The following is a 1153433-nucleotide window of genomic DNA, read 5'->3' as shown; positions in this document are numbered from 1 at the left end:
CATGGACTGCAGCGGTTCAAGAAGGCAGCTCACCACCACCTTCTCAAGGGCAATTAGGGATGGGCAATAAATGCTGGCCTAGCCAGCACACCCACATGTCATGAATGAATAAAAAAGAAACTTATAGTCCACTTCACAGTTAACAATGCTCCCTGTCCCTGAAAATTTTGATATTATGCCCCTATACCCAATTCCAGATGATTTATATGTTGTAAAGACCAACAGGAAAGCGATTCCAGTTCAAAAACAATCATTAAACACTATTCCCATTTTTCAGAACTTTATCCACTTTCCTATCCAAGCCTTACCATGCCCCTTAATAATTCAAGCTTTAACTTCGTTGTCGTCGTCACTGGGTCAAAATCCTTGATCACACATATAAACACTACTGCAAGTGAACCTATACCTCATGGACTGTAACAATTCAAGAAGGCGGCTCACCACCACCTTCTCGAGGGCAATTATGGATGAGTAATAAGTGCTTGTCTTGCCAGCAACCCCCACATCCAATGAAAACAATTTTTAAAAATATCATCAAGCCTCCAATGAACAGCGGTTTGAAAATTCATACATGCAACTTTATCTGTCAGTTCCACCTCAACAATTCAAACATTATTGTGTGACAGGATTAAGATTCTGGTGGAAGTGGAGCACAAAAATGTTGAAAATGCCTGTTTGCTAATACAACTTTTTTCTCCCATGTTTTTTGCTATTTTTTGGTGCAAATAAACTCCACCCTCTCCCTATAGAACAGTAAAGTGCCACCGAGAAATTCTTGAGGGCTCAGGGTGGTCTCGTGCCTAGGGAACATTAAATTATGTGCGTATCTTTCACTTTTATGCAAATAGAGGAGATTGGCTGGTTGAAATCCTGCCCTGCTGTACTTCCAGGGTCAATAACCCCTGTTGGCTTACGAATCCATGGCTACTAACTGTCATCTTGTCCAAGCTGCTATTCTTTATGTATGAGGCTAATCAATGAATGTTGGCTGTTACAGTTAATTGTGATATTATACCCCCAAACCCCCATAGCTGATTTTTCTTCTCCTTCAGAAACAATGTAAATTAGTTTCATTCACAGACTGCTCTCTTCAAGCAGAGAAGGTTAAGAGGGGATTTGATAGAGGTGTTCAACATCATGAATGGTTAAATAAGGAGAAACTGTTTCCAATGGCAGAAAGATCAGTAACCAGAGGACACATGATTTAAGAAGATTGCTAAAAAGAACCTGAGATGACCTCAAGAGATTTTATTTTGTGATCAGTAATGCACTGCCTGTAGGGTAGTGGGAGCAGATTCAATAGTAACATTCAAGAGAGGATTGGATAATTGGATAATAGAGGATTGGAACTACAGGTGAAGCTTGTGAAAGCTAGCCGTCTCATGCTGCTAATATGCAGTAGACTCACAAGTGGTATTTTACGCTAACAAGATGCTGCCATCAAGCCAAAAAGATGTTCTGCTTATTACACAAATGAGTAATGTGGTATATGAATTTCAGTGCCGGTGTGATGGCAGGTATGTAGGCCATACATCTGAACTACTGGGATGTATTAAACAGCGCATCCCTTCAGCTGTTCACAACAGGCAAAGTACTGACTGTACTCAACAAGCCTGTGCTTGCAAAACATTGTGTCCAACATTAGATGTAATTCTGCGATTGGGCAACACTTACTAAACAATCCCAATTGTGCTAAGAATTACACTAATGACCAATTTAAGATTATCTGTTGGACGCTCAGCATTGTTCACTTACGCATGCTAAAAGCTTACATATATTCACACACAGACCTTTGGAGACAGAAGAAGCATGTCCACGCATTGCATCTTTTGAACTAAACGAAAACTTGAGGGACAGCCATTCCCTGGTCCAGTCCCCATGGCAATGCCTTGACCAATCAACGTCGACCTGTCTGGTTTGAATTTAAACAGAAGTTTGGCAGTTATCCATGGCAATGGCTCTACCAATTAGAGTCTGCTTGCCAATCAATCAGCACTCTCTTCTCATATAGTATAAATTGTTGTTCCCTTTACAATTGGTATTCTTGCGAATCTGACCTGATGAGTACAAGACAAAAAGCTTTGACAGCATGTCTCCTTTTTGAGCAATACTCAAGTTCTGTATTGCCAAATGACTAATTGGATAAGTACTTGAAAAGAAAAAAATTACAGAGCTACAGGAAAGGGACTAATTGGATGACTCTACCAAAGAGCCAGCATAGGCACAATGGGTATAATAACCTGTTTCTGTGCTGGATCATTCAATGATTCAATGACAATAATGCAATGAAACAAGTAACAACAAAAAGATCTACACAAAATCTGCAAATAGATTTAGTACAGATAAGTGAAAGATGTTACACATTGGAAGAAAATATTGGGGATTTTTTTAATGAATGGTGTCAAACTGGTTTACGAAAGTGGCTAAAGTAGATTTGTGAATGTCTATTCATGGTACACCAGTAATCAAACAATACAAACCAAATGCTGAGATATAAATCAGTCAGGGAAGTCTGAGGCCATCAACCTGAAACTATCATTTCTGGTCAGGTTGTTCGAGGGCTGCACTCAGTTCTGATCACTGAGGCACAAGGAAAAACATTAATTCAGTGGAGAAGACCAACAAAGTTGTTCCAGAAGACTGAATTATGACAGAAAGTTAGAAAATCTCAGATTATTTCAGTTTGAAAAGATGATAATGAAACGGGACCTTACAGAGGAATCTAAGGTGCTTAATGGAATGGAAAAAGTTAACTCTAGAGCACTAGGTTAGATTTAACCATGAGCAAGGGAACAGAAATATAATGAAGTAAAAGACAAGTTCAAGGCTGATCTCACAAATTAATTCATATCTGGAATGATTTCCCAGTTAGGGTTGTAGGACCAAAAACTCTGGAATCATTCATGAAACATTTGAATGCTGTGATAGGGATATTAGGTCTTGATGAAAAGAGGAACAAAATAGACTGGAGAACCTTCCTCATCTATCCTTATATTGGTGACCTTTGTGTCCACAGATTAAGGATTACAAAGGTCTATTGTGGTATTACCACAACCATCTTGCTCGAATAGTTAAACAGATTAGGAATCAAATCTACCTAGGATCTTCCAGATGACAAAGTACCACATAGCGGCATACATTTAACTATTGATCCATCAATGCAATTTATCAGCAGTGTTTTGAGCCTTTCATATGCTGTTGCTGGTCCTCCTGCACAGTGTGCAGTCAATTGATTCCTTGCACTTTGATGATTATTTGTGACCTTTTGCTCATTGTTCCTATGTTTTCAGTTTGCATCCTTTTTATCTGCTTATCTCTTTTTCTTCTATTATAATGCCTTTCTCCAGAAATAATGTGCCAGACCTGTAAATTTTAGTCGTGGCCCCTTATAATTTTCTAAGCACTCTGTTTTACTTAAAAGTGTAATCCTTTGAATTACCCTTTAACCTGGCCATAACGTAATTGGGGGATTAGCCAATGTTTCAAAATTCTTATTATACTGAATTTCTTTGCATGAATTGACATTTATGGGGAGAGAGGGGGATCGCCGTTGGCTGTAAATTAATTTTGTATTTTCAGGATGGGTTGTGAACTGGAAGCAAACAAATATATTATCATATAAAATGCTGGAAATACACAAGAGGTCTGGCAGCTTCTGTGGAGAGAGAAATAGAGTTAGACCAACCACTTAGGACACATTTCTCAAGTTTAAAAAAATCATCGGAATGACCCCTAAGACTATAGCAAGAACAAAAATACCTGGAAAAACTCAGCAGGTCTGACAGCATCTGTGGAGAGGGACACAGTTGATGTTTCGAGTCTGGATGACAATTCATCAGAACAGCTTCTGAGACCCTACATCATATCAACAATTTCCAGTTCCCTAGCCTCAACCACCTCCTCTTCACCATGGACATCCAATCCCTCTATACTTCCATACCCCACCAGGATAGTCTGATGGCTCTCCGCTTCTTCCCCAAACAGAGGTCCAAACAATCCCCATCCACCACTACTCTCCTCTATCTGTCTGAACTTGTTCTCACACTGAACAATTTCTCCTTAAGCTCCTCTCACTTCCTCCAAATAAAAGATACGGCTATGGGTACCTGCATGGGCCCCAGCTTTGCCTGTCTCTTTATGGAGTGTGTGGAACATTCCTTGTTCCAGTCCTACTCCGGCCCCCTCCCATAACTCTTTCTCCGGTACATCGATGATTACTTCGGTGCTGCTTCATGCTCTTGTCTGGACCTGGAAAAATTTATTAATTTTGCTTCCAATCTCCATCCCTCCATCATTTTCACATGGTCCATCTCTGGCACTTCCCTTCCCTCCGTGACCTCTCTGGCTCAATTTCTGGTGATAGACTGTCCACCAATATCCAGTACAAGCCTACCGACTCCCACAGCTACCTCGACTACAGCTCCTCACACCCCGCTTCCTGTAAGGACTCCATTCCATTCTCTCAGTTTCTTCGCCTCCGTTGCAACTGTTCTGATGATGCCACTTTCAAAAACAGTTCCTCTGACATGTCTTCCTTAACCGAAGTTTTCCACTCACGGTGGTTGACAGGCCCTCAACCATGTCCAGCCTATCTCCCACGCATCCGCCCTCACACCTGCCTCTCCCTCTCAGAAACATGATAGGGTCCCCCTTGTCCTCACTTATCACCCCACCAGCCTCCGCATTCAAAGGATCATCCTCCACCATTTCCGCCAACTCCAGCTTGATGCCACCACCAAACACATCTTCTCTTCACCCCTTTGGCCGCATTCCGCAAGGATCGTTCCATCCGGGACACCCTGGTCCACTCCTCCATCACCCCCTACACCTCAACCCCCTCCCGCGGTACCTGCCCATGCAACCACAGAAGGTGTAACACCTGCCTCTTTACTTCCCCTCTCCTCATCGTCCAAGGGCCCAAACACTCCCTTCAAGTGAAGCAACATTTCACCTGCACTTCCCTCAATTTAGTCCACTGCATTCGTTGCTCCCAGTGCAGTTTCCTCTACATTGGAGAGACCAAATGCAGACTGGGTGATCGCTTTGCAGAACATCTTCGGTCTGTCCGCAAGCATTACCCAGACCTCCCTGTCGCTTGCCACTTCAACACTCCACCCTTCTCTCATGCCCACATGTCTGTCCTTGGCGTGCTGCATTGTTCCAGTGAAGCTCAATGCAAACTGGAGGAACAGCACCTCATCTTCCGATTAGGCACTTTACAGCCTTCCGACTGAATATTGTGTTCAACAATATTAGATCATGAACTCTCTCCTCCATCCCCATCCCCTTTCCAATCCCCCCCTTTTTTTCCCAATAATTTATATAGATTTTTTTCCCACCTATTTCCATTGTTTTTAAATGTATTTCCATCCATTGTTTCATCTCTACCTTTTAGCCTTTTTGATTCCTTCACCCCACCCCACCCCCACTAGGACAATCTGTTCCTTGCTCTCCTTTCTACCCTTAATTAGCACATTCCTTAGATAATATCACCAGCTTCAAAGCCTCTTTGTCCTTTTGTCTGTGACATCTTTTGGTTATCTCCGCCTATCGCTGGCCCTCTATCCAGCTCTACTTGTCCCAACCCTCCTTAAACCAGCTTATATTTCACCTCTCTTCTATTTTTATATTGTTCTGCTGAAGGATCATTCGGACTCGAAAGGTTAACTGTGTTCCTCTCCGCAGATGCTGTCAGACCTGCTGAGTTTTTCCAGGTATTTTTGTTTTTGTTCTAGATTTCCAGCATCTGCAGTATTTTGCTTTTACCTAAGACTCATTTTCTGTACTACTAAACATCACAACCTGTAAGGGCGGGGTGCAGGTAAATGTAGGAATTTCCGCGAAGGGTCAACTCTCTCATTGTTGTTCCCAGAGGCGCAGTTTTATTTGATTGAATACACACCACGCTGTACCCGCTTCCCTAGCCAAGAGCAACTTGAATTTACATCAGCAAATATTTACTTGTTACTTGAACATTGCACTTCAATGATTGGTTTGTTGACCTCCGTCTGCTCACATTGGGCACTTTTTTCCCCTGTTGCCTACAACGTGTGAGCTTCGGGTGAAAAGCAGGAGTCGTTAAGTCATTTTTTTAATTAAAAAAAAACTTTTTGTTTTGCTTCGCGGTGCTTGCGGGTGGCGAAAGGAGGGGGATAAAAAGCCTCCTCCCTCCACACAGCGAACTGCATGAATCCCTGCAACACGGCGAGAAATGCTGCGGAATCGCGCGGCGGCCGGTGCCCAGGAGCCAGGTGAGTCTCTGGCCGCCGCTGCCAGGCAACGGGGCAACAATGTGGAGTCAGGCGCTGCGGAGGGGAGCTAAAGGCAGGGTCCTGAGAGCGCGAGCCGCTGCTATGGCGCCGCGCTGAGGCCCTCAGTCCGGGCTCAAGTGAGCAGGGCAAGGGCAGGGCTCTCACCCTCCCGGCCGGACGCCCAATTCTCCCCTTCTTCGAAGCTGGGCCAGGCTCAGGGGAATGCGGCCAGCGGACACCGACGCTTCATGTGCTCCATTCGACACGCTACACCATGGACGATGAAGGGTAGGTACTGGCACGATACCCCTCTTTCCCCCCCCCCCCCCGTCACTTCATAGCCCGCCGTCTGAACAAGTTGTCCTCCTCCTCCATCCCGTCTAACTGCCCAGTTTCGTTGCTTTCCGATCCTTTCTTAAAACCCCAGACAAGTCACCGCTCTTAAAAGCACGTGTAATTTATCTACCTCGTATGGATTAAGAAAAATTCTACAACTTTATTTTTTTAACTTCATTGAATTACTTGTCTGCAGATATATCATTTGCACATTTGAACTGACATTGCACCTCTGTGTCTCCCCCTTCCCTGTCCTGATGCTATGTTGAGAGGTTTTCTGATCATGACGGTATTTCAAAGCGCGTTGATTTCTGGAAACTTGTAACAAATGTCATCTCCAGAAATTGATACGGCAGTATGATTTGTAGGTTGCTCGTAATATTCGTGTGGAATTCGAAAGATGCGGGAAGCAGTCAGAGAGCTGCTTTATAAACCTGAATCATTAGTATATAAAACACCAAGTTTTGAGGTTCAAACAATCCAATACACTGCAAATCAGATATAAAGCAGCACCAGTTCCGTATTTCAACATTTCTCTTGTAGATTGGGTAATATTAGTTCAAAACTTCGCATCATTAATTTTCTTGGCTTGGCAGCAATGGCGTTTATTGGCTGCAACCAACACTTTAGCTTATTTAGCTGTATTTTTGTGCGCTCTTCCTCTTAATTATTAGCTGGAAAGGCGCGTGTTTTGTGAAAGTTGGCCTGGCTGCCTGAAGTCATAAAAACAAAAAAACTGCGGATGCTGGAAATCCAAAACAAAAACAGAATTACCTGGAAAAACTCAGCAGGTCTGGCAGCATCGGCGGAGAAGAAAAGAGTTGACGTTTCGAGTCCTCATGACCCTTCAACAGAACTAGGTAAATCCAAGGAAGGGGTGAAATATAAGCTGGTTTAAGGTGTGTGGGGTGGGGGAGAGAAGTGGAGGAGGGTGGTGTGGTTGTAGGGACAAACAAGCAGTGATAGAAGCGGATCATCAAAAGAAGGAAAATAGGAAAGTTTTTTACTTAATTCTGTTGAAGGGTCATGAGGACTCGAAACGTCACCTGTGCTCTTCTCCACCGATGCTGCCAGACCTGCTGAATTTTTCCAGGTATTTCTGTTTCTTTTTGTTTTGGATTTCCAGCATCAGCAGTTTTTTGTTTTTATCTATATAAATGCAAGTTGTGGTTGAGATATTTTTAAGTTTTAACACCATCTAAAGTGTTAATTCACTTTCATAGACTCATAGAATGGTTACACCACAGAAGGGGGTCATTTGGCCTGTTCTGTTCCGGCTCTCAGCAAGAGCAGTTTCTTCCTACGTGACTTATACTCTTTTGTGCATGGTGCTGTCTTATTGTTGTTGACAATGGTATAAGCACAGATTTTATTGTTTCCAATGTTCTTCCTATCCTGATAGTGAAAAGGATTTCTGGATTTTATTGCTGGTTATGGTTCCTAGGATGTCAAAAACTTTTAAGTAAGTTTCCCAAAGAGTGATTCATCATCTATAAGTCTAAGCATTGTGTTAGGAGACTGTTCTTAGGCCTCTACTATAAGCCCATCCCCATCTTGTCAGCACCCAGAATCTACAAACAATTGTTTGCTTTTCACACAGGGTCTTTGAACAATGATCAGGAATGGGAACCCAGCCTTTTTTTGTTCCTACCCCCCTCTTAGTCCAGGGATCCATGGCATATGTACCAGCCCTTCCTTTAGCTGGGGTCTTGTAAGTCGGTACAGACTACAAATCCCAGCCCCAGCCGTGTACTCACTATACCCCCTGACCTTCCCCTCTCCGACGCTGAACATTCAGCGCTCAGCAAAGGACTTAGTTTCATGCCCTTACGCCCTCATCTCAATTAATTTCGTGCTCGACACGATGCTGAACTCTTCATCCGTCGTCTTCGTCTCCATGCTCACTTCTTTGGGCAGGAGTGCTCTCCCCATTCAACAGATCCTTTTACCCACCTCCAATATTCTCCCTCCACCTGGACCCCTCCCTCTGGATTCTTACCTTCTCTTGATCTTTTCATTGAGAACTGTCGGCGTGACATTAGTCGTCTCAATTTCTCTGCTCCTCTCACCCATTCTAATCTGTCTCTCTCTGAACTTACTGCACTCCGTTCTCTCAGGTCCAACCTCAACATTGTCATCAAACCCGCTGACAAGGGTGGTGCTGTTGTTGTCTGGTGCACTGACCTCTACCTCGCGGAGTCTGAGCATCAACTTGCAGACACTTCCTCCTACCTCTCCCTGGACCATGACCCCACCACTGAACATCAAGCCATTGTTTCCAGGACTGTCACTGACCTCATCTCCTCTGGAGATCTTCCTCCCACAGCTTCCAACCTGATGGTCGCCCAACCTCAGACGGCCCACTTCTACCTCCTACCCAAAATCCACAAACAGGACTGTCCCAGCAGACCGATCATGTCAGCCTGTTCCCAGTTCCCGTTATCTTGACTCCCTTCTGTCTTCCCTTGTCCAGTCCCTTCCCATCTACATCCGTGATTCCTCTGACACCTTACATCACGTCAACAGTTTCCAGTTCCCTGGCCCCAACCGCCTCCTCTTCACCATGAACGTCCAATCCCTCTACACCTCCATCCCCCACTAGGATGGTCTGAGGGCCCTTAGCTTCTTCCTCGAACAGAGGCCTGAACATTCCCCATCCACCACTACTCTCCTCCGTCTAGCTGAACTTGTTCTCACGCTGAACAATTTCTCCTTCAACTCCTCTCACTTCCTCCAAATAAAAGGTGTGGCTATGGGTACCCGCATGGGCCCCAGCTATGCCTGTCTCTTTATGGGGTATGTAGAACATTCCTTGTTCCAGTCCTACTCCAGCCCCCTCCCACAACTCTTTCTCCAGTAAGTCGATGATTACTTCGGTGCTGCTTCGTGCTCTCGTCGGGACCTGGAAAAATTTATTAATTTTGCTTCCAATCTCCACCCCTCCATCATTTTCACATGATCCATCTCTGACACTTCCCTTCCCTTCCTTGACCTCTCTGTCTCAATTTCTGGTGATAGACTGTCCACCAATATCCAGTACAAGCCTACCGACTCCCACAGCTACCTCGACTACAGCTCCTCACACCCTGTTCTGATGATGCTACCTTCACACATCTGTTCTGATGATGCTACCTTCAAAAACAGTTCCTCTGACATGTCCTCCTTCTAACTTAATCGAGGTTTTCCACCCACGGTCGTTGACAGGCCCTCAACTGTGTCCGGCCCATCTCCCACGCATCCGCCCTCGTGCCTTCTCCTCCCTCCCAGAAACATGGTAGGGGCCCCCTTGTCCTCACTTATCACCCCACCAGCCTCCGCATTCAAAGGATCATCCTCCGCCATTTCCGCCAACTCCAGCGTGATGCCACCACCAAACACATCTTCCCTTCACCCCCCCCCCCCCACCCCACCTGGGCGGCATTCCATAGGGACCGTTCCCTCCGGGATACCTTGGTCCACTCCTCCATCACCCCCTACTCCTCAACTCCCACCTACGGCACCTCCATATGCATACACAAAAGATGCAATCCCTGCCCCTTCACTCCCCCTCTCATCACCGTCCAAGGGCCCAAACACCCCTTTCAAGTGAAGCAGCATTTCACTTGCATTTCCCCCAACTTAGTCTACTGCATTCATTGCTCCCAATGTGGTCTCCTCTACATTGGAGAGACCAAATGCAAACTGGGCGACCGCTTTGCAGAACACCTGCGGTCTGTCCGCAAGAATGACCCAAACCTCCCTGTCGCTCGCCATTTTAACACTCCACCCTGCTCTTTTGCCCACATGTCTGTCCTTGGCTTGCTGCATTGTTCCAGTGAAGCTCAACGCAAACTGGAAGAACAGCACCTCATCTTCCGACTAGGCACTTATCAGCCTTCCGGACTGAATATTGAGTTCAACAACTTTAGATCTTGAACTCCCTCCTCCATCCCCACCCCCTTTCTGTTTCTTCCCCCTTCCTTTTGTTTTTTCCAATAATTTATATAGATTTTTCTTTTCCCATCTATTTCCATTATTTTTAAAATCTATACCTTTTATGCCCTGTTAGTCTTATTCCACCCCACCCCCCCCACTAGAGCTGTACCTTGCTTGCCCTGCCATCCATTCTTAATTAGCACATTCGTTTATATAATATCACCACCTTCAACACCTCTTTGTTCTTTTGGCTGTGACATCTTTTGATTATCTGCTCCTATCACTGCTTGCTTGTCCCTACAACCATCTCCTCCAACCCCCCCCCCACCTTAAACCAACTTATATTTCACCCCTCTCCTAATTTTACTCAGTTCTGTTGAAGGGTCATGAGGACTCGAAACATCAACTTTTTTTCTTCTCTGCCAATGCTGCCAGACCTGCTGAGTTTTTCCAGGTAATTCTGTTTTTGTTTTGGATTTCCAGCATCTGCAGTTTTTTGTTTTTATCACAGGCTACAAATTGATTGTCTCTTTTTTTAAGGCCTAATGCTACATTTTGCAGTGTATCTCCTCCACTGAACAATTGTAACCAATGCCAAAGGGTTTTAACATCCTAATCACATGAAAAAATATTGTAATTGTCTGAAATCAGATTTACTGAGGAGTTATTTTTTCCTTAATGTCTCTGCTGCCTGAAATTTCAGATAATTAGCTTGCACTTTTCACAATGATGTAATTATGACTGAGAACAAGAAGTGTTTGAGAGATACTATGTACTTAACTGATTTTTAAAACAAATAGTTTAACTTCAATGACTTAAATGCATCCTTAGCCAAGCTGTTGCATCTACCCGACAATGTAGAAAATTGTCTAAGTATATCCTGTCGACATAAAGCAGGGAGAGTGCTGTCAGCAAAAACTGGTGCCCTGATGCTCACTTTGGGTTCCACTAGGGCCACTCATTTCCATATTACAGAATCTTTACAGTGCAGAAGGATGCCATTTGGTCCATTGAGTCTGCACTGGCTCTCTGAAAGTGCACTCAACCGAGTCCCACACCCCTGCCTTATCTCCGTAATCTTGCACTTTCTTTCTTTTCAGTTAGCAATCCAATTCCCTTTTGAATACCTTGATCGAACCTGCCTCCACCACCCTTTCAGGACATTTGTTCCAGACTCCAACCACCCTCTGGGTGAAGAAAAACTTTTCCTATCCATTTAATGTCTGTCCAAACATGGGCAAAAGAGCTGAATTCCAGAGGTGAGGTGAGAGTGACTGCCCTTCACATCAGGGCAGCAGAATGTGACATCAAGGAGCCCCAGCAAAATTGAAGTCAATGGAAATCAAGGAAAACTCTCCACCAGTTGGAGTCTTAGTTAGCAAAAAGGATGATTGTGGTTGTTGGAGACCAATCATCTCAGCACCAGATGGGGATGTTTGCTGATGAATGCACATGTTTAGTATCATTCCCAATTTTATAGATGACAGAGCAAGACCTGGACAACATAATGGCTTGGGCTGATAAGTGTCAAATAAAATTTGTACCCACAAGAGCTGGACAATGACCATCTCCAGTAGGAGAGAATCTAACCACCTCCCCATGATATTCATGGTATTAGCATCATTAAATCCCTGTTTAATGTCTCATCTGAAAAATGGCACCTCTGACAGTGCAGCAATTCCAAAATATTACACTGGAGTGTTGGTATGCATCTTGCTTGAGCTTCTGGTGTTGAATCAGAGACGACTTAGAAGTGAGAGTGCTTCCAACTGAGCCAGAGCCAACACTGATAAACTTAAGATAAAATTAGCAATCAAGCAACTTTAAATTCTGGAGAATGAGAATAAAATCTGCCTGTAAAATGCTGCTCTTGGTCTGTGATATTGTGCACAGTTGTCCCTTGTGTAAAAACTATTGTTCTGTCGAATTTTCACTTTGAAATTGATCTAAGAGGATTTAAGTCAAGAAGAATAATTATTGCAGAGCATTTTGATGACTTAATATTCACCTGGCAAAGAGCATTTGCCATCTATATCTGTGCATGATTATGGTGGAGGCCTGAATAATGTTTTGGTGTTGTGTGAATTTCCACTTGGTTTTCCATGTGAATGTAAGCAACGCATGATCTGTAATGTGCATTACTGTTATTTAGAGTTCTCATCTCATTCTTTTTTCCAACTGACTGTTCAAGTTTGGACACCACATTTTAGGAAGGATGTCAAGGCCTTGAAGAGAGTGCAGAGAAAATTTACTAGAATATACCAAGGATGAGGCACTTCAGTTATGTGGAGAAGCTAGGGAAACTGGGGTTGTTCTCCTTCAGAGTAGAGGAGATTTGATAGAAATGTTGAAAATCCTGAATGATTTTGATAGTAAATAGGAGAAATAGTTTGCAGTGGCAGAAGGGTCAGAAACTAGAGAACGTAGATTTAAGGTGATTGGCAAATGAGGGAAAAAAATTATACAGTGAGTTGTTGTGATCTGGAGTACACTGCTTGATAAAGTGGTGGAAGCTAATCCAATAGTAACTTTCAAATGGGATTGGATAAAAGGATTTTTTTTAAACAAGGCTATGGGTAGAGCAGGGGAATGGAACTAATTAGATAGCTCTACTAAAGAGCTGGCACAGGCACAATGGGCCAAATGGTCCCCTCTGTGCTGTAATAAAGTATCTGTGATGTTACTTCCATTGAGGGAGGCTCATTAGAATAATACAAAGTTTATGGCACAGAAGGAGGCCACTTGGCCCATCATGATTGTGCCAGCCGAAAAATAAGCCACTTTCCAGCATTTGGTCTGTAGCCCTGCAGATTACTACACTTCAGATGCACATCCAGATACCTTTTAAATGAGTTGATGGTCTCTGCATCTACTACCCTTTCAAGAATGAGTTCCAGACCCCTGTAACCCTCTGTGAAAAACTTTTTCCTCATGTCCCCTCTAATCCTTCTACCAATCACTTTAAAGTTATGCCCCCTAGTTACTGATCTTTCTGCTAAAGTTAATTGGCCCTTCCCATCTATTCTATCCGGGTCCCTCCCATTTTTGTTCATCTCAATCAAATCTCCCTTCAAGGAGAACAACTCCAGCCTATTCAATCTTTCCAGACCTGACAACATCCTCGTAAATCTCCTCGGTACCCTCTCTAGTGCAATTACATCCTTTCTGTAATGAAGGGACCAGAACTGCACACAGTACTCAAGTTGTGGCCTAACTAATGTTTTACTTAGTTCCGGCATAACCTCCCTGCTCTTATGTTCTGTGCCTCGGCTAATAAATGAAAGGATTCCATATGTTGCCTTAACAATCTATCGACCTGGCCTACCTTCAGGGATCCTTCAAGCGACCTTCAGGGATCTGTGGACATTCATTCCAAGTTCCCTCACTTCCTCTACACCTCTCAGTATCCTCCCATTTATTGTATATTCCCTTGCCTTGTTTGACCTCCCCAAATGCATCACCCCTCAGTTCTCTGGCTTGAATTTCATTTGCCACTTTTCTGCCCACCTGACCAGTCCATTGATATTTCCTGCAGTCTACAGCTATCCGCCTCACTGTCAACTACATGGCCAGTTTTTGTGTTGTCTGCTGACTTCTTGATCGTTCCTCCTACATTTGTGTCTAAATAATTAATATAACCACAAAAAGCAGGGGATATAGTTAGCACTGAACCCTATGGAATCCCACAGGAGATACCCATGATTATTGCCATACCTTTCTCACGTTCCTGTTATTTCTTCCTGTATACCCTGTCCTACAGGGTGGTCACTGTAAGGGGGTATAAACCACTCCCACAAGTGACTTCTTACCATTACTATTTCTCATCTTTACCCAAATTGATTCTACATCTTGATCTCCAGAACCAAGGTCACCTCTCTGTATTGTACCAATAGCATCCTTAATTAACAGAGCTACCCCTCCACCTTCTCCTAGTTTCCCGTCAATCCTAAATGTCAAGTACCCTTGAATATTCGGGTCCCAGTCTTTGTCATCCTGCGGCCATATCTCTATGATGGCTATCAGATCATTCATATTTATTTCTATTTGTCGTCAATTCATCTGTTTTGTTGTGCTGTCAATTCATTTGTTATGTTACGAATGCTAGGTGCATTCATACACTGAGCCTTTAGTTCTGTCTCTACTTTTTTTTTAACCTCTAGCCTTATCTGCTGGTGCACTGCTAGTTTTGAACGCTCTGTCCCTTCCTGCCAGGCTCTGATAATCATTTCCCTAATTCCTACCTTGCTCTTTTGCCTTGCCTCCTCTATTTAATTCATTAAATCTTCCCAAACTTGACCCCTTTCCCCCACTATTTAGTTTAAAGCCCTCTCTACTGCTCTATACATCTTGCCAGAATACGCATCCCAGCACGGTTCAGGTGAAAACCATCCCAAAGGTACAGCTGCCACTTTTTCCCTAGTATGAGTGCCAGTGCCCCATGAATTGAAATCCATTTGAGCCATTTAACTCTCTAATTTAACTCTCTAATCTGTCGTGTGTGTGCCAGCTCCCTACAAGAGCAATTTATCTAGTTCCACTAATGCATGTTATCCCTGTAGTGCAGCAAGTCTTTCCTCTTCAGATAATAATCCTATTCTCTTATGAAAGCCACAATTGAACCTGCCTTCACCACATCTCAGGCAGTCCATTCCAGATCATAACCGTTCTTTATATAAAAAAAGATTTTTTCCTCATGTTGCCATTGCTTCTTTTACCAGTTGTCTTAAATCTGTGCCCTCTCATTCTCGATCCTTCCACCAGTGGGAACAGTTTCTCCCTAACTACTCTGTCCAGATGCCTCATTATTTTGAACACCTCTATCAAATTTCCTCTTAACTTTCTCTTCAAGGAGCTCAGTGCCAGCTCCTCTAGTCTTTCTGCGTAACTGAAGTCCCTCATTCTTTGAACCATTCTCATGAATCTTTTCTGCTTATTACTTCACATCCTTCCTAAAGCATGGTGCTCGGAACTGGACACAATACTTCAGGCCGAACTAGTGTTTTATACAGACTTGTCATAAATTAATTGCTTTTGTATTCTTTGCCCCTTTGTAAAAAGCCCAGGACCCGAATGCTTTAATAATCAGACTCTCAATCTGCCCTGCCACCTTCAGTGATTGGTGCACATACATCCCAGGTCCCACTGCTGCTGCACTCCCTTTAGAATTGTACCTGTATTTGGTTTTCCTACCAAATTGAATCACTTCACACTTCTCCACATTAAATTTCACCTGCCAAGTGTCTATCCATACCACCAACCTGTCAATGTCAACATTGCCCTCTTCACAGTTCACAGTACTTCCAAGTTTTGTGTCATCTGCAAATTAATGTGCACTGTACACCAAAGTCTACATCATTAATTTGTATCAAGAAGAGCAGTCATCCTAACATCACTATAAATCTTCATCCAATCTGAAAAGCCACTAATCTCTGTTTCCTGTCACTTGGTTAATTTCATATCTATGTTGCTACTGTTCCTTTTATTCTATGAGCTCTAACTTTGCTCAGAAGCCTGCTATGCGGCACTTTCTTGGATGCCTTTTGGAATTCCATGTATACGACATCAACCGCATTGCCTTCATTGACCCCCTCTGTTAACTCATCAAAAAATTCAAGTAGTTAAACACTTGACAAATCCATGCTGGCTTTCCTTAATTAATCCTCATTTGTTCAAGTGACTGTTAAATTTTGGCCTGAATTATCATTTCTAAAAGTTTCCTCACCACAGAGGTTAAACTGATTGGCCTTTAGTTTCTGGGCTTATATTTGCCCCTTTTTTGAACATTTCTCCAGTTGACTGGCATCAGCCCTGTATAAAAGGAGAATTGGAAAATTATGGTCAATGCCTCTGCAATTTCTACCATTGTTTCTGTTGGTAACCTTGGATGTATCTCATCCTGTCCAGGTGCTTTATCAACTTTAACTACAGCCATCTTATCTAATATATTTTTAACACTTTTTAACCCACCAAGTGTCTCAGCTACCTCATCTTTCATTATGACTTGGGCAGCACCTTCTTCCTTAGTCAAGACAATGCAAAGTACTCATTTAGTTCTTTCAGCCGTGCTCCTTCTCTCCACGTGTAAATTTCCTTTTTTGGCCCCACTCCTTTTACTATTTAAATGCCAATAGAAGACTTTTGGATTCCATTTTATGTTTGTTGCCAGTCTCTTCTCATGTTCCCTCATTGCTCCTCATTTGTTTTTTTCAATTTCTCTGTGAACTTTCTATATTGAGCCTGATTCTCAATTATATTATCCACCTGCCATCTGTCGTATGCAATCTTTTTCTGCTTCATCTTACTCTCTATCTCTTTCATCATCAGGGGAGCTCTGGCTTTGTTTGCCGTATGGGAGAATCTCCCTCATGGGGATGTACCTTGATTGTACCTGAACTATCTCCTATTTAAAGGCAACCCATTGTTTAGTTACAATGCTGCCTGCCAATCTTTGATTCCAGTGTATCTGGGCCAGATCAGTTCTCACCCCATTGAAGTTTCTCCTCCTTCAATTAATTGTACCTACTCTGGATTGGTCCTTGTTCCATAGCTGACCTAAATCTTATAAATAGACCCCTACTGACACTTGATCTACTTGGCCCACCTCATTCCCAAGTACCAGATCCAGCAATGTCTCCTTTCTTGTTCAACTGGAAACATGCTGCAGTAGAAAATTCTCCTGAACACAGTCTAGGAATTCTTGTCCTCATGCTCTTTGCACTATTATTATCCTGGTCTATATTAGGATAAGGTAAAGCCCCCATTATAACTACTCTATAATTTTGCATTTCTCTGTAATTTCCTTGCAAATTTGTCCTTCTATATCTTTCCCACCGGCTGGTGGCCTTTAGAGTGCACCCAGCAATGTAATGGTACCTCTATTGTCTCTTAGCTCTACCCAAATATATTCTGTCTGCTCCCTCTGGGACATTCGCTCTTTCCAGCACTGTAGTGTTCTCAATCAATACTGCCACCCCTCCTCTTTTCTTTCCTTCCCTTTCTTTCCTGAACACCTTGTACTAAATATTCCTGGATACACAATCCTGCCCTTCTTTAAGCCAGGTCTCCGTTATCACCATAACATCATATTTCCACGTGATTGTCTGCCCTTGTAGCTCAACAACCTTATTTACCACGTGCTGCACATTTACATATGTGCACTGTGAGCCTAATCTAGACTTTTGTTACATTTCCACTTACTTTAACCTCACCTACCTTACTATTTCCTACTCTAGTGCTATCTGTCTCTCCCAATTCTCTGTACACCTTGGTTTTTCTCTCTAATATTAGCTCTTAGTTCCCATACCCCTCCCCAAGAGCACGAGCACATTGCCCTGCAAGGAAATTGGTCCCGGCTGTGTTTAGGTGCATCCTGTCCTGCCTGTACAGGGCCCATATACTCCAATGTCCCAGGAATCAAACGCTCTCCCTCTTGCACCATCTCCCCAGCTACGCACTCATCTGCTCTATCCTCCTCCTCCTCCTATACTACTTGCTAACTATACCAGTTGTAATTCAGAGGTTACTGCCTTTGAGGTCCTGCTTGCTAGTTTCCTTCCTAACTTCCTAAACTCTGCTTGAAGGGCGACATATTTCTTTTTACTTATGCTGTTAGTACCAATTTGGACCATGACTGCTGACTGTTCACCCTTCCCCCACCTTAGAATGCTCTGCAGCCACAGTGACATCCTTTACCCTGGCATCAGGGAGGGAACGCACCATCTTGGATTCCTGACTGCAGGGGCAGAAATGATTGTGTGTTCCCACACAGTTGAATCCCCTATCACTGTTGCTTTTCCAATCTACGGCTGAGCAAGCCATGGTGCCATGGACTTGGTTCTGGCAGCAGTCCCCAATTGAGCCATCAGTCTCACAGGTATTCAGAGCTGAATTCAGGTTGGAGAGTTAGGTGTACTCAGGACTCCTGCACTGCCTGCCCGGTCCTTCTTGACTGCCTACCAGTCACCCATTTCTTCTCTGCCTGCATAGCCTTAAGCTGCGGGGTGACCACATGTGTAAATGTGCTATCCATGTAGCTCTAAAACCTGGAGCTCGAGCTGCCACAGATATGGTTATCCAGGACACTTCTTGTGTCCTGGAGTTCCCACATTGAGCAGGATGCACACTCATGCATCTGAGCTGCTTTGACATGTCGCTATTTACGATACTAAGTTTAATAGAGACTCATAAGATACTCACCAGTGTGCTGCTTCTCCTGTGCTAACATCACTTAATTACATAAGGAGGTTAACTGAAATGTTTTTACTTATAAGGGTTCATTTACTGAATAAGTCAGGCTTTTATATTTTACTATCCCTTATTATTTAATTGTAACTTTATCACCTAGATTTGATTGTTTAATTGAGCATTGATTTTAATCATACATTAAGTTCTGAAGTTGTCTTTAGTTTTTAATTTTTATGCTAATGAATCAATCATCTTGTTTTATAGTTGATTACTTCAGATTAAATTACGAGCTTATCAGTATACTCACCCCAGCCTGCTTTCTGTTTACCCGCTCACTCTGTTGGTTGTGATGTAATTCTGACATTTTCTTATTTCTCTTGTGTTTGATTTGGTTCCTGCTATTTTATATCCAGCCTCCCATTCCCTTCCTTCAAATCCAGCTCTTCTCCTGCTCATTTGTATCAGACATCCAATCCCTATTCTGCTCTTGCTCCTTCATCCAGTACACGATCCCTGCTCTGCTCCTGCTCCTTTATGTCTGGTCTCCAACCACTGGTCCTTCCTGACTGCCATTCCTGCTCCTTTATATCTAATATCTGAACCATGCTTTGCTCCAGCTCCTTAATATCCAGTATCTGACCCCTGCTCTGTTCCAACTCCTTTATACCCAGTATCCGACCCCTGTTCCACTCCTGCTCCTTTATATCCAACGTCCAATCCCTGCTCTGCTCCTTCTCCTAGATATACAGCATCCGATCCCCATTCTTCCCCTGCTCCAGCACCTTTATATCTGTATCCGAGCCCCACTCTGCCCCAGCTCCTTTATATCTGTATCCGAGCCCCGCTCTGCTCCAGCTCCTTTTGTATCCGAGCCCAGCTCTGCTTCAGCTTCTATATATCCATATCCGACCCCTGCTGTGCTCCAGCTCTTTTATATCCGGCATCTGACCCCAGCTTTGTGCGAGCTCCTTTATATCCATACCCGAACCCCGCTCTGCTCCAGCTCCTTTATATCTGTATCCGAGCCCTGCTCTGCTCCTTTATATCTGTATCCGAGCCCCGCTCTGCTCCAGCTCCTTTATATCTGTATCCGAGCCCCGCTGTGCTCCAGCTCCTTTATATCTGTATCCGAGCCCCGCTGTGCTCCAGCTCCTTTATATCTGTATCCGAGCCCCGCTGTGCTCCAGCTCCTTTATATCTGTATCCGAGCCCTGCTGTGCTCCAGCTCCTTTATATCTGTATCCGAGCCCCGCTCTGCTCCAGCTCCTTTATATCTGTATCCGAGCCCCGCTGTGCTCCAGCTCCTTTATATCTGTATCCGAGCCCCGCTGTGCTCCAGCTCCTTTATATCTGTATCTGAGCCCCGCTCTGCTCCAGCTCCTTTATATCTATATCCGAACACCGCTCTGCTCCAGCTCCTTTTATATCCATATCCGAACACCGCTCTGCTCCAGCTCCTTTTATATCCATATCCGACCACCGCTCTGCTCCAGCTCCTTTTATATCCATATCTGACCACCGCTCTGCTCCAGCTCCTTTTATATCCATATCCAATCCCCTGCTCTGCTCCAGCTCCTTTATATCCGGCACCTGAACCCCGCTCTGCTCCTGCTTTATATCTGGTACTTGATCCCCACTCCTTTTTATCTGCCCTTAATCCCCGCGCTGGTCCAGCTCCATTATATCCGTATCCAATCCCTGCTCCACTCAGCTCCGTTATATCTTGCCTCTGACCTCAATCTGCTCCCTCTCATTTATATCTGGCCTCCGATCTCTTGCTGTGCTTTTTGACTAAAATGTACAGTACAATGCAAAATTTTTGTTGCTTTTTGTAACAGGTGATGTGACAAGTAGTCGAGTAGAATCTTTAGAGTTAAAGATGCTTGGATAGGCTGAATGAAATACCACTGTTTCACTTCTTTGCTTCCTTTAAAAAAAACACAGGAGGAGGAATAGAAGGATATGTTGACAGAGTTATATGAAGAGGGTTGGGAGGAGTCATTTGTATAAACACAGGTATAGACCTGTTGAGCCAAATGGCCTGTTTTGTACTGTTAAATTTTTTGCTGTATTAATGATCATTGACCATGTATCTACATTTTATATATTTGCATAGGTGATTACACATGGGTAACATTCCACATTCAGAGGTGAATAATATTAGCCCATCAGAGAATTCGAGGCTTTGATTTAAAAAATTCAAGACTATTGTGTTTCTTGTCACAACAGCAGTTTAAACCAGAGCCGCTGTAGTATGAGGATATTACTACAGAGAAGGTGTCCATTTATTCCATCGAGTCTGCGCTGATCTTTTTGAAGAGCTGATTCCAGTCAGTCCCACTCCTCTGCTCTTTCTTCCTATCCCTACAATTTTCTCTTGTTCAAATTGTTATCCAATTTCCTTTTGAAGACTACTATCAGGCAGTGCATTCCAACTCCAAACAACTCCTGAAAACAAAAAAACCTCATATCACTTCTGGTTCTTTTGTCAATCGCCTTAAATCTGTGTCCTCTTGTCAATCCTTTGGCCATTGGAAACAGTTTCTCTCCATTTACTCTCTCTCAGCCCTTCATTTAACGGCAACGCATTTATACCGCTCCTGGAACCATTCTAGATCAACTCTTCTATACCCTTTCCAAAGCCTTAAATAATGTTTATGTTGTGATGTTATCTTAGTGATATAACAAGGCTATTGGTTTAGTATTTAGAGAATAAAGTGGATGAAAATTCGGAAAGAACAGCCAGCTGGAAATAGATTCAATAGTTGCTTTCAAAAGAGAATTGGGTAAATACTCGATAGAGAGGAAAAAAATCAGGGAAATGGAGATAAGCTAGGAAATGAGGCCAACTGGAATACTCTTCAAAAGCCAGCACCAGCTCTGTGGAACATAGGGCCTCCTCCTGTTTGTACTTTTCTGATTTTATGAAGCAGAAACCATTCATGAAGTTGTACTTATTATCTGACTTTATAAAGAAGTTAATGACGCAATGTAATAAATGAAAACCTGGATTAATAATGAGCAGAATATTGTACAGCTGACTCCTAAATCTGTACCTTTTCCAAAAATGAAGCTCTATGTACTCTGATAGTCTCTGCGGGAGTAAAAGAACCAATCAGATCCAAATCTGGTGGTCACTGTATTTTTATCAATATGTATATTTCCAATTGTTTTCAATGCATATTGTCAGTAGAATGTGTGTTTTATGTAGTTAGCACAAACGGTGTTGTTGCAGATGGGTGCAACAGGAAATTGGGATTCTTGGGTTCTTTTTGTGCTTAGATTGCACTTTTTCTGTTGTAATTGTTGTTATGACATGACCCCATTGCACCCTGGCTCCCGTTCAGACTTTTCCCATGATTGTTTGTTGCTTTCATTAGTTCGATGTTAGTTGTTTCCCACTCTGAAAGATTTGGTTAATTAAGCTTTGTTGTAATGTGACTTCAAGACCAGTAAGGGATGAAAGATACAGTTTATTCATTCAAGGTTGTCTGATTCAACTATCTGTGAAATTGATTTGAGATTGTGCAAACAAAGCCCCCTGTGCTTAATTTTGTACTACTTGTACTGGATAATTTGATTTTCTTTCAAACGGAATTAAATTTGGATTAAACAAAAGCTATGCATTGGTTGCATAAATTGACACCAGATATAGAATGAAGTCACCACCAGTTATAGCATTAAGAGATACAGCCCAAAAGGTCACATGCTCAATCCAATCCACCTCAGCTCTGCACTATTTAGGCATAGTCGATACCGACAAGGTTGGTGGGTGATTTGCTACAAATCATCTGATTTTTATTTTTCTCCTTTCTGTTAAGCCTGGATATAGCTTGGACACAAAAGACAGCACTACATAATCCACGGCCTTTCCCCAAACCACCACCATCATTGATTGGAATGGCAACATCAGTATTTAATTAGAATGCGCACTGGATCAGATTGGGCAGAGATCCTCATCAACATTGTCTCACAATGTAGGAGAGCTTTACAAACTTGCAATCCTTTCGTAGGTGGCTCGTAGCAATATTAAGACCATTTTTGAAATTTGCTTTATGTGCAAATATATTTTAAATTCTGGCCTTGAACATTATTACTTCCATGGTCACTTGCACTGTAATAGTAAAAGCAAAATACTGCGAATGCAAAAAATTTGAAATAAAAACAGAAAATGCTGGAACAACTCAGCAGATCTGGCAGCATCTGCAGAGAGAGAAACAAGAGTTAAAGTTTCGAGTCTGTATGCCTCGTCAGAACTGAGTGTGCTTTAATAGTGTTGATACAGGACAACATAACCTCACCGTTAGTGCAAAGTTAAATTATGTGTATGTGGAAAATTTGGTCTGACAATACTATAGTGTAAATATACCCAGAGCAAGTGTTGGAGAGTTCCCCTACTTTAAACCCACTGAATTAGATACGGGCTCTGGTAAAATTGTGTTTTATATCGTTTATTTCAGTGTGATATGATTGTTGGTAAAAATGACTTCTTAATGATAGTCTCACTGTTTGCTCACACAGGAATGAATCATCCATTTAGTTTTCATATTGACCTGTTTTTTATTAAAGAAGTAAACCGAATGGGGACAAATATTACAGAGGAATTACTCATTTATCACCCACTTGAGATGTATAATTGATTCAGAAAGATTGTTTTCTCTGCCTTTGATAGTTAATGTTTCTACAGCTATAAAAAGGACCAACTCTCACCCCAAGTCTTTCATGTTAAAATAATCCATGAGGGATTTTCTTTGAAATTCAGAGTGAACCCCATATTCTCTCTAAAGATATTGAGAAATTTTACATGACTTCCTTTCAAAGAGAATCAATTCAATCATTCTTTACAAAATACCTCTTAGATTATCTCTTGATGTTTCTGGTGCTTAAGAATGATGGCTATCATAAAGCAAGCCAATTAAAGAACTGGAACTGAATTCCGATTACTTTTTTTAAAAATAAAAACATAAATCACATGTTCTCACTGTAGTTATCATTGTTAAACTTGCCCTGACCATGTTGAAAAAAAAATTGCTTTCAGGACCAGTTGCAATTTAGATCATAAATAAGAAAATACATGTGTATGATCCTTGATCTTTCAACTACTTGAAATAAATTTTGAAAAAAACTACAAGTTTAATGGATTGCCATCCTCCAGATGGGATGTTAAGCTAAGGCCTTGCCTGCCTGTTTTAAAATTTCATGGCAGAGGAAGACAGAGTTCTCATGTTTTATTCAATTTTACTCACTTAATGAACACCACCAAACATGTTAACTGGTTGTTTATCTCATTGCTGTTTGTGGAACCAAAATTAACCTCAGAATCTTTACAGTGCAGAAGGAGGCCATTCAGTCTATCTAGTCTGCACTGGCTCTCTGAAAGAGCATTCCACCTAGTCCCACTCCCCTGCCTTAACCCCGTAACTTTGCACATATTTATTTTCAGATAGCAATCCAATTCCTTTTTGAATACCTTGATCGACCCTGCCTCCACCACTCTTTTTCAGGAAGTTCGTTCCAGGCTCCAACTACCCTCTGGGTGAAAATCTTTTTCCTCACATTTCATTTACTCCATTTGCCAATTATTTTGAATCTGTACCCTCTAGTTCTTAATGCTCTCTTGATTAAGAACAGTTTCTCACTCTTTATCCTGTTCATACCCATCAGGATTTAGAATACCTCTATCAGCTGTGTTCACCTATATAGCAACAGTGACTGCATCCTGGAGGTTACCATTGACCAGAAACTGAACTGGACTAACCATATGAATACTGTGGCAATAAGAACAGGTCAGAAGCTAGGAATCCTGTGGCGAGTAACTTGCCCCCTGACTCCCCAAGACCTGTCCACCATCTGCAAGGCACAAGTCAGGAGTGTGATGGAATATTCTCCACTTGCCTGGATGAGTACAACTTCAGCAACAGTGAAGAAGCTTGACAGTGGCTGCAGTGTGTACCATACGCAAGATGCACTACAGGAACTCGCCAAGCCTCCTATGACAGCACCTTCCAAACCCACTACCATCTAAAAGGACAAGAGCAGCAGATAGATGGGATCACCATCACCTGAAAGCTCCCCTCCAAGTCATTCACCATCCTGACTTGGAAATATATTGCCGTTCCTTCACTGTCACGGGGTCAAAATCCTGGAACTCCCTTCCTAACAACACTGTGGGTGTATCTACACCACATGGGCTGCAGCGGCTCAAGAAGGCAGCTCACCACCACCTTCTCAGGGCAATTAGGGATGGACAATAAATGCTGGCCTAGCTAGTGACGCTGAACGAATACAAAAACAAATATGGTAAGATGCAATTTAAATGCAAACTCTTTTTCTAAAGTTCTAATCGTCAAATGTTGGCTTGATTGGCGAATTACAAATTTTGTACGCATTCTCCCCTGCCCTGTCTTACCCTCGGGCCTCAAGTCTCTTGAGCATCACAAATATTTTACCACCCCTCCAATGGGCTGCTAGCAAGTCCCTCCCTCTGCACTGCTCTTCAAGATATCTATGCTCTATTAAATATGGTCTATCTCATCCACAATCTTATCCTGGAGGAATGTGTTGGCATTCTAAGCCTAACAGAAACTGGCTCTCAGATGGTAACTCCTTCCCCCTAACATGCCAGATTTTTTTGTAATGTTCCATTGCATATCTTGGCCCAATCATATGGTAGTGGCAGCCTAACATTCAACTGCAAGTCACACCTCTCTTCTACCTGTACTCCTAGCTCATTCCTCATTTATGAACACTTCATCTCCTCCACACTTCATACCTTTCCTTCACGATCCTCCTCATCTACTGTTTTCCCTCTGCTGTAGGAACAGCCCCCACTAAATTCTCACCTGTCCACTCTCAGTCGCTGCATTGAAAGACCTTTCATCCTCTAATTTCAACCACCATGAGTTTGCCCTCATCATTCCATAGCTGGTTTCCTCACCCTCCTGTCTTCCATATTAACTCTCCCACAGGCATGACTATCATGGATGGAGGATTAGCTAACTAACAGGGAACAGAGTTGGGATATGGTATGTTTTCAAGTTGGCAAACTGTGACTTGTGGATTGCCACAGGGATGATTCGGCCTCAACTAGTTACAATCTATTTAATGACTTGTATGCAGGGACCGAGTGTACTGTAGCCAAATTTGCTGACAGTGCATAGATAGGTAGGAAAGCAAGTTGTGAGGATGCAAAGAGTCTGCAAAGGCATATATGTGAGTGTGCAAAAATTTGGCAGATGGTGTATAAATTGAGAAAATATGAGCTTGTCTATTTTGGCAGGAAGAATAGAAAAGCAGAATATTTTAAATGGAGAGAGACTGCAGAATGCTGCGGAACAGGGGGATCTAGGTGTCCTTTTACATGAACCACAAAACATTAGCATGTAGGTACAGCAAGTAATTAGGACGGCAAATAACATGTTAACCTTTACTGCAAGGGGTGGCTTTATTGCAAGGGGGTGGAATATAAAACTAGGGAAATCTTACAACAACTGTACAGGGCATTGGAGATTTGATTGGAGTTCTGGGAAAGATGGAAACAGGTTTGGGAGGCTCCAACATGTTCAAGGACTTTGGAGAGGAAAGGGAGATTGAGGTGGGAAGATAGTTTGCAAGGACGGTGAAGTCAAATGTTGGTGTTTTGAGGAGGGGCTGACGACTGCAGATTTAAAGGAAAGAGAGAGAGAGCCAGCACCTGAAGAGAGATTAAACAATTATGATTAATCATGTTTGCAAATGTTTAAAGCCTTGGGAGAGGAATTGCCTTTGCTCAGATTTGTAATTTACTGAACTGTCTTGTTCCAAAATGTCATTCTTCATGACTGCCACTCTGAATCCTAATTAACTTTCTTGGTACATTATTTGTTTTTTTTTGCAAAAATATACTTTATTCATAAATCTTCAAAAACATTTCGAACATTTTAAATCACCATTACAAAAATACAAACAGGTTCAACTTTTACAAACTGAAACACAAGGTGTATCAGAAAAAACAATGAATATTTCAATCATTGGCAGACATACATTTTAATCTGTACAGACTGAGGGGCTCTTTACAGTTCCCAGCCCCCCAGTGCACTGTGGCAGAAGGGTCTTAGGCAGCGACCCTTCCCCATTGCGCCTTTGCGGCGGCTGCCCCAAGCTTAACTGTGTCCCTCAGCACGTAGTCCTGGACCTTGGAAAGTGCTAGTCTGCTACACTCGGTCGGGGACAACTCTTTGCGCTGGAAAACCAACAAGTTTCGGACAGACCAAAGAGCGTCTTTCACCGAGTTGATGATCCTCCAGCTGCAGTTGATGTTTGTCTCGGTGTGTGTCCCTGGGAACAGCCCTTAGAGCACAGAGTCCTCTGTCACAGAACTGCTCGGGATGAACCTCAACAGCAACCACTGCATCCCTCTCCAGACCTTCTTTGCAAAGACACAATCTACAAGGAGGTGAACAACGGTCTCTTCCCCATCACAGCCTCCTCGAGGGCAACGTGCAGAGGGGGTGAGACTCCTGACGTGTAGGAAGGATCTTACAGGGAGGGCCTTTCTCACCACCAGCCAAGCTACATCTTGGTGTTTGTTGGAAAGTTCTGGTGATGAGGCATTCTGCCAAATTACTTTGTCAGTCTGCTCAGGGATCCATCTCACAGGATCCACCCTCTCCTTTTCCCTCAGGGCCTTTAAGATGTTACGTGCCGACCACTGCCTGACGGACTTGTGGTCGAAGGTATTTCTCTGCATAAATGTTCCCACGAGGGACAGGTGGTACGGCACGGTCCAACTACTTGGAGCGTTCCGCGGCATCGTGGCCAGACCCATCCTTCGCAACACCGGGGACAGGTAGAACCTCAGCATGTAGTGACGCTTGGTGTTTGCATACTGAGGGTCTACGCACCGCTTGATGCAACCGCACACAAAGGTGGCCATCAGTATGAGGGCGATGTTGGGCACGTTTTTTCCCCCTCTATCTAGAGGCTTGTACATCATGTCCCTGCGGACACGATCCATTTTCCAGATAAAGCAGAAGATGGCTCGGGTGATCGCCACCACACAGGAGTGTGGAATGGGCCAGACCTGCGCCACGTACAGCAACAGCGAGAGTGCCTCACACCTGATGACCAGGTTCTTACCCGCAATGGAGAGGGAGCGTCGCTCCCACATGCCCAGTTTCCTTTTCACCATAGACACTCGCTCCTTCCAGTTTCTAATGCGTGCCCTGGATCCTCCGAACCATATCCCCAGCACCTTCAGGCCATCAGCCCTGACAGTGAAGGGGACAAAGGATCGGTCAGCCCAGTTCCCAAAGAACATGGCCTCGCTCTTCCCACGATTTACCTTGGCTCCCGAGGCCAGTTCGAACTGGTCGCAGATGTGGATAAGTCTGTGCACCGACAGCGGGTCAGAGCAGAAGATGGCGACATCGTCCATGTACAGGGAGACTTTGATCTGAGTGCCTCCACTACCTGGGATCGTCACTCCTCTTATGCCCGGATCCTTCCTGATGGACTCAGCAAAGGGTGCTATGCAACACACGAAAAGAACAGGCGAGAGAGGGCAGCCCTGCCTGACTCCAGATTTAATAGGAAAGCTATCTGATTCCCACCCATTGATTGAGACTGCACTACTGATGTTAGAGTAGAGCAGTTGGATCCAATTGCGAATTCCCTCCCCAAACCCCATTTTGGAGAGCACATCCACCATATAGGTGTGCGATATTCTGTCAAAGGCCTTCTCCTGATCCAGGCTGGTGAGGCAGGTATCCACACCCCTGTCCTGTACGTAGGCAATCGTATCCCTGAGCAGCACGAGGCTGTCAGAGATCTTCCTGCCCGGCACAGTGCAGGTCTGGTCAGGGTGGATCACCAATTCCAGAGCGGATTTGACCCGATTGGCGATGACCTTGGACAGAATTTTATAGTCCACATTCAACAGTGAAATGGGTTGCCAATTTCTAATTTCCTCCCTTTCCCCCTTGTGCTTGTAGATGAGGGTGATAATGCCTTTCTTCATGGATTCTGACATACTGCCGGCCAGGAGCATACTCTCGTACATTATTTATGTGTTTATGCTTGGATCATGATTCTGTTTGAATCTAAATCCCTACTGATTGGAAATGGTATACTAGGACACTATGCTTAAATCAGTTATCTTTTTAGTCAGATTTACTCCTTAAAACAAAATCAGCACACAAAATATATTTTAAAACTAAAGGGAGAGCAATCACCTGGTTTCCTGTTCACATCTATGACATATCCAGGAATAGCTCAGCCTGAGAAAAACGATTAAGATCATGTGCACTTTTTTGATTCGTCTTTTTACTCTAAGCCAAATATGTAACAGTATGGAGTGCAGTATTTGGATATGCACTCCATTAAGTAGAGTAGTTAGTTTGGAAAAACCTAGCAGTATTTCTGTATCAGGTTCTTGAACATCCAATTCATTTATGAAAAATTTTACTAATAATATTAAAGTTCTAGAGGTTGTATAATCTATGCTGAGTTAGTACATCTTAGTCAGGATAACAGCTGGTCCCAGAGTCTCTGGACTGAGGGAAAATCAGTCAGAATTTTCTCTTCTGACAGTCCATGATGAAACGTGCATTTGTGGACCATGATGAGAACAGTATTAATCTTTTAATGGTACACATCATGGGCAAATAGCCTACACTAACTACATTCACAGATGAATAATAGCCACCCAGAAGAAGACCAGATATTAATGTTGTCTACTGTTGGATATTAATGGGCATGAAAGATGTGGGGTTTGATGTATATTCAGTAGATGCCAGTCAAACAATACCCAAGTAAAGAGAAAATCTGTTTAGAAGGGACAGGAGAAAATAGAATAGATGAATTGCTAGTAAATCCAAACTATTAGACTGTAATTGCCCTTGAAATTAATCAATGTGCAAATTATGTTGGAATGTTTTAGTGGAGCTATGCAATGCCTTGAAATAAAAGCAGAAAATGCTGGAAAAACTCAGCAGGTCTGGCAGCATCTGTGGAAGGAGAAACAGAATTAACGTTTCAAGTCAGTATGACACTTCAGAGCTGTGTTTTTCCAGCATTTCCTGTTTTTATTTCAGATTTCCAGCATCTGCAGTATTTTGCTTTTATTGCAATGCTTCAATAGTTGGCACAAAGTTTTGTTTGTTTTAAATTTATCGTAATCAGCAATGCAAATAAAATCTTTTCAAACTGTCATTTCTGGGACTAGGTACTGCTCAGGTTAAATCAGACAGATCCTGACTAGTCATTCCTTATGGACTGATTTTCTTAACTTGTAACCCAAATAATTGTCACATGTTAGTACATTTCTAAAAGGCACAGCCGATTGTGGTTCTGCACTCCCAGCGGGTAAGCCATGCTTAAAGAGGGGATGGGTTGGACAAAATGCAAACTTATACTGTGTATCCTCTCCAGTCTGAAATGTTTGAGACCAAGCCATATCTGGATTTTGGAATTGGTATTACTAAATGATGTTAGAACGTCTAATTGAAATATGTGAACGGGGAAACACAGTTGATATAAACATTTACCTTTAAATGTAAAACAGTGATAAAACATTATAAAGCAGCAATAAAAATTATTTTACTTATCCAAATATTGTATCTCCATGTTTCTGCTCCCAAAGTACTGTACTAAAAATTATGTTAATGATGTCGCAGGAACCGTTGATGCAAGTTGGACAGCAATGGTACTTCTAGAAATAGCAATAGGGATAACTCAGGCAATAGCAGTTTCACCAGAGTCTGAGCAGTGTCTGAGAAATTAACTGGGGAAGTGCTGCAGGAGAGTGCTGGGGAGGCAGTAGTAATGCAGGTGGATGTGGAAGAACACAAGAATTAGGAGCAGGAGTAGGCCGTTCGAGCCTACTCTGCCATTTGATAACATAGCTGATCTGGTTGGGGCGCCAACTCTACTTCCTGTCTACACCCTATAGCCTTTGACTCCCTTGTCAATCAAGAATCTCTCTAACTCAGCCTTAAAAATATTCAATGACGCTGCCTCCACTGCTTTTTGGAGAAGAGAATTCCATAGACCAACCAACCCTCAGAGAAACATTTCTCCTCATGATGTGGAGATTCAGACACGTTCTTCAGAGAGGTGCAGGAGATGGGGGTGGAAACATCTAGACTTCCATTCAAGACTCTGCTATCTGAAGACTGGACAAAATTAATAATCTTCCTCCTGTGCTGACTTTTCATGGCATGGCCAACGTCACACCACGACGTAGGCAAGGTGGCAACCATCTGAGTGCTGGAAATATTAACTCCTTGTAACTGCAGTGGGATGCGCAGGCCAAGTCTGATCTGCCAAGTCCCTGAGTTGCTTGGGTCTGCTCGAAATCTTTTTCCCCAAAAATATACTTTAGAGATAAAATTTGTGAAAGTACATTCTAAAATATTTCAAATTGAATATTACAGGAAGTGCAATAGAATTTAACTTTTCTGCATGCAGCATATTCCACTGAGGTGCCCCAGTACAGTTGCAATAGGCATGATATTCACCTTATATATTCCATGTCAGGCATACAGTATGAGGAGTTCTACATAGTTTCCAGCCACTTGGTGTACTATGGCTGAAAGGTGTTTTTTCCCCATTGTGCCTCTGCAGCGGCTGCCCTAACCTTTAGTGTGCACCTCAGCACATAGTCCTGGACTTTGGAATGTGATGGACTGCAATGATTGATTGTGGGCAATTCTTTGCACTGGAAGACAAGCAAGTGTCGACAGACCAAAGAGCATCTTTCACTGAGTTGATGGTCTTCCAGCCACAATTGATGTTTATCTCTGTGTGCATCCCTGGGAACAGCCTGTTAAATACAGGGTCCTGCGTCATGGAGCAGCTCAGGATGAACCGTAGAACCTTAGAAAAGTTATGGCACAGAGAGAGGCCATTCAGCCCATCGTGTCTGCGTCAGCTGAAAAAAAAATAAAAAACTAGCCATCCGTTCTAATCCCACATTCCAGCACCTAGTCCGTAGCCTTGCAGGTTACAGCACTTTAGGTGCAGATCCAGGTACGTTTTTAAATGAGTTGAGAGTTTCTGCCTCCACCATCAAACCAGGCCGCGAATTCCAGACACCCACCACCCTCTGGATGAAGACATTTTTCCTCCTACTCCCTCTAATCCTTCTACCAATCACCTTAAATCTGTGTCCCTGGTACTTGATCTATCTGCTAGGGAAACAGGTCTTTCCTGTCTACTTTATTTGGCCCCTCAATCTTGTACACTTCAATTAAGTCACCCTTCAGCCTCCTTTTGTTCCAAGGAAAATAACCCCACCCTATTCAATCTTTCCTCATAGCTGCAATTTTCAAGCCCTGGCAACGTTCTTGTAAATCTCCTCTGTACTCTCTCCAGAGCAGTTATGTCCTTCCTGTAATGTGTCAACCAGAACTGTACACAAAATTCCAGCTTAACCAGCATTTTTATACAGTTCCAGCATTACATCCCTACTTTTGTTTTCTATACCTCATCCAGTAAAGTATTCCATGTGCTTTCTTTACCACTTCATCCATCTGTCCTGCCACCTTCAGGGACCTGTGGTCTCTCACTTCCTCAACCCCTCTCAATATCCTTCTATTTATTGTGTATTCCCTTGCTTTGTTTCCCTCCCCAAATGTATTACCTCACGCTTCTCTGGATTGAATTCTATTTGCCATTTTTCCGCCCACTTGACCAAAGCATTGATATCATTCTGGAGTTGACAGACACTGGAGTTGACACTGGAGTTCACAATCAACTACATGGCCAATTTTTGTGTCATCTGCAAATTTCTCAATCATGCCTCCCACATTTAAGTCCAAATCATTAACATATACCACAAGCAGCAAGGAACCCAACACTGAGCCCCGTGGAACGCCACTGGAAACTGCTTTCCTTTCACTAAAACATCCATTGACCATTACCCTTTGTTGCCTGTCGCGGAGCCAATTTTGGATCCAACTTGCCACATTCCCCTTTGCCCCATGAGATCTCACCTTCCTCTCCAGTTTGCCATGTGGGATCTTGTCAAATGCCTTACTAAGATCCAACTAGACAACATCCACTGCACTACCATCATCAATCCTCCTTATGATTTTCTCAAAAAATGTGATTAAATTAGTAAGACAGGACCTTCCCCTAACAAAACCATGTTGACTCTCCCTGATTATTCTGTTCCTTTCTAAGTGACAGTTTATCCTGTGTCTCAGAATTGATTCTAATAATTTTTCCACCACTGAAGTCAGACTGACCAGCCTATAATTATTTTGCCTATCCCTCACACAATTTTTAAAAAATTGTACAAAGATCTTAGATCTCCAATCCTCTGGTACCTTGCCTGTATCAAGTGAGAATTGGAAAATGATCCTCAGAGCATCCGTATTTCCTCCCTGACTTCCTTCAACAGCCTCAGATACAATCCATCTGGACCTGGTTATTTATCCACCTTCAAGGATGGCAATCCCTCCAGTACTTCCTTTCTCATTATCCTTATTGGATCCAATACTTCACAATCGTCCTTTTTAACTAAAATATCTGCATCATTCCTTTCCTTTGTGAAGACAGAGACAAAGTACTCATTAAGAACCCTGCCTACATCTTCTGCATCCATGCATAAGTTACCTTGTACATCCCTGGTAGGCCCTACCCTTTCCTTAGTTATCCTCTTCCTCTTAATGTATTGACTAAAATAGTTTTGGGGTTTTTGTAATTTTACCTGCGTATATTTTTTCATATCCTCTCTTTGCTTTCCTAATTTCCTTTTTTACTTCACCCCTGTATTTTCTATACTTCTCCAGGCTTTCTACAGTATTAAGTTTTTTTTAACTGTCATAAGCTTTCTTTTTTCTGCCTTATTTTACTCTATGCTTCTGGATAACCAGGGAGCTCTAGATCTGGCAGTACTGCCTTTTTTCTTTGTGAGTGTCTGTACTGTGTCGGTAGAATCTCGCTTTTCAATGCCCCCGTTGATTTGTCACTGATTTTCCTTCAAGTTGCTGTATCCAGTCCACTTTCACCAGATCACTTCTCAGCTTTGTAAAATTTTTGTTCCCCCAATCTAGAACTTTTATTCCTGTTCTATGTTTGTCCTTTTCCATAATGATGCTAAATCTAATTGTATTATGGTCTCTTTCTCCAAAATGGTCACCCACTGCTACTTCATCCAGTTGCCCTGGTTAATTTCCTAAGACTAAATCTAGAATTGCACTCCCTCTCGTTGGACTTGTTACATGCTAACTAAAAAGGTTCTCTTGAATGCAGTTCTAGAATTTTGTACACTCTGCCTTTCACACATCTGTGTTTCAGTTGATATATGAGTAGTTGAAGTCCCCAACTTTTATTGCCCTATTGTTTTTGCACTCAGAAATTTGCCTGCTTATTTGCTCTTCTATCTCCCTCTCACTATTTGGGTGCTTATAGTACACTTCTAGCTGTATGGCTGCACCTTTTTTATTTCTGAGCTCAACCAATATGGCTTCATTTGATGATTCATTTAGTATATCATCCCTCCTCAAAACTGTAATTGATTCCTTAACCAATAATGCTACACCCCCACCTCTTTTATACCCCCCCACTCCTGCTTGAAAACTCTATATCTAGGGAGGTTGAGCTGCCGCCTTTGCCCCTCTTTAAGTCAAGTCTCCTTGATAGCAATGATATCATATTACCATGTTTCAATCTGTGCCCTCAGCTCATCGGCTTTCTTTGCTATACTTCTTGCATTTATTTATATACCATTTTTAACACTGCCAAATTTCTGTGCTGGGCACTTTTTGACCTTTGCTTTTTCTATCTTTCAGTGTCACTTGCTAATTTTCTGTCTTCTGTTCCCTGCTCTGAATTTATCCTAACTGAATCTTCCCTCAGATTCCCATCCCCCTGCCAATCTAGTTTAAACCCTCCTCAACAGCACTAGTAAACCTCCCTGCAAGGATATTTATCCCAGTCTTGTTCAGATGTAGACGGTCTGGCTTGTACGAATCCCACCTTCCCCAGAACCAGTCCCAATGCCTCAGAAATCTGATGCCCTCCCTCCTACATCAGCTTTCCAGCCATGTGTTCAATCACTCAGTTCTCCTATTTCTATGCTCACTAGCATGTGGGACTGGGAGTAGCCCTGAGATTACTCCTTTATAGGTCCTGCTTTTCAATCTTCTACCTAGCTCCCTAAAATCTGCTTTCAGGATTTCATCCCCTTTCCTACCTAAGTTATTGGTACCAATGTGGACCACGACCACTGGCTGTTCACCCTCCCCAGAAAAATGTCCTGCAGCCACTCCATGACATCCTTGTCCCTAGCAACAGAGAGGCAACATATCATCCTGGAGTCATGTCTACAGCCACAGCAATGCATGTCTGGTTCCCCTAACTAACCAGTCCCCTATCACTACTGCTCTTCCTTTCTTCTTCCTCTCCCCCTGTACAGCTGAGCCACCCGTGGTGCCATGAACTTGGATCTAACTGCACTCCCCTGAGGAGCCAATGCTCTCACCAGTATCCAAAATGGAAAACCAATTAGTGAGTGGGACCCCAGGGGAGGCCTGCACTACCTGCCTGGCTCTCTTGGACTGCCTGGCGGTCACCCATTCCTTATCTGCCCCCATGCTCCTAAGCTGGCATGTGACTACCTCTCTGAACGTACTATCTCCGTAGCTCTTGGTCTCGCAGGTGCACCACAGTGACTCCGAAACCAGAGCTCAATTTCTGTATCTGGTGACACTTCCTACATATGTGGCTGTCTAGGTCACCAGTAGCGTCCATGACTTTCCACATATTGCAGTGTGCATTCCACAGGATCGAGCTGCCCTGCCATGCCTAAACTTTACTTCACCTATGTTAACTTTATTTTACTTTGGTTTACTTATATTACTTCATTTTATTTGGCCTTGACTTAACTTTACTTCCCTCTTGCTTGTGTTTCTTACTTAAATCTAAGCAGCTACTTCTTTAAGAATAATACGATTTTCAGCTATTAAAAGACATTCCTTAACAGCAGTTTCTCACCAACCAATGAATTTGTGGTTTTCCTGTGATGTCACTGATTTTTTTGAAACAGCCAGCTCCTGTGTAGGTCAGGTCCGGTTTTCTCTGCTCCCTGAAGATAAGTGAAAGTCCTGAGCTCTCTTATTTCTCTTTTACCTCTTTATCTCTCTTTTATCTGCTCCTGAGTAGAGGTGTCTCCCGCTGGCCCTATTCTCTCTGCTACGCGCAGGATGAGTTTTAAAGATAAATGAGCAAAATATCCACCAACCAACCACATATCTGCTTTCCTGTGATGTCACACTTCAATTTCTGTCAGATGGCAGCTGCTCTGGGGGACACAGACTGGACAGCTCTTCTAATTGATGCTGACTGCCTGAGGGTCTTCCTTTCCGCCACCTCAACAAAAACCACTGTATCTCTTTCCAGACTTTCTTTGCAAAGGCATATTCCAGAAGGAGGTGGACAACATTTCTTCACCACCACAGCCACCTTGAAGGCAACTTGCAGAGGGGTGAGGCTCTGGGCATGCAGGAAGATTCTGATGGGAGGGCCTTTCTCACTTCCAGCCAAGATACATCTTGGTGCTTGTTTGAAAGTTCTGGTAATGAGACATTCTTTTCTTTGCTTCATGACCCACAATAGCAAAAGCCGACTGAAGGTTTGCTCCTGACAAGTGCAGCCCATCTTCCCTCGCCCCCCCAACCCTCACTCGCATCACCCTTGAACTACCATCCATAAACATGCTGGAATCAGCAGAAGCGCAACTGGGATGCGAACAACTTAGATACTTAGAAACCATTATTAATGGGCTTCCATTCCTCCCCAAAAACTGCAACTGTTTTACTCGTTTTCTTAAACTGGCAGCCGCCAAATTTGCTCCCCGAGACTTCAGAAAGACTTTCATCCCCTGCTGGATCCCGGCAAGGAGAACGACTCCTGAAAGAATACAGGGAAAATGAAGACCCTGATGTGGCCATAGCACTCCTCAAGTCCCTTGATGAAAGACGTCTCATAAGGTGGCAGGAAATGGTGTAGAAGATTGACTTCACACACTCAAGCCAAAAAGTGTGAAAACCTCTACCTGCATGGGAGCAGCAGAGCAGCAACCACACTAGCGGCCCAAAATCAACACTCATGCTGTCGCTCCACTGCTCCAAATTAACTCAAAGATACAGGCCAGCATGGAAGATAAGCAGATGGTAAAAATAGCCCTGGTCTAGTCTCTCGAGACTGCCCGAGAGCAGATGGACTTCTCAAGCCCTTACTTTTCTGAGGAAGTGGACAGCAATCAAGTCAGGCAAAGCAGCAGGAGTAGATGGGATTTACTCGGAATTCCTGAAGAACATTGGATCAATGGGAAGGAAGTGGATATCAAAGCTGTTTAACAACAACCACAGCACAGGCATCGTTCAAAACATCTGGTGCCATTGCCAAGGCAAGGAAATCACATGATGACTTACGCAACTACTGCCCCAATGCTCTGTTCTCCATATAAGGTCCTGGAACATCTGCTAAAGAGACTGCTACTTCCAGTGTCCCCCAACAGACAGGTTTTTGCACAAGACGCAATTGCTCTGAGCAAGTCCTGATAATGACCTCCCATATTGAGGCTGATTTCCAGAAAGGCCTAAAGATAAGGAACTGTTGACCTATACTGTGCCTATGGCACACACACATGCTGCTGAAACTCTCAAATCATCTGCTCTGTGAAAACCCTACAATTAATCAACTTTATGATTGGCAACTGATATTTCTGTGTTCTCATTGGAGATCAAGTCAGCTGCCTGCACACAACAACAGGCTCCCACAGGGAGCTGTCCTAACACTGGCTGTTTTCAACATATATACAAATGACTTCCCTCCCACAAAGTCACAGCTCTTTGCAGATGCTGACGCCTTGGCCGTGGCTTTCCAGGCCAAAGAACTTAGGACATTGAAAAAGCATTCACAGAAGGCCTATGTTCACAGGAAGGCCACTTCAGAAAACGGAGACTTTGACCAAAACCGTCTTTTCAGTCTTTCACCTGAACAATTTGAAGGGCGGGGAAGAACTTCATGGCCAGTTCCGCGGCTGAACACTCACCCACTACCCAATGTCAAAAAGCCTTGGCATCACTCTTTACCGAACATTGACTGGCAACACCTCCAGATCACCAGAGCCAAGGTCAAGACGATAATGAATGTCTTGCAGAAACTGGTGGGTACCACCTGGGCTTTTAACAGTGAGACAGTGAGAGGAATGTGACTTTGAACAGTGAAAGATTGTGAAAAGAGTGAGACCATTAAAGAGCGCAAGAGGGAAAAGAGCATGGAGAGCAGCTAATTGGTGAGTATTACTAGTCTTTAAAGTGAAACTAAGGCCTTTAGTTTGTGTTTAGGCTGCTAGTTTTTTTTTCTTATATAGCTTGTTAAGTATAAGATCGATACCAGTGTGAATAATAAAAAATTATAATAAAGTGTAAAGAGCGGGAACACTAGAGTAATAATTTGAATAAAATACAATAGCGATGGCAGGACGGGTGATGTGTTGCTGCTGCAACATGTGGGAGCTGCTGGACACCAAGGTCATCCAGAGCGAACACATCTGTACCAGGTGTTTGCAGCTTGAGGAACTTTGGATCTGAGTTGAGGAGCTGGAGTCCAAGCTGCAGACATTGTGCCACATCAGGGAGGGGGAAAGTTACCTGGACACTTTGCTCCAGGAGGCAGTCACACCCCTCAGATTAGGTCATTCAAATTTGGTCTGTGATCAGGGACAGAAAGGTGTGACTGCAGGCGAAGCAGGTATGGGGGCCCAGGGGGTAGCGTTTGAGGAGCCTCAGCTCCTGTAACTGTCCAACAGTTACAAAGTTCTTGTAAGCTGTGTGGACGAGAGCGGGGACTGCAGGAAGAATGAGCGAACTTACTGTGGCACCATGGTACAGGGAATCATTCAAGCATGGGGAGGAAATGGAAATGTCGGGCAGTATAATTAAGGAGATAGATACTGTTCTCTGCAGCCGTGAGCGTGAGTCCCGAAGGCTGTGTTGCCTGCCCATGCCAGGGTTAAGGACATCTCCTAAGGGCTGGAGAGGAGCTTGGAGTGGGAGGGGAGGGACCCAGATATTGTCATCAATGTTGGTACCAACAGTAGTGATAAGACTCGAAAGGAGGTTCTCCTGAAAGAATTTGAAAAGTTAGGAGCTAAATTAAAATGCAGAACCTCCAAGGTAATAATCTCAGAATTACTACCTGAGCCACGGGCAAACTGGCATAGAGAAAATAAAGTCAAGGAGTTAAATGCATGGCTCATAGATTGGTATGGGACGAATGGGTTTCAGTTCATGGGGTACTGGCATCAGTACTGGGGTAGAAGGGAGCTGTTCTGGTGGGACTGGCTTCACTTGAACTGTGCTGGGACCACTGTCCTGGCGAACCAAATAACTAGGGCTGTAGAGAGGGCTTTAAACTAAATAGAAGGGGGGAGGGTTCTGGAAAGGGGATATGTAGGCTTACAAAGCAAAAGGATGGCAGCCTTGCAGGGCAGCTAATTAGGTAATGATACCCAGAGTGTACAAACATTAAAAAAAAGCAGCAAATGGGTCAAAGTGGGAAAAAATGGTAAAAAGGTAAAATTAATGGCTCTTTACTTAAATGCATGTAGTATTCGGAACAAAATAACTGAATTATTGGCACAAATAGAGGTTAATAGGTATGATCTTATAGCCATAAGGAGATCAAAGCTGGGAACTAAGTATTTAAGGTTATGTGACTTTTCAAAAGGCCAGGCAGGAAGGAAAGGGGGTAGGGCAGCTTTGTTAGTACAAGATGGAATAAGTACGATAGCAAGAAAGGATCTTGGATCAGAAGATGTAGAATCCATATGGGTGGAGGTAACAAATAACAAAGGGAGGAAGACACTGGTGGGAGTAGTCTATATGCCCCCTAACAGTAGCTATACTATTGGACACTGAGTAAATCGGGAGGTAATGAGGGCATGTAAAAAAGGCAGTAAGTTAATCATGGGTGACTTTAATCTTCATGTAGATTGGGAAAATCAAATTGGCAGAGGTAGCCACGAGCAAGAATTCATAGTGTATTCGAGACATGTTTCCTAGAACAATATGTTGTGGATCCAAACAGGGATCAGGCTATTTTGGATTTGGTAATGTGTAATGAGGCAGGTTTGATAAATTATCTGAGTAAAAGATCCCTTAGGAAACAGTGGTAGAATTTAGCATTCAGTTTGAGAGTGAGAAATTTGGGTCGGAACCAACTGTGCTAAACTTAAATAAGGGTAATTACAATGGAATGTGGGCAGAGTTGGCTGGAGTGGACTGGAATAGGATTTTAGCAGAAAAAAATGATTGATGAACAATGGCAGATGTCTAAGAAAATAGTTCATGACTCACAACAAAGATATATCTTAGTGAGGAAGAAAGATTCAAGGAAGGGGATAAACCAACCGTGGTTAATGAAGGAAGTTAAGGATAGTAACATATTAAAAGAAAATACATACAATGTGACAAAGATTAGTGTTAAGCCAGAGGATTGGGAAAGTTTTAAAAACCGACAAAAGGTGACCAAAAAAAAATAGAAAATAATCTTTGAGGGTAAGCTAGCAGGTAATATAAAAATAAACAGTAAGATATGTGAAAAGAGAGTGACCAAAATGAACATAGGCAGAGGAGTTGAATAAATACTTTGCTTCAATCTTCACTGTAGAAGACACTAATAGCGTTCCAATATTAAATAATTAAGGGGCAAAAGAGGGGGAGGAAATAAATACAATAACTATCACTAGAGAAAAAGCACTAGGGAAACTAATGAGGCTAAAGGCTGATAAGTCCTCTGGACCTGAAGGGTTGCATCCTAGGTATTAAAGGAAGTAGCTACAGAGATGGTGGATGCACTGGTAGTAATCTTCCAAGAATCCTTAGATTCTGGATAAGTCCCAAAGGATTGGAAAACTATCAATGTAACACCCTTATTCAAAAAGGGAGGGAGACAAAAAAACAGGCAACTATAGGCCAGTTAGCTTAACATCTGTCATTGAGAAAATGTTAGTCTATTATAAAGGATGCAACAGCAGGGCATTTAGAATTACATAATCTAATCAGGCAGAGTCAGCATGGCTTCATGGGGGGAGGGGGAAATTATGCCTGACAAATTTATTAGAATTCTTTGAGGAGGTAACTAGCAGGATAGATAAAGGGGAACCAGTAGATGTAATATATTTGGATTTCCAAAAGGTGTTTGATAAGATACCACACATAAGGCTACTTAATAAGATAAGAGCCCATGGTATTAGCATAGGTAGAGGATTGGCTAACTAATAGAAGACAGAGTTGGGATAAGGGGAAAGCCAAAAAGTGTGGATGCTGGATGCTGCGCTTCCCTCAATTTAATCTACCGCATTCGTTGCTCCCAATGTGGTTTCCTCTACATTGGAGAGACCAAATGCAGACTGGGTGACCGCTTTGAAGAACACCTTCGGTCTGTCTGCAAGCATGACCTAGACCACCCTGTCACTTGCCATTTCAACACTCCACCCTGCTCTCATGCCCACATGTCCGTCCTTGGCCTCCTGTATTGTTCCAGTGAAGCTCAACGCAAACTGGAGGAACAGCACCTCATCTTCCGACTAGGCACTTTACAACCTTCCGGACTGAATGTTGAGCTCAATGATTTTAGATCATGATCTCTGTCCTCCATCCCCACCCCCTTTCCGATCCCCCTCCACTTTTTTTCCAATAATTTATATAGATTTTTCTTTCCCCACTTATTTCCATTATTTTTAAATGTATTTCCATCCATTGTTTTATCTCTACCTTTTAGCCTATTTCGATCCCTTCCCTTCACCCCACCCCACCCCCACTAGGGCTATCTGTACCTTGCTTGTCCTGCTTCCTACCCTTAATTAGCACATTCCTTAGGTAATATCACCACCTTCAACACCTCTTTGTCCTTTTGTCTATGACGTCTTTTGGCTATGTCCACCTATCACTGGCCCTCTATCCAGCTCTACGTGTCCCACCTATTTCCCACCCCCCCCCCCTCCCCCCACCCAAACCAGCTTATATTTCACCTCTTTTCTATTTTTACTTAGTTCTGTTGAAGAGTCATACAGATACGAAACGTTAACTGTGTTCCTCTCCGCAGATGCTGCCAGACCAGCTGAGTTTTTCCAGGTATTTTTATTTTTGTATTGGGCAAAGGGGGGCATTTTCAGGATGGCAACCTGTAACTAGTGGAGTGTCACAGGGATCAATGCTGGGACCTCAATTATTTATAATATATATTAATGACTTAGATGAGGGAAGTGAATGTACTATTGCCAAATTTGTGTAACATACAAAATAGGTGGGAAGGCAAGTGGTGACGATGACACAAGGAGGCTGCAGAGGGATATAGACAGGTGAAGTGAGTGGGCAAAAAAGTGGCAGATGGAATATAATGTGGGAAAATATGAGGTTATGCACTTTGACACGAAGAATAGAGGAGCTGAATATTATTTAAATGGAGAAAGACTGCAGAAGGCTGTAGCTCAGAGGGATTTGGGAGTCCCAAAAAGCTAACATACAAGTTCAACAGGTAATAGGGAAGACAAATGGAATGCTGGCCTTTATTTCAAAGGGAATGGAGCATAAAAATAGTGAAGTCTTGCTAAGACTATACAAGGCACTAGTTAGACCACACCTAGAATATTGTGAACAGTTTTGGTCCCCTTATCTAAGGAAAGATATACAGGCATTGGAGGCAGTCCAAAGAAGGTTCACTAGGTTGATTCCGTGTATGGAAGGATTTTCTTATGAGGAGAGGTTGAACAGGTTGGGCCTGTGCTCATTGGAGTTTAGAAGAATGAGAGGCGACCTTATTGAAACACTTAAGATCCTTAGGGAGCTTGACAGGGTAGATGCTGAGAGGTTGTTTCCCCTTGTGGGAGAGTCTAGGACCAGAGGGCAAAATCAGAGTAAGGGATCATCCATTTAAGACAGAGATGAGGAAGAATTTCTTCTGAGGGTAGTCAATCTGTGGAATTCTTGACCGTAGACTGCTGTAGAAGCTGGGCTGTTAAGTATATTCAAGGCTGAGATAGACAGATTTTTAATCAGTAACAAGATCAAAGGTTATGGGGAAAAGGCAGGAAAGTGGAGTTGAGGATTATCAGATCAGCCATGATCTCATTGAATGGCGGAGCAGACTTGATGGGCCGAATGGCCTACTTCTGCTCCTACGTCTTATGGGACAGCAGAGCCAACACTGCGTACTGCTTTACCTCGCCTTGGCCTGCCCAACAGTAAAGTACTACTGCTTGACCTGGCTCAGGAGCCGCCACACAAACATGGTAGGTATCACTTCTTGGAAGCCATAAGGATTACTCCTGGGACATTGAGACCAACACAGCTTGAGTGGTTTCCTGTGCTAGCACATATTGAGCCTCCTTATGTCTGCAGGGAAAACATCCTACACAAAGAACACCTCTGTCTGACAGCTAACAAACCAGTCCTACTGACACAGAATTTGAAAACAAAAACTCACGCACCCGCTTGGAACCCCGTAGCCCCTACTGGAACACACTCCACACCCTACAATCTGACACCCCTATGTCATGATGGTGCACTTCCTGGTTGACTACAACATCACCAACCACAACCTGGTGACTAACCCAACTGTTGAAGTCCCAGGTTTCAATCTTTCTTCTAAAATCTGGACAACCTCAACTGCTTGAGGATGGGCCAGGGAAGATGTGGCCAGTTGCTGCACAAGTGGAACGTGAGGAACAGCTCAAATTGTGACTCTGGCCATCCCAATCAGACTATATCCCATACACTGGACCTCTACCCTGAGAGATCCATTCCTGGTCACAACCTTTCACATTGTCATCTGAAGCTATTGAATGGATTGCTAACCTCGACACTGGATTATAACTGCTCCCCCAGCCATACAAGTAAGAAAAATTATGTTAAAGCACTCCATAAATATAAGTTGTTTCTTATAGAGTGTCTCATGCTGTCTTGTGCATATCTTAGATTTTTACTGCTTTTCATTGTATAGAATATAAAAAAAAAATCACAGATGGTAGCCAGAATTAAAGAGCCTGAAAATTCCACTCATTTGAAATAATTTACCTTTTAAATTTTAGATTGTTAGAAATGACATAAGTCAGGTGAGTGAGGGAGTACCTAATTGGACGAATGCAGTTGCAGGATTTTTCAAGGAGCTTGACACATCCAGGACAAAGTAGCTGTTTGATTGGTGCTTCATCCACTCGTCTCAACATCCACTCCCTGCAGCACTCGGGTGCTGTGATTGTAGTGTGCACTGTTTATACCAAAGGGTTTTTCTGCAGCAGCTCCCAAGCCATGACTACCTCCACAAGGGCAGATGTTGCATGGGAACACCTCACTTCCAAGTTGCATGCCACCCTAACTTGGGCATATATCTCTGTTCCTTTATTGTTGGTGGGATAAAATCCATTATTGGAGCATCTTCACCACACGGACTGCAGCGGTTCAAGAAGGTGGCTCACTACCACTTTCTCGAGCAATAAATACAGTCATTGCAGTGATGTTTGCATTCCATGAAGGAATTAAAAAATCATATAATGGCTTGTGTGGCAGAGGTAGTTTCATTTTTGGATTTCCTTCTCTGTAATTTGGTATTAGTGTAAGAGTGCTGTTTGTCCATCGTTCAGCACTGGCTTTCCAGAGTAGCGAAGCCTCAAGCATGATATAAGATAGATTTGCTACAATTCACTTCAAGTTCCCTTGATTAGGAAATGGAAAATCTTGTTGAATTTTCACTCTTGATTCTTAGTCAGCAGCCCCTGTTTGAGCTGTAGATTGAGGTTACATGTACAAAAGATCTGACTTGATTATAATGCCCCCTGCCAACACTCACTATGTATGTTCACGCATGAATAATAATCACTTGGGTAGGATACTGAAGGCAGTTCTGTTCCATGAAGCTGTCCCAAAAGAGTCAGTTAATTCAGGACTGGCGTTTAGGGGGTGGTGGTGGGCGGGATGTGATACTGGGGGTGTGAAAGTGCTGAGAAAAAGACAAAAAATAAGTTGACATCTTCGTGTGCCTGTGAATTTCTCTCGAACCAGCTTTCAGCAGATGAGCATGATGTAATGAGCCGAAATTTTATGTTAGAGCAGATGTGACATGGAACATATGTGGTTAGGAGTTGACACTCACTAAAAACTACAACTGATTTGATTTCTTACAATCTTAACATTGTAGATGGCTTTATTTCAGCAGGCTCTATGTTCCCTTTGTAAAGACACAATGAATGTCCTTCTACTTGTATTAGTTTCTTTGCCAACAAAGACTTCGAGAAGGCAGATTCTGGTTTCCTTTCCAAAAGGATTATGTTAGGCTATGCAAATAACTGTTTCCTCAAAGGTTAGTCTAACCTTAATAACTTGGAAATATTTTATTGCAATTTCTACGAACTTAGCATTTTCCAGTTAATTGATTCAGCGTTCTGGGAATTTGTTCTGCCTTTGTGAGCACTAACTTATTGTAAGTATTATGAAGAAGGAAAAAAGTTACAACTTAAAGTGCCTTTTTTTTCTATATTATAAACAATATTTGCAGAAAGTTATTTGATTAGGAGTTGTAAGTAGTCGCAACATTTCAATTGCCTTTACCTTGATTTTTATACTTATTTGGCTTTGAGAAGTTATGTAGCCACCTTTAGAATATTTATAAGTTGATCATGAAACTGAAGTATTGTGGGTCTTTACTAAATATCAGTTGTCAACATTTTGGATCAATTATCTGGTACAAATGATAAATGGCTGAGAAAGTCACTGCCACAGACAGTAAGAGTTCAGGATAGTAAATGGGTGGCCATAAGGAAGAGTAGGAGGAGGCAGGAAGTACAGGAATCTTCATGGTGTCTGCTGCTCTTAAATAGATGCTCAGCATTGGAGCTGCTGGCAGCAACAATACCTTGAATGCATGTAGTCCAGACCCTGACACCAGTGGGCACAGTACTGCACAGGAGGGAACAGCAAAAGTGTAGAAATGCATTTGTTACAGGAGATTCCATATTCAGGAGGACAGACAGGCATTTCTGTAACTGTCATTGAGAGTCCCACATGGTGTCTTTTCTACCAGGTGCCATGGTAAAGCACATTACAGAGAAGGTGCAGAATGTTCTGCAGGGAGAAGGGTGTGAGCCAGAAGTTGTGGAACACGTTGATACCAATGACATAGAGAAGGCAGGTATTGAGGTCCAATGGCCAGATTTTCAGAAGGTCAGGAGGAAGTTAAGAAGTAGGACCTCCAAAGGTAGTAATCTCTGGAAAATAGAAAGATAGGGAAGATCTATGTGTGGCTTGAGGTGCAGTAGGGAGGGCTTCAGATACTTGGGGCTTTGGACCAGTTCTGGGGCTGAGGGCACCTATTCAAAAGGGACAGGTGGCACCTCAGCAGGACTGGGACCAATGTCTTTGTGCGGAGGTTCACTATTGTGTTGGGAAGAGTTTAAACTAAATTGGCAGGGGGATGGGCACCAGCATATAAAAGTGGAAAAGAAGAATAAGGTAAATAAAGTGAGTGTTGAACAGTACTAGAGGAGGGAATAGTTCCAAATTAGATGGGAGCAGATGAGGGGAAGTGATGAGGAAAATAAGACTGGCCAAGAGAGAGTACAAGAATAGAATGACAGTCAACATAAGTAATAATAGCGTGTAAATAATAAGCAAGAAGTAAGTACTGGGTCCCATTAAGGACAAAGAGGGTGATATACCCTTAGAGGCACAGGGCAAGCCTAGAATATTTATCGAGTGCTTTGTATTGGTATTTACTAAGGAAGATGAATCTGACAAAATATCAGTAGAAGTGGAGAGGTAATGGATGGGCTGAAAATTGAGAGGGAGGTGGTACCAGAAAGGCTGGCTATGCTTCCAGTGGATACGTTGCCTGCAGATGGCTTGCATCCATATTACTAAAGGAAGTGAGGGTGTGGAGGTAATGGAAGGGTTTGCCATAGATACAGGGGATGTTCCTGAGGATTGGAAAGTGGCAAAAAAGGGTGTAAGGATAGTCCTAGCAAATACAGGCCAGTTAGTTTAACATCAGTGGTAGGTAAGGTTTTAGAAACTATAATCAGGGAAAAAAAAAATCAACAGGCACTTGGTGAAGTTTCAGTTAATTAAGGAGACCCGACACGGATTTTTAAAAGGCAGATTGCGCTTTGCTAATCTAATTGATTTTGGTTTCAGGGATGGGGTGTTTTAACTATAAGGTTTGGTTGAAGAAGCTGGGATCACCTTGGAGCAAAGAAAATTGAAGGGAGATTTGATAGAGGTGTACAAATATGACATGTTTTGGGTAAGGTAGGCAATGAAAAACTGTTCCCATTAGCTGCTGGTACAGGACTGGGGGGACACATTTCAGGTTTTGGTCGAGAATTGCAGGGGATACTATGAGAGAGAACATTTTTCCACAGCGAGCGGCAATAACCTGGAACTTGCAATGAGGGAGTTGGAAGCAGAGACTATCAATGATTTCAAAAGTAAATTGGATGGGCATTTGAGGAAAATAAACTTGCAGAGCTATGGAGATGGAGCAAGGGAATAGGATTGACTGAATAACACCACTGAGAGCCAGCATGAATTTAATGGGCTGAATGGCCCCCCTTAAGTGCCATAATTTACTTTGACTCTATGAAAGTATTAAGCCCTGATGATCATTTTGCTCAACAGCATATTTCCTTACTACCTGAGAATAGACCAGCCTTTTTCATTTTGTGTGGTTTTGCAAAAATTGTGAATTTCATACAGTTGATTCGTTTCAATTTTGAGTCTTTTCTTGGCTCAGTTCATCAGTATATGCAACCATTACTAACCGATGTGAGAGTTAATTTGGAGAATGGCAGAGGCATTTAAAATATGGCTATCGTTTCTAAAAACACTGAAAATATTATCAACACTGGTGGACATTTTATATTTTAAATATATAAATGGGAATTGCTGTTATAGTCACTGTTTTTTGCCACATAATTACCTTGTCATAAAAGTGCCATCCTGATAAAACTGACATTTGGCAGTTGGAACACTTTTCCCTTCTTGTGATAAAAATGCTACCCCTTTAATTATGATCTTTGTAAATTCTTATTTTGTTTTTCACTTCTCTCTAAATATATATTTTCACATTTATATAAACAGCAATGCCAAGTCCTCACCAGCACGAACTGTGGAGCTGAATGAAGATGATAAGGATCAGGCCCCGGTTCCTATGAATTCTTTTCATATGATGAAAGCCTTCAAAGTCATGAATGAGCTGCGAAGGTAACGTTTTAAAGAATACTTTTCCTTCCTGAGTTTGAATCGCTTCTCCTTGTCAGTCTTAGATCACTCTCTCTTCTCTTCTCCCCAGCTCAGATCTCAATGCCATTCTCACGTGCAGAAGACATACTGGTTCCGAGAATTCTGCCAACATTGCTGGTTATCTCCGAGTAATTCATCCTATTATTTTCTTATTTTTTTTTTACCTTGAACTCTCCTAGAGAGTCCATTTATTTTTTTAACCTGAATGGCCCATTTTGAATGAAATAGATGAGAAAAAACTCTGTAGTGATTCAGTTTATAAGGATATTTTACATAGCAATTGTTTTCAAAAATCTACAGGTGAACAACTATCAGTAATAGTGCTCCTCTGCAGAATAAGCTTCTTTTTCCATTTATATTGACTGGGTACAATCAAGTCATTGGCAGTCTAGTTCATCTTTCTGTGTAAACAGTTGGTTTTTTCAGCATTCTGGATCAATATTGCTACCAGCAGGATGTTGTATTTTCGGGATGTTACCCGTTTGGATTTTTTTTTAACTTTGTTTTACATCATTCTCCAGGATGATTTTTAATACCCTATGACCTTCAGAGCATCTTCGCTAGCCTTAATATCCAGGTAGATTTTTGGTAATGTGCCTGGGTTAACAAACAGCAAAACCTTTCCATTAATTACTTTAGCTACTGGAATTATTCTAAGCCTTAACAGCATCTTTCTTTCTTTTTTGAAAAGTAGTAGAGTATTACATCAGACTTTGTTTCAGACTTAAAACTATTTCACTAAGTGCATAGTAAATAAATAGCAGTGATTAAAACATATATTTGCAATAGAAATTATATGATTTCTCTTCAACTGGAAAATAACATACAATTTTTGTACTAAATTATTATTTTGAATTAGTACTTTTAATTCTATTTTCTTCTATGTCTCAATACCTTGGGAGCTACACTGACTTGACTTAGCTCCTAAAAAAATCAAATTGATTCTCTCTAATTTAAACAATGCAGCTTACTCCAAGTACTCTAAAACAGTTGCAGGAGCTTCGTGGATTTAAATTACTGACAACTCTATAAAGGAGCTGTGAGTCATAGACACAACTGAACCATTCACACAGCATTATTTATGCTTAAATTGTGTGGCTTGATTCCTTCCTGTAATTTGTAACCCTTGAAGACAATCTGACAAAACCTTACAATATTTGTATTGATTTAGGCAGGGTTCAAATATTTTAACTGGACCTGGCTTTTAAATTTATGTATCTGGACTAGATTTAGAGTATTGTGATAGGATTTACGAGACCAGCTATCGATCCAAAAATAGACAAATACTTGAATTTTGTCTCCCACACATCTAAAACGCACATTGTTCAGGGATTCAGGATTAGGTTCTGCTGATCAATTGATTTTATTGCGAAAAGAGGGTCACACCAATTTCTTGAATTGTTTAAATTGAATATTACTGAGGTAAAAAAGTTAATTCACACAATTTATCTAGGGTTGGGCAAATTAGTTATTCTGATTACTTCATTCACATGCCAATTTATTTTGGATATTTTTGTTTCAAAATATGAAAATGCTATTATCTGAAGTGAATCTTAAGTCAACCAGGTAAAAGAATGATCTTACAAGTAAGCTAATTTTACCACCTTCAGTGTTATTGTAGTTTGCTCCTCTTGTGGGGACCAGAACTGGGGGATATAGTTTGAAAATAAGAGGTTTCCGATATAAGACAAAGTGTTATTGGTGTGTGGAATTCTCTTCCCCAGAAAGTAGTGGAGGCTGCGTCTTTGAATTTACTCAAGGCAGAGTTAGATTTTTGTTAGGTAAGGGTTATGGGAGGCAGGCAGGAAAGTAGAGGCGAGACCACAACCAAATCAAATGGCCTACTCCTCCTCCTCCTATGTTCCTATAAATTGAATTGTGGTTAGCGAATTACATTTTTTGTTTCCTTCCCCCTTTACAGGTTAAACTGGACAGTTTCAAATACAATCATGTTTGACCAATTACGTTGTGTTCCAGTCAATCTGTATCAGTACCCATCTGCATTATTTCATTTATCAAAAACTTTTTAAATTTCAAATTTAGCTATTGAAGCCCTAAGCTTTGTAATTCCCTTGCTGCCCCTCTGCCCCTCTGCCCTTCTCCTTTTAAGACGGTCCTTAAAACCTACCTCTTCTGACAATACTTGGTTTCCTGTCCTAATGTTTCCTTGGTCAACTGTCCTAGTATTTCCATGTCTGGCTCTGTTAAATTTTGTTTGATAACGCTTTGTGACAATTAACTACATTAAAAGTGCCAATAAATGCAAGTTGTTGTCATATTTCAATTTGGATTAATGCAGATTTTTTTTAACTAGGGCTCTCAAGGCCTTGGTGTCTTTCTTTGTTATACTGGCTCCTACTCCCAGCCAGGTGTACATGATGTAGTCACTTCTAACTTGCAGAAATAAGGACAGCTTAATGCGTAACCAGGGAATAGTCAGAATTCTGAATGCAACATTTGCTCTTTCACCTCATTTCTTTCCCCTCCACCCACTGCAAGTGTGAATGTGCCAAAATGGGTGCAATGGAGATTGCTGATATGGTGAGTTTTGCTCTCAAAGGCAGTATTTTCAGTCTCATCTTCAAATTATTTAACTCTAACATTGGTGAAGTACTGACCTGATCTGAGTGAAGCATTAAAAAAAAAATGGTCTGTTGACTTTTACAGATTTACAAATACACAATGGTGGCATTAGTAATATGCACAACTGATCAATTAAAACCCAGCTGAATTTTTCAACGGACACCAGCCACTTTAGAAATGGAATCTGCCCAACCACCCCAGTTCTCACTCAGTCCCTGCAGTTCTTCATTTTTTGTTAACTGCTGTACTGTGTGGTCCACAGATGTGTCATTACAAAACAGCCATTTCAAATCTCATATACAAGAAGCAATGTTTACTGGAACAATCATCACTGTTTATTGCCCCAGATATATGACAATATATATTGCTTAACTATATAAGGAATAGCACCAAATTGAAGAATATGTTGAGTAAATTCTATAGGTGAAGACCCATGACTGATGATAGACTGTAGGATATGGTGCAGGGAGGAAGATAAGTTGTAGAAATACAACAACCTGTGACTTAATGTATAAATGCTTTACACAAAATGGCATTTATTTTGAAAATACTCTGCATTTTAACAGTAGTGGAAATGGGGAATGTTCTCTTCTGTAGTTAGGCTGCTTGCCTTTTTAAACAATAATACAACAGATTTGCCTAATCTAAGAAGATGCACAAATATATAGGATTGCTGTCATCCCTGTACTAATTGTCTCCTGTCACCATAATCAACACAACCATTGATCAGCACCTTTTAACACAGTAACTGCCATAAGGCAGAAATGAAGCAATGCTGCAATGTAAATTAGTTAGGAGAACTCATCAAAAACATGGTTGAAAAGATAAGTTTTGAGGAGGTTTTTGAAAGTAGGAACATGTGTAACAAGTTGAAGGAGATTTAATGCAAGTGTCCAAGAGAATGGGGTGACATACGCTGCAGACAACAAGTGGTGCAGTAGGATAGGGAGAGATTCTCAGGATGCATCAGAGGTCAATGTCTGGGATGTAGAACTTGTTGCGTTTATGAAAGTGAGTGGACAACAAAGGCATGGAAGTACTTGTAAATAAGTACAAGCATTTTCAATTCAATGTATTGGTAGATGGGAAGTGAATGGAGGTCATCAAGGACAGGAACAATGGGTAAACAGGTCTAGGGGCAGTACAGGATGTCCATGGGAGTAGAATAATACCCTAGTTGGTGATAAGAGGTCCGTGTGAGGGATCTTGATGATGGATAAAATATGGGGTTTGAAACTCTGTTAAGGCATGAACAGAACATTCGGGTAGTGTACTAGCTAGTATAGCTGGACAGCAGCCAAGGAAAAGCATGGAGTTTCTGCAGGAGTTACTTCATTGGAAAAGGTTCTGGCTCATCCAAGGCTTGATGTCAGAGAAGGAAGCTGAAACATGTGGTTGTGGAGCGTGAGAGAGAGAGAGCTGAGTGTTGTCATCCTTTCATACGCCGACAGCAGAGCAATGTATAAAAGAGGGAAAGGAATGGCAGGGTGAGGGTCAAGGTTAGGACCTTGAGTTCTCAAGCTAACCATTTTGAGTTTGAGGAGAAGCTAGCTTTATTTAGTGTGTAACCAACTGAGGATGGTCCTGCAGGTGGACCACAGTAGAGCAGGATGGAATATTTGATGTAGAAGGAAAAGCAGGGGTAACACGCTACGGTTGCAGACACAAAATATTCTATGTAGGCTTTGTTAAGGTGGTCTGTGCTATGGGAGGTACAGAAGCTAGATTGAAGGGATTTGGACTGTAAGCAATATAAGTAAAGGCTTACAATTTGTGTAGAGTCGTTCTGATTCAATGAAGTAGAATCATATCTTGTTATTTATTGAATTATCACATCATGCAGTAAACTTTAAAAAAATAAAGGCAGAGTTGCAAAATGCATGCAGTGTTGAACCTAACACCCACCCCAACTTAATTTCTGCCTTTGTGCCTTAGTCTCTTCTGTCTTTGAACAGTGCAAGATAAAATGATTGTCAGGAACCTTCCTCTCAAAAGTTAGGAACAGAAGAATTTTTGCTGCTTTCCTTCCCTTCCCCTAAGAAGTTTCTTCTCTTCTTCCTCTTCACTCCTGATTGATAGTGGCTCTGCTTGTTTCTGCCCCTGATTAAATCTCTGATGCTAAACTCTGGCCTTAATCCCAAATGCCACGTTTCTGTTGTGATCTGTTCTATAAATATGAATTCTAACAGATTATTTGGTAAACTTGCAGTAAAAGCACACTATGTGATGTGACCATTGTTGCTGAGGATGTGGAAATTGAAGCGCATCGTATTGTCCTGGCAGCCTGCAGCCCTTATTTCTGCGCCATGTTTACAGGTACTTATCTGTCTTTTTATGTAATTATTAAATGCTTTGTCATTTTTGTTGAGATTTTACCACAATATTCTAGAATATGTTTTGGCCACAAGAGCAGTCAGGTGCTTGTTAGCTCCTCATGGACACTTTACTTTGCCTCTGGGGGATATTAATTTATCACAACTATGGATTGGAGCTGATTGTGCTTGCTTGTTCACTAATGAAAACAAAATAATGCTCTAGAACTGATATTGGAATTCTAGGGTGAGCCAAACTCAGCATATCCCACATTACACTGGCGAGGGGTTGCAATTGCCTGTAGCGCATGCGTTTCTGGGCAGCAAGGGGAAGATCAATCGGGGTTACTGCTTCTGATCAACGTCCAGTTACATGTATAAATGAAGACAGGATGCCTCCTGCTATCAAACACTTGACTGATGTGAAAATTCTGACAGTATGAATAATGCACACGTGAGGAAAGTACTGGATGGCATTGACATCAGTGGAACCATAAATTGCAAGGAGTCAATGCCTTAAGAGGAGGAGCAGAGAAAATTATTGAAAAATAGAAGAAGCACAAAATCACACATTGTTCTCCACTGGTGAATCCCTGATCTAGCCATGCCAGTGAGGGAGGTGCTGATTGAAGGCTTGGAACTTCTTCACAGGAAAGGAGAAAATGTGTTGATTCACCTATGAAGTTGCAAGCTGAGCTGAGAAGCAGCAATGGCAGATGTCAAAGCCCCATATTGAGTTTTGTTTAACATTTTCTCCTGTCCTAAAAGGTACTGACTTCCACTGGGATATTGTTTCAAAACACTGACAACCTTCTTTACCTTGCCCAAGTGGTCATTCTTCCCTGTGTCAGCCTGGAATGGTGAGTGTGGACAGGCTGTTCAGCAGTGGGAAGTATCATATCCATGTCTCAATGTACAGACGATTTTCCATCCTCACCCTCTCCCTTTTGCTCAATTGTGAGATCCAGCTGTGAAAACCTAGCCATCTTCACAGTTGTGATCAATTAATTTAGAATTGACCAGGAGTAGATTCATTGCAGCACAGAAGGAGACTATTTAGCCCATCAAGTCCATGCCAGCTCTCTGTAGAGAAATCCAGTTACTCCTATTCCCCCAACCCTGCAACTTTAATTCTCTCAAGTATCCATCCATTTTCCTTTTGAAATCATTTTTCATCTCCACTTCCACCACCTTCCTGGGCAGCGAGTTCCAGGCAGTTACCACTTGCTGCATAAAAAAGTTGTTCGTCGCATCCCTCCCTGCATCTCTCGGCCAAAATCTTAAATCTGTGTCCCCTGGTCCTAGAACTGAAACCTTTCTGATTGAATGGTTGTGTTATATTGTTTAGCCTCTTTGACTACTGATCAGGGAAGTACTTTGCGATGGAACAAAAACATCAGAAGGCCTTAAAGGTGTAGTTAGGGCTGCTTTTTGAACTTCTTGTTTCATGCCTATCTTTCTTTCTTTTACTATCTCACCCTGCGTCTTATTAAAAGGAATGGATCTGGGTATCCATATTGGTCCATGGAAATTAAGTGACCCCGGTAACAGGGACACTTTGAATTCATTTTGTGTGCCATCGCTCCCCAGACTGGCTCCTATTTCAACCTCAATAGACTGCCATACTTTTTCACCCCTCAAGAGCACTGGGTCACCAAATTCTGCTTGCCCCTTCTGTGATGTGAATTGCAAAAGGTTTGGAATCTCAAAAGTTCTTCGATCTCATCTCTGTTTCCTGGCACCAGCCTATAAAGCTTCCAGGAGCCCTCCCCATAAACCCTCCTTCCTAGTCAAGGTAGATTGGACTCTTGTGCTCTAGCTATGATCCTGACCCACTGAGCTTCTAAGAGAGCTCTAGCTACATCATTTGAAGTTGGGTTGTTGTCACTGGTAGTTATATGACAACTGAGAAGGCATGTGACTGGATCTGGGACTGAGTAGGTTCAGGACTTCTGGGCAGTTGCATGGGAGATTTCTCATTTTTTATGTAATTTCCTGTGTATTAGGATTCAATAGTGAAGAGTGATCTGTCAAAATAAGCAGATTTAATGTACTCTTTTTCCTTTGGTCAGCTTTTTATAATGTAGCTTTGATCCTCACACCAAGTGGTACTCAACTGAAATGGATCTGAAATGAAATATAATCTAGGCTCAAGGTCCAGTGCAGTGCTGAGGAAGTGCTGCCTTGTCAGAGTGCTGTCTTTTTTCTTGGACTTTGATGAAATATCATTGACCTGAAATGCTAACCCAACCTTCCCCTCTCCACAGTTGCTGCCTGACTTGCTGAGAGTTTTAAGCATTTTCTATTTTTATTTCTGAAATATGTATCAGAATTGCTTTATCATTGTACATGCCCAAAATACACAAAGCCGGGCAGAAACAAATTACCTACTTCATTTAAGTCTGTCCAAATAGTCACAAGGCAAGAAAGTATCATGGCTCCTAGTGTTATGAAATAAGGACTTGCATTTATATAGCACTTTTCACCACTGGATGTCTCAAAGTGCCTTACAGCCAATTAAGTACTTTTTGAATTGTTGTCACTGTAATATAGGAAACACAGCAGCCAATATGCACACATCAAACAGCAATGTGATAATGACCAAATAATCTGTTTTTTGTGATATCGATTGAGGGGTAAATATTGGCCAGGACACTGGGGATACCCTGCCTTTCTTCAAAATAGTATCAAGAGATCTTTTACATCCACCCAAGAAGGCACAAGGGGCCTCTGTTTAACGTCTGACCTGAAAGACAGCAAATCTTGACAATGCAACACTTACTCAGTACTGCATTGTAATGTCAGCTTTGATTTTTGTACTTGAGCCCTGGATACTTAACCTACAATACTTACCCTGGAAATGTTACACAAACTTGGTGATTAGCCAGCATAAGTGAACTGAACACCACAATCGACCAGACCCGACTATCCCACGGCTACCTGACTACTCACCTCAGCCATTCGCTTACCCAAACTCATTTATTAAAAGATTGAGACCTTTAAAAAGTTAGTTGAATAAGGCAACTATTGTCATAAAAAGCGGGCAAATCCTTTCCTTCTCGCGACCGCCTTACACTTGCCAGTATTCCACGTGAAAAGCTTCAGTGGTCCATCTCTGCTTCAGCAAGGATCAGAAGATACAGCTAGAATAGGTAGTATCGTCTTGTTGGAGAGAGCTATTCAGGCAGTGGCAATGCGCCCAGCATTGCTACCGACCAAGAGATCTGGGCCATGATTCCCAGGGCCTGGGAGAGAAATTTTGGGCCCTTGTACTTCTCCTGTTTCCAGGCTTCTTATTCCCCCCCGACTTTAACCCTCACCCTCAATCATGCATGATACTTTTTCTTCTTTCAAGATTTATTAATAAATTACAGGGCCTAGTAAAATGATGTCCATTGTTGGCATCTGGTTACAAATATCAGCATAGGTCATTAATATTAAAGAGCAACAATGTTATAATTCACTGTTAGTTTGTGTGCGCCCTGTGGTTGATCCCACCATGACTATTAAACAAACCAGAAAGTACAAATTTTACTTTAACAGCATCGTGCAATATGGTTAATTTGACAGGAAAATATCCCGTCAGTCATATATAACTTTGAGCAGACGATAGCACTGATTTTGGTGACTGCCTCAGCCCTCATTAACATATTTTGCACGTTGCAGCATTTGGACACCGTGACAGTAAATTCATATTTGCGGGAAAGATTCAATACTTGTAACCCATATAAATTGCACAAGATTGTTTCAGTTCTTTAAAAGTAGAAGAAGATTTTCTTCTGTCTGGGTGCATGATATTATTCAATTTAATTACTTCATATGAGGGGTGTAATTGGATTCTATTTTATCAGTAATCTCACAGGGTAGAAAGATCAAATGACTCCCGAGCAACAAATGGAATGATTGACCAATATAGTGATCCACTGTCAGTGAGAAGCATTGGAGCCCTCAGTTGTTTCTGCAACACAACTTTCTTTCATTATGCCTGCATGCAGTAGGCAGTGACTGTAACAATGGTGAAATTGGAGGCCTAATGCAGATCCTCTAAGGATAATTAATCACAGAGCAATCAACTGATGTTAGGAAAGTGGCTACAAAGATGTCACTATATTTATAAAAACAATTAAACTCTGTAGCCAACGCCCTCTGCAACCCCCCTCTGACCTCTCCCCAATTCCCATTCTACCCTCCCACAAGCCCACCTCAAACATCCCCCCAACACACCTTCCAATCTCCCCTCCAACCCTTCCCTTCAACCACCCTTCCAACATCCCCACAATCTCCCCCTCCAAGCGCCCCATTTCCCTCTAGTCTACTCACCAAACCTCTCCAAACTCCTCCCTCTTACCTACCCCAACACCCACTCCAATCTCTCCCATATTACCCACCACGCCCTCCCACATGCACACAGACACGCACGTATCCATTTGACTTGCCGTTTTTTCTTAAGCAAAAACACTCTCCTGACAGTTGCTGTGCTGCTGTTGACCTTCAGGCAGGTTTGTGGATTTCTGGTGGGCTTTTCAAGAAAAAGAAATCAGATCTATGAAGCTGCCTGATGGTCGGAAGCAGCAGCACAGCAACTGGTGAAATTGACCTTACACTGACGGACCGGATTTAACTATCAACTTGATGGATGCATTTTTAAAGTCAGTCTGACAGGCCTGCAGCTCTGGCTGCTCAACCTGGACAATGAGAAACTCTGTTTACAAAATGGAGCCTCGCCCCATCCCTGCTTCCCCCAGCCCCCAGGCTCCAGTGTTTGGTACTGCCTGCAGGACCCTCAACCGGGCTCTGATTCCTATTTTTTCCCATCTAGTTCAAATAGTCTGCCCACACAGACGGTCTACTCCTTTCATAATTTTAAACACTTAAGTTATCTAAAGCCTATGCTATGCTTGTATCAAAAAATCTAGCTCATGGCCTGTTGTTTTAAACTAGGGATTATTCTTGTGGCCCTGCATTGAACCTTTTCCACTGACGGACTCATGGCTGATGTCCAAATGACCATGAAAAATATGCAATCAGTTTGGAGACGACACAGGGTCCAAGATTATATTCTAGTTGACAGAGCAGATTTGCCAACTACTTGCGACTGAAGAGCTTCTTGTTTACTCCAATGAATCAAACTACTATCAATCCACTGTCATTAGATAGAATTTTGATTCAACAGAAGATAATTTTTCCCTTGAGTTACTTCTAATGGGAATATACCGAATGAACTAAATCCACTAACTTCCACATGGAGACAACAGTAAATTCAGCAATCTTGCAGATTTAACTGTGTCATGTTGCTGAATGAGTGAGTAATTCATTGATCATGGTTAAAGCTGAAGCTTCCAAAAATTGTGACTCTAGTATTCCATTTCTTGCTAAACCCATTCTGTGTAATAGTACTAATTAAGTGCATTCTCTTATTGAAAATAAACTGGAGTAATGATATGTAGTGGGTGATAACTGAACAAAAATAAATGTGAAAATTGATAAACAGCAAATGCTTTTGTTATGAAACTGAAAATAATTTTAAAATTCAATAATAGCATAGATGCAGAAGTCTGAGCATCCTGTGATTAAAATCTAGGTGGTGATAGAGAGTGTGGAGAGAAGTAATTGTAACAGATTTATATACATGATGCATGCTTTTTTTCCTCCTCGTTATCCTGTCAATTTCCATTTTGTCTACCTGGCACCAACACAGACTGCCTTTATCCTCAGACTTGCTGCAGAGTGAGGGAAAACAATGTGGCCATTCCACTTACAACTGGAATATAACTTTTCACCCTGTATAGTTTCTAAATTGATGCACATTTATTGTGATCTGATTAGGACTTCTGTCAAGAATCCATCAGTACTGCCCAGCACTGCTGCCAGTAGACTGTTGGGTAATTCTAATGCCAGTACTGATGTTCAAAGGCTAAAGTATCAATAAATGCTGGAGTTACAAGATATATTTGAATCTCAGAACTATTGGTAAGAATTCCTTGCTGCTTACCTAACTGTTTACAAAAAGTATGCGTGTATATATGGTGTTTTCTACAACGCAATCCTTTTTTTCATGTTTCATGCTGATAATTTGTGCACTTAATTGGTTAATGTAATTTTATTAGTAATACACTACAAATTGTTACAGCATCAATTCCAAATTTTCAAATTTTTTGAGTATGGATTGTAATTAGCCTTCGATTAGTTGCCTAAACTTTTAAGAGGTTCCCCTAGGTCTCTGCAGTGCCACATCACATTAATATGCTGACAGGGTTTAGGAGACGAGACTTTCCCTGTAATTTTCCCACCTAAGAGTCCTCAATTTCAGCTGGGCCAAATTCACCTGTACCACACTTGGGCACCTCATTGCGATTGGCTTGAGAGAAACAGTGACTAAGGCCTTTAATTGGGTCTTCTGCTCTTGCTTTCCCTCTCTGATACTACATACTGTAGACCAGGATGTTTTGAAGATTGTGATGAAGTGCTGAAGTTGATCTCAGAGTCTAGAGTAGCAGAGAGGTACTAATGATTATTGTATTTCTTAGTTCTGAAGATATTAAAAGCAGCCAGGGTTCCCAAAGCTGCCTGATAGTTCCATGGCTGCTGCTGGGAAATGGGTCATTGGATGAGGATATAATTGGGCTTGGTTTTAATGCCTGTTGACCTTTGTTATCCAGGCATACACATGAATAAGCAACTTAAAAATAACAGATGACAAATATGAATAAATGTCTTCAGGACAGGAGGAGGATATTTTTAATGTTGATTATTTTATATGTTAAAGCAATTGCAATTTCTGACTTGAGAATATTCTAACTGGGTAGCAACAGATTAGTTTGTCTGTGGTGAACAGAAGGTTTGGACAGATTGGTTGTGTGCCTGTGGCGTATCCTCATGCAGCTTGAAATTGAGCTTTTTATTTTGCCTGACTAACAGCAGAGGCCACGGCTCAGTCAATAGCTACCCCTACCACTTCATGAAACACCATGGATCAGATCTTCTAGTGTCGCGAGCTGTGATGCACTGAACTTAAGCTGCTGATGCATGCTGGGACCCTCAGGAAGTCCTGACATGCGCACATGCAGTGTAATTACCAGGGAAGTTTAAACTTCCGATGGGCTGATTTGTGCTGTCCAGGACCCCTGCAAATGATTCTTACCTGATCACTTGGGCTAGATACATGCTACTTACTCTGATACTTACCCTAGAATTGTTAGACTGTTTAATATCTGGTGTAACTTGGTGATTAACAATTCAACTCAATCCCTCACCCCCACATCCCAAATCCAACTGCTCACCTGCCCTGACCCCAAATATCATTCTCCCCTCCCCAACCCGGCTAACACGCACTCTCTCACTCACCCATTCACTAACCCCACTGAAAGACTTGAGACCTTCAATAACTTACCTGAATATGGCAGCTGATGTCATAAAAAAGGGGGCATGACCTCTGTGTTACTCCCCTCTTCTCTTGAATTGCTATGCCGAGGCTTCATCGTTCTAGCCAGGATTGGAAGTCGCAGTTGAAAGTGCACAAAAAGATAAGCAGGCAATAATATCCTCAGTCAGCAGCAAAGTGTGGAGCATCACTGCTGATCAGAAGATCTGGCCCTATGTCTCTTTCACCTGCTACTTCACTGGAAATTCATCGCATCTGACTTTCTTCAAGATGATACTATTCCAGGTCATGGGTGACAGAGATTAATAAGGCCATTTAAAAAAACAACAGCTTTAGGACTGTGACTAGGGTTTATTTCTGGAGGGATAGGATTGAAGAGTAGAGGTGCTAAATTTGTATCAAACCTTTATTAGACTACACTTGGAGTACTGTGTACAGTTCTGGTTGCCATATTATTAGAAGGGCATGGAGGTACTGGAGAGGGTGCACAAATTACTTACAAGGGTGATACTAGAAATGAGAGGTTATCATGAAAGGATGATGGGCTGGGTCACTCATCACTTGCCTGAGGCATGATCTAGTAGAGGTCTAAACTTATGAAATGCTTTGATAGAGGTAAACACTGTTTTCCACTTGTCAGGAACTAGAGGCCATTGATATAAGATAGTCAACAAGAAATCAGACTCAGCGGTGAGAATGGTAAGGAGTGATTGAGGCAAATCGTATAGATCCATTTAGGTGGTGGCTGAGAGAACATACAAATAAGGGAATAGAGAGTTATGCTTATCGAGTCATGAAGGATGAGAGGAGAATCAGGTGGGCAGAAATGTTGGAATGTGTAGGTTGAGTCAAATAGTCTGTTTCTGTGCTATATATCCAATGTGATTATATATAAAATGGAAGATACAGTTGACTAGAAGATGTATCTGTGGAAGTCTTGTTCAGATTAGTTGTCTGACCCACAAATCAGCACAAATTCCACTGTAATCATTTGAGCTTTTGAACATGACTTGCTCAAAGTGTGTTGTTTGCTAAAAAATGCATTTCCTCTGCAATTAATGTAATTTTGTTTTGCTTTTGTTTTACAGGCGACATGGCTGAAAGTAAGGCAAAGAAAGTTGAGATAAAAGACATAGATGGGCATACACTAAGTAAACTAATAGATTATATATACACTGCTGAAGTAGAAGTCACCGAAGAGAATGTGCAGGTAAAGTACACCTAAGGGTTACCTGGAAATGGTTCAAAGCAGTCATTAAACATGTGAACTTAAAATATTGATCTTGGGCACTGAACTAAAATGGAATCCAGCAGGGTGTATGGCTACTAGATGTATTTTGGAACCACTGTCTCTATTAATCTAGTAGAGATCTTTATTTGTGGACTCTTTTCTAATAATTTTACATAATCTCCATTAAGTCAGAGATAATGGATGAAAACAAAGTTTGGAAACCTGTTTAATGCAATTTGTGAATAATATTTTTAAAAATTCATTCATGGGATGTGGGCTTCGCTGGCTGGCTGGGCCAGCATTTATTGCCCATCCCGAGTTGCCCTTGAGAAGGTTGTGGGGGGCTGCCTTCTTGAACCACTGCCATCTATGTGGTGTAAATACACCCACAGTGCTGTTAGGAAGGGAGTTCCAGGATTTTAACCCACCAGCAGTGGAGGAATGGCAATATAAATTGCAAGTCAGGATGGTGCACGACTTTGAGGGGACTTCCAGTTGGTGGTGTTCCCATCTATCTGCTGCCCTTGTTCTTCTAGATGGTCGTGGAGGTGGGTTTGCAGGATGCTGTCTAAGGAACTTTGGTGAATTCTGGCAGTGCATCTTGTAGATGGTACACACTGCTGCTACTGTGTGTCGGTGATGGAGGGAGTGAATGTTTGTGGATATGATGCCTGTCAAGCAGGCTGCTTTGTGCTGGACAGTGTCGAGCTTCTTGAGTGTTGTGGGAACTGCACTTATCCAGGCAAGCGGGGAGTATTCCATCACACTCCTGACTTGTGCCTTGTAGAAGGTAGATAGGCTTTGGGGAGTAGGATGTGAGTCACTTGTCGCAAGATTCCTCTCCTCTGACCTGCTTTTGTAGCCACAATATTTATATGGCTAGTCCAGTTCAGCTTCTGGTCAATGGTAACCCCCCAGGATGTTGATAGTGAGGGATTCAGTGATGGTAATGCTATTGAAAGTCAAGGGCTGTTGGTTAGATCCTCTCTTGTTGGAGATTGTCATTGCCCGGCACTTGTGTGGCACGAATGTTACTTGCCACTTGTCAGCCCAAGCATGGATATGGTCCAGGTCTTGCTGCATTTGGACATGAACTGCTTCAATATCTGAGGAGTTGAGAACCGTGCTGAACATTGTGTGATCACCAGCGAACGTCCCCGCTTCTGACCTTATGATGGAAGGAAGGTCATTGATGAAGCAACTGACGATGGTTGGGCCGAGGGCACTACTCTGAGGAACTCCTGCGGTGATGTCCTGGAGCTGAGACGTTTGACCTCCAACAACCACAACCATTTTCCTTTGTGCAAGGTATATGACTCCAACCAGTGGAGAGCTTTCCCTCTGATTCCCATTGATTCCAGTTTTTCTAGGGCTCCTTGATGCCACACTTTGTCAAATGCGGCCATGATGTCAAGGGCAGTCACTCTCACCTCACCTCGGGAGTTCAGCTCTTTTGTCCATGTTTGACCCAAGGCTGTAATGAGGTCATGAACTGAGTGGCTCTGGCGGAACCCAAACTGGGCGTCAGTGAGCAGGTTATTGCTAAGCAACTGCCGCTTGATAGCACTGTTAATGACACCTTCGATTACTTTACTGATAATCGAGAGTAGACTGATGGGTCGGTCACTGGCTGGATTTGATTTGTCTTGCTTTTTGTGTGCAGGACATACCTGGGCAATTGTCCACATGGCCGGCTAGATACCAGTGTTGAAGCTTTACTGGAACAACTTGGCTAGGGGCATGGCAAGTTCTGGAGCACAAGTCTTCAGTACTATTGCCGGAATACTGTCAGGGCCCATAACCTTTTTGAAGTATCCAGTGCCATGAGCTGTTTCTTGATATCATATGGAATGAATCGAATTGGTTGAAAACTAGCATCTGTGATGGTGGAGGCCTCCAGAGGAGGCCAGGATGGATGGATAGCAAATGCTTCAGCCTTATCTTTTGCACTTCGTGCTGCTTCATGTTCTCGTCTGAACCTGGAAAAATTTATTAATTTTGCTTCCAATTTCCACTCCTCCATCATTTTCACATGGTCCATCTTTGAAACTTCATATCCCTTCCTTGTCCTCCCTGTCTCAATTTCTGGTGATAGACTGTCCACCAATATTCATTACAAGCCTACCAACTCCCACAGCTACCTCGACTACAGCTCCTCACACCCGGCTTCCTGTAAGGAGTCCATCCCATTCTCTCAGTTTCTTCGTCTCCCTCGCAACTGTTCTGATGATGCCACTTTCAAAAGCAATTCCTCTGACATGTCTTCCTTCTTCCTTAACCGAGGTTTTCCACCCGCAGTAGTTGACAGGGCCCTCAACCGTGTCCAGCCCATCTCCCGCGCATCCGCCCTTACACCTTCCTCTCCCTCCTAGAACCATGATAGAGTCCCCCTTGTCCTAACTTATCACCCCACCAGCCTCTGCATTCAAAAGATCATCCTCCGCCATTTCCGCCAAGTCCAGCATGATGCCACCACCAAACGCATCTTCCCTTCACCCCCCCCCCACCCCCCAGCGTCATTCCGCAGGGATTGTTACCTCCGGGACACCCTGCTCCACTCCTCCATCACCCCCTACACCTCAACCCCCTCCCATGCATCCTTGCAACCATTTTCCTTTGTGCAAGGTATGACTCCAACCTTCCCTTGCAACCGCAGAAGGTGCAGCACCTGCCCCTTTACTTCCCCTCTTCTCACCGTCCAAGGGCCCAAACACTCCTTTCAAGTGAAGCAGCACTTCACTTGCACTTCCTTCAATTTAGTCTACTGCATTCGCTGCTCCCAATCTGGTTTCCTCTACATTGTAGAGACCAAACATAGACTGGGTGACCGCTTTGCGGAACACCTTCGGTCCATCCACAGGCATGACCTAGACCTCCCTGTAGCTTGACATTTCAACATTCCACCCTGCTCTCATGCCCACATGTCCATCCTTGGCCTGCTGCATTGTTCCAGTGAAGCTCAACGCAAACTGGAGGAACAGCACCTCATCTTCCGACTAGGCACTTTACAGCCTTCCAGACTGAATATTGAGTTCAATAATTTTAGATCATGAACTCTGTCCTCCATCCCCACCCCCTTTCCGATCCCCCTTTTTTCTTATAATTTATATAGATTTTTCTTTGCCCAACTATTTCCATTAATTTTAAATGTATTTCCATCCATTGTTTTATCTCTGCCTTATAGTCTATTTCGCTCCCCCCCCACCCCACCCCCACTCGGGCTATCTGTTCCTTTATTATCATATTCCTTAGATAATATCACCAGCTTCAACACCTGTTTTTGTCCTTTTGTCTATGACATCTTTTGGTTATCTCCACCTATCACTGGCCCTCTATCCAGCCCAACCTGTCCCACCCTCCCTTAAACCAGCTTATATTTCACCTCTTTTCTATTTTTCCTTAGTTCTGTTGAAGAGTCATACGGACTCGAAACGTTAACTGTGTTCCTCTCCACAGATGCTGTCAGACCTGCTGAGTTTTTCCAGGTATTTTTGATTTTGTTTTGGATTTCCAGCATCCTCAGTTTTTTGCTTTTATCTTTTACACTGATGTGCTGGGCTCCCCCATCATTGAGGATAGGAATATTTATGGAGCCGCCGCTTCCAGTGAGTTCTTTAATTGCCCACCACCATTCATGATTGGTGTGGCCGGACTGCAGAGCTTAGATCTGATCCCTTGGTTGTGGGATTGTTTAGCTCTGTCTATCACTTGCTGCTTATGCTGTTTGGCACTCAAGTAGTTCTGTGTTGTAGAGCTTCACCAGGTTGACACCTTATTTTTTGGTATGCCTGGTGCTGCTCCTGATATGCCATCCTGCACGCTTCATTGAACCAGGGTTGACCCCCTGGCTTGATGGTAATAATAGAGTGGGGGATGTGCCGGTCCATGAGGTTACAGATTGTGTTCGAGTACAATTCTGCTGCTGCTGATGGCCCACATTGCCTCATGGATGCCCAGTCTTGAGTTGTTAGATCTGTATGAAATCATTTAGCATGATGGCAGTGCCACACAACACAATGGAGGGCATCCTCAATGTAAAGGTGGGATTTCATCCCCACAGCGACTTTACGATGGTCATCCCTACTGATACTGTCATGGACAGATGCATCTGCGACAGGCAGGTTGGTGAGGATGGGGTCAAGTATGTTTTTCCCTCTTGTTGGTTCCCTTACCAGCTGTCTCAGACCCAGTCTAGCAGCTGTGTCCTTTAGGACTCAGCCAGCTCGGTCAGTAGTGGTGGTACCGAGACACTCTGGGTGAGGGACTTCAATGTCCATCACCAAGAGTTCATTCTGCACCTTTGCCACTGTCAATGTTTCCTCCAAGTGATGTTCAACATGGAGAAGCACTGATTCATCAGCTGAGTGAGGGCAGTACATGGTAATCAGCAGGAGGTTTCCTTCCCCATGTTTGACCTGATGCCATGAGACTTCATGGGATCTGCAGTCGATGTTGAGGACTCCCAGGGCGACTGCCTCCTGACTGTATTCCAGTGTGCGGCCACCTCTGCTGGGTCTATCCTGGTGGGACAGGACGCACCCAGGGATGGTGATGATGGTGTCTGGGACATTATCTGTAAGATATGATTCTGTGTGGATGACTATGTTAGGCTGTTGCTTGACTAGTCTGTGAAACAGCTCTCCCAATTTTGGCACTCGCCCCCAGAAGTTAGTAAGGAGGACTTTGCAGGGTTGACAGAGCTGAGTTTGAGTTTGCCATTGTTGTTTCTGGTGCCTAGGTTGATGCCAGGCGGTCTATCCAGTTTCATTCCTTTTTTTTGAAACTTTGTAGCGGTTTGTTACTACTGAGTAGCTTGCATTTCAGAGGGCATTTAAGAGTCAACTGCATTGCTGTGGGTCTGGAGTCACATATGGGCCAGACCAGGTAAGGACAGTAGATTTTTTTCCCTAAAGGATACTCGTGAACCAGGTGGGCTTTTACAACAATTGACAGTGGTTTCATGGTCATCATTAGACTTCTAATTCCAGATTTTTTATTGAATTTGAATTCCACCAGCTGCCATTGCTGGATTCGAACCCGGGTCCCCAGAGCGTTACCCTGGGTCTCTGGATTACTAACTGCTGAAGCAAAAATCACATGCACTGTCTAACTAGCAAAAGAATTTGGGGGCAAAACTTTTCAGCTATTCCAATGTACTCCTATTGCAATCCAGGCATGAGCGTGCCAAATTGTGGAATGATCTTGCGTTGAGGAAAGGGCGAAGCCTCCATTCACTCTTTACAAATCAGGTGGCTTCAGAAACAATGAGGCCAGGGGTAGGAAGTCCCAATGTCAGAGTTCCCTTTATTCCAGCCTTTCTGTTGGTGGGAGCTGATAAGCCTATTGAGAAAAGGGACATCTGCCTGCCACAGGGCACTTGTGGACCTATAGGATACATATAGGATTGCCAACCCTCAGGATTACCTTGGAGTCTCCAGGAATTAAAATAACCTCAGGGCACAGCTGCAAGCAAACTCGGGAGAAAAATCATAGGGGTGTTTTTTTTCTTTACATTGTGTATTTTTTGCCCCCTTAAACTTCCTCCACCCCACCACCACCACCACCACTAGTTTTTGAACATTTTTGTGCATTAGTTTGGAGATGGGTCAGAGGACAGTTAAGAATCATCCTATTGGGCAATGAAAAGTCTGTTCTGTGTTGTGGTGTGGGTATGCAGTGTATTGCGCAGGTGGATTTGTCACAAGAGCAATGATGAGAATGTATGGGTGGGATGGGCCGGCTGCTTTCAGGAGATCATGTGATAGCAGCTCCAGGCACTTTGTCCAATCCTAGAAGCAAGCTACCATCCTAGAATGAGCCTCTTAAAAAGGAAGCTCTTTTTTAGTTTAAATATGTCCATCTTACAAAGAGGCTGTTGGGGGCCCAACTGTGTTCTTTACAGAGGGAATAGGTTGATGCTGTCCCTCGCCACAAACATAATAGCAGTTGCTGATTATTTGGCATATTAGGACAGGTAGGCACCCAAAATGCACCCTAATGTGATCATCCATCATCAGCATGTGAAAAGGAACTTCCCCTTGAACACGGAACCAGCTGAGTGGCAGAGGTTCTTAATGGTCATGATTTCAGCATAATTACCAGGATCATAGGCTTACAGATTTTCAATGTTTACAGCATTACTGTACAGTGCACAGGTATGGGCTAAAGCAGATGTGATACTTAATTCAAAACTGAATGAAAAACTTCATAAAGGAACGTATCACTAGAACAAGTGAGCAGAATTCTAGAAAATAGCAGTTCAGGCATTGAAATTCAAGAAAGAAAACTTCAGCTGGTGCTGAGTATGATTTCACAATCTAAATCCCTTGAAAACTCTGTGATGGAAACTATCTTTAAACATTTGTTTATTTTGTAACTTTATATCTTCATTAGTATCAATGGCATTAGTTCAGACAAGTTACACCAGTGGCCAGGAGAACTTTTACAGACTGAGACCTTTAGTGATGTCTGTATGAGAACAACAATTTGCATTTATATAATGCTGTTAATGTAGTATAATGTCCCAGGGCACTTCACTATTGCCATACAAAACTTGACGTCGAGCCCCATAGAGTTATTAGGGCAGGTGAGGTAGATTTTACGGAACATCTTAAAGAAGGCAGAAAGGAGGAGAGGTTTAGGGAGGGAATTCCACAGCATAAGGCCTGGGCAGCTGAAGGCACAGCTGTCATTGGTGAGGAGATGGAATTCAGGGATGCAAAAGAGATGAGAGTTGGTGAAATACTGAGATCTCTGAAGGTTTTCGACTGGAAGGAGCTACAGAAACTGGGAATGGAAGAGGGCAGGGAGGGATATGAACATTAGAGAATTTTAAATTTAAGGTATTGCCAGACTTGGGAGCAAGGTGGGTCAGTGAGCACAGGGATGATGTTGAATGGGACTTGGTACGAATCAGAATAACGGCAGCAGAATTTTGGATGAGCTGAAGTTTACAGAGGGTGGAAGATAGGTTGCCAGTCAGGAGAGCATTGGAATAATCAAAACTGGAGTTAAGAAAGGTGTGCGTGAGGGTTTCAGCTGCACTTTAGCTTCACATTTGCTTATTCCAATGTTGAGAATGGAGGATTCAATCGGGATGAAAATCAATGTTATTTTAACAGTTTTGGAGGATAATATGAAGGCAAAGGTACAGAGGGTTGGGAGCGGGGGATGAGTTATCAGCTGTGAAATTTTCAGTCATGATCTCCAGTACCTGATTTATCCCAAAATTGTGCTGCCAATTTGGAAGCTCACTACTTCTAGGTGTATAGGGCACCCACCTGACAAAGGCACTAGGCATGTGCAAATCAATTGAAAATCCCCTGTGTTTGTTGGCTATTGGGATCAAATGTGGATTATAGAGTTGAGTAATTTTGATCCAGTTTCTGTTGAGCATGAACACACAGACCAAAATAGAAATAAATAATATACCAGTGTGTTGGGGATGTTCCACTGCATTGAGCATATTGTTGGTGTGTTCAATGGTGCTATATCTGACCAGGGAGTACTTGGCGATATTGAAGGCCTGGAAGGGAATGTTCCATTCAGTAGTACATCATCCTCATCTTGAATGGAAAATTCACAATCTTAAACATTTTGAAAGATGCTATTGTGTTATTCACTGGTTATAGTCTCTGAGTCAACGAAGATGTTCCTTTTGCAGTTATACTGGACGCTTCTATTTGGGGCTGAGTGAACTCATATAGGTTCCTGTCCATGAGCACCTACAGTAAAAAAAAAAATTATGTATTACATTTTATTTGCCTCCTGAAGCAGTGACATTGGGCCAGATAACAAAGTTCAATCAGTAAATCATTGAGTAACCATTGTTGAAACTGGGCAAACCCAGTCGGGGATTACAGGGCACACAGCAGAGTCGTAATATCTGCAGACTGCTGGCTATCTCTTGGCATTTTGATAAATCTGGTATTGTATTTGGGCCACAACCATACAATTTTGTAGAGGTAGTAATGTAGCACCATATGTGCAATTATCCAACACTGGTAACATTTTTATGAAGAATTTCATAGTGGAATTTAAGCATGGACTGCATAGTGTGAAAATGTTTAAAATGTTAGTATGAAATCTTCAACTTGTGATAAGTTAGCAAACTTACCTGATTTAAAAACTGTTCTTACACTAAACTAATTTACTTAATATTGCACTTGTATTAAATTTACAAATACCCTTGACCATAAGCACTGGCCAGAATTTTGCTGGTGCCAATAACATAGCAATCAATGTAGATTTTTGAAATAGTGATTTGCATTAGTCCCAACCCCTAACGGGAATTATAGTTTACAATTGTGAAACTCCTTTAAAATATTCTATAATTCTTTACTTCAATCTGGTTATTACAATGTGGAAGACTTGCCTTGAGACTACATTTTAACATGTCACTTTTGGCTCAGTGATAACACTTTTACCTCTGAGGTCAGAAGGTCATGGGTTCAAACCCCATTCCAGGCAATTCACTTAATCTAGGATTATACTTAAGTGACATACTGTTAAAATTGCTATCTTTTAAATAAGCTATTAAACCAAGCCCCTATCTGCACTCTTGGAAGTAAAAGATCCTAGGCAGTTCTTTGAAGAGAAATGTGATTCTCCTGACTAATGATTACCCACTAAAACAAATAGTCTAGTCATTAGTGTTTGTGTTCTCTACAATTGTCTGCTGTTTCTTTCCCCCCTTCCCCTACATTAAAACAGTTACCATACTTTGAAAATATTTCATTAGCTGCAAGGTGCTGTGGAACAACTTGGCATGGTGAAAGGCACTACAATAAAAACATGTTCTTTCCGTTTAGTTGAACTTCTTTATATCACTAATCAGGTTAGAGTCTGGATTCTGAGACTCACTATGTTGTTGCTGGATATCTCAATCCACTTTGATTATAAATGGGCAGTCAGATTCTCTCTTATTGACTGATCCACCTTCCTGTATAGAGTTATTATCCTACTTAGTTGAGAAACAGATCCAGAATTCTTGTATTGTGATCAGGAAGAAAACGTTTCCTTTTGTATAAAAAGTAAAATAGTTTGAAGAAAATAATTTCTTACAGAACAATATAAAAGAATTGTACAGGTTGTCAGGAAAGGAAAGTGCCTGGGCTTTGTGGCAGTTATGAATTCTCAATTCTATGCATTGCTATAATTCTATATTTTATTTATATATTCTACTTCATTGCACATTGGAGTGACTGTACCTGGTGAAGTAGAAAGAATCTTCACCTACTATACTCAATCATTGTTTGAAGATAATGATGTTGTTTGTTTCTTCTGATCTCTCTGTGGCAGCCAACAACCTGAAAAATTCTTAGTTTTCCTGTAATGGAAATAAAGAGCATGGAAGTTGAGTCACGTGGTTTTGTCCATACTTTAAGTGAATCTTTTCTTGAACAAAAGTAAAACTATGAGACTTTCATGGGCAAGTTGTTGTTTCTGAACATGTAACTTTTTTTGTAGATGATTGGGATGAGTTGGTTTAGTTCCAATTTATTATGAAATTTATTTTTTACTTTTCCACCAAATTGTGCTATAAACTTGTTCCCTATACCATTAGTAGAAAAGGTGTGTAGATTAACTGTAGGTGAAATTGAGATGTTGAACTGTGACTTAAAGTAGCTTAAGCTATTGAACCCATAATTTTCAGGAGCTGCATATAACCACTGAATGTGCAGTGGACCATAACATGTGCACGCCTGACTGCTCTGGCCTTATCCTGCCCCAGATCCAGGTGTGGATTCATTGGAATTATAGGAGCAATTTTCTGCAGCGCTGGGGCTGCTGGACAACTGTGACATTACTTTGAGGAGGGGTTGGCCATTGTGACCAAAATTTCAGCAACAGTTAACTTGTTGGCTACTCCTTTAGTTCTTCTGCCTGAGAGAGGTTGTCAATGGGATTGTGTAACTCATTTAGGGTACCTGTATGGTAAGCATGTCTCTTTCATGTAGGCATACCTATCATGAGCTTACACCACGTGAAGCTAATTGGATTTTCAAAAGAGCTCACCATCTAACCAGTCTTGCTCCGATTATGACATTACTATGGTAAACGTATAGCCGAAAGACATGTTTGGATTCCAGTCAGAAGTTCCAAATTTGTGCAGGGTGCCCATATGGAAACTGGTTTTGCCCCAAATTCCTCTCTGTCCAGATTGCACATGATTCGTACTAAAAATTGGCCAGAATTTCTGGGCCATGAGTGTTTTTGTCACAGACTTTGTTTAATTTATGTTGACTATATTGTTGTCATAAAAATGTAATTGCATAACTTGTATGTGACATAATCGCATTGAAAATTACATGCAACATTTGTGCCTTTTCTCTCTTCCTTGTGGAATGATTAATTATGGTACCTAGTATTTGGTAATTCTTACTTTGCAAAAATAATTACTTACAGAAATGTATTTGCTGTCAAGAGCAACAAATTAAACTTCCTGCTGGGGTATATTGCAGGAAATGAGCTAACATGGCATGCTATAAATGAATGACAATGTAAGTTACTGAAGTGGGAGCATAAATACTAGCTGCTCTGAGATTTGCTCATACTCCACACTACACAGAAACTGTCAGAGTCTGAAAGTGTGAGTCAAAACGCCAGGCTGTGAACCAGTCCCAAGTTGTTTTTCTCTGTACAGCTGCACTCTCAGGCAGGGCACTTCCTCTAATCTCTTTAAAGGAAATGAGTAGTTTGTTGGGGGATATCCTGTGGCCCGTGGTTACTGTGCCATTAAGCTCAACCCCCAAGGATACCTTCATTTATATAACTCAAACTCTTGTTAAGATTTTATTCCATCTGTGTTGTTTCCCAGGAATGACTAGTATCCTTCATGTCTTTGTTAATGTCATGAGTTAGAAGAATTAATGATTGCATTGTAATTACTGACATGTATTGTGAATTAATTATAACATTTTTCTAACTGGGGTGGTGAATTTTCCAGGGGAAAGAATAAAATTGGAAAGAAGATTATACCTGTGCTAGTTTCCGTGATGGTGCAGTGAGCTCATCCAGAGACTTGCTAAACCAAACAGATCTGGAAGATTGGTGGAACCCCCGGTATGTGCTGAGTTAGCCGACCTCAGCCAGTGTGGTAGTTAGGGTGCCCCAATCTGCTTCAGCACTTCTGGATTAGTTGGTGCAGTAATTGATCTGCATGTGAAAATTATTCATTGGGCTCTGCTAGAAGCATGTTTGGTCCTACTGTGTAAGGAAAAGGTTAAGCTTAACTGTAATTCTCCTTACTTTCAATAGTCTGCTGACACTCGCATCTAAGAGCATGCATACATAAAGACTATCTGGATGAGGTACCAAAGGGCATCCATGGAATCATAACTGTAGCATGGAGGCCATATTTTCAGGAAAAGTGAAAGGTAGAATATTGACAAGAAGGAACACAGTTCTTTTAATTTGGTACTAAATTTGGCAGATTCACTCAGAGGGACCACACTAGAGGGGCAGAGCAAGATTGATCTTTACTTTTCATGTATCCATGTTATACCTAGTTGACCTTGTTTGTTGATTCTAGCTGCCTGAAACAGAATGAATTCCATTAACTGAAGAAGAATTAAGACAAAACTTGTCAGCTGCCTGCCCCAGGCCAACCTTGTACTATAAAGAAAAGTTGCAAAAGAGCATGCAAAACTAAAGAGAAGCCCTGCAATTACTGCAACTATGTGCCTGAAAGAGATAAACTGAACATCATTATTGTTGCTGGTGATGACTCATTTGTTCAAAAAATAGACCAAGAAGTATTTTTGTACGAAATTATCGCAAATTACTCACTGGACTATTCGCTGGGTGCTTTCTTTTCACAGTGATGCAGTTTTTCTAAAGAGGGTTTTCAGAAAATGTTCACCATAGTTGTTAATTGCCATCTCCATTAATTTTATCAATTGTTTTGACAGTCATCAAAATCTTCAATTTTATTTGTGCTGCTGACTATTAAGGTCAATATTGCCACGTTTTATAATAAACAGATGCACTTAGACTGGGTTGATTCTGCATGTGTGGACAAAATCCACATTTTCCATGGTGTTGAATGGCATTAATGGGGTCTTTACTGTTCATCTGCTCTGTGGGAAATGGGATCTCAGAAGATGAGATTCTTGAGCTAGATGACCACCTATGAGTTGGAATCATCTGCCCAGTTCAGCCCTGAAGCAGATGCTCTGATCAGAGTCAACTTGCCAACAGATCAGCATCCTTTTCTCATGCAGTATAAATTGTTGTGATCGCTTGAAATTTGGCATTCTTGTGTTTGTCCTGATGGGTGCATGATGAAAATCATTGCCAACATGCCTCTCTCTTCAGCAATATTCAAGTTCCGTACTACTAAGCAGCAATTTAAAAAATTTATTCATGGGATGTAGGCATCGCTGAAAAGGTCAGCATTTATTGACTTATCTCTAATTGTTTCTGAGAAGGAATCTTGATGAGGAATCTTGAGTTACATGAAGAGGCCAGAGAATACGGGACTGTTCATTAGGACAGAGAAGGTTAAGGAGAGATTTAGTAGAGACATTCAAAATCATTGAAGGGTTTTGATAGAGCAAAATGAGAGAACATTGTTTCTGCTGGCAGAAGAGTCAAACACTCCCACAGTACTGTTAGGTAGGAGGTTCCACGATTCTGACTCAGGATTGATGATATACTTTGAAGCCAGGGTGTTGTATGAATTGAAGGTGGAGCACTGGTGTTCCCATGCACCCACTGTCCTTGTCTTTCTAATTGCTAGAGATTAGGGGTTGGGAGGCACTGTTGAAATCACCTTGGCGAGTTGCTGTTAGTGTATTTTGTACATAGTACACAGTGCACAGGTAGTGGAGGGAGTGAATGTTTATGGTGGTGGATGGGGTGCCAATCAAGTAGGCTACTTTGTCTTGGATGGTATCGAGATTCTTGACACTTGTTGGAGCTGCACTAATTCAGGCAAGGGGAGGGTACTGAGGGAAGTGAGAGTGGAAATTACAGAGGCACTAGTGATAATCTTCCAGTCTTCCTTAGACACTAGGGTGGTGCTAAGGGACTGGAGAATTGCAAATGTTCAAAAAGGGGTGCAAGGAAGGATAAAGCTGAAAGCTGTGGACCAGTCAGTCTGACTTCTGTGGCAGGGAAACTTCTGGAAAATATAGTTTGGGACAAAATCATTGGTCACTTAGACAACTGCAAGATAATTAAGGAAAGCCATCATGGATTCTTTGAGGGAAAGTCACCTTTAACTAACTTGCTGGAGCTTTTTGAGGAGGTAACAGAGAAAGTTGATATGGGAAATGCTATTGATGAGGTATATATGGATTTTCAAAAGGCATTTGACACAGTGCCACACAACAGACTTGTGAGCAAAATTCTAGCTCATGGAATAAAAGGGAAAGTAGGGACTTGGATAAGAAATTGGCTGAAAACTGGAAACGGAGAGTGGTTATAAATGGTTGTTTTTCAGATTGGAGGAAGGTTTGTACTGGGGTTCCCCAGGGGTCAGTGTTGGGTCCCTTGCTCTTCCTGATGTATGTTAATGACTTAGACTGTAGTGTTCAGGGCATGATTTCAAAATTTGCAGATGATATGAAAATTGAAAATGTCATCAATTGTGATGAGGATTGTCTTGAACTTCAAAAGGATATAGACATGTTGGTGGATTGGGCAGACAAGTGGCAGATGAAGTTCAATGCAGAGAAGTGTGAAGTGGTTCGTTTTGGCAGGAGGCATATGGGGAGACAGTATAAAATAAAGGGAGAAACTCTAAAGGAGGTGCAGGATCAGAGGGACCTTGGTGAATATGTACATGAGTCATTGAAGATGGCAGGGCATGTAGAGAGAGGAGTTAATAAAGCATATACTATCTTAGGCTTTATTAATAGGGACATTGAGTGCAATAGTAAGGAGGTCATGTCAAACTTGCGTAAGATACTAGTTAGGCCTTATATGGAGTACTGAGTCCAGTTCTGGGCGCCATACTTGAAAGATATGAAGGCATTGAAGAGAGTATAGAGGAGACTCACAAGAATGATTCCAGGAATAAAGAACTGTAGCTATGAGGATAGATTGGAGAGGTTGGGACTGTTTTCCTTGGAGAAAAGAAGGTGGAAAGGAGACTTGATAGAGGTATTCAAGACCCTGAGGGGTATGGACAGGGTAAATAGTGAAAAACTGTTCCTACTCAAGAATTAGATGGCACAAATTCAAAATAATTGGTTAAAGCAATAAAAGTGAGGAAATTTTTTTTCACCCAGAGGGTGGTTGGAGTCTGGAATGAATTTCCTGAGCGGGTAGTGGAGGCAGGTTCGATTTGAGGTATTAATTGAGAATTGGACTGGTATCTGAAAAGAGAGAATGTGCAAGGTTATGGGAATAAGGCAGGGGAGTGGGACTAGATAGAAGGCTCTATCAGAGAGCCAGTGCAGATTTGATGAGCCTCCTTCTGCACTGTAAAGATCCTGTGATTCTGAGAGTATTCCGTCACACTCTTGACTTGTGCCTGATGACTTTGGGCAGTCAGGAGGCGAGAGTTACTCACCACAGAATTCTCAGCCTTTGACCTGTTTTTGTAGCCACAGTATTTATATGGCTGGTCCAGTTCAGTTGCTGGTCAATTGTAACCCCCAGTATGTTGATACTGGGGGATTCAGCAGTGGAAATGCCATTGAATGTCAAGAGGAGATGGTTAGATTCTCTCTTGTTGGAGACGGTCATTGCCTGGCAGTTGTGTGGCGCGAATGTTACTTGCCACTTATCAGACCAAGCCTGAATGTTGTCCAGGTCTTGCTGCATTTTGATATGGACTGCTTCAGTATCTGAGGAGTTGTGGTAGTACTGAACATTGTGCGATCATCAGCGAACCTCACTTCTCTAACCTTATGATGGAAGAAAGCTCATTGATGAAGCAGCTGAAGATGGTTGAGCCTAGGATACTACCCTGAGGAACTCCTGCAGCAATGATGTCCTAGGACTGAGATGATTGGCCTCCAACAACCACAGCCATCTTCCTTTGCACTAGGTATGACTCCAGCCAGTGGGAAGTTTTGCCCTGATTCCAAGTGATTTAAATTTTTTGCTAGGATTCCTTGATGACGCACTTTATCAAATGCTGCCTTGATGTCAATGGTAGTCACTCTCACCTCCCCACCACCTCCTCCACCTCACTTCGCTTTCTGCACACACTATGTGATTAACTTTTAATTGGCCTCTGAATTGGCCTAGCAAACCACTCAATTGTACAAAACTGCTGCAGAACAGTCAAAAAGGAATAAAACTGGACAGACCACCTGGCATTAACTTAGGCACTGGAAATGATGCTACACAATGGTCCTCACTAACATCTGGGGGCTTGTGTCAAAATTAGGAGAGTTGCCCCACTGACTAGTCAAGCAACAGTCTGGACATAGTTATACTAACCAAATCAGCCGATATCCCCTACTCATTCATCACCACTGGCAGGACAGACCCAACAGAGGCAGCGGCAAAATGGTATACAGTCAGGAAAGATTTGTCCTAGGAGTTTTCAACATTGACTGCGGACCCTATGAAGTCTCATGGCATCAGGTCAAACATGGGCAAGGAAGCTTTCTCCTGATTACCACTTACCACTCCCTCAGCTAATGGATCAGTACTCCATGTTGAATATCACTTGGAAGAAACACTTGAGGGTGGCAAGGACACAGTGTACTCTGTGTATGCAACCATTGTGTTAAATGGGATAGTTTCAGAACGGAGCTAGCAACTCAAAGCTGTGCACCTTTGTGTTGTGGACCATCTGCAGCAGCTCAGATAAAAACAAAAAACTGCGGATGCTGGAAATCCAAATCAAAAACAGAATTAACTGGAAAAACTCAGCAGGTCTGGCAGTATCGGCGGAGAAGACAAAGTTGATGTTTCGAGTCCACATAACCCTTCAACAGAACTGAGTAAAAGTAGGAGAGGGGGTGAAATATAAGCTGCTTTAAGGTGGAGGGGGTGGGGGGAGCCCTCCAGCATGATGCCACCACCAAACGCATATTCCCTTCACCCCCCTCTGGCGGCATTCCGTAGGGATCGTTCCCTCCGGGACACCCTGGTCCACTCCTCCATCACCCCCCACTCCTCAACCCCCACCTACGGCACCTCCCCATGCATACGCAAAAGATGCAACACCTGCCCCTTCACTTCCTCTCTCCTCACCGTCCAAGGGCCCAAACACTTCTTTCAAGTGAAGCAGCATTTTACTTGCATTCCCCCAGCTTAGTCTACTGCATTCGTTGTTCCCAATGCGGTCTCCTCTACGTTGGAGAGACCAAACTCTCTTTCGAAGGGTCATGAGGACTCGAAACGTCAACTCTTTTCTTCTCCGCCGATGCTGCCAGACCTGCTGAGTTTTTCCCAGGTAATTCTGTTTTTGATCAGGACAGAGCAATCTGATTGGCACCACCTTAAATATTTGCTCCCTTCACTGATGCATGGTGGCAGCAGTGCGTACCATCTAGCCAGGGCTCCTTTGATGGCACTTCTCCAAACCAGTGACCTTTACCACCTTGAAGGACAAGGGCAGCAGGTGCCACCTGCAAGTTCCTCTCCAAGTCGCACATTTTCTTTGGAAAAATATGCTTTATTCATAAAATACCTGAAAGAACATTCCAAAACATTTCTAAATGGCCATCACAAAAAGTGCAATCATTTTCGACTTTTACACATGGATCATGAGGTGCTTCAATACAATCAATGAATATTACAATCATTTCAATATGGTTGTTACAGACAGTGCGGTGGATCATTTTGCACTCTGAGGTGCTTCAATACAATTATGATACATTTAGTTTTCACTACATACATTCATTGTGAGTCGTACAGCCAGAGAGGTCCATACAATTCCCAGCCCCTTGGTGCACTACGGCAGAAAGATCTTAGACAGCGATCTTTCCCCATTGAGCCTTTGCAGCAGCTGCCCCAAGCTTTAGTGCATCCCTCAGCACGTAGTCCTGGACCTTGGAATGTGCCAATTGCAATACTCAGTCAGGGACAACTCTTTGCACTGGAAGACCAAGGAGTTTCGGGCAGACCAAAGAGTGTCTCTCACCGAGTTGATGATCCTCCAGCTGCAGTTGATGTTTGTCTCACTGTGTTCCTGGGAACAGCCCGTAGAGCACAGAGTCCTGTCTCACAGCACTGCTCGGGATAAACCTTGACAAAAACCACTGCATCTTTCCCCAGACTTTCTTTGCAAAGGCACATTGCATAAGGAAGTGAACAATGGCCTCTTCTCCACCACAGCCACCTCGAGGACAACGTGCAGAAGGGATGAGACTCCTGATATGTAGGAAGGATCTGACGGGGAGGGCCTTTCTCACCACCAGCCAAGCTACATCTTGGTGCCTCTCCAAGTCACGTACCATCCGAACTTGAAACTACATCGCCGTTTCTTTGTTGTTGCTAGATCAAAATCCTGGAACTCCCTTTCTAAACTCCTACAACACTGAAGGTGTAACACCACCAGTTGGACTGAGTGATTCCGAAAGGCAGCTTGCCATCACCTTCTTGAGGGCTATTAGGAATGAGCAATGAATGCTGGCCTTGTCAGTGATGTTATTCCATGAAAGAATAAAAAAAATTGTCTGTAATACCTAATCTGCATTAGCCGAGGTCAGACATTCCCTTTTTAAGTTGGCTTATCTACATGCATGTTTTAAATGCACGCAGGCAGGAGCAAGCTTCCTTCAGATAAGTCATAGAAGTTACCCTAAATTGGTTTATCTTGTTAAAAATATTAAAATATAACAAAATATTGAGATTCTCATGAACCCAAAGAGTACAGATCTTTGATTTATTGCCATTTGTACCTGTATAATAGGAATCAGTGACAGCACCTTGCAAGTGAAGCTTGCATTTTTTTGCCTTGCATCACATCAGTGCTTCCCTTGATTAATATTATGTTGTAAAATGTGTGTGACTGCATCAAGCTATGCGTCAACCCTCGGAACGCAAACACCAAGTGTCATTACGTGCTGAGGTTCTCCCTGTCCCCGGTATTGTGAAAGATGGGTCTGGCCACGCTGCCAGGGAACACTACAAGTCGCTGCACCACCTGTCCCTCGTGGAAAAATTTATGCAGAGAAACACCTTTGACCACAAGTCCATCAGGCAGTGGTCGACACGTAACATCCTAGAGGCCGTGAAGGAAAAGAAGATGGTGGATCCTGTCGGATGGTTCCCTGAGCAGACTCAAAGTCATTTGGCAGAATGCCTCATCACCAGAACTTTTCAACAAACATCAAGATGTAGCTTGGCTGGGGCTGAAAAGGCCCACCCTGTCAGATCCTTCCTACATGTCAGGAGTCTCACCCCCTCTGCACGTTGCCTTTGAGGTGGCTGTGGTGGGGAAGAGACCGTTGTTCACCACCTTGTGGAATGTGCCTTTGCAAAGAAGGTCTGGAGAGTGATGCAATGATGCGGTGGTTTTTGTTAAGGTTTATCCCAAGCAGTAGTGTGAGACAGGACTCTGTGCTCCAAGGGCTGTTCCCAGGAACACAGTGAGACAAACATTAACTGCAGCTGGAGGATCATCAACTTAGTGAAAGATGCTCTTTGGTCTGCCCAAAATTTGTTGGTCTTCCTACGCAAAGAGTTGCCCCTGATCAAGTGTTGCAGACTGGCACATTCCAAGGTCCAAGACGATGTGCTGAGGGATGCACTAAAGCTTGGGACAGCCACCGCAAAGGCGCAATGGGGAAAGGAACAAAAACAAAAATTGCTGGAAAAACTCAGCAGGTCTGACAGCATCTGTGGAGAAGAAGACAGAGTTAACGTTTTGAGTCCGAATGATTCTTCATTAGAACTAAAGAGAAATAGAACTGTGCTGGCCACGTCCCCCCCCCCCCCCCCCCCCCCCCCCCCCAACTGTTGGCATTCCGTAGGGACCGTTCCCTCTGGGACACCCTGGTCCACTCCTCTATCACCCCCTTCACCTCAACCCCCTCCCACAGCCACCTTCCTATGCAACTGCAGAAGGTGCATCACCTGCCCCTTTACTTACCCCCCGCTTCTCACTGTCCAAGGGCCCAAACACTCCTTTCAAGTGAAGCTGCACTTCACTTGCATTTCCCTCAATTTAGTCCAGTGCATTTGCTGCTCCCAATGCGGTTTCCTCTACATTGGAGAGACCAAACGTAGACTGGGTAGCCGCTTTGCGGAACACCTTCGGTCTGTCCGCAAGCATGACCCAGACTTTCCTGTCGCATTCCAACACACCACTCTGCTCTCAGGCCCACATATCTGTACTTGGCCTGCTGCAATGTTCCAGTGAAGCTCAACGCAAACTGGAGGAACAGCACCTCATCTTCCAGTTAGGCACTTTACAGCCTTCCAGACTTAACATTGAGTTCAACAACTTCAGATCATGAACTCTCTCCTCCATCCTCACTCCCTTTATGACCCCCTTTTTTCTAATAATTATTATATATTTTTTTTCTTTTCCCACCCATTTCTATTATTATTTTTAAAATTTATTTCCACCCATTGTTTTATCTCTATCTTTTAGCCTATTTTGATCTCCCCCCCCCCCCCCCCCCCCCCACCCCCATTAGGACCATCTGCTTTCTACCCTTAATATCACCATTAACACATCTTTTAGTTAATATCACTACCATCAACACACCTTTGACCTTTTGTTTCTCACATCTTTTGCAATGTCTCCTTTGCCTCCACCTATCACTGGCCCTCTATACAGCTCCACCTGTCCCACCCCTTAAACAGCTTATATTTCACCACATTTCTATTTCTCTTTAGTTCTGATGAAGAACCATACGGACTCGAAACGTTAACTCTGTCTTCCTCTCCACAGATGCTGTCAGACTTGCTGAGTTTTTACAGCAATTTTTGTTTTTGTTTCAGATTTCCAGCATCTGCAGTATTTTGCTTTTATAATAGGGAATGAACGCTGTCTAAGACATTTCTGCCATAGTGCACCGAGGGGCTGGGAATTGTATAGACCCCCACGGGCTGTAGCACATAGTAAATACTAAATGTATCATAATTGTATTGAAGCACCTCAGAGTGCGACATGATGCATGTTGTTAACTCTAATTCCATTGCCTGACTGTGATGACCATATTGAAATGACTGTAATATTCATTGATTGTATTGAAGCACCTCGTGATCCATGTGTAAAAGCTGAATATGATTGACTTTTTGTGATGGCCATTTAGAAATGTTTTGTAATGCTCTTTTAGCATTTAATGAATAAAGTATTTTTTCCAAAAAAATGTTGTAAAATGAAAACTAAGTGAATGACAATAATGGAAATAATTAGAAAGATGTCTGGTGTAAGCAGGTTTTACTAGCAACTGGCTGTAAATTCCAGTTTTGTGTGGCAGATTACTAATGTATGTGATGAAGTATAGTGCTTCAGGCACCTTGCATTTTCAGGGTTGATTACATGGATGAATGCTGTAGTGACCTCGTGCTCAGAGAACTGGTTTAACTTGTTTAATGTGTTCATGTCAGACTGAAAACAACTATTTCAGAATATTGAATGTAAAATTTCTTGCGACATTACTTTTAAAAACCATGTATGTATGTTCAACTTTTGGAATCTGAAAGAACCTATGAAATATATAGCTGAGTTTAAAAAAAAATCCAACATTTTCCATTTTGTTTTTCCAGAGAGTCGAAGGTCAGATCACATTGAAAAAGCAGGAGTTTTAATTCACTCTTTTTCTTTCCCTTCTTTCATACATCAGAAATGTTTTGGTAGAAATGTGCAAAGGAAATTGTATGAATTAAATTGGCCCCAGTGCTAACATGTTATCCTCACAATGCAAGATGTTTAATTATATCAATGAGATTGTGTTGTAGAGAGGTCAGAATGATATTTGGAATGTCATGTATAAATGAATCCTCTTTAGACTTGTGGCTTTCTTTTCTTTCTCTGAGAGGAAATTTGCCCGTTTTTATATGTCCTTTATTGCTGAGTATTATAAAATAAGATTTAGCTATTTGTAGTAGTTTATATTCCCACTAGGATGGGATTAAAGTACAGCTTGTCTCTTGTGGTCTCCACAGTTAAATACAATAAGTTTATTTGTGTTGTGCATTTAACGTCATATTAATCTGTTGGAATTGAGACCTTTTTCCAGACAAGGGCTACACAATACCCAATAGCTGGAGTTTGAATCTCATTTACTTTTTATCTTTGCCTTTTAGGTGCTGTTGCCTGCAGCCAGTCTGTTACAGCTCATGGATGTTAGAACTGCTTGTTGTGATTTTCTGCAATCCCAGTTGCATCCAACCAACTGTCTAGGAATTCGAGCATTTGCAGATGTTCACACATGTACAGAGCTGCTGAATGAAGCCAATGCATATGCAGGTGGGCACTGTTCCCTTTGATTTTGTTAAAATCACAAAATAAAGCACAGAGCAACATAAATGTATTCTTAACCTTACATTTTTAAATTGTAACCCAGTTTTAACCCATTGAATAGTTTTGTTTAAAAGCAAAATACTATAGATACTGGAAACCTGAAATAAAAACAGAAAGTGGTGGAAATATTCAGCAGGTCAGGCAGCATCTGAGGAGAGTGAAACAAAGGGCTGTAATTTCTGAGCTCCAGGGCACTGTATTAGGGTGGGGTACCCCAAAGATGCACTGGGGAAATCCCCCTCACTTGTATTTCACAGGTAAGGTTTGTACAGCAATTACCCAGAAATGCAGACTTCCCTTGGGCAATACCCTACACTGGGAACCATCCAAAAATGCAATTTAAATAACAAACTTTGGATGGTTCCGTCTAGGTTACATCAATAGTTACCCAGAAAAAGTTAGAATTAAAATCTCTTCTAACTTCTGGGTAACTATTGTATAGACCCCCACCCCCTGACTACCCCACCCACGGGACTTTCCCCTATCCCCAAGGGACTACAATATCCTGGCTGCAAGGTTTGCTAGTGTCACTCGGGAGGGTTTAAACTAGTATGGCAGGGGGGTGGGAACCAGAGCAATAAGTCAGCAGGTGAAATAAATGACTGGAAACCAGTGAATATGGCCAGTAGGACTAAGAGGAAGGGCAGGCAGGGAGAAATTACTGAACACAATGGGACTGGGCATCTGAAATGTATTTGTTTCAATGTGAGAAGTACAACAGGCAAGACAGCTGAGCTTAGAGTTATTGGTAACCTAGTAGTGTTCATACAGTTAAATCCAAAGGGCCCACATTTATGGCAGCATCGGCGGAGAAGAAAAGAGTTGACGTTTCGAGTCCTCATGACCCTTCAACAGAACTGATTTTTCTTTACAATGAGAGGGGTGAAATATAAGCTGGTTTAAGGGGTGGGGGGGGAAGTGGAAGGGGGGGCTGTTGTTGTAGGGACAAGCAAGCAGTGATAGGAGCAGATCATCAAAAGATGTCACAGACAAAGGAACAAAAGAACACAGAGGTGTTAAAGTTGGTGATATTATCTAAACAAATGTGCTAATTAAGAATGGATGGTAGGGCACTCAAGGTATAGCTCTAGTGGGGGTGGGGGGCATAAAAGATTTAAAAATAATGCAAGTAGCTGGGAAAAGAAAAATCTAAATAAATTATTGGGAAAAAAAAAAGGGGGAAGAAACAGAAATGGGGTGGGGGTGGAGGAGGGAGTTCAAGACCTAAAGTTGTTGAATTCAATATTCAGTCCAGAAGGCTGTAAAGTGCCTAGTCGGAAGATGAGGTGCTGTTCCTCCAGTTTGCGTTGGGCTTCACTGGAGCAATGCAGCAGGCCAAGGACAGACATGTGGGCAAGAGAGCAGGGTGGAGTGTTAAAATGGCAAGTGACAGGGAGGTTTGGGTAATTCTTGCGGACAGACTGCAGGTGTTCTGCAAAGCAGTCGCCCAGTTTACGTTTGGTCTCTCCAATGTAGAGGAGACCGCATTGGGAGCAACGAATACAGTAGACTAAGTTGGGGGAAATGCAAGTGAAATGCTGCTTCACTTGAAAGGAGTGTTTGGGCCCTTGGACGGTGAGAAGAGAGAAAGTGAAGGGGCGGGTATTACACCTTTTGCGTGGGCATGGGGAGGTGCCATAGGTGGGGGTTGAGGAGTAAGGAGTGATGGAGGAGTGGACCAGGGTGTCCCGGAGGGAACGATCCCTATGGAATGCTGACGGGGGGTGAAAGGAAGGTGTGTTTGGTGGTGGCATCATGCTGGAGTTGGCGGAAAAGTACTGATTGAGCAGAAATTTGTTCCAATTAAATATTGGAAAAACTGAAGCCACCCTCTTCAATCACTGTCATAAACTCTGTTCGTCAGCCACCATCCCCCTCCCTGGTGACTTTCTAGGGCTGAATCAGATTGTTTGGCATCACGATTGATGATGAGCTTCCAAATACACATCTGCACAAAAACCAAGTCTCTCTATTTCCATCTCCATAACCACCTGACTCTGCCCCACCTCAGCTCACCTTCTGAAACTTTCATTCATGCCTTTGTTACATCTAGACTTGCCTATTCTAATGCACTCCTGGTGGACCAACCACCACTGGAATCTTGAGGTCTTCCAAAACTCTGCTTATCATCCTAAATTGCACCAAGTCTCATTCACATATCACCCCAGTGCTCACTGACCTATATTAGGTCCTGTTTAAAGCAACACCCTAATCTTAAAATTCACATCCTTGTTTTTGGATCGCTCTGTGGTTTTGCTCCTCCCCGTTTCTGTAATCTCCTCTAGCCCTATAACACTCGGATATCTATGCTGCTCCAATCCTGATCTCTTGAGCACCCCTGATTTTAATCCCTCAAATATTGGTGGTTGTGCCAAGGCTCTAAGCTTGAGAATTCCCTTCCTAAACCTCTCTGCATCTCAACTTCTCTTTCGACCTTTTAAAATGCTTCTTAAACCTCTTTGACCAAGTTTTTGCTCATTTGCCCTAATATCTCCTTTTGTGCCCTGGTGTCACGTTTCGTTTGGTAAGATTCCTGTGAAGCACCTTAGATGTTTACTACATTGAAGTGACTATATAAAGTCAAGTTGTTGGAATTGGGCTCTCAGCTGGAAGCCATATCTGCTGAGGATGTGCAGGGAGCAATTCTCCAACCTGAACCTTCATGAGGAACAATGTGCGTGATATTATCCATGAACTTTGACAACTGTTGCCCCCACAACTACAACTTTAGAGCAGGGCAAGGACTGCATTGCCAGTGGCTGTAAAGGTGATTGTGTTGATGGACTTAAATGAGTCTGGTTCCTTCCAGGATGGAGCTGGAAATATTTGCAACATATTACGATTTGCTGTCCCTGTTGTGATGGCGATCAATGAAGCTCTCTATTCAAAAGGCTGGCTATTGGATGATGAGGGCTATCCTTTGACGACATGGCTGATGAGTCCAGCATGCAAGCCACGCACACTTATGCAGCATGCATACAATGAAAGTTATACTATCACGTGAACTGTAATGGAGCAGGCCATTGGCTTCCCCACTTCCAGTGCCTGGATTGCTCTGGAGGAATCCTGAAGCACAGCAGAGAGCCTGTCAAGATTTGTTGTGGCCTGCTCTTTTGTATTTTTTTCAAGGAAAGTGAGCATCACCGGCAAAGCTGCCTACCTTTAATTTACTGCCAATTCCTAATTTCCCTTGAGAAAGTGATGGTGAGCTACCTCCTTGGATTGCTGCAGTCCATGGATTACAGTTGCACTCAGAGTGCTGTTAGGGAGGGAGTTCCAGGATTTTGACCCAGTGATGCTGAAGGAATGCCAATATAGTTCCAAGTCAGAATAGTGTGTGGCTTTGAGGGGAACTTGAACGTGATGGTGTTTCCATGCACCTGCAGCTCTTAACCTTCTAGGTTGTAGGTATAGTGGGTTTTGAAGGTGCGGCCAAAGGAGGTTGGCAAGTTTGCTGCATACTGCATAACTGTGCAGGGATCGTGAGGGGCAGCCCTTGTTACCAGCTATAAGATGAGCAGCTCAAGAATAGGAGAAGCAAAGAGACAACCTGGGCAGCTAGAATGTACCTGAAGAACTCATGTGAGTTCTATGCCAGTAGCTAATCTCCAATTTCCCATTCACCAACAGTCCAACAACTTGCCTTCTATCTATCATTGACCATCACAGCATCTACTATGCAAAATAAAAGCTACCAGAAAATAAATATTCCAAACAAAATTAATCACCCTTGTTCATTCACTTAGTGTCCATCTTCCATATATTGTTTGTCCTAGTGATCTTTATGCAGTGTTACCCAAATAGCTGCAGCACAGCTGACGGATGACCTTGAGCAGGACTGCGCCATGTCGGTATGGGCGGCAACAACTTGGGTTGGGTGGCTGACGGGAGAAGCATTAGAATCACAGAATAGTTACAGCAGTGAAGGAGGCCCTTTGGCCCATCCTTCTGTACCAGCTTTCTGCGAGAGTAATTCACTGAGTGGCCTGCTTTTCCCCGTAGCCCAGCAAACATTTCTTCAGGTAATAATGCAGTTCTCTTTTGAAAGCCATGATTGAATCTGTCTCCACCCTACTCTCAAGGTTACAGATCTTAACCACTCACTGCATAAAGAAAGGATTTGCACATGTTGCCACCACTCCTTTGCCAAACACTTTTAAACAGTGTCCTCTGGTTGTCAATCCTTCCACCAGTAGGATCAGATTTTCCCTATCTCCTCTGTCCAAACCCCTCATGATTTTGAATATCTCTATCAAATTTCCTCTCAACCTTCTCTTCTCCAAGGAGAACAGCCCCCTCTTCTCCAAGGAGAACAGCCCCAGCTTCTCCAGTCAATCTACAAAACTCATCTTCGTGTTCCTCATCCCTGGAGCCACTCTTGTGAATCTTTTCTGAACCCTTTCTAATGTCTTCATATCCCTCTGAAAATATAGTGTTCTTAAAGTGTGGAGCCCAGAACTGAATTCAGTATTCCAGTTCAGCTAAATCAGTATTTTATACAAATTTACCATAACTTACTTGCTTTTGAACTCTATATCCTTTTTTACAAAGCCCAAGATCCTGTATTAACTGCTCTCCCAACCTGCCACCTTCAATGAATTGTGCACGTATACCCTGAGGTCCCTCTGTTACTGTACCCACTTCAGAATTGTACCCTGTATTTTCTTTTGCCTTTCCACATTTTTCTTGCCAAAATGAATCACAACACTTCTACTGTTTTCTGTCACTCAGTCAATTTCATATCCATGTTGCTACTGTCCCTTTTATTCCGAGTTCTAACTTTATTGCACAGCAGACTTGTCAGTTGTACAGGGCACTGGTGAGACAACATCTGGACTGTGTACAGTATTGGTCGTCTTATTTAAGGAAAGATGTAAATGCGTGAGAAGTAGTTCAGAGAAGGTTTACTAGGCTAATATCAAGAATGGACAGGTTGTCTTGAGGAAAGGTTGGACAGGTTGGGCTTGTATCCACTGGAGTTTTGAAGAATAAGAGGTGACTTGATCGAAACTTTTAAGATACACCTTACAATGTGCTCATACTTCCTGTCCATCTCTTACAATGTATTTATTTACATTGCTCATTCCTTAAAATATACTTAATCCCTGTATGTTTCTAATGCACCTTGAACTACTGCAAATTGTACTATGTATCTACATCCCCAGGAAATCCTCTACCATGTACATTTATACTGTACCTTTCATAGCTATTGTTAGATCAGGCTGTACCTGATATATCAAGATATATGCTAGTAATCCAGAGACCGAAGGTAATGCATGGCAGATGGTGGAATTTGAATCCAATAAAAATTTGGAATTAAAAGTCTAATGATTACCACGAAACCATTGTCAATTGATGTAAAAACCCATCTGGTTCACTAATGTCCTTTAGGGAAGGAAATCTGCCATCCCTACATGTTAAATACCCTCTGAAATGGCCTAGCAAGCCACTCAGTTGTAGCAAACCGTTACGAAGTCTGTAAGGGATGAAACTGGACGGACCACTCTGCATTCACTTAGGCACCGGAAACGGCAGCGGCACTCAGCCCTGTCGGCACTACAAAGTCCTCCTTACTAATATCTGGGGGCTTTTGCCAAAATTGGGAGAGCTGTCCCACAGCCTAGTCAAGCAACAGCCTGTCATAGCCATATTCATCAAATCATACCTTACCAATAATGTCCCAAACACCACATTGCCATCCCTGGTTATGTCCTGTCCCACTGGCAGGACAGACCCAGCAGAGGTGGCGGCACAATGGTATACAGTTGGGAGGGAGTTGTCCTGGGAGTCCTCAATATCAACTCCAGACCCCATGAAGACTCATGGTATCAGGTCAAACATGGGCAAGGAAACTTCCTGCTGATTACCATGTATTGTCCTCCCTCAATTGATGAATCAGTACTCCTCCATGTTCAACCCCACTTGGAGGAAGCACTGAGGGTGGCAATGGCACAGAATGTTCTCTGGGTGGGGGATTTCAATGTCCACCAAGAGTGGCTCGGTAGCACCACTCCTTACTGAGGTAGCCAAGTCCTAATGGATATAGCTGCTAGACTGGGCCTGCAGCGGGTGGTGAGGGAACCAACAAGAGGGAAAAACATTCTTGACCACATCCTCATCAATCTGCCTGCCGCAGATGCATCTGTCCATAACAGTATCAGTAGGAGTGACCACCGCACAGTCATTGTGGAGACAAAGTCCTGCCTTCACGTTGTACAGCTGCAACACTGGCATCTACACGGCTATGTGGAAAATTGCCCAGGTATGTCCTGTACACAAAAAAGCAGGACAAGCCCAACCTGGCCAATTACTGCCCCCGTCAGTCTACACTTGATCATCAGTAAAGTGATGGAAGGGGTCATCAACAGTGCTATCAAGCGGCACTTGCTTAGCAATAACCTGCTCACTGATGATCATTTTGGGTTTTGCCAGGGCCACTCAGCTCCTGACCTCATTACAACCTTGGTTCCAACAAAGAGCTGAACTCCTGAGGTGAGAGTGACTGTCCTTGACATCAAGGCAGCATTTGACCAAGTGTGACATCAAGGAGCTCTAGCAAGCAAGTGTCAATGGAAATCAGTGGGTAAACTCTTCCCTGGTTAGAGTCATACCTGGCACAAAGGAATCTGGTTTTGGTTGTTGAAGGTCAATTATCTCAGTTCCAGGAGATCACTGCAAGAGTCCCTCAAGGTAGTGTCCTCGCCCCAACCACCTTCAACTGCTTCATCAATGACCTTCCTTCCATTGTAAGGTTAGAAGTGGGGATGTTTGCTTCTTATTGCATAATGTTCAGCACCATTTGTGACTCCTCAGACACTGAAGCAGTCCATGCTCAAATGCAACAAGACCTGGACAATTTCCAGGCTTGGGCTGACAAACGTCAAGTAAAGTTCATGCCACACCAGCTGCCAGACAATGACTATCTTCAGTGAGAGAGAATCTAACCATCGTCCCTTATCATTCAATGGCATTGCTGAATCCCCCTTTATCAATATCCTGGGGGTTACCATTGACCAGTAGCTGAATTGGACTAGCCATATAAATACTGTGGCTACAAGAGCAGGTCATAGGCTAGGAATCTTGTAGCAAATAACTCACCTCCTGACCCTCCAAAGCTGTCCACCATGTACAAGGCACAAGTCAGGAGTGTGACGGTATACTCTCCACTTGTCTGGATGAGTGTAGCTCCAACAACACTTGAGAACCTCAACACCATCATGGACAAAGCAGCCCACTTGACTGGCACCCCATCCACAAACATTCAATCCCTTCACCGCCGTGTAGCATGTACCATCTACAATATGCGTTGCAGGCCCTCACCAAGACTCCTTACACCGCACCTTCCAAACCCACTAGTACTACCGCCTAGAAGGACAAGGGCAGCAGATGCATGGGAGCATGGAAGTTCCCCTCCCAGCCACTCAACCATGCTGATTTGGAAATATATCACATCCTTCACTGTCGCTGGGTCAAAATCCTGGAACTCCTAACAGCACTGCGGGTGCACCTACACCACATGGACTGCCATGGTTCAAGAAGGCAGCTCACCACCAGCTTCTCGAGGGCAATTAAGGAATGGGAATAAATGCTGGCCTAGCCAGTGAAGCCCATATCAGATGAATGAATAAAAATAGAATTTTTTTCTTTTGAGGGTTGAGAGTCCTTGGTACTCTCTTCCTCAAAAGGCAATGAATGCAGGGTCTTTGAATATTTATAAGGCACAGCTGGATAGATTTTTGATAAGCAAAGGGGTGAAGGTTATTGGGGTGGGCGAGAGGTTACAATCAGATCAGCCATGATCTTATTGAATGGCAGAGCAGGCTTGAAAGGCAAAGTGACCTAATCCTGCTCCTGGTTCGTAAGTTTGTATATGAGTACTTTATCAATTGCTTTCGGAACTCCATGTACACCGCATCAACCACATTACTTTCATCTACCCGCTATGTTGCCTCATCAAAAAATGCAGTAAGTTAATTGACCATGATTTTCCCTTAACCAGCTGGGTTTTCTTAATTAACCCGTATTTGTGCAAGTGACTATTAATTTTGTCCCTAATTATCATTTCTAAAAGCTTCCCCACTCCTGAAGTTAAACTGATGGGCCTGTGGTTGCTGGGCTTATTGCATTCTTTTTTGAACAGGGCTGTGCCATGTCCAATTCTCTAGTACTCTGGCAGCCACCCCCTGTATCAAAACAGGATTGGAAAATTATAGCCAGTGTCTCTGCAATTTTCACCCTTCCTTCCCTCAGTATCCTTGGATGCATCTCATCTGGCCCAGATGAATATCAACTTTAAGTACAGCCAACCTATCTAATACCACTTCCTTATCAATTTTAAACCCTTCAGATTTCTCAGCTACTTCCTCTTTCACCATGACTTGGGCAGCATCTTCCTTGGTAAAGACAAATGCAAAATATGTGTTTAGCACCTCAGCCATGCCCCTTGTCTCCATACAGAAATCCTCTTTTGGGTCAATAATTGGCCTCATGCCTCCTTTTCCTATTTATATGCCCAAAGAAGATGCCTGTATTCCCTTTTTTGTTAGCTGCCAAGCTCTACACAAAGGAACCTCTGTGCTCAGTTAGTGCTGGACTCTTCCGTGTGCCTTGACATAGAGTGTAGGCTTTATAGCAGGCTTCCCAATGCACTCGAGCAATTTATCATCCAGATCCATCAACGTTCTCCTGTGTGCTACTACATCAAAGTCCTCATCTGAGTCCTCTGCAGCAGAATTCAAATGGGACTTTGCTGTCTGGGGAGCTGGTACCTGTGCTATCCTTGCCCTGCCTTAGCTGTTGGCCACTTCAGCTTGGTGACTCTGGATGTGCAGAATTTACCTCTATGCTGCCCTCTAAATTAAGCACAATGTCTTTGTCTGAGCTGGTGGCTGCGAGTGTGAAATCAAGTGACGGTCTTCATCATCACTGTCTTCTTGCTGTATCTCCGCTGCCTGACTAGGTTTCACTTCTTGGTTGAACCGGCAAAGCCACAAGGGTAAGGTTGTGGTCTGGGGAGGATGCAGGGAAGCAAGTGGTGCATGCTTAAACTATCTGCAGCTTGTAAATCAGAAGAAAGTATGAGATGACGGGAAGGTGGGATGTGAGGAGGAGGATTAGGTATGAGGATACCATCATCATCAGTGGATTCAGCCCTGCCACTGATCACAGCTGCAGCAATGGCGGTTCCAATGATAGTCAGCACTGTTCCCCATGGTATTAGGTCAAACTTGGGGCAAGGAAACCTCTTGCTGATTACCACGTGCTGCTCCCCACCTCAGCTGTTGAACACCACTCGGAGGAAGCATTGAAGATGGCGAGGATGCAGAATGTACTCTGAGTGGGGGACTTCAATGTCCATCACCGAGTAGCTTAGTGGCACCACTACAGACTGAGCTGGCCAAGTCCTAAATTACATAGCCGCGAGGCTGGGTCTGAGGCAGCTGGTGAGGGAACCAGTACAAGGGAAAAATATACTTGACCTCGTCCTCACCAGTCTGCCTGCTGCAGATGCATCTGTCCATGGCAGTATCGGTTGGAGTGACCACCGCACAGTTCTTGTGGAGACGAAGTCCTGTCTTCACATTGAAGATGCCCTCCATCATGTTGTGTGGCTCTACCACCGTGCTAAATGGGATAGATCTAGAACAGGTCTAGTAACTCAAGACTGGGCAACCATGAAGTGCTGTGGGCCATCAGCAGCAGTAGAATTGTACTCAACCAGAATCTGTACCTCATGGCCCGGCATATCCCCCACTCTACTATCACCACCAAGCCAAAGGATCAACCCAGAAGGGCATACCAGGAACAGCACCAGACATACCTAAAAAAGAGATGTCAACCTGGTGAACCTATAACACAAAATACTTGCGTGCCAAAAAGTGTAAGCAGCATGTGATAGACAAAGTTAAGTAATCCCACAACTAATGGATCAGATCTAAACCCTGCCACATCCAGTCATGAATGGTGGTGGGCAATTAAATAACTCTCAAATGTCTCCATCCTCAATGACGGGGGAGCCCAGCGCATCAGTGCAAAAGGTAAGGCTGAAGCATTTGCATCAATCTCCAGCCAGAAGCGCTGAGTGGATGATCCATTTCTGTCTCCTCGTGCGGTCCCCAGCACACAAATGCCAGTCTTCAGCCAATTTGATTCGCTCCACATGATTTCAAGGAACGGTTGCAGGCACTGGATACTGCAAAGGCTAGCAGTCCTGACAATATTCCAGTACTGAAGACTTGTGTTCCAAAAATTGCCACGCCCCTAGCCAAGCTGTTCCAGTACAGCTGCGACACTGATATCTACCCAGTGATGTGGAAAATTGCCCAAGCATATCCTATACACAAAAAGCAGGACAAATCCAACCTGGTAAATTACTGCCCCATCAGCCTACTCTCCATCATCAAAAAAGTGATGGAAGAGGTCATCAACAGTGCTATCAAGCAGCACTCGCTTAGCAATAACCTGCTCACTAATGCTCAGCTTGGATTCTGCCAAGGCCATTCAGCTCCTGACCTTATTACAAAAGAGCTGACTCTAGAGGTGAAGTGAGAGTGATTGCCCTTAACTTTAAGACGGCATTTGACTGACTGGCATCAAGAGGCCCTAGCAAAATTGGAATCAGTGGGAATAAAGGGGAAAACTCTCTGCTGGTTGAAGTCATACGTAGCAAAAGGAAGATGGTTGTGGTCGTTGGAGGTCAATCATCTCAGTTCCAGGACATCACTGCAGGAGTTCCCCAGGGCAGTGTCCTAGACCCAACCATCTTCAGCTGCTTCATCAATGATCTCCCATCATAAAGTCAGCAGTGGGGATGTTTGCTGCTGATTGCACAATGTTCAGCACCATTTGTGACCCCCCCCCCCCCAAATACTGAAACAGTCCATGTGCAAATGCAACAAGACCTGGACAATATCCAGTCTTGGGCTTACAAATGGCAAGTAACGTTCACACCACACAAGTGCCAGACAATGATCACCTCCAGCAAGAGAGAATCTAACCATCGGCCCTTGACATTCAATGGCATCGCTGAATTCCCCACTATCAACATCCTAGGGGTTACCATTCATCAGAAGCTGAACTGGACTCGCCATATAAATATTGTGGCCACAAGAGCAGTTCAGAGCCTAGGAATCTTGCGACAAGTAACTCACCACCTGACTCCCCAAAGCCTGTCCACCATCTGCAAGGCACAAGTCAGGAGTGTGATGGAATACTTTCCACTTGTTTGGATGAGTGCTGCTCCAAGAACACTCGAAGCTTGACACCATCCAGGACAAAGCAGCATGCTTGATTGGCACCCCATCCGCAAACATTCACTCCCTCCACCACCAATGCACAGTAGCAGCAGTGTGTATCATCTACAAGATGCACTGCAGGAACTCACCAAGGCCCCTTAGACTGCACCTTCCAAACCCACAACCACTACCATCTAGAAGGACAAGGGCAACAGATAAACTACATGGAAGTTCCCCTCCAAGCCACACACCACCTTGACTTGGAAATATATTGCTGTTCCTTCACTGTCACTGGGTCAAAATCCTGGAACTCCCTTCCTAACAGCACTGTAGGTGTACCTACACCACATGGACTGCAGCTGATCAAGAAGGCAGCTCAAGGACAATTAGGAATGGGCAATAAATGCTAGCCTAGCCAATGATGTCTACATCCCAGGATTTTAAAAAAAAAATCGCAAACTTGTCCTACTGCCTGTGTTTCAGTCAGCGGGCTCAGGTTAATCATGCATCGCGATCCCTACTTCCAGTTTTAGGGGATGTCAGTTTAGCCCCTTTTGCCTTCCAGAGAACTTATTTTTTCAAAACCTCCTGCAGTAAAACACAATGTTCTGTTTTAGTTATCCCAGCCTAATGACGTAAAAAAAAATTAAAACTAGTGAATTTGAAGTTTGTAATTTTGCCAATTTTGATTTAGTATCACTTCTGTGAAGCACACTGGAAGTTTTTATTATGTTAAAGGTGCTATAGAAATACAAATTGTTGTGGTAATAATGGTAGACAATTAGCTGTCATTGTTCAAGAGGCTTGCAAAGAAGCATTCAAATTTAGTTCCTGAAAAATACATAGTTGCTGTCTAGTGGATCATGAGTTGGAAAATTCGTTACTTGAACCAATATTTATAACTTGGACAGTTCTGTAGAAAGGGAGAAATGAAAATTGACTTCAACACTCTGGTTAGAGAAAGGAAAATCGAACTCTTCCCACTCCCAATTGAATTTAAAATGCAAGGCATGACCTCTAAAATACCTCCACATGTAATAATCTTCTTGTTGCAAGTTTCCCTCTTCCAGTGTGCCTTTGCTTCTACAACGTTAGTGCATAGTAGCTACTAATGTAACATTTTGTATACTCTCATGATGGTATATGCATTATTTCATTCACAAGTTTCTATTAAATGTCCCAACAAACTGAATTATTTGTTTTATACACATCCCACCTTTCTTTGGTACTGTAAAATACATTGAATAGGCTTGAACAAGTTTACTGAAAAGGTGATTTAATTGTGAATAAGTTTTTCAGATTGGGTGACTTGTTGCTCCGAGGCGAATTTCTATTTGTTTAGTAATTAGGAAGCCATTTCTTGAATCCAGCTGGTCTGCTGCAAGTTCTGTGGCCCTGTAGGTCAATGTTAATGGCACTGAGTCCTCTGCAATACATGATTTTACACGCACTACATGATGCAATTAACATTCTTTGGGTTTTGCTTAAACTCTTGTACGCCACTGTACTCCCTGGCATTTACTTGAGATCAATTTTTAAAGCTTATTATTTGAACCAATTTACAATTATTGTGCTGACATTCTGAAGAATTGTGTATGTTGCCCTTCCTGAAAGGGAGCCACTATCAGTTGAGGACAGGTCTGGATTCAAAGTTTAAGTTGAAAGAAATCTAGCTATTAGTAGATTTAGTACCTGGTATATTCAATCACTGCAGATCCCATGACTGCCGATGTAGTCCATATGTAAATGAGGGAGAAGAAAAGGCCAGCGATAGATCCTTGGAGAACTTCTGAGGTATTGATACAGCGGCAGGCAGAGAAGGCATTGGAGGATTTGCTCTGCCTATGATTAGATAGCTTAGAGTGGATGCAAGCAACAGCAATCCCACTGAGCTTGCATTTTCTCTCTAGTATTGCAGTCTTTCATCTCCTACTTCAATTATTCTCCACAAAAACCCATTAACCTGATGAATCACTTGGCCTTGACTCCCATGTGAGGATCCATTGGTAAAATATTAAATAACTTGCATCTGTGTCCTTTTTCTGTCAGCATTTTCCATTAAAAATTGATATGTTCACATTTTTCATGGAAATATCCCATGTAAACTTGTTGCTATAATTATGCTTCCCTACCTTACCATTCCAGGGATTGCACCACCACTGTTGGCAGGCGACTATAATAATGGTGTGGTAAATCTACTAGGCAGATGCCATTTTAAATATGGATACTGCATAGGAACTTATTTTGTAGATATAAAAATAAATAAAGAATGTATGGTTTTAAAACGAAGACTTAATTACGTCTCTGTGCCCTGTTCCAACTAATACCCTATCTCTCATGAAGACTACATTTTGTCCTACATTTTCTGTACCATGCAGTCACTAGCACATCTGTTGGGTATTTTATTTTATGCTTGGGGAGACTGGCTTAGAAGCTTGCCGCACCAGGTATCCCTTAGTTACTCGAGGCTGCCTGGACCTTCTTTGAGGGTAGAGGGAAACATAGCTGCACCTACTAGGAATCGGTTACCTTGATAATGAGGTGGCAGGGGGTACTTTTCCCTCCTCTAGCGCCAGAGGCATGCTAATTTGACAGGTGCCCATATGAAGTGGGATTAGCAGCTAAGGTGTGGCAGGGGCCAAATGCAATTCTTTTGGTTGGATGATTGGAGAAGCTCAGGTAGAAAAGACCACAGACCAATGTGACAGTGATCAGCCCTGAAGGACCTCTGGTTCTTGTTTTTAGGCAGAAGCAAGGCCACTGCAGCCCTCTCAGTTCATTTCCCTCCAGGTGCAAGACTTTGCCAGACGATAGGCATGTTTCAGGGGAGCATAACCTGAGCTCAGAAATAAAAGTGCATTCAGGCCATTGCAAGTGGATCGTACATCAAGAGTAGCCTGCTTGCCTGGCACCTGTCATGTGGTTGACAGGAAAGTTGGTGTTAGTTTTCATTTTCCATTGGAGCAGTTAGTTTCTGCAGAATGTGTTGGAATTGACTGGTAAAAAGATGGTCTGCAATGGGTTTGACTGATTCAAGAAAATGTCCTGACAGTTGGGGTTGATGTCGGTGTGAAATGGTGTGGTGCTGCTAAATTTCTGTCAGTACTTTTGGTTAGGTGCTGTACCGATTCTCTCGAACATCATCACTGAGTGTTTGCAGACAAGCGACTTTGGTATATGTCTCCAAGTAAGGGCCTTGATCTTATCTTGGTTTCTGGATAGAACCGAGATGGGTAAATGGGCAGTATTGTGCTCTGTTGGACCACCAGCCATTTTCCTATCCAATGGATTTCCTGCTGGCAACATTCATTACACTTCTCCATATATGGAGAGGCATAGTGTAATAATATACAAATGATGGCAATATGCTATCTGACGCATTTCCTATCATTTATACAATAGCAGTGCTTGAAATAACTGATGCCTGTTGTTCTCTGCTGTGCATTGCTGTGATTGTGCAAATGTAATTTAACATTAGGGCTGCGGACACTGGTAACAGTACACTGCATTCAGCATCAGAGGCTTGCTGTAACCATTCTCTGCTTCCAGTGTAGGCAGGCTTGGCAATAGAGGCCAAAATTCCTGCCAAATTTATGTATGTGTCCCAAAAACCAGAATACTGATTGGAATTGGCCTTAGGGGATGCAACTTTTTGGCAGGCAGAAGATTCACCCCAATCTGCTAAGGTGGAAAATCTAGGCCTGTTTTTGCATAAGTCCAATGAAGTATTTCCTTGTTTAATGATTTTGTCTCTCCTAGTGCATTATGTTACTAAAACCTTAAGGCTTGCAGCAAAGATATGATGTTTGTCGTATTGGGTCATTGGAACTGTACTACTTTTCCTTAACTTCTAAAATGTTCTTCAAGGCAAGCTTTCCTTCAGATAAACCTAGCTCATTGTTATGCCTTTGGGTTTCACCATTCACTGCCTTTCTTAGATTCCTTGTAAACTAAAATTAGCTCAGTTGCCAATGCTCCCATACTACCCAAGCTTTTCTTCCAAAAGAGAAAAATGAAAGGATGCTTGGTAGATTATGTCCCTCTCAACTTTTTCTCCCGTAAGCAAAGGCTAAGAAAGTTGCAGCCTTGAGATTTGTGCTCCTCTGACTGTCATCAGAAAAACCCAGGCCTTAATTTCAACTAAAGGAATTTGGTTAAAATGCAAAGTGAACTATTAGACCTCGCAGTTGAAAAAGCCTTATAACATATTTAACACAAAATTTAATGCTTTTTGCTACGGTAGAATGGAGAGAGGGGAAGATAGTCTATCAGGTTATGTCATGAGCATAGAAATATGATTGCTATTTCCATGATTGTACATTCCAAATCTGAGTGCATCTTGGGTATGACTCAGATTGTATAAGTATGATGATTAGGGTGGCTGTCTATGTAACTCATCAGGCATTCGGTAAACTATGGTGAGCCCCAAGATTGGAGGGATTTTTTAAACTGTGTTCAAGTAGTACCTCTGGAAATATGAAAATGATTTATATTTTTATGTGGCCCATTAACCATCAGGATGTCAGGTTGAATCCAGCCCAGACTGATAAGTTAAAGTCTCTTTGTATTGGTCATAAATGTCCTAATTGAAATGAGCTTGAGGCAGTCTAACCTCATTTTGAATGGTTTGAGCTTGCATTATTGTTACTAAATTGGCATCTCGTTCCGATTGATGATGTGGGAAATGGAATATCATATTAGTACAGTGAAAGGTTCTCCTCTTCTCAGAGTTGATGGAAAATAAAGACAGCTTTTCTTTGTATCCTACTATGTAAGACTTGATGCTGTCACTGTTGGCAGAGAAGAAAGGCATTGTGTTCACCAACTTGATTGACAGCCACCATAACCAAAAAATTATTTTAAATAGTTTCGCTTACATGCACAAGCATACATGTAGTCAATCTGAAATTACCAATTGTTTTTAGTAATATTTCTTCATACTCATTATAAAAATGAATTGTTATGAATCTTACAGACGAGTGATATGTGTTTTTTTCTGAAAATGACTGAGTTATTTCTGATTTTCTTCTACTATTTGGAAATATCAATAGTTTATATTTCTTTATAAAATGAGCAACATTCAGTGTTTAAAGCTGAACATGCTCAAAAGAAGCGGTTTTAATGGTGGATAATATATATATTCTGAAAGTTGAAATTATTTGGCAGTAGAATAATTTGAGCATTTTGGATACCTCCTCAAAAGTGTATTCTGCAATCTCTATCTCCAAACATCCTTGGGTGGCTCTGATTTAACTGAGATCTATTGGTTGCTGGTGAAATAACCTGTGGAATTGGAAACCAACACTAACTTGCATTTGTGTTTAAAGCTGAAAATCATCCCAAAGTGCTTTGGAGTGAGTTTAGATATTGAACCAAAGAAGATGACATTCAGAGAGTTTCCAAAATCTTGGTCAAAGAGATGGGTTTTAAAGGACGAGAGAGGCTTGCCAGTGGGACTCTAAAGAGTTGTATGTATGTATTGAAGGTTTGATCACCAATGGTGGAGCAAAGCGGGGAGCAGGAGAGAAAATGTACTTAGACTGGAATCAGAGGAACAATAAGTTCAGAGTAGGAATGGAAAAGGTATTTAAATTTTGAGACATTTCACGACTGGGAGCCAAATGTAGATCAAGGAGAACGAGTGTTCATTAGGCAGAGCTGGTTTGGGATTTAATATTGGCAGCAGAATTTTGGATGTTGAAATCTATGGAAAATGTGGGATGGGAGGCCAGTTAGGACAGCATTGGCAAAATTAAAAAAAGACTTGGAGTTTTACGCCATTCATAATCTCAAAGCACATTACAACCAGTGAAGTATTTTTGTAGTGTAGTCGCTGTTGTAGTCTGTAGAACCTGTGGTTGACACAGGCAGGGTTTCAGCAGCAAATGGACTTGGATTGTTGGAAGTAAGCAATTTTTGCGATTGAGAGAATATTAGAACCTCAGTTCAGGACCGAGCAGGATGCCACGATTGTCAACAATCTGGTTCAATCTGAAACAATGGCCAGGAGGGGCATGGAGTTAGGTCTTCTCAGTGTTTAGCTGCATTAAGTTATAAATCCTCCAAGACTGCATTTTGGGCAGCAAGTCTGACAACAAAGAGATATTGAAGGGGCCTGATGGAATTGAAGTGCACGTGTGTGTGCGTAAAAATTTTGGATGATGTTTTCAGGGATAGCATGTTGAGGAAGAAGTGGATTTTGGTCAAGGATGGATGTGCGAGGGAATATAGTGATGACCGTGCAGGCATAGGATGAGAATTGATGGAAATGTTGTGGCTAAAATTGAACCAAAGGAAACCAATTGAGGGCAATTCCACAAAGAAGTGGAGGAGAGGATTTTTTAAAATTCACTCCTAGGATGTTCGCATCACTGGCAAGGCCAGCATTTATCACCCATCCCTACTGCCCTTCAGAAGGTGAGCTGGCTTCTTGAATGTTGCAGTCCAGGTGGTGTAGGTATTCCTATCATGCTGTTAGGGAGGGAATTCCAGGATTATGACACAGTGAAAATATAAGAATGGTGATATATTTCCGAGTCAGGATGGTGTGGGCTGGAAGGGGAGCTTGCAGCTGGTGGTGTTCCCATGCATTTCCAGTCCTTGTTCTAAGTTGTGGAGGTTGTTGGTTTGAGAGGTCCAATTAAAAAAGCCTTGGCAGTTGCTGTTGTGCATGTTGTAGACAGTATACATTGTAGCCATAGTGTACCGATGATGGGAAGGAGTGAATGCTAAAGATGGTGGATAAGATGCCAATCTAAATGGGCTGCTTTGTCTTGGATGTTGTTGAGATTCTTGAAATTTTTTGGAGTCATCCAAACAAGTGGAGTGGATTCCACTACACTGCTGACTTGTACTTTGCAGTTGCTGGAAAGGCTTTGGGGAGTCAGGAGGTGAATCACTCACTGCAGAGTACCAGCCTCAGGCCTCTGTTGTAGCCACACTATTTATGCAGCGTCTCCAGTTAAATTTCTGGCCATTCTTAGCTGCTTCGAGCAGGAGGCCCTGGATTTGGAGAGGCGCCATGAACCCAGGTCCACTGATGTTGGTGAGGCTGGGGTGCCACGGCCAGGTATTTACGCCCAACAGTGAGGCCAGCATTGTTCTTCCAACAGCCATAGCAGTGCTGAATGCTAATTGATGTAATTTTGCAACATGGTTTGACCATTGCTTATGGAAGGATGAGCGCATAATGATCCGGCGGACAGGGATGCACTTTGTCACATTAACTGATCCACGGTCCTTGTTCTTCCTTTCAGCATCATTGGAGCAGGGTCGGGAGGAGGAGCAGCAGAGGCCCCCTCTCACACCTGAGGAGCCTGAAGTCTCACCAGTGTCACACCATCTCTGCGAGGCAGGCACCAGCGCATTAGCACCTCAGTGGGAACTCGAGCTAGTGTCCCAGGGCACAGTGCTGAGGGCACTTCACAGTCACTGGAGGAGCTGGCAGAGACAGAGAGTGCACTTGGCGCCAGCAGTCGGAGGACTAAAGGGGACCAGGCACGTGCTCAATCAGTGCCTGATGATGTGCCTCTGGAGTCGTCCGCAATGCAGCAGAGGCAGGAAATGCGGCCGGGTGTGCGGGAGCATCTGGGGGAAATGCATGAGGCTATGCTTGGCTTGGTCTCTGTTGTGGAAGAGTCTATGCAGACGATTGCTGAAGCAATGAGCCACATGTCCGAGTGCCACATGACTCTCATGGAGAGCTTCCCCCTCAGGAGACCCATCAGGGCTTCCTGGGGATTCGCTGTGACCAGCAAGCTCTCACATCAGCATTGACCTCAGCTGGTCAGTGCCAGTGTGGGAGATGGTCTGGGCACCAGCTTGGTGCCCATCCATCCATGGTGAGCAGGGAGGTCCAAAGTGACCTCATGTCGGCGCAGCAGCTGCCTGTTGTCTCTGCGGGCACCTCTCAGGGTGCTCTGGATGAGGGCAGCAGCTCCTCCGCCCCTCTCCCAGTGAGCATAGCATCCGGTGAAGCTGTGATGACTGGGGAGATGCCGGCTGTGGAACTGGCAGATCCCTCCTAGGCGGGGCCAGCACAGGCTCCACGGGCCAGAGGACCCCCGCCAAGGTCATCGAGGCCAACAGGACAGCAGAGTCAACTGACTGTCTCAGATGTCACTCCCAGCGATGGGGCAACACCAAGATGTAGCACCCGGAAATGTAAACATAAGGCACCTTAGGCACACCACAGGTTTATCACTGGTGCTTTTGTGTTGGCCCGAGATGAGGCCTTTATGATTTGAATTGGAACACCATTGTCATTTTTTTGGATTACGTTTCTTTGCTTGTGATATTAAATTCAGACATGTGATCATGGCTGAGGGTGCTTCTTTTCTTCTGCATGTGTATGGTTTCCAAAAATGTTATGAGTGCTTTGTGGGACATTCAGCTTTATTAACAAGGCCCTTACTTACAGTTCATAAGCTGGCAGATTTGGTACTTAGGTATCGAGTATGGAGCCTACAGCCCAGGCTTGTCCTGGAGGTCCATCTGTGGTGTGCTAGCTGAAGGTTCATTGGATTAAAGCCTCCCGTGTGTTCCTGCCTCCATGCGGTATGCCTAGGTCAGCACCTACCCCCTCAGCATTTCCCTGTGCGTGCTCATCTGCAAACTCAATGCTGGACTTGTGTGCAGCCACTGCGTACCCCCTTTCCAGTGCAAGATTGTGGAGAGTGCAGCATGCAAGCACTATCACTGACACACGATCTGGGAGGTACTGGAGTGCACCCCCTGAGCGGTCCAGGCATCGGAAGCACATCTTGAGAAGACCAATGGCTCTTTGCACCACAGCCCTTGTGGAGCCGTGGCTCCTATTGTACTGCTGCTCAGCTTCTGTTCTTGGATGGCGGAGAGGCATCATGAGCCACCTTCAGAGTGGATAGCCCTTGTTACCTAGCAGCCATCCATCCAGCCGGGCTGGAGCACTGAAGAGCCCCAGCACCTGGGAGTGTCTGAGGATGTAGGTGTCATGGGTGCTGCCTGGGTACCTTGCACAGACTTGAAGAATTAGCATCCTGTGATCACACACTATCTGCACGTTCATGGAGTGGAAGCCCTTCCTGTTGACGAATGCTCACTTGCTGATACCTTGATGGCCACATGTGTGTAGTCTATTGCACCCTGGACGTGGGGGAAGCCAGCAATGGCCACAAAGCCTCCGACTCGCTGTGTTTGGCTTGCCTGGTCCCAATGGAAGTGGATGAAGGTCAGTGCATGGCTGAACAGAGCGTCAGTAACCTGCTTGACACAAGTGTGGACAGCTGATTGGGAGACACCACAAAGATTACCCACCGACCCCTGGAAGGAGCCAAAGGCATAGAAGTTGAGGGCAGCTGTGACCTTCAGAGCCACTGGCATGGGGAGCTCGCCCACACAGCAGAGATCTGGGGCTCAATCATCTGACAGAAATAGTTGACTGTCTCCCTTGAGAGACGGGCCCTCCTTCGGCACTGCACCTTAGACATATTGAGGTAGCTGCTTCGCTGCCTGTATATCCTGGCAACAGGATAGTGGTGTCTTCTGTTGCCCCTTCCGTCTTAGTCTACCTCTTGACCCTGCACCCCTTGTGCCTGCACCTGTCCCCCCCTGGAGGCTGAATGTGCACTCCTGGCCTCCTCAGAGGAGCTGCCTCCAGTGGAGAGTTCAGCTCCCATTCCCAGGCTAAGGGAAGGCTTCCTGAAACCTGCAGGCCTAGAAAAGATAACTCACTGCAGTGTGCTGACCTGAAGGTTGAGTCCAAAGCAGCTGGTATGCGTTTTGAAGTACTGCAGATCACACAGGCAAGTTTCAATAACTTTGAAAAATAAATGCTTGACTATGCACACTCATGACCCCAGTGAGCCCTCTTATCCCGCCTGTGAATGAGCTTTATACAAATGTCTCCTACCTGCCTGCCCATGGCGCCCATGCGCTGTCCCGAAGATTGCACGGGCGCCAAAAAATCAGCGTCAAGGGGAGTCAAGGGCCTTAAGTGGCCTGTTAATTAATGGCGTGTGTGTATTGGACATCATCACGTGCCCGCCCAATGAAATTATCGCGATGGCGCGCAGTGATGTCGGGACGCTTGCTTGACGTCACCATACGAACGTGCAGGGCCTGTCCCCACATGCCAAAGGGAAAATTCTGCCCTATCTCACCATTTCTCCACCATTGCTGGATCAAAATCCTGGAGCTCTGTTCCTACCAGCACTGTAGGTGCACCTGTGCCATGTGGACCGCAGCTGTTCAAGAAGGCTGCTCACCACCACCTTCTCAAGGGCAATTAGGGATGAGCAATAAATGTTGGCCTAGCCAACAACACCCACATCCTGTGAAGGAATAAATAAAATGAGAAGTATATCTTTTGCCACATATCTTGCACAGGCTGATTTCAGGAGCGTTTGCAAAGTGCTCCTTAGAAAGCTTTAAATTAATTGAGATACATGCTCCACGCTTTTTCACTGCTGTTCTAAAATGCAGCAATCCACAATTTTTAGTAATATTTTTTGGTGCTTTTCTTTATTTCTCCAACTGTACATGATGAACATTGTAAAAGCTTTGTCTGGGCTTCTGTTAACCTTCAGTGTTGAACTGCACCATACCAAGGAATACATACATTTATTACAAGCAGTATTAAGATTCAAAAGAAGCTCTTTGCTCAAAGTACTGTAGCAGCGGCATTACTCATAACTGTGAGCAGTCTTGAAGTATTGCTGAGGCACTGTGTTGTCAACTACAGTAGAGAAACATGGTATTTATGTAACTGAAGTGGAGAATTTTGAGGTTCCAAAGAGAATTAGCAAAATCTGTTGTCTGTACAGCCTGACCTTTATTGTTTCCTCTTATGTTCTTTTTCCTGAACAGAGCAACATTTTCCTGATGTTATGCTGGGTGAAGAATTTCTTAGTCTGAATTTGGATCAAGTATGCAGTTTGATATCAAGCGATAAGCTAACAGTTGCTTCAGAAGAAAAGGTACATTATTTCGATAAAGGTTTGAGTTTAAATGTAGTTGTTACTATCCTTGTAAAGACCGGTAACTTTAACAGAGAGATATGAAATTCCCAGTGACTGAAAAAATTGCATGTAAAGATCTCATGTTTTAAGACTTTTACTATAACAAACTAAAATCAACAAAGACTAAACATTAGGCAACTAATATCCTAACTACAGAACTGGCATTTCCCCATCAGCTAATAAACACAACTGAAAAATAGTTTATGCCACATTTATACATTATCCCCCACACTCAGCAAATATATAGCCTTGTGGATTAAGTCTGAAATTTTCCCTGACTATTCAACAGGCTCCCTTCTCCCTGCTGCACCAGGATGTGTCTTCAAGCATCCTTTGAAAGCCCCATCACCCAACCTTCTGAGTTTCATTGAACTGACTTCCAGCAACAAGGCATCTTGTGGAGACTTCTTGGTCTTTAAATCTCTACAAGTTCCATCCCTTCAAACAGACATTCTTACCAGAATTCTGCTTGGTGATTAACACACAAACAGCCTTTCTCTCTGCCTAGCACAGCAGCAGCTGTTTTCAGCCTGCTTCTCCAGGTGTCTGTCTGCCTGAGAGTCTGTGCATAGCATGACCAGTTGTCCGTCTCTTGTGTCAAGGTGTGAAAACTGACACTTGATTTTCTACGGGTTTCGGCCTGTTCACTTCAGCCTGATAGCTACCCCCATTCTAGGACATTCTGGTTTACCTTAAAGGAAACTGTTTGACACATCATCGCCTTATAAAGCCTCGCATTAGTGACATATCATACCATTGATTGTCACCGTATCCATGATTAGAATGCATTCCTGGTACAATGAGTATTGTGGCAGGGGAAGGGAGAATTTGACTTGGTATCCAAGAAAAACCTTTTGGACTTCACAAATTATTCATCATTATGTCCATGTTTAAATTGAGAGAAGATTGACCGTGACCCACATATTTCAAGATCTATAGAGTTCTAGCATGGTTCCTGCTTTCACAAGTAGTTTTTTTTAACAAGAAAGCAGGGATTCACTGGTTTAAATTCCTTTCAAATTGATTTTACTAAGTATACTATCTGGAATTCTTATCTATAGCAGATACTACCATTAAATTTTCTGCACATCACATTTAAAACTGATTGTAAGGAGGTATGCCAAGATTATTTGCACATTTTTGGCCTTTGTAACTTTTTGCGTCCAACAAATTCTGTTTGGGCTTGTCCGATAGCTGGCCTAGCCTATATGCAAATCTGAAAAACTGGGAGGTTGACAAAAGAAGTGATCATGTATATGATTGTTATTTTCAAATTAAGAAAGTCTTTGCTTTTACTTTCAGAATGTTGATGTTACTGCACAGCACTTCATTTTCATCTTGTGAATGTTCTGAAATGCTTTTTTTATTTACTTCTAGACAGTATAATTGCTTTTTTCATGTTTAAAGCTACTGGTACATCAATCTCAGTGTGATATGAAGCCACTTGGGGAGAATTGTGTGATAGATTCTTAGGAAGGGCCTGACAAAAATCTGGGCGCATACATGCACAAAAAAACACACAAAAACACATGCCTCTACAAGCCAGTCATTGCTTGGAGTTGGATGCCATAATTTCACCATCAGTCACCCACATAACGTTTTTTACACGGTGGTGGCCCTGTAATGAATAAATATTAAAAATAGCATGGATACAAAATAAATTGATGTTTCTGAATGATGCTAAATGGGTGCTAGCAGTTAGTCTTAATAACCAATCTGGGATATTGATATAATGCATACACCAGAGTAAAATTTGTGACTTTAATTTGACGATTTACTAAAAGAATGTTTTGAGTAAAGGTATATCTAACTTAATGTACTCCATAAAGCAAACACACCCCTTAAAATTGGTAAATGAGTCATTTGTGGATTGCTGTATCACACCTGTTACTTAATAAGGGAATTTCAAATCTAGCACGGATAAAGCCTCATTGGCTTTATATGACCTGCATGAAATAAGTTTAGCATGACTAAGGCACGAAAGTGTCCTTAATTTGGCAGTAATTGGCATTTTTACTGAGAGACCAAGAAGATAACTGTTAGGGAGATAGAAAATGTCATTCTGATGTATTGCAGTGATGTTGTCTGCCTTGTCTCAGTGGTAGCAATCTCACTTTGGAATCAAAAGGTTGTGGTTCAAACCCCATTCCAGAAACTGAATATGTAATCTGGCTGACACTTCACTCCAGTACCAAGGGAATCTGCTATACAATTGAAGGTGTTGCCTTTTGGATGATGCATTAAACCGAGGCCCAGTATGGACCCCTCTGGTAGATGTGAAAGATTCCCACAGTCTATTGCAGAAGAATAAGTGAGATTTGGGGAAATTTTTATTCCTTAATCTCCTGAGATTTGGGTCAAAGGCAAATTGGTAGACAGGATTTATGGAACTTTACTTTTCACATACCCAAATAGCCTTCCTGGGCAGTGATAACAGTTGATGCTGAAATAGGTGAAAATGTTCTATTGTCCCACCATAACAATGACTATCTTGAATAACATGAAAGTCCACAAAAAAAGTCAAGGAAAATGAGAAATTGATTCTCTAATTTGGAAATGATCAAGTTTTTAAGGGGTTAAAGAATTGCAATTAATGTATAGTTATAAAATATTCATATGTCCCCTTTTAAATCTCTGATACATACTCCAAAACTCTTCTTGGGCCAGCATGAAACACCTCGAGGCTTTTCCTCAACACTGTAATAGAATATATTTATGTATATATTTATAATACTGGGTTTGTCTAAACTCTATTTAACTGATTTTGTCTCTGGAGTATTAAAGGAAACACTTAAATTCCTTAGGGAAAAGGAGGTTTTACTAATGGAACTTACGAGTGCAGTGTTATTCGCTGAGCAATCCAAATCCCAGAAGGAAACTTATCTTATTGATCATCGCTTTTTTTTTGTATTTTGAAAGCAAAGGGAAAACTACTGATCCCAGAAGCATAGAATCCCAGTAACACTTTTAGGATTTTAAAATTAAAAGATTTATTAATAAGAAGAAAAAAAACTTAAACACACGAGTAAAATTACACAGCTGAAACAGTCTTACAAAATATTCCCTCCCAAAAACACCCACTTGGTCAGAATGTAATAGTAGACTACTTGGCAATAGCTTCCTTATAGATTTCTAACCATAAAAATCCAGTAATATTACCCAAGGCAAAAGCTGCTGCTACTTAATCAGGTACACGACTTCTCACTCTCTTCCATTCTACTGTGAAAATCTGAAGGAAGTTCAGAAACGGACTGCTTTCTGAAAACAGACTTTTCTGGCTTATAACTGGATAGCTGCTTCAAATTCAACTTTTCTCAGCACAGATGTAGTCTCAGGACATCTGCTCCACACAGCCACCTCGACTAACATCTCCCTTAAATATCTTTTTTTCCCCTTTCATCCTAGATTCCATTGTCCTAAGCACCTCTTAGAACTCAACTTATCTAAAATATAGAAATCTTTTGTAACACAAAAACAGAATTACCTGGAAAAACTCAGCAGGTCTGGCAGCATCGGCGGAGAAGAAAAGAGTTGACGTTTCGAGTCCTCATGACCCTTCGACAGAACTAGTTCTGTCGAAGGGTCATGAGGACTCGAAACGTCAACTCTTTTCTTCTCCGCCGATGCTGCCAGACCTGCTGAGTTTTTCCAGGTAATTCTGTTTTTGTTTTGGATTTCCAGCATCCGCAGTTTTTTTGTTTTTAGAAATCTTTTGTGCCTTCTTATTGTCTCCACTTCCAGGTCAAATAAAACTTAATCTTCCCTTGTTTACTTATGAGACCTTTGTAAGTTGTAAAGGTCCCTTAAACTCCCTTTGAAATTTAGCAGCTGAAAAGTTAAGTCCTTACCTATCACCTAATGCAAATTTTAAAACCCAACTTATTTACTTGTAATTCCAACTTCACCATAGCCTCTCAAAACAACACATGCATCTAGTACCTTTACCTTTCATCTCTCAGAGAGATGAGAGCTGTCTTTACTAACCTTCCCCCAGTTTAATTACCTATGGACATGCACATGCATGTACATATGCACGCGTATATATATATATATATATATATATAAATATATATATACACACACAAACACACACACACACACACACACATACAGCCTTCTTTAAAGACTACCACCACATTCCCAAAAATAGAAAAAAAAACCTCTTCACAACAGTTAAATCCAGTTTGAAAATTTCTTGTCTCCAGACTGTATAATAAACATCACAGTTCTGCTGGGCCGCCAGTCACTAAACCTGTAAAAATTGATCCAAATTATTTTCTATCATCTTGTACTCTAGGTTGCTGCCAATCAATACGATTACCTGGCTACCAAAGAATGATTAAAAAGGGCTAAGTGCTAAGCGCCAACTGATTATGATGACGGACACGCTACATAATTGGGATGAGTTCAATTTACATGGCGCAAAAAAAGCATGTAGCATAGTGGACATAGAACCAAAATAATATTTAACTGTAAGGCCGTATGCTGCGGAAATAGTCTGTTTTCATTCAGAATGGGGTGTACTCATTAATAATTCAAAGCCTATAAGATTAATTTAGCTAGAATAGCTAAAAATGAATTTTGTGATAAACCAATCTCACCCCATGTAATTTTATGATGATTAATCACTTTTTAAATATTTAGTCAGTAATTTTAGCTGTGAAAGTGCTTAATTTCATAGATTTCTGGATATGTTATAGAAGATATAAATTGTGAAAAAATCCATGAATTATAAAGGTTGGTCATGATTTTGCAGTGGCAATGACGGTGCAACCGTCAATGTTCACCGTTAATAATCCACTGAAAATTACAGCAAATTTGGGAGTCTACTGCATGCAGAATAATGCAGAAATCCAGAAGTTGTTGTCTGATTCTCCAAAGAGTATGTTGTTGAGGCACCCCCAGACTACAATCAATTGGGAAACTAATGAATTATGAACTTTCATTCTTGCACTGTTCATCTTGCTGTAAAAATTCTTGAAAAAGTTGCACTTTGATTGGGTTTTTAATGGCATACTAACTTTAAAATTACTGCTTCACTGGTCTTGAAAAGTTAGTTTTATATTTGTGGAATGTCAAATTTCTCCATTATGTGTAAAAATAAAATTCCACATTTTAAAGGAAAGAATGATTTTTATCTTTAGCTTCTATCTTAATTCCATCATGGTCATTGAGCTCACCATCTGACATTCTCAATTAAAAGTAAAGAGATACGGTGCATTTAACTTCTCAGTTTGCTGTCTGTGAGAATACTTCAATGTGTTTGGCTGCTTACTCTGCTTGCTGACATCGCTGCTGCTTGAAGATTCCCTTGACTTGGTGCAAATTTAAATTGCTGCTGAGAAAAGTGAGATCACTAAATCTTTGTGTACAGCTTTATTTGAGATTGGCGCTGAATGGCATTGCTTTGCTGCAGACCACAAAATCATTAAAAACCATTTGGATTTCAGATATTTACAATGGGCATCAAGGATATAATTTTGTAGTGTTACTAATGAAGGAAGCATTTTGGTTAGTGATATTCATTAACAGCAATGTTATAAATTTCCATAGTACTAAATTCATAAAACTACATGTATGGCAATTATATTACTGGGGATATTCATGCATAGCCGGCTGATTTGATCTCCTTAGCATTTCAAGATTCAAAATAGTCTTGTGCCCAATAACATTACTGTGCTGCTTATCACTATTTTAATTGCATTACAAGGTATCTGACTGTTGACCAAGATTTATATGGATGAATTTTCTTTTGGAGGTTGTAGGATTCTGAAATCCAATTTAACATTAATTGTAAGACTCAGAGTCTGACCAAAAATGAAACCACTCTGGGTACAAGTGTGTTTAGACAAGGTTCACAAATTTATTAAGTTATCAAAACAAGTAAGTTTTCAAAGCAAGGCTATGGGCCAAGTGCTGGTAAATGGGAATAGGTAGGTAGGTCAGGTGTTTCTCGCGTGTCGGTGCAGACTCGGTGGGCCGAAGGGCCTCTTCTGCACGCTGTGATTCTGTGAAGTACAACAGAAGTGACTTAACAAAGCTGTGGACTTGGTTGATTCACCATGGAATACCAGCCCTCGGTTGGCTGGGTTGCTGTCTCTTCTGAAATTCTTCTTCTGTCTTTCTGCTTTCTGCGCACACTACCACTGAAAAGCAGGCTTTATTAAGCCTTTCCAAATCACAAACACAGCCTGACCAATAGTATCCCTGAACTCTGGTCCAGGCAGTGCATGATTAGATTCTGATTGGCTAGGTGAGGCATGTACAGTGCAAGGTACTTGATGTCCATTCTTCCAGGATAGGAAGCATGATTAGCTCATTGTCTCAGATTTTGCTTATTTTGTCTAAATTCCTAATTAAATCAGACACTTCTCTTACTTTGTCTGTGTGTTGTTGTTGATTAAATCAGTTGCTTTTAAATGAAGCTTTGTGGGTAGAACTTAGGAATAAAAAAGGGGCAGCCACATCGTTAGGTGTTTTTTATAGACCCCCAGATAGTCAGCAGGAAATTGAGGAGCAAATATGTACACAATTTGTGGAGGTGTGTAAAAACAATAATAGGGTAATTATATTAGGTGATTTCAACTTTCCCAACATCAATTGGGATAGACATAGTGTTAAGGGCTCAGATGAAGTGGATTTCTTGAAATGTATGCAGGAGAACTTTTTAGGTCAATATGTAGAGGGTCCAACAAGGGACGGCACGATGCTGGACCTAATTTTGGAGAATGAAGCCGGACAGGTGGCTGAGGTGGTGGTGGGGGAGCATCTTAGTGATAGCGACCACAACATGGTACAATTTAAGCTTATTATGGACAAAGAAATAGACAAGTTGCAAAAAAAAATGTTTTGGATTGGGGAGATGAATTTTAGTAACACAAGGCAGGATCTGGCCAAGGTAGACTGGGAACAGCTACTTGTGGGGAAATCTATAGAGAGGAGCAGTGGGGGGCATTCAAAAAGGAAATGGGGAAGGTACAGGCTCAACATGTTCCCACTAGGGTGATAGGAAGGAGTAGCAAGCCCAGAGAACCATGGATGACCATAGGTTTCAGGATACGATGAGAAGGAAAAGAGAGGCTTTTAGCAGGTACAAGGGAAGCAAATCAGCGGAGGCATTAGTGGAGTACAGAAAATTCAGGGCGGATCTTAAGGAAGTAATTAGGAGAGCAAAGAGGGGATATGAGAAAGCTCTGGCTGGTAAAAGTAGGGAAAATCCCAAGATATTCTATAAGTATATCAATGGGAAGAGGATAACCAAGGAAAGAGCAGGGCCCATTAGGGACCAAGGGGGCAATCTATGGGTGGAGCCAGAGGACATTGCTAGAGTGTTGAACGAATACTTTACATCCGTCTTCACCCAAGAGAATGAGGATGAAGATATCGAACTCGGGGAAAGAGACTGCGAGGTTCTTGAGCAAATTGATATAGGGAGTGACAAGGTATTGGAGGTGTTGGCAGCTTAAAAGTGGGCTGGATGATCTGTGTCCCAGACTGCTAAGGGAGGCAAGGGAGGAGATTGCAGGGGCTCTGACCCAAATTTTTAATTCCTCTCTGGCCACGGGGGAGGTGCCAGAGGACTAGAGAACAGCTAATGTGGTTCTGCTATTTAAGAAGGGTTGTAGAGATAAGCCAGGGAACTGCAGGCCAGTGAGTTTCACGTCAGTGGTAGGGAAACTATTGGAGAAAATTCTGAAGGAGAGAATCTATCTCCACTTGGACAGGCAAGGTTTGATCAGGGATAGTCAGCATGGCTTTGTCAGAGGGAGGTCATACCTAACAAATTTGATTGTATTTTCTGAGGAGGTGACCAAGTGTGTAGATGAGGGTAGTGCAGTTGATGTAGTTTGTATGGATTTCAACAAAGCCTTTGACAAGGTCCCACATAGGAGACTTATAAAGAAGGCAAATGCACATGGGATACAGGGTAATTTGATAATGTGGATTCAAAATTGGCTTAGTTATAGGAGACAGAGGGTGATGACAAAAGGATGCTTTAGTGACTAAGCCAGTGTTGGGTCCCCTATTATTAGTCATCTATGTTGTTTATATAAATGACGATGTGGGGGTAGGATTAGTAAATTTGTGGATGACACAAAGATTGGCCGGGTGGTTAGCAGTGAGGTTGAGTGTCTTGGGCTACAGGAAGATATAGATGGGATGGTCAAATGGGCAGAGGGAATTTAACCCTGAAAAGTGTGAGGTGATACACTTTGGAAGGAGTATTTTGACAAGGACGCATTCAATGAACGGCATGGCACTAGGAAGTTCTGAGGAACAAAGGGACCTTGGCGAGTATGTCCATAGATCACTGAAGGCGGAAGGGCATGTTAGTGGGGGTGGTGAAAAAGGCATATGAGACACTTGCCTTTTTCAATCGAGGCATAGATTACAAAAGTAGGGAGGTCATGTTGGAGTTGTATAGAACCTTGGTGAGGTCACAGCTGAAGTACTGTGTGCAGTTCTGGTCGCCACATTATAGGAAGGATGTGATTGCACTGGAAGGGGTGCAGAGGAGATTCACCAGGATGTTGCCTGGGATGAAACATTTAAGTTATGAATAGAGGTTGGATAGACTTGGCCTGTTTTTGTTGGAGCAGAGAAGACTGAGGGGCGACCTGATCGAGGTGTACAAGATTATGAGGGGCATGGACAGGGTGGATAGGGAGCAGCTGTTCCCCTTAGTTGAAGGGTCAGTCATGAGGGGACATAAATTCAAGGTGAGGGGCAGGAGGTTTAGGGGGGATGTGAGGAAAAACTTTTTTACCCAGAGGGTAGTGACCATCTGGAGTGTGCTGTCTGGGAGGGTGGTGGAGGCAGGTTGCCTCACACCCTTTAAAAAGTACCTGGATGAGCACTTGGCACATCATAACATTCAAGGCTATGGGCCAAGAGCTGGTAAATGGAATTAGGTGGGTAGGTCAGGTATTTCTCACGTGTCGGTGCAGACCCGATGAGCCGAAGGGCCTCTTCTGCACTGTGCAATTCTGTGACTGTCTGCTTTTTGGAGGCTTCCTGCTGGGTGATATGTTTTACTGTGGCTGTAGCATTTGGAATGGCTATTTTACTTTCAAAAACATATTGCAAAGGTATTTGTAACTTTAACCAAGCTATATCAAGCTAATAGAGGATTACAAAGTAGGCAATACTTAAAAGTCTATACCAAGTGAGTGCAACATCAGTATTTACAAGGTTGGCTAGGAAAAATATTCTTACAAATTCAGTTGGCACAGTCACAAGTGATAAAAATCAAAAGGGATTGTGAAGTTAAACTTGATACAAAAAATACATTTAGATACTTTGATTCTGTATTATAACTACACTAAACTAACTTCCATCAATCCTGTTATTTCAGTTAACTCAAAATGGAAAATATGTTTCTCACCCTTCTGCGTTTCATGGCATTGTTTATAACAGACTGAATGGTAAGGATAGAAGTGTTTGAGAAACATTGCCTGAGTTTGGCTGACCAGCATCTCAAAGAATTATCAATTTTTTTTCCAGCAACACTGTTGCAATATTTAATTATTAAAACCTGACTAAAACCTTCCAAACAACTCCCATACTGATGTTTGGTATAATCCAACTTTGTGAGATATTCTGCTCACCATCACTGCTCATTTTCTTACACCATTTCAGCTTCTATACTGTTGTCCCTGGCTCACAGACCTAGCCAGTGACTTCTGTCAATGCTGCCCTACATCTGGCTGCTAGAAGGTGTCTGACAGCAGCCCTAGTTGATCACTTGATGAATTTTATTTTATTTTATGTCACTCCAGACACCCTTCAAAAAGGTAGTTCTTTTAAAATTAGCATTTACTTCTATTTTACATTAAAATAGTCATTTTAAGAATCCTTTGCAAATTCAAGCCCCATTTTTCTTTCTAAGAAAATTTGATGAGTGATCTTAACAAAGCTGATGTTTTTCACGATAGGAGGTAGACATGGTAATAAGATAGGAAAGGTATTGTAACTTTGTTTTGGTGAATATTATTTGTGTGTACTTCTGCACAGGAGCCTCTTTAATCTTTGCTTAGTTCAAGAAATAAGTCCACTGGAAGGTCATAGCCAGTGTTTTAGCATCTGTTACCAACAGTAAAGTTTTATGATTAACTAAGAAAAAGTGAGCAGTGTGATTTACTTTGGCTTTTGGTGCATAACTTCATTTAGTTTATGTAGTTAAATGTAGCTTTGGGGCTGTTGTGTCTCGCATATATAGCGTGTCAAGTTCAAGGACGAGGAAACAGAATCCACATGCCACAGGGCAGATGCCTCCTTCGTTCAAGCTTTAAAACCAGACTGCCTTTATCTTTAATATGATCCACAAATAAAAAACTTACCAGCACTTAACTGTCCCAATTACAATCTTAAAAGAATATTTCGCTGATATGTTAATTAAAGAAAATAGAATATGACATCTGTCACCCATACAATGTTCTGGATTACTTCAGAATTATAGATGAATCCATGAGTACCTCAAATCTGGCAACCTCAGGACCGAGTTATTGCCGGATTTCAGAACTTGCTGCTTTTTAGGGGAAAAATATCAGAACGCTTTAATTCAAATTGGAATGCCTTATTTCAGCAATGTAGGTTAATGGCCACGTCACTGCTGATATTAATTTACTTCTCATGCATTGGACTTACTAACTTCATGCCTTCCACCACTTCCCTGCATTAGTGCACCCTGTTTAAAATGTGAAAAGATTAAACTGAAATTATGTTAAAAATACCCTGTAGCTGTAGCAGAAAACTATTTGTTTTTTATTAGTGCAAGATTGTACAATACTCTTTAATACCTCTCTTTGAACTGACTTGGGCCAACTGCAAGAAGGCAACTAGTACCCATGGAACTTAAAGTCTTTTGGGGATCGAGTGTAATGTTTGAATTTAAGCCTTTGGGTTTTTACTTGGGTGGCCTTAATGGCATCAAAGCATGATACAGGTATCCTGTACTGTAGCAAGAATAGACTTATGTCCTGATTCCAAGTATCAACGTAGCTAAGTATTCTACCTCTTTGGATTCTTCAAGAGTCTTTGTTCTTCCTGGGGGAGTTCTGCCACATCTGCACTGGGTCAGGTGGGTTCAAGGTCTGCTGGAGCATTGGAAAAGATGTCTGGTTTTTGGACGCCACTGGTTTTTGCGTAGCCAGATTTAACATACTGTAGGTGTACAATATGTTATGGCACAGCAGATGGTAAATGCCGAGCTGCTCAAATCCCAGAGGGAAATTTGAAACATCTACCAAAACGATTTTTGCAATTTGTATAGTATGGGGAGCGGTCCTGAAATCAGGAAATGATTTCCCTGACTACTTGTAATGATTTTATAGTAAAGTAAATGTTTATTAAAAGAATAAAGAAAAAAATAAAACAAGGTTACATTTAAACACAAGAATGGCTTCACACAGTAAGCAGCACTTTAAAACACAGCAGGTCTGGCAGCATCGGCGGAGAAGAAAAGAGTTGACGTTTCGAGTCCTCATGACCCTTCGACAGAACTTGCGTTCGAGTCCGAACTCAAATTCGAACGTAAGTTCTGTCGAAGGGTCATGAGGACTCGAAACGTCAACTCTTTTCTTCTCCGCCGATGCTGCCAGACCTGCTGAGTTTTTCCAGGTAATTCTGTTTTTGTTTTGGATTTCCAGCATCCGCAGTTTTTTTTGTTTTTAGCACTTTAAAACAGTTCCACAAATCTTAACTTAACTATCCTCAGCTAACCTTTCCCTTTTCTGTTCAGCAACTATCCCTAGATTTTAAAATCTATAGAATTCCAGTGATTTTTACCACACTGTGCCTTTTACCCTTGGGGTGCCCTCTGAGGCTGACAGCAACTGGGTCTTCTGATCTGGCCTTGCCCACGCTGTCATCTTGGAGTTCTGCCCAGCTATCCTGCTGCCTTCTGGGAGATCTGACCAGTCTGTCACATAGGCTTCAGTATTTCTATAAATGCATTCCTTCCCTTTGATCTCTCTATTGTTTCAACCAATCTCTTCAGGAAACCTTTCTTCCCAGCATTGATTAAACCCTCTTTTACTTTAGCTCTTAGACTTGTAAAAACAAACTTACCCTATCTTTACCTCACTTCCTTGCACCTTTTCACATTCTGCATATATCCCCCTTTGAACTAAAACAACTCAATTCAAACTATTCCTGTTACTGCTTTATGTAAAACTCTGAAGTTCCTCTTGGTTCAGTAACATGTCAAAACCACTTCTTGTTGTTGACTTTAGATGCTTGCCATCACTCTGGCTCTTAATCGAATTGCAACCTGACTTCCAACACATAAGAAAACACACCAGGGTTATTACCAGAAGAAAAATATTACAATTTCTTGTTTTCTTGACAAATAGAAATTGGCATCCACAGATGATAATTCAATTTTTTCACCATCATAAAGTGCCACTGGACTATATCTAAATAATGTTTCACTTAATGGGTTTACAGTTTTAGTAAAAGTTACTAAACCTATTTTTGAAAATGGTTGCTGTTGTATCTTTGTAGTAGAACAGCATAAATTTAACTTTTTAAAATGTTCATTATATACTTGTTCTGCAGTATAATAAGTACTTTTGTTTAAACAGTTCCATAATTTTCCCCATCCAATTTAACTATTATAAATCCTAACTTATAAAAGGGATTTAGCTTGTTCGTTTTCCAGTACTACGACAGTTGTACACTTTAAGCCAGTTTTCATTAATTTCTATTCATGTTCAAGCAATAGTTTACTTTCTGTGTACTGATACAATCCTGATCTCTTCAAACCCTTGTACAAACACCAAACTAACTGATGGTGTAAATTAGGCAAAACATTTTAAAGCTGATATTGGGAAGTTTGTGTAAGAATTGCTTGCTTGACTTGATGCCCTACTACTCAATGCAATACTAGTATAGTTTTAACTTGTTAATTTAGTGGAATTTTTGAGGGGTAATTTAAGCAATGGATAAAGGATATTGTAGTAGTTATAGTTCACTTATATTTTCAAAAGTTTTTTGATGCATTTCCTCCTGTGAAGCTAATAAGGATAAACTCAAGGCTATGGAACAATTGTCAAATTTTGCTTGCTAATGCTCCCACAAAACATTTTGGGATATATTACCATAAAAATGTGCTTAATAAATGCAAGTTGTTGTCCAGATGGTTAGAGAAGTGATATGTAACAGAAACCACAGGGAATATGGTAGATTTAAATGTGCATAGTTATAAACTAATATATATATCATCATATTAAGTAAGTTTAATGGCTGGATTTTAGTGCTCTGTGGTAAAAGGGTGGTGCTCACTGCTGACTGCAAAGAAAGCTGCCCACAAAGACCTTGTGATTTCTGGTGTGGATTTCATCTTTCTCTACATTCATGTAAATCTGGTGCCAAGTCAAAGCGATCTCCAAGCATCCAGCAACTTTGACCCCATCAAGAGGGTAAGCAGCCAATCACATTGAAGAATTCTCCCAGATCGCAAACCAGAAAGTTAAAAGCACTGATTATTCTTCACTTTTTTTTAATATGATTTTACAGAAAGAGAAATAAAAGATAAAGTCATACACCTGGGGTTAAAGTAGAAGCTGAAGTGTAAATGTTAACAAACTTATTTTAAAAATATGTGAAAGTTTTATCCTAATAGAGATATTTAACATTTCATAAATATAAAATTAGATATTCACTGGCAGAGAGGTTGTTCAGTAGTAATTATAAACTTATCACTTGCATCTCATTCAACAAGCATAATGTTTTCAAGGATTTTTACAGTGAGACTGTTAGCATTAAAATAGAAGTTTTCAGTAATTTGGAGATTTCTAATTGATTGCATTCCAGGGGACTTGCAGCCCACCCTGTGAAGAAGCATAGGATCACTGACAGAAACTTCTGGAGTTATATATGTAACTGCCTATGTGTGGAATCCAATAGTTGCTGTCAATTTCAGAGAAGCATAGACAGTAAATGCTGATAGTTTCGCCATTGTTACTACCACAAAACCTCGAAGAGACTAGGAACCTGAAAAGAAAGGAATCCCCAAACAACTCAGATGAAAGGAATCGATGGACAAGATTTCACTTTTTAAAACTTTCCCTTCAAGCCCCAAGTCAACATAAAATTAAGCAAACATTAACAGACACATGGTGTCTCTCCCCACCTCCCCCAAATCTTTAGCTGGGGGTGAGGTGGGGAATTGTACCGTTCAGTCCCTGGAGTTCTCCTGCTTCTGACCCTAACAGGTATTCTGCATCTGTGCGAGTTGCAGCACAAGCTTTAACTTGATATCCCAAAAGCTTCTGCTTCCCTTTTTGGTTAGCTAACTCCCATCTCCATAGCAATCTCAACCACAGTTTAACTTCTCAAAAGTGATGCTATATCCAGTTATAATCCAATTACACACCTTTGCAGAATTCTCTCTAGTTTCACTTTGGATTTAAAGAGACATCTCACAAACACAAGTCTTTGCAAAGTGCAGAATTTGTCACAACTCTAAAAGCATCTGGTCAATGTAAGGCAAATATTCATAAGTCAAAGTAGTTGGGTGCATCTGGAAGGCATTAGGCCATTGTCAGAACAAATTTTTACCAACATGCAATAGATCCTTGGTAAATATGATGCTTAGCTTTGGTCATCCTACCTCAAAAGGAATATGGATTCATTGGATAGGGAAGATTGAGTAGGATGATTTTAGGACTTGAGGGTCTAGGTTAGGTAAAGAGGTTCATACATCTAAACAAACTCTCTCGTGATTGGAATCTTTCACCTTAATGATGGGGAGAAAATAAGTTGGTTTCCCAAAGTTGGGAGTTTACACTTGTTAGTTCCATCATGACCCAGTTTGACATTGAGAATGGTATACTTGGTCTTGCCAGTCAAATCTTATTATCTACAGAAATGTGACTCTCCCTCAGGGGAAACATTGGCCCATAGGTCCATCTGTAAAGAAAACAGCTCAACTGAAAACAAAGGCAGGGGAGGTCATCACTGACTGCAATAAGCAGATGGAGAGATGAGTGGAACACTACTTTGAGTTGTACTCCAGAGAAAACACTTACCGAGGAAGCTCTAGACACCATAGGGAGCCTGTGTGTCTTGGAAGAGCTAGATACCAAACCCGCATTGGAAGAGCTTAGCAAAGCTGTTGACTCGTTTGCCATTGGCAAAGCTTCAGCTGATGATGGTATAAATCATTAAGCAGGGAAAACTGGCACTCCTGCAACATCTGCACAAACTTCTCTGTCTCTGCGGGAAAGGTGGGGTTCATGCCTTAGAATATGCATGATATCAAGTTATGACCTTGTGCAAGGTCAAGGGTGACCATAGTAATTGCAACAACAGTTGAGACATCTCCTTGCTGAGGACTGTGGGAAACGTATTTGCCCCTGTTTCCCTTATCGGCATGCAGATGTATCCCAAATTCCATTGTGATTTCAGAAGTAAAAGATCCACTATCGTCAAGAATTTATTTGTCTGTGAGCTGGAAAGAAATTCTGTGAGCAAAGAAGACCATCAAATATTGCCTTCATCGATCTCACTAACTTGGAATTAGTATGCTTGAGGACATCAGCTGGCATACAATGACATTTGTGATGGCTCAGCCTGTTCGTCGGATGGGTGACATGGCAGTTGCGTACCCACAGACCTTCTGTATAGTCGACTGGTTACTTGGTCATGGCCTGCTGGACATTTGTACCTCTACCATAAGGACACCTGCAAGCAAGATACGAAGATAGCAGATATTGACACATACAACTGGGAGACAGTTACCGACAGCTGGGACCTCTTGGGACTGACTGTTCAGAAGGAGCGTCAGAAGAGGTGAGGAGAAGGAGAAAGCTTAGTTGTGAGAACTAAGAGGACCTAGAGAAAATATAGGCCAGCAAATCCTGCACCTTCTCAGCCAATTGCCTTCATCTGCAGTAAGTACAGCAGAGACTGCCAGGCCAGAGTGGTACTGTTGAGCTACTCAAGGCAATGTTTAACATGGTTGACCACCAAGGTGCAAATCATTGTCTCATGAGATGGAAGACTACCAGTAACACTTCAATGAGGAACTCTTTGACATTGAAGGAAGTACACCTAGTCTTGCCATCGTACCTTACAATCAACTGCAGAAATTGGGCTTGTTCTTGGGGCAACATTGGGTTCGATGCCTGGATTCTTGAAAATCATGGTCTCAAAATTTATTTTTTCATTTTTAAAGGGCTTATGATGGTAGCATTTTTACCTTTGGCGGGGCATCCACCCTTGCTCATATCAACAAACCTTGGTCAGTGTTTTTGGCCTATTCAGAGTAGGGAATTGTGGGGATGGGGACATATACTGATGCTCCCCCAAACTCCCAAATACTTACTGCTCCTGTTCCCTTCTGATCCCCTTTGAGCCAGCAAGAGTTCACTGGTGGGCACAGGGCTAGTGTAACTGCTAGGACATCACTAGGCAAAGTGCAAGTGAAAGAAAAAGGCTATTTAACTTTGATTTAGACTAGAGGCCACAAGTACAAGATTTCAGCAAGAATAGAGGTTGGAACATAGCTTTTTAATTAGATTACTAAAATAAACGCTCACTTAAGTTTATTCTGATTTCCATTTGCTTCTTTCTCACCGGCAGGTATTTGAAGCCGTTATCTCTTGGATAAAGTATGACAAAGAAGCTCGCCTGGACCACATGGCAAAACTAATGGAAAATGTTCGTCTTCCTCTGCTTCCACGGGACTATCTTGTACAGGTTAGCAGCAGTGCTCACTTGTAGAGTAGGGACCAAATGTTTGATAGAGTCCATCAAGATGATTTTTGTAATCAGGAATATGTTTTGCCAGGTTTGAAAAAAAATCATATTGTGCAATTGAACAGAAATAGAAGTGTAACCAATTTTGGAGCAAAATTCCATTAAGTGTGAGATACTTGACGACTTTCTTTTGCAATGCGCACAGAAAAATCCTGAAAATCTATTTGTAAAAAACTTGTAAAACAATTTGACAGCAAACAGAGATATCTTTTGTAATTTAAGATAACCTATGAAAGAAACATGGGGCTGGATTTTACCAAGGGGATGGGGCACAGAGGACTCCTGCATAATGGTGAGGGAAGATGGTGGTGGAGCGCCTGTTGCCCACTGCCGCTGTGGCATTTTATCATCAGTGGGGAAGCTGGTGGATAGCCCTCTAACCCAGAGGCCAGTAAAGCTGCTTAAGTGGCCAACCAAGGATCTCTTCCTATTGCCGTAGGCATTTTACCAGTGCCGGATGGGCTCTTTGCTGCGTGGAGAGACTGCCTGATGAGCTCGGACAGCCTCCTCCAATGGGGGACATTGGAAGGGGTGGGGTCCTCCTATTCGGGCGCTGTTGCTCTTGGAAGGACCCTGGCAGCAAGGGACGTTCCTGTGACACACCCTCACCCCCTTGACAGTGGCCTCCCTGATTGGCCCTGGTGTCCTCAGACCCCACATAATGGTTAGGAGGGCAGTTTGCTTCCATGGTGTTCTGGTTGTCAAGGAGCAGCCCCAGCAGTGGCTTCCACTCCTGGTGGCTGTTGAGCCACTGGCCCTCTGATTAGCTGGTAGCTTTTGGGGGCAGGTGCCTATCCTTTAAAAGAAGGGAGGCCCAATGGAAAATAATTTGTTCCTGGACAGTGGAAAGATGGGGCTGGGGTTCGCACAAATGACTGGGGCGGGGTTGGTTCCAGCTTTGGGCCATTTGTCAGTGTGCCCGCTGTGCCAATTAAAATTCCAGCCACAGAAAATTAACGGCACAGAAGAAGACTATTCAGCCCAATGTGTCAGTGCCAATCAGAAAAGAGCTAACCAGCCTGGAATCAGTATTAATTGATTTTAGTTTGGAGTCAACTTCAAAATATCAAACTCCTGTTTTCACATTTTAGCAAATTTGATTTGATCCCAAGTGCATGCAAGATGTAATCTTATGCTGTTTTTGCACAGAATTGTTTCCCCCTTACTTTCAGTCTTGGAGAACCATTTAGCGTTAGTGGTGTGCCATGCTACAGGTCATTTTTTTCCCCCTATATCTGGCACAGTGCAATCCTTTTTAATGAGGTAGAAGTTGTAATTGTTAAATATCAAGCCATATTTGTTGATGTCTGTTGCTGATGTGACTCACACGCCTGTATCCCTGCTGCATGCAGACTGTAGAAGAAGAGGCTTTGATAAAGAATAATAATACATGCAAAGATTTCCTAATTGAAGCCATGAAATACCATTTACTTCCTCTTGATCAACGAGCTGCAATAAAAACAGCGCGCACAAGACCAAGGACCCCAATCAGCCTACCCAAGGTAGGAAAGAAAATGTTTTAAAGTTTGAAATAAAAGCAACTACCTGTTCTTTTCCTGACCAGTAGCTTTGCTAATATGTCTTCTACAGGTATGAGTGCAGACTGATCAGGCTGCTACCATAGTCTAAAACTGCCATTCAATGCTGAACTAAGATTGGTCAGAAGTAACTACGGAAAATTTTCTGCTGGCACATTCTTGACATGGAGCCACACTGACCGGCAGCGTTTATCAAGAAATTTTTGATTTCATGTGTATAGTTTTGGGTTTTTGCACACCTAGCAGGCACTTCATGATGGAATGTGCGATTGGAAAAATACCCTTCCAATATAGGCAGCGATAAACATTGTGTTTGTTACTGTACAACTGGGATAAAGACCCTGTGAACTCGTGATGCTGGAGGCATTGTACCATTTATAGTATAGCACCATCATTTATAGTGATACTGAGATATTGTCTTCAATTGCTCTTGGGATGTGGGTGGTGCTGACAAGGCTTCATTTATTGCCCACACCTAGTTGCTGTGAGAAGATTGTGGTGGACCTTCTTGAATCACTGCAATTCAGTGGAGCCCCTACAATAGTGCCAGGTAGGGAATTTGAGAGCTTTGATGAGTTATGATGAAGGAATGGCAGTATATGCCCAAGCCCATGGAAAGAAGCTAGCAACTGATTTTTCTTTTGACATATTCATTGAGTTGTGAGCATCATTGGCAATTACATTGGAATCTGCAGCATGGTCTACCTAAGAAGCAAGTCATTGACTTTAGTTCCACAGAAACACTGATCACTCCCCTGGTATCAGTATAGAACTGTCAGACAATAACTTGTGCAATGGTTTCTAGATTCTGATGATTGGTAAGTATGCTGCTGTGTCTTAGGTTTCTTGGGATGTTGCAAGGCCATCAGCAGGCAGTGCCAGAGGGGGAGGGTGGTCAGGAGGCAGCCTCCAGAGAAGGCATAGGAGAAGAAGAGGGTGGTGTCGGGACATGGAAATGTGGAGTGGGAAGGGCCTGACATCTTGGGTGTGATAGGAGTGGGGTGTGGGTGCAGTCAGTGTAGATAAACAAAATGAGGGGCCTAAAGGGCAGGGTTAATACTGACCACATGTGGTTTCTATGGGCCAAAATCAGAATACTGGCTGGCAGAGGGAATGTCCACAATTGCAGGGGGATTTTGATTTCATAGGAGGCAGGTTCAGTCTGAGGTAGGGATATTCAAGATGTTGTAGGGCAGGTCACAAGACCTAATGGAAACTCTAAGCATGATGTGGGGTGGCTCTCGAAACAGAGGAGGAATCTCAATAGGGATGGGAGTAGGCTTGGGGGAGACCTAACATCCACAATCACAGGGTACAGGATGATGGAGGGAGATTCAATGGTTACAGAGGAAAAGAGCACAGTGATGGTGGGAGGGTGAAGGACAATGGGGACAAAGTCACAGATGACGGAGAGGGCTGAGGGTCACAGGTTGCAAAGTGAGGGTCACTTGCACATTGTAGCTGGCCGTTTTCAAAATCTCAGCTGTAGCTGCCATGAGTGCTGATCTAAGTAGGAAGAGGCCAGTGTGAGGTGGGTGGAGGTTTGGTTGAGGACAATCAGAGGAGTAGAAAATCTCACTGCTCAGCAGCTGAATGGACGAAGCCTATGGACACACAGGTTCTCATAACACTGTTTGCCTTTCTCACACAGTTCACTTGGTAGAGTATTGATGGGTCTTATCCATCCAATCTTCCTACAACCTTGGGAGCAGGTGGTGAGGATTCAACAAAGAAGGGCTCTTGCCATTCAGCAGTTGAGGCTGCAAGGCCAGCACCAGAGGGAGAGGGTGGTCAGAAGGCAGCCAAACAGAAGGCACAGGAGAAGAAGGTTATTGGCAGGCAGCATGTCTTCAGGTCCCGGACAAACTACCTCCAGATGCCCAGGAATAAATGTCAGAGGTGCCTAAGGATGTCCAGGAAGTGGTCACCAAAATCTGCCTGATCCTACAGCATGAACTGTAGGCACATGGATTTGGTAGCAAGCCCTCCCTGTCATCTTCAACTTCGTCCCCATCACCCTTGACCCACCATCATTGTGCACTTTTCCTCTGTAACCATTGAACCTCCCTCCATCACGCTGTACCCTGTGATCGTGGACGTGTGCACGTTATGTCTCCCCCAAGCTTACTCACATCCCTATTAAGATTCCTCCTCTGTTTCTAGAACCACCCCACACCATGCTTAGGCCCTCAAATTGACTGCAGCGCTCATTTTTTCTGCTTCCAGGGCTGCACAGGCGATGTGTGACATTTCACAGATGCATCAAAGAGGTGACCAATGCCCTCTTCCTTCATACCATTGAGTTCATCTAGTTCATCATAGATGATAGTCAGGTGGCCAGGGCAATGGGCTTCGCGGGCAACATTCATTTCCCTAGAATGCTGGGGTAATTGACTACACTTATGATGCCGTTAGAGCTCCTTGGGAACAGCGGCATATGTGAACTGCAAGGGATTCCACTCTAAAAATCAAGTTGTTTGCAACCACAAATGAAGAATCATGCTGGTCTGTGCTCATTTTCCAGGGGTCCATCATGACTCATATATCTTGTGGAACTCGCACCGAGGCCCCTTCCTATTTTGACGGCTATACCTGGATGACAAAGGCTACCCCCTCTGGATCTGGTTGATAACACCAGTGAGGCATCCCCACAGTGCAGTGGAAGAGTGTTACAACAAAGCCTCCACTTCCACCAGTGAGCCATCATTGAGCAGATTATTCTCTGTAAGGGTGAGAACTTGGAGATCAGGCACCCCTCTGCCCATTTACCTCTTTCCCTTTTGATTATGGGCCTGCTTGTCCTGCAGAAGAAATGCCAAGTGACTCCCTTGTCTGAATGCATCCCCATCATGCATACTGGTCCGACAATTATTAATTTGTATCCAATCACTCGCACAAGCCAAACTGTCGCAAGCTTTAGCCTCCAGTGCCATGCAGTCCTGAGGCAGATCATGCATTCATGCACCACTGCACACTCTCACAAATAACATGGCCTGATGCCCAAATGAGAGAGAATCCCATGCCACCATGCCACTTGCCCGGACAGATCAATGGAGGCCATAGACCCTTTTCTGACACTGCACTTATGATGTTCAGTGGACCCCACAATTGCTAACCTCAGCGATTTCTGTCAGGCTGTGTTGGTTAGACAAGACGGTCTCCTGTTTCCATCATTCGGGAAGAGCACCTCCTGCCGTTCCCTGACGGCCTGGAAGAGAATCTGCAGGGAGGCATCACTGAGCATTGGGGCCAGTCTGTGTCCTTACTCTGACATCGCAAATAGAATGCTTGGATGTGTTGAAGGGGGGTTTATAGGGGGTGAAATTTGAGGGGAGCCTGAGGTCCCTGAAGGGTTGCAAAAACAAATTGATCAAACTGCAGAGCGATTGGAAGTGAACATGGCATCTTTTATCTTGATGCAGAGCCTCCGTGCTTAACCAGCTGGCTCTTTTATAGCCCACCAGGACCTGCTGAACTGTCACATGACGTCCGGATCCTCCACTGGATACCTACCCCCGATATATATTTGCACATGTTTCACGTGCTAGCTGCCATATGCATCGTGTGGGCACTGGCTCTCGAAAGGAAAGTGGAGGTGGCATCCTCTTCCAGTTCCACTATCAGGAGCAGCATGCCACTGATGAAATTCTGCCCTCTGAGTGGGGAGGGTGAACACCCAACAGTCATGGTCAATGTTGGTACCAATGACATAGGTAGAAAGAAGATGAATCAGGAGTGTGGTGGAATACTCTCAACTTGCCTGGGATGAATGCAGTTCCAACAACAGTCAAGAAGCTTGACACCATCCAAGACAAAGCAGCCTGTTTGATTGGCACCCCATCCACAAACATTCACTCCCTCCACCATTGATGCACAGTGGCAGGAGTGTGTGCCATCTACAAGATGCACTGCAGGAACTCACCAAGGTTCCTTCCAAACCCACGACCTCAAACACCTAGAAGGAGATGGGCAGCACCACCACATGCAAGTTACCCTCCAAGCCCAAACCATCCTGACCTTATTTTTTATTCCTTTTTTCTGGAATCTGGGCATTGCTGGAAAGCCCAGCATTTTATTGCCTATCCTTAATTACTCTTGAAGTAAGTGGCTTGCTAGGCCATTTCAAAGGGCAGTTAAGACTCAAATATACTTCTGCCTGTCTGGAGTCACACATAGGCGAGACCAGGTAAGGATGGCAGATTTCCTTCCCTAAAGGTCATTAGCCCTTTAGTGAACCAGATGGCTTTTTAATGACAATTGACATGGTTTCTTGGTTACTAATTCTGAGATTAGCTTTCATTTGCAAATTTTATTAATTGAATTCAAATTCCGCCAGTTGTTGTGGTGAGATTTGAATCCATGTCTCCAGAGAATTAGCCTGGGCCTTTAGATTACAAGCCCAGTGACATAACCGTGATGCCACCATCTCCACCTTGGACTATGTTGCTGTTCCTTTGCCATTGCTGGCTCAAAATCCTGGAACTCCCTTCATAACAGAACAGTGGGTGTACCTACACCATATGGACTGCAGTGGTTCAAGAAGGCGGCTCACCACCACTACCTCAAGGACAAATAGGAATGGGCAATAAATGCTGGCCTAACCAGCTGCATCCACATCCCGTGAAAGAATAATAACATGTTTATATGTTTGTAGGTGAATGCAGAGTGCAGTAAGTAAGGTTAGTGAGCAGATAGCCATGTGGGAATATGATGTCGTGGTGATCATGGAGATCTGGTTCTATAAAGGACAGATCTGGGTACAAGTTATTCAAGAAAGATGGGGAAGGAATGAAAGGATGAGGGAAGGCAGTATTGATCAAGGAGAATATTAGTATTGGAGAGAGAGGATGTTGTAGAAGGGTCAAGCACAGAATCTATTTGGTTAGTCCTCAGAAATAATAGAGATATCATTACACTGTTGCATGTATTCAATATGTCACCAACTGGTAAAAAAAAAAGTATGAGGATATAGAGGAACAAATTGCAATGAAATTACAGAGAAAAGCAAAAAACTATAGAGTAGTTATAATGGTGGACTATAATTGTCCTAATACAGACTGGGATAGTAATGGTGTAATGGGCAGAAAGGGGGAAGAGCTTCTTTAGTGTGTTTAGGAGAAATTTCTAGATCAGTATGCTTCCGGTCCAACACAAAAGAGGCATTGCTGGATCAGGTTATGGAGAATGTGGTGGGTCAAGTGTCAGTAGGGGAGCATTTAAGGGACACACAGTATCATAAGATTTAGGTTAGCTATGGAATGCTATGGCAAGGAACAATCCAGAGTAAAAATAATTAATTGGGGAAGGGCCGATTTCAATAGGGTGAGAACGAATCTAGCCAAGATAAATTGGAATCAAAGATTGACCAGCAAAATTTGAATGGAATCATGGACTGCCTGTAAATAAGAGAGAGTTTGGATACTGTTCAGGTACATTTCCATGAAGGGGAAAGGTAGGACAAACAAAACTATAGCTCTCTGGTTGGCTAAAAAAGAGTGAAATTAAGCAGAAAAAGGATATGTATGACAAATGTTAAGTTGCTAATACAAGCAGGTACCAGGCTAAATTTGGAAAATTCAGAGGGGAAGAGGAAAAAGGAAATAAGAGAAGCAAAGAGACAATGTGAGAAGACACTGGCAGCTAACATAAAAGAGAATCCAAAAGCTTTTCCATAGGAATATAAATAGTAAAAAGGTGAAAAAAGGAGGAGTGGGTTCGATTAGGAACTAAAAAATGGATTTACACATGGAGGCAGAGTGTATGGCTGAGGAACTAAATGAGTACTTTGCACCTGTCTTTTACTAAAGAAGAAGATGCTACCAAAGTCATAGTGAAAAGCACGGTAATTGAACCACTGGAAGAGATTAAAACTGATAAAGATGACATATTGGAAAGGTTGGTTGTTCTTGGATAAGTACAATGGATAAGTTCCCAATACTGGATCGAGTGCATCTGAAGTTAATGAGGGAAGTACAGATGGCGATTCCTGGAGCCATAGGCCTTGATCTTCCTTAGATACAGGGGTGATTTTAGAGGACTGGAGAATTGAAAATGTTAAACTTTTGTTCAATCAAATATGGAAGGATAACCCCAGCAACAACAAGCTAGTCAGTTTGACCTTGGCTGTTGGGAAGGTTTTGTAAATGTTAATCCAGGGCAAAATTAACATTCACTTGGACAAATGTGGATTAATGAAAACAAGCCCAGATTATTAATGGCAAATTCTGTTTAAGTAACTTGATTGAGTTTTTTGGTGAAGTAACAGATAGGGTTGATGAAGGTAATGCGGTTGATGTGTACACTGACCTCCAAAAGACATTTGATAAAATGTCACATCACAAGGCTTGTCAGCAAAGTTAGAGCCCATGAGATAAAAGAGACAGTGGCACCATGGATATGAAGTTGGCTGAGTGACTGGAAACAAAGTAGTGGTGAATGGTTGTTTTTCGAATTGGAAGAAAATATATAATGAGGTTCCCCTGGAGTCAGTATTAGAACTACAGCTCTTCTCTTATTTACAGGCAGTCCATGATTCCATTCAAATTTTGCTGGTCAATCTTTGATTCCAATTTATCTTGGCTAGATTCGTTCTCACCCTATTGAAATTGGCCCTTCCCCAATTAATTATTTTTACTCTGGATTGTTCCTTGCCATAGCGTTCCATAGCTAACCTAAATCTTATGATACTGTGTGTCCCTTAAATGCTCCCCTACTGACACTTGACCCACCACATTCTCCATAACCTGATCCAGCAATGCCTCTTTTATGTTGGACCGGAAACATACTGATCTAGAAATTTCTCCTAGACACACTAAAGAAGCTCTTCCCCCTTTCTGCCCATTACACCATTACTAGATTAGACTTGGGTGTACAGGACACAATTTTAAAATTTGCAGATGACTTGAAACTTGGAAGTATTGTGACCTATGAGGAGAATGGTGATAGATTTCAAAAGGACATAGACAGGCTGGTGGAATGGACAGACGTGACAGATTAAATTTAATGTAGAGGAGTGATAAGTGATACAATTTTGTCAGAAGGATGAGAAGAAGCAATATAAAATAAAGAATACAATTCTAAAGAGGGTGTAAGAGCAGAGGAACCATGAATATATGTGCACAAATCATTGAAGATGCAGGGCAGTTTGAGGAAGTGGTTAATAAGGTGTATATGATTCTGGGCTTTATAAATACATGTTTGGGGTACAAAAGCAAGGAAGTTATGTTAAACTTGTATAAAAGCACTGGTATGGCCTCAACTGAAGTGCTCTGTCCAATTCCTGGCATCATACTTTAGGAAGAATGTGAAGAAATTAGAGAGGGTGCTGAGAAGATTTAAGAGAAAGCCCCCATGGGTGAGGGACTTCAGTTGCATGGTTAGTTTGGAGAAGCTGGGGGTTGATGCTACAATTAAAGTACACTGAAAATTGCTGGCAAATTTGGGCTGTGCTTTTAGCCATTTTTCCTGACTTTGTTAATTGTTAGAAAGTGCAGAGTATTTATATTGGGTCATATTCCTGAAATGGCATCTAATGCTGAAATTGTATTAAATTTTGGAATGAAGTATTTAAAGGGAGAATGTAGATTTGAATGTAGTATGAATGGATCAAACATAACTTTTCTCATCTTTCAAGCAATACTTCACAGAACATCAGTTGACCATTTATGTCATGTACTGATTCCATTTCACAACTTCTCTTTGGATTGACATTTTAAGTGATTGGTCTGGAGGTTGTTTACATTCAAGTTGTCCAGATATCCCTTCAAGACAAAGAGCTTGGCTTGCCTAGCTAGTACCACATTCCTAGGTCAGCAATATTATTGACATATCTGAGTGATAGTGCCAGGTTCTCTCAAAGAGAGATTGGTTGTACTGGCCTCCTTGTAGTTTTTAGAAGCTTTTGAATTCCAGTCACAGAAGTGCAGAGCAAGAATACCAGTGCTGTAGTCTTAATTCCCTGTTTGCCTTATGACTTGTAGAGTAGATCTAGACTGATACTTCAGTGCAGTACTAAGGGAGTGCTACACTATCAAAAGTACCATTTTGTGGATGAGCCGTTAAACCAAAGCCCCATCTGCTCTTCCAGGTGGAAGTAAAAGATCCCATGGCACTGTTTAAAGAAAAGGGCAATCAATAGTTGTCTGGTAAACATCATTAAAATGGATTATCTGGCAGTATATTTTGTTATTGTCTGCAAATTGGCTACTATGTTTTGCTCTATTACAATAGTCATTATGCTTGAAAAGTACCTATTTGGCTATAAGTGCTTTGGGATGTCCTGAGTTTGGGAAAGGCGCAACACAAATGCTTGTTCATTCTTTCTTACACTATGGTCTTGTTTATAAAACAATAATTCTAATGGCCTTCATTGTGACTTTATCTGTACTCACTTTCAGGAAATTGTTCATATATTTTATATTTGTGCATGGATTTACATAATGCCAAATGTATTTCAGAACAAATGTCAGAATGTACAGGCTGTATTTGAGAAATCTGGGAAGATTGGTTGTTTTCGTCCCTGAACAGTATTGGTAGATATGTGAAAACAAGCCTCTGGCCTTCTCCATGGCAACCTGTTGGACAAGCTAGGCCAGTGGAATAATAAAAACTATTTGGAAATTTAATTTTGGTTTCTTGGTCATTTATTTTACAGCACCTTTCAGGGGATGAGCAGGAGAACTGTTTAAGGAGCAATTTAATTTAAATATGTTTGCCTAGAAAAAGTAATCAACTTACTGAAGAAAACACTTTCACTAGTGGAAGATCCACAGTGAAAATAGCCCCACCTTGAATTTTGCTGGTTCATTTAAATGTTAATTGTGAGAGCAGTTTAGAACTGTGATCCCTTGTCCCTGGGAAACAGCATGTCACTTGAGATACAACATTTTCAACGTAGCATCTGTGTCCCATCTGTTCAAGGTCTCTAATTCCAAATGATGATGGTATTCAATTCTTCATTACCATTGTTTGATTTAGTAGTATGCACTATTAAAAGCTGAAAGTTCAGGTGGTGGTACATTGTCTGGCATCATCAGTGTATTGTAGTGCAGAAAGTAGATTATAGCTGCAAATCCCAGAACCCACGTTCTGTCTGTTCCCAATGGAAAGGTAATGTACTTTTTGATCTAGCAAAGTGAAGTAAAAGCCCCCTTATTCACTACACTTCACAGATATCCAAGAAACAAACTCGTGTACTGCTTGTTCTGTTTGTCTATTCAAAGAAATGAATCAAAACCAGCAGCCATGATAAGGTGTTAATTTAGGGGAAAAGAATCAAAGAGCAAACTGTAATCTTGGAAATGTCTTGGGAATATGCTGCTCATAATGGTACACAGATCTAATTAGCTGACTGCTAGCAAATGAATGGACCTTTAAATCCAGCTTCTTGCCAAGTCAGGTGATTTGTGAAGACAACTCTGCTGTTTTACTCAGGCTTGCCACATGATCTGCCATATTAAAATAATTTTTATGTGCTAATAATGTTATTGGATTCAATTTTAAGTTGATTTATAAGCAGCTGCCTGCTTCTGATGGGTGTAGTTGCCAACTGAGTCAGCTCAGGTGGTAAGTCAAATTTCACCCAGTTCCTGTGTGAAATGCCTCTTTTGTGAAGTGCATTCTTGTCACAAAACTTATAATTATTTTTCTCTTGAGCTCCTTGTGGGTATGAATCTACTGTCATTGAACTTAAGTGAGATACAGCCCAGACAATGCAGACTCCAGGAACATGGGAATACATAATTCAGACACCAGAGACAAGTATTGCCCAGCTCACTCTCCTTGATGCGGAATTACGACACGCTTCGAAATGATGGAAAATACATCATAACGTCAAAAATAAAATCCATGCTCCAAAACTCTACCTCCAGTTGGAAATTTTACACCACCAGAGCTCCTTCAAAAATTGCATTTTTTATGTATTATGTATCTTTCTTCTCATAATGCAACCAGTTGAATATTGGACATAGCTGCCGTTTACTTATAATACTTTCATGTCCCATTGTAACTACTTTTTATATGTTATAAATGAACAACTGAATGCTGAACATGTAGTTAAAAATATTGCTATTCAATGAAAGAAAGGTATTTAACTTGATCAGTTACCTTGAAGTAAAGAGGTCATTGCCCTTTGGTCAGGGCTATTTTTCAGCTTTTGTGGGGATATGTCAGCTTTTCTGAGTTTTGCAGATTTGGCATATTATGACTGAACATTAGTGGAAAATATGTCTGCTGGATCCCTGTTGATTTAAGGAGGATGTTAGATAGAATGGGGGGTGCCTTGTCTCGCTTGTGTGGCCACATAACCCATAAATCAAGAGGTTAGAATTACAGCAGATATTGCATCAGATTTTAAGACCTACATTTTGGAGCCATCTTTAAACACCAACACAATAAAAAATGAATCATTTCCACAACCAAGAATCTATGCTGCTAATATTCGAGTTGTAACACAGGTCTGCTGTTTTTGGTTGCAGGTTATGATTGTGGTTGGTGGTCAGGCACCCAAAGCTATACGAAGTGTGGAGTGCTATGACTTTAAAGAAGATCGCTGGAATCAAGTAGCAGAGCTTCCATCCAGAAGGTGCAGAGCAGGTAAATACAGTTCAAGTGCAATGTTATGACTATAAGCCAATAATTTTATTCAGTGTTTTATATTTACTTGTCCTTGTATAAGTGTGTTTTAAGTATGCTATAGTAAGTGACTACAAGGACTGTTTGAATGAAATAGCCTGTTTCTGTGCTGTAAATAATTTGTAACATTGTCAGCTTGGTTCAGTTGACAGTAGCCTTATTTCAAGGCCAGAACATTGTTTAGAATTTTTAGCTAGTGTTGACAATTACCTGCAGAACTGAGGAAGTGTTGCATTGTTGGAGTTACCATAATTCAGATGAGTCATTATATTTCAATGTACTTCATTTATTTGGTACCTTGTCAATTGATGTAATTATTACAAAGGTAAGCTCCATTTGAAACTTATTAATGCAGCTATAAATGTGATACCTCTGCACACAAGAAAAATCTATGTCCATTTTCAATAAAGTTACCATTGACTGGAAACTAAACTGGACCAATATATAAATCCTTTGGCTACAAGAGCAGGTCAGAGGTTGGGAATTCTGCAACAGATAACTTGCCACCTGATTCCCTATGGCCTGTGCGCCATCTACAAGGCACAAATCAGGAATATGGTGGAACACTCTCCATTTGACTGGAAGAGTGCAGCTCCAACAACACTCAAGGAACATAACATCATTCAGGACAATGCAGCCTACTTAATCGGCACCCCATCCATTATCTTAAACATGCACCTCCTCCACTACCAGCCTAGTGTGGCAGCATTGTGCACTGCAGCAACTTACCAAGGCTCCTTTGACAGCAACTCCAAACCCACGATCTCCACCACCTATAAGGACAAAGGCAGCAGATGCATTGGAACACCACCACCTGCAAGTTCCCTCAAAGCCACACACCATCTTGACATTGAACTATATCGCCGTTCCTTCACTACTGGGTCAAAATCCTAGAACTCCTTTCTAACAGCACTGTGGGCGTACCTATGCTAAATGGACTGCAGCGGCTCAAAAAACTGGCTAACTACCACCTTCTCAAGAGCAATTAGGATGGGCAACAAATGCTGGTCTTGCCAGTGACACTTGCATCCCATGAATGAATAAAACATTTTTGACAAAGGAATTCACTTATGAGGTCAAAATAATCTGATGGTGAGGTAATGTTAGAGAACGTAAAAATCCATGGAGAGGTTTCTCTGTCTGTTTCTTCTCATAGATCATATGCAATTTGCGTTTGAAATGTCTCTTCGCAACTTATTCAGAAAGTTATGAGTTGAAGCTTCAATCCAGGTATCTTGACTCATAATGTAATTTATTTAGATTTCCAAAAGGCCTTCAATATGGTGCCACATAATAGACTAATGAATAAGTTCAGAGCATACAGTGTCAGGGAATAAGTTCCAGAATGAATTGCTAGCTGGTTGCAAGACAGAGAGCAGAGGGTAGGATAACTAATCGGAGTGACAGAAGGTAGGAAGTGGGCCCCTACAAGGATTAGTATTGGAACCATTGGTGTTCACAATATAATCATTTAGAATTGGGAGAATTAAATTTGTGAATGGCACCAGCTTGGCGGCAAGGGGGTGGTGGGGAGGCCAGACAGTACTGAGGAGGACTGCAACAAATTACAAGAAGACATTAACATATAAATGACAAATGAATTGCAACACATAAGCGGGAGGCATTACATTATGGTAAGAAATATAAGAAAGTTGCATTTTGGAAAATAAGAATCTGAATGGAGTAGCGGAGCAACAGGATCCGGAATGCAGTGCACAAATTACTGGAAGTAGCAACACAGTTTAGTAAGACCATAAAATGAAGCAAACCAAGCACGAGGGTTTATTTCTAGAGGGATAGAATTGAAAAGTTGAAATTATGCTAAGCATCTACCGCCACCATTGGCTAGACCACGCTTGGATTACTGTAGGCAGTTCTGGTTGCCATGTTGTAAAAAGAATATAGAGGTACTGGAGAGGATGTAGAAAGATTTATAAGGACAATAGCAAAATTGTGAGGTTATACATATTGGAAGTGGATGAACAGGCTGTGTCTCTTTTCTCTTGAAAAGAAAAGTCTGACAGGTGATCTAATAGAGGTCTTTAAAATTATGAAAGGTTTTGGTAGAGTAGGCACAGTGTTTCCACTTATGAGAGGAGCAAAACTAGAGGCCATCAATATAAGATGGTCACCAAGAAATCAAATGGGGAATTCAGAAGAAACTTCTTTACCCAGAGAGTGGTGAGAATGTGGAACTCACTATCACAGGGAGTGGTTGAGGTAGTTATTTAAGGGGAGGCTAGATATTGAAGGAGATGGGGATAGAGTGTTAGGATGATAGATTTAGACAAGGAATGGTGGGAGGAGACTCAAGTGGTTCATAAACAGTGGCATGGACTTAATGTCTTGCTTCGGTGCTGTGTTAGGCTTTGTAATTCAAAAGGAACTGATTAGGTTTGAAGCATTTTAGTGCATCCTGTGGACATGAAAAGCACCAAATAAATGCAAGTTCTTATAATCTAGGCTGACATTCCACAGTAACGTTGAGGAAGTGCTGTCCTTCAGATGAGATGTTAAACCAAAGTCCTGTCTCCATCTGTTCTGGTTCAGGTAGAGATTCTGAATTCGTGCCATTTTTCAAAGAGAGCACAGAGTTCTCCCAATGCTCTTCTAACATTCTTCCCTCAACCAGTATGAACTGATTATTCATTTCATTGCAGTTCATTTGATCTTGCAGTGCATAAATTGACCGTATTTCAAAATAATTTGTTACATGTGGCACACCATGAGATAGCTCTGAAATGTGATGAAGCATTATGTTAGTGCAAATATGTTTCTTTCTATCCTCATGTTGTGCCAGTGCACCACTTGTATAATTTATTTCAAGTTACTGAAACCACTGGCAGACCTGACAATATTAGTTATCTTAATTTTACGTTTCGGTCAGAAAATCTTAACAAATTTTGGGGGACTGAACAGGTACATAGAAGTTCTGTCGGTGTTGCAGAGAGGTGATCCACATTTGGTGCCCTAGACGTGTGCCACGTAGTATAAAGCCTCTAGTTCTGCACAGTTGAGTAGCTTTGTTTCTCCTCGGCTAAAGGTTCTTTGCTCCTTGTGTTGGGCTTTTCTTTGTTGGAATTTGAGACAAAGTTTCCAGAAGCTCCTTAGGACTAGGTTACATTAATGAGACAGAGTATGAAACATTCTATTTTCATTTATATGGCCTATCTAGGTTTTTGTGTTTCTTTTCAGAGACCTTAGGAGCCTAAGACATTGACATCGATTAGCATCAGAAAATTAATCTCCAGAAAATATCATACTAAACTGTTCTTTTCAGGACAAACCTGCAAAAGAAAGAACAACTGTTCTCTTTGTTTTATGTTAACATCTATTGCTTTGAAGATAATCATATACAAGGCAAGTAAAGAGGATAGAGCAAACAAAAACAGCTCAGTCCTGTGTTATGTACCGCCTGCAACTTGTGGGAAGTCCTAGACGCTCCTTGCGCTCTGACCGACCACATGTGCAGGATGTGCCACCAGCTGCAGCTACTTGAGCTCCGAATTCGGAGCTTGAGTGGCAGCTGGAAGCACTGAGGTGCATCTAAATGGCTGAGAGTTTCGTGGATAGCACGTTTTTAGACGTGGTCACCCCATAGCTTATAGAGGTGCAGACAGAGGGGGAATGGGTGACAGTCAGTCAGAAGAAAGGTGTCAGGCAGGTAGTCAGGAAATCCCTAGGGTGCATCTTGCTCAAGAACCAATTTTCTGTGTTTGAAAACGGTGACAGTGATGGTTCCTCTGGGGAGTCCATGGCACTGTGAGTGGCTCAACTGCACAGGGGTGGGGGATGAGCAATAGTGGTAGGACACTCGATAGTAAGGGGAACAGACAGGCGTTCTGTGGCCATAGATGTGACTCCAGGATGGTATGTTGTTTCCCTGGTGCCAGAGTCAAGGATGTCACTGAACGGCTGCAGGGCATTCTAAAGGGGGAGGGCAAACAGACAAGAGATCATGGTACATATTGGTACCAACGACATAGATAGAAAGAGGGATGAGGTTCTGCAAGCAGAATTTAAGGAACTAGGAAACAGATTAAAAAACAGGACCTCCAAGGTAGTAATCTCTGGATTACTTCTAATGCCACGTGCTAGTGAGTATAGAAATATGAAGTTGGTCCAGGTGAAGGCATGGCTGGAGAGATGGCGCAGGAGGGAGGGCTTTAGATTTCTGGGACATTGGGACCATTTCTGGGGGCAGTGGGACCTGTACAAGGTGGACAGGTTGCACCTGAACCGGAATGGGACCAACATTCTTGCAGGGAGGTTTGCTAGTGCTGTTGGGGAGGGTTCAAACTAACTTGGCAGGGGGGTGGGATCCTGAGACGAGGTTCAGAAGGAGGAAATGCACAGCCAAAATTAGAAGAGAGAGCAAATGAGTCTGAAAGGCATAGAAATTATAGGGTAGTTAAGGCACAAGGGAGTTTGGCAAGTTTGGATGGTATCTATTTTAATGCATGGAGCCTGACGAACAAGGCAGATGAGTTGAGAGCGCAAATTAACACACAGAAGTATGATGTCATTGCTGTTACAGAGACATGATTGAGAGAGGGGCAGGATTGGCAGCTCAATATTCCAGGATATAGGTCTTCAGGCGAGACAGGGAAGGAGGTAAAAGAGGAGGAGGTATCGCAATATTGATCAAAAAATCAGTTACAGCAGTAAGGAGGGATGACATCTGAGAAGGCTCCTCAAATGAAGCCATATGGGTAGAACTGAAAAACAAAAAAAGAGCAATCACATTGCTGGGAGTGTACTAAAGGCCCCCAAACAATCGGAGAGAAATAGAAGAGCAGATATGTAGGCAAGTTTCAGAGAAATGTAAAAATAATAGGGCAGTAATAGTGGGGGATTTCAACTTCCCCAACATTAACTGGGTTAGTCATAGTGTGATAGATTTAGAGGGAGCGGAATTCTTAAAATGCATCCAGGAGAGTTTTTTAAGCCAGTATGTACAAGAGAGGGGATGATCCTGAACTTCATTCCCTAAAATTAAGCTGAGCAAGTGGTAGAGGTATCAGTGGGGGAGCATTTTGCAGATAGTGATCATAACTCACAGGGTTGTTATGGAAAAGGACAAGGATGGGCCAGAAACCGGAGTTCTAAATTGGGGGAAGGCCGATTTTAATAAGATCAGATAGGATCTGGCCAGAGTGGACTGGGAGCAGCTACTTTTAGGTAAATCTGTGTCAGAGTGTCATTCAAGAAGGAAATAGGGAGAGTACAGGGCTAACATATTCCAGTAAAGACAAAGACTGGGACCAACAAATCCAGGGAACCTTGGATGTTGAGGGATATACAGGATTGGATAAAGAGAAAAAGGGAGACTTATGGCAGGTACCGAGGGCTCAAAACAGCGGAAGCCCTACAGAAGTATAGGATATGTAGGGGGGTAACTAAAACGGAAATTAGGAAAGCAAAAAGGGGGCATGAGAAAACATTGGCAGATAAAAGAAAATCCAAAGTTATTTTACAAATACATTAAGAGTAAGAGGATAACTAAGGAAAGAGTAGGGCCCATTAAGGACCATAGTGGTAATTTGTGTGTGGAGCCGGAAGACGTGGGTAGAGTTCTAAATGAATACTTTGCGTTGGTGTTCACAAGAGAGAGGGACGATATGGGTATGGAAATCAGGCAGAAGGATTGTGATAGAATTAAAGAAATTAGCATAGAAAGGGAGGAAGTTCTAAGTGGTCTGGCAGGCTTAAAACTCCAGGCCTGGATGAAATGTATCCCAGCTTGTTGAGTGAGGCAAGGGAGGAGATAGCAGGGGTGCTGGCAATAATTTTCAATACCTCTCTGGCCACAGGAGAGGTGCCAGAGGACTGGAGGACAGCAAATGTGTTACCGTTATTCAAGAAGGGAGGAAAGGATAAACCAGGGAACTGCAGGCCAGTCAGTCTATTCTCAGTGGTGGGGAAACTATTGGAAGCAATTCTGAGGGACAGAATTAATCTGCAGTTGCAGAGGCAGGGATTAATCAAGGACAGTCAGCATGGTTTAGTTAAGGGGAGGTCATGCCTGACCAATTTGATTGAATTTTTCGAAGAGGTGACCAGGTGTGTAGATGAGGGCAATGCATTTGATGTAGTCTACTTGGACTTCAGCAAGGCTTTTGATAAGGTCGCTCATGGGAGACTGATAACGAAGGTAAGAGCCTATGACATTCAAGGCAATTTGGCAATTTGGATCCAGAATTGGCTGAATGGCAGAAAGCAGAGGGTGATGGTCGAGCGTTGGTTTTGTGACTGGATGCTTGTGTCCAGTGGGGTTCCACAGGGATCCGTGTTGGGTCCTTTGCTGTTTGTAGTATATATAAACAATTTAGACTTGAATGTAGGAGGGTTGATCAGTGAATTCGCAGATGATAGGAAAATTGGTGGGGTGGTAAATAGTGAGGAGGATAGCCTTAGATTACAGGAGGATATAGACGGGCTGGTCAGATGGGCTGATCAGTGGCAAATGGAATTTAATCCGGATATGTGTGAGGTGATGCACTTGGGCAAGACAAACAAGGCACAGGAATACTCGATGAATGGTAGGAACCTGGGAAGTACTGAGGGTGAGAAGAACCTTGGTGTGCATGCTCATCGGTCCCTTAAGGTAGAGGGACAGGTAGATAAGGTGGTTAAGAAAGCATATGGGGTGCTTGCCTTTATTAGCCAAGGCATAGCATGTAAGAGCAGAAAGGCTTTGCTGGAACTGTATAAAACACTAGTTAGACTACAGCTAGAGCATTGCATGCAGTTCTGAAATCCCCATTATAGGAAGTATGTGATTGCACTAGAGAGAATGCAGAGGAGATTTACCAGGATGTTGCCTGGGCTGGAGAGTTTCAGTTATGAGGAGAGATTGGATAGACTGGGGTTATTTTCCCTGGAGCAGAGGAGATTGAGGTGGGACATGATTGAAGTGTATAAAATTGAGGGGCATAGATAAGGTAGACAGGAAGGAATTTTTCCCCTTGGTGGAGGGATCAATAACCAGGGGACATAGATTTAAATTAAGGGGCAGGAGGTTTAGAGGAGATGTGAGGAAGAATTTTTTCACCCAGAGGGTGGTGGGAATCTGGAACTCACTGCCTGAAAGGGTGTAGATTCAGAAACCCTCATAACATTTACGAAGTATTTGGATGTGCACTTGCGATGCCAAGGCATACAAGGCCTAGTGCTGGAAAATGGGATTAGAATAGTTAGGTACTTGGCGCAGACTCGTTGGGCAGAAGGGCCTTTTTCTGTGCTGTAGACCTGTATGACTCTATAAAATCATAGTTGGTATGCAAGAAACTGAGACACAAATACCATCCATCATGTTGTGTCGCACTGCCACCATGCTAAATGGGATAGATTCAATACAGATCAAGCTGCTGAAAAATGGGCACCCACAAGGCGCAGGGGGGCAATCGGCAGCAACAGAATTGTATTCAACTACAATCTGTAACCTCATGGCCCAGTGCGTCCCTCACCCTACCATTACCATCAAGCCAGAGGATCAACCCTGGCTCAGTGAGGAGTATAGGAGAACATGTCAGGAACTGCACCAGGCATACCTAAAAATGAGGTGCCAACCTGGTGAAGCTGCAAAATAGGACTACAATAGTGCAAAACAGCAGAAGCAGCATGTGATAGAGCTATGTGATCCCACAACTAATGAATCAGATCAAAGCTTTGTAGTCCTGCCACATCTAGTCATGAATTGTGGTGGACAATCAAAAGCTAACAGGGTGAAAAGATTCCACTAACATTCTCATTCTCAATGATGGAGGAAGCCCAGTATATCAGTGCAAAAGACAAGGCTGAAGCATTTTCAACCATCTTCAGCCAGAAGTGCCGAGTGGATGATCCATCACGCCTTCTTCCTGAGATCCCTAGTGTCACAGATGCCAGTCTTCAGCCTATTTGATTCGCTCCACACAATATCAAGAAATGGCTGAAGGCACTGGATACAGCAAAAGCGGTGGCCCTGATAACATTCCAGCAACAGTACTGAAGACTTGTGCTCCAGAAAAAGCAGCACTCCTAGCCAAGCAGTTCCAGCACAGCTGCAAAACTGGCATCTGCCTGACAATGTAGAAAATTGCTCAGCTATGTCCTGTCCACAAAAAAAACAGAACAAATCCAATTTGGCCATTTAACGCCCTATCAGCCTACTCACAATCATCAGAAAAGTGATGGAAAGTGTCGTGATCGCTATCAAGCGACACTTGCAGAGCAATAATTTTATCACCGAAGCTCAGTTTGGGATTTGCAAGGGTTACTCAGTTCCTGACCTCATTACAGCCTTGGTTCAACTATGAACAAAGAGCTGAACTCTTGTAAGGTGAGAGTTACTGCCCTTGACATCAAGGCAGCATCTGACCGTGTGGTATCAAAAAGCCCTAGCAAAATTGAAGTGAATGGGAATTGGAGGGGAAAGCTCTCTGATGGTTGGAATCATACCTAACACAAAGAAAGATGGTTATGGTTGTTGGAGGTCAATCAACTCAGTCCCAGGACAAGGCTGCAGGAGTCTCTCAGGGCAGTGTCCTAGGCCCCACCATCTTCATTTGCTTCATCAATGACCTTCCCTCCATTAAAAGGTCAGAAGTGGGGATGTTTGGTGATAATTTGCACATTATTCAGTACCATTTGTGACTTCTCAGACACTGAAACAGTCTGTGCGTTAAGACCTGAACAACTTTCAGACTTGGGTTGATAAGCAGCAAGTAACATTCGTGCCACACAAGTGCCAGGCAATATCCTCTCCAACAAGAGAGAATCTCAGCCATCTCCCTTTGACATTCAGTGGCATTATCATCACTGAATCCCCTGTCATTGACATCCTAAGGATTACACTTGATTGGATTGGCCATATAATTACTTTGGCTACAGGACCAGGTCAGAGGCTGGAGATTCTGTGGCGGGTAACTCACCACCTGACTCCCCAAAGCCTGTCCAATATCTACAAGGCACAAGTCAGAAGTGTGATGGAATACCCTCCATTTTTCTGGATGAGTGCAGCTCCAACAACACTCAAGAAACTCGACACCATCCAGAACAAAGCAGCCTGCTTGACTGGCACCCCATTCACCACCTTAAACATTTACTCCCTCAATCATCGGCACACATTAGCAGCAGTGTATAACATCTCCAAGATGCACTGCCAAGCCTTTTTCGACAGCACCTTACAAACCAGATGCATGGGAACACCACATTCCCCTGTAAGCCACACACCATCCTTACTTGAGAGACTCCATGAGGGCAGTTTTACCTTCGATGCTTGGGTGATAATCTAGCAGAGGGTGATCTACAACAGACAAGCAATCCACTCTGTAAGATTACCACCCAGGTAGTGAAAGTGAAAATTATCCCAATAGCTTCAATTTTCAAAGGTGAGTTACAGCATAAATAATGCTGGATTGCTGACTGTCCTGGCAGGAACCATTTTAAGCTTCTTTGCCAAAATAATGAGACAAAAACTGTCATTGATACCAATCAAGAATTCGGTATAAAGCAAGAAATGTCCACTCATCAGTGGTTTAAGTTGTTTGACCACATATTGACATGGGATAACCACTAATATTCTGTTGTATGTTGCTAAAAAAAGACATTTTGTCAAAACGTTTCATCTTGCACTCATCAGGACAGTCGCACGAATACCGTGTCAGGGAAAGCAACAATTTTATACTGTATGAGAAGACTCTGCTGATTGGTTGGCAAGTATGGGAGTTGCCATGGAGAATACACCAGAACCAGTTCCCTGTGTATTCTTTGCAGACAGAAAGAGCATGTACACAATTTGCGCCTGTTTCAGCTAAACAAAATAAGTGATAGCCATTCGCTGGTTCATTCCTCAGGGCAATGCCTTGACCAATCGGAGTCAAGCTGCCTGGTTTAAATTTCAAACAATGCTTGGCAGTTAACTGTTAGTCACCATTATCAACACCTCTACAAATCAGATTCCACTCTCTTCTCATACATTATAAAGTTGTTACTTCCCCTGACATTGGTATTATTGTGATTGTCCTGATGAGTGCAAGATGAAAAGCTTAAACAAAATGTCTTTTTACAGCAATACTCAAATTCTGTGCTACCAAATGACTATTCTGTTGTATCTGTTTGAAGAAAATGGCTGTGACTTCCTTGGCACTGTATACATTGGTCTGTTTCCCTTGTTACAAGCAGACAAAGCAAAAGTCACACTCTGAACCACTTAATGGACATCATGGCAGTAAGCAGAGAGAGCCATGATTCCACTGTTTTATAGGTAAAAATTCCTCCATGTTTGAGGAATCAAATTTTGCATCTGGCCCTGAAGATGCTAGTTGATGGCTTGTTTGCTGATCAGTGATTACTATTTGACTAGATGTCTCCTACAGGGTAAATCATTGATGGATTGATATTGAATCCATTGCTCCTATCTTGTGATAGCTTGCATATCCTGAAATATCTTTAGTGTCTGTTTAATTTTGATAAAGCTATGCAGATCCTCATGATCATTTCTCGGCTAAAGGGCTGGAACAAAACTTGCTGCATCACCTACCTGCAACAACATCATGATGTATTTATGTACATGCTGAGCAGATGGTTTTTAGTCTGTATTCATTCCTTGGTTTGCAGGATGAATGTAATTTGAAGAATGAAGACCAAGATAGATAGTGTATCTCATTTCATCCTATTTTTTTTCCCAGGTAGAGGTTTAGAAGCTTAAAATCTTTAATTTTACTGCCGGATGTTTTTCACCGTGCATGTAGATAAAACATTTACAATGACAGAACTGCTTAACAAGGTCGTTAGATAATATAGTTCCTATAAATTATGGCTGCAATGCTTGAGCAAGTTACAAGAAATCGAGTGCGCCATGATATTACACTTTGGTACATGCCAGTTTAATTTTGATAAAATGGGTTCTACCTATTTGTGTACTGTCACCTGCTATCAGCAAGCTTCTTGTCATTCTTTCATAATGCAGCATTGATTAGTCAGTTTGTTGCTACAGGTTTATAAAAAATTAACTTGCAATTGATTACTTGGAATTTCTACAGCTAGTATACATGATCATAAATTACCAGGTAGTAAATACATGTTAAATTTACAGCCTATTATATTAAATAAGCTAAAGTGTTGGTAAACAAATCGATCTTCAGATTTTAGCAAACATTGTGTTTCAACACATCTTTTGTACCTGCGACAAAAGTATCCAAAGCTTGTAGTGTAGACCATTTTCTCTGATATACTCACAGGAAACTCAATTATTGTTCCACAGTATATTAAAATCAACTAGCAGGGCAAGCCAATCCGTTAGAAGGCTTTCCCAGCAGGGTCCCAGCCGGGTGAGTCCTGGAGTAGCTTTTCCTGCCAGGTGAGTGACACCCCCGTGCAGACCTGTTTCACATATTAGCTTTACAGATGATGAAGAAAGGAAGCTTTCATATTCCATTAGTCTGTGCTTGAATTCAAATCTGGATTCTACAAAGGGAAAATGCAGCATTATAACCTGCTATGCAATCCCTATCCCTAGAACTGAGAAGAATGTGAAACATGTTCAACCATATATCTTTAACATTAAGGCAATTACCATAACTGTGTTTCTCCTGTTCTTTTGTGTATTTTCAGGCAAATTGCATTAAGTGCTGGAGGCATGCATCAAGAGTACAAAAAACAGCTCTGCAGGAAGATAATAAAACATTAACAAACATTACCAAACTATTTCAAATGTTTAGTTACAGCTTTGTTTATCCAGTTTTAGACAATGAGACCTGGGCCATATCGTTGGATGTTAAAGGCTATGAAAGCAAAGTGGGTAGATGAAGTTAAGATGCAGATCAGCCATGTCTAATTGATTGCAAGAACAAGAATGAAGGGCTGAATGGTCTACATTGTGTGGATGCTGTTATTGTGTGTGATTCTTCCACAATAGTGATATGGATCAGCCTGGCACTGCATTTGAGATCCCATTTATTCCAGTCTGAAATGTTATTGCTTTGAACAACTTTTGTACAAAAATCGGACTAGATGATGAAGCCTGTTAGCAAAAATAGAAATAAAGTTCATACTCTTTTATAAAGTTGCACTGCCTTTTGCTCATCGCACTTTTCACTTTATAATGTGAATTTTATCATAGGGCGGAAGTTTTCAGTTGGCGTGCGGGAGCGGGCCCGACATGCCGACATGTAAAATGACGCGCGATGACACTGGGCGTGTGCCCGACGTCATCGCGCAATCCCATGATATTTCATTTGGCAGGGCGCACGCTGGAGTGTAAACAGCCTATTAAGGCTATTAAGAAATTAATTGAAATACCTGTTAATGCTGCCCGTCCAACTGTACGATTGGCGGGCAGGCGAAAAGGCCAAGTGACCTTTACGGGCCTTAATTGGCCCACCCGCATAAAATAGCGGCTCTGAGCCGATCACGGGCGGCAATCAGCTCCGCGCCCACTTCCGTTGAGCCCGCCTGCCATATGAAAAAGTTTGACCATAGACTTTGCCTGTAGCCATCTTAGATTTCATTTTCAATTTCTCTTTTATTTTAGGAAGTCCCAACCCTTTATTTTATAACTTTTAGTAGTTTAATGTTTAATTTTCTCTTTTCAGACAAGGAAGGGTTCTGAATTGGGACAGAGGTTTTGCAGTGGTAGTCAGGAGAGGAGAATTGGGTGTGAAGGTACAGAAATGGATTACAATAGGTAAATTCAGAAATTGAAGTGAGGGGGAATTGGTCAAGACAGATCTTTTGGGAGGTAGAAGAGAGCTCAGTATATTACATGACCATGGTTCCACCTCTGTTCAGTCAATAATAGGCTGCAACATATGAGAACAATCCAGTTTGATTAGCCCTGGTGTTTTTGTCATATTAATGATAATTAATGATATATGGGCAGATACATGGAAAGTATTGCAACCAGGTCTGATTATGTCCTCATCCTGTGCCAACATTAGCCAGGGACTTACAAATAACGAATAGGAGCACTGGCTGATGTTTCTTTTTCTGTTTGCATCACAGGTGCTGCATCAACTTGTAATTGCATCATCACCTTTCCGCAACACCACTCTGCATAATAACAAATTTGTTCTTATATAATTCCTTTGATGTAGAAAAGTGTTCAAAGGCACTTCACAGGGGTGTAATCAAACACAAAACTGGCTGCCAAACCAAAGAAAGAGATATTAGGAGGGGTGACTGAAAACTTGATCAAAGAGGTAGGTCTTAAGAAGACTCAGAAAGGAGAGGGAGGATAGTTTAGGGAGGGAATTCCTTAGCTTTGAACCTAATAAGCCAAAGGTATGGCTATCAGTGGTGGGGTGATGGGAAAGGCTCATGCACAAGGCCAACCCAAGAACTTTAAATTGGAGCATTGGTGGACCAGTAGCCTGTGTCGGTCAAGGAGAACAGGGGTGATGGGTGAGCAAGATGGAGTGGGTACGACATGAGCAGCATACTTTTGGATGATCCGATGTTTTCAGAGCATCAAGGATTGAATGTCAGCCAAAACGGCATCAGACTGGTCATGTTCGTGGAAGACAAAGACATAGATTAACTTTTGAGCAGCAGTCTAAGGTAGGCAATGTTATGGTGGTGGAATCGGGTAGCCTTTATAATGCAGAAGGTATGAGTTTAGAAACTCAGCTCTGGATCAAATAGAATTTTGAGTCTCAAACTGTCTGGTTCAGTGTAAATGGTTAGGCAGCGGGGATAGAATTGGTCGGGATGGTATAGAGTTTGTGGATGCAAAATCCAATAGCTTTGGTCTTCCCAATGTTTAACTGAAGGGAATTGCAGTATCCAAGACTGGATGGTAGTCTGACTGGACAGAGGTAGTGGAAGGGTCATGAGAGGCTGTGGAGAGAGAGAGATGGGTATCAGTAATATGCGTATTTAAAGGCATGGGACAGTTTCCATGTCCTTAAGACTTTGCATGTAAATGAAGATGAGGATGAAACCAAGGATACCTTTCCTTGAGGGAACTACACAGGTAACTATATAGAGTGGAAGAGAAGCCGTTGTTGGAAATATTTAGCTGCAATTGGATAATAACAAGTGGGATCAAATGAGGGCAGTCCCACTGAGTTGGTCAGTGGATGAGAGGTGGAAAAGAATGGTGCAGTAAATCTTGTCAAAAATTGCAAAGGGAGACAAGGAAGGATAATGTACAATGGACACAAATACAGATTCAGAGATGTGATTTAGCTTAAACCAGGAACATTCAAGTCTGTGTGATACAGTAGCACAGGAGGCAATGCATTTTTCAGCAAGCTCAAAGGCAGATAAGGGCCTTGATCACATTTTATTTTCATATTTTCTCTTGAATGTCACTTTAATTTTTGTCCAGATTTTGTAATCATTGGCAGTCAAACAGCGCCATCTGTTTATTGCACTTGCCCACAGACTTTTTAGCGACTTATGGTAATTTAGAGAGCTGAAACTACATTGCGTACTCTGCAGGGAAACTGTGACCGCTGTGATCAGAGCAAACAAAAAGTGTGGCTTCTAAACAAGTCAGATTGCAGAATCCACACACATGCACAGAATCTAAACCAGGAAGTGTAACTTAGAATAGTTAATTCAACGTCAAATCAGGTATAGCAAAATGCAGAGGGAAGGGTAGATTAGATTGAGAGATAAGGGACAAAGAAAAAGTTTTCTTTAAATTCTACTTTCTTAAGCCTCCAACAGTGATTAAAATCAGAAGTACTGAGACTCTATGCTTTTATAAGTAAGTTTTCAATGCCAGAGTGGTTGTTTGGCTGTAATTAAGACTTATTATGCTGTTTAAAAAAACATACTTATACTTGAATGGACAAGCCATAAATTTTCTGGCATGGCATGGTAAGTACTGCAAGTCCATGCCCTTTGTTTATGTGAATGCTGAGTCTCTCGCATAATACTGTTAGAGCAAGCTTCTAGAGGAGCAGGGTAACTTGGGACAGCCACTTCCTGATTACTGCATTGAACTGCACCTGTCTGGTTGCCAGAAGTTGCTGTCTGATTTCCTATTTAACAACAGTGAGGCTATCAACTGTTATCCTTGCTCCAGGCCTTTTGAACACTTATGTAAATTACACACAAACAAATTTAAAGGTCTATCATCTACCTTCTTACAGTTAATTCTTCTTATATGACCGTTACCTGATTTAACTGCTGGTTTAGAGACTATGCAATGGTCAAGGTCAGTAAAGCTATCTTTAAAAATCTGCACCATCTCCAGGTTGATCTAGTTTAAATGCTTCAACAAGCACAATAATGTAAACAAATATTTTGAAGATAGAATACACTTGAAAATACCATCAAAAAGGCAAATTTTTGGTTTCCTATGTTGGACTGGATATTAAACAAGAAAATGCTGTTGAATTTGTGGAGGTACTGTGTGCAATTCTAGTGAAACTCCATTAAAAGGACATGAGGACAATGGAAAGTGTGGAGTGAAAATAATGCCAGAAATGACAAGTTATAGTTGCACTGAAAAGCTTGAAAGATTGGGGCTTTTTTCTTTGAAAGCTTTGAGAAGGTTAAGGTGGGAACTATTATAAATTTTAAAATCATGAAATATTTTGAGGGAGAAGATGGATTTCTTTACTTGCGGATAATTATCGCTGGAATGATAGAGACATTAGAAGAATTTTCCCCATTCAAAGAGTTATTAGAAGTGAATGCCATAAATAGCTATTGGTGCAGAGGCTACAAATGTTTAAAATGGAGTTGGATAACTATTTGAAAAAAGAGATTATAAAATGACAGAAAATGCAGGTTCAAGTGGATAGCTGCAATTGAGGAAATAGCACAGCACTCTTATCCATATGGGTTTAATGCAATAAATACCACTGTGTCGTGAGCACTTGGCTAGAAAGAACAGCATCAAGTGAGGGAGTGGGCAAGTTTTAACAAGTGCCTTAGTAACTTACTTTTTTTAAATATACTGAACTAAAGTGCTTAATCAAATGTTACTTTAACTAATTCTGTGAATTTACCTTTTACCTTTCTTTCAAAATACTGTTATCAGTAAGGACCTGTATTTTTGTGGAATCCTAGCCTATACAACAAAGAGGAGACCATTTGGCCCATTGAGTTTGCAATGACTCTTTCAAAGAGCAATTCAGTTTACCCTACTCCTCTGCTCTTTACCCATTAGACTCCTTTGTGCTCATTTCACATGTGAAAATGGGCAGAATGGGGGGTTAGGGCAGTGGGAGCAACTTTTTGGACCAATGTCCCATACCAAAAGGATGTCCAAAGAACACTCGCCCTAACATTGGAGCATGCCATTTTTTAGGCATCCCTGGCAGCCACCTAAAACAAGCATTAGGCTGCTTATATAAGCAATGTTTTGTCCTTTGTGTTTATCCAATTCCCTTTCGAAGCTACTGTTGAATCTGTGTCCACCACCCTTTCAGGCAGTGCATCACACTTGTTAAGTAAAAAAAAAATGTTTTTTCCTCCTGTCTCCTCTGGCTCTTTTTGCCAATCCCCTTCAATCAATGCTCTCTTGTTATTGACCCTTCAGCCATGGAAACAGTTTCTCTTTTTGTTTGCTATCTAAACCTTTTATCATTTTAAATACCTGTATCAAGTTTCCTCTTAACCTTCTGTACTCTAAGGAGAATAAGCCCAGCTCCTGCAGTCTATCCATGTAACTGTAATCCCTCAATCCTGAAATTATCCTAGTAAATTTGTTCTATACCTTCTCCAAAGCCTTCTCATCCTTCCTAAGATGTGGTGCCCAGAATTGGACACAGTTGTCCAGCTATGCTGAACTAATGTTTTGTATAGGTTTGGTACAATTCCCTAGCTTTTGTACTCTATGTCCCAACTTTGAAGCCTGGGATCCCATATGCTTTATTAACTGCTTTAATAATCTGCCCTGCCACCTTCAAAGATTTGTGCACAAACACCCCCAGGTCACTGTTTTCTTGTAACCTCTCTAAAATTGTACCGTTTGGTATGTATAGTCTCTGTTCATTCTTCCTACCAAGATTCATCACCTTACACTCCTCTGTTGAATTTCACCTGTCATGTGTTCACCTATTCCATCAACCTGTCTATGTCATCTTTAATTCTATTATTATCTTCCCCATTGTTTACTACAATTTAGTTTTGTGTCATCTGCAAATTTTGAAACTGTGCCCTGTACCCCAAAGTCCATGTCATTAATTTGTATTCAAGACGTCAGTGGTTTTAGTACCGAACTTTGGGGAATGTTCCTGTATACCTCACTCCAATTTGATGGTAAGGATGTAGAGGAACAAATTTGCAAGGAAATTACAGAGAGGTGTAAAAATTATAGAGTACTTATAATGAGAACATAACATAAGAAGTAGGAGCAGGAGTAGGCCATTTGGCCCCTCAAGCCTGCCACGCCATTCAATAAGACCATGGCTGATCTGCCCCAGGCCTCAACTCCTCTTTCATGCCAGCTCCTCATAGCCCTCAACTCCCCGATATTTCAAAAATCTATCTACCTCCTCTTTAAATACTTTCAGTGATCTAGCCTCCACAAATCTCTGGGGTAGAGAATTCCAGATATTCACTACCCTCTGAGAGAAGAAATTCCTTTGCACCTCAGTTTTAAATGAATGTCCCTTTCTTCTGTAACTATGTCCCCTAGTTCGAGATTCCCCCACTAGTGGAAACATCTTCTCAACATCCACCCTGTCAATCCCCCTCAGAATCTTGTGCATTTCAATAAGATCACCCCCATTCTTCTAAACTCTAATGAATAAAGGCCTAACCTGTTTAACCGTTCTTGATAAGTAAACCCCTTCATCCCAGGAATCAGCCTAGTGAATCTCTTTTGAACTGCCTCCAATGCCCGTATATCATTTCTTAAATACGGGGACCAAAACTGTACACAGTACTCCAGGTGCAGCCTCACCAACATCCTGTAGAATTGTAACAAGACTTCCCTATTTTTAAACTCCAACCCCCTAGCAATACTTGCCAACATTTTATTTGCCGCCTTAATTACTTGCTGCACCTGCATGCTAACTTTTTGTGTTTCATGCACAAGAACCCCCAGATCCCTCTGTGCTGCACTTTTTTGGAGTCTCTCTCTATTTAACTAATAGTCTGCCTTTTGATTTTTTCTACCAAAGTGCATGTCCTCACACTTCCCTACATTAAACTCCATCTGCCAAGTTTTTGCCCACTCACTCAACCTATTTATATCCTCTTGCAGATTCCTTATGTCCTCATCACAACATGCTCTCCCACCTATTTTTGTATCATCAGCAAATTTGGATGCATTACACTCTGCCCCCTCCTCCAAGTCATTAATATAGATGGTAAATAATTGAGGCCCTAGGACTGATCCACGTGGCACTCCACTAGTTATGTCTTTCCAACCTGAAAAAGACCTATTAATCCTGACTCTGTCTTCTGTGTGTTAACCAGTCCTCAATCCATGCTAATATATTACCCCCAATACCGTGAGCTCCTATCTCATGCAATAACCTTTTATGTGACACCTTATTGAATGCCTTCTGGAAATCCAAATACACTTCATCTACCTGTTCTCCCTTTATCAGCTCTGCTTGTTGTACCCTCAAAAGACCTCTAGCAAATTTGTCAAATGTGATTTCCCTTTCACAAAACCGTGTTGACTCTGATTGTGTTAAGCTTTTCTAAATGTCCTGCTGTTTCTTCCTTCATAATGGACTCTAGCATTTTCCCAATGACAGATGTTAGGCTGACTGGCCTATAGTTTCCTGCTTTTTGTCTTCCTCCCTTCTTGAACAGGGGCATCACATTAGTGGTTTTCCAATCCTGTGGGATCCTTCCGGAATCCAGTGAGGTCTGGAATATTTCGACCAATGTCTTCACTTTAATGGGGGACTTTAATTATCCAAATATACATTGGGATGGTATTAGTAAAGGGCAGAGAGGGTTAAGAGTTCCTAGATGTGTTCAGGAAAAATGTCTTCAGTATGTTTCCAATCCAACGAGGAAGGAAGCACTGCTAGACCTGGCTCTTGGTAATGAAGTTGGCTACGTAGATGAAGTGTCAGTAGGAGAACATTTGGGGATAGTGATCATTGCATCATAGGATTTAGGCTGATTATGGAAAAGGACAAAGAACAGTCCTGAGTAAGAAAAATTAAGTGGAGGAAAGCCAACTTTGGTGGGATAAGAACAGATGTGGGCTGAATAAATTGGAGTCAAAGGTTGGCAGGAAAAATGGTAGCTGATCAACAGGCTACCTTCAAAGAAGAGATAATTTGGGTACAGTCAAGCCTCTCAAAATGGAAAGGTAGGGCAAACAAATTTAGAGCTCACTGGATGACAAAGGAGATAGAAATTAAAGAAGAAAAAGTGTCAGGTAGAAGCTACAATTAAGAGCCAGGCTGAATATAGAAGGTTCAGAGGGGAAGTGAAGAAGCAATTAGGAATGGTAAAGAGGGGTACGAAAAGAGACTGGCAGCTAACATGAAAGGGAATTTCAAAGTCTTCTCTAGGCATATAAATAGTAAAAGGATGGTAAAAGGAGGAGTAGGGCCGATTCAGGATCAAAAGAGGAATTTGCACATGGAGGCAGAGGACATAGCTGATGTGTTAAATGAATACTTTGCATCTGTCTTTACCAAGGAAGAAGATGCCATGGTAAAAGAGGGGGTAATTCAGATCCTAGAAGGGTTTAAAATTGAAAGGGAGGAGGTATTGATTAAATTATCTGTTCTTAAAGTTGGTAAGGCACCAGGATTAGATAAGACGTATCCAAGGATACTGCGCGAAGTGAAAATTGTTGAGGCACTGGTCATAATTTTTCAGTCTTCCTTAGATTTAGGGGTGGTGCCAGAGGACTGGACAATTGCAAATTTTACACCCTTGTTCAAAAAAGGGTTTAAGGATAAGCAACTACAAGCTAGTCAATTGCAAGGTGCTGGGGAAACTTCTAGAAACAACAATTTGGGAAAAAGTTGATAGTCACATGGACAAATTTGGGGTAATTAAGGAACACCAGCATGGACTTCATAATATAAAATCATGCTTAACTTGGAGTTTTTTTGAAGAGGTAACAGAGAGGGTTGATGAGGGCAATGCTGTTGATGTGATATACATGGACTTCCAAAAGGCGTTTGATACAGTGCCATACAACAGACTTGTGAGCAAAGTTATAGCTCATGGAATAAAAGGGACAGTCGCAACATGGACACGGAATTGGCTGAGTGACAGCAAAGAGTAGTAGCTAATGGATGTTTTTTGGGCTGGAGGAATGTTTGTAGTGGAGTTCCTCAGGAGTCAGTGTTGGGACCCTTGCTTTTCCTAATATATATTAATGAGCTAGATCTTGGTGTACAGGGCACAGTTTCAAAGTTTGCGGATGATACAAAACTAGGAAACATTGTGAACTGTGAGGAGGACAGTGTAGAACTTCAAAAGGACATAGACAAGTTGGCGGAGTAGGCAGATAGGTGGCAGATGACGTTCAATGCAGAGAAATGTGAATTGATTCATTTTGGTAGAAAGAAAATGCAGAGACAGTATAAAACAGGGGGTACAGGAGCAGAAGGACCTGGGTGTATATGCGCATAACTCATTGAAGGTGGCAGGACAGGTTGAGAGAGCAGTTAATAAAGCATATAGTTCCCGGGCTTTATTAATAGGGGCATAGAGTACAAGAGCAAGGAGGTTGTGTTGAACTCATTTAAGTCTTAAGTGCAACCTCAGTTGGAGTATTGCATCCAGTTCTGGGTGCTGCACTTTAAGAATGGCATGAAGGCATTGGAAATAATGCATTAAAGATTTACGAGAATGATTAGGAACTTCAGTTATGAAGATAGCGTTTTTTTTATTCATTCATGGAATGTGGGCATTGCTGCCTAGGCCTGCATTTATTGCCCATCCCTAATTGTCCTTGTTCAGAGGACATTTAAGAGTCACCCACATTGCTATGTGGTCTGGAGTCACATGTAGGGAAGACCAGATAAGGACAGCAGATTCCCTTCCCTAAAGAGCTTTTATAATAATTGACTGGTTTCATGGTCCAGATTTTTTATTGATTTCAAATTCCACCGTCTGCTATGGCCGGGTTTGAACCCGGGTCTCCAGAGCATTACCCTGGGTCTCTGGATTACTAGTCCAGCGACAATACCGCTATGCCACTGTCTCTCCCCTTGGAGAAGTTAGGACTCTTTTCCTTAGGGAAAAGAAGAGGAGATTTGATAGACTTATTCAAAATCATGAGGAGTCTGGACAGAGTAGATAGGGAGAAACTGTTCCCACTTATGAAAGGATTGAGAACGAGTGGGCACAGATTTAAAGTAATTAGTAAAAGAAGCAATAGTGATATGAGGAAAAACTATTTCATGTAGCGAGAGGTTAGGGTCTGGAATGGTCTGCCTAAGAGTGTGGTGGAGGCAGGGTCAATTGAAGCAGTCAAAAGGGAATTTGACTGTTATTTGAAAAGAGAGAATGTGCAGGGTTGTGGGGAGAAGGTGGGAGAATGAGCAACCACCTGGTGCCATCCAGTGAGCCGGTGCAGGCACGATGAACCAAATGACCACCTTCTCCGCTGTAACAATTCTATGATGCAGATTCTATGATTGATAAACACCAGTGCAAATTATTCATTTAGTATCTCAGGCTTGTACCTTCTGCCTCCACCAATACTAATTTTCACCCTTCCCCTTATATCCTGAAGACATAGGGTGGAATCGTCCCAGATTTGCACTAAGTGCAGTAGCGGTACCCGCTGGCTGCAATGTTGGGTTTTCATGCTGTATTGTCTGCTTCCTGCCTCATTAATTATGCAGCCACAGGAAACACGTCGTCTCGCTGGCGGACAGCCTCTGAATCACTCGCCACGCAGTTACTTCACCATTTCCTCACTCCAGGTGCCATATCTAAACTGTAGCCGCGCACACAGTTCTCAATGTTTGCAGCCCAGGACTGCTCCGGTGAAAGCCAAGAAGAGTTCAGTGACCCGTCACTGGAATGCCTTTTGGAGGCCTGCCGTGATGTCCTGCACACACAACACCAACCTCCCCCCGCCATCCCCTCCCACCCCCTCTGGTGGCAGAAGGTCCAGCAATCTCACCACTCTGGCTTGGGAGATGGTGGCAGCGGTGGTCAGTGCCAATGCTGCACAGAAGGGGTTGGCCATCAGTGCAGAAGGAGGATGAATGATCTCATCAGTGCCACCAGGGTAAGACAAGCATCTTATCACTCTAAATTCACACACTCGTAAGCCCATCACACATTCACTGACACCACAAGAACTGCCAAGTAAGGGACATTACCACTCACTCTCTCTCACACACCCTCACATTTCCACCTGGCCTCATCTCCTCTGGAGTCTGCCTCCTCCACCCTCACCACCTGAGGCCACTTACACTGATCGGCATGTGACACACACACACACCCTCGGATACCCCCCTTCTGCAGTACAGCCCTGGCCCTGCAGCCTCTTCCCTTGCCCGAGGCCACTTCGTCCCCTTCCCCAAGGAAGCCTTAGCCCTGCAGCTGTTGAAAAGTTTATGGCTGGTCTGGCTAGTCTGCGTATGAGCCCCCTTAAAAGTGATATGGTGCTGCCTGCGAAACCTGGCGCTGATGACCGGGAGTGCTGCCCGAAGCAAAGTAGGCAAACAAGCCTCGAAGTCCTGAGCAAAATACAGCTCGCCAGGCACATTTCGCTTATGTACAGTTGTGAAACATTGCACACCAACATGCCATGATGATCCGGCATGGGGGAATGATTTCAGCGAGCAGGGCTTTTTTTGAGATGCTAAAATACTGAAATTAGGTTCATGACGTGGTGGTGGGAAACGTGGCCCACCATTGATGGGTGGAGCATATGATCGCAAGTCATTGTGCTTCTAGCTCAGTGAGTATGTTCCTAGCTCAGTGCATGTGTTGCTAACTAAGTGAGTGTGTTTAGAGCTCAGTGACAGTGTAAAAACAATTTGACTTCCTTGGTGGCACATTGCTGGACAAATACCAACTCCTCTCTGGTATCTTGTCTAACTGCTAGTAATTATGTGCTTGCTGTTAGACTTTCAACCTTGGGATATGTCATAGATAAGGTTGGTGCTATTCTCACCACATGCCCACAAGCATGTGTACATACATTTCATGCGCTTCAATTAGGAACAGCGAACTATTCTAGTCTGCTGAGACCAGTACTTTCTCTACTATCATCCCATCGCCAAAAAAATGTCTCAACATGGAAACCATAACTCTGTATGCACTACATATATTTGTTGAATAATTTTGGAAAATAATCTGTGCATTTGCTTTCCATTCATCATCCAGTTTCTACCCTTTCCTGATTATTGCCATTTGAAAGCAAGAATACCACATATTCCCCTCTCCCTATATTCCTTGGGTAGTGTGCACCAATTGCTGCAAATGCGTCTATTACAATATATTTTTGCCTAAGTAAATATCTGATACTTGTGGAAAAAAATGTACAGTGGGTATAGGCACGTTGTAAGATGTACAATGTAAGGAATGAATAGGGGAAAGATCACATTGTAAATGATGTAAAGGGGTATACCTTTTGTACACTTTCCAATGTGCTCATACTTCCTGTTCATCTCTTACAATGTAATTATTTACACTATCCGTTCCTTAAAATATACTTAGATCCCTGTATGTCACTAATGTATTTGGAACTATTGCAGATTGTACTATGTATCTATATCCCCTGGACATCCTTTACCATGTACATTTTTACTGTACCTCTCAATGAGTTTTAGATCAGGCTGTACCTGATCTAAATAATATATCTTAGTGACTGCCTCAAAGAACAAGACAGTTTTTCATCCATTGTCTAGTCCATGATCCATGCAGGTGTTAATGAAGCACTTCGTCATTGGTTGCTTTATAGCTGGTATATTTTAAAGTCAGTGGGGGAACCACAAGCTCAATTATTTGTTTTCCATTAAGTCTGAATGCATCCTTTACTGCCTCTTGCCAGCTCATCAAGAGCAATATTGGAGAAACTTTTTTACGCAAAGGATTGTGAATCTTTGGAATTCTCTACCCAGAGGGCTGTGGAAGCTCAGTCATTGAGTATGTTGAAAGTAGAGGTTGACAGATTTCTAAATACCAGTGATGTAAAGGGATATGAGAATAGTGTGGGAAAAAGGCGTTGAAGTGGATGATCAGCTATGATCGTATTGAATGGCGGAGCAGGCTCAATGGACTGAATGGCCTACTCCTGCTCCCACGTTCCTATGATCACGTAGGTACCTGCTGCATTGTGACTCTGCTTTAAAGAGGATATTTGACAGCAGCTATGTAGAATTGCAGGTTTGTGCTGATGTACATTGTCATTAATCTAAAATCTATTCCTAAATATAAAGGTACTGTTTATTATGCTTATGAGCATGATACCAAACAATTGATCGCTGTGTGCAATTACAGAGTTGGATGCAGCCTTGATTTTGTTCTGATTTAATGCAGCAGGACTTAGGAATGAGTATTTGGTATACCAAAGGATCTTGATGTCATGCAGCTTCAAATTCACTGTTTGCATTCAGACTGTTTATTCATCAACTTTCTATTACAAGGAATTTTGCATCATGTGTAACTGTAGGCAAGAGGCTGCTTGGATGAACACCGGATGCATCACCCTGAGTGAAAAGAAAACAATTCAGACACCAGAAGAAACAGAAAAAACAGGGCACTGTGTAAATTTAAAAAAAAACTGGAGATTACACAATATAACTAGTATATATACACACTCACACTTGTCCTGTTTTTTTATCTGTCTCCCAGGTGTTGTGTACATGAGTGGCCGTGTTTATGCAGTGGGAGGATTCAATGGATCCCTGAGAGTCCGGACTGTTGATGTGTACGATGCAGTTAAAGACCATTGGACATCCATTGCCAGTATGCAGGAGAGACGGAGTACTCTTGGGGCAGCAGTTTTAAATGAATTGCTGTATGCTGTCGGTGGATTTGATGGGAGCACAGGTATAGTGGGTTGTCCTTGAAATACTTTTCACTCTTCCACATCTAAGTCCCTCCTCATTTTACAATTCTATTTGCTGTTTTGAGAAAATTAGCATTTTATACCTTGTTTATAATTACAAAATGTTGGATATTTCTGAAATCCACCTCCTTGTTAGCACGATTAATTCATTGGACTACCTACTTTGCACAATTGCTCCTCATCACTTGTTTACAAAGGCAACTTGAACATCTATAGGCACTGCAATTAACTGAGAGGTGGTCTTGCTTCCTGCATTTCCATGACTACCATCTTCCATTTCCTCTGTCTACTAATTCTCATATTTCAACTTCCCGCATCCTGTTCCTACTAGTTAGCTAAAATTAAAATACTAAAATTGACTCTTTTGGCAAAATATGTCACTCTGCCAGAGTAGAACAGCAGTAGCAAGAACCAGCATCAGGATGGCATAATTATACATTTTTTTCAGTGGAGATGTATAAAAGAGCATCATTAAACTCCATCAAAAGTTACTGTTACATTATCACAAGATGAGGGAAGCTACTTGGCTTATTTTGATGCCTGTAAACTAAATGTTACAATTGCCCCATCATGTCATCTAATTGCATTTTGAATGAACCTTTAAGTGGTGCTTCGTCTATAGCATTTAATATCTTATATGCTTCCAAAAAGCCCCCCTCGGTTTCCAATCTACAAGACTTTTATCATCAGCTGCCTTTTCCTCACTAATTATTTTGTATTTGTTGTAATCAAGAGCTCATGGAGCTTATTTTATCCAGCCTTTCCTCATAACTCAGTCCTCTAATGCCAGAGATCAACCCTTTTGTTTTGATTAGATTGCCTCCATACTTGACTGTTTTCTTTGTCATGATGCCTAAAACTGGGTGCAGTACTTAAAGTGTGTAACCTTATCTGTATTAAGTTTCATTTGCCATTATTTTGGGCATTCACATATTTTACATAACTTTTCTAGGTTCCATGGTAGCTGTGACTTGATTTTCTCCTCCCTTCCCATTTTAGCATAATTTTTAAATTTAACCAATTTACAATGATCCTATATGGAAGGAATGCATGACATTCAAGGAACTCACGTGTGTGCACACGTACACGCGGGGAGACGTGGCAGTGTGGTAATATTGCTGGATTAGTAATCCACACGCCCAGGCTAATGCTAAGGGGCATGAGTTCAAATCCCATCAGAGCAGCTGGATGAATTCAAATTCAGATTAATAAAAGCTATCATTATCGTAAAGACCATTCTGGTTCACTAATGTCCTTTAGGGAAGGAAACCTGTTGTCCTTACCTGGTCTGGCCTACATGTGACTTTAGATCCACAGTCTTAACTGCACTCTGAAATGGCCTAACAAACCACTCAGTTTGAGGGTAGTTAGGACAACAAATGCTGACTTTCCCAGTGATGTACACATTCCTACAAAATATAAATCATTTCTTAATCTAGTTTCTTTTGATATGTTTATTAATCCTAATTGTAACAAATACAAAATTATTAGTGATAAGTGATTTTTAGTGTTACTGCCTCAAAGGTTCATTTACCTCAATTTCGCTTGTGGTTACAGGAGTCATGCCTTGGAAACAAATATGTGAATCAAAGTGCGTTTCTTCAAACTGACCCTGTGCAATTAGCACTGTCACATATTCTAATCTGTTTAATCTCTTGAGGCTTGGCTTCATTTTGCTAAAGAATATTCGTAATCCTGATATACTTTATTAGCTGTTGGTTCATTCAATAACAAAGATATCCTCGTTTTTATGTTTATTTATTTTAGTTTTAGAAATGAGGTGATTATACCATTTTCCCCCTGTTAAGTAGGATTATCATCAGTGGAGGCTTATAATTACAAAATCAATGAATGGTTTTTCGTGGCACCCATGAACACCAGAAGAAGTAGTGTTGGTGTAGGAGTTGTGGAAGGTAAGAGAAAAGATGACGGATGTTTTGTAGCCCTATATATTTTCTGAACAGATTGTTGTTCTTAACTATTTCCAGTAACAAAATAAATGTATGAAACAAAAGGAATTTATTTACTTGACCTTTGAACCCTAAGCCTAAAGGCTGTCTTATAGTTTGAATAAAAGAAAAATGAATTCATTTTTCACATTAACTCTGACCCAGAAGTTTTAGAATTTTTAATCCTTCTGATGTAAATTTAGGCATGTTGTAGTGGTTTCTTTAGTGGAAATAAACTTATCTATATGAAAAATCAGATCACATCCTTTATTGCTTACCAAAGTGAATGATTTATTTAAAGATTATTCTTTTTACAGTCTTTTAAGAGGGCCAATTCTCCTGAGGGCTGTAAGTCACTGTGTGGCCTTTTACCTTGTCACTGGCCTGTTGCATGCTAAGTGTTTATCTTAATGAAGATGTTTCTGGGTGTTCTTTCACAAGCATGATAATGCAAAAAACTCAAACCTGCACAGCAGAGAGGAATGCACACTGTGCACTGCACCGATAGCATGTTTTGTTAGACAGAACAGTATGAAACATTTTCACGAAGGTTAGTGAGTTGGTGTTGGTGCTTTCAAACAGCATATTCATCCGGAGGCTCCTCTTAATTGTGTAATTTTATTTTTAATATTCCCTTTCATGAAAGCATCTTGTACCTTCCACATTTCAGAACAGATCCACTTCTACTTTGTTCTTCTGTAAGACATCTCAGCTTTTAGCCGGAGAATAGAGAAAACTAAAAGCCAATCTTTTTCATATTAAGGACAATTTGCAAATATGCCCAGTACCTAAAACAAAGCACGTATGGAACTTTTTATTTACTAAGTGTATCCACACTTTCCATATACAACTCTTCATTCAGTTGAAGATGGTTATGTATTGATAACTATACATATATAATAAACGTACATATCAAATTCAGCTTTCCAAAAATGAAACTTACAGAATTTCATTAGTTGCAATTTTTTCACAAAAACAAAATCACAAGCAAGATTTACAGTTCCTGTCTACTTGAATTTAATAATGCACCAGACTGCTAATCTTCAGAAAGAAGATGCCCAACCAAATCATTTAAACTGAATGATTATCTACACTCTAAACACAACTGGTGAGACAGTCCTGAGAACAACTCTCATTATGTGGGATTTTTTCTCTGTGGCTATTTTGCCTTATGTCACAAGTTTTTGAAGCTAGAAGCACTTTAAAGGTAATGCTGTGATATCTAGGCCATATTCCTTGCATGACTGTTTTCCACACAGATTCTTCTACACAGACTTCCATTCTTTGCTATTTGGGAGTAAGCAATAACTTCCTGGGTTGACAGGGGAGGGAAACATTGAATTTGTACTAAGGATTTAAAATGAAATTTAGGGAAAGTCATGTTAACTCTTGTACAGAAATAAAGTACTGCAGGTTCTGGAAATCTGAATTAAAGACAGTAAATGCTGAAAATGCTCAGCAGGTCTGGCAGCATCTTTGGAGAGAGAAGCAAGAGTTAACATTTCAGGTTGATGCCTTTCATCGCTTCTGATGTTCACACACCCCCTCTCCTCTTCCCATTTCTTTCTCTCGCTCCTCAGTTGGACAGCCAGTGTTGAACAAGAAACAATGTAGTGTTTAACAATTTTCCATAAAATGTGTGTGTTGACTATTAATGCACTCTCTATCTCCTCAGGCAGGTTGTATGCTGTAGGTGGCTACGATGGAGCATCTCGTCAGTGTCTTAGTACTGTTGAAGCATATAATCCAGTCAGCAATGAATGGACATATGTTTCAGATATGAGTACACGTCGTAGTGGTGCAGGTTTGATTTTTAAAAATATGTTTCTTATATAATGTACAACATTTTACAGCCTCCAGTTTGTCTTTTAAAATTGATCAGATTATTGAAAAAAACTAGCTTGAATTTTTTTTTAGTTTTAGAACTAATGTATCTTGCATAACCTGGAGAGATACCATAGTAAATTTGTTCGGACTTGATAAACCCCACTTTTTTTAACAATTCCTGGACAGTTTCAATAACTTAATTATGGAAAATTATAAATTATTTTACAATCCATGTATACAACAATTTTCACGACTGATTCTTATTCAATGAGTGTAATGATAAGGACTATTTTATTCTCAGTTCTTTCCATGAGACTCATTGAATATTTAATTCTTAGTCTTTTCCAATGCCCAAGAATTTTTATTTTCATTTTTTCCCTTAGTGACCTTCTAAATGTCTTATTCTCAGTCTTTACCTGGGAATTCATTATTTCAATCTCTATCCTTTTCCTGGCATCATTGAATGTTTTATACTCTCCTCTTCCTTCAGCAGTCATTCAGTGTGTTTGTTTTGCTCATTGCTAGCTTCACCTATCTCTCAAATACATGCCTTTCTTTCCCGAACTCCATTATCTGAATCTTCCAATCAAGTTTCTGGCCCTGCCACAGTAGCAAAATCGTCACATAACATCCGATGTGACTATGACCTTGGAAAACCACCCCACTTCTACTTTCTTGGTCTGTCTGCAGACTTTGAAGCTGTCGACCACATGATCCCTCTCCAACTGTTCTCCTGTGACATTCTGCTGGGTGGGACTGCATATGCCTAGTTCCATTCTTACATTAAAGGTGCTTCATAAATGCAAGTCATTGTTGAAGTGTACTTGACCCTCACTCAATCAGGAAAACACAGCATATTGAGTTCAGTTAGTCTGTCACTGGTGGGGCATCTTCATGTGAACTCTGCCTGACACAGCCAGGGGAGCGGGGTACTAAGTCGGTTAGCCTTGAGAAATGTTGGAGGAATCCAAATGTAAGGTTAACCCATACCCATGAATTGGAATGCAGACAGTATGCCAACTTCATGTTGCCTGCTAATTATTATGATTTCTGCATGCATTGGTCACCAACCATGCTGGTCATTGGCTGAACACATCAGGGTTCTTTATAATGTTACTAATTTGCATTACTTAAAGCCAGCCTGCACCTCTTACAGGTGAGGAGCATTGAGGCTGGAGCAGGTGCTGGGAGTTGTTCTGCAACTGAATCTGACCTGGGAAAGAAAGAAGATAGCTGACCGTGGGATGATATCCTTTACTGAATCAGGCAGCAGAAAACATTCTGTGAAACACAACTGTTTTATTGTTAAACTATAGTTCAGTACAAATACCAGTTTCCGCTCTTCCCTTCTGGATCCATCTCCCTGTCCAGAAGCAAAACCTCCCTCTCAGTGGGAAAACCAGCTCTTAATTACAGGCTTCAGTGAGCACCACCTGTTCTCAATTCACTCTGAAGCTTGTCCTGTTTACTCTTTAAAGGGACCTGTATTTCTAACGTTGTCACGGGAGAGCACAGGCCCCCAGATTTTCGGGATGCTGCATTTGAAAGTCTTGGTGGAGGAGGTGGAAGGTAGGAGAGGTGACCTGTATCCTCAAAATGTTCTCCAGACACAGCATGAGAAGGTAGTGGAACAGATAGCCACGTAGTTCAGTTCCAGGAATGTAGCCCCAAAGACCTGAATGCAGTGGCAGAAGATATTTAATGACTCATGAGTGGTCAAATTCTGTGAATGATCTTCAAATGCCACATCGTATCAGCTGCCCCACTCTATCCTCGGCTACTGCTCAGTTCATCTCACCCTTGACAGAGCCCTTAAGTACAGACAGTACCTTTTCAAGACCACAGAGCGTCTTTCATCATGCCACCCTGTATGGTTAAACCCACAATGCTGAGGAGTAACAGCTGAGGACCTATGGTAAGAGGATTGGCAGGAGAAAGCATCCACCAGAAACCACTCTCTAATTGTAGGCTTCATTACTCGTCCACCCGGTTATTTTCTTCCATGACGACAGTGAGCCGTTTGAAACTGATTCTGGATTGACCGAGGCCTCTGTGCAATTACCCAATGTCAGTGGGATTGCCAGTACTATCCAGGCTGCAACTGAGGTGTAGTCCAAATCATGACTCACATTGTCAAGGAGTGTCCACTGACTAAACTTGAAGGCAGGCTTAAAGAACTCCATCTAGCCACTAACCAGGCTATTGCTTGGCTCTGTGACTATGCACATGCCAAATAAGTAATGCACAAGGGTGATTAGTTGACTATTGTATGGAATATGGCATGATTTCATTTATAAATTTGGATTTGAATGTATATTTTGTGTTGGTTTTTATTTTTGCATTGTGGGCAAGAGGACAATGTGATTGTCAGTGACAGAGGGAAGGTAAGGAAAGTGGTTGTGGGGAACTGGGTTTGGGTTTACTGGTATCGCTCTTGAACTAGTTATTCACGTACAACTCCAGCAGAAAGGGACTCTCTAGTTTTCAGCCTTTTTCTTTTTCCTCCTCTTCCACCTCAATGCGCTCTAAGCTTCTAGCCTTATAGGTGATGGTAGCTGCTGTTCCTTCATGAAGGCAAGGTTGTGCATCATACAGCATACCATGGTAAATCTTAAGACCCACTTAATCAAGTGGTTCAGGCATAAATTTGTTGTTTCAGGATCCCAGTGGTCAGTTATATCAAATGTCTTATGACAATATGGCTTTCATGCCTACTGTGCACGTGTGTGTGTGGGTTGCAAACTTGAGTCGTGAACCATGTCATCAATGAATAACCCTATTTGCCCAATGGCCACCTGTTGCTATGCTGTGGTTGTTGAAATATTGTTGGCACAGAGGACAGTGGCAAAATAAATGCCTTGTGACTGCTGCCAGGATACCGAACCTTAACCTGCATATATGCTGCTTATGGTCAAACACCCCCAGTTGCATGTTGAGGAAGTGGAATCCATTTTGATTCAGACAACTAGCAGAGTTGACATGAGGCATACGTAGAGAAATAGGTCTCACCGCCTTCAGTTATTCTTCAATGATATTCCCTCCACCATGAGGTCAGAAGTGAGAATGTTCACTGATGATTGCACACTGTTCAGTTCTATTCACAACTCCTGAGATTAACTTAATTTGACAGCCACGTAAATACTGTAGCTACAAGAATAGGTCAGAGGCTGGTTATTCTGCAGTGGGTGTCTGTTATGACTGAGCAGTTGGTAAATCTGAGTTATTTAAAAATCCCAGAGGGAAACTTTAAGCAACTGTCATAACCTATCATTTTAAGTGTTACGTTTGAGATGAGACTCTAAATTCAGGAATCAGACCACCAGTTCTCGAGGTTTTACATTAAGCTAAATGAAACATTTTATTAATTTACACAGGTTAAAATATATATATATATATATATATATATACACGTGACTACAAATTACTACTATCATAACTTTTAACAAATTCCCAAACAAATCTCCATCATGGCAACAGTAACTCATAGACTTAACCAGATACCAGGCAAAGCATTTTCACCTTACGAATTCAAAATGAGCTTCTTTTCACTTTGGTTCCTGTGGAGGCTTTCAGCTGCTTTTGATCTCACATTGCCTCTGCTCTACACACACACAAAACGGTTGTCTTGTTATACCTAGCACAGCCCAGTGAAGTTTCAGTGGACACTGGAGTGTCAGAAGTCCTTTGATAGTTTGTATCACCAACCTTTGAACTAAACCTCTCTAACAATAAAACCCCTTTCATAGTACCAATATAAACATATTGCTTGGTATCTGCTAGATAGGTGTCAGTTTTCACCCCACTTCTGAATGCTCTATTCAAAAAATGCAAATGCACTCTATCTCTCTTACATCTCAAAACTAGGACACGTCAAAGCACCCAGCCTCGCTGGCTTTAATCCAATTAAGACGCACCCACAGACTAAACCTCTATTTTAAAAGAAAAATATTTTCCAATAATATTGTATACATGAATCACTTCATGACATCCCCCTCCCTATCGAAAAATGAACCGTCATAATTCTAAAAGACGGCTTTGTTTTAATAACCCATCTTTCACTATCTCCTATACTTATTACACTATTACATTATCAGGTGCATGCATTAACATAACAAATATATACACAAGTCCTTGGTATCAATAGAAATCGGTCCAGGTCAGTGTCCAGGTTTTTTTTTAGATATCCCATTTTCCTTTAAGCTTCAAACTCTTGATAATGCACCTGCGATCAGATTTTCTCCTTCAGCAATATGTATAATACATAGATTAAATGGCTGTAATAATAGACTCCATTTGAAAAGCCTTGCACTTTTGTCATGAAATTTGTCCAAAAGCTTTCAAAAAATTATGGTCTGTATAAACAATTGTTTCTGATGAATTGTTTGCAACATAAATTTCAAAATGCTGCAATGCTAACACCAAACTCAAAGTCTTTTTACGGCCGTTGAATATCTTCTCTGTTGTACATTCAGCTTCCATGAAAAATACCCTATTGGTTTTTCATTTCCAGTGTCATCATCTTGTAACAGTACAGCCCCAATGCCTTTATCGCTTGCATCAACGGCCAACTTGAATTGCTTGGCATAATGGGTACTGCCAACACTCGTTTTGTAGTTAATACAGTTTTCAAACTATCGAAGGACTTCTGACACTCCAGTGTCCATTGAATCTTCTTGTTTTTTTTTAAGAGTTCTGTCAGTGGAGCAACCACTTGGCTAAAATCTGCTACAAATATCCAGTAAAACGTACTCATGCCCAGAAATCTCAAAACTTCTCATTTTGTTGTAGGCACTGGGAAATCCACAATAGCCTTGACTTTCGCATCGCTTGGAGCGATCTTACCATGTCCAATGGTGTGGCCTAGATTCGTAACTTGCGCTTTTGCAAATTCACTTTTAGCCAATTTCATCACCAAATTAGCTCCTTGTTAGTCGAGTAAATAATTTTTGCAGATGCTGTAAATGCTCCTCCCATGTCTGACTGAAAACAATTAGATCATCAATATAAACTGCACAATTGCTTAGACCTGCAGTTACTTTGTTTGTCAGTCTTTGAAATGTCGCAGGTGCATTCTTCATACCAAATGGCATGACTTTAAACTGATATAGTCCACTTGGCATTACAAAAGCTGATATCTCCTTTGTTGTCTCCAACAATGGTACCTGCCGATATCCTTTTAGCAGGTCAATATTTGTGACAAATTTTGATTGTCCCACTTTCTCAATGTAATCTTCCAACGTGGTATGGGATATGAATCCACTTTTGTCACCGCATTCACCTTTCGATAGTCCACACAGTCTTTTGTTCCATTTGGTTTCGGTACCAGTACAATAGGCGAACTCCAGTTATTGTAACTAGACTCAATGATATCATTTTGGAGCATAAAATCAATTTCTTTTGGTACTTGTGATAACTTTGCCAGATTTAATCTATAAGGTTGTTGCCTATTGAAGGTGATATTTCTATACATACATCATGTAAAGCTAAATGTGTCTTTCCCAACTTATTTCCACAAATAGGTTTGTGTGACTGCAATAGCTTTTCCAAATCACTTTGACACTTGTTTGGAAGGTAACTCAATATTTTGTTTAAATTTTCAAGCAGCTCCTCATTATCCAATTTGATTAGAGGAAAATCAATTTTAGAGTCCCACACTTCCACCCCTTTCTCATCAACCACCATCACTAATACCTCTTTTTGTTCCTCTTCCCTGTCAAAGTACTTTTTAAGTGTATTTACATTACACACCCTCTGCTTCTTTCTTCTATCTGGAGTATTTATTAAATAATTTTCTTCACTCAATTTATTTTCAATCCTGTAAGGCCCACTAAATCTTGCATTTAATAAATCACCTAGTACTGGTTAAAAACCGAGCACTTTCTCTCCGGAAGTAAAACTCTGAATTTTAGTAGCCTTATCTTCTTTCACTTTCATCACTTGCTGTGTTATCTTTAATGTTCCCTAGCCAGTTCACATGCTCTGTCCAATCTTTCTCTGAAATTTAATACATAATCCAGGGGAGTAGTTTCTGAATCTTGACCTACCAATTTCTCATAAATCAACTTCAGTGGTCCCCTTACCTCATGACCATAAACTAGTTCAAAGGGGCTAAAACCAGTTGATGCATTAAGAGTGTCTCTAATAGCAAATAACAAAAATGGAACTCCTGTATCCCAATCCTGTGCATAATCATGACAGTATGCTCTTATCATAGTTTTTAAAGTTTGATGCCATCTTTCCAAATCTCCTTGTGACTCTGGATGTTAAGCTGTTGACTTAAACTGTTTTATCCCCAAACTGTTCATTACTTCCTTAAACAGCTGTGACATGAAATTTGACTCCTGATCTGATTGTATTTCTTTAAGTAAACCTTATTGTGTGAAAAATGTAATTAACTCTTCTGCAATCTTCTTAGTTGCAATATTTCTTAAAGGTATAACTTCAGGAAACCTAGTAGACACATCCATTATTGTCAATAAATACTGATTTCCACTTTTAGTCTTAGGGAAGCGTCGTACACAATCAAACATGACCCTGGTAAAAGGTTCTTCAATTGCTGGTATTGGGATTAAAGGCATTGGCTTAATCACTGCTTGTGGTTTTCCTGTTATTTGACATGTATAACATGTTCTACAGAATTTGACTACATCCCTATGCACTCCTGGCCAAAAAAAACCTCTATCTTTTCCTGTGTTTTCCTAATTCCTAAACGTCCCCCCCTTGGAATTTCATGAGCAACCCTCAGAATCTCATTTCTATGCCCTAATGGAATAACAATCTGATGCATCTCCCTCCAGCTTTCATTTACTGAGACATGATCCGACCGCTGTTTTCTCATCAAAATACCTTTCCGAAGATGATAACATACTGGAATACATTTTGCTTCGGTTTCTGAATAAACCTTCTGATATAAATGTTTTAATTGCAAATTATTTTCCTGTAACTCCACTAACCTCTGAGTTAAACATTTCAACTGAACTGTCCTGCATTCCTTCCTCCTGAACAATGTTATCAAATACAGTGCCAGCCAATTGGATTTCAACACCTCCTTATCTTTGAACTGCCTGCTTAGCTTGTTTATCTTGTTCTTTCCGATGAGCCTTTATTCTTGTTATAACACAATCAGGAAACAATCCAGGATGTTCCTTCTGTAGCACTTATGTTGAAAACACTTCTAAAGAGTGCTCACCTATCATAGGCATCATCCACATTTGCGATCCAGCTATATCATTACCCAGAATAAATTGAACCCCTGCAATGGGCAATTCTTTCACTACTCCAACCATCACTTCACCCTTTTCCATTTGCTCTTTAAATTTACCTTCCACGACGGAATAGATTTACCTTCTCCTGCAATACTCCTTTTGAACAACAAATATCACTATCCCACAACATTAAGGATTGACTGGCCCCTGTGTGTCTCAAAAATTTCACATCTTTACCTACTCCCCCCTGTACACATGGAAAGACTTTCCCTTCACATACAAAATCTTTAAACATTTTTGCAACCTGCTCCTCTGAATTCTCCTCAGTAAACTGTGAACACATTCCCACTTCTTTACCTTTCACTGATTCTCCCTGTTTCACCTGCACACAAACCACTGGTTTCTCCTGTGCCTGAACCTCAGAATCAACAGTACTTTTACTTCTAGAGCTTTTCTGTACCTCAATAATTCCTACAGATTTTTCCTGCAATCTCCAATACATTGACTTTGTGTGCCCCAGTTTATTACAATGAAAACTTCAATTTTTGAATGTCACTTCTACCTTCAGCACCTTTTTTATTCTGAGAAAAAACTTCCTGGGAACTTCCAGCTACTCCTCTTCCCTGACTGCCTACCTTCCTTTCACCTCCCCACTTTTTATCCTTTTCCAATTTGAAAAGTTAATGCAAAAAAGGTTTAGCCCTATGAATTAACTCATAATCATCAGCTATCTTTGCTGCTTGTCTTACAGAATAAACTCTCTATTCCTCCACATGAGTTCTCACTACCGAAGGGATTGAATTTTTCAATCCTTCCAAAAGAATGACTTCCCTAAGAGCTGTGTAGGTTGTCTCTATTTTTAACGCTCATATCCACTGGTTAAAATTTCTTTGTTTTACTCTTTCAAAATCAATATAAGTTTGCCCAGGTGTTTTCTCATATTTCTAAATTTCTGCCTGTATGCTTCAGGAACCAACTCATATGCACTTAAAATAGCTTTTTTCACCACATCATAATTCACTGACATTTCTTCTGCTAGAGAAGCATATACCTCAAGTGCACTACTTAACAACTTAGACTATAATAATAACGTCCAGTTTTCTTGTGGCCATTTCATCTGTTTAATTAGCTTCTCAAATGAAATAAAGAATGCTTCAATATCTTTTTCCTCAAACTTTGGAAGAGCTTGTACAAATTTAAACATATTCTCACTGGGTTCTACTGTAGAGATAAATCCTTCCTCACCTACTGACATCTCCTTTCTAACTGCCAACATTTTCAGTTGGAATTATCTCTCTCTCTCTCTCTTTCTCTTTCCTCCTTCTCCATCTTCACAATTTCTAATTCCCTTGCTTCTAATTCAAGCTTCTTCATTTGCAACTGAAGTCTCACTACCTCCAGTTGTGACTCACTTCCAACTATAGATCCTGTGCTACTTTTAACTATATCTGATTTCCTATCCCCGTAGGTAACCCCAATTTTAACTTATCTGCCAACTCTCGTAACTTTTGGTTATTTTCTCCAACTCAGTCAGTTATCTCTTCTACTCCCAGACAAGCCTTAGCAATTGCCAAAGCTATCTTGCAGTCTCCACACTTCTAAAATACCTCACCAACTCCTAAATTCAAAGTGCCTCTCATACTCATAAACTTAAGATTCACCAATTCCAAACCAATCAAGGAATTAGAAATATAATTTATCTAAGCAAGGGCCCCCAATTGTTATGACCGAGCAGTTGGTAAAGCTGAGTTATTTAAAAATCCCAGAGGGAACCTTTAAGCAACTGTCATAACCTCTCATTTTAAGTGTTATGTTTGGAGTGCGACTCTAAATTCAGGAATCAGACCACCAGTTCTCGAGGTTTTACATTAAACTAAATTAAACATCTTATTAATTTACATGGTTTAAATAAAATATATACACACATGGCTACAAATTACTACTATCATAACTTTTAACAAATGTCCAAACTAATCTCCATTAAGGCAATAGCAATCCATAGACTTAACCAGGCATCAGGAAAGCATTTTCACCTCGAATTCAAAATGAGTTTCTTTTCACTTTGGTTCCTGTGGAGACTTGCAGCTACTTTTGATCTCACATTGCCTCTGTTCTACACACACAAAATGGTTCTTTGTTATACCAAGCACAGGCCATTGAATGTAAATTTTCATTGTATCACCAACCTCTGAACTAAACCTCTCTAACAATAAAACCCCTTTCATAGTACCAATTTTATTAGTAATATAAATATATTGCTTGGTATCTGCTAGAAAGGTGTCAGTTTTCACCACTTTTGAATACTCTATTCAAAAAAACAAATGCACTCTTACATCTCAAAACTAGGACACATCAAAGGCCCCAGACTAACTGGCTTTAATCCAATTAAGACAGACCCACAGACTTAACCTCTATTTTAAAAGAAAAATATTTTCCAATAATCTTATATACATTAATAGCTTCATGACAGTGCCTCATCTCCTGACTCCTCAAAAACGTTTCACCATCAGCAAGGCCCAAGGCAGGAGTTTAATGGAATACTCTTCAATTGCCTGGATGAATGCAGCTCCAACAACACTCAAGAAGCTCAAAATCAAACAGGACAAAGCAGCCTGCTTGCTGGTGCCCCATCCACCAACACAAATTTTCACTCCCTCCACCCCTGCGCATCAAGGTTGCAGTGTGTACCATCTACAAGATGCACTGCAACAACCCGCCCAGGCTTCTTGTTCAGACCTCCCAAGTGCATGACCTCTACTTTAGGGAGATGGTGAAGTAGTGGCAATGTCACTGGTCTAGTAATCCAGTGGCCCAGGTTAATGCTTTGGGGACACAAGTTCAAATCCCACCATGGCAGCTGGTGGAATTTAAATTCAATTAATTATATCTGGAATTGAAAGCTAGTCTCAGTAATGGTAATCATGAAACTATCATCGATAGTTGTAAAACCCATCTGGTTCACTAATGTCCTTTAGGGAAGGAAACCTGCTGTCCTTACTTTGTCTGGTCTTCATGTGATTCCAGACCCACAGCAATGTAGTTGACTCTTAAATGCCCTCTGAAATGGCCCAGCAAGCCACTCAGTTCAAGGGCAAATAGGGATGGGCAATAAATGGTGATCTTGCCAGCAACGCTGAGATCCCATGAAAGAATAAAAAAAAAATCCAGAAGGACAAGGGCAGGAAATGCATGATACACCACCACCAATCAGTTCCCGTCCAAGTCATTCACCATTGTAACTTGGAATTATATTGCTGTTCCTTCATTGACACTGGGTTAAAATCCTAGAACTCCCTCCCTAACAGTATTGTGGGTGTACCTACACCAAACAGATTGTGCAGTTCAAAAATGCAGCTCACCACTACCTTCTCAAGAGTAATTAGGAATGGGGAATAAATGCTGGTCCTGCCAGCGATGCCCACATCCTGTGAATGATTATAAAAATATAGTGCTATCTTGTACCATGGGGACATCTGCAATCATTGCAAACCTTTGTGCCCATTCTGCTTGCTTCTTTCTGGCATGGAGGAATCACATTACGTTATCTCTCTGCATTGAGTGCCTCAGTGAACCCCTTTATACAACAATATGCTGTAAATTATGAGGTTTTGCTAATATCTCCAGCAGTAACCCTGAAGGAATCTGCAAAGGGACATAGGTTCAGTAAGTAGGCAAATAATTGGCTGATGGAGCATAATATGGGAAAATGTGAATTTGTCAACTTCAGGAAGAATAGCAAAGCAGTATTTTATTTAAATGGAGAGAGATTGCAGTACTTTGAGGTAGAGAGGGATCTTGGTCTCCTAGCACGTGTATCAGGAAAGGTTAGTATGCAGGGAAAGCAAGTAATTAGGAAGGCAAATGGAATGTTGTTGTTTAATGCAAAGGGAATGTAATATAAAAGCAAGGCTGTTTTGCTACAGTTGTATAGGCCATTGGTGAGACTACATCTACAGTGTGTACAGTTTTGGTCTCCTTATTTAAGAAAGAATATAAATCCATTGGAAGCAGTTCAGATAAGGTTCACTCACTAATACCTGGGATGGGTGATTATCTTATGGAAAAGGTTGGGCAGGCTGCGCCTGTATCTATTGGAGTTTAGAAGAATGAGAGGTAATCTTATTGAAACATACAAGATCCTGAGGGGACTTGATAGGGTGGATGCTGAGAGGATGTTATCCCTTGTGGGAAGCACTAGAAGTAGGGGACATAGTTTTAAAATAAGGGGTCTCTCATTTACGACTGAGATGAGAAGAATTGTTTTCTCTGAGGATCGTGAATCTTTGGAACTCTGTTCCCCAGAGAGCGGTGGAGGTAGGGTCAATGAATATTTTTAAGGCAGAGGTAGATAACCTTTGACTTCCTTTTGTTAGTCAAAACTCTATCAGGGCTAGGCAGAATGTGGAGTTGAGGCCACAGTCAGATCAGCCATGATCTTATTAATGGCAAAGCAGGCTTGAGGGGCCGAAAGGCCTACTCCTGTTCCTAATTCATATGTTCGTGTGCAAGAAGCCAGATGCATAAAAATTCATAGCCACATTGCTTTGCTCTAGAGTTGGAGTTGTCGCTGTGCAGTTAACAAATTTCAGTTATGATCTCCTTAGTGAAGTGCAGGAGTCTCAAACATTGGTCTTCACTTAAGTTCAAGTAAGAGGATTAGCCCTGAACATGCTGGGCAAACGTAGCCTACTGCTGACAGCATTTCTCCCCCTTTTCCAGCTGCTTGTTCTGCGTAGTGGGGCCTCAACTCATTATCCCTGTCATCCTCAATTACAAGAGGAAGTGCTCTTCAGTGTACCTATGTCTAGTTTATGTGGAAGCCTTGAAGTCAGCACAAGTACTTTAGTACCTGCCATACCACCTCATGTAAACTTTTGAAACTTTAACCAAAGAAAGCATCCAAAATGTGTAGAATTGCAGCAACAGGAAGGAAAAAAATGAACCAGTAATTAACCTTAAGGAGTTGATTACCTCTTTAAATAGTGCTGGTGGGAGGTCCATCATGTTGTTTAAAAAGTGTTCAGCTGTGCCAAGTTAAGAGAGAGCATAAGCTGGAATGTGGAGCTCCAACTTGGCAGTGCTGGCACCACACCTGCATTGCTTGCTGATGGACCTCATGCTCTGCCTGCTCTGCATATTTCCAGTGTGTGAATTTGAACCCTTTCACCAAGATGGCGTCCACTGCACAACGCATTGAAAGTATGCCTATACATATGCAGCATTAAGGGAGCTTGTAATCTGCCAAAAAAGGGCACTACTGAGTCCACTTCACCCCCAAAATATTTTACTCACAAATATTGACAAGCTTGTTTTTCACTGCATTGTCCTCCAGTGTGTTTATCTGTAATCTTGAAGATGCATTATTACAACTTTCATATTATTCATGTCTGTTCCCTTATAATCTGATTTATACTTGAGCTTTAATTCTCTGCCTTGTCTTTTTGAAATTATTTTATTGTCTTACTTTTTTCCTAATTCACCTGGGTGTCACAGGTTAGGTCAGCATTTGTTCAGCCTTGTTCAGAGGGCATTTAAGAGTGGGTCTGGAGTCTGATTTACTTCCCTAAGTGAACCAGATAGGTTTTTAATGACAATTGGCAATGGTTTCATGGTCATCATCATCAGACTTTTAATTCCAGACTTTTACTGAATTCAAATTCACCATTTGCCATAGTGGGATTCAAACCTGGGTCCCCAGAGCATTATCCTGGGTCTCTGGGTTACCATTCCAGTGATAATACCACTACACCACCACCTCCTCCTCATAAGGCAATGACTTGAGTTTTCCTAACTGGTATCAGTATATCTCAACATATATTTTATATATAATCATGTGATGGTGCTTTTCAGAAACATAACTGTGGAGCACGACCATTATAAAGTTGATCAAAACAATAAAACCCCAGCTAATTCCTTCCTTCAGCCTGCTAACAGTATTGACCTTCATGCACGTCTACTATTTAATGTAGCTTCAGCTACCATAGAGATATTTTTTAATCCTGTTCAGTTTTCAGGAATTATGACCTGAACTCCCCTAACAGTTCAATGGGTAAATGTAATATATGGTGTGATACTAAGTTACACAGAACAGGAGTGTTGCTGGTTGAGTCATTTATCTATGCTGAGTTAGCTGGTCTTGACTGAGAATGATGGTGGGTGCTACAATCAGCTTCAGTTGGCTGGGCAATTGAAAGGAGAAACTGGCCAAGTTCCTTCACTAAATATAAACCTAAGAACCCCTGCTGCAAGTTGCACGTGTGAACATTTGAAAGGACAAAATTGGACCTGACTAATATTCCATTACCACCAAAAATAGCCTATTGTGATTTGTTTACTAGGCTCATGAGGAATGGAAAAGTTATTGGTCCCTGTGAAAATGCACCTCTGGCAGGAGTTACTACCCTTAGGAGAGGAGTAAGGGAGGGAAAATTGGAGAGATAAAAAAACACTTCACAGCCTGAAGAGCAATGGAGAACTTCATCCCTGTCAAACTGAAAGGAAACATTGCTTGTTAACCTTTCAGTTGAGAGGTATCCTTGTATAAGTTGATAGTCCACAGTCAAGTTTCAGCAAAGGTATATTTTGCATTGAGAAATAATGTTTTATTCATTCTTTTTATATGTACATTACAGGGGTAGGAGTTCTCAGTGGTCAATTATATGCAACAGGAGGTCATGATGGACCTTTGGTGAGGAAAAGTGTTGAGGCGTATGATCCATCCACAAACACTTGGAGACAAGTGGCGGACATGAATATGTGCCGGAGGAACGCAGGTAGGGATCCATTTAAACTTTGGGTTTATCGTGCATCTGAAGGTAAAATAAGTTTTAGTCTAATTAAACCTTTTCTGTCTTGTAGGAGTTTGTGCTGTAAATGGATTTTTGTATGTAATTGGAGGGGATGATGGTTCTTCTAATCTAGCTTCTGTGGAGTTCTATAACTCTATAACTGACAAGTGGACACTATTACCAAGCAATATGAGCACTGGAAGAAGCTATGCAGGTAAAGCTGTTGCAGGTTTGTAGCTAAGACTGTTCTAACCAGGGTGCTGTGTACCACTATGATGTGCAAGCTAAGCAGTTGTGCTTTTTTAAATCACTTGTTGTCTGACTATTTTGCATCTATACAGTGTTAGAGTTGATGTGGACATAAAACATCCATATATATTATTCTAATGCTATCATGCATCGGAAAATTACCTAAACTTTAAAATCTATATAAAGTTTATAATCGTCCTTTTCAAATTTTAACTTTAGAGTAGAGGCAAGATGATAGTGACATTATTTTGCTTCATTGGAAGACTCTCTGATCCATGCCACGTTAGTGTCTAAATGGAGCAATCTTAGACATCAATAATGCCCAAACATTTCAAAGTGAAACGCTCTTTGACACATTACATCATTGGTGCTTGGTTGGAGCACCAATTGGAGTCGATGAAAGAAAAAAAAGTAACTGAGAAGAAGATGAAGAGAAATGCAAGAGACTTCAATAAAGTTATAAATGGGAAAGAAAAACAGTTTGAGAGGGGTAGGTGGTAGCGTAGTGGTATTGTCACTGGACTGGTATTCCAGAAACCCAGGGGTAAAGGAGTAATGCTCTGGGGCCTGGGTTCCTACCAGAAGATGGTGGAATTTGAATCCAATAAAAATCTGGAAGTCTAACGATGACTATGAAACCATTGCCGATTGTCATAAAAACCCATCTGATTCACTAATGTCCTTTAAGGAAGGAAATCTGCTGTCCCTACTTGGTCTGGCCTACATGTGACTCCAGACCCACAGCAATGTGGTTGACTCTTAAATACCCTCTGGACAAGGGCAATTGGGGATGGGCAGTAAATGCTGGCCAAGCCAGCGATGCCTACATCCCATGAACGAATTTTAAAAAAAGCTGCTAAGATGGATTTGCATGTTGAATATGGGGATGTAAAACTTCTGTGAAATATACAAAGACAGCAGTATTTAAAGCAAGTTATAGAAGGTTTGGGTATGCAGAACATCTGCTGGCTCAGCATCTGGGACAAAAATCACACAAGGAAATAGGTTTGGGAAGAAGAGGTTTTTCCAAAAGTATGGAGATTTAAATAACTCAGTTCTATTATTACTGAGCTAATTTACTGGCTTTTGTTATTTGTAGACTGGTGTAACCTAATCATTGCTATGTACTAGCAAATCAGTGTCTGTTAACCAATAAAAATTTTAAACCAGAACTCTGCATTGGCAACACAGGACAAGAATTGTCATTAATTTGAAATGGAACAATTTGTTCCTCTTACCTCAGCCCTAGTTTTCAACACATCTATTATTTTTTCTTCCTTGGGAGTATCTACTTGCAGCTGCGTGAAACTTAGTTATCTTCTGTGGTGCTATGAATCATCTGACAGAAGACATGCCTTGGTGGAATAAATTGGCTGCTGCTGTTTGTCCCATGTAGAGTGAAGTGCTGCATTATTTTGAGCCACTCCATCTAGTGGCCTACTAAAACCAATAAAGAGTTGGTTAAGTGAGTCTTGTTAAGACTTTATTTTTAATCACTATCCTAAAGTGGCATCCCAGCACTCAACTGCTAGATTTACCAAACACACATAGCAAGCTGTTTATTATCGCTTCTCTTCTAACTCTTGAAATAAATTATATTTAAACAGTTTAATTGTGTTGTAATCTTACTTTGCATAATAGAAACAGTAGGGGCAATTTTACTGTTATCGCTAGGTGAAATCAATGAAAAAGATAATCGGGTCAGATATGAAATGTACTGTTGCTAAAAGTACCCAAAATATGTTTAGGTGAGTAAGAAATATTGTGTGGGTCACTTATTGATATTGTAATTGTCAGAACTGGTTTTGAACCTTTTAACATTGAATGGTTTATTTTCCTCTTAGGTGTTGCTGTTATTGATAAACCACTATGACTCTACACTTGAGCTACAGTGGGATTCAAGTGAAAACTGATTCGCATTCTGGTGAAGACTGACCTAGGTGTTTTTTTTTAACTATTTATACTACTTGGATGCATGGTATACTGTGTGAGTAATAGCTCAGCAGTTACCCTGTCAAAAAGATACCAGCACAGCAATACGCATTTTTAAAAAATCAAGCACAAATCTAAGGGTATATCAAGATATGGAAACATGTTCACTACTAGCACTGCAAGTGAAACTAAGTGCAAGTTAGCAGGCACGTGCTATCACTTTGCTTTTGCCAAGTGATCTGGGATGTCCAGTATTGATAAGTGTCAGCCGTCAACAGAGCCCGATTGACTGGAGAATGTGAACTTTCTACTGTTACATGTGGGTTCTACATAGTATCATTGCTGAAAATCAAGCTGCTGCCTTTTAAAGCACAATTGTTTGGATCAGATGAAGCACTGTATTATCATGTCAACCATTTTAAAAGAGACAAACCTAACATTCTAACCTTTGGGGAGCAGAAAAGACACTTGCCATAATGGATTATGTTGAGATGAGCTGCTACTGCTATTTCAAATGATATGCAAACCCCTCTTTTCCCCCTCAAATTTAAGATTAGATCCCCTATTTTGACAGGTGAGCTAATAGAAGTCCCTGTTGTAAGTAGTCCCCTTAGTAGCCAGAAAACTTCAATGCAGCCTACAAATTCTGTGAGAGTTTGCTATTGTCAGTACAGAAACTGTTTGGACACTGGAACCTCTTTTGTACTGGTGCCATGCAACACGCATAGTAGTCCAAACCAAAATGGACCAGAATTCTTATTGACTTTTCAGTCCCATAGTTTAGAGTAGTGATATTCTTTAATCTACATAGATTGCATTAGCAGTACTCTAATCTTTTTTTTAAAAAAAACCCTTAGGCACCTGTAGTCACAGGTAATGTGCAGTTGGTAACAGGCAAGATAAACTATCATACCTGTCCCTCTAGTTGCTCTGGAGGAGTTGGAATTAAATGGTTTAATGGTACACCAGCCATATTATCTCAGTGAAAAAGAGAACTTTAAACCACCCTGCAGAAGGATTTAAAAAACAATGCCTTTAACCTCAAGTTTCTGTTGTCCAGAGTTCCAAAGTTTGCAGCTAATTGTTTGGCTACTTTTAATGGCTACTGCCACCTAGTGAAAATTCTGACAAGCAAAATGCTAAAAACACTTTTTTTAAAAGAACAAAAAAAATTATAATATTTTAATACGAAACGTCTTCAAATTCATTCTGGCTACAGGTAGTATGTTTTTATATCTAATAATACTTGGAGCAGTATTACTTCAAGGCTCTGAGGCTGCACTTGTATTCCTGTTATGAGTAGAATTCTTACCTGTGAGGTACTATTTAATAACATTGTAAATGTGGTTATAGTTATTCACTAAGTGGGTATAGCCTTATTCATTTTTGGTATATCTGTTCCTCTGTGAAACATCAGCTTAAAACAAACAAGCTTTTCATACTTTCTTGGACTCGAACTCAAGTTCTGTCGAAGGGTCATGAGGACTCGAAACGTCAACTCTTTTCTTCTCCGCCGATGCTGCCAGACCTGCTGAGTTTTTCCAGGTAATTCTGTTTTTGTTTAAGCTTTTCATACTATTTGCTTTATATTTTTTGAATTTCTTTCCTTTCCATTTCCTCCTTTACTATTTTTCTTCTCTGTTTACTACTTTTTTCTTTTATTTTGGTACTTTTATGGTTGTTTGTTTCTCCTGTTTAATAAACCATCCCCCTACTTTTTTGTTTTCAATGATTCTCCAGGCTCTGAGCATTGAAATATATGAACCTTGATTTTCTTTTTGTGTCTCTGTGCAGATAATTTTGAGGCTCGTATGCAGTGTTTGAGGCTTGGAGATGCTTGTCGTACATCCACCTTGCCTCTTCCCTTTCTTTCTCATTTTTTTGAAGTTTTCTTTTCATCTCTTAATTTCATGATTTTTTTTGTCGTTTATTGTGTTTCGCTTTTGAATCCTATTTTACCTCTGCTGTTTCCATGCAGCCACCAAACACCACTACTGGAGCATATTAGATTGATGGTAATGCTCCACTGCTGCAGTAACCTGGTAAGTGTTGCTCATGGCTTATTTAAGAACATTGTGCAGCATGAGGGGACAATATGGAAAATATAAAATGCAATAGGGAATGAATGAGTGAAACGTTAACCCATTTGGGGCTTCTGGGGAGCCATGACAGGGGACTTGGAGTCAAATTAGTCATTAATGCAAAAAAGTTTATGTCCTGCCTTTCAAGTGAATTTGTTTAATGTGTATGTTCAAATTACAAGAGGTGCAACAATTATAGAAGTTTTTAGTTTTCCTCACAAGAATTTTCGATTATGGTTCGATTGCTCATTTATGAAATCATTGGTTGATTTGAATATTTTTGGCAACCTAATGACAAGCAAATGTAGTTCAATGCAAATCAAGTATCTTGGTGCCAATGTGATCCTGCCATTGATTATCAACAAAATGTTATTGAATTTGATCATGGTTGCACTTCTAATATCAAATGTAAGTTACTAATTTAATTTATGGAAGTTATTAAGTTCAGTATAAATACTATTCCATTCTAAGCAGTGTTACAAAATAACTCTCCATCCACAATAATGAGTGTCATAAAACATAATTAAGTTGTAATCCTCTAACCCTGTCTTCATTGATATGTAATGGACTACCAAATCAGACCAAAAAGGTCATACTATAGTGACAGAGTATGGTGTCAGGGATTAATGTACCATTGCACTCTGCTGTCATTTGAAACAGTGTTTGAAATCTTTTTAGGTTCTATGTAATGATTTATTTTAAATGTTCATGCCATATCTGTGGAACACAAGACTGTGAAGCACTCCTGACTGTATTTTATTTTTCAAAATGTCAATAAAATGACGGAAATAATTTGAACATTTCATTGTTTATTCTGCTTGGATGGATGCACACACTTTTTTTTGTGTAGCCCTCAACATTTTCCCCCTACCTTAGAGCACTGGCAACTGGAATCAGTTCTCTATTTCTCTAATTTTAAAATGTATTGGTTTTTCAGTGTAGTGGTTCTTTCATTTCATAAAGGAGCTGAATTTATAGCGGAAAGAAGAAAATGACAAGTTCTCAGAATGACAAGGAACAGAAATGTTTAAAGTACAAAGCAGATAGCTCAGCACCTGAAAAACAGTCAGATTGATCTTTAAGTTACAAGTGAATTCACGGGTAATTTTAAACTCCTTTGTTTCATACTTTTTTCAGATTTGTCAGATTTGTAATTTAATCTCATCTGAGTTAAATTCATGACTAAAAGTTGAAACCACCTTTAGTTTATACGTACAGATCTTTCTTCTGTCAAGTGTTTTGATTGTATCCTGTAAAATATTACAGAAATGTTAATGAGTAATTTATGATTAGAATTTCAGGAATATTTTAAAAATAGTTGCTTGGTAGTACAAAACTTGAATATTGCTGAAAAGAGAGACGTATTGCCAAAGATTTTTGTCTTGCACGCATCAGGACAAATGCAAGAATGCCAAATTTCAAATGATCATAATTTATATCACAGGAGAAAAAGATCTTGAATGATTGGCAAGCCAACTCTGGCTAAGGCGTTGCCATGGAGAAAGCAACAGGGAACTATAGGCTCCCCAAGCTCCCAGGTAATTCAAAAGGCACAAGGCTTGAACATATTCCTTTTGTTTGCAGAGAACAGCTCCCTTTATAGGAATGTATGTCACGTCTATCAAGCTTAAATGAGCCACATTGCATGCTCAACTGATTATCTTAAATTGGTTGTTAGTGTAGCCATTAACACACTCAGGGTTGTTCAGTACATGCTGCTTAATCACAAAATCACATTTAATGGTAGACCTTTTGCAAGTGCCAGTGGTTGAGTAGAGTCTGTATTCTGCCTGTTATAAACAACCAAAGGAACATGTTGTTTGATTCGATCAGTCTACCGATAGATATGATTCTGCGATTTTTCAGGTAGCTGATGCCTCCAGGTAGGGAGGCTGGAGCGCAGTTGGTTGCTCATGCATTTGGATAGTTATGAATGCATCAAGATGCCTCCTCCATCCCCTCCCCCAGGAAAACCCACAAATGAACAGGCAAGATTGAAAGTGAAACAGTGAACTTTTATTGAAGCAGCATACCCAGTGAAAGAATTTTGATGTAGTTAGTGCTAAACTTTACATAAACATTGAGGCACTTGGTGGCAGACACACTTAAAATTGTGTTAACTAACTAATTATTGCTTTGTAAACAAAAATGGTTGATTTTTAAAAAAAGTTAAATAGTTTAAAATGATTTTTGACCAAGACAGCAGCAATGAAATAAATTGTAATACAAACAATCATAAAAAATATAAATCTCAATAAATAACACCAACATTTCAAGAGTGAAAAACAGGGAATAATTCACTAATGGCAATTTCACACCAAGTCTCTGGAGTACAGATAAAAGATCTTTATAATTACTTAGTATCTCCAATACCAGTTGAATTTTATGCTCAATTGATTTTAGATTGAACCCTGATCACCCCAGCCATAAACAAGTTATTTGCTATTCATTGTAGCCTTAACATTTTAAGAAATTGCAATTTTAAAATATCACCCCTTTTTTAGTTAATTTATGGGATGTGGGTGAGATTGGCTAGGCCAGCACTTATTGCCCAGCCCTAACTGCCCTTGAGAAAGTGGTGGTGACCTGCCTTCTTGAACCGCTGCAGTCCTTGTGGTGTAAAAAAAAACTACGAATCTGAGCAAATCACATTTAAGCACAGTTTTTTCAACAATGTTCCACGCTCTGTTGCATGCTGCAGTCAGCACTCCTAGGAACAAAGGAACAGGAGTAGACCCTTTAGCCCTTCAAGCCTGTTCCACGATCAGTGATGTTTTGTATGTTGGTTGTGTGGCCTATCTTATCTTGAGTAACTCTGGTCTGACTTGGGTAGGTTACTTCAAATTGCTTTATTAACACTATACAAGGTAGGCTAGAGTAGGTATATCTCGCTTGAATACAGACTGTACCATCTGCTCTAGAGAGTCTATAACACATGACTGCTGATGTCACTGCTACATTATGATATACATCACTAACTCATTACCATAACTATTAGCCCATTATACTACATGTAAGATTATGGCTGATCTGCAACCTAACCCCACACACCTACCTTTGCCCTACATCTCTTAATATGTTTGGTTAACAAAAATTTGTCAATCTCAGATTTAAAATTAACAATTGATCTGGCATCAATTGCTGTTAGCTGAAGAGAGTTCCAAACTTCTAAAACTTACTTTGCGTGTAGAAGTGTTTCCTAATTTCACTACTGAAAGGTCTGGCTCAGAGCTTGTACCACCTCCTCTCACGCCAACATATTAACCTTTTCTGGTGCTGTACACTTCTCTTTTTCAGAAGCTGCCAATGCCTCACCTCCACTTTGTTGAAGTGTGTTCAGATCTTAATCACTAAAGTTGTGATATCTCTTCTCCAATATCCTTTGCTCTGCCATCTTTTATTCTGAAAGTAAGTGCATGGTTTTTTCAAAAAGTTACTTTGCACTTGCAGTGGTTATGCTGCTGGACAAGTAATCCAGAAACAAATTCAAAAAGCACCATGACAGCTGGGGAATTTAAATTCAGCTAATTAAATAAATCTGAAATTAAAACCTAGTAGCAGTAAAGGTGACCATGAAACTACAGGATTGTCATAAAAACCAATTCAGTTCACTAATATCCTTTTGAGAAGGAAATCTGGAATGTGGGTGATTCTTAATTACCCCAGCAAGCCACACAGTTGTATCAAATCATTGTAAAAAAATTCTAATAGGAATAAAACTGGACGGACCACATGGACCAAAAACCAGGTACAGCAATGGCAGACCAAGCCCAGTTGACCCTACAAACTTCTCCCAATTAACATTGGGGACTTATGCGAAAATTGGGAGTGCTATCCTAATGAACAGTCAAGCACAGTATGACCTAATCATATTTATAGATTTATAATTTTCAGTGTCCCGGACTGCTCCATTATCACCTCTGGGTATGTCCTATCCCATCGGCAGAACAAATCCATCAAGAGTTGATAGCACAATGCTATACTGCCATGGGGCTGTGGCCCTGGGAGTCCTTAACATTGTCTCTACGTTTAATGAGGTCTCATGGCATCAGGCCAAACATGGGCAAGGAAATTTGCAGATTACCACCTACTTGTAGGAGATAAAAAAGGAGGGGGGTGGGGTGGGGGCGGTAGCACTAATGGTTAAAGAATCAATTCCATTTGTGAGAAGGGATGATATACTAAATGGGTCAACAAATGAGGCTTTATGGATTGAGTTTAAAAATAAAAAAGGGGCAGTCACACTACTGGGAGTATACTACAGACTCCCAAATAGTGAAAGGGAGATAGAAGAACAAATATGTAAGCAAATTTCTGCTTGTAAGAACAAGAGGGCAATAATAGTAGGAGACTTCAACTATCCTAACATCAACTGGGGTTCAAACAATATAAGGGGCACTGAGGGAGAAAAATTCATACGTGTCCAGGAAATTTTTTTCAACCAATTAGTGACAAACCCAATGAAAGGAGATGCAATTCTAGACTTTGTCTTGGGGAACGAAGAAGGCCAAGTGGGTGAAGTGACAGTTGGTAACCATATCGGGGACAGTGATCATAATTCAGTTAGATTTAGCATTACCATGGAAAAGGACAGAGATAAGGCAGGAGTAAAAGTCTTGAACTGGGGGAAGGCAAATTTTGCAGAAATAAGAAGGGACTTGGCTGAGGTGGACTGGACAGCACTGCTGGAGGATAAACCAGTGGGAAGCGCTAAAAAATGAGATCCTAATTGTACAAAGTAGACATGTGCCCTACAAAAATAAGACTGGTACTGCCAAATCTAGCCCCCCCCCGGTTGTCTAGAGGAATCCAGGGGAAGATCAAACAGAAAAAGAAAGCATACGATAGGCACAAAGAACTAAGCACTACAGAAAGCCTAGACGAATATAGGAAGTGCAGGGACAGTGAAAAAGGAAATAACGAAATCAAAAAAAGGGCATGAAGAAACATTAGCAAGTAAAGTTAAAGATAACCCAAAGATGTTTTACCAATACATTAATGCTAAAAGGTTAGTTAAAGAAAAAGTGGGACTTATCAGAGATGAAGATGGAAACTTGTGTGTAGATGCAGAGGCTGTGGGAAGGGTTTTGAATGAATATTTTGTCTCCGTGTTTACAAAGGAAAGGGAGGATGTAGATATAGTAGTCCAGGAGGAACACTGCGAGATATTGGACGAGATAGTCATAAAGAGAGAGGAAGTACTCAAAGGGTTGAAATCTTTGAAAATTGATACGTCACCAGGGCCAGATGGATTGTTTCCGAGGCTGCTGAAGGAAGTCAGGGAGGAGATAGCAGATGCTCTGAGGATGATTTTCCTGTCTTCACTGGATACAGGGGAGGTGCCAGAGGACTGAAGAAATGCAAACCTAGTTCCATTGTTTAAAAGGGATCAAAGGAAATGCCAAACAATTATAGGCCAGTTAGTCTTACATTGATGGTGAGCAAATTAGTAGAATCAATCCTGAGAGATAGGATTAACTGTCATGTGGAAAGGCATGGACTAGTCAGGGATGGTCAGCATGGATTTATTAAAGGGAGGTCTTGCCTCACAAATTTGATTGAATTCTTTGAGGAAATGACAAAATGACAAGAAGGGTTGATGAAGGTAGTGCAGTGGATGTTGTGTACATAGATTTTAGCAAGGCGTTTGACAAGGTCCCACATGGCAGATTGGTCAGGAAAGTAAAAGCCCATGGGATTCAGGGTAATGTGGCAAACTGGGTAAAAGGTTGGCTTTGCAACAGGAAACAAAGAGTAATGGTTGATGGATGCCCTTGCAAATAGAAAGTTGTCTCAAGCGGTGTTCCACAGGGCTCAGTGTTGGGACCCTTGCTGTTTGTGTTATATATTAACAATTTGGACGTGAACGTGGGGGGCACGATTGGGAAATTTGCAGACGACACAAAGATTGGCCGAGTAGTGGATAGCCATAATCTACAAAACGATATAGTTGGGTTGGGTGGAGGGGGCGGTAAAGTGGCAGATGGACTTTAACATAGAGAGGTGTGAGGTCATACATTTAGGGAGGTCAAACAGTTAGAGGGATTACAAAATAAATGGGAATATACTAAGAGTGGTACATGAAGTGGGAGATCTTGGCGTACAAGTACACAGGTCCCTGAAGGCAGCAGTTCAAGTAGACAAGGTTGTAAAGAAGGCATATGGAATGCTTTCCTTCATTGGCAGAGATATAGATTATAAAAGTAAGGATATAATTTTGGAATTGTATAAAACACTCGTGAGGCCACAGCTGGAGTATTGTGTGCAGTTCTGGTCATCATATTACAGGAAGGACGTAATATCCCTGGAGAGAGTGTAGAGGAGGTTTACAAGAATGTTGCCAGGGTTAGAAAAGCGTAGATCCGAGGAGAGATTGGATAGGTTGGGGTTATTTTCCTTAGAACAAAGAAGGCTGAGAGATGACTTGATTGAGGTGTACAAAATTATGAGGGGAATAGATGGTGGACAGGATAAAATTGTTTTCCTTGATGGAGAATTTTAGAACTAGGGAACATAGATTTAAGATAAGTAGCAGAAGGTGTAGGGGGGACAAGAGAAAGAACTTTTTTACGCAGAGGGCAGTGGGTGTCTGGAATTCGCTGCCCAAGTTGGTGGTAGAGGCAGAAACTTTAAACTCTTTTAAAAAGTACCTGGATCTGCACCTAAAGTGCTGTACGCTGCAGGGCTATGGGCTGGGTGTAGGAAGGTGGGATTAGAAAGGGCACCTGGGTGACCTCAGCCTGGCATGGACAAGATGGGCCGAATGACCTCCTGTGCTGTAACTTTTCTATGGTTCTAACTGATGAATACGTACTCTTCCATGTTAAACACTATTTGTAAGGAGCTTTTATAGGGTAGCAAGAAAACAAATGTACCCTGGGTGGTAGCCTATCACTAAGAGTAGCTCGATAGCATCTTGATTGACAGAGTTGGCTAAAAACCGAAGAACATAGCTGCTAGACTAGGTCTGCGCAAGGTGTTGAGGAAATTAGCTATGGGTCCTCACAACATCACTGCTGTGATATTGAAGACTTGTGCTCCCAAACTGGCTGCACCTCTTGCCAAGTGGTTTTCCAGAACACACACAATACTGGCATCTATCCCTAACAAAGTAGAAAATTGCCCATGTATGTCCTGTTCAGAAACAGCAGGAAAAATCCAATCCAGCCAATAACCAGACAAAAGTTTACTTTCAATCATCAGCAAAGTGTTAGACAGTGGTATCAAGTGGCATTGATTCAGCAACAACCTGCTCACTGATGTACAGTTTGAATTCTGTCAGGACTACTTGGCTCCAGACCTCATTACAAACTGGGTCCAAACATGGACAAATGAGCTGAATTCCAGATGAAATGTGAAAGTGTCCTTGGTATCAAGGCAGCATTTGACCAAAAATGGCATCCAGGAATTGAAGGTAATAGTGATCAGTGAAAACTCTCCACAACAGGAGTCATACATGGCACAAAAGAAAATGGGTGTGGTTGTTGGAGGCTAATCATCTTAGCCCCAGGACATTGCTGCAGGAGTTCCTCAGAACAGTGCCCAAGGCCCAACCATTTTCAGCTGACTCATCAATGACCTTCCCTCCATCATAAGAAAGTGAAATCATCAGTGAACAATGTTCAGTTCCATACCAACTCCTCAGATAGTGAAGCAGCGCATCCTTGCAAGCAACAAGGACAACATTCAGGCTTAGTTAACAAGTGGCACATAACGTTTGTGCCATATAAGTATCAGGTAATGAGTATCTCCGACAATCCGAAAGAAAGATTCTAAGCACCCCCCTTTGACATTCAACAGCATTACCTGGACTGAATTCCCTCACCATCAACATTTTGGTGATTACCACTGACAGAAACTTAACTGGACCTGCCACATTAATACAGGGGCTACAAGAGCAGGCAGGAAACTAGGTATTCTGCAGCAAGTAACTCAACTCCCAAAAGACTTTCAATCATCTGCAAAACGTAAGTCAGGAGTTTGATGGAATACACCCCACTTGTTTAGATAAGCGCAGCTCCAATAACACACAAGAAGCTCAACACCATCCAGGACATAGCAGCCCACTGGATTGGCACCCCACACACCACATTAAACATTCAATCCCTCTACCACTGATGCACTGTGACTGCAGTGTGTGCCATCTGCAAGATGTACTGCAGCCATTCACCATGGTTTCTTCAGCTGTACCTTCCAATTCACCACCTCTATCACCTAGAAGAACTAGGATTGCAGGTGCATCGGAATACTACCACCTGAAAGTTCCCCTCCAAGTTACACACCCTCCTAACTTCAAAATATATCATTTTTCCTTCATCGTCGATGCTTCAACATCCTAGAACTCCCTCTCTAAAAGTACTGAAGGTGTACCTACACCAATCACTTAGAGAGGTTAGTAGGCAGCACAATGAATGAAGAATGTCATTCATTCGCTGATAACCACAAAATCCAAGCCATTGTTTCCACTGCTTTCCCAACTTTCTGTTATCTTGTTACTTCTTTCCTGCTCTTGTTCTTCTGCTACTGCTTTATCTGCTCTTTCCACTGTGAAATGCTTGGATGTTTTATTACATTGAAGATGCTACAAAAATTCAAGTTTGCTGAATTGGCCAGTCTCAACCTAGCTTCTACTGGTATAGGCCTATAACTCTATTAATTGGGAACTGGTATTAAACTGACAACCTCAATCTCATTCAGACAGTTTTTTCCATAGAGGAAAAAGCTAATCAGATGGATACCGCCTACAGAAACATATTTAACATTTGCCTTGCACAAGACCAGTTATCATATGCTCAGCAGACGTGAGTATTGCAACCCTAGCAATAATTGACACCTGGTTCAATAAAAGATAACTCAGTAATAACTAGCACTGAAACTGGCAGTATTTATTAGCAATTATGCACAACTGCAGTGTTCCCATACCATGATGGGAATATTCTGTTTATGAGCAAGGAAGCTTCTCAAGATGCCCTGGCACAGTCTGAGAACAATAGGGTTTTGCTTAATGGATGGGGTTAGTTACCACTATATTTGTTGGAATTATCCCACATACTTTTTTTTAAAGCTATGTCCTTGCTACGAGAGAAGACAAGAGAAAATACAAATCTAGTAAGGTGAGCTGTGAAGAGAGAGAAAAATTGAGACAAGGCGGAAGAGAAAGAGAATGAGATGAGATTAATACCACTTTATGTCACAATCTGTTGATTTGAACTATATATTTTGTTGGAAGCAACTTCTCATGATTTCGCATCATGAATAATGGGAAACAAGGAAATGGCAGAGACTTTGAACAAATATCTGTCTTTTCAATGGAAGGTACACACAACATCCCAAGGATAGTCGAAAAGCAGGGGGCAAAGGGGAGTGAGGAATTAAAACAATCGTGATCACTAGAGGAAAAAGTACTAAGAAAACTATATTAATGACTTGGATGAAGAGACCGACTCTATTGTAGCCAAATTAGCTGACAGTACAAAGATAGGTAGCAAAGCAGGTTTTGAAGAGGATATAATGAGTCTGCAAAGGGATATAGATAGGTTGAGAGTGGGCAAAAATTGGTCAGGTGGAGTATAATGTGGGCAAATGTGAGATTATCCACTTTGGCAGGAAGAATAGAAAAACAGAATATTATTTAAATGGGGAGAGACTGCAGAATACTGGTGCAGTGGGATCTGGGTATCCCTGCACATGAATCACAAAAGGTTACCATGCAGGTACAGCAAGTAATTAAGAAGGTAAAAGGAATGTTAGCCTTTATTGCAAGAGGGATGGAATATAAAAATAGGGGAGTCTTGCTACAACGGTACAGCATGTTGGTACACTTAGTTTTGGTGTACAGACTGTACAGTTTTGGTCTCTGTACTTAAAGAATATACTTGTATTGGAAGCAGTTCAGAGAAGGTTCGCTAGTCTGATTCCTGGGATGAAGGAGTTGTCTTATGAGGAAAGGCTGGAACTATACTCATTGGAGTTTCAAAGAATGAGAGGTGATCATATTGAAACATAAAATTCTAAGGGAGCTTGACAAGGTAGATACTGAGAGGATGTTTCACCTTGTGGGAGAAATTAGAACTGGGGGCACAGTTTAAAAATAAAGGGTCTCCCATTTAAGATGGTGATGTGGAGAAATTTCTTCTCTTTGAAGGTTGTTAGCTTTTGGAATTCTCTTCCATAGAGAGCAGTGGAGGCTGGGTCATTGAATATATTCAAGGCTGAGCTAGACAAATTTTTAATCATCAAGGGTTATGGGGGGCCAGTTAATGCCCCAATCAGATCAGCCAGGAGCAGGCTCAGTAGATTGAATGGCTTACTCCTGTACCTATTTCTTATGAAAATGGCACCTTGCCGAAACAGCAAGATACATAGTGCCTTTCCTAAAGCCAGCCAATGTTTTTGATATTTATATGCTTATCTCCTTCTCTCTTTAATCTCCTCCAACCTCACAACCCTATGAGATATCTGTGTTCATCTGGCCTCTTGAGCATCCACAATTTTAATTGCTCCATCACCGGCAGCTATGCCTTCAGCTGTCTAGGCCCTAAACTCTGAAATCCCTCCCTAAATCTCTCTGCCTCTTCTCCTTCAAGACTTTTCGTAAAACCTACTACTTTTGCCAATATTTTGGCCATCTGCCCAAATATCACCTTATGTGGCTCACGTGCCAAATTTACTTTTATAACACAGGATTGATAGCATATACAGCACACACAGCCCATTCAGCCCAACTAGCCTATGCTGGAATTTATGCTCCACTCGAGCCTCCTGCCATCTTTCCTCATCTTAATCTAATCTCTGTTGCCTTCTCACTCATATGATTGTCCAGCCTCTCCTTAAATGCATCTTTATTATTAGCTTCAACAACTGCCTGTGGTAACAAGTTCCACATTATCACCACTCTTTGGATAAAGAAGTTTCTTCTGAATTTCCTAATGCTCCTGTGAAGCACCTTGGGATTTTTTATCACGTTAAAAGCACCATATGAATACATTATTGTTGGTTATAAGCATCAAACTAAAATACCAATGTAGTGGGACTTCCATGCAGAAGACCTGTGGTCCATTTCGTCCACCTATCCACAGAATTGCATTGGTGTACTTCAAAGAATCTTAAATCTTATTTGTTGACAAGACCTTATCTGTACCCCTCGTAAAAACAATTAAAGTTTTTTTTGTTCCATTAACCATGTAAATAATCCTTTTCATGTATTTGCAGGCCTTTAGTTAAATAATGGTTATATTTGTCTATTTTATTCTGTTGTATTTGTGTATTCTGTATGCAGTAGAAATGCTTGGATTCAATTTGTCTAAATCTATAATAGTTCTACATACTTCAGTCATAACTCCTTTCAGTCTTTTTTCAAGAGGAGCCAGGGTAGCCAATCTTTCTCATATGACATTCTCTTATGTTTTGGGCCTTTCAATGTAACTCCTCCAATAATTGAACATTCTCTTGAAATTGGGAGACCAACAAAGCATGCAGTACTCTAGACCTGGTCTTACCAAAGTCAAATACATTTAAAATTGGCCTCTCAGCAACGCATCCCAAAACTCTGTTTCCTTTTTTTCAATAGCCTGGAAGCTTTGTATGGATATATTTAACAATTTGTCCCTCAAAACCTCAAGATCCATCTCCTGCTGCAAAATATCAAGCACACTCCCATTTTGTAGATAACCTACATCAGCCTTCCATCTGACAAATTTCATAACCTTAAATTTCCCTGAAAGGGCCTCAATGTCCTAGGAACCTGAAACCCTCTGCACTCTGTGAAGGCATTGATTAATAAATTTAACCTGTCATTGCCTAACCTACACAGCATGTGATAGAGGAGTAATTCTGAGATCACCCTTTAAGTTTTAATTTAAATCCTGATGCAGCCTCTGCTAGACCTCTTTCCTATGACATTGATCCTTACATGGACCATTGCTTCTGATTGTCCACTTGCTCTGTTATTGTCTTCACCTGGCATCAGAGAGACAACAAACCATTTGGGATTCAAATAATGCTAGAATGTCTGGAACACAAAAGATAGATGAAAGGTTCATGAATCTATGGTCAAAAATTTTGAATGAGGATTTGCCACCAAATGGGAAGCAAAACAGGGCTCAGGCTTGGAAACAGACTCCACCGAGTTTTGCGCTTGGTTATGCCAGAAAGGAATGATACAAATGGGTAAGCGAAACCGGTGTTCGCGATAATAAACCAGCCTTGCTACACTCTTTCCTGCTCTCAGTGTTAGCAGTCTGGTTGCTGTGACGTATTCTCCCCATATTGGATTGCCCGCACAGCGCAACATCAGTCCACCGGATCGTCCAATCAGCGGCCGCCAATCCGCATGAGTCGAGTTTTTTTTACCTTGGCAATCTAGGATCCGCCTCCTCTTCGGACGGCGGTTGGCTGCGACAACAGGACCGGCCCGACGCTCAGGGAGATTCCGGTGCTCAATTTGTTCATTCGCTTGTCAATCAGACCGTGAGCTGGTGTTGGGGTAAGGAGATGGTACCTCCCCGGTCAAGCGTATTCAGGTTGCACCAGGCTACTTTGAACATCAAATGATCGGCCTGGAGAATGGATGGAAACAGCAGCATTATTACTTCGGCAATTCTAGCCATTGATTACATGGATTCTTTACTCCCGCAAAATCCCTTACAAGAGCCTTTCAAAAATGCATGGAACTACATGCTGGACAATTTTACCAAATTTCAAATAGCTACCTGGGGTTCTCTTCTTGTTCACGAAGGTGTTTATTTCTTGTTCTGTTTACCGGGTTTTATTTTTCAGTTTATTCCAGCCATGCAGAAGTATAAGATACAAAAGGTAAGAATTGTTTAAGGTGAGTAGTTATTATTAGGAGGCGAAGGATGTGTATTATTTACTGTTGGACTCAGGGTATCTTTTGAATTCTATAAAGTATCTCTCAAATGGGCACTTATTCTATCCAATATTCCTAAGAGTTTAAATGGAAAATAGCTAATGCTTTCTGCTGGGTTCAGGTTAATATGTTCGTAGAATATCATGTAAGTGAACAATCTGTGTAAAAAAAACTTAAGGAATTTCGAGTATATGTAATGTTCTATTCCGCCTCTTGGTGCTTTTATATTATTGATACAAGTTAAATTGTAACAAATTGACGATCATTGGGCAAATATAGAATGTGTAGAAAAATTGTAACAGGCATCTGGAATCTCTAAGAAATTGTTTAGTTATAACTCTGAATACATTTTCAACGTTGTGAAATATAATTATTACAAACATGGTAGAGAATGTGCCCTCACCTAGCTGTGTTCCAAAACTTTGGGGGAGAAAATACCTCTCTTTTACTAGTACTTCTGTTTCCTGTTAGAACATTTCAATAAATATTTGTGTCCAAGCCACACCGTCTGTCAAGTAAGGAGTTGTGAGGTGGGGCAAGCATGTAATTTATGCCAAAAAATATAGGCGGGTATGACCCTCCTACCAGGGATTGTATCTATAGTCCCTGCTAAAAAGCTCTTGGCCTGAGCTTGGTTGACTATAATGCACATGGCATTAATATAAATTGCAAGCAGCAATCATATACCTTAAGAACCACTGCCAGAGTGTTGTCCTGGTTAAATTACTGTATTTCTTATGAATCCTATCATCCACCTTTGTCAGCTATACCATAGGAAGTGCTGGTTATCACTGAAAATATTGGGCAAAATGGTCACAGTAAATGTACAAGTGTGACCGTAACATTTCATTACAATGTAAATTTAGTTCAGTAAGAAATTAATTGCAAGAAATATTCTGACACATGTTTTAGGTAAAAGTTTAAAACTGGGTAGATCACTGTTTGTAGTTACTGTTTGCCACAAGTAGGAGTAAAGCTAACATTTAGAAATGGATATGTTAATTTAGATTAACATAAACTGTGTTAATCTAAACAGTATTAAACTCATGGCCATTTGTAAATTTAAGTTTGAAGTGGACTTGAATTTGTTTGCCTTTTGTGTGGAAAGTTGCACTGCAGTAATGGTCACTCTGCTTGAGGAGTAGGGACAATTATTGCAGAACAACACCCTTTCTGTTCTTCCAGCAGTTTCCTTCACAGCAGCACGCTTAAACTTTTAGATTAATTTTAACATTTGTTTATTTTTGATTTAAATAGAGAATGTTAATTCCAGTAATTGGAGAACAATTTTTTTAAAACTGTATAGTAGCATAGTAGTTATGCTACTGGACTAGTACTCTATTGACCTGAACTAATGGTCCAGAGACATGATTTCAAATTCCCCACAGCAACTCGGGAATATAAATTCTAGATTAAAAAGCCAGTATCTGTAATGGTGTCCATGGAGCTATCGGATTGTTGCAAAAACCTATCTGGTTCATGAATGTCTGTTAGGGAAAGAAATTTGTCATCCTTACTGGGTCTTGCCTACTCATGACTCCAGACCCACTGCAATGTGTTTCACTCTTAACTGCCCTCTGAAATGATCTAGCAAGACACTCAGTTGTATTCAAGACCCACTGCAATGTGTTTCACTCTTAACTGCCCTCTGAAATGATCTAGCAAGACACTCAGTTGTATTCAAGAAGGTGGATCACACCTACCCCACATCCTGTGAATGAATAATAAAAAAAAAAAAATGAATGGAACAAAATGAGGGATCTGAATTAGACCATATCGTTTGTGATCATGTAATTGACATTAAACTTCCAGACATTGTTTGCCCTACATAGTCAGCTCCCTCAATGATGTTACCATTAGTTGCTGTTTAAACAAAACCTAACCTTGAACTTCCCTGGGAGTCCAGCAGAATGAACCAGGAAAAGACAGAGATCATCAAGTACCAAGTCTTCATGGTTTCTTTAGAGTGCCTGATTGGCCTCATGAGGGGTGGCACCTCTGCCCATAAACAACACCAAAGGGCATGGATTGAGTGGAGGGTAACTCCTGTACCGAGAGTTTGGGAGATTGAGGCCGATACACTGCCATCCCAGATGTGGTGGGGAGGCACCAATGCCTGCAACATCATGGGGTATGTGCAAATGGAGAGCATTCCCACTGTGCAAATTTCAGCAGAGTCTGAGTTTAGGATACTGGGTAGAATTCCATAATAACTGCTGGGATTGTGACTCATATTCAAGGCTATGTGTGTATTTAAAAAAAGGGGAGAAAAGATGTTTAAAATAGTTCTTGTTTCCTGTATTTGCTTTTCTAAGTAAGTTGTACATACAATGAGAGTTCTTTTACCATCATCCTTTTTGAATGTAGGACAGGCCTGAAAGTATTGAGAAACAATGGAAGTGCTTCAAAGTGCTCTTGTTCAACCACTTCTGCATCCAGCTGCCACTGATCTGTGGTACTTACTACTTCACTGAATTCTTCAACATTCCGTATAACTGGGACAATATGCCACGATGGTAAGATGTCATTGCCTCACCCCACTACCCATAAAGCCTTTGTTCATGGTTTTTCACCTCAAGGCTTGAATTTTCCAACCTTAGCCAGCCTCCTAAGCTGCACCCAATACAAACTGTAACTCATACCGAGTTCAATTGCCTGCATCCTATCCCACACTAAGTCCTGAATATTTATACATTATTAATTTGAATCTGGTATAGGCAGATTATTACAGTACTCTATCTGGGATATTGCTGTTGCTCAGTGATGTGGCACCTATCACCCCAGCCCTCACCAATCTTCACCGGCTCCCCTACTCCACAGTGTTCATTCACAACCTCACTTTGAACCTCCTTCAACCCTGTGCTTAGCTTGCACCTTCTACCATTCTGAGTTTCCAACCATTGTAGTTTTCCACACTCGATGATCTTCTGAAACGCTCTTATGTTTCAACATCTTCATCCCCACCTTCAGAAGCTTCATTAAAACCTAATGCTTCAACCATCACTTTGGCCGTCTTCTCTAACTTCCCAGTTTTGGCTTGTTATCTGATCAACTCCTCATGCAGTGCCGAGAGACAGCTTACTGTTTTGAAGCCAGACTATAAGTACATGTTTTTAATGTTATTTGTTAATAGAAAATAATCCTGATTATGTGACAGAAAATGAAGTGAAACATTTGAATTTCATTGGAATAACAGGCAGAATAGTGAGAGGTAATTTTCTGACTCTGCTGCTGGTGGGAAGGTTCACCTCCTGGAATTACAGATCAGAACTTCAGACGTGGGGTTATGCCTAATTTCCTGACCGTTAAATTGGAAATTCATGAGCAGTATGTACCTGAATTCCTGATGTGCGTTGCTGGTGGTCAAGGCTCTTGAGACCTGTGCAAAGTCAGAAAATTATTCCTGTGGTTTAAATATGGAATTCTTCAAGTTTAAGTCCAATAGAGCATTCTTTACTGATGTAATGATCCTAAATACTGCTATATTATTCTCTCCGATACAGGCAGATCATTGCAATGCAATGTCTGGGCTGTGCTATTGTTGAGGACACTTGGCACTACTTTCTACACAGACTGTTGCATCACAAGAGAATCTACAAATATATTCATAAAGTTCATCATGAATTTACGGTGAGTCACCCATTTCACAGATACTGGTAGAGGTCTTTTTCATTTTGGCACGTTGAGAAAACTTGGCTGTTGTGAATTGCCCAGCCGACCATTCTCCAACCCACCCATCTACCTTCCCATTGACTTCAATATTGTATATTGCTGAAAACTCCATTCATAATACATCAATATTTTGTCTTTGGTCCTGTAGCATGACAATAATATATTAACAACCCTAGTGGAGCAGCTTCCTGTGGTCCTATGACTGGTCTCTTTCAGCATGTGAAGTATTTGCTGCATTTGGACCAAACCCTGATTCTAGGTCTCATTTTCTAGACTATTATATAAATTAGAGTTGTTCTTGTATTGATATACATGAAAGGAAATTGAAAACTATGTATATTTGCTTGTACTCTTTTTGCTGCAAGAATTGAGACCTAGTGAAAATACAAAATATTTCTTTTGTGATCTGACCAACAAAACCGTTAAGTCTGGAGTTAGTTCATTTATTGAATAGTTGCTGTCTCTAGCAACTGTTTCTACCAAACCTCTGAATTCTGCTTTCAAAGGCTTCATATAAATTCTTGTTATTAACAGTACTGTAAATGTTTTACATTGTACTTTCACTGGCCCTTATTTTTATCATTTTACATCATTCTTTCAGTGTTTACTTTCAGTGAATGTTTTCTTGTGCATGTGCCACTCAGTTTTAATTTTGTTCAAAATTCTGTGTTATCCAGGCTCCCTTTGGCATGCAAGCTGAATATGCCCACCCAGCAGAGACACTCATCCTCGGAATGGGTTTTTTCATTGGCATCATGATCTTCTGTAATCACGTAATCCTCCTGTGGGCTTGGGTGACCTTTCGTCTCCTGGAAACAATAGATGTACACAGGTAAAGATGGCATTCAAGTAGCATAGGCATAAAACCTATTTGTTTAGAGTTTGAGGATGAATTAGACAGAAGTTACAGAAAAAAGGAGTCTCTTTGTTATTACTTTTTCACTGATAAATGTAAACCCACGTAAAAAAATAGATTTCACTGATACTGTATTGGATCATCATCCAAAAGTCAGGCTATTGAAGACTGCTTGGTTCCACAGATTTGAATGACACGTTTTAAGACACAACTATTTGGTCCATGTGCTTGTTCCTTTATGGATAGAATTTAGTTGAATCTTTATGTTAGTGAACAGTCGCATAGAATATTACAGCATCAAGATTGAGAAGTGAACTTCAGTCGCTTTAGTGTTGAGTTCAGTCGCATTTTGGCATTTTGTCCTAAGTACCTGAACATCGACTAGATATAATTGAAGTACTTTGTAAATAATGTAAAGAGCAAAAGAAAGTATGGCAGAAAATGAGTAGTCCAAAGCTATAAGATTTTTAAATTTGAGTGAAATAAAAAGGAGATATTTATAAATTGTATGTTGAAAGTTCTAATTAAATATATATTGTCAGAATCATAATACGTTCTTCCATAATATAAAGTTGCTATATTAAATTATTGAAACATTAAATCCAGTGAAACTATAAAATCCAGTGAAACTATAAACCAACTCTTACAATTTTCTGATGAAGACCTTTTTCACAGTTTGAAAGAAGCTTGCCTCAATATGTGCATTATAGATTGTTTTTGAGAATACCTACCCCTTCACTCCTTTCTAAAATAGATTTTGGGAACTGTGTGTGTTCATGAAGCTAAGTGGGGGTGTGGGGTTCAGCACTTGGATATTGTAACCTAGTAGCTGCCATTTTGCTGACATAACTTCATGGCAGTGTGGACACCCCATTTTAAATGACAGTGATGTTGGTCAGATCATAGCATGGGGCATTTCATCTGAATGGGTTTACCCTGTTTGCTGCTGCTCTAAATTATGACACTGCAATGTCCTTAATCTCTAAACAGAGTAGTCACAGGATCTACATTTTTATGTAACAGAATATGGTTGGGCTTACTAAAGAATTTTGTCTTTAAGATACTGCAGACTTCTAAGGGTTTTTGTTTTAACTCTAAGCCCAAAGTAGCACCCCCTCCCAGGCCTGTGTCAGTAAGATTTTATTTTCAATTTTCCACCCAAGCTATCCAATTATTTGTAAGAAAGAGGCCAGAATTCTCCCAGTCGGTTGGAGTTGAGCTCTGAGGTGGGGAAAAAGGGAAAAGAAGGGAAAAGCCTAGCAGGAGAGCTCCCCCACCTGCTCTCTCCTCTGAGTGACTTTCCCAGGGGCGAGCTGTCAGTAGAATCAAGAACACCAGGGACAGGCAGGCAATTAAGATTCTTAAAGTCTCAATTATTGGCTATTTTTGGAGAGGGAGGCAAGTTTGCCAGCTTCGTACCTGTCCAGAGCCCGACAACACTTTGGAGATGGCTTCATGGTGGGACTTCGTAGCGCCATCATCGCCTATCGAATATGCAGATGTAAAGGATCAAAAAGGCTGTATGTGATCCATCTGCAGCTGAATGCATTCATGTGGAGGTGATTCCTCTCCAGGCTGATGCCCCTGATAGCCCCAGGTCTTCCTTTTGCATGTGCCATTTGGATTCTGTCGTGAGGCAACTTCTCGCTCTCCCCCTGCCTGGGCAGTGCTCACCTGTCTTGAGTGGAACTGCCAGCTGGCCTTCCCTTGTCTGTGTACCACCTATCGCACTTTACTGGTACAAGATCGTCTAAGTGGAAAGACTGCAGACACAGGCAGGGTTGAGACCCAGAAATGCCCGTCAATTTTTATAATTCTGTAAGATTCCAGCCAAAGGCTCCTCTGTAGTTGTAAAAGGAGTGAAATGCTTAGCAGTTGCCATCAGGTGAAAACAAAACTCTGAATGTCTGTAAGAGCAGCAGCAACAGGTGAGTAGGTGACTGGAATGAACAGAGTTTCTACAATGTCCCTTATGATTGCTGGAGAGTGATTTGGGGTGCTGGGGGACCAGGAGGAGTGAGGAGTGCTATACCCAGGTTGTAATGCATGTTATGGAGATTGGAAAGACTTTATTGTCTGAGTCAAAATACTGAAGCACTTCCTGCACTGAACTCATGATCCTGATAATGTTGCCGGTGTTGAAAATACCTGGTGCCCCAACACTTCCTGCACTTATTTCATTATACAGTATAATACAAAGCCTGCCCAGCCACTGTCGCATTATGTCTGGGAAAATGGGAACTCAAGCTCTGCAGCCTAGTTTGGAGGGTGTGGTTACTTCCATGGCTGCTGTAGCCAGGCCCTCACACTGGGAGTCTGTGTCTAAGACTCTTTCAGTTTTGATTGGCACCAATTTGAGCTTCAATTAGGCCCTGGTTTCTACCACCTTCAAAAGACTGGAAGATTTGGAGAGATGGGAGCCTCATCATATTAATCTCATATAGTTTGCTCTTTAGAAAATCTGTGGGAGTGAATAGCTGCAGCTCATGGGGGAGGCTGTGTGCAACAGGAGTAGCACATGCTCCCTCAGGATGACAGTACATTTGGTTCCTTGCTAATAGAAACATAGAAAATAGGAGCAGGAGTAGGCTCTTTGAGTCTGCTCCGCCATTCTTTATGATCATGGCTGATCATCCAACTCAATAGCCTGCTCCTGCTTTTTCTCCATATCCTTTTGCCCCAAGAGCTGCCTACAGTGATAGCGGAAAGCCAACTGGGCCCTGCTCAGGTCTGAGATCCTAGAGGGTTGATGTTAGACGTTAAAAATAAATTGATGCTTTGGACTCTGCAAATTTGTTTACAGTGTGGTTCTATTGCCAGCTCAGTACCTGCTATGTCAGATGTCATGTACATGAAAATTGGTCAAAGGTCCTTTATTACAAGATGGAAGGACTGGTAGCAAGTGATTTTGAAGAGTATTAATGCTAGGGTGAGGGAAATTAGCAAATTAGCTGAAGTATTGGACAATCAACTGTTCACGGATAGCTCTGCCTGCTCTTGTTGCTCTTGCTGGGTCAAATAGTGATTATGGTGGATTGGCGCAATGTGAACACTGCGACAGCTGCTAGGGAACCCAGCATAGACCTGCACGTATCAGTGGCAGGATCAATTATCAGGTGAACATAGATGGATTGGTAGCCTTTCCTGTCCGTGAAGACTTCTGGCTGTGAAGCCTTTTCGATGTGTCAAGTCCTGTGGAAACTTGATGGTGGGGGGGATCAGGGTGAGAATGGGCCAGTAAGTGCAGCACACTAATTTTAGGGCCACTACCATCCTCTTCTTGCCAGGTGAACCGAGTTGAAATGAACTGTATGGAATGTTTTACTGAAAGTGTTTACTGAAGCAATCACAGTTTTTAAAGGGGAATTAGTAATTGATGAAGAAATATATTAAAGGCTATGGGGAAAGAACCAGGAAATATGGTTGTCGGGGTTAATTTTCCTCTTCACTGCCTGGGTGGTAAGCTGGCAGGGCACGTCACCCTCTATTCATAGAACATGCCTGAGTTTCATTCAGTTGATTTCAGTAGCTTGAAAACTGGGCAGGCGACTCACTCTGCCAGGTCATCGCCAATAGCTGTAGCAGGGGAGCTAGCACAGACATGATGGACAAATCGCCCACACCCACACCCAGGATTCAGTGATTCTTTAAATTAGACCACATAATACAGAAAAACAACATCTTAAAAACAAAGAAGTAATGTTACGGTAAAGACAATGGAATGAATTTTATGTGCCCCTAGTGGGTGTGTTTCCTGCCCACCCGTGAGCTCACCCCGTAATATGTGGGGTGGGTGGGCACTGAAATTGGCAGCCTGCCCACCAAATTTAAATGAACAATAAAAGGTCAATTAGGCTTGTCATCAAGCCTATTGACCCTGATAATATGCTGCCCAAACAGTAAAACATTTGGCACGGGCAGCAGGGTGGGAGCAGGAAGCCTGATTTTTCTTTTTTTTTACCAAAAAAAAGCAGAGGAGTCGCTCTTTGGTGTCTGCTCTTTGCCGATCGTGGGGTGGCTCACCCTTAGACTGAACTCCCCTCCCCCTTTCCTTGCCCCTCCCGCCCCACTGCCCCTCTCCCTGACGCACCCACACCCTCCCAGACCCTAGACATGGCTGCTCTGAAGATCCTAGGCCTTGTGCACCGTTCTTCAGCAGCAGGCCCAGCAGCTGCCAATGACACCTTCCTGGCGCTGCTGGGACTCATGGAACTACCGGTCAATTGGATTGGCTGGCAGCTGCAGAGGACAGGACTAGTGGAAGTCCTACTCTAACCTCATTAGTCTGCCCCGCAACACTCCACGTCATTGTAGTTACAGTGGGGGTAATGACATTCACCCTCTCCTCCCCCCCCCCCCCCCCCCCCCCGGCCCATGCAGTAATCCACCCTGTATTTCATAATGTATGAATTTTTTTTATTCATTGATGGGATGCAGACGTTGCTGGCTAGGCCAGCATTTATTGCCTGTCCCCAGTTGCCCTTGAGAAGGTGGTGGTGAAATGCTGCAGCCCATGTGGTGTAGGTACACCCACAGTGTTGTTAGGAAGGGAGTTCCAGCATTTTGACCCAGCGACAGCGAAGGAACGGCGATATATTTCCAAGTCAGGATGGTGAGTGGCTTGGAGGGGAACTTCCAGGTGGTGGTGTTCCCATCTATCTGCTACCCTTGTCCTTCTAGATGGTAGCTGTCATGAATTTGGGAGGTGCTGCCTAAGGAGCCTTGGTGAGTTCCTGCAGCGTATCTATAGAAATGCACATGTAAATGTATGAGTGAAGTTCCTCACTTGCTAATTATCTTTTAATTCTATTTTCTTAGTGGTTACGATGTTCCTCTAAATCTTCTGCACTTGATTCCATTTTATGGTGGTTCCCGTTTCCATGACTTTCATCACATGAACTTTGTTGGAAACTACTCTTCGACCTTCACGTGGTGGGACAAGATGTTTGGAACGGACTCACAGTTCCAGATGTACAGTGATAAGGTGAAGATGGACAAGGAAATGAAAAAGGACAAATAAATTCACAAAACCAACAACATAAAAATATAACAGTTTTACATCAAATTACTATAACCAGGAAATCGAGAAATCTAATCAACAGCTGAACTGTTTCTTAAATTGATGCTCTTAAACTTCAACATCAGGAACCATTATTTGGCTACCATCTTTTAACAGATAAAATATTCTAAACTTTTCTCCTGGAGTTCAACTGAAAAAGTAGCAGTGTTAACTATACACTCGTACAAACAGAATGTCAATGTTTCTCATGACCTCGATTTGTATTTCATGTACCAAATGCATACATTCATTTTATCACTTATTTCAAATTTGAAAGGATAATCTTAAACTTCTTTCTCTTTCTAAAAGGGTTATAGGGGAAACATTTTTATGTGTTATTTGTGGTGTTGAAACTTTAATATGATTGGCCTTGTTATTTTTGTAACTTCCTCTACAATATTTCCATGTTATACTGTAGAATCAGTAATTGTAACAGCATGTTTTTATAAACATATGTTATGCTCTACAGTGTAATTGCTTTTAAGGGTTGCAGCTCTGGAATAAAGGCCTGAAGTATTGAAAGTCGTCTTCCAAGCACCCATTACGGTTTGTGGTTTCTCACTGTTATTTTTGATCTATAGGATAATATAACCAAACATTTCCAGTCAATGTTAATATTTGGTTACAGTCAAATAACACTGGATTTTATTAGTACCATGTAGGGTGATAGTTCCATTTGGGCATCAGATATATCATTTGATCAAACTTCCATACATTTCCTGCACTAAGAACTGTTGTTGTCGTGCTATATCATTGTTCTTGGAGATCTCTTTTATTAGTAAACATCTCTGGCATACATATCTCAATGTTTTGTTAATATAAATTTGATCTGTTTTACTCAGTATTAAAGTAGGGCAGTACCATTTTATTTTGCAAAATGGATCAAACTTCGTTCAGATGACCTCACTTGTTTGCAGTTCATTTTCAGCTGATACTTTCTGAACTGCTGTGAGATGATGAAGGATACAGCTCCTTAACAAGCAATATCAAAATTCTCCTGTGTGGAGAACATTGTGCCACATTATTGTTAATGAAAGCAACCATGAAAAGAATCAGAGAAGATATAAACTCACAATATGCAATTTATTTGCAACTTTAGCATTTTCAGCCTTTTGCTAATAAAAGATTGCATGTATTGAACTTGTTTTAGAATACGTCAGTATGAAGATTATATTTAATAGCATTAACATGAAGGTTGAAAATGTTCAGTGGAAAACTGTGGCATAATAGATGAAGGTTAGAGATGGTGTCAGTATATAACTTGAGGGACACTTTTTACAGTTTCAGAGAGTAATTGACTTGCAAGAATGAGTAGGTATTTAATGATCTGTTCCAAGATTGAAAATTGATATAGGGACCAATATTAAAATAACCAGATTGCTAGTTCAGTGAAAGGTCAGTGTCTGAATTGTGCTCACGGCACTAAATTGCATGTATGACATTACTTGATGTAAATACTTCTTAAATGGTATGTTCGGTGTATTTTGTATTTCTGTGACTGTCACTGAAATTTCACAAAGTGCCCATCGTTTGAAATATTTGTGTTTGTAAAGGTGAGGTGTGGATTTAGATTTTCATTTTCAAAATAAGACCCAAGAACAGAAATTTGTTTTAAATTAGAAAATATTTCACAATATTGCAGAAGAACCTTTATTTAAAAGAATTTGGCACCATTCCCATCCCCATCAAATCTGCTGCCATCATCCTCCACCTCTTTTTAAAAAGTCAAGCCCATTTTTCTTTCCAACTGTTATTCCATCTCTGACTACTTTAGGTCCTTGAATGAATTATTGCTATCAAGTTTTATGCTCACCTCACTCAATTTTTTCTGTTCAAATCCTTCCAGTCTTGCCTTTCACCTGCCACAAAGTGAGACAAATCTGTTCAAAGTCACCAACAACATCCTTTGTTATCATAAATGTGGTGCACCATCGTTGCTTGACCTTTTGATATTTAATATAGTCAACTAGTCCAGCCATTTCTATTGAATCTGCTCTTGTAGTCTATCCTGACATGTTTCATCCCAGCTGCTTGTGGATTTTCATTGTGATTTTGAGCTAAGTTTCAAACTCCCACACCTCATCCATTATTGAAACTGCCTTCTCCTGTCACTCTCCACCACTGTTGCAAATTTTGTTGCCTCAACTCAACTTCACTTTGCTGGCTTGCATACTATGCCCCATATACACAAACACCAATCTGTTTAAAGCTCTACTCCTAACCCCCATCATTCCCCCTATTTCCCCCTGAGCATCAAATTCATAATCATTACCCTCAGTTATTAATCCCTCTCTGGCCTCACCTAACTCTACTTGTGCAAGTTCCTTCAACTCTACATCTCATACCATAGTTAAAACTCTTCTGTTCTCCTATGCAATCACACCATTGGTGGCAAGGCTTTTAGTTGTTCCAGAATTATTTTCTGGAATTCTCTTCCTACATCTCCACATTCTTACTCTTTTTGCCTTTAAAAAGATCATCCAAATTCCCCTATTGTACCATGCTGTCAGTCATTTCTCCTAATTATATGGAGGTCCCTCTGTTCCTGCACCTCCTTTAGAGGCGCTCCCTTTATTTTATACTGCGTCACCATATTTCTTTCTGCCAAAATGAATCACCTCACACTTCTCTGCATTGAACTTCATCTGCCACTTGTTTGCCCAATCCACCAATATGTCTATGTCCTTTTGAAGTTCAAGACTATCCCCTCACAGTTGACAACATTTCCAATCTTCGTGTTATCTGCAAATTTTGAAGTATCTTGGAACATGTTCTATATTAAAGATGATAGGTGACTGGAAGTGCTGCAATTCCCCCAATCATAAAACAAAAATAATGGCTCTACTGCACTTAAGGGCATATTTGGGTTTGCATACTTCTAATACAAGGCAGAATCTACCCCCATCTCTTAAAAGAGGGTTTGGGGTTGGGGTTAAGAATGGGACTTGCTTTTCTGGAACCTTCCATATTCTTCGCCTTACAAATATTGAACGCAAGGTTTGTACTCGGAATGAGGAGAAGTGCCAACCTTCTGAGGAAAAGAAAAATTGGCTGATTGGATCTCCAGCTGGCATGAACCGGATCCACACAAAGATTGAACAGGGAATAATTTATGTTAGCATAATCCTTTCCCCAGACCAGGCACCCCCAGGCCAGATTTTCTAGCAGCTTGGGGCAGGTAGGAGTTGTGGCCTTAGTGGTGCCCACTGGCAAATCTTACATTTTCTGGTGGAATCCATACTGAAACATAGGCAAGTATAATTCCTGTGTAAGTGCTGGGGTTGCAACTCATGAAAATTCAGGAAAAAATTAGATTTCTACTGTAAGGTAGTTTAGTACTGATAGTTCAAGTGCAGATAAAGACCAATTTAGACTTGTTATGATTTAAAAATAACAATGTATAATCAATCCTAATGATGTACATAAGGAACAATGATGTACAATCCTAGTGATGTACATAATTGATTTGATGGTTGACCATCAAATCAATTATAGGAGCTAAGGTTTACAGTATCACAGTATCTTTACAATGCAGAAGGAGGCCATTTGGCCCATCCAGTTTGCACTGGCTCCCTGAAAGAGTATTTCACCTAGTCCCATGCCCCTGCCTTAACCCCGTGACCTTGCACATTCTCTCTCTTCAGGAAGCAATCCAATTCTCTTTTGAATACCTTGATTGAACCGGCCTCCACCACCTTTTCCAGGTAGCTTGTTCCAGACTCCAATCACCCTCTTGGTGGAAACGTTTTTCCTCGCATCACATTTACTCCTTTTGCCAATTATTTTGAATCTGTGCCCTCTAGTTCTTCTTGTTCTCTTGAGTGGGAACAGTTTCTCACTATTTATACTGAGGTGAGGCAAATTTCTTCACCCAGAGAGTGGTGAGTCTGTGGCATTCACTACCACAGAAAATAGTTGAGGCCAAAACGTTTTCAAGAAGGAATTGGATATAGCTCTTGGGGCGAAAGGGATCAAAGGATATGGGGAGAAAGCGGGAGCAGACTATTGAGCTGGATGATCAGCTATGATCATAATGAATGGCGGAGCAGGCTCGAAGGGCTGAATGGCCTACTATTTTCTATGTTTCTATTTACCCTGTTCATACCCCTAAGGATCTTAAATACCTGTAACAAGCCTCCTCTCAGCCTTCTTTTCTACAAGGAAAAGGGTCTGAACTTCTCCAACCTATCTTCATAACTGTAGTGCTTTATCGCTGGAATCATTCTTGTGAATATCCTCTACACTCTCTCCAAAGCCTTCACATCCTTTCTCAAGCATGGCACCCAGAACTGGACACAGTACTCCAGATGAGGCCGAACCGTTGTCTTATGCAAGTTCAACATGACCTCCTTACTCTTGCACTCAATGCCCCTATTAATAAAGTCTAAGATACTATATGGTTTATTAACTGCTTTCTCAAAATGCCCTGCCATCTTCAATGACCTATGAATGTATATATGGAGGTCCCTCTGTTCCTGCACCTCCTTTAGAGGCGCTCCCTTTATTTTATACTGTGTCACCATATTTCTTTCTACCAAAATGAATCACCTCACACTTCTCTGCATTGAACTTCAGCTGCCACTTGTCTGCCCAATCCACCAACATGTCTATGTCCTTTTGAAGTTCAAGACTATCCCCTCACAGTTGACAACATTTCCAATCTTCGTGTCATCTGCAAATTTTGAAATCATGCACTGAACACCACAGTCTGGGTCATTAATATATATCAGGAAGAGCAAGGGTCCCAACATTGACCCTGGGGATCTCCACTACAAACCTTCCTTCAATCTGAAAAACAACGATTTATCACTGCTCTCTGGGCAGCATTTTCCGGTCAGCGGGTGGGGTGGGGTGGGGCCTGCTCTCCCACAAGTAAGATGATGCTGGACGTCCGTCCCGATGTCACCCTGCGCCATTTAGATTTTCAGTTCGGCGGGTGCGCAGTCAAGTTGGCTGCGCTCCCGCTGAACTGTCAGCAGCCTGTTATGGCCATTAAAAAACTAATTAATGAACTTAATGGGCCAGCCCATCCAACCTTAAAGTTGGTGGGCAGACAAGGGCAGGCAGCCTTCAGATAATGCATGAAACCATTTCCACGGGCGGGATGAGGTTTCATGTAAGATTTAAAATTTCGCAAAAATTTTTTAATAAAAGTAATGGACATGTCTCATCTTGTATGACAGTTTCACATGAGGGAACATGTCCTTAAATTTTTTTCCATCTTTAATTAGGTTTTTAAAAGTAATACTGATCTCCCTGCAGCAGCACTTTGCCTCAGGAGGATCTGTGCACTCTTTCACATGCATGAAAGAGCGCACTCCTGGCTCACGGAATCACCACCACCACCCCCTCCCACCCCCCTGCCACCCGCACAGGGAGTGCATAGCACTTCCAGATGGTCATCACACTAGGTGGGCCTTAATTGGCCCACCCACATAAAATGGTGGCGCACCGATCGGGAACCCACCCGCTCGCGTCTGCTCCCGCACAACCCAGCCGACGGTGGGGGAAATGCTGCCCTCTGTTTCCTGTCACTCAGCCAATTTCTTATCCAAGTGCCTACTTTCCCTTTTATTCCATGACCTAGAATTTTGCTCAAGTCTGTTGTTTGGCACTGTGTCAAATGCCTTTTAAAAACCTATATACAACACGTCAATGCTTTCCTTATCACCTTCTCTGTAACCTCCTCAAAAAACTCCAGCACGTTACTTAACCATGATTTCCCCTTAATGAATCCATGCTGGCTTTCCTTAGTTATCCTGCACTTATCTAAGTGACTATTGATTTTATCCCGTACTATAGTTTCCAGTAGTTTCCCTACTACTGAGGTCATACTAACAGGTCTGTAGTTGCCAGCTTTGTCCTTGCATCCCTTTTTGAACAAGGCTGTAACATTTGCAATTCTCCAGTCCTCTGACACCTCTCCTGTGTCTAAGGAAGGCTGGAAGATTATCACTAGTGCCTGTACAATTTCCACTCTCACTCCCTTCAGTACCCTTGGATGCATCTCAAATGGTCCTGGTACCTTATCTATTTTAAGTAAAGATAGCCTTTCTAACACACCCTTCCTCTCAATTGTAAGTTCTTCTAGTGTACCAATTACCTCCTCTCTCACCTCGGCCTGGGTAACATCTTCTTCCTTTGTAAACACAGATGCAAAGTACTCAAAAAACACCTCCGCTACTTCTCCTGCCTCCATGTGCAAGTCCCCCCCCTTTTTGCCTCTAATCGGCCCATCCTTCCTTTAACTACCCTTTTATTGTTTAAATGCTTATAGAAGCCCTTGGAATCCCCCTTTGTGTTCATTGCCAGCCTCTTTTCATGCTCTCTCCTTGCTTTTCTTATTTGTTTCTTCACTTGCCCTTTAGTCCTTCTATAATCGGCCTGATTCTCCATTGTATTTTCTACCTGACATCTATCACACACACACTTCCTCAATTTATCTTTAACTCTGTCTCTCTCATCATCCAGAGCATTCTGGATTTATTTGTCCTACCTTTTCCCCTTCAAGAGAATATACCTTGACATTGCCTGCAATAATTTTTCTTTGAAGGTGGGCCCTTGTTCAGCTATTGTCTTTTCTGCAAACATTTGATACCAACTCACTCGACTCAGATGCATTCTCATCCCATTGAAGTTGGCTTTCACCCAAGCAATTTTCCCTGGCCTGGATTGTTCCCTGTCCTTTTCCATGATTAACCTAAACCTTATGATACAATTGTCACTGTCCGCTAGAGGCTCTCCCACTGATATTTGATCCACTTGGGCCAACTCATTCCCCAGAACCGGGTCCAAAAGTGCATATCCTCTCATTGGACTGGAAACATACTGCTGCAGAAAATTATCTTGAACACATTCCAGGAACTCTAGCCCCTCTTGACCCTTTGTACTATTCCTATTCCAGTCTATATTTGGATAATTGAAGTCCCCCATTATGATTACTCGATAATTCTTACACCTCCCTCTCCATAATTTCTTTGCAAATTTGTTTCTCACTATTCCGTCCAGCAGTTGGTGGTCTTATACTATACCAATCAATGTTATTGCACCTTTTTCATTCCTCACCTCTAGCCAGAGAGATTCCATCCTTGACTGCTCTGGAACATCTCTCTCCAGTATTGTAATGCCGTCTTTAATCAATACTGCCACTCTCCACCACCGCACCACCCCCACCGCCCCCCCCCCACCCCCCCACAAACTTCCTTTCCTGTCTCTCCCAAACACCTTGTACCCAGGAATATTTAATGCCCAGTCCTACCCTTCTTTGAGCCAGGGTCTCTGTTATAGCAATAATAATTCCATTTGTCAACCTATGCCTGCAGTTCACCAACCTTATTAACCACACTCCATGCATTAACATACTTGCACATTAGCCCTGATTTAGACTTTTTTACTTTCCTCTTTATTCTAACCCCATCTAATGAATTACTATTGCTTACTCTAATTCTATCAAACTCTCCAAGTATTCTATCTGCCTTGATACTACTCTCTGATATATCCTCATTATCAGTTGATACTTAATGCTTCCCAATGCCAGTTTTTCTCCTCTGCATTCTGAATATCCCCTCAGGCTCCCAATCCCTGCCAATCTGGTTTAAACCCTCCCCAACAACAATAGCAACCCCCCCTGCGAGGACATTAGTCCCAGTCCTGTTAAGGTGTAACCCATCCTTCTCATACAGGTCCGAACTGCCCCAGAACCGACCCCAGTGCCTCAGAAATTTAAAGCCCTCCCTCCTACTCTATTTCTCCAGCCACATGTTGAACTGCTCAATCTTCCTATTCTTGTGCTCACTAGCACGTGGCACTGGCAGTAATCCTGAGATTACTGCTCTTGAGGTCCTGCCTTTTAATTTCCTTCCTAACTCCTTAAAATCTGCTTTCAGGACCTCATCCCTTTTCCTACCTGTGTCATTGGTCCCAATGTGGACCATGACCTCTGGCTGCCTGTCCTCCCCCAAAAGAATGTCCTGCAGCTGCTCTATGACATCCTTGACCCTGGCACTAGGGAGGCAACATACCATCCTGAAGTCATATCTATGGCCACAGAAACACCTGTCTGCTCCTCTAACTATGGAATCCCCTATCACCATAGCACTTCCACTTTTCCTCCTCCCCTCCTGTTCAGCAGAGCCACCCATGATGCCATGAACTTGGCTCTTGCTACAGTCCTCTGAAGAACCATTTCACTCACCAGAATCCAAAATGGAAAAGTGGTTAGAAAGTGCGATAGGCTCAGAGGATTCCTGCACTATCTGCCTGTTCCTCTTAGATACTCTGGCGGTCACCCATTCCTTCTCTGCCTGTGTACTTCTTAGCTGTGTTATGACCACCTCTCTAAATTTGCTATCCATATAATTCTCAGCCTTGCAGTTGCGCCACAGTGACTGCAACCACTGCTCAAGTTCCGTAACCCAGAGCTCAAGTTTCTGTATCTGGTGACACTTCCTGCAGATGTAGTCATCAAAAGCACTTTGTGCCTGCATGACTTCCCACATTCTGCAAGATGCACATTCCACAAGGCCAAGCTGCACTGACATACCTTAAACTTTATGTAAAGTGTTTACTCACCTGTCACTCACCAACCATCTCCTCTCCCTCTCATGTCTCTTTATGAAGTTCCGCTGCTCTCACTCTCTTGCACTCTTTTATTTCCTGGGCTCCTCTATAGTTCCCTATGAATTCACACTTGATTTTCTCCAAACCTAGTCTGTACACTGAGGCCAACCACTAGCACCACAACTAGCTCCTTTTGAATTCCCAGCTCTTCTCGCACTCTTTTATTATGTGTTAGTTAATTTAATTATTTTTCTTAATTTACTTTATAATTAATAAATATGACAAATCAGGGTAAGCTTACTACTATATATAAACTACTGATGCTAATAAATCCTTACAATTACAAATAGAATCACAAAATTTTAATGGCACAGAAGGAGGCCATTTGATTCATCGTGTCTGCACCAGCTTTCCAAATGAACATTATGACCTACTGCCATTGCCCTGCCTTTTCCTTGTACCCCTGCACATTGTTTCACATAGTCATCTAATGCCCTCTTGAATGCCTCAATTGAACCTGCCTCCATGACACTTCCAGGCAGCGCAGTCCAGATCCAAACCACATGTTGTGTGAAAATGTCTTTTCTCATGTAACGTTTGCTTCTTTTGCAAATCATTTTAAATCTGTGCCCTCTCATTCTTGATCCTTTTGTGAGCGGGAACAGCTTCTCCCTATCTACTCTTCAGCCCCCGCATGATTTTGAACATCTCTATCAAATCTCCTCTTAGCCGCCTTCTCTCCAAAGAGAACAGTCCCAACCTCTCCAATCCATCTTTGTAACTGAAGCTTCTCATCCCTGGAACCATTTTTGTAAACCTCTTCCCTCTCTCCAATGTGTTTACATCCTTCCTATAGTTTGGCACCCGGAACTGTACACAATGCTCCAGCTGAGGTCTAATGAGTGTCTTATATAAATTCAGCATAATCTCCTTGCTCTTCTATTCTATGTGGAGTCACCAAAGGGCCACCAGGTGCTCCAGACCTTACCCAAACCCGCCCCCTACCCCCCTCCTCCTGGCACAGACTGCGAGTCCGCGACCACTTTATTGGATTGCGGAGCAGTTGAACTGCACATGTTGTACAATCTCCTCGACAACGCTGGCCATGTAGCAGTCACTGCTGGAGGTGCTCACAGCCCTTTACAATCTCAGCAAGCTGGTTAGGAACTGTCTCCCCCATGTCACAGGCTGACAGGGCAACCATGCAGTGCACTCACCTACAGTCATCTGAGGGGTGGTCAGCACTCTCCAGGAAGCGTTAAGGGGCCGCCACACAGGGCCAGAAAAGGTGCTAAGTTCCCCCAAGCTAACCACTTCTCTCTCTTTTTCATGCCGTAGGAGGACCATATCAGGAGCATGGAGCCTGGTGACCTAGCTGTATGCACGATGGCCTTCAGAGAGCAAATAAGTTGGAGGAGAGAGCGACTGAGGTGCTTGGCCGCGCAAAGGCAGGAGCAGCGACCTCAGGAAGAAGGTTTCTGGGGCTCCCGCACACGCTGCCCAGAAGTGACAACGAGCCATGGCTGGTTGGCATCTAGTGACACCCAGGGTCTATAGACACTGCCTGTCATTCCTGCAGATGTCTGAGAACCAGCGTTGCTGGTGACCGCGCATGTCTGGGGACCTGGTTGCTCACATCTGCCACTTACTGCAGGACTTGGTGCCAGGGGGACATGGAGGGCATCCAGTGCCAGTGGCTGTGAAAGTGACTGCGGCACTCAATTTCTCTGCCATCAGCTCCTTTCACAGCTCCACAGAGGGTGGTGGGAATGTGGAACTCACTGCCTGAAAGGGTGGTAGAGGCAGAAACCCTCATAACATTTAAGAAGTATTTGGATGTGCACTTGCAATGCCATGGCATACAAGGCTATGTGCCTAGTCCTGGAAAATATGATTAGAATAGTTAGAACAATTGTTTGACCGGCACACACTCAATGGGCTGAAGGGCCTTTTTCTGTGCTGTAAACCCCTATGACCTGATGATGGATACAATATCAAAAATCTAAAAAGCCTCATGGAGCACAAACTCTGAGCAAGTTGCTGATATTCCAGCACAAGTGCAGTGGACAAGCAAACAAGTAGGATAGTGTGCTAGAATTTTAAAAAATATTCATTCATGAGATGTGGTCTTCACTGGCTGAGCCAGCATTTATTGCCCATCCCTAGTTGCCCTTGAGAAGGTGGTGGTGAGCTGCATTCTTGAACTGCTGCTGTCCATGTGGTGTAGGTACACCCACAGTGCTATTAGGAAGGGAGTTCCAGGAGTTTGACCCAGCGACAGTGAAGGAATGGGGATATATTTCCAAGTCAGGATGGTGAGTGACTTGGAGGGAAATTTCCAGGTGGTAATGTTCCTACCTACTTGTCAGCCCAAGTCTGGATATTATCCATATATTGCTGCATTTGGACATGGACTGTTTCAGTATCTGAGGAGTTGTGAATAGTGCTGAACATTGTGCAATCATCAGCGAACATCCCCACTTCTGACCTTATGATGGAAGGAAGGTCATTGATGAAGCAGCTGAAGATGGTTGGGCTGAGGACACTACCCTGAGGAACTCCTGCAATGATGTCCTGGAGCTGAGATGACTGACCTCCAACAACCACAACCATCTTCCTTTGTGCCTGATATGACTTCAACCAGCAGAGAGTTTTCCCCCAATTTCCATTGACTCCAGTTTTGCTAGGGCTCCTTGATGCCACACTCGATGTCTTGATGTCAAAGGCAGTCGCTCTCACCTCACCTTGGGAATTCAGCTCTTTTGTCCATGTTTGAACCAAGGGTGTAATGAGGTCAGGAGCTGAATGGCCCTGGCAGAACCCAAACTGAGCGTCAGTGAGCAGGTTATTGCTAAGCAAGTGCCACTTGATAGCACTGCTGATGACCCCTTTCATTTGTTTACTGATGATCGAGAGTAGACTGATGGGGCGATAATTGGCTGAGTTGGATTTGTCCTGCTTTTTATGTACAGGACATGCTGGGCAATTTTCCACATAGTCAGGTAGATGCCAGTGTTGTAGCTGTACTAGAACAGCTTGGCTAGGGGTGCGGCAAATTCTGGAACACAAGCCTTTAGTACTATTGCTGGAATATTGTCAGGGCCCATAGCCTTTGCTATTTGTACAGAATGGTGTATGTTTTTATTTAGACTTCCCTCTGCACATTTCAACTCAAAATATTTTCGTCCATAAAGTTGCTGGAAGTGTGAGCTGGTAACAGTGCAGTGAGGGCAACAGGGCATCCCTGGGACCTGAATGAAGAGGGAAAGCAGCAAGAGATCTCCTTAACGGCGAAGAGCAGTGGGAAACCAGGAGATTGGGAAGCCAACAAAGACCAACAGAGGACAAGTAAAAAAGAAATGAGGGAGAAGATTAAATATGAGGGTAATATAGCCAGTAATATAAAAGAAGATTGCAAGTTTTTTTAGATATATAAAGGGTAAGAGAGAAGGAAAAGTGGACATTGGGCCGCTGGAAAATGACTCTGGAGAAGTAGTAGTGGGGAACAAAGAAAGGGCGGAGGAACTGAACAGGTACTTTGCATCAGGCTTCACGGTGGAAGACACGAGCAACATCCCCAAAGTTCAAGAGAGTCGGGGGGCAGTGGTGAGTATGGTGGCCATTACCAAGGAGAAGATGCTAGGAAAACTGAAAGGTCTGAAGGTGGATAAATCACCTGGACCAGATGGATTACACCCCAGAGTTCTGAAGGAGATAGCTTAAGAGGTAGTGGAGGCATTAGTGGTCATCTTTCAGGAATCACTGGAGTCAGGGAAGGTCCCAGAGGACTGGAAAATCGTTAATGTAACCCCCCGTTTAAGAAGGGAGTGAGGCAAAAGACGGGAAATTACAGGCCGTTTAGCCTGACCTCAGTTGTTGGTAAGATTTTAGAGTCCATTATTAAGGATGAGATTTCAGAATACTTGGAAGTGCATGGTAAAATAGGACAAAGTCAGCATGGTTTCATCAAGGGGAGGTCATGCCTGACAAATCTGTTAGAATTCTTTGAGGAGGTAACAAGTAGGTTAGACAAAGGCGAGCCAGTGGATGTTATCTACTTGGACTTCCAGAAGGCCTTTGACAAGGTGCCGCACAGGAGGCTGCTCAGTAAGATAAGAGCCCATGGTGTTAGAGGCAAGGTACTAGCATGGATAGAAGATTAGCTGTCTGGTAGGAGGCAGAAAGTGGGGATAAGGGGGTCATTCTCAGGATGGCGGCTGGTGACTAGTGGAGTTCCGCAGGGGTCAGTGTTGGGACCACAACATTTCACTTTATACATTAATGATCTAGATGAAGGAACTGAGGGCATCCTGGCTAAGTTTGCATATGATACAAAAATAGGTGGTGGGACAGGTAGTATTGAGGAGGCGGGGAGTCTGCAGAAGGATTTGGACAGGTTAGGAGAATAGGCAAAGAAGTGGCAGATGGAATACAACGTGGGGAAATGTGAGGTTATGCACTTTGGTAGGAAGAATAGAGGCATAGACTATTTTCTAAATGGGGAAAGAATTCAGAAATCTGGAGTGCAAAGGGACTTGGGAGTCCTAGTCCAGGATTCACTTAAGGTTAACTTGCAGGTTGTGTTGGTAGTTAGGAAGGCAAATGCAAGGTTGGCATTTATTTCGAGAGGACTAGAATATAAAAGCAGGGATGTGCTGCTGAGACTTTATAAGGCTCTGGTCAGACCACATTTAGAATATTGTGAGCAATTTTGGGCTCTGTATCTCAGGAAGGATGTGCTGGCCCTGGAGATGGTCCAGAGGAGGTTCACGAGAATGATCTCAGGAACGAAAGGATTAACATATGAGGAACGTTTGAGGACTGTGGGTCAATACTCAATGGAGTTTAGAAGGATGAGGGGGAATCTGATTAAAACTTACAGAATACTGAAAGGCCTGGATAGAGTGGACATGGGGAAGATGTTTCCATTAGTAGGAGAGACTGTGGGCACAGCCTCAGAATAAAGGGAAGACCTTTTGGAACAGAGATGAGGAGAAACTTCTTTAGCCAGAGAGTGGTGAATCTATGGAATTCATTGCTACAGAAGGCTGTCGAGGCCAGGTCATTGAGTGTATTTAAGACCGAGATAGATAGGTTCTTGATTGGTAAGGGGATCAAAGGTTACAGGGAGAAGGCAGGAGAATGGGGTTGAGAAACTTATCAGCCATGATTGAATGGTGAAGCAGACTTGATGGGCCAAATGGCCTAATTTCTGCTCCTATGTCTTATGGTCTTAACCAATGAGAGTTAACAATTCAAAAATAAACACAGGCTGGATAGAGAAAGAGCGAATTAAAAGGGGTGAATTTGGTGTCAAATCAAATACAGAAACAGAAAAAGATTGGATTAAGGAAGGAGTTTGAATTTAGCAGCAGGTTTGAACATAAGTTGGCAGCTGTGAGCTATTACTAATTCTACCTATACTCTCGCTTCACTTCTTTCAATGGGACTAGCAATTTTTCCTTTGCACTTTGCGTTATGGCAAGAATGAACATAAACATACTGTAATAATCACAGGAAGGCATGCCTCTTCTTTCTGAATGGATGCATGGATTTATAATTAGTTTGGAATCCAAGTTTGTGATTACATTTGCATCTACAAATTATATAGAGTTCTTTAAAAATCTTCACCTTATGTGGCTTCAATAAAGTTATTTTAGCAGTACGAATTATAATTACCATTCTTTCCTTAAAATAGTTAATGGCTACATATTCTTCAGAAAGTGTTCTTCAGGTAATTGACTATAATTGGATAATTCTATTCACAGCTCTGCACAGTATAATTTGTTCACAAAGATTAAGGCCCTAGAAAGAATTTTAATTTCCATTCTTTCAAATGAGCAATGATCATAACGGGTCATTTTGTTACATTAAAGTTTGGCTTACATAAATTGCTTCCTTTGACTAAAACTTTGGTCAATTTTAGATATTCAAATTTATTGATAATTCACCATTTCCAAGTCAGCTGATGTTTGCAGAGACAGCATCCTCTACATTAATGTTGCAAGTGAAATTATAATAAAACATATTTCTGTTGAAAGATTAATGACATCATTTGCCATAATGGGGCTGAATTACATCAATTTATATTTATATAGCACCTTTAAATAATAAAACACCCCAAAGTGCTTCACAGGGGGTTTATAAAACAGAATATGACACAATGCTATACAAGGTCAAATGACCAAAAGCTTGGTCAAAGAGAAAGGTTTTAAGGAGTGCCTTAGGCCACGATATTGAGGTCAGCGAGCGGGAGTGGGGTGGGGGGGTAGGAATGGGGAGGATGGGGGGGGGAATTGGGGGGGGGGAGTGGATGGGGGGGTGCGGAGCCCCCTCGCCGACCCATAAAATGATGCGGGATGACATCGGGCAGAACTCCCGACGGCACCCCGCGTCATTTCTATTTTCAGGTCGGCGGGGGCGCAGCCGTATCAGCTGTGCGCCTGCCAACCTGTCAACGGCCAATTGAGGCCATTTAACAAGTAATTGAACTAGTTAATGGACCTGCCTGTCCAACCTTAAGGCTGATGGGCAGGCTGGGAGTCCTGGCGGGCATTGAAAAAAGGGATGAGATTTCATGTAGGTTTTTAAAAATTTAATAAAAGTTTCAATGAAAGTGATGGACATGTCCCCTCATGTGACAGTGTCACATGAAGGGACATGTCAGGGAAATTTTAATTTTGTGCATTGACCATTTTTGAATTTGGCGCCGATCTCTCTGAGGCAGCACTTAGCCTCAGGGAGGTGAGTGCACTCTTTTGTGCACATGTGCGAAAGAGCACACTCCTGGCTGAGGGAATCCCCACCGGCCCGCACAGGGAGCGTATACGCTCCATGGCAGATGTCACGATGGGCGGGCCTTAATTGGCCTGGCCATGTAAAATGATGGTGCACCCCCGATCAGAGGCGCATGTGCCCGCTCCTGCGCTCCTCCCGTTGGGGGAAAAATCTTCCCTTAAAGGAGGAAAGAGAAAGGCAGAGAAGTGTAGGGAGGAAATTCCAGAGTTTGGAGCCTTGGTAACTGAAGGTACAGCCGCCAATGGTGGAGTGGTTAAAATTGGAGATGGTCAAGAGGCCAGGATTAGATAAACGCAGATATCTTGGGGTGAGGGTGGTGGGGGGGGGGGGGGGGGGTGGTTGGGGGGGTTGGTAGGAGTGGCCATGGCTGAGTCGCAATTACAAAGATAGGAAGGGTGTCATCACCCTACATGTGAAAACTAGAACTAGGGGTCACTGTTTAAAAATAAAGGGTTGTTCATGAGCCTTTGGAACTCTCTTCCTCAAAGGGTGGTGGAAGCAGAGTCTTTGAATATTTTTAAGGCAGCACTAGATAGATTCTTGATTAATAAGGGGTGAAAGGTTATTGGGGGTAGGCAGGAATGTGGGGTTGAGGTTACATTCAGAGCAGTCATGATATTATTGAATGGCCTATTATTATTATTGAAAGGTACCTACTCCTGCTCCTAATTCATATGTTCGTATATATATTATGTTTCTATGGATTTCGGAGGTGACAATATGTTGAAAGACTCTGGAGATAAAAGGGAGGTTGGAGATGGGGGTTGCAATTTGCAAAGATAGTGGACGTTAAGGGTTGGCTTTTTGAGGAAAGGGATGATGATGACAGATTTGAAGGAGAGAGGGGAAAAACATGAAGACAGAGAGCCACTTACAAGATTGGCTAACATGGGGGCCATCAGGAGATGTTAGGTGGTCAGCAGTTCAGAGGGAATAGGGTTGAGGGAGGAGGACACCAATACAATACCAAATATTACCTTCAAATTTGAACTGTCCGCTGCTTGGCTGTTTACTTATGGTGCAAAAATGCCATTGAAACGTTATGCCAGTAGATTCTGGCGCAAAAAAATGCTGAAGAATTGAGGAGGGGATGGAACATGTTAAGGTGTGTAAGGAAATTCTTACTTCCAGCTGCAGATTCAAATATAGCAAATGTATCATACAAATAAGTTTTGCAGTCTATGAATTTCAGTGCCAGTATCATGCCAGGTACCTAGGCCGTATATGCCAATGATCTGGTGGATCATATCAAACAGCACTTCCATTTGGCTGTTCACAAATGGCAGAGTACTGACCATACTCAACCTGCCTGTGCTTGAAAAACTCAGAACATCATGTCTAATGTGAGATATGATTCTGAAATTGGATAGCACTTGCTGAACACTCCGGATTGTGCTAAGAAGTACACTAACAACCAATTTAAGATTATCAGTCAGGCGCACAATGTGGCTCACTTTTGCTTGACAGAAGCTACATATATTTATATGCAGAGACCTGTTCTCTGCAGGCAAAAGGAACATGTCCAGACATTGCCCCTATTGTGAATTAACCAAAAGCTGAATTAAACAAAGGACAAAAGTTCCCTGGTGCATTCACCATGGAAACACCTCAACCAGAGTCAACTTTCTAAGCAATCAGCAGCCTTTAATCGTGCAGTATAAATTCTTGCTTGCTTTGAAATTTGGCATTCTTGCATCTGTCCTGATGAATGCAAGATGAAAAGCTTCGACACATATTTTTTTTTCAACAATATTCAGGTTCAATACTATCAAGCTACTAATAGTAACTATACTTCAAAAAGTATTCATTAGCTGTGAAGAATTCTAGGATGGCGTAAAAAGCACTGTATAAATCCAAGCCTTCCTTTCTTTTTTTTCTGGGCCTCAAAATGTCTTGATCCTCCCACATGCAAGAAAGGATGAGTGGCAGTGCCTGCCTGTTCCCCACTAACAGTTACAATCAAATCTATGGGACAAACTTTCACATATATCGAAGCTCTACCTTCCAGTCATCTCTGTCTCCCTCTCCACTGCCTCCATGTTGTCATATTGTTTGTTGATATCCAGTCTTGGATTAAATGTAACTTTCTGCAGTTACAAAGTTGGGAAGAGTGAAACCACCTCACACCCATCAAATACTCTGTTCCTTTGTCAATCGATTCCAGCCACACTGTCAGGATGAGCCTGATTGTTCCCAACCTCAGTATTTTACTCAATCGCAAACTGAGTTTCCAAACCCTACACAATAGTATAATACTGCATATGCTGGAAATCTGAAGCTAAAAAAGAAAATGCAGGTCAGACCAAGAAACAGAGTGAAGATTTATGGTCAATGACCTTTCATCAAAATGAAAGGTCCTCGACATGAACAATGTTCTGACAATAGATAATTGACCTGATGTTATGACACAGCTGATGGTAAATGCTGAGTTGTTCAAATCCCAGAAGGAAACTTGAGACAACTGCCACAAGTATTTTTGCAATTGTATGTTTCAAGATGTGGGCTTTGAATTCAGCAGTAATAAGACCGCTGAGCCTTATAGGTTTTTTACAAAAATAGGTTAAACATTTATTAATAAGAGAAATGATTTTAAGCACATAAATATGTCTACAAATTATTACTATAATAACTTCTAAATCCCCTAATTAATCTGACTCCCAGCTACACATCCATTAAGGCAACAGTAAAACACAGATTTTAAAAGACCCAGGCAAAAAAAATGATACCTTGAACAATCCAATTCAAAGTGAGTTCCTTAACTTCAGTTCTTTGCAGACAGGAGTTTGAGGCTTAGATGCTGAAGGCGCTTCACACTTGTTAGATTTTAAAATGCCTGCCTTTACACATAGCCTTCTCTCCTTTATACATATTTTCCCTTTTGAATGCAAATTCCCATTGTTTTACTATGTCTTTGGACTTTACCTCCCGAGTCATAAAAAATATCATAGTACCAATGTTACCAGCAATCTTTGGGAAAAATAAACACACTGTTTCTTAACTTCACCTGGCTAGGTGACACATTTCACCCCTCCTTTGAAAACAATCTAGTCTGGTTTATTTAAAAATGCAAATGTCCTTTTACATCTTACATTCTAAACTTCCCCCATGTTTACCTGCTTAACATTTCAAACCTAGTTTACCTTTTGTTACATCAAAACCAGCTGCTTTTAATCCAATTGAGTCTCTCTCTCTTTCTCTCTCTCACACACACACAGACATATATATGGACACACATACCATTATTTTCCAATAAATTCCAATAACATTATATCTTCCTGACACCCGAATTGTTGGATCAGGTTTTAACTCACAAAACCCATTCACTTGCACAGTTAAAATTGGGTACATTAATCCTGCTTCTCGCTCCACAGATGCTGCTAGACCTGCTGAGCTTTTCTATCGTTTTCTGTTTAGTTTCAGGATTCCAGCATCCGCAGTATTTTGCTTTTACTTATAACCCGCCTATTCCATTTTCATAACATCGTCTGCCTCCCTGCACAAATCATGTCCCATTGGAACACTCACCTGTGCTTTTGTTACCTCCAAAATTTGACAATCCTAATGCTAATTTGATCAGCCTCCCATTCCCCACTGGTCCATCAACTTTTTTAAACTTCTGCTCCTCCAGAACTTCAGAGTCCCTATTCCATCCCACACCTAATCCCGCTCACCCATTATCCCTGTCCTTTCTTCCAGCCTCCCAATGACCCCAGTCCTCATATATAAATCCCTTCATTGCCTTCACTTCTTATCTCTTCCAGCCCTACAGCGCTCCTAGAATATTCTCTTGGCCTCGTGTGCCTACCCTCCCTCACTTTCTCCCACCATTAGTGGCCATACGATCAACCGTCTAGATCCTGTGCTTTGGAGAACTCCTGCTAAACCCTTATTTCTCTACACCTCTCTAACTTTAAAATCTCCCTTAATTTGTCTTTCACCATGGTTTTGCGCACCCCTTCTCATGTATCATTCTTTGGCTTAGCTGCTGCTTCTTTTTGTCTATTATACCTCTATGAAATGCTCTGAGATGTTTTTATTACCTATATAAATGCAAGTTGTTGCTGTTGATTAAAACAGAAACACAAATAAATACCACAATGAACTAGACCTTGTCGGAAAGATCGCAGTAACAGTATTTCTCCACTTGGTGGCAGAGTGCACCACCCTAAACAAATATTTTTGAATCCTTTCCTATTCACAGCTCTGCCTGCTATGCAGTGGTCCTCAAACTTTTTTGCTGAAGGACCCCCTTTTAAATTAATTAATTATCATGGTTCACTATGTAAATTCTAATAGTATATAATGCTCATGTTATGAATGTGCTGCATCATTAATGCTTTAATAATGCCTTTAAGAAAACAAGTATGTACTTACAGATATCAGTGAACTGGGTGTGCCTAAATAAAAGTCTTTAAAAAAAACTTCCCATTTACGTACAAGGCTGATCTCAGGCAGCCTTTGTATCTGTGGATCTAACAGGCGAACTTCGTGCTGCTTTCCATGCATATGCGTCCCCATCAGGTGAGGCACAGTTCTGTGGAAGGGTCATGAGAACGCGAAACGTCAACTCTTTTATTCTCCACCGATGTTGCCAGACCTGCTGAGTTTTTCAAGGTAATTCTGTTTTTGTTTTGGATTTCCAGCATCCACAGTTTTTTGTTTTTATTTATATGAGCCACTGCACTGCACGTGTGGTGGCTTAATTCAGGTCCCACTATTCGAACCAAGCTCACCTCCAGCCACTGTTCATTCACTTACTGTACTTGTGGGTCCCCTGGGAAATCTGTACAGACCCCACCAAAATCCGTGGAAGACACTTTGAGAATCGTTGCATTATGGGATTCTGAAAGAAAATAACTAAGAATCAGTGTTTTATATTGTACAGGCACTAACAGTAATGATGATGATGGGGTGGAACCTAAAAAACATTCTTCCTGCGTCAAAAGTAACAGGGGCCTACCCGTTGAATAGAATCATACTTTCATTGGAGCAATGTCTTATAGGTCCCTATTTTCCCACCATATAGTTTGTTTACCAACTCTTATATTCCTTGTCAACTCTGATTATGCCACATCTAACACATCATTCTGAGAGTGAGAGACCTGGCAACTGAATTGTTCTCAAGTCTTTGCCAATAAGCTCTTCACCGGATCCAAGAGGTTCATGAGAGCACCCATGGTTTGGCTCACTCTCCTAATTTCCCTCACTAACTATCTCCAGGAACATCTGTTCCGTGTATCTGCATCATGTGGCAAGATCACAACAAACTTCTCATGGGCAGTGCTCTGGTCATATGTATTTGCATGTACAATGGAAATGTCAAACAATGCAATAGATTCTTAGGATCCCTTCCAATATTTCCACCAGTCTTAGACACTCCTCTTTGAGTGAATGAACGCACTCTAACATCATACTTAAATTATAACTAAATAATTATATTTATAACCTTGATATAATTCACCTACCTTCTTCATTTCGTTTCTGTTCTGAAGCTACATTGCGCAGTCAGGATGTTTCCTGTTCAGAGTTTAATGATTTCCATATTTAAGAAGCTGGGCTATTTCATTGCAAACAATCTTATCTGAAGAAATTCCCATTTGTTCTGCTCTTTGTTGCCTTGTGTACTTCCAGCACCTTCCAGGGTTTGGTTTTAACTCCTGATTCGAGTGCAACATTTCAGGCCTGGGCTATTTCATTCCCAGGCCTCCATTTAAAATTGACAGTTGGGTTTCCAACCCAATTTGCATCTAAAATGGGAAGACGGTCCACTTTTTTTAGTATAATTTTTGACAGAGGCTCCACTTGAAGTGGGAATGCACTTCTGAAAAAGAGGTTGTATTTCCATCTGCCTAGTTCTGCTGAGTTGAAACTGTCTACAAGTAGAAGGAAGTAGAATAAATCACATGATGATTCTCAAAGCAAAGCAATAAAAACAGCACAGCTGTCGGTGCCTAATCAGTGTACATAAGACAAACAAGAAGCCAGAAACATGCAATCTCTGGCAGGAGACCTACTAAGCACAATATCACACAGATCCCTATGATCTGGACAGGTTGGGTAAATATCAGCCCAATGGAAAGTCCTAATTAAGGGAATTCCAAATATTGAGAGTTTCGGCCTTATAGGCTAACTATTCCTCCCTGCTCCAGGATTAATGTCATTACTTTTACTGCAGTCATGCTCCATGTCTTTACTTGCAAAACACAGCAAGCAGCAAAGCCAGGCCTTGATTAGAGACTGCACCAAGCAGTCCACCATAATTTGAAAATGTGGCATGAAGCAATCCAGTGACATTAACTGGGCAATATGAGTAGAGAACATGAGGCAAGTAGATTGATTGATTCACCAAGCACAGGACATTAGGGTCAGGAGGTACAGAAGGACATAGATCACAGTATCAGAGATACACAGAATCTTTACAGTGCAGAAGAAGATTATTTGGCCCATCCAGTCTGCACTGGCTCTCTGAAAGAGCCTTCTACCTATTCCCACTCCCCTGCCTTATCCCTGTAACCTTGCACATTCTTTCTTTTCACGTAGCAATCAAATTCTCTTTTGAATACTTCAATCGAACCTGCCTCCACCACCCTCTCAGGAAGTTCGCTCCAGACTCCAACCACCCTCTGGGTGAAAAGGGTTTTCCTAACATCACATTTACTCCTATTGCCAATTGTTTTGAATCGGTGCCCTCAAGTTCTTGGTGCTCTCGAGTGGGAACAGTTTCTCACTATTTACCCTGTCCCTACTCCTCAGGATCTTGAATACCTCTATCAAGTCTCCTCTCAACCTTCTTTTCTCTAAGGAAAATAGTCTTAACCTCTCCAATCTATCCTCATAGCTACAGTTCTTTATTCCTGGAATCATTTTTGTGAATCTCCTCTGTACTCTCTCCAATGTCTTCACATCCTTCCTCAAGTATGGTGCCCAGAACTGGACACAGTATTCCAGATGAGACCGAACTACTGTCCTATACAAGTTCAACATGACCTCCTTACTCTTGTATTTAATGCCCTTATTAATAAAGTCTAAGATACTATATGCTTTATTAATTGCTCTCTCAACATGCCCTGCCATCTTCAATAACTTATGGATACGTGCACTGAGGTCCTTCTGTTCCTGCATCTCCTTTAGAGTTTTTCCCTTTATTTTATACTGTCTCACCATATTTTTCCTGCCAAAATGAATCACCTCACACTTCTCTGCATTGAATTTCATCTGCCACTTGTCTGTCCAATCCACCAATATGTCTATGTCCTTTTGAAGTTCAAGACTACACCCATCATAGTTGACAAAATTTTCAATGTTTGTATTGCCTGTAAATTTGAAATCATGCCCTGAACAGATACGACAAACCAGAATATTTCCCAATGACAAGAGACTAGAAACTTTGGAGGAACAAAGTGATTTGGGTGTCAAGGTACACAAATCACTATAAATTAGTGCACAGATTTCAAGAAGAAATCCTAAAGAGTAATGGATGTTGATCTTTATCTCAAGGATGCTAGGATATGCTTGGGAGAAAGTTATGCTTCAGTTGCACAGAGGCTTGATCAGACCCCATCTGGAGTATTGCATTTATTCTAAACATCACATTTCGGAAAGGTTTTTTTTAATCCATTCATGGGATGTGAGCATCGCTGGCTACACCAGCATTCATTTCCATCACTAATTGCCCTTGACAAGGTGGTGGTGAGCTGCCTTCTTGAACCGTTGTCGTACATGTGGTGTAGGAACACCCACAGTGCTGTTAAGGAGGGAGTTGAAAAATCTTGACCCAGTGATAGTGAAAGAATGGCGATATACTTCCCAGTCAAAATGGTGAGTGGCTTGGAGTGGAACTTGTAGGTGGTGGTGTTCCCATGCATCTGTTGCCCTTGTCATTCTAGGTGGTAGAGGTCATGGGTTTGGAAGGTGCTGTCGAAGAAGCCTTGGTGAGTTGCGGCAATGCATCTTGTAGATAGTACACACTGCTGCCACTGCGCAAGAGTGGTAGAGGGATTGAATATCGAAGGTGGTGGATGGGGTGTTAATCAAATGGACTGCTTTGTCCTGGATGGTGCCGAGCTGCTTGAGTGTTGTTGGAGCTGCACTTATCCAAGCAAGTGGAGAGTATTCCATCACACTCCTGACTTGTGCCTTGTAAATAGTGGACAGGCTTTGGGGAGTCAGGCAGTGAGTTACACTTTGCAGAATTCCCAGTCTCTGAACTACTCTTGTAGCCATAGTATTTGTATGGCTAGTTCGTATATTGACCTTGGAGGGATTACAGCACAGATTCACCAGAATAATACCATTAGATTTTGACAACATGTTGCATAAACTTGGGTTTATTCCCTTGACTTTAGAAGGTTGAATGGTGATCTAATTGATTTGATAGTTAGAAAAGTCATATCCCCTGTTGGGGAGGATCCAGAACACGAACAACAATCTGAAAACTAGAGCTGGGCCATTCAGGAGTGAAATCAGGAAGTACTTTCCCACATTAAGGGAAAATGATGAATTCTCTCTCCCAAAAGGCTGTTGGTACTGGGTCAATTTAAATTTTCAAGGCTGAGATTGACAGATATTTATTAGGTTGGGCATCAAGGAATATGGGGCAAAGATGGGTAAATGGAATTAAAACACGATCTAACTGGATATTGAAACAGGCATGAGGAACTGAATGGGGTAAATCTGTTCCTAAATTCCAATGATAGAATCCAAAATTAAAATTGGACTGGGCTGAGCTGATGGTTCAAGCACAATATGAAATATTTTAAATTGCCATTGTAGTTAATGTGATCAGAATTCCTCAATTACAACCCACAAGATAATCTAACGCAAATGTTGTCCTACATATATAATCATGATAAATTAGTTAAAATGGATGAATACAGTGTCAGAAGTTCCTACAACGATGATATACTGCCATACTAGTATGGGTGCATATCTGCAGAAGCGCTTACACGTTTAAAGCTGTCAGTAGACTCTGTGATGGTTTTTACTATTACTATTTGGTAAGGGCATTAACTAATCACCCTAGCAGGCCTGGCTGGTGTTACTCTCTTCTTCTTTAATACATTATTCTATTATTTGAGCATCTCAATTAGTTCCACTGGAGCAACAGAACTGTACCTTGCTTCCCAGCAACAGAAACAATTTAACAAGGCTGCTCCTTTCTATTTGTCTATCAAGTCACTTCAGTTGTCAATCTCAAATAAGAACTTACTGAAGCTGCAGACTTTACCATGTCAGAACAAACAAACCATTTTGTCTGCACTTATTGACCTCAGACATACTGGAAGCAATGCAATCAGCATTTTTGGGAATTCATTTTGGGCTTCTCTAGCTCCATTGTCATAACTTTGCCAAACTTCACTAAAGTTACAGTGCCCAAGCAGGAGAAACCCCAAGGAAATACCACCGCCTGCAAATTCTATTTCTGACATCCAGTATATTTTCCTGCTTTTGGGCCCACACCATGTAACCCATTTGGCCAAGCAAAATGCGCAGTTGCTGTACTTCAAAAATAGTTTATTTTATGAAGTACTTCAAGACATTTTGGTGCGACAAAAACATTGGACATCCATTGCTGACCCAGAGAAAGTGCCCACAAAGATCTAACGATAATGTGGTTTCCCCCTTTTCGAACCCCAGTTGGCATCAACCCAAAGGGATGTTTCAGTGTGCAGCAGCAGCTAGGCAGCCAATCACATTGAAGTATTTGCACATGGCCAACTAGGAAGCAAAAAGTACAAAATGTCCTTTAACTTTAGTTAGATTATGTTAAAAGAGAGTAGAATTTTTTAGTTAATGCGATGAACGATTATGGTTGGATTAAGATTGAAACTAGATTAGATTAAAGATAAACTTTTTAAAAAAAGGTGATTTTTTTTTATATAATGGAGAAATTTGATAGTCAACATATAAAATTAGCTTCCAGGGCCAGTAAGGATGGTTAGCAGTAATTATGAAATTGGTACATTGGGAAAACCCATTTACATCTCATCCAACCATGTGCAACCTTTTCAAGGGTTTGTACAACAAGACTAACAGTGTATGAATGGTTGTGTTCTCCATCAATTGCTATCTTGTAGGATGGTAGGGTGGCAGTGGTTCCTCAGTGGTATCGCCCTCTGGAGAAGCATGGAATCACTAACAGTAGGATCTAGATCGCCACATTATTCTGCACATGTGCAGACTCCAGAAGTTGCAGTAATTTTCTTTTAAGTAATGATGGCAAACATTGACAGTTTTGCCATCATTACCACAGTAAAATCCAGGACATTATTATGAATGTGCAAACATACTACTTAGGAGCAGGATTAGGCCATTTGGCCCTTCAAGCCTGCTCCACCACTCAATAAGATCATGGCTGATCTGATTGTGGCTTCAACAGCACTTTACTGCCTATCCTGATTCCCTATGGTTCCCTTGTTAGCATTCCCATGATTATTGTTGTCAATTTTTTAATGTATAATGCGAATTGTGTGTGAGGTCTGCAAAACGGGCACACTATCTCCAAGTCTTTATTATGCCTGAAATGCTAACATGCATAATCTGTTGAGACAGTAAGAGGAGAGAACAATGCAAATGACATCTGCTCCCCTTATTTGGAATTGAAGCAATATTTAACAACAGGGGGCACTGCTATTTTCAATGTCCATTTGCTGGAAAGCACCTTCAGTCCCGCACAATATTGCTCTTGTAAAGAAGGCTTTCGTAGGTAGGTTTCTTTTTTGCAGCCAAACAAGATATTTTTGTCTTATATCATTTATTTATTCATTGTTTTTGGCCTTTTGCATTGATTTTTGTCATTTTCTACTAGAACCTATATTCTATCTGTGAACATTTTCCGAGTGCAATTTTGTGTGATGCTATTCTTGCTGGTGCTGGAGGAAGAACAGAATCATCTGAGGATTGCTTAAAGCTCAGTGCAACGCTGAGAAACAGCAGCAAATGGATTCCTCCGTACTCAACTCCAAACTCTTACAAGCTGCTTGCTATGCTCTCACGTTTCCAGGATACACTGATGCTCAAATTTCAAACTCTATTTGTATGCAGCCAGTGAGCTCAGTATCTGATAAAGCAGTCAAGCTGAACCTCTGGAAGCTATTGTGAAGTGCTGCTGAAGACAGACAGGACCTAATCTTGCAAACTTGGCGGGGCCATAGAAATAGCCTATTGTCCTTCTGATAAATATTTTCATTTATTCCATGTCTTACTATTATTTTAATTCATTATTGACACTTATTTTTCATGCCTGTTGATGTGCTTGATTTGCCTCATTAATAAGATTTATCTTGTATGATAATAATGAGAAAAATAAATAAGCTGAGGAAGCACAACCTTGTAGAACAAGACAATATGACAAGTCTAATACATATTCTTCATAAGTAGCATCTTCACTGTTGCTTGGATTCAGATCACCTGGTTCAGCTCAGACCCTGGAATCTTCCAGCTTTACACTTATTACAGATTTGTGGCTATATTGTCTACTTGTCTACCTGCTTACCTCATTCCTATCAAGTTAATACTCCACGATAATCAACTACCAGGATTTATGGATATTATTAATTCATTTTAGTGGTCTCTCTACAATTCCCAGTGAGTTTAATAAGGAAAGAAAGACAAAATCTGATCAATTACTTAATGTTGCTAACAAACACGTATACAGTTTTATTCAGAGAAAAGGTTCACAGTGTTTTAAAAATTGAGTTCCGAATGGAGGGTTTTCTTATAAGCTTGCAATAACTAATATCTGTGGGAAGAGTCATTTCCTTGGGTGATAGTAGACACATTATTAAGAAAGTAAGGTCATGTTTGTGTCTCATGTAAACTGATTTGTAGAATGCATTACATCTGTGACTCTTTAAATTTATCATTTGTTGCTGGGTGTTAAGAATGTGTCTTCAGTTAGCAGATGAAGGACACTGATAGCATCTAGGACTAATAAAATGAGGCTTATTGCATGACCTAGCTCCTTGTCTCATATGCAGGCTTTGAATTAATGAGTTCTTGTATCGAATCAGTGCCTTAGCCTTTAATCAGTTGGCTGTCAATGCTATGCTCCTAGAGAACCAGCAGAGGGCAGCAATGTTTAAAGTAACCTGCTCCACATACACAAATACCTGTTAGCGATACAGTTCATTAATTATATTTTTCTAGCAAATTTATGCGTAATTCATTTCTGTAAGATAGTGCTTCAGTAAACACATTGCAAAGGATAATTTTGGTTCATAATTTTAGCATGTCTTTTATAGGTACTTACCATAAGAAGGCCTGTGGGAGAATCCAGAACTGCAAGACTTAACTAAACAGTTCAAACATGCTGGCGTAATCCAGGCAAAGACAACGTTAACCTGAAATTATCTGGAAGCTAATATAATATTTTTATATATAACACCAGGGGAACTGAACATGCTCTAAATCTACACATTCTAGTTGTCACTTTGCCTGGAGTGCATTCACTGAAAACTGGATTAGATACTCCTGTTTGGTCAGAGGTGCTGTGATAGATTACACCACATGTCAGTCACAATATTACAGCTCTTACCCCGTTAATCCTTCATCTGTCTAACAAAATACAAAACAGTGTAAACAAATTCAAGTGTTTTCATTCATTCTCAATCACGCCATGATGGTATTTGTAAATGACAATGTTATAGATAAATTCATTTTTTTTAACTACAGCATGCTTTGAATGCACTCTTACATGTAGTGATAAATGTATGGAACTTAGGAAGTCAATTAGACCCTTAGCAGGAGAGAACTGTAATTTATTATATGGCGTTTACTGATTACCAGGCATTTAATTCCAATGATTAAACATTGGAGTATTTCCATATATGCCATCGTCAATCCTCAAATGAATGGCACTGTTATTTAGAATATATTGACGTTTATTAGTGGAGTGTTTTGTTACATCTTAAAGTTCACCTCAGAAACATTTTTGGACATTGCTTATATATTTAGCATTAATGGTTATCAAATGTCATATTCATTTTATAATATAGTCAGCCTAAGCAATTTTATTGAGCATCTGTCAGCCTGAAAGGATCAAAATGACTACAGGGAGATGAAGCATTGTAATAGCATCAATAGAAGTAAAGAGAAATGCCTTTGGACTTTATAGAACAGACATGAAAAATGATGGATTCAAGTTAATAATTAAATTTAATAGAGAAGACAGCTAGCCAAAGGCAGCAAAGAGAACAGACAGTCAAAGTTACACTGGCCTTTGCTAGGTTTTTTAAGGTCTAGATCAAAATCTATTTCAAAATTACTCTATTGTTTGATATTTCCATATTAGTTTCATCTAAAATTTAATTTAAACAATTTTATTGAAATAATTGATTTCTATGCTGCATTGTTAAGTCAAAGAATCCATGATCATAGTTTTGTCAATCTGGATTTGTTTAAAATGATTTGAAGTTCATACGAATAAATGAAAGAAAGCATGGATTTTCATTTTAACCCTTAGAGTGCTAGCAGGTAGAGAGAATTCCACTTTCCCCGTGCTGGCCTTATGTTTTTAGAAATGTTCAGGTTATGCATAATCATGTTGCAAAAACAATAATTCATATAAACCTAGCAGTTATACCCTTACTATTCGAGTTTTAAGAATACAATTCATCATTCTACATATTTAAGAGAAAATGCTGTTTAACTCAATATGCATTCCATTCTTTGCGGCCCTTTTTTATATATCTGCAAATAGCAAAATGCTAATTCGATCTATATATTAAACATTACTTCATTCATTATACTCCACACAGGAGGAAAAGTGTGGAATCATATTTATCGATGTATATACACAATCACTTGGGATAATGGGGTAAGATTTTCCCTGCAGGCCCCTAAACTCCGGCATTAGGCTGAAATGTGAGTTGGAAACCTGTGCTGTGAGGAGACAGTACTCATTGTGATTTTCTTCAGGTGACCAGTTAATGGCCAGAGAGCAGGCTCGCTTTCCAATTAAGAATTGCGGGTGGGTTCTCAAAGCTGGAGGGTGAAGAAAAGACTTTCTAGCTTGAAAGAGGCAGCAGGCTGCAATTGAGGGTGAGTGAGGAAGAGGGCATATTAAAATGGAGGCGCCCTCTCTCTCTATTTTAAATTCAAATTAAAAATGGCTTTTGCAACCAGGTCACTGCTGTAGTGGAGGTGTTGGGGATGAAAAAAGTCCCTCTGAAAGGTGATGCCTGGCGGCTGCAGCAACCAGGCAGGGAGGGTCTCCCACCACATCCCCCCCCTCCACCCCCAACAATGCCACCCCCCCCACCCACTGATCTGCCACCAGGAGTCACCTCCAGGAACCAAAACTGGGTACCTCCGCCAGCAGGAACTTGAAGGCTGACTGGTAAATCCAGTCAATAAATAAATTATGTCAAATGCACAATGAGGAAATTCTAACTGGGGTGGGATGGAACCGGGGAACTAACACGCCTGCCAGCTGGGCTACTATTAGCTCCCGCCCACCTCCGTTCACAGCCCCTGCAGGGGCTTCAAGTCCTGCCCTATCTGTATGCACCAGAATTCAACAGTGTTTCCAAAACTGCAATCCCTACCACCTAGAAGAACAAGGGCAGCAGGCGCAATAGCCACCGCCTGCAGATTCCCCTCCAAGTCACTCACTATCCTGACTTCGAACTATCTCGCTGCTCCTTCATCATTGCTGGGTCAAAATCCTGGAACTCCATCCCTAACAGCACTGTAGGTGCACCTACACCACAGGGACTGCAGTGGTTCAAGAAGGCAGCACAGCACCACCTTCTCAAGGACAACTAGAGATGGACAATAATTGCTGGGCTTGCCAATGGCACTCACGTCCCACAAACAAATTTTAAAAATGTCCTTTTTGATCCTTCGTTGGTGAGGAACCTTTGTTGGTGAGGAACCTTCTGTTGCTCCTTTATGATCCAAACTGTAGAAAGTTAGAACTCAGGTTTTAAATAAATAAAAGAGAAAATGTCATCCTCGAAATAAGAAGTGATATTTTAGTCAGTTGTATGGTAATTGAACTGAGAGCTTTAGAATGTTTTAATTCTAATTGGGACTTCATATCAGAATTCCACTGTTACAACATAAATTATGTCAAATACACAATGAGGAAATTCTAACAGAATGGGATGGGATGGAGCCCTGATAAATTTAAGCACATTTTTAATGAAAGCCAAAAACAAAGATCTTTGTGATTTTAAGGGAAATAAAAATCAGGACAAATAGGAACCCCATCACTTATTTTACATTATCAACCAAAGTCATAATTAGCTCCACTCTCACTTTCCAATGTAATGTCTATTTGATACAGAGACATCAGACGCTGTGGATAAAAGACGTGGAGCTCAATTCCAATCTCTTTTAGGGGCCTTTCATCCATAGTTCTGTTTATTATTGTTGAAGGATTTAAAATTACAAAGATATGTTTATTCCTTCAGTTATAAATGATATTCATTTTATCCATTCCAGCCCATATCCTGTTATATTTTAAAAACTGCTCATTTTACATAATCTATTTGCAAGTTGCAGATTGTATATCATGTAAACGTTTTAAATGATTGAGCTTCAATAGTAGAGGGCAGCAGATATCAGTGATAAAACACTGATTTGCAGATGGTAGAAACAACAATTTCGGAGGACCTTTCAATCACCAAGAACGTCTTTAAAACCATTATATTTGAGAAAGATTGCTCAGCAAGAGTACCACTTAAAACCATCAGCCTTGAGGAAAAGCCTCATCTTTGCAATTGTTTCTGCAGCTCGATTAAGTGGGCTTTCAGCTAGTTTCAAACCTTTTTCAGCTCATCTGCAGTAATCACCTGTCTGCCCTGTCTCTAGTTGCAGCCTATTTTATAATTCCCAATCAAACCACTCAACTTACAGCATAAACCACATTTTCTAACGGCTGCAAGATGGACCCATCTAAAGGCGCTTTTCTACTTATCTTATTAATGCAGAATTTAATTGAAATACAATTCAGGTGAAATGATAACTTACTGTAAATTCCTAACTACATGACCTCCCTTCAGAGATTTGCATTCCAATTCAATAAACTTTGATTCGATTATCTTTTTCATACAAATATTGGAAGGTTAACATTTCATTGAGAATCAGGCTCTACTTTAAATCAGAATATCTGGATACAAATCTTCACTCCATTCCTATGCTATTGGTAGTGAATTTTCTGTGGTGTTGCTCATGGTGTGCTGAAAGATATGCGTGGGCCCACCACTCCACAATGTCACAGATGTTTACCTTAAGCAGTAGGGGGTTGATTCTGTCTTTTTCCTTGCAGCTTAACAAATTTCCTCTCTCTTCTACAGCCTCAAGAGGGGGATGATTGTTACCAGGCCTTTGGGCTTGAGCTGGGAGATAAGAAGGCTGCAAACATGGTCCGGGAAGCATGTCATTTGAGGATGTGTCCTCCACCTCCAGGTGCAGCGCCAGCGGTGGCCATCATTCCCAGTGGTGCTGCTGTGCTGCCGGCCCTCTGACTGGGTCTTTAATAGGGACGGCAGCCACTGAATTGGATTCAGCTCTCAGGTCCCACTGACTGCTGAAGCAGGTTTGCACCCACTTTCAGCCCTGGCGGTGGGATTCCTGTCAATAAAATAAGCACCTCCCCACTCCTCTGCTAACGGTCACTTGTTGTTTTTACTTATGCAAACCATAAGTATATGACTCTCTCTCACCCCCTTAACTGGGCCCTAAGAAGATTCCTTATTTTCATTATTCCACTCCAACAATGTCTGTCATGGTCTCTGTTTTCCAGAGTTACAGCCTGTGACTCTGCTGGAATCAGTGTTGCCAGGTTTTCAGGCCGCCTGTATCTTAATGGTCATTAAAAATCAGTTGAAAAGCAGCAGAGTGATTTACATTTAAATCAGCCTAAAAGTGTTTGCTTTATTAACAAATATCAAACATACAATATAAATCTATTCCATTCTATGTAAAACAAGATGATGTGCTGATCCAGGAACAGTGAATGGTTTCTGCTTTTCGCTCTGTATTCGCTCTATTACTTGAAATATTTTTTGTGATTTCCAATTTCTCTTCGTCACTATTTTCTGTTTCTGTTAAGTTGTTCTCTAGGTAGCCATTTCTATTCCTCTGCATTTCCTGTCCTTTTCTCATTGTCTTTCCCTTCCTCTCTGCAATTGCTGTAATATTTTCTCAGATAAGTGTCTGTGTCTATCACCCTTTCCTGCAGTTTATGCAAGACTATCTTTCTTCTTCTATCTTAGTTTCTCTGCTTAGTCCCTAATGTTGGTTATCCTATGTTCAGCCCCTGTCTCTCCATATTTGTTCAGCTTCTGCCTGTCTTAAGGCCTTAATTTTCAGCTGCACTTCCACCATTGAATACAATGAAATTAAAAGCAAAATAGAAAATCATCTTAATATCCTTGGTGCTGCAATATCCTACACCATCTTCAGTGTAGTCTTAGTGTTGAATGAGGTCATCTGTTTTGCTATGAAGCTAGGGCAGAAACTGGGGCAGGTTTTCTGCCCCCACGTCAATGCTACTGCACTCTCTTGTGGTTTTTGGCTCCTCCTGTGATCCGTTCTCCGCGTACCAAATCCCGAGTGATCTCATTACTATATATGTTAATGTGTTGGAGTGGCACTGCAGCAGCAAATCTCCTCTTTTACAAATAAGTTGGAATGAAAAATAAGAGGCACAGCTGTTGCTATGATCAGCTAAGACTGGCAGAAATGAGAACTGTTTGAGCCTAGAGGTTGTTGAAGGTTTGAGGAACGATGAAGCTGGGAATGACTTTCTGGAGTATTTCTAGATGCCTAAGACCTTCAGGAAGTTCTGTCACTCCCCACCCACTCACGGTGAAGGTTTCTCAGGAGCAGGGATGCTATTCCATGCTTTTCTATGTTATTAATTTGTTTTATTCATGGGTTGTGGGCATTGCTGGTAAGACCAGAATTTATTGCCCATCCCTTATGCCCTTGAGAAGGTAGTGGGTGGTAGTGAGCCACATTGTTGAACCACTATAGTCTGTGTGGGGAAGGTACTCTCACACTGTTTTTAGAGAGGGAGTTCCAGGATATAGATCCAATGATGATAAAGGAATGGCAATATAGTTCCAAGTCAGGATAGTGTCTGGATTGGAGGGAACTTGCAGATGGTGATGTTCCCATGCATCTGCTGCTCCTGTCCTTCTAGGTGGCAGGGGTTGCAGGTTTGGGAACTGTTGCTGAAGGAGCCTTGGTGAGTGGCTTCTGGTGAGTAGATGGTACACACTGCTGTCTCTGTGGAGGAAGTAAATGTTCATGGCAATGGATGAAGTGCCAATCAAGTGGACTGCTTTGTCGTATATGGTGTTGAGCTTCATGAGTGTTGTTGGAGCTGCATTCATCCAGGTAAGTGGAGAATATTCCATCACACTCCTGACAATGCTTGTAAGTTTTGGGGAGTTAGGAGGCGAGTCTCTCAATGAGGAATACCCAAACTCTGATTGAAGAAGAAAGATGTAGGAGTGAGATGATGGAGGAAAACAGAGTGTAGTAGTACTTGAGGATTCACACTACCAGATACCGCCACCCTTCAAAAGATATAAAAGGATTATATGGAAAAGCTTGTTCCATCAAAGAAGCAATAATGGAGCCCTGCCACCTACTGAATGAGGTCCTGTAGCCATGGTGATCAGCCATCAGGGAGGTTGTTTCCCCTGGCTGGGAAGTCTAGACCACAGAGTCACAGTCTCAGAATAAGGGGTTTGCTGTTTAGGACTGAGATGAGGAAAAATGTCTTCATTCAAAGAATTGTGAATCTTTGGAACTGGCTATCCCAGAGAGCCGTACTAAAGGAACTAAGGGATATGCATGTTAGGATAGGAAATAGTTCATAATCAAAAAGTGATTAAGTTAGTTATTGGAGATTAATAGGTTAAACACATCACTGGCTGTATATAAAGGGGAAATGTTAGTTTGTTAATTGTTAATTTGTTCATTTGAACCCTTGGTTTGCTCAAAAGAATATAAAGGGGAAACAAGTGTTGCTCTATAATGGAGAGGTGTGTATGAGTTGGAATAAAGTTCTGTCTGGAAGAAGTGAAGACATGGGGGAGAATTTTCTCCCCGCCAGGCAGGCGCGGAACCGATTGCCGCCTGCGTGCTGCCATTTTACGTGGGCTGGACAATTAAGGTCCAGCGCTACCTGTGTGGGCGGGGGGAGGAGGAAGACTCGAGGCCTGCGCTTTCTCGCATCCGACTCCGGTGCGCATCCGTCGAATGAAAGATCAGAATGATGCGTGGTGACGGCGGGACGCACGCCCAACATTACCGTGTGTCATTTTACGGGTTGGCGTGCTGGGGTGGGCCCTGCACGCTGAACTGAAAATGCTGGCCACGGTTTCTTTCTTTCTGATCAACTAGCCATTGGAGTTTTACATTGAGGATAATTCGGGAAGTTGGAGTTGAGGTAGATGATCAACCATGATCTTGTTGAATGGTGGAGAAGACTCGAAGGTCGAATTGTCCCACTCCAGCACTTATTTCTTATATTCTATTGTTGAAGTCACTCCACATAGCCCCAAAAGTAACAAGCGTAAACTTTGTTGTTACATCATACTGCACATGAAAATTTGCTATAAACAGGCTTATTATTTCTACGCAGTAATAAAGTAGAGTATTTAATGCTTGCTGTTTTCCAATGGTTGTTTACATATATCTGCAAAGAAGAAATTTTGAAGAATTATTGCTGGTGTGTTTATGTGATGCAGTCATGTTGTTTGTGCCTTTTGTAATATAAGCACAATTTCACTTAGTTTAAGGAGCTATTGTATGTGAAGAAATATTGCAGAGATAGATATTAAGAAAATATATAAAATGTACTGAAACACCCTTCTGCAAATATTAATGATAGAAACTGTATTCCTTTAGCAGAGTCAAGACTCTCAAAATTCATTAGATTCAGCATTCATTAGCACAAATTCCAATGGTTAGTTCCTACATTTGTTTATTTCTACTTTACTACATATCACCACACATGCAATATTTATTCCACCGCTTGCATGTCATGTTCCATTTTAGGCATATGAAATAAATAACTCCATCACATGCATTTTATCATTAAAAAACTCATAACCTAGTAGCAACATACATATACTAAATCCTTCAAGGCAAATAAACAAAACTAAAAGCCTGATGTGAGAATATCCATTCTAATCTTTCTATAAACAGTTAATCTATTATTTAAAACACTTGTGACCCATGTAAATTGAATTCGAGTGAAATTTTTTAATGAACTTTAACATAAACCAAACTTTGGACAATTAACAAAATCACAACTATTAACAATTTAAATGTAATGATTATGATTATTTCTACAAATGAAAAAGATATTCTAATATCTTCTTTATGTGAAGCACTTTGGTATTAGTTAACTTGTGCAAGGACTGCTCACGATTGACACAGTGTATTTACACTGTGGTGTGTCACCAATGAGGAAATGGATTTCTTACACTGTGAGTACCATCCTCAAAGGGTGGAAACAATAATAAGAAAACAATTAACCCAGGCTCTTGTTGTGCACAAACAGCCATTTTAACAACATTTTTCCAAGGCCAACAGCAGATTATCTAAATGTGTCCTTAATAATGGAATGATGTGAAATTGACAGAATTTAAAGAAAAAAAGGAAAAAAAAATAAAATTTGTGTTTGTTTTCAGTGATAAGCAAGTGCACTAAGGTAACAACCAGTTTCTCAATTAGTAGAAGCTTTTGTTATATATTTGCTTTCCATACTTGTAATGTTCCTAAAACAGCACAAGCTTTATGCAGTGTGCATGTATCCTCATGAACTGAGTTTCTGGGAGAAGTGATCAGCTGTGTTGGTGCAGTTTACATGTTGTAAATGTTGTAAATAAGATAAATGCTCAGAGTCTGAAATAGTTATGCAAAAGCAACCAGTGGCATTAGTGTGTGATTTTACACAGCTAAGTGCTGATAGAGAATGAAAATTAAGCTTCACTTCAGAAGGCATCTCTGATCCTACTTGGACAGACATTTTGTTCTGAGATTAGAAGCTGCCTCAACTACTTAAATAGGTAATAATGAGTTATTCATTAAGACTTAAGGGTTTTTGATCAGATCTGCTTTGCATGAGTGCTTATATATATGCTGGATAACTCCTTTTGAATACTCATGTAAACTGGTATAAATCCACTTTAACTAACTTGCATAATCTAACAACTAAGTCTGCTCCATTCAATTTACCAAACAGCAGCCAGCAATCAGCAGCTGAGTCCAAATGCATAACTATTGATTGATTGGTTAGTCCCTGACATAGTCAGTTCTTTTCACAACCCTTGATTATGATTGAGGAACATGCATTGAACAGTTTCATTATGGATCATCAAAAACCTAAATGACCAGTTACGGATGTTAAACAAAGCAGTTATTACCTGTTACTATCCAAAGGAATCCATACAAATGGAACTCTCATAATTCACTGCTTTAGAACTGAGTGATCTCATTGTTCTGAGAAAAACCTCGATAGAAATAACTTGACTGCAGTCTGCTGGTTGTTGTATTTTTTCCCTTGTCTTTCTGAGAGGAAAGAGAGAGAGAGAGAGCAAGAGAGAGCCAGTGCAGACATGATGGGCTGAATGGCCTCCTTCTGCACTGTGAAAATTCTGTGATTCTTTCTCCTATTTTTCCAATTGAAGTTTATCCACCAAGAATAAAGGGACATGACTTTTCTTACATTCTTACACCAGGGAAACTTCTCATGCAAAGGAGGATAAATGGTCTTCTCAGCTTGATTTGGAACAGCAGTTGGATGCTAATGCAATTCAGTAACTATCTCCTCGAAAGTGTTTAATAACAATCATCAAACATCTCTGTACAGGACACAGTGTTACTAAAGTACTCCTACTTATGAATCATGTCCAAATGTAGGACTTTTTAATGCAGACTTTCCCCTTTAGTCAAGTGATGGCACAGTCTTTACAGCATTTCCCTTGCCTGCACTAGTTGTTTTTCTCTCTGGTGCTCTTCCTCACATACATACAGGTTCACATAAGCAGAGACAAACCACTCAAACATGTTAACAAAAATAAAGAAGCAATGCAAATTTTCAAATATTGTGTCACGTTAGTGCTATTGGCAGGCTGAAGATGTAAATGTTAATGAGAAATGGGATTGGAAAAAAGGACAAATGATAGAAACAATTATTTAAAAACCTTGGTTCTACTGTACTTAGTAAATCAATGACGTGCATTTTTCAAATAGTATTTGTACAGGCTCTGTTTCCTTGTCCAGGGCGCCTGAATCATGCCACACACAAAATTTTTGGATCCTTTGCTCACACAACAACAGCTCTTCTATAGTTAATTAGCTGTAATGATTTTATACAGAAAAAACATTAACATATAGTTTAACTGTGACATAAAATCTGTGTTGCCACAACTCAGTAACATAGCCTGGCATCTTACAGTTTGCGAACACCAAGTGTGGGTACAGGTATTGTCAGATACACTGCTTTAGTTCAATTTAATCAGAACATAACCGACAGTTCAGCCTAACACAGTAATAAAAAAATTGCACAGAGTATGCATCCATCGCAATTTACTGTAACCTATCAATCTTCCTGTTGCAACTGCAAGGAACAGATAACTCCTCCTGTGTTAAATTCTTCACACCTGGATTTTCGATACAGTTTTTTTTAAGCAGACCATTGCAGAGCAGCATCTAAACATTTTCTTCTCACCACAAAAAGATCACTTTAGAGTGAAGCTAGTTCTCCAACAAGAAGCTTCTGGACCCAGATTTTTTCTCATCTAGTTAATTTTCATCTACTATTTTTGATTTAATTATTTTTGCAAGTGATTGATTGCCAGTCCTGACTTCCACTTTTTTAACAGCTGCAATAGACAACGTAAACAAAGGTTGAAATAAACACAAATTAATATCTCCAAGTTAACTTAATGTGAAAGTTTAAACTGTTTTTATAATAATTCTTCTTATTATGATAAAGTGCATTGGGGTAATGACCATTTGCACTTATTGCTCTTCCAGATGCAAAGCAATCTCAAAATGCTATCTCTTTCAGCTCCTGCTGCCCAAGAACTATTGATCCCTCTCTCTGCCTTGTTAATTGATCTGTCAAACAAACCCAGGGTTTTTATCTGTAACATGACCTATAAGTGGAACTACCATTTATACCATTTATTTCAAAATACACAGCAATTACAACTTTTGAACTTAGAGGTACATACTGTAAAGTTGGGGATTCACAGAGAGACTGGCATCAGTGAAAAGACTCCTGACCTTAAGGAAAACCAGTGGATCACATACACAAATATAGCAAATTGATTACAGAGAACACAGAATCTTGCAAATAGATCTGCTGCTCCTCTTTCTTTGTCTGACTTTGAATAGGTATACCAGGATTTTCAAATGCTGGTTGAGGAAGGAGTGGGTACGGGCGCGATTTGAAAATTGCATTCCAAGAGGGCAACCTTGGATCCCGCCACCTCTGGCATGTGTTGTAATTTTCAAAGGGAGGGTGGGAGTGGGGTGTCTGGAACCCATCATGCCTCCAAATAAGTGCTTGTTAAGCTAGTTGTGGAGCCAATTAAAAAGTTGCACTGGGACAGTTTGAGATTTTCAATCAGCGAATGTAGTGAACCTGGGTGGGGAGTCACCAGGGCTAATGGAAGCACAGGTCACAATCATGCTCAGCTGCTCAACCAGCTACACAGAGTTGCCATTGCCATTTCTTAACAGTATGAGTCCTGAGAGAGGCACGAGGCTGCTGATATCACCTGGGCGGCAGAGGATGGCAAAGGAGGTCTTGCTACACATCTGCGAGCATAGGTGTGCAATGCTAGCACTGGAAGTATGCAGAGCGAACCTTGATGGCTTCAGGTAGGGCACTGCCTTGGGCACTGCAAGACATTCAGTCATTGTGGACCAGGGCATAAATGTCTGAGACCAACTACCTGGATAGCAGCTGCAGCCTCCTCCAACACTGGTGCTCAGTGACTCAAGATGCGAACAAGCTACTCTGACATTATGCTAAGAAGCAAGGGGAGAGCCTCAACAGAGGCATCCTCCTGGTCAGGAGCAGGCCAGAGGAGCACAGAGAGGGACTGCAAGGAGAAGAAGGTGCTACCCAAGACATAAGGTGCACAGCCCACGAGTCAGCTACCTTCAAATGACAGAGCACCGTGTTGGAGGAGGCTGCAGCTATCCAGGCAGTTGGTCTCAGGCAATTATGCCCTGGTCCACAATGACTGAATGCCTTGCCGAGGCCAAGGCAGTGCCCTATCTGCAGTCATCAAGGTTCGCCCTGCATAATCCCAGTGCAAGCATAGCACAGCCACACTCACGCCCTTGCAGCCAGGGTGTGCTACACAAGCTGTGCTGGAAACAGCTGGAAGTGATCTGGCCAACATTTTTAAAGGTCTATGCTTCTGTAGTGCTGCTGGTGCCAGATTTTGCAGCTACAATGTTTAAATTAAGTTTGTGGAGATATTGAGTGGAATCTTCTGGTCCTGCCATCAGCAGGAAGTGTATCAGACAGGGGAGCTTAATTTGGCATGAGGCCAAAACTCAGTTTCCCGATGGCGGGATGAGAATTTGGAATTCTGTTCTCGGGAATTTCAAGGCAGTTTGAAGGCGGGTTGAGCTTTCCAAAGAACAATGTTGGGCAGTCCTTTTGCAGGCATTAGCAAGTCATGCATGATTATTAATAAGCCATCTTGCTGGAATGAAGCTCCCCTTCCAAATAAAGTTCCTCACCAACAAGAAATTAAAGTACTCACTTCGACTATACATAGTGACGTGCATCGGGAGAGGTAGATGTCTTCCATGATTAATGGTGAGCTTTCATTGTATTGTCCTCTTTGGGGAGTGTCTGTAAATGCTAACCTATGCTTGAGACCGGGTGGTGGCAGTGCATGTTACATGGCGGATGATCAAGGAAGGGAGGAAGGGTTAGCAGGTAAGGGTGGAGCAGTGGCCGGGCAAAGATGGAAGGGATAGTGCAGGCTGTCCGATTCCCTTTAATTATGGTGTCCGGACCTTCAACCCCAAGAGGTAATGGTGGAGACAGTGACTTTCTGGCTGCCCCAGCGTGAAAATTGGCAAGCACCTCATGGATGCATATTTACCAAACTGACTAGCACCAGATTGCGCATGGCCAGCTGTCCTGCCACCCACCCCCCCACCCCCAGCAGGAATCACTCCCACTCCCACGTCCGCCACCGAACTTAGACTTTAGAGTGGAAGATTCTGCCCTTTATCTATTACTTTCTATGATGGTCCAGCAATGGTTCTAATATAGTAGGATTTTAATGCTGATCTTGCTTTACTAATTAACATAAAGGAACCCTTGAATGGTAAACTTCTGTATTCTCAGTCCACAGTTAGCTCTTTGCACTGGACAGTCCATCTGTATATTGTCTCAAGAGTCTATAATATTATTCTGTTCCTATTTACCACAGAAAGCTGTAGGTCAGTTTTCAGTTCATTTAAGGACATTTGCTCTTGGTAATAACCATTTTCTAGATCAGACATAATTTATTTCAATGTGTGTATCCTTTGGAGATATCTATCCATGAAACACCCGTCTTTAGCATACTTCTGTCATTTGGCATTTCTAGGCTGAGCAGTTCCCCCTGTTCATCCACATCTATTAAAGTCGCAATTCTTCTTACCCTTGAAGCTCCATGTGGATTATGTGTGAGATTTGTGCTGATTGGTGAGGAGGTGCACCTTCTATTGCTTGACAGAGATGAATCTTCAGAACTTTCATGTCCATTACAGGCTGCTTTGGCACAAGTCCTATGCAAAAAAGTCCTATGCAATGATTGCTTGGAAATTAAAGTGCAGCATTTAAAAAGCCAATTCTGGCTGAAGATTGCATCAGCAGGCTAGGCGAACAGTAAACAGGGAAAAAAGTGCTTTGATCACCCGGTTCACAGTTAGCTAGCTGCACTGGATGGCTTGCAAAACTTTGTCCCACTTTTCAAGAAAATCTACCAGTGCTTATCTGACACAGACAGTCTAAAAAGGGACACAGCCAATCAAAGGAGGGACACAATTTCAGTGCGAAAAATCTCCAAACCCTCCAAGGTGAGGCAGGCTGCTGGATTTCTGCGAGTGGAACCTTCAAGATGCTTCTCGTACTTTGTAAAAGAGGTGGTACTGGCACTGAGTGCCAACTTTCTCGCCCTACCGATCTGAAGACCAGTGTTGCAAGAAGTCCAATGACCTGACCAGGGCAGAGAAATCAACATACCATCAACTCTTTTGCTTGTTTTCCCTTGTAAATTAACAGCTAACCAACTGATCTTGCATACTGTACTCTGATTAAAGACGGGACTAACCATATGTGTTGCCATCTCTCCTAACACCAATCACTGGCACATACAACCTTAAAAACCCTTTCTCCACATTGTGATGGCCCATGTGCTTTTGGGGTGCAAAAAAACCTATAATTTAGGTGAGGTGATGATTCCTTAAGGATTGGGTTTCTCTGAAAGGGAATTTATGGTAAAGCACCTATCTGCCAGTAAATGATCACGTGACCAAGTTATCCAAGAGATAACCAATAGAATAAGAGGTCAAAAAGTTAACTATGGGGTGAGTAGATTGAGGGTGTGGTTCTGTTTCCAACAGGGTTTTAGTTTTGAATATCCTTGATGGATATGGCCTTCTTTTGAGAGCCCTCTATCCCTCCCTCTGCTGCCTGCTTTCCATCTCTCCAAGAGGTACCACAACTATAGCCTCCATTGAACGGTGGTAAGTTTTCTGCTTAGTTGCCTTGCAAATGCACATCACTCCCTTCAGACTGAAAGAGTTTCTGCCAACTCCTCCAAGAATACAGTACTTTCAATAGCTCTGCAGTAGTAAAAGAAAGTCAAAAACACCCCAACTAAAAGCTGAATGGTGACTCCCTTTAAATAGTGGAAATGGTGGTGAGGACAGGGATCCCTCGTGCAGTTGTGCGTATTTAAGAGAAGGCATTAACAGGGCCTACAAGGTCCAAAATGGCGGACAGGCCACCAAATCAGCTTTAGATGCTGACCTTATGCTATGATCTGCCCACTATTCAAACTTACTGGGATGCATTACTAGGATGATGTAGGTTACAGCACTTACTGCGTGCTGTAACCTACAAGGCTAAGGACCAAGAATGGGAAAATGGGATTAGGCTGTTTAGCTCTTTTTTTGGCTAGCACAAACACGAGGGAACTCCTCCCACCTTTTCTTGTCTGTCGGCCCCCATAGCGCTGAAATCAGTGTCATTAAGAGAAGAAAATTTTGCGGCCTTAGCCCATTCACAACGTCACACTTTCTTAATGAAATGTTCATTAAACTTTCCAATTGCTATGCTTTACTTTAGACTTTCCTTATTGTCTGTCATATTGAACAATGCAAGAATATTCTTTGATTTAAAGCTTTGGTGTTAACTCGAGGGGGAGGCCCCCCATGATATTGAGGCTGGGTCAATATTAATGCCTGAGCCTGATTTCAATTTAACTGAAGAACTGACCTTCTGTTCATATTGGAACATGGCTTAAGCTCCCAAGGTGGAACCGCTTGAGGAAAGCATGTTTGCTCTGACAGAAATCGCCAGTGACAATGGAGGATAGTGTCACCTCCATTCCAAAACTAACCTTGACAGTCAAAAGCAACGCCTCACTGAAAATACCCCAAGCTACGTTAGCCATCTCCCCAGGAATTTTTAAAAACAAGTACATTTTGAGAGGTGGCCTCCGAAAATCTGTAGGCCATGATCCTGATAGCTGCATCCAATGGTGACCTCCAGCAATGACCCTGTTGGAGTTTGTGGGGAAGCAGAAAGACATCCAAATTTACACAGGGGCTCATGTGTGCCCACACCATAGACAGCGTATTGGCAGCACCTGCCTATCCTTTGTAGCTAGAAGGGGAGGGAGGCAAGTGGGGGCTACTCAGAGCACCAAACTCCATAGTTCCCCATTCAGGCATTCAATTTGTGCCTATCTGGAAGCCTCATCGCACTTAGAATAATATTCCAAGCCCCAACTAAGGTGGGACAAAAAAACCTCTGATCCTACCCCTGGATCTAACCCCATTGTTGCCCCTGTCTTTACAGGCCTTGCAAGAGCTGGGTGAAAGTCCATTCTTTTACAAAACCGACCAGCAAAATCCAGAATTGTGAGGACCCGGTGCAGCTGAGTCCTGGAACTGGATTTTTCTAAGAAATGGCACCAATCCCGTGTCATGCCCCTGCCTTTATCTTCGGCCTGCCTTGAGACAGGATTTTCACGGGGTCAGGGTCATAACTACACTAGAGAGGGGTCTGCTTACCCAGTTAGTGGCCAGGAGTGGGGAAGGTGGTAATGGAAGCGGTCACTAGGGAAGTGGGCCAAGTTTTGGCCTGAATCGACATTGCTGTGGCTGCTGCCTGTGCATGGCCTTAAAAAATTGAGAGAATCCTCATCTTCAAAGTGACCAGGGCAAATGGAGTGCTGGGACCCCGGGATAGGGTAGGGAAATGTTGGAAATGAAAATTTCATTACTGCTTAATTGCCTTTCGTCCAAACTTTTGCCATTTTTTACAAAAATTAAACTGTTTCAGTGGAGCCAGCCTTGTTCCTGCCAAGGATGGAGCAGGCCAGCTTCACAGGGCTCCTAATAGCCGGCTGCCTCTACATAAATCCTGGGAAGTCAGAAGGCAAGCTCTTAATGAGCTCCCTAACGATTTCAAGATGCCCAGCTAATGAGGTGCGTGACTTCAATTTCCAAGCCCCTCCCCCTCCCCTGTCATTGGGAAAGTCGTCACCGGAGTCAGAGGCAGCAGACTGGCACAGAGGCAGCCGCCACCATTTTTTTTGATATCCTACCTCTGTTCAGTCCCAGATTGGGACAGGAAAATTTGGTGCCTGCTCTTTTCTGTTTAGGCTAGTTGGACTTCCAGCAGAGTTATGACAGGAATCCAGCAGAGTTATGACAGGAATCCAGCAGAGTTTTAAGAGGAATCCAGCAGAGTTATGACAGGAATCCAGCAGAGTTTTAAGAGGAATCCAGCAGAGTTATGACAGGAATCCAGCAGAGTTTTAAGAGGAATCCAGCAGAGTTATGACAGGAATCCAGCAGAGTTTTAAGAGGAATCCAGCAGAGTTATGACAGGAATCCAGCAGATGCCTTGGGGAAAACTGGGGCTGTGGTTTTAAATAAAATTGCCATCTCATGAATGAAATGATACACAGCCCCAAACCTGAAAGAAAACACCAAGGGCAGAATTTAATGTGGGCGACAGGGGTCTCACCCGCCAACTGGAGAGACAGTGGGAGTCCTGCTTCGCCTCTTTTCAGGAAGGCTTATTCAGGCACTTAAACGAGGCAGCAATGGGTCTTTGCTGGGATCAAGGACCCGAGGGCAGAAGCCCTGCCTGCCGAGCTGCCAATCAGAGGCTGGTACCTCTTCATTGCTTGGCAGCACCACTGGGAAAGCGGAGACTGCTGCCAGCAATGAATCCATCTGAGGCCTAGAATCACCGAGGGACCCAGGCCACAGGTGAATGATGGTGGGAGAAGAATTGCAGGTTGGGGGTCGCAGGAGAGGGGGTTGGCAGCAAGAGCATGGAGGTGGCCCTCAGTGGGCCCCCTCTTCCTGATGCCAGAGAAAATGTGTGCCTTTAAATGAGGGACTTCCCTGTAAACCAGCAAGCAACCCCGACAGGGTTGCTTATCAGGTTTCCCAGATGACAAGTCCCCCCGCTTGTCACTGGGTGAATACCAGCAGTGGCGGGATGAGGCCTTTAATGTGGGCATTAGTTATCCACTTAAAGGACTCAATTGGTAGCGGAATGGGAAGGCTATCCATGAGCCTTTCTGCCATGGACTTAATCAGGGCAGAATCGGGAATCACAGATTTGTTACGATGCAGAAGGAGGCCATTCAGCCCATCATGCCTGCACCAGCTCTGAGCATCTTAACTTAGTGCCAATCTCCTGTCTTTTCTCCGTAACCCTGCACATTGTTTCTATTTAAATAATCATCCAATGTCCTCTTGAATGCCTCAATTGAACTGCCTCCACCACACTTCCAGACAGCGCATCCCAAACCCTAACTACTTACTGTGTGAAAAGGTTTTTTCTCAACTCATATTTGCTTCTTTTGCAAAACACTTTAAAACTGCCATCTGGTTCTCTATCTGTTTATGAGCAGGAACAGTTTCTCCTTATCTACTCAGTCCAGACCCCTCAGGATTTTGAAAACTTTTATCAAGTCTCCCCTTAGACTTCTCTCCAAGGAAAAGAGTCCCAACTTTTCCAATCTTTCCTCATAACGGAAGTTTCTCATCACTGGAACCATTCTCGTAAACCTCTTCTGCACGCTCTCCAATGTATTCACATCCTTCCTATAGTGTGATGCCCAGGATTGTACAGTTCTGTACACAATACATCCAGAGTTATCTAATCCCACGTGAATTTAGAACAGAACTCAGGGCTTCCATCAGCAGTTAACAATGATGCTATATTTTTGACAGGTTTTTCGTATAAAAGGGTCCAGACGACAATTCAATGTATGAAGCGTGAAATAAAAACCTTAAATCCAACATTTAATGGTAGCTTTCAGTAGAGTTGCCAACTGTGAATAAATGTATTCCTGGAGGTTTCATCGCATGGCTTGCCCCATGCTCCACCCATTAGTCAACCAACACATCCACCCTGTGTGATATTGCCTTCCTGTTGTATCTGAATGCACGCAGTATACAAAATAAGGTTGTGGCGAAGATTGAAATTGGCAGGTATGATGTGGTGGGCATCACGGAGACATGGCTGCAAGGGGATCAGGACTGGGAGCTAAATATCCAAGGATATACATCCTATCGAAAAGATAGGCAGGTTGGCAGAGGGGGTGGGGTTGTTTTGTTAGTAAGAAATGAAATTAAATCAATAGCAAGAAATGACGTAGGGTCAGATGATGTAGAACCTGTGTGGGTAGAGCTGAGGAACCGCAAAGGTAAAAAAACCATAATGGGAGTTATGTACAGGCCTCCGAACAGTAGTAAGGATGTGGGACACAAGATACACCAGGAGATAGAAAAGGTGTGTAAGAAAGGCAAGGTTACAGTGATCATGGGGGATTTCAATATGCAGGGAGACTGGGAAAATCAGGTTGGTAGTGGATCCCAAGAAAAGGAATTTGTGGAATGTCTACAAGATGGCTTTTTGGAGCAGCTTGTGATGGAGGGAACAGGCAATTCTAGATTTAGTGATGTGTAATGAGGCAGATTTGATAAGGGAGTTTAAGGTGAAGGAACCCTTAGGAGGAAGTGACCATAATATGATAGAATTTACCCTGCAATTTGAGAGGAAAAAGCTGGACTCAGATGTAATGTTATTACAGTTGAATAAAGGCAACTACAGAGGCATGAGGGAAATTCTGGACAGAATTGACTGGGAGATGAGCCTAGCAGGAAAGACAGTGGAACAGCAATGGCCGGAGTTTCTGGGAGTAATTTGGGAGACGCAGCAAAAATTCATCCCTAGGAAGAAGAAGCATACTAAAGTGAGGACGAGGCAACCATGGCTGATAAGTGAAGTCAGGGACAGCATAAAAGCTAAAGAAAAAGCATACAATGCGGCGAAGAAAGTGGGAAACCAGGGGATTGGGAAGCCTACAAAGACCAACAGAGGACAAATAAAAAAGAAATAAGAAGGGAGATTAAATATGAGGGTAAACTAGCCAGTAATATAAAAGAAGATTGCAAGAGTATTTTTAGATATATAAAGGGTAAGAGAAAGGCAAAGGTGGACATTGGGTTGCTGGAAAATGACACTGGAGAAGCACTAGTGACAAAGAAACAAAGAAATGGTGAAGGAACTGAATAGGTACTTTGCGTCAGACTTCATGGTGGAAGACACGAGTAACATCCCCAAAGTTCAAGAGAGTCGGGGGGGACAGAGGTGAGTATGGTGGCCATTACCAAGGAGAAGGTGCTAGAAAAACTGAAAGGTCTGAAGGTGGATAAATCACCTGGACCAGATGGATTACACCTCAGAGTTCTGAAGGAGATAGCTGAAGAGATAGTGGATACGTTAGTGGTGATCTTTCAGGAATCACTGGAGTAAGGGAGGGTCCCAGAGGACTGGAAAATCGCTAAAGTAACCCCCCCCGTTTAAGAAGGGAGTGAGGCAAAAGACAGGAAATTACAGGCTGATTAGCCTGACCTCGGTCATTGGTAAGATTTTAGAGTCCATTATTAAGGATGAGATTTCAGAATACTTGGAAGTGCATGGTAAAATCGGGCAAAGTCAGCATAGCTTCATCAAGGGGAGGTCATGCCTGACAAATCTGTTAGAATTCTTTGAGAAGGTAACGAGTAGATTAGACAAAGTAGAGCCAATGGATGTTATTTACTTGGATTCCAGAAGGCCTTTGACAAGGTGCCGCACAGGAGGCTGCTCAGTAAGATAAGAGCCCATGGTGTTAGAGGCAAGGTACTAGCATGGATAGAAGATTGGCTGTCTGGCAGGAGGCAGAGAGTAGGGATAAGGGGGTCCTTCTCAGGATGGCGGCCGGTGACTAGTGGAGATCCGCAGGGGTCAGTGTTGGAACCACAACTTTTCATTTTATACATTAATGATCTAGATGAAGGAACTGAGGGCATCCTGGCTAAGTTTGCAGATGATACAAAGATAGGTGGAGGGACAGGTGGTATTGAGGAGGTGGGGAGGCTGCAGAAGGATTTGGACAGGTTAGGAGAATGGGCAAAGAAGTGGCAGATGGAATACAACGTGGGGAAGTATGAGGTCATGCACTTTGGTAGGAAGAATAGAGGCATAGACTATTTTCTAAATGGGGAGAGAATTTAGAAATCTGGAGTGCAAAGGGACTTGGGCGTCCTAGTCCAGGATTCTCTTAAGGTTAACTTGCAGGTTGAGTCGGTAGTTAGGAAGGCAAATGCAAGGTTGGCATTTATTTCGAGAGGACTAGAATATAAAAGCAGGGATGTGCTGCTGAGGCTTTATAAGGCTCTGGTCAGACCACATTTAGAATATTGTGAGCAATTTTGGGCTCTGTATCTCAGGAAGGATGTGCTGGCCCTGGAGAGGGTCCAGAGGAGGTTCATGAGAATGATCTGAGGAATGAAAGGCTTAACATATGAGGGACGTATGAGGACTCTGGTTCTATACTCAATGGAGTTTAGAAGGATGAGGGGCGATCTGATTGAAACTTACAAAACACTGAAAGGCCTGGATAGAGTGGACATGGGAAGATGTTTCCATTAGTAGGAGAGACTAGGACCTGAGGGCACAGCCTCAGAGTAAAGGGAAGACCTTTTAGAACAGAGATGAGGAGAAACATCTTTAGCCAGAGAGTGGTGAATCTATGGAATTCATTGCCACAGAAGGCTGTGGAGGCCAGGTCATTGAGTGTATTTAAGACCGAGATAGATAGGTTCTTGATTGGTGAGGGGATCAAAGGTTATGGGGAGAAGGCAGGAGAATGGGGTTGAGAAACTTATCAGCCATGATTGAATGGCGGAGCAGACTCGATGGGCCGAATGGCCTAATTTATGCTCCTATGTCTTTTGGTCTTATGGTCTTATGGTCAAACCAATTGGAAAGCATCTCAATTGGATGATGCTTGACTGTGAGCCAAACAGGCATATATCCCCCAGTTATTTCTATATCCGGTAAAGAGAAATGTTCAAAGAAAATTTAAAAACAAAACTATCTTTTTTAATGTCTCTGTAATTATTCTCCAGGATTGAACACAATCAGTGGAGATTGATGTTCGATTCGTGGAGACTCCAGGCTAATAAGGGTTGGCAACCCTAGCTTTCAACTATATAGTACTAACATCTACTTTCATGAACAATAGATTAATTTCATTTGTATTGAGCACAATAAGGTAGACAAAATAAGAGCACAAATAGATGTTAATGGGAATGGTATGATTGCATTTACAGAAACTTGGCTGCAGGGTAACCAAGTCTGGGAACTGAATATCCAAAGGTTTTTGATATTTAGGAAGGACAGGCAAAAAGGAAAAGGAGGTGGGGTGGAGTTGTTAGTTAAGGATGAAATCAGTGCAGTTGTGAGAGAGGATATTGGTTCAGAAAATCTAGGTGAGAATCAATCTGGGTGGAGCTAAGAAGCAGCAAGGGGAGGAAAACATCAGTGGGAGTTGTCTATAGGCCTCCAAACAATAGTGGAAAGGTAGGGGATGGAATTAAACAGGAAATTAGAGATGCATGTAACAAGGGTGCTACAGTAATCATGGGTGACTTTAATCTATGTATAGACGGGGCAAATTAAATCAATACTGTGGTGGATGAATTCCTAGAGTGTGTACAAGATGTTTTTTTTAGACCAGTACGTCAAGGAATCAACTGGGGAACAGACTATCCTAGATTTGGTATTGTGCAATGAGAAGGGGTTAATCAATAAGGTTGTTGTGCGGGGTCCTTTAGGGAAAAGTGACCATAACATGATAGAATTCTTCATTGGGATGGAAAGTGAAGTAGTCCAATCCGAAACTAAGGACCTAAATCTAAATGAAGGAAATTACAAAGGTATGAGGTGTGAGTTGGCTACAACAGATTGGTGAACTTCATTAAAAGGCATGACAGTGGGTAGGTAATGGCTAATATTTAAGGAACGAATGTATGCATTGCAGCAGTTATACGTTCCTTTCTGGTGTAAAAACACAACAGGAAAAGTGGCCAACCTATCTAACAAAAGAAATTAAGATCCAAAGAGCAGTCATATAAAGTTGCTAGAAAAAGTGGCAACTGTGAGGATTGGGAGAAGGTAAGAATTCAGCAGAGGAGGACCAAGTGATTCATTAAGAGGGGAAAAATAGAGTATGAGAGTACTCTTGCAAGGAACATAAAAGTGGACTGTGAAGCTTCTGTAAGTATGTAAAAAGAAAAAGATTAGTGAAGACAAATGTAGGTCCCCTACAGTCCGAAACAGGAGAATTTATAACAGAGAATAAGGAAATGACAGAGCAATAAAGCAACTACTTTAGCTCTGTCTTCACAGAGGATGACACAAATAACTTCTCAGAAATGCTAGGGAAACAAGGGTTTAACGAGAAGGAGGAATTGAAGGAAATTAGTATTACTAAAACAATAGTGCTGGAGAAATTAATGGGACTGAAAGCCAATAAATTCCCATGGCCTGATAATCTACATCCCAGGGTACTAAAATCAATAGTAGGGAAAATACTACAGTCTATTATAAAGGATGTGATAATATCAAAGGGTTTAGAAAATATCATTGGGATTAGACAAAGTCGACATGGATTTATGAAAAGGAAATCATGGCCAGAATTTTACGTCCTGCGGGAAGCAGCACACTTGACCTGAATGGATGTGAAATAGCGCGAGATAATGTCAGGTGAGCGTCCCGATATTTTGCTCGGTGGGCATGCATGGCAGTCAGAAGCTTGCCCCCCAACAATTAAGTGGGCAATTAAGCCCGTTAATGACACAATAAACAGCAATTTTACATGACCTGTCCACATTTACAGTTGGCGGACAGGCCATCCACCTGGCAGGGCAGACTGGGCCTCAGTTTAATTTCTCATCCAAAAGGCAGCACCTCCAATGGATGCAGCACTCACTCAGTACTTACTGCACTGGTGCATCAGCCTAGATTTTTGCACTGACGTCCTAGAGGTGAAGGAAACACCAAGTGAGCCATGGTTGACATTTCCCTCCATTATGACCTTCCTGTCATTTGCCATTTCAACATAACATCCTGTTCTCATGCCCACATGTCCTCCCTTGGCCTACTGCAATGTTCTAGTGAAGCCCAACGCAAACTGGAGGAATAGCACCTCATCTTCTGATTAGGCACTTTACAGCCTTCTGGACTAAATAGTCAGACCATGAACTGTCTCCTCCATCTTAACCCCTTTTTAAATCCGATTAAAAATATATTTATTTTTAATTTTTACTTATTTATTCAGTTTTTAATCCTTTTCCCCCAATCCCTCCCCACCCCACCCTGCCACAGGGAAATCTGTCAGTGGTTTCTGTGTTGTTCTTTCACAGAGTGCTCACCCTTGTTCTGCCAATAACACATTCTGCTATCTTACCTTTATACCACTATCAGCACCTTCTTTAGTCTTTACTATTATCATTAACTTTCCCTTTGTCCTGTGTCCATGACATCTTTGTCAATCTCTCCTTAGCTCCCACCTATCCCTGACCTTCTATCTTGCTCCACCTGCTCCACCCCCCTTAAACAGTATAAAACCCATCACATCTCTCCTTGTTTATAGTTCTGAAGAAGAGTCATACGGACTCAAAACGTTAACCCTATTTCTCTCTCCACAGATGCTGTCGGACCTGCTGAGTTTTTTCAGCACTTTCTGTTTGTATTTTAGATTTCCAGCTTCTGTAGTATTTTGCTTTCATCATAGAAGTGGGGCTGTTTGCTGATGATTGCTCAGTATTCTGTGCTGTTTATATAATTCCTCAGAACATAAACTATTTCACACCTGCATGCAACAAAACATGGGCCAGAATTTTATATCCCGCAGGCGGGTGTGTTTCCAACCTGTCTGGCTGCGAAAAAGTGAGAGATGACGGGCGAGTGTTCCAATGTCATCATGCACTTGCATGATAGCTCGCTCGGCGGGTGCACACAGCAGTCGGAAGCATGCCAGCCGAGAATTAAGTGGGCAATTAAGCCCATTAAGGAGGCAATTGAAAGTGATTTTTCATGGCCCATCCATGGACCAATCGGCCAGGCGGCCTTTATATTTTTGCTGAAATCGCGATCCTGGGCGGTATGAAATCTCTGTGGTGAAATAAAATGAAAAGAGATATCTGAACTGTTTTTTTTTATGGGGTGTGCTTTCAGGTGCTTGATTATGCTGCATGGACATATTTTGCTGCATTTTTGTTGTTTTGTTTATCCTGTGGAGGCCTGCAGCTCCCTGAGGCAGCTGTCTGCCTTCAGGGAGCTCAATGGAAGTGCTCACCAGCAGCCGCAGTGACCTCGGCGCCTGCCCTCTTCCTGCCCCCACCAGCAGTGCTGAGCCTTTCTCAGCGCGCGTTTCACGCTGGCTGACTGTTAATTGGCCAGCCAGCATGAAATCACGGTCGGGGGCCAATTGCAGTCAGAGGTCAGCTGGTCGCGCGGGTCTGATGAGTGAAAAATTCAGTCCATGGAAAACTTCCAAGCTTGGACTGAAAAGTTGCAAGTAACATTGATGCCACAGAAGTGGTAGGCAATGACCATTTCCAACAAGAGAGAGCATAATTACTGTCCATTGATAGTCAATGGAGTTACCATTACCAAATCCTCCACCATCAACATCTTGGGATTGGACCAGAAACTCAACTCAACCAGTCACATAAATACAGTGGCTACTACAGTAGGCCCCCAGTTGTGTGTTCTGCAGCAAATAGCTCACCTCCTGACTCCCAAAGCCTGTCAACCATCTGCAAGGGACAAATCAGGAGTGTGATCATCACTCCACTTGCCTGGATGGATGCAATTGCAACAACACTCAAGAAGCTCAATACCATCCAGGACAAAGCAGCCACCCACATGATCAGAATCTCATCCGCCACCTTAAACATTCATTCGATCCATCACCAGCAAATGTGGCTACAGTGTATGCTCTATACAAAATACACAGCAGCAAGCAACCAAGGCTCCTTTGGCAGTAGTTCCCAAAGCCACAAATTCATTCACCTAGAAGTGTCAGCAGATGCACAGGTACAGCATCACCTGTAAGTCCCTCTTCAAGGTACACATCATCCCAACTTGGACATACATCATCATTCCTTCATTGTTGCTGAATCCAAATCCTGTAACAACAATCTGGTGGTGGCAGCTGGGATTCAGTGATGAATGAGAATATGGCGAAAGGCAAAAGCAAGGGTTAATGAAACAAGTATTGAAAGAAAAAGCTGACGACAGTGAAGGGAAATATAGCAGATGGGGAGGGAAGCATGGGCAACTTGCAAAGAGAAGAAGGCTCCCTGGACATGGGAACGTGGTAAAAGAAAGAGCTCAGAGGTGCAGATAATCTCCAGCTGATTGTCGATGCCCACCCCCAAGAGCAAACCCATACTACTCCACTTTTGCAATTGTTCATAAAATTTACTTTACGCTGACTCAGAATCAGTCCTCCAAATGATACTTCTGTCGAGCTAACCAGAGGATCCACACAGTGGTTCAGGTAAAATGTACCAAAAGGCAAAAAAAAAGAAAATGTGGAGAGATGTTAATTGCAAGCAAGTATTATTTCTGTTTATTGAAAGTTGGCTTCAGCTGACAAATTGCCAATAGGACAGGCCTGCTCCAGGGGATTATGTTAAGCAATAAATGCCTAATATATTGTTTTGAGGATTGTAACGATCTTCCCCACAAAGCCTATTAGTTTTAAACTTGGTGACCTTTTTAAGAATTTTGAGCACTTGGATGTGCCATCCATGCAGCACATTAAGCAATGTAACCCGTCCATATACTATGTGCCTGAATCTTAAGCTAAATCAGTAATTAATTTGCAGGCATCTAAAAATGTTATTAAGCTAACATTTCATAAGAAAGTATAGAATCAAACAATTGAATCCAATTAGCTTTGAAATTTTTGAACCTTTTGTTCTCAGAATTGCAGAGTTTTGAAGCATGCCCCTCTTGAGAAAGTAATTTCATTAGCACAATGAAAAAGTGATGCACCAAGCACAAAGGTATTTCAATTCACTTCAAGCAGCTAACAAGCTATTTAGCCAGTAAAAATGTGAAAATGTTTGTTAATTCAGCTGCAGATTGTTTACATTATTGATAAATGGCTCATTGGAAATGGGAGACAATCACAATGTGCCCTCAAATCTAGCAAGTAGGCATGGTCACAGAGCAGTTAAGTTACTGAACTAGTAACCAGAGGCCTAAATTAATGATCCATATTCCTTCATGGCAGCTGGAAAATTTAAATTCAGTTAATTGACTAAAACTCTGAAATTAAAGCTAGTATCGGTAATCATAACCACGGAACCGTTAGATTGTCATAAAAACGATCAACATCCTGGGGGTTACCATTGACCAGAAACTGAACTGGACTAGCCATATAAATACTGTGACTACAAGAGCAGGTCAGAGGCTGGGAACTCTGCAGTGACAAACTCACATCCTGACCCTGCAAAGCTTATCCACCATCTACAAGTCAGGAATGTGATGGAATCCTCTTCACTTGCCTAGATGAGTGCAGCTCTAACAACGCTCAAAAAGCTCAACACCATCCAGGACAAAGCAGCCCGCTTGATTGGCACCTCACCCATCATCTTAAACATTCACTCCCTCTACCAACGATGAACAGTGGCAGAAGTGTGTACCATTTTCAAGGTGCACTGCAACAACACACCAAGGTTCCTTCAACAGTACCTTCCAAACCCATGACCTCTGCCATTCACAAGTACAAGGGCAGCAGATGCATGGGAACACCAACACCTTCAAGTTCCTCTCCAAGCCACACAGCATCCTGACTTGGAACTATATCGCCATTCCTTCAATGTTGCTGGGTCAAAATCCTGGAGCTTCCTTCTTAACAGCATTGTAGGTGTACTCAAGATGGCAGCTCTTCTTGAACAGCTGACGCTTTTATTTTCATATGAGGCCTGGTTTATAATAATAGCCAAAGTAGTCTCAAGGGAAATTAGGATTCGCAATAAATGCCGGCCTGGCCAACAAAGTCTAAATCCAGTGAAAGAGTAAAAAAACCCATCTGGTTCACTAATGTCCTTTAGGATGGAAATCTGCCATCCTTACCTGGTCTGTCTTATATGTGACTCAAACTCACAGCAATGTCAGAAAGATTAACTCTGCTTCTCTCTCCAAAGATGCTGCCAGACCTGCTGAGTATTTCCAGCATTTTCTGTTTTTATCTCTCTGCAATGTGCTTGACTCAACATCCTCAGGAATGGTTCTATAAGCCACTCAGATATCAAACCACTACAAGCAACAGTGTGACATAAACCGGATGGGCCACTCAGCAATGACCTAGGAACCGGGCACATTAAAGGTACATCGAGCCCAATTGACCCTGCAAAGTCCTCCTCACTAACATGTGGGGACTTGTGCCAAAACTGGGAAAATTGGCTCCAAGCAATAGCCCCACACTCCTTACTCACTGAATCACATGTTTCATGTAACAACACTAAAGAAGCTTGACACCATCCAGGACAAAGCAACAAAATTGATTGGCACCCCATCTATTCACCATCTTAAAAGATCACTCCCACAACCACTGGCACATCATGGCAGCAGTGTGTACCATCTATATACAAGATGCACTGCAGCAATTCGTCAAATGCTCCATCAACAATACCTTCTGAACTCACGACCTCTACCATCTAGAAGAACAAAGACAACAAATGCATTGAAATTCCACCACCTACAAGTTCCCCTCTAGGCCACACACCATTCTGACTTGAAAATATATTGCCTTTCCTTCGGTGTCACTGGGTCAAGATCCTGGAAATCCCTCCCTATAAGCACAGGGTGCACCTAAATCTCATAGGCTGCAATGATTCAAGAAGGCTGCTCACCACCACCTTTTCAAGGACAATTAGGGATGGGCAATAAATGCTGGCCTTGCAACTCCACATCTTGACAAATGAATACAAAACAAGGTGCTTATGCCCCTGGTGCCTGTCCTACTCAGAAGCTGTTTGAACTAATGTCAGCCAGTATTATATTTGTTTGAGAGACAACCAAATTCGTGATCTAACGGGAGACATTAGATCTGATAATTGTTTTATTTTAATTTTGTACTAGTTTTATGCTGTTCCTGCTCCGCCACTTTTAATTGCAGCTCCAAATTCTATCTTATCTGAAATTAAGTCTGCACACTGCTGCCTTTGTATTACTATAATTTATGCTAGTCTTTACATTATTGTTTGGAAAAACGTCCCTTGATATCTGTGTGACAGTACTCATTACCAGATCCTGGACAAGTAAATGCAAGCTTTGCCTGCTTCTTTACAAATTGTTTTCTAGAGCACAGCTTTAATTAATCTTAAATTGAAGAAGAACATTATATCAAATGGTGCAACATAATTAATCTGAAACAATGACATAAATCTTTTGTTCAGAAAGCGCATTAATATAACTTGTATCATCAGAGGTTCCTTTTGGACCTTCGAGTTAAATTGATCATGCTTTTGAATTCCTTCTTTCACAATACTGCTTTGTGTTGGGGTAGGTGCATGAGGGCAAGGGTCACAGGGAGGGATAGGACAAGATTCTGCTCAGAGGGGAGGGTGAACTGGCTGAAAATCTGTTCTGTGGCAGGAATGATGCATGGGGACTCCTCAGTCGAGGGAGAGGTTGCTGTTTAGTAGGGGAAGGAGAAATAGTTGACATACTGTTCAGTGTGATAGCAGAGGAGCGGGTCTGCAAAGAGGTGCTGAAATAGAGGAGTAGAAATGACGGTTAGTGAGGTGAGAAGGAGAAATATTCTGCCCTGTATTGGGGAGGCGGGTGTTCAGGCAAGCTGCTCGGTGGGGGTCAGGTGTTGACTTGTTGGAATTGGGTGGGATGGTCAAACAGATGCTTTATGGGGCTGGAGGGTGAAATGCTGTGAAGGAGGTACAGTTGCAAATTCAGGCTAAATCAGCGTCTATAGCTCTGAGTTTTCTTCAGTATCAGCTACATTGCTGTTGCACCAGAATGGGATCTGTTCATCAGCACAGTAAGTTATACACAAGTTTCCTGGGGTATTTAAAATATTTTTGGCATAACTCTGGTGTAACTCAAGTATAGGCGTAGTGTAAATTGCTAATGCCACCACCTCCCCCACGGAATTTTCATTGCACAATTGGCATAACATTTTAAAGACAATTGGCAGCAAGATAAACAGATAACAAGAGGTTTCACTGACAATTTTCATCAAATCACTGGATGGCACCTATGACACACACTATCTGTCCAGATTGGCACCATCATGCCCACATAAGTGAAACTGACCTCACTGGGCAAGGTAGCAGACAGAAAAAACACAATTATCTTTTCTAATAAAGATATGGAAACCATCCTCCAAGAGGTACAAGGCAGGAGTTTCTTGTTTCTGAATCTTCCTTACATCCATGTCTATCAACAGTATAGAAAGAAATTAAAACACTGCTCAGGAGGACAAGCATTGCTTGTCACTAGGGGCTTCTCTTCAGCCCTGTCAATCACCACACTCTTCATCCTCTTAAAGCAACACTCACACTATTAACTCTTCACATTCCCCTCTGGGTAGGGACACCTTTGTAACACACACTAGTTGCCTTGCACAACTCCAAAAAAACCTTCCCCCACTCTTAGCATCCTCACCACCCCATGCCTCTCATTACATTTTTTCCACCACAATTACCACACCCAATTAACCGACCCCTAGATCCTCAAACATACAATCATCCAACGCTTTACCTTGAAATAGAAATGATTGGCTGCTTTGAAATACACTGGGCATTTGACTCAGGATTTTTTATTTCTAAACATTACAGCAAGTCAGGAAATAGGCCATTTAGTAGGTTCAGAAATTCTCACTGAGGGGAGGATACTTCAAATTCCTACTGGGCAAAAGAGATCTGCTTTGATGTTATCTGGTAGGGTGCATAGAAGAAGAAATGCTGCTGCCATTGCAGTTGATCAGCCAATGATTGCATCATGAAGAATCTGCCCTCCAATGTACCTTGTATACCCATTGAGGGCACGGCCTAACTTGCATTACAGACAAACTGAATGTGCAGGATATGGAACACATTCACTGCTGTTTGGTTTGTGCCTTCTGTGCCTTAAACTGTGTACCTTTGTTGCCTAGAGACAATGCTGAAATGGATGAATTTGGTTGCTCTATAAAAGAGAGCATCAGTCACCTGCTAGACATAGGCCTTGACAGCTCCCTGGTTAATGTAGCATAGATCCCCTATGGCAGCCTTTAAGGATCTGGAACCATAAAAGTTGAGGGCTGCTGTCACTTTAATTGCCACAGACAGAGCAATTGTGGCAGTGGAACAAGTGTGTATATCTTCATTATGAAGACATGCCCAATGGTAATTTGGGAAACTGTAGTTGTCATAGGAACAGCTTCTCAGATAGGTCCTTGTAGAACTGGTGCAGCCTGTATACACTATCTTCTTCTCTTCCTCCCAATTGCAGGAGCAGAGAGCACAGAACACCAGGGAGAGGTAGAAAATCAGAGGTGGCCCTCCGTATTCATAGCTGTGGAGGAAGAGGCACTGGAGATAAACTGGTTTCAGTATGCCAGACCATGGGAGATAGAGAGATGGGGATCTCCCAGTCACCTAGTGACAGAAGTAAAAATCATAAAGTTATATAGCAACAACACTCACTTTGGTTACTAACATAAAGTTCTTTTAAAATAAATTCATGGGATGTGGATGTCACTGGCTAAGCCAGCATTTATTGCCCACCCCTAATTGGCCTTGAGAAGGCGGTGGTGAGCTGCCTTCTTGAAGTCAACCTGTGAAATATGATTATGCGTACAATGCTGATCCACACTTTCTTACCTTGACAGTTCTAATTCATGTATTTAATTTCCCACAGGCTCACCAACCAGCCCACAGGAAATGGTGCATGAGGACAATGAAGACTCCTAGAGTTCACTCACTCTGAGGAAGCATTGTCACCTGATGCATACACACTGCCTTAGACACACACACCTCCGTGGAACCAAATAGCTGATTTAACAGTCAACTGGCCGTTATTAGGCTGGAGGCGGGATTTCTGCACCTCAGGGACAGCAAGCCCCACCTCAGAGAGCTGCTGGGCAATTGGATGGCCAACAGCTCTGTCGTCCCAGCAGTGCCAGGTGGGAGCGGTGGCCATTGCTGGAACTACAGCTAGTTCCCAATGGAGATTGTCACTGGAGATAGACAACGAGATATTTTGGGGGAATTTTGCTGGGGTCAGGCTGAAAGGCCCCAGCAAGAGGGTGAGGGGCTGGGTTTGAGAGGCTGGGGAGAGGGTAAAGGGGGTGGGAAGTGTGATCCTGAGGTGGCCAGTGGGTGCCTCCAATGGGCACAGGGGACCCACAAAAGGAGGTCTGCTCTTGCTGACACCAGCCCATGCAGATAAAGCTGCCAGGCTGGCCACATGGCATGGGTCTCCCCCGCCATGGGGAAAATAGTGGCGGGGTGGGAGGAGGCTCTTAAGTGTCCATTAATTGGCCACTTAAGGGCTTCAATGGCCCAAGGGTGGGTAGGTTGCCCGACGCCTCCACTGCCCCCCATAAAATTTCATACAAGTTGAGGGTGGCGGGAAGGCCACATGAAGGGTGTTACAAGACCTCTGCCTTCAAACCCGCCAACAGGGAGGGCAAAATACAGCCCAGTGTCTCAAACATGATGTGAGCAAGAGCAGGTGTTAGAAACAGGGACATCAGTGGAAAGCCCTATCGGAGGGTGCAGAAAACTCCAAGCTCTGCTCAGCTGGATGCAGACGCTGAGCCTCGGGGCTCATCAATGAAAAGGATAATTCTGCAGCAACAGCAAGAAATATGTGAGGTTCTGTCAGTATCTCTAGCTGCACTGCACACGATTCAAGGAGTATATCTCTAACATGAATGCCATGATAGATAGAAACATAGGAACATAAGAAATAGGAGCAGGAGTAGGTCATTTTGCCTCTCGAGCCTGCTCCACCATTCAACTAGATCAAGGTTGATCTTCTACCTCAATGCCATTTTTCTGCACTATCCTCTTATCATAGAATCTTTACAGCGCAGAGGGCCATTCGTCCCATCAAGTCTGCACCGGCTTTCTGAAAGACCATTCTACTAGTTCCACTTCCTTGCCTCCCCGTAACCTTACACATTGTTTCTGTTCAGATAGCAAGCCAATTCTCTTTTGAATACCTCGATTGAACCTGCTGCCATAACCCTCTCAGGAAGTTTGTTCCAGACTCTATCCACCCTCTGGGTGAAAAGATTCTTCCTCACATCGCTATTACTCCTTTTGCCCATTATTTTAAATCTGTGTCCTCTAGTTCTTGATGCTCTTGAGTGGGAACAGTTTCTCATACCACACAGTATCTTGAAAACCTCTATCAAGTCTCCTCTCAGCCTTCTTTCCTCCAAGGAAAATAGCCCCAAACTCTCCAATCTATCCTCATAGCTACAGTTCTTCATCCCTGGAGTTATTCTTGTGAATCTCCTTTGCATTCTCTCCAATGCCTTCACATCCTGCCTCAAGTATGGAGCCCAGAACTGGACACAGTACTCCAGATGAGGCCTAACTAGTGTCTTACACAAGTTCAACATGACCTCCTTACTTTGGTACTCAATGTCCCTATTAATAAAGCTTAAGATATTTTATGGTTAATTAACTGCTCTCTCAACATGCCCTGACATCTTCAATGACCTATGTACATTTACACTGAGGTCCCTCTGTTCCTGCACCTCCTTTAGAGGCTTTCCCTTTATTTACACTGTCTCACCATATTTTTTCTGCAAAAATGAATCACCCCACACTTCTCTGCATTGAACTTCATCTGCCACTTGTCTGCCCAATCCACCAACATATCTATGTCCTTTTGAAGTTCAAGACTATCCTCATCATAATTGACAATGTTTCCAATCTTTGTATCATCTGCAAATTTTGAAACCAGGCCCTGAACACCACAGTCTGGCTCATTAACATACATCAGGAAGAGCAAGACTCCCTGGATAACTCCACTTCAAACCCTCCTTCAATCTGAAAAACATCCATTAACTGCTATTCTTTGTTTCCTATCATTCAGCCAATTTCTTATCCAAGTGCCTACTTTCCCTTTTATATCATGAGCTAGAATTTTGCTCACAAGTCTGTTGTTTGGCACTATATCAAATGCCTTTTGAAAATCCATATACACCACATCAACAGTGTTTCCCTTATCAACCTTCTCTGTTACCTCCTCAAAAAACTCCAGTAAGTTAGTTAAGCTTGATTTTCGCTTAATGAATCAATGCTGGCTCTCCTTAATTATCCCACACTTATGCAAGTGACTGTTGATTTTGTCCCTAACTATAGTTTCCAAAAGTTTCCCTACCTCTGAAGTCAAACTGACTGGTCGGTCATTGCTGGCTCTATCTTTGCATCCCTTTTCAACAAGGGTGTAACATTCACAATTTTCCAGTCCTCTGGCACCATCCCTATGTCTAAGGGAGACTGGAATATTATCACTAGTGCATCTCCAATTTGCACTCTCCCTTCCCTCAGTACCCTTGGATGTATCTCATCCGGTCCTGGTACCTTATCAATTTTAAGTAAAGATAGCCTTTCTAACACCACCTCCTTCTCAACTGTGAATTCTTCTAGTGTACTGGTTACCTCAGCCTGGGTAGTACCGTCTTCCTTTCTAAACACAGATGCAAAGTACTCATTCAACACCTCTGCTGCTTCTCCTGTCTCCAAGCCCCCTCGCTTTTTTTTATCCTTAATAGGTCCTACTGTTTCTTTTACCACCTTTTTATTATGTACATGTTAATAAAAGACCTTGGGATTCTATTTTATATTAGCTACCAGTCTCTTTTCATGCTCTCCCCTTGCTTCTCTTATTAGTTTTTTCACTTCCTGTCTGCTCCTTCTTTATTCAGCCTGAACCTCCATTTTATTTCTACATGGCATCTGTCGTACGCATCCAGGGGATTTATCAACTTTCAGTCCAATTAATTTCCCCAGTACTATTTTTATTAATACTAATTTCTTTTAGTTCCTTATCCTTGCTAGTCCCTTAGTTCTCTAGTATTCCCAAGAGGTTTTTTTTGTATCTTTCTCTGCGAATACAAGCACAAAGGCCAGAATCTTTGGGTCGGCATGTGGGGGCGGGCCCCACTCACAGATGCATAAAATGACGCGCAGTGATGTCGGGCATGCGTCCTGACGTCACTGCATGCCATTCAGATCTTCAGTTTGGTGGGCGCGCACTGGAGACAGCTGTGCACCCGCCTGTTGAGGCCATTTAAAAACTAATTAAAGTACTTAACTGAGCTGCCCGTCCAACCTTAAGGTTGGCGGGCAGGCGAAGAGCCCAGGCGGCCTTTGCATTTATCATGAAACCTCATCCATAGGTGGGATGAGGTTTCATGGAATGTTTATAAATTGAATGAAACTTTTTATTAAAGTTCATTGACATGTCACAGCTCATGACACAATACCACATGAGGGGACATATCTTAAAATTTTTTTTTTCTTTATTAAAATTTTTGACAATCTAACTAATTTCCGTGAGACAGCTCTGTGCCTCAGGGAGAGTTCTGCGCTCTTTTGCAGGCTCCAACTCAGCCTATTCCCCCTGCCCGCACAGGGCTTCTGGGTGCGCATCATGCTGGGCAGGCCTTAATTGGCCCGTCCACGTAAAATGGTGGTGTGTAGTCGATTGCCGGCGACGATCGGCTGTGCGCACACCAGTGCCTGCTCAGCCCCCTGACAGGCAGAAGATTCTCCCCAAAGTATTTGTTTAGTTTCTCTGCCATTTCCTTATTCCCCATTTTAAATTTCCCTGCCTCCATCTGTAGTGGGTCCACATTTGTCCTTGCTAATCTTTTTCTTTTTACATACCTATAGAAGTTTTTACAGTTCATTTTTATGTTTTCACTGGCTTACTCTCATATTATATTTTCTCTTTCTTTATCAGCTTCTTGGGCCTCGTTTGCTGAATTCTAAAATGCTCCCAAACTTCAGCAACTTTATAAGTCCCTTCCTTTGATCTAATACAATCTTTAACTTCTCTTTTTACCCATGGTTGGATCTCCTTTCCTGTTGGGTTTTTGTGCCTCAAAGGAATGTAAATTTGTTGTAAACCATGTATTAATTCTTCAAATGCTGGCCATTGCCTGTCTACCATCATAACTTTTTGATGTGATTTCCCAATCTACCACGGCCAATTTGCCCCTCATAGCTTCGAAATTTCCTTTGTTTAGATTTAAGACCCTTTTAAATTTAACGGAAAGTTCCATCATGTTATGGTCACTCTTCCCTAGAGGCTCCTTTACAATGAGATTATTAATGGGTCCTTTCTCATTGCACAATACTGGATCTAAAATAACATGTTCTCTGGTTGGCTCCTCTACATACTGTTCTGGAAAACATCTCATATACATTCCAGAAATTTGTCCTCCACAGCATTAGTGCTAATTAGTTTTACCCTGTCTGTATGTAGATTCAAGTCCCCCATGATTACATTATTATTCTTGTTGCATGCACCTCTAATTTCCTGATTTATACTGTGCCCTACATTACCACTGCTGTTTGGTGGCCTGTAAACAGCCCCTAACAATGTTTGTTGCCCCTTGCTTTTTCTTGGCTCCACCCAGATTGATTCTACATTTTGATCTTCTGACCTAAGATCCTCTCTCACTAATGTACTGATCTCATTCTTTATTAACAGTGCTACCCCACCTCCTTTTCCATTTTACCAATCCTTCCTAAATGTTGAATACGCTTGAACATTTAGTTCCCAAACTTGGTCACCCTGCAGCCATATCTCTGTAATGGCATGTTGACTTCCATTTGTGTCTTGTTGTGAATGCTATGTGCATTCATATAGAGTGCCTTTTATTCTGTCTTTTTATTATTTTTGCAACACTAGCCTTATTTGCTGCGCCCTCTTAAATTTGTATGCTCTGATCTCTTGCTGCCACACTTTGATCATCATTTCCTTTACTGCTACCTTGTTCTCTTGCCTTGTCCTCTCCCCTTAATTTGTCACATCTTTTACTTGATCTCTCATCCCCACTGTTTAGTTTAACTTGTATCGCTCTAGTTATACAACTTGCCAGATCACAGGTCCCAGCATGTTTCAGTTGAAGACCATTCCAATGGTACAGCTCCCATTTTCCCCAGTACTGGTGCCAGTGTCCCATGAATCGAAAGCCATTTCTCCCACAGCAATCTTTGACCCACACATTTGACTTGCTGATTTTATTTACCATTTTCCGATTTGCTTGTGGCTCAGGTAATAATCCAGAGATTATTACCTTTGAAGTTCTGCTTTTTTAATTTAGCCCCTTGCTGCTCATAGTCTCTATGTGGAACCTCTTTCCTAGTCCTACCCAGTGAGAGGGAAGATGGAAAAAGGGATATGGAAGTAGGGTTTCTGCTCAAAATGTTTCCACTTCTCACGCATTCCCCCTCTTGACCAGCCATTGGCATTGCAGATCTTCATGATGCTGCCTATGTCCATGGAAAGAGTAACCACCTTGCATGGAGTATCAGATGCAGCAGGCAAAGGAATGCATGCTGGTCCTCGCCAATGACCTGTACATTCAGAATACCACCTTAAACAACAGTGAAGAATTTTGCCTTGACAGTTCAGTTGCTCATTGATACGTAGCAAAGTGTTCTCCAAGTCATTATCAGCAGAGAAGTATGGGTGGGCGGTGAGAAGGAAGATGAAGAAAGGGACTTCCAAGCATGGCTTCTGCTCAAAATGTTTCCACTTCTCACCCCTTTCCCCTCTCCTGCAGTCAGAGCCCCCACATTGCCTCCTGTCATATGGTGGTTTGAGTCTGCCCTGCACAAGTGCAAGTGGCACAGTCTTTGACAGGACCTTCTCAGGCTCAAAACTCAAGACGACATTGGCCAAGAGCACCTGCACAGTCAAGCAGGAATATGGGCAGCCTGCTTTCACTTCTGCTGAAGGAATAGGGGTTGTAGAGATGGAGGTAATAGAAAAAGAAAGGGTAAGGAATTATAGTTACACAAGGTTATCCACATGTGTGCTTAACCCAATGGCAGATTGTTAATTTTCTGTTATTTTTTCTGTATGATTAAAATCATTTGTTAATATTATCTCTTAATCAACATCACAAAAAACAGATTATCTGGTCATTATCGCATTGCTGTTCATGGGAGTTTGCTGAGTACAAATTAGCTGCCGTATTTCCTATATTACAACAGTGACTACATGTCAACAGAAGTATTTAATTGGCTGTAAAGTATTTTGAGACGTCTAGAAATGATGAAAAGAGCTATACAAATGCAAGTTTTTTTTGTGTTCCATTTTCCCATGTTGTATTTTTGCTTGCTTTCTGCACAGTAGTTTTCCCCCTTGTGAAGAATGGCATGACAAGTATAAAAAATGAGCAGCTTGTGTCTGTGAAAGTGATGAATTGTAGAGCGTGCGACTTTTGCTCAGCACCTTCCTCCTCCTGGAGTACCAGACCTCATTGCTGCATTATGTTGTGCAAGACACAGCAAACTTATCCTTCTCAATATCTGGGCCGATGCATCTGGGCGGACATCTCTGGATCTGTCGAAGGACCTGAAGCGCATCTTCAGCATCCCAAGTGCTTGCTCTAAAACAGCTCTGCTGGTCAGGCGGCTTCGATTGTGCCACCCCAGGGTAATTTGCTTGGGCTGCTAATGGGTATCATCAGCCACAGCTTCAGTGGGTATCTTGCCTCCTAGGAGCCAGCCACTAACCCTATTTCAAGGTGTGGAAGATTTCATCAAGGCTTGACAAGCTGCAGGGCAAAAGCACCATGGCAGCTTCCTGGGAATCTTGCACATACGTGCCTGATGATCTTTCAGTGGTTGCGCATGAACTAATTGCATATAGATGGAGTGGAGGCACTTCCAGTTGATGCAGGCCTTGATTGCAACATGGGTGCACTGTTGATCATCAGCCACATAAGCAAATATAGAGGGAAAATTGAAAAATTAGCCACACACAACAACATTTTAATGGAACATTCCTTAGGACTCCAATTTTATGCTAACTCTAATTTTATCCGTCATAAAAATTGTTAATCAGAGCAAAGTTTACTCCATCAATACTTTGTGTTGTATGTAGAACAGATGATTGATGCAAACTGCAGCAGCTGAAGACTGAGTTTAATGTAGAACAGATAACATGGACAACAGGGATAACAAATTTCAATATCCAACAAGAGTAGGAAAACCCGAGGCTGTGCATTACTGCGTTGGATATGGTGGAGGAACTAAAGATCCCAGATGTAGCTTTCTGATCTTCAGAAGTCTTTTTTTGTCTTAGGTGATTTTGAAACAGACTTTACTCAAAAGGCAAATCTGAAGGGCAAATCTAGTATTTATAATGCACTCTTAGTGAAGATGACAACTGGCTCAACTTATATGGCATTGTTTGTTTTAAGTGTTTGTTGGTGATTTCTAGGCATCATTCAGATCCGAGCTGTATTAGTCACTCAACCAAGTCACTGCTCCAGGACTCCAATTTTCAGACAGAAAATGGGATTACTTTCTTCAACAGAAACATCAAAGCCAACCATTTAATTCTGCTCGGTGTTCCAGACAAACAATTTTTATTGCTCTACATTTTTATGTTCACAGGAGCGCTGAAGTAGATCCCAATTTATGTGCAATAACCTAAACCCCAATTTTAACCTGGAACCATATTTAAAGGGGATGGGGAGCAGGTGGGTAGGGATGTGATAAGCAGCAAACCTTTCAGGCAGCATGAGCTAAGAGCAATTTTAACTCTCACTCTAAATTCCGCTGCCAGTCAGCTGCCCACCAAAAACATACAGAAAGTGGTGGACTGGCAGGCAGGTTGGTAGGAATGGAGCTTCTGGTGGAAGGAAGCTTGCCAGCAAGAAGGTCACTCATGGCTTTGGGGTTTAGAAAAGGTTTATTTAGGGGGAAGTGTGAAGTCTGAGGCAAGACAGATCTAAACCTGAGATCTAGAGAATAATCCAGCTGCCCTGGTTCCTCAAGTAGAGTAAAATAAACTTACATTAAAAGGCTTCTTCCGCCCGGGGATTGTCTTCCTGCTGTCTTCAACTGTTGGGAAAGATACAGCTGCTTCCCTGCTCAAGTCATGGTGAAGTTTACAGTCAGTACCTGTTGATGTAGTTGGACCCCATGTGTATATTTTTATATTTTTTGTTATATATGTATTCTATGTAGGTAAGGGAAGCTGTGTCTGTGTATGTCCAGGGTTAATCAAAGGAGAGACTTTTGGGAGTCAAATTCTCTGTGGAGTCTAAGGGATGAAAGAGTAAAGGTGTTACCTCTGCATTTGCAATGAGGCCTTATGGTGGCTTTTAGTTTACAAGTAAACAGTAGATTTGAAATTTACATTTGGGTTAATTGTTGAAGTTGTTGTGTAGCTATTGCGTTTCAGAAGAGGTTCAAAGGTTACAAGGAACATTTGCATCTTACAGGAGATCTGTGAGTAAACAGGGGCAGACATTTTAAATTTTGTTGATCCAAGATAGAGATAACATAGGAACATAAAAGGTTTTAATATTTGGGAAACCTAAGTTCAAAGGGATTTGTGAATACGATGGAGAATGAAGATGAAAGGGGAGAAAAAAGGTATGAGAACAGGTTTTCAGCTGGAGAAAGTGGCTGTTGGGGATGTCTCATTGAAGACCAGCTTTCATTGAAGAAAGCAACTTAGTCTTGGGCCAGGGGAATATTGGCCCTGTGAAACAGTTTGTTTTGAAGCTGCCTTTGGAAAACCACATCAGCGTGCCTTGATTCTGGGAAGACATATATTTTACTTCTGTTTGCAGTGAAAGGCAATTTCTTGATTTTGGTAATATTTCCTGAATTTTTCAGTTAAGATTCTACAAGGGCTCTTGCCAAAAAGATAGTCTCATTGTGTACCTTTGGTGAAACATTGTTGGAGGTTATTTTATAAGATATTTTCTAACTGTATCTTTTATCTTGTGTGTTTAAGTTTTATCTTTTCTTTTAATAGTGTTTGGGCTGGGATAGGAGGAGTGCGCGAATTATCAAGCCCCACTACTCCAAAGGCTGTACCATTAATTTAAACGTTTAGCTTTCTCACCAAATTGGCCAATTGTGTGCCTGTACCTCTAGTACCCAGAAGCAAAGAGACTCTGTCCAGGCTTCTTTCAAAAACTCAGAAATGGTTAATTTAATTTAAAAGCAAAACTTTTTTTTAACAAGTTGTAACTACTGGTTAACACACAATTGTAATCAGGAAGTATAACTATCTATCTCCTCCTAAAGAATTCCCCCTCACACACACAGACACACACACACACACACAGATAAACAAAGGACAAACAGAGTTTCTCTGCTGAGATGGGCTTTGGCGGATGAGCGTTATAAAATAAAAAAATAAAGTCCACAGGTCTTGAGTGAAGGACGCTGCTGGTCCCGGTGAATGCCTGGTCATTCTCACCACTGGTCTCAGCTTTGCAGGTCCAAATGCAGACTGGTTACACACAGATGAGGATTCTCTGGCTACAGGTTGATAGCCACACACAATTTTAGGCAAGGTAGAGAGAGAGAGATGGAGCCAGTCAAAGTAGCAATCTTTCCTCAGCTTTATCTCCAAAAAGACTGCCTTCCAAACAAGCAGGTTCACAACTTACTTTTTTTTCTCTGCCATGTGATTGCCTTTTTGTCTCCCAGCTTTTCATTAATTAAAGCGTTTTGCAGTTCAATACAAACAACTCCTTCTAAAGTACCATATAGGTCAGGTGATTTCTTGGAAAAGGCCTGCTTGTTGACAGTTCCAAGTTGACCTTCTTATGACCGTCATTAAAAAAAAATCCCAGGTTAGCATCCAGATCATGCTACGTCCTTCTATTTTGTAAAAGAAAACTTCAGTCTTGAGAGATATGATTCTAACAATAAACATTTTAATTCTTTGAATTTTAAAAGCTATCATTGAAGTCCTATGCTTCTGAGCTCAGTAATTGTCCCTCCACATTTCCACAATACAAAAAAAAGCAGATTATGATCAGCTGAGATGGATTTCATTCTGAGATCTGGCTTGCTCAGCATTAACATTAGCTGTAGTCATAATGACATTTAAAGGAGAACTCTGCTGGCTTCAGGTGATAAGTTCTGCCATCTGCTCAGAAGAGCAGGTTCAAGTTGATGATGGCAGGATCCACGCAGAACAGTTAGTTGGTAAGTCACCTAGCTGATCTTAACTGCCTACCAGCTGAACAGATGTGCCCAAGTTGCCTTTGATGCTTCTTGTTTGTCTGGTATAGGAGAACAATTACAGTAAGGGGAATGTTAACTCTCTCCAACTAGTGCAAGCATAAAATGGGAGCAGTTAACATGGAGCGGTTCTATTTACTGTTTCATTCCCACTGCTATCTCAGTTTAACGCTACTCATTCTGACATTGGATGAGCTCATTAACATGGGAATCAGTATTCCATGATGCATGTGGGACTCTGATGACACTTTGAATGACGAAACCACTGGGTTAAGTATAATATTCTTGGTATTGTTTGACTAATACAGAAGACACAACGTAAAACATGGGCTTTATTGGAACATATCTTAATGCTGTGGCTACATCTTGCACTAGGTTAGACAAGAGAGAGCAAATCATTTGATGTTGCATCACCTCCTGTGATGATGTATACAATATCTAATTAGCATATTAAACAGTAAGAATTAAACCATTACACTATATCTCTCCCCCAAGTTTCTGATTCCCATTTCTTTGGCCAGAATTTTCAAGGTGGTGTGCGGGGGCGGGCCCGACACATTGACACACAAAATGACACACAATGACCTCGGGCATGCACCCCAATGTCACTGCACACCATCGCCATGTTTTGGAAGGCGGGCACACTATGAGTTCCGAGGTGTGCCCGCCATTAATTAAAGGGCAGTTAAGGCCCTTGAGGCAGCAATTGAGAACAATTTTTCGCAGCCCGTGCGATTTTCAGTGTGTCACACGGGCGCAACGGGCAGGCGGGTAGGCCACATTTTTAAAAACCTCATCCGCAGGCGGGATAAGAGGAGTGAGTGGGCTCGCTAATGCGAGTAGTTGTAACTTTAGTTTTTAAACTTACTACTACTTAGTTGTGTGAACAAGACAACTTCAATTCTCTTCAGAGTTGCTTTGACAGAGAGATCAGGCTTTAGTTCAGGACTTTGGAGGAATCATAACACTTGGGGCCTTGCAGGTATCAGACAGCCTTCCCTTACCGTGGGAATGGGGATTGTGCTCTCCTCTGGAGGCACCTCTTCTGAGGAGGAAAAGAGGGCCAGAAGGTGGAGGAGGCCAGGTGTCCCTATTCAGCCTTCAGGGGAGCCACCTTTGGGAGGACAGGTGCAGGCACAAGGGGCGCAGGGCCAACAGGAAGTGCAAGGCGGAAGGGGCTGCAGAAGATGCCATTATCCTGCTGCCAGGGTTTACAGGCAGCGATGCAGCTCACTCAATATGTCTGAGGTACAATGCCGAAGGAGGCTCCACCTCTCAAGGGAGACAATTACCTCCATCTGTCAGATGATCGGCCCTGGGATCAACTTCAACTGTGTGTATGAACACCGCATGCCAGTGGCACGGAAGGTCAAGGTTGCCCTCAACCTCTATGCCTCTGGCTCTTTCCAGGGGTCGGTGGGTGATCTTTGTGGAGTTTCCCAGTCAGCTGTCCACAGTTGCATCAAGCTGGTGACAGATGCTCCATTCAGGCGTGCATTGACTTTCATTCACTACTGCTCAGACAAGGCCAGCCAGGCAGAGTGAGTCAGAGCAGTGATTGCTGGGTTCCCCTGTGTCCAGGGTGCAATCGACTGCACACATGTGGCCATCAAGGCACCAGCGGGTGAGCCTGGAGCCTTCATCAATAGGAAGGGATGCCATTCCATGAACGTGCAGATAGTGTGTGTCCATAGGATGCAGATTCTGCAAGTCTGTGCAAGACAGGCAGCTCCATGAAACTTACATCCTGAGACAATTCCAGGTGCCGGGGCTCTTCAGTGCTCCAGCCCGGCTGGATGGATGGCTGCTGGGTGACAAGGACTATCCCTTAAAAGGTGGCTCATGACGCCTCTCCACCATCCAAGAACAGAGACTGAGCAGCGGCGCAATAGAAGCCATGCCTCCACAAGGGCTGTGGTAGAGAGAACCATTGGTCTTCTCAAGATGCGCTTCCAATGCCTGGACCGTTCAGAGGGTGCACTCCAGTACCCCACAGATTGTGTATCGCTGATAGTGGTTGCATACTGCGTTCTCCACAATCTGGTGCTGGAAAGGGGGGACGCAGTGGAGGAAGAAGATGTAGACACAAATGGTCTGGCTGTAGACGATGAGTCCAGTAGTGAGTCCGAGGAAGAGCGTACTCAGGGGAACGCTGAGGGAATAGACGCTGACCTGGGCATACTCCAGGGAGGCAGGAATACCCAGGAGGCTTTGATCTAATGAACCTTCAGCCAACCTACCAAAGGTGAACCACCAACACATGCCAGGGCTGCAGGCTCCATACTCAATACCTGAGAGCAACATTTGCCTGGTCAGGAATATTAACTATGTGACTTGTCAATAAAGGTCAATGACAAACAAGTCACACATAACATCATGTGCTCCCCTTCACCTGCAGAACTAATGAAGCACCCAGAGGCTTGTTGAGAACCAAAATATTTAATAATTGTCAACTTACATACAGAAATCAAAGTCCATTAAAAGGTATGGAACAGCACACCCACTTAAAAACAACTGAAACATGGAGCAAAAGAAAACCACCAGTGATAAGCCCGTGGTGTGCCTAAGGTGATTTACACTCATGGGTGCTACGTCTAGGTGCTCCCCCTTCACTGGCACTGTCATTGGAGACAGCCTGCTCACTCTGCTGTCCTGTTGGCCTCGATGACTTTGGCAGGCATCCTTTGTCCTGTGGAGCCTGTGCTGGCTCCGACTGGGACGGAGCGGCCAGTGCCACAGCTGACATCTCCCCAGTCGCCGCAGCCTCATCAGATGCCACAGTCACTGGCAGAGGGGTGGAGGAGCTGCAGCCATCATCTGGAGCGCCCTGAAAGGAGCCCGTAGAGATGACAGGCAGCTCGTGAGGTCGCTTTGGACCTCCCTGCTCACCATTGATGGACGGGCACCTAACTGGGATATTGGGTGCCCAATCCATCTCCCACACTGACACTGATCAGCTGAGGTCAATGCCGCTGTGAGGGCTTGCAGGTCTGAGCGCATCCCCAGGAAGCCCTGATTGTTCTCCTGAAGGAGCCTCTCCACGAGAGTTGCCACTCCTTCCATGGAGGAGGCATTGCACTCGGCCATGAGGGTCATTGCATTGCTCATGCTCCACATGGACTCCTCAACATGGAGACCATGGCACGCATTCCCTCATTTTTCTCTGCCAGATCCTTCCGCAGACCCTGCTGGACCTCCAGCATCTGCTGTCTCAGGGATGACTTCAGAGGCACATCATCAGCCACTGACTGAGCAAGTTCCTGGTCCCCAGCATTCCTCTGACCGCCGGTGCCCTGGGCACTCTCTGTCTCCGCCTGCAGATCAAGCGAGCGTGAAGAGCCCTCACCCCTGTGCACCAAGATACTAGCCGATGATCTTATCCCCACCAGGGTACTGGCATCCGTGCTGGTGCCTGCCTGGCTGAGAGGGTGTGATACTGGTGCATTTATATCTTCTGGGCCCTCAGGGGTCAGCGGTGGTTCCTCTGCCTCCTGAATCCGGTTGTGCTCCGGTGAGGCTGAAAGGAAGAACATGGACATTTGATTAATAGAAGCTATTACACTGTTAATGTGCATGCCTGGCACCCAGATCATGATACGCTCCTCCTTCCATTATCAAGGGACAACCCATGTTGGATGCTGAAATCAACATACAGTCAACAGTGGAATGTTTGCACTGACAGACATTGTGACCTCAGTTCACGGCACTCTTACCTCCCAGTGGCACCCCAACTTCACCGCGGCCAGTTGACCTGGGCACATGGTGCCTCTCCAGCTCCAGTGCCTCCTGCTCGTACCTGGTCATGATGAGAAGGTGGGGCTGCCCTCCGCCAGTCCACAGCCGCTCTGCATTACTGTGGGCTGTCTTCTCCTGAAAAGGAGCATTGATTAGTCCACCCTGTACCTGCATTGCCATTGCAGCCTGGCCAACCCCACCTGAATGAAACATTGCAGGGCTCATCCGATTTGTGACCCTGGAGCCGCCATACACTCACTCCAAGCAGCCAGGGCTGACCCCCTAGCCCAGATGCTGTCTCCATCACATTTGCCACTCACATCTAAGACCTTCCAAACCCACGAATACTACCACTTAGAAGGTCAAGGGCAACAGATAGGTGGGTAACTGCCTCCTGGAAGCTCCCCTCCAAGTTACTCAGCATCCTGATTTTGAAATGTTTTGGTGCTCCGCTACTGTCATTAGGTCAAAATCCTGGTACTCGCCCCCAAAGAGTACAGTAACAGTACAGTACAGTAACAGAGTGTTCCTGCACCACATGCAGTGGATACAGAAGGCAGCTCAGCACCACCCTCTCAGGGGCAACTAGGCAATAAACGCTGACCCACCTAGGGAAGGCCACATTCCGTGAATGAACGAATAGAAAAAAAAAATTCTGAGTTTGGGGTGGGGCAGGGTGGGTCAACCTCACTGCTGTGCTAAGTGACCCATGCTGACACGGTACTCACCCTTCCCGATCGCAAGAGGTCATTAAACCGCTTGCGGTGCTGCACCCAGGTGCGTCTCACCACATCGTGGGAGCTGACCCGTTCTGCTACCTCCTCCCAGCCACGTTTTGTTATGTGGGGGGGGCCTCCTCCTCCCGTCCTTTGGCACCAGGAACTCACGGAGTGCTGCCACCTCCTCGAGGAGGGCAGCAAGGCACTCCTCCGAAAACGTCGGGGCCGACTGCACCGCTGACCTGCCGTCCCACCTGGCCCGCTCTCTGAGGACGCCATCCGACATCTGCCTTTGGATGGTTGCCTGTGCCATTTTTGAATAGACCTCCAGGTTGCCAATGGACCCGGCCGTCATTGACCTCAGGCCGCTGCATGGCCCTTCCCGCTGATCTCGGGAGCTGCAATTTATGCTGGTCGGGCCTTAATTGGCCTGCCTGCGTTAAATTCGGCATGGGGCTGATTGCGGGCGGCGAATCGGTTCCTTGCCTGCCCAGACCTGTTCCCGTCCAGCCCGCCTGCCATAGGTAAAATCCTGGTCTATAATGTGAACATCAAACAAACCATAACTTTAAACTCTGGTGTGTTGCAATCCTTAATCTTGTTTTCTTTTCTTAGGCCCTCTTCTTTCCTCCCTCCTTCTTATAAGGACAACTACTGTCTCATGAGTCCACCAGAATAGACCTCTTCTCCTTTGCAGGGGCTCGGGGGTTTGAGTCCTGCAGATGTTCCCTCAGGCGCTGCTGGGCAGAAGAGGAATTGATACGTGACTCATGTGCACCATTCAGGCATCGTCTGGGTTGCTGGATGAATGCTGGATCTGTGGCTAGTCAGATTGGGTAGATGACTGCTTCCATGAGGTAGGAGGCTGCTTCTGTATGGCAACCAGTGCACGCCTGTTCCGTCTCACAATACCATGCTCTGTTTGGATGAGGTAGGACTTGTCCTTAGGGAGCTTGGTCTCAGATCCAAACTGGCTGTCCTGGTGAGAGATCTGGCAGGTTGCATGCCTTGTGACATTTGCCATAGTTCCATGTCTGGCTGGAATGATATTTGTCCCCTTTCTCTCTCATTTTGCCCAAGTCAGTTTGTACTTGCAGTATGCCTGTGTGTGAGAGTAGGGAGTTGAGGTCGCAGCCTCCTCCTGATAAGGAGTTCACATGGTGCTGGACCATTTGGGAGTGGTGTTGAATGATAGAGCAGAAGTATAAGCTGGATGTCATCATTCTTCTTCAGCAATGCTTTCACAGTATGAACTCCACATTCAGCTTCACTGTTGGCTTGAGGGTATCTTGGTGAACTGGTATTATGGACAAATCCATATGATGCCATGAACTATTTAAAGCATTCATTGGAAAACTGTGGTCCATTGTCTGAGATTCCATGCGCTGCAATATCTCCTTCAGTGATGTAATCACTCCTTCAGAAGTGTGACCCTACAGTTGCTTAACTTCTATCCATCTGAAGTAGTAGTCTACTATGATGAAGAATATCTTACCTCTGTGTTGAAGAGGTCTATCCCAAGACATTCCCATGGTTATGATGGGAAGGAAGATGATATCAAAGGTTCTCCTGACAATGAATAGCACAAGTAATAAACTTGGTATCTCTTCCAGAGACTTTGGAGACCTGGCTATCAAATAGAGTCCCTTGCTCTGGCTCGACATTTTGTGATGCCTAAATGTCCTTGATCCAATTGTTGTAGTATGTTAAGTCCCAGAACTCTTGGAATGACCACTCTCTCATCATAAGTGAGTAAATCATCAACTACACCTAGGTGTCCTCTCTGTTCATCATACTGTCTGAGAATGGGATTGCATGGCATGTATGCTGGCCATCCTTTGACCAGTACTCTCTGAACTGAACACATTCTTCATCAGATTTCTTTGCTTTGACTTCATTCAGTCATTGCTGGTAGGGTTATGGTTGTTCTTGATGCAATAAGGGCTACATCACCTTGTTCAGGTTTTGCCACTAGGATGTGGGACAATGCATCCACTGTATTCTGCTGCTTTCCCGGAACATACTCTATCTTTGCATCACACCTCATCATCCTCAGCCTGAATTGCTGTACTCATGGAGGCATTTTTGCTGCTTCCTGTCCCACTAACAATAGAGGCCCTTAAGTGACCAATGAATGACTACTTAAGTGCCTCATCCCACTGCTGCTGGTATTAACCCAGGTGCAGATGGACCTGTCACCGTACAGTATGCATGACAGGTAAACCTGTGCGGGCTGCTTGTCACCTCAGAGGGTGGAGGTGGAGGGCGTCCCTCAATCAAAGGCACTCTGTGCCTGATTGATGGACTGGACATTGGGAAGGGGAGGGGGCCAACTGCGAGCCATTCCCCTTCCCTTGCTTCTGAATCTCCTGCCCCGCTCTCCCCATGACCCCTCCACCACCCTCCAACCCCAACATTACTTGCTTGTGGCCTGGTTGCAATCTTGGGACCCCGGTGTCCATGGTGCTGCTGAGCACAAGAGCTGCCAGCCGTCTTTGTAAGTAGGACTTCTGCCTCCGGGGTTGTGATTCCAGGGGAAGGCCTGCTACTGACCTTGCCACTGCCCAATTGGCTTGTGGTTCATTGGATCTTCCCAAAAAGAGGCAGCACTGATTTCTTGCTGGCTCTCCAGCGGTAGGTGAGGTCCCTGACACCACAACAAGATTTTGCTCCATTTTTCTATGATTTTTTTCTCATGATATTGGAGGTTGCATTTATTTCTCCTGTGACTTTGACTTCTATCCCTCCTGGCCTGTATAGCTTCTTGCATGAAGGCTGAAGAGAACTTTTCTCCAACAATGGTTCAACATCAGTAGGAACTGAAACTGCCGAACCTGTGCCTAACTTGAAGTGTTTATCTCTACTAGGATATCAACAGTCCAGTAGTTTCTTCTTAGTTGCTGGATCCCTCCAAGGAAAGACATCTTAATAGTATGGATATCATCTACTTCTTGGATCTTGCCACTTTTTGATGGCTTCCCTTTGTGCATATTCTGCACAGGCTTCTTGCTAAGGTGCACAGCCTGGAAGCAGTCCATATTTTTGCATAAATGGCATTCAGGCTCTTTGGCAGGACAGTTTTCACGGAATCACAGAATCTTTACAGTGCAAAAGGAGGCCATTTGGCCTATCGAATCTGCACTGGCTCTCTGGAAGAGCATTCTACCTAGCCCCACACTCCTGCCTTATCCCTGTAACCTTGCACATTCTTTCTTTTCATATAGCAATCAAATTTCCTTTTGAATACCTCGATTAAGCCTGCCTTCACCGCCCTCTCACAAAGTTCGTTCCAGACTCCAACTACCTTCTGGGCGAAAAAAAAATCCTCACATCACTTTTATTCCTTTTGGAATTATTTTGAATCGGTGCCCTCTAGTTCTTGATGCTCTGTTGAGTGGGGAACAGTTTCTCACTATTACCCTGTCCATGTATCTCAGGATCTTGAATATCTCTATCAAGTCTCCTCTCTGCCTCGTTTCTCCAAGGAAAACAGTCCCAACCCCTCCAATTTATCCTCATAGCTACAGTTCTTTGTCCCTGGAATTATTCTTGTGAATCTCCTCTCTACTCTCTCCAATGCCATCCTTTCATGCCTGTGTTTTTCTCTGCGGCATCAGTTATAGTTAGCTTGGGCTGCTGGACACTCTTCCTGTCTCCCCTGCTTTTTTATGACAGCCTGTCCATTTTTAAATTTGACATACTGTACTGAGACAGCTGCTTTTGAGAAAGGGTCCCCCTCCATCACCTCAAATCACAGATCGATTTTGTTTCCTGACCTCAGCTTGTCTGATCAGTTGGATTGCCTTTGCTAAGTCATCGCTCAACTGCAAGTGACCAGACAAGGCATCAGCCAGCATTCCCACAACAATTCTGTCTTTTATCAGCTCATCTTTCTAGTTGGCATACGCACAGACGAGGATATCATCTGCACAGTCATTCATCATGTATAACTGCATATCGACCTGCTCACTACTTGCCTTTACAGCGAAGCCTGACGTGGTTCGATATCTAACAAATCTCCGATACCAGTACAGCCATACTTATGCTTGGTTGGGAACTTGCACCTCGAAGCTGTCCGGCAATGCTAGGGACTTCCCCATAACCTTTCTTTCACACACTGCCACTACTTGACAAATACAGAATATATAATGAGTCTGTAGAGGTATGTAACACACAAGCTCTTTTGGAACACATCTTACTGCTGCGGCTACATCTTCCACGAGGTTGCACAAGAGAGAACTAATCATGTGATGTTACATCACCTCCTGTGATGATAGGCACAATATCTGATTAGCATAATTAACAGTTAGAATTAACCCATTACACTACATAAAGCTGCTAGGAATACACTGAGGTTTCTGAAGGTGAGTTTAAAAGAAGCTTTTCTTACTGGGGCCAGGAGTGCAGGCATTCTCCCCCTGGCTCCGAAAGCAAAGTGTGGGCTTCTCGTGACCCAGGCTCCTCCTGTTCCACTGGTGTGAGATCCTCGTAATCAGGGTTGCTGTTTGCCCATGGGGGCTTCGTGCAAAAGTATGTTTTGGGGACATTACATTTTACTAATGAAGCAGAGATGATAAATGATTTCAAAAATAAATTGGATGAGCACTTGAGGGAAATAAACTTGCAGGGTTACAGGGATGGAGCAGTGAAATAGAATTGAGTGGATTGCTCTACAGAGAGCTGACATGAACTCGATGGGCCAAATAGCCTCCTTCTGTACCATAATGACTCCATGACACTAAATATAATAGGAAATTTAAATGAGACACTTGCAATCCCTTTCATAACCTTAGGACATGACTTTGTAGTCAGTGAAGTATTTTTCCAGAAGTGTACTCGCTATTGTAAAAGGAAGTGTGGTAGCCGATTTGCACATAGTAAGGTCTGACAAACAACAATGTCATAATGACCAGAATCTGTCTTTGCTATGTTGATTGAGGGATTAATATTGGTAAAGGCATTGGATTAACTGTCCTATGAAATATTGCCATAGAATCTTTTATATCCACCTGAGAATGACAGATCCTATGTTTAATATCATATCTGAAAGACAGCATCTCCAATGGTACAATTTCCCCTCAGTGCTGCACCAGAGCATGAGCTTTGACTTTGAGACTCAACTCTTTGGACTGGGACTTGAAACTCCAAACCTCTGACTTAGAGGTAAATATGCTACCAACTGAATCACAGCGAACAGTTTTGAAGAGCTGCCAGTATATACTGTTTATTTCTTCCATGTAATGCCATTTCTGAAACAGTAAAGGGAAAACGTTAACCATGCACATTCACATTGAATGTCAGTATTGTGACTCAGTCTCCCTTTGCTGGATTTTGTTAAAAGACGATTTAAACTTCACAAACTTCACTGAGATCATCTTTTGAGCCACCGTAGCTTAGCTGTAATGACTGCTTCACACTTGATTTCAGATTTACTGTTACTCCAAGTTCTTTTCTGATGCCACTGCTGCTGCTTTATTTTGTGGATCAAGCTCTGTTATGCACTGCGGGTGGAAATTTCTGGTCTTGCAGAAGATTTGCAAAATCAGGAATCTTCACCTATACCAAGCAATAGATTTCAATTCCTGTAGCAAAACTTTTAGCATTAGGCAGCAGCTAAGGGGAGAATTGGTGAAGTGTGCCAGAATGACTACTGGGGAGGAAGAGGGAGCTTGAACTTTAAGGCTGGGACTTTCTACTCCTGTTTGGGACGGGCGTCTTGGCTGGTGGGAGTGGTAAATATCGCGAGAAAGCCAAAAATCGGTCTTATGGCACAAGTTTGCGATTGTGCAATGCAGCCTTCAGTGGCGGCCCACATTTCCCACTGCAGCACATCAGGAACGTAATTTCAATACATTTGCACCTGATTTCAAGGACTTCTTGCCAGAATAATCCCCCCATGCTGGATCATCAGGCCATATTGGTGTGCAATTAGAACAATATGTTTCACAACGGTAAATAGACCAGAGTTTTGAGGTCGGCGGGCCACGGAGCAGCTGGGAAATGGCTCACTGCCCGCGATCGGCTCCCGACTGCCATTAAGGCCCAGCGTAAAACACAGCTCTTCACTGGTCGGGAAGGGGCAGGTGGGGGCGGGTACCTGTTGGCTGCTGGGTCCAATGGCGACCCAGCGGCGGTTTAAAAACAGCGCAGGCAGCCTCTGGGAGGCTGCCATGGAAGAACGTCTCCTCTGCATCTTCAACACTCAAGTTGTGGAGTCGAGTGCGGCTGGACACAGCAGGCAGGAGGGCAGGTCAGGTGGGTACTCGAACCCTGCTTTTTGGATGAGTGCCTCACGGTCCTCCTGGAGGAAGTGGCTGCCTGGAGGGACACCCTTGTCCCCAGAGATAGGAGGAGGAGGCCACTGCACCTCACAAATATGGCATGGGAGGAGGTTGCAGCACTGGTTAGCAGCCATGACGTGGTGCTGCACACATGGGTGCAGTGCTGCTGGAAGAGGTTCAATGACCTGCTGCAGTCAGGAAGGGTGAGTGCTGTGTTGGCAAGGGTCAGTCTGCAGAAGTGTTGAGGGGCACTAGAGTCTGAGTGCCAACTGTCAGTGATGCTGGAGCTGGCCAAGGGGGTGACCCCTGGCTACTTGGACTGAGTGCCTTGTGGCTCGACGGTCACGACTCGGATTTGCCCTGTGAGGTGTTCCTCAGCTGGGGTTGGCCAGGATGCAATGGCGCTGCAGATAGACAGTGGACTAATCAATGCTCCTCTCTTCTTTCAGGAGAAGATAAGTCATAACCAATTGGAGAGGTCATGGGCAAGCAGGGGCCCACCCAACCTGCTGCTGCTCACCAGGTTCGAGCAGGATTCCCTGGAGCCGGAGAGCTGGTACGCTCCACGTGCAACTGGGTATAGAGGGGCGGGGGTGCCAGATGAAGGTAAAGGTGCAGTGCACAGAGGGGACAGTTTTGGATTGTGTAACCATCCTAGTGTAGTCTTGTCATTGATGTGAGCCTCAATCCTGGAGTCCCCATTGATCATTGAAAGACGATGGCACCGTGATGCAGATTTCCATTGTTTCACCAGGGTACCTGGCATGCACAGTTACAGTGTGATGACTTTAACTAATGGCATGTCCTTGTTCTCCCTTTTAGGTTTGCCAGCATGCACTCACTCTCTGGACCCCAAAGGGCCACCCCTGATACCAGAGGACCACCGGGCTTCAGTTGCATCTACATCATACCTGGTCTCTGAGCCAGGCACCAGTGCAGGTGTCAGCAGTTCGGTGGGCATTAGATCGGTGGCTAGAATGTTGGTGCACATTGTGAGGGCACCACACTTGCTTGAGGTGCAGACAGAGGCAGAGAATGCCCAGGGCTCCAGCAGTCAGAGGACTGCTGGGGACCAGGATGATGCTCAGTCGAAGGCTGATGATGAGCCTCTGGAGTAATCCATTAGGCGGCAGATGCTGAATGTCCAGCGGGATGTGCGGGAGCATCTGGCAGAGATCCATGAGGGTCTGAGTGCCGTGGTCTCCATTGTGAAGGAATCCATGTGGAGCATGAGCACTGCATTGACCCCCATGGCTGAGTGTACTGCCTCCTCCATTGAGAGAGTGGCGACTCTCATGGGGAGGCAGCTCCAGGGACAGAATCAGGGGTTCCTGGGGTTGCAGCCGGACCTGCAAGCCCTCACACAGGCAATGACCTCAGGTGGTCAGTGCCAGTGTGGGAGATGTTTGAGGCACCCAGTATCCCAGTTAGGTGCCTGTCCATTGATGGTGAGCAGGGAGGTCCAGAGCAACCTCACATTGGCCCATAAGCTGTTTGTTGTCTCTGCGGGCTCTTCTCAGGGTGCTCTGGGTGATGGCAGTAGCTCCTCTGCCTTTCCACAAGCGACTGTGGCATCTGATGAGACTGCGATGACTGGGGAGATGCCAGCCATGGCACTGGCCACTCCCCCCAGACAGGGCCAGCACAGGCTCACTTGCCAGAGAACATCTGCCAAGGTCTTCAAGGCCAACAAGACAGCAGAATCAGCAGGCTGTCTCCTATGGTGGTGCCAGCAAGGTGGGCACCAAGACGTAGCACCATGAGCACAAGAGGGACAGTTAACAGGTGATTTTCTGTTCATTTATGTTTGGTTTATTTGTCTGCTGGTGTGGACATCAACACCAGTAATGGAAATGTCATTATGCTTTCAATGTGACAATAACATTAAATTTACTTTGGTTCTGCTGGCCTGAGTATGCTTCATCTTTTTTGTATTTGGTGCAGGGTATGCCAGTATGTAATGCTGGACGTGAATGGCTCAATACTTTATTGCACAGGCATTGAGTGGTGTTATGGCACAGTCAATGGTAAATGCTGAACTGCTCAAATTCCAAAGGAAAACTTGAAACAGCTACCACTATTGTTACGTAATTTGTATTTATTTCGAGATACCGGCTTTGAATTCAGTAAAAGGAAGGCCACCAAGTCTTATAGGTTTCTTACAAAACTAAATTAAAGCTTTATTAATAGAAGAAATGATAGATTTACAAATTACCACTAAGATAACTTCTAAATCCCCTAATTAATCTACCCCTAGTTTCACCTTCATTAAAGCAACAGTAAAACGCACAGATTTAAACAGACCCAGGCAAAGCACACACCATGTACAATCAAATTCAAAATGAGTTTTCTCAGCTTTGGTTCCTTATAGACAGCAGCTTGAGGCATAGATACTTCACACTTGTGTAAGATCTTAGAATGCCTTCCCTTACACACAGCCTTCTCTTCTTTATGCATATTTTCACCTTTGAATGCAAATTTCCATTGTTTCACCATGTCTTTGGACTTTACCTCTCTTATAATATAAATCTACCATAATACCAGTTTTACCAGTAATCTTTGGGAAAAATAAACACACTCTTTCTTAACTTCTCCTGGCTAGGTAAAACATTTCGCTCCCTCTTTTGAATTCAAGCTAGTCTGGTTTACTTAAAAATGCAAATGTTCCCGTTACACCTCACATTCTAAAACTTCCTCCATGTTTAACATTTCAAACCTAGCTTATCTTCTGATACATCAAAGCCTTCAGGCCAGCTGTCTTTAATTTAATTAAATCCCCTGCCCCTACACACACACAGACATAGACACTGACCCCACTATTACTCTACTTTACCATAATTCCAATAACATGATGAAAATTATTATATCTTGCTGACAAGTGGATTTTGGGTGCAAATGAAAGGGTCATTTCAGACATCCAGGATGGTGGCAGCAACCCTGGCGTACAGTGGAAGCTGATCTTTGGTAGTCTAGCTGAAAGAGCGTTGGATTTTTTAAAATTCATTCATGGGATGTGGGCATCACTGGCACAGCCAGCATTCACTGCCCATCCCCAATTGCCCTTGTTCAGAGGGCATTTAAGAGTCAACCACATTGCTGTGGGTCTGGAGCCACATGTAGGCCAGACCAGGTAAGGATGGCAGCTTTCCTTCCCTAATGGACATTAGTGCATCAAATGGGTTTTTATGACAATCGACAATGGTTTCACGGTCATCATTAGACTTTTAATTCCACCATCTGCCGTGGTCAGATCTGAACCCTGGTCCCCAGAGCATTACCCCTAGGTTTCCGGATTACTGGTCCAGTGACAATACCACTACATCACCACCTCCCCTATTTCAAGGTATCCCTGGTGTCCCTGCCTCCCTAGAGGTTACTGAGGTCTGCCTCCATGTCCTCAGCATTTTCAGGGCCCTCTACCGTGTCCGGCCCATCTCCCGCGCATCCTCCCTCATGCCTTCTCCTCCCTCCCAGAAACATGATAGGGTCCCCCTTGTCCTCATCACCCCACCAGCCTCCGCATTCAAAGGATCATCCTCCGCCATTTCCGCCAACTCCAGCATGATGCCACTACCAAACACATCTTCCCTTCACCCCCACTGTCGGCATTCCGTAGGGATTGTTCCCTCCGGGACACCTTGGTCCACTCCTCCATCACCCCCTACTCCCCAACCCCCACCTATGGCACCACCCCATGCCCACACAAAAGATGTAACACCTGTCCCTTCACTTCCTCTCTCCTCACCGTCCAAGGGCCCAAACACTCCTTTCAAGTGAAGCAACATTTCACTTGCATTTCCCCCAACTTAGTCTACTGCATTCGTTGCTCCCAATGCGATCTCCTCTACATTGGAGAGACCAAACGTAAACTGGGCGACCGCTTTGCAGAACACCTGCGGTCTGTCCGTAAGAATGACCCAAACCTCCCTGTCGCTTGCCATTTCAACACTCCACCCTGCTCTCTTGCCCACATGTCTGTCCTTGGCTTGCTGCATTGTTCCAGTGAAGCCCAACGCAAACTGGAGGAACAACACCTCATCTTCCGACTAGGCACTTTACAGCCTTCCGGACTGAATATTGAATTCAACAACTTTAAGTCTTGACCTCCCTCCTCCATCCCCACCCCCTTTCTGTTTCTTCCCCTTTCCTTTTGTTTTTTTTCCAATAAATTATATAGATTTTTCTTTTTCCCACCTATTTCCATTATTTTAAAATATTTTTAAATCTTTTATGCTCCCCCCACCCCCACTAGAGCTATACCTTGAGTGCCCTACCATCCATTCTTAATTAGCACATTCGTTTAGATAATATCACCAACTTCGACACCTATGCGTTCTTTTGTTCTGCTGTCTGTGACATCTTTTGATGATCTGCTTCTATCACTGCTTTTGCTTACAACCACACCACCCCACTCCATTTCTCTACCCCCACCCAACCCCCCCCTACCCCCCGCCCACCACCTTAAACCAGCTTATATTTCACCCCTTCCTGGGATTTACCTAGTTCTGTCGAAGGGTCATGAGGACTCGAAACGTCAACTCTTTTCTTCTCCGCCGATGCTGCCAGACCTGCTGAGTTTTTCCAGGTAATTCTGTTTTTGTTCAGCATTTTCCTCACTGTGCTCCCCTTTTGACACATCACTGGATTCATCCTCTGTGTCCTGTGGAGCTGCGTCAAAGTCCTCTTCCTCCAGTAGACCCCCCTCACCAGTGCCAGATTGTGGACATCCGCCCAGGAGGTATTATAATGCTCCCCTGAAGGATCCAGGCATTGGAAGCACATCTTTAGAAGACTTATGGTCCTTTCTACCACCATCCTGATTCATAACACCAGTCTGCCTTTGTTCTTGGGTGGCGGAGAGGTGTCATGAGCCACCTTTTCAACACATATCCCTTTCACCCAGCAGCTATCCATCCAGTTGGGCTGGAGCACTGAAGAGCCTCAGCACCTGGGACTATCTCAGGATGTGAACATCATGGGAGCTGCCAGGGTACCTTGCACAGACTTGCAGAATGTGCATTCTGTGGTCCCACACTATCTGCATGTTCATGGAGTGAAATCCCTTCCTGTTGACGAAGGCATCCAGCTGACCCACTGGCATTTTGATGGCCACATGTGTACAGTTGATGGCACCCTGGACGTGGGGGAACCCAGCAATCACTGCAAAACCTCTGGTTCGCTCAGCCTTGGCTTTGTCCGTACAATAAAGAATAAAGGTCAGTATCTGCCAGAACAGATCTTCTGTTACCAGTTTGACACAACTGTGGACAGCTGATTGGAACACTCCACACAGATCCCCTACTGAGCCCTGGAAAGAGCTGGAGGCATTGAAGTAGAGGGCCACTGTGACCTTCAGAGCCACTGGCATGGGGTGTCCACCCATATACGCGAAGGTGATCTCAGACCCAATCACCTGACAGAAAGACGTCACTGTCTCCCTTGAGAGGCGGAGCCTCCTTCAGCATTGCAGCTCAGATATATTGAGGTAGCTGCATCGCCGCCTGTAAATCCTGAAGCAGGATAGTGGTGTCTTCTGTGGCCACTTCTGCCTTGGACGACCTGCTGGCCTTGCGCCCCTTGTGCCTGTGCCTCTCCTCCTACAGGTCCATCCCCTGGTGACACCTGGCCTCCTCTCTCTTCTGCCCCTCTCTTCCTGCTCAGAGGAGGTACCTCCAGCGGAGAGCACAATCCCCATTACCAGGTTAAGGGGAGGCTGTCTGATACCTGCAAGACTCCACATGGTTTGAATCCTCTGGGGGCCTTGGATAATAAATCCTGGAATGAAGTCTGGAAATGCTAACAATGGAGCTCTGAACATGGATGAAGCTGCCAAATACCAAAAGCAACCTGCTGCAAACTATCTCCAAAACTCTTCACGAGTCACACTGGCAATGCTGCTGACCCTTTATATCTCGGCCTTGGATGAGGATTTTGAAATTGTCGGCTGCCTGGTTTGACCATGTTTGGAGTGTGAAATCGTACGGGGAATGTAAAATACAGCTTAACTGCGTTTTTAGTGACCTTAACTTAACCTAGTAATTGATGGTGGGCACGGCTCCAACTCCCGCTTGCACCCGCCGAGTGAAATATTGTGCGAGTGCATGATGGTGTCAGGACAATCGCCTGACATCATCATGCGCTATTTTAAGCTCAAGTATGTTGGGCATTCGCCCGCACGCTGAACGAAAAATCCTGCTCACAAGCAACGTGCAGCTGGTGACCTGTACTTAGTTCGTGGCTTCAAGGTTTGTTCACCTACTTTCATTGCACAGTGCTCATGGTAATCAGCACCAGGCTTCACAGGCAGCTTTCAGGGGGGTGTCAGAGGCAAATCTCTACCTACCAGATCAGTGGTAAGGTAGAAGTGGCTTTTTATTGGCTGCAGGGTTAGGGCTGCACTGGGGAAGGGGAAAACTGGCCTCAGGCATGGGAAGAGGCTGCAGGACTCGAGCTGTACTCAGGCGTTATGAGTGGGGAAGGTTGCACTCAGACACATGATTGCGGGGTAGGGTGCAGGGCTTAGTGTTCCCAGTGCCAGGTGGGGAGAGAGTATGTTACAGAATGATATATGCCACTTGGGGCCAGAATGGGAGGAGTGCTGAGTGAAGAAACTCTTCAGTTTACATTGCTGAACTTGCAAAGACTGTTCTTGCCCCAGTCCAGGTTGATGGAGGGTATGTCAGTCCAGTCTCAGTCATACCCAGCATGTTGTGCGCAGGGTGTTGCTGTAACATCACATGCCTCGGCCCATGGTTTCTGGCATAATACTGGGCCTCAGTCAGGGGAGGCTTCTGCAGCCTACAGATGGGGAGAAGGCATGTTGGGAGTATCTGAGGGTGTATGCAGAGGTATATGTTTAACTGTGCAAGTGGTCTCAAGATGGGGAGGGGTGAGGTCCACATGGGGCATAGGCACATCCACCTCAAAATGTTCAATGGCTAACAAACAGATATCCACCACAATCATGGTGGGATCAAGGAATACCAGGGGTGGATTGAGAGGTCTTGGCAGGAGGGAAACCTAAATGTTAAGCTGCTCCATGGTGATGGGAAGAGTTTTCATAACACAGGGAGGGTCCAAGCTGGTCTGGCAGCAAGAGCTAAGCACCACCATCTTCCAATCTGCAGCAATACCACAGTACAGAATTAAAATGAGGAGAAGCTCTGCTGGTGAGGGCTCTCAGAGCTGATTGGAGGGCAGGTGCATGCACTGTGGGAGGCTGACTAAAGGGGCACCCAACTGAACTGTACATTCCCAAATGAGGAGAGAGGCGCAGCTGAGACATGTTAGGAGCCTTTCAATGATAATGCAGGAAATCAGGAAAGTGAAGCAATGATGAGCATTCATGAAAGACTAATTCAGAAAAGTGGCACTAATTGATCTCCTTGTATTAACCCCTTGTTTGCAGAACTGAAACTCCCCAGAAAAATAACGGACTCCAGAGCAATTGGGTGACTGGACAAGCTTCAGAAGCGTGTTAGAATCGTGGTGCTGGACGGTCCACAAAAGAGAAGCCTCAGGGCCCCCTCAAATAATCTCATTTCATGGTTAAACATTTAACCTCATGCATATTCCCAAGAGTGTAGTATTAGAGTGCAGTGAAGGGATCCCAGGGCCTGGGCTGAAAGCAATACATCTAAGCACCTGGCCAAAGCAATGTCATAGCTGGCAGTCAAGTTGGGAGGATGGGCAGGAGGGTGGGGTGTGGGTGGGGTAGAATGATGGTGGGTGGGGAGGGGGGCTACACTGAAGCACATCCCAAACTGGACAGCATTCCATGGCCAAGTAGTTGCTGAGACTGCAACAAAACCCTTGAACCGGTATTCACTGATGAGTCATTGACAGAAAGAAAACCTTTGGAGATGAGCACTGACTCATGTCTATTTCACATTGTTGCTGCAGAGAGCAGACCATCAGGAAGATGGAGGCTGTATAACATACAGGCAGGATGAAAAAAAAGAGAAGGTTGCGACGGGAGAAACAAAACCCTCAAGACCAAGGGCGAGCAGGGCCCCCTCTGGATGCAGCATATGAGGCTCAAAGAAACGTCATGCGTAGCCAGCTCACAACACTCAGGGTGTAGAGAACTTGCATGTCTTATCTGCAGATGAGTGAGAACCAGTGTCACATGTCCAGGGATCTGGTGACTCACATTTGTCACATTCTCCAGGGGTGCCACGGGAACAGGAAGAGCAGCTCAGAAAGTAACGGCTGCTCTGAACTTCTATGCCAGTGGCTCCTTTCAGGGCTCCACTGGGGACCTCTGTGGGATCTCTCAAGATCTCGCCACACACGACTGCAATCATGAGGTCACAGGCACCCTTTTTGCTAAGGTCCACAATTATGTCAACTTTGACTGAAGTCAAGCATGTCAGGACACCAGAGCACTGGGCTTTGCTGAGATTTCCAGATTCCCACAGTTGCAGGGTGCCAATGGCCACACTCATATGGCTATAAAAGCTCCCTGGCAACAGGCACTGCAACACATAAACCGGAAAGCCGACCACTCGCTCAGTGTACAGCTCGTCTGCGACCACAAGAAATTGATCATGCAAGTTTTCACCAGATACCCAGGAAGAATCCACGGCTCATATATCTTGAGTAGATCACAGATCCCAGACATTCTCGAGGGACCACACAGGATCCAGGCTGGCTCCTCGCTGACAAAGGCTATCCATAAAGGACATGGCTGATGATGCCTATGTGGTGGCCACAGAATGCTGCAGAGAGAAGGGACACCGATGCTCATTCCGCTAGCTGAACGTTGGTGGAGAACACCATAGGCATTCTAAAGATGCAATTCCGATGCCTGGACAGATCTGGTGGAGCACTCCAGTACAGTCCCCAGAGGTCTCACAGATCATCGTGGCTTGCTGTGCACTGCAAAACCTGGCACTGCAAAGGGAGGAGGACTTGCCAGATACCAACATGGAGGAACTGCATGTCTCCTCTGACGAGGGGAACATTGAAGAGGATGGGGGCATTGAGTTGGAGGAAGCTGAGGCTGCAGGGGAAGAGGCCATAGCATGGGCCAGTGAGGCAGGCAAGCACGTGAGGCCCTCAATGCCACCGGATTTCTTGAGGAAGATTTGAGTTGCAATGAGTATCCTCTTGGACAAGTGTCCTCCATCATGGGCCAACATGAACACTGCCGTTGCTATTCCTCTAATTTCAACTGTGCGATTCAATATGAGAGTGAATAGTTACACATCAGCCTCACATTGTCCTGATCCTTTGAAGAATGGTGAAGCCTCGGGAATGTGTGTCCTTGCTGAGATGAGGTGTTAACTGGGGGAGGGAGTCCTGGCATCGGATGTCAGAAGGTGCTGCCTGTATTAGTGTATTTCCACCATCCCAGTCACAGTGGCAGCCTGCAAAAGCCAGGAACTGTCCCACTATCCCCAGTGAGCTCGTAGCTGTATGCCTTCAATCTGACAAAGCTCCTCAAGAGAGTCCATCTCCAGCAAAGGGACAACACACTCTGTGTAACCTCGATGGTGAAACTGACAGGTGACACTTAGGCTAAGTCCCGATGACATTCCTAGATGTGCTTCTATTCTGAGATGATTCAATCCTCTGTGCCACTTTCTTCTCTGTTGCATTAACACCTGGCACTCTCAGTTAGGGATGCTGGCCTACTTTTATCCTCAGCTTACCATAAATGTGGACCACCTGAGGATGGTGATGCCCAACCACTTGTGTGCCAGACATTAAAATACTTCCTCTTTAAGACACACATTGTCACTGGACTAGTATTTCAGAGACCCAGGGTAATGCTCTGGGGAACTGGGTTCAAATCCCATCACGGGAGATGGTGAAATTTGAATTCAGTAAAAATCGGGAATTAAAAGTCTAATGATGACTATAAAACCATTGCTGATTGTTATAAAAACCCAATTGGTTCACTAATGTCCTAATGTCCTTCAGGGCAGGAAATCTGCTGTCCTTACCTGGTCTGGGTAAATGTGACTTCAGACCCACAGCAATGTGGTTGACTCTTAAAAATGCCCCCTGAATGAGGGCAATTAGGGATAGGCAATAAATGCTGACCTAGCCAGCGATGACCACACCCCATGAACAAATTACAAAAAAGGTCCCACCGAGATGTACATCTCTGTGATGTTGGAGGCTGTTGGTGAGTGCTGTGACGGGTCTTCTATGGTGCTCTCCTCTGCTTCCTCATCCAAGGTGTTGTTGGGGCTGGAGCTGAGGGCCTGGCTTGCAGATGGCCTTGGGAGCGTTCCAGAAGTGCCTATGAAAGAAAGTAGAGATAATTAGTACATGACAGGCCACTCAAAAACAGGACAACGCACTTACAATATGATTGCCTGAGGGGTGAGCTGGTGCAGGGTCCTCACTTGGGTTTGCACTGTCCACCTCAACATCAGCACAGCCACGGTCGATGTCCTTTCCAGCCAGCTCAATGGCTTGATTCTCGTACAGGGTGAGGACCTTGATTGCAGCCACTCCACCCCCCTGTCTGAGACCTCTCCCTTTGATTGTGTATGAGCTTTTCCTGTATAAAGATAAATGGAGAGTGTGAACAGGATACATGCCGGGGAAGATAATAAGGTTGCCTGCCATGTGTGGGTGGTGAGTGAAGTTATGGAGAGGATGAGAACACGAACTGCAGAGGGTATGAGGCCAGATGAATATGTGAGGGTGTGTGTGAGAGTGAGTGGTGATGTCCCTCAGTATGTGAGATGCCAATGAGTGTGTGATGGGCTGCTGAGTGTGTGAGTTGAGAGTTATGAGGTGGTTGACTTACCCTGGTGGCATGGACGAGATCATTCATCCTCTTTCTGCACTGGGTGACTGACCTCTTCTATGCTGCGTTGGCACTGATCACTGCTGCCACCACCTGCCAAGCTGGAGTGCTGAGGTTGGTGGACCTCCTCTGGCCATCACAGAAGGCCTCAACTGCGTCCAGCAGGCAGTCCAGGGAGATATCACTGAATTTGGGTGCAGCATTCTTCTTCCCTTTTGGGTCCATTTCTCTCACCTGTGCCAGGCCTGAGCTGCAGACATTGACAAAACTGTGCATGGGTGCCATTTAAATATGACGCTTGGAATGAGGAAGCGCTAAGCTCATGGCAAATCAGAGGCTGCCCACCCGTGATCCAGCGTTTTTCCTGCGCATATATAATTAATGTGTCGGGAAGCTGACGATACGGCGCAAAAATCCACCACTGCGACCGGCAGGCGGGTAGAACGCCTTTTTTCATGCCCACTGCTGCACTGAGTGCAATGAAAAAATCCTGCCCTAAGAGTGGAAGAAGATCTTCAGCATGAAATGCGATGGGGTGTGGAGGGGTGAAGAGTACTTCTGTGTCGCTGTAATGATTGAATACACAATTTTAAAGGAACTTAGTGATTGGATTTAGCAACAGCACATCAATACATAACCACAATTTTTTCACAAATTAAAGAACATCCACAAACACAATTGTCCAGTAGCCCTGCTCATAATCCAATTGATTAGCTTGCTGTCAAGAAAATACTCAATCAGATGTTACTGAGTATGGATGAGAGCCAATTTCTGCTCTATTTTTCACATTATTCACTTAAAGTGTAAAGTTACACTAAAAATAGAAGCGAAAGGAGCCCCAAGTAGGGGAAAGCGTTATTAACCTTTTTCCTTTTCTAATTTTTCTTATTCATTTTGGATGAATACTCCAGGAATAAAGTCATAACTGCTTTTTTGGGAAACTTTATTACTATACAAGTATTAGTTCTTTCATCGTGTGAGCCAAGAATTTTCCTTGACCAATTTGCTGTCCATGTGTTAGGAATATAATCAATAGCATTTAACATGGATGAAGGAGTTTCAGATTCAAGTGCCCACTTGTCTGAATTTTGCAAATTAATCTCAGCGGATTCATGTTATTCCATGGAGGTCATCCCATGAGCTATTGTATTTTTGTAATAATTAGCATATGGTGCCCAAATGCTCAGCCAGATATTTAAATAAATGTAGGGAATTGACTTGCTTCGCATGGCTGCGTTTCATGCGATTATTCGTGTATAATTAGCAATTCTGGTAGGATTTATGAATAAAAGTTACTTATAATTGGAATCTCTAGGCGGGTGCAGTGAGGTGGGTCAGGGTGAACAGGTAAAATTGAGAATGCTTCAGGAACCTTACGGGAGTAGTGCCTGTTGCATGAGTTTCAAGCTGTCACTGCTAGTCAACAAAGTAATTGTATGAACATTTGAATCTGACATCCAAATATGGTTTATAATTTAATCCATTTATTGTGTTTGGCCAATTCCTTGACACACTCAAATTCTCTAGCCAGTAGACATATAGATAAATACAATTACACTGTTTTTCCTCTGGCTGGAGGCAACCTTTGTTGATCCTGTTACAAGTTATGAAGGAAAGTTCAAGATCTGTACACCTAGTCATGCACACTGCAGTAAGTGTTTTATTATTTCCTGAGAACATTTATTGCGAACAAGACCCCTAGATTGAGGCAGTTCCTACTAAACCCCAGCTGCCAACTTGTTTACCATCTAGATATGGACCTAATCACCTTAGCCATATTGTCCCTCTTCATGTCACTATCGTAAGCTATTGACAAAATGAAGTCAACAGGCATGAATCACACATCCTGCACTTTCAACAGAAGCTAAACACCACAGTCAGCTAAAATTACTCCCCAACACATCAAACCTTAAAGCATCACCCTGACAATGAACAACTTTAACTATTTCTATATTTCCATCTATAGTACAAATATACATAAATAAAAAGACGGCGCAAAACCTTCATTATATAAGAGTAAATCAAATCCTAATTCTGCATAGATACATACATGTGACTGGAGTATGCAGACTCTGTTATGAGGAGTAAAGGAGTGGTGTTGGTATTTATATAGCGCCTTTCATCTCAAGAAATTTACCAGATTTGCTCATCCTATAATGTGCATAGGGGCACTGGAATGGAGCTGCCAAGTATAATGACTACATCTGTTTGCCCAAATCAAGCTGATGTGCAGGGTTCTGGGCTCTGTTAACTGGATTGAATCTACGGCTGGAATTTTTTGGCCATGTTGGCGTCAGGCATCATGGCTGTCGGGGTGGGGTGGGGGGTGGGGTGGTAACAATACGGCAAGATGACCAAAAATCAGCTCCACGCCACTGTGAAACCAATTTGTGATCGTCCGCTCCACCCATCAATTTTTTGCCCCTGCACGTTGGGAACCTAATTTCAATATTTTAGCATCTCATTATGAGACCTGCTCACCAGATTCAGCACCTCCCCCCCCCCATGCTGGATCATCTGGGCATATCGGTGTGATTGCACACCGATGTGTTTCACAACTGTACATAAGTGACATCCACCTGGCGAGCTGCACATTGCTCGGGACTTCGAGGTCTGTTTTCCTACCTGCCTTCTGGTAGCACTCACGGACATCAGTGCCAGGTTTCGCAGGCAGCATCACATCACTTTTACGGGGATGGGGGAGTGGCTGCTCACAGGCAGATCTCTCCCTACCAGACCAGCCATAAGGCAAGGGTTGCTTTTGACCGGCTGCAGAGTGACGGCTGTACTGAGGAAGGGGGAGTATCCCAGTTTGTATGTAGGGGGGCACATGTTGATATGTGCAAGTGTCCTCAAGATGGTGAGGGCTGAGGAAGCAGTCTCCAGAGGAGATAAGACAGATGGAGATGTGAGGGTGCGTGTGAGAGAATGAGTGGTGATCCTTGAGTTGGCAGTGAGTGAGACGCCAGTGAATGTGTGATGGCCTTGTGAGTATATGAGTGTAGAGTGCTGAGATGGTTGCCTTACCCTGGTGGCATGGATGAGATCATTCATCCATTTTCTGCATTGGATGGCCAATCTCTTGTGTGCAGCTTTGGCACTGATCACCGCTGCCACCGCTTCCCAAGTCAGAGTGGTGTAATTGATGGACCTCCTGTGGCCAGGGGTAGAGGACATCATAGCCAGCCCCCACAGTGTTCGGAAGGCACCCCAGGGATTAATCACTGAATCGGCGGGGTGGGGGTGGTGGGGGGTTGGCTGCGCTCTTCTTGGCTTTTGGGGCCATGTCTTCACCAGAGCAGTCCTGGGCTGCAAGCATTGAGAAGTCTGCGTGCTGCTACCATTTAAATATGACGCCCTTGGTGAGGAAGCGGTGAAGTAACATCATGGCGGGCAAATCAGAGGCATCCCACCAGTGGGAAGGCGTGTTTCCTGTGGCTGCATATTTAATGAGGCAGGAATGGGATGGTACAGCGTGAAAACCAATCATTGTGGCCAGCAGAGCAAACAACTTCTTTCCTACCAGCTACCGCACTTTGTGAAAATCTGGTACGATTCTGCCCATTGTTTTCATCTCTTTTTGTTTTTAAAATCATATACATATTTATTATAGATAAATGATATCATATACAACATTTCTCTGGTAAATTTGATAGATCAGGATAAACAAAACAGGAGCTTTGAGCCAATTTGGAAGATAAAAGTATGACAATAAAAGTGTTGATTGAGCTAGGAACTCTGCCAGCACCACTAAGTCAGTCGTTAGATGTTGTACAAAAATGCCTCAAGCATCTTGTTGATTTTCCCTCTCCTCTGTAGTGTTTGAGACTTCCACTCTGGGTTTAAGCAAATTTATTTTGAATGTGATTGTGCAATCTTGCTTGTGCATTAACCAATCAGATAATTTGGAAGGAATAACTATAGCCTATCAGAGCCAGACTGGTGAAGAGAGGGACATGAACCAATCAGATTTTAATTAATATTCTGGTGGTATCTTTTCCATTCCTTTAACTATCACCTTTATAGGCTGAAAAGCACAAATGTCTTCATTCTTTTCCCATAACTCAGACACCTAACTCTGGGCATGTGTATTGTAGCCCTTAACCTGCATTATTTCTAACACTTAAATGTGTGGTTTGTGTCTTGGTCACCTGAAATGGACAATAATCAAAGTACATTTTCACCAACGCACATTGCAGGTTGTTCATTACTCCCTCTGACTTGTATTCTACTGTTTTGGCTCCGTAATCAATATTCTATTGGCTGAACTGATTGTGTCATTCCTATGACTCTTTAGGCTGCAGCTTGGCTATTTAAACACCTTTCAAAGAGCCTTTCTTCCTTTGTGCAAGGTCAATTAGCGCCAAAATCAAGTCCTTATTGAAAGTGATTTAGCAAGTGTCAGTGGACAGTTAAACCACTCTCTGGGTTATTACAGAAAGTTTAATCGCTGAGTTCCCACTTTCACAAATCAAGAGTCTTTGTAAATGGTTATGAGAATTCCAACCAGACCTGTAGCATCTAGCAACCTTCTTAAATCATATTATTCTTACTTGGCAAATGTGCACAACAGATGTTTAGTAACAATTTGTTTGGTAACAAATTATGCTTAATTCTCTCTCTCTTAGGCCGTCCCTCCGGACCAAGGATGACTTTATTCCATCCTGGAGTTGTGGATCCTGGGGTGACTAAAAAGTGCAATGCTGGTTCTGCACACTCTGCCCCAGATGGGGCAGGTGGTGTTTGGTGAGGTGGGTGGGTGGGATGCTCGGATTTTGGTACACTCCTTCCGCTGTTTGTGCTTGGCCCTCCATCTGGGTCTGTTAAAGACGTTCAAAAGGGTTGGCACCTTTGTGGATGCTTCTCCACTTTGGGCAGTCTTGAGCAAGAGATTCCCGCATATCAATGGGGGTGGTGCATTTTTTCCAGAGAGGCTTTGAGGATGTCCCTGAAATGTTTCCTCTGCCCTCATGGTAACCACTTGCCATGATGGAGCTTGGAGTAGAGAGCTTGTTCTGGGAGTGTTGTGCAGAGGATGTGGCCTGCCCAAGAAAGCTGATTAGTATGGGGATGGATGTTATTTTTAAAAATAATTTTGGGAATATAGTGATATTCTGTAAAGAAGGGTGTGCGTGGTATGTGCGTGTGTGTATGTGCGTGGGGATGGGGGGATGTCCTGAGACCAGATCTGTGCGGGGAGAAGGTGTGAAGTTTGTGAATTTGAAGCAGGCATTGAGTTTCAAGCCAGTTGGGTTCTGAACCTTTCTTTTGGATTTCCACAGCAGAGTGAGAAGCCATGTGGTATACCTATCCTAAAGCGACAACAGTTTTGCCTTGGATAATATTACTGGATTTTTATGGTTAAAATTTATTAGGGAGCTGTTGCCAAATAGTTTACCTGTGTGTTCTGACCAAATGGGTTTTTTTGGGGGGGGATGTTTTGCAATTTTGTTAACTGTATAGCTTTAATCTTGGGTGCTAAAGTATTTTTCTCCACGTTAATAAATCTTTCAATTTTAAAATCCTACAAGTGTTACTGGGATTCTATACTTCTGGGATCAGTAGTTCTTCTCTCATTTTCAGAATACAAACACAGGTTTCCCTCTGGGAGTTGGCTTGCTCAGCGAATAACATTGGCTGTGGTTGTAACATTAGCCATGACCAGTATCTTGATGCTTAACTAATATAAACATGACTATCAATACAGATTGATCAATAAACTACCTTAAAATTGGATTTTCTTCCCATTGACAGGTTTGTGACAGGGTGATTTAATCACTGCTGATGTGAAACTGCCATGGACTAGAAATAATTTCCTCCCAGAATCCTCATTAAACATGCAAAGAGATTTAGAGGCCAAACAAATGCTTGTCATTGCCTTACTGCTGCTGGAAAGGAGTGAAGTATAGTTATGGTGAACCACATAAAGGGCTGCAATTAGTAAAAGGCAACATCACTGAGATGATGACGGGAATTATTTGGTGCAGGTTTGGAACAGAAATTGACAGGACAAGAGGAGTAGTCATTTTTAAAAAATTCATTCATGGGATGTGGGCTTTGCTGGCTGGGCCAGCATTTATTTCCCATCCCTAGTTGCCTTTGAGATGGTGGTGGTGAGCTGCCTTCTTGAACCGTTGCAGTCCCTGTGGTGTAGATACACCCATATGCTGTTAGGAAGGGAGTTTCAGGATTTTGACCCAGCAACAGTGAAGGAATAGCGATATATTTCCAAGTCAAGGTGGCGAATGACTTGGAGGGGAACTTCCAGGTGATGATGTTCTCATGTATCTGCTGCCCTTGTCCTTCTAGATGGTAGTGGTTATGTGTTTGGAAGGTGCTGTCAAAGGAGCCTCGGTGAATTCCTGCAGTACATCTTGTAGATGGTACACACTGCTGCTACTGTGCGATGGTGGTGGAGGTGGTGCCAGTCAAGCAGGTTGCTTTGTCCTGAATGGTGTCAAGCTTCTTGAGTGTTGTGGGAGCTGCACTCATCCAAGCAAGTGGGGAGTATCCCATCACACTCCTGACTTATGCCTTGTAGATGGTGGACAGGCTTTGGGGAGTCAGGAGGTGAGTTACTCATCACATGATTCCTAGCCTCTGACCTGCTCTTAAAGCCTCAGTATTCATATGGCTAGTCAAGTTCAGTTTCTGGTCAATGTTAACCCCCAGGATGTTGATAGCGGGGGATTCAGTGATGGTAATGCTATTGAACATCAATGGGCGATGGTTAGATTCTCTGTTGTTGGAGATGGTCATTGCCTTACCATTGGGTGATGCGAATGTTACTTGCCACTTGCCAGCCCAAGCCTGGATATTGTCCAAGTCTTCCTGCATTTGGACATGGATTGCTTCAGTGTCTGAGGAGTCACGAACAGTGCTGAACATTGTGCAATCATCGGCAAACATCCCCACTTCTGACCTTATGATGGAAGGAAGATCATTGATGAAGCAGCTGAAGATGGTTGGGCCGAGGGCACTACCCTGAGGAACCCAAACTGAGCGTCAGCGAGCAGGTTGCTGCTAAGCAAGTGTCACTTGATAGCACTGTTGATCACCCTTTCCATTACTGTACTGATGATGGAGAGTAGACTGATGGAGTGGTAATTGGCTGGGTTAGATTTGTCCTGCTTTTTGTGTACAGGACATACCTAGGCAATTTTCCACATAGCCGGGTAAATGCCAGTGTTCTCGCTTTACTGGAACAGCTTGGCTAGGAGCACAGCAAATTCTGGAGCACAAGTCTTCAGTAATTTTGCTGGAATATTTTTAGGGCCCATAGCCTTTGCAGTATCCAGTGCTTTCAGCCATTTCTTGATTTCACGTGGAGCGAATCAAATTGGTCGAAGACTGGCATCTGTGATGCTGGGAACCTCCGGAGGAGGCCAAGATGGATCATCCACTCGACACCTCTGTCTGAAGATTGTAGCAAACGCTTCAGCCTTATCTTTTGCACTGATGTACTGGGCTCCTCTATCATTGAAAATGGGGATATTTGTGGAGCCTCCTTCTCCAGTGAGTTGCTTAATTGTCCACCACCATTCTCGACTGGATGTGACAAGACTGCAGAGCTTAGATCTGATCCGTTGGTTATGGGATCGCTTAGCCCTGTCTATCACTTGCTGCTGATGCTGTTTGGCACGCAAGTGCCAAATGCTCCCTGGAGATCATTTAAGTGGGGCAGAGTGGATGTCAAAACTGAGGGGTTATTTTGGAAGAGGAATGTGGGTGCAGTTATTACCCTGGTAGCCAGGGGAACACATTTTTACTCTATTTACTACTCCAAGACTGGTGATAATTCAAAGGAGAATCAAGGCTAATGTGTCAGCTAATTACCAGTTCTGTTTTGTGTAATCCTGACAGAAGCCATTGTCATATATTTGATAAGAAATATCTTTTCTGGACTCATGATGGTAGATACAAAATGAGCTCAGCAGATTGCATTTTAAACTAATTTACCTTTGGGTACAATCTATTTTCACTTTACAAATAAGAGCTTTATTTTTCAAAAATTATTGTTAACACACTAATAAGTTTAAATTATTCTGTGATGTAATACATGCAATTACTTGCTGTGATAGTAATGTTTTTATGAGAATAATAATTCACACAGAGTAAACGTCAAATGGATTTGATGTTTTTTTTACAATTAGAAGTAGATTTCAAGACTGATGAAAATTTAACAGCTGAATGAAGTGTCTGGGTTGAATATTAATGTAGGCTTGGTATCCCAGAGGGCCTAATCAAAAGCTGATGGGCTGTTATATAAGAAATGTGCAGGGACATTAGCGTCTCTCTACAGCTAGGATAAAAGAGAATGCTACAGGTTAATTGTATAAATCTACAATATTAAGTGATTTGGTTCATTCAGATATAGCCTAGATTCTTGAAGCAACAAAAACATTGACAGTAATAAAATACCACTCAAAAAATATGGGCATATGAGGTGAATAAATTGGATAGCCCTTAAAAATGGGTATGGGTATCAAGATGCATAATTAACTCATGCCTGTTGCTTCGAATGCAGACAATTGTCAATTTCGTGCTGTTTGCACATTTGCATGAGTGCCGCATGCAGCCAGTACTAAACGCACTGAGTTGGTGTGTATCACAATAGAGGGTCCAAGTTCGTGCAAGACCATCACCTCTTAAAGTTAGCCTGCACAACTTAAAACCCACTTTTAGCTCTTAAAGAGGAGGTGCATTCTGGCTGGAGCTGTTTGTGGAAGAGTGTGAGAGTGGGAAGAAATGTCAATTATGGCACAACAGAGGGGAAAGCATGCTCCAAGGTTGTCTGATGCTGTAATCGATGACTTGGTGAAAGAAATGGTGAGGAGGTGAAATCTATTCACATGGGACCAGGAGGCCCTCCAGACAAATGCTCAGAAGGCAATTGAACCAGATAGTTATGGTGACCAATGCCAGGGGTGCAGCCCCAAGGACTTGGATGCAATGCCACAAAATGTTCAATTACCTCACACAAATGATCAAAGTCAGTGGATGTATCTGCAATTTCTATAACCCACAAACTGCAGAGGAGATAGAGGTCACCTTAGAGTGGCCATCGCTGAGGCCATAGCAAGTGGTGAAAGCATCAGATATGATGGTACCTTCATACCTAATCCTCTTTTTCACATCCAACTTCCCACTCATCCTGCAATCTCTTCTGATTTATAAGCTGCTGATGCTTCTCAACATCTACATGAGCAACATGCCACAAGAAAGTCATGCAAATTTGCATATATGGATGATCTTGCCCTGACAATGCAAGCAGTCATGTTCAATGAGCCTATATTGAACAGGGATCTCAACATTATGTCTGAGTACTTCCAGAAATGGAAATTCAAACCAAACTCCCACAAAACAACAGTCACCACATTTCATTTTGATAAGAATTCTAAATGCACCCTGAATGTGACCTTATGTGGCAACCTTGTAGAAAATGACCCCAGTCAAAGGTACCTCGGAGTGAAGCTGGACTGCACGCTAATCTTCCATAACTACCTGAGGAAGATAGCCACCAAGACCAAATCAAGAGTCAACTTGATCCAGAAACTGGCAAACACCAGCTGGGGAGACTCAGCACCAGTACTATGGACTTCAGCGACCGCCCTCATGTACAATGTGGCTGAGTGCACTGGTACGGACCAGAAGTAGCCACATTTGACTTGTTGATGTTCCACTGAATAGTGCAGTGAGATGCATCACTGGAACCCCCATGTTGACACCAACACGCTGGCAACACATGCGGGCATATATAACACCCCCCACCTCAATGATCTGCCATGATGCAGCGACCCTCCGTGGAGCTCAGCAAATCGAGGAAAACAAATGCCTCCCCTTCCATCAGAACCTCACCAATGTCCCTCAACTCTGCTTGAAGTCATGTAAGCTCTTTTGGACTCATGCACATAACCTCAGGCAATATGATTTCAACTCTGAAGAAGCTTGGAAAAATGAATGGTCCTCACAAGATGTCACGAGCAAACACATTGTGAAAGATCTGACACAGAATGTTCCTGGTTTCAACCTCCCACGAAGCTCATAGATATCCCAAAACCACATCCATACAAATCATAGCAGATGTGGATACCTGATGCACAAAAGGAAAATTAAAAACTCACCTCTCTATGACTGCATGACACAGCAGATGATGTGTGCCAGGCAGATTAAATCCATGAGGGAAACTTGATCATGCAATCACAAAGGTTTTGCAATTTGTATTTATTTCGAGATGCGTGCCCTGAACTCAGAAGTAATACGTCCACCAAAACTTATGAGATCATTTAGAAAACTAAATTAAACATTTATTAACAAAAGAAAAGATTTCAAGCACATACATAGGTCTACAAATTACTACTATAATAACTCCTAAAACACCTAATTAATCTGGCTTCCAGTTACACCTCCATTAAGATAACAATAAAAATAAATAGATTTAAACAGATCCAGGCACAGTTGAATTCTAAGTGGCTTTTCCCAGCTTTGGTTTCTGTAGACAGCAGGCTTAATGCATAAATACTGGAGGCTTCTCACACTTCTGTTAGATCTTACAATACCTTCCCTGACACATAGCTTCATTCTCCTTTATACATGTTTCTCCCTTTTAATGTAAATTGCATTGTTCCCATATGTCTTTGGAACTTTACTTTTGTCATAATATAAATCTTTTCATGGTGCTAATATTGCCAGTAACCTTCAGGAAAAATAAACATAGAGCCTGGCCTAGCTTCGCTGGCTAGGATTAAACATCCTACCATCTGTTTGAAATTCAAACTGCCTTGATTTATCTAAAATTGCAAATTCTCCTCACCTTACATTTTAAGACTTCAGCCATATTTATGTATTTAATATTTCAAACTAGCTTCTTTTGATGAATCAAAGCCTCAAGAGTAGCTGTCTCCAATTAAATTAAATCACACACACACACACACACACACACACACACACACACACACAGAGAAACTATCGAAAACCCACTATTAACCTACTTTTACAATAAATCACAATAATGTTATGAGAATTATTATACTTCAGTGACATCTCCCTCCTTATGAGAAAATGAACCATGACAATTTAAAAAGATGGCTTGATTTTCTTAACTCATCTTACACTACCTCCTATACTTATCTACATACCCACACTATTACATTACTAGATACATGCATTAACACAACAACATATATGTATACAGATCCTTGAAATCACCAAAAGTAATTTCAGTCCTGTCCAGGTTTCAAATGTCCAATTTTCCTTTGAGCTTTAAACTCTCAACAATGCATCTGCAATTCGTTTTTCTCGTCCAGCCACATATATAATCTATAGATTAAATGATTGCAGTAATAAACTCCAATTGAATAGCCTTGCACTTCGGACTCAAAATTTGTCCAGAAACTTTAAAGATTGTGGTATGTATAAACAATTGTTTCTGATCAATTATTTGCAACATAAATCCCGAAATGCTGCAACTCCAGGCCCAGAATCTCCTTTTTGATCGTTGAATATCTTATGTTGCACATTAAACTTCCTTGAAAAATACCCTATTAGTTTCTCAATTCCAGTTTCATCTTCTTGCAGCAGTACAGCCTCAATACCTATGTTGCTTGCGCCAATGTCCAACTTAAATTGCTTGGCATAATTGGGTACTGCCAAAACTGATGTCAGCAGTCAATATAGTTTTCAAACTGTCAAATGCCTTCTGACACTCCCGTGTCCATTCAAACTTCTTGCTCTTTTTAAATAGTTCAGACAATGGAGCAACCACACTGCTAAAATTTGGTACTAATTTCAGGTAAAACCCCTCATGCCCAGAAATCTCAAAACGTCTCGTTTTGTTGTAAATCCACAATGGCTTTAACTTTCACTTCTCTCGGAGCCACCTTACCAAGTCCAATGGTATGGCCTAGATATGTAACTTGCACTTTTGCAAATTCACTTTTAGACAAGTTCATCACCAAATTAGCTCCTTGTAGTCGATTAAATAATTCTTCCAGGTTTTGTAAATGGTCCTCCCACATTTGACCGAAAACTATCAAATCATCAATATAAACAGCACAATTGCTCAGTCCCACTTTTTCCCCAGCAACAAACTATGAGTTGTGGCTCTCCTATCTGCCTTCACGTTCATCACTTGCTGTGATATCTTTAAATGTTCCCTAGCTAACTCACATTCTCTGCCCAATCTTTCTCTGAAGTTCGATACATAATTCTGGAGAGTAGTTTCCGAATTTTGACCCAACAATTTCTCATGAATCAATTTCAGTGGTCCGTTTATCTCATGGCCATAGACTAATTCAAAAGGACTAAAACCGGTCAATGCATTAGGAGCATCCCTAATAGCAAATAACAAGAATGGAATTCCCCAACCCAATCCTGTGGATAGTCCTGACTATATGCCCTCATCATAGTTTTTAAAGTTTGATGCCATCTTTCCAAAGCCCCTTGTGATTCAGGTTTGTAAGCTATCCGATATAACTACTTTATTTGTGGATCCTTTTTATGTAACTCTATCAACTGCCTTGCACTAAACACCTCAGCTGCAGCCTCCTCCATTCTTTCTTCCTGAACAATCTTAGCAAAGACGGTGTTAGCTAATTGACCACCCTTTCCCTGCCTTTTAACTTCCTCTTCTACCTTTTTCAAGCTGTGAGCTTGTGGCCTTGTTACCACACAATCAGGAAACAATCCAGGATGCCCTTTCTGCAACACTTCTGTTGAAAACATCTCTACAGGCTGCTAAACTACCATAGGCATCACCCACATCTGGGACCCAGGTCTGGATGATTTGTGTCCCAGACTGGTGAGGGAGGCAAGTGGGGAGATCACAGGGGCTCTGACCCAAATTTTTAATTCCTCTCTGGCCACAGGGGAGGTGCCAGAGGACTGGAGAACAGATAATGTGGTTCTGCTATTTAAGAAGGGTTGCAGAGATAAGCCAGGGAACTACAGGTCAGTGAGTCTCACGTCAGTGGTAGGGAAACTATTGGAGAAATTTCTGAAGGAGAAGTATCTATCTCCACTTGGAGAGGCAAGGTTTGATCAGGGATAGTCAGCATGGCTTTGTCAGAGGGAGGTCATGCATAACAAATTTGATTGAATTTTTTGAGGAGGTGACCGGGTGTGTAGATGAGGGTAGTGCAGTCGATGTAGTTTGTATGGATTTCAGCAAAGCCTTTGACAAGGTCCCACATGGGAGATTTATAAACAAGGCAAAGGCACATGGGATACAGGGTAATTTGATAATGTGGATTCAAAATTGACTTAGTTGTAGGAGACAGAGGGGGATGACAGAAGGATGCTTTGGTGACTGGAAGCCAGTGTCCAGTGGCGTACCACAGGGATCTGTGCTCGGTCCCCTATTATTTGTCATTTATATAAACGACATAGAAAACTTTGTGGGGTGTGGGATAAGTAAATTTGCGGATGACGCAAAGATTGGCTGGGTGGTTAACAGTGATGTTGAGTGCCTTGGGCTACAGGAAGAGATAGACGGGATGGTCAAATGGGTAGATGTGGTAGATGGAATTTAACCTTGAAAAGTATGATGTGATACACTTTGGAAGGAGTAATTTGACAAGGAAGTATTCAATGAACAGCATGACACTAGGAAGTTCTGAAGAACAAAGGGACCTTGGCCTGTGTGTCCATAGATCTCTGAAGGCAGAGGGGCATGTTAGTGGGGTGGTAAAAAGACATATGGGACACTTGCCTTTATCAGTCGAGGCATAGATTACAAAAGTAGGGAGGTCATGTTGGTGTTGTATAGAGCCATGGTGAGGCCACAGCAGGAGTACTATGTGCAGTCCTGGTCACCACATTATAGGAAGGATGTGATTGCACTGGAGGGGGTGCAGAGGAGATTCACCAGGATATTGCCTGGGATGAAACATTTAAGTTATGAAGAGAGGTTGGATAGACTTGGGTTGTTTTTGTTGGAGCAGAGAAGACTGAGGGGCAACCTGATCGAGGTGTTCAAGATTATGAGGGGCATGGACAGGGTGGATAGGGAGCATTTGTTCCCCTTAGTTGAAAGGTCAGTCACAAGGGGGCATAAGTTCAAGGTGAGGGGCATGAGGTTTGGGGGGATGTGAGGAAAAACTCTTTTACCCAGAGGGTGGTGATGGTCTGGAATGCACTGCCTGGGAGGGTGGTGGAGGCGAGTTGCCTCACATTCTTGAAAGAGTACCTGGATGAGCACTTGGCACATCATAACATTCAAGGCTATGGGCCAAGTGCTGGTAAATGCGATTAGGTGGGTAGGTCAAATGTTTCTCACGTGTCGGTGCAGACTCGATGGGCCGAAGGGCCTCTTCTGCACTGTGATTCTGTGATTCTGTGAATGGGCAATTTTTCCACTTCTCCAACAATCATCTCACCTGTTTTCCACTTATTCTTTAAATTTACCTTCCACAATGGGAATAGGTTTATTATCTCCATGAATCTCCCTTATTATCACCTGTTCCTGAAATTTTCCCTCTGAACAACAAATGTCACTATTCCACAACATTATGGAATTATTAGTCCCCATGTCTCTTAAAATTTTCACATCTTTACCTACGTTTACCTGTTTACACATGGAGTGACTTCCCCTTCACATACAAAATCCTTAAACATTTCTGCAACCTGCTCCTCAGAACTCCCTTGGGTAAGTTGTGAACACATTCCCACTTCTTTACCCATCACTGATTCTTCCTGCTTTACCTGTACACAAACCATTGGTTTTTCCAGTGCCTGAACCCCAAAACCCACAGTGTTTTTACTCCCAGAGCTTTTCTGCGTCCCAATAATTCCAACAGGTTTTCCCTGTAATTTCCAACACACTGACTTTGTGTGCCCAACTTTATTACAATGGAACACCCTAACTTTCAAATGTCACTTCTACCCTCAGCACCTTCATTTTTAGTCTGAGAAAAAACTACTTGGGAATTTCCACTTACTCCCTCTCTTCCCTGACTACTCACCTTCCTTTCACATTCCCACTTTCTATCCTTCTCTGATTTAAAAGGGTGATGAAAAATGGTTTAGCTCTATGAACTAACTCATAATCATCAACTATCTTTGCTGCTTGTCTTATCATTTTAACCCTCTGTTCCTCCATATGAGTTCTCACTACTGAAGGAATTGAATCTTTAAAATTCTTCCAAAAGTATTACTTCTCTAAGAGCTGCATATGTTGTGTCTATCTTTAATGCCCATATCCACTGGTCAAAATGACTTTGTTTTACTCTCTCAAACTCAATATAAGTTTGCCCAGGCTGTTTTCTTATATTCCAAAATTTTTGCCTGTACCCCTCAGGAATCAACTCATATACACTCAAAATAGCCTTTTTTTTTTACCAAAACATAATTCACTGACATTTCTTCTGACAGTGAAGCATAAACCTCATCTGCTCTCCCCAATAACCTAGAGTGTAACAGCAAAGTCCAGCTTTCTTGTGCCATTTCATCTGTTTAGCTATCTTCTCAAATGAGATAAAAAAATGCCGCCACAGCTCTTTCTTCAAACTTTGGAAGAGCTTGCACAAATTTAACCATTTCCCCACTGAGTTTTAGGTTAACATTTTTTTCATCATCAGAACTTTCCTCAGCATCTGATGTCTATTTTTTAAAGTCCAGCTTTTTAAGCCATATTCTCTATCTTTTCCCCCCTCCCTCTTCCATTACTAACTTTTCCCTCTGGAGATCAAGTTTTCACATATCTATTTCTTTTTGAAATAATCTCTCTTTTTCCTTTACTTTTTCTGTTGCCTCTCGCCTTTTCAATTCCAAGTCTTTTTCTTTTGGCTCCAATTCAAGTTTTTTCAGTTCCTTTGCTTGTTCAAACTCAAGCTTCTTCATTTCTAACTGAAGTCTTATTATCTCCAACTGTGACTCACTAGTGCTTGGTATCATTTCCAACTTTTAAATGCTGTGCTATCACTTCAACTATGTCTGCTTTCTTTGCCCCTAAAGGTAAACTCAACTGCAGCTTACCTGCTAACTCTATTAACTTACCCTTAGATACTTTTTGTAAACCAATCAGAGTTATATCCTCTACTTCCAAAAGGTTTTATCCATGGATACAGCCATTTTTGCAGATCACCATTTAAAATTCCCTCACACCAACCCCTGAATTTACAGTGTTTCTCGTACTAATACCCTTAAGATTCACTCTAAACTAATCAAGGAATTTCAAATATCCCGCAAAGAGCCCCCAATTTGTTATGACATGGCAGGTGATGTGTGTCAGGTGGATCAAATCCACAAGGGAAACTTGATCACATGATCATGACGGTTTTGAAATTTGTATTTATTTTGAAATGTGTGCCCTGAATTCAGAAGTAATATATCCACCAATACTTCTGGGATCTTTTAGAAAACTAAATTAAACATTTATTAACAAAAGAAAAGATTTCAAGCACATGCATAGGTCTATAAATTACTACAATAATAATTCCTAAAACCCCTAATTAATCTAGCTTCCAGTTACACCCCCATTAAGGCAACAGTGAAAAAAATAGATTTTAAACAGGTCCAGGCAAGTCAAAACAATACCCTGGGTAGTAGAATTCAAAGTAGCTTTTCCCAGCTTTGGTTTCTGTAGACAGAAGGCTTAATACACAAATACTGGAGGCTTTTCACACTTCTCTTAGATCTTACATTGCCTTCCCTGACACATAGCCTCATTCTCCTTTATACATGTTTCTCTCTTTTAATGTAAATTCCATTGTTCCTATATGTCTTTGGAACTTTGGCTTTCTCATACTATAAATCTTTTCGTGGTGCTAATATTGCCAGTAACCTTGGGGAAAAATAACCACAGAACTTGGCCTAGATTCTCTGGCTAGGTGTAAACATGCTACCATCTCTTTGAAATTCAACATGCCCTGATTTATCTAAAAATGCAAATTCTCCTCGCCTTACATTCTAAGGCTTCATCCATGTTTACGTATTTAGAATTTCAAACCTAGCTTCTTTTGGTGAATCAAAGCCTCCAGACCAGCTGTCTCCAGTTCAGTTTAATCCCACGCACACACACAGAAACCATCCAAATCTCACTATTAACCTACTCTTACAATAAATCACAATAATATTATGAGAATTATTATACTTTCATGACATTGTGGTCATCCAGAGCAGACCATGGAACACAAAATGACTCAATGCCCAACTCATAAATATGAAGGAAGCATAACAGCAATACACACTGCCACTCCTGATGTAATATCCTTGCTTGACCACCTTGATGTAAAATTATAGTTATTGCTCTATACCCAGCCATATAAAAGAAGGAACTGCTGATGATGTAACTCTGCACCGCTAGCTTTCCATCGACCTCTCTGTTCCCCTTGTGTCACAACCCTTGTGTCCTTCTCTTTTCAAATACACAAGAACTGCGGCCTGGCCAGGCAGTGGTAGAAGAGCAAGAAGTAGAAGAGCATGATGAAGAAGATACACCATCACTGCAGGCTGACACTTGCAGTCAGCAGCTCAGATACTGATGCTGCGCATACATTAGATGAAAGCTTAGAGGTGGAATCTGCACATGGTGAGATACTGGGCATGGGTAACTTGCAACCACAACAGGGAAAAGAGGAACAGAGGTGCCAGCTCACCAGAGGATGAAGTCACACACAAGCCTAGATGAAGACTTTGATGGTTGGCCTACAGAAGAAGGCTGATGGCAGATATGCCAGAAAATGTGTGTGTAATATGAAGGACATGGAGGAGTCCATCACTAGCTTGGCATTGGGCTTTGCCTAGAGCTTGAAGTCCATCCTTTCCAGTGGAAGTGGTGGCCAGCATAGTTGCAGACCCAGCCATGAAGAAGTGTTTGTTGTCTTAGCTTCTATTGCAGCACAAGCAGAAGCTGTCCAAAGTCTGAGTGTTGTGGTAAAAACTGAGATCATGTAAAGTTAGCTTGCTGTCACACAAGCTCAGACTGCAAACCTCATGACAGTGGATACCTGTATTCAAAGTGACTTGCATGTTGCCACAGTAGTCCAGCAATCTGTCCTCCACCAGGTTACTAGGATTACTGAGGCACCCTGGGGCATGGCGGTGGCTCCTTAAGTCTGAACCTGCGCTCCTCTCTCAGGATGATAGTATGCATCCTCCCATTACTGGCACTCCACTAGTGCCCTTGCTATTGAGGGGCAGCTGGCCAGTCCAGACTACTGTCACCAATGCTAAGATGGTGTAGTCGGATGCCAGGCCTTCTTGGGCTAGAGCTGTTTAAGGTCATTCTGCAAGGCCATCTGCAGTCTCCCCCATTGAAAGTGAACAAACTGGTCATGAGCCATGTTGCAGCCACTGTGGTAACATTGTAGGAATGCCAGGACAGGTAAAGGCACAGGGAAGACAGGCACTAAGGGAATGTACAAACTTGATTAGGTGATGTTTGTATGCATTATGTCATGATTTGATTGATAAATTTGGGGTGGAATGGTTATTTTATGTTGTCTTTTATTTTTGCACTGTGGTCAACTGGTCACTGTCATGGTCAGTAACAGAAGGAAGGTAAGTGTGGGATTATTGGTGAATGGGGAATTGGTGTTGTGAATGCTAGTATCACCGAAAGAAAGGGGTGGTGTTAGTTTTCTCCTTCATTCCTCTTCCTCTTCCATTGGTTGCTGTATAGCTGATGGCAAGGGCTGTGCTCTCATGATGACGAGAGCATGCAGCATGCAGCAGACCACTATGAATCTTGACATGTGCTCTGCCAAGTACTGCAAAGTTCCTCCAGAGCAGTCCAGGCAGTGGAAGTGTTGTTTCAACTCCCCAGTGGTCTGTTCTATCACATTTTGTGTGTTAGTCTGGCTTTTCTTAATGCATGCTCCTGCACATGTGCATGGGTTGCACACTGGTCATGAGCCATGTCGCTAAAGGATAACTCTTGTGGTCAGTCCAGTAACAATCCTCTGGTTTGTCATGTTTGTCCAAAAATAGATGGCATAGAGGACTGCCAAAGAATGAAGGCATCATGACGTCTGTGAGGATACTAGAAATTGACCTGCTTGATTTGTTCCTTTTTAACTGCACACCAGCTGGACATTAAGAGAGTGGTATCCTTTTCATTTGAGAACATAAATAGGAGCAGGAGTAGAGCATTCGGCCTCTCGAGCCTGCTCCACCATTCAATATTATCACAGTTGATTTTCTGCCTCAGCTCCACTTTCCTGCTCATTGTATCTCTTGGTTCCCTGAGAGATTAAAAATCTAGTCTAAATCATCCTTGTACAAACTCGAAGATAGAGGATCCATAACCCTGTGGGATAGACAATTCCAAAGATTCAAAATACTCAGTGAAGAAATGTTTCCTCTTTCCAGTCCTAAATGAACCACTCCTTAGCCTTATCTATGAGCCTGTGTTCTAGATTCTGTAGGGGCTCCCCTTTTCTCTCAGAGGCCCTCCCCACACTCAAGTTCGTGACACCAGATTCACAAGTGTATGGCTTGAACAGAATGACTAGCGAGACAAGTATTTTCTGATAATCCACAATTGCTTTATTCAATCACCCACAACCCCACAGTACAAAACCCAAAATTTAAAACAACCTATTCCCAGTACCTGACACAAAGTCCCACGACTCAATTAAAACTTACAAAACACAGGCAAAACACCACGTCCTGTCCTGAAACCTTAAAAAAAAATCCTCAGACCAATATCACCAAGATATGGCTGAAACAAGTTACAAGGTACTGGCCAAAACACCAAGCTTTCGCCCCAAACCTTCACAAATCCCTCAGACCAATATCACTACAATTTGGTTGGAACTTACAATCCCCAACATGGCTGGTTTGTTCGGTGTTGACTGTAGGCCTGAGTCAAAACTCAGTCCCTTCTTCCAACTACAGTCCAGATGCTCACATCTGCTCTGCTTTTACAATAATTTAACTTGGAAATGTCAAAACATATTTCCTGTTGTTCTAATATCCATTTAGTTGATTCCACGCAAAGTCCGGACAAAATGTCATCAGCTCCTGTTGGTTGAAACAGTACAGCATTTTCCATGGAACATGTATCTAGACGAATATTATCAGTTCTCATTGTATGAGCAATTCTCCTGCTGTTTGAGGTGGCACAGTAACAGCATCTGGCTCCAAAGTTAATGAGGGTTTGAATGACCCTATTCCAGTACTATTGTCTGTGGTGGTTGAATAATTCCTTGAGTGCATTGCATTGATGATACGTCCTTTGTGCCATTTTATTGGGTAATCAGATTTCCTGATCATGTTAGTCAATGTCCAAATCCTTTTGAAGAGTCACTGTGTTTTCACTAAATGTCCAAATTAACCACTTGCTGCCCAGCCCTGTACTGCTGACTGCAACTTATCTTTTTGAAATTTATAGTTCCCATCATGAGGTCAAAACATGTCCGTGGGTTTGAAATTATGTACCATAAATTTCCCAGTTGGAGCGGATTTCAATCCTATAATTCCCCAGCCAGAAGAAACAACCTCTCAGTATCTACCCTATCAGAACCCTTTAGAATCTAGGATGCTCTAACAAGAGCATCTCTTATTCTTCTCAACTCTAGAGTATAGGCGCAGTATACTCAGCCTCTCATCATAGAACAACCCTCTCAACCCAGGGACCAAGCTAATGAACCTTCGCTATACTGATTCCAAAGCAGTACATTAAAATATGGAGACCCAACCTGCACACAGCATTCCAAGTGTAGTCTCACCAAAGCCCGTATAGTTGTAGCAAGATTTCCTTGGCCTGAATTTTACCCTTGGTGGGCAGGCGCGATTGGCAGGCCCGCGACCAGTCGGGAAACGGGCCGCCACCTGTGATCGGCCCTGACTGCGATTTCATTCTGGTTGGCCAATAAGGCCCGCCAAGCATAAAATGCACCTTCCCAATGGTCGGGAAGGGGTGAGTGGAGGCAAGGTCCTGTTAGCTGCCGGGTCCAATGGCGATCTGGTGGCCGATTTTAAAATGGAACAGTCAGCTCCTTGAAGGCTACCAGGGAAGAACATATCTTCTACATTCGGAACACTGAAGTTATGACATCAAGTGTGGCTGGAGACGCCAGGCGGGAGGGTAGGTCGGGTGGGCACTTAGCCCCCCGGTTTTTGGATGAGTGCCTCATGATCCTCCTGGAGGAGGTAGATGCAAGAAGGGACACCCTTGTCCCCAGATATGGAAAGAGAAGGCCACCACACCCAACAAAAAGAGCTTGGGAGGAGGTGAAAGCGCAGGTCACATGGGTGCAGTGCCGCAAAAACTTTAATGACCTGCTGCTATCGGGAAGGGTGAGTACCATGTTGGCATGGATCAGTGTGGAGAAGTGTTAAGGTCTGGCCATACCCCCATGGAGCTCAGGGGTGTTAGAGTCTGAGTGCCAACTATCAATGATGCCGGAGCTGGCCAAGGGGGTGAGCCCTGGCTGCTTGGACTGAGTGCCTTGTGGCTTGAGGGCCATGACTTGGATGTGCCCTGCAAGGTGTTCCTCAGGTGGGGTTGGCCAGGCTGCAATGGTGCTGCAGGTAGAGAGTGGAATAATCAATGCTCCTCTGTCCTTTCAGGACAAGAGGAGCCATAACAACAATGAAAGGTCACGGACAGGTGGAGGCCCCGCTAACCTTCTAAGTCTATCCATATTTGAGCAGAGCGACTGGGATGTCAGACGAAGCTAAGAGTGCAGTGAACAGAGGTGAGAATTTTGGATCGAGCAAACATCCTTGTGTAATCTCATCATTGATGGGAGCCTCAAAATTGGATTCCCCATTGATCATTGAAAGATGTTGGCACCATGATGCAGATCTCCATTGTCTGACCAGAGTGCCTGGCATGCACAGTGACAGTGACTTAAACTAATGACATACCGTTGTTCTCCCTTAGATTCACCAGCACACACACAATCGCAGAATCCGAAGAGCCACCCCTGACGCCAGAGGACCGCCAGTGTTCAGATGCATCTGCGTCACATCCACTTTCTGAACCAGGCATCAGCACAGATACCAGCACCTTGTTGGGCAATAGATCCTCGGCTAGAATGTTGGTATACAGTGGTGAGGGCACTTCATACTTGTTTGAGGAGCAGGCGGAGGCAGAGAGTGCCCAGAGCACCGGCAGCTGGAGGACTGTTGGAGACCAGGACGATGCTCAGTTGAAGGAAGATGATGAACCTTTGGAGTCGTCCATTAGGCGGCAGATGCTGGATGTCCAGCGAGATGTGTAGGAGGACCTGGCGTAGTTCCATGAGGGTATATGTGCCATAGTCTCTGTTATGGAAGATTTCATGCGGAGCATAAGCACTGCTTTGACCCTCATGGCTGAGTGCATTGCCCCTCCATTCTTGTAGAGCGGTGTCACATTTGACAACTTTCAGTCAGCTGGGAGCATTCTAGAATCTAGGGAATTTTGTAAAATCACAACCAGTATATCTACTTCATTTAGAATCCCATGTGTAGGCAGATTAGTCCTGGGGATTAGTCAACTTTTAGTTCTTTAAGTTTCTTTAATACTTTTTCTCTGCTGATATTAATTACTTTAAGTTCTTTAGTCTTAGCACCTTGGTTATTCTCTTTCTGATATGTGATAGGTACAGTTGTGGTACATCTCAGAGTTAACATACAGCTCTGGCAAAATGATCTGCATGCAGTTAGTAACACCAAGCATCATTGGAAAGCCTGTAATCTTCATAAAGCTGTCCTCACATGAGTTTTCTACAGCAGAACTTGTGTGCAACATGACCCTCTGGTGAGCTGGCGCCTGTACCACCCTTACCTTCTGCTCTGGCTGCAGCACACGTGTCCAGTGTCTCATCACATGCACATCTCTCTTTCATACAAATGAACATATGAATTAGGAGCAGGAGTAGGCCATTTGGCCCCTCGAGCCTGCTCTGCCATTCAATAAGATCATGGCTGATCTGATTGTGGCTTCAACTCCACATTCAGCCTACCCGATAACCTTTGACTCCCTTGTTAGTCAAGAATCTATCTACTTCTGCCTTAAAAGCATTCAATGACCCTGCCTCTACTGCTCTCTGGGGAACAGAGTTCCAAAAATTCACGACCCCCAGAGAAAAAAATTCTTCTCATCTCTGTCTTAAGTGGGAGCTCCCTTATTTTTAGACTGTGTCCCCTAGTTCTAGTCTCTCCTACAAAGGGAAACCTTTCAGCATCCACCCTATCAAATCCTCTTAGGATCTTACATGTTTCAGTAAGATCACCTCTCAATCTTCTAAACTCCAATGGATAAAAGCCCAGCCTTTCCAAACTTTCCTTGTAAGTTAACCCCTCATCCCAGGTATCAGTCAAGTGAACCTTCTCTGAGTTGCTTCTAATGCATTTATATCCTTTCTTAAATAAGGAGACCAAAACTGTCCGTAGTATTCCACATGTATTCTCACCAGTGTTTTATACAACTGTAGCAAATCAGTTTTATATTCCATTCACTTTGCAATAAACAAAACATTCCATTTACCTCCCTAATCACTTGTTTTTTTTTTAATAGTTAGTATGCAGGTACAGCAAGTGAACTAAGTGTGCTCACTCTGCTTGCTTACCTCTGGCAACAGAGAATGCAATTATTCAGCTCTCTTGGAATACAGAGCCTCAGTGACATTCCTTATGCAATAATGGACAGAAAATGGAGAGATATTGCAAATATTGCTCACCTGCTCCAGCCTGGAAGGATCCCGATACATAAAGGTTTGTAGCCTCAGTCACCCCTGTGCTATCCTCTAAGATACATGCAGTGTCAGTATCTGAGCCGGTGGCTGAGCTTGAAATCAAGTGATGATGTGTCTTCATCATCACTGTCTTCTTGATCTTCCTCCACTGACTGGCCAAGTGGCACTACCTGGGCAAAAGGAAAAAGGTACAAGGGTGTGGTGATGGAGGAGGAGAACGTAAGAATTGTATGCTTATATCATCTGCATCTTCTAAGAGATTGTGGAATGGAGGTGTAATGGAATGCGAGGCAGAGTATTAGGTATGAAGATCCTATCATCTTCAATGGCCATGACCTCAGCAATGTCTCTCTAATAATGGCCTTTACTGACTCTTAGAATATGCAGGCTGGCCTCCTGCCAGTGAGTTTCATGCAATATCTTTGTTTGGGCCATGGTTGAAAAGCTGGCAGTTTGCTTGCAACAGTTCTTAGTGTGTGTGAGTATGGAATGAAACATATGAACTTTTGTATGAGTCCTGATTGATGGAGGTAGTTGATAGATGTATGATGGGAGTGTGGTGAATTAATGTGGGGTTAGTGGTGCAGTTGGTGTGATGTGGCATTTGAAGATGCATTCGCTGACCTTGACCAGTGTGGTGTAGGGTCAATAAACTTCTTGCCACATTGCATCCAGGTCCTTGATGGTGCACTTCTAGCATTAACCTCCTGTTCTCACTACTTTCTCATTGTGCATCTGGAGGGTCCTGCCACCCTGCAGTTGTAGAACATCTTTCCTCCTTTCCACACCCTCCACCATGATTGCCAGTATAATGTCAGAAAACCTTAGTTCACATTCCCTGCTATAGTCGGCCATTGTCCTTTGTTGCATAGCATTATCCCAAATGAATGTCAACATCTCCAGCAGCCACAATGCACCTCCCCATTTAAGAGATGTAGGCTAACTTTAGATAGTGCTAGCAAGTAATGATACTGGGCACCTGCTAATGTGTGTAGTCAATGAACAGCACAGTTAGTGGTGGCCTCATGCAGCAATCATGATAATGAGCAGGCAGGGCATGTTGCCTGGATTACAATGAATAGGTGTGGGGTAATTGGGCATCATGATCCCAATGCTCATTTTTGAGGGCTATCCAATTTAGCCATACAGCAGTTTGACAATAATGAACAAAGCTTGAATTATTAGATGAAGGAAAATTGATAATAATCAATTACACAGTCTGAAAAGTAAACCTCCTCTGCAAAATCTATTTCATAAACATTACTTTGATGTAATTTTAAAAAGAATATTATGTATGAACAATTCATGCTATAACAGATTAATATAGGTTAATATTTGAAATCATATTAAATATACACAATGCATAGTAAATGCAAAATGTTGAAAAATTGGCTTTAGATGGGAAATTTCTAAACTTGAATATAGTCTAGAGTGTCATTTTGATAAAGAAATTAAAATAAATTAAAAGCAGTCATGTTTATCATATCAGTTCTTCTCAAGGTAATGGATAACATTGTGAAAGACTGCAGCTTTCTCCTACAATGCATTGGTGAATTGCCTTTTAAATAATGCTAAATTGATATTTGGGTTCTTATCTATGCATGATGCAGTTCTGCCAAGACTGCATGAGAAAGAGCATTGAATACAAATTACTGAGGCATTGAAGTTTAACCTTTTACTTACAGAACAATGCAAAGACCTAATCCATCCTTAGGATTGCTTGGTGTGAAATGCTGATAGCAAGTGACTGAAGATGGAAAATAGGTCGAAGGGTCATGAGGACTCGAAACGTCAACTCTTTTCTTCTCCGCCGATGCTGCCAGACCTGCTGAGTTTTTCCAGGTAATTCTGTTTTTGTTATGGAAAATAGGTTGCTGTCAATATCCTAAGAGCAGGTCCATACCTACATGACAGATTTGTAGAAAAGTTATCACAGCGATTGACAGTGACAACTCATTCTATTTCATTTCTTTAAAGGGAGAGATGCACAATCAATATCTTCTTTACACACCAGTTACAAAGCTGGTGATAAACTTTAACATTTTGCTTTGTTTTTTGAAGGGAAAGCTGTCGATATTACCATGGAAATAATGTAGACGATCCTCGCCTGAATTAACAAATATAATTGAAATGGCCTGAGCACTAACTTATTGATACCTGTTAGTTAGAATTTATTCAGTTATCTATTGTCATATGGTTTAACTTAAAATATTGTAATATATTCTCTGGCCATCTGATTACTTGTTCTTAATCAGTTAAACTGACAAAGGAATATTCAGAACCTAGATGAAATGACCCACATATGCATCCATCTGTTTTCCATAAGATTTGGGTGTGCTCGTATGAGGAACCCAAAAAATTAGCATGCAGATGCAGCAAGCAATTAGGAAGGCAAATTGCATTTTGGCCTTTATTGCAAGGGGATTGGAGTACAAGAATAAAGGGCAGGGGGCTTATTCAAGGAATGACATGAACAGAAACAGCACTATATAACTGTACAATGTGAAGGACTGCTTTCCTGTGTGATTTCAGTATTAAATATATATTTTTTTGTTTTATTAAATAAAGGAGTCTTGTTACAATTGTACAGGGTTTTGGTGAGACATCATCTGGACTACCGTGTGCAGTTTTGGTCTCGTCATTTAAGAAAGGATATAGTTGCACTGGAGGTGGTATAGCAAAGGTTCACTTAATTGGTCCCTGAGATGAGGGGGTTGTCCTATGATGACAGGCTAAGTAAATTGGGCTTATATTCTCTGGAGTTTAGAAGAAAGAGAAGAAACCTCATTGAAACCTACAAAATTCTGAAGGGGCCTGATAAGTTAGTCCAAAAAGTTCCATTTAATTGATAATTTAATGGCCTTAACAGGTCTTTTAATTGTTGGCGGGTGTGCAAAAAACTCCAGCATGTGCCCACTGAACGAAATATCGTGCGACTGCACGTTGACTTCGTTCGAGTGGGTTGAGCATGTGCACACCTGCCGAGCTGAAAATTTTATCCATAAACTAAGAGATTGTTTCGGCTCGTCAAGCAGTCTAAAACAGAGTCAGTCTCAGGATAAGGGGCCAATCATTTAAGACTGAGGTAAGAAGAAATTTCTTCACATGTAGAGTTGTGAATCTTTGGAATTCTCTACCCAGACCATTGTGAATGCTCCATGTTTAAATATATTTAAGGCTCAGATAAACAGATTTTCGGTCTCTCAGGGTACCAAGGGATATGGGAAGTGGATGGGAAAATGGAGTTGAAGCCCAAGGTTATTCATGATCATATTGAGTGGAGGAGCCGGCTTGAAGGGCCATATGGTCTACTCCTACTCCTATTTCATGTGTTCTTATGCTCTTTCCTTAGTTGATTTTATATTGACCTTGATTTCTTAGGAGCCAATTTCCAGCATTTACACCGCCAAAGATCACAAGGAAAGGTGTTAACAGGATTGCTGGTATGTGGTTCCAGCAGCATAGGGCAGAATTTCACCATTGTCGGGCGGGCTTGGCGGGGCAGTCAGGATGCCGACTGCCGGCTGCGATCAAGGCTGGAAGACGATTTCATGCTGGTGAGCCAATTAAGGCCCGTCTAGCGTAATATGCGAGTGGCAGTGCTCAGCGCTGCCTGGGTGGGCGGTGGGGGGAGTGTGAGCGGGGCGAGTGTGAACTTCACGCTTGCATGTGAGCGTGAGCTTCATAATCTCCTTGAGGCACAAAGCAGTCTCAGGGAGATGAAGCATTTTTGAAAACAATAATAAAGAAATAAATAATGTAATGAAATACGACCCCTCATGTGACTCTGTCAGATGAGCAGGGACATGTTATTGATTAAGTTTTAAAATGTTTATTTTATTTTTATTTGCTTTAGGAAATCTTGTCCTGCCCATGGATGAGATTTCCTAAAAAGGGCAAAGACTGCTTGGCCTTTTCACCTGCCCGTCAACCATAAGGTTGGACAGACAGCACAAAGTTCCATTTAATTGATAATTTAATGGCCTTAACAGGCCTTTTAATTGTTGGCAGGTGTGCAAAGAACTCCAGTGCGCACCCACTGAACGAAATATCACGCGACTGCACGTTGACTCCATTCGACTGGGTCGAGCATGTGCACACCCGCCGAGCTAAAAATTTTACCCATAAACTGAGAAAATTGGCAATGTAGGTTTTTAAATTTTTAATAAAAGTGTCAATGAAAGTGATGAACATGCCCCAACTCATGTGACAGTGTCTCATGAGGGGACATGTCAGGGAATTTTTTTTTTCTATTGTTAACATTTTTAAATTTGGCACCAATCTCCCTGAGGCATGTGCGAAAGAGAGCACTCTCGGTTTAGGGATTCCCCCCGCCCACACAGGGAGCGCATAGCGCTTCCTTGCGAACATCACGATGGGTAGGCCTTAATTAGCCCGCCCACGTAAAATGGCGGCGCGCACCCAATCGGGGGCGCCGATCGGAGGTGGACCTCCACGTGCCCACTCCTGAACCTCCCCCCAACGAGGGGAAAATTCTGCCCAAGGAATTGTTAGGTCTGGTGATCAAAAGTTTGGTTTAAGAGTTGGGTTTCAATAAGTGCCTTAAAGGATGAAAGTGAGGTAGAGAGGCAGAAAGGTTTAGGGAGGGTATTCCAAAGTTGAGGGCCCAGGCAACTGGACATGGCCACCAATTAAAATTGGGGATGCATAAGAATTAGAAGAGCACAGATATCTTGGAGGCGTGTAGGGCTTGAGGAAAGTACAGAGATATGGAGGGGCAAGGCCATGGAGGGATTTGAAAACAAGGATTAGAATTTTAAAATCAAGGTGTCGCTTGACCAGGAATCAATGTATGTCAGTGAGCACAGGAATGATAGATTAAATAAAATTTGTGAGTACATACATTTGGGAATTTATGAATTAGAAACATAGCTGGCAGCAATTTAATCACACAGCAATGAGATAAATGATGAATTTTGTGAGAAATTCAGAAAATGCTGGAAACCCTCAACAGGTCAGGCAGTATCTGTTGAGAGAGAGAGAATTAACATTTCAGGTCAATGACCTTTCACCAGAAACTTATTTTGTGATGTTGGCTGGGAGAACTCCCCTTTATAGTGCAATTAGAATTTTAAGATCCACTGGAAAGGGTAGATTGCATTTTAGATTAATGTAACACTCAAAGAAGGCTACTTCTAACAGTATAGCATTCTCTCAGTTTTGCACTCAATGTCAGCATAGGTGAATTAAATTTAGTATGAGGGGTCTTAGTGGATGCCTTGCCAATATTAGTCATGAAGTGCAATAGCAAAAATTTTAAAATACTTTCCATAGGTTTAAAATATTTTCATTCCATGTCCATTGCATTGGACATTTTAAAATTCTTTCCTTGTTTCAAGATGGCATGGACTTCTAACTAAGGAATCTAACAACAGAGTTTGAATGCTCCCTCAGCTCTTGAGCGAAGGTAATGACTAAGCACATCTGCCTAGGGAGTGCACCTATTGGATTTAGCCCATCAGTCGGGGAAGAATAGACATTCTTCACCCAATAGTCTTAATGCAACTCCTCCAGAACAGGTATCCCAAATTTAGCGCATGTTAACACCTCATGTATATAATACATAGTGACGATATGAAATTAAATTTTCTTTTATTCATTCATGGAATGTGGCTGTCGCTGGCTAGGTCAGCATTTATTGCCTATCCATAATTGTCCTTGTTCTGAAGGCATTTAAGAGTCAACCACATTGCTAGGAGTCTGGAGTCACATGTTGGCCAGACCAGGTAAGGATGGCAGATTTCCTTCCCTATAGAATGGGTTTTTACAACAATCAGCAATGGTTTTGTGGTCATCATCCGATCCAGTTAAATTCAAATTTCACCATATGCCATGATGGGGCCTGAATCCCAGAGCATTACTCTGGGTCTCTGGAATACTAGGCCAGTGACAATACCACTATGCCACCACCTCCCCAACAACTGGAGGGGACAGGCAATTGCTATATAAAAGTAGGTCATGAGATCTAAGACAAATTCAGATGAATTTTTCCTTTTTCCTCAACCGAAAGAGCTCTTGACTATGTTTGTCCCATTTATTACTACTCAGCCCTCACTCCTTTCCCACCTCCTAGAATCACAATGGGAATCCCTTTGCATCCTCACTTTCTAACCACCAGCTTCCATACTTAACGATCACCTCTGCTATTTTTCCCACCTCCATCACAACGCCACCACCAGATACTATCAGCATTCCGAAAGAACTGTTCCCTCCTTAACAACCTGGTCGACTAATCCACCACTCCCACCACCCAGTCCACTTCCCATGGCAACTTCGCATGCAATTGTAGGAGATGCAATGCTTGTGTTTTCACTTCCTATCTTACCAACTTTTGGAGGTCCAAACACTCCTTCCAACCAAAATAATGATTTACTTGTATTTTTTTCGCCTAGGTACGCTCTATTCGCTGTTCACAATGCAATGTCTTTTATAGCGGGGCGACCAAATTCAGATGAATGATTGCTTGGCTGAATATTTCCCTGAGCTTCTGGTTGCTTATCATTTTAATTCTCTGCCCCACTCCTGCTCTGACCTCTCTGTCTTTGACATCTTATATTGTCCCAGTGAAGCTCAACAGAAGAGCAGCATCTCATCCTTTGATTCGGCACTTTACAGCCTCTAGACTCAACACTAAGCTCAATAATATCAGCTTATAACTAGTGGTCCCATTTTTCCAATGCTTTATTGGTTCTGCTATTGCTGTTTACACCTTCGCTAGACCCTTCTTTGGTTTTTCACTTGCTCCAACATCATCGCCTTTTCCTTGCACAATCATCCTTTTTTTCATTTAATTTCCCCTGCCTTCCACTCTATCATAGACCTTCCATTTTGTTCTTCCGTCTCCTCCTGCTTTTCTCTGTCACAGTACTAGCTTCAAGCCTGTTACATCTCTAACTTCTTGCAGTTCTAAAAAAAGCACAACGGTTTGAAACATTGGCAGTAATTTTAATCCCTAAGAATGGGTGATAAGCATCAGATCAAATTTGAAAATTAAAAAAAATTAAACTTGATCCCAACCTGCCTACTTCTGGGTTTAATGGAAGCAAGACAGGAGGGCAGGCAGTCCAACCCACACCTAAAAGGTGGATTGGCCATTTGAATATTATAATGAGGCCATGCACCTCACATTTATCTTTTGTTGCAGGTTTTACTCTAATAGGTCAAGTTTCCTGGGCCTCAGGTAACCTGGTAGCTTAAGAGAGTTGAGGACAGCTTTGGGGAGAAGGTAAATACATTTACAGCACTGCGTGTGGGCCAGGAGAAGTAAGAATGCTTTCCTTCAGCCACCAGGCTTAGCTGTTTCCCTGGTTTGGGGCCCTCTCCCCATCAGACTTCCCCCTTCCCCACCATCCAAAGACTTGTTCCGCATTTGGGGAATAGAGCCTTCCTATGAATGGACTCCCTGGAATTGGAATGATAGCCCCACCCCCAGGGTCCCGGAATGGAGTTGGGGGATCAGAGCCTCCACCTCAGGGTTTGGAAAATTGCTCCTCCCCCTGCTATGGGGCCAGGGATCGAACACTCCCTTCCCCAGGATCAAACCCACATTAAATTCCTGCTCTCAGTAGCAACTGCAGGTTCTTTAGCTATGGTAGCAGCCTGCTCTGGACTGCTCCCTGCCTGACTGGAAACCAATCCTGTCAATCAGGCTGACTTCCAGTGAGGATCCTGTCAAAACAAGTACATATCCTATGGAGTCAGCATGCAGGGAAACTTAGACATCTGTGTTTCCTGGTTGGAACTCAATGCATGCATTCTTAAACCCAGCTTTGTCAATAACTCTTTCTCTCTCTCAACTGATATTTCCTGACCTGCTGAGTATTTCTAGCATTTTCCATTTACATGTTAGATGAAGATCGTAGGTAGAATTGTCCCAGATTTGCACTAAGTGCGGTAGCGTTGCGGGAAAAGCAACATTTTACCCGCCGGCCACAATGGCGGGTTTTCACATCCAATTGTCCCAAACTCGCCACATTAATTATGCATTCTCGGGAAACGCACCGTTTCCATGGCGGGCACACTCTCATTCACCCACCACCCCATCACCTCGTCACTTCATCACGCCAGGCACCATATTTAAAGTGCAGCCGAGCACACACCTCTCAGTGCTTCCAGCCCAAGACTGCTGCACAAAAGACAGGATGGCCCCCAAAGAAAAAAGACTGCACCCCACTCCCCGGCCAGTTTAGGGACGAGTCCCTTGAGCACCTTTTGGACACAATGGAGGTTCACCATAACATCCCCTACCCCAGCTCTGGCTGCAGAATGGGCAGCAGGATCGTCAATCCAGCATGGGAGGCGGTGGCAGCATTGGTCAACACCAATGCCCTGAAAAAGAGGACAGCCACACCCAGTGCCGCAGCAGGATTAATGGTCTCATCCATTCTGCCAGGGTAAGTCATTTGTCTTAATACGCTCAACTCACACTCAAAAACCCATCACACATCCACAGGGATCTCACACCTCAAGGGACAACATCACTAACACTCACACACACCCTCACATCTCCATCAGGTTCATATCCTCTGGAGCTCACGTCTTCATCCCCTCCATGTCTCCACTCACCACACAAACATTCCACGCAGTGCCATGTGTCCTGCTCACACTCTCTCCATCTATTTTCATGGAGGAGAAACCTGTTCACATCAGCAGGGAGGGGTCCCAGATTGGGGGTGGAGTGGCCCACATTAGGTCCCTCACTCATTTTAAGGAGTGTGCCATAGTGCTGACTGGCCTGAGGCTGCAGTGATGGTGACGTCGGGGACAATCACCCTCGTGAAGATTCTGCATCACGTCATCCCTCTCTCAATGGAAATGTGAGTGCTCTCTCTCTCTCGTGCTTTTGACTCTGCTGCCATGCACTAATTATCTCTACTTTGGTTCACAGAGAGCTCTGCCAAGCAACCGACACCCTCAGCCACCAGTCCTTCAGCTCCATCCAGGTCCTCACCTCCAGCCAAAAGGACACCTCCTCCATTGAAGAACTGGAAATAAGCAGCCGGAAGTCCCATCACAGCGCTTACCCACACCCTCCACCAGCGCAGAGACATACACTTCAGTGGGACCTAGACCTAGAGCAGGCTCAGGTTCACAATCTGGTGGTCACTGCACGGACACATGTCCACAGGAGGAGGCAGGTGCATCCGAACTTAGAGGACTGCTGGGGAAGATGCATCTGTGAGGTCCGAATCAGATGGTGAATTTTGGGATTTGGCCTACCAACTGATCCTGGAGAGTCAGCAGAAGGCGGGGGAGCATCATGTAGTGCTGTTGGAAGCCCTCAGCAAGTTGAAGGAGTGTGCCTGCCTGCTCTCTGATGAATTGGTGCCCACTTGTGTGTGAATGGTGGTCTCCATGGGAAGGATGACGGTTGCCATGAAGACCCTGGTCCAGCAGGATGCAGTGATGTGTGCAGACCTGCACTCCGTCATGGGAGCCATGGGGGAGTTCCTGCAGTGGCAATGCGAGAGGGAAATGGGGCACCTCGACGTCTGTCCAGGTGCTTCTTCCCTTCAAGGAGTCAGGCCGGGGCCCTCAGGCACCCAAAGGGAGGAGGAGCTGCAACTGGACACCCCAGGGTCATCCATTCAGGAATCTCAGAGGCTGTCCTCTTCCTCTGAGTCCCCTTTGCCTGTGACCCCCTCAACCTCATCCCCTGTCACTGCAGAGGGAGCAGCTGGCCAACGAGTGATTCTGGAGGGAGAAATGTTTGTGTGGCAGGGCCTTTCAGAGCTTTCTGCAAGCACTCTCCCACGCACATGAATCCTTCCCCTATCACACTCACCTCAATGTCCTGAGTATTTTCACTGCTACCTGCTGGGGTTCACTTTCAGTTGTCCATCTGAGCTGACCTGCACCTCCTCCCACCCACTCCCATGCAGCACCTGATCTCGCCCACCACGCCTCTTGTTTCACTTTTGATTTAGACAGCATGGTGGTGATACAGTACTTCATTTGCTACCCCATCCTTTCCCCTCCCGAAGTTAACCATTTCCTTTCCCCCATCACTATTGACCCCTGGCATCAGCTTTCACATCCACCCCACCACCCCCCGCTAATATACCTACCAGCCACAACATTTTTCCTTCAGAGTTCTCCAAGTGAACATGCACATTTTCTTCCTTCCTGAAAATCCTATCACCGTCCACCTTAACCTCCCCAACCTCCTGCTTCCCACGCCCTCAGGTCCGTGTCTGCCTCTGAGTCCCCAACAACCAATCTCACCATCCTTTCTACTGACACTGTAGAACCCTCACTCTCCCACCCTACCCCCTCACTCTGTCCTCGGTCATTCTCACCATTTCCTTATACCGCACCCACCCTCAGTTCGGTCCCCAGGAGGCAGTCATGGACTCATTAGAACCCTCCCTTGCACATTCACCTGGACAACACCCCGTCTGGACCTCTTACCCCATTGAACATCTTCCCCCCTATCTCCCCAGAACCTCTCCCTCCCAGAGCTTCTCCCCCCACCACCGGAACTCTTTCTCCCCTTGGAACCCCTTCTCCCCTTGAGCCCTTTCCCCCCGGAACCCTCTCCCCCCGGAACTCCTTCCCCCCCGCCCCCAGACTCCCCCTACCTCAGTGCTTCTCCCTTCCTGACTCCTTCAGACACCCTTACTTCTTCTGCCACCTTTCCTTCTTTCCTCCCCACTCCTTCCTCCAGTCTTACTTCTTCTTCCAGCCTTACTTTTTCTCCTTCCTAACTCCTTCCTCCTTGCTTCTTTCTCCACCCTTACTCGCTCCCCTCTCAGTACTTGTTTCTCCCCATTTCCGGACTCCCCTCTGTGCACTCCTTCCTCCCTTGGACTCCCTCTCCTCTCCATATTCCTTCCTGCACCCCCCACCCCCATCACCAACCCCAGACTCCTTCCCCTCTCCTGATTTCTTCCTCCCCCTCCCCCTGACCTCTGTCCCCTTTCTGCATTCCTTCCTCCCCCTGACCTCCCTCCCCTCTCTGCACTCCTTCTTCCCCATGGACTCCTTCCCTTCTCCAGACTCCTTTCTCTCCCTGGACTCCTTCCCCTCTCCGAATTCCTTCCGCCCTCTGAGCTCTTTCCCTTACACCTTCCACCCACCTTACACCTACCTCCTCAGTTGCTGCCTTCTCCCCCATTACCCCCTCCTCCCTCCATACTCCCTCCCCGCTAACAGCCCCCTGACATCTTTGTTCACCCCTCCCACCCTCACCCCACCCCCCCACCGACACCTCTTCCTTTCCCAATCAATCCTAGACCTTCCTCTCCCATCCCCGATACATCTTCCTCTCCCAAACACTGCTGGACCTTCCTCTCCACCCCTCGACCATCATCCTTTGTCATCAGACCCTCAACGGTGACTTTCCAACTTCCATATATTGCTTTGCAGTGGAGCCATGTCATGAGAATCCATCCAGCATGCCATGGACATTCCTCCAGGATCCCGTTGGTGTTAGGCTCCAGCATCTTCTGCTCCTTGGATGTCTACGATGTGAGCAAGGCCCTGGCGTAAGCCCCGACTTCTGCACGTCACACTTGTCAAGACGTGTTCTGCACCGACGTGTTTCCCCGCCAATGTGGGGTGACGATCCAGTGAGAGGGGATGATTCCGATGGGCTGGTCTTATAATGATATGCAGATGTATTATAATGAGGTTCCCGACGTCTGATGGCAGGAAAGACGGCCTATCACCAACAGGCTGAGCAGACGAACACAAACTGGTTTCATGATGTCATGAAACCGATTTCTGGCCTTCTTGCCATATCGCCTGCTCACGCCACCGAACACGCCCAATGCCAGCGGGCACGGAAAATTCCGCCTGGTACCTTTTTTTAATCCCAATCTTGCACATTAGCAACTCTACCATTTTCCCATGATAATATCCAGCTTTTTGTAAATATGTCCAGTGGCCTGATCCAGTTTTCGATCATGTTCTCCGTAAAGAAACATTTCTTTAAATCTGTTCTAATTTTTCTGTTCACAAGCCTAAATTACTGTCCTCATGTCATGCTCAGGATGTCCCATTTCACTGTACAGCCATTAAGTTACTTCTGAAATGCAGAAAATGTCATGCAGGCAAACACAGTAGTTAACTTACATTCAGCAAGGCCTCTCAAACTATGGCCAGGATTTTACAGTCAGAGTGCGGGGACGGGCCCGACACGCCGGTACATAAAATGATGCGCGATGTTTCATTCGGCGGGCGCGTGCTGGAGTCAGCTGCGCGCCTGCCAATAACTAAAAGGCCTATTAAGGCCAATAAGGAACTAATTAATTTCAAGCGTACTTTACATTTTTTAGGAAACCTCATCCACGAGCGGGATGAGTTTTCCTAAAGCTTTCACAAATAGGATAAAAACTTTTTTTGAAAAGTAAAATGGTGGTGTGGAGTGGATCGCGGGCGGCAGTTGTCTCCGTGACTGCCTCCAACCGTCAAGCCTGCCCGACACGGGAAAAATTCAGGCTTATGAGTCAAACTGTTTAGGCAATATTCGTTGAAGAGTACATGTTGGCTAGGACATTGAAAGTGCTCCCTCTGCTCTTCAAAATTACCTTGGTATCTTTTACATGCCACTAAAGGTGGCAGACAAAGACTTAGTTGAACATTTGCTCCAAAAGCTGGCATTTCTGACAATGCAGCACTCCAGCAAATTGTAATCCTAAACTACATACACATGACTTTAGAATGAGACTTGAATCAGTAACCTTCTCGTTTAGAGGCATTGAGCCAAACTGTCATCTGGGTAATTGGCCTTCTTGCTCTTCTCTGTATCACCATAGAGACCTGAATGGTGACCAGAAGTGTATGCAATACTCCAAGTGCAGCCTGGGACTGCAGTGTACAGTTGTGGAATGATTTCAGGAGATTTGAACTCAACTAATTTGTTCAGATCTTTCAAAAAACTGACAGTGTAGAAAACTAGTAGTGAGAGTCAGCTAGTGTGGCACAGTTGGCAACAATTTAAACTCCTGAGCCCAAAGGTGAAATTACAAGCATCATTACAGGACTTGCAGGTGAAATTGCTCTACAGCAAAGTGGAAACAGCCTTGTAGCAAATTGGCTGCTGATTTTTCACTGCACCAGCTTTTATTTTTCAATGATTTGCAAAATATTGGCAAGTTTTAATTTCAAACCCTGTAAAAGTAACAATGAGGCAAGGCTCAACTGGCTCAGTTAGCTTCTTCTGTGTGAACATCCTTTGTCAACATTCATCTTCATAAAAACTCTCTGCACTTCAGAGTAATTCATAGTACATCTCTGAGAGATATATGACGTGTTGGGACAACTGTCTAATGGTGATCATGAAACTATCATTGATTATCGTAAAAACCCATCTGGTTCACTAATGTCTTTTATTGAAGGAAATCTGCTGCCTTTAACTGGTCTGATTTACATGTGACTCCAGACCCACAACAATGTGGTTGACTCTTAACTGCCTTCCGAAATGGCCTAGCAAGCCAGTCAGTTTGAACATAATTAGGGATGGGCAACAAATGTTGGCCTTCTCAGTGACACCCACATCTAATGAATGAAGGAAAAAAAACATGGCTCAGTTGGTTGTGCTCTCAACCCTGAGTTAGGAAGTTGTTGGTTCAAGTCCTACTTGAGTATAAAGATCTAGATCAGAATTTTCCAGCCCCCGACCCCCAACGCCTAGGCGGGTTCCCCTGTGGCAGGGCTGGCAAGCCATTGAAATCTCCATTCACATCACAGAACCAGATGATCCTGTTGGAGTGAGGGGCTGGAAAATTCTGGCTCCAGGCTGATGCTCCAATGGAATTCTGCACTGTTGGAGGTTCTGTCTTTTGAATGAGATATTAATATACGATTAATAATGAGATATTAATGAGGGAATGAGACCCTGCCTGCTTACTCAGGTGGGTGTAAAAGAACACATGGCACTATTTTGAAGAAGAGCAGGGGAGTTCTCCCCATGTCCTCATCAATGTTTACCCCTCAATCAACATCACAAAAACAGATTATGTGATCATTATCACATTGCTACATGTGAGACTTTGCTGTGTACAGATTGGCTGGTACGTTTCCCACATTATAACAGTGACCATACTTCAAAAGTACTTCATTAGCTATGAAGCACTTTGGGACATTCCGTGTGTGTCAAAGGTGCTATATAAATGCAGGTCTTTCTTTCAAGGTCTCTAAAAAGAGTTTGAATTATCATTCTGTGTATTTCACTGGAATAAAGATTAGGCATGGTAAAAAAAATCGACTGCCTATTCACTACAAGCCCGTTTTGCGCTGTTGCTGTGGATCAATTTCACTCTTGCAATCTCAGTTGAAATGTCAATGTTGTACTGAGGGAAAGCTGCATTGTTGGAAGTGTCATATTTCACATAAGAGGTTAATCTGAGGTACAATTTGACTGCTCTGATAGATCAGACATGAAAAATTGCATGTAATTACTCAAAGAATGGGAGAAAGGTCTCACAGTACCTTGACCAATATTCATCCCTTAACCAACATGTCAAAAATATTCTAAAATGCACCTTCATCTCATTGTTTGTTGATCCTTTCTGTCTGAACATTCACCTTCACAAAAAGTTACTGCACAACAAAGTAATTCATTGCATATGAAACATTCTGAGATATTTATGAGCGATGTAATAAGCATCAGGAACAGGGACATTAAGAATACTAAGGTCCTAGTTCACCTTCTAGTATCCTGGTAGTCACATAATACAACAACAATAGGTTGTTATTTAATAATAGCAATCAATCTCCATCAATTAGTCTACAATGGACTCAACAGGAGATGTGGAAAACACTGGTGCTGGGAAGTATTGGGAACCATAAGTCACTCTGAAGTCATCTCCTCCTCCCAAGCATGCTGCACTCACCATATTCATGTTTCAAATTATTCATACATTGTAACCCAAAACATTACTTTCTGAAAGTAATGTCCCTGCTACTTTGGCAAAAATTCTGGTGCAGATTTTTGTCCCTGGGTTAGATGCTCAGAGTCAGGGGTTACCCGGGGCTTGGCCAACTCAACCTTTAAAAATGTCCACCCACAGGTCTCATTGTTGGTCAGGTGGCAGGTGGAGGCTGTAATATGAGTCTGGGTGGGCGAACCCAGGAGTGTGGGGGCTGCTGGGTGTGGAGGCGACTGGGTGGAAGGCCTGTCTCTGTGCTCTGAAACTGGGTTTAAATACATTTTAAAAAATAAACAAAAAACAGCCATCCAGCCCTCAACCCACACCCCACCCACATTCCCTGTGCCTTATCCATGCCAACCTATGTCAACCCATGTATCCCCACCTACCTCCATGGCCTCTCATGACCCCTATGCCAACCCATGCCCTCTACACAGCCCCATAGCCCATTATACCCCATGCCAATTTAATGACGACTCATGCCAACTGATGTCTGCAACCCATCACTCTTTGTCCTTACCCCTTCCATGCCAACTTACCTGGAATCCTTGGACACTTCCTTGACTGCTTTGATACTTCCTTGATAGCTTTGACACTTCCTTGACAGCTTTTATAGCTGGACAGTCCTTTAACAGTTCTTTGACTGGACACTTTCAATGAGTTTGTGTGTAAAAAATGTATAATCATGTTTACATTTAATAATCACAAAGGGTGCCTTACTCTCCCAAAGGGTTATCCAAATGAATCCATCAAGTTCAGACCTTGTCTTATGTGGTCTGATCCGCAGACTATGGGTTTTGCACTCATGGCCTACCAAAATCCCACTTCACTGGAGGTAGCTGGTGATTTAAGTGGCCAACTGCCTCTATAAACCACACATGCGTGAAGCCCAGCCCAACTCCAGCCCCACCCCTGCAAAGATGAGTAATGCTGGCTTGGGGGCGGGACTTAGAAATTTCGGCTATTTTCAGTATTTTTGCCATGAGAGATGTAGTGACTTTATGCAATGGACAGGTTTCAACAAGAAACAGATAAACTTTATGACAAAGAGCTTTCCAGGTGCTACACACTCGATCAGGACTCCCGTCAGCAAGGCCCATCCCCCCCCACCCCTCCCCACCCACCCCCGATTGCCCGCGTTCAGGGGTCATTGGTCAGAGTCTCCCAGAACATCATGTGACTCCTGATAGACAGCAAGAGAGGCCAAACCCTCAGTTACTAAAAGAGAGCATCTCTGTCATGGCAAAAATCTGGACACCCGTTTACACCTGTAAATGAGGTTATTGCTGAAATTATGAAGGTGCAGCAGGTGAAATCCCTAGGAAATTTGTGGCAAAGCTATCTTGTCAAAAGCTCAGGAACTATTTGCGATAATCCAATGTAGCCCACCTGAGAATATAATGGATTTTGATGGGATCAGGAACCGTCAATCCTAACTTGTGCATTTTTATAATGTGTTGTTTAGTGGTGTAAAAGCATTTCAAATTCAATCTAATTGGCACAACCTTAGCTTAGACCTTGTTGCAGGTTCTCATATTATACTATCTCTGTCCCTTCCATGACAGCTTAGTACTCATCCACAGCACTGTTGCTGATAAAATCCACAAATTCTGTAGTTCTCAAGCATCTTAACCATTGATGCACAATTATCACACTACATTTTAGAAGAATCTTTGCAAAAAAAAAAAACTCTATATAGAATTGAATTCTAATTGCTACACTCTGACTTGGCAGGAGATAACTATGACCAGTTTTAAGTGTTTCGATTAGAAAATATAATATTTAGATAAGCAAGTGGAATATGTTTGCTATAAAACTTTAAACTCAGTCTGAAGAATAAATTGTGGCAAATGTCAATTTATTGTTATACAAATTAATATTTAATGTTGTTTATGAAGATACATATTTAGTAGATCATAAAAACTCAGATAAATTTTTGTTTAAAGAGGAGATAAATGTTGAACCTGGTCATTTGTAACAGGACTTTCTGTATGAGATATACTCATATAAAGTGATCCACGTATAAGAAAATCTTCTTACATGTATAAGCTTAGAATCATACAATCCTATGATAGGTCCTAGTTCTTGAGGCCTTATCTTCAAATAATAGCTTATTCATACTTGCAACTAGTTGACCAAATAGTTCAGATCCTGAGGACCGATATCAAACATCCTTCTTCAAGGGCCAAGTTACCCTTATCCTCACTCAAATGTTATATTTTTAACACTTTAGGTTGCTACTGTAATTCCTCCTTCAGTTTCTGATTTGTCATTGACATCAGCTAGGTAAATGTAAAATTTTAACATTGCATCTCAATCCTTATTTAAAGAAAATAAAGACTTGCATTTGTACAGTGTCTTCCATAACCCCAGAACTTCCCAAAGTGCTTTGCAACCACTTAAATACTTTTGAACTGTAGACACTATAGTAAAACTGGAGTTGAGGAAATATAGGAATAGATACAAATTCTTTTGTTGAAAGAAATTGTTCAGATTTTTATTCAAACAGTTAATTGAAATTATTTAACCCTATAAAACATATAAGACAACTCCTCCTCACTCTTAGACTTAATTTACACATGACTATATATTGTTCCCCTCCAAGCCACACACTATCCTGATTTGGAAATATATCGCCGTTCCTTCACTGTTGCTGCATCAAAATCGTGGAACTCCCTCCCTAACAGCAGATGTGCCTGCACTAGATGAACTGTGGCAATTCAAGAAGTAGGCTTACCACCACCTTCTCAAGGGAAATTAAGGATGGGCAACAAATGTTGGCCTTGCCAGTGGTGTCCACAACCCATGAAAGAATAAAAAAAGTATCAATTCAGTAAACATAAGAAACTTATCAGTGAAAGCATAATATTCATTTCAAAATCAATCTGCACATCTTTTTCTTACCTGTGTTCTTGCTTGGTATCATTTGCCTGTGTTTATTAAAATTCATGAATGATGGGCTTCCCCAAGGGTTCCGCTTAAATAAGATATCGAATAGTTAAACCACACAGACTAGTAATGCCCTTGGTTTAATCCACAATTTGATCATAGTAAAGGCTGTGTTTTTTAAAAAAAATATATACACTGTTAGCAGCTGAAAGACCAAACAATTCTGAGTGGGGCAGGTTCGGCACCGGTCCAACCCATCAGAAACTCATTTTCCAGAATGATCCTTCAACAGGTGTTAGGCTGCTAATTTACATATGCATGGGACCCAACACTTACCATAGTTAGCTCTTGGATTTGTGTGTGTGTGTGCCAGTTTTACACAAGTACAGGCACACTGCATGCTAGTTTTTGCACCAAAATGTTTCCTCTATAAAATCTGTGTTCTACTGTTCTTGAAGATGGAGCTACTGTTTTAATGGAAAATGTGAACACCTCTTTGTTACCAAAAACCCTGATGATATCAGTGGGAAAGTGTGGCTTTTGAGTATCAGTTTGTTAATGGATATTAAATTTGAAGGAACAACGGATGTTCTCCATTTGTCACAACACAAAATTTCACCCCATAATTATCATTTAGAAATGGCATTTTAAACTGCGGATAATCCTGCAATAACAACAGTTTTTTAAAAAAAGATTAATTTTTAACTGTAACACAGCAAAATCTAAGCAGCAATATTCTTCACTATTTTAGTGGTTAACCTGCTTCAAAGAACAAGGCAGAATGAGGGAATTCCATGACATTTTTAAGTGCTCCTTCACCAGGCATCTTTGTGTTATGAGATCTACAACACAGTTTTGTTGTTCTTTAAATTTGTTTTACCCATTTATTACGATATTGTTATTTTCCTATAAAACTGCTGCAATCAATTATTCCTCCATAAAACCTTAGTGTGGAATAGTAGGAGAATGGTGGTGGTTTACATGTAAATTAGCGACCTAACGCCTGTTGGAGGATCATTCTAGAAAATGAGTTTCCGATGGGTTGGACTGGATAGGGGTATTGTACTGGATGTCAAAGGCTTTAGTACAAGAAAACCAGAAAAACTAAAGCACCTTCCACTGCTAGGAATCATAGTCCAAAAAAGATAATGGGCAGAATGTGATTTATTGGGACAAACAACAAAACAATAAAAGACCTGTTAATTGACCAGTTACACAGAAAGCCAGTCAAGGCACACACTTTGCTTTTGTTTAGAATACAGAATAATTAGAAATATTCATTATGATAGTCTGTCTAACTTCTAGGACACGTAAGACAAGTAACTTGAGAAAAACAGATTTTTGGTACAGGTACGTAAAGAGAATTATAAATACAACTACAAAGCTTACAAGTGAGATTAAAGAATAAATGTGTTACAGAATATAGTTGTCTTTACAAGGAAAGTAACAATGGCTAGTCATGTTGCTGCTGCAGATTGAGTTTGACTATATTTCTCCTTTGACAATATCTTGACTATAGGACATGTTCTTCAGCGAGGTTCATGGCATAGGCTATTTCAATTTCATTGTCACAACAGCCACCAGTGATACTACATGTTGGCCAGGCAAAGTGTGTTTACAGCACGCAAAGGCCTCTATTAGGCTTTTTCATTCTCTTTCAAGGTGGAATGCTCTTTTTTTCGCAAGGCACTGCACAGAGCACGTCAGTTTGCTAGCCCACTATGAGAATCAGTGACTGGATTTAGACTTAAACTGTATTCTCACCAGGTTGTCCTAATATTATTATTTAGATGATGAATAAGAGATCCAGTGGTCGCAAGATTCTTTTTCTGCACATTGTTCTGAGAAAACTGGTTTGCACAGAAACTCATGACAATGCAATTGCAACATCAAAGCAAAGACACTCACCAGAAATGGCCAAATTTAGCTACAAAGCATCAAAATGAAAAGGGTGAGAACAACTTAGATATGATGTGATTTTTCTTGTTGAACATAGCCTAGACAGACTGGATTAAAAATACTAGTGGAGGTTCCCTCTAGTAAATTGATATACCTACAAGATACAATCTACACTATACAACTAACAACCAACCAGTCTCCAGAGACAACTTCAGCTTTATAACCAGAATAAATACTTAACAACAACATTACAGAGAAATAGCCAAACCTTAAAGTGAAGACTTACAGTTAGCTTCAAATGTAAATTATCAGAAAAGTAATATCAGAATAAAAAGCAAACTGCAAGAAAGTACTCAGTGAACTTGAAACAACTTCCTCTATTTAAAGAAAACTATCTAAATGTTAAGTACTCTGCTGAAAATATATGAATTAATTTTCATCATTATGTGCTTCTAAAACTGGTGCACTAATGCATGATAAAGAATTCTTTAGTTCCCTTATAACCAGCTTGTTAAAAAAAATCAATGTGACGTTGATTTCAACATATAATTTACTCTTAGACTGAAATAAAAAATTAATCAATTAAGTATATAGTTGAAAATTCAGATTTGTGCATTTACTTTTTCAACCCATATGAAACTGCACTGTTTGCTCCAATTATTTTATCACACTAAGTTAGACCCAGAGTAAGAATTCAATGAAGAAAAAATGTTTGACACAAATTTGTAGGACAATTTATAACCACACATTAGGAAACATTATCTAACATGCCTTTGGGCTTATTGTTTAATGAGTATTTTTATTGCCTTTCCTACCACAATCTGCATTACAATCTTTAAAGCAATATACAAAGTAACTCACGCATGTTTTGACCAAGTTGTAGCAAGGGAAGGCAATGTACAATTCCTCTTTCAAATTCAAACCCTCGACCCCTTGATGCAGTACACAGGGATATACTAAGACTTTGAAAATACTACAGTGGAGCTTGCTTAAGATCACACCTAAGGTCAATCGTGCATAAAATTAAAAATGCTTAATATATAAAATATTTCCATGCACATCTATATAAATATCATGGCTAAAGGAGCACCATCATCATGAAAAAATGTTCGTTCCTAAATACATGAACTGATCATATAAAAATGATGCAGTTGATAAGATTTTTATCACTTGTTTATCATTCATTCTAATAAACCCAACACATGATTCTGATGACTTCTTATCACCAACCAAATCCAATTCATCAACTACCTTTCATGAAGGCAGGACTGGTTAAAAGTCAATCCTACAAGGGTAAATCTTACTTAATATTACCAGCTTCAGCTTATTAAATGCAACTCTTCTTTCTTATCAAATTTTTTATCAATATATCTCATTCTACAATAGATTGTGAATCAAACCACTGTTGGTGAAGGATCAATATAAAAAAAAGACCTAATGGCTGGCAATCCTGGGAATCTGCTTGCGCATAAGTACAGCAGAATCAAATGTATGTCCTTGAAAAGTTGAGGAGGCAGATCCCATCTGGGGCCAGCTAATTTAAATAAAGCTGGCAGAAGAAAGGTAGAAACTGCCAGCAGTGAGCGGAAAACACCCGGCAAGCCAGGACAATTCAGGAAGGAGGACAATTTAAGCCTAACAAGGGTGTAGCTTTTCATTTTAAATCTTTTCATGGAGTTAAATGGATAAGCAGGTTCTTGGAAGAAGGTGTAGAAAGGAGCAAAAGGAAGAAAAATGAGCTTCTGCTTTTTCTGTGGCAATATAGAAGTGCTGCTGGCACAAATTTGTGAGTGGAGGGATACAATTGTTGGAAAACCATGGAAGAGGCCATCACATGCAATAACAGCACAGGCAATGTGGAATGAGGTGGATGTGAAAAGGAAGCTCTATAATTTCAAGAAATTGCATGTGGTGCCAGAGAAAGTTTACTGACTAGGTCAGCAAAGGTAATAGTTGACATTTCGAGTCCTCATGACCCTTCGACAGAACTTGGTGAATAAGGAAGGGGTGAAATATAAGCTGGTTTAAGGTGTGGGGGGGGGTGTGGGTTGGGTGGGGGGAAAGAAGTGGAGGGGGGTGGTGTGGTTGTAGGGACAAACAAGCCGTGATAGAAGCAGATCATCAAAAGATGTCACAGACAACAGAACAAAAGAACACATAGGTGTAGAAGTTGGTGATATTATCTAAACGAATGTGCTAATTAAGAATGGATGGTAGGGCACTCAAGGTATAGCTCTAGTGGGGGTGGGGGGAGCATAAAAGATCAAAAGATGTCACAGACAACAGAACAAAAGGACACATAGGTGTCAAAGTTGGTGATATTATCTAAACAAATGTGCTAATCAAGAATGGATGGTAGGGCACTCAAGGTATAGCTCTAGTGGGGGTGGGAGGAGCATAAAAGCTTCTATCACTGCTTGTTTGTCCCTACAACCACACCACCCCCCTCCACTTCTCTCCCCCCACCCAACCCACACCCCCCCCCCCCACCTTAAACCAGCTTATATTTCACCCCTTCCTTATTCACCTAGTTCTGTCGAAGGGTCATGAGGACTCGAAACGTCAACTCTTTTCTTCTCCGCCGATGCTGCCAGACCTGCTGAGTTTTACCAGGTAATTCCGTTTTTGTTTTGGATTTCCAGCATCCGCAGTTTTTTGTTTTTATCTCAGTAAAGGTAATAGTGTTTTCAGATGTATAACAGGGCAGAGAACTAAACCATAAAACAAGTCAAGCATTTTTCTTCAGGATATCATATGGCACTATGGTTCTTGTCCCAGAAGAAAAGTCACTTGCCAGCATGCATGTTAAATGTTTCATATTCTATAATACATGCTAACACACTTAAGGCTCATAACATAGGCCCTTGCTCCCTGACACACATCATTGTTAGCATGCATTTTGTGAATCCTGACTGCAGGATATGGAGGCAGTAGCACCCAATCTACACTACATTTGTCCTACAGGAGAAGCTAGCACTCAATGCAGTGGAACACCAGGCTGCAGGAGAAGGATATCCCACTATCTGGTATTTACCAGTATATGAAGAGGAAGAAATGGCCATAACTGGCTTCTAAACTAGCCTGGCAAATAGATGGAGATGTGGAATTCTTTGCCTTTGATGGGATTCTCTGTCTTTGATGGGATTATGAGAACCTTTCCTTATTCAATATATTCTTCAATCTGCTTGCCAGCTACAACTTTCCTCATAAAAATGCATAAAGTAGCTGATTAAGTCAGAAGGTTGCTCAAGCGGACCAAAGTTAACAATGTAGCAACAGTGGTTTTCTTCCTCCGGAGACTGCCAGCCAAGAAACTGTAGAGAACATCACTGAAGAGCAAGATATTGTAGTCTACTCAATTGCTGGTGACAGTGGAAACCACTCATCCACTTGTCCTTCACCATTTCTCTTGCACACAACACCCTATGGACTCCCACTCAAAGAGGTATAGCTGCTATGGATGAAAAATTGCAACATGGTTAGACCCCGAGTACAAGGAAGCTAGAGAAAGTAGGTGTGGGAGTGGAGCTTGAAATAGGCATAAGATGTGTTGGACTCTGGCTAGAGAGCAAACAGTTGATAACCTAGGGATCTGCCATGAAGAGAAGGATTCTAGCAGAATATAGAAATACATGTAGGTTCTCCATGGCCTCTTACGAGTCCTGCGGCAAATGGCTGAATTGGGGTGGAGCCCACTGCCCTGCAATATGCAGGTAGGGTTCAACTATTGCAGAACAGGCTAGAGAGAGTAAAATTTATAGGCGTATCAGAAAACATAAACCTACTTCCTAAGGGATTCCAGGCAAGTCAGAGTCAGTCAACGCAGTGTAGAGCTGTTTAATGAAGGACTGCTGTCCTTGGGGGAAACGTATTGTCAATCAGAGTCCAATGTACATAGGGAAGCATCACAAAGGGCTGCAAGGATATTCAGCTGACTTGCTCCCATTGATGATTTAATGAAGTCCATTCTCACAATGATCATCTTTCTCAAGATTCCAGTGCAATGATTGGCACATGCACCTGAGGTGTGTCCCTTTTTGACAACAGCATAGGGGAACATGGCTGGAAGGATGGTGTAGAGGGGATGGTTTCATATTCCCAGGCCACTGGGACACTATTGGGACTAGGTAAGGCTGTACAGGTGGGATGGTTGTCACTTAAATCAGAGGGGCATGCATGTACTTGCAGAGCAGATACATAAGGCAATGGAAAAAGATTTAAACTAATTTGCAGGGTGTAAAAGGAAAATTGACACTGTAAGTCAAAAAAGTGAGAAAAACAGGAAATATGGACATGGTAGGGGTAGTTATCCAATTATGAGGTCAATAATTCTGAAATAGAATGCTTTCGAAGAGTAATGCAGAATATAGGGAAGGCTCCTTGAGTGTAAATGTAAAAAAGAATTGTAATATTTGTGAAGAATGCCAAGGTATGGTCAAAATTCTTCACAAGTAACTTCAATGGACCGTGTCCAATTTCCCAATTGCTTCCACCTCAATGCGTTGCTCCTAGCAAATTGTGCCTTTTAAATAGTGGCACACATCATCAGGGGCAAATGGAAAGTCGAAATTCCTGTAATGTAGCACAGGTAATGTCATATTGCCCTAATTGCGTGACTTGCAGGTGGCTGCCACTGTAAGAGTGGGAACATCTTCAGCCCACCATGATACTGAATGGAATTTCTGCCAAGTTCTTCTCCAGATGTTCCTGGCTCAGCAAGGGTGAACATTTTGACTAACTCTCTCACAATCTGGGAATTTGAGGGAAACATATTTTGACTATTAACCTGCTTATGCTCGAAGGGCAGTATTAACTTTTCTGGCATTGTTAGCAATGGTACAACATTTTAGTTGCATCTTAGAGTTGTGCCAAAATACACTTCTGTGAAAGTGCAAAGACAATTTATACATACTGCACTGTTTCAAAAGAGCTCTGAAGTGATTTATGAATATTACTTCAACCATTGAATGGAATAGCATGGAAACATTGGTTGCTGCATACTCTGACATGCTATTAATATTCAGGTCTTACTGTCATGCAGTTTGAAACAAAGTCACAATTCCTTCATTAACCAGTGATACTTGGTGCTACAGTGTTTCAGTTACTATGGTGAAGTTTAATATTAAATGATGACATGCAGAAATGCAAGACAAACGTATATAAAGATATTTAAAAATGTAAATAAGATGTACATAATATCCAACACAAGTAAAATATTTTTGTATAGTGATGTTAAGGTAAGTTAATTTCTTTTGAGATCTTTTCATTCTCTGCCTAAGAATTGATGTTAAGAAAGCTCCATAGTTTATATTTCAACTCTGTTTAGAAAAGCAGTGAATGTTAAGGGTTAGTTAAGCTGTGTGGATTCAGAATGAGACTAGTTAATTTGTACTGCTCATATCCAAGAGACTTGTTATAAATCTGAATAACCTATTTCCTGAACTTTCTTACTGTGCAGAAACACATTCCAAAATGTATTTTGCTACTGAACATGCTCAACAGATGAACGAAATGGTCCCAGTGAGATCGACATTTTATTATCTACAAGTTTTTTTTGTTTATTTTATCTCAGATGTAACATTTCCCCAGTACCACAGACAAACTGAGATAAGAATGAACTTGAGCAGTGTGCAAAATATGACAGTTCTGGGTAGTGATGCAGTAAATGCTACTACCAAATATAGCCAATATCATCATCTTTGTCATCTTCGCTATCTTCATCATCTTCATTGCCTCCGCCCTCAGGTGCTTTCTCTTCCTCTTCATTTTGTATTTCTCTCTCGTCATCCTGGTCATCAGACAAAACATGGAACCCACCACTGCCAAAATCACCAGAAGTCTCCTGATCTTCTTCTGAAAGTAAAAGATTAGATCATTAAGAGATCGCCTTTCAATAAAAAATATTTACCCACCATGTTTAATAGTTATATTGAATTCAGTTGAAATTATTATTTTGGAGAATATGTCATTTAATGCTGAAGGTGACAGCTATCAATATTGGGAACTCAAACTTACAAAGAACGGGACTGAAGTTGAACAGGCTTGTTTAACATGTGGCATTAAAACTAAATGCCAGTAGACTCCCATCTGTATTAGAAAGATTGAAACTCAGATCTTAAAGATTGAAGAGCATTTTCTGATGTGCATAATATAAAAAAATATACTTGGCTAAGCTGAATAGAAAACAATTATATTGTAAACCATGTTAATGTCGAAATTGTGCTGCAATAGAATACATGCTTTAAGTTGGTAATTCAGCACAGCCATCCCCAATTGGGGAAGGGTTAGCAAATTGTTGCAAGAGTATATAAGCCAGTTCATTCAGGTGGGGGAAAACTAGGAGAGTTATTTTGCTTTCTTGGAAATAAACCTGGTTTAAGGTGAACTTTAGGCTCATTCTTCTTCAACATACAATTATTGGAATTAACCAAACCACAAGTAATTTATTGCTTGCAAAATAATCTACCTGGTTACATAACTCTTGTTTCAATTTGTTTCTTGCTATCCCACTAATGTTTGACTCATGAAGTTGGTGGTATTAGTGGAGAAATGCTTAATATGATTAATTATACTATTTTGTCAATCATATGGAAGATACTTTAAATGGGTTAATACCTTTTGAAAAATGGTTAAGAAATCTTATGGGCATGTTAAGTTTTTAATCCTTTAATATCAGTGACATTAATTTCTTGAACTTGGTTGGAAAATAAATCATTAAGATCTATTTCAGAAGCTGGCTGCCTGCATCATTGTGACCTTCTGCTTTTGGAGCTAGGATGTGATGTGTTTCTTTGTATTTTACATAAGAAGTCCATTCAGGTTCAAAGCATGAGACTTGCCATCTTTCTCTTTATTATTAATCATATCATAACCTATAATTCAGTAATATCAAACTCTTCAAAGGTTGGTGTGACTAAACTGATTCATTCATTCTGTAAGCAATGACATCACACCTGATAAATGGGAACCCTGACCTTCAAGGAGGGCTGATATCTCCTACCATAGTCATCAAAAGATTCATGCCACAGAATGTTTCCTTGCCTGTATCTAGTGAAGGGTTTTAATAATACTTCCCCTTTTATTTGCTCTCCCAGATATAAACAGCTGAATAGTGAACACTGTCCTTATTTGGCTGGCCTTACCACAGATTGGAGTCCCTTCTATCCGTGAACCTGCTATTTCATTTCCATATTTGTCAACACACCAGCACTGCCCAGTGCTACTGTGACACTGGGCTGGTTTGTAATATCCATCCTCATTGCACCTTGGTATAAAAATACCTACATCAAGCCAAAAATAAAAAGAAAGTTGTGATAAAATGTTTAGCTTGAAGTTTCGAAAATTATGCATTGGTTTAACTAATGCCTTAGCACACAACACTTTTGCATTCAGTGCCTTTCACATAACAAACCTTCCCAATGCTACTTTGCAGGGAGAGGCAAAATACTCAGCAAGGGAAGTCAGAGGAAATAATCAAAGAAGTTAGAAATCTTTTGAATTCCATAGAGTAGGAGCATGGTGACTGAAGGTTCTGCCATCAATGATGGAGTGGGGAGCCTGGAGGGGGGTGTGGGTGGCCTTACATAAGTAGATCAGAGTCCGGAGAGAAGAGGTGTGGGCTGGGACATAGAGCTGTAGAAGATCATAAGGATAGGGCTGAGTGTGGTCATGCAGGGATTCAAACAGCAGATGAGGGTTTAAAGTCAACAGTGTGGGCAGTGGATGCTGCAGCCTGCAGCATTCTAGATGTAAAAGCAAAATACTGTGGATGCTGGACATCAGAAATAAAAACGGAAAATGCTGGAAATATGCAGTCAGTCAGATAGGATCTGTGGAAAGAGATACAGAGTTAGTGCTTCAGGTTGATGACCTTTTATTAGAGTTCTGATTACAGGTCATTGACCTGAAATGTTAATTTCTTTTTCTTTCTCCACAGATGCTGTCTGACCTGAGTATTTCCTGCATTTTCTGTTTTTATTTCAAAGTTTTAGATGAGTTTGTGGTTGGTGAAGGTTGAATGGAGGAGCTTAGTGAGGAGAGTATTGAAGAATGTGTAGATAAAGGTTTGAGTGGTGGTGAGAAGCAGGCAAGCAATAGTTCAGGCATGGAAGTAAACTTTCTAGGCTAGGAGAGTTTGCCAAAGTTAAGCATATTTCAAGTTTGAGCAGGTCACTGAGGTTGTACACCTGTTAGCTCAGTCTGAATAAACAGCGGATGAAGGAGACATAGTCAGTTTCTGAGATTCAGGACACCTTCAGTCTCGCAAATGTTGAGTAGGAGAAAGATTTGGCTCTTCCCAAACACCATAAAGGCAGTCAGACAGCACTACAAGTCTTCAATCAAGAGTTAAGGCAGAAAGATGGAGTTGGGTGTCATCAGCATACCATGGAAGCCTACATTATATTTAAAGATGATATCAAGGAATGATTACACATAGTTAAGGAATAGGGGAGGTAAACAATGAAACCCAAGGAACAGGAGAGCAAGAGGATATGGGGCACATCTGAGATGTGGGCATGGGATGAAAAGTTTGAATGAAATGGGTTGACTATATTGGGAGAGGAACACAGGGAGGGAAGTGCCATGGAGATGGACAATGGAGGAGAGGTAATAGAAAAGCCCAGTGAGTAATAGAGGGATGGGATGTGATCAACTGAATGGAGGGCCACAGTATAGCAGCGGAAGATGAGGAACAATAAAATGCTACAGTTGTTGGTAACTTTGACAAGGATGTTCTCAGTACCATAATTGAAATGACAATCAGACTGGACAGAGGCAAAAATAGATTAATTGGAATGGATCTAAGGGAATGCAGGATCTTGTAGAAGAAAGGGAGTCTTGACTGAGTGGGAATTGAGAGGACAGTTTTCATGATAGCAGTTTTAAAGAGAGAAAATGAGGAAATAGATGTTAGCGGGTGTTGAGCCAAGGAATTGTAATTGAATACAAGAGCTTGGTCAGAAGATCAAAGGACCAGTTAGTTTCTTACATAGTTAGGCCCTTTTTGTACTGCTTCAATTGAGAAAAGATTTATTTAATAACAATGAGTGCCTTTATTCATAGTTTTCTCCTCTCGATTTCTTTCCTAGGGATACATACTCATTATGGGTTATGGTTCCATGATGCTAAGCTGCCATTATGCACATGTGAGCCTTCACAGGAAGTGACAAAGCTTTGTAACTGTATGAGGCGTCACAGTCAAACACAATCTGGCCCCCACTTTACATCCACATACATGCACTTCCAGGGGTCAGTGTATTGTGATCAGAAGTGGGAAAGCTAATTAACTGTACCCTCCCTAACCCTAGGGTATTATGGAAATTAGTAATGGCTCTTGCATCATCTAATTGTGATCAGCTAACCAAACACAGACTGAGACCATAGTCTGGATGGTTCAAGTGCTTGCTGGATAAGTCGTGGAGCCATAACTCTGACGGCCTAAACACCAAGGGCAAAAACTCAGTTTTTTTGATCAGAAAGCTATGATATGAATTTAGTCAATTTCAGACAAAGTCATTTGAACCCTAAAGAAAATGCTGCTGTATGTATGCTCAATATGCAAGTATTACTCTGCATATGAGAAGTGATTTTCTATATTTCATGGGAAACGTAATTTGTGTGCAATAAGAAGCTCTCTTGCAAATGTATAATTAATATGCCTGTATAAATATCTTTGTAGTCACCTTCTGTGGTTGGTGCTACAATAATTTTGTTTTGCAAAAATAATGCATTTTTGCGAAGTGTGTTGGAGAGACATATCCCAATCTATACATTGCACATATGCAGATCTCTCATGGTCAAGCAAAGATGTTCTCACTTGTCTAACCGTCTACTTTAAATTCAGATTTTAAATTAAGGAAGAACAGAATCTTTCATCTTCTGAATCCCAATACAGATCTGAATAAGCGCACAGTTTTTTTTATTAGAGTAACAGACCATCAGTGAGGTGAATAGTGCCTTGGTAAGTGCAGCAGGCAAAAATCCCATTTTATATTGTGGAGCTCCTGATATTTTTCTTTAATTTATGTGTAGAGGAGTTATCCACTACTTTGAATTGTATAATTTTGCTTTGTTTCAGTGATATGATAAGATTTATATCTGACACATTGCAGGGATATATTTGGATTATTTATTTCTATAAATGGGTGTAGGCATACATTTAAACTATATGTAGATAAACAATAATTTTATTGTACATTCCTAATCACATACAAATATATCATGTGTAGTGCTAATTACTTGATTTGGTGTTTATTGAATGCTGAGTCCATATCCTCCTGTCCATGGTCCTTTCCATCTTTGTATCCCATGTTTTTTGTTCATCTTACAGTTGATTCCTCTGCCTGAAAATCAAACCCAATCCACTACCTACCTGTCTGTCCATTTGACAGTACCTGCTTCCTAGCTCGAAGAGTGAACATGTGTGTTTGTGTGCGAACACACAAACACACAGAGGGAAGGGGAAAAACCAGAAATAGAGATAAATACATGGCATTCTCAGCTATTTATGATTTCCAGTGCAACTGCAGAATTTTTAAATGTTCACATTCCCACATTTGGAACAGAGACAGAAGTATCACACTACAGTATTCTGAAGTTGAAGAAAAGTTCAACAATGTGAACAGGATAATCATGAAATATTCATTCCAATAACTGGGTTGTTCCAGTATTGAATCTTGTTCATTTCATCCACACAGTAAAAATAAGGCAGAATAATAATAAAGTTGGAAATTAATGGTGTATGTTCTTCCCTTTTGAAAACACTTTCAGCTTATCTCATCCTAAAAGAATCACAATAATATCAAGATTTATTTATTTTTTATACATTTTCAAATTACACATCATTGAATTCTAATGAATCATACTATGCAGTCTTCATCACATTACAATGCTTACCTAAAAGATGTTTCCCTCTGCTCTGCCTTTGAATCTTATTAATTTCAGCTTGGCATGGAAGACCTGAAATAAAATTTAATAGATAGTAGTTCCCAATGGGCCAGGAATGATATCTTCAATGACCAACCTATGTATAAACATTACTGCATTTCATTTTACATTTGAGATTCAAAGCTGGACGTTTTCACACAAAGCAGGGATCCGCATTCAATTAAAACGCTTAAAAAAATAAATTACATTTTTTGACAAATTTCAATACTTCTAGAAAGGTCAATGAATGTGTTATGGTGGCAGATGTTACCTTTCCTGAAAATTTGCATAAAGCCATAAATCACTGGGAGTAAAGTTATGATCTTGTACAGTTTGAATCTGAGCATTTAAAATCAACTGTCAGTGTCCATTATGAAGCTGTGATTACACAAACTACACTCTAATGATGGCCAGTTGAACTTTTATTGTTATGATAGTTAGAAGTACAATTAGGTGATGCATAATAACTCATTAATCAAAAATAAATTTGCCAAACAAAAATGGAGACCATCAAGGCCAATAAATTTGGGCTTGACTATATATAAGAGAATACCCAATATAGCTTGACTATAATCAAGAGGCTTTAAAATTGTGTAGTTAATTTCTGCACCAGTTAGAGCAAAGGATGGGATTTTCTGGCCCCTAAACCGGCGGGCATCATCGCAGATGGGATGGGAAAATTTGGAGAGCTGTTAAAAGTCAATGGCTCTCCAAATTTTCCTATCCCACCCATGACAATGCTCACCGGTGTCGGGGCCAGAAAATCCCACCCGAAGCTTAGAATAGACAATGTGGATTTTGCACTATTTGTTCAGGATTTGGGTTACTTCAATCTTGATGTAATTTTTCAAAATATAACGTAACTATATCACTTTTGCTTAAAAAAAATGTGCATGTTAAAATTACTTTACTATGCCTTGTCTTGGTGTGACTATGATGTTTAACTATTTTAGTATCTCAGGGCAAACGTTTGGAAAACTACTTTAAGACAAAGCAGCCTGCTTGATAGGCACCCCACTTTAAACATTCACTCCCTCCATCACCGACACACAGTGGCAGCAGTGTGTGCTCTCTACAAGATGAATTGTAGCAATTCACCTAGGCTCCTTCGCCAGCACCTTCCAAACCTATGACCTCTATTGCCTAGAAGGACAAGGGCAGCAGATGCATGGGAACACCCACCTGCAAGTTCCCCTCCAAGCCACACATCATCCTGACTTGGAACTATATCGTTGTTCCTTCAGTGTCGCTGCGTCAAAATCCTAGAACTCCCTCCCTAATAGCATTATGGGTGTATCTACATTGCATGGACTGCAGCAGTTCAAGAAGGTGGCTCACTAACACCTTCTCAATAGCAATTGGAGATGGGCAATAAATGCTGGCTTAACCAGCGATGTCCACAAATAAAAAAAATTAAAGTAATAACTGCTGCTTTTATCTCAATTACAAGCCCACAGACTTATTACACACATAGCTGCCTCACACTTCTTCTTATTCGCTTCCTTCATAAACTCTGACTCAGAATCTCTGCGTTGCACTCCAGATCCCCTGCCATAGGTTCAGTGGAATATTGGTGGAACCCCAGGATTATATTTTTAACCATTTACATTTTTTCATCAGGGCTCTGCCAATCAACTGCCTGAGAACCCCTGTGGAAATTACAGGCATCTGTCCCTTTTCTCTCATTGTTCTGCCTTCATTGCATCATTTTTGAAGACTCAAATTTCTTGCCACAGCTTTTTTCTTTAGGCAATGTTTTCTCTCTGCACTGGTTACCAGAGCCTTTGAGTTTATGCAGCCTCTACTGTCACCTCTTTTCTCTCAATTATAGGATTGCTCGCCCTCATCTTCCATCCCACTACCCTCACCATTTGCCAGATCATGTTCAGCGATGCATCTGCACCTTAACCAAGGCACTTTCACATGCAACCATGGCTGTTGCTATATTTGTCTACTCACCTCGTCACACACCACTTCCCAGGGCCTCAAATGCTGTGTGACAGCAATTTACAAAAGGTTGTTCCAATCTAGTTTATTGAATTTACTGCTTAGATTGTGATCCCTTCTACAGTGGGGAGATCAAATGCAGATGAGGTAACCATTTCTCTGATTTCCATTGTCTGTAAGCATGATCCTGACCTCCACAAACCAGATTCTGACTTCCCATTCTCATTGATTTTCCTCATGCTGTTCTAACTAAACTCGGTTTAGCTGCCAGAATATTATTTCATTACCTCCTGTGCACTCTACCATACCTAATTTTAGTGACTTCAGACATTAGCTATATCCTCGATTTTCTTTTCATCAAAGGATGTTGGTGATGTGGAGGGAGTGTGTCAGCATCTGGGGTGATGTCGTGGGTGTAGACTTTTTGTCTACATGATTTGGGAAGGATTCTTCTGCATAGGGCCTGAGTCCCCTCCAATTATGGCACAACAATGGACCTAACAGACCACCCAACGATGGAACAGTACAAATAGCAGGAAATATGGTGCAATGTCAATCTTGTTGCCTGGCAACATATAGATGGGTGCCTTTGACCTCTTCGTGTGTGTTTGTGTGTGTGTGTGTGTGTGTGTGTGTGTGTGTGTGTCCATAATGTCAAGTCCAAGTTTAGATGTTCATTCAGACTAAAGTTGAAAGTGAGTTTGTTTGATCAATGGTCTAACACCAAGTTTCTTGGTTACTAAAATGTGTTTAAAAAGATAAATATTACAATAATTGCAATGAAAAGCTGGAGAATGAGTACCATGACAGGAGTTCTCTGTGACTAACAGCTGCAAGTGTAGAAAAGGTTACTGGACCTTGTTGGTAGAACTATGTTTTACAGAGACAACGATAGTTCTGGTGAAAGAATCATTTACATGACGTAAGACATTTAACAATGTTATATGTCGATACTTTTCCAGTCTCATTGAATCAATGCATCTCAGCCTCCTTCTACCCAGGCATTTTACTTTAGATCCACTTTTTGCCTTCGATCCTTTTCTTCTCGTTTCATCTCTTGCTGCATTATTGATGCCTTTGATGTCTTTACATACACCCCAGAGCTGTACCTGTTCTCTCCGCTGGCCTCCTCATGTATCTTTAAGCTTTTCCTCTCCAAAGATGATTGCCATGCCCTCCTGTAGATTTTCCGAATACCAAGGCTGAATTTTGTGCAGGTGGTAGAAGTCCTGCTGTCAGAGCTGAAAATGTGACGTAACTGCATCGGCTGGCAGTGGGACCCAGGGAGGGATATTCCTGCTGACGGTCAATTAAGTTCTGGCAGGGCAACCATCCAATTAAGGAAGGGGGCCCAGCCCCGAGAGTCTCTGGCCCAAGGAGAGGAACGGCAGCTCAGCAGCGCCACTACTAGTGGTGGTCATTGAGGAGGCTGCTGGGAGAGGGTGTCTCAATGGCAGAGGCACCCTTGAAGAGGGGTAGGTAGAATTAAGAGGCACTGGGGCCAGGCAAGGAGGCCACAGTGATTGGGGGCGGGTGGAGGAGCATGGTCATGGTGTACAGGTAGTATTGTCACTGCCAGGGGTGCCCATTGTCACTGGTGAGGCCCCTTCTGTGGGCCATGGAGTGGGCCCAAAAAGGAGTGCTCCACCCTGAAGCTGAGAAACTGTCAGGTTTCAATGGGCAGTCTCCCTATGTAATGATGGCCACCTCCACGCCACTCCCCCCTGCCCCCACCGCTCCGCCACCCACAATGCAGCCAAAATGCCTACCAAGGCAGGAAATGGCCCTTAATTGGCAACTTAAGTGGTTCAATTAGCTGTCAGGTGGGTGGCTAATCTGCTAATGCTCCTGCCACTAGCAAAATAGCAAGGCAGCTGGAAGATGACAGGTAGCCCACTCCTCTCCCCTGTCCCCCTTTTCACACTATTTTGTCAGCCTTCCTGGTTGTCAGCCTATCCTCAAAGGGCTGGCATAATTTGGCCCTGATTTCACTTTATCTTGCACTGTTATAGGGTAACCTGTCTATTTGGAGATGAAGCAGTCTAACCTTGATGAAGCAGCACATATGAATGCAGACTGAGAAGCTGGGCATGGTTACCAATTGCCTAAAGTTACAGATGCAGCAGGCTATGCTTTTATGTACAATGCTGCATTTACTACAGAAAAATGCTACCTCTCGTACCCAGAAAGTACTCTTGCAATTTCCATATCCAAATATAGTTGGGTTAGCAATGCAGGCACCATCACTGTTTGCTTCCAATTAAACACAACAAACACCAGCTGCTACCATGCCTGTTCCATAACAATGCAATTTTTTTAAAGCCCACATTCCCTACAACTCACAGAAAATACATTGGCAGAAATAAAACTGCCCAACTGGAAATGCAATGTGTAATGCAATGTACATTTTCTTTGAGAAACAGTTAACATTTCAGGTCCAATATGACTGTCTTTTGGAACTATTTCATCAGTTCTGAAGAACAGTCATATTGGACTCAATGTTAACTCCCGCCAGGGTTTTCTGGTCCCACCTGGAGTTAATGGACCTTTGGCTGGTCCGTCAAATTTTCTGTTCTACCGCCGACGATTCTCATTACAGGCAGGACCAGAAAATCCCAATCTCTGTTTCTCTCTCCACAGATGCTGCCAGACCTGTTGCTAAGTTTTTCCTGCACTTTCTCTTTATTTCAGATTTCCAACATCCACAGTATTTTGCTTGCATTTTCTTGGAGTTCTCTTTACAAACTTACCTCCCTGCCTCTGGAAACAGTAGCACCATTCATTGTTTGAAAGCTTCCCATCTTTAAATGTGTCACAGGAGTTGAAAAGTGGCTTAATGCACTGCTCATACTTATCAAGGTAAATTGTTCCCAGCTCTGATTGGTCCAGCAAAAGGTCATAGTTCATGTCCAGCTTGTTAAATATCCAGCCCAAAGAATCCTTGCAGATTGGAAGAATGCTGGTGTCAAACCCTAAAAAAGAGAACTAACTCAGTTTTTCTGTAGAGTACAAGAGAACAGGTAAGTGTTCAAAATGTAGACGAAAATCTGAATTCAGGACCAACATGAATAATATTCTGCAATGTTTCATTTTGCCGCAACTGAATATAAAAGCACTGGTGCACAAGATGGTTTAGGATCCCAGTAAGCTACATGCTCACAATGGTTTCCAATCATTATTTAACCAAATATTTGCATGTCTTCATTTAATAGTCAGATAAGATATTAATAAGATAAGATAAAATGTACTTTATAGCAGTTGTCATTTAAGCAAGCAGTAATTCCATAATGATAAATTCCTTAATTTACTTTGCTCTTAGGTGACTATAAAATTCATTAAGTTTTTTTAAAGCTCTTAAATTAATCAAATATTTCCTAGCTGATTATGGTTTATTAAAATTATTCAATATGGAGAATAACTTTGGGAAATTTATATTAACACTTTTCTTTGAGTTTTCATATTATTATAACATACATTAAAGAGACATTAGCATTATACAAAGTTTGCTTCAAGTGTTTGAATAGGGTTTTAAACAGGTTTGTGAAACATGATTGATGTGATTCAGCTATAACCTTAAGAAATTGAGAAAAAATTTACTGCTTTGAGATTGATAAAATCGGCTGTACATAGTCTACATCAAGAATATTACAGCACTTGATCTCTAATGATTCAATTGCCACTCATAACAAGAAATGCCAGTGCAATTTCTGCAACATGTAGTAATAGAACACAAAAGTATCGTGAATTTTCCTGAACTGTTCCCCCAGAATTATCAATATAATTTTGAAAATTTTCCCAGAATATTTTAAACAATTGTATTATGTTAAGAATTCCAAGACTAGAAGAAATAATTCTTTATATGGCTATCAAATTATTTTCACAATTACAGTATATCAAAGCTCACATTAGGACATCACAAAGTCGATTTTAATTTATTAAAATCAAGTTGCAAAAAAATACTTTCCAAAAATGTTTCCCTCGGCTGATTTTATGATTGTTGTGAAAGTGCTTAGGAACATGAGAACGAGTGTAGGCCATTCAGCCTCTTGAATCTGTTCTGCCATTTAGTAAAATCATGGCTCATATGCACCTTAACTCTATCTACCTGACTTAGCTCCATATCCTTTAATACTCTTGGCAGGCAAAAATATATAAATCTCAGATTTAAAATTATTAACTGAGCTAGCATCCACTGCTTTATGCAAAAGTTCCAAACCTTTGCTTGAAGGAGTGTTTTCTAATCTCTCTCCTGAATGGCCTGGCTCTGATTTTAAGATTATGTCCCTTTGTCCTATACTCACTGACCACAGGAAAAAGTTTCCAGCTATCATCAATTCTTTTCAAAATCCTTAAAAAGATCAATTAAATCACACCTGACCCTCTACATCCCAAGAAATACAAGTCTAGTTTGTGTAATCTTTCCTTGTAATCTAACCCTTGGAGCCCTGGTAACATTCTGGTGAATCTGTGCTGTGCCACTTTCCAAGGCTAATATATTCTTTCTATGGTGTATTTTTTCTTTCTAAACAGCATGTTACACAGTACTCCAGATGTGGTCTAACCAGGGCTTTGTAAAGCTGTAGCAAAACTTCCTCCTCTTTATATTCTAGCTCTTTTGTTATAAGGGCCAACATTCCATTAGCCTTTCAGATTTTATTTTGTGCTGCCTGCTACATTTTGGTGGTCTCCCTAAATCTCATTGCACCTCCTCTGTTCCTAGCTTATCATTTAAAAATTTCTGAGGTCTATCCCTTTATGGTCCAAAATGGGTGATATCACATTTACCTGCATTTAAATCTATCTGCCCAGTTTTCTTCATTTACTTAATCTACTGATGACTCTTGGTAATTTTATGCAACTTCTACTTTAAATAATATGCCACCAATCTTTATGTCTTCAGCAAACTTTTTTTATTGTGTTATCTCACAAATGAGTTAATAAAGTGAACAGTTCCAGCACAAATCCTTGTGGGATGCCACTAGACACTTCCATTTAATTAGAGTACCTATTATCATTAATCTGTCTTCTACCATGTGACCAATCTCCTAACCAAGTCAATTATTTACCTTCATACCATGAGCTGTAAGTTTTAGCTAACATTATCTTATGTGGAACCTGATTAAATGCCTTCAGGGAGTCCATACGAATTATATCCATTGACTGTCCCCTGTTTACTATTTCAATTGCTTCCTCAAAAATTACAATCAGGTTCGTTAGACATGTCCTACCCTTTACAAATCCTCATTCTAATCAGCTCAAATTTCTCTAAATGCTGAGTCACTCTGTCCTTAATTATAGATTCCAATAAATTCCCATCAGCAGGTGTTAGATTAACAAGTCAATAATTTCCTGGTTTCTCTCTCTCACCTTTATTAAATAATGGAATTAGATTTGCAATTTTCAAATCTAAAGGGGCAATTCCTAAATCCAGAGAGCTTTAGACAATTATGAGTAAAACACCTGTACCTGTGAAATATCTGTAACCTTCACGAAAGAATATGCACTGGTGCTAAAACATCCAACTTTAGACACCTTTACTTAATTTGGAATATCTCTTAAATATTTGGTCCAGAAGGCATGGGTGAAATTGGTCTGTGTGAGAGCCAATTAGGGACCAAAAAGGGGAATTATGGAGGCAGAGGGCATAGCTGAGGTATTAAATGACTACTTTGCATCTGTCTTTACCAAGGAAGAAGATGCCACCAAGGCTGTAATGAAAGAGGAAGTAATTCAGACGCTAGAAGGGTTTAAAATTGATAAGGAAGAAGTATTGGATAGGCTGTCTGGAGATAACGTTGATAAGGCAGCTGGACTGTAATAAATCTGCATATCATTATAAGTCCAGCTTGCCAGAATCATCCCCCCATGCTGGATCATCTGAGCACGTTGGCCTGCAGAATAACAGCATATATAAAGGCATGTGCCTGCAAGCTGCACTTTGAGGGAAGCTCAGAGGTGAGGCACAGTGACGTTGAGCAGTGCTCAAGAGGGTCCCCCATTGGACTTCAAGGTTGAGGCAACACGCGTTCAGGTGAGGGCACAGGGAAGTTGCTTTTTCCCGGCTGGCTGATAGCGTAAAGCTGGGACAAGGGCTGTGCTGTGATTGAGGTGAATTCGGGGGGGGGGAGGCTGCACTGTGGTTGATGGTAGTGCACAAGCATGTGCAGGGTTTGGGGGTGCGCGGAAGCGGCCATGCATTAGGGAAACCTTATATAAAGTGACCATTCCTCCGCAGCTGAGGCAGTTCAGGCGCAGCCACATTGACATATGTGGAGTCAGGCTTCTAACTTATCTGCCCACTCAAGCAACACTGAGGCATGAAAGTGCCACCAAGTGCTCCAGAGCTTTTCACCCCTCAGGCACAGACTGCAAACTAATGAGAATTTGAGTGGACTGCAGAACAATTGGACGACTAGGCAAGTTGTACAATCTGCTTGCAAAAGCTGGCCATGGAACAGTCACTGTTGGAGGCACTCACAGCCCCTTGCAATGTCATCACTCAGGTTTGGACCAGTCTCCCCCATGGTTCAAACTAATGCAGCCTTGCAGTGCGGGTTAGGAGAATGCCTGCTCCTGAGCTGAGAGCACAGCATGCAGTCCAATAGGCAAAGCTGCCACCAATTGGTCAGGTGGAGTGCGGCGGAGTTGGGTGGGGTCCTGTGCAGCACTGCAGTGCACTAATCTCTGGGCCCGCACTCCCTGGGATGCATTAAGGGGCCTTTAGATTTAACCAGGAGGAGAGGTTATTAGAATACCCATGCTAACCCACACGTATCTCTTTCATCCTGCAGAAGAGTACATCAGGAGCATGAAGCCTGGTGATCTAGCTGTATACCTCATGGCTTACAGAGAGTGGAGACGAAGGAGAAGAGAATGATCAAGGTGCCTAGCTGAGCAGAGGGAGAAGCAGCACCCTGAGGAAGGGGTGGCTGGGGCTCCCGCACATACCGCTGAAGAGCCATAGCGAGCCACTGCTGGTTGGAGCCTAGCTAAACCTAGGGTCTATAGACACCGCCTTTCATTCCTACAAGTGACCAAGAACCAGTGTTGCTGAAGACTGCACATGTCCAGGGAACTGGTTAGTCACATCTGCCAGCTGCTGCAGGATTTGGTGCCAGAGGGACATGGAGGGCATCCACTGCCAGTGGCCATGGAAGTGACCGCGGCACTCAACCTTTACACAAGTGGCACCTTTCAGGGATTCACAGGTGACCTCTGTGGGATCTCATAAGCCTCCACCCACAAATGCATCCATGAGGCCATAGATGCCATCTTTGCGAAGGCACACAACTTTGTGCATTTCGCCAGGGACCAGATGAGCCAGGATGCAAGAGTGCTGGGGTTTGCCCAGATCTCAGGTTTCCCACAGGTGCAGGTGCCATTGACTGCACTCATGTGGTGCTCAGATCGCTGTTGCAACAAGCGGTCAACTATGTCAACCACAAGGGCTGCCACTTGCTGAATGTGCAGCTGGTGTGCAAACACCTCAAAGGCATCCTACAAGTCTGCGCACTGTTCCCAGGGAATGTCCACAGCCCCTATGTTTTCAGTCGGTCTCAGATCTGTTACGTCTTCCAGGGTCCACACAGCAGCAGGGCTGGCTCCTCAGGGTCAAGGGCTATCCACAAAGGACGTGGCTGACAACACCCATGCGGTGGCCTCAGACTGCAGCAGAGTATCATGAGGTTCATGATGCAATTTGAAACTTGGTGGAGCAAACCATCAGGATGCTGAAAATGCTGTTCCGGTGCCTGGACCGGTCTGGTGGTGCCCTGCAATACAGTCCACAGAGGGTGTCATGCATTGTCATCATCTGCTGCGCCCTTTAGAGCCTGACTGCAACGGGGAGAGGAGCTGGATGTCTCCTTCAATGAGAAAGACATCAACAGGGCGGAGGAGGTCCTCAAAGGTGAGGATGTTGGTGATGAGGTCCTCACACTGGCCAGCCAAGGCAGGCATACTCAGGAGGCCCTCATAGCTGCTAGATTCATGGAGGATGATGATGAAGTGCAGTGAGGAGACACCATAGATCCTCACATCGCATCCGTGAACGTTTGACTCCAGTCTGGCTGATGGCAGCCCTCTGTGATGAGGCTCCTCTTATGGAGATGCAGCGGAGGCCCTAATAGTTGCTCCCAGGAGGATGATGACCACGTGCAGTGTGGACACTCCATAGATCTTCACATAGCCTCTGTGAATGTCTGACTCCTGCTTGGCCGAGGGTAGCTCACTTGTGCTCTGTGATCAGGGTCATATCATAGAGACGCAGCCATGAAACTTTAAATGCACCTGATCCTATGTTTGCCTTCAGCACCTGACCCCTTCGGGAGCACAGCGTCACTGGTCACAGATGCTGAAGAGATGGGGGCCAGCTCCAGCTCAAAAGGTGGTGACAGCACAGAGTGAAGGAACACTGACACGTGCGCACGACATTCTGGCAGCAATGACAAGCATCATCAAGGTGCAGGCATCAGTAACATGTCCAGTGAGTGTGAAGCCAGACCAACACTTTGGTATGAAGGCTGAACAAAGCACAAGGAAGAGACCCTGGACTGAGACACCTATCTTTTATCTTGTGCAGGAACCAAGGTTTCACATCTGAGTGACACAAACATTGTTCATCAGAAAAATGGAGATATTCTTGGGAGTTTATTTACAATACTGAACATTACGTACAAATCATTAACACCTGTGTCGAGGCTGTGCAATCTTGAAAAGAGTTACATCTTCTTAACTTTCCTAACCCTGCCACTACGTATTGGTGCTCCCCTGACATCCACAGCAGAGGTGGAGGCAACTTGCTGACTGCTATGCCTGGTCTGTGATTACCTTGACAGGCGTTCTCAGGAGGGCTGAGACCTGGATGGACCTGACTTGCTTTTGGGGTCCTGCTGTGTGGCAGTGGCTCTCTCCTTGGCCTGTGGACCTGGAGCTGCTGGGGTCATGGGATGAGATTCAGATGGGCCGGACATCCCCAGAGTCACCTGGGTAGATGGCCCTGGGGTGTGCACCTGCTGATCCTCCTCCCTATGTGTGCCTGGGGTCCCCTGGCTGACTACTTGAGGAGAAGGGGAAGCTGAAATGAGATTGAGCTGTCCTGCATCCCTCTTGCATTGACACCACTGGAGGCCAACTATGGCATCAGCAATGGAGTTCAGCCTGCGTAGCAGTGCAGGACCAATGTCCTGGACCAAGGTCTCCATGGCAGCCGCCATCCTCCCAGCGTTGACCTCACTGTGTTGGCATGCTGCCGCTATCACCTCAGGCTGAAGGCGGACAGTCTCCTCCATCGTGCCTTGTAACCTGAGGAGTGCAGCGGACATCCCTTCCTGAAGTTCCCGAGCGTGCCTTTGCAGCTCCAGCAACTGTGACATGACTGAGTCCAGAGGCTTGTCATCTGACTCGGACTCAGCAGATTTCTGACCTTTGGCAGTCCTTTGAGTGCCAGAGACCTGGGAACTCCCTGCCTTCGCCTGCTGTAGATCAGACAGTGTGATGTGCTCACCAGATTTTGATCCCAAGGCTACTCTAAAGCTAGGTCCCACCGAGCTGTGTGTCTCTGTGCTGGTGGAGGGTGTGGGTGAGCGCTGTGATGGGTCCTCAATGAAGGTGCCTTCAGATTCTTCAGAGGTTTCTTTGGAGTCTGCTTGGAGGCTCTGGGACGTGGACTCTGTGAGCTGTTTCCCAGATGTGCCTGTGAAAGTAAGGGGAGATAATTAGTTTAGGGCAGTGGCCTAAGAAAGAGGACACATCACTCATGGCATGGTTGTCTGATGGATGTTGCTCTGCTGGATCCTTGCTTGATAAAGCACCGCTGACCTCATTGTCAGTACAGGAATGGTCCAATCTTTAGTGGCCAGCTTAATGGCTTGGTTTTCAAAGTCTGAGGACCTTGATGTCAGGCATTCCTCCACCAGTCTGCGACCTCTCCCTCTTGTGTGCCAGCTTGTCCTGCATGATTACAGAGAGTGTAAGCAGGATGCCTGCCAGGCCAGATGATAAGTATGCCTGGCGTGTGTGGATGGTGAGTGGTCCCATGGATGGGATGAGGCGAATGAAGGCGTGTCAGAGAGCGAACGGTGATGTTCCTTGAACTGACAGTGAGTGAGATCCCTGTGGATGTGTGATGGGTTTGTGAGTGTGAGTCGAGAGTGATGTGAAGAGTGACTTAACCTGGCAGAACGGTGATCATTATTCATCCTCTTGCAGCACTGGGTGGCTGTCTTTTTTTTTGCAGGATGTTGATGCTGGCCACCACCTCCCAAGCCTGGTTGACAACATTGCTGCCCCTCCTGTGGTCAGAGCGGGGGTAGAGGACATCACGGTGGGTCTCATGGCATCAAAGAGGCACTCAACTGACATATCACTAAATCGGGGGGGCTGCAGTCTTCTTGCCTTTTGGGGCCATATCTTCTTTGCAACAATCCTGGGCTAGAAGCACTGCAAGTTGTGCATACCGCTGCACTTTAAAAATGGCGTCCGCCATGATGAAGCAGCGAGGTGATGGTGTGGCGGGTGAATCGGGGCCCACCTGCAATCAAAATGGCATGTTTCCTGAGAATGCATGATTAATGAGATGGGATTGGGATGATACGGCCTGAAAAGCCACCATTGCAGCTACGGGTAAAACGTTTTCCTGGCCGCTACTGCACTTAGAGCAAATCTGACATGATTCTGCCCAGAGAGTAGTGGTTAATGGATGTTTTTCAGGCTGAAGGAAAGTTTGTAGTGGAGTTTCTGGGGTAAGTGTTGGGACGCTTGCTTTTCCTAATATATATTAATGACCTAGACCTTGGTGTACAGGGCACAATTTCAAAGTTTGGCAGATGATTTGAAACTTGAAATCACTGTGAACTGTGAGGATGATAGTGTAGAACTTCAAAAGGACATGGACAAGTCATTGGAATGGGTGGGCAGGTGGCAGATGAAGTTCACTGCAGAGAAATGTGAAGTGGTTCAAAAGAACATGGATAGACAGTATAAAAAAAAGGGCATTATTCTAAAGGGGGTGCAGAAGCAGGGGGTTGGGTCTATATGTGCATAAATTGCAGGACAGGTTGAGAGTGCAGTTAATAAAGCATACAGTATGCTAGGCTTTCTTAATGGGGCATGGACTATATGGAACATGAATAAGACATTAGTTTGGCCTCAGCTGGAGTATTGCGTCCAGTTCTGGGTGCTGCACTTCAGGAAGGATGAGAAGGCATTGGAGAGATTGCAGAAAAAAATCATAAGGATGGCTCCAGGGATAAGGAACTTCTATTTCTTGTGTTCTTGTGAGACAATCGGAGCAGGAGTAGACCAGGTGGCCCATCGAGCCTGCTCCATTAATTCACTATGATCATGGCTGAACTTGGGCTTCAACTGCATTTTCCCATCCACTCCCCATATTCCTCAATTCCCTAAGAGACTAGAAATCTGTCTATCAGAGCCTTAAAAGTATTCAACAACCTGAGGTTCCAAAGATTCACAGCCATTTGAGTGCAGAAACATCTCCTTATCTCAGTCCTAAATGGTCAGCACCTTATCCTGAGACTGTGTCCCTGTGTTTTGGACTCCCTGACCAGCAAAAGAAAATCTCTTAGGCTCTACCCTATAAACCCCTTCAGAATTTTGTAAGTTTCAATGAGATTGCCTCTTATTCTTCTGAATTCCAGAGAATATAAGCCCAATGAAGATGGATTGGAAAATTTAGGAATGTTTTCCTTGGAGTAAAGAAGGCTAAAAGGAGATTTGAATGAGCTCAAAATCATGAGGGGTCTGGACAGAATATATATGGACAAACTGTTCCCACTCATGAGGAGATCAAGAACGAGAGGGCACAGATTTAGAGTAATTGGCAAAAGAAGCAAAAATAATACGAGGAAAAAGAACTTTTCTCGCACCGAGTGGTTAAGGTCTGGAATGCGCTGCCTGAGATTGTGGTGGATGCAGGTTCATTCAAAGCATGAAAAAGGGAATCATACTTATCTGAAAAGGAAGAATGTGCAGGGTTAAGGGGAGAAGGTGGGAGAATGGCACTAAGGGAATTGCTCATTTGCAGAGCCGATGCAGACACATGGCTGAATGGCCTCCTTCTCAGTTGTAACAATTCTGATTCTGCGAGAGCTTGGAAACTTGATACCAGTATACAGCAAGTATCCTCCTATTATTTGTTTTTATTCATTTCCTTCTTTCATTTGACAAACTTTACATTAGAGCAGCACTGCACACAACAGAAGTCAAATTTTACTGACTCATTATTTATATTCTCCTTCACTTTCTATAGGATCTTCATAAGATCAGGTGCCTGGAATGAGAGCTGGATTAAGATTTATTGGGGCTCTAGACACTAAGAACATTCACAGTTTCCCTGTATCCACTGCACTTTTTTCCATCAACCCTTGTCATTAAATACCACTAGATACAATGGGAGCTCACCACTTCATTCTCATCAGATGTGAGTACCCCGGTGGGTATCAACACAGTACTCAGAGACTGGAACTCTCATCTCCACTCATCAGGGCTATATTACAATACACCGAGCCTAAGTAAAGCATATTTGGGGACCAGCTCTATACTTGGCATGGGCATTGTGGCTGGTACTACTTTGAATCAGATGCTAAACCAACCCCTTATTTGTCCACCTGAGATTACCAACAAGTTTCCATGACACTATAAAAGTGAGAGCAGGGAATTTTCCAGTTGTCTTGGGCAACATTTATCCTTCAACCATCACTAACAAAACAGAGGGGCACTGAATTTGGATATGCAGTGCCTGTTTTTTAAGCATTGAATGGCCTTAGAGGTCCAAAATGGCATCTGTAGTTCATACACGCTTTTGGTGCATGTTCTTGCCAGACACTATATTGGTGAAGGCGTTAGCCTCCAGGAGAGAACTTCTGCTGGAAGATACAAATGATGACAACATTGCTACTTTGGAGCTTGAACCACTATTTAACACTGTTTCTTAATCATGCACAGCTGAACATCAAAGGTTATTGCAGAAAATAAAAGCTCATGGTGTAGGGGGTAACATATTGGCATGGATTAGAGATTGGCTCGCTAACAGGAAGTAGAGAATTGGCATTAATGCGTCTTTTTCTGGTTGGCAGGATGTGCCACAGGGATTAGTGCTGGGGCCTCAACATTTTACAACTTATATAAATAACTTGGATGAAGGAACCAAAGGTAAGGTGCTAAATTTGCTGACAACACAAAGATAGGTAGGAAAGTAAATTGTGAAGGGGACATAAGGAGGCTACAAAGGGACATAGGTTAATTGAGTGGGAAAAGATCTGGCAAATGGAGTATAGTGTGGGCAAATGTGAAATTGTCCATTTTGACAGGACGAATAAAAAAGCTTATTATCTAAATGGTGGGAGATTGTGGAGCGCTGAGATTCAGAGGTATCTGGGTGTCCTAGTGCATAAATCACAAAAGGCTGGTATGCAGGTACAGCAAGTAATAAGGAAAGCTAATAGAATGTTATTGTTTGTTTTTTTTTGTGAGGAGAATTGATTACAAAAGTAGGGAGGTTATTCTTTCATTGTAGAAGGCACTGGTGAGACCACATCTGGAGTACTGTGTAGAGTATTAGTCACCTTATTTAAGGAAAGAAGTTAGAAGCAGTTCAGAGAAGGTTTGCTAGACTAATATCAGGAATGGGCAGGTTTTTTTATGAGGAAAGGTTGGACAGGTTAGGCTTGTGTCCACTGGAGTTTAGAAGAGTAAGAGGCGACTTGATTGAAACCTTTAAGATCCTGAGGGGTCTTGACAGGTTGGATGTGGAGAGGAAGTTTCCTCTTGTGGGATAATCTAGAACTAGGGGGTCACTGTTTAAAAAAGGATCACTCATTTAAGACGGAGATGAGGAGAAATTTTTTCTGAGGGTCATGAGCCTTTGGAACTCTCTACCTCAAGACAGTGAAGCAGGATCTTTTAATTTTTTTTAAGGCAGACGTGGATAGGTTCTTGTTTAACAAGGCGAGTGAAAGATTATCGGGGATAGATGGGAACGTGGAGTTGAGGTTACACAGATCAGCCTTGATCTTATTGAATGGCGGAGCAGGCTCAAAGGGCTGAGTGGCTTACTCCTGCTAATTCATATGTTCGTATGGCCAGCAGAAGGAAGCACCCTCTACCAGTACTATTCAAAGTGATCATCAACTGCTTTCGGATTAGTTACTGATTGATTTCTACTGGCTGTTATAGCAATTGTACAAGTTGTTTATGTGCTTTCTAGAGTTTTTTTAAAAAGTTTCTCGAGTACACAGGGAGTGGCTTGGCAGGTGCTGAAGCAGTCTGCCCTGACTTCAAGGTTTGTGTGCACAAACCAGTTGTTGACAGACATGGGTGAATTAGTAGCCATTCCCTTTGGAATACAGAATTACTGGGAGAATGAGCAGAGGCCACACAGAAGATGCTAGAGCAAGCTGCTAGAATAGGGAGGAGGAGAGGCATGAGGGAGAAGGGCACTCAGCAGGAGTCCATATCCACTCAGGGTGTTCAGTAAATAATTCTGGACATTCTCACTGAAACATGCTTGGTGCAGCAAAAGATCAATGATTATAATTTGATTAAGATAGATTATAAAATAATAAGACCTTAAATTTAAAAAATGTGGAATTTTTCTATCATATAGAGAAATATGAAATTCCACAAATATAAAATTAGCTTTTAAGGGTTAGTGAGGGTGTCAGCAGAAATTCTGAATTTAGCATGCAGTTAAAAACAAGTTACACCTCATTCAACAAGATGTATCCTTTTCAAGGGTTTTTACAGTGAGACAAAGAATGTTCATTGGAAGTTCTTACCAGCTCGATGATTTCCAATTGATTACAGACTGGGTGAACTTCAACAATGCACTCTCTGGAGAAGCATAGACTTACTGACAGCAACTTCTGGATCTCCACATTATTCTGCGCATGTGAGGACTCCAGATGCAGCTACATGATGGTGAACAATGATGGCTTCAGCATCTGCAAAAATCTGGGCCACAGAGGTCCAACATGTATGACTTGGATGCATTGCCTGTCTTCCTCTCCCTCACCAGACATTGTTAATTGGCCATGTGGTGTTCCATGCTTGATTTAGCAACTTGTTCTAGCATCCAGTGAGGCTCTAGAAAATCATGGTTTTCAGCTGAGTTCCAAAATTCCAGTCTGTTACTAAACAATATTCATGAAGTCATTTCTCTTCTTGCTTTTAATGCAGGGCAACTAATCACAGGGAAATTCCTTACACAAAAAGGGTCTGCTGGAAAGGGGATGGTAGCACCTGAAAATGAGGGGCGATGATCCATTGTTATTGTCGGTGTGAGTCAGGTGGTCAGTCCACTTAAAATGGTGATCAGAATCTTGTGATGGACATTGAACCGACTGAAAGTTCGAGTGGAGCTGTGCAGAGTGTACAGCCTGGATACTCATGATATCTCAGGTAGCTATCCAGCCAAAGAGGATCCTGGGAATAGCAGGCATGTTCCTTCAGGCTCCAGCTCACTTCCCTTCTGCACAGGGAAGCCCCCCCGCCCCCCACCCCCCAATGACCCTGTGAGCCTTCCTTTCTCCAGCACACAGCTTATGGCCTTCCTCACAGCCCTTGATTTCCAGCCACAATCCAAAATCTCAATACTTTTGAGACAAAAAGCAAAAGTACTGCGGATATTGGTAATCTGAAATAAAAACTGAAAAGGCTGGAAATACTCAGTAGGTCTGGCAGCATCAATGGAGAGAAATAGAGAGAGCTGAAATGTTAACTTTGTTTTTCTCCACAGATGCTGCCTGACTTGTTGAGTATTCCCGGTACTATTGAGGCTTGGCCTCAGACTGGACTACACCTCCCGGTGGAGCAACTGGGCATCTGGTTGGTATGTTTTCCATGCCAGCTGTCCAGTTTTTGCTCAGTGGTAAATCCACCCTTAGATAATCTAATGTGATGTTTTACAGATGTTGTGAAGCCAAAGTTAAATTTTATTTTTTGATAACTTTTGTATTCAGAATTGTAATGGATGTCAAGAAGCTTTACACCATCCAGGACAAAGCAGCCCACTTGATTGGCACCCCATCCACAAACATTCACTCCCTCCACCACTGATGCTTAATAGCAGCAGTGTGTACCATCTACAAGATATACATGCAGGAATTTAGCAAGGCTCCTTCGACAGCACCTTCGACACCCCTACCATCTAGAAGGACAAGGGCAGCAGATAGATGGGAAGACCACCACCTGGAAGTTCCCCATTCTGACTTGGAAATATATTGCCATTCCTTCATTGTCGCTGGGTCAAAATCCTGGAACTCCCTCCCTAACCTACACTACATGGACTGCAGTGGTTCAAGAAGGCAGCTCAGCACCACCTTCTCAAGGGCATCTTGGGATGGGCAATAAATGCTGGCCCAGCCAACGAAGCCCATATCCCATTAATGAATACATTTAAAAAAAAAAAGAAAAAGATGGCAAATGGAGCACTTTTATATTTTATAAGCAAGGGATGTTCATAGGTCAGTTGTAGAATAGGCAAGTACTACAGGAATGATCTATTCAAACAATGTGCCTTAAACTGGGCCTCAAAGAACCCCCAGCAGCTCAGAAGGAATATTCTAATCCCATACCAATAATCCTATCTAAGTGAGATGGCTAGTTTAGTTGCATCATAGGTCCACTAGAACCTGGGTTGATGCCACACAAGCTTATTTCATTTAGGAAAATGCAAACATCAGAGATTGAAAACATTGATTGAAACATCTGGGTTGGATTCAATCTCTACCAGAGTATAACGCGCCTGTTTGTATTTCTGCCCCTGTTCTTAACATCACTCTTTCTGCCAAAACTAATTTAAAAAAATTATGCTACTGGGAAAAAATTGATATTAGCATGAGGTACAGAATTATGGGGTCACTGGAAAAGTAACAGTAAGGGTGCATATATTGTGCTAGCGTAATATTGTTTAAAAAGGTTTTGTTTCACTCCTACTCTGTAGTTCTGGGCTGGATTTTACGGGCCACCATGCTCCCTGCCCCTCTTAACTAAAAGGTCAACCAAAGTCCACCCACGAGAAAGCCGGCTGCCCCACAGCCATCTTATACTCAATGGGGCATTAATTAGCTCAGGGTGCTGTCCTGCCTTCGTGAGCTGCTGGCCAATCTGATTGGCTGGCAGCTTTGTCGTCCCAGCAGTACTAGGTTCCACTGGTGGCCACTGCTGGGACTACAGACAGTCCCTGAAGATGAGGTGATGGAGGCTGGACTGAAGGTAAGTATGGGGTGTCAATGGGGCTTGGCTGGTGGGCCTAGCAACAGGTTGAGGGGTCGTGGGGGGTGGTGTGTAGGGGATAGGGGCAAGGTTTGAGAAGCCAGGGGGCAAGGGTAAAGATGGAAGTGTGACCAGGGGGCTGCCTCCAATGGGCACAGGGGATCTCCAAAGGAGGTTGCCCCCTTGCCTGACACCAGCCTAGCTAGTAAAAGCCGCTGGACTACTTGCTTGGCATAGACATTCCCTGCTGCCGGACAAGGCCATACATAGCCCTTAATTGACTACTTAAGGCCTCAATAGGCCACCCGATGCTTCCACTGCGTTCTGTAAAACAGAGACAGATTGGGGGCCGGTGGGAAAGCCACATGCTGCATTTTAAAAGACCTTTCTTGTCTTTAAACACGGCAGTGGAGGACTATAAAATCCAGCACAATACTGTTAATACTGCTTGAATCTAGTGTCTGGGCTTGGAAGAGAAAGCCTTATTCCATTTCACTTTGGAGTCTGCTCATGCTTTCACAGTTGATTTACACTACAGAAAGCCAAAAACACTTTGTTGCAACACAAACTTGGAGTGTGAATGGATCATAAGCCTCTTTTGTGTGAAGCTCTTCTGCTGATAGTTTTAGCAAAAAGGTTGGGGGGAATCCTTGATTCCAAGTACAAAACTTTAAAATTATTTTATAAATGCAAAAATATTTTGATTGACTATGAAATTATTGAACATCACCTGTTTTCCTTTGTTAGCAAGTTACTTTTAGCTGTTCGTATCTCCTGCCAAGAGGTTTACTTACTGGTCTGCTCTGATTGCTTGATTGATTTAAGTCTTATGTCTTGGTTGGCATCAGCATGAAGGGCCCCGAACCAGTCTTTCAGTCTGGAAGCAAGATTCCTCAGTTCTTTTTCATGGCATACTGTCAAGCAACAGATGAAAACAAACACAAGTTATGGAGTAGTAAATGTGTATTATAGAGGCTATGTTGAAACAAATCCCTTTGGTGTTCTTTGGTGCATTGTCATAAGAACATCAGATAAAAAATAGGACCAACAGCCATACGGTCTTGCGATACTGTTTGGTCATTCAAAAAGATCAGGGCTGAACATTTACATCAACTCTAGCTGAATTTTTACATCAACAGCACTTTCTTGCCCTTTTTGCCTCCTTGATTCCCTCGATGCATAAAAATCTATTGATCTTAGTCTTGATTAATTGTCAATGAATGAGCACCACCTCTGGACTAGACGATTCCAAAGATTCATAATCCTCTGTGAAGTAATTTCTCCTCACCTTAGTCCAAAATAGCTGATGCTTCATCTTGAGATTTTCAAGCCCTACTTCAAGGGGTCAATTTTGCCCAAATAATTTAGGTGTTAGAGAGGGAAACAGGTGGCCAATTAAGTTGGGATCTTAAGCTGCAAAATGGGGTTAGCCCAATTTTAGTGCCAGGCGCCACCTTGGTAAAAGAGTTGAAGCACATGCCAGGGTCAGCTACCTGGAGGATCATTAAGGACCTGATCGATAATAAAAATGCCCGCTAATTCTCATTAAATTACCCATGGGATTTTTGGGTAATACTCAATTTAACAGCCTCCTAGCAGTGACCAGCTGAACAGGAGTAATCGTCATCACTGAGAACGTCAGGCACTATTTAAAAATATATCACCTTTTACTGCTTACTTGCTGCTGGAGGTTTGAAGCAGACTTTTAACACACACCAGGAAGCTTTCTGGGACACTTATTATCAAGACTTCACCAACACACTATCAACATTTATTCTGAAAATTATCTGAGATTTCACCTAAAAAAAAAGTGAGTGCTGTGTTGCTTCATTACCACCAGGAGAAAGAGAATGCCTAGCAACCACTATTTTCTAATGGGTCTCCCACAGTCTGCAAGAGGAATGGGAGGGCAATATGATGCCAGGCAGAGAAGCATGAGCCGCTACAGGAGAGAGGAACAGGAGAGTGAGATGGACTGCTCTGGACATCCTCCACCAGGTTCCCCCATCCTGAACTATCACAAAAGGGAAAGCTCGAAACTCATTATACTGGAAGAGGTGCTAGTAACCAATTAATCTCTCTGCCAAGGAGGAACAATGGAATCCTGACCAGGAGCCCATAATTAGTTCATGTCACATGACCCAAGCCTCTATGAATAGTTTTGACATTGCAGCTTTGGGCCTCACAGTCAGTCAACTGTTTTAACATCGAACTGGTGAGCCAAGAAGCAGGGTCTTCCAGACAGAACCACAACTTGCTAATCTTGCCTGGCTCTGCTGGAAGATCTCATACCATCACCTGCAGAACCGACTCAACCTCAACATATTTACTTCACCTTGTGGGATCAACACCAACTGAAAAGTGGGTACCACAATTCCTCAGCTGAACTTGAATGCCTACATGAAAGAATTTCTCATTGGACTCTGACTTTGGACACTGGAATTAATGTGAACTAATATTCATTTTTTTGCAGTCCTTGTACAATAACCCTCCTTTTTGCTATTTCCCCCTTTACTGTGTGAACGTGCAGAGTGGGACATTGCGAACAATCTTTTTGTGGGACGTCCAATCCCTCTACACCTCCATCCCACACCAGGATGGTCTGAGGGCCCTTAGCTTCTTCCTCAAACAGAGGCCAGAACAATCCCCACCACTACTCTCCTCCGTCTGGCTGAACTTGTTCTCACACTGAACAATTTCTCCTTCAACTCCTCTCACTTGCTCCAAATAAAAGGTGTGGCTATGGGTACCCGCATGGGCCCCAGCTTTGCCTGTCTCTTTATGGGGTATGTGGAACATTCCTTGTTCCAGTCCTACTCCGGCCCCCTTCCACAACTCTTTCTCCAGTACATCGATGATTACTTCGGTGCTGCTTCATGCTCTTGTTGGGACTTGGAAAAATGTATTAGTTTTGCTTCCAATCTCCACCCCTCCATCATTTTCACGTGGTCCATCTCTGACACTTCCCTTCCCTTCCTTGACCTCTCTGTCTCAATCTCTGGTGATAGACTGTCCACCAATATCCATTACAAGCCTACTGACTCCCACAGCTACCTCGACTACAGCTCCTCATACCCCGCTTCCTGTAAGGACTCCATCCCATTCTCTCAGTTCCTTCGCCTCCGTCGCATCTGTTCTGATGATGCTACCTTCAAAAACAGTTCCTCTGACATGTCCTCCTTCTTCCTTAACCAAGGTTTTCCACCCACGGTCGTTGACAGGGCCCTCAACCGTGTCCGGCCTATCTCCCGCGCATCCGCCCTCAGGCCTTCTCCTCCCTCCCAGAAACATGATAGGGTCCCCCTTGTCCTCACTTATCACCCCACCAGCCTCCGCATTCAAAGGATCATCCTCCGCCATTTCCGCCAACTCCAGCATGATGCCACCACCAAACACATCTTCCCTTCACCCCCCCCCCGTCAGCATTCCGTAGGGATCGTTCCCTCTGGGACACCCTGGTCCACTCCTCCATCACCCCCTACTCCTCAACCTCCACCTATGGCACCTCCCCATGCCCACGCAAAAGACGCAACACCTGCCCCTTCACTTCCTCTCTCCTCACCGTCCAAGGGCGCAAACACTGCTTTCAAGTGAAGCAGCATTTCACTTGCATTTCCCCCAACTTAGTCTACTGCATTCGTTGCTCCCAATGCGGTCTCCTCTACATTGGAGAGACCACCCTGCTCTCTTGCTTATATGTCTGTCCTTGGCCTGCTGCATTGTTCCAGTGAAGCCCAACGCAAACTGGAGGAACAACACCTCATCTTCCAACTAGGCACTTTACAGCCTTCCGGACTGAATATTGAATTCAACAATCTTAGGTGTTGAGCTCCCTCCTCCATCCCCACCCCCTTTCTGTTTCTTCCCCCTTTCTTTTGTTTTTTCCAATAATTTATATAGATTTTTCTTTTCCCACCTATTTGTTATTTTTAAATCTTTTATGCCCCCCCACTCCCATTAGAGCTATACCTTGAGTGCCCTACCATCCATTCTTAATTAGCACATTCGTTTAGATAATATCACCAACTTCAACACCTCTGTGTTCTTTTGTCTGTGACATCTTTTGATGATCTGCTCCTACCACTGCTTGCTTGTCCCTACAACCACACCACCCCCCTCCACTTCTCTCCCCCAACCCAACCCCCCCCACCTTAAACCAGCTTATATTTAACCCATCTCTTTGGATTCAACCAGTTCTGCTGAAGGGTCATGAGGACTCGAAACGTCAACTCTTTTCTTCTCCGCTGATGCTGCCAGACCTGCTGAGTTTTTCCAGGTAATTCTGTTTTTGTTTTGGATTTCCAGCATCCGCAGTTTTTTGTTTTTATCAGGGAGCTAAAGTCTTGAGGGAGAACTTCCACCTTCTGCAGAATTGTTTGAGTTTTCTATGGTAGGTTTATTGCAAAGATCAACTTCATGTCCTTTTAGTAGTCATGTAGTTAAGATTGTTACAAGTGATAAACATGAAACAAGAATTCTCCCTTTAAAATATTCTTCAGTGCAAACTCATAAATTAACTTTTCAAATGCATGATGTAACATAGGCAACATCATTTGGGCACTGGACAGATTACATGGTTGTAACAAGGGAGGTTATATAAAGCAAGTAAGGATGGGCGTAACAATGGCAGAGCAGGGCTTCCAATGCTCTGATGATCTTTGTGCTCCCTTTAATCCAAGGGACACAGATGTGAAAGGATACAGAAAACAACTGGTTTAACCATCCACTGCCAGATTGGACTGGAACACATAAAACGTTATCAGGCCCTGCTCTTGTCTGCTAAAGCTACTAGCTATTCCCGGATCATTCTGGGATGCAAAGATAACTGCCTTAACTGCTACCATCATCTAATAGATGGGATTGAGTTAAAAGACAAATTTAAATTTGTCCCCCTCCGCTATCTCCTCCACTTTCATATCTAGCAATAAGTGTTTTGACTTGTCATTAAGATCAAGACCATCTGATCAGCTGCCTCTATCACGTCACTGTGCTCCAAGCCTACCAGACCAATCTTCCTCTAAAGTACCCCTCTGACGTAGCCCTGAACTTGCATCTTTCTCTAGTTTCTCTCCTATCACCACTCATGCCTGCTCCAAGCTCATCTTGTCCATGGGACTGACCTCTTTCTCCGTTGACCCTATTTCCACTAAACCACACAATTCCCCTCCAGATTGTCATGATAGCCAATATTGTTAATGATTCTGTCTCTTCAGGTGTTGCTCCTCTGTCTATTCACCCCTTTCCACAAAAAAATCCCCAGGATCCCACCTACTTGCAAACTACCGTTTCTCTGGCCTCCCGTTCCTCTCCAAAGTTCATCAAAGTGTTGTTACCTCCCAAATCTGTGCCCATCTTTCCCAGAACTCCATATGTGAATCCTTCTAATCAGGTTTCTGCCCCTGCCACAGTACTGAAACAGCTCTTATCAAAGACATCCCTTGTGATTGTGACAAAGGTAAACTTTCTCTTCTATCTGTCAGGACTCGTCTACAGCCTTTAACTACAGCCTCTCCACTGTCGTCCAGCTGGGTGTGACGGCACTTGGCTGGTTCCGTTCTTATCTATCTAACAGTAGCCAGAGAATCGCCTGCAATAGCTTCTCTTCTCACTCCTACATCATTACATCTGGGGCAGAATTTCCTCCTCGTTTGGGGGGGGATGTTGAAGAGTGGGCGCACAGAGGCACGCCTTCGATCGGCCCGTCCAATTGGGGCGCCACCATTTTACGTGGATGGGCGAATTAAGGCCCGCCCAGCATGATGTCTGCACGGAAGTGCTATGCGCTCCATGTGCAGGTGGGGGGGGAATTCCCTGAGCTGAGAGTGCGCTCTTTTGCTCATGCATGCGAAAGAGCGCACAGATCTCCCTGAGGCTAAGTGCTGCCTCAGGGACATTGGCTGTACACTTAATATTAAGGATAGAGAAAAAAAATCCCTGAGATGTTCCCTCATGTGACATGTCCATAACTTGTAAAAACACTTTTATTAAATTTTTTGAAAACCTACATGAAACCTTGTCCCAACCGTGGATGAAGTTTCATGCTTTTTCTAATGCCCGCCAGGGTTCCTGGCCTGCCCGCCAACCTTAAGGTTGGATGAGCAGATCCATTAATTAATTAAGTGACTCTGTCAATGGCCTCAATTGGACATTGACAGGTTGGTGGGCGCACAGTTGATTTTGCTGAGCCCCAGCCTACCTGAAAATTTAAATGAGGCCCCGCCCCCCACTCGCCGACGGGAAAATCCTGGCCCTAATGTCCCCCAAGGATCTATCTTTGACCCCCTCCTATTTCTCATCTACATGCTGCCCCTCAGCAACATCCAAAATCTGAGCGTTAGTTTTCACCTTTATGCTGACGACACCGAGCTCTACCTCAGTACCGCCTTGCTTGACTCCTCCACTATTACTAAGTTATCAGACTGCTTATCTGACATTCAGTACTAGGTGAGTGGACATTTCCTCCAATTAAATATTAGGAAGGCTGAAGCCATTGTTTTCAGTCCTTGCCGCAAACTCTGTTTCCTATCTACTGACTCCATCCCTCCCCCTGAAGTGACATCACCATTTTATGCAGGAAATGTTGGTGGCTACTTGAGCCAATTCCATCAAAGATGGCACACTGACTAGGTTGGCAATGGGGAAGGGTAAAAGAACTGAAAAATTAAGTGCTGTGCAGCTAGTTGAGGGCAGAGCTAGAAGGGTCAACTGAAGAGGCCATGAAATAATAAAAATTAGGCTTTTGTAAGAAGGCCCCTTTCCAAGTGCAAGAAACCACTACGAATGGGTTCAAACTGGCCTGAAATGGTGCTGGGGTGGAGGGGTTCCACTTCAACCTCTTTGTAGTTGGGGACACTTGAGATGGGATTAGCGAGAATAGCATCCCACCAGTCCCACCTCCATTTCTGACATCAAGCCTCATGAGAACATATGCAAGATCTTCCCTCAACCACCTCCAAAAAACCAGAGCGTTAATGAATAGGGAGAAGATCTGACAAACCAGGTAGCACACAGTTTATGACCTGCAAATTTCCACTTAGACCAAATCCATTAATAAACAAATAGATTTCTGAGGCCCTTTATTCTGAGATGGAAGGTGACATTTTGAATAAGGGTCAGGCATGTCTCCAGCTGTCTCCAGAGCTGTTTTTATCAAGTAGACTACAAATCTTTACATGGTCTCCGTGGGAATGAAATATCTTCCGAAAGCTCTGCAGATTGTTTTTCTCTCAACACCAAGACAAAATAATATGCTTCAACCACAAGGAGCGAAGGACAATTTTGAATCTGCATTATTCCACTTATAGATATATTCAAAATAATATGCGACAAACCTTCTAATACGTGAGGCATGTCTGACCATTTCAGTTTGTGATGTGGCTCCTAATACAAAATCCCAAGAGACATTCTTATAAAGGTAAGCAAACTATTCATAAATTATTTCAGAAAAATACTTATTCTTCTTCAGTTCTCTGCCTGAAGGAAGATCTAACCCATACCGCCACAACTTCCACCGTAAGTAAGACAAGGAGGCAGGTGTCGTTGGACTAATAATCCTGAGACCCAGGGTAATACTCTGGGGGCCTGGGTTCATATCCCACCGTGGCAGATGGTGAAATTTGAATTCAATAAAAATCTGGAATTAAAAGTCTAATGATGACCATGAAACCATTGGCCATTGTTGTAAAAATCCATCTGGTTCACTAATGTCCTATAGTGAAGGAAATCTGCTGTCCTTACCTGGTCTGGCCTACATGTGACTCCTGACCCACAGCAACGTGGTTGACTCTTAAACGCCCTCAAAATAGCCTAGCAAGCATCTCAGTTGTGTCATTCAGTTAAAAAATTGAAAAGGAATTTGACAGGGTGGACCACCTGGCATCAACCTAGGCCCTGGAAACAACAACAAACACAGCCCTGCCAACCCTACAAAGTCTTCCTTACTGGGGGCTAGTGCCAAAATATGGAGAGCTATCTCACAGCCTAGTCAAGCAACAGCCTGACATAGTCATCCTCACGAAATCATACCTTACAGATAATGTCCCAGGCATCACCATCCCTGGGTATGTCCGTCCCACCGGCAGGACAGACCCAGCAGAGGTGGCAGCACAGGGGTACGCAGTCGGGAGGGAGTTGCCCTGTGAGTCATCAACATCAATTCTGGCCCCATGAAGTCTCATGGCATCGTCAAACATGGGCAAGGAAACCTCCTGCTGATTACCACGTACCACACCCCATCTCGGCTGATGAGTCAGTATTCCTCCGTGTCGAACACCACTTGGAGGAAGTACTGAGGGTGGCAAGGGTGCAAAATGTACTCTGAGTGGCAGACTTCAGTGTGCATCACCAAGAGTGGCTCAGTAGCACCATTACTGACTGAGCTGCTGGAGTCCTAAAGGATATAGCTGCTAGACTGGATCTGCGGCTGGTGCTGAGGGAACCAAGAGGGAGAAACATACTTGACCTCATTCTCACCAACCTGCCTGCCACAGATGCATTTGTCCATGACAGCCTCGGGAGGAGTGCCCACTGCACAGTCCTTGTGGAGATGAAATCCCATCTTCACACTGAGGCTACCCTCCATCATGTTTTCTGATATTACCATCGTGCGAAATGGGATAGATGTTGAACAGATCTAACAACTCAAGATTAGGCAACCATGAGGAGCTGTGGGCCATCAGCAGCAGCAGAATCGTACGCAACCACAATCTGTACCTCGTGACCTGGCATAAACCCCAATCTACCATTACCATCAAGCCAGGGGATCAATCCTGGTTCAATGAAGAGTGCAGGAGGGCATGCCAGGAGCAGCACCAGGCATAACTAAAAATGAGGTGTCAACCTGGTGATGTTACAACATAGGACTACTTGTATGGCAAACAGCATAAGCAGCAAGTGATAGACAGAGCTAATTGATTCCACAACCAACGGATAAAATCTAAGCTCTGCAGTCCTGCCACATCCAGTCGTGAATGGTGGTGGACAATTAAACAACTCACTGGAGGAGGAGGCTCCACAAATATCCCCATCCACAATGATGGGGGAGCCCAGCACATCAGTGCAAAAGATAAGACTGAAGCATTTGCAACAATCTTCAGCCAGAATTGCCGAGTGGATGATCCATCTCAGCCTCCTCCAAAGGTCCCTAGCATCACAGATGCCAGTCTTCAGCCAATTTGATTCACTCCACGTGATATCAAGAAACGGCTGAAGGCACTAGATTCTGCAAAGGCTCTGAGCTCTGACAACATTCAGCAATATAACTGAAGACTCGTGCTCCAAAACTTGCCACACCCCTAGCCAAGCTGTTGCAGTACACCGACAACACTGGCATCTACCCGGCAATGTGGAAAATTGCTTAGCTATGTCCTGTACACAAAAAGCAGGACAAATCCATCCCGGCCAATGACTGCTGTATCAATCTACTGTCCATCATCAGTAAAGTGATGGAAGAGGTCATCAACAAGGCTATCAAGCAACACTTACTTAGCAATAACATGCTCACTGACACTCAGTTTGGGTTCCGCCAGGGCTACTCAGCTCCTGACCTCATTACAGCCATGGTTCAAACATGGACAAAAGAGCTGAAGTCAAGAGGTGAGGTGAGAATGCCCACCCTTGACATCAAGGCAGCATTTGACAGAGTGTGGCATCAAGGAGGCCTAGCAAAAGTGGAGCCAATGGGAATCGGGGGAAAAATCTGCGCTGCTTGGAGTTATGCGTAGCACAAAGGAAGATGTTTGTGGTTGTTGGAGGTCAATCATCTCAGTTCCAAGACATCACTGCAGGAGTTCCTTAGGGTAGTGTCCTAGGTCAAACCATCTTCAGCTGATTCATCAATGGCCTTCCTTCCATCATAAGGTCAAAAGTGACAATGTTTGCTGATGATTGCATACTGTTCTGCGCCATCCTTGACTCCTCAGATACAGAAGCAGTCTATGTCCAAATGCAGCAAGACCTGGACAATATCAAGGCTTGGACTGATAAGTGGCAGTAACATTTTTGCCACACAAGTGCCAGGCAATGACCATTTCGGACTAAAGTGAATCTAACCATCGCCGCTTGACATTCAATAGCATTATCATTGTTGAATCCCCCACTATCAACATCCTGGAGGTTCCAATGACCAGAAACTGAACTGGACTAGCTATATAAATATTGTGACTACAAGAGCAGGTCAGAGGCTTGGAATCCTCTGGCAAGTTACTTACCTCTTGACTCCCCAAAGTCCACCAAATCAGGATTGTGATGGAATATGCTCCATTTGCCTGGTGAGTGCAGCTCCAACAACACTCAAGAAGCTTGACATCATCCACTTGATTGGCACCCCATCCACAAACATTCATTCCTTCCACGACCGACACACAGTGGCAGCAGGGTGTACCATCTACAAGATGCACTGCAGGAACTGACCAAGCCTCCTTCCAAACCCACAATCGCTACCATCTAGAAGGACAAAGGCTGCAGATACATGGGAACACCACCACCTGGAAGTTCCCCTCCATGCCAATCACCATCCTGATTTGGAAATATATCGCCGTTCCTTCAACGTCACTGGGTCACAGCCCTGGAACTCCCTTCCTAACAGCACTGTGGGTGTACCTACACCACATGGACTGTAGCGGTTCGAGAAGGCAGCTCACCACCACCTTCTCAAGGGAAACCAGGGATGGGCAATAAATGCTGGCCCAGTCAGTGACACACACATCCCATGAATTAATAAAAAATGTATCCAGAATCAACCCAGCTAGAACAGGGATCAAATGCTGTGCTGTTGGCACCAATGTGATCCAGCCAACCGGTGCCCCATGGAGTCTGAGTTGCTAGGGCAACATACACTTTTACCTACATGTTGTAGTCCTTGAACTATGGATAATGTTGGTAGAAGCTCCAATTTCTTTCCATCAGATGGCTGACCAGGAATCTCTCCCGGTCTCATCGCCTGCCATTGCTGTATGCTGGAAGGACTTACAAGTTGAAACTCAATCTGTTTGATTGTATTATGAATGCACCTTCCTTGGAGTGGTACTTGACCCCGAGGTTCTGGCTACCCACTTTACTACAAGAACTCCTCCACATTAACACTTAGAAGTAAAAGTAAAATTCATTGAAAAAGGAGTGAGAGAAAATAGGGAAGACAGGAAAAGACCACTTAGCTTTGTTCTTTAAAATGTAGAGATTGAATTTCTGTGAGATTCCCTCATTCGTCTCCATCCATGGAACAGCTGCTATTTATGCCATTTTCTGGGGATTCCTTGGCTTTTCTGACAGAGGTTTGACATCATATGGAAAATTCATTCCCCAACAATTCTAGTTTTTTTGGGTTAATATTACAGTGATTGTGTTATTGGCAGTTAAATGCCTCTATTACTATAATATTAGGATTTATTTCTGCTTCACAAATAGCAGGCAACATTAGTTTAGAACAAGATGCTACGACCCCCAAAAGGACCAATAACTTGTAACAAGAGATCTAAATGCCCAGTAACCAACTTAAGGGAAATGCATGACAAGATTTCAAGTTTTAAGACTTTTGCTGTAACATACAACTAAAAGTAACTACAGCTAAACAATGCTTAGTAGCCAAATATTATTCTGAACTAATCAAAAGATATTCCCCCCTTTAACTTTTAACACGACTAAAAACCCCAAGTCATTGTTCTACCTTATGACCCGCTCCCTGTGGAATTGCAGTTTTTACAGGAACTAGTCCAACATCATTCCCAGTTTCCAACAGGCTTACTTCTCTGGGTTTCGTTGAGTTGTAACATTGAGTGACTGTCAAAAGGCGCTTCTCTCAGTTTTGGGAGAAGTTCTGAACTGAAAAACAGCAGTAAGGTCCACTCTGGTGATTTTCCTTTCCTCCTCCCATGCCAGGATGGATATTCTAGATTCCATAGATTGCCACAGGATGCATCTTTTCGATGAGAGACCATATTCAGAAGTGAGAAATTTATGAATAGAAGATGACAAGGGGCTTTCCTCCCACATTTCTGCCTAGTAGCTCATGGAGAACTTGCAGCCTTATTCTCTCCGCTTACCATACTAACTGCAGCCTTTTCCTCTCTCTCTCTGTGAGACCTCCCTCTCCCCTTTTAAGTCGACCATAGTAAGCACAGCTGTTCTTGCCTTTGTTTTCAGGTGTGAACAGTTTACACTTTGCTCCCAATAAATTTCAACCTGGGCCTCCCTATCCTCATTGTAACCGAGACTCCTAGGCTTGTTTTCGGGCAGATCTCATAACAGATTACATGACCCTCTTCACTACTCCATTTTACCTTAACTTGAAGAGATAAAACATAACCATCTTATAAACTTTGCATTCATGACCAAGATTATTCTTCCACACAAAGATAAATTGACTGCACTATACCTTTAAGTTGAAGCTTCGGTGAATGGAAAACATAAATTCATTAGATAGATTTATTCCCGGAACTGGAAGGACACCAGCAAATAGATATGAAAATGTTGTTGTAGACAGGTTAAGCAGCCCCTTGTCATCTTCTATTCATAAATTTCTCACTTCTGAATATGAGTAAAGGGAACTCAAATAACGTATTTTTATAATAGTAATTTTTTCAAACATCATCATGTGTGTTCCGCATGAAGGCAGGTCCTTGGCTCATTGCCTGCTGATGCTTCATCCTGAGCTGCTTACTTAGCAGTTTTTGTCAGGGGTGGTTTGCCATGGCCTTCCAGTCCCAGGGGCAGGTGAGGATGCAGGCCCCAAGTCTACCTTAGCAAGAACAAGGATTAAACCCGCGCTGTTGCCATTGTTCTGAACCACACATTAGCCATCTAGCCAACTGATGAAACAAGCTGCCCTTCCCCAAACATTACTTTTCAAAAACTTTATAACTTATGTGGTACATCAACCTTGAAATTAAAAATATCATGAGATATGAACACATTGAATTTCCCTAAGTAATAATTTTTGACAATAAAATCTCGAGTGTGTGCACTCTCCCCCTCCTATTTATATTCTGGTCCTCTTCTGAAACCCATGACTCATGCCATTCTATGCATTGTGCTCATAGGTCTCATACTGAAAGCTTTTTTTCCCCCAAATGGTGTGACTGGACAGTAGCAGAAGGCTATTCAATCTTTAGGAATATCACTCTTAACATCTGATCTTCACTCAATGTTATGTATTTTCCTAGCGGGGAGAAGCAGCAGTATTTTGCTGCAGACAGCAGTGAGCTGGAAGTGATTCAATTTGTAAAGTGAAGTAAAGGAATTGAAGGGCAACAAGTCAACTTAGCTCATTGGCAGGATCAAGAGGGACGGGATCAAGAGGAGCAGACCCATCATTGGGATGGTATTCTTTCCGTGTGACCTTGACAAATGCCGTTGCAAACATGCTGGTCTAACCGGGACGATTTGTGGGAAAATAATCAGTGTAGTGTGCTAATAAGCTGGGTAGTTTTAGTTGGTTACACATTAGCAATGCCACTATGCAAACATGGAGGGCCCCACATTTTGAATTCACTCAACATGTCTCATGATTGCCTGGATTTAGATAAATGGAAAGTGAGTGTACACTCTGCAACAGTCAGTGGAAGCTCTATTTATCTGAATTTCTCAGTATTTTACTCTGAAGACTCATAAGCCTAGTAATAGGCTTGTATATGTATTAGGTGCCCAGCTGACTAAACAATCATAAATGGAACTTATTCATTAGTAACTGACAGGGCCAAATCCTAAACCAAAATAGGTAATCAAGGAGGATCTGTGCACAGAGAATAATAACTGGGACAATACTTTAAAGACAACAGAATTGCCAGGCTAAAGTTAGTGAGCAGATTTACAAAGGAGATGAAATAAAATCAGTGTTACGATGCCAAACCTTAAATTACATTGATTATTTATTTAATTTGTATCCAGCCATGGTTAGCACGCAAGTGCTGCTTCATAATATATTTCATCTTTGATGGCTTAGAGGTGGAAATGATTTGACATATCATGCAGCATTTCTTGGAGTGGCGGTATTTAAGTGTATATATGCTCTCCCAAGTAAGTTCTACATTTTGGCCATGTGAACGATTCTATGATTACAGCTGTAAAGGGTGTTAAGTGAAGGGCCTGTACATCTGAAGTCAAATGCTTCTGCAGAGGTAAGAAGGGAAAACTGAATGAGGAAACTGGAGCACGAGTTCAATGAGCATCATTGTTCTGACCAATCCTCACACCAAGTTATAAAGCAGCATTGACAAGTCTGGGAGCCCATCTCCAAGGTTGGAGAAAACTGGATGGTGACCACTGGATCAATACCCAAGTCCTAAATTAAATCTTCTTTATTGTGCTTGCTTTTCTCTGTATTCTGATACTATCTAGTGTTGTTTCTCTTTTATGTAGTAAAGCACATACCAGAAAAACTGATTTTGGGATTTGAAACACAGCAGCCTTGATTTAACTCAGAGGAGAAGGGAAAACATGTGGGTGGCGACTGATGTCAATGGCAAACAATCTGACCTCAGCATTAGGAAATATTAATTCCCAGCCCATACTGAAGGAAAGAATAAAGGAAAATACACTTATGCTTTTGGGCTTTTTCTGGCCCCTGAACTTCCCTTTCCTGGCAGGGAAACCACAATGGATCCTGGTTAAAATTGCAGTTGGGCCCCAGTGACATCATCGGAGCTTGATCAGCATACTTAAAGAAAGATCCCATTGCCTTCTGATGGATGTTCCTCTTGCCTGCTCAGAAGAGTATGTTAAGATCGTAACTCATGCAAAGATGACAGGATCAACATGCTAAGTCCTATGGGCCTTTTAAACTGCCCATCAGACAGATAGGCAGACTTAAAATCTTCCTGAATAAATGTTATTGCAGTTGAACTTGGACCTTCAGAAAATGCAACCCTGAGGCTCTGGGTTGCATTTATAAAGTTGGCATGTTTACTAAGTTAATTTCCTCAAAAGTTTAATGTTTCATGATTAACTACAGCAGCATCATTCTGGCTCATTCATGGCAATGAAAACTGCACAACCTTTCTATGACCAGATTTAGATGGCATTTTTAAAAGGCTGCAATGAGCAAACTTCTTTGTGTATTAGCCATGAATTCAGTGACAGCGTTGATCCAGTGTTTCTGTGTCAATGTACAGTCTTGACTATGAATCTCTGAGATAGGATGTAGATCCAGCTTGTGATAGTAGCAGGTCATTCAGCCAAGTCAATCTCCAGAACGGTGTTAGATTGCTTGTCAGAAATAACAACGTGACCTGGAATGGCTGGTAAGAAAAACAAAGTGTTTAGAAAACACCTCAGAAGATCACATTTCTACACTATTCACTATTGCAGGTGATTTTCACTTTTTGAATTACTGGATACAGCTTTGAGTTACGAACACTGTCAAGGAATAAAGTTTGCGGTGTCTATTTTGCAGAACGGCACTGGCAGGACAATGGAAGCAAAGCATCAAAATCAATGAAGGCCTGAAAATGGGCTCGGAAATCACAATTAACTTGCAGCCATTCGTTGCAATGTAGACAGCACACAAATAAGAGGAGATCAGAGGCTGTGTATTTTGTGGCAAGTAACTCACCACCTGACTCCCAAAGCCTTTCCACCACTACACAAGTCAGGAGTGTGATGGAATACTCTCCGCTAGAGCTTGGGGGTGGGGTCGCCCATTTAAAACAGACATGAGGCGAAATTTTTTCACTCAGAGGGTTGAGAGTCTTTGGAACTCTCTTCCTGAAAATGTGGTGGAAGCAGAGTCTTTGAATATTTTTAAGGCAGAGGTGGATAGATTCTTGGTAAGCAAGGGGGTGATAGGTTATCGGGGGTAGGTGGGATGCAGATTTCAGGTTACTATCAGATCAGCCATGATCTTATTAAATGGTGGAGCAGGCTTGAGGGGCTGAGTGGCCTACGCCTGCTTCTTGTTCATATGTTCCACATTCCTGGTTGAATGCAGCTCCAACAACACTCAAGAAGCTCAACAGCATCTGAGTATGGGGTGTCAATCCTGTTTGATTGACACCCCATCTACCATCTCAAGTATTCACTCCCTTCACCACTGACACACAGTGCAAGTAGTGTGTACCATCTTCAAGATGCAATGCAGCAACTTGCCAAGGTTCCTTCAACGTACCTTACAAATCTGTAACCTCTACCGGCTAGAAAAAGAAGGACAATGGGTGCATGGGAACATCACCTCCTGTAAGTCCCCCTTCAAGTCACACACCATCCTGGCTTGGGAATATATTATTGTTCCTTCACCGTTGTTGGCTCAATATCCTGGAACTCCCTCCCTAACATCACAGTTGGTAGCGGTTTAAGAAGGCAGCTCATCACAACTTTTTCAAATGCAAATAGGGGTGGGCAATAAAAGATGGCCTTGCCAATGATGGTCACATTTCCATGAATGAATTAAAGACTCAGATTGAAGAGTGCTATCAGTGAGGGAAGGCTGATACCCCCAAATTGAGATATTAAGAATGACCATGTGGGTGAGCTGGAGAGGATTTCTTCCACAAACAGAACTGCCCCGGTAGACCGATCGTCTCAGCTTGCTCCTGCCCCACAGAACTCATTTCTCGTTATCTTGACTCCCTTCTCTCTCCCCTTATCCAGTCCCTTCCCACCTACATCCGTGATTCCTCTGACACCTTACGTCACATCAACAATTTCCAGTTCCCTGGCCCCAACCGCTTCCTCTTCACCATGGACGTCCAATCCCTCTACACCTCCATCCCCCACCAGGATGGTCTGAGGGCCCGTAGCTTCTTCCTCGAACAGGGGCCCGAACAATCCCCATCCACCACTACTCTCCTCCGTCTGGCTGAACTTGTTCTCACGCTGAACAATTTCTCCTTCAACTCCTCTCACTTCCTCCAAATAAAAGGTGTGGCTATGGGTACCCGCATGGGCCCCAGCTATGCCTGTCTCTTTATGGGGTATGTAGAACATTCCTTGTTCCAGTCCTACTCCGGCCCCCTTCCACAACTCTTTCTCTGGTACATCGATGATTACTTCGGTGCCGCTTCATGCTCTCGGCGGGACTTGGAAAAATTTATTAATTTTGCTTCCAATCTCCACTCCTCCATCATTTTCACGTGGTCCATCTCTGACACTTCCCTTCCCTTCCTTGACCTCTCTGTCTCAATCTCTGGTGATAGACTGTCCACCAATATCCGTTACAAACCCACCGACTCCCACAGCTACCTCGACGACAGCTCCTCACACCCCGCTTCCTGTAAGGACTCCATCCCATTCTCTCAGTTCCTTCGCCTCCGTCGCATCTGTTCCGATGATGCTACTTTCAAAAACAGTTCCTCTGACATGTCCTCCTTCTTCCTTAACCAAGGTTTTCCACCCACGGTCGTTGACAGGGCCCTCAACCGTGTCCGGCCTATCTTCCGCGCATCCGCCCTCACGCCTTCTCCTCCCTCCCAGAAACATGATAGGGTACCCCTTGTCCTCACTTATCACCCCACCAGCCTCCACATTCAAAGGATCATCCTCCACCATTTCCGCCAACTCCAGCATGACGCCACCACCAAACACATCTTCCCTTCACCCCCCTATCGGCATTCCGTAGGGATCACTCCCTCCGGGACACCCTGGTCCACTCCTCCATCACCCCCTACTCCTCAACCCCCTCCTATGGCACCACCCCATGCCCACGCAAAAGATGCAACACCTGCCCCTTCATTTCCTCTCTCCTCACCGTCCAAAGGCCCAAACACTCCTTTCAAGTGAAGCAGCATTTCACTTGCATTTCCCCCAACTTAGTCTACTGCATTCGTTGCTCCCAATGTGGTCTCCTCTACATTGGAGAGACCAAACGTAAACTGGGCGACCGCTTTGCAGAACACCTGCGGTCTGTCCACAAGAATGACCCAAACCTCCCTGTCGCTTGCCATTTTAACACTCCACCCTGCTGTCTTGCCCACATGTCTGTCCTTGGCTTGCTGCATTGTTCCAGTGAAGCCCAACGCAAACTGGAGGAACAACACCTCATCTTCCGACTAGGCACTTTACAGCCTTCCGGACTGAATATTGAATTCAACAACTTTAGATCGTGAGCTCCCCCTCCCCCATCCCCACCCCCTTTCTGTTTCCCCCTTCCTTTTTTTTGCCCAATAAATTATATAGATTTTTCTTTTCCCACCTATTTCCATTATTTTTAAATATTTTAAAATTTTTATGCTCTCCCCACCCCCACTAGAGCTATACCTTGAGTGTCCTACTATCCATTCTTAATTAGCACATTCGTTTAGATAATATCACCAACTTTAACACCTATGTGTTCTTTTGTTCTATTGTTGTTGACATCTTTTGATGATCTGCTCCTATCACTGCTTGTTTGTCCCTACAACCACACCCCCACTCCAATTCTCTCTCTCTCTCTCTCTCTCTCTCCGCCCCCCACACACACACCTTAAACCAGCTTATATTTCAACTCTTTCTTGGACTCGAACTCAAGTTCTGTCGAAGGGTCATGAGGACTCGAAACGTCAACTCTTTTCTTCTCCGCCGATGCTGCCAGACCTGCTGAGTTTTTCCAGGTAATTCTGTTTTTGTCGAGGATTTCTACCAAGTGAACAAGTGAAGTTCCACTGATGCCAGTCCAAATAGGATAACAGGACAATACAGATAATCAATAAAAATAAATTCTGAGATAGTTAATTGATTTACCAGTAATTCAATGGAACAATTATTAGGGTTGAATATCTGTCTGTTGAAATTTGAATATCCTTCAATTTTGTTGATGTTGCTGAAGAAATCCACTACACAATTCAAGAGGTTTGGTGAGCAACAGTTAGGTTTTTGCCATCCAGGGTTGAATTTTCTTTCTTGGGGCGAGAAACAGAAGCTGGAACTGTTTCTGGGTCCTGAACTCACGCCCAGGGGCAAACAGTTGCTCATTGGGATTTTCATAGTACCCCCTTAATTGACATGGAGACAGGTTTCCTGTCCAATTAAGGCCAATGGGTGGACCCTTGAAGCTGGAGGGTCAATCAGAGGCCTTCCAGCTAGACAGCTGCAGCAGGTTATGATGGCACAGAGAGTGTATTTCAACATGGAGGCACTCTCTCACCAACCTTTTTGGTTTTTGCAGCAAGGCCACCACTACGAGGAAGTGGGGCGAGCCCCTCCACAAGGCAGCATTGTAGGGAGGACTTGCAGGCCTGTCTGGAGAGATGGCTTCCTGGCCTGCCACTGGATGCTGTCCTCAATGCACCTAAACAGTACCCTCATGTGGGAAGCTTGAGGCCTATTAGAAAATTCCAGTTAGTTTCCTTTAATTGGAGTCAACAAAGCTCTTATTAAGCCTTGCAGCCTCTGTGGAGGGAGCAACACGGTTGGAGCAACGGGGTTATCAGCTCTGTTTCTCTCTCCACAGATGCTGCCAGACCTACTGGCCAGAATCTCTGGCTTGGCGAGCGGGGACGGGGCCCACTCGCTGACATGTAAAATGATGCACGGTGACGTTGGGCATGTGTCCCGTTGTCACTGCGTGTCATTCCGATTTTCAGTTCGGCAGGCGTGCACTGGAATCAGCTGTGCACCTGCCGAACTGCCAAAGGCCTATTAAGGCTATTTAAAAACTAATTAAACCACTTAACATAGCTGCCCGTCCAACCTTAATGTTGGGGGGGCGGGCGAAGAACCCAGGCGGCCTTTGCATTTTTCATGAAACCTCATCTACGCCGGGATGAGGTTTCATGATTGAGATTTATAAGTGAAATAAAGATTTTCATTAAAATTCATAGACATGTCCCAGCTCATGTGACACTTTCACATGAGGCGACATGTCCTAATTTTTTTTTCCTTTGTTAAAATTTTTGAAACTCGAACTGATCTCCCTGAGGCAGCTCTGCGCCTCAGGGAGATTTCTGCGCTCTTTTGTGCGCATGCGTGAAAGAACACAGGCCCCGACTCAGCCTACTCCCCCCCGCCCACACAGGGAGTACTCAGCGCCTCCAGGTGCGTGTCACGCTGGGCGAGCCTTAATTGGCCTGCCCACGTAAAATGGCGGCAGGCAGCCGATTGCGGGCGGCGATCGGCTTTGCGTCCGCCTGCGCCTGCTCCCGCCCAACTCCCCCCCACCCTCCCCACCGACGGGGAAAAAATTATCCCCACTGATTTTTTCCAGCATTTTCTGTTTTTGTTTCAGATTTCCAGCATCCACAGTATTTTGCTTTTTTTCTCTTAATAAGCCTAATCGGTGACCTGCCATGTTGGGACATGTAGCCTTGATGTTCCTGAACCTGGTGAGTCACCTCTAAATTGGCTAACATCAGGAACATTGCCAGGAGTCCAGCTTTCTGGTTAGCGCCAACATTTTCAGGCCAATCCCCCTGTGTTCCCGCCTCTGGTAGGGCCTGAAAATCCTGTCCCTAGTATCTGTCAACCTTCCTATAGTTAGTCACGTGTCAGTAAAACAAAGCCACTCCATATCAATAACAAGGAAACAAGAAAAAAGAAAGAAACATTTTGAAATATCAAACTATTTGATGCATAATCATTTCCATTCAATATTATATTATGTCTTCTTAATAGTGTGCTACATAAATCCTTTCATAAAATGATTTAGATATTAGACTTAAACATTATTGTGAAGAAGACTGTTACGATTCCAATCTGAATAGCTGATGAAAAAGCAATTCATCAATCAGAAGGCAGTCAAATCTAATGGATTTTCCACTTCAGTGCCTTCATGGAAAATTATTGACATTTTAATGATTGCAGGTAATATAATGAGACTAACCAGTTTTATACTAAATGACAAAAATTGATGATACACAGATTATACCGACCTTAAAATCTTTTCTCTGAAGTACCAATCAATTTATCATTTTAACATAGCGTTTTTTGTAAATACAAATCATTTAGTGAACGAGCAGTTAATTACAGACCTCGATGATACACCAGCATTCAGATATTCAATCTCAAGACTGCAATAAAAAGGACATCTTTAAATGATTAAATCCATTATACCCTTCACTTGAAACCCAATGTGTAATTGGTGGAAGAGGAGTCAGCTGGCAGGAAACAATTTTCACTAGTGGTTACTAAATGGCATCTGCAAACTGCAATTTTCATTCAGTGAGATCATGGAGTAAATAATCTATCATCCTTATTCATGCTGCAATAAAACAGTGTTCCCTGAATTATCAAAAAGACTGGAGTACAGTTTTATCTAATTTTATAAAGATTAATAAAACAATCCCAAGCTGTCACTTCACGATATGACTGTTAAACAATAGCTGGAAACTTCAAATCCGTCAACTTTGACAACTAATCACTTAACAATGAAGCAATGAAATCTCCAAATGTTGTGTGCAATGTGTACTCGATAAACACACTCAATTTTAATTGTTTTTGCTGTTATTTTTATAACCAATTGCCTTAAATCTTGCCACTGCTTTGGCAATTAACCCCTGTTATAACCTTGAAATAAATTTAGGCCTTAAGTGCTGTAAGGACATTTTGGGAAAATGGTTCTAAAGGAATGTGCTGTTTTATTATTTGTGGATTCTCACCATTCATCCTCACAAATATTAATAAATAAAATACTCATATCCTGCATACAAAAAAGTGACAAAAATGCAAATGTTAAAAATCTGAAACGAAAACAAAAACTGCTGGGATACCCAGCAGGTCAGTCAGAGAATAGACAAGTTAATATTTTAGGTATGGATCCTTCATCAGAATGGGGAGTTTGAGCATCATTTGAAAAGAACAAGGAGAATAGGAATATCTTAGGCAGGGAACTAGATCCAGGAGAATGGTCCCCAGCAATCAGTAAATGGTAAAAGGGGGGGGATACGGGATAAAGATGATTGAAGAGATGGGGGTGGGCAAGCCTGGATAAGGGAGGCCCAAGGCCTACTTGTGATATTTGGCAGAGCACTCTTCTGCTCCTCCTGGGCCTCAATCAAAAATTAAATAAAAATAAAAAATTGCCTGTCTGGGTATCTTCTAGCACATCATCCACCCCAACCCCTCCCAACAGGTTTCAACTGGGGAAAGTGTCAATGTTCCCTTGCTCAGGCTTTGGTACTCAAATTGCAGATCAGGTCCCACTAATGCTGTTTTCCTGTGGGTCTGCTGCTCGCTTGCTCAAAAGAACAGTTCAGTCCTGGGACCTAGCAAGAAGACAGCAGGATAATAGGACAACAAAACCAAAAAAATGCTGTAAAAACTCAGCAGGTCTGACAGCATCTGGGGAGAGAAAGACAGAGTTAATGTTTCAAGTCCACACGACTTCTTCAGAGCACATACAGACTCAAAACATTAACTCTGTCTTTCTCTCCACAGATGCTGTCAGACCTGCTGAGTTTTTCCAGCATTTTTTGTTTTTGTTTCAGATTTCCAGCATCCGCAGTATTTTGCCTTTAGGTTAATAGACCAGGTTGCCTCTTCGTGTTAATTGCCCGAATTGATATTAGGTTTGAGAGGGAGAAGCATGAGTCACAAACTAAGGTTTTAAATTTAAGTAACCACAAACTTTGATGACAAATAAGTTGACCACAGTAAACTAGGAGCTTTTAATTGATCACCCACAATCTTTTTTAAAAAATCCATTAGATGTGGCTAGGCCAGCACATATTGCCCATCCCTTGTTCAGAAGGTAGTTAAGCCAGACTAAGTAAAGGCCACAGATTACCTTCCTTAAAGGACATTAGTGAAACAGGTGGGTTTTTGTGATCATCAGACTTTTAATTCTAGATTTTACTGAACTCAAATTTCACCATCTGCCATGGTGGGATTTGAACCCAGGTCACTACCCTGGGTTTCTGAATTACTAGTCCAGTGACAATACCACTATGCCACAGTGTCCCCTGTTCTAATTAAATGGCAAATACAGGTCGAGGGGCAAAGAAATAGGTTATCATTCTAGTTCATTCAAAACCAGCTTGTGTATGCACAAAATAGTGATGGAACAAGCAAATCACTTGTTCAATCATGAGACATTTTCTGGCAATTAACTATAAAGGTTTGAAAAATTTAGCCCATTTAGGAGAAACTTGGTCTCATTAAAAATGTGTACAATCACAATATATAATCAGTTGCACTAAATTACATATTTCATTCAAGATTGGAGTTCTCATACTAAAAGCTAGGCAAAAGACATGACTTTTTGTGACATGGTGAGGCCTGTTTTATGTCAAACATTCAATTATATCAATATATAATGAACGTTCAATTCCAGAGAAATAAATCTGACAATCATAGCAATTGTGTGTAATTTATCTCGGTAAACCATGGCTGCATAGTGCATGTTAAGGACCTGTGCAATCCTTCAGCGTGGCTAGTTAACACTCAGAAAGTTAGAGTGTGACTTACTAACAGAGGGGAAAAATATGTTGGATACACACTTTGGCTACACTTGATGATTAGGGAGTCCTATCCCATGCATCAGTTGATTTTTCATTAATATTTTGGCTAGCAAATATTGAAGTTCTTGTTTTTCAATTCACTTCTGTCCTTTTTGCTTTCTTGTTCATCTGTTTCTAATGGGAATTGACAGCTGTGTCATTCATATCTCGTACAGTTGTTCTGATGACCTACCTCTTACTGAGCCAAGTACTCCCAGTGACAGCTATCTTTAATTATCCTGTCACTGGCTTCACCCAAGTCTATAAATACCAGGAAAGGCCTACAAATGTTAAGCTGACATTTCTAACATTACCACATGACCATATAGGTCATTAAAACAAGGGAGCAGACCATTGTAAAGTAAAAATTACTTGACAAAAGAGACAGGCTGGTCTGACAGGGATACACAATACCTCAACAATTTAATTTAAGATATCAATGGATTACCAAATTTCAGAACAGCTAAATTAAAAAAGACTTTTAACTATAAAGTTTAAAAGTTTTCTACAATGGACAATAAAAACTGTTGGAAGTGAAAATATATTGCATTTGCTTTCATAATGGAAAATAATCAATTTCATTTTTGTGCCAGCATGACTCAACGAAAACTCTCTTGCATCTGGCTTAGAAGAACGTGCCCTTGACCAGGGGTCAGCAACCTTTTTTATCTGAAGTCTTTTTTGACAGAAATAAATACCTGAAATAAAATCTATTGGAAGCTGCAGGACAAAAAAAGAATAAGAATGGAGTAGAGGCATAAGTTTATCTTAAGTGAAAAAAAATTTAGTGAGAATCTAAGGAACAATATGCACTTACATCTCACTTATAGCTAAAACCATTATTTTTGTTTTCAAAGTTGAATCTTGATGCTACCCAAATCTTAAACCTGCCTTCAGCTTTATCATGTTTTTCCTGGAGAATTGTAATGGCACACTTCCTTCCACTTCTAGGTGGATATTTTTCAAGAGGTTTTGAGCTTTGCTAACTCGCTGCAGTGAGTTTACTACACTTTATTACTTGTGCGTATTGAATTTTTAAATTTTAAAGTTCATTAGGATATAAGATCTTTGAAAGGCACTATATATATTTCTGGATTATGGTTAAACAAGACCTTGGATTAATTAATGCAATGATGACAGGAACCAGTAGAAACTTTTCCTTTAGCTTCTATGTGGAATGTATCGCACACATGGGTAAGAAAGAATATTTTTTCTGAAATTTTTTTTTGTTTCAAAACACAATTGTAAAATAGCTCAATAGGGGCAGAAACAGTGATTGCTAAATGTTACTGTGTTATTCCAAATTGGTAAAGCAAACAGCATTAAACAGGAGCCGCAAATAAGATGTTAAAGAGCTGCATGCAGCTGGGAAGCCACAGGTTGCCAATCCCTGGACTAGACATTGGTTGGTGCCACACTTAAGGTGTGAACAATCACAGACTACCATGCCAAATTGGTCAGGAAATGCCAGTTGCGCCCAAAAGTGTCAGTGACGGAGGGCATGGAGGGAGAAGAGGGGAGAACAACTTCTGCAATTGTAACTGCTGGGATCACATATCTTTGAGCCTAACAATCACTACCATTGTAGTTACTTTAGAATATTCCGGTTACCAGAATATAATTCAACAGGAAGCAAAAGTAGAAATAAGCCCATGGGGCAGAATTTTGCTGTCGGTGAGCAGGGGGGTGGGGCTTGCTTGCTGATGCGTAAAATGACGCGGGATGATGTCGGGCGGAACCCCCAATGTCATCCCACCCCATTTAAATTTTCAGGAAGGTGGGGGCGCAGCAAAATCAGCTGCAGGCCCGCCGACCTGTCAATGGCCAATTGAGGCCATTGACAGATCAATTAAAGTACTTAGTGTACCTGCCCGTCCAATGTTTAAGGCTGGCGGGCAGGCCAGGAGCCCCAGCGGCAAACAGATAAAACATGAAACCTCATCCGCTAGCGGGATGAGGTTTCATACAGGGCTTTAAAATCTTTAATAAAGTTATTATGTTAATTATGTACATGTCCCATCTCATGTGACATTGTCACATGAGGGGGACATGTTAGGGAATTTTTTTTCTATTTTTAATATTTTTAAAACTGTAAGCGATCTCCCTGAGGCAGTACTTAGCCTCAGGGAGATCTGTACTCTTTTGTGCACATGTGCAAAAGAGCGCGCTCTCACTTATGGGGAACCCCCCGCCCCCACCGCCGCCTGCACAGGGAGTGCATAGTGCTTTCTGCCGGACATCACGCTGGATGGGCCTTAATTGGCCTGCCCACGTAAAATGGCAGTGGGGCCCACTTCTCCGGCGGGGATCGTCTCCCCGCCCGCTGGAGATTGGGTCAGGCCCGCCCGCCTGGCAGGCAGAAATTCTGCCCATAGGAACCTAGAAAATTTACTGCACAGAAGGAGGCCATTCGGCCCATTGTGTCTGTGTCAGCTGGAAAAGAGCTATCCAGCTTAATCCCTCATTTCAGTTCTTGGCCTGCAGCCCTGTCGGTTATGGTGGTTCAAGCCCATATCCAATAATTTCTTTAAATGCGATTAAGGTTTCTGCCTCTGCCACTCTTTCAGGCAGTCAATGGCAGGCCCCCAACATCCTCTGGGTGAAAAAAATCTTCGCAACTCCCCTCTAATTCTTCTGCCAATTACTCCTGGTTATTGACCTTTCTGCTAAGAGAAATAGATCCTTCCTGTCCACTCTATCCAGGCACCTCATGATTTTATACAACTCAACTAAATCTCCCATCATCCTCCTCTGGTCCAAAATAACCAACACTACCTATCCCATCTTTCCTTAAAGGTAAGATTCTCAACTTATGAAAAAATCCTCATAAATCTCCTCTGTACCTCTCTAATGTGATCACATCCTTCCTGTGATATATTAATCAGAACTGTATAAGGTATTCTAGCTGTGGCCTAACTAATGGTTTATACAGTTCTAGCATAATCTTCCTATTATTAAATGCTGTGTCTCTGTTAATAAGAGAAATTATCCTGTATGCCTTCTGAGCCATGCTATCTACCTGTCCTGCTACTGTCAGTGATCAGTGCACTTCAAAGCCCCTCTGTTCCTCCACACTTCTCAGTATCCTACCATTATTGTGTATTCCCTTGCTTTGATTTCCCTCTCCAAATACATTACCTCACACTTCTCCAGAATGAATTCCATTTGATGCTTTTCTGCCCAGCTGCTTGGTCCATTGATATCCCTTCAATGAGTTTAAATCTTTTTTCCTCTTTGTCAATCACACAACACATTTTTTTTATTGTTAGCAAACTTCTTAATCATGCCATCTACATTCAAGTCTAAATCATTGATAAATACCATGAAGAGCATGGAATTTAGTACTGAGTCCTACAAAACCTCACTGCAAACAAATTTCCAATCACAAAAGCACTTGTTGACTACAACCCTTTGTTTCCTGCCATTGAACCAATTTTGGATCCAACTTGCCAATTGCCCTTGGATCCCATGGGCTTTTACTTTTCTGACCAGTCTGCCAATGTGGACCTTGTCAAGAGCCTTGTCAAAATCCATGCAGACTACATCAAACACATTAGCATCATCAACACTCCTTGTTACCTCTTCAAAAAATTCAAAAAAGTTAGTCAGATAGTCTTCCTTTACTTATGAATTTTAAAAAAGAGTAAAGACAAATAGCTTGATACACAAAATATTAAATCAAATCTATATAGAGTTGAGGTTTCCTATGTTACTTAGGTCTTCAGTAAGTGACAACTGTGAAAGGAAAAGTTAATAAATAGGGCTCAAGACTGCAGAACAGGATGATAAGAGCAGAATAGATCACAATTAATTAAAAACACAGTGGGGAATGTTTACACAGCTGCAAAGGTGAATGCTTGCTCTGTTTGACTGACAGTTTTATGAGATTGTAATATGTTTATATTTCTTTAAGGTGATTTCCCATGTCTGTTTATTTGGACAATATTAAACAGTGTTAAGAGGACTAAAAGTTTCTTCAATGGGAATTTAAATGCCTGTGTTTGATTGACAGTTTTATAAGAATGTAAGAGGGGCAATGTTTTTCGAAGTGCTTTTTGAATGGCTGATTTTTTTTATTTCATGAGCATTTCATGAAATGTTATTATATGGCTCACAGTTAATGTTTCAAGTCCATATGACTCTTCATCAGAACTAAAGAAAAATGAAATGAGGTGAAATATAAGCTGTTTGAGGGGGGTGGGACAGGTAAAGCTGGATAGAGGGCCAATGATAGGTGGAGACAGAAGAGATTGCCTAAGATGTCGATAGACAAAAGGACAAAGGGGTGTTGACGGTGGTATTAGCTAAGGAATGTGCTAATAGTGACATTAAGGGTAGAAAGCAGGATGAGAAAGTGACAGATGGCCCTAGTGGGGGTGGGGTAGGGCGAAGGGATTGAAATGGGCTAAAAGGTAGAGATAAAACAATGGATGGAAATAAATTTAAAAATAATAGAAATAGGTAGGAAAAGAATTCTTTGTCACTATTAGCACATTCCTTAACTAATATCACCACCGTCAACACCCCTTTGTCCTTTTGTCTATCGACATCTTTGGCAATCTCTTCTTTGCCTCCATCTATCCAGCTTTATCCAGCTCTACCTGTCCCACCCTCCTCAAACAGCTTATATTTCATCTCATTTCTATATTTCCTCAGTTCTGATGAAGAGCCATATGGACGCGAAACGTTAACTATATTCCTCTCCACAGATGCTGTCAGACTGCTGAGTTTTTCCTGCTATTTTTGTTTTTGTTTCAGATTTCCAGCATCCGCAAGTATTTTATTTTTATTATATGGCTCATTGGTTCTGTACCTAAGCATACTGGAAGACTGCCTCAAAGACTCAAAGGATGTCAGGACATTAAATCAGCATAAAAAATCAAATCCCTACATACATTCATATCTGATTCTGAATACTGTAGAATGCAGAAGGGGCCTTTATCCATCAAGAAGGAAATCCAATGCATCTGTGCTCTTACATTATACTGATCAATTTGATGGTCTCTTACCTGTTCAGGACAGTCTCCTACGATCAATCACTGCATTTAATACACACTTAAGTCATCATACACCATTACACTATGATAATTGGAGTTGCAAGAGCTTTTAAACTTACCTGCCAAAAGGTTCCCAACTCCACAGCAGGTTTCCCTCAAAGTTTGCGAACTGACTTACCTGGCGTAGTTCCCACAGATTTCAGGAATCTACCCACCTTGGCAAAAATAGCAATGACAGGGAAGCCTGAATTTTCAGCAGGCATTTAAATCGTGAACCTGATGTCACTTTAAGTAAGCGTCAAGTTGCGACCTACCACGTTTCCTGACCCTGGGAAAACGGCGGGTGGTGGGACTCGGAGGGGAAGTTTAAAAATGCCACCCGCCACACCTCCTGTTTCTTCCTCCTGATGCGGGTTTGCTCAGCAGTAGGAGATGAAAATTCAGTCCATCATCTCAATTTTTACAGATGCTGCCTGACCTGCTGAGTACTTTCAGAATTTTCTGTTTTTGTTTTAGCTGCGTTAATGAAGGTAGATTTTAGATAAGACATTACATGAGATCGCATCTGCCTGTCCAAGTGCTTATTAAAGACCTCATTGCATGAATTGAAGAGCAAATATGTTCTTCAGGGATAAAAACAAAAAAAAACAAAAAACAAAAAACAAAAAAACAAAAAAAAACAAAAAAACCCCCAAAAAAACAAAAAACAAAAAACAAAAAACCGATACTGCCAGACCTGCTGAGTTTTTCCAGGTAATTCTGTTTTTTTTATGTTCTTCAGGGTCCTGGTCAACACTTATCCCTGAATCAACACACCTAATTGATTAATAGATCAGCTAGTCATTTATCTTATTGTTGGTTATGAGACCCTGTTGTGTGCAAACTAGAGGCTATACTTTCCTAACAGTGACTAAACTTCAAATCAATTAATTGGCTGTAAGGCACTTTGAGGTGTCCTGAGGACTTGAAAGGGGCTACACAAATGGAAGTTTGTTCTTTCTTTGTCACCACTGCATCTCTCTCCCTTACAGCACCATTATGGATTTTCCTTCTTTGCACTAACAGAGAAGATGGCTTATTACCCTTTGACCACCAAATTGCAAGGATAAGTTGGTGCCAGGAACCTGCCTGATTTTCCCTGTCATCCATCACAAATGGCCCCGGTGGCTGCCAGGAAATGAATGGCAGTTGTGGTAGTGCCAGGAAGTCTGAGGTTGCCACTTTTTGAGTTAAACCTATAAATGGGGATCTCTCCCTCAGCTCAGGACCCAAAACCATACCTTTTCTAGACTGTGGCTCAGTCTAAGGCCTGAAACACATTTTTTGAACTAGATTTTTGTGGCTCTTTTGTCCTTTAAATTCAGGCTCCTCCTCTTCTTGATACTCCAGCAGCTGTCCTGCTGAAGCATTGCTATATCTCCCCTGCCCTGGGCAGTGGCAGGCTTCCCCTGGGTGAACACAATCTTGCCAGGAGCATAGCTTGCAGAGCTAACATCCTGACTGAGGAATATGGATGTTGGGCAAAAATCCTGGCCTTGATGTCTATCAATTGGAAATACTGCAGAGCATCAAGAATGAACTTGATGATTTGGTGACCAATGTACATCCTATTTAATCTGCACATTTGAATGTCTGATGTCTTAACCATTCCTGCTACGCAATATTTAATATTACTGTAAATTAGTTAATATTTAGTTGATGACATATAATAAAACAGACATAGAATTGACAACTTCATCTGGTTACCTCTTAAAGTTGAACGATTTGTATCTTTGCCTTCAGTTCGGGTTTTGGTTACATCTAAAGGAGAATAAAATATCAAAAAATGAACAGCAAATAGAAACATGTAGGGAATTTTAAACAGCCAAATATCATGCCTTTTTTTCATTACATAGCTTTTTTTAAAAATGTGGGTCAATTTAATTAATAAGGAACAACATACCATTTCTAAAAAACACAATGCACATGAAATAATTAAATTATGATGCATTTTCCTTCATTCATATATCCATATTCATTTATCAAGGTAAAATGACAATGCTTCTTGGAACGTTGTGCAGATAGAATAAAGTGCAGAAACTAATGGCAGATGTGGAACTTCCTTGTTCCCATAAGTCAATTGGTGTTAAAATTACCTGAGATGCTCCTCACAGCAAGTATCATGGAATTAATTATAACCACTGTCATTAGCATTTAAATTGTGTATGGACTGAGGTATCGTGGAAATCAAGTTCTATCTTCACACTGAAGACATTCTCCATCATGTTGTGTGGCACTACCACCATGTCCAGTGGGACAAGTTAAAATCAGATCTAACTGGTTAAAACTGGTTAAAGCATTCATGAGACAGTGTGGGCCATTAGCAGCAGCAGAATTGCATTCAACCACAATCTGTAAACTCATGACCCTGTATATCCCTCAGTACTCTATTACCATCAAGCAGATGACCAATCCTGGCTCAATGAGAAGTACAGAAGAGTATGGCAAGAGCAGCACCAGGCATACCTGAAAATAAGGTGTCAACATGATGCAGCTACAACTCAGGACTACATGCATGCTAAACAGCAAAAGTAGCATGCTATAGATAGTGATAAACAATCCCACAGTCAATGGATCAGATCAAAACTCTGCAGTCCTGCCACATCCAGTCATGAATGGAAGTCGACAATTAAGCAACTAACAGGAGGAGGCGGCTCCATGAACATCCACATCCTGAACAATGGAGGAGCTCAGAATGCCAGTGAAAATACAAAGCTAAAGCATTTACAACTATCTTCAGCCAGAAGTATCAAGTGCATGATTATTTTCCTCATCCTCCTGAGATCTCCATCATTACAGATGCCAGTCTTTAGCCAATTTGATTCACTGCAAGTGATATCAAAAAATAGCTAAGTGCACTGGTTCAGCATGGGCCTCGACAACATCCCAGCTGAGGTGCTGAAGATCTGTGCTTCAGAAATATTCCATTCTCTACCTATAATGTAGCGACAACACTGGCATTTGCTTGGCAATGTACAAAATTATGTTCCGTCTACAAAAGGTGAAACAAATCCAAACCGGACTAATTACTGCTCCAGCACCCTCCTTTTAATCATCAACAAAGTGATGGAGTGTGCTGTTGACAGTGTTATGAAGCGACATTTGCTCAGCAATAACCTGCTCACTGATGCTCAGTTTGGGTTCCAACAGGGCCACTTGGCTCCAAACCGCATTGCAGCCTTGGTACAGGCATGAACAAAAGAGATTAATTCAAGAGGTGTATTGCGAATGACTGCCCTTGACATCTGCATTTGACCAGATGTGGCAACAAGGAACCCTAGTCGAACTTTTGTCAGTGGGAACCAGGAGAAAACCTTCTAATGGCATCTCTTGCACAAAAGAACTTGTGGTCGTTGAAGGACAATTATCTCAGCCGGAAGACATCACTGCAAGAGTTCCTTAAGGCAGTATACTAGGCCTAACCATCTACAGCTGCTTCAACAATGACCTTCCTTGCATCATTAGGTCAAAATTGGGGCTGTTTGCTAATTATTGTACAATGTTCAGCACCATTCCCAATTCCTCAGATACTGAAGCAGGCTGCCCCATGTGCAACAAGACCAGGGCAACATCCATACTCGGCCTGATAAGTGGCAAATAACATTTACACCATACAAGTGGCAGGGAAGGGCCATCACCAACTGGGGAGAATCTAACAACCTTCATTTGACATTCAATGGCATAATCATTGCCAAATGCCCCACCTTCAACATTCTTGGGGTTGACATTGAACTGGACCAGCCATATAAATGTTATGGCAACTTGGACAGGTCAAAAGCTGGGTATTCTGCAGCATGTGACTTACTTCCTGACACCTGAAGGCCTTTCCACCACAAAACAGTCTGCTGGATTCGCAGATCACCCACCACCTTAAACATCCACCAAAGGTACAGCCCCATCACCAGGGAGGTCAGATGATTGCCCAGTACAGGGTAGGCCTAAATTTTCCTTGAGGCAAGGCCCCTCAATGAAAGCCAAGAAAAGTAAAACAATTTTTCTGGCCCTGATCCCGCTTCGCACTAGGTTAGCCTGGCAAAAAAGCCACAATCAGCTGAATGCCCTCCTTTAGGATTGTAAACCCATGTTGTTCAGCCCCCCTCCATTTAGCAGGCACTGCATTTCCTTCACCCTATTTCATATTGGTTTAGCCATTTCCACAAAGCAGTTTCTACTTACAATTTCTTTCCCCCATCACTTCACGGTAGCACATACCTGCTTTCTTCTCTCCTTTCTACCACACCTAATTCCTGCTGTTTCAAGGGAATGAGTGAAGTTGCACTTTGTGGGTGGCAATTCCTGACCTGACGCCAATTCCTATATCAGCATGCAGAAGTGCTCAACTGCTGGAATAACGATAGGAGGTGAAATTCTAGGCACTGGAGGATCAAAGTCTTTGAACATGCTGTCATCTCCAAAATTTGTGCGCATGTTTCCTGGAACTCCATGTTTGAATCCCTCTAATCAGATTCCCCCACCCCCGGCCACAGCACTGAAACAACTCTCATCAAAATCACAAATGACATCCTGTGACTGCCACAAAGAGAAGCTATTCCTCCTTTTCCTTCTCAACCTGTCTGCAGCCTTTGACTCAGTTGATCACACAATCCTCCTCCAGCGCTTCTCCACTGTTGTCCAGTTGTGTAAGACTTCACTCATCTTGTTCCATTCTTATCAATTAACCATAGTCAGAGACTCACTATCAATGGTTTCTTTTCCCACTTCAACACCATTATCTCTGGTCTCCCCCAAGGACCAATCCTTGGCCCCCCTCCTATATCTCAAGTGCTCCTTCTCAGTGACATCATCCCAAAACATGTCAGTTTCTACATGTACATGGAGGATCCAGCTTTATCTCACCACCACATCTCTTGACCTCTCCACTGACTCTAAATTGTTAGGCTGCTTATCCAACATCCACTACTGGATGAGCAGAAATTTCCTCCCAATTAAATATTGGGAAAGCTGAAGCCATTGTCTTCAGTCCCGGCACTAACTCCACTACCAACTCTATTCGTTTCTCTGGCAACTGCCCAGGGCCAAACCAGACTGTTTACAACCCTAGTCTCAAATTTAATCCCGAGAGGAGCTATCAATCACTTATCTGTGCCATCACTAAGACCACTATTTCCACCTCCATAACATAACCCATCTCTTCCCCTGCCTTAACTCTTCCATTGCTGAAACCCTCATCCAGGCCTTTGTTAGCTGCAGACTTGACTACTCTAATGCATTCTTGGATGGCTTCTCGCATTCAACCCTCAGTAAACTCTAGATCATCCAAAACTCTGCTGCCCATGTCCTTACTTGCACCAAATGCTGTTCATCCATCACTCTTGAGCTCACGGTTAAACAACACCTCAATTTTAAAATTCTTGTCCTTGTTTTCAAATCCTTTCATGAACTGCCTCTTCCCTGTCTCTGTAATCTCCTCCAGCCTTACAAACCTCTGAGATATCTGTGCTCCCTCTAATTCTGTCCTCTTGAGCATCCTCCATTTTAATATCTCCACAATCGGTGGCCATGTCTTCAGCTGCCTAGGCCCAACAAGGTCTGGAATTCTCTCCCTAAACCTCTGTAATGCCTCGGTAAACTGCTTTGAGATGTTCTATTACACTAAAGGCGCTATGTAAATATAATTGCTGCTATTGTTGTTTGTCTGTAAAGATTGACAAGAGAAATTGCTCAGAATTGTAGAATGGTTACAGCTCAGAAGGAAGCCATTTGGCCTGTCTTGTCTGTACTTACTCTCTGCAAGAGCAATTCACCTAGTGCCACTCTGGAGTATTTTCCTTGTGACCCTGAAAATTCTTCCTTTTCAGGTAATGATTCAATTCACTTTTTAAAGCCATGATTGAAATCAGGAATGGTTGGGATTTATGTAGAAAGTGACCTTGAAATTCCTGTATGTATTGCTAATGCTATGGTGACTCAATTATTTGAATGAATCATGTTTGCCACACCTCATAAAGATTTTCATCATGAATTACATATATGAGTTAATGTTACAAAACAGCAATCAGCCTTTTTCCACTCAAACTAGCCAGCAACTACTACAAGTTTAGGAATGAGTAAGTAGCTTTGTTTGAAAATGCAACGTATAATCATCTTTAAATAATGGTAGTTGTGTGAAACAAAAAATAATTCAATCAGAATGGTTGTAACAGTGGAATACAAAGATTTGTGTTGTCAGACACCAGCCTTTGATCTTACCAGAGGGGCTGAAGAAAACCTTTGCAGAAAGCAAACATGTAGATGAAATAACGAACAAAGGGTAATACAGTGAATAAAGCTTTACTTAACCCAAATACATTTCAAGAACAGCTGAATAGAAATGTTGGTTTCAGACTCTCAAAAGCAAGAGCAAAGAACAGCTGTGCATTTTCCCTTGAGATAAAAAAAACCTCAAGTTTATAGAAAGGTTATCTACCTGAAGTGTTAACCTCTATGTTCCCCTCTGCTTGATCTGCTGAGTGTTTCTGCATTTTATGTTTTTATTTCAGATTTCCAGCATCCGTAGCATTTTGTCTTTATAAAGAAAAAGTTGTTTTTTTTTCAACTTGGCATGCACAAGTACAACAGCTGCAAATTCTTCTTGAAATTTGAATTAGTTAATATTTCACGGGAAAGAGATAATGAACACTTGGAAACCAATACGTTGATTTGCTATAGAATAGATCACTGAAAATAAAGTCTTGAAAAGACAAAGTCGGAAGGTTTGATTTCTGGCCTGTACTGAGCTGGCTTATCCCAGTCAGGATAATTGGAGTACCACAAGTGCTTTTAGCACCCCTGATCTGAGAGGCAGAAAAACATTAGTCAGGGTTGCCAATCCTGATCATTACCCAGAAACTCCTGTCAGAGAGTATGTGGTTGGATGTTGGCTGAGGACAGCATTAGGCTTTAATGTGAAGGCCTCCATGGTCTATCATAACACATGATGACTAGCAAAATACTAGATGACTACCTGGTGACACGTGATTGCATGCCAGCTAAAGTCAGCACTTTCAGGAGGGCAAAAGTTAGCAAAAGGAAAAGATAAATATAAACAAATCGCAGTGTCAAAATATGAAATTATAAGCATATAAAATATGAAATTAAACAGTCCTTGCTATTTGTGACTAAAGCAAGTGCCATCTCAATTTTATTTAAAATGGCACCAACTGCCAAGCTTTTGGTTCATCTTAAAGTAAATCAGGTGACGTGAAAGAATTTAATCAAATACCATTTATAATGGAATAGAAGCAAGTTAGTTTGACCTTTAATTTCATCGGTGGGACTAAGACTTTCTGAAATGAGATAATACTTCAAAATTGTCCTATTTTTCTGCAGGTGCTGGTGCAGTTGGTGTCAAGTATAGTAATGGAATTAAAACCAAACAATTAAGAATGGAAATGTTTACATTTTATTAAGCTACATAAAATGCTGATGCAGTTTCTCAAAACTGAGGATATTTCACATTTAGAAACATGTAGCTCAGTACTTTAGTTCAATTTTTTCCCCTGAAATTTTTCAATGTTGACTTTGTAAAAAAAAAGCCCCTGTTCTGATTATATTTCAGCTTTTGTCAACCCTGCACAGATGCTGGCACAATACTCTAAGGGTGGCACTAATTTCTATTTTGCATAAATATATCTGTTGTATCAGAATACATATTGGAATCTATGTAATTAAAATAATATCAACTTATAAAATTGTTAAAACCGAATTCTAACAGACTCCTCACATTGCCAGCAGGTAAAATACATTTTTAAATAGTCATTTCCAGGTTATCATCCCATTATCCTGATTTATAAGTTGTCCAATCCATTTCACCAGCTAAATATTTTTATGCTTATCTGCACATTTACGTATTGGGCCAGATTTTGCTATAGCAGGTCATCTAACAATGTCTGCATTTAATTAGGTTTACCCTTGCATGTTTAGAATTTTAATTTTTTTGTGTTCAAGTCTCTGAAACTGTGAGCTGATAACGTCAGAGCAAGGGAAAGAGCCTTCTGGGACCTGAGCGAACAGACAGGCAAATTTGCATCCCCCCAATCAATCAGATTGAAAGATTGTGAAATTAGCAGTGCAAGAACTAAGAAGGTAATGTAAATTACAGTGGGTGAATTCAATGTCAAATCAGGTACAGGAAAAAGAAAAAGATTTACTAAAGTGAGTGTGGGTCCTCTAAAGAGTGAGTCTGGGGAATTAATAATGGGAAATAAAGAAATGGTAAAAGTATCGGACAGATATTTTGTGTCTGTCTTCACTGTGGAAGACACAAATTACATTCCAGAAATATTTTTAAATCAAGAGGTAAAAGGAAGGGAGGAACTGAAAACACTTACAATCACCAGGGAAAGGGCACTAAGAAAATTATTGGAACTAACGGCCGGCAAGTCGCTATGACTTAGTGGCCTGCATCCTAGGGTCTTAAAAGAAGTGGCTGCTGAGATGGTACATGCATTGGTTGTAATTTTCCAAAATACCCTAGATTCTGAGAAAGGTCCCATCAGATTGGAAAATAGTGAATAGTGAACTCCTCAATTCAAGAAAGGAGGGAGACAAAGCAGGATTAGACTAACATCTGTCATGGGAAAATGTTAGAATCTATTATTAAGGAGGTTATAGCAGGGCACTTAGAACACCTTAATGTGATCAGGTAGAGTCAACATGGTTTTGTGAAAGGGAAGTTGTGTTTGACTAATTTATTAGAGTTCTTGAGGAAGTAACAACCAATGTGGATAAAGGGAACCTGTAGATGTGGCATACTTGGATTTCCAAAAGGTATTGATAAGACGCCACATCAGAGGTTACTACACGAGGTAAGATCTTGTGGCGTATTGAGTGGCATATTAGCATGGATAGAGGATTGGTTAGGTAACAGGAAGCAGAGAGTTGGGATAAATGGGTAATTTTTGCTTTGGCAAGAGAGTGCCAATTGGTGCTGAGACCACAACTATTTATAATCTGTACCAATGACTTGAGTGAAGGGGCCTAATGTATAGTAGCTAAATTTGCTGATGACACAAAGATAGATAAGAGATTAAGTTGTGAAGAGGACATAAGGAGTTTGCAAAAGGATAAGTGAATGGGCAAAAATTTGGCAGATGGAGTATAATGTGTGAAAATATTAACTTGTCCACTTTAGCAGCAGGAAGAATAGACAAGCATCATATTATTTAATTGGAGAGAGATTGCATAACTCTGTGGTACAGAAGGATCTGGATGTCCTGGTACATGAATCACAAAAGTTAGTATACAGATACAGCAAGTGATTAGGAAGGCAAATGGAATGTTGTCATTTATTGCAAGGAGAGTGGAATATAAAAGTAGGAAAGTTTAGCTATAATTGTACAGGGCATTGGTGAGACCACATCTGGAGTACTGTGCACAGTTTTGGTCTCCTTACTTAAGAAAGGGTATAATTGTATTAGAAGCATTTCAGTGAAGGTCCACTCCACTGATTCCTGGGATGCAGGGTTTATCTTATGAGGAAATGTTGGACAGGTTGGGCCTGTATCCATTGGAGTTTAGCATAATGAGAGGTGATCTTATTGAAGCATATAAGATCCTGAGAGGATTTGACAGGGTGGATTATTGAGAGGATGTTTCCCTTATGGGAACTAGAGTACACAGTTTAAAAATAAATGGTTTAAGATGGAGATGAGGAGAAATTTTTTCTCTCAGAGGATTGTTAGTCTATGGAATTCTCTTCCCCAGACAGCACTGGAGGTAGGGTCATTGTATATTTTTAAAGCGGAGCTAGATAAATTCTTGATTGACAAGGGAGTTAAAGGTTAGAGGGGGTTGTCAGGAAAGTACAGTTGAGGACACAATTAGATCAGCCATTGTCTTACCAAAAGGCAGAGCAGGCTCAAGCTGCCGAATAGCATATTCCTACTCCTAATGTGTATGCCCATATGTACAGAAAGAGAAATAAAGGGAAAGAAAAATTGGATTAAGAAAGAGGAAAAGTGATAGAAGGGAAAAGTATATATAAAAAATTAAATTTGACATCTTAGAGATCTTCAACAATAATTAAAACCTGAAGGAAGGAGACTCTTTGCTTGTATTCGATTATTTTCACTGGCCGATTGTCAGTAATTAACACTTGTTATGTCATTAAAAGGGTTATTAGGCTTAAATGGACAAGAATTAAGGTTTTGTGATGAATCTAGTTCATATCTATCAAACAAATACAGCAAATTCAATGCATTTTAATAGGGATGCAGACAGAGAGATGCCATTTTTCATGAAGCTAATGGCACAGTGGTGCAACTTGGACAGCATTTTTTTGATATTTCAGTTTAACTGCACATCTGAACCTCGCTTGAAATTGCTGTACTATTTATGCAGAAATAATGCGTGTGGAATCAGCCTCACTGTTATTTTAACAAGAAAATATGGGCATATGCCTGAATTTATTGATTTGGGAGATTAACATTGCAGATGGTACATGATCATCAACTCACTCAACCCAAGAATATTGTGTCTGTACATCCATGAATTTTTAAGATATGCAAAGGCATGAATAAAAATGCTTTATTTCACCAAAAGAGAAATACCAGGCATGGAGAGAATGAGTTCTGCAGTTTGATAGATATTTTCATTTTAGCCACTCCCCCATAAAAACACACCTATGCTGCTTTACCTAAACTGAAATGTGACCTTATGCATGATATTATTTAGAAGGTAGGGTGTTTTCCATCAAAATGTACACAGATGGCAAGTCATTCCTGGCCATCTTCAAGCAATGGACAAATAACACCAAAATTGACAGCACGCCTCAATTTTCAACTATGATCAATTTATCAAAAACAGCCTTGCATTTAACAGTCTCATTTAATTTACAGGGTCTGTTGCAAAACAATAAATTGCCTCAAAGCTGTCTCAGCTCTTGTAAGTAAAGCTCTTAATTTGGGCAATGTACATGACGCTAGGTTTGTATGTAACATTAGGATATTCCTGGAGGTTCCACTAGCTCAATCTTGTTAGATGCCCATCAAAGTAGAGATTCACTGAAGAAATGCTGATGCAAGGCTCCAATTATAACTCAGTTTGCTTTGAAGTCCTAACTGGAGACTGTGTAACTATCATTCCCAAGTAAACACTGCCAATTAATAGGGTATTCAAAGGCCAGACACCTGACAGACTTTCCTGTTATAACACTGAGCTTTTGCCATGGAAGCAGGAAATTATCTCCTTGGCAGCCTTTTCCCCTGTGCTTCTGCCCCCGCAGTGCCCAAGTGCTGTGCCCACTCTCCCCACCTCCTACGCCGAGCCAAGGGCATCACCTTGCCAAATGCTGAGTCCTCACTTGTTCTGCTGACCCTCTTTTGGGGCCGGGGTGATTTCGTGCGGTAGCCATGACTGGACCCTCCGTTCTCTACTTACCTCCCTTTAGCAGTCCTATACCCTTCAAAATTCTACCTTCCTCCAATAAACTTAGAGAGCTTTTTAAATCTTCAATTGGCCTCAACAAGGATTGCTGAGAGTGGGATCATCGTCCTGCCTTCTCCATGCCCTGGTTAATATTGCCAGCACCCAGAGTGGCATCCTGAAACAGACATGCCGGCCAGTGCCAGTACTTTTGGAGGGGTCCCTGCTTTCATTCCCACCATTGGATGGGGGTCCCAAACAATTCACCCAGCAGAGTTTGTACCTATGAAATAAATAAACTCTGCAGAGAGAATAATAGCCATTTTCTCTGGTGAGCTTGCCAGTCTTGATAATCGAGGCTGTCTGATACTAGATAAACAATCTATCTCATCAGGCTCAGACGATCCCATTAGAGATGGCATCAAGATATAGTTAAGCCATGTATTTCCTCCAATACAGAAAAACAGTCAGTCCATTTAGAAAGTAATGGAGAGATTCAAAACTTGTCACTGCACTGCCAAGCTATGAATTCCCATAAAGAAATATTAAAATATCAAGTGTTTTATGATTTGAGATATGACAGATTTCCAATCCATCACACAAATCTGTGTACACACAACATGCACTGTCAAACGGAACTATAACTCTTTGGTCCTTTCGTGCCTGCTGGTTAAGTGATGTAAATTGCTGTGATGCACAGTGTTTTTTTTTATATTATAGTTCCACAGAAGCAACATAATAACTAACTCCTGCAATACATCTCATAAACACACAAAATCAGCTCATAGCAGTTAGAAATCTCTAACACTGACGTCTCAGGAGGAAGAATGGGCCTATGTGGGCAGAACTCCTTATAGGCATTTCTAACTTTAAATTACCAATTTTCTGAGCAATGTCAGTTTTCCCACCAATAGAATTGTATAATGTTAAAGATAATTATTTTGTTAGAAATATTATTGTTAGCTTTATTACTGACCTGAGCAAAGAAAGAAAATCGTGGCCTGAAACTGAAGAGATGATTTGATTGGTTTGATTGATTCATTCTGTGCTCGCTGCTGCTTAGAGATAATTGAGTTTTGAAAAAAAAAGAATAATACAATTGGATGATGTTGTATTATTTGTTCATTCTCTGTTGGGTGTTTTCCTATTTGGTGAGATCCCATTGGAATCCCTGCAAACAGTGTAGGCTATTAAAAGGTAGGGCAATTCAGCAGCTGCAGCACCTCTAGGATGATCATAGGAGAAGCTTCCAGTAAGTTTTTTAAAATTCATTTTATGGGATGTGGGCTTCGCTGGCTGGGCCAGCATTTATTGCCCATCCCTAATTGCCCTTGAAAAGATGGTGGTGAGCTGCCTTCTTAAACTGCAGCAGTCCCTGTTGTGTAGGTACACCCACAGTGCTGTTAGGAAGGGAGTTCCAGGATTTTGACCCAGCAACAGTGAAGGAACAGTGATATATTGCCAAGTCAGGATGGTGAGTGGCTTGGAGGGGAACTTCAAGGTAGTGGTGTTCCCATGTTTCTGCTGCCCTTGTCCTTCTAGGTGGTAGAGGTCATGGGTTTGGGAAGGTGCTGTCAAAGGAGTCTTAGTGAATTCCTGCAGGGCATCTTGTAGATGGTACACACCGCTGCCGCTGTTCGTCAGTGATGGAGGGAGTGAATGTTTTTGGAAGAGGTACCAATCAAGTGGGCAGCTTCTTGAGTATTGTGGGGACTGCACTCATCTAGGCAAGAGGAGAGTATTCCATCACACTCCTGACTTGTGCTTTGTAGATGGTGGACAGATGTTGGGGAGTTAGGAGGTGAAGAACTCATCACAGGATTCCTAGCCTCTGACTTGCTCTTGTAGCCACAGTATTTATATGGCCAGTTCCGTTTCTGGTCAATGGTACCCCCAGTGTGTTTATACTGGGGGATTCAGTGATGGCAATGCCACTGAATGTCAAGGGGCAATGGTTAGATTCTCTCTTGTTGGAGATGGTTATTGCCCGCCACTTGTGTGGCACGAATGTTACTTGCCACTTATCAGCCCAAGCCTGGATATTGTCCGGGTCTTGCTGCATTTGGACATGGACTGCTTCAGTATCTGATGGGTTATGAATGGTGCTGAACATTGTGCAATCATGAGCGAACATCCCCACTTCTGACCTTAGGATGGAAGGAAGGTCATTGATAAAGCAGTTGAAGATGGTTGGACCTAGGACACTACCCTGAGGAACTCCTGCAGTGATGTCCTGGATCTGAGATGACTGACCACCAACAACCACAACCATCTTCCTTTGTGCCAGGTATGACTCCAACCAGTGGAGCATTTCCCCTGAGCCCACTGGCTCCAGTTTTGCTCAGGCTCCTTGATGCCCCACTTGGTAAAATGCTGCCTTGATGTCAAGGACAGTCAATCTCACCTCACCATTAGCTAGAAGAATGGACAATAACTACGTACGTTAAAGTTTCTGCGGAGAGAAAGACAGAGTTAATGTTTCGAATCTGTAGGACTCTTCTTCAGATGACTCAATGTTAACTCTGTCTTTCTGTCCACAGATGCTGTCAGACCTGCTGAGTTTTTCCAGCAATTTTTGTTTTTGTTTCAGATTTCCAGCATCTGCAGTATTTTGCTTTTACGTTAAAGCTTTGCTTATCATTTTTAAAATTCATTCATGGGATGTGGGCGTCACCGGCTAGGCTAGCATTTATTGCCCAATCCTAACTGCCCTTGTTCAGAAGGTGTTTTAAGAGTCAACCACGTTGCTGTGGGTCTGGAGTCACATGTACGCCAGACCAGGTAAAGACGGCAGATTTCATTCCCTAAAGGACATTGTAGAAGATATACCCAATATACTTTGTGCGGCTGGTGATAGGTGCAGAAAGACTGCAGCTGGATGCTGAAAGGATGTTTCCCCCTTATGGGAAAGAGCCAAACTTGGGGGGGAGCAGTTTAAAATAAGGGGTTTCCCATTTAAGACAGAGATGAAGAGACATTTTTTCCTTTGAGGGCTGTGAGTCTATGGAACCCGCTGCCCCAGAGAATGGTGGTGACAGGGTCATTGAATATTTTTAAGATGTTAATGTGGGAATCATGCTGGAGTAACTCTTTCGAGTACAAACACTTTTCCATCTGTTTCAGATGAAGTTACATTGTTTCATAGTTTGCCATTGTGAGATTTGAACTCTTGATCATGGGGTTACAAACCCAGTACCATAACCACTTGGCTATTTAGGCCAAGCTTTTGAATATTTTTAAGGCAGAGGGAGATAGATTCTTGACTAACAAGGGAGTCAACGGGTATTGGAGCTAGGATAGTGACATTGAGGCCACAATCAGATCAGCCATCATCTTATTAAATGGTGGAGCAGGCTCGACGGGTTGAATGGCCTCCTTCTGTTCCTAATTTGTATGTTGGTAAAGCTCCTAGTGAATACGCAGCAGCTTTTATTTTAATATGTTAACATCTTCAGTATGATTGCATTTATTTTTTGATGCTATTTTCAGTTTGTTACACTGGATATGCATGTAAAAAATACCCATAGCAATTGAGAGCGTAGTAAAGCTAGATTCTCTGAAATATAAACCACTTAAAGGGTGAGGCGGCAAATTCAGTGAATAGTTTTGAAAGTGTTTTTCTAAAATGTTTTTTTCTGCTTCTCCCTAATATCTTAAAGATTAATCTCAATATTTTATTTTGCAATTTTTTGCTGTCAAATAAATACAAGCGGAAGCAAACCCTTATTCTCTCATTCGTCAAAAAAGTATTAAAAATATTCAAGCATAAATGACTGCAAAAGAGTCCTTGGGAAGACAAGCTTGGGATAAAATACTAGGATTGTCTGACCACCTTCAGCAATCTCTGTTGCCTAGGCACGGCCAGAGCTTTAAGCATTTTGTTTGAAATCGACTAATGAAAGACTGTCGGTAACCGCTGAGGGGAGCTTGCTTTCATATTATCATGAAGGGAGCCAGAAAGGTTAGAAATGGCATTTGCGCGCCCCACAGAGAATGATTTAAAAAAAAACTTGCAGAAAATGAATTCATGGTTCAAGAGGAGAAGAATAAAACTGGAGGCGCAGTAGTAACAAGATCCCCGCAAGACTCCAAGATAGCTTGACCTGTTAATTGTAACTGAGCAAGAAAAAGCAAAATCCGTCTTTCATCAGCATTCAGAGTTACATGAGGGTCAAAAATCAAGCTTAGGTCGACACAATTAGCAAAAAATAGCAACGATTGTTAAAGGAAGAATGGGAAGATTGCGATGGAATAATAGGATGAAAGGGAAAAACAAAATCTCCAATAAAATCAGGGCAGAAGTTGGAAACACGACGTGGAGTTTCTGATGAAAGGTCACTGACCTGAAACGTTAGCTCCCTTTCTCTCTCCACGGATTCTGCCAGACCTGCTGAGTATTTCCAGCGTTTTCTGGTTTACACGCTCATGTGCTGGATAGTTTTGTGATGAATTGTTTAACAATCCTAGGCTGCATGAATTAATTAAGGGCTCCCACATAAATGACATTGCTTTACAAATCTCTCCCCTAATCTCTTCTAACACCGAAATAAATATCATCTATCCCGATAGGGATTTATTTGTTTTGAGTCCGATTAGCTTGTCCAGGATTTTCATCTCTATAAAAGCACGTCAGATGGCTTGACCATGTCTTCCCTTGCGCAGTCGTTCGGAATATCTACTATTTTATGTTCATCCTTAGTTTCAAACCTGTTTTCATCTTTCTTTGACTGTCCTCATGTTGTAATACTTTTTTAAAAAAACTATTTGGGTTGGCGTGTGAACAATTTGAATTTGAAAGAACAGACATGGGGAGGTGATTTCCAGGTGACCATTTACATTGGGCAGCAAGCGAATGGGAGGATCTGCTTGGCTGCCTGGTGAAAGTGGTCAGGGGCCTGAAGCACTTTAACAGTCGAGTCCCTTCCTCGCGTTCCGTTGCTAAGCCTGCCTCTGATTTTGCAGCAGTTCGCCGAACGAATGAGGTAGGCTGAATGAGTCAGTCTGGGTAAATTAGAAAGGATTGGAGGAGATCCTGGGGATGGGTGGAACAGGCATCAGATGCTTGGATTTTTTTTCAACGGCCAGAAGGAGGGAAAAGCCTCCGAAAAATAAGGGCGCTACGTAAACAGAACAACCTCCATCCATTTGATTGCTCAGAATTGCACTGGGGTCCTTTTGATGTCAAAGAAGCACGATTTGGGAATGGGAGTGGGACTGTATAAGTGCTCCACTGCTACTGTCATGGCACTAGTGTCCTATTCCTGCCCATGTGCTGGATGAAAAGCGGACCTATGGTCTGCTATGGAAGAAAAAATTCTCCCTATGTGAAAGAAACAAATTGCACTGAGAAATGAATCACTGAACTGTTATACTCTGCACAGGAGCACTGAAGAGCATATCGGAAATGTAAATTAGCATTATGTTGGCACGAGGCAGAACTCATAACCACGGAAAGGGGAGGAAGGTAATAAAGATAAAGGTGATTGCTATAATGAAATGTTGTTATTTTGGGGCCTGAAATTGAAAGTCGAAGTTTAGATGAGTACACTGATGAATAAAGACCACTTGAAGGGAATTGTCAATCTAAATGTTGAAGCTGAAAAAAAAAAGCATCAAAGAATGACTCCAATGCAACTTCCACTGTGAAGGTGACAGAGTAAACCTCAGAAATTAATCTCCCAGCTTTCTATTTTTTTTGAATGGGCCATCTGAATTCTAATTCCCTTTAACACTTGACTTTCTGTAAGAATCTTTTATTCCCAAATATTTGTAAGAACAAATCTTGAAAATGTCATTGTACTCCCCTATCATATCTATTGCATGCATCGTTTTGTTGCTACTATTTCTTCCTTAGTCTCAGCACAACAAAAGATCTTAAGCCCATTTAACTTGTTCTTGATCCCCTTGTATTAAAGACTTCAATTGTTTGTCCCAGCTAGCCACCCACTCAAAATGCACTGATTTTACCCTAAGAGGCCATGAGATTGCGTTTTGGGCTTTCTTGATCATGTAGAATTCATTTCAATGTAATGAAATGCAGATTTTCAAACGTGTCTACCCTAGATAATTGTTTTTTCCCCGGCTTCAGGAAATATCCTTCCAAAGGAGGCATCAGAAAATTTGTAATCTAAGCTTTAGAAGATATGTAACATTAAAAGTCATGCTATCTTATTCCTATAGCTTTGCCATCTCTAAAACGTCAAGCAGATTTCAATTTATCCTTGACCCCAAGAATATATCTAAATTCTTATGAAAGAAAAATTATAATTGTTCAGGGGCAACAGCCTGGCTATTATAAATCTCAAGGGAGCCTCTAAGTTTATAGTCACTGAGAAAGACAGTTCCTGTGCTTCTCAGTGACAAGGAGTGCCACAAGTTAAAGTGACTGCCTTTAGGACAGTTTATTGCAGTCCTCACAAAACACTTTTTGATTAGAACTCCACACTTTTGTGTTAAGAAAGTGGAGCTGAAATCCTGTGGAGATTCCACTAGTCTCCAGTTACAACTCCAGGAAATGGTGGTCTACGCATTATAATAGAACACCAATAGAATCCCCATGAAACTTCAGTTCCTGTCTATTAACCACTCCAAAGCTTTGACAAGATGCAGCTCAGGCAACCAACAGTGCAGATTGTAAACATTAAGAGAACTAGAATGTTTAATTTTTAAAAAAAGACAAATTCCAGCTGTAGGTCACTCATAAATCTCAAAAGATATAAGCACGGAGTTTATGGTACAAGACTCATTCATGGGTACCCCAACAGTACATGTCCTAGCTTCACAGAATTGATGATCAAGTAACTTGACAAGCTAAAATTTACAGGCAAAAAGAGTGTTGTGGCATCAGGAGAAATGTGATTCACCATTACAATGAGGCAGTAGCAAGAAAGTAATCCTCTGGTTTTTAGCTAGTGGTAAAGTCCATCTATCCTATCACATCAGAAGTAATTATAAATTTTCCCATTTATCTCAAATTATCCTGGACCAATTTCAAGCTCATTTGAATTCCTGAGGTTGGAGACATTTTTAATTGATGATCACAGATTGTCATTTTTGTAAAGGCCACTAATGTAAATATCATTCAAGATTCAACTACAATGGCTAAAAATACAGTTTAGTATGTCTTGCAAAGTAAAGCAATTAAGTAAAGCACATTAAGAAAAAGAACAGTAACTTTGGTAATCTAAATAGAACATAAATTGCAATATAAAATGGCACTTTAGTCCAAGTTCATCACAAGGTTTTGTTTTACCACATATTCTACAGGAATATATATGAAATTCATATTAAATGATCATTTACTGGTAAAGCACAAACCCTTTATGGCCTTGCTTGAAACAGAAGTGACCCAGGCAATTTAGTGTATCTCAAAGCTGAGGGATACATTATAATACATATGATTAAAGTCCTGCTGTGGAACACTTGTCATCTCCTAGCATCTGAATCCATTATAAAAGTAGAAATCAAGGACAAAGAGAAATACTAATTATTCCCTTACTCCATTGAGTAAGGAGAGTAGAGGCTGGGAAATGAAGCAAATTAGACAGTGAGAAATTATGGGAGAAAATTTTAAGGCTTATGGACCAGGTAACTTCTCAAATTGTTGAAATAGATTTTTTTTCACAAACTCTCTATTTGAAAACAAATTTATCAGTTTCCAGCAATAATTTACATTTAAGCTATTACCCACCCTAGAGAAAGCTATGAATAACATTCTTATGCTGAATTTTGAAAATGGCTCTCTCTGCACTGGTGAGATAATTTGATCAATGTATACTGAGAATGGAGCTCTTGTATAATCTACTACAAAGTGTTTTCTGATAATCCTGTAGCAATGAAGAAATAAAGTATGCCAAATATAAATATTTAGCACTACACAGATGCGATCAATTCCTAAAAACACAATGAAAAGCTGCAATTCTTAAGTTTAGTAACATCATTAAAGTACAATGTTCTCAATATATTAAAAGTCTTGCGTAAGTTATACTTGTCTTGTTGTCATTAACCTTACTTTATGTGTCATCACTTTGATTCATCCCTTTTGCATACATTTATAATTTCAAACCTTGCATGAACATGTCACAATGGCAAAAGCATACGGCAACATTAGTTGTCATTGCTGTAGTTCCAAGACCCTGGTCACCAGGTGGCATAGTGAAATGAAGAAGCAGTTGTAGGACTCCAGTCACTAGTTTGCAGTGTAATGTACGTTTGCCAGTCTGCCTGCCATTTTGTTTTCCAGTTGGATTTTTGACTGTTTTTAAAACTATTTTTTGTCCTTTGTATCATTGATTTCTTGTGGCACTTGCGCCTTTCATATCCATTGGATACATTTACGACCACTCAAATCTACAACTAAACTACAAAAACAACTTCTAATCATATTGTGCCTTTAATGTAATAAAGCATCCCCAGCTACTTCACAGCTATGGTAACAACAAAATTGGAAACTGAGCCACATAAGGAGATATTAAAGCAGACGACCAAAAGCTTGGCCAAAGAGCTTTTGACAACTGTCTAAAAAGTGGAAAGAAATGTAGAGGTTTAGAGGGGAATTCCAGAGCTGGAGCACGGTCACAATGGCGGAGTGATTAAATTGTGGATACTTAAGAGGTTAGAAGTGTAGGAACTCAGATATCTTGGATGTTTGTGGACTTGGAGGAGGTTACAGAGTTGGGGGGGATCTACAAACAAGAACGGGAATTTTAAAACAGAGGCATTGTTTAACCGTGAACCAACATAGGTCAGTGAGCACAAAAGCCAGCAGTAAAGCCTCTTATAAATCTTTTAATCTGAATATTCTGCAATGACTTTAAGTAATTTAGAAAACTGACAGTCTTTTTCTTCAGCAGTTTTGAAAAAAAACATTTTAGCTGTTTTACCTTACCTTTTACATCACTGCAGTACATTAAAAAATCCTCCAGGGGACAGCATTTACGTAGAGACAGCAAAATAGCTCCATGAACTAGGGTGTAGGAGTTCTGCCATAATTTGACAAAAATAAATACACATTGAGGGCTTTAATGTTACAAAAGTATGAGTTTTGGAGATAATATTAGCTGGTCTCCAAGAAGCTCAGTGATCCGGTGACAGTAACATCTGCTACATTTTGAAGCATTTGAAATGTTTGCGCTAATATGATCTCTGATTAAAGAAGTCCAACTACTTACTGTTACATGACTCTCATTGTTAATAAGTTTGATATGGATCCATCGAAGAAGGTAAATACAATGATCTTTGCAACAACGACAACTAATGTGGTTAATGATCAGTCAAGGTCCAGTCAATTATTACTGGAATTTTGTCCCAAATATGTCGACATTGAGCAAACTCTTTGTAAGCATAAGCACTGGCATAGACCTGTTGAGCCAAATGGACTGCTTTTGTGCTGTAAATTCTATGTAGCTCTGTGTAACATTCCCCCAAAGTTGTTTTGAATGGCTGAAGACTTTGGTAGTAAGTTCACCATTATTGCAAAAATGGTGTCTAGAAAGTTGCGTGCCCTGGCTTTTGTGTATGGGGTTATGTTTCAATACCTACCCAAACTGATCCCGATTGAGGTAGGCAGAATGTAAATTTGGTGCACTCACCTCATCTGCGTGATTGTAGCTTGTGGTCGAGCAAGTTCTTCTTTGATTCCTTATTCTTTGTGCTGCCAGCTGTTTCTATGCTTAGCAAGGGGCTGGATTGCGTAATGCAGATCTCACATGATACCGCCAGCCTGCTCTTCTTAAAGGTAGGCTGTCCCTCTTAAAGGGAAGCTGAATAATATTGGTGGAGGTATGTGGAGGCAGTGAGAGGTGGTTGTGAAGCTGGCAGCATTGTCAGGTGGGTGATGGTAAAGTGGAGCATTTGAATGACAACATTGAACACCAGGGCACAGAGAAGGTTCCAGGGTGACAGACGTGGCACTGGAGGCACTGGTGGAGCTGGACAGATGGTTCTACACAGGAACAGGAGGCCCTCAAGGATCACCGAAGGAGCAGGTGGTCAAGAAGGTCAGTTCCTGGCATATGACCCGAAGGACCTGGCAGCAGTGCCACAAAAAGTCTAAGCACCTCTCATAGGTTGTCAAGTTCAGTGAATATAACTTCATATGACATCTCCTATCCACCACACTGCCAGCCTCTTACGCTGCTCATTGCACCACACACCCATCGCTCAGCCAGCAGCACTCCCTGGCATTCACGACTCATACCTATTATTCAGATGGTCTACCTCACCCTCACACAGCTACCAATGCTGACAGCCTGACACCCACTTGTTGCTGTTTCCAGCTCTTCAGCTATGACAGGAACATCACCCAAATACAATGCTACACAATCACCGGCATTCTGTCCTCTATCTTGCAGGACAATGTGGCACAAAATAGGAGGGAGCAGAACATAGCCACGGAGGACAAGGATGCTTGCATTTTCTGAGCTTGAAGGAGGAGGTGGTTCTCTGCATCCTGGGGCTGGCTGCGATGGAGCCTGTGCCATCCAGTGTCACTGGGAATATTGAGGATTACGGTACATTCCTACCTATGCCCTCTCTCAACTCCCAGCATACCCTCATTCTGTTATCTGGCTAGATGTGCAACCTGCAGAGGGTGTGACCAGTGATCTCTTGCTTTTCACCCTACCCTCCTTTCCTCTTACCAAGCTTCCCCTTCTGAATTCCTGCTTTCCTACCCAAGAAGTTATATCTGGCCAACCAAGGCAGCTCAAAGAGGAGAGAAAAAGCACTAGCACAGCACTAATGAAGAGGCCACTTCACTTGATCTCACACTTGCAATAACCAGGTCAGATACTGACACTGCATGTATCTTGGAGGCCAGTATAAAGTTGGAATCAGCAATGTGGTGAGTCATCTGGGTATAAACGGGCTGCAGCCAGGCCAGATGGCAAGGATGGTACATTTGTCAGCTTATTGGAGGGCGAGCTCACAGATGGGCTCTGCTGTAGGGAACTCAGATGAGGAACTTGATGGGATGATGTCCAAGATACTGGGTGCATTGGCTGGCCTGCTAGACAGTCTCCTGTCCCTGTCAAGGAGCAAGAAGAAATCTGGCTGCAACTTGGCCAAGGGCATGGTGCAGAGGTTGCCCTCTCTGCAGCCTCTGCTCCACCAATCTCCGCACCCCCCCCACCACCGTTAAGTTCCCTTACCTGCAATTTGAGCACCTGCAGCTTTCAGGAATGCTAGTGGAGGGCTCATATTCCAGCTTGACACCTGTTGTTTGCCGAGTGATTGACAGTCCAGCTTGGTGGGGCTGCTTTCACCCGGTTCTATTCGCATCTAATCATTGCCAGACTATCACTTGCAATGGCTTCTCTTCCTGCTCCCGCATTGTTACCTCTCAATTCCCCCAAGAACCTGTCCCTAACTCCATCCTGTTTCTCATCTACATGCTGCCTCTCAGCATCATCATCCAAAGACACAGCATTAGTTTTCGCATGTACGCTGATGACCCCCCTGCTCTACTTTGCCATCACCTCTTTGTCGATTCCTCCACTGTTGCTAAATTATCAGACTGCTTATCCATTATTCAGTACTGGATGAGCAGAAATTTCCTCCAATTAAATATTGGCAGGCAAGACTGAAGCCATTGTTTTCGGTGTCCACTCCAAATTCTGCTTCCTAGCTACCAACTCCATCCCTCTCCCTGGCAACAATCTGTTCAAACCCTTGATGTCACATCTGATTCCAAGATGAGGTCCTGACCTCCTGTTCACACCATTAGTAAGACCATCTATTTCCACCCAACATTGTCTGAAATCACCCCTGTCTCATCTAACATGAATCTGCAACAAAAACATTGTTTTGGATTTCCAGAATCCTCAGTTTTTTGTTTTTCTATGAATCTGCAACCCTCATTTATGCTTTTGTTACTTCTAGACTTGACCATTCCAGTACGTTCCCAGATGGTCTCCCACAGTCTACCCTCTGTCAACTTGAGATCATCTTAAACTCTGCTACCCATGTTTAAACTGGCAGCAAATCCCTTTCCTTATCACCCCTGTGCTCGCTGACTTACATTGGCTCCCAGTAAAGCAATGTCTTGATTTAAAATCGTCATCCTTGTTTTCAAATCCCTCTATGGCCTCACCCTCCATATCTCTGTATTTCCTCCAACCCCGTGATCGTCTGCACACCTCTAATGTTGGCCTCTTGTGTATCACCAGTTTTAATCACATCAGCATTGAACACAATACAAAAATACAATAGATAGGAGCAGGAGAATTTCATATAGCCCATCCAATCTTCTTTGCCATTCAATATGATCCTGGCTGATATTGGGCTTCACTTCCACTTTCCTGCCCACTTTTCATATCACTTGATTCCCTGAGAGATCACATATTAGTCTATCCCAGCTTTAAATATACTCAACAATGGAGCACCCACAAACCTCCTGGGGTGGAGAATTCCAAATATTCGCAACCCTTTTAGTGAAGAAATTTCGGCTCATTTCAGTCCTAAATGATCGACCCCTTACCCTGAGACTGTGCCCCCCCATGTTTTGAATTCCCCAGCCAGGGGAAATAACCTCTCAGTCTCTACCCTGTCAAGCCCCTTCAGAATTTTGTAGATTTCAATGAAATCACCTCTTATTCTTCTGAATTCCAGAGAATATATGTCCAATTTACTCAGCATCTCATCATAGGACAACCCTGTCATCCCAGAGATCAATCTAGTGAACATTCAATCTACTGCCTCCAATGCAAGTATATCCTTCAATATGGAGGCCAAAATTGCACACAGTATTCCTGGCATGGTCTCAACAAAGCCCTGTACAATTGTAGCAAGGCATCTTCATTTCTGTTCTCTAATCCCCTTGCAATAACCTACCATTTGCCTTCCTAAGCGCTTGCTGTACCTGCATGCTAACTTTTTGTATTTCTTGTACGAGCACACACAAGTCATTCTGAACATCAACATTTACAACTTTCATGTCTTTTAAAATTATTCTGCCATTTTGTTGCCCGTTCAATTAACCTGCCTATATCTCTTTGCAGCCTCTATGTGTCCTCCTCACAACTTACATTTCCACCTAGCTTTGCATTGCCAGCAAACTTAGATATGTTACTCTCTATCTCCTCGTCTTAAGCCATTAACACAGATGGTAAATAGCTGAGTGCCAGCACTGATCCTTGCAGCACTCCACTAGTCACAGCCTGGCAACAAGAAAATGCCTCATTTATACATACTCTTTGCTTCCTGTCCATTAACCAATCCTCTATCTGTGCTGATAAATTACCCTAACTCCATGAACCAATCTTGCTTAATAAAATTTTGTATGGCACTTTATCGAATGCCCTTTGGAAATCCAGGTATTCTGCATGTTCTGGTTCCCTTTTATCCACCCTATTAGTTATATCCTCAGAAAACACTATTAAGTTTTTTCAAACACAATTTCCCTTTTGTATAACCATGCTTACTTTGTCTGATTACACTTTAATTTTCCAAGTGACTTCCTTAATAATAGGCACTAGTACTTTCCCAATGGCTGGAATTATGATGAACTGATTTAAAAACTGAATATCAAAATGGCTCCAAGCTACCAGACAGATTTGTGGATCAGGCTGTGTTTAACCTTCGAGAGGACAAAGGACAATCTTTAATTATGGCTTACTGTAGTCTCATCCAGGAGACAGTGAAGCTTTTCGATGCCTCATTGTAAGAGTGTAAATTTTGGCCAGAACAAAAGCTAAAGCCACAGGTAGGAAAATACTTCACAGTGTTAATTTAAATTATCTTGATGCCTTATTTGGAGGAGGATTTGGATGTTTGTCCAGGTCACATGGTGCTGTGCCCATCTTGCTTCTTGCTGATTGATATAGGAGGAAATTGGACACTGATTTCAGAGATATTTTCAGAGCGGTAGGGAGAAACTGCTTACATCAGGGAGAGAGAGGAGTCCAACAAGCCCAGCTATCAGACTGCTGTAATTAACAAGGCTATCAAAGGCCATCCTTGCAGTACTGTAAAAGTGAAACAAGGAACCACTCTCTCCCCTTATCCTGTTCCATTTACAAAGCTTGCCAGTTAAAGCAACCTCTGGAAAGTCAACTGTGGAAGCATCGCAATGGCTTAGCCAATCTTGCAATTCCAAGCCTTCACTTCAAACAATGCAACATCTCGAAATACCAGGCCTGCATTGAACAATACAGACTGGACGTGATTCAATTTTTATAAGTATTGTCTTATCTTCATCTGTGGTTAATCTTTGTGTGAGTGGTATCATTTTTTCTTAAGTAAGCTCCAGAAATAATCTATCCTTTCCCTTTTAAGTACAAAATGCTTTGCTGCAGGGTGTTTTTTAATTGAGCAGAATTTTCCTATCTCGCCTGTGGCGGGTTTCATGGTAGGAGGGAGTGAAGAATCCAGGCAAAAAGTCGCAAATCTGCTGTTGTAAAAATAGGTTGCATTCTCCCCATGGTATGTTTATAGCGGGTCGGTTATCCTGCCGACTAATGGCGCGACCACCATTTGCATTCACAGCTGCTCACCAGAATCTTGCCAGGTTTTCCAATCTTCCATCACGCCAGCGGGAATTTACATCGGCATCAAATCCATTCGAACAGGGCTGGCATGCACAAGTCGGACCTCAGTTCACTGGTAACTTCGAGGTGAGTGGAACATACGTAGCCTACCTGCCATTGCGCTGCAATGAATGCCACACTGCTGGGACTGTAGGGTTGGTCTGCTCCAGCTCTTTGCCCACATTGACCCAAGGAACACCACTGTGCTGTGGTACTCATGCAGGCCTCCACTTTCATAAACTAGCATTTGGACCGGGGGTGGGCTGTAAGGGGAGGGTAGGGTTGATTAACACAAAGGGGGCAATGGGGAGGGAAGGCTGTGGAATGACAGTCAGGGGTTAGGGTGAACATGAGGCAGGCCTTTCTGGGGTCGCCCTCTAACCTCTTGTTGCTGCTGGAGTAAGCAGGAGCCTGCTTAGAAAGAAAGGAGGAAGACTTCCTTGAGATGAAAGCCATTTAAAGCCAATGGCTTCATTAGCACTGTAAAGGGCTACTCAGAAATCAGTGGCTTCACACCACAGTCACTGCATCTCAAGAGTTATGCATAGGAATGTAGAATTTGGGAATGCAGGCACAGCTGTGTCGTATATGACATTCCATCAATGAAAGCCTGTCATGTGTTTACCAGATTTGACATTACTAACGATCCAAAGGACATCCACTCATTGACCATGAGCAACTGATTGGTCATTAATATGCCACATCAGAGATTGGAGCACAGGACTAGGTTGGGTCATTCATCTTACTGAAATGTTAGCATCCCACGCAGAGCTCAAGATGTTACATATCTGCGATGCCATCTTGGTCACCTCAAGGTGTGTGCTAGTGTCTCAAGGACAAGGCACATTCAGCCACCATGCAAGTAGAGCAGGAAAAGTTATGAACACTTACAGTCTCCAAACGTGTCATTCTGTGAGCTTCACTTTCTTGCCCCTTGAATCATTAATGTCTTCAATGTTTTCTTTCAGAGAGAAGGCAAAAGCAGATATGGATCCAATGCTGCCTTTGTCAGGGTCCTAATGCAATGGGTGAAGGAGGGAGAGGCGACTCCGCACACAGTTCCAGCAGGAGGGACATGGTCAAGCAAAGCCAGAGCATGAACAGGAGGGTCAGGATTAGAGACCCAGATAATTGGGGTGTCTCGCCAGGCCTAGGGTTTATCGTAGAAGAGTCTCCTATTTACAACTGAGCGAGAGGCAATGCCGTGCAAGTCTGCACTTGTCCCAAGCTCTGGTACATGTGCCACATTCTTTGTGAAGACCTGATGCCACTTGGAATTGGAGGGTATCCCCTGCCAGTGGCTTTGAAGGTGACTGCAGCGTTAAATTTCTTTGCTTCTAGGTCTTTCCAAGGATCAATGGGCACCTTTGCGGCATCTCTCAGTCCGCAACATATCAATGCATAAAGGAAGTCACAGATGCCCTTTACAGGAAGGCCCATCATTATGTCAGGTTTGCTCGGGACGAAGATAGCCTGGCTGCAAGATTCACTGGCTTCGCCGCTGTGGTTATACGGGCTCCATGGCAGCAGCCCCTAATATTTATAAACCATAAAGGCTGTCATTCCATCAACGTATTACTGGTGTGTGATCACCGGAAGCATGTACTACACGTTTCTGCACGGTACCCTGGGAATTGCTATGACTCCTACATCCTGAGTCATTCCCAGGTGCCTGAGATTTTCAAGGGGCCATTGCGCCTACAGGGGTGGCTGCTTGGGGATAAGGGGTACCCGTTGAAATGCTGGCTGATGACACCGGTGCGTTGCCCTCAGAGTTATTCCAAGGAGAGGTGCAACGCTGCTCACAGCTCCACAAGCTCCTTTATAATGCAGACCATAGGAATCCTGAAGATGAATTTCAAATGCTTGGACTGCTCAGGTGGCTCACTCCAGTACACTCCCAACAGGGTCTCCCGCATCATCGCAGTGTGCTGTGCCCTTCACAATCTGGCAATGCAAAGAGGTGACCACCTGCCAGAGGATGAACTGGAGGAGGATGAGAGCTCATTGGAGGATGAAGATCTGGAGACCCAGGAACCTCAGGAGGCTGCTGAGAGTCAGAATGAGCGCAATTACGCCATGGAGGAAGGCGTGGGACACGTGCCCATGATAAGTTAATTGCTGATAGGTTCCAGGAAGAGTAAAGTTAAGTGAGAGAATACGGCCACATCTCTCCCAGCCCTTACTGCCATGTCCACCCACTTGCAGCGAGAACGAGTCCTGCATTCACACTTGCGCGTTCTGACCTCATGAATCGCCAGGCCATGATCTTTGCCTTGGTCCACGGGGCCCTGTGCGTGATATTTTGGTTGGCGGGTGCACATGCCCATGAACAATTAAGAGGGTAATTAAGCCTATTAACGGTGCGATTGTCTGTCGTTTTATGTAGCCCCTCCAACATTACGGTTTGCAGCCGGCGAATCGGCCAGGACGCTATTACATTTTTCATCAAACCTCATCCAAGGGCAGGATGGGGGCTGATCGCGGTCAGTGATCCGTTTCCCGACTGCACTCAGGTCTGCCAATCGCGCCCGCCGTGTTGAAAATTCAGGCCCTGGATTGTGGATACGGTCTTGTAAGTGTCAAAGTCTTTATAAGACCTTTCCCCAAGCAATCAGCTTGATTTGCATGTTAAAAGCCTTCATATCCAAGACCATCTAGTGACTGTGGAAGCCACCACAGCAGAGGCAATCCTGCAATTCGAAGCATTCGCTTCAGATAACGTAGCATCTCGACTTCAAAATATCAAGCCTGCATCGAAAAATAAGAGACTGAACTTGATTCAATTTTCATAAATATTGTTTTATCATTATCTGTAATTAATCCTTCTCTGTATGTACGTGTGAGTGATATCATTTTTCCTTAAGTAACCTTCAGAGCAACAGTGTAGAAATAATCTAACCTTTCCTTTTTAAGTACTAAAGGCTTTGTTGCTGGGTTATTTTAAATTCACTTACTGACAAGAAATACACATTTACATACAAATACATTGATCATGGGCAACTCTGAGCGAACACCTTAAAACTATCCGTGTCACTGATGTCAGGCTAACTGGTTGGTAGTTCCCTATTTTCTCTCTCCCTCCTTTCTTGAATAGCAGTGTTACATTTGCTAACTTCCAATTTGCTGGGACAATTCCAGAGATTAGGGAATTTTGGAAAATCATAACATCAGTGCATCCACTATCTCTGCAGCTATCTCAATTAGAACACTAAATCTATCAGGTCCTGGGGGTTTGCTGGATTTTAGATCCTTAAGTTTCTGCAGCACTTTTACTCTGATAGCGATTTTTAAAATTTTCTCACTTTTTTTAGCACCTATGTTATCCTCCATTTCTGGTAAGCAACTTGTGCCTTCTACTGTAAAAAGAAACATTAAATATTTGTTCAATGTCTCTGCCATTTCCTCATTCCCACGATAATTTCTCCTGTCTCTGTTTCTGAAGACCAAAGTTTACTTCAGCTACTCTCTTCCTTCTTATATACTTTTAAAAGCTCTTACAATCTGTTTTTATATTCCTGGCTAATTTGCTCTTGTATTCTATTTTCCCCCCTTTTTATCAACTTTTGGTGGCTCTTTGCTGGTTTCTTAAAACACTCCCAATCCTCAGATTTGCTATTATTCTTTGCAACATTAAAACCCTCTTCTTTTAATCTAATACTACCTTTAACTTCCTGAGTGAGCCACGAATGGATTTTTCTTACTGAGTTTTTGTTTCTCAAGGGAATATTTTTGTTGAACATTTTGAATTGGTAGCTGTGCCTTCAATTGCCTGGGCCCCCAAGTTCCAGAAAACCCTCCCCACACCTCTTCTCCTCTCTACTTTGCTTTCCTTCTTTAAGACATTCATTAAATCCTACCTCTTTGACCAAGCTTTTGGTCATCTGACCTAACACCTCCTTCTGTGGCTTGGTGTCATATTTTTTGTTATAATGCTCCTGTGAAGCACTTTGGTAAGTTTCATTACATTAAAGGTGCTATATAAATATAAGTTGTTATTAAATTTGTTGCCTGGACCTGGCTGGTCTGAAATAGTTGTCCCAATGTTACATCAACAAGTTGAGCTGTGTGATGTCAGTTTAGCACACATTCACAGCCTTTCAGTGCACTCTGTAGATGTCCCCAAGCAGGTCATTGCAGGAAGTTTTAGGCAGCACCTTACACCCCAGCAAAGTGGCACCAGGCCTCTCTAGTGCTGCATCCATGGCAATGATCTCCGTGCCCGGGTATCCCAGTTAGCTGCTGAAGTTATCAGTTGATTCATCTATTGTGGGAGTAGGAACTGTGAGTTTTCATCAAAAACCTGACAGTTTAAAATGACAAGTTGTATTTGCTCCCTCAGAGAACAGTTATTCACAGATTGAGCAAGAAGCCCTTGCAATCATATTTTGAGTGAAGAAATTTCACAAATATGTACTCAGAAGTCATTTCATTCTGCCTACTGACCATAGCGTTTACTTTTCATTGTTTCAGAAAATTAAGCTTCAATGAGAATTCAAAGATATGCTATTCAATTATTACCTGGCAAATATGACATCAAATTTAAACTATCAAAGATAAAAGCCAGTCCAGCTCCTTTTACTCCTGCCTACCGATATCAGGTTAATATTTGCCAAAGATCTGTTTTTCAGCTTATGGTAAACATGGAATTGTTTCCTAAACAGCTGAATACACTTTCCTTCAGGCTCAGTAACATGCGTAATGTTACAGTGTGCAGCCCTGTACTATCTAATAAGATGTGGTTAATGCCTGGCATGCTGATGAATGTTTAACAGCAGAATTGTAATTATACAGTAGACATTAAGATGAATTAAGGTTGAATACGTGTGTTTGCTTTGTGCTCTGATTTCACCTAAATTCCAAAACTGTATGGTCCAGGACCCATATGCTGGTCATCCTGGTATAGTAAGAATGAAAAAATAATACACACATGGTGGCCATCCCTAGCTAATAACTTTGTAGTTGCTGTTTGTGGGTTTCAAGTCTGTCAGATAGGTTTACCTGTAAATCCTTTGGAAACTAATATTTGGCATAACTAACTAAACCCATGCCTCATATTCGTACAGATATGACACATTCTGAATTATTTATTGGAAAAAAGCTACACACCTGTTTTGATATTTTTAAACCTGATTTGAAAATATCAGTGTCAAGAAAACAAAGACTTGCTGGATCACCAGCTTCAAAACAATATTGTGAGAAGTTGGTGGTGAGCTGCCTTCTTGAACCGCTGCAGTCCACGTGGTATGGGTAGATCCACGGTGCTGTTAGGAAGGGAGTTCCAGGATTTTGACCCAGCAACAGTGAAGGAACAGCGATATATTTACAAGTCAGGATGGTGAGTGACTTGGAGGGGAACATCCAGGTGGTGGTGTGCCCACATATGTGCTGCCCTTGTCCTTCCAGATGATAGTGGCCATGGGTTTGGAAGTGCTGTCTAAAGACCCTTGGTGAGTTCCTGCAGTGCATCTTCTAGATGGTACGCACTGCTGCTACTATGCATTGGTGGTGGATGGAGTGAATTTTTGTGGATGGGATGCCAATCAAGCGGGATGCTTTGGCCTAGACGGTGTCGAGCTTCTTGAGTGTTGTGGGAGCTGCACTCATCCAGGTAAGTGGAGAGTATTCCATCACACTCCGGACTTGTGCCAATTGTAGATGGTGGACAGGCTTTGGGGAGTCAGGAGATGAGTTTCTCACCGCAGGATTCGCTGCAAGAAACAGTTATGAGAATTGCATCGATCAATTGTCTTTGAGGTATCAAATGGTAAGAATGAGAGTGAACAACTATTCCAGCTAATGATATCCCCATTCCTCAGAAAACTTCAGATGACTTACCTATTTCCATTGGCGACAAACAAATTACCTCCCAGGGCATTGTTTGTGCTCCTGACTCTGGTCTGAACTCTCCAAGATGGTTTCTGATAGAACCTGTGAAACCAGTGTTGAAACCAAACCAAAAGAAGCTTGAATCTACATGATCCTCTTATTGACTCCAGCTCACCCGTTGCCAAACTTAATTGAAGATATTCTGAAAAGTCAGGGAAATCTCCAAGTTGTTTGTACTTGTAAATACTAACATACGAACATATGAAATAGGAGCAGAGTATGCCATTTAGCCCCTCGAGCCTGTTCCTCCATTCATTAAGATCACGGCAGATCTATTGGTGTTTCAAATTCCATATTTCCATCTACCCGCAATAACCTTTGATTCTCTTGCCTAACAAGAATCTATCGGCCTCTGCCTTAAAAATATTCAGTGACCCTGCCTCCACCGCCTTCCGAGGCAGAGCTCCAAAGCCACACAGCCCTCTGAGAGAAAGAAATTCTCCTCATCTCTGTCCTTAAGGGCGACCCCTAATTTTAAAACAGTGCCCACTAGTTCCGGACTCACCCATGAGAGGAAACATTCTTTCCACGTCCACCATGTCAATAGCATTCAGAATCTTATATACTTAATCAAGTCACCCCTCACTCTTCTAAACTCCAGTGAAAACAAGCCCAGTCTGTCTAACGTTTCCCCATAAGACAACCCGCTAATCCAAGGTATCAACCCAGTAAACCTCCTCTCAAATGCCTCCAATGCATTTACATCCTTCCTTAAATAAGGAGACCAAAATGGCGCACAATATTCGAGATGTGGCCTCATCAGTGTCCTGTAGATATTTGTGAGTAAAGTAGTTTTCCCAGTGATTCATGCGTTGGCATAACTCATTTTTCTGCATCCTACCAGGAGACGGCCATCATTTATTCTTTTAATCATACGAACATAGGATCAGAGTATACCATTTAGTCTCTCGACCCTGTTCCACCATTCAATGGGATCCAGACTCTTCTGTGACCTAACTCCACATACATGCCTTTACTCCATATCCTTAATACCTTTGGTCAATTAAAATCTATCAATCCCAGATTTAAAATTAACAATTGATGTAGCATCAATTGCCATTTGCGAAGGAGAGTTCTAAACTACTACCACCCTTTGTGTATAAAAGTATTTCTTAATTTTGCTCCTGGAAGATCTGACTTTAATTTTTAGGCTATGTACCCTAGTCCTTGACTCCTCAACCACAATAGTTTTTCTCTCTCTGACCTCTCAATGCCCCTTAATATCTTGAAAACTTTTACTAAATTACCCTTTACACAAAGGAATTCAGCCCTGGTTTGTGTAATTTCCATACTATATGACATACTTGCTCTTATCCAGGCTCATTCTTGGAGAGGACTGTTGTCACCTTGAAATTCTAAGGGGGAAAAGTGATAGCTATCAAACATTGCATACTGGAAACTGAACACTAGGAGCCCCTGATGGATATAAACATTTTGCAGCAATTGTATTCTGGGGTCTTCTCACTTTACTGACTTCTGTATCTTTGAGGATAAGGTTTCAGAGTCTGAAATGAAAGAAGCTATTATATTGCCACATTATCATCATTATTTATTAAGACACAAAACTGAGCAAGAACTTTTATTAAGTATGCTTTCTACATCTGCTTTTTAAAACTGTTTTTCAAAACAGTAAGGGTGGATTTTATGCTCCCCTGCCAGCGGGTTTGCAGTCTTCGGTGGTGGAGGTGGTGGGGAGGGGGTGGTGGTGGGGGTGGGGGGGTGGTGGTCATTAAATCTAGAGGGCAGCTTGCCCACTGCCTACTTGCCTGGCCCTGCCTCTACTACATTTTACCAGTGACAGGGATGGCATTGGGCAGCCTGCTTGCCATTGGGCTAACTGAAGCCCTTAAGTGGGCAATTGATGCCTCATTCTGCTATGGCCGTGATTTAACAGGTGGTGGATGAGGCCCATGCCAAGCAGCCAGCCTGGCAGGTTCCCCTGGGCCCATCGGAGTGCCCCTAAAGGTTTTGGATCCTCTCCAGCTTTGCACCTGGCAAGACCTCCAATCAGATCCCCGAATCCCAATCCGATGCTGCAAACCTCTTTTCTGAATTGTTAGAGAGCCGCTGGCCTCTGTTTGGCTGGCAGCTCTCTGAGATTGGCCTTTCTGCTCCAGAAGGGTGGAAGCCCAGCCTACTTTGGCTGTTAAATGGCTGAAGGGCAGCAGGTGTCCCCCTCAGTGGGCACCCACCCCCCTGCCCTTTTAGCCAGGGGGTGGCGGGCGGGGAATTTGGTGCCTCGTATAATTCAGCCCTATGTGTTGTGCAAGTGTCTAAGGTATCATTAGCAACATTACATATTTTCTACAGTTAGACCATCTAGTGATCTCACAATCTCTCATTAAAAAGATTTTTTTTGTCCATCACCTTTGACAATTTTGCAAGATCAGTGAGTCAGCATCGCCTTACAGTGTGCCACAATAAACCTAGGATGAACTATTGTATCTATTCAAATAAATATGCTGTAATCTGAAAACAACTGACATCAGAAATAACAGAGAACATTGCATAAATACCTCATGAAATAGCTTACAGTGCTTGTTTTCTATCATACACTTTCAGCTTTGGGTGACTTTCAAAGGGTGAGCAAGAATTGATTGCCTAGGATAGTGTGCACCAAAAGGTACATCTGCCATTTTTGAAGCTTTTTTGGCACTTTCACTTTCATATATTATGAAGTTCATTAGCTATAGGGATGGTGTCAGAGGAGCTGAAGATAACTAATATGACTCCAATCCTCAAAAAAGGTCAGGAGCAGAATGTTGAAAATTAGCAGTAAGTTAACTTGACATCTGCTGTGGGGGAAATTATTGGAGCATATTACAAAAAAGCAATAAAAGCATGCCTAGTCCACACAAAGACAATAAATCTGAGGCAGCATGGGTTTATGAAAGGCAACCATTCTTAACAAATTAGAAGAATTCTTTGAGGATGTAGGAGTTGCTTGAATATGGTGGATATATTGCCTTTAAGAGAATATTTGATATGCTCATAGGATGCTTAAAAAGTAAATTGAAATATTGTGGAATCCAAAATTAAATTGTCATTTATGTTAAAATTTGGCTTGATTAAGGAACTGGAGAGGAGGGATGAAGGAGTGGAGAGAGGAATTGCTGAAGCTGTACTCAATTCAGCAGGAATGGGGTGTTTGAGACCTGGAACAGTCAGGTATCAAGGCAAAGAAACATAGCCATGCTGTCGATGGGAAGCGTTGTTACTGGTGGAGACAGGGGGCTTGCTATATAAAGTGAAGTGAAGCAGGGGAGGAGTAACCTGTGAAAGGAAATTATGGCAGAATATCGCCTGTTGAACTGGTCAGTTTCCCAGGCTCTAGAAAAGCCGTGCTGGAGATGTTAAATGAAGCTCAAGTAAAAATCAGTTTTGAAAACACCTCACTATCTCATAGGAACATTAATTGTAGCAAGAAGTACCCATGTGTCTACACTAATTGAAACCCAGCTTTGGTGAGCAGGCTATTTGCAGGCATCCAAATGCACCTCCATTAAGCTCAGAGATTGGAACAGGGTTGTGATCAATTATTTTAACTACCTACCCACCCTCAATCCACCCATTCTTGGGAGCTAAAATTCCCCCTGTAGAATGCCCAATCTTATTTCTTGACAAATGTTCAGAAAAAAATCTCAAAAAATTAAAAAATAAATTGTGTAGTGTAAATATTGTGAAAATAAATCAGTATGTGTATATCACATGAACTGTCAAGCTTGTTTTATACTGCATACCTTACAGTGCTGCCACTATTAGCAGTCCCAAATTTGGTGCTAGATTTGTAAGGCAAATGAAGTCTTTAGTAGAGATTTTTAAGACCTACCAAAAGTGATGGTATTCACTTCTCTTCCAGAGCAAATGAGAATAGAGAATAGAGACAGGTATCAGCATCAGAAAATAGAAACATTCATTACTAGCCATACTCCACTTTTGTAGAAGTCATGAAATGTTTCTTCAATCGTCAGCAGTAAAGAAACTGCAATTTTAGTCTGGTTTATTTTGCTTTATAATGTCCCTGCATTTTTCAATGAGTTAGCTCACCCTGTTGATTTGAGTTCAGGTTTTCATTTGCAATAACGATCTGCCCTATTGATTTCAACATGTGGCTTTAGGCAAGCATATGTTGTATCTTGGTATTAGCTGTTTATTAGAAATGCTCAGTAATTGGCTGGTAAAATAGAATAGAATATGTCAAAGTCATGACTTCACAAATTAATTAGAAGACAAGTTTCCTCCATTTGTACAGTTACTTTATTAAGTTCAAGATTCAGATTGCATTCTTGCCTCTGAGTAAGAAGGTTGCGGATTCAAACCTCACTCTAGGACATGAAAGTAAAATCTAGACTTAGGGCAGAATTTTCCACTCAGCATGCGGGCACGCGCCCAACATGCCGAATGTTAAATGACACGCGATGATGTTGGGCATGCGTCCTGAAGTCATCACGAAGTCATGTGATGTTTTGTTTGGTGGGTGCGCAGCCGACTCCGGCGCATGCCTATAAAGGCCATTAACCAGGTAATTAACCTGAATTTTACACTACACCTTACAGTTGGCAGGCAGGTGAAAAGGTCAAGCGGCCTTTATGTTTTTTTAGGAAACCTCATCCACAAGCGGGATGAGGTTTCCTAAAGCTTTTATGAATTAAATGAAAACTTTCTTTGAAAAATAAAAACATGTCCCATCTCATTTGACACAATCACATGAGGGGACATGTTTCATTAAATTTTTAATGTACTTATTTATTTATTTAAAAAGCGCTTCAATCTTCTTGAGGCATGGAGCTGCCTCAGGGAGATTGAAGCACCCTTTCACGCACATGCGTGAAGGAGCACTGGACCCAACTCTCCATCCTCCCCCCACCTGCACAGGTAGTGCTCAGCGCCACCGTTCTTGATCCACACCTTAATTGGCCCGCCCATGTGAAATCGCGGTGTGGAGCCGTTTGTGGGCGGCAGTTGTCTCTGTTACTGCCCCCCGCCTGTGACCACCCCTGCCCGACCAGTGGAAAATCCTGGCCTTAGCTGCACCGGCAGAGATCTTGCGCTAGAAGTTCAGCTCCATAGCACCAGGGTTTTCAACAGTACATGTGCTATTGAGTGTCCAAAATGGTGTCTGTGCTGTGTACGCACAGTTCTGATGCAGGCCATACCAGGCACCAATTTGGTAAGGGCCAACAAAAGGCAGACATTGGGCAATTAACATATACAAATAGGGGGCTTAATGCCTGCTTCTGCTCCCTCTTGCAATTTTGGCTTTCGCCTGAGGTAACCAGTACTAGTGCTGATTGCCTCCAGAAAAATCAACACTGGGCAGCACAGAATTAAAAAAGAGAAGGACTCACCTTAATTACCTGCATTCCTATTCCTGAGATCTCTCTACAACTCTGGTCCCAGAATTGCAAGCCCTTTTACTTCTTTTTATACATTTCCATTTTGAAAATCCAAAGGGTGGAATTTTCTGTTCTACAGACTAAGTCCAGTACTGTAAGTGAAAGTCAGAGTGACTTCCACTGGAGAGCGGGGCAACTGAACATGTGAGATCTTGTGCTGCTCAGCTGATTAATTATGCAGCCATGAGAAGCACGTTGAATTCTGTGGTGCGGAAAGGTGGGCAGGAAGTGGTTTGCCCTGTCGTCACCTCATAGGTGCCAACGTCTGGGTGCCATATTTGAACAGCACCTGGACAGCCATTCACTCTTTCACTCTGTTCCTTGACCCCTCTCCCCCCCCACCCCCCAATCCTCTGCCACCCCTCCCCAAGCACTGGCTCGGTCGAACCCCGTCCCTGTGCCCAACCTTGGTGCATCATGTGTGACAGCCGATACATCTCAGTGATGGTGTGAAAGGAAGGCAAAAGCAACGAGTACTGACCTGAAAGTCCAGGAAGAAGTCTACCTCACCAGGTGCACCCCACTCATGTAAGATTGTGAAACAGAACTTCCTAATTCCGGTTGGCAGGGTGCTAAATTTGGAAGGCGGACAAGAATCCAATGTGTTGGGCTTTTAATGAGCATTCATGAGATGCAATTGGGGTTCCTGACACGGCTCCATGGGACACTTGACCTGCCTTTAAGTTGCCATGAGTCAGGAGAACAAGATTCCAAACTAATCTTCCTACATCAGGAAACTGATTTTTGGCCTCCTGCCAAGATTCCCGCTGCTGGCACAAGTGGAAAATTCTGCCCAGAGTATTTTTTCAGAAATATTTTAACAGGTAACAATGTCCCTTTAAATCACAAGTACTCATGACAGAAACTGTCCTCAACTTTTGGCTCCCTGCCTCTTTGCCTCTTGAACCTGATGCTCCTCTAATGTATCCCCAAACCCTTCTTGCAGAATTCTCGGATGACTGATCATGCCTCTTTAACCTAAGCCATCCATCTTCTTTTAAGCCATTTTTTATTTTAGTTTGATTTCAAGTCTTATTCTGGGAGCCTGTTGGGTCTACTGGTCAGCCTTCCTATCCATTATAGACTCAGGTCCTCAACCTGATGCATTCCCATAGTAATAGTCCTGTTTTTATAGCAAGATGATGATCCGTGTGCCTTGCGATGTACTACTAGTCTGTTCTCACTGTGATGTGCATATCAAGTTCAGCACATCACAGAGCAAGGTCTGTAAAGTTCAAATTATCAGTGACACTGGTCATAGACACAAGCACACATTTGTTTTCTTAATTATGTTTTAGGCCTCTCCAAAGTAATGAGTTTTTAAAAATCCTGCACTGAAAGAGGTGAAGGAATCAGTATTAGCTTAGAATATTACTGACACTGTTCAACACCTGAGTGCTAGCAACAACATTTACTCTTGTACATAGTGGACTCCATGCAAATGAACAAGGTTAGTAAGATTATTTACACAACTTATTGGAATGTCAGGATTCTTTAGCATAAAATGTTTGGAACATGATGAAGAGCTCGCTTAGAGATTTTTAACTTTATCAGTTTTAACACCTATTTTGGCCAGGATTTTACATTTGGCATGTCTGGGCCTGACACGCTGGAATGTAAAAAGACGTGCGATGACTTCAGGCATGCATCCCGACATCATCACACTGTCTCGTGATGTTTCGTTTGGCGGGCATGCACTGGAGTCGGCTGCGCACCCGCCAATAATTGAAAGGCCTATTAAAAGCATTAAGGAACTAATTAATTTCAAATTTATGTGCCCATCCAACCTAACAGTTGGAAGGCAGGCGAAAAGGCCAAGTGGTCTTTACGTTTTTTAGGAAACCTCATCCACGAGTGAGGTTTCTTTGAAAAATAAAAACATGTTCCATCTCATGTGACTCAGTTATTTTTTAACAATTGTTTCAATCTCCCTGATGTAGCTCTGTGCCTCAGGGAGATTGAAGTGCTGTTTCATGCGTATGCGCGATAGAGCGCTGGACCCGACTCTCCCTCCTCCCCCTGCCCGCACAGGTAGTGCTCAGTGCTACCGCTCGCGTTCCACACTAGGAGGGGCTTAATTGGCCCACTCACGTGAAATCATGGTGCGGAGCTGGTCGTGGATGGTGGGCGGCTCTGCAACCACCCCTGCCCATTCCCGCTAAGCCCTGCCCGATGCTGAAAAAATTCAGGCCTTTGTGTTTTTTAGTCTGTTCTACTCTTGTTTACCAAAACTTTAATCTGATGACTTTTGCCAGAATACTCAGGCATTGATGCACAGTGGAAGAAGAAAAAAATCATTTCAAATGTGAATAGCTCTGCTACTATTCAAAAGACATGGCAAGCCTACTTGATTAAGAGTAGATTTTTTTAGGTGAATTAAATCATGCATTCCTATTCCTAACTTCAATTTTTTTGTAAACTCAGGATTCAGTTTTCACAATGTGCTCATCTTTCCTTCTTACAACATCTTTTTATCCCCACTAATATAACTGGAAATTTGTAAAACTATAAATCACACTCAAAGCTTGCAGTATTGTTATTGCTTTGACTTTGGTTTAGTTCAGTTCTCAAAGGGTTAATGTCAGCTCCTTTACAATATAACTAGTCTCAGGTAGTTAGTAAGAAGGCCCCTTGCATCTTTGGCTAGTTGAAGAATATTAGAAATTTGTAACTATTTCACAGAGATGATGAGAAGAAATTTCTTCAGGCAAATTGTTACTAGAATGTAGAATGCAAAGGTGATTGATGCTAAGTCACCATACCATTCGACAAGACACAGAATAACCACTTAAGGGATATAAAAAGCTGTGAGGGGAAGGCAGGGAAATGGGACCATGTAAAATCAATTTCTAAAAGGGGCCTAAATTCAGCAAAACAGAATAAATTGACCTCCTAAAGTTTCGACCACAAAATTAGGTTCCATACTACCTCTGGTGCCAGTGCTACAGAAACTCCGATGTGAAAATAGAGTGGTTGCAGTGTATAAATACAACTTTCCAAGAGTTTAAACATCACCGAAAATAAATAGGTCATGTGACAAAACAAAGAACACACGAATGCAGGCAGTGAGGAGTTAATGCTTTGGGCCAGAGTCCCCAGGGTAGAACATAGCCAGAATGCTCTGTGGGATTCATTTTCACATCTTCTTGGGGAAGAAATGCAATAACTGTCAGCTCATTCACATTGTGATTTTGATAAGCTCCCCGAGCAATGAAGTTCTTCTCAAATTTCTTTAGGAAGTTCAGAAACAGTAGGTCATCAGCAGTAAGAGCTTCATCTCCAACTACAGCTTTCATAGCCTTACCAATAGAATATCATGCATACAGCTGGTTGGAAACATCTGCATGATCCCTGCGTGTCACGCCCTCTCTGATAGCCAAGTTCATCAATTGTGACAGTGAAGGAAGCACATTTACTGGAGGATAGATTTGTCTATTGTGCCACTGTTGATCAGCATAGATCTGTCCTTCAGTAATGTAGCCAGTCAGGACAGGAACAGGATGAATGAAATCATCATGAGGATGGGGATCTGTTTGGTGGAAACATTCCTGCCTTCTACATGCCCAGCCCTCTCATAAATGGTGACCAAATCCGTATACATGTAACCAGGGATTCCACAAGGATCAGGCAGTGCGTAGTCCATGGGTAGAATTTTCAGGTCGGCAGGCGGCCGTGATCAGTGGGCCCAGGAGCAGCCAAGGAATGAACCCCTGACCGCAATTTCATGCTGGCTGGCCAATTAACGGATAGCCAGCGTGAAAGGTGTGCTGAAATGCTCAGCACTACCGGGGCAGGAGCGGGAGTAGGGTGAGCGCTGAAGTCAACGTGGGTGCCGGTGAGATCGGAAGGAAAGCTCCCTGCCTCAGGGAACTGACAAATTTAAAATCAATAAAAACAGAATGTAAAATCGGGAAAAAATGTCCATGCATCAAGTGAGTCACCTCAACATATGGATGATGAAAATGTTTTCAAAACGTTTAAATCTTTTTTTAAATTAATCACGGAAACCTCACAGTGCCCTTGGATAGATAAAAAGGCAAAGGCAGCCTGGCTGATTCACCTGCCCACCAACCAGAACATTGGACAGGCAGCGAAAAATCACCGTCAATTGCTACTTTAATGACCTTAAAAAACCTCTTAATTGTTGGCGGGTGCGCATGTCAGGCCGTGAGCCCACACACTGGGTGGAAAATTCTATCCCATCTGGCAATCCATACTGGTAATGGCACTAGCACGGGTGTGCCATACATGAACAGGAAGTTTTTGCAGCGGGCAGATCGTGATATTAAACTGCATCTCAGGCTGACCTGACACAAGTTCTAGAAACTTGGATGGTGCAGGTCCATTGAATGCCCTGTGCTAATTAATTACAACTGAACAGCAGTGTCCTACCACCACTCCCCCAGCACTAGAGTGGAGTAGTGCAGTTGACGTAGTCGACATGGACTTCAGTAAGGCTTTTGACAAGGTCCTGCATGGGAGAAAGATCAAGAAGGTAAGAACCTTTGTTCTTTTGCAATTGGAAACCTGTGACGAGCGGTGTACCGCAGGGATCAGTGTTGGGACACTTGCTGTTTGTAGTGTACACTAATGATTTAGACGTGAACATAGGAGGTATGATCAGTAAGTTCACAGATGATACGAAAATTGGTGGTGTTGTAAATAGTGAGGAGGAAAGCCTTAGACTATAGGACGATGTAGATGGGCTGATAAGATGGGCAGAGCAGTGGCAAATGGAATTTGATCCTGAGAAGTGTGAGGTGATGCATTTTGGGAGGAATAACATGGCAAGTAAATACACATTGAATGGTAGGACCCTAGAAAGTACAGAGGATCAGAGGGACCTTGGTGTAGATGTCCATAGATGCCTGAAGGCAGCAGCACAGGTAGATGAAGTGGTTAAGAAGGCATATGGGATACTTGCCTTCATTAGCCGTGGCACAGAATAAAAGAGCAGGGAGGTTATATTGGAGCTGTATAAAATGTTAGTTAGGCCACAGCTGGAGTACTGTGTGCGTTTCTGGTCGCCACACGATAGGAAGGATGTGATTGCGCTGGAGAGGGCGCAGAGGAGATTCACCAGGATGTTGCCTGGGCTGGAGCGTTTCAGCTATGAAAAGAGACTGGATAGGCTAGGGTTGTTTTCCTTAGAGTAGAGAAGGCTGAGGGGGGATCTGATAGAGGTATACAAAATTATGGGGGCATAGATAGGGTAGATAGGAAGAAATGTTTCCCCTTAGTGGAAGTATTAATAATCAGGGGGCATAGATTTAAGGTAAGGGGCAGGAGGCTTAGAGGAGATTTGAGGAAAACTTTTTTCACCCAGAGGGTGGTTGGAACCTGGAACACACTGCCTGAGGGGGATGTTAGAGGCAGGAACCCTCACAACATTTAAGAAGTATTTATATGAGCACTTGAAATGCCATAGCATACAGGGTTATGGGCAAAATGCTGGAAAATGGGATTAGAGTAGATAGGTGCTTGATGGCCAGTATGGACTTGATGGGCCGAAAGGCCTGTTTCTATGCTGTATAACTCTATGGCTAGCTGCTTGGAGATAAGAGCTACCTCTTGTACATGTGGCAACCCTCCTCTGCCAACCAATCACACAAAGAAACCTGGCATAAAACTGCTACACCCCCTGGGCAGTGCCTCAGCAATCCTAGTAATCTATTGGCAGACAGGTTGCTGGAGATTACTATGTAAACTTGCTTGCCTCTTCGAGCACTAAGATCTGCAGCCATGATTCCAGCAGTCTGAGCCAATAACAAGCATGGATATCATCTGAGCTTGCACCGCAGCACTGAGGTATTGGGTGGTTTCAGCTCTGCAATGGATGCATGGACATTAGCCACCAGGTGCTCCAGAAAGGCTCAGTCTGCAAGTGCTGCCATGGATTGATTATCATTTCCTTGGTGAGAAAGGATGGACTTCAAGCTAAGCACAATGCCTTCTGCTAAGTTAGAGCTGAACTACTCCATGCTCCTTGACAGTGATAACAGGTTGTCAGCAGAGCTGCCATTGCACAGACATTTTGGTGTGCATGTTCACCAGCATTCTCCTGTATGCCACCCCATAAAAGTCCTCATCTGTATCACCTCATGTATGACCTTGCTCTCGAGGCAGAACTCTTGTTCCACAGATGCTGCCTGACTTGCTGAGTATTTCCAGCATTTTCTGTTTTTGATGGGGCTGTGGTGCACTGAGCTGTGTGAGAAGCTGGTGGTACAGTGGGCATAAGATGTCCTTTGAAGATGCATTTGCTGACCTTATTCACCCAGGTGAGGCCATTGAAAGTCTTATGGCACTGTTGCCAAGTCCTTGGAGGCAGACTCCAAGAATTGACCTCCCGGGCATCGATTCCTCTCTGAGGGCATTCCTTGAGGGCTTCCTGCCCCATATGGAAATATGACCACTCTCCTCCTGTTGACCTCCATCACTAAGGTCATGCTGCATCTGTAAACCTCGGCGTCTTCTCTCTTCCAAGATGCTGCATTTCTTTAGCTTCTATTTGCAGTCGCTTACACAATAGGCGGTCAGCAGCATCTTCCTGCTAATGAGTGCAGCTCCCCTTAAAGAGGTGCAAGCAAGCTGGAACACATGCCAGACATGCATGCTGCTAGGCTTGCTATTGAGCATTCAGCCAACCAGCAGCATGGGTCACACTCGCTGAATGCTACAATAATGGAAATGAGGAAATGGTTCAAAGTTTGTGTGCTACCTGCCTCAACAGGACTAATATTTGCAAATTGCAACTCCTGCGTCTGAAAATGAAAGCCACCTATATTTCTATGAAGATTTCATTCTGTTACTCTAAGATAAGTTGCTTCTCCTTTGTTCACCTTGATTCGCTGGTATTCTGTTTGCTATGCTTTATGTGTTTGCACTGGACCTACATAGTTCTAATGGAAATCTGTTCCATATCCCTGGAGTTAACTTCACCTACTTTAATTTCATAACTTTAAAAACAATCGTTCTATTTTAAATTCACCCATTAGCATCCAATCTTAAATAATTCCTTGGATGCTTTAGAAATCAATTTGAATCAAATCATTGGCTCATAGAAGTGTTATTGAATAGAAAAATAAATTGTAATTTGAACTGTTAAATATATTGGATTACTTCAGTCTCTTTTGTGGCTTACCTGTCTTTTCATTTTTCAGTTTCACACTTTCTTGACCAGGAAGACAAGGACAGGGTCCTTTGCATCTCAAGGTGATCGTCTTATGTGAAGAGCAAGCTTGGTAATCAAGTTTACACTGTAATCAAAAAAGGCAAAGGGAATGTTATATAGCGTGATCACTTCTCACTTCCTGAACCTACAGCATAGGAAATAACAGCCTAGAAATTTGAGCAGGCCCGAAGCCCATGCAATATCAGGCCTCGGGCCTCATCATCATCTGGGCAGTAAGCTGCAAACACCTAATGGGTGCTTCCAAGCAGCTCGCGAGAGAAAAAGACAGGAAGATCAAGCTGTTGTGATGTCAGCAGCAGCCCTCAGGTAAGTTCTTAAAAAGGGGACAACAGGAAGGAAGGCAATCGAGACGGAGGCAGTGGTGCCAATCAGGAAGAGGGTAGTAATAATGGTCGACAGCAATTGGGGCAATGGCAGCTCATAGCTTATTTGTTGAGACATCAAGATCATGATCAGGGATATAGTGCGGGGGTATGGTGGGGGTGGGGGAGTGGAAACAAAATGGCTGCAGCAGACCACATAGTCTGAATGTGGTTCTGGGAGGAGCACTCCTGATTTTCCCAACTACACATTCAGGTAAGCATATTTTAAACAGATATTATTGGTTGCGGCCCTGTAAGCATAGTCTGTTCGGCCGCATGTAAACCTAATTTCCTGAACACAGCTTGTCTGGTGCTGGCTGTGAATACAGGCCAACCAATATTTTAGAGGAACGTCAAGCCTTAGGCCCCTTATCTGAATATGAAAAGGACCCAATGCTGCTTTTAAGTCTGGGCCCTGACATGTATTCTTTTGCCAACACGTATATGGCAATCAGCACATTCCGGCTAGTTATGAGAGTGGGTTTCCTTCCCACCATATTGGAAGTTTAGTGCCTGAAAAATGGACATGGCAGCACCCAATTTGTAGGCTAATGTATTATTTATAGCATGGCCGAAGGTTCTACACTGCTCAATGTCTCCTGTATATACACACAACCTGTACACTTCAACTCAGCCTCTCTCAAGAAATGTGTTTAAAAACTGTAATTCTCGCATTGTTGCAAAGGCCACTTCACATCAGTGCTGAAGTTGTAGCATTAATCTCAGGTCAGCCTGACACCAGAGCAATCTGAAGGATGACGTTTCACACATCTTTGGCAGAATATTGCGTTTGTCGGATGGGTGTGCGCCTGACCCGAATGAGTGTAAAATGATGTGCGATGACGTACGGCGAATGTCACATGATATTTCGATTGGCGGGCGCACGGGGAAGTCGGCAGCGCGCCTGCCAACAATTAAGCGGCCTATTAAATTCATTATTGTTTATTTGGAAAATCTTCAGTTCCCTGAGGCAGCTCTTGTGCCTCAGGGAGCTTTTGCTGCGCACACCTGCGCGCATGCGCAAACTTCCATGCTCGGTCTCCCCCGACCCCCTCCCCCACACACAGGCAGCGTAGGGCACTGCAGCTCATGATTCACACTGGCTGGCCATTTTAATTGGGCCTGATCGTGGGCAGCAGTCTATTTCGAGGCCATTCTAGCTTGCTCCCGCCCGACAACTGGACAATCCTGGCCCTTGGGTTTGATACAACTCAAGAATTTTCTTGGATTTCCCAAACACAGTTTTAAGCCAATACACACTTCATTTAAATATTTAGAGAACACAGACAGTCCAATCTGCCCATGCCCTTAACATTCCACCAGAAATTTCAGCAGGGTTTCTTCTGCTTGTACCACCATAACTTTGGAGGGACAATATATATAACCCTAGAAGCTACTTCATTGCACAGAATGACCTCTCACTGCTTGGTTGCCTGCAAGATGATACCTGTGGACGAGGAAGGCCATTCAGCCCATCTTAAATCATCCATCCAGAATGACCTTAAACTTCCCCGTTGCTGTATCTACTTGTTTCAGAAATAATTCCAGGGTTTTCTCCTCCACCATTCTATCCAGAAGTCCATTTCAAGTGTTAGCCACTCTCTGCATGAACCATGAACTGGTGTACCCTCGTCCTACATTGTGCTGCAACAATAATCTGGCTAATCTTTTCCATATAATTTACTCTCAAAAGAGCTCTACAGACTGAATAGCTCAAATCTCTCTGGTTAATCATCATAATTCACATTTCTGAGACTGGAGATCAGCTTCAAGTCCATGTGTCCCTTGTTACTCAACAACCTGAATTGGACACAGTACTCAAGCTGTGATCTGACTAGTACACTATAATTTATTCACTGCTTCCTTTGACTTGTGCACCATTGTTTTGACTATGTACTTTAATATCCTAGTGCTCTTATTGATTACGGCTCTGCATTGTTTAGACATGTTGACCACAGAATCTTAACAGCACAGAAGGAGGACATTCAGCCCATCATGTCTGTACCAGCTCTCAAAATGACCGTTATGACCTAGTTCCATTGCCCTGACTTTTCCCTGCACCCCTGCATATTGTTTCTATTCAAATAACCATTTAATGCGCTCTTGAATGCTTCAATTGAACCTGCCTCCACCACACTTCCAGGCAGTGCATTCTAGACCCGAACCACTCGTTGTGTGAAAATGTTTTTTCTCACATTACAGTTGCTTCTTTTACAAATCATTCTGAATCTGTGCCCTCTTGTTCTTGATTCTTTTAGGAGCGGGAATAGCTTCTCCCTATCTACTCTGTCCAGCCCCCTCATGATTTTGAACATCTCTATCAAATCTCCTCTTAGCCTTTTTTTCTCCAAGGAGAACAGTCCCAGCCTCTCCAATCTATCTTTGTAACTGAAGTTTCTTATCCCTGGAACTATTCTTGTAAACCTCTTCTGCACTCTCTCCAATATGTTCACATCCTTCCTATAATATGACGCCCAGAACTGTACACAATATTCCAGCTGAGGACTAATGAGTGTCGTGTATAAATTCAGCATAACCTCCCTGCTTTTGTACTCTATGGCTCTATTAATAAAGCCCAGGATACTATAAGCTTTATTAACTGCTCTCTCCACCATCCTGCCACCTTCAATGATCTATGCCCATATATACCCAGATCTTTTTGCTCCCGCAGCCTCTTCAAAATTTCACCCCTTATTTTATATTGTGTGTCCATGTTGTTCCTACCAAAATGCATCACCTCACACTTCTCTGTATTGAACTTCATCTGCCACCTGTCTGCCCACTCCACCAACTTGTCTTTGCTCTTTTGAAGCTCTACACTGTCCTCCTCACAGTTTACAACGCTCCCAAGCTTTGGATCATCCGCAAACTTTGAAATTGTCCCCTGCACACCAAGATCTAGATCATTAATATATATCAGGATAAGCAAGGGTCCCAATACTGACCCCTGCGGAACTCCACTACAAACCTTCCTCCAGCCTGAAAAATATCCAGTGACCATTACTCTCTGCATCCTATGTTTCAGCCAGTTTTGTATCCACATTGCTCCTGTCCTTTTTATTCCATAACTTTTTTCACAAGTCTGTTGTGACACTGTATCAAATGCCTTTTGAAAGTCCACGTACACTACATCAACAGCATTACCCTTATCGACCTTTTCTGTTAACTCTTTAAAAAACTCCAGCAAGTTAGTTAAATACGATTTCCCCTTTATAAATCCAAGCTGGCTTTTCCTTACCAACCGATATTTTTCCATGTGACTACTAATTCTATCCCAAATAATTATTTATAGAATCCTGTCCACCACTGAAGTTAAACTGACTTCTGTATTTGCCGAGCTGATCCTTACAACCTTTTTTGAACAAGGGCATAATGTTTACAATTCTCCAGTCCTCCGGTACCTCCCCTGAGTCTAGGGAAGACTGAAAAATTATGGCCAGTGCCCCTGCAATTTCTACTCTAATTTCCCTCAATATCCTTGGATGCATCTCATGCGGTCCCGGTGCCTTGTCAACTTTAAGTACTGTGAGTGGGACCCAGGGGACTCCTGCACTACCTGATTAATTCTCTTGGACTGCCTGGTGGCTACCCTTTCCCTGTCTGTCTCCAGGCCCTTAAGCTGCGGTGTGACCATCTCCCTGAATGTGCTATCCATGTGACTCTCAGCATCGTGGATGCGCCACAATGACTCTAGCCACTGCTCGAGCTCTGAAACCCAGAGCTCAGGTTTCTGCAGCTAGCTGCACTTCCTGGGCACCAGTAAATTCCATGACTTCATAAATATTACAGGACACGCATTCCACTCAACTGAGCTGCCCTGCCATGTCTTAACTCTACTACCCTTATGTTAACTTTATTCTATTTTTGATTATTTATATTTTATTATATTGGCCCTAAATCCCTTATTCCTGGTGCATCTCAGTTAAATCCAAGGACAGCAATTTGTTTAAAAATATTTCACTTTCCTAATTTACTCACCAGATCCTACTTACCAGGATCAGTGCCCTTCCTTCTGAGGAAAAGTAGAAAACGAAAGGAGTACCTCTTCCCTCCTCACCGAGCTCCCTCAGTCACCTCTATTCTCGAGCTCTCGCAGCTTCTCGTGCTGTTTTTATAGCTCTTCTGCTCTGCTCTAGGTGCTGCTGACTGCCTGTCCCAGGGTCCTCCTCTCACACTCTCCTCTAGGTGCTGCTGACTGCAAGAGGAGGACCCTGGGAAAGGCAGTCAGCAACATCTAGAGGAGAGTGCCTGTCCCATGGTCCTCCTCTCGCACTCTTCCAGCAGTCAGCAGCACCTAGAAGTGAGTGTGAGACAGGCACTCTCTTCTAGGTGCAGCTGACTGCCTGTCCCAGGGTCCTCCTCTTCCACTCTCCTCCATTGAGTTAACGAAAACTCCTAGGTTTCTTTCAAGTTCATCCTCAACTATTTCAATACCATTAATAGAGAATGCATGTTACACATTTTACTCTTCAATGTGCAGAATTTTATGTTTATCTGCTAATTACATCTACCTTACTTTCCAAAAAAATTAAGGTTGCATTTGCTGATGCTGCAGCTGCAGAATGTGCACTCACCACATGTACAGTTGCAGTGCCAGTGACATCACTGCCAGCAACATCCCAGGTATCTGCCTGCATCAAAGATGGCACAGATCAAACCCAGCCCAAAATGAACACTGTTTAGCTGCCTCCCGCTTGCCACTCTGATCACTGCCATACTCCCAACCCCTCGCAGTTCCACTCACTGCCCCTCTCCTGAGCCTTCACTACTTTGCTCGTAGTGAGTGGGAGGCGGGGAGCAGTGATGGTGGGGGAGGAGAGAAGAGGGGAAAGGGGGTGACAAGAGGGGTAGTGAGTGTTTCGGAGCAGGGCAGCCCAAAAGGCAGTGATTTATTTGCGCGGGTTCAACAGACGACAGGCGCACAACAATAACGTCAGAGGTGGGAGGAACTGTACTCGTTCAGTATCAGGAATTACAGATAAAAATAAAAGTATGAAAATGGATACCATTGGGCAGAATATTACCAGGGAGTGGTGGGCAGTGGGCAGGCTAAATTGGGGCAGTGTGGAACTTCTGCTCCTCACTGGGGAGGATGTCAGCCAATTCAATTGGATCTCAGCTACATCAGTCCTGGCAGTGCCAAGAGCACATAGTGGGCACAGCTGGGACTGCAACCAGGAATAAGAAGGCGACCCAATGGATCCCCAGAAACAGATAACTTTAGGGTCTTGGGCAGGGTTGGGTACTGTGTTTAATGGAGCAGGCAGGTAGGAAGAAAGCGGGGGGGGGGGTTCCATCTTAACAGGGCTGCCCTCCGATCTGCAAAGGACCCCCCACCCACCACGAAGATAGTACCACCCCTTCCTTCCTGTCCTTCGAGAAAGTTTTTTTTAAAAAGGGGCCTTGCCATGTCAATGGTGTTATGCTGTGGACAGCATATTTTCAGGGTCAATTGGCTTGTTAACAAGTCCAATTGTTCCCGGATTATTTATTTAAATATTGTAGGCAGGCTGCTGATTTTGGTATTATGGGGGTGGGTGGGAAGCTGGTGGGGTGGGCTGCCTAAAACATGCGCATTTAGGGCACGTAAAATGCAGCCTATCGTGCTTTAAGTTATATGAGTTTTGAAAACTTACTTTAAAAAGAGTAATTTGAGATTCCTCCACCAATGATTTTCTGTAAGCCATTATTTCACACATCACAGTATTTCAATTTCAAAGAAAGTTTGATATTTCTGCCTCTTGATGAGTTCTTCTATTGAGATGGTGGTGATTTGAAGATTCCTTGACTTTAGGCTTTGTGAATCATTATCCCTCTGTGGTTCCTTGACCTTTCAGTTGAGGTACAGAAAGCACAAGGTTAGATTTTCTGCCCATTGGCTGTGAATAGGCAGAAAATCTAGCCTGTAGTCTTACATTTCATTACTCATACCAAGATGGCATATAACGTCGCTGGCTTTACATAAACAAACTCCAATTCGTGTGCTCAAGATTTTCGGTATTGACTCTGTCCACCTATCATTAGGAATGATGAATTCAATTATGAAGTTCTTACATGTGAGGAAGTAGGGCTGGTTTTTTTTATAAAAGAGGGAATTAAACAGTGATGTGATAGAGGTGTTTAAAACCATGGTGAGACTGTTTCCAGTGGTTGATAGCTATACAACAAGAGGACATAGATGTAAGACCAACAAAAAGAGCTTGTATTTCTAAAGCACCTTTAACATAATAAAATGTTCCAAGGCACTCCAGGGAACATTGAAATATTACAATCTCCTTAGAGACATTAACTTAAAAAAAAAATTGAACTTCTAGTTAATAGCTGAAAAGATGACACAGCAAGATTTCACTCTTTAAGGGCAGGATTTTGCCCCCGCTTGCCGACACGTAAAATGATGCATGGTAAAGTCAGGGGGAGCTCCCGATGTCACCGCGGCCCATTTAAATTTTCAGGAAGGCTGGGGCACAGCAAAATTAGCTGTGCTCCTGCCGAGACTGTTAGTGGCCAATTGAGGCCATTCACAGAGTCAACTATGTAATTAAAGGACCTGCCCGTCCAACCTTAAGGTTGACAGGCAGGCCAGGAGCCCTGACGTGAACTAGAAAAAACATGAAACCTCTTCCACAGGTGGGATGAGGTTTCATGTAGCTTTTAAAAATGTTTAATAAAGTTTTTGGGAAAATTTGGACATGTCCCAACTCATGTGACGTTTTAGATTTTTAACATTTTGAGCCGCTCTCCCTGAGGCTGCACTTAGCCTCAGGGAGATGATTGCGCTCTTTCATATGCATACGCGAAAGAGTGCACTGTCGATTTTGGTATTCCCCCGCCGCACAGGGAGCACATAGCGTTTCTGTGCGGACGCCACGCTTGGCGGGCCTTAATTGGCCCATCCACGTAAAATGGCACCAATTGGAAGTGCGCCTGTGCGCGCCTGCCCATCAACTTCCCCTCCAACGGAGGGAAAATTCAGCCCTAAGGCTTTTACTGTAATAAACAACCTGAAAGCTCTATTAACTAACCATTATTGTTGTAGGCAGCTTATACCTTAAACCACAGAACCAAACTCCCCCTTTTACTTTTAATACTAAACGACGAAAAAACCACTTCAAAAGTATACTTTACACTGGCCTTTAAGTAGACATTCACTTTTCCCAGAACCAGTCCAAAGTAATTCTTAGTTCCCGAGTATTTGCTTCCATTCTTTTCCTTTTCCAGTTTGGTAACTTTTAACCCCAGGAACAGAATTGTTAGGTTGGTGTGGAGGCGTGTGCCCGACCTGATCGGAAGCAAAATCGCGTGAAATGACATCGGGTGAGCATCCCAACGTTATCCCGCGCTCATGCGATATTTCGGTTAGCGGGCGCATGCAAAGGTCAGAAGCTTCCCGCTGACAATTAAGAGGCCAATTAGCATAATTAAAGTTGCAATTGTCTCCGATTTTTCGTGGTCTGTCCAACTGCTTGGTGGGCGAATCGGCCAGGCAGACTTTGCATTTTTTATGAAACCTCAGCCAAGGGCGGGATGAATTATTGAATGAAAAAAAATTAAAAACCTATAGACAGCACTTTTATCATGTTTATGTTCAGGTGACTGATTGTGATGCTTGGACATTTTTTCCTGATTTAAAAAAAATTATTTAATTGTTTTCAAGTCTTGAGTTGCATGAGGCAGCTCCCTGCCTTAAGGGAGCTTTCATCCCGCCCTCATCCACGCCTGCGCTTACGTATGCGCCTGACCTCCTCCCGGCCCCACCCTGGTAGCACTGAGCATTTCAGTGCATGCTTCACGCTGGCAGGCCATTAATTGGCCAGGAAGCGTGAAATTATGGTCAGGGGCCGATCGCAGGCGGCAGTCCATTCCACAGGCAATCCCGGGTCCATCGATTGCACCTGCCTGCCAACCTAAAAATCGTGCCCCAAGACTTTCTTTAGCAATGAGGCTTTTTCTGGGAGATGCCTTCCTTTAGCTAAAGCTAAGCAAATCTTCCAGACTCATTTAAATCCTCACGAATTTGGTCTTTGCAAAATGAGCGCAAGCTCCCACACATTACGGGTGGGTTCCTGGTCAGGGGTGCGCCGCCATTTTACATGGGTGGGCCAATTAAGGCCCACCCTGTGTGACGTCCACCAGGAAGTGCTATGTGCTCCCTGTGCTGGTGGGAGGGGGGGACGGACTTCCTGAGCCAGGAGTGCGCTCTTTCGCACATATGCACGGAAGAGTGCACAAATCTCCCTTAGGCAAAGCGCTACCTCAGGGAGATTGGCTCAGGTTTCAAACAGTCAATAAAGATGAGACACTGTCACATGAGCTGGGAGATGTCAATTTCTTTTATTTCAACATTTTATAAACATTTTAAATCCCTCATGAAATCTCATCCTGCCCTTGGATGAGGTTTCATGTTTTTTCTGAAGGCTGCCAGGGTTCCTCGCTTGCCCGCAACCTTAAGGTTGGACAGGCAGGTCCATTTATGATGTTAATTACTTTTTAAATAGCCTTTATAGGCCTTTGACAGTTTGGCGGGCGCACAGCTGATTTGGCTGTGTGCCTGCCATACTGAAAATCTAAATGACGCAGGGTGACGTTGGGACGCACGCCCGACATCACACTGTGTCATTTTACATGTTGGCAGGCGAGCCCCGCCACCCGCTCACTGACTGGGAGATGCAGCCCTAGGCCTCTAGCTGCTCTCTCTCTCTCCCTCTCCCAGATCCTGGCGGACAAGTTGTGTCTGAGAATTCCAGTAATATTTCAGAAACCTTCCCTTTTCAAAGCCTACATCCATGGCACTGCAAATCACATGGACCTTGTATTTAGGTATAAATACTAATTAGCTGTACTTTAGAGCTAAATGGACAGTTTAGTGCATAACTGTTTACAACCTAACATTATCAACACCTTCCTGGGGTTTTGGAGACCACTGTAAGCACAGATGCTGCTGCCATTGTCTCCAAGTGTGAACACCATGCACCTCTTCCACAGCAAAACAATCTGGGCCCCTCTTTAATCTTTAACAGCCACGTCATCCAGACCTGGTGTCAGGTAGATTTCAGATGTGTCACATAACCCCTTCAGTTACCCTAACTTAATGACACAGTCCTAAAACATAACAATCTTATAAAACTCATAATTTTAACAAAAAAGCTAAAATTTGATGCCGAGCCACATAAGGAGATATTAGTGATGATGACTAAATGCTTGGTCAAAGAGATAGGTTTTAAGGAGCATCTAGGAAAGAGAGACAGAGAGGCAGAAAAGTTTAGGGAGGGAATTTCAGAGCTTAGGGCTTTGGCAGCTGAAGATACAGTGATCATTCGGGGAGTGATTAAAATTGGAGATGTTCAAAGAGGCCAGAATCAGAGGAGTACAAATATCTCAGAGGATTGTGGGGCCAGAGGACATCAGAGAGATAATGGGTTGAGGTTATGGAGAGATTTGAAAACAAGGATGAGAGTTTTAAAATCAAGGTGTTTCTTAACCAGGAGCCAATGTAGCTCAGTGAGCACATGGGCAAATAGTCCCCTTGTTACTGACTCCATCCCTCTCCCTAGCAAATATCTAGGCTAAACCAGACTGCTCACAAGCTTGGTGTCATATTTGACTCTGAGATGAGCATCTGACCACAAATACAGGTCATCAATAAGACCACTTATTTCCAACTGCGTAACATCAACTGATTCCACTTCATGTGATGCTGAAACTCCTATCCATGCCTTTGTTATCACTAGACTTGACATTTTGAATACCCTCCTGGCCATCCTCCCACATTCTACCTTCTGTAAATGTGAGGTACTTACTTGCACCAAATCCGGTTTACTCATCACCCCTATGTTTGCTGACCTACATTGGTTCTTGGTTAAGCAACATCTTGATTTAAAAATTCTCACCCTTTTTTAAAAATCCCTTCATGGACTTGCCCCTCCCTGTAATCTCCACCAGCCTCGCAATCCTCCAAGATATCTGCACTCCTCTAATTCAGGAGAACCCCTGATTTTAATTGCTCCATCATTGGTAGCCATGCCTTCAATGGCCAAGGCCCTGAGCTGTGGAATTCCCTCCATAAACCTCTTCACCTACCAACCTCGTTTTCCTCCTTTAAGATGCTCCATAAAACCTACCTCTTTGACCAGGTTTTTGGCGATGTGATGCAATATCACCTTATGTGGCTTGGCGTCAAGTTTTGTTTTATAATACTCTCATGAAGCGCCTTGCAGTGTTTCATTATGTCGAAGTATCTATATAAATATAAGTTGTTGTTGAATGTAGGACAAGCAATCTGACAATTTTGAGACAGTGGAGGAGCTCAGAAAGGCGGTGAGGCACTGATGGGGTGTTGACTTTCACGTGGAAACTAACATTGCGTTTTGGGATGATTTCACGTGAAGTTAATAGGAGGGTCATGATAGATGCCTGGGGGACACCAGAGGTAACAGTACAGGAGTAAGAAGAGAAGCCATTGCTGGTGATTCTCTGGCTACAATTACATAGATAAGTATTAATAATTAATATAGGAATAAAGGAACAGAATTAGGTCATCTGGCCCCTTGAGACTGTTCGATGAATCAAGGTTGATCGACACCTCACTTCATATACAGCCTTTGTCTCATATCCTTTATTACTTATGGTTAACAAAAATGTATCAGTTTCAGATTTAGATTTAACACATGATCTAGCATCAATTATTGTTTGAAAGAGTTCCAAACTTCTATCACCCACTGTGTGCAAAAGTGTTTCGAATATCACTCCTGAAAGGTCTGGAACTAATTTTTAGTCTATGGCCCTCAGTCCTAGATTCCACAACCAGCAGAAATACTTTCTCGCTATCTTCCCTACCAGTTCCCCTTAACATCAGCTGGAGTATTGTGTACATTACTGGGCGCCACATTATAGGAAGGATGTGAACACATCGGAGAGAGTGCAGAAGAGGTTTACAAGAATGGTTCCAGGGGTGAGAAACTGCAGTTATGAAGAAAGATTGGAGAGGTTGGGACTGTTCTCCTCGGAGAGAAGAAGGCTAACATGAGATTTGCTAGAGATGTTCAAAATCATGAGGGGGCTGGACAGAGTAGATAGGGAGAAACTATTCCCATTCATAAAAGAATCAAAAATGTGAGGGCACAGATTTAAAGTGATTTGCAAAAGAAGCGAATGTGACATGAGAAAAATCTTCTTTTTCACACAACATGTGGTTCGGTTCTGGAATGAACTGCCTGGAGCTGTGGTGGAGACAGATTCAATTGAGGTATTCAAGAGGGCATTAGATGATTATGTGAAAAGAAACAATGTGCAGGAGTACGGGGAAAAGGCAGGGCAAAGGCATTAGGTCATAATGCTCATTTGGAGACAAGATTGCAGACATGATGGACCGATTGGCCTCCTTCTGTACTGTTAAAATTCTGTGATCTTGAAAACTTGGATCAAAACACCTTGTAACCTTCTAAATTCCTCATTTGTGTAAACCCTTGGGGCAGGATTTTACGCGTCGGCGAGCAGGGGCAGGGCCCGCTTGCTGACGTGCAAAATGACGCGCGGTGATGTCAGGGGGAACTCCCGATGTCACCACACCCCATTTAAATTTTCAGGTAGGTGGGGGCGCAGTGAAATCAGCTGTGTGCCTGCCGACCTGTCAATGGCCAATTGAGGCCATTGACAGAGGCTATTATGTAATTAAAGGACCTGCCCATCCAACCTTAAGGTTGGCGGGCAGGCCAGGAGCACTGACGTGAACTAGAAAAAGCATGAAACCCCATCCATGGCGGGGTGAGGTTTCCTGTAGGGTTTAAATAATTTTAATAAAGTTTTTGTGACAGTTATGGACATGTCCCAACTCATGTGGAGAGGACTTGTTAGGGAAATTTTACTTTTCTATTTTTAGGTTTCGTACATTTACAGCCGATTTCCCTGAGGCAGCGCTTAGCCTCAGGGAGATGAGTGTGCTTTTTTGTGCACATAAGCGAAAGAGCGCACTCTTGATTTTGGGATCCCCCCCCCCGGCACAAGGGAGTGCATAGCACTTCTGTGCAGACATCATGCTGGGCGGGCCTTAATTGGCCCGCCCACGTAAAATGACGCCATGCCTCCGATCTGGGGTGCCAATCGGAAGTGTGCCTGTGCGCACCTGCCCTTCAACTTCCCTCCCGATGGGGGGGTATAATTCTGCCCTTGGAGTCCAAGTATCATTCTGGTAATTCAACATTGTACTCCTTTCAAGACCATTATGCACTTCCTAAGGTGTGCAAGATATTTAAAGTAGAGAAAAAAGCTGTAATTTTATGGCTCCCTGGGGACGGGTTAGCAGGTGGGGGGTGGGGGATGCGGAGGCTGTGTAAAATTGGGCGAAATGGCATTGGTGCCATTCCTGCTGCCATACCCACCCCCACTGCAATTTTACCAGCCAAGGAGGAGGCATCATGTGGCCTGCTGAGCCATTGACCAATTAATGCCTCACAAGGGCCACCTTCCGCCACCTCTAGGATTTTACCCGCAACGGAGGAAGCTGGCGCCAACTGTCCAGCCTGTCAGGTGAAATCTGATGAAATGATGGCCAGCAAGGGAGTGGAGCCTCCTTGCCCAGCGTAGACCTCTTCCCAAGGTAATTCTCCTTCCCCCCTGCCCCCTCCCCTCCACTTGCTGGTGACTGCCAGCCTGGCCCCAGTGAGATCCCAAGACTACCTTTAAGTCCAGGCTCCATCGGTGTCTCTTCTTCGGCACTGCCTGCAGTCCCAACAATGGCCACTGCTCCTGGTGGCACTGCTGGGACAAAGGAGCTACTGACCCTCTGATTGACCAGAGGCTCGCTGAGGCAGAACTTCCTCTTGGAAGGAGGGGAAGGCTTGCCTTAAGCCAATTGAAGGCCTGACGGCCGTTAAACGGCTGAGGGGTGAGCTGGCCCAAGCGGAGGTGGATTTAGCCACTGACTTTACGTTGACGATGGGGACTCCACCCTTAGCGTCAAATTCAGCCCACTTTTTATACAGAGAGTTCTGAGTCTTTGGAATGTAATACCAGAGTTAGTTTGTAAGAGAGACCAGATCAACCTGTAAGAATAGATTAGATAGGTTGTTGAGAGAAAGGGAAATAAAAGATTTATGAGAACAGAGTAGGACCATTGGATTATCATTACAGTTCATGTGGTGAATAAAAACCAAAATGGATAGATTGAGTTGAATTACCTGTTCCAATATTTTATTTTCTATTAGTCTATACAACCCTAGCTTTTATTGATCATCATCAATTAGCTCCGTGCTCTTTTGACAATTTAAATGGGGATAAGGTGGTAATTTTCACTTTGGACATTGATGGTTGTGGATCAGCTGCCAGCCCAATACACATCCTGAATAGTTTTCCTTTCTATTAACTTTAATGGAATGGGAGAGATTGGGTACATTACGTGATGAGTGACTAATCAACAACCACCAGTTTTCTGCCTGCGTCCAAAGTGAAAATTACCCCCCACCTCACCTGCCATATCTCTCATGTATAGTATTCTTTCCGGGCCAGAAAAAAATACTTAAACCTTTTCCTACACTTACATCTTCCAGACCTGATTGAGGCTTCAGTAAGGATTTGCAGTTGTGCTCATCTTTGCAAAGCAGTCAAGAATTTTTAATAATTCCATGTTTTTAAAAACTCTTATATCATAAAATAGTGTATTTTGTATCACAATAGTAAATGCATAGTGTCCATTAAACTTTCACAAGTACACATATTGAGGTCAGTTAGCTCGGTTGGCCAGATGGCTAGCATGCGATGCAGGATGATGCCAATGGTGTGGGTTCAAACTCCATGCTGGCTGTAGAGGTTCATGGAAAGCTGCCTTCTTGTCTTGCCCCACACTTGTTGCAGATAGTGGCCCTCAAACTATATTACCACTTGTCCATATTACTACTATCTCAGAGACAGAAATGCCTGTGGCGTCTTGTGGACTATAGCTAATTACAAGTACGCATAGCATTGATACGCTGCAATGCTGTGTTTCTCAAAACTGATTGTAACTATTGGTATACTGAACAAAGCATGTGTCTAATCTTTCAACATTCCAGCTACTTGACAGTATATAATGATCCTTAGATATTTTTCTACAGCTAATTAAACTAATAACATTAAATATTATATAGAAATAAATCATTAAAACACTTGGGTGCAGTAACATTCAGTACAGGCTGATGTTAAATCCAGGACTGGATTTATTGTTGTGTTTTGCACTGAGTAAGACATGCTTAACCACAGGCAGCCATTAACGAACTAATTTTATTCACACCTCCCCAACAAAAAGCTCAGATCTTACAATGTACTACATTTCTTCCATTCATTTGCTGTTTATTAGAAAAGCTACAATCTTTTCAATTGAGAGCAAGCTTTCTGTGATTTTTCTATCTAGAAAAGATCAGTGATTTGTTATTGTCCACCTGAAGGCCTGGAGTTTCTGTTTTGCTTTTTTTTGGACACAATTTGCACAAAATTAATGAAACCAATGCAAAAGATTGGAGAATTATAAACACAAATTACGTTCAGTGCCGACTTCCCACGATCTTCTGGTGCTAGTTTAAAAAACATCGCGCTAGAAGCTGGTCTTTCCCACAAACTGGCAATGCCCCAGATCAAGTTAATTACCATGGCAAATTTCCATTACTTGCACTTGCTTGTGGGCTTCAAGGAGGCTCTAAAAATTAAGCTGATTCTTTTGGGTGCAAGGGCACTAACAGGCACATTTTAAAAACTTCAAGAAAATTACCAAGAAATTGACTATTATACACACCAATATAACTAGGATAAAAGCAAGGAATTGGCTCTATCTAGTTTCTTTAAAGTTATTTTCATTTATTTAAAATGGGCTACTCATGGCTGGTGGATTAGACACTCTGATATGCTTATTTCTGCAATTTACACAGCTGAAAATGGGTCGATCAAACTGCAACAAATTACCACTCAACCATATCAAGGAGTATTTTTTGAAACAAAATTTAAAAATAATGCCCCTAAGGACTGATCAACTACGGTGGTTCCTGACAGATGCTATACTTGGTGATTGGTAGCTTAAGAAAAATAACTTCTTAAAACTAGCACAATCTTGAGTGCGACTTGAGCTCGGATTGCCAATTGTGCCCGAAATGCAAACTTTACCTCATGGTGATTACTTACGTCTGGAAGTGCCATGATTATTTGATTCTGGTAAAAAAATTTTTAAACGATACTCAAAATGCCAGTCAGGCTGTTAGCTCACCATAGTACTGAATTGGAATAGAATGAGAAGGCTGTAAAAGTGGAGTCTACAATATTCAAAATAGAAAGTCTGTGTGTACATGAGAAAATGGTAATTTAATAATATATTTGTGTTAATTAAAATGTGTTTATGATTACACTATTTTGAATTTATTAAATATGTGGTTGCCATGTATTATATATAATGTCAATACCCGTGCTCTGCTTTCTTAGTTTCATGCAACTCTCATCATTTAATTTGATGAATTTAAGGGTTTGAATGAACAGTTCACAAGGCTTTAGCAGCCTTGTGCAAATAGAAAATATGGGAGACTGCTTACGGGACAATTACATTTCACATTGATGCAAAGCAGTTTTAGGTGCACATCAATACATGAAATAGGGGGCAGATTCTAAAGTAGAGATCAGCTGGAAGCTTTTTAAACATTCTATTGATGTTTTAATATTAGAACATTGCCACACTCTTCAAATATGCAAAATCACCCACAGGAAGAGTGGCGCCCTATACCTCCATTAGAGAACACTAAGAGCTCTGCTATTAGACTACCTCACCATGTTTATCAGACTTGTGTTTGGATTGTGAGATAATCGGAATCTGCTGATCTCACATCAGTCTGGATTTGCTCTATCTAATAATGGAAAGCTGCAGTACAAATATAGCCTAACTTGTAATGCTTTTGAAACTTAACTTTATACCCGGGACATTTCAGAAACCAAAATTGAGAAGATAGCTGTCCTCAAAGCAATACATTACTGTAAGGAAGAAGCCAGATCTCTATCTCCAGATGTGGCAATCCAAATCCATGACAATAGCTCGACAGTTTTGAGGCTGTGCAAAATAACGGGCCATAACTTCTGAGCTCCAGGGCGTTGTATCTGGGGTTACCCCAAAGATGTGCTGGGGAACCCCTCCCCGACCACACCAGAAGTTCCCAGACGAGGTTTGTATGGCAATTGCCTGGGAAGTGCAAACTTCTTCTGGGCAATTGCCCTACACTGGGAACCATCCGATAATGCAATTTAAATTGAGAACTTTGGATGGTTCAGACTGTGTCACAACAATAGGTACCCAGAAACAGTTAGAAGAATTAAAACTTCTTCTAACTTCTGGGTAACTATTGACACCCCAACCCCAACACCTCCCCCCACCCATGGGACTCACTCCATACCCCCAAACCTCCAGGGGACATCCCCCCTCCTTAATGGGACTTCCGCACCCATGCCATGCACAGGACTCCCCCATCCTCCAACTACTTCCTTAATGGGATATCTCCCAATCCCCAACTACCCACCCAAGGCCTGACCTGACCAACTCCTACCCACTTGCCTTATGCACTTACCTTGTTAAAGATCTTTAAACGTACTTGGTTTATGGCAGCTGGTGCTCTTAGAGGGGGTGTCGCTCACTTACCATTGCACTGCACTGCCCAGACTTTGCCCGGCCTGAGTTGGAAGGTTGAGCGAGATAGGGTCGCCTGGATTTTAAGGTAAGAACTTTCAAGTGGAGTGACAATCTGACTCAATTGCCACTCCATTGGAAGTACAGCCCAATGAGTTACAGTCTATGGTTTTGTGATGAGCTTTAGCACTGTGCAGTGTTAGAAAAACTCAGAAAGCTGTAATTCAAATAAGGCATGCTCTAAAGTAACGTGCCTGAGTGAATCATCAGCTAGGAAGAGAATGTGGAACAGTGCATTTAGAGCTGAGAAACTTAGGAGGAACAAGAGTGTAAGCTCAGAGGAACAATTCCTATAGTTGTAGCAATAAAACAGAGAGGCAAGCAAAGGTGCAATATGAAGATGGAAAAAGAGAGAGAGAGGGAAAGAGAGCAAATTTTGGGGAGAGGTTAGCACTAAGAGATAAATCGTTTGGGAGAATCAGTTTTTTTTGTTTTCTGTACAGGAGTTTGGAAGAGGGTTCTAGAAAAACCTCTTAAGGTATAGGAGTAGTGTAATTGGAGCTACTCAGGTACCTATAATGATAGCTTATGTTTCACTGCAGTTACTTCACTATAAATAATATGGATCCTGGAGGAATTTGAAATCTCAACATCCATACCATCCATAAGCAATCACTAATGCCTGTGAGAGGTTCCAGGAGCAAAGTAGATATTGCTAGCACACAATGATTCAGGTGGATTGCCTTGGTGACATTTTCCCAAACAGAATAAGTAATTCTCATTTTGCTAACCTATATTCTTGAGCTTGAATAGAGTATACACAAGCTCTCTGAAGGCTATTTTTCACATGATAAATAGTTACTTTAGAATTAATTTACACTAATCACAGTTACATTGGGTTACACAGGATATATGGCACAGAAATCTATTCACCCCAACAAGTCCATGCTGATGTTTATGCTCCATTGCAGCATCCTCCCATCTTTCCTCATCTAAATCTATCATGATAACCATATATTCCCTTCTTCCTCATGCACTTGTCTAGGTTCCTCTTGAATGCATCTATATTATTCACTTCAACCAGTCCATGATAGTGAGTTCCACATTTTCACCATCTTTGGATAAAGAAGTTTCTTCTGAATTCCTTATTGGATTTCTTGGGGCAGGATTTTTGGGTCGTTGGGCAGGCCCAGGAATGGCCAGGAAACGGTCCACTGCTTGTGATTGGCCCCCCGACTGTGATATCCCGACCGAAAGGTGCACTGAGAAGCTCAGTGCTGCCGGGGTGGGGGCGGGAGATTTGCGAGCGCAAAAGTCTTGAAGCAGTTGGCCATCCATTTAGCCACTAACCTCGTGACTCCATACTCTCTGACCTTATTCATTAGTCCATTATGAGGCATCTTATCCAGATAATTTACATCTACTACAATACCATTGTCTGTTCTTTCTGTTACTTCGTCCTAAAATTCATCAAGATGGGTCAAGCAAGGTTTTCCCTTTTTAAATCCCTGCTGACTATTCAGTATTATATTTTTAATTTCTAGATGTTCTTCCATTCTCTCCTTTAGTAGGGATTCCCTTATTTTTCCTAACACTGATGTTAAACCAACTGGTTTATAATTCCCTGGGCATGTTCTGTCCCCTTTCTTAAATTTATGAACGACATCAGCTATCCGCCAGTCCCCAGGTACTGCACCTTTTTCTAACAAGTTATTAAATATGTATAGTAATATCTCTGCTATCTCTTCTCTTAATAATCTTAAAATACATGGATGGAATTTATTAGGATCAAGGGGTTTATCCTCTTTGAGTCTGATTAGTTTATTCAATACATTGCCATTTAAAAAAATTTAAATGCACTTGTCTTATTGCTTATCCAATCATTCAAAGTCATGTCGAGCTGTTCTACTGCCCTGGTAAATACAGAGCCAAAATAATTATTTAATATTTATCTGTTGGCTCTATTGTTTCCTGTGGTATTAGCCTTTCCAACTCTTAATAGTCATATTCCCATCACAGCCTTCCTTTTTTATTGATGTGACTGTAAAATATTTTACTATTTTGTTTTATGTTCCTTGATAACTTAATTTCATAGTCCCTTTTTGCCTTGCTTTTTTTTTTGCTTTTTCTCCTAATCTCTTTGTGTTCCCTCTTATATGTACCCATCTGCTGTCTATGTACTTAATGTATGCCTCTTTCATAACCCTCAATTGTTCCCTTATGTCATTATTTATCCATGGACTCTCATTAGTGTTTAGTTTGCTCTTTCCTTTTAGTGGAATATATTTGTCCTGCACTTTCTTTAAAGGTTTCCCAATGTTGTTCCACATACAATTACCAATAATTACTATATAGACAGTTAAACACCATCACTACAAATTCACGAAGGGAACCAGAGTACTTCTTGCCAAGGACTCTGTGGACTCAAATGAAGTTTCCAACGGCATCAAATACAATCATTTTCAGAAGTAATGTGTGATAAAAGTTCACAATAATGAGATTCCACTGCATATGTAACTCATGAATAAGAATGGACCAGTGGAATTTCAGAGCCATTGGAATCCTACAGATGAACAAGGTACTTAGGGTGATTAAGTGCTTGAAAGCCAATTTGAATTGCAGCAGCGACGACTTTCTTCTGAGAACCTTTAGTCTATTTCACATACAGTTAAAAGGAGGTTGCACAGCCTACAATTTGACAAATAACCTGATAGCAGATGAAGCTTGAATTCATTAACGTTTTTAAATGCAATGATATAAAATTGTGGGTAAAACTATTTACATCAAATAAACAACTGTTAATTGATTTTTCCCACTTAATTCACTGTCAATCAACTGAGCTTTGAAGGAAATTCATGTTCACAGAGCAACAGAAATTTTCATTAACTTTGAAATTCTACCCACTATGCAAAAATCCAATCAGCTTCACTTGATACAATTTATACTTTACTTCATTTTACAACAACAGCAGCAGCATATATTTATATAGTGCCTTTAATGAAATGAAACATCCCAAGGGGCATCATAGGACCATTATAAAATAAGCATGACATTGAGCCACGTGACATTGGCCTGGATTTTCCGAGCAGTGGCAATGATCGTTGGATTGCCGCTGAAATCGAAAATCCCCCCAACTTGATGCTGCTGCACATTTCTACGGGGACCTTCCGAACCTGGCTTTTCCAGAAATGCACATTGCAGCGTCTCTCTGAGAACTCCATCAAAGCACAGTAGAGTCAAGGCACAAGTCAGGAGCATAATGGAACATTCTCCACTTGCCTGGATGAATGCAGCTCCAACAACGCTCAAGAAGCTTGGCACCACCCAGGACAATGCAGCCCACTTGATTGGCACCCCTTCCATAAACATTCACTCCCTCCACCAGTGACGCACAGTAGCAGCAGTGTCTACCATCTATACGATGCACTGCAGCAACTCACCAAGGCTCCTTAGACAGCACCTTCCAGACTGCTACTATCTAGAAGGACAAGGGAAGCAGACACATGGGAACACCACCATCTGGAAGTTCCCCTCCAAGCAACTCACCATCCAACTCAGAAATATATCGCCGTTTCTTCATTGTCACTGGGTCAAAATCCTGGAACTCTCTCCTCAACAGCACTGTGAGTGTACCTACACCACATGGGCTCCAGTGGTTCAAGAAGGCAACTCACCACCACCTTCTCAAGGTCAACTAGGGATGGGCAATGAATGCTGGTCTAGCCAGTGAAGCACACATCCCGTGAATGAATGAAAACAAGTCAGGGCAAGACAAGACACACACCCCACCTCCCAACACTTTTACGGGACTCACTGCCGTTGGCAAGTTTAAAGGTCCAGTCTGAATGTTAGTTGGCTGGTGAGTTGGGTAGGTTGGGAGGTGGCCAAGTTGGGTTGGATGGCTGGTGAGTAGGTTTTGTGATTGACAGGTGGGTAAGATCATACTGGGGTCTGGGGGATAGTTGGGTGGTCAGTAGTGTAGTTGGGTTGGGTTGTGTGGTGGTCGAGTCGGGCTAGCGGTAATTCAGTTCGATTGGGGAGTAGGTCAGGTGGGTAGCTGGGTCAAGTGAAGGGTATTCAGGTGGCCAGGGGGTAGTCGGGTTGGGTCAGGAAGGTAGTTGGGTGGTCAGGAGCAGACAGGTTGGGAGGATAGTCAGGAGGTTGTTGGGTGGTTGGGGGTGGGAGTTGAGTCAGGGAGTAGTTGAGCGGTTAGGGTTAGTTGGTTTGGGGGGTAGTCAGATAATCAGGTGAGTGGGATAGTCAGATAGTCAGAGGAACTGATGGAGTTGATGGGTGATCAGCTGTGGAGTTACCCAGATGTTAGCCTAGGTTTTAATCTGTCTAAGTTTTTTTTACTCTTTCATGGGACGTGAGCATCGCTGGCTGGGCCAGCAGTTTTTGTCCTTGAGAAGGTGGTGGTGAGCTGCGTTCTTGAACTGCTGCAGTCCTTGTGGTGCAAGTACACCCCAATATTTCCTGGGCAACTTTTCAGGTGTGTCCCACGTAACTGTCCGAAGTCTCCGACTCTAGCTCAGAGTTGGAGAAATTTGTGGGGTCCCCAGGGAGCCGGGGAATTGCTCATTGAAAGTTTAAACTTCTTGAGCAATTCCTACTTAGGTCCGTGCGTTGGGATTTGCACAGAGTCTTGATGGGCAACTTCAGTCGTATGTCCGGTCTCCAACAATCTGGAGACTTGAAGATTTGGGCCAATAGGTCAGATGACCAAAAGCTTGCTCACTGAGGAAGGTGTTAAGGAATGCCTTAAAGGAGGAAAGCGAGTCATTGGGAGAAATTCCAGAGCTTGGGGTCTAGGCAACCTCAAGCCATGGCCACAATGGGGTAATTTTGACCATGCCCATCCAGCAAGGATATAGCAGGTGGTTAAAATCATTTAGACAATTTACTACACCATTTCTGCTGGCTGCCATTACACCAGCACAATTTTTATACTCTGCCAATATGACACAGCATGTTTTCAGTAATGGTGCTGAAACTCCTTGGTAGGTCTTTCAATATCCAATGCAAGTACTTTCAGGAGATAAGCTGTTGGTTTTTTTTAAATCTTTGTTATGCTCAGTAGAATTAGGACAGGATCTCACCTGCTATGTCCTGGGCTGACCCTGCTGTCAGTGTCTGCTAACTTGACACTGAGGCCAGGAATTTCACAGAGCCGTAATGTCATTAGACTAGTAATCTAAAGGCAAAGGCGAAAGCTGTGGGGACATGAGTGCAAAGCCCACCACAGCACCTGGTGGAATTTAAATTCAATTAATAAATCTGGAATGTAAAGCTAATCTCAGTAATGGTGACTATGACAACTATGATCGATTATTGTAAAAACACTCATTCAGTAATGTCCTTTAGAGGAAGAAATCTGCCATCCTTCCCTGGTCTGGTCCACATGTCATTGACTCTTAATTGCCTGCCAAATGGCCTACACCAGAGGTTAGGGATCGTGTGATGAGTGACCCACGTCCTGACTCCCCAAAGCCTGTCCACCATCTACAAGGCACAAGTCAGGACTGTGATGGAATACTCCCCACTTGCTTGGATGAGGGCAGCTCCCACAACACTCAAGAAGTTTGAAACCATCCAGGCCAAAGCAGCCCGCTTGATTGGCACCACCTCCACAAACATTCACTCCCTCCACCACTGACACACAGTAATAGCAGTGTGTACCATCTGTAAGATGCGCTGCAGGAATTCACCAAGGTTCCTTCGACAGTTTCTTCCAAACCCACGACCACTAACATCTAGAAGGACAAGGGCAGCAGGTAGATGGGAACACCACCACCTGCAAGTTCCCCCCCAAGTCACTCGCCATGCTGACTTGGAAATATATCGCTGTTCCTTCACTGTCGCTGGGTCAAAATCCTGGAACTCCCTTCCTAACAGCACTGTGGGTGTATCTACACTACATGGACTGCAGCAGTTCAAGAAGGCAGCTCACCACCACCTTCTCAAGGGCATCTAGGGATGGCCAATAAATGCTGGCCCACATCCCAGGAAAGAATAACGAAAAAACACCACAGAAACCCCAAAATGGCAGATGGATCCTAGCATGAAGGGTCTAAGGGGCTTTTGAGAGTGGGAGGCAGCATAGTTTAGCATGGAGGGTTTAAGGATGACTGGGGGTGGACTTTTGTACATGGGTTGGCATGGGGTAATGATGGGACATTGAGAGTGGGTGGGTAGCTTGGGTTGGCATGGAGAATATGATTTGCCATTGGGGATTGGTGTGAAGAATGGGCTTGTATAAGTTGACACAGATTGGGCACGGGGTGTGAGTGGGGGATGAGGGGAGGGTGGAGGAGTGAGGGCTGGAGGGCCTAAGTATTAACAAGCCCTAGGGAACTGAGGAAGGCCTTTTAAACAGCTCACCTCCACACTCGGCTGCCCCTGTAGCTGGTGCCGATCTGGGTTTGGAAGCGGCAGTCCCAGCTCCATCCCATGCCCATCCTGGAGATTGAATATTCCACCATTTGGGTGAATTTCTCCTGAGACCGGTGCAGTAAGCTGCACTACCTGACTCAGGAGCGAAAACCTGAGTGTTTCACCCTGGATAGATCCCTCCAGCTCACTGCATAACCCATGCAGAATGCCAACATCTGGGCTGGTCCCCGATGCCTCCTGGTGCCTGGAGGCTGACTGACTGGAGAATTCCAGTTGCCCTCTGATAACATGTCTTTAAACGGGTAGCCATCCTACTCCCCAACCCATTGTCAAGGGCAGGATGATGCTGGGAGACTAGCAGGCTGCCAGTGCTGTGAAATTCTGCATCCTCCTTTCTCTGTTCCCCAGCTCATTGGGGGCTAAAAATCCAGCCCATGGGAACCCATAAGGAATAATTCAGCCCCTTTTTTATACTGAATAAATATAAGATATTATGTTGATAATAATGTATTTGGAACTTATCAGACACACCATCAATAAAACTGTTAAACATAAGTAAAATCTTTTGGACAAAATCAGGCAAAACAGGAATGATGTATCTTGGAAACAAAGCTATATATAAATGGATGACATATAAATATTTACACTCTCATTAGATAGTGAAAACAAGTGCGCAGTATAATGAAATAGCATGGAGAATACTGATAGCTTGCCAAAATGTCACAACAACAAAACCAAACTAATCATCCCAAAAAATAATGCGCGTTGAACTGTGGAAGCTAAGTTTTCAAGCAGTGTGCAGTGCAGATCTAGTCACTTAAAAGCAAAATAACTGGAGATCTTCCTTTACAATACATCCTACATTCTAATCACCGATTCCATAGGCTGCCAAAGAATGTTACGGCTTTCACATAAAGTGGATACATTAAATACAATGGACTCTAAACTATATAAAATATTAACATATCCAAAGATCTAATAAATCGTATAAAATGAAGATTCAAATGGATGGAGTGAGCGTTATAAAATATCTTTGTGCAGATGTAAAATGACTAATCTATTTGCATAACCTTCTTTGAGGCTAATATTCTATAACATTCTGTAATAACATTCCTCACTATCTGCCATGCTGGTCTTGTTCATTTAAAGTTGCAGATTTCTGGTTCAATGGAATTTCTTGGCAGTACATAAATAACATTCCTCACAAAATCCCACTAGATGAATTAGCTTCCTTAATGCATTTTGGTGTTGACTTAAAAACGAGCTAACTGTTGTTGCTACATTCAAACAGACGGCCGTTGGAGGAAAGATTAACAAACCCCCGTATACAGTGTAGAATTTGTGATTTATTTAACGTAGAATTTGTGATTTATTTAACTCTATCCATTTGCATGTCCACATTTTTGTGTCTCTTTTGGTTTTTCTCCTGAATTGTTCACCACAGGTTGCATTTAAGGAGGTTTATGGTTTTCATTTTCAAAAAGAAATGATTTTTCCCTCTCTCAAACAATAAATATTACATAACCTTCGGTGGACCAAATTTTTAACTCATTGCATCCAAAATGGAAGCATGAAAAAGTAAATCATTTTAATAATGGTTTCCTCACTGTTGCAGTATTCATAAGTAGTCTACCTTAGAGGAGTAAGTGTGACCATCAGAACCGCAGACAGAACTGGGATGCATCACTGCACAGGGCTTGCATTTGGCCAGATTGGCTCCTCCAACTGATTGTTTACGAACAAGACTGTCCTTTTTCTGTCTGACACTGCAAAGGAAAAATACAGTTAATTATATGAAGCGACAAAGCCTATATGTATTATATTAAAAATCTCCATGTTACGATTTCTGGAGATGTTCCAAAGGTGAGATGCAGCATCAGTATGGAAGAACAGATTCAAAAGTGTCAAAAGGTTATATTAAATTAGTTAATGTTTGTGTACATACTGGACTGAATTTTATGCAGAGGTGAGGGGGACAAGCGTGCCTGAAGAGGAGGGATGTGGTGTGGGCCCCTCCACCACTGGTAAAATACCAATGGCAACGTTCCAGCAGCAGCAGGAAAGCCCTTAAGTGGGATCAAAGCAGGGGACCAGTGACCCCCACCCCGCCTTCCCACCTGATGTCTCCCCCTTTCACCCGCCCCACCTGCCAGCCCACTCCTGAGCGGGGGTGGGGAACAGGGGGATTTGCAAAGTTCCAGCCACTGTATCAGACCCATCAAAAGTATATGGATTTTTGCAAATTGTGCCATATTGTGCTCTCTTTTTATCCATGGTCCTGGTGAAGTAGAACCTGTTTAGTGCAAAACTGATGTTTTAAATTATCCTTTGCTTATAAAATTGACAATCGATGCAGGCTTCATACAGGGGAATTTAAAGGCTCGAGCAGCACTGAAGATCAGAGTGATCACAAACCAATGCAGGATATAGCAGTGGTACTTTCATTGTTCTGCCATCTGAATCCTTTCAAATTTTAACATTAAGCTTTCTCTCATATGGCTGGAAGTTTGCTAGCCTTGCAATGCAGATCATGCACCTAGCCTGGCAGAATAGGATCTTTGGATGTTACGATCTAATTTATCCCTTTATGTGAAAGGTCACCATGGTTTAAAAGCCTGAGTTTGAGAATACTATAGTTTGAATTGATCCTAGCACTTATTCAAATTTGTGAAGAAATTGAAGTCTTACTGACAGTTACCTAACATGTTTGTTTATGGTTAAATCTAATCTCGTGTGTTCAGTAGGGCGCTTTACTCTTTTGGATCATTGCCCAGTTTACTAGCCTTTATTTCTCCTTCTCTGGAGGGACCAAAGGTTTGCTAGCTTCCTTGGGATTTTCCACACTGAGACTGCACATGTAAATCATATTAGAATCTGCTACACACAGCGTATCAATGATTCCTGAATGATCGTAGGAATTCTATTATCAAGTGTATCAGGCCAATCAGGCATGCATGCAAGCAATCCAAGTTGTAGCAGGTTACTTAGTGATGTCCTACTCGAGGAAACCTAGTAACATTGTGGAATGGAATATTCCGCACATATCTTTACATACAAAAGGTTGTGGGAATGTGACATTGTGATGATGTTTGACCTGGAAGCAGTAACAATAATGAAAATTTGTAATGACTTTAAAATGTTTGGGGAATCTGTAATTGTTTTTAAAAATGTTTGAAAAGAACTTTTAAGTGTTTGCATCAATTGTAATTTTCTTGGATAATAAGAATTGGTTCATGTGATCTGGCCGTACCTGACCTGGAAGCAGTACCAATGGGAAGGAAGTTAAGATATGGAAGACTTGTGGCCAGACACTAAGGAGAACTGTAAGACTGCACACAGATGCAGACACAAAAAGAAAGTAGACAGAGACAGAAAGAGGAATACAGAATTTGTGTAAGGAGAAGCCAGCAAAGCTCTCTATGAAGAGGTCAGTTTTCTGTTTGACAGTAAGAGGAAAAATCGACTTCCAGAAGCTCTTGGGGAAGTGATGTACGAGCGGGCTAAAATATATTGAATCCTAAAAGCGGTGTGAATAGTTCATGCATCTCTTGTTAAAAGTTATCAATCTCTACAGGGACTTAACACAGACCAGAATTTTTGGCTCGGCGAGTGGGGGGGGGTGCGCAGGACCCACCGAGGCATAAAATAAGGGGGCGGGACCCGCTTGCCGAGGCGTAAAATGACGCGAGGTGGCTTTGGGCATGTGTTCTGACGTCGCCGTGCATCATTTTGATTTTCAGTTCAGCGGGCGTGCAGCTGAGTTGGCTACACACCCGCTGAACTATCAAAGGCCTATTGAGGCCATTTAAAAATTAATTAAACTAATAAACTGAGCTGCCCATCTAACCACTTAAGAAGCCACGTGAGATATATTTAAAATTTTCCTTTGTGGAACCAGGAAGGGCGAGAGTTAAAATTCTCACCATTATGCATTTAGAGTTACAATACTCCGTTGTTTTGCTTATATTTAGTTAGAATCAACCGAAACTTTTAGCTTTGTAAAGTTGCTTAATTCATTTAGTAATGAAAAATGATGCTGATCACATATAGTTTCTCCACTATTTCTACTCAAAGTTTAAACATTTTCATATTCTTTTCTCTTAGCCAGCACAAAAGAATATATTTTCTTACTTCCTATTCCATGTGAAACATAAGAAAATATATTTTTCTGTGTTGGCTAAGAGAAAAGAATATGAAAATGTTTAAACTTTGAGTAGAAATAGTGGAGAAAATATATATGATGAGCAACTTTACAAAGCTAAAAGTTTTGGTTGATTCTAACTAAATATAAGCAAAACAATGGAGTATTGTAGCTCTAAATGTATAATGATGCGAATTTTAACTCCACCTTTCCTGGTTCCATAAAGGAAAATTTTAAATATATCTCACATGGCTTCTTAAGTGATCTGACCAGGTTCACACTGTTGGGGTCACCACTACTGATTACCAATCAGTTGAGTAACTGGTTATGATTGGGTAAGGGCTTTGCATAAATGTATGAGGCTTGCTGGGAGCATGTTCAATATTGTATTGTACTCTCAGGATACAGTTGAGTTCTGAACTCAGTTTATGGAATTATGCAAGTCTGAAACTTTATTTAATACCCAGTCATTAGTTATTTTCCAATTTAAAGTTATAATATGTAAACTACTGTACTGTAGTGATGTGAGTAGTTGATAGTTTCCATATTTGAATTACAATGACCAGTAATTTTAATTCAATTTAATCCCGTAAAAGAGATGAAATCATTGATGTAAATACCAATGCATTAAATTGGTTGCTGGCATTGACATTTGAAGGAGCTGTGTAGAATGATTAACATTACTGGAACTTTAACAATTTGATATCTAGGCCTTACACAAACTTGGGGCTGGATTTTCGTGGAGTCAGGTCTTTAAAAATGGCAGGCGGGACCTGGATGCTTAAGCCTCACCCCATTTCTGCTGAAAGTGGGGAGGGGTGGGATGCGAATCACACAGGCGGGGAACCTGAAGTCAAATCTGGAAAAAATGTCCACGCATCAGAATGAGTCACCTCAACATACGGATGCTATTAATTCTGTCCTGACATTTTAATCTTTTTAAAATTAATCTCAGAAACCTCGTCCCGCCCTTGGACGAGATTCCCTCAAAAAGGCAAAGGCCGCTTGGCCGATTTGCCTGCCTGCCAACCGTAACGTTGGACGGGCGGTGAAAAATTGCCGTCAATTGATACTTTAATGGTCTTAATATGCCTCTTAATTGTCAGTGGACGCGTTGCTAACTCTGGCGCATGCCCGCTGACCAAACCATTGCACGAATGCACAATGACGTCGGGACGCTTGCCCAATGTCATCACACGGTATTTTACGCTTGAGGGTGTCGGGCGTGCACTTGCGTGCCAAGCGAAAATTTCTACCCCTGGAGTAGATGAAAATTAGCCATCTATTTCTGAAGTTTCAATAGACTTCATTGCTGACATTTCCCAAGGTTTGTTATTACAACTGAACCCATTATGAATGCTTGGCTGAGTTTCTAAAGCTCAAAAAGCATTTATCTTAGCAAGGGGGTGGAGTATACATTTTGATTGAAAATTTTAAGATGATATTAAAGATTTGGATGGCTGGGATGTGGTTAGTGAATAGAAGTTTGTTTGTTTTTACAATAGATTGACCACTTGAGGAGATTTAACATTTTTGAAAGAGCTTCATGAATGAGAATTTTTCCAATATCAAGTTTCTATGAGCTTAAGTTCTCTTAGACTGTAGAATTTTCTTTTTCATCTCCGCATGGCTCAAGGTCTGCCCATGCCAGATACTGGATGAGCAGCTATTGAAGTGCTATGCAGGGCATGGAGGTTGCACGGAGGGTTTGGGGGGGGGGCGGGTTGGGGAGGTGGGGTGGTGTGAGTGGTGAGGGCTAGAGGGTCTAACAGCCATTATAATTGGGTTGAACCAGTCTGCCTTGCCTTTTGCCTGCCTCCGTGGCCTGCCTTGATCCCATCCCCACCTCCCTGGAATGAAGATATCACAGGCAGGGGCCCTTTTAAAGGAGGCAGGTCTGCCGAGCTGGGAAATTTAATGATTCAGGCTTCCTGCCTCAGTGGAGAAAATCTGGCGCTTGTTGTCTGATCACATTTTCAAGTTTGCCATGTTGGAACCTGCTTTACAAGTATCTAGGCTATGACAGCATACTGCTATTTTTCCCCTTAAAAAATTAACTTTAAAATAGCTTTAATTCTGAGAGGAATATTCTAAACCTTTAGACTTCATTTATGATATAAAACTAATTTAATAATGTGCATATAGCTATTATTTTTTATTTAATTTGATAGTGGCTTATTGGACACATTAAAAAACCTGGTTTGGTTTCCAGAGATGATTCAAATTTAACAGTATATATTTTTGTAGCATTCGAATACTTCACATTTATTTTCTTCTGCAGAAGTTCCTCCTGTGAAGATAAGGGAAAATTTATCTATTTAAAATTCCAGGCAGAGACTACATAATTCTATTAAACTGGGGAGCTGCTTCTCTGGTCTTGTTGCAGTGTCGGTAGTATTGCTGCTCCTTTCAACTAGTGTGCACCATTAATGCAGTGACCTCGTCCAAGCTTTGAAAATCAGTTCATTTAAATTATCAAACAATAGAGGCACACCTTAGCAAAAGTATAGATTCTGTACTGACGGATAGCACAAGAACTCCTTAAGGGTTGCTGCAATAATATGAAGACATACAATCAGTTAAAATTAAGTGACTGGAGCATGTGGGCTTTCAGAAAGTCTTTCCGACTTCAAACAGATTGGACAGAGTTTTTAAATATTTGTCAGCCTTTCCAGAGGCTGTCTGGGGCACGAGACGAGGTGGGAACGGGGGAGGGCAGGGAGGTGGTTGTTGAAAAGCAAAGTTTGGTAGGCTTTGTGTCAAGGCATAAATCATAGTCTGTGGGCTAGTGGTAAAATGGCACAGAGTTCTTGTTGCTGCTTGAGATTGGTGTGAGAAGGATATGCATGACGAGTAGTCCAGGGCATAATTCCCAGAAGTGCAGCATGCCTGGCAAGAGGTGATGGCACGGCACAGCACTGTATCAGCATAACCTAGGGCTGAATTTTCCCTTTGGCGTGCGGGGGCGGGCCCCACACGTAAAATGACGCACAGTGATGTTTGGTGAACGTCCCGACATCACCGTGTGCCATTGAGACATTTCACTGGGCGGGCGCATGATGATGTCTGACGCGCACCCGCCATTAATTAACGGGCCAGTTAAGGCCCTTGAGGTGCCAATCGACGGCGATTTTTCGGCACCCGTGCAATCTTCGGCTCGGCACATGGGCACAATGGGCAGGTGGGTAGGACACATTTGTATTAACCTCATCCACGGGCGGGATAAGAGAGCTCACTGGGGTTGCCGATGTGCACAGTCAATCATTTATTTCTGAAAGTTGCCTGTGTGATCTGCATTACTTCAAAACACATACCAGCTGCTTTTTCTGGACTCTTAAACCTTCAGGTCAGCACTCTGCAGTGAGGAATCTTTTCTGGGCCTGCAGGTTTCAGGAAGCCTTCCCTTAGCCTGGGAATGGGAGCTGAACTCCTGAGCTCCTCTGAGGAGGAAGGGAGGGCTAGAAGGGGGAGGAGGCCAGGAGTGCACATTCAGCCTCCAGGGAAGCCACCTTTGGGAGGTCAGGTGCAAGCACAAGGGGCGCAGGGCCAAGAGCTAGCCCAAGGCGGAAGGGGCCACAGAAGACACCACTATCCTGCTGCCAGGGTTTACAGGCAGCGAAGCAGCTACCTCAATATGTCTGAGGTGCAGTGCCAAAGGAGGCTCTGTCTCTCAAGGGAGACAGTCAACTATATCTTTCAGATGATTGGGACTGAAATCTCCACGAACTGTGTGGGTGGACACCCCATGCCAATGGCTCTGAAGGTCACAGCTGCCCTCAACTTCTATGCCTCTGGCTCCTTCCAGGGGTCGGTGGGTGATCTTTGTGGTGTCTCCCAATCAGCTGTCCACACTTGTGTCAAGCAGGTTACAGACGCTCTGTTCAGACTTGCATTGACCTTCATCCTATTCTGTTGGGACCAGGCCAGCCAGACACAGTGAGCCAGAGGCTTCACGGCCTTTGCTGGCTTCCCCCGTGTCCAGGGTGCTATAGACTGCACACATGTGGCCATCAAGGCGCCAGCAGGTGAGCCCGGTGCCTTCGTCACCAGGAAGGGCTTCCACTCCATGAATGTGCAGATAGTGTGTGATCACAGGATGCAGATCCTGCAAGTCTGTGCAAGGTACCCAGGCAGCTCCCACAGTGCTTTCATCCTCAGACATTCCCAGGTGACGGGGTTCTTCAGTGCTCCAGCCCGGCTTGATGGTTGGCTGCTGGGTGACAAGAGCTATCCCCTCAGAAGGTGGCTCATGACACCTCTCCACCATTTAAGAACAGAAGCTGAGCAGCAGTACAATAGGGGCCATGCCTCCACCACAAGGGCTGTGGTGGAGAGAACCATCAGTCTTCTCAAGATGCACTTCCCACCCCTGGACCATTCAGGGGGCGCACTCCAGTACCCCACAGATCGTGTCTCGGTGATAGTGGTTGCATGCTGCGCTCTCCACAATCCTGCGCTGGAAAGGGGGGGACGCAGTGGATGATGAAGACGTTGACGCAGTGGCTGCAGCTGCGCACGATGAGTCCAGAATGAGTCCGAGGATGAGCACGCACAGGGAAATGCTGAGACGGTAGATGCTGACCCGGGCATACTCCAGGGAGGCAGGGTCACCCGGGAGACTTTAAGCCAATGAACCTTTAGCTAGCAGGCCACAGATGGACCTCCAGGACAAGCCTGGGCTGTAGGCTCCATACTCAATACTAAGCGCAAAATCTGCCAGGTTAGGAACAGTCACTAAGGGCCTTGTTAATAAAGCTGAATGTCCCACAAAGCACTCATTACAGTTTTGGAAACCATACACATGCAGGAGCAAAGAGGCACTCTCAGCCATGGTGACATATCTGAATTTAATATGTCAAGCAATCCAACTTATTCCAAAAAAAAGAGAACAGTGTTACCAAACAAAACAAATCATAAGGACCTCATCTCAGGCCACCACAAAAGCGTCAGTGAAAAACCTGTGGTGTGCCTAAGGTGCCTTATGTTTTTGTTTCTGGGTGCTAGTTCTTGGTGCTCCCCATTGCTCAGAGTGGCATCTGAGACAGCCTGCTGACTCTTCTGTCCTGTCGCTTCAGACCAGCCTGCTCACCGTGGATGGATGGGCACCAAGCTGGGAAAGTTTTTGCCCAAACCATCTCCCACACTGGCACTGACCAGCTGAGGTCAATGCTGATGTGAGGGCTTGCTGGTCAGAGCGCATCCCCGGGAAGCCCTGATGGGTCTCCTGGAGAAGGCTGTCCTGGAGAATTGCCACTCTCACTCTCACCATGGAGGATGCATGGTGCTTGGACATGTGGCTCATGGCTTTGGCGATCGTCTGCGTACACTCCTCCACCACGGAGACCAAGCCAAGCATAGCCTCATGTATCTCACCCAGATGCTCCCGCACACCTGGCCACATTTCTTGCGCTTGCTGCATCACAGACGACTACAGAGGCACATCATCAGGCATCGACTGAGCATGTGCCTGGTCCCCTGCAGTCCTCCGACTGCTGGAACCATGGCCATACTCTGTCTCTTCCAGCTCCTGTGAAGTGCCCTCACCGCTGTGCCCCAGGACACTAGCCAATGTTCGAATCCCCACCGAGGTGCTAGTATCTGCAGTGGTGAACTGCCTTTAGGAAATGGTGTGACGCTGGTGAAAGAGACTTTAGGCCCCTCAGGTGTGACAGGGGGTTGCTGCTGCTCCTCCTCTCGACCCTGCTCTGATGATGCTGAAAGGAAGACCAAAGATAGTGGATCAGTTAACATGGAGACAATGACAAAGTGTATCCCTGTCCCCCGGAGCATTATGTGCTCTTCCTTCCATAACCAATGGTCAAGCCATGTTGCAAAATTAAATCAAGTAACATTCAGCACTGCCATGGCTGTTGGGAGAACAATGCTGACCTCATGTTGGGCATAAATACCTGGCCGTGGCACCCCAGCCTCACCGACACCAGTGGACGTTAGCGCATGGCGCCTCTCCAGATCCAGGGCCTCCTGCTCAAAGCGGCTAAGAATGGTGATCTGCGCCTGGCCGCCACCAGTCCTTACATGCTCTGCCGCGTTATGAGCATTCTTCTCCTGGAAATGAGAGACGAGCATTGATTAGTGAAAATTACACATGGACTCTCTTCGCGCACGGCCCACCCCAACCAGAGTTGGATATATCAGGGCTCCAGTGCCTCCTCACCCTGCTGCTGCTGAACACTCACACAAAGATGCTAGGCCAGTTCGCTGGCCTACCCTCCAGACTGGCCTGCTCACCTGAAGCCCTCTGGTGAGCCCTTCCATTTGACGTTGTGAGCAGTCTTCCAAAGGCTGCCAGCGTTTCTGATAAACAGACTGCCAGGTCGCCATTGAACCCGGCAGACAATGCACTCCCGCCGTTGCCCCCCCACTTCCGCTAATCTCGGGAGTCGCGCATTACGCTGAGTGGGCCTTAAATGGCTCGCCCGTATAAAATGATGGCATGGACCCAATCACGGGTGGCGATCGGTTCCCGCCCGCCCATACCCGCCCCCACTCTGCTCTCCTCCTCCCCCACCGCCAAACAGAAAATTCAGTCCTTAGGGACATACGCAGGCGAATACAGCAAATTTTAAGGAACATGCCAAGATGATCAAATAGTACCAAGGTAGATGGTCCATGGTTAGATCCCACCTATAATATCACCTATACCACATTTATTGCTTTCTGTGCCAAGAGTTCAAACAATATCACCGCTCTTTCATTAAATCTCATGCTAGCTATATGCAGCCTGGCATTCAAGTTGGAACTTACAATTAAAAGCCTTGCCACACTCCTGGGGCTTAATTTTACAATGGGGGTGGTGTTCTTGCACCCGGCATAGAAGTTGAGAAGTCCCGCTTTCGAGAGTTGCTGGCCAATCAAATGATTGGCAGAGCTATTGTCTCAGCAGTGCCTCCAGGAGCAGTGGTCACTGCTGGGACTGCAACTGTGTCTGTGTAAGGCATTCAGTGATGAAGCCTTGAAGTGATTCAAGGGGCTCGCCACTCCTGGGTTCAGATCAGAGGCAGCCATAGGGGCTGCTGAATGCTGAGGCAGTCCCATCGCCACTTTTAAAGGTAAATCCAGCCCCACATGATCAGATGTCTCAAACCAGAATTGGCAATCATAGTCACTACTCAAATGCACAAGTTAATTGATTTATTTTTAAAATTCTAGCATTGTCATATATAATCTTAAAAATATTAATTCTTAATGTAACAAATTCAATTCAATTCATGTTTGTACAAATAAAGCACTCCCAGATCTTCAGGGATTCTGTTAATGAGAGCAAAGCTAAATTATGGGCAGAAAATGTGAAATCGCAGTAATTTATGGGATTTTACACTGTGAAAGAATTTTGTTGGCCAATTTAGAATACTTCTCACATTGCTAGTCAATGTGGCAGCCAAAACCCTAACAGCACAGCATGAAGACAAAAATAATGTGAACAGAAAAAACAAGAGTGAGAGAGAGAAGGAGAATGAAACAAAGAGATATCTGAATGAAGAGAACAAGGTATAAATAGGGGCATTTGCAATCTTTGCCTAGATATATCTAGAATTCATGGGCAATTTCCCTGCATTTTTTCAAACATTTTGCAGATATTTCTTTATGAAGTACGTAATGAGGATTTTTTAAGTTGAATATCAAGATCTAAGAATACATTTTTAGGACCTTTCACTGCATTCTGAATGCAAAATGAATTCCTCAAATGTATATTATAACATCAGCATAAAGGTATATCCCACAAGCTACTGCTATAATAACAATGTGGATTTACACAGCATTGCTCACGTGCAGAAAGACATCTCAGAATGAGTTACAATATTGAGGAAACAGATATGATGGATGTGCAACAAACACTGGAAAAGTGGAAGGAATTGATGAGCCTAGGATGGGAACTGAAAGCATAATTGCAGAAGATGGTTTTGTGAGGTCTCTTGAAAGCAGAGAGGGAGAGGGCAAGGCAGAGGGAACAGGCTAAAGAGATCTTGAGGGTGGGAATACAGTGGCTGAATGGAATGAGCAGTAGAGAATGATGGAGCAAAGGAAGTGAAGAGTGAAAAGGCATTGAATATTGGAGGCTTGGAGGATATCTGTAGAAACATAAGACAAGAGGAAATCTTGGAAGGTAGACTGAGGCTATGCGAGAAATTTGAAAACAAGGACAAGAATCTTAAAATCAAAAACATTGGGCAGAAGGAGTCAGGGAACTTTGGAAAGAATTGACAGGACTTAATATGGGCTACAGCATTTTGAAGCTTGTGGAGGATTCTGGAGAAAAGCCATCGGAGGAAACTTGAGAAAAGTTAAGCCTTGTACTGATGAACGCAAGGACAAATGTTTCGAAAAAAGAAGGGAGAGATAAGGGAGAGTTGGGCATTGTTGTGCAAGTGGAAGGAAGTGGTTTTGGTAATGCAGCAGATATGAGAGATGAAGCTGAGCTCAAGATCAAGCGAGATGTCAAATATTCAGATCTCCTGCCTCAGCTTGAGATGACAGATAGGGCAGTGAATGACATTAAGGCCAGAAGGACAGATGATGGGCCCAATTCTTCTGACACTTAGTTGTAAGAGGTTTTGGCCTATCTAGGTTTTGACTACTATATTTTAATACAGGTGTAGAGAACAAAAATATCACTAATCATTATTATTATTGTTTCACTAATCCATGATTCATCCAAGCCTGAATGTGTAATTGAAATGTTACGGACAAGGGAGAAATGGGAGGATAGTTCCCTCCCTTTCCGTGACCGAAGTTAGATGTGTTTTTTGAAGGGAAGGAGCGTTTTAACCCCTTGAGTGCTGACTCTCAAGAACAGACAAAAAAAGACAGGTTTTCTTGGAAGTTTAAAAAAAAAAGAGATGAAATGTTTATTTCTCAACACCTGAATGTATATACACAGACTTACACACACACACAAGTGTCACGAAACAACCATATTTTTCATAATATTATTGTGGAGTATTGTAAAGTAGGTTCATATTTGTGTGTATGTGGATGGTTCTGTTCAAAGGCTAGGATTGAGCAATTGTGCCGTTATACTGATGACTTGATAGTTTTCAGCCAAACGTGTGAGGAGCATTTATGTCATCTGAAAGAACTGTTTGATTGACTGCAAGAGGCTAATTTGGTGGTGAACTTTGCTAAGAGTGAATTTGCAAAAGCGCAAGTTACATATCTAGGCCATACCGTTGGACATGGTAAGGTGGCTCTGAGAGATGTGAAAGTAAAAGCCATTGTGAATTTCTCAGTGACTACAACAAAACAAGAAAGGTTTTGAGATTTCTGAGCATCTGAGCATGAGTGGATTTTACCGGATGTTCGTACCAAATTTTAGCAGTGTGGTTGCTCCAAGGACTGAACTACTAAAAACGAACAAGAAATTTCTATGAACACAGGAGTGTCAGAATGTATTTGACAGTTTAAAAACTGTGTTGACTAGGCCACCCGTTTTGGCAGTACATAATCATGCCAAGCAGTTTAAGTTGGCAGTGCATGCAAGTGATTAGGGTATTAGTGCTGTATTGTTACAAGATGAAGAAACTGAAATTGGCTGATTTAATTGAATTAGAGTCGGATAGACGGCAAGGTTGAAATTATCAAAAGAGTTAGCTGTAAAAAGGGTATTTGAAATGCTAATGAGTGAGCTTGGGTAAAGTCAGCAGATAGGGTGTGAACAAAGTTTGCATTTCAAAATAAGCGGAGGGGTGTTTGATTTTCAAAGAAACATGATAAAGTTTTACAGCTGACAGGATAGATAGGGAAAGATTATTACATTTATTTTTCCAAAAAGGAAAAGGCCATAATGACAACATGAAAGATTTTTATAGTATAAGAAAAATAAATTCCAAAGACATATGGAAACAATGGGATTTACAGATTAAAGGGGAAGGAATATATTTAAAGAAGGATGGAAGGTTGTATCGGGGTGGCCGTGTAAGATCTAAAAGATACATTGTGTGAAATAGACTTGGGGAAACAGCCTCCAGCCACTTTGCAGAAGTCTGTTGTTCCTGTAACCAAAGTTGTGTTAAAAAGCCTTTGGAATTGCACTGTTGAGTGGGTGCTGTGGTAACCTTGCTGGATTGCTCTCTGTATTTCAAATCTATTATTTGGCTGTTGCCTTAAAGGGGGTGTGTGGTTGGGAGTCAGGTTAATTAGGAATTTTGGGATTTATAATAATATTAATTAATGGTGTAACTGTAATCTTGTGTATGAGTTTCAATTCATTTCTTTTGTTAATAAATGTTTTACTTTAATTTTTAAAATCTCTAAAGGTGTTAGTGGACTCATTAGTTCTGAATTCAATGCACAAACCTTCTCATTATAAACACAAACTGCAAAACTGTTGTGATAGCATGGCCAGGTTTCACATGTGGATTTGGTCAGCTTGGCAAATACCACCTGCCACATCATAACACAAGAAAAGAGGTAACATGCACTTAGATTTTTAACAAGCCAAAAATTTACTGTAATACTTGAGTGGCTTGAGGTGGAAGCTTTAAGTGTTGCAGGCTTGATTATTGCTTTTTGGCTCACTGAAGAACCGGAGGTTGGAAGTTTCTGACAATGGATTTGCAGTGGTTTACTGCTTGCAGCAGCAGATTTCTTGCTCTGAGGTGCAGTCGAAGGCCTGTAGCAAAGATCTGGTTTGGTTCTTCAAAACAAGAGGTAAAAAAACTAGCCCCAATTCTCTGCCTGTTGCTGGATTCTAGGCAGGGTTCTGTTGAAGGATCATGAGGACTCGAAATGTCAACTCTTTTCTTCTCCGCCGATGATGCCAGACCTGTTTTTGTTTTCTTCCTTTACTGGGCTGGATCTGTGCCCTCTGTGTCTTCTTATCTCTCAGACTGGCTGACTGAGACTACTTTCAAAATGTGTGCTAATAAATGTTGCTTATCACAACCTGGTTTCTGTCGGGTGACCATAGTATCTGTTTTTCCATTGTCCCATAAATGGTCCCTGGTAACTTAAGCGTTGACACACAATAGCCGTTTGAGTTTCATCCATTTACATCTCCTTGTGATAGAATGTGTTTCTCTTCACACCGATTCTGTGGAATTCTATTCCGCAGCCAATAAGCCTGCAGAGCCATTGTGAACTACTTCCTGCAGGTATTTGAACAAAGGCCACCATTAAATCTTTAGGAAAAATATGTTTCTTTTTAAATTTTAAATTTTTTTAAAATTTGGGACAATAGAATGTCCCAAAAGGCTGTTTGCATTTTAATGACCTGTCCAGACAATCTGGTTAACTTCCAGTCTTGTGTAATTCTATTTATATTGGCAGACAAGTAAGGAGATTACCTGACTTCTCAACTCAATCCTGTTTTAAAGGAGATTGTCCAGTCTCCATTTTGTTTTTAAAAGTAGTGTGCATTTTCCATTAATCCATGATATAATGGTGTGGGCATAACAAAAAGTAAACTTATTAAAGCTTAACTAATAAAGAGATTAAGGCAATAGCTCACTCTCACAGTGCATTTGGTATTGATGATGTATTGAAATTTGTAACTCACTAACTTTTGATAAATGCCTAATGCTTTGGAGATATGAGAACTTTAAAAATATGAGTATCTGCAACTTGATGCAAAAGAAATTGCAGAGGAAGATGTGATAAATGCCATACACAACTACTGTACCTTCATTTCAACGTTTGAGATATTTTGGTTGTGTTCTGTTTGCTAGTGCCTGCAATTTGAAGACAAAGAGAAGCTTCACAACCAACAATAACTCAAGAAATATTCAACAAGTTTACCCTGCTGTCAGCATAAGTTGCCTTGGTGACTGCCGTTCATCCTTCCCATTATAATGGTAACCATAGTAATGAACTTGGTTATAAATGTGTCTTACATTCCATCTAAACCTCCAAGGGCAACTAACTTTTTGGCAAGCATGAAAGCAAAGAATACGATGGAGACCTGCTGTATGAGTGAGTGCATGTCTTCAATAAAGCTTCCCATGACCAGCAGGATGAAGTGCAGACAAAAGAACAAGTCATAAATTTTAGTTGGACTGCATTGGAGTCTGCGATAGACATACTGAGAAAGAGGAACAGCAACCAGAACAAAATGGAAAGCAAAAAGAAAGTAAAGCAAAATTCAAAATGGTTCCTTTATCTTCAGGAGTTACAGCCAGATCCTCTGAATAATCATAATGAGTAGATAATAATGCCACACATCTGCACAGTGGCAGCTGTTTCAGTGCTGGGGGACATTTGTGCTTGCTGTGTACATGAGAGAAACACATCTAAGCTCTGATCATTTTTTTTCCAATTGCTGTTGGGAATACTCTGGCCTGATTCTAATTTATGTAATGATATTTGCACTTGATGAGGTTACCTATTTAAAGCTTACTGAAGCATACTAGGTAGATTTTATTACAATTTTGAAAGAGGATGTAAACACTGGTAGTGTTAATCATTTAATAATTACATTTAATTTTATGCACGTGGTGGGCATTCACTTGAGCCCCTATAACTAGACACAGACTAAAACTATTTTGGTCAGTTAGGATGTATACACTTGTAAAGTGTCACTCTGTAAATATATGTAAAAGTGTGCAAAGATTGGCTCCAGTTCTATCCTTCACCAACTGGCTTTCTGAAATAGATGGGTGTTATGTGATCAGGACATACAAATATTTTTACTGTGGTTGCAATGATGAAAAGCCTAATATTTAGCTTTAGATCATTTGAGTTGAAAGATTAAATGCTGAAACAACTGTAAATTAAAAAGAACAATTGTTGAGACTCCATGGCAGCTGGTGGAATTTAAAAATTCAGTTAATAAATCTGGAATTAAAAACTACTCTAATGGTGACCATGAAACCATTGTCTATTGTCATAAAAGCCCATCTAGTTCACTAACGTTCTTCAGGGAAGGAAGTCTGCCACCCTTACTTGGTCTGGCCTACATGTGACTCCAGAACCACAGCATGTGGTTGACTCAAATGCCCTTTGAAATGGCCTAGCAAGCCACACAGTTGCATCAAACCACTACAAAGTCTAAAAGGAATGAAACCAGACAGACCACCTGGCATTGACCTAGGCACCGGAAAGAACAATAGCAAACCCAGACCTGTTGACCCTGAAAATTCTCCTTACTAACATCTGGCGGCTTGTGCCAAAATTGGGAGAGTTATCCCACAAGCTAGTAAAGCAACAGCTTGATATAATCATACTCACTGAATCATACCTAATGGACAATGGATAGGAATGGGGAGTGTTTCCTGCTGCGGAGGCTGGTGGGAATTTGCACCGTATCAAGCGACACTGACCTCATTAATTATTCAGTGGGGGTTTTCCCGACATTTTGCACAGCGGAGTGGGCTGGATGGCAAGCAACCCTGCAGTCCAACATCTATTTGCGAATGGTGTTGGCCATTAAACAATTAACTGGAGGAGATGACTCCACAAATATCCCCATCCTCAACGATGGGGCAACCCAGGATATAAGTGCAACAGACAAGGCTGAAACATTTGCAACCATCTTCAGCCAGAAGCGTTGAGTGGATGATCCATCTTTGCCTCATCCTGAGGTCCCCAGCATCCCAAATGCCAGTCTTCCATCAATTCGATGCAATCCACGTGAGGTGAAGAAATGGCTGAAGGCACCTGGTACTGCAAAGACAACATTCCAGCAAAGTACTGAAGACTTGTGCTCCAGAACTAGCCCCATCCCTAGCTAGGCTGTTCCACTACAGCCACAACACTGGCATCTAACTGACAATGTGGAAAATTGCCCAGATATGTCCTGTACACAAAAGGCAGGACAAATCCAACCTGGTCAATTACCACCCCATCAGTCTCCTCTCAATCATCACCTTACTCATGTCACTTGCGCAGCAAAAACCTGCTCACTGATGCTCAGTTTGGACCATTCATTTCCTGACATTATAGCCTTGGTCCTAACATGGACAAATGAGCTGGATGCAAGAGGTGAGGTGAAAGTGACTGCCCCTGACATCAAGGCAGCATTTGATACAAGGCAGCATTTGACTGAATGGGGCATCAAGGAGCACTAGCAAGACTGAAGTCAATGGGAATCAGTTGGAAAACTCAACACTGGGTTGGAGTCATACCTAGCACAAAGGAAGATGGTTGTGGTTGTTGGAGGTCAATCATCTTAGTTCCAGGACATCACAGTGGGAGTTCCTCAGGGTAATGTCCTAGGCCTAACCATCTTCAGCTGCTTCATCAATTCCTTCCCTCAGTCATAAGGTCAGAACTGAGGATTTTTGCTGATGATTGCAAAATGTTCAGCACCATTCATGACCTCTCAGATACTGAAGCAATCCATGTCTAGATGCAGCAAGACCTAGACAACATTCAGGTTTGGGCTGATAAGTGGCAATTAACATTCATGCCACACAAGTGTCAGGCAATGACCATCTCCAGCAAGTGAGAATCTAACCATCTTCCCTTAATGTTCAATGGCATTACCATCAGCGAATCAATGTGCTGGACATTACCATTGACCAGAAACTGAACTGGACCAGCCATATAAATACTGTAGCTACAAGAGCAGTTCAGAGGCTGGGAATTCTGTGGGGAGTAACTCACCTCCTGACTCCCCAAAGCCTGTTGACCAACTACAAGGCACAATTCAGAAGTGTGATGGAATATTCTCCACTTGTCTGGATGAGTGCAGCTCTAACAACGCTCAAGAATTTGAAACCATCACAGCAGCCCACTTGATTGGCACCCCATCCACCACCTTAAACATTCTGTCCCTCCACCGCATTCGCACAATAGCAGCAGAGTGTACCATCTACAAGATGCACTGCAGCAAATCACCAAAGCTCCTTCAACAGTACCTTCCAAAGTTGTGACCTCTAAAACCTAGAAAGACCAAGGTAGCAGCTACATGCGACCACCACCATCTGCAAGATCTTAACCCCCCCCCCCGCCACCGCCTTACCCCCCAAATCACATACCATCCTGACTTGGAATTACATCTTTGTTCCTTCACTGTCGCTGGGTCAAAGTCCTGGAACTCCCTAGCAGCACTGTAGGTGTACCTACATCACGTGAACTACAGTGGTTCAAGAAGGCAGCTCACCACCAGCTTCTCAAGGGCAACTAGGTATGGGCAATAAATGCTGGCCCAGCCAGCAAAGCCCACATCCTGTAGACAAACACATTTAAAAAAAATTCTAATGAGTTATGTTGAGAATGATGTACATGGAGACAGTCTAAAATGGTAGCAGTCTGCAGCTGATATCGTTAGAAAGGCCGTCCCAAAAAAAGTATTAAGGAATACCACTGGATGCAGTTTAGACAGGCTACTACCAGAGAAAGCCTGTAATAAATTACTTCCAACCCCTGGACAATGTTGATATGCATTACACCAAACAGTGCAGGCGCAGTCGTTGCTGCTGAGCTACACTGCAAACAAAAGTGGCAATGTATAACAGTTGACATTTTAATGACAGGGCACATCTGTCGTCAAACCATGTTTATTCCCATATGTTAGTGCATGGGGTTTTTCTTTTATTTTCTTGCTGTTCTCGATCTCCAACAGGGTGCACCCTCCGTCCCTTCAGCATAGGTGGTTAAAAGCTGGTGACATTCGGATGATGGCTCTTGAATTGTTTGTGATCAGTTTGTGTTATGTGATCCCAAAACATGGTGAAATCCTTGGAAGCCTAACTAGGAAAACTGAATTTATCTAATGTTGTAACTGCAAAGCAATGGCCCTGTTAAGAGGCTTATATTTAAGAAGTGTTTTTGAGTTTTATATTGCTTACGAGTTGAATTCTTTTTTTGAAGCTGAACTGCAGTTATTATTAGTTTTCATGACTGGCACGCTTGCAGATACTGCCACACATTTGTACAGTAGGAAATGTTTTGTATTTAGTGCCTAAGGGGAATTTGTGCTTGCTGTTTTCGTGCACACAGGGAGACTATAGCAAAAGATGAAGCTGGTAAAAGTAGGCCAAAGATGGAGGAAGGCAGACAGCGAGCTCTGGAACCACAATGAGTGGCAGTCTGCTGCAAGTGAATGGCAGCACTGTGATTTACAGCAGAGAATGCAGAGTCTCCTGATCTTCTGTTCAGCACAAAGGAGGGACAGATTATTTTACAGAGAGGGCATGAATCAAATACAAGCCAGAGGTTATTATGTTAAATGTGCTGATTATACTAGAATAGGGGATACAGTTCATTGTTTAGAAGAAAACTGCAAAGGACGATTGATGACTAGGAAATGGTTAAAAGGAGCAGATAGAATTCAATTCTAGCAACTTGTGAGGTTACATTTTGTAAAAGGAATAACAGCAGTATTAATACTCAGAATAATGCAATAGCAGCAGCATTAACACTCAGAATAATGCAATAACAGCAGTAGTAATACCCAGAATAGATTTGGTACTGTAGAAAAGCAGAGGAATTTGAGGGTTTATGTTCATAGCAAATTGAAGGCAGTACTGTAGGGGCTGTAAAGAAAGCTAATGAAATTCTAGATGTTATCATGTGATCTAGAATATAGAAGACAAGATGTAATTGTAAATTCTGCTATAAATGCAACAAGTTAGTGTATTGTGTGCAGTATTGAGCTCCACACTGCACAAAGGCCTGAATTTTTCCTGCATCTGGTGGGCTTGGCGGGTGTGGGTGAGGGCAGTCAGGAATCTGACTGCTGCCTGCAATCGGATGCGCACCGCCATTTTACATGGGCGGGACAGTTAAGGCCCACCCAGCTTAATGTGCGTCTCTGAGATCAGTGGGAAGGGGCGGGCGTGTGTGAGTGCGGGAGCTCAATGTTCATTGGCAGCCTATTCAAAAACGGCGCAGGCAGTCGTACTAAGGCTGCCATTGAATTTGCAGAGCAGTACAGATGCAGAATGATGCTGGGGAGCAGGGCAGGTCGGCGGGGCAGTCGGCCCAGGGGTATTCAGACGAATGCCTCGCTGCCCTCCTGGAGGAGGTGGCCGCGCACCGGGATATCCTTGTCCCAACGGACGGGAGGAGGAGGCTCCCCCACCTAACCAAACATGCCTGGGAGGAGGTGACATCCAGGGTCAGCTCCTGTAATGTGGTGCAGTGCCGTAAATGCATCAATGATCTCCTGCGAGCGGAAGGGTGAGTACTGTGTTGGCATGGGTCACTTAGCCACAGCTCCCCCCACCAACCCCCACTCCCCTGCACATGCCTTCCCCGCCCACCCCACCCCCGGACCTCAGGAGTTCTTGGAGTGTGAGTGGCTAATATCAATGAGGCAACATCTGGTCAAGGGGGTCAGCCCTGGCTGCTTGGAATGAGTGTATTGCAGCTCCAGAGTCACAAATTGGCTGAGCCCTGCGAGATCTTTCTCAGGTGGGGTTGGCCAGGCTGTAATGGCAACAGAGGTACAGGCTGAACTAATCAATGCTCCTCTCTCCTTTCAGGAGAAGACAGCCCACAATAATACAGAGTGGACTGGTGGAGGACAGCCCCACCTTCTAACTCTGACCAGATACGAGCAGGAGGCATGTGAGCTGGAGAGGCGCCGTGTACCCAGGTCAACTGGCCACGGTGAGGTTGGGGTGCCACTGGGAGGTAAGAGTGCAGTGCACTGAGGTCACAATGTCTGTCAGTGCAAACATTCCCCTGTTGTCTGTATACTGATTTCAGCATCCAAATTGGAATCCCCATTGATAATGGAAAGACGAGGGCACCCTGATCTGGGTGCCAGGAATGCACAGTAACAGTGTAACATCTTCAACTAATCACATGTCCTTGTTCTTCCTTTCAGGCTCACCAGAACACCCTTGGTCTCAGGAGCCTGAAGGATCGCCGCTCACCCCAGAGGACACGGAGGATCTAAACGCACTAGCATCATATCCTCTCAGCCAGGCAGGCACCAGCGCAGATACCAGCACCTTGGTGGGAATAAGATTGTCGGCTAGTATCTTGGTGCACAGAGCTGAGCCCACTTCAAACTCATTTGAGGTGCAGGCTGAGGCAGAAAGTGCCCAGGGCGCCGGCAGTCGGAGGACTGTTGGGGACCAGGAACATGCTGATGATATGCCTCTGGAGTCGTCCATAAGGCAGCAGATGCTGGAAGTCCAGCAGGGTGTGTAGGAGGATCTGGCGGAGATACGTGAGGGAATGCATGAGGGGGAGAAGTCCATGTGAGCGGGAGCAATGCAATGATCCTCATGGCTGAGCTCACTGCCTCCTCCATGGAGAGAGTGGTGACTCTCATGGAGAGGCTACTCCAGAAGCTCAATCAGGGATTCCTGGGGATGCGCTCGGAACTGGAAGCCTTATACTGGCAATGACCTCAGGTGGTCACTGTCAATGTGGGAGATGGATTGGCACCCAGTATCCCAGCTCGGTACCCATCCATCAATAATGAGCAAAGTGATCTGACGTTGGCGCACGAGCTGCCTGTCGTCTCTGTGGATTCCTCCCAGTGCACTCCAGATGAGGACAGCAGCTCCTCCGCCTCTCCGCCAGTGACCGTGGCATCCAATGAGGCTGCAGCGACTGGGGAGATGCCAGCTGTGCCACTGGCCATTCCCTCTCAGGCGGGGCCAGAACAGGCTCCATGGGCCAGAAGATACCCGCCAAGGTCATCGAAGCCAACAGGACAGCAGATTGAGCAGGCTGTCTCCAATGCCGGTGCCAGTGAGCGGGGAGCACCCGCAAATGCAAATGTAAATCACCTTAGGCACAAACGGGCTTATCACTGGTGTTATTTTTTTGCCCCACTTTTGAGTTCCTAAGTTGGTGTGATGTTGAATACCTTTACATTTAATTTGATTTATGTATGCCAGGCTCCACACCAGTAAATGTGTTTGTTCTCAACAAGCCTCTGGGTGCTTCATTAGTTCTGCAGGTGAAGGGTAACCAATGATGTTATGAGTGACTTGTTTGTCATTGAGCTTTATTGAAATGGCACATAGTGCATGTTGCTGACCAAGCAAATGTTGCTGTCAGGTATCGAGTATGGAGCTTGCAGCCCTGGCATGTGGTAGTGGTTCATCTTTGGTAGGCTAGCTGAAGGAATATTGTATCAAAGCCTCCCAGGTGTCCATGCCCCCCTGCACATTGCCCAGGTCAGTATCTATCCCCTCAGAGTTCCCCTGAGCGTGCCTGTCCTTGGACTCACTACATCATCATCATCGTCAGCATCTTCTTCCTCCACTGTATCCCCCCATTCCAGTGCCAGATTTTGGAGAGCACAACATGCAACCACTATCAGTGACACATGATCTGGGGAGTATTGGAGTGTGCCCCCTAAATGGTCCAGGCATCGGAAGTGCATCTTGAGAAGACTAATTGTTCTCTCTACCATGGCCCTTGTGGAGGCATAGCTCCTATTGTACCGCTGCTCGGCCTCTGTTCTTGGATGGCAGAGAGGCATCATGGGCCACCTGTTGAGGGGATAGCCCTTGTCACCCAGCAGCCATCCATCCAGCCGGGCTGGAGCACTGAAGAACCTCGGTATCTGGGAGTATCTCGGGATGTAAGGTCATGAGAACTGCCTGGGTACCTTGCACAGACTTGCAGAATCTGCATCCTATGGTCACACACTATCTGCATGTTCATGGAGTGGAATCCCTTCCTGTTGATGAAGGCACCGGGCTCACTTGCTGGCGCCTTGATGGCTGCATGTGTGCAGTTGATTGCACCCTGGATGCAGGGGAACCCAGCAATCATGGCAAAGCCTCTATTTCGCTCTGCCTGGCTGGCCTCATCCCAGCGGTAGTGAATGAAAGTCCATGCATACCTGAACAGAGTGTCTGTCACCAGCTTGACACAAGTGTGGACAGCTGATTGAGAGACTCCACAAAGATCACCTACTGACCCCTGGAAAGAGCCAGAGGCATAAAAGTTGAGGGCCACTATGACCTTCAGTGCCACTGGTATGGGGTGTCCACCCACACAGTTGGAGCTGATCTCAGGGCCGATCATTTGTCAGATGGAGGTCACTGTTTGCCTTGAGGTGGAGCCTCCTTCGGCATTGCAGCCCAGACATATTGAGATAGCTGCATCGCTGCCGGTAAACACTGGCAGCAGGATAGCGGCGTCTTCTGCAGCCCCTTTCGCCTTGCACTTCCTGTTGGCCCTGCACCCCTTGTGCCTACGTCGGTCCTCCCACAGGTGGATCCCCTGGAAACTGAATAGGGACACCTGGCCTCCTCCCCCTTCTGGCCCTCTCTTGCTCCTCAGAAGAGAGCACAATCCCCATTCCCAGGGTGAGGGAAGGCTGTCTGATACCTGGAAGGCCCCAAGTGTTATGATTCCTCCGGATTCCTGAACTGAAGCCTGTTATTTCTGTCAAAGCAGCTCTGAAGCGAAATGAAGTTGTCCTGTTCACACAAGCAAGTAGCAGTGGGTAATAAACTAAAGTTCTAACAACTCGCAGTAGCGAGCCCACTCACTCCTCTTATCCCACCCGTGGATGAGGTTTTTGAAAACGTGGCCTACCTGCCTGCCCATTGCGCCCGAGCAATGCCCTGAAAATCGCACGGGCTGCGCAAAATGGAAATCAATTGCTGCCTCAAGGGCCTTAACTGGCCTGTTAATTAATGGCGGGTGAGCATCCGTACTCATAGCTTGCCCGCTTCCGAAATATGGCGATGGTGCGCGGTGACATCGGGACGCACGCCTGACGTCATCATGCACCATTTTATGCACCGGCATGTCAGGCCCGCCCCCACATGCCGACTGTAAAATCCTGGCCGATCGATATTGAGCCTTAGAGATGGAAAGGTGCATATTCACCAGGATATTAGCATGAGGAAATGTAAATTCAAAGCAAAACTTTTTTCATTAGAACGTACGTGGAGATACAATAGAAGTGCTTAAAAAGGATGGGTAGAAAGGTACAGACGGTTTCCAGTAGCTGAAGGTTTAGAACGAGGCAATACAGATGAAAGGTTAAAAATAAGAGAATTAGATCAGATAACAAGAGAAACAACAGAGTGTTGTCAAGACTGGAGTTCACTTCCAGGGTTAGTGGTTGAGACAGAAACTATGGGCAGAATTTTTAGCTTGGCATGTGGACGTGTGCCTGACCCACTCAAGTGTAAAATAGCACGTGATGACATTGGGCAAGCGTCCCAACATCATCCCGCACTCGCATGATATTTTGGTCGGTGGGCACACGCAAAAATCAGAAACACGCTCACTGACAATTAAGAAGGCAATTAAGCCCATTAATGTTCCAATTGTTCCTGATTTTTCATGGTCCGTCCAACCTTACGGTTGGTAGTTGGGCCAATCGGCCAGGGGACCTCTACAGCTTTAACGAAACCTCATCCAAGGACAGGCTGAGGTTTCCGTTATTAAATATAAAAAAAAATGTATAGACAGAATTTGCATCATGTGTATATATTCAGGGTGACTGATTATGATGCATGGACATTTTTTATGGATTTTAAAATCTTTATTTATTGGTTTTAAATTCTTCAGCTCCCTGAAGCAGCTCTCTGCATTTAGGGAGTTTTCATTCCGCACTCATACTTACATCAGTGCCTGCCTTCTCCTGCCCCTACTCCGTTAGTACTGAGCATTTCAGCGCGCATTTTACACTGGCTGGCTGTTAATTGGCCAGCTAGCATGAAATCGCGGTCGGATACCAATCACGGGCGGTGGTCTGTTCCCGGCCGCTCCCAGGCCCGCCGATCGCGCCCGCATACTGACCTAAAAATCTTGCCCTATGTCAACATCCAAGATTAGGTTGACTAGGTGACTGAAGGGAACAGGGGAACAAGGGCTTTGTGAAGAAGGCTGGTAATGTGACCTGGACTATTTGCTTGTGTGGAGAATAAATACCAACATGGACTAGTTGGGCCAAATGACCTGTTTCTGTGTAATAATTTCTATCTATTTCTATGTATTTGCTAAGCATGTGTAAGTGGAAATTTCTTAAAATCTTGATAATATACTTCTACTTACTATTTTAATGCAATGGCAGCTACAAAATCTGAACTAAAGGAACCCTAAAGAAACCCCAAACTTTAATCTCTTGGACAGCAAATAACTTAAAAGAGAGTAATTAGAAACATTCTAAAGTACATTGTTTTTAATTAGAACATAAATTGAATCAGTTGTGGAAAATGTAAATTCAAAGATTTGAAATTCCTACTACCTCATCTCTTCTTTACACTTCCAATCCTTTCCTCTCTTTGCATTCAGAGGATCATTCAAAGTTACATGACCCCTCTCTTCCCCAAGTACGCACATAACTTTAATTAGTCTCAAGTGTATTTATTAATACAAAAATGGTCTGCAATAATTGTAAGCTTATTTTGATTTAGGTTCAAAAGACATTAAAATAAGATGACACGTAATGGAAAAATTGTAACTAGGCTTATTTAGCTCAAAGCTGGCTATCATTGCCACTAGCTAATTAAACAGAAAATGTGCTTGCATGTTCAAAGGATCTCAGTAATTCTGTTAACCAATTAAGTTTGACCTAGAAAACTAGCAAAAAGGTAGCGTACAACCAAAGAGATGCTGATAAGCCAATAACAACCCTCAAATCTGAAAATAAGTAGTTAGATGGGTGTCGGTAAATAAAGGCAGAACAAATGATTTTAAAATAACAACAGAATTATGTTTGCATGCATTGGTTTAGTTATATCTTACCCTCTAACCCTGTTTTACTTGAAATCTACTTGATGTTGATTTCGACCATTGTGGAAAATTGAGTGCTATGCATACATTCAAGGAACGATTGGCATTTATTGTGACTTAATCAGGGAAAACATAAAACATGTCATAGGGAGAATTTTCTCCCTTTCGGGCGGGCCGGTAGGGAGCAGGCATGGAGCCGATCACCGCCCGTTAATTAAGGCCCGCCCAACGTGACACGTGCCTGGTAGCTGTCAGCGCTATCTGTGTGGGTGGGGGGAGGAGGGAGAGTCGGGCCCTGCACTCTTTTGCATATGCGTGCGAAAGAGCGCAAAAATCTCTCTAAGGCGTGGAGCACATGAGCTGGGACATGTTTATGAAATGAGCAAAATTTATTTGTCAATTTAATGAAACCTTCATGAAACCTCATCCTGCTTGTGGATGAGATTTCATGAAAAATGCAAAGGCCACTTGGGCTCTTCGCCTGCCCACCAGACTTAAGGTTGGACGGGCAGCATTGAGAATTAGTTTAATTGGTGTATTAATGGCCTTGACAGGCCTTAGACAGTTCGGCGGGCGCGCAGCCGCCTCTGGCACGCGCCCGCCGAATGGAAGATCTGAATGACGTGCGGTGACATCACTGCATGTCATTTTACGCGTCGGCGTGTGGGGGATGGGCCCCGCAAGCTGACATGAAAATTCTCCCCATAATTTTTCAGGATTACCAAGTTCAGCATTCACACATTACAATGGAAACAATTGGCTCCAAACCGTGGTGCTTTAAAAGATGTGGTTCCTGATCATCTTCAATTGGAAGCAAGTCTTTTAGATGAATCTCAGATTACAAATTTCATGCTATTAAATTACATTAAAATTATCAATACAATTCATTTCCAATCTGATATAATTCCCAGATGATTACAATTTGGTGGCAGCATTCGCGTTGCCACATTATCCAGGTGAATCCAGGATCCATTTGAACCATTCAAGTACTCTCCAGTTACATGTTATTGATTGTGCTGAGCAGTAGCTTTTAGCTTTTCTGTCCATCATTTTCAGAGCTAATTGGATTGTACAATATTACCACTGTCTGTTGAAAGCAGTAGCTTAATTAGTATCAGAGCTGCTAGTCAATAGTACCAGGTCAAACAGTAATCCTTCAGAGTCTCTAATTCACAATGGCCAAGTAGCTTAAAATAAGGAGTTGTAGACATTTCATGTTGTTTCCTTATTCCATATGCTTCTTGTGGAAGGCAAAAAGAATGCATTATATCGTCATTCATATTTCTCTAATCCAGATACACATGAGGGAAATAAAAATGATTAACTACTTTATTCCCTTCTCTCAGCTTGTTATCTTATCGACATAAGGGCCCGGCAGAAATTCTTCCGTCATATTATCGCAGTGCTGAAACATGTGCTTCACACATAAACAGTTGAAAAGATGGAAGGCCAAATGTAGGCTGCTCCCAAGAGTTTAGCAGAAAAATACTTGTATTTATGTAGCAACTTTCATGACCTCAGGACATTCACTCCAAAAGGACCCAAGATGACACAATATTCTCTGTTATTGTGGTTTTACCTCAGGATTCTTTAGCTTCTTACTCTAGAAGAGATCCTGCTGGAGGAGGTTGAGAAGGATAAGGAGGGATATTTTACCACAGTCAAGGTTACATAGAATGTCATTTGGGACTTGGATAAGAGCCATTTTGGTACTGTCTAGGAGTCAAATCTATTTGTAGTGATCCAAACATAGAGATCCAGGAAAGTTGGGCACAAATTCAGGGGCCATCAGTCCATCCAGGGACTTGAGAAGAAAGGGAGTTTGGAGACAAGCTGGTAGCTTGCCCTGGTGGAGGAGGTCAAATGTTTTTTTTGAGTGGGGTGCGTGGTGGGGTAGGATGATGGCAGATTTATAGGAGAGATAATACCTGTAGAGAGAGAACTGCTAACAATATCATCTAACATGGGGACCAGGAAGGGAAGTGGGGTGGTCAACAGTTTAGTGGGATTAGAGTTGAGGGACAAAGAGGTGTGTCTCCTGGACAAGATAAGTCCAGTGAGGACATGAGGGAGATAGGAAAAAAGCTAGAGAAAGATATGAGTTCAGGCTAAGGCAATGAGAAACCTTAGAAGAAATTTGACCCAGTGGGCTAGGAGAAGGGGAGGAGGCAGTGGAGGCAACTGATCGGATGGTCTCAATCTTCGTGACAAAGAAGTCCATGGGTTCCTCGCACTTGTTTTTGAAGGTGGCAGTGAAGGAGGCAGGGAAAAGGGGTTTAAGAAGACTGCAGCAGAGAAAAGAGCCGGGGATTATCTTTACGTTTCAGGATAATCCTGGAACAGTGAATAGTTTTGACAGGTGAAGGGAGTACTCAATACCACTGAATGTGATCTAATAGGGAATGGATAAACTAATTGTCTACAATATCCATTCAAGTCTGTATTCCTAAGAGAACAGAGATGAGGGCCATACTAGAGAAGGTCCAGGATGAGAGCGAGTAATGGATTTATTGGGAATTTGGGCATCAAAGGTGGATCTGAGGGTGCGGTTGAGCAGATCAGCAGCTGCAGAGATGTTGTAGTGAATGGAGGGCCACAGGTTAGACCATTGGGATTTCAAAAGTGCAGTTGTAAATGAATTGGGAGAGAGTTCTTTGCAGGGCAGAGAAAGAAGGGTAGTAATGCTAGAAGGAGTCAGAGGGATGTGGCTGAAGGTTTCCTCTGTGTGTTAGGTATAAAAAAATCATAAACCAGTTCTTTATAAACAGAAGCATGGCTTTGCTACAATTTAAAGCACAAAGGAAACCTTCACCCATTGTGCAGCTGAGTGTTAGTATAAATGTAATGCTAGAAATTATAGGTTAGAACTACAATTTCAAGAGTTAATCAACACATTAGTCACCAGTACACAAAATTACAAATTTCACATGTTGTAGTTTTAGCGCATGAGTTCTGCAGCTAATTTTCTTCTTTTATAAAAGAGCCCTGATAGACCACATCCAGTCATTTCAAAATGACAACAGAACCTTTAACTAATCAGAATAAAAATCTCTTCATGGAGTCAACTGTGATATTTACATTTATTTAGCACTGCAGCTATCAATATTTAGCTTAAATAAATAAAAGAGCTTTTCAGAAATATGACGAGCAAACACATGGGGCTGCGGGGTGGTGGGAGCAGCGGTGTGGGTGAAATCAGGCCCTTAAGTGGCCATTATTTGGCCACTTAAAGGCCTCAATGGGCCCAAGAGTGGGCAGGCCACCCAAAGTCTTCTTCACCCCCTGTAAAATTTAATGCAGTGCAGGGAGGGGGTATGAGTTGGCAGCGGGAACAGCATCCGCTGGATTGTATGTGCTCCCCCATCTTCAAACCCACTAGTGGGGGGAGCGTAAAATGCTGCCCATGAATATCAAATAATAAATAAAAAAAGCTCTGTAACCCTGTCAATAATTTCAATTCAGTATGGCACCATCTCTAAAAGATAAACAGATTTAAAGAAAACGTACAGCTCAAGGACCATGTATTAGTGCGGCCTACTTTATTAAAGGTAGAATGCACTTCCAATTGCTCACTACTTCATTCTGAGAAGGCTTATTTTATGTTTTCTGGACATGGTGAACCATAAGCTATTAGAATTTCTATCACTTTCATACTCCTGGTCCCAGGAAGTGAACTGACACACAAACAACAGGAAATCAGAAGTCTCAGCCAATTACACTTTTATCAGTGGAATAGGCCCACAGGAAATTCAACCCTCGTAAATATTAGCATGCAGTATGAGCAAGATCATTTCCTGTCAGAAAGGTATTACTATATTTGTGACACATGGGCCAGGATTTTTACCTTGTCAGGCAGGCAGGCCAAGGAGCGGTTGCGAAGCCAACCACTGCCCGCGCGCGATTGGGCCCCGACTTTGATTTCACACTGGCTGGCCAATTAACGGCCAGCCACCGTGAAAAGCACGCTTCAGCACTTAGCGTCGCTAGGGTGGGGGTAGGAGGAGGGCGAGCACGGAAACTCACACATGCACGTGAGTGCGCGCAATGAAAGTTCCCTGAGGCACAGAGCTGCTGCCTCAGGGAGCTGAAGATTTAAAATATCAGAAGTTAAAAACTTAGCAATGTTAAAAACATGTCCCATCTATCACATGAGCAGGGACATGTTATAAGTGAAATTTAAAAATTTTTATTCGATTTTTAATTTGCTGTTGGAAACATCATCCCACCCATGGATGAGGTTTCCTAAAACTTTCAAAGGCCGCTTGGCCTTTTCCCCTGCCCACCAACTGTAAGGCTTTACAGGCAGTGAAAAATTCCATTCAATTATATCTTGCATGGCCTTAAGAGGCCTGTTAATTGTCAGTGGGCACACTGCCAACTCCCGCGCATGCCTGCCAACCGTAATATCGTGTGAGTCATTTTACGCTTGAGTGGGTCGGGCATGCACCTGCCCGCTCAGTGCAAATTTCTGCCCATGGGTAAGTTTTCCATTTGGTCGTGCCCAGTTAGAGTGCTAAAAGTGAGAATAACTTACTGGTAAAAAGAGAAGAACCATTATATCAGATTACACCAACTTAATGCCCCATCCAAGTTTACAATCAGGTTTTTTACTGGCTCTGGAAGTACCAAACAAGGTGCAATTACCCTCCCACTAATTACATCACTTAGATGTCCATGCAATTTTTAGGTAGATATGCTTCAACTAGGCAATGCTTTATGCCAGGCGATAAAGATAACTTGTAATTTGCCAGCACTAAGACCATTTAAAATTGTGTGTAAAGGCTATTCCATCAGGAAAAGGATTCCTAACTCTTTTGGTAGTGTTGCCTTTAGAGATTTGAAAACCGGGCAGGTAGCCTTTTTCTTGCTGTTTTGAGCAATTGTGAAGGTAACTTTTAATCTGCCTTTTCTCACTGTTTGGACTAATGGGAAGAGAGAGAGGGCAGTAGCTAGAATGAGAGTCCCTGCCTGCCAGTTCTTTATTTGTAAAATTATTGTATGGACAGCACATTAACAAGGGGTGCCATGAAGTGCTTTTGTCACGAAAAGAGCTTCTCATTAGGGATGCATGTTCCAAGTTAAAACTTTACTGCAGATAACTTCCCAGGTGTGGAACTTTTACTGTTTTGAAATTGCTATAAAGCACTTTTCAGAGATGAAGTATTCTTTTGCAGCATTCAAGCTCTTGATTGGTCCATTTTGCTTCTGTGTTATTTCTGTCTCTGAGTAATAATAAAATGGCATTTTTAACTTGAACTAATTGATTTGTCAGTGTATTATCTTGCACCAACTTCAGAGAGATATATAACAGTTTTGGCATGGGAAAACAAAAGGATAGTTTGTGAGAGAATTAAGAAAACAAAATGCACGCTGGTGCAGTGGGATGGAAGAAAAAAACTTTACTTCGATGTGGCTGAAAATATTGTTGTGAACATCAACTTTATGTGTTTTAGTGCATAATTCCTAGTTTTAGGAATTGAAGTTTAACTGTAGAAAATTAGATAAATGCAATTAAAGCAAGCTTGGAGTCTATTAACCTTAAAAGATTGGGGCCAAGTTGCCTTGAGGTTAACAGCTAGAAAGGCAAGGTAATTAAAATGCTGGGGGCTTTAGAGATTGCCAGGACACCTAAAGAAATGGCAGTTCAAAAAGTGACCCATGTTTACTTAATAAAGTCAGAATAGAAGAGACAGAGATATGAAACAGCAAGTGGGCTTACTCAGCTAAGGAGCTGGCAATGTGATGTCTGCAATCCTTGAGATAGTGGCATTTCTAGAGAGATGTTTTGTTTTGGGAGTTAGGGCTAAATTAGTTTAAAATAATTTAGTGAACCCTGAAAGTTTGTAAAACCCACTTACTCCACCAGTTCCAAGAAGAAATTGTAAATGAGGGATAATTAATCTAAAGGTCAGTTTAAGGACATCCCAGAGAAGGCTACCTTGTCATGGAGTTGGGTGGAGCCTTGGGGGAACCTCTGGTTTCAATTTATCTGGGTGTTTTTGCTGAGACAATTAGTCACAGTTTGGCAGTTAGTTTCAGTTTCTGGTGACCATGAAACCATTGTCGATTGCTGTAAAAACCCATCTTGTTCACTAATGTCCTTTAGGGAAGGAAATCTGCTGTCCTCACCTGGTCTGGCCTACATGTGACTCCAGACCCACAGTAATGTGGTTGACACTTAAAAAGTGCTCTCTGAACAAGGGCAATTGGGGATGGGTAATAAATGCTGTCCTTGCCAGTGACACCCATATCCCATGAATGAATCAAAAAAAAAACCTCGTGTGGCTTGCAGCTCACTAAGAGACAACTGAAGTAAAGATAGTTAGCTATGCCTGTGCTGTAAGCAGAGCAGATAATTAACTTCATCATTAACTGCCTGGAATGTGAGTGAGGCTTAATCTCAATTTGAATTTTGTGAGGGAACAGAAAATTGAATATTTCCTAGTTTGACATTAATAGGAGAATCTACAGTAGTCCCTACAGAGTCTTGTGGTAAAAAAGAAACACAGATTATTTTGGGAATTATTGAAAAAGTAGCCAGAGCAAGGGACTGAGGCATCTACAGTAAAGAGATAGTAAATGAAAGTTTCATTTCTTGAGAATAGCTGGAGCTGAGGAGAATTCTCCAGAGGACTATAGAATACTAATGGGTGGTCCCTACAGAAATAAATAACTTTACAATTGATGTGTCTTATAAGAAAATTCTTGGGGAAGTAAGAGGTAAACCTGAGTGCAGACATCTGTTTTTCCACATGTCCTCATTATGAATGTTAGGCTGAACTCCAAGACTCACTAATACATTCAGTGTTAGAAAGGGTGCTTACACAGCCTGAATTAGATTGCTAGCTTTGATTGGCAGTTTTATGAGTTTCAAATAAGTGTGTCTTTCTTTGAAGGGATTTTTCAATGCCCACTTGTTTAGGAGATGCTAAATGGATTAAAGGTTTTTTTTTCAATGGGATTTCAACTGCCTGTGTTTGACAGTTTTAACAATGTAATTGTTGTTAAAGGGAACTTTGAATGGTTGATTGCTTCTTTTTAATTTCATGAGCATTTCAATAACTTGCCAGTGTTGTTAGATAACTAGTTATTAGATAACTTCTATACCTAGTGGATCCTGGAAGATCGCTTCAAAGGCTCAGCAGCTGTCAGAACCTTAAATCAATGTGAAAATCAAACCACAGGCTCCCCTATATATATTTCATATCTGATTCTCCATACTGTAGAATGTAGAAGAGCACTTTATCAACTGGGGAATGGTCTCTAATGCATCTGAACCTGTACACAGTGCTGGTCAATTAAAAGGTGTCTTACCTTTTTAAGGACAGAACCCTATGATCAAACACTGCATTAATAACATATTTAACTTTTCAAACACCATATAATTACGACAATTGAAGTTGATACGAACTTTTAAACTTATCCACCAAAAAATTCTCAATTCCACTGCAGGCTTCCCCCAAGGTTTGTGAACTAACTTACCTGGTGTGGTTCCCACAGCCTTCAGGAACCCACCAGCCTCCAAAAAAATGGCAACCTAAGGGAAGCTTGAATTAAGATTTATATAGCAAACACAATGTCACTTTTAAGTGTGTGCTGGGTTACAACCCGTCCCATTTTCTGACCCAAGGGATAGGGTGGGTGACAGGAATTGGATGGCAAGTATGTAATTGTGTTCCTGCTTGCTTTCCATTTGGTCCTCCCAACGCTGGTTTGCTCAGCGTCGGGAGACAAACATTCAGCCCAACAGTCTCAGAATAGGGGGTCAGCCATTGAGGACTGAGATGAGAAGGAACGTCTTCACTCAGAGGGTTATGAATCTTTCGCTTCTCAACCCAGGAGAGTTGTGGATGCTCGGTATTGAGTATATTCAAGGTAGCGGTCAATAGATTTTGGGAAACTAAGGGAATTAAGAGATAAGAAAAATCTTTTTCACACAATGTGTGGTTCGGGTCTGGAATGCACTACCTGGAAGTGTGGTGGAGGCAGGTTCGGTCGAGGCATTCAAGAGGGCATTAGATGATTATTTGAATAGAAGCAAAATGAAGGGGTATGGGCAAAAGGCAGGGCAATGGTATTAGGTCAGAACGCTCATTTGGAGAGCCGGTGCAGACACGATAGGCTCAATGGCCTTCTTCCGTGCCGTTAAAATTCTGTAATTCTGTGATTTTATGATAAGGGGATAGTGCAGAAAGTTGGATTTGAAGCAGAAGATCAGCCATAATTGTACAGGTGGATAAGACTCAAAGGACCTAATAGCCTATCCAGCTTCTATTTCTTATGTTCTTATGACTAAAAATATGAGCGAAATGGTGCAATTTTAAATGGGGTGCAAGAAAAGAGAAGCCTCAGAGTGTTTATGTACAAGTCATTGAAGGTGTCAGGACAGTTTACCAAAGCAGTTAATAAAGTATATGGAATCCTGGGTTTTGTAAACCAAGGCAGAGAATACTAAAAGCAGAAAATTCTGATAAATATATATAAAACATATGTTTTCCACCTCCACCCCCATCTGGAGTGCTGTGTCCAACTCTGAGCAGCGCATACAGAAGGAAGGAAATGAAGGCTTTGGAAAGAATACCGAAAAGATTTACTAAAACAGTTGCATGGATGAGGGATTACAGTCAGCTGGATAGACCACAGAAGCTGGGGTTCTCAATAAAGAAAAGGAGGCTAAGAGAAGATGTAACAGAGGCATTTAAAATCATGAAGGGTTTAGAAAGTGTAAATAAAACCGTTTCCAATGGCTGAAGGCTTGATAACCAAAGAAAGTAGATTTAAGGTGATTGGCACAAGAACCAGAATCAACATGAGCAAAAAACTCCTTATGCAATGAATGATTAGGATTTGGAATGTCCAGCCTGATAGGGTGGTGGAAACATATTTGGTCATCACTTTCCAAGTGTTTTGGATAAATTCTTGAAAGAGAACAAATTGCAGGGAAATAGGAAAAGAGTATGGTGAGTGAGCCTAACTGGATGCTCTTCAAAAAAGATGTTGCAAATTTGATGGGCCAAATGGCTTCCTTCTGTGCTGTGCTCTGCTATGATTCAATATACTTCCTCTTAGTGAAAATTATCCAGAAGCTTGACAGCTGGGGATAAAGAGTCTACTGCACTGTTTTTTTCACACGTGTGGAATTTATATTGCAAAATAGTGCACCCCAGCCTGTGAAATTCAGCCTAATAAAGTTAAAGGGTGGAAAATATTGGAATGAAATGCACAATTTTGCAATATGCATTCCTTATATATGCCAAAGAGTGTAGGTTCTACATTTACAATAATGACAATCTGGCGCCACTTTGATTCCACTAAATACTTCTTTTCTTACACCTTAAATCCATTCCACCTATTTTCTTTATTGAGTGCCCAGTTTCAATTATCTCATCTATAAACCAAGGTATATTTCTAAAGTCAAGGGTGCTTTCTATAAATGCAAGCTGTTATAAATTCTTTCCTACCTGTGCATTAGCTGTTTGCGATTAACACAAAGTGCTGTTTGGTAGTCATGGGTTACACAGACTTTGTGTTGACTGCATTTCACCTTCAGACATGGATCTTTTGTTGGATCCAGGGCTAAAACAAAAAAGAAAATAACAATTAAAATTGCGTTTAATCATTCAACCAATTTAACTTTACAAATGCTTTCAGAGACAATTTAACCCCTCAGTAAAGTCCCCACTTTTGAACAGGGTGTCACATCTCTGCCCTGATCTCACTAAATAACACATTGTTCGAAGTGGTTAGCAAATTTTGCTACCTTGGGACAATGGCAACAGACAATCGGTCTCTTGATGAAGATCTTGATCCATGCATAGGGAAAACAGCTACCATCTATAGCCAACTCACAAAACGTGTATGGAATAACATCAAACTGACTCTTAGGACCAAGCTGCAGAGTTTTGAGACCTGTGTTCTCAGCACCTTATGGTATGGTTGTGAAACATGAATGAGTTACAGCTATCAAGAAAGGAAGCTCAACAACGTCCATCTTCACTGTTTGCAGCCCAATCTGGGCATTTCATGGAAGGGCAAAATCACAAATGCATCAGTACACTCAAAGGCAAGGCTTCCAAGTATGCTGGCACTCACGAAGCGGAGATGACTTGGCTGGCTTGGCCACATTCACAGGATGGAGGATAGTCGCATACCTAAGGACTTTCTATATGGTGAGGTAGCTGGAGCCAGAGATTGGTAAGATACCTAAAGCTCCATTTCAAAGATGCTTGCAAGCATGACATGAAGGCCCTAAACATCGATTCTTGCACCTGGTAGACACCAGCTGATGACAGAGGAAAATTACCTTTGGGCTGATGGGTGTCACCATGATGATCACTGGCTTGGCAACAGGCACCAACACCAAAACATACAACCCACAATTTCACCAGATAATGCTTCATTTGTGGCGCTTATGAAATAAACTGCCCCCCCCACGGATTGGTCTCTTCAGCCATCAGCAAAAATGCAGCATATGAAACTATGCCATTGCCAATGGATTTATACATGGTCATCATCTTATGTAGATGGAAGGGTGCCAATGGCAACTCTTTTTGATCATCACTGCTGCTGCAGTACTACTGCAATATTCCCTCAGAGTGCTCATGGTATATTTCTTAAAAGTGATTGACCACAATAATATGCAAATTACATTTCAAGCAGCTGCCTAAACATGACTGATGGGTTGAGTAGACTGCGCAATGCATTTTTGCCTATATGCTGCACAAATTCATTCCTCCAGACAATGGGTGGAACCCTGTGCTCTCCCTGTGGTGAGTTTGGTGGCAGCGGGGCATTTAAGCAGGCAGGGGGGAGGGGGGATGGGGGGGTGATGGGTGCTGACCCTGCTACCTTCCTGCCTCTTCCCTGAAAAGTCCGTGGAGGAAGGCCTGTGGACAGCCTACCCACTCCACCGCCACTTGATACCGTTAAGCGGGCAAATCCTGCCCTGTTTGTTTGTGGGCTCCTGGGGTGGAGGGGGGGTGGTGGGGTGTCCTCATTCAAAGGCACTCAGTGCCCGATTGAGGGACCTTGCATTGGGAAGGGGGGTGCCGCAGAAAGCTAACCCCTGCCCTTGTTGCTGATCCCTCTCTTGCCCTCACTTGTGCCTGGGTCCCTCCTCAAACTGAGGCTTTAGGTGGGTGTTGTGCTGGCAGCAGCTACCGCCTTTGTTGGCCGGCAGCTCTTGTTGGGAGCGACCTTGATCCTGGAGATGGCCCACTGCTGGCATATTAAGTGCCTGAGTGGCACATGATGTGAGTAGCCTTCCCTAAATGAGGTGATGTGGGGGTCTCACCAGCTGAGACCCCATCGCTTCCACAATATTCTGCCTAATGGGCTCTGGATTTAATGAAAGCAACAGGGTCTCTCCCACCAGCTGGAGAACCGTCAAGGGACGAGCATTGTCTCTTTTAGAGCCGGCCTGCTAAATTAAGAGCTATTTGGGCACATGATAGACCAGTGACGACCCTTCCCCTGGGTTCAAGGACATCAGGGAGTGGAAGTCCCGTCCACCAAAAGCTGCTGCCCAATCAGAAGCTGGCAGTTGTTTTGTACTCAGCAGTGCCACGATAGAGGTGTGGCTGTTGCCTGTACTACACCCACCTTAGGTTTTGGATCGAAGATGGACCCAGGCACACACGAGTGATGGTGGGAGGCAGGTTGTGGGAAGGGGTATTGGCAACGAGGACAGGGGTTAGCTTTCAGTAGGAAGCCAGGTCCCTTAATCAGGTTCTGAGTGCCTTTGAACAAGCCATCCCACCCCTCCCACCTCCACCCTGGGAGCCCACAAGCAAATACACCAGGATTGCTTGTTGTACTCCCTATTGGGTTAATACCAGGGAGATTAGGATGAGACCCTTTAGTGGACATTAATTGCCCACTTAAGGACCTCAATTGGTGGTGGGGTGAGAAGGCTGCCCATATAATGGACTTAACTGGGGTAGAGGCAGGAAGATGGTGGGGTCCCTATATGCTCCCATTCCACCCAATTAAATGCCCCCCACCACCAAACCTACCAAAGGCTCAAGGTTCCACCCAATGCATGGGATAGACACAGTACACTCCTTTTCACATCTGTTACTTTAAGTCAACTCAAAGTAAGAGGGGCACATATGTATATAGATATACATTTCACATTTTTAAAAATATATATTCTTTCTTTAATGCTATTTTGTCCAGGATGTCAAATAATTAGGAAAAATCAATACACATGCATACTGTTGTGTATTTGTTGTTCAAGGTAAAGGGTGTTTTAATTTTGTACATGGCATTGCTCTATCTAGCCTGGGAGACAGACCTGATCTTGATGCTGCATGTTCAACCTGGATTCCTCATCATGAATATTTCGTGTGTGGATGAGCACAAAAATGCATTAAAATATATAAAAATAAAAATTTTACTTTTGATATTTTCAGTGACTTTCTCATACTCATTACAATTTTGGCGATTAGATTTGATCCATATTGCATTAAAATTTTATTTCCAAAACATAGCCAACAGCCATTTCAATTTATGGATTCTCAATCAGTAGCAGAGCAAATGCCTTAGGGGTTCATTTTGCACTATTACCAACTTGCAAGTGTAACAGCCTTTCCCTATAGTGTACTACTTACTGCAATTGGCTTGCTCTACCTATAATTTATTATTTTTGAAGAGAAGAAAAATACATATTGATTGCATGGGTAGCCTGCTTATACCCCTCATATACAAGTGATCAAGAAGCTGCAGATACTGCTGTCCAGTGCTACTCACCGGCGAAGATTGGGGTGTGGAAGGTGATTAGGAGAGAGCAGAGCAGGAGCTGGCAACAGTCTTCAGTGCTACAGTGAAGCCAGGAAGTGTACTCCTGCACCTCTGGCTCCATATTCAGGTAAATTAATTTTTCAAAATTTGCCTTTCTGGGGGCAGGCTGCAGCCATCCTTCTGAAAGGTCTCTGTTTAAATTACATATAGACCAAGTTTCCTGAATGCATCTGGTCCGGCAGCCCATTGGAAACGAGGCCAAAACTGGTGTCAGGTCTCCTATTTCTATACTACTGTATCCTGTCTCAGGACAGATGCCTCTTTTCCTGCCTTTACTGTTGTGGTGGGTGGCAAACTTCTGCCATGTAATGAAGACATGTAATGTCACTCAACATTTGACACATAGGTACCAGTTTTACACCTGAAACATGGGCACGGAGTAATTGACATTCTAGACTTGAATCTTTAAAGAAGAGAAAGAAATTTACTCCCTCTAAAGGGCGTGAAGGATATTTGGGAGCAATTATTTAACTATTGCACTTAAAGGACTTGAGGTTTTAGGTAGAGAGGTAGGGATGTGTGATCTAAAGAAACAGCCAGTAGAAGAGTGGATAAGATTAGGTGATGTGAAGGTAATGGTGGTAAGAAGATGAACAATGTGGAACTTAGGATAGATATGGGGATTATTGAGCAAATATAAAATGAATTGGCAGATAAGCCAGTAACTAAAGCCAAAATAGCATGGTTTGAGAGAAAATTTGATTGCTTAACAGCCATGTACACAGGTTTGGTGGTAGAGTACATGATGGTTTTACACTAGCTACACTAAAGTACATGATGGTGATTTGCTTAGAATACATCACCAAACTCTGTCAAAGGCTTTTAGGAAGCAAGAGGCAAAGGTGAATGATTCATTAAGTGTTCCAAAGACTGAATTCCAAAGGCGAATAATGTAGGCGACAAGACCACTAGTAGAATGGTCATTATTACATTTCTAGGCCAGTGTTCATTTGTTTCTCACTCATCTCTCAATTCCACCACAAGTAGTAATAAAGCTTTGTTTCATGATCTTGCAAATGTACTGAGAGAGGCTGATGACACGAAAAAATTGAATATGAAGGGAACATTGCACACAATGATTTTTGAACACTGATTTTCTTATGGAGTTTGCAAGTTTGATATTTTTGGCAAGTAATTTATGTTGGATTGATATGGCAGCAGTACTTATAAATACATAATTTAAAATAAAAAAAAGTGGTAAGGTAAAACCCATTTACAACCTCTGGGGTGGATTTTAACTCTGTGCATTAGTGTTAAATGTGTGACAGAGTCAGCAGCCCATTTACATCTCTTCTGATTTTTCTTTCCTTTGAAATATATTTTGAAGCATTGTGGAGTTTGCTGCCATGTAGCATGCCAGAACTGTGGAAAGTGGCTACTTACAGAGCATACTCTCTGAACCTGTAATTTTTCTAGAATAAATTGAAATCACTTATAGACAATAAAAGCTACAAAACCAACAGAAAGCTGGGCAGACACTCCACACACCATAATTTCATGTGCATTGCATATAATGTTTGGGGGAAAATAACTTTGAAAGAGACACATACTTTAAATTCTCAATTTCTGCCTTTGAAATGCTGTAGGAAAAGAAAATAAATTGCAGAGGGAGCTGAATTCAGTTGAAATAATTGAAGTGGACAAGAGGGTCTGAAAATCTTATTTAGAATTTTAAGCGGAAATTGCTTTGGAAACATAATGCACTCAGTTAATTTGTGTTTGCATTTCCCTACTTGGGAGAAAATGAGAAATTCAAAGCTCCAAAAGATGATTAGAAATCAATTTCTTTAGACGTTTTAAATTCTAATTTAGCCAAAAGTTTGAGTCTTGCTTATGAGGGTAAACCAATAGAAAATCATACTTCTACGCCACAGATTATTTAATTTAAGCCCTAATTTTTGACTGCATTAAAGGATTGCTGGCTACTTTATTACTTGTAAGCTTTCATCCTGTGCTGTGACTATTATAAAAAATATAAGTAAGAAAGACTCACATTAATATGAACTAACTGCATTGGCAAGTCGAATTGCATTCTGATATCAATGACACTGTCTAGCTAAAGTTACACAGAAAGTGCCATGGCAGAGAATGTGATGTTTCTGTATTGTCTTCAGCTTTTAAAAACACATGCCAGAAATTTCTGATGTTAGCAGGGGTTACTCATTTGAAAATGATTGAGATTCTTATCTCGCCCGTAGGAGTGACTGTCACTCAGTCCTTGTGGAGCCTTGTCTTCACATTGAGAATACCCGCCATCTTGTTGCATAGCACTACTACTGTGCTGAAGGGATAGATTTTGAATAGATCTAGCAACTCAAAACTGGGCATCCATGATATGGCTATGGGCCATCAGCAGCAGCAGAATTATATACAATCACAATCTGTAACCTCATTGCCTGGCATATCCCCCGGTCTAACATTATCTTCAAGCCAGGGGATCAAACATGGCTCAATGAAGAGTGCAGGAGGGCATGCCAGAAGCAGCATCAGGCATAACTAAAAATGAGGTGTCAACCTGGTGAAGCTACAACACAGGACTACTTGCATGTCAAACAGCATAAGCAGCAAGTGATAGACAAGAGCTAAGCAATTTCACAACCAACAGATCAAATCTCAGCTCCGCAGTCCTGCCACATCCAGTCATGAATGATGATGGACAATTAAACAACAAGGAGGCTCCACAAATATCCCCATCCTCAGTCATGGGGGAGCCCAGCACATCAGTGTAAAAGACAAGGTTGAAACATTTGCAGCCATCTTCAGCCAGAAGTGCCAAGTGGATGATCCATCTCGGCCTCCTCCTGGGGTCCCAGCATCACATCTTCAGCCACTTCAACTCACCTCACATGATATCAAGAAATTGCTGAAGGCACTGCATACTGCAAAGGCTATGGGCCATGACAAAGTTCCAGCAATAGTACTGAACACTTCTGCTCCAGAAGTAGCTGCGCCCTTAGCCAAGCTGTCCCAGTATAGTGACTACACTAGCATCTACCTGGCAATGTGGAAAATTGCTCAGGTGTGTCCTGTCCACAAAAAGCAGGACAAATCCAGTCTGGCCAATTACCCAATAGTTTACTCTTGACCATCAGCAAAGTGATGGAAGGGGTTATCGACAATGTTACTAAGTGGCACTTACACAGCAATAACCTGCTCACTGATGCTCAATTTGGGTTCTTCCAGGGCCACTAAGCTCCTGATCTCATTACAGCCTTGGTCCAAACATGGAGCAAAAAACTGATCTCAAGAGGTGAGGTGAGAGTGACTGCCCTTGACATCAAGGCAGCATTTGACTGAGTGTGGCATCATGGAGCCCTGGCAAAACTGAAGTCAATTGGCATCAGGGGGAAAGCTCTCCACTGTTTGGAGTCATACCTAGCACAAAGAAGGATGGATGCAGTTGCTGGAGGTCAATCATCTCAGTCCTGGGACATTGCTGCAGGAGTTCCTCTGGGTTGTGTCCTAGGCCCAACCATCTTCAGCTGTTTTATCAATGACCTTCCTTCCATCATAAGGTCAGAAGTGGGGATGTTTGCTGATGATTGCATAATGTTCAGCATCATTCGCGATTCCTCAGATACTAAAGCAGTCCATGTTCAAATGCAGTAAGAACTGGACAATATCCAGGCTTGGGCTGATGGCTAGCAAGTAACATTCATGCCACACAAGTGCCAGGCAATGACCATCTCCAACAAGAGAGAATCTAACCATCACCCCTTGACATTCAATGGCATTACTATTGTTGAATCCCCCACTATCAACAACCTGGGCAGTTACCATTGATCAAAACTGGACTGGACTAGCCATATAAATACTGTGGTTACAAGAACAGGCCAGAGGCTGGGAATTCTGCGGAGAGTAACTCATCTCCTGACTCCCCAAAACCTGTCCACCATCTACAAGGCACATGTCAGGAGTGTGATGGAATATTCCCCACTTGCCTGGATGAGTGCAGCTCCCAAAACACTCAATAAGCTCGACACCATCGTGAACACAGAAGCCCACTTGATTGGCGCCCCATCCAACATTCACTCGCTCCATCACTGACACACAGTGGCAGCAATGTGTACCATCTATAAGATGCACTGCAGCAACTCACCTAGGCTCCTTTGACAGCACCTTCCAAAGCTCTGACCTCTAACATCTAGAAGGACAAGTGCAACAGATGGATGAGAATATCACCACCTGCAAATTCCCCTCCAAGTTACACCCTATCGTGACATGGAACTATTGCCATTCCTTCACTTTTGCTGGGTCAAAATCCCTGAACCCCCTTCCTAACAGCACTGTGGGTGTTCCTACAACACATGGACTGCAGCAGTTCAAGGTGGAGGCTCATCACCACGTTCTCAAGGATCAACAATAAATGCTGACCTAGCCAGCGATGCCCAAATCCCATGAATGTTTTTTTAAAAATTAGAAAAAATTATTTCCTAAAATATTCTGTTCAGTCCCACAGGGATTGTTCCAGGAAAATCAGTGACAAGAATGCATGGTGGCAGATTTTCATACATGCATCCAGGAAGTCAAGCAAAAGCTGGTAGATAGTCTTTGAAACTATCATATCCTGCAGAAAGTGAACAGCTCGGAAAACAAGTCTGAATGTGGGTTTTATGGGAGATGAATTCTGGCCAGGTTTTTCTCTTTCATATTTGGATATGGTCAGAGCACACAGAGGGACATTGTGCAGGGAAACCCATGCACTCATAATGGATCCCACATGATTTCATGTCCACTTAAATTACTGGACAGAAAATCGGGCCGGCTCTGTTAGTGATGTGTCAAAATCCACAATCGCTTTTCCCCAGTGAGCTTTTGCTGGGGCAATTATTTACACTCAAGCATGGAAGAGAGGAAAATCTGTCTTGAGAAATTAGACAGAATTAGACAGGCATCTCATAATGGATTTAGAAATTACTGAAGGGTGTTTAAGGCAAAACATTTATTTTTGGAAGGGTGGGGTGAAGGATTTGTGGGAATTTGCCTTGTCCCAAAAAATATTTTGAGTTGACAATTGTTCTGGTGAATTTTCCGGTTGCAAAGCCATAATTTCAGCAAAACCAATTAAGTAAAACTCATCACCACTCCAACCCCTTTCAGCTGTTACATTGCCAAACCCTACAAATACCATGACAGGAATGTCCAACTACAGTTAATTAATAGCCAAGTGGTTATGGTACTGGGTTTATAACCTCAAGAGTTCAAATCTCACAATGGCAAACTATGAAACAACGTAACTTCATCTGAAACAGATGGAAACGGGTTTGTACTCGAAAGAGTTACAGTTAATTAATAGCCAAGTGGTTATGGTACTGGGTTTATAACCTCGAGTTCAAATCTCACAATGGCAAACTATGAAACAACGTAACTTCATCTGAAACAGATGGAAACGGGTTTGTACTCGAAAGAGTTACAGTTAATTAATAGCCAAGTGGTTATGGTACTGGGTTTATAACCCCAAGATCAAGAGTTCAAATCTCACAATGGCAAACTATGAAACAATGTAACTTCATCTGAAACAGATGGAAACAGGTTTACTCAAAAGAGTATCAAGAGTTCAAATCTCACAATGGCAAACTATGAAACAATGTAACTTCATCTGAATAGGAACAGATGGAAACGAGTTTGTACTCGAAAGAGTTACAGTTAATTAATGCATTCACACCAACTGCTGATTTTAAAAAAATAGCTGGAACTGGTCTTGAAGAAAATAGACCTTCACATGAAACAACAATCCGACATAGCCTAGAAAGTTAATCTGTAGAAAATTGCTGTATTTACAGCAGCTTATATATATTACTTTGTGGATAAATAACAAAAACACTACAGTTCTCCCCCTCACACTTATCAGCAGCCAAAGGTGGGAGAAAATAATGTTTGGCTGGTTGTTACAGCCCACCAGGCTACTCGGTTGGTTCTGACAGCTTCCAAACCTACCACCCAAATTATTTAATTGGTTGATATGAACATCTTACATTTCCAATTGAAAAAGCAATTTAGTCTTTACAAAGGAGTGTTGAAATCCTGACCATCAGCTTCAAATACTGATGCATGTGTTTGATTTACAGATGATGCCCAAACAGGAAATATAGCTAATTCTTTGGAAGAGGAAAGAAACAGCATTGGGATAGCGTCCACATGAAGACTGGTTAGAAAGTGGCAGATGGAATTGAAAGTCAGAGAGTGTGAGACGGCGTAGCAATAATGACATTCTGAATTTAAGTAGGCTCGATGCTGTGGAAGAAAAGAGGGGCTTTAGGCTAAGGGTTCACAGAACACTAAGACAGCATGGCAGGTTGATAAGGCCATTTAGAATCTAAAAGAATTCCAGTTCTTACCTCAAGAGTTATAAGATGTAAAAGCCAATAGGTAATTGTGAATTTACATAAAACCCCCTGTCCTCAGTTAGAGGACTGTAAGCAGCATTGTGATTCGCATTTTTGGAAGGATACTGAGGCTTTCGAAAGAGGACAAAGAATATGACGAAAGATTTAAAAAATTGGATCTTTTCTTTGTAGATTACAGGGCTATAAAATAGAAACGATTACCGTTGTAACCATGGTTTTATTTTAAGAATAATACTTGTTAAGGAAGATCACACAATCTGTAGTGACCAATAGGAGAGTGGTGAAGGCTATCTCAGCAGTCAGTGCAGTGATAGAGTTGGAGTTGAAAGCACTCGTGTAGTTGCTACTGAGTATATTGTAAATAAACTTAATGGGGAGAATTTTCCCCATGTCGGGCAGGCCGAGTAGGAGTGGGATTGCTACCGGCGATCAGGTCCGTGCCACCATTTTATGTGGGTGGGCCAATTAAGGCCCGCCCAGCGTATTTCTCGATTCCCCAGGATAGCGGGGGTGGGCGGGCGGCGGTGGGAGTGCATTGACCACTGGGTCCAATGGCGACCAGGCAGCTTGTTTAACTGAAGCCCTGGCAGCCTTTGCAAGGCTGTGCACAATGGCCGGCAGTAGGGCTCACAAGAGGGCTTCTGATGAGCAGGCAAGTCCAGATGGTGGGACAGTGAGGCAGGCCAGGCTGGACGGTAGAGCAGCGGGGTAGGCCAGGCTGGACGGTAGGGCAGTGGGGCAGGCCAGGCCAGAGGGTAGGGCAGAGGGGTAGGCCAGGCCAGAGGGTAGGGCAGTGGGGCAGGCCAGGCCGGAGAATAGGGCAGTGGGGCAGGCTAGGCTGGATGGTAGGGCAGCGGAGCAGGCCAGGCTGGAGAATAGGGCAGCGGGGCAGGCCAGGCCGGAGGGAGAGCAGCGGGGTAGGCCAGGCTGGATGGTAGGGCAGTGGGGCAGGCCAGGCTGGAGGATAGGGCAGCGGGGCAGGCCAGGCTGGAGAGTAGGGCAGCAGGGCAGTGTGCCCCTCGGTTTTTGGATGAGTGCCTAGCTGCCCTCCTGGAGGAGGTGGCAATACGGCGGGAGGTCCTGCTTCTGAGGACCGGGAGGCAGAGGCCCCCCTCACCTGACCAAACGTGCCGAGGAAGAAGTGGCTGAGAGTGTGGGCTCCCATGATGTGGTGCGACGCACATGGGTCCAGTGTCACAAAAGATTCAATGACCTCCTGCGCTCGAGAAGGGTAAATATTATGTTGGCTGAGGTCAATTAATGCAGCTGTCAGCCTTTCCCCCAAAGCACCACCCTCCCCCTCCCTCTGGCAACTCTTGAGTGCAGCTACAGCATTGAATCCTTCACGGCATGTTTCCCTCGCTGGGTGGGCCAGCAGATATTGCCTAGTTCACCCTGAGAGGGTTGTGCTGAGATGGGTTCTGCATCTGCAACATGTGTGACACTGACACCCAGAGTATAAAATCGGGGGGAAACTCAAGAATCTGCACCAAGGCAGAGTGCTGGAACTGAGAAGCGTGTCAAAGTCAGGGTGTTAACATGCTGGGAGGGGAGCTTCCAGGTAGCGGGGCACCAATCCATCTGCTGGTCTTTGCATTCCACGTGCTTGTGCCTCCTTGCTTTGCAAAGTTACACCTTGTGCTGCCAAATATGATGGAGGCAGCATGTGGGCAAGGTGGGGGGTCAGCCCTGGCTTCTTTGTGTGAGTGTGCGGCAGCTGCGGGGTGACGAAGAACTGGAGTCCTGCAACGTCCCACTCTGGCTGGGTTGGCAGGGATGTGATGGGAATCCAGGTACAGGCTGGACTAATCAATGCTCTTCTCTCCTCTTCAGGAGAAGACTGCACACAATTCTGCCGAGCAGATGCGGACTGACAGAGCCAAGGCCAGTTGCCCATCGTGACTCCATTCGAGCAGCAGGCCATAAATCTGGAGAGGCGCCATGCCGTCAGGTTCACCGGTGGTGGTGAAGCTGGGTTGCCACGGGGAGGTATGTTTGCCGAGCACTGAGGTCACTATGTGTGTCCCAGCAGCCATGGCACTGCTGAATGCTCAGTGATTGCAGTTTGCAACATGGGTTGACCATTGATTATGGAAGGATGAGCACATAATGATCCGGGGGACAGGAATGCACATTGACATTGTCTGCACTTTAACTAATCAAACTTCCTTGTTTTTCCTTTCAGCATCACTGGAGCAGGGCCGGGAGGAGGAGGCAGAGGGGCCACCTCTCACATCTGAGGGCCCAGAACATATCAGCTCACCAGCGTCACACCTTCTCTGCCAGGCAGGCACCAGCGCAGATACTAGCACCTCGGTTGGAGTTAGATCTTTGGCTAGTGTGCTGGAGCACGGTGGTGAGGGCAGTTCACACTCGCTTGAGCATTGGGTGGAGACAGAGAGTGCCCGGGGTGCCGGCAGTTGGAGGACTGCTGGGGACCAGGCACATGCTCGGTCGGGGGCTGATGATGTGCCTCTGGAGTTGTCCATGAAGCAGCAAACACTGGAAGTGCAGCAGGAGAATCTGGCAGAGATATATGCAGCAATGCATGGCACGGTGCCCGTGCTGGAGGAGTCTACACGGAGCATCACCAATGCAATGAGCCCCATGGCTGAGCGCCATGCTTCCTCCATGGAGAGAATAGCGACTCTCGTGGAGAGGCTCCTCCAGGAGAACAATCCTGGGGATGCGCTCGGACCTGCAAACCCTCACAGCAGCATTGACCTCAGCTGGTCATTGCCTGTGTGGGAGATGATTTGGGCAACAAGTATCGCAGCTCGGTGCCCATCCATCTATGGTGAGCAGGGTGGTCCGAAACGACCTCACATTGGCGCAGCAACTGCCTGTTGTCTCTGCGGGCTCCTCTCAGGGCGCTCCGGATGAGGGCAGCAGCTCCTCCACCATTCTGCCAATGACCATTGCATCCAATGAGGCTGCGGCGACTGGGGAGAAGCCAGCTGTGGAACTGGTGCTCCCTCCCAGTCGGGGCCATCAAAGACTCCACGGGCCAGAGGATGGCCACCAAGGTCATCAAGTCCAACAGGACAGCACAGTGAGCAGGCTGTTTCCCATGCCAGTGCCAGCGAGGGGACAGCAACTAGATGCAGTACCTGTAAATGTAAATTTAAGGCATATAAGGCACACCACGGGTTTCTCAATGGGGCTTTTACTTTGCCCCACTATTATTTCATTAAGACTTGGTGTGATGTACAACACTCTTTTTGGTTTCTGAAGTTCATTTTGTAACCTCATTAAATTTTGTAAGCATGGCTCAGGGTGACTCCTTATTTCTGCTGGTGGACGGGAACTCATGATGTTATGAGTGAGTTGTTTGACATTGAGCTTTATTAACAAGGGCCTTAGTTAATGTTACTATTCAGGCAGATTTTGCACTCAGATATCGAGTATGGAGCCTGCAGCCCTGGCGTGCTTTGGAGGTCCATCTGTGGTGGGCTAAGTGATTTGGATTAAAGCTTCCCAGGTCTCCCTGCCTCCCTGGAGGTTGCCCAGGTCAGTTTCTGCCCCCTCAGCGTTCTGCTGTGAATGCTCATCCTCGGACTCACTGTTAGACTCATCATGAACAGCCGGAGCAACTGCGTCTATATCTTCTTCGTCCACTGCGTCCCCCCTTTCCAGCACAAGATTGTGGAGAGCACAGTATGCAACCACTATCAGCGACACCAGATCTGGGGGGTACTGAGGTGTGCCCCCTGAGCGGTCCAGGCATCGGAAGCACATCTTGAAAAGATTGATGGCTCTCTCCACCACAGCCCTTGTGGAGGCCTGGCTCCTATTGTACCGCTGCTCAGTTCTGTTCTTGGATGGCGGAGAGGCGTCATGAGCCACGTTCTGAGGGGATAGCCCTTGTCACCCAGCAGCCATCCATCCAGCCAGGCTGGAGCACTGAAGAGCCCCGGCACCTGGGAGTGCCTGAGGATGTAGGCATCGTGGGAGCTGCCTTGCACAGACTTGCAGGATCTGCATCCTGTAATCACACACTATCTGTACGTTCATGGAGTGGAAGCCCTTCCTGGTGACGAAGGCACCGGGCCCACCTGCTGGCGCCTTGATGGCCACATGTGTGCAGTCTATAGCACCCTGGACACGGGAGAAGCCAGCAATGGCCGCGAAGCCTCTAGCTCACTCTGTCTGGCTTGCCTCATCCCAGCGGTAGTGGATGAAGGTCAATGTGCTCCTGAATAGAGCGTCTGTCACCTGCTTGACACAAGTATGGACAGCTGACTGGGAAACTCTGCAGAGATCGCCCACCGACCCCTGGAAAGACCTGTAGGCATAGAAGTTGAGGGCCACTGTGAACTTCAGGACCACTGGCATGGGGTGTCCACCCAAACAGTTAGCTGAGATCTCAGGGCCTATCATCTGACAAATGGAGATGACTGTCTCCCTTGAGAGATGGAGCCTCCTTCGCTACTGCACCTCAGACATATTGAGGTAGCTGCTACACCGCCTGTGTACCCTGGCAGCAGGATAGTGGCATCTTCTGCCCCCCCTTCCGCCTTGGAACTTCCTGTTGGTCCTGCACCCCTTGTGCCTGCGCCTCTCCCCCCAAAGGTGGCTCCCCTGGAGGCTGAATGTGGACTCCTGTCCTCCTCCCCCTTCTGGCCCTCCCTTCCTCCTCAGAGTAGGTGCCTCCAGTGGAGAGCACAACTCCCATTCCCAGGCTAAGGGAAGGCTTCCTGAAACCTGCAGGCCCCAAAAATGATCTTTATGTAGAATCCTGACCTGAAGGCTGCTACTCCTGTCCAAGCAGCAGATATGAGATTTGAAGTATTCCTGCTCACACAGGCAAGTAGCAGTAACTTTCACAATTAAATATCTAATAGATACCATTTGCAACCCCACTCACCCCTCTTATCCCACCCGTGGATGAAGGTTATACAAATGTCTCCTACCCGCCTGACCGTTGTGCCCATGCGACATCCTGAAGATCGCACAGGCCCAAAAAATTGCCATCAATTGCTGCCTTAAGGGCATTAACTACATGATTAATTAATGGCGGGCGCGCATCCAAGAACATTACGCCCTCACCCACCTAAATATCACGATGGCACTCGGTGACATTGCAAAGCTCGCCTGACATCACTGCGCGTCATTTTATGCGTTGGCATGCGAGGCCCACCCCCACACACCAACGAGAAAATTCTGACCAATGTTTCCACCCATGACATGGCTGCAGATCAACTCTTTCATTAATAGTACAAATAGGCCAGCCTACAACAATTACAATTTTGAAAACATGGACAGGGTAGTAGAAGCAAACTATTTCAGTAGTGAAATTTCTTCATGCAGAGAGTTGTAAGGCTATGGAATTCAATTCTAAGGTCAACAGTGGCGGAAACACTATAGGGCCGAGTTCAACTCAGGGTGTTACTGTGGTGTACAGGGGCTGGGATGGAAAGGAAATACTCATGATTGTGCTGGTTTGAGACCTAGGCCATTTTAATTCCTGGGCTTCAGCACCATAGGCAGGATTTTCCCTGTGGAATTTGAAAACCTGATGCCAAGGTTAAATGGGGGTCACAACCTCACTGTGTTGGGAACAGTTACCCGGATGTGATTTTCCCCGAATTGACCAGTGGCCAGAGGGCGGGCTCGCCACCCAATTAAGGATGGCAGGCGGACTCTCAAAGCTGGAGGACCAATAGAGGCCGTCCAGTACTAAAGGGATGGAGCAGCAGCTTGCAGTGTGTGAGAGAGAGTTGGCAAACTGACATGCCAGCCTATGGTACAAATTTTTGAACCCACCAGCCTCCCCGCTCACCCTCCTCCCACCCCCACACAGGTAGCGCTGAGTGCAGCAGCACGTGTTTCACACTGGGCAGCCTTAACTGGCCTGCCAGCACGAAATCACGGTCCAGCCCTGATTGCAGGTGACGGTCAGCTTCTCGACCGCTCCCGCCCACCCCCGCTGAACCCGCCTGATGGGCTAAATTCTGGCCAATGAATCCTGTAGTCTCTCGTTAAAATGCACCATAACGCATGGCTCCAACTGTACTTTCTCAAGGAAGTCTTCCTCTTTTCTCTCAGCCCTGACTCCATTTCAACATTGAGACTCCAAGCAGTTTGAGGGTGGCCCCTGAAAGGGCCCCTTAGTCCAGCCATGGGCTCCTCCCTCACTGCCTCAGACACCTCCCATGCAGATTCTTTTCCAGTTTTGATTTCAAACTGTGCAATAACTTCGGGGTTTCAAGATGGTGGTGGTGCATTTTTGCTTTGAGACCAGCTTTGTCCCTCCCCATCAGTGTTCAGGCCCCTCCAATCTTCCTGGATCCTCACGATGTGCAGGTAGACCTCCATCTGGTTATTCTCCAGCCTCTCCCAGTAACCCTGGATCCCATTGTGATTGTGGTGGACATTCCAACTGTCCCCCGAACCCATCACTGTTGATGTCCCCATACCTCACGTGGACCTCACCCCTCCCCATCTTGAGGTTGTGTGCAGAGTCATGTACAGAGGAGAACCCCCGCGCCCTAACCAGGAGAGCTTAGAATACCGTCTACCCCGCACCACCCCTCCCCCCAGTTATTATGTTTTCCCCATTTACAGGCTGCAGATGCCTCCCCTAACCATGTCCATCCCCTTCGCAACCCAGTACCATTCCAGACAACCCCATCACCACTGACTGCAAGACAATGAACACGCCCTGCACACCAAGTTATGCCTTATCCCAATTGAGCACACATGCCTTGCCCCTCCCTGGAGTGGGACTACCTTTCATCTCTCACCCTGATGATGAGGTGCACAAATACCCAGGGCAGTCTTTAATCTCTCACCCTGACTATAAAGTGCACAAATCCCCAGGATTGCCTTTAATCCCACTCTGACCTCTTGGCTCCAGTCGAGGAACTATGACTGTCTTTCAATGAGCTCCCTTATTCTGTCCTGACTGATCACAACACAGTGCCCCTTCCCACCATGCCCTCATGAGTCTCTGTGCAACCCAACCCTCATGTGCTAGCCTTTTCCCTCCCCCAACTCAATGAGTCTCTGTTCAACTCATTACTTATGTGCAAGCCTTGCCCCTCCCTCATTTCCATGAGTCTCTGTGCAATCTATCCTTCTTGTGCCACACGAACATAACCTCCCTCCTATTCCGGACTCTACATGCATACCCTCCCATTCTGCAGTTTGATTCTCATCCACCCACTTCTGTGTCTGTCTAGCCTTCCACGTTGGGCTCCAGCTTCTCGACCCCAAGTCTCCTCTCTGCCATCATTTTCCTCCACACCCCTCCAACCCCACTATACCCCACTGACCTCAGGTCTCTGTCATCCATTCCTCCCACCCCCCCAACAACCCCCATCTCAATGCTGATCTCTGTCTCAGAGTTCAGCCCAGCCTGAGACCCACAGCACACACTTAGGGCTGTCCTACAGAATACCAAGGCACCCACCATGGGCAGACCAACCCTGCAACCCCACCAGTGTGGCATAACATTGGCATTGGTGAGAAACTGGAGCTGCACTGTTGCAGGTAGGCTTTGAATGTTGCAGTCACCTTGAAGTCACGAGTAAAGTGACGGCAGACGGTTGCACGCCACTTATATCCAGTTGTGATTTAGATTGGCCTAATTTCCTGCTGGCCTGGCATTTAAATGGGAGGGGGAACGTGATTCTGGCGAGTAACATTTTCATGAGTATTCATGACATGGTAATGCATGCAAATGGTGTTCCCAACATCATCAGCAGGAAAGCCGACCCACCATCAGCCTGCCAGGAAAATGGTGAGGGGAAAATTCTAACTGAATTCCCGCCAGCGCTATTCTGACTTTTGGCCTCTCTCCTGAAATTTCCCGCCTGCTACGAAAACTTGCCACTGGCAGGACCAGAAAATTCCACCCTTTGTCTTTTGTCTCATTCGACCCATCATTAATCTGAATATCTATCTAGTGTGGGAATTTCTGAAAGATTTGGTAACTTCAAATGGTCTGTCTCAGAAGTTTGATAATCCCAGCCTTGCCACTTTGCCCAAATTTCTACCTGAGATGCAGTTTCCTATACCAAAGGGACAGTCAGAAACAGCAGCTTACATTAGCAAGATGATCAGAGCTTGGCAGCATTGTAACATAAACACTAATATATCAGCAGGATAAACTATTTAATACACAGCTACTAATAATAAACATGGAATACATGAGCGAATTCATTTAAAAAGACTGCAAACACCAAAATTAAAAAAAAGATTGAACCATAAGCATTTCACAATTGTATTAAACATTATTAAATGGGATGATGTATGATTTACTGTTCTCTGCCACCTCATGAGTGCATGAATATTGTTAATTCTAGATTCTGTTATAGTGCCAATTAACTGTGCATATCATAGTTAGAGAAAAGTAGACTTTTCAGTGCAATTGCAATACCCATTGCACTTCCCAAAATACCACAGATCGCAGCGTATAAATGAATCTTTGCAGCTTCAAAAATTCCTCCCAAAAATGGGGGTCGACTTACATGCAGAATATAAAATATGAACCACTGGTTCTGATGCAGGTAGACCCATTTCTGCGTGTCGGTTGCCACGTGAAGTCTGCTCTTTGTGGGCATGCCTTAAACTCCTGAGCATCTTCTTGGCAACATGGTCCGTGTCACCTGCTTGATCCCATGCGTTTGTAAAGTCAGTATAACCGAGTATAACTGAGTTGGAAAATTGAGGCCAACTCTTAATGTGAGTATAGCCCTGAACATGAATTTATTAGTTGGAGTGGGGGAAGATTGACTTAAATAGGCCTAAATGTGCACTTTGGTGCCAAAAATTGGGATAGTCTTATTTGCCAGGTTGACTTATACGCTTTGACCTACAATATCTGCACATTTGCAAATCATTCTGCCCAACACCTTCATCCAGTTCATTAACAGTAAACTGTAAAGGGCTTCATACCAATCCATGTAGGATACCAGCGGTAATCAATCTCCAAGCAGATTCACAACAATTGATGACACTTTTTAACTTATGGGCATGCAGCCAATTCTTAATCCACTGCAGAAGCTTCCCACTAATTCCACAAGATTCTATGATTCTAAGATGAAGGTGACTCAACGTAGCAGTCAATTCATATACCAGAGTAATGAAGCTGACAACGCCGTGCCATCTAATGTTTCATTTGTTTGGAAATTTGTGCAATGTGCCATTAATGTTTCATTTAATCAACTACAAAGCCAGTAAGAACAATAACCAGAACACAGGCATTTCTTTAGCAAGATGACATTTCTGTCCTTGATGAAATTTAACCATATTTGACTCTAATTTAAAAGGAGATTGTTATAAAATCCCATTTTATCTTAAAAAATGACTTTGTTTATTGAGTGGTAAGTTTTAAAAAAACTTGTGAGTCTCAAAATGGCTGAATATTTACATAACTACACCTGAAAATGTACAAAGCTATCAGAACACGACTGGCTGTCAGTGGATAGCCCACCAAGAACATTTAGCAGTGTGAATTGCCATCTCCTGAACTACTCAAGGGCATTTAGACATAATCTAATTATTTAGCTGGACCAAGCCATTATTTAGTTTCGACAATGGACCCTGGCTGAGAAGGGAGGGCCTCACTCACCATTTTAATCTAATCACTTTAAACAAAGGACCTGGAATGAGCTTGTTATGACCATGTTTGGTAACTGGTTAGTTTGTGCAGGAAGGTCATGTGACTGCTCAGTGAAGGGCGAAAGTCCCATTGTCAGCCAATTTAGCCCACCCACAGCACATTATACCTGCTGGGCCGGCTGGCGTGGAGCAAGTCACCTTCCAGCTGGCTTTCCTTCCAGGGTAGTGAGATGTCCGTGTCCACCTCACATCCCCATAATATGGGGCCCCATGAGTGGGTAACAGCAAGACAATGACTTGTGATCCCTTTCTCTCTCCAGCCATTCTGCAAGTATGCCCCAGCTGTATTCTGACTAGTCAACCACGGCAGGCATTGACTTTAACATAAACCAAGCAGCTGCTGACTCCAGGAGAAGAGGCAGAGATCGTCCATTAACAACTTAAATCGTCTTGACGCAGAATCCGGAACAATCACTGGACCCAGCCTGAAACCGTCCATGTCATCAGGGACTCTTAAACCATTTACCTAACCTTCCTCTTTGTAACGTATGTGTGCGTGTGTTTGTGTGTGTGTGCCCCTTGCATGTCTGAGTGAGTGAGAATTGGAGCATTTAAAAAAAAATATTTTTATACATTGGATATTAAGTACAATAAATACTTTTTAATACTATTCAATTTTCTTTTAAAACTTACAAGAAAACCTGTCTGCATGTGTCTTTTACAGTCACAGCACTTAAACAGTTAAACATTTACTGAATTGATAAGCAAATTCTCTTTTAAAACACTTGTTGAAGTCAACTGAGAGGTGGAAAGCGAAGGGAGTCATTCTACCACTTCTCTCCTGGCCATAACAAAATCATTATCTGGTTTAGGTTTAGCACCAGTTTAATATTCCCTTTATTCTTAATTTAATACAAATATGACTTTTGTGAATGTTGAACCCAATGTATCAAAATTTTACATCTTACAGTGGCAAGTTAAAATGTCACGACAACTAAATGACACCAATTTAAAGTGATTTGTGAAAGAGCCAGAGGCGACATTAGAAGAAATTATTTTACACAGTGAGGTATGAAGATCTGGAATGCATTGCCTGAAAGGGTGGTGGAAGCGGATTCAATAATAACTTTCAAAAGAGAATTGGATAAACACATGAAGGGGTAAATCTATAATGTTTTTCATGTGGAGCTGCAGTGAGGTGCACCAATTGCCAGAGTTGTCCTATTTCTGAATGTCAGGTACTGCATCCATGCACATTTCAAAAGTTTCTGCCTATGTTGGATAGATGGATTGTAGGATGGATTGGACCAATAAACTGAAACAATTATTTATGGAATTGAGCAAATATCACAAATGTGAACGATCTTTTATATTTCTCCCAAATCAGTCAAACCAAGAAACTCTGCAGTGAGGGGGAAAAAGACATGATAAAGGACCTAATCTGAGAGAAAGACCCAGAGTTTATATGGGCAATCAGTGGATCGTTCTTGGTATAATAATAAAAAGCAAAATATTGTAGATGCTGGAAATCGGAACTAAACCAACAAGTGCTGGAGAACCTCAGCAGCTGTGGGAAGAGAAACAGAGGGTGGTCAGTTGAACCTGATGGTACAGGGGTAGTGTCTCTGCCCCTAGCTAAGAGGCTCAGGGTTTGAATCCTGGGCCAGGACTTCCTGGCCAAGGACGATGCAATGCGTTAACCAACACACGATAGCAGGCATGAAGATTAGCATGGCAAAGTTATGGTGTAGAAAGAGGCCATTCAACCTGTTGTGTCTGCATCAGCCAAAAAGGGGAGAAAAGAGGAATTTTCCCATCCTGCCCGTGGTGGGTTTCATGGCAGGTGGGAGGGAAGAATCCAGCGGCAGCCCAAAGTCAGAAATCCACCAGCGTAAAAACAGTTTGCAATTCTCCAATGGTGGGTTGGTTATCCCTACTGACTAGTGCCATGAACACCATTTGCATTTATTAACAAGTCATGAATGCTCATTAAGACAGCTGCTCGCTAGAATCTTGTCACACCAGCAGAAAATGACATCAGCCTCAAGCCCAAGCCACGGTGTGCACAAGTCAGACCTCAGTTACTGGTAACTTCAAGCTGAGTACAACATACATATCCCACCCGCCAGAGCACTGCGCAGGTCTTGTTGAGATAAACTCTTGGGAGGCAGGGGCGTAAAGGTGTTGTCACTGGACTAGTAATCCAGAGACCTAGGTCCCAGGGTAATGCTCTGGGGACCTGGGTTTGAATCCCAGCACGGCAGATGATGGAATTTGAATTCAATAAATATTTGGAATTAAAAGTCTCATGATGACCATGAAACCATTGCCGATTGTAGTAAAAACCCATCTAGGTCACTAATGTTCATTAGGGAAGGAAATCTGCCGTCCTTACCTGATCCGGCCTACATGTGACGCCAGACCCACAGAATTGTGGTTGACTCTTAAATGCTCTCTGAACAAGGACAATTAGGGATGAGCAATAAATGCTGGCCTAGCCAGTGACACCCACATCCCATGAATGAATAAAAAAAAGATGTGACATTTCTAACGGACCACGAGCAACTGTTTGGTCATTAATATGCCTCATCAGAGATGGCAAAAGCACATATGGATCCAGGGCTCAATGCTGCCCTTGTCAGGGTCCTAGTGCAAGGAGGAAGCAGTGACGCCACACACAGCTCCAGTAGGAGGCCACGCATAAGAGACATGGTCAGTGGAGCCAGAGCATGAACAGAAGGGTCAGGAGGAGCGATAATAGAGGCGAATCGCCAGACCTAGGGTTTATCGTAGAATTGTCTGCTATGAGTGAGAGGCAATGTTGTGCATGTCTGTGCTTGTCCCAAGCCCTGGTACATCACATATGCCACATTCTTCATGAAGACCTGACGCCACGTGGAGTTGGAGGGTATCCCCTGCAGTGGCTTTGAAGGTGACCACAGCCCTCAATTTCTTTACCTCTGGGTCTTCCCAGGGGTCAACAGGGCACCTGTGCAGCATCTCTCAGCTTGCAACACTTGATGCATAAAGGCCACAGATGCCCTTTACAGGAAGCTCCATCATTATGTCAGGTTTGCTCTGGATGAAGCTAGTCAGGCTGCAAGATTCACTGGCTTTGCCACCATGTCAGGCTTCCCAAGAGCGCAGGGTACAATAGACTGCGCCCATGTGGCTATATAGGCTCCATGGCAGCAGCACCTAATGTTTATAAACCGCAAGGCCTACCATTCCATCAATGTACAACCGGTGTGTGATTACTGGAAGCATGTACTGCACATTTGTGCACGATACCCTGGGAATTGCCATGACTGCTACATCCTGAGTCACCCCCAGGTGCCTGAGATTTTCAAGGGGCCATTGTGCCAACAGGGATGCTGGCTGATGACGTTGGTGCGTTGCCCTCAGAGCTGTTCCAAGGAGCGGTACAGTGCTGCTCACAGCTCCACACACTCCCTTATAGGGCTTCTGAAGGTGCACTTCAGATGCTTGCACCACTCAGATGGCTCACTATAATACACTCCCGATCGGATTTCTCGCATCCTCGCCATGTGTTGTGCCCTTCACAATCTGGAAATGCAAAGAGGTGAACCCCTGCCAGAGGATGACCTGAAGGAGGGTGAGAGCTCATTGGAGGATAAAGATCCTGAGGCCCAGGAACCTCAGGAGGCTGTTGAGGGTCAGTATTAGCGCGATCACGCCATGGAGGAAGGAAGAAGTGGGAGACGTGCCCGTGATACATTAATTGCTGGCAGGTTCCAGGAAGAGTAAAGTTATGTGAGGGAACATGGCCACATCTCTCCCAGCCCTCAGTGCCATCTTCTTTCATCTCAGGGGATGTCCACCCACTTGCAGCGAGGACGAGTCCTGCATTCATACTTGCACGTTCTGACCTTATGAATCACCAGACCATGATCTCTGTTTTGGTCCGTGGGCCCTGTGAGTGAGCTCACTCTGGGAACTGAGAGCCCGATGTGAGAGAAGACTTGAAGCCTTCGCCGCCATCTAATAATGCAAACACTGCTGCGACTGAGATGTGGACATGCCTAGGGATCTCCTTCTCCTGTGCATGTCCTGTCTTCTGCCACTATCACTGAGGAGACACAAATGCCGCTAGAATATCAATGCTGATAAGCTGCCCTCACTCAATAGTGTTCCTTGAGGAAGAAGGGCTAGAAACGCTTACATCACACACTTCACATAAAGATTTAAACACATCTCTCTGGCATCACACAAGAGGTACAGAGGTTCAACTGAGGTTGAGATCACAGGAATGTTAATCTCACACTATCACTGAATGGGAGGAAGGCTAAACCTTGAAATAAGAGGATTCTGAAGTATAAAATCATAATGCCTTCAGTTGTCCAAAACATTCACATAACCATCAAATGTATTCACAAAAGTGCAATGTCTTTCCAGTTATAGCACACCTGTGACCCAAAAGTGTCGTCAAAATTTATTAACTTTTCTAACTCCACCGCTACGCCTGGCTGCAGCCCCGACAGCAGCAGCAGAGGTGGAGGAAGCCTGCTGACTGCTACATCCTGATGTCTGTGATAACCTTGGTGGATGTCCTCTGGTGGCCAGAGGCCTGGAGGGCCCTGGCCTGATAAGGGTCATATGCTGACGGGCAGAAGTGCCCTCGGTGGCCTGAGCAGCTGGAGCGAATGGGGTCACAGGCAGAGGGGGCTTTTAGCAGCTACACACCCTTGAAGTGTCCTGAGAGGAGGCCCCCTGAGGTGTCCAGCTGATGCTAATCCTCCCTGTGGGTGCCCAAGAGCCCTGCCCTGACTCCTGCAGGAGATAGTGCACCTGGAGGGAGGTCAAGGTGCCTCATCACCATGTCGCCTACATCTTGATGGTGCCCACTAGGGTGTGTGGCCATGGAGTGCAGGACCAAGCACAGATCCGGCAAGACCTGCTGGACCAAGGTCTCCATGGTAACCTTGAGGCGCTCACATGTCAGAGGCACAACATCAGACATTATGTGGACGGATTCCTCCATTGTTCACTCTAGCCTGCTGAGTGACTATTGAATCTCTGTCTGATGCTCTGCCATCTGTTGCTGCATCTCCAGCATTGAGTTGGCGGCCACTTCCAGAGGCTCATCATTTGACTCAGACTGAGCAGGTGGCTGGCCTCCAGCACCCCCGTGAGTGCTGGAGACCTAGGCTGTCCCTGCCTCCGACTGCTGCAGGGACGTATCAGTGAGGTGTTCTCCAGAAAGTAAACCTGAGTCGAATCTACAGCTCTGGCCCACTGACATGTGTGTCTCTGAACTGGTGGAGGGTGAGCGCTGTGATGGTTCTTCCAGAGCTTCCTCTTCAAACGTGGCCTTGGGACTTGGACTGGTGCTCAACTGCCTTGTGGGCCTTGATCAACTGGTGCCTGGAATATAGAAAATAGAGTTTCAGCTGATGAGCATGAGCTTTGTAAGACTGCATGTGACTCACTGTGAATGTCAGGATTTAATGAAGCAATGGAGCTGTGATTCGTACTGGATTGCTGAGAGAGGCTGATCTCCCCATCCCCACAGGCGTGATTCCTCCCCAGCCAGCTTGGGTGCAGCCTCCTTGAACTCACTGAGGGCAACGATGTTGGCCGTCCCTCCCTCTGACTGTGATCTCTCGCACCTGTTGTGTGCCAGCATGGCCTGTATGAAGAAGAAAGGCATGTGATGAGAAGGAGTGAACCAGAGGTTGGTTGAAATGCATGTCACCTGTGTGTGTCACCCTCCCCAGAAGAGCCAGAGGATGGAGTATGAGCAACATGATAGATGGGACGTAGTGATGTGAAAATCTCCATGAGAGAATGAGTGTTGATATGTCTCTCCCCTACTAGTGGTTGTGTGAGATCCCTGAAGAGAGCAGCTGGTTGAGTGCATGATGCCATGATGAGAGTTTGACATTGGAGGGAGCAGAAGGATGACTTACCCTGGAGGGGCAGATGAGATCATTCATCCTCTTTCTGCACTGGATGGCATTTCAGGCACGGTTGCCAGCCATGCTGACCTGCCCTGCGATGGCCTCCCAGGCTGGAGATGTGAGGCTGCTGTGCTTCCTGGAGCCATCGCTAGCTTACAGGACATGCCTGTGCGCCCACACTCCACTGACCAAGGCCTGGAGGGCCTGGTGGATGAAGTGGGCTGCTGCCTTCTTCTTGAGGCTTTCGGCCTTCTTCTTGCGGCTGGAAGACATCTCTGCACGTGTCCTGAGGACAGGTGGGCTGGAGAGAATAAGATGTATGTTTTGGACTGGGGTTTAAAAATGCCACCCAGGCCTTCGAACCTGCCAGCCGATGGCGGATGGATGAATCAGCTCCCGAGCCCCCAGGGTGATTTAGCCTGATACCCACCTTGCATAATTAATGAGCTTCCATGCGCAGAATCAGGTGCGAGTTCCCGCCATTCTGGCCAGCGGTGTGGGCGCTGGTGAATCCGCCCACCACCGCACTTAGCCTCATAAATGGAAAATTCAATCAGAGGGCGGGACTTTATGGCCTCACCTGCCTGTCAGGATCATCTGGTTCTGCCAAAAGTCAATGGACTTTTGGATGGGGTGGGGAATCTCCCATGGTGGGTCCCACCAGGACGGAGCCAGTAAACCCTGGCCAGAGTTAACATTTCCAGTTGAATATGACTCTTTGTTCTGAAGAGGAGTCATGTTCAATTGATTTTGGCAGATCATTACCAATTCATGCTTCAGTTGCCAACATAAATTAATATCTTGGACAACCAATTCCTCAGTCAGTCAGGATGGAGTACCGTAAAGTCAAGTAATCTTAAAATATTCACAATTACAATAATTTCAGGTTTTCCTCAGTGGATTTAAATCCAGTTCAAATTAATTAGGATTTTCAAAATTGCAAATTTTACCTCATTTTTTTAAGTACAAGTAATTTACCATAGAAGGTTTAGGCCAGTACCTTAGTCACATGGTCATAAATCTCCAAATGCACGTTTTGTTATATAATTCAAGTACTTCTAAATTTTGAGAGCTGAAGTCTGAATTTGGCTGGCATTGCTCATAGCTGCAACCTACAGACTGAGGGGATACTGAGAGAAGAATTTCTCAAAAGGTGCTTATTTAATCCCCTCCCCCAGGACAAAAAATTCCAGTATGACAGCCAGGACAGTTCTTGCCAACATTGTGGTTGATACCATTCATTGTAAAACAACAAACAGAAGTCCCAGCTTTTCAATTTGACACATTCACCCCCACAGTGCTTGGTGTCAACATTTTCTATCCCATGTAGTGACAAGCTGTAGGAAACAACACGAGAGATACCAATCCTGCAGAGGATTAATTGTGATGATGATAAATGATCCGTAAAAGAATTAGTCAAAATCTTTTGTTAATGTTAAGCGATTTGGAGCTCTGACCCACATTCATTTATCATAAGTAGCAGTTTGTTGCTATGACAGCCAATAAAACCTACAATATTCTCCTCATCCACACATTTCACAGCTTGTGTCCTTTTTCCTAAATCAGCAGACTGTCAGTATAAAATAATGGATGCCACATTTAATGTAACATTGAGTTAGATTTGAAGGTATTTAATTAATCCTAATCTTTAAACTGCAAAGATAAATAGGTTGCAAGTATTTTTGGTTGAATTTTTAGGTCCCAATGGTGGGGGGGCGGGGACCGAAGGAGGGCAGGCACATGAATTCATGCTGCTGGCCAGCGTGACAGTTTCCTGCATCCATTGAGCTATTTTCTCTGAGGTGGGAAGAAGGGGTTGGGGGGGAGGGGCAGAAGGCAGGGCTACCCACATGCAAGCGGCAGGTAGCCAATGGCCCTCATGAAAAGCCTGGTAAGGCCAATTGTCAGAGGCCGACTGCAATTTTACATTTGGCCTCCCAGTTCCTGGAGACATTGGGAAACAGTGTAGCTGTCTGGAGGCAGCCTCCTGGTGGCAGATCAGGGAATCATCATGGTTAGAGGCCCTCCCTATCTGCTGAGGTGCAGCTACAAGCCTGGCTGCTGAGGCCATTTGTTAAGTTAAAGTTAAAAAAAGGAGACATGGCACCTTCATATTAGGGCGACCCCTCTCTAACTTACCTGGAAGGGAAGCCTATGGTCTCTTCACTTCTGTAATTGGATGGCGAGCCCACCCTCTGGCCACCAATTGGCCAATATGCAGAAAATCACTATCGAGTTACTGTACACCACACAATCCAGGCTTCTGATCCCCATTTAACAGTGACAGCAGGATCACAGAGCCCAGAGGGAAAACCCTGCCCTGTGAGTCAAACATTTCAGTCCTTCATTTGGAACAGAAGAAAACTTGTATTCAAAATAAGTTATTTCACTGGTTTATGAAGTAAGCATTTGAAGGCATCAAAAAATAAATCAAGTGAATCACTGAACAGAAAGACATGGATTTAGTAAAAAAACTCATTCATGGGACATGAGCGTCGCTGGCCAGGCTAGTATCTGTTGCCCATCCCTTATTGCCCTTGAGAAAGTGATGGTGAGCCACCTTCTTGAACCGCTGCAGTCCATGTAGTGTAGGTACACCCACAGTGCTGTTAGGGAGAGAGTTCTAGATATTTGACCTATTGACAGCGAAGGAACGGTACTATTATTCTGTTATTGGAGGAGCTGGATCTACAAATATCCCCATCCTCAATGATGGGGGAGCTCAGCACATCAGTGCAAATGATAAGGCCAAAACATTTGCAACCATCTTCAGCCACAAGTGCTGACTGGATGATCCATCTCAGCCTCCTCCTGAGCTCCCCAGCATCACAGATACCAGTCTTCAGCCAATTTGATTCACTCTACATGATATCAACAAATGGCTGATGGCACTGGACACTGCAAAGGCTATGGGCCCTGACAATACCCTAGCAATGGTACTGAAGACTTGTGCTCCAGAACTAGCTGCACCCCTAGCCAAGATGTTCCAGTACAGCTACAACACTGGCATCTATTCGGCAATGTGGAAAATTGACCAGGTATGCCCTGTCCTTAAAAATCAGGACAAATCCAACCTGAACAATTAGCGCCCCACCAGTCTACTCTCGATCATCAGTAAAATGGAAGACGTCATTGATAATGCTAGGAAGTGGCGCTTACTCAGCAATAACCTGCTTACTGATGCTCAGTTTGGGTTTCACCAGGGCCACTCAGCTCCTGACCTCATTACAGCCTTGGTTTAAACATGGACAAAAGTGCTGAACTCCAGAGGTGAGGTGAGAGTGACTGCCCTTGACATCAAGGCAGCACTTGACTGAGTGTGGCATCGAAGAGCCCTAACAAACTGGAGTCACTGAGAATCAAGGGGAAAACTCTCTGCTGGTTGGAATCACACCAAGCACAAAGGAAGGTGGTTGAGGTTGTTGGAGATAAATCATCTCAGTCCCAGGACATTGCTGCAGGAGTTCCTCAGAGTAGTGCCCTCAGCCCAACCATCTTCAGCTACTTCATCACTGACCTTCCTTCCATCATAAGGTCAGAAGTAGGGATTTTCGCTGATGATTACATAATGTTCAGCACCATTCACGACTACTCAGATACTGAAGTAGGTGTCCACATGCAGCAAACCCTGGACAACATTCAGGCTTGGGTTAACAGGTGGCAAGCAACATTCGCGTCACATGAATGCCAGGCAATGACCATCTCCAACAAGAGAGAATCCAACCATCTTCCCTTGACATTCAATGGCATTACCATCATTGAATCCCCCACTATCAACATCTTGGGGATTACTATTGACTAGAAACTGAACTGGACTAGCCATATAAATACTGTGGCTACAAGAGCAGGTCAGAGGCAGGGGATAGTGCAGAATGTAACTCGTCTTCTGACTCTCCACAGCCTGTCAGCCATCTACAAGGCACAAGTCAGGAGTGTGATGGAATACATGCCACTTGCCTGAATGAATGCAGCTCCAACAACACTCAAGAACCTCAACATCATCCAGGACAAAGCAGCCAGCTTGATTGGCACCACATCCACAGTTACATCAGTGTGTACCATCTGAAGATGCACTGCAGAAACTCACCAAGGCTCTTTCAACAGCGTCTTCCCATGATCCCTACCACCTAGAAGAACAATGGCAGCAGATGCATGGAAATACCACTACCTGAAAAACCCCTCCAAGCTACTCACCATCCTGACTTGGAAATATATCATTGTTCCTTCACTATCGCTGGTTCGAAATCCTAGAACTCCCTCCCTAACAGCACTGTGGGTGTACCTACACCACAAGGGCTGCAGCAGTTCATGGTGGTAGCTCACCACCACCTTCTCAAGGCAATTAGGGATGAGCAATAAAAATGCTGACCTAGCCAGCAACACCACACATGCCATGAAACAATAAAAAACATTCAGGGGGGTTGCATGTCTTAGAAGGGAACTTGCAGGTGGTGGTGTTGCCATGTGTCTGCTGCCCTTGCCCTAAGTGGTAGAGGTTCTGGGCTTGGAAGGTGCTGTCAATGGAGCCTGCAGTGCAATTGTACATCAGTAGTGAAGGAATAAATATTTAAGTGGTGGATGGATGTCAATGAAGCAGGCTGCTTTGTCCTGAATGGTGCCAGGCTGTTTGAGTGTTGGAGCTGCACTCATCCAGGGAAGTGGACAGCATTCAATTACCGTCTTGACTTGTTCCTTGTAGATGGTGGACAGGCTTTGGGGAGTCAGGAGATGAGTTGCTCACTGCAGAATTCCCAGGCTCTGACTTGCTCTTGTAGCCACTGTATTTATGTAGCTGGTTCAGATATGGTTTTGGTCAATGGTAATCCCTGAGATGTCCACACTGGCAGATTCAGTGATGGTGCCATTGATTAAGGGTAGACTGATGGGGTGGTAATTGGCTGAATTAGATTTGTCCTGCTTTTTGTGGACAGCACATACCTGGGCAGTTTTCCACATTATTGGGTAGATGCCAAAGTTGTAGCTGTAGTGGAACAGCTTGGCTAGGTGCGCAGCTGGTTCTGGAGCACAAGTCTTCAGTACTACTGCCGAGATGTTGTCAGGAACCATTGCCTTTTCCCTATCCAGTGCCTTCAGCCATTTCTTGATGTCACGAGGAGTGAATCAAATTGGCTGAAGACTGGCTTCATTGACATCCATCCATCACTTTAAATATTTACTCCTTCATCACTGGTGTACAACTACACTGCAGCAACTGCCCAAGCCTCCACTGATAGCATCTTCCAAACCCAGAACCTCTACTATTTAATAGGGCAAGGGCAGCAGATGCATGGCAGCGCCACCACCTGCAAGTTACCCCCTAAGTCATGCAATCCCCCTGAATTTTTTTTATTATTTCATGGCATATGGGTGTTGCTCATCCCTAATTGCCCTTGACAAGATGGTGGTGAGCCGCCACCATGACTGGTGCAGTCCATGTGGTGTAGGCACACCCACAGTGGTGTTATGGAGGGAGTTCCAGGATTTTGACCCAGCGACACTGAAGGAACAACGATATATTTCCAAGTCAGGATGATGTGTGGCTTGGAGGGGTTTTGCAGGTGGTGGTATTTGCATGCATCTGTTGCCCTCGTTCTTCTAGGTGGTAGAGGTCATGGGTTTGGAAGACGCTGTTGGAGGAACCTTGGTGACGATACTGGGGACCCCAGGAGGAGGCCGAGATGGATTATTCAATCGGCATTTCTCCTGAAAATTATAACAAATATTTGAACCTTGTCTTTTTTGCATACAATGCAGAAAATTAGTCCAGTTAATAATAGATAACCTCTTATCTGTGGTAGTCTGCAGGATAATGGAAACATGGAAAAAATTGAACTTCTTTTAATCATTACCTGGGTGGCTGTATTATATATGGAAATCCATCATTGCACTCAAGAATCTCAAAATAAGACTTATGAGAAATTCAACCAAAAAGCAAAAAAACTGCCAAAGTTGGAAAACAAATGAAAACAGATCAGTCGGGTCCTGCACCTGAAACACTAGCTGTATTTTCTTTCCATGATTGCTGAATGACCTGTTCACTGGTTCTAATATTTTCTGTTAAAAGATAAGGGTGTGGATTTTTAATTTGCTAGCCAGGCATAAAACTAGCATCATAGAATGGTTGCTATATCAAAAAAACCTCATTTTTTGTTTCTATTAATGCCATTGATTTAAATACAAATTAAAGTCAACAGTTTCTATAATAAATTCTATGGCTGCACCAAGCAGATATAGCTGTGTCACTTAGATGTACATCCAAATGCATATCATCTGCCTCCACCTCGAAGTCTGCCCGTCTGCTGCTGAAGTCGTCATCCAGGCCTTCACAATCTCCACACTCGACTGTTCCAATGTTCTTCGAGTTGGCCACCCATCCTCCATAAACTCAGCTTATCCAAATCTCTGTTAACAATATTCTATCACATACTAAGTCCTCCTCACCTAACAACTCTGTCCTCACTGGCTTATCCTTGTGTTTAATAGATCTCTCCATGGCTTCACCTGTCCTTATCTCTGACTACCTCCAGCACTACATCTAAAATTTGCATCTATCCCGTCTTGAATGTAGTAAAGCATCCCAAAGACATTTCAAAGGAAAATTATCAGACAAAACTTTACACTGAACCACATAATGAAATTTTAGGATGTTTGACGAAAGCTTGGTGAAAGACATATATCTTAAGGAGCATCTTGAAGGAGAGAGGTAGCCAGGTCTAGGTGATTAAGGAGGGAATTCTGAAGGCAGCTGAAGGTATGAATGCCAATGATGGTGCAATGGAAAACTGGGGTTCCCCAAAAGCCAGAATTGGAGAAGCACCAGCGATCTTGGAGGGTTGTCTCCCTAAAACTTTCTATTTCCATGACTCCTGTCTCTTTTGAATGTCTCTCCCTTCACTCTATTGTTAGTGGCTGCATTTTCAACCATGTAGGCTTCATGTTCTAAAGTTTCTTCTCTAATCTCACTGGTTCTCCATTATCCTCTACTCTTTTTAAGATACTGCTTAAAATGTCTCTCTTCGACCTGTGTCCTTTTTATTCCTCTGTGTTTCTGTGAAGTATCTTGAGATGTTTTTCTGTTATACAGTGCTGTGTATATGTGTGCTTTTTAGCGATGCTAAAATTTACACAGCCTAGCAGTGCAAAGCTTATTAATTGTCAACAGTGTATTGAATGTGATATGCTTCTCACTACTTGCCAAGCTAGCACCATTTTACACATTAGTTGGCTTGATTTTCTTGGAGGGGCGCAAGGTCAGTTGTGGGTGTGCTTTGAAAGCAGTGCTCCTAGATGATGTGTCAAATGCCGATGCCTCAGGAACACACTGCTATTTTCAAAGCAAGGGTGGGGTGTGGGGAGCTGACAACTTGCTCACCTTTAATTAACTGGCTGTTAAGCTCCTTGAACAAAGGACAAAGAAAAGTACAGCACAGGAACAGGCCTTTCAGCCTTCCAAGCCTGCGCCGATCATATTGCCCGTCAACTAAAACATTTTGCACTCTGGGGTCCATATCCCTCTATTCCCATCCTATTCATGTATTTGTCAAGCTGCCTCTTAAACACCACTATCGTACCTGCTTCCACCACCTCCTCTGGCAGCAAATTCCGGACACTCACTACCCTCCGCTTAAAAAGCTTGCCCCGCACATCTCCTCTATAGTTTTCTCCTCTCACCTTAAATCTATGTCCCCTAGTAATTGACTCTTCTACCCTGGGAAAAAGCTTCTGACTATCTACTCTATCCGTGCCACTCATAATTTTGTAAACTTCTATCCAGTCATCCCTCAATCTCCATCACTGTAGTGAGAACAATCCGAGCTTCTCCAACCTCTCCTCATAGCTAATAATCTCCAGACCAGGCAGCATCCTGGTAAACCTCCTCTGCACCCTCTCCAACGCCTCCATATCCTTCTGGTAATGTGGCGACCAGAATTGCACACAATATTCCAACTGTGGCCTAACCAAGGTTCTATACAGCTGCAGCATGACTTCCCAGCTTTTATACTCAATGCCCCTGCCAATGAAGGCAAGCATGCCATATGCCTTCCTGACTACCTTATCCACCTGTTTTGCCACTTTCAGTGACCTGTGGACCTGTACACCCAGGTCCCTCTGCCCTTCAATGCACTTAAGGGTTCGGCATTTACTGTATAATTCCTGCCTGTATTAGACCTTCCAAAATGCATTACCTCGCATTTGTCTGAATTAAACTTCATCTGCCATTTCTCTGTCCAAGTCTCCAACCGATCTATATCCCATTGTATCCTTTGACAATCCTCTTCACTATCTGCAACTCCTCCAACCATAGTGTCATCTGCAAACTTACTAATTAGCCCAGTTACATTTTCCTCCAAATCATTTATGTATACTACAAACAGCAAAGGTCCCAGCACTGATCCCTGTGGAACTCCACTAGTCACAGCTCTCCATTCAGAAAAGCACCCTTCCACTGCTACCCTCTGTCTTCTATGACCAAGCCAATTCTGTATCCATCTTGCCAGCTCACCTCTGATCCCATGCGACTTTACCTTCTGTATCAGTCTGCCATGAGGGACCTTGTTAAAGGCCTTACTGAAATCCATGTATATAACATCCACTGCCCTTCCATCGTTGATCATCTCTGTCACTTCCTCGAAAAACTCGATCAAGTTAATGAGACATGACCTCCCCTTCACAAAACCATGCTGCCTCTCACTAATACACCCATTTGCTTCCAAATGGTAGTAAATCCTGTCACAAAGAATCTTCTCCAATAATTTCCCTACCATTCACCGGACTGTAATTTCCTGGATTATCCCTGCTACCCTTCTTAAACAATGGAACAACATTGGCCATTCTCCAGTCCTCTGGGACCTCACCCATAGCCAGTGAGGATACAAAGATTTCTGTCAAGGCCCCAGCAATCTCCTCCCTTGCCTCCCTCAGTACTCTGGGGTAGATCCCATCTGGCCCTGGGGACGTATCCACCTTAGTATTCTTCAAGATGCCTAACACTTCCTCTTTTTTGATCTCAACATGATCCAGGCTATCTACATACTCTTCCCTAGACAAATCGATTGCTAAGTCCTTATCTTTGGTGAATACTGATGAGAAGTATTCATTTAGTATCTCTTCCATTTCTTCTGGCTCCACACACAGATTCCCACCTCTGTTCCTGAGTGGGCCTATCCTTTCCCTGGCTACCCTCTTGCCTTTTACATATGTATAAAAGGCCTTGGGATTTTCCTTAATCCTGGTTGCCAGTGACTTTTCATGACCCCTTTTAGCCCTCCTGACTCCTTGCTTAAGTTTCTTCCTACTTTCTTTATATTCTCCAAGGGCTTCATCTGTTCCCAGCCTTCTAGCCCTTACGAATGCTTCCCTTTTCTTTTTCTTTTTGACTAATCTAGTCTTGACTAATTTTGACTAATGAAGAGCTTACTAATAGGAACGTAGGACTTAGGAGCAGGAGAAGGCCATTTAGCCCTTCGAGCCTGCTCCGCCATTTAATAAGATGATAGTTGACCTGGATGTGTTCTCAATTCCACTTTCCTGTTTTCCCCCCATAACTTTTGACTCCCTTGTCAATCAAAAATCTGTTTAACTCTGCCTTGAATAAATTCAGTGATCCAGCTCTCTGGTAAAGAGAATTCTACAGATTAACGATTCTCTGAGAGAAAAAATTCTCCTCACCTCAATCTTAAAAGGAAGACCTCTTATTAGTGGGCTGGGGAGGGCCAGAAGTCTATTTCCAAATCACATATCAGGTAAACTGAACTGTTTGGCATAGGTTTAGTACATAACTGTAAGGTGCAATAGGGGGTGCTATTAAGTAATGTTCCTGCTGAAGTTAATTTCTAAGGAAATAAGGATTAGTCACACAGAATAGGTCGAGTACCTCTACATCGACCATTTGGCCACTTGTCTGCACTGTGAGGCTGCTGGTCTTCTGTTATTCTGCCTGCTGTATTCTGAAAGGCAGTAGCAAATCATCTGCCTTTGATCATTGCACGCTGGAGTCAACTCCCAGCATCACCAACTGGGTGCCAAGCTCTCCTCTGGCCTGTGGACCAATCATTTCAGTCTGCTCCCATCCACTGAACTTATTTCCTCTCACTGTCATTATATACCACCTCCCCCTCCCCCACCACCCCACCAACCCTGCCACGGTGGACTGCTGTCCACCCTGGTAGTACTCACACTTCAGAGGCAGGAAGTTGTGGGTTCAAGCCCCATTCCAACACTTAATCACATGGTGCAAGATAACACACATCAGTACAGTACTGAGGAAGTGCTGCACTGTAAGAGGTGCTTCATTTTGGGTGAGAAGACAGGATAATACAAAAATTCCTAAGGCACTTTTCGAAGGAGAGCAAGCGAATTTTCAACAGACAATCTGATTATTCATCTCATTACTGTTCATTGCACTTTGTTATACACAAACTGATTGGTGTATATCTTTGTTACAATTTATGCTCATCTTTTTGTAGAATATGGTGCATACACTTTGTTCCAGCCCCACACAACAGGTCCCCTCTGCATTTCCTTATCATTACATCCAAAACCGTATACCGTGTTTGTGCTGCTTCCTGTTCTCATCATGATCTGGAGGATTTCATTAATTTTTCTTCCAATTGCCCAACCCTTCTTTGCTTCTTCTTAGTCAATCTCAAATTCTTACCATCTTTCTTAGACTTATTTTTCTGTTTCAAGGGATATCTTTTCACTTGATATCTATTATAAGCCCATTAACTCCTCCAACTATCTGGATTATACTTTTCCCAAACCATTTCCTGTAAAGACTCCAATCCCTTTTCCCAATTTTGCCATTGCATCTGTTTTGATGGCACCTCCTTTCATATCAGAGTTTTGGAAATGTCCTTTATCCTCAGCTGTGGAATCCTCTCCATTATGGTAGACAAAATCGTCTTGAAATGATCTCATTCCCCATGCTCCTGCCATCGCCCCTTCTCTCCCAGAGTCATCTCAGAATAGTATCCAGACATCACTGTAATGCACCTTAACCCAGAGATGATGTTTGCTTCCCCTTTGTGGTCACTTTCCAACCATCTGCCTCTACATTCTACAAAGCATTTTTCTACCATATTTGCCATTATTAACCTGATCCAACCACCAAAGGCATCACTTTTTAGAGCAGGAGCCATTAATCAGTGTTCAGTTGCCCTGACGTTATTGGTTAAGCTGGAGTAATTAATAAAGAAGACCACAGGAAGATTGACTCAAAACAGCAGTACCTTTCTGGACTTGTCTGTAGCATTTGCAGTGTGGAGGGATGGTCCACTGCTGAAAATGTCTAGAACAATATACTGCAAATTAATATTGATTCTACTAAAAGCCAACCTTAGAAACTACAAGTTCCACATACATGTCATGGAGCAGATTACCAAACCTGAATACTAAATAACAGGCTCCCACAATACTTAATCTTGGCACCATTGGTTTTTAATATTTACTTCAGTAATATCCCCCCGATCCAGCCAAGGATATTTGAAAATGCAGATGGTCCTGCAATAGCCATCCAAGCATAAAACACTTGAGGACTATTATAAACTCCAGTGGCTTTGTCCAAAACCTCAGAAAATGTTTAACTCCACCATTGATTTGAGCAGCCAACATGCGAAAAAAGACCTGAGTGCTCCCTTTTGTGACACTGAGCTCAGACATTAACTTAATCCGCAAATTAGCTGTAATCACCTGGTGAATAGATGCTACCGTGGCCTTTGTTTTCTCAGTAGCAGATATATGTATTGGCATGGCAGGAAGTACATATATAAATCTTGTGGGCATGCAACCATGAGAATCTTCACAGAAAGGCTGAAACCAACACAAGCAGTTTGATGCCAATACCTCAGAAGGGAAGGAACAATAAAGAGAGAATACAATGGGTCCTGGCAAACTCAGATCTTCCCATTAACGAAGAGCGCCACAAGCTCCTGAGATGATGCGTTAAATCCAGGAACCCCTCCTCATTGGCAATCAAAACTCTCAAAACCATTGGATCTCTCACCAAAGACCATTTCAGGAGGATACAGGAAGCCAGGGGTTATGAATCAGAACCCAGTCGTGGATCTTGATGGCTTCACCATCCCAAGATTTTCCGATTCGTTCATGGGATGTGGCCAGCATTTATTGCCCATCCCTAATTGCCCTTGAGAACAAAGTGGCTTGCTAGGCCATTTAAAAGTCAACCACACTGTTGTGGGTCTAGAGTCACATGTAGGCCAGGTAATTTCCTTCCCTAAAGGGCATTAGGGAACCAGATAGTTTTTTTACGACAATGGTTATCATTTGACTTTTAATTCCAGATTCTTTTACTTAATTCAACTTGTACCATCTACTGTGGTGAGATTTGAACCCAGGTCCCCAGAGAATTACCCTGGGTATCTGGATTACTTAACCAGTGATAATACCACCACACCACCACTTCCCTGGTCACAACAAATGACATCAGAACTTAATTTAGACACTGCAGCCTTGTACTAAACAGTGGAAGATGAAGGGTAGAAGGAGACTGTGAACAGGTTTTCCAAACCATGGAGTACTTTGTGAACCATTCCTCACTAAGGATCTTCCCTGACTGAACGACTGCTATTCATTCCATAACTGCAGAGGCCAAGTAAGATAATGGTATCAAAGACATAAAGAGATCAAAAGCCTTGACTGAGTGAATTGAAATAACGTGAGGTCAAAGATAGTGAGTTAAACGCACTTTTCTCATCATTGACCTTTTCCTTTTCATTCATAATCCCCTTAACATTGCATTTAGTACAGCATAATTCAATAATCACAAAATGTCAGAAAAGCTTTTTTCAAAGTAACAACAAAGATTACCAGAGAAACCTAATCTTCAAACCCACCCAAAGCCTGGATCAATCTCATCAGCAGAATTTTTGGGTTGGTGAGGGGGGGAGCGGGGGGGGGGGGGGGGGGGGGGGGGGGGGGCGAGGTGTGGGGACACCCGGGGACGGGGCCCACTCGCCGACACGTAAAATGATGCGCGATGACATTGGACGTGCGTCCCGACATCATTGCGCACCATTTAGATTGTCAGTTTGCCCAACTGTCAAAGGCCCATCTAGAAAGTAATTAAAGTTGTTAACCTTAAGGTTGGTGGGCAGGCGAATAGTCCAGGCGGCCTTCACATTTTTCATGAAACCTCAACCATGGGCGGGATGAGGTTTCATGAAGGGTTTATTAATTAAATAAAAACATTTGAAAAAATGAATGGACATTTCCCAGCTCATGTGACAGTTTCAAATGAGGGGACACGTCCTTAAATTTTTTTTTTCCCTTTATTAAATTTTTCTGAACTTGAACTGATCTCTCTATGGCACCTCGGTGCTTCAGGGAGATTTCTGGACTCTTTTGCCTGCGCGCATGCGCAAAAGAGCACAGGCCCTGACTCAGGGAATCCCTCCGTGCCTGCACAGGGAGCGCACAGTGCTTCTGGGTGAGCGTCACACTGGGCGGGCCTTAATTGGCCTGCCCATGTAAAATGGCAGTGCGGACCCGATCGGGGGCACCGATCAGGTTCATGCCCACCCCCGCACAACCCCCCCCAATGGGTGGGAAAATTCTTCCCATATGTGTGCAATCTTCTCCAGCACATACCCTCCACTCTTCCCACTTCGATCTACTCCACATCGCTTCTCTCTCCCTCTGTTCCACCTGAACATCATCTTCCTGCTGCTTTGCTGCATCCCTCTCCCTTAGCCACCACATTTTTGCAATCTTAATTTTTTTTCCAAAAGCTTTCTACCTCTTTCCCCATGTTCAAAAACCTGCCCAAGACCTAATTTTTTAAATGTGCTTGTGCCCAAGTGCACTTCCCCTTATTTTATCTACTTCCACTCAGTATCCACTGCTATTTCTATTTTAATGAAAGCCATTACATGAATATAGGTTATGTAAATATTACTCATTTTATACCATGATGAAAATGAGTTTTTATTTTAGTAATGCAAAATAAATGGAATAGCTAAAATGTTTTGCCTTCTCTAACATACTTTATTGGAAAGAACCCTTATACTGTGATTATTCACATGGCACTGTGTATTGTACTTGTAACATGTTATTGGCACAATCATTATTGAAGTCCTTTGTCTCATTAAATTGTGCAGCATACAGTAAAATTTTAACCAGCTAAAATGATAAATGGTGATATACTCAAATAAGTGTTTATCTACTATTCCATTATAATACCATAGTAAAAACTCACTCAGTTCTAGGTCTTGCTTAATGCCTGGATAGTATTCATTTATATTATGTTATGAAGGCTGCAGTCCAAAAGGTTCAGATCTATATAATAGTTAACAATAGATTGTGCAAGTAAGCATTATTTTCAAGTGTCAAATAAATCATTCAAAAATCAGCACACCTTTGTTATCTTTGTTTTATAAAGATAAACAAAAAATAAAATTCAGTCTTTGTTTTGAAGTACTCCAGTGATTCTGGGGGCAAATACATGGCTTGATGTGGAATGCACCATATAGAAGAGGAAGGTTCCAGGTTCAATCCTTGCTGTGAGCTAACTTAATGATCTCAGCCGGGGGAATAGTAGCAGAGTCACAACTAACCACGGAAGCTCCAGATTATGGGTGGGGAGGGGAAGGAAATCTGTTAAGATTCTTGCGGGTGTGAGTGGGGAGGATAAGTGCAGTAATCTGCTGTGTAATATACCTTTAAGACAAATGTTGTAATGTAAGATCACATGATCCTGGTACCCAATAGCAGAGTAGCGTGGGCTACCTTGGTAGTCTTGAGTTAGAGTCTGAAGAGTAAAGACAGTTTTGAGATGTAAGCACACAAGTGTAGCTGCTAAGTTCCTTTTGTAAATAAACAGGATGTGTTTCTTCCAAGAACAGTTTACTGATCTTCTCTGCCTTGGTACCAACTCGGTCATCACTGATCTTGGCAGTGTATGAGTATACTTTCATTCATAGGCCCGGAAGTCAAATGCACACAGTCGTTTGCCCATGCATGTAAATGATGAGGATGTTCCAATTCCTGAAGAATTCGTTCTATTATTGAACTTCCTGGACTCATCACTGATATCAGCTAGACAGATTAAAGATTGGACAAATCGAGACCCAGTCTTATCCAAAGTGAGAGATCAAGTTCTTCATGGTTGGTCAGAAGATCAAGAATCTGATGAAATGAAACCGTATTTCCAGAGAAGATAAGAAATAGCCAGCCAGGAAGGTATCTTATTGTGGGAAGCACGAGTGATTGTTCCTCCAAAAGGATGAAAGCCATTGTTACCTGAACTTCACAGTGCACATTCCGGCATTTCCAGAATGAAGACAATAGCACGCAGTGTCTATAGTGGCCTGGGATGGATGGAGAAATAGCAAACTTAGTGTGAAGTTGTATGCAGTGTCAACAAGTACAAACATTACCTTCAACAGCTCCGTTACGCCCCTGGGAATGGTCGGGAAGGCCATAGGGGCGAGTACACATTGAATATGTGAACAATGTTTCTACTTATTATCGATGCACATTCAAAATGGACAGACATATATGAAGTGAGGTTGCCAACATCTTCCGGTACCAAAGACAAACTACAACAAAGTTTCACAATCAACGGACTACCTGAAGTGGTCGAATCAGGCAATGGAACAGTATTCACGAGTGCGGAATTTCACCGATTTATCAGCTTCAACAGTATTACTCATGAAAATTACACCATACCACCATTCTTAAAATGGACTGGCCAAGAGAGCAGTTCAGATGTTCAAATTTGGTCTGAAGAAATCGTCTGGAGATTCTATAGCGACTAAATTAGCATGTTTTATTTTCCATTATAGAACCACTCCTCATACGCCAACAAGTGTCACACCTGCGGAATTGTTGATGAAGTGCCGTCTCCAATCGAGATTAAGCCTAATTATGGCAAACTTGGAGGCGGGGGGAAGGTGGAAAGGAGTCAGGGAAGTCAGAAAATTGGACATGGCTGTCACAGACGTGACAGGACGTTTAACATAGGAGAGAAAGTATTTGTGAAGAATTTTAGAGAAGGACCAACATGGTTGTTTGGTGAAATAAGTGCAGTAACGGGACCTCTTTCCTACCACGTGAAAGTGGAAGATCGAGTCATACAGGGACATGTGGATCATCTAAGAAGAGGAGAAAAAAATACCCAGAAGTGTTCATGACTGAATCTACATCTACTTTTGAAAGAACTCAACTGAGCACTTGTGTGTCTGAAGGGCCGACTGTACCTGAAAGAGTCGAAGAAACAGATTTGCAGGTTCCTACTGAAGAACGAGATGCTTAGACAGCTATTGTGAGGGAGGTTCCGGATAAAACATCAGAAGCTGTAGAGCTGAGCCATTCTACATGCATAAGGACCCCCCTCAGAAAGAATGACTTTGTAAATTATTTATCTGTGTGAATAATTTGATATTTTGAGAAATATTGTAAAATGTATTTCTGAGTAAAATTGGAGAGATGTAGTAATCTGATGTGTAATATACCTTTAAGACAAATGTTGTAATGTAAGATCACATGATCTTGGTACCCAATAGCAGTGTAGCATGGGTTACCTCTGTCGTCAGAGTCTTGAATTAGAATCTGAAGAGTAAAGTCAGAGTTTTGAGTTGTAAGCACACGAGTGTAGCTGCAAGTTCCTTCTGTAAATAAACATAATGTGTTTCTTCTAAGAACGGTCTACTGATCTTCTCTGCCTTGGTACCAACTCGGTCACCCCGAAACCAGGGTGCAATTCAGACTTTAGTCCCAACAAACCAAGGCACTGGATCCAACAGGAAGAAAATACATTAAGATCTTGCTCCCAATTATTATCAGGATCTGGGCTTTCTTTGCTGTCTAATATTTGTGTAATAAGCCCATGGTTTGGTACTCTAACATAAGTCAGTTCTTTTTAAGAGGATAAGTGAGAGGGAGGAGAAAGAAGACAAAAGAAGCTTATTTCTGCTTAAATTCTTTCCTTGTTGAAAATATGAAAGACACAAGAACCCTGACATGTACTTCAGTATAAGGGTATCATCAATTGTCTGATTCATTGGGAAAGCACTGTGATAGCCCAAAATCTTTGGGTTCAAGTAAATTAATTGGAAAGGAACTTGGACTGACAGGGGACAGAATCAGCTCTTGTGGTCTAAATTAGAACTAAAGACAGAAAAGAACAGAGAGGAGGTCCTGCTCAGGGATTATTAAGGGATAAGAGCTAAATTAAAATGCAGGATTTTGAGGGTGGTAATCACAGAATTTCTATCTGACCGCATGCTGATTGGCATATGGAGAAATGGATCAGGTAAGTAAGGTGGTGTGGAAAGCCAGTTTCTGGAGCACTGACCTGGGTACAGGATGGGCTACACCTGAAGTGGCCTGGGACTAAGGCCCTAGCAATAAGGATAAATAGTACTGTGGTGAGGATTTTAAACTAGTGACTGGCAGAGCAGGAGATTGATATAATAATAGTCATTTTTTTTCTTGGGATATGGGTGTCACTGGCAAGGCCAGCATTTGTTACCCATCCCTAATTGCCCTTGAACATAGTGGCTTTCTAGGCCACTTCAGAGGGCAGTTAAGGGTCAATCGCATTATTGTGGATCTGGGGTCATATGAAGGTCAGACCAGGATGGCAGATTTCCTTCCCTTAGTAACCAGATGGATTTTTACAAAAATCAATGACAATATAGAGCTAGTCTCCAGCTTTATATTCCAGGTTTATTAATTGAACTTAAATTCCACCAGTTGCCTTGGTGGGGTTTGAACCCATGTCCACAGACCACAAGCATGGTCCTTTGATTTACTAGGCCTATGACATTTCCACCACACCATTGCCTTCCCCATAATGACATGCAAAAGGAATGAGAGCAAAGATACAAATGCAAAAAAAGGTCTTAAGTTAATATAAATATCAGGCGATCGAAGTAATAATAAAATATCTGACAATAAAATAGCAGTAATAAAATATAAAAGGCTAAAACTGAATCTCAAGAAAAGGGATACGGAAACAAACAATAAAGGAAAGGATGACAAAAAGAGAATATGATGAATTTAGGAAAAAGGTTAAAAGGATAATTAGGAAGCCAAAGATGAAAAATGGAATGAAAACACAACAGAATACAAAAAAGCAATAGTAAATAGCAGGGAAGATATTGAAATAGTTGCTATACCAAATAGATATTTTTCCTCAGTTTTTACTGAAGAGGCAGCACAGAGAAAATGATAATATTGGAAGAAGTCAAATGGGATATTATCAAGACTTAAGAAGAAAGGATCATTAGATAAACCAACAAAATTTAATCATGACAAAACCTTCAGGTTCAGATGAATTGTGCCCACGGATATTCAATAAAACTAAGAAGGAGATAACAGAGTTAGTAGTCAATATAAAAAAAAATATATGAATAGTGCCAGAGGACTGCCTTGAGATTTGATGAATACATAAGGGAGAAGGGAATAGAAATATATGAAAGTAGGATGTGAGGGGATTGTCTCTAGGCCTTACTTGAACCCTCTCCAACTGATAAGTTTGCACTGATTGAGCATAGTTCCTCCCTGATATGACCTTAGGACATAAAACCACCCCAAATTTGCAAATGTTAGTAAATTGATCAATTTACACAGGCACCGACCTGTTAGGCAGAATTGGATTGTCCAAATCGCCTGGTTCTATGCTGTAGATTCTATGTAAGCTTTGATCTTAAGTTCCAAAATCCCTTTCTGTCCTGTTGTATGAATGGCTGGAGGACTGACTTGTATTGAGCAACATGTCTAAAAACAATTTAATTTTATGTTGGGTTGAACTTGTCTGAAGATAGCTTGAGTTCTGCTGTTTGCTTTGTGAATAATGAGAGCTGTGCCTTTTTTTAGTTATCATTGCTTCGACATGTTAAGACAAAAGTGGAAAAAAACAGGAAACCCAGAATTTTATTTAAACTGAGAATTCTGACTTTCAGACAGATGACTGAAAGGAAAAGCTGACTTTGGCTCAGAACCAGAATGGTGTCAGCCACGTTTGTTCGTAATGACACTATTGCATTTGAGACCATTTATATAAATGATATATTGAAGATCATGTTGTGTGGGCTGAGTTTTAAATATGTATGAAGCTTATTTGGACCAGCAGAGATCCTGTCATTTTAGTATTTTGAGTTGGCCAGAGATAAAATCTATCAATCAGGCATGACTGAAGAAAGAATTCTGTTATTTTAAAAATGAGCATATTTAAAACATTTTTTCATTACCTTATTCTTTCCTTTCTACTTAAGAGAATTTTAATCCCTTCCACAAAATATAAACCCAAATCACCCCTCCCTCATTGCGACACCAAGTCTGTACTATCTGTTTTCTTCCGGTCCAATCCAATTTCACACCTGTGCAACTCCGTGGCTGCTATGCACTTTCATGAAGACTAAAGGAAAAACTATTTTAAAAAAATAGAATCAGTCAAGCATTAACTTTAAACATCAGCTTCGCATAGAAGCTGTAACAATGAGCTGTTAAAGTGTGCCAGAAAAGGACTTAAGAAAAAAATAAGCACCATATCCTATAAATTAAAACTTTAGCCATATCACTGACACTCCCACAAGTATCAGAAGAATACCATTAGTAAATGAAGTTAATTACACAGCACTATGGGACACAAATACTAGGTTGTGCCTGCACCCACCGAGCCGACCTTATCAAATGGTGAGCACATATGCGCTGCAGTGGCATTGGGGCAGGGCCTAAAAGGTGGAGTACCAACATCAACTGAACGGCTGCCAGCTGACACTTTTTTCCTATAAAGCCACATGACTCCTTTCAGAAAAAGCCATGGGCACTCACATAAAAGCAGGGTTTTAAAGGAAGGGTGAAGCCCTGAATCAAGAGAGAGCCACGAGGAGACAAATGCAACTTTTACAGAATCTCTGGCCTCCAGTGAAGCACTGTTGTCGATTGCAGGCACCTATAGACTGTGGACCATGGGGAGGGGAGTGGGGTTGGGCTGGTTGCTTCTTCCTATGTACAAGCACCCCCCCCACCCCCCCTCTAATTACAATGTTGCTGCAGATGGATAGTCAAGACCAATGAGACATTGTCAGATCAAGCAGGTTTAGAATAGAATCAATGATGATGAGGAAGAAAGAGAGCCAGATAAGAGGAGGGGGAAATGAAGGAAAGATGAGGTAAATTGGAGGGGGACAGGAGGGTGTCTTAGAGCATGAGGTAGGAAAGGAGGACAGAAGAAGGGGAACATAGAGAGGATAAAGTGAAGGGGAGGGTAGTAAGGCGATAGAGCATGAGAGGGAGGGTGGAAGAACAAGGTGGGGAGTAGAGGGGTGATGAGGAGGAGGAGCGGGAGGAGAATGGCAAGTTTCAGAAAGTCATCTTGAGACAGGGACTTATTGTAGGGTGGCCAAGTTGTACTATTAGTGATAGAGTTAATCTGCAGAGACTTATTGGGTGGAAACATTAAGTTTATTTACAATGTACTCAGCAGCAACTACATGTGTGCTTTCTACTTCAACTCGATTTCTACACTGACTGCTGAGGCAGCCCGTGCTACTGTCCTATTGGTTACTACAGATCACGTGATCTTCCTTGACAAGTATCATTCTTAAAGGTACATTACACAGTAAACAAAACCATAATAATGACATTCTTCCCCCTTAAACTCAGCTATACATATTATATTTACAAGTACATATTTTTCAAGACAACATAATATTTACACTGGGTATGGAATTTCAAGTGGTTTCTGGTACGTGTGGAAAGTTGCAGCTCCAGAACTTCAGATTCTTTATCAGATGTCTCCTTTTCCGGAGTTACCTGAACATAAGCTGCTTTGATGGGCACTTGTAGTTCTGTATCCTCAACTCTTACAGGACAATCAGACATGTCAGTCCTGGGTTGAGTATTCTCAATAGGAACCGCAGACTCGGTCATGGTCACTGGTGGAAACATACTTTGATGATTTCACTCTCTCTTCCGTAAACGGTACACATGTTTATGGATGATCCAGCCTTCCACTGCCACGTGGTAAGCACTTTGGTCCTTCCCCTAAGTTTTTCACGTATACCGTTTGTCCCACGGTAAATTTCCTCTCTCGACTATGCCAGTTGTGTCTAGTTTTCTGGCTTCCCTGACTCCTTTCCACCTTCCCCTCTAAATTGGGTATTATTAAGCACAATCTCATCCTGAGACAGCATTTCAACAATAACTCAGCAGGTGTGACGCCTGTTGTTGTGTGAGGGGTAGTCCTGTAATGAAAAAGTGTGCTAGCTTAGTTGCCAAGGAATTGCCAGTTAGCTTTATCATGTCTGTCTTGAATATTTGAATCACCCTTTCAGCCAGTCCATTTGAGGAAGGATGATACGGTGCAGTTTTTACATGAGTGATACAGTTGAGGCTGATAAACCATTGAAACTCAGCACTCAAATGCCGTTCCATTATTGGAAACGACCACTTCTGGTAGTCCGTGAATGGCAAAACTCTGATGTAGTTTCTCAATTGTAGCACCCGACATTGGTTACTTCACCTCATAAACATCCAAACATCCTATTGAATGGGCGTCGACAATGAGCAGAAACATTGTTTCCAGGAATGTCCAACGTAGTCAAAGTGTAACTGCACCCCGGGTCTACCTGGCCACTCCCACGGGCGTAATGGAGCTGTCACTGGCAACTTTTGCAGTTACTGTCATTGCACACAGTGCTTTATAAACTCTATTTTGCCATCCATCCCAGGCCACCATAGGTAGCTGCATGCTATGGTCTACATTCAGAAAATTTCTGGATGGGCACAGTATAGTTCAATTAAAAGTGGCTCCCTTCCCTTTGGAGGAACTATCACTCTCCAAAATAGAATGCCATCCTGGCTGGTTACTTCATGGGCAGAACTTAAGCCCTTGTTGGGTGGCCTCAGCAGAGGCAGTTGGAAAACTGACTACTGCCCATGATCGAGGCTGGAAGGTGATTTTACACTGGCAAGCCAATTAAGGTCCACCCAATGTGAAACGCAAGTGGCAGCGCTCAGCACTGCCTGTGGCGGGGGGGGGGGGGGGGGGGGGCAAGCGGGGCAAGCATGAACTTCGCATATGTGCACAAGTGCATGTTTCAGAATCTCCCTGAGGCACAGAGCTGCCTCAGGGAGATGAAGAGCTTTCAAATAAAAAAATAAAGAATTAACAAATGTTATAAAACAAGTCCCCTCATGTGATTCTGTCACGTGAGCAGGGACATGTTATTAATTAAATTTAACATTTTTCTTTTCTTTTTATTTGCTTTTGGAAACCTCATCCCATCCATGGATGAGGTTTCCTAAAAAGTGCAAAGGCCATTTGGCCTTTTCACCTGCCTGCTAACCATAAGGTTGAAGGGGGAACGAAAAATGTAAGTTAATCGAGACTTAATGGCCTTAACAGGCCTTTTAAGTGTTGGCGGGCACAATGCCAATTCCCACGCGCGCCCGCTGACCAAAATATTGTGTGATTGCGCATTGACGTTGGGATGCTTGCCCAACATCAACGCGTGTCATTTTACGCTCAAGTGGGTCGGGCACGCGTCCGCCTGCCGAGCTAAAAATTTTGCCCGATGCCTTCTGTTGAAGCATAGTTTTCCATTTAATTAGATATGGGCTCCTGAGACCAACCATGTAGTACTTGATCCCGTACTTGAGATAGGATTGGGTCCCGACTTGTCCAGTCTCTGATCCATCAAGCACATACCGGTGAGGAATCTAAGAAATTTAATAGTAAGACAAGCTCCTGTGGGACTGGGACATTCTCATCATTTTCTCGTAAAGGCAAATGACTAAGGGCATCGGCGTTTGTGATTTGATTGCCAGGCCTATGAACAAAAGTATATTTGTATGCTGCCAGAATTAAGGCCCTATTAGTATTTCTGTATCTTCTTTCTTTGTGCTTTCTTCTTTCCAGTGCAGGCTTAATCTTGGCCTACTTTATGACTTTACTGTTGGCCAGACTTCTCTCAGATGCAAGCTCAACTTGTCTGAGCTGAGCGGCTGAATCTCCCAAAATTTTATTATCTGCTTCTTGGAAAATTCGGTGACTTTTGCTTCCAAAGCCTCTTTGACTTCATTTATCTGATTCTTCAGCTCTTCCATCTCTTTTGTGTATTTGTTTGCTGCCTCCTGGAAAATTGAACATTGTTGTGTCTTCTCTGCCAACTCATTCTTCAGTTTGTTCAGAGAAGTGCAGAATTATTTCTGTTTCTCTTCATACTTTTCCAGAGGTACAAACTTTGACCTGAGGGAATCTTGTGGTGTGTGAAGGTCTTTCAACAGGTTTTCTTTTTCCCTTTGAAGGTTGCTCACCTTGTCTCAAACTCTGTCATTAAGCAGGGTCTCTTCAAGTTGCTTCTGCTGTTCTTCCAGATTTTGGCTTAAGGGAGTCTGCACTTCTTCAGGTTGTTGTGTCCTTACACACTCCTTTTTCAAAACAGGAACACTCCCAGCTTCCTTTTGGAATCCCAGTATCCAATCAAGGTTGATTTCCCTTAGCCAATTTCGCCCTAGAAGGCTTGGTCCTCTGCCTCGCAATACTAACACTGTTGCTTTGCCGATTGGCTTTCATAATGGACAGTTACTCTGCTTATGCCTTTTACTTGAATGTCTTCATCTGTGTATGTTATTAGCTTGCCCACTGTTTGTTCCAAACTTAATTGATGTTCACCATTTTTTAAATATCTGAAAGTATGTTCCCAATTACTGTAGTGGAAGCTCCCATGTCTACTTCAATTTTAATAGGTCTGCCAATTACTTTCACTGTGACAAATATTGGTTCTGTCTTTCCAACTTTCAGATTAAATAATGAGTAAATGTCAAAATTTATTGTTTCAGGCTCTTCTACATTGTAGATTTCATTGGCTTCTCCTTTTGTTTGCAAGCCTGCTCGAATCTTTCCTTGCACTGCCTCATTATATGTCAATTTCTGTGACAATAATAGCATTCGATTTTTTTAAACTGCCAATCGCTAAAAGATTGATTGTTTCCACCTCTATTAAAATTATCCTTCAATTTCGCGGCTAAGTTATTTTTCTTTACCCTTCGGGCTAGTGAGTCTGTTTCCTGCTTCTCAGCAGAGTCTCACTTTTTTGCACCTCTTTCGGCTGAGGCTTCCTGCCCGATGTGGAGGACAGCACAAATTTGCGCAGCCTGCATTGCTTTTGAATCTCTTACTGCACTTTCCATAGCCAGCGAGCGATACAGTGTCGATTTCTTTCCAGCTTGATTTTTTCTGTTCTACCCTGTTTTGTCCTCCGGCAGTTCGTTGTAGGGCCGCTGAGTTGTACTATTAGTGATAGAGTTGATCGGCAGACACTCCTTGAATTAAGTTATTAGTTTATTTACAATGTACTCAGCAGCAACTGCACGTGTGCTTTCTACTTCAACTCTATCTCTACACTGACAGCTGAGGTAGCCCGCACTACTCTCTTATTGGTTACTACAGATCACGTGATTGCCCTTATGCATTATTCTTAAAGGTATATATTACACACTAAACAAAACCATAATAACTACAGGGTTGCAGTGTGAAAATCATCTTAGCTGGTGGAGGGTGTGTGGGGGCACTGGGGATCTGCTGAAACATTGCTGGTAGAGATGAAGCAGTTTACGCTTAATCACAACAAAATGAATTTTTAGGCTTCGTGCTGCTCTGCTGCCCAGTGGGTTTCTAGATGAAAAAGACGGGCGGAAGTTACTAAAGGAGTACTTTTGGAGAGTGTTACAAAAAATCACAGGGTAGAGCCTAATAGAGAAGTAAATATCATGGGTCAGTGGGTGTGCTTCATCATCTTCTCGATGTCTGTTCACCTACAGGATGGACTGAGCTCACCAGACTGCAAGGCTGGAACTCCAGTAATAGGAACAGGGGAGAGTTGATGAGATAACAGGAGGAAGATTGAGCAGAGATGGAGGAAGGGGTGAGGAAATTGAAGAAGGTTGAGAGGAGGGAGGCAGGAGGGGAAAAGGGAGAAGGCAGACGAGGAACCAAAATGCGTGGAAAGCCAAAGCTTAGAAGGTGGGAAAGTGCAACCAAAAATCTGAATGGAAGGCAATGAATGGACAGACAGTCTTGAGGATAATAAAGGAGACAGCAGTGTGGGCAAATTCCCATGGTGTCTATGGTAGCCTGGTAATAACTCAATAAATGACAGATTTGATACTGCTAGCTTGGATTTATAAGACTAATATGACCAGGAAAGTCCCACAATGTATTAATTTATATGTATTACATGTAAATGAATGCCTGCAAATGAGTGCAAGGCAACAAACAATATATAGTTTCAGGTACCAAACCACAAAATCAAAGCTGGAGTAGTTTTTAACTGTCATCTGAATGCAGAGGATAAATTATAGGCTTGAAAGTCATTTGCTGATACATTATTTTTAATGCCTAATGTTCCAGTTTGATGAGAGGTTCTGACTTGTTAAGGCTGATTTTGTACTGCCAGTTGCTCTCCTTGTGTCTCAGATTTGTGAAACTCTTTATGTAAAATTAACTATAACATCTCTGCTACAACTTTATCGTAAACAAATTTGCAGTTAATCACGGAAATACTATGTCAGATGCATATTATTTAAAAACTTTGCTTCCTCCAGACTTCCAATATTTTACATTTAATTAGCTTGCAAATACAATACTCTAAAAATCTGATTGTACCTCAGGAGCAGGAGGCGGAGAGGGTGTGTGCATGTTGCACATGCCTTTTTCACAAGGGTGCAGAGGCCATGGGGACCTTATCACATGCCACCCCATTGCTGATTACACCCCTCTGTCAAACAACCTTTTGCTCCATCTTCCATACACTTCATAACTAATAAAAATGTTCAAAGAAAATTCTGCCTGCAAACCCGCCTTAAAATTCTGCCCTTGGGGACTTCAGGATGATCCACAAGGGTTGACAGCCTTACGTGAAATTAGTGCTGAAAGCTCATTAGAATGGGTCACATCTACAGCCGGTGCTTTTCACATTATCTATTAGGTGCACAAATGCTTGAAGAGCAGGACATTGGGCATCTGTGAGGTCTGCACCTTTTAAACAGGAGGTAGACACTGGCTGCAGACATGAGGGAACAGTGTCTGCAAGAGCTGTAGATCAGGTGCCCAGGTTCTCTGTTGCTGCTTTGGAGGTCCTTGTTTACGTATGAGATCCTATTTCTGCCATGCCATCCCCAGACCTTGGGCAGCGTAATGTCCTACAGGCAACAACCTTATTCCTCCATCACCAGAAGGAAGAGGTTCTGAGGAGGTCAAGGCCAGAGACCTATCTACCAAGACATAATTGCAATACTGGAAAAGCTTAATGACCTCAGCAGAGTTATCAAGGTAAGAATATTAACTTTCACCTCAAGAACTCCTTGCTCATACCTGCACCATCTGAAATCCCACTACCCGCAAGAAAATCTTTTTTCCCTTCATTCACACAATCACTGCACCACATCTTGGGCCTGAACTTCCTCGGAGTGGCAAGCAACGTCGGATTGCCATTCCTGCCCAATTACTTATTTCAATTTTCCTTTGATCCTATTTCGCTGACCTTCCGACTCAGGCTGGACAAGATCCAGGCAGTGCAACGGGTCCCCTGGGCCCCGTGTTGAAGTGCAGGAGAATCAAAGTGAGGGAGGGCATGCCCACTTTTTTACAACACCAGCTGCCGTAAACCAGGTAAGCTTAAAATGAAATGCAAAGGTGCTTGACAGGCCAAGCAGAAGGTAAGTGTCTGAAGTAAGTCAATAGGATTTGGGGCATGGGGGCAAACCAGAGGACTGGGGAGGTTGTGGGGGGGGTGTGGTTTGAGGTTGGGGGACAGTCGGAGGTCTGGGGGAGGTTGGAGGTCTGGGAGGTCAGAGGTCAGGCCTCGAGTTAGGACTGTTGTGGGGGGGGCGGGGGGGTTGCCGGACATGGGGGGGTGGTGGGTGCGGGGAGGGTATCGGGCCTAAGGGAGGGGTTGGGGGAGGGCCTCAGGTTGGGTCCGGTCAGGCCTGGGAGGCATATGGATGAGGGTGACGGTAAGAGTTGGGCCTGCCAGGCAGGGGAATGAGTCCCGTTAGGGTGGGGGCAATCCCATGGGGGTGGTGTGAGACCCCTGGGCAGTGTGGGGGAGTCCCATAGGGGGGATAGTCAGGAAGTGGGGGGAGTCCCTGGGAGTAGTCGGGGGCATGGGTGTAGTCCATCAGTAGGGTAGTCGGGGGTTGGAGGGGCTGGGTGAGTCTTGTGCGGGGGAGGGGGTAGTCGGGGGCATGGGGGGAATCCTGTGGGGGGTGGTTTCTGGAGTGTGGGGGTGTCCTGAGGGCCGGTGGCTGGGGTGGGGGGGGGGTCGTCTGTGTCTGTGCAATAATAACTCAGAGGTTAAAAGTTTTAATTCTTCCAGCTTTTTGTGGATAACTGTTGATGTAACCCAGTTTGAAGTTTGCAATTTAAATCGCATTTTCGGATGGTTCCCAGTGCAGGGCAATTGCCCAGAGGGAGTTTCCACTTCCGGGCAATTGCCGTGCAAACCTCACCTGTGAACCTCCGAAGGGGTTTCCTAGTGCATCTTTGGGGTACTCCCCCATGCAGTTTTGAGGTACTCTTCCAATCTGGTGCTGGGAAGCTCAGAAGGTAAGGTCTGTTATTTCCTTCTCCTCCAGGCAAGCACTCTGCACCTCCTTGTCCTCAGCAATACTGCAACCCTCACTCCTGCGCATCTCACATCTGACACACAAGATCTGTGGCATTTGACTATGAAAGGCACATTTTCAAAACAGCTCCAAAGACTGTCACAAACACGCTCCCCCTTCTTGCAGAAGAACACAGACAACACAATGCAGTAGATAGCTATCAAAATCCAGGGGATGCTTCTACACACCCTCCCCACTTGAGGAGGACGACTTTGTGGTATTCAGGGCTAAGAGGAGAGCTCTGGCTCTGGCAGTGGCAATGCTGGAGGACGTGTTGCACAGGGTTTCTTCACATCTTTCCACTGTTTTGGCTTCTCACTTCTACACATACTGGATGGCAAACTGCAGCTTTCAGTAGCCATTCAGCCATGAGTTTTGGAGATTGAATAGTAGCTGGAGTCACTGCAGCGCATCCACGAGTCAAAGGATTTTGTGGATAGCATGTTACTGGATGTGGTCACCCTACAGCTTAACAGTGTGCAGGCAGAGAGGGTCTGGACAGAGTAGATAGGGAGAAACTGTTCCCATTGGTGGTAGGGTCGAGGAAAAGAGGACATCGATTTAAGGTGATTGGCAAAAGAACCAAAGACGACTTTAGGAAAAACCTTTTCACAGTGAATGGTTCAGACCTGGAATGCACTATTTGAAAATATGGTGGAGGCAGGTTCAATGACCTCAACCTCCCCAGTCCTCCAATTCCACCCCCATGCCCCAAATCCTATTGACTTACTTCAGACACTGACCTGCTGCCTGGCCTGTCAAGGACCTTTAAATTTCACTGGACCTTTAAATTTACCTGGTTTATGGCAGCTGGTGCTGTAAAAAATTGGGCATGCCCTCCCTCACTTTGACTCTCCTGCACTTTGAGGCTGGGCCCAGGGGACACGTTACACTGCCTGGATCTTTTAAAAGAAAAAAAACTCAGGCCCAAGGGAAAAGGACAGGGGGGTGGTGAACTAACTGGGTTGCTCTTGCATAGAGTCGGCACAGGCACAAGAGGCTGAAAGGTCTCCTTCTGCGCTTTAACCATTTTATGATTCTATGGTCAGCATTTTGTTCTCACGGCGAGATTCCCGCAAACAGGCTGGATAGTGGGGTGTGGCGTGGAATGCAGAGCTACAGAGGAGAGTGAATAGGAGTCAGGGGAGGCGGTTGCCTGAACCTCTCAGACAGGCCCCAATGAGGTGGTAGGTGTAGGGTTCAGGAAAACATGCTGCACTGTTGCTGCAGGATGGCCATTGCTGATGGGGGACACCCTCCATGAGCCAGAGATTGCCCGAATCAGAGGCCTACTACAAGCCCATTGGAAGGCTGCCAGGGTTCTCCTGGAGGTTTCCCATGTGACGGAGGGCCCACCCTTCACTGGCTAAATGCCAGTGGTGATGGGAAGATGTTCTTAATTGGCTACTTTAAGTGGCTCAATTTGCCTCTGGGTGGAAGATCCATCTGCTCCTTTCCTGCCATTGCAAGATGGCACAGTGGTGGGAAGATGATGGGCACTCTCTCACACCTTTCCTTGCCATTTTAAGGGCACCAGCATTTTGCAGCATGGCCCAAGAGGGCTGGTAAAATTCAGCCTTATAATTGATCACTCTTTCTGTTCACCTTTATGTTAAAAAGCTAACCCTTGTTCCTGTTGTTCTTTCAAGTGCTGAAAATGTCAAGCCCCCTGTGCCACCAGGCAGATGCAGCTTCACTCAATCAGGCCGTAGCAAGCACTAGCTCAAAGACTGAAGCCACAAACATGCTTTAGATGAAGCATCTGATGAAGAGTCATACGGACTCGAAACGTTAACTCTGTCTTCCTCTCTGCAGATGCTGTCAGACCTGCTGAGTTTTTCCAGCTATTTTTGTTTTTGTTTCTGATTTCCAGTATCTGCAGGATTTTACTTTTATCTACATGCTTTAAAGACTAGGCTAGAGGAAGGGCCTTCACATGGTGACTCACTGAGCACAAGTGCGCATGAGTGAGTGCAGAGTACCGGGGCTAGTTTGGCTGCAGAAGACTTGGACTGTGACCACAAGGATATTGATTACAGCATCAAGAAATGCTAGGTGCAATGGGCAGCCTACAAACAAATATGTACAATGGCCGAGAGCATAGAGGTGTCTAACTCCAACTTGTGTCAGAGCTTTGCAAGTGATCAGATCTGTGAATACAACAGTGGGGCTCACTGCGATGCAACCCTGGTTATAGCCTCCATGGTGGCTCAGACTGCTATCATTGAGGTTCAGTTGACCAGTGTTGACAGGGCCTTCCAGAGAGTCACGTTACTCCTGTACTTCATTCTCACATAGAGTCGTAAGAGTGCAGAAGTGCCATCCCAGGAAAATTGCCCTTGGCTTTATGTGAGAAGAACCCTCTATCCTCTTTCAGGATGACAGTGTGCCTGTACCCCTGCCACCCAACCCATCAGTACCCTCGTCAGTGCCACATAGCCAGCTGGGCGAAACCTCCTCCACCTTTGAAAGATTACAATTTCATCTTCACATATCTCCACAAAGTGACAAAACTGTGTCAATATAATACATCTTCACTTTTACTGTACTTCAGCATTTTATTTATTATTTCTGCCATCTGTATAAATATATGTGTACATAAAATTTATAATTCCAAAATCTCCTATTTAATTAATCAAAATTCAAATAAAACAGGTTGACTGCTAATGCTCAGAACAATAAAAGGTAAAATGTTTATTGAATATTCTTAGTCCATTAATAACCAAGCTAAAAAGCTGGTTCCCAGCATTTTGGATGAATTTTGTTGCTTTCAAGAGGAAGCATGCTGATGTTAGGAAAGGGAACACATTGCCATATCAGACACTCTGTCAGTATTATATACTCCAAGGCCAAATATGATCAAGTTATACATGAATTAAAGCTCACTATATAGAAAAGTGCCCTTATTACACTAGTGTGACATTTTCCTATTTCCCACATCAGTAACCTCTTTGAGTGAAAATGCAATTAGAGACACATTGGGGACAATTTTGTGATGTGTACCCAGCCTATTAGGCAACAGAAACATCATTCAGTGCTGGAACACAGGTTTGGGCAGTGAAAGGCTCTTAGACTTGCTGAAAATATTTCTAAAAAAACGATTTATTTTATTTTGCAATGCAATCTTAACAGCTGTAACACTGTATTTGGAGGTCTGCTGTACTCTGCAAATAGCACAATCTCAGCACCATGAAGTAAACGTTCATAGTCACACAGAACAAATAATGCACATGAGGCAAAGCTTACATTTCTGGGCTGTAACCATCATGCAAGGCAAGTTTTACTTAAATGTTGCAAAATTCAGGAAAAGAATCAGATTCTGTTTGAACAGTTCTCACCTGGATTATTTCATTTCTTAATTTATTGCAAGTAATTTTCTGAAGATAGCAAAAATTTGAAATAACTCTGAATACTGAAAACAAGAATGTTGCTGGAGGAGGAAAAATCCACAAATCATACCAATATACGAATTAGAAACAGGAGTAGGCCATTCGGCCCCTCAAGCCTGCTCTGCCATTCAATAACATTGAATTTAACCTCAACCCCACATTTCTGGCTACCCCTGATAAACTTTCACCCACCCCATCCTTGTTAATCAAGAATCTATCCAGCTCTGCCTTAAAAATGTTCAAAGGCCCTGCTTCCAATGCCTTTTGAGGGAGAGAGCTCCAAAGACTCACAATCCTCAGAGAAAAAAATTCTCCTCATCTCTGCCTTAAATGGGCGACCCCCTATTTTTAAACAGTGACCTCTAGTTCTCCTACAAGAGGAAACATCCTCTTCACATCCACTCTGTCAAGACCCCTCAGGATCTTAAAGGTTTCAATTAAGTCACCTTTTATTCTTCTAAATTCCAGTGGGTACAAGCCTAACCTGTCCAGCCTTTCCTCATAAAACAACCCGCCCATCTAGTAAACCTTCTCTGAATGCATTTACTTCTTTCTTTAAATAAGGGGACCAGAATACAATACTCCAAATGTGGTCTCACCAATGCCCTGTACAACTGAAGAATAACCTCCCTACTTTTGTAATCAATTCCTCTCACAATAAATGATAACATTCTATTAAGTTTCCTAATTACCTGCTGTACCTGCAGTAATCCTTTGTGATTCATGCACAGAATCCCAGAGGACACCCAGATCCCTCTGAATCCCAGAGTTCTACAATCTCTCACCATTAAGATAATAAGCTTCTTTTTTATTCTTCCTGTCAAAATGAATAATTTCACATTTCCCCACATTATACTCCATTTGCCAGATCTTTGCCCACTCACTTAACATATCTATGTCACTTTGAAGCCTACTTACATCCTCTTCACAATTTACTTTCCTACCTACCTTTGTGTCATTAGCAAATTTAGCAACTATTCCTTCGGTCCCTTCATCCAAGTAATTTATATAAATTGTAAAAAGTTGAGGCTCCAGCACTGAACCCTGTGGCACACCACTTGTCACATCCTGCCAACCAGAAAAAGATCCATTTATGCCAACTCTTTGCTTCCTGTTAACTAGCTAACATTAAATCTATGCCAATATGTTAACCCTTACACCATGAGCTTTTATTTTCTGCAACAATCTTTGATGTGGCACTTTATCAAATGCCTTCTGGAAATATAAGTATAGTACATCCACCAGTTCCCCTTTATCCACAGCACTTGTGACACCTTCAAAGAACTCCAATAAATTGGTTAAACATGATTTCCCTCTTACAAAACCATGTTGACTCTGTCTGATTGCCTTGAATTTTTCTAAGTGCCCTGCTATAACATCTTTAATAATAGCTTCTAACATTTTCCCTATGACTGATGTTAGGCTAACTGGCCTATAGCCCCCTCTCTCCCTTTCTTTTTGAATAAAGAGGTTATATTTGCTATTTTCCAATCTAATGGAACCTTCCCCGAATCTAGGGAATTTTGGAACATTAAAACCAGTGCATCAACTATCTCACTAGCCACTTCTTTCAAGACCTTAGGGTGAAGTCCATCTGGACCTGGGGATTTGTCAGCCTGCAGTCACAGCAATTTGCTTAATACCACTTCTCTGATGATTGTAATTTTCTCTAGTTCCTCCGTTCCTTCCATTTCCTGATTTACAGCTATTTCCAGGATGTTACTTGTGTCCTCTAAAGTGAAGACTGAAGCAAAAAACCTGTTTAATTCATCCGCTATCTCCCTAGTTCCATTATCAGTTCCCCAGATGCACTTTCTAAAGGACCAAAGCTCATTTTGTTAACTCTTTTCTTATTGAAATATCTATTGAAACTCTTACTATCTAACTTTATGTTACTAGCTAGCTTTCTCTCATACTCTAATTTTCCCCCCTTATTAAACTTTTTGTCATTCTTTGCTGTTGTTTATATTCTTTTCAATCTTCTGACCTGCCACCCATCTTTGCGTAATTATATGCTTTTTCTTTTGATACTGTCTTTAACTTTTTTAGTTAACCATGGATGGTGGGCCCTTCTTTTGGAATTTTTCTTTCTCATTGCAATGTATCTTTCTGTGTATTCTGAAATATCTCTTTAAATGTTTGCCACTGAACCTAACTGACCTATCCCTAAACCTCTTCTGCCAGTTCATTTTAGCTAGCTGCTTTCATGCTCTCATTCTATTGTATGTAGAGTAATGGAAATGTCAGGATAAGGATATTAACAGTTTCTTCTCAAATTATGAAAAATGCTTGGCTTTCCCATAAGTGAAGAATGGTTAATTTTACTAATACATACTTGATTGCAGTTAATCCAAATGTCCTGTATCCCTTACTCCTGAAGCCATAGTTTTCGAATATTTCAGGAAATGACTGAGGACAGTTTATGAATTACATAAAATCCTTCAGCCAGATAATGTTCCTTCCCATTTTTAATGGTCTTCAGTGGGCTTGTGATTAACCTCCTAAACTGAACCTCAAATTGAACATTTTCATATTTGTGTTTCAATCTTTCTACGGCCCCAGCTTTCCCTCTCTCTATAGCCTCCTCTAACTCTACCACATCCCACAAGCTCACCATTCCTTTAACTTTTGCTCTTGTGAAACCCTCCCCATCTTTACATTGTCTTGGTTCTCAACCTCTCAAATTCCCATCCTGAACTCTTCTATTTCTCTACTTCCCTTGCCTCCTTGAAGAGTCTTCTTAAAATCTATCTCTCTGACAAAGATTTTGATCATTTTTTTCTCTCCTATGACTCAGCATCCATTTTCTCTTCACATCTCTGTGAAGCATTTTGGGTTATTTTCTTTATTAAATGTATAATATTAATGCAAGCTGTTGGTATTGTGACACTTTAAATCTAAATCGTTTGGCAACATTTAAGATATAGAGTGTACCAGATTAGCAAATGTACAAAATCCATAGCTGCAATATGGATTTAACGTATCAATCACCACAGAGCTTTGTATCAAAGAAATAATGATGGACTTAGTACTAAGCTCTGTTCAACATTAAGAATGCTAACAGTGTCACCCTTACACATTACATTTGAAACATGGGCAGATTTCCTTTGGTCTTGCTCACAGTTTGCAGTGGTTTATGTAGCCACCAGGATGGGTTGGTGTATAAATCCTCCACTTGAGGAATTATGAAGAAGTAAAATAATTTGGCTCAGAAATTATAAAGTCACTTACCTTTGGTTTGTTCCTTTGGCAAAAATAAGTTTTTTTCACATATTTCAGTTAATAAGAAAATGTGTTCAGATGAATATTAAATGCAGTTATTAAAAAAAAAACCTACAAAACTGCTGGGGGCATGTTCAATCATTTTACAGTAAGCCTAACCTAGATGTGTATCACTATAATAACTGCAATCATAAACATTGGCCAGAATTTTCTGCTCCCGTTGGCAGTGGGCGTGGCTGAGGGGGTAAGTGAACAATATGGCGAGAAGGTCAAAAATCAGTTTAATGCCATTGGGAAACCAGTTTGAGATTGTCCGCTCCGTCTGGCAATGGCAGGCCATCCAATGTCAGGAACGTAATTTTAATGCATTTGCATCTCATCATTGTGCTCACACTCCAGAATCATCCCCGCACGTCAAATTTACCCCTCATGTCAGAGTGACTCAGAACAGCGTGATTCACGACTGTCTTTAAAATGTATGCACCTAGCGAACTGAACTTCGAGGGGAACTCAGAGGTGAGTGCACACAACCTTGCGCAACACTCGCAAGGTACTGAAACAGTCCATGTCCAAATGCAGCAAGACCTGGACAACATCAGACTTGGGCTGACAAGTGGCAAATAACATTCGCGCTACATAAGCGTCAGGCAATGACTGTCTCCAACAAGAGAGAATCCAACCATCACCCCTTGATGTTCAATGGCATTGCCATCACTGAATCCCCCACTACCAACATCCTGGAGGGTTACCATTTACCAAAAACTGAACTGGCATAGCCATATAAATACTGTGGCTACAAGAGCAGGTCAAAGGCTAGGAATCCTGCAACGAGTAACTCACCTCCTGACTCCCCAAAGCCTGTCTGCCATCTACAAAGCACAAGTCAGGAGTGTGATGGAATAACCCCCACTTGCCTGGATGAGTGCAGCTCCCACAACACTGAAGAAGTTTGACACTGTCCAGGACAAAGCAGCCCTGTTGATTGGCACCACATCCACAAACATTCACTCCCTCCACCACTGACGCACAGTAGCAGCAGTGTGTACCAGCTACAAGATCCACTGCAGGACTTCACCAAGGCTCCTTCAACTGCACCTTCCAAGCTCATGACCACTATCATCTAGAAGGACAAGGGCAGCAGACACATGGGAACACCACTACCTGCAAGTTCCCCTCCAAGTCGTTTAACGTCCTGATTTGGAAATATATTGCCGTTCCTTCACTGTCGCTGAGTCAAAATCCTGGAACTCCCTTCCTAACAGCACTGTAGGTGTACCTACACCACATGGTTTGCAGCGGTTCAAGAAGGCAGCTCACCACCACCTTCTCAAGGGCAACTAGGGATGGGCAATAAATGCTGGCCCAGCCAGTGAAGACCACATCCCGTGAATGAATTAAAAAAAGAATCGCCCATAGGCCATCAAGGAAGAGGTGCCTACACATTCGGTGCAGGGGGTTGGGGGGTGGGGCACAGGCAAGTCACTTTTTCCTGGCTGGCTTTCAGTGTGGTGCCGGGGCAAGGGCTCCTGCGCGGATAGGGCTGGGGATTAGGTTGATGGGGGGGGTGGCGGCAAGGCAGTACATACTAATGGAAGTGCACAAGCACATGCTGGGGTCTGGTGGGGAGAGTGAGGGAAGTGGCCACACACTTGTCAAAAGTGAGCATTCTTCCACAGCTAAGACTGTTCAGCTGCATCTCCATTGACAACGCTTAGAGTCAGACCTCTGAACCTTTTCTGCCCACTCAAGTAATGCAAAATCATGAAAGTGCCACCAAATGCTCCAGAACCTTTCACCTCTCAGGTGCAGACTGAAAATTAATGTGTGTTTTAGCGGCTGCAGAACAACTGGATGACTGGGCAAATTGTAGAATCTCCTTGCGAAAGCTGGCCATGGAACAGTCACTGGTGGAGGTGCTCAGAGCCCTTTGTAATGTCTTTATTCAGGTTGGACCAGTATTCTTCATGGTTCAAGCTAACAGCGCAGCCTTGAAGTGTGGATAGGAGAATGTCTGCACCTGAGCTGAGAGCACAGCATGTGAAGCCCAGGAAAGAGCCACTGGCATAAAAACTGAGCGTTGCGGTCACTTTCATGGCCACTGGCAGTGGTTGCCCTCCATATCCCCCTGGCAGCAGACCCTGACATATGTGACCAACTAGTTCCCTAGACATGTGCAGTCTTTGGAGACAGTGGTTCTCAGTTGTTTGCAGGAATGACAGACGGCGTCTATGGACCCTGGGTCTAGCGAGGTGCCTACAAGCGACGGTTCCCTGTGGATCGTTGGCTGTGTGCACAGGAGGCCCTACGGATGTCATCTTCACAAAGGCACAAAACTTTGTGCATTTCGACCAGGATCAGACAAGCTGGGAAGCAAGAGCTCTGGGATTCATGGCAATCTCTGCTTTTCCACGGGTACAGGGTGCCATCGACTGCATTCACGTGGCGCCTAGATCTCTGTCACAACAAGCAGTCAACTAAGTCAACTGCAAAGGCTTCTACTCACTGAATGTTCAGTTGGTCTGCGACCACCTACAAACACATCCAACAGGTCTGCATGCAATTCCCAGGGAGCATCCACGACTCCTACATCCTCAGAAGGTCTCACATTCCTGATATTATTCAGGGTCCACAGAGGCTGCAGGGTTGGCTTTTTGGGGACAAGGACTACCCACCCACATATAGCGTGGCTGATGATGCCCATGTAGCTACCTCAGACTGCAGCAGAGCAATGGTGTAACGAAGCTCATGACATGACCCGGACTTTGGTGGAGCAAATAATAGGCAGATTGAAAATGATGTTCTGGTACCTCAACAGGTCTGGTGGAGCTCTGCAATACAGTTCCCAGAGGGTGTTGCGCATCATTGTAGCTTGCTGTGCGCTACACAACCTGGCGCTGCAATGGCGGGAGGGCCTGGCTTAGGGGGAGATGGGGGAGTTGCATGCCTCCTTCAATGAGGAGGACGTTGAAGGAGATGACGCTGATGAGGTCCTCAAAGGCGTGTCTGCCTGCCATAAGGCCATCACACTGGCCAGACAGCTGCAAGATTCATGGAGGATGATGACAAGATGCAGTGAAGACAGTCCTGACATCTTCACCTTGCATCTGCGAACATTTGACTCCTGTGTGGCTGATGGCAGCGCACATACCCTCAAGTGTTCAGGTTCATGCCATGGAGATGCAGTGGAGGCCCTAATAGTTGTAAGGTTCCAGGAGGATGAGTGAGGACACCTCATAGATCATTACATTGCTTCTGTGAATGTCTGACTCCTGTTTGGCCTGAGGCAGCTCACTTGGGCTCTGTGATCAAGGTCATATCATGGAGGCACAGCCATGAAACTTTAAATGCACCTGATCCTTTGGCAGATTTCAGCACCTGACCATTTCAGGACCACACCATCACCAAACACAGATGCTGAAGAGATTGGGGCGGGGGGGCGGGGGGGGGTGGGGGGGCGGTGGTGGTCTCAGCCCCTCCTCAAAGGTGCTGAGAGCACAGAGAGAGAATGATGGAATTCTGTGACCATGACATTCTGGCAATAATGATAAGGACCATCGAGGTGCAGGCATCAGTAATGTGTCCAGTATGTATGAAGCTGGACCATCAGTTTGGTCTGAAGGTTGCACACTGCTTGGGAAGAGGTCCTGGGCTGAGACATTTGTCTTTATCTTGTGTGGGATCCAAGATTTCACATCTGAATGACACGAACATTGCTCAACATAACAAGGAGCCATAGATAAAGGGAAGTTCTTGGGAGTTTATTTACAATAGCGAACATTATTTACAAGTGATTAACACCTGTACCCACTAGGTGCAACTACATCTTCTGGATGGCCGATCTCTTCTGTGTAGCACTGGCACTCACCATAGCTGCCACCACTTCCCAAGCCAGAGTGGTGAGACTGATGGACCTCCTGCAGCCTGAGTGGGAGTAGAGGGCATTTCAGTGGACCTCCACGACATCCAAAAGGCATTCCAGGGATACTTCACTGGATTGGGGGGGGGGTGGGGGGGCTGCAAAATTTTGGGGCCATGTCTTCATTGGAGCAGTCCTGGGCTGTAAGCATTGAAACTGTGTGCACAGCTGCATTTTAAATATGGCGCTCAGAGTAAGGAAGTGGCAAGGTAACGGTGTGGCGGGCAAATTGGAGGCCGCCTGCCAGCGAGACGGTGTGTTTCCTGTGACTGGATAACTTATGACGCAGGAAGGGGACGCTATGGCATGAAAATCCTACATTGCGACTGATGGGTAAAAATTCATTTTTCACGCCCATTACCACACTTAGTGCAATCTGGGATGATTCTGCCCTATGTTTATCCATTCCATATATGGGACACTCCTTTGTGCAAAAATATCTAGGCTTACACGGGTGCTATCAAAAACATTCTGGAAACTTGGTACTCCTAACATACAATAAAATAAACTGCAACTTTGCCTCTTTTCTCCTTGTTCTCCATGGGTAAATTGGCGTACCTGCTTGTTTTGGTAAACAATGCATCAATCAGCTGCCTTATACATATATATTGCAATATATATATTGCAAACAAGTCGATGTAGCTAATGTCCCTAAATTGGCCCTTGATGGTGGGCAGGCTTTGGGGAGTCAGTAGGTGAATTACTCTCCACAGAATTCCAGCCTCTGGCCTGCTCTTGTAGCCACAATATTTATATGGCTGCTCCAGTTCAGTTTCTGGTCAATGGTAACCCCCAGGATGCTGATAATGGGTGATTCAGCAATGGTAATGCCATTGAATGTCAGGGGGAGATGATTAGATTCTCCCTTGTTAGAGATGGTCATTGCCTGGCACTTGGGTGGCGCAAATGTTACTTGCCATTATTGAATATTATTTAGCACCTTGAACAGAATGCTATATGCCAAGGTGCTAAATAACAATTTTATTCAATAAACAAAGTAGATTCATTAAATTAGACTTTTTATGTCACATACTTTATAAATGAAGTCTATATACAACAGAAAGGAGGACCTGAGAGACATCCTAGGAAAGTAAAATATAATTTGAAAAACAGAACACCTCTGGTGCTGGAAATCTGAAGTAAAAACAGAAAATGCTGGAAATACTTAACATGTCAGGCAGTATCTGCAGAGAGAAGCAGAGTTAATGCTTCAGGCCTCTGACCTATCATCAGAACATGGGAAAAGAGACAAACCATGATCTGTGAGTGTGAAAGTGTAAACCTATGTATAGCGAAGTGATTAACAGCGACTAAGAATGTGAATTCCTGCAGCTATCCATTGAAGGCCAGTAATTAGATAACAAACACAAGAGTCAATGAGAACAAACTGTTGACAATATAGACATTTTATATAGGCAATGTGGTAGACAACAGTACACAATGTGCAAATGTGCAACTTTGCAAGAAATTATCAACCAGATTACTCAATGAAAACACATCTGGGTATTTGCAATATTAGTGTTGTAATAATTTCCATATGATGCCCGTTTCTAATCTTGATTACAAGAAGAAGATGTCAACATTTTTAATGTGATCCAAAGACAAGCAACGCCAGCAGCACAATCTTTTGCCAGAGAATCTACAAATTTAAGTGGCTGTATGAGAGGGCCTATCAATATCTTTGAGTTATCTTGTCAGGGTCTGTTTATAGCTAGTTGATTTGCTGCATATACTGAATATTTTGGTGCACATCTCCAGATGGCATTTGACTTGCCCGAAGCTTAGTCTACAACATGAACAAAATTTGGTAAATTTGCGGACCATCAATATTTGCTAGCATCAATATTTTGTAGTACTCCCTTCTTCCATTTTCTTGGTTTACATTAAAAGCACTCTGGTTAATATGACAGCTACATTTTTAAAAAATGATTGGCATGAAGAGCTGGTAAAAAATATCTGGCCTACAGAATCAAATTAGATCTCAACTTAAGCTGAACAATCTATGATCTTTATCAAAAACTCAAATGACAGCTGCTTAAACTGCATTCCTTGTGCTCATGGGTAGAACTGCCCAGTAACACTTCCATAACTTTGTCAAATCTGACAGGTGTTAGGCAACACAACCATGAGATAGATAACAAACAAGTTCTTGGGTTGACATGTTGACTGTGGGAATTCTAGGAACTAAGGCTGAATTGTACCAGCCTTTGGGGAAAGACTGGGAGGTGGGAAGACTGGCAAAAATGTGGGAAGGCATTCTGAGGTTTTCCTGCTGCTATTTTTCCAGCAGCGGGAAAGTTGGGAGATCAGCCATCAGTCCGGAAACCAATTCAGCACTTAAGTGGCTAATTAAGGGTCTCTTCATTCCTCCATTGGCACTGTTGTATGGTGTGTGAAACCTGACAATCTCCCATTGGGCTTTGGCAGGGAGGGGAGGGGCATCCTTTTCAGGCATATCATGGCCCATGGAGAGTCCCCTGGCAGCAATAGCTGCCCCTGTGACAACACTCTGCCCTCAATAGTCCACCTCCACTCCCGATCGGCAGGGCCTGCCTGCCTGGTCCCAGAGTCCGCAAGCTCCACTTACCTATCTTCAAGGATGCTGTCCATCGATGTGCCCTCAATCTCTCAGTTTAGCTCCAGAAATGACCACCGCTGGCAGTGGTGCTGCTGAGCTGCCAGTCCTCTAATTGGACCAGCAGCTCTTGGGGGTTTCTGCTGTCTTTCATAGGATAGCATTCCCAGCAGCAACTAATTAAATGGCCACCATTAGCCAAATGTGGCCCTGGGTCCCACCGCCCATTGAAGCAGGGTTGCCCCCTGTCCTCAACTTTTGGCCTCAGCAGCAGAACTTCGGCTGCCTGCTTAAAATTCTGGTCCAGGTCTATGATTGGCAGATTAACAGACAAGATTGATGTCCCCTTTCAAATAAGCTCGAGATCTAAGGAAAACCTGACAGCTACATTTCAAAACCCAACTGTTTTTCCCAGTGCAACAGAAGTTTCAGATGAGTTTCTCCTGTTTTAGGACTGATGTGCAAATTACATATTTCATTTCACCAGCTAACGTTTATGGAAGACTGAAGCAATTGTTATGTAAATAATTTATTGTCCAGGAGCATATAAATGGAATCCAATTACCACAATTCTTTGAAAAGATTCCATATAACACAATGGTTTTAAATACATATTTAATTGAGGCCTCTTACTGATGAGTTTTAGTGCAAGTTCTGTATTCCAAATTCCACAAATTAATTGTTTCAGATGACTAAAATGTTTATTTGTGACTGCAGAATGATTTACTCTCCATGTTTTCAATAGATATGGTTTGCTCCTACTTCCCTGAAGGAAATATACCTGTGTCAAAACTATAAAAGTAAAACAGAAATACTCAGCAGGTCTGGCAGCATCTGAGGAAAGAGCAATAGAGTTAATGTTTCGAGTTGAAGATGACTCTTCCTTAGAACTGTAGGAGGGTAGAAATGTGATGGGTTTTATGCTGTTGAAAGGGGGAATGGGAGGAAGAACAAATGGGAAGGTCTAGGATAAGGTAGAGGGTCAGAGAGTTTAAATAACAAAGATCTCATGGAACCAAAGGCAAAGGCAGTGGTAATGGCTGTAGTGAAGAGACAAAGCTTTTGTCCAGGTTGAATGTAAATGCCAGAATAATGAACAGTTCTGTCCGAAAGCAAAAACATGGAGAACCAGGTTCAAATCAGCATATGGCAAAAAAACAGAATGAAAACAGGTGACAGAGTTCATGGTCTGAAATCATTGAATTCAACGCCTAATCGTATGATGAGGTGCTGCTTTTTGACCTTGTGTTGAGCTTCACTGAAACAGTGTTGCAGGCCGAAGACAGAAACGTGAGCATGAGAGCAAGGTGGTGAATTAAAATGGCAAGCAACTGGAAGCTGGGGCTCGTGCTTGTGGACTGAACAGAGGTATTCTGCAAAGCGGTCACCCAATCTGGCTTCTTTCAATAACATAAAACCTATCAAATTTCTACCCTCCTTCAGTTCTGAAGGAGAGTCATACTGAAATCGAAATATTAACTCTGCTTCTCCCTCCATAGATGCTGCTAAATCTGCTTCACATTTCCAGCATTTTCTGTTTTTATTTCAGATTTCCAGCACCTGCAGTATTTTTCTTTTGTTTTATACAAGTATAACAACAGATTCTATTATTCTGCCCCCAGGATAACAGCTTACTGGCACTCACTGTTCACCCAAATAATAGGCATTTTAGCACTTGAGGCATCTGTTGGCTGTGAAGAAATCTTCAATAAGACAGGAGAAAAACTTTGACAAAAGAAAGTTGATGAGAAGGTGAAAAACTCTAAGGGATCTCTTGGCCAACAAGTGCAGAAGCAAAACTCAGAAGGGAAGTAGGTTTGGAGAGAAAACAGAGGGCAGAGGAATGAACAAGGCAGCAATGTACGCTGTGTAGCAGATGATGACAAGAATGATGGTGAATGTGTTGAGGTCAATGATGGGAAACCTGGAGAAGTTTCAGTGCTGATTGGTGGAGTGACGGTAGACATCACCGTAGACTCTGGAAGTGATAGCAAATGATTGATAGAGCATTGTGGGATGAATTGAAGAGAAGCAAGTGCCCAGCATGGAAATGTGTGAAGAGGTTGTTCCCCTAAACATCCAGGATATCCCTTCAAACTGTGGAGGTTTCAGGGCTGTAGGGCAAGTAGGTGACAGAAAGGTAGATGCAGAGTCAAAGAAAAAGGGAAACCACTCATGAGCAGACAGGGAGCTCAAGCCTTAGAGGTGTTAAATATTGTATTGAATGAAATTTGGCAAAGGTAAAATCAATGAAATCAAATGCTGAGCTGAAGGAGGAGTTCAAACCTGTTTTCCAATGAATAGGAAAGCTTCATGATTGTCAGGTGAAGCTGTACATTGATGACAATGTCAAGCCAGTAGCTCAGCCTGCATAAAGGACACCCCTTTGGCTGAGGAACATGGTTGAAGCCAAGATCCAGGAGCTCATCGATCAAGATATCATTGAACGAGAAGAAAGATCAACATTTTGGATGAGTTTAGTAGTGGGTGTGCCCAAGTCAAATGGAGACATAAGACTATGCATCAACATAAAACAGGTGAATGAGGCAGTAGGTAGAGAAGGCCATCCTATATCAACCATAGCTAAGGTACTACAGGAGTTGTTGACATGCAAAGTATTTTCAAGTTGGACTTAAAGTGGGGGTATTAGCTAGGGTTGCATCCAGACTCTAGGAAGGAGACAACTTTTGTCATATACAGTGGATTGTACCAATACAAGGGGCTGTTACTTGGCATAAATGCGGCACCTGAGATTTACCAGCATGAGACCTATAAAGTAATTCAAGGTGTCCCAGAAATGGTCAATATTTCCAATGACATCATCATCTGTGGCACCTCTCATAAAGAACATGATGAGAGATTGAGACTGATGTTGTCAGGATCGCATGCAGCGAGTCCAAAGGTGAATACAGACAAAAGCCTATTTAGAGTGTCAGAGCTGGAATTTATGGGTCAGGCATTAATCCATCCAGAGAGAAAGTTAAGGCATTGACAGGCAAGAGAACCATAAAATTCCAGTGAGCTGAGGAGTTCTCTTGGTCAAGTAAACTATTGTGCAAAATTCATACCAAATGTTGCTGGCATTGGCTGATCCATTGAAGAGGTTGACAAGGAAGAATGAACAATTTGTGTTTGGCCAAAAGCAGAAGGATGAATTCAGAGCACTGAAGGAAAGTTTGATGAATGCTCAAACTCTTGGATACTACGATCCACAAACATCAATGAAGGTCATTAGGGATGCCAGCTCTGTAGGACTAGAAGAAGTGCTAGTGCAGACACACACCAGAGGACCAAGAGTCATTGCTTATGCAAGCTGGTCATTGATAGATGTGAAGGGGTGATATCCTCAGTCAGAGAAAAGAGACCTTGGGATTTGTTTGGGCTTGTGAAAGATTTCATGCATACCTGTTTGGCATCGAATTTGAGATGCTGACAGACCATAAACTTCTGGAAATGATATATTCTCTGAGGTCAAAACCATGTTCTAGGATTGAGAGATGGATAATTAGACTTCAGCAATACAAGTAAAAGGTTGTTCACATTACTGAGAAAATGAACATCTGTCATTGGAAAAAATGCTGGAGTCCATTATTAAGGAAGAAATAGCAGGACATTTAGAAAAGCTTAACACAATCAAACAGAGTCAACATGGTTTTGTGAAAGGGAAATCATGTTTGACAAATTTTCTAGACTTCTTTGAGGATACAACAAGTAGAGATAGTAGAAGGTAACCAGTAGAGGTAGTGTATTTGGATTTCCAGAAGGCATTCAATAAGGTGCCACATTAAAGGTTATTGCGCAAGATAGGAGCTCACGGTATTGAGGGTAATGTATTAGCACGGATTGAGGATTTGTTAACAAACAGAAGACAGAGAGTCGGGATCAGTGAATCTTTTTCAGGTTGGAAAGACACAATGTAGTGGAGTGCCACAAGGATCACACCTCGGGCCTCAGTTATTTACTATCTATATTAATGACTTGGAGGAGGGGGCAGAGTGTAATGTATCCAAATTTTTGCTGACAATACAAAAGTGGTGAGAGGGCATGTTGTGATGAGGACATAAGGAATCTGCAAGGGGATATAGATAGGTTGAGTGAGTGGGCAAAAAACTTGGCAGATGGAGTTTAATGTAGGAAAGTGTGAGGTCATGCACTTTGGTAGGAAAAATCAAAAGGCAGACTATTATTTAAATGGAGAGAGACACCAAAAAAGTGCAGCACAGAGGGATCTTATGCGTGCAACACAAGAAGTTAGCATTCAGGTGCAGCAAGTAATTAAGAAGGCAATGGAATTTTGGCCTATATTGCTAGGGGGTTGGAGTTTAAAAATAGAGAAATCTTGTTACAACTGTACAGGATATTGGTGAGGCTGCACCTGGAGTACTGTGTACAGTTTTGGTCCCTGTATTTAAGAAAGGATATATTGGCATTGGCGGCAGTTTAAAAGAGATTCACTAGGCTGATTCCTGGGATGAAGGGGTTGACTTATCAAGAATAGCTAAACAGGTTAGGCCTTTATTCATTAGAGTTTAGAAGAATGAGGGGTGATCTTATTGAAACATTCAAGATTCTGAAGGGGCTTGACAGGGTGGATGTTGGGAAGATGTTTGCATTAGTCGGGGAATCTCGAACTAGGGGGCATAGTTACAGAATAAGGGGACACTCATTTAAAACCGTGAAGCAAAGGAATTTCTTCTCTCAGAGGGTAATGAATGTCTTGAATTCTCTACTGCAGAGAGTTGTGGAGGCTAGATCACTGAAAGTATTTAATGAGGAGGTAGATAGATTTTTAAAATATCGGGGAGTTGAGGGCTATGAGGAGCTGGCACAAAAGAGGAGTTGAGGTCTGGGGCAGATCAGCCATGATCTTATTGAATGGCTAGGCAGGCTTGAGGGGCCAAATGGCCTACTCCTGCTCCTATTTCTTATGTTCTTATGAACGTTACCGATCCACTATCAAAACTACTGAAGGTGGACAAGATGGGAGGGTCTGCACTACAGAAGAAAGCTGAATCATTTGTGCAATTTGTAGCAGTACGCTTAACACCCACAGCAAAAAAAACTAGGAAGATGGACAAAGTTGGGCAGAGATCCAGGACGACACTGGTGGCAAGGAGTACTATGTTGGGGGATCCAACACCTAATCCAATCTTTTTCCATATTTTGTGCCACACTAGACACCTAGAACCTCATTCAAAAACTACAAGACACAAACAACCTATTGAAACAGATCTGTTGAAAATTGATTATGTGGGAACTATTCCCCCGAGCACCTAATCCAGGCTGACATTTCAGCACAGTATGGAGGGAATGCTGTACTGTCAGAGGTGCCATCATCAGATGATATATTGAACCAAATCTCCCTCTTCCCTTTCAGATGCAAGTAAAAGAGCCAATGGCACTATTCAAAGAGCCAAGTGGTCCTGACCAACATTTATTCCTCAATCAACACCTAAAAATGATAATGAGGTCAGTTATTCCATAGCTGTTTGTGGGTGCTTGCCATACACAAATTGGCTGCCATGTTTCCTTAATTACAACAGTGACTATACTTCAAAAGCACTTAAGTGACTGTAAAGCATTTTGAGAGGTCTTAGTTTGAAAAGCATCATAAAAATGCAATACATACTTTATATTAAACTACCTTCACAAAGATACAAAACTTGGAAGCATCATAAACTGAAGACAGTACAGAACTTCAAAAGGACATAGACAAGTTGATGGAGTAGGCAGATAGGTGGCAGATGAAGTTCAATGCAGAGAAGTGTGAAGTGATTTGTTTTGGTATGAAGAACATGGAGACAATATAAAATAATGGGTACAACTCTAAATGGCGTGCAGGAACAGAGGCACCTGGGTGTATATGTGCATAAGTCATTAAAGGTGGCAGGACAGTTGGAAAGAGCAGATAATAAAGCGTACAGTATCCTAGGCTTTATTAATAAGGGCATAGAATACAAGAGCAGGGAGGTTATGCTGAACTTGTATAGGACACATTAGCTGGAGCATTGTGTACTGTTCTGGGTATTGTAGAGAGTGCAGAAAAGGTTTACAAAAATGGTTCCATGGATGAAAAACTGCAGTTCTGAAGATAGGTTGGAGAAGTTGGGACTGAGAAGAGAAGAAGAAGAGGGGATTTGATAGAGGTGTTCAAAATCATGAGGGGTTTTTCAAAATCATGATAGAGTTTTTTTTATTTGTTCGTGGAATGTGGGCATCGCTGGCTAGGCCAGCGTTTATTGCCCATCCCTAACTGCCCTTTACAGAGGGTACTTGAGTCAACCACATTGGTGTAGTGTGGGTCTGGAACCACATGTCAGTCAGACCAGGTAAAGACAGCAGATTTCCTTCCCTAAAGGACATTAGTGAATGGGTTTTTACAACAAATCAACAATGGTTTCATGATCATCATTAGACTTTTAATTCCAGATTTTTATTGTTTCAAATTCCACCATCTCCCGTGGTGGGATTCAAACCCAGGTATGCAGAGTATTACTCTGGGTCTCTGGATTACCAGTCTAGTATCAATACCACTACACCACTGCCATAAAAGCAGATAGGGAGAAACTGTTCCTGCTCATAAAAGGATTGAGAATGCGAGGGCACATATTTAAAGTGATTTGCAAAAGAAGCAAATGTAATTTAAGAAAAAACTTATTCACACAGCGAGTGGTTTGGGTTTGGGATGCATTGCCTGGAAGTGTGGTGGAGGCAGGTTCAATCAAGGCATTCAGGAGGCCATTGGCTGAATATTTAAATAGAAACAATGTGCAGGGTTATGGGGACAAGGTAGGAGAATGGCACTGAGTCGTAATGCTCATTCAGACAGCCAGTACAGACACGATGGGCTGAAAGGCCTCCTTCTGCACCATAACAATTCTGTGATGAAATATTTTACTTCAGAAACAGATATTTTACTGTCTGGTGTAGCAGGGTAATTGAGGGCTTGTATGCCAGTCATAGGATGATGAAGGGCCAGACAAAGGGTATGGCCCTTTTAAAGATAGTTACTGTTGGAGTGGGGCAGCTGGAAGAGGAGGAGACTTGCCTCTGCCAGCTAAGCATAAAAAGAATGTTCAAGAGCAGTGAAAGATGCTGGGAATTGAAGACATGAAAGATGTATGGTGTTTCTGACTTTTTGTTGTGTGCAGTATTAGGTTGTTCAAGGCAAGACCTTGTAAGGAAAAGGAGGCTCCAAGCCTATAACAATGGTTACTAAATGTTTAAAATTTACACAGGAGAAAACAGTAAATTTGTTTCCCACAAGTGGTCTGATGTTCTTAGCAATTATGAATTTAATTGCCAGAATCAATTTGCAACTTTTGCCATTCCTTGATATGTATTATAGTTTACCATCAGGAATCATATTATCTACATAAAAAATTTTACAATGAACTGACCTTGCAATTTAATTTAACTTTCAAATCACCCTGTACTAGGATTGTGATTGGTGGTAAGAAAATTGATGCAGTATGAGGTAGAGCTGGATGAATACAAAGGGCTGGTAGAACAATACCAAAAATAAAACTGATGAACTGGGGTGCTCCTGCTCTAAGAGGTGTTCTTAAACAGTGAGTGGCAGACCAGAAAATTGATGGAAAAGGAGACCCTCATGAAGTATGTCAAAAATAGATTTGCGAATTGAATGAGTTGAAGCAACAGTGAGATCTTGTGTTCGCTGTTTTGGGAAAATAAGTTGTGGAACAGGAAGATTCAGTGGGAGAAATAGAGTGCAAAAATCTCACATGGGCTACTCGAGAATATGAATAAAAATGGAAGAGCAGAGTGACCTGAATGAGGATAGTGGAGGTATGGGCTTAGAAGGAAAAGGAGAAGTGACGTTCCTCAAGATGACAAAGATGCAACAGGGCAGAAAGAGGTAACTACCACATTACCGCTTGACTCACTTCAATTGAGAGCCCAGAAAATTCCACAGATAAAGCTGACAGTGGACATGAGTCCCAGTGTAACAGTAATAAAACAAGTAGCTGACCTACAATTGCAAGTGGGAGAATGAGGGAAGAGTGAAATTGGTGCTCCATGTGTGTCATCCAGACATGTATAAGCCTCTTTCCTGTCTTGGTTAAGAAATACAATGAGATGTGGAGAGGGGTGAAAGACAGTGTTGTTATGGACAGGACAGGGGTTTCATTTAAACAGCCCTGATATCTCCTCTCACCACCCGTTGGTAAACAGAAAGGTGTTTTCTGATTTTTAATTTCCCCCTTTATAAGTGGTGGCATATTTTCCCAACCCTTCAGTTTTGGTGTGATCCAATTCTCTATTCATAACCCCACGGCAAACTTGAGTTAGGGAGAACTAAAAAGGTTAGTTTATCTTACACACATCAAAATGTGGGAGGGGGTGTCGCTACTGGTACATTCATACAATAAAAGAGGGATAAGTGGAAGAAAGAGATATATTTCAAAGAACAATAGGGAAGATAAGAATTATTGTTTCGTGTGAGTCCAGAATCAAAGTCCAACAGTGGATTCTTTCACAGAGTCAGCAAGCTGAAGGCGGATGCTGGATAATCCCCTTTTCCAATAGGGATGACTTCCATGATTGGAAAGGCACATAGGGATGATTTAGTCTTGTAGGTGCTGGTACAAAATTTCTGAGGTTCCAATAGAAACAGCAATAATGAGGTTGCTGCTGTGCTGAAGGTCAGAAATTCCTTTTGTATGAGTCACAGCCAGTCATGGCTTCAGTCATTTTAAAGCCTTTGTCCAACTTTCAAATCATCCTGTATTAGGATTGTGATTGGTGTTAAGAAAATTGATGCAGTATGAGGTAGAGCAAGATGAATACAAATAGCTGGCAGAACAACACCAAAAATAAAACAGATGAACTGGGAAAAAATTTTATAAATTAGCCACGCTGATATATATATATCTGATGTCCTGGAAGTCTTAGCTCCGGGACATCATGAAAAGACACGTCATGAGTTGGCACGCAATCAAAATGCTCTAAAATGCCTGCTGGAATGCAAGTAGTTGGTGGTTGAGGCTGTATTCAGACTGATTTATGGCATCACTATCAGGCAGCCTTTTCCAGGTGCGATCATGATTAGTGACTAACTGTTTGAAGAAAAGCAATGGTTTCAAAACTTGATTGGGGTTGTGTGTGAATGACATAATGAAATTAATGATATCTGAGATCCTTCCAATGAAGGAGTTCGTAAGGGGGTGGATGAACTGGAATGGGGGAACAAGTGAAACTCCAAAAGGCAACGATCTATGTGATTCCAAACCCCCAACCCAATGTAGGAACGAGGGATGCCAATATTTTGGGCCCCTGCCTAGCACTCCCCTGAAATCCAGACTCCATCACTTCCAATGTGTTCAAACTGTGAGCAAAGGGGCCACTGTTCCAAGGATTGTGCAGAATAGGTTCTAGTTGGCCCTACAGGAAGAGCCCGATAGGAATAGGGACCAATGAGGTGAACTGTTCCAGTAAAAGGGACCAATGAGGTGAACTGTTCCAGGAAGAGGGACCAATGAGGTGAATTGTTCGCAGAAAGAGATTGTGAGGAAATAAAATGCTATGTTGGAATCTGGGCAGGTGGGGAGGCTAATGCTACAGGGCGCAGGCCAAGTAATACCCTAAATCCACTATGACCAATGGTTGCCACACTGGCGTGGGGATCTGAGAGCAAGTTGAATTTGGGCCATGACAGTAGGCCTCACTGAACCCTGCTGGGTCTCTGTAAACCAAAATAACCAAATATGCTGAATGACCCCAAAATAAAGAAATTATAGGACATGATTTCACGTTTTTATAATTTTACATTAACGCAAACCAGAATTAAGATTAATTAAACATGGATTACAAGACACATCATAGTTGGTATGAGGTATAAATTACCCATGGAATAGCATAAACAACAAAGACTATTTCATGGAGTTAGTAGGCAGTCCACCCTGCCTATATGGTCCCAGTTTCAACCACACGGTTCTTCCAAGAAGAATTCCATTCCCTTCCCTTCAAGGACTTAGCTGATTCTCCACAGACAGCAGTTTCAGCGTAAACACGGTTCTGCCCTTGCAAACTTCTCTCTATGACACACTCCTTTCTGGATCCTTCTCAACTCTCAGATCCTGGTCATGTTAGCATGGATCTTAGAACCATCATTACCTTTGCACTTCATGGCTGATCCTGCAGAGTCAGTAGCCTCTAAATGTGCTTTGAGTCGCCCTGTTGACCAACCCTCTGCTCATCAGTCTTCCCTTTCTTCTTTGTGTCTGAGTGCTACGCAATCTCCATATTTTAACTTACTTCCTAGTGGTACTGCTTCCAAGTCAAGGATCACCAGGTCACATGGGCCAGTATTTTTCTTATTATCTAGATTTATAAGTGATCCCTTTACAATTGATAAAAACTCTTAAAAGTTCTTTGCAAACATTGTTAAAAACAATTTCAGATTCCTGAGACATTTTAAAGTAATTACACATTTTTCTTACTGTTACTGCTTTCAAGTCAAAGGCTGTCACACTTCAATGGCTTTCTGTTCGAGGTTCTCTCCCCATGGCAACCAGAACATATGGGCATTTCTCTGAGCTGAGGCATTTTTCCAGGATTCTGTTTTACCTTAAGTTAAAGGTATATTTCAAAACATAGCCGTAAAGTTCAGTGTTCATGATACCATGTACCCACAAGCATGGAAGTGGGGAGATGGGGAATTCCTCAACATTGTTAGTTGATACAGCGGTAACATACACATGCGTGTAGAGAGATTCCATAAATACTTTCCTTTAAAGGTGTGAGAGGCTTCGAGGCTTTGGAAGAGGGAGCAACCACAGTCAGTTAATAGAAACCAGCCCTGGTGTGAGAAATTGACCACTTGTCAGTTGGGTGGGTGCATATGATAGCTTTGGGCAGGCTTCAAATGTGTCACGCAGTGTCGGTATGGCTCTCAATGATTGGTATGGATACTTCAGAATAGAAAAAGGTGAGAGAAATTACAGAATGACTGAGATGGCAAGCCCTGGTTACAGAGTAGGAATCTTCTATGGGAATCAAACTATAGGTGTGCATATGCGGGAGGGGAAGGTGTGCGGGGGATGGAGCAGGAATTCGGGTAAAATGCTCTGCAACAGAAATGGGACTACAATGTCAATCTGATGGCCATGGTTTCAAAGTCAGTTTGGTATGTTTGCCCCTCTTGTAGAGGATGCCCAGGTGACCTTATAAAGATAAAATATCCTGATGGGAAATCAGGAAACCCTTAAGAACAGTGCTGAAAGTCTGAGTCCCCCTTGACCCATGTTATTCCCTAGTAATTAGCCATAGTCCACATCTCTTTTCAATAGGGAGAGACAATTGGTTTTATATAGCTTGAGGGGCACCACTCTGCAAGCATGGGGCAAGGTGAGGAAGCAGGGCCTTCATGAACTACCACAGCTGGTACAGGGATTGAACCCATGCTGTTGGTGTCATCCCACATCATATTCTTGCCATCCAGCCAACTGAGCTAACCAACCCCCACCTAATCCACAAACAAATGGGCCAGAAGTAATGGAATTAGGAAATTTGGTATAATATGCACTTTGAAATTGTTCTGCTCGTTTTAAATTTAACCTTTCTCTATATGTCTAAACAATTGTGCTTTGATTAATATATTAACATGTCTCATCTCATGTAGGTAGAGGATTTGTAGGCAAACAGCCAAAGACATGATTGGAGCAGCCCTGAACCAGATGGGTGAAGGGCAAAAGGCCTAATGCAAGATAGGACTAGCCAAATATGTAGGGATAGCATCCACTTCTGGCAGGCTGGTCTGAATTGTATAGGTGTTGAATCTGTGGGAACTGAAGGTGTTTTTAACCAAATTAAATGATCAAAATTGGAACTTAACCCACAAACAAAATAAAAGTTTTTTCCATCTGAGCGATATTGATGGCCATACTGTCCATCTCTGATAAGGTCAGTGAGATTATTGGAGAAAACACACACAATAAGCACACACAATAGAACTTCTCCCAAGAAGTCACCTGTAGCATGTCTGACCTTTGTCTAATTGAATTACGGCTTTTATCATAGAGAGTTATAGGGCTGGATTTCTGCACAGTCAGGCTGATGTCGGAGGCTTTTAAAAATGGAAGGCGGTACCTGGGTGTGGAAGTCCCGCCCCCATTTGACACCTCTTTATCTTGTGCAAAAACACATTGAGCCATTGACAAAGCAGATAATAGAAATAGAAAGCTTATTATAACATCATAAAGCTGCCAGTTTTCCCTTCTCCCCCGCTACGTCAATGAAGTAAAACCTTTTTTGGGAATCTGGGCCCTCAGCCAAGCAGGAATAATGAGGTTATGAGGGACCATGAGTTGGGGGACATGGGTTGACATGGAGGGAAATGAGGAGTAGACGGGGGTGTGAATGGGTGTCAGTAGTGAGTGCTAGAGGCCCTAAAGTATAAGCAATCCATTGGGACTGGGTGCTGGAAGGTGGGATTAAAATGGGTGGCTGGTGTTTTTTTCAGCCGGCCTAGGCACGATGGACGAATGGCCTCTTTCTGTGCTGTAATGTTTCTATGGTTCTTTGGGACAAAATCCCACAGAGCTGAGCCAGACCTTTTAAAAACCCATCTTGGGGCTTGGCAGCCCCTTTGGGTGTCTTTGATCTCCTTCCGGGATGGCAGGCCAGACTCATCCCAAATCCACCCCTCCCCAATCCCCAGAGCAAAAATTAGGTCTGACTAGCACTTTCTGCCAAGGCGGTTCTGCCGAGTCAGGAAATTTCTTGACCTCAGCTACCCAACTTGAAGATGAAAATCCAACCCTGTGTCACTCTGGCCTTCACCCTTCAGTCCAAAAGAGTCAACACCTTCAAATTCCCAGAGGCACTTTACAACTGCCTGATTAATGTTTGTTATGTGAAGAAATGACTGAGCTATTTTCCTCATGATTCATAGCAGTTTTTAAGTAAAGAAAAAAGTTCCTTTTTGCACATTTTCTATCAATTCAAAAGGTAAGCCTCCTTAGCTCTTTCTACTTTGAGCTTGTCAAATTGAAACAAAAGATCCTTGTCTTGTCTTGAGCCATCACTACCAAATCAGTTTTCTTCTGTCAAATGACTGAAATACAAGCTACAATATAAAAACTAACAAATGCCTCTTTCATATGTGGAAATGTTTAGTAAGGTACTGAACTTAAAACCTACAGCTTGTGAGCTCACATGCTACCATGGTAAATTTAAAATTGAATTCAGTAAATCTGATAATTCATGGGGCAGAATTTTCTCCCTGTCAGGCGGCCGGTCGGGAACAGGCACAGCCAATCGCTGCCCATGATTGGCTGCGCGCCACCATTTTATGCGAGTTGGCCAATTAAGGCCCGCCCAGCATGACGCACGCCTGGTAGCGCTCAGTGCTTCCTTTGCAGGCAGGGGGAGGAGGGAGAGTTGGAGCCTGTGCGCGAAAGAGTGCAGACATCTCCCTGAAGCATAGAGCTGCCTCAGGGAGATTCAATTCAAATTTAAAGTTTAAAATAAAGACAAATTAAAATTATTTAGACATGTCCCCTCATGTGACAGTGTCACATGAGCTGGGACATTTATGAAGTCTGTGAAAAATATTTATTAATTTAATAAAATCTTCATGAAACCTCATCCCGCCCGTGGATGAGATTTCATGAAAAACACAAAGGCCACTTGGGCTCTTTGCCTGCCCGCCAAACTTAAAGTTGGACGGGCAGCGCTGTTAATTATCTAAATTACTCTCCTAATGCCCTTAACAGGCTTTTGACAGTTCAGCGGGCGCACAGCCGCCTCCGGCATGCGCCCGCCGAATGGAAGATCGGAATGACACTTGGTGATATCGGGATGCACGCCCGACTTCACCACGCATCATTTTAGGTGTCAGCATGCGGGGTCCGACCCCGCACACCGACATGAAAATTCTCCTCATGGGCTAGCATGTTGCTATGTCAATGGCTGGGGGTAGTACCCTTTCTTCTTCCTCCATACCTATTGTAAAATATATATTACATATACATTTCTTCGTCACCATCAGCAGTGCACATTCACAAATGACCTTCATATTTGATGCGCATAACAAAATTCATCCACACACGGGATAGAAAAAAGTAGAGGGAACGTTGGTGAGGAGTGAAGGCCAGAGGGCTTAACAGCTTTTTATACAACTGGGCCGAAGTCTCAGGAGTTCCAACCAGCCCACCATGACACTCACCCACTTCCATGGCTGTCTCTGGAGACAGTGACAGTAACTCCATCACACCCTCACATCCCCAGAACGGAATTATGGCATGCGGGGGCCCTTTTAGAGGAGACAGGTCTGCCGAGTTTGAAAATTTCCAGACTTGAGCTTCCCACCTTGAGGGCAAAAAACCAGACCACAGACTCTATGGTCAAGATTTTCATCTAGTCGGGCCAATTCCGGAGGTCTTTAAAAATGGTGGGCAAGATCTGAATACGGGAAGTCCTGCCCCCATTTCCAGCAGATTCTAATTTTGCTGGCAGGTAGAAGGGGGCGGGTCATGAATCACACAGGTGGGAAACCTGAACTCAGGAGGGCCATTTGAAATTAGTGCTGAGTTCAAACAGACCCCATTTTTGCTCTTCCAAGGGCCTTAACCCACAATGTGCGAGTTACCAAATTGAGGAGGCGTAAACACACTGGAAGGGTGGATAAGTCTGTTTAACTGTCATGACCTTAAGTTATTAAATCCCTAGCCCTTTAAAAATGGAAAAAAAAAACAGGCTGCAGCTTTCACTTGACACCCACTGCTGGACAGCATTTATTGACAGGCCATCTGGTGTCTCTTACAAACAATTAGCCATCTGTTTTTGCAATTTCAATACACTGTGAGTATGCAGGCCTTCCAATTACTGTAGCAAAATTGTCACAAGTTTTTTTAAAAATTCATTCATGGGGTGTGGGCTTCGCTGGCTGGGCCAGCATTTATTACCCATCCCTAGTTGCCCTTGAGAAGGTGGTGGTGAGCTTCTTTCTTGAACCGCTGCAGTCCATGTGCTGTAGGTACACCCACAGTGCTGTTAGGAAGTGAGTTCCAGGACTTTGGCCCACCGATAGTGAAGGAACGGCAACATATTTCCAAGTCAGAATGCTCAGTGACTTGAAGGGGAACTTCCAGGTGGTGGTGTTCCCATCTATCTGCTGCCTTTGTCCTTCTAGACGGTAGTGGTTGTGGGTTTGGAAGGTGCTGTCGAAGGACCTTTGGTGAATTCCTGCAGTGCATCTTGTAGATGGTATACACTGCTGCTACTGTGTGTCGGTGGTGGAGGGAGTGAACGTTTGTGGATGTGGTGTCAATCAAGCTGATTGCTTTGTCCTGGATAGTATCAAGCTTCTTGAGTGTTTACGTTTTTAGTGAGTAAGTTAGCACTGTATAATTTATAAAGTTTATAAAATTAAGGTGATCAGCTGGGAGCTGAATACAATTGGAGAGGAAAGAAACAAAAATAGAACCAGATTCTAAGACTATGGTTCATTAAGCGCAATGTTAGAAGTTGCTTTGTGTGAAGTGCTCCATCATAGTTAATCACATCTGTTGTCAGGTAAGGATATGTTAATATGAGGTCAACAGGAACTGGAGGGAGAAAAACTGTGTAGAACAGCCAGTAACCACACTAACTATCTGAGGTGGTCAGGCAGGAAACATCAGGTTAAATTGATTAGCATTTAAACCTTCCAGATGGCCATTATGTCATGGTCTGAAGGTTTGGTGTACAGGAACATCACTTCAATATACATTCTGGGCATCATGTGATATGACTCACATTAAAGTGAAAGACCCTTTAAGAACACCTGGGAAGTGCTTTGGACACTTGACAGATGGGTAAAGAGGGATTGATATGAGTGGGTAGCATCCATTGTGTATCTAGAGTTCATTGGAAAGTCTGAAATCCACACCAACAGAAGCAAAGCTTGGTCACGTTCAGTCTGCGGGAAACGAGGGTGTATGAATTAAAGTGTAAGCATATGTTCTTAAGCCATTGGCTATTGAATAATAAACTTTCATTTGGGCAATATATTTGAGCCTGAACCATGAGGAATCATTTGAGTTTAGAAATTTTCTTACATTTCTGCAAATTTCTAAACCACGTTTGTGCCTATTTCAAACTAATTGACAGAAAAATTCTTGTAATTGTATTAAGCATTGTCCACTAATAAGAAAAATTGTTGAACTTAATTAATGAAGATGTTTAAAACGTGTGACTAATCCAACACATGTGCACTGTTGTGCAATTTTACAAAATGGGAGCCTTCATAACTGCTGAATTCTGGCAAATGCCCAGCAGTATAGCAACAGGTGCTGTGCTGGAAGAAGCCTCTGTAATGAGCCTTGAAAATAATGACAAAAATTCCTCATGAATCTTCTGAGCTAAAAGTGCCTTTCATATAGTGATTGAGAGGGGATGTTCAACAGTGCAGATGAAATGAGCAGTCTGTTGACATTAAGGATAACAATATTGCTGGATAATGTGGGTAAGATGGAAAGAACTTGCCTTTATGTCCTCAGATTATCCCAAAGCACTTTACAGCCAACGGAGTACTTTTGAAATGTACTCAGTAGTGGCCACTTAGGCAAATGTGGCTTGCAAGGTTCTACAAATAGCAAATAAGACAAATGGTCAATTAATCTGTTTTTAGTTAAGGAATACATTTTGGCCAGCAAACCAGAAAAGAAACTCCATGTCCTTTGTTGAATATTGCTATGGAGTCTTTTATGAAGTGAGCATCTGATCTGTGACAGGATACTTCTGGCGATACAGCACCATCAAAGTACTGCACTGTATTGTGAGATAGGATTATGCGCTCTTGACCAAAGATGTTATGGTGACCTTCTAGCCAGAAGCAGTACAATGTAAGGTAAACTGATAATTGCTTTGAATTGTTTTGGAAGCTGTTATTGTTTTTAAGAATGTTTGAAAAGGACTTTTAAGAGTCTGCATCAATTGTAAAGGGATCAATTGTAATTTTCTTGAATAATAAGAAATACTGCTTCACGTGTCTTGGCGACCCTTGACTAAGAAGCAGAACTGACAGGAAGGAAATTTATAAGATGTGTGGCCTGACACAGAGAAGACACACAAAGAAGCTACTGCTGTAAAGAACAAAGGAGAGCTGGATACAGAAGACAATCAGCACATAGAGAAAGAAGGCAGAGATAGAAGTAGGAATGCAGAATTTATGTGAGGAGAAGCCAACAAAGCTCTCCACAAAAAGGTCACTTTTCTGTTTGGCAGTAAGAAGAAAGAATTCCAGAAGCTTTTGGGAAAGTGATGTATGTGAGTGAACTAAAAGGGACTGAATCCTAAAAGCAATGCAAATAGCTCAGGCTTACAAAGAGCTGAGAGTTTGTATCAGAGGAATAGATTGTCAACTGGTCATTGCTGGTTGATTGGTTGCAAAGGAACTGTGGAAAACTACACTGCCAGGACTGATGTGACCCAAGTGAGAGAAGGTTCATAAAGGGCACCTTGTTGGTGTTAACCATATCCAGGGACCTTGGATAGAATGCAGCTGCCGTGAATGCGACTCGAGAGCCAAATTGGTTGAGTGGGAACATGAAAGATCTTACGCATCAGAGGCTGAGATAAAGAAATTTGGAATTGCATGTGCCACGAGTGTGCAGGAAGTGATGCAGGTGCTTGTGGTTGAGCAAAATGCATCTTTGTTGTATTGACTATTAAAAGTGAAAAATACCTTTTTATCTGAAGTACGCTTTGACTGTTAATTCATGGTTAATTTGCATTGGTTCTGATTTGCATTGGTTCTGATTTGTGTTAAAGTAAAAGTTACAGAAAAGTGAAATCTTGTCAGTAATTTCTTCACTTGGGGTTCATTTGGAAAATTTGGTTTATGGTTCCCCACGTGGTTTGCAACAATATAAATCCATAACCTTCTGAGGCAACAGTGCTACCACTGAATCAAGATGACATATGTTTGAATGTCTGAATGTGACCCACTAGCAAGACCTTAATGCCAGTAATCTGGACTAGCTGATCCTTGACAAATATTGATCCAGCTCTGAAGAAGAGACATACGAATTTGAAATATTAATTCTGTTTCTCTCTCCACAGATGCTGCCAGACCTGCTGAGTTTTTCCAGCATTTTCTATTTTTGTTTCAGATTTCCAGCATCCGCAGTATTTTATGTTTATCGTTCCAGAGGATGTAGGATTGATAGTGAACAGTCAGCGTTCGGCATACATTAGTGCTCTGAAACTGACCACAACATGTCATTCAGGGCTCTGAAACAGACCCCATTTCCTACCACCCGCCAACCCACAGCCCAGAATGACTGAAATCAGCAAGAACATCAATCTTTTCCTGTCTCCACATTGAAACCTCTTAAATAAGGTGTCACTTTTTCAATCTGGTGTAACTCACAAGAGCTTAAGAAATAGGAGCAGGAGTAGACCATAAGGCCCATTGAGCCTGCTCCACCATTCAATACGATCATGGCCGATCTTGGCCTTAACTCCATTCTCCGACCCGCTCAGTTTTTAATGGTGATGTGATTAACAGGGTTTGAACAACAGAACTGACCTTGAAAATATAATTTTATAATTGTGGATCTGTTAAGATTTAACAGATAGTTAAGTGATTAATTAATATATTTTTTAAGCTAAACTTTTAAAAGATTTTTCAGTATATTTTAATTCCTACCTTGTCCATGTTTATATCCTCATCTGCAATGCACTCAATGCAAAAAGAATCTTCTTTTTGTGTGTTTGTGAAATCCTTTAAATTAGGTTCTTGGACAGCCTGACATCACTGCAGCTCCTTACTGAGAATGAGCAGTAAAGCAATCAACTGTCATATCACTATACAGTGACTGAAGTGAAACTCTCACCTGAGAGATGGCTTTACCTTTCAGTGAGACTTACTTCATGGTAAGCAGCAAGTGCCCTTGCTTCGCTATTGACTCCATTATGTCCATACAGGCAAGGCATTCTTTGGAGAAAGCCACAATAAAAACTAAAGACTAAATCATTCAATTCATGAACATATGTGGAGATGTACTAAGTGGCAGCCAGTCAAACAGATTTACTGGCAATGGAAATCATGAATAAAGGAAGCACAACAATCTATTTAGTGATGTCGTGAGACACAACCATCTGTCACCCTACAATTGTGTGTTATGTATATATATATACTTGCTACTATACGATAGTAAAATTAAATGTTAAAATTTACTGATCCTGGAGCAAAAGCATAATTTAATGCCAAGTACAAAGCAAACATAATGTAGGTTTTGGGAAGTATACTATATCCAAATGAGGAACATTTATTAATAATCCTGCATTTACATGCAGGAGATCTTGTGGTGCAGTGGGTAGCATCCCTGCTTCTGAGACAGAAGCTCCAGGTTCAAGTCCTACTCCAGGACTTGATGGTCATGGTAGCTGTGTTCATAGCATGGCTGAACAGGTTGATTATCAACCTGCAAATCCTTCCAGCAGACCTATGGTAGGCAGTAAGAACAAGAGAGATTGATATGGAATGGTGCGACTCAAGCTATAGCCTCTGGCTTCAGGTAGCAACCTGTTCCAGGCAAAACAAACTATGGAAATGGACATAGCATGTGTTTCATCTGTCTCATGCACCTCTAAGTGGGGGAAGAGAATCAAGAAGAATCCCCAGAGGAGATTGATTGATTATATATATTTTTAAAATGGTCTTTTGCTCCCTGAGAAACAGCAGACAATTTGTTGATTTATTATCTATAACCATGAGGGCCCCATATCAGAGCACTCAGTTCAGCTGACTCAGTGGGGCAGGTACCCATGTTGCACCCAAGCAACTGTGGAATCAACCAACCCACAAAATTTGCAAAGCAGCCTATGGCCCATACTTTGCAGCAGAGTTGATCGTGTTGGCCGCCATTACTCTTCTGAAAATGACAGTAACTCCTAGAATCTACATGCACAGTTAGGTGTGGAAATCCAGAAGTAAGTCAGTGATTCTATGCTTCTCCATAGGGTAGCTGTTGTTGAATTCCTCTGCTCTGCACACCCCTGCAATCAGGTAGAAATCACTTTAGAAATATTTTAGTCTCTGTGTAAAAATCCTTGAATAAGTTACATCTTGTCGAATAAGGTGGAACCAGGTTTTTAATGTCGTACTAAGTTCGTCATTACCACAGAAACCTCTCTGGCACTGGAAAACCAATTCTATATTAGTGTAATTTCAAATTACTCCATAATAAAATTCACTTTTTTTTTAGAAAGTTGGGATTTCAACTTCTACTTTAACCCATATATCCCATATATATGCCCCAATTGTTTTGCTCTTTGTAAATTTTAATTAAGAATGAAGGATAATCAGTACACTTTACTTCCTTTACTGTCTGAGAATATGTCACTGTGATTGTCTGCTTCCCATGCTTGATGACATCACTGCTGGACCCCCTGGAGATCCCCCTGAGTTGGCACCAGATTCAAAGTGATGTTGGGAAAGGGAAAACCCATACCTAAGAGATTACTAAATCTTTGTGGGTAGCTTTCTTCGAGATCAGTGGTAAACGCAATCATTTGGCCGATGACTTTGAAATCCGGGTTTATGTATTCAGCTGCATCCACTCCACTACCAAGCAGGGAATGTGGATTTTCAAAACCTTTAATTTTTGAATTGGTGATTGGTCAGACACAAACTCATCAATCCACCTGTCCCCTATGGAATGTAAAGCCTATATTAAGTGATCGGAAGAAGCCATTCTCTCTCCTTCCCATGTGACAATCCAGAGACAGTGAAAAATGTCACTGCTACACACACTGAATTACTATCTATTCAATTACTTTGAAATCTGGAAATTAGATCACTCTTGCATTTAAAAACGGTTTAACAATATAATAGATCTTATATTTCTAATTCATTCAATGATTTTATTCCTCCACTTGATGAAATTAAGAAATGCTTTGTAAGATGTCCTCTGAACTGAGCCATCAGGGAGCAAGGGTCCCTGTTGCTTAATGTATTAATTGATAATAAAAAATTCAAACAATAAAATGTTTTCCAAGCTGGGCTCCCTGATGGTTCAGCAACATATATACTGTAAATAACTAAACTGTTGAAGAGGAAAATCCTAGATTCAACATCTAGTCTTTGTAAAGTCAGTTTCAACACTTTTGCTTTAGAGAGGGGAGAACAAAATGACCGAGGTTCCTATTTCCCAGGTCACAAACCTCCTTATACATGGACAGATTTGGAAACAGCTGAAATATCCTGTTTCCTATTTTTGTTGACTCTCACTGAATGTCAGAATAAAGGTCACAAGTAAGGTGAAAGTCACCCATAGTACCGTACCCTAGCAGGAGTCAATAACTTGAAGAGAAGGGGGTGTGGCATTAAAATCAGGTGAAAGTGAACAGGTTTTCGTTTCAAACCTAATTATATATTTGAAAATCCTGTTAGGTTGTACAATCCTTTTTTGGTTTTACCAGGTCAGGCAACCAGTAATATTGCCAATCAAATCTGTGTACTGTGAAACGAAAATGTTATGTATATAGTGTATAGCATTCATTGTAGTTTTGCATATGCTTATTTGGAAGGATAAATAAGAAAAATTGTGACAACAAAGGATTTTTTGCTTTTAGTTTTATATAATTTAATTCTGTAAGAAATAGAGACAGCTCGAAGATGTTATTATGAAGACCCTTTGTTCTATATGTGAATTAGATTGTGTACTTCTAATTATGTTGAACTAGACTGTCTACCAGTGCTATAGGGAAGAACTTTCAGGTCAGCTAGCTGGGGTAGGGCCCACTCGCCGACGCTTAAAATTACGTGCGATGATGTCGGGCGTGTGTCCTGCGCGTCATTCAGATTGCCAGTCCGGCGGGTGCACAGCCGACTTGGCTGCACGCCCGCTGAACTGTCAAAGGCCTATTAAGGCCACTAACAAAGTAATTAAAGTTGTTAAGAATGCTGCCCGTCCAACCTTAAGGTTGGCGGCAGGCAAAAAGTCCAGGCAGCTTTCACGTTCTTCGTGAAACCTCATCCACGGGCGGGATGAGGTTTCATGAAGGGTTTATTAATTAAATAAAAATTTTGAAAAAATTAATGGACATGTCTCAGCTCGTGTGACACTTTCACATGAGGGGACATGTCCTTAATTTTTTTTTACCTTTCTTCGTGTTTCATAAGTGAAGCTTCATAAGTGAGATTTCTGCACTCTTTCACGCTCAGGGAATCCCCCCCACCCGCACAGGGAGTGCACAGCATTTCTGGGTATGCGTCACGCTGAGCGGGCCTTAACTGGCCCACCCATGTAAAATGATGGCGCGGCCCCAATCATGAGCGCCAATCGGCTTCTCGCCTTGGGGGGGGTGGAATTTTTACCCATAGTGTTTGGAATCCAAACTGTACATTTGCCTCTCATTTAACATTCATTGGGATTTTCCGCAGGAATACTCTATGTAAATTTGCCCTGTTGTGAAGAAAAAGACAAATATATAATTTCTGATGATTGTCATGAACTAGTATAGTCTGGCTGGAATGCAGGTAAGAACAGATGGCAACAATTACTTGACATCATTTCCTTGCTTAGTAAGAGGTCCAAGACTGGTGACATTTTGTTTGATTACTTCAAAGAAATTACACCAAAGAAGATCAAGGCTGAATATTTGCTAATTTTGTGTCCTGGAATAGATTCATCAAACTCAATGTGCATTTGAAAGCTCACACATTTTAAATGTAAATCTGAGCTCAGGTACATCTTGAAACTGAATACTGTTCACCAGAAATGCTCATTTGATTTAACTGACAAAATTGTTTCCAAGGAAGCATAAGAAAAGCTGAACGTTGTACTTAGAAAAGGGTAACATTCCATCTTGTGAATTGATTTCAGCTTTCTTCAATAGATATTGCTTCTATTTAGTATTGTTACCTGTGTTCGTGGTGCTTCAACAGATCAGTTTTAATTATAAATCAATTTGATCAATCCTTTTGCCTGCACAGAGTGATGCAGTGTTCTGGTAATTGTCACCTTCTGAATTTTCAGGTAGACATCTTATTTGATCTCAAGCAACTTAACTCCAACTATGGTAATTGCTACAACTGGGCAATACAAACTCAGCTTGGCAAAGTTAATGGAGCAGTAGAAAATTCAGTCCTGTTTATTGAAACTATCAACAAGACATTTACAGGAGAAAAATCTTTCAGAGAATGTCCAAACTGTTCAAGCAGTACAAAGACCTAATCAGAAACCGTGACCCAGATTTTCCGATCAACCTACTTCCAACCTTGATCAGACAAAAAAATTGCAAACTTACCTTGCTTCGATATTTCTGAGCGATCTTCCGAAGGAGGATCCTTTACATTTGACCCAGTGCAGCAAATCTGGCAGAGAGCAGCACGGAGCACAGAAGCCACGTGTAATAATTATGGTTTTATTTAGTGTTTAATGGTCATTTAAAAATAACACTTGTTAGGCAAGATCACATGATCTGTAGTAACCAATAGGAGAGTAGCATGGGCTACTTCAGCAGTCAGTGTAGAGTTAGAGTTAGAGTTGAAAGCACACGCATAGTTGCTGCTGAGTACATTGTAAATAAACTAAATGTTTCCACCCAAGCAGTGTCTGCAGATCAACTCTATCACTAATAGCACAACCTGGCCACCTTACAACAAACCGCTTACGAGAATAAAACAGGATTGAACAGAATAAATCAAGTTAAAAAGAAATCGGCACTGTACCTCGCCCAGTGATTTTAAGTAACAAGCTCTGTTAGAATTGAAGTTATCCCCTCTCAAAATGCCACAATTTGGGAGAATTGATTATTTTGAACCAGCCACAGATAATTGGTCTCAATGCATAGAACGCCTCACGTTCTTTTTTCAAGCGAACAAGATTACGGGGGAAGAGAAGAGGTGAGCGATCCTCTCAAGTACTTGTCGGGGCAAAACCTATGGTTTGATTTGAAGTTTGATGGCACCCAGTGCCCCAGATTTGAAAAATTCCGATGAATTGGTGGACCTCGTGAAGCGTTACTTTCAACCCAAGCCCTCAGTCACAATGCAGAGGTTCAGATTTAATTTGCAAAACAGAGCCCCAGGTGAGACAATTTGCATGCTACATGGCAAACTTGAAGCAGTTAATGGAACATTGTGAGTTCGGTACAACTCCGAGTGACATGCACAGAGATCGATTAGTGTGTGGTGTGAGACAACCCTATTCAGAAAAAATTATTGTCCGAAGTGAATCTGGATTTCAAGAAGGCGCTAGAGATAGCACTGGCCATGGAAAGCACAGTAAGAGATTCAAAAGCAATACAGGGTGTGCAAATTGGTGCCACCCTCCACATCAGGCAGGAAACTTCAGCCAAAAGAGGCACAAAAAAGCAAGATTCTGCCGAGAAGCGGGAAAGAGACCCCGCTAGCTGAAGCATAAAGAAAAATAACTTAGTAGCAAAATTGAAGGATAATTTTATTAGAGGTGGAAACAATCAGTCTTTTAGCGATTGGCAGTTTAAAAATATCAAATGCTATTAGTGTCTCAGAAATGGACATATGATGATGCAGTGCAAGGAAAGATTCAAGCAGACTTGTAAACAAAAAAAAAGACCAATAAAATCTACAATGTAGGAAAGCCTGAAACAAATTCAGACATTTACTCGTTGTTTAATCTGATAGTTGGAGAGGCAGAATCAATATTGGTCATAGTGAAAGTAAATGGCAAACCTGTTAAAATGGAAGTGACGTGGGAGCTTCTGCTACAGTAATTGGGGAACATACCTTCAGATATCTGAATAATGATGAACATCAATTAAATGTGGAATGAACAGATACCAAGTTAAAAACATATACAGGTGAAGACATTCAAATAAAAGGTATTAGCAGAGTAACTGCCCATTATTGAAGCCAATCGGCAAAGCTACCCTTAATGGTGGTAGCAGGTGAAGGGCCAAGCCTCCTGGGGTGAAATTGGTTAAAGGAGATTAAGTTAGAATGGGCTGAAATTTTCTAGTTGAGAGCAAGTGGGCTACCAGAGCTACTTAGAAAGTACACCACCATCTTTAAGGATGAACTGGGAAAAATCCAAGGCCTGCAGGCCAGGATTCACTTGGATCTGGAAGCAACCCCTCGCTTCATGAAGGCGAGACCGGTGCTGTATGCACTGCGAGAAAAAGTCGACAATGAACTGAACAGACTAGAGAAACTGGGTGTTATACAAACTTTTCAGTTCTCAGAATGGGCAGCACCCATGGTCCCCATTCTTAAACCTGACCAAAGCATCCAAATTTGTGGAGACTACAAACTGACGGTTAATAAAGTAGCTATGCTAGACAGGCACCCCATTCCAAAATTCGAAAACCTGTGTGCCAAGTTGGCAGGAGGGACAACCTCCTTGAAGCTTGACATGAGTCATGCTTATCAACAACTGGAATTGGATAATGCCTCCCGGGAATTTGTCACAATTAATACCCACAAAGGGTTGTACCAATATACACTATTGCCTTTCGGTGTCTCCTCAGCTTGTGCCATCTTTCAGGGAACAATGGAAAACTTATTGCAGGGACTGTTCCAGGTTGTAGTCTATTTAGACGATGTATTGGTGACAAGATTCACTGAAAAAGGGAATTTGGCAAACTTAGTAGAAGTCTCAAAATGTTTCTTGCAAGCTGGAGTGTGTTTAAAAAAAGAAAAGTGCACATTCCAAGTAAGGGAGGTAATCTATTTGGGTCACTGGGTAGATTCACAGGGCCTTCACCTGGTTGAGGGGAAAGCAAGAGTCATAAGAGAGGCACTTGCGCTGAAGAACGCTTTAGAGCTCAAATCATTCCTAGAATGATCATCTACTATGGGCGGTTCTTACCCGATTTGTCTCCCATTTGTCTGCTGGCCCCCCTGCATTCTCTACTCAAAAAGAACAAACGTTGGTCTTGGGTGGCACCCCAGAAAGAAGCTTTCATAAGGGTGAAACAATTGTTGCACTCATCCAATCTATTAGTGCATTATGACCAGACAAAATAATGCGGAATGGGAGCAGTGCTCTCTCATCGGATGGACGACTGCATGGAATGACCAATAGGTTACGTATCAAGAATGTTCACCACAGCGGAAAAGAGACACTCGCAGTTAGAAAAAAAAGGCCTGTCCATCAACTTTGGTGTCAAAAATTTTACCAGTATGTACAAGACCGCCATTTTACAATCATTTCAGACCACAAACCATTGGCTAGGATTGTTTAGCGAGGACAAGGCTATACCGCCCATAGCCTTAACTTGAATACAACGATGGGCTTTAATTCTAAGAGTATACGAATCTACTTTCGTACATAAGCTTGGCAATCAAATTGTAAATGCCGATGCCCTTAGTCACTTGCCTTTACAAGAAAATGATGAGAATGTCCCAGTTCCACAGGAACTTGTTTTACTGTTAAGTTTCTTAGGTTCCTCGCCAGGATATGCTCAACAGATCAGAGACTGGGTAAATCAGGGCCTGGTCCAATCACAGGTATAAGAACAAGTGCTACATGGTTAGACACATGAGCCATGGCTGATGAAATGAAACCGTACTTCAACAGAAGACACGGAATAACTAGCCAGGATGGCATCTTATTTTGGGGAGCATGAGTGATAGTTCCTCCAAAGGGAAGGGAGCCACTTTTAATTGAACTACATGGTGCCCATCCAGGAATTTCCTGATGAAGACCATATCAATGGTGGCCTGTGATGGATGGCAAAATACAGAGTTTAGTGAAGTACTGCGTGAAATGTCAGTAACTGCAAGAGTTGCCAGTGACAGCTCCATTACACCCACGGGAGTGGCCAGGTGGACTCTCGGTGCGGTTACACACTGACTATGTTGGACCTTTCCTGGGAACAATGTTTCTGCTCATTGTTGATGCCCATTCAAAATGGTTTGATGTATATGAGATGAAGTCACCAATGTTGGGCACTACAATTGACAAACTATGTCAGAGTTTCGCCATTCACGGACTACCACAAGTAGTCGTTTCCAATAAGGGCACAGCATTTAAGAGTGCTGAGTTTCAATGGTTTATCAGCATCAATGGTACCATTCATGTGAAAACTGCACCATACCACCCTTCTTCAAACGAGTCACTGAAAGGGCGGTTCAAACATTCAAGGCAGGCATGAAAAAGCTAACTGGCGATTCCTTGGTGTCATGAAGAGATATTAATGTCTATAATGTTACTGGAAATTATTTTTTAAAATAGAATTGTAATGGGATCTGCGTCGATGTGTGTGCCTGTGTGCATCTTAATTGGATGAAAGCCAGCTAGTCTGGGTGCTTTGATGTATAGAAAGTAGGTTTGAAATGGTAATTAGATAAACATGGAGAAGTTTAGAAACATAGATGTCAAGGGGGCAATTTGCATTTTGAAATAAACCATTCAAAAGAATGGGTGAAATCTTGCACCAAGCTGGGAGATGCCAAGCAATGTGTTCATATTACTAATAAAATTAGTGGGATGAAAATGTTATTGTTAGAAGATGTGACGGTAAAAGCCTAGGATATCATGGAAAATATACATTCAAAGGAAAAGCTAAGCATAAACAGAACAGAGTTTGTGTGTGTGTTAGGCAGAGGCATTTAAGATCTAACCAGCCTGTAAGCCTAAAACTGTGTCTGCAGGGAACCTCATTTTGAATTTGTAAGGTCAAATGTGCTTTGGCTGCGGTCTTTTAACATCTATTAGTTTTACTGTTGCTTTAATGGGGGTGTAACTGAGAGTCAGATTAATTAGGGGCTTTTTGTAGTTATTATAGCAGTAATTTTGTAGACATATGTATCTGCTTACAATTTTTCTTGTATTAATAAATGTTTAATTTAGTTTTATATAATAAACCTCTTGAGACTTGGTAGTCTTATTGCTACTGGATTCAAAGCCTGCATATAAATTGCAAAAATTATGACACTTGTTTCAAGTTTCCTTTAGGGATTTGAATAACTCAGCCTTTACTATCGGCTGTGTCATAATAGGCAACCAAGCTAGCACATTTTCTTTCTCATTACAGGACTACCCCTAACACAACAACAGGTGTCACACCTGCAGAGTTGTTGTTGAAATGCTGTCTCAGAACGAGATTGAGCTTAATAATGCCGAATTCAGAGGTGAAGGTGGAAAGGAGTTAGAGAAGCTAGAAAACTAGACACGACTGGCATAGTTGCAAGACAAAATTTACCGTGGAAGAGCCGTTATACGTGAAAAACTTCAGCCAAGGACTAAAGTGGTTACCGGGTGAAATAAGTGCAGTGACTGAACCTCTATCTTACTATGTGGAGGTGGAAGGCCGGATCATCTGTAAACATGAGGACCATTTAAGGAAGAGAGAGACAAATCACCAAGATTTGGTGCCACCAGTGATCATGACTGGGTCTGTGGTTCCTGTTGAGGATATTCAACCCAGGACTGACATGTCTGATGTTCATGTAAGAGTTGAGGATACAAAACTGTAAGTGCCCACCAAAGCACCTGATTTCAGGCAACTCCGGAAAAGGAGGCTCCTGACAAAGAATCTGAAGTTGGAGCTGCAATGTTCCACACGTACCAGGAAACCACCTGAAAGATTGAACTTGTAAATTCCTTACCCAATGTAAATATTATGTTGTCTTGAAAAATATGTACTTGTAAATGTAATATCTATAGCCAAGTTAAAAGGGAGAGGAATGTAGTAATAATGATTTTATTTAGTGTGTAATGTACCTTTAAGAAAAATACTTGTTAGGCAAGATCACATGATCTGTCATGAAAAATAGGAGGGTAGTGTGGACTACCTCAGCAGTCACTGTAGAGTTAGAGTTGAAAGCACATGTATCGTTGCTGCTGAGCATATTGTAAATAAACTTAAAATTTCCACCCAAGAAGTGTCTACAGGTCAGCTCTATCAATAATAGCACAACTCAGCCACCCTACAGCACCACGCCTCCTTTTTATAGCACTAGCTGCCATTCCTCATAAGTAAAGAGTTTAAAAGTCCCAAAACTTCTTTGAAAGCAGATACAGAGATTAGGAAGTGGGTAAGAGAGTAGGGTGGGTAAGGGGATAGGGTGTGTGAGGGGGGTAGGACAGGTCAGTTAAATCAGTAAGGGGCCGGATGGCAGGTGAGTGAGGTAGGTAAGTAGTTAGTCGGGTCGGATTGGGAGGGGTTGTCAGGTCAGGGGTTAGTTAGATTGGGGCTGATCAGGTTGGGTTGAGGGCCAGTCAAGTCCGGTCAGTGGAGGGGGTTGTGTGGGGGAGTCTGGTCAGGACAGGGGGGTAGTTGGGTGACTGGGTCAGTGATGGAGTTTGGTCAAGGGCTAGTCAGGTCAGGTTGGGAGTGGGAGGAGGTCAGGGTGTCGGGGGTTAGTCAAGGGTTGGGGGCATCGTGTCGGGGTGTCGGTGGTGGGGGGTAGTCGTGGAGGACAGTGTTAGTGATTGAGAAGTGAGTTGCATAATTACCCAGGTATTAGACTAGATTTTTTCTGTCTAACATTTGCTGGGTAATGATCCAGGTAAGTAAGTCAGAATTGTCTGAAGGTATCTTGGGGAGCAGGGAAATTGCCTATCGGAAGTTCAAACTTCCCAGGCATTTCCCTTGGAGCCCTTGCGTAGGGACTTCCCGGCGTCCCATAGCACATCCTCCTGGGTGTGTCCTGTCTCCAACTATCCGCAGACTGGGAGATCTGGGCTCTTATGTTTGAATCTTTTCCAACATTCAAATTTTATTTTTAAATTAGCAGAGACCTGCAAGTCCCTGTGGTCAAATTAGTATCTTGCAGTGTCTCAAAACCAGCAGCTTTGGGACTGAGGCCATGCCCGATTTTGGATCTTGCTGGATTTCGGGTCAGGCTGTTGGCAGTATTGGTCAAGATGGACTGGGTGGGGTGAAGGGTTGCTTGGAACGCAGAAATAGACTGATGCACAAAGCAGAAAAGCCGGTAGCTAGTCAGACCGCAGCAATGCAGGTCCTAGCCGATATGTCCAGGTAAGTTACTTTTTTTCATGTTTTCAATTAAAATTGATGCCTGACACGTTATAAAAATGTCTGCTTTTTGGGTAACTTTGGTTTCTGGACAGCCAGATTTGAAACACTGTAGCTGTATTATCAAAAGTTTGGCCTTGCAATTTGTTTATCGTAATTGAGAATTCAAAATCTAATTGAGACCTGTTTTCTCTTGAACTGATACGGCAGGTTTACATCTATCAGCTCAATATGATTCGAGAAATAAACACTATTTCCTTGAAATCTGCAGGTTATAATTTCAGCGCCCATCAAAGAAAACAACATCTAAACTACCAATCTTGTCTCACTACAAAGTCCTTGTTTAAGATTCTTGTTTCGTAGCAACAATAGAACTGCTCCTACCTTGAGTCTAAGTTTATGCAGTATCATACCCAGTGGAGTTAAACTGTGTAGAGACTCTGGAAGGTATGGATGTTTATCATCTTCTTTATCTATTTAATCAATGTTGATATATTCTTTTAAATCAACTGACACCTTTGCTAAAACTTTCTCATTCAAATGTTGTAAATCTTCATTTTTAGCACAAGGAATAGCTTTTGAATAATATCAAATAATTGTTTTCGCCATCTTGCCACACTTAACCAATTCCATCATCTCATCTTACCCTCTTTTGCCATCACTTCAATATGATGTCCCTCATAGAAATAATCTCTCTATCCAGGGTAACTTTGGTGTTGGGTTCTCCTTTCCGCTGTTTTTGTTCTCCACCAACTGTTGGCAGACGCATTTGCATCTCGTGCCCCATGTGTCTCCGCATGTGCCAGACACTGCCCACTAAATAAACCCACTGACAGCTGTGACCCCTTAAATTGACTGATCCAAACAGTGTGAACAAACAAAAACTGAGTTATCATTATGGATAATCAGGCCCTTGAAACACCATGGAACCTTTAAGGTACGAAAATGAAAGCGCCAAAAATCAACCTGCGGAAAACAAAATAGATCATATGAGGGACAAAACACTATCTGGGGACATAAAAGGCTGTAACTGGGCAAATACTTGGTTGAAGATCGCTTCCCCCCAAAAAATCAATAAACCATTCAAAATATTGTGCTCAGCAGAAAGTAGTTTATAATTAACTTCAAAATGCTTTTTCACAAAAAATTGGAAAGCAATTAATAAATATTAAATGATTAGAAGGGCCAATCAACTCTATTACCCAAGTTTAACACAGAATCTCAAGGGCAGCATTTTCCCCCCGTTGGGGGAGATGTTGATGGGTGGGCGCCTGCGGGCGTGCTTCCAATCAGCACCCCCAATCAGAGGTGCGCCGCCATTTTATGTGGGTGGACCAATAAGGCCCGCCCAGCACGACGTTCACAGGGAAGTGCTATGTGCTTCCTGTGTCGGCGGGGGAATCCCAAAATTGAGAGTGCGCTCTTTCGCGCATGTGCATGAAAGAGCGCACTCAACCCCCTGAGGCTAAGTGCTGCCTCAGGGAGATCACCTCTACTTTTAAAAATATTAAAAATAGAAAAATGTCACATGAGTTGGGACATGTTCATAATTTCCAAGAAAACTTTATTAAAATTTTTAAAACCCTACATGAAACCTCATCCCGCCTGTGGATGAGGTTTCATGTTTTTTCTACTTCCCGCCAGGGCCCCTGGCCTGCCCACCAACCTTAAGATTGGACGGACAGGTCCACTAATTACTTCAATTGATCAGTCAATGGCCTCAATTGGCCACTGACAGGCTGGCAGGCGCACAGCTGATTTTGCTGAGCCCCCGCCTATCTGAAAATTTAAATGGGGCGCGGTGACGTCGGGAGTTCCATGCCCTGCCTCCGCTCGCCGACAGTGAAATCCTGCCCCAAGTGTGAACGAGTGCAAAGATGGCTTTTGCCAATACTTACAGAATCAATATAGTTTCACCTAATATTTACCTCAATTGTATTTACAGTAACTACATGGCTAGAGTTCATGAAAAACATACACTCAAAATTGCATTGGTGCAGCCTTATTTGGGACAAAACAGGAAAATGTCCCTGATTTTTATAAGTTATTCCTTGCAATTTCCTTACCCAATAAGAGAACATTTTATCCATTAATGTACTATGCAGCATTTGTACTAGGAATGTTCAAGAGTCTGAAATATGTTCAGATAAAGCGCTTGGCCACCAATTGGGTATTTATACCCAAGAAGACTGCAGAACATTTGAGACATAATCCCACAGAAAGTATTGTTTTGGCTTTTAGCTTCAATCCAGCCAACATAGATCTATACCTTAAATTGACAGTGTATAATGAAATGTTGCTTTTAAATTACACCAGCTGTGAGTTATGAGCTGAATTTAAGAAGCACAGACAGGGATTTTGGAAGTAATCAGCAATCCAGGCACCAATTCGCCCAGATTGCAGTAGTTTTGCAAAATGGGTATTTTGTTCATGCGCATTTGCATATCACTGTGCAGAAAATCTTGCTTGAACCAGCGCAAGTTAGGCATGGTTTTAGAGAGTAATTTTTTAAAACTCTTTGATATATTTATAACTGGTGCATTATTATTAATATAGTTGAAAATGGGTTTATCACAAAAAAGTAAGCATGTTCATGAGTCTAGTTCATCATCTGAACATAAGCAGAGATAGGTCGTATAGTGCCTCAGGCCTGCTCCACCATTAAATGCGATTGTGGCATCTACATCAACTCCATTATTCTGCCCTATCCATATATCCCTTGATTTGCGTAGTGCCCAAAAACTTTTGAGTTTTCAGCTTCAATATACTCATTGACTGAGCATAAACAGTCCCTTAGACAGGGAGATTCAGAACCCTTTGAGTGAAGAAATTCTCCTCATCTCAATTCTAAGTGGCCAACTCCTTATCCTAAGAATATGACACTGGTTGCAGAATTTCCACTTGAGGGAAATAGCCTCTCAACATTTACCATGTCAAACCCTCAAACATTTTATACATTTCATTGAACTCACCTCTCATTCTTCCAAACTTTAGAGAATATAGGTCTATTCCATGCAACCTCTCCACATAGAACAGTTCTCTCAAATCAGGCATCAACCTAGTGAACTTTGTTGCATACCTTCAAAGACAAGTATATCCTTCCTTTGGTAAGGAGATCAAAGCTCCATGTAATTGCTGCAACATTTCCTTATTTTTGTACATTAATTGGGCCACTGGGTTACTAGGCCAGGCCTCGAGTTTACTAGTCCGGTCTAAGCCACCATACCCCAAATAATACATTTGGTCCCCTCATCCAAGTCATTGACGGATATTGCAAATACGTGACCTGAGCCTTACAGCAGTCCTACTATACTCTGCCACATCACAAATGACCTGAGAGTATCCCAATTTTAAGTAAAAGAAATCTATACAAAATGATTTTCAAGTAACATTGATAAGCCAGTTTCTCAGCAAATTAAAGTTTTATTATATAGGTTATGGCCGTTAAAAGTGGTGCTCTTGAGGCAAAAAAAGGATTTATTTTGCAAGTCTCAACAGAGGCTCAAAAACAGATACAATTTGCTAGTTTTGTGAGCGGTTGACTTCCAGCTCGATGCTTTTTAACTGGCACAAAAGATGGCCAGAACAGAATTTGCATTCAATGTAACTTGTGCTTAAAATGCCTTGATTTTTTTTTGTACTAGCTTGGCCAATTTCAGGTGATTTGTGCTGATAAAACTGGTGCAGCCGAGCGAGCATTCTACCCTTCACATCAAATATTTGTCTTTAGCAGTAAGGTGGAGTAATCCCACTTCAACGCCTGGTCAAGTACAAGCACTAATAAACCAAAATGCTAATAGTGAAAAAATAACTGTGTATATGGCAATAAGTAATAGTAGGAATTGAATCACTGGTTTTTGCAAATAAACATTACATACATGATATTTCAGTAAGAGGAGTCATTTCGAGGTAACAGAAGCCATGTCTGAGAGGCACAATTTATTTGAGCTTCCCAGAAATTAATGAGCCAACTACCCAGCTCACAGTGGTACTCCATAGTATCGTGAATGCAATTGTTTCACTGAGGCATAACTAGAGTAGCAAAACTGAATATCTATTCATATACATTCTCATTATTCCTATGTCAATAATACCTGAATTAATAAGGACATAAAAGTTTCAAGTTAAATATTTGCTTAACCCATCAATTGTGCTGTTGACAAATCTTCCACGTGGGTGCTAACGTACTGAATAAATGAATGAATGAAATATTAATTTCCAACAACCTGACTGCCCTTATTATGTAGATGAGGTGACCAGAAATTAGACCCTGTGTTCATAATAAAAATGACCCCATCATGAATACATAGTTGCTGATTTCTAATTAGCTACAATCAGCTTAATCACATGTCATGTACTGGTGTAAATGTATGAGTAAGTTATTTTAAAACCTCTGCTGAAAACATTAGCTACAAATTGGCCCACACATCTAAAAGGATGATCAAAACATACAGGTCTTCAGTGTGCATAACTTACAATGCCTGAAAAATGAAATCTTATTAACCAATGTGGAATATGCTTATAATGCTAAACAAAAATTCCTAAGAAGGACACATGTTTGTGAAATTATAACCAAGAAAGTAACTTGTAATTATTATACAGGTTAATTAGTTTTCTGTTTAAAACTCATGGCAAGTGTCTTTTGGAGCCTAGTTTCTACATTGTAACATATTATGAACTAAAACACAAAAAAATAAATTCAGCAGGTTTTGAATGTACCTTATTTTTTATGATAGAGCTGTGCACATTTATTTTCTTGTACTGGCTCTAAAGGTGTAGCATAATGTTGCCGGTGCTGACCTAATCTCAATATAAATGAGGATGTCTCATAGGGTTTGGCTGACAACTGACTGCAGATATACCAAGACAGCCTTTTACCTACAAGCCCAGCTCCATGTACAAGTTTTAATGAGCAGGCAATGAGCTCTGCCACTTCCTCTCTTGTGTGAGTAGACAGCATTGTTACACTCCTCTTGTTCAGAGACAGCATAACTGCAGGTTCACTGTGACAATAGGATAACTGCAGGCTTCCAGTGATTAACTTCGAACATCTTGTGTGTACCACTGCTCAAATTTTACTAGCAATACATCGAACTGAGGACAGGCTCCCTGCACCCCAGTGTAAACTTCGGGGGGGGGCGAGCCAACCCCTGCTTGGCCGATTCACCCACTATAACTTTATGACCAACAGGCTTTAATGAGGCAGTCTTACCTCATAGAGCATTTAGCCAAATTACACTGAGAAAACCAATGGGACCGAGTGGGAACTCCAGGTTACTATGATCACATTAGATTAGTTAAACATTCTCCCTGCAACAACATTTAGAAAATTACCATCCTTCAGTTGGTTTGATACTAAGGGCCGGACAGTTGCAGAATGGGGAAGATGCCATGGACCTTTAAAAACAGTGGGAGGGACCCAGACAGAAGTCCCACCCCCATTTCTGACATCCACTTTTTGCAGTAAGGGGCGAAGGGGTGGGGCGTGATTCACACAAGAGTGTGTGCAATTATGCAATCTTACCATCACAGATCAATGGACTACTAACAGCAGTCTCCACTGTATCGATGAGAAGCTAATGTTTTGTTCCTACGCTTTTAGTACTAGTCAGCATAAGATTAATTAAATCATTCTTCCCATGATAATGAAGAGTGAGTTTACTTACAGTGAGCCTTGCTTATTAATAACATGCAACATCTACATAACAGCACTTAGTGCCCACCACACACGGACATTCTTGCATTGTTCTCCCCTATTTTGCCACAGAGGAGGTGGAGTCAGCCTGCTCAAGTCACTGGCTTCATGGCTGTAATGACTGGTGGTTGTCTTGGATGGACCCATTGGAGCCTCTCCTCTAACTGCTCTGCCAGCATTTCTTCAGGGGCAGCTCTCATTACTGAGCTCAGCTTCCTTGGTCTGGGGATTATGAGTGTGCCATGAGAGAAATAGCACCCTCATCCTCTTCAGGCACACCCTCAGTTCCTGTTTGGCGCTCCTGCTGCTTGAGGGAGGTTGCCATAGGGGCACAGCTGGCATCCCCTCCAACAACCTCTAAGCCATCTGTGTGACCGACCTGTCTAAGCTACAAATTGTGTCATGTATTCCAAGGACATTAGTGCTCAGGTGCTGAGCTGACTGGTCCAGACTACATAAAACACCATGAATTCTGTGCAGGACAGTAGGCTGCTCCTGCATGCAGTCTAGCTGCTGCCACTCTCCCATGGGCAGCGCACATGCACTCTGAGCCCCGAGACATGGCTGAGCTCATCTGCTGCTGGGTCTCCTCCATCCATAATTCATTTTTTTAATATTATTCTTTCACGGGATGTGGACTTTGCCGGCTGGGCCAGCATTTATTGCCCATCCCTAGCTGCCCTCGAGAAGTTGGTGGTGAGCTGCCTTCTTGAACCGCTGCAGTTTATGTGGTGTAGGTACACCCACAGTGCTGTTAGGAAGGGAGTTCCAGGATTTTGACCCAGCAACAGTGAAGGAACGGTGATATAGTTCCAAGTCTGGATTATGTGTGGCTTGGAGGGGAACTTGCAGGTGGTGGTGTTCCCTTGCATCTGCTGCCCTTGTCCTTTTAGGTGGTAGAGGTTGCAGGTTTGGAAGGTGCTGTCGAAGGAGCCATGGTAAGTTGCTGCAGTGCATCTTGTAGATGGTACACACTGCTGCCACTGTGCATCAGTGGTGGAGGGAGTGAATGTTTATTGTGGTGGATGGCGCGCCAATCAAGTGGGCTGCTTTGTCCTGGATGGCGTCGAGTTTCTTCAGTGTGGTTGGAGTTGCACTCATGGAGGCAAGTGGAGAGTATTTCATCATGGTCCTGACTTTGAGGAGTCAGGAGGTGAATTACTCACCTCATTGTTCAGTTATTCAAAAATAGAATGTAGACCACTATGCCAGTTGTGTGAAATGCAGCCTGCTTTATGTCATGTCCAATTTTCTCTTCCTTTGAAGTTGATGGAAAAGAAAATCACAAGTGGTATAACATAAGCCCATTTCACGCTACTGGAACAGACCAATTACGTTCACCAAGTCCCTTTCCACAATAGACATTTTACACATTATCCCGAGTTGCTTCTTACTCTCAAACTAAATGTAATAAGAATCAGCATTCACTTTGGTGACCACTCTCAGCATAAACTTGGTTCAAACAATAACCAAAACATTCAAACGAAGAGGCAAGACTTAAATGCTATCAGTGAACAACTGGCCAGCACTTCCTCTACTGACTAAATAATCCTAGTATAACTAGCTAGTGCAAGGTTTCCAATATATTGTTTCCTAGCTATCACAAGGACCATTATTCTTATTCAAGTATGAGGAGTAGACATTTCTGCATTGTTCAAGCTACAAGTCATGGTATAAATCCTATAGAGATATATTAGGTAGGTGATATGATTGTGGTATGTATGATTGTTGCTCTTGATGACTCCATCAAGACTTTTACCAAAGGTTAAGTCCAAACTTTCACACAAGGCTCTCCAATATGGCTCAGGGATGTATATGTATGGGAGAAAATGGGAGAAAAGTTCTTACAGTTATAGAATCCTTGACAGGTTTGGCTATTGAACTGGATGAAGTAAGTGGGCTCGATACAATTAGCATAGATGTGTTCTGAAAAAAGATGAAGGGCTGAATTTTTATCCTGTTTTGGTGGCGAGTAGGGAGGCTGGCAGCCATGTGATTTAATGCCACTGGCTGGGATGCCAGTTTGTCAACACTATCCCTTCCCTGGGCCATCTGAGGTCAGCGTCAGGCCAATTATCAGAGGCCAACTGAAATTTTGCAGACCTCCTTGAGCATTGGGAACAGGCCAGCTGCCTGGAGGAGGAGCAGGGGGCCAATGCCCCAGCTTGGCTTTGAGACTGTCCATTGCTACTTGGCCACAGATTCAACCTCTCCACAAGGGTGGTCCAACAGCTATGGCCATTTTTAATTCAAAGGTTTTTAAAGTTGTGAGAGGAAACCTCAAGATGGAGACTTCCCCTTTATTGCTTACATGCAACAGCAGTCTGTAGCTCCTTCTATAGTGGAGGGCCTCCTTAATTGGGCAGCGTGTGGCTCTCCAGCCACTTATTTGCCAATTCAGGGAAAATTACTGCTGAGTGACTGCACCCACCACAATCTGAGATCCAGCCCCACATTTAACCCAGACGTCAGGCTCCCGATCTAAACCCAAAAGGGTTACAATGAAAATGCAGGTGGATGGACTTGAGATGTCTCAAAATAGAATATTGTTTGTTAGGCCAAACAGTCTTTTCTTATTCCTAAGGAACTTATGGACAGGAATTTCCTCCTGCTCTGCTAACATAACATCACCAGAAATGTGGCAAAACCTTATTAAATGAAAAATCAAAATTTCTCCGCATTTCTATCCAAGTTAGTGGAACAGGAGCTTTAGTGACTTTGAACTGATTATAAAAACAGTGCTGTTATGGAGGCATCAAAAGCATTCGTACGAATCTTTTCACTCCCAACACAGCTTTAAAATATTGCTTATGGTACTCAACTGACAACATGCTAAACCAGGGGAAGAATTTTCCCCCTGTTGGGGAGGGGGGAAGTGCAGGAGTGGGCATGGGCAGGTGCGCCTCCGATCAGTGTCCCTGATTGAGGGTGTGCCGCCATTTTACATGGGCGGACCAATAAAGGCCCGCCCAGTGTGACATCTGCCAGGAAGTGCTATACACTCCCTGTGCAGGCGGTGGGGTGGGGGGCTGGAATTCCCTCAGCCCTGAGGCTAAGTGCTGCCTCAGGGAGATCGGCGCCAAATTTAAAAATGTTAATGGCGCCCGAAGTCATCCCGCATCATTTTACGTGTCGGCATATGGGCCCCGCCCCCTGCTCGCTGACCTAAAGATCCTGCCCCAGAGGATTTTTCTTACATAGTTTGAATTATGGTGACCAAACACTGAGGCAATTACAAACGCTGGCTTTGTCTTCCCAGACTAGCTTGAAATTGCAGAACTGTGAATTTGATAGTATCACAGGTAGGTTTGGAAATAAATAAAGTAGCATAAACCAATCACTCAGATTCTTGATACCATTTAAAACAGCACAAAGTGCTTTGTTTGAAATGTATCAGCAATGGATCTGACAGTATCAAGCAGGTGATTAATATTGTTTTCTGGTGTCTTATTCTAGAAAACATTCAGGTTCACACTGCAGATTTACGCTTTTATGTGATTAAGGTTACGGGAGAGGTTCAATTGTTATTGTAACTTGCGAGTTGCATTGTTTTGGGGACAAATAGAGCGAGGAATGTTTCTTGTTCTTTGTGTTCAGTCCTGTTAATTCATTGGGATGATAGATGGTGATTGAGAAATTTTTGACAGGGTTACAATTTCATTTGCTTCACCTTTTCTCCTACAAGGGGAAATAGAAAGTGAAATCAATAACTGTTAGGGTATCCACAAGGCTTAGGTACAAAAACCACAGATCATTACTATCCATTACTTTAAGTGGGTTTGTTTTCTTTCAACATAGTAAGCACAGGGTCAGAAAACAAAAGCAGTGACAAACACGTTGGAAAGAAGAAAGGAAGAAACTGAATAGATGACAAAGTTTAACAGATAGTAAACAAGAAACCTGATAAAAACCTCAGTTTATACTGGTTTTTGGTTATAATATAGTCAAACTGTGATAAAGTATTTTGTCATTTTTCACATTAAAAGGCGAGTGATGTTATCAGGCACTAAGCTGCATTAAAATGAGTGAAGTGATCTTCATCAGTAATGCTCTCTGACAGTGTTTAGCGAAACCCTTAATATGAAAAATGTGGTCAATTATTAACATAAATACATCATGAATACTTTCAACATTGTGATCTTTCAGGAGGAAGAGCGGACCATTCTTGTTTTTTCTAAAAATATACCCTCAAAACACCCATACACATTGAGGCAAAAATTCTATTCTACTTCAGAAAAACGACCTCAACATTTATTAAATTGAAATTACAATATGAGACAAAATATTAGAGGTCAACATTATTCCAAAGTGATTTTTCAATAGTTTTGGTGATGTATATACATGATGACTGAAACAATGTCTGAACATAAGAAATAGGACCAGGAACAGGCCATATAGTCCCTCGAGCCTGTCCCTCCACTTAATAAGATCAGGGCTGATCCTGGACCTCAGCTCCATTTTCCTTGTGTGGCCTCGTGTAGTGGGATGACGGAAAAAGATCAGGAACGATGTGTGGAGGGAGGATCAATCCTGTTGCCTGTCTTGAAGGCCGAAGAAGGTGGGATTTGCTGACTGTTGCAGAATAAGAGTATCATGGGTGCTTCCAGGATTGCGGGCAGTTACTGCGATGAATTTCATGGTGTCATCACATACTTACTGCACATTGACTGTGTGGTAGCCCTTATGGTTGTACTATCGCTCCCTGTTGACGTGGGGGAGGTCTATAGAGCTATGTGCGTAGCATTGATGGTACCCTCATTGGGAAGGTGCTATCCTAGTGAACCTGGTCTTCCCTCCCCAAGGAGAAGAGGATGAAGTCCCGTCTCCTCCTGTAGAGTGTCCCTGTCACCTCCTAGATACTCCAAGGATGGCAAATTGCAACAAGTTGCTGGTTCTAGTTCTTTGTGAAAGAGGTGCCACAATTTCCTCTCTAAGGCAAGGATACTACTCCACAGGTACTGAGGCCAAAACTGTACATAATTCTCCAGGTGTGGTCTCATTAAAGCTCTGAATAATTGTAGCAGGATATCCTTACTTTTGTACTCCAAGCCCCTTGCAAGTAAGGTCAACATACAATTTGCCTTGCTAATTGGCTGTTGTATCTGCATGTTAGCTTTCTCTATATCATGCACAAATACACCCAAACCTCTCTGAACACCAACATTTAATAGCTTTTCATCATTTAAAAAATATTGTTTTTCATTCTTTAAAATGAATAACCTCACATTTTTTTCAGTGAAGCCCAACGCAAACTGGAGGAACAACACCTCATCTTCCGACTAGGGACTTTACAGCCTTCCGGACTGAATATTGAATTCAACAACTTTAGGTCGTGAGTCCCCTCCCCCATCCCCACCCCCTTTCTGTTTCCCCCTTCTTTTTTTTTTCCCAATAAATTATAAAGATTTTCCTTTTCCCACCTATTTCCATTATATAAAAAAAAAAACCCACTAGAGCTATACCTTGAGTGCCCTACCATCCATTCTTAATTAGCACATTCGTTTAGATAATATCACCAACTTTAACTTTAACACCTATGTGTTCTATTGTACTATTGTTGTTGACATCTTTTGATGATCTGCTTCTATCACTGCTTGTTTGTCGCTACAACCACACCAACCCCCTCCACCTCTCTGTCTCTCTATCTCTCCGCCCCCCACACACACACCTTAAACCAGCTTATATTTCAGCTCTTTCCTGGACTCGAACTCAAGTTCTGTCGAAGGGTCATGAGGACTCGAAACGTCAACTCTTTTCTTCTCCGCCGATGCTGCCAGACCTGCTGAGTTTTTCCAGGTAATTCTGTTTTTGTTTTGGATTTCCAGCATCCGCAGTTTTTTTGTTTTTAACCTCACATTTACCCACATTATATTCCATCAGCCACCTTCATGCCCACTCACTTAGCCTATGAACACAGTCAGACAGGGCCTGAAAATTATGAGGCCAGCTGGCTTCCCGACATCAGCCAAAGAGGCCCAGAAGGACCACCGCCACCACCCCCCCAACCCAAAACCCTCATGCGGCATCAGGTTAATAGGCTCATTGCAAGTTTAGGCAGCTGACTGGAATTCTCCAGTTGACCTCCAATTCTCCAATGTGATAGTGGGCATTTCAAATGCCTGTATGCAGGACCCAATGGCAGGCCATGGTACCAGTGCTCCCGGCAACCATACAGGCCTCCTGGTTGCCTGGGTTGAACACAACAAGAATTCTGAACTCAGAGAGAGGTTAAAACAGCAAAGCTTCAGAGGAGAGAAAGGTTAAAACTGTGAGACTTCAGGAAAGAGAGAGGTTAAAACAGTGAGACTTCAGGAGAGAGGGAGGTTAAAACAGTGAGACTTCAGGAGAGAGGGAGGTTAAAACAGCGAGACTTTTGGAAAGACAGAGATTAAAACAGTGAGACTTCGAGACAGAGAGAAGTTAAAAAAGTGAGTCACGGGGAAAGAGCAAGGTTAAAACAGCAAGACTTCAGAACAGAGAGAAGTTAAAATAGCGAGACACGGGGAGAGAGCAAGGTTAAAACAGTGAGACTTCAGAACAGAGAAATGTTAAAACAGTATGGCTTCGGGACAGAGAGAGGTTATAATAGTCAGATGTCAGGACAGAGAGGCATTAAAACAGCGAGACTTTGGGGGAGAGAGTGGTTAAAACAGTGGGAACTTCAGGGCAAAGTGAAGTTAAAACAACGGGACTTAGGGAGAGAGGTTAAAACAGCGAAGCTTTGGGATGGAGGGAAGTTAAAACAGTGAGACTTTGGGACAGGGAGAGGTTTAGAAAACGAGACTTGGTGAGACAGAAAAGTTAAAACAGCGAGACTTGAGGACAGAGAGAGGTTAAAACAGTAAGAATTCGGGACAGAGAGAAAGGTTAAAACAGCGAGACTTCGGAAGAGAGAGTTTAAAACAGCGAGACTTCAGAACAGAGAGAGGCTTAAACAGCGAGACTTTGGGACAGATAGAGTTTAAAACAGTGAGACTTCAGGACAGAGCGAAGTTAAAACAGCGAGACTTGAGACAGAGAGAGGTTCAAACAGTGAAACTTCAGGACAGAGAGAGGTTAAAGCAAGGAGACTTGGGGAGAGAGGTTAAAACAGCAAGACTTCAGGAGACAGAGTTTGAAAAAGAGAGACTACAAGGCAGAGAGAGGTTAAAATGGCGAGACCTGGAGAGAGAGAGATTAAAACAGCGAGACTTCAGAATGGAGAGAGGCTTAAACAGTGAGACTTGGAAAAGAGAGTGGTTCAAACAATCAGACTTCAGGAGACAGAGGTTAAAACAGTGAGACTTTGGGAGAGAGATTAACACAGCGCGACTTCAGGAGAGAGGGACGTTAAAACAGTCAGACTTAGGGACAGAGAGAGGTTGAACAACAGTGAGACTTCAGGAGACGGAGAAGTTAAAAGAGCGAGACTTCAGGTCAGAGAGAGGTTTTGCAGTAATTATGATTTTATTTACTGTGTAATGTAGCTTTAATAATAATACTTGTCAAGAGATATTGCATGATCTGTGGTAACCAATAAGAGAATAGCTTGGGCTACCTCAAGGGGAGAATTCTTTCCCTGTCGGAGGGGTTCTGTGGGGGCGGGAATGGGCGGGTGTGCAGCTGATCGGCGCTCTGGATCAGCTGGGCGCTGCCATTCTACGTGGGTGGGTCAATTAAGGGCCGCCCAGTGTGACACACGTCCGGAAGCGCTGAGGGCTCCCTGTGCAGGTGGGGGCGGGGTTGCCTGAGTGGGGGAGTACGCTCTTTCGTGCACAGGAATCTTCCTGAGGCAAAGAGCTGCCTCAGGGAGATTAGTTGAAGTTCTGAAAATTTTAATGAAGGAAAAAAAAATTAAGACATGTCCCCTCATGTGAAAGTGACACATGAGCAGGGACGTGCCTATTAATGTTATTAAAAATTTTCATAAAGCTTTAAATACCTTCATGAAGCCTCATCCCGCCCATGGATGAGGTTCTATGATAAATGCGAAGGCTGCCTGGGCTCTTTGTCTGCCCGCCAACCTTAAGGTTGGACAGGCAGCTCCGTTAAGTGTTTTAATTGATATTTAAATGGCTTTAATAAGCCTTTGACAGTTCGGCGGGTGCGTGCCAGCTGAACTGAAAATCTGAATGACATGTGGTCATGACATATGTCCGATGTCACCACGTGTCATTTTACGTGTCGGTGAGCGGGCCCCACCCCCGCTCACCGATCTGAAAATCCTGGCCCAGCAGTCAGTTTCTAGATCATCCTTGGGTCTTAAAAGAAGTGATGGTACAGTTAGTAGATGCATTGGTGATAATCTCATCCAAAAATGGAAGGGCCCCAACGGACTGGAAAATAACTAACGTAACACTTTATTCGAGCAAGGTGGGAGGCAGAAAGCAGGAAACGATAGACCAGTTAGTCTAACATTATGAAGGAGGTTATAGCAGGATATTTAGAAAATCACAATGTGATCAGGCAGAGCCGACATGGTTTGGTGAAAGCGAAATCAAGTTTATTTAACCTGTTAGACTTTTTTGACCAAGTAACCTTTAAGATGGATCAAGAGGAACCAGTAGATGTGGTGTCCTTGGATTCCAAAAAGGCATTTGACAAGGTGCCACATCAAAGGTTACTGCTCAAGATAAGAGCACATAATGAAGGGGGAAACATATTAGCATGGATAAAGGATTGGTGAGCCAACAGGAAGCAGAGAGTAGGGATAAATGGGTCTTTTTCAGATTGGCAAGCTGTAACAACTGTACCAAGCCACAGGGATCAGTGCAGGGTCCTCACTGTTTACTATCGATATCAATGACTTGGATGAAGGGACTGAATGTATGGTAGCTAAATTTGCTGATGACACAAAGGTAGGTAGGAAAGTAAGTTGTCAAGAGGAGGTAGAGAATCTGCAAAGGGATATAGACAGATTAAGTGAGTGGGCAAACATTTGGCAGATGGAGTACAATGTAGGTAAATGTGAACTTGTCCATTTTGGCAGGCAAGAGTAAAAAAGCAGTATACTATTTAAATGCCGGGGATTGCAGGACTCAGTGGTACAGAGGGATCTGGGTGTCCTGGTAAACGAATCACAAAGTTAGTAAGCAGGTACAGCAAGAGATTAGGAAGGCAAATGGAATGTTGGCATTTATTGCAAGGGAAGTGCAATATAAAAATGAGGAGGTCTTACTGCAACTGTAGAAGGCTTTGGTGAGACCACATTTGGAGTACTGTGTGCAGTTTTGGTCTGCTTATTCAAAAAAATAAATAATTGCTTTCAAAGCAGTTTAGAGAAGGTTCACTTGACTTATCCCTGAGATGAAGGGCTTATTCTATGAAGAAAGGTTGAACAGGCTGGCCTATATCCATTCAAGTTTAGAAGAATGTGGGGTGATCTTATTGAAACATATAAGATCTTGGGGACACTGAATAGGGTAGATGCTATGAGGATGTTTCCTCTTTAGGGGAAAATAGAACTTGGGGACAAAGTTTAAGAATAAGAGATCTCCCTTTTTAGACAAAGATGAGGAGAATCTTTTCTCTCAGAGGGTTATTAGTGTGGAATTCTCTTCCACAGAATTAGTGGAGCTGGGTCTTTAAATTTATTCAAGGCTGAGTTAGATTCTTGTTAGACAAAGGAGTCAAAGGTTATGGGGGGCAGACAAGAAAGAAGAGCTGAGGCCACAACCAGATCAGCCATAATTGTTTCAGACTTACATACATCATTCAAACTCAATGTGCAATTCATCTATTTATGATTACTCTTTCCCACAGGATCCCTTAATATCTTATTACAGAAAATTAGATCTAAAATAGCTTTGTCCCTAGTTGGTTCCATGATGTAGTGTTCTAGCTAACTATCTCCAGCATAATCAAGGAACTTGTCCTCCAAACTACTTTTGCCAATTTTGATCTGTCCAGTTCACATGAAGATTGAAGCCCCCCCACGATTATTGCATCGACTTTGTTACAAGCTCGCCTTCTTTATTAATATCCTGTCCAACACTACAGCTACTGCTAAGAGGCCTGTACTCTACTCCCACCAGCATTTTATGACCCTTGTTATTTCTTATCTTTACCAATAAGGATTCTACTTTCTGCCCATATGAGCTTAGACCCTTGCACACTAGAATCATAGAATGGTAACAGAACAAAAGGAGATAATTTAGTCTGTTTTGTCCATGCCAACTCTCAACAAGCAACTCTGCTATTCCTACTCCCCCTCCCTTTCCCTGTAGCACAGCAATTTTTTTCTCCCTTCAGGTGCTTATCCAATTCGTTTAGAAAGCCACATTGACTCTGTCTCAGCCACACTTGCTGTGTAAGAAAAATAGCTTTTCTTCATGTTGCTGTTTCTCTTATTGTCACCTTTAATCCGAGTCCTCTGGTCCTCGACCCTTCCAATAACGGGAACAGTTTCATCTTATTTACCATGTCTAGATCGCTCATGAATTTGAACAGTTCTCTCAAATCTCCTCTTAACCTTCTTCTTCTCTAAGGAGAACAAACCAACTTCTCTAATCTATCCACATAACTGAAGTCTCTTGTACCTGGAAACATTCTAGTAAACCTTTTCTACATTCCCTCCATGCCTTTACATCCTTCCTAAAGTCAGTGCCCAGAATTGGACACAATGGACAGAATTTTACATGCTACCAGGGGTAGTTTGGCAGGTGAGCAGGAGAGATAAGATTGGACATAATGCCATGGGCCCTGTTCCCAGCACCTAGCCAAAAGCCCATGACCTCACCATAATTTTACACATGGAGGAGGCGGCATTGGGAGACCAGGGTCAATTGAAGTACTTAAGTAGCCAATTAATAGCCACTTAAGGGCCTCTTCCTACCCTACCTTAAAGTTTTTGCTGTGGCGTGCAGAGCCCAGCACCAAGTTTGAAGCCTGCAAGTCCCATTCCTCGGGCTATTGACAGGGAAGGGAGAGATGGTACCAACTGTGCCCATTGGAGGGCCCCCAAAGTTCATTTCTCCCCATGGGTTTTCCCTCTCCCATGCCTGCCGGCCTATGCACCCTGGCCCCCAATTTCCTTGGTAGGGTCTCCTAGCTTGGCCCCCTCCAATAACCCCCAATTTGCGTTCCCATGTGGATCCAGTGAACAATGGGGCCAAAATGCAGTCCCAGCAGTGGCAACCGCTCCTGAGACCAGAGAGTTGCAGGCCATTTGAATGGCCAGCAGCTCTTGGAGGTGGGAATTCCTTCTCAAATGGAACGGAAGTCTTGCTCGGAGTTAGTTAACGTCCCGCTAAGTATTAAATTGTTGCGGGACAGCCTGCCATAGTGGGGGTGGGCTCACCACTGACTTTTACATTGGTGGGAAGGAACCCCAGTGCAATGTAAAATCCTGCCCAATATTCCAGTTGAGGCCAGGTTAGTGTTATAAAAGGGTTCAACACAACATCCCTGTTTTGTACACTATGCCTCTATTCATAAAGCTCAGGATCCCATGTGCCTTTTTAAACACTTTCTCAACCTGCCCTGCCACCTTCAACAATTTGTGCACGTAAACCCCCAGGTGTCCCTGATCCTGCATCCTCTTTAGTAATTGCACCCCTTCTTTTATATTGCCTCCCCTCATTCTTCTTACCAAATTGCATCACACTTCTCTCTATTTAAATGTTGTCTGCTACGTGTCTGCTCATTCTACCCACACCTGTCTATGTCCTCTTAATATCTATCACTCTCCTCTCACAATTCACTATACTTCCAAGTTTCGTGTCACCTGTAAATTTCAAAATTTGCCCTGCAAACTCAAATCCAGGCCATGAGTATATATCAAGAAAAGCAGTGGTCCTAGTACTGATCCCTAGGGAACCCGACTGTAAATCTTCCTGCAGTCTGGAAAAACAACCATTCACCCTACTCTGTTTCCAGTCACTCAGCCAACAACTTACCCATGCTGCCTCTGACTCTTTTGTTCCATAGGCTTCAACTTTTCTGACAAGCCTAATATGTGGCACTTTATCAAATACCTTTTGGAGTCCACGTACACCACATCAACTGCATTAGCATCAACCTTCCCTCATCAAAAACTGCAATCAAGTTAGTTAAACAAATTTGCCTATAACAGATCCATTCTGACCTTCCCTTATTAACTTGTCCAAGTGACTGTTAATTTTGTCCCAGGTTATCATTTCCTAAAACTTTCCTATCACCTAAGTCAAACTGATTGGTCTGTAGTCACTGGGCTTAACCTTATACCCTTTTTTGAACAAGGGAGTTATATTTTTAATTCCCTGATCCTCTGACACCACCCCTGTATCTTAGAAGGATTGGAAGAACATGGCCAATATATCCCAAATTCCACTCATACTTCCCTCATACATCCCATTCAGTCTTGGTGACTTTTCAGCTTTAAGTACAGCCAGCCTTTCTAATACTTCTTCTTTATTAACATTTAGCCCATCCAGTATCTCAATAACTACCTTGTTCACTATGACTTCAGCAGCATCTTCTTAAAGACTGATGCAAAGTGCTAATTTGATACAAAAGTAAAATACTGTGGAAGTTGGAAATCTGAGGCAAAAACAGAAACTTCTACAAATACTCAGCAGGACTGGCCACATCTGTGGAGAAAGAAACAGAGTTAATGTTTCAATCCATGACCTTTCACCATTCTGATGAACCCCTGCTCCTCCAACTAATCCCATTAAAACCATTGCCATAGTGTGAGAAACAATACCCTTGAAGGTCCCATAGTGTGAGAAACAATACCCTTGAAGGTATCTGAGTCTCAGGAAGAGCACAGGTACAGGTACTTGCACACTTGTCAAATCTGATTCAATTAACAATCGCTCTACTGCATCCTCTATAGGCCTGACCTCAGTCTGAGGTTTGACAACAATGTTACTGCAGACCAATCCCAGAACTGACTGAATAATGAAATGCACTTCATCATTCTGCATGAGGATGTGTTTTGTTTTTAGTCCACTGAAGCTCACAAAATCTCCAACCAACCCTAGCCAATTTCATATTGTGTTCACAATTGAAATAAATAAACAATTAAGTAAAATATTTATCTGCATCATTTTTTGATTGATATTGGATTGCATTGCTTACTTGCTTCTAAATGAGGGATATTGTCAATTCCATGCTCTTTGTTTTTATAAAGTATTGTATTCTAACACCAAATTATCTTTGTTAGTATGAAATCAGTGTTATTAGTAAAAGTAGATATCTGTCAAGTTTAAGTCCAAGATACATTTTTATTAGCCTTAAAAGACATTGGCCGGGGTTTTCCAGCCCTGTCGCGGGCAGGACCCCCCCACGGGTGAGGCGGTGGCCCAGCCAGAAGTCCATTGACTTGGGGCAGGACTGGATGATCCTAGCGGCAGGTGGGTGTGGAAAATCCGGCCCATTGATAATTTTTACAGCATGCATCAAATGCCTGGTTTAATAGTGGTCTACATTTGACTTCTAAAGGCTCGGATGAGTAATTAAATACAACAACTTGTGTTTTTTTGCTCTCTTCACTTAAGGGATTGTCTCACAGCAATTTGTTTGTGGGAATAATGGAGACTGAGTGGGATAAGGGCAAACTAAATGAATAGTCAATAAGATAGATTTTTTAAAAATCAGGCTTTAATGAGCTTTGCAGTTCAGATCTTCCCAGAAACCCCATAAGCTGGTGATTGATTCATCCCACTCCCCAGTTTCTAAACCAGAGTGCAAACTTCCAATACCCTGTTCAACATTGACCTGAACTTTAAACTCCACATTACCAAGGTCACCTTTTTCTCCAACCACAATATTCCTATTTCCCCACCTCACTCGGACACCACTGAAATCTGTATTATTTCATTCTCTCCACAAGCTAGTCTCCCTATTCCATTCTCATGGCAAGGACTTCAGCTGTTATGATCTTGCTCTACGGAGCTTGCCCACATGTCTGTCCTTGGCTTGCTGCATTGTTCCAGTGAAGCCCAACGCAAACTGGAGGAACAGCACCTCATCTTCCAACTAGGCACTTTACAGCCTTCCGGACTGAATATTGAATTCAACAACTTTAGATATTGACCTCCCTCCTCCATCCCCACTGCCTTTCTGTTTCTTCCCCCTTCCTTTTGTTTTTTCCAATAATTTATATAGATTTTTCTTTTCTCACCTATTTCCATTATTTTTAAATCTTTTATGCCCCCCCCACCCCCACTAGAGCTATACCTTGAGTGCCCTACCATCCATTCTTAATTAGCACATTTGTTTAGATAATATCACCAACTTCAACACCTCTGTGTTCTTTTATTCTTTTGTCTGTGACACCTTTTGATTATTTGCTCCTATCACTGCTTGCGTGTCCCTACAGCCCCCCACCACCTCTCTCCACCCACCCAACACCACCCCCCCACAACTTTAGACCAGCTTATATTTCACCCCTCTCCTTGGATTCACCCAGTTCTGCTGAAGGGTTATGAGGACTCGAAACATCAACTCTTTTCTTCTCTGCCAATGCTGCCAGACCTGCTGAGTTTTTCCAGATAATTCTGTTTTTGTTTTGGATTTCCAGCATCTGCAGTTTTTTGTTTTTATTTCCTTCTCGTTGTCCTTTCTTAACTATTCCCAATTCTAGCTCAGTATTGAAATTTCCCTCTTTTTGGAAAGTGCCATCAAGGCACAATATCAGTATTTGTGTTGCTGGAAGAGAAATCTTAAATAATTTAGAGAGAGAGTCCAATAGAGCAGGGGCATAGTGACTGATGTTGTATGTTCAGTAGGTCTCACAAAGAGGTTCTGAGTCTTGTATGTTTGAACATTAAGTGGTTATTGATAATGCATAACTATCTGTGCATATATACAGGGTAGAGCTAACTCCACACTTGCTTGTACACAGGTCTCTGTCCAGTCCACAACTGACTCTAGTCTCAGGTCATATATCTCTTTACATCACACTGTGGGTGGTACTGTTTCCCAGTCCCACATTAACTCTTGTTATGCCAATTACCCTCATACTACAGCTGACTGCTGGCAAAATGGAATACAAGAGATACTGTGCATCCAGTGCTTAGTTCTGAGTCAGATGTCAGTATGTGCCTGGAATCAACAGAAATGAAAATAGGCAGTAGATCCATCATGCCTGTTTTATGTCTGGGGGGTGGGAAGGGTGGCAAGTTGAAAATCTACCCCTAGATGCCAACAGCCAACAGCCAACCAGCAGTACTCACTGATCATGCACCAGTCTTTGTCAAAAACAATTACCCAGATAGCTACCAACGTTTCAGTTTACATATTGTGATACCGAAACATAAATATTAATATTAGAGCAATAAAGCTTTTCACAGGTTAGGAATGGAATTGTTCCTGGAATATATGTTCTATTCTACAAAATCAATCCATGGAAAGAATTAAAATAATTTAAAACATACCTGCTTGCTCAGCTTCTGATTCTATTTCCTGCATTAATTTCACTAAATTTCTAGCTAACTTATGTGATTCTAATTACTTGGATACTTTTCTCTGTGCAAGCTTAGAAACAATTTCTGGGCCACTATCTATCCTATAAGTGGAAAACACAATGGAATAACTGCTTCTAACTACAAGAGGAGGGACAAGTCTTCTTTCAAAAGGCCAGGTTTTCTGATAATCAAATATTCAAGCTCCATTAATCAATGTGGTCTTGTCAGAATGCAAACAGATCAATATCTGATGTGTTTGCATATATTAAACTATGAAGCATTGCTGTGTAAAGCATTTCCTCATCCACAGAGCATACCCAGTACTACTGTGTCCAATATCTTACCCTATCTGTGATGCAGGAAAGGTTAGTTAAGCATCACCACTAATCAGTAATCAGCTACAGGAACAAATATATTGTATGAAAGTTCACAAATTCCTATTACTTTATTGCAAAATAATTTTTTCACACCTGATTTTTAAAAGGATTTTAAAATTATTATAATTTCATAATTCCCAAGCATCCAATTAGAAGCAACTTGAGAATGCATAGATTTGAAGGAAAGCTGGCAAATGAAAAGTAAGCAGTAGGGAAATGTGAGAAGGATCACCCAACAGCAGAGAGCCAAATTTAGAGGAGAAAAATGATGCAAATCAGGGAGAGATGTCTATCATGTGCTGTAGAATTAAATGCAGATACACCATACATTAAAATATACAGTACACAGTGAAAGTTGTTTATCATGGGATCAAGCACAGAAAACCCCTGCCTATAGTCAAAAATACTTCACTGAAATGATTACATGCTTGAATGTGGTAATCTGAACACCAGACTTCAAATATGTAGTAAGCAGGTAACCAATCTAACATTATGATCTGAATTTGAAATAATGAATTCTGAGTTCTAATATTTGTACTTAGCGTATCATTTTTTTATACATATGCATGTACTTTCTGCCTATGTCCACATTTAAAATGGAAATTGTTCATGTAAACTTGGGAATCAGATGATCATTATTGCATTACCAGATTAAATAAGTAGGTTTTATCATATGCAAAGTCACAGGAATTTATAAAATAAATATAAAAATAAGGATGTATGATTTTAGGGTGGTGTATTATATCTGCACACCCTGGTCCAATTATCCTGGTATTTAAATCTGCTTCACTTGAATACAATACCTGACCATGACTCTTCCTGTTCAATACCATGGAAGCTCACCAAGATTATAATGAATTAAAAGCTTGCATCTGCACATACTTCCTGTTGCTACCTTTGTCTTTATTTTGTCAACTTTTCCCTATTATATGCGCGGACATAGAAATTTCTGAACGTATTGTTGCTGTAAACATAACAATCTGCACAATGTGACTACCTGTGTCCTGCAGATCAGTCAAAAATGTATTCTAATTAATTCTGAGGTTGCACCTCTCTAATTATAACTACTATTTCCCAGTCCGTTACAGCCAGTGGAGCAGCTCAAACCTTGGCAAGAATAGCCTCTGGTAAAATGAGCTGCTTCACTGTTGCCCAGAAGTTTGTATTTATACAAGTTTCCATTATGATTTATGTTGCCCTCAGTCATCTCTCAAATCATCTCAAAGTGATAACCTTTAAGAGCAGAATGGGGTATTAATATTTTATATTCGCCATTACCTGGCAAGTTTCTATGGTACAATATGGAGTTTGTGTCCTGCAATCTACAATTTTATATTCAAATAGATTTAGGATCTTTTAAGGCAACAAAAAACTGTGCAACATGAGCTATGATCAAACTGGCAAATTTGCTGAGATGTTGATGAAAATTCTGAAAACCAATTTCAGGCAAATTAATTGTTCAGCGTTTTGGATTAGGTGCGGACTATATATACAGAATCACTGCAGCCAAACATTTGAGGGTTCTGCTTGTTTCTCAACGTGAATCTTGTAGGAGAGCAATGAAACGCTCTAGAAAGCTAGACTTCCAAGAGCCACTCATTCTGCTTGCCCAAAGAAGGCCTCAGATACTGAAGTAGCCTGTGTCCATATGCAGTAAGACCTGGGGCAGACTTTCTCGCTCATCAGGCAAGCGTCTCGACCTCATCGTGCACTCGTGCGATATTTTGGTCAGCAGGCATGCATGGGAGTTGGCAGCGCACCCACCGACAATTAGAAGGCCTATTAAGGCCATTAACAATACAATTGAATACAAGGTTGGCAGGCAGGTGAAAAGGCCAGGTGTTTTGTATATTTTGCGAAACATCATCCACGGGTGGGATGAGGTTTTGATCTGTCATTAAAAAAACTTTTCATACTAATTTCTAACATGTCCCTGCTCATGTTAAGTCACATGAGGGGACATGTTTTTCAACATCTTACAATGCTTTATTTTTCATTCTCAAAACTGTTCATCTTCCTGAGGCAGCTCTTTACCTCAGGGAGCTTTTCCTGCTTTTCCAAACGCATGCGCAAAGCTGCGTGCCCGCCCTCTTCCTCTTCCCATACAGGCAGTGCTGAGCGTTGCAGCACACGTTTCACACTTAATTGCAGTCTGTCCCTGATTGCAAGTGGCTTCCCGACTGCTCCCGCGTGCCCTTCTGAGCCCGTCCACTAGGGCAAAATTCTGCCCCTGGACTGGTAAGTGGCAAATAACATTCGTGCCATACAAGTGCCAACAAGAGAGAATCTAACCATCTCCCCTTGACATTCAATGGCATTACCATCACTGAATCCCCCACTATCAACATCCTGGGGGGTTACCATTGACCAGAAACTGAACTGGACTAGCCATATAAATATTGGGGCTGCAAGAGCAGGTCAGAGGCTGAGAATTCCAAAGAGAATAACTCACCTTCTGACTCCCCAAAGCCCGTCCAGCATCTACAAGGCACAAGTCAGGACAAGTGCAACTCCAACACCACACAAGAATCTGGACTTGCCGGCGATGCCCACATCCCATTTTTTGAAAAACAAAAATGGGCATAATATTCATCATAACTTGGCTCTGCAATGAATCTGCTTCGAACTTTATAATAAAACCTGGTAACTGTTTCACAAATCAATTATTCATCAATATTTGTATAATTTGACTCATCTGCTCAGCCCACATCAGTCTCCCACCTGAATCCAGCGGAATGCTAGCTGGCCAATGAAGGAGATAGATGGAAGAGGGAGTTTGAGAAACAGGAGGCCATAGTCAGCAATTAAGAAACAGTCATTGCAGTCAAGTAAGCAGTGGAAGGAGGGTTAGTCTTTAGGCTAATGTGTCAGGGAAGGGCAGACCCAGTTTTTTGTAGATCCTGGGTCTCTGCCCAAAAGGAGTATTTAAACAAAAAATTACATTTATTTTCCTTGATGCCCCCAAACCTGTTTGACAGGTGACATAGTGGTAAATTTACAATGGCTTCTTCTCGCAAGCTGCACATTTAAATTGCAGTCCCTTGCTTTCTTGAGAAAGAAAATTCTCTAGCCCAACCAGTTTTTATGTACTGTATTAGCATTTTGTGTCTTGGACATTTGGGGCTTAATTATTTTTCTTTTTCTCATAAGCAACAGGAAGTCTGTTACTTGGAGAAAAAATATTGAACTTCTTTTGAGAAAATAAATAAGGCATTTGAATCAAATCCTATGGACCGTTTGCCATCTCACAACCAATGGATCAAGTCAAAGCTCTTCAATCCTGCTACAAGTAATCATGAATGGTGATGGAAATTAAACAACTAATAATAGGCAGCACTCCATGAACATTCCCATTTTCAACAATTATGGAGCCCAACAAGTGAGTACAAAAGACAAAGATGAAGTGTTTGCAACCATTTTCAGCTAGATGATGATTGTGGCTGTTTGAAACCAATCATCTCAGCTCCAAGGCATTGCTGTAGGGATTTCTCAACACAATGTCTAGGTTGAAGCTTCTTCAACAGCTTCATCAAAGATTTACCCTTCATCATAAGACCAGTGTGGACGTTCACGGTTGCTTACAGTTTTCAGTTCACAACTTTCTTATTGGGAAAGTGCTAGCTTGCATTCAAAACTGAAGAAAACAATACTTGGGAACTCTCATGTCATGATTAGAAGTGATTTAAGTACTTTAATTTTGAAAAAAGAAAAATCAGTCTGTACCTTTCACTTGGGTAAAAAAACAGCCACCTGCTCCTGGGGTATCTTTGATTGACAGGCTATCTAGGGTAGCTTAGATAAAACCTAGCCATCTGTTTATTTCAATAGGCTTCATTATTTGGAGTTGCAGGGTTTATTTTGACAGCTGAACCATTATGAATGCTTGGCTAGGTTCCAAAAGCTTAGAACTACTTAGGGGTTGGCCTTATGGCCAATATGTCAGAGGAGGGCAGAGTCAGTATTTTTGTGGATCCTGGGGCTCTGCTCAAAAGGAGTCTTAGATGGGAGGTGTTTACACAGTTTGAATGACAGTTTCAAGAGGTTATTAAAGGGCTATCTGTCTTTGATATGGTTACTGAATAGGTGTTTGCTTGTTTTTATAATTGAATGACCACTTAAAGGGTCTGGAGTTTTATTTTCTAGTGTGAACAGCTATGTTTTTGAATGATAGCTCTATTACATTGTAAGAGATGTATCCCTCTCCGCAGATGCTGTCAAACCTGCTGAGTTTTTTCCAGGTATTTTTGTTTTTGTTCTAGATTTCCAGCATCTGCAGTATTTTGCTTTTATCTTAGTGTCCATTTTTAATGCCCATTTCAAAGAATTCCAATTGCTGTTACATGGCTCCTGAGGAATGTGCATAATGGATACTAGGTGCATGGCTATAGAGGCAACATGGGGGAATGGTGGGGGCATGGGGAATATGAGGGGACATGGAGGGAGTATGGGGAATATGAGAGGCATGGAGGAGGCATGGGGAATACAAGACGGCATGGAGGCCGCATGAGGGGGCATGGAGCTAGGTGGGAGGTAAGGGATGGTGGAGAGCTGGGCCAATGTTCCAGCCAACCGAGGTGGGCTTTGGCACCCACAAGCTTCTGACACTGCCTCGGGAGTCATAAACCCCGGACCCTGCCAGCCCACATCCCCAGGAGATGAAAATATGGTGGGCATGGGCAGAGGGACAAGCTTGGGTTTCCAAAGTTAGGAAATGGCCTGACTCATGTTTCCAGAACCCAACACGAAAATCAAGACATTTAGCGCATTGTGACTGTGCTGACCTTTTGCACACTCCTCTGCCATATATAGGTCTTTATTTCATTCCCTACACTTCTGAAATTGATGAGCAACAAAAATCATATTCATATGGTTCCTTGAATTTAGCCATGCAATTCCAATTCCTTTTTGCAATAGTGAAGGACCAGAATAGTTAATTACCTTGTGAGAGCAATTCTGGGTATTCAATGGATTTTTTGAAGAGCTGAGCAGATTCTAGTTGGTGCTGGTTTGCAGTAGTCAGAGCAAATGTTATTTCAACAAACATGTGATTTCTGTTGTCCACTTTCACTCTTATGCAATGCTGTCTTTTAGAAATGATCACACAGGTAATTAAATGCAGTCACTTTGTCTAATTGACATTATTCTTGTTTCTTGTTTGGATTTAGTTTATTGCACACCAGGGAGATACATACAGTCATGTCACATCATGCAGAGGTTCCATTCTAGGAGACAAACCAAATTGAAATTTGCTGTTGACGGGCAGAAAATTCTGTATGAATGCATTGCTAAATCACACAAAAAAATGATTATAAAGTCATTGCAAAGCTGTTAATATGGTAAATGGGTGAGCTAGCTAATCACAGTATTTTGAAAGAGAAGAAATGCAAGGATTTTAAGTGAACCCAAGTGCAAATGATAATGGAAAATTCTCATAAGAAACTGGGATAATGAAGCTTTCAAGGATCTTTTCAAGGTAGCTCTATCAGCTGGCTGCACATGCTAGTTTTTAATTATGCAGCTGGGAATGGTTAATATAATTCAGCTCTGGTAACATTTCTTCATGGAGATTGACGCTCATGATTCACGAGAATTAATCTTACTTGAAGAAAATCAACCTTTAACGCCAGTGTCAGGAAACATCGAGAGGCACCCTTTGTGGAAATGTCACAAAGTACTTTAAATGTTTTAAAATAATTGCTTAAACTGGCAGGATCAAACCTCTCAGTAAATTATTTATCTAGTTGACAATGTAGATAAAAATGATCCTGGTATCTTTTCCTAAATATCAGTTTTCTGATAACTTTATTCAATTAAATTACACAGCGAACATAGAAGCACAGATCTGCATTCATTCTACATGGTTTTACATCATTCTACACCCATTAAAGAACCTGCACTTGGATATAAAGCACTGTGTATAGATAAAGTACTGACTCAAGATTATGGAATAGTAAACCAAAGATTGTTGAGGATTTTGCACAATAGACATCGTTGCAAAGAAACTAAATGAAGATAGTCTTGAAAGGCATCTTGATGCAACAAGTCTGCATAAATAATTCATTTGAGCATCCCATGGCTTTTTTCAGAAAAAAACAAGATATAATAATTATGATGATAAAGGTTAAAACAAACTCCCCTGTTAAAAAAAAATCACAAATCAACCATCTGCAAACTGGAGATAGCCTGCCAATATATTTGTGCCCCAATTTTATTGCAATTAAAAATAAAAAGCAGTATGTATTCATGAATAAATAACGGTATATTTAACAGTTATCATTTATGAGCCTTTGCTGCACAAGCATCAACCTCTCAGAATTATATCCTTGACACAATGAGTTTAATTTCTGATTTAAATGTCAAAGTGGCCTTTCATGACTATGCTGTATTAAAATAATTTATAGTGATGAAATTATTAAATCCTTCTGAAGAAATACTAATTATTTCTTCATAAGCAGGTTTTAGGGTAATAAATATACATTTTCCATTCATAACAAAGGATTTACTGTCAGACAGAAATGAAAACATTATAAAATAAAGGTTATATGCAATGCATTTCTGCCATGATATAGGTTGCAAAGCACAGATTGCTAAATCTACAATGCTGGTAGAAAATTTAATATTTGGCACAGTGCTACAGTGCAAAATGCTACATATACTGGCAATTCCTTATTCCAATGTTTACCTGATTCTCGTTTTGTAAATTATTATTTAGATATGTATTTCCTATTCCATTACATCCATAGGCAATCCTCTTCTCTTATTCATTCCTGACATTTCTTAAATAACATAGAGCAGGAGTTCTTGACCAGAGATCGACAGCCCTCTGGGGGTCTATAGGAAAGTTTCAAAGGGTTGTCCAATGTGTAGGCATAAGTAGTGCTTAGTGAAATTTGGCATCACTCAATTCTCAAATCGGTAAGCCCCACTGTGTGCATGCAGTATGGGGAGGTCGCTGGAAAGTGGACAGCAGCAAAATGTTTGAAAAAGTTAAGTAATTATAAAAGCAACATGCAGAGGCAAAGGACACACTGGAAGCAGACAGCAGTGCATGGGATTGTCCTAGCAACTTACCTGCAGACAGTAGAGGCTGTGATTTGTAGTTAAGTCCCAATACCCTTCTTAGGGTCTGGGGGCTTGATGGTAACTGGACAATTTACACTGACAGGCAACCCCACCCCATTCATTTAAGGTTAGGGTTTTATGCTTTACTCATCAATCAGTTGATGGCTGGCACGTTTTTAATATATATTTTGATTTTTGACATGTGGGCTAGACTGGCATTTATGCCTATCGCTAGTTAGCATGTAGTTAATAAATACTGTAAATGCATTAATTAATATATTCTTTCTTTATGAAAGTGAAAGAGCAACTTCAGCAGGAACAAGATAAAGAACAAGAGCTGGAAGAAAATGTCCACACACATATTTGGGGAGGGAAAATAACCTAGCAAAGAGAAATTCACACATCTGAAGTCCAATGCTAGTCAGGATCAGAAGACTGGGAATAGTTACTGAATTTACATAGTTAATTAGCACTAATAAAATGACTTTACAATAATGCATTCAGCGCAATCAAAGCTGTGCACATAATTTTTGTCCTAGTATTATCACACAAGGTTAATGCTGTGTTTTGTTCCTGGTAGATCAAGACATTTAATGAAAATAATATAAACCAAAAATCAATAGTGGGGTGAAGCTGAATTGTATTCAGGGTCCAAACCGATTCATTTCAGATGGTTAATCAACTTTTATCCAATTTAAATCATTTTAGATTTATATGTCAGTGGGGCTTAATTTTAACTTGTCTCGCTGAGCAAAAAGTGGGTGATAGCAAACTGACCACCTGTTACACCCAACCAACTATCTTTTCCATTAAATCAATTTGCATACAACAAGATCTCACAAAGGAACAATTAATCTGTTTTGCTAATGTTCATTCAGGGATAAATGTTGGCAGTGGGAGAATTCTCTTGTTTTTCCTCTTGTAGTTTCATGGGATTATTTACATCTATGTAAACAAATATCTGCTTGTGTCAAAGATGGCACCTTAGACATCATCAATGGAACACTGGAGTGTCAGCCTAAATTAACTGCTTAAGTCCTTAGCTGGCTGTTGAACCCACAAACTTCTGACAAGAATGCCACTACTGAGCCAAGCTGACACATTTCTGTGCAAAAATACATACTCACATAAAAATGCTGCTGACACACTTAGTACTCCTTGCAACTGACAGTCCATTGTTTTAGGCTGCATTTAAAATTAAACCCCAAAGATGAAAGGCAACATACTAATCAATTACAGTATCCCAAGCCCATAAGTGTTTCTTTAAAACAGTAACACACTAAACAAAACATGAAGTATGTAGTAGCTTAAACAGAACAAATTTAGTAATTTAGAAAGAAAATTGAAAAAGCATCATTTTAGTGGTTTCATTTGACAATTTTGACCATTTTCCTTTTGCTACTACTAGGAATATGCATATAAAGCTGTTTGGAATAATTTGATCTCCATTTGACATGGAAACACACCATTAAAATTGATCAACCGCATGTATGCACCATGTAAGTCAACTTTAAGATCATTGCTTGTTATCAATTTGAGCCTTAAAAAATCATTTCTATTGGCATTTTTCCAAGCTATAGTTGGTTATGCAGTAATTTTAATGAATAATCATGGCAGGCAGCCAGTACCTTATTTGAAGTCACTTAGTAGATTCAAGAGGTAGCAGTAGGAAACAAAATCTTTCTGCACCTTACATACCAACACTCAGTACTACTGACTACAATGCAGGCTATCATAGAAAGTCTAAATTTCTTGTCTGTGGATATTCTGTGTACTAGGTTCTTTGTACTAATAACTATTACATCCTTATTTTCTGAGGATTTCACAATACATCATTCTTAGTGAATATATTACACTATATTATAAAATATTATTTGTACTGAGTTTAAGGGGGATTTCTGAAAGATAGCAGTGCTTCTAAAGCACTTATATTTAACTTTCATTTGCTAATTTTATCGGTTTTGAATGGAGTTTTGTCATGTAATTTCCAGTTATGTCACTCAGTAAATTGTTGTCAAGAAGTATCTGGTTTAAAGGCCACAGTCAGCAATACACCAATCTGCTGCATTGCACAAGGGATGCATCTGCACCTCTTCCAGGATGAGCCCCTGAGGGTAGTTGTTGTATAGAGACCAAGCGTTTCCAAGAAAGAAAACATAATTAAAAACACACGACCAATAGCACTATTGGCCTTACATTATTCAGAGCCCTTCCACTTCCTAGGGATAAGCCAGGCTCATAATAGCATTCCTTTGATTTCTCTCCCTGGAGAACAAGAAAAGGAGAAGGAGCAATTCTAACTTCCAGCCTTCTGAAGGCCCCATAGCAGGAAGGACTGTGAATGAGGGTGCACAGATATATGGAACAAGAAATCTGGCAGGAGCCATAAATCCTACTATACAGCTATATACTAGCAGGGACACAGAATGGAAACACATACACATCTTATAAAAAAACTCTAACAGTAATAAAATAAATCAGAATTTTCTCTTGGCGCACATCGTTGCTGCTGCCAACTAATTATTTTTCTGCAGTTAGTTATCTTTAGTTGTTTTACAAGGCTTAATTGGCTTCAGTTAATTTCCACAAGAATGTGACATACTCCACGGAAAGACTAAATTTTGGTTTAAATTCTTACATTAATAAATGGAATATTGACCTGGAAATCATAACTCAAAATAACACTTACATAGTGAACACTAATGCTGGCTCAGTCATAACCGTTAGAGGAAGAAATATAACAGTTTAGTTCTTCTTTTGTCTAACAAAGTTATTGAGATGACTGCGTTATCATTTTAAAATCTTTTTATAAAAAGGTGAAATAATTCAGATTTTGTTTTAGCAACATTTTTCCTTCCTGGAGGCATTGACTCCTGGGAAGTCCCACTGACATTTCCAGTTGTTATTTTTGGGGATATATTGCCTGAGAGGGACAGTTTCACCTTGCCAGTAATACCCTACTGGAAGTGTGGCTATGCATTGCATACAATTTCATTACCATAATCAAAATAATTAGAAAATCATGTGTAGATTGTGTTCACTTTCCTGATATCCTCAATGTATGATTGTAAGTTAAACCTTTCACACCGTTACGGAGATCATCTAACTGTACTGACGAATCAACCCTAAACTTGGATTATCTTAGGGTGGAGCTTTCTAGTCATGATTTTGGTTCAAACATGTAGCTTCGCCAGGAGCTCTGTAAATAAAGTTTACTGTTTCTTACAAGAAACCTGCCAAATACTCCAAGTTTATTACAATTGGTGATGAGGATAAATAGCTCCAACACTCCACCTTGCCTCTTGAATGTGAGTATTTTGATCTTTACGGGAAGAAAGAAAAGCATACTCACCAGCAATGCCTTGCTTCAGGAGAATTGACCGGTACTACTGATCCATTGAGGACTGGATTCAGTACACAGATTTCTACTTTGCCTAGGTTTCTACTTTGTGGCGAACGAAGTAACAGCGGAGGAGAAACAGAAAGCAATTCTCCTAAGTGTTTGTGGAAGCAAAACCTATAACCTGATCCTTAGTCTGTCAGCTCCAAATGTGCCGAATTCCAGATCCTTCAACGAGCTAGTAGACCTCATGAAAGCACATTTTCAGCCTAAACCATCAGTGATCATGTAAAGATTCAAGTTCAACTCTACAGTAAGGGCCTCCAGTGAGTCGATCGCAGACATACATTGTGAAGTTAAAATAGTTAACGGAGCACTGTGATTTCGGTGATACTCTAAATGAAATGTTGCAAGATCATTTGGTTTGCGGCGTACATGACGTCGCCATTCAGTGCCGTTTACTTGCAGAAGTTAATATAGACCCGAAGCACGCCATGGAAGTAGTGCTAGCAATGGAGAGAGCTGAGAGGGACTCACAGGCTTTGTAGAGTGTGCAACATGGCACTGTTCTGCATGGCATGAAGACCAGGGAGGCAACCACGAAGTGGGACATGGTCCCTACCACTAGAAAAATGAAGAAACACTGGAAGCATCTCACCAGTAATCCAGATTTAAAGAGGCAGAATGCCACTACTGTCATAAAAAAGGGCACGTTATAAAACAATGCAGGATGAGATCAAGAACAGCTGTTCTGACAGCAGGTCAAGTTGGATGAAGTGCACAATACAAATGAACCAGAAGCTGCTGATACTGATATCCCCTACACAATCGCAAGGCCAGAAAAACTGAACCAATCACCGTCATCCTACAGGCAACAGAAAGCCTAGCTGCCAGTGATTGTTGTAACAGGAGAAGGGCCTAGCCTTCTGGCTGTGATTGGTTGAAAGAAATTGAACTCAACTGGTCAGAAATTTTTCAAGCCAGAACAGGAGGAATTCCTGAGTTGTTAAAAAAGTATGACAGAGTATTCCAAGATAAGTTGGGGAAAATCAAAGGTCTACAAGCTAAAATATACGTCGATTCTGAAACAACACTCTTTAAGGCCAGCCCTATGTCTTATGCTCTAAAGGAGAAAGTGGATACAGAATTGTACCATTTGCAGAAGCTAGGAATAATCTAGCCAGTCCAATTTTCAGAAGGGGCAGCACCCATAGTCCCTGTGATGAAACCAGATCAAACTATTTGCACCTGCGGAGATTACAAATTAACTGTGAACAAGGCTGCGAAATTAGACAAATACACAATCCCAAGGGTTGAAGATCTGTATGCTAAACTTACAGGAGGAAGGTCCTACACTAAACTGGACATGAGCTATGCATACGGTTATGACCCAGCAGTTGGTAAAGCTGAGTTATTTAAAAATCCCAGAGGGAAAATTTAAACAACTGTCATAACCTATATTTTAAGTGGTATATTTGAGATGCAACTCTAAATTCAGGAATCAGACCATCAGTTCTCAATAACTAAGTGAAACATTTTATTAAGTTACAACACATTAAACACATACACATGGCTACAAATTACTACCATCATAACTTATTACAAATTCTCAGACGAATCTTCATTAAGGCAATAGCAACCCATAAACTTTACCAGACAACAGGCAAAGAATTTTCACCTTACAAATTCAAAATGAGGTTTCTCTCTCCTTGATTTCTGTAGAGACTGTTGTAGCTTACAACTACTTTGATCTTACATTGCCTCTGCCATACACACATAAAACTGCTGTCTTTTATACCAACAAGCTCACTGAATGTAAATTCTCATTGTATCACCAACCCCTTTGAACTCCACCTCTTCTAACAATAAAACCCCTTTCATGGTACCAGTTTTATTAGTAATATAAACATTGCTTGGTCTCTGCTAGCTAGGTGCCGGAATTCACTCCCCTTCTTGGATGCTCTATGCAACAAAGTGCAAATGCACTCTACCTCTCTCGTATACATCAAAGCACCCAGACTAAACCTCTATTTTAAAAGAAAAATATTTTCCAATAATATTATATGCATTAATAACTTCATGACAATGCCAACAGCTAGAGCTGGAAAACACATCTACAGTGTATGTAACCATATAAATGCACAGTATATATATACACGCCTACTCTTTGGTGTGTCATCTGCCTGTGTGATTTTCCAAAGAACCATGGAAAGCCTACTACAAAGACTTCCCCAAGTTATAGTGCACCTGGATGATGTTCTGATCACAGGATCAATGGAAACAGAACATTTGGCCAACTTAGAAGAGGTTCTGAAGAGATTTCTGGAAGCTGGAATATATTTGAAAAAAAAGTGCACTTTCCAAGCAACCAAAGTCACGTATTCGGGTCATCGGGTGGATGCCTAAGAGAAGAAAGTCAGGGCAATCAAGGATCTGCCGTCTCCTACCAACGTCATTGAACTCAAGTCTTTTTGGGCATGATAAGTTATTACAGTCGCTTCTTGCCTCTCTATTTACAGTGTTAGCCCCTTTACACTTATTGTTGAAGAAGAACCATTGATGGTCTTGGGAGGCACAGCAAGAGTAAGCCTTCATAAAAGTCAAGAAACTTTTACACTTGTCATGTCTGCTAGTACACTATAACACTTCTAAGGAATGAATACTCATTTGTGATACATCTCCCTCCAGAATGGGAGCGGTATTGTCACACAAGAAGGAAGATGGATCTGAAAGACCAATAGGATATGTCTCCAGAACCTTCTCTGCAGCTGAGAATGGTTATTCACTAATTGAAAAAGAAGGTTTATCTGTCATATTTGGAGTAAAGAAGTTCCATCAATATTTGCATGGTTGACATTTCACCATAATATCAGATCACAAGCCACAGCTGGGTTTACTTAGAGAAGATAAAGCAATTTTGCCAATAGCCCAACAATCTTCGGCTGCTTCATCATGACCTTCCTTCCATCGTAAAGTCAGAAGTGGGAATGTCCGCTGATGATTGGACAATATTCAGCACCATTCACAACTGTTCAGATTCTGAAGCAGTCCATGTCCAAATGCAGCAAGACCTGGATAATACCCAGACTTGGGCTGCCAAGTGGCAAGTAACATTCGCACCACACAAGCGCCAGGCAATGATCATCTCCAATAAGAGAGAATCTAACCATTGCCCCTTGACATTCAATGGCATTACCATCACTGAATCACCCACTATCAACATCCTGGGGGGTTACCATTGACCAGAAACTGAACTGGACTAGCCATATAAATACTATGGCTACAAGACCAGGTCAGAGGCTAGGAAATGTGCGATGAATAAGTCACTTCCTGACTCCCCAAAGCCTGTCCACCATCTACAAAGCACAGGTCAGGAGTGTGATGGAATACTCTCCACTTGTCTGGATGAGTGCAGCTCCCACAACACTCAAGAAGCTTGACACCATCCAGGTCAAAGCAGCCTGCTTGATTGGCACCACATCCACAAACATTCACTCCCTCCACCACTGACGCACAGTAGCAGCAGTGTGTACCATCTACAAGATACACTGCAGGAATTCATCCAAGCTGCTTCAACAGCACCTTCCAAACCCACAACCACTACCATCTAGAAGGACATGGGTAGCAGATAGATGGGAACACTGCCAACTGGAAGTTCTCCTCCAAGTCACTCACCATCCTGACTTGGAAATATATCACCGTTCCTTCACTGTCGATGGGTCAAAATCCTGGAACTTCCTTTCTAACAGCACTGTGGATGTACCTACACCATATGGACTGCAGCAGTTCAAGAAGGCAGCTCACCACCACTTTCTCAAGGGCAACTAGGGATGGACAATAAATGCTGGCCCAGACAGCGAAGCCTGCATCCCGTGAATGAATTAAAAAGAATTTCCTGGGCTCCTCACCAGTCCGTATGAAGCAGATAAAAAGTTGGACAAACCAGGATCCAATTTTATCAAGAGTCCGAGAACAGGTATTGCAAGGACTGTCAAATGTACAAGCCTCTGAAGAATTAAAACCATCTATGCCTGTAGATCTGAACTGAGTTTTCAAGATGGTATCTGGTGATGAGGAAGAGTCGTCATCCCTTTGCAAGGAAGAGAACCACTACTGACAGAGCTTCTTAGTGCACATCTTGGTATTTCAAAAATGAAGATGCTCACACGAAGCTATATCTGGTGGCCAGGTATAGAAAAATTATTTAAACACTGTCTCCAGTGCCAGCAACAGCAGAAGTTGGCTGTTTCAGCTTCATTGCATCCATGGGAGTGGCCTGGTTGACCCTGAGTTAGTCTACATATGCAGGTCCATTTTTAGGCACCGTGTTTTTAGTGATCATCGACGCACAAAGTGGATGGATGTGTATGAAGTGAGATCACCTTCATCGTGTGCAACTATTGAAAAGCTGCATCAATGTTTTAGTGTACATGGCCTACCAGAAGTTACTGTGTAGGATAATGGCACTGCTTTCACTAGTACGGAATTCCAGAGATTCATGAACCTAAATGGGATGAAATACGTCAAAACAGCACCGTATCATCCCTCATCCAATGGGTTCACAGAAAGAGTAGTACAAACCTTTAAAACAGATATGAAGAAACTATCCGAAGGAATGTTAGAAACATGGATTTCAAGATTTCTTTTCAACTATTGCAAAACTCCTCATGCACACACGGGTTCAACACCATCTAAATCGCTAATAAAACGCTGCCTTCATACAAGATTGAGTCTAGTATTCCCTAACTTAGAGGAGCAAGTGGAGAAGAACCAAAATAGTCCGAAAGTGAATCATGATGTTCGCAGCATAGATTGAAAATTTACTGTGGAAGAGACAGTTTTTGCGCAAAATTTCGGAACTGGACCTGGATGGTTTCCTGATATAATTGTCTCTGAAAAAGGACCTTTGTCATATAAGTGGAAGTGGAAAACATGATTGTTGGGAAACATGTGGATCATTTCAGAAGTTGAGACACACTCCAACAACCAGTTAGTTACTCCACCTGAAATCGAAGTCAAAACTTTGATTCCTGAGGTGCCAGATCGACATACCTGATGTAAATAATTCTGAACTGCCATTGTCTAAGGATGGCCCTGATGCTATAGTTCCTGGTCAAATTGATCCAGTGGAAGAATCTCAGGTTGTAGAGTTGTGTCGCTTTACCCCGAATCAGAAAAGCACCTCAAAGACTAAATCTATAATTGCATGAACTGTATATAATTGTACATGATATGGTTAAGATAAAAGCAAAATACTCCGATTGCTGGAAATCTGAAACAAAAACAGAAAATTCTGGAAAAACTCAGCAGGTCTAACAGCATCTGTGGAGAGAAAAACAGAGTTAAAGTTTCAAGTCCATATGACTCTTCTTCAGAGTTTTTCTAGCATGATGTGCGTTAAGATATTTTTGTAAGTACGAGTGGTAAAACAAGATTAAGTAGAAGGAATGTAGTAATTGTAAGTTAAACCTTTTGTATTGTTATGGAGATCATGTGACTGTACAGACAAATCAGCCCTAAGCATGGGTAATCTTAGAGGCGGCGCTTTCTAGTCTTGGTTCAAGTATGTAGCTTCACCAGGAGTTCTGCAAATAAAATTTACTGTTTCTTACAAGAAACTTGTGCAGTAATCCAAGTTTAGTACACTCACCCTGACAGGTATGGGTTCCTGTTGCAAACTCAAAATTTGAAATGACTCTATCTTGCTTGGGTTTAATGTAATAGTGCACTTCTGTCTTAAATTACAAGTATGCCCTTACTTGTCCAATATATAGGTGAATGTAGTGAAACAAGAGATTAAACACATATCATTTCTAACTGCATTTTAGCTTACTGGATATTTTACATGCTACAAGTTGTAATATGACGCACATGCACCTTTAAAGTAGCATATCTTAAACTGCTGTCAATCATTACTCATCTCTAGACAAGATGTGATGAGTAACTCTATGACTTTGTACTCAGATTCCAGCAGCAATTGTAGAAGTCACGCATGTAGTTAACACTGTATGTAAAATAGTCTCTTCAAATAAAGAACCCACATTACTGTTTTACCAATCCATGACATTTCATTGGTACGTATACATTGAATAGAAGAATATAGCACGATGGCAGTGTAATTTGTGAAAATTTGACTGAGAAGTATACATGCCTCAAACCTTTCACATGAAGTGAAACAGCCATCAAGTACTAACTCACCATGTGTAAGTGCCGCACTATTGAGATCCTACACACTGTTCTGGGCATCGCACCTCACTCCAGCCAGCAGGCACCAGGTCCCGGTAAGCCTGTTCAAATTTTGGATAGCTTAATTAGTAAAAGCCTACCTGCTGCAAAAATTGCGCAGGAACAGAGATTAAATAGCCAACTCCGAAGGGTCTAGGTTTAAGTAGAACTCCAGAGAGAGGAATCCATTACTGCTACTTACTATCCCTTCAGGAGGTTGGCGAACCGATTAAACATTTGATTCTGGGAAGAAGAGCTCCCAATAGGGCCTAACAGCTAGAAGAATGTTGCAAAAAGTCTTTTCTCTCTTTTTAATTTCCCCTTGAAGTCCACAGTCATAATTTGTGCCCAAAATCACTGTTTTGAGGGTGGAGCTTCAGTAAGGCAAGAGGAACAGAAACAGCTCAATAGCACCACCATTGCAGTCAACAAATAACCTATGACCAGCTAAGGCTGTGGCCACTTGAAGTACTGCAATTCAGGGAGCCAAACTAAGTTCTGAAGGGCTGTGAGAAGTCTGAATAGTTGTTCCTGTTCCAGATAATCTTAATAATTCTGCAAAAAGCTACAGGATTACTTCAAAATTCCCAACACTCAATTGGAAGACCTTGAAAGTGGACCTAGATGGGATTCTGGTTTAATTGTCTCTGAAACAGGACCTTTGTCATATCAAGTGGAAGTGGAAAACAGGATTGTTAGGAAACATGTGGATCATCTAAGAAGTAGAGAGACACTCCAAAAACCAGTTACTCCACCTGAAATCAAATTCAAAACTTTGATCCTTGAGGTGCCAGATAGACACAGAATAGACATACCTGATGTCTCTGTTGAAGTAAATAATTCTGAACTGCCATTGTCTAAAGATGTCCCCGATGCTGCAGTTCCTGGTCAAGGTGATCCAGTGGAAGAATCTCAAGTTGTAGAGCTATGTCACCCTACCCGAATCAGAAAACCACCTCAAAGACTAAATCTATAATTGCATGAACTGTATATAATTGTACATGATATGAGTTAAGATATTTTTGTACATAAGAGTGGTAAAACAAAATTAAAATGGGAGGAATGTAGTAAGTTAAACATTTCATAATGTTATGGGGAAATTGTGACTGCACGGACAAATCAGCCCTAAGCATGGGTAATCTTAGGGGGTGGAGTTTTCTATTCTTGGTCTTGGTTCAAGCATGTAGCTTCACTAGGAGTTCTGTAAATAAAGTTTACTGTTTCTTACAAGAAACCAGCCGGATAATCCAAGTTTATTACACTCACCCTGACAGGTATGGGTTCCTGCTGTGAACTCAAGTTTGAAATGACTCTATCTTGCTTGGGTTCAATATCACAGTGCCCTTCTATCTTTACTTACAAGTTGGAGTGTGCCCCTACTTGTCCAACATATAGGTGAATGTAGTGAGCACAAGAGATTAAACACGTATCACTTCTAACTGTATTTTAACTTACTGGATATTTTAACTGCTACATGTTGTGATGTGATGTACCTTTAAAGATACATATCTTAAACTGCTTTCAATCATTACTCATCTCTAGACAAGATATGATGAGTAACCCCATGACTTTGTACTCAGGTTCCAGCAGCAATAGGTAAACTTGATCAAGACAATCCACCAACTCCTGTAGCTCCTCCACAGAATTAGCAAGCAGGATAGTGTCATCAGTATATCGAAGATTCGAAACTTGCTGCCCGCCAATTGGTATCCCACCTTTGCATCCATCAAGTCTCCCTTATAGCCATTTCTGCTAGGATGTCAAATAAATATGGTGAGAGGACACATCCCTGTCTAACACCCATTTTGATTCTGAATCATTCTGAGAGTGTGCTGGAAACTCTGACCCGAGATCGTTGCTTACGATAAACCTTGGCTAGCAAGTCGATTAAATTTGATGGGTATCCCTTGTCTAATATTGTCAACCAGAGTTTCTCATGTCAGACTGAATCGAATGCCTTCTTAAGATCAATGAGGCACATCTATATATTGGCTGCTGATGTTCTTGGACTTTGTGCATTATGATTCTAAGATTAGTGACTTGATCACTGGTTCCTCTTCCACGGTGAAATCCAGCTTGTTCACCAGCAATCTCAATCATTGTCTTTTTCCAGATCCATTCCAGGATGATCTGGGCAAGATTTTACCAGTACGAAAGATCAAAGCAACTGTTCTTTAATTTGTGCAGTGTTTCAGGTCACCTTTCTTTGGAAGGGGGATAAAGGTAGAGTCCGTCCAGTCCTCCAGTCAATTGGCAATCTTCCACATATATTCTATCCATCCTATCCAATACCAATTCTCCTCCCACCTAAGTAATACTGCCAGTATATCATCCAGGCCCATAGCCCTGTGGCTGTCTGTCTGATGAATGGCTCACTGTACCTCAGCTTGAAGTGGAGGAGGCTCACGTTTAACTTGGCCTTTAAGTTCCGACTCACCATTATCCTTGTAAAGGTTGTCAGTATTCACACTATTCTGCAGCAATTTTCTTCACTTCCATTTCATTCTTGCCAGAACTGACTAAATGCAATGCACGAGGTGGAAACTTTTGTGTAATTGATCGAACTGTCGGATGCTTTCTTTAAAAATCCAAATTAAATATAGTCAACACTCAAAGATCAATTATAAGTGAAGCTCAACTTCAGAACAGACCATCTGGAATTCATGTCCTTTAGGCAACAACTGACAGGGACTATTGATCAATTCATAAGCAGATGCAGAGATAAGGGGTGTGATTGCAACTTTAGTGTCAGAGTGAACTGACAGAATAATCGAGCTCGTGATAGCATCTACCCCCAATGGAACATAAGAACATAAGAAATAGGGGCAGGAGGTGACCATTCAGCCCCTCAAGCTTGCCCTGCTATTCAATAAGACTGTGGCTGATCTGCCTCAAGCCTCAACTCCTCTTTCATGCCAGATCCTCATAGCCCTCGCTCCCTGATATTTCAAAAATCCATCTACCCCGTCTTTAAATACTTTCAGTGATCTAGCCTCCCCAACTCTCTGGGATAGAGAATTCCAGACATTCACCACTCAGAGAAGAAATTCCTTCGCATCTCAGTTTTAAATAAATGTCCCCTTATTCTGTAACTATGTCCCCTAGTTTGAGATTCCCCCACTAGTGGAAACATCTTCTCAACAACTACCCTGTCAAGCCCCCTCAGAATCTTGAACGTTGTGATAAAATCACCCCTCATTCTTCTAAGCTCTAATAAATAAAGGCCTAACCTGTTTAGACATTCTTGATAAGTCAACCCCTTCATCCCAGGAATCAGCCAAGTGAATCTCTTCCGAACTGCCTTCAATGCCAAAATATCCTTTCTTAAATACAGGGACCAAAACTGTACACAGTACTCCAGGTACGGCCTCACTAATATCCTGTGCAGTTGTAACAAGACTTTCCTATTTTTTAAACTCCAACCCCCTAGCAATATAGGCCAAAATTCCATTGCCTTCTTAATTACTTGCTGCACCTGCATGCTAACTTTTTGTGTTTCATGTACAAGAACACCCAGATCCCTCTGTGCTGCACTCTTTTGGAGTCTCTCTCCATTTAAATAATAGTCTGCCTTTTGATTCTTCCTATCAAAGTGCATGTCCTCACACTTCCCTACATTAAACTCCATCTGCCAAGTTTTTGTCCACTCACTCAAACTATCCATATCCCCTTGCAGATTCCTTATGTCCTCATCACAACATGCCCTCCCACCTATTTTTGTATCATCAGCAAATTTGGATAAATTACTCAGGGAGGCGATGGCACAATGCTATTGTCACCGGACTAGTAATCCAGAGACCCAGGATAATGCTCTGCGTCCTGGGTTTGAATCCTGCCATGGCAGATGGTGAAATTTGAATTCAATAAAAATCTGGAATTAAAAGCCTAATGATGACCATGAAGCCATTGCTGATTGTTGTAAAAACCCATCTGGTTCACTAATGTCCTTGTCTGCCTACATGTGGACCCACAGCAATTGGTTGACTCTCAAATGCCCTCTGAAAAGAAAGGGCAATTAGGGTTGTGTAATAAATGCTGACCTAGTCAGTGATGCTCACATGAATGAATAAAAAATCTCTGCCTCCTCTAATCCAAGTCATTCATATAGATAATAAATAATTGAGGCCCTAGGACTGATCCTTGTGGCACTCCACTAGTTGCGTCTTTCCAATCTGAAAAAGACCCATTATTCCCAACTCTCTGTCTTTTGTGTGTTAACCAATCCTCAATCCATGCTAATATCCAATAACATGAGCTCCTTTTATGTGGCACCTTATCAAATGCCTTCTGGAAATCCAACATCTACCAGTTCCCCTTTGTCAACTCTGCTTGTTAGCAGAGCATTCCAAAAAGCATTCCAAAAAGACGTCTTGGAATGACGCAAAGATTACAGTTTAGAAGCACTACCGCAAAGTGGACGCAAATACAAATCCATACTACCAGATAGACAGAGTCCACTGGCTATGTGTAATTTGTCCACCTTTGGCATTTTTGGCACAATAGCTAATGTAGGCATGCCTAGTAAGCAATGTGGGCCACATGGCTTCATACATGCACACAGAAAATGCCCAGCTTTTAATGATGTATGCAAGGCGTGTGGCAGAGGACACTGGAAGCACCAATGCAGAAATCAAGGACTGGAACAAATGGTTTAATGCCCCAAGAAGCCACACACAGAAGCCAGACAGATATAGCATTCCAATCAACCAATGGCATGCAACAGACATTGTCAAAATAAGATCCATGAATTGTCATGCTGGTGACAAATGATGAGGATAAGCAGACCCATTGATACACAAAGTGAGCAGACATTCCACACACTGAACAAAGAATATATTGGCACAGTGAATATATTTGCACCATCCAAATTACATGCCCACAGCTACAGGAACAGCACAATTTATATGCAAAACTGGATATTGATGCAGGTGCTAACATCCTTCTACTTCGCACACTTAAGTGTATCTACATACAGAAGTGGCAAGTGATGACTCAACCAGCCACTGCCAACCTCACCGTGTACAACGGCTCAGAGATTCCATCCCTGGGATCCATTACACTCAAGTTTCACTACAACATCTCACCCTGACCACCCCAGATATTTATGTTGTGGACACCATGGGCCCAGTGATCGCAGGCCTACAGGTGTGCAAGGACTTTTCCTTGGTCACCATCCATGGTATTGTCAGACAATGACGAGGACCAGAGACTACAAGGAACAGCATTGGGAGGAGACCACCTAACTCTGCAATGCCGATCATCAGCTGACAGGTTATATGGCACACTCTAAAGTGAATATGTATACCCATTCCGAACTTGCAAACTTCACCGTACTGTGGAACCAATGCAGAATTACTTTTTGGCAGAGAAATGTGGGCAAACCTCCTCACTCATCACTCATCGATACTCCCAGGAGTACATGATGCATTAACTGAAAAACATGGGAAGATGAAAGATGCCCTTGTGGGTAACAAATTACCCAACCTGAATGTCGGACAAAAATGCCAATACAACGCCCAACTAATACTACATGGAATCCAGCAGAAATCATTGGCATATGCCCAGAACCAAGTGTGCATTAAATACAAACTCCAATTGCATGACAGTGTGATAAAACAGATGCCAAATTAGAGTAATACCACAACCAGAAACACTGAGTGATCCTATTGTGAATATAACATGGTCTATGATGCAACACAAACACAGCGCCCCAAACCAGTTTTCTGAAAACATATAGCAGCCACCAACGAAGACCACCATAATTAAATTTAGATGAATAAACAAACTGCCAAAATGTTACAGAGACTTGCAAATTTATTGCTTTGTATAATGCTATAAGCAGACACAATGTTATTTTCTTTTGCTGTGATGTAAATAGTTTAATTCACGGAAGGAGGCCATTCGGCCCATCATGTCTGCACCGGCTTTCTGAACATTTTAACTTAGTGCCAATCTTCTGCCTTTTCCATGTAACCCTGCCCACTGTTTCTATTTAAATAATTATCCAATGCCCTCTTGAATGCCTCAATTGAACCTGCCTCCACCACACTTCCAGGCAGTGCATTCCAAACCCTAACTACTCGCTGTGTGAAAAAGCTTTTTTTCACTTTGTATTTACTTCTTTTGCAAAACACTTTAAAAACTGTGCCCTCTAGTCCTTGATCCATTTATGAACGGGAACAGTTTCTCCCTATCCATTCTGTCCAGACCCCTCATGATTTTGAAAACTTCTATCAAGTCTCCTCTTAGCCTTGTCCTCTCCAAGGAAAACAGTCTCAACTTCTCCAATCTTTCCTCATAACTGAAGTGTCTCATTCTGGAACCATTCTCGTAAACGTCTTCTGCACTGTCTCCAATGCATTCACATCCTTCCTATAATGTGGCACCCAGAACTATACACAATACGCCAGCTGAGGTTTAACTAGTATCTTATATAAGTTCATCAAAACCTCCCTGCTCTTGTACTCTATGCCCCTATTAATGAAGCTTAGAATATTGTATGCTTTAGAAATAGCTCTCTCTACCTGCCCTTCCACCTTTAATGACTTATGTACATATACACCCAGGTCTCTCTGTTCCTGCACACCCTTTAGAATAGTATCCTTTATCTTATACTGTCTTTCCATACACCAAAGTGTATCATCTCGCACTTCTCCACAATAATTCTTTAAGGGTAAACTTCTGGTTTAGAAAAAAGCAGGCTGTTGTTTACCTTTAATAAACTGCTGTCAATCATTACTCATCTCTAGACAAGATATGATATGTAACCCCTTGACTTTATACTCAGAATTCAGGTGCAATTGTAGGAGTCAGATATGTATACGCAGTGTCCCAGCTAACACTATGTGTGTATAATCTTATCTCCAAATAAAGGAACAACATTATTGTCTAACCAATCCTTATCAAATGATTGGTACGTTTACATCACATAGAAGCTTGTAACAGTGCATGGTTATAAATTGTTCTCTCCATTTATGAAGCATTTTGCCATGTGAACCAGTCACACTGTAATAACACACAGTGGCCACTTGTCAGCACTCAGCCCAGTCAGTGAATATCTTCATAGGCTCCCTCTACCAGAGTAGTGGCTCTTTTTGTTCTTTTTCTTTAGAAAAGTGTTCCTTTTCAATTTATAGTTTAAAATGTGCATTATTTAACCAACTGAATTGTAATTTATTGCATTTTCTTCGTTGGAAACAGTCTTTCTGACTTCAAGCTTCTCTATGCACTGTGAAATCTCCAAGTAAAAACTGCTTTTCCAATCACCCAGAAGGGATTCTGCCTACCCCTTTCATCTCCATGTGCCTCAGCCATAAAATCACTGACCGTAGGAAATCAAATCAACCTAACTGCCTGGCAAATGATATAAAGAATTGGGCCGTGAAAAATAACAATTTGTCATTAAAAAACCTTCCCCAGGCCCATGCGTCAAACCATTGGCTGCCCCTCATATCCACTCCAAGGAGCCCCTGACCTAGAAATGTCTGACCCAGCCAAGCACTCTGGCCCACGTTCTGTTCTGAGAGAAAAATGATTGGTTTATTTAAACAGGGTTTAGAATATTTTATGCTTTGTGTCCAAACTTGCAGCCATGACTTGCATATATATCGTGCCTTTATGTAGGAAAACATTAGCAATGTAGAACACCCAAGGCGATTCACAGGGAGCTATAATTAGACAAAAAGGATGGAATTTTCAACTGATAGTTCCTGCCAAAATGGTGGAACCATATACGAGTCCAGAACCCAGTGACAGCTTCAGTGGATTTTGCCACAATATTTTAACTGAGCCACACACTACCTTCTCTGGATTCCTTGACCAGAGAGGAAGGGTGGCATGATGTGCCGATTCTGTCATAGGTTGGATTTCTAATTAAAGTTTTCACAACAATGAGCAACATTTCCATTCAAGCCTCCACTTCCCAATCAGCATTACCACCATCAAAGCCCCTCCTCTGTTTGAGGTGGATTTAGATAGGGTAATTGAAGAGAGGGGTAGTAGGATAGGGAGAGGGAACAGGGAAGAGGAAGAAAGTACCTAATGTTGAGTGGATAGTTTAAAAGAGAAGAGGTAGGGAATGGAATCATTTTAATAGTACCTCCTCCTACTCAAACCCTTTCAATTCTCTCCTCAAGCTGAATCAGCTTTTACACTTGATATTGGTCCAAAGGTACCATAGGAGATCAATGAGTAAATTAAATGTATTAATTTAAGAAGGACACATGTTTGTGTATGCTACAGAATAGAAATGGATCTTTCATTCCATCAGATCTGTGCTGACATTTCCCTCCATGTGAATCACTTATCTAAGGCTTCAAACATTTGGAGAATGCAGTCACAACGGATTTGGCAGATATAACCTGAGTCCTATTATCTGTCAACAATACTGAATTGGTTTTAGTTAGCTTGAGGAGTCGTCTCTTTTCCTTCTGGAACATGGGAGAGATAGCAAGAGAAAGAAAAAAATTAAATAATTCCCAAAATTACTAATATACTCTTCCTGATTGCTTACAAAGTCCCATTTAATTCTTTATGAATAATTAATTCCGATTTAAATCTTATATTTAATTATGTGCTATACTTGATTTGCCTGAAAGTCTTTCCCATTTCTTTACTGTGTACTATGGACTTGATTTTCCAAACAGGTTTCTCATAAGAAACAATGCACTTTATTTACAGGGCTTCAGCAGCAGTTACATGCTTCCATCTAGAACCACAACTAAACACAAACTCCACCCCTAAGACACTTCGAGCTAATTCGTTCACATTGTCACATGACACTACACAGTACAATACAGTCACTACATTCCTTAAAGCTACAGTTACTGCATTCATCCCCCTTTAATTTTTTTTTACAATTTGTATTTACAAGAACTACATTACAAATATATACACAGGTTATGAAATTATAAGGTCAGTCTCTCACATGGTTTCCTGATCTGGGTGTAACGTCTAGCTCCACAACTTTAGAATCTCTTACTGAATATTCATTTTCTGGAGCCACAGCAACATCAGGTATCTCCTTTGGCACAGGCAGTTCAGTGTTTTCCACTCCGACAGAAATACCTGGCATGTCTATCGAATCACAACAGGGACCACAGGTTCTCCAATGGTTATAGGCGGAACATTGGTGTGCTGGGGTATCTCCCTTGTTCTCAAATGATCCATGTGTTTTCATGTGATCCGGCTCCCCCCTTCTTATGTGGTACGACATAGGTCCGGCCACAGAAACCATTACACCAGTTAGCCAACTCGATCCACCACCGAAGTTTCATACAAATACTGTTTCACCAACAGTAAATTCTTACTCTCGACTATAAAAATCAGGAGTTACTTTCTGATTTTCTTGACTGTTCCCTACCTTCCCCTCCAAATTGGAAAGAACCAGGTTTCATCTTGTATGAAGGCGGCACTTCATAAGTAATTCTGAAGGTGTCGAACCTGTAGTAGTGTGGAGGGTTGTTCAATAATGAAACAGGAATTGTGAAAGTTTAGTCTCCAATGATCCTCCAGATATTTTTCTCACCCCAACTTTAAAAGTTTGTACTGCTCTCTCGGTCAGTCTGTTGGACGACAGGTGATATGGTGCTGTCTTTACATGTTTGATACCATTTAGGCTCACGAATCTTTGAAATTTGGCACTAGTAAATGCAGTACCATTGTCTGAAACAATGTCTTCTGGCAATCCATGTACAGTTGTAACCTTTCTATAGTCGCACCTGACTTTGGCGATCTAACTTCGTACGTGTCTAACCATTTGGAATGTGCAGCAGTTATTAGTAGAAACATGGTGCCTAGAAATGGACCTACATAATCTATATGTAGTCCCACCCAGGGACAACCAGGCCATTCCCACAGGTGCAGTGGGTCTGCAACAGACAAGTTCTGTAGTTACTGATACTGGAGACAGTGTTTAACTATTTTTTCGATATTGCTGTCTATATCTGGGCACCAGAATAGTACATTGCAAGCACTTTCATTTTGGAAATTCCAGATGTGCGCTATGCAACTCAGTTAAGAGTGGTTCCCTTCCTTGTGAAGGAATGATGCACCCTATAATAGGATAGCATCCTGACTACCCAATTCATTCCTTTGAGTGAAGAATAGCTTCCATTCTTCGGGACTGGTTCCTGGGAGCATCCTTTCAATACTGCTGGCATCGGGCATGTTCAGTGGCGTGAGTAGACAATATGATGTGATCGATTTCACGACGGCATGAAACCAGTTTGCGATTATCTGCTCAGCACACGTTACCCACCATTGGGCATTGGGAACCTCATTGTAATACATCTGCATATCATTATTAGGCCGGTCTGCAGGAATCGTTTCCCTCCTCTGGATCATCTGCCCACATTGGTAAGAAAGCGCGCTGAAGAGTTTCACAACAGGACATAAGCGATGTGCTGCACATCAAGGGGTGGGGGAGGGTGGGACTATACTTCACTCAGTACTTCAAGGTTTGTTTGACTACCTTGCTTCGGTCAGCACTCTCAGTTATCAGCGCCAGGCTTCGCAGACAGCACCACATCACTTTTAGGGGGGGGGGTCAGGGTAGGTCACTACATACCAGATCAGCCATATGTGGCTGGCTTTTCATTGGCTGCAGGGCAAGGACATGCTTGGGGAAGGGGGAAAAGTGGCCTCAGACAAGGGAAGAGGCTGCAGGACGAGGGCTGTACTGGGGAAGGAGGGTAACCCAGGGTCTGTGGGGGGACACATGTTGATCTGTGCAAGTGGCCTCAAGGTGGTGAGGGTTGAGGAGGCAGTCTCCAGAGGAGATGAGGCCAGATGGACATGCGAGGGTATGTGTGCAAGAGAGTGAGTGGTGATGTCCCTTGAGCTGGCAGTGAGAGAAATGCCAGTGAATGTGTGATGGGCTTGAGTGAGTTTAGAGCAATGAGATGGTTGCTGTGACCTGGCTGCACATATAAGATCATTTACCCTCTATCTGCATTGGATGGTCAACCTCTTCTCTGCAGCATTGGTACTGGTCACTGCCGCCATCACCTCCCAAGCCTGGTTGGTCATGTCGCTGCCCATCCTGCAGCCAGAGCAGGGGTAGAGGACATCATAGCAGGCCTCCACAGCATCCAAAAGGCATTCCATTGATGCATCGCTAAACCTGGGGGCTGCAGTCTTCTAGCTTTTTGTGGACATCATCCCTGCAGTAGTCATAAGCTGGAAGCACTGAGATGCAGTGCACATCTGTGGACTTTAATTATGGCACCTAGCGTGATGAAGCAGCAAAGTGATGGTGTGACGGGCAAATAAGGGCCCGCCCAGCATTGAAACAGCATGTTTCCTGGGGATGAAACAGCACAAAATCCCACCATCGCAGCCACCGGGTAAAACATCATTATAAACCACCCACTACCGCACTTAGTGCAAATCTTGGATGATTCCACCCTTGGTCTGGTTCATGTTTTGTCCAGTTTCTTATTTGTCTTGCACAGATTGGTGAAGAATCCAGGAAATCCATCGCTAATAAGCCCTCTTGGAGAGTTGGAGCATGTTCAATGTTCTCCTGCAAAGGAAGGCAACTTAGGGCATCTGCATTTGCCATATGCATCCCTGGTCTGTGCATAGAAGTATATTGATATGCTGATAAAATCAAAGCCCATCTTTGAATTCTTGTGGAAGCTATGGGAAGGATAGCTTTTTCTTCACTAAACAGGCCCAAGAGTGGTTTGTGATCAGTAAAGTGTCGGACATGTACATACTGATGAAATTTTTTAACTCTGAAAAATAATCCATAATCCTTCTTTCTCAATTTGTGAATAACCCTTCTCAGCCATAGAGGGGAATCTGGGCACAGAGGGCTAAACTTTTAGCTCGGCGGGCAGGCGCATGCCCGACCCGACCAAGTGTAAAATGATGCACGATGACGTTGGGCGGACATCCCATATTTCGGTCAGCAGCACTCCTGCCGACAATTAAAAGGCCTTTTAAGGCCATAACAAAGGTAATTAGAAGTATTTTTTTGCTGCCCATCCAACCATATGGTTGGCGGGCGGGCAAAAAGGCCAAGTAGCCTTTGCATTTTTTTAGAAACCTCATCCACGGGTGGGGTGAGGTTTCCAACATCAAATAAAAATTTTTAAATTTACTTAATAACAAATCCTTGCTCATGTGACAGAGTCTTATATAGTCTTATGCCTCATAACATTTTTAAATTCTTTATTTCTAATTTTTAAAATTTTTCATCTTCCTGAGGCAGCCCTATGCTTCAGGGGGATTTTCAAGCATGCACTTGCGCGAAGTTTACGCTGGTCCTCCTCCCCACCTCCCCCCCCACCCTCCCCCCACCCCACAGGCAGCACTGAGCGCTGTCACTCGCATTTCACGCTGGGCAGGCCTTAATTGGCCGCCAGCACGAAATCGCGATCCGGCCACGATCTTAGATGGTGGCCAGCTTACCCAACCACCCCTGTCCATCCCCGCCAAGCCCGCCTGTCAAGAACAAAATCCTGCCCACAGCCTATTGGCCTTTTTGTCCACCTCTCCCACTCCATTGGAGAATGAATCGCAAGTTAGTACACTACGACCTGACAAAAGAATTGTTGCTAACAAGTTCAAAGAGTGCAAGAGCTGTTTAACTTTCATGAAGGCTTCTTCTTGAGGTGACTTCCAAGACCAATGTTCATTTTTCTTTAATAATGAGTGTAAAGGGGCAAGGATCATTGGTAGATTGGGTAGGAATTGACCATAGTAATTTACCATACCCAAGAATGACTTGAGCTCTGAGACATTTGTAGATGTGGGGGCCTCCTTAATAGTTTTGACTTTTTCTTCTACTGGATATAACCCTTGGGCATTGACCTGGTGGCCCAAGTAAACGAATTCACTTGCCTGAAAGGTGCACTTTTCCTTTCTCAAGTGCACCCCTGCTTCCAAGAATCATTTAAAATCTTCTTCCAAGTTAGCCAAGTGTTCTGTTCTGTTCCTGGCTTTAAAAAAATGAGCAGTTGTTTCAGAGTCAACATAGATCTTAGCCTGCAGGCTCTTGATTTTCCACAGCTCCTTGCAAAAGACCTTGTCATATTTCTTTAGCAGCTCTGGCAGTCCTCCAGCTCTCAGCTGGAAAATTTCAAACCAATTTAGTTTAATTTCTTTTAGTCAATTCATGACCTATAAGGTTTGGTCCTTCATCTCCCACTACAATCACAGGGAGCTGTGCTGTCTGGTGCTTGTAATAAATAGGCACAGTGGTAATACCTGTCACTTGTATCACTTTACCAGTATACGTTTTCAATTTGGCTGAAGTCTGTTCCATATACAATTGTTGAGTAACCTTGTTTAAACATATGAATGAGTGTTCCCCCACTACATAATCCACTTCCATAATCAAAGGTTTTCCATTGACCTGCAGAGTAACAGTGATTGGCTCTATTTTCCCTACTTTCACATTAAATAGAGAATAAACACCGGAATTAGTGGTTTCTGGTTCTTCCACATTATGTACTTTGATCAATTTAGGTTCCTGCCTGGGAGTCTGTCTCAATCTTGCTTTACATTGTTTTAGTATGTCCCTTTTTTTAATGACAATACTGGTACTCCACTTCTTTAAAACGGCAAGTTTCAGGGATATGGTTACTTCCACATCAGTAACAATCCATTTTCAGACTTTCTGCTGAACTATGTCTTGTATATATTTAACATTTTTGGGTAGCAGGGTCTGTCCCCCATTTCGCGGTTGACTCACTGGTTTTTGCACCACAACCGGTGGTCTGTTCCTGCCCCAACTGGAAGACAGTGACATTTTGTACACCCTGTAAGACCTGCGAATCCTGCTCGGCGCTTTCTATCGCAAGCGCTATTTCCAATGTTCTTTTAATATCGATATTTACTTCAGCTAATAACTGCCATTGGATGGTATCATCATGCACACCACAGACCAAACGATCCCATAGCATTTCGTTTAGGGTCTCCCTGAAGTCACAATGTTCAGTTAGCTGTTTCAGCTTTACTACGTATGTTGCTATGGTCTCCCACGGGGCTTTTATTCTTGGATGAAATTAGAACCTCTGCATGATTGCAGAGGGTTTGGGGTGAAATGGTCTTTCATGAGGTCTACCAATTTGCTGAATGCTTTCAAATCAGGAGCATTTGGAGTAGCCGTCAATCTACGGATTAAATTATGAATTTTACTCCCGCAGACATTTAGGAGGATTGCTTTCCTTTTTTCCTCCACCGTTTTTTGATTGCTTGGAAAAAGAAACTGAGGCGTTTTATATTTTGCATTCACGTGTTATTCATTCTTGAGATGTGGGCTTCGCTGGCTGGACCAGCATTTATTGCCCATCCTAATTGCCCTTGAGAAGGTGGTGGTGAGCTGCCTTCTTGAACCACAGTGCTATTAGGAAGGGAGTTCCAATATTTTGACCCAGCAGCAGTGAAGGAATGGTGATGTATTTCCAAGTCAGGATGGTGAGTGACTTGGAGGGGAACTTCCAGGTGGTGGTTTTCCCATCCATCTGCAGCACTTGTCCTTCGTGGGTTTGGAAGGTGCTGTCGAAGAAGCCTTGGTGAATTCCTGCAGTGCATCTTGTAGATGGTACACACTGCTGCTACTGTGCATCGATGGTGGAGGGAGTGAATGTTTGTGGATGTGGTGCCAATCAAGCCAATATATTGACTCCAAACCTCGGTGGATGAGTTGAAGGGGTCGATCCTGCTAAAAAGTGGCATACCTGGTGAGAATATTTTCCCTTTCTTCTGTTTAAAACAAGATACTCACATTCGCTAGGCAAGGGAGAGTGCCACTACCAATTTATCCTCATTGCCAGTCATTATAGACTTGATTTTCCAGACAGGTTTCTCATAAGAAACAGTGAACATTACCTACAGGGTTTCAGCAGCAGTTACATGCTTCTGTTAAGAACCACAACTTGACACAAACTCCACCCCTAAGATTTCCTGTGCTTTGGGCTGACACGTTCATGGTATCACATGATACTACACAATACAATAAGTCTTAAAGCTAGTTACTGCACTGTGATTAATGTTTTACTTATTCTTTTTAAAATCAGTCCTAACAGAAAGAGAACACATGGGTGTTTCAGTCTTCCTGACTTTGATTGCATTTGGTTTTCTTGCAAATAGCATTGTTTTTGTTCAGATTTCTCCTGATTCCTGCAGTAGATGAATTTGAGTTTGGTGCAATAAAATTCTATTAAAAGCTAACCAGTCATTACAAAAGAACTCCAGCTTAGACATTGTTGATTCATTATTTTTGCAAAAACTCTGCACCACAACTAAACGGTGAAGTATGTGTTCATTTCAATATCAAATCTGAATCAGCCAAGGAAAGTGGCAGGCAACTCAACTAATCGTTGGAGAGAAATAGGTATCGATAACAATAGAATTTGTCACTGCTCAAGTTTTTACGTTACTAACAAATCAAATAGCAATAAAGGAAAAATATAGAGGTTCAAAAGTACAAGTTGACCAGACTTTGTGCTTCCTAAAAAATAAACAGGAGAAGGTGCAAATGCTGGAATAATGAACCAGAAAATTAATCAAATGCTCAGCACGTCAGTCATCATCTGTAAAGAGAAATGCCAATATGATGTTTCAGCTGATCATAACCCAAACTGCTTCTGTTGCTCTTAGTCAAATACTCAATGTTTTCCCTGTTGTTTTTTAGTTGGGAAGAGATGTTTTGGTTGGTTTCAAATATAATTTTGAAGCCTTATGCATATGCCAACTGTCAGCTATAGAGTTTCAATCCCTATATCAGCTTGCCAGTGTTCCTCAGGGAAAAATAAAACCTAGCCATTCACTAGGATTGGAGATTGTCAACATGAACATCACATCAAATCACCTGAAGGGCAGGACTGGGGCCCCCAGAACCAATCAGACTTCTTTTCTCCCACTATTATTTGTGCATGAATTTGAAGCAAATCATTTTATGAGTTGATGGTTTCAGTCACTAGTTACAGATGTATTTACTCTTTTCTTCTCCGCCGATGCTGCCAGACCTGCTGAGTTTTTCCAAGTAATTCTGTTTTTGTTTTGTATTTATTTCATGTTTGTTTCCAAAGAAGTGAAATGTAGTCTCATCCCCTTAATTCAGAATTGTTTAATTCAAATCATCTGAATTCAATTTTTATGACAGAATTCCTGCTTTGTTACTGACTTTGCGTGAGACAAAGGTAAAAAGCAAAAAATAAAAGCTTCAAATTTTAATGAGGGAATGTAGGACAAACAAAGCGCTAAAATGCAACTTTCCTTCTATTTTCCTCAAAGAAACTTTCCAGGGCATTTCCATGATTTTATGTTACATGAACATTTATTTTCTTCAAGACTAGATGCAATATTTTTTGAGATTAGGTGGATATGTTCTGGTCTGAGTATATTAGCTGTCTTTTTTTTGAGAATTTTCCTATCTCCATTTATGGAACTGCCAGAATTTGGAAATAAAATATGTGGGTAAATTTTAATTCACACAATATTTCAGTGGGTGGAGCACGTGAAAAATGTGCCTACTGACCCAGACTTTAGGCCTTAGGCTTTCTAACCTACATGCTACTACCCAACTTCATCCAAAAAAGGATGGAAAGCCATTAGCTGGCTGGTGGATGGAAGCAGAGGTTTCATGGCCACAGGCTGCCACCCAATTGCACCAAAGGCTGGCCCACTGACAAGGGAAGGTCAAGGAAAGGAGGTTTATGGGGGTTGCGAGAGGGGAGCTCAGGGCTGCAGCAGCTGTGTCCTTCTTTTCTGGTGCCAGATGCAGCAAATGATACTGCTCCACGCGCTAAAAGGTAAGATTTCAACTTATCTTGGAGGACCCCTCAATTCTGCAGACAGCTACATTCATCTGACAAGAAAGCCACCAGGGCTTCCCTTCTTAGGCTACGGTATTGCAGATGAATTTTTTTTTCATTCATTCATAGGATTTGGGCATTGCTGGCTAGGCCAGCATTTATTGCCCATCCCTAATTGCCCTTGATAAGCTGCCTTCTTGAACTACTGCAGTCCATGTGGTGTAGGTACACCGATAGTGCTGTTAGGAAGGGAGTTCCAGGATTTTGACCCAGTGACAATGAAGGAACGGCGATATATTTCCAAGTCAGGATGGTGAGTGCCTTGGAGGGGAACATCCAGGTGGTGGTGTTCCCATCCATCTGCTGCCCTTGTCCTACTAGATGGTGGGTTTGGAAGGTGCTGCCTAAGGAGCCTTGGTGAGTTTCTGCAGTGCATCTTGTAGTTAGTACACACTGCTGTTACTATGCGTCGGAGGTGGAGGAAGTGAATGTTTGTGGAAGAGTTGCCAATCAAGTGGGCTGCTTTTTCCTGGATGATGTTGAAGTTCTTGGCTGTTGGAGCTGCACTCATCCAGGCAAGTGGGGAGTATTCCATCACACTCCTGACTTGTGCCTTGTAGATGGTGGGCAGGCTTTGGGGAGTCAGGAGGTGAGTTATTCGCCACAGAATTCCTAGCCTCTGACCTGCTCTTGTAGCCACAGTATTTCTATGGCTAGTCCAGTTCAGTTTCTGGTCAATGGTAACCCCTAGGATTTTGATAGTGGAGGATTCAGTGACCCCAACCAACACAGAATTTTCCCCGATTCCAGCTTTGCTAGGGCTCCTTGATGCCACATTTGGTCAAATGTTGCCTTGATGTCAAGGGCAGTCACTCTTACCTTACCTCTGGAGTTCAGCTCTTTGTCTCATGTTTGAACCAAGGCTGTAATAAGATCAGGAGCTGAGTGACCCTGGCAAAACCTAAACTAAGCGTCAGTGAGCAGGTTATTGCTAAGCAAGTGCCACTTGATAGCACTGTTAATGACCCCTTCCATCACTTTATTGATGATGGAGAGTAGACTGATGGGGTGGTAATTGATCGGGTTGGATTTGTCCTGCTTTTTGTGTACAGGACACACCTGGGCAATTTTCCACATTGTCGGGTAGAAACCAGTGTTGTGCCTGTATTGGGGCAGCTTGGCAACATCTTCAGACTTGCATTCCAGGAGTCGCCATGCCCCTAGGGATGGTAAGAATGAAAGCTCCACTTTTAAGAGTGCCTTGCTTCTTTTCCATCAGACCATGTAAATTAAAATTCTCCCCACTGCCGCTGGAGTTGGATTGGTGGTGAGCTTATTTTAAAAAGTACATTCTTTCGTATTCAGTGCAAGACTCCTGTAGGTAACACTGTATTCTTTGATGACTGTGATCAACATCACAGAAACTCTGAGTGTAAACTGAAAAGTTGAGAAGTGGCAATATCTTATTACCACTTATCCTCAATAAATTTGCATGCAGAGGTTTGCACAGAATTAGATTAAACTGCAAATGTTATTATCTCATCTTTCATTATCAGTTCATCTGGCACTCAGGCAGGATTTTAGCTTCCTATGGTCAGCAAGTACTGAGGGAGTGGTGGGAGGGTGAAAAACATGCATGCTGCCAGCCAACATGCTGGCACAATCCCATCCTTGGGCTATTTCTCGGAGATGGGATGGGGGGTAGGGGGTGGGAAGGAGGGTGGTACAGGGCTAATCACCTGCAAGCAATGGGTAGCCAACTGAGGGTCTCCAGACACCCTCCAGGCCCCCTCCATAATGGTGGCCTGGCTGCTGATTCCATCTTTAGATTTAAAGCTTGTAAAAGTTGGAGAGAAGGCACCTCAAAATGGAAGTGCCCCCTATCTCTCTTACCCGAGCTGCACATGTTCTGTTCATGAACAGCTCAGTGAGTCAGCATGGTACATAATTGAGTGAAAACAATCAATCAACACAAAAGGCATGTATGGGAACAATGGGGGAATTCAGACCTGACAAAGAGGACTGGTGTAATTATGAAGGTTTCATATTTGGCTGAAAGCAAATAAAATAGGAGAGAAGGATAATGTAAATGTTTTCCTCACTATAATGGACCAGATACTTTTGATGCAGTTTCTAGCCAGTGTTGCCTGAGAGACCCCAATACAATGTACTATTTTTAAATTAATGTGGTTCTGCTCTTCTATTATGGCATGACTAAGAATGAGTTTGCACTGATAGTTGCATTGTGTCAAAGAAAACAGTCTGGCAGTAGCATAATGATATTGTCACAGGACTGGTAATCCAGATTCCCAGGGTAATGCTCTTGGGACCTGGGTTCAAACCCCCCCATGCCAGATGGTGAAATTTGAATTCAATAAAAAAAAATCTGGAATTAAAAGTCTGATGATGACCACAAAGCCATTGTTGTAAAAACCCATCTGGTTCATTAATGTCCTTTAGGGAAGGAAATCTGTTGTACTTACCTGGTCTACATGTGACTCTACAAATTGACTCTTAAATACTCTCTGAGCAAGGGCAATAAATGCTAGCCTAGCCAGTGATGCCCACATTCTATGAATGAATAAAAAAAAGTTGCCAAGTTAGACAGTAATAGATTATATTCTTGAGTTAAAGAAACTCTCTTACCACTGTGGGTTTGGAACTTAGAGAAAAACCTTCGAGACATTTTCGTAAGGGAACGAAGGAACAATGGAATCCAGGCCAAGCCTGATGTGGAAGGAGGCCTGTGATGAGACAGTTGCACATTGCAAGTGAGTTCTTTTCCTGAGGCCCATCACATTTCAGTGAGATTGAGGTCACAGCAGTCAAGTTCACAATCTCAGAGTCAGAGATTTAGATTACCCTGTTGCTAAAGTAGCCGCCAACCACCTTAATGTCCTACTTCCAGTCAAAGTGCTATACTTGTGGGAAAATGGGTCATATCCAGATGACAAACAGGATAGAGGAAAACAGTTACATTTCAGGTCGCAGTCAAGCTCCAGGTTTCAGTCATGCATCAGGTCGCAGCAATGGACCAGGTCAAGGTCATAGTAGATCTAAAGCCAGTTCAAGACTCTGGAAATCCTTGGATGTGCATATGATAGATCTGGAAACAGAGGTGATTTTTAAAATATTTATTCATTCACAGGATGTTGGCATCTGTGGTTAGACCCCCATTTATTGCCCATTGCTAAGTGCTCTTGAGAATATGCTGATGAAACTCCTTCTTGAACCACTGCAGTCCATGTGGTGTAGGTACACCCACAGTGCTGTTAAGAAGGAAATTCCAAGATTTTGACACAGCAGCAGTGAACGAACAGAGATATATTTCCAAGTCAGGGTGGTGAATGGCTTGGAAGGAAACTTACAGGTGGCAGTGTTCCCGTGCATCTGCTGCCCTTGTGCTTCTAAGTGGTAGAGGTCGTGGGTTTGGAAGGTGCTGCCAAAGGAGCCTTGGCAAGTTGCTGCAGTGCATTTTGTAGATGGTACACACTGCTGCCTCTGTGCATTGGTGGTAGAGGGAGTGAATTTTTATTGTGGTGCATGTGCCAACCAAATGGACTGCTTTGTTGTGGATGGTGTTAAGTTTCTTGAGCGTAGTTAGAGCTCATCCAGGCAAATGAAGAGCATTTCATCACTCCTGACTGGTGTCTTGTGGATGATGAACAGGCTTTGGGGAGTAGGGAGGCATGTTATTCTCTGCAGGATTCCCAGCCTCTGCCCGGCTCTCGTAGCACAGTATTTATATGGCTGGTCCAGTTCAGTTTCTGGTGAATCAAAGCCTCAGGATGTTGATAGTAGTGATTCAGCAATAGTAATGCCATTGAATGTCAAGGGGAGATGGTTACATTCTCCCTTGTTAGAGATGATCATTGCTTGGCACTTGTGTGGCACAAATGTAACTTGCCACTTATCAGCCCAAACCTGGGTATTGTCTGGGTCTTTCTTCAGTATCTGAGGGGTTGCAAATGGTGCTGAACATTGTGCAATTATCAGTGAACATCCCCACTTCTGATTTTATGATGGAAAGAAGCTCATTGATGAAGCAGCTGAAGATGGTTGGGCCAAGGGTACTAACTTGAAGAACTCCTGCAGTGATGTCCTGGAACTGAGACGATTGACCTCCAACAACCACAACCATCTTCCTTTGGGCTAGGTATGACTCCAACCAGTGGACATTTCCACCCCCCCCCCCCCCCCCCCCCCCCCCGATTCCCATTGACTCCTGTTTTGCGAGGGCTCCTTGATGGCACACTGGGTCAAATGTTGTTTTGATGTCAAGGCCAGTTACTCTTAACTCACCTCTGGAGTGCAGCTATTTTGTCCTTATTTGCATCAAGGCTGTAATGAGGTCAGGAGCTGACTGGCCCTGGTGGAACCTAAACAGTGAGCAGATTATTGCTGAGAAAGTGCCACTTGATAATACTGTCAACAGCACCTTCCATCACTTTGCTGATGTGGGTTGTATTTAGCCAGGTTGGATTTGTCCTGCTTTGTGTGTACAGGATATACCTTGGCAATTTTCCACATTGCTGGGCAAATGCCAGTATTGTAGCTCTCCTGGAACAGCTTGACTAGGAGTGCAGTTAGTTCTGGAGTGCAAGTCTTCAGTATATTGATGGAATGTTGTCCGGGCCCATAGCTTTTGTAGTATTGAGTTATCAAGCAGGAAGATCAAGAGCTGTGCTCAGTCAGAGAGCAAGAAAAAGGCTCTGAAGAAGGGTCATACGGACTAGAAACATTAACTCTGTTTCTCTCTCAACAGATGCTGCCAGACCAGCTGAGTTTTTCCAGCATTTTCTGTTTTTGTTCCAGATTTCCAGCATCCGCAGTATTTTAATTTTATTTAAGCATGAAAAACAGCATGTGGGAGATGAGAGTAATAGGGCTGACAATATAATTCCTGCACACAATAAAAATGTATGTCAGAGATTCACTACTTATTTTCATCGTTGATACAGCTGCAGCCGTGTCTGTTATCTTGGAAGAAGAGTACAAGAAATCCCTAAGTCACATTCCCTAATGCAAAGCTGGTGTTAAACCGACTGGTTATTCCAATCACAGTATTCCAGTGTAAGGCCAAGTTTGGATGGATTATGATGATGCATCCTATTACTTGTCATTGGTAGTGGTGGGATGGGCAAAGTCTCCCTGATGGAAAGGAATTGACTTAAGAAGATATGATTAAACTGTGTTAAGCTATTTATAGTAGGGATCAGTAAGTGTGCGTATGCCACAGAGGAATGTTAAGAGAGAGCACACAAAGTGGCCTTTGAGCAAGGAGGACCAAATGGTGAACTGAGGCATCACATGTCTGACGTCAAGATAAAGGACAATGTGCAGCAAGTCTTCAGTGAAGACTTATTTTCTAATTTAGCAAATGGTAAGATAGATCTATCAAATACTTACAATTCATAAACACAAAAGATTGTATCAGTATGAAATGTTATCATTAGGGTTTAGGCGGTGAAACAAAAACAGAAAGTGCTGGAAAAACTCAGCTGGTCTAGCAATATCTGTGGAGAGAGAAACAGAAGACACTTGTACAGCAAGAAATTTAATTTGGCAACTGACCATCAAGTCCTTACTATCATATTTGGTTTAAAGGGGATACCATTTCTAGCGGTAGCAGGGCTTCAGAGACGGACCAGTTTCCTAGACAATCTTTTTTTTAAATTCTTTCATGGGATGTGGTTAGGCTAGCATTTATTGGACAGCAGATTTCCTTCATTAGGATCAACAATGGTTTCATGGTCATCATTAGATTTTTAACTGCAAATTTTTATTGAATTCAAATTCCACCATCTGCCATAGCTGGATTTGAAGCCTGGTCCCCAGAGCATTGCCTGGGTCTCTGGATTACTAGTCCAGCAATAATACCACAAGGCCATCACCTCCCCAGGTTGTAGACAGGACTTTAAACTGATACAGTCAGCCTTTGGATGAAGAGGCATTTATAAATCTAAAGAGAAAAATCAGTCTTAGAGCAGTGCAATTATTTGGGTAAAGACAAGGGGAATGTGAGAGGAAGGGGCAAAAAGTTTAATGATAATGATGCAATGAATAAGGTCAAATCAGGGACAATGGTAAAAAGCTAAATTAAAGATGCTTTATCTGCCGTTACAGAAAGGCCTTTTCATGGTGACCAAGGTTGGGAACCAAATGTTCTAGGGTACTTGACATTTTAAAAAGACAAACAGAATAGAAAAGGAAGGTGAAGAGGTAGCTCCGATAATGAAGGCTGACATAAGCACATTAGTGAGGAAGGGTCTTGGCTCAGAAGATCAGGAGGTAGAATCAGTATAGATGGAGATAAAAAATAATAAGGGTCAGAAAACACTGGTGGGACTTGTTTATAGCTAGTTTATAGTTTTTAAACAATGGTTCTGATGTGGGACAGGGTATTAATCAAGAAATAAGAATAGCTTGTCATAAAGACAATCTTGTGGGAACTTAATCTTCATATAGACTGGACAAAGCAAATTGGCAAAGGTTGTATGGAAGATGAGTTTGTAGAATACTTTTGCTTTGCAGCAGTTTTCTGGAGCAATATGTCACAGAATCAACCAGGGAAGGGGCTATTTTCGATTTTATCTTGTGTATTGAGACAGAATTAATTAATACACTCATTGTAAGGGATCCTTTGGGAACATTGATCATTATATGATAAAATTTCACAGTGAGTTTCAGAGTGACGTATATAAGTCGTAAACTAGAGTATAAATTTAAAGCCAATTTCACAGATGTGAGGGGAAAGTTAGCTAAAGTAGATTATGAATTAGATTGAAAGATATGAAAGTAGATGAGCAATGGCATATATTTAAAGCTACAATAAACAAGTCTCAAAAATATACCTTCTATTGAGAAATAAAATCGCTATGGAAAAAGTAATGCAGTTGTGGCTAATTAAAGAAGTTAAGGACAGTATTAGATTTAAAAATGGTTTATAATATTGCCAAGAAGAACAGTTTGTCCTGCCCAAGTGCATCACCTCACACTTATCGGGATTAAATTCCATTTGCCATTGATAAGGCCATCTGACCAGCCCATCTACATCCTCCTGTAATCTAAGGCTATCCTCCGCACTATTTACCACCCAACTAATTTTCGTGTCAGCCGCAAACTTACTGATCAATCCTCCCACATTCAAGTCTAAATTGTTCATATGTACCACAAGCAGCAAGGGACCCAATACCGATCCCTGTGGAATCCCACTGGACACAGGCATCCAGTCACAAAAACACCCCTCGACCATCACCCTCTGCTTCCTGCCATTCAGCCAATTTTGGATCCAATTTGCCAAATTGCCTTGGATCCCATGGATTCTTACCTTCGTTATCAGTCTCCCATGAGGGACCTTATCAAAAGCCTTGCTGAAGTCCAAATAGACTATGTCAAATGCATTGCCCTCATCTACCCACCTGGTCACCTCTTTGAAAAATTCAATCAAATTGGTCGGACATGAACTCCCATTAACAAAACCATACTGACTGTCCTTGATTAATCCTTGCCTCTCCAAGTGTAGATTAATTTTGTCCCTCAGAATTGCTTTCAATAGTTTCCCCATCATTGAGGTTAGACTGACTGGCCTGTAGCTCCCTGGTTTATCCCTTTCTCCTTTCTTGCATAACGGTACCACATTGGCTGTCCTGCAGTTCTCTGGCACATCTCCTGTGGTCAGAGAGGTATTGAAAATTATTGCCAGCGCCTCTGCTATCTCCTCCCTTGCCTCACTCAATAGCTTGGGATACATTTCATCCGCACCTGGAGATTTATCTACTTTTAAGCCTGCCAGACTACTTAGAACCTCCTCCCTTTCTATGCTAATTTCTTTAATTATATCACAGTCCTTCTGCCTGATTTCCATACTCACATCGTCTCTCTCACTTGTGAACACCGACACAAAGTATTCATTTAGAACCCTGCCTACGTCTTCCGGCTCCCCACACAAGGTCATTAATGGGCCCTACTCTTTCCCTAGTTATTCTCTTACTCTTAATGTACTTGTAAAATAACTTTGGATTTTCCTTTATTTTACCTGCCAATGTTTTCTCATGCCCCCTTTTTGCTCTCCTAATTTCCTTTTTAAGCTCCCCCCTACACATTCTATACTCCTCCAGGGCTTCCGCTGTTTTGAGCCCTCGGTATCTGCCATTAGCCTCCTTTTCACTCTTTATCCAATCCTGTATATCCCTCAACATCCAGGGTTCCCTGGATTTGTTGGTCCCACTCTTTGTCTCTACCGGAATATGTTGGCCCTGTACTCTCCCTATTTCCTTCTTGAATGAGTCCCACTGCTCTGACGCAGATTTACCTAAAAGTAGCTGCTCCCAGTCCACTCTGGCCAAATCATATTTGATCTTATTAAAATCGGCCTTCTCCCACTTTAGAACTCTGATTTCTGGCCTGTCCTTGTCCTTTTCCAGAACAACCTTGAATCTAACAGAATTATGATCACTATCTGTAAAATGCTCCCCCGCTGATACCTCTACCACCTGCCCAGCTTCATTCCCTAAAATTAAGTCCAGGACTGCCCCCTATCTTGTAGGACCTTCTACGTACTGGCTTAAAAAGCTCTCCTGGATGCATTTTAAGAATTCCGCTCCCTCTAAATCTATCACACTATGACTAAACCAGTTAATGTTGGGGAAGTTGAAATTCCCCACAATTACTACCCTATTATTTTTACACTTCTCTGAAATTTGTCTACATATCTGCACTTCTATTCCTCTCTGACTGTTTTGGGGCCTATAGTACCAGCAATGTGATTGCTCCTTTTTTGTTTTTCAGTTCTACCCATATGGCTTCACTTGAGGAGCCTTCTAAGATGTCATCCCTCCTTACTGCTGTAATTGATTCCTTGATCAATACTGCAATACCCCCTCCACTTTTACCTCCTTCATTGTCTCGCCTGAAGACCCTATATCCTGGAATATTGAGCTGCCAATCCTGCCCCTCTCTCAACCATGTCTTTGTGACAGCAATGACTTCATTCTTCCATGTGTTGTGCCCTCAACTCATCTGCCTTATTTGTCAGACTCCTTGCATTAAAATGAATACCATCCAACCTTGCCAAACTCCCTTGTGCTTTAACTGGCCTATAATTTCTTTGCCTTCCAAACTCACATACTCTCTCTTCTATTTTGGCTTTGCATCTCCCCCTGCTGAACCTCCTCTCAGGATCCCATCCCCCTGCCAAATTAGGTTAAATCCTCTCCAACAGCACTAGCAAACCTCCCTGCTGGGATGTTGGTCCCATTCCAGTTCAGGTTCAACCTGTCTGCCTTGTACAGGTCACACCACCCCCAGAAATGGGCCCACTATTCCAGAAATCTAAAGCCCTCCCTTCTGCACCAGCTGTCCAGCCACGCATTCATCTGGACTAACCTCCTATTTCTATATTCATTAGTGTGCGGAACCGGAAGAGTTCCAGAGATTACTACCTTTGAGGTCCTGTTTTTTAATCTGTTTCCTAGCTCCCTAAATTCTGCTTGCAAGACCTCATCCCTCTTTCTACCTATGTCATTGGTACCAATATGTACCACGATCTCTGTCTGTTTGCCCTCCCCCTTTAGAATGCCCTGCAGCCTCTCAGTGACATCCTTGACCCTGGCACCAGGGAGGCAACATACCATCCTGGAGTAACGTCCACAGATGCAGAAATGCCTGTCTGTTCCCCTTACTGAGTCCCTTACCACTATTGCTCTTCCCCTCTTTTTCTTCCCCCCACCCCCCCACCCCACCCCCACCCCCCCGCCCCGTGCAGCGGAGCCACTCACAGTGCCATGAGTGTGGCTGCACTCCCCAGAGGAACTATCACTCTCACTGTTTTCCAATACTGAAAAATGGTTCTCGAGCAAGATGCACCCTGGGGATTTCCTGATTACCTACCTGACACTTTTCTTCTGACTGATGGTCACCCATTCCCTCTCTGTCTGCACTTCCATAAGCTGTGGGGTGACCATGTCTAAAAACATGCTATCCACGAAACTCTCAGCCTCACAGATGCACCTCAGTGCCTCCAGCTGCCACTCAAGCTCCGAAACTAGGAGCTCAAATAGCTGCAGCTGGTGGCACATCCTGCACACGTGGTCGGTCAGAGCGCAAGGAGCGTCCAGGGATTCCCACATGTTGCAGGTGGTACATAACAATGGACTGAGCTGCCCCGCCATGCCTCTCGTTGAAAAAAACACCCTTACTTTAAGTTAAATACAGTAAAAATGTTAAATTATTTATGTACTTTAAATAAAAACTAGAACCCTTACCTTTTCTTAGCTTAATCTATTTTAAGCTGGAGAAAAACACTTACCCACTACTCACCAATCAGCTCTCACCTTTGTGCTGAAGTCACTTTTTGAAGTGACTGCTTCACCGCAATGCTGACAGCAGGAGACTCTTCCCAGACTGCTTCATAGCGATGCTGACTGCAGGACACTCTTCCCAGACTCTTTGGTAGCGTCGTCCAATGCTGCCAAAGCCAAGTCAGCCAGACCTTGGGCAGCCTTCCGGGAGAAGTCTGAATTCACTGGGTCGAAGCAGTAAAACATTTGGGGATGGAGGTTGCCCTTCGTGGGGAATGTTGTTCCCCAAGGTCAGGGGAACAGATTCCCTTCATAAAAATGTCTGGAAACTAAGCCCAAAAAGATCCATTGTCACTCTATAAAAATCCCAAAAACCGGTTAAAAAGTGTGAAATCAATAACCGAAATATTGAACACAAACTCCTGAGACTAAGTTGGAAAGGAAAAATGGGTTACTAGGAAATAGGGTGTTGGGCCTTGGTTCACGAACCCAATCCCCCATTTATAACATTGTTCCTATAGGAAAATTGGTTCCAACTTACGACATTTTGACTTAAAACGTGATTTTCAGGAACCAATTGTGTCGTCTGTCTGAGGCTGATCAATCAATCTTTGAGCTCTCAGGAAATCAATGGGTATGAGATAAGACAGGAAAGTAGAGTCAGGTCAAAGATCAATCATGATTTTATCGAATGGCAGAGCAGGCTCAATGGGGGCATACGCCTAATGCTGCTCCAACTTATTTTGTTCTTATTCTAAGCCAATTGGTTCATTTATTTTAGTATTAAAACAATTTTACAGTTAGCAGCACAACTAATTGCTGTTCAGTTGAGCACTGTTTTCAAGAGTATAGCTTGATGCAAAGTTGTCATTAAATACCTCCACCATATCCTTGAGAGTCTGTTCTCATCTGTTCTAGAGAAGCTCTCAATGGCCCAATACAGTCTTAAATAGCCCTGACTTCTAACATAGCTCGAAGTGATTTTCCAATTACAACAATTGTCCACTATCTTCTATTCCATTGACTGTTCAGCTAATTGAATAGAAGCTTTAATTTCCATTAATTATGCACATACCTGTAATCTACGAAAACGTTGTTTCAATCTTATTTGTCTTTGGTCATGTCAGTCAGCTACTGTGTTTATGCTTACCGTATAACCTTCTTTCAACTTTAGGGACACACAAGTTCTTCTGTCTTTTAACACAATCACAAAAGTATGGCATTTATAAACAAAATCTTTTTCAATGACAGTGTGTTACTGATGATGTCTCCAAAACATTAACTTCATTATCCATGAGTCATGTCAGCAAGAGTAAATTGAAATGCTGTTTCATGAGTGGTCTATTTAATACATAAACTTTTACATTTTTACTTTGTTTCAACACCTAATTAAATTGAATCTGTTATTGTGAAAATAATGCTTGAATCGGGATCTAGAGTTGAGATTGGCATTTACTCCCTTAAAGAAAAGTTAGTATAGCACATTTCCAATTTGTTAAGTAATTATTTTCCCCTTTTGAGAGTTTTCTGCTCCCCTTCTACCTCTTTTGTAAAAAATGCATTGGTTGAAGAAGCATTCTCTGATAGTAGTACTTCAGCAATGGAAAGTGGGACTAAATGAGACATTATGATATAAACTGAAATAGCATACTCAAGTTTACCTAGTCAAGGAAGGCAGGAAGGTCCAGAATGAAACTGCTGCAGCACAGAGGATGGAATTGTCCCAGATTTGCACAAAATGCAGCAGCAGGCGGAAAAAAGTCGTTTTACCTGCTGGCTGCAATGGCGGGTTTTCACACCATATCATCCCATTGCAGACGGGTCCCGCCTCGTTAATAACACATTCAGGGGAAATACTCCAGATTGCTGGCAGGGGCGGGGGGGGGGGGGGGGGGGTGTTGGGGGGGGTGGGGGGGGGGGGGCTCAGATTTGCTCAGCGCTTCCTTATTCCTGGCGCCATATTAAATGTGCACCAGAGCTCAGTCTACGGACCAGGACTGCTCCAGGCAATAGATGTCCGTGAAAGCAAAGAAGACAGCAGCCCCCAAATATGATGACACCTTTCTGGGGTGCCTGCTGGACACAGTGGAAGGCCGCTGCAATGTCCTCTATCCCTGCTCTGGCCACAGGAGGTCCACCAGGGTCACCAATCCAGCCTACGAGGTGGCGGCAGCAGCAGTCAGTGACACCAGAGCACAGAGGAGGTCAGCCATCCAGTGCATGAAGAGGGTGAATGGTCTCATTTATTCCACCAGTTTAAGTCAAACTCAACTCTCACACTTCCACACATCAAAGGGATCTCATACCTTGAGGGGCAACGCCGCTAATTCTCACACACACCCTCATTTCCATCTGTAGCTCACGTCCTTATCCAGTCCATGGCTCCGCTCATCACACAAACATCCCACTTTGTGTCATGCATCCTGCTCACACTCTCTCCATCTGTTCCCACGCAGGAGAAGCTGGCTTACATCAGCAGGGAGAGGTCCTAGACCAGGGATGGAGTGGCCCCCATTAGGCCCCTCACTCACTTTGAGGAGTGTACCATCATGCTTGACTGGTGAGGGTGTGGACCGTGCCTTCGGTGATGGTGATGTCAGCGGTGAACACCCACATGAAGATCCTGCACCTCAGCATCCCTCTCTCAATGCAGCTGTGAGTGCTCTCTCTCTCTCCTGCTTTTGACTCTGCTGCCATGCATTAATTATCTCTACTTTGGTTCACAGGGAGCTCTGCCAAGCGACTGATGCCCTCAGCCAGCCAGTCCCTCAGTTCTATCCAGGGCCTCACGTCCAGCCAAGAGAACACCTCTTCCATTGAAGTCTTAGAAATAAACAGCCTGGAAGACCGGTTGCAGCGCTTACCCACACCCTCCACCAGCACAGAGACACAGCTTGCCCCTAGAAAGCCAATAGTTTTATGCCCCGCTGGTGTTGGTACGGTCGGCCAGTGACAAAATTAATGAAGTTGTTCACAAACTAGGTGGGACCTAGATCTAGAGCAGGCTCAGGTTCACGATTTGGTGGTCGCTGCACAGACACGTGTCCGCAGCAGGAGGCAGGCAGGTCCAACCGAGCTTCTCGGCACTCAGAGATCTGCTGGGGAAGAGGCATCTGTGAGGTCTGAGTCAGGTGACAAGCCTCTGGATTCAGCCTTCCAACTCATCCTGGAGAATCAGTGGAAGGTGGGGGAGTATCACACAGAGCTGTTAGAAGCCCTCAACGGGGTATCATGCGAGTCAGAGCAATGCATCCACCTGCTCTCTGATGAAGTGGTACCTACATGTGCGCATGTGGAGGCCTCCATGGGAAGGATGCTGGATGCCATGGAACCCTGGTCCAGCAGAACATGGAGATGCTCTCAGGCCTGCACCCCATCACAGTTCCTGCAGCAGCAATGCGAGGGGGAAACAGGGCAGTTCGACACTTCTGCAGGTGTTCCTTCCCCTTAAGGAGCCTGGCTAGGGCCCTCAGGCACCCAAAGGGAGGAGCAGCAGCTGGATTAGGTCATTCACTCAGGAATCTGAGGCTGTCCAGTCTCTCCAAGTCCCCTTTGCCTGTGACCCCCTCGACCTCGTCCTCTGTCACTGCAGAGGAAGCAGCTGGCTCAAAGCAAGCCAGGATCTTCAAGACCTGGGCTCTCCAGAAGATGCACGCTGAAGTCATCAGAGGCAACAGGACCAAGCACTGCACAGGCTGTCTCCACCCCTGCTGTGGATGTCAGGGCAGCACCTAGAAAAGTTAAGAAATTCTGATCAGTTGATTGCACATGGGTGAGCACATTTTGTCACTTTATAATCTGCAAATATATTCACTTTCCCTGAATAATGTGTAATGGTGTCTTTCAGCTTCATTTAGAAGCTTCGCGAGTCCTCTGACTGCATCCACCCATTTCCCCACTAGCAGTTCAGCTACACACAGTCGGACCACAAGTGATTCTGGAGGGAGAGGTGTGTGTGTGTGTGTATGTGTGTGTGTGTATGTGTGGCAGGACCTTTCGGAACCATGTGCAAGCACTCTCCCACACACGTGGATCCTTCCCATATCACACTCATCTCAATGCCCTGAGTATTTTCATGGCTGCTTGCTGGGGTTCGCTTTCAGTTGTCCATTTGAGCTGACCTGCATCTCCTCCACCTGTTGATCACACCCCCATACTGCACTTTTGCCCACCCAACACGAGGATCCGCTCACTTTCGATTTTGACAACAATGGTCCTAGTCAGGTTCTTTCTAACTCCCCTGAGATTCCCCCTCTCCCAGTCACCCATGTCCTTTCCCCCATCACTGCTGACACCGCGGCATCAGTTTCCACCATCCCACCATCACCTACTAGCCCGAACCCTTGTCATTCTAGGATGTCCAGGTGAACAACCTTCCTGAGAATCCCATTCCAATCCACATCAACCTCCCTGACCTCCTCCTTCCCAAACACAGGGTCCGTGTCTGCCCCCCGAGTCCCCAACAACCACCCTCGCTATACCTTCTACCACTACCTACGTACCCTCACGCTCCCACTCTACTAGCTCCCTCTGTCCCCTCTCATACTCATCATTTCCTCCTACCATGCCCACCCTCAGTTCGATCCCCAGGAGGCAGTCATTGACTCCACAAACCCATCTCTTGCACGTTCATCTGAACATCTCTCACCCCTTACTCCCTCCTCCGTCTGGACTCCTTCCCCACTCCGGACTCCTTCCCTTACACCTACCTCCCCACTTGCTGCATTCTTTCCCGTTATACCCTCCTCCCCCTTCCTAACCCCAACCCCCTCTCCTACTCACAGCTGGACCTTCCACCCACACACCCCCGCCTTGTCAATCATCCGTAGCAGCCCATAGCCAAGACCCCAATGTCCCGAAGCAGACCCCAGGCATCAAAGGAGACCTCTCACCTTACATGAGCTGCTTCGCAGCTGAGCCATGTCCATGAGAATCCACCCAGCACGTAGTGAACATGTTCCTCCAGTGTCCGGTAGCTGTAGGGCTCCAGCATCTTCTGTTCCTTGGATGGCCATGATCTATGCTAGGCGCTAACAGCAATTCCCCACTTCTGCACGTCACACTTATCCGCACATGTTCCCCATTAGTGGGATGCAAAGCGGGTTCATGCCAGCCTCCGGTGGAATAAGCGTTCTGCCATGGCAGACACCATCAGATGATTCCGCTGTGCTTTATGTTGGCGTGAAACTGATTCTTGGTCTTCTCGCCATATAGTCCCCCGCCCCCGCCCGCCCTGATGCCCGACACCAATGGGGCCGGAAAATTCCAGCCAAAAGGTGCAGACATTGGTGATTTTTTTTCTACAGATTTGCAGATTCAAACTGTTAGAATAGAGATTTCATTTTCTGAAGCCTATTCATGAAGAACTGCACCTTTAGAAAGGCTGGTATATTATCAGTTAAAAAATTACATGGGGAAGCAATACAATCAGGGTTTTATATTTTACAAATAAACATACTACATAAAAATAGTCCAACATTATTTTCAAAAAAACCATTCACTTTCTGTAAGTGTTAAAACAATAAAAATGCAAATATTTATTAAATATACTACTCGTGAAATACCATTATAATTCACGAGTGCCAACAGTGCTCATGAATTATGCAGCAAACATTTTGAAAGCAATGTCAGTAACTCACTGTCATTGGTAAGAGATTTTGTTTATTCCCAAGGCATACAGACTTTGTTATTTTTAGAATGCTGCACGTTTTGTACATTTTCCCTCCACCTGCAGGCACCTTATGGTTTTACAGATGGTGGTTACTCTCCTGTACCTCATCCAAATGTGCATTATTCAAATAAAAACTTTGACAATGAATACTAGCAAGCTGTTTGACTGTGGAGAACTTCACAGCTGAGCTCAATCACATCCTTGTTCAGTGTCCATGCACAGACACACGTGCATATAGCAGAGGTTCTTGTACAACAAACAGGAGGAGGAATCCAAGCCAATTTTCCTCACTTTAACCTGGGGCAGTGATGCTGTCAAATGCCACACCTTAATCACCAAACCAGCTGAGATGAATAACATTGGAGAGTCTGGAGATTGAACCCAAGATCATCCTGGCAGCATGCATCTATAAAGCAGTAAGGGACAATCCATCTATATCATCCACTTTTTATTCACATGGATTATAAAGTATTTACAGCACAGAAACAGGCCACTTGGCCTAACAGATCAATGCAGGAACAAAAACAAAAATACCTGGAAAAACTCAGCAAGTCTGACAGCATCTGCAGAGAGGAACACAGTTAACGTTTCGAGTCCGTATGACCTTTCAACAGAACTAAGTAAAAATAGAAGAGAGGTGAAATATAAGCTGGTTTAAGTGGGGGGGGGGGGGACAAGTAGAGCTGGACAGAGGGCCAATGATAGGTGGAGATAACCAAAAAATGTCACAGACAAAAGGACAAAGAGGTGTTGAAGGTGGTGATATTATCTAAGGAATGTGCTAATTAAGGGTAGAAAGCAGGACAAGCAAGGTACAGATAGCCCTAGTGGGGGTGGGGTGGGGTGAAGGAATCAAAAAGGGCTAAAAGGTAGAGACAAAACCATGGATGGAAATACATTTAAAAATAATGGAAATAGGCGGGAAAAGAAAAATCTATATAAATTATTGGAAAAAAAGGGGGGATCGGAAAGGGGATGGGATGGAGGAGAGAGTTCATGATCTAAAATTGTTGAACTGTAGATGAGCAGCCATGATCTAATTGAATGGCAGAGCAGGCTCAATGGGCTGAATGGCCTACTCCTGTTCCTATGTTCCTGTGCATCTCAATCCTAAATAGTGGGCATCTGAAAGCAAAGGAAATAAGAGAGAAAGAAAAAATACAGCAAAATGGGAAACAAAAAAGGGAACAGAGGTTATTATCTAAACTGTGGCGAGAGATGGGAGACAGTGGTGTGTAGGTAATGTCACTGGACTAGTAATCTAGTGGCCCAGGCTAATGGTCAGGGTCATGGGTTCAAATCCCACCATGGCAGCTGGTGGAATTTGAATTAAAGTAAAAATCTGGAATTGAGAAACTAGGCTTAGTAATGATGACCATGAGACCATGAAACCAGCAATGCCCACATCCACACCCCATGAATGAATAAAAAACTTGTTGAACTCAATGTTGAGCCCAGAAGGCTGTAGACTGCCAAGTCAAAATGCAGTTCCTCGAACTGGCATTGAGCTTCACTGGAACACTGCAGCAGTCCAAGGGCAGAAAGGTTGGTGTCAGAGCAAGATGCAGAATGAAAATTACAGGCAAGTGGAAGCTCACGGTTATGCTAATGGAGGTGTTCCACAAAACGGTCACCCAGTCTGCCTTTACAGTGAATACAGTATTCTAAATTGAAAGAATTACGAGTAAATTACTACATCCGGAAGGAGTCTTTGGATGGTGAGAAGGGAGGAGATAAAAGGACAGGGTGTTGCATCTTCTATGCTTTATGGAAAGGGGTCATAGGAAAGGGAAGGTGTGTTGGGGGTGACTGAGGAATGGACCACGGTATAGCAGAAAGAACGATCCCTTTGGAATGCTGAAAGGGGAGGGCAGGGGAAGATGTGTTTGGTGGTGACATCACACTAGAGCTGGTGGATATGGTGGAGAATGATCATTGAATACAGAAGCTGGTGGGGCGGTAGGTCAGTTCAAGAGGAACCCTATCGTGATTCTAGGGGTACGGGAAGCTATGAGAATAGAAGTGTGCGAAATAGAACGGACTTGGTGTTGAGTAAGGATCTTAGGATGTGGCTGGAACAACTTTTCAAAGAATGCTGAATATCTAGGAAACATCTGTAATCATGGCCAGATCGGAAATGTAAAAGGTGGAATTTCAGTTCCAATGATATATCTGAGGTAGGGTTTGTCTAATCCAGTGGATAGGGCACAAAGTGTTCTTGAAGCATCCAACAATCAATCCCAATATTTTAGGTTTCTCCTCAATTTACCACGATTCAGTAACTGATGAAATCCTGAACTACCTCAATCAGTGGTTCTGATTTTAAGCCAAGGCAGGTCAATGGCAAAGGGAGTTGGAAACCTGCTGTCCAGAAGTGAAGATTGGGCTATTTTAACCTCCTGGTCCTAATTTAAATTCTTCTGACCAGCTTCATGCCAGGGTTGCCAGCCATTTGCATTTTGAACGAGCAGTCAGTATTCTTCAAATCACTGTTCAAATCACTTACACAGTGACTGTTTAATGCTTGTAGATATTTGGAACCTGAAAAATCACCACAGCCAAAAGTGACACTGTCTCTTCTGCATAAATGAAATGCAGCACAGGCCCAAAAGAGGTAAATTGCAAAGTTTTCTGCTGCAGTTTTACAAATTGGCAACCGGGACTCTGTATTTTAACTCCTGGGCTTCATTTCTATTTTTGAAGTGGGGGTCCTAACCCAAATCAAGCAAGAATTGTTGGCAGGCAGGAATGAAAGTTTGCGAGGCAGGAATACTGCAGCATAAGCTAACGGTGGTGCAAGGGGGTGGTTGGTGCCGATATTTGTAATCCAACTTGATGCATTTGTCAGGGGAGGAAGGTAGGTAGGTAGGAGAGGTCCAAGGTTTTCATTTTAGGACTCTGATGAGAAATGTTCTGACATCTTCAGGCCCACATTAAAAAATATGGACCTTTTTGTGTCTCTTCTGGATCAGCATCTGCTTGTTGCTAGGTTTCACTGGCAATCCAGCACTAAATGTACCTCCTGTAATCCAGATTAAACATTGCACAAGAGTCTTAATTGTGTCATAGGACATGACATTTAAGCATTAATGAAGGCTCTACCTGCCTGCAGTAGGTATACCTCCAATACAGCAGTCACCTTCCTGTAACATAAAGCAGATCTATTATTGAAATCAGATTTCATTTCACCAAGTGTTTGTTTGTTCCACCTTCAGCACGATAGAAGTAGTAATTGTGCCAAAGCCATGTATGTCTTGTCCAGATGCCAAGGGAATACTATTGTTGTGGATTATGCTATCATGTGAGTGGATTTCCATAAAACTAAGGTGCTCAGGAGCAATCATTAAACCTGAGAACTGCTTATAGCAAGACCTCATTTGTAGCAGTCTCGCAATCTATAAAATGAACAGAGTGTAGTGGAGTGTTTCTGCACTAAAGTTACCAAAGCTTGTATTCATTTCAGAGGCCTCTTTATTTATAAGGCTGAATATCTGAATGTGTGACTTCGAGTCAATCTGAGGCAGCTTTCCATTCAACTTGATCATCATTTCAATGTCTAGCTGCGGTCAGTGGGCCTGGATGTGGCCGGGGAACAGACCGCCACCCATGATCGGCCCCTGACTGCGGTTTCAGGGTGGCTGGCCAATTAACAATGTGAAAGGCGCGCTGAGAGGCTCAGCGCTGCCGGGGTTGGGGGCGGGAGGAGGGCGAGCGCTGAAGTCAGTGCGGGTGCGGGGGAAGGCGGAATGAAAGCTCCCTGAAGGCAGAGAGCTGCCTCAAGGATATGAAGAATTAAAATTCAATAAAAATAGATATTAAAATCCAGAAATATTGCCCACACATCAGAATGAATCACCAAAACATATGGATGTTGAAAATTGCATCCAAACATTTTTATCTTTTTGTAAATTAATCTCAGAAACCTCATCGTGCCCTTGGCAGCCTGCAATGCCCTGTTGCCTGTGATGACCTTGGCAGGCATTCTCTGGAGGGCCCCGGCCTGCTTTTGGGGTCCTGCTGTGTGGCAGTGGCACTCTCCTCGGCCTGCGGAATTGGAGCTGCTGGCGTCAAAGGAAGAGGGATTTGGATGGGATGAACACTCCCAGAATCACCCGGGTGGATGGCTTCAGTGTTTGCATCTGCTGATCCTGCTCCTTATGTGTGTCTGAGAACACTTGACTGATTACTTGAGAGGAAGGGGCAGCTGGAGTGAGCTCGAGATGCCCCAGCCCCCTCTCGTATTGACACTGATGGATGCCTGCAAGTGCCCCAGCAATGGAGTGCAGCACCTGCAGCAGTGCAGGACTGATGTCCTGGACCAAGGTCTCCATGGCAGCTGCCATCCTAGCTGTGCATTGGCACACTGGCGCTATCACCTCAGACTGAAGGCGGACAGACTCTTCCATCGTGCCTTGCAACCTGAGGAGTGCAGTGGACATCCCTTCCTAGTGTTCCTGAGCCTTTGCAGCTCCAGCAACTGAGGTATGACCGAGTCCAGAGGCTCATCATCTGACTCTGACTCAGCAGATTTCTCGTCTCCAGCAGTTCTCAGAATGCCAGCAACCTGGAAAGTCCCTGCCTCCGCCTACTCTGGATCAGACAGAGAAATATGCTCACTAGATTGTGACCCCAAGACTACTCTAGAACTACGACCCACCAAGATACTGGTGGAGGGTGTGGGTGAGCACTGTGATGGGCCTTCAGTTTCAGTGTCTGTGGTGTCCTCGGACTGCAGTTGAGGACCTGGCCCCCTCCAGCTGCTTCCCAGATGTGCCTGGGAAAGCAAGGAGAGACTAATGCATGGCAGGGTCTGCGGTACAGTGGAACTAACTCACAGCATAGTTGTCTGATGATGTTGCACTGCTGAATCTTCACTTGGATGAGAGCCACCCACCTCACCGACAGCACAGGAATGGTCCAGATCATCACCAGCCAAGCTGGATGACTCTATTTTCAATGTCTGTGAGATCCTTCATGTCACATATTCTTTCACCAGGCTGCAACCTCTTCCTTTTGTTTTGTGCCAGCTTGTCCTGAATGACAGATGGAGAGAGTGTAAGCAAGATGCCTGCCTGGCCAGATGAGAAGGATGCCTGGAACGTGTGGGTGCTGATTGGTGCCATGGACGGGATGAGGACATGATCTGCAGGGCAGATGAAGGTGTGTGAGAGAGAGTGAATGGTGATGTCCCTTGAGCTGACAGTGAGTGAGATCCCTTGGATGAGTGATGGGCTTGTGAGTGTGTGAGTTGAGAGTGATGAGAAGAGTGACTTAACCTGTGGATGGAGGAGATCTTTCATCCTCTTTCAGCACTAGGTGACTAACTCTTTTGGAGGGCATTGGTGCTGACCACCATTGCCACCGCCTGCCATGCTGGATTTGTCACCTTGGATGAGGTTCTTTGCCCAAGGTGGGGTAGAGGACATTATGGTGGGCCTCCACTGTATCCAGTAAGCGCTCGAGGGAGGTATCGCTAAATTTGGGGGCAGCATGTGTCCTCCCTTTCGCAGCCATCCGTTCCCAGCAGCGCCCTAGCCTTTGAAGAGTGCTAGCTCTGTGCAGGGGCAGCCTTTACTGAAGGCCTGAGGTCACGGCAGGTTGGGGGAATCAGAGGCTGACCTGCTGGCAATCTGATGTAAAATCTGTGATAAGTTGGACCAAAGCCCTCCAGCAACAAGGTCATTGGTCCCATATTTCAACAACAATCTTGAAACATAAACAGAATTATAATGGCAAAGTCATGTATAGGTCTGCAATACATTATATATGTGGTTTGTTCAAATTTCAAGTTTTCAAGATGTTTAAAAACCATGTTTGTTATTAATACTCACTTGAGTATTGCTTTCTGATGCTGCAAAAATTAGAAGTCAATTGTGACTTAGTGACATTTATTTTAACGTGTAAAAAAAATACATCTACATAATGAACTACTGCAACATTATTTTTTGTCCCAAAAACTGAATTCCAAAAGGCTAGAAATGAAGCAAAAGATTTATGAAAATCAAAATTTCTTTAGGAGGCATATACCCAGACTCAGCCATGAACAATTCTTTTCACCCATGTCTCAGCCAAAAGTATATAAATCCCTTACATTAAAAACTGCACTTGCTTATTTTCTCTCCATAACACAGCTCCAGCTTATTCATGCTAAATTCAACAGCCACTTAGAATAACAAAAATTATGAGACCCATTGTAATAAAAAGGAATTTAATATATCCAATCATCTTGAAACCCTGGTCAGATTCTTTGTCAATTGTTCTGAATTGGCCCATCGTACATCCTAACACATTTGAAGAAACCTGAATATGGGACTTGAATCAGGACCTGTGCTGGGCCCATTCATGGAGTGGAAGGTTCAGGATGTCCAGCAAGCAGTCCGAAGAGGAAATATAATTAATGTAGTTTTACCCTCTCCAAGGGCAATCTAGTAGTAGCCAGTATCTGAGCTGTAGATTTTTCTGACTGTACCTCAGTTCTCAGTTCAAGACCCTGTCAACTGCTTCTTACATTTATACAGCACTCTGACATAGTAAAACCAAGAGATGGACCTGTGCCCAAGTGCACCTGGACCACCCAGAAGGGAAAAACAGTTTGGATCAGTACCCTTTTTATCATTCATTCATGGGATGTGGACGTTGCTGGCTGGGTCAGCATTTATTGCCTATCCCTAATTGCCCATGAGAGCTGAGTGGCTTGCTAGGCCATTTCAGAGGGCATTTAAGAGTCAATCACATTGTTGTGGGTCTGAAGTCACATGTAGGCCAGACCAGGTATGGACAGCAGATTTCCTTTCCTAAAGGACATTAGTGAACCAGATGGGTTTTTACAACAATCAACAATGGTTTCATGGTCATTATTAGGCTTTTAATTCCAGATTTTTTTTTATTGGATTCAAATTTCACCATCTGACATGGTGGGATTCAAACCCAGATCCCCAGAGGATTACCCTGGGTCTCTGGAGTACTAGTGACAATACCACCACGCCACCGCCTCCCTCTTATTTCCCAGTTTTTACTGGTGTTCCATTTTAAGATATTTGATTGTTTTTTCTTTCTGAGCATACATATGGCCTAGGTCAGGCATAATGACCTGTCCCCTCACACGCACTGTACATCTCCATTACAGTGTCTGTGATAGGCCTTTTACTAGCCTCCTCCAACATCACTTCCCCCCAGGACAACTGACCTAATACATTTACGCTAGCGACTTTCAACAAAAAGTTTTACAAATAAAAATTATATTATCCACAATTAAATGGTTTATTTATGTAGCAAACGCACCACAGGTGCCAACTTGTAATATTTTACATGGAGAATCAGAGTTTTCACCAAAATCCTCCTTTTTTTTTGCCAGTTTCCAACGAGTTTCTGTTGACGCCATCTCTTTAATGTTAACAAAAGGAGCAGGTTCATGTACGTGCCAACTTTCTGGCATGTTCCACCTGACAGCCACGCCAAGACTTCCTCAATTCAATGTTATTGCTGCCACCTTAGGAGGCCCTTCCCAATGCTTAGATTTGTGTTTTGATGATCCAGGTACTTTTCCCAGATGGTGCAGTAACACCCTTACTAATTGGTAAAACATTGTGCATATGCAGGAAGTGATTGATGAACAAAATTGACAAGTTCCAATGCAATTCTGCATTAATTCCACATAAAATCAAGATTGTAGGGTCAGATCTGCTGCTGCCCAGAAAGTGAATTTTCAAAAAACAAACTGGGAAACACAAGCACAAATTGCTGTTGAGAAACGGATTAGATTTTGAAACAGAATTGGAATAGTATAGTGTTAACAGATTTTTTAAAAGCACAGAATAGGGTTTTCCCTATTGACCAGAACAAACTGTGAATTACAACTAAGACAAGAGTGCATAAACACAGTCCATCTTTTGTTGTCAATCCAAAATCCATATGTCACAGAATGTCGAGTACAATGGGAGAATGTTGGAGAGTAAATGACACCATATTATTTCAGGAAATTCTGACGTGCTACTTGTAAATTGAACATGCCATGGAACGGAGGTTGAAGATTTCCTTAAAATGAATTGTGCATACAAATTACTGATCCCTTTCTCTTAACAATGTAACATTTCCTGCCATTGAACTGGGAGGAATACTTACTTTGTGCCAGAGGAAACCATTAAAAATGAACATGGTGCAAAATTGACTTTTGCCCCAAGGATATTTAGGGAATTGAAACTGTTAACCCACTATAATGGATTAAATTTACTGAACATTCAATGAATGAATTTAATGTAAAAAAGGTAATTCATTCTAATGAAAAATACTTCAAATATTTACACCCTGTATTCCTCTTTCCTTGTTATCAGTATAAAGCACTGGGTGTATAGTGGCATGTCCACATGAACTCTACCCTCATTTGGATATTCTTAGTATTTTGTTATGTTCAATATTACTCAATGATACAACCCAAAAGAAAGAAACGCCCTCTACCAATGGCTCAATGGCATGCAATCATTCCTGCTAATAGCTACACTATGGTGTAAATGGGTGACCCCTCCCCATCACCCCAATGTACTCTATCCCTTGATTGAGGAAACTTGCTGACTGATTTCAAAAAGTACTCTAGTCCAAAGGCCTGCTGCTGTCCTTCTCTCCTTGTACATCATGCATCAAGTGTCCCACTTTTATATTCTGAACAAAAAGGGAGATGACCAAGGACAACAGAATCATGTTTTTGGATGCGAAATTTGTGATTTTTCTCTTGAAGGAAAAGAGATCTTTTCTTGTCACATAGTGCTTTTCCACCATTAACATATTAAAATAAACACAAATCAAAGGTCACAAAGTTTAAACTACTATCCTAAATGTGTAAAGACATTTTTTCCTCTGGTGGCAATTTTTCTCTCATAGTCTCTTAAAGCGAGGAGGCCCCATGAACCTGCATGTGGAGTTCTTAACATGGGGAGGCTTTTGTACTGCAGCTACCGCACAGTTCTGGCTAACCAGGAGACTCTCATGATCTTGCCTCCTGCCATAGGTGCATCAGAAGGATTTACCAGTTTGGCCACATTATGATCACACCTTCCATGACCATCAAGTCCTAGAGTGGGGCTTGAACCCAGAACCTCTGACTCAGAGGCAGGGACGACACCCACTGTGCCACCTTCTTGATGATGATTTATTAAAAGTGAAGCCATTGTTTTATTTTAAACAATGTTATATCAAATGGAGCAACAGAATATAAAGCCTTGACCAGCACAGCACTTTGTGAAGAGAAAGGACAATTAATATTTTGAATACAGTGTACATACTGGAAATATTTTTGAAAATTAAGCACACATCATATGCAAATAAGCATTGTTGAAAGAAATATTCACACAGAACCAACACTATGGTATACATTGAAGCTAATGTTTTTCCTTGCTAATTTTCTTCCCTTTTTAAAGGCACAACTGTACAAACTCTGGTCACTCTGGATTATCTTTACTAATGGTCATCATCATTAAAATAGTTTCATAAGAGGGAAATCATACCTCTCAAACTTTTTCAACTGCTTTAAATGGATTACAGAAGCGACTATTTGGCCCAACTATGCCAACATTTATAATAATGAGTACTGCACTTTGGATGAAGGATTGGTCAGTGTGCAACAAAAGTACAAAATAAATGGAACCAACTCCAGGAAGGGGCTACAAATAGTTTTTTCAATGCCCAAATGGCAGTACAGGGTGTCAAAGAATTTATCACCCAAAGTTTCAAAGTCTAGGCAAGATGGTGAAGCAATTAAAGTTCACAAAATACTGAGATAAAAAGAAAGTAGAATGGAATAAAAAGTGTTGATGCTAAGTTAAAGCTCTGCATTATACTTGTCAGACCTGACAGACATTGTACAAAAGAACATCATAACCTTTAGGCAAAGTGCAGAGTGGCGAGTTTGGTTCTATGTGAAAAGAGGATAACCTTTGCAGCGTTAAAAAAAACTTATTCTGAATAGTTTAGAAAGAATGCACTGAATCTTCCGTTCCTGCCAGCAGTGGGAAGCTTGGCAGGCAGGGTAGGCCAAAAATCATTTTCCTGACGGTGGGATGAACTTTAGGACTTCTGTTCTCAAACTTCAAAAGGCAAGTTAAAGGTGGGTCGAGTTTCCTGACGAACAATGTCAGGAAGTCCTTTTGCATGCATTAGCATGTCATACATGCTCATTAAAGGGTCACTCTCTCCGTCCTGTTTGTGTGTTGCATAGAACCCTTTGCTGAGTCCATCAGGAAGGATCTGGGCAGAAGAGAATTGATGATCCCATGCAGTTGAGGCACTCAGGTCAAAGCCTGCCTGTACATGGACGATGTCACCGTCTTCTGCTCACATCCGCTGTCGGTGTGCAGACTGATCAACTTCTGCGACCAGTTCGAACTGGCCTCAGGAGCCAAGGTAAATCATTGCAAGAGCGAGACCATGTTCTTTGGGAACTGGGCTGACCGGTCATTTGTCCCCTTCACCGTCAAGTCAAACGGTCTGAAGGTGCTGGGGATATGGTTTGGAGGGACCAGAGCATGCTTTAGAAACTGGAAGGAGCTATGGTGAAATTAAAACTGGGCATGTGGGAGCGACGCTCCCTCTCCATTGCGGGTAAGAACCTGGTCATCAGGTGTGAGGCACTCTCGGTGTTGCTGTACATGGCGCAGGTCTGGCCCATTCCTCATTCCTGCACTGTGGCGATCACCCTAGCCATCTTTCACTTTATCTGGAGGTCGAAATTGGAGCATGTTTGCAGGGACATGTTGTACAAACCTCTAGTTAAAGGGGAAAAAACATGCCCAACATCACCCTCATCCTGATGGCCACCTTTGTGTGTGGCTGCATCAAGCTGTGCGTAGACCCTCAGTACGCAAACACCCAGTGTCACTACATGCTGATATTCTACCTGTCCCCGGTGTTGCAAAGGATGGGTCTGGAATGCTCCAAGTAGTTGGACCATGCTGTACCACCTGTCCCTTGAGGAAAGATTTATGCAGAAATACTTTTGACCACAAGTCCCATCAGGCATTGGTCAGCATGTAACATCCTAGAGAACCTGCGGGAAAAAGAGATAGTGGATCTTGTCAGATGTTTCCCTGCGCAGATTGTCAAAGTCATTTGGCAGAATGCCTCATCATTACAACTTTCCAACAAGCACCAAGGTGTAACTTGGCTGGTGGTGAGAAAGGCCCTCCCAATTGCCTGCATTCCCAAATTCTACATTGTTACACTTGTGATGTAGCAACTATGATGTGAAGCCACGGAGTTCTGAGTAGCCCTTTAACAGTGCTAATAAAGCCATTGGCTTTCATCGCAAGGTCTTCCTCCTTTCTTTCTAAGCAGACTCTTGTTCACTCCGGTGGCAACAAGAAGTTAGACAGCGACCCCAGAAAGCCTTCCCATGTTTGCCCTTCCCCTGACTGCTATTCCACAGTCTTCCCTTCCCGTTGCCCCCCTCGTGTTTATCAGCCCTACCCCTCACTTCACAGCCCAACCCTGGTTGAAGTGCTACTCTTTGAAAGTGCAGGACTACATCAGTACCACAGCACAGTGGTGTTTCTTGGGACCATGAAAGCAAAAAGAAGGAGCAGTCCAACCCTATAGCCCCATCAGAATGGTGTTCATCGCAACAAGACCGGTGCAGCGCTATGGCAGATATGTTCCACTCACCTCGAAGCTACCAGCGAACTGAGGTCTGACATGTGCACGCCACCCCTTTTCAAATGGGTTTGAGGCCGATGTAATTTCCCGCTGGCATGATGGAAGATTGGAAGGCCCGGCAAGATTCTAGCGAGCAGCTGTTTTAATGAGCATTCATGACACTTGTCGGCGGGATGACCGACCCACCATGAAAACACTGCCGGGAGAATTGCAACTTGGTTTTACAATGGCGGGTTTCCAATTTTTTGCCTCCTGCTGGATTCCTTGCTCCCGCCTGCCACAAAATCCGCTGCAAGCAGGATGGGAGAATTCCACCTTTGGAGTGCAGTCATGCTAGCACTGATCCGCATAATACAAGGTTACTTGCATCAGTCAAAAGGTCATCTGTAAATCATAATCATTGTCATTTTGTCCTGGGACAATTCTAGTTAACTATCTTTACTTTGTCAGTTACTACTGGGGGAGATGGTAGCTTGGTGGTAAAGTCTCTAGATCAGTAATCCAGAGACCCAGACCAAGACCCATCTGGTTCACTAATGTCCTTTAGGGAAGGAAATTGGTCATCCTTACCTGGTCTGGCCTACAAGTGACTCCAGATCCACAGCAATGTGTTGACTCTAAACTGCCCTCTGAAATGGCCTAGCAAGCCATTCGGTCCAACAGGTAACAAATGCTGGCCTTGCTAATAACAGCCACATCCCATGAAAGAATTTAAAAATAAACAAACTATTGTTCGCCCTGACTTTAACAAAAGAAAATTTCATGAGATCTGAAGACTAAAAAACGGCCACAAAAACGAAGAAAAAAAATATTTAAGGAATGTGAAAAATCTGGGGGGAAAATTATCATCAGGATAAAAGATTTTGTGGTTGCATTACTTCTCCTTTACTAAAACAAGAGCATTATTATGAAATCTGATTAATTTATGATTTTTGCTAAAAGATTTTCATTAAACGCCAAAGGCAAAGAAACAACATGGGAGTTTATGGGGCTGTATCTTGTGGAGCCCACTGGAGTGGGTGGGCATGGATAACTGGAGGCTGCAGTTCAGACTCCCAACGACGGGAAAACTGGAAGCGATTAAGTCAATAGTAGGAATATAACAGAATGGAAAATTCGCCGTTACCGCAGGAAGCTCGTTGATGTGCTTAATAGTCCACTTGCATATAATTTAAATGCAATTCCACACAATTTAATCCTGCCTTTCTGATTAGTGAAACACTCATGTGTCTCTCGTGCTTTCAGTAACTCACCTAGTGAAAGCTGATGATTTATATGCGACTTCCTTGACTCATTGCGAGAGTCCTTTGGACTTTCAGGTGACTAAGTCAGAGGGCACTTGATTGATCTTGGAGACCTTTCCTCTGTGTAAAAACTTGCTGAGCTGACATTCTGGGGCAGAGCCTCAAGGATGAAATTCAGAATCCAGAAGTACTAGGCCCAAATTTAAAGGGGCAGCTCACATCTGAGATGCAGAAAGAACATCCCTTAATTTGGCACCACAGATCTGAGTCCCTAAGGGGAGGACACTTAGCAGGATACCTGTAAGGAAAGGGAGAGGTTGTGGCAGCATGGGAATCATCCACCCTGTCATTTTTCATCCTCGAGCATTGGAGGGGTTGCCCTGGCTGGAATGTATCTTAGAACTCAGGTGAATCCATTGATGTCACCAAGTGATCTTTTATGTCACAGCAGAGAAATCCTGGACTTTGGAATGTCTTTTTATACTAAAGCAACAAAAAGTAAATTTCTGAATATTTAAACTGTGAGCTTTCTTAAAAAGCTGCAGGATGATTTCCAACGCTAATAAGAGGGCTGGCTGCCCTTTAAAGAAAGCGCCAGCTCCTGCACTGCCATCACATGATGTGGATTTCCCGACATTACAGTTGCCCCCTGGCCACATGATCTGGCAGCAAGCCCGTGTCACCTGCATTCATGAGCTAGGTGCCACATAACAGGGTTCAGCTGACCACCATAAACCACTACCAGATCTGTGACAACGTCCAGGTGCGCCACTGTGGGACTAAATCCATGGTTTCCAGTAAGTGGGAAATATGCAAAAAATCTGAATGAATATTCAGAAAATATGGTTTTATTTCAATCCTCTCAGAAATGCAGACCCATGGAAAATAATCTAACCACAGTCCCCTATTCTGTAACAAGGGATTTTTCAAGTGTGAAATACTGAAATAAATGGCAGTTGCTACAATTCTGTGTCCATTTGTGTTGGGCATCTAAATGATCAGTTTGAAGTTCCCAGCTGTTACATTTATTTCTTTTTTGTGTTCAAATCAGTACCACACTGAGAATGGATAAGCTAATCCACAGGGCATTGCTGGGACACACAGAACGTAACACACACGCACAGCAATCATATGTAAATTGGCTGAGCTATGACTGGAGGTATGCAGATGGCATAAAATTTTATACAGGGCTGTGCATCATTGCTGCCACCAGATTAGACCAGGTTAGCTAACAATGTAAACCATAAAGACTGAATTTGCCTCTCTCCCACACCATCCCACAAGAGAATCTAGAGAAATTGTCATCTGTTAATCTAATTTATATTCACTAACAAAATCGCAGGATTGCAAGGTTTTAAAACATTGAGAATGTGATTTAATTAGTGGTAACAAAAAGTAAAAACTGATTGTAAAATGTGTAATAATTGATTGTTGAATGTTTCCCTAAAATGATATCTAACCGGCATAGGTTTCCAGCTAAGGAGTGTCTATTTTTTTTTAAGATAAAGTTTGAGAAACTGTGAATAGCATAGCTCACTGGAAAGGACTCGATAGCACTGGTGTAATAAACTGGATTAGTACAGAGCCATACACTAAATCAGGAATAACAAATAACAGTAAAAATAGGAATCATAAGTGCAAAAAAATCTGTCTCACTAATGTTCCAAGTATTCTAAACGCTCAGCAATAGCCCAAGCTAAAAAGCTGTGTAGTGTGTCAGTCAAGACCTTTTTGGTCTTCTACAGAAGCTGAAGCACTAGGGAGATCCTCAAAATTTTCATAGGATATACAGAAGTCCACTAAACTAAGCGGACATGGTTACGCATCACTTATATAAATTGTAGAGTTCTCGGCAGATTGATACGGTGAATCTATGTCTGAAAAGTCTCAAAAGTCCAAATTTTCTTTCTACGTATTACCAGGTCAATTCTTTGATGTTGCTTACACTTCCAAAATAAACAGAGGCTCAGAGAATAAAGTGAATTAAATATTTTCACCTTGTTAACTAAAGGGCTAACACTACTAAAATGGCATAGCAAAGAAGAATAAATAGGAAAGAAAGGAAATCAACCATGCAGACGAAGAGTACATCTGGTTATTATAGGGTAAAACTATCGTAAACACGTGGATGGCCTAGCCAGCGCCGCCCACATCCATGAGTGAATAAAAAAATAGGGCTGGATTTTAGAACCCTGATTTTGACGTCCCACCCCCATTTCTGACATCCAATTTTTGCTGGTAGAGGAAAAGGGGCAGGACATGATTCACACAGGTGGAAAACCCAACCTCAGCAGGTAATTTTAACTTAGTGCTGAGTTCAAACAGACCCTATTTAGCTGTTGCAAGAGCCATATCCTGCAACCTGGGAGTCACAAATCGATGAAGAAGACACTCTTGAAGGGTGGATAAGGTCTGTATAACTATCATGATTTGAAATTTTTTTAAAACACCCCACTTTTTGAACTTAACTGTCAGTGAGAAGAAAACAAAACCCTCTGCTGGACTGCTTTGATTGATAGGTGTAGTTAGAAAAAATTAGCATCTTGTCATGCAGTTTCAATAGTGAATTTTTTCTTTGTATGTCATTTCCCCAAAGGTTATCATGTTGTCATTATGAATGCTTGGTTGAGTTTCAAAAACCACAGTATCAGCAAGAGTTTCACAACTTGATTATCAGCTCAATGAGGCTATTAAAGGATTAGTTATTTTTAAGGCTACTGAATAGAATTTTTTTTAAATAAGAGATTAATCATTTATGGAGATTTAAAAGCCTTGAATTAGTTTTATGAATGGGAATACTATAGTGCAAACATTTCTTTTGTTTGCAATTTCTAGTAAAATCTGAAGCCACCATCAAAAAAACATATTTATGGTTTCACTACAGTGATTAAAGGAAATCATCCTGCTCTGGTTATCACTTTGTTAAACTTAGTGGCCATAGCAAATTTTGACCATTTATAGACAGAAACATTTAAATGTATATTTTAATCTTTATCAAATGGGGAAAACACATTACAATAATGAGGTTACTCCTGAGTGTTGAGTATCTATTAATGAAATAATAGCTCTTATTCAAATTTATATTCACCAATATCCTATAGAAATTCTTGATATTTGCAAAATTATTGTGATCTACTTCTACACTCCATATAAAAAACACTAGGCCAGCATTTATTGTAAAAATAAGAGGTGAGGGTAAAGGCACTCAATGTTCTTTAAACAAAAATTGGACAGAAACTTCAAGCAAGCACAAATGGGAGTTAAATGCAAAAATCCATAAGTTGCTGTCTGAAATGTGCTGCTCCTCCAGAAGCTCCATGAAAATGGCACTGTTCCATTTTCTATGCAAGTAAGTACCTAAAATCATAAGTTGGAGCAGCAGTAGGCCATTTGGCTCTCAAGCCTCATTGCCATTCAATAGAAGATCATGGCTAATTTGACTGTAGCCTTAACTCCACTTTCCAGCCTTCTCCAATAACCATCAACTCTGTTGTGAATCAAAAAACGAATTCAGCCTTGAATATTTTCAATGACACAGCTTCCACTGCTCTCTGTGGTAGAGAATTCCAAAGCCCAACAGCCGTCTCACAGAAGAAACTCCTCCTCATCTCAATCTTAACTGGGAGATACCTTTTTTTTATTCATTCATGGGGTATGGGCATCGCTGGTTAGGCCGGCATTTATTGTCTATCCCTAATTGCCTTTGTTCCGAGGGCATTTAAGAGTCAAGCACATTGCTGTGGGTCTGGAGTCATATGTAGGCCAGGCGAGGTAAAGACAGAAGATTTCTTTCCCTTAAGGGTTTTTACAGCAATCAGCAATGGTTTCTTGGTCATTATTAGATGAAGTTTATGTACTGATGTCGTAGATATGGGCTTATCTATTTCAGTCTAAGTATCTGTTTTAAGGGTGTGAAAGGTTTTAATTACTGCCAAACATCCTTGCTGACACTGAAAATTAAATTTTACAAGTGTGAAGTGTCATTCTTTCACATTTTAATTGTTGGAGACAAGAATTTTTAAAAACTTTTTATTTGTATTTTTTTAATCTGTGCTTTCTAAGCCAATCTTTCTTTCCCTCCCTATTTCATTTTCTGCACCTGATTTGTGATCTAATTCACTATTCTAACTTTCTTCCAGGTTCCGACTCTACACTGGAACTCTTTCCACGATCAGAGGCCCGAACAATCCCCATCCACCACTACTCTCCTCCATCTGGCTGAACTTGTTCTCACGCTGAACAATTTCTCCTTCAACTCCTCTCACTTCCTCCAAATAAAAGGTGTAGCTATGGGTACCCACATGGGCCCCAGCTATGCCTGTCTCTTTATGGGGTATGTGGAGCATTCCTTGTTCCAGTCCTACTCCGGCCCCCTTCCACAACTCTTTCTCCGGTACATTGATGATTACTTCGATGCTGCTTCATGCTCTCGTCGGGACTTGGAAAAATTTATTAATTTTGCTTCCAATCTCCACCCCTCCATCATTTTCACGTGGTCCATCTCTGACACTTCTCTTCCCTTCCTTGACCTCTCTGTCTCAATCTCTGGTGATAGACTGTCCACCAATATCCATTACAAACCCACCGACTCCCACAGCTACCTCGACTACAGCTCCTCACACCCTGCTTCCTGTAAGGACTCCATCCCATTCTCTCAGTTCCTTCGCCTCCATCGCATCTGTTCCGATGATGCTACCTTCAAAAACAGTTCCTCTGACATGTCCTCCTTCTTCCTTAACCGAGGTTTTCCACCCACGGTCGTTGACAGGGCCCTCAACCGTGTCCGGCCCATCTCCCGGGCATCCGCCCTCACGCCTTCTCCTCCCTCCCAGAAACATGATAGTGTCCCCCTTGTCCTCACTTATCACTCCACCAGCCTCCGCACTCAAAGGATCATCCTCTGCCATTTTCATCAACTCCAGCATGATGCCACCACCAAACACATCTTCCCTTCACCCCCCTGTCGGCATTCCGTAGGGATCGTTCCCTCCGGAACACCCTGGTCCACTCCTCCATCACCCCCTACTCCTCAACTCCCTCCTACGGCACCACCCCATGCCTACACAAAAGATGTAACCCCTGCCCCTTCACTTCCTCTCTCCTCACCGTCCAAGGGCCCAAACACTCTTTTCAAGTGAAGCAGCATTTCACTTGCATTTCTCCCAACTTAGTCTACTGCATTCGTTGCTCCCAATGTGGTCTCCTCTACATTGGAGAGACCAAACGTAAACTGGGCGACTGCTTTGCAGAACACCTGCGGTCTGTCCGCAAGAATGACCCAAACCTCCCTGTCGCTTGCCATTGTAACACTCCACCCTGCTCCCTTGCCCACATGTCTGTCCTTGGCTTGCTGCATTGTTCCAGTGAAGCCCAACGCAAACTGGAGGAACAACACCTCATCTTTCAACTAGACACTTTACAGCCTTCCGGACTGAATATTGAATTCAACAACTTTAGGTCTTGAGCTCCCCCCTCCATCCCCACCCCCTTTCTGTTTCCCTCTTCCTTTTGTTTTTTTCCAATTAATTATACAGATTTTTCTTATCCCACCTATTTCCATTATTTTTAAATATTTTTATATCTTTTATGCTATACCTTGAGTGCCCTACCATCCATTCTTAATTAGCACATTCGTTTAGATAATATCACCAACTTTAATACCTATGTGTTCTTTTGTCCTGTTGTTTGTGACATCTTTTGATGATCTGCTTCTATCACTGCTTTTGCCTACAACCACACCACCCCCTCCACTTCTCTCTCTCTCTCTCCCTCTTCCCCCCCCCCACCCCCCGCCCCCCCAACACCTTAAACCAGATTATATTTCAACTCTTTCTTGGACTCGAACTCAAGTTCTGTCGAAGGGTCATGAGGACTCGAAACGTCAACTCTTTTCTTCTCCGCCGATATTGCCAGACCTGCTGAGTTTTTCCAGGTAATTCTGTTTTTGTTTCTGACTCTACACTGTTCATTAACAATTCTTCAATCTGATTGGTTAACTAAACACACAGTTGCTTGCTCTGTTCACACAGGGTGCAGGTACCCTGTAGCAGAGTGTGCCATGCCATTTCAATCTCCAATTAACAACAGAGTCCAGTGCAAAATGTCATAGGAATTATGCAAATTAATTAAACATTAGCCTCCATTTCTTCACTGGCTGCAATAAAACATGGCCTCATATTTTTCTGCCTACAGACAGAACAGTTGACAAGAGGAACCTCTGCCATTTAATTCTTTTTCTATACCATATTTAATTCTGTTTGACATTCTTTTACAAGTTGGCTCTTTTTCATTAATCAAATAGAAGAGATAATTATTCATATACACATTACGGTTGAAACCAAACATGTAATCACAATTATCATTGGAATGAGGCAGGACAGCTTTAAACCAATTTCTATCTTTCACAAGAGCACTCATACAAAACGGACTTTGCTAAATTTACTAAAACAGCACAGGCAAAAGAGATCGTTAATAATGGGAGAGAAAGTGATCTCCACTGGCTTTTTTTTAGGGCTCAAAATGACATATCACTTGCCACAAATAAGCATATCATAACATAATAAAACAGAAGTCATCCTGGAAAAAAGCAGAACATTTATTAAATGTCCTGAGATCATGGGACAAAGATTTTCCATAGACGACGGAAAGAGATGTAGCCATTGGAGACAACACTTTACCAGAAGCAGAGGCACATCTTCCACTGTGACTTTGAGTGTAATTAAACAACTGGAAACAAATGGCACAGCACAGTGTCAATGTTACTGAGCTCAGAGTTTCAGATAATTTTTTATTTCTTTTGTTTTAGCACTGTGGAACAGACCATCTTTCCATTCACATTTCTGTGTCCTGGTGTCAGCACTCAGCGTTTTCCAAGAAGATACAATAAAACTAGGTACAGGCTAAAGCTGTCTCTATGTACCTGCAAGGCTTAACCCCAGAATCTGAAAATTTGGCAGTGACTGCTGCTGTATTTACCAGTCGTGAAAGAGCAGTCACTTGTCTACTGCGCCACTTGACCTAATATGATTAAATGGGTGCCCCAAAAAGTTGAAGGCAGCCAATAATTTATCATAGTTAATTTATTGCATGATTCCTTTATTTTTATGATCATAACACTTATTATGATTTAAAAAGGAGAAAGATTAGAGTTTAAGGCAGAACAGATTTGTTTAATCAGGTTAAGGTCTATTTCAAAATAAAAAAATGCAGAAAAGGCCCTTAATAAACAACAGCATAATAGTTTGATCTTCCAATTGACCCCATTGTCAAAATCTGGAATAAGTACTGTACATTAATACTCAATCTCTCAGCCAAAATAGTTAGCAGGTCTGAATGAGCTGCTCATTTATTTTAATAATTACAGTTCAGCATCTTGCAACAGAAAATAACCCATATTATCTTAAACATTAATGTCACTCTTAATTTATTGTCACAATGCCCAATAAGGTAGCCATATTGGCCTAGATTTTGCAGTCAGTGAAGTGTCAACACTTGCCACTGAGCTCGGAGGAAACCCTCCACAAAAATCTAGTGAATTCTGAAGCATGGATTTCACATTTCCCAATGTTAATTTTATTCTGACATCAACTAGAGGTAATCTCCAGAACCCAGCAACAGTCATGACATCAAGCAGGCCATGCAGCCAGTCTTATTGAATAATTTTCAGACAACAAACCAAAGAGCAAAAAGCAAAGATGACCCTTCACTTTTTAATTATTTTACCAATGGCGAAATAAAGTTTGGGACATTCATATGGGTTTAGGATAGAAGCTGAAATTCATTAACTTAAAAAAGAAAAATCTATGGAATTTTAATGCAATGGAGTAGTTTGACATTCCACAAATAGAAAATTAGTTTTCTCACTCAGGGTCAGAGAGGTTGTTCAGCAATAACTACGACTTAGTACAGCATTAATAATCTAGTTGCTCTTGAGTTAACAAGACATAAAATTTTCAAGGGCTTTTACAGCAAGATTAATATCGTAGCAAATGGATGATCACGTCAAATAAAGTAATTTCTTAAGATTTCTACCTGTGGGGACTTAAACAGCATACCTAGTAGAGAAGCAGGGGATCACAGGGAGCAACTTCTGGATTTCCATGGGGAGAATTTTCTCCCCGTCGGGCAAGCGCACAGCTGATCGCTGCCCGTGGTTGGCTGTGCGCTGCTATTTTACGTGGGCAGGCCAATTAAGGCCTGCCCAGCGTGACATGCACCCGGAAGCACTCAGTGCTACCTGTGCAGGTGGGGGGAGGAGGGAGAGGTGAGGCCTGCACTCTTTGGCCCATGCGCGCGTAAGAGCACAGAGATCTCCCTGAGGCACAGAACTGCCTCAGGGAGATTAGTTTGATTATGGAAAATTGAAATTAAAAAAAATTATTCAGACATGTCCCTTCATGTGACAGTGTCACATGAGCTGCGACATGTCAATGAATTTTAATAAAAAATTTTATTAAACTTATAAACCCTTCATGAAACCTCATCCTGCCCGTGGATGAGGTTCCATGAAAAATGAGAAGGCCGCTGGCACTCTTCGCCTGCCTGCCAACCTTAAGGCTGGACGGGCAGCCCTGTTAATGACTTTAATGAGGGGGATTAATGGCCTGAACAGGCCTTTGACAGTTCGGTGGGTGCGCAGCTAACTCTGGTGTGCGCCCGCCGAACTGAAGATCAGAATGGAGTGTGGTGGCATCGGGATGCACGCCCGGCGTCACCGTGCTTCATTTTGCACAACGGCGAGCAGGGCCCTCCCCCGAATGCCGACCAGAAGATTCAGGCCCATGTTTATTTGCAGGTGTGGATGCCATAAATTGCTGTCAGTAATGAAGGCAAACAAAGATGGTTTTGCCATCACTACAACCAAAAAAAACCTCACATTCATTTGGTATTTGATGATACTCTACAGCGCTGATCTCTAAAACAACACAAAATGAATATGAACCATTAGTGCTTTTCACAACTAGAATTTTTGCTGGAATATATTCTTGGTTGAGAGAAAATATGTTCTTACTTTAATTATGTGCAGTCAGTGGTAAAATACAACTTTAATTCTACATTACAGGCCGACAAACTAGGCTTTTTGCTTTTGAACCTCTGTAAAAAGTTAAGAAATAAATAATTTATTGCTTCTTAGAGCCCACAGCATAATAAACTGAATAGACTGGAAAATTTAAGAGCATAACTCACAATTACATTAAAAATCAATATCTATATTATCATCAGTATTCCCTTATTTCTGAATCTAAGCAGCTAATCACTGTCTGGACAGTTCCTTAACATTCTCATTAAACAATGTGGTTCATACATCAATTATTCATACACACAGTGTACTTTATACATCAATTATTGGAAAATAATTCTAATGTGAAGTTGGCATTTGGCACCGTAATCTGGTTAAATCAAAAGTTGTACAGGTCAAATTGTAAATGCTACTCAATAGTTTTTTTTTTAAAAAGTCATTTACAGCTATTTAAACTCAGGTTACTCACAGATGGTGGACTAGTCCCACTGATTTAAAATGTTTCTTTTGTGATAACGCCATACTTATCTGTATGCCTGTGAGCCCCCCCTAAAAGTGATGTGGTGCTGCCTGCGAAGCCTGGCGCTGATGACTGTGAGAACTGCCCGAAGCAAGGTAAGCAAACAAACCTCAAAGTCCTGAGCGAAGTGCAGCTCGCCAGGTGCACATCGCCTATGTACAGTTGTGAAACATGTCCGCCTGCAATCATGCCCATGTGCCTGGATGATCCAGCGTGGGGGGTGATTCCAGTGAGCAGGGCTTTTATTGAGAGGCTAAAGTATTGGAATGAGGTTCCCGAGGTGCGGCAGCCGGAAACGTGGCCTGCCATTGACGGGTTGAGCAGATGATCGCAAACTGGTTTCATGACAGCGAGAAACTGATTTTTGGCCTTCTCACCATATTGTCACCCCCGTCTGCTGTGACACCTTATGTCAATGGGGCTGGAAACTCTGGCCATAGAGCTAAAAAGCAAGGAGGCTATAGTCAACATTTATAAAACACTAGTTCAGTCTCAACTAGAGTATTGTGTCCAATTCTAGGCACCACCCTTTAGGAAAGATGTAAAGGCTTTAGAGAGGTGCAAGGAGAATTTACAAGAATGGTTCTGGGGATCAGAGTTAGATGGATAGATTGGTGAGGATGGGTCTGTTCTCCTCAGAAAAGGTTGAGAGGAGATTTGTTGGAGATATTCAAAACCATGAGTGGTCTGGACAGAGTAGATAGAGAGAAACAGTTCCCATTGGTGGAAGGGTAAAGAACCAACTGTAGTTGGCCACTTTTGCGCTATGGACCCAGGCTAAAAGTTTCCTCTTTGGGCCCATTCGGCGAAATGGGTACAAATTCTGCTCAAGATTGCTACTTTAATTTTTTTTTAAGGTGAATGCCAAAAGAATCGCAGGTGACATGAGGAAAACATGTTTTAAGTATCAAGTGGCTAGGCACTGGTATGCACTGCCTGAGAGTGTGGTGGAGTCAGGTTCAATCTTGATTTTCAAAAGGGAATTGGAAAATGATCTGAAGAGAAAAAATTTGCAGGGCTACAGGGAAAATCAGAGAAGTGGGGCTCACAGAGTTGCTCTTGCAGAGACCTGGCATGGACATAATGGGCTGAATGGCTTCTTTTTTTGCCGTTACTATCCTCCATTAAAAAAAATCCCCCAATTTACTTAAAACTGCACTTTCAAGATTCCAACTATCTAGTCTTTGGCCCTCCATTCACCACAACATTTCTGCAGCTAATGCTTTACTCAATTGCACTCTCCCCCCTACCGTTGATATGCTAATCCCCAAAAAGCCATTACTCTCTCACCCTGACTATTCCCCCTGCGACAGCCATCATCTCCACTCTCTTAATTCCAAGAGACAAAGACTTTAAAGGATTGCCGGGCAACAGGTTTAACCATTCATCATCAGACCTGGCTGGACCACTTAAAACACTAAGGTTCTGCTCTCATCTGCTGAAACTACTCTATTAATGCAAAGATAACCCCCAGCTTCTTTTCTCTAGTGCAGACCATCTTCTTAAGGCCCTCTGCCCTTTCCCCCCGATGACCCTCACCTCCAACAAAAACTGTGAGGAGCTCATGAATTTCTTTGTCACCAAGATCAAGGCCATCTGATCAGTCATGCCCTGCTTTATACTCGCCCACCTGGATGAATTTCCTTTAATGTTCCCCACTGCCCCAACCCTAAACTCGCATCTTTCTCGACTTCCTCTTTTATCTCCCCTCATGCCCTCTCCGAGCTCACTTTGTCCATGACACTGACCTCCTGTTCCCTTGATCCTATTTGCACTAACCTGATCACCCAACTTCCCCTGCTGGCCCTCAAGTTAGCTGATATTGTAAATGGTTCTGTCTCTTCAGGTGTTGTCCCCCTCTTCTTTAAATCTGCTGTCACCGCCCCACTCCTCAAAAATACAACCCTTGACCTCCACTGACCTTGAAAACTACTGTCTCATCTCCAAGTTTCCTCTGCGCTCCAAAGTCCTGCAAGGTGTAATTGCCTCAAGTCCATTCTCATCTTTCCTGGAGCTCCATGTTTGAATCCCTCCAATCAGGTTTCCATCACTACCACAGAACCAAAACAAAGTCTTATCAAAGTCACAAACAGCATCATATATGACTGTGAGAAAGATAATCTTTCCCTCCTCATTCTTCTTGACCTGCCTGCAACCTTTGACATGTTTGACCGCACCATCCTCCTCCAATGCCTCTTCATTATTGTCCAGCTGTGTGTGACTGCCTCAGTTGCTTCCATTCATTTCTATCTAATCATAGCCAGAGAATTACTTGAATTTATTTTTCTTCCTGCACCTGCACCATTACCTCTGCTGCCCCTGAAGGATCTATCTTTGACCTTTTTCTAATATACATGCTGCCCCTCAGTGATACCATCCAAAAGCACAGCATTATTTTTTACAGGTACGGTGACAACACCCAACTCTACCTCTCTTGATACCTCCATTGTTGCTAAATTATTAGACTGCTCATCTGACACCCAGTACTGCTGGAGAAGAAAGTTCCTCCAATTAAATATTGGGAAAACTGAAGCCATTGCTTTAAACTCCATTCCCTGCCTATTGACTCCATTCATTTCCCTGGAATCTAAGATTAAGTCAGTCTGTCCACATTCAATCTCGAAGATGAGCTGCCAACCGCATATTCATGCCATCACTAAGATTGCCTCTTTCCATCTCCACTGTAGTCCATCTACTGCTCAGTCAAACCTTTATTACCTCGAGGGGAGAATTTTCTCCCCGTCAGGGGGTGCTGTGGAGGGGCGGGCGTGGACCCAACCGGTGCCCACAATTGGGTCTGCGCTGCCATTTTACATGGGCAGGCCAACTAAGGCTCGCCCAGCATCACGTGCACCCTGGAAGCGCTGTGCGCTCCCTGTGCAGGGGGGGTGGGTTTCCTGAATCGGGGCCTACGCATGTGCGCGAGAGAGCGCAGGAATCTCTCTGGGGCACGGAGGTCCCTCAGGGAGATTAGTTTTAGTTTTAAAAATTTAAATAAAGAAAAGAAAAAATTTTCAGACATGTCCCTTCATGTGACAGTGTCACATGAGCTGGGACATATCAATGAATTTTTGTGAAAATTTTGATTCAATTTATAAACACTTCACGAAACCTCATCCCTCCCGTGGATGAAGTTCCATGAAAAATGCGAAGGCCACCTGGGGTCTTCGCCAGCCTGTCACCCTTAAGGTTGGATGGGCAGCTCAGTTTAGTACAAAAACAGAATTACCTGGAAAAACTCAGCAGGTCTGGCAGCATTGGCAGAGAAGAAAAGAGTTGACGTTTCGAGTCCTCATGACCCTTCAACAGAACTAGGTCAATCCAAGGAAAGGGGTGAAATATAAGCTGGTTTAAGGTGTGTGTGTGGGTGGGGGGGGTGGCGGGGGGGAGCGGTTGGGTGGGGGGAGAGAAGTGGCAGGGGGGAGGTGTAGTTGTAGGGACAAACAAGCAATGATAGAAGCAGATCATCAAAAGATGTCACAGACAACAGAACAAAAGAACACATAGGTGTTAAAGTTGGTGATATTATCTAAATAAATGTGCTAATTAAGAATGGATGGTAAGACACTCAGGGGGTGGGGGGAGCATAAAAAATTTAAAAATATTTAAAAATAATGGAAATAGGTGGGAAAAGAAAAATCTAAATAATTTATTGGAAAAAACAAAAGGAAGGGGGAAGAAACAGAAAGGGGGTGAGGATGGAGGAGGGAGTCAAGACCTAAAGTTGTTGAATTCAATATTCAGTCCGGAAGGCTGTAAAGTGCCTAGTCGGAAGATGAGGTGTTGTTCCTCCAGTTTGCGTTGGGCTTCACTGGAACAATGCAGCAAGCCAAGGACAGACATGTGGGCAAGAGAGCAGGGTGGAGTGTTAAAATGGCAAGCGACAGGGAGGTTTGGGTCATTCTTGCGGACAGACCGCAGGTGTTCTGCAAAGCAGTCACCCAGTTTACGTTTGGTCTCTCCAATGTAGAGGAGACCGCATTGGGAGCAATGAATGCAGTAGACTAAGTTGGGGGAAATGCTTCACTTGAAAGGTGTGTTTGGGCCCTTGGACGGTGAGGAGAGAGGAAGTGAAGGGGCAGGTGTTACATCTTTTGTGTGGGCATGGAGTGGTGCCATAGGAGGGAGTTGAGGAATAGGGGGTGATGGAGGAGTAGACCAGGGTGTCCCGGAGGGAACGATCCCTACGGAATGCCGACAGGGGGATGAAGGGAAGATGTGTTTGGTGGTGGCATCATGCTGGAGTTGGTGGAAATGGCGGAGGATGATCCTTTGAATGCGGAGGCTGGTGGGGTGATAAGTGAGGACAAGGGGGACCCCATCATTTTTCTGGGAGGGAGGAGAAGGCGTGAAGGCGGATGCGCAGGAGATGGGCCAGACACGGTTGAGGGCCCTGTCAATGACCGTGGGTGGAAAACCTTGGTTAAGGAAGAAGGAGGACATGTCAGAGGAACTGTTTTTGAAGGTAGCATCATCGATGTACCAGAGAAGGAGTTGTGGAAGGGGGCCGGAGTAGGACTGGAACAAGGAATGTTCCACATACCCCATAAAGAGACAGGCATAGCTGGGGCCCATGTGGGTACCCATAGCCACACCTTTTATTTGGAGGAAGTGAGAGGAGTTGAAGGAGAAATTGTTCAATGTGAGAACAAGTTCAGCCAGACGGAGGAACTGTTGGCGCCATATTAGTCCTCTCAATTTCTTTGCTCCTCTCACCCATTCTAATGTCTTTCTCTCTGAACTTACTGCACTCCATTCTCTCAGGTCCAACCCTGACATTGTCATCAAACCCGCTGACAAGGGTGGTGCCATTGTTGTCTGACCTCTTTTTCCGGTACATCGATGATTACTTCGGTGCTGCTTCACGCTCTCATCGGGACTTGGAAAAATTTATTAATTTTGTTTCCACTCTCCACCCCTCCATCATTTTCACGTGGTCCATCTCTGACACTTCCCTTCCCTTCCTTGACCTCTCTGTCTCAATCTCTGGTGATAGACTGTCCACCAATATCCATTTACAAACCTACCGACTCCCACAGCTACCTCGACTACAGCTCCTCACACCCCGCTTCCTGTAAGGACTCCATCCCATTCTCTCAGTTCCTTCACCTCCGTCGCATGTGTTCCGATGATGCTACCTTCAAAAACAGTTCCTCTGACATGTCCTCCTTCTTCCTTAACCGAGGTTTTCCACCCACGGTCGTTGACAGGGCCCTCAACCGTGTCCGGCCCATCTCCCGGGCATCCGCCCTCACGCCTTCTCCTCCCTCCCAGAAACATGATAGGGTCCCCCTTGTCCTCACTTATCACCCCACCAGCCTCCGCATTCAAAGTATCATCCTCCGTCATTTCCGCCAACTCTAGCATGCATTCAAAAAATCATCCTTCATTTCGCCACCCTAGCATGTTCCCACCACATTATTCTCCCCTCCCCCCCCCCCCCCTCCCATATCCATACAAAAGTCCCATGGAACTCCTTACTCCAATAACCCTACTCAATCCCTCCTATGTACCACTTCCTCCCATTCAAATCAATGTAACACAATGGCCCAAACATTTTTCAAGTGAAGCAAGCATTCAAGTGCATTTTCCAATTTCCCTAATGCATTCGTGCATTGGGTTAACTTGGATATGATGGAAAAAACTAGGCGACTGCTTTGCAGAACACCTTGCGGGTCCGAAATACAAACCTCCCTGTCGCTTATTTAACACTCCACCCGCTTTCTTGCCCACACCAAATTTTGCTTGCATTTTCCAGTGAAGCCAACGCCAAATGGTTGAAGGAACACCTCAAACCGAGGGCACTTTACAGCCTGGACTGAATATTGAATTAATTAGGTTTATTCTTGATCTAACCCTTATCCCCATCCCCAATCTTTCTTTCTTCCCTCTTCCTTTTGTTTTTATAAAAAAGAATTAAAATTTTTAGTTTTTTTCATTTCCCATTATTTTTTAAATTTTTTAAATCTTTTATGCTCCCCCCCACCCCCACTAGAGCTATCTTGAGTGTACCGTTTCTTAATTAGCAATATTTAGTGTAATATCACCAACTTTAACACCTAGGTTTGTGTTCTGTTGTCTGTGTTTGTATGTTGTTATCTGCTTGATCACTGCCTTGCTATGTGCTTGTTACAACCACACACCCCCCCCACCACTTCTCCCCCCCCCCCAAACCACACCCCCCCCCCCAAAACACCTTAAACCAGCTTTATATTTCACCCCTTTCTTGACCTTCGGATGAAAGGAAGGGTGGATGAGTCGAAACATCGACTCTTTTCTTTCGCGATGCGCCAGACCTGCATTTTTCTGTGAGTTTTTCAGGTTTGGAGTTTTGTTTGGTTTGAATGCAGCAGTTTTGTTTTTTGTTTTTTAGTAGTTTATTGATTTAATTGGTTTTTGACCTTATTGAATTTGACAGTTTGGCGCAACTCAGCTGCGCGCCCACCGAACTGAAAATCTAAATGACGGGCGGTGATGTCGGGATGCCTGCCTGATGTCACTGCGCGTCAGCGAGTGGGTCCCACTCCTGCTCGCCGACTCGAAAATTCTGGCCCTGGACTTTAAAAACAAAAGTAAAGTAAGAGTCAAGAAATTGTAGTAAATTAAAAAAACCCTTTACAAAGTAAGGAATAATTCAATTGTGCAATTTTTTAGCAAAATATTTTTAAAAAAAGATATGTTTGGGAGGTATTGAAAAGGGATAGGTTTTTAATTGGTTGTTTGGTTATATTATGAGCTGTTAACTTTGTGGATTTTATTGTTTGCAAAGGAAAATTAATATTGTCAGATATTTAGGTTTTGAAAGTTTAATTTGAAATGAGGGAGCTTATGTTGCTGAAGCCTTTGTCTTGCAGTAATGGATTTGGAATTTCAAATTTAAAGTATTATTTATATTTATTAAATATCTTACAGAACAACTTTTTTATAATATATTTTATAAAAAAATAATTATACAATTTAATATAATATTTATTGGTGTTAATAATGGGGGATGTAGGATTTGATTTTTATTATGAATAGAATTAGGAATTGATGGCTTTCAAGCTCTGTTGGATTCAATTATATGGAAGATGAAAAAAGTGTTAGGAATAATTCTACCTGCTATTGAGAGAGAAAAGACTTTTATCTGCTTTTAAGAAGATCAAAAAGTTTTTTCAACTCTGAGAAAAAAAGAATTTTTTTTGAAAGAATGAGAGAAAAGTTTTCTAAAAGTGGGAGGTTCCTAAAATTGGAAATGGGGGGAAATGTTTGGATTATCAAGGATAAGAATTAAGAAATTGCAAAATTTCTGAGGATTTCTTCAAAGTCCTTAAGTATTAAAGTATTATTAAAGTAAGGAACCTAATGAAGCTTTTAATTGCAGCTTAAATGGTTTTTGCACTTTAATTATAGTTTCTCTGGAGTTTCTAATTATTAACTCTTTGTTGTAATTCACTTACATGTATAAATGACCTTAGATCTAATTTGGAAACATTTAAATTAATTTTGATAAATCATTATTTGCTCTTATGTATCATATGCATATGCTTTTTGCGATTTATGTATTAAGGATGGATCCCTTTGTATCTAAATTGAAATCTCTTACATCTTGATTATTTAGATAATATGCCTTTTTTTGAATTTTCCTGCCAAAAGAATTTTCAATTTTCAAATTATAATCCATTAGATCTTAATTGCCTCCAAATAATATCTTAATTAGTCTCAATCCTTTCAACAACCTACTTTTAATTATTATTTTGTGTCGTCAACATTATTTAGCATAATTAACCTTCAATCGCTAAAATCATTTATATGTAAAGTTTGAAACCCAAAAATGATCCTGTGGGGCACACAATATCACATCCTGAAGGAAAAATGTTTTATTATAATCTCTGTTTCCCGTTAGCTAGCCAATCTTCTATCCATGCCAATATGTTCTCCCTTCACCATTAAATTTTATTTTCCGCAATAACCTTTATGTACCACCTTATCAAATGCATTCTGAAAATCTAAGTACAGTATATCAACCAGTTCCCCTTTATCCACAGCACACGTTACTTCTTCAAGGAACTCCAATATATTGGTTAAACATGATTTTCCTTTTGCGAAACCATGTTGACTCCGTCTGATTACCTTGAATTTATCTAAGTGCCCTTCCAGTTCCTGATTTCCTCCCTCCCTTCCAGTTCCTGATTTACAGCTGTTTCTGGGATGTTACTTGTATCCTCTGTGGTGAAGACTGATGCAAAATACCTATTCAATTCATCTGCTATCTCCTTATTTTCCATTATTAATTCCCCAGATTCACTTTCTATAGGACCAGGGCTCACTTTGTTAAAAACTAAGAGAGTTAAATATTTATAGAAACTCTTACTATCTTTCTTCATATTTCTAGCTAACTATCTCTGGTACTCTAATTTTTCCGTCCTTATTAATTTTTTAGTCATTCTTTGCTGTTTTTCATATTCTGTCTAATCTTCTGACCTGCCACCCATCTTTGCATAATTATATGCTTTTTCTTTAAGTTTGATACTATGCTTAACTTTTTTTTAGTTAACTATAGATGGTGGATCCTCCCCTTGGAATTTTATTTCTCATTGGAATTCTGTGTATTCTGAAATAACCCCTTAAATATCTACCACTGCATCTCTATTGACCTAACCCTTAACTAAATTGTCTGTTCACTTTCACTAGCTCTGCTTTCATGCCCTCATAATTGCCCTTATTTAAGTTTAAAATTCTAGTCTTAGACCCACTCTTCTCTCCCTCAAACTGAATGTAAAATTCAATCATATTTTGATCACTACTACCTAGGGCCACCTTTATTGAAAGGTCATTAATTAATCCTAACACATTGCACAATACCAGGTCTAGTATAGCCTGATCCCTGGTTGGTTCCAGAACGTGCTGATCTACGAAATTATCCTGAAAACATGAGGGGCAGAATTTTGCCCTTGATGGGCAGGCGGGCCCTACCGGCTCGGCAGCGGGCGGGCAGCCGATCGCGCCACCAAAACAGGCCTCGCCGCTATTTTAAGTGGGCGGGCCAATTAAGGCCCACCCAGCGGGCTGCCTAGTGGGAAGTGCTATGCACTTCCTGTGCAGGGTGGAGGAGGGATTCCCCAACTGTCAGAGTGCGAAAAAGTGCACATCTCCCTGAGTCTAAGTCTCAGGGAGATCACTGACAGTGTTTTAAATATCAAAAATAGAATAACAAAAAATTAACATATCCCCCTCATGTGACAATGTAAACTTTTTAAAAACAGACATGAAATCTCATCCCACCAGTGGATGAGGTTTCATGTTTTTTCAGAAGCCCACGGGGACTCTTGGCCTGCCCGCCAGCCTTAAGGTTGGACGGGCAGGGCCTTTAATTGCCTTAATGATCCTGTCAATGGCCTCAATTGGCCATTGACAGGTTGGCGGTCCCGAAGCTGATTTTGCGGCGCCCCAACCTTCCTGAAAATTTAAATGGGGCGGGATGACGTTGGGGGTTTTGCCCTACATCATCCCATGTCATTTTACGTGTCAGTGAGTGGGCCCTGCCTCCTGCTCGCTGACGGCAAAAAATTTTGCCCGGGGAGATGGGAGCACTCCTTCATGCATATGCGTGAAGGTGCACAATTCCACATTTGCCATTCCCCCCCTTGCCTGCTCGGGCCCGCCCATGAAAAATGGCAGCGTACCCTTGATCAGGGGTGCCAATCAGAGGGCCACCTGCCCATGCCCACTCCTGCACTTTCCTCCCACCCCTGACGGGGGGAAAATGTTGCCCCATGTCAGTGAGGGAAATATGTTGATGAAGAGGAGGAGGCAACCAAAGAAGAATACATACAAAACTCCTGAGGTAGTCATGCAAAATTTGGAGAAGTCATTTTTGGAGTTATACTGGTTCCATTCAAATAGTCAAATGGGGGCAAACCATGGGAGGACATAGTTGAAAACATTTGAGGAGATGTGGAATTAAATCCTATGGCCACAGGGGATATTGTTAGTGATATTGACCAGGACAGATATTGGACTGTAACACAATGATGTGGGAGAGATCAACACAGAACTGGGAAGTGACATGTTCTAGGACCCTGGACAAAAAGGGGAATTTAAAGATGAGGTGCTGGCTGGAGAAGATGATTGGGCTAAAGGGAGTCATTTTAGGTGGAGGGTTTCTAAAAATGGTTTTATAAATGTGAAGGACAGTGTCTAATTAACGGGAACCAATTTATCATGTTAATGAGAAAATTCTGAGGTAGAAATGGTGTCATAAAAACTTGAAAATGTAATAGGTAGTAAAATGAAGACAAGTTAGTTGTGAAATGGTTTGGGATTAGAAGTGATTATTTGAAAGGATGGAAACAATGATGGTAATTTATTATTTCAAGCACCAGAAAAAATATCAGTTTGCAGCCACAGGCAAAAAGTATATTGAACAGAAGCCACACTACACTCTCGCTAATGTATTTATTGACAGCACTACCAGCTACAGAAAGTGATCTTAATAGATGTTTCTCATATCTTGGAACTGCGTAAAATTCTCTCTTGGAGGCAAGACAGAGAAAATTGAATTTCCCAAATGAAAGCTAATCGATATCAAAATGATAAAGCATGACACCATTCATGCACATTAGAAAAAGGCAAAATTATTGCACTATTGTTAGTTTAGTCCATGAACTAATACTTCTATCATCTTTGATAAAATACAATGGCCAGATTTTCACCATGTCATAGCCCTTCTCAATCCCAGTGAAAATGGCGGAAGTGCCTGAAAATCTTAAGTCTCACCCCTCGAACACAGCACTTCCCATGTTCACGGGGGCAGGAGTGGGCGCAGTTCGCATTTCACAAATGCATGGTTCACAGAGGCAGCTGGCCATTTAAATACTCATCTGCCGCCACTCAAATTGAATTTTGGTAGCCCAGGAGTGTGATACCTGAAGTGTGCAGAGTAGGCCTGGTAAGAGCAAATTTGAACTTTGTGCATTTCTTTTGATAGCCAGGGTGCCCCTCTGGAGAGGTTAAGGTACCCCATTCGGATCTGATCTTAGGACACCTTTGAGGGAGGTCAGGTGCCCTTTGGAGTTGTTAAAAGTAAGCATTAGTGTGTGTAAAAAGTGCATAAACTCATTAATTGTCAAGCTCATTTAAGCTGTCAACAGACCTATCAAAATCAACTGACAAAAGGACCTGTCAAAAGTATCATGAGCACCTGCCAAAAATACCTGTCAAAGGGAACTGCCAAGGCATTTTAAAAGTCATGCCCTTTAACTTTTTGAAAAAAAAATGTCTAAGAAAAAATGATTGCTTGCTTGCTACTTCACTCTCTCTGTTGACATAAGCTGGCTTCCATTACTGGATTACTGCTGCATGACTGATCTCACAACCATCCATTATCACAGTAGGGTGCCTGCTATTTCACAGTTGGTTTGACAGCTAAAAATGGGTTTGATTCCTTAAAAAGGCATGAATTCTAATGCTTGTTGTTATTGGGATTGTGTACTTGAATGAAATGTTTGTTGTTACAGGGTTTTGTGTAATTGTAAGAATGTAAATGTAGTAAATGTATTTTTAGATTGAGACTGTTTTGTTCAACATAGTGAAGTCTGCAATAGACCATAGAACATTTTTTAAAATCTCATCTCATAGGTCCTGAGGTCTGCCCATGCTGGATATCGGGCGAGTCAGCATGGTAGGTGTAAGAAAAAAGAGTAGCGAGTCGGGGAGGCATGGGTTGGTACTGTTAGCATAGGGGCTAAGAAATGCCTATGATACAGAGGCATAGGTTGGCATGGAGGGTAGGAGGGCCATGGAGGTGGGTCCAGGACATGAGGTGGCATGGATGCGGTATGGGTAGTGTGTTGGAGGGGGGGGGGTGGTGAGGGGGTTGAGGGGTGAGGATTGGAAGGATGTTTCATGTTTTATTCATTATTTTTAATTTTGGACATAGTGCTAGAGCCCTAAGGTAAACCTTCTGCCCAGCCCACCTCCAAACCTGGCATCCCCCTCACTACTTCTAGGGTCGCCTGTCAAGGCAGCCATTTTTAAAAATTGGGTTTACAGAACTGGAATTCTCCCAATTCTGCACATTTGACATGTGGATAAAGATGCAAGCCAATGTTTTAGTGCCATTTTGAGTGTATTGAAAAGATTGTTACCAGTTAAAAACCTTTTTGCTGACAGATAAGTCAATATATCAAATGGTTTCTCATTATATAAATGGATGAGATTGGAAAAAGGTTTATGTACAGTTGCTTAATAATAAAATTTTAAAAATTAAATGTTATGTTTTAAACTGAGTTAATACTTATTGTTAACCTAATGTCAATTGGTGAAGAGAGTGCTGTTTAGAAAATAATCTCATTAACATTTGAGCTTCTTCAAAGACTATTGTGGACCTTGCTCTGCATTGGAGGAAAGAAGTTTGTTTTAATGAAAGGTTTACTAATCATGTTTGTAATAGGGAAGCTCCACTATATAAAGCCAAAATATAAACTCAAATGACTCTTTAGTTACAATAACCCTTTTTTAAAAAAGCTACCTTACCATTCAAAATACTTTCCCCATCAGGTCTGAATACAAGTCCACTTGCCACTGGCTAAAATTAATACAAGGTGGAAATAATAAATGTTAATGAGAATGAATATCCTTAAATACAGCACTACTCAATGCCCATAATTTTTTGGAACAAGTGAACTTTGAACTTTATCTTATTTGCCCCAAAGCATCTACTGGTACCCTGGAGAAACAAGTTTGTTATGGATGCAGCTATTCAGCTAAACTTGGGCCAGAATTTTCCTGTCGGCGATTTGGGGGCAAGGCCTGCTCGCCAACAGAAAATGATGCGGAATGACATCGGGAGGAACCCCCGACGTCATCCCGGTCCCTTTAAATTTTTAGGATGGCCAATTAAGGCTAATTAAGATCATTAAAGACCTGCCCGTCCAACCTTAAGGCTGGCGGGCAGGCCAGGAGCCCCAGCAGGTTTCTGATAAAGCATGAAACCTCATTCACTGGCGGGATGAGGTTTCATGTCCGTTTTTAAAAAGTTTAATAAAATTTATGTCGTTTTTATTAACATGTCCCATCTTGTGTGACATTGTCACATGAGGTGGACATGTTAATAATATTTTTATTTTTCTATTTTTGGAGTTTTTTTACCTGTCAGTAATCTCCCTGAGATAGCACTTGGTCTCAGAGATGCATTGCACTCTTGAAAGAGTGCGCTTTGACAAAAGGAGAAGCCCTTCCCCCTCCCCACACAGGAAGCGCATAGCACTTCCTGTTGGAAAGGCCGCTGGGCAGGCCTTAATTGGCCCGCCCACTCAAAATAGTGGCGGGCCAGTTTCAGCGGCGGGGGTCGGCTGTCTGCCCGCTGCCGAGCTGGTGGGGTCTGCCCGCCCACTAAGGGAAAAATTTTGCCCTTGGTGTTTTTCTTAACTCTAGGGTCCCAAAAATTCTTCAAGGATTCTATTGGGTTTCCTGATTTAACTGATGGGTGACCAACCAAGCATTCCCAAAAATAATGGACCCCCAGCTGTTTTTGGCAGTTTCCTCTTTCCTTTGTAAGAGAAAGGATATCTGCTGTGCCCCTAGCTAGAAAAGCAATGGCAAGAGGGCAGATCCAGGGGCAGGGTGGATCCTTATGCTGGGGGTGGGAGTGTGTGTGTGGCGGAGTGGGGGGGGGGGGGGGGGGGGGGGGGGTGGGGGAGGTGGCAGGTGGTGTTATATAGAATTTACAGTACAAAAAAAAAGGCAATTTGGCCAAACTGGTCAATGCTGGTATTTGTACTTGGCACAAGCTTCCACCCACTAATTATCCCTTCCCACCTTGCCCCCATATCCATCAATTCCTTTTTCCTCTCATGTATGCATAATGCCTCTCCTTACCTTAAATGCATCAATGCTCCTGCCTCAACAGCTCCATGTGACAGCAGGTTCTACAATTTTGTCACTCTGTGTAAAATAAATCTTTTTAATTTGAGTGGCTATGTTATATTTATGTCTCCTTGTCCTGAACCTGCCCATAAATGGAAAAAGAGAGCCTCCACATTCACTCTATCGAAATTCTTCAGAATTTTAAAGGCCTCCAGCAGGTTTCATCTTAGTCTTCTCTTTTCCAGGGAAAAGTTCTGCAGCCTGTTCAAGCTACTCTGAGAATTGCATTCTTCAATTCACATAATTTTCTTGCAGGTTTTTTCAGCAAGTCTCCACCATTCCAGTTAAAACTGCTGGGTCTCCCCCCATCATCCTGGGTAAAATACTAGTAGCAGCAGGATGATGCCCTTAAGTGGTCATTAATCAATCACTTAAGGGCTCAATAGGCCCAAGGGTAGACAGGCTCCCTGATGCCACCTCCTTGCTTGGCCTAAATAGCCAAGTGGTTATGGTACTGGGTTTGTAACCCCAAGATCAAGAGTTCAAATCTCACAATGGTAAACTATGAAACAATGTAACTTCATCTGAAACAGATGGAAACAGGTTTACTCAAAAGAGTATCAAGAGTTCAACTCTCACAATGGCAAACTATGAAACAATGTAACTTCATCTGAAACAGATGGAAATGGGTTTGTACTCAAAAGAGCTGATGCCACCTCCTCCCCCACCCCTGTAAAATTTCAGACAGGTCCGGGGCAAGTAGACAGGTGGTGGGAAGGCCACTTGCTGGATTTTATGTGCCCTCTCTACCTTCAAACCCCTTAGCAGAGGAGCATAAAATCCAATCTACAAATTCTTAGGCAGACGCATTCTTAAATAACAAACAGAACATGTCCCCCACACAAATAACCATTAGGAATATAAATTTGAATTTTACATTTTAGGATGGAAAGCAAAATTCCTGTATTTTCTACAATTACTCATATTATACAAAGGTAGAAGATGGAGAACTAGTTTAAACTAATCAAGTCAAACCCTTTCTAGCTTCACATAACTATCTACCTTTGTGGCATGTGAAATCCTTTAATTTTTGGTCCAATAACATTGGTACCTCAGTCAAAGCAGCTTTTGAAATTGAGGAACTAGCTTAAAGCAAGCTATCGATCTAGTTCTACAGAAAACATTTCAATGTGAAGAAATTGATCCTTTTCAAGCTGAGACGATTATGGCAGCATTTTCATTTCCACTTTTCAAGTAGATAAATCTTAGCATTATTATTGAAATAGCAGCTAAATGAAATTAGAGTATGGAAACTGTTATGAAATAAGGATTGTTAATATCACATTGGCATTTCAAAGGGATTTCATTCATTTGCAAACTTTGCTATATTATACTGCAAGTCTTTGTTGTAAACGCAACTGGACAGAATAATAAACTTTTAATCGGAGGGTTTCAATGCTTAGTTTCCTTTCACATCGAAACTGATGCTACTCATTGCCACCCTTGAACTTTCCATTAGTGGAGTGAATTTCTCCCAATGGCATTATTTTCAATCTCACTGGTGGAGTGGAACACTGCTCAATTTTCATTTCATTGAAATCAATGGCAGATTGTATAAAGGCTGAGGAAGGGTTGCTGATGGGGTGATTCAATTCCCAAGGCCTTCACCCAAATATTAAAATTGAAATTACACCCTCCCCCCAACACCACCACCCCAACAAATAGTATGAGTGGTGTGTTTCTACAAAAGGAGACTGGTTATCACAGTTGCAAATACTTCCTGAAAGGAAAATGAAATACTGCTGTTCTGTATTGAATATCTGGCAAGTAAGTAAAATCGAATTCAAATAGTAGTTCCTGCAAAAGGTTAAGAAGCAATTTTAACTCTGCCTGCCCAGCAGAAACCAGTCAGATCTGAACTCAGGAGTAGTGCTGTGTGTCCTGTTTGAACATGGAGTGTGTTAGCGGGTGTGTTGTCTGAATGGTGAGGAGTGTTAGTATTGTGCATAATCAGGACAATCGACATGTGCTAGCACTGTGCTTTGTATACACTGTGGGAGTGGTAGCACATGCATTGTCTGCACAGTGGGGACCGTTGTGTGTGCATCATTTAAATGGTGGAGAACATTGTGCATTGTCTAAACGGGAAAAGCGTTAACATTGTGTTGTCTAAATGGTGGAGAGTGATAGTATTGTGCATTGTCTGGACTATGAATACAGTTAGCACTGTGCTTTGTATAAACTGTGGAAATGCTAGCACTGTGCATTGGCTGAACCCTGAGGGGCTGTGCCTGCAATACCACTATATATTGACAACTCTCTCTGCATTGTAAAGAAAAGCTTGAAGGCTGTATTGCCTGACCTCAACATGACTGCCACTGACTGGATCAAATTATATACACTACTGCATTCCAGATTGATGCTTTGTTCCTGGTGTCCGATTACAAACTCCACGTCCTATGTTCCCATGTGCTGCATACCAGAGCACAGGCATTACCCATAGACTCGTCTTTTTACTAACATATTGACAGTTATATATGTATTATATATATTTAAATGTATAACCATGCTTGCCATAATGATTTTCTATTGTTACAAATTCCAATGCATTAAGTCACATGATGTGTGAATCCATATTTGTTGCATTGACCAGCTGATGAATTCAATAACAGTATTTTACTTCTGACATCTTAGTAATGATTTTAACAGAAAAATAATCCAAATAAATATTCAAAAATAAATTGCAATGTGGAGATGGTGGCATAGTGGTATTGTCACTGGACTAGTATTGCAGAGACCCAGAGTAAGTTAGATATCGGAGAGGATGAAGAACATTTTTGTCTTCATCACATGGGCAGTAATCTGGTTGGAGAAAATCACCTGCCCATTACAGAACCTGCCTGGTCTGTCCATCCAAATTGCAACCCAAGAAACAAACGGAAGTTGTAAATCCGATTGTTGTTACCAAATGAGATGGATCAGCAGTGATTTGCAAAGAATGGTCTGGGAAAGAGAAAAATAAAGTTTGGATTTGGGCCTCGTGCTGGGATGCACGAGTAATGCTCTGGGGACCTGGGCTTGAATCCCACCAGATGGTGAAATTTGAATTCAATAAAAATCTGGAACTAGAAGTCTGATGATGACCATGAAACCATTGCCAATTGTCATAAAAACCCATCTAGTTCACTAAAGTCCTTTAGGGAAGGAAATCTTCTGTCCTTGCCTTGTTTGGCCTACATGTGACTCCAGACTCAGGGCAATGTGGTTGACTCTTAAATGCCCTCTGAACAAGGGCAATTAGGGATGGGCAATAAATGCTGGCCTAGCCAGTGACACCCAAATCCCATGAACGAATAAAAACAGTTAAGCATCAAATCTCAGTATCATGATATTGCGTTTAAGTTTAACGTTGCTTAAGCAATGTCACAATCGCTGTTGTTTGCATCCCAGCACGAGGCCCAAATCCAAACTTTATTTTTCTCTTTCCCAGACCATTCTTTGCAAATCACTGCTGATCCATCTCTTTTGGTAACAACAATTGGATTTCACAACTTCCGTTGGTTTCTTGGGTTGCAATTTGAATGGACAGACCAGGCAGGTTCTGTAACGGGCAGGTGATTTTCTCCAACCAGATTACTGCCCATGTGATGAAGACAAAAATGTGCTTCATCATCTCCGATATTTAACTGAACTGGAGTCACTTCTGTTTACATGGTTAAACAGTGGCAATAAAAAGGGTGTTGCTAATGCATCCACGAACTAAGTCAAAGCAGGTGAAATGTTTGGATCTGCACCAAAGCAATTACAAATTTGTAGGTAACAATTGAAAGTGTTGATGAGCTTGGATTTAGTCAGGATTTATCCATTTCAAATTGATGCCTTTGAGAAAATACATCAGATTACAAAAGCAGAATTAAATCAAGGGCTGGGTTTTGTGAAGCCCGCTGCAGCTGGCAAGGTGGCAGGCGGGCACGGGGAATTGTGCAGATAATTGCATATCAGACTCCCAGAGGTGGGAAAACCATAAACAATTAAGTCAATGGCAAACAGGTAAAGTAGGAAACTTGCCCATTAGCACCCATTTCCAATTTGCATACAACTTAAAAACAATTTCCACATGATTTAAGGCAAAATACTGCAGATGCTGGAAATCTGAAACAAAAACAAAAAATGCTGGAAAAACTCAGCAGTTCTGACAGCATCGGTGGAGAGAAAGACAGAGTTAACGTTTCGAGTCTGTATGACTCTTCTTCAGAGACGCCAACCCTGTGAGTCCACATGATTTAGTACTGCTTCCCTGATTTAGTGAAACTCATGTGTCTCTCATGCTTTCAGTAACACGCCCAGTGAAAGTTGGTGACTTATATGGCTTTCTTGACTCAGCGTAGGAGTCCTTTAGGCAGTTCCCAGGAGATTGAGTCACAAGGCAGTGGATTGATCTTGAAGATGTTTCCTCGTGTGAAAATTTGCTGAACTGACACTCTTAAGGGGCAGAGCCTCAAGCAGGAAATTCAGAACCCTGAAGTACTGGGCCCATGTTTAAAGGGGCAGTGAACATCTGAGGTGCAGAAGAAATATCCCCTAAAGTGGCACCATAGATCCGAGTCCCTAAGGGGAGGACACTTAAGAGGCTGCCTGTAAGGAAAGGGAGAGGTAGAGGCAGCATGGGAATCATCCATCCTGTCCTTCTTCATCCTCGAACACTGGAGGGGATGCCCTGGCTGGGCAGGGACACCCAAGATCTCAGTTGAACTCATCGATGACATCCAATGATCTTGTGCGATGGGGGAGGAGCTTCTCCCTGGGCTTTGGAATGTCTTTATCTGCTGGAGCAACAGAAATCAGATGCTGAAGATTCAAACTGCAGAACGATTTCCAATTCTAACACAGGGCTGGCTGCCCTTTAAATATGGTGCTAGCTCCTATATGGCCATCAGGTAATGTGGGCTTCCTGATGTCAGAGCCACACCTCTCCCCCCTGCCCCCCCACCACATGATCCAGTGGCAAACCCACATCGCCTACATTCATAAGCTTCTCGCCAAGTAACCGGGTTCAGCTGATCACCACAGACCTGCGCCAGATCCCCATCTGGGCCTGCGCGCCATGACAGTAGGACTAAATCCAGCCCCAACTGTCCACAAGAACACCTCCACCGAACTTGGAGTATCCCTTTTAAATTCTTTACTTAGAAAAGACAAAATAAATGTGTTCTTAGTGCAAACCTGAGACGATTCCACTCTAAGTGCGGTAGCGGGTGGGTAAAACGATGGTTCACTCGCAGGCCACAATGGCAGCTTTTCACATTGTATCATCCCAAAACTGCCACATTAATTATGCATTCCAGGGAAACACGCCATTCCCACGGTGGGTGGGCTCTCATTTGCCTGTCATGCCATTACCCTACTGCTCCAGCAAGTCAGGCACCACATTTAAAGTCCAGTCACGTGCACGCACCTCAGTGCTTCCAGCCCATGGCTGCTGCAAAGACGACATGGCCCTGAAAGGCAAAAAGACTGCAGCCCCCAGGTTCAATGACGTGTCCCTCGAGCATCTTTTGGACGTGATGGAGGCTCACCGTGATGTCCTATATCCCTGCTTTGGCAGCAACCTCACAAATCCGGCTGTGGAGATGGTGGCAGTGGTGGCTGGTGCCAACACCCTTCAAAAGAGGACAGCCACCCAGTGCCATAAGAAAATGAATGGTCTCCTCCGTTCCACCAGGGTAAGTCACTCTTCTCATCACTCTCAACGCACACACTCACAAACCCATCGCACATCCACAGGGATATCACGGGACATGTTCAAGGGACATCACCATTCACTCTCTCACACACACCTTCATTGTCCTCATCTCGTCCATGGGACCCCTCACCACCCACACAGGCCAAGCATACTTATCATCTGGTCTAGCAGGCATCCTGCTTGCACTCTCTCCATCTCTATTCATGCTGGCACACAAGAAAAAGAGGGAGAGTTTGCAGACTGGTGGAGGAATGCCTGAAATCAAGGTCCTCATGGACTCTGAAAACGGAGCCATCCAGCTGGCCAGCGAGGATCTAGACCATTCCTGTGTTGATGGTGAGGTTGGCGATGCTCCACCAAGTGAAGATCTAACAGTGCAACATCCATCAGACAACCATGCCTTGAGTGATGTGTCCTGTTTCACAGGCCGCTGCCACGCACTAATTATCTCCACTTGCTTTCGCAGGCACATCTGGAAACAGTCGACAGAATCTACAACCTAGGGCCTCCAGTAAAACCCCAAAGACACCTCTGAAGAGGAATCCAGAGGCACCTTATCTGAAGTCTGATCAGAGCGCTCACTCACACCCTCCACCAGCGCAGAGACACACATCTTGGTGGGACCCAGCTTTACAATCTGTTGAGCACATCACACTTTCTGATCCACAGCAGGTGGCGGCAAGGGCTTCCCAGGTGTCCGGCACTCGAATGACTGCTGGAACATCAGGAAGGATGTCCGCTGCAGTCCTCAGGTGCAAGGCATGATAGAGGAATCTGTCTGCCTTCAGGCTGTGATAGTGCTGGCATGCCAACGCACCGAAGTCAACACTAGTAGGAAGGCAGTCGCCATGGGGACCTTGGTCCAAGTCATTGGTCCGGCACTGCTGCATTGGCTCATTTCCATCGCTGACACCATAGTTGGCCTCCAATAGTGTGTATGCAAGAGGGGTGCAGAACAGCTCGATCTCACTCCAGGTATCCTTTCTCCTCAATGAGTCAGCCAGGGCCCCTTGCGGAGGAGGATCAGCAGGTGACCCCCCCTCCCCCGCCCCACCCCACCCCCAGGGCCATCCATCCAGGTGACTCCCAGAGTGTCCAGCCCATCCAAATCCCCTCTTCCTGTGACCTCAGCAACTCCAGCTCCATTGGCCGGGGAGGGTGCCACTGCCACGCAACAAGACCCCAAAAGCATTTTGGGGCCCTGTGGGTCTCGGTCCTCCAGAGGACAATTGTGAAGGTCATCACATTGGGGGGTAGCAGTCGTCAGGCTGTCGCCACCTCCACTGTGGATGTCCAGGGAGCACCAAGACGTAGCGGCAGGGCAAGGAAGGTTAAGATAATGTCGTTGTACAGCCTGGGCACAGGTGTTGATCACTATTGTCAATAAATTCCTGAGAATGTCTCCCTGCCTTTGGCTCCTTGTTCTGATGAGCAGTGTTCTTGTCACTCAGATGTGAATCCTTCCTGCATAAGATAAAGGCAGGTGTCTCAGTCCAGGGCCTCTTCCCTGTGCTTCGTGCAGCCATCAGACCAAAGTGATGGTCCGGCCTCCTGGACACATTACTGATGCCTGCACCTTGATGGTGCTTGTCATTGCTGCCAGAATGTCGTGGGCAGGCATCACAGAGTTCCATCATTCTCTATGTGCTTTCAGCACATTTGAGGTGGGGCTGGTCCCCATCTCTTCAGCATCTGTGACCAGTGACGCTGTGCACCTGAAGGGGTCAAGTGCTGAAATAAGACAAGGGATCAGATGCTTTTAAAAAGTTTCATAGCTGCATCTCTATGATATGATAAAAACAAAAAAACTGCAGATGCTGGAAATCCAAAACAAAAACAGAATTACCTGGAAAAACTCAGCAGGTCTGGCAGCATCGGCGGAGAAGAAAAGAGTTGACGTTTCGAGTCCTCATGACCCTTCAACAGAACTTGGTTCTGTCGAAGGGTCATGAGGACTCGAAACGTCAACTCTTTTCTTCTCCGCCGATGCTGCCAGACCTGCTGAGTTTTTCCAGGTAATTCTGTTTTTGTTCTCTATGATATGATCCTGATCACAGAGCGCAAGTGAGCTGCTCTCATCCAGCCAGGAGTCAGACATTCTCAGAGGCTATATGAAGACCTATGGAGGGTCCTCACTGCATGTTGTCATCATCCTCCTGCAATCGGGTGACCATTAGGGCCTCCACTGTGTCTCCATGACAGGCACATTCTCACAGAGGGTATTCGCGCTGCCATAAGCCAGACTGAAGTCAAATGTTCACAGATGCAAGGTGAGGATCTATGGGGTCAACTCACTGCAAGTCGTCATCATCTTCCACAAATCTAGTAGCTATGAGTGCCTCCCAAGTGCATCTGCTTCATCTGGTCAGTGTGAGGGTCTCATCCCATCATCCTCACCTTCAAGGACCTCCTCAGCCTCATCCCCTTCAGCGTCCTCCTCATCGGAGGAGAACTCCAACTCCTCCATCTCATCTCCCCATTGCAGCGTCAAGTTGCAAAGGGCACAGCAGGTGACAGCAATGCGTGACACCCTCTGTGGACTGTATTGCAGGGCTCCACTAGACTGGTCTGGGCTCCAGAACCTGATCTTCAGCATCCCGATGGTCTGCTCCACCAAGTTGGGAGTTGCTACATAAGCCTCATTATACCTTCTCTCTGCTGCAGTCTGAGGCCACCGCACAGGTGTCATCAGCCACACCCTCTGTGGGTAGCCCTTGTCCCTGAGAAGCCATCCCTGCAGCCTCTGTGGACCCTGGAAGACATCAGGGATCTGTGGCCGAATGAGAATATAGGAGTCGTGCACACTCCCTGGAAACTATGCACACACCTGCAGGATGTGTTTGTGGCAGGTGCACACCAGTGCACGTTGAGCAAGTGGAATCCTTTGTGGTTGACATTGTTGACCGCTTGTTGTGATGGAGATCTGAGCGCCACATGAATGTAGTAGATGGCAACCTGCACCTGTGGGAAACCAGACATCTGGGCAAATCCAATCACTCTCGCATCCTGGCTGTCCTGGTCCAAAGGCAAAATGCGCAAGTTGTGCCCCCTCATGAAAATGGCATCCATGACCTTATGGATGCATTTGTGGGTGGAAGCTTGTGATGCCCACATAGGTCACTTGTGGGGCCCTGAAAGGAGCCACTGGTGTCAAAATTGAGCGCTGCTGTCACTTTCACAGTCAGTGGCAGTGGATGCCCTCCATGACCCAGTGGCACCAAATCCTGCCGCAGCTGGCAGGTGTGACCGACTAGTTCGCTAGACATGTGCAGTCTTTAGCGACACTGGTTCTCGGTCATCTGCAGGGATGAAAGGCAGCGTCTATAGACCTTGGTCTAGCTCAGCGCCGACCAGCGACGGCTCACTGTGGCTCTTCAGCGGCGTGTGTGAGAGCCCCAGCAGCCCCTTCTTCAGAGGGTACCACTCCTCCCTTTGCGCAGCCAGGTGCCTCCTTCGCTCTCTTTTCATTCCATCTTCACTCTCTGTAAGCCACAAGGCATACATCTAGTTCACCAGGCTCCATGATCCTGATGTACTTGTCCTGCAGGATGAAAGAGAGAGATACATGAGTCAGCATGGGCACATTAAGAACATGTTCTGGTTAAGTCTGAAGGCACCTTAATGCATCCTAAAGAGTGCTGGCCACCACATGGGTGGCCAGAGATTAGTGCATGGCTGCCTGAAACCCCAGCCACCTCCGCCCCACGCCACCCAACTGATTGGAGGCAGCTTCGCCCACTGGACAGCATGCTGTGCTCTCAACTCAGGCATTCTCCCATCCCGCACTGCAAGGCTGCGCTGTTAGCTTGGACCATGGGGGAGATTGGTCCAAAGCAGGATGCTGACATTGCAAGGGGCTGTGAGCGCCTCCACCAGTGGCTGCTCCATGGCCAGCTTTAGCGAGGAGATTGTACAATGTGCCCAGCTGTCCTGCTGTCCACTAAAATGCTCATTAGTTTGCTGCCTGTACCCGAGGGATGAAAAGCTCTGGAGTACTTGGTGGCACTTTGATGCCTCTGCGTTGTTTCAGTGGGCAGATAAGCTAGAGGTCTGACTCCAATCATATCAATGTGGCTGTGCCTGAATTGTCTCAGCTCCAGAGGAATGGACACCTTATACAAGGTTTCCTTAACGCCTGGCTGCTTCCCTAACCCAGCCCCCCCACCCACCCACATTGCTTGTGAGCTATGTTGAATCACAGGGCAACCCTTGCCACTCCCCCACACAACATGCCTCAAACGCAAAGCAGCCCTTGCCACCACCCCTCTGCCCCCAACATGCTTCAACCTTGAGGTTCAACAGGTGACCTGGGCAAGTGCTCTGCAACATTACTGTGTACTCATGTCCGAGTTTGCCTCAAAGTGCAGCCCACCAAGGGCAAGCACTTTATATGCTGTTGTGAAACACATCAGCGTGTGGACAGACGATCCAGCATGGGTGGTTGAGATGAGTCCGGCGGGCTAGCTTTATAATGATATGCTGATATATTACAACGAGGTTCCCGAAGTCAGATGGTGGGAAACGTGGCCTGCCATCAGTGGACGGTCGCAAACTGGCTTCACAATGTCGTGAAACCGACTTATGGCCTTCTCGCCATATTGTCTGCTCACACCACCAAACAAGCCTGATGCCAGTGGGCACAGGAAATCCCGGTCTTAGTCTTCCAATATTTGACAGCGGCTTATACCATAATGTAACAGTGACTAAAGCAAAGTTATTGAAGTAAAATTAATTTTAAAATCTGCTGCAACTTTGCCCATCACATCTGTAATTTCACTGACATCTTCTTTCTTCATTTGCTGATACACCACATTACAAATCCCAAATTAAAAAAAAAACATAAATCAAGCACTATTAATGTCCTACCTTTACTACAATTACTTAACTCTGTGAATGATATGTGACCTACAAAAAGGCATTGGGCATAGATTCTGACAATTATGCATACTGCCATGTCCACAAAATGCTTGTGGATTTCACAAAAATTACTTTCACCTGAGATTCTTCACTTGAAGTGCAAAGGATACTTGAATACTCAGGCTGGCACAACCCAGCTAAAATTCAAAAGGTTTGAATTATGTTTGAACAGACAAAATTAAAAGCTTTAATGCTACTTCATATGATAAAAAGCAAATTTTTGAAAATCACATGTAAGTTCTCTCATGCTCCTAAGATTAGTATACATAATTCTTTTTTAAAGCAATGATGGGACCTGCTCCAACTTCGGTTCCATATGAACTAGTCATTCCAAATGTTGCTTAGCAATGGTACACATCTATAAATAAAAATAAGCTTGTGAGACAAAGAAATCATACCTTGATCAAATGGCTTGTTCGGATTCCAGCTTCTGAAATAATCATCCTAAAAGAATAAAGAGAAATTTTAAAATCATTGTATTCCTCAGACTTCTCAATCACTACATTCTCTTTAGATATTTAGAAGACAAAGTACAAGTGAGTGAAAGATGCTATGGCATAGTTAACTTCAAAATATCTATGGATTGCATTTGAGTATTATCCTAAATCAGGAGCACCGTCTCCTCTGTGGATTGCAGCCTAGACCTGGAGTGATTTGTCGGGAGCTCCTTGCTCTTGGTAGGGCCATCCATGACAGTAGGGTCGGGGTGGGTGCAGGAAAGTGCCAGACGAAGTGTGGTCCAAAAAAAATCAACAACGGCATAACTGGCAAAGGAAGATTGTGTGTTTCACCAGCTGCGAAGGCTGCAACAGCAAAGTGGTTCCAATCATTGAGGTTCGAAAGGTCACTGAAATCTGACCACCAGCCCGTCAAGAACATGTGCACAATGATGACGTCCTAAGATCGCCACATTAAACAAAGTCATGCACAGGCTTCTCCCAGGGTCCATTTGCCAAGTCCTGTGGCGATGGAGGATTGGTGACGGAGACAGGACTGTGAATCTGGGAGTTTCTAGTCAGGAATCTGCACACAGGCGACAGATGCACAAAGGTTGTTGGACACCTGTGTTGGGACAGAGATGTCTTTGGGCAGCAGCATCTGTGATTGAGCAGTCCTCTTCAGACTAACCTCTGCTTACCTCAAATAGGGAGAGGACTGAAAACAATTCCCTAAAGATAGGCTGTCTCACTTCATCCTGGCTGGGGAACTATACTCTCCAGGATCACCATCTTTCTGGTCAAAGAAGAAAACTTTAAATTTTGCAACTCAAAATGTTAGAACAGTCATAGATAATCTCAAGAGTGGTCGTCTGGAAAGAAGAATGACAATCTTATCGCATGAACTATCAAGAATCCAAATTGACAATGCCCTCAGTGAGGCCCGTCTTCCTGAGGAGGGGTAGCTGAAGGAACTGGGGGATAAGAAAGAATGTGAAAGAAAGGCCGACAATGATCCTCATGTCCATGGAGTTGGTTTTGCCATCTGGAATAGGATCCTGGATGCACTGCCAGAATTCCCCAATTGTATAAACAAAAGGTTCATGACACTTTACCTACAGCTCAGCCATAGCCAATATGCCACCATCCAGCACTTACGTCCCAACCCTTGCCCCTGATGAAGATGCTAAGGAAAAGCTCAATTCTGATCTTGATGAACCTATCGTCGCCATCCCACAGGAAGATCAGGTCATCTTTCTGGGGAACTTTAATGCCAGGGTTAGCCGTGGTTCCGATGTCTGCAGCGGAACTAATAGGAAAAACAGGGTGGGAAAAGCCAATGCAAATAGCATCCTCTTGCAGACTAAGTGTGCAAAGCCTCATTATAACAAACACTCATTCTCTCTCAAACATTGTAACAAACTCTCCTGACAGAAGGACAAATATGAAACCACATAGAAGCATCCTAGATCAAAGCATTGGCAACTCCTGGATTATGCCATTGCTTGGGTCAAAGATCTAAGTGATAACTGTATCACATAATCCATGTGAGGGACTGATGCCTGCTGCACAGGTCATAGATCTGTTCGATCGGTGATGAACATTCACCTAGCACCAAAACATCGCAAAGCCCAAAAGTCCAAGAATAACCCAACATCACAAGTCAAGAAGGCAGCATTCCAACAGCTAAAGGCTGAAGCCCAAAGTAAATCCAGGAGATAAAAGACGTATGGTAGGAAGAGAAAGCCTGAGAGATCCAACAATATGCTGACCATCATTACATGCAAAACCTTTTTTTAAGCCGCCAGGGCCATCTATAGATCAAAGTCAAATGGACAAAATCCTCTTCATTCGCAGGGTGGTGTTTCTCTTCTTAAGGATGACAATGCCATTCATAAACACTGGAAAGAACATTTCCAACAACTCCTCAGCCATGAATCCACAATGGCAGTTGATGCTCTCCAGGCTATCCCCCAGTACCCTGAGGCAGAATCCATGGGTGAACCACCATCGATGGGAGAGCTGGAACAAGGAATAAAATGGATGAAAAACAACAAAGCCCTGATGGCATTCCAGCTGAGGTTTTCAAAGCTGGTGTACTTTTGCTCATATCACAACTCCATGCACTCATCCTATGGATTTGGGTGAAAAAGAAATCCTGACACATTCTTGTGAATCGCCTCTTTCTTGTGGCTGAGGAAATCCTCCCAGAGACACAGGGTGGCTTTAGACCTTCCAGAGGAACCTCTGACATGGTCTTTGTTCCCAGACAAATCCATGAAAAATGTTGAGAATAACACCAGGAACTCTATTACATTCACAGACCTGACCCAAGCCTTTGACTCAGTAAATCACAAGGCTCTGTGGATTATGCACTTGGATGTCCAAGAAACTTCATCACAATCTTGAAACTGATGTTCATGATGACACAACTGCAACTGCCTTAAGTGGGAGATCTGAAACAGATGCCTTCAAAATCCAGACTGGTGTCAAGCGAGGCTGTGTGATAGCCCCCATTCTATTCACATCAACAAAGATCAATTGCCCTTTGGTGTCAGCATTAAATACCACCCAGATGGAAAGCTCGTTAATATCAGTCACCTCCATGCCAAAATGAAATTAAACAAAGTTATACATGATCTACATTTTACAGATGCCTGCAATCTCATTGCCCACACTTCATCAGATTTGCAAGTAACCCTTGATATCTTCCATTCTGCATACAAGAAACTCGGCCTGTCCTTGAATGTTGCCAAAACAAAATTCATATATCAATCCACACCTGGTCAGTCAAATATTCCATCCCCATATATGTCTGGCACTACCATTGTGCTAAATGGGATAGGTTTTGAACAGATCTAGCAACTCAAGACTGGGCATCCATGAGGCGCTGTGGATCATAAGCAGCAGCAGAATTGTACTCGAGCACAACCTGTAACCTCATGGACCCCACTCTACCATTACCATCAAGCCAGGGGATCAACACATATCAATAAGGAGTGCAGGAGGGTGAGCCAGGAACAGCACCAGGCATACCAAAAAAAAAGAGGTGTCAACTTGCTGAAGCTATAACACAGGACTACTTGCTTACAGCAAGTGATAGATAGAGCTAAGCGATCCCACAGCCAACGAATCAGATCTAAGCTCTGTAGTCCTGCCACATCTAGTTGGGAATGGTGGTGGACAATTAAACAGCTCACTGGAGGAGGAGGAGGCTCCACAAATATCCCCCATACTCAATGATGGAGGAGCCCAGCACATCAGTGCAAAAGATAAGACTGAAGCATTTGCAACAATCTTCAGCCAGAGTGCCCAGTGGATGATCCACCTTGGCCTCCTCTGGAGGTCCCCAACATCACAGATGCCAGTCTTCAGCCAGTTCGATTCACTCCACGTGATATCAAGAGATGGCTGAAGGCACTGGATACTGCAAAGGCTATGGGTCCTGACAACATTACAGCAATAGTACTGAAGACTTGTACTCCAGAACTTGCCGCGCCCCTAGCCAAGCTGTTCCAGTACAGATACAACACTGGCATCTACCTGGCTATGTGGAAAATTGTCCAGGTATGTCCTTTACACAAAAAGCAAGGGCAAATCCAACCCGGCCAATTACCACCCCATCAGTCTATTCTCGATCATCAGCAAAGTAATGGGAGGAGTCATCAACAGTGCTATCAAGCAGCACTTGCTTAGCAATAACTTGCTCACTGATGCCCAGTTTGGGTTCCACTAGGGCCACTCAGCTCCTGACCTCATTACAGCCTTGGTTCAAACATGGACAAAAGAGCTGAACTCCCAAGGTGAGGCGAGAGTGACTGCCCTTGACATCAAGACAGCATTTGACCGAGTGTGGCATCAAGGAGCCCTGGCAAAACTGGAGGCAGTGGGAATCGGGGGAAAACTCTCCACTGGTTGGAGTCATACCTAGCAAAAAGGAAGACGGTTGTGGTTGTTGGAAGTCAGTCAGCTCAGCTCCAGGGTATCACTACAGGAGTTCCTCAGGGTAGTGTCCTAGGCCCCACCATCTTCAGCTGCTTCATCAATGACCATCCTTCCATCATAAGGTCAGACGTGGGGATGTTCACTGATGATTGCACAATGTTCAGTACCATTCACAATTCCTTAGATACTGAAGCAGTCAAGGTCCAAATGCAGCAGGACCTAGACAATACCTAGGCTTGGGCTGACAAGTGGCAAGTAACATTCATGCCGCACAAGTGTTAGGCAATGACCATCTCCAAAAAGAGAGAATTCAATCATCACCCCTTGATGTTCAATGGCATTACCATCACTGAATCCCCCATTATCAACATCCTGGGGGTTACCATTGACCAGAAACTGAAGTGGACTAGCCATATAAATACTGTGGCTACAAGAGCAGGTTAGGGGCTAGGGATCATGCAACAAATAACTCACCTGCTGTCTCCCCAAAGCCTGTCCACCATCTACGAAGCATAAGCACAAGTGTGATGGAATACTTCCCACTTCTCTGGATGATTGCAGCTCCTGTAACACTAAAGAAGCTGGACATAGTCCAGGACAAAACAGTCTGCTTGATTGGCACCACATTCACAAACATTCACTCCCTTCACCAACGACACACAGTAGCATCAGTGTGTACCATCTGCAAGATGCACTGCACAAATTCACCAAGGCTCCTTGGACAGCACCTTCCAAACCCACAACCACTACCGCCTAGAAGAACAAAGGCAGCAGATAGATGGGATCACCACCACCAGGAAGTTCCCCTCCAAGTCACTCTGACTCGGAAATATATCGCCGTTCTTTCTCTGTCGCTGGGTCAAAATCCTGGAACTCCCTTCCTGACAGAACTGTGGGTGTAACTACACCACATGGACTGCAACGGTTCAAGAAGGCAGTTCACCACCACCTTCTCAAGGGCAAATAGGGATGGGCAATAATTGCTGGCCCAGCCAGTGAAGCCCGCATCCCATGAATGAATTTTAAAAAGTTGTAAGAGGCACTCTGGAATGTGTTGAACACTTCCTTTACCTTGGCAGCCTCTCTCAAAAGGCTACCATTGACAATGGAGATCCAACGCCAGATCATTGCACCAGTTCAGTCTTTTACAAACTACGGCAGTGAGTGTTTGACAACAAAGACCTCCACAAGTCAACAAAAGCCCTAGTATACAGAGCAGTTGTTGCCACCATACTCCTGCAGAGAGACCTGGATGGTGTATCAAAGACTCAAGTGTTAGAGTAATCCTGTCAGCAATGCCTCCACTGCATCCTCTGGATTCAATGAGAGGACTGGCGGATCAGCGCTGGTGTCCTTCATGAAGCCAGCTTCACAAGTATTAGACAAAGCTGCTGCAAGGTTAACTTTGATGAACTGGACACTGTCCAGAGGGCTGAAAAGCATCTCCCTGGCCAGGTCCTGTTTTCTCAACTCTGAAATGGCCAATGTTCCAGGGGAGGACAAAGAAAATGCTCTGAAGTTCTCCTCGAAGCGGGCAGCATTGACATTAATGACTGGGAGGAGCTTGCTACCAATCATTCAAAACAGCAACAACTTGTCCATCAAGCTGCATCACGCTTTGAATCACAATGAATTAACGATAAGGCCTAGCGACAGCACAAGAAAGAGAGAAATGGAAGCAAATCCTGCACTCCGGATGCTGCTACTTTGCGAGACATCCTGCCCCATGTGCCCAAAGACCTGTGGGTCAAGAATTGGCCTGTTCAGTCACATGAAAACTCAGGACAGAAACTTCCAACCCTGTGTAGACGCCATCCCCAAATCAAAGGATAGTCGATGACTAAAACAGGAGGGATGAACTTCCTGCACAATTCCTTTTATATATAAAAACTAAGTGATCAACCCTCCAGCTGTATAATTTATTCAAACTTATGGTCCACTGACCTCTTTGTATGAAACAAGAAAGAAGCTTCTGGGCTGTAAAATGGGAATAATTACTATTCTTTAAACATGTTTTCACTATTATTGCACATAGATCCACTAAGAATATGAAGGGCAGCTAACTGGCTACCATTCAAAGAACAGTACACAGTCCCAGACATCCCAAAAGAAAGCACAGAAGGGAAAAATATCAACCAGGCAAAGTGTACCTCTGTTGTCCTGAAAGTTCTCTACATAACATTTTGATTTGTAAACAGAAAATAGGCTGTAGAAATTGCAACGCTTTTAGGGATCGTCCGTAATTGCCAAAGGGGAGAGCACAAAGCCATCCCGAGGAGGCAGCATCAAATGATATATAAAATTAACTGCACACAGAGGAGAAGCATGATCATTTGCACTTTATAAACTTAGCAGTTTGGAAGGGAGAGGGTGGGACAAAGATGCCATTTAAGCTTAGCTGCATGTCCAACATGTGAGGTTGCAACATTCTGACCTCCCATCTAAATATTGCGATCTCATACTGTTGGAGGATCCACTTTCCCAGCATTCAGAGCAACACAAGAACAAACAATCAGCAAGATATGTGCTATTCTATAATCTGGGAATGTTTAATTCCAAAAGAAAAAATCCTGCTCATCCCACCTGTGATGGACTGTGGCATCAATTCCCTTAGTCCGCTTTTCCTGAACTGCTCGGGATGTTAGGCTACCCCCCATTTCATAGCACAAGTGAAAGTACTCCATTGACTCTTCAGCATATATTCCAAGGAATGAAGCAGTGCTAATTGTTGAGTTGTTAACAGGTTTAAATGGCAAAATTTGCATCACACCAAGAGCTGAAGAATCCAAATAACCAATAGACCAGTTATCATTTCCGTACCTTTCAAAATTTCACAGGAAATCAGCAGTTGATGAGAAAAGAGCTTTGCAGGAGCTCTTTAGTACACGTGCATTAAATTCTGTTTTCCTTCTTTCCCACAAGAGCAGTGTGATTGGGCAGTATAATTGTAGCTCAATACTTGCACTTTTAAACATGCACTCACTACTAAGCTACTTGATGCAGTGTAACTGGAATATAAATGGGGTTGAGCAGCACTACAGCCCCAATATAAGCAGCGGGTTTTTAAAAAATTCATTCATGGGATGTGGGCTTTGCTGGCTGTGCCAGCATTTATTGCCCATCCCTAGTTGCCTTTGAGAATGTGGTGGTGAGCTGCCTTCTTGAACCACTGCAGCCCATGTGGTGTAGGTACACCCACAGTGCTGTTAGGATAGTGAGTAACCTGCAGGGGAACTTCCAGGTTGTGGTGTTCCCATCTAGCTGCTGCCCTTGTCCTTCTAGATGGTAGTGGTTGTGGGTTTGAAAGGTGCTGTCTAAGGAGCCTTGATGAATTCCTGCAATGCATTTTGTAGATGGTACACACTGCTGCCGCTGTGCGACGGTGGTGGAGGGAGTGAATGTTTGTGGATGTAGCGCCAATCAAGAGGGTTGCTTTGTCCGGGATGGTGTCAAGCTTCTTGAGTGTTGTTGGAGCTGCACTCATCCGGGCAAGTAGAGAGTATTCCATCACACTCCTGACTTGTGCCTAGTAGATGGTGGACAGGCTTTGGAGAACCAGGAGGTGAGTTACTCATTGCAAGATTCCTGGCCTCTGACCTGCTCTTTTAGCCACAGTATTTACATGGCTCGTCCAGTTCAGTTTCTGGTCAATGACAACCCCCAGGATGCTGATAGTGAGGGATTCAGTGATGGTAGTGCCATTGAATATCAAGGATATATACAATCAGCATAACCGTTGAAGGGGAGTAAAAAAACAAACATTTCAAAGCAATATTCAATTCTTGGAAAGGTAATTTATAGCCAGAGCTTATAAGCTTCTCAAGAGTGTATTAAGTTATCCTGTTTTTAAAAATAATCTACTTGACCTCCAAGAAATCACAGGGTAATCATATACTATGGTAACCATAAAAAAATCAAGCAGATTTGAAGTAGAATAAAATACAAACCTCTACTTCCTGTGTAGGTAAGCAAAAAGCAAAGGAAAGAGAGAGTGTTACATCTTTTAAACAAATACAGGTATTTTGAACCATAGATAAATATGGCACAAAAGAAGGCCATTCATCCCATCATGCCTGTACCGGCTCTTTGAAAGAACAATCTAAATTTGTCCCATTCCCCTATTCCTTCCCTGAAGCTCAAAAAAAAATTCCTTTTCAAGTTTTTATCCAATTCTCTTTTGAAAGTCATTATTAAATCTGCTTCAACTGCCCTTTCAGTCATTTCAGATTATAACAACTCGCTTTGCAATTTTTTTTCTCATGTTGCCTCTGGTTTTTTAACCAATACTTTTATTCTACTTCTCTGCGTTAAGTCTGCGTCCTCTGGTTACCAACCCTTCTGGAACAGTCTGTCCTTGTTTACTCTAACAAAACACTTCAAGATTTTGCCTAACTCAATCCAATCTTCCTTTAACATTCACTGCTCTAAGGAGAACAACCTTAGTTTTTCTAGTCTTTCCACATAACTGATGTTGTTCATCCCAGATACCATTCTAGTACATCTCCTCTGCACTTTCTCTAAGGCAGTGACATCTTTCCTAAAGTGTGATGTCCAGAATTGGTCACAATACTCCTAACCAATGTTTTATAAAGACTTAGCATAATTTCCTTCCTTTTATACTCATATCAATCCTTATAAAGCCAGGGAAGCATTTAATCTGTTTACTAATTTCCAAGACTTGGCCATGTACACTTGAAAGCGTCTGTGCTCCTGCACCCCTTTTTAAAATTGTGTCATTTCATTTATATTACTTCTCCTTATTTTTCCTACATAAATGAATTACTTCACACTTCTCTGCATTAAATTTTGGAAATGTAAAATTCCAGTTTTAAGGAATAATATTTTTTGTTTGGTATTATTGTTGCTAGGATTACTAACATTGTGCTCACATTTCTTACTGTACGAACTTTGTCATAGTTAAGAGTTTAACGTAAGTGGGCTAAGAGAATGGAGATTCAACACTCCCACCCTTCTGCACTTTGTTTCCATTTCTAAAGGCAGCATCTGGCACAGCATCTGACTTGACTGGCACCATTACCCTGCCTGTCAATCCTGCCAGGAACAAGGAGAGGAGGAAGCACTGCCAGTTCAGCTGGTAGCAGACTATTCCAACATAGAAGTTACAATAATAAATGTTAAAATCAGCCCTTAAAACAGATAAAACCACAGCAAAGGATAAACATTTAAAACACATGGTTAAAACAATGAAATTTCAAGCATGTGCACAGAATTAAACTCAACAAAATTAAAATGGCTGTTCACCATTAATAAAATATGCAGCCTTTTTGCAAAGTATTTACTTATCAACTCCAAGAACATAGAAAGATAATATGATAAGCCTTCCAATGTTTACTTTCTCACTGATTTCTCAGCATATTTGAATGAGTAGGTGTGAAAAAGTTTTGGGAACCTGTTCCATCCTTTCTTATCCTGTGACTGCTTCCCTATCCCTGCCTCCCCACTTCCCTGAGGCTGGTTATGTTCAGAAAATATATAAAATATTTACAGTGAGATAACTGTGTCCTCCACACTGTTTCTTACTATTTGTATTACTTGAACAGTGGACACCAGTTGTCAATTTAACCAGGAATTCAACAGCATTCAGAAAGAGCAGGGGAACTTCCATGAGAGCTAGGATATGTGCAAACAGTCAGAGTGTGACTTTGCATAGGCTACAGAAGGGATGCCCAATTCTGAAATTACAATTTGCAGGCAGCATGGAGGTTTAATTTGGGCATTTGAGCAGACCAGGTCCTTGATCCACTTTGCAAGCCTGAAGCATCGAGAATCAGCCCTCTTTCCCAAGACACCCCTGGAGGAAGCCAGGAGCCTGGCCCCCATTTTCAAAAGCAAGGAAGGCTGTGATCAGAGGAGCCATTACATGGCAGATGAATCACATAACAGCTCCACCCCCAGCAAAAACCCTTTCCTGCGTTTTGTGTGTTTGTAAAATAAACCAACCTTCTTATTTTACCCTCATCTCGAGTTTGCTGTGGGATTACGAATAGAGGATTGGATCCTTCCAAACTTAAGGATTGGGAAAACATTTATAAAGGAGGGGGAATCAAAAGTCAAAAACACCTTTCTGTTTACAGATGGGTAGTGAGAGGAGAAACCAGGGCTGTTTAAATTAATCCTCCTCCTGTCTGTAACACTAGGATGTCAGAAATGTTGACTGTGTTGTTAGTACGCTAGCCCGCTAACGCCCTGGGCACCAGTTTTGCTAGACCCTACTTTCTCAAACAAACAGAAAAGGAAAAAAATAAGAAAATGAACAACCTGAAATACAATTTTTCCCACATAGCTCTGGGAAATAGAATAAGACGAGGAGAAGGAAGGAAGGATCATTGTATTCAGCAAAAACAGAAACTGCAAAAACCGAAACAGAAAATTTAAAAAGGTGAAGTAACAGAAGACTAAAGGCTAAAAAGAGATAACAAATTTATAATAAGAAAAAATTTAAATAACACAGGAAAGACAACAGTATGGAAAGAGGCGTAAATTAGTGGTCGGTTAGACTATTCAGTTGCTTGACAATGCAGCATGGAGTTTGCACATCACACATTTTGGTACAATAAAGTTTCAGTCCTTCATGTACCCTACATTTTCCAGATCATCACTAATGCTTGCTTCAAATTAATAGATCAACAGTACTGAAGTGAATATTGTGTTATTTACCTGCCTATATCCAAATTGAGAATTTCTTTACTTAAAGAAGTTCTAAAAAAACGCTCTTTTCACCTGTCTGTTGATTCCAAATCCAAACCACGCTGATGAGTTGAGAGGTTCCTGTATACTGGTTGCACAGATCCCAATTTGACATTTTGAGTCCAATTTTCTTGTCCCTGGGTCATCAGAGACTGGACATATGACTGAAGATGGGTGTTGGGACCCTGTGGAAGTCCGGATGCACAGACCTGCCTGAATTAGAGTCGGAGGCTTAGGACAGTTCCACGGTACTTACCTGTATAGTTAACCGGGAAATGTCAGCCAGGTTAAAACATAGGGCGGGATTTTTCCATGCCCGCTGGCACGGTCGTGTTCAGTGGCGTGAGCGGACAATATGGCGCGGTTGGTTTCACAACGGCATGAAACCAGTTTGCGATTGTCCGCTCAGCCCGCCAATGGCAGGCCACATTTCCCACCATCGGATGTCAGGAACCTCATTGTAATATATCTGCATATCATTATTAGGCCAACCCGCCGGAATTGCTCCCTGCTGGATCGTCTGTCCACATTGGCGGGAAATCACGACAGCGTGTTCCAGAACAGCATACATAAGCCATGCACTTGGCAGGCTGCGCTTCACTTGTGACTTCAAGGTTTGTTTGCCTACCTTGCTTCAGTCAGCACTCTGTCATCAACACCAGGCTTCACAGACAGCACCATATCACTTTCAGTGGGGGGGCTGATGGTTAGGCCTCTACCTAATAGGTCAGCCATATGTGGGTGGCTTTTCAATAGCTGCAGGCCAGGGCTTGTTTGACGAAGGGGGAGAAATGGCCTCAGGCAAGGGAAGAGGCTACAGGATGAGGGCTGTACTGGGGAAGAAGGGTATCCCAGGGTGTGTGTGGAGGCACATGTTGATCTGGACAGTGGCCTCAAAATGGTGAGGGCTGAGGAGGCAGTCTTCAGAGGAGATGAGGCCAGATGGAGATGAGAGGGTGTGTGTGTGAGAATGGGTGGTGATATCCCTTGAACTGGCAGTAAGTGAGATGCCAGTGAACGTGTGATGGGCTTGAATGTGTGAGTTTAGAGTGGTGAGATAGTTGCCATACCTTGGCTGCACGGATGCAATCATTCATCCTCTATCTGCATTGGATGGCCAACCTCTTCTGTGCAACATTGGCACTGATCACCACTGCCATCGCCTAGCAAGCCAGAGTGGTAATGTAGCTGCCCCTCCTGTGGCCAGAACAGGATAGAGGACATCACAGCGGGCCTCCACAGTGTCCAAAAGGCACTCGAGTGCTGCAGTCTTCTTGCCTTTTGGGGCCATGTCTTCTTTGCTGCAGTCCTGGGCTGGAAGCACTGAGCACGATTGTACTTTAAATATGGTGCCTGACAGATAGCAGGCAAGAAAAATTACGTTTTACCCAGCTGTGAGGTGATGGCATGGCAGGTGATTCAGAGCCTGCCATCGAAATGGTGTGTAACCCTGGAATGTATAATTAATGCAGTGGGTTCTCTGGTGGTAAAAATAATGGGTTTACTTTTTTGTTGAATTAGATTTCTGCCTTTGGCAGAAGGAAACCATTTTTTGTAGGGTAAACATAGATGACAGCATACAGATATGACTGTCTACAACTGAATGACAGAAGCACTGAAAGCGAAAGCATCTTGTGAAGTGATTTCTAGCACTGGCATGAAGTCTTTGCAATATGGCTTGTATGGGATTCTGTGACTTGATCTGGGTAAGTTTTTAGCCAAGAATCAAGTGCTTGGATACATGAAGTGTTTGTCACCTTGCAACTTAATTTATAAAGAAAATTTGAGAGCCTAGTTGCTTTAGTTATTGCTCAAAGCTGCATGAAAGTATTTTTTAAAGTACTGAAACCATCACAAGTTATGCTGTCCTTATAAAGCTGCTATTCAAAACACCAGTTTATTATAAAAATTGCCCAAAGATATCCTACCTACTTTGGAAACCCATCACTGCAGACCAGCGCTTCCTATTGTTGAAATATATTTATGCATTCACCAGAAAATTAAGTTCTTACGCATCATTGGTTTCTAAGCAAATGGGAAAAAAAATTATTTCCCCTATAGCTTGCTGCAAATTAAAAACATTCCACTTTCAAGTGATTTGGTTCTGTCTAAGCTTCATCGAAATGCGTTCTTGCAAAGCTAAGTAATGAAAGTCATTAAAGAAGTATGAAATAGAGCTAATTAATTTGCCAGATTAGTCAAAATCCAGACTACCGGCATGAAAAATGATGCCTGAAAATGGACAGTATTTGTACACTGACTGCTAGAAATTTGATACACCGATTGTATATTTCAACATTTAGTATTCAAAGATTACCACAACTGTAACTCAAGATTACCATTTCATTGTTCTCAAAACTGCACAATTATTTGACCATAATTCAGAATTTCTGAGAACTAATGCCATCTTAACGAGACAATTTTAATGTACCAGTTGGTTTGGAAAATCTTACAAGGTACATTTTGCATTATTTATTCAAATCTGATTGCTCTTGACTCCTCTCCCCATGTGTCAGAAGGGAGGCATTACACCAACTCCTTGTTAGAGAGCTATAAAAGATATTTCTGACAAATTGAAAATGGTATAATTGCACTATGAACAGATAATGTAGGTGAAAGAGACAGAGACATACTTGGTGCAAGTATACACATACGCGTGCACACACACACACACTTGCACGCAGGCACGTACTACACAAGGGATGAAATTAATACAGGTGCCAGTTGGCTGGAGAACCAGTAAGAGCCCCACGTCAACCCTGTTAGGCACTTAATGGGTGGGCATTCTCTATCAGACATTTAGCTTGCCACCTTTGGGCCTTCCCCAGGATTAAGAGCCCAAGTGAGGAAATCTTATCCCGAGAGCTGCCTGTGAGCCCCCAGCCAAAGGCTGGCAGCTCTCCATTGTGGGAAGCACCACTGGGAATGGTGGCTGCTGCCTGCAATGCACCAACCAGAGGTCCAGGATCAATGAGGGGCCAGAGGCCAAAGGTGAGGATGGGGGTCGTGGAGTTAGGACCATGGGAGGAGAGGAGATGAGGCCAGAGAAAAGGGCAGGGTATGGCTTTTAGCACCTCCCTCCCCAATGCCTGGTCCCTGGATCAGGCACTGAGTGCTTGACAGCAAGGGACCCCAGGGAGTCTCTGAACAAACTTGACAAGAGCTTGCTTTCCAGGTTTCCCATGTGGCAACTCCCCAAGCCCGCTGGGATAAAGCCTTTAAGTGGGCATTAATCACCAGGCAAGGGCCTCAATTAGCATCTGGGTGGGAAGGCCATCCACAAGCCTTCCAGCTCCAGATGCAATAGAGTGAAGGTGGAAATGTGGTGGCATCTCCACTCAGCACTCCCCTGCCTGAATAAATGCCCCTCTCCCCCAGCTCCAAACTTGCTGCCAGGGAGACATTAAATTCCACTTCCAATGTGGACTAAGGCTTAAAGAATGTTCTCCAACTGTTGGGCATAGCTATGCATTCCAAAACTACTGAGGGGAGTAGAGCAAGTCCCAGCAATATAGGAAAATAAATGGAAAATTAAGGGGAAATTAAGCAAGATTTAATAAAAGGAAAAAGTAAAAAGGAGATGAACAAAGCATTTTTTTTGCAAAATGTAATGTTCTTGGAACACCTATAAAGCACAGCTATCGAATCATCAAGCCATGAGAACTCAAGGTATTCGGAATCTGTTAGGAAATATGAGGAGGAAATGCCTTTCAAGACTTTCATTCTGAAACAAACGTTTTGATTAATATTATTCTTGTGAAACGCAGCCGACAGGTTTGAGAAACTGAAATTGAGCATACTTTCATCAAGTCACAATATTTTCAAATTAAGCATCAAAATCAATTTTACTTAAAAACAATTGTAACCCCAAAGTGGTAAGTTATGTTACTTTGGAAACTAGATTTTGATTCCTGGTAAATTCTGCCCCTTATAACCTTAACATGAAAATATATCAAGAGGCAAAATAGCTTTTGCCTATCCTCATGGATAAAACTGATTATATCAGAGCTTTACAGGGCTGAATTTTGCCAGCCCATTGGAGACAGGCTGAGAGGAGGAACTCAGCTAATAACTCAGTTTCATCCCCTTATGCCCTCACCTCAATGAATTTCAGGCTTGGACTGATGCTGAGCTCTTCCTCTGTCACCTTAATTTCCGCACTCACCTCTTCCTCTTTTGGTAGGAGTCCTCCCCTGATTCAGTGGATTCTTTCACCCACTCTCAGTATTTGCCCTCCACCTGGACCCCTCATTCTGGTCTCTTACCTGCTCTTGATCTTTTCATTGAGAACTGTTGGAGTGTCATCGGCCGTCTTCATTTCTCTGCTCCTCTCACCCTATCTAACCCATCTCTTTCTGAATTGCTGCACTCCATTCTCTATGGTCCAACCCTGAATTTTATTATCAAGCCTGCCGACAAGCGTGATGCTGTTCTTATCTGGCATACTGACCTCTACCTTGCAGAGGCTGAGCCCCAACTTTCAGACACTTCTTCCTACCTTCCCTTGGACCACAATCCCACCACCGAACATCAAGCCATCATTTCCAGGGCAGTCGCTGTGTGCAACTATTGAAAAGCTGCACCAATGTTTTAGTGTACATGGCCTACCAGAAGTCATTGTTTTGGATAATGGTACTGCTTTCATTAGTACGGAATTCCAGAGATTCATGAACCTAACTGAGATTAAACACGTCAAAACAGCACCATATCATGCCTCATCTAATGGGTCAGCAGAAAGGGCAGTGCAAACTTTTAAAACAGGCATGAATAAATTATCTGAAGGAATGTTAGAAACATGAATTTGAAGATTTCTTTTCAACTATATGTCGCATATGCACTCTTATACCAACAAAATCAAAGCACAACTTTGAATTCTTGCAGAGGCTATTGGCAGAATTGCTTTATCTTCACTAAATAAACTCATTAGTGGCTTGTGATCTGACACTATGGTGAAATTTCGACTGTGCAAATATTGATGGAACTTCTTTACTTCAAATATGGCAGATAAAACTTCTTCTTGGCTGCATTGAAGGTTCTGGAGACATCCTATTGGCCTTTCAGAACCGTTTTCCATCCTGTGTGACAATACTGTTCCCATACCATAGGGAGTTACATCACAAGTTAGTATTAGTTCTTTTGATGGGTCATGGTGTACTATCAGACATGACGAGTGTAAAAGCTTCTTGACTTCTATGAAGACTTCTTCTCGTTGTGTCTTCCAGGACTATCTGTGGTTCTTCTTCAATAGTAAGCATAAAGGGGCTAACACTGTAGATCAATTAAGCAAGAAGCGACCGTAATAATTTATCATGCCCAAAAAAACTTGAGTTCAGTGACACTGGAAAGAGAGGGCACTTCCTTGATTGCCCTGACTTTCTCCTCTATTGAATGCAACCCTTGGGCTTCCAATCAATAACCCAAATAGTGACTTCAGTCACTTGGCAAGTGCACTTTTATTTAATCACACACCAGCCTCCAAAAACCTCCTTAAAACCTAGGTTGGACATATGTTCAGCTTCTGTTGATCCTGTGATAAGGACGTCATCCAGGTATACTACTTCTCAGGAAGTCCCTGTAGTAGGCTTTGGAAAATCACACAGGCAGATGACACACCAAAGGGTGGGCGTGTACATTGGTACAGACCCTTGTGTGTGTTGATTGTTACATACCCTCTAGATGTGCTGTCCAGGTCTCGCTGTTGGTATGCATGGCTTATGTCCAGTTTGGTGTAGGATCTTCCTCCTGCAAGCTTAGCGTACAGATCTTCAATCCTTGGGATTGGATATTTGTCTAATTAAGCAGCATTGTTCACAGTTAATTTATGGTCTCTGCAAATGCAAATGGTTTGATCTGGTTTCATCACAGGGGCCAAGGGCACTGCCCATTCTGAAAATTGGACTGGCTATATTAGGCCTAACTTTTCTAAGTGGCTCAATTCTGCATCCACCTTCTCTTTTAGGGCTTAAGGCACAGGCCTAGCCTTAAAGGAACCGGGGTGTTGCTTCCCAATCAATGTATATTTTTGCCTGTAGGCCTTTTACTTTTCCCAACTCATTTCAGAATATGCTGTCGTACCTTTTTAAACAGCTCAGGAATTCCTCCTGTTCTAACTTGAAAAATTTCTGACCAGTTGAGCTTAATTTCTTCCAACCAATCACAGCCCAGAAGACTAGATCCTTCACCTGTTACAACAAGCACTGGCAGCTGGGCTGTCTGTTATCTTGTAGGATACAGATACAGAAGTGATGCCTCTCCAGTGTACGTCTTCAGCTGAGCCATGGTTTTCCCCAGATTCAATGGCTGGATACCTTTGCTAAGGTATTTAAAGATATGTTCTCCCACCACTGTGGTCACTGTTCCAGTGATTGGATCAGTTGTCCTTGCCTTGAGATTGTGTAGGGAATAGATACCAGTATCAAAGCTTTGGGTTCATTTATATTGTGCACTTCAATCATCTTGGCCTGCCATCTGATTGGCTGGCTTAATTTCACCCTGCATTGTTTTATAACCTGCCCTTTTTTGTGACAGTAGTGGCATTCAGCCTCTAATTCTGAAGGTTTCTGGTACATGGTTATCGGTAATAACTTGATTTCAGAATTGCTGGTGAGATGCTTCCAGTATTTTTTTTTGTTTTTCGAGCGGTAGGGACTGTGTCCTGCTTCACAGTTGTCTCCCTGGTTTACACGCCACAGCTGGTGGTAGGTTCCCACCCCAACTGAAGAACGGTGCCATGTTGCACACTCTGCAAAGCCTGCTAGTCCCTCTCAGCACTCAGCATTGCTAGCTTTATTTCCATGGCGCGGTTCAGGTCAATATTGACTTCTGCAAGTAAACGGCACTGAATGGCGTCGTCGTGTACGCTGCAAACCAAACGATCTCGCAACATGTCATTTAGAGTATCTCTGAAGTCACAGTGCTCAGTTAACCATTTTAACTTCATGATATACATTGCAATTGATTCGCCTGGGGCCATTACTCTAGTGTTGAACTTGAATCTTTGCATAAATCACCAATGTCTTAGGCTGAAAGTGTGCCTTCACGAGGTCCACTAGCTTGTTAAAGGATCCGGAACTTGGTGAGCTTGGGGCCATCAGACTACTGTTTAGGTTATACGTCTTGCTCCTGAAGACACTTAGAAGGATTACCTTCTTTTTCTTCTCTGCTATTATTCTGTTTGCCACAAAATAGAAACCTAGGTGCTCTATGTACTGACTCCAGTCTTTCATGGGTCACTTCTGCTGAAGTGTGACATGACTGGTGAGTATATTTTTTTTTCCCTTAAAATCAAAATACATTTGTGAGGTGAGGTGCAGGGTCTGAACTATTTATCCTCGTCATCGATTGTAATAAACTTGATGTACTGAACAGGTTTCTTGTTTGAGGTTTCTTGTTCATTTACAGAGCCCCTGGTGAGGTTACATGCTTGAACCAAGACTAAGGCTAAAAAGCTCTGCCCTAAGATTACCCACACTTAGGGCTGATTTGTCTGTACAGTCACATGATCCCCAAAACAGTATGGAAGCTTTTACTTACAATCACTACACTTACCTTCACATGTTTTTAATTCATATACGGGAATTGGACATCGCTGGCTGGGCCAGCATCTATTACCCATCTCAAATTGCCCTTGAGAAGGTGGTGGTGAGCTGCCTTCTTGAACCACTGCAGTCCCTGTGGTGTAGGTATATCCACAGTGCTGTTAGGGAGTGAGTTCTAGGATTTTGACCAGCGACACTGAAGGAACAGAGATATATTGGCTTGGAGGGGAACCTCCAGGTGATGGTGTTCCCTTGTGTCTGTTACCTTTGTCCTTCTAGATGGGAATGGTTGTGGGTTTGGAAGGTGCTACCAAAGGAGCCTTGGTGAGTTTTTGCAATGCATCTTGTAGATGGTACACACTGCTGAAACTGTTCATCAGTGGTGGAGGGAGTGAATGTTTGTGGATGTGGTGCCAATCAAGCAGGCTGCTTTGTCTTGGATGGTGTTCAGCTTCTTGAGTGTTGTTAGAGTTGCACTCATCCAGGCAAGTGGGGAGTATTCCATCACACTCCTGACTTGTGCCTTGTAGATGGTGGACAGGCTTTGGGGAGTCAGGAGGTGAGTTACTTGCCACACGATTCCTAGCTTCTGACCTGCACTTATTCCACAGTATTTCTATGGCTAGTCCAGTTCAGTTTCTGGTCAATGGTAAACTCCAGGATGTTGATAGTGGGGGGGATTCAGCAATGCTAATGCCACTGAATGTCAAGGGGCGATGGTTAGATTCTCTGTTGCTGGTGATGGTCATTGCCTGTCTCATTTCCAACACTTCCCTTCCCTTTCTTAACCGCTCTGTCCCCATTTCTGATGATAGACCATCTACCAATAGTCAATACGAGCCCACCGACTCCCACAGCTACCTCGAATACAGCTCCTCACACCCTGCTTCCTGTAAGGACTCCATCCCATTCTCCGGGTGGAATTTTCCCAGATTTGTACAAAGTGCAATAGCAGGTGGGAAAAGGATATTTTAGCCACAGGCTGCAATGGAGGCTTTTCACGCCATATCGTCCCATTCCCGCCTTATTAATTATGCAGCCACAGGAAACATGCTGTCTCGCTGGCGGATGACTGCCGATTTGCCCACCACGTCATTACCTTGCTGCTTCCTCACGCAGGGCGCCATATTTAAGCTGTAGATGCACGCACACTTCTCAATGCTTGCAGGCCCAGACTGCTCCAGTGAAGACATAGCCTCAAAAGCCAAGAAGGGTGCAGCTCCCCAATTCAGTGACGCATCCCTGGGATGCCTTCTGGACATGGTGGAGGCCCGCTGCAATGTCTTCTACCACCACTGTGGCCACAGAGGGCCCATGAGTTTCACCACTCCAGCTTGAGAGGCGATGGCAGAGGTACTCAGTGCCAATGCTGCACACATGAGGTCGGCCTTCCAGTGCAGAAAATGGATGAATGATCTCAGACACGCCACCAGGGTAAGGCAACCATCTTATCACACTAAACTCACACACTCAAGGGTATCACACATTCACTGGCATCTCAAGGGATATCACTACTCACTCTCTCACGCACCCTCACATCTCCATCTGGCCTCATCGACTGCCTCCTCAGCCCTCACCATTTTGAGGACACTTGCACAGAACAACATGTGCCCCACACACACCCTGGGATATCCCCCTTCCCCAGTACAGCCCTCGCCCTGCAGCTTCATCCCTTGCTTGAGGCCATATCTCCCCCTTCCCCCTAGCCCTGCAGCTATTGAAAAGCCACCCCTGCTTTATGGCTGGTCTGTGGTTAAGAGACCTGCATGTGAGCCCCCCTAAAAGTGATGTGTGATGCCTGCGAAGCCTGGCACTGATAATTGCAACTGTTGCCCAAAGCAAGGTAAGCAAAGAAGCCTCGAAGTCCCGAGCGAAGTGCAGCTCTCCAGGTGCACATCACCAGTTGCGAAATACGTCAGCGTGATTGGCTGGAGGATCCAACGTGGGGGAGGTGGGGGGGATGATTCCGGCGAGCAGGGCTTACAAAGAGATGCTAATATATTGAAATTAGGGACGGGATTTTCCTCACCCATCCACGACTGGGATCTTCTGGTCCCGGCACAAGTCAATGGACTTCTGGCTGGGGCGCCGCCTCGCCCATGATGGGTCCCAGCTGCATTGGGGCTGGAAAATCCTAGAATAGGTTCCCAACGTGCAGCAGCAGAAATGCAGCCTGCCATTGATGGGTTTAGCGGATGATCACAAACTGGCTTTGCAAAGGCGTGAAACCAATTTTTGGCCTTCTCACCATCATGCCCTGCCCGGCATGACGCCCGACACCGATGAGGCCAGGAAATTCCAGCCTCGCAGGTCCTCTGCCTCCGTTGCATCTGTCTGCTGATGCTACCTTCCAAAACAGTGCTTCTGACATGTCTTCCTTTTTCCTTAACCAAGGTTTCCAACCCACAGTGATTCACAGGGCCATCAACTGTCCGACCCATCTCTGCCCTCACCCCTTCTCCTCCTTCCCAGAACCATGAGAGGGTCCCCTTTGTCCTCATTTTTCACCCCTCCAGCCTCCAATATTCAAAGGATCATCTTCTACCATTTCCGCCAGCTCCAGCATGATGCCACCATCAACCCCCTGTAAGCATTCTGTAGGAACTGTTCCCTCCGTGACACCCTGGCCCATTCCTCCATCACCCTAATTCCTCAACCTCTTCCCACGGCACCTCCCATGCAATCGCAGAAGGTGCAACCATTGCCTCTTTACCTCCCCCCTCTTCACCGTCCAAGGCCCCAAACACTCCTTTCAGGTGAAGTAGCACTTCACTTGCACCTCCTTCAATTTGGTCTACTGTGTTCACTGCTCCCAATGCATCTCCTCTACAGTGGGAAGACTAAACACAGACTGGGTGACCGCTTTGCTTAACACCTTCACCCAGTCCTTAAGCATGACCCAGACCTTCCTGTTGCTTGCCATTTCAACACACCATCTTGCTCTTATGCCCACATGTCCATCCTTGGCCTGCTGCAATGTTCCAATGAAGCCCATCTCAAACTGGCGGATCAGCACCTCATCTTCCGATTAGGTACCTTACAGCCTTCCAGACTTAACATTGAGTTCAGCAGCTTCAGACCATGAATTCTCTCCTCCATCTTGACCCCTTTTTTAATCCAATATTTTTCCCCCCAACCAAGTCCCACCACCCCACCCCACAGGATCATCTGTCACTTTTTATGTTTTGCTATCACAGAGCATTGACTCTTGTTTAGATATGAACACATTCTGCTATCTTGCCTTTATGCCATTATCAGCATCTTCTTGAGTCTATAACACTAACATTAACTACCATTTTGTGTCTCGTGTCCACTAAATCTTTGTCAAGTCTCTCCTAAGCTCCCTGACCTGTTTTTCTCCACCTGCTCCACTCTCTCAAACATTTCTACCTCTCTTTAGCCCTGAAGGAGAGAGTCATACGGACTCAAAATGTTAACTCTGTTTCTCTCCCCACAGATGTTGCCAGACCTGCTGAGATTTTCCAGCATTTTCAGTTTTTATTTCAGATTTCCATCATCCACAGTATTTTGTTTTTATTATATGAGAGGAGGAAGGGATGGCAATATGGTGGGGGAAGGTGTTGGAAGGGAGCCTGTGTTTTCCTGGCACCATTGCCAATTGCGAGTACGGGCCAATGAGTAGGCCAATGAGTAGGCAGCCAATTGAGCCACTAAAAAGCCCAATTAAGCACCAGTTCCACCCAGTGGGCATTTTGCCCATGCTGGGAGGCCCTGCTGCCACATCAGACTGCTAGGTAAACAATGGCAACCACCCAGCAAGTTCTCAGTGGGCCCCTTCTTCCTGGGTACTCCATGGCCCACGGAGGGCACCCCCACAGCCCCAGCGACTCTAGCAGCAACTCATCATCCATGTGGCTAACCTGCCACCGTTGCAACAACTTCACAAACCCCCATCCCCAACTCGCAATCACCTGGATCTGCCTGCCTGGCCCCTGTTTCCTCACAAATACTTTCAAGGGCAATTAGGGATGGCAATAAATGCTGGCGTAGCCAGCAATGCCCACATCCCATGAAATGAATGAAAAGATACTTGTATGTCCTCGAGAGGGCCTTGCTTTTGAGGTACTCTCTTCTATGTGATGCAGCATCAACACTGCCCATTGGTAGGGGTGATGCTGCCAAGTTACTGAGCTGCCAGCCCTCGGGTTGGGCCAGCTTGGGATGGGCATGATCCTCAGTTGGTGTTGGTCCCAGTGGCAGACACTGGCAGAATCCTGCCCCAGAGTCCTGCCACAGCAGATTTAGTTCCTGCTTTTGTCCCCAGTGGCAGGATTTTGAACAGAAAAAAAATCAGTGTCTGAAATAAATGTTAAAAATGCTTCAACAGTACAGATGAATATGCCATATAGTTTGTTTGAGAAGGTCCTGCATTACAGTATCATGCAGTTTAAACTTCCTTAAGCTTTAGCGCATTAATAATTTCTCCTTGATGTACATTATAAGAGAAGTTCACACTGCCTACATAATGCAGTTTAGATTATAGAATTCTAGAATACGTGAAGCACTCCATTCCCAGCCTTTACAAGGATTGCTCTAATATTTTGCGAATGATAAGCTCCATATGCACCAGATAAATTATATAATTAGAACTCCAGTTGCACAGTTCAGAGCTTATACAAAGAGCAAGGCTACAAAAAGCCAACAGGACTAATGAGGATGATACAAAGGTCAATTGTCTGCAAATAAGCAGATATTTTGTGCACTTGCTGGGAATCAATTTTACTAATACTGGACTGAATATTTTCTTGGCCTTTGAAGGATTTTACATAATCAGTACAATAGCAACCAAATATTCAGAGATCTACATCACTAAGAAAAATGTGTCATATTTTCTGATCAGTGATGCCTAAAGTGTGTGTATTACATTCATCTTTTCTTTTCAGGCACATGTGAAATGAATTAAGCATGCGTAAAATAAATACACAGAAGAATCTAACACAAGCACACTGCGTGCATCCATATATGATCTTCACCCAATGGAAAGTACACCCCAATAAGCTAAATTTCAAGAATGTTCTGGAAGACAAATTTGCTCCTGCATAAATTTTGGATTTTCCCTTTATGATGGTAATCTTGGTATTAACATACTGGAGACAGCAAATGGGTTAGCAAAGTAATAACATCCTGGGGGTTACCAGTGATCACAAACTGAACTGGACCAGCCATATAATACTGTGGCTTCAGGAGCAGGTCAGAGGTGAGTAACTCACCCTCTGACTCTTCAAAGCCATCAACTAGGCACAAGTAAGGTAATGGAATTCTTCTCACTTGCCTGGATCAGTGAAGCTCCAACAACACTCAAAAAGCTCAACATCATCCAGGACAAAGAAGCCTGCTTGATTGGCACCCCATCCACCACCTTAAATATTCACTTCCTCCACCACCAACACAGGGCCAGCAATACATACCAGCTACAAGATGCACTGCAGCAACTAGCAAAGGCTCCTTCGACAGCATCTTCCAAACCCGTGACCTTGAACATGTAGAAGGACAAGGACAGCAGACGTATGGCAACACCACTAACTGCTATTTTCCCTCCAAGTAATAAGCCATTCTGATGCAGAATTTTTTCTGCTGTTCCTTCACTGTATCTGGTTCAAAATCCTGGTTCAGTTTTACGACTCTATATAAGAGGTGTGCGTCTGGTGAACTTCACCTCTTCCATGACTTTGAGGTCTATGAATGCTGCTTTTGCCTTCTTGGGGATCTCACACAACTTCACTCATATTGAGTGCTGGTAGCAAAAGCTGTGCCAAATCTGGGCACGGGGAGCAGGCTAAGCAGGGGAAGGAGGTGGGGGGATAACGAGTGTGCAGGGAAGGAGGTGGAGAGAGTGAGTGTCAGGAGAAGTGGGGGCGGGGGGGAAGAGAGTGTCTGGGTGGGGGAATAAAGTGTGTCTTAGAGGGCGGGGTCAGTGTAGCCAATGGTGGAGTCCCAGGGTGGGTGGGGGAGAACTCAAAGTACCGGTGATAGGAGGGAACAGTCACAGTCAGAGGGGGAATGGAACGTGGTAAGGTAAAATCTTGGTAGGTGAAGGTCTCATGTGGGGGAGGGGGCTAGTTAGGTGCATTGGATAATGGGAGGGAGCAGGGTCAGGGTGTGCACGGGGACAGTTACTGGTGTCGACTTTGAGGGGAGGGAAGGAAGGGAGGTGGATCATGATAGGATCCAGGGTAATGGTGAGGTGTGGGTGGTGGGGGGGGGTGGTGAGATTCAAGGATGGCAGAAGGGAGAGGAATGGTGATATTGGGTGGGTCAAGGGTGATGGGAGGAAGTTGATGGGTGACGGGGTAGGGTAGGAGGTGGTGGACTGAGTCTGGAAGGTGACGCGCACCATTTTACAAATCTGCCTCTCATCGGTCAGTAAGTGAGATCCCTCAAAACGGGAGGGGGGTCTTTTTGGGTAGGTTGACTTCAAGATCAGCACAAGTGGCTGACTAAAATGACACCCTAATAACTATGAGGCAACTGGATGTCAATCATGCTCAGTTGTGTTCTCTTCCCACCGCTGCTAAACATTTATATTTACTGAGATAAGGAGAATTTTCTTCACGCAGAGAGTGGTAAGCCTGTGGAATTCACTACCACAAAGTAGTTGAGACCAAAACATTGTATGTTTTCAAGAAGGAGTTAGATATAACTCTTGGGGCAAAAGGGATCAAAGGATATGGGGAGAAAGCAGGAGCAGGCTATTGAGTTGGATGATCAGCCATGATCATGATGCATGGTGGAGCAGGCTCAAAAGGCTGAATGGCCTACTCCTGCTTCTATGTTTCTTTGTGGTGAAGACCACACGGCAGCAGGTTGGTTCCCAGCTCATTGGTCTCATAACAGAGATCCCAGCAAGGTGTGGAGCTGCCGATTATTTTGTGCCATTGGTAAGGGCTCTAATTGAGATGAGGAGAAGGAGGACCCATCACAGTTTGGCACAGGGCCAGGAAGATCAAGGGCCTGAGCAGCAAAAGGCAGGGGGACCTCAAAGTGATCAAGATGCTGGTGAACAGCGTCAACTGCAACGGTGGGCATTGGTCCGACCATGGGTGTATCACAGGTGGTATCTAGAAATGAGTGAAATGCAATGTCGGAAGCACCTTCGTATGTTCCAGGATATGGTGGCTCATACGTGCCAGCTTCTCCAGGACGAGCTGCGGCTGGAGGAGTAATGCGGAGCTCCTGGCCTGCAATGAGTGAATGGCTGTCTAGATGCTGTTTAAATGTAGCCCCAGGACCTTTGACCCCATGAGGTCACACTCAAGCAGGCAACTTCCTGCTTGCTCCGCCACGAGATCCGCCATGCTCCTCGCAGATGCATGATTAATGAGCTAAACAATGGAGGATTGCATGTGTTCAGCCATCCTGTCACCCAGTGGTTAATCATGCTGACTTTCCTACCCACCACTGGACTTAAACTCCAAAACAGAAGATTCTGTCCATGTGTCCTGCCATGTTCCTTGCAGGTGATGCCATCACATTATACAAAACCTGCCAACACAGGTCGACAAAGGGAGATCTGGCCAACTGAAGGTTACAGCACAAAAACAGACAATCAAATCTGCCCTTAAAAATTTTTCACCTCTGATGCAAAGAAGGTAAGATCCTACTCTCCTGCTCACTCCCCATACCTCTAATATTCAACAACCATCTAATTCCCTTTTAAAAGAATTTTGGTCTCTGTTGTTGAAACAGTTTGTAGAAGGGAATTTGGGGTGCAAAAACTGTACAGTTACTAAGATCTTGCATAAGTTCAAAATGATCTTCTTGTCTGTATTTTGATTTCATCTGCCATTATTTTTGCCATAAGTCTTGGTTACAAGTTCAATTAAGTTCCATTAACAGGCACAAGGTTCATTATGCTTTTTTCATTCACAGGATGTGGCTGTCACTGGCTGGGCCAGCATTCATTGCCCATCCCTAGCTGCCCTTGAGAAAGTGGTGGGAGCTGCCTTCTTGAACCACTGTAGTGCATGTGGTGTAGGTACACCCACAGCAATGTCAGGGAGCGAGTTTTACGATTTTGACCCAGCAACAGTGAAGGAACAGCGATATATTTCCAAGTCAGGATAGTGAGTGGCTTGGCGGGGAACTTCCAGGTGGTGATGTGCCCATGTGTCTGCTGCCCTTGTCCTTCTAGCTGGCAGCAGTCATGGGTTTGGAAGGTGCTGTCTAAGAAGCCATGGTGAGTTCCTACAGTGCATCTTGCAGATGGTAGATGCTGCTGTCACTGTTCGTCAGTGGTGGAGGGAGTGAATGTTTGTGGATGGGGTGCCAATCAAGTGGGCTGCTTCGTCCTGGATGTCATGATGCATGATTAACCTGCACTAGATCGAGGTGATGCAGACAGCACAGAAACTTCATGCTGCCTGTTCATCACCATGATTGTGGCATGCAGCCCAGCACTAAATGTGCTAAAAGGCTACACACAGCAGGGAGCCTGGTAAATACGTGGTTGGAATGTGTTACAGTTAGTCTAAATTTCATACAGGTAAAGTGCAGCTGGTGGAGCTGTTTGTGAAGGTCTTGGAGGAAAGTAATAAGACTAGTGATGGAGTAACAGGCCAGAGACAGGGCTCCCAGCTTCTCTGCTGCTGCACTGGAGGCTTTAATGCAAGAGGTCAAAGGGAGGAGAGGAGTCATGTTACCACAGGAGGCCCTCCGAGCATATACTGTAAAATTAATGGGATCAGATAGCTGTATAGGTCAATGTTGAGCCTGGCCTTGAGGACCTGGTTGCCATTCTGTAAAAAATTCAATGACCTCACATGGCTGGTAAAGGTCTGCGAATGCACCTTCAAAAGTCATCTCCTAAGCACTGCACTAACAACCTCAAACTCTGCTCAATGCATCATACCCCCACCACTCAGCAATTAATAATCAGGGCCCAGACCCAACATTCTAATGCTCCATCTCAATCTCATACACTTACAAATCTGCAAGCCTCACAGTCACATCTTGCAACATCCACATCATCTAGACACATTGGGCCATAACTTCTGAGCTCCCTGTCGGATCGGGGGGTACCCCAAAGATGCGCTAGGGAATCCATCTCGGAACTTCACAGATAAGGTTTTACATGGCAATTGCCCAGACATGCAAACTTCTTCTAGCCAATTGTCCTGTGCTGGGAACCATCTGAAAATGTGATTTAAAACATAAACTTTAGATGGCTCTGACAGGGTTACACTAATAGTTACTCAGAAAAAGTTAGAAGAATTGAAACCTCTAACTTCTGGGTAACTATTGTAAAGACCCAGGCTTGCCCCACAGGACTCCCCCCCACACCCCTGAGCCCCCAGGAGAGTCCCCCAGCCCTGACTAACCACCCCGCCATGGTATTCTCCACCCCCTGAGCTCCCTCCCCACCAATGGGATTCCCCCCAACCACATGGGTTTCCTCACCCGACCGGCACTGCACCCCACCCCCACCCCCCCACCACCACGGGCCGGACTCTCACCCCCCCACAACCCAGCTATACCCCTATCTAGGTGGCCCAATCCTCACCCCTGACCCGACCCAAATGCCCACCCTGCAGGCTCAACCCAACACCCACCCCCCAACCCCCAGGTCCATCCAGATCTCCACCCTCAGATTTCTGACCCCGCTCAATGCCCAAATGTCCGATGCCCCATGTCCGACTCCCCCTCACAACCCCTGGATATGACATCCCCCCACAGCCCCCGATGACCGACCCCCCTCTCCCCATCTGACCTCTGATCCCCCTCAATTCCTATCCACTTGCCTTCGGCACTTACCTTCTCCCTGGCCTGTCAATTTCAATCAGATCTTTAAACTGATCTGCTTTATGGCAGCTAGTCCCGTGAAAAAAAGTGGGGGCATGTCCTCCTTTAATTCAACGCTGCTAGACTTTGGAGACAGCTGCGCTGTCTGGATCTCACCCGGCCTGAGTCGGCAGGTTGGGCGAGACATGCATGGAATTAATTTGGCGTAGGTAAGTGGGCACCGAGTGGCAATCAGCCCATTGTTCTTCTCTCTTGCAGGACAAGGCTGCACATAACAGGAGATGGCAGAGAACCAGTGGTGGACTGCTGGAGGAGAGGATGCTGTGAGTTATTGGATTGGCAGAGGCCACTGCATCCGGCATTGCCGAGAGCATTCAGGACGATGGTACATTTTGATCTTAAATCACATTTTCAAATCCCACTGCATCAGAACTGAGCCCTGTCACAAGGCCACTGAGCTGAAACATTAACTCTATTTCTCTTTTCCCAGGTGCTGCCTGGCCTGCTATTTCCAACATTTTCTGCTTTTATTTCAGATTTCCAGCATCTGCAGTATTTTGCCTTTGTAAAATAAGTTTTACTTCCTTGTTGTCAGAGGGTCTATTTCTGCCACTTCTTGTGACCCTCTACTGGATATAATGACTCTTTAACCACTTTCATCGACCAGATGCAATTAAGTCCTAATTTTGAAAATGCCGTGTCAGGTATGGCGCTGAGCAACTTCTGGAATCATCTGTGCCTGTGGCCCTCTTGTTATCTTAATGGTGGCTAAGAGAGTGCATGGAATACTTGACTTTGTAAACAGGAGCATCGAATACAAAAACAAGGAAGTCATTCTAAACCTTTACAAATCCCTGGTAAGGCCTCAGCAGGTGTATTTTGTATAATCCTGGGCAGCACCCTTTAGCAAGGCTATTTAGGCCTTGGGGAAGGTACGGTTTATCAGGATAATGCCAGGAATGATGGGCTAGGTATGTGGATAGATTAGAGAAGATGGGATTGTTCTCCTCAAAACAGGGAAGTTTAAGGGGAGACCTAATAGGGGTACCCTGTGGCCTGTGACTTAACTCGCACCAAATATCGTTCACCCATCAACCCTATGCTCACTGAGCTATATTGACTCCCGGTTAAACAATACCTCAATTTTAAAATTCTCATCATTCTTTCCAAATTCCATCATGGCCTGGCCCCTCCCTATCTCTGTAAGCTCCTTCAGCCTCATGACCTTTCAATATTTCTGCACTCCTCTAATTCTGCCCTCTTCAGCATCCTCACGCCTTTAGCTGCCTGGACCATAAGCTTTGGGATTCCCTCACTAAACCTCTCCACCACTCTACCTCACTTTACTTGTTTATTTTCCTTAAAACCTCTCTCTTTGACCAAGCTATCGGTTATTTACCCTTATATCTCCTTATATGACTCAGTACCATATTTTGTTTTATAATACCTTTATGTAGCGACTTGGGACATATTATTACATTATAGGTTTTATATAAATACGAGTTGCTGCTTTTGTTTTATTCAAAATTATAAAGAATTTTGACAGAGCAAGTAGGGAGAAACTGTTTCTTATGGCGTGGGTCAGTAATCAGCAGTTACAATTAAAATTTAAAATAACCAGCAAAAGAACTAGAGGGGAAACTAAAAGACATTTCTTGACACAGAGGATTGATTATCTCTGGAAGGCCTTACCTGAAAATGTGATATGGCAGAATTTAATTCCCACCCCAGGGGTAAGTTTGTAGGTGGGGGCGGGGATGGATTTAACAAGGTAGGGTGGGGAACCCACCACCTTCCCTCCTCTGTTTGATTAAATCCAGGGCTGGAAAGCCACTTAATGCCCACTTAAGAACCTTATCCGGCTGCCGCTGATATTCAACCAGTCACCACACGTGAAGCCTGAGAAGCCTGCAGCTCTCTGGCAGTTCCCTCATTCGATCGAGGGATCCAGGATTGGGAATGGGAGGGGGGCTGGGAATGTAGTGGGGGTGAGGCAGGCTGAGAGTCACCCTTCTGTCCTTTCTTCTAACACTCCACCGCCCTCAGCCAGCACCCTTCTCCCCATGACTACAATCCTGCCCTCAGTCACCTGTGGCCTGGATCCCTCGTCCCTCCCAGTGGCACTGCCTGAAACAGAGAGCTGCCAGCCTCTGATTGGCCAGCAGCTCTCAGGTGGTGGGATTTCTGCCCCCAGAGTCAAAAATTTCAGGGAAGCCCCACTACTGGCCATTTAATTGCCGTAATATGACAGGGCTTCCCCAACAGAGGTGGCTTAGTGCTCTTGCCAGGCTCTTGTTGATAGGCAAGACCGCCTCCCCCACCCCAACCTCATTGCCTGGATTAAATTCGATTCCATAAGAACTTTCAAAATGCAAATGGACATCTACTTGATGAGGACCGATTTGCAGGGTTATGGGGAGAAATCGGTGGTGTGGAACTAAATTGGACTGTCATTTCAAAGTGTTGACACATGCATAATGGGCTGAATTTTTTTCCCTTTATTCTTCCATAGGATGTGGGTGTCACTGGCATGGCCAGCATTTGTTGCCCATCCATAATTGCCCTTAAACTGAGTGGCTTGCTAGGCCATTGCAGAGGGCATTTAAGAGTCAACCACATTGCTGTGGGTCCAGAGAGGCATGTAGGCCAGACCAGCTGTGGATGGCAGACTTCCTTCCCTAAAGCATATTTCTGGGCCAAATGGGTTTTTACGGCAATTGATGATAGTTTCAACCAGCTTTGTTTTCCAGATTTATTAACTGAATTTAAATTTCATCAGCTACCACAGTGGGATTCAAACCCATGTCCCTAGAGCATTAGCCTGGGTCTCTGGATTACTAGTCCAGCAATGGCCTCCTTCTGTGCTGCAAGATTCCATGATTCTACTTTCATGTAAATATAAATCATCTAGTTTGTATTGTTCCAATTCATATGCAAGCGATTTTTTTTTCGATAACTGCAACTTTTCAGTCCACTGTTGCTTTTCCAATTAATAGATTTTAGCTATTTATTAACTGAGGCAGTTTATTTGATATAAAAATGTAACACTCATTGTTGGGTACCAGAAATTGATTAGCAACAAGGTGTATTTGCAATTAGGTTAGAAGGTACAATAGGTTATCATATGAACATAACACTTTTTCTGAAAATTAATATCTTTTCATCTCTCTTACAGTTTTTAAACTATATTTAATTTGGTGCAGAAATGAAGCAATTACAGTGGATTTATGGGTCAAGTGTGAACTCAACAAGATCTATCCCATTATAGCTGGTAGCAGTCTCAACTCTGAAAAATGAGTTTTCTGCCCAATTTAACACAGGATGGTCAATATTAACCACTGAAAATGTAACCACAACCCAATTTCTGTTTAAAAGATAGCTCAAAAGCATTGGGCAATTTACTGACATCTGATCAATTCCACCCACCATTTTGATCATGAAACTCATCTATTATTTCTTTTTCCCTGCTTTTGCACTCAATAATGTATTGTTGCATTTACTCCTATGCTTGCAGTGAAATCCCTGAAAGACATTTGAGGTTCACTGACAGGGACATTTTGTTTACACCAATCCCACTTTAAACAGGAATTGCCTGTAAACTTGGGCCAAAAGTTCTTGCTCAACCAAAGTCAGAATGCTTCAAAGTCATCTTAAATGTCAAATGAAATCAATTCAGTCTGAGCACTATGCCCTCTTTCCTTAATAGTGTGCTCTTAATTCCATTTTCTGCTCTGGCAACATCTTCTGACCGTGAATGGACCCAATATAGATAGCAACATCCAGCAGTAACTGCAATATCAGCTAGGTATGGATAATTTGTGCAACTTGTATCTGCTCATGTAACATCAGAGTACAATTTCTTTAACATTTTTGTTCCAACAACTTTCCTCTGAATATTATGAGCATTTTCTGATAGTTTAGTTAGAACAGTGATTCAAACTGGCTTAATTTTATTGCTGATGTATGAATATTTCCCATGTTAAACATATAGTGCGGATTATGAATAATTCTGTGATCAAACCATTATTCAATATATATGCACTATAAAGAGAGGGGCATTACCAATCTGCATTTATCATATCAACCTTAGACAATCAACAGATGGTGAATGCCTTTGTTTTCAAGCAATGGAACACAAATTTCTTACAGCGCCCAAATCAGATAGAATTGTGACCGTCTGTCTGCTAGTGGTAGCCAACAAATTTATTAGTACAAAATTTTATGGGGAAAACACAAACTTAAGCATCGTAGGATATATAAATCGTGGGCGGCACAGTGGGGCAGTGGTTAGCGCTGCTGTCTCATAGCTCCAGGCACCTGGGTTCAATCCTGACCTCAGTTGTCTATGTGGAGTTTGCATGTTCTCCCTGTGCTCTGGCTCCCTCCCACCAATCAAAGACATGCTGGTTAGGTGGATTGGCTATGGTAAATTGCCCCCGAGCATGTGCCCTGGTGTCCCATCTTGGGTGTACCCCACCTAATGCCCATTGCCTGTTGGGATAGGCTCCAATTCCCCCAACCCTGAATTGGATAAAGTGGTTCTGGAAAAGTGAGCGAGAGATAATATATCAATTTACATTCCATAAATCAGCAACAAAAAAAAAGTTTGAATTTATATAGTATCTCAAACAAAGAACCATAGAGAAATGAGATAATGATTTTTTTTCACAGCAAGTTATGATAATCTGGAATGCATTACCTGAAAAGGTGGTGGAATGGAAGTAGATTCAGTAATATATATTGGGAGGGAATTGGGTAAGTACTTGAAAAGTAAACATTTGAAGGGTTGTGAGGAAAGTGCAGGGTAGTGGAACTCATTATATAGGTCTTTGAAAGAGCTGGTACAGATGCGATGGGTCAAAAGGCCTCTATGCTATACAATTCTATAAAATGTAGAAAAATTTAACAGTTCACAGCTGACATGGACAAAGCAAAGTGTGAGGGAGAAGCCTGTCATTGCCCTTACACAAATCCAGCAGCGTTTTTTTAGCTTACTTTTGAGCAAACAAGTTTGAGCAACAGCTGAAATTACCTGTTTCACACTGCTACTGTGCAGTAGCAATATGAGTGATATTCACCACTAACAGCATGCTGCCGTCAAGCCAAGAAGATATTCTGCCTATGACACAAATGAGTAATGTGGGAAGAATTTCAGTGCCAGTGTGATGCAAGGTATGTAGCCTGGTCATCCCAAAGGCTTGCAGATAATATCAAGTAGCATGTCCCAGCTGCTGTTCATAACGGGCAGGGTACAGACCGTACTCAACCAGCCCGTGCTTACAAAACTCAAAACAGTGTCCAACATTAGATGTATTCCGCGATTGGACAACATTTGCTCAATAATCCTCAGTGTGCTAAGGATTACACTGACAACCAATTTAAGATGATCAGTTGGGCTTGCAGTGTGACGCATGTGTGTGTATTGGAAGCTACATATATTAATACACAGAGCCTTGCAAACAGAAACAACGTGTACACATATTGCACCTGTTTCAGCTAAACAAAGTAAGTGATAACCATTCACTGACTCACTCCTCAGGGCAATGCCTTGACTAATCAGGGTCAAGCTGCCGGATTTAAATTTCAAACAATGCTTGGCAGTTAACTGTCAGTCACCATCAATTGGTGCATTCTCTATGGCAATGTCTCCACCAGAGCCCACTTGCCCACCAATCAGCACTCCTCCCATTCAGTATAAATTGTTGTTTACCCCTTATATTGGTATTCTTGCAAAGTGTCCTGATGAGTGCAAGATGAAAAGCATTGACACGTCCCTTTTTGCAGCAATACTTTCATATTCCATGCTGTATGTTGATAAGCTTTGCCTTTCTATTCGACAAGACTGGTTTTATAATAAATTAATAAGTTTGTTGTTTATTGAAAGAAGCCTGGTTAAAGTTTCTTTTATTCTTGGTAACATTAGCAAAGGTAAACACCTGGCCATTTTGGTGAGTGAATCAAACTTTTGGAACTAATGGACCTGTGGAGTAATTGGGCTTGATAAACTGCGCACTCCTCCCACCCCAGTTGTAAAAATTTGTGGATAATAGCAAACCAGACGGGGAAATCTAATTGGAGAAGGCACAAGTCGTAGGATGTGATACTTAGCCTATGTTGATTCATCCCCATCTGGAGTACTTTGTACAGGTCTGCTCTCAAAGATAGAGGGAAAAAATGCAAACATGGGTACTTAACTGACATCAGACACCGGAACTGCATGGAATGAGTACAGAAATCACGTTTACATTTGTGATATCTTTTCAATACATAAGAGAGACAGTGTCAAGTCAAGTACCAACTGGACTAGTTTATTCCAGTTTTGGTTTACATGCATATATACATACATAAAAGGCAGCATGAGCAATCCTCCCCCTTTCGCGAAAAATTTATACAATGTTTAAATTCCATACAGCCTATATACATTTCTTATTTTTAATTTACAAATACAATTTAACTACTGGTTTCCTATTCCTAGCAGAATAACACCAAACTTTCAAAATTTGGGGAAGGTCCTTAACTCATCTTAGCCTGAGTTGGAAGGAGATTTTCTGCAATAAAGGCTGATTTTTCCTTTGACCTTCATTTGAATTTTCCACTTCATCAGTCATGTCTGTCTCACTCTAACTTGGATCTGAACCAGTTTCAGGCACAACTTGTATTGGAATAACCATTGGTACTCTACTCATATCCCAACTATCCAATTCATCAGACTCATTTGATTCTTCCCAATTCTCTTTTTCTTCGTGAACCTCTGAAGGCAAAACGTCATCTATATGTACAAACTTAACCTTTTCATTACCAAATATCTTAATCAAATATCTGCAAGGACCACACATTTTCACAATTCTTCCTGGTAGAAAATGCAACCACTTATGATGATGGCCTGTAACAACCTTAGGCTTCTTTCTCTTACTTTACCCCTATTATTACTCTCTTTCTGTCTGGATTATTTTTCTTCTACCGACTATGCTTGTCACGTCCATAAGACATGAAAGAGATCATGAACTGTTTAAATCAAACCTTACTTTCTGCTGATTTACAAATTGACTTTGCTGGACCAAAAGCATGGCTGTTACAAGTCACATGATTTGCAAGTTGGCTATAGTTCTGGAAACTTCCAATGGTAATTACAGGACAAAGCTCAACCTTCGTTCTTGTGGAATCTCACACCTATCATTATGTGGACCCATTACAATCAATGAAACAGGGGAACTGCAGACAGTCTGTCTCCCCAGACTGGACTTGTAACAAAGAGAGAGCCATCAAAACTGGTTATACTTGCGGAGGGGCTGCAAGCCACTATTTATCTCATAGGGTGAACAATGAATTTTGAGCAGAGACATAGGAATGAATTGTTAACCTGAAACTGATTCATCCAATGGGCAACACATGACCTAAGCTCCGTTAGCCATTGGAAAGTTTTAATTTTACATTCCTGGACTCCCAGGGCAGACTGTTGTTAACATTCAGCCTGTCAACACCAAAGCAGGACTGCTGTTTGATTCATTGCAAACCCGTCAATCCCTTGAGGGGTTATCACAAAGAATAGCTGTTGGCCTTCAAATTCTGACAAAAGCTATGTGCACTCTCTGCCACATTCTAACTGGCCAGCTTCTTTTCTACAGCTTGAAATGCTCCACACTGTTTCACATGCTCCACACTATGTCCTTAGCTGACCCTGGCCACCAAAGATATTGTCTTGCTGGACTCTTTGTCAAGTTTGTCCCTAAGTGTTGATCATAAACATCACATAGCAATTGCTTTCAACAATTATAATTCTGGCTCCCCTCATAAAACAACTTTTATCAAAGGGCAACTCATTCTTAAGCATAAAAACAGGCCCGATTTCTAAATCCTATGTCTACATTGGCCACTCATTTGCCATACAGTTGTATACCCTAGCCATTCAGGGCCCTTATGAGTTGTCCTGCCAATGTCATCTGCTGTTACTGACATTTCAGCTACGTTGAACTCTACTTCTGAGGGGGATGGTAATCTAGACATTGCATTGGCATTGTAATGATCTTCCAATTATCTGTATTTAATGTCTTACTGATAAACAGACAAAATCAAAGCCCATTTCTGTACTTGGGCTGCAGCTAAAGTGGGCACTGGAGACTTTGGATTCAAAGTAGCCATCAGCAGCAAATGATCAGTTTCAATCGTGAAGCTATGAATATTCATGAAATCTTCTTACTCCAAAATTCAATGCTTCATGTTCTGAGCATAATTTCCCTCACTGGCATATAGGTGCGTGAGGCAAATGCAATTGGTCTCTCCACACCATTATCCAACACATGAGAGATCACAACACCTACTCCATATGAAGAGGCACCACACGCTAGCTTATTCTTTCTGAACACATCATAATGTACAAGCACTGTACCATATACCAATTTACTTATGCACAATTTGAATACTGTGTGTCACACTCCCTTGTCCAATTCCACAGAACATCTTCCCTCAAGAGTCCATTCAATGGATGCAATAAGGTCACCAATTTTGGTATGAATTTGCCATACTAATTCACTAAGCCCAAAAAAGATTTGCGCTCAGTTATTCTGACGGTTTGGTGCATTTCTTATTGCTTGAACCTTACTCTTGGTAGGACACAGCCCATCCTTGTCTATCCTGTGACCCAAATACTCTGTAGAGTTTTGAAACATTTCACTTTTGTGTGCCTTCACCCAAACTCCATGCTTTTCCAATCATTGCAGTATCTTTATCAGCCCATCATGGATCTGAAATAAGTATGTCATCAAAATAGCACACCACCCCCTGAATTTCTTGCAAAATTTAGTTCACCATCACTTGGAAAATTCCAGGGGCTGAAGAAACAGCAAATGGCAGCCTATTGAACCATAAAAGATCCATGTGTGTATTAACAGTCAAACATAACTTAGACTCATCACCTAACTCAAGTTGCAGATAGGCATTTGGCAGATCTAACCTGACACATTGTGAATGGGTCCTCCACGTTTGGCAAAGCTTCAGGTGGATTATGTTCCAGTATCTGATTTAGTACAGATTTATCACTACCCTATAATCCCCCCATATTCTTACACTACCATGACAAAAAGTTTGTTCTGGCCTTTAATCCCTCACTACAATGATAGGCAATTTTGCACAATGCTCCTTATATCTGACTGCCACTGACACTTCCCATAATAGGAATTTTCTTTCCTCCAAAAATTTGTAATTCTACCCGTGATTTCTCCAGTTCATATTGACTCAACTTTTCACAGGATAGTAATTCAGGAATAACACTCACTGATGCACCTGTGTTGACCCCCATGTTTACTGAAGTTCCAATCTACGCTAATTAGATTACGATGCCCTGCAAATTTCCACTGGACATTCTTGTGTTTCAGATCAATGGGTCTCAAATGACTCCTCATTGACCTGGTGCAGTTCAACAACCATATTGCTGTTTCTTCCAGGTGGCGTTTTCACCATTTACATTCTTTCTACATGCCTTGGCAAGACGATCCTTCTTCCTGCTGCTGTAGCACTGTGCCTTCACAAGTGGACAATTCTGTGCCCAGTGTTGGTCTAAGCACTGGTAACAGAACTTTTCAGTACCTCTGATACTACTAACTGCTGTGATTAGGGCCTTCTACTTACTCAGCTTCAGCTTATTTACTTCAGATGACTGGCAGTTGTTAACTCTTGACTTCTCTAGAGTCACGTTCAGCCATGTCCATGGACAATTCGTGTTTGACAAGTTATGTCGAAAGTTAACTTTGGCAATGTTAGCAACTTACTGTGAATGCATTCACTTTGTAAACCACACAAATTTGTCCCACAATGCTCTCTTCAAATTCTCCAAAATTACAATGGATGGACAGTTTTTTCAAAGCCATGGTAAGTCTCCAATTTCCTCCCTGGGCAACTGATTTCTTATTCCAAACCAATAGCTCTCAGCAATCTCCAATGGTTTGGGACTACAGTGCTGCTCAAACTTACACCACTGTCGGACATTTTGTGTGTCTTTTGATCTAGCAGGAGTGAGCCGAGTGTTCCGTACACTTCTGGGCTGGCTTTTGTCAAAAAAAAAATCGCCTTTTTCATTTTCCCCACTGCCTGATTAACAGCTGGATTATCAGGAAAATCAAGAATATAAGCAGTGAAAAATATCACTAGCCATGCACTGAAAGACTGTATGTTATGACTATAGTCTCCCAGTCACCCAATAATAGCTATTGATGCAACCATCTTCGAAGGTCAGACCACCCATACGTGCACACCACCTTTTCTTTAAGACAGGATATTTAAAACTATTTCTCAGCAAAAACAAAAATTCATAGTTCCTCTACTGGTTTACTGGAAGCTTCCCCAACCCAAATTTGTTCAGCTAGGGATATCCACAATCCCACCTCATTGTCAGACTGATATCTTTTCAGGACAGAAAAGAAAATGTGCCACGTGTAAAGTCAAGTACCAACTGAATTGGTTTATTCCAGTTTTGGTTTATATACATACACAAATGACCACAAAGTGATGCTATTGCAACATTAGAGAAGAGATAAGATGAAAACGATGGCTGGGATTTTCTGTGCCCGCCGGCATCAGGCGCTTTCGATGGCGTGAGCGGACAATATGGAGAGGAGGCCAAAAATTGCTTTCACAACGCCTTGAAACCAGTTTACAATCGTCCGCTCCGCCCGTCGATGGTGGGCCGTGTTCCCCAACATCAGATGTCAGGAACCTCATTATGATATATCAGCATATCTTTATAAGGCCAGCCAAGATAAGGATTGTCTGCCCACATGGGCAGGAAAACATGCTGATGTGTTTCACAACAGCATAAAAAAGGTGTGCACTTGGCAGGCTGCACTTCACTCAGTACTTCAAGGTTTGTTTGCCTACCTTGCTTTGGTCAGCACTCTCAGTCATCAGCGCCAGGCTTCACAGACAGCACCACATCACTTTTAGGGGGCTCACGGTTAGGTCTCTATTTACCACATCAGCCATATGTGGGAAGGGATGAAGTGGCCTCAGGCAAGGGAAGAGGCTGCAGGAGGAGAGCTGTACTGGGGAAGAACGGTGTCCCAGGGTGTGTATGGGAGCACATGTTGATCTGTGCAAGTGGCCTCCAGATGGTGAGGGCTGAGGAGGCAGTCTCCAGAGATGAGATGAGGCCAGATGGAAATGTAAGGGAATATGTGTGAGAATGGGTGGTGATGTCGCTTGAGCTGGCAGTGAGTGAGATGCCAGTAAACGTGTGATGGACTTGAGTGTATGACTTGAATGATGAGATGGTTGCCATATCCCAGCTGCATGGCGGATCATCATTCGTCCTCTATCTGCATTGGATAGCCAACCTCTTCTTTGCAACATTGGCACTGATCACCAATGCCATCACCTACCAGGTCAGAGTGGTAATGTAGCTGCACCTTCTGTGGCCAGAACAGGGTAGAGGACATCATAGCGGGCCTCCACGGTGCCCAAAAGGTGCTCGAGGGCTGCAGTCTTCTTGTTTTCGGGGCCTGTCTTCTTTGCTGCAGTCCTGGGCTGGAAGCACTGAGAATGGCCATACTTTAAACGTGGTGCCTGGCATGACGAAGCGGCGAGGTGACGGCATGGCAGGAATATCAGAGCCCGCCCACCATGGAAACGGTGTGTATCCCTGGAATGCATAATTAATATGGCGGGTTTGGGATAATATGGCATGAAAAGCAGCCATTGTGGCTGGCAGGTAAAACATTATATAACCCGCCTGCTATCGCACTTAGCGCAAGTCTGGGATGATTCCACCCGATGTCTTACTGTAGTAGCAAAGAACCCTTGGGTTTTAAACAGTTTGAACCCTAGGAAACGATATTGTTGCAAGAATGATGCGGATGGGATATAGAATTAAGTTCTGAAGGGAGAATATGCTTGGGAAAATAAGATATAACAATTACACAAAGATGGTGTTTACATGTTTGAAATGTGGAGTCACAAGCATTTGGTGAGAAAGTCAACTGAGCAATCTAGGTACTAAAAAGGTGTAGTCTGCTTCTGGGCACTCTGGAGTCAGCTACACAAACTGGTAAGGCCTTTACATTCCTATTTTTTTTTTCATTGGGGTAGAAAAGGAGTAGAAAAGGAAGGGAATATGCTGATATTTGAAAGATTTGCACTGCTTATTCATTGAACAGATGGTAACAGGTAGCTATGAGCCATGATATTGTTGTGCACCCAAGCTGGAGGACAATATTTTAGTGCTTGGAATATTAGCCAATATGTTTCAATTATTTAATTGCTTACAATCATTTATGAATACAACGACTCCAGACTAGTGAACATCAGTGTTCAGCAAGTAAAAGTTTTTCCTGCTCTGATATCACTTAATGAATTACCCTTGAGTGAGCCTGCAAGCATGATAGCCTGGAACAGGGAACCTGCAGGGAGCCTGCAAGCATGATAGCCTGGAACAGGGAACCGAGTGAGTTTGTATCCCAAATGCTTAATGGTGAGGTGGGTAGGGTTGGAGCTCATCAGTCCTAAAAGTTTTGCCTCAGTACTCAGTGACTTTTTACAGTAGAATTGCAACGTCTGGCAAAAAATCTGGCTTTCCTCACTAACATCTGCTTTTGTCTTATTTCTAAACATTATTTTAGATGCTGAACTGCCTCCTAATTGGATTTAAAGTTGATTAAGAGGACTAGTGCATCTCCCCTTTCACCATCTATCCTGGCTTGGGAGAAATCTAGCTGATATTTTAGTCTACCAACTGAACATAGCAGCTTCAATTATTCTCTAAAACTTTTGGAATCCACTGTTAACCCCACAGTAACACACTCAAAGCATAAAAAACAAACCCCGAATTGCTGGTGCTCCTTTCTACTGTCAGAAGTAGAGGGGAGTGGGACTCCTGCCCACCAGTCCTGTTCAGTGCTGACACCATCCCAGATCCCGAGCTCGAGATCCATTGTACAAAAGGGTCTATATCCAAATTATCTCTGGTTCTCCATGGACATCACATGGTCGGTGTGTGTATCGGGCATAGTACTCGGCCACAGATGGCACAGTCACAGTCAAGGGGTGCCATCTGCAGCCTGTAGATCAGGAACAGGTGGTATAGGGGTGGGCGCTCAATGGTCTCATGGTGGGCGGGGGTCCTTATATGTGTCAGGTTCAGAGGTGGGAACTCCAGGCCCCCTAAAAAAATCTCATCCCCTCACAGAGCAAATGCCTTCATGCATATTGCGAAGGATGAAGTCTTGGAGTCCAAAGAATGAGTAATCCATTGCCTTAAATAACAGCAGGACATCCAAGCATCTGGCTAAATCTATCCCATAGCAGTAGGTCTATTGAAATGGGGCAGTGGGGGGGGGTGGTGGGGAGGTGGTGGGGAAAGGAGAACCTTTGGAGGCTGGTGCTCACTCATGTCTTTCTTTCAATGTTCCTGCAGAACATCCCAGTCACTATGGCAGCCTACAAGAGGCAGGAGTTGCACTGTGATCCTCATTTCACTCGTGGCAGTGTACCTTCAGTCTGACAAGGCTCCTCAAGGAGTTCCATCTGCAGCAATGGGAAAACGCCTTGTGTGACTTCAATGGTGATACTTCTAGCAAGTCTTGGCTTCAGCACTGTCTTCCCATCAAGCTAACGTATGAGCATCGAGACCATGCTCCATGGTTCTATTGACTTCAACACATCTGCATAAGGATACAGCATCGCTGAGCTCAGCGAGTGTTTCAGGGAGTGGGGGGGGGTCCGTGCTCAGTAAAAATGAATGGGCCAGCATTGTATTCCTTCTTTTGATAATTGCCTTGTGGGCACTGTGCAGCCAATTCCAAGGTAGAAAACAGTTAAGGCTGTAGCTTGAGCACCAGGACAAAATTGTGCCTGTGACAGACAGAGCACTGACACATTGTGCGCACTTTCCCACCTCACTCATTGGTCAGCTTAGCAGATGTACACTCGTAAAGATGACAACACACAAGGCTGGTAGGAGTGGCACACAACCTCAGAACATGACCTTATAGATTGCAAACCCTTATAAATGACAGAGAGTACGTGGAGTTCAAGAAAAGATTATCCTTCTCCATAAGCATCTACATCTCCCCTTCCACATGACACCTTCATCTTTCCACAATGCAGTCGAGTTGGGGGAATTACATGAGCCTCCATCTTACATGGCCAAGAATGAACATCACTTGAGCCTGTGACGCAGGTCGATGAGTTGCCTTGCACAAGCATTTTTGACACTGAGAATGAGGCATCGCTGAAGTCAGTAATGAACCAAAGTGACACAACTGAGAAGCAATACACACCTAATGAGATGGCTGCACACAACGTTGACCAGAGGCACATGGTACAAAATAGCGATGTTGGGGGGGAAATGGTGTGACATCTGGTTGAGGACAACACAACAACACAATAGAGAGGAGGCACACACAAGAGATGTGGAATGATGCAATTCTACTTACATTGGTGGAAAATATATACATGTGGTGAACTCCCATGCCACCTTTGTGCTCCTAGTATTTCTTGATCTTCCTAACCCTGTTGCCCAGTCTTGGTGCTTCCCTGACATCCACAGGATCCTCAGAGGTGTTGAGGGAGCTGGAGAGGGGGAACTGGCTCCTGGTATCCCTGGGGTGCTTGGCAGTGGTGCCTAGGAGAGAGAGTAGGGACATACAGTGGCAACTCAAAAACATGGCAATGCATTCAGTGGTGCTTCTGAAGGATCAGCTGGAGAAGGTCCTCACTTGGGTCTGTACTGCAGACCTCACTGTCACTGCTGTCCAGAGAGGCATGGTCCCGAGCCTGTCCAGCCAGCTCAACAGCACGGTTCTCACAAGGAGTGAGCACCTTGAGCTCAGGCATTCCCCCAGTTGTCTGGAACCTCTCCCTTTTATTGTGGGTGAGCTTGTCCTGCATAAAGACAAATGGAGACAATGTGAGCAGGACATATGCAAAGGCAAATGATAAGGATAACTGCCTTGTGTGGGTGCTGATTAAAGCTGTGTACAGGATGAGGGTGCGAGGTGTACAGGATGACAATGCGAGCTACACACGATATATAAGCCCAGATGGGGGAGGTATGAAGGTGTGTGAGAGTTAGTGATGTCCCTTGAGCTGGCAGTGTGAGATACCCCCTGTAGGGTATCATCCTGCGAATGTGTGAGGGGTTTGAGAATGAGTTGATGAGATGGCTGGCTTACCCTGAAGGAATGGATGGGATCATTCATCCTCATCCTGCACTGGATGGCTGATATCCTATGTGGAGTTGGCACTCACCACAGAGGCCCCCTCCTCCCAAGCCACAGTTGAGACGTTTGTGAACTTCCTTCTGTCATCATGGTGGGGTGGGGGTGGGGGGGGATTCTGTGCAGCGTCTCCCAGTGATCCTCTGTGGCATCTAGAAGGTGACCCATTGAAGCGGCACTAAACCTGGGCACCGCAGACTTCTTTGGTTTGGGGGCCATCTCAACTGGAGCCATCCTGGGCTGCAGCCATTGAGAAAGCTGTGCACGGATGCAGTTTAAATAAAGTGTCCGGAGTGATGATCTGCTGAGGTCACAGTGGGGCAGGTGAAACAGAAGCCGCCCACTCTTGATGTCTTTCTTGTTGATGTATATTTAATGAGGCAAAAGTCGGACACTCAGGTGCAAAAATCCACCATTGTGGCCAGCAGGGAAAATGCCACGTTTCCCACCTACCATCGCACTTAGTCCACAGAGGGGAAAATCCTGCCCTTAATCTTCAATCTTGAAGTGTGGTCACTGTCATAATGTTAGAAAGTTGAATCTTCTTTGGGTCCATTTCAAACAGAATCTGACACAGAGATATGTTTGCACTGGAAGCAGAACTGACAGAACTTCTGGTGGCTAATACCATCCCATCACTTCTCCTGGCATCAGGGTGGAGGAAGATGGACCTGCCTCCCCTCCTAGTGGAATTTCTTTACCTAAAAGAGAGAGAGAGACCTGCAAACAGGATTCCACCTGATCACTAGGCTTATACTGCTTAGTACCCTCTCAAGCATTTTAGGATTAATGTTTTTTGAATATTGCACTCAGAGTCTATTAATCATTTGATTACAATTCTGCTTTACTACAATGTGGATGGTGATATTTCATTACTATTCTGTTACATTTACACTTGTAACCCCACTCAGTTTTGTATAAACAATTTGAAATTAGATTTACATACTCATCATACTTCTCTTTACTCTAAGTGAAGTATAAATACTGAAACTGTATTAATGTATTTGAATGCAATTGAAATTAAAAGGAAAGATTTTTTTTTCTCCTTTCCTTCTCTGTTAAATGTATTTGCTCCTTGTTAGGTTGCAGTTCTGTTCCTATCAGTGTTACAATCCCTGAAAAGAACGATAATTTTTAATAAGTGATTTATATTCCCAGTGACTGACTCAAGGGATCGCACAACAATATTTCAAGTTTTAGGGCTCTTACTGTAAAAATGAACTAAAATCAACACTAACTAAACACTATTTAATAGGGAACTAATACACTAAACTACAGAAAAGATAGCCCCTCCAACGAAGTCCATAAGGAATAAAAGCAGATGGACCACTCGGCATTGACCTAGGCACCGGAAACGACAATGGCAAACTCAACCCTGTTGACCCTTCAAAATCCTCCTTACTAATATTTGGGGGCTTGTGCCAAAATTGAGAGAGCTGTCTCAGACTAGTTAAGAAACAGCTTGACACAGTCATACTCTTGGAAACACACTCTTACAGATAATGTCCCAGATGCCACTATCACCATCCCTGGGTATGTCCTGTAGTACCAGCAGGACAGGCTCAGGATAGGAAGTACAGTCAGGAGCCTGGGAGTCCTCAACATTGACTTTGGACTCCATGAAGTCTCATGGGCATCAGGTCAAACATGGGCAAGGAAAACAGAAATACCTGGAAAAACTCAGCAGCTCTGGCAGCATCGGTGGAGAAGACCAAAGTTGACGTTTTGAGTCCTCATGACCCTTCAACCTCCTGCTGATTACCATGTACCGCTTTCCCTCAGCTGATGAATCAGTGCTCCTCCATGTTGAACACCTCTTGGAGGAAGCATTGAGGATGCCAAGGCCACAGAATACACTCTGGGTGGGGGACTTCAATGTCCATCACCAAGAGTGGTTCGGTCGCACCACTACTGACCAAGCTGAGAAATAACCTGCTCACTGATGTTCAATATGGGTTCCGTCAGGATCACCCAGCTCTTGACCTCATTACAGCCTTGGTTCAAACATAGACAAAAGATCTGAGTTCAACAGGCGAGGTGAGAGTGACTGTCCTCAACATCAAGGCAGCATTTGACAAAGTATGGTATCAATGAGCCCTAGCAAAACTGAAGTCAGTGGGAATCAGGGGGAAAACTCTCCGCTGATATCTAGCAAAAGGAGAACAGTTGTGGTTGTTGGAGGTCAATCATCTCAGTTCCAGGACATCACTGCAGGAGTTCCTCAGGGTAGTGTCCTAGGCCCAACCATCTTCAGCTGCTTCATCAATGACCTTCCTTCCATCATAAGGTCAGAATTGAGGGTGTTCATTGATGATTGCACAATGTTCAACACCATTCACGACTCTTCAGATACCGATGCAGTCCATATCCAAATGCAGCAAGAGCTGGACAATATCTAGGCTTGGGCTGAGAAGTGGCAAGTATCATATGCACCACACAAGTGCAAGGCAATGACCATCTCCAACAAGAGAGTATCCAACCATCAACGTTGACATTCAATTGCATTACCATCGCGGAGTTTCCCATTATCAACATCCTGGGGGGTTACCATTGACCAGGAACTGAACTGAACTAGCCATATAAATACTGTAGCTACAAGAGCAGGTCAGAGGCTAGGAATCGTGTGGCGAGTAACTCACCTCCTTAGTCCCCACAGCCTACCCACCATTTACAAAGCACAATTCTGGAGTGTGATGGAGTACTCCCCACTTGCCTGGATTGCAGCTCCCACAACACTCAGGAAGCTTGACACCGTCCAGGACAAAGCAGCCCACGTGATATACATGCACGTGCACACACACACCTTTTAGGTGTGACATTCCATTCTCTAACTAATTGGTCAAGTAATCCACATAGGAATTTTCCAGCAAGTGATTACCTTACAGTCTCAGCCAGCTTTTGCTTGTATGTCCTTTTTAAAAAAAAAACACATGCTTTACTTAAAAGTTCAATATGTCCTTAAGTAATTTGGGGATAGGAACCATGGTCATGGCACAATTAATGGCATTACCATTGCTGAATCCCCCACTGTCAACATTCTGGGGTGATCACTGACCAGAAACTTAACTGGACCAGCCATATAATTACTCTCATGGAGATATTAATATATATAATGTTATTGGAAATTATATATTTTAATAGCAGTTTAGTCTGTGTCTGAGTGTGTGTGTTAATTGGATTAAAGCCAGCTAGTCTGAGTGCTTTGATGTATAGTAGCTTTGAGATGTAAACAGTAAGGTAAAGGGTGCATTTGCATTTTGATGAATAAACCATCCAAAGACAGGAGGTGAAATCTTGCACCTAACTAGGAGATGCCAAGCAATGTTTATACTACTAATAAAATTGGTACAATGAAAGTGGTTTAAAGGGCCTGGAGATATAATGAAAATTTACACTCAAAGGGGAAAGCTGGGTATAACAGAAAGGAGTTGTGTGTGTGCAGGTCAGAGACATGTAAGATCTAAGCCTGTAGGTTTACCACTGTGTCTGCAGAGGAAACAAATTGAAAGGAACCTCATTTGAATTCATAATTTGCCTGGTGTCTGTTTAAGTCTATTGGTGATTGTTGCCTTAATGAAGATTAATTTAGGAATTTGTTAAAAAAGTTATTATAGTAGTATTTTGTAGCCATGTGTATGTGTTTAATTTGTTGTGAAATAATAAATGTTTCCTTTAGTTTAATATATAAACCACTCAAGACTTGGTGGTCTTATTCCTGAATTTAGAGCTGCAATTCAAAACATACCAATTGAAAATATAGGTTATGACAGTTATTTAAAGTTTCCCTCTGGGATTTTAAATAACTCAGCCTTTAACAACTGCTGTGTCATAACATTACTGTGACCACAATAGCAGGTCAGAGGTTGGGAATTGTGCAGCAAGTAACTCACTGTCTAACTTCTCAAGGTTTGTCCAGCATCTACAAGGCACAAATAAGGAGTGTGATGGAATATTTCCCACTTGCTTGGGTGAATGCAGTTCCAAAAACACTCAAGAAGCTTAACACAAGTCAAAGCCTGCTTGATCATCACCTTAAATATTCATTCCCTCCACCACCAGTGTACAGTGGCAGCAGTGCGTATTGATTACAAGATATACTGCAGAAACTTACCCAGGTTCCTTCGACAACACCTTTCTTTACAGCCTAGAAGAACAAGGGGAGCTAGTGCATGGAAACATGACTACCTGAAAGTTCCCCTTCAAGTCACACAGCATCCTGACTTTCAACCATATCATCATTCCCTTACTGTCTTCGGGTCAAAATCCTGGATCTAACTCCCAAATAACACTGTAGATGTACCTACGTCACATGGACTTCAGCAGTTCCAGCTCACCACCACCTTCCCAAGGGCAATTTGGGATAGTCAATAAATGTTGGCTTTGAGTGATATTCACAGCCCAAGAATGAATAAAAAACCTTGTCTGGCTTACTGAGAGTTTCCAGCATTTATCGTTGTTATGGCCTTTATTTACTTGGTGTATCATATTTATTTGCACTTCAAAAAGATGCAACACATGATTTATTAAGTTACTAAATGGCAGATAGATTTTGTTGCTGGAAAAATCTAAGGTTAAGCAATTCCTTCAATGAAAAAGTCAGTTATATTGTTTTTACAGCATAATTTATTTGATTGATTGTTTGATTCAGCAGTGCATTTTCTTCAGTTTAGCAAAATCCTGACAGAGGACAAAAACCAGTTTCTAGTTCACCCTCAGATAGAAAGAATGTTCCATCTTAAGGTCACTGACAGAGTTTGAGGCTATTTTCATAAAGCATTAGTATGATGATGCACAAAATTCATTGCTTAACAGATTTGCTCACTGTGTCTTGTAGAAGGCAGGTGCAAATTATTGTCTTCTATAGTCTACTTCTGTAATTCCAATTTTAGCTTCATTGAAAAGATCAATGCATTCATGGTGAGTTTTAGACAGAATGACAGTGGATGAACATATTGAATCTTGGGTTGCCCTGGTGAGCTGGAGCTCATCATTTCAGCTGTACCTTCTGGCCTGCTGCAGAAATCTATATCTCATTAATCTTTTTCTAGCTACATTCCACTATAAGAGTACTGCAGAGTATAATCTATCGAGTCTATAATCAGGTTAGTTCCAAACACCTATGTGGCACAAATAAATACATACAAACCCGATCTAAATGTTTGATTAGAATGCACTGTTGTTGCTAAGGTGTGGACCAGCATGAGGAATGTTAAAAAAAATTCTAATGAAACATCACTAAAAAATGGCCCCTGTCAATATCAACATGACGCTGCATAGGACTATAGCAGCATTAAAATAAAAGGATTCACACCTTGAGTATTTTAATGATGCTTCAAGCTAACCCCACATCATATGTTGTTATCTTCAGATCCTAGGGCAATGTTAATTTTGTAGCTGAGTATTAAGGGTATTTAAAAATGGTGCAGATTCACTGGCTCTACTGTGATACCTCCTTTCTTGCAGGTTTGGGGGGAACTGCCACGGCTGGCCAGCTTTGAACCAATTACATAAATGACCTTTATGGAGGGTGAACTACACCACATTTTAATAATTAACAAATAACTTGCTTTTAAAACTTGAAATAAAAGCTTTGTTTTTAAGCAAGCATCAAATACTATTAGGATGCCTTGAGGAGAAGAAAGACAAAAGACTAAGAATACAGTAAATTATTTTAAATTACATAAAAGGTTCCTTAATGAAATAATTTTGATCTATTCACATTTTCACAAGATCTGTAGTAAATTCTACTGAAGTCCTGTTTACACTGGTACAGCATCTGGAGACTCACTTAAATATTAAATATTAAATAAAAATCAAATGCAAGATAAGTAAGTCCAAACATACCTCTTACCATCTCTATTGGTTATATGCACATGCAGTGCAAGAAAGGTAATGGATACTGAAAACAATGGTGACCCTAACACCTGAATCATCATTATCTTAGTCCCTTGAGATGGAAGGTGGCTTGCTTCCATTCCAGAATATAAAGTGATGGCAGTTAATAAGTACTCAAAGATAACACTGCATGACCTATGCCTTGTACAACAATGGGGGTTTTGCAATTACTGTTCAGAAATACAATCAAATGCTTTCTTGCAACAGCCTAGTTTTTTGCATGTATTTCAGCTGCAGGTCTGATTCAGCTACAGATCTGACATTTTGAAATCAGTTAATAAATAGATTTTGGTCTTATGGCTATGTTATTCCCTATATTACACTATGTGAGTACTTCAACCCCAAAATCTCCACCAGCACTGTAATGGTTCCCACTCCTCTATACCCCCACCTATTCATCCCAGGGGTCAATGATGAAATAAAGTACAGTTTTCTACACCAACACACTAATTGTGAATTTGGTGGCTTTGTCCCATTTGCACAAAAAATATAGGGTAGTAGCAGATGGAATATAATGTAATACCTGCTCATAACACCTAGAAATTGCAGATTTTGCAACTCACATGATTTGCTGGGGGAATAATTCTTGTGAATTATCTTCAGCACCCATCTAAAAAAGGAAGGAACCTCCTGAATATATTAAACTCAGGGTCAACCATTGCCATTTTCCGACCTTACTGCCACTTCTTGCTGCCTCCCATCAGCCTTGGGCAGTGAAGACATTAAGACAGCCACTTTGTATACTGCTTAAGAGAATCCTCAGCTGTTTTCAGGAAAAATATTGGCGAGAGATATTGGAGACGTTTTACTTGTAGGTCTTTTGATCTTAAAGACTGGAAAGTACCTGTAGTCACTATTATAGATTCTGAACTATTGAGGGGTTTCAGGCATTGCATTTGTTTTTTGATTGAAAGGGGAGTGGGGAAAGGGGAATGTTGAACAGTAGAAAGGAGCAAGAGGAGCTGTAGCTGAAATGGGGTGTAAATGGAGAAATCCTTATCCTTTCAACAGCATTGATAGACCCAGAGCATGCCCTTGTAGTTCTTAGATGAACATCACTCAAGGAGGCTTCAATTCTCCAGTGAGGCAGTGGTAATGTATTTTATCCTGCAACCAGACCTGCAACCAACCGCCACAGCTAGTACAGCATTGCCTGTTGTAATCCAGGTCACTGCAACTATGAACTTCTTTGCCTCTGGCTCCTTCAAGCTGCACAAAGCATATCAGTAACATCAATCAGACTGTAGACTGTGCTAGAATTAAACGGGTGACTGCTGCTATGTTTGATAAAGCAAACACATTCATTATTTTCTCCAAGGATGTCAAAAGCACAGGGCTCTGGGATTCACACACTTTGCAGGATTTCTCCATGTGCAGCTTGCCATTGCCTACACCCCTTCACACAATGCAATTGGCTTCATGAATTGGAAAGGATGCAATTATAAAACTGATGATAAGCAGCATATCATGTAGGCCCCATGCCTTCTGCCAGCCGCCACAATGTACTTATATTGTGTTAACTGCCCAGCTCCACACTAGGAGCGGAGACTAGAAGAACAAAATCAATCCCTTTCATAGATGGAATTGAGTTATTTGACTTTGTACTTTTAACAGAAAAATGAACAGGACCTTAATTTAAACCCTATTTTTACATAGTCCTAATCCCCTTGTTTCCAAAATATTTATTGAAATAAACTACATACAATTGATAATATTAACCAGACAAACCATTCATGACCATCCTTATACTTCTAGGCTACAATAGTATGGAAAGATTCACTCGCTCAACAACTTGTATTTATATAACACCTTTAATGTAACAAAATGTTCCATAATACTAATGTTCATATTAGTATTAGAAAGCAAAATTTGACACCTAGTCACATAAGGCAATATCTAGGGCAGACGACTAAAGCTTGGTCAAAGAGGTAGGTTTTGAGGTGCATCTTAAAGGAGGAAAGTGAGGTAAAGAGTTGGAGAGGTTGAGAGAGGGAATTCCACAGCTCAGGGCCTGGGCAGCAGAAAGCACCAGTCAAACGATGAAGCAAATAAAATCGGGGATGTTCAAGAGACCAGATTTAGAGGAGCATTGATATCTCAAGAGGGTGGCGAGGCTAGAGGATTTTACAGAAGCAGAGACAAGTGAGGTCACTGAAGGATTTAAAAGAAGAATGAGAATTTTAAAATTGAGGTACTGTTTGACTGGGAGCCAACTTAGCTCAGCAAGTACAGGGATGATCGGTGAATAAAACTTGGTTCGAGTAAGGATGCGGGCAGCAGAGTTTTGAATGACTCCAAATTTATGGAGGATAGAATATAGGAGACCAGCTAGGAATGCATTGGAATAGTGAAGTCCAGAGGTAACAGAGGCATGGATGAGGATTTCAACAAATTCTCCCTCTAATTTCTGTTAGCTGTGTACAACCTGCTTGCTGAATGGCACGATCCCTTTAAGATTGCCATGCAACTGAGCATGCATGCATCTTAAAAGGAATGATGCTTGTATGCAGCTTATTTGTTCCCTGCATGGAACATTATGGATTACTGCAGAGTTGCGCAGTCTGGAGGGAACATATTTTTTCTAGCAGCAGATGAACTGAGGCCACTGTGGAGCTGGTGATATTATGGGGGTGGAAATGGGCAGTCTTAGTGATGACGCAGATATGTGGTTGGAAGCTCATCTTGGGGCCAAATCTGACACCAAGATGATGAACAGACTGATTCATCCTCAGGCAGTTGCCAAGGAGAGTGATGGAGTCAGTGGCTAATGGAGTTGTAGTGGGACTGAAAAGAATGGCTTTGATCTTCTCAATATTTAGCTGGGGGAATTTCTGCACATAGTCCTGAATGTCAGATAAGCAGTCTGACAATTTAGAGATAATGGAGACGTCAGGAGGGGTATTAGTGAAGGAGAGCTGGATGTCGCCAGCATATGCCCGTCAAAGTTGATCTCACGTAAAAGTCGACTTGTGATTTTTGGTTAAAAAGTTTGTAATTTTTCATACACCTCATGTAAAATTCAACCTACAGTTTTTCAGGGATCAAAGTACAAAAATTTTGGAACCAAAGCGTGATCCTGGAAATGTTTATGATGAGTTAGGACACTAAAATCACCAACATTTTTGAAGTGCATTTTATTACATTCATGCGATGGTGAGAGTTCCTGTCTAAAGTTCCTGGTTAGAAGACAATGCCTGCTCATCTCTTTTTACATGTCTTTCTATAAGTTAATGATTTGATTTTGTTGTAATCGTCCCTTAATCAGCAAAACAATATTGGGGTGATTTTTCCAAATTAGTTACCAGCAGCTGAAAGTTAGCAACAACATTGCACTTTTTAATTGACAGAGCAACAATGGTCTTTTTACAATTTCACTTAACGTTTTGTTTTGGTTTTTGTTTCATCCTGTGTGGGCCCACATCAAGCATGCATGTCAATCCCTTGAAAATATTATTCATATGAAAGTCAACCCTTAAGTTTTTTGCCGAAAAAAATTTGTCTCAAAAATTCGACATTTACACAGGTATGTGAAAACTGATATAAAAACAAAAATAAAAATACCTGGAAAAACTCAGCAGGTCTGGCAGCATCTGCGGAGAGGAACACAGTTAATGTTTTGAGTCCGTATGACTCTTCATCAGGAAAAATAGAAGAGAGATGAAATATAAGCTGGTTTAAGAGGGGGTGGGACAGGTAGAGCTGGATAGAGGGCCAGTGATAGGTGGAGATTGCCAAAAGATGTCAAAGACAAAAGGACAAAGGGGTGTTGAATGTGGTGATATTAGCTAAGAAATGTGCGAAAGGGGACATTAAAGGTAGAAAGCAGGACGAGCAAGGGACAGATAGCCCTAGTGGGGGTGGGGTGGGTGGAAGGGATCGAAATAGGCTAAAAGGTAGAGATAAAACAATGGATGGAAATACATTTAAAAATAATGGAAATGGGTGGGAAAAGAAAAATCGATATGAATTATTGGAAAAAAGGAGGATTGGAAAGGTGCTGGGGATGGAGGAGGGAGTTCATGATCTAAAATTGTTAAACTCAATTGTTAAACTCCGGAAGGCTGTAAAGTGCCTAGTCGGAAGATGAGGCGCTGTTCCTCCAGTTTGCGTTGAGTTTCACTGGAACAGTGCAGCGGGCCAAGGACGGACATGTGGGCATGACAGCAGGGTGGAGTGTTGAAATGGCAAGCAAAAGGGAGGTTTGGGTCATGCTTGTGGACAGACCGAAGGTGTTCTGCAAAGCGGTCACCCAGTCTGCATTTGGTCTCTCCAATGTAGAGGAAACCGCATTGGAAGCAGCGAATGCAGTAGACTAAATTGAGGGAAGTGGAAGTGAAATGCTGCTTCACTTGAAAGGAGTATTTGGGCCCTTGGATGATGAGGAGAGGGGAAGTAAAGGGGCAGGTGTTGCACCTTCTGCAGTTGCATAGGAAGGTGCCGTGGAGGGGGTTGAGGTGTAGGGGGTGATGGAGGAGTGGACCAGGGTGTCCCGGAGGGAACGATCCCTGCAGAATGCCGCCGGGGGGGGCGCAGGGGGGGTGAAGGGAAGATGTGTTTGGTGGTGGCATCATGCTGGAGTTGGTGGAAATGGCGGAGGATGATCCTTTGAATGCGGGGATAGGTGTGGTGGTAACTGAGGACAAGGGGGACCCTATCATGGTTCTGGGAGGGAGAGGAAGATGTGAGGGCAGATGCACGGGAGATAGGCCGGACACGGTTGAGGGCCCTGTCAACCACCATGGGTGGAAAACCTCGGTTAAGGAAGAAGGAGGACATGTCAGAGGAACTGTTTTTGAAAGTGGCATCATCAGAACAGATGCGATGGAATTGAAGGAACTGAGAAAATGGGATGGAGTCCTTACAGGAAACGGGGTGCGAGGAGCTGTAGTCAAGGTAGCTGTGGGAGTCGGTAGGCTTGTAATGAATATTGATGGACAGTCTATCACCAGAAATTGAGACAGAGAGGTTAAGGAAGGGTAGGCAAGTGTCAGAGATGGACCATGTGAAAATGATGGAGGGGTGGAAATTGGAAGCAAAAGGAATAAATTTTTCCAGGTCCAGACGAGAGCATGAAGCAGCACTGAAGCAGTCATCGATGTATCAGAGAAAGAGTTGTGGGAGGGGGCCAGAGTAGGACTGGAACAAGGAATGTTCCACATACCCCATAAAGAGACAGGCATAACTGGGGCCCATGGGGGCACTCATAGCCACACCTTTTATTTGGAGGAAGTGAGAGGAGTTTAAGGAGAAATTGTTCAGTGTGAGAACAAGTTCAGCCAGACGGAGGAGAGTAATGGTGGATGGGGATTGTTCAGGCCTCTGTTCGAGGAAGAGGCAGAGAGCCCTCAGACCATCCCGGTGGAGGATGGAAGTGTAGAGGGATTGGATGTCCATAATGAAGAGGAGGCGTTTGGGGCCAGGGAACTGGAAATTGTTGATATGATTTAGGGTGTCAGAGAAATCCCGGATGTAGGTGGGAAGGGACTGGGCAAGGGGAGAGAGAATGGAGTCAAGATAGCAAGAAATGAGTTCTGTGGGGCACGAACAGGCTGGCACGATAGGTCTGCCGGGACAGTCCTGTTTGTGGATTTTGGGTAGGAGGTAGAAGCGGGCCATCTGAGGTTGAGAGACTATGAGGTTGGAAGCTGTGGAAGGAAGATCCCCAGAAGAGATGCGGTCAATAACAGTCCTGGAAACAATGGCTTGATGTTCAGTGGTGGGGTTTTGGCCCAGGGGGAGGTAGGAGTAAGTGTCTGCGAGTTGATGCTCCTCCTCTGCGAGGTAGAGGTCAGGGCGCCTGACAACAACAGCACCACCCTTGTCAACAGGTTTGATGACAATATCAGGGTTGGACCTGAGAGGACGGAGTGCAGCAAGTTCAGAGAGAGACAGGTTAGAGTGGGTGAGAGGAGCAGAGAAATTGAGATGACTGATTTCATGCTGACAGTTCTCAATGAAAAGATCAAGAGAAGCTAAGAATCCAGAGGGAGGGGTCCAGGTAGAGGGAGAATATTGGAGGTGGGTAAAAGGATCCATTGAATGAGGAGAGGACTCCTGCCCAAAGAAGTGAGCACAGAAACGAAGGTGGCGGAAGAAGAGTTCAGCATTGTGCCGAGCCCGAAATTCATTGAGATGAGGGCATAAGGGTATGAAACTGAGTCCTTTGCTGAGCAACTGATGTTGTGTTTTCAGATAATGTCACCAAGCCAACAAAATATGTTAATTTGAACTATTTCCAAATAAGGGATGTGGAACAGTGAGAATTAGGGATAAAAGTTGGAATGGAATCTTCTTTGGTACAGTTTTACCATGGCTTCTGTCATATGATTCTTCTAAGACATGGTTCAACATAACGTTACTTCCGAGACAGAAGAAAGACATTGCCTGTGCTGGCAGCACTTGAGGAATCCTAGGGCCTTGAGGGATAAGAAACTTCCAAGTTGTCTTTACTGTTTTTATTAAGTATATGCAACATGTTGCTTAATAAATTCTACTTGATTCATATCTAAAAGTTATTTGTACCTTGTTAGGTCAGGTAGAACCAAGGACCCTATTGTTAGGAATTAAGAATGTGGAACTTAGATATTTTACGTGAACGGATTTTATACCTCAAAACTCCTAAGCCTTTACAAGGTAAGGAGAAAAAGAAGTGAGGGTATAACTTACCTTTGTCACAGTCACATAGAGGTCATTTGTAACTTTGATAAGGGCAATTTAGGTACTGTGGTGGTGGGGGAGGAAAGCTGATTGGAAGGATTCAAACATGAAGTTCTGGGAAAGATAGCACAGATTTGGGAGGTGACAACACGTTGAAGGACTTTAGAGAGGAAGGGGGTGTTTGAGATAATTGGTAACTTACAAGAACATAAAGCCCAAGGTTGGTTGTTTGAGAAGAGGGGTGATGACAGCAGATTTGAAGATAGAGAGAATGGTTAACAATATCACCCTGGATCAGGCCTATATTATACACTAAAATGAAAGAGAAAGAGGTAAATCCTGACTACAACTGATGGTTCACTTCAAATATACAAGCACAACACTGTGGATATTTAAGGCTTATTTGGGAAAGAGGTTATATCTCAGTCATGTAAATGAAGCCAAGAAATTGCAAAATAGAGATCAAGTCAGTGAAGTATAACAACACAGTAAGAACTGAGCTCTTCATCATAACCAAGAACCATGGGGGCTCAGTGCTATTAAACTCTTTGATTTAGCAGCTGAGTATTGTTCTGTTAAAGGTCTGTAGAATGCACAGAAATCCTGAAAAATGTATGAAAAATTCAGCTTCAGTCATGTAGTGAAAGAGCTCTAGGGGCTGCAACTTCTGTCTTTGCTAAATCTAATAAAAGTAGATGCAAGTATAAAGGCAAAGTTTTCACCACTCTTCATCATATGTACTTGTTCAGAAATTACCAAATACAGAAATTTCACCCTCACTAAATCCTGTGTGTGCAGGGGATCCTCTTCATGCTTTGCGGGTTACAAAGTAATAGTGCCTAAATCTGGCAGGGAGTCTGCTCCCAATTAGCCCCTTGCGACCACTGCACTATGGGCAATCGATTAAAGCAAATGACATCTGCTCATAAGAGGAGCTGCAAAGAGGAGGGATGACACGCCAAAATGAACTAATTAACTATACAATTATCTTTTGCTGATTATAAAGAAATGCCATTTCAACAGGGCGAAAATAAATAAACTGATAGCACATCAGGGGAAATGCAGAGGAAGCTGGCTTGTTGGAAATGGGTTTCAAGGGATGCTAAGGAAAATAATTTCTCTCCTGCAGAGTTACTCATTGATCCTGAGGTGCCTGCAATATTGCCGTTATAGATATTTCACTCTAAATGATCATTCTTGTTAACTCCATCAGGTATTTTGATTCATTTAACAAATCATATTACCAGGAGTAAAATTGATAACTTTAACCCATTTTATTGGGAATATTATATCATTGTGTTTTAACTCAGAGAATATTGCAGTTTTGTGCATTTAAATTCCAGTAACACTTAAAGGTTTATTTTCTCTCACCACACACATTGTAAAAATATTATGCAAACCATTGCAGTTATTACATTTTGAAAGAGCTTTTATCAAAAAAGAACAAGAAAATAGGAAATGGTACATTTCCTGATGAAATTGGGTACAACGAACAGTGGCTAAAAGTGTCTGACTCTCCTAGGCTTCATCATAAGTGTGCATTGGCATTTCTAAAAACACGTTGGGCTCATTTTGCCTCAATATTCTGTTTGAATAGTAAAACTTGAAGAAATTTAACTCATTCACATTGTTAAATGGGTTTCATAGTGTTTATAATTTTGCCTGGTGAAATTGGCCACCCACAATATAGGATTGGAAATCAAACACTGACGTTAAATATTTTAGGCCCTTTCAATGACTGATATAAAGACGTGAGTTAAAAACAATTTTTCCTCACAAATTTCATTTTAACTGCTGTCAGAATCAGGCAAATACCAATATTTTCAAACTCAAAGCTTAGAACAATAATCTCCCTACAGAATAGTAGGTTATGTAGAACAAGCACTTAAAAAGAATTAAAACTGAGGTGATCAACTCATCTGAAAGAAAACTGCATAAGCATAAAGGTTGGAGATTAAGTTCTATGAATCAGACAACACGTGATCAAAATGCTACATTTAACACTGTGGTCCCTGTGTAGTGCAAGAATAATATTTGACATTTGGTAAGATTACCTTGGGGAGAAAGTTCAGATAGCTTTATCTTTGCCGTGAAGTTTTACTTGTAGCTAATTATCTATGAGAAATTGAATAGAATTAATGGTAATTCAAATTGGATATGACCTAGAAATTGAATCCTCACCCATTGAGGCTGGGCCATGGTAAACTGGCCCAATGGACTCACTGGGGTGGCACTGCGCAGCTGTGGTCAACATTGGCTCACAGTTTTGAAATGGAGCCTGGAGAAACACTCCTGCATCTTCTGGTTCAACAATAAGACAAGCAAAGTGCTTGAAACTTTTTTTTGGGGGTAGGCAGCCCCCAGCAGTCCCCTCAAGATAAAATTAGCATTCCTTGATACATTGCATCTTCTCAAAAATTTAGTACCTTTATTGTCCTAGTTGGTAGGTATTTCATAGTCGATGACATGGTCAATCCTAATAAAATGATAAACCACTGCGGTGCATTATAAAACACTAATGTGATCTGACTGCAATGTATGGTCACCTTGGTTGTAATGCCTAGGTACAATTCAATTATGTTGGTTTAATTGAACAACACACATATCATGAAAGAGACTTGAACAAAAAAGGAAAATACCCAGTAGCTTTGGTAGCATCTGTGGAGAGTGAAACAGAGTTAACATTACAGCCTGAAATATTAACTTTGGGCTTGAAATTCAATCTGGGTCAGGAGCCGGAGGCCAAAATATTTTCTTGGTCCCGATCTCGTGGCACATCAACATCATTCACACAATGCAATCTTCAAATGTAGAGCCCTCCATCAGGAGGCAGCAGTTGCCTGTAGAGCCTGAGTGTGAAAGGCAGATGGGAGCCATGAAGGGGCCTGCAGCTACTTTGCAGAAGAGAACAAGTAGCACATCAGAGAGCCAGCAGCCTCACTGCCCACCAAAGAGGCCAAACAGCCAACTGAAAGGTATTGCACCTGATCCAGAACAAAAACCCCTTGTGGCAAAAATTTTTCATTATTAAAAAAAATTACTTAACTGTTCCCCGTATTGAATCCCACAGCTACGCACTAATATCCAGAGTGTTAAAGTTTGGCAATTTGAGAATTGAAAATTAACTTCTGGCCCATAAACAAGCTCTTCAAGGAGCTTTAATGGGCAGTTAATTGGAGGCGAGCAGGTCCTGACTTCTTCCCACCCTCGCGTTGAAAATTCCAGTGTGTCCCAGAGGCGTCAGAATACTTAAGTGCCACTGGGGTCGCAATTTTTGAAGTGCACCTGCTCCTGTTCTCACCGCCATAAAATCTCCGACTCTGTTTCTCTTTCCGCAGATGCAGCCTGACCTGAGTATTTCCTGTATTCTATTTTTATTTCAGATTTCCAGCATCTGCAGGATCTTGCTTTTGAACAAGGACGGACCTTTGAACCCATTTGTTCTTGTCTTTTCTTCCGATTGCAAAGTCTAGCAATTTCTTAAATTTGTCAATTGAACTGGCCTTAGAATGAATTCCTAAGAAAGGTCCTAACTGTTGAGTATCCAGTGTAAACAAGCATTTGTAATATTTGCTACAACCCTGCATTCACAACCCTGAACTTGTGCCACTTTTATTCCAATATTCTGATAAGTTTGGAACGGTTGTTTCAGGCTCACTCTCTTTAATCCATTAAGTACTTTATAGTCCTCCATAAAGGTAATGGCTCTCAGGTAAGCTTTTTCAAAGCCGAAGAGCCCCAGCTTATTAGGTTGTTCATCATAGTTCAACCATCTTATAGGGATCAGTCTTGTTCCTTTCCTCTGATTTTCTGCAAATGCCACCTCATGATGCAGTGACTAAAATTACATACAGTCCTCCAGGTGAGCCCAATAGGGCGTTATACAGCTTCAGCAAGGGTTTTCAGGATCTGAACCTGACTGATTTAGTAATAGAACTCAGTACCAGCTTTGTTTATTGCCATGTCACATCTTTATCACATCGTGAGCAATTAGTCAACTAATAATTAAAGTCTCTTCAACATTAACTAAAGAAGTTCTGTCCCATGGAGTGTATGTGCCTATTTTTAGTTCCAATATATAATACGTTGCATTTAGCTATACTGAATTTCATGTGTCTTATATCTTATCAATGAAAATGTCTATAAAATAGCAGGCACATACAAAGACTATGTGCAGCTCCAATCTACCTCAGTTGGTTCATACAAATTGGTGTCAAATCATTGGTTATGATTTAGTCTTAGGCAAGTCCTTTTTAAACGAAAGTTAGGCTGATAATTTAGTTTTTAATATTGTGAGGACCTTGTTCTGGTAGCACTAATGCGGCCATCTTTGAAGCAGTGGATTTTTGTTCTTGTCTGTAAAGGAATTGAACCACTTCATTCAAGTAACTTGCTCTTCTTTCATAAAGTCACATCATTTTTGATTAGCCATGGAGTTCATGAATAATCATCTATTTTAATTTCTCAAAACCCTAGAAGCCTATGGAATTGCTCAGTGTTACTCTCATATCTAAACCTTATTCAAATCTGCACTTCATAACTGTTTTCAGATAACTGAAGCCATCTTGATTTTTATAATAATATAATTCTACCAAGCGTTTTGCATAAATATATAAATCCTGGAAATGATAAATGCAAAAGTAGCTGCAAGTATCAACTTATTGATAAACCTCAAACAATAGATACAGAATTACCTGGAAAAACTCAGCAGGTTTGGCAGCATCGGTGGAGAAGAAAAGAGTTGACGTTTCAAGTCCTCATGACCTTTCAGCAGAACTGAGTAATATTAGGGGAGGGGTGAAATACAAGCTGGTTTAAGGTGGCGGGGGTGGGGGGGTGTTGGGGGAGAGAAGTGCGGGGAAGGGAGTTGTAGGGACAAGCAAGACGTGATAGGAGCAGATAATCAAAAGATGTCACAGACAAAAGAACAAAGAGGTGCTGAAGGAGGTGATATTATCTAAATGAATGTGCTAATTAAGAATGGATGGCAGGACACCCAAGGTACAGCTCTAGTGGGGGTGGGGTGGAAAGACTAACAGGGTATAAAAGGTATAGATTTTAAAATAATGGAAATAGGTGGGGGAAAATACAAAAGAAAGGGGGAAAAAATGGAAAGGGGTTGGGGATGGAAGAGGGAGTTCAAGATCTAAAGTTGTTGAATTCAATATTCAGTCTGGAAGGCTGTAAAGTGCCTAGTTGGAAGATAAGGTGCTGTTCCTCCAGTTTGCGTTGGGCTTCAATGGAACAATGCAGCAAGCCAAGGACAGACATGTGGGTAAGAGAGCAGGGTGGAGTGTTAAAATCGCAAGCAACAGGGAGGTTTGGGTCTTTCTTGCGGACAGACCGCAGGTGTTCTGCAAAGCGGTCGCCCAGTTTACGTTTGGTCTCTCCAATGTAGAGGAGACCACATTTGGAGCAACGAATGCAGTAGACTAAGTTAGGGGAAATGCCAGTGAAATGCTGTTTCACTTGAGAGAAGTGTTTGGGCCCTTGGACAGTGAGGAGAGAGGAAGTGAAGGGGCAGGTGTTGCATCTTTTGTGTGGGCATGGGTTGGTACCATAGGTGGGGGTTGAGGAGTAGGGGTTGATGGAGGAGTAGACCAGGGTGTCCCGGAGGGAACGATCCCTGCAGAATGCCGTCAGGGGTTTGAAGGGAAGTTGTGTTTGGTGGTGGCATCATGCTGGAGTTGGCGGAAATGGCGGAGGATGATCCTTTGAATGCGGAGGCTAGTGGGGTGATAAGTGAGGATGTTTCTGGGAGGGAGGAGATGTGAGGGCGGATGCGCAGGAGATGGGCCGGACATGGTTGAGGGCCCTGTCAACGACCGTGGGTGGAAAACCTCGGTTAAGGAAGAAGGAGGACATATCAGAGGAACTGTTTTTGAAGGTAGCATCATCAGAACAGATGTGACGGAGGTGAAGGAACTGAGAGAATGGGATGGAGTCCTTACAGGAAGTGGGGTGTGAGGAGCTGTAATCCAGGTAGCTGTGGGAGTCGTTAGGCTTGTAATGGATATTGGTGGACAGTCTATCACCAGAAATTGAGACAGAGAGGTCAAGGAAAGGAAGGGAAGTATCAGAGATGGACCATGTGAAAATGCTCAGTGCTCAGCAAAGGACTTAGTTTCATACCCTTACGCCTTCATCTCAATGAATTTCGGGCTCAGTACGATGCTGAACTCTTCTTCCACCGTCTTCGTCTCCGGGCTCACTTCTTTGGGCAGGAGTCCTTTCCCCTTTCAACGGAACCTTTTACCCACCTCCAATATTCTCCCTCCACCTGGACCCCTCCCTCTGGATTCTTACCTTCTCTTGATCTTTTCATTGAGAACTGTCGGCGTGACATTAGTCGTCTCAATTTCTCTGCTCCTCTCACCCATTCTAATCTGTCTCTCTCTGAACTTACTGCACTCCGTTCTATCAGTTCCAACCCCAACATTGTCATCAAACCCACTGACAAGGGTGGTGCTGTTGTTGTCTGGCGCACTGACATCTACCTCACGGAGGCTGAGCGTCAACTCGCAGATACTTCCTCCTACCTGCGGTCTGTCCACATGAAAGACCCAAACCTCCCTGTTGCTTGCCATTTTAACCACTCCACCCTGCTCTCTTGCCCACATGTCTGTCCTTGGCTTGCTGCATTGTTCCAGTGAAGCCCAACGCAAACTGGAGGAACAGCACCTCATCTTCCGACTAGGCACTTTACAGCCTTCCAGACTGAATATTGAATTCAACAACTTTAGATCTTGAACTCCCTCCTCCATCCCCACCCCCTTTCTGTTTCTTCCCCCTTCCTTTTGTTTTTTCCAATAATTTATATAGATTTTTCTTTTCCCACCTATTTCCATTATTTTTAAATCTATACCTTTTATGCCCTGTTAGTCTTTCCACCCCACCCCCACTAGAGCTGTACCTTGGGTATCCTGCCATCCATTCTTAATTGGCACATTCGTTTAGATAATATCACCACCTTCAACACCTCTTTGTTCTTTTGTCTGTGACATCTTTTGATTATCTGCTCCTATCACTGCTTGCTTGTCCCTACAACACCACGCCCCCACCCCACTTCTCTCCCCCCACCTTAATCCACCTTATATTTCACCCCTCCCCTAATATTACTCAGTTCTGCTGAAGGGTCATGAGGAATCGAAACATCAACTCTTTTCTTCGCCACTGATGCTGCCAGACCTGCTGAGTTTTTCCAGGTAATTCTGTTTTTGTTTTGGATTTCCAGCATCCACAATTTTTTGTTTTTATCTCAAACAATAGATGTTGAACCTGGCTCAGTTAATAACGTAATTGTTATTAATATTTTTACATCCATCTTTTTAATCTTAATTATCAACTAGTTAAGGAAAATTTTGTCCTCCGTTAATTATCTGCAATAGGTGAGAGGAGGAAGGAAAGAGCACAAGCACTAAAAAGGCAAGTCATAAAAAAAGTCGGCAAAACTCAAAAGTCTATTTTTTCTTGTCTGCTTTTCTGCCCTTGCTTTGAATTAATCAGAATCACTCAGTCTGTTAATTCAAAACCATTGTTTGCTTAAAAGGTTGAATTATCTAGTAGTTCCAATTAAGTAATTTTAGCAAAACAGCACAGGAGTCATTCTTTGCAAGCTTTCAAGTTGAGAGATAATTTAAGAGGACGTACAATTAGTTTGATAGGTTTAAAACATTACTTAAAATTCTTGTCCTTTTTTGCTCTTGTAACTTCATTCAGAGAGGTCAGGATAAAAAAAATAATCAAGACAGAAGTCCACTGCAGGGAATATGTTAACAGAATTGCATCCAAGACCGATCTAAGTATCATAGGATCATAAGAAATTGGAGCAGCAGGAAGCCATCCGGCCCATCGAATCTGCTCCACCATTCAATAAGATCATGCCTGATCTGACTGTGGTCATTAGTCCACTCTCCTGCCTCCCTCCCATAACTCTTGACTCCCTTGTCAATCAAAGGTCTGTCTAACTCGGCCTTGAATATATTCAATGACCCAGCCCCCACTTCTCTGTGGTAAAGAATTCCAAAGGTTAAGACCCTCTGTGAAAAGAAATTCCTCCTTCCCATCTTAAATGGCAGACCTCTTATTTTTAAACTCTTCCTCTTAGTTCTAGATTCCCACCCGAGGGGGAACATCATCTCAGCATCTACACTGTCAAGATCCTTCTGAATCTTGTGTTTCAATAAGATCACTGCTCATTCTTCTAAACTCCAATGAGTATAGGCCCAACCTGCTCAACCTTGCATCAAAAGACAATCCTTTCAACAGGAATCAAGATTGTGAACCTTCTCTGAACTGCCCCCAGTGCAAGTATGTCCCTCTTAAGTAAGGAAACCAAAACTGTACATGATTTCAAGAATGCTCTGTGCAATTGTAGCAAGACTTCCATACTTTTATACTCCATTCTCCTTGAAATAAAGGCCAACATTTCTTGCGGTTATTTTTTTGTGATTATGTATAAGGATACCCAAATCCCTCTGTACTACTTCATTCTGCAGTCTCTCTCCATTTAAAAAACATTCTATTTCTCTACTCTTCCTGCCAAAGTGGACAAGCTCATATTTTCTCACATTATTCACCATCTGCTAAAAGTTTTGCCCACTCACTTAAACCTATCCATATGCTCTTTTATTTACTAAAACAACCTGGGCATGCATGTGGTTGAACTTCAAGCTTTAGTAATTCCATTTGGTGTGCAGCAGTGACAAGAGCTATCATGTATTACTGCCTCGAGTCCACTGAGGTGCCAAGTTTCATTTTTAAAGCGTTCTTTGTGTGCAGAACTACTAATAAAAGAACTTTACATATGGCAATTACAACACTGCATTTCTCATCAATATAGAGCTGGAAAAGTTGGAATAGAAAGGAGAAGGAATTCAAACTTAGTTATGCTTCCTGTGAAAAACTGAAATGAGCATCCAATTCAAATTCTGTACTTAAAGACATTAATAGCTTTCTTACATGGTGAGTGAGAATATTCCTTCCTTAGGTCATTTCTACATACAAATAGCAGAGATTACATATAAACTTTGGATGGGGGAATATCCAAGTTTCATTATGCAATAAGAAATGTCTTCTCCATTCATGCATAAAATCTGAAGCAGATGAGAAGCAGAGATTTAAGATTACCTCCTCAAAAAAATAACATGCTGACTAATAATCATCATGGCGCAATACCACAAATAGTTCCAAATATTCAAATACAAATACTCGACAAAGATTTATGAATGGCAAAGATTTTAGATTGGACATGGAAAAGCAGGGCAGATGACAGCAAAAAACATATTGTTTAGAGTTTGCAGGCCATACAATTTTTGAATTTTTATAGCATGCAATCACAAAATTCAAATGATGACAGCAGGCTGCTAGCCCAGTGGTTACACATGCAGTGCTGACCAACAGACAATCATGGATTGAAGTCCTGAGTTTGCCCATCACTCACAAACACTCCCCAAAATTTGAGTGTATTATGGATAGCAGGGGGTTAATTTAAACAGCAGCAGCCTGTCCATAAACAGAAATGTGTTTTGATTTGTTTCCCTTTGAGCGTTGGCATATGTCCCCAATGCCTCAGCTTCCGTGTGATCCAATTTTTTATTGATAAGCCCACAGCTAAGGATTAGTTTATTTGCACGGGAGGAGGGTCGCAATGTTGACTGTAAAGAGAGGGATAGAGAAAAGAAGGATTTACAGTACAGAGACAACAAAGAAAATAAATATTGATTGATGTGGGTTCCAGAGTCCAGAGTTAAAGTCCAACCAGGTATGGTGGGTTGAAAAGCGATGGAGTATAATTCACTTATCCGGTGATGTTGACTTCATAGTATGAGATAGGCATGCAGGGATGAATCAGTCTTGTAGGCGATTGTACAGCTTTTCCAGGAGGAGCAGGGTAGATGGGACCAGGTTCCAACCTTGATCAGAGCTCCTTTTCTATGAGGCTGCCAGTTAGACGGTAAACAGCAGACTGAGTTTTGCAGTTCAGCAAGGCAATATTACTAGTTCCACAAGCCAGAGGCACATGTCGCTTGACTCCCATATCTCCACACAGTCTTTGACAAAGGGTGTGTATACCTCATCTGGGTCCCTGAGATTGTTAAAGTCTTAACCACCTAGAATTGAAAAGAAGGTTGTAGGACCCTGTCTTAGCAGGAGAGCAGACCCCTGTTGGCCAGCCTGGGTTATGAAATACAGATGGTCTTGTATAGCCCTCTTTGAATTTAGGTGAGGAGGTGTGAGATTTCCAAAACTGCAATGTGGCTTCTTTTGTTCTGGGGTCACAGACAGACACAGTTTCAGCCATTTTGAGAATTTTGTTCAGTTTTAAAAAGTTTTAGAAATAGCCATGAGAATATCTATATATATTTTACAAAAATATACAGTGAGGTCTTAGTCCCTCACAATGAGTGTAATACTGCAATGATAACAGGCCACAGGAGATAAAACACTGTTAGATAGTCCAACATTTTATCTTATGATGCAACAAAGACATCCAGTCTATATGTCCCCATAACAAAGACTCCTTCCACTGACTGATGACATTGTAGCACCTGAGACAATCAGTTCTTTAAGATTAATTATCATTGTTGAAGTTCAAAAACCCTATAGGCTCATAAAATGGAAACCATGGACATTAAAGCAACATTCCACATAGGGAAACCCTTTTTCAGGAATGCTTAAAATAGGATAATTCCTTCAACTTAAATACAATTATAAACAGAAAATTGAGGAAATGTTAATTTCACTTCCCATGAACTAGTAATGCAATTTGTGAGTGTAGAGCATAATGATGATTTAAATGGATACTGACACATTTCCATGGCTATAGCAAACATTTCTGCCTGAGCCATTTTTAATCATACATGGAATGCAGCTGCCCCTGTTGCTAATCACGATAAGTGCTTGTCATGGAAGAATTAGTCCAAAGCTGGTCTTTTACCTCAAGCTGGTTTAATCTCAAGGCAGCTCTTCAATGCAGCAGACCCCCCCCAGTCCCTTCCACACTGGAGCATTTATTTATTTATTTTTTTGACCAATGCCATCACCTGTTTTAACAAGCAGTTGCCTTAACAATGTAATTGCTATACAATGTAATTGCCAAACAAGATGATTGTTGGACCATAACAATGCAATTGCTGATACATTGACACTAGTAAGGCAAGCATTTATTGCCCCCGAGATGCAGGTAAGCTACCTTCATGAATACAACTGACAGGTTTTCTACGTCATTTCAGAAGGTAGTTAAGAGTGATTATTAAATATTTAATGATTTTCATATATAGGCTTGAAAATTTATATCAATTTTAGAAAGCCAAAAACTCTGAATAACATTTTTCTTAGAACAGGCATTTTGTGAAAGCATATGGAAATCTGCCACTTACTGAAGATATACAAATACTATCCAAACAAGTGAATACTGAGTTGAGTTTAGCCATTATAATAATAATTTTATCCAGTCTCCACGCCAAACAGTAAATGCTTCTAAAGCCAAAGCCAAAATGATGAAAGGGGAAAAGAAAAAAAGCAACCAAGCCTAGTGTTGATCTATCAATGGAGAAAGGTATCTATAGTGGCAGGAATCAGATCCATCTCTCCCTAGTTTTGGCTCTGCCATCTATCTTGACACACCCTTCTACTTTGTACAAAGTGTAGACAGTAAGTACATTTTCTAGATATGAGTTTCTCAAGACCATCAAAATACATTAAAACATGAAGGGTTTTCAGCTGCTGGCATAATTCAGAAAAGTATTTCTATTGTAACTGAAGATGATGCAACCATCTAAAAAATGAGGTTTTCAAATGGAAAGTCTGGACTGAAAGTTGCACAGTTTCAATTCTTAAGAACTTCAATTAAGAGATGACAGCAGTGATACGTTGTGTATTGCACTGAGAATGACTAGCGCATGCTCAACTGCAGACATTCATCATGCAACTAACTTTATTTACATCTCCCCAACTGAAAGAGAGAAGGCAGCAGAGAGGCAGCTGTACAATATACTATACTCCTTCCCCACTAAAATAAACAACTCGTACATTAAAATATAAAACGGTACATGTACATACTTTCTCAGAATACAAAATCCACATTGACAATACCTGCAATTTAACAGGTTGGGTTGCATACTTACTGTTACTGTGATCACAGCTGAAACATACATGACCGATATTACCAGAGTATTTAACATGTAAAAAAAATGTTATTCCTTAAACCCAGTATGCTTTTAACAAAAAATATCATTTGACAAGAAATAATGAAAAGAACAATTTGTACCTTCTCCTTTACTACATACTTTAAATTAACCGATTTGGTTTCTTTCTCTTCCTGTCTGTACATCATCTTCCATTTCCATTAGTTTGACTCTGCTCTCTCAAGGGGCCACATTTTCACTCCCTAGACAGGTAATTGAGTCAGGAAATTTCCCCTTTTGAGACCCAATTTTCACTGCCGGGGAGGGAGAGATGGGTGCAGGATGCAATCAGGCCCACCGCTCCCAGATGCAGATCAGAGGTGGCCACAGGGGTTGCTGAATGCCAAGGTGGGCTGTTTAAAAAGCCCAGCCCAGTTCTCTGGGAATTTGTCTGAGTTGTTTTCTTAAATTTTAGCTCCTCTAACCTTCAGCCCTCACACCCAATTACTCTACACCACCCACTCCACATGCCAATTCCATGCTCCTATGGTAGCTTATGCCAATTCATGCCCCACACCCTCCCCCATGGTCCCTTACAGCCCACATGCCAACTTAATGCCAACCCATGTTCCACACCCACCATCCTTTTCCCTTATGCCCTCAATAATAATTGACCCAGATTCCACCATGGGCAGATCTCAGGAGACATGTACAGCTTAAATATAACAAATACCTAAATATAGAATACAGCTTAGAATGCTCCCAGCCATGAAAGTCCATTCAAAACTTGGAAGTTATCTAATTACTTAATCCCTTATTTAAAAATAGACTTGGATTCAGAACTCCACATCATAGTCAGCTAATTCTTTAATAACTTCTGAGCTGTCAATCAAACCATGAATGTAGCCCCACTCCCCCACATTCCCACCATCCACCACCTGAAATACTTATGGGTTGTGGAAAATAGCCAAACATTACTAATGACATAATGTTATCCCTTGGGAAAATGTCACCAAACAGCTATTGTAACTGCTATAAAAGATACTTGTCAACCTCGCTGACAGAGACAGCCTTTTAAAAAAAAATTTAAGGGGCTGGGGATTTATATAACTTCACAGATTGATTTTTCTTTTTACCTCTAATTGACATAGGCAGCCTATTTTTAAATATTAACTTCGCAGCTCGAGATATTTTTACCTGAGCATTGCTGAAAAAAAGAGACATGTTGAAGCTTTTTGTCTTGCACTCATCAGGACGCTTTGCAAGAATATCAATATAAGGGGAAAACAACAATTTATACTGTATGTGAAAACAGTGCTGATTGGTTGGCAAGTGGACTCGGATTGGTAGAGGCTTCGCCATGGAGAATACACAGTAATGGTGATTTACAGTTAACTGCCAAGCATTGTTTGAAATTTAAGCCAGGTAGCTTGAGAAATGATTCAGTGAATGGCTGTCATTTACTTTGTTTCGCTGAAACAGGCACAATGTGTGTACATAGAGATAAAAACAAAAAAACTGCAGATGCTGGAAATCCAAAAGAAAAACAAAAACAGAATTACCTGGAAAAACTCAGCAGGTCTGGCAGCATCAGTGGAGAAGAAAAGAGTTGACGTTTCGAGTCCTCATAACCCTTCGACAGAACTTGAGTTCAAGTCCAAGAAAGAGTTGAAATATAAGCTGGTTTAAGGTGTGTGTGTGGGGGGCGGAGAGAGAGAGAGAGAGAGAGAGAGAAGTGGAGTGGGGGTGTGGTAGTAGGGACAAACAAGCAGTGATAGAAGCAGATCATCAAAAGATATTAACAACAATAGTACAAAAGAACACATAGGTGTTAAAGTTAAAGTTGGTGATATTATCTAAATGAATGTGCTAATTAAGAATGGATGGTAGGGCACTCAAGGTATAGCTCTAGTGGGGGTGGGGAGAGCATGAAAGATTTAAAAAAAATGTTTAAATTTTTTTTTTTAAAAAAGGAAGGGGGAAACAGAAAGGGGGTGGGGATGGGGGAGGGAGCTCAAGACCTAAAGTTGTTGAATTCAATATTCAGTCCAGAAGGCTGTAAAGTGCCTAGTCGGAAGATGAGGTGTTGTTCCTCCAGTTTGCGTTGGGCTTCACTGGAACAATGCAGCAAGCCAAGGTCAGACATGTGGGCAAGAGAGCAGGGTGGAGTGTTATCAGCTATCTCGACTACAGCTCCTCACACCCCGCTTCCTGTAAGGACTCCATCCCATTCTCTCAGTTCCTTCGCCTCCGTCGCATGTGTTCCGATGGTGCTACCTTCAAAAACAGTTCCTCTGACATGTCCTCCTTCTTCCTTAATCGAGGTTTTCCACCCACGGTCGTTGACAGGGCCCTCAACCGTGTCCGGCCCATCTCCCACGCATCCGCCCTCATGCCTTCTCCTCCCTCCCAGAAACATGATAGGGTCCCCCTTGTCCTCACATATCACCCCACCAGCCTCCACATTCAAAGGATCATCCTCCGCCATTTCCGCCAACTCCAGCATGATGCCACCACCAAACACATCTTCCCTTCACCCGCCCCTATCGGCATTCCGTAGGGATCGCTCCCTCCGGGACACCCTGGTCCACTCCTCCATCACCCCCTACTCCTCAAACCCCTCCTATGGCACCACCCCATGCCCACGCAAAAGATGCAACACCTGCCCCTTCACTTCCTCTCTCCTCACCATCCAAGGACCCAAACACTCCTTTCAAGTGAAGCAGCATTTCACTTGCATTTCCCCCAACTTAGTCTACTGCATTCGTTGCTCCCAATGTGGTCTCCTCTACATTGGAGAGACCAAACGTAAACTGGGCGACCGCTTTGCAGAACACCTGCGGTCTGTCCGCAAGAATGACCCAAACCTCCCTGTCGCTTACCATTTTAACACTCCACCCTGCTCTCTTGCCCACATGTCTGTCCTTGGCTTGCTGCATTGTTCCAGTGAAGCCCAACGCAAACTGGAGGAACAACACCTCATCTTCCGACTAGGCACTTTACAGCCTTCCGGACTGAATATTGAATTCAACAACTTTAGGTCGTGAGCTCCCTCCCCCATCCCCACCCCCTTTCTGTTTCCCCCTTCCTTCTTTTTTTTAAATCTTTTATGCTCTCCCCACCCCCACTAGAGCTATACCTAGTGCCCTGCCATCCATTCTTAATTAGCACATTCGTTTAGATAATATCACCAACTTTAACTTTAACACCTATGTGTTCTTTTGTACTATTGTTGTTGACATCTTTTGATGATCTGCTTCTATCACTGCTTGTTTGTCCCTACAACCACACCCCCACTCCACTTCTCTCTCTCTCTCTCTCTCCGCCCCCCCCCCACACACACACCTTAAACCAGCTTATATTTCAACTCTTTCTTGGACTCAAACTCAAGTTCTGTCGAAGGGTCATGAGGACTCGAAACGTCAACTCTTTTCTTCTCCGCCGATGCTGCCAGACCTGCTGAGTTTTTCCAGGTAATTCTGTTTTTGTTTTACAATGTGTGTACATGTTCTTTCTGTCTGCAAAGAACAGGGCCTTATGTACTAATATATGTAGCTCCCAGTACAGGCAAATGCGCCAACTATGAGCCCGACTGAATCTTAAAATGGTTGCCAGCGTAACACACTGAGGATTATTTAGCAAATGTTGTCCAATTGCAGGATCACATTTAATATCGGACACTGTGTTTTGAGGTTTGCAAGCACGGGCTGGCTGAGTATGGTGTGTACCTTGCCCATTGCAAACAGTGGAAGGGACATGCTATTTGATACCATCCGCCAGTCTTTGGGATGCAAAGACACTTGCATCACACTAGCACTGATATTCATAAACCACATTACTCATTTGTGTGATAGGCAGAACATTTGTTTGGCTTAACGGCAGCATCCTGTTAATGACAAACACTACTCTTGTTGCTAGTGCATAGTAGCAGCATGAAACAGCTAGCTTCACCTGTTGCTTAAACCTTTGAGATACCTTGCCCTTCCAGGGTAATCTGAAGTAGACTGGGCACTTTTCAGGGCCGAAGATGGCGGCCTTTGGCCCGTTCATGAGCTTGCGTGATATATGGTGTGAAGTGATCTGATCACGGTAGCCATTATCCTGCAGGATACCTTTGATGCGCTTCAAAAATAACTGATCATGGTGAAGAAAACATTTACCCTCATTTCCTATTTTATTCATTTCAAGCTATTTGTGTCCTTCAAAATTATACCCAGTCCTCTTTATTAGAGTGGAATTCCCCCATTGTCCCCAAATTTGTATTTTATGCCATTTTCTTTCATTCAGTTACGTACCATGCTGACTCACCGAGCTGTACATGAGCACAAAAGGAACAATTTTTCAAACTGCTCAAACTTCCTCAAAATCAACTGTTGGACTTCCATAAATTATGTCACAATGTTCTTCAGGCATTAATTTCTCAAATGAAATGTAAAAGAGAATTCAGTCTCAGCTAAAGTCGTTAGCTTTCTGCTGTGTGTTGCACTGAGAAAAGGCTCAACTGCAGGCGACCATTATTCAACAAACTTTATTTACCTCTCCCCAAAAGAAAGAGAGGGCAGCAAAGATACAGCTTTACAATACACTACATGATGTAAAATCTGCTAGTCAAAAATTTAATAGGAACATTGACTGCATTTTGATTCTGATTGTAACACAACAAACAAAATAATTTGTTCCGCTGATTGCTCAACAAGATCATATGCAGTGAGTGGTTGATCCAGCAAGATAAAAAACACTCCTGGTTCAATTCTAATAAAGAAGTAAAATAATGTGGATGCCAGAAATCGGAAATAAAACAGAAAATGCTGGAAATACAAAACAGGTTGGGCAGCATCTGTGGAGGCAAGAAACAGAATTGACATTTCAAGTCTGTTAAAGGTCACAACCTGAAACATTAACATTAACATTGCTGTGATGATCCGTACAGTATGGTACCCCTCCATATTTTCAGTCCCTTTCTCAGGTAAAATGTGCCCGTTTCTCCTGGAAGGAAAAGGAGACTGATATAAAGGGCCGCTGACCTTTGTAGTCAATGGCAGTTGCTCCTCACTCCTATTCATTAGAAGGTGCATGTTTCAGTGCTGGCAGGTCCTCAGCAACACAATGGCTCTGAGCCATTCTGAGGTGTCAGTAGGTACCCGGGTACACACCCCTTCAATGTTCATGAGTAACATGCACCCCGAGACTCCTCAGCTGTTGTGTCTGCTGGAGGATGAAAACACAGACCTGTCCTGAGTTTTGGGAAAAGCACTCATCCTGCCAGAGTATCAGGTCATTAAGTGATGTCTGTCTGCGCTGACTTGATCTGTGTGGCTGGCCTTCTCCTGTTATCCACTGGGAAAGGACCTCTTCTCCCTCACAGCCTCCAGTATCACCCCAAGGTACATGTCAGCAAATCAAGGGGCTACTTTGCCCCAGGTTCCAGACCTCTGACACTCCTGAGACAGTGTGGAAATAAAGTTTTTTTCTGATCGTTCATTTTGCAGTTACAGCAGTGAACCAGCAGCCAATCATGACTTTAAATCAGCCCACACTTGAGTTGGCCCACCTCCATTCTGTAGGCTATTCCTATCACCTAGTTTTTGAGGTTTACTCTGGATATCAATGACCCAACACTCGAGACTTCGCCCAAAACAACTGCATTTTATTATTTGATTTCTGTTACAGACAGTTCAATAATACTTATACCGGTGACTACTCACCCCGTGCTTTAGTTGCTGGTTTCCCCAAGAAACAGACAGGATCAGGTGGTCGATCTGTCCTTGTTTGTCTCTGTTCAGATAGCTGAGCAGGCTATTCCCCTTCCTTGTCTGGCTGCAGTGATCACCCCAAGCTTAATGAACACAGTGCTTAAATAGGCCTCTGCTTCCTGCCCTGTCATGTACAGACTTTCTGATTGCTATCAGAGAAAGGAGCTGATCATGGACTGTCGCTATCAGAGAAAGGAGCCAATCATGGACTGTCGCTATCAGAAAAAGGAGCCAGTCATGGACTATTGCTATCAGAGGAAGGAGCCAATGGTCCATGACTGGCTCCTTTCTCTGATAGCGACGGTCCATGATTGGCTCCTTTTTCTGTTGATGACGGTCTATGATTGGCTCCTTTCTCTGATAGTGACTGTCTATGATTAGCTCATTTTCACCCCTGGCAACCCTCCCTAGAGCAGGAAGGTCCCGGTAGCAAGTTTGATCAATCTCCTCCAAGATCTGCTTGCTTCTGCATCTCCCTTATCTGTCCCTGGCTCCACCAAGCAACTATTGCGTGATTATAAATTGCTGAGTTTCTACTTATGCAATGATATAACAAACAGCAATCATCAGTTGCATTACATTAAGACATTACCTTTGACCTTACTTTGAGTTTTAAGCAGCTTTACACAATATTTGTAATCAAAAAGCTCACAAACTGGGAAAAAAAAACAATTATTGTCTGGCCTTTGATCATTTTTTGCCTGGTCTTTAATAAATCACCTTCCTAATATTAGCACAAAACCGTGAACACAGCATAAAGATTCTCTGTTAGCTCATTTGCAGAAGTTAGCCTATGTTCAATATAGGAGATAAGAATAATAAGAAATAGGAACAGGAGTAGAACATTTGGATCCGCCATTCAATAAGATCATGGCTGATCTGCTTGTGTTTTGATTTCCACATTCCCATCTACCCCCGATAACTTTCGATTCACTTGCCTAAAAAGAATCTATCTACCTCTACCTTAAAAATATTCAATGGTCCCGCCTCCACCACCTTCTCAGACAGAGAATTCCGAAGTCACACAACTCTCAGAGAAAACAAATTCTCCTCATCTCTGTCCTAAAAGGGCGACCACTAATTTTAAAACAGTGCCCCCTAGTTCTGTTCTCACCTGCAAGAGGAAACATCTTTTTGATGTCCACCTTGTCAAAGCCATTCAGGATCTTGTATTCTTCAATCAAATCACCCCTCACTCTTCTAAACTCCAGTGGAAATAAGCCCAGTCTGTCCAACTTTTCCTCAGAAGACAACCCACTCATTCCAGGTATCAATCTAATAAACCTCCTCTGAACCACCTCCAATGCATTTACATCCTGCCTTAAATAAGACCAACACTGTACACAGTATTCAAGGTGCGGTCTCACCAATGCCCTGTATAACTGAAGCAGAAAATCCATACTTTTATGTTCAACCCCTCTCATAATAAAGGATGGCATTCCATTAGCCTTCAATAGTAACTGTAAGCTTTGCTTTTTCCTGTGTCCATAAAAAGCTTCCACAGTGTAATGACCCTTTGATTATATTCAAAATGCAGCAGTTGTCCACAATTCCCAACCTCACAACCACTAATTGGCCGCCAAACCTGTCTCCATATCAATTAAGTGGTGAAACTTGGGGCCCATTTCTGTTTCCCGTCACAGGCAAATTCAGGACCCTGAAACAGTGCCAACTTTCATTTTCCACCCCATAGTGAAAGTCCAGCCCAATGACTTTAAATTCATGTATAAGCACTTCCTTGATTACTGAATGGAGCAATTTAAGTTCTAATAAAGATAATTACAGGAATTATGTATCAGATAAGTAAACCTGTAGATATTGTTGAGGCATGAAAGGACAATTAGAGTACACAAAACATGAATTTTCCATTCATGACTATTTCAAGATAAAAGTTCAATCATTAACTTATTTTAGAAAGGAACAAAGTTTTTTTAACATTCTCATACCAATTTTAAAAGAAAATCACAGTTAAATCAGAGGTGTTAAGAGCTTTTGCAATTAGCCAAGGTATCAATAAGATATTGGATCATATATGTCAACCCTCCAGCTGTTAAACACAATTTCCTCAGGGAAACGGTGATCAATATTAATTTAATGCATTTGTTCACTTCAATGATAAGCCTTTAAAAAAAATCCCTGCTCAACATCACTTTGGTGTCATTAATCTTTTTGCTGTGATGTCTTCTACTCGAATATTTTTGACAAGCTGAAAGAATAATATTGCATTTTATACTCAAGTTTCAGATTTCACAATTTTCACCAACATTGAGAGATTTTTGTCATTGTGTGGTGACAGTCACCATATATTTGCCAATACTCTATAACTCCTGGATATGAGTGGCACATTTTTCAACCCTGTTCTACACTGCAACTTTATCTTCTCACTAATAGCATCAAGCTCAGAGCATTTAATAACAATAAGCTTTTGTTTCTTTAATTGAATCCAACGAGAAAGGTGAAGGCCCACAGCATAAGACCACTAAGATTGAAGAAAGTAATAGAAATGAGTGAATTAGGAAAGAAGTGATCATCATCGACATCCTGTTTCAAAAACATGAATTCTGTAGCAGGAAGAAAAAATTGAAAGAAATGGTGATATCCACAATTCTGAAGTCTTGGAAAGCAGGTAGTTGGATTTGGAGACAATGCAATGAATTTTGATTTCAAGACAGTGAAAATGTAAAGAGGAGGAAGAAAATGTAGATAAGTACAAGTAAAGCTTTGGAATAGTAAGAGAAATAAAAATCAGACAAGCAGCAATCACTGGTAAGCAAAACGGACAGAAACCTTGCTCCGTTCCCTCATGGCAGAATTTAGAAGATCCAGTCTTTATTGTCTACCCATAGTTTTAAGGGCAGTTCCTAATCAGGGGCTCTCTGTGATTGACAGCTCAATGAGTAGAGCCCTCAACCGATTGTTTTAAGAAGAGTGTTCTGGAACAGTGAGCAATCAATCATAGCAGAACTATGATAAATCATATTAACATCATTTGCATCTAAACAAAGATGCATTACTGGATCTAATGGAGGGCAAAGAAGGTTGTAAAACTCTTCTAAGCCAGCTAAAATAATTCTCATAAAGGCAACATACACTGGATGCTTGAAATCTGAAATAAAACAAAAAGTGCTGGAAATATTCAACAGGTCAGGCAGCAACTGTAGAATGAGAAACATAATTAACATTTCAGGTTGATGACCTTTCATCAGAATAATGATTAGAACAAAAAAAAAAATCAATTAGTTTACTGGCACAGATTGAAGAATCATGAAGCAACAGTTAGCCAGACAAAAAGCAATAAGGAATGTGCTGCACACATTATTAATGCAATTACATCCACAGCAAAAAAATACAAGGCAGAAACAAAGAGGAAAAACAAATAATTGCTCCAAGATCCATCTTAAAATTGCATGTCACTTTTATGTGCCTGAACAATAATCAAAGCTATTTATTGAATGTTACACCTTTAATTTGCTCAGTATTAATTATATTTCAACATTCCTCTTAGGAATAGGACTTCAAAATACACAAGGCACTTCTATGTTGCATAAGGCCAATACTCATGCTGCCAGCTTTCCCAAATTCGGGATTCATGCAGCTGACTGTGAAAACAGATCCCTAAGAGACTCTGGAAAGCAGTTTTTAGAGAGCCCTTGAGGATGCTTATTCAACAGTTTTACATTTCACGTATAGGAGCCTAAGCAAGACTTGTCCTTGTGGAACCCAGGAATGTAAAAATTCCTATATAGTGTAGATTCAGCAACTCTAGACCTGTGATTAGTGTGAACTTGAGACAGACACTTGCACATTTTCCAGGATACAAATCTGAGAATCACCGATAAATATCTTCCAGACTAAAAGGGGCTAAAAGTACAATTTTCCAAGGTGGTTTTATGCTCCAAATATAACTGAACTTTAAAGCTGCGCACAGCAGGTTCCAAGGCAATGCAGCTTTAAGTTTCTTCTCAGATTCACTGATCTTTACTTAGGTGGTGACGAGCTGATCTAATAAGCACTTAAATGAAGCCATTGGGTGTCTATGCCAGTATTCCGCCTCACCCACCCCACTGGACATGTGAAGAAATGTGAAAATGTGCATGGATATACATTTGAAGAAGGTTAGTCCATTCAGCCAATTTCACACCAACAAAAGAAACGTTGTTCGTTTCACATATAATATAATGGAACTATCTTTCATCTGGTCTCATAATAACTGGATATATTTTTTGAGTATGTGGCTTTGGGAAGGCAATTAATTGATAGTGATCACATCAGTTTTTATTTAGAAAATTCAATTAATACTATTTTCTGCTGCATCAATATTAATGAGAAAACGTAACTGCCTTCATGGAATTCTATTCCGCTCTTATTGCTAAATAGTCTTAGTAATGTGCTACTACACAAAAATAAATATGCGATAATGGAATATTTCTTGACTCTGCATGATAAAGCCATTTTCATTGTGGTGAACAGCTGGTACGCATTGTATATTATTTTCTGTACTAAAGAAAATGGTTGACCTTGACTTATGAGTACTGCTTCTTGTTATTATTCCCTGCTACAGAGGGAAACGGATTCTTCAACCTGCCAGTAGCTTTCACAAATACAAACAGTGATTTCAATTCACTTAGTTGAAAATGTTTTTCACACACTAAAACATTGATTGCAATTATTGTCATTGTTGAGTGGCAAATTATGATGCTAGTTTAATTCCACCATGTCAGAATACGATTTCAGAAATGACACAAATACAATAGTAGTGTACGTGCATACATTATTAATAATGCAATCACCCATCAATCACAATACCCCAAGTTATAGTTCAACATTTACTACAGAAGTTCTCAATGTTCCATGCATTTTATGCCATTCGCATTACTCAGAAGCTTTCAATTGAATTAGAATTAGGAAACATTGTGGTTTTCATTGGACAGTGACTGCAGCAGAACATAAAGCCCAAAACAATTGATTTTTGAACCATTTGAGATGCTTTAGACTTGTACGTGTTCAGCTTGGACCATAGGAGATTCACAGTTGTACATTAACTCCCCGTGCTTGAGTTACTAATTCCTGCACTCCAGTAACATTTATCAAATAGTAAACTCACTTCCGCATTGATCTATAAGTTTGCTACAGATTTAGCAGTACAAGGAAAACAGATTTAGCAGTACAAGGACAACAGATTTAGTAATATAAAGCACATGGGATCCAGTACCCTGTGATCAGAACTAAACAAGCATGTGGGCCAAGCATCTTTTGTGATCTAACTCAACAGGGAGGTGGTGGTGCAGTGGTAATGTCACTGGACTAGTAATCCCAAAGCCCAGGCTAATGCTCTGGGGACCTGGGTTCAAATTCCACCACAGCTGGTGAGGCTACAACACAGGACTACTTACATACCAAACAGTGAAAGCAGCATGCAATAGATAGAGCTAAGTGATCCCACAACCAACAGATCAGATCTAAGCTCTGCAGTCCTGCCACATCCAGTCATGAATGGTGGTAGATGATTAAACAACTCACTGGAGAAGAAGGCTCCACAAATATCCCCATCCTCAATGATGGGAGAGCCCAGTATATCAATGCAAAAGGCAAGGCTGAAGCACTTGCAGCCAGCTTCAGTCAGCAGAAGTGCCAAGTGGATAATCCATCTCAGGCTACTCCTGAGGTTCCCAGCATCACAAATTGCAGTCTTCAGCCAATTTGATTCACTCCACATGCTATCAAGAAATGACTGAAGATACTGCAAAGGCCATGGGCTCTGACAATCTTCCATCAATAGTACTGAAGATTTATGCTCCAGAACCAGTCGTGCCACTAGCCCAGCTATTCTAGTACCGCTGCAACAATGGCATCTACCTCGACTAGTGGAAAATTGCCTCAGTGTGATCTGACCACAGAATTCAAGACAAATTCAACCCAACCAACTACCGCCCCATCAGCCTACTCTCCATCATCAGTAAAGAGATGGAAAGTTTCTTCACCAATGCTATCAAGTGGCACTTACTCAGCAATAACCTGTTCACTTACCCTCAGTTTGGGCTTTGCCCGGGCCACTCAGCTCCTGACCTAATTACAGTCTTGGTCCAAATATGGAAAAAGAGCTGAACTCAAGAGGTGAGGTGGGAGTGACTGCCCTTGATATCAAGACAGCATTTGACCAAGTGTGGCATCAAGGAGCCCTTGCAAAGTGAAGTCATTGGTAATCCGAGGGAAAACTCTCCACTGGTTGGAGTCATACCTAGCACAAAGGTATATGGCTGTGGTTGTTGGAGATCAATCATCTCATCCTGGGACATCACTGGAGGAGTTCCTCAGGGTAGTGTCCTCAGCCCAACCATCTTCAGCTGCTTCATCAAATACCTTCGCTCCATCATAAGGTCAGAAATAGGGATGTCCACAAATGATTGCTCAATATTCAGCACCATTTGCGACTCCTCAGATGCTGAAGCATTTCTTGTCCAGATGATGCAAGGCCTGGACAATTCAGGCCAGGACTGATAAGTGGCAAGTAACATTCGTACCAGACAAATGCCAAGCAATGACAATCGCCAACAAGAGAGAACCTAACCATCACCCCTTAACATTCAATGGCATTACCATCACAGAATCCACCACTATCAACATCCTATGGATTAACACTGACCAGAAACTGAACTGGACTAGCCATATAAATACGGTGGCTACGAGAATACATCAGATGCTAGGAATCCTGCAGTGAGTAACTCACCTCCTGACACCCCAAAGCCTATCCAACCATTTGATATCTCCTTGGATCAAATGTCCATTTTTCCTTGCAATTCTATGAAGAGCCATGGGACATTTTATTTCATGAAAGAACTCAATTTCAAATTATTGTTGTGAAAGAAAGTTATTTCAGTACCACAATTACACACATATTGTTAAGAGAATAATTGAAACTAATTAATAAATTCAAGAGGAAATGCAGTTATACTAGTTATTAAACAATGCATAGACTTTCTTTTCAGTAATTGAAAAACTGAACATGTTTTATTGAATAAAATTAGTGAATTATCTTGTGGCCGCAGTCAGCTTCTGGAAGACACAATGCCATTGTTTTGTCTTGGAATATTAATTTCACACTTCCTTCTAACTCTAATTGCCAGTTTATTGTATTTTTGATTGACAAGAAATAAAACATTTCTAACTGTTGAAGGTTGATGCCTAATCTTTGGCACTTCAGAACTCTTACTTAGCTCCCATATGATTGTCAAGTCAGTGCTGGCTTTGTCTGATGGAACTCTTGGATTTATTTTGTGAGTGATTGAGTTCCTGCACTTAACCAACTGATGGGAATGGAAAAACAGAAATGATAAACAGTGGCAAATTCATCAGGACATCAAAGTCCTGAAAAAAGGAAAGCCTTAATTTGATTGGACATCCTTGAATTGATTAACAAACCAACATGAACATAAACCAACATGATTCAGAACCCAACAATGACATTTTTCCCAGCATCTCTGTAAATAGAACTGAAGTCTTTACTTGACTTTCTGCCCCATACTTCTGAGTAATTATCATACTTTTAGGGCTACAAATTCATCTGCTCTGATGTTTGGGCATGGGGGCTGAGATTCACGGCCTTCCTGTGCCCATTCACATCAAGGTGACCAAGACTAAATTTGTGTCCTAACCTCATCTGAATGATTGGGTGCACCTCTGGTGCACCTCTAACACTGCTTGCTGCTCTTTACCATTGCAGGTGAGCTCTGCACATGGGGGGTGGCTCCCTCCCCTCTAGCATTGTTTGCTGATCCAAAGTACAGGCAGCCTGCTCTTTCTTCTGGTTATCAAAAGATTGCTGCAGTGGAAATTCATGGAAATTAAACACCAGGGCAGGTAGAAGATTTTAAGCAGAGTGGCGCTGGAGGCATTAGTGGTGCTGATGGACTTGGGGAGACACACATGATCACATGGGGGTGACAGGGGACCCTTAAGGACCACCCTCACAGGGAGTGGGCTCAGGTTGTCTAGAAAGTCAGTTCCTGGAATCTTGACCCGGGGACCTGGCAGCTATGTCACAAGAAATCTAATGCCCTCATGCAAGTGGTCGAGGTCAGTGAACCTATCTTGACAACAGCTCCCACTTTCCAGCCAACCTGAGCCCACTCCCTCGTGTGACATCAGGGTAGCACCAATTCAAAATGTTTGAGTGCACTCAGAGGGTGCACTTGTCTATGCCCATATCCCAATGCACAATAACAAGTGGCACAGCCTGCTCCCCAGAAAGACAGCTGGAGGCATTAAATATTTACATTAAATAGTCCCGCCTGTGGATGAGGTTTCCAAAAAAGTGCGAAGGCCGCTTTGCCTTTTTGCCTGCCTGCCATTCATAAGGTTGGGCAGCCAGCAAAAAATTTATTTTAGTTAACTTTTCAATGGCCTTAATAGACCTTTTAATGGTCGGTGTGTGCCCGTCGACCGAAATATCGCGTGAGTGCACAGTGATGTTGGGATGCTCGCTCGATGTCATCACGCGCCATTTTATACATGGTCAGGTCGGATGCACATCCGCCCACCAAGCTAAAAATTTTACCCCTAGTTTCAATTTTTCCAACACTGGCATAAGCGTCCATCATGATTTACAACAAATACTCCCTGTATTTATTTAGTGGTGAATGCTGAATGCCAAACACAAACATACCTTTTTGGTGGGTTTTTAAAAGTTAGTGAGACTGGATATAACAACTGACTTCAGCTTTTCTAGCTACTTTTTTTTGCTGATGAACAGATGAATTTACCAGCTGGACACTGTCAATTAGTTTGGTTCTAATAAATACATTATAAAAGACACACAGACCCCTCCCTTTGTGGTTTGTGGTTTTGTAACACTCCGGTGCCTGTTAACATCATTTAGAATGCCTTGATTACAGTCAAAGGACTGATTAAAATCCAAAAGGCTTTTGATGGAAATACCCAAACTGAAATCAATATACATTTGTTAAATCGGCCAGACACCGTTTTGCCAGTTTCACTGGGATTGGCTGCAAATGTGCCAAACCTGTTCAAATACAAAAACTTTGTATTTTAGGAAGCCTCCTTTGCTATGAAAAGTGCTCTATTTATTTTCAGATTTGGCTTGGAAACAACTGAGTCTTGTACTTACTCAGCTCCTTAAAAATAATTATAATTACTGCTACTGACTAGTGAAGGTTTAATACAGCCCAAAAGTATTTAAACTGTTTTGCTTATTTCTACAACAGTAGCTGGGAACAGGTCAGCCTCTCAACCCACTGATGTTATTTTGCCTGCCTCTGCTGGCTGCTGTCACAGACGCACATTAGAACAACTTGTTTTGGTCATGTACACAACCTCCCAGTGCAGATGCACCACTCTTCCTGCACGCAGTTTGCCACCAACTTAGGATGCCAAAGTGTAATTATAAACAGACTGCAAGCCTGCAATAGAAGACGATGTTGATGAGCAGATAATAAATACCACGCCTCATAACAAAGGAGGCCCACTCTCAAACCCAAAGGACCTACCGCCAACTCTCACTTCCATCAATAAATTATCTTGAGTAATGTCATAGTGAAGCTCTCTATAATTTATTGTTCTTACCAAACACATTGAAATTTGCTGTCCCATGCACACTATAAACATGGCAATAAATTCTCAATGGGATGCAAGCAAAGAAGCTTAATATCCGGGGGGTGTGAAAGCCTTAGACCAGCAGCCAAGGAACAGCAATGAAAGCCATGTTGGAAAGGTTAAGCTCTCATTGAACTGTGGCAGTTGTGTGTAAAGATGAAAGGCTGAGTTGAAGGAATCGCTCACAGAATTTGTTAAAGATTCAGCAAGGGAATACTTTGATTTGAAATTAAAGTGAGGTAAATTAAAAAAAAACAAAATTTAACAAGTAAATAGAGAAAATTAGACAGAAAAAAATGTTGCAGTACACGGACATCTAACTCTTTTACAGTTGACAGAAGGCTTCATTACCAAGCAATTATCAGTAACTCTAATCAATATATTTTCCTCCCTAACTCAAATATTCTCCACCTTATTTCTGCAAATATTGGTAAGTGAATCAGCTCACTGGGATTGCAGAAAATTATATTTGTTATCGCAGTTTAGGGTTGTCTAGTGCTTTGGCCATAGCCAGATGAGGCTAATTGAAAATTTGATGAGCGAGTTAAAAAATGAGAAATAGCCACCATTGCTGATCACATGATCTCAATGCTCATATTTGCATAAGAAATCCATGTGCGTTTTAATCTTCTTGTGAATTTGTTGGTAAAATAGAAAGATGGAACTCAGAATCTGCAAGTGTTTTTTTTCATTGTTAATTGCACTTTGCTTCCTTGATTACAATTCATTGGCCATTAATGGCTAAAATGATGTGTAACACAGTTGAAAATGCTGGACCTCAGCACCATGGAAACATGAGCAATATTATGTGGAGAGGGGAAAGGTCATCTGGGTCAGCTCACCTGATTGGAACAACAGCTTCAGAAGAAAGCAAACCCTAATGAGTAACTAGCCGCTCCAACAGGGCCAGTCATGGCTGCTGGCAAGAATTTAATCATGTACTGGATGGAGAATAGGCATAGGGCTAGTGCACTGTGTTGAGTCCGTCAACATTCTCAGCATTTGCACCGATGAAAGAAAAGTAATATTTGCAACTGCCGGACAAAAGGCTAAATGCTTCACTAAGTTGTGTTGTGTCCAATACAATCTCTGTTGGAATAACAAATATTGGTGTATTACAATCCGGTTAGGGACAAGGAACTTTTTGTTTAAAATAGACAAAGTTTGAAATCCCAGTAAGAGAATAAAGCCACAAGATTTCATGGTTTTAAGCAAATAAAATAAACTTTACCATACAAAGTCAGTAAAGTAAAACAATTTACAATATCTACTTTATACTCTAACATTCAGAATTAACATGAGATAAACAGGAATTAACGGACAAACGGTGGTCAAACACACCAAGCTGCACAATAATTGGCAGATGCAATCATGACAGATCCCACAGATTTTTTAGCAACCCACCCAGATATCAGAGTCCACAATGAGTTACACAATCTCGTGAAAACTCTGACTCCCTCTCAAGGGATTGCAAGTCTCCACTTTCAAAGATCTAGCCTCTGAATTCCCTCAAAAGCTGCTCCGATGCAGACTGCCTAAACAACTGCACAACTCCTGATGGGTCAAAGTCTTCTCCTGACACTGCCATCCACAGGATTCACAAGGTTGCACCTCAGCACTGACTTACGGGCACAACTCCAGCTCTTCAGCCACACTGAGCAGAACACCACAGCCCTAACGGCCTGCAGCGTGAAGTCAGCGACCTTATGCTGCCTTTTCAGCTCTCCAGGGCTTCTCTGAGACATAGGCGGAGAAGAACAGAGTTGACGTTTCGAGTCCTCACGACCCTTCGACAGAACTTGAGTGAATCCAAGAAAGGGGTGAAATATAAGCTGGTTTAAGGTGTGTGTGTGTGTGTGTGTGGGGTCGGGGGTGGGGGGGAGTGGCGGGGGGTTTGGGTGGGGGGAGAGAAGTTGAGGGGGTTGATGTGGTTGTAGGGACAAAAAAGCAGAGATAGAAGCAGATCATCAAAAGATGTCACAGACAACAGAACAAAAGAACACGTAGGTGTTAAAGTTGGTGATATTATCTAAACGAATGGATGGTAGGGCACTCAAGGTATAGCTCTAGTAGGGCTGGGGGGAGCATAAAAGATTTAAAAATATTTAAAAATAATGGAAATAGGTGGGAAAAGAAAAATCTATATAATTTTTTGGAAAAAACAAAAGGAAGGGGGAAGAAACAGAAAGGGGGTGGGGATGGAAGAGGGAGCTCAACACCTAAAGTTGTTGAATTCAATATTCAGTCCAGAAAGCTGTAAAGTGCCTAGTCGGAAGATGAGGTGTTGTTCCTCCAGTTTGCGTTGGGCTTCACTGGAATAATGCAGCAAGCCAAGGACAGACATGTGGGCAAGAGAGCAGGGTGGAGTGTTAAAATGGCAAGTGACGCAAGAATGACCCAAACCTCCCTGTCGCTTGCCATTTTAACACTCCACCCTGCTCTCTTGCCCACATGTCTGTCCTTGGCTTGCTGCATTGTTCCAGTGAAGTCCAACACAAACTGGAGGAACAACACCTCATCTTCCGACTAGGCACTTTACAGCCTTCCGGACTGAATATTGAATTCAACAACTTTAGGTCTTGAGCTCCCTCCTCCATCCCCACCCCCTTTCTGTTTCTTCCCCCTTCCTTTTGTTTTTCCAATAATTTATATAGATTTTTCTTTTCCCACCTATTTCCATTATTTTTAAATATTTTTAAATCTTTTATGCTCCCCCCAGCCCTACTAGAGCTATACCTTGAGTGCCCTACCATCCATTCTTAATTAGCACATTCATTTAGATAATATCACCAACTTTAACACCTACGTGTTCTTTTGTTCTGTTGTCTGTGACATCTTTTGATGATCTGCTTCTATCACTGCTTGCTTGTCCCTACAACCACACCAACCCCCTCCACTTCTCTGCCCCCACCCAAACCACCCCCCCACACACCTTAAACCAGCTTATATTTCACCCCTTTCTTGGATTCACTCAAGTTCTGTCGAAGGGTCATGAAGACTCGAAACGTCAACTCTTTTCTTCTCAGCTGATGCTGCCAGACCTGCTGAGATTTTCCGGGTAATTCTGTTTTTGTTTTGGATTTCTAGCATCCGCAGTTTTTTTGTTTTTATTTTTTTTTTCTTCTCTGAGACATACCTGCCTGCAGCTTCTTTCTTTGCTGCTCTCCAAGTGGTTCCTCTCCTTTCTCTGGGTCCTCTTTTGGGTCCCCACAGTGGTTCTGCTTTCTGTCCCAGGACTCCCTGTGTTATGGCACCAAACTGGGTCCTGTGGTTGTTGTTTGCACGCCACTTGGGCACACTACTCAATCCTTGCAGCTGTCAAAAAACATGTCGAAAACTGGGCATGCATGGCCTATAACCCTATTGTGGTCCACACTTGAACTAGAACTCTTGGGCCTGACAAGAAATGGAGTCCTCAGCCTCGGCCCAGAACAGGTGAAAAAGACAGACAGCAATGTTTTGTGGAAGATAAAGGGAGATGTTTCTGAAGTTAGTATATACTGTTGCTAGTCAGTGACTCTTTTGGAGAAAACTGTGAGTGGGGGAAATTTAACCAGTAATGAGCTTGCTGCTATCCAATCCAAGGTATTCTTGTGCAAAGGGTAGACAACCCATGGCACTGACAAATTCATTGATACCTGCAATCTTGTGGAAGATAGTTGGATATCCTTGCAATGCATTCTTCACTTGATTTATGCTACTCAAATCCAAATGCTCCTTGTCTCAGCAAAACAGCTGAAGGTTAGAGAACAGTTTTCAAAGTTTAAGAACGTAGGTAAGAATCACTGACACTTTGAATGTTATTTACACAGCACACTTATCTATACTTTATTTTAAGCCAAGCTTCAGACAATCAAAAAAAAATAAATCCCAAGTGTGAATTCACCCAAGCATTATTATTAATCCATCTGGCTATCTTATAATTTCCTTTCTTAGTCCATTTATAAAATTCAACCAAGTTTCATGCAAAAAAAACATTTTCAAACACAGCTGTGTCTTTGAAAGCAGCTTAATCTGTCATGTAATTTAGTTCTGAACAAATCATCTTAGTAAATGATAATATTTCGTTGATACAAATTAGGACTTATGCTGTGTTAATAACACAGTGCTCGCTAGTTATTACATGCAACAAAAGATACAAGCTGAGCTTCACGAAAGTAAACACAGCATATTGGTTATTATACCACATCTTCCCCATTTCAACACTTACTAAGATGCTAATATTCTTTCAGATGCTTTAGTCAATCCTGGAACTTCTGGTTGATGCAGGTTATAATCAAGTTGTTTTTAAATCAAGCTAACTTCAACATGCTCAGCACTGATTTCCTTGGAGATTTAGTAAAATCCTTTCCTGTTATGAAAATTTTAAAGTTCAGTTCAATCAACTTGTACCATTTGCTACTACATGCTAGTCAGTAATGAAAAGTGAAGACTTCAAAGCTAAACAAATGTGGCTTTTACAGTGCAGCTATCTTAATTATACACTGCAGCTGTTAATCATACAGCCAGCTTTCAGGTGATTGGAATCAGTCAGGGAACTTTGAATCAAATTTTAAATTAATACATCTTTCTCTTCAAAAACCTTTATGCAAGAACACCAAAAACCACAAATGTTAAAGTCTCAACAATTTTGGTATGAACAGTTCAAACAATCAAAGTCAGGGATATGTAAAATCATTCAACAGCTCTTGTACAGTGCTCTCTTTTCATTCTTTCATGTGGGTGTCACTGGCAAGACCAGCATTTATTGCCCATTCCTAATTGCCCTCGAGAAGATGGTGGTGAGCCGCCATCTTGAGCTGCCACAGTCCACGTGGTGTAGGTACACCCACAGTGCTCTTACGAAGGAAGTTACAGGATTTTGATCTAGTGACAGTGAAGGATCAGCGACATAGTTCTAAGTCAGGATGATGTGTGGCTTGGAGAGAAACTGCAGGTAGTGGTGCTCCCAAGCTTTTCTGTTCTTATCCTTCTAGGTGGTAGAAGTTGCAGGTTTGGAAAGTGCTATCGAAGAAACGTTGGCGAGTTGCTGCAGCGCATGTTATATATGGTACATGTTGCTGTCACTGTGGGCAGAATTTTACATTCAGCGTGTGGGGGCGAGCCCGACACGCCGGAACATAAAGTGACGCGCGATGGCGTTGGGCAGGCATCCTGACGTCATCACGCAGTCTCGTGATATTTCATTTGGCGGGTGTGCACCAGAGTCGGCTGTGCGCCCGCTGATAATTGAAAGGCCTATTAAGGCCATTAGCGAACTAATTAATTTCAAATTTACACTGCCCGTCCAACCTAACGGTTGGCGGGCAGGCGAAAAGGTTAAGCGGCCTTTACGTTTTTTTAGGAAGCCTCATCCACGAGCGGGATAATGTTTCCAAAGACTATTTCAACTTAAATAAAAACCCTTTCTTTGAAAAATGAAAACATGTCCCATCTCATGTGACACAGTCACATGAGGGGACATGTTTCATTAAATTTTTACTGTATTTATTTTTTTTAATCAATCAGTCAATTAGCTTTGTGCCTCAGGGAGATTGAAGCGCTCTTTCGCGCACATGCTCGCGCTCCAGGCTGGGTGGGCCTTAAATGGCCAGCCCGCGTGAAATCGCAGTACGGAGCCGATCTCAGGCAGTGGTCAGCTCCACGACTGGCCCCACCCGACCAATGAAAAATCCTGGTCTGTGTTTCAGTGGTTGAGGGAGTGAATGTTCAAGGTGGTTGCTGGGGTGCTAATCAAGCGGGCTGCTCTGTCCTTGATGGTGTTAAGTTCGTGTGTTGTTAGAACTGCACTCATCCAGACAAGTGGACAGTATTCCATCACATGCTTGATTTCTGCCTTGTAGATGGTGGATGGGTTTTGTGGAGTCAGGAGGTAGGTTCCACTGCACAATTGCCAGCTGCTGACCTGCTCTTGTAGCAATAGTATTTATATAGCTGGTCAAGTTAAAGTTTCTGGTCAACAATAATCCCCAGGATGTTGATAGTGGGGATTCAGCAATGGTAATGCCATTGGATGTCAATGGGAGATGGCTAGATTCTCTCTTGTTGGAGATGGTCATTGTCTGGCACTTATCAGCCCAAGCCTGAATGTTTTCCAGGTCTTGCTGCATTTGGACATGGGCTGTCTCAGTATCTGAGGAGTCACAAATGCTACTAAACATTGTACAACCATCAGCAGCCACCCACACTTCTGACCTTATGATGAAGGGAAGGTCATTGATGAAGCAGCTGAAGATGATTGGACCTAGGACACTGCCTCGAGGAGCTCTTGCAGTGATGTCCTGGAGTTGAGATGATAGGCCTCTAACAACCACAACCATTTTGCTTTGTGCAGTTATGACTATATCTGGAGGAGAGCTTTCCCCCCCCACCCAATTGCCATTGACTTCAATTTTGCTAGCGACTCTTTGATGCCACACTTGGTCAAATGCTGCCTTGATGTCTTGGGCAGTCACTGTCACCTCACCTCTGGAGTTCAGCTTTTTGTCCATGTTTGGACTAAGGTTGTAATGAGGTCAGAAGCCGAGTGTCCTCATGCTGTTGAAGGGACCTTTCCCATGTGGGGTTTCCATTGCTATGCTGGTCCACTTATTATTGATGACTGGACACAATCTTTGCTCTATTGTTGTGGCTTTTTGTTGGTTGTTTGCCTATGGAGCTCCACATTTAGCGGGTCTGTAACCCAATTTCTAAGGTTTCTCCACAAATCATAGTCATTGGTTTTCCACAAGTTTCTTTTAGTTCCATTTAAAATACTTCTTCACCCTTAGTTCTTTCTGGTAAGTCTGGATATCCACCTTCTGTTGCCCTTTTTTTGCAAGCTGAATTCTAGCAACTTCTCTTCCACCAAGTTCATGAAGTACTAGTATGATTATTGCAGAGCAAGGCTTGCCTAACTTTTCTCAGGTCTAGCTTCTCTTTTACACCACTTGGTTATAGAAGTTGGCTTCTACAGTGAAGAATGTCTTGATTCATCTGTCAGGTATTTCTGTGTTGATAATTTCTTCAGTGTCTCACTTGGCCAAAAAGGGAAAAGTGAGGGTTAGTGCTGGTTTGATGTAGTTTTTCTAGAGATACCGTTGCAATTTTAATACCATTCTGTCTTGCCATTTGGCTGTGGATATCTTGGTGAGCTGGTGTCATGACTAAACTCATTCTTGCATGAATACTTGGGGCAGAATTTTACCCCTGTCGGGGAGGAGGGGCACAGTTGAGGAGCGGGCGCGCCTCCGATCGGCACCCCCAATTAGAGGCGTGCCGCCATTTTATGTGGGTGGATCAATTAACGCCCGCCCAGCGTGATGTCCACAAGGAAGCACTATGCGCTCCCTGTTGAGGGGGGGGGTTGTGGGGGGGATTCCCTGAGCTGAGAGTGCACTCTTGCACGTGTGCGCATGAAAAAGCACACTCATCTTCCTGAGGCTAAGTGCTGCCTCAGGGAGATCGGCTCCACAATAAAAAATCTTAAAAATCGAAAAAGCAAATTTCCCTGACATGTCCCCTCATGTGACAGTGTCACGTGAGTTGGGACATGTCCATCACTTTTAAATACACTTTAATTAAATTGTTTAAAACCCACATGAAACCTCATCCCGCCCGTGGATGAGGTTTCATGCTTTGTCCAATGCCCACCAGGGCTCCCAGCCTGCCCTCCAACCTTTATATTGGACGTCAGGTCCACTAATTACTTTAATTACTTTGTTAATGGCCTCAATTGGCTATTGACAGGTTGGCGGGTGCACAGCTGATTCGGCTGAGCCCCCACCTACCTGAAAATTGAAATGAAGTGGGGTGACGTCGAGAGTTCCGCCTGACGTCATCCTGTGTCATTTTACGTGTCGGTGAGTGGGCCTCACCCCTCCCGCTTGGGAAATCCTGGCCTTGGAATTCCTTTTACTTAAAGGATGGACTCTTGTCTGATAAAGATACCATGCCATGCAAAACGAGCTTTCATCTTGGCTTATTTCCTTTTTTGTCAGTTTGTCAATTTTAAAGATATACATTTAATAGAACATAAGAGTAACCTCCATTTCAAACAAGTCCCATGCTGTTTTCCCCCAGGCCCTTTCTGCTATTTGATGGCTAATAAGCACTTCTTTTAGCAGTTGACCCCAAATTTTTTTTTAGGACATTGCTGCTAGATATGCATCTCTCAAGGTTCCTGTTGATCAGCAGCAAATAATCACTCTCTGAAGACAAATTTGGTTTGACTGACCTCTGCTTCAACTTCTCTTACATGCAGCAATAGAACTACTATCAGTCCAATCTATATGCTCAATATCTCCAATGTTGAAATAAATTGGAGTGGAGTGGCAAGACCATTCTCCGTTTTTTTTATTTTATCTTAGTGGTCATCACAGCCTCTGTTGACGTGGCAGCTGTATATTCAACTACTGTGCTCCTGACTTGTTGGAGTTTCTAGTTGGTTCCTTCCATCTGCCAACCTCCCTTAAGCTTCCCCTCTTTGCCATGGCGGTGGCTCTCCACCCCTTCATTCCCCTTCCTTAAGCTCCGCATCCACCATATCCCTTTCCTATATTGTAAAGCACTCGGACATTTCCCTGAGCCCAAGGAGTTTCATTTAAATTCAGATTGTTGTTCTTAAAGGAATAATACCTCTGAAGTTTTACTAGATGTAGTATTGTAAATTTTAAAAAGATCAAATATTCCTCTATTTGTGCACATTAAATGTATTTGACATAGAGTTGAAGCAATAGTCATAAGCTTGCCACATGGTTTGCCACAGAAAGGTGAAGTAATTCATTTTGGTCGGAAGAACATGGAGATAAAATATAAAGGGTACAATTCTAAAAGGGGTGCAGGAGCAGAGGGACCTAGATGTATATGTGCATAAATCATTAACGGTGGCAGGATAAGTTGAGAGCACAGTTAATAAAAATACAGTATCCTAGTTTTATTAATAGAGGCATAGTGCACAATAGCAAGGAGATTATGTTGAGTTTGTTTAAGACACTAGTTTGGCCTCAGCTGAAATATTGCATCCAGTTCTGGGCACTGCACTTGAGGAAGGGTGTGAAGGCATTGGAGACAATGTAGAAAAGATTTATGAGAAGTGCCCAAGGGATGAGGAACTTCAGTTATGAAGATAGATTGGATAAGTTATAACTGTTTCCTTTGGAGAAAAAAAGGCTGAGGAGATTTGATAGAGGTATTTAAGCTCATGAGGGGTCTAGACAGAGAAGATAGGGAGAAACTGTTCCCACTCATGAAAGGATTGAGAACAAGGGGGCACAGATTTAAAGTAATTGGCAAAAGAAGAAGCAATATGAGAAAAAAACATTTTTACACAATGTGTGGTTACGGTCTAGAATGCACTGCCTAAGAGTGTGGTCGAGGCAGGTTCAATCAAAGCGTTAAAAAAAGGAACTAGACTGTTAACTGAAAGGAAGAATGTGCAGGGTTTTGGGTGAAGGCAGGAGAATGCAGGAGAATGGCACTGCTCATTTGGACAGCCGGTGCACACATGATGGGCCGAATGGCTTCTTTCTGCACTGTGACAATTTTGTGATTCTGTGGTTGTCCACTCTATTCAATTCAGTTTGAATACTCACACTGGATCACTAATAAGTGCAATTCATCTTATGGGGATGAAGCTATTAACTGGTGCAGCAGTTTCGACACCAGTCATCTCTAACAGTTCCTTCTATTTGCTGGCTGTAAAGATCCTGCAATCTAATTCCAGTTTCCAGTTCACCATTCTAACTGCTTTAAACACTGGATTTATTAGAGATCTCACTCAGGAAAATTGCTCTGGGGAAATGTCACATCGGTGTAGTGGACAGTGTTCTTCCAATGTTGTGACAGGGAAGATGGAGCTGTGTCCCAAATTTAACAGTGCTATACCTGATGCTGACACTGGTTTCTCAAAGTACTAACATGCTTCACCCTAAGCATCACATTATTCATGCTCAAAAAATCCTTCAAAATAAAGATCAGATTTTAATTCAAGAACTCATCTTTGATTCCAACATATTCTGCATTGCCTTGAGCTGGGCAAAGTTAAAACATAAAAGCAGGCAAACTGAGCACTGTGAACATACTTCCTGATATATGGAGAACGTGTTGGTTTGAGGCATTTTTGCATAGTAAAGGAAAATAAATGCTCTTTTGTTTATTTTCAGCCCAGACTGAAGTCTCTCAGAACCTTATTATTTATATATGCACATAATTTTAGCTGTGCGTCAGCAGTTAAAATATCTAGAGCATGAAGCTCTATGAAACCAAGCCATGCCAGTAACAGCACCACGCTCTGCTTAATCCACATAGGTGACCCTGTGAGAAAGAGGCAGCTTTCACAATAAACAGCTCCATTAAATGAACAGGCATACTCTGTGCATATGGTCCTGGCTGATTACACCACAGCCACAGAAAACAAAACACCAACCTTCAATCTTAATTCCTTAGATGTGACACACATAACATGTCTGATGATGTTCTTGAATTGCCAACAGAAAGGCACCAAAGGACTGCCACCTCAAAAGCTTGTACATCAGTATTTGCCTCTAATTATTGTCCATGATATCAAGAAGGGTTTGCTGGAGGTTGTTTGCTAATGGCCAATATTTGAAACTGACAGGGCAGAATTTGTCTATAGACTTTGCAATGCCTCAGGGAGTTTCCAGCCTCCATTAGCCTTAAGTATCTTAATGGATGTCACCTGGCCAGTCAAAGGAAATAATGCAGATGCTCAGCAGGTCAGGCAACATCTGTTGAGACAAACAGAGTTAATGTTTCAGGTCGATGCCCTTTCATCAGCTCTGAAGAAAGGACCTTGAGCTGAAACGTCAATTCTGTTTCTCTCTCCACAGATGCTACCAGACGATTTTCAGCATTTCCTGTTTTTATTTCAGATTTCCAACATCCGCAGTATTTCACTTCTGTTTTTGGTCAGGCACTTGAGCTGAATTTTCCCAGGCCAGGGAAGTGGGTTAGGGAGCAAAATTGGAGAGTAGTAGACTACCTGATGCCTTTCCAAGGTCAAGCAATCATGTCAGAGATGGGGTCAACACGACAGAGGCCATGTGTGCTTTTTAATTTATCATAATGCTGCAGAGAGCACTTCCATTTTAGGTGCCCTCCCGGTTTCTTGCCTACATTAGCAGCAATCGTCACCTCTCAGAGTGGGACTGCTAGTCGAACATTCTGCAGGCCTTCCTATTTCTCTGGTCCATCCGCCGCCCTTAATTGCATGGTGTAATTTAAAGGGTTAACAGAAGGGTTAACAAATATTGTATGACGTAGATGATGATGTACCACTGACACCAGTCAGTCATGGGTTGGACTCTCAAGAGAGAGATTGGAATCATGCCTGAGAGCTATGTGCTTATTCTGTAACCTGTTTAGATATAGTACGAATAAACAGGTGTTAAGCAGATAGAGTCTGTCCACAGTATGTCTAAGAATCAAGGCCCATGCCTAGAGTCCAATACAGAAGGACCCAATCTCAGGACATGGTGGCAGCCGTGGTGACATTGATGCAAAAAGAGACATTGGTGCTACTGAAGGAACCACAGAGTGAAGAATGTTTGAAAGCTGCTCAAAAATTTTGGCAGATGAAAGAAGAACACTGGAGAGAGGTAACGCTGATCGTACCTAATGAGCAGTCCCTGCCTTTGCCCCACACATTTGACATGCCTCGCGGCGAGTGGCCAGTAGTGGGTGGTTATGGAAATGCCAATTTCTCCGGTACCAAGTAGCATCAGGTCTTCACGAAAGAGAGCCAAATCTCCAAGTTAGTTCCTTTCTTTATGCAGTAAGTCTAGTAGCTGATGATGTTCTCCTAAATCAGAGTATGCAGGAGTCCACCATGGGCTTTGATTCCAGTATTAAAGCCTTTGACACCTTTTTTAATCCACCATGGAAACCTGTTATCGAACAGGAGGTTCACTGTGTAATATGGCCCCAACTCAATGCCCAATTGGGCTATAATTCAGGGTGACTCCAAGGCTTCACGTTACTTTGTTGACTGGATAGGCCCATGGACAGCAATCCCACCTACAAGAAAGCCCACCAAATTTCACAAAAGGGCACATAAGTGTGCTGGTGCCACAAACAAGCATAGATGCCAAGACTGCCCAGCAGGGGGCATGGAATGGTTCCAGTGCAGCAAAGCTGGACACTTCCAGTGCTTCCACAAATCCAGTAATTCTAATCAAAGTCTGAAACAGATCCCTTTCAAGAAATAGAAAGTCCAGAAACAGAGTTCCTAGGGGAAGTAGATAGTCTTAATCCAGTGACAGTCTAAGATCAAGACTTCGATACTACTTTTAAATCGATACTGGAACTTCTGTTAACATATTAGCAGATGACCTTGACTGGCTTCAGCATATGACCCTTTATGTATCAGACAAAGTTACAGGTTCCAGGGGGCACTGACCTTCCAATTAAAGGCAGGATTATTCCCTCCTCTTGGCTACAAGTGGGTGACAAATCGTTGTTGTTAACGATGTTCCTCACAATTAACGTACATCCTTATTGAGTGGTGATGTTGGCAAACTTCTAGGAATCCTAATAAAAAAACATGGTGCTCATCATTTGAATGAGTCACTGGGCAGAATTTTCCATACCCGCTGGCATCTGGTGTGCTCAGCGGCATGAGCCAACAAGATGGCAAGAAGCCCAGAAATTGATTTCAAGACATTGTGAAACTAGTTTGCTATTGTCCGCTCAGCTCGTTGATAACAGGCTGCATTTCCCACTGTCGGACATTGGGAACCTCATTGAAATACATCTGCATATCATTATAAGGCCAGCCCGCCAGAATCATCCTCCTCACCACCCCCCCGGCTGGATCGCCCACCCACAACAATGTGCTTGCATGCCGACGTGTTTCACAACAGCATATACAAGGCGTGCACTTGGCAGCCTGCACTTTGAGGGGTACTTGGAGTTGAGTGCACAGTAATGTTGCACAGTGCTCGCCTGGGTCGCCTGTTGGACGTCAAGGTTGAAGCACAGGGGTGATGGGGGGGAGCTACCCTGGAGTTGATGGTAGTGCACAAGCTCGTGCAGGGTGGTGGGAGGGCAGCAGCCACGCATTAAGGAAATCTTGTATAAAGTGTCCATCTCTCTGCAGCTGAGACAGTTCAGGCACAGCCACATTGATATGATTGGGGTCGGGCCTCTAGCTTATCTGCCCACTCAAGCAACGTAGAGCCATGGAAGTGCCACAAAGTGCTCCAGAGCTTTTCACCCCTCGGGCACAGACTGCAGACTAATGAGCGTTTTACTGGACTGCAGAATAGTTGGACGATTGGGCAATTGTACAATTTCCTTGCTAAATCTGGCCATGGAGCAGTCACTGGTGGAGGTGCTCACAGCCTCTTGCAATGTCATCATCCCGGTTTGGACCAGCCTCCCTCATGGTTCAATCTAACAGTGCGGGTTAGGGGAATGCCTGCACCTGAGCTGAGGGCACGGTATGCAGTCCAATGGACGAAGCTGCCGCCAATCGGTCAGGTGGAGTGGACAGAGTTGGGTGGGGTTTTGGGCAGCCATGCAACGCACTAATCTCTGGCCATCCAAGTGGTGGCCAGCACTCTCTGGGATATGTTAAGGGGCCTTCATGCTCAACCAAGAGAGGCTCTTAGAACACCCAAGCTAACCCATGCGTCTCTATCTTTCATCCTACATGAGTAGTACATCAGGGACATGGAGCCTGGTGAACTAGCTGTATGCAAATGGCTTACAGAGATTGGAGGCGAAGGAGAAGAGAGCAGCGGAGGCACCTGGCTGGACAAAGGGAGGAGCAGCACCATCAGGAAGACAGGGCAGCTGGGGCTCCTGCACATGCCACTGAAGAGCCACAGCGAACCGTTGCTGGTCTGCGCCTAGCTAGACCCAGGGTCTATAGACGCTACCTTTCATTCCTGCAGATGACCGAGAAAAGTCTCGCCGAAGACTGCACGTCTAGGGAACTGGTCGGTCACATCTGTCAGCTACTGCAAGATTTGGCACCAGTGGCCATGCAAGTGACCGTGGTGTTCAATCTTTACACCAGTGGCTCCTTTCAGGGCTCCAGAGGTGACCTCAGTGGGATATCACAAGCGTCCACCCACAAATTCATTCATGAGGTCACGGATGCCATCTTTGTGAAGGGACACAACTTTGTGCATTTTGCCCAGGGCCAGGAGAGCCAGAATGCAAGAGTGATTGGATTTGTCCAGATCTCAGGTTTCCTACAGGTACAGGGTGAGATCAACTGCACTCATATGGCGCTCAAATCTGCGTCGCAACATGTGATCAACTATGTCAACTGCAAGGGCTTCCATTTGCTGAATGTGCAGCTGGTGTGCGACCACCACAAACACATCCTGCAAGTCTGTGCACGGTTTCCAGGGATTGTCCATGACTCCTACATTCTCAGTTGGTCACAGGTCCCCGATGTCTTCCAGGATCCACAGAGGCTGCAGGAATGGCTCCTTGGAGACAAAGGCTACCCACAGAGGACATGACTGATGACACCCGTGCGGTGGCCTCAGACTGGAGCAGAGCAACGGTACACCGAGGCTCATGCTGCAACCTAGTGGAGCAAACCATCAGGATGCTGAAAATGAGGATCTGGTGCCTGGATCGGTCTGGCACAACCCTGCAATATACTCCACGGGGGTATCACGCATCATCATCGCCTACTGTGCCCTTTACAACCTGATACTGCAAAGGAGAGAGGAGCTGGCTGAGGAGGAGATGGTGGAGCTGGAACTCTCCTCCAATGAGGAGGATGTCAATGGTGTTGAGGTTGAGGAGATCCTTGAAGGCAACAACGAGGCCCTCACACTGACCAGATGAAGCAGGTGTACTCAGGAGGTCCTTACAGATGATTTGTGCAGGGTACTGACGACATGCAGTGAGAAGACCACATAGATCCTTCCATTGCATCTGTGAACGTTTGACTTCAGTCTGGCTTACGGCAGTGTGAATAACCTCTGTGATAATGCTCCTGTCATGGAGATGCAGTGGAGGCCCTAACAGCCATTCAATTTCAGAAGGATGATGATGACATGCAGCGAGGACACTCCATGGGTCTTCACATAGTCTCTGAGAATGTCTGACTCCTGTCTAGCCAAGGGCAGCTTGTTTGCTGTCTATGATCAGGATCATATCAGAGAGACACAGCCATGAAACTTTAAAAGCACCTGATCCTTTGTCCACTTTCAGCACCTGACCCCTTCAGTAGCACAGCATCACTGGTCACAGATGTTGACAAGTTGGGGGCCAGCCCCACCTTACAAGATGCAGAGAGAATGGCGGAACTCTGTGATCGCAACATTCTGGCAACAATGACAAGCACCATCAAGGGGCAGGCATCTGTAATGTGTCCAGGGAGTGTGAGGCCAGACCATCAATTTGGTTGGAAGGCTGCACAAAGCACAGGGATGGGGCCCTAGACTAAGACACCTATCTTTATCTTGTGCAGAAAGGCTTCACATCTGAGTGACACAAACACTGCTCATCAGAACAAGGAGCCATAGGCAGGGACACATTCTTGGGAGTATATTGACAATAGTGAACAGTACAAGTGATTAACACCCGTGCCTGGCTGTGCAACTACATCTTCTTCACTCCCTTTTCAGTTATTTAAAAAACCTTTTTCTGTTGTTTTGCTTGCACTTCAGTCCCACGCTCCTGATCTACAGGCACCCGGTGGGGAAGGGGGTCGGGAGGGAGGAGGACCTCTTCGTGAACCTACTCCTGGGCCTGGCCTAGTTAGCTATTGACAGGTCCAGGCAGCGGGCAATCGAGGGGGTCAACTGGCCCCAGTGTCTGCCCTTCTTCTGCGCTATGTTCGTAGCTGGGTGTCCCTGGAGAGGGAGCACGCAGTGTCTGCCGGCACTGTCGAGGCCTTCCATGCTCAGTGGGCACCACAGAGACGGGGGTGTTTTATTGCCCCCGTTAATCACATTTTGATTTAATGTTTGCAAGTTTCCTTTAGATTTTGTCTTTGTTTTTGCGGTTTCACTTTAAGGGACTGCTTTTCACTTTGTCCCTGATTTTGTTAATTTGGTTTATTTGTTTGACTCAAAAGAGTTACATCTTCTTAACCTTCCTAACCTTGCCGCTACGTCTTGGTGCTCCCTGGACATCCACAGAGGATGTGGAGGCAGCCTGCTGACTGTGATGACCTTGACAGGCATCCTCTGGAGGGCCGAGATCTGGATGGCCCTGGTCTGCTTTTGGGGTCCTGCTGTGTGGCTGTGGCACCCTCCTCAGCCAGTAGAGGTGGAGCTGTTGAGGTCACAGGAAGAAGGGATTCGGATGGGCTGGACACTCTCAGAGTCACCTGAATGGATGGCCCCAGAGTGTGCACCTGCAAATCTTCCTCCCTGTGGGTTTCTAGGGGCCCCAGGCTGACTCCTTGAGGAGCAGGGGTAATTGGAGTGAGATTGAGCTGATCGGCACCCCTCTCAATTACACACTGTTGGAGGCTAACTATAGCATCAGCAATAGAGTTCAGCACATGAAGCAGTGCAAGATTGAAGTCCTGGACCAAGATCTCCATGGCATTCACCATCCTAGCAGTGTTGACCTCGATACGTTGACATGCCAGTGTTATCACCTCAGATTGAATGTGGATGCACTCCTCCATCGTGCCTTGCAATCTGATATCCCTTCCTGATGTTCTCGAGCTTGCCTTTGCAGCTCCAGAAACTGAGACTTGACCAAGTCCAGAGGTTCATCATCTGACTCAGACTCAGCAAATTTCTAGGCCTCTAGCAGTCCTTCAAGTGCCGGACACCTGGGAAGTCCCTGCCTCTGCCTGCTATGGATCAGACAGTGTGATGTGCTCACCAGATTGTGATCTCGGGGCTACTCTAAAGCTAGGTCCCACTGAGGTATGTGTCTCCACGCTGATGGTGGGTGTGGCTGAGCGCTGTGACGGGACTTCAGGGAAGGTGCCTCTAGATTCCTCTTCAGAGGTTTTCATGGGGCTTGATTGGAGGTCCTGAGTCATGGACTCTGTTGGCTGTTTCCCAGATGCGCCTGTGAAAGCAAAGAGAGATAATTAGTGCATGGCAGTGGCAGACACATCACTCAGGGCATGGTTGTCTGATGGACGTTGCACTGCGGGATCCTGACTGGGTAGAGCAGCGCCGACCTCACCGTTAGCACAGGACCGGCCCAGATTGTGGCCGGCCAGCTGGATGGCTCTGTTTTCAAAGTCCATGAGGACCTTAATTTCGGGCATTCCGTCACCGGTCTGCGACCTCACTTCTCTTGTCATGTGCCAGCTTGTCCTGCATGGATAGAGATGGAGAAAGTGTAAGTACCCTGCTGGGCCAGATGATAGATGTGCCTGGCCTGTACCAGTGGTGAGTGGTCCCATGGACAGGATGAGGACAATGACGGCGAGTGTGAGAGAATGAATGGTGACACCCCTTAAACTGGCAGTGACTGAGGGCCCTGTGGATGTGTGCTTGGTTTGAGAGTGTGTGCGTTGAGAGTGAGGAAAATAGTGACTTACCCTGGCAGAACGGAGATCATCATTCATCCTCTTGCAGCACTGGGCAGATGTCCTCTTCTGAAGGGTGTTGGTGCTGATCACCACTGTCACTGTCTCCCAAGCCAGATTGGTCACGTTGTTGCCCATCCTGCGGCCTGAGTGGGGTACAGGACATCCCAACGGATCTCTACGACATCCAGCAGTCACTCGAGGGACCTTCATTAAACTGGGGGGCTGCAGTCTTTTTGCCTTTGAGGCCATGTCTCCCGGGCAGCAGTGGTGAACTGGAAGCAACAAGTGTTATGTTTGTGGCTGGCTTTTAAACATGGCGCCTGGCGTGATGAAACAACGGGCAGGCGAGTGAGCAGCCTGCCCGCCAGGGAAAAGGCATGTTTCCCAGAAGTGCCTAATGAGGTGAGCTTGGGACAATACGGCGTGAAAACCCACCATCACCGTTGATGAACAGCACACTATTTTACTTGTCCACTACTGCACTTATTGCAAATTTGGGAAAATTCCACCCATATTTCATGTTGTTAAAAAGTAGGATAGCATACTTGGGGGAGTTGTAGTATAAAAGGTTAACAGATGGTATATGTTAATGCATGATGTAGATGATGATGTACTACTGAAACTAGTCAGTGATGTATTAGACTCTCAAGGGGGAGATTGCAATCATACCTACGAGCTACATGCCTACTCTGTAACCTGTTTGGATGTAGTATGAATAAACAAGTTTAAAGCAGACACCAGAGTATGTCTACAGTCTGTTTAGGAACCAAGTCCCATGACTAAAGTCCAAGACAAAAGGACCCAACCTCAGAACAGAAGGGTCTCCCGGAGACCCTTCTTGACTGGTTGATATTCACAGCCACTTCTGGGCTCCAGGATTGAGACCCAACCAGAAAAATTCAGCCCTCTGTTTGCCACGACACATCAACAGAACTACGCCTGTGCAACCTTAAAAACTGCAATAAATTCACAAAGGATGTTATCTAGTAAATTGTTGAGTTTCCTGTTTGGTTTACTGGCACGAGAGAGGCAATCTTTCACTACTTGGGATCCTGGGGAGCTGTATTTTGCAAGATGTAAAATGTGCTCTTGTATATATATAAAGTTCAATATGAAACATCCACCCCCAAAATCCACCAGAGGAAAAGGGTACTCTATAAAACTGGTATAAAATTATGCGTTGGAATTTCCCCCTTGAGCTCAACCCAAAAGTCAGACCTGAAAATATGCCCATTATTGTGCACATTTTAACAAAATCAAGTTACACACAAGTAGCTTAAAATGGTGTAAATCAACGGAAACAATCATAGTCCAAGGAACATGCTGAAACCTACGCTATGTATTTCTTCTTTAAGTAAGAAGATTTCAACTCATTTAACCATCTGTCATGCACAGTATGCTTAAGAACCTGTGATTGGGGAAGCTTTTCAATCGTTAATATCATAAAACTCTATTCAAAGGAGCTAAAAATACAAAGCAGGTCCCAGTGAGGCTATGTTTAAAAGGAATGCTCAGAAAATTAATTAAACAGAAGAATGACTTTCTTCTGATATGTGCATGAGAGAGCCGGAGTATGGCCAGTTTTGTGGACAGAGGTTTGTCCCAAATGAATGATTTGATGGATTGATGTAAAATCGTGAAGAAACCTGGGCTATTGTAGTCATGTGTGCAACTCACTTATACTCAAAAATTCCACAATTTTTTAAGCCACATAATTGGTTTGTGTGCAGAATGCACATGTTGCTCTGGGGTCAGACGCAGAGGAAAGTACAGACTTGGATTTACACAATGAGTCAAAAGAGCAATAGTCAGCTTTAGGTTTGGGCCATTTGCATGAATGCAATCTCACAATTACAGTCTAACCAAGAGTAGACTGTTCACATAATCGTGACAATAGCCGCCGCAAAGGCGCAATGGGGAAAGGTCGCTGTCTAAGTCCTTTCTGCCACAGTGCACCGAAGGGCTGGGAACCGTATGGAGCCCCACGGGCTGTCCAGCTCACAATGAATGTCTGCATTGAATACTAGTTGTATTATAATTGTATTGAAGCACCTCAGAGTGCAACATGATGTATGTTGATAACTCCAGTACCATTGTCTGATTGTCTGCATTGACCATATTGAAATGACTGTAATATTCATTGATTGTATTGAAGCACCTCGTGATCCATGTGTAAAAGTTGAATCTGAGTGTACTTTTTGTGATGGCCATTTTGAAATGTTTTGTAATGTTCTTCCAGATATTTTATGAATAAAGTATGTTCTTCAAAAAAAAAATAATCATGACAACATGAAAATGCTGAAGAGAAAGAGTTAGCAATTTCATTAATTTGTAAATTGAGCCCTTTCTTCAATTGTGTCGAACTGAATCCTCAAGACTCCCCAGTACAGAAATGTTGAGGCACTTCGCAGTTTTATCATGCCTCATCACTATGTAATGGAGCTTGGATTCTGTTTTCCCCTGAAACCATACACTTGGTGTCAGATTAGTTGCAGGCTCACTTCTCCTACATAGTTATCACTATTGATTAACATTTCAACCAAGAAAAGAAAGACACAAAAAAAATTGTTCATGTTCAGACAGTGACCCTATCCTCTTCTTTCAGCATGATGTCTGGTCTCACATCGGCTTGTACATCATTTTATATACTCTAGGAACTTCAAAACACAGCACCGAAACACAGAACATGATAAAGCAGTCCAGTCTGCTGACCCTCTGAATGTACTTGCCAGTGTGTTTCCATCATTTTCCCAGTTAAGATGATTACTGTATCTAATAACAAGAGTTGCCTATTGATTCAATATCTCAGTGAGAATGCCATTTGTACACAGCTTTAATATTTATTCGACTGATAACCGGGAAGCAATTTTAAACACATTCAGTTTGGGCCAAATAAGTAACAGAAAACGTGGGGAAAAAAAACTCACAAACATTGAATGTTTCTGGGCACTGTGCCACTCTCAGTGGGCACAGCACACTTTTTGAATTCCATCATTCATTACCTAAAACTGTGAAAATGTAACCATAACACAAATGTAGGCATTTTATTTTAGTTTCAGAAGGCTGAGTTCAAGACCGGAGCACATAATTTAGGCTGATATTTCAATGAAGGAGTGCTTCACTGTTGGAGGTGCTATCTTTCAAATGGGTCATTAACCGAGGTCTATCTGCATTTTCAGATGGATATAAAATATCCCATAGCACAATTCAAGAATGACAGGGAACGCCCAGTGCCCAACATTCAAACAGTATTTATTAAATACAATGTAGATAGCTTATAGTGAACAAGAAATCACATTTTACCACATATGCATTGCATTGGCCTATTTATTACTTGCAGGTTTCAGTGATGCAAGAAACAATTGCATCATTTCCACCCAAAAATTTATGGTTTCAGGTGAATGGATCAGCACAGAAAGTGGCTGTAGCATTTCATGAATCAGTGTTATAAAATGGTTTCCTTTGCTGCTGGCTGCTGACTGCTTTTACTGCTGTACTTTTGGGATTCAATTATGAAAAGAGCCAGTAAATTAGTTGGATAGATTTCCCCCCTGACTGTGACATATGTATGCTTGTAAATTAATACACAGAGCTACTAAAGAACGATTAGAGCTCATTCAGCAAACCATTCTTTATTTCTGAAACCTGCATCTAAAGGTGTGGTGCAATTATAATGGCGCAATGTTAGCAGATGTGCATTCATTCTGTTTCAGAAACCTGCTTCAGGTCAAAGTTTAGAATTTGCACATAACGCACCTCTCTCCCACTGCCCACCCACATAAATGTAGGTGATGTATGTGAAATTGTATACAACCTACAGGATTGAGAGTCAGCAAATCACATCTCACAAGAAGGGTGTAATTGCAAAATGTCAACTACCTGTAGAGTTCCTTATCATGATAGTTTGTGAATTTGAACTCAATTAAATAAATTTGAAATAAAAAGCTAGTCTCGGTAATGGTGAACATGAAGCTATCGGATTAAATGGCTCAGTAATGTCTTTTTAGAAAGGAAACATGCCATCCTTACCTGATCTGGCCTATATGTGGCTCCAGACCCACAATTATGTGGTTAACTATTAACTGCCCTCTGAAATAGCCTACCAACCTAAGCTACTCATTTGAATCAAACTGCTAAAGTGTAGTAAAGAAAGAATAAAACTGGACAGACCACCCAATAACAGGCACTGGAAACAGCAAAGGCACAACCAGCCCAGTTGACACTGCAATTTCATCTTTACTGGGTACTGTGGGGTGGGGGCCACAGCTGTATACAGTCAGAGGGAGTGATCAACATTGACTTCGAACCCAGGGGACAGAATTTAGCCCTCGATGGGCCGGCTCAGCAGTGGGCGGGCAGCTGAACTCCACCGCCGAAATGGGCCCAGCCACGATTTTGAGTGGGCGGGCCAATTAAGGCTGCCCTAAGGGAAACAGTATGCGCTTCCTGTGCAGGAGGTGGGGAGGAATTCTCCAACTGTCAAAGTGCGCTCTTTCCCAAATGCGCACGAAAGAGCGCACTGCTCCCTGAGACTAAGTGCTGTCTCAGGGAGATTGGTGACATTTTAAAAAACCTTAAAAATAGAAAAACAAAAAAATTAACATGTCCCCCTCATATGACAATGTCACACAAGATGGGACATGTTAATAAATATCACATAAAGTTTATTAAAGATTTTTGAAACGGACATGAAACCTCATCCCACTACTGGGTGAGGTTTCATGTTTTTTCTACTGCCCTTGGCCACTGACAGGTCGGCGGGCGGACAGCTGATTTCACTGTCTGCCCACCAGCCTGAATATTTAAATGGGGCTGGATGACATCGGGGGTTCCTCCTGACATCATCCCGCGTTGGCAAGCGGGCTCCGCCCCCAACTCACCGATGGAAAAATCTGGCCATGGAGTCTCAAGGCATTAGGTCAAACATGGCGCATAAGCTGATCCCACACATGACCCGCAACTGAACATCAAGCCATTGCTTCCAGGACTGTCACTGACCTTATCTCCCTGGAAATCTTCCCTCCAAAGCTTCCAACCTCATAGTCTCCCAACCACGGACAGCCCGCTTCTACCTCCTCCACAAAATTCACAAACAGGACTGTCCTGGTAGACCAGTCATCTCAGCTTGTTCCTGCCCCATGGGACTCATTTCTGCCTATCTTGGGTCCATTCTCTTTCCCCTTGTACAGACTCTTCCCACCTACATCCGTGATTCCTCTGATGCCCTACATCATATCAACAATTTCCAGTTTCCAGGCCCTAACCACCTCCTCTTCACCATGGATGTCCAATCCCTCTACACCTCCATCCCCCACCAAGATGGCCTGAGGGCTCTCCACTTCTTCCATGAACAGAGGCCCAAACAATCACCATCCACCACTACTCTCCTCCATCTGGCTGAACTTGTTCTCTCACCAAACAATTTCTCCTTAAACTTGTCTCACTTCCTCCAATTAAAAGGTGTGGCTATGGGTAGCTGCATGAGCCCCAGCTATGCCTTTATGGGGTATGTGGAACATTCCTTGTTCCAGTCCTACTCTGGCCCCCTCCCACAACTCTTTCTCCGGTACATCGGTACATCGATGACTGTTTCAGTACCGCTTCATGCTCTCATCTGGACCTGGAAAAATTGATCATTTCCACACCTCCATCACTTTCACATGGTCCATTTCTGACACTTCCCTTCTCTTCCTTGACCTCTCTGTCTCAATTTCTGGTGATAGACTGTCCACCAATATTCATTACAAGCCCACCGATTCCCACAGCTACCTCGACTACAGACCCTCATACCCTGCTTCCTGTAAGGATTCCATCCCATTCTCTCAGTTCTTTCACCTCTGTTGCATCTGTTCCGATGACGACAATTTCCAAAACGGCACTTCTGACATAGCTTCCTTCTTCTTTAACCAAGGTTTCCCACCCACTGTGGTTGACAGGGCCCATCTCCCGTGCCTCTGTCCTCACACCTTTCTCTCCCTCCGGAAACCATGATAGGGTCCCCCTTGTCCTCACTTTTCACCCCACCAGCCTCCGCATACAAAAGATCATCCGCCGCCATTTCCGCCAACTCCAGCATGATGCCACCACCAAACATATCTTCCCTTCACTCCCCCCCAAATCAGCATTCTGTAGGGACCATTCCCTCTGGTACAGCCTGGTCCACTCCTCCATCACCCCCAACACCTCATCCCCCTCCCACGGCACCTTCCCATGCAACCGCAGAAGGTGCAACACCTGCCCCTTTACCTCCTCCCTCCTCACCACCCAAGGGCCCAAACACTCCTTTCAAGCGAAGCAGAGCTGCACTTGCACCTTCTTCAGTTTGGTCTACCGCATCCACTGCTCCCAATGGGGTCTCCTCTACATTGGAGAGACCAAACGCAGACTGGGTGACTGCTTTGCAGAACACCTTCCATCTGTCCACAAGCATTACCCAGACCTCCCTGTCGCTTGCCATTTCAACACCCCACCCTGCTCTCATGCCCACATGTCCATCCTTGACCTGCTGCAATGTTCCAGTGCAGCTCAACGCAAACTGGAGGAACAGCACCTCATCTTCTGATTAGGCACTTTACAGCCTTCTGGACTTAAAATTGAGTTCAACAACTTTAGACCATGAACTCTCTCCTCCATCCTCACTCCCTTTTTTATCCCCTTTTTTCAATGTTCATTTTCATTTTTTAATTTTTATTTTCATTGTTATTCATTGTTTTATCCCCACCTTTTATTCTATTTTTGATCTTTTTTCACACCACCGTACCCTCCCCGAGCCCTACCACCACAAGGGCCATCTGTCACTTGTTCATGTTATTCTTTCCAGAGTGCTTACCCTTGTCCTGCTATTATCACATTCTGCTTTCTGACCTTAATGCCTCCATCAGCACCTTCTTTAGCCAGTACCACTACCATTAACATTCCTTTGTCCTTTTGTTCATGACATCTTTGGCAATCTCTCCTTTGCTCCCTCCTATCGCTAGCCTTCTATCCAACCTCACCTGCTCCACCCCCTTAAACAGTATAAATTTCTTCACATTTTTACTTCTCTTTAGCTCTAAAGAAGTCATACAGAACTGAAACATTAACTGTTTTTCTCTCCACAGGTGCTGTTAGACCTAATGAGTTTTTCCAGCATTTTCTGTTTTTGTTTCAGATTTCTAGCATCTGCCATATTTTGCTTTGATATTATAAGTTTCCTGTTGATTACCCCCTACCACCCTCCCTCAGGTGATGAATCAGTACTCCATGTTGAACACCACTTGGAAGAAATACTGCGAGTAGCAAAGGCAGAAAATGGACTGTGGGTGGGGATCTTCAATGTCAGTTACCAAGAGTACCTGGTGGCACCACTATTGATGGAGCTGGCTGTGTCCAGAAGAACATACATGTCAGACTGGGCTTGTAGCTAGTAGTGAAAGAACCAACATGAAGGAAAAATCTATTTGGCCTTGTTCTCGCCAACCTATCTGTTGCAGATACATCTATCCTTGACAATATTGGTTGGAATGACCACTGTCCTTATGCAAATCAAGTCCCCTCGTCATACAGATGATACGCTTCATGTTGTGTGACACTACCACCGTTCTAATTGGGAACAGATCCAGCAGCTGAAAATTGGGCAAATGTGAGGCATTGTGGGCCATCAGCAGTAACAGGACTGTGCTTCTTATCCTTGTTTTCAAAACCGTCCATGGTCTTGCCTCTCACCCTCTCTGCAATCTCCTCCAGCCCCACAACCCTCCGAGATATTTGCACTCCTCTAATTCTGGCCTCTTGAGCATCTCCTATTTTAACCAACCCACCATTGGTGGCCGTATTTTGTTACCTGGGCCTGAAATTCTGGAATTCCTTCCCTCCACCTCTTTGCCTCTCTACATTGCTTTCTTCATTTGAGACACTCCTTAAAATCTACCTCTTTGACCAAGCTTTTGATCATCTGACCTAATTTCCTCTTGTGTGGCTCAGTGTCATATTTTGTTTTATAATGCTCCTGTAAAGTGCCTTGGGACGTTTTATTACATCACAGGTGCTATTTAAATATAAGTTGCTGTTGCTGTATTTCACCACAATCTGTAATCTCAAGGGTCCAGCATATTACCTTCGCTCCTCATTGCTTAATGATGATGGTGGAATGCAGGAAAGAAATACCAGACATGTGAAAAGGAGATGCCAACCTGGCAAATTTACAACACAGGACTACATGCAAGCTAAACAGTGGAAGTGGCAAGCTAAATGATCATACAAACAACTGACCAGATCAAAATTCTGAGTGGAGTCCTGCCACATTCATTTGTTTATGATGATGGATAAATAAACAACTAATGGAAGGGGGCGGAATGCTGAATGGCTATCCCCAAATATGGGAGAGCCCAGCACATGTGTGAAAAAGACAAGCACTCGTAACCACCTTCAGCCAGGCTGTTGAATGGGTGATCCACCTTTGTCTTCTCCTGAGGTCCCCACCATTACAGATGCCAGTCTTCAGCCTATTTTAGTTACTTCATGTGATATTAAGAAATGGTTAGGAACATAGGACTTAGGAGCAGGGGTAGGCCATTTGGTCTTTCAAGCCTGCTCCGCCATTCATTTAGATCATGGCTGATCTGTTTGTGGTCTCAGCTCCATTTTCCTGTCTGCCCCCATAACCCTTGACTCCCTTGTCTCTCAAAAATCTATCTAATTCAACCTTGGATAAATTTAAAGACCCAGGCTCCACTACTTTCTGGGAAAGAGAATTCCATAGACCAATGATTCAGAAAAAATTCTCCTCATCCGTCTTAAAAGGTAGACCTCTTATTCTTAAATTGTGTCCCCTGGTTTTAGTCTCCCCCAGAAGCGGAAACATCCTCCTGTTACCTATCCTATTAAGTCCCCTCAAGATTTTATGGCCTGAATCTTCTGGTCGGCGTGTGGGGCGGACCCTGCAAGCTGACATGTAAAATTACGCACGGTGACGTTGGGCCCATCACTCCGATCTTCAGTTCAGTGGGCACACACCGGAGTTGGCTGCGCATCCGCTGAACTGTCAAAGGCCTATTAAGGCCATTAATCAACTAATTGAGGCACTTGTAAGGGCTGCCCTTCCAACCTTAAGGTTGGCGGGCAGGTAAAGAGCCGAGGCAGCTTTTGCGTTTTTCATGGGCGGGTTGAGGTTTCATGAAGGCTTTATTAATTTAATAAAATGTTTCGTGTAAATTGATAACCATGTCCCACCTCGTGTGACAATGTCACATGAGGGAACATGTCTGAATAATTTTTAAAATTCTTCTTAATTGGCCCGTCCACGTAAAATGGCAGAGCTCCTGCCCAGCCCACCTGATGAGGAGCAAATTCTCCCCTATATGTTTCAGTAAGATCACCTTTCATTCTTCTAAACTCCAATGGGTATAGGCCCAAGCTGTTCAATCTTTCTTCATAAGATATGCCCTTCATCCCAGGAAAATGTCGAGTAAACCTTCTCTGAACTGCTTCCGAAGCAGTTATAAGCTTTTTCAAATAAGGAGACCAAAACTGTACACAGTATTCCAGATGTGGTCTCACTAAGGCCCTGTACAGCTGCAGCAAAACTTCCCTACTTTCATATTCCATTCCTCTTGCTATAAGTGCCAATATTCCATTTGCCTTCCTAAAACTCGAAACGCAAGCAAGACAGCCATGATCTTATTGAATGGCGGAGCAGGCTCGAGGGGCCAAATGACCTAATTCTGCTCTTACTTTGTATGTTTGTAATCATTTGCCGTACCTGCATACTAACTTTACATGATTCACGTACCAGTACACCCTGATCCCTCTGTACCACTGGGTTTTGCAATCTTTCTCCATTTAAATAGTACACTGCTTTCCTATTCTTCCTGCCAAAGTGGACAAGTTCACAGTTACCCACATTATACTCCATCTGCAAAATTTTTGCCCAATCATTTAACCTCTGTATATCCCTTTGCAGATGCTCCACCTCTTAACTGGCTGAGTGCACTTGATCTAGCAAAGGCTGTAATGCTGAAGACTTGTGCTCCAAAATTAGCCACATCTCTAGCCAAGTTGTTCCAGTACAGCCACTGTACTGGAAGGCAACTACCCGACAAAGTGGAAAATTGTCCAGGTATGTCCTGTCCAAAAAGAGCAAAACAAATCCAACCTGGCCAATCACTGTCCCAAGCGCCATTTACTCACCAATAACCTTCTCAGTGGCACTCGACTTGGATTCTGCCAGGGCCACTCAGCTCCTGATCTCATTAGAACTTGGTCCAGACACAGAAAGAAAGAGCTGAATTCCAGAGATGAGGCAAGAGTAACTGCTCTTGACATCAGGGCTACATTTGGCTGAGTGTGGCCTCAAGGAGTCCTACCAAAATTCAAGTTAATGGGAATTCAAAGGAAATCTATCCACTGGCTGGCATCCCACTTAACACAAAGAAACATGGTAGAGGTTATTGGAGGCCAATCATCCCAGTCCCAAGATATCACTGCAGGATTTCCTCAGGGCAGTCTTCAGCTGCTACATCAATGATTTCCCTCCATCACAAGGGCAGAAGTGGGCATGTTTGCTGATGACTGCATAGTGTTCAGTTCCATTTACAACTCCTCAGATAGCAAAGCTGGCATGTAGCAAGATCTGGACAAAATCCAGGCTTGGGCTGATAAGAGGCAAATAACAATTGTACCACACAAGTGCCAGGCAATGATCATCTTCAACAAGGGAGGATCTAACCAACTCCCCTTGACATTCATTGGCACTACAATTGTTGAACTCCCCCACCACCAATATCCTGGTGGATTACCATTGACCAGAAATTTAACTGGATCAATAACACAAAAACTGTAGCTACAAGAGCAGGTCAGAGGTTGGGTATCCTGTGATGAGTGCCTTTCTCCTCAATACAAGGCACAAGTCAAGAACGTGATGGAATACTCTCCACTTGCTGAGTGGTTGTAGCAGCAACACATAAGAAGCTCGACATCATCCAGCACAAAGCTGATTACTTGATTGACACCCCATCCACTATTTTAAGTATCTACTCTTTCTACCAATGGCGTAGGTTAGCTGTAATGTGGTCTGTAGCAACTCACCAAACTTTTCTCTACAGCATTTCCCAAATTCTCAATCCCTGACTCCTAGAAGGACAAGGATAGCAAATGCATTGGAACACTACCATCTGCAAGTTCCCATTCAAGCCACCAACCATCCTGACTTGGAACTATATTGCCATTCCTTCATTAACTTCGCAAAAGTTGCAGTTAAATTGGAATCAGTTACTTGTAAAATCCCTGAACTTTCAAAATTACCTGGCTGTGGCAAAATGGCAGATTAACTATTTTGACTGGGGAAGTGTAGTTTATGACAATTAATCTAATTAAAATGCCTGTTTACACAGTCATATGTGGGATAAAGGGAGGAAGTAAAATTGTCTACACAAATCTGTGAACAAAACTCAGCACTCTCAACCACAAGCGGCATTTTAAATGAGATCTCTATTCTTCTGAAACATCAAATATTGCTACATTTGTACTGGGCTTTCAGTTGCTTGTTATCGTGTTTTATGCCTTGAAAGTGCTAGGTAGAACTTCCCTAATCCCCTAATGTGATACCAGCAATGGAGACTCGCTACCATGACTTCTATTCACCAGGTTACCCATATCAGTACATCAGGAAGAATTCCAACCAACTGTCTAATCCTGGGTCAACTAGCTAAAACTTGTAAAACATTATACACTATAGCAACTAGCAAGTAAGACAGGAGCTAATCATGATATATCTCCAGAGTATTTAGGGTTTTGTGACAATTGAGCAGAATACATTCACCTTACAAAATGGCATTGTTCATGGGAAAATTGCTGAAATTGCTCTTTTTCAATATTAATCTGTCAGTTAAAAATCATCTGCATTGTCCACCAATTAAAATTAGAATCTGATTTCATACAGATACTGTCTCACTGATTTCCCTCTTTCCCCATAAAAATTGCTTGGTTTCTGTATGACAGTGCAGCTTAGACTTACCACATGGGTCACCAAAATAAATTATGTTCTAAAGCTTAAATTATATCCAAACACCCTGACATAAACAGAAGAAAACATATGTATAGAGATCACCAAAAAATATATACTCAATGTTGAATCTAAAATACTCAATTCACTTAAATGTTACTTCATTTAAAGCAAAAGAATTGTTGCAAAATTGTACCCTGCAGTAAGGCTACAACAGAGTGTTAGCTCACACAATATAGAAACTAAAGACACAATCAGTCACAATAAAGCAGCAGGAATTTGCTAGTTCTCCATATAAAGGTAAGAAAGTTTATTCTTTGTTTGATCTCTTTTTTAGCAGCGCTGTTGCACAAAATTGCTTTCTTTTATGACACTTGGAATATTTTCTTATTGGATTGTAATAAGGACAGACAAATGTCCTTCTCCATACCACATACTACTCTGAGACAATATAACTGCTCCCAGTTTTACTCTAACATTGTTTTACAACTAGTTTCTTGAATAAAATAAAGCAGCCTGCTTTCACTGTGCTTCTTTCCCATGATTTGAAGAACCTGCATCCACTTGCACCTCCCTACAAAAGCAAAACAAATTAAATTTCATTGTGTGGTAACTAACGTTAAAACTATTGTTTTTGATCTGTGCAAAATGAGCATTGTTTTGTTGATCACAAGATAATTACAGATGAAGACCACCATACAGCTCATTTGATTCTTCCATCTATCCTAACCTTCCATACATTGTAGTATTGTAGGTAGGTGAAACCGTACCTTCCCTTTTGTACTGCTAACTCTAAGGTTAGGTCTGAACCCATACAGATAGGGGAAAATGGTCAAAGTTTACAATTCTTCTTTTTAATAGTTTATTGTAATATTGATAAACTCTTTGCTTCCCTCAAGTTAAATCAGTATTGTACTGATAAACATTTTTATCATAACTCCTGAGTGGCACTCACGCTGTTAAATTTTGAAGAGTTGCAGCTCTTTTTTTTTAAGGATTTCTCTAGCTTAGTCATTCCATTTTAGTTCATCCAATCCCCTTATTAAACTTACTTTCTGAGAAACTCCATACTGTGATGTGCTGTTACTGCTAAACATACATTTCTTTAAAACGACAAAAATCACATCTGTGACAATGATTTCCGCAAACGCTTTTGACTGCACCTTCTTACAATTTGCAATAATCTTACATTCTGGGTTCATGAATAGTCCATTAAAATGTGAAGGTGTTTTGATGGGGAAAATTCTGGCTATCACATTATCTGATTTTGCAGTAATGACACAGTCCTTCGGGATTAGCATTTCCAAGGAATCTGCGGGCACATCTAGTCACAGTGGTTCCATAGCTCATTAGCCTGTAAGTACTGTGTACAGTTCTGTAGAAGTTCATAGCAATCCAATAGTTGAAACAAATCCTTTAAATCTTAGATAAACACAATGTTTAATTTGACTAACCGTAACAGGTCCCATTTCCTATAGTGTTTGAAAAATAATGTTTGTCATCAGGCTGCCAGGGGAGGACAGTACTTTTTCTAAATATATATATTAATACCCGCATTTTATTTTCTTGAGCCAGAAGTAATTAAATGTTATACAGCACATTTAAAATGCAAACTAAAATTATCTGGTGAATATATAATTTGGAAACTCAGTTCTTTACACTATTGACAGGAAAGGGAATATCACATACAACCAGTGTCATGGAAAAAGTAAAAAAAAGAGTCCACAAAATATTGCTTTAAATGCTGCAATCATGCCAACATTTGAAATCTTAGCAATGATTTAAGATGCTCATTTTATGACTTGAGTAAAAAGCACATTAGCCTTCAGCAGAAAACACTGCTGCAGTATAGAAATCAAAATGAAATTTTATACAGAAAAGATACTATCCTAGTAGTGAAAATCTACAAGGAATTGCTAACAGGCAAGGAGGATACAGTACACAGAAAAACAATAGCCAGGCTAGTATTTTATATAAAAAACATCATATAAAGCAACTCATAATGATTTCCTTTTGCCCAGTGGGAAAATAGCAGCAGCCAATTCCCTCAGTTATCACCAGCAAAGCAAAGGAATATATTTGAGAACTATTTGTAGTCCCTAGGCATCAGACTACTGCAAACAATTAGTCAAGACATGTGTTGTAGAGAGATATCTTCTTACAAAATCTGTTGCTCAATTGCCATGCTGGAAAATAATTTTTTTTACATAAAAAGTTGCACAGTCGAGCTTCTCCTGGCACTTAGTATGGCAATAAACTTCAGGGCATGTTTCTTAACCCACCTCACTGCATCATTTTTATGGGTCAGCCTCATACAAATATTTTATGTTAGCTCCTGGGATCGTTCCTGCTTGTGCTTGGGAGCTCGAGACAGAGGAAAATAATATTACTGGTGTAAGAATATACTGCACAGTTCAAAGTTTAGAAACTGTTAAGCACATGAAACTAATTTATTACACATCCAATGAACTGCACAATACTGCACCCTGCAGTTTGTTAAAAATTAAAATTTGTGTGACTGGACTGAACTTCAATAGGATACTTATTGTAAATTTGCTAGTTCAGTGATAATATTCCATCAGTCATTTGAACACTGTTGTGGCAAGGATAGCAGAGTTACAATAATGGGGGATATTTTGATTAAATCAAAACTTCTAACCAATGACAGATTTACACAGCTCTTTCCTAATTATGACAGACCAATAATTCTCAACTGCTGCAGGCCCCAGCCAAATCAATTTTCCACCTGAACAAACAAATAGCCAGGAACTCATTTTTACAGGTGCAATACAGTGAGCAATTTATAGCAGGCATTTCTGTGGTAGCCTGGTTTGTCCACTAATTCCAATGTTCATTATAGCCAGACAATGTGGGTCTCGTAGACTTTATTGGTGCATTCAATAATACTTTGATTGGGGATTCAAACAAGAAAGAAATATTCCACACCAGGTTCTCACAGGGCTTATTTGTTTAAAGTTAATATAACTTAGTTTGGAAATTTCTCTTTCCTATTAACCTTTCTTGACATTAGGACTAGGTTTTTGTGGTGGAGGGAGATGTCCTGCCTTCAACCATTTTCAGCAGAATGGGAAAGGGGATAGGGCTGGAATCCCACATGTTGCAATTTTAGAAGTCACTGGCACCATAGTCGAAGAAGGCACTTCAGAACATATGGAATTTTAATCAAGGAGGTTGCCTTTGGAGGTCCTCCTAAGTAACAGCTACAGAGTGGAGGCATGAACCATGGATTGGAGGCAGGGAGAGTATAAAAGGTGAGTAAAAACGGTGTTGCCTCCTTTACAGTTCATCATGAAATGTTATGTCCCAAGTTATATTTATGTTTACTATAGTGAGTGTTGACAGTGGTGTCACTGGAAAATGTAAGTGACTATTAAATCATGTGGTTGCCAGATTGTTGTATCTGACAAGTTACAAGCTTTCAAATGAAAGGACAGCATTGAAAAAGTGGGAAAGCCTTCAGATGCATTACAATAGATTATCCACCAGATAAAGTGCTGCTCTGCAGTGTATAATATTGAAAGTCTAGTCCAGTGTCAGATCCAGAGCTAATTGTTTAAACTCTCCCCATTGCTTTCATTTATTCTTTGCAGGATAACTCAGCCATCTGTTTAGCTGTTTGAAAGCTTTGACATATGCATGAACTTTGGCTGCCTTCAAAGGCACAAATGGATTCTGCAATACATGGTTTGTTTATTTGGCTATTGATAGTTATGACACTGGCTAAGTGCCTATCAAGTGACGTTTCTACACTTTGACAGACTTGTGAGCTTTTTCAACAACTTCCAAGTATTTTTATACAACTTGCAAGTTTGTATATAAAGTGGATATTGGGTGAATGTGGTGAAGGAGGTGGGAGATAGGTAGGGGTTTTAAAGGGGTGAGTGTTGTAAAGGAAATATTTTTTTCTCATATCACTGAGATACTGAAGCAGGCTGGTGGGGACTGTGTGTATATGTGTGTTTGTGTCTGTGTCTAGTTTAATTAAACTGCAGACAGCCAGACTGCGTAGTTTGAAACATCAAAAGGGGTTAGGTGTAAAACAAACATTTGAAATGGAGATGGGTAAGCTAGGATGAAGACTCAGCAGACAGTGTAAATGGAACTTGCATTTTTAGATAAGTTGAGAGGTTGCTTGATTATCAAAGGGACATAAGATATTTACAACTGGCAAGAAAAATAAGGCAAAGTTATTGGGGAGGATTTTACACATCGGCAAGTGGAGGTGGGATCCACTCGCTGACACATAAAATGATGCGCGATGACGTCGGGGGGAACTCCAGACGTCACCGTGCCCCATTTAAATTTTCAGGAAAGTGGGGGCGCACACCGACCTGTCAATGGCCAATTGAGGCCATTGACAGAGGCTATTAAGTAATTAAAGGACTTGTCTATCCAACCTTAAGGTTGGCGGGCAGGCCAGGAGGCCTTGCGCGAATTTGAAAAAGCATGAAACCTCATCCACGGGCGGGATGTGGTTTCAAGTAGGTTTTTAAAAATGTTAATAAAGTTTTTGTGAAAATTATGGATAAGTCCCAACTCATGTGACATTGTCACATGAAGGGACATGTTAGGGAAATTTATTTTTCTATTTTTATCTTTTTGACATTTAGAGCTGATCTCCCTGAGGCAGCACTTAGCCTCAGGGAGGTGAGTGCACTCTTTCATGCACATACATGAAAGAGGGCACTCTCGGGTTTAGGGACTCCCCCCGTCCACACAGGGAGGGCTCAGCGCTTCCGTGTGGACATCATGCGGGGCGGGCCTTAATTGGCCCGACCACATAAAATGGCGTCACGCCCCCAATCGGGAGTGCCGATCAGAAGCATGCCTGTGCATGTCCACAATTTAACCTCCCCCCCCAACGGGGGAAAATTCAGCCCATTAAGTTTAAGTTTAAGTTTATTTTTCCTGAAAGAGCTGGCGATAATGACAACATGAAAGATTTTTATATCCTGGGAAAGTAACTTCCATAGAAAAGTTGAAACAATGGGATTTACAGATCAAAAAGGAGAAATATATTTTTTTAAAAATGGAAAGCTGTATGGGTGTGGCTGTGAGAGATCTTGGAAGGTGCACTGTGAGAAACAGACGTATGAAACAGCCTCTAACCACCCGGGAGAATTTTGCTGTTCCAGTAACCAAGGTTTTGTTAAAAACCTTTGGAGTTCCATTGTCAAGTGAGCGGGAGAAGGAAGCTGTGAAATACCACCCTTATAGCAACAGTGGGTGCTTGTGTTAATATTGCTGGGTGTTTTATAGATTTAAAATCTAATTAGACTATTGCCTGAAAGGTGTGTGTAGTTGGAAGTCTAGTTAAATAGAAATTCTGTGAGAACTGCTTTAAAACTAAATGTAACTGTATACTGTAGTCTTGTGCCTTTAGGTTTTATTTTATTAATAAATGATTTAATTTAATCTTTAAAACTCCAAAGATGGCAGTGGACCCTTTACTTCTGACTTCAGTGTACAAACCTTCTGTAATAAATACAAATTGTAAAGTCATTGTGTTAGCCTGGCCAAGTTTCCCTCAAGGATTTGGTCAGCCTGGCAAATACCAACTGCCATATCATAATAGTTTGAGGGGGGCTTTACACTGATCTGAAGTACTGGACTGATGTTAATGGAGTTGGAGCTTTTAACTTAAAAAAAATCATCCAAAAGCTTGTGTGCATGTCAACTTTACCAGATTATCTGGACATATAATGCGTGCTATAAGAGGAGTCCATTGATTCCTGATAATCTATGGAGGCAGCTCCTAGTAGAATTTTCAGCACAATGCTAATGAAATTGACAATAGGCCCCTCCTCTGCCATGACATTACATCGCCACACTGCACCCCCCCCTCCCCCACCCCACTATCACAACACTAAACCACTAAACATTCCTCACTTTGATAGATAAAAAGATAATAGATTAGATTGAACTGCTTCCATTCCTAAATTTTGTGGGTTACAGTGTTCTCTTTTTCCTTTGGATATTGAACAATCATCTAGACTTGTTAGAAAATCCAACAGACTTCATAAAACAATTGCCTGAGATTCACCTCATCCAATATTCCTCTTCTGCTGTTCCCAGGGAGTTGTTTAATGGCCAAACACAAAAAAAAATCTGCCCCATTACCTGATGATATCACCTGCATGAATAGGCAGTGTCAACCCTCCAGGACATCACTTACAAGTTACATCTTCAGGATCCAAGCTGGAACAATACTCATGTGTAAAGTTCAATATTACACTGAGGTTCAATTACTTACTGAACCAGCCTGCATTATTTAAAATAACCTAACATTAGGAACCAATGCCAAAATATTTGTGATTACTTGGGAATTTTAACACAGAACTACATAACAGACCTTTCCTTAAATACGAATAAGGTTTATGACCTCTCAGATATTTTGCACTGCTACCTCTGAAATGAAAGCTTCCTCATATATGTGCAAGCATCAGATAATTGTTTATTGTACAATAGTGAAAGTTAGTTTCACTGCCACTGCAGTAATATTCAGATCAGTGGAAAGAAATGTGTGTGTGAAGTTGGTAGTCATGTCCCAAAATTAATTTTCAAAAGTCGCTCAAGATTTTAATTAACATGCTTTTCCATTACAGCAATACACACAAAATGAACTAGGAACCTCCATTACAAAAGGGCATTATTTAAAAGCCGGTTGGTTCACTTGCAAAATATTTGAAACATAAAATGCATGCAAATGGAGTAGATTATTTTAGATAGAGAATCCTCTCATCTGCTCAGTTTAGAGATCTACCATGTCCGATCCTGCTTTATATTTTATAGTTAGCTGTAAGAAGCTTGCAAAGTTATTTTGTGCAATATTCTATCTTCCCTGGTCCACTTATCTCAGGATCAGAGCTGCATTTGATCCTTGTATACGCAAACTGCAATGATTTTGCATGTAGGAAGGTTTCATTTGCAAGTTCCATTTAAGAGAATCCAAAACATGTGACATTTTTATAAATGAATCTAGATACTTCTGTGTTATTTTGGCAAGCAAATTAAAAATCAATCCAACCAACAATAAACTTAATTTCAGCTTTATGTCCACTTTAAGTTAAATTTAAAACCTTAGTAATTATTGTAAATCAATAGACACAAAATCAGGAGTTAGTTAACATCTTAAATATCACCATCATTTTACACTATTTGAAGATTTTTAAAATTCTAATGGCCAGTTTAAAAGGAATGCACCCTCTATTGAAATGTCCCTAACCTTCAATCTTGTATTAGAGATGGTTATGTATTTCTCGGTGCCTTGTGGCTGGGGTTGGGGGCCAGGGGGGCAGTGGCGGAGGTGGATTTCATGAGGCTCATAACAGCATGAAACGTGACAAGCAGGGTGACTTTATTAGGCAGTAGCTAAATTTCACTTTCCCCTTGACAGGTTCAAATTCAGAGATAAAGTCAGCAGCTTATTTGTGGCAAGTTCCAACTTGTAATACATTTGCATGCCATAAATACTCATACATATTAAAACTTTTTGTAATTACATCCTACCTTCATGATAAAGTCAGCAACACATGAGATCTTGTGAACCTGGTTCACATTCGATTAAAGGTGGCGTGCAGTTGTGTCTGAGGTTAGTAGTTTTCCTTGTAGAGCTCTGTGATATAAGGGAGGGGGGCAGGAGAATGGCAGCTTGCATGGAGGCTTTGGACCAGCAAGGGAGCAAGGGCGAATCAGTCGTTTGGGGAGGGGGAGGGGGATGGGGTGGGGTGGGGGGAGGGGGGGTTTGTTGTGGAGTGGGGTCAGGGGCGTGAAGGAGTGGAGCAGGGATTCAAAGGAGGATAGAAAGTCAGGTCTGGGACATCGAGGAATGGAGAAATGGAGTGGAAATGGCCTGGCGTCCTTGGTATGGCGGGACCAGTGTCAGTCAAGGTAACAAAATTAGGGGCCTAAGGGGCAGTGCCAGAACTGTCTACATGTGGGTCCATCTCAGGGTGTTGGCTGGCAGAGTCCTTACAGGGCTCTCAGTTCACCTACAATATTTCCATTATGCCCGCTGAGATTGTTCTTGGACATAGAAGGTAGGGCCAGCTGAGCCTGCAAATTGTTCAACCATGTCCTACAGAGGGGGGAGTACAACACTGAACACTAACATGAACATTCAATGAACAGTTAATGCAAAAACATAGAGATAAAAGCAAAAAACTGCAGATGCTGGAAATCCAAAACACTACTAGTTCTGTCGAAGGGTCATGAGGGCTCGAAACGTCAACTCTTTGCTTCTCCGCCGATGCTGCCAGACCTGCTGATTTTTTCCAGGTAATTCTGTTTTTGTAATGCAAAAACACATTGTTTCTTCCAAATAAAGAAATGTCCATAACTCCCTTATAACCACCAATGCATGCCAACCATGAGGCATGCAGTACATTTAGCTCTCTGACAAAGCTAGTCTCAACAAATAACAATAATATGCACATGAATAGAGTGAAACCAAGGTAATGTGAATATTCACATGTGAAATTTAATGTGCTACCTTTGTGCTCTCAATAAGTCTTATGTTAGTTGCAATGGAGTTGGGCAGGGAAGTTGTGGCCATAATGAAGAGCCTCCTTTTTTTCCTACCCTTACCTGCTGCATTGTCAACTGACAGTGGGTTTCACCACTGAGAAGCTTCCTCTGGCACATGATTGCATGTGCCTCCCATGCATGCTAAAAGCACTTTTAATTTTAACTGGAATCCCATGGGAACCAGCAAAAAGTAACCTTCAGGAACAATGTGCCACTGTTAAAATTTTGCCCATTGTTATCCAGTTGAACTGCTGATTGGAAGTAGTTGGGGAACAGTCAAATAAGAAAGAGAGGGCTATATAAAAAATCTGTTCCTGTATTACCTTTGAATAGTAGTTCTGAAGTGTAGGAAGCTGTAATGAATAAAAGGTACAATTCATAGAAACACATTCTAATACAGAGGTCACTTAGTAGTATATTTGTATCATGCAGCAATCCAGTCAAGTATAATTCTCTTTTATGGGCATTCAAGGTAAACACACAAGAACAGGTGGTGTGACCTGTCGATCCATTTGGTAAAGCTTTGATGTGCATCTAGAGTGGGAGACAAAACAATTTTGAAATCTAGCATTTAAGAAATGTAGGCTGTTTCTCAAATTAAAAATTGTGCTCGTGGTGAATTCAGCCAAAATTATACATTATTAAACTTAATTTAGTCAATTAACTTTCAATACACTCAGTCTGAACAAATATGATTAATACCGGATGCCAATGTCAAATCCTTGCAAATTTATACAAGGTCATGTTGAAAAATAGAATATAACCCATGAAGTTTAAATTTCAGTTCTCTTCTGATGGCTTAAAATTGGAAAACGTGTGCACTATTAAGCGTGGGCGCTACAAGCACTTGAAAGACATGTCGAACATAATTAATTCAAATTATTAACTCTTAATAAAACATTTAGCTGGCTGTTAATAGGACAACAAAATAAGCGGTTTATGCCTCTAACCTTAAGGACTGGAATTCAAGCTTCACCAAGGATCAAGATCACTTCTCCCAAAATGAGAATACAGATGAAAGAAGAAGAAGATATCTTGCCCTATATTTGTCTAGCATTCATTACAATGAAGAACAGCAGAATAGAAGAATGGAATAGCTTCCAGCTTTTTATTTAATAGCCAATACCAGTTAGAATACATTGACAAGCAACACCAATTCAATTCCCTTTATAATGTCCTGACTGCACATCTTTTTATTCCTTTCTCCCTCATGTGTTTATCTAGCTTCCCCTTAAATGCACCTATGCTATTTACCTCAACTACTACTTGTGATATCAAGTTCCGCATTTTAACCGCTCTCTGGGCAAAGAAGTTTCTCCTGAATTCCCTATTAGGTTTGTCTATCTGACACGTATGGTCCCTAGTTCTGGTCTAGCCCCAAGTGTAAACATCTCTATATCTATCCTAGCAAACCCTTTCACAAGGCTTCCATCAGATTAGCCCCAGCCTGTTCAATCTTTCCGAACAGGTATAACTTTTCAGTTCTGGTATAATTCTAGTAAGTTTTTTTTGTACCTTCTCCAGTCCTTTTGGAGACCAGAACTGCTCACAGTCCTCCAAGTGTGACCCAATCAAGGTACCATACACATTTAATACAACTCCTTTGTTTTCCAATTCTATCCCTTTACAGATGATCCCTAGGGCTAAATTTTCATGGTCCCAATCGGGGCTGAAATGGGAATGAGGCCAAGAATAAATGGCAGCCAGATCCCAGATTCAGAAGTCAAGTCTCCATTCCCAGCATCGACTATTTTCAATGGCATGGGAAACGGGGCATGTCATGACCCCCGGGCACTTGTTGTTTAAAGTTGCTGCCACCATTTTAAAGATTGCCAGTTCATATCTTCTATGATTTTCATGCAGGCGGCCACAATTCGGAAGCCTCCTGATTTACATTTGATCAGTGAGGTTGTGAACAGTGACCTGGAGGCAGGAAGAGTGTTTTCTGCTTTACAGTTTATCAGGAAATGCAACAATCTGTGTCATCCATAGACAGAGCTAGAAAGGCTATGGGTGGGAGTGCTTTTTTCTAATGGCTTCTTTGGATAAATGTTCTTTGAATGTTAACAGTTCTTCTGACTTTTAAAAGGATTGCAATGTGTTATTATGAAGCCAAAAGTGAACACTTAATGCGTGCTGGCGGAGAGGTGGGGGGGTGGATTGTACAGGTGATTAGGGTGGGTATAGTGAGTGAGTGAAGTGATTAAGGGATGGTGAGGGTGGGTATGAGGAGTGAAGAGGGTGAAGAGGGATTGGGGTGGGGGGTGGGGGGCCATTGCTTTATTTATTGTTTCTAAGTTGCCAACGTTCTCATCTGTGGCATCGAAACCAGGCCAAATTAGCATCGGACTGTTTCCAACGCTGGGATAGCTTCTGCTGCCAGCCTGCCTCTAGAGGCAGCAGGCCCCTCTCCAGCCCATGCCCATTTCTCCCACACAAAAATGGGGCAGGAGGGCTCCTCCTGGACAGAGTCTGGAGTACAGGTCTGGAAAATTCAGGGAAACTCTCGATATCCGGGCTCTAGTATTTTGGTAGCTTTTTTTGTAATGTCCTTATTAACCTTTAGTGACCTATGTATCTGTACACTCAAATCTCTTTGTTCCTCTTCCCTACTTAGACACTTAGGGCCTGATTTTAATGCACTCAAAACCCATTCACTTACACAGCCCCTATTATTTTTCAAGCAGTATTTGGCCTCGTTAATATTCATACAAATAGGTGCAGCATCACAATTATCTATATTCTAGTTCATTTGCCAATTACATGCCCATTCCACAAGTTTATTAATTCTACAGATTTTGCGTCAGTAGAATCGGAACAACATTCATCATTCATCTTGTTGACAGCTAAGTGTTCTCAGGCTTCTGAATGAACGCTTGCTCTAATTTGATGCCTGATCCAGCACAGTGCCATTTATAGGGCAGGACAAGAAACAGTGTGACTCTTCAATCAATCAGGTTGAAGAAGCCTCACACAGAAATGAAGGCCAGAATTTTACATTCCCTCCCAACCAGGAGCAGGCTGGCAGGCAGGCAGAAACTAAGTGGCATGACAGGCTGCCATGCCTGTCATCTGCCTGCCTCCCCTCCTAATTTACCAGTGACAGGAGAGGCATGAGGCTGCCCACCTTCCATAGGCCAATTGAGGCCCCTAAGCACTATGAGCCAATGCCTTCTTGTATTTTGTTGTAGTCCTCCTATGTATTAACTACAAACCCCCAAAGTAATGTCATCTACAAATTTTAAAATTGTGCTTCCAAACCCTGAGTCTAAATCATTTATGTAAATGGTGAATGACAGTATTCCCAGCATCTTTGCTTGGGTAACTGTCTTTAACCTCCTACTCAGTTTTGTAGTCAGTTTGCTATCCATTCTGCTATGTCTCCCTGAACTCCTCATGTTCTAGCCTTAGTAATGAGTCACTGATAAATGCCTAGGCAAAGCAATTATTTAATACTTCTGGCATTTTGCTATTGTTATTTGAGAGTTTATCATCTGTATCCCTTGCCGGTCCTATCCCTCTCCTTACTTGAGTTTATTGGGGATGTAAGTCTAACAGGTATAGAAGGCAATGTGTGAGAGTTCAGTTTAAATTATAAGTAATTGAGTTCATTATACTTGCATTATCTTTAACATAATTGATTGTTTAAGGTGGTGTATTTATTAGTATTCATGTTCTTTGGTTTTTGAGTAGTAAAATTCATTTGATTTAAACCATAAACCTTGTATTTTCATTCCCTTAGTAAATACCTGAGTTTTTGGATTCAAAACCAATAAAAACATTACTTGTTTCTGCCAAGATCATAACAACTCAAGGTCTCTTCCAGGATCGTAACAGTGGGAAGGAGAGTTCACACTATCCCAGTATCATAGTGTGCTAGGCTGTCTCTGGAATCAGCACACAATGATTAAGAAAAGCTTTCTGTGGAGCATGGGATGCATTGTGTAAGTGGGCCTAAAGCAGGGATACCTTCTCAGGTAAAGGAACGAATGAAATGTGTGAAAAACACTCATCCATGTCACTGATGGCCTGGAAGATGTCAATTAGGTCACATGTGTTTATCGTAATTAAACGATGGGGAAAGTTTGAGAGAAATATAGCATGGTAACAGAATGATTAGCTAAGATCAAGAGGAGTTAAGTGTGTTTTGCTGTCTCTATGTTGTTATTTTGAGGTCACTTGTATGCATCACCTTGTATGAGAGGAAGCTAGCTAGAAATTTAAAAACAGATAGCAAGAAGTACAGGTATTTAAAAAGGAAAAGAATAAGTAAAGTGAGTGTTGGCCCTCTAGAGAGTGACAGTGGGGAGTTAATAGAAGATAATAAGGAAATGGCAGATGAAATGAACAAATATTTTGCTTCTACCTTCACTATAGAGGATACAAAAAAACATTCCTGTAACAACTGTAAATTAGGAGGTGGAAGAGAAAGTGGAACTTGGTGAAATTACAATCATTAGGGAAGCAGTACCGAGCAAACTGATGGAGCTGCAGCTGACAAGTCTCCGGGTCCTTATGGGCTTCATTAAAAGAGGTAGCTAATGAGCTAGATGTGTTGGTGTTAATTTTCTGAAATTTGCTAGAATCTAGAAAGGTTCCATCAGACTGCAAAGTAGCAAATATAATCCCTCTATTCAAGAAAGGAAGGAGGCAGAAAACAGGAAACTATAGGCCAGTTAGCTTGATGTCTGTCATGAGGAAGGTGTTAGAAAAGATAATTAAGGAGGTTATAGCTAGGCAATTAAAATAGCTCAAGGTAATCGGGAAGAGTCAGCATGGTTCTGTGAAGGGAAATCATGTTTGAGCAATTTATTTGAGTTCTTTGAAAGAGTAACATGTGCTGTGGATAAAGGGGAGCCTGTAGATGTGCAGTACTTAGATTTCCAGAAAGCATTTGGTAAGGTATCAAAGGTTATTGTGGAAAATAAAAGCTCAGTGTAGGGGATAACACATTAGCATGGATAGAAGATTGGCTGGCTGGCAGAAAGCAGAGGGTCTTTTTCTGATTGGCAGGATGTGACGAGTGGAGTCCCACAGGGGTCTGTGCTGGGGCCTCAACTTTTTACCATTAATGTCTATAACTTAGATGAGGGGAATGAAAGCATTGTAGCTAAATTTTCAGATGACACAAAGATAGGTAGAAAAGTTTGTTGTGAAGAGTACATAAGGATGTTGCAGACAGATATAGATAGGTTGAATGAGTGGGCAAAAATCTGGTAGATGGAATATCATGTAGGAAAATGTGAAGTTGTACACTTTGGCAGGAAGAATAAATAAGTACAGTATTACTTCAATGGAGAACGGCTGCAGAATTCCGAGATGCAGAGGGATCTAGGCATTCTAGTGCCTGAGTCACAAAAAGTTAGTACGCAGGTACAAGTAATTAATGCTAATGGAATGCTATCCTTTGTTATGACAGGAATTGAAAATAAAAGTAAGGATGTTATGCTTCAGTTATAAGGGTATTGGTGAGACCACATCTCGAATATTTTGTGCAGTTTTGGTCTCCGTATTTAAGGAAGGACGGAAATACATTGGAGGCGGTTCAAAGGAGGTTCACTAGGTGGATGTCTGGAATGAATGGGTTGTCTTATGAGGAACGGTTGGAAAGACTGGGCTTGTTTCCACTGGAATTTAGAAGAGTGAGGGGTGATTTGATTGAAGTATACAAGATCCTGAATGGTTTCGACAAGGTGGGCATGGAAAGGATGTTCCCTTTTGTCAGTGAGTCCAGAACTCCAGATTTGAAATTATGGGTTGCCTTTTTAGGATAGAGATGAGAAGAATTTTTTTTCTCTGAGGGTTGTGAGACTTTGAAACTCTCTGCCTCCAAAGGCAGTAGAGGCAGGGTCATTGAATATTTCTAAGGCAGAGGTAGATAGATTCTTGTTAAGCAAGGGAATCAAAGGTTATTGGGGTAGGTGGGAATGTGGAACTCGAAACACAAACAGATCAGCCATGATCTTATTGAATGGCAGAGCAGACTCAATGGGTCGAAAGGCCTACTTCTGCTCCTATTTTGTTTGTTCATATGTATCATTAATGTACAATGATTTAGTGGTAAACATATGGAATATAGCAATCAAAAATAGAATTAGTGCAATAGTTCCGAGACAACCACTGTATTGCTTTACACATACTGGATTGTGGAGAGTGGTGTACTGGGACTCATAATGGAACGTGAGGTGTAATGTTTCATTAAAGATCTAAGTCTGCATTGTTATAGCCACATGTGTGTGTTCTCTGAAGTTTAAAGTAACAAGATTCATTAGAACAAGAAAGCAGTCCAACATCCAGCACTTGGCTTTGCCAGGATTGCAGGCTTCCCCATAATGTAGGGTTCCACTGACTGCAATCGTCGCTTTGTGGGTGCCGCATCTCAGCTCTGAGATGTACCGCAACCAGAAGGTATTCCACTCCTTCAATGTGCAGCTGGTGAGTGATCATGTGCAGTGAATCATGCAGGTCAATACCCGATAGCCTGGCAGCAGTTATGATGCCTTCATTCTGCAACAGTCTGCTGTGCCTTCTGTACTTCAGCCACCAGCACAAAGCAGAGTGTGGCTATTGGATGACAAGGGCTAACCTTTGAGGACAATGCACATGACACCAATTTGTAACACAGACACAGGTGGGCAGCCTGTATATAAAAAGTCATGCTGCCACATAAAATGTGATCATGCAGACCATTGAAGTTTTTAAAAATGTTTCCACTACCTGGAATGCTCTAGAGGAGACCTCCAGTACTCAGCAGAATGCATGCCAAGACTTGTCACAGTCAGCCATATGCTGCATAACCTCAGCATCACAAGCCCTTACCAGCATCTATCTGGCAAACCAGCTGAGGAAAAGGAGGGAGAAGCAGAAGAAGGGAGAAAGACAGAGGCAGAGCAGGAAGAGGAGGAGGAAGAGAAGAGGGAACAATCAATGCAGCCCCTCTTTGTCCATGATCAACTCATCTCCCTGTGATACCAGTGAATGCTATTCCCCATTCAACAATAGTTTCACACCATAGGTGGAATTTTAACCGTGGCAAATGGGAATGGGCTGCCACTTCCATTTTCTTGCTTTTTGCCAGTTCCCACGCAATTCCAATTGAACTTGGGAATCGTACAAACATGTGGCAGGGGATGTTTTCAGTGGTGAAATCTGCCATCAGCTGACAGTGCAGCAGGTATGGGCAGACTATGAAAGAACCTCCTGGTCAACCAAAGCACCTACTAACTCTGCAGCCACTTCTTTTAAGACCCTAGAATGAAAGCCATCAGGTCCGGGGGACTTGTCAGTCTTTAGTTCCAGTAGTTTTCCCAATACCTTTTCCCTAGTGATTGAGGTTCTTTTAAGTTTCTCCCTCTCTTTTACATCCTGATTTTCAACTATTTATAGGGATTGTGTGTGTGTCTACCTTATAGGATAGGTTTCAGGCTCTGTGGAAATCCTTGTACTAGATCTCTCCACACTCCTTGACAGTGACCACAGGTTTACCGACAGCCTGCCAATGCCCAATGCATTTCAGGTTGCACACCCATCAGTCTTCTTCTGAAGGCTGCCTCATCGAAGCCCTCATCTGATTTTTCTCCAGCAAAACTCTTCTGTCCTCCAGTGAGCTAATGCCTGTTGCCCTAGTCCCCTACGTGAAGTGGAAAGTGCAGGCTAACTTTAAGCAGTGCTACATCACACAAACTCATCCTTCACTGGGGTGTCCAGTCACTCAGCAGCACAATCATCACAGTTTGTATGTAGCTATCCTGCAGGCAGCATACAAACTTTGTGCTGGCTTGCATTGGAAGGAATGGCTACAAGTTAATTGAGCACTGTGATACCCTTGCCAGTTTTTGGGTCATGTTCAATTTTGCAGCCATTATTCTGCAGAGCTGTGTATGTGCTAAAAGTCCTCAGTCCAATTTGAAAACAAATTCTCACCATATGCTTGATCAAGCTGGAAAATACAGTGTACACTGGACCTGGTTGACACCAGAAGTCTTGAGCTTCTGAGTGAGAGCATTTCACCGGAGTAAAAAACTTGATTTGAAATGATTGCCAACGAGAGATGGGTAATTTCCAAGGTATTTTAAAGCTTTTTCTTCATAAACTATAATATGTCTTTATTATGTTATATATGTTACTTTCAAGTATATATATCTGGGTGGGTGAGGAAAGAATATCAATGTTGAAAAAAAATTGAATGAGTGTCAGATCCTGCCTTGTAACAGATAGAATTTACAACATGGAATTAGGACAATTAACCCAACAGGTTCATGCCACTGTTTATGCTCCACGTTAGCCTCTCCTGCCCTACTTCGTCTAACCCTATCTGCAGACCCTCCTATTTCCTTTCTCCCACATGTACTTATCCAGCTGCCCCTTAAATGCACCTATGATTTTCTAAACCACAACATATCATAACAAATTCCACATTTCAACTTTTCTCTGGGTAAAGACATTTCCCCTTGAAATTTTTTGAATTAATTAATGATTGTATTAAATTGATGGTCCCTACTTTTGGATTGCCTCATAAATGGAGACACCTTCCTACACCTGCCCTATCAAACCCATTCATCATTTTCCAAGGGCAACTAGGGATGGGCAATAAATGCTGGTCCAGCCAGCGAAGCCAACATCCGGTGAATGAATAAAATAAAACAAGATCCCTATTAGTTCACCTCCAGCCTTCCATTTTTGCGAGAAAAGAGCCTATCCTTGTTCTGTCTTTCATAATAGCTATAACCTCATAGTTCTGGTATCATCCTTGTAAATCTGTCCATAATTGATTCAACATCTTTAACAGTTATTACTTATCTGAGCTAAGCAGAAAAGTTAAAACATGTTTGTTCTATGGACATATTTAGAGTGTGGCCTGTACTATGTACAGAATTTTTATTGTGTAGATTGGACTACATTGAGATTTTTGCTTTGTTTTAAAGAAAAATGCATATTTGTCTTTTTAGATAGATTTTATGGAATACTGACCTAACTATACGGAGTTAAATAATATTCTTTTAGAATATGCATCACTGCCATAATGTCATATGCAGAAACTTTAATACTGAACATACAATATTTCAGAACAGAGGATCATTTAAACTCCAAATAATGAGCATTGAGATTCACAATACTTGGCAGTATAATTTAAACTTGGAACCTTAATTCACATGGTCCATTGCTACATTTTGATAAAAGGCGTTTAAAAAAAACAATGCAAATCAACTAAACAATTAAAATAAAAGCTCCTTAAATAGTGAAATGATCTGGGAGCTGCAGAATTGCATTGAAATGATTACAAATTCATAATTAAATTATGCAAAACCCACACACACTTCAAGAGAGGAAAACAATTTGAAAGGAGATGGTAGCCTAACTCCCAATCAGCCAATCATAAACGTGCATTAATAATAACTTTGAAGAAGTCCATTCCTGAGAGTAATGTACAACTCAAAAAGTAGTAATGACTTCGGAAGCAGAAAACAGACATGTACTCCTAAACCCCTTAAGGGAAAAGAGATTTAGAAGGCTGTTAGGTTTCTTATAACTAATCAAGGTGCAACCTGTACTCTCACACGTAGGCTATGATTACAACAATAGGTGTCTGACAGGTCTTTTTTTATTGTAAGAAAGGCAATAGCAGAAGAAATCCAAAAGCAAGCAAAAGGGTAAAATTTAATGACTTGGTGATGCTAGATAGTGTCAGCATCCATTTTCCTCAATACAAGTTGTTGAACAAGCCGAATGATCTTTAATTGCTCAGATACTGCAGAATACAACAGCTGATCTCCTTTCTTTTCAGTTTTTCTCCCAATTGAAAAGCACAATATTTAAATCGTCAGAAGATCTCATTGCAAAAAAGGTATAGAAGAACTGCATTGGATGAAGACTAGCAGAACTCAATTCACTTGTGACCTTTGACAGGCATTTGTGACAAATGATCTGCATCACCTCTTTTCCTGTACTGGTTTCTCTTCACCGGGCATTAGATTTAGACAGCTGCATCACATCCTCATTCACTCCCTCCACCACTGTCGCTGCAGTGTGTAGCATCTACAAGGTGCATTGCATCAACTCATCGAGCCGTTTTTGACAGCGCCTCCCAAACCCACGACCTCTACCCTGTTGAAGGCAAAAGCACTTAGGAACACTATGACTTCTAAGTTCCTCTCCAAGTCACATACCATCCCGATTCAGAAGTATATTCCGATCCTACAAGTTGTTTGGTCAAAATCGCCGAACTCCTAACAGCACTATGGAAGCACCAACACCACACTGACTATGCCTGATCAAGAAGGCAGCTCACTATCCTCTCAAAGGTAATTAGGGATGTGGACTTGCCAGCAATGCCTCCACCCTCTCTGAATTTAAAAATGGGCAGGACATGGGGCAGCCAGGCATCCCCATGGATTGCTGAAAGTGAGGCATGTGAGATATTAACTCCCAGGCCTCATTAGCATTTGATAGAGCTGTCTCCCGCTGGAAACCAGTAAGCAGGATGCCAGAGAGAGTGAGCAGGCACAGTAATTTAGGCCGGAGCCTGACATCACCAGAGGCCCAAGGGAATGGTCCTTGTCACAAAGTAAATGCTGGATGGAGTGAATTGGAAGGGAATGGAAAGGAGAGGCAAGGCCACCCTGAGGTGGCCCATGGACTCCTTGAAAGGCCCAGGGAGCAGCCCTGTTCCTCCTGGACCTCAAGGCATTCTCAGAGAAGTGAAGTAAAGATCCCTACCTTGGCATCTTCTGGCAATTCTCCTGATCTCTCCAAATCTGGCTGACATGTTTGGCTCTCTATATGCCTCCAGACTCAACAGCCTAAAAATTAGTTCATATCACAGAACGCAAGATCTTCCATGACAGTTAAAAATTATTTAACAAAATTACTTTTAATCAGGGTGTCTAATCCACCACCTGCAAGAAAGCTTCCAGTTAGTACTCTTGCATCTAAACAACAAAGTTTAATTTGAAGAGCCTCCTTGAAGGGCCACAAATGGGCACAATTAGTGACAACTCACCATGGTGGTTTGATTGTTTACATGGGTAAAACGAGCACTTAATTCTTCAATATGGTGGATAATGGGTAGGGTGCATTCTGCTACAGAAGAGGGTTAGTTGCCATTTTGGTAACATTCCAGTCTAGGCTTTCAGGGCCAATGCTTGAAATAGGTGGTAGGCTCTTTCCATTTGAATATAAGTGGCTTTTGAAGCCTGTTCTCAGAATGGGGCTGCCCTGAATGCAATTGGTGTCAGGCATGCTGCTTTGTTCAAAATAACCATGTCTACATGCAGCCTAATCAATGGGACTGCTGGAGGCTGCCACAAAAAAGGTAAGCTTTAAAAATAATATTTACCTGAATGTGGAACCAATTGAATGTTCTGAGGTGTAGTGGAGTTGGGGGGGTAGGTGTTGTGGTGTGGGGAAGCAGGAATCGTGAAATTGCGTGGATGGGATTCCCTCCGGTTTTCCCCCGTCCCGGAGTGGTAGTGATTTTACAGCAGGGTGGGTAGGGCCTCGGACAGTAAGTCTGCCCTTGCCCCGATTACGGCCCTTAGGTGGCCACTTAATGGTCATTAATGGCCTTTTCTCACCCAGCCTCAATTTTTAGGCTGGTGGGAGAATGAGAGCTCTGGGTGGGATGTGGGGGGTAATGTCTCCATCAGAAGGCCACTTCTGACTGGGAGAGCCCTCCCCTTAGGGCCCTGTGATCTCTGACCCTTCCTGCCCCCACCGGCGAATCCCCCAAGACCTTGATCACCCTTCTCGCGACCCCCCCAGATGTTGCCTACCCTTCCTATGATGGCATGATGGATTGGGAAACGTTACTTAAAGGGATGACGGTGGATAGGCAATAGCAAACATTCAAAGAGCGCAAGGGTGAACTGCAACAATTGTTTATTCCTGTCTGGCGCAAAAGTAAAACAGGAAAGGTGGCCAAACCATGGCTTACAAGGGAAATTAGAGATAATATTAGATCCAAGGAAGAGGCATACAAATTGGCCAGAAAAAAAACAACAGATCTGAGGATTGGGAGCACTTGAGAATTCAGCAAAGGAGGACAAAGGGATTGATTAAGAAGGGGAAAATAGAGAATGAGAGTAAGCTTGTGGGGAACGTAAAAACTGAATGTATAAGTTTCCAAAGGCATGTGAAGAGAAAAAGATTGGTGAAGACAAATGTAAGTCCCTTACAGTCAGAAGCAGGGGAATTTATAATGGGGAACAAAGAAATGGCTGACAAACTAAATACATTCTTTGGTTCTGTCTTCACAAAGGAGGACACAAATAACATGCCAGAAATGTTGGGGAACACAGGGTTTAGTGAGAGGGAAGAACTGAAAGAATCAGTATTAGTAGGGAAATGGTGTTGGGGAAATTGATGGGATTGAAGGCGGAAAAATCCCCAGGGCCTGATAATCTACATCCCAGAGTACTTAAGGAAGTGGCCCTAGAAATAGTGGATACATTGGTGGTCATCTTCCGAGATTCTATCGGCTCTAGAACAGTTCCTACAGATTAGAGGGTAGCTAATGTAACCCCATTATTTAAAAAGGGAGGCAGAGAGGGAATTATAGACCAGCCTGACGTCGGTAGTGGGGAAAAGTCTAGAGTCCAATATAAAAATTTAATAGCTGAGCACATGAAAAACAGTGGCAGAATCGGACAGAGTCAGCATGGATATATGAAAGGGATATCATGCTTGACAAGTCTACTAGAACTAATAGAGTTGATGAGGAGGAGTCTGTGGATGTGGTTTATTTGGACTTTCAGAAGGCTTTTGGCAAAGTCCCACATAAGAGATTGGCGTGTAAAATTAAAGCACATGGGATTGGGGGTAATGTATTGAGATGGATAGAAAGCTGGTTGGCAGACAGGTAACAAAGAGTAGGAATAAATGGGTCTTTTTCCGAATGGCAGGCAGTGACTAGTGGGGTACTGCAGGGATCGCTGCTGGGACCCCAGTTATTCACAATATATATTAATGATTTAGGTGAGGAAATTAAATGTAATATCTCCAAATTTGCAGATGACACAAAGCTGGGTGGGAGGGTGAGCTGTGAGAAGGATGCAAAGATGCTTCAGTGTGATTTGGACAAGCTGAGTGAGTGGGCAAATGCATGGCAGATGCAGTATAATGTGGATATATGTGAGGTTATCCATTTTGGTAGCAAAAACAGGAAGGCAGGTTATTATCTGAATGGCTGTAAATTGAGAGAGGGGAATGTGCAATGAGACCTGGGTGTCCTTGTACTGAAGGTAAGCATGCAGGTACAGCAGGCAGTAAAGAAGGCAAATGGTATGTTGGCCTTCATAGCCAGAGGATTCGAGTTCAGGAGCAGGGATGTCTTGCTGCAATTGTATAGGGCCTTGGTGAGACCACACCTGGAATATTGTGTGCCGTTTTGGTCTCCTTTTCTGAGGAAGGATGTTCTTGCTATAGAGGGAGTACAGCGATGGTTTACCCGAGTGATTCCTGGCTTGGCGGGACTGACATATGAGGAGAGATTGAGTCAATTATGATTATATTTGCTGGAGTTCAGAAGAATGAGGGGGGATCTCATGGAAACCTAGAAAATTCTAACGGGACTAGACAGGGTAAATGCAGGAAGGATGTTTCCGATGGTGGGGGAGTCCAGAACCAGGTGTCACAGTCTGAGGATACGGGGTAGTCCGTTTAGGACTGAGATGAGAAATCTCTTCACCCAGGGAGGGGTGAGCCTGTGGAATTCGTTACCACAGAAAGTGGTTGAGACCAAAACATTGTATGTTTTCAAGAAGGAGTTAGATTTAGCTGTTGGGATGAAAGGGATCAAAGAGTATGGGGAGAAAGTGGGAGCAGGCTATTGAGTTGGATGATCAACCAAGATCATAATGAATGGTGGAGCAGGCTCGAAGGGCTGAATGGCCTCCTCCTGCTCCTGGTTTCTATGTTTCCTGCCCTGGGACCTCTGCCACTTCGCTGTCCTTCGGGTCTCAGGACTTAGGGCAGAATTTTCTGGCTGGCTGGTGTGGGGGGGGGGGGTGGTGGTGGGCAGAGCAGGGGCAGTAGCAGGCATGGGCGGGCCTGATCGCCGCCTGCAACTGGGTCTGCGCAGCCATTTTACGCGGGTGGGCCAATTAAGACCTGCCCAGCGTGAATTGTGGTTCCAAAGGACAACGGTAGTAGGCGGGCGGCGGCGGGACTGCAATGACTGCTCCCCATACCGCTGCTGGTGAGCAGCCCAGGCAGGAGGGTAGGACAGGAGGGGCACTGTGCCCCTCATTTTTCTGACGATTGCCTTGCTGCCCTCATTGAGGGGGTGGCAGCACTGCGGGTGGTCCTGGTACTCCAGGAAGAGAGAAGGAGGAGGCCCACCCACCTGACCAAACGTGCCTGGGAGGAGGTGGCAGAGGTGGTGAGCTCCCACGACGTGTTGCAATGCACCTGGATCCAGTGTCGCAAGCGCTTTAACAACTTGTTGCACTCTGGCAGGGTGGGCACCATGTTGACATTGGTCTCTTAACCCAGCAAGTAGACTTTCCCCTCTGGTGCACCCCCAAGTCTGAGTATAGTGACTGCATTGAATCACTGATGGCATGTGTCCTTCACTGGGAGGGCCAGCAGATATTGCCCATGCCGAGGTCACCCTGAGGGTGGTGAAGAGATGGATTCTGCCCCCGCAGCATGTGGTACACTGAGACCCACATTACTGTTTTGGGGGCAACCTGGAGGAGCTGTACCTAGGCACAGTGCTGGAACTCCAGGACATGTCAAAGTCAGGGTGATGACATGCAGGGAGGGGAGCTTCAAGGTGGAGTGGCACCAATCGATCTGCTGCCCTCTGCGCTCTATATGCTTGTGCCTCTTTGCTATGGAAGGTTAGACCATGTGGTGCCTAATATGATGTAGGCAGCATTTGGCCAAGGGGGTTGTGGGGGGACAGGCCTAACATCTTTGAGTGAGTGTTTGGCAGCAGCGGGGTGAGGAGACACTGGAGCCCTGCAATGTCCCACTCTGGTTGGGGTGGGCCGTCCGTGAAGAGAGTCCAGGTCCAAGTAGCATTAATCAATGCTCTTCTCTCCTTTTCAGGAGAAGAATGAACAGAATGCTGCTGAGCGGGTGAGGACTGGCGACGGGCCGACACAATTAGCGATTTTCAGCCGCTTTGAGCAGGGGGCCCTAGATTTGGAGAGGTGCCATGTGCCCAGGTCCACTGTTGTCAGTGAGGCTGGGATGCCACGGGTAGCTATGCTTGGCCAGCAGTGAGGTCACCATTGTTCTCCCAGCAGCAATGACAGTGCTGAATGTTCAGTGATTGAAGTTTGGAACATGGTTTGGCCATTGCTTATGGAAGGATGAGATAATAATGATCTGGGGGACAGGGATGCACATTGACATTCTCTCCACATTAACTTATCAAATGTCCTTGTTCTTCCTTTCAGCATCAGTGGAGCAGGGCCAGGAGCAGCAGCAGAGACCCCCTCTCACACCTGAGGGCCCTGAAGTCTTGGACCCACCAGCGTCACACCATCTCTGCCAGGCAGGCACCATTTGCAGATACTAGCACCTCAGTGGGAATTAGAACATCGGCTAATGTCCCAGAGCACAGCAGTGAGGGCAGTTCACATTCGCTTCAGGTACAGGCAGAGACAGAGTGCCCATGGCACCACCAGTTGGAGGACTGCAGGGGACCGGACACATTCTTTGTCAGTGCCTGATGATGTGCCTCTGGAGTCGTCCGCGACGTAGCAGGCACAGGAAATGCGGCCAAATCTGCGGGAGCATCTGGGGGAGATACATGAGGCTATGCTAGACTTGGTCTCCGTGGTGGAGCAGTCCACGCAGGCTATCGCTGAAGCAATGAGCCTCATGTCCGAGCACCATGCTTCCTCCATGGAGACAGTGGTGACTCTCTTGGAGATGCTCCTCCAGGAGACCCATCAGGGCTTCCTGGGGATGTGCTCGGACCAGCAAGCCCTCACAGCAGCATTGACCTCAGCTGGTCAGTGCCAGTGTGGGAGATGGTCTGGGCACCAAGTTTCCCAGCTCAGTGCCCATCCATCCACGGTGAGCTGGGAGATCCGAAGCGACCTCACATCAGTGCAGCAGCTGCCTAGCATCTCTGCGGGCACCTCTCAGGGCGCTACGGATGAGGGCGGGATCTCCTTCGCCCCTCTGCCAGTGACCATTGCATCTGGTGAGGCTGCGAAAACTGGGAAGGTGCCAGCTGTGGAACTGGCAGCTCCCTCCCAGGCAGGGCCAGCACAGGCTCCATGGGCCAGAGGATGAACGCCAAGATCATCAAGGCCAACAATACGGCAGAATGATCAGGCTGTCTCAGATGCCAGTCCCAGCGAGGGGGCAGCACCAAAACATAGCACCCAAAAATATAAACATAAAGCACCTTAGGCACACCACGGGTTTATCACTGGTGATTTTGTGTTGGCCCGAGATGAGGTCTTTATAAATTAGTGTGATTTTTAACACCTTTTTCATTTTGTTTCATTAAGTTTCTTTGGTTGCAATATTAAATTCAGACATGTCACCATGGCTGAGGGTACCTCTTTTGTTCTGCAGGTGGATGGTTTCCAATAATGTAATGAGTGCTTTGTGGAACATTCAGCTTTATTAACAATGAGCTTAGTTAATGTTCCTAACATGGCAGATTTTGCACTAAGATCTCGAGTATCGAGCCTGCAGCCCAGGCTTGTCCTGCAGGTCCACATGTGGTGGGCTAGCTGAAGGTTCGTTGGATTAAAGCCTCCTCGGTGTCCCTACCTCCCTGCAGTACACCCGGGTCAGCGTCTACCCCCTCAGCATTTCCCTGTGCATGCTCATCCTCGGACTCACTGCTGGAGTCATCAGGTGGAGCCGCAGCCAATGCGCCGATGTCTTCATCGCCCACAGCATTCTTCCCTTTCCAGCGCAAATTGTGGAGAGCGCAGCATGCAACCACTATCATGAACACATGTTCTGTGGAGTACTGGAGTGCGCCCCCTGAATGGTCCAGGCATTGGAAGTACATTTTGAGAAGACCAATGGCTCTCTATATCACAGCCCTTGTGGAGCCGTGGCCCCTATTGTACCGCTGCTCAGCTTCTGTTCTTGGATGGCGGAGAGGTGTCATGAGCCACCTTCTGAGGGGACAGGCCTCCATCTAGCCGAATCGGAGCACTGAAGAGCCCCTGCACCTGGGAGTGCCTGAGGATGTAGGCATCGTGGGAGCTGCCTGGGTACCTTGCACAGACTTGCAGGATCTGCATCCTGTGATCACACACTATCTGCACGTTCATGGAGTGGAAGCCCTTCCTGTTGACAAAGGCACCGGGCTCACCTACTGGTGCCTTGATGGCCACAAATGTGCAGTCTACAGCACCCTGGATGCAGGGGAAGCCAGCAATGGCCACGAAGCCTCTGGCTCGCTCTGTCCGGCTTGCCTGGTCCCAATGGTAGAGGATGAAGGTCAATGCATGCCTGAACAGAGCGTCTGTAACCTGCTTGACACAAGTGTGGGATAGCTGATTGGAAGACACCGCAAAGATCACCCACAGACCCCTGGAAGGAGCCAGAAGCATAGAAGTTGAGGGCAGCTGTGACCTTTAGAGCCACTGGCATGGGGTGTCCACCCACACAGTTCGCAGACATCTCAGGGCCAATCATCTGACAGATATTAGTTGACTGCCTCCCCTGACAGACAGAGCCTCCATCGGTACTGCACCTCAGTCATAACAAGGTAACTGCTTCGCCGCCTGAAAACCCTGGCAGCAGGATAGTGGCATCTTCTGTGGCCCCTCCTGCCTTAGACTACCTCTTGGCCCTGCATCCCTTGTGCCTGCGCCTGTCCTCCCAAAGGTGGCTCCCCTGGAGGCTGAATGTGCACTCCTGGCCTCCTCCCCTTTCTAATCCTCCCTTCTTCCTCAGAGGAGGTGCCTCCAGTGGAGAGTTCAGCTCCCGTTCCCAGGCTAAGGGAAGACTTCCTGAAACCTGCAGGCCCAAAAAAGATTCCTCACTGCAGAGTGCTGACCTGAAGACTGTGAGTACAGACCAAGCAGCTGGTATGTGTTTTGAAGTATTGCAGATCACACAGGCAAGTATCAGTAACTTTGAAAAATCAATATTTGACAGAGCACACTCACTGAGCCCTCTTACCCCGGCCATGGATGAAGTTTATACAAATGTCTCCTACCTGCCTGCCCAATGTGCCCGTGCGCCGACCCGAAGATTGCACAGGTGGCGAAAAATAGCCGTCGATTGGTGCCTCAAGAGCCTTAAGTGACCAGCTAATTAATGGCGGGTGTACATCAAAGATCATCACATGCCCACCCAACGAAATATCACAATGGCGCGCGGTGACGTCGGGACAGTCGCCCGACGTCACTGCACGTCATTTTACACGCATGCATGCAGGGCCCACCCCTGCACGCCAATGGGAAAATTCTGCCCTTAGTCCAAGCAGCTCCCTGCAGGGCCTCTTCCGGCCACTACAGCGCTGTGCCTGGAGTGACTGGAGAGCTGTCAGCCAATCTGATTGGCTGACAACTCTCCAAGGTGGGACTTCCTCCTGAGTGAGGGCAGAAGTCCCGCCTTATGCCAATCATTGCTTGTTAGAGCGTAAAATGGCATTGGGGCTGCTGGAGCCGGGGGTGGGGGGTGTGTTCCCCACTGACTCCCCTAAAAATTCAGGCCTTAATTTTCCAGACAAAAAATTGGAGATGGTAGGAAAGAAAGATACAGGTTCCATCTGGTTGTGCTGGCATTTTCATCACAATACACCAGGGAAGCCAGTCACTCCTACAAAATTTACCACACCCCCAGATCAAATTAACACCATGGTGAGTTGTCACTAATCGTGCCCATTTGCGGCCCTTCAAGGAGGCTTTTCAAATTAAGCTTTGTTGTTTAGATGCAAGAGTACTAATTGGAAGCTTTCTCGCAGGTGGCAGATTAGGCATCCTAATTAAAAGTAATTATATTTTGTTAAATAATTTCTAGCTGTTTTAATAAAATTGCATCAGGTTGGCCTCAAGTATGAAGTAAAATTTTTTAATACAACAAAAATTATATTCTTAAAGACTGCTCGATTCAGCCAGTTCATGGCAGAACTTGTGTTCAGTGATACCGACATGAGTTTGAGGGAAAAAAACACTTCTTAAAACTAGTTCAATTTTGAGCTCAGATTGTTGATTGCACCCCCAAAGTGGAAGTCTAATTCAGAATCTTTATTTTTTTCTCCAATGAGTGAAGCATTCTGTGTACACTGCAAGAGGTTGTTCCTCATCTCAGTTGTCCTGGGAAATCATGTAGACAACCATGTAAACTTTTATCTTTCAGTGGTGGAAAACTGGTGATCGTGGGCTGAATAGTTCATTATATAACCTGATTGATTGAATGGAATGCTTTGTGCTTCATGGACATGGTATTGTTATTGATCAGAGCAAATAGAGCTGTGCACTCTATAATGATCCCCTGGACTCTGGGGGAACTTTCCATTTGAAAAAAAAGCATAGCATTCTCTCCTGTTGCTTTTGCTTATCCATGGGGAAACTATTAAGAGTTGTTTATTCTGACAAACAACCTGTCAGTCACCTGTTTTATGCAATGTCAATGGACTGATGGTACTAATGTCCCCAGCGACACCTGGATAGAGCCTGAGGTAAAATGTTTAAGACAGGTGTCAGATTCATCATCACTGACAGCACTGGGTCTCCCAGAGTGTATTACATAGCTCAGTCATTGTTTCCTTAATGAATCTAAGTTTCTGAATTGCTCCAGGGTAGGATCCAGGTAATTGTGCTGAGTCACATGAATGGCAAGATGCTTGTGGATAGGAATCCCCATGCCTGACTTCTTTACCATTCCAAAAATGTCTGCTCATCATCCTCCTCTTCCTCCAGGTTGTGAAAGAAAGGACAAATTAACAACCCAATGTGCAAAGACAATGGTGACAGGCAAAAAAGGAGCACTACAAGTTCTTCTTCTGAATTCACCGAAACCAAGTGTCATCTGCTAAAAGACTTGCACTTAAAAAAAAATCATTTTACATCTGAATGCATGAGCTCCTACTTTTTCTGCCATATTTACTGGGTAACTGGTTGGTATGTACAACAGCATCACACTGTGTATTCTGGACCAATACGTTGAGGAACCAGTTAGAGAACTGTCCATCCTAGACTGGGTATTGTGTAATGAGAAAGGAATAATTGGCAATCTAGTTGTGCGAGGCCCCTTGGGGATGAGCGACCATAATATAATAGAATTCTTCATCAAGATGGAGAGTGACATAGTTGATCCTGAGACTAGGGTCCTGAATCTTAATAAAGGAAACTGCGATGGTATGAGGCATGAGTTGACTATGATGGATTGGGAAACGTTACTTAAAGGGATGACGGTGGATAGGTAATGGCAAACATTCAAAGAGCACATGGGTGAACTGCAACAATTGTTTATTCCTGTTTGGCGCAAAAGTAAAACAGGAAAGGTGGCCAAACCATGGCTTACAAGGGAAATTAGAGATAGTATTAGATCCAAGGAAGAGGTATATAAATTGGCCAGAAAAAAACAATAGACCTGAGGATTGGGAGCACTTCAGAATTCAGCAAAGGAGGACAAAGGGATTGATTAAGGAGGCGAAAATAGAGTCCGAGAGTAAGCTTGCAGGGAACATAAAAACTGACTTTAAAAGTTTCTATAGGTATGTGAAGAGAAAAAGATTGGTGAAGACAAATGTAAGTCCCTTACAGTCTGAAACAGGGGAATTTAAAATGGGGAACAAAGAAATGGCTGACCAACTAAATACATTCTTTGGTTCTGCCTTCACAAAGGAGGACACAAATAACATACCAGAAATGTTGGGGAACACAGGGTTTAGTGAGAGGGACGAACTGAAAGAAATCAGTATTAGTAGGGAAATGGTGTTGGGGAAATTGATGGGATTGAAGGCCAATAATTCCCCAGGGCCTGATAATCTACATCCCAGAGTACTTAAGGAAGTGGCCCTAGAAATAGTGGATGCATTAGTGGCCATTTTCGAAGATTCTATAGATTCTGGAACAGTTCCTACAGGTTGGGGGGTAGCTAATGTAACCCCACTCTTTATAAAGGGAGAAAGAGAGAAAACAGAGAATTATAGGCCAGTCAGCCTGACGTTGGTAGTGGAGAAAATTCTGGAGTCCACTATAAAAGATTTAATAGCTGAGCACTTGGAAAACAATGGCAGAATTGGACAGAGTCAGCATGGATTTACAAAAGGGAAATCATGCTTGACAAATCTAATGGAATTTTGAGGATGTAACTCATAGGGTAGATGAGGGGGAGTCAGTGGGTGTGGTCAGAAGGCTTTTGGCAAAGTCCCACAAAAGAGATTGGCATGTAAAATTAAAGCACATTGGAGGTAGTGTATTGAGATGGTTAGAAAACTGGTTGGCAGACAGGAAATGAAGAGTAGGAATAAATGGGTCTTTTTCCGAATGACAACCAGTGACTAGTGGGGTACTGCAGGGATCAGTGCTGGGACACCAGCTATTCACAATATGTATATTAATGATTTAGATGAGGCAACTAAATGTACATTCTCCAAATTTGCAGATAACACAAAGCTGGGTGGGAGGGTGAGCTGTGAGGAGGATTCAGAGATGCTTCAGTGTGATTTGGACAAGCTGAGTGAGTGGGCAAATGCATGGCAGATGCAATATAATGTGGATAAATGTGAGGTTATCCACTTTGGTAGCAAAAACAGGAAGGCAGATTATTATCTGAATGGCTGTAAATTGAGAGAGGGGAATGTGCAACGAGACCTGAGTGTCCTTATACACCAGTTGCTGAAGGTAAGCATGCAGGTGCAGCCGGCAGTAAAGAAGGCAAATGGTATGTTGGCCTTCATAGCGAGAGGATTCAAGTACAGAAGCAGGGATGTCTTGCTGTAATTATACAGGGCCTTGGTGAGACTACACCTGGGAATATGGTGTGCAGTTTTAGTCTCCTTATCTGAGGAAGGATGTTCTTGCTATAGAGGGAGTGCAGCGAAGGTTTACCCAACTGATTCCTGGGATGGCGGGGCTGACATATGAGGAGAGATTGAGTCGATTAGGATTATATTCGCTGGAGTTCAGAAGAATGAGGGGGGGGTTTCTTGGAAACCTATAAAATTCTAACAGGACTAGACAGGGTAGATGCAGGAAGGGTGTTCCCGATGGTGAGGGAGTCCAAAACCAGGGGTCACAGTCTGAGGATACGGGGTAATCAATTTAGGACTGAGATGAGGAGAAATTTCTTCACCCAGAGAGTGGTGAGCCTGTGGAATTCACTACCACAAAGTAGTTGAGGCCAAAACATTGTCTGTTTTCAAGAAGGAGTTAGATATAGCTCTTGGGGCGAAAGGGATCAAAGGATATGGGGAGAAAGCAGGAGCAGGCTATTGAGTTGGATGATCAGCCATGATCATAATGAAGGCGGAGCAGGCTCGAAGGGCTAAATAGCCTACTCCTGCTCCGATTTTCATGTATGTTTCTACATACACTCTTACATGTATTTCAAAGCTGAGTCAATCGGTGAGGTAATGTTACACTGCAGCCTGATCAGGAGTAGGATATCTCAGACCAAAACTTCTGGATTTCCCTTTTAACTGGTCATGCGGATACTCCAGGTGTTGATACCCAATTTACTTCATAATAAACAGTGGGCGCCATTAACCTCACTGTTATTCTCAATGCTAAATCCAGGCTGTTAGGAATTAAAATAAACTGGTGCTGGAGATCGCTTGAGAAGTGACTGCAGCTGAGGTACAAAGAGGGAAGGATACAGCACCAATGGTCAGCTCAAGCATTGATCTAAAAAAATCCAAAGAAGAATTAGAAATAATGGCCAGACCAATAATTTCACTGGAACGAAGAGAAGGTTGGTCACTTGCCATCATCAGGCTAGAAGGAAGGTACAGCAAGTAAATTTATCAATATGCTTTATAGTTTGATTGTTGGAAACAATCTGGAGCAGAAATTGATGGAATGGTAAAGAAGTCAGGCAACATACAAACATCAGATGCATCTGCATGTATAGCTCAAAGATGTGCAGAGAACTAATTAGCCAAAAGCAGCGAGATTTCATGAGCTTGCTTCCGTAAACTGGCAGTCTCTCAATTTTTGAATGACAGAAACCAACTGAAAACTGAACAAGTAATTTTGATATCAGATAGAAGTCAACCAAAGATGAAAACCTTTCTTTATCCCAGGCACGTAACAGGAAAGGTAACAGCTCATTAAAGTGCAATAACTACGATTGCATAGATCAGTTATCAAACTGACAGGTAATCAATTGAATTCAAATGATAGCTTTAAGACACATTTTTATCTACCCATTTGAAATAAAGCTTCACTCAGCAACATAATAGAGCTTATTTATACAATGTAGATTATAATCTGCATACTTTTCTACATCATAATGTCCAATTAATTTCACAAAATTTTGCAAGGTCATAGTATGTCAGTTGCTCACAATTAACCTGAATTTAACAGCAAGGATAATGGAACTTCTCAGAACGATGCTATGAAGAATTATATTATATTAGTAACTAAATTTAATAATTCCACAAAAAACATCTGAGGCAAGACTTTGCTCATTGAGAAAGTGAACAGGGCAAACAATTGTGTAGCTCCTTAAATGCACTGAAGAATTATTAATAACAGGGAAATGGAAGTTTGAATATTGAATTCAATGCAAAATCAGGTAAAGAAAGCAAAACAAAAAAGACGGGCAAGAAAGAAAGATAGGATTAAGAGAGAGGCGAGGGTGACAAAGAGGGCTTTATCACATTTTTAAAAAAATATCTCCAACAGTAATTAAAATCTGAAGGAATGATAAAAGTTATAGAAGTTAATTTTCAGTGCCAGAGAAGTTAATTGGTAGTAAGTAAGACTCCGCACAGCTTAAAAAAAAACACTAGAATGGACAAGTTTCATATTTGGTAAGTCTGGTAGACACCTCTTAAATACAATAACTTCAGCCATTTTATGTTTTTTAATGCTGAATATCCCAGTAAAATACCATTATAGTACAACTTCTGGAGGAACAGGTCAACTCTGACAGCAACTTCCTAATTTTTACGTTTAACTGTGCATGCGATATCACTGGAAGGTGCTGTTTTATGTATACTGATGAGTGTACAGCCTCTCAGTTATTTCTACTGCAAATCCAAGCTATCATGTTGAACTCTTGTGACTTTAACATAAGGTAACAGCTAATCAGTGATTCTGGGTAGGGTTGCAGAATACTTTTACTACCAATGGCTCTGATCAATTTGAATGTCTATAACGTTTTGGCCATTTTAATTCCTAGGCTGAATTTAATGCTCACTCTGGAGATGAGCTAGAAGGCACAGAGGCTGTATAATGGGGCAGGAAGGTCTGGTGTGGAGACACATCACCTTCCAAGCCCCCCCAGTTAAGTCCAGGATGGGAAAGGATGAGGATGGCCTTCCCACCTGGAGCCAATTGAGGCCCTTAAGTGGTCACTTCTGGGCATGATCCAGCTGCTGCTGGTACTCAACCAGTAGCAGGTGGAGGCCACAGATAAACTCTGGAAGGTGTGCCTGTGGCCAGCTGGTGGTTTCCTTCTTGGGCATCCTGTACTCAAGGGGTGGACCCTCCATCAGTAAGGGAAGGATTCATGGGAAGACACATACCCTTTCACAACCCCCTTCCCTGCTCATCAGGACCTCCCAGACTGGCTTGGCAATCCCATCCCACTCCCCTTCGCCTGGGGAGTCCAGTGACAATCTTCATCCTGCAGTAGCCACCACTTCTAATGGTGCTCGTGAGCTGCTTGCATCTGATTTGTCAGCAGCTCTTAGGCAGAACATCCATCACCCACCAGAAAGGGCAGCAGGAAATTGCCCCTGTCAGCAGCCAGCGGGCTGCCTAATTGTAACCTAATTACTGACACAGGTTCTTGGAAATGACCGTGGAGGGGTTGCCATCAGCTCTCCAGCCGATCCACCATTGGGACCATTAAGTTCTGCCCCTTACCTCTGAGATACAGCAACTTCATGCCATGCACCATATTTGAATAGCAAGTCGTATGGCAAGATCCAATTTCCTGGATGCTTCTGAGAGGAGGGAGAGCAACATCTGCATTTCCATGATAGTCTCACGTGAATGACCTCATTTGAATTCTATTCACATGATTCCTTTTCTCTTTTCACTCTGAGCTGTTTGCACTTTTTCCTTAAATTAAGCTACTTTCAACATTCTTTCACTTATTTTCTTCCTTTATTTAACCCATTTAAATATAGCTGACTGGGCAGAAAATCCTGGCCAAAGTCCATGAATTTTTGGCTGCCTCACCAGATTATCTGTTCCACCCATGGTGATTCCTGCTGCGGGAGAGGCCAGAAAATCCCGGCCATTGAGTGGAAACATCAGAATCTCCATCGACGACACAAATGGATTTCTGGATAGCCAGAATCATAGAGGCATACTAATAAAAAAGGTCTCTTTTCCAGCTGAAAAGCACCTTGATTTCTATGTGAGCTGTGAAAAGATCAGCTAAAGATGAAAAGATTCTCTTAGAGCCACCCACTGGCTGTTTAATGGCCACACATTCATACACCCAGCCAAACCAATATCAAGAATGGTGGTGAACTGAAAGGTCACACAACAACAACAACAAATTGCATTTATATTTGATTTTAAAATATTATATAGCATCTTTAATGTAGTAAAATGTCCCAAGGCACTTCACAAGAGAGTTATGAAACAAAATTTGATACTGAACCACATGGGAGATCTGAGGATAGATGACCACAAGCTTACAAATAGGAAGAGAAGGCGGGTAGGCAAGTTTAGAAAGGGATTTCCAAAGCCTAGGGTCTAATCAGCTGAAGAGCACGGCTAGTGCAGGCCAAGGAATGATTTAAAAACAAGGATGATGATTTTAAAATTTGAAGCATTGCAGGACTGGAAACCAGTGCTATCAACAAGCATAGGAGTGATGGGACTTGACGAACATTAGTTTTGGATGAGCTCAAGTTTATGTAGCCAAGTTTTAGTCTTCTCAGCTGAGTCACATGGTCACACTGGGTAATGCACATAGCCTACACCAAACTGTAAATACAAGGATACTGTTATTTTAAAATAAGACTCTGTAGAAATGTAACAGCAAATGACAGGGATTGTTTGTTAAAAGTGCTACTAGTTTTTGAAGCTAGATTTCAGAGAGATTGTTACTATTGTACACGCATTCTTGAATACAGAAGTGTAAGGCATTATGGGTGGAATTTTCTGTGTCTCCTGGCATCAGGCGTGATCGGTGGCATGAGCAGACAATATGGCGTGATCGGTTTTACGACGGCAGGAAACCTGTTCATGATCGACCACTCAGCCTGCCGGCAGACCGTGTTTCCCACCATCAGACATCAGAAGCTGCATTGTAATACATCAGCTCATCATTATCAGGCCAGCCTGCCAGAATCATCACCCCACTGCTGGATCATCTGTCCACGCCAGCGGGAAAGCACGCCAGCGTGTTTCACAACAGCACATAAACGGTGTGCACTTGGCAGCCCTGCACTTTGAGGGGAATTTGGAGGTGAGTACACAGTAACATTGTACAGCGTTCGTCAGGGTCGCCTGTTGGACTTCAAGCTTCAGGGGTGCTGAGGTGGGGGAGTCAGGGTTAAGGGCAGCCCTGCCATTGAGGTGACTGGTGGGGGCGGGGGTGGTGGTTAAGGGCAGCCCGGCTGTAACTGCTTTGCCGCCTGTAAACCCTGGCAGCAGCAGGATAGAGGCGTCTTCTGCGGCCCCTTCTGCCTTGGACTATCTCTTGGCCCTGCGCCCCTTTTGCCTGCGCCTGTCCTGCCAAACGTGGCACTTGCCCGACATCACCACGGGTAATTTTACACGTGGACGTGCGGGGCCCGCCCCCAGCACGTTAAACGGAAAATTCTGCCCCAAGTTTCTATTTTGCAAGACAAAAATTGAGACTGGGTCAAGCAGAAAGGAACACCAACTCCATTTAATGTGTTTTGTTTTGGACAGGCATGGTAATTAGGCTCCCAAATCTGGGTACCTGCAGTGAAAGGTGCTTACACATTGATCCTACCACTGATACTGTACTTTCATTACACAAGATCCTGCTTTCATACCAAATATCCAAAGTGATATACTGCCATTTTCCTCTGATTATATGCAAGGCTAAGCCACGGTTATTTTTTAAAATTAGAAAACCTGGCTGGATAAGGTCACTTATAAGAAAGTGATGGCTGCATTACTTAGGAAGGAGTCTGAATTTCAATCATTTCCATAAATTAAATTAATTTTATTAAACTAATTACATTTTCTGCAACATTTTGCAGATTGTCTTAAACATTAGAACTCTAGCAGTTTGCACAGATTTACTTGTTTCAAATTTCAGATTCCCCACTAAACTTTCATGAAATGGGATTAATAAAAACACAAAATGACCCGTGTGAGTACAGTTTTTGTTTTACTGTTCCTCATTTTATTCATTTTCTTAGTGACAGTTTATATTAAAAATAAGACAGATTAATACATAATATTACATAGAGATAAAAACAAAAAACTGCGGATGCTGGAAATCCAAAACAAAAACAGAAACAGAAATACCTGGAAAAACTCAGCAGGTCTGGCAGCATCGGCAGAGAAGAGCAAAGTTGACGTTTCAAGTCCTCATCACCCTTCAACAGAACTAAGTAAAATTAGGAAAGGGGTGAAATATAAGCTGGTTTAAGGGGGGGAGGGTGGTTTGTTGGGACATGTAGCCAGTGATAGGTGGAGATACTAAAAGCTGTCACAGACAAAAAAACAAAGAGGTGTTGAAGGTGGTGATATTATCTAAAGGAATGTGCTAATTAAGAGTATAAGACAGGACAGAGAAGGTACAGATAGTTCTAGTGGGGGTGGGGGAATACTAAAAGGTAGGGATAAACAATGGTGGAAATACATTTAAAAATAATGGAAATAGGTGGGAAAAGAAAAAATCTATATAAATTATTGGAAAAAACAAAAAAGAGGGGGAAGAAACGGGAAGGGGGTGGGGATGGAGGAGACAGTTCAAGAACTAAAATTGTTGAACTCAATATTCAGTCCGGAAGGCTGTAAAGTGCCTAGTCAGAAGATGAGTTACTGTTCCTCCAGTTTGCGTTGAGCTTCACTGGAACAATGCAGCAAGCCAAGGACAGACATGTGGGCAAGAGAGCAGGGTGGAGTGTTGAAATGACAAGCGACAGGGAGGTCTGGGTCATTCTTGCGGACAGACCGCAGGTGTTCTGCAAAGCAGTCACCCAGTCTGCGTTTGGGCTCTCCAATGTAGAGGAAACTGCATTGGGAGCAACGAATGCAGCAGACTAAGTTGAGGAAAGTGCAAGTGAAATGCTGCTTCACTTGAAAGGAGTGCTTGGGCCCTTGGACAGTGAAGAGAGAGGAAGTGAAGGGGCAGGTGTTGCATCTTCTGCGTTTGCTTGGGGAGATGCCGTGGGAAGAGGAGTAGGGGGTGATGTAGGAGTGGACCAGGGTGTCACGGAGGGAACGATCCCTACGGAATGCCGCCAGGGGGGGTGAAGGGAAGATGTGTTTGGTGGTGGCATCATGCTGGAGTTGGCGGAAATGGCGGAGGATGATCCTTTGAATGCGGAGGCTGGTGGGGTGATGAGTGAGGACAAGGGGGAGCCTATCATGTTTCTGGGAGGGAGGAGAAGGCGTGAGGGTGGTGCGTGGGAGATGGGCCAGACACGGTTGAGGGCCCTGACAACTACCGTGGGTGGAAAACCTCGGTTAAGAAAGAAGGAGGACATGTCAGAGGAACTGTTCTTGAAAGTAGCATCATCAGAACAGATGCGACGGAGGCGAAGGAACTGAGAGAATGGGATGGAGTCCTTACAGGAAGTGGGGTGTAAGAAGATGTAGTCGAGGTAGCTGTGGGAAAACTTTAACTCCTTTAACTCCTCTCACTTCCTCCAAATAAAAGGTGTGGCTATGGGTACCCGCATGGGCCCCTGTCTCTTTATGGGGGTATGTGGAACATTCCTTGTTCCAGTCCTACTCCGGCCCCCTCCCATAACTCTTTCACCGGTACATCGATGATTACTTCGGTGCTGCTTCATGCTCTCGTCGGGACCTGGAAAAATTTATTAATTTTGCTTCCAATCTCCACCCCTCCATCATTTTCACATGATCCATCTCTGACACTTCCCTTCCCTTCCTTGACCTCTCTGTCTCAATTTCTGCTGATAGACTATCCACCAATATCCATTACAAGCCTACCAACTCCCACAGCTCCCAGAAACATGAGAGTCCCCTTGTCCTCACTTATCATCCCACCAGCCTCCGCATTCAAAGGATCATCCTCTGCCATTTCTGCCAACTCCAGCATGATGCCACCACAAAACACATCTTCCCTTCAACCCCCCAGCGGCATTCCATAGGATCGTTCCCTCTGTGACACCCTGGTCCACTCCTCCATCACCCCCACTCCTCCTCCCACGGCACCTCCCCATGCAAATGCAGAAGATGCAACACTTGCCCCTTCACTTCCTCTCTCCTCACCGTCCAAGGGCCCAAACACTCCTTTCAAGTGAAGCAGCATTTCACTTGCACTTCCCTCAACTTAGTCTACTGCATTTGTTGCTCCCAATGCGGTTTCCTCTACATTGGAGACCAATCGCAGACTGGGTGACCGCTTTGCAGAACACCTTCCAATTGTCTGCAAGCATGACCCAGACCTCTCTGTCGCTTGCCATTTCAATACTCCATCCTGCTCTCTTGCCCACATGTCTGTCCTTGGCTTGCTGCATTATTCCAGTGAAGCTTAATGCAAACTGGAGAAACAGCATCTCATCTTCCAACTAGGCACTTTACAGCCTTCCGGACTGAATATTGAGTTCAACAATTTTAGATCTTGAACTCTCTCCTCCATCCCCACCCCTTCCTGTTTCTTCCCCCTCCTTTTTGTTTTTTCCAATAATTTATATAGATTTTTTTCTTTTCCCACCTATTTCTATTATTTTTAAATGTATTTCCACCATTGTTTATTTCTACCTTTAAGTATTCCCCCACCCCCACTAGAGCTATCTGTACCTTATCTGTCCTGTCTTATAATCTTAATTAGCACATTCCTTTAGATAATATCACCACCTTCAACACCTCTTTGTTCTTTTGTCTGTGACAGCTTTTGGTTATCTCCACCTATCCCTGCTGCTTGTCCCAACAAACACCCCCTCTTAAACCAGCTTATATTTCACTCCTTTCCTAATTTTACTTAGTTCTGTTGAAGGGTCATGAGGACTCGTCAACTGTACTCTTCTCCGCCGATGCTGCCAGACGTGCTGAGTTTTTCCAGGTGTTTCTGTTTCTGTTTCTGTTTTACATAATATTACATGTTGCATTTTGTATTTTCTCTTGCAAATAGGCCAATAAACACAGGAATATATTCAAATACATATTGCTGCCTGAACACTTAACAGACAGAATTAACTTAGATGTAATTAATTTAAAAATCTGTCATCTGCAAAATTTCCCTCATTAATTAAGACAGATTTAATAATTCCTCCCCCCCCCACAGACTATATATGTCAAGTTACAAACAATTATTTTGCTTCAGCATGTATGACTGATCAGTTTATGTCAGCCAACTCATTTGTCTTCAAGTACAAGAAATCTTTCCTTACTAGTGACCAGATGGAATACTCTAATAGAATGTATCAGTCATGTACCCTTGCTTTTGACAGTTAGCCATTCACTCTGACAACCATGTCTCTTACGAAACTAAGGGCAAATTGAATACCAATAAACAAACACAATTTAGGTGAAACAAGGGGGTACTTAGATTTACAAGTACACACTTCTGGTCAAGAGGCTAAACCAAATCATTTTTTGTTTACAGAAAATTCAACAAAGTACAAAAGGGATAACAAAAACATCCTTTTTTTGAGATGGCATGAAGTACTCTTCAAGTTAAAGCTATTTTTTTCCTCCTATTTCTTTGATTTCACATGCCAGCTGTGGCAGGCAGTACAACCAATGTGGTTCTTGAATCAACTGCTTGAGGTGGGCTAGAGTGGCCCTAAATATACCCTCCAATATTCATAATGTAGGAAAAGCAGAGTTCCTGTTAATTTGGGTGATTTTGCGGATCTCGATGATCAAGTAGTGAAATAGAAATTTGCAGGTTTCCAAGTTTCAGAATGTTAAGAGCTTAGACTTGGAGAAGTTTCAATATGCTACCAGTTGTTTTCCACCACATCTACAATTCACTCAAAGTTAAGAACAAATGATATTTATTTTTGTCTCACTTTTAAAGTACTGTTAATCACTCTACATTAGAGCCACAAAGGAAGAAAGTGTCTCCTCTTTTGGCAATATTGTTGCACAAGTTTACTCAGGAACCCTCACCAGCAAGAGATTAATGAGCTCCTTGGTAACCCAGTCTTTACCTAGGGAAAAGCTATTGTACTTATGGATTTCCAGCTAGGGCATCAGTCTATAGTAAGTACTAAACCTGTATCCATTTAGTTTAGTGAGATACCTAGCTCCTAACTTAAGACTAATGTTATGACAGATAACTTTTTAAAAGAGATGAATTTCCCAGTGACCTATAGAAATAGCTGAACAAAATTTTATGTTAAGTCTTTCACTGCAACAAACTAAAATTATATAAAAACAAAAATAAAAACAAAAAACTGCCGATGCTGGAAATCCAAAACAAAAACAGAATTACCTGGAAAAACTCAGCAGGTCTGGCAGCATCGGCGGAGAAGAAAAGAGTTGACGTTTTGAATCCTCATGACCCTTCAACAGAACTAGGTGAATCCAAGGAGAGGGGTGAAATATAAGCTGGTTTAAGGTGGGGGAGGTTGGGTGGGGGGAGAGAAGTGGAGGGGGTGGTGTGGTTGTAGGGACAAGCAAGCAGTAATAGGAGCAGATAATCAAAAGATGTCACAGACAAAAGAACAAAAGAACACAGATGTTGAAGTTGGTGATATTATCTAAACCAATGTGCTAATTAAGAATGGATGGTAGGGCACTCAAGGTATAGCTCTAGTGGGGGTGGGGGCATAAGAGATTTAAAAATAATGGAAATAGGTGGGAAAAGAAAAATCTATATAAATTATTGGACAAAACAAAAGGAAGGGGGAAGAAACAGAAAGGGGGTGGGGATGGAGGAGGGAGCTCAAGACCTAAAGTTGTTGAATTCAATATTCAGTCCAGAAGGCTGTAAAGTGCCTAGTCGGAAGATGAGGTGCTGTTCCTCCAGTTTGCATTGGGTTTCACTGGAACAATGCAGCAAGCCAAGGACAGACATATGGGCAAGAGGGCAGGGTGGAGTGTTAAAATGGCAAGCGACAGAGAGGTTTGGGTCAAGTAGTAACTAAAATTAGCATAGATCAAAAACTACTTAGAAACTGATACACCAAACTAAAGATGGGGTACTTTTGCATTGACCAACTAACACAACCAAGTCTTACAACCCCCTTCAATGTGCACTGCACTTTTGGCTGATATGTAGCATTACAGGAACAAATCCAAAGTTTCTTTAGACTCTCCAGCAGGCTCATTTCTCCCTGCCACACCAGATTGAAACATCCAGTGTCCTTCCAAAAGTCATTCCACGAATCCAGAGTCTTCCATATCCAACTTTCACCAGCAAGACCCACTTCAGCAACTTCTCGTTTCTTAAATCTCCAAAAGTCCAGTCGGTTCTATCCCCTTCTTTTCAAACATAAAACCAATTCTCCCAAGCATCCGAGGCTTGTGTAACACAAAACAGTCCTTCTGTGCTCTGCAAAGCAGCTGCCCCTTTGCTTCTCCACACAGCAATAGTTACTTTGTCTCTCTCTATGTGTCTCACAAAGCAGCTGTCCCTATTCTGTGGGTCACTGTGGAAAGATGTGGAAACTGTCACTTGATTTTTCAAAAGGTTTCTGTTTGAGTTTTTTTCTCCATTGCAACCAGATTTTAGGGGCCTGTCTCTGAGCAGAGGATTTTAGTATGACTTCACCATGCCCTTTTCCAGAATATTCTGTTTCACCTTATGTTAAAGGAGACATTTTAAAACATAGCCATCCAGCATTTGTAACACCAACAATCTGCATAACTACTTGTAAATGTAATCCCATGATTCTGACTTTCAGTACAATCAAGACTGCCTAAAAACACTGATTAGCCAAAATGTAATTAATACAATAAATACCAATACATTTACTCCAAGGAGGCTGTGATTTTAAAGTGATTGTTTTTTTCTAAATGGAAACAATAAATCATTTACTTCAACAGCATATCTATTCGTCTTTCAAATTCCAAACGTCACATGTGATTTGCTATAACTCAAAAAAAATAGGTCCTATGGTAAGCGTCATTGCTTGTATTATGTGAGGATCTGTAGGTCCATTTATCAGCCCAGAAAAAATCTTCAGTACACAAAGCTACTTCACAGATTTTTTTTTTAAAAGGCCGACACCGGTTGAAACATTAAAAGTATTTCAGGTAAAGTAATGATAGGAAAGGCTGCATTAAATTTTACAGAATCAAAATTATATGACTTCTTGATCTGATGGTATCTTGATTAGTGTACAATCCAAAATTCCTGTTAAGCAATAGTTCTTTCAGGCATCGAACCCATTAGGGCAATTATGAAAGCATGAAAGCAGAGCTCGCTAAAACGAATTGACAATTTAGGTTAAGGGATATGTCAATAGAGATGCAGCAGCAGACATTTAAAGGGATATTCAAGAATACACAGAATAGCTACATCCCAGCAAGAAAGAAAAATTCCAAGGGGAGGACCCACCATCCATGGTTAACTAAAAAGGTTAAAGAAAAAGCATACATTTGTGCAAAGATGGGTGGCAGTTGAAAGATTGGGCAGAATATAAAAAAAAAGCAAAGAATGATTAAAATATTAATAAGAAGGGAAAAATTAGAGTATGAGAGAAAACTAGCTAGAAATATAGGCCAGAATTTTACATCTTGCAGGCCGACCCGAACAGATGATGTGAAATAGCATGAAATGATGTCAGACAAGCATCCCGATGTCATGCTGCACGCGAGCAATCTTCAGGATGGCGGATGCACATGGGTGTCAGGGCCGTGCCTGCCAACAATAAAGTGCTACTTAAGGCCATTAAAAAGCCAATTGTACTCAATTTTACGTTGCCTATGTGAATGCACACTCTTCACGGACAGAAGGGCAGCCCACTTTTAATGAAACCTCATCAAGGGTGGAATTAAACAGGTCTGCAGCATTGCCATTTTGAGTAGTGAGGAGATTAGGTGATAGTTTGCTGCTGGTTGCTTATTTGAACTCAACAACTTCAGTCTCAGCATTTCTGGGCTTCATTTCAGGTTTCATTGGTGTCTCCAAGGTCCCTGTAGGATTTTGACCATGTGGACCCTTCCAGGCACCAGCCTTCTATTACCCTGATAATGGGGATTGTACTCTCTGCTGCTGGCACCTCCTCTGAGGAAGGGAGGGGCAGAAGGGAGAGGAGGCTGGGTGTCCCAGTGTAGCTTCCAGGGGAGTCACCTGTAGGAGAGGCACAGGCAGAAGGGGTGGAGGGCTAGCAGGTAGTCCAAGGCGCAAGGGGCCACAGGGTTTGCAGGCAGCCATGCAACTACCTCAACATGTCCGAGATGCAATGCCAATGCAAATGACCTCCATTTGTCAGATGATTGGGCCTGAGATCACCTCCAACTCTGTGGGTGGGCACTTCATGCCAGTAGCTCTGAGGGACACAGTGGCCCTCAACTTCTATGCCTCTGGCTCTTTCCAGGGGTCAGTGGGGGATCTCTGTGGAGTGTCCCAATCAGCTGTCCACAGTTGCATCAAGCTGGTGACAGAAGCTCTATTCAAGCGGGTAATGATATTTATTCATTTTCAAATGGACGAGGCCAGCCAGGCTGAGCGAGTCAGAGGGTTTGCAGCAATTGTCGGGTTCCCCCGCATCCAGGGTGCTATGGCTGCATACACGTATCATCAAGGTGCCCGCGGGTCAGCCGGGTGCCTATGTCAACAGGAAGGGATTCCACTCGATCGTCCAGGGAGCTCATGACCACAGACACCGATTCTGCAACTCTGTGCAAGGTACCCTGCCATTTAAGACAAAAGATGAAGAAAAATGTTTTTCTCTCAAAGGGTCTTTGGAACCTTTTTCCCTCAAAAGGCAGTGGAAGCAGAGTCTCTGAATATCTTTAAGATAGAGGTAGATAGATTCTTGATAAACAAGGGGGTGAAAGGTTATCAGGGGCAGGTGGGAATGTGGAGTTGAGGTTAAAACCAGATCAGCCATGATCTTATTGAATGGTGGAGCAGGCTCGAGGGACTGAATGGCCTACTCCTGCTCCTAATTGATTTGTTCATATGTTCGTGTTCTTTTTAATCTCACCTCATCTGAAGACTACACTTGGTCTCATCACCATGTACAATGCCAGAGGTTGACCAGTAATATTACAATTACAGTTGCAAGGAAACTAAACCAATGATGCAACCTAATTTTAAAATTCATGTTTAAAAAACTACTCGATATTAACTCTTGCATTTTATGTCGTCCGATTTGCTCGATTTTTTAAAATCTTAAAGTTCAGAATAATGGCCGGAATTCGGAATTTTCCCTGATTTGCACTGAATGCGGTGGGGGTGGAGGGGGGGGCATGAAAAAATACTTTTTCCTGCCAGCTGCAAGGGCTGTCTTTTTGTGCCATAGTATCCGCTTCCTGCTTCATTAATTATGCAGTCACAGGAAGCACACCATATCGCTGGAGGGCAGCCTCTGAATCACCCACCATGCCATTACCTCACTGTTTCCTCACTCCAGGTGCCCCATCTAAACTGCAGCCGCCCACAGTTCCCAATACTTGCAGCTCAAGACTGCCCCAGTGAAGACATGACCTCAAAAGCCAAAACGAGTTCAGTGACCTGTCACTGGACTGTCTTTTGGAGGCCCACCATGATGTCCTCTGGCCACAGGAGGCCCAGCAATCTTACCACTCTGGCTTGGTAGGTGGTGGCAGTGGGGTGATCAGTGCCAATACTGTACAGAAGAGGTTGGCCATCCAGTGAAGAAAGAGAGAATGAATGATCTCATCCATACCGCCAAGGTAAGCCAACCATCTCATCAACCTAACCTCTCACACTCAAACCACACATTCACTGGCATTTCACTTACTGCCAGCTCAAGAGACATCATCACTTATTCTCTCACACACACCCTCACATCTCCTGCTAGCCTCATCTCCACTGGAGACTGCCTCCTCAGCCCTCACCACATTGAGGCCATTTGCACCGATCAACATGTGCCTCCACACACACCCTGGGATACCCTCCTTCTCCAGTACAGCAACTCACCCTGCAGCCTCTTCCCTTGCCTGAGGCCACTTCTCCCCCTTCCCCAAGCAAGCCCTAGCCTTGCAGCCATTCAAAACCCACCACTGTCCTACAGCTGGTCTGGTAGGTAGAGACCTGCCCATGAGCCCCCCTAAAAGTGGTGCTGCCTTCGAAGCCTGGCACTGATGACTGTGAGTGCTACCCAAAGCAAGATAGGCAGACAAAGCTCGAAGTCCCAAACGAAGTGCAGGTCGTCAGGTGCACGTTGTTTATGTATGTTGGCATGGGCTTATGATCCAGCCGGGGGGGGGTGGAATTATTCCGGCGAGCAGGGCTTACACTGAGATTCTAATGTATTGAAATTAACTTCCTGACATGCAGCGGCGGGAAATGCGGGTGGAGCGGACGGACGATCGCAAACTGGTTTTACAATGACGTGAAACCAATTTTTGCGATCTCCTGATATTTTCTGCTCCAACCCACTACAACACCCACCACAAATGGGAGCAGAAAATCCCAGCTTGCATATCTGATGTTCTCTTTAAAATATTGCATATTTAGCTTTCAGGGCAAAATATTGTTACAATCCCCACAGAGACCAATAACTTTTAAAAAGAAATTTGAATTGTGTCTAACTTAAAGAAATTGTACAAGATTTCAAGTTAAGGCTTTTACTGTAAGAAATGAACTAAAAGCAACATTGACTACATACTATTTCGTAGTCAACTTACATTCTAAACTACAGAAAAACCCTCTTGTTAATACTTTAATGCAACTGAATATATTCCTCCTTGGTTATACTTTACTCTGTCCCATAAGTGGGGGAATCTATTCTCACGGAACCAGTCCAAAATGATTCTTAGCTCCCAAGAACTCCTTCCTTTCTTTCCCTATCTCAGTTGGGTAACTCCTACTCCCTGAACTAACTTTCACGGTGAGGGACAAATTGGAGATTCTTCCCCCTAGCTAAAGCTAGGAGGATCTTCCATTCTTGTTTAAATTGTCACAAACCCTAGAGACTTTGTTATTTCTCCATCTCTTTGATCCTTGCAAACTGATCCTGTCTGTGCAGTTCAATGATATTTAAGAAAATACCCTGTAAACCAGTCCTATAATGGCTTCCTATGGACTCTTCCCCTCTCAAAGTCCACTTGCATGGCAAAGCAAAGCACATGGGCTTTGTATCCAAATAGAAACGCTAATTAGCTATCCTTTAGACTCCCAACTCAATTCTATCTTGAAATTAAATAGACAGTTTAATGTTTAGCTGTTTATAAAACCTGACATTCCTAACACCTTCCTGGAACTTTGGAGACAGACAGTCCATCCGCCATCAGCACATTCTTTACAGGTATGGACACCTTGTACCTTGCCGGTAAAACAACCTATCCCACCCACCCCCCACGCCCCCACCCCTCACAACCACCACCCCCCCAACACCTTTAATCCTTATAAAAACCAAGTCAGCAGGCTTGCTGTCAGCAGAATTAAGAACAGGTCATATGATCCCCTTCAGTGCTTCACTTTATAGTACATTAAAGACATCTCAAAGCATAACAAATCTTATAAAATCTCACATTTGTAACAAAATGAAAATGAAATTGCTCAGGGTCAGCAGAACTGCTGATAACAGTGGCCATTTAATTTTACATTTTTTTGAGAAGTGGATAGCCACATTCCAGAAAGTATCAAGGCACAAGAACCCCTGAGACTGCAGAGTAACAGAAAGAAAGAGGTTTTCTTTTAAATCATTGCAAGTCAGCTTTGGGTCAATGTCAGCATCTTCTCCAATTATTTTGTTATTCTTAGTACATATAAATGACCAAGTTTCATGAACACTGAACATTTCAAGGTGGTTATGTTTTTAAATGTGCCTTTAACTCAAAAGTAAAACAGATTGCAGGCATACCCATTTGATCCAGTTGTCATGGGGAGAGAAACTCAAACATAAATCCAATGAAATGGGATGGCATTTTTAACACCTTTTTAGGGTATCTCAGAAAAAGGACAGCTGCTGTTTGAGACCCAGAAACAAAGACTACTACAGTGGAAGAACAGGGGAAATTGATTTCAGGTTAATGACCATGCAGGATGCTCGAGAGTTTGGTTTCTGTTCAAAAGAAAGGGAAGAGGATCAGACAGGCTTCTTGAAGGTTGAATGAATTGAGAGTTACCAAGGTGTGCCTTGCTGGTGGTAACCTTATACAAAAGAACTTGAGCTGTGTAAAATGATTGGAAGATTTGATCTGGCGTAGTGGGAAGAAGTGAACCTCTGCTAGTGAGCTGGGAATGGCTGTGGGACTGTTCCTGTAATGCCGCACATCAGCCAGATGCGTGGCTTCAAGTAAGTGTTTTGTGAGACATATTTCAGTTACGTTAGTGAATGTGAAACTTAACTTTTTCTTTAGCTTTGTGCATTAGTTGTCCAATGTTTGATCAATGTTGATTTTAGTTTGTTACAGTAAAAGTTAATTCTTGTCTTATCAATTGTTTTCCAATGATTATTTGGGAAAATTGTCTCATTAAAAATTATCAGTCTTTACAGGGATTGTAACACTAAGCATTATATACAGTATTTGTGGTACAGGTAGCATGAATTTCAAATAATTCTAATACTTAGAAATGTATTAACCTAAAAAAACATCTGAAATAAATGATTTTTCAAACCATATTCAAACTTTTGATGAATAACGATCACATTCATCCTAAATTACATCCAATAGGTGACTAATACTTGAAGAGCAAACAAAAAAAATTAACTAATTAGAAATAAAAATATAAGCTACACCACACAAACAAAAAGAATCAGAGAACACTGGAAACAGAGCTTGGGGATTGGATCCACACACACATTAGTCTGCTTTTCTCTCTGCTGTAACAGATGGACCTGCAGCTTTTTTCCAGGATTTTCTGATATTGTGCCAGTTGTTTCCAATTGTTAATTTTTTTATTTTGACTGTACAGTCAAGTGCTGGAAAATGGGATTAGATTAGAAAGGTGCTTGATGGCTGGCATGGACACAACAGGCCAAAGGGCCTGTTTCTGTGCTGTATGACTGTGACATGTTCACTCATGTAAAAATACAAACACGTGCTTAGTTAATAGGTAATCAGATAATAAGCTTCTTGTGAGGCAGGGTATTGAGGTGAGGGATTAGATTGATGGCTTTGAATGATTCAAAGTAATTATATGGTATAATGTTGCATTGATTCTACAAAATAATAGTGGATTGGAAATGTGTTTATCTACAGGTTTAAAATTTCACACGGAATTCAAAGTGGAGATCATATCTTTCAAACTTCAAATTAATCTTTGTAAGAACGAAAGTGAAACAGCATTGCACAATTACCCTATCTGTGGAAATACAGCAGTTTTAGCAATTAGCAATGGCAGGGTGGATCATGTTTTGGGGATCTGCAGAAGTAGGCATCTGAGGTGCCTATTTGCTCAATAAGCGGATTGTTTATTTTCACCTTCTAGTTTCCTTGCTGTGTGTCAGATTCCCCTACATCCTAGGGATCTATAAGAGGTAGCCAATGAGACTGTGGATGTACTGGTTATGATTTTCAAAAGTTTCTGAGCTTCCAGAACAGTCCCAGTGGATTAGAAGTTGGCAAATGCAACACTGTTATTCAACAGAGGGAGAGGAAACAAAGCTACAAGCCAGTTATCCTAACAATTGTCATCAGGAAAATGCTGGAATGCATAAGGAAGTTTTAATAATGCACTCAGAAAATCATAACATGATCAGATAACATACTTTTATGAATGGGAAATTGTGCTTGGTAAATTTATTAGAGTTTTTTTGAGTGTGTAACTAGTAGGGCAGATAAAGGGGAGCCAGTAAATGTAGTATACTCAGGTTTCCAAATGTCATTCAAAAAGGTGCATACAAAAGGTTGATAAGCAAAATTAGGGCTAATGGAGCTGGAGTTATATATTAGCATGGCTGGAGGATGGGTTAACGGTCAAGAAGCAGAGTGTAAGCATAAAAGGGGCATTTTCAAGTGGACAAGCTGTAACTAGTGGAATGCTGCAAGGATCAGTGCTGGGGCCTCAGCTATCTACAATCTATATTAATAACTTGGATGCATTACTCTTGGTCTCTTCATCCAAGTTCATTAACAATACAAAATTAGTTATGAACATGAGCTGTGAGGAGGGCATAAGTGGCTTCAAAGAGATATAGACCAGTGGATTGAGTGGGAGTATATTGTGAGAAAATGTGAGGTTATTCACTTTGTTAATAATAATTGACAAATGGAATGTTTTCGAAAGGCATGAAATTTCTGAATGTTGATGTTAGAAGACATGTGGGTATAATCATACAAAGGGCCACAAAGCTACCATGCAGGTACAGCAAACAATTAGGAAGGCAAATGAAATGTTGGTCTTTATTGCAAGGGGTTTGGATGTCTTGCCACAATTGGATAGTGCTTTGGTGCCAGCACATTTGGAGAAGTGTTTGCAATTTTGGTGTCCATAATTACGGATCTATTTTCATTGGAAACAATACAACAAAAGGTTCACTAGGTTGGTTCCTGGGATGAGAAGGTTGCACTATGGTGAGGGGCTGAGTAAATTGGGCTGATTCTCTCTGGAATTCAGAACAGAGGTGATCTTTTTGAAACACAGAATATTCTGACAGGGTTGACAGAGTCGACACTGAGAATTTGTTTCCTCTGGCTGTGGAATCTAAAACACAGGGGCATGATCTCAGGATGAAGGGTTGATCATTTAGGACTGAGATGAGGAGAAATTTCTTCACTCAAAAGGGTTGTGAATCTTTGGAATTCTCTACCCCGAAGCATTGTGGATGGTCTATTGTGGAGTATAGTTAAATCTTTAATAAACAGATTTTTGGTCTTTCTGGAAATCTAGGGATATGGGGAGCATGTAGTATGTGGCATTCAAGCAGCTGACTAATCACAGTTGTGTTGAATAGTGTAGCAGGCTCAAATGGTTGTATGGTCTATTTCTTCTCTTATTTCTCATTTTCATTGGATTCAAGGCATTAAAAGCAATCCATGTCCACTTACAGCAAGACCTGAACAACATTCAGGCTTGGGCTGATAAGTGGTAAGTAACATTTGTACCACACAAGTGCCAGGCAATGACCATCTGCAACCAGATAATCTAACCATGGTTCCTTGACATTCAATGGCATTACTATTGCTGAATCCCCCAATATCAACATCCTGGGGGCTACCATTGACTAGAAACTGAACTGGACTAGCCATATAAGTACTGCAGCTACAAGAGCAGGTCAGAAGCTGGGAATTCTGCAGCGAGTCACTCACTTCAAGACTCCCCAATCCTGCCCACTACTTACAAGACACAAGTCAGAAGTGTGATGGAATACCCTCCACTTTCCTGGATAAGTGTGGCTCCAAAGATACTCAAGAAGCCTGACACCATCCAGGAGAAAGCAGCCCTCTTGACTGACACTCCATGTACCACTTTAAACATGCATTCCCACCAGCACATATGCATAGTGGCAGCAGTGTGTACCATCTAAAAGATGCATTGCAACTACTTACCAAAGCTTCTTTGACAGCATCTTCCAAACCTGTGACCTCTACCACCGAGAGGGACAAGGGCAGCAGGTACATAGGAGCACCATCAGCTGCAAGTTCTCTCCAAGTCACCCACAATCTATATTGCCGTTCCTTCACCATCACTGCATCTGAATCCTGGAACTTTCTTCCTAACAGCACTGTGGGTGTACCTGCACGACATAGTCTGCAGCAGTTCAAGAAGGCAGCTCACCATCACCTCCTCAAGGACAATTAGGGATGGGCAATAAATGCTGGCCCAGCCAGCGACACCCACCCTGAAACAATGAAAACAAAATTATAAAGGACTGAACATTCAACTCTTAAGTAAATTTCCCTGAATCACTTGCATTCACAGACATTATAAAAATAGGAAAATAAACTACTTTACAGAGGTATATCAGGTATCAAGACAACATTTGGAAGAAGGATGACAAAGCATGGAGATGTACATAAAATGAAATAGGGATCCAAGGGGTAATATTTCCCAATTAATTCCTAGGATTGAAATGCTGCCAATTGTTACCTTGCTAGTAATGTTGGTAATTATTTTTAGCACACATTAGGAAGGCAATAATGAGCATTTTAGAAAAGCATACAGATATGGCTTTTTGATTCTTTCTCCCTTAATGTATCTTTGGTTAAGAGTTCGGGCAACTAAGAGTCCACCCTGATCAACATCAATTTGAATTATCTAAAAGGAGGTGCACATGAAAGCTCATTACTCCATTACTCAAGTGAAAGTCTACCTCTCTAGTGTACAAGTTGCAAATGTTCCATGTCTTAGCCCATGCAAAGATCGGGAGTGAATAGTACATAACCTACCCCAGGGTTATGTATATGAAGACTTATTGAATTAAATATAAAAGACTCTTCAATTACATGCAGAGTTTTGCAGTTGCACAGTAGGGTTGCACAACACTGCAGTGGACTAACTGCCCCAAATATCATCTTTTAAAATACTAAATTTATTCATTGGTGAGCTAAACATTTCATGCCTCATTATTCACTAACTATTAGAGTTTAGCTAATGTAAACATCTTTAAGCTTTCTAAACTGTTTTGCTATATAAAGCACCATTTGTCTCATACAAATATTTTCAACGTGCTGATTTTTACGCCAACACATTATGCATTTTCAGGCACCAAATCACTGATTTTATTCAGCTCTCCACAGTACCCCTTCATCAGCTGAATACTTTAATTAACTCATTGCACACTCCTGTTTTAGGACATCAGGTGGGGATTAGCAACAGGAGAACCTGCTGTCTATCTCCAAACAATATGGAAGCCATTTGTAATCTGAAATGAGAAAGAGAAATGCAATTTCATTTTTCAATGGAGAAAGAGGCTGAGGCAATATGAATATGCATTAGGTGTATTTTTAAATAGGGCATGTATAAATTTATTACCTATGCACTGCCTATATTTAAGTATTCAGCTGTTCAATGGCTGAAACAGGTGCTTTACAAAGTTATTCCCCCTTGTAGTTTTTTTTTATGACAAAGAAAAGGGAATGAATACAAGCTCAAAGAAATACAAAAATTCAATAAAAGGGGACAAAGCAAAATCTATTGTGCTATTAAAAGAAGCAAACAACACTGGATGGGAAAGGATCAGTACCCTCTGGAGATCTTACAGTGATGGTTTAATTCGTTCTCTACTGTAGCTATCAATTACTTTTGTTCTCACTTCAATCACAGGTACTGGGAACATGCCAAATGGTATCTTTATTTCAGTTATCTAGAAAACATGGCCTGTAGCAAGTGATACACCTCAGCTGCATATAGTGAATGAGCTACATCTTTCATAAGACACAAGAGGCATACTTTAACTTGGTCTGCCTAAATGTATCAAGGCAGTTGTGACCCTAAAATTGAAGCACTATACTTAACCCTCTGTTCTTACTCCAGTTGTGCTCACTGTCAATTTGCCTGGGGCATTTACAAGGGGCCACAGAGCCTATAACATAAACAGGGCTCCAATTGCAATTTGGGAGGTACAAATGGGCTGAACATGCACCGTTTGATGCCTGTGGCTCACCGGGAGAATGTAAATGAGGGCTGGGCCTCTCTGTGGCAAGAATGAGTAGACAGTGGACACACTCCACCTACTTGTCTGCAGATCCACAGCCAGTAATTAAAATCCCATTCTTAGAGCTCATGGATTGTACTAATTCACATAAGATGATCATTCCTGGCAACAATAGAAGTGAGATAACTGAGTAAAGTCTCTGACTATTGTTCAAAGTAATTGAAAGGATAGGGTACCACAGGGTTGGGCTGAGCGCTTTAGAATGTTATTACACTGTAACTCTCATCATTGTAGAAATGAACCTACAATGCCTTTTTTAGTTATATTGCTGAGGCAGGAAATTAAGAGTCGGGATTAATTTACTGACAGATGATTTCTGCCCTCATTTTTAATTTACATGGGTAAAAACTGAAACTCTGCTTTGATGGACCAAGCTAAAAAAAAAACCTCACAAACGTCTTAAGGAGGTGGCTGTAAGCTACAAAATCAATTTGAACTTTAGGACTGAATTCAACTGCTGGTGGGAGTCAAGTGGGCAGAGCAAAGGCAGGCCGCAAAGTCCCTTTGGCCGAGCGCACATGTCAGTTTTCCACCTGAATTTGACAAGAAGCACTAGCTGGTCATTGAGAGCAGGAGCTCAGCTGGCAGCAGGTCACGTTTGGGGCCCGAGAAAACAGCCAGCAGGTGTTAGGCAAGTTCTTGGCAGGTTGGAAAGCAGGAGTAATGTTCTATTGCTTTTTTAACCACCCTCCCAACCCCATTCCAATCCGATAGACAGGGTTAATAACGGGGCTTTAAGATGTCGCCCAGCAAGAGGAAATATTCTCCCTGACCCTCATTAAGGACATTTTGAAGGCACTGCTGCGAGGTCTCACAGTAGAATAAAAGATCTTTAGGACAATGCAAAAATCTAATTTATTTTGCAGACATTACTTTTCACACATTTTCCTCTGACCTGTAATTACTTTTGGCAAATATGAAGCGTTAAATGATTGCTTCAGTTAGTGACAAAGATAAGAGTTACAGTGTAACAACACGCTGAATCTCTCAGCCCAACCCCCATGAGACCCATTTTTTCACTTATTTTGATTGTCACTCACTATGGCCCAGAGGCTTTTACTGGTTATCTCACCATTCCATCCTTGCTAAGAATGATCTCCTTATATTACAAATACCAGGCGATTCATTAGCTTATTCATTTTTATGAATAGTTGTGTCATCACAAAGAGTCTTCCAAAAATACATTAGTAAACTAAAACTCTGCCATGTTGGCTTCTTGGGAATTTTTGCTTTGTGACAGATGCTTTCTCTTTTGCCAAACAATTTTGCAATCTATTGATAATTACCTGTGCACAAATGCAACAGGATGAATGTGCAGCATCAGAGAAAGAGCCTTTATTGTCACTGCTGGTACTTAAAAATATTGATCATAGTTTGAGATTATACAAGACAACACAGATTCTAGCATCAGAATGAGCTATCGTTAAATATTCGCTATTCCCAAAGAGTGGGCAAAAAGGAAAAAGCCAGCTGGCCCATTACCAGAATGCAAAACACCAAGGCTGCAAAATTAGGCTCCATAGGGCCTCTAGTGCCACAGCTACAAAAGTGCTGGTGAAATAATGGTGGCCGCTCAGGCCCAGCATACTCTAAGTGACAGTGCACTTGCGCAGGCATGCCATACAAGTGGCAGAAGCATGCCAAGTGGGTAGACCATAATGTCAACCAGCCTCTAATGTCAATTTGGCATATGTTCTGTCAATTTGCAATACACAGATCCAGTTAACACCCTTTCCTGATCACTCCCAGTCAAGCATGTGCTCAGTTGCATGACAGGCCCCTCCGCCCCACTCCCCCATCCCAGAGCTATTTAAAGTGATAAACATCCAGCTTCTAGTTTGAGTTGGTTTTTCACTTACTTTTGTCGGTGGAGTTTGTGGACGTACTACACCATACTCTTGGAGAGGTTTTGCTAACTTTTTGGATTTTCAAGGGAGTGGTGCTGGATTCTGGAAGGATGATCAGAAGAATTTGTTTGGTCTGTCAAGAGAAAGCCTGCTTCAGCACAGGGGGCTATTGTTGCAGTTTCTCTTGGGCTGCAGCATGACAGGGACACTGAGTTCAGGCAGCTGACAGAAGGGAAGTTGTGCATTGAGGGAAGAGGAGGAAGCTTCTCAATAGGGTCTTTGGGGAACACTTCTCCTACCACAACCTCAGTTAGGAGCAGTGTCTGAGGTGCTTGTATTTCAACAAGGAGGGGGTCACCTCCTACAACCCAATCTGCAACCTCATAGCAGGGAAAGGACTACACTGTTACCGGCTGCCATGACTGTCTACATGTTAATGCCAGTGGATCCTTCTAGGCAGGAGTAGGTGATATTTGCAACTTCCCAGTTCACCATTCATCACTGCATCCGGGAGGTGATAGAGACCCTGTATCAGAAAGGGAGTTTCATTGTCTGACCAGCAAGAATCAAGAGAAAACATGTGGATTTGCCAGGCTGGCAGGATTTACAATGGTAACGGGTGCAAGAGATTTGGCACATGTTGCTTTTTGGCCCCACGCTAATGGGAAGATGTTCTGTAACCACAAGGATAATCACTATCAATGTCTAGTTGGTCTGCAACCATCACCGGAAGATCCTCTGCTCTGGGTCAACCCTTCCTATCCTTGCAGCAGGCACAACACCTTCATCAAAGAACCAGAGGCAGGATGACAAGAGACACCCCCTGTACACCTGGTTAATGGCTTCCGTCTGCCACCCCACCACATTGTTTTTTTAATTCATTCATGGGATGGGGGCATTGCTGGCTAGGGCCACATTTTTTACCCATCACCAGGTGATGGTGAGCTGCCTTCTTGAACCGCTGCAGTCCATGTGCTGTAGGTACACCCATGTGAGGGAAGTCTGCCTATAAAAGAACCATGCAATGCCAAAGAAACCTGTGGAGAAAACCGTCAACATCCTGTAGCAACTGTCCCATTGCATAGGCTACTAAGTGGGGGGGGGGGGGACACTTGCCATTAGGCATTTGGGGACCACCTCAGGAGGAGGGAGGAAGGAGGGAGAAGAAGAGCTATCTGTATGAGCTCTCCATGAGCAGAGAGCAGATAATGAGGCTCTGGTTCCCCAACATCACTATTGCTCCAAAATTCCCCACCTTTCAATCCATCACAGCATCCTCTCGGCTAAAGTCCTGAAACAAAAAAAATTCCAAAACAACTTTATCCAACAGCACTTCCAATAATATATACAAGTGGAAATATTCACCCATGTGCATTACCTTAGTTAAAAACAAAAAAACTGCGGATGCTGGAAATCCAAAACAAAAACAGAATTACCTGGAAAAACTCAGCAGGTCTGGCAGCATCGGCGGAGAAGAAAAGAGTTGACATTTTGAGTCCTCATGACCCTTCGGCAACCAGTTCTGTCGAAGGGTCATGAGGACTCGAAACGTCAACTCTTTTCTTCTCCGCCGATGCTGCCAGACCTGCTGAGTTTTTCCAGGTAATTCTGTTTTTGTTTTGCATTACCTTAGTGTCTGCCCCTCCTTAGCATGGATGGCAGTAACCTGAGCTGATTAGTTAAAAGGTAACAGCAAGTGCACTGGCAGAGTGGCAGCGGCAGGCTGCTGGCTGCGGGCTGCTGTGAGAGCCTGCATGTCCCCTTTGAGCACAGGTATCCACAGCCATAATGGCAACAGTTGGAGCTTACTTGGCACCAAGCATGAATCGCATAACCTCAGCCTGAGCTTCCACTGCAACACAGAGACAATGAATGGCCTCTGCCTGTGCTGAGACATTGACCATCGGATACTGCGTCACCACTGGCTCTGCAAATGCTTTCACACAATTGGACACCATTTCCAATCTGGAAAGGACGGGCTCCAAGCTCTGTATGAAGCCCTGTGCCAAGTTGGAACTGGACTCCTCCATGATTCTTGACAGTGACAACAGGATGTCTGGCAGACCTGCCGACATACCAAACATCTCGGTATGCAGGACCATCGGTGTTTTTCTGTAGGCCGTCCTCCTCGGGATCTTCTGCTGCAGAACACATTGGCAACCTCACCCACCACAAATGAGCACAGAATCTGTCCTTTCCTCCTGCAGTCTACTCATGCCCAGTGACTCACCACATCCAGATCCTGGCTCTACATCACCATCTAAAGTACACACAGTTCCAGTATCTGAAAGTGTCAGATCTAATGGTGGAGTTTCTTCATCAAAAGTCAGGTGTCACTGTCACCCTTCCGCCTGAGGCTGCCTCAGCTGGTCAGGCAACAGCTCTAGGGGACATGAAATGATGAAAGAAGGAAACGTTTGGAAATCAAGAGGTCCATTGTCACACCTGCAGCTTGCACTTCATGCCAGATAGCAGGATGGGAGGGGCTGGAATTTAAGAAGGGGAATAAGGCAGGAACACACTATTGTCCTGAATGTTTCAGCCTCTGGTACAGCCAAACCTTCAGAGTGCTCAGGTTTTGCAGGTGTGCCTATTCTCCTCCATTGCTGCTCTGCTCTCTCCTGCTTCGGCCACTTTCTGGGAAGAGGACCTCCATCCTCTCCCTTAAGGCTCGAGGACGACCTCTAGGACCACATTTACGAACCCTGCTCCAGGTTCCATGCCCCTACCTGCTTTTGGAAAGATGTCTCAGGAGATACAATGCAATGAAACGGCAGCAACAGTAATAGCTGCCGTGGTCTGCTTAATCAGCTCTGCACTTGCACAGAACCACCTCTGTTCCTGCTACCGCAGCTGCTAATTCGCTGCCAAACTGGTCTCCAAGCCCATTAAGAAGGCACCCACAACCAAATCAGGGCTGTTGACCATTTTCCTGTGGGGATATATTCAGGACTCGGAAACACTCCGTATCTTTTCCTGCCCCGGAGGGGAAATCTTGCCCTATATTTGGCCACAAATCCAGTGCACTTCTCTGAAATTGTACAAAATAAATTTTAAAATGTGTAATAAAAATCATAAGAAATAGGAGGAGGAGTAGACCACTCAGCCCCTTGAGCCTGCTCCGGCATTCAATAAGATCATAGCTGATCCGATTTTGCCTTGACTCCACTTTCGCATCTGTCTCTCTGTGGAAGAGAATTCCAAAGACTAACAACCCTCAGTGAAAAAAAATCCTCTTCATCTCAATCTTAAATGGGAGACCCCTTATTTTTAAACTGTGCCCCCTTGTTCTAGATTCCTCTACAAGAGGGAACATCCTCTCAGCATCCACCCTGTCAAGTCCCCTCAGAATCTTACATGTAAAAACATTGGATTTCCTAGTTCATGCTTTCTAATTATAAGAGAAATACTCAGTGTTCTTTTTCATATTAAATTATTTGATATTTGGATATCCTAAGCGATTATTCAGAAGTGTCAGCATTAAATTTAAATCTTTGTTACACAGTCAATTTCTTAATCACTTTTCAGAAATTAACTTGAGGTAACAAGACAATCAATGAGAGGAGACTCATTTCACTGACAAACAAGTTTCTAATTAATAACAACCAAGTGGCTGTTATATCTAAAAAACACTCTAATTGGTAATAACTAACTGTTTTCATTTCCAGACTGCTGTCAACCAAAATTAAAAATAATACAAGAGAAGAGTAATTGCTACTGTGTGTTTACTCCCATCAGGGACCCATCTCTTTTTAAGTTAATACTGTTTATATGTAAGTAACACATCCAAGTCACGGTATCGTAACGTCAAATGCATAACTGACAGAACCTGATAACTAAACTTAGACTGAACCTTTAGAATCAGACTCTCTTAGGTTCACTGCTACATTCCCACAGTAGACCACACAATATATCTCAACATAGATGAAAAGACATTCTTTTGGAGCGAAGCTTGTAACAAGAACACAAGGTGGTTAAATCTGCAAGATGAATCTCACAATACATCACAACCTTTATCTTGAAGCTACTACTGAAAACACAATCAGAAACTGAAAACACACTCAGAAGTTGACTGAGTATTAGGTTAGGAATTGAGTTGAAGACAAGAGGAACAATGTAGACAAACATAACTAAATAGCACAGAGGGCAGGGAGGTTCTCACGCTGTTGTGATTCTGGGTTGTTGTTGAGGCTAGCTAACTATGCATGCAACTATGAAAAGTAGGAATCTGGGGCAGCTAGACAATTTATAGCTTTCATTAAACTGAATAATATAATTTTAAAGGAGGTGCAGGAACAGAGAAACCTAGGGCGTCATTTACACAAATCTTTGAAGATGGCAGGACAAGTTGATGAGAATGTTTAAAAATAACCATAAATAGGATCCTGGACTCAATAAATATAGAGGCATAGAATATAAAAACAAAGCACTTATGCTAAAGCTTTATAAAACACTGATCAAGTCTCAGCTGGAGTAATGTGCACAATTCTGGGCGCTAAACTATAATCTGTCAAGGTCTTGGAGGGGGTACAGATGAAATTTAATAGAAGAGTACTGGAGCTGAAAGTTATTAGCTGAGGCTCGAGAAGCTGGGTTTGTTCCCCTTAGAGCAGAATAGGCTAAAGGGAAATTTAATAGAGGCATTCAAAATTATGAGGAATTAGACAAAATACAAGGAAGAAACTGCTTCAACTGCCAGGAGAGATAAACCCAGCAACTACAGGTCAATCAGCCCAATGTCAGTGATGGGGAAACTTGTAGAGACTTTGGAATTTTGTGCCCCTGCCTGCACATACACCCCCCACAACACCTGTGGTGAGTTTAGTGGCAGGGAGCATTTAATCAGGTGGGAGCATGAGAGGTGGGGCTACCTCCTGCCTCCACCTCAATGAAGCCCGTGACAAAAAGGCCTGTGGACAGCCTTCCTACCCCACCAATTGAGGCCCTTAAGTGGCCAATTAGTACCCACTTAAGAATCTCATTACCACCACGACCACTGGCATTAATCCATTAGCAGGTGGGGACTCACCATGCGGGGACTCACCATGCAGGCAGCACAACAAGCAAACCCTGCTGGGGTTGCTTGTGAGCTTCTGGCGTGGGGTAGAATGGGCCCTCATTCAAAGACACTCAGTGCCTGATCAGGGAACTCAGTATCAAGAAGGGAGCCTGCTAAGAGCCACCTGCACAAGTCTTTGCAGGTGGCAGGACAAGTGGAGAAGGTTGTTCAGGAGGCAAGAGAGATCCTTGGTTTTATACATAGGAGGCACAACTACAAAAGCCAAAATGTCATGTTAAACCTTAATAAAGAGCTGGTTAGGTCCCAGCTGGAGAACCTTGTCCAATTCTGGGCAGCAGCACACTTTAGGAAGAATGTCAAGATTATAGACAGGTTGCTGAGGAGGTAAAATAGCACCAGGGATAAAAGCCTTCAGTGACATGGAAATACTAAAGAAACTGAGCTTATTCTCCTTAGCTCAGAGAAGGTTAACTGGAGATTTAATAGAGTTGTTCAAAAACAAAGGGTTTGATGTGTGAATAAGGAAGAAATTTTCAGTGACAGAAGGGTTATAACCAGAGGACACAGATTTAAAAGGTAATTGGCAAAAGGACCAGAGGTGACGTTAGGAAAAAAGACAAACATCAACTCAGCATGTCGGTATAATCTGGGATGCAATGCCTGGAAGCAGACTTAGTAACTTTCAAAAAAGGAAATGAATAAATATACTTGACAAGGAAAATTTTGCAGGGCTATGGGGAAAGAACAGGAGAGAGGAACTAACTAGATACTCCTTCAAAGAGCTGGTACTGGCACAATGGACCAAATGGTCTCCTTCTGTGCTGTATTATTCTGTGATTCTGCTTTTGGGATTTGAGTGTATTTATGGAGAATGTCCTTCGTGAAATTAAATGAACAACCACTTTATATAATGCCTTCAATGTGGAAATTTATTCCAAGATGCTTCACAGTGGTGAAGTGAAAAAAAAAAGAACTCAGAATTAAAGGAGGAGAGGGGAAGTGATCAAAAGTTTTAGATAAAGAAATGTTTTAAGAAGGGTTTTAAATAGGGTGGGAGTGTGGAAGAGGCAGAGGGGTTTCTGGAGGTAATTCCACACCAAAGGACCTAGGTGATGAAAGGGAAGAAGTTGTATTGCTGGAGTAGAATGCTGAGATATGGACAAATGAAGCTAGAGAGCTACTGAAACCCAAGGATAGGAATTTTAAGTTTAAGGCATTGGGGAATCCAGGACCAATGTAGGTCCGTAAGGACAATTATGAAGGGTGAGCCATACTTAGGTGTGACAGGGTTACAGATGGTCAGACGTTTACAAAGAGTGAAGAGATGGGAGGCTGTACTGGAGATCATTAGAATAGTTGGTTCTGAAGATGATAAAAGCACATATGAGCATTCCTGGGACAGACTGGGGTAAGGAGGGGAGCGATGAACAGGGTTATCAAGATGAAAACTGGAAGTTTTTTCAGAGAGCGATATGGGCTCAGAAACCCATTTAGAGGCCAAAGAGGATGTTGCAAACAATCAGGTTTCACCCTGAGGCAGCTACGGGAAAGGGGATCAATTTGGTGGTGAGGGAATGGAGTTTATGGTGGGAGGCAAAGACTAAATCATTGGCCTTTCCTATCAACAACACTGGTAAACCATTTCTTAACGAAAATATATCATCACAAACTTCATTATGGAATGATGGTAACATAATGGTAATTTCACTGGCCTAGTAATCCAAAGGCCCAGGCCAATGCTCAGGAAACAGGAATTAAAATCCCACCATGGCAGCTGGTGGAATTTAAATTCAGATTAATAAATCTGGAATTTAAAGCCAGTCTCAGTAATGGTGACCATTAATCTGTCATCAATTGCTGTAAAAATTCATCTGGTTCACTAATGTCCTTAGGGAAATCTGCCATCCATACCTGGTCTGGCCTACGTGGAATGTGAGTAAAAACTTTTTCACACAACGAGTGGTTCGGGTCTGGAATGCACTGCCTGGAAGTGTGGTGGAGGCAGGTTCAATCGAGGCATTCAAGAGGGCATTAGATGATTATTTGAATAGAAACAATGTGCAGGGGTACGGGGAAAAGACAGGGCAATGGCACTAGGTCATAATGCTCATTTGGAGAGCTGGTGCAGACAAGATGGGCCAAATGGCCTCCTTCTGTGCCATTAAAATTCTGTGACATGTGACCCCAGACCCACAATAATGTAGTCGATCCTTAACAGCCCAGCGAGCCACTCAGTTCAGGGTAAATTGGGGATGGGCAACAAATGCTGGCCTTTTCAGTAACACCCAGATCCCAAGAAAGAATTAAAAAAACTATTAGAGAAATATTGATTACATATTAAAGGCACAGTTACAATCCAAAAACTATGGCATAAGTGAGTTATGCTACCACCTATTCTATAATTTCCTAGGACCTTTGCACTGCTCAGCCATAACCTTTGTTTAAAATGTTTTATTATGATGTTTTGAGACTCTGCCTTTGATCTAGAGCAAAATGAAGGGGGTCATGCGACCTGTTCAGAAGCCTGCTTGAAAACAGGTTGGGGTGACATGGCACACATGCCAGGTCAGCGGTTGAGAAAATGACCGGGCAAGTGCCAAAACATGTCAAAGATGAGCACTCTTCCGCAGCTGAGCACGTTTAGCTTATGTTCAATTGACATACTTGGAGTCAGGCTGGTCAAGCAATTGTGCCCACTCAAGCATCACTAATTCCTGACAGTGTCAATGATTGCTCTTCTATTATTAAGCCCTCACATACAATGCAAACTTGAATAAGTGCTAAGGTGTTGAAGAACCATTGGGCAATGGGGCGCTTGGGGATCCTCTTGGGAAAGGTGGCCATCGAACACTGACTGAAGGGTGCGCTCGTAGTCCCTTGCATTATGTTCAAGTTGACATTGAAAAGTCACCCTCATGGTCCAAGCAAACCGCGAAGCCTTGGATTCTGGTTAGGAAAATGCCTGCACCTGAGATTTGAGTTCAGGATACAGCCAAGTGGCTGAAGCTGTTGCCACTTGGTCATGTGGTGTGCGGCAGTGCTGGGTGGGGACATAGTGAGCCAACAGGCATGGTAAACACTGGGCATCCATGTGGTGGCCTGGACTCTCCAGCATACATTAAGGGGCTTTGAGAGGCAGCTGCAGGCTATGACTTGATCAAGAGTGGTCCTTAGGAAACAATTGCCGACCCTTGGGTCTCTCTTTGATGCTGCAGTGAGGAGACCATCAGTAACATGGAGTCTGGTAATCTCGCTGCCTGCCTCTCCTGTCTATACGCAATGAGAAGAAGGAGAAGGATGTGATGGAGGTGCCTAGCTCGCCAAAGGGAGGAGCAGAACCCTGAAGAACAAGGGGTGGCATGGCCTCCTCTGCACACAGAGAATTAACCCCACAGAGCTGTCGTTCATAGGTACATCGCTAGACCCAGCGTCTATAGATGATGAACGAGAATCATTGTTGCCGGTGCCTGCATATATCAAGGGAACTGGTAACACACATATGCCATCTTCTTCAGGATTTGGCACCACGGGGACACGGAGTGTATCCAAAGACAGTGGCAGTTAAAGTTACCACTGCGCTCAAATTTTTACAGCAGTGGCTCCTTCCAGGGCTCCACTGGGGACCTTTACAGGATTTCACAAGCCCCTACCCACAAATGTATCCAGGAGGTCACGGAAGCCCTTTGTGCAAAGGCACACAACTTTGTCAACTTTGTCAGAGATCAGACAAGCCAGGAAGCAAGAGCGCTGGGATTTGCTGAGATTTCCAGATTCCCACAGGTGCAGGGTGCCATCGACTGCACTCACCTGGCTCTTAAATCTCCTTGGGAACAAGCAGTCTATTATGTGAACCGCAAAGGCTTCCACTCAATGTTCAGCTGGTTTGCAACAATAACATACGGGTCATGCAGGTGTGCAAGATACCCTGGAAATGTTTACGACTTGTACATCCTCAGCAGGTCTCAGATCCCTGACATTTGCCAGGGACCACTCAGGATGCAGGGTTGGTTTCTCGGGGACAAGAGCTACCCACAAAGGATATGGCTGATCTGATGATGCACTTGTGGCGGCCTCAGAATCCTGGTGAGAGGAGGTACAATGAAGCTCACACCGTAACCTGGAGTTTGGTTCAGGACACCATTGGCATCCTGAAAATAAGGTTCTGGTGCCTGGACAGATATGGCAGAGCACTCCAGTACACTCTCCAGAGGGTGTCACCCATCAGTGGCTTGCTGTGCGCTACACAACCTAGCGAAGCAAAGGCGGGAGGATCTGGATGAGGAGGAAATGCAAGTACAGCATGCCTCCTCTGATGAGGAGGAAGTCAAAGGGGATAAGAGTGATGAGGTCCTGGACAACAAGATGCAGTGAGGAAGCTCCTGAGATCTTCACATTGCATTTGGGAACGTCTGACACCTATCTGGCTGAGGGCAGTGCAAATACACTCTGTGAAGAGGCTCATATGGAGATGCTGCTGAGATATAACGAGTACATAGACTTTCAGACAACTTGATCTTTTGGCAGGCTTCATCACCTCTTCCCTTCACTTGTCAGGAATGGTGACGAGATGGGGGCTGCCCCACTGGTAAAGTGCTTCGAGCACCAAGCAAACATCCTGGAACCCAGTGACGCCTAGGTTTGAGATTCTTGCAGCAAACACAAGCCACATGGAGATGCACATGTCACTAATCTGGGGGAGTGACTTTGAAGCCAATCACTGTGCTCAAAAGGTTACACTCTGCACAGGGAAGAGGCCCTGGACTGTGACACTAGCCTTCATTTTTTGCAGGAAGAAAGGTTTCACACCTGGCTGACAAGAACACTGCTCATTATAATAAGCAGCCATAGACAAGGAGACATTCATGGGAGTGTATTTAAAATGGTCAACATTAAGTACAGGTGATTAACACCCATGCCCAAGTAATGCAACTACATCTTCTTGACGGGGCTTGGCCTAAATAGCCAAGTGGTTATGGTACTGGGTTTGTAACCCCAAGATCGAGAGTTCAAATCTCACAATGGCAAACTATGAAACAACGTAACTTCATCTGAAACAGATGGAAATGGGTTTGTACTCGAAAGAGTTACATCTTCTTGACGGGGCTTGGCCTAAATAGCCAAGTGGTTATGGTACTGGGTTTGTAACCCCAAGATCGAGAGTTCAAATCTTACAACGGCAAACTATGAAACAATGTAACTTCATCTGAAACAGATGGAAACGGGTTTGTACTCGAAAGAGTTACATCTTCTTGACGGGGCTTGGCCTAAATAGCCAAGTGGTTATGGTACTGGGTTTGTAACCCCAAGATCAAGAGTTCAAATCTCACAATGGCAAACTATGAAACAATGTAACTTCATCTGAAACAGATGGAAACAGGTTTACTCAAAAAAAAAAAGAGTATCAAGAGTTCAAATCTCACAATGGCAAACTATGAAACATGTAACTTCATCTGAAATAAATGGAAATGGGTTTGTACTCAAAAGAGTTACATCTTCTTGACAATTTTGTTAATTTAGTTTAATTGTTTTGACTCAAAAGAGTTACATCTTCTTGACCTTTCTTACCCTGCCACTATGTCTTGGTGCTCCCCCAACATCCACAGTGGAGGTGGAGGTGGCCTGCTGACTGCTACTCTCTGATGAACTTGGCTGGTATCCTCTGGAGGGCCCCGGCCTACTTTCAGGGTCTTGCTGTATGGCATTGGCACTTTCCTCGGCCTGCGGAGCTCAAGCTGCTGGGGTCACATGAGGAGGGGCTGGACACTCCAAGAGTAACCTGGGTGGATGGCCCCAGCGTGTGCACCTGCTGATCCTGCTCCCTAAGGGTGCCCGAGGGCCCCTGACTGACTCCTTGAGAGGAAAAGGCAGCTGGAGTGAGCTTGAAATGCCCCACACCCCTCTTGCACTGACACTGATGGATGCCAGGGAGTGCCTCAGTGATGGAGTGCAGCTCCTGCAGCAGTGCAGGAGCATAGTCCTGGACCAAAGTCTCGATGGCAACCGCCATCCTACCAGTGTTGCCCTCAGTGTGTTGGAATGCTGGGGCTATCGCCTCAGCCTGAAGGTGGATAGACTCCTCCATCATGCCTTGTGATCTGAGTGTAGCAGACATCCCTTCCTGATGTTGCCAAACTTTCCTTTGCAGCTCCAGCAACTGAGGCATGACTGAAGTCAGAGGCTCGTCATCTGACTCGCACTCAGCAGACTTCTGGCCTCCAGCAGTCCCCTGAATGCCAGAAATCTGGGAAGTCCCTGTTGCTGCCTGCTGTGAAACAGACAGCGTGATGTGCTCTCCAGATGGTGACCCTGGGGCTACTCAGGAACTAGGTCCCACTGAGGTGCGTGTCTCGGCACTGCTGGAGAGTGTGGGTGAGTGCTGTGATATGTCTTCAATTTCAGCATCTGTGGTTTCCTCTTCCGTGCTGTCCTCAGCGTTCAAGGACCTGGCCTGTGGACCCCCTCAGCTGTTTCTAAGATATGTCTGCGAAAGCTAGGAGAGATAATTAGTGCATGGCAGGGGAATGTGAAACAGGGGAACTCACTCACAGCATGGCTGTCTGATGGATGTTGCACTCCTGGATCCTTACTTGGTTGAGCACCGTCAACCTCACCATCAACACAGGAACATTCAAGATTGCTGCCAGCCAGCTGGATGGCTCTATTTTCAAAGTCTGTGAGGACCTTGATGTTGGGCATTCCTCCACCAGTCTGCAACCTCTCCCTTTTGTTGTGTGCCAGCTTGTCCTGCATGAAGACAGATGGAGAGATTATAAACAGAATGCTTGCCAGATTGGATGAGAAAGATGCCTGGCATGTGTGGCTGCTGAGTGGTGCCATGAATGGGATGAGGACATGATCTGCAGGGCAAATGAAGGAGTGTGTAAGAGTGACTGATGTCCCTTGAGCTGGCAATGACTTAGATTCTTGTGGGTGTATGATGGGTTTGAGAGTGTACAAGTTGAGTGTGCATAGAAGGCAGACTTACCCTGGAGATCATTCATCCTCTTTCAGCACTGGGTGGCTGTCTTCTTTTGGAGGGCATTGGCACTGATCACTGCCTCCCATGCTGGATCGGTCACCTTGGATGAGGTTCTTCGTCCAGATCAGGGATACAGGACATTGCGGCGGTACTCCACTGTGTACAGCAGGTGCTCGAGAGGGACATCACTAAATTTGGGAGCATCATGTTTCCTCCCTTTGGCAGCCATTGTTTCCCAGCAGCTTCCTAGTCCTTGAAGAGTGCTAGCTCTGTGCAGGAGTGGCCTTTAAACATGGCGCCTGGTTTACTGACGGCCTGAGGTCGTGGCAGGGTGGGGGAATCAGTGGCTGCCGCACCAGTGATCTGATGTAAAACCCTCTCAATTTTTAAAAAATAAAGTGGCACATGATACGCCGGAAAAAGTTGCCATTACCATCGGCAGGTCACATGTTGATTTCCCCGCCCGATATCAGACTTTGCCAATTTCTGAGAGAATTCCGCCCAAGGTGTTGAGAATGTTGGTTTGTACTTTAAACTGTCCTTTTACTTCCAAGATAAAAGAGAGTTGGGATCTCAAGAATAGCTAATCAGCATTTCTACCTAGAAACTTGGCCCATGTGATTCACAGACATAACATCAAGTACAATATGACCCTTATATAAAAGCAAAATACTCCTAGAATGTTAGAAATATGAAATAAAAATAGAAAATGCTGGAACAAAAACAGGAAATGCTGGAGAATATGACTCTTATTCAGAGCTGTTCTCCTGTTCTGAAGAAGAATCATATTAAACTCAAAAACATTAACTCTGTTTCTCTCTCCACAGATACTGCCAGACCTGTTGAGTATTTCCAGAATTCACAGTATTTTGTTTTTATACCCATGTAATTCACGTTGCCACGGAGCTGGGCTTTGGGTGGGGAAGGGTTTCTGAGATATCCCTGAAAATTCACAGACACAGGCAATATGTCAGGAACCAGGAGAGAGGAAGCAGCTATTGGCCAAAAATTTTACAGCTCACCACACAGCAATGTGGATGGGAGCTCACGCTCGGATTGAAAAGACCAAATGTGAGAGGATTTGAAATAAGGCTTGTTCTAGGGTGAGAATCTGCAGGGAAAAAAACCCTCATTGTGAAAAATAGCTCTGGGTTAATAGTTACCAGGCTGAGAAAGGAAAGGAACTGAAGTGAACCCTCAGAAGCTAAGAATTACTTTGGACTGGGTCTGGGAAAATTGAATGATTACTTCAAGGACAGTGTAAAGTATACCTGTAAAGTGTGTTTTTTAGTGGTGTTAAATGTACATGGGGAAAGTTCTGCTCTGCAGTTTAAAGTATAAGTTGCTTACAAAAAGTGTTTTATCACAGCACTTTTTGTTTGGTTGTTACAGTAAAAGTCTTAAAATGTGAAATCTTGTCATATCATCCTTTCAGCTATCAACTGGAAGTTTGGATTTTTTTTTAAAGTTAGCGGTTTCTACAGGAATCATAATAAATGTTTAAAGGCAATCATGGCATTGACCCTCCATTAAAAACAATGGCTATTGAGACTTTTCTTGACTGACGGCAGTTTTCCCTTGAAATGAAAAATAAAAGGCACCACTAGATCACCAGAGCTATTAAAAAAACATTTAAACATGTTTTTCAGTTGGCCAGTGCTCATTTACAAAAAGCCTGATTAATTTCAAAGCATCCATTCAACACAGGCATTTTACAGTTCTATTACAAAACACTCATCAATCTAACATTTAAATAGTCAGCCAGTTTACTAAAGTTTTGAAGAGGTTTACAACTGCCACATCATTTAATGCTTCACACAAGTGTTCTATTTTCAACCATAAGCATTAGAATTCCAGTAACATTCCTGAATGTCCCTTCATAAGTATCTAAATATTTTTTTTAAAATTCAAATCAGTGAAATGTATAACTCGATGCATTAATTCAAGGAGACAGGCGATTTACAGCTTAAACAGTTCTATTGGCCAGAACTTTACGTTGATTGGGCGGATGTGCGACTGATCCGAACGCACTTGAAATTGCATCGGACATGCAGCCTGCGTCATGGGGCACCCGCAAGGAGTCACAGCCCAACCCACTGACAATTAAAGGGCCAACTAAGGCCACTAAAAGCCCTACTGTCCATGATTTTATGCCGTCCATGCGATTTCATGCCCATCACATGGGCAAAACGGAAAGCCTATTTTTAAACAAAACCTCATCCAGGGGCAGGGTGAAATGTCCAGGGTAAAACATAATTTAAAAAAAGAGATATCTGGGGACTGATGTTTTTTGAGTTCTGCTGTCAGGTGCTTGAATGTGTTGCATAGACAGAATTTGGTGCATTTCCTTCTTATCATTTAATCTGTACAGGTCTGCAGCTCCCTGATGCAGCTCCGCAGCAGCTGCCTGCCTTCAGGGAGCTCGCTAGAAGTGCCCACCTGCACCCTCACTTTTGTCAGTGCCCGCCCTCTTCCCACCTCCCTCGGCAACACGGAAGCTTTCTCAGTGCGTGTTTCATGCTGGCTGGCCATTGTCTTCACAGAAGAAGGAGCTCAGCTGGGAATAAGCTAATGTCTCAGGTTAGTAAAAGTTGATTGGCATTGGCTACACTCTTTCAATTTGTCACTAGGCATATTCTAATTAGAAATGCAAGAAACTATAGCAAAAATTATCAATGGTGAGACCGGCATGCTGGACGCTGAAATTTACAGTGCCATCTCAAGCTCACTGTGCAGGAATAAAGTATCGAGTTGCATTAAAGCAGAGCACAAAAATCAAAAGGGAGTAATCACATTGTCAGCATAACTATACATATCCTGACTGTGTCTGCAAAGGAGAGACTAAACAGATAACTGTTGACCAAGGGCAGAATTTTACTGCCTTGTCGTGGCATGGGTGAGACCGTAAAATGCGGCGAGCTGTTCAAAGTCCGTTGACTTCGGCGAAACCATAAAATCCCACTGGTGTAAAATTCCACCCAAGTCACAAATAAGTTATAATCAGCTTCAGAACTCATGGACATGCATTAGAGTTTACAGTATGATAGTTCTTGACGTATTTTGGATGGGAGTGGGTGGGAGACTAAACTATCTGTTTAGTCTCTCCTTTGCAGACACAGTCAGGATATGTATAGTTATGCTGACAATATGATTACTCCCTTTTGATTTTTGTGCTCTGCTTTAATGCAACTCGATACTTTATTCCTGCAAGTGCATGATTTACTTACGGGGTACCTTATGACTGGGCACAACGGATCAAGCAGGTGATATAAGTTGTTTTGCAAAGATGTGCAGCAGTTTCAGACATGCAGAAATTCAATTTCTACTAGCATATTATAATGGCAAAATGATCAATGTTATTGAAATTGATTTCCTTTCTGTCTGAAAGCTATAGAAACACTTGTTAACATTCTGTTTGGTTCATAATTACAGAGTGGGATGTACTAGATTCCTCAGGAAGGTTGGAATTTTTGTCTGTAAAGAACACATCCAATTTCTTTTATTAATTTACATGGTGGGAAATCTGGCAAGTGGGGTGAACAATTGAGTTTAACTACTAATGTGACATCTGAAAAGGGAGGGGAGGGGGTGTCGACTTATTTGCAAAAACATGATTTTTGGAGCTGGAATAATGGGGTCATCTTATACAACACGATTTATGGTATTCTATTCTTAATTGAGATAGATGCATATAAATGCAGATCTAATGCTGTCCAATTTGAATCATTGTTTCTTTCACTGCAACTTCTCTCATTGGATATATTGAAGTATTTTAAATCTAGTTACAATCAGGACTTTTCCAATTCTATTAACAAAAGTTGCCGAGAGACTATAAATGTATTTCTTGGCAAAGTATTCATAAAACAAGTCTTGAAATCTTTCCCTTATTGAAAAGAATATTCTTATGATAAAGAGATAGTTAAATATCACTGATGGCATATTTTATACCGTACTAAAGAACATCACAATGATGAATGGAAGGGGTGCTGAAAGCAAATAGTAGCACATCTCTTATCAATGGTGAGGTGCATTAATTCTTATCACACAAATACACTGCATATAAAGTAGTTTTAAATCATTCTATCGACTGCGTAATTCCAAACACAATAAGTACAAAACATTAGATGTTAAGGCACTTCACAGTATTTTACAACTTCTTGTCTTAAAATGCCAAAACTTTCAAAACAAAAAAAAGGGCAGAACCGCTGTAGATTACTAATACAGTCAAAATGTACCAGAAAGTGCTGGAGATACTCAACAGGCAGCATCTGTGGAGAGAAACAGTTGACATTTCAGGTCTGTCACCTTCTTGTTTAGAACATGAATTCTGTTTCTCTCTCCACAGATGTTGCTAGACCTGCTGGGTATTTCCAACATTTTCTATATTTATTTTGACTGTAAATACTCAGCAGGTCTAGCAACATCTGTGGAGAGAGAAAAAGAATTCGTGTCCTAAATAAATACGTGACAGACTTGAAATGTCAACTGTTTCTCTTCACAGATGCTGCCAGACCTGTTGAGTATTTCCAGCATTTTCTGTTTTATTTCAGATTTCCAGCATCCTCAGTGTTTTGCCCTTATTTTAATATAACAGAATTTGTGCACACGATAAAATTGGCTACAAAAAATACAAAAGAGAAAAACCAACAGCAGATGTGAATGAAGTCAAGTAGCTATGTTAAAAGGTAATTAAACACAAGAATGGTATGTGTTTTGAAAGAAGGGATTAAAACTTAATGCACATCTGCATTTTCCATTGTAGTGAATCTTCTGTTCCTACAGGCAGCTCCAGCTTGCAATATTTGCCAGTACATCCTATGCACAGATTTTTTGCCTTACATGCTATCTACAAGTAAAGGAAACTGCAAACCCTTGCAAAAGGTTCCTTTCAATATTGCTCAACTGTAGCACTTGTTTTAGAGCTGCCACAAACGAATAAGGGAATACCCTGGTCAATCAGCATTAGTAAACCATCTTATTAAAGCAGGAAGTGAACAACTTTTAATAACTGACTAAAGACAGTTTAAACCTAGCCTCTATTGGTAATTAAGTATCCCCATTGTATTATCTGTGGTAGAAGTTCTCAAACTGAGGTTCTCATATCATAAGAGTTCTGCACAATGATCAGATTTTGTCCATCTGGAGCGAAGCATAATACATACCATAAGCTCAATGTCTAGGAAATTCTGTACTTTATATTTCCTTCTACATATACTGACTTAACATGTTACTTCTGTTAACTGTTTACTAAAAAAAACCCAAATGATCAATTATAGCACTCTTCTTTCAACAGAGATTTTTTTTAAATGGACGGTGGCTTCTTGACAGCATGTCAATAATTACAGGGGATCCCTTCATAGAAAGATTGGACAATCACATCAGAGGAAGCCTGGTAGTATAGTGTCATAATGAGAAGGACATTTTACATTGATATTATGTTGACTTTTTGTTTTAGGTTTTGTATCATGCTCAATCATCACAGCTCCAGGAGTGATTCAGGGTAGAGTCCTTGGCCCAACCATCTTCAGCTGCTTCATCAATGACCTTCCTTCCATCATAAGGTCAGAAGTGGGGATGTTCACTGATCATTGCACAATGTTCAGTACCATTCGCAACTCCTCAGATACTGAAGTAGTCAATGTCCAAATGCAGCAAGACCTGGACAATATCCAGGCTTGGGCTGACAAATGGCAAATAACATTCATGCCACACAAGGGTCAGGCAATGACCATCTTGAACAAGAAGGAATCCAATTTAATGGTAACCCCCAGATGTTGATAGTGGAGGACTCAGTGATGGTAATGCAAGAGTAAACAACATAAGAGAGGACACAGTAAATGTAGGATATGGAGATGAGTAGAGGAATCTTGAAGTGCATGTCCACAGATCTGTGAAGGGAGCAGGGCAGGTTAACAGGGTATTTTGAAGGAATATGGGATACAATCCTTTATTAACTGAGACATTGAATATAAGAGCAGTGAAGGAATGCTAGAGCTGTATGAACACATTAGTTAAGCTACAGCTAGAGAACTGACAGCTCTGGTCATTGCTTTACAGGGAGGATGTGATTGCACTATAGGTTATAGGAGGAAATTTCAAAGGATGTTGCCAGCAATGGAGAATTTTAGCTACGAGGAAAGATTGGATAGGCTGTAACTTTTTTGTTTGGGACAGGAGGTTGAAGGAGATTCAACTGAGGTATAACATTAGGAGTCTAGATAGAGTGGATGGATGAAATACCAGGGGGCTTAGATTGAAAGAATTTGGCAGAAGCATTAGAGGGGAGTGGAAGAAAATATTGTTTACCCAGAGATGGTGGTGAGGGTCTGCAATTCATTGCTCGATAGGGCGATGGAGTCAGAAAGACTCACCATATATAAAAATTGCTTGGATAAACACTTGAAATGTCATAATCTACAGGCCTAGGCCTACCAACCAAATGCTAGAAGGTGAAATTAGACTGGATTACTCTTTCAGCCAGCACTGACATGATATGCCAAGTAGCCTCCTTCTGTGCCGTCAATATTCTATGTTTCTATGAAAACACACCAGCTTACAAGCACACAGTTTATGTTGCCATCATGTCATTGGACTTCCCTACTAGGTGGGAGCAGATGTAATTCTGATAATAATTAATTTACAAAGTTTGAGTGCATATTTTGAAGGAGATAATATGGAAGACTTCATTGGTTAGTTTATTTTGAAATAGAATTATACTTTTCTACTGAAATAGCCCACTTATTCACAATCACATTATTAGGTCCCTATGATTGTTCACCATGAATTTTGAAATGTTTTCTTAGAAAAACCTAAAGTATCAAGGCATTTCTTTACTGGTGGGTTTTCGTGATTGTTTTCAATTCCATTTTATGTACAATGGCGAAGCAAAGAAACTCTACAACAGATTTTGCAAATATTACTCTTTCCAACACACAAAACCACCTATGTAAGGTTTAATATTTATATGGATGCTCAACATGAACAATTTCAATGCTTATGTTTTAATAGTTCAAATAGTGACCTGAAAACACAATTTTACCACAGTTGGATGTGCATCAGTTAACTTCTCTGTGATTACACACCAAAGTTCAATGTAGTCAATGTTACCTTTATGAAATTTCCATTTTTCAATGGGGCTGAGAAACACGCCATTTTTTGCTTAATGTGGGTTCCCTGTTGCCCCTAAAAACCAGAACTGAAGGTGGCAAAACAAAAGATGGGTAAATCAATCTCAGTTAATGGATCTGCTGCCTGGGATTCATAGTTGGAAAAGCTTTAGCATCAACAGGAAAGTGTTCTCCCTGCAGATCTGTCCCCTTTATACCCAATTTAAAGGAAACAAAAAATACTTCATTCCTGATTAAATTGTACAATACAATTCTCGCTTTATTTGGGTTATATCTTAAAAATTGGTTAAAATCAACCATTTAAACAATGGAAACTAGCATAATGATGCTTCTATGTGAATATCTGTATGGCATAGGTTATACCAGCTTTTGCGCCAAAGGAGATTTCAGGTAATACACAATTTACTTCTATTTAAAAATGGTTCAAGAATAAAGTAAACTAACTGGAAGTCAGTAGCATTCTTTAAAAACTGGCTAAGAAATTCTCCTTCAGAGGATAGGTTTGAAAGAGTACTTCGTCACACACACAGATATCTATGGTGTGATGGGCATTCATCCTAATCCCTTTTTCCGTATTACATGCAAATTCTTCAAAGGCATTTCAGAGTGCCTCAAGGCTTCTTCAGGCCACAGAAGCAACCACAGATGTTTGTTGACAAACTTCCAACAATAATACTATTGTGTAGACATCTATACATATTGATAACATGGAATGCACAAAGACCCACAGCTAAAACTAAACCAAACATAAAACTGAATATCATTTTTGGAATTTGTATTTAAAAAAGATATTCGGATTGACACTAAGGCAGAACAGTAATTTTTCATATTTCAGATGTCTTACAAATGATTCAAGCTTTGTCCTTTTGTTTTATGGTATCATCTAAATTCCTCATTTAGATTGTTACCTTGTACTAAGGTGCAGCTCTCTCTCTCTCTTCAGGTACCATGGACTTCCATGTGCTGGTCCATGGTTATGCTTGGCAAGGTACTGCAGTGGTTTGCCATTGTCTTCTGTAGGTTCTGGCTGACAGGAGACTTTCCCGCTCTTACCATCTGCCATAGGCATATTGGGAGGATTTGCAGATTGATAAGCAACCTGCTTGGGCTTGTTATGAATGCACCTTTCTTGGTCAACAAGTTCTGGAGTGGGACTTGAACCCAGAGCTTCTGGCTCAGAGGCAGGGGTACTACTCATTGGGTCACAAGATGTAGCTACCAGACACATATTAGTTGTTTGGTAGTACAGAACTTGAGTGTTGCTGAAAAAAAGATATGTCTAAGCTTTTCATCTTGCACTCATCGGGACGCTCGCAAGAATACCAATATAAGGGGAAAACAACAATGTATACTGTATATGAAGACAGTGCTGATTGATTGGCAAGTGGCATTGCCATGGAAAATACACCAATGATGGTTAACTTCCAGGCATTATTTGAAATTTAAACCAGGCAGCTTGACCCTGATTGGTCGAGGCATTGCTCTGAGGAATGAGTCAGCAAATGGTTGTCACATATTTTGTTTAGTTGAAACAGGCGCAATGTATGTACATGTCTGTCTGTCTGTAAAGAACTGGACGCTGTGTATTAATATATGTAGCTTCTAGTACATGTAAATGCACCATAATGCGAGCCCGAATGATAATCTTAAATTGTTTGTTAGTGTAATTCTTAGCACATCAAGGATTATTTAGCAAATGTTGTCCAATCGCGGAATCGCATCTAATGTTGGACACTGTGTTTTGAGTTCTGCAAGCACGGGCTGGCTGGATACAGTCTGTATCTTGTCTGTTGTAAACAGCGGCTGTTTGATGTGACCTACCAGCCTTTGGAATGCCAGGTGATGCTAGGGATGTAGGCCATACATCCCAGAGACTGGCAGATTGTATCAAACACTTCCCAGCTGCTGTTTGCAATTGGCAGGCTACAGACTGTACCCAACAAACTAGTGTTTGTTGGTCCTCAACTCTCAATTTTGATTAGATAAATTTAGCGTCAATGCAAAGCAGAAGCCGTTTTGATTCAACACCAGACTCAAGTGTGGCTGCTTGGGATCCACATACTGCTAAAAATATTACCTTCCTTGAGAAAGTTTAACACCGGGGAGCTCATTTCATTACGATTACTCATGAAATTCCAGTGTCTCCCAGCTGGTCTCATCACTAGGCAGGCACAATCTCCAGAAATGAAGAATAGCCCACAGGTTGACATGCCTCTAAAATTTTGAATGAAGGAAATATTTCTAACCAACAGCTCTAATTGTACACACCCCAATGTGCTTCCTTTGCTAACTCCTTTTTCACAAGAACAGTTAAGGACTGTAACAATCTTCCACAAAGCTTAATCTCCATGCCCTCTAAGGATTCATTTAAGGAAAATCAGTTGAACATTTTTTTTTTTAAAAAGTAAAATGACTATCGACACGCTCATTGTGTGCCTGCTGTGAAAATTCCCTGGCGGAAGGCTATGGAGGGAAACCTTACCAACTGCCATGATGTAAATGTACTGCCTCACAAATATGTACAAACTTCCACCCATTGTTGCACTTTTCTTTTTCAGCTAGCTAGTATCAGACAAAATGTTATGATGTTATCTCCATGTAATGTCACAATTTAAAACTACGCAATATCAGGGTGAGACCAGACTTCCAAAGCAACTGCTCTACTCAGAGCTCAGTTGTGGCAGGAGATGGAGGACAGCAGAATGCTTTAGGGATGTCCTCAAAGCATCCCTGAAGACGTCAAACATTCCTTTCAACCCATGGGAGCCTTTGGCTTGTGACCAACCAAAATGGAGAAAGCTTATCCAGGAAGGCACTGAACACACCTACAGACTTCATTGGGAAGTTCAGAGGTGAAGTTGAGGCATCAGATGAAGTGCACAAACCTCCAAACAAACAATCTACCCAATCCTTCAAGTACCATCTGCACCGCACGTGGCAGAAACTGCGGATCATGCATTGGGCTTATCAGCCATTTCATTTACCCAGTGAACCAGAGTGGAAGCAAGTCATCCTCAATCCTGAGGGACTGCCTCAAAAGGGAAGAATTGGAGTAGGGAGGTGATACAATTTAAGGTGAACTACTTCATAATCAACATATCAATTTAGATAATCATTTCAATGCTATGAAGGCATTATGTAACAAATACCATGAGATCTGATCTATGCTATCCATGGAAATAACCATAACAAGGCATTTGTCAGTCAATCAAATCACTCATGGGACACATCATGTTCCACACTACTTCAGTATATACTCTACAAATATTTACCAATACAATTTCCCTTTGGCAATTTCAGTAAAAGTTCTCCTTTTTACCAGTGAGCCCTGAAGAATCAAAATTTGCTACAAGGCAAGGTACACATATTGGGCTACAGGCAGCATTGAATAGCCCTGAATGTCCCACAATATATTTTCGCATGGATACTGAATAGCAATTGAATCTATCAAGAATTAATATGCAAACTGAATGCTATTGTCCATTTAATGAGTCTTTGTAAAGCTAACTTGAATTTGGTGGCTTTGGCTTCCTTTTAAATTAAACCAAAAAACGATTTCGTGCTCATCACCAGAACTATTAAATCCTGGCTGAAATCTACAAAATACAGTAATAAATTCTAGTGCACTAAAAAAATTACAAAAAATGCAACAGATTTAAATCCGCAGCACATTTACTTCATTTAGCGGGTTTACAGAAGTGACGGTGTGTACCATTTCAAAGTATTTCACATTATTTGTTTTCACTCTTCTTCACTATAATTGCAGCATCAGCACCTCTATTGTGTAAAGCGACATAGCGTGTATTAAGCATATTACCGCAGCCGTGTCCTGAAAAAAAATACAGAACTCCACTTCAGAACAGATATTAAAGGTACCTACATCTCGAAATTTGTTCCAGTATCTCAGCTCCTTGTCATATTGTGAGACAGTGGTCAACCATTTCTCATTATCCAGGAAACTGACAGCATTGGTCGCTTCTGGGCGCCTGCTTTCAACTTCGAAGCAAACCGCGATAAAAACACCCATCAGAGAAGCCAGCATCTGCAAATATAGGACTCATTCTCAAAAGGCAACAGCAAATATCAGTGAAATTAACTCTTTTATCATTGATTCGAGAACAGTGTTAACATTTTCAGCTCACCTTGTTGCCTGTGTAGATAGGTCAGCTCTTTCTGAGTGAGAAGGAAGAGACTAGCTATTTGACTGCCGGCTTTGTGATCGTGCAGATGGGTTTGGGAATGAGCGCGGCACATGAGACATCGATCAATGTACTAACACACGATGTGGCGCCACCTCACAACCAGCTTGTGCAATAACACTGCAGAACTCCAGCTGACAAACGTCCATATATATTCACTGTCTCTCCCTATTAAACTCTCAGATCGTATTTCTCGAGTTAAGCAACGATGAGACCGATTGCTATTGCTGCCGCTGTTAGAAAAGAGCATCTGGTCAAATTGCTGCACCTACATTTACAAATTGTGTGTGGAATATAAGTCTTGATTAAGAAAAACAGCAAAAGCAGGGTCAGTGAATGTTAGAAATCAATAACTACTCATTTCTAACATAAACGGAAAATTTATTATATGAGCGGTATCGATCCAGTGCAATAAGTTTTGGCTGTAAAACGAGCAAAGCCTACTGCAAGAACTCAACTAGAACGCCATCATATTGGCCCGGGGTGGGGGGGGGGGGAAGTTTCTACTGCAACGGTTTCTGGAATATCGCGCCCTGTATAATCCTGCAATGGGCTATTTCCCCTTTTCACCTATGAAGATAAGCTTAATTTTTCAATGGAAAAATAAATAATAATATCACTGCGCGGTCTGTTCAATTATCTCAGTATTTGTCCTGGGCAAAAGTTTATTAGCAATACTCTCACTTTAAAACAATCTTCCGTTGGTCAAATGTATTATCAGAAGCGGTTCAGCTCCTCTTCGACCTTTAATGGTCCTTGCTCGTGCACGTGCAAGCGCCTGAAGCCAATAACGCAAGCCTTGGGAAGCTCCAACTGTAAATATGTTACCAGCAGATGTGAAGAGAGCTTCAGTTTGGCAGCAGCTGCCGGAAAACCTGTGCTAAAAGCTTAATCACCTCAAATTATCCAATAAAAACTCAAAGCACTGTCAGGGTGAAATCTCAGCTAAACTGCCCCTCCACCCCTCCCCTCTCAGGAACCAAGGTCTCTTCGTTGTCGGAGTCAGTCCCTCGGAAACGAGGATGACGTCCGTCAGGCATGGCAAGACTTCAGGTGACTGAGGAGCCCAATTCTGGATCCACATGTTCTTCTGCAGTGGGGGCACGGTGTTGTGCAGGGGAGTGGAAATCGCGGTCATGGGTTGGCTTCTTTATCCTTCTTCTGCTGCCACTGTTCCACCTCACTGTCGAGTCGCTGAGCCGCAAAGCGTTGTGCCATGCTGGGTGATCAGCAGCATTTTCCTCCCAGTCAGTGGTGTTAATGCCTCTGTGCTTTAGTGCGACCTTGAACATATCCTTACACCTTTCCCTTTGACCGCCCTTCAAGCGTTGGTCAACAGAACCTATTTTTGGGGCACCTTTTCTAGCCCCCTCCCCGCTGGGGGTGAGCAGAGGGTATTCTGAAGAGGACTGCTCACTCGCAGATGCAGCTGCCAAAAGGCACTCCTGTCCCAGCACAGGTGCCTGATGACCGCCACACATCGTCACCTTTGTGCGGAATATTGGCTGGAGGACTCCAAACATCACAGTTCTGTCACTGTCGCCAATTCTCCATCGCCACAGGGATTTTCGCCTGATGGAGGTCTGCACATGGCATAGTAGAGCGTGGGGACTCCGGGGCACAGCCGGGTTCCACATGGTCTTGGCAGTTGGTGGCTGGATTCAGTGCCACGATGGACCATGACGACTGAGGCTACTTCCCCGCTGCAGCCTCCTTCCGCCTTTGCAGCCGTTGGGGCCGCAGCCCTCCTTCCCCTGCTCTGCCGGTGAGGACTTCTTGGATCGTTCTTTATGTGGAACCTCCCCCTCGACCTTACCACCATGGAAGACCCTACCAGGAGCATGAGCTCCAGATGGTATTGATCTCGGGTTCACTGGGACGCGCAAGCCTCTCCACCATGGCAAGGTGATGATCCTCATAAAGAGCAAAACTCACCATAGTCCTAGAAGACCATGGGCTGCTCTCTCTTTAGAGAGAGGGGATTGGCAGCCATCGACTTCCATTGGACTGGTCCATGATTATGCTTGGCAAAGTATTGCAGTGGTTTGCCATTGTCTTCTGCAGTATGGCTGATTAGGAAACTCTTCCACTCCTACTGCCTGCCATCAGACATACTGGAAGGATTTACAGGTTGGTAATCAAGCTGTTTGGCCACATTTATGAACACGCCTCCCTTGGACATCAAACCCTGAAGTGAGACTTGAACCCAGAGGAAGGGACATTACCACTACACCACAAGACCTCCCTATCCAGAGCCATCCTTAGGGTATGGTGAATCAGAACAATTGCCCTGGGCCCCGAACTTTGACATCATGGTGTCAGATGTAATATAGCCTGCAGTACATACCAGCTGATTCGCTGTCTCTCACAGTCTAAGCTCAAAATGCTTGTTTACTGGTGGATACAAGAGAATAAACGAAGCAGGTATCCCCTCTCCAAAACTCATAAAGGGTAGAAGAAAAAGCAGGTTAAAACCATGTAAACTTGGATAAATCCCTGCCAAGGCAGCATCACCCTTGAGAACAGCAGCGCTGACCTCGGCGGCAGTGGCAGAGCGGCTTTCATTCCAACTCTCATTCACTGCGAAGGGGCAAGATGAACTCTTCTGAACTAGCTAATGTCTTTAAAACGGGAATATAGAGCATAGCGTCCAACCTGAGGGGTAAGCTGTGTTTATTTTCGGCCCTGGGCAATTGAAACCCTTCACTTCTTGTTATATTTTTCTTCCAGTATACATGTGCAACTACATTTGCTTAACGTTTGAAGCTGGACAGTCATTTTTTTTAGAAAGTCGAATTATTTATAGCATCGTGTTAGTAATTTAAAAGGAAACAGTTGAACGCAGTGAATGTCCTCACTTCGACATTTAGGCCGGAGTTTTCCAGCCCCTGCGCAGCAGGTTCCCCTGTGGCACTGAAATCTCCATTCACATCGGCGGGGCCAGGAGATCCTGCTCATGTGAGGGGCTGGAAAATTCCGATCTTAAAGTTCTCTCCAGTTGGGGTGTGGGGTGTGTTAGTAAAAATGTTGTAACGGAATCTCATAGAGATCATGGATTTCTCCTTAACATAAGGAGAGCCAACAATTATGTGCAGCCTTGGAAATAAGGTGTAGTTTTACCTGCGACACAGTCATCACAGTTAATAGTGCAGTACATGCTTATAATTAAGTGCTCAGCATCCGGGATGCTGCTGGTGGTCCTTCTCACACACACACTCAGCAATCAGAGGAAACTTGTCTAAAAATTTTACGGGGCGCTCACAATGTGTGATTTGCCCCGGGGCCCACACTCCCCTGAGGGACGGCTCTGTCCCTACCCCTACGCTATGGGGAGAATTTTTGGCTCAGTGAGCAGTAGCAGAGGCGCTGATCAGGTACCCGCCTGCCTGCGCCCACCCCTGCACAACTTCCCCCGATGGGGAGAAAGTCCTATATGTTTAAAAAATCAGAGCAAACTAAAAAAAACATTTAACACACCAACAGCACCTGTACAGAAAAGAAGATAGAGTTAATTCTTTCATCAAAATCCTGAAATGGCAGAGGACAGGAAATTATGCAATAAAATAAGTCATTGTAGTGCAAGACAAAAGGAGGCAATAATGAGAGTATTTAGAGAAATGAAAATTGTATCTGCACTGGTGTCTTCCTATCATAGTTTATTTCAAAACTTTATCTGAATAGATATTACACAGATGAAGAAACCTCAAGATAAAATTAAATGAAAATGTTAAATATCACAGCTTAGCACCAAGTTTAAGCATTTACCAGGCAGTTTTGCACTTATAAAATAAAACCCATCTAAAAGTAGATGACCTTTCACTCCATTGAGTATCCAGGAAGATTTTCACAAATTAGTGGAAGCATTGAGTAAAACAATTACCCAAGGACATTTTTTCAATTTTATATACAGTGAATGTGGCTGTAGATGTCTCTGAACCAGCTCATCCTCACACAGATATATTCAATGGATGCTAAATACAAGCAACTGGAGGCAAGTGTGAGCTTTTCCTGGGTTTTCTTGGACTTCTGCCTGTAAGGTGAGTGTTGCAAATGGACTTATGCTTGTCCCTTAAGCACTTGTGAGCTTTTCAACTTCTTGCTTGTCTTGTTAAGCCAATAAAAGTGTATTTATCATATTTCTGTGATTATCTGAGCATAGAATTCTGGCAAAATATTCTGGTTAAATAGTATTTCTCAGGGCTTCTTTCAATCAGATCTCTTAATATAATTTAGCATTGTAAGGGACTTTGGGAAATGGGTTGGGAAGCATGTTAATGTCTGCTTTAAGGACACATTCTTACTCTCATATATCATGCCCAGTGCAGGCATGTCCTATTCATAACTTTAAACATGGGCTGCATTCAGTATATAATTTTCTGAAATTGTCTTTTATTTAAAAATGGACACTAACAGGACTGCTAAGATGGCTGCCAAAGGTCAGTTGACTTTTGCAATTCCTGCCTCAAGTCTGTCGGATTTATCCCGCTATTATTTGTGGACTTACCTGAAACTCAAAATCTATGGACCTTGGGATTCCCTGGCTCCGAGCTCAACAAAAGAAAGCTGCAGAAGCCAGTTTAGCATAAGTGGATATGAACAGATCTCACCCATCCCCTACATCTATTCTCCGTTGTATAGCAATGGCTTCTAGCTTTAAACCATTCTGAGCGGGCAATAGAGTATCTGATCATTTGGGTCACTTGATCAGAACTATTTCAGATAACAAACCTGTTATCCCAAGAACCAGGGAGAAACTAGTCAGTTTGCAGAGAACACAGCAAGAAACAGCAGCTGCAGAAAAAAGCAACAGCATCTACTCCTTTTTAAAAATCAAAGATGGCTCCATCTTAATATCTCCCAGCTGTTTCTTTTCAAGCCCACCAGTACAGAAACTTGAAACGGTCTGTCCGCAAGAATGACCCAAACCTCCCTGTCGCTTGCCATTTTAACACTCCACCCTGCTCTCTTGCCCACATGTCTGTCCTTGGCTTGCTGCATTGTTCCAGTGAAGCCCAACGCAAACTGGAGGAACAACACCTCATCTTCCGACTAGGCACTTTACAGCCTTCCGGACTGAATATTGAATTCAACAACTTTAGGTCTTGAGCTCCCTCCCCCATCCCCACCCCCACCTCCTTTCTGCTTCCCCCTTCCTTTTGTTTTTTTCCAATAAATTATATAGATTTTTCTTTTCCCACCTATTTCCATTATTTTTAAATATTTTAAACTATTTTATGCTCTCCCCACCCCCACTAGAGCTATACCTTGAGTGCCCTACCATCCATTCTTAATTAGCACATTCGTTTAGATAATATCACCAACTTTAACACCTATGTGTTCTTTTGTTCTATTATTGGTGACATCTTTTGATGATCTGCTTCTATCACTGCTTGTTTGTCCCTACAACCACACCAACCCCCTCCACTTCTCTCTCTTTCTCTCTCTCCGCCCCCCACATACACACCTTAAACCAGCTTATATTTCAACTCTTTCTTGGACTCGAACTCAAGTTCTGTCGAAGGGTCGTGAGGACTCGAAACGTCAACTCTTTTCTTCTCCGCCGATGCTGCCAGACCTGCTGAGTTTTTCCAGGTAATTCTGTTTTTGTTTCAGAAACTTGACCTCCTGGTAAGAAAAACCTAAGTAATCAACTTTGTGATCTACACTTGCTCCAGGGGCGGCAGGCCTGACTTCTAATCCAACCCTCCCCCAGAACGAAAATCTGAACTGTAGGCCGCCATTTTTAAAGGTCAGGTTCACAGAACCGGGTATTTTCCCGTCTCTGAGCAGCCGACCCCGGAGTGAAAATTCGGGCTAAAATATTTCAGTTGTGTTAGTTAGTTCACGGGGAAGTACCTTTTCTTTAGTTTGGCATATTAGTTACCTGTTAAGTAATGTTTAGTCTGTTTGCTTTTAGTTTGTTACTGTAAAAGTCATAAAACATGAGATCTTATCATGTGATTCTTTCCATCAGTAGCTGGGAAATTCATATATTTTTTAAAAAGTTATTTGTCTCTACCTGGATTGTAACACTTATTACAGAGAAGATCATTGATGAAGCAGTTGAAGATGGGTGGGTCAAGGACTCTTCCCTGAATAACTCCTGCAGTAATGTTATGGGCCTGCGTTGATTGACTTCCAACAACCAAAACCAGCTTCCTACTGTTGGGATAATAGAACAAGACCATCTTTGGCCTTTCAGGGTCTAAATTTGAACAACATATCACAATTCCTCAGGATTGAGGATATAATAGATTTGAAAAAGGGAAGCAAATGCATTTTGATAAAATGGGGTAATGTTCAAGATATTTTCTTCTCAAGTTTGAATTTTATTTGCTCTTTTTTAAACATGAAAGTGATGTTTTCCATGAGATGGTTTTAGAATCATAGATTCTTGCAATGAAAGCTGAAAGATAATAAATGAAAATATCAAAGCTAGAAGAAATTATTTTCTCAGCTGTAAAGAAAGATTCTCAAAACCAAATAAGATGAAGGGAGAGAGTACAAAATAGCAAATGGCATACCAAAAGAGGAACTCATTCTTTGGTTTCAAATATAAAAAGATTCAGTACAAACATGAAGGCTTAATGCTAGATCATATATAACACACTAGAACGGTTACCAATTTAATGGGTGGATTTGTGTTTATGTTGCAACAAGTTCTTCTTTTCACTGATCATGTAAATGTAACTACAGATGTTTGATTTCTACTTGTTCCTTTAACAAGAATAGATCTAGCTTCCCAGAATTCCTGCCCAAAACCCTTTTCGCCTTTTTATCTTTCATTTGCCCTTTAAGACCCTCCAAAAAACCTACCATTTTGACCAAAATTTAGATAATCCCTCCTAATATTTCATTCTCTGGCTCAGTATCTGCACCTGAAATGATTTTTCTATGCCAGAGGTGCTATATGAATACAAGCTGCTTTGCCACATATGTAGCTTAACTAATATGAATTAATTCTGCAAATTGGACCTGAATTTGAATCGTCCTAAAGATGGTGCTTATCAATGGCAAAGCCCTTAAAGAGGAAACTTCATTATTTTACTTAGATCTATTCCATCCGAAGTTATTTTATAAGCTCATATCCAAAAGTGTTTTCCTGTCTAGGTCCTCTTTTGCACATCCATACACCTGAAAGAGCTGGCACACAAGAGGTCTCCCAGGTATCTGCCAATAATGAGCAGAAGTCAGCCTATATAATAGCAGTGATGCTATTTGACCGGCCCACAAATTTTCCTCCATTTTTATCTGGAACCTCTGTTCACCAGCTTCTCCTAATGGCAGGTTTGCCAGCTTAATGTGCCTGGATATATGGGGACAAACTTGCATCTTTCCACCACACCTATAAATCACCATTACACTCATGGGAATTGGAGATGGGCACAATACTTCAAATCCTTAGACTTTTCCCCTTTAAAAGTTAATGGACATGAGCCATTTTTGTAAGTTTCAGGTGTCTGAAAAGCTTAGGCCTGCTTTCTGGGTTGAATTCCTGATATGTCACTGCTTGATCCTACATGTCAAATCACCTTGCCAATTATTCTGAAAGGGATATGCCTAATGTTCTTAATCTCAAAATCCAGAGGATAGTGTTCGGTTAATTTATTTCCAAAGCATTTTGACGGAACACATTTACTAGGAACAGTTGCTATTTGACAGCTCAGGGAGAGCAGGTCTATCTTGTTATATTTGATGTTGAGTCATAACTTGGGGATAGATGAAATTATATTTTAATTTTTTGTAGTTGTCATGATTGAAAATATTAAGACCCCTTTATATCTAGTACTCATGTCACTCATGTCTTATTTACTTACTGCATTACAAAGCTTTAATAAAGCAGTACCCATTCAAACTGCAATAACTTCAAGCTGTAATTGAGTTGGGACATTTTTATGATATACTACAAATTTATATTGCATTTGTAAACACTATGTGGCACTGGCCATTGGCATTCCAGTGTACCTCTGAGACTATTCCTCTCCATTAGTTAAAATCTAATATTTCAGAATTTGCAGATGAGTTGTGCTCCCAAAAAAATTAAAAATCAACACATAACATGATTGCCAAATTAGAATATCACCCTCAGCACTGGGAAGGGGTTTTGTGATTGTGTGATTTTGAAATGTAATAAAGACATTCAATGTGATGATCTAGTTTCTAGATGTCCACATCTATAAAGGAATGGAGTGTAGGAAAATGTCCTTTAAATTGCCTCAAATATGTTCTTAAAAGGGATATAAAGCTTAAAGATGGCTACGCAAAATGGAGTCAGTTGTTAAATGCAATGCTGGGAAATCAAACTAATTAATCCAGGAAGATTCAATTAAACAAAATATTCTTTACCAGTAAGAGATTAGCATTAAGCACTGAACTAGGGAATAGGTTGTTGGTGGAAAATAAGTAGTTTAACATTTTTTTAATTCATTCTCGGGATGTGGGCTTTACTGGCTGGGCCAGCATTTATTGCCCATCCCTAGTTGCCCTTGAGAAGGTGGTGGTGAGCTGCCTTGTTGAACTGCTGCAGTCCATGTGGTTCAGGTACACCCACAGTGCTGTTAAGAAGGGAATTCCAAGATTTTGACCAGCGACAGTGAAGGAACTGTGATATATTTCCAAGTCAGGGTGGTGAGTGGTTTGGAGGGGAACTTGCAGGTGGTGGTGCTCCCATGCATCTGCTGTCCTTGTCATTCTAGGTGGTGTGGCCAAGGGGTTTGAAGGCGCTGTCAAAGAAGCCTTGATGAGTTGCTGCAGTGCATCTTGTTGATATACACTGCTGCTCCTGTGCGTCGGTAGTGGAGGGAGTGAATGTTTGTGGGTGGGGTGCCAATCAAGCAGGCTGCTTTATCCTGCATGGTGTCAAGCTTATTGAGTTTTGTTGGAGCTGCACTCATCCAGGCCAATGGAGGGTATTCCATCACATTCCTGACTAGTGCTTTGTAGATGCTGGACAAGCTTTAGGGAGTCAGGAGGTGAGTTACTCGCCACAAGATTCCTAGCCTCTGACCTGTTCTTGTAGCCACAGTATTTATATGGTTAGTCCAGTTCAGTTTCTTGTCAGTGGTAACCACCGGCATGTTGGTAGAGGGGGATTCAATGATGGTAATGCCATTGAACATCAAGGGGTGATGGTTGGATTCTCTCTTGTTGGAGATGGTAATTGCCTGACACTTGTGTGGCGCGAATGTTACTTGCCACTTGTCAGCCCAAGCCAGGATATTGTCCAGGTCTTGCTACATTTGAACATGGATTGCTTCAGTAACTGAGGAGTCGCAAATGGTGCTGAATATTGTACAATCAACAGCGAACATCCCCACTTCTGACTTTATAATGGAAGGAAGGTCATTGATGAGGCAGCTGAAGATGGTTGGGCCTAGGTCACAACCTTGAGAAACTCCTGCAGTGATGTCCTGGATCTGAGATGACTGACCTCCAACAACCACAACGATCTTCCTTTGTGCAAGGCATGAATCTATCCAGCAGAGAGGTTTCCCCTGAAATACATCGACCCCAGTTTTGCTAGAGGTGCTTAATGCCACACTCGGTCAATTGCTGCCTTGATATCAAGGGCAGTCACTTTCACCTCACCTTGGGAGTTCAGCTCTTCTGTCCATGTTTGAATCAAGGCTGATATGAGGTCAGGAGCTGAGTGGCCCTGGCAGAACCCAAACTGGGTGTCAGTGAGCAGGTTATTGCTAAGCAAGTGCTGCTTGATAGCATTATTGATGACCCCTTCCATGACTTTACTGATGATCGAGAGTAGACTGATGGGGTGATAATTAGCCAGGTTGAATTTGTGCTGTATTTTGTGTATAGGACATACCTGGACAATTTTCTGCATAGCCGGGTAAATGCCAGTGTTGTAGCTGTACTGGAATAACTTAGCTAGGGGCACTGCAAGTTCTGGGGCACAAATCTTCAGTACTATGCCGGAATATTGTCAGGGCCCATAGCCTTTGCAGTATCCAGTGCTTTCAGCCATTTCTTGATATCACATGGAGTGCATCGAATTGGCTGAAGACTGGCATCTGTGATGCGGGGGACCTCTGGAGGAGGCCAAGATGGATCATCCACTGGGCACTTCTGGCTGAAGATTGTTGTGAATGCTTCAGCCTTAACTTTTGCACTGATGTGCTGGGCTCCTCCATCATTGAGGATGTGGTTATTTGTGGAGCCTCCTACTCCAATGAGTTGTTTAATTGTCCACCACCATTCACTACTGGATGTGGCACGACTACAGAATTTAGATCTGATCTATTGGTTGTGGGATCGCTTAGCCCTGTCTATCACTTGCTTCCTATACCCTTTGGCACGCAAGTAATCCTGTGTTATAGCTTCACTAGGTTGACACCTCATTTTTAGGTATGCCTGATGCTGCTCCTGGCATGCCCTCCTGCACTCTCCATTGAACCAGGGTTGATCCCCTAGCTTGATGGTAATGGCAGAGTGGGAGATATACTGGGCTATGAGGCTGCAGATTGTTTTTGAGTACAATTCTGCTGCTGCTGATGGCCCACAGCACCTCATGGATGCCAAGCCTTGAGTTGCTAGATTTGTTCGAAACCTATCCCATTTAGCACGGTGTTAGTGCCACACAACATGATGGAGTGTATCCTCAATGTGAAGGCAGGATTTCGTCTCCACAACGACTGTGGGGTGGTCACTCCTACCAATACTGTCATGGACAGATGCATCTGCAGCAGGCAGGTTGGTAAGGGTGAGGTCAAGTATGTTTTTCCCTCTTGTTGGTTCCTACACCACCTACCACAGATGCAGTCTAGCAGCTATGTCATTTAGGACTTGGCATGTTCGGTCAGTGATGGTGAGCCATTTTTGGTGATGGATATCCTCAAAAGCCACCCTCAGTGCTTCCTCCAAGATGTGTTCAACATGGAGGAGCACTGATTTATCAGCTGAGGGAGGGCAGTACGTGATAATCAGCAGGAGGTTTCCTTGCCCATATTTGATGTCATGAGACTTCATCGGGTCCGGAGCTGATGTTGAGGACTTCCAGAGCTACTCCCTCCCAACTGTATACCACTGTGCTGCCACCTCTACTGGCTATGTCCTATCCCACCAGCAGGACATAACCAGGACATTATCTATTAGGTATGGTTCCGTGAGGATGACTATGTCCAGCTGTTGGTCGATTAGTCTGTGAGACAGTTCTCCCAATTTTGGCACTGGCCCCTGAATGTTAGTAAGGAGGTCTTTGCAGGGTCGACAGGGCTGCAATTGCCATTGTCGTTTCCGGTGCCTAGGTCGATGCTGGGTGCTCCTTCCGGTTTCATTCCTTTTTTGTGTCTTTGTAGCGGTTTGTTACAACTGAGTGACTTGGTAGGCCATTTCAGAGGACGTTTAAGTATCAATCTCATTGCTGTGGGTCTGGAGTCACATGTGGGTCAGATCAGGTAAGGACAGCAGATTTCCTTCACTAAAGGACATTAGTGAACCAGATGGATTTTTACAACAATTGACAATGGTTTCATGACCATCATTAGATTTTTAATTCCAGATTCTTATTGAATTCAAATTCGAACCCAGGTCCTCAGAGCATTATCCTGGGTCTCTGGATTGCTAGTCCAGTGACAATACCACAACACCATCGCCTCCCCTTAAACTATTGTAAGTATTTATACAAATAGCCTTACCTAGTCCTGTGCAGGACTAAAGAATGATTGAGAAGTTGAGGGAGGAAAAGAGTAACTTTGCTACTTAGATAACCATGGGGTAAATTGTACAGCGCCTCGGGGGCTAGTAGGGGCAGCTGAGCGAGGCCATAACATTGTGCGCTATGCCAGCTGTAATTTCACCAGCAGCAGTGGAGGTATTAGGAGGAGGCCCTTAAGTGGCTAATTAATGACTACTTAAAGGGCCTCTCCCTGCCACTGCTAGGACTTTCCTGCTGTGGGGGAAACTCGCGCCAACTATCCAGCAGAATAGGTTTCACTGAGCGGGCTGGTGGCTAGGCTATGGGAAAAGAGGGGGCAGGCTTGTCCCTGACATGTACATCCCCAGCCTAAATTTCATCCCATGCCTCATTAACTTGAGAAATCCCAGGATATGTGATGTTTAGAAATGATTGACATCATTGAACCCCTCTGCCACATGTGTCACACAGATTGGTTATTTAAATGTAAAGAGATTTTTCTTTAAATTTAAGGTATAAAATAGAGTGCTTGGCACAACTCTCAGCTGATTCTCTTCATTGGATGTAGTTTCTCTGTTAGAAGAGTATTTGCTTTGCTTTCCCTAGTAATTTTTTCTTTGCAGATGTAGATGGCTTCCTTTATAACTACAAGCTACATACAGGACAGATAAGAGCAAAAGGCAAATTGTATGTTTTTATGAGCCAATTATAGGTCGAGGTAAGTGCGACACTTAATTGTACAAATTGTCTGAGATCGAGTGAGTGTTAAGCCAGCTGATGCAACATGGAGTCATTTGTGCAGATTCAACCAGCACAGAGGGCCTGATTGGAACAAAGAGCCTCATCACTGAAGGGTGCTCATCATCTTGATGTTCCCCATCCCAGGGGGAGGAAGATCATCAACTCAACCACACTGCTCATAAGCACAAGATCGTATAAGCTCTGGAAGCATTGCTAACCACCAGGCCATAGATTAACAATCTAAATAATTTTGGCTTGCCAGGCAACTTGAAAATTAATTCAAATCTCATCATTTTGCAGTATTTCAGGCCCTGATCCCAACCATAAATTAATACACAGTCTTCAGAGAATGAGTTACAGTGATGCACCAAACTGCCTTTACAATGTCTTACTCACTTTGTTAAGTGACTAATAAGTGAATATCAAAGAGTTAATTACATTATTCAAAACATTATGTAACACCATTACTATTTGTGACAACTAATTATTTGTACTCTTATTTAAATCTAAATAGTGATAATTACAGTTTGTAGTCAATAAGTACTTTTTAGTGGATAGTTTGTTGTCTGACTTCTTCCTTGATGATTTGATATTTCACTCAGTAGATAGAGCATCCTGATTGAGGATTTGTAAAGTGTACCTGAATTTAAATCTGAAATTGATGATGTAAGAAATTTTAGAGACCCAAACCTAGGTATTCAAGATATTAGCTAGGCAATAAACTCAAGATGGTTTCTTACTGGGAATTAAAGGAAAGGGGATTAAAGGATCCATCTGGTATTTTGGCATAAATTTAACACAATAGTTAAACTTCTTACAAGTGAGTGGGTTTTGTGTGCAAATTCTTCAACATAACAATCAATATCTGAATATCAAAGAGTTCTTTTTAAAACCAGATTAATTATATTGAAGTTTAAGTACAATAAAAATGTGAATCCTAAAGAATCTGAGCTAATGGGCAGGAATTTCCGCTCGGCGTCTGGGTGTGTGCCCAATATGCCTGAGCGTGAAATAGCGCGCGATGACGTCAGACTTGCGCAATATTTCAGTTGGCAGGCACGCGCGAGAATCAGCAGTGCGCTCACTGACAATTAAGAGGCCTATTAAGGCCATTAATCAATTAATTAACCACTATTTTACACTGCCCGTCCAACTTTACAGTTGGCGGGTGGGCGAATCGGCCAGACGGCCTTTGGATTTTTGAGGAAACATCATCCATGGGCCGGATGAGGTTTCTGATATTAATTTTTTTTTAAATTAAAATGTTTGGGCAGAATTTTTATCATCAACATGTTTAGGTAAGTTAAAAGCAAAATACTGCAGATGCTGGAAATCTGAAACAAAAACAGAAAATGCTGGAAAAACTTGGCAGGTCTGACAGCATCTATGGGGAGAGAAACAGAGTTGACATTTGGAGTCCATATGACTCATATGGACATATGGACTCAAAACATCAATTTGCAGTATTTTGCTTTTATCTTAGCATTTAATTCAATGCCACTTCTCTTCCAGAAATGCAGCTCTGAGGAAGAGTCATACGGACTTGAAATGTCAACTCTGTTTCTCTCTCCACAGATGCTGTCAGACCTGCTGAGTCTTTCCAGCATGTTTAGGTAAGTGATTCTTATGGATGGAAATTTTTTCTGGGATTTTAAAATCTATATTTAAGGGTTTAAAATTCTTCAGCTCCCTGAAGCAGCTCTCTGCCTTCAGGAAGCTTTCATTGCATGCTCCTCATGATGACTTCAGCACTCAACATCCTCCCACCCCCACCCCAGCAGCGTTGAGCCTCTCAATGCACATTTCACACTGGTTGGCCGTTAATTGGCCAGCCGGCGTGAAACCATGGTTGGGGGCCGATCACATATGGCGGGGCATTTCCCAGCCGCTTCTGTGTCTGCCCACCCAGTGACCTCAAAATCCTGCCCCATGTCTAACAAGCGATATTCCACGCTTGCAAATTCAAGTGTTTCTCACAATTAACAGCACAGATTGTCATCTAATAACTGTAATCCTTTGAATTACTGCTTGGATCTTTGTACATCTGATTCCTCCTCCCCTCTCTTCTTGTAATTACCTGGGATCACTACTAATCTTTGTGGTAAACTACACTAACAGAATAGTACCCAAATTAGCCAAGCAGTCAAATCCATCTCTCTTGGCTAATAATAAGTGCAGTCTGTTACACAACTTGGAAACTCAATTCTCAAAGCTTACATTCGTAAAGTAGACTTGAACAAATTTGGTGACATGAAGTAAATATAATTTTGTACAAAAAACATACCTAGTTTACTGATGCCCTTCCCCTAAACATGTTTGAGGTTGATACTATAGGATTGATTTTCAATGTGATTTTGTCAGTAGTTAAACCAAAATATTCCCTGATCTTAAAAAAAACTTGTCTATTATATTCCTTAGAGCTATTAAATATAGAATGGTGTATTGTAAGGAATGATTATAAAGCTATTAACTAATGAAGAGAGCCAAGTAAATTGTGCACTATGAAAACAAAAGTATAAATATCGTTGAACCCTAAGATAGAATTACAAGGTTGAATTCCTTATTAATGCTCATAATACATGCTACACATTTTTCCTCTTTAGGATTTTTGACCAACGTGGTCCAGTTCCTATAAGCTGGGGTCAGATATGCTAACTATGCAATTGTTTTCAACAATATCAACACCTCTATGCATTATAGATAACAAATTTAAAGTTCATGGAATCATAGAATGATGCAGCACAGAAGGAGGTCATTTGGCTAATTGTGCCTGTGCCAGCATAGACCACTTGGGCTAAATAGCCTAATTCTGTGATTCTATGCAATTCTATGTTCCTAAGGTACCTAACACAAGGGAGGATAGAATCATATCATGAAAAAGCACAGAAGCAAATCATTTGGCCCATTCTTCCCGAGCAGGCTCTATGGTAGAGTTATCCAACTAGTCTCATTCTCCTGCTCTTTCTAATAATCCTGTAATTTTTCCCCTTCAATTATTTATCTAATTTTCTTTTGAAAATTATGCATGAGTCTGTTTCCACCATCCTCTCAGGCAATGAATTCTAGATCATTAAAACTCACTGTGCAAAAAAATGTTTCCTCATGTTGCCTCTGGTTCTTTTACCAATCACCTTAAATCTGTGTCTCCTAATTAGCAACGCTTATACCACTGGAAATAGTTTCTCCTTATTTAATCTATCAGAACCCTTCAAGATTTTGAACACCTCAATCAAATCACTTCATAACCTTCTCTGCTCTAAGAAGAACAACCTTCGTCATCGATTAATGTCACTCATCACATTCTAATAAATCACTTCTTCCCCTCTCTAACATACGAAATAGAATCAGGAGTAGGCTACTCAGCCCCGCTAGCCTGCTCCGCTATTCAGTAAGAACATGGCTGATCTCATTGTAACTTCACATCCCTGCCTACCCCCAAAAACCTTTCACCTCCTTGCTTATCAATAACCTATCAACCTCTGCCTTCAAGATATTCAAAGACTTTGCTTCCACCACCTTTTGAGGAAGGGAGTTCCAAAGACACATGAACCTCTGAGAGAAAAAAATTCTCCTTATCTCTGCTTTAAATGGGCGACCCCTTATTTTGAAACAGTGACCTCTAGTTCTAGATTCTCCCACAAGAGGAAACTTCTTTTCAACATCCACCCTGTCAAGACCCCTCAGAATCTGATATGTTTCAATCAAGTCACCTCTTACTCTTCTAAACTCCAGTGGATACAATCCTGACCTGTCCAACCCTTCCTCATAAGACAACCTGCCCAATCCAGGTATTAGTTTAGTAAACCTTCTCTGAACTGCTTCCGAAGCATGTACCACCCTCCTTAGGTAAGGAGGCCAATACTGTACACAGTACGCCAGATGTGCCCTCACTAGTGCCCTGAATAACTGAAGCATAACCTCCCCACTTTTGTATTCAATTCCCCTCGCAATAAATGATAACATTTTATTGGCTTTCCTAATTACTTACTGTACTTGCATACTAGCCTTTTGTGATTCATGCACTAGGACACGCAGATTCTCCTGCATCTCTCACCATTTAGATAATATGCTTCTTTTCCATTTGTCTGCCAAAATGGACAATTCCACATTTTCCCACATTATACTCCATTTGCCAGAGCTTTGCCCACTCAACTAACCCATCTATATCCCTTTAAAGCCTTCTTATTTTCTCTTCACAACTTACTTTTCTACGTATCTTTGTGTCATCAACAAAATTTAGCAACCTTCAGTCCCTTCATTCATGTCATTTATATAAATTGTAAAAAATTGATGCCCCAGTACTGATCCTGTGGCACACCACTCATTACATCTTGCCAACCAGAAAATGAGCCTTATATGCCTACCCTGGACAGAATTTTCTGCGCTCACTGGCGTTGGGTGTGTTCAGTGTCATGAGCAGATAATATGGCGAGCAGGTTTTACAACATTGTGAAACCAGTTTGCAATCGTCCGCTCTGCCCGTCAAAGCCAGGCGGTGTTTCCTGCCGTTGGACATCGGGTACCTCATTGTAATACATCTGCATATCATTATAAGATCAGCCTGCCGGAATCATTCCCCCAAGCTGGATCATCCAAGCATATATGCATGCCGACATGTTTCACAGTAGCATATATAATTTGTGCACTTGGCGGGCTGCACTTTGAGGGGAACTCAGAGGTGAGTGCACAGTAAGATTGCGCACCACTCACCAGGGTCGCCTGCTGGACTTCAAGGTGCCGGTGACTTGGGGGGGACAAGGGCTGCACTGCGGTTGATGGTACTGCACAAACACTAACAAGGTATAGGAGGAGGGAAGCTGCCGCGCATTGTATAAAATGACCATCCCTCTGCAGCTGAGACATTTCAGATACAGCCACATTGACATGCTTGGACTTGGGCCTCTAGGTTATCTGCCCACTCAACCAATGCAGAGGCTTCAAAGTGCCACCAAGTGCTCCCGAACTTTTCACCCTTGAATACACACTGCAAACTAATGAGCGTTTTAGTGGACTGCAGAACATTTGGACGGCAAGACACGTGTACAATGTCCTTGCTAAAGCTACCCATGGAGCAGTCACTGGTGGAGGCACTCACAGCCCGTTGCAATGTCATCATCCTGGTTTGGATCTGTCTCCTCCATGGTTCAAGCTAACAGTGCAGCCTTGCAGCACGGGTTAGGAGAATGCCTGCACCTGAACTGAGAGCACAACATGCAGTCCAGTGGGTGAAGCTTCTGCCATTCGGTCAGGTGGAGTAGGGCTGTGGTGGGTGGGGATTTGGGCAGCAATGCAGCGCACTAAACTCTGGTCATCCAAGTGATGGCCAGCACACTCCAGCATGCATTAAGGGCTTTCAGACTTGACCAAGAGAGGTTCTTACTACCCCCATGCTAACACATGTGCCTCCCTCTTTCATCCTGCTGGAGGAATACATCAGGAGCATAGATCCTGGTGAGCTAGCTGAGAGCAGGGACGAAGGAGAAGAGAGTGACACAGGTGCCTGGCTGTGCAGAGGGAGGAGCAGCACCCTCAGGAAGAAGGGGTGGCTGGGACTCCCGCACATGCTGCTGAAGAGCCATAGCGAGGTGTCGCTTGTCAGTGCACAGCAAGGCCCAGGGTCTATAGGTGCTGCCTTTCATTCTTGCAGATGACTGAGAACCAGTGTCGCTGAAGACTGCGCATGGCTAGGGAACTGATCAGTCACATCTGCCAACTATTGCAGAGTTCAGCACCACAGAGATATGGAGGGTATCCACTGCCAGTGGCCATGAAAGTGACCGTGGCACTTAGTTTTTACGCCAGTGGCACTTTCCAGGGCTCCACATTCTTTGGGATATCACAAGCCTCTACCCACAAATTCATTCATGAGGTTATGAATGCCATCTTTGCAAGGGCACACAACTTTGTGCATTTCGCCCGGGACCAGGAAAGCCAGGGTGAAAGAGCAATTGGATTTGCCCAGATTTTGTGTTTTCCTCAGGTGCAGAGTGCCATTGACTGCACTCATGTGGTGCTCAGATCTCCGTGGCAATAAGCAGTCAACTACTTCCACACAAGGGCTTCCACTAGCTGAATGTTCAGCTGGAGGATGACCACCACAAATGCATCCTGCCAGTGTGTGCCCCTGGGTGGTGAGGAGTCCCATGATGGGATGAGGACATTGAAGGGTGTGGGAGAGAGAGTGAATGGGCATGTCCCTTGAACTGGCAGTGAATGAAATACCTATGGATGTGTGATGGGCTTGTCATTACGTGAGTTGGAAGTGATGAGAGGAGTGACTTACCCTGGCAGAATGGAGGAGACCATTCATCCCATTGCGGCACTGGGTGGCTATCCTCCTTTGCCGTGTGCTGGCGCTGATCTCCAATACCACCTCCTCATAAGCCAGATTGGTGATGTTGCTAGCCCTCCTGTGGCCAGAGCAAGGGTAGAGGGCTTCACGGCAGGCCTCCACAGTGTCCAAAAGGCACTTGAGGGATGAGTCACTAAACTGGGGGGTCTGCAGTCTTCTTGCCTTTTGAGGCCATGTCTTCTGTGCAGCACTCTTGGGCTGGAAATACTGAGAGGTGCGCACGTAGCTGCACTTTAAATATGGCACCCAGCATGATGAAGTGGCGAGATGATGACATGGTAGGCAAATGAGAGCCCATCACCATCGAAATGCCGTGTTTTCCAGGAATGCATGATTAATTAAGCAGGATTGGGATGTTATGCACGAAAACCCGCCATTGCGGCCAGTAGGAAAAACACTGTTTTCTCACATACTACCACACTTAGTGGAAACCTGGCATGATTCCACTCTCTGTTTCCTGTTAGCTAGCCAATCTTCTCTCCATGCCAATATGATACCTCCTACGCCATGAGCTTTCATTTGCTGTCATAATCTTTGATATGGCACACCTTATCAAATAAATTCTGGAAATCTAAGTACAGTACATCCACTGGTTCCCTTTTATCCACAACACATGTTATTTCTCAAAGAACTTCAATAAATTGGTTTCATATGATTTCCCTCTCATAAAACCGTGTTGACTTTGCCTGGTTACCTTGAATTTAACTAAATGCCCTGCTATAACATCTTTAATAATAGCTTCTAACATTTTCCCTATGGTAGGTGTTAAGCTAACTGGCCTGTTGTCCTTTCTGTCTCCCTCCTTTTGTTAATAAAGGAGTTACATTATCAATTTTCCAATCTAATAGAGCCTTCCCCAAATCTCATGAATTTTAGAAAATTAAAACCAACACATCAACACTTGCCATTTCTTTTAAGATCCTAGGATGGAATCTATCAGAGCCTGGGGACTTTTCAACCTACAGTTTCAACAATTTGCTCAGTGCCACCTGCCTGGCTATTGTAATTCTATTGAGTTCCTCCCTCACTTCCATTTCCTGATTTACAGATATTTCTGGGATGTTACTTATAAACTCTATAGTGAAGACCAATGCAAAATATCTGTTCAATTCATCTGCCAACTCCTTATTTTCCATTATTAATTTCCCAGATTCACTTTCTATAGGACCAACGCTCACTTGGTTAACTCTTTTTTAAAATATCTATAGAAACTCTTACTATCTGTCTTTATATTTCTAGCCAACTTTCTCTCACATGCTAATATTTCCCTCTTGTTCTTTTATATTCTGTACAATCTTCTGACCTGCCACCCACCTTTGTGCAATTATATGCTTTTTCTTTAAGCTTGATACTATCTTTAACTCTTTTAGTTAACCACAGATTGTGGATCCACCCCTTGGAATTTTTCTTTCATTTTGGAATATATCTATTCTGTGTTTTTTGGACTATCCCCTTAAATATCTGCCAGTCCACCTATATTGATCTGTCCCTTAAGCTAAATTGCCAGTCCACTTTAGCCTTGACATTCTTCCTAATTGTGCAGAATTGAATACAATACTCCAACTGAGCTCTAATGAGTGTTTACCAAGGTATAGCATAACTTGCTTGTTTTTGTACAATATTATTAAAGCCAAGGATCCCATAGGTTTTTTTTCAAACAGCTATCTCATCTTATCCCGGAGTGCGACTATGAACAAGAATGCTGGGAGTTGGGTGAGTGAGGGAATCTTAATCTCTTTCTAAAAATCTAATTTTGTTTGTATTTCACATTTTGCGTAGAACTGAAATTTACTGTTTAAATTCTAAATTTCATCCAGGCTTAAGTGGGAATATAAAAGCTCTTCATGGGCTGGAAAGCAGTTGAAGTGAGTTAATTGAGGGAAGTAGCTTAAAGTGGTTTTTCTGTACCTGGGGCTGAGCTAACTCATCAGTTTCAGAGCATAAAAATATAGGCCTCTCAGTGTGACTTTGAACAAGAGTGCTGGGATTTGGGTAAGTGATGGAGTTAGGTGAAGTGGGGAAGGAGGTGCTCTTTTGCTTTTTCTAACTTTTTCACCCGTAGGAATTGGTTCTTACTGTACTGCAGGAGAAGAAGCTACCTGTTTGGTGAGCATCTGGTGAGCATCTGGTAAGTAGTTAAGGTATATTCTATTCCTAATATTTAAAATAGTATACGCACTTGTGGTAAGGTTAATAAAATATATAAAAAAAGAAAATAATTAACTGAATAAAATAATTAAGCAGTTAATTGAAACACATTAAGGATGGTAGGACAGGTGATGTGTCATAGCTGCAGCATGTGGGAGCTCCTAGATGCCATTGTGATCCAGGGCAAAAATGGCTGCAGTGTTTGTAGCTCGAGGAGCTTTAATTCAGAGTCATTGAGCTGGAGGCAGAGATGCAGACACTGTGATACATCAGGGAGGGGGCAAGTTACTTACACACCTCGTACCAGGAGGCAGTCACACCCCTTAGGGTAGGGTCTGCTGATTTGGTCAGTGGTCAAGGACAAGAGGGTGTGACTGCGAGTGAAGCAGGTACAGGGACCCAGAGGACAGGTGTTCAAGAGCCTCAGCCTTTGCAATTGTCTAACAGGTTTGAGGCTCTTTCAGCTTGTTTGGATGGAATGGGGGCTGTAGGGTGAATGAGCTGACTGGCCTTGGCACCATGGTGCAGGAAGCCATTCAAGTGGGGGTGCAAAAAGGAACATAGTGGTAGTAGGGGATGGTATAGTGAGGGAGATTGACACTGTCCTCTGCAGCAAAGAGCGAGAGCCCAGAAGGCTTTGTTATCTGATTGGTGCCAGGGTTCAGGACATCTGCTCGGGGCTAAAGAGAAACTTGGAGTGGGAGGCGGAGGATCCAGTTGTCATGATCTATATAGGTACCAACAACATAGGCGGGACAAGAAAAGAAGTTCTGCTAGTCAGTATGAGGAACTAAACACCAAATTAAGAAGCTGAATGTCAAAGGTAATAATCTCTCGATTATTCCCTGAGCCATGTGCAAATTGACATAGGGCAAATAAGATTAGGGAAATGAACGTGTGGCTCAAAGACTGGTGTGGGAGAGGTGAGATCTGGTTCATGGGGAAATTGGGAGCTGTACCGTAGGGACAATCAACACTTGAACTGTGCTGCTTCCAGTGTTCTAGTGAGCCACAAAACTAGGGAAATAGAGAGAATTTTAAACTAAATAGTGGGGGCAAGGGATCAAATATGAGAAGATGTGGTAAATAAAAGAACAGAGACAAGGCAAGAAAGAAAGGTACTAATACGGGAAATGATAAACAGACAATGACAGGAACATATAGAGTACAAATCTAAGGGCAAATCAGCAATAAGACTAGAGGTTATGAAAATAATAAAAGTACAAAACTAAAGGCTCTGTATCTGAATGCATGTAGTATTTGTAACAAAATAGACAAATCGATAACTCAAATAGAAATAAGTAAGTACGATCTGATAGCCAGTACAGAGACATGGCTGCAGAATGACATAGATTGGGACCTGAAAATGGAGAAGTACAGAGCATTCAGGAAAGACAGGAAGTATAGGAAAAGGTGGAGGGGTGGCTCTGTTAATTAAAAATGGTATTAGCACAGGAAACAACTAAGTTCAGGAAACCCATTGGAGAAGTGGCTCGGGCAGAGGTAAGAAATGATAAATGCAAGAAGTCATTTGTGGGAGTGGTGTACAGGCCCCCTAACAGTGCACACATGGTTGGACAGAATATAAAGGAAGAAATAATGGGAGCTTGACAGAAAGAAAAGGCAATAATCATGGGGGATTTTAATCTACATATAGACTGGAAAACTCAGATGGTAAAGGTAGCCTAGATGGAGAGTTCATAGAACATTTTCAGGATAGTTTCTTAGAACAGCACATTCTGGAGCCAACCAGAAAACAGACTTACTAGACGTGGTATCGGGCAATGATTTAGGATTAATTATTGACCTCATAATGAAGTCAACCTTAGGTAGAAGCAATCATAATATTGAATTTTACATTCAATTCGTGGGAGAGAAGAGTGGGTGCAAGATTAGTAGTTTAAACTTAAATAAGGGCAATTATGAGGGCATGAAACCTGAGCTGGCTAAAGTGAACTGGCAAATGAGGTTAAGGGATAGGTCAGTAGAGAAGCAGTGGCAGACATTTAAAGGGACATTTGAGAATAAACAGTATAGATACATTCCAACAATAAAGAAAAATTCCAAGGGGCTGATCCACCATCCATAGCTAACTAAAAAAGTTAAAGATAGTAGCAAACTTAAAGAAAAAGCATATAATTGCGCAAGGATGGGTGGCAGGTCAGAATATAAAAAACAGTAAAGAATGATTAATAAGGCGGGGGAATATTGAAGTATGAGAGAAATCTAGCCAGAAATATAGGCCTGAATTTTACGCTTGGCAGGCTTGTGACCAGTTAGGAAATGGGCCCCCATCCATGATCAGCCCCCGGCCTCAATTTCACGCTGGCTGGCCAAATAAGGCCTGCCCACCATGAAACACATCTTCCCAATGGTTGGAAAGGTCTGGGCAGGGCAGGGCAGGATCTGTCGGGCGCCAGGTCCAATAGCGACCCAGCGGGCAGTTTAAATACGGCAGAGGCAGCTCCTTGAAGGCTACCAGGGAAGGACCTGCTGAAGACCGAAGCTATGGCCTCAAATGCAGCTGGAGACACCAGGCAGGAAGGTAGGTTGGGTGGACACTCGGCCCCCGGTTTTCAGGCGAGTGCCTTGCCTCCCTTGGAGGAGGTGGTTGCCAGGAGGGATACCTTTGCCCCTGGAGATGGAAGGAGGAGGCCACCGCATCTAACAAACAGAGCTTGGGAGGAGGTGGCCACCCAGGTCAGCAGCCACGATGTTGTGCGGCACACATGGGTGCAGTGCCACAAAAGGTTGAACGACCTGCTGCGCTCGGGAAGGGTGAGTACCATGTTGGCATGGATCAGTGTGGTAAAGCGTTAAGATCTGGCCGGCCCCCACGGAGCTCAGGAGTTTTAGAGTCTGAGCGCCAACTGTCAATGACACGAGAGCTGGCCAAGGGGGTGAGCTATGGCTGCTTGGACTGAGAGCCTTGTGGCTCAAGGGCCACGACTTGGATGTGCCCTGCAAGGTGTCCCTCAGGTGGCCAGGCTGCAATGGCGCTGCAGGTAGAGAGTGGACTAATTAATGCTCCTCTGTCCTTTTAGGAGAAGATGAGCCATTAAAACATCAAGAGGTTGTGGCCAAGGTGGAGGTCCCCCAAATCTCCTAATCCTTACAAGATTTGAGCAGAATGTCTTGGAGCTGGAGAGGTGCCTCACACCTCGGTCAACCGGCCGCGGAGAGGCTGGGGTGTCAGACGAAGGTAAGAGTGTAGTGCACAGAGGTGAGAGTTTCGGATGGAGCAAACATACTTGTGTAGTCTCTTCATCGATGGGAGCCTCAAAAATGGATTCCCCATTGATCATTGAAAGACGAAGGCACCATGATGTAGATCTCCATTGTCTCAGGGGGTGCCTGATATGCACAGTGATAGTGTGATGACTTAAACTAATGACATGTCATTGTTCTCCCTTAGATTCGCCAGCACTCACTCAGTCTCAGGACCCTGAAGAGCCACCCTTGACACCAGAGGAGCGTCAGGCTTCAGATGCAACTGCGTCACGCCAGATTTTTGAACTAGCCACCAGCTCAGATACCATCATCTCGGTGTGCATTAGATCCTCGACTAGAATGTCGGAGCACAGCGGTGAAGACACTTCACACTTGCGTGAGGAGCAGGCAGAGGCAGAGAATGCCCAGGGCGCCAGCAGTTGGAGGACTGTTGGAGACCAGGTAATACTGAGTCAAAGGCAGATGATGAGCTTCTGGAGTTGTCCATTAGGCAGCGGATGCTGGATGTCTAGCGGGATGTGCGGAGGGATCTGGCGGAGATCCATGATGATACACGCGCCATGGTCTCTATTGTGGAGGAGTCCATGCAGAGCATAGGCACTGCATTGACCCTCATGGCCACGCATACTGCCTCCTCTTTTGAGAGAGTGGTGACTCTCATGGAGAGGCAGCTCCAGGAACAGAATCCGGAGTACCTGGGATAGTGCTCGGACTTGCAAGCCCTCACATAGGCAATGACCTCAGATGGTCAGTGCCAGTGTGGGATGTGAATGAAGCACCAGGTATCCCAGCTACATGCCTGTCCATCAATGGTGAGCAGGGCAGTCCAGAGCAACCTCACGTTGGCACATGAGATGCTTATCATCTCTGCGGGCTCCTTTCAGGGGGATGAGGGCAGCAGCTCATCCGCCCCTCTACCAGTGACAGTGGCATCTGATGAGGCTGCGAAACTGGGGAGGTGCCAACCGTGGCACTGGCCGTTCACTCCCAGGAGGGGCCAGCACAGGGTTCATTGGCCAGAGGACGACCACCAACATCATCAAAGCCAACAGGACACCAGAGTCAGCAGGCTATCTCCAATGCTGGTGCCAGTGAGGTGGGTGGGTGGGGGGACGGAGGGGCACCAAGACATAGCACTTGCAAACGTATGTTTAAGGCACCATGGGCACAAGAGGGACTGACTTTCTGTTTTGTAATGTTTTAATTATGTTTACTGGTCTGGGAATGGAGACCAGAGAAGATGATGTTCATTTGTTTGGATTGATAAAGTGACATAAATTTTGTTTTTGTCATAAAGGCCTGAATATGCTTCACTTTTTTATCTTTTGGTGCAGGGTATACCAGTGTGTAATGCTGGACGTGAATGGCTCTAAACTTTAATGTAGAGGCATTGAGTGGACTTTGGGTTCAAATGAAAGGTTAATTTCAGACATCCAGACGGCAGCCCTGGCATAAGGTGGAAGCAGATCTTTGGTAGCCTAGCTGAAGGAGCATTGGATCAAGGCGTCTCTGGTATCCCTACCTCCCTGAAGGATACAGAGGTCAGGCTACATGCCCTCAGTGTTCTCCTCACTGTGCTCCTCTTCTGACTCACTACTGGATTCATCCTCTGTGGCCTTTGGAGCTGCGTCAAGATCCTCTCCCGCTGGTGGGTCCACCCTTGGCAGTGCTAGATTGTGGAGAGCACAGCATGCAACCACTATCAGTGACACCCACTCTGGGGTGTATTGTAGTGCCCCCCCGAATGGTCCAGGCATTGGAAGTGCATCTACAGAAGACCTATGGTCCTCCCTATCGCCACTCTTGTGGAGGCATGACTCCTATTATAACGCTGCTCTGCCTCTGTTCTTGGGTGGCAGAGACACATTATAGGCCACCTTTTCAACAGATAGCCCTTATCACCCAGCTGCCATCCATCCAGTCGGGCTGGAGCACTGAAGAGCCTCGGGACCTAGAAGTGTGTCTCAGGATTTAAGCGTCATGGGAGCTGCCAAGATACCGTGCACAGACTTACAGAATCTGCATCCTGTGGTCACACACTATCTGCACGTTCATGGAGTGAAATCCCTTCCTGTTGACGAAGGCACCAGGCTCACCCGCTGGTGCCTTGATGGCCACATGTGTGCAGTCGATTACACCCTGGATGCGGGGGAAGCCAGCAATCACTGCAAAGCCTCTGGCTCGCTCAGCCTGACTGGTCTCATCCATATGGAAATGAATAACTGTCATTACCCACCTGAACAGAGCTTCTGTCACCAGCTTGACACACCAGCGGGCAGCTGATTGGGACACTCCACACAGATCCGCCACTGACCCCTGGAAAGAACCGGAGGAATAGAAGTTGAGGGCCACTGTGACCTTCAGCACCACAGGCATGGAGTATCCACCCCATACAGTTAGAGGTGATCTCAGGCCCAATCATATGACAAATAGAGGCCACAGTCTCCATGGAGAGGCAGAGCCTCCTTCAGCATTGCACCTCAGACAATGAGATAGCTGCGTCGCCGCCTGTAAACCCTGGCAGCAGGATAGTGGCGTCTTCTGTGGCCCCTTCTACCTTTGACTACCTGCTGGCCCTGCACCCCTTTGCCTGCACCTCTCTCCTATAGGTCAGTCGCCTGGAAGCTGTATTGGGACACCTGGTCTCCTCTCCCTTCTGCCCCTAAGTTCCTCCTCAGAGGAGGTGCCACCAGCAGAGACCACAATCCCCATTGCCAGGGAAATAGAAGGTTGTCGTCATGCTCAAAATCCTCCAGGGGCCTTAGAGTCACCAATGAGTCTTGAAATTAATCCTAGAAATGCTAACAATGAAGCTCAGAACTGAAATGAAGCTGTCAAGTTCAAATAAGCAACCAGCAGCAAACTATCTCCTAAACTCCTCACTACTCAGACAGGCAATGTTGACCCTTTTTATCCCACACTGGGATGAGTTTTGCAAAATGTGGGCTGCCCGCCTGCCCATTTTGTCCATGTGATGAGGCAAAATCACACAGGCAACGTAAACTTGGTTTCAATTGGGTTTTTAATGGCCTTAAGTGGCCTTTTAATTGATGGGGGAGTGCGGCTCCAACACCCGCACACGCCTGCCAACCTGAAGATTGTGCGTGTGCAGGACGACGTCAGGACGCTTGCCCAATGTCTTCTGGTGCTATTTTACGCCCGACTGGGTCAGGCGCGTGCCCGCCTGCTAGGCACAAAATTCTGCCCAGTAAAACAGATAGTCAGAGTTTGCATAGATATTTTAAAAAGCAAAGAGTTAACGAAGTGAGTGTTGGTCCTATACAAAATGAGTCTGGGGAATTAATAATGGAAAATAAGGATATTGCAGATGAACTGAACAGGTACTTTACATCGATCTTCACTATAGAAGATATAAGTAACATCCCAGAAATAGCTGTAAATCAGGAAATGGAATGGAGGGAGGAACTCAAGAAAATTACAATCACCAGCAAAGTGCTAATTAGAAAATTGTTGGAGCTGCGGGCTGACAAGTCCCCTGGCCCTGATGGACGTCATCCTAGGGTCTTAAAAGAAGTGGCTAGTGAGATAGTTGATGAGTTGGTTTTAATTTTCCAAAACTCACTAGATTCAGGGGAGGTTCCATTAAATTGGAAAATAGTGAATGTAAGCCCTTTATTCAAAAAGGGAGGGAGAGAGAAAGCAGTAATCTACAGACCAGTTAGCTTAACGTCTGTCATCGAGAAAGTGTTAGAGGCTACTATTAAAGACATTATAGCAGGGCACTTAGATAAATTCAATTCAATTCCGGCAGAGTTAATTTGGTTTTGTGAGAGCTAAATCATGTTTAACCAATTTATTGGAGTTCTTTGAAGAAACAACATGTGCTGTGGATAAAATGGAACCAGTGGGTGTTTTGTACTTAGATTTTCAGAAGGTATTTGATAACGTGCCACATCGAAGGTTATTACAGAAAATAAAAGCTCATGGAGTAGGGCATAACATATTGCCATGGATAGAAGATTGGCTAGCTAACAGGAAACAGAGTAGGCATATATGGGTCATTTTCTGGTTGGTAAGATGTAATGAGTGGTGTGCCACAGCAATCAGTGCTGGAGCCTCAACTTTTTACTCAACTCAAATCTATATAAATGAATTGGATGAAAGGACCAAAGGTTTGGTTGCTAAATTTGCTTATGATACAAAGATATGTAGGAAAGTAAGTTGTGAAGAGGACATAAGGAGCCTGCCAAAGTATTTAGGTAGGTTAAGTGAGTGGGCAAAGATCAGGCAGAGTATAATGTGGGGAAATTTGGAATTGTCCATTTTGGCAGCAAGAATAAAAAAGGAGTATATTATCTAAATTGTGAGAGATTTCAGAGCTCTGAGATGCAGAGGGATCTGGGTGTCCTAGTGCATGAATCGCAAAAGGTTAATATGCAGGTACAGTGAGAAATTAGAAAAGCTAATAGAATGTTATCATTTATTGCAAGGGGAATTGAATACAAAAGTAGAGAGATTATGCTTCAGTTATAGAGGGCATTGGTGAAACCGACCTGGAGTACTGTGTACAGTATTGGTCTCCTTATTTAAGGAAGGATGTGAATGCGTTGGGGGCAATTCAGCAAAGGTCTACTAGACTAACATCTGGAATGGGTGGGTTGTCTTATGAGGAAAGTTTGGACAGGCTAGGCTTGTATCTGCTGGCGTTTAGAAGAGTGAGAGGTGACTTGATTGAGACATATAAGATCCTGAGGAGTCTTGAGAGGATGGATGTGGAAAGAATGCTTCCTGTCATTCAACAATCTAGAATTAGTGGTCACTGTTTAAAAATAAGGGGTTGCTCATTTAAGACAGAGATAAGACGAATTTTTTTTTCTCTTAGAGGATAGTGAACCTTTGGAACTCTCTTCCTCAAAAGGTGGAAGCAGAGTCTTTGAATATTTTTAAGGCAGAGCTAGATAGTTTCTTGATTAACAAGGGGTGGTGAAAGGTTATCAGTGATCGGCGGGAATGTAGATTTGAGGTAAAAATCAAATCTTATTGAATGCTGGAGCTGGTTCGAGTAGCTGAGTGGCCCACCCCTGCTCTTAATTTCTTAATTCATATGTTTGTATCCTGTCCAAAGATCTGTATTTATAGACTCACAGATCAGTTGAAGGAGCTATCACTACCCCATCATATAATGAGTCAAGACCAAGTATACCCTTCTGATAAAGCAGGCTTAGTGGGTGGAGACCAGGACACACAGCTATAATGCACTCCTCATTTTAAAATTTTATAGAACAGTTATCATTGAACAGCAAAACTTATGGCAGTTTAGGAAGCAAAGGCCATCAAGGATAGGAGTTTGCTGCTAAAGAGTCAGGAGATACAAAATTGAGGTGTTACAGCACCGCTTTTGGCAAAAGGGTGTCATTACAAACAAACTGCATTTGATTTCCCTGGTAAGTTCCTGTACCTACATTTATAATGAAAAAAGTTGTCACTTGAGTGTGACAAAAATCACACAACGGGAAATAAGGTTTTGTAGATGGTAAGTGTGTTCAGATGTAAGATTACTAATATATTAATTTTATATATTAATTTTTAATCCTTTATATATGTCTGCTATAATCTGATATAGCAAGATCATAGATCTGTTTTCATCGAGCAATTCTTAAGCTCATGTTCTATCATCATGGTAGTCACAAGATACAATGATGATGGTGTTGCTGACAAATTATAGCAATCAAACTTCGTTAATTAGTGTTCAACAGACTCAGACATGATGCGAGGAAAACTCCAGTGGTGGAGAGCTTTGGGAGTCATAGGTTCAGAGTCACCTGTTTCTCACACGCATGCTAGATTTATCACATTCTCTCTCAAATTACTCCTATACTATATCCTAAAATTGGCCTGAAATTGGCTGTATAAATAACAGAAAGGCTGTCAGTGCTCACTGTTATTATTGGGTAAAACTGACAGCAACCTTTGTTATCCGCACATGCTAAATTAACCTGAGAAAGTCTGAAGTTATTGTCAGAGAAAACTGTCGGGGGTTATGCGTACCAAGCCTGTTCCCAGGAGGTGGTTATTTAAACATTATGAGGCTGTGTGCCTCACACTTTAACTGTCCTCCAGCTTTAACCATGGCTAGGGGCAGGTTTCCCAGGCCTTTGGAAACGCAACAGCTGAAAGGAGACAAAAACTGCTGCATTTGAAGAGGTAAGTACCTTTACAGCATTTCTTGAAAGCCATGGCATGCTCAGGGAATGCTTCCCCTTGCCCTTCGGTTTAAAATGCTTCCTCCCGACTCAAGCAATAGGAAACACCATCTCCAGGATTGTCCATTCAAGTGCAGGCTGCTTCCTCACGATCTACTGTTCTGGACAAGATAAAATAACTTGTCATGGTTTACATTATCAAGTACCATTTGGAATCTTAAATATGGTAATTCTATCACATTTCAGCCTTCTATTTTATCAGTGAGAACATGCACAATTTACATAATTACTCTTCATGTTTCAATCCATCCATCCCCTCAATCATTCTGTTTGCTCTCTCCTGCATCCTTTATATCTGCAATATCCTATAGGAGTGTGGCGGCCAGAACTGTACACATACAGTATTTTATGTGCGGTAGGGAGGTAATCCAGTCACATTAAAAATACTAATGTACAGGAGTACTTTGCTTTTTTGGCTCAATATTCACCCTTTAATGTATCCCAACATCTGGTTTATTTTTCTCACTGCTACCGAACATTGTTGCCATAGCTTCAATTGTTCTCAGACCTGTTACAATCATTTGTGACTTTGTTATTGCAGGTTTAGAAATGTGATTAGTCAATTTTTAAAAAATATATATATTCTCTAATTTCTGTAAACTTATTGATTGTCAAATAACATGAAGCAACAGTTTGAAGATGCTGCCATCTGGTGTAGCTTTATTAGAACTATCGTTTTCAAATAACTCATATAATAGAGCCTACATCTGTATGTACGTATTGTATTATCTCAAAACATATTTTGTTGCAATAAGTCTGCTGCAGCTACATCTATATCCTAATAAACAAAAAAATGTGAACCAAAAAAAAGGCTACTTAGTCCATAAACCTACTTACTGCTTAAGCCATGTCTTTGCAACATTTAGTTACAATAAAGGTCACAGTCTCCTACACAAATGTTTTGCATAGATATTTTCATGCATGCCATTATTGTAATGAAAATAAACAAGATGCTATGGAATAAAAATTCAAAACAGTGTAAATGTTGTAATAGATGGGAAGAAACCTGAAGCTAAAAGTACAGGAAAGCCTATCCATCTATTAATTCTCAACATAAGAAGAACCTTTTTGTTAGCTCATTGGCTGCTCATCCAAATAAATGATGCTTAAATACCTTCCAAGGGCAGTCAAATCGACTTGCAACACTCAATCCGAACCCACTGTTTTAAGCTGTTTTGGTGTTTAAGGCAGGACTGATAAACGTAATTGATAAAAACACTTCGGACATTTTGAACTAATGTTCAATGGAAATGCAACAACTGGTTCAGCTAAGTCAAAATCAGAAACTTAAAAAAACCAAACACCTCAGAAAATGTATTAGCTTTGATGTAATAGGGGCTTAAATTCTTAAAACTTTATCTGAAGACCTATTGGGTGGAATTTAATGTTACCAGCATGGGTCCCTGCTGCAGACTTGGGAGTGTGTGGCATTACTGTTATCGGAGGGAATGCCCAACTGAACGTGATTACATGGCAACCAGACAAATAACACAACAGAGGCTTGGGATCCAGCCAATAATGCATTGTGTTTGCGTGTATGTAGGGGGAGGGGGGTGCGGTAGAAGGAAGACTCAGAGCCCAAAATCAGCTGATGGGCTTTGCCCTTTTAAAATGGCACCAGGAAGTGCCTGCAGGGCCCACGAGCCGACAGCATCATCAACACAGACGCTGTGAGATATCACAGTCCTGACCAGACCTCCAGCTTTATTCTCCAGACTTCCACTTTCTTCCTCCAGACCTCCACCCTCATCCTCCACCCTCATCCACCAGACCCCAGCCTCATATGTGTTTGTTCTGATTTGTCAATGGCATAGAGCAGGGGGCTGTAAATGGGGAAATGGCCCAGAGCAGGGAAAGGGTGGCCTGACGGTTCAGTGATGTCTCCCTGCAGGTTTTCCTCCAGGTTGTTTGGGAACAGTGAGAGGTGTTTTCCCTGACAGATAACATCAGGAGACCCTCCCGCTTGACCAGTGGAGGTTAGTGTAGTGTAAAGGGTTAATAGCTATTATGCTAATGGAGTGCATCATCCTTGATGTTAGATGATGTCAGATCATATGTAACTCTTTCGAGTACAAACACGTTTCCATCTGTTCCTATTCAGATGAAGTTACATTGTTTCATAGTTTGCCATTGTGAGATTTGAACTCTTGATAATCTTTTAAATGAAAACCAAATCAACAAAACTGGGATAAATCAGGCACAGCCCCTAATTCAGATCAGCTGTAAAACCAAGAACAAAGTTTAAAGGAAACTTACAAACTTTAAATCAAAATGTAATTAAAGGGGTCAACAAAACACCCCAGTCCCCGCGGTGCCCACCGAGCACGGAAGGCCTCGAGAGTGCCAGCAGACACCGCGTGCTCCTTCTCCAGGGACATCCGGCAGCGAACGTAGCCACGGAAGAGGGACAAACAATCGGGCGGGACTCCCCCGTCGATCGCCCGCTGCCTGGACCTGTTAATGGCCAACTTGGCCAGGCCCAGGAGCAGGTTCACGAGGAGGTCCTCCTCCTTCCCGACCCCCTTCCGCACCGGGTGCCCATAGATCAGGAGCGTGGGGCTGAAGTGCAAACAAAACATCAATAAAAGGTTTTTCAAATAACTAAAAAGGGAGTGCAGCCTACAACACCCTATGTATACATGGTCCACGGACTCCACAAGACCGCAAAAAGGGCACGTGTCCTGAGAGTCCGTGAACCTATGCATCCTCTTATTATAAGGGACTGCTGCATGCAACACCCTCCAACCCAGGTCCCCGATAGAAAGGGGGAGGACACCTCCGTAGAGGGCCTCCCATCGGGGGCCTCCGCCGCCGGACGGCAACAAGGCACGCCAAGGCGTGTCCGGGCGACGGACAAGGGCGAGAAAATGGAAGGTGTGCAGCAGCAGTCCGTAGAAAAAGCCCCTCTTTGCCGTGCCAAAAGGCACAGAGGGCATGTCCCCGAGGCGGCTCATATTGCGGGGCACCAGCACCCGAGGGAGGGTTCGGGGCTTGGGGCCAATGTGGAATTCCGTCCGAACAGGGGAACGCTCAGACGGAAGACCACCGCGCACCTGGGCCACCTCAAGACCCAAAATAACGTCGGGTCCGAACACGACCGTTCTCAGGTCTTGGATGGCATCGGCTGCGACCTGGACACTCACAGACGCGCGTCGCGCCAACTCCTGCGGGAGCATCCAGCCCAGTCCTCCGCCACCCAGCACGTCCCCGATCCTGGTCACCCCTGCGGCCACAGCCCTCCTCTCCGCCAACCACTGAAAAGGACGGAGGGGCGGATTCCTGAGCAGCGGCTCTCTGACGATAGCCGCTACTCCTGACGGGGGAGAGCTGCGTCGCGAGGCGACCACTTTCCAGACTTTGATCAGGTCCTGGTAAAAGACGGGCAATGCCTGCAAGGACCCACCGAGGCCCAGCTGTTCTATAAACAGGAGCTGCACGTCATAATTCAGACCGTGCACCTGACGGAAGAAATACGTCATCAGGGCACACCATCTAGGAGGAGGCTCGACGTAGAGGTATCGCTGCAGGGTCTGAAGGCGGAAAGTCGCCACCTGTGTGCGTAGGCACACTAGCGCCTGACCACCCTCCCTAAGCGGGAGACTCAGAACCTCGGCAGCGACCCAGTGCAATCTTTTGTCCCAGAAGAAGTCGACTAACAATCTCTGGATTCTTGTGACAAAGTCCGGGGGAGGGGTCAAAGTGACCAGCCGATACCACAACATGGCGGCGATCAGCTGGTTTATGACCAGAACTCGACCTCGGTAAGATAGCACTCGGAGCAGTCCTGTCCAGCGCCGCAGGCGAGCGGTGACTTTCGTCTCCAGTTCCTGCCAGTTTGCCGGCCAGGATTCCTCAGCGGGGCAGAGATGGACCCCCAGGTAGAGGAGGCTGGTCCTGCTCCAGGTGAAAGGCCTGAGCTCCTCGGGTAGGGGATCCATCTGCCACTGACCGACCAGGAGTCCAGAACATTTACCCCAGTTGATCCTGGCAGAAGAAGCGGCAGAGTAGACCTCCTGGCACTCGCGCATCCTCCGCAGGTCAGCCGGGTCACTAAACATAAGGAGCACGTCATCGGCGTAAGCCGAAAGGACCACCCCGATGCCCGGCCCGCGCAGAACCAATCCCGACAACCTCCTCCGCAAGAGGCGCAGGAAAGGCTCCACGCAAATAGAATACAACTGGCCAGACAGGGGGCAGCCCTGACGTACCCCTCTCCCAAAGCGAAGGGGTGCCGTCAGGGACCCGTTAACCTTCACTAGACACTCCGCGGCGGTGTACAGAAGTCGGATCCGGGCGACAAAATGCGTCCCGAACCCGAAAGCTCGCAGAGTTCCGAGTAAGTATTCGTGATCCACCCTGTCGAACGCCTTCTCCTGATCGAGAGACAGGAAGGCGCTCGACAGACCAGCCCTCTGGGAAAGGTGGATGATGTCCCGGACCAGATGGATGTTATCATAAATGGTTCGGTCCGGGACGGTGTAGGACTGGTCAGGGTGGATCATGTGGTCCAGCACGGTGCCGAGCCGAGAAGACATGGCTCAGGCGAAGATTTTGTAGTCCGTGCTGAGGAGGGAGACCAGGCGCCAGTTTTTAAGAAGGCGGAGATCCCCCTTCTTCGGCAGCAGGGCAATCACGGCCCTGCGCCACGAAAGGGGCATCTCCCCGGTAGCAATGCTCTCCCCCAGGACCCCTGCGAAGTCGCTCCCCAAGACGTCCCAGAACGCCCTGAAGAACTCCACGGTCAGCCCGTCTAGTCCCGGGGTTTTGCCCCTAGAAAGACCGTCGAGTGCGCCGGTCAGCTCCCCCAGACTTATAGGGGAGTCGAGCTTTCCGGCGCACTCCGGGCCGACCTGCGGCAGGTCCTCCCACAAAACTCTGCAAGCTTCCTCACTGGACGGATCCGGAGAGAACAGGGCAGTGTAGTAATCTCGGGCAATGGCCCTGATGCCCTCCGGATCCGAGACAAGGGATCCGTCGTCGGCCAGCAGCGTAAAGAGCTGCTTACGGACCCCGTGCCTTTTTTCCAGTGAGTAGAAGAAGGGAGAGCCACGGTCCATCTCCTTAAGGAAACAGATCCGCGACCTCACGAACGCGCCCCGAGACCCGACCAGTTGCAGGTCCCGCAGCGCGCCCTTCTTCTCATCGTACACCGACCGCAGGGCCAGGTCCGCGTCGGGCTGACGGAGACGTGCCTCCAGGTCGAGCACCTCCTTCTCCAACTCCTCGACCCTGGATTTGCGTCTCTTTGTCGACCCCTTCGCGTACTCTTGACAGAAAACTCGGACGTGAGTCTTGCCCATGTCCCACCATAGCCTCAAGGAGGGGAAGCCTCCCCGCTTCCTTCTCCAGCCGGCCCAGAAGCGACGGAACGAGTCCAGGAACCGCTGGTCTTCCAACAACAGGTTATTAAAATGCCAGTATGCGGACCCCGTCCGAGCGCAGAACGAAGTGAGCTCCGCCCACACCAGACGGTGGTCCGTGCACGGAACCTGCTGTATAGAAGCAGCCGGAACGCAGGACACGTACGCCTTCGAAACGTAAAGGCGGTCGAGTCTGGACGCTCCGACTCCAGGTGACACAAAGGTGAACACGCTGGAGTCAGGATGGAGATTTCGCCAGACGTCCACTAAGTCGAAGGACCTGACCAGGTCCCGCAACTTACTCACACCTCACGTGCAGTGCGGGGTACCGTGACGGTCCCGGACCCCGAGGGTGCAATTGAAGTCCCCCCCGAGGACGATGCACTCGCCAGCGTCGATGGAGCCAAGATGAGTGGACACTTCTTCAAAGAAGCTCGCTTGCTGCTGCGTGCCCAGGGGAGCGTACACATTCACAAAGTGAAGCACCGCCCCCCCCAGACGCACAGTCAGGTGCAGCAACCGGCCTGGCACCGGCTCCTTGACCCCCAAGATCTCCGGCTGAAAATGCGGGGCCAACAAGATAGCCACCCCGCCAGAATTGGAGGCTAGGTGACTCATGTAGACCCCCCCTCGCCACTCCAGGAGCCACGTGGCTTCGTCTCCCGGAACGGTATGGGTTTCTTGCAGGAAGCACAACGCATACTTCCCGTCCCTGAGGACCGAGAAGTTCTGGAACCTGCGCTGTGCGGCCCTGCTGCCGCGGATGTTGAGGCTGGCTGTAGTGGTCTTCATTGTCAAAGGTACATCAAACCTTCACCTTAAGTCATTAAAAAGAAGAAGAGGACTTTTTAGTCCTTCCTCTCCTTCAGGAGCCCAGCGAGAAACGTTTGGACCCTCTGCCGCGCGTTCCTATCCAACTCGGGAGACTTGAGAGCCTCGCGAGTGGACCAGAACACCAGCGGAAACGAATGCCACCGGTCCAAGGCCAACTGAACCCTGTCTCGGCGACAGCGGTGCCCCGACAAAAAGTCCCGGAGTTCCCTTGGGGGGATGAGGGGGGAGTCAGTAGAGGGCACCAGGGGATCCACCGCCTCGCTTGAGAGCGACTCCGCGTAATCCCCAACGCTCACCACCGACACCTCGTCCTCCTCCGGGTCGTCGCCTCCAGCTTCCGACCCCTCCCCCACATTGAGTACAGGGGCTGAGTCGGAGCTGCCAGCTGGCTCTATCTGTGCCTCGATCCCACCCCCAGGATCAAGGCCAGAGGAGTCCTCTCTGGTCTCCTCTAAACTTTTTGGGCCAGAGGGCAGCGGCAGTTCTGATGCCCGCTCTCCTCCCGGCACCGGGTCGTCCGGGGAGCTCAGGACAAGCTCCTGACCTAAACATAGGACGCCCGGTGTCAAGGTTTGGGAGGGAGCGGGAAGGCCCTCCTTTTCGCCGCCACCCAATGACGCATTTATATTTTTTAAATTTTCAAAGTTGCAGTCCCCCGACGAGCCAGAAGGTACCTCAGGGGTGTTAAGTGCACTGGAGATGGACACCACCTCAAGGGAGGTGCCCTCAGTGACCCCCGAGGGGTCCTGTTCAGGGGACTGCAGCAGACTGGTAGGGGGAACAGTGGTAGGGGTAGGAGTTTCGGGTTCCCCCAGAGGGCAGGGCGAGGTTTTACTGGGTGGAGACGCCACCACCTCTTCATCAGGGGAAGGGACACGCCCAACTTCTTCAGTTTGGGCGTCGCCCACTTCCTCCTCCGAAGCGTGACGTCTCTTCCGGGTCAGGCTGGGGGCTAGGGAGACCTCCATTTCCGAGGCCCCCTCCTCCTTGTCCAGCCCTCCCGGACACTCCACCCTCTGGGTTTTTGATGTTTGTTTCCCCGGCTCGGGGTCCCGCGTCTTTTCCCCGCCGGCCCCAGGAGCACGCGCAGGGACGACGCCGGGCCCAGCACTTGGCGCCTTAGCGCCCACGGACCCGGGAGCACACGCGGACATGACGCCGGGGCCGGATGATGTTTTTTCCCCCGAGCCGATTTTTCCATGTGTTTGGGGGGTTTGGGGTGTTTCAGGGGCCGCCTCCAAATTTCGGGTCTTCCTCCGCGCCTTCTTACGGCGCGGGGGCTCTCCCCCCGCCTCACCGGCAGCCGAGATGGCAGCTGCTGCCGGGGTCGCTTCCCCTTGTGGGGAGGGAGATGGAGTGGTGGCGGGGGGAGGAGGGGCGGTGCCAGCCGCGGCCGCTTGGGTGGGGCTCGTGGCCTTGGAGGCGGGGCAGTTCTTTCTTACGTGCCCCACCTCCTTACAGGCATGGCACCGCACACCCTCCGCGGTCCAGAAGACCCGATAGGCGGTCCCCTCAAAATTAACTGAGAAGGCCCCCTCCAGGCACTCCTCCCGGGCCAAGCGGACGAAAACTTGGCGCCGGAAGGAGTACACGTGGCGGAGGGCCGAGTCTTTGAGGCCGAGCGGGACTGGTGCAACCCCTGACCTGACCTCCCCCAGCTTATTAAGGTGGGGGAGGAGGAGCCCACATGGTATAAAAGGCGGGACATTTGAAATAACAATCTTCTGGGCGGTGGCCTCAAGGGGATCCACCGCCAGAAAAGTCCCGCCCACAGTGAGCCCCTTCTGCAGGGCGAGTTGCACCGCCCGCTCGGACCTCAAGACAAAGATGGCCCTCCCATACATCTTTGAGGCCGCGACAATGGCTGAGGGGCCGACAACCCCAGCCATAGCCTTAACGCAGGCCTCAATAGTCATCTCAGGGTGAGCGTAGCATTTTACCCCGAGGGCCCTGGTGAGGAGACGGAATGGCGACAGGGCAGCGGGAGCAGCAGGAGCTGCAGAAGCAACCACCCCCGCATAAGTCTTTTTTGTAGGCCCTGCCACCGGTGACAAAGCCGCCTCCACATTAGCCCTCGAGGGCCCGGCCACAGGAGATGTTGAACTGGCTTTAAGGCCAGAGCCACGCCCACCCTGGGAAGGATTGGCCATTTTTTTTTTTTTAAATTATATATATTTTTTAATATATATATATATATTTTTTTAAATATACAATGTCCCTCCCTAGGGAGGGAGGTAGTAATAACCTCCCCCTTTTGTACAGGAGAGGAGAGGAGGGAGAGGAGTGAAGGACAGGGAGGCACAGGAGGGAAAAGGGAAGAGTCCAGGTGGGTGTCTCCAGTGAAAGGTGGATGTTGGGTGGGGTGTGATGATCTTCTTGCAGGGGGAGGCGATGTCTTCACCAGCCACCGCTGGCCTTACTGGGAAAGGGCTGGGTGGGGCGGGGGGGGGTAGCAGAATGGTGGTTTTAACCACACACCCCCCTCTCTTCCTTCCCCAAACCTTCCTGCAGTCTTCTTTCCTCCCCCTACAAAACACAGTCCTTTATTGCCCCCACCTTACACAAACAATAATGTTGGACACCCACCTAGGATGTTGTTTTTAGACACAGTCCTGGCCTCCTGGCCTTCCTGTCCTGTAGCAACAGAAGCTGTTCTTCTTCTCTCCCTCTCTCTCCTTTTGCTCCACACGGGCAGGTCCAGCAGCAGCAGCAAACACCTTCAAGTGCAGGTCCAGCAGCAGCAGCAAACACCCTCAAGTGCAGGTCCAGCAGCAGCAGCAGCAAACACCCTCAAGTGCAGGGGCAGCAGCAGCACACAGCAGAAGCAACAACCCCAAAGGCAGCAGCAGAAACAGTTGAAACACTGAGGAGCAGCAACACCAACACCACACACCTTCTCTCCTCAGTATCAGGAAACCAACTGAATCCACAATTGCCTCCACGAGGTCGTTAAGAAAATGAACTCTTGATACTCTTTTGAGTAAACCTGTTTCCATCTGTTTCAGATGAAGTTACATTGTTTCATAGTTTGCCATTGTGAGATTTAAACTCTTGATACTCTTTTGAGTAAACCTGTTTCCATCTGTTTCAGATGAAGTTACATTGTTTCATAGTTTGCCATTGTGAGATTTGAACTCTTGATAATCTTTTAAATGAAAACCAAATCAACAAAATTGGGATAAATCAGGCACAGCCCCTAATTCAGATCAGCTGTAAAACCAAGAACAAAGTTTAAAGGAAACTTACAAACTTTAAATCAAAATGTAATTAAAGGGGTCAACAAAACACCCCAGTCCCCGCGGTGCCCACCGAGCACGGAAGGCCTCGAGAGTGCCAGCAGACACCGCGTGCTCCTTCTCCAGGGACATCCGGCAGCGAACGTAGCCACGGAAGAGGGACAAACAATCGGGCGGGACTCCCCCGTCGATCGCCCGCTGCCTGGACCTGTTAATGGCCAACTTGGCCAGGCCCAGGAGCAGGTTCACGAGGAGGTCCTCCTCCTTCCCGACCCCCTTCCGCACCGGGTGCCCATAGGTCAGGAGCGTGGGGCTGAAGTGCAAACAAAACATCAATAAAAGGTTTTTCAAATAACTAAAAAGGGAGTGCAGCCTACAACACCCTATGTATACATGGTCCACGGACTCCACAAGACCGCAAAAAGGGCACGTGTCCTGAGAGTCCGTGAACCTATGCATCCTCTTATTATAAGGGACTGCTGCATGCAACACCCTCCAACCCAGGTCCCCGATAGAAAGGGGGAGGACACCTCCGTAGAGGGCCTCCCATCGGGGGCCTCCGCCGCCGGACGGCAACAAGGCACGCCAAGGCGTGTCCGGGCGACGGACAAGGGCGAGAAAATGGAAGGTGTGCAGCAGCAGTCCGTAGAAAAAGCCCCTCTTTGCCGTGCCAAAAGGCACAGAGGGCATGTCCCCGAGGCGGCTCATATTGCGGGGCACCAGCACCCGAGGGAGGGTTCGGGGCTTGGGGCCAATGTGGAATTCCGTCCGAACAGGGGAACGCTCAGACGGAAGACCACCGCGCACCTGGGCCACCTCAAGACCCAAAATAACGTCGGGTCCGAGCACGACCGTTCTCAGGTCTTGGATGGCATCGGCTGCGACCTGGACACTCACAGACGCGCGTCGCGCCAACTCCTGCGGGAGCATCCAGCCCAGTCCTCCGCCACCCAGCACGTCCCCGATCCTGGTCACCCCTGCGGCCACAGCCCTCCTCTCCGCCAACCACTGAAAAGGACGGAGGGGCGGATTCCTGAGCAGCGGCTCTCTGACGATAGCCGCTACTCCTGACGGGGGAGAGCTGCGTCGCGAGGCGACCACTTTCCAGACTTTGATCAGGTCCTGGTAAAAGACGGGCAATGCCTGCAAGGACCCACCGAGGCCCAGCTGTTCTATAAACAGGAGCTGCACGTCATAATTCAGGCCGTGCACCTGACGGAAGAAATACGTCATCAGGGCACACCATCTAGGAGGAGGCTCGACGTAGAGGTATCGCTGCAGGGTCTGAAGGCGGAAAGTCGCCACCTGTGTGCGTAGGCACACTAGCGCCTGACCACCCTCCCTAAGCGGGAGACTCAGAACCTCGGCAGCGACCCAGTGCAATCTTTTGTCCCAGAAGAAGTCGACTAACAATCTCTGGATTCTTGTGACAAAGTCCGGGGGAGGGGTCAAAGTGACCAGCCGATACCACAACATGGCGGCGATCAGCTGGTTTATGACCAGAACTCGACCTCGGTAAGATAGCACTCGGAGCAGTCCTGTCTAGCGCCGCAGGCGAGCGGTGACTTTCGTCTCCAGTTCCTGCCAGTTTGCCGGCCAGGATTCCTCAGCGGGGCAGAGATGGACCCCCAGGTAGAGGAGGCTGGTCCTGCTCCAGGTGAAAGGCCTGAGCTCCTCGGGTAGGGGATCCATCTGCCACTGACCGACCAGGAGTCCAGAACATTTACCCCAGTTGATCCTGGCAGAAGAAGCGGCAGAGTAGACCTCCTGGCACTCGCGCATCCTCCGCAGGTCAGCCGGGTCACTAAACATAAGGAGCACGTCATCGGCGTAAGCCGAAAGGACCACCCCGATGCCCGGCCCGCGCAGAACCAATCCCGACAACCTCCTCCGCAAGAGGCGCAGGAAAGGCTCCACGCAAATAGAATACAACTGGCCAGACAGGGGGCAGCCCTGACGTACCCCTCTCCCAAAGCGAAGGGGCGCCGTCAGGGACCCGTTAACCTTCACTAGACACTCCGCGGCGGTGTACAGATGTCGGAGCCGGGCGACAAAATGCGTCCCGAACCCGAAAGCTCGCAGAGTTCCGAGTAAGTATTCGTGATCCACCCTGTCGAACGCCTTCTCCTGATCGAGAGACAGGAAGGCGCTCGACAGACCAGCCCTCTGGGAAAGGTGGATGATGTCCCGGACCAGATGGATGTTATCATAAATGGTTCGGTCCGGGACGGTGTAGGACTGGTCAGGGTGGATCATGTGGTCCAGCACGGTGCCGAGCCGAGAAGACATGGCTCGGGCGAAGATTTTGTAGTCCGTGCTGAGGAGGGAGACCAGGCGCCAGTTTTTAAGAAGGCGGAGATCCCCCTTCTTCGGCAGCAGGGCAATCACGGCCCTGCGCCACGAAAGGGGCATCTCCCCGGTAGCAATGCTCTCCCCCAGGACCCCCGCGAAGTCGCTCCCCAAGACGTCCCAGAACGCCCTGAAGAACTCCACGGTCAGCCCGTCTAGTCCCGGGGTTTTGCCCCTAGAAAGACCGTCGAGTGCGCCGGTCAGCTCCCCCAGACTTATTGGGGAGTCGAGCTTTCCGGCGCACTCCGGGCCGACCTGCGGCAGGTCCTCCCACAAAACTCTGCAAGCTTCCTCACTGGACGGATCCGGAGAGAACAGGGCAGTGTAGTAATCTCGGGCAATGGCCCTGATGCCCTCCGGATTCGAGACAAGGGATCCGTCGTCGGCCAGCAGCGTAAAGAGCTGCTTACGGACCCCGTGCCTTTTTTCCAGTGAGTAGAAGAAGGGAGAGCCACGGTCCATCTCCTTAAGGAAACAGATCCGCGACCTCACGAACGCGCCCCGAGACCCGACCAGTTGCAGGTCCCGCAGCGCGCCCTTCTTCTCATCGTACACCGACCGCAGGGCCGGGTCCGCGTCGGGCTGACGGAGACGTGCCTCCAGGTCGAGCACCTCCTTCTCCAACTCCTCGACCCTGGATTTGCGTCTCTTTGTCGACCCCTTCGCGTACTCTTGACAGAAAACTCGGACGTGAGTCTTGCCCACGTCCCACCATAGCCTCAAGGAGGGGAAGCCTCCCCGCCTCCTTCTCCAGCCGGCCCAGAAGCGACGGAACGAGTCCAGGAACCGCTGGTCTTCCAACGACAGGTTATTAAAATGCCAGTACGCGGACCCCGTCCGAGCGCAGAACGAAGTGAGCTCCGCCCACACCAGACGGTGGTCCGTGCACGGAACCTGCTGTATAGAAGCAGCCGGAACGCAGGACACGTACGCCTTCGAAACGTAAAGGCGGTCGAGTCTGGACGCTCCGACTCCAGGTGACACAAAGGTGAACACGCTGGAGTCAGGATGGAGATTTCGCCAGACGTCCACTAAGTCGAAGGACCTGACCAGGTCCCGCAACTTACTCACACCTCACGTGCAGTGCGGGGTACCGTGACGGTCCCGGACCCCGAGGGTGCAATTGAAGTCCCCCCCGAGGACGATGCACTCGCCAGCGTCGATGGAGCCAAGATGAGTGGACACTTCTTCAAAGAAGCTCGCTTGCTGCTGCGTGCCCAGGGGAGCGTACACATTCACAAAGTGAAGCACCGCCCCCCCCAGACGCACAGTCAGGTGCAGCAACCGGCCTGGCACCGGCTCCTTGACCCCCAAGATCTCCGGCTGAAAATGCGGGGCCAACAAGATAGCCACCCCGCCAGAATTGGAGGCTAGGTGACTCATGTAGACCCCCCCTCGCCACTCCAGGAGCCACGTGGCTTCGTCTCCCGGAACGGTATGGGTTTCTTGCAGGAAGCACAACGCATACTTCCCGTCCCTGAGGACCGAGAAGTTCTGGAACCTGCGCTGTGCGGCCCTGCTGCCGCGGATGTTGAGGCTGGCTGTAGTGGTCTTCATTGTCAAAGGTACATCAAACCTTCACCTTAAGTCATTAAAAAGAAGAAGAGGACTTTTTAGTCCTTCCTCTCCTTCAGGAGCCCAGCGAGAAACGTTTGGACCCTCTGCCGCGCGTTCCTATCCAACTCGGGAGACTTGAGAGCCTCACGAGTGGACCAGAACACCAGCGGAAACGAATGCCACCGGTCCAAGGCCAACTGAACCCTGTCTCGGCGACCGCGGTGCCCCGACAAAAAGTCCCGGAGTTCCCTTGGGGGGATGAGGGGGGAGTCAGTAGAGGGCACCAGGGGATCCACCGCCTCACTTGAGAGCGACTCCGCGCAATCCCCAACGCTCACCACCGACACCTCGTCCTCCTCCGGGTCGTCGCCTCCAGCTTCCGACCCCTCCCCCACATTGAGTACAGGGGCTGAGTCGGAGCTGCCAGCTGGCTCTATCTGTGCCTCGATCCCACCCCCAGGATCAAGGCCAGAGGAGTCCTCTCTGGTCTCCTCTAAACTTTTTGGGCCAGAGGGCAGCGGCAGTTCTGATGCCCGCTCTCCTCCCGGCACCGGGTCGTCCGGGGAGCTCAGGACAAGCTCCTGACCTAAACATAGGACGCCCGGTGTCAAGGTTTGGGAGGGAGCAGGAAGGCCCTCCTTTTCGCCGCCACCCAATGACGCATTTATATTTTTTAAATTTTCAAAGTTGCAGTCCCCCGACGAGCCAGAAGGTACCTCAGGGGTGTTAAGTGCACTGGAGATGGACACCACCTCAAGGGAGGTGCCCTCAGTGACCCCCGAGGGGTCCTGTTCAGGGGACTGCAGCAGACTGGTAGGGGGAACAGTGGTAGGGGTAGGAGTTTCGGGTTCCCCCAGAGGGCAGGGCGAGGTTTTACTGGGTGGAGACGCCACCACCTCTTCATCAGGGGAAGGGACACGCCCAACTTCTTCAGTTTGGGCGTCGCCCACTTCCTCCTCCGAAGCGTGACGTCTCTTCCGGGTCAGGCTGGGGGCTAGGGAGACCTCCATTTCCGAGGCCCCCTCCTCCTTGTCCAGCCCTCCCGGACACTCCACCCTCTGGGTTTTTGATGTTTGTTTCCCCGGCTCGGGGTCCCGCGTCTTTTCCCCGCCGGCCCCGGGAGCACGCGCAGGGACGACGCCGGGCCCAGCACTTGGCGCCTTAGTGCCCACGGACCCGGGAGCACACGCGGACATGACGCCGGGGCCGGATGATGTTTTTTCCCCCGAGCCGGTTTTTCCATGTGTTTGGGGGGTTTGGGGCGTTTCAGGGGCCGCCTCCAAATTTCGGGTCTTCCTCCGCGCCTTCTTACGGCGCGGGGGCTCTCCCCCCGCCTCACCGGCAGCCGAGATGGCAGCTGCTGCCGGGGTCGCTTCCCCTTGCGGGGAGGGAGATGGAGTGGTGGCGGGGGGAGGAGGGGCGGTGCCAGCCGCGGCCGCTTGGGTGGGGCTCGTGGCCTTGGAGGCGGGGCAGTTCTTTCTTACGTGCCCCACCTCCTTACAGGCATGGCACCGCACACCCTCCGCGGTCCAGAAGACCCGATAGGCGGTCCCCTCAAAATTAACTGAGAAGGCCCCCTCCAGGCACTCCTCCCGGGCCAAGCGGACGAAAACTTGGCGCCGGAAGGAGTACACGTGGCGGAGGGCCGAGTCTTTGAGGCCGAGCGGGACTGGTGCAATCCCTGACCTGACCTCCCCCAGCTTATTAAGGTGGGGGAGGAGGAGCCCACATGGTATAAAGGGCGGGACATTTGAAATAACAATCTTCTGGGCGGTGGCCTCAAGGGGATCCACCGCCAGAAAAGTCCCGCCCACAGTGAGCCCCTTCTGCAGGGCGAGTTGCACCGCCCGCTCGGACCTCAAGAAAAAGATGGCCCTCCCATACATCTTTGAGGCCGCGACAATGGCTGAGGGGCCGACAACCCCAGCCATAGCCTTAACGCAGGCCTCAATAGTCATCTCAGGGTGAGCGTAGCATTTTACCCCGAGGGCCCTGGTGAGGAGACGGAATGGCGACAGGGCAGCGGGAGCAGCAGGAGCTGCAGAAGCAACCACCCCCGCATAAGTCTTTTTTGTAGGCCCTGCCACCGGTGACAAAGCCGCCTCCACATTAGCCCTCGAGGGCCCGGCCACAGGAGATGTTGAACTGGCTTTAAGGCCAGAGCCACGCCCACCCTGGGAAGGATTGGCCATTTTTTTTTTTTAAATTATATATATTTTTTTATATATATATATTTTTTTTAAATATACAATGTTCCTCCCTAGGGAGGGAGGTAGTAATAACCTCCCCCTTTTGTACAGGAGAGGAGAGGAGGGAGAGGAGTGAAGGACAGGGAGGCACAGGAGGGAAAAGGGAAGAGTCCAGGTGGGTGTCTCCAGTGAAAGGTGGATGTTGGGTGGGGTGTAATGATCTTCTTGCAGGGGGAGGCGATGTCTTCACCAGCCACCGCTGGCCTTACTGGGAAAGGGCTGGGTGGGGCAGGGGGGGTAGCAGAATGGTGGTTTTAACCACACACCCCCCTCTCTTCCTTCCCCAAACCTTCCTGCAGTCTTCTTTCCTCCCCCTACAAAACACAGTCCTTTATTGCCCCCACCTTACACAAACAATAATGTTGGACACCCACCTAGGATGTTGTTTTTAGACACAGTCCTGGCCTCCTGGCCTTCCTGTCCTGTAGCAACAGAAGCTGTTCTTCTTCTCTCCCTCTCTCTCCTTTTGCTCCACACGGGCAGGTCCAGCAGCAGCAGCAAACACCTTCAAGTGCAGGTCCAGCAGCAGCAGCAAACACCCTCAAGTGCAGGTCCAGCAGCAGCAGCAAACACCCTCAAGTGCAGGTCCAGCAGCAGCAGCAAACACCCTCAAGTGCAGGGGCAGCAGCAGCACACAGCAGAAGCAACAACCCCAAAGGCAGCAGCAGAAACAGTTGAAACACTGAGGAGCAGCAACACCAACACCACACACCTTCTCTCCTCAGTATCAGGAAACCAACTGAATCCACAATTGCCTCCACGAGATCGTTAAGAAAATGAACTCTTGATACTCTTTTGAGTAAACCTGTTTCCAGCTGTTTCAGATGAAGTTACATTGTTTCATAGTTTGCCATTGTGAGATTTAAACTCTTGATACTCTTTTGAGTAAACCTGTTTCCATCTGTTTCAGATGAAGTTACATTGTTTCATAGTTTGCCATTGTGAGATTTGAACTCTTGATAATCTTTTAAATGAAAACCAAATCAACAAAATTGGGATAAATCAGGCACAGCCCCTAATTCAGGTCAGCTGTAAAACCAAGAACAAAGTTTAAAGGAAACTTACAAACTTTAAATCAAAATGTGATTAAAGGGGTCAACAAAACACCCCAGTCCCCGCGGTGCCCACCGAGCACGGAAGGCCTCGAGAGTGCCAGCAGACACCGCGTGCTCCTTCTCCAGGGACATCCGGCAGCGAACGTAGCCGCGGAAGAGGGACAAACAATCGGGCGGGACTCCCCCGTCGATCGCCCGCTGCCTGGACCTGTTAATGGCCAACTTGGCCAGGCCCAGGAGCAGGTTCACGAGGAGGTCCTCCTCCTTCCCGACCCCCTTCCGCACCGGGTGCCCATAGATCAGGAGCGTGGGGCTGAAGTGCAAACAAAACATCAATAAAAGGTTTTTCAAATAACTAAAAAGGGAGTGCAGCCTACAACACCCTATGTATACATGGTCCACGGACTCCACAAGACCGCAAAAAGGGCATGTGTCCTGAGAGTCCGTGAACCTATGCATCCTCTTATTATAAGGGACTGCTGCATGCAACACCCTCCAACCCAGGTCCCCGATAGAAAGGGGGAGGACACCTCCGTAGAGGGCCTCCCATCGAGGGCCTCCGCCGCCGGACGGCAACAAGGCACGCCAGGGCGTGTCCGGTCGACGGACAAGGGCGAGAAAATGGAAGGTGTGCAGCAGCAGTCCATACAAAAAGCCCCTCTTTGCTGTGCCAAAAGGCACAGAGGGCATGTCCCCGAGGCGGCTCATATTGCGGGGCACCAGCACCCGAGGGAGGGTTCGGGGCTTGGGGCCAATGTGGAATTCCGTCCGAACAGGGGAACGCTCAGACGGAAGACCACCGCGCACCTGGGCCACCTCAAGACCCAAAATAACGTCGGGTCCGAGCACGACCGTTCTCAGGTCTTGGATGGCATCGGCTGCGACCTGGACACTCACAGACGCGCGTCGCGCCAACTCCTGCGGGAGCATCCAGCCCAGTCCTCCGCCACCCAGCACGTCCCCGATCCTGGTCACCCCTGCGGCCACAGCCCTCCTCTCCGCCAACCACTGAAAAGGACGGAGGGGCGGATTCCTGAGCAGCGGCTCTCTGACGATAGCCGCTACTCCTGACGGGGGAGAGCTGCGTCGCGAGGCGACCACTTTCCAGACTTTGATCAGGTCCTGGTAAAAGACGGGCAACGCCTGCAAGGAGCCACCGAGGCCCAGCTGTTCTATAAACAGGAGCTGCACGTCATAATTCAGGCCGTGCACCTGACGGAAGAAATACGTCATCAGGGCACACCATCTAGGAGGAGGCTCAACGTAGAGGTATCGCTGCAGGGTCTGAAGGCGGAAAGTCGCCACCTGTGTGCGTAGGCACACTAGCGCCTGACCACCCTCCCTAAGCGGGAGACTCAGAACCTCGGCAGCGACCCAGTGCAATCTTTTGTCCCAGAAGAAGTCGACTAACAATCTCTGGATTCTTGTGACAAAGTCCGGGGGAGGGGTCAAAGTGACCAGCCGATACCACAACATGCCGGCGATCAGCTGGTTTATGACCAGAACTCGACCCCGGTAATATAGCACTCGGAGCAGTCCTGTCCAGCGCCGCAGGCGAGCGGTGACTTTCGTCTCCAGTTCCTGCCAGTTTGCCGGCCAGGATTCCTCAGCGGGGCAGAGATGGACCCCCAGGTAGAGGAGGCTGGTCCTGCTCCAGGTGAAAGGCCTGAGCTCCTCGGGTAGGGGATCCATCTGCCACTGACCGACCAGGAGTCCAGAACACTTACCCCAGTTGATCCTGGCAGAAGAAGCGGCAGAGTAGACCTCCTGGCACTCGCGCATCCTCCGCAGGTCAGCCGGGTCACTAAACATAAGGAGCACGTCATCGGCGTAAGCCGAAAGGACCACCCCGATGCCCGGCCCGCGCAGAACCAATCCCGACAACCTCCTCCGCAAGAGGCGCAGGAAAGGCTCCACGCAAATAGAATACAACTGGCCAGACAGGGGGCAGCCCTGACGTACCCCTCTCCCAAAGCGAAGGGGCGCCGTCAGGGACCCGTTAACCTTCACTAGACACTCCGCGGCGGTGTACAGAAGTCGGATCCGGGCGACAAAATGCGTCCCGAACCCGAAAGCTCGCAGAGTTCCGAGTAAGTATTCGTGATCCACCCTGTCGAACGCCTTCTCCTGATCGAGAGACAGGAAGGCGCTCGACAGACCAGCCCTCTGGGAATGGTGGATGATGTCCCGGACCAGATGGATGTTATCATAAATGGTTCGGTCCGGGACGGTGTAGGACTGGTCAGGGTGGATCATGTGGTCCAGCACGGTGCCGAGCCGAGAAGACATGGCTCGGGCGAAGATTTTGTAGTCCGTGCTGAGGAGGGAGACCGGGCGCCAGTTTTTAAGAAGGCGGAGATCCCCCTTCTTCGGTAGCAGGGCAATCACGGCCCTGCGCCACGAAAGGGGCATCTCCCCGGTAGCAATGCTCTCCCCCAGGACCCCCGCGAAGTCGCTCCCCAAGACGTCCCAGAACGCCCTGAAGAACTCCACGGTCAGCCCGTCTAGTCCCGGGGTTTTGCCCCTAGAAAGACCGTCGAGTGCTCCGGTCAGCTCCCCCAGACTTATAGGGGAGTCGAGCTTTCCGGCGCACTCCGGGCCGACCTGCGGCAGGTCCTCCCACAAAACTCTGCAAGCTTCCTCACTGGACGGATCCGGAGAGAAAAGGGCAGTGTAGTAATCTCGGGCAATGGCCCTGATGCCCTCCGGATCCGAGACAAGTGATCCGTCGTCGGCCAGCAGCGTAAAGAGCTGCTTACGGACCCCGTGCCTTTTTTCCAGTGAGTAGAAGAAGGGAGAGCCACGGTCCATCTCCTTAAGGAAACAGATCCGCGACCTCACGAACGCGCCCCGAGACCCGACCAGTTGCAGGTCCCGCAGCGCGCCCTTCTTCTCATCGTACACCGACCGCAGGGCCGGGTCCGCGTCGGGCTGACGGAGACGTGCCTCCAGGTCGAGCACCTCCTTCTCCAACTCCTCGACCCTGGATTTGCGTCTCTTTGTCGTCCTCTTCGCGTACTCTTGACAGAAAACTCGGACGTGAGTCTTGCCCACGTCCCACCATAGCCTCAAGGAGGGGAAGCCTCCCCGCTTCCTTCTCCAGCCGGCCCAGAAGCGACGGAACGAGTCCAGGAACCGCTGGTCTTCCAACAACAGGTTATTAAAATGCCAGTACGCGGACCCCGTCCGAGCGCAGAACGAAGTGAGCTCCGCCCACACCAGACGGTGGTCCGTGCACGGAACCTGCTGTATAGAAGCAGCCGGAACGCAGGACACGTACGCCTTCGAAACGTAAAGGCGGTCGAGTCTGGACGCTCCGACTCCAGGTGACACAAAGGTGAACACGCTGGAGTCAGGATGGAGATTTCGCCAGACGTCCACTAAGTCGAAGGACCTGACCAGGTCCCGCAACTTACTCACACCTCGCGTGCAGTGCGGGGTACCGTGACGGTCCCGGACCCCGAGGGTGCAATTGAAGTCCCCCCCGAGGACGATGCACTCGCCAGCGTCGATGGAGCCGAGATGAGTGGACACTTCTTCAAAGAAGCTCGCTTGCTGCTGCGTGCCCAGGGGAGCGTACACATTCACAAAGTGAAGCACCGCCCCCCCCAGACGCACAGTCAGGTGCAGCAACCGGCCTGGCACTGGCTCCTTGACCCCCAAGATCTCCGGCTGAAAATGCGGGGCCAACAATATAGCCACCCCGCCAGAATTGGAGGCTAGGTGACTCATGTAGACCCCCCCTCGCCACTCCAGGAGCCACGTGGCTTCGTCTCCCGGAACGGTATGGGTTTCTTGCAGGAAGCACAACGCGTACTTCCCGTCCCTGAGGACCGAGAAGTTCTGGAACCTGCGCTGTGCGGCCCTGCTGCCGCGGATGTTGAGGCTGGCTATAGTCGTCTTCATTGTCAAAGGTACATCAAATCTTCACCTTAAGTCATTAAAAAGAAGAAGAGGACTTTTTAGTCCTTCCTCTCCTTCAGGAGCCCAGCGAGAAACGTTTGGACCCTCCGCCGCGCGTTCCTATCCAACTCAGGAGACTTGAGAGCCTCGCGAGTGGACCAGAACACCAGCGGAAAAGAATGCCACCGGTCCAAGGCCAACTGAACCCTGTCTCGGCGACCGCGATGACTCGCCAAAAAGTCCCGGAGTTCCCTTGGGGGGATGAGGGGGGAGTCAGTGGAGGGCACCAGGGGATCCACCGCCTCGCTTGAGAGCGACTCAACGTAATCTCCAGCGCTCACCATGGACACCCCGTCCTCCTCCAGGTCGTCGCCTCCAGCTTCCGACCCCTCCCCCGCATTGAGTACGGGGGCTGATTCGGAGCTGCCAGCTGGCCCCACCTGTACCTCGATCCCACCCCCAGGATCAAGGCCAGAGGGGTCCTCTCTGGTCTCCTCTAAACGTTTTGGGTCAGAGGGCAGCGGCAGTTCTGATGCCCGCTCTCCTCCCGGCACCGGGTCGTCCGGGGAGCTCAGGACAAGCTCCTGACCTAAAACTAGGACGCCCGGTGCTAAGGTTTGGGAGGGAGCGGGAAGGCCTTCCTTTTTGCCGCCACCCAATGACCCGTTGACATTTTTTAAATTTTGAAAGTTGCGGTCCCCCGATGAGCCAGAAGGTACCTCGGGGGTATCGAGGGTCTCTGAGTCGGGCACCACCTCAAGGGAGGTGCCTTCAGTGACCCCCGAGGGGCCCTGTTCAGGGGACTGCAGCAGGTTGACAGGGGTAATAGTGGTGGGAGTCGGTGCAGGGGTTTTGAGTTCCCCCAGAGGACAGGGCGAGATTTTACTTGGTGGAGACGCCACCACCTCTTCATCGGGGGAAGGGACACACCCAACTTCTTCAGTTTGGGCATCACCCACCTCCTCCTCCGAAGCGTGACGTCTCTTCCGGGTCAGGCTGGGGGCTAGGGAGACCTCCATTTCCGAGGCCCCCTCCTCCTTGTCCAGCCCTCCCGGACACTCCACCCTCTGGGTTTTGGGTGTTAGATACCCCGGCTCGGGGTCCCGCGTCCCTTCCCCGCCGGCCCCGGGAGCACGCGCAGGGACGACGCCGGGCCCAGCACTCGGCGCCTTAGCACCCACGGGCCCGGGAGCACACGCGGACACGACGCCGGGGCCGGATGTTGTCTTTTCCCCCGAGCCGGTGCTTGCAGGTGTTTGGGGGTTTTGGGGCGTTTCAGGGGCCGCCTCCAGGTTGCGGGTCTTCCTCTGCGCCTTCTTACGGCGTGGGGGCTCTCCCCCCGCCTCACCGGCAGCCGAGATGGCAGTGGCCGCCGGCGTCGCTTCCCCTTGCGGGGAGGGAGATGGAGTGGTGGCGGGGGGAGGAGGGGCGGTGCCAGCCGTGGCCGCTTGGGTGGGGCTCGTTGCCTTGGAGGCGGGGCAGTTCTTCCTCACGTGCCCCGCCTCCTTACAAGCATGGCACCGCACGCCCTCCACGGTCCAGAAGACCCGATAGGCGGTCCCCTCAAAATTGATAACGAAGGCCCCCTCCAGGCACTCCTCCTGGGCCAAGCGGACAAATACCTGGCGCCGGAAGGAGTACACATGGCGGAGGGCCGAGTCTTTGAGGCCGAGCGGAATTGGTGCAACCCCCGACCTGACCTCCCCCAATTTATTAAGGTGGGGGAGGAGGAGCTCACTGGATAGAAAAGGCGGGATGTTCGAAATAATAATTCTCTGGGCGGTGGCCTCAAGGGGGTCCACCGCCAGAAAAGTCCCGCCCACAGTGAGTCCTTTTTGCAGGGCGAGGTGCACCGCCCGCTCGGACCTCAAGAAGAATATGGCCTTCCCATACATTTTAGAGGCCGCGACAATGGCTGAGGGGCCGACGACCCCAGCCATAGCCTTTACGCAGGCCTCTATTGTCATTTCAGGGTGAGCATAGCTCTTTACCCCAAGGGCCCTGGTCAGGAGGCGGAAAGGTGACAGGGCAGCGGGAGCAGCTGGAGCCGCAGAAGCAACCACCCCCGCATAAGTTTTCTTTTTTTGAGGCCCTGCCACCGGTGACAAAACCGCCTCCACATTAGCCCTCGAGGGCCCGGCCACAGGTGATGGTGAATTGGCCTTAGGGCCAGAGCCACGCCCACCCCGGGAAGGATTGGCCATTTTGTTTTTTTCTTTTTATTTTTTTTTAGAAATATAGGGAGGAAAGGGGGTGGGGGAGAGAGGTAGAAACAACCTCCCCTCTTTTAGGCAGGAGAGGAGAGGAGGGAGAGGAGTAAAAGACAGGGAGGCACAGGAGGGAAAGAGGTAAATGTCCTGGTGGGTGTCCTCGATGGTGGATGGACGGTGGGTGGGGGCCTGATGTTCTTCAGGCAGGGGGAGGCGATGTCTTCACCAGCTATTGCTGGCCTTACTGGGAAAAGGGCTGGGTTGGGGGGAGGGGTGGCAGAAAGATGGTTTCAGCACACACACACACCCTCCCGCTCTTCCTTCCCCAACTCCTCTGGCAGTCTTCTTGCCTCCCCCTACAAAAACACAGTCCTTAATTGCCCCCACCTTAAACAAAAATACACAGTTCAGACACCCACCTAGGATGTTGTTTTTTTTAACTCAGTCCTGGCCTCCTGGCCTTCCTGTCCTGTAGCAACAGTAGCAACTGTTCTCTTCTCTCCCTCTCTCTCCTTTGGCAGCACTGGAGGAGCAGCAGCAGAAGCAGCAGCAGCACACAGCAGAAGCAACAACCCCAAAGGCAGCAGCAGAAACAGTTGAAACACTGAGGAGCAGCAACACCAACACCACACACCTTCTCTCCTCAGTATCAGGAAACCAACTGAATCCACAATTGCCTCCACGAGATCGTTAAGAAAATGAACTCTTGATACTCTTTTGAGTAAACCTGTTTCCAGCTGTTTCAGATGAAGTTACATTGTTTCATAGTTTGCCATTGTGAGATTTAAACTCTTGATACTCTTTTGAGTAAACCTGTTTCCATCTGTTTCAGATGAAGTTACATTGTTTCATAGTTTGCCATTGTGAGATTTGAACTCTTGATCTTGGGGTTACAAGCCCAGTACCATAACCACTTGGCTATTTAAGCCAAGCCCCAGATCATATGTAACTTTTCTGAGTACAAACCCGTTTCCATCTGTTTCAGATGAAGTTACACTGTTTCATAGTTTGCCATTGTGAGATTTGAACTCTTGATCTTGGGTTTACAAACCCAGTACCATAACCACTTGGTTATTTAGGCCAAGCCCAAACTCTTTTGAGTACAAACCCGTTTCCATCTGTTTTTCAGATGAAGTTACATTGTTTCATAGTTTGCCATTGTGAGATGTGAACTCTTGATCTTGGGGTTACAAACCCAGTACCATAACCACTTGGCTATTTAAGCCAAGCCCTAGATCATATGCAACCGGAACCTGAGGGAAGAAGGTCTTAATGGAGTCCAGCTGAAGTCCATCTCTTCAATAGTGCAAATAGTCAATACACATTCAGTAGTTTTCAACATCATGGTTTCCAGCTCTCTTCTATCTGTGATCCATTTACAAAGGATCTCAGTCGACGTCGATAAAGGTGAGAAAAGTGAAGGCCAAATGCCTAGCAGGGCACCCTTGAGTAATGCCTGCACCAGCAATCGGGTCAACTAATTGATACCTGAGTCTCACGAAAGCCAAATAGAAATGCACAGAGCTATGGAGAAAATCATATCTCTGCCCGAACCCCTGGGCCTCAAGCTGTGGACTGGAGAAACTGGCATCGCCAATTCAGGCGATATTGGGCTGCTTCCGGACTCACTCAGAAGAATCAGGTCATCGTTCTCCTTTATGCAATTGGCAATTGTGCTGACAACATTTTAAGAAGACAATGGGTTGATGAAGAAACTGCTAAATACAAGGAAGTCATCAAAGCCTTCAATTCTTACTTTAGCCTACGGTGCAAACTATAATAGACCAAACAAAATTCAACCGGCACAGTCAGGAACTTGGTGAGAATATTGCTTCTTTTATAAATGACCGGTATCACTTAGCAGATACCTGTGAATATGGGACATTGAGAGAGGAGCTCATTAGAAGCTGTATCATAGTGGGGGTGATCAATGAAGCATTGTCAGACTCCTTACAGTCCAAAGAAGATCTCACTTTGTCCAAAGCAGTACAGTTAGCCAGGACAGCTGAACTTCACAAGCAAAGCATCTGGGGTGATAGGGAGCCCTCCTAAGGCAGACCACTGACTCAGTCCAATTCATGAATCAAAGGCCTATCAATGTGCCTGCCAGAAAACAGAGCCAGTATGAAGAGGGCCTGCTCAGTGCCATTGTTCCTTGTCCACATTGTGATGGGAAGAGAGCTCATCAGCGTGAAGCTTGCCCAGCCATTAATGCTAACTGCCACTCCTGCCATAAGAGGGGGCATTTTAAAATTGTATGCCACGGCAGGAGGAAACATCCATTGTCAGGTCAAAAATTTAAAGGGAGACCGATCAGATCAAGCAGTATTCAGGAAATAGAGCATACAGAGGAACATGAGGGGCCTCTTTTGGGTAAAGTTGCAAAATCTAAGGACATCTTTTGGACTGAGGACATCATAGTCAATGACCACAAAACGAATTTTAAGTTGGACACGGGTGCAGGAGTCTTCATTCTGCCTGATGCAGTACTGTGCCTGAAGCATCAATTTTTCCAAACTTCTATGACTCAACTGCATGGTTGAGGAGGCACTCTTCTCAAGGTTCAAGGGCAGATGTCAGCCACACTTCTCTGTAGGGGAAAATAAATTATAGCAATTATTTCTGTTATCCCAAATCATGAGTGCTCATGACTGAGCTGAGAGCCTGTTAGGATTTGCAACTTCTTTATCAAGTAGAAGAGCTGAATGGCCTGGATTAACCAGATAAATTCGAAAAGGAATTTCCATCATGTTCAAAGACACCCAGATTCCTCTGTATCACAGCATTCTTTAGTCTCTCTCCATTTAAATAATATTCTGCCTTTCTGTTCTTCCTGCCAAAGTGGACAACCTCACATTTTCCCACATTATACTCCATTTGCCAATTTTTTGCCCACTCACTTAACCTATCTATATCCCTTTGCAGACTCCTCCTCACAACTTTCTTTCCTACCCAGCTTTGTATCATCGGCAAATGTGTCCACAATACGCTCTATTGCTTCATCCAGGTCATTAATGTGAATCGTAAATAGTTGAGGCCCCAGCATTGATCCTTGTGGCACTGTGCCAGCCTGAAAATGATCCATTTATCCCGACTCTGTTTCATGTTAGTTAGTCAATCCTCTCTCCATGCTGACCTATCACCCCCAATACTATGAACTCTTTTCTTGTGTAGTAACCTTTAATGTGGCACCTTACCGAACGTCTTTTAGAAATCCAAATATGCCACATCTACTGGTTCCCCTTTATCCATTCTTGCTGCATCTTCAAAGAACGTTGATAAATTTGTCAAAAATGATTTCCCTCCCACAATGCCAAGGAGACGCTACCTGATTGTATATTGAAATTCTAAATATCCTGCTGAGTGTGTATTATGATCAATCTAGGAATCTGAGTTGCTTTGGAAACATACACTTTTTCATGCATTTTGTTGTCTTGAGCTATGGATAATGATAATAGAGGCTCCAACTTTCTATCACATGGCTGACCATGAATCTCTCCCATTCTTTCCACCTACCACTGGTTTAGGTTCCAAGGATTTGCAAATTGATACTTAACCTGTTTGACCATGTTATAATTGCACCTTCCTGGGCCATTAAGTCTTGGTGTGGGACTTGAACCCAAAGCTTCTGCCTCAGAGGCAGGGACACTACCCACTGCACTACAGGACCCTCCTAAATGTCCTGCTACTACCTCCTTAGTAATGGATTCTGGCATTTTCTCAAAGACAGGGGTTAGACTAACTGATCTGTAGTTCTCTGCTTTCTGTCTCCCTCTTTTCTTGAATAATGGTGTTACATTTGTGGCTTTCCAATCCACTGGGACCTTTTCAGAACCTAGGGAATTTTGGAAGATTACAAGCAATACATCCATTCTCTCTGCAGCCATTTCCTAAGATGCAGGCCACCAGGTCCTGGGTACTTGTCAGCCTTCAGTCCTATTAGCTTTCCTGGTGCTTTTCCTCTAATGATCGTGATTGTTTTAGGTTGCTCCCGCCCTTTTCTTCCCTGTTTTCTCCTATTCTCGGGATGCTTTTTATGCCTTCTACTGTGAGGACAGATACAAAATATTTGTTCAAAGTGTCTGCCATTTCTTGTTTCCCACTATTAATTTCCCAGTTTCACCTTTTAAGGGACCAAAGCTCATTCTAGCCACTATTTTAATTTTGTGTACATGCAAACTCTTTGTATCCTCCTCATAACTTTTTTGATTTTTCTTGCTAGTTTTCTCTCATACTCCAATTTCGCACTCCTATTTTTAGACATCCTTAGCTGCTTTCTAAAATTTTCCCAATCTTCTGGCCTACAACTAATCTTTGCAGCATCCTTAACTTCATCAATTAGCCAGGGATAGTGCATCCTTCTCAAAGCATCTTTATTTCTCAATGGAATATATCCTTGTTGAGTTATAAAATATCTCCTTAAATGTCTGCCACTGCTTCTCTGCTGTCCCACCTTTTAACTCATTTTCCCAGTCCACTTTAGCCAACTCTACCTTCATATCCTAGTAATTGCCTTTAAATTTACAACACCAGTTTCAGACCGAAATTTCTCACCCTCAAACTGAAAGCGAAATTCCATCATGTGATGATCACTCTTATCTAGAGGATCCTTTACTGTGCAGCAATTATTAATCCATTTCATTACACATTACCAGGTATAAAATAACCTGTTCCCTTTAGGTTCTAGAATGTATTGTTTTAAGAAACTGTCCTAAAAACATTCTATGAAGTTAAGATATGGATGTTGCGTGGCCTGACACAAAGGAGAGCTGCAGACACAAAGGAGAGCTATACAAGCAGAGGAGCTGGAGAATGAAAATACAGAAACAGATACAAAGGCCGAGATTTTCCATACTTGCCAGCATCAGGCATGTTCGGTGGCATGAGCGGACAAAATGGTGCAATCGGTTTCACAATGGCGTGAAACCAGTTCACATTTGTCCACTCAGCTTGCCAATGGTGGGCAGGGTTCTCTGCCATCAGACATCAGGAACCTCATTGTAATACATCCAAGTATCATTATTAGGTCTGCCTAATAATGCTCCCTGCCTCTTTGCTGGATCGTCTGCCCACATCAGTGGGAAAACAAGTTGGTGTAGAGAATGTGATGTGCAGAAGATGGGACTTACCCACCAGGGCTTTGCTCACATTGTGGACATCCGAGGAGCAGAAGATGCTGGAGCCCAACACCAGCGGCACACTGGAGGAATGTCCATAGAATGTTGGATGGATTCTCGTGGACATGGCTCTGCTGCAAAGCAGTACACTTGGATAGTCACCATTGATACTCACAATGGATGATGGTCGAGGGGGTGGGAGAGGAAGGGGTGTTGGGGGGTGAGGTTGGGAGAGGGAGAATAAAGGTATCAGGATGCAGTGAGGTTGGGAGGGGGTGATGATGGTGTCAGGATGGGGTGAGGTTGGGAGGGAGGGAATGAAGGTGTTGGGGAGAGGTTGTGGGGGGAGGAGGGGGTAATGAGGAGAAGATGGCAACTTGGGAGGTAGGTGTAAGGGGGGTGGAAGGTGCAAGGGGGTGGCGGGGCGTGTCCACTGTGGTGGGGGAAAGGAAATGGGTGACTCAGGGAGGGGAAAGGACAGGGGGGTGAAAGTAAAACCAAATTAGCACCAACCTGTCCAAATTGAAAGTGAAACGACAGTCGTGGTAGGTGAGATCAGGTGCTCCATGGGACTGTGATCATTGGGTGAGTGGGGTTGCAGGTCAGCTCAGATGGGCAACTGAAAGCAAACCCCAGCAGGTGGCATTCAAAATTCTCAGGACAGTGAGGTGAGCGTGAAACGTGAGGAACCTGCGTGTGTGGGAGAGTGCTTGCACGAGTCTCTGAAAGGCCTTGCCACACATACACTTCTTTCTCCAGAATCACTCGTGGGCTGACTGTTTCCTCTGTGGTGATGGGTCTTCCGGGATGCTTATTTCCATCTCTTCACTGAAGGAGGAGTCCTCTTGGCTGCAGCTGTGGATGGAGCTGAGGGACTGGCTGGAAGGTGTCAGTCTCTTGGCAGAGCTCCCTGTGAACCAAAATAGAGATAATTAGTGCATAACAGCAGAGTCAAAAGCAGGAGAGAGAGTGCTCACAGTTGCGTTGAGGGAGGGATGATGTGCTGCAGGCTCCTCAGGAGGGTGTTCACCACCGACCTCACTGTCACCACAGGCAGGGTCCACATCCTCACCAGTCAAGCATGACGGCACACTCCTCAAAGTGAGTGAGGGGCCTAATGTGTGCCAGTCTACCCACCGGTCTGGGACTTCTCCCTGCTGATGTGAGCCAGCTTCTCCTGCATGGGAACAGATGGAGAGAATGTGTGCAGGACACATGGCACTGAGTGGGATGTTTGTGTGGTGAACGGAGCCATGGACAGGAATGAGGATGTGAGTTCAAGAGGATATGAGCCTGATGGAGATGTGAGGGTGTGTGTGAGATTTTGTAGTGTTGTCCCTTGAGGTATGAGATCCCTGTGGATGTGTGATGGGTTTGTGAGTGTGTGAATTGAGAGTGATGAGAAGAGGGAGTTACCCTGGCAGAACGGCTGAGACCATTCATACCATTGCAGCACTGGATGGCTGACCTCTTTTGCAGGGCATTGGTGCCGACCACTGCTGCCACCACCTGCCACGCTGGATTGGTTTTGCCACTGCCTATCCTGCGACCAGAGTGGGGGTAGAGAACATTGCAGCAGGCCTCCACGGCGTCCAGACGGCATTCCAGTGACGTGTCACTAAACCTGGGGGCTGCAGTCTTTTTGCCTTTCATGGACATCTTCCTTGCAGCAGCCATGGGCTGGAAGCATTGAGAGGTGTGCTAGTGTCTAGACTTTAAATATGGTGCCCAACATGCTGAAGCAGTGTTGTGATGGCACGGCGGGTGAATGAGAGCCCGCCCGCCATGGAAACACCTGCTTCCCGGGAATACATAAGCAATGAGGCAGGTTTGGGATAATAGTGTGAAAACCTGCCATCGCGGTCCGTGGGTAAGCGCCATTTTAACTGCCTGCCACCGCACTTAGTGAAAATCCGGGACAATTCCCCCCAAAGAGAAAGCAGTCAGAGACAGAAACGGGAAGACAACAAATTCTTGTGAGGAGTAGAAGCAAATCTCTTCAGGAAGAAGTCAGTTTTTCTATTTCTGCCTAAAAAGGTCTAAAACCTGAATAGCAGGCTCAGGGGCATTAATGAGCTGGAGTTTCACCACCAGCAACTCTCTCCCCACCACCCCACTACCCCCCCCCACCCCTCCCCAGAAGGTGCCAAACCACGAACCTGGGTGTTATTGGTTGGTGAGTTGAACAGGAAATCTGCGAAACTACATCATCAGGACAATTATAACCCAAGAGAGAGAGGGAGGGTTGGTAGAAATGTGCATTGCTGTTGATAATTGTACCCATTAAACTCAAAGGTGAAAAATGTTGTCAGATAGGACTCCTGACCTACCGCTGCGCATGAATAAAGAACAGTGTATTGTGAAACTGCAGCTACATACTGACACATTTGTGTGGGGAGTGATATGGATGTTTGTGGTCACTTAAGATGTATATTTGTTGTATGGACTATTAAAAGTGAAATTTACCTTTTTATTTGAAGTATCATTCACCTGTTAACTCATGGTTAACTTGTGCTGATTTTGATTTGTGTTAAAGTAAAAGTTGCAAAAAGTGATACTTTTTGGTAATTTCTTCTTTGGGCCTATTTGGTGAACTTGGTTATTTTGGTTTCCAGTTTCCCACAGGGATCTTAACAGTGATAAACAGAGGGTGCCTGAACACACAACTGCTGAAACTAGTAGTAGTTTCACACTGCAAATGTTGGACCTCATACTGGGACAGGAATACTTGCTCCCTTAAAAAAATGAAGATAGTTTGCAGTTGAATTAGTGTAGTGTGATGTTAGGAATAGTGATGGGCAGAAGGGAGTCACTGTGGCAGTGACCCTTCATTCAAATTTTGGTTGGAAATATCAGACCTAATGAAATAGTAATCAAATAACAAAAAGGATGATAAAAAGCAATCAAAATAGAGGACCCTTGTTGCCAAACATGGACAGATCTGTAACTGATCCTTTCGCAAGTTGTTTGGGTAAGCTCCTTTGTTTGGTTAATTGACAACCTTATTCTATATTCAAGCATAGAGTCTCTTCCCTTCCCTTTATTCCTTAGCAGCTGATGCTCAACTAAACGGGTCTGCTTCCTGTGGGGATCGCTGATTATGTTCTCCTTTACAGAGAAGGCTCTTATTTTTGCCCTATCATTTCCCCGTGTTATTAAGCCCAGCCAGTATTCACAGGTGCTCTCAGATATTTGGATTTGTTTTTCCATGTTCATCTCTTAGGTCCTCACTATTTCATCATATATCGATGGCGTGAAGAAAAACAATTGCACAGCAAATTGTTATGATCTGGAATGCACTGCCTAAAAGGCTGGTGGAAGTGGATTCAACAGGAACTTTCAAAAGGGTATTGGAAGGAAAAGAAATTACAGGAGTATTGGAGAAAGAGCAGGGGGAGGTGGGACTAAGTAGATTGCTGTACAAAGAGTTTGCACAGGAATTATGGGCTGAATGGTCTATTTCTGTGCTGTATTTTTTTTTGATTCAATGATTTTATGTATTGTCATGACTCCCGTAGCCAAGGCTGCTTTGGCGCTAATGGATCTACTTTCCCTCTCCATTTATAGTTGGCAGCGAATGTTTACAACTGAAGGTTACACTGGGTACTGGGTAAACCTGCTGCCCTTTACAACTGCAATCATGCCCTTCCTGTGATATTATCTGGTAGGTACTTTTATCTCTATGCTTATATCTTTTTGGAATTCAGATGTTATTGAATTACTCAAGCTTCCCTCTCATTTTTTATGATATTGTACTGGACCTTTAGCTGTGATTCTTTAGATCAAGCTGAAGGTGGCACTAACTCACAATAATGTTACTATTTTGTCATTTTCTTATCTGGGAAATAAAGTTAATCAGATCTCAAGTCTTGGTTGGATTTTTCTTATCTGCTATGTCAATGAGCTACTCACCAACAGAATTATGGTAACAATGAAATTGTTTGGCTATTTTCCATAATCAGGAAAGAAGTACAAATATGTTAAACGTATCCAAAATATTTAATTACTTTGTGACTTCATTTGAGTAACCAAAGGCAGGTCACTATAGCATTTCCATTCATTTGAGAATCAGGCAGTAAACAAAACTAGTTAAAGCTGTTGTCCGCTGTTTTCCTCCTTCTGTCTGATTTGGTTATATTTTTCTATTAAGTGATAGAATTCCTGCATATGTGAGAATCTTAAAGTATATTCATCAAAAGAAACAACAATTAATTTATATACAACATAAGCATAACTGTTGATACTTCATGGCACTCTTTTGTTCTATTTTATGGTTCAGAGTGGCAAATGTTGCTAGTGTTCACACATGCTTTGGCTGGGCAGTGTTAAACTGCAACACTAATTTCTAGGATCAGCAAATTGATATAATAAGTATGGCTCTCTGAGATCTTGCTTTGGACAAAAAGCTTTTTGGCACACAAACCATTGTCTAGTCAGTAAGTAATTTAAAATTAAATCAAATGGGGACCTTGTTGATTTTGTTGCATATCTTTTGTGGCCTTGGCTGAGGGCAGCAGCTAAAAATCAAATTGGAACTTTCATTGTTTATATGAATTAATCCTGCATCGTATATTTATCCTCTGAGCCATCGTGGAACCTGAAACCATGTCCATTAAATGCTATACTGAATGGAATTTTGCTGTTGTGCCTCTTTAGAAATGTGGACTTCAGTCATTCGTACAGCAAACAGCTGAGTTTAAAATCAGACTTCAGTTTACAAGTCAGTGTCAACCCTCTAGCCCATCATACATTGGTCCAGAACTTGTTTGGAGTGGCAATCACCTTTGGATTGCCACTTGGCTCCTCTTTGCTTACGCAAGTTGGAAGGTACACATTTCTCGTCCAGACTTCCAACCCTGGCCTGTGTCATAAATGTGTAGCACAGCAGCTCCTGGAGTCCTCTCTGTGCAATGCTGCAGTATCGTGGGAAGTAAAACCATGTCCCCTTTTTACACCACTAGCTGCCATAAGCTGGATAAGTTTAAATGTCCCAGCCACTTTGACAGGAGAAAAGGTAAGTGTGTAAGGTAAGTGGATAGGATGGGTGGGGTGGGATGGTGGTGGTGGGGGTGGGGTGGGAGTGGGTGCAGTGGGGAGATTATCAGGAGGGGTGGGGTTAGTCAGTGGGGGTGGGTGGGTAGTCAGGGGTCAGGAGGGTAGTCGGAGGGATCAGGTGGGTAGTCATGGAAAGTAGGGGAATGGGCGAGGGATGGGGTGGTAGTCAGTGGGGGGTGGCGGGAGCTTTGAAGTCTGCTGCCAACCACATTGTGATATGTGTTCTTGTTGCTGCAGTGGGAGGGTAGCTCATTGATGAGATCCTGCAGAGTTTTATGTTTAAACATGAACTCTTTATTGATTGTCTTTAACTATAGACAGTTCCCAGGTTGCTATCTTGCATGCAGCTGTTACTGCTATTGCAGGTAGGCTGCTTACAGAGTGCTGTTCTAGAGAACTCTGTGAGAGGATACCATATGACCCTATACATCATATCATGGGTGGTACTATTGTCCAGTCCTATGTTAACCCTTGCTCTGCTGAGCATCTTTACATTACACTGCATGCAGGCACAACAGGGAGAGTAGTTGCGGGGTGGGGTTCCAGTAGGGAGTTCAGTACCATAGTTACCCAGAAGTTAGAACTGGTTTTAATAATTCTAACTTTTACTGTGTAACTAAGAGTGTCGGAATCATCTGAAGTCTCCAATTTAAATCAGAGTCTCAGAGGGGTCCAGGCGGTGGATAATTGCCCATTTAAACTTCCTGGGCAATTCCCAAACAGTCGTCCAGTGCATCTTCTGGCATACCTCCAGGGTATAAGCCCCTGGAAACAGAAGATTTGGACCAATTGTCTCTTGTCCCAGTTTCAGAATAACCACGCAGAATGTCTGGACACGAAGTAAAAGCATTAAGAAATAATAATTCAAAAGCAAAATACTGCAGATGCTAGAAATCTGAAATAAAAGCAGAAAGTGCTGGAAATACTCAGCTGATCACCCAGGCAGCATCTGTGGAGAGGAACAAAGTTAACATTTTAGTTTGATGGCCTTTCATCAGAAATTGTAATATTTTACCTTGTAGCAACTTGACAGGATTCAGAAAATTGATTTGACTCAACACTTGAAACTATAGAGCAAAATGAATCAATGTCTAATATTAGTCATTGAGCACCTAAATTAACAAAACCTGCATCTTACAGAGCTAGATTTAAAAAAAAACATTTGGGCTGCAAGAAGAGAGAAACCTGGGGGGGTGTTGGTGTATAAATCTTTGAAGGTGTCAGGACAGGTTAACAAAGCAGTTAATAAAGCATATGGGATCCTGGGCTTTATAAAGAGAGGCATACAGTACAAAAGCCAGTAAGTTATGCAAAACCTATAATAAAGTACTAGTTCAGCCTCAGCTGGGGTACTGTGTACAATTCTGGACACCACATATTAGGAAGGACACGAAGGCTTTGAAAGTACATATGAGATTTACTAGAATGGTTCCAGGGATTTTTCAATTATGTGGATAGACTGGAGAAACTGGGCTATTCTTCTTAAAGCCGAGAAGGCTAAGAGGAGAGTTGATAGGGTTGTTTAAAATCATGTGGCTTTAGATAGAGTAAATAAAGGGATAATATTTCCAATGGCTGAAGGTCAAAAATGTTAAATCTGTGCCCTCTGCTTTAAGGCAAAGGAACTTGACACAGGGAAAAACTTATGTCCGTAATGAGTGGTTAGGATTTGGAATGCATTGGCTGATAGGATGGTGGATACAAATTCAATAATAGCCTTCAAAAACAAATTGCAGGGATATGGAGAGAAGGTAGGGTTGTGGGACAGACCGGATTGCTCTTTGAAAGAGCCAACACAGATTTATTGGGCAGACTGGCCACCTTCTGTGCTGTGCTAAGCTATGATTCCATGAATAACAAACTTTAAGACAGGTAATGTATCTACTTTGTAGGAAATGTTACCATTCTCAAATTGTCAAAAAATGTTGCCATAAAAATGAAAACTTGAAATCTTGTACTACTATTTAAATTAGTAAAATGCTAGTAAACAAGCTTCAATGCTTTACTTTCAGTCTATGTTGAAACAAAATAAAATAAATCACATTTTTCTTTATTTTACCATTTGTGTTAACAACTCCACCAAGGAAAACTCAGCATTCTGCTCTCCAGTCTGACAGTACAAAGCATAAAAAAAATGGTTTCAAACTTACACTGTCACTGCACTGTCAATGTGTCATATTAAAAACACATTTCTTTGAATACAAGATCAACTTTCAAAGTATTGTTTCTTCAGCTTCTTGTTTTTGTCCTATCAGTATCAAGTGATTACCAACCGGATCACCAGTTCCTGGACTTCACCAACTCCTTTCTGATGTCAAATGACAGGAAACATTCTATACCTCATGCCTCTTATTTCTCTTTCTTTCCATTCATTAGCTCCACATGAAAGCATGGCCAAGATTAGTGTCCTTTTTTTTGCTTCAATTATGCTCACAGGCCGTCAACATTGTAGCTGAGCTAACTTTATTGATAACACATTTTCCTAACATAAACACATATTTGCAGTAACTGAATTCTATCAAGACAGGCTGCAACATGTGCTATCTGACCTTCAATCCCCAGATCAGCTGACCCCATTCCTAGTACAAAGTACTATATAGTATCTAATACTGGAGTCCACTACCACAATCAACTATTATCATGACATTTCCCTTTGTTCAAAGAAAAACTTCTATACAACTTAAGTACACAAAGGCCTCATCTATTCTTTTTCACTCTGTTTTGAACAGTCTGTTTTGTCTTTTACTCATCTTTGTATCTCTAGTTTTTTTCACAATGCTTCCACTGGATGTTCTGAATGGTGACAGATATGATTTTGAAGGACAAGGGACTTTCTCTAGTTCTGTGTCACTATCACCCCTTGGATAGTTTTCAGGACTATCAGGCTTTGTCTGGTTATCTGTTGCTTCACCGCTGAGCACTTCAGGTATGCCAACTCACTGTTGCATTCTGGTTTTTGATCTTCAGCTACACTTTCTGGTTCAGAGCAGGGTTGCGTTTCATTTGTTTTCTGCAAGAATTTCCCGTTTCTTCTCTACTGTTGTCTGTTTGGATTCTGCATTATATAAGACCTTGGTTCCCCTATGATTCTTGTGACAACAGCAGGATTCCAGATCCCTTGATGCTGAATCCTCACTGCCTCTCCCATGTCCAGGTCAGGCAGAGGTCAGGCACCTCGATCAAAGTACTGTTTCTGTTGTCTCAGTTTGAGCAGGTCCTGCACGCAGAAGCCCACTGGCTGCAGAAATAACAGTTGGGGCACAATTGGAAGCTTAGTTCTTAGTCTTCTTCCCATCAGGAGCTGTGCTGGAGATGATCCAATACCCTCTAATTGAGTATTCCTGAAATCCAGTAGAGTCAGGTAGGGGTCTCTCACATTCTGATGAAGAGTCATATGGACTCAAAACGTTAACACTGTCTTCCTCTCCACAGATGCTGCCAGACCTGCTGAGTTTTTCCAGCTATTTTTGTTTTTGTTTCAGATTTCCAGCATCCATAGTATTTTGCTTTTATCTTAGAGGTCTCTCCCATATGCATTTGCTTTCTTCAACAGGTGTTTTATGGTCTGAATGGTACGTTTCTCCATTCCATTGAATTGTGGATATTTGGGACTTGACATAGTGTGGCAAAACTCCCAGTCCTGTGAAAATTTACGAAACTCAGTGCCTGAGAATTGTGGGCCATTTCCTGAGATGACCACTTCAGGTATGCCAACTCACTGTTGTCAAATGTGAGCAAGTCCACTCCAATTTTCTGCCAGGGCCTCTCTGGAACACTGTGAGGTTGAAGTGGTTCTTCTTGTTGTGATTTACTGTACTTTTGGCACACTGCACACGCATTCACTAGTTCCCCAATTTGTGCTCCCATTCCAGGCCAACACATTACATCTTGAGCTCTTCTCTTGCATGTTTCTATGCCGAGGTGACTTTCATTTATGTACTGCAGCATTTCTTTCCTCTGTGTTGCAGCAATTATGATCTTCTCTCCTTTGAAAAGTATTCTTTCTGCTACATGAAGTTCCTCACAAAAGTTCCAGTTCTCTTGTACAGCAGAAGGGACTCCACACCGATGTGTGGGTCAGCCAGTTTGCACAATCTGCTGCAGTTTTCTCAGGATGGCATCATTCTTGGTCACTTCCTTGATCTCATCTAGTTTGGTTCCAGCCACAGGTAAGTTCTTTGTCAGCATGTGAACCTGTGCTTCCGTTTCTTTATCCTTTCCTCCTTGTTGAGTAGGTATGCATGTGACAGAGTGACTGTGATGTACATTTCCTTGCCCAATTTATTTAACTCTGACCTGCACTTCTGCAGATGCATTAGTAATCTTTGGATTCTTGGTGGTGCACAGTTCAGGGGCTTTTTAAGTATAGCTTCCAAAGGCTTATGATCAGATCCTATTTCCACGTCTTTGCCATAAATAAACTAGTAGAAATGTTCTAGGCTAAACACAATTGCTAGCGTTTCTTTCTCTATTTGGGCATACTGCTGCTGTGATTAAGTCATTGCCATTGAAGCGTATGCCATTAGTGCCTCATTTTGCAAGAGGACAGATCCCAGGCCAATCTTTGAAGCGTCCACTGAGATCTTGACCAGCTGAGTGACATCGTAATACTTTAAACACTGGTGCCTGGGTCAGTGTTTCTCTTCAGACTGGTCAAAGCTTCCTGGTGACTTTGTTCCCAATGCCATTCCACATCATTTTGTAGAAGTTCTCTGAGAGGTGCTGCCAGGTCTAACATGTGCGGAATGAATTTCCCAAGATAGGTCACCATTCTGAAAAACCTCTCCAAGTCTTTCTTACATTCTGGGGGTGGCATGTTCATGACTGCTTCCATTTTACTCGGGTCTTGCTTAAGTCCTTCACTTGTTAGCATATGTCCCAAGTACTTGATTTCATGAAGACCAATTTTGCACTTTTACTTCTTCAACTTGAGGTTCCTTTCTCTAGCTCTGGCCAGCACCTGCCTCAGTCAGTGGTCATGTTCTTCTCGTGAGGATCTCCAGACCAGCACATCATCGATATAGGTTTCCATGCCCTCTAACCTTTCAAACAGCTGACTCACTGTTCTGTGGAACCCCTCTGGAGCTGAATTAATACCAAAGGTAAGTGTAAAAACCTGTATCGCCTGTATGGTGTGTTGAAGGTACAAAGATAGGAGCTGCGTTCATCCAGCTAGACCTGCCAGAAGCCTAAGCTTGCATCCAAGTCTGAATAGTATTTAACATCAGCTAGCTCACATGTGATCTCTTTCACTGTAGGCAGCTGATAATGCTCTCTTTGTACTGCCTGATTTAGGTCTCTGGGATCCAGACTCACAGATTCCCATCTGATTTTTCTGCAATTACAATTGGATTAACCCACTTTGGGGTCGGTTTTTCAATTTTCTTGATGATGTGAAGTTTCTCCATTCTGTACAACTCTGCTTTCAGTCAGTCTCTCAGCATTACTGGTATTTTCCTGGGCAGATGTATTTTGGGTGTCACAGTTTCGTCAATCTTGATGGTCTGTTCTCCGTTTAGGCAACTAATCCCCTGGAACACATCTTTATAATTGCTCAGGATGTCAGCATTGGTGACAGTCATTATTCTTTTGATTGGCTTCAGATTTTCACAAGCTTTGATTCCAAGAATGGGTTTTGCATCATTTTGCACCACTATGAATGGAAGTGCTTGGGACTGTTTTTTGTAGTTCACTTTAGGTGTGTTCTTGTATAAGTAGACAGCTTCACTTTTGTTTCAGTTAGCTGTTTTCCTTTGCTTATCTTATGATACAGGCTTATGGGAATGACATTTGCTTGTGCACCTGTGTCAAGCTTGAAATTCACCATCATGTTGGCAATTTTTAAATCAACCTTCCATTTGTCTTCTTTGGAATTTGTTGTTACTGCACCAATGAAAAGTTCAATTTCAGTGTCTGTGTCAATTGTGTGTGCTTTCTTTGATTTGGAAATCTTAGCAAAGTGATTTAGTTTATCACAGCTCTTACACTGCTTTCCATAGGCTGGATAACTAAGTGGTAAATGCTCTGTTCTGCACCCGTTGCATTTAAATATTTTAATAACAGTTTTGTTCTTTATAAGTTCAGACTGTCTAAATGTTCTTTCCTGGGGCTGCTTCTGTTTAACTGCATCTAACTACTTAACCATGTACGGCTTATCAGTTTCTGTCATTGCTTTCAACTGGCATTTTGTTGTCTGCCACTCTGCAGATATTTATTGTTTTCTCCAATGTGAGATCAACTTCCCGCAAAAGCCATTATCTCAGAGTGTCATTTGCAATTCCGCAAATTATTCTACCTCAGATGAGTGATTCTTCAAGATCTCCAAATTTACATGATTTAGCTCATTTTCTCAGTTCAGTTACATACTGACTAATGTTGTCACTGGCTTACATGCAGTAAAAAACTGGTATCTTTCATACGTGATGTTTTTCTTAGGGCTGCAGTAGGCTTTGAATGTTTCCATTATTTCTTTAAAGTCATTTCATTTCTCATCACTTTCAAATGTAAATGTGTTATAGACTTCTAGGGCTGCTTTCCCTGCTGCATGGAGAAAGATGGACGACCATACCTGAGGGTCTTTTTTATCACTGCCTGTCTCTGTGAGGTACAGCTCGAATCGCTGCTGAAACCTCCTCCAGTTTTGGTTGTGATTACCCTCCAAACTGAGCCTGAGCTCTGTCGGTGGTTTCAGAACCTCCATTGTTGCATTTAGTTTACTTCTGATACCATGGGCAGGATTTTACCATCGGCGAGCGGGGATGGGCCCACTCGCCGACACGTAAAATGAGGCGCGGTGACGTCGAGTGGAACTCCCAATGTCACCGCGGCCCATTTAAATTTTCAGGAAGGCGGGAGCACAACAAAATCAGCTGTGCACCCGCCAACCTGTCAATGGCCAATTGAGGCCATTGGCAAAGTCAATTAAGTAATTAAAGGACCTGCCCGTCCAGCCTTAAGGCTGGTGGGCAGGCCAGGAGCCCCACCAGGAATTAGAAAAAGCATGAAACTTCATCCACGGATGGGATGAGGTTTCACGTAGGTTTTAAAAAATTTTAATAAAGTTTTTTGTAAAAATTATGGACATGTCCCAACTCATGTGACAATATCACATGAGGGGACATGTTAGTGAAATTTTATTTTTCTAATTTTAGCTTTTTTACATTTACAGCCGATCTCCCTGAGGCTGCACTTAGCCTCAGGGAGATGAATGCACTCTTTCGTGAGCGTGCGCGAAAGAGCGCACTCTCGATTTTGGGATTCCTCCCCCCCTTGCACAGGGAATCGCATAACGCTTCCATGCAGATGTCACGCTGGGCGGGCCTTAATTAGCTTGCCCACATAAAATGGCGCTGTGCTCCCGATTGGTGGCACCAATCGGAAGTGCGCCTGTGCGCCCCCGCCCTTCAACTTTGTCCCCAATGGGGGAAAAATCTTGCCTCATGTCTTGTTTTTTGTTTCAATGATGCACACAGTCCGTTAACATTGTAGCTGAGCTAACTTTATTGATAACACGTTTCCTAACATAACACATGTCTGCAGTAACTGAATTCTATCAAGACAGGCACCAACATGTGCTATCTGACCTTCAATTCCCAGGTCAGGTGACCCCATTCCTAGTACAGAGTACTGTATAGTATCTAATACAGGAGCCCACTACCATGATCAATAGTATCATGACAATTAGGAGCTCAGCACCAATGTATAAAATAAATAATAAAATCTGGTGCTGATCATGTTAATAGCAATACTGAATTTTGTAGCATTTGAGAATCTTATTGAACTTACACCAGCACCAAAAGGATCGAATAGAAACTATTAAAAGAAATGAATTCGCAACTGAAGGACTGGAGAGAAAAATCAAGAAATTCCCATCAGTATCAGCTGTGAACTTGGCAAATCAATGAGATGAAGAGGTGGTCAGGAATACACTGTGATCTTCAATCAGCATTCTTATCAATAACACTATATAACCTGAGATTCTCAAACATGAAGAGCCCATGTCTAGCTACTTTAGAGAAATAATGGTTACTACAAGATGACATATTGCTGATTTAAGTGTCACTATGTGGCTTTATATCAGACTGAAATGAGATAAAGGTGGGATTCTGTGCTGCTTCGGCATTCTCCACCTATTCTGAGTTTAACAATGCATTTGGATATCTATAAGGCATTTCTTTTGAAGAAAGAATTTGGTATTCAATACTACGCTGAATCTTTTGATGAGTATCTGTCAATCCTTGTCACAACTGAATAAAATTGAAATCTCTCTTAAAGGAATGAATAAAGAATTGAGCTGTCCAAGACTCAGTTATACGACGGCAACCAGAAAGGCAGCTTATTATTCTTAAGGGAAACTTGTGTATCAATACAGCAAATAAATGGACAGATTGATTGAATATTCCCTTCAGTAGAAGTCATAATTTTACTCCAACTATTTTTACATACCAAGAGGCCATACATATATTCAAAATGACTGAAAAGGTTAAAGCCTTTCGTGATGGTGAGTAACATCTTCCCTTGTGCTGCATTATTCAATAATTTAATAAAGCTTCATTTAGTTGGTCAGAATGGCCCATATTTTGAAGTTAGAAGTGAATGGCACCAGCTATTCATTACACTTATGCTACGCAAAAACTTTGTGAGCTATTGCACTGGTACTTGTAATTAGAGAATCAAAACAGCACAGTGCCCTCTACATAGGGATCTGGGACATGTGTGAATAGGGCAAGCAACTGTGTATTTCCTTAACCAATCAGTTGAAGACTCCCCCGTGAGACACACAGGGTGGAACCTTTCCAGCTGCAGGAGAAGAGACTTTGGAGGTGGGTGGGGGGGAAGTTTTATAAAATTGCAAGTTAGGCTGTTTACCAGATGCGATCCAACCTCAGAGCGATCTTACCAGAGGTGGGGTCATACCAGAGCCAGCGACTCGCCTAGTAGGAGCAAGTAGCTAAATATCATCAATTATGTGACTACTTGCGGCAAATTGGTGATACTGCTAGGATTTCCCAGACAATGGATGGACAGACCCCGCCCTCAGGGGGCCAAAGCTCAGCAGTTGGCTGGAGGTGGCCTCCCCGAGACAGGCCATGGGGTGAAGAGACAGAGAAGCCCCCTTTAATTTCACCCCCACACCCCCAGAGCCGGGGGTGCCAGAGGATCACAGATGTAGGTGTAGGTCATCCAGGAGCAGTTCATCCTCCATAATGATAGCCTGACAGCTGTGGTCACAGCTTATTTTTAAGCATTCAGATGTTTTCAGAGGGCACCCCTATCTTGAGGTGCCTTTGTGATATCCCACCTAAAGTGACAGTGCCCATCTCACCGCAGTGAGGCTAACACCCGCCCTAAGCCTCGGGTGCACTAATTGGCCCTCCTGCCTGGGCAGCCCCCTCCCATCTGCCATCCTTTGTTAATTGACTGCCTCTGGGAAGAATGTGCAAGTGGGCAGACCTCAAAAACCATCAGGTTGTGACTTGGAAATGGTCCCAGCCTCCATTTAACAACTAAGGTGGTAAGATTCCACCTGCAAAGCCTGAACCAGGAAGTGTAAGTTAGATAATTCAAATCAAATCATGTACAGAACATGAAATAAAAAGAGGAAAAGAAAGATGGGATTAACAGAGATGATAAGACTAGCTGGAAGATTGTTTTTCAAAGTTCTTTTCTTTAATAGTTAAGAACGCCCAACAATAATTAAAACCCAAAGGTTGGGCCTCCATACTTGTAAATGTCAACTTTCAGTACCAGAGAGGTTGTTAAGTAGTAATTAAAACTTATCACACCATCAAAAGCTTACTTGCACTGAAATGAACAAGCCCTAACTTTATTTTTTAAATGTAATTGATACAGAGTGGAATTTCAAAATTTGCAGATGACAGAAAACTTGGAAGTATAATTAACTGGAGGAGGATAGTGATAGATTTCAAGAGGAGACAGAGAGCCTGGTGGAATGGACGGACATGAGACAGGTTAAATTTAGCGCAGTGAAACTTTGTGTTAGGAAGAACGAGAAGAGGCAAAATAAAATAAAGGGAACATTTCTAATGGGGATGGAGGAACAGAAAGACGTAGACATCATTGAAAGTGGAAGGGCATGTTGAGAAAGTGGTTACAAAGGAATATAAACAGAGGCGCAGAGTACAAAATCAAGGAAGTCTAATGAATCTTTATACAACACTGGGTCTTCCTCAGCTGGAGCATTGTGCCCAATTCTGGAATTCAGGAAGGCTGTGAAGGCTTTAGAGAGGGTGCAAGAAGGATATACAAGAATGGTTCCATGGTGGGGGCCTTCAGTTACTTGGATACATTGGATTTTTTCCCCTCAGGGAAGAAAAGGTTGAGAGTAAATTTGATCGAGGTGTTTAAAATCATGAGGCGTTAGGACAGAGGGGATAAAGAGAAACTATTCCCATCGGTAGGATGGTCGAAAATCAGAGGACACTAATTTAAAGTGATTTTCAAAAGAAACAATGGTGACATGAGGAAAAATATTTTTATGCAGTGTGAGTGGAGGCAGATTCAATCACAGCTTTTAAAAGGGAATTGGATAAACACCTGAATGGAAAATAATTTGCATGGTTATGAGAAAATGGTGAGGGAGTGGGACTAGCTAAATTGCACTTGCAGGGAGCCAGCATGGGCTTGATGGCCGAATGGCCTCCTTTTGTGCTGTAACCACTCTATGATTTTATAATACTATGATTCTATGCTGGTAGATTCAGTGGCATAAGGATGGTAAGGTGTTGGTGATTGGGGAATTGGAGCTGTGGTTACTGGTGTTGCACTTGGCTGAGTTCCTTATGGGCAGCCAGACTAGAACGGGTTTGTCTAAGTTTCCTCCTCCCTTTCCCTTCTTTCTCTTTCCCCTTCTCCTCATGCTTCTGCTGGCCAGCTGTTTGCTGTTTAGCTAGTGGTAAACATTGTGTCCTCATGATGACAAGGTTGTGCAACATACAGCAGACCACCGTAAATCTTGACATCTGCTCCACCATGTACAGCATGAATTCTCTTGAATGGTCCAGGCAGTGGAAGCATTGTTTCAGCACCCCAATAGTATGTTTTATCACATATCGTGTGGCCCCATGGTTTTAATTTTCTGCGTGCTGCGCACATGTGTGTGGGTTGTCCACTGGAGTCATTAGCACTGTGGTCAGTGGATAACACTTGTCACTCAGTAACCATCCTGTGGTTTGCTCTAGTGGCTGAAATGCACTACAGTGGACTGCCTCAGAATGAAGGCATCATTACTGCTGCCAGGATAATGGGCATGATTATTTGTCTATGGCCACACACAAGCTGGACTTCGAGGGAGTGGAATCCATTTCAATTCTGATATAGGGCAGAACTGGCATGCATCATCTGCAAAGTGATTTGTGTGCATGAAGCAGCCTACAACCCTAGCAAAGCTGAGTGCTGGTTCTACCTACTTCTCTCTGGTAAGAGACAATTAAATGTAGTTAACTGTCACTGAGTGCAGAGACTCAGTGACCTGCCTTACGCAACAGTGGGTGGCAGCTGTGGGGGATGTAGAGCTCCAGCTCCAGCCTGAAAAGGGCCAGATGCATAAAATTACATTGCCACAATAATCTTCGTAACCATTGGCTATGTGGTCCTGTCTTTCCCAAAAGTTGGCTTTGTGCCTCCAGCAGGTGGCAGATTTCAGTGAGGGCATCCTTCCTGAAATCGAGAAATCTCACACATTGGACCGTATATTATGGGGTAGAAGATGGCTCACACCCCTGGAAGCAAAGTTGATGGGAAGGCGACTTGCTCCACACCAGCCTGCCCTGCAGCCATAACACGTGGCAGGCAGGCTAAATCGCCTGACAGTGGGACTTCTGCCCCTCGCTGGTTGGCTGCAGCTCCGTCAGTTCTGATAGTGACAAGAACTGATTAGTGGGCATTTCCGGGGCTGCAACCAGCCCCAAGAAGAAGGCCCAGTGGATCCTGGAGTGAGGTAAGTCCAGGGCATTGGGCGGGGAGTGGTCAGCCAGTTTAGCAGGGAGGGACATGCGGTGGTGGAGATGGTGCATTTTGGAGAGCAGGTGGATAGAGAGAAAGGGGGGGGGTATTATCTTAGGAGGCTACCCCCCAGTGCACGAAGGGCACACCTCAAAGATAGTATCCCCCTTTCTTCCTGCCTTTTTAAAAACATTTTAACAAAACTGGCCTGCCCACTCCCACCAGACTGCCCACGCCAATCACGTTATGGCATGGGCAGTGTATTATTGGGGCCAACTGGCTTGTTGACAAGCTCACTTGGCCCTTAATTATTTAATTAAATATGACAAGTGGGCTGCCAATTCTGGCACCCGCCCACCTACCGTGGTGTGGGGGTGAGCTTGGGGAATGTGGCAGGGTGGCCACCCACCCCTTTTTACATGCCTTCCGAAAACAAACTCTGTGGGGGCACGTAAAATCCAGCCCATTGTTCCTCACTGACATTCAGGTAGGAGAACTGTTTCCTGAATATATTTGGTAAATATGACCTCCTGCTGCAAACCTTTCTCCCCCCTCCACCTCTTCCCTCTGCAAAGCTTCCCAAGCTTTGTGTGCCTTCTGTTCTCCAAGTCATGTTGTATTCCAGAAGGAATGCCTACTAAACCGCCCACATCTGGGAGGTAACTTGTTTGTGCAGGAGCTTTGAAGTCAGCAAAACATCCTTCAGCACCTGCTACATCTTAGTTATTCATTCAGGACATGAGCATTGCTGGAAAGGCCAGCATTTATTTGCCCATTCCTAATCGCCGTTGAGAAGGAGGCAGCTCACCACCTCCTTCTTGAGGGCAATTAGAGATGGGCAATAAATGCTGGCTTTACCATAGGTGTTCGCATACCGTTGGTGAATAAAAAGGACACTCCTTGTTAAACAACTATACAAAGCAACAAGCATATGTAGAATCGAAGCTACAAAAAAAAAAACAACCAGCAACTAATTTGTAAGTAGTTGATGATCCCTTTAAATGATAATGGAAGTGGGAAGGTGTTCCTCCTGCTGCTGAACACATGGTCAGGTGTGCAAGGTTAAGAGAAGGTGATAGCTGGAGCGCTGAGTTGCAAACTGGCCCTATTGGCATCAAACAGGTTTGTATGTTGCTTGACAGCATGGTCTGCCTGCTCTGTATACTTCCAGCCGATGTTCACTGTGCCTGCGTTAACGCTCTCACCAAAATGCCGTCCAAATCAATTTGCCCAAAAAGTGTGAGCACATTGCGGACATCAGTTTGGAACTCTAAGGGCATGTGCAGCATCCCAAAAAATGCACACAAATGATCCCAATTTCTCACCCTTGGGCTCTTTATACATATCTATAGATTACAGAATTATCTTAAATTTAGTGGTAGATCTCAGAACTGCAAATAATCACCTTCTTGTAGGTATAAAGCACCAGACATTGAAATGACTGTGTGACTACATACTGTCTATTCTAATGAAAGTTTATTGACCTGAATCATTGGGCTGAATTTTATGCTGGGGCGGTGGTTCCACCCCTTTGCTTAAAAGTCAGGGAATCCAGGTTCCTCTTGGCCAGTTCGCGCTGCAGAGATTAAACAGCCGACCCTGCTTAATTGGCTTAATGCTGGACAGCCACCCCTCACCAGGAGGGTGTCCTGCCTCAGGTAGCTGCTGGTCAATTGGAGGGCTGGTAGCTCTCACGTCCCAGCAATGCCATTGGAAGAAATGGCCAATGCTGCGGCTGCAACGAGAGCAAGAGGAAGGCTTGCAGCATTGGAGTCGAGATGTAAGGTGAGTCTGATGTCTCACCGCGGACAGACAAGCGGGCCCAGTGAGGCGCATAGTTGGAATGGGCAAGGGGTGCCCATCAAGAAGGCGCCCCTCCCAGCCCAGCACCACTGGAGACTGGTAACCTGACGTGGGCTTCTCCTGTCGTGGACAAAACATGACAGCAGTGTGTTTATCAGCGGAGGTGGAAGGAGATCCTTAAGTGACCAGTAATTGGGCACCAATTAGTCCATGGGTGAGTGAGCCTCCCAACGCCTCCCCTACCGCTGGTAAAATTTCAGCGGGTTGGGTGGGGAAGTGAAGTTGGATAGCAACTGTGAACGGCACCTATGGCACTCCCCGCAACACTGCCATTCTGCCCCCCTGGACCATAGAATTCCTGTTATTAACTCTGTTTTTCTCTTCACAGATGCTGCCAGACCTGCTGAGTATTTCCAGGTATTTTCTGTGTTTATTACATACAGTACATTTCCTGTTCATTTAATGGATTTTATTTTCGATTAGTAGAGAAATTGAACACAGGTCAAGGGAATCTATACTGTACAGCTGGCTGATTAATACTCATTTGAAATTCACTGAACTCAACTGAGTAAGTAGCTACAGGTAAAACACTTAATTATATGCTGGATGCAGGAAAATCTTTAGTAATTGGATGTCAACTGAAATCTACTGAATAAAAAGAACATTTTTCAACAATGTATATAATTGAAGTTGCAAAACAATGACTGTCATTAACATGGGAAGAATGGTAAACTTTTAAAACCCAAATTAAATTAGCACTGTTATATCATTTTGAGATAGAAATACTTGATTCTTATTACTCAATATACAATAATGCCCTGTGGGATTCATTTTTAACTTAGGATGCAACATGATTTCGCTAGAAAAATTGAGAGCTTGATTTGTTCCAATATCGGATCTTTCTATGAAGTCTCCTTTGGAAGATGTTACAAGAAAGCATCCAAGACTCCAGTGGTAAAACAGTTCACATTCAGCCTTCTCCAGTTCACTTGCTAAGGACTGCAATAATCTTTATCATTTGCACTTCCATTAAAATCTTCTGCAAGTACTTTCTGCCCACATCTCAAGGTTTCTACATTTGTAGGGGTGAAATTTATGAACTAAATGCCTCAAAACATTGAAATTCACCCTAATTTGCTTACCTTGCAGTGAGGGTTGGAGAAATGGATTTAATTCACTGCTGATCATTTCATATTATTTTACTTATGTATATAATTGTTTGGAAAGAGAATGTGATTTTGCCTTTACTCATGAATATAGATTAAATTACAAGGGCTGGATTTAACTCCCTTGCCAGCAGGCTTGAAGGCAGGGGTCACATTTAATCCAGCGGGCAGCCTGCCTGCCGCCTATCTGCCTGCCATGCCCTGCCCCCATGTAGTTATTCCAGAAGTGAAGTAGGGGGTCAAGCTGTCCACCTGCCAGTGGGCCAAGTGGGCCAGTGGCAATTAATTCCCACTTAAGGGCTTCACCCAACCGCTGCCAGGACTTAACCTGCAGCGGGAGAATTCCCGACCAGGTGGCTAGCCTGGCAGGTTCCCCTGCATGAGCAGGGGGAGGGCCCATCCTTTAATCAGATAACTGGGCCCATTGGAGGCCCTCCCAAAGATTTCGACCCTCCTCCAGGTTTCCCTACCCCCTAGTCTTTCTGCCCCACCTTCCACAGCTTCTCCCCGTCCACTTCAATGTTATAATATGCCTTTAAGGGATATCAGCATGACATCACTAGAAGAGAAGTGTGTCATGTGATCCAGTCTTAGTTTCATTTTTGCTTTGAGTAGAGCACACACACACACACAGTTCTGATGTCTTTAAGCTTTATGCTAAGTATAAGTGTTCTCATGCAACTAGTCTTATAAATGAACCCACAACATGTTTACCAAATCCCTTATGAGTGATTGGTGATCATATCATTATAATAACACAACAGCCAGTGCCCTCTCCCTGCCACTCCAATCCGCATACACACCTCTCTGCAAGGATCCAGCGATGACTGCTGTTGAAGGCTCCAATACTGGGCAGAAGCCCCGCCTCCAGACTATTAATGGCCAATTGACCTTTAAGTGGTTGCATGGCAGCTGTTTTTCCCCTGGGTGTGCTCGCCTCCCCCACCCGCCCTGACTTTTTCCCCATGGTGTGCGGGGACTCCAGCCCATTACTTTTTCCAATACAATGTGTAATGAAATTTTTATTCAGAGTGGATCACTTCCTGGAACTAAGCTATTTTACGTTGCAGTAATGATTAACTATTCAGCATTTATTTAATTGTTGGTCCATTTCTAGTCCTTATTTTTATATCGCATCTCATAACATGAAGTATCTGTAAGAAAGGTAGTAGCTTTTCATGTATGCTGACATTACATAGCTTTAATTCTCCTCTGTCATGTTTGAGTACATGTTTGGTTGTTTGTTGACACCATGTGAGCTCAGCAATGGGATTTTGACTAGCTGGCATAAAGTGCATTTACTTATGTGACATAATTCAACTTTTTGAAGCACTGCATCCAGGTCCTCAGGGCTAAATCATCTTTCATCACAGCCTGAAATTCCATTCCTCACGCTAGATCCTCGCTCAAAGCTCAGCTAATGATGTGGAACTTTGATCAATTTGGCCAATCTGCTCAGCCTTAAGCTGACCTGCAAACCCCACATCCAGTCCATCACTGAATACATCAACACATCATTCATTTCCATTGCAACCTCACTGCCACTGCTGCTCTTATCAATTCGGTATATTAGTTCCCAGTCAGATTCAACTTTTCCAGTATTCTTCTTGCAGGCCTTCCAAGCTATATCCAGCATGAATTCCAATATATTCAGAACTCCACCTCTGACAATTTATCCCATACTAATTCTTGCTCACTTATCTGTACCTATCTCATCAATGTCAATAGTCTAACCCTTATTTTCCAAGTCCTCCATGCTCGCTCCCATCTACATCTGCAACCTAATCGAGCCTTCTGTTCATGTTTGCTGCCTTTACTGTTCCAATTCTGGTCCTCACCTCCCACCACCCATTTCCTCCAAGCTATCAATGGTGGAACCAATTTGTCCCCTCACCTTCTTCCTAAACTGCTCTGCTTTGCAACATCTATCCCCATGTATAAAAGTCTCCTTAAAACCTACTTCCCAGCCTGTACCTTCAGCCACCTCTCCGAACTTCCTTCTGAATTCCCCCTCCCCCATCCGATTGGGAAATGCTTTGGGATATTTTGATACATTAAGGGCACTATATAAATTTAAATTGTTATTGTGCTCAGTGGTTGATTACATCTAATAAGGCCAAGTCCCCTAGTGTGCTGTCCTGGTGCAGAGTTTACCAACACATTTATTGCAATTGACCAAGGGATCAACCAACTAACCAACCATCCACATCTGGACCCATCAAGCTGAAGAAGATTTTGACTAGCTGGCATAAAGTGCATTTACTTATGTGACATAATTCAACTTTTTGCAGCACTGCATCCAGGTCCTCAGGGCTAAATTGCTCACACTGATTGCAATCTGCTCCCAATATCTTCTCAGTACCTCTGTAGGGCTTCCCAGTCCCCTGTGAATAGAGGATGTTCCTCCTCCTGTGTACCTCCACCACCAAGACCTTAATGTTACATCAGAGAACATTGGAGCCCACTCTCTTCCCTCTTCCACCATTAGTCACTCTTCTTTTAGGTCAGACATTCTTCCCAGCCACTTTCAGCACCTACTACAGTCAATATGCAGCTCCCCTTTAAGAGGTGCCGATGGCTTTAAGTGGCACAGGCTAGCAACTCATGCTAGTCTCTCACAATTCATCACCCCTTTCTGAATAATGCAGCCATTCAACAGCACATTTAGGCATGGATACATGCTGCAATCATGTAAATAGGGGGCAGTATGTACATAGGAAGTAATTGGCATGGGGATTTCTGCATCCTCTACCTTCTCCTATTAATAGCTCAATTGTCCACGACCATTCTTTCACTGAAAGCACTGGTCTATTTATGTTATAATTCCCTTTGAGACTGATAACTTCTAAAAAGAAAGAAATGTCCATGACGCCAACAGAAAGAAAACCGATGGACTAAATTTCACTTTTGCAAAACCTTTATGGTAACAATCATTATAAAATCAACATACTTCAAACATTGATTAACAAGAAAATTACACTTCAAATAAAAAAGTAAATTTTAAATAATTGATACAACAAAAATACACCTCACATAATTTCAAGCACTTACATCACTTACTGCCCAAATGTGGCACCATATGAAAGCATACGCTCTTTCCAACTCAGCCTCTGGTACGTAGGATCTCTCACTTTTCATTCAATGGATTTGGCCCTCAAGTCACTTTCACTGGAAGTTGATTGCCAATTTTCATAAAAACCCATCTAGTTCACTAATGTCTTTTAGGGAAGGAAATCTGCTGCCCTTACCTGGTCTGGCCTAAATGTTACTCCAGAACCAAAGCCATGTGGTTGACTCTTAATTGCCCTCTGAACAAGGGAACTTAGGGATGGGCAATAAATGCTGGCCTCACCAGCTCATCTCATGAACGAATAAAAAAAGTTGTAGTCTCTCCATGGATACTGTTAAAATCAATCAATCATGTCTACAAACCCTCTCTCACTTGAGTCAAAACAGTCCTGATAGCATAGCTTTCAGAGTTCCTTTCCAATTGACCAACCACAACATCCGGTTCACGGTCTGGCCCTCTGATACAAACATTCAGCTCTCTATCATGCCTGAGTTATTCACACTATTTTCAAGATTCAACCCCTTTTAGCTTGCTCACATGTTGCTTCATCAAGAGTGTAGGGAGTTGTATTTTTTTCTTACTGCCAAACAGAAAGTTGATCTATTTGCAAAGAATTTTGCTTGCTTCCCCTCACACAAATTCTGTGTTCTGAACTGCAGGTTCTGTGATCAGCTGTAATTTGATCTCCCAAGTAGATTTACCCTTTGCTTTTTAACCTTCACCCCACCTCCCTGCCCCCGCTCCTGCCCCCACCCCCCACCATTAACCTCTGGTCACATGGACATTTCCCAGAACTAAAATCTTTGCTAGAAAGTTCAATTACGACTTTTTCGGAATACTCCCAAATTTCACTTTGGAATTAAAGGGACATCTCACAAAAAGAAAATGTCTAGGCTTTTTCTATAGTACAATGGTCATCACAGAGCTGATATCCAATAGCCTTGGTTGCTTCAAGCAGCCTCTCATTGCATTTTCTTTGACATAAGGATGAACCCTCCTTGGCTGCTGTTGACATAACATTGTTTCTCAGTTGCAAAGCCAGGTTACACAAGACACAGCAGTTGACCACAACGAGTGAGACTGGATGGGCCAGTGATTGCTGAAAGTGTTGAACTCGTACAATGTGATATGCTAGGCCTGTCTCTCCTTTCAATCTGAAATGCAATTGGATTCCAGTTCCCCTTTGCCATGACGTACCTGGTTGTAACAGGCTTTTATTTGTTGGACTTGCTTTTCTGCTGGTCTGGATTGGCTATGATGATTTGAGCTGCCTATAGTGACAGTTCATGTCTCCATAATGATTCTGTGTAGCCATGCTGCTGCAGTCCAGCATTTTGACCCTGTTACACACCATTTTAGTAAATAACACAATAAACAGCAACCTAAAGAAAAGCTAACACAATGGTCAAAGGAATGCCACCATGCTTTGTTTTTCATCTTATTATGCAAACAAGCACACAAAAAGGTTAAAGTACTGATACACACACCAAGTGACTCTAAGTGTTGAGATCAGCTGCCCAATGACGGTGCCTATTACTCATATCATATTTACTCATTGAAAAAACAATTAGTTACATCTGGATTCCATATTAGTCCCACGGGGCTAGTGGCTAGTGCATTGGACAACTTTATTATATACATTGGGTTGGATTTTCTGGTCCCTCCCACTGGTGGGATCTTCTGGTCCCACTGAAATCAATGGAGATTTGAATGGCTCGCCACATCTGTCCTGGGGAAGCCTGCCACAGCAGGGCTGGAAAATCTGTCCTTTTTTTAATACATTTTATATATGTGATGCATCTGTGTGATTGTCAAACATGCTAAATTATAACAAATATTTACCACACATGCCAATAGCTTATTCATTTTATTCTAGGAATGGTAGCATTATGGTTGTATTACTGGGCTTGTAATCCAGAAGCCTGGACTAATGATCTAGAACATGAGTTCAAATCCCACTACAACAGCTGATTAATTTAAATTCAGTTAATTAACCAAGTTGTGGAATAAAACGCAGTAAAGCTGATCAAGTAACTGCCAGGTTGTCATAAAAATACCCAACTGATTCACTCATCTTCTCAGCAGGAAATCTGACTCTGAACCCACAGCAATGTGGTTGACTCTTTAATCGTCCTGTGAAATATCCTAGAGGCCAATCAGTTGAACCTATGAAAGGGCAATTGGGGATGAGAACTAATGTTGGCTTTCCCAGTGATGCTCACATCCTGTAAATGAAAAAAACATTTAAAAAAGAATTCATGCACTTATAGGAGTCTAGCATTTTTTGCACGAATGAAAAAAATACATGTTAATCGCTAGTTTTTTCAGGTGTCCTTAGAGTCCATCAACATAAATTAAACATGTATGTAGAAATTAAAGAAATGATTCTCTGTTAGAGACAAATCAAATCTGGCACTTTAATAGTGAGGGGATGCCTGGAACTGATATGTTTACTTTGTTATTCTTCTATTTGATTGATGCTGCACTGCAGTTAATTTGTATCGCTAGTGCGACATACAAGCAATTATTGCAAACATTCTAAGGTTACCTATCAAATTAAACCTGATGTTGTTGACAGGGAATCTCTATAATCATCTAACTAAATATTTCATTCCTTATAAATCCCTTTAAGCTAACTTCATGAGATACTTATGCCACAAAATTCAATAAGTCCCAAAAATGATAAGCCACAAAACAGTGCACTTAGTGCACTGGCTGCATGCTGCAATTATGGGAAAATTTTCTCCCTGTTGGGCGGGCTGGTTGGGAGCAGGCGAGGGTGGGCGCAGAGCCAATTGCCGTCCGTGATTGGCTGTGCGCCGCCATTTTATGTGGGCTGGCCAATTAAGGCCTACCCAGCGTGACGTGCATGCAGAAGCGCTCATCGCTACCTATCTGGGTGAGGGGAGGAGAGAGAGTCGGGGCCTGCGCTCTTTCGCGCATGCTCATGAAAGAGTGCAGAAATCTCCCTGAGGCAGCTCCGTGCCTCAGGGAGATTAAGTTAAGTGCAAAAGATGTTAGAAATAAAAAAATAAAATTACTCAGACAAGTGCCCTCATGTGACAGTGACACATGAACTGGGGCATGCTTATGAATTATGTTTATGAATTTTAATTAAAAAATTTATTTAAGTTACAAACCCTTCATGAAACCTCATCCTGCCCGTGGATGAGGTTTCATGAGAAATGTGAAGGCCTTAACAGGCCTTTGACAGTTTAGTGGACGCACAGCCGACTCTGGTGCACGCCCGCCGAATGGAAGATCAGAATGATGCGCGATAACGTTGGGACGCATGCCCGACGTCACCACATGTCATTTTATGTGTTGGTGTGCGGGGCCTGCCTCTGCGTGCTGACCAGAAGATTCGGGCCTATGTAAATGACCAGGCAAAATTTGTGCTACCTGTCTCTTCATGTAAAATCAGAGACTTGCACGAATTCCCCTTAGCCTGCACTACTTATGCTATGAGGTCATATAAACAGGGGTTGTGATCTCTCCCTTGTCATGAAAATATAATAATATTCATAATATTATTGGGATTTATTGTGAAGTAGGAATAGTGGGGTCTGGATAGTGCGTGCGTGTGTGTGTGTTTCTGAATTGAATTATAGACAACTGGTCTGAAGGCTTTGATGCATCAGAAGATAAGCTAGGTTTGAAATGCTAAATAAATAATAATAGCTGAAGTCTTAGAATGTGAGGTGTAAAGAAAAATTACCATTTTTAGATAAGCCAGAGTAGTTTGAATTTCAAAGGAGAGGGTGAAATGTTACACTTAGCCAGAAGAACCTTATGGTTGATGGGCAATTGAAAAGGCCTAGCAGCTTTTACACTTTTAGGAAACCTCATCCATGGGCGGGATGAGGTTTCCAACAGCAAATAAAAATGAAATAAATAATTCTACATCTCATTCATAACATGTTTTTTAATGTTTAAAAATTCTTTATTTTTGTTTTTCAGAACTCTTCATCTCCCTGAGGCAGCTCTGTGCCTTAGGGAGCTTTTCCAGTGTGCAAAGCTCCCCTCTTGCCCCGCTCATCATCCTGCCACCCCCACTACCCCCCCCCAACCGCTCCCCCCCCCCAAACACAGGCACCACTGAGCGCTGAAGCTCACCTTAATTGGCCCGCCAGAGAGAAATCGTGGTCTGGCCCCAATCGCGGGTGGTGGTCAGCTTCCCGACTGCCCCGCCCACCCCCGCTGAGCCTGCCTGACAAGGGCAAAATTCTGCCCAGTGTGTTTATTTTTCCCAAAGCTTACTGACAAAATTGGTACTATGAAAGATTTTTATTATTAGAAAGATAAAGTCGAAAGGCATATTGAAACAATTAAATTTGTATTCAAAGAGGAAAGTATGTATAAAGGAGAGAAGGCTATGTGGAAGAAGAGGGCATTCTAAGATCTAATAAGTGTGAAAAGCCTCCAGCCTTAATGTACCAAGCTGCTGCTTATAGGAACCAAAGCTGATAAAATTCATTGTGAATATCCCTGTCCAGGGTATCATGTGCTTTGCCTAGGTCTGTTCGAATCTATTGTTTTTACTGTTGCCTTAATGGGGGTGCAACTGAGAGTCAGATTAATTAAGGGAGCTAGGAGTTATCATAGTAGTAATTTGTAGACCTGTATATGTGTTTAAAATTATTTCTTTTATTAATAAATGTTTAATTTAATTTTGTAAAAAAAGCCTCTAAGTCTCAATGGACTGTTGCAGAACAATTGTGGCAGTTGTTTCAAGTTTCCCTCTGGGGTTTGAGCAGCTTAGCATTGACCATCTACTGTGCTATAACACCCTCTTCTGAGACTGTGTCCTGCACTGGCACTGAGGCCCAAATGGTATCCAGCTTTTCCATTGCCCTGCTCATCTCTCGATCTCCCTTGCCTGGCCATGGGCTTCAGCCTGTGGTCACTTCGAGTCTTGGAGCCTGGCCCCGCCGATGAACCTGACAGCAATGCTTCTGCTGCTGAGCTGCAGCCTGTCTGAGTGTTAGACATTGACTGACATCACAATCTGCCCATTTTGTATACTCAGAATCGCAGAATCACACAGTGTAGAAGAGGCCCTTCGGCCCATCGAGTCTGCACCAACATGTGAGAAACACCTGACCTACCTACCTAATCCCATTTACCAGAACTTGGCCCATAGCCTTGAATGTTATGATGTGTTAAGTGCTCATCCAGGTACTTTTTAAAGGATGTGAAGCAACCCGCCTCCACCACCCTCCCAGGCAGCTCATTCCAGACCATCACTACCCTCACATCCCCTCTAAACCTCCTGCCCCTCACCCTGAACTTATGTCTCCTCGTGACTGACCCTTCAACTAAGGGGAACAACTGCTCCCTATCCATCCTGTCCATGCCCCACATAATCTTGTACACCTCGATCAGGTCACCCCTCAGTCTTCTCTGCTCCAGTGAAAACAATCCAAGTCTATCCAACCTCTCTTCATAACTTAAATATTTCATCCCAGGCAACATCCTGGTGAATCTCCTCTGCACCCCCTCCAGTGCAATCACATCCTTCTTATAATGTGGCAACCAGAACTGCACACAATACTCCAGCAGTGGCCTCACCAAGGTCCTATACAATTCCAACATGACCTCCCTACTTTTGTAATCTATGCCTCAATTGATAAAGGCGAGTATGCCATATGCCTTTTTACCACCCCACTAACATATTCATCCGCCTTCAGAGATCTATGGACACATACGCCAAGGTCCCTTTGTTCCTCAGAACTTTAGTGTCATGCCGTTCATTGAATACTTTCTTGTCAAATTACTCCTTCCAAAGTATATCACCTCACACTTTTCAGGGTTAAATTCCATCTGCCACTTATCTGCCCAGTTGACCATCTGATCTATATCTTCCTGTAGCCCAAGACATTCAGCCTCACTGTTAACCACCTGGCCAATCTTTGTGTCATCCACAAACTTACTAATCCTACCCCCCACATAGTCATCTATATCATTTATATAAATGACGAATAATAGGGGACCCAGCACAGATCCCTGTGGGACGCCACTGGACACTGGCTTCCAGTCACTGAAGCATCCTTCTATCATCATGCTCTGTCTCCTACAACTAAGCCAATTTTGAATCCACCTTATCAAATTATCCTGTATCCTATGTGCATTTGCCTTCTTTATAAGTCTCCCATGCGGGACCTTGTCAAAGGCTTTGCTGAAATCCATATAAACTACATCAACTACACTACCCTCATCTACACACCTGGTCACCTCCTCAAAAAAAATCAATCAAATTTGTTAGGCATGACCTCCCTCTGACAGAGCCATACTCACTATCCCTGATCAAACCTTGCCTCTCCAAGTGGAGATAGATTCTCTCCTTCAGAATTTTCTCCAATAGTTTCCCGATCACTGACATAAGACTCACTGGTCTGTAGTTCCCTGGCTTATCTCTACAACTCTTCTTAAATAGCAGAACCACATTAGCTGTTCTCCAGTCCTCTGGCACCTCCCCTGTGGCCAAAGAGGAATTAAAAATTTGGGTCAGAGCCCCTTACCTCCCTCAGCAGTCTGGGACACAAATCATCCGGACCTGGAGATTTGTCCACTTTTAAGCCTGCCATCATCTCCAATAACTTGTCACTTCCTATATCAATGTGCTCAAGAACCTCGCAGTCCCTCTCCCTGAGTTCCATATCTTCATCCTCATTCTCTTGGGTGAAGACGGATGTGAAGTATTTGTTCAACTCTCCAAGTTTCTGGCTCCAGCCATAGATTGCCCCCTTGGTCCCTAATGGGCCCTACTCTTTCCCTGGTTATCCTCTTCCCATTGATACACTTATAGAATATCTTGGGATTTTCCCTACTTTTACAAGCCGCAGCTTTATCATATCCCCTCTTTGCTCTCCTAATTGTTTTCTTAAGCTCCACCCTGCACTTTCTGTATTCCACTAATGCCTCCGCTGATTTGCTCCCCTGCTAAAAGCCTCTCTTTTCCTTCTCATTTTATCCTGAATATCTCTGGTCATCCATGGTTCTCTGGGCTTGTTTGTCCTTCCTATCACCCTAGAGGGAACATGTTGAGCCTGTACCCTCCCCATTTCCTTTTTGAATGCCCCCCACTGCTCTTCTGTAGATTTCCCCACAAGTAACTGTTCCAGTCTACCTTGGCCAGATCCTGCATTATTTTACTAAAATCAGCTCTCCCCCAAACCAAAACATTTTTTTGCAACTTGTCTATTTCTTTGTCCATAACAAGCTTAAATTGTACCATGTTGTGTTCGCTATCACTAAAATGCTCCCCCACCACCACCTCAGCTACCTGTCCGGCTTCATTCCACAGAATTAGGTCCAGCACTGCACCATCCCTTGTTGGACCCTTTATATATTGACCTAAAAAGTTCCCCTGTACACATTTCAAGAAATCCACTCCGTCCAAGCCCTTAACACTATGTCTATCTCAATTAATGTTGGGAATACTCACAGCACTTGCCAAGTGTCACTCACACTATCATCCTTCACAACATACCAATCAGCACAGTCTGCACTGGCAGTGATTTGGAACAGACGCCCCATCTTTCTTAACCATCTCCCTTATCTCTGAGCTATCGGGGCTATGGAGTCCAACTTTAAGGCACTGATATCCAGAAATGGCTGTCTTTGACATTAAGGTAACATTCGACGCAGTGTTGCCCCAAGGAACCCTTGTAAAATTGGTCAATGTGGATTGGGTGAAGCTCTCCAGTGGCTTAAGTCATATTAGCACATAGTTTGTGGTTGCTGGAGTCAATCACCAGAGCCAGAGGAACCAGAAATTTGTCAGGGCAATGTGCTGGGCCAAAATATCTTCAGCTGTCCCATCAATGACCTCCCCTCCACCATAAGACCAAACAAAAAGTTCGCCCTTGCTGTACTAGCCAAAACATTAAACCTCTTTCAGCACTGATGTGTGCAAAGTGAATCTCTGTGCAACCACTGCTTCAACAACTTTGTTTAGAAATGCTGCTGGGTCCGGTTAGGCACTTCATTCCTGCAAAGATGATCTGCCTAGGTTCCCTCACTTGCTCCAGCAGCACTTCCACTACTAGCCATTCCTCATCTGTACACAGATTTAAAGAGTAGCTAGCAGTGACTTCATTTATGCAGCAGTTGGCCAAAATCCAGAAAAGAACAATTCAGCACTGATTTTGGGGCAAATAGATATCCTTTGAGGTGCATTCATCTTTTAAGTATTGAGGATGCTGCTGGAAAACCCATTCCCTTCTGCAGGCTGGCTGTCACAAGATGCAAACAAGGCTCGGCTGTCATTATCTTCTTTATGATTGGGTGGCTGGAACAATGCATTGTCCAGAAACCAAAGTTTTCAGCCCAAGATTTTTGGGGCCTTGGTCATTTATAACCTCAGGTTATTTTTTTCAGCCAACTTATGTCAAACATCTAATAGCTTCAGGCAAGTCTTCTGAAACATGAAAACATTGAAATAAGAAATGGGGCCATAAGATGACCAAACTTGATGATTTGTACAAGCCAGCAGCTCTGAGGCAGAACAAAGGTACACCACTATACATTATGACTAGTGCCATGTGCAGTATTAAAAATTGTAGCCGTGTTTAAACACAACATTGGATTTTAGTGTTTCTGCTAGCACAGAGTTTTGGAATTGCACTCCATTATACGTTGAGTCAGAATTACTATTAATGCAGTGTGGCAAGTTCTTTAATCATGAGGGATTTCTCCCCGTACCTGCAATGATTAATGTGCTGTAAAAAACACTATTTGTGGCTTTGCTACTTCTGATACTTGAACAATAATGGAGGTATTGGGCATCACATGACAAAAGATTAATTACTATTTGGTTATTTAATAAGCCTGTGTACATTGTGTGACCTAAAGAAGATCACTACATCACTAATTCAGCATGAACAAAGAAGGCACAGCTACCAAGAAGCTAAAAAAAGATTAGAATCATGTAGTTAATGTTAGTGAAATCCTCTCTCTGTTAAAAATCACTATTTGGAATGGTCTGCACACAACATTGCAGTAGCAATTGTTACAATTCTTTATCATAGAGGAACTTGTTTCAGTAAAACTTCATAAATTATGCATTGTTTCATTTTCTTTCTTGGCATTAATCATTTCTTTACGCGTATAATTGTCACACAGGTGAACCAATTTTATCAATTCAAGCCATCAGAAGAAATAACTGCATATGAACTATGGTTTTTTTTGGATAGCTTCTGATGTTACTGTCATAATAACAAGGCATTTTGTGACATTACTAGAACATGCTTTTATTTGTCAGGTCTTGCATTGGAGCTGTTCTGTCATGTTGTTGTCATTTCCTCCCAAAGATTGGTCTCTTTCTTTATGTTGTGTGGCACTTTTAAGCTGGCTTGATTGGTCTATGATTTGGAGATTCGCTAGACCAGACTTGGATGTGCCGCTCAGTAATGGATGTACAAATAAAAAGTAAATAAGTAGAAGATGGCTTTTCCTAAGTGAACAAGGCCTTTCAAATCTTCCCCTATTACAGTAGCTATTTGATTAAAGCACACCATTTTCAACCACAAAATTCCAATGTACCAAATTACTTTCCTTCTCACCATCATTATACATAAGCTATGGTCCTCATTAACTGAGTTTAAATGTATACTGCTGACTTATGTATAACTTATCTCTAGTCATTTACATTTTGGAGCACAGAACAAATAACATCAACAACGCTTTGCCAGTTTCACTAAAATCAGAATATCTTAAGATAGTAATTGTTCACATACTAATCTGTTGTTTCAGCACAGATTTAATTGCACAATTTATCTAATAGGCATTGGCAATATACTGCAATCCCTATTTCAACCCTCATACCTTTGTGAAGACATTATTTGTTTGGGACAATTTAATGGGAGTTTGTGTATGTGTTCCTGTATTTCAATACAGGTGACCTTTGGACTTTACGGGAGAGTCTTTTTTCTGTCTAGGGGCAGAATTTTCTGTTTGACATGCGGGGGGTGGGGGGGGCTCAGATGCTAAGGCTACCTGCTGGGTTAAATGCCAACATGGTACTCACCCTGCCAGGGCACAGCAAATCATTGAAGCGCTGGAACCAGGTGTGCCGCACCACATCGCGGGAGCTCACCACCTCTGCCACCTCCTCCCAGGCATGTTTGCTCATGTGGGGTGGCCTCCTCCTCCCATCCTGGGGGACCAATGCCTCCCTCTGTGCTGCCATCTCCTCAAGGAGGGCAGTAAGGCAGTCATCAGAAAATCGAGGGGCACATTGGCCCCTGCTGGCCTACCCTGCAGCCTGTCCTGCTCCTGTGGCAGACCCTGCAGCCTACCCTGCTCCTCTAGCCTTCCCTCCAGCGTGCCCTGCTCAGCTGACCCACTGCGGTGTGACCTGGAAGTGGCCATTGTGAGCAGCCTACAGGAGGCTGCCAGCAAAGCTTCTTTTTGAACAGACTGCCAGGTTGCCATTGGACCCGGTGGTCTGTACACGCCTGCCACAGCACTCCCTCTATTCATGGGAGCTGGAAATGCACTGGGCGGGCCTTAATTGGCCCACCCACCCAAAATGGTGGCGCGGCCCCGATCACGGGCACCGATCGGGTCCAGACCCACCCGCGGCAGCTCCCGCTCCGCCCACCCGACAGGCAAAAAATTCTGCCCTAGGCTTTCAAAGTTTCTCTGTCATCAACTCCACATTCATTCTCCTGGCCACATATTCTCATAACTCTACGAATATTTTAAAAGTACAAAAATATAAAAATGGACAAGACCAACTCATCCATTGATTCGGTTCCATACAGACATGCTGCACTGAGCATCCTAATGCTCCCCATTCAACAGCAATCATGGAACCTCATGGGAGAAGCAAAAGGGAAAAAAAAACGAAGATGAATTCAGGGAAAAGAAATTCTGGGGTATTCCACTCAAAATCTCTATAATCAAAATGACTACAAGAAAAGGTCTGTTGTCATGAAACACATCACCTATTCTCCCACCTACAATGAATTTGTTCAGTTTTCTCTTGATCACTTGTCCTAAACCCACTCTCACTGCACATGCACTACCTCTCTGATAAGAAAAACCTTTTGACGTCTAACCTAATTCTTGGCTACGTAACTTGTACTCCTATCACCTTGGTTTTCCCTACACAACCTAATGCCTAAAACTGAACATGAATTGAAATATATAATGCAATTCAATGTGGCATAGAGCCATAACAATTTTAACAACAATCAGAAATGGCTCAAATTAGCATAATACCCAGACATCAAATAACAGGTTCCTAGTTAAGCTTAAAAACAGTTAGCACATTTATTGTGATTATCATTTAGGCACTGCACTTGTTGTTGATACTAGAGCAGTATACATGCGTATTTGATTTGAAAATGTAGGGCAGAATATTCCCAGGGAGGACTTGGGAAATCATTTACATCAGGATGGGGGAGGCTGTAACTGGAAATCAAGCACCCCGGGGTAGCCCAGCCACCACAATATCAGGGACCAAGCTAGTCAGGCTAAAGGACATAAGCCAATGCATGAGGTATTTGGAGAGCGGAGTTAGAGCAGCAGCAACCAGACTGGATATGTAGATTCTAGAGGAACAATTTTGCTCTATCTGGCTCCACGAAAAGAAAGAGGAATTTAGCTTCAGGATTCTTTTTGGCTGGACCACCAATTTATACTGATTGGAGGGTGTGTAGAGCACATTCTGATTTATTCAGTCCAAAAATGGGCAATCCAAGTCCTATCGACATTGTCAGATGCTAAAATCCATTTAAAATGGACCTACCACGTGTCTTTGCAGCTGCTCTCAACAATAGGCCCTCGTGAGCATGCTATGGCCTCAGCAACAGCAGAAATGGGGAAGTAAAGAGCTTCCCCACACCCCCATCCCTCCCTCCGCAACTTTCGGAATGTTGCCACCACATTTCTGCCAGTCCAGAGCGACTGAGAATAACCCAAGTTTATCCATTAAACTGACAGACTGGTCCAATATAGAATGCAGTATGTGGGACAATAAAAACAAATTGAGAAATTGAAATATAATTTCATAATTTCTTTGGACTTTTTAAAAATTCTTTCGCGGGATGTGGGCTTCCCGGGCTGGGCCAGCATTTATTGCACATCCCTAGTTGCCCTTGAGAAGGTGGCAGTGAGCTGCCTTCTTCAACCGCTGCAGTCCATGTGGTATAGGTACACCCACAGTGCTGTTAGGAAGGGAGTTCCAGGATTTTGACCCAGCGACAGTGAAGGAACGGCAATATATTTCCAAGTCAGGATGGGTGAGTGACTTGGAGGGGAACTTCCAGGAGGCGCTTATTTTCTCATTTCTTAAATAGCAGAGAGGCAGCAGATTCAGGGCCCACTGATTTCCCATGATCCTTAAACAGGCATAGGTCAGGATTTTCCCCGGGTGAGGCCTGCTCACCGAGGGGAAAATGACGTGGAATGATGTCGGGAGGAATCCCCGATGTAATCTGGGGCCGTTTAAATTTTTAGGAAGGCGGGTGAACAGCGAATTCAGCCGTCCGCCCGCCAACCTGTCAATGGCCAATTAAGGCCATTGACAGGCTAGTTAAGATAATTAAATACCTGCCCGTCCAACCTTAAGGCTGGCGGGCAGGCCAGGAGCCCCAGCGGGCTCCTGATTATTCATGAAACTTCATCCATTGGAGGGATGAAGTTTCATGCCCGTTTTTTAAAAACACAATAATTTTAAGTGTTTATTATTAACATGTCCAATTTTGTGTGACATTGTCACATGAGGGGGACATGTTAATAATTTAAATATTTTTCTATTTTTAGACTTTATTTACCTGTCACTAATCTCCCTGAGACAGGGCTTTGCCTCAGGGAGCAGGGCGCTCTTTCGCACACATGCGTGAAAGAGCGCACTTTGACAGATGGGGATTGCCTCCACCCTGGAACAGGAAGCGCATAGCGCTTCCCGTCAGGCAGACAGCTGGACGGGCCTTAATTGGCCCGCCCACTCAAAATGGTGGCAGGCCCCATTTTGGCGGCAGGGGTCGGCTGTCCGCCTGCCGTCGAGCTGGTGGGGCCCACACGCCATCCGAGGGCAAATTTCTGCCCATAGGGTGGAATTTTACAGCCCCTTCCACCAGTGGGATCTTTCAGTCCCACCAAAGTCAATGGACGTTTGAACGGCTTGCCGCATTTCCACCCATAATTTGAGCCAGCACAAAATATTTACTCCAAAACGGTATTGGATGCTATAAACAACAATACTGTTTATTTGTACATGTTCAAGTTACTGTTGAAAATATATCCGAGAGTTTGGATAGATCTTCATGTTATTACTTCTCATAATAGAGACTGATGGTTTCAACTGATTCCTATTTTCACTGACTCACTTGAAGAAGACATTTTTAAACCTTTGTTACAGAAAAGTAAAATTGCATCAGGTCTTTATGTAGTCAAAATACACCAGAGCAACATGTGGCTTCTTGGTCATTTTTGCCATGATTATTTGGTTCAACATGAACAGCCAGTAATTGGAGCAGAAGTGGTGAAGAAAATTATTTAAGTCATTGAAAGAGAACTGTGACTGTCATGGGATGTGTTTCTAATTATTGATGTGACAGATTTTTGACTGCAGACACACTGTGAAAGGAGCTCTGATAACAGTCATACATCTTTCTGCTCAAACTTACCTTGTTGCACACAAGACAGACTCATGTAAAAAAATGGCTTTCTTTATCATTATCACAATCAGTAGAATGTTGTGCCAATTTATCATTACCCAACTGGATCATACACTAGTGTGGTTGCGAAGCATATGCTTTGCAAAATAAATCCATTAATAATAATAGAGTTTTCTCATTAAACAGGTTTGTTAAAACAATAAATTAAGCAAATAATTTTACAGCCCCCACTGTGTGTGTTTTCGGTGGGGTCACAAATTATGTTGAGTGCCCATTCCACCTCCTTCCATCCCACCTTCGACCTGCTCTCCATAATACAAGGGGTGGATAAGTTGTCCATGAAGTCGCCCACCCTAAGGCTTTTTGAAGCCCTTAACTGCCCATTTAAATTGTAATTAAGGGCCCCAATCCACCTCCACTGCTGGGTAATGGCAGGCAGGCCAGAGCGAGAAGGTCATTTTTGAAAAGGCTTCTTTGAAAGGGTGAGAAGGAATCAGAAGGTGTCCTCTGTGCATTAGAGGCAACCCCCTCCAAGATGTCACCACCCTTCCATTTCCCCCTGCCTGCCCTCGAAACCCAGCCCTCCTCCTGCTACCCCCCTCCCTAAGGTCTGCAATCCATCCTTTCATTAAAACCCCAGGACTTAACTCTCTCCAGTGGCCGTTGCTTGTCTTTCTGTGCCGCCTTGCAGTCCCTGCAGTGCCCAATACTGAGCTCTGGTGCTTCCGGGCATTGAGATCGGCCGGCAGCTCTCAAGGATGGGACTACCTGTCCACTGAGGGGTAGAAGTCTGATCCTGAGCTTGTTTAGCCCTTTCCCAGAGTGTTATCACTTTTTAAAAGTCGCTCTGTTTGGAACCAACTTTCCTTCTTGGGTGGCAAGCAGTACTCACCCAACCCCTCACTCCCCTGTACAACCCAGCCCTTTGGGCAGGATTTTCCGGCCATCAGATGGGTGCAGAAGGCAGGCCTGGGGGCAGCTGTGAAACTGTCCACCGTCTGCAATCGGGCCCCGGCCGCGATTCAGCACTACTGGGGTGGGGCATGAGGAGTGCGAGCGCAGAAGTCAGCGCTTGTGCGAGGGAGCGCGCGCTGAAAGCTCTCTGAGGGCACAGAGCTGCCTCAGGGAGCCGAAGAATTGTGGACACAAAAATAAACATTTTAAAAATTTGAGAAACATGTCTCCAAATGTGACACAGTCACATGAAGAGAGACATGTTTAAAATGATGTTGAACATTTTTTTTTGATCACTTCTGGAAACTTCATCCTGCCCGTGGATGAGGTTTCATAAAAAATCCAAAGGCCTCCTGGCCAGTTCACCCGCCCGCCAACCAAATGGTTGGAGGGGCAGTGTAAAATCCAAATTAATTACCCTGCTTATGGGCCTCAATAAGGTGTCTTAATTGTTAGCGGGTACACTGCTGACCCTCTTGCGTGCCCACCAACCAAATGATCACGTGTGATTTAAGGCCTGATTGGGTCAGGTGCGAGCCCACCCACAGGACATAAAATCCTGCCCATTGTCTTTCTTCTGATTAAATAAAACTCAGTTTGCAATAGTTTTTTTAAATTTTATTTCCAGAGTACAGGCACATTTAACAACAGCCAAGTATGTTTAACAAGTGATATCCATTAACCGAATCATGCAGCAGAAGACATTCTGTGAATCACAACTGTTTTATTGTTAACCTATAGTTCAGGACAAATACCAGTTTCCACTCTTCCATTCCAGATCCTGTCCTTCTCCAGAAGCAGCCCCCCTACTAGGGGAAAATCCAGGGGCAGGATTTTGCCCTTGGCAGGCGTGTTCGGTGGGGATGGATGGGGGCGGACGGGAAGCTGACTGATGCCTGCGATCGGCTCTGCATCGCGATTTCACGCGGGCGGACCAGTTAAGGCCCGTCCTGTGTGGATTGCGAGCGGCAGTGCTGGGCGCTACCTGTACGGGCAGGGGGAGAAGGGAGAGCCAGGCCTAGCGCACAGTTCGCATGCGCGTGAAAGAGCGCTTCGATCTCCCTGAGGCACGGAGCTGCCTCAGGGAGATTGAAGCGCTGCTTTAAAAATTTAATAAAGACAGGAAAAATGTAATAAAACATGTCCCCTCATGTGATTCTGTTACATGAGATGGGACATGTTTTTAATTTCAAAATAAAATTTTTATTTAATGTGTATTAGCTTTAGGAAACCTCATCCTGCTTGTGGATGAGGTTTCCGAGAAAATGGGGGCTACCATTGACCATATAAATACTGTGGCTACAAGAACACATCAGAGGCTAGGAATCCTGTAATGAGTAACTCACCTCCTGACTCCCCAAAGCCTGTCCACCATCTACAAGACACAAGTCAGGAGTGTGATGGAATACTCCCCACTTGCCTAGATGAGTGCAGCTCCCATAACACTCAAGAAGCTTGACACCATCCAGGACAAAGCAGCCCACTTGGTTGGCACCCCATCCACAAACATTCACTCCCTCCACTACCGATGCAGCAGTGTGTACCACCTACAAGATGCACTGCAGGAATTCACCAAGGGCAGCATTTTCCCGTCAGTGAGCAGTGGGCGGGGCCGGTGCATAAAGTGATGTGGGGTGACGTCACCGCGCGTCATTTAGAGTTTCAGTTCGGCGGGCGCACAGCTGATTCGGCTGCACACCCGCCGAACTGTCAATGGCCACTTAATGCCTTTAAAAAAGTAATTAAACCAATTAATGGACCTGCCCGTCTAACCTTAAGGTTGCCGGGCAGGCAAAGAGCCTAGGCAGCCTTCAGAAAAAACATGAAATCTCATTCACGGGCGGAATGAGATTTCATGAGAGATTTAAAATGTGTATAACATTTTAAAATAAAAGTAATTGACATGTCCCTGCTCATGTGACAGTGTCACAAGAGGGGACGTGTCAGGAATATTTTTTTCTCCTTTTAATAAAGTTTTCAAACTTGAGCTGAGCTCCCTGAGGCAGCACTTTGCCTCAGGGAGATCTGTCCGCTCTTTCGCGCATGCGTGAAAAAGCGCACTCCCAGCTTAGGGAATCACCCCCCCCCCCACACGCACAGGGAGTGCACAGTGCTTCTGGGTGGATGTCACACTGGGCATGCCTTAATTGGCCCACCCATGTAAAATGGCGGCACGTCCCCGATTTGGGGTGCCGATCGGAGATCTGATTGCCCGTGCCCGCACTGGCACAACCCCCCCCCCCCCCACTACTGACAGGGGGAAATGCTGCGCCAAGGCTCCTTAGGTAGCATCTTCCAAACCAACAACCACTACCATATAGAAGGACAAGGGCAGCAGATAGATGGGAACACCATCATCTGGAAGTTCCAAAGTCACTCATTATCCTGACTTGGAAATATATTGCCATTCCTTCACTGTTGCTGGGTCAAAATCCTGGAACTCCCTCCCTAATAGCACTGTGGGTGCAACTTCACCACATGGACTGCAGCAGTTCAAGAAGGCAGCTCACCACCACCTTCTCAAGGGCAACTAGGAATGGGCAATAAATGCTGGCCCTACCAGTGAAGCCCACATCCCATGAATGAATAAAAGTAAGAACCCCATATAAACAATACAAATGTATATGCCATCTTGTACATATGTCCAATTGCACAAGTACTACATGTCAGGTGTCTGCGTACCGCAATTCTTATTGAAAGAAGCAACAGCCTGGAAACCAAGTTGTGCATTGGATGAAAATTAATTATAAAGGAGTAGCAGTTTTCCTGAAGTAGCACATTTAGGACAGTGTTTTTCTGGCTTTGCACAAAGGTTAATCACCCTCATGGTTTGGAATTTAATGCATCAAAGTCAAACTGACGTGCGTGTGTGATTTTGTTATTCATTCAATGTCAAGAATGACAGAAAATTGTTCAATCGTGATCAATATGGTGGTGGTTTCATACAAATTACGCAGTTAGAGTAAGGGGGTAGATTCTCCACAAGGACATTGGAACTCGTAAATCTCCCATGGGCCAAGGACATCACTCTCTGATTGGGTTGATATCAAACTAGTTTCCAATGTACTTCTGTGGTTTCTAACAGGATTGTTTACATAGGGAGCTAACTTGAGGAAGACAATCCCGTAAAAAGGCTCCAGATCAAATTTAAAGGGAAGTGCCCACTTAAAGCTAATTCGGTGCATCTGGGAGAAAACATTCTATGCACTTGGATGAAGTGTCAAATGGATTTTTAACATTTTCCCTGAGCTGTATGTGTTCTGGGATAGTCCTTATTATCTGTGAACTCTAGGCGTGGTATTTGTTTACTAGAAAGGCTAAGATAAAAGCAAAAAACATCATTTGGTTATCTCCATCTATTACTGGCCCTCTATCCAGCTCTCTTGTTCCAAAACCTACCCCCCCCCACGCCCCCCCCACCCCCCTCCACCCCTTAAACCAGCTTATATTTCACCCCTTTTCTATTTCTCTTTAGTTCTGTTGAAGAGTCATGCGGACTCGAAATGTTAACTGTGCTCCCTTCCACAGATGCTGCCAGACCTGCTGAGTTTTTCCAGGTATTTTTGTTTTTGTTACTAGAATGGCTGTAATCTTACTCTGGTATCTGGTTAACACTTGTTGATTAGTACTACATCTAAACAAGTTACAAAGTGGGCATGTTGCTCCTAGGTTTGGTATTCCAACCTCTCTCTCTCTCAAGTCTAACACATGACTGACAGATGTCAGTGGTACATCATCATCTACATCATATGTAAGCATACCCCATCTATTAACACTTAATGCTATAGTATAAACAGGGAGGAAGGTGGGGGAGGGGCAGAGTGGGTGGGGCAAAATAGCATGTGAGTGGAAATTGCACGCAAAAATTAAATTGAGTAAATCCAATGCAGTAACATAAATGAAGGCTATGGGCAAAAGTAGAGTGCTTCACCCCATACAATGGCTTGTAATATCAAATGAGATGGGCCCTGGGAGGATTGCTGCACATGACACTCTGTGCACTCCTGTCAGAAATGGCACTACTGCATGCTTGACATGTTTTGACAGCTCAGGTTCAATGCAGTGTACAAGCTTTCAGTACTTTCAGTACTTGATTCTCTCAATTCTTGTATTGATGAAGCTACAGCAGCATCACTCATTGCAGGACTTTACCCTCTCCATTGGGCCCTCTTGCGGTATTCACAAATACATAGGGAGCCATCCTGCTGCTTCCTGCTCCCAGGACTATACAAAATACTTCCAGGTTCTAGACATTCAATTTTCCTGAGAGTTTTGAGATGTGAGGCAGCATCACTTCCAGGTCCATAGTCCAAGTGGTGTAGTGGTATCATCACTGGATTAATAATCTTAAGACCCAGCTTCAAATCCCACCATAGCAGATATTGAAACCGGAATTTTTTAAAAAATTTGAGATTAGAAGTCTAATGATGACGATGAAGCCATTGTTGATAGGCAATAAATGCTGGCCTAGCCAGTGATGTCCACATATCATGAGCGAATAAAAAAAAAAGGTGTGAGTGTTGTGTCTTGCAGTTCAGTCTTCCGAAAGGTATTGAATTAAGAACCTGCTGTATTACCAGTTAATTAGGGATGGTGGGGAGGTGGGAGAGCCAATCAGCGGGCGCAATTTAAAGGGCAGCTGGCAACCTGCAATGTGGCTGAATTGAGAGTGCTGCTGAAGAGACTGGCACACAGGGGAGGGGACCACAGTGGATGAGAGACAGGGGAAAGCCTGCACCTGGCATCACCTTGGAGGTTATTTTGAAGACAGTGAGGGCACAGAGACACATCCTGTTTCCTGAGTGCAGGAGGAGGCCAGCTAGAATGAACAAGCAGATATGGATGGAGGCCGTGTAGGAGTTCAGCAGCCAGACTGTGGTCAGAAGGACATGGATACATTGCTGGAAGTGCTTCATTGATCTTTTGAGGTCTGACAAGGTGAATGCCCTGCAAGACTCAGAGGACAACCATGAGCTTGTCACATCTGCAGCAAACTGAACAGAACAGCTGAAAGTCGCATTTTGCAGCAACACAGAGGAATGTGTGTCCAGGCCTCCTTCTCATCTATCGGAAGCACTCACGCCACTCTCACTTTGGTTAAACTGAGAATGCAGAACCCCTGGGGGTGGAGCTCCCTTGCTGGCAATAGTGATGTCAATCAAGGAGGAAACACTAGAGTTTGGCAGGGGGGCAGCAGGCGAGGCCTTCCCCGAAAGATGGGATGTTACTGAGAGTGGGTGAAAGCATAATGTGTTAATCATTTGATCAGCTTGGATAACCTTCCTCATTTGTGCAGGTCTATCCATAAGTTCACCATTGCATACCAGCAGCAAGATGTCAGAAGATGTAAACATTGAGGCTGTGAGCTTCACTAACAGCTCTCTCTCACAGTGGTAATGTTGGAAGTACAGCAGCAGCAGTACATGTGGAGCAGAAAAGGGAGATGTATGGGCATCTGTCAGAGTTTCCTGAGGTGGGGCATATCCTTGGGCATAAGGTGGAGGAAGGCCATCTATGTCATGAGTGATGCCATGCCTCGGGCATACGGGCACATGACCTCCTCCATTGGAAGAGTGACTTTCATCGGGATTTATATATAGCAGAGCAAAGAGTGGACTGAGGACCAATGCAATGGCCTCCACAGTAAGTCTGCAACCTTTAGCCCTGTTGATCATTCGCTTGCAATGATGGCTCAGAAATGCATGGAAACGCAGCTAGGTGCTTTCCCCCTCCTGGTTAACAGGAACATGTGGTCCCTGAAAGGGCATAGGGGTCATGGCAATGGGGGTTCTCCTGAAGATGCTCCTTCCTCAGCCTGTGGCTGCCCTTTGATCCCTCTGGCAGAGACACAAGCACTGTGTTCTTCCCCCATGAACCAGTCAGTATTGGGGCCCTTAAGGGAACAACAATCCAGAGGATATACATCACAGGCATCTCATTCACTGGAGCAGAGAAGCAAGTAGGCTATCTCCATCTGCTCCAGTCACAGGTGCAGCACCAGGTAGAAGTTTGCAGGAGAGAACATGGAAACATGCTTGGCACCACAATGGGGTTCATTTGGGTGACTCATTTTATGCTACTGTCAACCTGATTTGCTTTATTGGAATGAAACCATTTGGCTAAGTGATAAGACTCAAATAGTTGTTATTGCCTTTACAATCACCATTAGGAGCAGCATGGATGTGATACCCTTGAACGTTCTGGGCCACAATGCTAAAGTAGAAGTAGTGGACTGGGATTTCTTCATTCATGGAGATGTTTATGGCATTATTGGCTTGTGATTGCTGCCACAACTTCTGCCACAGGGGTCCTGGTTCCAAGAGTGCAGCATCGGAAGACCTGCATTCAGGTGAACCTTGGCTGGATGAGAGCTTCACGGACCTGCAGGTTAATGGGCACAGGCATCAGCAGGACCACTGGATGGCTCGCTCTACCAGATGTTTATATTCCTCTTAACGATAAGCACTCATTACCATCTTCTGCTACTAGCTCAATTCCCCTCTGTAATGCCAAGCTGTGTGGAGTGCAGCACATCACCACTATGGGTGAGACCCTTTAAGAGCCATTTTGGAGGATGCACCCAGGCTAGTCAAGGCACTGGAACTGCATCTCTAGCAGGTCTATGGCCTGCTCAGTGGTTGCCATGGCTGAAAAATGACAATTGTTGTACCTCTCATGGGCCTCTGTGGTGGGAATATGCACTGGTATCATACATTCTACCTTCAGCAGATATCCTGGTCAACCAGAACCACCCACAGATGATGTCTTGTGGCCTGAACAGTTGATGTATTTGAGACTCCCTCAGGATGAAAGAGTCATGGCAGCTGGGCAGGAACATTTGCAGGATTCTATTGAGATGGTTGAATTCCAGCTCCCTATTCAAGGAGTGGAATAACAAATGCACCTGACAGTTCAGACTGAGCCTTGGCGATCACATGGACACAGTCTATCAAACCTGCACCAGAGGGAACCCTACCATGGAGGCAGAGCCGCTAGCCATCTGGGCCTGACTGGTAGCATTCGTTTGGAACCTGATGTATTTGCTGCCATCACATGCAAGGCATCCATCACCTGAGTGATGCAGTTATATGTGGCAGATCCTGAGATACTGCAGATGCCAGCTGCTACCTTTGGAATGATCTGGATGGAATGAAATTCATTGCCATGACCATTTTCACCGCTGTGGGCAATGGGTGGCCATCCCCTCCTTGAGGCTTCAGGCCTTGCTTCTCCAAGATATCCATGAAGCTGACCCTTTGCCTGTACACCCTGTGCTGAGGGTAATGCCTTCTTCTATCTCCAGGTCCTCAGCCAATCCCTCTGCACCATCCAGCTGCATGCGGGTAATTGGTTGGATGCAGCTTTTTTTATTCATTCCTGGGATGTAAGGCCAGCATTTGTTGCCCTTCCCTAATTGCCCTTGTGGGGGTGATGTTGAACTGCCTTCTTGAACCGCTGCAGTCCATGTGGTGTAGGCACACCCACAGTGCTGTTAGAAAGGGAGTCCCAGGATCTGACCCAGCCACGGTGAAGGAACGGCGATATATTTCCAAGTCAGGATGGTGAGTGACTTGGAGGGGAACTTGCAGGAGGTCATGTTCCCATACGTTTGCTGCCCTTGTCCTTCAAGGTGATAGGGGTCATGAGTTTGAATGGTGCCATCAAAGGAGCTTTGCTGAGTTCCTGCTGTGCATCTTATATTTGGTAAATACTGCTGCCACTGTGTGCTAGTGATGGAGGGAATGACTGCTGAAGGTGATGGATGGGGTGCCAATCAAGCAGGCTGCTTTGTCCTGGATGGTGTTGAGCTTCCTGATTGTTGTTGGAGCTGTACTGATTCAGGCAAGTGGAGAGTATTCCATCAAACTCCTGACTTGTGCCATTTAGATGGTGGACAGGCTTTGAGGAGTCAGGAGGTGAGTTACCCGCTGCAGGATTCCTGGCCTCTGATCTGTTCTTGTAGCCGCAGTCCTTATATGGCTAGTCCAGCTTCTGGTCAATGGTAAACCCCGGGATGTTGATAGTGGGGGATCCAGCGATGGTAATGCAATTGAATGTCAAGGGGAGATGGTTGGATTCTCTCTTGTTGGAGATGGTCATTGCCTGGCAATTGTGTGGCACAAATATATCTGCCACTTGTCAGCCCAAGCCTGGATATTGTCTAGGTCTTGCTGCATTTGGACATGGATTGCTTTAGTACCTGAGGGGTCACGAAAAGTGCTGAACCTTGTGCAATCGTCAGCGAACATCCCCATTTCTGACCTTATGATGGAGGGAAGGTCATTGATGAAGCAGCCGAAGATGGTTGGGCCTAGGACTACCCTGAGGAACTTCTGCAGTGATGTCCTGGAACTGAGATGATTGACCTTCAGTAACTACAACCATATTTCTTTGTGGTAGGCATGACTCCAACCAGCAGAGCGTTTTCCCTGATTCCCATTGACTCCAGTTTTGCTAGGGCTCCTTGATGCCGCACTTGGTGAAATGCTGGCTTGATGTCAAGGGCAGGCACTCTCACCTCACCTCGGGAGTTCAGAACGATATGAATTATATGATTGGTCCAGTTAAGTGTCTGATCAATGATAACCTCCAGAATGCTGATAGTGAATGATTCAATGATGATCATGCTGTTGAATGTCAAGGAGAGATAGTTACATTCTCCCTTGTGTGGTCTGAGTATAGAGCTACAGCTCCTCTTCTCTTGCCACCTCTCCCCCTGTGACAGTTGCTGTGACTCGTTCAAGCTCCCCCACCGTGGACTACATTACTGAGAACTGGTGGCACCATCACTGTGGAAGCTCAAAGGCACATGTGCCTTTATCTCATTCAGTATGCTGTAGGGGCCTTCAGCAATTTCTCTCTCTGTAGCAATTTCAGTAGCAGCAGTCACACTGCATTGCTCCTATAATGGTAAACCTCTTCGTATGACTGACCTCACAGCCCTGACCTTTCCACCTAATAGTACTGAGCGCCTATAAGTTTCAGGCCTCAATGACTTCTCACTACGCTCTCACCTTCTCTGAATTGATGAGATGTGGACACGATGGACAGGCTTTTCTAGTCGGCGAACGGGGGTAGGAGCCGCTCGCCGACATGTCAAATAACCTGGGGATACGTCGGGTGTGCATCCTGATGTCATCCCACGTCATTTAGACTTTTAGTTCGGCAGCTGCGCAGCCAAATTGGCTGCCCGCCCGTCAAACTGTCAATGGCCTATGAAGGCCATTAAAAAACTAATTAACTTGATTGATGGGCCTGCCCGTCCAACCGGCGAGCAGGCCGGGAGCCCAGACGGGCAGGCCGGAAGCCCAGGCGGGCAGGCTGGAAGCCCAGGTGGGCAGGCCGGGAGCCCAGACGGGCAGGCCGGAAGCCCAGGCGGGCAGGCCGGAAGCCCAGGTGGGCAGGCTGGAAGTCCAGGCGTGCAGGCCGGAACCCAGGCGGGCAGGCCGGAAGCCCAGGTGGGCAGGCCAGAAGCCCAGGCAGGCAGGCCGGAAGCCCAGGCGGGCAGGCCGGAAGCCCAGGCGGGCAGGCCGGGAGCCCAGACGGGCAGGCCGGAAGCCCAGGCGGGCAGGCCGGAAGCCCAGGCGGGCAGGCTGGAAGCCCAGACAGGCAGGCCGGGAGCCCAGGTGGGCAGGCCAGAAGACCAGACGGGCAGGCTGGAAGCCCAGACGGGCAGGCCGGGAGCCCAGGTGGGCAGGCCAGAAGACCAGGCGGGCAGGCCGGAAGCCCAGGCAGGCAGGCCGGAAGACCAGGCGGGCAGGCCAGAAGACCAGGCGGGCAGGCCGGAAGCCCAGACGGGCAGGCCGGAAGACCAGACGGGCAGGCCAGAAGACCAGACGGGCAGGCCGGGAGCCCAGACGGGCAAGCCAGAAGCCCAGACGGGCAGGCCGGGAGCCCAGGCAGGCAGGCCGGAAGACCAGGCGGGCAGGCCGGAAGCCCAGGCAAGCTTCGGAAAAAGCATGGATAGAAAACTGGTTGGCAGACAGGAAACAAAGAGTAGGAATAAATGGGTCTTTTTCCGAATGGCAGGAAGTGACTAGTGAGGTACCACAGGGATTGATGCTGAAACCCCAGTTATTCACAATATATATTAATGATTTAGGTGAGGAAATTAAATGTAATATCTCCAAATTTGCAGATGACACAAAGCTGGGTGGGAGGGTGAGCTGTGAGGAGGATGCAGAGATGCTTCAGTGTGATTTGGATAAGCTGAGTGAGTGAGCAAATGCATGGCAGATGCAGCTTAATGTGGATAAATGTGAGGTTATCCACTCTGGTAGCAAAAACAGGAAGGCATTATTATTTGAATGGCTATAAATTGAGAGAGGGGAATGTGCAACGAGACCTGAGTGTCCTTATATACCAGTTGCTGAAGGTAAGCATGCAGGTGCAGCAGGCAGTAAAGAAGGCCTTTGTAGCCAGAGGATTCGAGTACAGGAGCAGAGATGTCTTGCTACAATTATACAGGGCCTTGGTGAGACTACACATGGAATATTGTGTGCAGTTTAGGTCTCCTTATCTGAGGAAGGATGTTCTTGCTATAGAGGGAGTGCAGCGAAGGTTTACCCAACTGATTCCTAGGATGGCGGGACTGACACATGAGGAGAGATTGAGTCGATTAGGGTTATATTTGCTGGAGTTCAGAAGAATGAGGGGGGATCTCAGAGAAGCCTATAAAATTCTAACAGGACTAGACAGGGTAGATGCAGGAAGGTTGTTCCTGATAGTGGGGGAGTCCAGAACCAGGGGTCACAGTCTGAGGATATGGGGTAGACCATTTAGGACTGAGATGAGGAGAAATTCCTTCACCTAGAGAATGTTGAGCCTATGGAATTCGTTACCACAGAAAGAAATTGAGACTAAAACACTATGTTTTCAAGAAGGAGTTAGATATAGCTCTTGGGGCGAAAGGGATCAAAGGGTATGGGAGAAAGTGGGAACAGGCTATTAGTTGGATGATCAGCCATGATCATAATGAATGGCGGAGCAGGCTTGAAGGGCCAAATGGCCTACTCCTGCTCCGATTTTCTATGTTTCTATGTGACAGTGTCATATGAAGGGACATGTCAGGGAAATTTTTTTATTACCTTTCTGTCAACTTCTGAATTGGAGCCGATCTCCCTGAGGCAGCACTTTGCCCCAGGGAGATCTGTTCGCTCTTTCGCGCGCATGTATGAAAGAGCACACTCCCGACTGAGGGAATCCCACTCTGCACGCACAGGGAGTGCATAGCGCTTCCTGGCGGACATCACGGTGTGCGGACCTTAATTGGCCTGCCCACCAGGAGGACACTGACAGGGATGGGGATGAGGGGGTCTTTGTTGGTGACAACAACAAGGATGAAGCTCTCGCACTGGCTAGATGAGGCGGGTACACTTAGGAGGTCCTCAAAGCTGCCAGCTTTGTGGAGGATGATAACGACATGCAGTGAAGTGTCTCCATTGATCCTTACGTTACAGTTGTGAATGTTTGACTGTGTGAGGCTGGACCATCACTGTGGTCTGAAGGCCGCACAGAGCATAGGGAAGAGGCCCTGGACAGAGACACCTGCCTTTTATCTTGTGCAGAAAGATTTCACATCTGAGTGACAAGAAAACTGCTGATCAGAACAAGGAACCACAGGCAGGGAGACATTCTTAGGTGTTTATTGACAATAGTGACCAGGGTGTACAAGTGATCAACACCCGTGGCCAGGCTGTGCAGCTACTTTTACCTAACTTTCCTAACCCTGCCGACATGTCTTGGTGCTCCCCGGACATCCACAGCCAAGGTGGAGGCAGACTGCTGACTGCGACGCCCTGTCGGTGATGACTTTGACGGGCGTCCTTTGGAGGGCCCAGATTTGGAGGGCCCTGGTCTGCTTTTGGGTTCCTGCTGTGTGGCAGTGGCACCTTCCTCAGCCTGTGAAGTTGGAGCTGCGGAGGTCACAGGAAGAGGGGAGTCAGATGGGCCGGTCATACCCAGAGGTACCTGGTTGGATGGGCCCGGAGCGTGCACCTGCTGATCCTTCTCCCTATGAGTGCCTGAGGGCTCCTGGCTGACTCACAGCATGTTTACCTGATGGCTGTTGCACTGCAAGATCCTCACTTGGTAGAGCAGCACCGACCTCACCGTCAGCACAGGACTGGTCCCGGTCATTGTCGGCATCCCTCCACCTCTCTGTGACCTTTCCCTCCCGTTGTGAGCCGGTTTGTCCTGCAAGGATAGAGATGGGGAGGATGCCTGCCAGGCCAGATGATAAGTATACCTGGCCTGTATGGGTGGTGAGTGGTCCCATAATGGGATGAGGATAATGATGGTGTGTGTGAAAGAGTGAATGGTGATGTCCCTTGCACTGGCAGTGAGTGAGGGCCCTGTGGATGTGTCATGGGGTTGTGGGTTGGGAATGATGAAGAGTGACTTACCCTTTCAGAACGGAGGAGATCATTCATCCTTTTGCGGCACTGGGTGACTGTCCTCCACTTCAGGGTGTGTGCGCTGACCACCGCTGCCACTGCCTCCCAAGCCGGGTTGATGACTTTGCTGCCCATCCTGTGGCCAGAACGGGGTAGAGAACATCCCGGCGAGCCTCCACGGCATCCAGCAGTCGCTCGAGGGACCCATCATTGAAGCGGGGGGGTGGTGGGGGGGGGGGGGGCTGCAGTCTTTTTGCCTTTACTGGCCATGTCTCCCAGGCAGCGGTGGTGAGCTGGTGGCGATGAGCGCTTTGCTGGTGGCTGCCTTTTAAAGATGGCGGTCGGCGTGATGTAACAGCACTGTGATAGCGACCAGGCGAATGAGAGCCTGCCCACCATGGAAACGGCATGTTTCACGGGAGTGAAGGTATAATGAGGCAGGCTCAGGAAAATATGATGTGAAAATCCACTATTTTCATCAGCAGGTAGGACTCCATTTTAACTGCTCGCTACCGCACTTAGTGCAATTCTGGGAAAATTCCACCCTATACACGTGTAGACAAATATGCCTTGTATCTTGGAGAAGGCAGACAGTTGATAAAACCTGTCACTGGCCATTACTGAAGTGTATGTAAATGGGTGTGTAGCAAACAGATATTCAATAACCTCAGTAATTCAGCAGTGTTTGAAATTGAAATTGATGACATTGACCATGTCTCCTATGGGATGGTAGAATTAAGGGCCTTCTAGTTTAATGCAGTAGTGCCTTTTACTACCACTGGTCAGGTAGTGCAGGTGGTTGACTCTCCCTGAAGGACAGTAAAGACCAGATGGCACACTTCAGTCACAGCCTCCTTATTAAGCCAGTTTCACCTTGCAAAGCAGCTGCTAGCTGACATTAAATTCAGCATTACATCAGGTTCATTGTTTTCCTGCTATTTCCCAGCCTACTGCTGAAAATGTAAAGTTATTACTGTTTATTAAAGATTAAATGGGAAATTTCAAACCCCTCCACGAGCGGTATTTTCCATGTCACACAGGATGTATGTTAAACCAATGACACTGGGAATGCAAATTAATTAACTCCAAAATTTATGGCTAGGTCAGTGCAGAGAGGATAGGTGGGTGAAAATTCCATCTGAGCAACATTACTCTGGTGTAACTGGCCCCAAGAAATTTTCAGCCATGGTGTTTGTGTCTTTTTTTAAAGGAGGCCTGTCTGCCAAAAAGATGCTTCAGGTCATAGTTGTGAATTCTGATACAGCGCTACCTTTCTACAACTGATGGGGTAGCTATTAACCATAATGACCCATAAATCAGATGCGCTGCACCCATTTATCAGGCACCTACTGGCCTACTAACCTCCAATCTCGCGGTCAGGAAGCACGTCCAAATTCCCAGATACATGTGTACTGCCCGCTTTATTGGTGAAGGGAATAAAGGATGCCCAGTGCTTATGTCTGAAACAGATGTTAGGTCCTTTACTTATGCTACCACTTGTTTGAGGCTCCACACTTTAAGAATGGCCTGCCCTGAGGCAGCGAGCTTCACTCAGTAAATCCAGCCCTTAGGCACACCTGCTACAAAACAGGTAAGTTTTCCAAATTTAGTTACCTAATTGTACAGCCCAGAGTGGGTGGAGTGCTCCATCAAACCCCACATTTAAACAAGCTTGCCTATGTTGTAGCCACCTTTGCAATAAATTTCATTCCTGGGCCAGACTTCAGATTCTTACCCCAGGCCTCGTATCCAACGTGTCCCCCTGAAACCTCCTATCCTGTGGCTCCCCTTCCCAAACCCCGGTCTCACATCTGATCCTTTCCCCAGTCTCCCACCCTTCAGCCCCTGCCCTCCCACCAGCCACGCACCTCCTGACCCCGAACCCCAACCAGCTTCACTGAGCTGAGGACAACTACGAGAAAGCAATGTCTGATCTTGGCTAATTCTTCGCTGGCTGTTTGCGTCATGCCCATTATATACGAACGAGAGCCAAGGCCCAATCTCAGGTATTGAGAAAGAAAAGCTTGTTGCAAAAGATGCATCATCCATGGCTAAATAAGGAAGTTAAGGATAACATTAAACTGAAAGAAATACTGTACAAATCTGCAAAGATTAGTGGTAGGTCAGAGGACTGGACAGATTTTAAGAACCAGCAAAGAATGACAAATAAGATATGAAAGAGACAGAAGGAAGAATATGAGGGAAAGGTAGCTAGCAATGCAAAGGCAGATAGTAAGAGTTTCTACAAGTAATTAAGTAGGAAAAGAGTAACTAAAGCTAGTGTTGGTCTTCTCAGGAATGTGTCTGGGGAATAGATAATGGAAAACAAAGAAATTATGGAGGCATTGAACAGGTATTTTGTATCTGTCTTCATGGTATAAGACTTAGAAAACTTCCCAAAGATAATTAAAAATCAAGAGGTAATAGGGAGGAATGAACTTAAAACAACCACAATCAGTAGGGAAAAGGTACTAGGAAAACTAACAGATTTAAAGGCTGACAAGTCCCCAAGACCAGGTGGCCTGCACTAAAGGGTTTTAAAAGAAGTAGATGCATTGGTTAAATTCTCCCAAATTCCTTAGATTCTGGAGCAGTCCCAGCAGATTGGAAAATAGCTAATGTAACACCTTTATTCAAGAAGGGAGGCAGACAGCAGGCCAGTTAGCCTAACATCTGTCATAGGAAAAGTGCTAGAATTTGTCATAGGAAAAGTGATAGCAGGACACTTAGAAAATCACAATGCAATTAGGCAGAGCCAGTATGGCTTTATGAAAGAGAAATTATGTTTAATTAATCTATTAGAATTTTTTGATGAAGTAACATTCAAGGTGGATAAAGGAGAACCAGTAGATGTAGTGTACTTAGATTTCCAAAAGGCATTTTATAAGGTATCACATCAAAGGTTACCATACAAGATAAGAGCACATGATGTAGGGGATAAAATATTAGCATGGATAAAAAAATTGGTTAGCTAACAGAAAGCAGAGAATAGGGATAATTGGGTCTTTTTCAGATTGACAAGCTGTAACTAGTGGACTGCCACAGGGATCAGTGCTGAGACCTCAGCTTTTTACGATCTATACCAATGACTTGAGTGAAGGAACCAAATATATGGTAGCTAAATTTGCCAATGACACCAAGGTAGGTAGGAAAATAAGCTGTCAAGAGCAGGTTGAGCATCTGCAAAGGGATATGGACAGGATAAGTGAGTAGGCAAAAATTTGGCAGATGGAGTATAACATGAGTTAATGTGAACTTCTTCACTTTGGCAGGAAAAATAGGAAAGCAGTGTACTATTTAATTTAAAAAAAAATTCATTCACTGGATGTGGGCTTCGCTGGCTAGGTCAGCATTTATTGCTCATCCTTAGTTGACCTTGAGAAGGTGGTGGTGAGCTGCCTTCTTGAACTGCTGCAGTCCACGTGGTGTAAGTACATCCACAGTGCTGTTAGGAAGGGAGTTCCAGGATTTTGACCCAGTGACAGTGAAAGAACGGTGACTTATTTCCAAGTCAGGAAGGTGAGTTACTTGGAAAGGAACCTCCAGATGGTGGTGTTCCCATCTATCTGCTGTCCTTGCCCTTCTAGATGGTAGTGATCGTGGGTTTGGAAGGTGCTGTTGAAGGAGCCTTGGTGAATTCCTGCAGTGCATCTTGCAGATGGTACACACTGCTGCTATTGTGCATCGGTGGTGGATGGAGTGAATGCTTGTGGATGTGGTGCCAATCAAGCGGGCTGCTTTGTCCTGGTCAGTGTCCAGCTTCTTCAGTGTTGTGGGAGCTGCACTCATCCAGGCAAATGGGGAGTATTCTATCACACTCCTGACTTGTGCCTTGTAGATGGTGGACAGGCTTTGGGAGTCAGGAGGAGGGTTATTCATCCTACATTTCCTAGCCTCTGACCTGTTCTTGCAGCCACAGTATTTATATGGCTAGTCCCGTTCAGTTTCTGGTCAATGGTAACCCCCAGGATGTTGATAGTGGGGGATTCAGTGATAGTAATGCCATCGAACATCAAGGGGCGATGGTTGGATTCTCTCTTGTTAGAGATGGTCATTGCCTGACACTTGTGTGGTCCGAATGTTACTTGCCACTTGTCAGCCCAAGCCTGGATATTGTCCAGGTCTTGCTGATTTAGACATGACTGCTTCAGTATCTGAGGAGTTGCAAATGGTGCTGAACATTGTGCAATCATCAGCGAACATCCCCACTTCTGACCTTATGATGGAAGGTCATTGATGAAGTAGCTGAAGATGGTTGGCCCTAAGACACAACCCTGAGGAACTCCTGCATTAACGTCCTGGAGCTGAGATGACTGACCTCCAACAACCACAACCATCTTCCTTTGTGCTGGGTATGACTCCAACCAGTGGAGAATTTTCCCCCCTGATTCCCATTGACACCAATTTTGCTAGGGCTCCTTGATGCCACACTTGGTCAAATGCTGCCTTGATGTCAATGGCAGTCACTCTCACCTCACTCTCACCTGGAGAAAGATTGCAGATCTCGGTGGTACAGAAGGATTTGGGTGTCCTAGTATATGAATCACACAAAGTTAGTATGCATGTACAGCAAGTGATTAGGAAGGCAAATGGATTGCTGGTATTTATTCCAAGAGGAATGGAATATAAAAGTAGGGGAGTTTTACTGCAGCTGTACAGGGCCTTGTTGAAACCACATCTGTAGTTCTGTGCACAGTTTTGGTTTCCTTATTTGAAAAAAGATAGAATTGCATTAAAAGCAATACAGAGAAGGTTCACTCGACTCATTCATGGAATGAAGGGCTTATCCTGTGAAGTCAGGTTGAACAAGTTGGACCTATGCCCATTGGGATTTAGAAGAATGAGAGGTGATCTTATTGAAACTTGTAAGATCTTGAGGGGACTTGACAGGGTGGATACCTGGAGGATGCTTCCTCTTGCGGGGGAGACTAAAAGTATGGGACATAGTTTAAGAATAAGAGGTCTACCTTTTAAGGCTGAAACAAAGAAACATTTTTTCTTTTAGAGGGCCAGTAATCCGTGGAATTTTCGTCCTCGGAAAGTAGTGGAGGCTGGGTCTTCAAATTTTTTTAAGGCTGAGTTAAATGGATTTTTAACAGACAAGGGAGTCAAGGGTTATGGAGGGGCAGACAGGAAGGTGGAGCTCAGACCAACACCAGATCAGCCATGATCATGTTGAATGGCGGATCAGGCTCAAAGAGCCAAGTGGCCCACTCCTGCTCCTAAATCCTATGTTCCTATGTACACCTCAGGTTACATGGCACGTACCCTGCATGATCAAAAATGAAATTCTACCCCAATGTCTCTCTTTTTTTTGAACTGGTAAACATACAGATATTGTCTGAACAATTAACAAAACCACATTTTCCTTCAAGCATTAATATAAGCAGATGTTGGATATCCTTTGAAGCTAGCAACATTTCCTAGACAGGTCCTCTGCATTCGTTTCTGCTTACCAGTTAATTAACATAATGAAATTTAAAAAGGCCTTAACCAGAACGGGAATTATCGAAAGGCACTTTAAATTTAATTAATTTGCAGTGCTTCTTGAATGAATGATGTGCATTTATTCAAAACATAGGTTTAATCCCACACTATTAAAATTTCATATAAAGAAATGTAATCAATGTGATAGTTTGAAATGGGATGGATCTAAGTTTAGCCTAAGTATAGGCTGTTGAAATCTTTAATTTATTCTAAAAGGCTGTGGTCTCTTGGTCAACACAGAATACATGAACTTGAAGATAATATAATGGTCTAAATCAAACATATTAGAACTCCTCCATGAAATTTCATTTTTAAAATTAACTATGTATTTTAATATATTATTCACAGTCAATACATTACAACATATGATAGAAAGAGTCTAATTGGCTATTGTTAGAAATTATAATCATTTTAGCCTCCTGATCTTCCTAATCTAGTAATGGTACAATCAGATAATAAGCTGTCAGGCGATATGCTGGTTTTATGGTATGACCAGACACTTTGAGTTTCTTGTCCTCGGCCCAAACATCTTCAGTTGCTTCATCAGTGACCTTCCTTACATCATAAGGTCTGAAGGGGGAACGTTCGCTGATGATTGCATAATGTTCAGCACCATTTGCGATTCCTCAGGTACTGAAGCATTCCATGTCCAAATGCAGCAAGACCTGGACAATATCAAGGTTTGGGCCGATAAGCGGCGAGTAACATTTGCACCACATAAGTGCCAGACAGTGACCATTTCCAAGAAGAGAGAATCTAACCCTTGCCCCTTGATTTTCAACAGCATTACCATCACTGAATCCCCCACTATCAACATCCTGAGAGTTACCATTGACCAGAAACTGATCTGGACTAGCCATATAACATTGTGCCTAGAAGAGCAGATCAAAAGCTCGGAATGCTGCAGTGAGGAGCCCACTTCCTGACTCCCCAAAGCCTGTCCATCATCTACAATGCACAAGTCAGGAGTGTGATGGAATACTCTCCACTTGCCTGGGTGAGTGCAGCTCCGATAACACTCAAGAAGTTTGACGCCATTCAGGAGAAAGCAGCCTTCTTGAGTAGCACCCCATCCACAAGCATTCACTCCATCCACCACTGGTGCACATTGGCAGCAATATGTACCATCTACAAGATGCACTGCAGGAATTCACCAAGGCTCCTTAGTTAGCATCTTCCAAACCCACAATTGCTACCATCTAAAAGGGCATGGGCAGCAGGCACATGGGAATACCGCTACCTGGAATTTCCCCTCCAAGCAACTCACCATCCTGACTTGGAAATATATCACCATTCCTTCACTGTCGCTGGGTCAAAATCCTGGAACTCCCTTCCTAACAGCACCATGGGTGTACCTACACCACATGGACTGCAGCAGTTCAAGAAGGCAGCACAGCACTGCCTTCTCAAGAACAGTTAGGAATGGGCAATAAATGCTGGCCTAGCCAGTGATGCCACATCCCATGAATGAATGAAAACAAACTTAAAGAATGCCATTAAATGCTAAGCAGGTCTGACAGCATCTGCAGAGAGGAATACAGTTAATGTTTCGAGTCCATATGACTCTTCATCAGAACTTCCCTTCAAGTTCTGATGAAGAGTCATACGGACTTGAAATGTTAACTGTTTTCCTCTCCGCAGATGTTGTCAGACCTGCTGAGTTTTTCCAGCTATTTTTGTTTTTGTTTCAGATTTCCAGCATCCGCAGTATTTTGCTTTTAGCCATTAAATTCTTGGCTGTTGTTTGGATACGTCACTAAAACATAGCACGTATTTAATTGGAGATGTGGTTAGTCAGATTCATACTGTGATTACAGACAGTCCCTACTTATCAAAGTAGACCAATGCAGTTTCTACAGAGCCAAGATTACCAGAGGAGTCACAAACAAGAGAGGAGGTGAAAAAGCAAATAAGAGAAGCAAAGAGGGATCATGAGAAAAGACTGACAGCCAACATAAAGGGGAGTCCCAAAGTCTTCTATCGACACACAATTAGTAAGAGGATGGTAAAAGGAAGAGTAGGGCCAATTAGGGACCAAAAAGGGGATTTACATATGGAAGCAGGGGGCATGGCTGAGGTGTTAAATTTTGCACCTGTGTTTACCAAGGAAGCAGATGCTACCGAGGCCACAGCAACAGAGGAGGAAACTGTCACTAGAAGGGTACAAAATTGATAAGGAGGAAATTTTGGATAAATTTAAAGTTGACAAGGCACTGGGACCAAATGTGATGCATTCAAGGATACTGAAGGAAGTAAGAGGGTAAATTGCAGGGGCACTTGCCATAATTTTTCAGCCTTCCCTAGACTCAGGGGGATGCCAGAGGACTGGAGAATTGCAAACATTAAGCCCTTGTTCAAAAAAAATTGTAAGGATAATTACAGACTAATCAGTTTAACTTCAGTGGTGGGGAAGCTTCTTGAAACAATTATTTGAGATAGAATTAATGGTTACATGGAAAAATGTGGGTTGATTAGGAAGAGCCAGCATAGATTTCTAATGGAGAAATTGTGTTTAATTAACTTGCTGTAGTTTTTTGAAGAGACAGGGTTTTGACAGACAGGGTTGATGACGGTAATGCTGTTGATGTGGTGTGCATGGACTTTCAAAAGGCATCCGATACAGTGCCACACCACAGCCTTGTGAAAAAAACTTATAGCTTATGGAACAAAAGGGAGGCTAACAATGTGGATACAAAATTGGCTGAGTAATAGGGAACAGAGAGTGATGGTCAATGGATATTTTTCAGGCTGGAGGAAGGTTTGTAGAAGAGTTCCCAGAGGTCGGTTTTGGGACCCTTGTTTTTCCTGATAAATATTAATTTATTTATAGATCTAGATCTTGGTGTGCAGGGGACAATTTCAAAGTTTGTGGATGGTATGAATATTGGAAACATTGTAACCCTGAGGAGGACAGCATAGAACTTCAAAAGGATATAGACAAGTTGGTGGAGTGAGCAGATAGTTGGCAGATGAAGTTCAATGCGGAGAAGTGTGAGGTGATGCATTTTGGTAGGAAGAACTGTCATGAAGAGACATTAATGTCTATCATGTTATTGGAAATTATTTTTAAAATGGAGTTGTAGTGGGGTCTGTATCTACAAGCAGAATTTTTCAGTCGGCATGCAGGGGTGGGCCCGACACCCGGACGTGTAAAGTGACGTGCGATGACGTCGGGCACGCATCCTAACGTCAGTGCGTGCCATCGCGATATTTCATTCGGCGAGCGCCGAAATGTAAACTGCCTATTAAGGCCATTAAGAAATTAATTGAAACAGTTGTGAATGCTGCCCATCCAAGCTTAAGGTTGGCGGGCAGGCGGAAAGCTCAAGCGGCCTTTGCGTTTTTCAGTAAACCTCATCCACGGGCAGGATAAGGTTTCCTGAAGCTTTTATTAAATAAATGAATAAAGTTTCATAAATATAAAAACATGTCCCAAGGAACATGCGCGAAAGAGTGCTGGCCCTGACTTTCCCTCCTCCCCCCGCCCGCACAGGTAGCGCTGAGTGCTACTGGTCGTGTATTACGCTGGGCAGGCCAATTAAGGCCCGCCGGCATAAAATCAGCTCCATGTCTGGAAGTTAAAAGGCAAAGTGTACATTTGCATTTGTTGAATAAAGCATTCAAGAGTGGAAGCAAAATCTTGCACCTAGCTGGGAGACACCAAGCAATGTGTTTATAATATTAAAAAAATAGTGGGATGAAAATGTTATTGTTAGAAGATGTTGCGTTAAAAGCCTTGGACGCAATGGAAAATGTACATTCAAAGGGTAAGCTAGGTATGAAGAGAGAAAGGAGATTGTGTGTAAAGTAGAGGCATTTGAGATCTAATCAGCCTGTTAGCCTCCAACTGTGTCTGCAAAGGAACCAAATTGCAAGGAACCTCATTTTGAATTTGTAAGGTCAAATGTGCTTTTGCCTGGTATTTGTTTAAAGTCTATGGGTTACTGTTGCCTTGGTGGAGATTTACCTGGGAGTGATTAATTTGGGGATTTGTTTAAAAGTTATTATGGTAATAATTTGTAGGCATGTGTATGAGTTTAATTTGTTGTAAATTAATAAGTGTTTAATTTAGCTTTATATAAAAAAGCCTCTTACGGCTCGGTGGTCTTATTCCTGAATCTGGAATTAAAAGTCTGATGATGACCATGAAACCATTGTAAAAACCCATCTAGTCCATTAATGTCCTTTAGAGAAGGAAATCTGCTGTCCTTACCTGGACTGGCCTACATGTGACTCCAGAACCACAGCAAGGTGGTTGACTCTTAAATGCCCTCTGAACAAGGGCAATTATGAGTGGACATTAAATGCTGGCCTAGCCAGCAATGCCCACATCCAATGTATGAATTTTTTTAAAAATTGGCATGTTTGAGATGCAGCTTGGAATTCAGGAATTCAGGAAGTTAAAAAGTAAAGTGTACATTTGCATTTGTTAAATAAAGCATTCAACAGTGAGAGCAAAATCTTGCACCTAGCTGGGAGACGCCAAGCAATGTGTTTATATTACTAATGAAATTAGTGGGATAAAAATGTTATTGTTAGAATGGTAGGATTCAAATTTGGGTCCCCAGAGCTTTACCCTGGTCTCTGGATTTCTAGTCAGTGACAATATCAATATGCCACCACCTCCCCAACATACGTTATGACAGTTGTTTCAAGTTTCCCTCTGGGATTTAAACAACTCAGCCTTCACCAACTGCTGTGTCATAACAACTGGGGGCTTGTCCAGAATAATACTTGTAATTCCTTGATTGGTTTGGAATTGGTGAATCTTAAGGTTACAAATATGAGAATCAATTTGAATTAAGGAGTTGGTGAGGTTTTTTGTAAGTTGTGAGATTGCAAGGTGGCTTTGGCAATTGCTAAGATTTGTCTGGGAGTAGAAGGTATAACTCTGATTGGGTTACAAAAAGTATCCAAGAACAAGTTAACAGAATTGGCAGATAACTTAAAATTAGGGTTGCTGGTAGGGATGAGGGAAGCCGATATAATTGAAGGTATAGCAAAGCATCTACAGTTGGAAGTGATACCTGACACTAGTGAGTCATAGCCGGAGGTGGTGAGACTTCAGTTACAAATGAGGATACTTGAACTTGAACAAGCGAAGGAACTGAAAAAACTTGAATTAGAAGCAAAGGAAAAAGAAAGGGCATTTCAAAGGGAGCAAGCAGAAAGGCAAAAGAAAGAAAGGAAGCTGGAACTGGAATTTTAGGCAAGCGAGAAGGATAAAGAAAGAGAGGCAAGGGAAAGAGAGAAAGAAAGAGAACACCTGCTTAAAAGGCTGGAAGTTAAAAAGAGATCTCAGACTCTGAGAAGAGTTCTGAATGTGAAAACACCTTTAACCTAAAACCCAGTGGGAAGATGTTTAGATTTGTACAAGCTCTTCCAAAGTTTGAGGAAAGAGATGTTGAAGCATTCTTTATTTCCTTTGAGATGATAGCTAAGCAGATGAAATGGCCACAGGAGTACTGGACATCGTTGTTCCAATCCAGGTTGTTGGGTAGAGCGCATGAGGTATATACTTTGCTATCTGAAAAGGTATTGATGAATTATGATGTGATGAAAAAGGCTATTTTGAATGCATATGAGTTGGTTGCTGAAGCATACAGGGAGAAGTTTAGGAGTATGAGAAAACAGCCTGGGCAAATATATATTGAGTTTGAAAGAGTAAAACAAAGTAATTTTGACTGGTGGATACGGGCATTAAAAATAAAGACAGCATATGCACCTCTTAAAGAGGCAATTCTTTTGGAAGAATTTAAAGATTCAATTCCTTCGGTAGTGGGAACTCATGTGGAGGATCAAAAGGTTCAAATGGTAAGACAAGCAACAGAGAAAGCTGATGATTATGAATTAATGCATAGAGCAAAACCTTTATTCAGTCAACCTTTTAAACCTGAAAAGGATAGAAAGTGGGAATGGGAAAGGAAGGTAGGTAGTCAGGGGAATAGCTGGAAATTCCCAAGAAGTTTTTTTTCTCAGAATAAAAAGGAAGGTGCTCAGGGTAGGAGTGACAGTTGAAAATTGAAGTGTTTTCATTATAATAAAGTGGGGTATATGAAGTCAGTGTGTTAGAAATTACTGGGAAAATCTGTTGGATTATTAGGGTGCAGAAAAGTTCTGGAAATAAAAGTACTGTGGGTTCTGAGGTTCAGGCACAGGAAAAACCAGTGGTGTATGCACAGGTAAAACAGGGAGAATCAGTGAAAGGTAAAGAAGTGGGAATGTGTTCACAGTTTACTGAAGAGAATTCTGAGGACAAGGCTGCAGAAATGTTTAAAGATTTGTATGTGAAGAGAAAGTCTTTCCATGCAAACAGGGCATAGTAGATAAAGATATTAAAATTTTAAGAGACACCGGGGCTAGTCAATCCTTCATGTTGTGGGATAGTGACATTTGTTGTTCAGAGGGAGCATTGCAGGAACAGGTGATAATAAGTGGGGTTCATGGAGATGTTAAACCTATTCCCTTGTGGAAGATAAATTTAAAGTGTAAATGGAAAACAGGTGAACTTATTGTTGGAGTAGTGGAAAAGCTGCCCATTGCAGGGGTCCATTTTATTTTGGGTAATGATATAGCTGGGTCACAGATTTGGGTGATACCTATCGCAGTTGAGCAGCCTGTAGAAGTGATTTCAACAGAGGTGTTACAGAGAGGGCATCCTGGATTGTTTCCAGATTGTGTGGTAACGAGATCACAGGCTCATAGGTTGAAACAAGAGAACAAGAAGGGCAAGCAGTTCAAAGGCAAGAGGAAGGCATCAAAATCCAATTAGCTGGAACTCTGTTTGATAACATTGTTCAGGAGGAAAGACTACAGGACAATTCAGCTGAAGGGTTTAACTCAAGGAGGTTAGTGGAGTTACAGAAGCAGGGTTTGCAATGAAAACAGTTATATCGGCAGCTTACTCAGAAACAGAGGCAAAATGTATTCCAGGATGTTATTACCTTAAGGGTGACATTTTAATGAGAAAATCGAGGCCGGATCATATCTCAACAAATGAAAGCAGGAGTGAGGTGCATCAGATTGTTATCCCAGTTGGGTATAAAAATGAAATGCTGAGGATTACTCATGAAATTTCAATGGGAGGGCATTTAGGAATTAGGAAAACACAGGAAAAGATACAAAGGTTTTTTTTGGCCATAATTGCAAAGGGCTGTAGTCAAATTCTGTAGACTATGTCACACATGTCGGGGAATATGGAAACTACAAGCAGTGATAAAGCTGGCACCTTTAATCCCAATACCAGCATTTAAAGAGCCTTTTACCAGGGTCATGATTAATTGTGTAGGACCCCTCCCTAAGACTAAAAGTGGAAATCAGTACTTACTGACAATAATGGATGTGTCTACCAGATTTCCTGAAGCAATACCTTTAAGAAATATTACAACTAAGAAGATTGTGGAGGAGTTAACTAAATTTTTTACAAGATATGGTTTACCTAAGGAAAGATAATTAGCTCAGGAGTCAAATTTCATGTCACATCTGTTTAAGGAAGTAATGAACAGTTTGGGGATAAAACAGTTCAAGTCAACCGATTGGTACTGTTCTCCTTGGAAAAGAGAAGTTTAAGAGGAAATTGGATAGAAGTGTTCAAAATCATGAGGGGGCTGGATAAAGTAGCTAGGGAGAAACTGTTCCTGCTCATAAAGGGATCAAGAATGGGAGGGCACAGAATTAAAGTGATTTTCAAAAGAAGCAAACGTGCTGTAAGAAAAAAACTTTTTCATACAGTGAGTGGTTCAAGTCTGGAATGCACTGCCTGGAAATGTGGTGGAGGCAGGTTTAATCGAGGCATTCAAGAGGGCATTAGATGAATATTTGAATAGAAACAATGTGCAAGGGTACAGGGAAAAGGCAGGACAATGACACTAAGTCATAATGCTCATTTGGAGAGCCGGTGCAGACACAATGGGCCGAATGGCCTTTTTCTGCGGTATAACATTTTATGACTTTGTGAACTGGCATCTGCTCTTGTAACCAACAGAATCATATTTCTCTGACCATAAATAAATGGAATAAACGAGAAGGAGCCCCGGCACTGAAATTTGTGGTTTTCAGCTCCACTGAAAGAATTAAAGGAGAGGGGAAGTGAGACTTCTAGGCACCTGTTGTAAAAAACAGTGATCTTGTTAGGAATCCTGCTGTCAGTTCTTTTGGATATCATTGTGCAGGTCTCTGCGAAAAGTTCATCAGCAGAATAATAATAATACATAGGGATCCCTGGAAAATTCAGGGAGAGGGCCGCATTTGAGGTGCAGGGTTATATTTAAGGAGTCACAGCATGTTGAATGAACTAGAGCATTGGAGCAGATATGGAGATGTAGGGCTGGATTTTCCCCACAGCATTGGGAACCACGAGACAGGCCTTGTCCCTAACTTTGTTTTCCCGACCTCATGGAGTCATCGCACGTAGGCAGGCAAGTTCGAGACTGCCACCTGCAAATTGCGTGCGGAGACAAGTGCAGGCCCTAAAGAGGTCGGGTGCAAGGCGCTTCCTGTCCTGGGCCCAATAAAAAGGCACCCTCCTGATTGATCTGCCTTGCAATGGCCCCACAGTGACCTCTGGAATGGGGAGGCTGACCTCATTGATGGCTGAAACATTGTAGCCCTGTGAAAGCTGTCTCAATAAGAGTACTCCCTTTGTGTGCTGTTGCTGTGTCCACTGTTGAACTCAAATGCTAGCACTCAACTCATACCTCTGAGAACCCTGCTGCACCAGTATTTTTGCTGTTCACCCCTGCAAGTCCCTGCATTTAAATGAATAATTTTTCCGCAGCTCATGCAGCTTTGCAAGTGAGCACAGCTGTACAGCCTCACCTGGTACTCCAACTCTCTGTCACATACAAGCCCCATCTGAATTCACCCTCCCCCCAATGAAGGAGGCGTCATGCAGAGCACTCCCATGCTTACACCCTGTCTCATGCTAAACCAAGGCAGGAGTGCTCCTTGAAGATCTCGGAGCCCTAAGAAAATTGCCGACAAGTGACAGCTTGCTGCCCTGCCACTTGTCATGCAATGCTGAGGTCATCGAGCCTGGGCAAGACGAATCTTTCCCTCATACATCATACAGTGTATCACCATCAGCTCACTGGTATTCTATACCATGACCACTACCATCTAGAAGGACAGGAGCAGCAAATAGATGGGAACACCACCACCTGGAGGTTCCCCTCCAAGTGACTCACCATCCTGATTTGGAAATATATCGCTGTTCCTTCACTGTCGCTGTTGTCAAAATCCTGGAATTCCCTTCCTAACAGCACTGTGGGTGTACCTACACCACAGAGACTGTAGTAGTTCAAGAAGGCAGTTCACTGTTAGCTTCTCAAGGGCAGCTAGGGATATCAATAAACGCTGTCCCAGCCAGCGAAGCCCACATCCCCTGAATGTATAAAAAAGGATAAGTCCTTGGATGGTGAGGCCAACTGCCACAGTCCTCACAGCCAGAGACATGAACAGACTGCCTCCACCTCCTCAGCAGTAACAAGGTAACACTACAAAGGAATGTCTGAGAGCAGAGAAAACTCTATTGGTTAGAGCACTAAAAGGGTCACAGTGGTGCTTAGCACATTAATGTATTATTTGGAAATGGAGCAAATATGTAATGAGCGAAAACAAACTATTTAAAAAATATATACAATATTTACAAGAAAGTATCTTCTTAGAGGTCATCCTTTTCTTCACCGTAGCACCCAGTTTATTTTCTTAAGGGACATGGTGGATTCTATGCTGTCCCCATTATGGCTCAGCCTTTGTCCAGTCCCAGCCATGTCTTGGTTGACACTTCTCTAAGGCATCCATTATGTAAACCTCCTTCGGCTGAGGAGGTCTTTGGCCACATTGACATCCTGCATGGACTCCTCTGCTTTTCGATGGACCTGTTGTGCACCTCCTCTCCATCAAGCTTCCCACAGTCCTTCATCCTTGGCCTCCCCTTGCCCTTCTCCCTCACTCTCCTCCACCTTGACCTCAAACTCCTTCACCTCCTTTTCAGGATGGCCCTTCCTTGTCCTCCTCTGCCACAAGTGACAGACCCCGGGCTATGCAGTATGCAGCAAGCAACAATCATCCTTGAAACCCTAGCAGGTGCATATTTCAGAGAACCCCCTGAGCAGTTGAGTCATCTAAAGTGCAGCTTGAGTAGTCCTACAGCCTACTCATGGAGCATCTTTGTATGAAGGTGGCTCTCATTATATTGTTTTTACTGGCTGTGGGCATCACTGGCAAGATCAGCATTTCTTACCCATTCATAATTGTCCTTGAGAGCAGTTAAGAGTCAATAGTATTTCTGGAGTCACATGTAGGCCAGACCAGATAAGGATGACACATTTCCTTCCCTAAAGGACATTTATGAACCAGATGGGTTTTTATGACAATTGATGATAGCTTCATGGTCACCATTACTGAGACTTTTTCAATTAATTAAATTTAAATTCCATCACCTGTTGTGATGGGCTTTGTACCCATGTCCCCAGGGCATTACCCTGGGCCTCTGGATTGCTAGTCCAGTGACATTACCTCTAGGCCACCCTCACCCCCCATGAATGGCTCCCTGCCCTGAAGAATTAGGAAGTGGTCTATGGAGCAAAATTGCTCCATGCACATGTGCCTTTTCACATGAATCCCTCTGTCTCAGCTCCTTGTATTTCACTCACTTGTGAGACTGCTGCTACCTTATAAAATATAAGCATTCTTCTTGCAGGAAAAGTCAATACACAATTCTAAAGAATAGCAGATTATGAGACATTTGGTATTTAACCCAAGAGGAAGAGAAAGTGGCTTTGGAAATCCTGGGGAGTAATTTATTCTGAGCTTTGGGAGTGGAAAAAGTCAGAAGCCAGTGCCCACAATCAGTTCGTAAAACCATATGAATGCATAAAAGTGCTCCAATAATGTAAATAGACTAGAGCTTGAATAAAATATTCACTGAACACCATAAGCTGATGAGGGTATTAGTCAGGGAGAGCAGAGCTGTCGCAATCACAGGTTTTCTATTGCAGAGCTTTGGTATTAACTTAATGTACATTTATCCATAAATTTTCAAGAGTTTTAGGGCATACCTGTTGCAGGAGAGCATCTGCTAGATGATAGCAGAATGGGGGAATGTCAAGATCAAAGAATTAAGCAAACCTATTGGAACCTGAGAAGGAGTCACCTTGAATTTCAGCAGCATAATGTCCTGAAATTTACACTCCCCCTGCTGACAGGTTTGTAGGCGGAGATTGTGTGTAAAATTCCTCAGTTGGGCTTCTGGCTGCCCCGACCTCTCAGCAATTTTACACTGGGGTGGGCAAGGCCTGACTGGCAACCTGCTTTTGCCCCAATTGAGGCCCTTCCGTGGCCATTTATTGATCAATTAATGGCCATTTCCCACCCAGCCTCAATTTTTAGGCTGGAGGATTTTCCAGGTGTGCGAGAAGCCCGAAAATGATCGGGTTCAGGCCTCGGGTGGGAAGTTGGGGGGCACCTCTACCAGAAGCCTCCTTTTAACTTTGAGCGCACCCCCCCCCGACGTCAGGTGGCCTCAGGACCTCCCTCCCTCCGGGCCTCTCTCCCAATGCCTCAATCCCCCGATTTCCAACCCCTCCCCCCAATCCTGGCCTCCCCTACCCTCCCTGCCCTGAGACCCCCAAAACTTACCTCTCCCTGGAATCTTGGGGCTTAGGGCAGAAATTTCTGTATCTGCTGGTGGCAGGTGTGTTGGGTGGCATGAGCAGACAAAATGGCAAGAAGGCCAAAAGTCGGTTTCACAATGTCATGAATCCAGTTTGCAATCGTCCCCTCTGCCCATCAATGACGGGCCCTGTTTCCCACTGTCAGCTGTCGTTGTAATACATCTGCATATCATTTATAAGCCCAGCCTCCTGGAATCATCTGCCTATGTCGGTGGGAAAACATGCTAGTGCAGAACACATCTTGACAAGTGTGATGTGCAGAAGTCGAGACTTACCACCAGGGCCTTGCTTACATAGCAGACATCCAAAGAGTAGAAGATGTTGGAGCCCGACGTCAATGAGACCCTGGAGGAACGTCCATGGCATGCTGGGTGGATTCTTATGGACATGGCTCCACCCCAAAGCAACTCACAGAAGATGGAAAATCACTGTTGAGGGTCTGCTCACAATGAATGACCATTGAGGTGGTTTAGAGGAAGGTCCAGCTGTGTTTGGCAGAGGAAGATGTACTAGGGGGTGGGAATGGAAGGTATAGGATCGACTGGGTGAGGAAGGTGTGCTTGGGAGGAGTGAGGTTTGGAGGGGGAATGAAGGTGTGGGGGTGAGATTGGGAGAGGGCAATGAAGGTGTCAGGAGGTGGTGAGTTTGGGAGGGGAAAACAAAGCTATCTGGGGGCTAAGGTTAGGAGGGGTGAAATGTAGGTGTTGGGTGAGGCTGGAGGGGAAGGGAGTATGGGGGTAGGAAGGAATAATGGGGAGAAGACAGCAACTGGGGAGGTAGGTGTAAGGTCGGAGGAAAGTGTAATGGAAGGAGTCCAGAGAGGGGAAGGAGTCTGGGAGAGAAAGTAATCTGGAGAGGGAAAGGAGTCTTGGGGGAGGAAGGAGTCTGGAGAGGGGAAGGTGTAAGGATGGAGGAAAAAGTAAGGGAGAAAGAAGGAGTTGGGAAGGGGAAGGGGTAAGGCTGGAGGAAGAAGTAAGGGTGGAGGAGGAGTCAGGAAGGACAAAAAGTGGGGTGGGAGCGAGGTGCGTCCAGGGGCGTAAGGAGTTCCAAGGTGGGGGAGGAGTTTCAAGGTGGGGGAAGGAGTTCCAAGTGGGGAAGGAGTCCGGGGGGCGGGGGGGGGGGGGGGGTGTGATATCCAAGTGAATGTGCAGGGAGGGCTTTGTTGAGCCTATGACTCCCTCCTGGGGAGTGAACTGAGGGTGGCTGTGGTAGGAGGGGATGATGAGAATGACCGAGGGCAGAGTGAGGTGGGAGAGTGGGAGGGTGAGAGTTTGACTTTATCGGTAGAAGGGACAGTGAGGGTGGTTGGTAGGGACTCGGAAGCAGACGTGGACCCTGAGGGTGGGAGGAATTGTCCAATAGGTTTGAGGTTCTCTCAGTTTGTTTAGGTGAGACCAAGGGGCTACAGGGTGGATGAGCAAACTGTGCATGGCACCGTGGTATGGGAAGCCATTCAAGTGGGGGGGTTGGGGGGGAGCAAAAAGGAACAGTGGCAGTAGAGGACTGTATGGCGAGGGGGATTGACATTGTTCTCTATAGCAAAGAGTGAGAGTCCAGGCGGCTGTGTTGCCTGCCTGGTGTCAGGGTTCAGGGCATCTGTTCAGGGCTGGAGAGGAACTTGCAGTGGGAGGCAGAGGTTTCAGTGGTCGTGGTCCATGTAGGAACCAACGCCATAGGCAGGATGAGGAAGGAGGCTTTGCATAGTCAGTATGAGGAGCTAGGCACCAAATTAAGAAGCACAACCTCAAAGGTAATAATTTCTGGATTATTAACTGAGCCATGTGCAAATTGGCATAGGGCAAATGAGGTTAAAGAAATGAATGCGTGGCTCAAAGTCTGGTGTGGGAGAAGTGGGTTCCGCTTTGTGGAGCACTGGCACCAGTATTGGGGAAAGTGGGATCTGTACTATTGGGATGGTCTACGCCTGAACCATGCTGGGACTGGTATCCTCACGAGCTGCATAACTAAGGAAGTAGAGAGGGTTTTAAACTGAATAGTGGGGGCAAGGGTTCAAATTTTGGAAGGTGTGGTAAACCAAAGAGTAGAGACAAGGCAAGAGAAAAAGGTATTAATATGAGAAATGATAAACAGATTGTGACAGGAAGGGACAGAGTACAAATCTAAAAGTAAATCAGCAGATAAGACAAGACAGTACAAAAAATAATAAAATGAGAAAACTGAAGGCTCTGTATATAAACACAGGTACATTTGAAACAAAACAGATGGACTGATAGCACAAATAGAAATAAATAAGTGCAATTTGATAGCCGTTACAGAGACATGGTTATAGGGTGACATAGATTGGGGCCTGACTTTTGAAGGGTATGTGACATTTAGGAAGCACAGGAAGTTAGGAAAAGATGGAGGGGTGGCTCTGTAAACTAACAATCATACTAGCACATTAGAGAGGGATGACCTAAGTTCAAGAAACAAGGTTTAGATTGAGATGAGAAACGATAAAGGCAAGAAGTCACTTCTTGGGAGTGGTGTACAGGCCCCCTAAATGTGACTACACAATAGGACAGAGTACAAAAGAAGAGATAATGGGAGCTTGCCAGAAAGGTACAGTCATAATCACGGGGGATTTTAATCTACATATAGACTGGAAAAATCAGATGGGCAAAGGTAGCATAAATGAAGAGTTCACAGAATGTTTTCGGGATAGTTTCTTAGAACAGCACGTTCTGGAGCCAGCCAGAGAGCAGGCTATACTAGAGCTGGTATTGAGCAACAAGATATGATTAATTGATAACCTCATAGTGAGGCACCCCAACATAGCAGCGATCATAATATGATTGAATTTTACATTCACTTTGAGGAAGGAACAAGTGCGTCCAAGAGCAGTATTTTAATCGTAAATAAGGGCAAATATGAGGGCATGAAAGCAAAGCTAGCTGAAGTGCACTGATGAATGACATAGGTCAAGAGACTCAGTGGCAGAAATGAGAAAGAAAAATTCCAAGGAGAGGGCCCACCATCCGTGGTTAACTAAAAAAGTTAAAGACAATATCACAAAAGGCATTTAATTAATTGTCTTTGGGTGGCAGGTCAGAAGATTGGAAAGAATATAAAGAACAGCAAAGAATCATAAAAAGATCAATAAGGAGGGAAAAATGAGAGTATGAGAGTATGAGAGAAAGCTAGCTAGTAATATAAAGATGAAGTAATATAAAGAGCTTTTATAGATATTTAAATAAGAAAAGAGTTAACAAAGTGAGCATAGGTCCTATAGAAAGTCTGTCTGGGGAATTGATAATGGAAAATAAGAAGATGGTAGATGAATTAAACAGGTATTTTGCTTCGGTCATCACTATAGAGAACACAAGCAACATTCCAGGAATAGCTATAAATCAAGAAATGGAAGGGAGGGAGGAACTCGGGAGAATTAAAATCACCAGGGAAGTGGTATTGAGCAAATTGTTGGGGCTGCGGGCTGACAAGTCCCTAAGTCCAGATGGGCTCCCCCTAAGGTCTTGAAAGAATTGGCTGGTGAGAGAGTTGATGCATTGGTTTTAATTTTCCAAAATTCCCTAGATTTGGGGAAGGTTCCATTAAATTGGAAGATAGCAAATGTAACTCCTTTATTCAGAAAGGAAGGGAGACAGAAAGCAGGAAGCTACAGGCCAGTTACCATAACAACTATCATAAGGAAAATGTTAGAAGCTATTATTAAAGATGTTATAGCAGGGCACTTAGAAAAATTCAAGGCAATCAGGCAGAGTCAACAGAGGGAAATCATATTTAACCAATTTATTGGAGTTCTTTGAAGGAGTCACATGTGGATAAAGGGGAATCAGTGGATTTCCAGAAGGCATTTGATAAAGTGCCACGTCAAAGGTTATTACAGAAAATAAAAGCTTATGGTGTAGAGAGTAACATGTTGGCATGGAAAGAAGATTGGCTGGATAGCGGGAAGCTGAGAGTTGGCATAAATGGGTCTTTTTCTGGTTGGCAGGATGTGACAAGTGGTGTGCCACAGGGATCAGTGCTAGGGCCTCAAATTCTTAAAATTTATATAAATGACTTGGATGAAGGGACTGAAGGAATGATTGCTAAATTAGCTGATGATACAAAGTTAGGAAGGAAAGTAAATCATGAAAAGGACATAAGGAGGCCACAAAGGGACATAGATAGGTTAGTAAGTGGGCAAGGATCTGGCAAATGGACTATAATATGAGCAAATGTGAAATTGTTCTTTTTGGCAGGAAGAATAAAAAGAAGCTTATTATCTAAATGGTGAGAGATTACAGGGCTCTGAAATTCAGAGGGATTTGGGTGTCCTAGTGCATGAATCACAAAAGGCTAGTATGCAGGTACAGCAGGTAATTTGGAAAGCTAGTAGATTGTTATTATTTATTGTGAGGGGAATTGATTACAAAAGTAGGGAGGTTATGCTTCAGTTGTACAGAGCATTGGTGAGACCCCATCTGGAGTATTGTGTACAGTACTGGTCTCCTTATTTAAAGAAAGATGCAAATGCATTAGAAGAAGTTCAGAGAAAGTTTACCAGTTAATATCAGGAATGGGTGGGTTGTCTTATGAGGAAAGGTCAGACAGGTTGGCTTGTATCCATTGGAATTTAGAAGAGTAAGGGGTGACTTGATTGAAACCTTTAAGACCCTTAGGGTAGATGTGGAGATGTTTTTTCAAGTTGTGGGAGAATCTAGGACTAGAGGTCACTGTTTAAAAATAAGGGTCGCTCATATAAGACAGAGATGAGGAGAAATTCTTTCTCTCAGAGGGTTATGAGCCTTTGGAGCTCTATGCCTCAAAAGGCAGTGGAAGTAGAGTCCTTGAATATTTTTAAGGCAGAGCTAGATAAATTCTTGATAAGCACGGGGGTGAAAGGTTATTGAGGGTAGGCAAGAATGGGGGGCTGAGGTTACAGCCAGATGAGCCATGATCTTATTGAATGGCAGAGAAGGCTCAAAGGGCCGAGTGGCCTACTGCTGCTCCTAATTCCTATGTTCATATGTGGATGAGGGGTGGGATTTTCAGGAAGGGAGAGAATGTGCACATTCAGCTGGACATCCCCAAAAGAGAAGTGTTGTGGCTGGTAGGTGACGGCGAGGAGGTGGAAAATGATGTCGGGGGTGAGTTTGACAGTAATGGGGGGAAGGAAGAGGGTGACTGGGAGAGGGGAAAGGACAGGGGAGTGCAAGAAAAATGTTAGCTGCACCATGCTTGCTAAATCGAAAGTGACATGACACTCATGGTGGACCAGAACTGGTGCTATTTGGGATGTGATCAGTGGGTGGACGGAAATGCAGGTCAGCTCAGATGATCAACTGAATGGCAACCCCAGCAGGTAGCACTGAAAATACTCAGAACATTGAGATGAGTGTAATACAGAAGGATCCGTGTATGTGGGAGAGTGCTTGCTCAAGGCTCTGACACACACACACACACACACACACACACACACACACACACACACACACACACACACACACACACACTTCTCCCTCCAGAATCACCCGTGGGCCAGCTACATGCAGCTAAGCTGCTGGTCGGTGGGGATGGAGGGCGGGTGATACAGAGGGAGGACTCACGAAGCCTGTCAATGAAACTGAGAGACACCATTACACATTATTCAGTGAAAGTGAATATATTTTCAGATTGTAAAGTGACAAAATATGTTCACCCTTGCAACCAACTGTGATCAGAGTTTCTTAACTTTTGAATGCCTTAGACTTCTAGGTGCTGCCCTGTTATCTGCAGCAGGGGTGAAGGCAGCCTGGGAAATTGTTGGCCCTGTTGACTCTGATGATTTCAGCGTGGGTCCTTTGGAAAGCCAAGCCTGTGGAGGCGCAGGCTTGCTTTGGCTGTCCTCCTGTGGGCCAGCTGCTTCCTCTGAGGTGACAGAGGATGAGATTGAGGGAGTCACAGGCAAAGGGAACTTGGAGGGATAGGAGAGCCTCTGAGATTCATTACTGGATGATCCAGGGGTGTCCAGCCGCTGCTCCTCCTCCCTTCAGGTGCCCGAGGGCCCCTATCTGACTCCTTAAGGGCAAAGAGCACCTGGAGGGACCTCGAGGTGCCCCATTTCCCTCTCACATTGCCAATGCAGGAACTCATCCATGGCTCCCATGATGGAGTGCAGGTCTGTACGCATCTCCATGTTCTGCTGGATCAGGGTCTCCATAGTGTCCACCATCCTCCCCATCGAGACCTCCATACACGCACATGTGGGCACCGCTTCATCAGAGAGCAGGCTGACGCACTCCTCTGACTCACGTGCCACTCTGTTGAGGGCTTCCAACAGCTCCTCGTGATGTTCCCCACCTCCTGCTGACTCACCAGGATGTGTTGAAAGGCCAAATCTAGAGGTTCATCATCTGACTCGGGCCTCACTGATGCCTCTTCCCCAGCAGTCCTCTGAGTGCCAGGGAGCTCGGCTGAACCTGCCACTTCCTGCTGCAGATATGTATCCGTGTGGTGACCACTGGATTGTGAACCTGAGCCTGCTCTAGATCTAGGTCCCACTGCACTGGGGGAGGGTGTGGGTAAGTGCTGTGATGGACATTCCAAGGTGCTTATTTCCAGCTCTTCAAAGGAGGAAGAGTCGTCTTGGCTGGAGCTGAGGGTGGAGCTGAGGGATTGGCTGGCTGAGGGTGTTGGTCCCTTGGCAGAACTCCCTGTGAACCAAGGTAGAGATAATTAGTGCATGTCAGCAGAGTCAAAAGCAGGAGAGAGAGAGAGTACTCACACTTGTATTGAGAGGGAAGATGTGGTGCAGGATCCTCATGTGGGTGTTCGCCGCCGACCTCACCATCACTGCAGACATGGTCCACGTCCTCACCAGTCAGCACAATGGCACAATCCTCAAAGTGACTGAGAGGCCTAATGTGGGATCCTCCAACCCTGGTCTGCAACCTCTCATTGCAGTTGTGAGCCAGCTTCTCCTGCATAAAATCAGATGGAGAGAATGTGAGCAGGACACATGGCACTGCATGGAATGTTTGTGTGGTGAGCGGAGACATGGGCAGGATGAGCTCACCAGCTCCAGGGGATATGAGTCTGATGTAGATGTGAGGGTGTGTGTGAGAGTTTGTGGTGTTGTCCCTTGAGGTTTGAGATCCCTGTGAATGTGCGATGGGTTTGTGAGTGTGTGAATTGAGAGTGATGAGAAGAGTGACTTACCCTGGCTGAATGGATGAGACTATTCACCCTTTTTCAGCACTGGTTGGCTGCCCCCTTTTGAAGAGAGTTGGCGCTGACCACTACTGCCACTGCCTCCCATGCTGGACTAATGTTGTTGATGCCTATCCTGAGGCCAGAGCAGGGTAAAGGACATCTCGGCGGGCCCCCACTGCGTCCAAAAGGTGCTCGAGAGGCATGTCATTAAACTGGGGTGCTTCAGTCTTCTTGTTTTTCAGAGCCTTGTCTTCAGTCCAGGGCTGGAAGCACTGAGAGGTATGCAGGTGGCTACAATTTAAATATGACGTCCAGCATGAGGAAGCGGTGAGGTGATGGTGTGACGGACGAATGAGAGCCCACCTGCCATTGAAATGGTGTATTGCCCGGGAATGCATAATTAATGAGGTGGGGTTGGGATGATACACTGTGAAAAGCCGCCATGTCCTTTTTCCCGTCCGCTACTGCACTTAGTGCAAATCTGGCACAATTCTGCCCTTAGACTCGGGGGATTGCATGCCGTCCCAGTCCTGTCCACTGCAGCTTCTAGCGCTGCAGGGACTAGAGAGCTACTGGCCAATCAGATTGGCCAGCAGCTTTTTAAGGCGGGGCTTCCTCCTGAGTGAGGGTTGGAAGTCCTGCTGATTTGAGGGTGAAATCAGTGCGTGTCTGCAGGGAAACGTTCCCTGCTGAATGTTTGGATGGCTGGAAGGAAAACCCCACCATCGTAAAAATCCCGGCCAATGTCTGGTTTTTATTTGGGCAGTTCAACATACATAGTGTATAGCCTAATCCACACTCACCCGCCACATTCTGGCTTTTTTATCATTTTACACAATTTCCAATTTACTTTTTGACCAATTACATGAAATAAACAAAAGAACCACCCCTTAGTCAAACTGTTCCAGTATAGTTACGACACGGACATCTACCCAGCAATGTGGAAAGTTGCCCATGTAGCCAGTGCACAGAAAGCAGGACAAATTCAATCCGGCCAATTACTGCCCCATAAGTCTACGATTAGACATGTGATTGTAATCAGAGAGAGAAAAAATCAAATTATCTTCAAGCTACATTGACAATTTGCTCACCCTACTTGGTAAAGGTTAAAAATTCTGCTAAAAGGTGCAGGTGTGATTGATGAAGAGTGTATGGGGCTAATAGAAAAGATTAGTGTGAAGTGTGAAATCTGTAAAAAGTAATGGAGGATGCTGCCACATACAATTTTAAGCCATTCATTGTCATATGACTTTAACAAGGCAGCTGCCACGGATCTAAAGATATGGGACAAAAACATAAATATTTTCAGTCCACACCTGCTGACCAGATTTGGTCTTTCCACAATAATAAGGATAAAATGATGATTACAGGCACATTCATGGAGATAAAAACAAAAAAACTGCGGATGCTGGAGTATTAGGTGGAGACTGGACTTGGGAGACCAGTGAAGTTTCTGACTGATAATGGGAGGAATTTGCCAATAACAAATTCAGAGACATGTGTGAAAACGTGAGCATCATGGTAACACCGCTGTTCAAGAAAGCAGAGAGAGAAAACAGGGAACTACAGACTAGCCAACATGATACATCACTCATTGGGATAATGCTGAAATCTAAGGAAGATTTAACAATGCAGTTAGAAAATCCAAGCACGATCAGACAAAGTCAACATGGTTTACAAAAGAAAAATTGTGTTTGACAAATTTATTAGAGTTTTTTGAGGATGTAACTTGTAGAGTGGATGAAGGAGAATCCCCTGATAGATGTACTATACTTGGATTTCCAAAAAGCATTCGATAAGGTGGCACACAAAAGGTTACTACACAAAATAAGGGCTCATGGAGTGGGGGATAAGATATGAGTGTGTATAAAGGATTAGTTAACAGACAGGAAGCACAGAGTAGGGATAAACAGGGCATTTTTGAATTGGAAGGATGTGACTAGTGGAGTGCTGCAAGGATCAGTGCTGGGGCTTTGGTTATTTTCAATCCATATTCATGGTTTAGACAAAGAGACAGAGGGTAATGTATCTAAGTTTGCTGATGATACAAAGCTAGGTGGGTACACAAGCTGCGAGAATGACACAAAGAGGCCTTAAAGAGATTTAGATAGGTTAAGTGAGCGAGCATAAAGGTGTCAGGCGGAGTATAATCGGGGGTGGGGGGGGGGGGGGGTGTTGGGTGGTGGGGGGGTAGTGTGAGGTTGTTCACTTTTGTCATAAGAATGGAAAAGCAGAATATTTTTTAAAAGGCATGAAACTTGAAAATATTGCTTTTCAGAGGGACTTGGGTGTACTCATTCAAGAAGCATAGACAGCTAGTATGCAGGTACAGCAAGCAATTAGAAAGGTAAATGACATGTTGACCTTTATTGCAAGGGGATTGGAGTACAAGAATAAGGGAATCTTGCTATAATTGTACTGCACTTTGGTCAGAACACACCTGGAGTACTGTGCACAGTTTTGTCCCCATATCTAAGGGAGTATATAGTTGTCTCAGAGATGGTACAGCGATGGTTTACTAGATTGGTTCCTGTGATAAGGGGCTTGTCCTATTATGGGAGACTGAGTAAACTGGGCCTATAAAGTTTAGAAGAATGAGAAGTGATCTCATTGAAACATACAAGATCCTGAAGCAGTTTGACAGAGTAGACTCTGAGAGGTTGTTTCCCCCAGCTGAAGAATCTGGAACATGAGGGCAAAGTTTGAGAATAAAGGGGCGATCATTCAGGACTGAGATGAGGAGAATTTTCTTCACTCAAAGGGTTGTGAATCTTTGGAATTCTCTACTCCAGAGATTTGTGGATGCTCCATCACTGAAGATATTTAAGGCTGAAATGGACAGATTTTTGGCTGTCAGGAATCAAGGGAAATGGGGAATGGGTGGGAATCTGGATTTGAGACAGAAGATTAGCCATGATCATGTTGAATGGCAGAGCTGGCTCAAGGAGCCAACTGGTTTACACCTGTTCGTTTTTATGTTCTTTTGTCATGACTATCTTTCCGAAAGCCCTTTCAGCAATATGTCTGTGAAAGTAATTATGCAGTGATCGATGAAATGCTGCATAATATTTTAGCTTATCAACCAGGCTGCAAGTTGACAATGCCCTGGTGTGTGTGGTTTAAACAATAAATTCTCTCCAGTTGGTTGGAGATTATGGTCCCTGATATTCCTCCTGTTCTAGAAGATTCTACAATCAGTTCAATTTTTTTCTGCACATTTGAATGCTTTACATGAAGGGAGACAGGTTTTCATCAAGGCTGAGGTCTCATAGAAAATTCAGAGAGCTCTGACACATCATATAATTACTATCCAAAACAGAATTTAATTCAGGAGATTAGGTATATATAAAAGAGAGGGTGATAGGAAAGGGAGAGGCTCTGGTAAGCTCGTAAGTCATTTTACCATAGGTCATTATAGTTAAATAGTACTTATCAAACATTGAAATCAATCTGTTAAGCTACGATTCTCACAATTAATTGGGGATAATTACAAAACCTTGGACTCTGAATAGCTGAAAGAAGTATTTGAAACACCTTGTACCTCAAGTGTCTTGTGCTGAAGATATTGAGGAATGGAATATTGTAGATCAAGGACTGGATAGTAGTAATGTGAGTGATCATGACACATAGGACAGAGCTATCACATCCAAAGGCCAATTGTCCAGGGTGGGTACCCAGGTGACATATATTGCAGAGAGGTCTAGTGAATGGAGGGATGCGACAATTGTGGAATATACTGACAAGTTTAAATATTGGTTGAATGTTCAGGATGATGGCCAAGAAGCAAGGTCCATGGACTGGCAGAATGAGGTAGAAGGGTGGAGAATAAAGTGCAGTGCAAGTACTATTATTACACCCGAAAATAACTTGTGTCAGAAAACGATCATATGCCGTAGGAAAAGCCTCTTGTAATGCAGGAGGGAGATCTCACAGTAATAGTTCTGACAGACATAAAAGTGCAAGTAGAGGCCATAGCTTGAATAGATTAGACAATGAAAAAAGGCCATGGAATAGTCTTAGAACAGAATTAGAAGTACTCATCATCATGAAGTTTTGGTGCCTGCCAACAAACTTGAGGAGAAACTAATAAGAGAGGTAAAACAAAGGGAATTAGACAGTTGGAGAGAATTTGAAGTTTATTCCGAGGTACCAGATAAGGAACAATAAACTTTGTCACATAGCTGGATTTACACTGTAAAAGTCTTTGCAGATGGGATTTAGAAGGTTAAAGCGAGGCTAGTTGTTAGGGGTGGACTCTCCCACAGCTGGAAAAATAATCTTGAAAATCATTTTACCTCTTTTGGTGACATATTCATGAAAGTGTAGGTCATTTGACACATAATTTGACACATGAATTTGTGCAATACTTTTTTGAAACCATGCAAAGAGGCAGTAGATGCAGAAGGAAAACTATGGAAACTAGGCAAAATACATCTATGATCTGAATGGTGCTCCTAGGGTGTGGTATTTTTTCGTGAGATCAGTTTTGCTGAAAATAGGTTGTGTTCAACTAAAAACCAATCTCGCAAAGTTTTATTGCGATCCTAAAGGAAAATTTTCAGGCATCTTCATCATGCATGCTGGTAATTTCTTATGGGATTGTGCTGTGGACTTTGAGAAATGTGTTATTAATAAGATTAGGGCAGAATTTAAAATTGGGAGTCAGGCTTGTGGGGCTTTTAAATATATTGGTTTTAGATTTTTATTTATTTGTTCGGGTGATGTGAGCATCACTGGATAGACCAGCATTCATTGCTCATCCCTAATTGCCCTTGAACAAAGTATGTCTGAAATAAATTTAAATGAACAATTCTATTTAGAGAGTATTATTCCTATCCCACTTAATCATGCTGGGCCATCAAAGAAAGAATATGTTATATCTAAGGAAGAGACAGCGCAATTATGAAGCTTAATTGGTCAGTTAAATGGATTGGGCATTCAAACCAGATAAGAAGTAGTTTTGCTGTGTGAGTTAAGTAACACAATGAAACACTAATGGTAGAGCACGTTTTAAGGACAAATAAAACATTAAAAAAAACTGGAGAAATACATACTTAAGCTTTTATTCTTAGATAACCCAAAGAACATGACACAAGTCATTTTTAGTGAGGCTATTCTTCTGATTTGCAGCTAATTTTATCATACTTCTTACGGGTGAAAATAGGAAATGTCCTTTAGCTTGGGAAGCTAAGAAATTTTAAAAAGTGCTGTGAAAAGTACTTTAGCTGCTGAAACACTGACTCCTATGAAGGCAGTAGATATGAGATTTTATTTTTCAAATGTTTTAAATGAGATTCTGTACAATAGGCATCCTGAGGGAAGTATATCCATGAAATGTTGTGTAGATAATTATTCATTGTTGGATAACATACACCCGATGGAAAGTGTGAGTGAGAAAAGTTTACGGATGGACCTTACTGACTTGAAACAAATGCTGGAGAGAAAGAAAACCTCTAAAGTCAAATGGGTGGATGCAAGACATCAACCAATTGATTGTTTTACAAATTGAAATGCATGTATGAAGAAATTGTTACAAGTCCTAGAGGAGGGGTTTTTGCAATGTAATGCTTTGTGCAGAATATGAAGATTTTTGATTGCATATTAACTCTAATTTTTATTTAAAGAAAGGGAATGGAATCCATCAATTATGTACTAATTGTGTTTAATTGTCTGCAGGTAGTTAATTGCGTATTCACGAACAGGGATGTAATGACGAAACTGTATATAACGCTGGTTAGGCCACAGCTGGGATTTTGTGTACAGCTCTAGTCACCACATTACAGGATGGACATAATTGCTCTGGAGAGAGTACAGAAGAGATTTACAAGAATGTTTTCAGGGCTAGAAAATTGCAGCTAAGAGGAAAGATAGGATAGGCTAGGGTTGTTTTCTTTAGAACAGAGGAGGCTGAAGGGTGACTTGATTGAGATGTACAAAATTATGAGGTACCTCGATAGGGTAGTGAGGGAAGACCTGTTTCTCCTAGCTGATGAGTCAATTACCAGAGGCCATGGATTTAAGGTGAGTGGTAGAAGAATTAGAGGGGACATAAGGATAAACTTTCTCACCCAGTAGGTGGTGGATGTCTGGAATTCACTGCCTAAATTGGTGGCTGAGGCTGAAACACTCAACTCATTTAAAAGTAGCTGGATCTGCACCTAAAGTGCTGTAACCTGCAAGGCTACGGACAAGGTGCTGGAAAGTGAGTTTAAAAATGAGCGGCTAGTTTATTTTTTCTCTTTTTTTGGCTGGCGCAGACACATTGGGCTGAATTGCCTCTTTCTGTGCCATAACTTTTCTATGGTTCTAACCCCCCTATAAATAGATGCAGTACCAGTGTTTCCGTGTAAAGGCCTTCAGCGGCCAATTACCAAGGGGGGCTGGAACCCGCCTCATCACCCCTCAAATGTCATCTTAATTTGCTTTGTTAACTTTTTTATAAGGTTTAGTTTTTTATTACAATATATCACTGATGACTCTTTCAGAAGGGGTACTTAACTCCTAGTTATTTGCAACCTTCTGATTTCTTCTAAAAAGGTATAAATAGATGCAGATATAAAAGGTGATTGTTGAATTAGGAGGTGATGCTTGCAATGTGTAATTTTGTAAATAAATATAAAAGCATGTAAAGATTGACTCCAGTTCTACCCTTCTGAAATAGAACATTGGGCAAGTATGTTCCACCAACACTCTGCCCCATATCCATCAAGTTTGTTCCTGTTCAAAATTATATTTATATATGATCATATCCTGTTGTAATAGCTTCGTCCAACAAGTATCTGCCACATACCTCCAACTGTATGGATTACTTTTTTTTTTATTAACCCATGGGATGTGGGCATTGCTAGCTAGGCCAGCATTTATTGCCCATCCCTAACTGCCCTTATTCAGAGGGCATTTTAATAGTCAACTGTATTGCTGTGGGCCTGGAGTCACATATAGGCCAGACCTCCTTCCCTAAAGGACATTAGTGAACCAGGTAGGTTGTTGCAACAATCAGCAATGGTTTCCTGGTCATCATCAGACTTTTAATTCCAGATTTTTATTGAATTCAAATTTTGCCATCTGCTATGGTGGGATTTGAACCCAGGTCCCCAGAGAATTATCCTGGATCTCTGGAATATTAGCCCAGTGATAATACTGCTACACCACCAGCTCTCCTTGTGTTGCTGATACAGAATACATTTATTTGAATGGAACACAAGACTATCCAAGAACAGACCCAGACGAAAAAGATTCCCATGGAAGATTCTGATCCTAATTTTGAAGGAAAACCCTTCAGGGACAGTTTTGAGTTAATTCCAATTTCTTGATGTTCTATCGCTGGTGAGGGCACCAGATCAATGAGCTGGAACATAGTAGATTTTGATAAATAGGATTGAAGAATTATTTATTGTAACATACGTGATTCTGTAAATGTTTCAATGATGAGTCAGAATTATCATAAACTTAGGAAATGTTTGTAATGGAACACTCTTAATGAAATGCCTATTAACATTCAGATTGTAATCAGGGATAGGTTAGTAATTACTGTTTTTTCTGCAGTGTTTGTTTTCTGGCTGAAGCACAGGCAATAACAACAACAATAATTTACATTTTGATAACATTGAGTGAATTGTACTGTCCTGATTTCAAACACCAGCCTCCTACCAAAAGAACTGTTTGGAAACATTGTGGTATCAGTAATCCTCGCTTTCAGTGATTGGAATTTTTCACCTTAGACCCTGTTGAAATGGTGGGAGCATTAGTGGGATCAGGAACCTGTTGAGCTCTTCAGTGGGTTTTGTCAAGGCTCTTTAATTGAGCCGCAGCATTAACATTCCGTCTCTGAGTTCCCCAGCCAATCAGGGAGGGTAAGTGGGATGACACATCGATTCTGTCAAAGGAAGAATTTCTCGTTAAAGGGACCCTGGCTTGAGTTAGAATAGGCTGACCAGACGTGGATTTTTGAGGCTGCAGCAACCAGAGGGATGGAGAGGAGACTTGGGAAGGTTGCCCCTCGAGTTTCACTCTTACCAGGAGGTCCTGCTGTGGAATCTGAGGGGCTGCAATGTGGCAAGCTTCCCCAAGAACAGGAGGGAGAGAGCAGCTTCTCCAATCAAGAAGCCATAGATATAAGTGGCTGAGGAAGTCATCCACAGTAGTGTAATTCCTCCAACCTGAAGAGAGTGTAGGGTCCAGGACATCAGGAGAGTGGTTAAGATGAGTGGTATAACACTTTCAGGTGCCAAGCTCCAAACTCTGACTTTCCCAGTGTTCTTCTGCATTGTACTTATCAGCCATGATTGAATAGCGGAGCAGATTTGATGGGCTGAATGGCTTAATTTCTTCTCCTATGTCCTATATCTTATGGTCTTATGGTACCCCTCAGAACATCACAGCTTGCAGCTCTATTCATTTCTCTATCTGCAAGCATTTCACATCCCTATTTGAGCAGCCAAAACCCACAATCGCTCTCTTACATGTATGCCATGCAATCACCCTTCACAAATGCTGTTCTTAGGATATCTTTCAATTTCCTCCTCATCACATAAGGCATTTTTAACACCCACAACTCTCTGTTTCCTCTTCTTGCAGATGAACAGAGCACACAAGCTGAGAACCTGGGGAGAGGCAGAGACCTAGGGGGTGGGAAGGAGTAGGGAGGGGGGTTGCCCTCCTTGACAGGCACCTTAACAATGCATGCCAACTGGGAAATAGGTCTTGTTCTAGGAGGCTGCAGATGTCAGCTCTGACCTGTTATAATAACCTGAGCTTCCTCAGATGGAGCTGATCTCCTTGGGGCTGGACCTCTGTGGCTATACTCCCTGCCCTGTGGAGCGGCACATGACTGATGATGGTATATCTCTTATACTGGTATTCTTGCCAAATGTCCTGATGGGTGCAAGATGAAAATCTTCGACATGTCTCTTTTTTCAGCAATGCATTTACAAGTTTCTGAAGCATGTAAGTGGTTTGCTTATCTGCCCAGACTTAGTTATGGTGATCTCTGCTGGAGACTGCTGTACATTTTCAGAATGCTGGTTAGAGGTGCTTTAATAAGTTGTTGCACCTTAGACCATGTTCTAGTGTCAATAGAGTTACTCAGTTTTTTCTGGTTGTGGTATTGTCCTGATTTGGCATCTGTTTTGTTGCACTGTGATGCCATTTGGTGTTCGTACTTGGTACGATCTAGGTTCTGGGCGTATGGTGATGATTTCTGCTAGATTCCAAGTGACATCATTTCTGTCTGATATTCAGGTTGGGTACTTCGTTACCTGGATGCTGATGATGGGCATTTTTCATCTTCCTTCATTTTTCAAGTAACGCAAAATGTAATCCTGCAACTATGGATAAATGATGATTGGGAAGGTTTGTCCGCACTTGTCCGCTGAATAGTAATCCCGCGTTGGTTCTGCAGTATCAAGTTTACAAGTTTTGAACGAGTATACATATTTGGTTCAAATTGTGTCACTCAGCGTGTTGGCTGATGATGACCATTGCAGAGTTAGGTGGTCCTCTCCGAGTGCAAACACAGGGCTTCCCATGGTGCACCTTGTGGTCTCTGGTACTCATCATGATTTTGATGTTACTATGAATAGTGACTAAGGACAGGTCCATGCATGCCGGCAGGCCTACAATCACAGGACCCGTGGTGTTCACAAAATAAAATATCTGGAGTGTAGCGGGTGAGTTTTCATTGTGACACTAGAGTGTAATGCATGCCAGGGATGGAATTTCCAAGCCTTTGTACGCAGTAAGTTTGGCAATGGTTGGTTGAACCATCATTTGTCACTTCTGAGGGTACATACATTTCAGTATGCAAAGAGGAAGGATGTTAGAACCTGCACATTACCCAGTTTTGAAACTAAATAATGCTGACCCTTCATGCGTGGGCATGTAATCTGGATGGTGCAAATGCTTCTGCTGGTACCACTGTGCCAACAGATTTTGCTCAATAAAATTTTCAAAATCCCTGCCACCATGGGCAGAATTTAGCCCTTGTCAGGCGGGCAGGGGCAGTTGGGAAGCCGCCAGCTATTGGGGCCGGACCGCGATTTCACGCTCGTGGGCTAATTAAGGCCCGCCCAGCATGAAACGTGAGCAGCAGTGCTCAGCGCTGCCTGTGTGGGGTGGGGATTGAGCACAAGCTTTGCGCATGTGCACAAGTGCATGCTTAAGACTCTTAGACACAGGGCTGCCTCAGGGAGATAAAGAATTTTTTAAAAAATAAGGATATGAATAATGTATTGAAACATGTCCCCTCATGGACTCTGTCACATGAGCAGGGACATGTTTTTAATTACATTTAAAATTTTTCATTTCATTTTTATTTGTTTTAGGAAACCTCATCCCACCCGTAGATGAGGTTTCCTAAAAGGTGCAAAGGCCGCTTGACCTTTTCGTCTGCCTGCCAGCCGTAAGGTTGGACAGCGAATCATGTCACTCAATTGAGGCTTTAATGGCCTTAATAGACCTTTTAATTGTCGGTGGGCGCATTGCTAATTCCCGCGCTCGCCCGCTGACTGAAATATCGTGTGACTGTGCATTGACGTCGGGACCCTTATCTGACATCAGCACATCATTTTACATTCAAGTGGGTCGGGTGTGCACCCGCCCACCGAGGTAAAATTCTTGCCCCATGTAACATTGTAATGTTTTATTTCTCTTTGACGTAAACATACAAATCATACACAAAGATTGGTGGAACAATAATGTGGGTTCTTTATTTGAAGGTAAGATTATATACAGATAAAGTTAACTGGGCAACTAAGTGTTCTAAGGGTGGCCAAGCAGCTGTTAATGATAGAGTTGATCTGCAGGCACTTCGTAAGTGGAAACATTGGGGAGGATCTTCCAGTTGGCAAGTGGGGACCGGTAGCGGGGGCGTAGTGGTATTGTCACTGGACTGGTAATCCAGAGACCCAGGGTAGTTCTCTGGGGACCTGGGTTCAAATCCCAGCACAGCAGATGGTGGAACTTGAATTCAATAAATTTCTGTAATTAAAACTCTAATGATGACCATGAAACCATTGTCATAAGAACCCTTATCTGGTTCACTAATGCCCTTTAGGGAAGGAAATCTGCTGTCCTCACCTGGCCTGGTCTAGATGTGACTCTAGACCCTCAGCAATGTGGTTGGCTCTTAAAAATGCTCTCTGAATAAATATTGGCCTAGCCAGCGATGCCCACATCCCATGAATAATTTAAAAAAATTAAGCTCAATCCCATCCTGAGACAGGGTTTCAATGATAACTCCATAGATGTGACATCTGTTGCTGAGTGAGGGGTTGTCCTATAATGAAAAAGAAAGCATGCTAGCTTGGTTGCCAAGGAATCACCAGTTAGCTTTTTCATGCCTGCCTCGAACATTTGAACTGCCCTTTCAGCCAGTCAATTTGAGGAACAGTGGTACAGTGCAGTTTTTACATGAGTGATACCATTGAGGCTGATAAACCGTTGAAACTCAGCATTTGTAAATGCAATGTCGTTATCTGGTGGTCCATGAATGGCAAAACTCTGGCATAGTTTCTCAAATGTAGCAGCTGACATTGGTGACTTCATGTCCAACCATTTTGAACGGGCATCTAGAATGAGCAGAAACATTGTTTCCAGGAAAGGTCCAATGTAGTCAATGTGTAACTGTGCCCAGAGTCTACCTGGCCACTCCCATGGGAGTAATGGAGCTGTCACTGGCAACTTATGCAGTTGCTGACATTGTACACAGTGTTTTACTAAATTCTCCATTTTGCCATCCGTCCCAGGCCACCATTGAAAGCTGCATGCTATGGTCTTCATTCGGGAAATTCCTGGGTGGGCACTGTGTAGTTCAATTAAAAGTGTCTCCCCACAATAGGATGCCATCCTGGCTGATTATTTCAGGTCTTCTGTTGAATACAGTTTCATTTAATCAAATACGGGCTCCTGTGACCAACCATGCAGCACTTGTTCTCGTACTTGAGATGGGACTGGGTCCCGACTTGTCCAGTCTCTGATTTGTCACATACTAGTGAGGAATCTAAGAAATTTAACAATAAAACAAGTTCCTGTGGAACTGGGAGGTGCTCATCAATTTTTTGTAAAGGCAAATGACTAAGGGCATCGGCGTTTGCAATTTAATTTCCAGGCCTATGTACGAAATATGTTGCCAGAATTAAAACCCTATTAGTATTTCTGTATCTTCTTTCTAGTGCAGACTTTAATCTCGGCCTTCTTTTTGACTTCACTATTGGCCAGACTTCTCTCAGATGCCAGTTCAACTTGTCTGAACTCAGTGGCTGAGTCACCCAAAATGTCATTATCTGTCTGGGAAAATTCGGTGACTTTTGCTTCCAAAGCCTCTTTAGCTTCATTTAGCTGATTCTTTAGCTTTTCCGTCTCTTTTTTGTATTTGTTTGCTGCCTCCTGGAAAATTGAGCATTGTAGCATCTCTGCCAACTCATTCTTTAGTTTATTCAGAGAAGTGCTAAATTCTTACTGTTTATCTTCATACTTTTCCAGAGGTACAAACTTTGACCCGAAGGAATCTTGTAGTGTTTTCCTGTTCCCTCCAAAGGTTGCTCACCACGTCTTGAACTCTGTCATCAAGCAGGATCTCTTCAAGTTTCTTCTGCTGTTCTTTCAGGCTTAGGACAGCCTGCATTTCTTCAGGTTGTTGAGTCCTTACACATTCCTTTTTCAAAACAGGAACGCTTCCTGCTTCCTTTTGGAAACTTTGTGGCCAATCAAGGTTGATTTCCCTTGGCCAATTTCACCCAAAGAGGCTTGGTCCTCTGCCTCTCAATACCAACATTGGTAGCTTTGCCGATTGACTTCCATAATGGACAGTTACTTTGCTTATGCCTTTTACTTGAATGTCTTCAACCATACATGTTTTGAGCTTGGCAGCTGTTTCTTCTAAACTCAATGGATGTTCGCCATTATTCAGATACCTGAAAGTATGTTCCCCAATTACTGTTGTGGAGGCTCCCGAGTCCACTTCCATTCTAACAGGTTTACCATTTACTTTCACTGTGACAAATGTTGGTTCTGTCTTTCCAACTTTCAGATTAAACAATGAGTAAAGTCTGAATTTATTGTTTCTAGCTCTTCTATATTGTAGATTTCATTGGGCTTCTTCTTTTGTTTATATGCCTGTTTGAATCTTTCCTTGCACTGCCTCATCATATATCCATCTCTGTGACAATAGTAGCATTCATTTTTTTAAACTGCCAATCGCTAAAAGACTGCTTGTTTCCAGCTCTATTCAATTTCGCTGCTAAGTTCTTTTTCTTTATTCTTTGGCTAACGGGGGCTGTTTCTTGGCTGAGATCTGCACTTTCGTGCCCTTTTGGGCTGGAGTTTCCTGCCTGATGTGGAGGACGGCACCATTTTGCACACCCTGTATTGGTTTTGAATCTCTTATTGCACTTTCCATGGCCGGTGCTATCTCTAGCGCCTTCTTGAAACCCAGATTCACTTTGAACAATAATTTTTTCTGCTTAGTGTTTTCTTCCACACAACACACTAAACAATCTCTGAGCATGTCATTTAGAGTAGTATCAAACTCAACATGTTCTGTTAACTGATTAAAATTTGCCACATAGCATGCAATTGGCTCACATGGAGCTCTATTTTGTGAATTAAACCTGAACATCTGCATTGTGACTGAGGGCTTTGGTTGAAAACGACCCTTCACGAGGTCCACCAATTTATCAAAACTTTTCATATCTGGGGCACAGAATGCCATCGAACTTTGAATCAGACTGTAGGTTTTGCTCCCACAAGCACTCAAGAGGATCACTCACCTTTTTTCTTCCCCCGTAATTTCGTTCATTTGAAAAAAGAATGTGATGCATTCTATGTAATGAGACAAATCGCCTATGGCTGCCTCAAAAGGATCAATTCTCCCAAATTGTGGCATTTTGAGATGAGATTATGTCTTCAATTCTAACAGAGCTTGCTACTTACAATGACTGGGTGAGGTACAATGCCGATTTCTTTCTAACTTGATTTCTTCTGTTCAATCCTGTTTTATCCCACCAGTTTGTTGTAAGGGTGGCTGAGTTACTACTATTAATGATAGAGTTGATCGGCAGACATTTCGTGGGTGGAAACATTAAATTTATTTACAACATAGCAGCAACACATGTACTTTCAACTCCAACTCTATCTCTGCACTGACTCTTAAGGTAACACATACTGCTCTCCTATTGGTCAGTATAGATCATGTGATCTTCCTTAACAAGTATTATTCTTAAAGGTACATTACACACTAAATAAAACCATAATTACTATGCTAATTAGTGTAAATCTAATTTCTGCTCTGGTTGCTTGCAGATTGACTACAACTCATGAGACTAATACATTTTATCCTGTTGAGGTAGTTAATGATTGACAGCAGTTTAAGATATGTGTCCTTAAAGGTGCATGTAATCATATCATGACAAAGGCTTGCAGCAGGGAAGTTCAGCTGAAGTTGCAATACAGGTGAAGTGATTCCCAAGAAGCTGACAATCATCTGTCGTCAAGCACTGAGAGCACTGTCCGAGCAGGTGTGTTGTGAGCAGCAGCTTCTTACCTGGGCTTGGCTGCAGTTTCTCACTTTCAACAACCAAAGGTTTCCCAGCCTATCGGTTTCACTGAAGAAGCTCTCTACACTCTGTGCTTGCCTCAGTGTCTGTTGAATGAAGAATCCCTGGTTAAAACAACAGTTAATTGCTTATTAGAATATTTAAATGCCTAACCTGAAGCTGCATGGGGTTTCCCACACAGATGAAAGCCAGAAGAGTATTGGGATCCTGACTCTACATCATTTTCAGAGGATTTAACTGACACCGGCACCCCCCAACCTCAACCTCAACCCCAACCCCTGCATACATCCAAACTGGCCTCCCTTTCTTAGGAAAACTACCTCTATTACATTTCAAAACATCTGGTGCAGATGTTTTCAATAAAGGCAATTTTGACCTTTCTTGCCCACTTGACAGGTATGAGGTGAGCGGTGGAGGGTTTAATGCTCCATTCCAGCTGGCCACCATTTTAACCAAATAGTTTTCTTGGTCAGTTGAAGCACCTACTAGGTAAAGGCAGAAGCCTTCCGAACACATGTGTGTCAGGGCCCTAACATATGATTGGAACGCCAATGAAATTTTAACATAAAATCATGGGAGTTCTCCCACATTCAACCTGCCAGTAAAACCTAATGGGATTGGTTTCTCAGAGCTAATGAAGCAGTATTTAAAAGTGCATTCACCTGCAGATAATTGGAACAATTTGCAGTAATAATTTGCCAAAGGCTGACAGCAGGGAAGTTCAGCTGAAGTTGCATAAAGTGCAAGACAGGTGAAGTGATAACAGGAACAATTTGCCAACTTAAATGCTTGCAGAGTTTTCAGTTTCCAGATTGCTTCTCTCTCACATTTTTTGCTTTATGGGCGTTATTGACAGCACAGGGTACTAGAAGCCTAGCCAGATGCATTTACCAATAAGAAGGATTGCTAATCCATTAATGTCTAGGTAGTGCTCTGATCAGGATTATGAAAGTTTATGTGAGGTATAAAGGCAGCTGACATGATGCTTTTATCATGCGACACTCAGGCATACTTCCAATATCTGACCCCTTTGCCAAAGTCACAAGCTGGATCTGGAAACCAACTCTCTCCACTAGGCAAAGACCTCCTGATGCATCTCAACATAACCACACTCAGGACAACCGGGATTATTATCAGATTTCTGAAGCAGAGATGCAGATCACTATCACTACAATATGTCTGATGATGAATCTCCTGCATCACGCTTGTGCAATGCACAACCTCACATACCCGAGAGGCCTGCATTTGGAGAAGGCACGTTAAAAGCAGCAGTCCTTGTTGGATAAGGAAGACTGGGGTGAATGCCAGGAAACAGCAGATGAAGGAAGGTCATTTCAACATCTTGTCAAGAGATTCAAAGGTAGAGTTAATTGTTCAGTGATTCCAATGACCTGGTTGACCCTGAAAAGAAACACAAAGCCCTGCTGCATTGTCAGTCCTTGTTACATCCTTCACCTTAATCCTGTATTAAAGAACATTGATATTGAAGCTGGCTAAATGGATTCAATCACATGCTGACAATACATACACAAAAGCTGCACTAAAGCCACACTGCACACAAAAGTGCCAAAGGTGATAAAGGTGATGAATCTAATACTCAACAAAATAATTGATTTTCTGATAAGAAGGTTTCCTAAGTCTATTACTCCTGTGAGGTACTCCCTTGTGATCTCAGCAAAGCTGGTGAAAAGCAGTTGTTGCGCATATGGAGCTATTTGAGAATGACATTTGTGCTCGGCAATTTCTGGGTGCTTAGGTCTGAGGGTCAGGCTGCACACTGATCCACCTTGGCAGCTGCTGCCAGGAAAATCAAGCCCAGCTGACTTGCCAGCACTTTGGTGGGTACTGGCTGAGGGATTAGCAAAGGAGCAGACATTCTAGCATCAAGTGAAAGAGCAACCGATACTGCTCCCATCATGCCATTGCCATATCCATGGGCCTGAGACTCATTGCTCCTGAATGCTGGGTGGAATTGGTCACTGAATCAATGGCAGATTGTGAAGAGAATGATGCTAATGTGTGGTTAAAAAGGCAATAATGTTTAGATTGAGGAAGAGAGGTGTTGCAATCTGTTCTTATGATTGTCGGTTGAAAGATATGAAGGAAGGTGTGGTTGGAGGGATGAAAAAAGATAAAGGCTTTCATTTGTATAGTGCCATTCAGGAGCTCAGGATGTGTCAAAGTGTTCTACAACCAATTAAGTACTTTTTTGAAAGGTATTTATTTGATATAATATGGAAGGCAGAGGACAATTTGCACACTGCAGCTCTTAGGAACAGCAATGTGATAATGACCAGATCATCTGTTTTGAGGTGTTGGTTGAGGGATATATGATACCCAAGGGGAACTCCCCTGCTTTGCTTTGAAACAGTGCCATGAGATCTTTAATACCCACTCGAGAAGGCCTCGGATGTACTGTCTTTCAGATGAGATGGTAAACCAACAGTGCAACAATTGCTCAGTGCTACAGTGAAGAGCCAAACTTGATTTTAGAGCTTTGCCAGGTTAGCTCTCATGATTTCAGATGATGATATCATCGCTCAGGATCACTTAGGTGGAGAATACATTTTTATCTGATGCCAGAGGTAACCCAGTGAGCCATGCAATTGTACCAGGGGTCTGCTGTTGTTCCTAGAGCTGTGTAAGTGCTGTATCACTCAAGCCTTATAAAGATATTTGTGTAATTGCATTGATTGAGATTGAGAGTTTAAATAGCTGTGCTCATCCTTACTGCTTTATGAGATAATTGTACCTCTCGCTACACTGAATTCAGGTTGTATGGCTGATGTTGTCAGCACTGACTCTTCTATCCAGATTTACTGAAAATGGCCTTGGGGATCTAAGTCAGTTTTCGGGAACAATACTTCCCTCCTTCCTCTGATCTCTGTACATGGACCTTCAGGAAGGCAAATGAAAACCATTCACCTGGGAGGCAGCAGACCTGCAAGGAAGCAACCCAGAGCAGGAGAGTATAAATCAGGACCAAGGCTTGAGGCCTACATCGCTTACCTAGGAGTCAGAGAGGTGCAGCAGTCAGCTGCTTTGAACCAGCCCACGTTGAGTTTGAAAGAAGAGCGAGACAAAACAACAGTGACATCACAGGAAAGCCATAAGTTCATTGCTGTTAGAGGCTGTCTTTAAATTGCTGTAAATTAGAAAAGCACATTACCTTTAAAGAATAACTATACCTAGATTTAAGTGAGGAACACCAGGAAAAAGGGAAAGTCAGGGTCAGTATAATAAAGTAATATTAATAAACGAAAGTGAAATAAAGCTAAAACATTGCAGGGCAGCTTGGATGTGTGGAATGTGTGTCCTCTAATAATTGGGGAGTCATGGACGCTGCCTGTGTCCAAGACGACCATATATGTAGGAAGTACTGCCAGCTGCAGAACTAGGATCTCCAGGTTCAGAGAAATGGTCACACTGCAGCTCAGGAGTCTGGAGGCCGAAAGGGAATGGGTGACTGCCAGGCAGTCCAAAAGAACTAGGTAGGTAGTGCAGGAGTCCTCTGGAGTCCTGCTCACAAATTGGTTTTCCATTTCGGTGATGGTGCTGGTTCCTCAGAGGAGTGCAGTCAGAGCCAAGTTTGGGGCACCACAAGCGGCTCGGCTGTACAGGAGGGGAGAAAGATAAAAGGGAGAGCAATAGTGATAGGGGATTCATTAGTTAGAGGAACAGGCAGGTGGTTCTGTGACTGTAGACATGACTCCAGGAAGGTATGTTGCCTCTCTGGTGCCAGGGTCAAGGATGTCAATGAGCAGCTGCAGGACATTCTTCTGGGGCAGGGTGAACAGCCAGAGGTCATGGCCTACATTGGCACCAATGATTTGGGTAGGAAGGGGGATGAGGACCTGTGGTCAGAATTTAGGGAGCTGGGTAAAAAATTAATAAACTGGACCTCAAATGTCATAATCTCTGGATTACTCCCAGTGCCACGTGCCAGTGAGTACAGAAATAGGAGGATAAGGCAGGTGAATGCGTGGCTGGAAAGATGGTGCAGGTGGGAGGGCTTTAGATTCCTAGGGTACTGGAACTGGTTCTGGGGATGATGGAACCTGTACAAACTAGACGGTTGCACCTGAACAGAGCAGGGACTTAGTTCCATGTGGGGCATTTTGCTAGTGCTGTTGGGAGGGCTTTAAACCAACTCAGCAGGGGTGTGGGAGCCAGGAGAGAATATTAGAGACAAATACCAGAATGCACAAAATACTGGGAGGGACAGATAGCACTAGTATAGAGAATAGTAAGTTAATAGTTGGAGCCGAAGTAAGGGAGAAAGTCATGAAGTCTGAATCACTGTTACTATGCATGTATGTGAACACAAGGAGTATAGTAAATAAGATTGGGGAGTTACAGGCACAGATTGCCATGTGGAAATATGATATTGTGGCGATAACAGAGACCTGGCTCAAGGAAGGGCAGGGCTGGGTGTTAAATATTCCTTGGGGGTACAAGGTGTTCAGGAAAGATAGGACAGGAAGGAAAGGAGGAGGGGTGGCGGTGTTGGTTAAGGCGTGCATTGCAGTGTTTGAGAAAGAGGACGTCCCTAAGGGCTCAAGGATAGAATCAATTTGGCTAAGCTATGGCAAAAAAAGGGTGCAATTACATTGCTCAGTGTAGTCTATAGACCGCCAACCATTTGGAAGGATTTGCAAGAACAAATCTGCAGGGAAATTACAGTGAGATGCAAACATTATAGTGTCGTTACATTGGAGGAGTTTAATTACCACAATATAGACTGGAACAGTGGTAGTGTAAAGGGTGGAGAGGGGCAGGAGTTTCTAGATTGTATTCAGGGGAATTTTCTACAGCAGTATGTGTTCAGTCCAACAAGAAAGGAGGCAATTTTGGAACTGGTTTTTGGAAATGAAGTGGGCCAAGTAGATCAAGTTTCAGTGGAGGAACATTTAGGAGACAGTGATCATTGTATTGTAAGGTTTAGGTTGACGGTAGAAAAGGACAGTGTGCAATCCAGAGTAAGAATAATTAACTGGGGAAAGCTGACTTCAATGGGTCAAGAATGGAGCTGGGCCAGAGAGACTGGAACCAAAGGTTGGTGGGAAAAACTGTAGCTGAACAATGAGCACCTTCAAAGAAGAAATTGTTTGGGCACAGTCAAGGTACAATTCCTCAAAAGGGAAAGGTAGGGCAAACAAATCAAGAGCTCCCTGGATCAAAAAAGATTCAAATTAAAGTAAAGAGGAAAAAGTGTGCTTATGACAGGTGTCAGGTAGAAAACACAATTGAGAACCAAGTAGAATACAGAATGTTCAGAGGAGACGTGAAAAAACAAATAAGAGAATCAAAGAGGGATCATGAGAAAAGACTGGCAGTCAACATAAAGGGGAATCAGAGTCTTCAAGCGGCACACAAATAGTGAGAGGGTAGTAAAAGGAGGAGTAGGGCCGATTAGGGACTTAGGAGATTTACACATGGAGGCAGGGGTCATGGCTGAGATGTCAAATGAATACTTTGCATCTGTCTTTACCACGGAACCAGATGCCACTGAGGCCACAGTGACAGAGGAGCAAACTCTGTCACTAGAAAGGTTCAAAATTGTTAAGGAGGAGGTGTTGGATAAGCTGTTGGTACTTAAAGTTGACAAGGCACCGGGGCAGGATGAGATGCATCCAAGGATATTGAAGGGAGTGAGAGTGGAAATTGCAGGGCACTGGCCATAATCTTTCAGTCTTCCCTAGACTCAGGGGTGGTACCAGAGGACTGGGGAATTGCAAACATTATGCTCTTGCTCAAAAAAGTTTGTTAGGATAAGCCCAGTTTAACTTCAATGGTAGGGAAGTTTCTACAGTTAATTAATTGGGGTACAAATAGTAGTCACATTGAAAAATGTGGGCTGATTAGGAGGAGGCAGCATGGATTTCTAAGGGGAAGTCACTTAATCAGTTAATCACTCTTGATCATCAGTAAAGTAATGGAATCGGTCATCAATAGTGCTATCAAGCAGCACATGCTTAGCAATAGCCTGCTCACTGTCAGTCATTATGGGTTCCACCAGGGCCACTTAGCTTCTGACCTCATTACAGCCTTGGTTCAAACATGGACAAACAAGCTGAACTCCAGAGGTGAAGTGAGAGTGACTGCCCTTGACATCAAGGCTGCATTTGATCATGTGTGGCATCAAGGAGATCTAGCAAAACTGGAGTCGATGGGAATCAGGGATAAAACTCTCCACTGGTTGGAGTCATACCTAGCATGAAGGAATATTGTTGTGGTTGTCAGAGGTCAGTCATTGCAGCTCCAGGACATCACTGCAGGAGTTCCTCAGGGAACTGTCCTGGGCCCAAACATCACTTTAACTAACTTGCTGGAGTTTTTTGAAGAGGTAACAGAGAGGTTATATGAGATTATATGTTGATGTGGTGTACATGGACTTTCAAAAGGCATTTGATACAATGCCACACAACAGACTTTGAGCAAAGTTATAGCTCATGGAATAAAAGGGGCAGTAGCAACGTGGATACAAAATTGGCTGAGTAATAGGAGACAGAGCGTAATGGTCAATGGATATTTTTCGGGCTGGAGGAAGGTTTATAGTGGAGATCCCCAGGGGTCGGTATTGGGAGATTGTTTTTCCTGATATATATTAATGATCTAGATTTTGGTGTTCAGGGGACAATTTCAAAGTTTGTGGATGATACAAAACTTGGAAGCATTGTAAACTGTGAGGAGGGCAGTACAGAACTTCAAAAGGATTTAGACAATTTGGTGCAATGGGCAGATAGGTGGCAGATAAAGTTCAACATGGAGAAGTGTGAGGTGATGCATTTTGGTAGGTAGAACATGGCAAGTCAGGATAAAGTAAGGGGTACAATTCTTAAGGGTGTGAAAGAGCAGAGGGCACTGGGTGTATATGTGCATAGGTCATTGAAGGTGGCAGCACAGGTGGATAGAGAAGTTAATAAAGCATAGAGTATCCTGAGCTTTAATAGGGGCATAGAATACAAGAGCAGTGAGGTTATGATGAACTTATATAAGGCAGTAGTTAGGCCTCAGCTAGAGTATTGTGTACAGTTCTGACGTCACACCATAGGAAAAGTGTGAACCCATTGGAGACAGTGCAGAAGAAGTTTACAGGAATGGTTCCAGCGATGAGAAACTTGACTTACAAAGATAGATTGGAAATGTTGTGACTGTTCTCCTTGGAGAGGAGAAGGCTAAGAGGAGATTTGATAGAGGTGTACAAAATCATGAGAGGGCTGGATAGAGTAGGTAGGGAGAAACCGTTTCGGCTCGTAAAAGGATCGAGAATGAAAGGGCACAGATTTAAAGTGATTTGCAAATCAAACAAATGTAATGTGAGAAAATACTTTTTAACACAGCGAGTGGTTTGGAATGCGCTGCCTGGAAGTGTGGTGGAGGCAGGTTCAACTGAGACATTCAAAAGGGCATTAGATGGTTATTGAAATAGAAACAGTGTGCAAGGGTACCAGGAAAAGGCAGGAGACTGGCACTAAGTCATAATGCTTATTTGGAGAGCCAATGCAGAAACAATGGGCAGAATGGCCTCCTTCTGCATAGTAATAATTTTGTGATTTTGTTAAAGCTTATGAACGGCCCTACAACTCACCATGGGAATGATAATGCCTTAACACTTGGAAAGAAATCTGGCATTAGGGATAATGCAACTTCACTTGAAGAGATGAATTCCTTTCAATATGTCTTGGGACGCTTGCTGTGAAAACGGCCGGGCTACTTGTTTCCCCTACGTGATTATGTGGACAGCCCATCAATCATATTAAATTGAAGCCTAGGAGTTAAATAGGCTCTGGCTTATCACTTGCCCTGCCCCAGCACCCAGGCCTGCCCTGAGTTAAAATCTAGGCTAATATTTTTTACTTTCTTGTGAACTGACTTTTATAAAATTTCTGGTCTGTTTTGTGTATGCTGATTTCAGCCAAAAAGTGGGTATTTGGAGCTAAGAATTGGTGAATTCAACCTATTCCTGGTTGCTTGCTAGTAAATCCTACTGGCTTTGTTTGTGAGTGTGAACAAGTGTGTGTGAGAATGTGAGAGAGTTTGTGTGTGTGAGAGTTCAAAAGTGTGAGAGTTTGTGTGTGTGAGTGAGAGTGGGAGAAATCTGAAAGGAAATTAGAAAATGTAATGGAATATGTAAATGTCAGGAGTGGGTGGTTTAGAAAATTAAACTACTTTGTCCCAACAGCTTTAAAAAATATCTTCAATCTTGGCTTAGGGGAGGTATAAGAAATTCAGAATAATCTAATGTTTGCAACAAATATATGTAGGCCAGGATTTTCCCCTCGGCGGTTTGGGGGCGGGGCCCACTTGCTGAGGGGAAAATGATGCGGGATGACGTCGGGAGGAACCCCCAATGTCATCCTGGACCATTTAAATCTTAAGGAAGGTGGGCAGACAGCGAAATCAGCTATCTGCCCGCTGACCTGTCAATGGCCAATTAAGGCCACTGACAGGCTAGTTCAGATAATTAAAGACCTGCCCATCCAACCTTAAGGCATAGCGCTTCCTGTCGGGCAGGCCACTGGGCGGGCCTTAATTGGCCCGCCCACTCAAAATGGCGGCGGGCCCTGTTTGGTGGTGGGGGTTGACTGTCCGCCCACTGCCGAGCCGGTGGGGCCCGATTGCCATCCAAGGGCAAAATTCTGCCCATAATATTCACCACATTAAAGAAAGTACTGTGTAAACTGGGCAAGAGTGCCCCTTAGTCAAATTTGTAGCAAAACCTGGCTAAGAATTTGAGGATAGCGAAGATACTATTTCAAATAGGGAAGTTACATGTGTTTTCTGCATCAGAAAAAATGTCAGTGAAAGTTACCATAGCCCTAGAAAGTAGAAGTTTTACAATTGAAATTTCAGATCTCCAATATAAAGTTGCATTATTAAATAGCCAATTTTTCACTTTATAGTAAAAGGTATTATGAAGAAAAAACAATGCCCATAAGACATCAGTGTTAAATCTGAGAAGCCTAACTGAGACTTTTGTAATTACTCTTTAATATGACAGATATCCCACACAGAATTCCGCATGTGAAACTTGAGCCTGTCACTTATAGGGATCAAACCTATCAGAGAGCATGCAGTCCCTTGGTCAAATGCTGTCTTCATCTATAATTTAGCTGTAAATGCCATTAGCAAGTAATTCCTTGGTTATTCGTATTACCATATTTTGAACAAGACATTATCAGAATTTCATTTTGTGATTTTCACTCACAACTGAGCAATTACTCTAAAATAAAGAAGTATTTTCACTGATACACAAGAAGATACCGAATGCAAACTGGGAAATAAGTTAAAAAATTGTGTAGAGAATGATTGATTTTGCAGACTGCATCATTCATTTTAAAAAGTCCAAACAACATTTTACTTATCCATAAATAAAAGCACAATACTGTGGATTTTAGAGATCTGGAATTAAAACAGAACATGTTGGAAAAACTCAGCAGGTCTGGCAGTATCTGGGGAGACATAAATAGAGTTAATGTTTCAAGTCGAATATGACTCTTCTTTGGAACAATGGGGAAGTAGAAATATGATGGGTTTTATGCTGTTAAAAGCGGGGAAGGAAGGTAGAACAAAAGAGAAAGTCTGGGATAGGATAGAGGGACCTAGAGGCTAAATAATAAATATGTCATGGACTAAATAGCAAAGGGACTGGTAATGATTGTGGTGAAGGGACAAAGCATTGGTGCAGAGTAGGTGTTAATGGCTGAACAATAAACAGTTCTGTCTGAAAACAAAAAACATGAAAACAAGACATGGACTGGCCTTTGGCAAAAAAAATCAAAAGAAAGGACAGAGCTCATGATTTGAAGTTATTGAACTCAATTTTGAGTCCAAAAGGCTCTCGTAACTGACCTTTAAAATGGCCTAGTAAGCCACTCAATTTAAGGAAAATAGGGGTGGGCAATAAATACAGGCCTACCCAGTGATGCCCACATTCCATGAATGAATAACGAAAAATCATATTACCTTTTAATAACCTGATCTTTCTTTGAAGAGTTTTTTCCAATGCCGGTGTGTTTATTTACACACAATTAAGAGGTTTAAAGTAGATAAAGCTTTTTGTCACCAATATTATGGATGGCTGTGATTGACTGACAGATTTATGAGAAAGTGAAGGGGGATAATGTATTTCAAAGGGAATGTTGAATGACAACTTTTTTGGGGGTTTCCAACTCAGGACTAAGTCTCCCCCATGGTTCATGGCTCCTCTGAAGTGATGTTAACCAGGCCTACTAACAGAACGAGCCCGGTTTGTTCAAAGTTGAGGGGGTGGGTTTAAATGCCCACTCCTGAAATGGAGCTAGTAGGAGTCAGAGTGGTGTATGTGGGCTGGCCACCCACACTCTTATCCCATGCCAGCAAAAATTACCAGAAATGGGATTTTTTTCAAAAATTCATTCATGGGATGTGGGCTTCACTGGCTGGGTCAGCATTTATTACCCATCCCTAAATGCTCTTGAGAAGGTGGTGGTGAGCTGCCTTCTTGAACCGCTGCAGTCCATGTGGTGTAGGTAAACCCACAGTGCTGTTGGGGAGGGAGTTCCAGGATATTGTCCGAACAACAGTGAATGAACGGTGGTACATTTCCAAGTCAGGATGGTGAGTGACTTGTACGGGAACTTCCAGTTGGTGGTGTTCCCATCTATCTGCTGCCCTTGTCCTTCTTGGTGGTAGAGGTCGTGGGTCTGGAAGGTGCTGTTGAAGGATCCTTGATGAATTCCTGCAGTACAACCAGTAGATGGTACATACTACTGCTACTGTGTTGGTGGTGGAGGGAGTGAATATTTGTGGATATGGTGCCAATCAAGCGGGCTGCTTTGTCCTGGATGGTGTCAAGCTTCTTGAGTGTTGTGGGAGTTGCAGTCATTCAGGGAACTGGAGAGTATTCCATCACACTCTTGACTTGTGCATTGTAGATGGTGGACAGGCTTTGGGGAATCAGGAGGTAAGGATTCCTAGCCTCTGACCTGTTCTTGCAGCCACAGTATTTATGTGACTAGTCCAGTTCAATTTCTGGTCAATGGTAACCCCCAGGATGTTGGTAGTGGGGGATTTGGTGACGGTAATGCCATTGGCCGTCAAGGGACGATGGTTAGATTATTTCTGGTTGGACATGGTTATTGCCTGGCACTTGTGTGGCTTGAATGTTACTAGCCACTTGTCAGCCAAGCCTGTGTATTGTCCAGGTTTTGCTGCATTTGAACATGGATTGCTACAGTATCTGAGGAGTTGCAAATGGTGCTGCACATTGTGCAAACATCAACGAACATCCCCAATTCTGACCTTATGATGGAAGGAAGGTCATTGATGAAGCAGCTGAAGATGGTTGGGCCTAGGACAATACCCTGAGGAACTCCTGCAGTGATGTCCTGGAGCTGCAATGACTGACCTCCGACAACCACAATAATATTCCTTCATGCTAGGTATGAATCCAACCAGTGGAGAGTTTTATCCATGATTCCCATTGACTCCAGTTTTGCTAGGTCTCCTTGATGCCACACATGATCAAATGCAGCCTTGATGTCAAGGGCAGTCACTCTCACTTCACCTCTTGACTTCAACTCTTTTGTCCATGTTTGAACCAAGGCTGCAATGAGGTCAGAAGCTAAGCGGCCCTGGCGGAACCCATAATGGCTGACAGTGAGCAGGCTATTGCTAAACCTATGCTGCTTTATAGCACTATTGATGACCCCTTCCATTACTTTACTAATGATCAAGAGTAGACTGATGGGGCAGTAACTGGTCTGGTTGGATTTGTCCTGCTTTTTGTGTACAAGACATACCTGGGCAATTTTCTACAGAGCTGGGTAGATGCCAGTGTTGTATCTATACTGGAACAGCTTGGCTAGGGGTGTGGCAAGCTCTGGAGCACAAGTCTTCAGTACTATTGCTGAAATATTGTCAGGGCAATTGCCTTTGTACTATCCAATGCCTTAAGTCGTTTCTTGATATCATGTGGAGTGAATCGAATTGGCTGAAGACTGTGACACTGGGGACCACTGGAGGAGGCCAAGATGGATCATCCACTCTGCACTTCTGGCTGAAGATTGTAGCAAATGCTTCAGCCTTATCTTTTGTACTGATGTGCTGGACTCCCCCATCATTGAAGATGGGGATATTTGTGGAGCCTCCTCCTCCAGTGAGTTGTTTAATTGTCCATCATCATTCACGACTGGATGTGGCAGGACTGCAGAGCTTAGATCTGATCCGTTTGTTGTAGGATCACTTAGCTCTGTCTATCCCTTGCTGCTTGTGCTGTTTGGCATGCAGTTACTCCTGTGTTTTAACTTCACCTGGTTGACACCTCATTTTTAGGTATGCCTGGTGCTGTTCCTGGAATGCCCTCCTGCATTTTTCATTGAACCTGAGTTGATCCCCTGGCTTGATGGTAATGGTCGAGTGGGGGCTATGCCAGGCCATGAAGTTACAGATTGTGTTCAAGTGCAATTCTGCTGCTGCTGATGGCCCACAGCATCTCATGTCTGCCCAGTCTTGAGTTGCTAGATCTGTTTGAAATCTATCCCATTTAGCACGGAGGTAGTGCCACACAACATGATGGAGGGCATCCTCAACGTGAAGGCAGGACTTTGTCTCCATAACGACTATGTGGTGGTTACTCCTACCAATACTGTCATGGACAGATGCATCTGCAGCAAGTAGACTGGTGAGGATGGGGTCAAGATTCTTTTCCCCTCTTTTTGGTTCCCTCACCACCTGCCACAGACCCAGTCCTTTAGGACTCGGCCAGCTCAGTCAATAGTGGTGCTACCGAGCCACTCTTGGTGATGGACACTGAAGTCCCCCACCCAGAGTGCATTCTGCACCCTTGCTACCCTCATTGCTTCCTCCAAGATATGTTCAACATGGAGGAGCACTGATTCATCAGCTGAGGGGGTGCGCGGTACGTGGTAATCAGCAGGAGGTTTCCTTGCCCATGTTTGACCTGATGCCATGCAACTTCATAGGGTCCAGAGTTGATGTTGAGGACTCCCAGAGCAACTCCCTCCTGTCTGTACATGACTGTGCTGCCACCTCTGCTGGGCCTGTCCTGTCCTGCCGGTGGGACAGGACATACCCAGGGATGGGGATGGTGATGTGTAAGACATGATCTGTAAGATATGATTCTGTGAGGATGAGCTATTGAGCTTGACTAGTCACTAGCCCCAGAGGTTGGTAAGAAGGACTTTGCAGATTCGACAGGGCTGAGTTTGCCATTGTCCTTTCCAGTTTCTAGATCGATCCAGGGTGATCCATCTAGTTTCATTCCTTTTTTGAGGCTTCATAGCACTTTGATACAATTGAGTGACTTGCTAGGCCATTTCAGTGTCAAGTGGGTCTGGAGTCACATGTAGGCCAGATCAGAGAAGACAGCAGATTTCCTTCCCTAAAGGGCATTAGTGAACCAGATTGGGTTTTATGACAATTGACAATAGTCTTATGGTCATCATTAGACTTTTAATTCCAGGTTTTTATTGAATTCAAATTCCATCATCTGCCATAGCGGGATTCGAACCCAGGTTCTGGATTACTAGCCCAGTAACAATACCACGACGCCATCACCTCCCTAAACTTGGTTCCCACCCGCAATTTTTAAAGGCCTCCCTACTTAATCTGACTCCACAAAAGTCCAGACCTTAGCGTGACATAGTTGTTTATGTGTCAGATATCAATCACTTTACAGGAATCCTGGGTCATGGGGTTATAAGGGGAACTTATAATTTGGTTACTTTAAAAAAAAAGAAACATATAATGAAAGTAATTTTGAAAGCTGTTGGCTTTGAAACTCAATAACATTACCATCTCTGAGTCAGATCTGCTGGAGTGCAAATTTTGCTGTGCTGTTTTGAATCATTTTAATTCAGATGAAGCTGAAAAACAATTAGAGCAGATGGAATTAGTGATGCATTGATGTTTCAATGCACATTATAGTGTTGACAAACCAAAATTGTCATTCAAAATAATTTAAGAGATTATATTTCCCTTCGTTAGAAAAATGTAGCTTCTGCACTAGATGTAGTAAAACAGAAAATAGTTACATCTATATGTTAACAAATTAACTCAGCTCAAAACAGATTTTAAAGACTGCACAAAAGATTTTGTGAAGCTTAAAAGAAGTGTTTTGTGAATAAAGTTATTCACTGAAATAGGTTATTGTCTCCTTAATAGGATAGCACACCCTGTCATTCAAATCCTGTAAATAGAACTTTATGACCCTAGCTGATCAGACAGGTGCCTATGTTATTGAGACATGCTAAAATTGAACCTGATGTTTTACTAATCACATTCTTGACTGGAATGAAAGCAACTGATTATTTTGAAATGACTCCTGTTGTGGAGAAGCAGATACAATACCCTTGAGTGGCTTCTCACAAATCTAATGAACTTGCCCCGTGATTGGTTTTTTTTTGCTGTTTTCCTCACCAACTCAGGCTCAACGGTGGATGTTTACAGATATGAAAGGAAGATTTTTGATGGGAATGTTTGGGTTTTACAAAGGAAATGCTATCCTTATTTAAAAACACTAACAAGGCAACAAAAATAGAATTTGCTAATATTTCAAATACATGAACAGCATCAAAGAAAACCTTGAAAAGATCTATACTAAACACTATCATTTTATTGGGCTTTGACTCCAGTCATGACATACAATATCCCCCATGTTATACTGATTAATATGTACAAAGGGTGATGCAATCATTGGGTACAGAATGCAAAATAAACTGACAATAAAGTTAAACAACATATTGGCTCAACTACAGTTAATGCACTGTTCATAGTTTTGAGTATCTGACATAGTTATTAAAGTCATAGAGAATGTGCAATAAAGTTCAGCTGGACATGCTAGAAATGGAAAGCTGTAACAATGAGGAAGGACTTGAGAAACTTGGGAATAAAATACATCTTTGCTGGTAGCATAAAACAGAGATTAGTAAATCGGTAGCCAATTTGCATTCTGCGTGATTTTCTTTTCATGTGAGGTTAAGGCAGGAGTGCCTGAAGTTTTACTTTAATATTTATGACCACATCTTATGTGCAGCTAGAATACTGCTTAAACAGTTGCTCTATGGGATGAGAAGCTTAATTAAAATGGAAGTGAAGAGTTTAATAAATCTGCCTCACAGCCCAGGCCCTTTTGCACTCTTTGCCTACATTGGGACACACTACGCTCAGCATCTTGGGCCCATTGTAAGCCTCAGGTCTAATTTTCTGGGGAGCAGGTGCCCAATATGCTGAAATGCATCAGAGTCCTTTCATATTATTGGCCCCATGTTGACACCCAAGTTCCCACCTTATGTGTGTGTAAGCAAATGAACATATTTATTTATTATTTCATGGGATGTGAGAGTCACTAACTAGGCCAGCATTTATTGACCATCCTAATTGCCCTTGAGAAGGTAGTGGTGAGCTGCCTTCTTGAACCGCTGCAGTCAATGTGCTGTAGGTACATGTTAAGTGCTGTTAGGGAGGTCAGGTCAGAGGCTAGGAATCCTGCGGCGAGTAGCCCGCCTCCTGACTCCCCAAAGCCTGTGCACCATCTACAAGACACAAGCCAGGAGTGTGATGGAATGCTCCCCACTTGCCTCAATGAGTGCAGCTCCCACAACACTCAAGAAGCTCGACACCATCCAGGACAAAGCAGCCCGCTTGATTGGCACCCCATCTACAAACATTCTCTCCCTCCACAAATGACTCACAGTAGCAGCAGTGTGTACCATTTACAAGATGCACTGCAGAAATTCACCAAGGTCCCTTAGACAATACTTTCCAAACCCACAACCACTACCATCCAGAAGGTCAAGGGCTGCAGGTAGACAGGAACACCACCACCTGGAAATTTCCCTCCAAGTCACTGACCATCTTGACTTGGGAATATATTGCCATTCCTTCACTGTCGCTGGGTCAAAATCTTGGAACTCCCTCCCTAACAGCACTGTGGGTGTACCTACACCACATGGACTGCAGTGGTTCAAGAAGGCAGCTCGCCACCACCTTCTCAAGGGCAACTAGGGGTGGGCAATAATTGCTGGCCCAGCCAGTGAAGCAGTGAATGAATAAAAAAAGCATTATGTTCTGTTGAGCCTTGGACAGCTTCACTTCTGTTCAAGAACTAATGGCAGAATATCAATAACCATTTTCAAATTGACTCTACCTTGAAGAAAGCACCAACTGTTCCTTGGCAAAGCAAAATCAACAAACAAATTCCAGGTATTAATGTTCTTGTTAAGGATTTGTTATCTACTTTTTTTTAAAGAACTCTCTAGTTGCTTTTGCTATTTTTGCCTTTACTATTTGAAGGAAAGCATCTAGAAGCAAGAGTATTGCAATTTCTACCAAGTTTACAAATAATTTCAGGATTTCTCACTAGCTTATCAACTTCACCATTTTTGTAATATTTTACACCAGGAGGTGTAACAGTACAATCACCAAGTACAAGTTTAGCATTTATTATCAAAAAAGTTTTTTAATTGAACTGAAACTTAAGAATTCTCTCCTAAACATACTTCTATGTATCATGTTGACATGCATAGTTATTGCCTTCATTTACATAACAACTGTTCTTCCAGACTTTGTATTATATGATTTAGTTGCCATAAACTGTTAGTGTTTGCACATTTTGATTGGTGGGCTCTGGAAGTGATGTAGCATGCTAAAAGCAGCATTTTGTTTGCAGCTATAAACTGACTCTTTGCTTACACTTTCTATATATTAAAGAAAACTCTACTTAAAAAACAAAAGGTGAAAAATACGATTTAATCCTTACAATTTGGAAAACGTACGTTTTTGAAAGATATCTGTGGCAAATTGGAGTACCATGTACCTTTAAGAGAATGCAAGTGGACTAACCATGTGACAGTACTGACTAATCAATGTACAGCGCGAGCTACTGGCTAATTGTAATTCTAGAGCTGGAAGTGGTTGTGGAAGCATGCAAGGATTTAGTGCTCTGCCTTCTGTTACAATAAACAGTCGCAGTTTGTTCAAATGTCTTTCTCTCTCCATTATTGATAGCAAGCATCAATGAACAAGTGTACATGAAGCTGTGCAGTTCGAGTTTACTTGACTAGTGAACTCAGACTCAAGACAAAAAACTGGTGGTGAGGATGAAAATAACAAAAAATAGCTCGCTGAGTGAGAATCCACAAGACGGGTGAGCAAAACATCAGAAAGAGAACCTGCATAGACTTGTAAAATAGGCGGCAATCAGAGTAGGAAGCAGAGCTGCAGTTTTAAATTTGAAAAAAAAGAAAAAAACTGCAGAATCGCGATTGCGGGGATCCCACCAAAACTCAAAAAGGCGCAAAACACAGCACAGAAAAGCTGACAGCTGCAGAGACGAAGTTGAAGAAAAAAGACGGCAATACATTTAGAGAGGTACATACAAGAAAAATGGCTATGGACAAAATTATAAGAGACCCTAGAGAGAGAGCAACTCTACGGAAGGCAAAACACGAATCAATCGACGGCAGTCAAGAAAGTGCAGTAAGCCAAACGCCTGAATTCATCATTAACAGGGAAGCCTTTGGAAGTGCAGTCCCCTTACAGTTATTCACAATGCCGCAGTTCGGGCATGTCGATCCATCCCACCCCATTTCAGATGGCTGGTCTCAGTGGGCAGAATTTTCCTGTTGGCATGCAGGCCCTGCATGCTGATGCGCAAAATGACGTGTGGTGACATTGGGTGAGTGTCCCGACAACACCGCGCGCCATCGCGATATTTCAGTGGGCGGGCACGCGATGATCTCCGATGCGCGCCCACCATTAATTAATGGGCCACTTAAGGCCCTTGAGCCACCAATTGATGATAATTTTTTGGGATCTTCAGGTCATTGCACGGGTGCAGCAGGCAGGCGGGTAGGACACAATTGTGTAAACCTCATCCACGGGCGGAATAAGAGGGGTCAGTGTGGTCGTGAATGTTCTCAGTCAAATATTTATTTTTGAAAGTTTCTGATACTTGCCTGTGTGAGCAGAAATACTTCAAAACTCATACCAGCTGCTTGGACAGGACTCAAAACCTTCAGGTCAGCACGCTGCAGTGAAAATCCTTTTTGATGCCCGTAGGTTTCAGGAAGCCTTCCCTTAGCCTGAGAATGGGAGTTGTGCTCTCCACTGGAGGCACCTCCTCTGAGGATGAAAGAAGGGCCAGTAGGGGAAGAGACCAGGAGTCCACATTCAGCCTCCAGGGGAGCCACCTTTAGGAGGAGAGGTGCAGACACAAGGGGCGCGGAGCCAACAGGAAGTCCAAGGCAGAAGGGGTCGCAGAAGATGCCACTATCCTGCTGCCAGCGTTTATAGGTGGTGAAGCAGTTACCTCAATATGTCTGAGGTACAGTGCCAAAGGAGGCTCCGACTCTCAAGGAAAACAGTTAACCATATCTGTCAGATGATAGGCTCTGAGATCTCCGCTAACTGTGTAGGCGGATACCCCATGCCAGTGGCTCTGAAGGTCACAGCTGCCCTCAACTTCTATGCTTCTGGCTCCTTCCAGGAGTCAGTGGGTGATCTTTGCGGTGTCTCCCAATCAGCTGTCCACACTTGTGTCAAGCAGGCTACAGATGCTCTGTTCAGCCATGACCTTCATCCACTTCTGCTGGGACCAGGCAAGCCAGGCACAGCAAGCTGGCTTCTCTCGTGTCCAGGGTGCTATAGACTGCACACATGTAGCCATCAAGGCGCCAGCAGGTGAGCCCAGAGCCAATGCCAACATGGTACTCACCCTTCCAGAGCGCAAAAGGTCATTAAAGCATTTGCGGCACTGGACCCAGGTGCACCGCACCACGTCTCAGGAGCTCACTACCTCTGCCACCCCCTCCCAGGCATGCTTGGTCATGTGGGGGAACCTCCTCCTCCAGTCCCTCAGAACGAGGACCTCCCGCCATGCTGCCACCTCCTCGAGGAGGACAGCAAGACAATCATCTGAGAAACAAGGGGCACAGTGGCCCCCTGCCCTACCCTCCTGCCTGGCCTGCTCACCAGTAACATTCTGGGGAACCCTTCTGCAGGCCATGTTTGACAGCCTTTGCAAGGCTGAGGGAGGACTTTTAAACAGGCTGCCAGGTTGCCATTGGATGCTGCGCCATAGCAGTCCCACCGCCACCTGCTCACTCCGGCTGTCCTCGGGAGCTGCATTTCACACTGGGTGGGCCTTAATTGGCCCACCCGCGTAAAATGGCGGCACGGACCCCCGACAGGCAGGAAATTCTGCCCAGTATGTCGGACGCCTTTTTTACCACTAACGACATCATGGTGGGGGGGGGAAAGAAGAGGCTGATTCTTTTGTCCATATGTGGAGCAAAATGTATGGGCTGATCCACAGCCTTACGTTACCTAGCACTCCAGACGCGAAGACTTTTGATGAGCTCATAAAAATTGTACAAAACCACCTGAGTCCAAAGCCCTCAGTCACTATGCAGCACTTTAAGCTCAATTCAAGGAATAGACTTCCAGGGGAGACAATAGTTGACTTTGTTGCCATTTTAAAGATATTAACTGAACATTACAAATTCGGAATGTCCATTAGTGATTTATTGAGAGACTGACTGATATGTGGGATTGGAGATGATACTATTCAAAGGCGTTTGCTAGCCGAAGCTAATCTAGACTTCAATAAGGCATCAGAATTAGCCACAGCCATGGAGAGTGCTGTTAGAAATTCGGATGCTATAAGAGATACACAAAGTGGCGCCGTCCATCTGGTAGGGCAGGACAGACTAGCAACAAAAAGCACGTAAATATCGGACACCACAGAAAGGCAGGAAACGCCCCTATGTACAGATCAGTAAAAAACAGCAGTACTACAGTGAAAAACCACAAAATTAATGAGAGAAATACATCCAGGCATCCAGTGGGCAATCGACAATTCAAACAAGTCGAATGCTTTTTTCTGCACTGTTACTGTCACATAATGTGGCACTGCAAGGATAGGCTGAGACAGCATTTCAAAGACACAGGGAGAAATCATGACATGTCTCATGGAAAAACCAAAAGAAATAGAATCAGATATCCATTCATTATATAACCTGAAAGTGGGTAGAACCGATAAAATCTAAGTTGTCATTATAGTCAAGATGGAAGTTGACACTGGAGTGCTGAAGTTCGTCATTGGAGAACATACATTCAGATACTTGAATAAGGGAACCCATCCTTTAAGATTAGAAGTTTTGGACACTAAACTGAGAACATATACGGTGAAGAAATGAGGCTATAAGGGATATGTCAAGTCAAGGTGCTGTGTGAGGAATAGCCTGCAAAATTACTCCTATTTATAAAGTCAGGCAGGGGATAGAGTCCTCGGAAGGAACTGACTAGGAGAGATAAACCTTGAGTGCACACTAAGTTCCCAATTGAAAACCAGAAGCATTACTGCAAAAAAAAAATGAATGCGCGAAGACCCAACTAACAAGTGTACACAGAAAGCCCATAGAAGTGTTACAACAGGACAGAGTTCAAGCTGAAGTCAGCGTCCTTCGAAAAGAAAAGGAAAACCTACTAAAGGACTTTCGTGTGCTACAAAATTCAATCAGCTCCCAATTTGTGGCACTGCAAAGATATGAAGAAGTAAAGGAAGAGTTAAACCTGTCTCTGACTGAGCTGAGGAACAAATTAGCTGAGAAGGGGCAATGATATGAGATTCTCCAGGAAACTATTAATGAGAATAGGAAAGAATTGACAGAGCTGAAGCAGCAGCTGCTTAAAAGCCCTTAAGTTTTAAAACTAGAAGGCCCTGAGTTCTCAGAAGAGCTGTTGGACAACCCAACTATTGAGCTCACTCACATTCAGTCCATGCCTGAGTCCAGTCCAGCCAGTGAAATTAATGAGACCGAAATATGGATCAATGCTACCAAGTAAAGGACACGTAGGGAGAAAAAGAGGAATTACTGACAATCCTAGAAAAGAAAATTATTTATTTGTCTTTCTGTGTTGCTTTGTGCTTGTTGTGCTTTATCTGTTTCAGCTTGTGGGGGAGAGCAGCAGGAGTGAACGTAACCGCAGCCAAAAGATGGTGAAATCATCCACTGAGGAACCTAGTGGACAACTGTCCCCTGAAATTGAGGTCTCAGAAAAAACAGCCAAGGTTGTTGAACTCTGATGCTCAATACATCCGAGAAAGCCTCCTGAGAGACTTGATTTGTAAATAGTTATTACTGTAAATAGTTCACGTAATTAAGTTTGTCAACTGTACTTTTTAAGTAAAGGGGGAGGGATATGGTAAAGTGGAATACCATGTAGCTTTATGAGAATGCAGGTGGACTAACCATGTGACAGTGCTGACCAATCAATATACAGTGCGGGCTATTGGTTAACTGTAAGTTTAGAGCTGGAGGTGGTTGTGGGAGCTCTGCCTTCTGTTGATACTCAGGAGGTGGTTGTGAGAGCTCTGCCTTCTGTTGATACTCACTAAACAATAAACAATCCCAGTTGGTTCTTATGTTGCTCTCTCTCCATTATTGATAGTGAGCATCAACTAACAAGTGTACACAGAAACATAAAAACTAAGAGCAGGAGTAGGCCATTAGGCCCTTCGAGCTTGCTCTACCGTTCAATATGATCATGGCTGATGGTTCACTAGGTTCTCTCATACCCTTTGATGCCCCTAATATCCAAAAAATTATCAATTTCTTTCTTGAATATACTCAGCGACCTGGCCTCCACAGCCTTCAGTGGTAGAGAATTCCACAGGTTGACCGCCCTCTCAGTGAAGAAACTTTTCCTCATCTCAGTCCTAAATGGCCTGCCCTGTATCCTGAGACTGTGGCCCTTGGTTCTAGACTCCCCAACCAGTGGAAACATCCTTCCTGCATCTAGTCTGTCTAGCCCTGTTAGATTTTTATACGTTTCAATCAGATCCCCTCTCATTCTTCTAAACTCTAGTGAGAACAGGCCCTGTCGAACCAATCTCTCCTCATATGACAGTCCTGCCATCCCCAGTATCAGACTAGTGAACCTTCGCTGCACTCCCTCTATGGCAATTATATCCTTTCTTAGGTAGGGAGACCAAACCTGCATGCAATACTCAAGGTGAGGTCTCACCAAGACCTTGTATAACTGCAGTAAGATATCCCTACTTCTAAACTCAAATCCTCTTGCAATGAAGGCCATTTGCCTTCCTAATTGCTTGCTGCACCTGCCTGTTTACTTTCATTGAATGCTGTACAAGGACACACAGAACCCTTTGTACATCCACATTTCCCAATATATCACCATTTAAATAATACTCAGCCTTTCTGTTTTTCACACCGAAGCATATAACTTCACATTTATCCACATTATACTGCATCTGCCATGTGTTTGCCCATATACACAACTTATCAAAATCATCCCGAAGCCTCCTTGCATCCTCCTCACAACTCACAACCCTGCCCAGTTTTGTGTTATCAGCAAACTTGGAAATATTGCATTTGGTTTCCTCATTCAAGTCATTTATATATATCATGAATAGCTGGGACCCCAACACTGATCCCAACTGTATACCACTGGTCACCACCTGCTATCCGGAAAAAGACCCATTTATTCCCACTCTCTGTTTCCGGTCTGTAAACCAATTCTCAATCCATGCAGGTATATTACCACCATGTGCTTTAATTTTGCCCCTTAGCCTCTTATGTGGGACCTTATCAAAAGCCTCCTTGAAATCCAAATACACCACATCCACTGGTTCTCCCTTATCTATTCTACTAGTTACATCCTCAAAAAAAACAGTAGATTAGTTAAGCATGTTTTCCCTTTCATAAACCCATGCTGGCTTTGTCTAATCCTGTTAATGCTTTCCAATTGTTCTGTTACCACATCTTTTATAATAGACTCTAGCATTTTCCCCACTATTGATGTTAGGCTAACTGGTCTGAAGTTCTCTGTTTTTTTCTCTCCCTCCTTTTTTAAATAATGGGGTTACATTTGCCACCCTCCAATCTGTAAGAACTGCTCTGGAGTCTATAGAATTTTGGAAGATGACCCCCAATGCACCTAATATTTCCAGGGCCACTTCCTTTAGTACATCTGGGATGTAGATTATCAGGCCCTGGGGATTTTTCAGCCTTTAACCCCATTAATTTCTCTAGCATCAACTTTTTACTAATATTGATTAGTTTCAATTCCTCCCTCTCAGTATACTCTTGGTTCCCTAAAATTTCTGGGAAATTATTTGTGTCCTCTTTTGTGAAGACAGAACCAAAATATGTGTTCAATTCTTCTGCCACTTCTTTGTTCCCCATTATAATTTCCCCTGTTTCTCACTGTAAGGGACCTACATTTGTCTTTCTAATCTTTTACTCTTCACGTATTTATAGAAGCTTTTACAGTCAGTTTTTATGTTCCCTGCAAGTTTACTCTCATAATCCATTTTCCCCTTCTTGATCAATCTTTTTGTCCACTTTTGCTGAATTCTAAACTGCTCCCCATCCTAAGCAAAAACAGAAGTACCGGGAAAAACTCAGCAGGTCTGGCAGCATCGGCGGAGAAGAAAAGAGTTGATGTTTCGAGTCCTCATGACCCTTCAACAGAACTGTTGAACTGTTTAGTTCAGTTGAAGGGTCATGAGGACTCGAAACGTCAACTCTTTTCTTCTCCGCCGATGCTGCCAGACCTGCTGAGTTTTTCCAGGTACTTCTGTTTTTGTTTTGGATTTCCAGCATCCGCAGTTTTTTGTTTTTATCCCCATCTTAAGGCTTGCTGCTTTTTCTAGCATCTTTATATGTCTCCTCTTTGGATCTAATACTATCCCTAATTTCTTTTGTAATTCATGGCTGAGCCACCTTGCCTGTTTTATTTTTGCCCCAACAAGAATGAATAATTGTTGTAATTCATGCATATGTTCCTTAAATATTAACCAATGTCTATCCACCTTCAACCCTTTTAGTAAGGTTCCCCAATCCATCATTGCCAACTCATGCCTCATACCCTCTATTTAGCTTCAGGACCCTAGTTTCAGATTCAACTTCTTCATTCTCCATCTTAATGGACAATTCTATCATTTTATTGTCACTCTTCCCCAAGGCACCCTGCACAACAAGATTGTTAATTAATCCTTTCTCATTGCACAATACCCAGCCTAGGATAGCCTGCTTTCTAGTTGGTTCGTCAATGTATTGGTTTAAATAACCATCACGTACACACTCCAGGAAATCCTCCTGTACAGTATTATTGCTAGTTTGCCCTATCTATATGTAGATTAAAGTCACCCATGATTACAGTTCTATCCTTGCATGCATTTCTAATTTTCCATTTAATGCCTTCCCTTACATCTCCATTACTGTTTGGGAGCCTATAGATAATCCCCACCAACATTTTCTGCCCCTTGGTGTTTATTATCTCCAACCAAATAGATTCCATCTCCTTATTTTCCGAGCCAATATCCTTCCTCACTATTGCATTGATTTTCTCCTTTACTAACAGTGCTACCCTACCTCTTTTCCCTATTTGTCTGTCCTTCCTAAATATTGAATACCCCTGGATGTTCAGTTCCCATCCTTGGTCACCCTGCAGCCATGTCTCCGTAATTGCAACTATATTATAACCATTTTTATCTATTTGCACTGTTAATCCACCATATTGCGAATGCTCCGCGCATTCAGATACAATGCCTTTAGACTTGCCTTTTTAATCTTGTTAGTCATCTTAGCTTTATTTTGCATTATGACCCCATTTGTTTTTTGCTCTTGATTTTTCTGCCTTCTACTTGTGCTTCTTTCTTTTCTGTCTTTCGTTTCTATGTTTCCCCCTCCTCTGTCTCCCTGTTTAGGTTCCTATCCCCCTGCCATTCTAGATTAAACCCTCCCCAATAGCACTAGCAAACAACAACCCCACCCTCCCCCCACTGGGGTCATTGGTCCCGGTCCTGCCCAGATGCAACTCATCCTGTTTGTACAGGTCCCATCTTCCTCAGAACCAGTCCCAATGTCCCAGGAATCTGAATCCCTCCCCCTACACCATTTCTTCAGCCAGGTATTCATCTGATATATCCTGTTATTTATACTTTGATAGCATGTTGCACTGGTAGTAATCCTGAGATTATTACCTTTGAGGTCTTGCTTTTTAATTTATGTCCTAACTCCCTATATTCAGCTTGTAGGACTTCATCCTTTTTTTACCTATGACGTTGATACCAATATGTACCATGACTGGCTGTTCAGCCTCCCCTTTCAGAATGCCCTGCAGCCTCTCCGAGACATCCTTGACCCTGGCACCAGGGAGGCCTCACACCAGCCTAGAGCCTCTTTTGCAGCTGCAGAAACGCTTGCCTATTCCCCTTACTATTGAACCCACTATCACTATAGCCTTACCACTCTTCTTCCTCCCCTCTTGTGCAGCAGAGCCACCCATGGTGCCATGGACTTGGCTCCTGCTGCTTTCCCCTGAGAAGTTGTCTCCCCCACTAGTATCCAAAACGGTATATCTGTTAGAGAGGGGGACAGCCACAGAGGATTCCTGCACTACCTGCCTTCCTCTACTCTGTCTGGTGGTCACCCATCCCCTTTCTACCTGTTCAGTCTTTACTTGTGGTGTGACCACCTCACTGGACGTGCTGTCCACAACAATCTCAGCATCGTGGATGCTTCACAGTGAATCCACCCACAGCTCCAGCTCCGAAATGCGGTTAGCCAGTAGCTGCAGCTGGACACACTTCCTGCACTCATGTTCGCCAGGAACACTGGAAGTTTCCATGAATTCTCACCTAGCACAGGAGGAGCATATCACGGGTGCAAGCTCTGCTGCCATGACTTCCCTTTAGATTAAGCTCGTTAGTTACTCCCTTTAAAGAAAACTAACTATGCTAGGAGCCTTATTCCACTCCAAACACTCCCATTACAGTCCAAAGTCCTCCCTTTATTTTGTTTAAGCTAATGGACTGCAGCAGTTTAATTCATAGAAAAAGTAGAAGTAGAAATACTCACCTGACCCTACTTACGAATCACCTGCCTCCCCTGCGTCAAGTCACTTTTTGAATCATGACGTTGCTTCGAACTCCACCACCTGAAAGTCCTGAGGGTACGCCTCTCCTCTCCAGTCTCGGCCTCTATCTTTCAAGCCCTTTTATAACGCGCTCGCTGGCCTCTCCTCTCCGGTCTAAAACTTACCTTCTCCCAACCCTAACAGCAACTTTTAGTTAATTGCTAAATTAAAGAAAGACTAGGCTTTAGATAGAATTTAACCCTTAATTTAACCCTTAAATCCCCTCAGTCACCAATCTCCAATTGAAGCTCTCTACTGTAGCCAAACACAGCACTTCAGTACAGACAAAGTCAACACTATAAGATAGCCTACTTTTATACTCTCTGAACCTAGCCTCTGAAAACCTGATTAAGCCAGTTATCTAATTAACTAGTTACAGTTGCAAGCAGAGCCTGTATGAGCCTTGTTTTAAGGCTGGACTAAAACTCACCTTCCAGCCCTATTTAATTGCTAAATTAAAGAAAAACTAGACTTTAGATAGGATTTAACCCTTAATTTAACCCTTGAACTCCCTCAGTCACTAATCTCCAAGTGAAGCTTTCTACTCCAGCCAAACACCACACTCCTGTGCAGGCAAAGGTGTGCAATTTGAGTTCCCTTGACTAGTGGACTCAGATTCAAGACATAAAAATATCCAAATAATGTTAACGCACAGTAGCAAAGCACATCTAACAAAAAGGTATAATAATCAGGAAAGCAAAAGTAAACAGGTGGTATTACATTAGAAGCAAATATTACTAAATAGCTAACAGACAGCATCAAAAGAAAAGGGTTGTTTAAAGAAGCCTGTTCAGTGTCACAGTAATTGAAAGATGCAGAAAGCAGAAAGCAGACTCCATGCCAGCAATGTCTGGTTATTATGTACGAAAAGCTATGGGCTATTATGTATCCCAAAGATTAAAGCAAAATAAAGAGTGTACCTATTATTACAAAGAGCTTTTATTATCTTGTTAAGCATTTATTTTAAGGATAAATGAGTCTGTACAATAAAATAAAATGTCCATACTCATTCATCATCCTGGGGAAACTGTTACAGTTGCAAATAACCAATCAAGTTTTATTAAGCACTGAACTAGTTTTACTTGAAGGAAAAGCATTTTTTTTAATTACAAGGTTCTGCAATATCAGTTCTTGAGCTTCTCTCATTTTTTATCACAATAAAGTAGAGGGTAAATACAAAATGCTAATGGACTATTTAAAGTTGCTTTGAGGAGTCTAAATTCCCAAAAATGGATTAGCAAAACTTACAAAATTAAGGACAAAACAGCTTTTGTTTGTTGAAGCCTTGTTAAAAACAAATCATTCAAAAAGTATGCACTTTACTCAAGGTCAGAACTGGCTTTACAGAGATTAACAGAAGTGAAGTTTTTAAAATATTGCAAGACAACAATAAAAGTAAACAACACAGGGGAATATTTTTCTAACAGGATGAATGTCAAGGCCATTGCTATGTACCTTGCTTTTAGTGAAATAAGAAGGTGTGTTTCCTGGCTGCAGTGAAAATGACATCTGAGTTCACATACTTTAATTGCCTAACCTTCCAAAAAATAACAAGGTCAGACTTTGCTATTTTTGGTGAGCATTAGCACTTTCAGAGCTCTAGACCTGGCTCTACTTTACTGGGACTAGCATATATCCTCATATGAATGCTCATACCAGCATCCTCCAAGTGCAAACAGCAGCTGCGATATTGACATTAATATCCTGCCAATTGTTACAATCCACATGGAAATGAAATTGCTACTACGCTGACATGAATAATAGGTGACATCACTGTCTGCACTCTGAATAACCAATGTAAGACACAGCACAAAACTGGGCATATCTGCATTAATGTCATGATTGCTGCCACAGGGAACAATATAAACTGTGTGGGACAGCAGTATTGGGGATTAAGAAAACAAAAGGTCTGTGGAGGAATATAAAGTGGATTCATAAAAGTTACCTAAACTTCAATCTCAATGTCAATTGAATTGTTCAAATTCTGTATCTTGTGGTTTTATTTTATAGATTTTTATCACAAGGACCATTAACCATGATACACAACTCCTTGAAACTAGAAGCCAGTCATGAAATAGGATATAATGAGATTTATAGAACAAGTTTCACTCATTCCCTGGGATATGAAGATTGCAATGAAATAATCAGGACTTCTGCTAATACAGATTCATTGTGTATGTGTGTTTGTAGAAGAAATCTCGTTAATGCTAAATGAAACTCCATAGGTGTTTAACAAAGAACCGCAGAGATAGACTTTATGAATTTGCCTTTCCAGTGCAGAGCTTTGTGCATTGAGGGAACATATTGGTAATTTGGGTGTAGAGTTTAGCATGCTGAACAAGATCTTCCAAACATTAATTTTAATTCCAGGGAACCGCTGGCCTTTTCGTTGAATTCTTGATATGTGGTCTTGGCACTGTGCTGGGAGCAGGAATTCAAAAAGGCTTTCTCAAATTTAACCAATTATAAAGTTGTGACTTGTAAATTTCAGATAAAAATTGTCTCAGGTAGTAATGCTCTTGCTTCTGAGTCAGAGTTTGTCAGTTTAAAACCCATTCCAGTGGCTTGAGTACGTAATCTAGACTAACACTTCAGTGCCATGGAGTATAATGCTGCTTGTGAGGTACTGACTTTTGGAGGAACATTAAAATGAAATCCTAACTGCCTGTTCAGGTGCACATGTGATATTATTTAAAGAAAAGCAGTAGACTTTCCTTTAATCTTTCAAGGGATGTTGGCATCATGGCAAGGCCAGCATATGTTGCCCATCTCTAATTGCCTTTGAGAAGGTGATAGTGAGCCACCTTCTTAAACCCTTGGCCAACATTTACCCCTCAACCAATACCACCATGCCAGGTTAATGTATTTATGTCATTGCCATTATTGGAGCCTTGCTGTTCACAAATTGACTGTTCACTTGCCCACATAACAAAAGTGACTAGACTTCGAAAGTCTATGAACTGTTTTGGAATGTCCTGTATGTGATAAGTGTTGTATAATTACACACACATCCTTCTTAATAAAGTCCTGAAAAGATGGGTTTCAACTTTTTTTTCTGTCAGATTGGATATTTTGCTTCAGTTCAAACTGAACATTGAAAAAATATATAGAGAACTTTAAGGAGGGACTGAAAACCTATTTTACAGCAAGTAATGTTGAACATGTGCAGAATGTTTAAAATACATTACACTGTGATGTTTTTGAGATTTATTTAAATCAGATAAATAATTTGTTCCAACTCATGAATGTGGCAAATTAGAAACAGTTTAGCTATTTAAATATATTTGCATAGAATCTTTATTAAAAGAATCTGTGTGAACCCAAGAAATTTCACATTAAAGGACATAGAATTATAGAATCTTACAGCACAGTAGGAGGCCATTTAGTTCATCGTGTCTGTGCCAGTTATTTGAAAGAGCTATCTAAATAGTCTATCCTATCCACACATCTATTGAATCTGCTTCCAGATAAAAACAACTCACTGTTTTATGAGGGGAATTTATCTCCCCCCTGGTTCTTTAACCAATTATCATAAATCACAGAATCACAGAATTGTTACAGAGCAGAAGGAGGTCACTTGGCCCATCGTGTCTGCACCAGCTCTCCAAATAAGCAATTCACCTATTGCCTGCTCCCTGTGACCCTGCACATTCTTTCTTTTCAGATAAGTCTAATTCCCTTTTGCATGCTTCAATTGAACCTGCCTCCAGCACACTCTCAGGCAGTTCATTCCAGACTCCAACCATTCGCTGTGTGAAAAACCTTTCCTCATATCGCTTTTGCTTATTTTACTAATTACTTTAAATCTGTGCCCTCTCGTTCTCAATCCTTTCACAAATGGGAACAGTTTCTCCCTAACTACTCTGTCCAGACCCTTCATGATTTTGAATACTTTTATCAAATCTTCTCTCAGCATTTTCTTATGAAAGGAAAACTATGCCAATTCTCTTCAATCTATCATCATAATTGAAGTTCCTCATCCCTGGAACCATTCTTGTGAATCTTTTTTGCACCCTCTCTAATGTCTTCACATCCTTCCTAAAGCCTGAACTGAACGCAATACTCCAGCTAAGGCCCAACTAGTGTGTTATACTCGTTCAACATAACCTCCTTGCTCTTGTACTCTACAGCCTATTAATAAAGCCTAGAATACTGTATGTTATATTAACTGTTCTCTTAACCTGTCCTACCCCCTGCAATGACTTATGTGCATATATTCCCAGGTCCCTCTGCTCCTGCAACCATTTATTTTATATTGTCTCTCCAAGTTTTTCATAATAAAATGAAACACTTCACATTCCTCCACACTGAACTTCACCTTCGACTTGTCTGTGCATTCCACCTACCTGTCTATATCCTTTTGAAGTTCTACACTGTCCTCCTCACAGTTCATAATGCTTCCAAGTTTTGTATCATCTGAAATTTGAAATTGTGCCCTGTACACCAAGTTCTAGGACATTGATAGATATCAGGGAGTGCAAGGGTCCCAACACTGACCCCTGGGAAACTCCACTACAAACCTTTCTCCAGCCTGAAAAACACCCATTAACTGTTACTCACTGTTTCTTGTCACTCAGCCAAATTTGTATCCATGTTGCTACTTTCCCTTTTATTCCACGAGCTATAAATTTGCGCACAGGTCTGTTGTACTTCACTGTACCAAATGCCTTTTGGAAGTCTAAGTACACCACATCAACAACATCACCCTCATTAACACTCTCTGTTACCTTTTCAAAACCTCCAGCAAGTCAGTTAAATGCAATTTTCCCTTAACAAATCCATGCTGGCTTTCCTTAATTAATCCAAATTTTTCCATGTGATATTAATTTTGTCCTGAATTATTGTTTGTGGAAGGTTCACCACCACCAAATTTAAAACTGACTGTTCTGTAGTTACTAGGCTTATTTTTACAAACTTTTTTGAACAAGGATATAGCATTTGCAATTTTCCAGTCCTCTGGCACCACCTCCGAGTCCAAGGAAGACTGGAAAATTATGACCAGTGCCTCCGCAATTTCCATTCTAACTTCCCTTGGCATCCTTGGATGCATCTCACCCAGTCCTGGTGCTTTATCAACTTTAAGTATAGACGGTCCATCTAATACCTCCTTCTTATCAATTTGAAACCCTTCTAGGTATTAATTACCTCCTCTTTCACTGGAGGTTGGCATCTTCTTCCTTAGTAAAGATAGATGCAAAGTATTAATTTAATATCTCAGCTATTCCCCCTGCTTCCTTGTATAAACCCCCTTTTTGGTCCCTAAATGGTCATAATCCTCCTTTTACCACCCCTCACTAATTATATGCCTAAAGAAGATTGGGATTCTCTTTTATGTTAGTTGCCAGTCTTTCTTCAGACTCCCTCGTTGCTTCTCTTATTTGCTTTACCATCTCCCCTCTCTGAACCTTCTATACCCAGCCCAGTTCTCCTTTGAATTATCCACCTGACATCTGTCATAAGCTTCTTCTTGACCTTAAAATCTTCATCCCCTGCTCACCATCCCACTTAACAGTTAAAATAGCTTCTCCTTATTTATTTTATCAATGTCCCTTATAATTTAGAACATCTCTATTAAATCTCCCTTAACCATGTCTGCCATAAGTAGAACGATTCTAGTTTCTCTAATCTCACCACAAACTGAAGTCCTTCATCGTGGTATTCTGTACTAATCTGAAAAATCTCTTCTGCATCCTCTCCAAGACATTCACATCCTTCCAAATGTGTGGTACCTAGAATAGGACACAATACTCTTTCGGAGAGCTAATCAATGATTTCTAAAGTTCAGCATAATTTCATTGCGTTTGTACTCTAACTGACCATGAAAACAGATGGAATCAGGTTTACTGTTGGTTTTAGACCCCATCTAATTTTCCTCTTCATTCAAGTTCCGTATTGGGGAGAGTGTAAGTCCAGAGTTCCACCTAATCCCATTGGTTTCCCACAAGAATTTGAGTTAAAATGCTGCCTCCCCACCCCTTCCCCAGTTACCATTATGTCTCTGTTTATAAAGGTCAGAATTCTGTATACCTCTTTAGCAGCTTTATCAACTTGTGTTGCCCCCTTCGAAGATTTATGTATGTGAATCCCCAAGACTCTTTGTTCCTGAATGCCATTTAATATTGTGTCATTTAGCTTATATTGCCTTCCCTCATTCTGCCTCCCAAAATGTTTCACTTTACACCTCATGGCACTTAATGTCATCTGTTAATTGTCTTCACATACCACCAGTCTATGTCCTCCCTATCTCCTCGTTGTTTACTACATTTCTAAGTTTTATTTGACTGAGTGCACCACCAAGGAGCCTTAGCAAAGCTGGAATCAATGGGAATCGGCTGGAAACTCTCCACTGGTTGGAGTATACCTAACACAATGCAAGATGGTTGTGGTTGTTGGAGATCAGTCATCTCAGTTCCAGTACATCACTGCGGGAGTTTCTCAGGGTAGTGTCCTAGGCCCAACCATCTTCAGGTGCTTCATCAATGACCTTCCCCCCTATCATTAGGTCAGAAGTGGGGATGTTTGCTGATGATTGTACAATGTTCAGCAACATTTGCGACTCCTTAGATGCTCTAGCAGTCCATGTCCAAATGCAGCAAGACGTGGACAAGATCCAGGCTTGGGCTGATAAGTGGCAAGTAATATTCACCCCACACAAGTGCTAGGCAATGACAAGAGAGAATTTAACTATCTCTCCTTGACATTCAATGACTTACCATTGCTGAATCCCCCACTATCAACATCCTGGAGGTTACCATTGACCAGAAATTAAACTGGACCAGTCATATAAATACTGTGGCTACAAGAGCAGGTCAGGGATTGGGAAATCTGCGGAGAGTAACTCACCATAGCCTGTTCACAGCCTGTCCACCATCTACAAGGCGCAAGTCAGGAGTGTGATAGAATACTCTCTTCTTGCCTGGATGAGTGCAACATCACTTAAGAAGCCTGACACCATCCAGGACAAAGTCCCCGTGATTGACACCCCATCCACCACCTTAAACATTCAGTCCCTCCAATACTGACGCACAGTGACAGTAGTGTGTACCATCTACAAGATGCACTGCAGCAACTCATCAAGGTTCCTTCAACAGCACCAAACCTGCAATCTCTACACCTTGAAGGATATGGGCAGCAAATGCATGGGAAAACAACCACCTGCAAGTTCCCCTCCAAATCATACATCATCCTCACTTGGAAGTTTATTCCTGTTCCCTCACTGACACTAGGGGCAGAATTTTTAGCTCAGCATGCAGCGTGCACCCGACCCACTTGAGCATAAAATAGCGCATGATGCCGTTGGGCGAGTGTCCCGATGTCATCCTGTGCTCGCGCAATATTTCCGTCGGTGGTCACAAGCGAAAGTCAGAAGCCCGCCCACCGACAATTAAGGGGGCAATTAAGCCCATTAAAATTCTAATTGTCTCCGAGTTTTCGTGGTTGTCCAACCTTACAGTTGGTGAGCGGGCAAATCTGCCTGGCAGACTTTGCATTTTTGATGAAACCTCATCCAAGGATGGGATGAGGTTTCCATTATTAAATTTTTTAAAAATTGTATGGACAAAATTTTCATCATGTATATGTTCAGGTACCTATTCTAATGCGTGGCCATTTTTTTCCAGATTTTAAAATCTTTATTTATTGCTTTTAAATGCTTCAGCTCCTTGAGACAGCTTTCTGCCTTCAGGGAACTTTCTCTCGGTGCTCCCCCACATCTGTACTTACATCAGTGCCTGCCCTCCTCCTTCCACCATCCTGGCAGTGCTGAGCTTTTTTTTAAAATCATTCACGGGATGTGGGCTTCACTGGCTATGCCAGCATTTATTGCCCATCCCTAGTTGCCCTTGAGAAGGTGGTGGTGAGCTGCCTTCTTAAACTGCTGTAGTCCATGTGGTTTAGGTACACCCACAGTGCTGTAAGGAGGGGAGTTCCAGGATTTTGACCCAGCGATAGTGAAGGAACGGCAATATATTTCCAAGTCAGGGTGGTCAGTGACTTAGCGGGGAAATTCTAGGTGGTGGTGTTCCCACCTGTCTGCTGCCCTTGTCCTTCTAGATGGTAGTGGTCATGGGTTTGGAAGGTACTATTGAAGGAACCTTGGTGAATTCCTGAAGTATCTCTTGTAGATGGTACACACTGCTGCTACTGTGCGTCGGCGGTGGAGTGAATGTTTTTGGATGTGGTGCCAATCATGTGGGCTGCTTTGTCCTGGACGGTGTCAAGCTTCTTGAGTGTTTTGGAAGCTGCACTCATCCAGGCAAGTGAGGAGTATTCCATCACACTCCTGACTTGTGTCTTGTTAATGATAGACAGGCTTGGGGAGTCAGTAAGTGAGTTACTGATCACACAATTCCTAGCCTCTAACCCAGTCCTTGTAGCCACAGCATTTATATGGCTAGTCCAGTTCAATTTCTAGTCAACGGTAACCCTCAGGATGTAGATAGTGGGGGATTCAGTGATGGTAATGCCATTGAACATCAAGAGATAGTGCTGGATTCTCTCTTGTTAGAGATGGTCATTGCCTGACACTTGTGTGGCACGAATGCTACTTGTCATTTGTCAGCCCAAATGTGGATGTTGTCCATGCTTGCTGCATTTGAACATTGACTGCTTCACTTTCTGGCCATTAATTGGCCAGCCAGTGTGAAATCATGGTCAGGGGCTGATCACAGGTGACTGTCCATTCCCCAGCCACTCCTGGGCCTGCCAATCGTGCCCGCATGCCGACCTAAAAATTCTGCCCAAGGTCAAAATCCTGGAACTCCCTTCCTAACAGCACTGTGGGTGTAACTACGTTGCATGGACTGCAGTGGTTCAAGAAGGCGGCTCATCACCAGCTTCTCAGAGGCAATTAAGGATGAGCAATAACCATTGGCCTCGCCAGCAATGCCCACATCTCATAAAAGAATCAAAAAAATCCACAAGTTCCTTCTTGCAATTGAAAGAGCTATCCAATTAATTTCATGCCCCTCTCTTTCCCATAGTCCTGCAATTTTTCCTTTTCAAGTATTTATCGAATTCTCTATTGAATGTTACTATTCAAGCTGCCTCTACCACCTTTTCAGGCAGTCCATTCCAGATTATAACAAATTTCTGCATAAAAAGTATTCTCATTTCCCCACTGTTTCTTTAGCCAATTATTTTAAACCTGTGCCCTCTCATTATTACCCTTTCTGAAAGTGGAAGCAGTTTCTCTTTATTTTCTCTTATCAAAATCCTCATAATTTTGAACACCTCCACGACCTCCTCCCTTAACATTCTTCTACCTATGGAGGACAACCCTAACTTCTGTAGTCTCTCCACATAATTGAAGTCCCTAATCCCAGGTATAACTCTGGTAAATCTCCTCTGCAGCCTCTCCAAGGCCTTAACATTCTTACTAAAATGTGATGCTGTGTATTGAACACAGAGCTCTAACTGAGGTCTAACCAGTGACATAACTTCCTCGATTTTGGGCTCTATGCCTCCATTAATAAAGCCAAGGATCCCATATGCTTTTCACCAGTCTATCAATTTCTGAACCCTTAGGTCTGCTTATAAGCTGTTTTAAAATTGCACCATTTCAATTTATATTGTCTCCTAAATGCAACACTTTGCATATCTCAGCATTAAATTTTATCTGCCATATGATTGCCCAATTAATTGGTCTATTTACATCCTTGTGAAGCTTGCTGTTATACCTCTCACTGTTAACTACATTTCCAGCTTTTACATTTTTTTGCAAACTTTGAAATTGTGCCCCTCTATGCGCATGCACAGGCTATTAATATATATTTTTTAAAAGTGGTGATCTTCACTGTGATCCCCTGTGGGGATACCACTCTGCACTTTGCGCCAGTTTACAAAACAACAGCACGCCGCTTCTTGCTGCTTTCTGACTCTTACTTAATTTTGCATCCATGCTGCCAATGTCCCTTTAATCCCACATCCTGAATTTTGTTAACAAGCCCATTATGAGGCACTTTATTAAATGCTTTTTCAAAAGTACATGTGCACAATATCAATTGCACTATCTTTATCAACCCTCAACGTTCAAGGCTGATTTTGCGGCTCCAATGAACTGGAGCTAAGAATGGCTAGCACAAAGTGAGATGTGGTTTGTTTATTTTAATATAAGCTTAATTTCCCAGCACAGTTGTAGCCTTGAGTTGGCAGCTAGCCTATTAGGGCATGTGGAAAATTTGGCCAGAGGCTTAAATTTAAAGATATTTAAACAACAGAGGTTGAATGGGGCAATACTGTTTCAGCCTTAGAATGGCACAAAATGGATTTGGTGCTTGTTAGAATTTGGCAGACATGTGAAAGAAATGGTGGTAGGGAAGAGAGATAAATAGCAGGGAAAAAGGAACCCGTAAGAGAATCCCAATGCAGAGGCACATAATGGAGCCTTTGCGAATTACTAGTGTGGTGCAGGACTTGACTGCTTGTTTGATGAGTGGGTCCATATATACAGGTCCTGGGATAAGGACAAATGTGTTCACAGTACATATATATGGTATATAGTCCATCTGCCTCTTTGCCCTTTAAATGTTCTGCTCCTCTTCTTCCAACACAGTAGGCAGAATTTAATGGTCATGCCAGTAGCAGGAAACGAGGCAGGTGGGTGATCTTAATTGTGTGGGAGGCAAAGTGTTAGGTTCCCGATGTCAGGATGAAATTTCTGAATTGTTGGCAGCAGCTTGAAGGCGGGTTGGGGTTTGCAACGACAAGCAGCAGGAACATATTTGTGATGCATTAGCATGGCATGAATACCCATTAAATCACAAATTCCCCAGATTAAATGGCACATTTGTGATTAAGTCAGCCGTGAACATGGAACATGTGCCTTCACATTCAAGGTTCATCAAAGCTGGCATGGAGCAGGTGAAATTGTCTTCGAGGCGGATTTGGAGTGAGTAGGAGCTGCCCGTTGGAACTGGGGAGGGGAGGTTGAGTTGCTTCTTTAAGGAAGGGTTTTGGCTGCCCTGGGAAGTCGAGTGTTGGCTGTCCAAAGGAAAGTGAGTCCTGGTATGGTAGGTAGTGGCAGGCCTTAGGAGAGCAGTGGGAGACAGAGGGAAGGAGCAGGATGACATACGGGAGGTAAAGGTTGACCGATGGGAGGCCAAATTTGATGAAGGGAAGATCTAAGGTAATTCAGAGTGGATCATGGGTGAGGTTGGGAAGGTCAAGGTGGGCAGGTTGACGGTGACCGGGTAGGGCAGTTAAAGGATGACAGGGCATGGATTGAGGGTGTCAGATGGAAGGTCGAGGGTGACTGAGTGGTTCAAGGGTAATGGTGGGTTGAGGGTTATCAAAGGCAAGGCAAGCGTGATAGAGTGAAGGTTGGGGGTGATGGAGAGAATGTCAAAAGTGATGAATGGAGGGTGGAGGGTGATAGCCAGCTCCATGTGATAGTGGAAGCATTGAGGGACATAACTGTGACAACATAAAGAGGTGGCTAGAAATGAGGTCGAGGAAGGCATGATAATGCGGATAGAGGCCAGGGTGTGATTGATGTAAAGCAGTTGTTTCCCCATTGACCCATAGGTGCAAGGTAAGACCAAGGGCCATGTGGACTGTGCTGACCTTATCTTTTCCTGGGTCTAGTACATCCTTTGTTTTTGGAGGCTGGGGTGTGGGAGGCAAGTAACCGGCAGAGGATGGCCTTGGGCCATGTGGAACAATGGCCAGAAGGCCAACAAGGGATGGCACCAGAGGGTAAGGCTGCTCAAAATGCGGGCAACCATGGGCCAGTGCCACAACAAACAATGGCACGTAATCAAATATACCTCAGGCAGACAAACTACCCGCAAATGTCAGAGTGGCAATGTCAAAGACAGCTGACGATGCATGGCAGTCAGTCACTGACTTATGTCAGCTCCTTCATGAAGACCCAAAGCCCCGTGGAAAGGGAGGCAATCCAATGCCAGTAGCCTTAAAAGTCACATCAGCATTGAATTTCTATGGCACCGGATCATTCCAGGGATCCACAGAGGACATGTGCAGCATCTCACAGGCAGCCAGACACGTGCATTAGGGAGGTCATCAATGCCCTGTTCAAAAGGACTCCGCTTGGCCCAAGGCCATCCTCTGCCGATTGCTCACCTCTTACACCCCAGCCTCCAAATACGCGGGATGTACTAGGCTCTTAGATGCTACAGCTGTTTGATCCCCCCCCCTGTACTACTGCAGAGATAGTGCCTGGGTGGCATGTACTATCCTATTAAGATTTGGTTCATGATGCCTGTGGGGAACCTGAAAAGGCCAGCAGAGGAGAGGTAGAATGCCTCCCATGGCTCGACAATGGCAATAATAGAACAGATTGGACTGCTGAGGATGAGGTTCCACTGCTTGGACATGCCAGAGAGAGTCTCACAGATCATTGTGATCTGCTGCACCCCAAACAACTCTGTGTAACAAAGGGGTGAGGAATTGCCAACCGGGGAGATGGAGAAGACAGACTCATCGTCAGAGGATAGTGAAAGGGAAGAGTCAGATGACCTTGAGTAAAAGCATGGTGTGGTTCCATCTGGAGATGCCATGGTGATGGATAGATGCGTGAGGGAGGCCTAAGACACCCACTGGCGAGAGTTTTTCCCTTGTCGGGCGGGCTCAGCGGGGGTGGCGGGGGGAGTCCGGAAGCAATCAGGGCCAGTCCGTGATTTCACGCCGGCAGGCCGAGTAAGGCCTGCCCAGCGTGAAATGCGAGCAGCAGCACTCAGCGCTGCCTGTGTTGGGCAGGGGGGAGAGGAGAACGAGCACAAGTTTCACACATGCGCGCAAGTGCATGCTTGAAAATCTCCCTGAGGCACAGAGCTGCCTCAAAGAGATGATCAATTTTCAAAATAAAAAATAAAGGTTTCTAAAATGTTATAAAACATGCCCCCTCATGAGCAGGGACATGTTATTCATTAAATTTTAAAATTTTTATTTTATTTTTATTTGTTGTTGGAAACCTCATCCCACCGTGGATGTAGTTTCCTAAAAAATGCAAAGGCTGCTTGGCCTTTTTGTGTGTCCACCAACTGTAAGGTTGGAAGGGCAGTGAAAAATAACATTTAATTGTTAATGGCCTTAGTAGGCCTTTTAATTGTCAGTGGGCGTGCTGCCGACTCCAGTGTGCACTCACGATCGAAATATCGGGAGAGTGCACAATGACTTTGGGACACTCACCTGATGATGTCGTGCGTCAATTTACACTCGAGCAGGTCAAGCATGTGCCTGCCAAAAAATTCAGCCCATTATAACCCATTTTCAACCAGAGTGAAGCCTCTGCAAGACCTGTTGATCACAGTGTCAAAAAATGCTGCTGTGAATGTGCAACTAACTTGGGCAACTTTTCCTCCAAACCAATGTACAGCCCTGAGACATCTGGCACCTAGAAGGTCAACAGCAACAGGCTTTGCCAAGAACATCCCCATATGCAGGATACCATCAAACCCATACACACACTCCTGATGTGGAAAGAGGTTGCAGATGCTTCAAAACCACAGACTCCAGATCCTGGAACTACCTTTGAACAGATGGAATGCATTGGATACAAACTCTCAAGAAAATACCTGCTCATGGGTGATAAGGGTTTAGGGGGTGGGGGTGGTGGGGTTGGCACCATATGCTGGCATGCCAGCAGTGTTCCAATCCCATGAAATAATGAAGTTTTAGAAACACACAAACCTCCATCTCTCAATGAATGCAGACAAGCCATTAAATCCCCAAAAAATGCAATGTCCATAACCCCTATTCAGCCAACAATGATAGTCAATGATGTAGCAAGCTCTTACAACCCATCATCTGGCTAGGCAAGTCCCAAAACACGACCAATGAACACACACAAAGAAAGTTATCAAAACAATATATATACAAATAGCAGTTGAATGCCATTGACACTCGTGCCACCTTTGTGCCATTACAATGTCTTATGCTTATGTTTTCTCACTGGACCTTGGTGTGACCCCGATATCTGCAGCTGAGGCAGTAGTGGCCTATTGAGGGTCTCCTGAACTGATGCAGATGCACCCGCCTCGGCCTGAGTTCTGATCAAAGGCCACAGATCTGAAACTTTCCTTCTGTTTTTCTCTCCACAGATGCTGCCATAACCAGCATCCTTTAGGGGTTCCTATCACTGGTAGTTTTCCTTTCTCTCATTGAATTTTTGCTACATTCTTTGATATATTCAGTTACTCACTGCATTCAAATGCAGCACTTATGGGGCCAAATATTGTCATTAAAAATGGAGCCACATTTTTGATGTATGGGATCATTGTTGAAGCACATTTAATTTCTCTAACATCATGACTGGTTTATAATTAATACAACATTGTTCTCTGACAGAAAGACATACCTTTTGTTGTGTTCTTTGCACAAGATAAAAGATGGGTTTACTCACTTGCTTCCTACCAAAAGTATAGTAATGTCAAAACAAAAATCAATAAACATAACCCAAGACGGTCCTTACAAGAATAGGCCCACAGTCATGAAACTACTGCCACTCACAGTGCTTTAAATTCTCCTGAGATGCAATATGGTATATAGCATCAGAGGGTCCGATTGAAACACACTAGCAATCAGGAACTACTGAAAATTCCCCTGGTACAAAGCATTGACAGCAACACCAGGTGGTTGTTTAACTTCAGGGAGGAATATTAACAAGGAGAGGTTACAAATAAATTTTAGCTTCCTAAATTCTACTCTATTTGTTATTCATTAAATATTTTACAATGTTAGTCTAATGAGACCAGATGGCACTAGCAAGTTTGAAACTCGCTTGAAATATACCCACACCCTCTATGTTCTTTGTATAATAGGCAGAAATTGGGAAAAGATAGCAATGCCATGGGCTCTATTTCCAGCTTAAAATTCCCAAGCAATTATGGCATAAGTGAGTTATTATGATACTGAATTGTCAATTCATGGGGCTTTTGCACTGCTCTACCAAAACTATGAAAGGTTGATTATCATATCTCTGCCTATTCAAGGCACTGGTGTTCATGAATTTCCTAGATTTACACTGTAGACGGAAAAATACATGGCACAGATTATCTGTCAGTGATGTGATTTTTGGCTCTTAAATGTTTCTCAGCCTGAACAAACTTTAAAGCTGTGAAGCTTCATCTTTGCAGTTTGGAATTGCTCTCATGTGTTTCCTGCTTCTCTGGTATTTTCCTCAGTTTCACCAGTTCTACCATCCAACATTCAATGAGTATCTGTAAGCGATGCTTTCAAGATCTCTCGATCCCCACCGTACAATAATGAAACCATTCAGATCCTGTGAAAACACTTTCTCACTCCATTGTCTGGCAGGTACAACCATGCCAACAGATATGGTCCATTACCTGTTGGTGGGTGTGGTCAATCAGACTTTGCTGGCTGATGGTCACCACTGTATGTCTCCTTTCATGTAGCACCATGTAATACATAACGAGTTGCGCTTAGTATGCTTCTAGAGTACTGTTCAGAAAATTGGCTTATCTTTCAGACAAAAGGTCACAGAGCTAAATTATGTTTCTCTCTCCACAGATACTATCTGGCCTGTTAAATATTTCCAGCATTTTGTTGTTTATATTTCAGTTTTCCATCATCCGTAGCAGCTTTTGCCTTATGTAGCAGAATGGTTAGTAGGTTGTGCAGGTATTCTCTGCCATCAGGATTGCTGCCACAACTTGCCTTATGAGTTGGAGCTAAAGTGAGGTTTGGGCATTCTGTCTAAAAGAATAGATGTGTGGGTACTAGTGGGTGGGTAGAGCCATAGACCAATTTTCTGCAGCCCAGCCTGCCTGTCTTTTTTTCACTGGACTTCTTCCCACTGTCTCACTAAGGGGAAATTACCGTCAGGAAATTCATTGATGACAGTAATGACACGGGATAAAAAATTAAAATGCTTGGCACAAAAAAGCTAAGTTCCAGTTAAATAAAAAATGATTTAAGAAATCCATTAACTTGCCCTTAAAACTGCTAAAAACAAATGCTCTTGGCCTTTAAATTTGCCTAGCTGTTGTACAGCTGTGCCAGTACAGCTACAACACTGACATCTACCCGGCTATGTGGAAAATTGCCCAGGTATGTCCTGTACTCAAAAAGCAGGACAAATCCAACCAGGCCAATTGCCGCCCAATCAGCCTACTCTCACTCATCAGTAAAGTAATGGAGGATCATCAAAAGTGCTATCAAGCAGCCACTCAGCTCCTGACCTCATTATAGCCTTGGCTCAAACATGGACAAAACAGCTGAACTCCCAAGGTGAGGTGAGGATGACTACCCTTGACATCAAGGCAGCAGTTGAACGAGTGTGGCATCAAGGAGCCCGAGCAAAACTGGAGTCAATAGGAATCGGGGGAAAACTCTCTGCTGGTCGGAGTCATACCTAGCACAATGGAAGATGCTTGTGGTTGTAGGAGGTCGATCAGCTCCAGGACATCACTGCAGGAGTTTCTCAGGGTAGTGTCCTCTGCCCAACCACCTTCAGCTGCTTCATCAATGACCTTCCTTCCATCATAAGGTGAGAGTGGGGATGTTCGTTGATGATTGCACAATATTCAGCACCATTCGCAATTCCTCAGATACTGAAGCAGTCTTTGTCCAAATTCAGCAAGACCTGGACAATATCCAGGCTTGGGCTGACAAGTGGCAAGTAACATTTGCACCACATAAGTGTCAGGCAATGCCCATCTCAACACAAGAGAATCCAACCATCGCCCCTTTATATTCAATGGAATTACCACCACTGAAACCTCCACTATCAACATCCTGGGGGTTACAATTGACCAGAAACAGAATTGGACTAACCATATAAATACTATGGCTACCAAGAGCCGGAATCATGGCTAGGAATCGTGCGACGAGTAACTCACCTCCTGACTCCACAAATCCTGTCCACCTTCTACAAGGGTACAAGTCAGGAGTGTGATGGGATACTCCCCACTTGTCTGGATGAGTGCAGCCCCCACAACACTCAAGAAGCTTGGCACCGTCCAGGACAAAGCAGCCCGCTTGATTGGCACCACATCCAAACATTCAATCCCTCCACTACAGACGCACAGTAGCAGCAGTGTATACCATCTACAAAATGCACTGCAGGAATTTACCAAGCTTCCTTAGACAGCACCTTCCAAACCCACGACCACCACTATCTAGAAGGACAAGGGCAGCAGATAGTTGGGAACACCACCACCTGTAAGGTCCCCTCCAAGTCACTCACCATTCTGGTGTGGAAATATATCACCGTTCTTTCACTGTCACTGGGTCAAAATCCTGGAACTCCCTTCCTAACAGCACTGTGGGTGTACCTACACTACATAGACTGCAGCGGTTCAAGGAGGCAGCTCACTGCCACCTTCTCAAGGGCAACTAGGGATGGGCAATGAATGTTGGCCCAGCCAGTGAAGCCCACATCCCTTGAATGAATTTAAAAAAAATATTGACTGCATAGCTCACTCATGGGTGCATGACATGAGCCTATGCCATACAAATTGAGCCTGATAGTCACCTTCATAGCCACGGAGTGGGCTGTGTGGACAAATGAGCGTGGCTGCAGGTCCTCCTCCAGTATATGACAGAATTATCCTTATGCCTCTTTGATAAAGCACACTTCTCTTAAAACAACTCATCAGAAAGATCTTCATATGACCTGTGCTGCATTTATATTCTAAGATGTATGTACTTGGGCTGAATCCTCCTTAAATGCTGTGTAAGACACTTGGGCTCCAACCTGTGCTGCTGAAATCTGTATTCAGAATCTTGAGTCTCTTCTGTATCATGAACTCATCATTTCTGCTTTGATTCTAGCAGTTCCTGTGCCTGGTTAATCTCAGTCTAAGTTACCCAGAAGCGTGTTTGAAGTGCAAAGATATGAAATTTCAAGCTGCAGCCTCATTGGTTCTCACCTTGACTTGTGCAAATGAGACCAGTTGGGACTCAGTGGATGGATCACAGGAAGGCTCAAAAACTGAGAACACTTCTTCTGTTCTCTGCCCAAAAGCAGGCCTGACAAACAGCACTGCAATCTCCACCACAGGTAAGACAAGGAGGCATGTCCCAAATCCACACCAGCCAAAACAGGGTTCAAACTCCATGCTGTTGGCATCCAGCCAACTGAGCTAACCAAGGAGTTTGAGTTGCTGTGGCAACATGCACTATTATTGAATATGAATGCAAAAGTATTGAAACTGTATTGAGGCACCTCAGAGAGGGACATGCTTTATGAAGGAAAGTTGGATTCTATTGCACTTGTAATTGTTCTACTTGAAATGTTTTGCCCGCAGGCTGTATGCCAGACCTGGAATGTATATTGAAAATATCGAAAGAAGTACTATTGTATAGAAGCACCTAAGAGTGGAACACTCTGAATGGAGACAAGCCAAGTTATATGGCAGGAATCCCCCCTGCAATTAGCATATGTTGGAAGGAGTTACAAGTTGATACTCAACCTGTTTGGCCATGTTTTAAATCCTGGAGTGGGACTTAGAACCCAGAGTTTCTGGCTGCAGGATAGGGACACTATCCACCATGCCACAGACTCCAATTGAGAACACTTAGAGGAAGCATTTTGATGGCGGAGATTGAGTTGTAAAGTTTTGCACGTGATTATCCTGCCTTTAATAACTTCCTGCACAATTTATGAACTACTAACACAGTGAGAACTGTGAGAAAATCCATTATCCTTTTTTTGTGGATAAGTTCCCATTACATTTTGGTTTTGTGCCAACAGCCAGCCTAACCCGACCTGTAGAAAACCTGGCTTCTAGCTTAAATTTAAAGACAAACAGTGGCAGATAGATTTAAATATTCTTCAAAATGAATTTTAAACACCTGTTAGCCTTTGCCAAGGATTGAGACTGGGAAGGTAGAAGTGGCAGATGAACGCAGAGTTGGAAATAAATGTTTTGCAATTCAAAATATCAGCCCTAAACACTAACAAAGTTCAATATACTAATGGAAATTCAGAAATAGCAATATAATAAGGCAAAAAATTCTGACTTTCCAAATAACCAATTGAGAAGCAATGCTCTCTTTGAAGAAGAAGCTCTTACAGGCCAGCCCTTCCACACAATGCATAGGGGTTTCAAATGGGTGAATAGTGCTGTTGGTGATGAGGGGGAGAGAAAAGCCTTAAATCCAATGTAGGCCAATACAGATGAATATTTTTGGCAAAGTTGTGCTGATCATTGGCAGAACTCCAAGAAGCCAGCACCATTCTTTATCACACATGCGATGAATGGTGAGGTAGTGGTAATGTCTCTGGGCTAGTAATCCAGAGGTCCTGGTTAATGTGCTGGTGACATGGGTTCAAATCCCACCATGACAGCTGGTGAAATTTAAATTAAAATAATAAAGATCTGGAATTGAAAGCTTGTCTCAGCCATGGTAACCATGAAATTATCATTAATTGTCACAAAAAAAACCATTTGGTTCATGGATGTCCTTTAGGGAAGGAAATTTACCATCCTTAACTGGTCTGGGCTACATGTGATTCCAAACCCACAGCAATGTGGTCAACTCTTAACTACTATCTGAAATGGCCTAGCAAAAGCCACTCAGTTCAGGGCAGTTAGGGATGGGCAACAGATTCCTTGCCAGCCATGTGCACCCAATGAAAAAAAATAATTGTTCATGTTCCTTAAAATATTTTATACTAAAGTAATATATTTTACATTACTTGCATTGCACCTTTTGAAAGCAAGATATTCCGGTCGAACTACTTTTAGATGTGCAGAGACCATTGTTATGCTATGGCCAGGCTCAACAACAGGCTGAGTTCTGACTTTGTCGTATCACTATTTGTACTCTATCTTTCTTGGAACCATGAGTTGTTCTTGATTCCTGGCCATCTTTGTAATTAATAGCAGTCTGCCTATTACTTTTAGCAAGCTTCTGCAGTTTCTGTGGCCTCCATTAACTCTTATGCCTACTCTTGCCTCTCAGTTTTTCTCTTTTGTTTCCCTCAGTGTAAATATAATTCTCAGCATCAATTGTTATTCCTTGATGTGTAAACAGCTCCAAGTGTCCCTTACAGTATTCCTGCAAACACATAGCAAGAATGATAATATCCAGAACCCTTTACACACATTTGCTCTTGATCAAAGAGTGGGAACATGTCTCTGACAGATTACCTTTTTTCATGATCCATGGAAACATTAATTTCTTCAAAAGCAATAAATGTTTCAACTTCAAAAGCAATACATTCATTTTTATATTGTAGACATCACACAGCCCAGTCAAAACCCTACATGAAAACTGAAAATCTGCCCATACCAAGAATGCCTTCTGTGGCCATCAACGAAACCCTTCGGCTTTCAGTGGGAGGTTTAATGAAATTCTGCATGACTCCGATGATTGATAATTAAACTTGGAAAGAAAGAATTTTTAAAAGTAATTTTTTCCCCCTAATGCAAATATTCCCATTTCATCAACATTATCAATCCAGCATGATCTGAATCACTGCTATCTAAAGAGGCTTCCCAAAGGTGGCTCCCCAGGAGGCTGATTGTCCACACCTAGCCTCCTCCTTATTCTATCCCTCCCTTCCTCCTCAAAGGAGCTGCCTCCAGTGGAGATGTCAGAACCCATGCCCCCAGGCTAAATGGAGGCCTCTGGAAAGCTGCAGGCCCGATAAAGATTACTGTCTGCAGACTGCTGAGCTGAAGCTTCAAAGTACAGAGAAAGCTATTGGAAATCGACCTGAACTGCTAACAATCACACAAGCAAGTTTAAAACACTTTCTGCAATAAATGCTTCACATAAAACATTAACAACCCCTCTGAGCCCACATATCCCGTCCGTGGATGAGTTTTGTTAAAAAGTCACTTACCCGTCTGCCTGTTGGGCCCATGCGCCAAGCGGAAGATCGCACGGGCACCTCAAAATCGGCATCGATTGCCGAGTTAAGGGCCTTAACCAGCCCTTTAATTAATGGCAGGCACGCATCACGCTTCATCGCGCGCCCGCCCAGCTACATATTGTGATGGTGTGCGCTGATGTCGGGATGCTCGCCCAACGTCAGTGCATGCCATTTTAAGTGCTGACGTGCAGAGTCCACCACCCGCATGTCATTCATAAAATTCTGCCCTTTGTTTCTGAGCTTCATCTGGTTAGGTATAATATTTCACCCACTCTTTTGAATGGTCTATTTAAAAATGCAAATTTCCTCCTTTACTCCTCACCTTCTATTTCCCCATGTTTACTTCTGGCTGCCTGGCTCAACTGCGTGACCTCACAGTTTTTCCCACGCTCAGTGACTGAGTTACACTTGCTGGCCTCTGCCTGCACTTAGTCGGAGCACAAACATCCCAGGCCCGCTTAACACTTGCTCCGAAGGTTAAAGGGTGCTTGGGGCTCACTGTCTACCTTTGCTGTTTGGTGGCAGGGATCCAGTGATTCCAGGGCTATTCTGCCAGAGTCTCCTCTCCACAGTCACCATTGTTGTCTCAGAGGGGGAGTTCACAACCCCAAATGTGGCCTCTGTGACCCCATCAGGGGTTGCGACTTACAGTTTGGTAATGCTTGTGCTGCCATCTAGAAGGACATGGGCAGCATATGTATGTGAGCACCACCATCTACATGTTCCCAAGCCACACATCATCCTGACTTGGAGCTATATCACCTTTTCTTCACTGTCGCTGGGTCAAAATCCTGTAATTTCCTCCCTAACAGCACTGTGGGTTTACCGACAGCACATGGACTACAGCGGTTCAAGAAGGCAGCTCACCACCACCTTCTCAAGGGCAATTAAGGATAGACAATAAATGCTGGACTTGCCAGCAATATACACATCCCATAAAATATTTTTTTAAGAAGTTAACAAACTGGATTTCAGTAGTGATATTACAAAGAAGGATACGACACAAATAGTTTTGCAAAGCTGTGCTTTGGAGGTCAACTTTTTGTTTCAGACCAGAGGGAGGTCAATATAAACAGCCCTGATTTCTCCTCTCACTACCCGTCCATAAACAGAAAGGTGTTTTTGAGTTTTGATTTCCCCCCTTTATAAGTGGTGGTATATTTTCCCCATTCCTCCAGTTTTGGAGGGATCCCGTCTTCTATTAATAATCCCACAGCAAATTCGAGATTAGGTAAAATAAGAGGGAATTTTTTTACACACGCACAAAAGCAATGTCTGCCCCTTTTGCACTCATACAATAAAAGAAGGGTAAGGAAAAGAAAGGGGTATGGGGCAAGAACACAATAAAAGTGAGAGTTATGGTTTCACATGGGTGAATCAGAATCAATTTCCAAGGAAGGTTCTTTTAGGTGGATTGGTCTGGCAGAATTCCTGGTCTTCGTCCTAGGAACTCAGTTGCAGGTTGAGTCCGTTGAAGATGCAGCAAACTATTCTTGTAACCTGAGTATTAGTTCACTCTGCAGTTGAAATACAGGGTTCTTTCTGGAAACAGACTTGGAGAGAGATGGAGGTTAAAGGCAGGCTGCTAGCCTGGAGTTCGGTTCTCTTTAGAGGTTAAATTGCAACTGAAGATAAAATTCAAGAGCTTTATAATTAACTTAGCTCATGTGACAGGGTGGTTTTGGGTCAAGTTATTCAGCTAACAAGATGCCTGGTTGAAACCCATTGTGTTTTGGAACATGTATCCATTAGCAAAACATTGGGGATTAGGAGTCACAAATAGCTCTACCTTTATCCATAGCTGGCTGGTCCGTTTACGAATCTTTTGTGTGAGCTTGGCTGGAATGTTTATACAATACATGTCACATTCCAGGAGGATGATGAGGTAGCCTTTGTCCATTAGAACAGCTTAGAATCTTCCAAACTATGAGCTTGTGATCAGCTGCAGCTATTTTATCAGCCCAGCAATTGCCCATTTTGAAAAACAGAAAGAAATAATTTTATGAAGTAGCCAGGCTGACGTAGATATATTTTTCTTCCTGTCTCTTGGATGGGAGATTTTACAATTCTGTCCAGTTTTCCTCAAAAACTGTAAATCAGTAACTTTGATCATTACTACTGTTATCTGTTAGTTCAGCTATTTCTTCAATTTTACATGTTAATTAGTTGAGATGAACAGGTATGAAAGATAGACTGGGTTGCAGGGAGGTATCTGGACATGGGAATGGCGGGGGGTGGGGGGGGAGTTCTGAGTGCCAAAGGGTGTCCAGAACTTGAGAGAATTGAAAAGGAGCATTGGATCCACATTATGATGAGCAGAGGCCTGAGATATTTCAGGTTGGAACTTTTTGAAGTTAGGACACTCGCAGGGGAATTCTGAAGTTTGCAAATACTGAAGGAGGGTATCCTAGTTTTGATAGCAGTTTTGAGATATGAGAGAACTCGGAGTTAGTAACGAATATGAGCCCAGACAGGAATGTACTTAGAGTCTGAAAGCATTCAGGGATTTTGGGGCTTCTGAGTTTTGAGGGTCTGTAGGTGTTTGCTTGTGAAAAGATATTTTGGTGTATGGAATCATTGGGAGGGGGAGCTCTTGGAACTGACCCTGATTGGAATGCCTCCTGTGATCGAAGAGCTCTGGGATCATATTCCAGGATATGTAATCATCTGAGTGATGTCCTGAAGCCCAAGAGCACTGGACAGGTGTTCTCAGTTCTGAGAGTGGGAAGAGTGTTCCAGGACCTGGATGTATAGGCCCACCCACCCCACCCCCCAACCCCGCACAAACCCCCGGATGGGGGTAAAGTTATACCCAGTGAGAACTTGCATTCAAAAAGGAAAGCATGTATAAAGGAAGAGAAGGCTGTTGTAAAAGGATGAGGGATTCTGAGATCTAAAGCCTCCAACCTGTAAGCCTCAAGTCTGTCTTTAAGGACCCAGAGCTGAAAAGAAACTCATTTTGAATGCGACTGTCCAGGGCGTGCTTTGTAAGGGGTCTGTTTCAATCTTTGGGCAGGAAATTGAGGTCAGCGAGCGAGGGGCGGGGCCCGCTCATCGACGCATAAAATGACATGGGATGATTCTGGGTAGAACTCCCGATGTCATCCCGCATCATTTCAATTTTCAGGTAGGCAGGGGTGCAGCCGAATCAGCTGTGCGCCCGCCAACCTGTCAACGGCCAAATTGAGGCCATTTAAAAAGTAATTGCAGTAGTTAATGGACCAGCCCGTCCAACCTTAAGGTTGTCGGACAGGCCGGGAGCCCTGGCAGGCTTCAGAAAAAGCATGAAGCCTTATCCATGGGCGGGATGAGGTTTCATGTAGGTTTTTAAAAATTTAACAAAAGTTTACTCATGTGACAGTGTCACATGAGGGGACATGTCAGGGAAATTTCATTTCTCTACATGTACCATTTTCAAATTTGGCACTGATCTCCCTGAGGCAGCACTTACCCTCAGGGAGATGAGTGCGCTCTTTCGCATGCATGCGTAAAATGGCAGCATGCCCCCAATCGGGGGTGACGATTGGAGGCACGGCCACACGCACTAGCGGGGGTCTAACTGAGGGTCAGATTAATTGGGGGATTTTTGTAGTTATTATAGTAGTAATTTTGTAGACATATGGATGTACTTACAATCTTTCTTGTATTAATAAATGTTTAATATAGTTTTGTAAAAAAACCTCTTGTGACATGGCGGCCTTATTACTACTGAATTCAAAGCCTGCATCTCGAAACATACAAATTGCAAAAATGGGTTATGACAGTTATTTCAAGTTTCCCTCTGGGATTTGAACAACTCATCCTTTACCATTGGCTGTGTCATCATACCTCTTCCATTGCTTGCTCAACATGGTGAGCAACGCTTGGTGATTCAAACTGCATAATTGTTTGACTAGAACTATATAGACATGCCTGCATACTTAGCCTGTACTTGCGTCTGCAAAAATGAATGTGTCAGACAAGAGTCCCAATGCCTAGAGACAGTTGGGGTATTAGTTTGTTCTCTTTTCTATTCCTCTTCTACAGCTTCTTGGGAGGTCAAAGGATCTATGATATAACAACATAAAAAATAAATTGTGTAATGCATGGGCACACAGGAGATATGCAATTACTTCCTGATGATGTATTTCCTGAGCTCAGAGAGAGGGCTTCTTCGTTTGTAGACTTGCTGATGACTAAGAATAATATATATTTGGAAAGTTAATCTACCACCAACACAGATCTTCCCACTTCTCCATCTACAACTCACTCTGTAACAGATCTCCACACATCACAGACTTTCTCTTTCTGTAGGGAATCAGGCCAAAGATCTAATGTAGTCCTCAACCCTCAATAGTCTTTCTCTCTGGAATTGTGAATACCCTTGCCAGAATGGGGAAAGAGGTAGGAAATATGAGGTCCTGGACAACTACTGATCAGAATCAACATTCTCAATGATAGGCATGCTGCCTTGAAGTGAAAATAATCACTTGAAAGTTTCAAGTCTTGGCCACTATGATGTTCCATGCATTTAAAGTTTGAAGATATTCCAGTAAGACAAAGAGCACCTCTGCCCTCATATGAAGGGAATGTGCCAAGGATTGCATAAAAATGATAAATGAATATTTGAATTGCTTTCTGTTTGGTGAAGGCAGTCAGTTGTGGCTCTTGGGTAGCACTCTTACCTTTCAATTGGATGGTTATGGTTCTGGGTTCAAGTCCCATGCAGGAGACTTGAAGCTGGCTGGCACTTTTACACAACACTGATGGAGTGCTGCATTATCAAAAGTGGCATTTTTGGATGAAATGTTAAACCGAGGATCTCCAGCCTTTCAGGTTCAAATGAAAGATCCATTGGGACAACTTCAAAGTTGGCCAGGGAAGTTCTCCCCGGTGTCCTGGCTAAAATGTATACCCCAGTTATCATCATAAAAAACTGTCAATCCGATCATAATCTCATTGCTGTTTGAGGGATCTTGCCCTACACCTATTGGCTGCCTCACTCCCTACATTACATCAGTAATATACTTCAAAGTACTTCCATAGCTGTAAAGTGTTTTAGGATATCCTGAAGTTGTGAAAAGTACTATTTAAATGCAAGATCCTTCTTTCTTCTAATATGTCAAGCAAAATACATACAGAGGCGCTTATATGTTTCTGAGCAGAAATATGTGCCAGAACCCATATTGCATACTCTCATTACCTTATTAAAATTTTTATGGTACCAAAATGCTATTTAGGGGGAGTTGGTACTTAAAACCAATACAACCTCCTTTTACTTTGTTTCTGTCATTGGGTGAATGAAATACTTCCCCATCCTCCAAATAAACTGTTGTCTCTTATCCCGACTTCAGCCAATAATATTTCCAGTTCATTATCTGCAAAATTGCTAGACCGTGTTTCTCCTTCAGGTTGGCCATTTCAAGCTTGCTTCCCAGGCCAGCTCTTGCTTATTTCCCTACAGAACTTGACAGGTTGTTTCCAGGGTGATGGACCACTTAAGTTCTACCAGCACAATGGTCTAACAGAAAGCTGAGACCACTGTCTCGATTAGTTCTTTTCTCTTTCTGAACTTCATTATCTGTGTGTCGCAGTCTGGCACTTTCTGAATTAAAAGGGAGTTTTTAGTTAATAGTTTTGTTGAAAGCCTACTTAAATTCATCATCTATTTTTAATATCAACTTTAAATACATACAAACTCAAATATTCTTATATGGAGAGACACAGATTGACTTTTCTACTGTAAAAATATAAAACTGAATTTTTCAAATTCAAAAATAGAAGATACAAGCATGGAGTCAGTACAATCTGTTATATTTGAAGCAAGGTTCTGGTTTCTTCAGACAGACCAAACAGTTCTACAAAATAAATTCCTAATACATTTACCTGAATAAAGCTTTTGAAATTTGTCCTCTATCTTTTCTTCAATCAATTTGAAAAACCAGCTAAGTGGGGGATGCTAGAAACTGATGAAATTCATTCTGGCAATTGGGATGACTAAATGCCACTGATTCAACCTGGGAAACTTCAATTTGCACATGATCAGACAGTAAGACTTGCCTTAATTTTAAGGTCTCTACAGTTCTGGGAAAAATATCAAGTTCAACTGCAAGTTTCTGTGACATGTAATGGCTCTGATTTTTTTTTTAAATGCATACATTAGAAACACAAGGAGGATAATTCAGGTTCAGTTCTTCAGCAGTGGGCCAATTTAATGGGCAAATTTAACCATGTTATTGTCTGATATGTAATTGTTTATTGCACTTATTTTATATGGGGCATAAAATGCCAGTTTCTGAAAAAATGGCTGACTTTCTTTTCACAAGGCACTTGAGTGTTTTGATTGATTCGCCTCTTTTTATCCTTTAATTTTTATGGCACATTCTTCTGACAGCTAATTCAGGACTGGTTGCTTTTAAAGATCCTTAGTAGTCACTAACTGGCAGTTTTCAAGCCACTTCCCATTCATATGTTCTGCACCCATACTGATTAAGGATCTATAACATATTACTAGTCAATTTTGACAGTAAATAGGGTAAAATAGGATCAAAGAGACTGCTACCCCAAACCCACTGCTGAAGAACTGAACCTGAATTATCCTCCTTAGAAAATGATAGCTCCCCTTAAGGATCACTAGAAAGCCATGGATAACCTTTCTTGTCCATTTTTTCCTAACTTCAGCCCTAAAGGATGGGTGGCTGGACAGGTCCCTTGGAGACTTTGAGGCCTGAAGTGACTTATTTTTGACAAACAGTTGTCCCAGAGAAATAAATTTCCAGCAATCTTTTCTTGTACTGGCCCATATCCAAAACTCTCTCATGTAAAGGCACTAGAGGAGCCCAAAGGCAGCTGGTTCAATGCCACATTTGAGAGAAAGATATATCTATTCTTACCTGGAGTTAGCACATCCTCAGAGGAACAACTGTTGTCTGTCAGTATGGACGTAATAGTTCCAAGCAGGCATTGCAAGCCCTAAGAAGTTACTCTGCTCAAAGCATCTATGTTAACTGCCACTCCAGAAGCCCAGTCTGCAGAAGGATTTCCTGGTATCTTAATGCGAAAGGAATCTCCTGGGTGTTCCACAAGTCATAGGAAACCTCTTGCAATGTCTGGCATGTCTGCGTACAGGACTCTTCCCATTGCCCATAACATCCCAACCAAATGTATGGATTCTTTCCATGGTCCGCACATGAGATCAATGCTCCTTGATTATTTTTTGTTTGATTACTGAGCCCTTGAGACTTTAGGCCCTGGCCTCTTGAACTGAGGGCCATTGTTTTGTTGTATTAACGGCTTTGGCAGCTGTAGGATGTTAAGAGTTGGAATTCAGTTCGGTTCTGCCTCCTCTTTTTTGTGCTCCAGGAATAATGCAGTCTGAGGCTGAGGTACTAACTGCCATACAGGAAGTAAAAGGATCCTATTGATTGTTCAGTGTTGTAATACCCAGGATTTATTTTGGCTTCTCCCTTAACCGGCAAAGAGTATGTAAATTTCCTATCTTTCCTTTCACTGTCCTGTACCTTATTTCCAATGTGCAGTACAGTGATATCCATTGCTAAACAGCCCACTACTGCTCAGTGTTCAGGTGCACAAATAAAGCAGCCCTACAATACCTCAATTGAGTGCCTTGGTGCCTGTGACAATAGATCTCAGCAGCTGCCATCATGAGAAGAGGTGAATGAAGATGGGAGGAAGATTAGAGGATACTTTTGTGACACTTTGAACCATTGAATGGCCCTTACATGCAGCCAGGGAGCCGTATCTGATTTTCTGAAATGTGTTGTTTGTCTGTGAGATTCCACATGATAACATGTAAAAGTTACTCTGAAGCGTGACTTGAGAATGCAAATGACAAATAATATGTGAATATTCCAAGAAAGCTAGTCTTGAAACTAAATTTCAATGTTGACATCCTGTGGGAATGCAGAGTATTTTCTCTAGGGAAAAGGATGACAGCAAAGTTATTGTCCAGGTTTCTTCGAAAAGAAAGAAAATATAACATGGATGCTCAGCCCTCTGGAACATCAAGAGAAGCATGAATTGAAGCTTAATAAACTAATGGCAAAATGAAAATCAAAGGAGAAACTTTTCTCTCAGAGAATTTTTAATTTATGGAATAAATTAACATCTAGTTGTGAAATGTATGAAATATTTGTGTGTGTGTGTCTCTCTCTCTTTCTCCCAGCAGGCTGTGACTGAATAATTTGACAGGACCTACTCCTGATCTGATCGACACAGCCTCTTGAACTCCCTGATGTACAGTGCTTGCTGTGAGTGTGTCGCATTGCACAGTCCTCAATGGTCCTTGAAAGGGCACTTTTTGGCCTTTAGGAAAGCTGCATTTTCCTGTACTATAAGTATAGTATTTCCAATCAATTCTTGACTCAGTCTGTAGTAAAGAAATAATAGCAATGTTTTACTATGTCGTCCTAAGTCAACTATATTAAATACTGGTAAAACAATGATTCTCTATTCACATCTATTGTGAATCAGATGATTAGATGAAGCCAACAAAGTTGCTAAACTGTTCTGGTATTAACCATATCTTTCACAAGAGTCATTTAAGATATAGTAATCTACATATAAAGAAGGAGGGGTCCACTATATTTGTATTTTGTATCTGACTGTAAAACGTGTTTGATTATGGGATGGTGATTTATGCTGTTTTTTTTATGATAGAGTGTTAAATAGTCCCCAGGTTGTACAGCAACCAACTTGTTTCACCTACAAGGATCCTACTTGAAATTTAACAGCAAATTGTAGGTCAACAAAATGAAAACATTATCCATCCAACTACAGAGACAAAGGACAGTTCATCAGTTTTATCATTCAACATTACTAGACACATCTGAGTTCTCAGCAGCATTCTTTATAAATTTGAGGTCTGGCCTTTAATTAACTGTTGACTAGAATGACTTATTAATCTGAAAGATGCTTATTGGAAGTCAGATCATATTTGGATATAGTATAAATTTAACTTTTGATTTTAGAGCATAGTATTTGAACAATCTAGAAATTTATATCATTATTATGCAGTCATCTTACTCTCAAGAATACGACCTTGACATTTGATTGATGTGGAGCATATCATTGATTTGGGCTGGTCACAGTGCAGACAATGTTTAATATATTTCAGAAGCATACAAAAAATGCAGCTGAAAGAAAACTGTACTTTGAAATTTTACATCAGTTGTAGTACTTTATATGAAATATATATAATTTCCAAAGTTTAACATGTTAGAATAATGAATGATAAAAAATTGTAGTAGCAATGTGGCCTCAACATATGCCCAAACAAGATGACTCAAGGCCACCCTGCAACTGAGCCTGCGGTTTTATTAATATTAATTGGATGAGCAGCTGGTGCCTGCTGTATCTCCACAGGTAGTTCACCCACGTGAAATAAATATTGGACCATTTGCCTCTCCGGCACAGGTTTGAACATAAATCCTGGGGGAGTGAAATGGGAATTAATCCATGAATGGGGATGAATGGTCATCTTGTTCCTCTTGGCTCCCCAGCAATGTTTAAAACAAATTAAATTATCTATCATTGGCTACCACTCCTTAGGTCATATTGGTTACCGAAGGATCCAGAGCAGTGCATTATATAATTTCTTCAAAGGAACTCAAATCGGTGAAAGGCCTCAGAATTACATATGTAAGGAGCTAAATGCCTGTTAAGGTGGCTGCCAGGGATGCTAAAAAATGTCCTGGATTAATTTTATGTCAGATGATCTTACAATATTCTTTATTGCAGGATGTTGGTTTCCAAAATTGGGTGTACAACTGACGTAATGAGGCCTCATAATCAGCCCCAATGTATTGCTTCACTCCGTCTCACTTGAATTTTTAACATTTTAGTTGCTGTTTTCTGCACTGACTGGGTAAGTTTGTTATTACCGAACATTATTTAAAAGAAAAGCTGCATTTCTATCATGCCTTTCACAACCTCAAGGCACCCAAAGCACTTTAGAACCAATGGGGCATGTGCAGTTGCTGCATGGCAGCAAGCTCCCACAAACAACAACGTGATAGTGACTAGATAATCATTTTATTTTAATCATCATGACCAGGGAAAACTCTGCTGCTCTTTTTTGAAAGAGTGCCATGGGGTCTTGTAGAAGTTTATTCGCTTGATTTTTGGGGGTGGCAGCCATATTTTGTGGGGTATGGGGAAACTCAGGGCGATGGCACTAGGTCATAATGCCTATTTGGAGAGCTGGTGCAGACATGATGGGCTGAATGGCCTCCTTCTGTGCCTTTAATATTCTGTGATTCTGTGATTCTGTGGGCTGAATCTTCCGGTTGGTGTGTGGGTGCGGGCCCGACACAAAAACATGTAAAATGACGCGCGATGATGTCAGGACGCATCTCGCGCCATCGCAATATTTGGTTCGCCTGCTGCACACCAGAAATAGCTGCGGCCCACCGAAATGTCCACAGCCTATTAAGGCCATTAAGGAAGTAATTAAAGTAGTTCAGAACACTGCCCGTCCAACCTTAAGGTTGGCGGGCAGGCGAAAAGCCCAGGTGGCCTTCACGTTTTTCAGGAAACCTCATCCATGGGTGGGATGAGGTTTCCTGAAGGTTTCATAAAATAAATTAATTAATTTTCCCATCTTTGCAACCATGTCCCAACTCATGCGACATGTCCCAGTCACGAGGGGGCATGTTTAAATAAATTTTTCCATCATTCATTGAAGTATTTTATTGTCTATTCAATCTCCCTGAGGCAGCTCCGTGCCCCGACTCTCCCTCCTCCCCCTGCCTGCACAGGTGGTGCTGAGCGCTACTGGGCGTGCATTATGCTGGGTGGGCCTTAATTGGCCTGCCCACGTAAAATAACTGCACGCTGCCAAATGTGGGCGGCGATTGGCTCTGCGCCTACCCCTGCCTGCTCCTGCTCAGCCTACCCGCAATAGGAAAAATCCGGGCCTGTGATTCTATCAAATTAGGTGGATAGCATGTAAAATCCTTGTATCCACCTCATATCCTTGATTGCAATGTGACTAAAAACAGTTCTTGTCTCAACTGGTCTCCATAGTTCCGCCGATGGCTTCTGAGCATGGCAGGGGGCAGAAGAAGTCAACTGTTTGAGGTAGCTTTCCATTTTTAAAGGGGTAGTACCTGGAAGTTCCCCTCCAAGTCACTTACCAACCTGACTTGGAAATATATCGCTGTTCCTTCACTGTCATTGAGTCAAATTCCTGGAACTCCCTCCCTAACAGCACTGTGGGTGTACCTACACCACACGGACTTAGTGGTTCAAGAAGGCAGCTCACCACCACCTTCTCGAGGGCAACTGGTGATGGGCAATAAATGCTGGCCCAGCCAGCAAAGCTCACATCACATGAATGAATAAAACAAAAACCTACAAAAGAGAAGTTGCAGCAATGCACTGCAGGCTGCTAGATAATCACACTGGGGTACTGAGGGACAGGGAGGATGTCACACCACAGCAGGGAAAGGATCCCTTATTTCAGTGATGCCGACTGAGGCACATAGGTCAGACAGGAAGGAAGTTATGTTTCCACCAGCGGGTGGGGGCAGGAAGCCATCATGACTGAGCTTCAGAAGGAAATGGAAGAAAGTGGCAAAAGCAGTTACTGCCCAGAGTGTGGCATCCTGGACATGGCAACTGTGCCAATAAAAGTTTAATAACCTCACTCGGATGGTCAATATGAGTGAATGCATCTGCACAGCACAACTCAGATCCATCACATCATCCATCTCTCACACTGCTCAATATCCCAAATCCCCCATCACTCAAACAGGAGAACATCCTGAAACTCAGGACTCACCCCTAACATACTTAAGGTTACTTTAAGAAACCCTGGTAACATTTAAGAAGTATTTTGATATTCAATTACATTGCCTTGGGTTATGGGCGAAGTGCTGGAAAATGGGATTAGTGTAGTCAGATCTTTGTTGACTGGCATGGACACAATGGGCTGAATGGCCTCCTTCAGTGCTGTAAACATCTATGAGTCTATGACTCTATGACTAGGCCTCAACCGCACACACTCTCCAATCATGCCAGTCACGCAGACACTTCTATACACCTCTTCGGATTTAATAGCTGTTTAGCTATAGAAGGTACATTACCTAAGCACACTGACATACAGTCACTGACATTCTGTCCTCTCTCTTGCAGAAGAATGTGGCCCAAAACAGGAAGGAGACCCACAAGACCAGTGGAGGATCTGCACATTTGCATCCCATCATGTCCTGGAGGAGATGGTGCATATAATTATCAGGGCCAATGCTACAGATCCAGGAGCACCCAGCGCTGCCAATGTTAACCAAGATGAAGGTAATTCTCTGCCTCATTCACCTTCACTATTCAGTCCTCACCCACATCCTGAAAGGTTCCATGAAATGGAAACTGCAGATGAAGTGACCATGTCCCTTCTACTTCTCTCATCTTCGCTCATTCCTCATGCTTTTGTACTTTCAGCACAGTCAGGCACTAATGCCTGGTCAGTCACCACAGCCTCAGTAGGAATGATGAGAAGCACCACCACTTGAATTAACACTTACAGCCATTAGTTCAGACATTGACAAGGCGAGTACCTTAGGGGTTAGTATACAGTCCGGCCCTGCATGTGGTGAGTCACCAGGCATGAGTGGGCTGCAGCCAGGCTGGGGGATAGGATAGCACATGTGCAAATCCCTGTAGAGTGAGGTCACACACCAGTTCTGCTGCAGGGGACTCAGATGAGGTCTTCATTGTCGTAGATTATAGGAGAGGGCTGATGACATGCACACAGAGAAGCTTGGTGCATTGGCAGGCCTGTCAGATGGCTTACAATCACTGGCTAGGAGCATGGAGGCGTCTTGCTCAACCATAGCGCAGGGCAATGCACAGATCTCGGAGCTCATCCTTTCCACTGTGGAAGTCGTAGGCACCTCCATGGCAGCATTGTCAAACTGACCTCTGATGAAGTATCTGCTGGCCACTATATTTCTGCTTCCACTGCAGCACAGGCAGAGGCTTCTGATATATCAATGCTGCTGTGGAAGCTCAAACAAAGATCATGAGATGCATGGCTGCTATCATTATCTTACAGGCAGCTGCCATTTTGAGTGCAGGACTCAGTGTTCAACGGGACATGCAGGCTCAAAGAACAGTTCAGCAATCTGTGCTCGAGCAGATGATAAGTATTGCTGAAGTGCTTCCCTGGAGGAATGGCATGGCTCCATGGATGGCAGCATTCATGCTCTCATCACCTCCAGTGCCTTTGCTGTTGCGTCTCAGCCAGCCAGCCCAGACTGCTGAAACCCATACTGAGGGGACACCAAAGTCAGGCCCCTGTGACCAGAACTGCTGGAAGACCTCCTGCAAGGTCATCTGCAGTTTCTCCCAGTAAAAGTTAGCAGCCTTCCACCAGCCTTGCTGCAGCTACTGGAGTCATACTGTGTAGGAGCACCAGGCCAGGCAAAGGCACCTACAAGTTAGACACTAAAGGGATGTACATGGGTGATTAGTTCTGCTTTTCTTTTTTATTTGTATTGTTGGATGAAGTTGTTGAGTGAAGGTATTTGCTTTTGGCCTTTATTTAAATGACGTTGACCAAGGGGATGTTGGGATAGCGAGTCTGAAACGCACCTTTAGGGAGTGGTAGATGCATGCTGGGATGAGGAAGTTCATTACAACTGAAGCAAAACTTCACAATGCAGTCCCTCTCCCTCCATCCAGTTGTACAAGATGAATATGCCTTCTCAGGCATTGCTCCTAGCACATTTCTAAGTAAGGGTAGTGCTCCTGAAAAAAACCTTTGTGGGCAACATCTTCAATGGAGAACCCACATTCTCCTTCCTTGCAGAGTTTCCCCACTCTGCCTCCTCCTCTGCATGTCCTTCTCATGTTGCCGTGGAAGTAGGATGCACAGAGATAAAAACAAAAACAAAAAAGCTGCGGATGCTGGAAATCCAAAACAAAAACAGAATTACCTGGAAAAACTCAGCAGGTCTGGCAGCATCGGCGGAGAAGAAAAGAGTTGACGTTTCGAGTACTCATGACCCTTCGACAGAACTTGAGTCCGAGTCCAAGAAAGAGTTGAAATATAAGCTGGCTTAAGGTGTGTTGGGGCGGGGGGGGGGCGGTGTGCGGGGAGAGAGAGAGAGAGAGAGAAGAGAGAGAGAGAAGTGGAGAGGGGTGGTGTAGTTGTAGGGACAAACAAGCAGTGATAGAAGCAGATCATCAAAAGATATTACCAACAATAGAACAAAAGAACACATAGGTGTTAAAGTTGGTGATATTATCTAAACAAATGTGCTAATTAAGAATGGATGGTAGGGCACTCAAGGTATAGCTCTAGTGGGGGTGGGGAGAGCATAAAATATTTTAAAATACTTAAAAATAATGGAAATACGTGGGAAAAGAAAAATCTATTAAAGTTATTGGAAAAAAAACAAAAGGAAGGGGGAAACAGAAAGGGGGTGGGGATGGAGGATGGAGCTCAAGTTGTTGAATTCAATATTCAGTCCGGAAGGCTGTAAAGTGCCTAGTCGGAAGATGAGGTGTTGTTCCTCCAGTTTGCGTTGGGCTTCATTGGAACAATGCAGCAAGCCAAGGACAGACAAGAGAGCAAGAGAGCAGGGTGGAATGTTAAAATGGCAAGCGACAGGGAGGCTTGGGTCATTCTTGCGGACAGACCGCAGGTGTTCTGCAAAGCGGTTGCCCAGTTTACGTTTGGTCTCTCCAATGTAGAGGAGACCACATTGGGAGCAACGAATGCAGTAGACTAAGTTGGGGGAAATGCAAGTGAAATGCTGCTTCACTTGAAAGGAGTGTTTGGGCCCTTGGACGGTGAGGAGAGGGGAAATGAAGGAGCAGGTGTTGCATCTTTTGCGTGGGCATGGGGTGGTGCCATAGGAGGGGGTTGAGGAGTAGGGGGTGATGGAGGAGTGGACCAGGGTGTCCCAGAGGGAGCGATCCCTACGGAATGCCGATAGGGGGGGTGAAGGTAAGATGTGTTTGGTGGTGGCATCATGCTGGAGTTGGCGAAAATGGCGGAGGATGATCCTTTGAATGCGGAGGCTGGTGAGGTGATAAGTGAGAACAAGGGGAATGCTATCATGTTTCTGGGAGGGAGGAGAAGGCGTAAGGGCGGATGCGCGGGAGATGGACCGGACACGGTTGAGGGTCCTGTCAACGACCTTGGGTGGAAAACCTCGGTTAAGGAAGAAGGAAGACATGTCAGAGGAACTGTTTTTGAAGGTAGCATCATCGGAACAGATGCGACGGAGGCAAAGGAACTGAGAGAATGGGATGGAGTCCTTACCAGGAAGCGGGGTGTGAGGAGCTGTAGTCGAGGTAGCTGTGGGAGTCGGTGGGTTTGTAATGGATATTGGTGGACAGTCTATCACCAGAGATTGAGACAGAGAGGTCAAGGAAGGGAAGGGAAGTGTCAGAGATGGACCACGTGAAAATGATGGAGGGGTGGAGATTGGAAGCAAAATTAATAAATTTTTCCAAGTCCCGACGAGAGCATGAAGCAGCACCGACGTAATCATCAATGTACCGGAGAAAGAGCTGTGGAAGGGGGCCGGAGTAGGACTGGAACAAGGAATGTTCCACATACCCCATAAAGAGACAGGCATAGCTGGGGCCCATGCGGGTACCCATAGCCACACCTTTTATTTGGAGGAAGTGAGAGGAGTTGAAGGAGAAATTGTTCAGTGTGAGAACAAGTTCAGCCAGACGGAGGAGAGTAGTGGTGGATGGGGATTGTTCGGGCCTCTGTTCGAGGAAGAAGCTAAGGGCCCTCAGACCATCCTGGTGGGGGATGGAGGTGTAGAGGGATTGGATGTCCATGGTGAAGAGGAAGTGGTTGGGGCCAGGGAACTGGAAATTGTTGATGTGACGTAAGATGTCAGAGGAATCACGGACGTAGGTGGGAAGGGACTGGACAAGGGGAGAGAGAAGGGAGTCAAGATAACGAGAAATGAGTTCTGTGGGGCAGGAGCAAGCTGAGACGATCGGTCTACCGGGGCAGTTCTGTTTGTGGATTTTGGGTACGAGATAGAAGCGGGCCGTCCGAGGTTGGGCGACTATCAGGTTGGAAGCTGTGGGAGCACAGCTGTCCCTATACCCAAAGAAAGCAATATTATTTTCTATCTACTTGTAATCTGCGAGAATCTCTGAATTGCAACTTGCTAGCAACTCAGTGCTTCCCAAGCCTTGCTTCAGCACAATGTTACAGACAGGACAGGAATTAACTAAATAGCCCTGATTTCTCTTCTCACTATCCCTCCGTAAACAGAAAGATGTTTTTGATTTTTGATTTCCCCCTTTATAAGTGGTGGCATAGTTTCTCCAACCCTTCAGTTAGGAGTGATTCAATCCTCTATTAATAGCCCCACAGCAAACTCAAGATAAGGTAAAATAAGAGGGTTGGTTTATTTTACACACATACAAAACACGGAAAGGAGTTTTGCAACATCCGCCTCTTTTTGCCCACATACAACAAAACAGAGGTAAGGGAAAGAAAGGGGTACAGGGCAAGACTAGGATAAAAAGAAGACTGATGGTTTCACGAAAGTCCAGAGTCCAGAATAATAAGTCCAGTGGCATATTCCGTGTTTTTAAATTTATTTTATGGGATGTGGACTTCACTGACTAGGCCAACATTTATTTCCCATCCCTAATTGCCCTTGAGAAGGTGCTGATGAGCTGCCTCCTTGAAGCGCTGCAGTCCATGTGGTGTAGGTACACCCACAGTGCTGTTAGGGAGGGAGTTCCAGGATTTTGACCCAGCGACAGTGAAGGAACAGTGATATATTCCAAAGTCAGGATGGTGAGAGGCTTAGAGGGTAACTTCCAGGTGGTGTGTTCCCATGTATCTGCTGCCCTTGTCCTTCTTGATGGTAGTAGTTGTGGGTTTGTAAGGTGCTATCTAAGGGGCTTGGTGAGTTCCTACAGTACATCTTGTAGATTGTACACACTGCTGCGTTGGTGGTGGAAGCGGTGAATGTTTGTGGAAGGGGTGTCAATCAAGTGGGCTGCTTTGCCTTGGATGGTGTCGAGCTTCTTGAGTGTTGTTGAAGCTGCACTCATCCAGGCAAGTGGAGAGTATTCCATCACACTGCTGACTTGTGCCTTATGGACAAGCTATGGGCAGGCAGGAGGTGAGTTACTTGTCACAGGGTTCCTAGGCTCTAACCTGCTCTTGTAGCCACAGTATTTATATGGCTAGTCCAGTTCAGTTTCTGGTCAATGCTAACACCAGGATGTTGTTAGTGGAGGATTCAGTGATGGTAATGTCATTGAACATCAAGGGGCGATGGTTGGATTCTATCTTGTTGGAGATGGTCACTGCCTCACACTTGTGCGGCGCAAATGTTACTTGCCACCCATCAGCCCAAGCCTGGATGTTGTCTGGGTCTTGCTGCATTTGGACATGGACTGCTTCAGTATCTGGGGAGTCATGAATGGTGCTGAACATTGTGCAATCATCAGCAAACATCCCCACTTCTGACTTAATGATGGAAGGAAAGTCATTGATGAAACAGCTGAAGATGTTTGGGCCTGGGACACTGTCCTGAGAAACTCCTACAGTGATGTCCTGGAGCTGAGATGACTGACCTCCAACAACCACAATCACCTTCCTTTGTGCTGGGTGTGAATCCAACTAGCAGAGAGTTTTCCCCTGGTTCCCATTGGCTCCAGTTTTGCTAGAGTATATATTTCCCTAGAGAAGGGGACCAAAACTGTCCACAGGATTCTAGGTGTGGTCTAACTAGTGCCTTGTATAGTCTTAGCCAGACTTCCCTATTTTTATATTCCATTCCCTTTGAAATAAAGGTTGAGATTCCATTTGCCTTCCCTATTACCTGTTGAATGTATATGTTAGTTTTTTGGGATTCATGAGCAAGGACTCCCAAATCCCTCTGTGCTGCAGCCTTCTGCAGTCTTTCTCCATTTAAGTAATATTCAGCTCCTCTAATCTTCCTGCCAATGTGCATAACCTCACGTTTTCCCACATAATATTTCAAGTTTTCCCACATAATATTTCAATTTTTTTGCCTACGCATTTAACCTGTCTATATCCCTTTGTAGCCTCCTTATGTCATCCTCAGCACTTGCCTTCCCATCTATTTTTGTAACATCCGCAAATTTGGTGATAGTACATTCAATTCCCTCATCTAAGTCTTTAATATATATTGTAAATAATTGAGCCCAGCACTGATCCCTGTGGCACTCCACTAGTTACAGGTTGCCATCCCAAAAATGCCCCCCTTATCCCAAATCTTTGTCTTCTTTTAGTTAGCCAATCCTCTATCCATGCTAATATACTACCCCCAACACCATGGGCTCTTATCTTATTAAGTAGCCTTATGTGCAGTACCTTATTGAATGCCTTTTGGAAATCTAAATATATTACATCTACTGGTTCCCCTTTATCTATCCTGCTTGTTACCTTGTCAAAAAATTCTAATAAATTTGTCAGGCATGATTTCCCTTTCATGAAGCCATGCTAACTCTGCTTGATTAGATTATTTATTTCTAAATGCTCTGCTATTACATCCTTTATAATAGACTCCAACATTTTCCCAATGACAGATGTTAAGCTAACTGGCCTATAGTTAGCAGTTTTTTGTTTCCCTCCCTTTTTGAATAAGGGTATTACATTGGCCGTTCTCCGATCCTCTGGGACTTTTCCAGAATCTAAGGATTCCTGAAAGATTATGACCAATGCATCCACCATCTCCGTAGCTACTTCCTTTAATATCTAAGATACAATCCATTAGGTCCAGGAGACTTATCAGCCTTTAGCCCATTAGTTTGTCTAGTACTTTTCTCTAGTGATAGCTATTGAATTTATTTACTCCCCCCTTTTTCTCCTTGATTATTTAGCATTTTTGGAATGCTATTAGTGTTTTCTACTGTGAAGACTGAAGCAAAGTATTTATTCATCTCCTCTGCCATTTCCTGGTTCCCCATTAATATTTCCCCAGCTTCATTCTCTAAGGGGCCTATGTTTACTTTGGCCTCTTTCTTTTTTATATATTTAAAGAAGCTCTTATTGTCCGTTTTTACATTACTTGCTAGTTTACCCTCAAAGTTTATTTTCTCCCTCTTTGTTATTTTTTGATCATCTTTTGTCGGTTTTTAAAACTTTCCCAATCCCCTGGCTTACCACTAATGTTTGCCACATTGTATGTTTTTTCTTTCAATTTGATACTGCCCTTAACTTCCTTGGTTAACCATAGTTGGTTTATCCCCTTCCTTGAATCCTTCTTCCTCACTGGGATATATCTTTGTTGAGAGTCATAAACTATTTTCTTAAATGTCTGCCATTGTTCATCAACTGTCTTTTCTGCTAAACTGCTTTCTCAGTCCACTCTAGCCAACTCTGCCCTCATTCCATTCTAATTACCTTTATTTAAGTTTAGCACAGTTGTTTCCGACCTAAGTTTTTCATTCTCAAACTGAATGCTAAATTTTACCATATTATGGTCACTGTTTCCTATGGGACCCTTTACCCTGAGATCATTTATTACCTGCCTTATTACACATTACCAGGTCCAACATAGCCTGATCCCTGGTTGGATCACAATTTCTTGTTCTAAGAAACTGTCCCGAATAAACTCTATGAATTCTTGTTCGTGGCTACCTCTGCCAATTTGATTTTCCCAATCTACATGAAGATTAAAGTCACCCATGATTAATGTACTGCCTTTTTTACATGCCTTCATTATCTCCTGATTTATTCCCTGTCCTACAGTATAGCTACTGTCAGGGGGCCTATAGATTATTCCCACCAGTGCCTTCTTCCCCTTGTTATTTCTTACCTCCACCCAAATGGATTCTACATCTTCCGATCCAAGATCCTTTATTGCTATCGTACTTATTCCATCTGGTACTAACCAAAGCTACCCAACCACCCTTTCCTTCCTGCCTGTCCTTTCGAAAAGTCACATACCCCTAAATATTTAGTTCCCAGCTTTGATCTCCTTGTAACCACGTCTCCATAATGGCTATAATATCATACCCATTAACCTCTATTTGTGCCGTTAATTCATTTATTTTGTTCTGAATACTACATGCATTTAAGTAAAGAGTCATTAATTTTGCCTTTTTACCATTTTTTCATTACTTAAATTGCTGCTCTGCAAGGCTGCCATATCCTTTTGCTTTGTAAGCCCACATGTCCCCTTTCCAGAACCCTAAGCCCCTACCCCCATTATATTTAGTTTAAAACCTTCTCTACAGGCCCCAGTAGAGCATGAATGCCGACATGGAGTGGTTGGACCGAATGGCCTTTTTCTATGCCTTGTATTCTATGTAATCCTGTGTATTCCACTTTGCTAATGGCCTGCAGGAAGCAACCTATGGCACATCACGCACATGAAAAACCCAGACAGGCCTAGCAGTGCTAGAAGCCACTGTATTTCATGCCCTTAATGTCCACCCTAGAGAACAGATCAGACATTTTTATCCAAAAAGTGTCACTTTGACAGTACAACACCGACCTAGATTTTTGTGCTCAAGTCTTTGGAGTAAGTCTTGAACCCACAACCTAATGACTCAGAGGCGAAAGTGCAAACAACTGAGACAAGACAGACTCTGGGAATTTAAGCACTTTTTAAAAAAAATTATTTCACTTGATATACAAGTGTTTAAATTCATTTATTGTACTTTTGGAATAGACAAACTGAGACACAATTCTTTAGACTTCTCAAAATACAAGACACAGGATCAATCATTTCTCATAATGTCTAGCAGATATACAGATTGATAATTACCAATTTCCTCAGAGAATGGGAGAGTAAACCACATTTCATCTGCATATTGACACAGCAATTTAATTGTCTGAAGCCAAAATGCAACATTACAAATATTACCACAGTAACAACCTGTGGATCAATATGTAGAATCAATAAAAGAGACAGGAAATGACAAGATTAAGTGAGGGATTAGCGAGAAGAGAAATAAAATGTTTGACTACAGCAGGCGAGAATGGAGTCAATTTTGCATCTCAGGTGACCATCCTGTCGAACGAGCTGCCTGATTGCCTGCAGTTAAAAGAAAAGAAGCGTCAATAATTTTGTGTTATAACTACATAAACATTGGGCTGGCAAACTGTCGAGCATTAAGCAGATCTCCTCATCCAGCTCATCATATTGAGGAGCAATACAGAAATATATTTTCCCCAACCCCTGGGTTTCTGGCATGAACAAAAGTACTATCATATGTACCTTTGGAGGCCCTTCTCCCCCATTTCCTGTGGATTTGCAATAAGGAACTGGGCCTAATGCCTTAAAGAGAAAGATGCCTTGTATACCTCGTGCTGTGCTCTTTACAAAATAGCTCTGTCCGCATCACCATAGTTACTGAGACAGGAAGGCAATCAATCCCATTTTGAGGTTGTTACCACCTCAAGCAATACAAGGGAAAATCGATCTCAGTGATTCATACAGAAAAGTCAAAGTAAGTTCAAAAGAATTGTCAATAATAGCCATGTAGAACTAGTCTGCATACAATAATGGTACCAATCTCACATTTGATCATCAACAGCTAGGGAATCGCATTGTCAGGATTGCTTTTAAAATTTCAATAGTGGCAAATTATTAAGATTATGTTCAGCATTTTTCAAAATATATTTTGTGTAAATGGTGAGTGTTGGACATCATCAGGACACTGACTTGAAACAGCTACTGAGACTCAATGTTAAGAAGCTGAATTAACATTAGCAGAAGCTTGTCATAAACCAGGCAATGACTCTTTAGGGCAAATTCGGCATTTCAACTGAGAAAGTTAAAGAATATTGGCACAAAAGTCTTGTTTATACCCTTGTTATTTTTAATAAACCTTTTTCTAATAATCCCCTCCTTCTTTGACCCCTAAGTGGCTAACTCCTGTCAAGAATATGAGTGCAGAAGCATTGGTCGTCCTCCAGTACAACATCCAAGGGGATCATTATTACATTATTAATATGCGCCTTGATAGTGTGGCTTATAGGTTGATTTTGACCAGCTCGCCCGCCTGAACTTGATTGGGGATCAATTACTACACCAGAATGGGTTGACCCGTGATCTACCGAATATTGGGCCTTGGCCTCATTTACATCAAACCAGTGAACTGCAGGTGCCTGCTGGACATCTCCAGCCAATATGCTGATGAGCCACTTATGTTTCAAGCTACTGCTCGCAATGCAGGAGATTTTTTGGGTTTGGGGTAGAAGGAGATGTGGGGGGGGGTGCAGATGGCAGGGAAGGGTGACAGTGACGGGAGGGCCACCATGAGGCAGAACATTCAGATGAAGGAGCAACCAAGGTAGGAGGGTTTTGGGGGAGAGAGTGATGGAGAGGTGATGGGTGATGGGCTCCCCCATTATTGATGATGGGGATATTTGTGGATCATCCTCCTCCTCCAATGAGTTTATTTGACGACCACTATTCACAACTGGATGCAGCAGGACTGCAGAGTTTAGATCTGATCCGTTGGTTGTAGAATTGTGTGGCTCATGTGTTTGGAACACAAGTAGCCCTGTGTTATAGCTTCACCAGGTTGACACCTCATTTTTAGGTATGCCTGCTGCTGCTCCTGCCATGTCCCCCTGCAGTTTTCATTGAACCAGGGTTGATCCCCTGGCTTGGCGGTGATGGTAGAGTGGGGGATATGCTGGGCCATGAGGTTACAGATTGTGGTTGAGTACAATTCTGCTGCTGCTGATGGCCCACGGTGCCTCATGGATGCCAGGTCTTGAGTTGCTAGACCTGTTGAAATCTATCCCACTTGGCACTGTAGCAGTTTGATACAACTGTGTGGCTTGCTAGGCCATTTTCAGAGGGCATTTAAGAGTCAACCACATTGCTGTGGGTCTAGAGTCATATGTAGGCCAGACCAGGTAAGGATGGCATATTTCCTTCCCTAAAGTGGTATTAGTGAACCAGGTGGATTGTTACATCGATTTTTATTGAATTCAAATTCTATTATCTGCCGTGGTGGGATTCAAACCCGGGCCCCCAGAACATTATCCTGGAAGCTTCCAAAGGTTGCTCAAGTAACATACTTTATGCAATCCAAATCTCACATGCTTCAAGCATACAGATTTTCAGTTTGGTAGGCAGATTTACACCTCTTTGTTCCCAGACTGATGTTCGAAGTCTGTTGAAGGCTATACTTGCTTTGACAATTCTTGTACATGTCTTGTTGTCAAAATAGAAAACTCAAGAGTGTACTGCCAAGATAAGTGTACTTACCTCCTGCTGACAGGTTCTGGTCATGGACTGGAACCTTGAGATTGAGATCTGGCTTTCCTGGAGCAGGCTGGATGTTACTTCTGTTTCCTTGTGCTGATCATAAGATCAAAGTTGTCACATGCTTGGAGGACAAGTCCAAGCTACATTGCATGTCCATCTTTGACCTGGCAGCTAGCACACAATTATTCAGTCAGAAGACTCATTATTATCAAGGACACACGCGAGCAGACATACATGGAACAGTCAGACTCTTGTGATGAATTTCTCAGAGCCAACAAATTTCTCCACTATCTTCCAAAGACTCTCGCGGTTGACTGTCAAAGGGCCTTGGTCAGGTCAATAAGTGCGATGTAGTGGAACATGGCTTGTTCTTGGACTTTTCACGTGGAACTATCTAACTCCAAACAGCATAGCAATGGTTCCTCAACATTTCCTGAAACTGCACTGAATGTCTGGCAGCAGATCCTAGTCAAGATGTTTCACTAGGTGGTTCAAAATGATTCTGGAAATAATTTTGCTGGTGATGGAGAGGAGAAAGAGACCAAATTCTAGGAAGATGGGCCGGACATTTTAACCATATCCTCAATCAGCCTTCATCCATCAATGAAGAACAATAAACAGGCTGCCACAGGTTTCCATCAACTGATCTCTTGATGAACCTTCCACGCTGTTAGAAATGACAAACACAAACAAACTCCTGTCTTGCTGCAAAGGCTGATAATATCCCAACTGAGGTCTACCAAGGCTGGTGATCAATGCCTGGTCAAGAAGCTTATGGAACTCTTTCAGTCAATGTGAGAGAAATGAACCATCCCGCAAGTATACAAAGATGCCTCCAATGTCCACCTGTAGGGTTGCCAAACCTCCTGGAATGGCTGAGAGTCTCCTGGAATCAGCGTCAATCAAAGAAACCTTTTGGGGGTGTTATGTTTTACTATCAAGTTACTTTGCTCGTGAATCGATTGCTTGCTTATCTGTCAGCAGATGAGTCGATTACAATATACTGCAGTCGCAGAGACCAATATGAAATGAAGCACATACTATTTATTTACACAATCAACAGAGCATCGACATAATGTTTGCTTTTCCAGCCAGATCCTACTCTAGACTAACATTAACATGGTAGCCCGTGCTACACAGCTATTGGGTCTTACAGTCATGTGGTCAACCTGCTCACATTCTCTTAAATGTGTATTATACCTCAGATTACCACATCCCTCCCCCCTTTATTTGAATGTACATTTTACAATATATTAACTATTTACAAAAATGAACTACTTACAAATTCAGTCTCTCAGGAGGCTTTTTTAAATGTGTCAACTGTCATAGTTCTATGACTTCAGATGGTTTTTCTGAGGCCTCCCTCTCAGGAGGTATCTGTCCACCAGGCTCCCCAGAAGGAACTTGTAAGTTTGCCTCTTTGACTCTCTAAGGCTCAATGGGTTCTGCGGGTACTTCCAAAGCAAGAGGAGATCCTTCTACCTGTGGTAGAGACTCCAACGGGAATGTTTCCACTCCCTTTCGGGCCCCATCGCATGCACTCCTGCTGTCCCTCCCCTCCTAATTCAACAATATGAAAGGTAACTGTTAGGCAGATTCTGAGAATTAGGATGTTGGGTAAAGCTAAATGCAACACAAAATGATCAGCTTCCTGTTGTGTACAAAAAAATTCAGGACTTTTAATAATTTCGCTTTCTCTTCCCCTGTGTCTTCTTTTGATGGATTTTCTTCTTGACAGTACTGACTTTCATCTCGGCTTCCTCTTCAACTTCCCTATTGGCCAGACTAGGCTCAGGTAGGAGCTCAACTTGAGTGAACTCGGTAGTTGAGTCTTGTAGCCTGTCCTCATCTGTCAGCTCCTTTGAAAACTCAGGGGTCTCTATTTTTATAACTTCTTGGCTTCCGTGTAGCTGGTTCTTCAGTTCTTTCATTACTTTTTATATTTGTTAGTTGTTTCCTGGGGAATTAAGTATTGTTGTGTTTCCTTGGCTAATTGATTCTTCATCTCGGTCAGAGATTTGTGGAATTCTTTCTGTTCTTCCTCATATCTTTTTAATGGTACAAATTGGGATCTAAGGGAATCTTGCAATATGCGGAAGTCCTTCAGCAGCTTTTCTTTTTCTTTTTGGAGGTTACTGACTTTGCTTTGAACTCTGTGCTGAAACATCAGCTCTACGAGTTCCTTTTGTTGAGTCTTTACATGTTCCTTTTTCCGAACAGCAACATTTCCTGCTTCTGACTGAAATCTCATTAATTCCTCAAGATTGATCTCTCTTAACCAGTTTCCTCCAAGGAGACTCAGTCCTCTGTCTGCTATCTCCATGAGAGACAGATCAGCAGACTGATTTCCATATTGTACTGGAACCTTACATAAACCTTTCACTCGTATGTTTTCACCAGTATATGTCTTTAGTCTGGCATCTGCGTTTTACAGCTTTAATGAGTGGTCTCCTCCAGTCAGATACTTAAATGTGTGTCTCCTATGACTGTCATGGATGCACCTTGTCCACCTTCATTCAAATGGATTTTCTGTTGACTGCTACTGATTGACTCTGTTTTACCCATTTTTTAAGCTATGTAGCGAGTAAATATCTGACTCTGTTTCTTCTGGCTCCTCCATTACATAAATTTCACGACTTCTGCCTTTTTATTTGAAATTTAGCCTCAATCTTTCTTTACAATGTCGAATAATGTGCCCATTACGATGGCAGAAGCACTCGGTTCTTATAAATTGTCATTCGTTTGCAGGCTGTCTGGTTCCATTTCTGCTATTATGAATGTGATTTTCATCCGTTAAGCTGTTGCTTTTTGCTAGTCTGTTAATGGTGGCTGTTTCCTGCCTTTCTGCTGAGCCCTGTGCCTCTGTGCCATTTCTAGCTGGTGCCCCCTCCCGATGTGAAGCCATTTTGTGCTCCCTTGATTTCTTCTGAGTCCCCGACCGCGCTCCCATTGTGAGCACCAACTCCAGCACCTTGCTGAAGTCTAAATTTCTTTCTGACAACAACCTTTTTTGAATGGTGTCTTTGTTAATCCTACACACTAATCGGTCTCTTAACATGTCATTAATCGACATCCCAAACTCACAGTGCTCTGTCAGTTGTTTCAAGGCTGCTACATAGCAAGCAGCTGTCTCTCCTGCGGCACAACACCTCGAATTGAATTTAAAATGCTGCATTGTTACCGAGAGTTTCAGTTGAAAGTAGTCTTTCACTAGATTCACCAACTCAACAAAGCTCTTGGAATCTGGGGCGTTGGGTGCCATTAAACTATGAATTAGGCTGTATGTTTTACTGCCACACGTCGATAACAGGATTGCCCGCCTCTTCTCCTCCCCTGATATGTCGTTGGCCAAAAAGAAAATCGTGAGGCATTCAATATGATACACCAGTCATCGGTGTTCTGACCAAATGACTCGATACAGCCAAATTGTCGCACACTGGAGGGTGATAACTTAGACGACTATGGTGAGGGTTTACAATTTGTAATACAGGGCATGGCTGATTCAGTACAGTTAAGATTTTGCGGCTTTTGTTGGTGTCGTCGAATGGTCGTGTTTTTCTTCTTCACCAGTTGTAATGTTCTACTGCGGGGTTGCTTTGCTCGCGAATCGATTGCATGCTTATCTATCAGCATTACAATATACAGCAGACGCAGAGACCAATATGAAATGAAGCACATACTATTTCTTTACACAAACAACAAAGCACTAACATGATGTTTGCTTTTCCAGCCAGACCCTACTCTAGACTAACATTAACATGGTAGCTCAAGTACACAGCTATTGGGTCTTACAGTCATGTGGTCAATCTGTTCACATTCTCTTAAAGGTGTATTACACTTCAGATTACCACAGGGAGATTTTAAAACAATATTTTATGTTGACGTCATTGAGTGAGTTGAGCCAGTTTGCTTCACAAGTATCATCAGTCCCGCCAAACCAGGAAGGAGAGATCCTGCGGTGCTCACTGGGAAACGTAATCTCTCTAGTCCTGCAAGGAGAGTGGAGAACTGGTCAGTGAGCAGACTACAACTCCCAAAGGACACTATGGGCGGGGTGGGGGTAGGGTGAGGAAGGGTGGTGACATGACTTATTCGGTGAAAAGCCAGAAATTGAGATACAGAGTGACAGTAGCAGCTGAATATGGCTGTGATAGAAGTTAAGGAGCTCAGATGAGATTGAGATTTCTTGCTGATGGTTTCCAGTTTCTCTCCCCCACCATCGACAGCTGTAAGAGGAGGTGGTGCAGGAATTGTGTTATGTATCTCTGTTCATATAGCCAACTTAAACCTAGAAATCGCTAGCGCCACACCGACAGGCTCCATGATGTCACTTCCGCCAACTTCTCCCAGAATATGTACAGGCAGGGTTGCCAACTCTGACTGGGCAAGTAGAAGGGAACTCTCCAGTACAAAAGTATTTGCATGGTAAAAAAATGCCATCCATGTCCTCTCAAGATTACAGGGGATATGTCCTTTTGATGCCATGTTTTTTATTGCTCTGACCATTCACAGTAAACAGCCCATGAGTCAGCCTGATTCACTATGAATTCTTTAATATCTATCAAGAACCAAGGGGATCTCATATATGATAGTAATGTGAGACAAGTATGAGGGAAACAGATTTTAATATAAAGATATTTAGAATGGTACTATAGCTAATCTGAATTTTATTAGCTTGAATAAATTAGCAAAAATCTGAGCTTCAAGCTTGCTTTGTGTCCTGTTCAGAGTTGGTCACTTTAAAAAAATGGCCTAAGAATATCGAAATTACTTTGGAAAAAGATGTATAGGGTTTGGATATGCTGCTGAAGCCTGGAGAGATTTTAGCTATACCGAAGGTTTCCAAGAGGGGATACCCATTAAGGGAGGGGAGGGAGAATCAATGGGATTAGATGGGCCAAGGTATCCTCGTTTGGCATGGAGTTCCTCCGAGCAGACATGGATGCTAAAAAAAAGCTTACCTCACTGGCCTCTTCTGAACCTGGCTGCTGCTCCCAGCAGGTTTACACTGGTGGTGGAGCTACTACTGATTGCCTGCTTAGGCCTCAGGTTAGAATACCTTGTACAGCTTGAACTATGTGATTGGAGGCAGGATTACATACTTAAAAAAAGATGTCAGGCTTGGAATATGTGTCCTTATTGTGATTTAAAATTGCAGCTGAGCAGCCCTTCCCCATGTCTGGATTTTGCCTGGCAGGGTGAGTTAAAATCAAGGCCATGGAGTACATGTTTTGTCCCTCAAAAGTGAAACAGGTGAATCTGACAAAAGAAAACGTCTGAGTGCATTAACCACAATGTGTTAAATCCAGCTCTGGCTGTCTTTCTCAAATGGTTCATCATTTATTAAGATTTTAGATAACACACATACTGACCTTCCACTATGTGATCAGCAAGAGTAATGGGCAATAGGTGCTGCTATCAGACCTCAGTAATCTATTTTTGAATCAAATAGCATGGAAGTGCTTATGCTGCTTAACTTGGCTAGTTCAGTTATACTTCAATAACTTTAATGTGCTTGTTGGTGCCAACAATTGAAGGATATAGTATTGACTGCTCCTGACTCATCACATCATATGAAACGAGTCCATCCTTAAACTGAACAGCTGCAGTACATAGCTCTGTGCCAAGACAACTCAATAAACTTTAGCTTTCTTGCTCATGAATGTTTTGTGTTAGTCACTTAAGCAAGTAGCAAAGCAAAGGGGTGTAAAGAGAAACTGAATAAGAAAGACTCAACATAGAAAAGACATAAAATTAGTATTTGGAACGTAGAAACTGACATAACTATTAGTTAAACAGTAAACATATGAGGGCTAATTCCACAAGTGGGGTGTAAAAATGATCTGTAACCCCAGCATTCCTGGGCACACCCACATTAGACACTAATGGATAATCTAACTAGCATATTTTGGCTAGGCCAGGATATTATGGCCCCTCCCACTCCGCAGGATATTATGGTCCTGCCGAACTGAATGGAGATTTAAATGGCTCACCACATCCGCTGGGGGGAGACACACGACGGCAAGATCATAAAACCCTGGCCTTAGACTTCCTTTAGCTAGGCAAAGAAATAATTCAATTATTTAGGAATGGACAGTTGACAATGTAAAAGCACTTAAAGGCTTCAGCAGTTAAGGGAGACAACATTTTTATGGAGACTGACTAATGAAACAGAGTGACTGGAGGACCTCCTAGAACTGTCCCTTTCAATGAAGAATGTTTGCACATCTTAACAGAGGAAAGTGGCAATTTTGAGGCAGAGTAAAATCCTCTAAAGAGAGCCAGTTTATAATAAGTATAATAGTTAATGGACATAGAGTTCCCTCATTCCCTGGGTGGGTAGAGCATGGGCCCCCCTATATTTGTGGCCCAAAGGAACAAGTGATTGTTGGTATTAGGCACAAGCATGTAAAGATGGTGATAAGTGTATATGGGATTTGATCTAGCATGTTTATACGGAACAAGTGGAGCATAAAAAGGCTCTCAGGACTTTTCAAGTTGGGGCTGAAGGGCTGCTTTTAAATAAATACCTGGTCAGTCAATCCTTGATTCATCAGTGTGTCTTCATCAGCTGGACGTACTTCTCCTCTTCATCTTTCTCATCTTTTGAAGACAAGGGTGCAGGCCCATCTCCTAGCCCTTGTGCATGCATGCCTACTTTACAATTGGCAAAGTTGTGCAGAACATCAAAAGCTGCAAATGTTCTTTGATAGTTTTTAAAGAAGTAAGTTAGGAGTCTACTTAAAGTCAGATATGAAAAATACTTCTTTAATGTCTGCCTTCTGAAAATTTAGGTCCAGATATGATCCACATGGTATTTTCTTTCAGCATCAGTTTGGGGATTGCAGACTGGTGTTGTTACCATCCCAACTGCTGTTAATGCTGGACCAGTCAGATCCCAGAGTAAAACCTGGCTTGTAGATCCTGACTTCCTTTTAGAAACCATGGAGGAAAGCTACTGAACAAGTTCACAGGAGTCTGTTGATTAACTTTTAATCCAAAGAATAAAATATTTATTAAAACACGAAAAGTGAACTATATTACACCAGGCAAAAAGGTTGGAACGATCTCAATACAAACACAAGAAGACAATTCAAATTCCAACCATTCTTTTACCCCAGCAATATCTTTACAGACACATAAACCAGTGAAGAGTTACTACTAGTTTGACACAAAGGCTTCTTGCTTGGGACTAGCACCACTTGCAAATGGTTTTCCTTGTGTGAATTCCAGAGCATTCACTTGATGTTTCTTGCCCAACTTGTATCTCTCCCAGTGACACCCAAAAACTATACTCTAAACTCACTATTGCTTCAACTGCAAAGCCAACAAATGAGTTACCTAAACTCGGTCTTCCAGTAGCACCTCTGCTAAGCTGATCACTTTATTGAGTCCCATTCAGTTAACTACTGTCCCACTAGCCTTGCAGGTTTTTGTCAGTTCCCTTTCTTCTTTCCCTGAGACACACACTGAACACCCTCCCTCAACTCCAGTGTTTTTCTGTGTCTGTGTCCCTGGATCACTGTCACTAGGCAATAGTGAAGATTTTTCTACTTTGTGGGCAGGATTTTTCACTCAGCGGCGGGGGGTGGGTGGGCGGGCAATGCACTGATGCATAAAATGATGCGCAATGATGTTGGGGCGTGCACCCCGACGTCATTGTGCTGCCGAGATATTTCTTTCAGTGGGCACACGCCGGAGTCGGTGTAAATGGCCTATTAAGGCCAATAAGAAAGTAATTCATGTCATTAGTAACTCTGCCCATCCAACCTTAAAGTTGGCGGGCAGGCAAAAAGGCCAAGCAGCCTTCGCGTTTGCTAGGAAACCTCATCCACAAGCGGGATGAGGTTTTCTAAAGCTTTTCTTAATTAAGTAAAAATTTTCCCGAAATATAAAAACATGTCCCATCTCATGTGACACAGTCACATGAGATGTGACATGTTTAAATAACTTTTAAAATCCTTTATTTAATTATTTTAATATTGATTCAATCTCCCTGAGGCAAGGAGCTGCCTCAGGGAGACTGAAGTGCTGTTTCGCACACATGCCCTGACTTTCCCTCCTCCCTCCACCTGCACAGGTAGCGCTGAGCACTACGGCACGTGTATTATGTTGGGCGGGCCTTAATTGGCGGCGCGGAGCCAATCTCGGGCAGCGATCGGCTCCACGACCGCTCCCGCCGAGCCCGCCCACTGCCTGAAAAATTCAAGCCTGTGTTTTGTTTCCAGAAACATTGAACTTTCAACCTATTTTAACCCATCTTTTTAAGTTCAGAGGTTATATATATAAATTCAACATTGTTCAATAGCTGCTGCAACAAGTAGCATCTTTGATTTCCCCTAGTAGCCATCCATCCATTTGTCTGATAGCTCAAAGAGTATGCCCAGCATGGACTGTCACAAAATGAAAGCACCATTTCTGTAGCCAGGATATCTCATAATCACCTTCATCCAGCTGCATAGTAATCAAAATAAATACTTTTCTGCCTAAATATGTTACCAGTTCTTAGCAGCCAGATGTCACATGGATATGATCCATGACAACCTGCACTCTTGGGAACGCTTTAGCTTGGTAATACTACTGGGCCTTCCACAGTTATTCCCCCTTTTCCTCTGAGGAGTGACAAAATATGTTCTTGGCAAACAAGACTGTATGACTGTATTGATTATGGATGACCAGCTAATTTGCCAAATGTCTTTTTGTGAAATCAGCCAGAATAGCAAACATTCAATGCGATGATGATGTGACAGGCAGGGTGTCTCTGTAGTGGATTTGTCTGAGGTTGTTCTACAGCATTCAGCATAGTTCAATGATTTCTCTGATTCATCAGTTGCAAAGTCATATATCTTCCAACTCGCCCACAAAGCTGATTTGGGCAATGATATATCTCTTTAATATGGGAAATGTAAGATGGATGCTGTGCTTTGGCTTCTTCTCTCTCCTCAAAATTCCTTTCCCATTTTCAACTACTTGCATTTATATAGCATCTTTAATATAGCAAAATGTCCCAATGCGGTTAGCAAAATCAATTAAAACATTCTTGTCACTGAGCTACAGAAGCTGATATCAAGACCTTGGACCAAAAGAGATAGATTTAAGGAGCATCTTAAAGGAGGAGGGTGAGGTAGAGAAACAGACAGGTTTAGGGAGGGACTTGCAGAGTTTAGGGCCAAGGCAGCTGAAACTATGCTGCTAATCATGAAGCAATCAAAATCATGGATGTCCAAAGGCCAGAATTGGAGAGACACATCTCCTGATGTCTTAGAGCTGGATGAGATGACTGAGATAGGGAATGGTGATGACATGGAAGGTTTTGAAGACAAGGATAAGAATTTTAAAATTGAGAAGTTGTCAGATCAGAAGTCAGTGTTGGTCAGCAAGCATAAAGGTGATGTTTGATGAGGCTTAATGGAATACCCATGATAGCTTTGTTTACAGCTGTGAACCTATGAAATGTGCACCAAAGGAATACTGAACAGAAGGAAATCAGCAGAGAAAAAAAATGGAATAGTTGTAATAATCAAAGTTCTGTTGGTTATGTCAGGATGCAAGTTTCATCGACAAAGGCAACCTAGCATTAAATGCCAGAGTTCTTCAACAGCTTCCAGCTCTCCCAATGCTTATTCTATATAGGTGCTTAGCTAATCAAGAACTGTGCTGCAAATCAGCATGAGGAATCTGGAGTGGGTACAATTAACATAACCCTTAAGGGAAAATGAGGTCTGTGCTCACACAAAAGGGTGCTTCAAATTCTTAGAAAAATGTTTGCTCCTGGAGAATTTGGACTCCCGTGCCAAGTATGCCTGCCTTCTCAATTCAGCTGGTCATGCGTGTTGTTGGTAAAGAGGCTCCTCCTGAGCAGACCGCCATGAAATTGATCCCTTTGTTACTTTCGAAAAGGGTATTGGTTTACATCCTACCCAAAAGACTAACAATTGTGTTACCAGAAAAATGTGATAATTTTTCAGTTTGTTTTAATGACATATTGATTTTAGCAGTTCATTTCTTACTGTGTGCTCACAGCAGCTGGTATTATTTCAGACTGAACAGACTATTTCAGCAAAGCAATATATGCCCCTTGTTGAGATGAATGCAGACTTATAACAAAACAGACATTGAAAGGTCATTCAAGGGCTGTATGTAGTCAATTGACAGATCTCCGGAGTTTGAAATCAGTAAAATGGTCAGCAAATTGGATTTATACTCAAGAAATGACTTGCACTCAATCTCAGTTAAAGCCTTTTTCTGGAAAAAAACTCATTGACTGGAAAGGATTAAATAGGCTTGGAGTGGACTAGCAGAATGGGAAGGTGAATTCACTCTGCTTATGATCAAACATACCTAATGACATATACCGTATGTGAAAAAATCCATGTTCAAACTCCTGCAGAATGATAACAAGATTTCAACTTGTTCCTAGGCACTGATGAATCCAATAGTAAAACAAATTAGAGGGAGTGAAATCCACCCACATTTCCTTCATCATATTAACATCTGAAAATATTCTAAATAAAAGCGTTTTTAACCCTTGATCCCAAAATTATTCTTTGGATGATGAACAGAATTTTTCTGTAACTAGTGGACCTGGTGGTGAAATTGCATTCTTAGAAATTGCACATTTCAATGGTGCATTAGTCTGTCATTAATTTTAGACTTAAACATGGAGATCACCTCAATATTTTTGGCAAAAGAATTTTCATCGCACCAGATTTTGGAAAGTTATACAAATGCCAGTTTTGCATTCCACATGTTGGAAACATAAAGGACACATTTCAGCCCTTTGGCAGGATTTGACAAGGTTGAAGGTGGAGAATACTAAATGTCATACTAGGAAAAATATTGTGTGAAAATTAAACTAATGTGAAGGTCCAAAATGGAGCCGCAGGCTCCAGTAAACAACTCAAACTCCGATTTCGTGGCTGGTGAAGTGGAGATGGGTGCAAGGATGTTTGCTGCCACAGGAAACCAACCCCAGAGGCCAGCTGGGTACCGTGTCTGACTGGAGGCACTCGGTAAGTTCCATGCTGTACACACCACCGGCTAGACCAGAGGAGAAATGTAGTAAAACAGGAGATCAAAACTGTGGGTCTGCTGCCTCCGAGGGGAAAGTTTTCAAGGGGTCTGCCAAAGCAGCATTTTTCAAGGGTAAAATCTTTTTAAAAATCCAATTCTATGAGCAGTGTCAACAGAAAACTAGAACTAGATTAATCATTACAAATGTCAGTGGTGTCTCATTTATTATTAAGAAGGGGACCTCGAAATCAACTATATGGGCGGAATTTTATAGCAGCGAGACTTTATATTTCAGCCGAAGTCAATGGAGTTTAGAATGCTGCATTTTATGGCCCCGCTCTCTCCCCATAAAATTCAGGCCTATATCTTTTTACCCACCACCAACAAAAAGGATGGTTTAATTCTGTACACCAATACAACTTTGGGCTGATGTGCTGCCACCAGCACCACTGATGTTTGGAGGAGAAGAGACCCCACTTTCTGTACTCCCCCTTAGTGACAGTTGACAGCGGGTTGTACTCCTGGTAGGCCCTGTGGCACCTGGTTTCCTGCTGCCATGTTTAAATCTGGTAAGAAGAACAACAGGCCAGTGAGGTTTGATATTTGTTTTGTGGGATAAGTGGGCTGAAAATTAATCCAAGTGTCAGTGATTATTCGGCTGACTTCACCTTTTGCTCTTAATCTGGCCGAGCACTGCAAGACCATGGTAGGTTTCACAGAGCTGCGGCTGGGCAAACTGCCCACTGCTGCCAGGAGTTCGCTGCCCCAGTCCGAACTGCAGGGGCATCATTGATGTGAGATGCGGGTGGCCGCGATTGTTCATCATCTATGTTGGGGAGTGAAGGTGGAGTTTAGATGCATAATGGGCGGAATTTTCCAAGCCGCTAGCAGCGGGTGTGATCGGTGGCACGCGCGGAAAATACGGTGCGATGTTCTTCACAACGGCATGAAGGCAGGTTGCAATCTTCCGCTCAGCCCGCCGATGGTGGGATGTGTTTCCTGCCATCGGTCGGCAGGGAGCTAACTATAATACATCATCATATAATTAAAAGGCCATCACGCCAGGCTCTTGGAACCCCGCTGTGTTTCACAACAGCACATCGTGCTGCATTCTTTCCTGCCAACACAGGCGACATGCACTTGGCGGCCTTCACTTTGGGGGCACTGAGGTGAGTGAGCAGCCGTGGTCTCCTCAGTTTGCCCGTTGTTTACAGGCCTCAGGGCCGCCGGGGGGCGGGGGAAACTGATGCCTGGCCCCAGAGGCGACTACCGAAGTGGGGGGGGGTGTCCGAGGCTAAGTGCTGGCCTGCCTCGAAGGCGACCGTTTTCGGTGGGGGTAGGGGGCAGGGATGGGTCAAGTGCTGCCCTGGCGCTGCATCCCGCGCACAAGCAATCAAGTTGGGGGGCAGGGTAAGCGAGGGACGTGGCCATGTATTAGGGACACCTGTATAAACTGACCATGCCTCTGCGACTGAGACAGATCAGGCACAGCCACAGTTGTATGATTGGGGACAGGCTCCTAGCTTTCCTGCCCATGCAAGCAACACAGAGGCACCAAAGAGCCACCAAGTGCTCCATACCTTACCCCCACCCCCACTCCCCCATCCCCCTCGCACAGACCTTGAGTCCACCACTACTTTATTGGACCGCAGAGCAGTTGGGCTGCACACATTGTACAATCTCCTCGCCAACGCTGGCCATGTAGCAGTCACTGCTGGAGGTGCTCACAGCCTCTTGCAATCTCAGCATCCCAGTTTGGGCCAGTGTCCCCCATGTCGCGGGTTGACAGGGCAGCCATGCAGCGCACTCATCTCTGGCCATCCGAGGGGTGGCCAGCACTCTCTGGGAAGCATTAAGGGGAGGTCATACAGGGCCAGGAAAGGCGCTAAGTACAGCCATGATAACCAGGTCTCTCTCTGTTTCATGCTGCAGGAGGATTACATCAGGATCATGGATCCCGGTGACCTAGCTGTATGCCTGATGGCCTACAGAGACCATAGAAGATGGAGGAGAGAGAAACTGAGGCTTCTGGCTGTGCAAAGGCAGGAGCAGCAACCTTATGAAGAAGGGGGCAGCAGGGGCTCCTGCACACATTACCCAGGAGCGACAGCGAGCCATGTCGGGTCGGCGCCTAGCGACACCCAGTGTCTATAGATGCTGCCTGCCATTCCCGCAGATGGCTGAGAACCAGTCGCTGACGACTGTGCATGTCTAGGGACCTGGTGGCTCACATCTGCCACTTACTGCAGGACTTGGTGCCAAAGGGACATGGATGGCATCCACTGCCAGTGGCTGTGAAAGTGACCACGGTGCTCAATTTCTCTGCCAGTGGCTCCTTTCAGGACCCCACAGGTTACCACTGTGGGATTTCACAATCCACCACCCACAAATGTATCCATGAGGTCACGGATGCCATCTTCTCTATGGCACACAACTTTCTGCATTTTTCGCCTGGGACCGGGACAGTCAGGATGCAAGGGCCATTGGATTCGCCCTGATCTCAGGATTCCCACAGGTGCAGGGTGCAACTGACTGCACACATGTGGTGTTCAGGTCTTCATCACTACACTCAGTGGACTTCATCAACCACAAAGGCTTCCACTCACTTAACCTGCAGCTGGTATGTGACCACCAGAAACACACCCTGCAGGTGTGCGCCTGGTTCTCAGGGAGTGTGCATGATGCCTACATCCTGAGTCGCTCACAGATCCCTGCAGTTTTCCAGGGTCCACAGAGGCTGCCAGGTTGGCTCCTTGCGGACAAGGGCTACTCATAGAGGCTGTGGTTGATGACACCCTTGCGGCAGCCTCAAAGTGCAGCAGAGCTACGCTTTAATGAGGGTCATGCAGCAGCTCGCAGCTAGTTGGAGCAGACCATCGGGATGCTGAAGATGTGGTTCCAGTGCTTGGACTGGTCTGGTGGAGCCCTGCATTACAGTCCACAGAGGGTGTCACACATCATCATTGTTTGCTGCATCCTTTACAATCTAGTGATGCAACGGGGAGATGAGCTGGCTGAGGAGGAGTTGGAAGAGTTGCACATCTCCTCCGATGAGGAGGAAACCAACGGAGATGAAGGTGAAGGGGATCTCGGTGGTGATGATGATGGGGATGAGGCTCTTGCACTGGCTAAATGAGGAATGTGCACTCGGGAGGCCCTCATAGCTGCCAGATTTGTCGAGGATAATGACAACATGCAGTGAGGTGTCCCCATGGATCCTCACATCACAGTGGTGAACGTTTGACTCCAGTGTGGAGGCCCCGTTAGTCACTCGATCGAAAGAGAATGATGACAACATTCAGTGAGGACACTCCATAGATCTTCACATAGCCTCTGAGTATGTCTGACTCCTGTCTAGCTGAGGGCAGTTCGCTTGCGCTCCATAATCAGGGTCATCTCAGAGACACAGTTATGAAACTTTAGACACATCTGTCCACCTTCAGCACCTTCAGGAGCTGGCGCACAGCATCACTGGTCATAGATGCTGGTATGATGGGGGCCAACCCCACCTTAAAGGAGCTGAGAGCACACAGAGAGTGTGACAGAATTCTGTGGCGCCTGCCCACTACATTCTGGCAGCAATGACCTGCACCGCTGAGGTGCAAACATCAGTAATGTTTCCAGGGAGTGTGAGGCTGGACCATCACTATAGTCTGAAGGCCGCACAGAGCACAGGGAAGAGACCCTGGACTGAGACATCTGCCTTTTATTTGTGCAGAAAGGATTCACATCCGAGTGACAAGAATACTGCTGATCAGAACAAGGAGCCACAGACAGGGAGACATTCCGAGGAGTTTATTGACAATAGTGAACAGTACGTACAACTGATCAACACCAGGCCAGGCTGTGCAACTACTTTTACCTAACATTCTAACCCTACCGCTACATCTTGGTGCTCCCTGGACACCCACAGCCGAGGTGGAGGCAGCCTGCTGACTGTGGCACCCTGGCCATGATGACTTTGGCCCTCTTTTGAGGGCCAAGACTTGGAGAGTCCCGGCCTACTTCCGAAGTCCTGCTGTGTGGCAGTAGCACCTTCCTCTGCCTTCACAGCTGGAGGAAGAGGATTTTCGGATAGGCCGGTCACTCCCAGAGTCACATGGGTGGACGACCCTGGAGTGTGCACCTGCTGATCCACCTCACTATGGGTGCCCAAGGGCCCCTGGCTGACTCCATGAGGGAAAGGGGTAGCTGGAGTGAGGCCCAGCTGTCCAGCACCCCTCTCATGTACACACTGTTGGAGGCCAACTATGGCATCAGCGATGGAGTTAAGTCCACGCAGCAGTGCAGGAGTGACATCCTAGACCAAGGTCTCCATGGCAGCCGCCATCCTACCAGTGTTGACCTCAGTGCATTGCAATGCTGGAGTTTTCACCTCAGCCTGAAGACAGACAGACAGACTCCTCCATCTTGCCTTGTAATCTGAGGAGCATAGCGGACATCCTTTCCTGTTGTTCCTGAGCTTGCCTTTGCAGCTCCAGCAACTATGACATGACGAGTCCAGAGGCTCATCTGACTCGGACTCAGCAATATTCTGGCCCTCCAAGTGCCGGGGACCTGAGAAATCCCTGCCTCTGCCTGCTGTGGATCAGAAGGTGCAATGTGCTCACCAGGTTGTGATCCCAAGGCCACTCTAAAGTTAGGTCCCACTGAGGTGCGTGTCTCTGCATTGGTGGAGGGTGTGGGTGAGCGCTGTGATGGGACTTCAGGGGGGGTGCCTTCAGGTTCCTTTTCAGAGGTTTATTCGGGGCTTCATTGGAGGCCCTGGGTCATGGACTCTGTCGGCTGTTTGGCAGATATGCCTGTGAAAGCAAAGAGAGATAATTAGTGCATGGCAGTTTGGAAGAGGACACATCACTCAGGGCATGGTTGTCTAATGGATGTTGCACTGCTGGATCCTCACTTGGTAGAGCAGCGCCGACCTCACCATCAGCACAGGACCAGTCCCAGTTATCGCTGGCCAGTTGGATGGCTCTGTTTGTAAATTCTGTGAGAACCTTGATTTCCGACGTCCCTCCACCTGTCTGTGACCTTTCCCTCCAGTTTTTCCTGCATGGGTAGAGATGGGGAGAGTGTATCAGGATACCTGCTGGGCCAGATGATAAGTATACCTGGCCTATGTGAGTGCTCCCATGGGCAGGATGAGGACAATGACAGTGTGTGTGAAAGAATGAATGGTGATGTCCCTTGCACTGGCAGTGAGTGAGGGCCCTGTGGATGTGTGATGGGTTTGTGAGTGTGTGTGTTGGGAGTGATGAGAAGAGTGACTTACCTGGCGGGACGATGGAGATCACTCATCCTTTTGCGGCACTGGGTGGCTGTCCTCCTTTGCAGGGTGTTTGCGCTGACCACCACTGCCACCGCCTCCCAAGCCCAGTTGGTGACTTTGCTACCCATCCTGCAGCCAGAGCTGGGGTACAGCACATCCTGGCGGGCCTCCACGGCATCCAGCCGTGCTCAAGGGACCTGTTGTTGAAGCAGGGGCTGCAGTCTTTTTTGCTTTCCTAGCCATCTCTCCCAGGCAGTGGTAATGAGCTGGTGGTGATGAGCGTTTTGCTGGCGGCTGCTTTTTAAAGATGGCCACTGCCGTGATGCAACAGCGGGGTGTTATGACACGGCAGTTTGGTAAAGGCTAAGATATTTAAAATCCCAGAAGGAAACTTTAAACAACTGTGATGACCTATATTTTCAGTTGGTATATTTTGACTTGCAGTTTTAAATTCAAGAATAAGACTACCAGTTCTCGAGAGGTTTCTATATCAAACTAAATGAAACATTTATTAATTTACAACAAATTAAACACATAATTATAGCTACAAATTATTACTATCATAACTTTTAATAAATTCCCAAATTAATCTCCACTAAGGTAACAATAACCAATAGACTTAAACAGATACCAGGAAAGCATTTTTCACCTTACAAATTCAAAATGAGGTTCCTTTCAATTTGGTTCCTTTGCAGACGGTTGTAGGCTTACAGCTGCTTAGATATTCCATGCCTCTGTCCTGCACACACAAACTCCCTTCTGTTATACCCAGCCTTTCCCTTTGAATGCAAATTATCATTATATCACCAGGCCATTTGAACTCCACCTCTTCTAATAATAAACCCCCTTTCATAGTACTAATTTTATTAGTGGTATAAACATTGCTTGGTGCCTCCTAGCTAGATGCAAGATTTCACTCCCACTCTTGAATGCTTTATTTAAAAATGCAAATTGCCCCCATGTTTATCTAATTACCATTTCAAACCTGCTCTTTCTATGCATCAAAGCACCCAGACTAGCCTGCTTCATTCCAATTAAGACACACATACAAACAAAAATGAAACTGCGTGTTTCCTGGGCATGAATAAATAATGAGATGGATAGGACTCCACTTTACCTGCCCGGTACTGCACTTAGTGCAATTCTGGGAAAATTCCACCCATAGTATTTTGTGATCCATCTGATTTGCTGTTATAGGATCTTGTGTGCGAAGTTGCTGCTGGATTTTACCATGGGACAGGAACCAGTCTTTAAAAATATTGGCTGTCAGTGGAATTTTTATAATTCAGGTTGGGAGGAGGACCTCAGACGTAAAAAGGCTGAGACCCCTTTTTGTAGATGGCTGCATATGTTAAGGAATTTCACAAGGTAAGACTATCCAACAGTACCATCCATGAGTTACACAGACCAAGATTGAGATGCACAAACTGTTTTTTTTCTTTTATTCTTTCAAGGGATGTGAATGTTGCAGGCAAAGTCAGCATTTGTTGCCCATCCCTAATTGCCCTTGAACTGAGTGACTTGCTAGGCTGTTTCACAGGGCAGTTAACAGTCAATCACATTATTGTGGGTCTGGAGTCACATGTAGGCCAGACCAGGTAAGGACAAGCAGATTTCCTTCGCTAAAGGACATTAGTGAACCCAGATGGGTTTTTATAACAATCAATGATAGTTGTCATGGCCACCATTACTGAGCATAGCTTTATATTCCAGATTTATTAATTTAATTTAAATTCCACCAGCTGCCCTGGTAGGAATTGAATCCATGTTCTCAATGCATTGGCCTGGGCCTTTAAGTGATATTACCTCTACATCACCATCTCCCTAGTTACCTGTTAACCAGCTCCACATTTACTCTTCACCTCTGTCAAGCCTTCACATATTTGCAAGTCTTTAATTTCATCTTAGTTATACCGACATCTCAGCAGGGCTTAGGTAGCCACTCCTTTGAAGCACCATAGAATGTTTAATTACATTAAGGGTGCTTATTATAAGTTCAAGTTGTTGTTTTATTGTAGAATTGAAAGCTATGCCAAACTCACAATGACCTGGCTGCATAGTGCATGAACATTTATTAATGCTCAACTCTGCAAACAGGTGGGGTGTATCTCTCACGCTGCATTGCTCCTTCAAAGTCTAGCAGTTCAAGATGCTTTTTAAAATAAGACTGCTCAAAGCTAAGCTAGAGAAAAGCCTCCATGGGAAGTGTAGGTGGACTTTCTGATTAAACATAGGTGATGAAGGCAGATGATCACTGAGATGCAAGCAAGGTTTGTGCAGGCCACTGTAAATTCAAGTAGCACTCCTTCTTACTATTCACCTGCAATTTTTCCTCATTCCCAATTTCCAGAGACAGGAGGAATTCCCAGGATATCTATCGACTGTGTTTTAAGCTGTCTAAAAGTTACAATTTGAAACAAAACACCAAAAAGCACAGAGCTAAAAATAACTAAAAAAAAGTGCTGGTGCTGATATAAAAGTATGAAAAATAAATAAATTGTGATTATCTGAGAAACAACCTTGAATAACCACAACACAATTGAAAGTAGGACAAACTCGTTATAGGAGGGCCTTTCTTGTGACCATTCTTTTGCAGCCAAGTGATGTGTCTATGCTTTTCCCACATGAACCTTGAGAAACAGTGCCCCACCTATATTTCAATTTTTAAAAAACATTTTTTTCTTTAGAAGACTCTTGTTCTACCTGAGAGATGTAATCTCAAAACAATCCATGACTGTGACCCTGGTTGCAGTAGGTACAAAACTGCCACTTCTGGTATTTTCCAACCCTCATCTGACAGTTGCTCACTAAGTCATTCGATTATAAATTTCTTATATGGTGGACAATTACTGTATAGCCTCTTCTTATTTCCCTCTTCTGGAAAGTGCTCTGAGATATCTTCTAGTTGTTTGGATTGTGTATGGTTAGGATTAGTGATTGAATTTCCTTTGTTATAATGAAAACTTAATGATACAGGAGATGACTGACTGGTGCTGATATTAGAAGCTCATTTGGCTCACTTTTAGGAGTGGTCTGAAGGTAACAGTAATCGATGGGATAATACAACGCTTGCTGCCCACACCACAGTTAGCATTATTATGTCCTCTCCAATGTAATATCTTTTATAAGGCTGGCATCCATCTGCCTTGCAATTACAAAATGTTCCCCTTTAAGCAGTTAATTGTCCTTCATGAGGTGACGATGATGGATAACATGCCTCTTGTCCTATATGTTTCCCCTGCCATGTGCCAAATATTTATTTAAATGAGCTGTGAGATCAACATGAAGCACCGTAGATGCACACAGTGCCCAATAAACAGCAATCCCAGTGCTGTTTTATTTATTCGTTCATGTGTTGTAGGCATTGCTGACTAGGCCAGCATTTATTCTCCAACCCCAATTTCCCTTGTTCAGAGGGCATTTAAGAGTCAACCACATTGCTGTGGGTCTGGAGTCATATCTGCCAGACCAGATAAGGATGGCAGATTTCCTTCACTAAAGGACATTAATGAACTAGATGGGCTTTTGCAACAATCAGCAATGGCTTCATGGTCATTATCAATCTTTTGATTCTAGATTTTTATTTAATTCAAATTTTACCATCTGCCGTGGTGGGATTCAAACCTGGGTCCTCAGAACATTACCCTGGGTCTTCTAGTCCGATGATAATATGACTGTGTACTGCCTTCCCTTATTGTCAGCTCCAGCGTGATTTCTCCCAATTGGAAAGATGAGCAAAACACAAGGAGGAGTAAAATTTCCAACATTTAGCAGTTGTCACATAGTGAATTAACATGGGAAATAAAAATAATAGAGTCTGTATTAAGCTGTATTTTTAATTTGATAGGCCCCCAATATTTATGGGTGGGAGTGAAGACAGCTATTAGCATGCAGAAAACTCAGAAATATGGGAAACACAGAGGTCGTGCTGAATTTAATAGCAGTGCCTCATTTGATTTTTTTTCTCCATTTCCTACACAGCAAATAACCAGATTAAGAGGTTGGGTGGCTGTCCAGTGGGAAGGCCTGTAGTTGAAGGCTGCAATCGAGCACCAGAAAGGAGAGAGCAAGGGACAGTTTGTGGAGGGGTGGTTGGGGTATGGAGGAGAGATTTTGGTGGGGGAATGAAAATTTTTTAATTCATTCATGAGATGTGGGCTTCACTGGCTAGGCCATCATTTATTGAGCATCCCTAATTTCCCCTGAGAAGGTGGTGTTGAGCTGCCTTCTTAAACTGCTGCAGTCCATGTGGTGTAGGTACATCCACAGTGCTGTTAGGAAGGGAGTTCCAGGATTTTGACCCAGCGACAGTGAAGGAACGGCGATATATTTCCAAATCAGGATGGTGAGTGACTTGGAGGGGAACTTCAAGGTGGTGGTATTCCCATCTATCTGTTGCCCTTGTCCTTCTAGATGGTAGTGGTCGTGGGTTTGGAAGGTGCTGTCAAAGGAGCCTGGATGAATTTCTGCATTGCATCTTGTAGATGGTACACACTGCTGCTATGGTACATCGATGATGGAGGAAGTGAATGTCTGTGGATGTGGTGCCAATCAAGAGGGCTGCTTTGTCCTGGGTCGGCATCGGAACATGAGGTGGCTGGAGTGTCAATCCCAGTAGGGGTGGCATATTGTAACAAGTATACTCGGGGAAACGGGGAAAAGCATTCCTGCTTTTTCTGGCCTATAAGCAGTGCTGGAAAAGCACTTCCCTGTTGAGTCCGGCAGTTCTTATCTCCATTTAAGTACTGGAGTTCTTGAGCTTGGAAAATCCAGCCCAGGGCTATTAGATCCGCATGGCTGCTAAAATCTGTGGCACAGCACCCTCAATCCACTCTGGTTAAACCGGAAATAGGCCTATTTGTAGTGTGTTTGATTCCCTATTTTAAGCATTTAACCTACCCAGAATGCTCACTGGCCCAACCAGGGAGTTAAAGTTTTCCCCGTCGGATCACCACTGACAAAGATAACTGAACTAAAAAAAAATTTCTAAGTAGCAAGCAGCTAAAATAGCAAAAATTGAATGTTTACCTGAAAGGCCTGTGATAACACATTAATTCACAATATGGATATCTAGCTTAAGGGAATTTGAAATGATAAAATTTGTCGGCTGTTCCATTTCATTTCCCAGACCTCAACATATTATATGCAGACTTTTGACACAACATCTATTTAGACAGTGATCTGTGTAATGCTTTGTACCAGCCATCTTTGTCACACTGCTGTTCAAAAGTCAACACATTAATCTCTGAGAAGCACTGTAGTTTTATACAAGAATCCATAACCTCTGATGTGGTCTCATAAGCAGAAATGTATTAATTTACACAATTTATGGTACTTATAATGAAAAAGTCATCATAACTTTGAATAATGTTGTTCCAGTCATAAATCATAATTTGCTTCTTTCTTTGTCCTGAAAAATCTACGGAATTGATTTTAAATTCACTAAACACGTTCCATGTCATTTTGTTCTATTCCTAAACCATCATTAAAAGGAAACTTCACAAAAACATCATCAATCTACACTTTTAGAATGAATTGAATAAACATTTGGCGAGTTTATTTGGATACAAAGGTTACCTGATTGATCCTCATTTAAATAGATACCACATGCAGTGCTGCATATGTCAGTCTGAATAAATTTAGTCTACACTAAACCAAAAGCAAAAAGACTGCTAATACTGATAATCTGAAACAAAACAATTCTGACAAAGGGACTAAATCTGAAACACTCCATCAATTAAGGAACCTCCCTTTTCACCCATTGGATGTGGGTTTTGATCACAAAAAGCAGAATAGCTACACAAAAGTCTAGAAACTAATCCAGATATTTTTCGATGCTTTCTAGGACTCTAAGAAGCTATGGTACAAGTGAACACTTACTCAAGCATACAAAATGCAACCATGCAGATCATCATAGACAGAAGGAATTGGGCACACAATGGGGGGATTTTTCCCAGTACCTTGGGGGCTGATTTGGAGGTGGGATTAGTTAGGGCATGCAAATGCCAAAAAAGAAGTGTGTTAGGCTAGCTCCCCAATGTGCTCCTGCCTCCTCATTCTTTTATCATTTGTGGCTTCAGAGTGATGACATTGGCAGGAAACCAATTAAGTTGAGGAGGTAATCAATAGGGATTTTTTCTGTATTTCCAATCTCCTCAGAGAAGTCTGGGACCCTCGCAGCGGGCATGACTCCGTAGGTCATAGGAGGCAAATACTTAGTGGGACGACCTAGCCACTTGACATTTACATGCAATCTGATCTTTATATGCTAAAAACAGAATGACAGCGATCACACCTAGGCATAGGCCTGCATAGTAACAGCGTCTCATAGTGATTGCTGCCACTGAGAGTGATCAGGTCAAAGAAAAGCCTTCTGGTGCTGTCAACCTCATTTCCCTTTCTTCCCACTGTTTTCTCTTGTGTACCAGTCACTGTGGCTGCACTCCCGCTGCAGCCACAGTGAAGACTGCCAGCCTGTCTCACATCTGGCGTCCCAATTGGCTCTCCTGCCTCTTCAGCCCACCCGTCATTCCTAGCTGGCTGGCTATCCTAAAGGTGGGTTCTTAACTTGGCTTCCTCCTAGTGTGGGTCCGAACTCCCGCTGCTGCAGCGAACAGGGTTGGAACCTGAAAATTGTCTCAATTAGTGCCCGGGCAGGAAGACTGTCTATAAGCCTTCCCCTTCCCAGACTTAATCAGGTGATGGTGGAAAGGCAGTAAGGTCCCCAAACCCTCCCACCCAATTAAATGCCCCCCGCCTCTATTCTTGCTGCCAGAGGGGCATTAAGTTCCACCTCCTGTTGCTACTATCTGTATCACAATATTTCCCCTTTCTCTGCAATATAGTACGCCAGCTGATAGATTTATTTTCCTGCTTAACAAAGTGGTCTGAATGTGTTGTATCTATCACTGCCAAAACTCCTCTTGCCTTCACATTTATTGATTAAACGTTATTAAAGCTGATCATTTTAGCAAAACAACACTGCAGCATACGTATTCAAAACATATTTAAAATACATTGTTATTGAAATTAATTTGTGTGTGGACTAAACATCCGTTTGCTAATCTTTGTTCTATCTGGCATCAACCAAAAGGTAAACAAGAAGTTTTAGGTGTTGTAGATTAAAGTAAAGCTATTTTTCCAGAGAAAATGTCATTTCTCAATGCTGACTGGTATATTGTTTAAAATTAATTCAATGAAATCACAAAATATTGCCTACAGGAATATAGTAAATGTCATCTTATCTTAGAAATGGTTCTGGAATACTGTAAACGTCCTGATTTGTGCAGCCCCATTCCATGAACATACAATTTTATGTCAACTTCACCACTTATCTGCTGACAATTTCCTGACCACATGATGTACTATCAATGTTAAAAGTCTTATTCTTGTTGCCAAATCATTCCCCAGCCTCGCCCATCCCCATCTCTGCAACCTCCTCAAACCCTACAACGTTCAGAGCTATCTGCGCAACTCCGGTTCTGACCTCTTGCGCAACTCCAATTTTCATCACTTCACCATTAGCAGCTGTGCCTTCAACTGCCTAGGCCATAAGGCCTGGAATTAAACCCTAAACCTCTCTGCCTTTCTACCCTCTTCCTATCTTTAAAACATTCTTTAAAGTTTACTTCTTTGACCAAGCTTCTGACCATCTGTCCTAATATCATCTTACGTGGTACGGTGTCTAACTTTGTTGTATAAAGCTCCTGTGAAGCACCTCGGGATGTTTTATTACATTAAGAGCGATATATAAATATAAGTTGTTATTAAACTAACCTCTTTTTTTTTTTATTCAGCACCTATGAAGCTTATTACAATATTTTTATCAATCGCTGAATTGCTACTTTCAAGTTTTGATCACTTTGGTTAATATTGACAAATTTGCAGTTTATAAAATGAGAACCACTATGTACTTTGACTGAATTGTGCAGCAGCAATATTTTTAGTAGCTTTGTTGATTTCAATCTATTCAGAAATCATGGGCCAGATTTTTGCAGAATCGGGCCAACTCAGGAGGTCTTTAAAAATAGCAAACTGGACCCCGATGCAAAAGTCTCTTCCCATTTCATGCATATCCCATTTTTGTCGGCAGGGGGATGCAGACAGGTGTAAACCACACTGGCGGGAGACCCAAACTCAGCAGGGTCATTTGAAATTGGTGCTAAGTTTAAACAGATCCTGCTTTTGCTGTTCCAAGGGCCTTAACCTGTAGCGTGGGAGTCATGCATTTAAGGAGAGGGCCTAAACACTCTGGAACAACAGATAAAGTCTGTTTAAGCGTCAAGATATGAAGCTATTTAATTCCCAGCACTTTAAAAAATGAAAAACAGGCTGCAGCTGTCAGTTAAAGTTAAAAAAAATACTTGCTGCTGGAGTACATTGATTAACAGGCCATCTGGTGTTGCTTAAAAAAAAACACCATCTGTTCCTGTGGTTTCAATAGACTTCATAGTTGAAATTTCCCACGGGCTGTTATTACAGCTGAGCCCATTATGCCTGGGTTGCAAAAGCTCCAAAGCCACTTTTCCCAGCAGGGGTCTGAGTTCACGTTTTGATTGACTGTTTTATGGGGCTATTAAAGTATTCATTTTCTTTGATGTACTTAGTAAAATAGAAGTTTATTTGTTTTTATAACAGATTGACCACTTGAGGAGATTTAAAATATTTGAATGGGCTCATAAATGTGATTTTTTTCAGTATCAAGTATATACGAGTGATAGCTCTCTTAGATTGTCAGAAGTTTTTTTTCATCTACACGTGGATCCTGAGGTCTGCCCATTGTGATACTGGGTGAATAGCTATGAAGGTGGCATTGGAGATATGATGTGGCATGAAGGGGACATGGGTGGTGGGTGAGGGGGTGAGGGCTAGAGGACCTAACAACCTTTGACAGAACTGAGCTGAAATCTCAGAGAACCAAGAAAAGCCTTTTAACCAGCCCACCCAGCTTTAGTCCACCTCTGCAGCCACCTCCAAGTTGCCTCTGGACGCAACAGGCCTGATTCAATTATGCCCCCGCTCTTAAATCATGTGTGGTACAAGTTGAGAGGAAGTCATTTTCGGTGGTAATTAAAGGGATCCTCAGGGTCTCAGCTAGATGGCGTGAGTGGACAATATGAGAAGAAGGCCAAAAATTGGTTTCATGACATTGTGAAACCAGTTTACGATCGCCTGCTCTGCCTGCAGACGGCGGGCCATGTTCCCCACCATCGGACATCGTGAGCCTCATTGTAATACATCGTCATATCATTATAAGGCCAGCCCGCCAGACTCATCCGCCCCCCGCCCATTGGATCGTCCATCCATGTCAGCAGGAAAACACGCCATCGTGTTTCAAGCAGCCTATATAAGACATGAACTTGGCGGGCTGCACTTTGCTCAGGATTTCAAGGTTTGTTTGCCTATCTTGCTTCGGTCAGCACTCGCAGTCATCAGCGCCAGACTTCACAGACAGCACCACATCACTTTTAGGGGGGCTCACAGGCAGGTCTCTAACTACCAGAACAGCCATATGTGGGTGGCTTTTCAACGGCTGCAGGGGTAGGGCTTGCTTGGGGAAGAGGGAGAAGTAGCCTCAGGCAAAGGAAGAAGCTGCAAGACAGAGCTCTACTGGGGAAGGAGGTAACCCAGGGTGTGTGGGGCGGCACATGTTGATCTGTGCAAGTGGACTCATGATGGTGAGGACTGAGGAGGCAGCCTTCAGAGGAGATGAGGCCAGATGGACATGTAAGGTTATGTGTGTGAGAATGGGTGGTGATGTCCCTTGAACTGGCAGTGAGTGAGATGCCAGTGAATGTCTGATGGGCTTGAGTGTGTGAGTTTAGAGCAATGAGATGGTTGCCATACCCTGGTTGTATGGATGAGATCATTCATCTTTTATCTGTTTTGGATGGCCAACCTCCTCTGTGCAGCTTTGGCACTGATCACCACTGCCATCACCAACCAAGCCGTAGTGGTAATGTTGCTGCCTCTCCTGCAGCAAGAGCAGGCCAGAGGATATTACAGCGGACCTCCAACGTGTCCAAGAGGTTCAAGGACTGCAGTCTTCTTGCCTTTTGAGGCCACATCTTCTTTGCTGCAAGGGCTGGAAGCACTGAGCATGGCTGTGCTTTAAATGTGGTGCCTGGCGTGATGAAGCAGCGAGGTGACGGCATGACAGGCAAATGAGAGACGTTGTTTTACCCGCCCATTACTGCACTTAGTGCAAATCTGGGACGATTTCGCCCATTGTTTCTGTTACATTGTGTTTCTTGGATGCTTAGATCATTTCAAAGTGCTAGTACTAGCTATAAGAAAATTATGAGCTCTTAATGGACTTCTGGCAATGCAATTTTTTCTACATAGGGATCTTCTGGCAATTCCATTCTGCAGGAGGATCCTGAGCAAGAGGAAAGCACCAACGGAGCTGCAGGGATTGCAAGTAGAAAGAGACACACTTGCAAGCATCTTTACACTCCCAACAAAATATGCAGAGCCCGAACAACTTAACTGTAGTTCTCTGAGAAGCAGTTGTAAGGGGCCTGCGATTCTCCAGAGAGCCTGACACATAGTTATATCATCTCTCTCGACTGGAGCTACAACAAATGGCCACATCTAGCACAGCGTTGCCTGTTGTATTGAAGAATACTGTAGTCTTCAAATTCATTGCGTGGAACTTTCCCCTCCCACCAGCAGCGGGGTCCATGGCAGGGCAGGCGGGGTGACGCATGGTGGAGAATATGGCAGGATAAAAAAATCAGATCCCCGACAGCAAGGAATGACAATGGGAACTTACGGTCCCAAGTGTCATGGTGGATCATCTTTCCCGCTGAAGGTCACAGGAAATGGAATTTGCATGTCATGTATGCTAACTTTAACAGGAGCAGACCAGAATTGTTGTTCCCCCCACTACCCCCCAACCCCGACATATCTTCTGCTCCACCAGCGGGAATTCACGCCAATCCGATTCACGACCAGACAAACCTAGCTTTCACATGGGGAGAGAGTTTAGATCACTTACCTGAGAAGCTGTGGTCTGGAGCACCGGAGGACCACCCCACCCCAGTTATGGAGCAGGCCGAGGAGACAATGGGGGGGTGTTGAAAGACACGATATGGGGGGAGGGACATGTGGCAGAACACACAAGGGATTGTGTTGGAAGACACGGGGGGTCTGAATGAACAGGGTGGTGTTAGAGGGGGTGTGGTCATAAAACATGATGGATTGTTGAAAGACACGGAAGGGGCTGGAACACACAGGGGTATGCTGGAAGACGTGGAGGGAATCAGAACACATGGTAGGGGAGTTGTTGGAATACACAGGGAGGTCAGGGTTAGGAAGAAATGGGGTGGGTCAGAACACACAGCAGGTGTTAGAAGACAAAAGGGGGGGTGGTGTTGGAGATCAGGACGCATGGTGGGTGTTGGAAGACATGGGGTGGGGTGGAACACAAGGTGAAGATGTGTTGGAATACATGGGTGGTGGGTGGGTACCAAGAAGGCCTGGAGGGGGTGGGCAAGAAGGATCGGGGGTACCAGTAAGTCATGAGGGAAGGGACCAGGAAGGGGCAGGGGGAAACCAGGAAGGGTTGGGGCCGGGGGGAGAGTTGTTCAGAGGGAAGGGTGAGTGCTGTCAATGCTGGGATTTTGGGGGGAAAACTGAGGGTACTGGTGGTAGGAAGTTATTGTGACTATGAGAGAGAGCATTTGGATATGGTAGGGTGGGATGTTGAGGGTCCGGGTGTGGCAGCAGTAGTTCTCATTGTGGAGGGGGAGGTGGTGGTGTTGTTCATGGGGATAAGAATTTTCACACGGATCTGGGGAGTGGGCTGGGTCAGGGTGGGAATGGGGACAGTGACAGGTCTGGGCTCAGCAGGGAAGGAAGGCATTGCAAGGGTAATGGTAATGGTGTCTAAGGTGATGGGGGAGGTTCAAGCAAAATTGGTGAGAGGGTGAAAGTTAAACTTGGGGGGGGGAATCAATGGTAAGGGGGTAGGAGATGGTTTAGAGGAGGAGGTTAGAAGGTGGATGACACTGTCTGGAAGGTGATGTGCACTATCCTGAGGCAAAGGCAGATCAGGATGTCAACACCCTCGATGACCAACCGACAAACTTCTAGGTGGTAGGAGGGTGGAGCTGAAGGGCAGCTCAACTGGGCAGCTGAAGAAGAACCCTGATAACCTATCCTCACAAGGCAAAGGTGTCTCTACAGGGTCTAGAGGCCAGTGGAGGGAATGGAAATAGCGTGAGTGGGAGGCATCTCACACATGGCTTGCATGAGACTTGGCAAAGTGTGATGCCTCAATACGCAGACATGATTCACGGGGACATAGATCCAGCCTTCATCTCCAGGGCAGTGCACACAGCCAATAACACAAGCAGCAGCAAGACAAACCAGGAGATCCCCATGAAGTGAAATGGTTCATATTTTTACAAGGGTGCTAAAATTATACACAATGATTGTACACCTGTGTCACCACAGTTAACAATGCTTCTTAATATTTTTTACCCTACCTGTGTCCTGGATGGAATCCCCAGGGTGTCCGTCTGATGCTCTGCCTTCCTTTGGGTGCCTGAGGGCCCCTCCATGACTCCTTGAAGGGGCACCTGGAGGGAAGCTGAAGTATCCTGTCCCCCTGTTGTCTAGCTACTGCTCAAGCTTACCCATGGCTAGAGCGATGGAGAGCAGGTCAGAGGGCATATCCGGCAGAAACTCCACGTTCTGCTGGACCAGGGTCTCCATGATATCTGCCATCCTCCCCATGGAGACCTCCAAGCACTCACATGTTGGAGACACAACATCAGAGAGCACACGGAAACACTCCTCCGCCTCATGTGCTATTCTGTTGAGAGCATCTGACACCTCTGCCTGATGTTCTCCTGCATCTCTTCAATACTCTAGCATCTTCTCCATGACCACTGCCAGAGAATTGTCATCTGACTCTGACTTAGAAGGGCCATCTTCTCTGGCATTCCTCCATGTGTCAGAAACTTTGGCTCTCGTTGCCTCTGCCTGCTGTGGACACGTGTATGTGCGGTGACCACCAGAGTGTGAGCCCGAGCCTAACCTAGATATGTCACCCACTGAGGTGTGTGTCTCTGGGTTGGTGGAGGGTGCAGGTGAACTCTGTGACTAATCTACAGGTGTGGAGAAGTGCTCATCATCATCTGAGCTGTCCTGGGAACCGGGGCTTACTTCTGGAGTGGAGGCTGGCCTGCCCCTCTCCCTACTGGCACCTGGATTGGAGAGAATAGAGAGTGACAGACTAGGCTGGTTCCAACATTGCACACAGTGTCACCCTTTGGTTCCAATTTGCAGTGATTAAGCATTCATCCTCACTGGGCGCCTGTGCTGACCTTGCCCTCGGCACAGGCATGGTCACAATCCTCCCCTACCAGCTCGGCAACCTGCTGTTCAAACTGTGTGAGCAGCTGGATCTCGGGCATGCCTCCTCCTGCCTTTTCCCTCTCTCGCCTGTTGTGCGCTGTCTTCTCCTGCATAACATAGATAGATGGATTGTGAGCACTTCTGGTGCAGGAGCAGGTCGCATGCTACTAATTCAGTGGCTGTTGTGTGAACTCCTGACTTCCCAGAGCCTGTCCACCACGCACAAGGCACAAGTGAGGAGTTTGAGGGAATAATGTCCACTTGCCTGGATATGTGTAGCTCTAACAACACGCAGGAAGCTGAACACCAGCCAGGATGAAGCAGGCTGCTTGATTAACACCCCATCCACCACCCTCAATATTCAGCCCCTGCACCACTGATCCATAGTGGCAGCTGTGTGTGCTATGTGAATGGTGCACTGCTGCTAGGCCCCTTGGCTACTTCTGTAGCCCCGTCCAGACCTGCTAGCTCTAGCAGCTAGAAGGTCAAGGGCAGCTGAGGCATGGGAGCAGCAGCATCAAGTTGCCCTCCACTCCAACCACCAGCCCCACCCCCATAATGGCTGTGACTTCAACCCGCAGTTGCCTCCCTACCAGCTGACCACATGGACTGCAGTGGGGAAATGAGGCAGCACCCAGCACCTTCTCAAGGGATTTTAGGAATGGGAAATACAGATGCTGACCTCGCCATTGATGCCCATGTCCCATGCCAGATTCATAAAAATGGTATGGTGAGTTTAGAGAGTAGAAAGTTCATTTATCCTGGTGGCATGGATTCAATCATTCATCTGTTTCCTGCACTGCAGGGCAGTCCTCCTCTGCACCCCTCTGGCACTGACCACCATGGCGACCTCCTCCCAGGCCGGTATGGTGAGTCAGGTGGGCCTCCTTCTCCCATCCCTGGGACAGAGGATGTCCTCCTGTCCTCCACGGCCTGGAGGAGAGTCCAAAGGGAGGCATTGCTGAAGCGTGGGACCAGTGCTTGGTGACTTCAGCCACCTCAGTGCCCTAAAGTTCTAGCTTGTTGATTCACTGGCTGTCCGGGTGCCTTTTAAATATGGCGCGTGGACATGATGGCAGGTGCACAAATTCCTGTCTGCTCTGCCTTGAGACTCTGTCGTGAACTGTGCATACACATAATTAATTAGGCGGGGGGCATACAATTGCGTGTAAAAGCCCGTCCCGCTCATCAGCAGGGAACACTCCAGGTTCCCACTCCCACCATGGAATTTATGGGGAAAATTCCAGCCATTGCCTCTGGCTTCTTCCATGTTGCTATAAGAGATGTCAGTAACGACAGTCATTGTGCAGTTAGTAATTGTAGTAAGGTGACTGATGCCATATTTGCCACTTTCACCACTTTGCTCAGATTGCAAGCTTCCTCTAAAATCCAGGGCCCCATTGATTGAATCTACATCATTTTCTAGGTTCTTTAGATGACAATTCATTGCCTTCATGAATTGCAAGGTCTTCCATCCCATTAACATGCACCTACTGTACTATCATGCTGTTCACTTTCCTGTCAGCCGTCAAAAAAATGTATATTGTGCCCATCCTCTATCCCTCCACGCTTTGCCCCTCTAGTTGCTTGGTGACATGGCTAGGGCCTGCGCATTTGCCTTGTGACACTTCCCAGAAATTCATGCTCGATAACTGCATTACAATCAGATCCATGGTTCAACTAATGCCCTCAGATCACAGGGGTCCTCGGGCAAAGATTTTGCTGCATAACTGGCTCTTGTGACTTCCTGCAGTAGAATTCAGAAAGAACGTCCTGTATGATAGCAATTTGCTGTATGCCGCAAACCTTGGCTCTGCAATGGAGCAAGACCTGGAGGATCCATTGGATGAAGACCTTTGGAGTGATAATGATGAGGATATTGGTGAGATATAAGCGAGGAGGCTGTAACAGTTGCTTGTCTGCAGCCAGGTCTTTTTGGCAGGAGCTCATCGAACAACATTTCAGCTGAACAATTCCTGTTTCCCCCGCACTAACAATCATGTCTGATAATTCTCCCAATCCTTCCAATTTCAAATAAACTGCATCCACCCAAATACCAGCATTGATGTTCATGTCAACAAACATTGCAGATCAACAGATGCTTAAGGAATGTTCCTTGCACACAAGGATTTAGAAAGGGTTAGAAATGTCATGACTAATACCTAACACTAATTATCACCCTGATGAGAAGCCCTGGTGCTTGTTTTACCAACTCTAATGGCCCTGCAAGGTTCTCATCCCCTACAGGCTGCAGCATGGGAGGTGAAAAGCTTCATTTATCAAGGCACTTCACCAAAAACTAATATAGCATCTTTAATATAGAAAAACATCCCAAATTGCTTTAGGGTGGCTTGTTAGAAATAGTTACCAAGCCAAAGGTGCGATTAGGAAGGATAGTCATAGATTTAGGTTTAAAGAGGGTCTTAAAAAAGGAGGACTTTTCTCAAAGTATTTTCCAGATCACAACAACTCACTGTGCCTCAAAGGGTGGTGGAATTTAATTAAAACATAACTTTCAAATGGAAACTGAATAAATGCTTGAAGGAA

The 1153433-nt window shown here is 43.2% G+C and overlaps 3 protein-coding genes across 10 annotated transcripts; 2 read left to right on the top strand and 1 right to left on the bottom strand.

Moving 5' to 3' along the window:
• The first annotated feature begins 6192 nt into the window (after positions 1 to 6192).
• Positions 6193 to 184368, top strand: LOC121281092 (kelch-like protein 3). Of its 8 annotated transcripts, XR_005943812.1 has the most exons (18): positions 6193 to 6539; positions 47813 to 47935; positions 52767 to 52873; positions 61339 to 61460; positions 82656 to 82818; positions 104952 to 105061; positions 121691 to 121807; positions 123220 to 123369; positions 133881 to 133998; positions 158734 to 158931; positions 160762 to 160863; positions 162575 to 162703; positions 176564 to 176704; positions 176790 to 176933; positions 178813 to 180942; positions 181945 to 182082; positions 182426 to 182519; positions 184279 to 184368. XR_005943812.1 is itself a non-coding variant. In XM_041193757.1 (16 exons), the coding sequence occupies exons 2-16, from the start codon at positions 47923 to 47925 to the stop codon at positions 178839 to 178841; spliced, it is 1722 nt and encodes a 573-aa protein (XP_041049691.1). In that variant the 5' UTR covers positions 6193 to 6539; positions 47813 to 47922; the 3' UTR covers positions 178842 to 181779. The 8 variants fall into 8 exon arrangements, 6 of the variants coding, with proteins under 6 accessions (XP_041049691.1, XP_041049693.1, XP_041049689.1 ...); XR_005943813.1 differs by lacking the exons at positions 181945 to 182082; positions 182426 to 182519; positions 184279 to 184368 and having other exon boundaries at positions 178813 to 178908; positions 180879 to 181779; XM_041193757.1 differs by lacking the exons at positions 181945 to 182082; positions 182426 to 182519; positions 184279 to 184368 and adding an exon at positions 48024 to 48102 and having other exon boundaries at positions 178813 to 181779.
• A 9004-nt stretch (positions 184369 to 193372) lies between these two features.
• LOC121281186 (methylsterol monooxygenase 1-like) lies at positions 193373 to 203954 on the top strand. Its single transcript, XM_041193948.1, has 5 exons — positions 193373 to 193794; positions 196217 to 196365; positions 197353 to 197479; positions 198199 to 198353; positions 203196 to 203954. Exons 1-5 carry the CDS (start codon positions 193546 to 193548, stop codon positions 203395 to 203397), a joined length of 882 nt encoding a protein of 293 aa, XP_041049882.1. The 5' UTR covers positions 193373 to 193545; the 3' UTR covers positions 203398 to 203954.
• Positions 203955 to 343138: 139184 nt separating this feature from the next.
• On the bottom strand, positions 343139 to 904179 carry spock1 (SPARC (osteonectin), cwcv and kazal like domains proteoglycan 1). Its single transcript, XM_041193973.1, has 11 exons — positions 904121 to 904179; positions 903859 to 904020; positions 713839 to 713884; positions 499861 to 499975; positions 465323 to 465449; positions 440263 to 440377; positions 368367 to 368486; positions 353091 to 353312; positions 348364 to 348426; positions 344610 to 344747; positions 343139 to 343320 (listed from the first exon to the last, which is right to left on the bottom strand). Exons 2-11 carry the CDS (start codon positions 904018 to 904020, stop codon positions 343139 to 343141), a joined length of 1290 nt encoding a protein of 429 aa, XP_041049907.1. The 5' UTR covers positions 904121 to 904179.
• Positions 904180 to 1153433: the final 249254 nt, after the last annotated feature.

Source organism: Carcharodon carcharias, chromosome 8, assembly GCF_017639515.1.
Source record: "Carcharodon carcharias isolate sCarCar2 chromosome 8, sCarCar2.pri, whole genome shotgun sequence".
Lineage (NCBI taxonomy): Eukaryota > Metazoa > Chordata > Chondrichthyes > Lamniformes > Lamnidae > Carcharodon > Carcharodon carcharias.
The sequence above is the reverse complement of the archived record's forward strand: the minus strand, read 5'-3'. Positions and strand labels throughout refer to the sequence as shown.

What these genes read in the sequence shown, in the direction of transcription:
- LOC121281092 (XM_041193755.1), top strand. An exon ending in CCCCAATCAGCCTACCCAAG is followed by an intron (nt 123,370 to 133,880) that starts GTAGGAAAGAAA and finishes TTTTGGTTGCAG; the next exon opens with GTTATGATTGTGGTTGGTGG. An exon ending in ATCCAGAAGGTGCAGAGCAG is followed by an intron (nt 133,999 to 158,733) that starts GTAAATACAGTT and finishes TCTGTCTCCCAG; the next exon opens with GTGTTGTGTACATGAGTGGC.
- spock1 (XM_041193973.1), bottom strand. Translation starts at nt 904,020, where the DNA reads ATGCTGGCTTCTCTGATGGGTGTTTTTATCGCGGTTTGCTTCGAAGTT. An exon ending in GAACAAGCCATTTGATCAAG is followed by an intron (nt 499,976 to 713,838) that starts GTATGATTTCTT and finishes TTTTTGTTTTAG; the next exon opens with CCCTGGATCCAACAAAAGAT. An exon ending in ACTGAAAAATGAAAAGACAG is followed by an intron (nt 368,487 to 440,262) that starts GTAAGCCACAAA and finishes GTTGCTTGACAG; the next exon opens with TATGCCATGAAAAAGAACTG.
- LOC121281186 (XM_041193948.1), top strand. Translation starts at nt 193,546, where the DNA reads ATGGATGGAAACAGCAGCATTATTACTTCGGCAATTCTAGCCATTGAT. An exon ending in AGAAGTATAAGATACAAAAG is followed by an intron (nt 193,795 to 196,216) that starts GTAAGAATTGTT and finishes TTTTGAATGTAG; the next exon opens with GACAGGCCTGAAAGTATTGA. An exon ending in TGGGACAATATGCCACGATG is followed by an intron (nt 196,366 to 197,352) that starts GTAAGATGTCAT and finishes TCTCCGATACAG; the next exon opens with GCAGATCATTGCAATGCAAT.